This window comes from Phocoena sinus, chromosome 11 (assembly GCF_008692025.1).
Source record: "Phocoena sinus isolate mPhoSin1 chromosome 11, mPhoSin1.pri, whole genome shotgun sequence".
In the NCBI taxonomy this organism is placed as follows: Eukaryota; Metazoa; Chordata; class Mammalia; order Artiodactyla; family Phocoenidae; genus Phocoena; species Phocoena sinus.
The window spans coordinates 99,837,631-100,991,063 of NC_045773.1; the positions used below are offsets into that span (position 1 = coordinate 99,837,631).

Consider the following 1,153,433-nt stretch of genomic DNA (forward strand, 5'->3'; position numbering starts at 1 on the left):
GAGTTCAGCGCCTCCAAAGGTTAAGTAGATGGGAACTGGATCCTGTCCTTTGGATCTAGCACAGGCCATGGATGACCCTGAACTACAGTTTCCGTAGAATGATGGGGGCAGAAGCTTGCAACGAAGAGGGGAGAGAAGGAACGATAGCTGGGGGATGTGGGTTGAGCAAGGGTTTCTTAAAATACTAAAGAGACTTGGAGTTGAATACATGCTGATGGGAGGGAACTGCTAGAGACAGGGAGCCTGAAGGTACAGGAGGGAGAGTGGAGAAGCCGTGCAGCAAGGCCCTGAAGAAGGTGACAGGGAACACAGGCAAAGGGGGGCCACAGCACACTTGGCCATGGACAAGGTGGGAACCTTTCTACTGTAGTAATAAGAAGAAACAGGGAAAAGACGGGTAAGTTTGCAGGCGAGTGCATAGATTTGGTAGCAAAAAACTGAGAGAATTCTTAAACAGTGGCATCGTTTTTTTCCCTAGTAAATTAGATCAAGTGACAGGGTCGGAAATACGGAGACAGTAAAGAAGGTTAGAGATAGCCACGACTGGAAATAGGAGTCTATAGAGATATAAAGACTCAGAGGAAAAGAAAGTATGGAAAATTTAGAAGGAAATTTTTCTTTTCTTTTTCTTCTATTAGTTGAAAAGAAACCAAAATGGTTTTCAGAAAAAAGAAATGTCATTTTCTAATTTTTGTAACACTCTTAAAGGTATTTACTCATCTTCCCTCCAGCTGGGCATCCCCCCACCCCCACCCCGGGCAGGAAATCTTGTGGTTAGATGGTGGCGAGGCTCTGTGGATGGTCCAGGAATGTAGCCCATGCCCCTCAGCTGTATTTACCCAACAAGGACACGTTCCTTGCTGTGCATGGTCACAGCTGTCCGTGACTTGTCTGTAGGAGGGCAGACCCTCCCTCCTGCCAAACCGCACCAGCCGCCCTCGGAATCCTGGAGGGCGAAAACGTTCCCTTGTGCAGGAAGACCCCTCCTTCCCAGCCTTCTGACCAAAGTGGGAGAGGGGAAGGGGGCGGAGTCTGCCGGGCACTGCAGGGCACTCTGCCCGGGGCTCCCAGCCACCAGGTTGGAAACTGGGAGAAAGGGGGGCCGGGGGTGGGGGGCGGTCATGCCAGAATAACAGCAGCATGGCTGGGTGACCAGCAAGTCCCAGAGACGCTGCTGCTTCGCCAGCCTTCGAGAAGGGGGAGGAGAAAATGCTGCGGGATGGGGGGAGGAAGCGGGGGGGGAGGGTCCTTAGGAAGTTATTTAAGAGCTAAGTTTCTTGTCGTTTAGCCTGTGTCCTTTGGAGGGAGTACTCCAGAGACGCCCAGAGCCAGCCTGCGCTGGGACACCTCGGGAGGGGACCGCAGGTAAGCAGCCGCCCCTTCTGCCGGGGCATCCCGCAGCCCTGCGTCCACCTCCTGCCCCTGGGTTTCCGGGCCGATCCGTCAGTTGGTGCCCGGAGTGCGGCGGAGCGGGTATCGGAAGCGGCCCCAGCGGTCCAGTTCCGTTTCGCCCCTTACTCCGCATCTACCCAGCCCCACTTCCGAGCAGGCCTTCTCTCAGGCATCCCAGGAAGCTTCCCTAAAGGCGCTGCTGCCTGAAAAGGGCCACCAAGGGGCACCTGGGGTGCTCCCCCAAAGGACAGCCCCACCCCTTTCTTCAGGGGAGCGGACTATGGAGAGAGGATGCAGAAGGTTGCAGAAGGGGGTAGGCAGGGCCAGGTAAGAACACCTGCTTGGCTGGCACTGCGAGTGGTCCAGCTCCGCTCTCCATCGCTGGCACCCCATCCCCCCAGCCGCAGGCAGCTGAATTGGAGCACCTGCCCCAGCCCAGACCTGACAAGAAGGGGGCGCTTCTGCCCACCTGCGCTCACCCAGCCTGGCCTGCACCCGGGCAGCACCTGGGGCGCCCCAGTCTCTGCTTTAATGGTTCTCTCTCCCAACGGGCCACCGCACTGCTCTGTCCAAACATTCCCCTCCGCTAGCAGCCCTGCAGCCCACCCCAGCCACTCCCCACCAGAGGAAGGCTTTTTCCTGCCTTCTCTCTGTCCTTAACCCTTCTCTCTCCCCTGCCCCCACCCCTTAACCCACTAGAGCCTGTAAATCTGACCGCAGGTATTTCTGGATACCCACCCAGACTTTACACTTCCAAACGCTACTGTCTGCTTCCAAGCCCCAGTGCCTTAGGAAGTGGCTCCAGCTGTGCTCCATTTTTGCTCCACACTTTTCTGGGACAGTCTACTCCCCTCGCCTCTGTAAGGGCTACTTCTCATCTTCTGAGGGTGTGGAAAACAGCCGAAGAAACAGAGTCGTGACTGGGTAACCCAGGTGATCAAGGGGAAAGCTTCATTGGGGCCAGAAACAAGGTCTCGCTTCATCTGGTCTGTTGGTCAACAAGACCCCGACGGGAGGTGCGGTGATTAGACTGGTGGTTTGTCCGCACAAACTCCAAAGGGAGGGGAAGCAGGCTTGGAGCAAGGGCAGTGTTAGCTGACCCAGTAAGTTCAGCGAGCGGGCTATTTGCAGCCCTATTTAATATTGCAGTGGCCTCTGCCTCACCTACCCCAAATCTCCCCGCCCTCGCCCCGCCTCCTGTGGTCCTGACTCCGAAGCAGCGACCACCTTCTCACACCCTACCGAGCGAGTTCACTTAAGAGTCTTGGTGGGCTCATCCGTACCCCGCCTAGACCGGAAGCTTTCAATGCAAGCATTCTCCTGTTTTTTTCTCCGATGTACCCCAAGTGCCCAGAACGCATGGGGGGCCCTCGATAAATATTGGCTGGATTAAGTTGCAGACGTGAACGCCTGAGAGGATGCCACTGATCTGGACACGGGTGTATGAGTTTATTCTTATAGTGACGTCGGCCCCATAAGTCTATATAAAATGGGCAGAGGTACCTGCATAGGAACGCAAACGTTTCTTTCAAGAGATTGCCTTTAGGGGGAATGAGAAAAAGACCCTGCTTTCCAAAATCTTTTACATTTTTCATCTCTTCAAATAAGCCCTCTTTCTTCTGCTTTCCGTATGTTTTGACAAACACGAAATCTCCCCGAGATCCTTGGGGAACAGTACTCCATCATTAGACTCATCCTTCCTGCCACATCTCAGGGTTCATTTATGCGAAACTCAAAATGTGTTGCTCCAGAGTCATCACAGACAGACGCGTCTCCCTGTTTTTGGGTCCTTGTCACAAATGCAACTGGCTTCACTTTCCTTTCCGTGCCTCCTTTTCTCCCCCCAAGGAGCCTGGGAGGCTGAGAATGTCGGAGTCCTCGGGGGCCACCTTTGGAGGCAGGAGAGCCGTCCCCCCCAACACCTCCAACGCATCAGAGAATGATCCCCCCACCATGGAGCTTCATGGCCTGGTGCCCCGGGGCTTCAACCGGCAAGGTACAGTCACCTCCTGGGCCGCCACGGCCGGCGTTCCCTGCGGGTGCCGGCTCAGCGCCCTCTGTCTCCACCGAGCTCCCACAAAAACTGGTCCACCACCAGTCTCTGGTTTTGAAGAAAGGCCTCCCAAACCCTCTTTTGAGTGGTAAAAGCACCAAAGGCCAGGATTCTTGTCCCAGTTCTGCCACTTAATGGCTTTGTAATCTCAAGGAAGTCACCTCTGCAAAACAAGGGCATTAGCTGAGTCCTCTTCCAGCCCTACTGTTTGTTTTTAAGAATGTTCTCTAGCTGTAAGTTGCCACTTCCAAAACACTGTGGCTTTTGTGATTGTCTAGCTCACACCTCCTTCCTGCCCCGTCCCCGCACCCATCGCTGTGAGTCTCAGCTGGTGAGAGATGCTGGACCCTGACGGTAATGGAGATGGAAGCCCTCTGCTTCTCTCCAGAGCAGGCTGGGGGGCAGGTGAGGCGAGCGACTTCCCCTGCTCTTATCTCCGCCCATCCGGAGGGACCTGCTCTGGGAGCAGCCGCCAGCCGCTGACCTCCACTCAGCCCTGTCAGCTGTGACAGGGCCCAGTTACCAGCAGTGGCTTGGTGACACAGACACCGCTCCCTTGGGCCATGGCAGGGACATTCAGACTCACGTCCCTGAATGGCATCCAGCGGGGAGCACATTTTGTCAGTTGCACTCGTGTACCCAAACCCACTTTTGCTCCTGAGGGGCTCTGTGTATGCTTTCACTGGGGGGTAAACACCCACTTGTAGGGGTAGGTGCCCACGATCACCCTGTGGTGTGTGGTTAATCTGCCTTGTCCGAAAGAGACCAGAGGTTGAAAGCCAAGGGAAAGGACAATGTTGATTACGAACAAACCCAGGAAGTCAGAGAACAGCCTGGGTCTGGTGGGCAAGTTTGACTGTGTTAGCATCATGTCTGGACGGTGTGATATCCAATTGTGAAGACGGAGAGATAACCAGTACCACCCGTGGGGTACCATCCAAACTGGGAGCAGGGGGCTCACGGAACTGAAGGGCATCTTCGGTTGAGTCGAGGGGCCAAGACAAGGTGTGAACTTGGAGTTCTGAGCTCTGTCCCTACTAGCTGCTGCACCGTCCAAGACGCCACCATTAGAACCACAGAAATGAGTTTTAAAGGACTTGCTAGTCAACTCATCTAAATCCCCATGTTATAGGCTGGGAAACGGAAACCAACGTAAGCACTTAGTGTTCACTCCTTCACTTCTCAGTCTAGGAGTCTTCCTCCCTCCCTTCCTTCCTCCCTTCCTCCCTCCCTTCCTCCCTCCCTTCCTCCCTCCCTTCCTCCCTCCCTTCCTCCCTCCCTTCCTCCCTTCCTTCCTCCCTTCCTTCCTTCCTTCCTTCCTCCCTCCCTTCCTTCCTTCTTTCTTTTTAAATGCAAATAAAATTGGAAAGTGTACAGATGTCAAATTACCAAGCAAGTTATCTTGGTGTATTCAGTTTTCTAGCAAAATTCCCCTCTAGCAGAGAAGACTCTGGGACCCAGGAGAGGGGGGCAAAGTGCTGGAAGAAGTTGTGGGGGGAGCAGAAAGAGAAAGGGGCACAGGAGAAATGGGAGGCACCACTGGGGCAGTGAGGTGTAGCAAAGTGTCCCATGGTCCAGGACTCAAAAGACCCGGGGTCCTGTCCCACATCTGCCATTTGCTCACCCTGGGACCCCCAGAAAGTCATGTAAGTGTTCTGAGCCTCAGTTTCCCTATCAGCAAAATGGGAGCAATACCTACTTCACAGTTGCCGTGAGGATCAAACGACCAGTGGCTGTGAGAATACCCAATCAATACATGCTCATTGATTCAGAATGTGCCGATTATCATACCTCTGCAAGGTCAGGAACCCCCCCCAAGGGAACCTTGATTCTAAGGGGAATATGTGCAAGCCTGCAGCCCCCATAGAATTAAAATGGACCAAAATGTTGCCAGTAAGAAAACTGCCAAAGAACTTGAGCAGGTAGGACACTCTTTAAAAATCTGGGGTACTGGTTTTTTGGTTACTTATTTTTGGAGGCAGAGGTGGGGAGTTAGTTTGAACTGAATTATTTTGAAAGATCAGTCATTATTTGCTTGGCAGTCATATGTGTCCACAATCCAAGTGACATTCTGGGGTACTTAATACAGGCCCTGGTATAGGAATGTGTGTCCAGTGAAAAATCAATCCCTTGAGAAATTAATGACTCATCAACCCTAGAGTCATTATAACCTTATTATTATTAACAGGTTCCAGGTTTCTTAAACGCGCATCCATTTCGTAGTTCTCATACAGATGAGCTAAGTGCTACATGCTCTGAAGATAGGACCTCTGAACCCAGGAAGTATAGCAGTAAGTCCCCGATGAGTAGAACAGAAGAAAAAGAACACTGCCTTGATCAAGGAGGTCCATTTCCCAGTTATCCTTCACATTTCAAATCTCTGTTTAATTGTACTAAAAGTGGGTGTCCTGGGACTAAGTCTTTCAAGTTGTCCCCAAGTCCCTGCTAAGACCTAATCACGTGGGTTTAAGTGCCATCTTCTTGCAGTTTCCTCAGTGGCCACTAGGGGAGGGCTTGTACCTCCGTGATCTTGCCTGAGGATGACTGCTTCCAGGATAACAAAGCCCTAAGACAAACTCTCCACATTTGTTACATGGAAGCTTTCCAGAGTGTCCCGTGAGCACGCTACTCTTGTGAAATTGACTGAGAAGGGCAGAGAGGCAAGAGAGGGAAAATGCCAGATTTTTCCCTTTGAATCGTCTTGTGGCAATCGATGTATATGATATACATTGTGTGTAATACCTTTAATTCACAACTTCAGTGAATATTTGGTTAAGAATTATTTTTGCCTGTATTTCAAAACGTACAAACGTACATAAGGTTCCTCCCGTGTGGCGGCATGATATTTAAGAAACATTGAGATAGTTGAGGTGACAGTGGAACCCCGGAGATAGGACCAGCCAGTCCATGGAGGTGTTTGATGTCCTCCTGTGTTTTTAGGGATCCTTAATGCCCCCTTTGAACTCAATTGTAGCCGAGAAAAATATCTGAAAATCCCCTCAGATTGTTTGGATTTGCATCCATCTCTAATGTTTTGCATGCTCATTTGGTGTTTCTGAAAATCTCTCTAGAGGCTTCCTGGTCTCGAAGGTTATTTTAGCAGGAGATGTTCGGGAAGATAACCTTATATTCTTGGGCTGGTTTGACTCTGTGTTACTAACAGTAGGTGATCAATTTGCAGTAGTAATTATAATACTCATTTGGCAGGTCTAATGCAATTTGAATTCAAACTGGAAAGCAAGCTAGATCTATAAAAGAATCAAATGCAAGTGGGATCTAGCATTTTTCAGGGTAATGGGGTCTGTGCCTTTCTGATCGTCTCCTCCCTCCCATGACTCCACGTCAGAACGAAATCAACTAACTGACTAATTAGTCATCCATCTCGCCTTTGTGCAGAGTAAACCTCTCTGGAGTCGAGGTTATTGAAAGAATAAAAAAGGCCTTCAATGTATGATTAAGAAACGATGTTGTATAGAACCAGTTCACACTTTCCACTTGATTTGTGGGAAAATGTTTAATGATTGTGTCAGGAACGATACCAATCTCTCTCTGGGGTGTCGGTGGAGTGGGAAAGAAGGCGAGGAAGGTTTCGTAAATACAGGACACCTGAGTTAGGTCTTAGACGATAGGTAGGAGTGCCCCGGGCAGACAAGTGCCTGGAGGGGCATTTCTAGCAGAGAGCACAGTGTATGTCAAGTAGTGAGGACAAGAGAGGGGAGACGAGCCTGAGAAAAGTAAGCAGGGATCACATCATAACAGGCATTGAAGACCTTACCTTTCCTCCTGCAGATACAGGGGACTTGCAAAGGATTCTAAATAGCAAATGACATAATCAGAATTATGTTTATAAAAATAATAGTGAGGAGAAAATGGAGAGAAGGAGACACATTTGGAGGCTGTTGAGATACTTCCGGCTAGAGGAGAAATAGACCAATAGAGAAATAGAAATATAGAGGGATTTTAGTCCCTGGAGAAGGTGTTAGACTCATTTCTCTCATTCTAGCTTCTGCTGAGCATTTCTTATACAGAGTACAGGACATTTTAATAGCAACAGTTGAAAACAATAAGCTGTTTAAGAAAATGTTTTTAATGATTCAAATTAATGAAAGTTTAAAATTCTGGGTGTCCAAAAGGAATATGAGAAAGGAAACTTCACCCTGTTGTTTTCACAATAAACAGACCTACCTCCTCATGGACAGTATTTACACCTATATTTTGGTAATAATATTACTAAAGATTGCATGGAGATCTCAGTTCACTAGGGAATTCCTAGGATATGAACCTAAACATTTAACTTATTTAAAGGTTCCATCTGTGACAGGTATAATCATTCTCTGAAGAATATCTTTACCAGCTAAGGTGAAAATAGTCCACTTTTAATCCACTTTTTTCATATTAGGGGAAGGGTAGGAAGACAGGGAGGCAGCTGGCTCATGAGGAGAGATTTTTTCTTTAGCAGTCCATTTTCTGATGTTTTGGAATTAAGCTAAGTTGCGTTAGGTAGACTTTTGAAAGCTGTCACTTTGAAAGAGCAAGCTGCGAAGTTTCCAGCTACAATATCTCTCTCAAACCCCCCCCCCCCAAAGAAAAGGTAGCTTAGCAATGAGCTGCTCTGTTCTGTTCTGTTCTGCGAGGAACTGGGCTTGGACAGGGAGAAGCAAATTCCTTTCCTGTTTGTGGCGAATGGAGCCTGGGTGATGAGAAGGCTCTTTCAACCTAAACTACGACCTGTTAAGCCAATAAACAAAGCAAAAATCAATATTCCAGCTTAGAAAATGTTTACTGAGTGCCTGCTACATGGGAAGGAGCAATGGACAAGAAAAAGAACTATGATATTTTTATGCCTATGATCATATCTTATGACACCATCTGTATAGAGTCCTTGAGATTATCAGGTATTATAAGAACCAAATACTTGATCTGTGGGTGACTCTCCATGAACAATGGACGAAAAGGTATTTATTCAGTGGTGTTGGGGACCTCACCTCATCCCCCAAGACTTGGGGTAACCCTTAGTAACTCCACAGACCTATTGGGAGATTACATTGGAGAGAGGGCAACATGGCTGCCATTTTCTTCTCCGTCCAAACAATAACGCCCCTGCCTATCCTATTACCCTTCTGTATGTGTTACACATTTGGCTACAGTCTAGAACATTGTTTCTTTAAACTTGCCACCTCTCAGTGTAGCTTTTAATCTTCCATAGCTTAATCAAGTTTTATTCTTTTTTTAAATTAATTTTTATTGAAGTATAGTTGCTTTACAATGTTGTGTTAGCTTCGGCTGTACAGCAAAATTAATCAGCTATACATATATTATATATATATATATATCTCCCCTCTCTTTTGGATTTCCTTCCTATTTAGGTCACCACAGTGCATTAAGTAGAGTTTCCTGTGCTATTTACTAGGTTCTCATTAGTTATCTATTTTATACATAATATTGATAGTGTATATGTGTCAATCCCAATCTCCCAATTCCCCCCACCCTCGTTTTATTTTTTAAATGAAATGTTTCTCTTAGATTAAATTATTTTGATATGAATTTTTAAGAGCTTATTTAGGAAATTTTACTTATCATTGACTTAGCTTCTCCCTACGAAGGGTACCACTGTGATTTCCTATGATTTCTTTTTCCTTCCTGAAGGCGTTGACTTAGCGCGACATTGCAATAGAAAAGGTAAAGGGCACTTAGAAGAGATAACATTTAAAAAATTCCATGTTTTGAATTAAACGTTGTCAAATGCACAGTAATGTAGACTACATTATTTTAAAACAAACTCTTAATATATATTAATATATATTTAGTATATATATATATATATATATTTGTTCTCACCATGAAAAACCTAGTTGGGGTGGCAAAAAAGTTCTTTCGGATTTTTCCCTAAGATGTTACCCAATATAAACCCAATATAAAAACTATGGGGCTTCCCTGGTGGCGCAGTGGTTGAGAGTCCACCTGCCGATGCAGTGGACACGGGTTCGTGTCCCGGTCCGGGAGGATCCCACATGCCGCGGAGCGGCTGAGCCCGTGAGCCATGGCTGCTAAGCCTGCGCGTCCGGAGCCTGTGCTCCGCAGCGGGAGAGGTCACAGCGGCGAGAGGCCCGCGAACCACAAAAAAAAAAAAAAAAAAAAAAAGAGTATTCAAAACACTAATGGTATCTTGGACTGAAATCATAGAAATATGCTATTTATTTTGAAAGATGCAGTGGTCTCATTGGTTTTCATTGGAAAAACCAGAGTGATGTACTTAATTCTAGGAAAAACGCTATAAGAGAAATACGTAGAATGGAATATGTATATTTCAGAACACAGTAATGGGTAGAAGGTCTGGAAATAATTTCTTAAAGAACAGTTGAAGATGTGGAGAATGTTTTACTCAGAGGAACCCTAACAATAGTCTTCATATACCAAAAGAGTGCCAGATGAAATGAATAGAGCGTCTTCTATATTTATGCAGAAGTTGGAACCAGGATCTATGGTTAGAAAAATTACAGGGAAAAAGATGCCAGTTCATCTTATAAGGATTTTTCAAATAATTGGGTGGTTTAAAAATGGCCTGTTTGCTTTATAAGAGAGTGGGTTCCCTGTTCAGATGGAGGCTAAAAGCCTAAGTACTAGGATTTTCATGGAGATGTTTCGTGCAATACATAGCAGGTCTACCAGATGGTCCAGAAAGTACCTTTGCCCTCTGAGATCCTGTGACAGTGCAGTATCGGTACATTCCTTCCATTGGTGCTGATGAATGGAGAGCTGATTAAACCCTTTTCTGAGGAGTTAGGTTTTTAGACATTTTTAAAAACTAAAACAAAACATTATTAAAAGTCATGGTGCTAAGAAAGAGGGCCAGCTGAGTTGATTACTAAGGCTCTTCTCAGTTGGGACGTTTATGATTCTCCAGCTCTTTCTGAAGCTGGTTTAGCACTGGGGAGTGTGACCTTAATAAGACCAGAGAACTTAGGAGGAAGGCAGCTTGGAAGAGAGAGCTATAGAAATAAACATCTTCACATCACAGCATAATGGAGGGAAACTGCCCCTCAGGGGACCATGAACTACAGGGTTCTGAGAGAAGCAAAAATAAAATTGCATCTTGCACTTTCTGTTTGCTATAATGTTGCAGTCAGGATAGTCCATTGAGCACCATGTAAGAAGTGGCGCCATGACAGTTCATAGTCAGCAAGCTCAAAGGAAGCCTCTGGTCCCACTATGCACCAGGCCTAGAGTCAGACCCATTGCACTGTTAGGTCATTGAATCTTTGTAGAAATTCTCAAGATATTAGTACCTTCATTTTAAAGGTGAGAAAACTCAGCTTCTGAGAGGCAACATCCCTTACCTAAGTAATTATGAGACCTGAGATTCAAACTCAGGATTACCTGGACTTTGAATTCATCAAGGGTGTTGCAGGGACTCCTAGACTTTAGACCTATAGAGTACCTTAATGAACCCAATTTCTCCATTTTGCCTATGAGAAAAAATGAGGCCAGAGAGCACCAGGGGTCCTGCACAGGATTCCTGTGTAAAAGCAGAGGAAATCACTGAGCCCTTTCAGGGTGAAGCCCCAGCTCTCTATGTACACTGAGTTCACAGCCATGAGGACAAACCATGCAACAGTCAAGGTCAGGAAAAGGGAGGGAAGGCAAGAGGCCAGTGCACACCCGCCACCTCGCCCAGCATTCTCTCTCCAGTGTCCCTTTAGAACTCCAAATGCATACACACAAATCTGTCTTTAGACTAGATCTTCTAAACTGCAGTGTAGACGGGTAGTTAGAGTTACCTTCACATTCAGTGATCATTTGCAGAGGGAATGGGAAAAAAGCAAGAGGAGATCTAACTTTTATCCAGTGCTATCGTGTCTCAGGTAAATATATAACTGACATTTACACTCCCGATTCCAAAAATCAGAGGAAAAGCCTGTAGATTTCGGCGTCACACCAGGGTTTGCTTCCAGATTGGTTGTTTAGTAGCCAGGGAAATTGAGTCTTGTTTCAGCATGTGCAAAGTGGAAACAATCCACCCTACCTCATAGGAATGCTGGTATCCTTCCTCCATGCCTGTTCCCTCTGTTTCCTGCCTTTGAAGGACAAGATCTAGTTTTAGAATTAAAGAAGGGGGCTGTGGGTTGACCTTTCCTGAAGTAAGAGGAGAATTTTGGACTGATGATCAACTTTGTCCTTAGAACATCCCTTGCAGGCTTTGTCAGATTTGATTCCTCCCTTTTTAAAGCTAAGAAAATTGAAGTGGCATCCCCTGCTTATCCCAACGTGTGGAGGCTGTAGTCATTGTGGGAAGCACCTGACATAACGAAAACCAACGTGAGACTCGGAAGTGAAGCCTTGAACTCAGGTGCTAGTTCCTCTGTATCTAGACCTATGGATAGGCATTATCAACACAGCTTTATTATCCCAAAGTGAGTGCCGTGTGGTCTGAGATGAGATCAGAAGGGGAAAATGCTTTTTAAAAAATCTCCTTTGAAAACAAGGATGTCACAAGAGACTGGCTCCCAAATCTACCAGCCCCCTGTATAGAGTTTTATCTAATAAACCTTACTACCTTGTGTCTTCAGGAAAATAGTCTTGTTTTTCGAGTTTGTGTTTAAACCAAAGTTACTCAATGGTTTCTCTTGATTGTTTTCTTTGTGTATAGACTACCTTAATGTTACGGGTGTTCACCTGTTCAAGGAGAGATGGGACAGCAACAAAGTGGATCACCACACCGACAAATACAGCAACAACAAGCTGATTGTACGTAGAGGACAGTCTTTCTACATCCAGATCGACTTCAATCGTCCCTACAACCCTAGGAGGGACCTCTTCAGGGTGGAATATGTCATTGGTGAGTGCCTCGTGCAAGCCTTATTCATGACAGTCATGATACCATGGGTCATAATGGAGGAAGGGTAAGGTATCGTTGTGTTATTTTCTGGAATCATACTTTAACAGTTGGCTGGAGCTGGGATTACATCCAACCCCTGGACCACTCTATGCTCTAAGACGGGCCTGATATAATGCCGAACATCAACATATTATTTGCCTAATCAGGAAAAATCTGGTATAAATAAAAGTGAATACAATTGGCATAAAATGTTAATGTGTACGTAGAGAAAAGCATACAGGGCTGATATATGTGTAATTTAATAAGGTTTTTAGAAAGCAATTTGGCATATCTGTTAATATTAGAAATACATATGAGCTTTGACCTAGCAATTCCAGTCTTAAAAATCTATACCAATGATATCTAAAATCCACTTTTAAAAAGTGGGTATTAGGGCTTCCCTGGTGGCGCAGTGGTTGAGAGTCCGCCTGCCGATGCAGGGGACACGGGTTCGTGCCCCGGTCTGGGAGGATCCCACGTGCCGCGGAGCGGCTGGGCCCGTGAGCCATGGCCGCTGAGCCTGCGCGTCCGGAGCCTGTCCTCCGCAACGGGAGGGGCCACAACAGTGAGAGGCCCGCGTAACGCATAAAAAAAAAAAAAAAAAAAAAAAAAGTGGGTATTATTTACTGCAGCGTTGTGTATGGTGACAAATAAAACCCTAAAAGTAAACAACTCTCAACAGTGGAATGGTTGAAAATACTGTGATATAGTCACATAATGGATTGTGAATTTGACCCATGCCAGATGACTTTAAGAGAGGTAGTGAGTGAGAAAACAAAATGTAGAAGGCTGTACATAAGATCTTCTATACATGTGTGTGTAAATGTACATGTGCATAGATCAATACTGTGAGTTCAGAAAAGAATATGAAGCACACACACTGGTGTTGATACAGGTTCCATGTTGGAAATACTGCCAAAATAAAGGCAAGAGAAGCAAAAGGACAGGGAACCAAGCAAGAAAGGGAGAAAAAAAGTGACCAGGATATGATTACATGGAGGCATCTATGTAAAATCATTGACCTGTGGGAATAAATATAAAGAAATTAAATGTAATAAAATTAAAGCTAAAAATACTTCCTTGGGAAAAATATCTATGGCCACCGATCACTTGAGGAACATGGTTTGTGCTTACTTGAATTTACAATGCAAATTTGTATATAAATGTGGGAAAATTGGTTGAAGACAGAATAGAAGGGGGAGAGGAGAAAAGAGATCCCTGAGAGTCAGAATAAACAACATCAGCGCAGTGCTTGGGTTCTACACAGAATTATTTGTTATCCCAGTTGTGCGAAAAGAAAAGGGAAAACGAAATTACTGTTCCTGTGTGTTAGGCAAAGTGAAATAACTCCAATTTAATTTAGGGAGCAGACTCTTATTGTTAATATTTTTTTAATAATGGGTACTTCAGGTGAGAGAAGAATCCACAGATAATTTTTAAACAATATTTTAAAATATGATGAAAATTTATTTTTATTTCTTTCCCTAAGTTCATTTATCTTTCTTTTGTATATATGTGTGTGCATGTACATGCTTGTTTGGACTAGATATGATTAAAATGTCCTTGACACATTTTTAGTAAAAGGATCACTCCATGCGTGTCAGTAAATACCCATAGTTTTGTTCCAACTTAATGGGAATTTTTACCTTCACCTTTATAGCCAAATATTTCGGGCAGTGAGAAGAGGACAGGGAAGCTTTGTCCCTGAACTGGACTTGGCTGAGGTCTCAGATCTTCTCCCACACCCATTCATAAAATAACTAGAATAAGGAAAGTCTTCGGAAGAATAAGATGAATGTCTTAGATTGGGTTTCCAGGAAACAAACTCTAAGAAGGAGATTTGTGTGGAACAAGTTTACTGGGGAGCACTCTCAGGGTCAACATCAGTGTGGGAGTGAAGGGATCAGTGTTGGGCAGAGAGTGGGGTTGAACTCCAATGAACAGATGTTTCAGTGGATCCCATGGTGAGCTCTAGAGCTGGATTGTATCTTTAGAGTTGTCCAGTCTTGGGGCAAGGGCATGGGTCATTTATACTCTAGCATTGATGGTCATTGGCTACAAGCTACCCCCAGGGAGGGAAAAATTAGTGTAGTTGGGTCTCCATGGCTGAGGGTAAACCCATGAGAGCAGTTCAATGAGAGCTGTGAGCCACCAGCGTTCCCAGCGTCGGGGCAAGGATGCCTCTGTCCTAAACACAAAAGGTCTGGGTAGCAGACCACAGAATCCACTACAGTAAGCATTTAAAGTCTTCTCTTTTTATAAAAAGACATAGTACTACTTTTGTTCCTTTAACCGAAAGGTGGGGGAGGGGAATCATAGCATATTTGCCTTGGAGATAAAACAATCTATGTATTTTTAAAAACAGAATATCTCATAAAACTCAATGTCAATAAAACCCCCCCACAATCCAATCAAAAATGGCAGGAGACTTGAATAGCCATTTTTCCAAAGAAGATATACAGACTGCCAACAGGTACATGAAAAGATGCTCAACATCCCTAGTTATTAGAGATATGCAAATCAAAACCAAAATGAGGCATTATCTCACACCTGTCAGAATGGCTAACATCAAAAATCTACAAATAACAAACGTTGAAGAGGATGTGGAGAAAAGGGAACCCTCCTACACTGTTGGTGAGAGTGTAAATTGGTATAGCCACTATGGAAAATAGTACGGAGTTTGCTTAAAACATACAAACAAAAAAACAAAAAAACTAAAAATAGAACTACCATGTGATCCAGCAATTCCACTCCTGAGTATATATCTTTAAAGAACCCCAAAACACTAATTAGAAAAGATAAACACACCCTAGTGCTCATAGCAGGACTGTTTACAATAGCTAAGACATGGAAGCAACCCAAATGCCCATCAACAGATGATTAGATTAAGATGTGGTATATACAAACAATGGAATATTAGCCATAAAACAATGAAATACTACCGTTTGCAGCTACATGGGTGGACCTAGAGAATGTTATGCTAATGAAATAAATCAGACAGAGAAAGACAAATACTATATGATATCATTTTATATGTAGAATATAAAAAATAATACAAATGAATGTATATACAAAACAGAAACAGACTCACGGACATAGAAAAAAACTTGTGGTTACCAAAGGGGAGAAAGAAGGGGGAAGAGACAAACCAGGAGTATGGGATTAACAGATACAAATTACTATATATAAAATAGATAAGCAAACAAGGTCCTACTGTATAGCAGAGGGAATTATACCCATTATCATGTAATAACATTTAATGGAGTATAATCTGCAAAAATACCGAATCACTCTGCTGTACACCTGAAACTAACACAATATTGTAGATCGACTCTGCTTCAATCTTTAAAAAACGTAATTGCTCTAATGAGAAGAGGTGACTGTCGAATGTGAACTGGAAATGAAATTCAGTGCAAATGTTTGGATATGTGGGTGTACCTCAGTTTCAAGAAACCTAGAATGTGAAAAAGTGATTTAAAAAACAGAAAAGAGAATACTTTGTAAAAAAATGAAGGACACATAAAAGTCTCTTCAAATATTTATTTTAAGGTGTTTATAACACGGTTAGATTTATCAACAAAGACCAATTTATGCACTACTTTTAAAGAATCTAACTATTGAATAGAGAGACCTATCGTCGTATTAAAACTATGGAGAAAATAACCACACTTATTTGCTTCCAGTCTGCATTTCTTTGTTGTTGTTCTTTTGTCTTTCCCTGTGACTTTATATAAGATGAGCTGGGATGTCTTAATACCCTGGAGTTTTCTTCTGTGACTGTCCTCAGAACCTAGGGTCATGGGACTTATTTATATGTGATTCTGCCTTCAAATCAAGCTTCTTTCTTTGTAAATATTCAAGTAAATAGCCTCTCGGGTGGTCCCAGATTTAACCATCGTACACTGGGTTCTCGGAGCAGAGAATGTGAACAGGGAGCTACTGGCTTTCCTCTGCCAGGGCCTCACTAGCTTGTGCTACAGACGCTCTCAGCGCTTTGATAACTGCGTTCATTAGTTGCTGGCCGTGCACCGCTATCTCTGTGAGTTATGTGGGAGGTGTTAATGAACTTGAGGAGGTGGGTGTGACTAGAAAATGTGCCTGGTCATCTGTGGGGCCTTTTCTCTCTTTCCACCCCTGAGCCTGCAGCCATGATAAATCATGGAAGGCATGGGGCAGAGCTGTTAATTACAGGTTTCCTTAACCCGTAACTGGGGCTGTGAAAACCTAGAACAGCTTGTGGTGTTAATTTGCTGTTACTTTAGCACGGGCTCCCTACTTGTGTGATACGTCTTTGAGGCAGTCATTCCAAGGAAAGAATTTGCAGCTATCTTCCTTACCAGCTCTCCCCGCCTCAAAACAACAGACTTCCCCTACCCAGTGAGCCCTCCAGAGTGGCTCGGGCAAGTTCCTTCCTCCCTGGAGTCCCATTACGGGAGCACAGGGATGTTGGGGCCAGCACCTCAGACATTCTCTTGACCTTTTTCTTCAGTCCCTCAATGGCTCCCACAGTGTCAGGTTCATATTTCTGGGTACCTCAGAAAGAAGAGGGGAAGGATGGTATCAGCAAAGCCTGCCCCTCTCATCAGAAGAGCAAAGTTTTCCCAGAAGCCCCAGCAAACTATTGATGTCTCATTTGTTACCCTTACCTGTAAGAGGAGCTGTGAAAGTAGTTCATTTTTCCAGTCTCCTCAGAGAGGGACAAGGGGAACTAAGCATGGATGCTGGTAGACACCCAGTGGTGTGTGCTAGAAGTCCCTTCCAGCTGTGCAAACCTGGGAGTCCAAAAGTGCAGGCTTTTCTGAGCACAATGATGGAGGTCATTCATGGGTACAGTCATCACATGCCCAAGCGTTAATAGGACCACATCAGCTGCATATACTCTGCATTATTAACCCCATTAAGACACTGAAGTGGCCGCAAGACTTCAATATTTCTATTTCACCTATTTCTTGAGTGGTGTCTATCTAAAGCCAGCTGGGGTGTCAGACTGCTGTGTATTCAGGATGGGAGTGACATGAACGATTCTTATTTAGAGGGTTTGAGACTGGAGAGAAGGTGCTCAAAGGAGAGAGGGTGAGAGCCTGGATTCAGGCAGTGGTTGTAGAGATGGAGAGGAGAGGTGGGATTTGAGAAATGTTTAGGAGAGAAAAATCTACTGGACTTGTGACTGGTAGTCTTCATGGAGTTACTGGGAGGATAGTCAGCCACAGCTCCCAGGTTGCTGGCTTGTGTGCTGCTGGTGATAGGTGCCAGCACTCCCAGACGAGATAAGGAATGGAGGGAATTCAGGAGAGAAAAACTGAGTGTGGGACGTGATAATGACGCTAGTGGCTCCCATTGACAGCTCACCTACTGGCACAGGGTACCGAGCAGAGGTGCCACGTACTGCCCATTTAACTCTTCACACACCCCTCTGGGCATTGGACTGTAGTTATCTCCATCTTTGCAGTGATTAAGGAACTTACCCAAGGTCACGTCTGGAAAGTGCTAGGGCTGTAATTCGAGCCCAGGCATTCTCTCCTAATCACAACGCTATAGGACCTCTGCCAATGAAACAGTAGTGATATAAATGAGATTCTGTTTGATCCTCTGTGTTTGAAGTACTTGAGGGACTTGCAGGTAAATATGTCCAATAGATGGTCCCATATATCAATCTGAAGCTTACGGAAGAAGTTTGAGTTGGATATACGGAAATTTGGGTATCATACATACATAGATGGGCAAGATCATTCAGAAAACATAAATCAAGTGAGAGGTGGACGGAGGCTTTAAATCTTGGGGAAAATCAACTTTTAGGGAGTCAGTCCAGGAGCTGACACTCCTGGAGGAGACAAAGACCGCGTGATCAGATAAGTAGAAGGGCCATCAGGGAAGTGCAGTGCCACTAAATCCAAGAGAATTAGGTGTTTAAAGAGGAAATTGTTTAATCTTTTTGGAAGAGAAGAAAATTTAGATGATATCTGGAGAAGAATGTGAGTAAGAAGAGGGGTATTTTGTCTTGGGTGTCTGTTTTAGGACTGGAGGTACTTGAACTTGTATGTAGGCAGAAGGGAAGAAGCCAGTGGAGGAAGAATCCTGAAGATTCAGGAGAATGCTGGAAAAAATAGAAGCATAGCGTCAAGTGGCTTGGATGAGGGGAAGACACAGCAGAAGAAGACTTTATCTTCTGAGGGTGTTGGAAAAGAGGTAGGGTGCGTGTCAGTATATTAGGTGGAGGGATCGGAAACTGATTATCATGCCTGATGACCTCAACTTTATCAAAGACCTAGGAGGTGAGCAGGTGCTACAGGAGCTTAGGGAGGAAAAGGACCATCTCTCATATCTGAGAGCATCATATCTAAGCACCCCTGTGGACTTATGTTTCAGAAAGTCCAGGTAAAATCACCATCCCTGGCTGTCACAGACACAGCACAGTTTCTCTGCTGACAAATGTCTTGCCCCAAGTCATACAGCTCGAAAGATGTAGAGAAATTTCCTAGCCTGTGCTCTTTCCACTATTTTATGCAGGATTTTGATGAAAATGGGCTACCTGTTTCATTATTCTGAAGCAACACTGATATAGGATGTCATTTCAGATTTTTGTTGCTGTGTGTTTGTGCATCGATGATCAGCGTGTTCGTTCTTAAGTGCTTCTATGAAGTGACAGATAATGGCATCTAAGAATCTAGGACAGTGTTACCCAGAGTGTGCTCTCTATGAACACCTGTCATGTGTGATGTTCCTTGAAAAAAAAAGTCCTGTGGTCAAATGTATTTGGGTCACGCTGTGTTTCCTGCCTCTTCTTGGAGAGCTCCAACACACATTAGTATATTAAAGGCTCTGAGGGGGTACAAAGTCAAAAAGAGAATCTTCTTTAGCCTAACTGTCCCAGTAGCGCAGACACTACTCCACCATATTTTATTGTTATGATACCCTTTAGTAAAAGGCAGAACTCACTGTAGGAAATGCCAAACTACAGTTGCAAATTACCTTTATTCTGCAGAACACTGAGAAGAGTGGATGATGGAACTTGCATGCATTTGTAGTCAATGTGCTATGGTAACTTAGCATAATATCTGTTTTTTTCTTTTTGACACCTTTTGTGCCAACATTAAAATAACCCTATCAATTTGGCATTTGTATTCAGTAACTTTTCAAAAATGATTACTTTCCTTTCTTATATTTATATATTTATTTTCCAGATTTTTATTTGGCTTCTTTTTACCATGAAGCCAGTTTACTTTCCTTTTGAATGTGTTTACTGAGCTTTTATTGATAACCTTGCATGTGCAAAGCACTGCATTGGTATGAAAGTAGTAAGATACGTTTATCCTTTGCCCTCGAAGAGTCTGGAGAGGATAGTCTGAACACTAGAGGTTGAGTTCAATGCCAGCCTCTTGGACAAAACACCTGGAAAGCACCTTGGAGAGAGAGATTGACCATGCGGCTAGTTGGTAGAGACCCCTGGCAAATGCTATTTGAGCTGGGTATCAAAGGATGAGGAGAGGTTGACCCAGTGGAATGGGAAAAAAATGGGAAATGTCAGTGGAGAAAGAAAACTTGGAAACATATTGACAATCTTATACACCTAGATAAGGAGTTTAGATGTTATTCTATGAGTAGCCAGGAGCCTCTATGGAAGAGTTTTAAGCAGAGATTTAAAAGATCTAAGTTTTTAATTTTTAGATTACTGTGGCAGGGTAAGGAAGATAAACTGGAGGTCTGAGATCATTGTTGGGGACATAAGTAAGAGACTTGAAATCTTACTAATAGATGACAAGGTAAATGTGTAAGCATCATTATGAATGATTTTTCCTCTAGTAAAATTGGTGGTGTTTTTCTTTGCATAGTCAAATAAGACTCACCTATAGTAAAGTAATGCACTTTGGTCTGAGGAAGCACAGTATATGCTGTAGTTGCTGGCTCTTTGGAGTCATTTCAGGGATGACAGCTCATTTGATAAAAGGGCTGGGAGGTAGTGCAGTGGAGGGGGGATGATTTGGAGTCAGGAAGACCCCAGTCGGCATCCTAGTTCCACCACTTAGAACAGTGGTGGTCTCACTTAACCCCCTCAGTGACTGTTTTCTCACCTGAACAAAAAAGGGATTATAATACTTCAAACAACTATTCATGGATTATAGGAGATAACATACATGAAAGCACATTTTCATTCTCACAACAAAACTGGGAAGTGGGAGGTTGGAATAAACCTCATTGAACATCTGGAAAACAAAATTCACAGGGAGTGAATGATTCACCCAGGATGGTGCAGTGAAGGGGAGGTCTCCTGTCCTTGCCTCCCCACAGACCATCAGAATCTTAGCCCAGTGGCCTGTCCACCTTGGCCCTTTAAAAGAGAACAAATACATTGTCAAGTAAAAGCACAGAATTAATCCTAGTTACATTGTTTCGTGGATTAATTCATTTGTTCTGCTCTGATCTTCCTGACTGTTCCCCCTGTAAATGAAGACATTTGCTGAGGTACCAGCCTAGCCAGACTCTTTGAGCAGCTTTCTGTGGGATCAAGCTCTCCATGACTAATATGCCCTCTGTAACTCCCCACCCCATCCTGGGTCTGAAGGGAGGGCAATGGAAGAAGACTGCCATCTCTCTCCTTTAGAGTTATAGCCCCTAAGGACCTTAGCACCAGCGGGCTTGGGGGAGGCTCTCCAGGGAAGGACTATTACTAAATAAGAAAAGGCTGTCAAAAAGGCCAAGAGGAGACCACTGCTCTCTGTCTTTTCTCTCCTGGCAGCAAGAAAAGATAACAGTCACTGAACCTCCAAACAAAACTCTCCAGTGTCTGCAATATCCACGCTGACAGCTTAATTAGTCAAATAGGAACCCTGACAAACCATAGACCAAGTTCTGCCCAGAATTATTTGCCCGCAGTTCTAGCTGAAGTGACAGAGGCTGTTTAGTCTCAAAGTAGGAGGGATTGCCAGGCACATTCTAGTGCCAGAGACCTACAGGGAGCCCCCTTTCCCTGCCTTGTGACCCAATCCCATCCTACAGAGCTTGAGTTTCTCAGCAAAGCTCAGTATCCTGAGGGTACCAGAGTTGTCAGTGTGTGTCATCACATGTAGTGTGCTCTGGGGAGCACATATAAAGGACAATGGATGTTGCAATGAGAAACCTCACAGATTCCTGACTTCCGCCCTCCTTTCTCCCTCTCTTTTTTATTCCCCGAATTTGCCTTCACCCTAGCTCCTCTCTCTGTTCTATCTCCATACTTGTGTCTCACATTAACCTCTTTCACTTATTAGAATTCATAACCTTGGCTAATTAGCATCGCATAACTGGAGCTGTACTCTACCAGAACTCGTGCTCTGAACCCAGGGATTATAGTGGGTGGGCATCCTCTGGCTTTTCCACATAAATTCTAAGAAGTTCTTGCAGTTTGTGAAGTTGGGGGTGACAAAGGTGGGTGAAAAAATCATTTAGTGAAAATGAATGTGTCCACTGTTGTCCCTTGGTCTTAAGTCTCCAGTCCGTGAAAAGAGAGAGCAACTGATTGAAATTAAAACCCACTGAAGAAAGGATGAAAGTGGACAAATTATTCATAATCTGTGCCATCTCGTTACTCCGCGAGCACGTTGTAAGAACCGGGGAGGGAACAACTGGAAAGCTCTTGGAACTCCTTAGTGATAGCTGCTTGCTAATAAGATCACCCGCTTACCAGGCGTATTTGGAATATTGCAACTGTATAGGAAAGCTAAATGTTTATAGTGTTCCTTAAGGAAGTATAACTTTCATAAAACATTACTATAACAGCAGCCAAACCAGACAGGTATTAGACGACCATAAGACAGGCTATAAATCGCTGTACCTCTCTTTTACTATCCTTTCCAACTTTTCTTTCTTCTCATTATCTCAGCCCTTCTGATCTTTTCTACCCTTTCTTATAATTTCTCTTACTTCCATTTCTGTCTGTTTCTCTCCTGCGCTTGTTCTCTCTCTCATACATACATGCACACTGTCCCGTGGATGAACATTTTGATATTTCTCATTTAGTTAGGAGAATAATGCAAATTACCCTCAGGAGGTGGGTACAGCAATTTTTGTATCTGCCTGTAGGTGTTTCCTCAGGCTTCAGGGAGCTGGGCTGGATGCTGTAAATGCTTTGTCGCATCTCTGGCTGAAGCCTAGCTTAGCCATTTAGAGGTTCCTCTGCTGTACTGTTGGATGTGCTTCGGGGAGTCTTGCTGTGGCTTCTTCAGGTTCCTATCTACCTCCTTTCCACTTCTGTTACGGTGCCTTTATAACATCTCACCTCATCTCTGGTCCAGTGAATTTCTGATGCAGAAACCTCTGCTGTGTCTGGCACTGTGTGAGATGGGGGATTTAAGACAATATTCATGTCTTTAAAGAGCTTACTATAGCTGGAGTGAGAAGAAGTCCACAAACAGTAAACGAATATCACTATACAGTATATAATCAAGTGCTGAACTGATACAATTATCTACTAGAAATGTGTACTAGAGACAGGTAGTCACTATGCTGGGCAGTCAGGAGGGACCTAGGTTAGAGTTGAAAGCTAAGGTCTCGGGACAAGGCAAGTAGTCCTTGAGATGGATCCTGAGGAACTGGGAATTTCACAAGAGGGATAGGAAATGTGCACGCTCCAGGCTGGGAGGAAGGCCTTCTTGGAAGTCCAAGAGCTTATTGTTCTGCCGATGGATACATATTTCTAATGAGAAAGGAATCCTTAACTGAATCAAATCTCACAGCTACGTTTGGGGTTTGGGCACCACTCATTCTTGAGGCTCCTGGAGTTTTATGGAGATTGCAGTGGTGTGGGAGACCTACTCTGGCCATCCCATAAAGGATGCTCCCACCTTTTATGGAACGAGTCTTCACTAACTAGGATTCAGAGCTCAGGTTCTCTGCGTGTGTCGGGGTGGCATCTGGATTCTCCACGCAGCAAAATCGTCACGCTTCCTAAACAATCCATTTCATCATGTCAGATTAAAACACGAGCCCTGAAAAACTATCTTTTGTCAAAGATCAGAATCTCATTAACATGATCAAATGCAATTAAGTCACCATTAGTTTTCAAGAACAGTTTAAAGGGGGCTCGATAAATGGTGTAGGTCTCTGTGCTCGTGACAGATCAAGAGAGACTTGAATGATATCCACCCCCTTTATCTATTCATCAGAAATGCCTGTGGGGAAAGTGGAGAGAAGAGATCTATTATCCCTGCTTTCCTGCTAACCTGGAGATGAACAGATTCTCACACTTTGTGAAACCAAATATACTTAAAAAGCAAAGGCTTCAGGGCAGTAATGTGTAGACTGATAATAAGATGGGTTGTAATAAAAACAAATTTTCAGTCTCATTCATTCATTCACACATTACGTTCACCAGCCACGTGTTGATGAACATCAGATTGCCGCCTGCCAAGTCTACAGCCGGGTAGAGAGGCAATAGTCTCTATGATGAGACGTGAGAGGTATTCCAGCAACAGCGTGTTGAATTCCTCCATTGTAGTCACTTCTCTGAATTAACACATAACATCCGAAGCTCCCCTAACAAGATGAAAATGCTCCATGAGGGTAGATAATACTACCCTGTTTGTGAATTTGCACAGCTTGGCTTTGAAGAATAACTCTCCGACACTCTGCAGAGGGCGGTGTCCTAAAGAGGTGAGATGCATCGTCCAAGAACAAGTTTTGAGAGAAAAGACGAAAACCCTGGGGAGTCAGACATAGAGAGATGCAGGAGAGGAGGGTACCATGAGTTGAATGAAGATGCCGAGGGTTGTGTTTACATTCAAGGCAAAAACTGAGAGCCAAAGAGGAGAAGTGCCCGGGAGTAACTGCCCAGCATCCAGTTAGGACTGGCTGCTCTGAAAAGCACGCCTCTCTAAATGCTTTACTGGGTGCCTCTGCTCATTGTTAAAGGTGAAGAAATCCAAAGCTTGGTATATATCACAGAATCACAGAACAGAAATGTTAGGGTGCTGGAAGGAATCTTAGCCATCACTTTGCCCACTCAGTTTACAGATCTGGGAACTATCCATGCCCAACAGAGGGATCAAATATACTTTTGCCCAAGGCCAGACCAGGGTCTGATGGAGCTCCATGGGTAAGCCTGTAGTTTGTCCTCCAAACCAGGACACTTTTGAGAGGGAAGGTGACTAACTAGATGGGATGCTAGGAAAAGAAGCGTAAGCTGGGCAACCTTGGATACGATTGTTAAATCAGAGCTGAGGTGAGAGGAAGCTACTAGACAGCTAGAGGAACATACAGGGGGACAGGGAGCAATCTCACGATGCTAACAGTTGGGATCAGTGTCCAAACAGGGCACAGAAAATCCATTTCAAGAGAAGAAAAGTAGCCGAGATCATTGGACTGAGTGGGGTGTAGTGTTGATCTAGCTTCGGAAGTGCAGACTGGGGACGGTGAGTTCATCCAGCATAGGTGAGGTCAAGCAGAGACAGCCACCCAGGATGAGGCAAGGCAAGGGAAGAAGAAGCCGGCACAGAGCTGGAAGCGGGCCCCAGCGAGCCATCAGGGGCACAGTATGGGCACCTCTGCTCCTCCTCGCTGCAGGAGCAAAGAGATGCAAGCTACCCGAGGGGACTGAGCAAGGTGACCACCTTTGCCCTCCAGCAGACAAGAGCTAAGCCTCTCTCCTGCTCTCGGTTTGGGGGCTGTGCAGGGTATTGCTACAGTACTCTAACCCTTCAGGGTTCTGGGTAGGGGCAGCAGCCTTGAATTAGCTGGATGTTCAATCAGATCACCTGGGAGAAGACTAGGACTCGACAGGGTGGGCACTGAAAGCAACTTGGAACAAATAGGGGAATAAATAGGCCAGAGTCCCATCAGGGTGGCTTGGCCAGCGTGGAAGCCAGGTGTGTGATCATTCTCAGCGTGCGCGGTTTAGACATACAAGGTAGTCACAATTATAGTCTACCTTATGCATATGGGGGAACTGAGGCAGTGTCTGCCAAATGTATCAAGAATTTTGCATTACCCACTGAGTGGCTCAGAAACCCTTATGCTGGGACTTCCTCTGGGCTTATGGCACCAAACAGCTCCACACTGCACCCCATAAAAAAGCCAGGGAACTGGTCTTAGCTAACAGCTAATGGCAAGAGTCTAACAAATCCACTCTTGCTTAAGTTTTAATATCTGATAAGACATTGTACTTCCTCTCACCTCTGTATTTACTCACTATGAAAATAATTCCCTAACATCTCAAATGAATAAATTACCATAGCTGAATTCCATTCATTGTATCAGCTTGGAGAGGAGGATGGGTTCCTGTCTTCAGTTCCCATTCAGTGGACCCTGTATCCTTCCAAGACTTTTTAAGATCCCAGGTCCAGCGCCAGGTCAGGAATATTAGGACCAGCCAGTAATCAGGATCTGAATTCCACTGATTCCTCCTTGAGGGAAGAGACCAGGTATGAGGGGATGGGTTAAGGTATAGCCAGGACAACTGAAAGGCCTTTAGTAAGGGAGAGGGGATGGAGAAGAGGGATGAGACATTGCTATGGATTGAATGTTTTGGTCCCCAAATTCACAAGTGTCGGTGTTTGGACGTGGCACCTTTGGGGAATAATTAGGTTTAGAAGAGGTCATGAGGGTATGGCCCCATGATGGAATTTGTATACTTTTAAGAGGAGGAAGAGAGACCAGAGCTCTCTCTCTCCCCCACCACGTGAGAACACAGCAAGAAAACTTGATCTTGGACTTCCCAGCCTCCAGAACTGTGAGAAATGAACGTCTGTTATTTAAACCACCCAGTGAGTGGTGTTTTACTAAAGCAGCCCCCGCAGACTAAAACAGACATCATAGAATGAGTATCTTTGGGGCCTGAGGTGTCCAGGAGTCCAGCAGCTAAATGAAGTGTGTGCAGCACTTCTCACTATGGTGTGACCTGGGGAGAAACACACGTGCTGGATCTTTTTGGAAAGCAGTCGTCAGCACAACGTTATCAACTCTTCCAATGAAGGTGTCATGCTTTCCATTTGGACTTGCAAGAACTAATGCTATTTCAAGTCCTGTTTCCTTGACTGGGAAAATAAAAAGACAAAATAGCTTTCCCTCTCGGCCCCATAACTGGCTCCCAAAGGGACAAGCCACGTTAGAGGTCCAACATCTCAAAGTTAGGTTGACGTATATGCTATTTTCACCGGAAAATGAGTGCACAGGGTAGACAAGAGCCCTTGGTATTCTGAAGCAATTAACTAGACAAAGGCAGTGTTTTTCTGACTAAAATGATGGAAATGAAGAAGTGGAGACAGCTAGGGTGACATTTTCCATCAAACAACTTTTTTTTATTTGTGCAACATATTTCCAAGTGATAGAAAATGACACACTGTCTCCATTACTTCCTTTCCATCGTCTCAATCTTTTCTAACTTGCGTATTTGTGAAACAAATTGCTTTAAACATGTCAAAGACACTTGAGTGGATTGTTAGCCAAAATTTAAAAATAAAGATGATTCACAAAGACAGTACTTGTGTTTATAACCATCATGATAAAATTTCAAGGAAAAACTCACAGATAACTTAGGGCACAAGTACAAGGTAATCATCTTCAGAAGTTAGAACGAACTCTCCTTTTGCTTTCTGTCTCATTTCCCCTAGATTTGTATGACACAGTGAACCTGACCTTGTGGGAGCTCAGCCATCCCTGCTTCAATGCTTTACTAAGTAGCGGCCCCCATATCGATTCCTTCAGCCTTGGATCCCGTTTCCATTACTATGCAAGGAGTTGAGCTCCTCCTTGACAATTTCCTCCTCATCAGTCCCATATTCTCTTAGAGCTGATGCTTCTTGAAGGATGAGCCTAGAGAGATAGGATGTTGCCTAGTGTGGGGCAACTCAGAGGCTCCCTTCACCACGTATTCTTGAAGAGTCAATATAGGTGTTCCAAACAGAACAAGCTCAAAAAGTACTGCTCATCTTAAGAAACATAAAGACCTACATCACTGATGGTTTTAAAAAAAAAAAAAAGAAAAAGGAGAAAACTATGCTCCAATATAAAATAAAAATTTTTTAAAAGCCAAAAAATAAAAAAATTTTAAAAAGGAGAACATGGATATACAAGATAATTGTACAAACAATGGTTACCCATGTTGTTCTGTTGTTTGTTGTTTAAAACTTTTCTTAAAAAATTTGAAACGAACTCCACTTTACAGAAAATTTATGAGTGGTACAAAGAACTTCTGTTTTTCTTCCTGAACCACTAGAGAGCTGTCAACCCTATGTTCCATCATCACTGAATACTTTAAATACTTCAGTGTGTATTTCCTGTGAGCAAAGACATTCTCCTGAATAACCACCCAAATCAGGAAATTATAATTGATACATTATGATCATCTAATCTTCAGACCCCATTTGAGTGTCACCAGTTGTCCCAATAATATCCTTTATAGCAAGGGGATCCAGTCCAAAATCACACGTTGCATTTTGTTGTCATGTCTCGTCTCTAGTTTTCTTCAATTTGGAAAAATTTTGTCATCTTTCTTTGACTTTCATTACTTGACACATTTGCAGATTATAAGGCAGTGATTTTGTACAATACCTCCCAATTTGGGTCTTTTTGTCTGATGCTTCCTCGTGATTACAATCAGGTTATGTATCTTTGGCAGTAATATCACAGAAGTGGTGCTGAGTTCTTCTCGATGAATCCTACCCGGTTGCACTTAACTTTTTTTAGATCCCCTTAATTAATTTTGATTACTTGATTAAGGCAGAGTTATAGGTCAATATCTCAGTCTGTTCTGGCTGCTAACAAATGCCATAGACTGGGTGCTTATAAATAAACATTTATTTCTCACAGTTCTGGAGGCTGGGAAGTCCAAAATCAAGGCGCTGACAGATTTAGTGTGTGGTGAGGACCTACTTACGGGTTCACAGATGGCTGTCTTCTCACTGTGTACTCACATGGCAGAAAGGGTAAGGGATCTCTCTGGGGTCTCCTTTATAGAGATACAATTCCCATTCATGAGGGCTCCACCCCATGGCCTAGTCACCTCTCAAAGGCCCCACTGTCAATTATGTGGAGCTTTTAGCGAACTGTTTAAAGGGCTGTAATACTAGTGTTTCTATAAGCTACTCTGAAGCCTTATTTAGCATAATGTTCTAGTAGTATGTTTAAGTGAAGCCTTTGCATCTATGACATATGAATTTTGGGGGTAATACACATATTCAGTCTATAGAAGTTGGGTTCTCTAGGAAGTAGACTTTGAAATTAGCATACAAGAAGTTGATTATGGAATGCTCTTGGGATTAACCTCTGTGGAAGCAGAACTGGGCAGAAAGAGAAGTTGAGCTTTAAGTAGTACCTGCAAAGGCCACAGCTGACCCCCCGAGGAACTATGGAGATGGGACGGCTCTTCAGAGCTCTCTTGTTATGGGGGCACCTGAACTTGACCTTTGTACACCCATGTTGATCATCCATTGGATGTGAACTGCTCCTAAATGAGGTATAATCTTGGATGAGGCAGTTTTCTTCAACTTCGGTAACTCCCAAAGAGGGCTGACCCACGAAGGACCATTTTCTGCCATCAATCCCAGCAGCTATGGATAAATCTGTCCTTCCTGAAGGAGTCTCTGGGCAGCACATCACAGAATCCAACACAGTGGTGTCTGTCGGGATTCTCCACTGCAAGTTACTCTTTGTTCCCATTGTAATTACTAAGTGCTTTACAAGCAAGTACCTTCAGACTATGAAATTATTCTGTTTATCATCCAATTTTTACTGATTGAATGATTGCTATCAATATGAATTCATGATTTCCTCTTTTAATTAAATAGGTTACTTAAATCTGTTACTATCTTTAATGAATTTGATGTTCAAACTGTCCTAAATTTTGCCAGTTGGAAACTTTTCCCACTGGCCTCAGTATCCTTACTTTCTTATTTTCTGGCACAAAAAGATGTTTCAAGCTCATCTTCTCTTTTCCTTGCGCCAGACTTGAAATCAACCATTTCTCCAAGGAACTCTGCTTCCTTTTAGGAGAAAGTCGTATTTAGAAATCAGGATCTGAGTCCTGTGTGTACTCGCTACTATTTTTACCTCCTTTCAGTATTTCCCAATCTTATCTGGGTTTATCTCACTTATCACTGTTCCGCAACCATGTTATGCCTGTAGTGACCCCTGACCCCCGACCTCCATAACATTGCTCATCCTTGAGAGTTCATACCCAAGGAGACTTGAGTGAGTATGGGTGTCGGGCAGATAATAATATCACTCATAAAATGACGTTTAATGAATCTTCACAACATGCCAACAATTCTTTGTGTTTGTGTTAGATTTTTACTGCTGCTGTAAAAAATAATTACAATCTTGGTGGCTTAAAACAACAAAAATTTATAATTTTGACACTAGGCGTAATGATAATGACTTATAAAGCTGTAATGATGCCGTAACCCAGCTCCTCATACCTAGTTTGTTTCCTCAAGGAGGAATCTGTGGAATTCAGATCGTGATTACTGGCCAATTCTAGTATTCCTGGCCTGATGCTGGACCTGGCATCTGATAAGGTCTTGGAAGGATACAGGTCTACTGAATGGAAAGTAAAGACAGGAACCCACCCCGCTCTCCAAGCTGGTGTAATGAATGGAATTCAGCTATGGAAATTTATTCATTTAAGATGTTAGGGAATTATTTCCATAAAGAGTAAATATGGAGGTGAGAGGAAGTATAATGTCTTATCAGATATTAAAATTTTAGGAAGAATGGATTTATTAGATTCTTGCCATTAACTGTTAGCTAAGACCAGGTCCTTTAGAACGAGGGGCCAAATGGCGTTTTTATGGGGTGCTGTGTAGAGATATTTGGCTTCCTGGAGCTGCCAGGGAAGACAGGCCCAGCAGAGGTCGCAAAGGGAGGATCCTTTGGTCACACAGCAGACAGTGTGAAACTTCAGAGTACATGCTCTGAGTTTGGGGTCAAACTATGGGGTTTTAGAGCAGTGAGAGATTTTTTTAGACAAAATTCCTTCACTGTGCCATTTTCCAAAAGACTGGACGTGGGGGTCATTCATGGAAGGCCAAATTATACAACTTCAGTCCACAAATAAAGAGGTACTTGACAATTACCTCTATTTAAAGATGTTAGGCAAATCAGTGGGTTTTGCTGATTTTAAAAGTTTACTGGAGGAAATGAAGGAAAACTGGAATATATTTCAAGGCCTTGGGGAAATGTGAAGAAGAACAATCTCCTTTTCCCATAAGGAGTCCCTGGGTAGGGCTCTGCTGGTACAACCTAGGGTGTGATTCCTTCACATCTTTGTGTTTAAACCGGGTCTTCTACGTGGTCACTTATGTAGTTGATTTATGTCAGTTGTGAAAACCTGGCTTGAGTACACTACGTTTTCTGATGCTTTTAAATGTAAGCAGTGATCAGCTCATAAAGCAACCGTGAACATCTATCATAGGCAACTGAACATCCACACATAAACATACACATGAACTAACGAAATGCAATGAGCTTGTCATTCTTTCTTCTCATCCTTCAAGTTCTATCTTTGTTGTTATGTCTTTAATAAACTTGTTCTTGGCTCCCCTAGCAATTCACTGCTCTTGGTCTGTTACTCTGGTGTGGAATTAGTCTTCTGACTTGAATTACAGTCTAAACTTGGATGCTTCATTATAAACTCACTGAATACAGGAAGTATATCACATGCCTCTTATACACTCACCACCAGGTTAAGTGATATTACTTTGCTCATAGTAAGAACCAGTAAATATCTGTTTAAATAAATGCTTATTGTCAATATCCACCTGCAGACTGATACCAAATGGACTGCCTCTTATTCCTAGATTATCTCCACGTTGATTTTTGCTTTACCAGGAACTGGTTTGATCTCTGGTGATGTGAACTTATTTAACAGTTGCTGCTATGTGTTGCATTCACATATTTGCATTCCAAAGACAGAGAAATATTTTATTATAATTACCAATGATTTGTTCTTTTCCCCATTACTGTTGCCATTAAATTATTAACAAGAATTGACTGTCTTAGTGAAAATTTCATCAGAGGTCTGTTTTGCTTGGAAAACATTCAGCTAAACTTTTGATCTTATCTTTGTTAGCTAATGACACTTCTTAAATCTCATAAGACCCGCTAGCCTCCGGCTGCATACATGATGGATACGACACAAACAAATGGAATTTAACTCCACAGAATTGCCATTTGTTGAGGAGATTCAGTTCCTATAAGAGAGAATTCCTTATGGCATGCTTCCTGAAGCTGACTGAGAAACAGATAGGCACCAAAGCTGCTAGCTGCCATGCATCTGGTCAGTGATCCCTACTTTCAGTCCGAAGTGTGTTTCCCACCCACTCCAAACCTTCCTTGGGCTTCCAGGGCCCAGCTTGTGGATGGCATAATCCCGAGAAATGTGTAAACATCCTTCGTCATTTGAAATTGTTTCATAACAGTTGGAGTGAGGAGGGACAAAAGGCCAGTATGCAGTTTGGTTCATAATCGTGAAATCCATCAAAGTACAATAAACTAGACATTGTGAAACCAGCGTCCTCTCTCCCCAATATCACTAGACCCTAGTGGATATAAACCTCGATGGATTGTTAGAACAACAGAACCTCATTCAGACTCAGGCCAGGGAAGGGCTACAGATTTCCCTAGAAAAAAAACTGTGGTGTAGGTAAACTTTGTACTTCAAGTGGCCACATGTTTCACACCACCTCCCCACCTCAATGTCCAGTTCTCTCCCAGCTGTGAAAACCAGCTTTTAGGAAAGGTATGCTAAGCAGGTTTCACATCACAGAGTAACAGATTTAAGCAAATGTATTTCTTTCCAGGGATAGAAATATTCTAGCCGTATCTCTAGTTTGTCCTCTATTGGAAGGATTTTCATGATCAAAAAAGCAATGTGGGCAGATCATGGGGAGTCAGGAGATCTTCATAGCAATCTCGATTACTCTCCCACAGTCTACATGGCAACCAGAGTGATTTTTTAGAAGCACTTAAGGTAGACCATATCTGTTTTCTACTGATTTCTTTTCTCAAGAAGAATAAATTCTAAAATCCTGACAACAGCCTACAAGGCCCTGCTTGATCCTCTGGCTCTCTCACCCCATCTCCCACGGCTCTCTCCAGTGCTCTCTGCTCCAGGCACATCAGGCTCCTGGAGCCTGCCAAGAACACCGTCCTCAGGACCTTTGCACGCACTTTCATGCTCCCCTCTCGGTGTCTGCACAGCTCATTTCCTCCCTGCTCTTCTACCTCTGCTCAATGTCACCTTACCAGGGTGTCCTGCTCTGGCCACTCTCTCCAAATCAGCACCCCACCCTATCACTCTCTGTCCCCTTTAGCTGCTTTGTTTATGTTTTTATAGCATTTATCTTCGTTTGATGTTGTATGTATTTATTTTTCTATTGTCTGTTTACCCCCACTAGGCGGTATGCTCCATGAACCCGTGTGGACATCGCTATATTTTCGGTACCTAGAACAGTGCCTGGCACTTAAATGGTGCTCAGTAAATGCTGAGTAAATCCCTGCATCATGCCACATCGGCAGCCCCATTTTAATTCATGCTCAGAAATAAAAATAAAATAGGTCTAAGGAGTTTTATTTGCTGTTGTAACCGTTAGACGCCATAAAAATAACAATCATTTGTTCAGTTCATGACATGCGCTTCACACATTATTATTTCAGTGCTCACCTTTTATAATTTCTGGTTTACAGATGGAAAATAGACTAAGAGAGGTTGATTTACCTTCCCCAGACATGAGTGCTGGACTGAACAAACAGACCTGGGAGTTCAAATCATTGTTCTGCAACTTGATAGCTGTGTAACCCAGAGCTAGTTACTTAAGTTCTCCGAGCCCCAGTTTCCCCAGATACTAAATGGGCGTAACTCCTAAAGCCAATGTAAAGTATTAGGACGAGATCTGACACATTGCAGGCTCAGGGCCCAGAGCATAAAGTAGACACTTCTCTAGGTTTTATAAGCAACAGAAGTTTAATCAAAGGAATTGATTACACTGGTGAGAGAACAGCTAAGAAGCCAAACGGGTGGCACAGTGAGGTAACTCAGGAGTTAGTATCAGCAGAAAACTGTGGACCTGGGGCACGTGGAGGAGGGGGAGGTCTTACCAGAACCCAGCAGCCACTGCTGAGAGCTGGGAGCCATGGAGGAGACTCAGCCCCCCACACAATGCAGCATCTCCCCATCTGCCTCCAGAGCCCCTCACTGGCCATACCTACTCAGAGGGCAGCCCAGAGGGCAATGCATCCTGGGAAGGGGGCTTCCTGGGAGCCCAGAAGAGGGTCTTGGGAGGTGTGGGCCTTGGGTCTGAGAGCGGCCAGGCCGTCGACAGGCTCAGTAAATAAGCACAAACAGTAGTTATTATTCCCCAGTGGACAGCCTGGACCTCAACTCCACCTTCTCCGACTTCTATTTCTCCTGTTCCTTAGGAATTGGATCAACCGTATGAAGCAATCTTCAGTGCAATGTTACGTTCTATAACCAACTTCATCTAAATCGTAGAGATTTTATGTTGATTATTTTTTCTTAAAGACTAAAAATATTCTGTCTTCTCTCCAGCGTCAACACACACACATGGGGTTAAGGGAATTCCCAGAAAACTAGCTTCCTTGAGTAAATCTGTGTGGCAGTTAAGCACACCAGGCCCTGCTTTTGGAGCAGACGCCTTACAAAGAAGCAGGCTCCACTAGGCTTGTAGCTTGTTCATGAGTCGCAGGGTTCGAGGAGATGACTGTTTTTCTTGTGGCTGTGGCCCAACATCTACAGTGTCTAGCACCTAGTAGGCACTCAAAAACTCTTTGGTGAAGAATGAAAAAAACCTGGGGTCACCTTTGACTCCACCCTCCTCACTGAGGACGAGCATCTCATCCCTGACCAAGCCTGTATTTCTTCTGCGTCCCGGCACTCATCTTCCCTCCAGAGCCGGCCAGTATCACTCTAGGGGTGACGTCATGCCACACCCGAGTACTCCGGCAACCCTCGAACCTCCACCCCTGTCCCCTAGCAAACCGTTCTCCTTCCTGCAGCCGGAGCGAGCTTCCTGAAGCACAGCTCTCATCAGGCCAAGTAAAGCTTCCCCTGCCCCCTCTCCCGTCCTTCCTAGGACACAGCCTAGATGCCTTTGCACAGTGTCAAATGTCCCTTTGGTCCTCACCCTGCCCAGATCAGCTGCTTCCCCTACCACAGGCATCTCGTGGTTCCCTCACGATGCGTGCTTTCCTTCTTCCCTCCGCTAGGAAGGCTCCTTCCTGCCTTGTCCACGTTAGCTGCTTCCTTCTCTGGGTTTCCACTGCACCAACCAGCTGTGATGACTTGTGTTTCGGCATGCTGGAGGCATGTTCAAAGCGTGGTCAGTTTTGTCGAAGGAGCCATAAGGTCTTATTGCGCCGAGGAAGAAATGATCTTATCTCCACGTTGTTGACGTGTCCTCTGAATTGTATCCCATGTCCTTTTCTTCCTCTCTGTGCTGTCGGCAACACCCTGGGCCAGGCCCTTGTCTCCTCATGTCCAGATTATTACCTTGGTCGGTCATCTGAGGCATACACACTTCACAATGCTGACCGTCCTCAGCAGGCATGACCTTATTATCTTTCCTGAATCATTCAAAGAAACCTGCACAGTGCTGGTTTCATATATATTTCACAGAATTACACCTTACCCCCAAAAATATTTTAAGAGACTTAGGAAGTGTTGAAAGTGACATAAGGTAGACAAGACACCTTAAAGAATATAGCTATCGGACTTCCCTGGTGGTGCAGTGGTTGAGAGTCTGCCTGCCGATGCAGGGGATGCGGGTTCGTGCCCCGGTCCGGGAGGATCTCACATGCCGTGGAGCGGCTGGGCCCGTGAGCCATGGCCGCTGAGCCTGCGCGTCCGGAGCCTGTGCTCCGTAACGGGAGAGGCCACAGCAGTGAGAGGCCCGCGTACCGCAAAAAAGAAAAAAGAATATAGCTATCATCAAGCTACCAGATATTTATTGAGCCTACTATGTTCCAAGATGATGCAAGGCACCAGATGTACAAAGTTAAACCAAAGTCAGTCCCTGTCCTCAAGAAGCTTTCCCTTCCTTCTCTGGTTTGCTAGAATAAACATTTCCAGGAAGTTTTCTTCCTTTAGAAAACATCCAAATAAATAAATATAGATAAGTAAACTTTATATATACATCCCACTGGCAAGGTATTAGATAGAAGGCGTAGGTTCCTGAGTTCCGTAATGAAACGATTCGCTTTTGAATGTTTATGTTGCTTTCCTCTTAGTTGTTACCATCTAAGGTTTTTGTGCCTTTTTTGATAGTTTCTTTTTTGGTGGTGCTGTTTTGTTTCTGTAGTTGGTAACCTGGTGCTCCTAAAAGTTATTCAGAGACTTATTCCATCCCGGTCCCTGTGCACTCCCATTCCATTCTAAGACAGTTAAAACAAGGTTTGCTTCCCTTTACAAGGCTGCTGTATTCACACTTCCAGTCCTGCCCCATGCATCACGCTGTCATTGTAATACTTCCAGGGCCCATTTGGAAACAGATTGATTATTTTGAACATGAAAGGTGCGTCTTGGGAAAAACAAACGAATCAATGGAAAAATGAATTAACATCATGAAATTTACCTTCCCAGCTGGAGACATGATATATTCATGAGTTCCTTAGAGACAATCCTCTTATAAGAATTCACTATTCAAGAAAGTCTGCAGTTAGGTGGAGTCAGAGCTCAGCTTGAAATGTATTTATATATGAATGAAAAGTACCCCTTGAAGGAAAAAGTTTAGAACCAGAAATTTTTGTCTCTTGTGAAGGGTGCTTGGAATTGACAACTGGTTACCACAGGCTCTCATTCCAGGGCTTCTAAAGTCTGGGTGATGCTCTTAATGGGACTCGGCATCTGCAAAAGTCTCAGTTCAGTCCATTGACATGTATTGGCACCTGCAAGGCATTGTGGTATTCTGTGGGGCTATAGAGCAATAGAACGATATCTTCAGTTCCGTTAATAAGAAAAATAGATATCTAAGTTAATAAGGAGGAAAAGTTTTGTCTGGGGTGTCCTGGTGATTAATTAAGACTCTCATGACCGAAAGTATTATCATTAAGTATAGCGTAGGCGGAACACAGACTACGGCCACTTGAGTTATGGATGACGTGCCCAAGAGATGAGAAGTAAGGGTGTCCTGAGGTTCACGCTTCCGCATTTCAGAGCACCAGGGAAAAGTGACTGACAGGCGTGCCTTCTTCAATTACAGGAACGTCCTCCTCCATCCTATGTCCTCCCAGGTTCTAGGTATAAGCAAGGTGAAGTCAGAATGATTCTATTAGCAACCCTGTTTAACTATGCTGACCACACTGTAGGCTAATTAGTGGCCTTCCAGGACTGCCTGGGACCCTAATCACCACATAGGGCATTATGTTTTTAATGTAAAAATATTCCAAGCCATCCACTTACTAAAACATTAATTTTTTTAATGCAGTACATTCCTCTGTGCGGTGCTACCTGTGCAGGGCTCGGCATGCAGTGCGTTCTCAGGTCTGTAAAATCAATGATTGAGAGCAAGTTTCCCCCAAGGTCACGTAGGGCTGAGTCTGAGCTGGAGGTGGATTTCTCTTGCCCACCACGTAAATGACACGAGCATGAAGAAGCCATGCAAAAAGCTCAGGCCCATTGAGCCGAGGTCAGTAAAGAATAAAATTGTAAAGGAATTAAATATTTTCATCCTCTTCCTCCCAGTTACAAGCAGTGGGATGTTAAGGTAGGTGCATCTCTCTGTATTCACACGTCTGTATTATATATAAAGAGAGAGTCAGATAAAAGAAGGCGTGGGTGCATTTGAATACAGGCGTATGGTCCAAGCGAATTTTCCCTTACAAGGAGTATTAGCGTGGCCTCAAAAATGATTTACAGATGAAAACAAACATTTAAACTAAGAGCATATGTTAATTTCTAGATCACTTGGGAAAATGACACCCATTTTAGTTAAGTGTGAAAGAATGCAACTGGTAACTATATTTTTTCATGGTTAGTAAGTAGTCCAATTTCAAAGACTACATTATTAAAAACAAAATGAGAATCCTTTCTGGGATATTGTATTTCCTGCTTCTATTCTTCTTGCTCAGATTTTTGTTAACACGAAAGTTACTCAATTTTGGAAAAAAGCAAAACAAACGTCTGTGCAGACATTATTCCCTTTCGCAAACGTGTGCATGGTGGTCACCTCTGGAGGGCCGAAGTTCACATCCAGATTCGGCCAAGGGTAGCTGTTGGGCCATCCTGGATGTTGGTGGATGGGTGTTCCGGAGTGTAGGCTGATTGAGGTCTCTTAAACGTGCTACCTCCCGAGGGGAGAGGGCTATTTAGCGAAATGAAATACTACTCTGTCACAACTTCCTCACTCACAGTTCGATCCTGGAAAATTCTTCCCCAGAGCTGTCATTGAAATCATTACATTCAGAATTAAACATGGTGTAACGGAGCAGCTGACAAAGACCCTGAAGTACTATGACACATCAGGTCTCACATTAATAATCAGCTTTTCCATACGGTGTATATGGAAAGGCCTGAGAACCTGGGTTCTTTTTTGGCCCTTTGGAATGTTCCTGATTTGCCGCCATAGGCTGGTCTTGTGCCACACAGCCTGACCGATGAGTGGTGTCCTTCTCCTTCTCCCTTCTCCCTTTTGTCACTGACATCACCTTAAAAACCTTCCCAACTCATGTCCCTTGCAGCCCAGAGACCCTCTTTGTTCTTTTTTTTTTTGGTACGCAGGCCTCTCACTGTTGTGGCCTCTCCCGTTGCGGAGCACAGGCTGTGGACGCGCAGGCTCAGCGGCCATGGTTCACGGGCCCAGCCACTCCGCAGCATGTGGGATCTTCCTGGACCAGGGCACGAACCCATGTCCTCTGCATCGGCAGGCGGACTCTCAACCACTGTGCCACCTGGGAAGCCCCAGAGACCCTCTTTGGAAGGCCCTGTCTGCCAGGTCTTCTTGCTCATCACCAGTGATTAAGCCCTGGGATTCATACTTCGGCCTCACACATGTCGTATCCACCACTGCGGTCCTAACTGTCCTTCTGCCTCCTATCCCGTCAAATCTTGCAGCTTTAGTCTTCTCTTGGCTTCCTCCTCTTCGTAATTCCTCCAGCATCCTCCCACCATCCCCACAGAGGCAGCATGCAGGGAAAGGAGAACGGGCTTTCCAGTGCAGACGTTTCAGTCCATGCCCTGTGTCTGCCTCTGCCCACTTATACGGATGTCTTGCATGTGATAACCTCACAGAACCCCAGTTTCCCATCTGTAAACATTCCCTCACAGGGACCTGGGGAAATAAACCTCCATTCCTGTTGTGCTTTATTTCCATCTCTCTGTGAACTGCCTTGGCAACGCTAAACAACTTTTACAGTAATAAACTTGAACGTTTTAGCAGTGTCTAGTGAAATCAGTAAAAAGTTACAACCCATTTCCTACATCTTCAATACCCTCTGAGACTGTGAGGGATTTAACTAGGAGGTTTTAAGGAAACTAAATGTTGACCCCATAGCAGTGAAGATGTTTGTATTAGATAAGTAACATATTCCTCTTTGAAGAAAAACTAGGTGATGGTATTTTCTTCTTAGGCCCAAGTCTTAGACACTGAGTGTCTATAATCAATCACCCCTTAAAGAAATAAAATATAAAACTCTCTAAGGCAGAGGTTGGCAAACTTTTACTGTAAGGGCCAGATAGTGAATCTTTTAGGCTTTGCAGACCATATCGCCTCTGTCACAGCTACTCAACTCTGCTGTTGTAGCACAGTAATACACAAATGAATGAGTGTGTTCCAATAAAACTTTATTTACACAAACATGCAGCAAGCTACATTTGGCCCATGGACCATAAAGTTTGCCACCTCCTACGTAAGTCATGAATGGAGATGACAGTGACCATAGTGATTCAGAAAACCAGATTTTTTTAGTGAAGGGCAGGTTTTAGATAATTCTGTGATAATTCTGGAATTATTACGTTTTTTTTGGTTAATACTGAATGCCATCACTTTGGCGGGGGAGTAGATGGGGGGAGCAGAGGCTGTGCAAGTTTTCTAGATGGAAATATTAGTCAGCTCAGTATATTTGAATCTTGAATAAACTGGCCTTTGTAAGTAGATTTGGGTTCTCTAGGTTGGCTATTAGGGAACCCAACCTGTCTTCCCGCTCCTGGAACAGAGAAAGGACGAATTAGGGGAATCAGAAAGCCTGAGAAAAGGGGGAAATAACAATGACTACCATTTATTAAGCTGTCCTCCCCATCACAAACTATGACCATATTATCCCCATTTTACAGAATACGTGAAGTTTTAGTTGAGTGAGGATGAATACTTTGTCAGGATTACACAGTAAGTGTCCGAGCCAGCTGTATTGCTTTCTCCTTGGCCACAATACTTCCCTCAAGAAAAGTAACCTGCTTTCCCCAGGACACCCACCTTTCTTCAGGTTAAAACCAGAGAAGGCAGTGGGGTGGGGGAAATCACCCCTTCTTCCTTCTATCTTTCCTTTCCAGTAGCTGTTATGTTTGAAACACAAACAATAAATGTCTCGTGAGTCAACTTCTACTGCGTGCCAGGCATAAAGCTTTCCTTCTATTACAAAAGCTATTTTCTTCCCATTTCCAGGACTGCAAAGAGACAAGGAATGGAACTTCAGACAATTAAGAAACGTGCCCTAGGTAGCACCAAGAGTTAATTGCAAAGTCAGAATTTCATCACAATTCTCACCAACACCAAAGCATCGTCTGCACGTACAACTGCCGTAGAGCTTAGAAGTGAAACTCCCAGGCTCTTAAGCCAGACTGACTGGTTCAAATCTCAACCCACTGGTTACTAGTTGTATCACCCTAGACAACTTGCTTAATGATCTTGTGTCTTAGTTTCCTGATTTGTCGAATTAGGATGTTGATAATGATTTCCCTCTCGCAGTTTGTTATAAGGAGTAAAACTATACATGCATGTCATACATAGCACGGGCTTGGCTTTTTCCATAGACTATAAGCTCTGTGGGCACAGGAGTCTGTTTGTTTGCTGTTGTGTCTTTAGCACTTAGAATAATGCCCAGCACACAGTAGGCAATATTGTTGCAGGAAGGAAAAAGTTTCAAACAAACTAGCCTTTAGATTAAGTTGTGACTGGGTTCAAAGCCAGCATGAAGAAAACATAGTTCCCCTTTTTCTTTACTTTTTTTTTGTATAACTTGAATTTGATACATAAAATTTAATATGGCTTTGAAATCATAACAGGAAGTGTAATAACGGAAACCAGCAATTGTCTTGGTTATTTCGATACTCCTGACAATAGCAGATGTCAGTACAAAGGTGAAGCTGAGTCTCATAGCACATAGCTTTGGATACACTCTCCTAATTCTTTGGTATTCCTAAAGGAACCTGCTTATGTAGTTCATTTTAAAATTCCTTTCATCCTCTTTCTCTAAATCTAATAAGTCTGTCATTATCACACAGATTTTATCTCCAAAAGTTTACTTTTACCAAACTTGTGTCGTATTTAATACTGTGGATTCTAAATGCAAGTCAGTATTTAGTGGCAACAGCTGTCAGGAATCATTGTAATAAATGAGTTATGGTCCCCTTTTAGCTGGCAAGATTGCTTTGATGTCTGCCACGTCAGCACTGATGGAGGCTCCAGAGAGCAACAATGCCTCCAGAGAAAAGGGTAAACTCATCCCCCAGTCTGAATGTGTACAAAGAGGAGTATATATACAGGAGGTATGGGGATGGCGGTGCCTTTGGAACAAACAGTTCTTGCAGGTGGATTTATGTCCAGGCTCCGGGAAGCTGAACACCACCACCTAGACACACTGTCATACCTTGGCAGAAAAACATTTTCAAGGCTTTATTGGATTTATGATAATATTCATTCTGAGTGTTGATAAACTGACACCCCTAACAATAGCAAAGCACTGGGGTTCTAATCTTTCTCCCTGGCTTGCGCTGTATACATTTATTTTCATTAAGAATAAGTATCTCACAGAATTACACAATGGCAGCTTATGTAACTACCTCCTTAGAATGCTCTATCTTCAACAACATGCCTACCAAAGAATGCTTTAAAGACCTCAGTAACTGGAGAGGCCAAAAAGAATCATTGTTTTTATTTGTTTTCACGTAGAATCCTCTACATGGTTTATGTTAAGCAATTGAAGTGAGTAAGTTTTAAAGTTTCTTCTGCTTACAATCAAAATAATTTAGACGTATTAGTCTGATTTGTAATTTTCTTCAAGAAGAACTGAATGTCTAATACATTTGGGAAACGTTCGTAAATGAAAGATTTGCTCCAGTTTAAAACATCTATCTATTTGACTATTCTGTAACCAAACTATAATTGAACTGTAAGCCAAAGAGTTGAAGAATGCTGTGAGGTTTGACTTTCGCAGTGAAGACTTTGATTTTCCAGGCACCCAGTGGTAAAATTTAGTTTTGGGGTCAACCTCATGAAATAAGAATTTGGCCCAAAATGGCAGCAATAAAGAGAAATAAGATTTACCCTGAGAATGCTTATACATAAAGTATGATGAGCCTGGACATACGGTAAAATACCCTGTTGTTTAATTTCCTGTTGAAATAATAGCTAAAGGTTTGTTATGCATGAGAAATTATGTGCAAAGCATCTTATGTGTATTATTTTATTTCATCACTGTGTACTATTTTTTTTAACATCTTTACTGGAGTATAATTGCATTACAATGGTGTGTTAGTTTCTTCTTTATAACAATTGTGTAGTATTATTATTCTCATTTATTGATAGAGAATAAGAGAGGAAAATAGAGATCTGTAAAGGTCAAGTAATTTGCCAGAGGTTACAAAGGTAAGGAAGTCGCATAGCCAAGATTCAAACCTAGACAATTTGCCTCCGGAGCCTGAATTCTTGTCCATGACATAAGCCTAAATTACTAATGATGTTGGCAATAAATACGTTTCAGTTAAACACGAAAATAATGACATATGGACAACTTATAAATGTAGCTCTATTATAGGTAGTATAACAAGTTGTATTCAGAATAAACAAAAACATTTGCCTTACACCCCTAAAAAAGCAATTCTACGTTTTTAGAGGGCAGAATTTCAGGTACTGATGACTTCACATTACCCTATAAGCTCTGTTTTTGTTTCTGCCTCCAAGGTTAGTATTTCCACATCTTATTTGAATTCATTGATCAACCAACAAAAAACTCTGTAAGCACTGTTATTCTTTTTTTAAAATCTAGACAGGACAATTCTGACCTTCAAAGAAGTTACAAAAATTGTCCACCATCAGGCAGCAAGTTGGTGGCCAAAGTGGAATTCCAACCCAAGTTTCGGGATTTCAAGTCTAATGAATTATTTCCCACCTTTCGCTATAAAGGTGACAGAGTGAGAACAAAAATGGCTCGTGAAATCTCCTTAACACTATACTCATCTTTTTTCTCATAGGTCGCTACCCTCAGGAGAACAAGGGAACCTACATCCCAGTCTCTGTGGTCCTCCGAGCTGCAGAGTGGCAAGTGGGAGCCAAGTTATCACGAGAGAGGACAGGTCTGTCCGGCTGTCCATCCAGTCTTCTCCAGACTGCATTGTGGGGAAGTTCCGCATGTATGTTGCTGTCTGGACCCCCTATGGTGTAATCCGCACCAGCCGAAACCCAGAAACAGACACGTACATTCTCTTCAATCCTTGGTGTGAAGGTAAGGGCCAGGGCTTTATTTTCTTATTACAAAAATAGTTCCAATATTTCTAATGCGTCTCTTTTTGGATGATGGCAAAATTATTCTACCAGAACGTCCCTTTCCTACATACACTTTCCGTGTTTTTAAAGATAGAAAAGATACAAATTTGTCCTCACTGTACATGAGGACATAACCTGAAGTTAATGCTGCTATAGATTTATTGCAGGAAACCATTGAAGATTGCCTAAAGCTGCACCATTAGTTAACTGTGGAGCTATATGTTGATGGTATCACCTCTGTGTATGTTATTGCTCTGGAAACGAAAAGGGTTTCTTTAACTTGACTTTCAAAGCTATTAGGATCCAGAAGATGTGGTGTATATATCTATATATCTGTATGTATAGTCTCAGCCATAACAAAGAACCAAATTTTGCCACTTGCAGCAATGTGGATGGACTTGGAAGGCATTATGCTAAGTGAAATGAGACAGAGAAAGACAAACACCGTATGATACCATTTATATGCGGAATCTAAAAAGTGCAAACTAGTGAATATGACAAAATGAAGCAGACTCCCAGAGAACAAACTAACGGTTACCAGTGGGGAGAAGGAAGAGGGAGGGGAGATATAGCGGTAGGGAATTAAGAGGTACAAACAATGAGGTATAAAATAAGCGGCAAGGATATATTGTACAACATGAGGAACATAGCCAGTATTTTATAATAACTATAAATGGAGTATAACCTTTAAAAATTGTGAGCCACTGCATTATATATGTACAGCTGTAACTTATATCGTGCAGCAGCTATACTTCAATTTTTTTAAAAAAACTCTTAGGATCCATAATCTGGCTTCAGAAAAATAGAATAAAGTTGACCCTGTCTATAGTGGAACTAATTTCTCTGTCTCCTTAATTCAAGAAGAGAAAGCCTGAATGTCTAACAGATTCTACAAATTTGTTTATACGCATAGTGCGTGCACACTTCATAAACCGTAACTCTGGAGACGCAAACATGTAACTTTATTTTAATATAATACAACTTAATGTCTACTGCTATTTTGAGCCTTCCCTTCTGGCTGCTGCAGAAGTTAAATCTGGTTATAGTCAAATAAACTCAGTCAAGTCCAAGGATTTCTCTACCAATCCAATTTAAAAACTCAGTCACACACAGTACTTTTCCCTATCCGCATCTCTGCTCTTCCTTGTCTGCCCCCTGCTTCCATACTTGGCATGAGGCTGATTTTAAGTTCCAGAGGCAATGTTGTAGCAAAATTGAGGGAAGAGAGTCCACGTTTAGATCTTAAGAAATAAGGTAATGAAACATATAAAAGCTGATGGGACCAAAGGCTTCTCACATCATCTTATTCCATATGCATTGCTCTCCAATATCTTCCAAAATGGGTCTATATTAGGGCTGACTTTGAACGTGAGAGTTGTACTTAAACCAGGCTTGATCTGAACTTCCATGTAGATAATAAGTGAACAACAATGTTTTCTACTCCTGTATAACATAAACCTGGATCCTACTGACCTTTTCTTTGAACTGTCTGTTCCAATAGAGGGCACTGAGCTAATCCTATACTCCCCACTCACCACCTCCATCATCCTATACCCAATAATCCTTATCTATGAGACAAACGTTCAAGGTTGATGGTGACAGGAGCTGCTAACTGGGCCATGTGCAGTTCAAAGGTACAGGGATCTGTTTATAGTAACCTTGCCAACCAGATACAACTGCAAATGAGTGGATAATGGAGAAGACTGAGGGGATTGAGGGGGTAGAGACAAACTAAGGTTTTGAAAATGTTTACTTGGAGATAACTGTAGATACTCAACCAGAAATGACCGGAGATATCCTGATATGTAAGATGAGAATCAGAGATGTGAATCTGGGACTTATCGGCACCTTTGGAGAAAACATAGATAAAGAAGGAAAGAGGATGTCCTATCAAGCCCTAAAGAACCCTAACATTTAGGGGTCTAACAGAGTAGGAATCAGCAAGGGGGGCTGAGATGGTGGAATACGTAGGTGGTGGCCTAATATAAGAAAATTGTATTTTAAAAAGCCATACTTATAAAATAGGTAAACAAGGAATTTGTTACTGATTTTATTTGCATTACAGAAAGAAAATCATACAACTTCATATAACTATCCAACACCCTAAGGTATTTAAAGAATGATATGATCTGCCCAAACTTTGGTTTATTAATAGCTTTTCTGGATTACATCATCTGTGTAAGATGGGACACATGTCTACATGCATTTGCACTTATGTGGCCTCTCTTCTAGAGGTGAAAAGGGTTAGTCATGTTGCCTGACCTATTGACTTTACAGGAGGACCATTCAGGAGGTGGATGGTCTAACAACCTTCAACTACCTGATCATTGCCTTGGTGTTCCATTGTAGCCATGGTGAGCAGCTTCCAGGTACCTCTGCTCCGAAAGAGTGACATAGATCTAGAGATGACATGGTGCTGCCACTAGATGCTGCATTACAGAAAAGGAGCAGAGGGGCATTGCTGATCAGCGGAAGGTGAGAATAAAACCAGAGAGTTCTAGTAGGCACTTGAATAGGTGAGTCTAGAGCACAGAGGAGATATAGCTGAGCTAGAGATATAAATATGACTGCCAGCAGGAGCCAGCGGCAAGTTTAAAGGAAGAACAGGATGGATTTAGTATAATCAACAATTCGAGTCTAAACAAAGGACAGGGAGATTGACGAAGAGTAGCCAGTGGGGTAAGAGGGAATCAGAAGAACGTGGTGTCACAGAGTCAGAGCACCAACTGATTCAAGGAGACAGGCTTTAGCTCTTTGGAATGCTGCTTATTAGTTGAGTAGGATAAGAAAAGCAAGTGGCCATACACTGTGAAAATACAGAAGTCATTGGGAAAATTAGAAAGATAGTTTTACTGGTGTGATGGGGACAGAAACCAGAGAGATGGGCACGGGCTACAATGTAATGGGAGGTGAGAAAGTGGAGGCACAGGTATTACCATCTCCTTCAAGAAGACTTTCTGTGAAACAGAGATGGTGATACGAAGGTCAAAGGAGAATTTTTAAAGACAGGACAGAGTGGACATAATTTTCTGGTGCTGGAGACCAACCAGGAGAAAGAGTTTACAGCCCAGAGGGAGGGTGGTGGTTCACAGCCTTCTCTGCCCCCTGGAATCACCTGGGGGCTTGGCCACTGACGCCGCGGTCTCCCCACCCAAACATTCTGATTGGTCTGGACTGCAGCTTGGGATTCAAGGCTTATAAAAAGCTCTGTAGATGATTCTTGAAGACACGGTCGAGAGTCACTGACTTAGAGAAATCCTTGAGTGGGTGGGATCTAGGGAACAGGTGAAAAGCCCTTGATAGGTGGGACTATCCATCCCCCACGGTGGCAGGAGCAAAGTAGGATACGGGTGAAGGTGCAGGTTTTCTAGACTCAGTGGAAGGAGGACGAGGTTGTTCCCTCCTGTGATTCTGTGTTTCTCAGTAAGATGTAAAGCAAGATCATCTGTTGAGAGCAAGAAGCAAGGAGGGAGTATTGGAAGCTTGTTGGAGGAGACATAAGAGTTGGGAGGTGGGAAGCAGGCTTACTGCATGAACATGGCAGATGGGTCTGCCCCGGTCCCCAGAACCCAGAGAAAACTGCCACAACCCCTTAATTCCTTGGCCTGTGAAAGTCCAAACATTTCTGCAAATTTCTTGGGGATATTGTTGTGGCCATCTCTACGTGTAGGAATCCTATATCTCTCAGTGCTGACACCTGTGCTGCCTCAGAAACATCATGAACAGTTACCCAAAACATCTATGAATGTTTAGACATTAACTGCCACTCGGTGTGGGGCGGTGAGAGGAAGAAAGATTTACAGTCGTCTCTCGGAATCTCTGGGGATTGGTTCGGGGACAGCCACAGATACCCCAGATCCACGGATGCTCAAGTCCTGTATTTGCCCTTCATATTCCTTGTGTGCCACGGATTCAACCAACAGAGATGGTAAACATAGTACACAATCTGCGGTTGGTTGAATCTGCAGATGAGGACCTCGCGGGTACACAGACCCCAACCGTGCCGTGGTTCTCCAACTCAGACCACATCAGAAACACGTGGAGGGCTTGTTAAAACACAGGTTTCTGTGCAGCATTCTCATATTGATGAGGTCTGGGTGGGGCCTGAGAACTTGTATTTCTAACCAGTTTCCAGAGGACGCTTATGCTGCTGGTCAGGGACCACACTCACAGGACCACTGGTTTACATAATAATCACAAGATAATTATTACAAAACACAGGAGACTGTGTTCACTCTTCTTAAAATTCCACTGGCTCCTTCCTAACCCTAATCCCAGTCTCTCTCCAGCTTTTACTGCCCCTTCTCTCTTCCCTTTTGTTTTTCCTTGTCCTCCAAACTCTGCTCTCTCATCCTCTCTCAGGAGCAAATTCTCTTATCCTCTCATGCAGAACACTTCAGCAAGCCTTTTGATTTCGTTCTTTGGGCTTCACCAACAGTCAGACTACACATTTGTGCTTCTACACACTTTTCCAAAGCTATTCCCTCCAGAAAAATTCTGGCACCAGCTTTTAAGTTAATACCTTTTTACACTTTTGTGTTAATGCTCACTGAGCTCTCCCAGGGGATGTGAATGGAATGGGGGAAAGAGGTCATCTCTTCATTTCTCTCATGCTGTGGTTTTCCCAGCCTAGAAACCAAAGCATAATCCAACCAGGGGATCTGTATGATGAACGCCACACACAACCAAATACACTGTAGCCTGACAATCAACCAGTTTCCTGCTTACACGTGCTAACTCATAACAATGGACTCCTAGAGATATGATCTGGCAACTAGAAAGTACATAAGAAGAGAGGCCATTGCCCAAGGAGAAAAGATAACAAAAAAGGAAATCAGAAGCTGTCAAAATAAAGCCAGGTGAGCAAAGATGCTGAAAACACCACACTCTTGACATGGAAGTGATGTCCAAGGTGGCTTAGGACACTGCGCTGAAATTACACAGGCAAGTACAGCACTGATTGATAAAGAATGAACAGCTCTGTTGCTGGGAGCCCTTCAGCTTGCTTTGCATTCATAGGCAATTTATCCTCCTTAATCACTCAATCATTAGTGGGGATCAATAGCTGTACCACGTTACTGAGGGCAGCGGTGGACGTCCGGAGATTTATTGGTTAGCTTTTTAATTTAATTGTGCTCACCAGGCTTCAGGTCCGTTCCAGGAAAGAGCCCTTCTCTGGGTGTTGGAGAGAAAACTGTACCCACAAAGGCAGCAGGAGTGAGCTGGGTGTTTATTGTGAAGTCATCTTATTTTTCTGACCACTTGGGAACTCTGAATGGTTGAACGTATTTCCCTATTTAAGTTCAAACTGTTCCAGATTGGTAGTCTAGCATTAGTGCCAGAGAGTGTGTCCTGAAAGATTTCAGTGTCCCGTCCTGTGCTCAGTACTCAGGTCAGTATTTGATGGCTCTGTTTGGTAGGGCACCAGTCATTTTCAAGGGGTTCGGCTTTTCTTAATCACTTGTTTCCCATGTCATTCCCCATCACTGATTTTCCCTTAAATCCAGTCTTCATCCTAGCACCTAGCACAGCGCCTGGTACATACTTCATGTTTAATAAATGTTTGCTGCATTGATTTAATAATTCCAAGTCAATGCTTTTTAGGTTCACTGCACTTATCATCACAGATAAGTTGTGAATGTAATCTCACAACTTACCATCTTGGAAAAAGTCAAAGTCATACATGATGCGTGGGGGACATGTGTTGTGGGTACACGTGTGTAGATTTCTCTCCCTTTTAGCACCTGACACTAAATTAGCATGTGGTATTTCTAACTTTTCATTCAATGTGATTTTTGCATCTTCCTTTAAACAAAGAAATCTATTAAATTTAGTGTAAAGGAATCAATAAATTTCCAATATCTGGATGCTTTTAATAGTAAAAACACATGACCAACTTGTATTTTATTATAACATTCGTCTTTATACTATGTGCTTTGTAATTGTACATGGTCTTTTAGACCCTTCAGTACAGAATGGAGTAATGTACCAGGCCTGGTAATCCTGGGGTAACAATGAACAACACCCCTTTCTCTTGCAAACCCTTGAGCCCAGAGCAGAATTTGCACCCTCAGGCTAGAGCCATTCATCCATCAATCCACAAATATTGATAGTATATCTCCCCCAATGCTCATGACAACATACTGACCCAAATGCTGAAGTAGGCAGTCGAATACGGTAGTGAGAAAGACAGTCTTTGCCCTCAAAGAGCCTCTGGCAAAGGTTTCACAAATGAGCTACTAATAAACATGAATTATAACAGCTGCAAAAGAAGTCATGACACAACAAGAACATGTAATAGTAGCAGAGCACTGGCCTCACTGGGGAGTAGGGAGAGACGGGTCAGAGGATTATCTTTGTACCCTCTCCAGCCCCTAGAATAGTGCTTGCATACAACAGCAGTCAGATAGTTGGTTAACTGAATTTGTATGAATTTTAATAAGGCTTATGTGAAATTTTTAAGCCCTTATTTATTCTAACCTTCTATTTAATGAAATAGCGTATATCCTTCTTGCAAGTGTCTAACTCATTAGAGTCTCATTCTTACTCCTTGTACCAAGTGAGCATTATTCAGTGTGACACTGCAATCAGAAGGAAGCCCAGAGAGCTCACAGTGAACGTTATTTTCAGTGACATAGAGATGACCCCAGATTCAAGGTCCAAAGCTGTTTCTGGAAGGAGCAGGTTTGGAAGGTCTGTTCCAGAATTCATCTGCCGATTCATGTCGTGTATAATTCCTTAGGTGGGCGGGTTTTTTTTATATCTTCAAATGATGCTCAAAGCGGGTATCTTCCTGCATTCTGTGTTTCAGAAAGCAGGATCCTTTTCTCATTTAGCCTAACACGGTGCCAGGTCCAGAGTTAATACTCATGAATGTTTGCTGGATTGAATTGATAACCAGCACTGCAAGAGGCAGGGAGAGGATCATTAGCCTCATATTTCAAGAGTAAAAAACAGACCCTGTGGTATTACATAAAATTTTCAAGGTCACACAGAAAAATCAGGAAACAAGCTGGGGCTAAAACCTGGTTACCCTGATTCGGTCAGGGTAAGCTCTTTCATTTTCAGAACCAGAAACATGGGTACCCTGTATTGTGTCATGAGAGAAACAAGGGGTAGATGCTTCTATGATGTTCTAATGAACACTGGGAAAGCCTGCCATTAAAAATAAATAAATTAAAAAAAATAAAACCAGGTTGATAGCTAAAAGATCAAACAAGTTTCCTTTGCAAAAAAAAAAAAAGAGAGAGAGAGAGAGAGAGAGAAATTAAGCATCCCAGCAAGGGCACAGGCTCCCTTTGAGGAAATGTGCTAAGTAAAGAATATCAGATATTTTCTTTGTAGAATTGCTTCATGAATAATAGTCTGTCTTCTGAAGATATTTAAGTACACTGAAAATTCCTTACCCAGCAAAACTGGAAAAATAACACAAATCAAATAAACTTCCCAAGCTGGCCTGAGCTGTAATGTAATGCAGCGTGTTTGCCAGGAACACGCGTAGACCCAACTGTTGAGGAATCGCTTGCCTGGGTTTCATGGGCTCGTTCCATTCCAGAGTTCACAGGTACAAAGGCAGGCCTCTAGAGAGGCTGACTTAACCCGTTTTAGGAAGACAGTGGCTCTGGACCCTTCCAGTAAAAAAGCACAGACTCTGGAAATGCCATTCCCTAATACACGGCAGTGTTTCCCGATTCCCACGGGTGGGACTCGTGTGCCTATAGCGCACACAGCCTGCTGGGGTCACCACCCCTTCTGATTTACTTCGAGATGGAAAAACATATCACGAAGACTCTTATCTGGAGTCACACTTGCTCCCCAGATGAAGGCACCCCCTCGAAGACTGATTACACTCACCCAGCACATCTTGCCTCTTTCTTTAGTGACGCTAAGCTTTTACATAAAGGGGAGGCAAGTAAAAGTTATTTCTAATCCCTCGTTCAAAATTTCTCCCTTCACTAAAAACGTGAGACATTTTGCCTTCCTGAAGAGGCCAAGCCATTATTTCTTCCAAAGGATCAGAAGCAGAACCAAACTCTGATTTAAGCTCTTCGGCAGTCTCTTCAGAGATCGAGTATACGACAGCATCTCTAGCTCTGCAGTTGTCTTTGATCCCTTTGCCAGGCTTGAACTTAATGACCTTAGAAATGGGACTTGCTTTAACTTTAAAATAGCATGTAAATAAGCAAAGGGAAATTTTCTACCCACGTGGTGATGAATAGCCCTCCTTCTCCCTAAGAGGTTATACAGATACTAAAATCAATATGGTCAACATTCATTTTTACAGGTTTGTTATAAATTCTTACTTTCTCTGAGGGGGGAGGCGGCAAATTGTAATTTCCAAGGGTGCCAGAAATCAGCCGTAGAAGTGAGTCCCGGCATTTCTCAGCCCCCAGTTTTCTTTTTTGAGCTGCCCCACCAGAGGAATCGTAAAATAAATGAGGCCGTTCTTCTTTACTACTTGCCTCCTGTAAGTCACCCGGGAAGAGTGGTTATTTACAAGGCATGTTGAAGGTCTGTTCTGGTGGCAGAGGTGCAGGGTAAAGCAGATGGAGGTATTATTGCATAATCACCAATGGCGCCATGTTTTCTTGTGAGTTTTATTGTGGTGACGGTGGTTTGCCAGAGGTCTCAGAGGATCAAGAGGATGTCGACGGGTCCATGGTGCTGCCATTCCAACTCTATGAGCTCTCTAGACCTAGCTTCTCCTATCCGCTCTCACGCAACTGAGAAGTGTAGTCCCCACACTTACGTACGAGCGCGCACACACACACACCCCTCTGCTTTCTATCAATAACAGTTCAGATTGTTGGGCCACTAGAACAGTGACTTGTCAGCTCATTTTCCCTTTTCATAGTATAATAGTACCCTCCGTGCCCCCCCCAGATCTAGAAAAACCTCACCACACCTCTCTAACAAAAGAATTTTAAAAACAAACAAAAGCAACACCAGAAAAAACAACAACAAAAATCTCAAGAGGCAAATGATTAAGTTTTCCTGTTTCTTGTCAGCCTATCAAACAAAGAGAGTTTTTTGGCGTTTCCATGGGGCTGTAATTTTTTTTTTTTAACCCTAGCTTTGGACAACTATATTTTAAAGTGACAGATCTGAATAAAAACAGAGGAAAGAAAGCTCTTCTTTCCACCCTCAATCTTCCTTTAAAATCATAAATAAATTTAAAATTAAAATCAAGCCTCCCCATTTGTTTTCCTGGCCCTGCTGTGGATTCATGATTACGCCCGCCGATTTTGAGGTAAGGTTTAATGCAGCCGCTGCAAGGAAAAGGATGGTCTGGTCTCGAGCTGCAGAACTCCTTCCTATTCATGGTTTGCCACCTAAATTTATGACTTCCCATCAATAATAACCCAAAGCCAAAAATAAATCCTTCATTTTCTTGGACTTCTCTCTCACTCTCAAAGCTCAGACATCCATCCCCAGCCCTCATTCTTGCGGTTGGCGTTTACTGTGCCACGTTCCCAAGCACAATGTACTGGACGCTGGGGAGACCGTGCCCTGATCCCTTGGACTCAGAGTCATAGTCTACTTGGGGGACAGCTTGGTATTCAAATCCTGGCTTCACCTCTTACCTGCACTATGACCTTGGGATGGACACTTCTCTCTTCCTCAGTTTCCTCGTCTCCAAAATGGGGAAAAATATTATGCCTTCCTCTTAGAGATGTTATGAGTTTTAAAGAGTTTGTTTTTGTACCACACTTAGAAAGTTTCTGGCATGGAGTAAATACTAAACACATACTTGTTCAAGAAATAATTAAATCACAGAACAATTGCCATATAGTGGAGTGAATGTCACTGCAGCATCCATAGGACACTACAAAACAAGGCTTAATCCAACCTGTGCTGGGAAGAAAAGAGTACAGGGAGACTTAAAGAAGGGGGGAAGTTATCACTGTATAAAGATATTTAATAAAGACATCGATAATAAAAAAAGAACACACCATATTGTTCTTGAAGAAAAATTAATGCAACAAAGTTAAACTTGCTAACCTCTTCTTAAATAGGTGGTTTCATGTAAACGCAACCACACTTCAAAAAATAACTTTTTTCTCATGATGAAAGTCTTATTATAGAAATAAAAAATAATGAAAGCATAAAAAGAACGCAGAGATCTACAAATCACAATTACCATTTTGGTGTACTTCCATTCACTTAATGTATTTTTGAATGGTTTTAATTTTTAATTGACAATTAGTTGAATACATTGCCCTTTCAAATATACACCATGTATGCATATAAATGATAAAGAGTGGACTTTCCCTTTCACCTACGCTCCAATCCTAGAGCATCTCCAGAGAAAACAAACTTCAACTGTGTATTTCATTCCAGATATTTTGCTATAATTTTACATATTAATGTCCATATGTACATCTATAGAGTTTGGATTTTATTAACCACAGGTGGGATTGTGTTATGCACGTTTCTCTATACTTCCTTGCACAATATACCCTGGAGAGTTTTCTATATCCACACAAGCATATTCTTTTTAGTGACTGCTTGTACCATAATTGATTTGGTCTTTTATTTACAAATATTTAGATTTCCTCTCATTTTCACTGTAGTATACCGTGCTACACTGAATGTTTCACACACCTTCATACAAATGTATTTCTGTAGAATAGATACCTAGAAATACCTTTGCTTGGTCAAAGTAAATCCACATCTTAGATTTGCATAGATACTGCCAAATTTTTTTAAAGGATGCAGTAGTTTATAATACAGTCACAGCACACGAGCGTATCCATTTCTTTAAACTTTCATTGGCACCAGGTGTTACCGTGTGTTTTACTATATGCCAATATGCTAGGCAAAATATGGTATTTCCAACTCAATAGCAAAAAAAAAAAAAAAAATTTTTTTTTAAATGGGCAAAGAACCTGAATAGACATTTCTCCAAAGAAGATATATGAAAAACCAACAGGTACATTAAAAGATGCTCAACCTCACTAGTCATTAGGGAAATGCAAATTAAAACCACAATGAGATATTACCTCACTGTTGTTAGAATGGCCATCATCAAAAAGACAAGGGGGAAGGGGAAGCTGGGACGAAGTGAGAGAGTGGCATGGACATATATACATTACCAAATGTAAAATAGCTAGTGGGAAGCAGCCACGTAGCACAGGGAGATCAGCTTGGTGCTTTGTGACCACCTAGAGGGGTGGGATAGGGAGGGTGGGAGGGAGACGCAAGAGGGAGGAGATATGGGGACATATGTATATGTATAGCTGATTCACTTTGTTATAAAGCAGAAACTAACACACCACTGTAAAGCAATTATACTCCAATCAAGATGTTTAAAAAAAAAAAAGACAAGAGAGAACAAATGCTGGCATGGGTGTAGTGTTTCTCTAACCCCTGTATTTTCTGTTAAGCGGTTAGTTCTATCTAGAGACTCAATCAGATTCATCTATAAGTGAATTATTTTCTGTTTTCTTTGGAGGGGGGCAGAGAGAGCACTTAAGAACTATATACTTCTTAAGTCATATGCTGTGTGCTTCCTGGGCACTCGTCCCATCAGGAGACTCATAATGTCTGTTTGTCCCTCTCTTTGTGATGTTCAGATTTATTCGTAGGATCAGGTTTTACCAGTCTCATCCATCCATTATGAAGTTCCCCATTAGCCTTTTAACAAATGATTTTAGCCTAGATCCATTATTTCATCAGGGACTGCAAAATGGTGCTGGTCTCATCTACCATTCTTTCTGCATTTATTAGCATCTATTATTTTGGTGCCTTGAGGTAGTAGTCATAGAAGAAAGTCTAGATGCATGGCTCTTTTCCTATTTCTAAGTTTTTTAAATAATGAGTTGATTCTTAGCACATGCGTAAAGGTGACCAATGAATTTTTAAAATCACTATGAAACTACAAATATTGAAGTATTTCACATGTTCTAATACTTTGCAGTGACTATTATTTTTGCTATTTGAATTGTCCCATTCTTGGCCAGTGGGAGCTCCTTCAAGTTGATTTATGATTCCTTTGTCATGAGTCCTAGAATCTTTAAAAGCCTCCTTGTTTTCTGGTAGGAAGAAGTATTTCAGGCTAGTCTCGTACATTTCCTGACCCAGACCTGCTTTTTCTTAAGGAGCCCAGGTACCTTTTAATGGGGGGTGGGTGGAGAGGAATGGTACTTAGAGATCATAATCTGGGCTCAAGTGTACTTGCTGTTGCCATTGCATTGGTTGTTTTTTCTAGTTCTTTTCAGTGGACAGAACTAAAAAATGTGATTTCTTTTTTTTTTTTTTTTCTACCTTTCGCTGCGTTGGGTCTTTGTTGCTGCGTGCAGGCTTTCTTTAGTTGCGGCGAGCGGGGGCTACTCTTCGTTGCGGTGTGCAGGCTTCTCATTGTGGTGGCTTCTCTTGTTGTGGAGCACAGGCTCTAGGCGTGCGGGCTTCAGTAGTTGTGGCACACAGGCTCTAGAGCACGGGTTTAGTAGTTGTGGTCCGCGGGCTTAGTTGCTCCGCGGCATGTGGGATCTTCCCACACCAGGTCTTGAACCCGTGTCCCCTGCACTGGTAGGTGGATTCTTAACCACTGCACCACCAGGGAAGCCCCAAAATGTGATTTCTAAAGAGAATATGCATCATGAATTGTTATGATGCTTTCAACTTATTTTTTTTTGAAAATCCTTTTATTCAATATTTTTTTATAATGGAATTAAGTTTTTGATTATTACAGTATGTTCTGATTGAAACACTACAAACTATTGCAAGGACTAGTGGAAATAGGAAAATCTGTGAATAATAATATTTGTTGGTGAAAAATCATAGTGAATCCAAAAATCTATTTGGATCCAAGAATCTATCGGTCATATGAGTAAAAGCACAACTTCTGGGAAGTATGTGTGGGAAGAAATAACCAGTCTCTCCCTTCGTATACATTCTTTCTTATTTTCTTGTTATATCTTCCCCAAACAGAGGTAGTCAACAGTAGTTAGAATGGCCGTCTCCCAACACATAAAATAATCGAATTCCCCAATGGGTGAACAAAATAACGAGTAGTAACCTGGAACTCAGCTGAGCAGGCCACTTTGGAGCCTTCAGTGGGGACGTCTTCCAATTTCAGAGTGATGTGTCCTCACCCTGCATCATCGTTTTAGTGCAAAAACAGAAATTAATTCTGGTGAAATGAGATTCACCTCCCAACAGGATTAATAGTCGCATTCACTGAAGTTCTTCCTCTTCATTTGTGAACTGTGAAGAAACCAGTAGTAGCTATAAGATCAATAGGATTTCTGCAGATGGAATGACAATATACAAGGACAAAATCACCTATTTTTTGACTTACCAAGCCAACGGTAGTTTTAAATTTGCAAGTTAATTACAGACCAGCTACACCACAACATTTTCAAATGGCAAAAGTTACGTGTTACAAAAATATTTCAGAAAAAGTGTAGTCTAACCAAATAAAAGCACTAAAAAGGTATCTTGCCCAAGGAACGTCAGCTTGGAAAAATTATCACCAAAGCTAAACATTTTTATTTCACACAAACTATACTCGGAAATAGCTTTGAGACTGATTTCTGAGGCTGAAAGTATCAAAGGGTTTATTTGTCAAGAAACAAATACCTTAACTGACAAGGATGGATAGAATGAGTTCATACTCATTAAGATTTCTGCAGGGTTAGGGTACTAACAAACATCTCTTAATGGCAGAATGTGGTAATCATGGAATTATTGCTAAAGTAGTTTTCAAATGAAAAAAGGAAAAGAAAACAAAACAAATTAAACTTGACCAAACATGTCAATTTACAGTTTTAAGGTTATTTTACAAAATACCTCCATTTACACAATAGACTTCACACAGCATTTTAAGATGAAAGTTCTTTTAATTTATCCTGGCACACTATAAATGAATAAATTACACTGTTTAAAGAATTATTTAATATGTTTTATTTATTAAATTTATTTATTCGATAAGTTTTTCTTTCTCTTGACTCAGACAAAGAAAATATCTTATATATAATAGATTAAGAGAGGAAGTTAAGCGCACTAACCCTTACAGAAACAGGTGGGAACTGGGGAGGGTCAGCAATCATGTGAGTCTCACCCGATGTGATGCTCTTCAAAGATGAGTCAATCTTCTTAGAGCCATTTAATGAAGATTTTGAAGGAAAACTTCATTTTGTACTCTAGCCCTTTAACGCTTTCATTCTTTTTTTTTTTTTTTTTTTTTTTTGCGGTACACGGGCCTCTCACTGTTGTGGCCTCTCCCGTTGTGGAGCACAGGCTCCGGACGCGCAGGCTCAGCGGCCACGGCTCACTGGCCCAGCCGCTCCACGGCATGTGGGATCTTCCCGGACCGGGGCACGAACCCGTGTCCCCTGCATCGGCAGACGGACTCTCAACAACTGAGCCACCAGGGAAGCCCAAAGCTTTCATTCTTACAGTTAGTTCAGCTGTTGGTCTGTAGTAGCAGGAGTTACAGTACCAAATGGAAGATAGATTCATTGCTCTGGATCAAAGATCATGAATATCTTCAAGGCTAATGATACAATTGCCAAGTTGCTTTTTAAAATATTGTAGCAATCACAATCCCATCAGTAGATTGGCAATTCATCACACAGTAGCTGGTACTGAGTATTATAAAATAAAATACATAGACAAATGAATATATACATATAATTTCTTTTGAAACCTTTGCAGTTCTTGGATTACTACTTAATTAAAGTTGTTTCAGATTATTTTCTGTTCACGTTTCCTCATCTGTGAACTGGTTTTCCCTTTACTGGCTTTCTTTTATACACTTCATGATTTTCTTATCAATTTATTGGAGTTCTCTACATGTAAGGAAAATTTACTAACATTTTCTATTGTTGCAAATATCTCTCTAGTTTGTTGTAGACTTTATATTTTATTATATCCGAAATTCAAGTTTTACATTTATATCAAATAAAATGCAGTGATCATTTCCTTTTTGATTTTTTTCTTTTATCTTTGCCTTGATAAAACTCTCTCACTTGGAGACCAAGTAACTATTCACAGTTATTTTACTCCGGAATTTTTTATGTTTTGTATTTTTAAATTCAGATTCTAAATTAATGTTCAGTTTATTCTGGGGTACAAAAAATTTACTTTTCCCAAGCAGCCAATTTTCTCAGCTGAATTAATGGACACTCCAGTCATCCTCTTTGATTTATAACATTTCTTTTATCATAAATATATTTCATAGATACAGATGCATATTGTAACATCTATTTCTAGGCTACCTATTTTGACCCATTAATCTAATTTTATACCAATTGTTTAAATTATGGTAGCTTATAATACAGTCTAATATCTTATAGGACAAGTCCATAAACATCTCATATTATAAGGAAAACATCTTTAAACATTCCTAAATGGCACTTCTAGACCTCAGTGGCCTTAAGAGGAGTTTTATCTCAATAACAGGCATTTGAAACGCACTTGGCTGAGATGTTTATTATTACAATACTTACAACAGTTAAACCACTACTATAGAGGAATTCTTTAAAAGTAGCCTTTCCTTTTCAGGCCATTTTGATAGCATTATCTGGTGGCGGGCTGTAAAAGGTGTGCATGTAAACGGTCAATGTCCTTTTACACATATTATGAGATGATTTTATTTTAAAATAAATGTATTCTTTTAGGATTTTACTCCGAACTATTGACCTCGCTATTTCTGTTGTCACTTCTTTATATGTTACCTCTGCTTTGTTCCACTTGGAAATGAAGCTGTCATTTCAGTTGAGGAGTCACATGACTGTATAGAGATTGCTGGCAAAACCATGGAACCCAGCAAGGCCAAAAGTCTGAAGCATCCAAGTTCACGTTGGCGAGGGCTGGGGGGAGGCTGCGGCACATCTGTCCTGTAACTCTGATTCTTCTAGAAAGATAAAATGGCTTTAGGGTGAATAAGCTATTGACACGCACAGCGACATGAGTAAGTCTCAAGAGAATTAGCCTGAGTGAAAGAAGCGAGACCCCCAAACGTGTGCATACTGTACAGTTCTTTTTATATAAAATTGTAGAAAATGCAAATGAGCTTACAGTGATAGAAAGCAGATGAATGGTTCCCTGGCCGGGCTGGGACATCAGGGAGAGGACTGGGAGGGAGGAATTACACAGCGGTACAAGGAAGCTTTTGGGGTGATGGACATGTTTATTATTTTGGTCGTGAAATTATACACTTTAAATGTGTGTACATTATTGGACACTAGTAAATATGTAGATGTGTGTATGCGTGTGTGTATTTACTGTTGCATGAAACCAGGCTAATGGTAGGCAAGAGGCAAAGCTTGGAAAGGAAGTTACAAGAAAGTACCGGAGAGCAGACAAGACCGCAGAATCTCCGAAGGGTTCTGTGAAAGCTATAATACAGCCCAAAGGGGGATCCAAGCTGGTTGGATGGGGCAGCACCTGGCAAACTTTAATGTACACACAAATCCCGGGGAACCTCGTTAACATGCAAATTCTGCTTCGGTAGGTCAGAACTGGGCCCTGAGATTCTGCATTTCTCACAAGGTCCCAGGTGGTGCTGTACGCGGCTGGTCTTTCCGCCATTCTTTGAGCAGCGAGGGGCTAGAGCATCTGTTCTCAACTCCGGCTGCATATCAGAATCGCTGGGGAGCTTAAAATTAATTAATTAGTTAATTAATTAATGTAAAAACCCTAATGCCTGGATCTCAGCCTTACTCCCAGAGATTCTGATGCAATCGATCTAGAGTTCAGCTGGAATCAAGAGTTTGTAAATCTACCCGGATGATTCTAACGTGTAGCCAGGGTTGACAACCACTACTCCAGAGGGATGGTAAAAACCTTATCAGGGAATGAGGAGGAAAGAACCCTGAGAAGGTACTAGGATGGCAAGTAGGGCCAGAGAAATGTGAAGAACCATGTTCCCGATCAGAACCAAAATTGACCATTTCCAAGCCTGCAAATTGACCTGAGTATAACTTATAGCCTGTATGGTCCTGCCTGTGTTAAAGATGCTTTTGCTGCTTTCACACCTGGCCTGGGAATAAGTACCAGCTGATTACTGAGCAGGCAGATGGGCAGCGAGGTTTTCCTGAGATTACAGCCACAGGGAAGAAAAGCCCTTGCAATGGAGGAAGAGGACCAGGGAGGCTGATTGTACACACACTTACCAACACATGCACAAGGATTTTTCCTTGAAAGGAGACAAAGCCCAGCCTCTCTCCTCCTGTCCCTATGGGCCACTAACCAGGCATGACAGATGGTACTCCAGCCTCCTAATATGCCCCAGACTTGTTTTAAAATCATTTGGAATTCTATTAACATTAATACTTTGGAAATTATTTTTTGATCTGTGTTACAGACTTTTATCTGCATTATAAAATTCTGATTCTGAAACCACTGAGACAACAGAATCCTAAAATGTTTACTGAGACTTGTCAATTTAATTGTGCTACTTGGAACTTATGGAAGCATTTTGCTGACAAGTGTCATCGTTTACAGACTGATCTAGGCCACTAATTATGTTCACCATTGCTAAAATTACACGTTGCGAAATGAGCTACCTTTAGTGAAACAAAAGACTTTTTTCCCATTTAGCAGCTTAGGACCGAAACAAACTTGCAAGTATACGAAAACCTTCTGGTTTGGTAACAGTCATTACGTTTACATTTCAATGCAGAGGATGCTGTATACCTGGATAATGAAAAAGAAAGAGAAGAGTATGTACTGAATGACATCGGGGTTATTTTTTATGGAGACTTCAGTGACATCAAGAGTAGAAGCTGGAGCTACGGTCAGGTGAGCCACTTAAAATTTGTCATCGTCAAGGACATTTTTACTTAATATTTTTAGCCCCATGTATCACCGCAGGGCGCTCTCTGTCGATATTAGACAAGCACAATTTCCTGCTTTTCAGGATCTGAGACTCCAAGATGGGCCTGGGAGTAGAGACTTAGAAAGGCACCTGCATAATTCATCAGCTGAAATCACATATTTTCGGTTATTACAATGTTACAGAGATGGGAGATTGTATGGATGATATGACATTCCAGTGAGCAATGCTTTGCAAACTCAGTATAGAGAAATCTCAGGAGCTTCGACTCTGCTCTCCAACCTGGAATGAACCCATGTTTTTCTTTTCTTATAAGGAAAAGTGTTTTGATAACAATGCAAAGGATGCAGAAAGGCAAGTGCCCAACTCAAAGAAATCCCTTTTTTTAAGGGTTAGGATTAGATATGCTAATTAGAAAAGAATGCTACCATTTAGTCAAAGGAGGACCCACTGGGCTTTCACCTTGAGACATTTTATCAGCTGCAGCCTCAAAGTACTGTCCGAATATAAGGTAGCAAATGGTATTTCATCTGAGATATTCAGTGGTTCAAGCTATTTCAGCTTGGCATCTTTAATAATGGAGCAAATGAATATTTTTACCGTCTCTCCATAAACAGACTCATGTCCTGTGATCCAGAAACGACTTTCCATTAGCGACGTGAGGGCAGGTGAATGTGTCATTTCTCAGAGTTTTGGCTGAAATGGTTGTGATGGTGCACCATCATTCTGGGTAGCCAGGGGCAGATTTCCCAGAACCTGGCCTCACCAGGTCACAGGATACTTTCTTGGCGTGACATCCTTGTTTAAACTTCCACGTGGGCTCTCCCTGCCGTGCTCAGCCCTGCTCGAGCCTGACCACTGGGCTGTCATCATTGGCTCTTGTCTTGTCCACCCAGCTTTATGCCTTTTGCTCCTTCTCAGTGTTCAGGTTTGCCCGCCTGCATTTCTGACGTCCTGCCAGGCTAATGATCTACGTGCTCTTCCCCTGTTTTGGGGTCCCTGCCTGGCTCCCTGGTTCCAAGTCCTCCCCTTCCTGAGTGACATACAACCCGTGACCATTGCTTATTGTCTGGTGCTCTCGCCTTGGGTCCCTAATTCCTAACCTTTAGGCGTGATTCTATTTATGCCTCCAGTGTGGCAATAGAGAGAGAGCTAACAAGGGAAAAAGTCATCTAGGTGGGTAGCAAGGACTGCGAAAGGGTTCCAAGCATGATCGTGGACTCCCCAGACAGCCTGCCTTTGGATAGATGCCCTTCAGCACAGCCGCTGCCTGTCTCTACTGTCATTTGGAGTCCATTAATTTGTGTACTTCAGTCCAAACAACCAGCCAAGCCAGTAGTTTGTAGTGTAGTTCTCTATGCCTTTACCTTTCCAGCTCGTGGCCGTCATGCCCCACAGACACAGCTGAAAGATGCTGTCTAATAAGAACCAGAGTAATGAGTTCTTATTCACCTGGAGAGCTAGTGCAATTACCCATTTCTGTATCTATCACATCAGTTTAGGATACACGCAGAGTTGCTATTCTAACTGGATTTTAATGAGGAATTACATGGAAATTAGCCATTAAAATTGTGATTTCTGTCCTAAGCCCTTGGGTGGATAATATACAAGGCTTCTGTATTCAGGGAAATCTTCTGTACAATGAGGTACAGTATAAGTGTAATCTTCCAATTTTGCCTTTATTTTTTTTTTTTTTACTATTTTGTCTTTGTTCCTTGTTTGGAAATTTTGGGCATTGTATGTGGCTGGGAGTTCTTTCTAAGGAAATTGAACTGACTACCTGATGGTTCCCTTGATAATATGATCTCCTTTCTCTAAGCCTTCCTGCCCTCTCTTCGACCCTGGAGTCCACCTTATCTCAGACGAGAGGAAACCTTAGACAGACATTCACTATGTGAGGTCTCCTACTATTTCCAGTGCAGACCTGAAGTGCCTTCCTGAGAAGTACCTGAGAGCCCTTTACTGTCGATATGCACAAGGACTCATGTTACTTTTGAGGGCTCGAGACTTTGGCCTGACTTTGGCAAATGGTTCATTCCCTTGCCTTGGCGCTGGAGCCAATATGTTGGAGAGATCCTCTAAATTAACCCTACAATTTTCTGAAGAACTTCAGGTCAGTTCTTGACCCTTGAGTACATCAGCTTGCTAGTAGTTCTGTTTATATTTCTAGCTAGTATTTAAGTTCTTAATTACTAAAAAATAAAAGAGGGTGTCTCCTTCCTTCCACCTTGATATTTCACGCTAAAGATTATGAGTGATTACCATCTAGGAAATACACATTTCTAAACATGAGGTTGTGGTTTCATTTTATTTTTCAGCAGAGAATATCTTGTTTTCAGAGGGGACATTAAATCGTTTCTAATTTTTTTTCTCCAAATAGTTTGAGGATGGCATCCTCGATGCTTGCCTGTATGTGATGGACAGAGCGAAGATGGACCTTTCTGGCAGAGGGAATCCCATCAAAGTCAGCCGTGTTGGATCTGCCATGGTAAGAACAACCACTAATTACACATGTCATTTGCCTCAGTATAGATGTCAGCTCATTAAGTGCTGTTGAAATGGTGACTCGCACATAATAAACTTTTATTTGGAAGAGTCTGTAATTCCCTGAACTTGTCATGTGCCGTAAAACAAAATTCTTACATCAGTACTGTGTGTTGCTTTGGCTTCAGACAAATGCTGATAGATGACGTGGACAATATAGATCACTTATTCTTAAGAATCTTTGCCTAGGGGCTGAGAGTGACCATGACAAAGTGTCAGCAACTATAATCAATCAATCAACAAACAAACATCAAAGAGCATCAAAAAAAAAACCCTGCAAGATGGAAATTCTCTACATTTTCACACCCATAGTAAGAATAAAGAAATAAATGACTAATCCTAGCTTCTATTTCAATGATACCTCACCCCAGGGCTTTATAGTTTATGAAACGGACATTGATTCTTCACAGTACTCACATGAGATACGTGGGGAGGGGGTGGCATTACCCATGCCAGCCATTTTACAAGTTAGGAAACAGTGTGAAGACAGTTTGTCAGTGACAAAGCCTCAGCTAGAACCCAGGTCTGCTGACTCCAAAGCTAGACATTTTCTACCTTCCTTGCTGGTCTCTGCAGGACATCCTGAAACATCTCGGGGGATGCACAGACCCTGCAACGGAACAGCTTCCTGAGAGAGGAGATACAATTCTGATGAGTGGGAAGGTTGGGGGTCAGGTCTGGGCGGTGAATTAATTGTGTTGCCCAGGTCCTGGACCGTACTGACGTGCGGACCGGGTCCTGTGCAGCCCTGGACCGTACCAACGTGCCACACACACAGATCCTGCCCTTGGTGCGTGAAAGCGAATCAAATCTGATTTAGGAGCAGATTATTCCCGAAAAAAACATCAAGCTAGGTGCTATTTCATACAATCAAAGACTGAGCAACAAATACTCCTTTTTGTTACCAGTTTCCTTAAGTCTTATTTAAAAAAACAATCCCTCTGAAAGAGTGCTGTCTTTGGGTTTGGTTTAAGTTAAATAAAATCAAAATCAAATATTGTTTATATAAAGATATTAGACTGAGAATGACATGAAATGTAATTTATGGTTAGCTCTTAAGAACAAAGATTGTTTTATTAGTAACTAGGCTATGTGTAAATTTAAGAAGAGTGGAGCTTAAAAAGAGAAGGTAAAAACTAATATCTAAAAGCAGTTTTGTTTTCTGTTGTTAGTTTATGTATGCACTGTAAACTATGCAAGTGAAAAGACAATGGATTCTAAAGAATTTGGGAATTTCTTTATAATAGCTATTTATTACAACATGCATTAGACCTGCAGTCAGTCACTGTTTTTCCTGTTTCATGGACAAAATTCTCCCTTTTCTCCTGTAAAGTCATCATGACAGGTTTGCAGTGAGACGGGAAGCAGTTGTCGCAGTGGTTAGATAGAAATTAGTTCCTTCTGAGGCCCTCTGAAATGACATGCTCGTCAACCCGAGCTTACTCATATGTTGTGGGTATATTTACGAGTCTAGAAATCACTGCCTAACACAAGCCAAAGCAAGAGGGATGCAAACAGGAAGCAGCTAACCCAACGCTATGGTGGCATCTGGCCAGATGGAAGCTGTTAAGCCTTGAATTAAGCAGAGAATCCTAATACAAATTGCCTTGAAATCCTATTAATCATGAAAAGCCTATGAAGTTCTGATTTTGAAAATCTATAACTCACAAGATTTAGAACTGGACAGAATCAATTTCGGGGGTTTGGTTTGGTTTTATTTTTTGAAAGAGAGGCCTTGGGTGTTAGGGGAGAGGCCCACCCTGGGCAATATCTCTATTTCCACCAGCACCATCGTTTACATACACAAAATATACGTCTGAGAGTTTTCAAAATCTTTTTATATCTCTTATGTCTTTTGATCCTTAGAAGAGCTCTGTGAATCTTTCCAAAATATATTCAGTTATAATGATTTTAGAAAATAAAATATTGAGCCTCCAAAAATCAATAAAAAATATGCAACTTTCCCAAAAAGTCAATTGTTTTCTGGTCACTCAGAGAGCTCCTCTCCTGTTCACAAATCCTGGAACTCTATCATGAAATTGCTGAGGGAAGTTAAGCAAAGACTGAAAGAAAAAAAACAAAACAGAAACCCCTCAAATTTCTCAATAAAGATTTGCTTTAAAATATGAGAAGATGTATTTAGGGAGCCCAGAAAGAAAATGTTCTGAAGTTGCTTGAGTCTAGCCAGAGCCCTGGGTCCGAGCAGATAGGCCTGTGGGTGTTTTCTAGGGGGCACAGAGGGAGCTGTATGGTCATTTTAAAAGCTCTCCATCATCTCCCCAGCCTGGTCACTGAGGCAGGAAATTCCTTTCATAGGACACAAATACTGGAACAGGATACACCGCGACATGCAAATTCTCTGGGAGGGGTAGCTCACTGACTGCAGTTCATGCCAAGGTGACAGTGATGGAAGGCAGAGATTTCCTGGGCTCAGTTACTGCCACGAAGGAGGGGGATGAGAAGCTTGGTCCTGGCTGGGCACCTGCAGAGGGTGGAGAGGGGACAGGAGGCAAGGGCAGGTGACTGGGGCCCCAAAGACAAATTTGCTTCCTGTGGTCACGGCAAAGTCTGGCGCTGAAGACTGGCCAGGAATTTGCAGAAAGTAGATGGGTGCTCGGTGCTGTATGAAGCACAGATAATAACTCAGGTTATTATCTGACTTATCTAACTTTCTGATGAGGGTGCTGACGATGATGATCTAAATCTGGCTTTACAGTCCCCAGATAAAAATCTTTGTCGTCTAGTGTTTACGACCTTGGGCCGTTCTTTGCCATGGGGGTATCCTACACACGACAGGATATTTGGCGGTATCCATGGCTTCTGCCCAAGAAATGCCAGGAGTTGTGACAACCAAGAATGTCTTTAGATATTTCCAAATGTCCCTCTGGGTCAAAATCACCCCCAGTGAGGGCCACGGCACCAAACCCCTCCGAGGCTCAGCTTCCCTGCCTGTGCGATGAACGTAACCCTCTCTTCTTGCCTGCGTGGAGGATCTCTTTTCTTACCTTATTCAAAGCCTGCTGGCTTTCCTTCTTCTGCTGAAGAGAAAGTGGAGGCAGCATCCTGCGGGAAGGCCCAGGTCCAGGTCACATCAGACCTCTGGGTTCTGACTCTTCTGCGAATGTCCTGTGTGACGCAGGGCCAATCACTCAGCCTCTCGGGGCCTCCTTTATCTTTAAAATGAAATTTTGTCTCTGTACTCAAATCACACTTGTTATTCCCGGTGGCAGCAAGAATTCCCTTTTCTCCTTCAAAACAATGTGCTTCTTTCTTCTATTTTTCCCTTTATAAATTCAATATTTAGTTCTTTTGAGTTGTGGTTACTTCACTTTGATGTGAAAATCAGGAAAGTTTATGACAGTCTGGACAGCCTTGGGCTGTTGGGTTTTCCCAGGGGAAAGAAAGTCTAAAACTCCTGTAAAGAGTTTTACAGGGAAGTCTAAAACTCCTATAAAGCTCATTGTCTGGGGATTGGTCCTGAGATGCTGTAACCTTACATAAGCGAACTTTTAGTTAGGTTTTTCTAAATAGTGAGTGGTACATTTTACCGAAGCTACACTGCAGATTGATTTAAGAGAGAAAAAAAAAATTTTTAAGAGATTAGAAAAAAGGAAAATCTTGTCCAAAGCTACACTTCCTCCTTTTTTTCATTTTTAAAAATTTATTTATTTATTTATTTGATTTTTATTGGCGTATAGCTGCTTTGTGACCAGTGGCCTTGTGACCTTGAATAAATCATTTAACTTCCTGACACTTCAATAAAAACAACAATGTTGTGTTAGTTTCTGCTGTACAGTGAGGTGAATCAGTTAGACGTATACATATGTCCCCTCTTTTTTGGATTTCCTTCCCACTTAGGTCACCACAGAGCATCAAGTAGAGTCCCCTGTGCTATACAGTAGGTTCTCAGGAGTTATCTATTTTATACATAGTATCAATAGTTATACTTCCTCCTTTAAACTTCTTGATTACTGTTTGCTTTCCACCTCGTACCTGATGTGACAGTCCTCACCAGGACAATTGCCAGGAAATGTGCCAGGAAAACTTTAGAAGGATGCTTTGTGCCATCTGAAAACTTACTTTGCTCACAGGGCACTAATAAAGCATTCCATCACAGACCCTGAATTACAGTGAAGTAACCAGACATGGACTCTGAGCCCCGGTCACACTCTCAAGACAGGTGCGCTATGCCACGTGACAGGAACAGCAGGGTCCTGGGGAAAGGAGAGACGGTGACAGTAGCCTGCCTTTACTGCTGGGTGGTAACTGGTCCCTACCTGCTTCTGCCTCGTGACTGATTGGATCTAGCAGCAACTCTGGGCAGAGAAGTTCTCCCATACTGGCCCTGCCGTGGCCGCTGGGCCTGTGGATACTGCTTGTTCATTCACTGTGGAAGCCCTAGCATCCCACCTCAGTGCAGGTTCCCTCCTCTGGGTTGAGACTTACTAATAGGAGTTCTGTGTCGAAATGCACACAGAACCAGTACATGAGATGTGGAAGACTCTCCAGGGGTCTTCTAGGTAAAGGGGTGGAGGCCCTTGGAAATGATGTCACTCAAGGTCACACACAACTAAGTGGTTGAGCTGGAACTAGATATTGTCCTTGCTCTCAGGTCATATCAGACCTTAGACGGCCACCACCAACACACAAGCATCAATGACACAATTCGTACCTCATGTTAATCCGTCATTCACCAGGGATTTTCATTTCTGTTTATTGAAGAATTTTTAACAATTGACAAATAAATTGGAAGCCAGTAGGAAGATGGAATTTACCTAATGGAAATTGTTTTCATAGCCAATTTTGAGAAACTATATCCATTTCATAAATAACCAATGTACGGATGAAGAGACAGAAGTATCAGCAAGTTAAATGACTTATCCAAGGTCACTGGTCACTGGTAGCTATCTCCTAGAAAAGAAGGACCCAAGAGAATGGGTTCCAGAACAGGTGAATTTTGAAATAGAGGGATAAGTGAAGAAGGGCATAAATCAGAGAATTCTAAACAGCCAGAGGCATTGGGTCCCTGGGGAAAGAGTTCCCAAAGAAGACTAGGTACCAAATATGGCTTGATGGTGGTATTGGTGACAGTGACGGTAGTAATTGCTGTAATGATGCTCATGGTAGTAAAACACTCAGTTTTAACTCATTCATTCCACAAGTATTCATTGAGAATCTCCAGTCTAGGTACAGTTGTAAAAAAAAACAAACAAACATAGTTTCTGCCTTACAGAGCGTATAGTCTAACAGAGAAGACAGACTTGTAAGTAGAACATTTCAACACATTATGGCAAAGTCTCTGATGAAATAAGCATAGGGGTGTAGGAGAAAGCAAACCTCTCAAGCTTTCCTCAGAGGTTTCCCAGGACAAAGCAGTGACCTAACAAATGTTGGGATATTGGATGAAAAGGTAGAAGAATAACTGACAAGGGTCCAGAGCAATTATAAGCCACGCTGCTATTCACGGAAACCCTTTTTCCTTGGTGGAAATTATACCCAACAGCACTGCAGGAACATGTAGTCAGGAGAAACTTGCCCCTCTGGGGACTTATTTGTTTCAACTACAATTTTTTTAAAAAGTGACATTTTGGGGAAATTTTGGAAGGAGGGAGAGAAGAAAAAATATCAATACACTAGTTACATATTTTTAAATACCGCTCTTTACACCGCCGCCAGCCTGGGCTTTCCTGCTTCCCTTGAGGGGTACACATTTATTTTTAACCCTGGTCTTTTGCTAACATCGAAACACGATGCCATCATTAATCCCCATTAATACCCTATTCTAACTGTGCCTTTTGGGAACTCACTCAAGATTGAACTCTTTTTTAACCAGTCATGTTCGTTGTACTCTTTAGTGTTATAAAAAGGAAATCTTGCACTCCAGCTAGTAAATCAAACTGACCACAAGTGGAAGTATAGGTCCTGGAGTTCCCTAGGGCCCAACACAAGATGAATGACTGTAGACCTTGCAGGCGGACTGGACTTCAGAGCTTCTGATCCCCAAGCATACATGATCTCACGGATAAACTGAAAATAAAGCTACTTTTCGCTTTGTCCATCTTTCTTCCCCTTCTTCTTGTCCCGTATTTAGACTGTTTTTTTTTTTTTCTTCCATGCATGAAAAAGACGGTCATGACATCACTCCTTTGATATTTTGCTTAGCAGCTTCACAGGGGGCTACTACAGAACGGCGTTTTCATTTTTCCCCAGTTGTTTACTTGGTCATCTCGTAGAAAGCTTCACATTCAGCAACGAACTATTTCAACCATTCAGACGACACTTACAAATTCACTTGGGTTAGAAATTCCACCCAGCTACCCCAAATGAACTTTAGAATCAGAAATAAATACATGATGTCTAGTCCCTGATCTTACAGACCAGCCAAAGCATAGCTCCCTAAAACTTTTATTTAAAAAAAATAAATACAAATGTTAAAGCACTATATAACTGCTCCTTTGTTTTGTAAGCAGCCAAAAACCCCCTTTCTTGGAGTGAATTGTCCTGGAGAAATCTGAGGACTCAGGTGCTTAAGAGCCATTGTCCCCAACCATTTCCCCACCGAGGAGCTTCTTCGCGTTTCCCCTTATGGATCTTGTTTTTGGAAAAATTTCCTCTATCAAAAAAGCATATTTATGTAATAATAATTTTGTTTCCCCATTCTTGCATCAGAGATTTATCTAACGGCCAAACAGAACTTCTAATGGGAGTGGTACATTCAGTGCAGGCACTCAGTGTGACTCGATGCCACCTCTGAAGGTAAAGATATGACTTCCATTGGTGTTTTGGAAAAGCAGCAAAATGACTCACACGCCTGCATAATTTTGCAGATGCCTAAGAGTTAAAATTTCCAGGCTGGCGACCATTGCCAGATGTACGTTCCTTCGTGGATTTCAGCCCCCATCCAGAGATCCTGGAGCTCTGACCCTATCTGCTTTCTTTTCTTAAATTGTTATTTTCTCTCTCCATGATTCATGCCCAGGAATGTCAAGAATGACATTCCTCACTCTGGTAGAGGAGAAAAAGCTAGAGGTCTCTGTTGCTCTTGATAACCTTTCCAGTCTCAATCAAGAGCTCCCACGGGTGGCAACTTTGGAGAATCTACCGGTTAGGATTAACGAGAAACGTTGATTGTAGTTCAACAGGGTAAAAGACTAATTCTAATAAGTTTTTTTTAATCTTAAAGTTGGAGTCAAGGTACCACAAGCACGGGAGGCCTTCCTAAGATTTAGGAACGGCTAAGGGAATCCAGTGATGAACGGGAGGTACAGAGTCAGGTACCTCCAGTACCTTTCAAAGTAAACATGATGCCATAAGGTCACCTCACTCACCAGGGATTTTCATTTCTGTTTATCGAAGAATTTTTAACAATCGACAGATATATTGGAAGCCAGTAGGAAAATAGAATTTACCTAACGGAAATTGTTTTCATAGCCAATTTTGAGAAACCGTATCCGTTTCATAAATAACCAACGTGCAGGTGAAGAGACAGAAGTATCAGGAAGTTAAATGACTTATCCAAGGTCACCAGTCAAACTGGAAATGGATCTCAGGTTGCCTGACCCCACTGTTCCACACACGATGTTACATGTCCCCTGTATTTGTCCTCTGCCTGTCCTCTCTCCGTATCACATGACCTCCTTGGGTACAAAAGTAATGCCTTTTACAAGCCCTGTCTCATGCAATCCTTCTCTTTTAAGAGAGTTGGGGTGGAGGGGTTCAGGAGACAAATGAACTGTTCAGACATCATTTTCTTCTCTTGTGGTTAAAAACTAGCAATGTAATGAGGTTTCCATTTGTGGGCAAACAGCTTGGCTTCTCAATCATTAAGGTTACATTCCTTATGCCTGTGCTCCCCATATATTGGGAGAAAAACAGACATTTATTACAAGCCATCTCTCGAATGTGATAATCACAGTCAATCTAAATGTCTGCTTTCCCTGAATTGCTTCCCGGAATGAGGTTTCAGTGCTACATCTATTTTGTAATCACATTGGCTATTTCTGAAACACGGGGCTGCTTCTCAGCACTCCTTCCAAGCTGTGCAGTCAGGGCTGCTCTGGTCTCCTGGGTCAGACATCCCCATGATGGATAAATAGAAATGCAGCAAAGCCAGCACCGCCCTTTAGGATATGTGATCACAGGGCACTTTGCCTCCCTTCTTGCCCTCTCTCCTTCCCCTCTCCTCTCCCTTGGTACCCTTTTCCTTTCCTCCTCTTGTTCTGCTCTTTCCCTTTCCCATTCATCTATTCATCCATCCAGTCGTTCATTCAGATATTTTTGGAGGTCCATTCTATACACCAGCCCTGCCCCACACAGCAGCGGAATAGCAATGAAAAACAGCAGACAGCGCTTGGAAAGCTTAAGATCTCAGTACCTCTCTCTCTCTCTCTCTCTCTCTCTCTCTCTCTCTCTCTCTCTCTCTCTCTCTCTTTCTCTCTCTCTCTCGGTCCGGTCCACCTTTTGTTATTTCTTTCACAACTGTCAATTAGTAAAATATGTTTGGGCCAAATAAGAATCCTCAGTTACCAAGGGAGACAAGGTTAATAATCTCTAGTTGTAAAGATTTTCATAAGAAATGAAGCTAATTACCAACTCCTGTCAGAGCCTGTGTCAAGTCTATACAGCAGAGCACATTTGCAGACAGTGGTTATACGCTTCGCAGTATAGGTTAGGGTTAGTTCCTGTGGTTTTTATGTGTTTTTTGTGAAGTAGAATTTACGTACAGTGAAATGTATGGGTATTAAATGTAACATTCAATGAGTTTTGATTGGGGTAATCACTACCACAATGTAACCATAATATAAACATTACCATCAGCCCAGAAATTTCCCTCGTGCTCTCTTGTAATCATTCCACATCCCCAGAAGCAAGCAACCACTATTCTGATTCCTTAAAATAGATTTGACTTTTTTTTTTGGGGGCTGCGTTGGGTCTTCGTTGCTGCGCGTGGCCTTTCTCTAGCTGCAGCGAACGGGGACTATTCTTCATTGCGGTGCGCGGCCGTCTCAGTGCAGTGGCTTCTCTTGTTGTGGAGCGTGAGCTCTAGGCACGCGGGCTTCAGTAGTTGTGGCACACGGGCTCAGTAGTTGTGGCGCATGGGCTTAGTTGCTCCGCGGCATGTGGGATCTTCCCGGACCAGGGCTCGAATCCGTGCCCCCTGCATTGGCAGGCGGATTCTTAACCACTGTGCCACCAGGGAAGCCTGATTTGCCTTTTCCTAAATCTCACATAACTGGATTCATACGGTGTGTACTATTTGGGGCTGGCTTCTTCTACTCAATCAGTTCTTGCACGTGTCTTCAATGTGTTCCTTTGCACTGGCCAAAGCAGTATTTTATCGTATTCTATACCCCAGTTTGTCTACCTGTTCGCCTGCTGATGGACATCTGAGATGTTTTCAGTTTGGGCCTCTTATGAATAAAGCTGTTAGGAACACCCTTGTACAAAGTAAAGTAATTATATGTTTTAAATCATGTTTTAGGTAGTGTTGGTTAACTAAGAGAGATGAACACATTAAAACAGCACTTCCATTCTTCCTTTCCTCTTTCCTCCCTCAGGTCTAATTTTTTCTTAGGATTATCATTGTTTTTACATTATCAAGTTTTAAAATTCATATTCATTCTGTTACTATGATTCCCAAAGACTTTTGCACGTATGTAGATTTTTCTCACCCCTGGATCTTTACCACAGAATCTCCGTTACTGGGATCTGTGCTAGATTCATCCCTTAATTATCTTGATATCACTTTTCAGGTGGTTGGGTTGTGATGGGTCCTGTGTTCTCTGAGATCCTTCATGTTTGAAAATGTGTGCTGGTTGTCCTTGTGCTCACAGAACAGCTTAGCTCTGCATAATATTCTTGGGTCCACCCTCCTCTCAGGACCATGCACATGTGGATGACATCAACTGGTTGCTCTGGAGAAGTCTAAAGACAGCCCCGTTTTCCCCTTATTGTTAATTTGCATTTTCTGTCTGTAGGACTGAACAATTATTTCTTTTTTTTTGTTTGTTTGTTTGTTTGTTTGTTTTTTGCGGTACGCGGGCCTCTCACTGTTGTGACCTCTCCCGTTGTGGAGCACAGGCTCCGGACGCGCAGGCTCAGCGGCCATGGCTCACGAGCCCAGCCGCTCCGCGGCATGTGGGATCTTCCCGGACCGGGGCACGAACCCGTGTCCCCTGCATCGGCAGGCGGACTCCCAACCACTGCGCCACCAGGGAAGCCCCAACAATTATTTCTTTAAGCTTAAGTTCAACTAGATTAATTAAAGTTCCTAGGTAATGAGCGTTCTACATCAAATTACCCTGCAGCTCAGATTGCTCTTCCAATGTATAGATTAAATTTTTCCTCAATTAGGTAAAATTTTTCTTACGTTATGTCATGAATATATCTTCTGTTTTATTTGTTGGGTTCTCTATTTCAAGGATACTAATTATCCTTATGTTGTATCATCCTTGCCTTCCATAACTATTAGCTTCTCTCTAATAACTTCATCTCTTTATCTTTTTCATTAGCATTTTCTTCACCTCAAGTTTTTCCTCTATGTCATTAATTTTATTTTGAACGTTATCTATTCTGTTTCTTAGAGTTTATAATTTATCTTTAGTTGCATGATGATGTGAGTTGGTGCCCAGTGTGTTCCTTTAGGTCTGTGATCTCCTAGGAGGTTGTGAGAAACTCCTTTATGTTCCTTAGTTTTGTTTTCTTCTATGTATAGTTTTTCCATTCTCTCTCTTTCCTCTTTGCTTTTCTTTTTATTCATGCTCATACTTGCATAACTCTTCTCCAAGTGTCCTATTTGCTGTAATATACTGTAGATAAAATCTTGACTCTCCAATCCAAGATGAGTTTGATTTAACCTCTGAACTATAGTTTGAGGCCAATGTATTTCATTCTACTCTTTTGTACCCTGAGACAGACTGAAGCAGAGGAGGGAGTTTAGCTGACGAGATGGCAAACTCTGTTAAAATCCTTGGGCTCTGCTCTTTCTTTTAGGATTCTGTTAAATTTCTCATTCTAGAATCTAGTCTACCTAATTGGAGGTAGATCTCCTTCCCACGTGGAGATAACTCACAGGCTTTGTATCATTTCTCCACTGTAGTCCCAGAATCTCTACCTTTTAAGGGATGCAGACCCTTTTTCACCCACTTCTCCACAGCAGTCATTTCCAAGATTCTGGTCAGAACAAGGAAAAGATCAGCATTTTAATCCAGTGTGTTTCTTTCCAGATTTGGAAATACAAACGAGCAACCTCAGGATTTTGGTGACTTGACAGTAGGGCTTCTGAAGCCCTGGTGGTCAGGGTTAGAGCTGAGCCAAGCTGCCCCTCTGCCGTACTCCAAAATCCTCCCCTTTTCTTGGATCAGGTTTTGAAGTTTATCGAATTATGTTATGCCACTGAGGTGGCTGACAGTGACTTTCAAAGGGGCTGGTTTTAAATTTTGTCCAATATTGTAGGTATTATGAGAGGACGGTTTAGTGAAACCTTAATGAAGTTGAATAATGCTCCCTGTCCAAAGTCCTGGGTTCATATTTTCTTGTTGACCACCAGTGATGCAAGATGGAGACATTTCATTCTGTAACTGGTTCAACCCAGAGTTCATGATAGGGTGCTCACAGTCAGCTGTGGCCTGACGAGGGACAAGCATATGCCCTTGAAGTGTCCCCCAAACATACCTTGTTGTCTAGGAAGGGGGCTATTAATTTAACCGTTTACATCTGTCACTAAAGACTTATCTCTTTCTGAATCTAGGCTCCCCAGAAATCAATATTCTAATTAGAAAACAGTAGCTAATCTGGCTAAATGCTAATAAATGAGAGTTGTGATTTATCTAGCAACAGGGGAACAGCTCAGCATTAAGAATTAAAAGGTCTGTAGAGAAGAGAGCTCTTTTTTTCCTTACTCTTCCCTTTGGCTGATTGGGTTCAGCTGTATGCTATAAATAACACTTTTAATTAATGGCTGTCTGTTTGAAAATCAGTCATCAGAACCATAATTTAGGAACTTTTACCTCTGAGATTCATTGTTCTACCCAATTTCTCAATGATAAGGATAAGAAACTGGTAATGTGAGTTAAAGCTGAACCTACCTACTCACAAATACCAAACCACATCATAGCCTACCAAGGCACTCTTCAGGCTTCACTATAATAGATGTAGATGTAAATAATCAATTCAACTGCAAGGAGAATTATTGATCATGAATAGAACCAAAATTGTTGTCTAAACCCTGCTGCACTCCAGTCATTTCATGGAGTTACAGGATAAAGTCAAAGTTAATCTCAAAGGAAGGAGTTTGCAATTAGTTGAATGGGGTCCTTCAGTAATCTCTAACGGATGAATTTTTTTCTACATTAAACAAATTAACCGGGTAGTTACCTTCCCTTTAACCTAACTGGACAGAGTCAAAGGGGAAAAATAGAAGTTGCTTGCACATCTTAAGTGTTTTCTTCTAGTAGTTTCTACTTCGTCCAATATTGCCTACTTACATGATACTTGCAGTAGGTCCTTGAACTTGCCGTATTTCTTCATGACACCAAACAATTATTCAAATTCTCTCTACCATGTAGATAACCTTTTCTGGACCTCAGCCCCTCCAGACCTAGCTTTCATGTCATTTTCTCTATCCAGCCCACAACCGTCACCACACCCTCCAATCTAATAAAACTGATTACTCCTTCTGTTGGGACCCAAATCTCCCTGTACCTCTTTCTGCATTAATATTGATAACATTTACTTCTGCTTGATGAGTTTTAGACCATCTCTTTTCACAGAGAAGATCTTACTCTTACTCAGATGTGCAATGCCTATATGCTTGTTGAATACACAATGGGATTATTCAACAGCTATTGAGCACCTGCTCTTTGCCAATACTTGTTAGAAGTCAGAAAGGCATCGATTTTCATCTCTGTTCTCAATGTACTCACGACCCACTGGGGAGGATAGACTTTTATAAAAACTAAACTGAGCAAGCCTAAGAGAGGGGTCTGGGCAAGTGCTGGGGGTGGGTTGTTAATTAGCAAGGCCATGAACACATAGAAAAATCACCATATTTTACTATCTCTTCTATGGTTGTCATAATCCAAACACACCTGCTTCAATCATAAGTTCTACCTTGCTTACTAATGTCTTTTCAGTGCAGTCTGAACCTATGCTTCTCAAACTAACGTGCACAGAAATCACCTGGGGATTTTGTTCAAAGGTGGGCTCCGATTTAGTGGGTCTGGGGAGGTCTGCATTTGCAGCCAGTTCCCGGGCATTCCACTGCCGCTGGTCCACAGACCACATGTTGAAGAGCAAGTCTGTAAACCATTGTCATGTCAACATATAAACATTGTTGAAGTGCCATCAGTTTTTGGAAGAACTCCCAATGCTCCCCACCTAGAAATTCTTCTGACTGTAATTAAACATAATGAAAGCTACAGCAAGGGAAGTAAGACTCAGCAGTGACCCCCAAGAAACTGACAGGATGCCTTGAAACTGTTTATTCCTGCCCCGTTTTGTTGTCTAAACACGAAAGATTCCTGCACTTCAGGTCTGCTGCTACCAAATGACTGTGGTCTGAACGTGTAGCCAGGTTTTCCCAAATATTCGATTGCCATTCTTTGCTTAAGTCTCCCCTATATTTAAACTATAATACCCCAGGCCCTTTATGTATTATAACAAAATTATGCAACTTTAATCATGCAACTTCTGTAATGCAACTTCTTAAAAAACAGACTCTGCAAGGCACCCACGGGAATCTAATTTCTTATTAATTCTTAATGGTTCCTATGACAGCATCTGCTTACTTTTTCAATTTATTAGAGTCTGCCACTCATCCCCAAAGTCAAAACTCGTTAGACCATGAGACTCTGGGCCCCCACTCTAACATCTTCTGTCATTTGTCAGCTTTTAACTCTCCTTCTTTCAAGACAAGATACTTACTTGAGCTGTCTTCTTTTGCAGGTCTTCTTCCTCTCTTCCTCACACATGCTCCAGCTCTATTCCAACCAGACCAAGGGCCCTGTGTGTATCTTCTCCCAAGCACGTGAGAAAACATGACAACTCTTCCTGCCTGCTTTTCAACACCACCTTACGACAATCATACACTATATAACAGGGCATCTTGGTTATTTGGTTTCCCCTCACATCACTTTCCCTGACAAATAACAGTGAACTGAACAGCAGTGGAACTGTTTTCATCATGCAGGAATACAGAAGGCACTGGAAACCTTAGCTTGCCCAGTGTCGGAGTCTGGAGAGGACTCTTCTAAATGACCTTGACCCCTTCTCACCTCTCATCGTCTCATTTAGATTAATGCCAAGGATGATGAAGGCGTCATCGCTGGATCCTGGGACAATGTCTATGCTTATGGCATCCCCCCATCAGCCTGGACTGGAAGTGTTGACATCCTGTTGGAATACAGGAGTTCTGAGAATCCAGTCCGCTATGGTCAGTGCTGGGTTTTTGCTGGTGTCTTTAACACATGTAAGTATCCAGTTGAGCAATATATTTTTAATGCGAAGGAAATTTCACCTTAAGACATCTTATCTATAACCTGGCAAAGCAACCTAGCAAGCTCTGTTGGACCTATAGAATTTGTGGGTGGCTATTCTGGGATGCAGCCAATGCATAATTAAATTGTACTTGGCCAAATATGCTCCTAGTTTCTCTTTGACTGCCGAAGCTTTATAGAAAGAATGATGGACTATTTCCTACATAATCCATCGTTCAATACCCAGAGAAATGGAGCGTCTCCGGGGTCACATAAGGATGTGAGGGAAAGGCCATGCCGTTTTATTTCTTAGTAATCCCCACATTTTAAAAGGCTCAATTAGCAAAATTTAAAATAATAAATAATAAGCTATGTACTGCTTGTTATTGAGCAGTTTTGTAAATATGCTTATTTGCTTACTGTTTATCACTGAGAATTTTCTAAACATACCCACTTAGTTTTTTACCCCAGCTATGGGAGGGACTGTGGCAGGTGGGCTCATCTTCATCCTTGTATGTGAGTCTCAATGCCCCTGAGCAATTAGACACCAGAACTTAATGAACGATCTGTACTCCCCAGCTTCCCCTTTTGCTTTTAATCCACCCAATATCCAATCCATAGAGGAAAACATATGGGAACAGAATTGTTCTCTTCAGCCTCATGCATCATTTTTCAATATGGCATTTGTCTGTCCCAGCCCAGACAATGTTATTGTTAATTCAGTGGGTATTTTTAAAAAACATTTATTTCAGTATGTCTTCATCATTGGTAATGATTTTCATTAACACGCCATTTCTACAGCCCTGTAAAAAAAAAAAACAAAACATTAAGCGCAAGTCAAAGTGTCCTATCTGCTGGCTCATTAATAAAGACTGCTTTACCCAGTTAGCATGTTTTTAATCAGAAAAATCGAGGAGGATCTGGAGGCTGGAAGCCAGGATGAGACCATTTTTTTATAAATGATAATGAAGCCTGTCAGTTTCAGCTCAAAGTTCTGACCGTCTAAGAATTCGTCAGAGATCCAAGTGGAAAGAAATCATGAATTTGGGTTGTGTGTTTTGTTTCTCCATGGCGTCAAACTGGATAAGATTATTTTCTTAGCCATGTGCGTATACCCAAGGGCTAAAGGAATATATATTTCCTGGGAGCAACGAACGGCATTGTAGCCAATGTGTCAGTGTCCTAGAAGGGCTGGTCTCTCAAGTTCCACATGGAAGCCTGAATTTCACGAAGGGCTACCAGTTGGAGGTAGGCCCCCCTCCCTCATGGCTCCCAAGCCAAGTCTAAGTACAGGGTGCTCAGCAGAGGCAGCCTCTCTTATGAAATGATCCCAGGAAAAGAGAAAGGACTCCCCACGTCCTCCTGATGTCTGAAGTTTCACTCTCCCGGTGTAATTCCTTTAGGTTTAGAACCAGATAAAATAGTAAACACCTTCCATTCATGTATGCCTTTTCTATAAAAGGGTCCTCGAATCTCTTCCTGAACACCGGCTTTGGTGATAAGAAAAGGCAGAGGCCCAACGTGTGATGTCACCGTGAGGATAAACCTGAAAAGGAAATTTGGAGGGAAGGAGGCACTGGTGCCCCCACGTCAAACTTCACCAATCTTAGAATTATGAGTTCGGCAGATTCTGTAATCACGTGAATTAGTGTTAAGCTAGAAATAGAACTAGAGTGCCAATCATTTCTTTGGTAAAACTGTAGCAAGTGTAGGGGCTGTAAATCCATAGAGGAAGATGGAAGTGAGAGGCAGGTGATGGCTGCCATCGGTGACGTTTGGGGTGTTAAGATTAAGTCACTGACATATACGCGCCACTATCTATACAATAGATATCTAATACGGACCTGCTGCAGAGCACAGGGAACCCTGCTCCTTACTCTGTAATGACCTGTGTGGGAAAAGAATCTAGAAAAGGGTGGATACATGTATCTGTATAACTGATTCACTTTGCTACACAGCAGAAACTAACACCTCATTGTAAACCGACTACACTCCGATAAAAATTAATTTAAAACAAGATTCAGTCATTTAATGAGGACCCTTGAGTCTCTACCAGATTCAAGTTTGGACTTCCAAGGTTGTTCTATTGAAGGAGGTGGATGGTCTTTGGTTAAAAATGCTAAACAATTCTGAGAGGGGAAAAAAAAAAAGGGAAGGCAACTCATTAATCTTAAAAGTGTCAGCTGAATTATTTTCAATGAGCCCTGAGGTCTGGTGTCCTGGCAGCCAGGGAGGGCATTTGGATTACGTTTAATCAATAGGTGCATATACGGCAAGAGATGCAACCAGGTAATTTATTATCTAATGATTAAAATGAATCTGTGCTGTCACCCTCCACCAAGTGTCACAAGAGCACGTTCCAGCCGGGAAAGCAAACCGCACTGAGGGTCTGCTTGGTAAATTCCTAACTTCCTATTAGCTGAGGTTTTTAAATTTTATTTTCAGAAATTTTAGTCCATTAGCTGGACTAAAATAATCCTACTTTGACGATCGTATGATTAGCAGCTAAACAACTGGATCCCATTCCCACTGGCTTCGTAAGGTGCCAACTGCAGTTTGTATGATCAGGTAACGAGGCTTCTCTCTGCAGCCCCGGTCCTTGACAATAGGCCCCCTTCCTCAGTGTGGGACGTTTGAGAACAACATGTCCATGTTGGCAAAGAAGAAGGTCCCTTCTGAGAGGGGATTGTTCACTCTGTATTTATCAGAGCTCGGTGATGTGCTTAGTTGTGGTCCATCTTTCTTTCCCGCAGTTTTGCGATGCCTCGGGATACCAGCGAGAGTCGTTACCAACTATTTCTCGGCCCATGATAACAATGCCAATTTGCAGCTGGACATCTTCCTGGAAGAAGACGGGAATGTGAACTCCAAACTCACCAAGGATTCAGTGTGGTGAGTTTGATCTACAAGGGCATTTGCTGATATCAAATTGAAGTGACATACATTTACCAGGAGACAGAGTCGGTCTAATGTTTCTTTCTGTTCTATTTTAAGGAGTATTCGATACCATAGGCATCAAAGTCTGATTGTCAGATTGTTTTTAGCTAATGAATGAGAAATGTTACTGAACAGGTAGTCTGGGCTTCGTATAATGGAGATGGATCATCCCATTACGACAGCAACCACTGGAAAAGGCCATGGTTTTAGTGGCCAGAGCCTATACTAGTTCCTCTCTACCTTAGTGTATGACTATTAGGGTGAATGGCAGAGACACCGGAGCCAAGCCTTCTCTACTCTAAGAGTAAGGTAGCCAACGTTTACTGAGCACTTACTGTGTACCAGTCTCTGCGTGAGCATGATCTTATCTAAGCTTTTAAAGTTTTATCAGGTGGGTGCTTATTAATATTCCATTTACAGATGAGGAAACTGAGGCACAGAGAGGTTAAAATAATTTTCTCAAGGTCATACATCTGGTAAGCTAAGAATAAAACCCAAGAGCATCTGACCCTAAACCACAACCCTTTTTTTTTTTTTTTTTTTGGCCTTTGCAATATAGGATTGCTCTTTGAAGGTAAAGATGTGGTTTCCCCGATCTGTGACCTCATCTTTCGTTCAAAGATAGAAGTGGAAATAAAACTGAAATTATTACCAAATACCAACCACACAGTTTTTTCACTGCCCTGAACAGCTATATCACAAGCTGGCTGCAGGGAGTTTAGGATTCCAAAGAAATTTCTTTTTTCCATTGGGACCCACTCAGTCCAAAACAATATTCTTGTTTTATTCTTGTCCAAAAGAGGGGGGAAAAATCCCGAGAGTCCAAATGTAAAGGATATTTACAAAGGTCTGCATGGGAGGGAAATTGTCAGGCGTTGAACTCAGTGGAATTTGGCTCAGTGGAACTAAAAATGTGTCTCCTAGAGTGGTTCTTTAGAAGCAGTAAAGCTAAAACACTGTCGGTTGTAAAAGCATCCAGATGGGGATGGTAGGAAGTTATAAGCTCATTTAAAGAGAAATTAAAAGCTAGAAGTGTCTTAACTGCCCCATGTTACAGGAATTACAGCGCAGCAGCCCTGCATGTATGTGGAACGACAAAAACAGACCCAAATAGCCATCCCCTAAGCCTGCTGTGACAGCCCAAAATGGCAAAATAAGGATTATTTGGCATCCTGCACCGCTCACCTCTTCTTTACACACCCCACCGCCCTGCACTCACACACACACACACTCACACACACACACACACTCACACACACACTCACACACACACACACACACTCACACACTCACTCACTCAATGCCCTTGAAGCCAGCTGCCACTCAAAATTATTCCTCCCGATTCCTTGATCCGAAGGCCTCCCACCATAAATCCCCACGGGCACCCCAGCAAATAAGCTCATAGGCTGCCCCTCACCAAATTGCTACAAAAGTGTGAAGCTGGTAAGACCTTGTTCTCGGTAACCCTTTCCTCTGTCAGCTCTCTGCTCCGAATTCCTTTCCCTGTTTCTATCACCCTTGTCCATTCGTTGTCTTCCCCAAATATCCCATCACCCTGGGACCATGTTCCCTGGTCCGGGGCCCCTGCTCCTCACAGCCAGACCACTGCCCCAGGCTTCTCGTCTTCCCTTTGCTTGGCTCACAGAGGGTGGCTGACGGTCTGACTAACTGAATGGGACACGCCAGACCGTGGAGCACAGGGATTAAAGGGCTCCGTCGGGTCTGGGTCATGCACCAAGCAGCTGTGTGACCTTGGGCAAGGCACAACCTCTCTGTGCCTCTCTTTCGTCCTCTAAAGTGGAGATGACAAAATTTCCAAGCATAACAGGAGCCTAATGACTGTTAGCTGCTCTTATTGTGTTCATCACTAGTCACACAGCTGGAATTTCTTGGAGGCAATATGTTGCCATCAACCTAAGCACCTTGAAGCAGTTGGAGGAAGAGGGGTGCCCAGTGTCCTAAGATGACTCTGCTATTTCTGTCACTTTGGGGCATTTTAAAAACAAAAGCAGAAACCTTGCCTCCTCAGTGCAAACACCAGTGAACCCTAGAAGTTACAGAGGTTCCAGAAAACCAAAAGTATTTCTAAGCCCCTCCCTGATTGAGGGGGCTGGTGGAGGCTGTCCCTGGACACGTCCACCAGTTTATGGTCACCACAGCCGCCCTTCACGTCAAGCTCTGGCTTGGGCAGTCACTGGCTGTGTGACCTTGAAAAAACGGCTTTACCTCTCTGAGCTTCCTCATCAGTAGAATGAGGGTAAACTTAGTAGTTACCAATTAAATGGCAATTTAACGAGGCAATTTAAAGTACTTCCCACAGTGCTAGGCCCAGAGGGAGTGCCCAGTTGGCACCTGCTGATGAGATTAGTAATGACCACTGATAAGAAATGGGGGCTACCTGAGCTGCAGGGTTGGCGAGCAGGGGTGGGGCTGGGGGCAGCAGAGGCTGAGGCGGGGCAGGGAGGGTTCGGTCGGCATCAGCTGACCACCCAGAGGCCAGTGCAGCATGGCTGGCAACACATGGCCCAACAAATTTCCCAGCGGGGGTCTCAGGAGCCACCGGCCTCACCCAAGCCCCCCAGCCTCACTTCCCTCCGCAGGCTCCACTCAGACAAACTCTTGGTTGTACGTGGCCCCTGCCCCCCTCTTTCTAAAGGAAGCCATGAGAATGATTTCTTGGTTCTCTCTCCTGGGTCTCCACCATCTCTTCGACACTGAGGTCCTGATGGTACAGGATGTGGTAAATTAATTTGTCCAGTTGGGTCTCGGTGACCCACCGCATCCTCTTTTCCACGGCTCAGCTGGGTCCTGTGTCCCCAAAGCAGAAATAAGGCAGCACGAGGGTTCAGAGGGAGAGCTCAAGGATGCATGCGAAGGTGTGCTGTGCTCAGTGTGACCCAGAGCCGAGAGGGGTGAAGTCTGGATTTCACCCGGCGCTCTCACCCTTTCCCTTTACCACCGCAGACCATCCAGCACCGACTGCTTACAGGCCTACTTCCTGGTCTGCTACCTTAGGTCCCCGCATGTGTATTTCCTCTCCCAGAGAGCCTCACCTTGCCAGGGGCAACAGTTTTGCCCAGAGTGGACATGCTATTGACGCCGACAGAGGGAAGAGTGGGCTTCTTAGCGATTCAGGAGAGGGAGGACCTAAGGAACCTTAGAAGGGCACAGCTGGGCAGTGGAATTGCACCTCAGGTTCCCACCTGAAATTCCAGGAGGGCCAACACAAGGTAACATACCCTGGAAGGAGCAATTTAAGCCTCCTGTCCCCAGCGTGCTGATGGGTTTGGAATGATGTGTAACCTCTGGGCATCCATGAATCACGGTGGACGGTTTAATGAAGATGCTTCTGCAATGTCCAGCTGCAACCTAAACCATGAATAGGGATGTGGGGCTCACAATGGGCAGGAGTAAAGTGACCCTTCATCTACCTCCTGATAGAACTCAGCTTGGTCACCTCATCATACGATGGTCGCACTGGAAACAGAAACAATTTTAAAAGAAAGGGATGGTGGCGCTTATTAGGGTCATGAAAGGTATTTCAGGAAAAGGCTCCTCTCCTTCTAAATGAAAGTGTTATCCTGTGTCCTACTGCTGGAGAGCATGTAGCCAGATCTGATTATTCTGGGTGGAAGATCTGTGTCCACCTCTTGACTTCCCTCCACCAGTATGCAACCCCCATGGGAGAAGCCTCATCTGATGTATTTTACTTTTGTTTTGCCAACAGGGTGCAAGGCAAAGAGCAAGGACTTGATAAATGGAACTGGTTGGAAAAAATGTTAAATGCTTATTTAACAGATAAATATCATTTAATTCTTTCAACAAACACTATTATACACTAAGACTTCCAAATACCAGATGCTAAGGATTCAGAAGGAAATTAAGTAGGTCTCTGCCCTTGAGGAGCTCCATCCAGTGTTCATGAGTGAAACAACCACATACAGTACACTCTATAAAAATATAAGGTGGGCTGTAAGGTGAGCCAGGAGTCATGGAGACGAGGGCAAGGGGCTTCCGTCCTAAACCCAGGGGAGCAGGGGCAAGGCTGTTCACATGGTCAGCGGCCGTAGACTCAAAGCCGTTAACCCCCTGCAATCTTCTGGCTGTGCTGTTCAAAGATGGAATGCCCAGGAAACGACCTTGGCCCACAGATAAAACTCAGGGGTATAAGTCTAAGGGGCTGAGATGAGACCACCAGAGGTCGGTCTGTTTCAAGGACCAGGCAGGAAGGAATGGAATTTCATGCAGAGTTACCCATATTATTTTGACTACAGTTGTTGAATATTGAAACTCACTCTGTCAAGATCCAGCCCCTTGCCACTCCTTCTTGTATGACCTCAAGAACATCTAGCACTTGTCCTCTTTCTGGAAGGGCTAATGCCCCCCAAGGCTGTACATTCACAAGAGGCAGATGGAGTCAATACTCTTTGGAGATGGGGATGGGGGTGGGTCACTATTACCATCTATCACCACCTCTCCCGCTTCCCTACCCTCTGTCCAATCCCAGGTTCTGCCTCCTTTAAGACAAACCCACCCCTCACTCTTAGTTTTAGAGGGTCTGACAGTCAACAGCGTTCCAGAGTCCTTCTTGGCGCCAACAGCTTCCTAGACCCTGCCTCCTTCTGGTCCATCTTCTAGGCCTCTCCTTCATGCGCCCCTTTCCATCCCGCTCACTTTCCCAGAGGAAGGTCTTCACCCCTGGACGATGGAGTTCCAAGTGGGGTGGGTGGGTAGAAACATGTGCTACTCATGCCCTCAGGATGTGAAGAGAAGGGGCTGTGCACCTGTGTGCACACCAAGGCCCTTCTGCTTCTCAGAGGCCAGCTGATTGGCCAATCGGCAGGTGTAGAAAATTGCCGAACTCAGAGTTTTAAGCATCTCATATGATATTAAAGATAATTGGAAAGATGATGAATGCTAAAACAATTCACAAGTCTTTCTTTCCTTTATTGCCTTTTCGTTTCAAATTAAGTAAGTTTGATTAAACTGGCTTTCTCAATTTAATGTTTTAAAATAATTGTGAACTCGCAAATTTGTAATTATCAGTTTCAGCTTAAAGTTGGGACAATCTAAGAAATAGTCAGTGATCCAAGTGGAAAGAAATTACAGTTTTATTTTGTTTTCCCTTAGGATCTCATGGAAAAACACCAAATCAAGTCATACTACTCTTACAATTTCTTTCCCTCCCTCTCTCTCCATGGCTCACGGCAATATGATTAGCTCTTCCACTGACTAGCTGAGTGACTTCGGGCAAGTTGCTTGATTTCTCTGAGCCTTAATTTTCTCATACGGCTTTGGATTTAATGAGGTATAGGGTCACCTTCAGCTCCAGAAGTATTATTTTTAAAATAAATGTCACTGTTCTTCCAGCCAGGCCTTTCCTCCCACAGTTAGCGGGTTCTGTCATGCGCTCTGAGTGAAGATCTGCTTGCCTTCACAGGACCAGGCTGTGATCCACTCACCCACATGTAGGTGCTGCTTTGCAAACCGTCTTCATGTCAGCTCTCCAGGAAGAAAAGACACAGAAATCAAACAAGCCACAGAAAGTTGCTGTAACTCTTTGGCTGGCCTCAATGCACCTGATTCTTAAAAAAAAAAAAAAACCCAACTTCCTTCAGTACTTTTCGGAAAGAGTACAGTTGCTATTGTTTTGTTGTGTTTTTCACTCCAAATGCAGAAAACTCTGCTGCAATGGGTAGCATTGAATCTATAAACAAAGCTCTTTCAAAGCAACTTTTATAGCGGAAGTTAAGCAGCTTTCACACCTGGGAGCCAGCCCTGGGTTTAACCCAGTCCCACCAATCCTAATTCTAATTGCAGTTTGCACACTTGGCATGCTGGTTTGCACATCATAGGTGCATTTTTGAAATTCAGACTGATCCACTTTGTACATTGTACAAAGTACGTTCCAACTAGTTGAACTTTCATATTGTTATATTACCCTAACTTTTAATCATGGTGTATGAGAAGAAGAATTATCCAAAAATGAATTCCAAGTAAAAAAATATAGAAGAAATATTCTGAATATAGGCCAAACTGTTTAAGATGTTTACGAGTTTGTAAAATTATCCTGTGATGTATCCAAGTTACCAAAGATAACAGCTACCAAGGATATTTCTTTTCAAATAAATTATCTAGTTAACTACATTACTGTCAGCCAAATAGTTTTTGAGAAAATCACCTGGAGATAGATCACGAGAGCTGTCATTAGAGAACTAAGAATATATGCCGTGAATCCGCACCAGAGTCTTGAAGGAAGGATTGAAAATGTTATTTGCCACCTCCAAGGATCAAAATAGCTCATGCTTATGGAATACTTTCTTTGTGCCAGGCCCTAAGCTAAGTGGGTGACATGTATTAATTCATTTAATCCTTTTAACAACATGTTAAGGTACTACTATTATTGTCCTCACTTATAAGTGAAGAAACTGAGACACAGTAACTTAACCATGGTCACCAGCCTTCTAGCTTCCATGGCTTCTGATAGGAAGTCATCTTTAATTCTATTGATAATCCCTTGTACATAACAAATCACTTTTTTGTGTGCTGTCTTCAAGATTGTCCCTTTATCTTCAGCTTTGGACAGTTTGACTATGAGGATTTTAGGTGTATATCCCTCTGAGTTTATCCTCTTTGGGTCTTTTAACTTCTAGGATGTGTATATTAATATCTGTCATCAAATTGGGAAAGTTTTCAGCTATTATTTTTTCAAATATTCTTTCTGATTCTTCCTCTCTTTCCCTTCCTTCAGGGAGTTTCATTATGAGTATGGTCCACATGCCTCGGGGCTCTGTTCATTTTTCTTCACCTTTTTCTTCTGTTATTTAGGTTAGATCATTTCAGTTGACTTATTTCAAGTTCACTGATTCTTTATTCTTTCTACCTGATCAAATCTGCTTTTGAGACCCTCTAGTGATTTTTTTGAAATTTTTATTCCAGTTATTATACTTTTCAGCTCCAGAATTTCTGTTTGATTCCTTTCCATAATTTCTATCTCTTCATTGATATTCTCTATTTAGTTAGACATTGCTGCCATGGTTCCCTTTAGTTCTTTGAATATGCTTATAATGGCTGAATTAAAATCTTTGTCTAGGAAGCCCAGTGTCTTGGCTTCCTTAGTGACATTTTCCCTTGACTGGTTCTTTTTTTCACTGTGTATGGGACATACTTCTCTGTTTCTTTGTGTCTTGTAATTTTTGTTAAAACCTGGACATTTTAAATAATATAATGTGTTAACTCTGCAAACAGGATATCCTGATCTCCAGAATTTGCTGTTGATGTTTTGTTGTTGCTCTTGTTTGTTTGTTTAGTGACTTTCCTGGACTAATTCTGTAAGGTCTGTATTCATCATGCATGGCCACTGAAGTCTCTGCTGGGTAAACTCAGTGGACAGCTAATTGTCTTCAGTGTTCCAGCAGGAAGTACACAATTCTGCTGTAGCCTTCACTTCCTGCTTGCTCAGAGTCTGAAGTTCAGCCAGAGGTGAGAATTTAGGACCTTGTTGGGGCTTTCCTGGGCATGCTTACAGACCTGCACATCTGTGTGGCCGTCTAGACTCTCAGGAGTAAGTCAGAAGTGTTCAAAGTCCCCTAAGGAAATTTCAGTCCCTCCTGTTAAATTTTTTGGACAGCCTTTTATTATCCCCAGTTGGTATCACCTCTTCAGGCACCTATAATGTTAAACAGTTGCTTCTAATTGGTTTTGAAAAACATCCTATAGGTAGGGCTATTTGCACATAGTAAGCTCTGAATCAGATCAAATAAAAATAAGCCCTGGGAATGGAACTTTTCAGAGGGCTGCCAGACAGGTTAATAGTGACAATTCTTTTATTGAATTTTAGGGAGTTCCAAGCCCATTTTCTCCTCTTTGTTGTTTGCTAGGCTGCAAGTTTTTATGGCTACCATAGTTGTAAGGCTGTTCGTTTTCAAGACTACCATGGAGCTAGGGAGAGAGGGGTGGAAATAAGGCAAATTAAAATGCCACAAAGCTCACAGTTCTGAGATTCTTTTGTTCTTGTTGAATAAATCCTCCTTATATTGTTGCAAATCTTTGGTTCATTTCCAGAGTTCTGGAAAAGTTGGTTTTGATCATGTTTGTTAGTATCCTCACTATTTTTATGAAGGAGCAGATTTTTGGAGGCCCTCACTCTGTCATTCTGGGAGTGTTTCTCCAGAACACACTTTTAACCACCCTACAAGTGGTTCCAAATTGGGGGCCTACCACAACCCTTGAAGGGTTTACATTTTGTAGGAATAGTTTGGTATCTAATACCATCTTCCTGACATATATCTGAAATACATATTATTTTATGTATTTTTATTTCTTCATTTATTCTATACATTATAGGGCATTATATTATCTTTTAGAAATTGTGTATAGAAATCTGTGGACTTCATTTCAGTATAATATAGAGGTGTTACAAAATATTTGTTTTAAAACTAGGAAGGGACATTAATTTTTGAAGGTTGAAAATCACTGCGCTAGACTCTCCTCCCATTCCTTTCATATATCTACCCTAGTCCTGCGGCTACAATATCTCCAAAGAGTGCCTGCAGTTCCTATTCTACTCGAGTTCCACTTAAGAGTGAACGGAGAGGGAGTTTGGGAGGTAAATAAAATCAGAGGTCGTTACAAATACCTCTCAGGAAATTAGAATGAAAAAGAAAGTGGGAGCCATCTAATAAACCACATAGAAAGTACTAAGGCATTTTTTATAACAAGAAAAATGTCATGTTTTGGTTAATCATAAATTCTGCTTAAGAGAGTCATCATATATACTGATCAAAAGTTACCAGTTTTCAAATAATTAAAAGCTAATAAAATATGTACCACCTAAGCTATACTGAATGCAATTTAATTTCTTTTGATGATTAATAAGACCTCTAGAAAAATGTCATATAAATAAGAGCTTTTAGAATAGTATACTCATAAACAGCTTTATAATGCAAAGCAGTAATTTTGGTACCTACTAAGATTGTTGGCTCTATTTTTTTAAAACTCCTTTCAATAATTATGGATAAGCTTGGCCAGAAGTTATTATAGAAAGCTTTTTATAACTTACAGTCATTCTCAAAATCCAATCTTTTCTTAATTTTCAGCAGGAATATCAATTGATAATTTGCTACGCAAGAGAGAGAGGTAAAGGGGTTCAGGGTGCTATTTTCAAAGTAAATCCAGCAAGGGGAACTCAGCAGAATTACAGACGGCCTTCTGCTAAGTAGTGGTGTCAAACGTGGCTCATATGGATGGGTGTCATCTACTTCCTGAACATTTTGAAGGTTCCATTTTGGTCTCTCACACATGCTATCTTCAGCCCCTTAACTGGGTCTTTCGTGCTACATCAGACTGTGATTAAACTGTGACTTCTTTTTTTTTTAAATAAATTTATTTATTTTATTTATTTATCTTTGGCTACATTGGGTCTTGGTTTCTGTGCGCGGGCTTTCTCTAGTTGTGGTGAGCAGGGGCTACTCTTCATTGCGGTGCGCGGGCTTCTCATTGCAGTGGCTTCTCTTGTTGTGGAGCATGGGCTGTAGGCACACGGGCTTCAGTAGTTGTGGCACGCAGGCTCAGTAGTTGTGGCTCACGAGTTCTAGAACGCAGGCTCAGTAGTTGTTGTGCATGGGCTTAGTTGCTCCGCAGCATGTGGGATCGTCCTGGACCAGGGCTCGAACGTGTGTCCCCTGCATTGGCAGGCAGATTCTTAACCACTGCACCACCAGGGAAGCCCTAAACTGTGACTTCTTAATGAACAGCATAGGATCCCTTCCCTGCATATTATGAGCAAAAACAAACACCTTCATTACTTTCTCTTTTTTCTTGATGGGTGATTGGTTCTTACAAGGGGCACTGGCTTGGTCTCCACCTGATTGGACTTTTGGCCTTCAGTGGAGAAGACCCCAGAGGAACTCCAAATGCCCCTTCCTGGTTTCAGCACTGCAACAATGAACAGCTGCATTCTGAACTAGCGTGGCTCTCCCAGCTCCCAGCTCCATAAAAGATTCCTCCAGCATACTTCCCTTCCTCTGAATAATTCCTTTCTGTTGTCTTGCTTCATTACCTTTCCCAACTGGCAAGGTTTTTCTTGGTCCAAGCTTTTATTTCCACTTTGGAATGTCTTACTAGGCAAGCGTCAGAGTCCACCAACTTGTCTCTACTTCTTTCCCACCCCACCCCACCCCCCTTCATTACTGGAGTGACCAGAGTTTAACAAGTCCAGGGCGTGCTGTCGTTTTTGTCACCAGTATCATTGCCTGTGTCAGGAGTATAACAACAGGGCCAGAGAGGTAGGGCTGTGCCCATCTGTGACAAACACAAATAGTTTGCAAGATAGACCAGGGTCTTTATTCTACCCCCTGCCATTTGTAAAATAAAAGAATTCAAAGACTTGGTTTACACTTGAAGTTGGTCCAAGATATCTCTGCCCCTGCTTTCTCTCAACCTTATTTGTGCTCTCCCTTGAGCCCTAATAAAGCTGCAGAAACAAAATTACAGTCCCACGTCTCTTTCTTCCCTTTTAGGGAAGAAAACCTTTCTGCACAGATTGCAGATGAGATGACCCTGTGGAATGTTTAAGCAGTTAGCCAAGTTAAAGGCAGTAAAGGACTCCTTGCTTAAATTATCCACTCTATTTTCTTTGAACATACAGCACACAGAGCCCCGAAGCCCATCCTGGTCTCAGCTGTGTTTTCTGTCCACTCTGCACCCTCCCATGGGCACTTGTCACCCTGGATGTGACCTTAGCCAGTTGTTAGAACTGTGCTCTTCCTTCTTTAATAAAAAAGAGTCCTGCTAATGGTTTTTTTTGGGGGGGGGGTGGTGAGGGGGACTAGTATATATTTATTATAAAAATTTCAAACATTGCAGAAAAAAGTATAAAAATAAGAGTCATCCACTTTCCAGCTACTCAGAACATTTACATTTTGCTAAACATTCTTTCATGGGTCCCTTTGCATATTGTATTCATTTTTTTATTACTGCATAACAAATTTCCAAAACCTTGGCAGCTTAAAACAACACAAAGTTATTATCCAACAGCCTCTGTAGGCGAAGGGTTTGGGCCCAGGTTAACTGGGTCCTCTGCTTAGGGTCGCAAATGGTGGCAATCAAAGTGTTAGCCTGGACTGTGGTCCCCTCTGATGCTCAGGGCTCTCTTCCAAGCTCATTCAGGTTCTTGGAAAAGTTCAGTTCCTTGCAGCTGTAGAACTCATGGAAGCTTCCATCTTCTTCGAGGCCAGCAGGAGAATATCTTTGCTGTTTCAAATCTCTAGCTTGCTATGTCCCAGACATCCCAGATTTAAAGGCTCACGTGATTCGGTCAGGCCCACATGATAATCTCCTTTTTAATTAACTCACAATCAACAGCTTACTTACCTTAATTACGTCTGCAAAATCCTCTTTGCCATGTAAAAATGTAATCACAGGAACAACATCCCATCCTATTCACAGACTTCACCCACATTCAAAGGGAGGGATTTATACAAGTGTGAGGATCGTTGAACGTTCTGCCTTCCGCACATCTATACATACACAATGAACACTCTACCTGGGGTTCTGTAGCGTGATTTTAAAAAATTGACATGCCGTGGTTATTTTTCCTACCTAATAAATACAGATCTGATTTTTATGGCTGAATAGTATTTCATTTTGTGATTTAAAATAGTTAATCACATACTGGACAGTTTCTGATTTTCCTTCTTAAAAATTATGCAAGGATGAACATTTCACGTTCTTGTCTCTGCATGTGTATAATTCTAAGGAAAGGCGTTTACCAAATCAAAGGATAAGCTAAACCAAGGCTGCCATGTCCCTTCCAGGGTCCTCCAGCAGTGCACGGTGCTGCTTTGCTAGCGAGGCTCTGCTTTTGGTGAAGGTTCTCTGCGTCTCTTGCTCCGATACTGCCACATTACTACATCCTTGAACGGAGTTCTAGAAATCACTAGCTGCCACTGCAGGAAACATACAGGAAGTAACATAAAGTGAAGATGTGATGTTCACTTGTCACCTCCATCATCTCCCCAAAGAAGTTATTTTCAATTTGATTAAATAACTTTGGACGAGATGGGGGCTTTATTTTAATTTCTACCCTGCTTCTTTAGAAAGAGGCAACAAGGATACTAGATCACATTGAAGGTTGATAATCTTTTTAACTTTCAAAGGACACTGCATATTTTGATGGTATGGTGGGAAGTCGGGCTTCAAATGAAGGCTCTGAGAAAATACAAAACCGTGAATCTTAAAAACAAACACACAAAGATTTGATTAGGCCTGCCTGCCTTGCTAGGAGAGATCCTTAACTTTCAAGCAACCAATACTTTGTGAGCACCTCCTATGGGCCAGTTCTAGTTCTGGGAATGCGATGGTGAACGGGCAGGCGGAGCTCACAAAATGAATCCACACACTTTGCAAGTGCATATGACGAAACAGCGAGATACATTCATCTAGATACAGATCTAGGTTAAAAAGCTTTAAGATAAAAAAAACTTTCCAAGAAGCATATATATTTTCCCAGCCTGGATAGTAGGTAAACGGAATTCAGCTATGTCTGTAAATGTTAACCCCTTTCATAGGAGAACCTGAGATGTAAAAGGCAGGAGTGTATACCCAGAAATACTGAACATCCAGCCAAAAGGGGACCCTCGTGGCATGGGTGGCCCAGGACGCATATCCCCTGGCCGTTCCTGAGCAGAGAGAATGGCATGATGGAAAAAGCCCCATTTCTTCAGAGGTTGCAACCTCTTCCCTTGCTCGTGGCAATCTGGGAGCCCAGCTACTGGCCTTCCACCCGTTGACTAAGGCCCAACCCCTCCAGAGCATAAGTTCTGTTCACTTCACCCACTGCTACAAGTTCCTCACCCTCTTATTAAACTCTTCTACCCCAAACACACAAATAAGGTCTCAGTCTTAGGTGAAAGTGGAAGAGACCATGAGTACAGAGAGAAGAAACCTTTCCCCATCTCCTGGTCATTTGAAAGGAAATAAAATCCTCAAAGCAATGTCTTTACCTGAGATCTGAAATGCAAAGCTTATTTATCTTGTTCAAGGCTCACCTGGCCCAGGATACTTGAATTTAAATAAGGAGGTTCTGGAGCCTCTTACCCTAGGGCGGTGCTGGTGAAAGCCAGGGTTGCTAAACATCGCAGGCTGTGTAGGAAGCGTGACTGTGGCCATTTGGGATTGCAAGTGTCTCACTGCTGTTCTTTCTGGATCTCTCTGCCCGATGGTGCAATGTTTACCGTTCTTAAGGGGGGCTAGCATTGCTTATTACCTGATCACCGTGACCTTCCTTCCAGCTTCAGAGCAAAGATAGAGGCTCTCAGATGGGAGCCAGCCTCATGCTCGTGTCCTGACACCTCACACCTTGACCCTGACCTACATCTGCACCCCCGTCCCCCGCAGACAGTGCCTCGCTCCCCACACTTGTCCATGGCGCTGCTCTCCACCTCATCCTCCTCCATCCTTGGTATTTGAGCCTTTTTTTTATTCCATCTCTCCCTTTATTCTATCTTTATCTCACTCCCTCTCTACTGGTTCTTCCTCCATAGACATGACAATCTCTCCTAACGTAAAAATAATCAAAACAATCTTCCCGCATTGCATTATTTTCTAGCCACTGCCCTATCGTCTGTTCTGGCATTCACAACCTAGGTCACCCTTGGGGGAGAAATCCACTCCGCATTTCTCCCCTCCTGTTCCCTCTGCGTCTGGCGTTTGCACTCACCACTCTCCTCCATCAGCAATAAAGACGCCAGTGGCTTCCTACGTCAAATTCCGAGTGTCACGTGTGTATATAAAAATGCCTCTTGGGTTTCATCCTTTGAGTTTCTCACGGGCACTCGAGTTCATCATGTCCCAAATGAACATGTCACCCACCCAACACCAGCCCCCAGCACAAACCTTCTCTTCTTCCTTCATTCAGTCTTGGTGAATGGAACCACCACACTCCCTGGAAACTCAAAAGCTTCCTCAACACTCACAGTTCCCTTCTGACAGCTCCTCTCCTTCTCCACGGTGACGAGGGGAAACTCAGCTCAGTCTCTGGTCCTCGCCCAGCTCCCACAAATACAGATCTGCAAATTTAACTGGCCCGAGGATAAAACCAAAATATTTAACTTGGGATAAAAGGATCTCACAATCTCATCCTCACCAACAACATAGCTCAGTGTTTAAAAGCATGGATCCTGGAGCTCTATCACTAACTCACTGTGCAACCTCAGGCAAGATTCTTAACCTCTCTGTGCTTCCGTTTCCTCCCTTGTAAGTGGGGGATAATAATAACAATACCTTTCTCATAGAGTACTGGAAACATCGTTTGTATTCACGTACATAAAGACTTTAGAACAGTGCCTGGCCTACAGTTGCGCTATGTGTACCTGACGGTCTTGTGATGTACTGCCCATTTTCACCTGCCAATCCTCTTCTCCCATGCACGCAAGTATGCAGACATGCTACAACAGCATGCAGGTCACCAAACACACCATATTGGCTATTTCTTGTCTCCACAGCTTTGTTCTTAGTTCTTTTGTCAATCTGCTAAACCCCCTTTTATTTTGGGGGACTCACAGCTCAAATACCACTTCTGCTGTGGTGCCTTCCCTCCTGCCCCAAGGGCTTCCCCACTGAGACCCGATTGTACCCCAAATGAATTTCCCCTGTAGCATGCATCACTTCAATCGATTATTTTTAAAAGTCTGAGAGTTACCATGTTTGAGCACTTGTCATATGCCAGACCCTGTTCTAAGTGCTGTACATGTATTCGCTTGTTTAAGCCTCACAGCAAACGTATGAAATGTTTTAGCAATTGGTTTCTGTGTTCATCATTCCTCCTCAGTCGTGGGGCTCTTTATGGGCAAGAACCTATGACTTGATCATGCCTGGGTGTCCAGCAAGGTGCCTGGTGCATGATGGGCCCATAGATAAGTGAATACCTCTGAACTGAGCCAATCAAAGATGAGCTGAACTCAGAGAGAGATGGGCACATGCACGAATTACTGACATTGAAGGACACTGAGGTATGGGTGGATGGTAGCTGGATCTGAAATTCACCAGTGCTATAAAGACTGCTGTATTTTCTATAATGCCGACAGGTTAAGGTGCTCCCATTTGTTTCTGTAATGTCATATAATTTCTGGTCTTTCCAAGGATATAATAATGCAATTCATGATGATATTTTTATCCCATGCTCTTGTTTCAAGGGTCACTTGCTAAGTCTGAAAAGTTTTGCCTGGCCTTCAGCTCGTGGGTCACCCACCTTTGATAAAGTGTAAAGAGACACTCACCCTGAAAACCTTTCCTTCTTGTTGGACACCAGATGGAAATTTGCCACAAATTATAGACAACTAAAGTCAGGAGTTAACATTACAGTTTCTATGGCAATAGTCTAAGCCCATAAACAAAAAACTTAATCGTTACAAAGGGATATGCTTTTTATAAATCTAATATACATATAAATATAAAAGGAATTCAAAGATAATATGTATCTCAGTTTTCATTAACTTTTCTTCCCTGCCATATCCCTTGAGCCCATAGTAAATTCTGTTTCATTAAGGCAGTAGACAGGGTTAAGATCAAAATTGTTTAAGGCATTGATTAGAATATCTCTGGGTGGCCTTGAAGCTGATATTAGTGGGGGAGAGAGCAATGTCCAGCCATAAGAGTGCCGCCCCAGGGGTGCCAGTGGAAAAGGACGTGCACAGAAAACTTAAGTCTAGAGCCCCAGTATATCTCTGGGAAGCTTCCAGCTAGCTTAAGCCATTCTGATAATTTATAGGTAGCATAGTCACAGGATTTTTGGTCACTTTTTGACTTCCTGGAGCATTGAATGTGATGGGAAGTTTAATCTCGCTGGGGTGGTGTTTTTTAAGGAACTACCACTGCTGGAACGAAGCCTGGATGACGAGGCCTGATCTTCCCATTGGATTTGGAGGTTGGCAAGTCGTGGACAGCACCCCGCAGGAAAACAGCGACGGTAAAAACCGCATCCTCCCTCAGGGAAATGGATGAACTGTGGGTCTTTATTTTGCTTTTATGATTGCATTTGATGTGTGGGAAACACTCCCTCCCAGTGGGAACAGCATCAGAAGTGTGCTTCCTGGGCACATGTACAGGGTTGACTTCATTTCACTGGTCGTCTTTACTCTGATTATTTTGTCACTTTTAGGGGGAAAAAAGCATAAGACTTAACATATATAACCTCATCGATTCTTGCTTTGATAAGCAGTTTTGAAGACAAGGGAAAATGTATCTGGGTAAGCACTTTTGCTAGGCTATAAAATAGACTTCAGCCCTGCCTGATAAACAGTGATAAGATAGCTGGCAGTGGTGAAAATAAAGAACTCAAAAAATAATTACAGATCATCCTTTAACTTGTTGTTTTTCCAGACGCTGATTTCTTTTTAGGTTGTGTGATTTCTTTCAAAACTTGAGTATGTAGGTACGTATCTTCTAACGTGTGTGCTAAGTAGTGGCAGCTATGACCTCCCTCTCCCACCGAATGTTTATAAAATCACACACATCGTGAGGCCGCATTTCTCTTTAGCATGATGATAAAAGTCAGTGGTCTAGGACGCGACTTTTCTCTCCTCAGGTGTTGATATAAGATATCGATGTGTGCATACATATACACACAAAAACGTTCATTATGTACTCATAAGGGAACGCCAGTACAATACTGGATTTTAAGAGAGAAATTTCAACACTTTCTGGTGTTCCGGATTATATATCATGACGAGATAGCTGAGTGACTAATGGCAGCTAATCTCTTATTAACAAGAGATAGCTGGTTAAAATTCAAAGGACTTTGTGAAGGTCAGCGTGGGCCTACTGACTTCCTGAGTGCACGTGGTCCATGTGTGTGGCTAATGTCCAGATTCTCCAGCTAAACTTGACATGTGTCCATAACGTCCAGACACAAAAAACAAAAGTGAAAACAACAACACAAACACTGAGGACGGATCACTGTTTCCAACATTCCAGATACGAGTTATGAAAGGATAAGCCCTGTGTAAGCCAGCGGCTGGGCACCAACACACTTGAGTCTGTTTGTAGCTGGAAGAGTAGATGCAGAAATAGTGTTGCCCTATATTCTTTTCGTGGCTTCAAATTTTGGTTTGCAGAGTCATTTCCGACAATTCCCTCTCGATTACACACGTGGGTCATTCACCCGCTCCGGCCATGGAAAGCACTGGGGCTACCTCGGTGATGAAGTAGAGGAACATTTGTCTCTACGGAGTTACCTCAGGGCTATGATCCAGATCAGCTCTGCATCTGGACGGAACTGAAGATGGCAAACTCATGCTGCCCCTCCTCTGTGTGATACAGGGATGTATCGGTGCGGCCCGGCCTCTGTTCAAGCCATTAAGCACGGCAATGTTTGCTTCCAGTTTGACGCACCCTTCGTTTTTGCAGAGGTAAGGGGGAAGCTGGGGAAAAGAGCCGCTTTCCTTCCCAACCCCTTAACACATCAAAAAATACGGTACTGGGCTGTTACTTCTAAATTTCCCAGGTACATAGTGTATGCTTCATGTTTACAAAGTTAACTAGACATCATTCCAACCCCCAGGCACTGCACGCTAAATGCAGTTCTTACTTAAACATTTTTCTCTCCTTGATGTTTTGAGATTTTTCTGCCGGAAAGCAATCGCTTTACTAACCTTAGCTTAGTTCTCTGGACCCCTGAAGTAGGTATCAACTGCTCCCAAGAAATTAAGTGACTAAATGAATCACTCAACAAAAAATTGGTGGAGACGGTCCGTGAATTGGAATGGCAGAGCGTCCTTCACCCTGAGACTAGCCCAACAGTTCACTGGAACAACACCTGAATACACCCCAACTACGGTCTTAGTCTGGGGACTCCAGTCCATTTCCTGCCATTCCAGGCCATCCTCCAACAGCGGAGACAGAGAGTACAGCTGCTAGAATACGGAGGGGAGAAGAGGGTCTAGAACACTGCACACTAAAGGGTGGATAGGGACCGTTCGGGAAAGGGTCTGAAATTCTGCCAGAACTGGATGGATGTCGGAAGCAGAGAGGGCAGTTCAAGGGTGCTCCAAAGAGAGCTCAGAAAGTCAAATTAAACGTAAGAGACATCAGGTGAGGGAGAAGGCCAGGAGGCTGCTGAAGGTAGGGGTGAGGAACAGAGATTTATGAGAGGCTGAGAGGCACGACTGACCTAGAGTATAATTTCACGAATGAACGCAATGAAATAACGCCTACTGCTACGTAATCACTTCACCTACCATCGGATGCTCTTAGCAACCCTTTAAAATGGGTGTTATAATTCTTCCCATTTTACAGAAGAGAAACATGAGGCGAAGAGCGGTTAAATAACCTTCCCACAATCATCTAACCAACAAAGAGTAGTGCTAAGATTTAAAGCCAGGGAGGCACCTGAGCTCATGCCAGCAAACACCACTTTCTGCTACTATTCTAGAATGAGTAAATGTCTCTTCCCACTATGTGCCAGACACTGTGGGAATTCAGAAGCCTATGTCCTTAGGTAACTGGATTCTTGATGGAGATGGTGGTACGTAAACACAGCAACGTTTAAATAACAATAACGTAAGGGATGCTATGGAACTAAATGTCAGACAGCAATGTAGGTGATAAATGACTTGCATTAAAGTTAATTGAGAAATACGAGCTAGAAACTGAGTCAGGACAACAAAGGCCACGAGCCCCTGTCTAGGGAGAGTGATCTGGGAACAGACACAAGGACAGCTACATCATAGCCGCAGTACGATGAGTGGAGTATTACAGGAGCCCATGGAAGGAGGGCCAGAGATGCTACCTGGAGGGAGTGGAGCCTGAAGCATGTCTGGAGGGATGATTAGTGATTATTCAGGCAAAGGGGGTAAGAAAGAAGCCAGAGGAAGGAAAGAATTTTACACAGAGGAGAAAACTTGAGCCTCCGAATGGTATGTGCAGACAATTAAAAACTATACAGCCTCATGAAAAGTGATGTGTTGGGAGGCGTCAAAGGATGACAGCTGAGGGAACTAGACAAGGGACCTTCTGTCCTGAGAAAGGGGCACCCCGTCCTGTAAACGAGAGGCTTCCCACGGGGAAGGGACGGGAACCTGTGCAGCACGGCCTTGAAGGGAAGGCCGGGGGGGGGGGGGGGGGGGGGGGGGGGGGGGGGAGGGGGGCGGACATGGGAAGGCTGGGATGTTACTCCACGCCCAAACCAGACAAACGGCGACAGGCTGGGAAGGAGGGGGCAGGAGGGGGCAGGCCTGGGAAATGTTTCGGAAATAAGCAAAAGCGCAAATGTGAATTACACAAAAGGAACGGTGTCTCTTCTACTGTTCCTACCATTACAGTTTCTAGACGCCTTGGGAGAACAGGCAGACCGTATTTGGAATTTCACCCTCTCGACTTCATTTTGAGATTTAAAGATTTATCCAATCCTCCCCAGCTGCCGTCTGATCATTTCTGATGCTACGAGCACTTCTTAATGGGAAATGACTCTAAAACTCGCCAAGCCTTGTTTTTTGTATTTTCATTAAGCTTTGTTGCTGCGAAGGGGAGAGGAACAGCCTCCCTCCAGGAGCGAATTGCCTAAGAGCTGTTAATGCGAACGCTTTCTGTTGTTATTAAATATAGATCGCGGTGTCGTGAATGTCATCGGGACTCTCAGGTTATAATTACTCCTCTCTCACCCACTGCAGACTTGTCTGACAGCGTGTAGGATTGCTGCTTTGGCACGGGCTGAGCTTCAGGGCTGAGCCATTTATAAGAGATGCTCCAACTGCTGAAAAGTGCGTGAGGACTCTTTTCTCAAGGGTCCTAAAGTAGGACTCCATGGGGCGCGTCGGATTTCACTTTAATGAGAGTCTATGTGACTCGGGTTCTAGACAGCATCTTCCCTCCCTTTCTCGCGTCCCTGCTGCCTAAGCTTGCCTCTCCCTGACCCCAGCCACGTCAGCCGGAACGTGCCTTTTCTTGCCTCTCGGCAGACTGACTTTCTTGGTCACTCCTTACTCATTTCCGGGCCAGATCAAGCATCATCTTCATTGACTTCCTTTGGTTTTCTCAGGGCTTTTTTAGGGGAAGCACGACCCCAAATAAGAGAGGTATGCACGAAAAGCATCCTACCTATGCCCTTCTCCTCTTCTCCTCCGTTTTGGAAATCTACGCTTCCCATTTCTAGATTTCTTCCAGGGATGGAAGCTTACTTCTCTACCCCCCTCCCTTCTCATGCCCTCAGCCCTGCGGTGAGTTTCTTGGTTCTGGAGGCTGTTCGGCCCGTCCTCCCTGACTCCTGGGGACCTGGGGCTCCTAAAGAGAACAGAACGGTTCTCAGCGTCGGGGCTACTTTCCCAATTCCCACGCAATTCCCACGTTCACTATGCATTCAGGAGCTGCTGCTTCTCTTCTGTCTTAGCTTCTTCTAGTTGTGTCTGTTGACCCCCTCACGCCATCCCACTCAAACTCACACACACACACACACACACACACACACACACACACACACACACACGAACACGCACGCACCCATTTTCCCTCCCTGGCCCGGAGCTAATTTTCAGGGCAGCAGTGACCGGCTCCTCAGGGCCGCAGTCACCACCCCCTTGCTCCAGAGGCCACACCTTCCCTTGCTCCGGGCCAGCAGTTCCCTGTATGCTAACTATGCAACCGCTTCTCTGCAGATTCTTCGTTCTCAATTCAAGCTTGTTTACTTTGCTACCACTTATGAGATGCAGCCCATTTTTTGGCATCCCCTAGTCTGATCTAAAATAATTCACCCATTCGTTCAAATAACCTATGAAACTTGGAAATCATCTTGGCTTCTCTTCTTAACCTTCCTCAGGCATCTTGCCGGAAATATAATACCTTCCAATAAGATCACAGATCCAACCACGCCAGCGATCTCCATCGTTACCCTCTGAGCTCTGAACAGCACTGAGATCTGGGACGTCTGCCCCTAAATCATCTGCTTCCTCCTCGCTTGCCCCTTTCCTGTTTCTTCTCCACAAACCAGCCAGAAGTATCCTTCATAATGTAAATAGAAACATGTCACTCCCCTGGCCCAAACCTTCTAACGGATTCCCATCACTTTTACAATACACTGAGGCATAAATCATTACAAGGTTCTGTGCGATATGGACCCTGGCTTCCCCTCCACCCCCATCCCTTTGCTCATTTCCTTCCAGCCACACTGACCTTGCTATTTTGTCAGAGTCTTTACACATACTGTTCCTTTGGCTATGACAGCTCCTCCCCTACCCTCCACCCCACTTAGCATGTCCTGTTGCCTCCCTGCGTCCAGATCTCTGTTCAGCTCACCTCCTCGAAGAGACCTTCACTCACACCACCTCGCACCTGAAACGTCACCACCTGCCCTGTTGTTTCTGTCCTTCTACTCTGACTCAGTGTTATTATTTCTCTCCTTGCTAGAATGTAAGTTCCACGCAGGTAGGCTCTGTTGGCTTCTCATCGCTGAAAGCAGGGTCTGGCACATGGCAGCCACCAGTAAATACATGGATGAATAGAGCAAGCAAAAGCGTGTGCATAGTACACCGCTGAGAGCAGTATCCCAGAGAGACAGGGGTCACATGGCACCCTCAAGTGCCGGCAGTCCTGGTGGGAGATGAGGCCCACGTACGCAGCGGCAGGGGGCGCACATGGGAGTGTGGCCACGTAGCCAGCGCCCGCGGGCTGAAGGAGTGGCAAGCACGGGCTCGACGTCTGGCAGCTGTGCCAGGAGGGCTCCAGGAGCAGGTGGGCACCCACTGCGTTCCCTCAGAAGCCCTGGAAGGAGCACCCCCTTCTCAGCACGGCCTGCAGGGTAGTTACTTCCCCTTGGGAACAGATGAAGAGAGCAGACACTGTCCTGGGTCCCGAAAACCAGAGCTTCCATCCTGAGAGGTGAGAAGTGTAGCTTCTGCCGGCAGTGGACACACGTTCACATTCCTTGGGCAACGAGCAGAAGTTTGCAGAGAGGCCCCTCTCTAGCCTGAGGACCCAGCCCCCCTTTGCTGAGCCCCAGGGGCCCTGAAACATCCAAACATGCTCTCGTATCAGAGTCTTTACACATACTGTTCCTCCTGGTAGGAAAGCTCTCCCCTACTGTCCACCCCACTTTGAAGTGCCTGTGTCTCGCCAAGAAGCAAGGGGTGGTGGGGCTGAGAATAGCCGTATTTCACGTTGGGTTGCCTAGGTTCTGCGTGACTAGAGCCCTTTCAAATGTATGGGTGAGACCAGATGGTCCCGAAGACTCCTCTCCACTCAAAAGAAATTAAACACAGGACTTTCACAGGTGTTGCTTTTCTACTTGCCAGCCTTGCAAGGGAGGTATAATCAAACCCAGGCTCAGAGATACTCAGTAACTTGCCCAAAGTCACGGAGCCTAGGTCCGATATTTCTTCCCCTTATGACTGTTCTACCGTAGAGATTCAGCTGGTCTTGCATACGCTTTCTAAGCCCCTCGGCGATTCTAACGTGCGGTCAGGACGGAGAACCGCCACACTAGCGGCTGCAACCGAAAAGAAAGCTTGCGGATGTCACTTGGAAAGGATCCTTTCCCTAAACCCTCACGCCCAACATACATATGCAAAAGCCATTTTATGTATGTGTTTCTCCTTCCCTTTCCTCACAAGGGACAGTGTAGTGGGCTGGCCTGAGGTTTTAGCCTACATAAATTTCCTAAGCTACGCTCAAGGGGAGACGAGGATTTATCCACTTTCATATTTAGCCTTGTCTCCCTGGAAAACGGAAAGCTGCTTTAAGAGTTGTTTATTAAGAGGACATTTATCATCATTGTGGCTATAGTTTGCAAGTGGGGAGGGAGCTGTCCATGCCTGCATGGTCTCCGCCAGAGGGACGGCAGAAATTCTCAGGAAGCTCATTTAAAGTTTCCTTGAACTTTTTTCTCCAAAATGAGAAATATTCTTGAGGTGTCTGCTCTGTCCTCTCTTGTCCCGATTCCTGGTTTCGCATTTCAGCCTTTCACATCACGTGTCTTTTGCCACCGAGCCCTGGATACTGTGCTGAGGAACAGGGCCAACGCCATCACCCCTCAGAAACCTGAGGCAGCATCGAACCACCCAGGCCCCGGGCCTGGAAGCGCCTCCCTACCACGTGGTGCCATGGTCCTGTGGGGTGATGTGGGAGAGGCAGTGAGCTGCGAAACTCCAGGGACCGGGTGAAGGTCAGGGCAGGTGCTATGACCACCCAGGGTGAAGGTCAGGGCGTGTGCTATGACCACCCAGGGTGAGGGTCAGGGCATGTGCTATGACCACCCAGGGTGAGGGTCAGGGCACGTGCAATGGGCATGCCCCTGCCCACGTTTGTGCTTCTCCTCCACCACCTCCCAGCCATGTGACCACAAACACTCGGCTGACTCTCTGACTCTTGGTGCCTCGCCTATAAAACAGGGATAATAGTACCTACCTCACAGGATGGTCGCTGTGGGGGTTAAATTAAATCATTTAAAAATGTCCCTGAAACATTATGGGTCAATAAATATTGACTACTTCCTTTGTCCTTAACGGAGATCAGACTTCACGTAAATTCAGAACATTTTGTGAGAAAGCAGAGAAAAGTTGCTCTCTTAAACCTCATCTTTAAAAGCGAGGGATCTATCATCAAGTCTTCCCATTACCTAGTAATGATCATTACATTTTTACTCAATTTTGATGTTTACAAACCTCTGTAAGAATCGTGCTCACATAGATTCTATCTCGCTCAGTCCCAAGGTGTTCCTATGAAACTGGCAAAACAAGTGTAATTATTTTCATCTTATAGAAGCAGGAACGGAGGTTCAGAGAGGACAAGGTAACTTTCGAAAAGTACACACTCAAGGTCAGAGCCCGTGTTCCCTGCAGCGGATCCAGTGCGTCTCTCAAGTACCTTCCTCAGAACCTTTGAAGCGGCCAGTCCCTCTGCCTATCACAGGCTTTCTTCTCTCCATTTACTTGCTTTAATTATTTTAAGCTTTAATGGGGTAAAATTGATATTTAAAATGCATACATTTAATGTATACATCTTGATGGATTTGGACCAATGCATCTACCTGGAGAAAAATCTCCCAGGAGCCACCCAGCAGACTTTCTCTTCTTCCTGGAAGTAGGTCACGCCATCACTGTCAGCTTAAAGAAGTCTGAGGAGAGTAACAGGGTACTTTCTGCTTTGCCTCAGGAGGTAGGATTTGCCAGCAAGAGAAAGGAAAGAAAGAAATGGTTGGCACTTAAATGACTTAGCACGATGAATAATGCTGTCTCCAGGGACCCGACATGGCTACACTATTGAGAGTTAGAGATTTTGGTGACAGGAACACTGGATGCTGGCTAATGGTCTCCTCTCCTGTTTTTAGGTCAACAGTGATCTTGTTTACATTACAGCTAAGAAAGATGGCACTCATGTGGTTGAAACCCTCGATACCACCCACATTGGGAAATTAATCGTGACCAAGGAAGTTGGAGGAGATGGCATAAAGGACATTACTGACACCTACAAATTCCAAGAAGGTAAGTTACTGCAATCGAATGAAGATTGCTCTGCCCAAGTCTGTTCGGCACTTTCGTAGTTAGGGTCACTGTCACCACGAAGATGTGTTTCGGAGAAGGCGTGGCCATTTGCAGCATTTGGAAGTTAGGAGAGAACTGGAGTGAATACACATCACACCTACAATTTCTCGTGTCATTGTAGATTTACTTGTTTGTTTGCTTTGAGCGGAATTCTGCTTCACATGGCTTTTGAAATAAATGCTTTAAAGTCACGTCTATTTTAACAGAATATAGAATGTGTTCTTGTTCAGAAAAATATGAAAGAATCTTAATTGCAAATAATCCTATTAGAAAACATTACATAACTAATGTACTTTTAGTTCAATAATGAAATTTAAATACCTGTTCACATTTATTTAGTACCTTGAAAACTATTTTCACATGCGTTGTTCCCTTGACATATCGTGGAAATCCCCTGAGGTAGATGATACAACATTAATAGGACACTGCGGTCTCACTAATTCAGGCCAATTAGAATGGAGGCCCGTTTCAATCATGAAATAACGTTAAGGTGGTTCTTGTTAACTCTTCGTGTGTGGAATGTTTGAAATGGAGCTGCTGAGGTCAGTCCTGTCTCCATCGTACTGAGCGCCTGCTCTATGCCTGGAGTTGTTGTTTGGTGCTGGGATCCCCACGGTGAGTAGAACCCAGTTTCTGGGCAAGTGATAGGTTCATTCTGCTGAAGGCTTTGAAAACAAAGAAGAGGGGCAGTCAGTCCAACCAGGAGATTCAGGAAAACAAAGCCCGATAAGAGAAGTCCCAGACCACAGTTAAGGAAGCTGGACCAGGGTTTCCAGGAGATGAGAATACGACAAGGCCATGGGGTGTGAATCAGCCGGTGTGTTTAGGGTCCTGCAGACATTACTAAACATTAAGCTCATTAAGTGCCCAGAGGCTGGAGTCAAATCTCCCCAAGGTCAGTAGTGGACAGGAGGTGGAGGACCTTGGGTGTCTTCATGGGAACGTGGAATATATGTTACAAGTGATTCACCAACAGAGCTTCTTAGGAATGGCAAATGCCATTTTAGTAAATGGATAAAAATGAAGAGTCATTTGCATATACCTAAATATTCATCAGTATTCCTGAAATGCTGAGTGCAGAATTTGTTTTAAATATTTTAGATCCTCTGTCTCCCTGCTCTTATTTACAAAAGCAATTTGCACTATAAAGAGAAAGTTTGCTGAATTGAGAAATTCAGGATTTGTGCCATCTGAACCCATGAATTTTTGCTGTATTCCTGAAATAGATAGCTCTTCTCTTCTGTTGGTTTTCATCCACTGCACAACCTCGAAACAAAAGATTTGTTTTTTCTTTTGGGCTTTTTTCTAAAAAGAGAGCTTTTAAAAACATAAGCGAGGGCTTCCCTGGTGGTGCAGTGGTTAAGAATCCGCCTGCCAATGCAGGGGACAAGCGTTCGAGCCCTGGTCCGGGAGGATCCCACATGCCGTGGAGCAACTGGGCCCGTGCGCCACAGCTACTGAGCCTGTGCTCTAGAGCCTGTGTGCCACAACTACTGAAGCCCACACGCCTAGAGCCCGTGCTTTGCAATGGGAGAAGCCACCACAATGAGAAACCTGAGCACCACAGCGAGGACCCAACGCAGACAAAAATAAAATTAATTAATTAATTAATTAATTATTTTAAAAAAAGCACAATAAAACAAAACAAATGACCCATGCCCTCTTGTGATAGAGTGACAGACAAAAAGATTTGGAAAGGAAAAAGGATTCCATATAGGAATGAAAGGAACCGGCTGTAACATCCACGCATTATTCATTCATCCTTTCAACTACTTGCTGTTAACCACCCCCCAGATTCCAAACACTGTCGGGATGGAGACACACACAGCCCTGCTTTCCCATCTATAATAGCTAGACAGACGGGCGGGAAGCTGTGTGCTGGATGCCTAGGACAGGGGTGGTTGGACAGATGCTCAGGGATCCTGGAGGACCTTAGCTTTCGGCTCCCTGAGTCTGAAGGACAAACAGGGAAACACGGGGATGACTCTTTCCCCAGGAAACGAGTTCTCCAGGAAAAGGCAGCAGGACAGGGATTGTGGATAAACTCTCCCAGTGTGGAGGAGTCCTGAGCAGACAGTGTCTAGAACAAGAGCTGAGCCATCCTCTAGGAAGCCGTCCAAGTGACCAGCTATCTTGTTTAAACTGCTCAGCAAGATGCCCTGCGTGGTCAGCCACAGAGGTGGTGGTGAAGACCAAATCAGGGTCAGACGTCAGTCCATGAAAGAGGAGTCAGGAGCTTGGCCAAGGGAGAATCCCAGATTAAAACAAATTAAATGTGCCAGCTCTGAATGGGGAAGACAGCTGAGGTCCAGGCCTCCAAGGTCTGGCAAGAAGGCAAGGCTCAGAGGAGTGAAAAGTGTGGGGGGCTTGTCCAAGCAGAAGAGTCCCTAAAATCCTCATAGATAGTTTAAGAGGCATCCCCTCCTGCTCCTGGGCTGGCGTCTGATTCCAGGTGGATCGTTAGCTTCTTAATCAAGGATGGCATGTGGGTTTCGTATTCTAACCTTGAGAATGATGGAGTGAGCGCCGTTTAAGAAGGAAGCTGACGCCGCTCCTGTGTATGCGGTGGGAAAGGGTGAGTGGTTATCCAGGGGCATCTAGGAGAGACTGCCAGCATCTGGGCCCGTGCATTTGCCACCCTGGTCCTCATTATTGAATCTCTTATATAATTTCTCTACAAATGCTGAGTGTGGCCACTAACCTGTGGTGGGAGTGAAAACAGAGAAAAAAATATTACCAGATTTAGGCACTTACTATTTTAATTAACTAGACTGTGGAAAGATCATTTTTCACTTTGATGAACTAAAGCTTAATGTCTATTTTATACCTTTCTTTAAAATATAAGATGAAGAAACTATAAAATTTGGAAAACTAGAATTCTTAGAACTTCTCCTGCGGCGATGTCTTCTTCTGTGATGGTGTCCGGGTCCCGTTTCCTCTTCGCTCCATCAGTTATACCTTCTGTCACTTGTATTTTCATCTCTCCTTCTCTATTAGCTCCTTCCCATGACCATGTCGCCTGTGTTAAGAAAATTTACAAAACTTTTTCAACAATAAAGTCCCCTGCAAACATGGTCCATCCTTTCTTCTCTTTGCCTGCGCGGCTGCCCGCACCCAACATCCTTTTCCTTTTATGTCTCATCCACTGTGCCCTGAGGTCTGCCACCTGCTCACCCTTGAAGCCCTTCTCCTCAAGGTTGCCGAGACATCTGATCGCCATGCAGAATGAACATTTTGCAGATTTCAACTTGCCTAAAACCTCCTGCATTTCTTGATGCTATTTGCTCACTCACAATTCTTGAAATTCTCTCTTCTTTTTTTAATTAAAATTGTTTTTTAATTTTTTTAAATTTATTTTTTATTCAAGTATAGCTGCTGTACAATATTATATAAGTTACAGGTGTACAATATAGTGACTCATAATTTTTCAAGGTTATACTCCATTGATAGTTACTGTAAACTATTGGCTATATTCCCCATGTCGTACAATATATCCTTGTAGTTTATTTTATACCTAATAGTTTGTACCTCTTAATCCTCTACCCTCCTATTGTCCCTCCCACACCTTCCCAATGGTAGGCACTAGTTTGCTCTCTATATCTGTTGAGTCTACTTCTTTTTTGTTCTATTCACTAGTTTCTTAGACTCCACATATGAGTGATATCAAACAGTATTTGTCTTTCTCTGTCTGACATATTTGCCTTAGCATAATGTCCTCCAAGTCCATCCGTGGTGCTGCAAATGGCAACACATGTTCATTCTTTTTTATGGCTGCGTAATATTCCATTGTGTATACATACCACACCTTCCTTTTCCATTCATCTGTTGATTGGACACTTAGGTTGCTTTGACGTTCTCTCTTCTCTTTGTTCCTATGATACAGCTTTCTCCTGGTTCCATCCCAACCTACCTGACTCGTTTTTCCATCTTCTTCTGCAACTCAGAGCTCCCCTTTCTTTGCCCCGCTCAGAATGTTTCTTCCTTCTAGGCTTTGTTCCTACCCAGTAGCTGGTGTTAACATGCACACACATACTGATTCTCCCAAGTCTGTCTCCAGCCTAGACTCCACTTTTAAGCCCCACATTCACCTAAATGTCCCATAGGAACCTGAAACTGAACCTTGCCAAATGCCACCTTCTATCACTCCCTCCCCACCCCAGATCTATTTCTCCCGTGCTCCCTGCCCCAGGAACGAAAACCATGATCCACCCAAACTTAGCACGTTGAGAATAAGTCAAGCAGCAAATCCTCTAAAAGTCCCCTTTGGAAGAGTTCAAAGTTATCTCCTCCCCTCCATTTCCATGGCCCCTCCCTGAGAATCAAATGGTGCTGGGCGTGGAAGCCCCTTAACCTAGTACCTGATATGTAGTAAATGGCCAACCAAAGTTAGTTTCCACTATTGCTGGTAATTCTATTATTACTACCATGCTCCTACTATAGGCTTGGACTCTGATTATTTTTCCCCTGGATAACTGCTATAGCTTCCCAATTCCACCTTCCCTTCTCACCCTCTTTCCCTCTGTTTAAGTCATTGCCTCCAAAGTGACATATTTAATGACATCAATCTCAACCTGTTGCCGCACAGCTTAAAAGCCCTCACTCGCTTCCGTTGCCTGCAGGGTATTCCAGCCAGAGCTCGCCAAGCCTCTGCTGGTTGCCTTTTTGGCCCCTCGCAGCTCTTCCTAGCCATACCCACAGGCATTAAAATCAGCAGACAGGTGAGCTGTGACAGTTCCTCCACCAAGCCAGGCTCCCACCTGCCTCCATGCCTTTGCTCTTGCTCTGGAAGGAAAAACCCTCTGAGAAGCCTCCCCTGCCCCCGGGTGGTGTCAAATCTCTGCCCCGTGTTCCCTGCGCCACACACAAACGCTTGACCCAGCATCTGTGACGGATACGCATGTGGTGATCCCTCTGCACTAGTGCCCTTAGACCCAGATGGGAAGGGCTGCGCTTCTCGCCTGAGCCTGGCACGGTGCCTGGACATCACAGGGGCACAACTAGCATGAGATGATCGAAGGAATGGTAGCTCAGGTGGCACTTGCACGGGTGAGCTTAACCGAACAGCAGATGTCCTAAACCGGACTATTTCATATCTATTATAAAGATGAAAGTTGTGTCCCTACATGAAGGCAAAGTGCTTCTCCAAACCCCAGCCCTCCAGGGCCTCTGTGCCAGGCTGGGTCCCGGGTCCTGGGGACACAGAGCTTACTTTCTCCTGGGGGAAGTAATGTCACATGGTGACGAGTACTGGGAAAAGGAAAGAAAACCAGGTAAAGTGTTAGTGAGAGACGAGAGGACCAGAGTAACGGAAGTGGGGGGGGGGACACTCTGAGAAGGTGACATTTGAGCTAAGACCTGAGCAATGAGAAGAGGGGACTCTCATAACACCCAGTTAATGGAAGGGTGGTTTTGACCTTGGTCCTGGAGCCACAGAGGAGCCTCAGAAAATGTGATCTGGCTTTAGATCATTCTCTCGGCCCCAAATTCATGGCCCTGCGTTATGTGAGACATCAGGGCTCAGACCACAACTGCAGAGAGCGGGGATTCCGGCGAGCTGGGATTTCTGCCTCTTACCTGGGCCTGTGCTTCCTGGAGACCCTCGCCTGCCTCGCTGACAGCTCCTGCTCAGAGGGACAGGCTGGTCCCCAGAAGGGAGCTAGAGGTTCCTCCACCTACGACCCGCTGTGAAGTCCCTCCTAGAGCCCAGAAGCTTCCACCGCCCCTCCTCCACTCGGCCAGCTCATCCTCTCCCCACGAGGCGCCTCTCTGACCATGACCATGTTCCCACTGCTGGCATTCACCTCCCACATTTCGCCTAAATGCATGTTTGGTGCCCGTCCAAAGCCATGATCATTAATGCTCTCTTTCTTGGGGACCTATTTGCCAGATGCTCTCCGCTAAAATATTTCACTATGCTTTCCCTATCACAGCCACTCCTTCCCTTTAGTATTATCTGCCTCTTGTCGACTGTGAAACATGTGCTCTAGCCAATGCTTGTCCTGGACCAGTTGTTTCTAGCACATTCTCGCAGTCTTGACAATCAGAGAAATTGTTAATGCACACGCAGAAATACGCATTCATTTGTTCACTACACGTGCTGGCATTTTCTCTGTCTTTGCAAAGTCCCAGTAGCTGCCAATCCTTATGCATGTCCTACCTGTAAACCCCTTGCCAACCCTACCACGTATGCGCCCTTATTTTACACACAAGGAAACCGATGGTAGTAATGGTCCCCGCCTTGCAGAGTCCTTCTGAGGATTAGATGAGACAGAGCACAATATACGCTTCCCATGACACCCGTCACATAGATAGCTCTCAGTGATGCTTGTTAGCACTATTAAATAACCTCTTCATTTTCGTTGCTTTAGCTATTAGTTAAGTGAGAGGCAACATCTTAAAAGTTAATGTAACTATAAAAACCAGCATTTTTATTTCAAAGTGATTCTTCTTTTGCTAGCCATCTGCATGACTAGCTTTCCCAAGCCAAGTGGGACAGGTCCGAGTGGAAGGAGACATCAGGAAGACATGTCTTGCCGGGCAGACCCATGAATGGGAGAAAACTCACATTGTAGAAGGTGCAAGGCAAGATGCCACTCTTCCGGCTATGTGGCTAGGACATTGGGAGGGAAGCCAAGTAATCCCACAGTTTGAGAAGAGTTAGGTTTTGCCAGTTCTATCTGCTGAGCCCTGAAACAGTGACCCTGGAAAAACAACCCTTGGAGTATGCTGTGTAGCAACCCCTGTTCAGATAGGCCGAACCCGGCAGCCGGGCAGGTCCTAACTCTCTGGGAACTTGATTTTACAGAATGTATAACATGGGATGATGATGACACCTGCCCCAGAGGGAAGCCTGTGGCTCACAGAGGCAGCCCGGCAAGCCCTGCAAGCAGTGCCCACAGCACACCGTTCATTAAGGTGACTTTCTCTCGGGTGGCTTACATTGGCCTTATCTCTGCACCTTTCTTAGGTCAAGAAGAAGAGAGGTTGGCCCTAGGAACTGCCCTGATGTATGGGGCCAAAAAGTCCCTCAACACAGAGGGCGTCGTCAAATCGAGGTCTGATGTCCACATGAATTTTGAAGTGGAGAATGCCGTGCTGGGAAGAGACTTCAAGGTCACCATCACCTTCCGTAACAATGGCCCCGCCCACTACACCATCACAGCCTATCTCTCAGGCAACATCACCTTCTACACCGGGGTCGCCAAGGCAGAATTCAAGAACAAGACATTTGATGTGACACTGGAGCCCTTGTCCTGTAAGTTAACGAGGGGGGCTGTTCTCTCCAGGATGTGTCACCTGCTTCCTTGTCTGGCTTTCTGTTGATGTTCCCTAATAGCTTCCTGTCGAAGTTAAAGCCCTGGCCCAGAGCTCAGGAGCATATGAACCACGGGGCAGGACCCACTCTTCCTAGAAAGGCCCCCACTTTCATCTCCATGACTTGTGCACAGCAGTGAGCACTGAAATTTTCAAAGCTTAGAGCCCCATGAGTCGTGAACATTAAATGTCCCTGAACCTCTGGCTACTTACAGGGTGGGCCAAGGATCTGAAGCATCAGCACCTACTGAGCGCTGGTCAGAAATGCAGACTCTCAGGCCCCACCCCAGACCCATGCATTCTAACAAGGTCCCAGGGGGACTGGTGTGCACAGGAGAGTTGGTGAAGCTTGTGTCTCAGAAAGCGGGCCCGCTGGCGGTACCTCTCTCCCAACGTAGGGACAGCTTTGGGGGGCCGCCCAGCGGGAATGGTGTGTTTGGCTTTACCATTTAGCGGGCAGGGAGATCTAAGCTCCGCAGGGTGGGCTGTCTGATGTACAGGGTCGGGAGAGCCCATCCTTGGGAGAGGAAACTCGAGGAAGCTCTGGAGGCTCTGCTCTCCCGGCCATCTCCCGGGGGCCTCTCCCGCACCTCGATCCCTCACCTCCCTTGCATACATGGCCTTCCAAAGCGTCTTCTTCACTATGAAAAATGCAGACTAGTTTAAGTAGGACTGGGATTGACAAGCCGCAGCTTGCACTGGGGACTGCAATTTCGACCTGTCTCATTCCCTTGGGTACCAGTGTTTGGTGTGTACAACAGCTGGTCACTCAATTGGCCAAATGAGCCAACCGGAAGAACCTGGTCTCCAGGCAGGGCACACGGAGTTAGAAAACAGAGCATGTTGAAAGGGTCAACATGGCAGGGCACCAGATCCATTGACCTGACAGGTGAGTCAGGAAAAGAAATGGAAAAAAAGGTATATGAATAATAATTTTTAAAATGCAGAGGCAGGCAAGACTATGATCCCACCTGGGGTGTGGCCAAACCACATGTCTCACTTGTTTTCAAGCTTCCTGGATTCGATGTCTGTCCCAAGCCTCAGGAAGTACCTTTGGGAGGCTTCAGAAGGATATTCCCTGAAAACTGAGAAACTATTCCTAAAATATCCTAATTTCAAGAAACCTACTCAATCTTGAAGGAAGCAAATCCCCCTCGATTCAGTAGACTAGCCAACAATTAAGAAATCACCATAGTATTTGTTTTGGAAACTGGAAGATCTAGCACTTGGAAGAAAGGTAATTCTTACAGAAACGCGTAGTCAGTATAAAGGACTCAGGAGAAAAAACAGTCATCACAGCTGTTTACGACAGACAGACCCAGTGGATTTAGAGGGCCTGAACCTTGGAATTAGACAAATCTGGATTTTAGCTGTGACTGTGTCACCTACTAGTTGTGTGTCCCTAGGCAAATTACTTAAGTAATCTGAGCTCATCTGCACGTGGGAACAATACTACCCACATCCCTGGGTTGTTGATTCACCCCCACCACACACACACACCTTTATTTAATGCCTACAAGTCCAGGTATTATTTTGTGCTGGTGACACAGCAATGAGTTGCTTCTTGACGGTCTCCTGGGAGGAAGTTGGGGGCTCCACAATAAACAATCAAACAAGTGACTATATATGGTTCTGCGTAGAATAGGAAAATACAAAGCAAGGTAAGGAAGACGGAGTGCCGGGGGTGGGGGGGTGTGGTCAAGGAAAGCCCCTCTGATAGGGTGACATTTAACAGAAATCTGACAGAAGGGAAGGAGTGAGCTTTCCAGCCAGAAAAAAAAAGAAAGTAAGTGCAAAGGCCCTGAGGCCAGAGCTCATGTGATGTGTTCAGTGAGCAGCAAGGAGACCAGGGTCAGGAGCAAAGGCATCCAGGAGAGGCTAGTGGGTATAGACAGGTAAAGACCTGGAGGCCCTTGTAAAGATTCTGGCCATGATTCTGAGTGAGCTGCAGAGCCTTAAGACGGTGTCGAGCAGGAGTGTGCCCTGCTCTAACTTGGGTTCTGAAAGATCACTCGGCTGCTGTGCTGAGAACAGACTATAGGCGATGTGGAATTGAAGCTTAGAGACTAGTTAGGACGCTGTTGCAATAGTCCCGTGAGAGATGGTGGTGAAGGTGAGGGAGGTGGTGACAGCTACCAGATCTGGGTGTTTTCTGAAGGTAGAGCCCTCGGGATTGGTTGACAGGTTGGATGGGTGGCGTGAGAGAAGGGGGCTGTGGAGGAAACTAAATGAGATAATATATGCAGAAGGCTTCCCGCAAGTAGGCTCCCCATAAATGCTAACTTCCAACGTGTTTACACTTTGGGAAACTGAGACCAGAAAGGTGAGTTGACGTGTTCAAGGCCACACATAACAATTAGAGGCAAAGCAGGTACCAGAGGCCACATCCCATTCAGGCAGGTGTGGTGAGCCAGCTCCGTGCATTCTTGGGCCCTAAGTAGGCCCGCCCCTTACTTGTGCCCTGTTGCCTGGGGTCCAGCTGCCCCTCACTCCCCTGGACAAGGAACTATACGCCATCCTTTTCCCACCGCACTAGGGTTCCCTCTCGCAATCTCCTTCCCCTTCTCTCCATGATCCAATAAAAGCCTGAGCTTACGTGACTTAGCGGGCTAGAACGGCATGATACATTAGCCATCTCAGTCATCGATCTAGGGATACCGAAGCCTGACTCAGTATCAACACAGCTCCCGCACACTCAGCCCACCCCAAGGCTTGTCCTCAATAACCTGAAGGGAGTTGAAGACTGTTTCTTGCTTTCCCCTGCATGTAGGTGGCACTAACGGCATGCGATAAATTGCAACCTAAAATCAATTGCCATATATGGCAAAAAGCCACAGGATCTAGACATCGATCAAGCAGGTCAGGGTACGATCCTAGGAGAGTCCGTCGCAAAGAAAGTTTTCCAAGTAGAACGGGAAGCGTATTTTCCACATTGATGATGCAAGGGAATGTGTAGGCTAGAATCAGCTGGGAGGATCTGAATAACTGACACCTCCCATACCTTCAAAGGTGCTATCGTTTCCACTTGGCTATATTTAGTTTTCTTTGCTCTTTGGAAAAGAGATGAAGCAGCTCCTGTCTGTGTCCCCCCCTGGCTTTCCCCAGACACCATAAATGGTATTGGCAGGGTCCCAGCTCCACCACTCAGAGAATGAAAATCTCTTCTTCTTGCCACATTTAAAAAACTTTATCTAGAACAATTTCTTGTGTGGTGGCAAAACACAGCATTTACATAATGTACTATTTCAGGAGCCCTGTTCCCTTGGGCTCAGAAACACAGCCCAGTTTCTTTAGTGCCAAGATTTAGAGGATGTTCTACCTCAGAGAATGAAGAGTCCCGAGGCTGATATCAAGGCAGCGAGAGCCTCTGTAACGATGTCAAGCACATCTCGCCAACCTAAACAGCCCAGTGGTCAAACACGGCCCTCTAGAAATAGCTAGAGGATGTCCTTTTTTTATTATTATTATTACCGGAGGCAGCTAGAGGCAAAATGCGTGTTCTTCAAGGCCTGTCACTTTGCTGCTCCATCTGGCGAAGTGAAAACAACCCCCATGTGCTCGTCTGAGGTTGTCTCCAACTGAGGGACAGAGCCTTAATCTCCTGGACGATTCACTGCTCGGGGAGCCATGGAGGAGGCAAGGTCCAGGCTCAGTCCCAAAGAAGGCGGCATGAGTAGGTCACCCAAAAAGGCAGAATTTGAGGGTCAAGGTCAAGACGAGGTCTTCGATTCCAAAGGCCAGCTCTAAGTGGAATGGGACTGCCCTAGGCAGTAGGCCGAGTTGCTGACTGCTTGTCTAGGGCGGACCAGTACGTTCTAATAACTCTGCATAGCCCGTGGCCGTCTCTCAGCCTGGGCACCACGAACTTTCAGACCGGACAGTTGTTACGGGGCCTGTCCCGTGTGTTGTGGGATGTTTAGCTGCATCCTTGGCCTCTACCCGATAGATGCCAGTAACAACCTCCAGCTGTGACAACCAAAAGCATCTCCAGACGTTACTAAACACCCCTGGGGGGCAAAATTGCGCCCCGTTGACAACCACTGGTCTAGGATGACCATCCTTTCCATTTTGCCAGGAATTGGGTGCATTCTGGGGTGCCAGACTTTAAGTTTCAAAACGGAGACCGCCCTAAGTCCACCCAATTCCGCCCTAACACCGCCCCATCTCCTGCCACAACCTCCTATCTCTGGGAGCCCCTCAAACCTGAATAGGTACCATCTGAGCATCACATTCAAATACAGATCCTGATTCCCTAAGTGTGGGTGGGGTTAGAGAACCGGTGGCAGGCTCTTACAGGGCTGATCTGGCGGTGGGAAGGGCGGGTCCCCCTAGTTGTTGAGCAGTACTTCTCAGCCCCGCTGCACGTAAGAGTCATCTGCAGAATTGTAACACAAAGCCTGGGCCCCAGCCGCCAAGATTCTGATTGAATTGGCCTGGGGTGGGATCCAGCAGGGCAGGTTTTTAAATGTCCCTAAGTGATTGTGAGGTAAAGCCAAGACTGGGTGGTCACAGCACCTACTCATCCACGCAGAGACGTTGAGGCAGATGGTAGGCACGGCCTGATGCACTGTCGTCTGGGAGCCCAAAAGGCAGGAGACCTCCCTGTGCCCTGGAGTTCACCCCACAGGGTCTTCCGTCCCGGGTCCTGGACGGGGCCAGCTTCGTGAGGGAGGGCTAAAATGAGCCACCCTCTACACTTGAAACTATCAACCTTGGGAATTGTTTCCTTCAATAACTTCCACCGGAGGGAGGAATCTTTGGCCAAAGGCAGACATTGAGCAGGGAAGCCATGGTGGAAACATTCGATTCCATGCAGCGGGGACGGAGGCCCCTGGCTCTGCCCAGGCCCGGGCTCGGCTGGCAGGAGAACTGCCCTTTGCCCTTAAGAATCCCGGGCTCTGGGAAATGAGAGTGAGAGAAATTGGGCAGCGCCGCCAAACAGAACCTCACGGCTGTGGTCAGAGCCGCAAGACAGGATTCCCGTCCTCAGCCCGGATGGTGAGCAGAGGGGGGCCAGGACCATGCCCTCCCTCCACCCTGTCCATCCTCACTGTCTCGTCCCCAACACCTGAATGCTCCCCTTGTCGGTTGCCTTGAGATCACAGAGGTCTTTTAAGTTGCAAATAGCAGAAGGGGTGGGAGAGAGTTGCATGCCTGTGGTGAAAACTGGTTTCAACTGCTTCTTTCTCTTAAATAGAAAAATCAAGCCAGATTGGTACAATACAAGCTGGAGAGAAAGTGTGGAGCACAGGAATCAAGGAAAAGGTTTAGGCCGTTGACAGCTTTGCTCGAGCGTGGCCCGTGGCCTGCGTGAGATGTGTCTTATCACGGGAGGGCACGTGGCACGGTGGCCGTGGACATCACTGTCCCACATCTGTCACCTTGGGACTGTTTCTGCCGAAATCCAAGCAGCCGCAGCTAAAACCCCTTAGTCCTTGATTTTAAACCTCTTTGTCACGTTGCATTTACAACAGCAAAAGCACTGTTGGGAAAATTTGACACGTTTTCTCTAGGAAGACTTTACTGAATGTGAAATTTCCAGCACATTCTTTACCCCAGAAGCCGGAGAGCTTCTTGTCCCTGATGGGCTCTGTGTTCCACTTGCCCTCACCTGTGTGTGTTCCTGGTGGAGACTGTGCTAGCGTGGCAAAGATGGGGCCCTCAGGGAAGAGTGAAGCAGCTCCTACCCCACGTCCTGACATCGCCATGTTTTTTTTCCTGCTGTCAGTCAAGAAAGAGGAGGTGCTGATCCAAGCGGGCGAGTACATGGGCCAGCTGCTGGAGCAGGCGTTCCTGCACTTCTTTGTCACAGCCCGTGTCAATGAGACCAAGGATGTTCTGGCTAAGCAGAAGTCCATTGTGCTGACAATCCCCAAGGTCATCATCAAGGTCAGTGTTAGCATCTCAGATGAGGGAGAAAGGCAAGGTTGTTAGTGTTTATGAATATGTGTGTGTGTGTGAAAGTGTGTCCTGCTCCAAAAAAAAAAAAAAAAAAAGAACTAGGATCCTCCCGTTCTTTGAAAGAAGTAAACCACCCTATACACTGACATGCACATATAACACTTTTCTCTCCTCTCCAGATTTAAATATATAGACTTGGCTACAGATATAAATATAACCTGGGGGTATAAACACACTTGTGGAGGAAGATAGAGATGTGTGAAGGATGCAGATACGTGGAGCTCAGTGTCTCCAGAATAAAGTAGGCCAGGCATGGCATCAAACAGAAGCCGCCTGGATCCCCTCCCACCTGCCTTTAGGACTGTACCGTTCTCCATGAAGCTATCGCTGTATACAGTAGAACGCACAAACCGAAACGTCAGCGTGATGATCGTGACTTGTCATGTGTGTCTACACCTGGCAACCACCAGCCAGATGCAGACACAGAGGATTTGTGACATCCAACACCCCAGAAATCTCCCTCACGCCTTTTGCAGTCCATCACTCTCTCCTCCGTCACCGAGACAGCCATTGCTCTGACCTCTATCACCGGAGGGCCTTTTTTGTCCGTTTGGCTAATAGTCGTTTTAACGTTGTCTCTCCATTAGCCGCCCTCTCTGTCCAAATGTCTCAAAGGCACTTGGCAGTGGAGAGGTGAGCATGGGTGAAAGGGCAAGGCAAATAGGCAGCCTGTTTGCTCCCACTTCTCAGGACCACTGGCAGCATCCATGGCCACATCCCCGAGACACCTCCTGCCCTGGGAGCAGAAACCCAGGCGTCCATCAGGGTTCTTGGGCTGTGACATCTCGTGTCAGCCTTCTCCAGGGCTTGGAGACCTTTCCAAGTGATTGAGTGATTAACACAGAGCTGAAGGTGCATTCCTCTAACGTGGTAGGTAAATCAAAATGTTAGAGGCACTCATATTTTAAAGCCTCTAGAGGTGGGCTGTTGGCAATGGGCGGGCAGGGAGCGGTAGGCCTCGTGTCTCTTCTGAATCGTTTGCTGAGAATCACTTGTAAAGCTAATAATGTTGTGTAGCATTCAAAATGGCAGCCTTCCCCCTGGGTCCAGTGCCGCGTGGACGGCCCTTGAGGGGCCGATGAGGGGACGATGAGTCCCACCAGGCCGACATGTAGGGCCCCGGAGGAAGAGAACCCCAGGCCCTCCTTTTCTAGGAAGGATTGAATCTTCACGCCTCCTTGCTTCTTTCACCCGGGTCACCTACACAAGAGGCCTTAAGAGATAGCATAAAAGTGAGGGGTGCAGGTCTGCAGGCAGAACAGGGAAGTGGTACTGGGGTTCCTGCAGAGGAACCGCCTCTCCCCTGAGCATAAGGCGCTCGTGCCATGACTGGGGCGGCCTGCCCACCCGCCACGTGGCGGATGCCCTCGTGGCGGGCTCTCCTGGGACACGTGCGGTGCCCCACAGGCCTCTCCCGGAGGCTGGGGGAGACCTCCTTTCCCACTGCTTCAGGAGCTCAGCCTCTGAACCTTTCCCATCAGAGGCGAGGCCCACACACTCACCTAATTATGAACTGGCAGCTTGTCCCCATGAAGGGCTCAGGAGAGAGCTCTCCCCAGCTGGGAAGTGATCCAACCCCAGCATAAAATAGAATTTAATTGCCCTGCTGGTAATAAACTGGATGAACACAGGAAACTGATAACTTTCATCTTTTAGACCTCATTAACTGAAGGATTATTGACTAGTCATCTTCTGAGTTTACTCAGAGAGCAGTTTAACTCCCCACGGGTAGAACCCAAATCCCTTCTCCTGCAGCTCAAGTGACCTGGACGGGGAGGGTGTACTTTACTTTACACAGAGTTGTGTGGGTTTTTTGCTTTGTTTTGTGTTGTTTTTCAATTTCCATAAGGGTGTCAAAAAGGCAGTTCTTAGAGGTAATGCATTTAGAGGGTAGGGTCATTTGACTGGGACTCTAGCAGGAGAGAGATGGAAATTGGTCCAGGAGTGCTCAGGAAAGCAGGCATGGCGCATCCTCACAGAAGCGGTCGCTTAACCGCTAACCTCACCAACCGTATTAGCCCCGAGGACAGACTAAATCCGAGCCGCGGAAGAGGTGTTCCTGGGTAAAGTCCCTCATACCCTGGAAGCCACCCAGGTGTCCCTGAGCTGTGAGAGGCCCCAATTCCAGAAACTGGCTAATGGACTGGTGACCAGGATTCTAGTTAGTCTACTGGAGGCGTGGGGTACGGACCACGGGCATCCAGACGGCAGGTATCCTGAAAGCGACTGCGGTGGGGGGAGGACACAGACAAAAGGAGGAGCAGGGAAGGGAGGAGAAAAGAAATATACATTGAAACAAATGTTACCCAGGAGACCTCAGGGCGGGAGTCAAATAAACTGCATAAACAGGAGTTGGAGAGGAAGCTAAATGCAGTGAAAGTACAAAAGCACGGGGGCTCAGAGGTCCAGACCACATGGGACACATGTCCCCAGGTTCTAAGAAAACGCTAGAACACTTGGTCCATCTCTCTGAGCCTGGGACTGGCCCACAGCTTACAGGACCTCCCAAGGTCACTATGCTGAAGACACAGGATGAGAAGGTGTGAGAGACAAGGGTCAGGAAGGAGGATCCCCCCACTCCGAGGCAGGAGGGGGAGGGGGTGAGACTGGCACACAGTGCTGACAATGACAGTAGCTATGAGTACTGAGGTCTACGCTATTATGCTTCTCCTGTGCTATCTTATTTAATCCTCATTTCCACCCTACAAGGTGGGCAGTATTGTACCCATTTTACAGATGAGAAATCTGAGAGGCCCAGAGGAGGCAGTGCCCTGTAGCATGGTGGTCAAAACACAGGCTCTGGGACCAAACTACCTGAACTCAAAGCCTGTTTCCTCAACACACTGGCTGTGTAACCCTGGACGCATCACTTACTGTCTCTTAGCTCCTGTTCTCTCAGCTGTTTAACAGAGACCATGGCAAGTCTTACTTCGTAGAGCTGTTGCGAGCGTAAAACGAAATAATGGGTACCTAACGCCTAGCTCACGGTCAACGCCGAGTATGTGCTGGTTGTTGATATTGTCCTTGTTACTGGTCACAAGCCACTTGCCTGTGATCACCTGCCTGATAAGGGAGGGAAGGAAGCTTCCAACCCAGATCTTACTGATCTGGAAGCTAGTACAGGTAAAGGCTCGGCTACGTCGCTCTCACACTGGAACTTTCACCAGAATAGAAGATGGCGACTGCATTTACCGAACAGCCTGGTGTTTCCGGGGAGGAGAGATCACAGGAGTTGGAGTGCAGTGGGGTGTCAAGGGCTAAGGCTGTAGAACCATAGATGATCCTTGGTGAGTGGATAACATTCAGCCGGTAGAGATGGATGGAGAGACCACTCCAGATGTTAGGGGGAAAAACAACATAAGCAAGGGCGGTGTGGGGAGCGGCTGGAAGCTGCCGCAGCGGGAGTGCAGGCTGGAAGCAGGTGACTAGTGAAGAGAGCCCAAGCAAGGCAGCCTGGGGCCACTTTGAGGTGAGGCTAAAAGGTTTGGATGAGAGCTTCCCAAGTGATCTGAGAACAGGGGGGCTTCAGTGGAGCTTCTAGAGCACGAATGTAGCATCATTGTCAACTCTGACCTCCCAAGAGTCGGAGCCTCTTGCATTTCTCCCTTCTCTTCAAAGCCTTTGCCCAAGCACTGTCTCCTGGGAGACCCAGCTCAGCCTGGGGGCTGGAGCTGCCTGAGGGCTAGTTTGCAGCTTTTCTTACCCAGCTCCCTTTCTAGAGCAAAGAGACACCAACCTGGACCACGATGGGGCCCGCCTGTCTGGATCCACATCACCGTCAACCAAAGCAGTTAGGCCAGTGGACACATCCTTATATCCTAAGGACCCAGTCTTGCATTGCATTCGTCCCGTGAGCGCAGATATCGGAACTGGGTTTAAACTGTGCTCCCAGCTGACTCATCCCGGCACCCACCACGCATGAGTCACAGTGTGTGAACCTCATGCGGAAAACGGCAGGGAGAGGCAGTCATTAAACTTTAATGAGCACACATCTCTTTTCTCAGGCTATCAAAATATTTTGATGAGAAAAGCATATTTTATTAAAATCAGACATAGAATTTGTCTCTGCCTTCCCACGTGTTGATTGTTGTTAAGAGGCTTTAAGTCAGGAAAAGATTCTTCAGCCTTTTGATGTTTAAGGAACGGCTATTTGGGGGAGGGGACGGGGGCAACAGAGGGCATTCAGCTGGTCTGCCGGCTAGAGGCTGGTTTGCAGGAGTCGTGGTGTGTGACATGGGGGCAGAGTGCCGGTGGTTTCCTCCCAGTCTTGGGGAGCAGTGAAGCTTTCACAGTTTTCACGTCCTCACCCAAGTCAACTAGAGCAGGGACGCCGGGGTGGGGGGAACCCTTACAAGCCCCTTCTGTAGAGAAGCCCCCAGCACAGGGGCTTGATGGCTGGACCCGGACATCCCGGGTTCCTAATTCTACCTGGGCTGCTCTGGGCTAATTCGTCAACATCTCAGATGTAGAATGGGTCCAGGAATACTGCTGACCTTGTTGGGTTGCTGGGAGGGATAATAGAAATAATCCTTATAAAGAGCCTAACCTGGTACCTTGATCACAGTAAGTACGTGATGAAGACCAGCTTCTGTCAGGCTTCCATCACATGGCATAAGCCACCACCAAGTCTCCAGACCTTTTCTCCCTTTCCTGCTTCCTCTCATCCTCCTTCTTCTCCTCTCTCTCCCTCACACACACATCCTCTCTCTCTGAACTTCCCTGTCCCTTTTGCAAAATAACACACTCATAATACTAGTCCCAATGTTAACTGCAATCATATATAAAACCCAAAGTGGTTAAGGACTAAATCTGGGCCGTTTCTGAGAATGCTTAGCCCCTGCCAGGACCGGTGGCTGCTGGTTGGTGTTTGCTCCCTGCCCGCCCAGTCCTCTCTGTGCTGGGGGTTCTGTAGTCAAACCCCTGACACTTGCTCAGGGCAGGAGCCGCCCTCTGGCCAATGCTCACCTGGTGGCCTTGAAACCGACCCCTGGGCGTTGAGCACTGCATTGTTCCCTGTGGGAGCCTCCTGAGAGGGGGCCGGTCCCGAAGAGCCTGGAGGAGACTTGGGGGACAGAGGAGAGGTGGTCACGTGTTCCCCCATGACCTCCTTTCAGTATCTGGGAAAACAACTCCCAGTGCCATTTAAAAGTGCTCGGGTCCCACCGCATCTTTAGTATTATCGTGTAGGACAGTCCTGTAGCCTTTTCAGAACATGATGAGACACCAATAGGCTCATTCTCTCCTATGAATGAGGAACAATTTTGCTAGGAAAAAAATAAAACCACTTTCTATGTATGTGATTTTAAAAAGTTACAGCCATCAACAGACCATAAACCAACAGGTGGCCCTAGATTTAAAAAAAAAAAAAAATCTTTTAAACTTTTAAAATAAGAACAGCTGACCGTTTCCAAGATTTTTTTTCACACACATTTTAACGCGCCTCCCTGCTTCCGCCACCCCAGGTTGTACACAGTCCGCACAAGTGCAGGAGCTGTCCTGGAGTGGCATTGACATGATTTCAACATGCGTTTGCTCATTACTTATCTGTTCTGTTGGCCAAAAGAATTTTTCGGTATTTCTCCATCCCGATGTTTAGTCACTCACTCATTTATTTAATCATTCTACAAAGAGTTATTTGGTGACCAGGGGCACTCCTCTTGCACCAGGCAGTGTAGCCAGGGCCTAGGAAAGGGGGTAATTCCTAGACATCAACCAGCAGAATGTCCTCCCGGCACTCTGGACCTGCAGCGGTGAGGAGAAGGCAGGTCACGTGGGGAAGGTCCCTGCTGCCCACCCCCCCGGGTGGTGGCTTCCTCTGGGTGGCTCCACTCCAGACCAGATCCGACACCTGTGGGAGCTGTGCCCACACAGTGGATAATGAAGGGACCAAATCGAGCCCACTCGCCACTCACCAAGCCACACAGCCTGGCAGGACGCTGTGTCCACTGGAAAAGGGGCTCCCTTTCCTAACTAGCACAGATGCACCGGTGCCGGCTCCACGCCCAGATCGCTTCAGAATCAAGACACTGTCTTGGCTTTTCTTAACCACCACTGTGCTGCTGTGTTCTAACTGGAGCCCACCACTCACCTGAGGTCGAGTGTAAAATCCTCTTCGTCCCTCTTCTGCCCGTGCCCGTGGCAGCCCCAATTTTAACCAGAGAAGAGCAAAGCCGGCAGGGATGCTACGGCGGACGCCTGGGCCAATCTCCTCCAACATCCCAGTTCATGTGTTGTTTTACTTTTTAACCGGAGGACAGGTTAAAACTGGGGAACCACCTGAGGAATAGTGAGTGTCCCCAAATGCTTGACAGCCACCAGGTACATGGTGAGACTTAACTGCAGTTTCACTTCATTCTGTGAGAGCCTAAATACCTGCAGCTTTCCATCGAGGCAGAAAATGAACAAAACTCTGTGTCTAATCATCCCGAACCCCAGCCCCTAAACCGTTTCTCCTGCCGTGTTTCCCACCGAGCATGTTTCTCCCTCCGGACCTCCCGTGGGTTCTCCGTGACTCTGACACGTGTTCCAGTCACCAGGAAGCACCCCTGCCGTGTCCACAGCCCTTCAGTGGGAGACTGGAGCAGGGCACGGGGTGTGGGCTTCTCCACATCTCTTTAGAAAGTGTCAGTGGAGGCCGCCAGCTTCTCTCCTCTGTGCTTCTCGGCTCCGGCACCTGAGAACCCGAATCCACATCACTCCCCACGGGGGAACTTGAGGCTGAGGAAGTCCTCCTGGTCACCCTGGCAGCAGTGTCTCCCTCCAAACCTCCATGGCATTTAGGGTCAATAATTGCGATGTTGCAGGTGCTCTGCCAGGTCACTTCACGTACGATGTCACACTGAATCTTCCCAAGAACCTCGTAAGAAACCAAGGCCCAGAGAGTTCAAGTGATCGGCCCGAGGACACACAGCAGTGGTCCCTGGTCTTCGGACCCTGAGTCCAGCATGCTTTCCCCTCAGCGTCCCTCAACCATGGTCACTGTCTTCGTCCCGGCCACCACAGTGGTGCCCTCAGCGCTGCCGTAAGCCATCTGTGGAGAAAATCAAAGTCTGTCTGTGAGGTCCCACCATGAGGCGCTCTGAGCAGGTGAAGTCCACGGACCTGGGGAGGGTCCCAGGCAGGGTACCACCAGCCATGGCTTTACATGCTCAGATAGCTGACTCTCTCTCCATCCTCTGTTGGTCCCGGAGGATCAGGCGGTGGGTTACTCCATTGGCCAGGAGAGCACGTCCCAGACTCTCTGTGAGCGAGGCCTCCACTGGAAGGGGAACATGTCCCCCTCCCTCTCAGCACAGCTGTGGGACAAACTGCATTTGAGAATGAAGACGAAAACCACTGGTAACTGGGGTTCCTAAAACAGGCTCTCTGTGCATTCCTGTTCACACGGAAGCAAAGTAAAACAGCAAGAACGGCAGATCTCATCTACCTTGTCGTATGATCAGTGTGCTTGAGCTACTGGCTCTTTTTTTAAAAATGATGTCTCTATCTTTACCCCGAATAGCACATCCTGTAATCACCAAGTGATACAGTATATCAAGGCCTCAGTCACATTGTCACATTTTACCCTGGCGTAGAAATCTGCTTCTTTCCCCACAAAGTCAAAAAGAAGGAGTTGAGTAGTAATATATATGTTTTCAAATTTAGCTCAGAATCGAGTTGTAATCACTGTGCTCGATGGTAGCTTAGTGATGGCAAAAGGTAATACTGCAAATGATTCTTCAGTGGGTTTCAGGAAATAAAGAAGCTATTTTCGGCAGAAAAGGTTACTATTTTTGCCTCTCTGCTGTCAGAGATGACAGTGTACGTAGTGCTTAAAGATGAAGGCTTTGGAGTCAGAAAGACCTAGATTCATATCTGGGTCCTGCCAACTTACAGGCTCTGTAACCTGGGGATTTTGTTTGTCTTCTGAGTTTTAGTTTCACATCAATAGAATGGGGATAATGTTCATGTCCACTGCCGAGTCCATAGAGGATCAAACAAGATAATGTAAGTGAAAGGAAGCCTAAGTAAACACTAAAAGTAATGTGAGTTGCTATTATTATTACTTACCAGAGTCAGCACAGCGGGTGGTTAAGCAGTGACTCTGGCGCCAGGCTGTCTGCATCCAAGTCTCGCTTCCCCTACTTGCTGTGTGAACTTGAACAGTTCACTTCACTTCTTTGTGCCTCACTTTCCTCATCTGTAAAATGAATTCTCATAGCGTCTACCTCATAGGGTCGTGAGGATTAAATGAGTTAATATAAGAAAATCCCTTAGCAGCATCGTCCAGTAGAACTTTCTGTAATGACGGGAATGCCCTAAACCTGCACCTTCCAATATGATAGCCACTAGACACATGTAGATGCTGAGTACTTGAACTGTGGCTAGGACAACTAAAGAACTGAACTTTAATTTCATTCCATTTTAATTCAGTTAAATTTAAATAGCCCCTTGTGGCTGGTGGCTACCACATTGGACGGTACAGACTTAGAACATCGCCTGACTGTCGTAAAACCTGACCGTCGTCAAAAAAAAATTTGCATTATTTAGTCAAGGCAAACCTAAGTGGGCTAGTGAGAAGCAACTGTGGTGCCGGTGCTGGTGAAGTGGTTTGCAAACAAGCAACTGCCTGTTACCAACAGTGACCATAGGGTGGGGAGGAGGGGAAAAATCATTTTCCACTAATTCGTGGAATCCATGATGGACAGCACTTGAAGTAAGGGCTGTGACGTGAACTAATAAATCATGTGAATTACATTGACAACTAGGTTCATTCTTTCTCAAACTTTTTCCTTCATTTCAGTTTTGATTTTGAATAGTTATTATGCATGTTATAAAGCATATACTCCATGGAAGAGGGCTTCTGATTTCCTAAAAGGTAACTTCCTCCCAAAAGTGTGTGTGTGTGTGTGTGTGTGTGTGTGTGTGTGTGTTTTAGTAACTTTCTTGTTTATCAGAGAAACAGAATACTGATCGTTATGGAACAGCATAAAAGACAAGAACTCAGTATGTCAATATCGGTGAAGGGTGTTTAACTTGAAAATGCATCATATTTTATGTCAGTATAAAAAAACCAGAAATATTTTAAATGGAATATTGAAAAAAATCAAGGTGCAAAAGTATTTGATGTCACTGAGTATGACATATGCTTCATCCTTTTCTCTGGTCCAGGTAATGTCCGGTCTTCTCTATAGTGAACACACTGCGAATTGCACCCCACTTAAATCAACACATAATATGAAAATACTATGTATAATGCTCCCTTTTCCTTGAAAGCGGGAGGAAATACCTCCACTTAAATTGCCTAAGCAGAAGACAGCGATGCTGAGTGCTGGGCAGGCTTTATATTTGGTTTGGTTTGTGTTTCTAAGTTTCGTTATTATCTCAGCAGTCAGGTAAAGGACGTTTAAATCCGGGTGCAGGAGACCAGTGTCAGAAAAGGGACACGAGCCTTTGTTAATTGCAAAAGAAACACTCTACGACCCGAGAAGGGTCCCCTCCTTCAGGCTCCAGTATCAGGGAAGGCTGAGAAGTACTTATATACCCGCTCCGGCAGCTAATAACAGAGGTCATATCTGGAAGCAAAATGATTTGGTATGACACGTGAAATTATCTGAGGAGGCTTCATCTTCTAATCATATTCAGATCTAAAGCCTATCTCTGAAGGCCTAAACCCTGGGCCAGCCTTTCAAATACTAAATTCCCCTTATTTCTGCCATCAGTCACCTGGAAGGGTCCACTTTGCTTTCCACAGCAGAAGAATCTTCCTGTAGAGGTAGCCTGCCAGTATGTAAAGGATCCTTAACTTGGAGCCCATCAGTCCCTTGAGGGCCATGGATAGATATCCTGGGTCTGTAGTGAACCCCCTAAAACTACCTGCAAAGTGTATGTATCTTGTATTTGTCACTGTGTGTTTGTCCGTGGGAGGAAGGGTCAGTAGCTATTATCAGATTTTTAAGGGGTTGTCCCCGTAATCTCAATGGCATACCACGAAGAAAGCAGATGACTCCAAAATATTTTTCCCCCAAAATCAAAGTGATCATAGCAAACACTTTCACCAATAGTGTCTCTAAAGCAGTCCCACTTTCTCCAACTTAGACAGCTTTTGTAAATGTTATCTTTATCCTGTATTTTTAGAAACCAAAAAGTGTTCTGAAATTTTTTTCAACTTAGGAAAAATATGTTGGATGCGCTTGAGAATTAAACCAAAGATTCTATGTAAAGTATTCTAATAATGCACTTTTATACAGTCATCCCTCGGTATCCATGGGGATTGGTTCCAGGACCCCTGCAGATACCAAAACCCATATCCACAGGTTGAGCATCCACAAATTCAACCAACCTTACATTCTGCTGTGCATGCCAGGTTGAGGACCACTGAGACACATTGCTTGGCATACAATCCATGCTTTGTAGGTGACACCTGTGGTTGTCATGACCATAATCAGTGTCTGCTCCACCCCGACTCCTCTTTCCAGCCCTCCACCCATCCCACCTTAGCGGGTGGAGACTTGAATGTAATGACCATGGAGAATTGGTTGCAATTTTCATTTTTCTTATAGATTTTTTAAATCCCATAGACATAAATTTAGCCATCAACATGTCTTAAAGAGTAAAGCCACTATTTACAATGGCCAGGACATGGAAGCAACTTAAGTGCCCATCAACAGATGAATGGATAAAGAAGATGTGGCACATCTATACAATGGAATATTACTCAGCCATAAAAAGAAATGAAATTGAGTTATTTACAGTGAGATGGATGGACCTATAGACTGTCGTACAGAGTGAAGTAAGTCAGGAAGAGAAAAACAAATACTGTACACTAATGCATATATACAAACTCTAAAAAAAAACAAGGTTCTGAAGAACCTAGGGGCAGGACAGGAATAAAGACACAGATGTAGAGAATGGACTTGAGGACACGGGGAGGGGGCAGGGTAAGCTGGGACGAAGTGAAAGAGTGGCATGAACATATATATACTATCAAATGTAAAATAGATAGCTAGTGGGAAGCAGCCGCATAGCACAGGGAGATCAGCTCAGTGCTTTGTGACCCCCTAGAGGGGTGGGATAGGGAAGGTGGGAAGGAGATGCAAGAGGGAGGAGATATGGGGATATATGTATACGTATAGCTGATTCACTTTGTTATACAGCAGAAACTAACACACCATTGTAAAGCAATTATACTCCAATAAAGATGTTAAAAAAAAAAAGAGAAAAGCCATAAGGTTCTAATTCTTAATGCTAGAGCCAATGAGCGAGAATCTTCTTCTCTGGGCAATGGCCTTCCTCTTTCCCTCTATTCACGAGAAAGGCTCATTTCCACATGATTTTTCCTGTGTTATAGACCGCTTAAAGAATAAGGCAGTATAGTGCCTGGGTTGATGTATAGAAAACTCAACCAACCAATAAATTTCATTTTTAAGCAGTCAACCTAATATAACAAATATCTACTGGACACCAGCTAGATGCTGGAGTTGAAAGTGGGCTAAAATAAGGTGAATAAAGCAAACTACCCCAAGTATTGCTAATCCAAAAAAGTATGAGCTATAATGTATTGAGCCTTTGTCAATGCGCCATGCATTGTGTTGGCTGCTTTAAATGTGTTAACTCAACTTGCTCCTTTCCTGTGATGGAAGAACTACTGATATTATCTCCTTCCCAAGTTATTTAGAGCTTATACAGACCCATCCACTTGGCATACAAAGCCCCTAGACGAACAAACAAATACTATAGCCCCCTGGTCACTTTCCAGCACGTCGTGTTGATGTTGGGAAAGCATATAGTCCCAAGTGTGTGGTACATCGTGAACACAGCATAAGAACTAATAATAATAACAACAGCAATAATAATAGCATTCTACGTAGATTACCCCATAGGAACGCCAGTCCTGTTTCAGAGACAAGAAAACTGAGTCTCAGAAAGGTTGGAAAAGTCACCCAAGGCCCCACTGCTAGGAAGCGTTGGAGCTGTCCTTGAACTCTGGCCACTTTGCCAAATACCCAATACTTCTGACACTTGTGATGGATAAACTCACCACAAAAAGCCTTACAGCCTCCTGGACGCAGATGCTGTGGCTGCAGAGGAAAAGTCCCTTTTGCCTATTTTAGTGTCCAGATTCCTCTCCTTCAAGTTCAACGGTGAGGCCTCCCTCCTCGGACATATTTCTTTCTAGAGTGCCTCCAAGTAAGAAGGCGCAGGCCCCGTGGAGTGTTTTCTTCCTCTTGAACTCAGAGATCCCTCCTGTCCCGGCAGGAAACTTGAACCCCTTCCAGGATCAGAGTTCGCCTGGCTGCCCTCACCACGGAAAGCTGCTGCTACACCAGATGCACTTCCACCTCCTGCTGAAAGCCACAGCTGGGGGCCACGGCTGTTCACCTCAATTCTAATTAGGGTGGTTTTCATAATGGGGAAACGAGTGCGATTCTAATTAGTAATTGTCCCATCTTTTTCTCGATAGGTATCCCCCAGTCAAAGCGATAGCCTCGTCGCACTGGTTCCCTTGCCAAAAAGTGGTCATGCTGTAAAACACAAGAAAAAGTAAAGAGGGCTAAAGATACAGGGGAGCATAAACAGGCGTTATGGGCTGCTAAGGAACTTCTCTCTCTCCCAATTCACTTCTTAGGTCCATGGCGCTCAGGTAGTCGGTTCTGACATGGTTGTGACCGTTGAGTTCACCAATCCTTTAAAAGAAACTCTGAAAAATATTTGGATTTACCTGGATGGTCCTGGAGTGACGAAACCCATAAGGAAGATGTTCCAGTGAGTGCTGGGAAAGTGGGGAGGTGAGGTGGGGTTGTAGGAAGTTCTGTCTCTCTCCGTGTTTTCCAAACTCACATCCAATCCCCAGCGAACACGTCTGAGAAGCTGCTACCTCCAAAAGCACAGCGTTGCTTTGACCAACACTTCCATCATTCAATCCTTAAAACCACCTCAATGGGGGGAGCACTATAATTAGCTCGCTTTGGTGGTGGAGGAATTTGAGGCTTTGACAGGTTGACTGGTTTGTCCCAAGTTGTGCATTTTATAGAAGTAAGCCAACATCCAGACGTGGCTGGCTGATTGCAGATCCCGAAGTTCAAGAAGTTTGCCATACTCCTTCCTCGTGTACTCATTCTTCTCGTATTTACGGAGGTATCACGCTAAAAGATGTCCCTTTTCTTGAGTCCTTTCTTTCCAACCCCACCTCCAAGATCTTACCAACCGGCTCTCTAGAACTGTTGCTTTCAGTAAAACAAAGGTGAGCCTAGAGAGTTCTAGACTTGGTTCCCTATTCAAGGGACCAACGACCGCCCTGCGCTCTGTAGTAACATGAATGAAACTCTGCTTCTTCCACACCTCGCGCCATTAGATTGTGCCCTACAGTTCTCAGCTTCTGTGACTTCTACTGACAAAGAGTGTCACCCATTCCGTGTTCAGGTACTTCTAGTCGTTAGAAAACAATTCCACCTTTCAATCCCACCGATGATCCAAACCCCGTCATCTGGACCTGTATACAGAGTAAGGCACATTTGTCTTCCATCTAATGGTTTGCAAATGTTTGCAAAAAGCTGTCCAGTCTTCCTTGCGTCTTCTCTGTTCCTACACTGACTTCATTCCCCTCATCCCTAACATGGTTTCCCACATCCTCCAACTTGTCAGTACTCCTCTTAAAGTGTGACACCCAGAATGCATCCCAATCTTTGAGGTTTATTACTCTCATTTCTACCACAAAGAAGTCCCGGTCAGCATCGATCAATCTAGCATATTTCCTGTGGGGTGACCTTCTAAGGTATAAAAAAGGAGGTGCAGGGATTCGGAAACTGCCTTATGACCCAGATATGTTAGGAATTTCCCCAATGCCCTTTATGGGAGCTACCCAGCTCGGAGTCTGTGAGACAAATGCGAGGCCTCTTTCACCCTTTCTGAAGCACCTTTAAAGACAATGTGTGCACTAGGGGCTCGCTGCATTTGTTTGAAACTACAGTGCTCACAGCTTCTGCATCCCATCATTTAAGAGGTACCTGATGCTGGAGGATGCAATAAACAACAGAGAAAATAATCGGAGTGCTTTTTTTAAAAATGCAAAAGCACAAAACATAACAACATTCCTGTGCTAATAGGAAAGCTGCAAGAAAAAAAAAAAAATTAAATTAGAAATCAACCCCAGCTAGAGGGAGAGGTCAGTAGAGCTAGCCCTGCTTTCATCAGAAACGACAGTCTCACTCACCCATTCTCACACCTTCCCACTCGAATCAGATGCAAGAATCGCTCAGGCAAAGTGAAACACATTTCTTCTTTAAAACAGCCCCCTGCTGTAGCCAATTTTTCCTTCTCCAAAAGGCCTCATCTGAGGGTACTAGAACCTCCTGCCACTTTGACACCTTGGCTGTGCAAGAATTCCACCTTGATCCCAAACCAATGCAAGGAAGGAGATAATCTGTGTATTAGAAGAAAGATGAGTCCTAGTGCAGTGCAATGACCCACCATTTAGGAGGCACAGGGCTCAAAGAGGGTTGAGTGTCCAGGTGCATTTCTTACTGTTAATATCTGACATTGGGGTAGGACAAAGGGGGGTGAACTGGGGAAAGGATGGAAGAGGCCAGTCCCTACACGGTGGACACAAAGCAAATGTCCCGCCCGCACTCTGCCGTTGGCTCTACTGGTAATCACCTTCAACGCATAGGTCTATGGCAGATCAGTAACAGACAGAGAGCCAGGTCCTCAATCCCTTATGGGGATCCAGATCCAGAGGGTGGATCTCTCCAAAGCTAGGGAAGCTTTATTTCTCAGAGACTGTCAAAAATTGGAAATAACTTGACATAGAAAATACTTATGACCTAGGGTGGGCTTGGGACTTCGGAGAGACCACTGGTTTCTCTGTTTCCTCCTGATTCCTCCTCACACCTTCACAGCCCGGATCTGAGCCAGCCAGCACCCACAACCATCTTTTCGGATGGTTGAAACACTGCGGTGTACCCTATACCGCCAAGACCTGATCAAAGAGTGGCAGATCAATGTGACAACTTGGACCCTTAAGAAGTGCAATTCTGTAGAACCAGAACCCTTCACAAGACTGTATTCCTTTCTCAGATCCACGCCTTGAATAGTCAAGGGAGTCTCCACCCACCTGCCCACCCGAGGGCCCTAGGCGTTAGGGGGTCTGGAGCTCCAAGCAGAGGGTCTGGAAGGCGGGAGCTAGCGAGCAGGGGATTGAACGAGGAATAGGTGGTGCCATGTCCACTCCTCAGTCAGGACACAGTCAACTCCACTCCAAAATGATTTACCTTCCTGCTCTCCCCCACGACCTCCCCACACCTTCCTCGGGTGCTCGGAGGTGCTACTCCCACAGACCGGCAGCTGTCCAGCTTCTGCCCTTGATACTTCTGCAACATCAAATAATTCATCTTCCGGATTCCTTTTTCTCTTTAAAAAATGATGAGGTTCTGTAAGTTATTTTAAGAGAAAAGTTCTCCGACTTTGTGATTTTGTTTTAAAGTTTGAGTCTCTCAAGTAGGACAGAGGGCTAGACACGTGGAGGACAAACCATTGATAGCTGCAGCTTATTGCGGTAAGAATCCCCTACGCCCGCTTGTGCTCAAAATGATAAATGGCCGGCGTATCTCGATTGCTTAGCGCATTACTGAGAAACATTTATCACAATGTCTATCCCTGGGAATATAGGATTATTCCAGTATTACTCCACTTTTTTTTTTGAATTTTATTTATTTATTTTTTTATACTTCCCTTAGCAAGATGGGGAAATGATGTTTTTCTTTCTCTGTGCATGCATTTTTCTGTAGGTAAATGAATACTTAGGCGTGCATGTGTCTCTTCATGTATGAGTATCTCCACTGACGCTCACGAGTGGGCATAGATACGTGGATGGATATCATTACGGGGACGCGTTAATGAGTTAGACCAAATAATGAAGTAAGGCTCAGGGTTTACAGTTTCTGTTTGAGGGAGTTGCCTGGACTCTAGGCCGCAGGCCATATCCTTAAGTGGGACAACTCTTTCGCAAAATGTTCTGGATGGATCACTTGCGGAAACCAGGGAAGAAAGAATGAATGGATCAGGGTAAAAACAGCACAGCTACTGAGAAATAAATATCTAAAAACCTATATTCATACTGAAAAGATTATTTAAATTAAGGGTAGAGAATTGTTTCTCTGCATACAAGCCAGAAGAACTTTCCTAAAGTACGTTGCAGGGAGTTCAGGCAGAAAATGATGACCACAAAGGTGATGGTGATAATAATAATAGCAAAGCAGCAGCAGCAGCGTATGTCTAATACGTGGTATTTAACCACATCTTGCCACGGTTCTAAGCGCAGCACAAACACTAACTCACCCACCCTCTCCACACCCCTCTCAATATTTCATGGTGTCCTTTTACAGGTGAGGAAACCCGCAGTGAGCTCAGCGTTTTCCAAACCTTGAATCATAAAAATAATTTACTGAGTTGGAAAAATACTCCCATATGTAGGCTCTGGGTGTGCGCTTGTCACATAATTTGGCTTTTCTGTAACTGAATAAGATAATTTATATAGCCTCATTTCTAAAGAACAAAAATTAAGAGCTAATGACAAATTAATCGAGACGTTGAGACTCTCAGAACCAGTGCCTGGGGCAGCCCTAGAGAGAGGAGTCCCCTGGCCTTAGAGGCATTTCCCAATTCACTGGCCACAGATACAAGAGTAAAGGGATTTCTTATTTAGCGGCTAGATTTCTAAGATTTGAAGCCTTTCCCCTTTTCATCCCAGAGGATGTACACCTGCAGCCAGGTAAAATCCATGTTGTTTTAGTGATCTTTGAGGATATCATGGGACTCTAACTTCATGTACAGTAGGTCAAGCACAGGTGGATGGCCCCATATTTCTCCTTCGCTCTGGCTCTGTCTAAAGTGATGCTGTATGGCCCTGACCTCCAAGGGCAAACGGGGGCTCTCGTAGCTGAGGCCTTTGAGCCACTCTAGACTCACCGACAGTCCCCGTCTGTGCCACCCTCCCACCACCGCTCCAGTTCAAAGCCACAGTGCTGCCGTCAGCTCCTTTGGTTCCCAGGCCACCCCGTGGAGCTCGTAGGAAGTGCCCTCCCATCCCCTGGGCCCTCGCTCAGGGGTCTAAGGATCTACCCACCAAATTCCTCTGCACAACACGTTCTTCATTTCTGAGCACCCTCTTTGTGTCCCCAGTGTGTGTCTCTGTTCTTCCAGGGTCTGGGCCATCAGGATCTGTGACTGTGGAAGATTCCACAGGCTCCTTAGGACCTCAGAGTCCTCGTCTGTAAAATGGGACAGTCGGATGAAGTGATTTCTAAGTCCTTTCCAATTCTGACATGCTGTGCCCCAATAACCCCATAAAAAGAGTCTGGTCCCTTTTCTCTCTTTTTTAAGACATGCCTGGTGGTCTCCATTCAAATCCCTGATGCTTTCCCAGAAAAGTGCAGGCCAAGGGTTATACACAAAGCTGCCCAGCGCATGCCTGGCCTGAGTCAGAGAGCGGAGACCAGGAATCCTCCAATAACAAGACCTGCAGGAAGCTCTCAATACTGAACAAAAGGGCATCTGTCTTGTTTGAGAAATCAGACATATGAAAAAGCAAGCACAGTGGTCGGAAAAGGCATTTCATTGGAGGATACAGGATGAAATCTAGTATAGAGAAGTAGAAAGAGCATGGGCTTTAGAAACAGATAAACTTGGGTCCAAATCTTGCCTTTGCCCATTAACACCTGTGTGACCATGGAAACGTTACCTCCCGTGTTTAATCCCTTCATTTTTCTTAACTAGAAAATTTGTCGAATAGTGTCCACCTCAGGGGACTAGCATACATATAAAACCTGCATGGAATCTCCTCCACATGGGGAGTGGCGGCGGGGGGGGATATGTGAAATACTCCAGAGAAGCCTAAATTCCCCACCCCGATTGACTCCGTCATCTATTGGGCTGGGCTTGGCCATGACGCTTAGGAAGACCTCAGAGCATGGCCGCAGGGGATGAGGAAAAGCAGGACCATTGAAGGCCCCACCATCAGGATGGATTAGGGCATCAGCAACAAATGCGTAGCAGCAAGGTATGTGGGCAAGGGACCAAAATCAATTGGTTGAAACAGGATTTTGAATTACAGAGCATGCTGGGTGACGTTCCAGATCCTGGGCCTGGGAACAGGTCTATCCCAAGGGGGTTGACCAGAACCAATTAGAGCGTCAGGACCTCAGTAAAGGCAGCTGGGGGTTCAGAGAGAAGTCTGATGCCAGGAGGGTACTTTAGCCCACAAATGAACCAAGGGAGATCAGTCATGTCCTCAAGGCTACTGTGGAAGCCTGGGGATAAGCGGAAGTTCAGGTGACTCATGGCTGGCTGGCCGGGTGCTCAGCTCAGCTCTACCACACACTGCATGGACCACGTCCACCAGAAGGCCAGCTGATGCATCCGTGTGGGAGGAACCAGGACCCACGGGGCTGTCTCTGCTTGAGCCTCATCTAGGGGCCTCATTCAGGTGGTCACTGGAAATCGGCCACCCTGGCCCTTCCGTCTTCCAACCACCATCAACCAAAAGAAAGAGAGCCTGTGACCCAGGCAGGGGTCTCGCTGCTTCCTGGTCAAGGTGGGAAACTGCATCTGCCTCTCTGGAGCATAAAACCTTTCCCGTCTCTTCCATCCTTTCAGGGAAATCCAGCCCAACTCCACCGTGAAATGGGAGGAGGTGTGTCGGCCTTGGGTTTCTGGCCCTCGCAAGCTGATGGCCAGCCTGACCAGTGACTCCTTGAGACACGTGTACGGCGAGCTGGACTTGCAGATTCAGAGACGACCGCCTATGTAGCTGCACAGGGGCCTGAGACGGGCCCGAGCACTTGGCCTCTTGTAGTCTTGGCTAAGGAAATTCTAATGCAAAAATAGTCAGCTCTTGCTCTAACTTAGCTGTGAAGACCCGGACAGGACTGGTAGAGCTCCAGAGTGGTGATGCCACGTATTTTGAAGACACACTTTTCAGCGTGGCTATTCAACGTGGAAGTTAGTTTTTAATCGCTCCATCTTCCAACGGATTCTTAGCATTAGCTTAAATTAAGCCCTAATTAAGCTCTCATAGGTCATAAGAGTAAAAGTGATAATTTCTCATCTCAGATGGCTGCAGCTCCAAGTACCGGAGGACTTCCCTTAGAAAGGGGATCGGCTCAATACCTGGCCTCCCGTAAAACGTCTGCCGCTCAGCCTTTTCAGGGTAATGTACTCCCCAGACAGGAGGCCAGCACATGATTTGGGCCATAGAATTCTATTCCCCTTTCTCGGAAGCAGTTTTATCCTCTGTGTCAGAATATTTTTGCCAGGAATTGAGCACGGCATCGTTTTTCTTCTTGGCAAAGCCAGGGAAAGGTCTTTCACCTTGCACCTGCAGCAAAGCTACAGCCTGCCAAGTTTCACAGATTTACCTTGTGAGAAGATGTGGCCCCACATTAACAAATTGCATTTGTGGAAAACTTAATCACCCAAGAGAAGATAAGAAAGCAGGTGCAATACTCAGATCTATTAAATAATGTCGTTTTATAGTGCATTTTACAGGAGTTGTCACGCTGTGGCCTGATTAGCAGGAAACATTAGCCCTAACTTTAACCCTTTGGGGGCTGTAGTACTAGAAAGTAACAAGGCCGACTTGGGACAGGAAGGGTGAGCAATTAGTCTCTTTAATTAGTAATTATACTTCACCTGTCTCTCTGGAAGCATCTCCTTTGCACAATGACACAGGTCCAGATACACTCTCAGAGATGGAATAAGCCCAACAAGTTGGAGAAGCTGGCAGATTTAGTGACCAGACACGTGGAAGGATGGGCAGCCACTAATTCTCTTGTCCTTCACATCACCCGTGTTGAGACCTCAGCTCGGCACACAGGTGCTACAAGGTAATATGGACTCCACCCTGCAAACCACCAGCGCTAGCACACACCCAGTGACAGAGGATGCTGACATCATTTGTATTAGACTCCAAGGTTCCAACAGACAAGGCCATCTGATATTTATTTGCAAGGCTGATTTATTGTCAGAATTACCCATTGATATGCCTAGAATGTGATTGAGGTCAGTAGACTGTGATTCTTAGCAAAAAAAAAAAAAGAAAGAAAAGAAAGATAGAAAAGAAAAGAAAAGATGAACAGTGAGAAGGAAGCTGGGGAAACGTCCCAATGAAATTCTCTGGTCTCTACAAGCACATTTCTAAGCCTTTGAGACTGTTCCTGAACCTTCAGCACCAGGAATCCATGAGGGTCCGCTGGTCCCCTCTATAGGTACGTCATAGCTAACTGTACTGAGTAGTCTTCCAGCATTTGCCAGGCCTTCCAATACTCCATTCTAAACTGAAATGCGTTTAGCTGGGCTGTTAAACTGGCTTAATAGAGTGTATTCTTATTAACTAGAATGTAATCAAAGCTTAAAATAAAGTTCTGATTGTATTTGCATCTGCACAGAAGTGAACACTTTTACTTGTCGATACAGCATGTTACTAACCACAGCTGCCCAAGAAACCACCCTTCTTTAGCAGTAGATAACCCACCCTGGAGAGTGAAACAAGCATCTCTCCTTTAGAGGAAGGGACTCGAATAGGTAATGATGTTATAGTTAGCTTTCCTCACTGCTCTCTCTACATTTCATTAACCTCATTCACCAAAGGAGCAAGTTTGGTTCAAAAATCAGTTTCCAGAAACTGCAAAATCTCTGTAGATACTTTTTCATGAATAATCCCATGAATCATTATGGTGACTCAGTGGACAAGCCAGCAGGAATACCTATCATAACGGACACCTTTTGTGGTCTTAGAACAGAGATGGGAAATATATGACAGATATGTATCAGAGGTCCTATATTCATGGCAGACATCACTGAACAATTGCTTCTTAGGTAGGGCCTCAGGATCCTTCTGCACACAGTACTCCAAGCCGCTATTACCAACTGATAAGGAGTGTTGGCACTCAAAATAAAACCTGTTCGCCATACCTACCTTAGAGCCAGCCCATCCCCTTTGACAACTGGGACTCTACACTGTGTAATAATGCTGTGGCTCTAAAAATCATATCTTAGCACTGGTAACAAGCAGCGTACCTCAGATAGCAGCAGAGACTCTAAATCCCAGTTTTTGCCCGTTATAGTCCTCTATTCTTTTTTTTTTTTTTTTTGCGGTACGCGGGCCTCTCACCGTTGCGCCCTCTCCCGTTGCGGAGCACAGGCTCCGGATGCGCAGGCTCAGCGGCCATGGCTCACGGGCCCAGCCGCTCAGCGGCATGTGAGATCTTCCCAGACCGGGGCACGAACCCGCGTCCCCCACATCGGCAGGCGGACTCTCAACCACTGCGCCACCAGGGAAGCCCAGTCCTCTATTCTTTGAATGAATCCTTATTTGTGTTTATAGCTTCGATGACTAAAGAGGGGTAACAATACTTTTATTTTCACAAGGTTCTTCTGGGAGTATATCAAGCAAGCCTTAACAACAACACATGCAAAACTGTAGATAGATAGATAGATAGATAGATAGATAGATAGATAGATAGATAAGAGAGAGATGGTTGAGTGAGAAAGAGAGAAATGAGAGAGATTGTATGAATATGGTTGTGTTTCAAATAATTTTACTGTATCAACCCTTTAAAAAAGTAAATATTATTATTTCCAACCTGTTGATGAGAAGCTAAAAAGGCCTAGGAAGCCATGCATGGAGGCAGACCAGGCTGGGGTGGGAGCAGGCAGTGAAATCAGCCTCTGCTTTACTGTACGCTCTTTAAATCTCATTTTATCTCCCGGAGTTTTAAGAATACTGGATTAAAACCAACTCAAAACTCTTTGAAGAGTTGCAGTATAACGACAAATAAAAGATGCACAAATTTACACTAGGGATATGAGGTGAAAAGGAGTGCGTGCCACACTCACTGGCAATCGAAAGTCACAGAGTTCCAGGTGTAAAGTTACCATTGATGAACATCCTCCCAATGTTATTTTAAAACAGTCCACCCAGTCATCCATGTATTCGTCTTTTCTACCTCCAGCCGTCCTCCCACCATCCAGCCTGCCAACATTCCAACCACCTGTCCATCCTTTATTCCAACCATCCATCACTCATTAATTATTGTATGCAAGCATGAATTCAACAAGTATTTATTGAACAGTGAGCATCATACTAGAGATTCAAAGATAAAAAGCCCACGGTCCCTACCCAGAGAGGTTCACAACGCCAGATGGGAAGCCAGAGAGAGAAATAGATGAAATATGTATGAAGAACATATTTATCAATCTGTAATTCGATGGGGATAGGTATGTTAATAGAGGTATATATCTAGAGCACCACGGGAATAAAGAGATAAAGATGCCTGAGAAACATCCCCTAGTACCTCCAAGAATAACGGAGAAAAGATTTAAGTTGCATCTTGAAAAATCAAAAGGAAAGGAGGTAAGTTGGAGAACATTAGACAGAGGAGAGCTCGGGTAACAGCCTAGATGAGGGAAAGAGGACCACCCTTCTTGGGAACTGCAGTTACCTTGTTCTGGGGGGATGGTGAGTATCCAGCAAGGAGAGGCAGTGGTCTTTGTATTCACATCCTAATGACTCATGGGATCATTCATTAGAAAGTAGCTACAGAGATTTTAGCCACAGAAGTGCAGGTGTGAGTCAGAGTTGGAGCACTTCCAGGAACTAGACTTTGTTCCTTGTAGGCTGTGTTGTGGAGAAAGGCTAGAAGAAGTTGCTGATCAAAAACTGGATCCAGGGCTTCCCTGGTGGCGCAGTGGTTGAGTCCGCCCGCTGATGCAGGGGACGCGGGTTCGTGCCCCGGTCCGGGAGGATCCCACATGCCGCGGAGCGGCTGGGCCCGTGAGCCATGGCCGCTGAGCCTGCGCGTCCGGAGCCTGTGCTCCGCAACGGGAGAGGCCACAACAGTGAGAGACCCGCGTACCGCGAAAAAAAAAAGAAAGAAAAAACTGGATTCAGAGCTAAAAACTACGGTGGTTCCAGGAGGGACAAGCGAGTATGGGGTAGAATACCCATTCAGGTCAGGAAGGAGGGTAGACGACGGGGCGTGGCTACGTTTAGGTTCAGGGACGGGAAATGAGGTGTACTAGGGCCCAAGTGGATACAGTGGGAGAGGAAGTGTGTCAGGGGAGCCATCCATCTCACAAATGGATCCAAGTGTGTGACAGGCAAGTTCCTAGACGCTAAAATTTGAGCATCCCCACTACCAGGGGTAGGGACTGCTAGAGGCCCAGGATCTTGCCCCCTAGGGCCGTCCGTGCTCACCTCTGTCCTAAAGGCAAAGCTGTACCCACGAGAGCCCACTGCTTCCAGAGACACTCCTTCCCCTCGGGACAAGCTTCCCTCTGCTCTCAGCACCTCAGCTCAGTTCGACTCAGTTTTACCCCCATAAGCCTCTACAGAGGAATGAAAACAAGAAAGCCACATCAACATCTTCTTGAATGTGTCTGTCAGAAATCACTCTATAAAAACAAACACATAAATAAATGAGAAGGCGGAAAAAAATCACCTCGGTTGCAGCAAGAAAAGTTACTAGGAAATTTTGTTCACCTCAATTGCCAGGAGTTTGGGAACATCTTCTAGCTTCAGAGACAATGGACATTTTTAAAAGATGCTTGATAAGTTTGCTGCTAATACAACTCATGAACTCCCGTTAATTTTCACAGTAATCATGGTTCTAGGACTTCAGTAATTATCTAAGCAATGTTTCACCACCCTGAAACTAATTCAGACATAAGGGGTCCTCATGACTACTTCCTATTGGTAAAAGCAAGTGCCTGTAACACAAAAGGGCGCTCTTTTCTCTTCTTTCGGGTTTGAGCAAGTTTAGGTGATAGGGATGTACAGCACGAAAAAAATTACAATCAGAATTTGTTATCTTATGACGGTAGAATATAAATAACCATAAAATCATTGTCACTCCTTCCACTGAGAGATGGGATCCACCTTTCCTGCCCTCCCCTTGAACTAGGTTGACCCTCCTGTCACTTTGACCGATGGAATGTGGTAGAAACAACTCTATCAGTTCTCAGACCCAGGGAGATGGGTGGCTTTCACTTCTTGTCTCTTGAAATCCTCTCCATGGAAGTCCTGAGCTTCTATGTGAAAGTTCAGCTTCTTTGAGTCTGCCATACTGGAGAAGCCACATGGAGATGCCTCTCTAAGGTGCCAGACATGATGACAAAGCCATCATAGCTTAAAAGGAAGGATTAAAGGAACTGGCAATATTTAAACTATTAGACTTGGGAGGACACATGTTAGATCTCTTCAAATGTGTGGAGATTAAAGTTAACAACAAACTTTATATCTCTATATCTCTGTATATTTTTTGGATATAGGAAAGATAAAGTTCAAAACACTGAGCATCTCCTTCAAGCAGGAAGAACATTAATCAGTAAGTTGGTCTCCTTTCTGAGACCTCGGGGCTAAGTGCTCTGGTTATATCTTACTGCAATGCAGGTGACCTTGACTTTGAAGCTATGATTTTTCTAGGCCTTTCCTCACCTGCGTCTCCATCAATATTTGGTTAGATACCACTAGGGATAACTTGAAGATGAGAGAGAAGACACAACAATGAAGGATGGCATTGCTCTTTCACAAAAACTTAGGAAATAGGACCATTCCATCGAGAACCTCGAAGAGATGTCAGTTCCCCTAACACCCCACCAATCCAGCTTTCCAATGAAGTACCAGGGGACAGTTAACGAGTCTGGTCACAAACCTACATGCCATTGTTTCTCCCTGAATGTCTTAAAATGCCTTGATTTACCCACAGGTCAACTCTGATTTACCTCTAACTATGTGAAAACAAAATGAAATAAAGTTAAGTTATTTTTATGTTAGCTGTACCTAAACCCAAATTTTATGGCCACTGCTATAGGTGAGCAGCCTAACAGCCTAATAAAAATTTGTTGGAAATTAGCCATGAACATAGAAAATGTCACTCTCCTGCCACAGTTGATGGCAGTGGCCCTAGACCAGTCTTGCCCTCTAGAAACATGTCCTGAGTACTCACCAGTGGTCATAATAAGTTGCCCCATCCACAGAGCTGGGGATGATCCCTTGCAGTTCCGTACCTGTTGTCCTACGAGTCAGGAGTAGTGGGGGAACACAGGGTCAATAAACGATGTACTCCCTATACTCAGAAAGAAAAAAACAGCACCATCCAAAACCCACAGAAGAGCCATATTCAGGCAAGTCCTCCACGTCTGTGGCAGGATGCACTGGAGATCCTTGCCACGCTCACCAGCCCAGACACCTCCACTTCCTCAGAAAGCCGAGGGCATCTGCTTTGCCAGTCTATACCTTCCCCCAGAAAAGTTTCCTCAACTTATAAGAACATGTCCTTATATTATGAACCATGGCATTTAATATGGATTTTGAATATTTTCCTACCATAATGACATCTTATTCTCCTATTCTTAATGACATGTTATCATTTGCTTCTCCTTCACTGTTTCCGGGGCTAGTTTCTTATGGCTAACATTACCCATATTTCAGATTTGGACGTCTGTATCTTCCAGGGATTTTTAAATGACAAGTTCACACTCCCACCAATTGTTTCCGTACTCAAACCAGGCCTGCCCAGGCTCGAGTGCCCACGGTACTTGCCTGCTGCTGTCAAACTTGATCTTCTCTATGCTGCTTTTATTATGGACACAAGGCCGAGCTCATGAGTATTATCTTTTCTTGCTATAACCATGAATTCAAAAAATATGACTCTAATAAAGAAATCTGTTTTTCATGCAGATCATTAAAAGAAAAGCTAGGTATCTTCAATAATATCCCGACTATCATTATCGAGTATACAATGCTAAAAACTCATATAGATCAACAAAGCGTTGTTACGACATAAAATTGAAAAATAGGTGTAATCCAAGAAAAACACTGTCTATGATGGAAAACAATAGGCTTCAGTGATCTCCTCACCAGCAATGTTAAGCAGAAAATGAAGCCGTTATCTGGGGAATCTAAGCTAAAAAAACAAAGCCAGAGCTCACCTAAGTAACCTAAATATTGAAAACATAATATAAAAGTGTTCCACTTCAACCATTTCTTTCCTTTAATCCTGGTCATCTCCTAAGAAATCTAATTTAAGGACAACCATGGTATCTACGTATTCTCAGTAGCACTTAATATTTTGTCCTATTAGGGCTTGATACACATAAAGTAATAATACACAATGAAGTCCTGTCTGTATATTGCTTTTTGAAAATTAAAACATCAGATAATTAGGTATGCAAAATGTTACCTTTGGCTGTTATTATTCTTCTTATTAGTATTATTACCAATAAAATATGCCATTAAAATCCCACGGCCTACTTGGCCCCATGCTGAACTGAGAAGCAGCAGAGTCCTGCCGAAACAGTGAGATAAAAAGCTTGGCCTTGGCACTGCTGGCTAGAGTGTAAATTGGTACAACGCCTTTGGAAAGCTGTTTGCCAGTGTCTACTGAATCCGAATACATGCTGGGACGCAGTAATGCCACTCCCAGATATATAATCCAACAGAAATATGATGCATATATTCACCCAAAGATGAGTGTTCCAAAAATGTTCATAGCATTCGAAATAACAAAAACTTCAGCAATCCAGGCATGGCTGAGCTGGTTGCTCTGGTTCAAGGTTGGCTGCGGTCAAAGTGAGCCGGGGCTGAGGTCTCATCTGAAGGCTCAACTGAGAGGCTCTGCCTTCGAGCTCATCTGTGGGCTCCTCACAAATGCTGGCCTGAGGGCCGCAGTTCCTCACTGGCTGTTGGCTGAGGCCTCTCCTAGCTCCTTGTCCTGCTGGCCTCTCCATAGGGCAGCTCACACAACCTGACACCTGGCTTCCACCATAATGAGAAAGCAAGAGAACAAGACAGGAACCAAACTCTTTTGTAACCTAACCTCAGGAGTGACACCCCATCATTTTTGTCACCATCCATGAAACGTGAGTCACTGGGTCCAGCCCAAGGTCAAGGGGAAGGAATCACACAGAGTTGAACATGAGGAGGCAGGGATCATTGGGGCTAATCTTAGTTAGGCCTCAATAAAATTTATGTTAAAAAAACTATTCTTAGAACTGCCAGTGAAGTCACAGTGTCCGGCTACACAAAGATTTTTAGTTTTGTGTTGTCCTTCTTTGGCCTAAAGAAGCTGTCCATGAATACTTCTTGAGTTCTAATTCAGTTTCTCTGGGCTTTTTCCTGCTTAACAGAAGACATCAAGCTTCAGGATTGACTTCTTGACAGAACCACCATTTGATCAGACCCAAATGAGCATCTTTTATTTAATTAATTTAAAAAATTTTTTGGCCACACCATGTGGCATGGGGGATCTTAGTTCCCCCACCAGGGATTGAACCCACGCTCCCTGCAGTAGAAGCACAGAGTCTTAACCACTGGACCGCCAGGGAATTCCCCCAATGAGCATCTTTGACCTGCTTGCTCATCTCCTTCTCCAGCTAAGAAGGCAAACCTGGATGCCAGAGACAGGGGAATTGCTATTTTCACTTCAATATCACATTACAGACACAGCTTAGAAAAGAACCTGGAAAACCAACACCCTTCACAGTTAATATTCGTACCACCTCAATTGGGGTTCATGTCATCATACCAAAAGCCAACAAATACAGTAGAGATTGTGTGGCAAACCGTATGTTAACATGTGGGAAATGAATAACCTTTAAGCTTAAAGTAGGTTACCTCTTTCCATCTCTGTTGTGCCTTGGCACGGCTTCCCTGAAAATTCCTACCAAATGTTGAAAGAAGTTGTAGTATCTGGCTGACCCATCACGATGAATTTCCTTTGCCAAAAATGACTAACAGTTTTCAAATGATTAAAATAGATCCTATTCTAGGCAGCTCTCCACTTTTCCTCTTGTGAAAAGAGCCCTGTGGCTCTGGTGCGTACATCACTGTGTACTCGGCTGAATAATCTGTCAATAGGCATTGCTGAATGAATGAAATGATCACAGTGGCCACCCAATGGAGTAGGGAGGGAGGGTTACTCTCCCTGGCACTCACAATTCAGGCTGCCCTGTCATCTCGGTTACTCCCATTCAAGGTAATTTTTCAATGCTACTAAAGTCCTAACGTGATGTGTCTCCAATAGTTCATTTCCTTCTTACCATTCCGCCTTCTAGAGTTGACCTAAGCTTTAAAGCCAAATAATATCAAAGGGAAACAGGGGTTAGAACTCGGCCGTTGAACACAGCTCGTTTGAACATAGCCCATTGTCTGTCTGCTCCTCCCTGGGAATGGAGATCCTGAAGCATTCTAACGCTGAATTATCCTGACCACGTTTTCCCAGAAATCTACCTCCCATTTTCCCATGCACAAGCACCCTCAAGACAATAATCAAAGAGTCAGAAATAGCCTTTTCCCTCCTCATCTTACTGCCAAAGTGGTTTTAACAGCTCTGGCAGAAGACATCAGTCACCCTAGAGCCCCTGTCTGTCGCTGCGGTTCAGAATGAGGCTGGGGTTGAGGGAATTTGGAGATTAAGGTTACAGAAGGGAGAAAAGCTGAGCTTTCATTTCTATCTCAAAACTAGGCACTATGTGCTGAACTTCCACAAATACAATTTCCATCATGGACCAAACAACCACTCAAGGTAGTGAATCCCCAACCTGGTCCCCAAGTGGAGGCTGGGCTGCCAGCCCATCTGCTGGGAATAGTTTCGTGAGGTCCTAAACTAGACAAGAGAATGGATCAAGATGATTTCTAAAGTCACTTCCAAGTCTAATATTTATTATTATAAGATCTGTGTTTGCAGAAAAACCTACCATTTCCCATCTACGCTCTGCAGTAGAAGCACAGAGTCTTAAACCACTGGACCGCCAGGGAATTCCCCATCTACGCTCACTGTGTCACCCAGTCCTTTCTGTGACCCAGGTGGTTATCATAGATTGTATTTGCAGTGTGTCCGTAGATGAAAATATCATTACCTCTCTCTTAACCCATAACTTGGGCCTCATCAATACACCCTTCTGGCCGATTCGTTTTATCAGATAAAGACAATACACTCTTGGACTGCTAGTAATGAAAGATGGTAAAAGTAACAAAAAGAGAGAGCCTTCCAACTTATTAGGTAGATTCCCAGGCTTTTTCCACAGCACCCGAGGCCCAGTTTTTAATGACAGTTGCCTTTCAATTAACAACCATGGGGTCTTATAAAAGCAGGTAAAGGTCTGGAAGCAAAGATGTGTTAAGGGCTGGGCAGCTAATAATAAACCTGGCTCCAAAAATGACTGTTAATTATATTAGCAGGTCGGAAGAGGTCAAATGTTCAAGAAACACTGCGTATATATGGAGACACAAATTCATTGGAAAACTCATTGAGTCATTGCTAGCCAACCACCATCGAGAAGGTGGGTAAGCTGTGTGCCTAGGAGTGAGCAGACAGCTCCGGGAGGAAACGCTGTCAGGAACAAGAGAGCTGGAAAATGAGTGACAAGGTGGAGGCTCATCCCCCATCAGAGTTAGCTGGGAGAGGGACTCCTTTCACATGGGAAGGGCTAGGGACCCCTGGACAGGAAGGCTGGGCCAAAGCGGAAGGCCAGAGTGAACGCAACCATGAAGGACCTGGGCCCAACGGAGGACACCACAAAATAAGGAGACAGGGCGTTTGAATAAGGGAGGGACCCAGTTAACCTCTAACCTCCCAGCTCCACATCCAGCCAATATCGTTCCGCCTCCCTCCGGCCCCACCTCCACCCTGGGAAGAATTAACCAATTTGTTGGGTCTTCGGCCTTCTCCTTGGGAACCATGTATCTCTTACTTCATCCACCAGGGGGCAGTAAAGAGTCTCCTAGGTGCAGAGCTGAGCTGGGCTCTTTGTCTGAAGTGGTTCGGTCCCCAGGGTCTATAACCTGACTAAAGGTCAGAAAATTGGGATGGCCTGCTCTGTAAAGAACAAGGCACTAGGGCTAATGATGCAATTACCACTTTCTGGGTCCTTCAGCTTAACAGAGCACAGGAAACACAGCCCTGGAACAAAAAGAGCCATGTTCAAACTCCATTCTTGTGTCCGTCTCTTTGCCTCCCCTTTCTGGGAAAGAAAAAGCCTGTCATTCCAGGTATACAGCTGTCCCATTTAGAATGAAATATAGATGTTGATTATTTCCAAATCCTGAGGGCTTTAAGTGTATGAGAACTACGCCCTCAGAGAAATATGAATTAAAAGAAATGATGCTATGACAAAAGGAAATGTCTTATGTCTCAGAAGACCAGTTCTGATCTGCTGATACTAAATGCATTGGCGATAAGTCCTAAGAAAGGGGTGGGGAGGGGCTGCGCGGCCCAGGAACTGATCCACCACAACTCAGGGCCCCTCTTTGCACAGATTCCATCCCAGGGTCACAGTGGCTCTCTCCCCTCCCCTTCCCCTGGCCCTCGGGGGGATGGGGGTCTCAGCATCTTTGCTTCCCCTGTGCATCCCCTCTCTCCTCTGGCTCATTTACATGTGCATATGAAAAATATTAGAGTTTGAAATTCTAGGAAAGCATGATGAAAGTAGATGCATGGCCTCGCTGTGGCTGATCCTTAAATGGATCCAACTTAAACTGTGGGCAGTGCTGAGCACAAAACCAATGTCAACTTCAGAGCTCACCAAAATGATTCTAAATTTGGGATTAAGATAAAGATGAAGATAAAGACATTAGTCTTTCTCTCTAAAGATGCAGTCACTCTCAGCAGGACCTAATTTCATTGACTTTTATGATAATTTCCCTTTGATTCTATTACACTTAATTCTGTCTCATATATGAAGAGAAAGAAAAGACATGAAAAAGATGAGTGAAAAGCTATTTCAAAGTTAAATGGTAAATATATACTTTTTTTTATTATCTCTTGGTGGTCTAGGTAGTCCACTCTATAAACCAATAGTGATGATTTCATTACTAGTTAGTTATTGGAATGCAGAATCATTTTAGTCTTAAAAAGCTAATTCGTTATCTTCTCTTTGGTAAGTATTCATCTCAAGGAGATAGCCACTACACGCTAGGGCTTACAAGTGCAAAATTATACCTCCCGATTTTCAAAATAAATTATCTTTTTTATTGAGTCACCTAAGCCAAGTGTAATTAACCATTTTGTAAGGCCATCTAGGTAAGATTCGTTAATTCACATGATTTGTCTAACTTCTGTGTTGTCCACATCATCGTATAATGCATTCCATGTAGTAAGTTCTCAATTAAATGTCAGTTGAATTTAATTTCATCTTCACTTATTGGAGAGGTTCATAATCCACACGAAAAAGACCACTTAAACTCTTTTTCTACACCAAACTAAAAAACATTTTAGTTCTTAATTTTTCTCTGTATTCCTCCCAAATGCCTTGGACTTTCTGAGAATAAAAACTATTTAAGGTCAGATTCTCATAGCGTCACACAATGACAGGGCCCAGGAAATCTAAGGTGAAGGATGAAGGTACTCCAAGGTTCCAAATGTGTGCGCAGAGCAGAGACCCCTCTGCAACACCCCCTGGGCAGATTAACCAGGAAGGTAACAAAGCTTGTGCTTCACGGACACTCATTTGCACAACAGCCTTCCTAAACCCTGGAGGGGTCCTGGCCATTTTCACACAGTCATAAATACTTGTAAAATTTGCAAAAGGAAGATATTTTAACCATCATCAGTTGAATTGGCAGGTTCCCCTTTGTCACACTTCCCTCTGAGTCAAGGGGAATTTGGATACCCACAGGCATTTTGGGGATCCAAAATAAGGGAAGGGTGAATTGGGAATAAATCCACTTTGTATTCAGTTGGACACACTTACGTGGTTCATTGTGCCCTTGTGTGTAGTGAAGTCATTCCTACTTGTCTCCGTGTAAGAACAACCTCTAGGAATACTGCCATATCTTATCCACAAAGGTGCAGGGAACAGAAATCTACCATGGTGTGAATGTGACTTAGGGTACTCCTCCCTGCAAGTATGTGGGAGAAAGAAGGTTTAAGATGTAGAGAGCTGGAAGCTAGTTTGTGTAGGTGGATAAACTAAGGATTCAGGTCTTATCAGTAGCAAATCAAAACGAAAGAGCTCTTCTGTCAGCTATGCACTAAATAATACAGCATATATAATTTTAAACACTCTATGTCTGTTTTTATGGGAATACTATAAAATAGGATTTTTTAAATTCTTGAGTTTATCACACACAAACAATTACGTCAGCTGTGGACTCACCTGTTTTATGCATGCCAAGAATCAGGTCACATCTTAGCGGACTTGAGTCACCTAATCCTAATAAATTCTGGTAGTTACAAACGAAATATTATGAAAATTCCCACTGATGCAATGAAGTAAGTTGAAGAAACAAGTATTCCAGTGACAAACTCTTACACATACACACCAATAAGTCAAAGGTATGCTGTAATAGTGATTTGATTACACAGTTATGCAACTAGGTATAACATAGCAGTAATTTTAAAATGCATTCAAATCGCTCCTGTTCATGCATTACTACCAGAGAAATTTTGAGATATTTTCCAAATTCTAGATCATACTAAAATTCAAACATGACTGGAAGGAAGAATAGTAATAATATAGCAGTATTAATTTTCTGATATCTATGGTTCTGTTGTAGTTACGTAGATGAATGCCTTTGTTTGAAGGAAATGTACTCAGAGTTGTTCAGTCCGGTGATGGGATATCATGTCAACTAGTGACACTTAAATGGCTGGGATGGGGTGAGGGGAACAGTTTTTGCATTGTACTTTCAACTTTTCTTTAAGTTGGAAATTATGCCAAAAGAAAAAAATGTCAAAAATCTCTCTTATGTTATTGTAATGGAAACCAAAACCTATGATAGTTAAGATCAGGAATATAGGCAAAAGAATCAGGATAGCCAACAAAATATAGATAATAAAAATAACGAGAAGAAATAAAAACTATTATGAGAACCAGTACACTCCCAGCCAGGAAACAAAAATTTTCCAATAAAGATAAATAAAAATCATAAAGTGGATGATAGTAATAGTTAATAATACACACAATTTTAGTCAGCAGAGCATGTATCAAAGTCAGTAGCAGTTTCATGTCATAAATTTGTTGATTTCAAGTTGTACTGTGATCTTTCCAAATAACATGTTGTAACTTAATCAGACTCTCTTTAGCAAAAGAAAATTTAATTTTTAAAATCATGTATCCCAAAAATGTTAACAGAGTTTTAGAATAAACAATGAATTTTTCAATGCTTTTCTCAAAAATATATTTTAGTAGTAAAAGTTAACATTTCAAACTATTCTGAGATCTGGAGTAGCCTATTACAAAACTAAAACTTTTGTTATTGTTTTGTCATTGTTTCATTCATTTTGTTTGTGAACTGTTTTCAGCAAAACAAAAATTACTTAGATCAATAGCTGATTCACTTTGTTACAAAGCAGAAACTAACACACCATTGTAAAGCAATTATACTCCAATAAAGATGTTAAAAAAAAATTACTTAGATCAGACTGATTTTCAGCCTGGAAAACTATATTTAAATCTCTCAGAAGTCATAAAGATTCCATCAAGTACAAGGTTCTGTTTGTCTGGATTACATTTAAATGAAATTTAAATGGAAAGAGTGAATATATTAAAGAAACAGATAAGAAACAACATTATGTAGAAGTGCTATAAGAGTCTGTAGTTACTACACTTTTTTCCATAAAGAGGTTTACTTTTACACATGTCAAGGTGAAAAATAGCTTTCTTCAAATAGTAGAAATACGATTGGAATTGTCAAGGCAATTGCTAAATTTTATGCCCTTTTCATGACCACTTGGAAAGATGTAAGTAAAAGAAAACAAAAGGACTAATTTATCTAAAATATTTCACAAAGAATTAATTGAAATAATGGAGAAATGTGTACAAAATTAATTCGTAAAACTACCCTGTTATTGTAGAATCTACAGTAAATGTGGCAAATGCTGATTATCCGGGGATTATTCTGTATGCACGTTCTAATGTAACACGCTGTGAATGATCTTTAACGTTTTTGCTAATGGCAAAGCCATCTGTCTGCGAATTTATTAAACAAACTGAAACAAGTTCTGGAGAATTATAATTTTCCACTGAACAACACATGTGATCTGTCAACAAGGAAGCTATTGTGAATGGTGAGACACAGGACTCCAGGTTCTTTTTTAAAGCAATAGTAAGACTTCAACTTCTGGCCACAGTGGAATAGTGGTACCAGGCTAGATTTTCATCTGGACAAAATTTAATAAACAAGTGTTTCAAGATGTTGAATATTAGGCAGTGCAGAACTGTGATCCTTATGAGAAGGGAAACAACAAAATGAGCCCTGTTATCTCTCCAGCTTTCTGCTTGGAAGTCCTTTTCAGATTTTAGTGCAAGAATGTTGAGACCAAAGCAAACAGAACAGTCTTGCTGAGCTAAGGGTACAGAGATTAAATTCTAAGCTACTGAGGTGTGAAAACTTCGTGGAACAGGGTATCAGACTGAAGAAGTAAAAATGTCTTTATTCACAGATGACATGACTTCTGTCTACAAAATCCCAAGGAATCTGCATAAAAACTACTAGATCTAATAAGTAAACTTAACAAGGTGGTGAGATATAGTCTTCTACATACTAGCAGCAAAAATGTGGAAAATTACTGATAAGATGGCATTAGAAGGTCCTTACCTATCAATAATTACTTTAAGTTGGATTAAATTATCCGATCAAAAAGCGTAGAGCAGCTGAATGCATTAAAACAACAACAGCAACAACAATCAAGACTCAACTATATTCTGCCTACAAGACACTCACTTTAACATTAAGGACAAACATAGGCTCAAATGAGTGGATGGAAAAAGTATTTCACACAAATGGAAGTCAAAAGAGAGCAGTGATGTCTATACTTATATCAGACAGAATAGACTTTAAGTCTAAAATGCTAACAAAAGACAATGGAGGTTATTACATAATGATAAAACGATCAATTCATCAAGAGGATATAACAGATATAAATATACATATACCCAACATCAGAGCACCTAAATATATTAAGCAGATACTAACAGATAACAGTAGGGGGACCCCACTTTCAACAAGGGATAGATCATCCAGAAAATCAATAAAGAAGCATTGGATTTGAACTATACTTTAGACCAAATGGACCTAACAGATCTATATAGAACATTTCATCCAAGAGCAGCAGAGTACACATTCTTCTCAAGTGCACACAGGTCATTCTCCAGGATAGATTATAGGTTAGCTCACAAAACAAGTCCTAGCAAATTTTGAAAGATTAAAATCATACCAAGTATTTTTTCTGACTACAATAGTATGAAATTAGAAATCAATAACAGGTGGAAAACTGGAAAATTCATAAATATGTGCAACTTAAACAACACACTCCTGAACAACCAGTGGATCAAATAAGAAATTTAATTTGACAGAAGTGAAAAAATATCTTGAAACAAATGAAAATGGAAATACAACATACCAAAACTTATGAGATGGACCAGAAGCAGTTCTAATAGTAATAAATGCCTACATTAAGAAAAAAGAACGAATATAATATTGTAAACCAACTATACTTCAATATAAAAGAAAAGAAAAAGAAAGATTTCAAATAAACAACTTAACTTTACACCCCAAGGAACTAGCAAAAGAACAAACTAAGCCCAAAGTTAACAGGAAGAAGGCGATAACAAAGATCAGAGCAGAAATAAATAAAATAAAGATAGAAAAACAACAGAAAAGATAAACAAAACTAAGAGTTGAATTTTTAAAAAGATAAATAAAATTGAGAAACCTTTAGCTAGGCTTACCAAGAAAAAAAAAAAGAGAGGGCTTACCTGGTGGCGCAGTGGTTGGGGGTCCGCCTGCCGATGCGGGGGACATGGGTTCGTGCCCAGTCTGCGAGGATCCCACGTGCCGCGGAGCGGCTTGGGCCCGTGAGCCACGGCCGCTGGGCCTGCGTGTCCGGAGCCTGTGCTCTGCAATGGGAGAGGTCGCAGCATTGAGAGGCCCGCATACTGCAAAAAAAAAAAAAGAGAGAGAGGACTCAAATAAAATTATAAATGAAAGAAGAGACATTACAACCAATATCACAGAAATACAACGGATCAAAAAAAACCACTCTACACAATTATATGCCAACAAATTGGACAACCTAGAAGAAATGGATAAATTCCTAGAAACACACAATCTACAAGAGTGAATCAAGAAGTAATAGAAAATCTGAACAGACCAATAACCAGTAAGGAGATTGAACCAGTAATCAAAAACCTCCCAACAAAGAAAATTCCAGGACTAGATGGCTTCAATAGTTAATTCTACAAAACATTTAAGGAAAATTAACACCAATCCTCCCCAAACTCTTCCAAAAAATTGAAGAGGAGGAAGAACTCCTAAACTCATTTAACAAGGCTAGCATTAATCTGTTACCAACGTCAAATAAGGATACCACAAGAAAAAAAGCTACAGGCCAATATCCCTGGTGAATATAGATGCAAAAATTCTTAACAGACTACTAGCAAACTGAATTCAACAGCACATTAAAAGGATTATACACCATAATTAAGTAGGTTTTATCCCTAGGATGCAAGGATAGTTCAATGTATGCAAATCAATAAATGTAATACATCACATAGATAGAATGAAAGATAAAAATCAAATGATCATCACAGATGCAGAAAAAGCATTTGACAAAATTCAACATCCTTTCATGCTAAAAACGCTCAACAAAGTGGATGTAGAAGGAACATACCTCAACAGATAAAGGTGATTTACAGCAAGCCCACAGCTAACATCATACTCAATGATGAAAGACTGAAAGCTTCCCTCTGAGATCAGCAACAAGACAAAGATGCCTACTATCACCACTCCTATTCAGTGTAATGTGGGAAGACCTAGTCAGAGCAATTAGGCAAGAAAAAGAAACAATAGGCATCCAAATTGGAAAGTAAGAACTAAATATTTTCCATTTGCAGATGACATGATTTACATATAGAAAGTCTTAAAGAGTCCCCCCCACACACACACCAAAAAAAAACCTGTTAGAATAATAAATGAATTTAGTAAAGTTGCAGGACACAAAATCAACATACAAAATATAATTGTGTTTCTATACACTATCAATGAGCCATCTGAAAAGAAATGAAGAAACAACCCAGTTTTTAATATCGTCAAGAACAGTAAAGCTCTGGAGATCTAAGGTACAGCATGGGAACTGTAGTTAATAATACTGTATTGTACACTTCAAGTTTGCTAAGAGAGTAGATCGTAAATGTTCTCACCACCACCACACAACAAAATGGTAATTACGTGAGGTGAAGAAGATGGTAACTAACCTTATTTTGGTAAACATTTGCAATATACACATGCATCAGATCATCGCTGTTGTACACCTTAAACTTACACACTGTTTTATGTCAAGTATACCTCAATAAAGCTGGGGAAAACGCACACAGAAAGACATCTAAATGGCAGTGTATTTTAGCTGACATTCTTGTTCTCTTATTTCCTGTGGTTTGATGAGCTGCTTTGGTATTACATCTGATTAGTGATGGTTAGTAAGATGCTTTGATTTTCTTTCTTACTCTGTGACCCTTTTTACTCTCATTGGTGACTTTCAATCTATTAATGACAAATCAGTTTTATCCACTAATACCAAGGTCAACTTCCACAAATGCTGTAGTCATAGCCACAAATCATTTGTCACAGCAGAGCACAGCTGAGGAAGCAATTCACTTATTTCTATCTCACAGTTAGAAATTCATTTATTTCTATCCCCCCGTTGGGTGATGTGATACATCCCCTCATTCAACACATTGAATGAGCACCTCATACATGCCAGGCGCTGTTCTAGGTGCTGGGCACACAGCGGTAATCAAAACAGACAAATTCTCTGCCCTCACGAAGTGTACATTCTGGATGAGTGAGACAGGTAATAAACAATTTAATTAAATAAGATAGACATTATGTTGGAGGTAAGGGCTAAGGAGAATGACAAAGCAGAGAACGGGGAGAGGGAGGGTCAGATCCCAATGGTGAGGTGGACGTTACAATTTTCAGTGGAATAACTGAGAAAGGCCCCAGTGAAGAGATGACATTGAACAAATACATGAAACCAAGAAACATCCCTTGGGTAAATTCCTTCCAACCAGAAGGAACATCAAGAACAAAACTTTGATGTGGGAGATGATCTGCACAAAGAACAGCAAGGGAATCAGGGGGCTAGAGCAGAGTTAGTGAGAGAGTCTGGAAGCTGAGGTCAAAATGTGACTCAGGACCTGATCACATAGGGCCTTAGAGCCATTCCAGGGACTTTGCTTTATTCTGAAGTAGAAAGCCTGTCTCAGTGCATTTGGGCTGCTGTAACAAAACACCATAGAACAGGTAGCTCATGAACAACAGAAGTTTATTGCTCACAGTTCTGGAGGCTGGAAGTCCATGATCAGGGTGTCAGCATGGTTGGGTGAGGGGCCTATTCCAGGTCTCAGACTTCTCACTGGGTCTTCACATGGTGTAAGGGGCAAGGGAGCTCTCCAGGGCCTTTATTGATAAGGCACTAATACCATTCTTGAGGGCTTCACCCTTGTGACCTAATCACCTCCCAGATACCATCACATTGGGGGTTAGGATTTCATCATATGAATTTGGGGGACCACAAACATTCAGTCTACAGTAAAGCCGTTGGACGGTCTTAAGTAGAGAAGTCACATGACCTGGCTTCATTTTTAAGACTCTCTCCTGCTGCTCTGTTGACAGTGATTGAAAGTGGTCCAGGGAGATGCAGGAAGACCAAAGACATCTCATCAATTGCAATAAGACTGCCTGGTTTGACTGGAGATTTCATAGTTTCAGCCTCTGGCCCTTAAGTTTATACATGTAAGTTAAGAAATTGTCAGAGGAGGGAAACAACTAAAGAAAATCAAAGCAAGTCTATCTTGTTCCTTGGCAATGTCATACAAAAATGAGAATGATAAGCAGAGAAAGAAAATCTTAAGAATTATTCTCTTACTTTTATTTTTCTCTCTTTTTAGCCAAACGTCACACATTCACCTAAACAACAGCACTTTTGTTTTTCGACATGACTGACATTGAGGTGAAAGAATGATTTGGTGACTTGGTGGGGCTCCTCCTGGCCTCCTGTGGATCTAAGAATTCAGAAGGAAAGAAAATTTCCTGAAAAGGACCAAAGGGAGTCAGGAAGGTGAGTTATAAAATGGGGGAGATGTTCCCAGAGGGTGTAGAAGGATGAAAGGAAATCCTACGACTTGATCCCATTAGGAAGCTGACCCTAGAAAAACTGGGCTTTGTGAGCAGCATTGATCCATTAGCTACAAGGAAAGGAAGATATAAAACTGCTGGAAGGTAGTCAAGATCAACATTCTGCCTGTGAAAGGCCCTTTGTGTTTGGATGGCGTCTTGAAGTTTGGGAAATTAAAGCACAGCAGATACCCTTGTAGGTCCATCACTGTGATTTTACACAAAATGAACAAGGAGAAACGTGGACAGAAGTCTCTAGGAGAGAAACCATTCGTTTATCATAGGTTTCTTTACCACAGTGGAGAAATGTCTTTAGGGCTGTAAGATCGTCACAATGTTTCCTGCAACTACTGTGGTGACTGCTCATTAGAAGAGGTTCTAAAAAGATAGTCCCAATAACCTTGCTTTTATGACCCACGGAGTACACGTCTGTCACTGCACGAGCTTGAGGCAGGGCACCCACACCAAGGGCAGCTCAAAAATCGATTGTAACTGGATTATAGGGATTGGCCAGAAAAATAAAGTAGCATGAGGTGTGTTCGATACTGGATGGGGGCCGTGGAGAAGATGCCGAAAACGCGTTCGTCCTGCTTCATGGTTTCACGTGGCACAATCAGTGTTTGAGGGGGGAAACGCTGAAATTGGAAGTTGCTTGTCTCCTGGATGGATAGTAGTCATTTTGAGCAAGCACCACCAAGGGCTGAACCTTACAGAGTTGCTGTCCACCACGCAAGCTCCTCACACCCAGGGGGGCGGTCATTCGTGCTATGAACCTTACATACTGTTGGGGATTGTTTTAGGCATTTTTCCCCGGTAGAACAAAAGTCCTTTGACTCACAAAATGGCTCCAAGTGTTGTGATCAGGCTTTTCAAATATCCCCGGCACTTCAAATCCAGGATCATTAATATTAATTTTGCAAGTTCAACGTTTATTACAGTCTCTGCAACACTCTAGGTTTGCATGTTTGGAAGAAACCGTTATTCATGACAAAGAAAATTTTGAGGCTCTTTGCCTCCATGTGTCAACTTCTCCTCATTTTTTCTTTCAAAGTATTCGGCTGGAGTGCTGGAGGGCGAGGAGGGACCCGTATGCCCTAGTGCAGCGAGGGCTGCCGTTCTACCTCGTCATGACCTCTTAAGTCTCTATTCCACCCCCCTTGCCTTTCTCTTGCCAAGAAAGTGTGTTAAGGACTTAAGCCTTGATTTTACTCTGATTTTACTCCTATTCTCTCCACCTTCCAGACACTGTAGGGTTGACTTTTCATGTGTTTGCTAAAAGCAAAAGCAACCATCTAATCACCGAAACATAAAATTTATTGTTTGTAACCAAAACACACGGTTGTTACGGAAAGCAAAGTTGTCGCCCAAGGGTTTGGCCTGTGATGGTCTTGGTGGGTTGATAGGTCCACACTACCGTCCTGCAGGAGTTGCACAGTTGTTGAGAATTGTATTCCGACACTGAAGAGGTATACTAACCCATGTTACTTCTCTAAAAAACTCTAATAATGTATTTGATTGGGCCGGTTTCATAGTCTCTGTAAACTTGGAAAGCTGTCATTCAGAATCGCCTCTGACCATCGATTCATTGGACAGTCCAGGCATGAGACACAATTTCTCCTTTCACCAACAAGCTAGAAGGGGCCAAGAGTATAAACTCTTCAGTCAGTCAGAAATCCTCCTAGAAGTCACTGTTCTTCCCATGGTGACTAGTGTCATACTGAAGGTAGGTAGAAGAAGTCATACTACGTTACCATCCAAAGGTTGAGAGAGTCTGGAGCAATACCATCCAATAGAAATGTGACGCAAGCCACATGTGTGATTGTCAATTTTCTAGTAGCCACATTAAATACTAGTAAAAAGAAACAGGGTAAAAGTAATCTTATTGATATTTCTTATTCAACCCAATCCAAAACATTACTAATATTTCAATATGTAAGTCACAACTTTCCTAATGCAGCTATAAAAAACTACCACAAACTTAGTGAATTAAAACAAGACAGATTGGCTGTCTGGAAATTAGAAGTCCAAAATGGGTCTCAGTGGGACTAAAAGCAAGGTGTTAGCCAGACTGCATTTCTTCCGGAGGCTCTAGGGGAAACACATTTCCTTCCCTTTCCCAGCCTTCTAGAGGTTGCCCGCATTCCTGGCTTGTGACCTCCTTCCTCCATCTTCAAAGCCAGCGATGGCTGGTTGAGCTTCTCACACCAAATCACTCTGAGGTGGACTCTTCTGCCTTCTCTTCCACAACTAGGGACGTTTGAGATTGCATCAGGTCCACCCAGATAATCCAGGATAATCTCCTTATTTAACAGTCAGTTCACGTGCACCCTTAATCCTTTGCCGTGCAACATAACATCTTCACAGGTTCTGGGGACTAAGACATGGACATTTTGCCTCGGAGCATATTCTGCCTGCCTCCACCAATATGAAAATTATTAACGAGACATGATTTTACAGTCTCGTTTTCATACTGTCTTCAAGATCTTCAAATTTTGGTGTGTATTTTACACTTAGAGCACATCTCAGTTCCAACCAGTCACATATCAAGTGTTCCATAGTCACATGTCCAGCTACCAAACTGGACGGCAGGGTTCTAAAGCAATGTTTCTCAATTAGGGGTACACATTGGAGTCCGCTAGGGGGCTTTTAAAATCCTGAGTCTCAGCCCATACCCTATTCCAAAGAAATCAGAACCTAGGCATCAGCATTTTAGAGACTCCTGGGATGATCCAATGTGTAGCCAAGATGGAGAACCTCTGGTGTGGACAACAGTAAGCCTCATTCCTTTCTATGCTCTTGAGACATGTCCCCAGTCTCTCTCTCTCAAGAACCAGAGCCATGACCCTTGTCTCAATGGCTTGTGGTTGTGTCATCCTAGGCATACAAAATGGCAGACAGCAAATGAGTGCAAGTGTGTGTGTGTGTGGATCTGTGCATACAAATGTGTGTGTTCTTATCTTTCAACATTTGAAAACACAACACTCAGAGTAACTTCTGAATCCTCTGATTGGCTCTGAGACCCATTCACACATGTTTATTTGTTCACCAGATATTGCCAAACACCTACCAGGTTCCAGGAAGTATGCCAAGACATTCTGGCACTGTCTACCTGTGCTTGGTGGAAGAAACTGGTATGGAAGAACCAGAAGGTCAAAATTTCCACCCCACAGTGCCTGTTGGCTCTTCTAGAGACACAGAAGGCACACGTACACATACACACACACACGCATGCATGCACAAATAAGTGCATGGTTTTGATAATACAGCATCAGCATTGCTGGAGTTAGATCTGGCCAAATCCATTCTATCCTGAGAAGACAGCCCAGGATGAACGCATCTTCAAAGAGGGAAGTACGAAACCTTAACAGGGACTCTGCACCAAGTCCAGAAGATGAAACTGTCCCTGACCCTGAAACACAAAACTTCCTTAAAGCCTCCTAAAAAACTTCACTCTCCAGCATGTTTGCCTCCTTTTCTGCTGCTCCTTTCTCTCTACTTCTGAGTATTTTGGGTCCTCCCCTCTTTCTTAGGGAGCTGGTCTTACACATTCTAGCCTTCCTATCTTCTACTCCCCTGCTTCCTTAGATAAATAGGCTATGTCTGTTACACACAATTTCCAATTCCTCTTAAATTGTCTCTTCCTTCCTTTTGATACAAATCTCACCAAATACTACCAGAATGCTCTTCCCAAGTAGAAATATGTGCCCTCTTTCTTTTTTGCATGCTTACTACATACAGAATAAAATCTAAATTCCTCAACCTTCTCCACAATTTGCCTCAGTTACATTTGCGCCTTCATCTCCCACTGACCCGCTTCCCGTTGGGTCCTCCAGGCAACTAGACTCTACCATTCCCGGAAGAGAGTCTGCACTTTGCTTAGGTGGAGCTCTCTGCTGCAGATCCTCTTCCCATTCACACCATGTGTGGACCTTATCCGTATACCTCAGGGCCCTTCTCGACAAGTCCCATATAACTTTCCTTACACTATACACCCAATGATGCAATCTACTTGGTGTCTTTGTGCAAATCTCTGTATTAGCATTCTCCAGAGAAACAGAACCAATAGGAGATAAGTACATTTCTTTCTTTTTTAAAGAATTGGCTCGCATGATTATGGGTGCCAGAAAGTACAGAATCTGCAGGGTAGGCCAGGAGATCAGTCTTTGGTTCTAGTCAGGCATTCAACTGATTGGGTGAGGCCCACCCACATTGAGGAGGGCAATCTGCTTTACTCAAAGTCCACCAATTTCAATGTTAATCTCATCCGAAAACACCTTCACGGAAACATCAGGAATAATGTTTGGCCACACATGCAGGCACCATGGCCCAGCCAAGCTGACACATAAATTTAACCATCAATAACTTCTTTGAGCAGCTAGAGGGCAAAGGTTATGACTTTTTAATGATTGCATTTCCATTTTGCTGCCCCACCCAGGGCGTGTCATGACGGCTTACCCTTGGCAGATCTTCAGTAAAAATAGGCTGAATTGAGTTCTACCAAAGCGCACATACAGGCCCTAACTGTGTCCAGTGTTGTGTCAGGACCTGGAAAGCAAATGTTCTGTCACCCAGTCTAGATCTGTGAGGCACTGTTCTTCTGAAGAACTTCTCTTGGCTTTGATACTTTCTCCTCTCTCCTCACTGCCCTTGTCTGTAAGTAGTAACGATGAGGGGGGAAAACCCTCAAATAAAAGTCGTTACCTACATTCAAAATCTCCTTGATACTAATGAAAATGTCAAAACCACAACTTGGGAGCATTGGAATGACCGAACACGCCCTTGGCTAAGTAAGCCCAAAATGCTACATAACGAGCCCAGGAATGCTAGCCACTAAAACGAGGTCTGCTTTGCTAACCTGGGAATTTCTACAGGGCTGTGCAGCCCTCTTTCTAGTGCAGTAAGCTAAGGGCCCTGTGTGCAAATGTACACACAGACTCACAGGATGGAGGTCTCATTAGCAAAGAGGGAGTAAGAACATAGGGGGACCCTCTCCCCCACCACATTCTAACGTTCCTGGTGTGCAGGGCAGGGCTGGATAAGCAGTTGGCCTGCCGGCTAGAAAAACTCTGGGGGACCTGCAGCCAGTGAGAGGCAGAAGAGCAAACGCTGCTGACTTCCCCATCCACGGAGCGCCTTACTGGAAGAGCTGGAGCTCTGAGAGGTTCATTTCCTTTTTTTCTCTTCCACTAAGACCCGTACGGTTTTATAATGGCATTTCAAGCTAGCTGTTAATGTGGGTAATGTAGTTTGGGAAAAAGCAAAAAGGCCCAATTATAAGAATCAATATATTGTGTGAAGGGAGAACAAAAAGCCTCTATTAAATATGAAGCAGGGCTTTGATTCCAACCAGAACTAGGCCAAGCGAGGAAACCGAAACCATCGCGTGAGACTGATGTGAGTGGGAGAGGAGGTTTCTGAGCTGAGGTTACTCGTTCCTCCCGCCTGGCGGGAACGCTGCAGCTTCACCGAGCAAATTAGGTAACTAGGTGGTCCCAGGCCCAACAGGCACCTGCACAGAGCACACGACAGGCCCTCAGTAAATTCTTGCTGAGTTAATTTATGAACAAATGAATGGATACGCCCATTGACAAGAGCCCTGCCTTCCTGATCTATTTCCTTTAGTACTTTCAAAGTGTGGTCCCCTGACCAGCAGTATCAGCCTCACCTGGGAACACGTCCATTAGAAAAGGCTCCTTCCCCCAAATCTCAACAAACCAACAGAATCAGCAGTTCTGGGTGTGGAGCCCAGCAAGCTGTGTTCTACTGAGCCCTGCAGACAATTCTGATGTGCCCTCTACAAGCTTTAGGCAAAGCCCCAGCTTTCAACAAGGAAATCTGCCGCTCAAGAACTATCCATTCTGAGCAGTGCAAGGATAAAAAGGAGTCTCTGACATATTCCCTGCCCTCAAGGAGTCTGTTGCAATCACTTCTTTGAACTAGTGGCACTTTTATAGGGTCCAAGCAGAAAACTTTATTCTTCCCTCTTACTGTGCCTTTAAAGGCAGCTCAAATTTAACTGTGGGCTCGTGTGTTCCTGGCCCCTGGATGAAATATCCTGCAGGACTCATCCTCCCTCCAGGCCCTCTCAGATAACAGAAAGACTTGGATCCATTTTACTTATAGGAACAGTCTCATTTCAGCAATTCTAATATCTAGGTCAAAGTCAAAATCCCATAACACTGTACTCTACCTTCCGCTTCCCACCAGCTCTGTCGTACTTCAAAGGCGAAGCAGGTAAGGAAGGGTGGGCATGTCACCTGCCTCTTTATTTGCCAGCCAGGTTTTTCTGTCCCTCCTCCCCTAGGCACCAAGCCGTTCCATGGCAGGGAGTGGGAAGGGATGGGGAGGGAGGAGAGCCAAGGAGTTAGAGAGGTCTTAGCCCACTGGGATAGACGTGATGGGGCACCCGCCATGGGAATCCTCCAAATTTAACCTCCTTCATATGAGCGCTACCTGGAAACTTGTGATTTTTCACCCGGCCTCTGGTATCTGCCAGTACCCTCCTCTTTTGCAGGCAATTCTCTCGGATGGGACCCCAGTGCTACCCCTAGACCGGCACCATCAACTATTAGTCCCCAGGCAAAGCATGCATCTTTGGTCCACCATCTCTGGGAGTGATGTTCACGTCCAAGCTAGTCCTCTTTCCTCATTCCCTTGCTAAGCAAGTGGAGACCAGCATGCCTTTCACCTTCACAGGTAGAACTAGTCATCAGTCTGCATCCTACATACTCCAGGAGACAAAGGTCAGCTTCTCCTGGCTCCTGCGGAAGCTCCTCTCACGTAGCTTGAGGGAAGGGAGATGCCACAGCCTTCCAACCCACCTGCTAATTTCTCACCTCTTTCCTTAAATCCTTAGCTTCCAGTCCTGCAGCCTGGAAGGTGAGTGGTGGGTGACAGGATGGACTTCTCAGCCCTCACTTTGAAACGTGTGCTTGGTTGGCATCTAGGCCTGTGGGATCTCAGAAACTGAGACTGTTCTACATCGACATCCTTTTGTACTACACACACAAATAACTAACATTTATACGGTGCTCCCAGTTAATGAAGTGCCCCTTTAGGTGATAAAATACGTGACAGCTTTCATGGAAACCCATAAGATCCATATGAAACGGAGAGACAGGACTAGAGTTCAGAATTTTAAACGAAAGATCACGTTGACGTGAGAGGATCAGGTGGCCATCAGCTGTTCACATGATCTGTTCAAATTCATCTGGAAAGGCTCACTTCACAAAACTGCAACAAATAAGCCTTCAAGACAGCTTGCTCACTCAGATCCCTGCTGTCACACAACCTGCCAGCCCCGCCCCTCGCCTCTCCCCACTTCTCTGACAGCCCTGACCCCACCAGCTCACCTCCCTTTAACACGTCTTAGAATTTACCCTGGGCCGTCTGAGGCCCTCTGACAAGACAGACACCAACTGACAACCCATCCGTCTGGGGGATCTGCACTGACCATGAAGCAGTGGTCTCTTCTGACTACATTTTAATGATGCCGCGGACTGAATTTTGACCACAGCGGATGCAGCAACTTGTAGGTAATGAAGTCACATCATGGTCCCCAACTGGGAGCTGAGCGCCCCTGGCCCGAGGGCTCTCTGCCGCATCCTGCCCCTCACGCCCCAACGGAACCCCAGACCCAGACACACCCTCCACTCCTGTGGCACAGAAAACCCCTGGGGGAGTTAAATCTGTTCCAAAGACCTCACCCCCTTTCTGGCCCATCCCAGAGAGCACAGCTAATGGCCTAATATCAAGTTCAAATGAAATTTCTGACTCAACCAGAATTTCAGGACAACTAGTTTATTGACCCGGTTCTGTGGATCCTGAAGAAGTTCACCTGTCCGTCTGCACGTCCGGGGTCTCGCCTGTAAACCAGTCTTGAAAGAGCCATGATCGTGATCTACGGTCACGCAGACATCAGCAGAAACTCACGCAGAACTTCTATACTTAACCAGAGATTTCAAATATTGTTAGAGGTTGCCCCCTCACTGCCCAGGCCCCGGCCAAAAAACATTAAATATTCAGGAAAATGCATAAAGCTAATTGCTGAACAGCACTCCAGAGGTGGACTCTCCATAAGGGGCCTGTAATGGAACATGTGAATAATTGCACAGCACAAATCGCACTGCCTGCAATTGTGCGGTGTATACTCTATAATGCTTATGAAAGAGTTGACCACACCTCCTGACTTCCTTCTCTACCACCCACTCGCTCCTCCCTTGTAACTGTCTTGAATGGCTGGGATGGCCAACTCTGACCTCTTTAGAAATTTTGATATTGTCCCGGGGCTCATGACCTTGTCCCACACTTACTCACCACACTCTACTCCACGGAAGCTCTCTCCTCTCTTGTTGAATCTTCCGGCTTGTCATACCCCATTTTTTCACTCCCCCAGCCACCTAAATACCATTTTCTCCCAATTTCAGCTCTCAGTCTTCTCTCTAAATCATGCCCGAGACCCTCTACTTTGGGAACAACCCAGAACTGTATCGCTAACCCCAGCCTCTCCCCTGAGCTCCAGTCCAAAGTGTCTGAACCCCTCACAGGGACTTGTACCTGAACGCTCTTTCGGCCCCTTGGCATACGACCCCTTTCCTACTTTGGTAGACTTGCAAGACGTAATAAGCTTCGGTGGGGGACAGAGGCTGCACCCCACTCGAAAAGCTGAGAACAACAGGTGCTCACTCTCCCAGCTGCCCTTGAATCAGAAGGTCGTGGTGTAGGGAAGCAGGGGCTGAGAACAACAGGCGCTCACTTTCCCAGCTGCCCTCGAATCAGGACGTCGTGGTGTAGGGAAGCAGGGGCTGAGAACAACAGGAGCTCACTCTCCCAGCTGCCCTTGAATCGGGACGTCGTGGTGTAGGGAAGCAGGGGCTGAGAAGCCAGGCAGTACAGGTGACTGAAGCAGTGGCCAAGAGGCTAAGGAAAGCAGAATCCAGTGTCAGCCAATCTGCAGGGCACCCTGCCGTGCCCAGGGCTCAGAGGCAGTGCCGGGGGGACCTCATGATTTGGGGCACTGTTTCAGGATGAGTAGCCTAAGCCTGGTTCTGCAGATTCTCCTGAAGACTCTGCAAACTCACTCTGAAAATTTCTTTTGCCACTTAAGTCGGAGTTGATTTGGGTTGCTTCCCAGAACCCTAACTGATGCTGTTTCTTATCCATCACCTTGAATTCATCTTGTCTAAAATTGAATTCTGTTTTTTTTTTTTCCCCAACGCCTGTTATTTATTGTAATTTTTCTTTTCTTTCCAAGGACATCATTCCCTCAATCGCCCAGGCTAAAACTTCAGAGTTAACTTTAATTTTGCCCACTTTCCTCCCTGGCGGTCCAGTGGTTAGGACTCCTCATTCTCGCTGCCAAGGGCCCGGGTTCAATCCCTGGTCAAGGAACTAAGATCCCACAAGCAGCAAAAACTTTGCCCACTCTCTTTCCCCAAACATGCACTCCATCACCAGGTGCCATTGATTTGTCTATGATAATGCCTTCCTCATCCACGTCTTCTTGCTTTTTTTATGGCCACAACCCTATGCTTCTGAGTTAGTCTAACTTTACCTAGAGTCATACTGAGACAGCACGCTGTGTTCTAACTGCTCTCCCAGCCTCCAAGTTTTCCGCCTTTTATTTCCTGGGCATATCGCTTGAAATGCCCATAACCCTGTTTTCGTTGTATTAGCCTCTGCACAGAAACTTACGGAATCAGCAGAGCAATCCCCAAACAGTTTAGTATGACCCAGAGGCCATTTTGTCCTTTACCCCTGGGTTCTTTCTTCCACACATGCTCTCTCTATGTTTGCTCCATATCAGACTAGATTAAGAGTTTAGCCCTTCTTTGGGGTTTCCCCAAATAAACCGAACATTCCAAAGTGTTAGTGAACAATTCAGACCCTGAAGGTTTCAGAGGAGACGTGGAACTGGAGTTTACACTACACACCCCTGAACAAATATGTTAGAAATCTATGTTAGAATTCTGTTTCCCAAGTCCTTTATTGGCCGTGGACAAGAAGACACAACTTATTTATCTCTCGGTGCTCTGTTTACCTCTCTGCGTCTCTTTGCTCACCTGTAAGATGAGAGTGATAACAGAACCCATCTCGCTAGGGTTGTTGTGAGGCTTAAATGGGTGGATGGAAGTGAAGCCCTCAGACCAGTGCCTGGCCCTGCATGGGTTGACTGTTATCACCCCTGGACTCCCCAGTTCTGGAGCCAAACTTACTACCTTTGCTGCAGCAAATTTGAGTTGGGTTCTTGTCCCCTCTCCATAAAGGACCTGACCATAAAGATCATAAAAGACAGACACAAACCTGTGAAGTAGGTTTTATTTTGCTTGTTTTTATTGGGAGTTATTGAACCCAAGTAATATTCTTTAGCAGCCCAGAATACTCAGTCTTGGCCTTCAGTTCCACGTAAACCATGGGAAATTGGAAGATGCCTATTTTATGATCATCATAAATATTTTGCACCTTAGATTTCCTGAACTGCCCCCCCCAGTAATATAATTCTCCAAACACCTGGTTCACTTACTTTTTTACTTCCTCCCCACCCCTTACGTTACTGTCCATTTTAACTATTATAGTTATATAACGTCTTTGTCGCTCTCGTACCTCCCTTCTCCTTTTTCAGCTCTATTGCTTCTGCTTGAACTTTTACCACTGATGCCACTGCTTTTCAAAAAAAATTTTTTTTACTGTTTTTGACTCTTTGCTTTTCCACGTGACTTTTAGGAAAAGTGTATTGAGTTCCATGAATAGTTTTATGAGAATTTTATTGTTGATGAGTGGGATTTTTATGGGAATTGCATTGAATTTATAAATTGTTTGGGAAGAATTAAAACCCCTGCAACACTATCTTCTCATCCAGGAAGGTGGTATGTTTCGACATTTATTTACATCTTCCTTTATGTCTTACAGTAAATGTTTTTAATTTTCTCCATGAAGGCGTCATATTTTCTGTAGCTGTATTCCTGATATAGCCTTACAATTTGGGATAATATTGTAAATGTTGTCTTTCTTACGATCACATTGTCAATCACTGGTGCTGCTGTTGACGAATGCTATTGATTTCTGTATATAGATCAATATCTAACAACTTTACCAAGTGTTTTTATCAGTTCCCACAGTTTACCTGTAGAGTTGCTTGAACTTCCACAGAGACACTCACATCACATGCAGTGATAGCAGACAGCCATGTCCTGCCACCAAGTCGTGTTAGTATTGGTATTGTGGCGGAGATAGGTTATTTTTAACCCCATGTTTCCCATTTACTTATCCTTGCTCTTGCATACCACCCCTAACTATCGAATTCAACTTTTTTCCCCCTGAATTAGAACTTTTGAAGGGTTGCATCCTCAGTTAAAGGGTGAATTAGAACAGGAAGATAAAGTTCGTTTGCACCTAATGGGTTCTGAGTGGAAAAAATAGGTCTCTTCTGAGATTTCTAAAACCCAACCTTGAACATCATACAAGTTTGAGATTCCAATTTCGCCGCTCTTGTAGTCAGAACCTCAGGCAAAACCAAGAAATAATAAAATGAAATTCATCTTGGGTTGCTGATACCCCTAGGGTTGTGTCAGAGCCAAACCCAAATCACTCTGGAAGGGCGCTTCCATAGCCCAGACCACAAGGTGTTCCACAGGGGAAAAGTCCAAATAAAATGAATCTGCATAAAAATTACAAAATTGTTGAGGAAATAATTCACCATGGGCAAGAGTCAGTAGACATAGACAGTAGGTTTAGAATTCTCAAGAATGTAAGATAATAGATGACCAAAGAAAGAATACAAATTAAGTATGTTCAAAATAATAAAAGACATGAAACAGCTGAGAAATAAACAAGTAGATTTGCAAAGGTACCAATTCAACTTCTAGAATTTAAGGATTTAGCCATTTAATAAACAACTCTTTGTATATGTTAAATAATAATTATGACCATTATGAAGAGAAAGTTAATGAAATGGATAACATTTTTTTTAATTACTCAGAAAGCAACAAAAGGAGATAAAAAGGTGGAAGGCATGATGGCAAAGTTAATAGACATGGAGAATAAAACAAGAAGATATGGTGTGTCTAACAGAAATTCTAGAAGAAAAGAATAAATAAAATGGGACATAAAATGTAAAAATGTTAGAACTTTACCAGAATTGAAGAACGATAAGCTTCAGATAGAAGAAATTCTGAGTCTCATGCAGGATAAATAAACATCAACTCACATATAGAAACATTCTAGTGAAATTGCGTAGGACTGAAATCAAAGAGGAAAATTTTAAAGCAACCAGAGAAAGTTACCTACAAAGAAACAACAGACTGTCAACAGACTTTTCAACTGGAAAAATAGAAGCCTGAAGTCAATGAAATAATAAGTTCAAAGGACCAAGGGAAAATTCTACACCCAGAGAAACAACCACTAAAGTGTGTGAATAAAATGAAGACATTAAAAAATTACACTTTCCCTTATTTAAAAATTGATGCATTCACAATGCATTGAAAATATTAATAAAGAAGAAATCACTTATAATCCAACAACCCAGGGATACTTGCTATGAATGTTTGGGTTTCTGTCTTTCCAGATATATGTCCTATCCCTTATATTTAAATAAAAATTCTGTGAAACTGTTAAAAAACACAAAATTATAAACAAGTAAACACAAAATTATAAACAAGTAAACACAGAACAGAGGGGTAGAAGAGAGTTTACAAGTATAATAGAGCACAATGTATAATTTTTGCCTAAAAAAGTTATAATCGCAACAAGGTAGACCACTTTATGCAAAACTGAAAGCTACCATAATGACTCAAAAAGAAGTTGAAGCCAGCACAGATTATAACTTTGGAAATATCTGGGAAAATGAAGTATCTCCTCAAAACACTCCAGGTTTAGAATGTTTTACAATTACATTTCTCAAACGTTTAAGAAATGAAATTCCCAAACTATACAAGCCGTTTCAGAGCCTAGAAAAGGAAGAAGGGGAAAGTCCAAATGGTTTGAAAAGCAAGAGATTCGAGAACCTGTAAAAGTAAACTTTGAATATGGACTGCATCATTAGTATATCCTGATGTATGTGTCAGTATTATTCTACACAAATTACTCATAAAAATGTCACAGATTTTATTATCTTATCATCCTATTTTATGTTAGGTTGAGAGTTTCTTAACTCTTTCTAATAGCGTGGCTCTCACTCTTGAGAACTGAGTACTATGCAGATATAAACTTTGCTTTCAGTAAGATTCTACACATTGCAAGTTAATAGTGGGTCTCATGACACAGTGAAGAAGCAGATTGTTAAAGTACAGCTTTCACTGAAGGACAAATTGGTTCAAATTTATATTCATTCCAAAAGTGTTACAGCTTCTCCCTCATAGTAGTAGAAACCCAGTGGGCTTTTTAAAAATTATTATCAAAAGTTCTAGGTGTCTGGTTAAAATATGTAGTTTCATCTATTCAAGGATGATTAATCAAGATTACTGCATCTTTTTCCATTTCTTTCTTTTTTCAATCAAACTGCTTCCTAAAGTTTCCTATGTACTTTGTGATGACTGGCTTCAGTTATATGACAATTGCCTAGAGAACAGAGATTGTTTGTCTCCTTCCACAGTGTCATTTATCTAACTAAAATATCATTTCCTCCTAGTAGGTAAAATACGGTATCAGGACTTCACTATGCTAATAATCTTAAAATGTCTAGCAGAAGAAATAATTCTATTCTAGTCACTTAAAAGTTACCCATAGTGCTCTGCAAAATTAAAGTCCTTTGTAAAAGGTATATGGTCTCTGGGTATTATAAAGGAAAATATTGTAGTGGATGAAATTATCTACCCGTCAAAAAATTCTAAAAGATTTGATTGCTTTTGCTTCAAAAAGCCCTTTATAAAGTCAATATTCTATTTTGAAAAATTTAAATTATCTTATCTTTTATGCATATAATAAATGTTTAGTCTGTTAATGCTTCAATGGTATGATAATATATGCTCTTTGAAATCTAGAGATGAAAGGCATTCAGCAGAGCAAATTATTATTTTTTATTATTTTTTGGCATATAATGTTGCTACTACTGCTTCTATTATGAATGTTTTGAGACATCAAAAATAAAATTTGAAAATTAGAAGATGCTTTGAAGAGTTAAGGAGTTCTTTTTTCTTTGCTTTTTTCCATCTATCTATAAATCTTGGAGATCAACCTAAGCCAGTTCTACTCATTCTTTTTAATGATTGCTTAGCATTACTCCATAGCATGGAGTAGTCATTAATGAACACTTTATTTTTCACTGTTTCAAATAATGCTGCAGTGAACAAAAAGATATGCATATATTTTTATACATGTGAGTACTTTGCCAAAGAAGTTTCTGGAAGTAGAATTGCTAGTTCAAAGGACATATGAACTTCTATTTTGATAGACACTGCCAAATGGTTTATAATAAGGCTATGTAAAGGTAAATAATATGAGACCTCAGTAAAATATAAAAGATATTAAATTCATGCTGAACTAGCCAAAAAAAAAAGGGAAGAAAGAAAGAAAAAAAAAAAAGCAAAGAGTTTACAAAGGAAAAAAGTCAGCATGAAAGTGAAAAGTTTAGATTAAAAGGCATCCAAACTGGCTTTTCCCTGAGGTTGACTTTCAAACTCTAGTGATCTTGGGCCTCCACAGTGAAAGCCACATGGATCATGGGAAACAGGCAATAAAATTTAGGGTTCAACCAAAGTAGGAATCAAATAGAAAATACCTACATAAAGCTGAGACCCCCAAAAGTGTAGAGCTTTTCTGTAAGGGTCAAGAGGAAATAAACCTTTAGTTGGAAACTTTCCTCACTTAACTCTTGTACTAAATAAAAGGCAAATAACTTGCCTTAAGAATTTGTAACAACAAGTTGATTCTTACACAAATTTGGAGACCAAGTTCACACCACGTGCAAACAAAAAAAGCCTCAAATGCATAATTTAATTTACTGTAATCTAAGATAATTAGTGCTTCAGGAAACTAGCAGAAATAATGCAAACCCTCTGTGAAGAAACGGAACTTCAATGTGAGTCTCAAAGCATTTCCAAGGATAAAAGTTGAAGGAAATGAATTCATAGCTCAAAGTCTTCCTTAAAAGTACACATGGAGATAAGTACTATGAGTGAGAGCCAGTAGGAAAAAAAGGAACAACAAAGTCAGAACCACTAATACTTCTGAATATAAAATTAATATGTAACAAAAAATAAAACTGAGATTCAAAAATATGAGTAAAGAAAATACAACCTTAAAACAACCAAAAGACTTGAATCTAGGAATAAATTTAACCAAGGAGGTGTACTCTGAAAATGATAAGACACTGAGGAAAGAAATTGAAGATGACACAAATAAATGGAAAGATATACCATGCTCATGAATTGGAAGGATCAATAGCATTAAAATGTCCATACTGCAAAGCAATCTACAGATTCAATGCAATCCTCATCAAAATACCAGTGGCATTTTTCACAGAACTAGAAAAAAAAATTCTAAAATTTGTATGGAACCACAAAAGACCTTGACTGGCCAAAACAATCTTGAAAAAGAAGAGTAAAGCTGGAGGTATCATGCTCCCAGACTTGAAAGTAAACTACAAAGCTATAGTAATCAAAAGAGTATGGTACAGCACAAAAACAAACACTTAGATCAATGAAACAGAACAGAGAATATAATGCTTATATAGTCAATTAATTTATGGCAAAGGAAGCATGAATATACAATGGGGAAAAGGCAGTCTCTTCAATTAATGGGGTTGGGAATACTGCACAGCTACGTGCAAAAGGATGAAACTGGACTACTTTCTTACACCATATCCAAAATAAAAATAGATTGATGGGTTAAATGTAAGACCTGAAACCATAAAATTCCTGGAAGGAAGCATAAGCAGTAACCTCTCTGACATTAGTCTTAGCGATTTTGGGGGGTGTGTCATCAGGCAAGGGCAACAAAAGCAAAAATAAACAAATGGGACCTCATCAAACTAAAGAGCTTTCGCACAGTGAAGGAAACCATCAACAAAATGAAAGGCAGACTACTGAATGGGAGAAGATATTTGCAAATGATATATCTGACAAGGGGTGGATATTCAAAACATATAAAGAATTCACACAACTCAATATCCAAAAAAAAACCCAACTATAAAATGGGCAGAGGACCTGAAGAGACAGTTTTCCATAAAAGACATACAGGTGGCCAACAAGCACATAAAAAGTTAGCTCAGTATCACTGATCATCAGGGAAACACAGATCAAGACCACAATGAAATAACACCTCACACCAGTCCACACGGTTACTATCAAAAAGACAAGAAACCAGTGTCAGCGAGGATGTGGAGAAAAAGGGATCCTTATGCGCTGCTGGTTGGAATGAACATTAGCACAGCCACTGTGGAAAACAGTACGGAGTGTCTTCAAAAACCTAAATTTAGAACTACCATATTATCCAGCAATTCCAGTTCTGAGTATTTACCCACTAATTTGAAAAAATATGTGTAACCCCCTATGTTCATAGCAGCACTATTGACAATAGTCAAGCTATGGAAGCAATCTAAGTGTCCGCTGATAGATGAATGGATAAAGAAGAAGTGGTATACATACACAATTGAATATTACTCAGCCATAAAAAAGAATGAAATCTTGCCATTTGCAGCAACATGAATGGACCTGAAGGGTATTATGCTAAGTGAAATGTCAGACAGAGGAAAACAAATACTGTATGATTTCACTTACATGTGGAATCTAAAAACAAAAACAAACAAAACAAAATAGAAACAGGCTTGTAAATACAGATAACACACTAGTGGTTGCTGGGGGTAGGGGTAGGGCAGACAAAATAGGTGAAGGGGATTAAGAGATACAAACTCATAGCTATAAAATAAATAAGTCATGAGGATCCAATGTACACATAAAGAATATGGTCAGTAATCTTGTAACAACTTTGTGTGGTGACAGATGGTAACCGGTCTTATTGTGGCGATCATTTCATAATGTACAAAAATATCAAACCACTATGTTGTACGCCTGAAGCTAATATAATAGTGTATGTTAATTATAACTCAATAAAAAGAAATATTCATTATGTCGTACACCTGAAACAAATATAATATGTCAATTACAATGCTTTTAAAGAACTAAAAGAAAAACCAAAGACTTGAAAAATATGCAATAGAACCACTTGGAATATAAAACTCCAGGATGACTTAAACAAGAGTATAGACAAGACTGAAAATAAAACTACTAAAATGGAGAAGTCCAAAGAACCACTTCCAGAATGCACTCGAAGGAGACTAAGAGATGAAAAATATAAGATGGAGCTTTAGAAACATGGAGGATAAAATGATAAGACCTATTTTATATCCAAATGAAATTCCAGAAGAGATAAAAGAGTAATATCACTTGGAAAAGCAATATTCAAAGAGATTATAACAGAATGTTCCAGAACTATTGAGAGACTCCAAGCCTCAGATCTAGAATAATTCAATGATATCAAGCAAGGTACATAAAAAGGAACAAACACCTAAGTACATTGTCATGAAGATACAAAACACCAAAGACAAAGAGGAGATCTTAGAAGCAGCCAGAGAGAAAGAGAGTTTACTCAGAAGGAAAGATAGTTCTACTAATGGATGACAGAACAGAGTGGAATAATACCTTCAGTGAGCCAACCTAAAATTCAGAGTATAAACCTGGAGGTATACACCCAGTGAAACTCTCTTTCAAGAATGAGAGTGTATAAAGACATTTTTCAAATAAAAAAACTGGGAGAGTGTACCACCAAGAGACCCTCACCAAAGGAAATCATAATCTTTTTAAGAAAAACTCTGTATCTTTAAAAAAAGAACTTACTAAGCTACTGTGAAAAACTAGTGTTTTAAATTACTAGATAGAATGGATTGTTTCTAGATGAGCACAAGACGATTTTACAAGTGATTTAAGAATACTCAGACTTTAATCCACAAACTAAAATATTTCAGAAATGTTTTTTGTGATTTGGTTCATTTAAAGCTATAGAGCAGAATCTCAACTTTAAATTTACATTTGTACTTTAGTCAAAATTTTCTCAGTGCAGAATAAAATTTTATTTGAGTGTGTATGATCTACATTAAGTTTATGCATGATTTTCAACCTTTTATAAATATTGACTGCCCCACTTACAATGGAGGGAAAAGTCTAACATTTATAAAGATGTATAATGCCTAAGAAGCCTTTTATTGCTACCTGCCAAAATGCACCTTTATCCTGATAGTCTTATAAACTTGGTATTAAAATCCCTGTCTCAAAGGAGAATTCTGAAGCTTAAATCCTTTCTCAGTATCCCTGTATCATTAGACACATAGATAAATTAGACACATAGATATATCTTCTGTTGTTATTTTTTTTCCTATGCGTAAGTGTTGTCTCCTCATCTAGACTTAAAGCCCACTGAAGACAAGGAACATTCCTGATTGCTTTTCATATCCCAACTTAGCATTTATTAAATGTTTTTTGCAATTGATGATCACAAAGACAATAATTTTAAACTCTTTCTAAACCTGTTCAACATTCATAATAATCCCTGCTTTATCCATATCAATGTCCACATTTTTATAGGGGTGTCTATAAAAATATCCTATAACCTGCTTCCATGGGTCTCAACTGCCCCAGACTCTGCCATGTCAAACTCACTGGCCTTGCCAGTCTAACATATAAAGAGCTTGAAACTAACACAACATTGTAAGTCAACTATACTTTAATTTAAAAAAATTAAAATTTAATAAATAAATTAAATATTAAAAAAAAAGAAAGTGAAGTGAAACATTTAAAACGGTGAAACAAAAAAGAAAACCCCATCAGCATAGACTTATGTATCTTGTGAAACTATCCTTCAAAAGTGAAGAAAAAATAAAGACTTTCCAGGACAGACAAGCCCCACCCTTGGCCTCACCCTCTTCCTCGGCCCCGCCCTCTCTGAGCTCTGCCCGCCACCAGTTGTGACTGCCCCACATCAGTCATTGCCAGACTTCCTCCACTGACTGTCTAGGTCTTACTGGTGCCACACCTCCAGAGTCTCCTGCGAAACAGCTGGAAAACGTTCTGTTTTCCAGTGGCTTCACTCTCTTCCCCTTCAATCTCTCTTCCATTACCCTACACCTGTCTTGCTTAGCTGAGAAGCCTGTGTATATCTGAACCGCGAATGAAAATACTCTTAATACTTCCATCCGCTAACAGCCAAAGGCAATGGATGGACCTTGTTTGGATCCTGACCGCTCGCTCCCGCATAACTTTTTTCTTGGTTATGAGCTGAGTATCAAACGGCACCAAGAAAATATTAATTTTGTTAGGGGTGATAGTAGCATTAGGAATATAAGAAAGTTAATATTTTTGAGAGGTGCACGCTGAAGTGCATAGGGATGAAATGGCATGCTAAATGGGATTTGCTTGAAGATACTTCAGCAAAGAAAATCAAGGAATAGGCACAAATGTTGCAAAATGTGGATGGCTGTTAAATCTGGGTGATAGGTATATGGAAGTTTACGCTATTAATTACTCTACTTCCGTGTGTGTTTGAAATTTTTCATAATGGTTTTCTTTAATTCCATCTGCACTGCTCCTTCAGACAACGTCTCAGTTTCCGTTTCATCAGATGCTAAATAGATGTCAGGACAGGGCTTGCTTACCTAGTTCAAGCTCCATTCATTTCCTAGTCTAGATGTAACCCAGCCAAGACCCATTATAAAATTAATATTTCAGGTAATTCACTGGTACAAAAATCTTTGCCCATGCTTCTTGGTACAACTAATTTATTGAAGGGAAATTCCTGGTTCATGCTGACTGTTTGTCAGAAAGGTAAAACCAGTTACATCCTATCCAGTAGTGGACAGGCTGCCCTTTTCACCACACACACTCTTGCCAAAACTAGATTGTTGTTTTTTTAAAATAACCTCTTATAAGTATGGGGTGGAAAGATAAATAGGATTAAACTTGGCACAGACAAGGGGAGAAGTTGTTTAACGCAGCAGAAACAGCCTCAGCAAAGCCACAGCGGTGGGAAACGATCTGATTTCTTTAGTCCTGCGTTACCAGAGTCCACTCACTTGGCAAATATCTATTTGCCGAGAGCCTCTGTATTTAAATGGATATTAATGGCATTAGCTGCTAAAACTATACCAGTAGCTTACAAAATAAATGAGTCACAGGATAAACTGTACAGCTTGGAGAAAACAGTCACTAGTAATGTAATATCTTTGTACGGTGACAGATGGTAACTAGATTTGTCATGGTGATCATTTTGTAATGTAAAGAAATAGCAAATCACTATGTTGTACACCAGAAACTAACATAGTGTTATAGGTTTAATCAATTAAACTTCAAAAAAACCCAAACAAACAAACTCACAGAAAAAGAGATCAGATTTGTGGTTACCGGAGGGTGGGGGAAGGGTGAATTGGATGAAGGTGGTCAAAAGGCACAAATTTCCAGTTGTAGATAAATAATTACTAGGGATGTAATGTACAACGTGATTAATACAATTAACACTGCTGGATGTTAGATATGAAAGTTGTTAAGAGTAAATCCTAAGAGCTCTCATCACAAGAAAAAAAATTTTTTTCTTTTCCTTTTATTTTCTATCTACATGATTGTTCATTAACTACATCACAGTAATTACTTCATGATGTTTGTAAGTCAAATCATTATGCTGTGCGCCTTAAACTTATAGAGAGCTGTATGTCAATTACATCTCAATAAAACTGGAAGAAAAAATGTATTAGTAACTAATTGAAGCTTTATTCCTTATAAAGTAAGAAGAAATGAGGGAGAATGTGTCTTTAAAAAGTTAGCAGTTTTCCAGGAAGGAAATTAGCCTTCTGCAGACTTTCTGGAATATCTAGAATCTCGTGGAGTCCAGCCTACATCTCTCCTCTTTCTTCCAGGCCTTCCCCAGTGCACTCTGGTCACTAAAACTTTAGAAACAAAATATTTCTAAATATATTATCGAGACCGCTGACGTCCAACATTTTCCTGTATGTTGTTACACTTTAGGAAAGTGTCACAATTTATAGCCCTCTTTGCAGCAGTAGATTTTCTATCAGGAATTTGTGAATTATTTCAGAACAGTTAAAGAGCAAGCTCTCCTTTAATAAAGACAGAGGAAGACACATTCATTTTCCAGTGAGGCTGAAATTCAGAAGACTTCAACAATCAAATCCTATTCCCTAGAAACCCTAATGTTTACCATGAGGCGAGCAATGTGTGTTCCAGGTTAATTGGAGAGAAAGGATCTTTCCCTTCCGTCGTCGCTGCAGCTAAATGAGCCCTGCATTGCAAAGCCTCGTTGCTCTGCGTTTAAAAGCCAGAGTTCTCAACTCTAAGAAACTGCTTGGCTGTGTTTAATACTCTGGTTGCTTCAACTTGCTTGGCAGTCGGCGCATTTGAACGTGAATGATTGGAAAGGAGGAAGCGGGAGCAGGGGCGGGAAGTGTTCTCACAGCAGCATCTCCCTGTGATGTTTTTCAGGGCTTAACCAGCACCTGCTGGGGCACCTACACCGCACCCCACAAAGGGCCCGGTAGCGCTGCAGCCACGGACCTCCGCGCCCTTTGCCTAAGCTGACGGTCCTGGCTGACACCAGGTCGGTGCTTTACGGTCAGGCACAAGCCAAAAGTAAACCTTAAAATCAGTATTTATTCTGGCGTTTTAGCTGTGAAGTCGTTTTCAAGAAATTAACCTAAAAATGCAGTCGTACCTTCCTTTAAAAGCCAAAATCAAGAACAGTGATGCTAAAAAGAGAAGAAAAAGAAAAATCCCTACTGTTCTTACTCCAGAAATGCGTTAATATGGATGGGTAAATATACAACAATGCAGTACTTGCTTTTCATTTAAATGCTTTACCATGTACGTTTCATTTACAAGCCATGTTTTCATACATAAGCAACGTCTCAGCCTTTGGGGAAATATAAGTTCTTAAAGGAATGTTAAATATACATATATGCTCTATGTAAGACAGTAGTCTTACACTGCTGTAATATAGGGCATATTTAATAGTATATAATAGTCATTTAATGTATATGCATAAGGACAGAGATGCAGTGCCCTCTGCTGGAGCGAATTCAACTTGACTAACCTCTCCGTTGGGATAGTTAATTTACCTTTCCTTTAAGTGACTGTCAACACCAGAATATAAACCCTAATGGTAGTGATTCTTCGCGTCTGGTGATTCCTCCCTGGCTTATACTAGCGACAAGCAAAACGCCCTTACACGTGCGGTTTGTCTTAATGATGCTTCCTTACTATGCCTTGTGTTCGATCCCTCATGTTCAAAAAGGCTCTTCAAGTTTACTCTTAAGGTGCACTTGTGTTACCATGGAGGACAGTGCACAACAAAAAGTAAGGGGAAATCTGACTGATTAATTTATTTGAGCCATCTAAGCAAATAATCCCGACTCTGTAAGTCCCAAACCAAATACAGACTTTCTTTAGTATGTGCTATTTGAACTAATCAGATGTAATTTTAAGAACCAGAGAGATGTGGGTTCAATCACAATATCCATGTTAGAAATGCTGGACAATTCAAGGCATTAGGCAAATTGAGAAGTACTGGTTTAAAAGCAACATTTAACAGGCAACTTAAATAATACAGAAATCATCATTTTGAATAATTTGTTCTTGAATAGTGCAGCGACCACATGGAAAGACACATCTGCTTTCTTACGTGGATTCAAACCGCTTCTATGGATTTTTGAAAATTGGGAATAATAATGAACTTAGGAGATTGTGGGCAATGATTAAAAATAATAGAAAAGATTATTTTAAAATAAGAATAGTTTCAACAACTCCACACACTACAATTTAACGTGTATGCAACATTGAGGGACAGCTGGAAAGCAGAGGGATTCTTAAAATATTGGGTCTACCATTGTGCTGTAAGAGTCTTCACCATGGCAATGTTTCCTTCTCCAGAGGAAACCCACGTCCTGACTGAATCTCATCTCCTGGCTACTGAGTGCAAAGATCCACGTAGTTAACCCTCCACAGATTTTCAGAAGCTGGACAGAGCTTGTTATGGAAGTTCACAGCCTAGCCAAAATAAGTTAGCTGGAAAATCTGATGCCTGTTTCCTTGGTGAAGGAAATTTAAAAAGAAGATATAGCTTTCAACCTCTGCCGCAAAGAAACATGGGAGAGGAATTTTCTAGAGTCTCTTAGCCAGTCCTAGTAGTAACATGGAGAAGAACTTCGTGGACTGGTCCCAAAAGAAGAACCATGGCTTACCCCACCCCCACCCCCACCCCACCCAGGTTTCCCAGGGAGTCTCAGGCAGCCACATGGGCTATTTTAGCTCCGCTTCAACCATCACATGAAAGCGTTTATTCTCCTAAGAAGCTCACTTCTGTCCAAGGTCAAAATGGTGAGGAGAGGCCATGAACTGCTCCCTTCGTGTGCTTCTCAACCTGCCATAAATACAGGGATCTCCTCGTGGACCTGTGGAAATTTTGTATCCACGGCTGCCCCCGGAAACTCTGGTTCAGTGAGTTTGGAGAAAGGCCCAAGAAGCTGCATTTTAGCAAGCAGCCCAGGTGACTCTGGTACAGGTAGTCCTTGGAACATGTGTTAGAAACACTGCTTGAGGAAGTGAAGAAACGTATATTTTGCCAAATGCACTGACATCTTAAGACCTTCTCTTTATGCGCGTCCATCTTTTAATGAGATCCTCATGTAATAAGAACCCCCTTGTATTCATCTTTGTCCTTACATAAATAGTATTGTAATAAATGTAGCGATTACTTTGAGATTCAACCTTATAACTAGACACCTGAGACCCTTCTTAGTTCCAGACTAGCCCCCTGCTGTGCTTTATATTTTATGCACCAGCTTCAGGAACTGGGTTTTCTGCTCCCTTCTTAAAACTGTCTCCACCTATTCTTTCTGGCCAGAGTCCTCTTCCTGCAGCACTGCAGTAGAAGCGATCTCATTGCCTCTCTCCACCTATTCTGTCTCTTAAAAAGTGCACAAGACATTTCAGGTTTTCCTTGGAGGTTTATAGCAACCAACAATGAGGGAAAGACAAGGGGAAAATAAATATGGGCATAGAACTAGAGAGAAATCTCACAGTCTCATATAAAAGTTACCCCCAAAATTCAGCTTTTGTTTTTAGCAGCTATTGACTCTACAATGGCAATGCCTATTTTTTTATTTTAACATCTTTATTGGAGTATAATTGCTTTACAATGTTGTGTTACTTTCTGCTGTATAACAAAGTGAATCAGCTATACATATACATATATCCCCATATCTCCTCCCTCTTGCGTCTCCCTCCCACCTTCCCTATCCCACCCCTCTAGGTGGTCACAAAGCACCAAGTTGATCTCCCTGTGCTATGCGGCTGCTTCTCACTAGCTATCTATTTTACATTTGGTAGTGTATATAAGTCCATGCCACTCTCTCACTTTGTCCCAGCTTCCCCTTCCCCCTCCCCATGTCCTCAATACCTGTTTAATTCCTTCCTTCCTCCCTTCTGTCCTTCCTTCCTTCCTTCTTTCTTTCCTTCTTCCTCCCTCCTTCCCTCTCTCCCTTGCACAAACTTGTATTGATTGGCACTATGGGCTTGAGGACACATTCCATACATACTCTACAAGTGCACCAAAGTACTGGGAAAGCACCAAAGAATGGAGGTTTCTAAGCGAGCTTTCACTGAGCGTTAACATGAGAAGAGCCTGGAAGAAAGCGGAATTGACTGAGCAGATTGTGGGGAAAATAAATTCCCTTCAGCAGAGAGAAGAGCCCCACACAAGGCCACAGAGGCTAAAACATGTCATATTCTGAGAAGCGAGTAGTTCCGGGAAATTGGAATGGTAGGCAGGACCAACTCATGAAGGACCACATGGGTCGTAATAGTGACCATCTTATAAACCATGTATAAATGACCACACAGAACTTTTATAACCTATGAAATTTTATAAATCTAAAATCTAAGGTCCAAACCAAGTTGGGCGAAAGGAAGAGACGGGCGTAGTAATTATTACTTCGGGATAGCAGACATAAACTGGGCTGTCCGAGACAACCCAGAGGGATGGCCGCTCTGACCGTAGGGTGTCCTGGCTCGGGTGATAAAGTCCCTTGACTCGTGTCTTCCTCCTCTTGGGGAGAAAGTCTTCATCTTAAGAGCTTCACCCGCTTTAGAATCTAAACACCAGGAGTCCAGCTACTTGGAGACAAAACCCAGATGCACTAAGTTCTTTTCTTCACAAAGAAAAGCTCTCCTAGGTATTTCCTCAATTTAAAAATCAGTAGCCTCTTGAAAGGCAGGATGGAATCTTTCAAGGTACTGTTGATGACATTGACCACAATGTGACTTATTTGATCAACCGGTTTTTTTTCCTTCTTCAATGATAAATGACAAGACGGATTTAGTTACTACATCATCTTAAAGCTACAAGGTGTGTGATTTCTTAAGTACAAAGAATTCCTTATATGTTTATGAAAAGGTTCTGCGTTTCACATTTAATCAGAGTTTCTACAATATACTGTCTTGGGGCTCTAATAGTACTCACCTAATATTATCAATATCGTCAAGGGAGCCAATGAGAAAGTCAGTTCCTATTTCTCCTAGCTAGGAAACAGGGGCTGTGAGTCATTCTTGGGCTGGAATAGTACATAGGACCTTCCAGCTGCCACATGGGCCCATTCATTTTTCTGCTCATGAACAAAAAAATCACAAATGAAAACAAGCGTTTGGCTTTGCTCCGGGATTTAGAATGAAATATCTTTAGCCAAGGACTAAAGAGTCTCCGTAGCAGACGTATTGTGATGTTGTTTCCCCTTTGAAGCTCTTAATCCTTTTTGCCAGTGAGACCAGATGTGGCCTAAACGAACCACATTAGTCAGATCCCACTCAGGGCCATGTCAAGGGGGAGTTCAGCTCTGGTAATGAGAAATTACAACTGTCTCTGCATCTCTCTACAAAGGTCACTTGGTCCTGTTCTGACAAATAATATTTGTGCAGCCAATTATAAGAGGTGCTCTAGAAACCAGGGGATCTTGTTAATTTGCATACACAAGGTCTGGAGTGGGACCTGAGAGTCTATATTTCCAACAATCTTCTAGGTGATGCCTATGCTTCAGGTCCACAGACCGCACCTGGAGTACCAGGGGTTTAGAACATATTCAGAAACTAAGACAGCAGTGTTTCTGAGCTGTTTCAGTGGTGACAGAGACATCAAGCCAGGAAAATTAAGATGTTGAATCATTCCGGAATATCCGAGAGGTGCGGCGATCTCTTTTTGCACCCCACGTCCCTTAGAACCACGTGTGGGTCACAAATCATCACAATTCCTTACACAATTGTCCAGGCGAGTCTCATTTTGGATTCTCACCAAGGCTACTCATAAGCAAATTGATAACAACGCAGTTTACCTGCAGCATTGGACTTGCCCGTATTCAGTACCCTTTTCCCATTTCATGGTGCCCAACCCCTTCCTCTTCATCATCCCTTCCCCCCAGCCCTAACCTCCCACCTTCATCTGAATCGAGGACTTCTCGATCCTGACCCCTAATCCCCCTCCCCACAAAAGCATGTTTCAGGAGGAAAATCTAACTCATTCATGTGTAAGTAATGACAGCTGAATGAGGTATTAGCTAAGCTAAGAGGATGACTCTCTAGAGGTAGAATCCCAGACACCTTCCAGAGGGAAGAAAGCAACAGCTGGGAGCATGAAGGCCTTTCCAGCAGTAGAGTCTGGGGCTGCCCTGAATGTGCATTCCCGAGTCTCCTTCTAGACCTTCCTGTGGCCTAGAATCCCTCACACCTACCCCGGAAGAAGCCTCTTCTCCAGAGTGGTCCTAGAACTTGGCCTTGGGCCACTATGGTCCAAGCAGACCCCAGGCCAACACCTCAGGATTCGTTTTGTGAGGGCATCTGATGCCCTGTTGGATATTATATTCCTGTTACTGAACCCAGATATCTAAATGGGAATTTTCAATCTCAGATTTATTTACTTATGTTTACCAAGTTGCCTGGGTGGAGTTAGAAAACCCCTCTAAGTGAAATCTTCTAACTCTAGAACGTCAGATTTTGCTGTGACTGAAAGAAGGAGGGCCCTCTGTTTATTCTTCATCTTTAGGTGCATTACTTTTGTCAAATGTCTGCAAACTGGGGGAAGCAGGAACAAACGGCTGACCTGTTTCCTCGTCTCCCTTCTCTCTCTGTGTCCTACAGGGCACGCCTCTGTCTCAGCTCAGTGGAAAAGTCCAGTGATTCTTGTATCACATGGGCTGATTTCTTGAGTTAAATTGCTAGGGCTGAGTCATGGGGGCCAAACTAAAAATGCTTCTTACCATAGGTTGCCCAATCTGTCCACCACGTCATTTACGAAGTAAAGAAAATATTGAATTAGGATACACAAGGACTATGAATCCAGATGTCCAGCTGGTAGAAAGACCGTAATGAGAAAACAGAGCTGACCTCTTTCAGCAAAGCTAGGAAGTGGCAGGGGATGTGAGAAGCAGCTGCTCACTGTTGGCAGCTGCAGCGAAGGGCAATGTTACGGAATGTCAGAAAACGGCATATCTCATTGCCGTTCCTCTACTGCCCTTTAATGATTCAGGAGCAGAGCCATCTTTAACGATACTTGGCTTGCTGTCTGGTTTAAGGGCGAATAAAAGGTCCTCGTTTCGTCAGCCTTTCCAGAGAAAGAGATAATGGTCAAAATGTGTCCTTCTCGTGTGCCACTTGAAAATCCTTTTATCTAGAGGGGACACAGGAACGTTCCCCTCCTCCATCTTTGCCTATGAAATAATTCCTACTTTGCTTTGAGGACATCTACTAAGATATTTTTAGATCCCATTTCTACCATGGCATCTAAATACTCTAAATAATGTGGATCATAGTTCTAGGCTATAATACCAAGTTAAAGCTGAGAGAATTTTCACTGCCAATAGCCCTCACTCGGGCTTTCCTAATTCAATAGTGAGTAAACTTCATTTTCATGAATTGTAACATATTCATTTAAAATGAGCTCTGTTCTTGAAAGTGCCCTCACCACAAAAGTCATAAAGATATGTCCTCACAGTCCAGCTTTGTATGCATAACATGAATAAAGAGGACTTAGTGATTAATCATATCTGATCAAACTCAAAGTAAACCAACTAACGAGTTGTTAAATAAATCACTTATAAGGTATACCTCTTATAACTTTTACCTAATGTTGACTAGACACAGGTTCAACGGAAGAATCTCACAGGTTCTTTAATTGATGGCCTTTATGTCAGTATGACACAACATATAAAGTGTGTTATGGGAAGTGCATTGTGTTTATGAAATCATTTATTTTCATGCAGGATGCTATGATTTTGAGACACCTGGCTTGTCAATATCAATTCTGAAGGGCATCACAAACAATTTGTCACATTTAATTATTAAAGTACTCGGATTTTTCAGTAATTTGCCTTTTACATTGGCCACATTTATAAATTACCATTTGTATGTGCGTGTGTGTGTGTGTGTGTGTAACCCTAATGCCATTACTCCCATTCATATTCCCTCTGAATTGTTCGAGAGAGAGAGAGAAGGGTGATGTTGGAGAAATAACTATTAAGTCAAAACTGAGTATCACCAATGGTAAGCAACCACTGTAAATGCCACCAATAATACTTCCAAGTGAGGTCCTCTAATTACCTATCTCATCCATCAGGGCATCTCCCACCAGCCTGTTCCTTGCTGGTACATCCCAAAGGAAACAGCTCTGGAGCTGCTCTCACAGCCCCACATCTGAGGGAGACTCAGACCGTGGCCTCCAGAAGCTGCCTGCCACTGCTGGGCACATGGAAGGGAAAGAATCCCATCAGGAAACCAGACAGTCATTCACATAACTACTGATAGAGACTACACCACCTCCCAAAACTTACCAACCTAGATGATAATCTTAAAGGTACAAACATAAAATATCTGAGTCATCAAAACAATTTGCTCCCACCAAAACCGAATTAAAGCAGTAATGGACAGAACTTCTAAAATATTCCAGATTGAACCCTCAGTGAGATTTGAGAAGTTTGGGAAGACAAAACGAAATCAGCAGAGGAAAAGTATGAGAACAAGAACAAACTCTTGGGAATAAAAAGCAGATGGTGTGACTTTCCACCTAAAAAAATCAGAAGGGCTGACTAGAAAAACTTTTTAAAGCCATACTTTTTGGTAAGTTGTTGAGTTGAGGGAATTATAGCGCTTTTTTAATCTCCCTGAATACCCCCTCCCGTCATAAAAAAGAGAAACTAGACTCATATAACCAATAAGCCACAGATAACATCGGCAACAAAAGTAGGCGATATGATATTCCCAACAACCTCAAACAGGAGGAGCAAGAGGGGGACACATAGGGCCACAAGATCCATGCGGTATCAGCCACTGTGCAGAAGGACACAGAGGGAGACAACAGGGTGTCTGTCAGTCTCGGAACAGAAGAACCCCACAATTGCCAAGAATTTTACATCAATCAAACTGACATTGAAACATGAAGTCTGCAGAGAAGCTGTTGTGGACATTCAAGAACTCAGGAATGTGTTCCCATGATCCTTTCCTGGAAATCCACAGGAGAATGAGCCACAATCAGCCAAAGTGAGTTGAGAGGCCTTGATGAGGGGACTGGAAGGAATATAGGCACCACGGGATTCAAACAGAAAAAATCCAAATGTGGGGAACTCGACAGAAGAAGAGGGCAAATTTGCCAGCAACTACAACAAACAAAGAAGTGGGGTGAACCTATAGATTAAAAGACATATGTGACATATCAGATAATTACAACGTGTTGGAATATGTTATAGCCTGATTCCAATAAACTTTAAAAATAAAGACAATGGGGGGCTTCCCTGGTGGCGCAGTGGTTGGGGATCCACCTGCCAATGCAGGGGACATGGGTTCAAGCCCTGGTCTGGGAAGATCCCACAGGCTGCCGAGCAACTAAGCCCATGCACCACAACTACTGAGCCCACGTGCCACAACTACTGAAGCCTGCGCGCCTAGAGCCGGTGCTCCGCAACAAGAGAAGCCACGACAATGAGAGAAGCCTGTGCACCACAACGAGGAGTAGCCCCCACTCCCCACAACTGGAGAAAGCCCGTGAGCAGCAACAAAGACCCAACACAGCCATAAATAAATAAATTTAGTTATTTTATAAATAAATAAAATAAAGACAATGGGGAAATGTAAACACTGGACATTTAGTGATATTAAGAGACTGTTGTTAATATTATTTAGGCATGCTAATGGTATTGTAGTTATACTCTTTTTTTAGAAAGGAGACTGTATCCTTTAGAAATGTATAATGAAATGAGATATCTGGTAATTGCTTCAAAATAACCTGAAGTTGCTGGGGACTGTGCACGTGATACAGATGGAATGGGATTGGCTGTGGGATGATGCCTGTTGGGACTGGGTGATAGCAACACAAAGATTTATTGCATGTTGCCTTTAGTTCTGTGTATGTTTGGAATTTTCTATATTAAGGGCTATAATAAAAATAGATAAATTTATAAAAATCAGAGACAAATAATCACAAATAATCAGTTGGGTAATATTATGAGAAAGGGAGTCAGCCATCTTAATAGCAACAAAGAATATATAAAGTAACTAGAAATTAACTTAAGAAGTAGAAAAGACCTATAAAGGAAAAACATAGAAGGCTCAATCAATAAAGAGACATTTTATTCTCCAAATGGAAAGTCAACATTTAAAGATTTTTCCACAAATTTATCTATAAATTTAATACAACTCCAATCAATATTTAATAAGGTTTTTTTTTTTTTTTTTTTTTTTTTTTTTTTTTTTTTTTTTTTTACGGTACACGGGCCTCTCACTGTTGTGGCCTCTCCCGTTGCAGAGCACAGGCTCCGGATGCACAGGCTCAGCGGCCATGGCTCACGGGCCCAGCCGCTCCGCGGCATGTGGGATCTTCCCGGACCGGGGCACGAACCCGTGTCCCCTGCATCGGCAGGCGGACTCTCAACCACTGCACCACCAGGGAAGCCCTAATAAGGTTTTTTGAACTGGACTGATTAGTTATAAAGTTCACCTATAAAAGAAAAGAAAAGAAAAGAATGAGAAAATTTTAGAAAAGAATTAAGACGAGAGGATATTTGCCTTACCAGTTAACGAAATACATTGCAGTATTGGAGAAATTAGAGCAGTGCAGTGCCGTTCTGGCCCGGACAAATCAATCCGTGAAATAGAATAGAGATTTTGGAAACAGACACAGTCATTTATAAGAATTTATCGTAGGGTAAAGATGGCATTTCAAATCAGTGGGAAAAGGATGGATTATTCAATAAGCAGTGTTGGGACAATTGGATCTCCTTTTGAGAAAGAAAGAATGTTAAATTCAACCCTCATGATAATAATTTCCAGATGTTAAATATATAAATGTAAAAATTAAAACTATCAAAATATAAAAAATATGAGAAATTATGTTTATAATTTTAAAAGATGGAAAGCTCTTCTTATCAAGACACTCTACAGCTTTAAGGTCTCTATGTACTGATATGGAAAGAACTCCAAAATGTACTATTAATTTTTTTTTAAAAAGGTACAGAATGATGTGTATCATTTTATACCTTCTGTGCATAAAAGAAGGAAAAGTTGACATCTATATTATCTATATATGTATTTGTTTCTATACACAAAAATAAACTCTGGAAAAATACATAAGTCACTAATAATAGTAGTATCTGTCACAGTTGGGCAGTAAAGGCACTGAATGGGGGTACACAGGGGTGGGAAAAAGATTTTTCACTGCACAACTTTGTTTTATTTATTTTGAATTTTTGAATTATGTGAATGTACTTCTCATTTCAAAAGTTAGAGAAATAAATACAATGAAAAAAATTTTTCATAACAGATACTATAAACAAATTGAATAGACAAATGACAGAAGGGAAAATGTTTGTCATCTAGATGACAGAGTTAAACTCCTTAATAAATATAACGCTCTGTAAACTAAAGAAGGGAAAAAATAAACACCAGAATAGAAAAAACAAAACAAAACAAAAAGCAAAATGTATAAACAATTTACTTTCCAAAAAAATAACCCAAACAATGCTTGAAGCCTTCGAGAAATTCAAAGTCAAATGACAGGTATTTTTGCCTTTCAAATCAGCAGATTGGTAACACCGGGTCTAAGGCACCATCATTCCCGTTGTGGAAACAACCGGAGCCCTGTTCATTCCCTAAATTTGTTCTCATCCTCTGTCCACCCATTCTTCACACTGCAGCCACCATGGGCTTTAGGAATGTAGATTTGATCTTGTGTCTCTTACTAAATTCCTCCAATGGCTCTCATTGCTCTTAGAATAAAATCCAGATGTACTGCCAGGCCCTGCGCTAGCTGGCCCCTGCCTGCCTCGGTGGCCTCCTCTCCAACTACTCCACTTACTGGCGATGAAAGGAGTGTGGTAGCTCTGTATGTATTGACATGGAGACTATCCATGCTGTGTTGCTAAGTTTTAAAAGCAGGTTACAGTATGATCCCATTGAAAAAAAAGAAGATTTAGACATGATAGATAGATGACAGATAGATGATAGATAGATGATAGATCGATCGATAGATAGATAGATAGAGTTAAAGTATATATATCTCCTAAATGTTCATCGTGTTTTATTTGTAGGCTGTGCTTATGTAGGGGTGACGTCATCTTTCTTCATTATATACTTTGTCTTTAGATTATGCAATAAACATGTACTGTGTTTTATGATAAAAACAACAAAACATTTAATTCCAATATAAAAATATATTTAGGGATTATGCATTCTTGTAGTGCTTCTGAGTTGCAATTTTATAGTTGATTGTGTTTGATTTTTCTGTTGACCTAAAGAGGAGTGTGACTGTAGGTAAAGAAACATAGGTAGGTCCGTATCTTCAGGGCGCATGAGTGAGAAGGATGCTATGAACATGCTGGTCAGTCACATGCCAACTGTTACTTCACGATCAAAGGTAGACAAATAAATAATATTATAATAAGAGTATTTTGAAAATTAATAAATCCTCCTGTAATTTTTGCATGAAATAACATTTTTTTGTTCTTATTCTTTAATAGCACATACTTTCTAGTTTGTTAAAATTACTTATGGAGTGACACTCTGGAAGCATGAAGGCCTCTTTTCAGAAATTCAATCATTTTTTTTTTCAAAATTAGATGAGCAGGGCTTCCCTGGTGGCGCAGTGGTTGAGAGTCCGCCTGCCGATGCAGGGGACACGGGTTTGTGCCCCGGTCCAGGAGGATCCCACATGCTGCAGAGTGGCTGGGCCCGTGAGCCATGGCCGCTGATCCTGCGCGTCCGGAGCCTGTGCTCCGCAACGGGAGAGGCCACAACAGTGAGAGGCCCGCGTACCGCAAAAAAAAAAAATTAGACGAGCAATATTTTCTTTGTAAAAGGACAAGTTTTGAGATCTCGAAAAGGCTAATTCATTATTTACATGCTTATACTATATATTTTATGAATGCCATAAAAATGTAATGTTATTTGCCCTACTTCTCTGCAACATTCTGTAGGGATTCATCAAAATCCAGAAATATGCATGGCAATGTGTGATACCACCATCGTGGGTACACAAGTAAGAGAGGAAGAGGGATTTAGAACTGCTGCTCGTCTAGCAAACAGAGGTCAGCTATACATTTGGCACCTTGACCTTAGTACCTGTTTCAGTGATGGAACACCAAAATTCTACAGCTCCTTTCCCTCCGTCAAAATATAGTCATAATGCCGACATGCTGCATCTAAGCATTTACTTCAAAGGTCCTCAGAAAGAATACACATTGGGTAATTACTCAGAGAGATAGGAGGGTCGTGCCCAGAGAGGGGCCCTTGATCTGACCTTAGTAATGGACCCGGTGATGGAGCAGCTCCCTGTAGACACGTGGAAAAGGCACCGTTGACGTGTCATGCTCCAGATTCTGATACCGCCTTCCACCTGTCCAAATACCTACAGTGTTGACAGTGACTGTCCTGATTGCCAATAGCCATAAATCTTAAGTAACATGACTTCAGAGCTTAGGAAGGGCACAGAGTCATTTAAAAAATATCTCTGCCTGCTAGTATTAAAAATAACTTTATGAAAGAAACATAGGGCTTTACGCATTGTGTTTTCTCACAGCTGTCTGTATCATTTCTCAACTAATATTCCATTCCTTCTGAAAATGTCATGGGCGATTGTTTTGTTACTAACACAATCTATTTTCCACCTCCTTCAGCTGCTTATAACTCCTGAGAGACAATGGCACAGGGAGAGTATATTTTGTTTTGGGGCTTTTGTGTTTGTTGTTTTTAAAAATGAGGCCATCTCCAGCGGTGAGGGGTTTTGTTTGTTTCTTTGTTTGCTTGGGGGCTACTTATTTATCCGTTACTCTTTGTCCTTCCTTTTACCTCCCTTTTGACACATGTGTTGCTTGTCTGAACAGCCCTCTGCAGTATCTCAAATCTCCTGATAGATGGACTTCGATCGGCTGCTCTCCGATAGCAAAGGCAAACAAGGGAACCCCCAATTTAGGATTCAGTCTGCACACAGAATCGCAATGGCCTTCATTTGTAACTTCCTCCGTCTTCAGCCCCTTGCCTGACTCAGCTCGTTGAAAGACCTCCGAGTGCTCTGAACGCTCCAGCATCATTTGTCATTGGTGTGGGCTGCGCGTGATCCACTCCACGCAGCACCTGCTGGCCTATGACTTGGTGCAGCGACGCTCCAGCACCCGTGCTGTGCTCAGGGCCCACCCACAGGGTCCTGTGAATCCCACCCGGCTTTGGTCCCCACATCTTCAAGTCTTCAGTCTGTTTGGATGTCCATTTGGGTCCACTCAAGATATCCAGTCTTCTGGCACATGGACCCTTAAAGACACAAATGCTGGACCTCCCCCACATTTCCTTGCCTCTGAAACATGATGGGCTCCCCTGAGACTGAAAGGAGGGGAAAATGTAACATCCACACACCCTACCAGAGGCGTTCGTCACCCAATACACAAATCTCTCCCTCTACTCCAGGTTACTTTCAGCCGGGTATGGGCCTTGTGGATCCCCATCAGCCACAGGGGATGCTAGAATATCCTGAACCAGCCCAGGGTACAAGGGTGCAGGTGGAGGTACCTCACTACTAGCAGATTAAATCACAATTCCCTTCCCCTCTCACCTCTTTGGCCACAACGATACAAGGACAAGTGTTTCCTTAAACCGCAGAGGGTGGGAGAAAACATGCCCCTCACAGCCCTCCTACACTGCTGTCCACCCTGGCTCATTCTTAGCCTGACCAGTGCAGGACGACACAGCAAGAGCCGCTGCAGCCTCTCCAGCTTGAGAGCACGGTGAAAGGAGCTCTTACGTGTTTTTTTGCATGTATCCAGTTGACCTTTGAACCATGATGAGGTTAGAAGCACCGACTCCCACGTGGTCAAAAATCTGCATAAACCTTACAGAAGGCCCTGGTGTCCACAGCTCGGCATCCACAGATTCTACCAACAGTGGATCATGTGGTACCACAGTATTTACTATTTTAAAAATCTGTGTGTAAGTTGACCCGCACCCTCGCTGTTCAAACCCTGTTAATCAAGGATGAACTGCAGTTTTGGCCACTCCATTTCCCAGTCCTCAGTTTCCTTTTTTTTTTAATTAATTAATTTATTTATTTATTTGTGGCTGCACCGGCTCTTTGTTGCTGAGCACGGGCTTCTCATTGCGGTGGCCTATCTTGTTGCAGAGCACAGGCTCTAGGCGTGCAGGCTTCAGTAGTTGTGGCACGTGGGCTCAGTAGTTGTGTCTCATGGGCTCTAGAGTGCAGGCTCAGTAATTGTGGCACACGGGCTTAGTTGCTCTGCGGTGTGTGGGATCTTCCCGGACCAGGGCTCAAACCCGTGTCCCCTGCATTGGAGGGCAGATTCTTAACCACTGCGCCACCAGGGAATTCCATTCCTCAGTTTCTTCATCTCCAAAATAACATAGGTGAGTTAGAATAAACAGTCTTTAATATCATTTCCAGCACCACCCACATGGACCTTTCTGTGGGTGAAGATGCTGTGTGTGGTCACAGGACCCATTTCTGGAAACCTACTGACCAACATGCAAATCAGGTCAACTCAGCTTATGCATTGACTCCAAACTCTCTGTTGTAATCAGTGAACAATCTCTATTATTAGATTTTTTGCTGCATATCTCTAATGCTAAGTTAACAGATATTCGTAATTTCCAACTTGAAGCACTACAAAATCTTGATATTGTCAGAGGGAAAGTACACTCAGTTTAGTTTTGCTAAACTTGAATATAGTCTTTGGAAAATCAGTTCTGTCATCTCTTTCCCTATCTTACAAGAATGTTCTATTCCAAGCGTTCTGGAAAACAGCTAGTTTTCCACAAATAAGTTAACCCGTACTTCTGTCAGTGATGCAATTAGAACATTCTGGCATTCTAGACTTATGCTTTTAAGACTACTTTTTGTTAATAATCTTTTCCTTTGTCAAATGTCGAGAATTATTAAACATTCATAAGAAACTCATTTTGATCCTTTGCCATAAACCGGCACTGGTCAGAATGGCCATTATCAAAAAATCTACAAATAATAAATGCTGGAGAGGGTGCAGAGAAAAAGGAACCCTCTTGCACTGTTGGTGGGAATTTAAATTGATACAGCCACCTTTGAACCATGATGAGATTAGAAGCACCGACTCCCACGTGGTCAAAAATCTGCGTAAACCTTACAGAAGGCCCTGGTGTCCACAGCTCAGCATCCACAGATTCTACCAACAGTGGATCATGTGGTACCACAGTATTTACTATTTTAAAAATCTGTGTGTAAGTTGACCCGCACCCTCGCTGTTCAAACCCCGTTAATCAAGGGTGAACTGCAGTTTTGGCCACTCCATTTCCCAGTCCTCAGTTTCCTTTTTTTAAAAATAAATTTAATTATTTGTTTATTTATGGCTGCACTGGCTATATAGCCTGTATCAGTTAGTCATTGGCAACAGCAGGCTACCTGGCAGGGAGGGTGGACAGAATCTCCCTACATCTGTGGACAAGAGGCTCCTGTTAGTGGAGGAGAAACTCCAGAAAGGGCTGCCGCCATGTGCTGTTAGCAGACAACAGGAGTTGGAGGCACCTGCCCAGTAAAGATGACATGGGCAGAGCGCCAGCAGCATCTACGCCAGAGAGGCAGCCTGTGACTACCCCTGGTGCTGTGGGGATAGCACCAAAGCCAAATCAAACACTCAAAATCATGGGAGAGCCTGAACACTTCACAGTTTGGAACTTTCAGAGGGAATTCTTCTGAACGTAGGGAGAGAGGGTAACAATAAATTACCACCCTTGAAAACTGTCAAATTCTTCTACTGGTTTATTGATTCAGAAAATAGGTACTGAATGCTTAAAGTTTGCTAAGCTAGACCTTGGGGCTATATAGATGAAGGAGCCTTGCCCCCGCCCTTAAGTTGCTCACCATCTTGTGACGAGGACAGGTATTTGAACAGATGATGACAGTTGACTTGCGGGACGTGTAATGGTAGGGATATGGGAGCACCTACAAAGAAGAATTGCTACCTTATTCTATGTGTTACTCTGTTCCAGGTGCTTGAGATATACACACACACATATCGATTGCCACAATGACCCTATCAGATGAGCCTTTCTTATACCCCTAGAGCATATGAGACAAATGAGACCCACAGAGATTAGTTGACTTGCCCAAGGTCACACAGCTGGTAAGTGATAGGTCGGATTTTCTAATTCCTGATGGATCCCCAAGTCCCTGCTTCTGACTACATGTGTGCTATCACCTGTTAAGCTGGGAGGGCAGAGAGAAGGAGTAGGAGAAGAATCTTCTGATGATTTAACCTATGAATCCCAAACTGGGGGAGTCAACTGGGAAGGGAAAATGAGATAAATTCTAAGACTGAACATGGTGAATATCATTGTTTTTGCATTCTAAGCAACTGGCATATTTTATGAGCGATCTCATGGACTGCCTCACTCCAGTTCTGAAGAAGAAAAATAAGGTCACGTGCCGGCCTGATATGTTTTATCTGCTGAAGCAAGGTAAACCTCTTACATCCTTTTTTTTTTTTTTTTTTTGCTAAAATAAGGGAGACATATTATCACTGTGCCTATCAAAGTATCTGTGAATGCAGAAATGTTCATTATTTATACAGCAGCATAAATGCATTCAGCAACTTACCATACATAGCACCTGCTGAACAAACATTTCCCTTCCCCAAAGAGCTGAGGAGAGTACAATATAGGACAAAACAATGCAGGAAAAATACAATCTAGACAAATAGAAAGTAGTTTGTGGTCTCTATGGCCAGAAAGCTTCATGGAACAGAAGTCATACTCTGTTTAAAGTATTCTATGGTGAGACTCTATACATTGCATTTGTAAAATACGGATTTGCCTAATCAGATCTATCATTTTTACATGCTCCGGGAAACCAATTAAACGGTGTTTCAAAATCAGCTCTTTGGGAATCAAAGTTGAAGAAAGGGCATTGGTTTAGGAAATGGAGTTGAGAAGTGGATAGAAAAGACAAAAGGGGGTGTAAAAATTAATACAGAATTGGTCGTGATTTAGAAAGAATTTGCATAACTGGTTAGAGAAGGGCTGTTTGTCTTATAGAAATGTGTTTCTGGGTTGAGCAATGGTCAGAGCAAGGTCAAAAGGCCCTTTGCAAGTTACTTACTTTTTTCTGTGGCCACAGATTTAATCTCCACGGTCTGCACAAGTAAGTCATAAATGTGGGTTGTGGATCACAAGAGGAGATGCACTGACAAGGGCTTGAAGGAGAGAGGTCATCTCTATTTTGGACAAGTTATTCAAATGAGCTATTGTGATGATGGTGATTAATCAACTTATTATTGGGGAGTTATTTTTAAACGGATAGTGCAAACGTTAAGTAATGCATATTATTTAAAATGGTGTGAATGTATCATTAAAATACCCATTGGCCAATTAATATTAAGGTGGCCATATAATTTATTGCCTAAGCCAGGACACTTTTGTTGATAAAAGGAGGTTCACCCGAGTACGTTATGGGCAAACCATGAGTGTTTCAGGCAAATCTGGACCTACGGTCATCATAACTACTTGTGAGCCATGTACAAAATGAGGAAATGGCCAGGTTACCAAGAAAAACCTGTGAAACCTGAACCTTCTTTATTCGTCTTCAGCCTTCAAGGAAGTCATTTACCCTCCAGGAAGTATGGTGAATACAAGCCTGCACTCCATAGAGCCTCCTGGATGGCAGCCAGAATTAAGTTTCAAACAAGTTTGAACAGTGAGTTTGTCCTTATCCCCTACTGCATTTCTTAACCAGTTTCACTGACTTCAAAGAAGCTTTGAAGAAAAAAGAAGAACCTTTAAGATGTGTGTGAAACCCACAACTGAAAGGGCATTTTCGGCAGTATTTCTGGCTCACTGCTTAGGAAAATACTCCCTGGTGAATGTGAGTCAACATTTATCCACCCAGCAACTCTCTTCACTCTTCAACAGAAGAAGTCAATGGCCTTGTGAAACTACAGGCCAGTGTTCCCCAACCTCACCAATATGAACATTTGGGGCCAGAAAACCCTTTCTTGGGGGTAGGGGCTGTCCTGTGCATTGCAGCGCGTTTAACAGCATCCTGGACCTCTACTCGCTAGATGCCGATAGCACCCTCCCCTGAGTTCTGACAACCAAACATGTCTCCAGACACTGCCAAGTGTCCCCTGGGGGCAAAATCACCCACAACTGAGAATCACTGGTGTAGACCATGACTTTTTTGTGCCATTTTATCTGCTACCAACTTGGCCCACACTCTAAATGTCTACAAATCCTTGCATCTTTCAGGTGGAAGGGATCTCAGAGGAAATAACTCCTCTCTTCCACATGTTTATTAAAGCATCTGTAATATCCCTGGCAGATGATCATCCAGATTCTGCTTGGCTCTTCCAACAACAGGGAGCTCCCTTCTTCGTGAGACAATCTGTTGAATGGTTGGCATGTTGAGTATAAGAAAGTTCATTAATGCTGAGCCTAAATAAGCTTCCCTCCTCTCATCCTAACTTCACCCAAGGAGCTCTAAGAAGGGTGTCTCCTCCCTCTTCTACCACACAGCCCTTCTGATGTGTGGATTCTCCTTTCTTCCCAGAGAAGCCTCTCTATTTCCTTCCACAATACCTCCCTTAAACAACCCACCAGTTTATCTCTCTGCCTCAAGACTTTCCCAATAATCAAAATGATGGTGGTGATGATGTTCGTGATGGTGGTGATGATGTTGGTGATGGTGGTGATGATGTTGGTGATGGTGGTGATGATGCTGGTGATGGTGGTGATGATATTGGTGATGGTGGTGATGATGTTGGTGATGGTGGTGATGATGTTGGCGATGGGGGTGATGATGTTGGTGATGGGGGTGATGATATTGGTGATGGTGGTGATGATGTTGGTGATGGGGGTGATGATATTGGTGATGGTGGTGATGATGTTGGTGATGGTGGTGATGATGGTGATGGGGGTGATGATGTTGGTGACGGTGGTGATGATGGTGGTGGAGGTGATGATGTTGGTGATGGTGGTGATGATGTTGGTGATGGGGGTGATGATGTTGGTGATGGTGGTGATGATGTTGGTGATGGTGGTGATGATGGTGATGGGGGTGATGATGTTGGTGACGGTGGTGATGGTGATGGGGGTGATGATGTTGGTGATGATGATGTTGGTGACGGGGGTGATGATGTTGGCGATGGGGGTGATGATGTTGGTGATGGTGATGATGTTGGTGATGGGGGTGATGATGTTGGCAATGGGGGTGATGATGTTGGTGATGGTGATGATGTTGGTGATGGGGGTGATGATGTTGGCGATGGGGGTGATGATGTTGGTGATGGTGGTGATGATGTTGGTGATGGTGGTGATGATGGTGATGGGGATGATGATGTTGGTGACGGTGGTGATGGTGATGGTGGTGATGATGTTGGCGATGGGGGTGATGATGTTGGTGATGGTGGTGATGATGTTGGTGATGGGGGTGATGATGTTAGCCATCATTTACTGAGTTCCTTCTATGTGCTATATGCTCTTTATCCATCACACTGCAGTCCAATGGACCAAGCATAGTAACTGCCCCAAACACAGTTGGCAGATTAATCTGAACTATGACTGCCACCATGTCATTCCCTACTCCGTGAACCTACCTTGGCTCTCTACTGCACAGCTCCCTCCCAGACTTCCAGAGCTCTTCCTCGGCTGTCTCCACTTTTGGAAGCCAGTAGACTTCCTCACTTTTCCCCTCTGAGAGTCCCCAATTCCATCTCCCCAGTCTCTTCACATCCCACCACACACAGATTAACCCACAACTTCATACACGCTAATTCTTATTTCCCTGGAGTTCCTCCTATTGCCTCTACACCCACACAGATATTGTTCCTCCTTCAGAGCCAGGTAAAAGTCCTCCCTGATTTACTTCAATTCACTCACATCTCGAGTAGCTCCTTTTGCCAACATGTGCCACCCGCTAGGATGCAGAACTCAGACTGGCTCTCAGATAACTTGTGACAGAGGCAACGTTTAGTCACCAGTGAGACTCCTCAGCCTTCCCTCCTCTCACTTCCAGCCCACTCAAGACAACTTTGGCCAATTCAGAATCTTTCCCTACCTCACCCCCAAAAGAGAGTTCTACCTTTGCTCAGTTACCTTCAGGGGCTTTATGAGACAGAGTTAAGAGAATGGATAGAAAAAGAGAACCCGCATAGACAGAGAAAGGGAGAGAGAAGCCAGAAAGACAAAAAAAAAAGGTGTGGGTTGGTGTTGGGAAACGTAGGGGTGTTTTGTTTGAAAGGCTTTAGAGCAGCCACTGCTACCAGGGGCATTCAGGAAAGAGAGGAGACAGATTTCTGAAGAATGCCGCTGTAGATTATAACTTAGATCGTCTTTCATGTTCTTCCCGAGACACAGGAAACATTTTTAATGACTTTTAGTTACTAGATTGTGCTTATTTGACTGCAACAGTATTTTAAAAAGCCAGGGCTATGTGGTCCTCAGTTTATATTTGAGCTATATTTATAATCTAAACTGGGACTCTGGGAGGTACAAGGGGGAGCCACTTATAATTATTCTAGCATAACAGACATAAATGAGGACTGTGCTGGGCAAACCGGGATGTCCAGTCACCCTATTTATAATCATTATAAAATGTGGCAGGGCTTCCCTGGTGGCGCAGTGGTTGAGGGTCCGCCTGCCAATGCTGGGGACACGGGTTCGTGCCCCGGTCCGGGAGGATCCCACGTGCTGTGGAGTGGCTGGGCCCGTGAGCCATGGCCGCTGAGCCTGCACGTCCGGAGCCTGTGCTCCGCAACGGGAGAGGCCACAACAGTGAGAGGCCCACGTACAGCAAAAAATAAATAAATAAATAAAAATAAAATAAAATAAAATGTGACAAATAGAGGGATGAGATGTGCCCATCTTAGAAGCCCAAAGGATGAGTATCTTATCCAGTGAGTGGCAAGAGAGAGGAGAAAATGTCTGGAGAAGAAAAAGCCTTTCCAACTACAAGGGCCTATCGTGAGCTTTCTCTTTTCTGAATTAAACATTTTATATCACCTAAATTACATCCTTTCTCATGTTAATTGTTCATTTTTTCCAGTGTTCAGAAAAGAGTAAAAAAAATGTAAACATCGGTCTTTTTATCACCAAAAGAGAAAAGAAAAGAGCATGATTCTTCTGCACCTCACAATGCTGGGCAGTGTGGGAGATACAAAAAAAAAAAAAAAAGCACGGTAAATACATGTGGTCTTTAGACTGGCGGATGTGCACCCATTTCTCAATTATTTTGTAATGGCCTCTGAGCAAATACTCAGTACTGACACAAGAGTCTGATGTCGATACTCTCAGGCAAGCAGGCAGACATTTCTGCTTTTGATTAATGGAGACTAGAGTGAACCTGAGTCTCATTTACCAGGCTTCCTCAACATCCCAAAACATCACTGAAGAGTCCAACGCATCTATACACCTATATGCCAAGTCGGGGTAAACACTACTTGGCTTCAGCTTTGAAAAAGAAAAGTGCTCATTGCACGCACCACCACTTTCCTCCCTCCACCCCCCATCTGCAGCTCTTGACATTATACTAGTCGGCTTCAGTAAAGAATTTCAAATGCCATTCTGTAACCAGTGGGCAGGGTCCAAGGGAAAATGGATGCTCTCTCTTATTCAGTTAAATTCAATGTGATGTAGTACCCAAGAGAGCGGAAAATCCACACTGCACATTGCCTTAACAGCTCGCCTGGGGTGCAAGCAGCGTTCTGGCAGCGGGGGTACAGGTGCTGCAAAATCACCTCTTTGGGTCCTCCAGGGTGCAGATGGGGCGGCGAAGGTTGGGAAAGACCAGTGAAATGTGCTGGGGTAAATGCCCGGACTCGGACAGGAATGCCACAGGCACGGAAGGGAGCTTATAGCCGTCCAAAGTGGGTCTATTGATTTAAATGTCAAATGAACATTGACTTCTCGCTGATGAGTACAAGAATGTTCTCTCACCTGCCTAACCCGAGGTGGCACTTTCACTGACTGGTCAGCTCCATCATAAATTACTTCTTGGCTATCCAATCTCCGGACGTATTGCTTAAGACGTATTTCTAGGATACAACCGGTTTTCCTGATAGCTGATATTTATTCATTCATCTATGCATGTATTTAATATAATAAAACTCAAGCAGGGCTTCCCTGGTGGCGCAGTGGTTGAGAGTCCACCTGCCGATGCAGGGGACGCGGGTTCGTGCCCCGGTCCGGGAAGATCCCACATGCCGCGGAGCGGCTGGACCCATGAGCCATGGCCGCTGAGCCTGCGTGTCCGGAGCCTGTGCTCTGCAACGGGAGAGGCCACAGAGGTGAGAGGGCCGCGTACCGCAAAAAAAACAAACCAAAAAATCCCTCAAGCATTATATTAAAGGAAAGAAGGGGGAGGGGAGGAAGGAAGGAAGGGAGGGAGGGAGGGAAGGCAGGAGGAAAAACGTTTCCTTATAACCAATTCAGGCTGAAGAAAGAATCGTCAACAATTCATTGGGTTCCAAAGAATGACAGAAACTTGGATAAACTGCTGGTCAAATCGCACACCATCCCCATCTTCTCTCCACTTTAGTTTTTGAGAAACATAAGGGACTCCAATAAGACAGATCCTATTTTCCAACACAAATGTTATTAAGGAGTTCTGCTTCTAACCAAAACTGAAACACATACATTAATAAAACCACTTTCCTACTTTTCCATTAGAACGCCATCATTGCCATCATTTAATGGAGACTGTAGATGTCATCTCAACTTCAGGCTCAATTCAAGGCAGATTCTAACTGGGAACAATCTGTCACAAGTTTCTGGTACATTTTATCCTGTTTTGTGACAAGACACTAGACAATTAGGCCAAAGGGTACAGGGAATAAAGCTCAGTAAAGTTCTAGGAATCTAAAGTATAATATGTCCTTTTATTCTGCTGCTAATAAACCTTTTATTGTTGTTTGGAGAGCATGTAAGTGGAAACAGTCATTTCCTTTCTGTCACTCTCCTGGAGATGGTAGTTACTTCTTCATGAGCAGAAACAAGAATTTCCTTTTAGCCGCTTGCCTGTGAACAAAAGCCCACTTAGCTATGCAGGCAGCATGCCTCTAAAAGACTGGATAAGAGATTATCTCACGTTAGCTTTAGACGTATTTCTTTGCTAAGAAAACATTTGTTCCCATAGCTGAAGTTGCATGCAATTTGCAGTCCCTTGTGGTTTCACAATTTAGAAATCAGTTCATGGGGGAAATACCCAAATCAATTTTCCAAGGCACTTATAATTACTGAAACGCTTTCTTTCTAACAATACTAGGAAGTGCCATATTCTAAGAAGATTAATCTCCTTGAAAACTGGAGTTGAATACAAGCTTTCTTTTTTAGGATTTCATCATGTTTGTGAAAATCCCCTCAAAATTTGCCACTTTTTTTTTTTTTTTTTTTTTTTTTTTTGCGGTACGCGGGCCTCTCACTGCTGTGGCCTCTCCCGTTGCGGAGCACAGGCTCCGGACGCGCAGGCTCAGCGGCCATGGCTCACGGGCCCAGCCACTTCAAGGCATGTGGGATCTTCCCGGACCGGGGCACGAACCCATGTCCCCTGCATCGGCAGGCAGACTCTCAACCACTGCGCCACCAGGGAAGCCCTGCCTGCTTTCTTAAACAGAATATGATGTGCATAAACTACTGTCCTTTGTGATTTGAAAGGCTGTCATGACCGATGCCAGATAAGTCCAGGGGGAAGAACTAAAATTTGGAAAAGAAGCAAGAGATCTATTGGATTTAATACTTGAAGCCTTACATGGGATCAGTCAGACCACTTTCTGACATTGTCATACTCCTTCTGGTTCAAGTTTATAAAGTCTCTAGAGAGGAAGACATGAGCCTGAATCCCACGTGCTCCAGCACCCACCCACCCACTGTCACACAAGCTCATATATGCAGGGACATATGCAAAGGTGCCACACAAAATGAAATCATTCTGTTTACTATAACTAGAGGAGCAAACTCAAGCCCCACGGGGACCAGGGAGGTGAAGTTAAGTAAGAGAAGTACATTGGAGATACAGCAAAACACAGTCGCAGGCTGGGATGACCGGAGAGCCCATTGTCTGTCTAGAGGGGGAAGCTGCGCTCAATTCCAGCTCGCTGGGCCAAGAAAGGCTGTGGTCCCGTTGCTGCCAGCTTTCCTGACTTGCCAAGAGCAACTGGCATTCTAGATTGTTATGCGATCGCTCCCTGTTATTCAAATGCTGTGTAGAATACACAAAAATTATCTCAAGTCAAATGTGACCTGAGGGCCATCTTTTGTCAACACCTAGTAAAAGGCATTGGACTCAAGCTCTGATGTGGATACTACTTAATTTTTATAAGTTAAATTGATGAGCTGAGTTAAGCTATGTGCAGTCCCTAAAAATGTACTTTGTGTCTCTAGACCAAGACCTATATTAGGAATCAATCGACCCAGATCAGTCCTGTTGATTCGGTCTCTTAATGTCTCAAGAATCCATCCATTTCTTTCCATCCTTTCTCACCTGCCACCTCGATAGCTTCCTGCACAGACTCCCCGCCTCTTCCTGGCCCCATTCACTCCATGACCCACAGAGCTCTTCTTTGTCCTGTCCAGACCAGGTCACGTTTCCACCCTCATGTGACACTGCCCTCCTTTGAAACCCTCCAATGGCTTCCCAGGGCTTCCCAGGGCTTTTAGAATAAAATCCAAATTCCTTAAGGTGGATTGCTTGGCCCCAACCTCTGTCCAAACTCATCTGGTACCGCTGCCGTCCCCTCGCTATACCCCACCTTCACTGGCTGGGTTCTTTGAGACTCTCACACATGCAAGTTCCTTCCCACCTCAAGTTTTATTATTTCTTTGCTCTTTGCCCAGCTGTTGCTTTTTCTCTTTCAGGTCTCAACCTAAATACCAACTGCTCAGAGAAAACCTCCATGATCGCTGTGGTGTCCCTCAAAAGGGCATGGTCAAGTCCTGACCCAGATACCTGTGAATGTGGAAATAGGGCCTTTGCAGATGTAACCAAGATAAGATGAGGTCATGCTGGATTAGGGTGGGTGCTAAATCTAATGACTGGTATCTTCATAAAGAGAGAAAGATTTGAAGACACAGAGGGAACATGACCACATGAAGACAGAGGCAGAGATTGGAGGTAGCTACCAGCCAAGGAATTCCAACGGTGCCAGCAACCACCAGAAGCTAGCAGAGGACCCTTCTGTAAAACATTTAGAGGGGAAGGACCCTCTCGAAAAACTTTAGAAGGAGCATGGCCCTGTGACTCCTTGATTTTAAGTCTCTAGCTTCCAGAACTGTGAGACAATAGACTTCTGTTCTTTTAAGCCACCAAGTCTGTGGTCATTTGTTATAGCAGCTCTAAGACACTGATACAATTATCCAATGTAAAGAGGTTCTTTCTGTTATAGCTCTTCTTTCTCACACCATGAGAAAGTGTGAGCTCCTTTCACAGTTCGTAATTATTCATCAGTTTGTTTACCTGTGTCTTTCTAGACCCTAAGACGCATGAGGTTGGAAACCAGGTCCATTTTGCTCCCCTGATACACCTAGATTGCACCTGTATTATGGAAGATGCTCCGTAAAGGCTCTCTTAGTTTACTCATGGGCGTTAATACTTCATACTCTTTGGGGCTCTTAATGTGTAGGGTGGTTTGTCCTCAAACTGAATAGCCTCAGGTTGTTGGCCTGACACCCACTAGTTCTTCTGTCCTCCCAGAATCATGGAATTACTGTGCTGGAAAGAATCTTAGAAATCACCCGGCTCCCCACAACCGCCAGCCCCCACGGGTTTTTCAGATGCGAAAGTTGTGCCTTCGGCATATGCAGCCAGCTGTCACTCCTTACAGCTGCCAGTACGTTCCTGCTTCTGAGCAGAGGCCCGACATTGGTTACCACGGCCTCGCCTGAGGGTCCCAAGGCAACTTTCCTTCACCTGCAGAAGCAAGCACGTGGCTTGTGACAGCTAGTCACTGCTCAGTGGCAGCTTTGTTTAATTAAAATAATAGAATTTTAAGCCTGGAAGCATCCTCCTTAGACATCATTTGAGTAAAGGTATGCCCTCATTTAATTATGTCTCAGTTATATACACTTTAAATGTGGTGAGATTTATTGCTGTGAATTACCCAATTATCCGCTCCCTCAAAATTCGCCCAGATATTTCTAAGCATTTCCCAAAGGGCCACCTCCAATGGGCCAGGGACATTCCCCTCAAATTCCCCTGTTCAAACACCATCCAGGGGCCTGCGGGGGCCCCAGGACAGCACTTGTGCCTCTTCTGGTGCCTTCTGTTCACCTCTTGAATCCTTCATCCCGAATGTGGGGCATCACTTCTCACAGTACAGCTGTAAACTCTTAGCCAGACTTTCCGAGGATCAGAAGTGACGGAAGGGAAATACAACACAGAAAACAATACACAACCACAACCGCAGCCCACAACTGTCCTAGGCTCTGCCTCACTCCAGCCTGCTTCCCGCAGTCAGAGTAGCTGGTGGACATCCACCACGAGTGGAAGTACTTCAGCCTTCCCCATGCCCCAGTGGAGCTCTGGCCACAGAGAAGGCAGGAAGCCCTTCCTTCAGCTCACGCTAAAGCCTGCCTCGCTTCCTTCTCCAAGACTGATTCATCCCAGGAATCCCGCTCCCTTAGGTGACCCACCCCCGCCAGCAGTGTCATGTCTGGCTCTATGGATTAGTTTGCTAAGGCTGCCTGCCGCAAGCAAGTATCGCAAACTGGGTGACTTAGAAGACAAAGATTTATTGTCTCAAGGTTCTGGAAGCTGTAAGTCTGAGATCCCAGGGTCATCGGGGTTGGTTTCTTCTGAGGGAGTACCTGTGAGGGAGACTGTTCTAGCTTCAGGTGGTTTACTGGCAATCTTTGGCATTTCTTGGTTTAAAGAGGCAACATCCAATCCTGACTCCATCGTTGCATGGCTGCTGTCTTCATCATCTTCTTTCTGTACATGACGGTCTCTGTGTTTAAATTTCTCCTTCTCATATGGATATGAGGGATATTGGATTAGGGCCAACCCTGATGACCTCATTTTGACTTGACTACCTCTATAAAGATGCTACTTCCAAATACCCCATTCTGAGGTCCTGAAGATTAGGACTTCAACACATCTTTTTGGAAGGATGCAATTCAACCCATAACCTATAACCCCAGCGAGACAATCACACCACAGCTTAACGTCAGTCTATTTCTTAAAGTATGAGTTATTCATTTTGAAATAATGCTTCATCAACTACAATCCAGGTTTGGCTGCTTCAATCTCTTTCAAATTCTTTATTCCAGGCTCCCTCAAAAAACCTGGGGGTCCAGGTTCACCCAGGGTTATGTGTTTTCCACATATGCTTTCATCAGTGACCATGTGCAATGTGTCAGGGTTTTGGGGTGCTGTTCACCCCTCCTTTGGCCCAAGGTCCTGAACAGAGTACACACATGAACACAAACTGATGAGAAACAGAGAAAAGCTTCATCCATCTGGGCAAACACTTGGCATCTCACAGCAAACCTCTAATAAAAACTCGAGTAGAGAAGATGGCTTAATCTCTTTTTTTCTGCATGTATTCTGGTTTTTTTAATTTATTTTTTTATTTAAATTTTATGTGATTTTTAACGGTTACACTCCACTTACAGTCTTTAGAAAATATTGGCTATATTCCCTGTGTTGTACCATATGTCCCTGTAGCCTAGAAGATGGCTTAATCTTGAGGCCTAAGCGGGCCTCCCTCTGCCCACTACAATCGTGGGACCAATGTGCCGCGCCCACGCGTCTCTGGAAGGAGAGAGAGGTAAGCAGGCTGCAGAGCAGATTCCAAGTTCACGAACGTAGCAAGCTGTCCAGAGGTGGACCCATCTCAGAGGCTCCTGAAAACAAATGAAGGCCATTGCCAGCATAAGACATGACCAACAGCACAGTGACCTGAATCACTGGGAGAAGCGACTCCAGAGAAACAGGCACTGACGAACTAGGAGGAAATTGAGACAGAGAGACCCAGAGTGTGCTGCTCCATTGCCCCCCCGGTAAGAAGGGTGATAGCCCCTGCAGTCTGAAAATGGAAGCCCAGGAGGCAGAGAAGGTTTCCTCTCTTCCGAGGCCACGCCCCACAGTGAGCTTGTTAAATACAACACCACGCTTTCTCTTCTCAACAACTCCCGTATGGTCAATATCCTTCTGCCCATTTTAAAGGTAAGAAAACTGAAGCCTAAAGGAGTAAATAATTGGACCATCCTTCACAGCAAATAAGTTGAGGGAGGAAGCCAGAACTCAGATCCCACGTTGGTCTGTCTGACACCAAGTGTGACCTACAGTGTGATCATTTCCATCCTGTGTTAATAAATGATTCACGACCATCAGGAACTTACTGCCGGTGAGGTTGAGTTCACTGTTTTGTCAGGGCGAGACGGATTGACATCCAGAAGTTTATCACCAGGATCCTCTTTATACCCACAAATGGAAAGGAAGTCTATCCAAAAACGTTTTCATAAAGACTGTCCTGGAGCCCAGCCTCACACAAGAACGGAAACGGGAGAGAGGACGTCTGTGCAGTGGCTGCCGTGCTGCCAGCCAAGCTCCCTCCTCAGTGTATTCACAACATAATCGATGACATTCGTGGCCAGCCTGGCCTCCACATCAGGACCGTCTCAGTGTTTGAGCAGCACACGTTCTCGAAAATATAATCACGTTTTTCAAAAGTATCGTTGGAAAAATATGATATATCTGGTAAAATGACAGTTTCAAACAGATGAGTTAATTGAACTTATTTTTAAAAATCATGGAATACTTTAAGTAGAGGAAAGACGACACCCATGGGCTCTGTTGGGAGAAGTGGCTGCTCTTTCTTGTGTGGACACAGGATCCTGATATGCTGCTGAAGCTTTCACTCTGGGGATAAATAGCTACTTGATAGATGTCACTTTTAACCCTTCCTCCAGGTGTAAAAGAAAATAATGGAATCAAACTATATTCCATCGAAAGAAGTAAGGAAGAGCTGCAAAATTTAGTAAGTTCCCTGAAAACAACTAGTAAGTTCCTGCCGCAGGTGAAATAACTAGGACTGTGTATGTATGTGCATGTAAACACACATCCCGTTCCCAACTCTGTCTTCTGAGGAGGCCCAGAAACGATTGCTCCCGAACAGCGAGAGGCACTGTCAGGGCCTAGATCTTGCTTTTGAAACTGCAAAGAAACAGAGCTTTTGGAGAAAGGACTGATTCCAGGGCTGGGTCAAGACAAAGCGAGCCCAGAATATCCCTTTGTGTCAGCTAGTAAGAACTCTCAACGAATGATCGGGATACACTGAGAGGACACAAAAATCGGCTTGAAGGGGCCCCCACCGGCTAAGTAGGGGACAATTTGAGCATTAAAATAGGGGCTAAGCCACCCGGCTAGCTCAGTCAGTAGAGCATGAGACTCTTAAAATAGGAATGAGAGGGGATTACAGCACATTAAATAAAACAGAAATTCATGAGATGATACTGATATAAAGGAATAAAGGAAGGAAGGAAGGAAGGAAGAAAGAGAAAGAAGGAAGGAAGGAAAGAAAGAGGAAGGAAGGAAAGAAAGGTAGAGAGAAAGGGAGAAAAAGAGAGAGGGAGGGAGGGAGGCAGGAAAGGGAAGAAGGGAGGAAGGGAGGGAGGAGGGGGAAGGAAAAGGGAAAGAAGGGTGGGAAGAAGGAAGCTCTTCCTTACAGTAGAATGGCAAGTAACAAATTTAGAAGAAATGAGGAAAAGAGAGAATCACCGTTTGGTAACCATCATAGAGGTGGTTGACTTGGGAGTGCTCAGTGGATGCTAGGGCCCTCATGCGGAGTTATGATAAAGACTAGGAAATCAGTGTAATCCCGGAATACTTCCCTCCAAAACACTTACCAATTACAAAGGGAGAAATGATGAAGTTGAGGAAGAGACACCTGACAAACCAGGCCATTGAGGTTAGCATCCCCAGTGGTGGAACAGGTCAACACGCTGTTACTCCCTAAGGAGAGTCATTGAGAAGAACACACCTGGTTTATGAAGTAGTCTCACCATGACTCTTTGGTGTGAGTGTGGTGGTGAGAAAACATCACATGGACCAGGGTGAGATCATCCCCAAAGGAGAGGCTCTCAGGATACGAAGGACATGGAGACACTGAGGGTTTGAACATGAAGCCAGTTTTGCTTACATTCCTGGAATAAACCATACATGCTTTCTCTTCTGTGAAATGCCTTTTCATGTCTTTTGCCCAGTTTTATTTCAGGGTGTGTGTGTGTGCATGCGTACATGCTTTAAAAAATTGGTTTAGGCTTCCCTGGTGGCACAGTGGTTGAGAGTCCGCCTGCTGATGCAGGGGACACGGGTTCGTGCCCCAGTCCGGGAAGATCCCACATGCCGCGGAGCGGCTGGGCCCATGAGCCGTGGCCGCTGAGCCTGCGTGACCGGAGCCTGTGCTCCGCAACGGGAGAGGCCACAGCAGTGAGAGGCCCACGTACCGCCAAAAAAAAAAAAAAAAAATGGTTTCAGGAATTCTTTAGTTCTTGATACCAATTTTGGTGATTTTGGAAATTTGCCCTTTCCTTTCCTTTAAGGTGTTACTTTATGAACAGAAGTTTTTCATTTATTATGGTCAAATTTGTCAATCATTTCCAGTTCATGCTTTTTATGCTTATTTAAAGTTTAAGAATATTCATCTGTTGATATATATTTCACTTCGTTTTTAAAGCTTTTGGGCGGGGCGCTATCTAAGTCCTTAAACCACCTGGAGTAGATTTTTAAAAATAATTCATTTGAAATAACTTTAAACATAAAGAAAAATTGTCAGAACTGTACAAAGAACTCCCGTAGCCCTTCACCCAAAGATTCCCCAATTTCACATTTTATTGTGTTGTCCCACTGCTGTCTATTTATCCCCATTACTGCTATTCCTTTTCTGAACCCTATGGGAACAAGCTGCAGGTATGACATCTCATCTCCCCTAAGTACTCCAGTGTGTCCCCACCCCAAACAAGGACAACCTCCTGTGTGATCACCCTATAACTCTCCAATTGGGAAATCAACATTAGTACCAACTAATGTCCCATTCACAGACCACAATCGAATTTTGCTAACTGTCCCAACGATTTCTCTGACCTTTTTGATTTAGGATCTTATCTAGGAATACAGGTTGCTTTTAGGTGTCATGTCTGTTCTGTTTCAGTGTGAAGGGGGACCACATAGATGTTCACTTTGTGATAAATTAGTGAGCTGTGCAGCTCTGTTTTGTGCATTGTTCTGTGCGTATATTTCATAATAAAAATGTTAATTTTTAAAAATAAAGTATTTGTTCTTAAATAGAAAGCTAATCACATGCATACATTTCAAACATAACATTTGCTCCCAGGATTCAGATTTCTGCATTAAAATCAAGTTTCTTCTGCCAGCCATATATTTAAGTCCTAGACGTCTCAACTAATTTTAAAGCAGTGATCAAAGAGTGAAAAATCACCTTAACCAAGTAGCAGAGGCAAAGGGAGACCCAAGCCTCCCAAAGTGGGTTTTTATTAGGACTCTACCACCATATCTCGAAAAAAAGTTAACCCCCTCTTTGTTCACATGATTATTTAAATATGGTATGGTTGTCGTCATTTTAAATAAAAGAGCTATATACATTAATATTCATATTTTTGACTAAGGACTCTAGTTGAAGGTATAAAAAATGACAGACTAAATTTATGAGAGAGATGTATCGTTAGAGCAATCCATTCTAATATAGCAGTGGATTTTTTTCTGACCCAGGAAGAGGTGGGATTTCCTAGTAGACCTGGCAACTGCTCTCGCAAATAATTTCAAAGGGGTGTTTTTAAAATGGTAGCATCTGGAAAGTCCACTTAGGATGGATTGGTAGAGAGAGTTGGGAAATGGACTGGCTCAATGCTTTGCCCTGGTGCCAGTGCAAGAACACACGCAGCCGCACCTGGTGTCCGCATGTGTGTGGAACATTGCATGCGCCGCTGGGGGCGGAGGCGTGCGGTGCCGGGGGGGGGGGGGGGGGGGGGGGGGGGGGGGGAGCTGCAGGACCCTGAACCGCGAAAGGAAGGTGGTGCCAACCAGGCTTCAAATTAGACGTGGTCCCTTTCTGGCAGTTTTAGGGACAGGAGTTTTGCACATTTATGCCTTAATTATGCAGACCTACCTTCGGGGGGGAGGGGTACCTCTGGCTCATTTTGATATGCAGATCCAAACAGCACCAATTTCTTGGTTTTTTAAATCCTAAACTGCATACGTTTCTTTAACTTTAAACGAAATTGCTTATCAAAAGGAAACGTGCCCTTTGCAAGAAGGCACCTGTAACAAGCATCCTTGCATGGACCTTATTCCTTGGGCTGCACATCCACAGTATTCTGGAAAACCTCCAGTCCACAAAACTCCAAAGGCGAAAACCGCCTTGGAGATCAGGTCGTAGTCCGATCTCCGCTGTTTTTTCAGCTTACCAAACTGCAAGTCAGAGAAGCGTGGGGACAGACCAAGGTCACCGCACTACTGACGACACAAGGCCTAGGACCTGCGTCTCCCCACTCTTGTCCAGTCCACTGCTTTTTCGCCTCAAGTATGATGTGGAGTAGACATTTCAAATGAAGAAAAGAAAGGAGGAAACCTTCTCCACGGCCACCTTCAACCGTGGATATTGCCCGCAATGTTCCCAAAGAGCCAGCATGCGTTGGCAACCCTGGATCTCATTATCCTTTAATAAAGAAATTAGGAAAAACCAACCTCTCTTGGAGCCCCGACGGCAGAAAGACCAGTACTTTTTAAATTAAGAATTAAATAATAAAAACACTGTTAGCATCTGCTTTCAACCATTTACCCCAATATCGTTTATGCACAGTACTGACTCTGCTCTCTCACTTCCTCACTTTCCAAACGACCCTCACCAGCGAGGGGAGGCTGGGCTGCAAGTGGAGGAAAGTGGAGGGAAGGCCAGCGGGGTTCCATCGACGGCGCGCCTCACCCCGCGGGATGGGCTGGGACCCAGGACCGGCCCACCCGAAGCTGGTGGCCGTGCGCACGCGCAAACCGCCCGCCCTCTGCTTCACTCTGCTTTATTTAGTCCTTCAGCGCTGCCAGCTTGCAAACCCCCAACGCCCCAAGTTCGGATGACAGGGGGTGGGATGGGGAAATCCCAGGGCACTCTCAGAAAACGACGTCTTGTAAGATCCGGGGGCGGAGGGCGGGTGGGTGAGCAGGAGAAAGGCAAGGACGTTAAGGGCAAAAAGCCTTACACCGCCCCCCGTCGGGCCCTGCAACAGTCTGGGCTCGGAGCCGGCGCCCCAACTCTGGGCGGAGGAGGGATAAACCTGGCGGGCAGCAAGCGCGGGGCCCCGAGGGGTGGGGCGGGGCTGTAGGCGGGGTCTACCGCGGCTCCCCGAGGCCCCGCCCCTCGGACCAACCTCTCGCCTTGCCATTGGAGGGCGTCGGGGGCGGGTCCAAGAGACACCCGCCTCTCGCCACCTGCCCCCGCCCCGCCCCCTGGCCGCCCAAGTTTTCGGCTCCTCCAGGAGCCTCCGAGCGCAGGAAAAGGAAACACCCGGGGCTGCCACACCGCCCCTGGATGCTGGAAAGGCTACCCCCCACTGCCGTCCAGCCCGTCCGCCTGGTGACGTCAACAGGGTGGGGCCACAAGGCCCCGCCCCTAGGCCCCGGACCCTGGCCCCCGGGCCCCCAGCTCTGGGTGTACCGCACCTGCGGGATGCGGGGATGGGGCCACCCTGTGCAGACGTTCCGCGTCACAAAGGGCCGCAGTCAGAGCCCCCGCGCCCCCCTTCATCCCCTCAGCCTCCACAGCACGTCCCACCGCCCTTGTTTTGCCCCCTTCTCGCCCTTTCTCTGTCTCTGCATCTCCAAAGAGATGGGCGCGCAGGTGGCACAGTGCCTGGAGAAGCAGATTCGATTCGATATCGCCTTCATCCGTCTGCATATCTACCGCTTACTTAATATCTTGTTTTCTCCTGTAATTTTGGGAGATTTAGCGGGTCCTTTTCATCTTTCATTTCTTTTTTCTCTTCACGGGCTCAAAGTCGGCCGGCTCCTTCCTTAGCATTTGATTAAAGAAGCTAGGATTTAGGCTTCTTTTGGTGCAGAGGAAGGGAAGGAAACCAAAGCCTAACCGCGTTTAGAAAGAAAATAGCTCTGTTCCTCTCTCATCCTTAACTCACGCTGTCGCGGTAGCACCTCGCGCGGGCACAGGCGCAGCTGCAGAAGCACTTGGTTGCAGAGAAGGCTGCGTCTCCACAGGGTTTGCGCCCGAGCATCAAAAGACAGTGCAGGTGTGTGTGGACGCGGGTGTGCGTGTGCGTACGTGATGTACGTGTGTGCGTGTGTGTGCGGCCCAACAAATAACCTCGAGAGGCGCATCAGGATCAGAAGGAACCCCTCACACTAGCGATCGCTTCGTAAATTTCCGAAAGCTCTGCGAGTCAGTATATCCCTAGTGTCCGAAAATCGTCTTTGCAGAGGTTCCTTCCTCCCTGCTCTCCCCGCTCCCCAATACAGGTGTCGCCGCGTCTCCTGAAGCGGCCCCTCGCCCGCGGGGGCGTCACCGAAGACGCGAGGCGTATATTTCAGGGCCCCCGCGTGTGCAGATTAAACCCTGCGGGCCTGGGCGTGTGCGCGCGCTCCCGTGCCGTGTGTGCGGGAGGGTCTGGGGCGCTCCGCTCGGCTCGCGGGCGTGAGTGTGCGTGTGTGTGCTCACGCGCTCCAGGCTGTGCCCCGAGTGCAGCTGCAGGGTTGGAGGAAGAGAGTAGGCCAGTGCAGCGGGGCAGGCGGCCCAGGGGGCTGTCGAATTAACGGAGCCGGCTGAGCAGTTCTTCCCTCTCCCGCTCTCGCTCCTTTAAACCCCGCTGCAACGTAGGGAGGAGGCTGGATTCGCCGAGTTGCTGGTGGAGGAGGGGGGGAGCAGGTTGAAACAATCGAGTGGGCGCGCCAGGACTCCCCGGCTCCGGGCGGGGCGGGGAGAGGGAGCCCCGGTCCTGCGCAGAGAGGGGGCGGGGTTGGGGGCCCGGGAACAGCGAGAAGGCGGGGGAGGCGGGCGGTGGGCGGCCGTGGGGCTGGGGAAATGGTCACCTCCGAGAGGCGAGAATTCGTTCGGATCGCACATTAATTGGAGATAACTGATTAATTCGAGCTTCTGATGACTATAAATGGCGATTCTCTACCAAGGTGTCTTTATTTTTTTTGAAAAAGAATCATTCCGTGTCATCCCCCACGTCAGGCCTGCTCGTGGGCGTGAGGCTGTACTTCCTCCGCCCCTCCTAATGGAGTGAACCATTCCCAGCACCTCCCCCTCTCCCTCTCTCTTCCTCGCTCCCTCTCTCTCTCCTCCCTCTGCCTTCCCCGTGCATAAAGTCTCCGTCGCTCCTGGAACTTGTTGGCAATGCCTATCTTTCAGCTTCCCCCCGCGTTCTCTAAACTAACTATTTAAAGGTCTGCGGTCGCAAATGGTTTGACTAAACGTAGGATGGGACTTAAGTTGAACGGCAGATATATTTCACTGATCCTCGCGGTGCAAATAGGTAAGTGGCCGGCGGGCCGGGCTCGCGGAGGTACGGCGGACGGCCGGGGCCGAGGTGCCCAAAGGAACCGACTGGCCCGCGGCCGCCCTGGGGTGCGGAGAAGTCGGCAAACCTCCAGGGGTGGGAGCATGGGATCCAAGGGACTCGCACGTCCCGGGTTGGTTTTTCTAAAAAAAAAAAAAGGCTGGGGGGGAGACTCCAGACGTTCGCCAGGAAATGTGTGCGGCCGGCGTTTTCTGGAGGGGTTTTCCCCCCTTTTTCCAAAGCGCACGTCCGTTTTTGCTCCCCTCTCTTGGGTTCACCAGGTTTGGTGCGCTCTGGGGAAATGCACTGGTCCCTGCGATACTGCAAGGTATTATTTTTAAGGGTCAAAAGGTGAATGCAGGAACAAGATGGCTAGGCAGCTACAACTGGAAAGTTTATGTGCAGAAAGCAAAGATATTCTGGGGTTCAGACTGCAGCATTTAGAACTTTGTCATCTTCCCGCCCGCCCCCCCTCCGGCCCCAGTATCCTAGCTGCAGCATTCACACCGGGCAACGCAGACGGGGCTGGGGGGCAAATTGAGAATGATGGGGAACCCCAGAGTACATCTTTTAATATACTTATCATTGAGGAGCTTGAGTTCAGCTAAATATATGTGGATATAATTTTCTATGCTCATTTGCCTGTTCCTTTCCACATAGGCATCAGTATTTTCTATATAAGAAGGGGTTCCGAAGTGTTTGCAATATGTCGTGTTGGGTGCCTGTTATTTTTGTTTGTTTGGGACTGATTATGGGTGGGTTTATATAGTCCCCATTTTATGTTAAGGAATCTTGAGTCCTAGCTACACTGTCGTTGTTTAAAAGTTCACATTTTTTCATCCAAAATGAAGAAGGCATTATGGAAGGGAGCGCTAGAAAACCCCCTTCCCTGATGCGGGTCAGAGCATTAATTAATGTGGCCTAAAAGTGAAAGTGAAGCAGATTATTAATAGAATGGACAAGAGAAAAAATAGAAACTCTTCAAACGGGTTTTCTGGAGACGAGGGAATTGTTGGTGCCTATCACTTCAGGCTGTAGCATTCTTTGCAGACAAATCCTTGCAGTATTGCGGGGGGTGGAGGGGCTTTAGGGAATCAGTTTGGGGCAAGAGATGAAATGCATAACATTTTTCTTCACGAGAAATGTGGAGGAAACAGACTTTGGAGTTATCTGCATATTAAAATGGATTCTTTGCAGTGGGTTTTGTATGCATTTGACATGATTCTGAGTATCTGGTTTTTTTGCATGAACATTGTAGGGGCTTTAGAATGTGTGGATGCAGGATGTTGACGTTGCCTTTAATTCTAAGAAACGATTTGCTGTTTTGAATCTGGCTGTTTTGAATCTTTGACGTTAGTGCAAAGAGCTGCAATAAATAAAGAACATTTCTGATTGCAGCAAATCCCTTAAATCTTGGAAATAACTGGATGTGGCTTTTGCAGTTAGCCTGCAGATTTTTAGAGAGCAGGAGACAGCAGTTGTTTTTGATATAGGGATTGTAATCTGCTTTCCCGGTAGGAAATAACCTTACTGTGGATGGGGTAAAAAAAAGACAGCGATTGTGTATGCGAAATACGCTTGGAACACAGTAACCTCGGCCCGAAAATGACCATTTGTTGGCTGTGGAATTGCAATGGAGCATACTTGTTCCCGAATGTCTGCCCTTTCCCGCACCAGAGCCTCGATCTTTATTAATTCCCGGCTGGGAACTGTCCCAAATCACTGACATTTGGCAAGAAAAGCGGGGGGTGGGGCAGGGACGGGAAGGTGGAGGGGTGGTGAAGGCAAATGAAGGCTAGGCGGGAGGAAGTTTGGAATGAATGAGAGGTCGAACGAATGAATGAACGGAAGGAAAAGGCACAAGACGCGGACACCGCAGAGAACGGGGAAGTAGCCTGGGTCGCTCGCCCGAGCCTCGCTGAACGAGGGTTCAAGAAGGACGGACAGGGTCGCGCCGGCTGCCCCCTGCCCGGAGGCGTGAGCCTGCGAAACACTTCCCGCGCGCAAGCCCCCGGCCTCCCCAGCCAGCCAGAGACCGCGGAGTCACAGTTGCAGAAAAAAAACAGAAATTTTCACGACTTCTTATTTTACACGCGCGCGCACACACACACATGCGCGCTGTGACATGTCTTCTCCTCCAGCAGCCCCTTGGAAAGATAACGCGACAGGAACGCTTCCCGCGCCCCCCACCCCGGCGAACCCCAATTCTCCTTTAACATAGTGTCAATGCATCTTAGGGGCAACTTTTTCACCACCGAGTCTTGGGGGTAGAGGTAAGGGGTAAGGAGAGGCTGGGTGCCGGGGCGGGAGGGAGGATGGACTGTATTTTATTTCGTTTCCTCGCTGCAAAGCAGCATCTGTGGTACGGATTATAGAGGGCGCCGCGCAGGGTTGAATTCATCGGGACCGCGTTCTGTTGGAACAAAGATTCGTTTATTCAGTGTTCTAGCTGACACTTGCAGTCGCAAGGGCTCTTACTGTTTCGTAGGGGGACCGGGAGATAGATAAAGGTTTACGTATCTGCCCGAGCCGAGGTCGAGTCCCTTCCCCAGAGCTTCCCGTTCCGGATTAGAAAGCGCAAGTCCCGCCCAGCTCTTCCTGCAGCAATTTGCAAACGGTGCGCTCTCGGAGGCCTCTGCAGCTTCGGTCACCTTCCCGCTCGCCTGCTTCTGGCCCGGCTCTGGGCACCGGCGGCTTGGGGCGGTGAGGTCCTCCCCGGAGACACCCACACGCGAGCCGCGGCGCCCTGAACACTGCCGGGAAGGGCCCGGCGCTCAGGGTCCGGGCACTGGAGGCCGAATTCCATTCCGAGAAGATTCGCCCCTTCTCTCCCCTCCCCTCGCCCCAGCAGCGCAGATCTGCGCTTCATGCGCGCCCTCCTGGCGTCCCGGGTGCTTTTGGCCGCTCGCCTCGGAATCTTTAGCCCGGTTCGTTGGCCTTGGGAAGGAGAGAAATGGCCACGGCAGCGCGCCGGCCGCCTGGAGCCGCGGGGTCTGGCCGACCTGAGACCAGGAGCGAGGACCTCGGTGCGGCCTGGGTTTCTTCCTCCCCCACCCCTTCTCCTTCACCTCCTCCCACCGCCCAGACTGCGATCCCGGTGCCCTCTGGAGGGAGCCCGGAGCTGGAGGCCGAGAGCCCCTGGCGGCAGCCATCTGGGCCCTGAGACGCACTGCTGGGGCCTGGCGAGGAAGGGTCTCACCCCCCCACCCCCGCTGGCGGGAGTGGTGGCCGGTCTTTCCAGGGGAGCCGAGCCGCGGATAGAGGCGGAGGGAAGCAAGGGGCCGGCCTCGCGGGTTTGGCCTCCGCGTAGGTGACCCGGGGTCTTTAGCTCAGACACATCCTGACTCTGCCGGGCCGCGACTGCCCCAGACCACTCGTCCCCTCGCCCAGTCTCTCGGGGTCGGGGGGCGAGGAGCTCACTAGGAACGCACACTGCATGGTAGACAGTCGGTCTTAGAGTGAAACAATCCATGTCGGTGGCTGCTGGTAGCTTGCAGCGACTTTATTAATTCGTTCATTCAGCAGTGTTTGCTGAGCGCCCGCCGAGCCCGAGGCTTCTTCGCCCGACGTGGCGCTCGGTTCGGCTGCGCGGCCCCCGGCTCTGCCGCCTCCCAGCCCCTTCCTCGCCCCCGCACTGTGCTTTCGGACCCCCTCCGTCACCTCAGAAAGGGAAGATCTCACTTGGAGACCCTTGACGGGCTCGCTGGGGAAGAGTTGGGAAACGAAGGAGGGAGTGAAGAGAAAGAGAAATAAAAGAGGCGGGGGAGGTGAGAAAAGGGGGCGATTGAAACAGAAAAAGAGATGGAGCCAGATGCGGGAGGGAGTCGCACAATAGGAAGGGCCTCGCCTCCCCTGTCCACACCGCTCACGCACCGGCCATCCGCAGAAGACGCGCAGTTGGGTGCGGGTCGCTCGTTCTCGGGCCAAACCGTTCATTCACCTTTGGACCTGGCGCTCCCCGAGCCCGGGCGCTAGTGGACACCACTGGACGGGGTGAGGCGCGCCGGGCCCAGGCGGGCGGGCCGTCGGGCTGCGGGGCGGGGTCGCGGTCCTGCTGACCGGTGTTCCCTCCTCCCCGCAGCGTACCTGGTGCAGGCCGTGAGAGCAGCGGGCAAGTGCGATGCGGTCTTTAAGGGCTTTTCGGACTGTTTGCTCAAGCTGGGCGACAGCATGGCCAACTACCCGCAGGGCCTGGATGACAAGACCAACATCAAGACCGTGTGCACGTAAGTGTTCTCTCTGGCCCTCGAGGTTTCCTTTCGGGGGGTGGGGGGCGCTGCGGAGGTGGGAGGGCGCCCCGCCTCCCGCCGGCGGTCTGTATATTTGGCACCAGTGCGAATCCGCGCCTTCTCACCTTCTGGCTCCCACCCTCAGGCCTTTGCCGGGGCCTGCCCCGCCCAAGGGGACCCTGTGGCCTGGGATGGGCAAGAGGATGATGCTTTCCGCCGGGCCCAGTCCCACCCTCTGCAGCCTGACCCGCGCGCACAGAGGCGCGCGCAATCCACGCGCTGGAACCGGGGACGAGGGTTTGGAGAGCAGCTGGCAGTTCCTCGCTGCGCTTTGAGGCCGTCTTCGTCTCCCTTTCCTGCTGCGCGAATGAGCACTTCCCGAAGAACGGTTGGTTTGGTTTGAGGGGCGTTTTTGGTAGTTCTACTAGGTTCGCTTAAAAGGAAAGGCACTCCCCTATTTTGTCCACTTCCTCTAATAAAACTCCCCTCCGGTGCCCGCCAAGAAAATTTGCGAGCAGCAAGGGAGTGCGGATCCCTCTTCCTCTTTCTAGGAGAGAGACTGAAAGAATATTTTGTTTTGTGCCAATGACTTTGCCCAAGAGGAGCATGTCCCAAATGTCCAGTGATCACTTCTGCGGAGTTGGTAGCCAATTCGGAGCTTTAGAGTAGTTACCTTTCTTGCTTCCCCCGCCCCCCTCCTGCATCTGCAAGGTGTCCCCAGGCCAGGCCAGGAGGGAGTTCATGGACAGACCCAGTGGGGTTTTTCCAGAGCTTGGCTGGAAAGCACAGCTCCCACTGGCAAATGAGGGTAGCAGAGCCCTACTGTGGTGGACCAGCTGCATTTTAGCTGCTGCAGACCTTAGAAATACTCACATCTTCTGCAGTACACGTGCACACACACTGCTCCTTCATTTTTCAAAAATAGTTGTGAACCTCCCCACGCCCATAATGGTCCTTCCAATAAAGCCAAGGCAAAAGGTGTTCCTTGTTTCCCATAGGTTGGAGTGACCATTTTCTGCACCATCCTTAATTTTGCTACACACAGTCTTAAATACCCTGGCGGCCACCAGAAGTCACAGCGGCTAAATGGCTGCTACTTTCCTATCAGGAAAGGGACAAAAGGCTGGGTCTGGGATGCACACCCACCTACTTTAATCCTAAGTGTCTGATGATAGGTAAGAAATGTACCTATAACGTTGGACAAGAGGCTAAATACGGATCAGCTCTCAAATCCTCCATCATTTGCCAGAACTTGGTTATTCCAAAGCTATTTTAATTTTTTAGCAGGACTTTCGTCCTGGAAAATGGAAATGAGGTGGTCCCCTCTCAGAGGTGGCAGCCACAGCTGGGTCAAGGCTCCCACACTGTTGGTGGCACTGAAGCCCACCTCTTCTCAGCGCCACCTGGATTCTGTCATCTTCCACCATGTCTCTCTTCCAGGAAGGCCCTGTCCCCATCTGGGCATGCATGAGGAAAGGAGAGATTTAGACATCCTTTGGGAGGTGTAATTATGCAGAGAGCTGTCCTGCCGCCTCTCGGTTTCTCTAAATCTCAGTATTTATTACAAATTGAGGAACCTGGGAGCCCTGCACCCCAGGCCCCCCAGTCCTCATAAATCAGAGACTCACGGAGGTCATTAGAAAACAGCCATTGCTCAAGGCAGTCCAACAAGCATTTATAACTTGACTGTCAGCCGGAAGATGGGGTGGGAGTGGAAACCAGGCTAAATCGTGCTTACAGTCTGGGCTAGTGAGTAGAAAGGAGAGAGGGGAAAAAATAACAACCAAATTTCGTGGAGGGCCCTCCCTGGTGACCTGGCGCTAAGGGCCCCGGCGAAGTGGGAGCCGGCCCAGAGTTACCGAGGCTCACTGATCAACCCAGCCCCGAAAGGAGACAGCGCCCCAGGAATCGATCACGAGTTGGAATGATATTTAGTCTCGAGATCTATTTTGGGTTTTCAGAAGAAAGGGGGACAATTAAAAAAAAAAAAAAAGGACAAGTTGGCTGAAGGTTGTGGGGCGGGGCTCGGAACCGAGCCCAGGAGGAGCGAGTGGCTGAGTACCGCGCGGGGCTCCGGGAAGAGGAGAGAGGGGAGGGCTGGGAGTAGGGTCCCTCGAAGGCTGGCAGCGGCGGGCACCGCGCCGGCCCAGGAGCCCGGGCCTGGGGGTGCTGGCAATACACCCCGAAGGCCGCGGAGTTCCAGGGCCACGAAGAAGCCTCGGGAGAGGGGGAAGGGCAGGGCCGGAGCTCTGGGGTTTGAGGAAGCTGGAGGAGGCCAGGAAGCCAGCCCCGGGGGCCCGGGCGCTGACACTCACCGACCCCGTGGAGGGGAGAGGCAGGCCGCAGTCTCCGGAGCGAATCAGAGCGGGGGGGGGGGGGGGGGCGCGTGGAGAGCAAGGCGAGGGGCCACGGAGGACCGAAGCAAGCGAGTAGGGGGAAGTGAGGAACGGAACAGAGGAAAACCGAGGGGAGGGAAAAGGAGGAAGACAAAGAAGGGGAGAGGGAAGAAGGGGAAGGGGAGAACGGGAGACAAAAGGAGGAGCGGAGGAGAACGAAGGCCACGGGGAGAGTGCGCGGCGGCGTGGAGAGGGAGGGAGGGAGACAGAAGGGGCGGGCGGAGGAGAAAGCGGGAAGCCCGGAGGGGAGGGCCGTGCTCCGAGCAAGCAACCCTCTTGCAAGCCAAGAGGCATTAATGGGCGGCAGCTTGCGAGGCTTAGCACTGTTTTCCTAGCTTTGCCCGCGGAGGCCCAGCAATCTGCTTGCGCAGGCCGAGGTGCCAGCGCGGCGCAGCGGGCGCGGCCCGGCTGCCGGGCCGCGGAACCAGAGAGGGAAGGGGCGGCCTCCACCTCGGTCAGCGGCACCCAGGCTGCGCGGAGGTCCCGGGAGCGCCCACCGGGCCCCGCCCGGCGCCGGGCCGGCGGAGAGGAGGTCGGAGGTGGGGCTCCGGGAGGTTTGCCCGGGGCGCAGGCCCGGGGTCCTTCCCGCGCCCAAAGTGAACCCGCTTCTGTTTTGTTCTGTTCCTCGCCAGATACTGGGAGGATTTCCACAGCTGCACGGTCACAGCCCTTACGGATTGCCAAGAAGGGGCGAAAGATATGTGGGATAAACTGAGAAAAGAATCCAAAAATCTCAACATCCAAGGCAGCTTATTCGAACTCTGCGGCAGCGGCAACGGGGCGGCGGGGTCCCTGCTTCCGGCCCTCTCCGTGCTCCTGGCGTCTCTCTTGGCAGCTTTAGCGACCTGGCTTTCCTTCTGAGCGCGGGGCCGGCTTCCCCCGCGCGCCCACACACACTCACGCCATGCTCCCGGAAATCGAGAGGAAGATCCATTCGTTCTTTGGGGACGTTGTGATTCTCTGTGATGCTGACAACACTCATAGGATTGTGGGAAATCCTGATTCTCTTTTTGATTTCGTTTGTTTTTTTGTGTTTTATTTGCCAAATGTTACCGATCAGTGAGCAAAGCAAGCACAGCCAACATCGGACCTCAGCTTCAGTCCGTCTTCCCACAGAAATACGAAAACGGCAAACCCACCCCATTTTTTTAATTTTTACTTTTTGGCACAAGAATCTCAGGAACGGCCCTGGGCCGCCTACTATATTAATCATGTTAATACATGACAAATTATGGGCTCCTCCTAATAGGAAAGAGAGGAGAGGAGAAGGCCAGGGGAATGAATTGAAGAGAGAAGCATCTCGTGAATAATTCACGCTCACGTCTTTCTAACACAGTATCTTGTTTTGATCATTTCCACTGCACATTTCTCCTCGAGAAAAGTGAAAGGACGGGTTGTTGGCCTTGTGTTTTAAGGCTAGGAGGGAGAGAGGAAAGGGGTTGAGGAAACCTCGGGTTAGAGGTACAGGCTGCCAGAAAAAAAACGCTGCTGAAATCACTGAGAGGTTAAGCTTTACCTGCTCGTGTTGATGCATCTTTCCAAGTCCACTGCCTTGAGTTTCCCTCTTGTTTTAGCTGTTACACATACAGTAATACCTGAATATCCAATGGTATAGATCACGGGGGGGGGGGATGTTAAATGTTAATCTAAAATATAGTTAAAAAAAGATTTTGACATAAAAGAGCCTTGATTTTAAAAAAAGAGAGATGTAATTTAAAAGTTTATTATAAATTAAATTCAGCAAAAAAATTTGCTACAAAGTATAGAGAAGTATAAAATAAAAGTTATTGTTTGAAATGGGGGTGTCGTCTGTTTCCTGCCCCAAGCCTGCTTTCTTGGCCGAGCTCTCGGGGTTACCTGAAGGGACACAGGATGCCAAGTGATAAGTTCACCTGTTCACAAGCCACCTGCTAACCTACCGTCTTCAAGCAGACCCTCCTCCACCAGGACACCTTGCCACGTCCCTGAAATCGTGTTTACTTAAGAGAAAGAGGAGGTTATATTTTAAATAAGTAAACGGCAAGGATCCTTTCTAGGTGAGGTCTGGGGACACTGGGCTTGCGCGAACGCACACGCACACCCACGCGGGTCGGAGCCTTACGACCGGCCCCGCAGGCCGCGCCCTCCCGGCGACATGCCGCTTCCTCTGCGGTGGCCAGAGGCACCTTGCAGAGGAACCACCATTAAGGGCTCTTGCAGAGGGCCAGATGCTGTGGTCCCTGGCAGGGATCAGGTGAGTCCTTTCATAATTAGTAAGACAGCTCAGCTGAAATGGCGAGGAGACGGGGCCTATCGATCTGGCAGTCGAGCTGCTTCCACCTCTCCTACTTATAGGCCCGCATGGCCTTACAGAGAAGTAAACATTCGCGAATAAACGCGAGCAGAGGAGCGCGGGGTCCGGGGCTGCTGGATGCGAGCAGGCTGGGGGGGCAGACCCGAATGTGGGTCTTTGGGCTCAAAGACAGCGAAATCGGATTTCTTGGACAAGGTGAGGGTGGGAGGGAGCTGTGGGGGCCCCGAGGGGTCTGGGGGTGGAGATGGGGGCGGGGAGGGTGGCTGAGAAGGCTGCAGCGGGTTCCCGCGACGCGCTCCTGGAGGGTGCACGGGGCCCTGAAATGCAATGTGTAAACAATCGCTAGAGTAACAGTTCATAAATCAAACCCAGTAGGTCGCAGCCCAATCTGCATTCCCGCCACGGATTGAATTCCAGCAACACATGCGTCCCTGCGCCCCGAGCGCTGGAAGCCGCCCGGTTTCTTAATGGCAGCATCTATTAGCGCGGCGGGTTCATGCACGCCACCTCGCCTCCACTCCTGGGACTATTTCCCTCGCTGCCCCCCGCGCCCAAGCCGCCCCCTCCTCCGCCGACCCTGCAGTCTCAGGCCAGACCAAAGGAAATCCTCGCGCCTGCGCCGAGTGGCCACCCACCCCGGAACGCTGGCTGTTTGGGTACATAGAGTTTGGTTTTGATCGTTTCATTTCAATGTAATTTTCGGCCTAAGTGTAAGTGGGACGATTATAGCCTGAGTTCAACCCCTGGATTTCAAATTAAAATGTCTGAGCCTGTTATAAACACGAATCTATTTAATGATGGGGGAGGGGAAGGAGGAGAAAGAGGGTCTACTCGGGCCGGTCTTGCTTCGATAGCCTCCCCGCTCCTATTCGTGTTTCTACCTCCGCAAACTGGGGGCGAACCAGCGCGCACCCCTGGGCCCATTGCTCGCCAAAGGAAAACGCACGCGGCGTTCTCCCCAGGCTTTGGGGTGGTGGTGGGGGGAGACCTCCGCGACACAAGGAGGATACCCCTCCCCTCACAGCGCAGGCCTCCCTCCTAGAAAACGAACTCCTCCGAGATCTGGAAGGAGGCGAGGCTGTGGGAGGGGCCGAGGGGCGGGGATTGGGAACGCGGGCTCGGTCGCTCTGGTCTCCAGAAACCTCGTCCTCCTGCTGCGGCTCCAGCTGCCTCCCAGGTGAGGCCTCCCTCCAGGGCGGCCTGTCCCAGATCGTCCGGGGGAGCCTCCAGAGAGCTGGGTGCCGTGTCGGGGCTCCCTCGCCCTTTGGTAGGCCGGGGAACACCCTCCAGTGCTCTTGGAGAGAGAGCCCAGGGACGCAGGGCCGTGAGTCCCGGAAACGCGGCCGCACCTGGCTCGGTAGAGGACTTTTCTTCTGGTTGTAGTGATTGTTTAGATTATTATCGCGCCGTCTTCGACTATAATTTGTTGTTTAATCATGATGACATCTCCATATGTTAGTTGGTGTTATCGTTTTTAAGCAGCAGCGCGGTAAGCCCTGCTCCCGGCTCAGGGAGGTAGTAACCAACGTGAGCACGAGTCACGTCCCACCGCTGAGATGGGGTTTGGGGGTGCGGGCGGTGAGGGGTGGGTATCAGGCACCGAGGGGATCGTCCTCCCGACCTCGGCCCGGTGGTTCCAGCTCTGCGCATCGCTTTGCACGTGGCCCACTCGTGCTAGGCTGCCAGCCCTTGAGGACCTGGGGTCGGGGAAGGGCCCTCCCACTCCATCCCTTGCCCGAGTAGATTCAAGGCACAGAATTCCACTGGAGTGTAATGTTTGGTTATCCTCAGGAAAATGTCAGAGAGGCCAAGTCCAGAGCCCCCGGCTCGGCCCCCCAACTCCAGGGCCCTTGGGAGCTGGACGTATGGGGGGGGGAGGAGACACCCAAGGGAAGAAGAAGGACGTGGGCGTGGAAAATGGAGGAGAAAGTTGGGGAGAACCGGTCCGGAAGCAAGGCGAGCGGAGGGGAGAGAGGAAAGCAGGCATCTTAGACTGGAGACGACAGCGCTGTGGACGATAGAGATGAATCTGGGAACTGTTTTCATTCAGGATCCTCAGGGAAGCGAATCAGCCCAAGGACCACCACGTAGATTCTCTTTCTGGGCATCTGGAGATCCTTTCACTCCGGCTGAAGCCTGGAGGGCGAGGGCCCCACGGGTGGCAGCGCCATGGGGCTGGCCAGACCGAGCCCAAGCGTGGGAACTCCGATGGACGACACGGAGAGCAGCCTTTCCCCTTTTCCACTTCCCAAAATTCCCTCAGTGCTACCGCCCTGTCCCACGGGACCCAAAGGAAGGTTCGCTGCCTCTCCTTTCTTCCGAACACCTACCAAAGGAAATCAAAGCATTGGTGCCCTTGCCCCTCGCCCCTGGAGTGAAAAGAAAGTGGGGGGCGGAGAGCCATGAGGACAAGCGTTGAGCCGTTGGCTGCTCTGCACTCCGGAGGCCTGGGAGTCAGGGAACTTTCTAATGAAGTAGTTTGGGGTTTTCCCCCAAGGAGAAGAATGGCATCTCCCAAGGGCCTTTCCTTGAGATTGAGGCGGGGGCAGCCTGGGGTCCAGACCCAAATACCGGCATAAAAAAAACTGGGCCCATAGAGAACAGACTGGTGGTTGCCAAGGAGCAGGGGGTTGGGGGAGGGATGGAGTGGGAGGTCGGAGTTAGCAGGTGTCAGCTTTTATGTAGAGAATGGGTAACAATGGCTCTACAAGTCCTACTGTAGAGCACTGTAGGGTTCAATATCCCGTGATAAACCATAATGAAAAAGAATATAAAAAAGGAATATATATATATATATGTATAACTGAATCACTTTGCTGTACACCTGAAACTAACACAACATTGTAAATCAACTATACTCCAATAAAATAAATTTAAAATAAATAAATAAATAAAACGAACCTAGAAGAGAGAAAGAAGAAAACTGGGCCCAGCACTGCCCAGCCAGGCTCGGGCAGCCTCCCGGCTCCAGCCCCCGAAAGGAAGCGGAGACAAGTAGTGTAACCTCCTGTCCAGATTGTCGCCCTGGAGGGACATGCCTTTACAGTGAGGACCCAGGAGCCAGAAGACTTCTGTTACCAGCCGCATAACCGCGGGTGGCTTCCTTAACCCTCCGGACCTCAGTTTCCTCCTCTGTAAAATGGGCACAATCATACCTACCTCATGGGGTTGTACTTTGGGTCAAATATGATAACATGGGTGAAGCGCTTTCACACTACATGCCTCTTACCTACTGTTAGCTATTATTATTCTTGTTTCCTCCTGCCTCCAAACAGGCTTAATCCCACGGGTCTCACTGAATTCTTCAGAATAACCTGGAGGAGAGAACCTCATTTATGACCTTTAATACTGTGGAGCAATTTTCCCTTATACTCCAGCACCTTAATTTCCTCTTGCTACAGGCTACCCAGCACTCCGGCCCACTCCGGCCTTCTCAGGAAGCTCTAGATAATCTCCCTGAATTAAGCCAGCCTCTGGACAGGCTCTGTGATTGCAGACCCTACCCCACCTCCAGCTGGCGCCAGAGCCCAGGGCGGGCCCCTGGCTCTCCCTGCCTTCGAACCCCCAATCTGGGGTCCCTGGTTTTCTCACCGCTAACGGGTTTGTGCCTGGAGTCTCCTCCACAGCTTCCCTCCCCACCCCTAGCCCATCCCCCCACCCCCGCCATTTAGAGTAAACTCCTCTCTCAGAATTTAACCCAAAAAAGTCATTCATTTATTGTAATCCGCCACGCACGATCCATAGAGCGAAGAACATTAACCCAGCCTGCACTAGTGGTAGTAGACACATGGGTCCTCACACACCTCTCCCCGTGCTCATGGAAACATATCCTGACATACACCCATACCGGGCTTTTTTTCAGTTTTACAAAATTATGATATATATTTCTCTTCTACTAATCCTTCAAGATCAAGAGCTAAGCAAATAACTCCTTTTAAATAGTTATACAATATTTCTTAGACAGCCATACTACAATTTGTTTAATTTTCCACCCATTGATGGACGTTTAGGCTTTTCAAGTTTTGTGTGTATATCCTACAAATATTGTGGTAATAAATATTCCTCTTCAAACAACCTTGTGTACTAGTATTTTTATTTCTTCGATAGACTAAATTCCCCCAAACTTGGATTGCTGGACAAGAAGGTATGTATGTGTGTTTATTTGTTATTTTTTAAATGTATGTGTGCTTTTAATTTTTTTAAAAAAACGTTGGATTACTTTCCCGAAGCGTGTGGATTGCCCATTTCCCCACATCCTGATCAACACTGCGTGTTAACACTTTCTTGGTTTTGTCAACCCAGTAGGTACCTGGCGGCTTTCTGGAAGGCCATACTTTCCAGCTCTGCATTGGGTGCTCTGGGCCCCTCTCTGCCTTGATCACCAGCAGAGGCCCCCCAAGACCACCACCCAAGTGCTGGGGAAGGTCCAGCTAAGCTTTGGGTCCCCCTCCCTCAAGCAGTGGGCAGCGGCAAGGGCCAAGTCAGGCGTAATCACTCCTGGGACCCCCCCGACTTTGTCTCTAATATAATACACATGCCTCTGGGCTTGGCCAGGGACCACGGGCAGGTGGCGTGGGGACTCAGCCACTTCCACTAGGGGACGCCCCCTGAGGCTCCGTGGGCCAGTGCCAAGGCTGGATCCCCTGGCCTGTCCGCAGTGGAGAGTGAGGAAGGAAGAGGTCCACGAAGATGACAGCTGAACATCTCTTTTCCATCCAATGAGACCAGCTGGGAGCAAACCAGGAGGACGGAGGATTCAGGGTACAGAGACCTGGGTTATACTCTGTCTCGTGTCTCTTCCCCACTCACTCTGCCCCGCTTCTTAAAAGATTTAACTTACTTTTACTGAGCACTTACGACATGCTAGGCATTACACTAAATCTTTGCCAACATCATCCCATTTTTGCACCCATTTCTGTAGGCTACTGTATTAGCCTTATTTCACAGGTAAGATACAGGTTTAGAGAAAGGTTAGAAATTTGCCCCAAATCAGCAGGCAGAGCTGAACTGTGAGCACGCATCTGTTTCAGGAACCTGTTTTAAGACTTCACTTTGCTGGTTCTATTACTATTTTGAGCGAAAAGAGAGATAGAGAGCATGAGGTAAAAAAAAAAAACCCAGCAATGACAAAGAAGCATGAGTTCTGTGATAGGTAGAATAATGGCCTCGAAAAGAGTCCTAATCCCTGGAAGCTGTGAATATGTTAGTTACATGGCAAAGGGGAGTTTAAGGCTGCAGATGGAGTTAGGTTGCTAATGGGCCGACCTCAGAATAGGGAGGTCATCCTGGGTTGCCCCTGAGGGCCCAATATTCTCATGAGGGTTCTTAAGAGTCAAGAGGGAAGCAGAAGAGGTCGGGGTCAGGGGATGTGAGAAGGACTCCACCCACCTTGGCTGACTTTGAGGATGGAGGAAAGCGCCCACAAGCCAAGGAATTTGAGCAGCCTCTAGAAAGTGGAAAAGACAAGGAAATGGATGCTCCCCCAGAGTCTTCAGAAAGGCATGCAGGCCAGTGATGTTAGCCCAGTGAAACCCATGCCACGCTTCTGACCTACAGAACTAACTGTAAGATAAGAAATCTGCACTGTTTAAGCCACCAAGTTTATGGTAGTTTGTTATAGCTGCAAACAGAAAAATCATACAAATCCTAATTTTTATATTACAGATATCCAGAGAGCCTGGGTGTACGGGATGTATGTTTGCTGAGAAGCGCTCAGGGCCCGTCTTTGAGTTTTGGGGGGTGGAGGTAGGGGTGATGGCAGCTTTATTTCAGCCTGGGGTGGGGGCAGTAGTATATGTGAAGGAAAGAAGACATTAGGGGGTAAGTTTCAAAGGACAAGAAACAAAAAGTTGTGTTGACGTCTTACCAGGTGTTGGCATAGAAACTTTCTCATTATCTTCTCCTCCTTTTTGTGTCCCTTTGAGCTGCAAGAGCCTCCTATTTGTTTCCTTTTCCTCTGGTAATTGAATGGACACGCAGGTGAGTTACTTGGTTCTGTACCAGTCGCTTGCACGCCTGCTCAGATATGAAAAGTTCATCTACAGTAATAGATGGTTTGATGGGACATTCATGAAACGTATCACCAGGTGGTCATTCTCCTGATAAATCACAGCAACTGATATTAGCTACAGACCTTATCACCTGGACAAATCACGTGTTGGATTGATTTTTTAATGGTGGTGGTGTTTCCAACGTCGTACGTGACCCAGAGGACAGAAGGAAGTGGGTCCGATCTCTACGGAATTGCTGGAATGAATCGCTTGCTATGGGTGTCTAGGAAGGGAGGTGAGTAAGAGAAACACAGGAAAAAGCAAAGCCATGCTGGCCACAAGCAGGCACTGCCTTCCACATGGAGAGAAACTCCTTAACATAGGCCAAACCTGCTAAAGAGGAGAGGAGAGAAAAGGACACACTTAGTCCATCTGGGTTAATCGAGTCACAAATTGCTTTGTTGACACCAAGATACCACTGTGGGAGTCTCTTCTCGAGTAAGAAAGAAGCAAGACGAAGGAAGCAAGCTGGTGGACGAGGCCAGGCACAGATAGTTAGCTTCAGCCGGGTGGACAGATTCCTGCCCCTGGGCCTGCCTCATCTTTCCACTGCCTTGGAGGGTCTTCAGAGCCGTGGGGAGTGACTGTGAGAAATGGCTCTGGGACGCTCCTAGCTCTCTGGTTGCCTCCCCAGGCTGCTGAATTGTGCCTCCTTTAGGCAGGAGAGGAAATCCCAAGCAAAGGGGTTCATTTAACTCTGGCCAAACACTAATTCTTCACAATAGGCAACCTTGAAGGGGAAGAGAGCATCTCGGGTGTGTGGAAGGCACCTCCATCAACGTCAACTCCACTCCGGAGCTGTGACAGCCGCCGCCTGGGTGCCAGCCAGCCCCTGGAGGCGTCCTCTCTGCCTAGTGCATGGGGCCATCACGTCTGTATCAGGCACACCTGCTACCTTTCACAGAGCAGCCTTGAGCCAGTGCATTTTCCTGTGGAACCGTTCTCCTGCCCTCCTTTTTGCACTGTGTCCTGCTCTTTTGAACAGAATGAGAGGGCCAACTGCATTTCCTCCATTGCTTTGTTTATAGGATGTGTTGTATATTTTTTCCTCTTTCTGAAATAGTCTTTGGCACTTTTACAGATAGCAGAAAAGAGAGGCTCAAATCTTTATTTTCAGGAATTGCTATACATGTATATTCAAATCCAAAATGTATTCATGTATACCCACTTACACAGATATTCATAATGACATAGTCTCCAATTCATATCCTCTCTAATTCATATGCATTCTCTCTAAGACACACAGAGATACACACAGACTCAACACACGCACACATTGCACTTGGTGCTTTGACCTCATTCCCTCTAATTTGCTCTTGCCTCCTAGGTACTAAATTGTCTCTGCCATCTTGTATTTCATTCTCCAGAGGCTCCTTTCCCTCAGCTTACAAACACACCCAAATCTCTGGAAGCCTAAAAGATAATCCCCTCCCCTTATCCATCCTACTGTCCCCCCACTGCTGACCCATTTCTCCGTCAAGCTCCCGGAACAACGCCCAGCCCACCGCAGGTACATTGGAAGAACGTGTGAAAGATGCATCCTCCTTCCCGCTCCGCCAGCCCCTCACTTCCCAGCCCCCTCGCTGGCCTCCAGCTTCTCCCCTTCCAACTACAGACACGTCCTCCTCAATGGCCTCCTCCCTTTTCCCCATTTGTATTTTACTATACAAAAATTATTTTATCTGTTTTATTTTAAAATTTACCAAGAATCCACACTCACTGTAGGAAAATTAGCAACTGGGGGCTTCCCTGGTGGCGCAGTGGTTGAGTGTCTGCCTGCCGATGCAGGGGACACGGGTTCGTGCCCCAGTCTGGGAAGATCCCACATGCCGCAGAGCGGCTAGGCCCGTGAGCCATGGCCGTTGAGCCTGTGCGTCCGGAGCCTGTACTCCGCAACGGGAGAGGCCACAACAGTGAGAGGCCCACGTACCGAAAAAAAAAAGAAAAATTAGCAACTGCAGGTGACCCAAAAGGGGAAAATTTAAATAACCATCATTTCTCCAGCCAGCAACATGCATTTTGGTCTCAGTGTCTCTTCTCTTTCTACATGGATGTGATCACGTCATTTCCCTTCTCAACAAGCTTCACTTCTTTTCCATTGCTGGATCATTGCTGAGAGGTTCAGGCCGCCTGCACGGCACTGAAGACTCATCAGGATCTGGCCCCTTCTCAGCTGGCCAGACTCTGCCCACTCCCCCCGGAGCCCTCCGGGTCCCCACCCATGCCCTGCAGCCATAGGGGACTCTGTGCCCCTCCTCGAAATGAAATGTCCTCCCCAACTGCATGCCTTTGCTCACTTAGTTCTTCCAGTCTGAAAAACATTGCACTTCCATCCATCACCTCCCTCCACCTATGGATATCCTACTCTTTCTTCAAGACTCCTTCAGGCTCCATCTTTCATGAATCTTTCTCTGACCCCCTAGTCAGGATTATTGGGTGGCCCCTTTGTTGCCTCTTGTTGTTCTTAATTTTGTCTGCTGATCTGTTTTTTCTTTAAACCAGAAGTACCTTGAGGTCAGGGACTGTGTCACAATCATCTTTGCATCTCCCACAATGCCTAGCACTGCACCCGGCACAGATATTTATGGAGTGAAGAACATTTCCAGCCCCTCTTGCCTCACACATATATAGTTGTACATCATAATCTTGGAAGGATAAAGAAAGGTATTGCTGATGCCAACCCATCTCTGGGCTGCTTCTTGCTAATGCTTTTTCTCCCTCAGAAACTTTTCCTGGCAGCCTGGGAAAGTTTATCCCTGGGAAAGCAGAGGCATAAAATTGTTGCATGCATGCCATGGAGTCCATCCAGTGGTTAGAATCAAAGGAGCAGACATGCCCTTGGCAATGTGTATAAAAGGAAATGAATGAATAATAGCGAAAACAGGAGGGTAGAAAAAGAAAAGAAGCAACTCCTCCTTGGTATATCCTTTTCATGCTTCTCAGAACAACTTACTATACATTTCACTGGCTGCGATGTTCTTTCACAAGCTACAGGGAGACCTGGAAGACTCATGTTCTTCCCTTCATTCCCTCCCTCTCATTCAAGGAACTCTTGAAATGGATAACTATCCTGCTTCCTTGTTCGAGGAAGAGAAGTCTCCCTGCTTCCTCTTCACTCGGATTATGCACTTATCACCTCGGGTGTAGACTGTGATAGTGCATGCGGTGACCAGCCTCCGGGATGACCTCCAAGGATCCTTGACTGCTGGTCTACATGCCTGTGTGTAGTCATTTTGCACAACGAACCAAGGCTGGCCCCGTGTGACCAACAGAACATGAATGAAGTGATGATGCGTGAGCTCCAAAGCTCGGTCATATAAGGCACTGCAGCCTCCTCAGTCTCTCGGATCATTTTCTTTAGGGGAAGCCAGTTGCCGTGCCATGAGGCGACTTATGCTTCCCTGTGGAGAAGCCCACATTGAAAGGAACTGTATCTTCCTGCCAACAGCCAGCATTGACTTTGCCAGCCCCGTGAGTGAGCCCCCTTGGAAGTGGGTCCTCCAGCCACAGTCGGAACTTCAGATGGCTGCAGCCCCAGCTGATCTCTGACTGCAGCTTTGTGGAGACCTCGAGCCAGGACCACCCAGCGAGCTGCTCTCAAACCCCTTACCCACAGAAACCGTGAAAGATAATAAAAGATTCTTGTTGTTACGCTGCTGTTTGAGGACGTGTTGGTACGCAGCAATAGCTAATAAAATGCATCTGGTATTTTCTTCCATTTTATCCTTCAGTGTTTGTGCAAATGTCCACGTGAATTTTGATGGGTTTTATTTGTGACACTCAAAAAGAAAGGACTGCCTCTATTACTATTTAACTACTGTGTAGTGAATAGCAAAGTACTTCGAAGGGGTTGTGAAGTATCTAAGTACTTTAAACAATGATTGCCGTCATCCGGGAAGCAGGTACCGTGAGGCAGTTTGGGAATATATCAGTGTGTCCCAGCAGGAAAAAAAGAAGAGTCCAGGTGTTTCAGACAGAGGTAACTTAATGCAAGGGAACGGCTAAAATGTGTCAGAAAGTCTGGAAGAGGAAAAGAAGTGATGTTACCCAAAGACAGTAGGAAACCACTGCAGTGCTTAGGTCTGAAGGAGCCAAAGAGAAAATGGCATTACCCAGAGCCCGTGGCCACTGTGACAACGGAGGCTGCGGCGCTTTTCTTCCCACCTCCCAACCTCCTGCCAGAGCCTCCCATTGGCAGAAACCAACAGGAAGCAGTAGGCAAAGGGGTCTGGGAAATGTAGTTTGCGAGCTTCCAGTCCTGGAAGAAAAGATGAAGACAGGGCAACTGAGGAGCTGAGGGCCCATAGACGTTATTTGTCTCTGGGAACAGTAACAGAGAAACGGAAATAAAGGTGTATGCATTTGACAAGCCTCTACTCAAAGCTAAAATATCCAACATATTTGTGATTGGAGAGAGTCAGAGGAACAGATGCCCCCACATTCATCTTTCAAGGTATAGTCCAGTAGCAATAGGTTCAAAACTCTAAATTCTTCTGAAGAGCTGCCACATCAGAGCCCTTTTTATTAATTGTAGAAGAACAAATCTAACAAGAAGAGCTAACACCCTGAGCGCGAACACGGGTCAGGCACAGTTGTAACTGCTTTTCAGTTGTTAACTCATTTACCTGCTACACGTTTCCACAAAGTCGGTCCTACGGGGATCTGTTCTGCAGGTGAGCAAACTCCATCCCAGGGGAAGGAAGCCACGTCATGGTGATGAGCAGAGTCAGGGTCCCAGCATGGTAGCCTGGTCCAGAGAGTCCACTGTACTGTCCCTCATGCCTTCACCACCTTGCCTAAAATGTGGGAGCTACACATCAGCTTGTACCTATGCCCAGAGCATTCAAAGAAGTTAATAAGATTAAGAGGAACAAAAGACAAGGCCTGTCAGAGCACGACCCCTGAGCTATGGGGCCAACGTTAGACTCGGCTGGTCCAATGGTCCACTCTACTATAGAGCAGCCCATTAATTCTTCTAGAATTAGAAAGGTCATGGTTATTGAATTATCTAGGACTCACTGAAAGAGCCTACTTAGTCTGGAAGTATCCAACCCCACAATGGAGAAGGTTAATAACCAGGACCCAGGGAGGGCTTGTGAAAGGGAGAGCCGTGAGCTTGGGCAGTGATGAAACCCCAGGCAGAACACTGCAGTCAGGCGGCTGTTTCCCTGCAGCCTGCGCCCCTGAAAAAACCTGAAGCCGACCATTTCAACAAGCTCACTTCAGTTCTTCCCTTTTGATGGAGAGGCAGAGCGGAGGAAGAGATTGGATCCTCAGAAATTTCATTCCAGCATCTAGGACAACTTTATTTTTTCATACTTTGGGGGTTTGTCTCACTTTTAAATTGTGATGTAGTTGACATACAATGTTAGTTTCAGATGTACAACATGGCTTTATCTTGTTTTTAAACAGCTGGTGATTTGTACGATTTTGAAATAATCAGTGACAGGGTCATCATACCTTGCGAGATTCTAGGCTGAAGGGAGAGGAGAACAGAGAACATCACGTAATAGCACCAGACACTCCCACCAACCACTCTTATCTTCTGAAGGCGCTGTTTCTTTCGTGGAGACTACACATTGGCCCTACTTGTTAGGTTTTAAAAGGGGTGGGGCAGTAGTGGAATGTATGGATTCTCAAATAATTTTAGATAGCAGATCCCCAGTACCTGAGTCCCCCTGAGTCTAACACCAGGAGCACAATGCTTCTTCTGAACTAATGTAAATGGCCCGTGGAGGGTGGAAGGGCAGGTCCCACTCTTCCCAGGAGCTGTCACCAGGCACTTTTAGAACAGTCCTGTGTGGTGGGTTGCACTGTTCAAGATTAACCAAAATGGATCCAATTCCTGACTTCTAGGAGGGGTATTCAAACAGAGAACAATGACATGGAAACCTAAAGGATTACATAGCTTTTTTAAAAATTGAAGTCTAGTTGATTTACAATGTTGTGTTAGTTTCTGCGAAGTGACTCAGTTATACAATATATATATACATTCTTTTTTTTATATTCTTTTCCATTAGCTTTGACCGTAACGAAAGCGACTGATTTTCACGCAATTTATAGAAAAAAAAGTTAATTGCTTTATAGTCATTCCACATACAGATTTATACGGTACGCCAGTCAGGCTTCCCTTTGCCTTGTTCACGACCAGAGGAGAAAAGCTGGTGTACCCTAAGAAGAAAAACAAACCTGTTTTGGATGGCCGTGTGCCTGTGCGCAGTTATGAATAGAGGCATATGGAAAGAAGAATTAATACAGAAAAAACTTCCTCAAGATGAATGGCTTGTTTTAAAGAATATGTGTTTCTTTCTTTACAAGTACAGAGTTACAACAAAACAGCCATCTCTGTTGCAGCCTTGCACCTCGGCAGGAAGGAGCCATTCTCTGCTCACTCAAAGGACACACAAAACCGTTCACCCTTCCCTCCAAACATCCAACTCAGGGAGGTGGTAACTCCAAAGCTCACACCTACATACGCCCGAGTAGCCTTTTTTGGATTTGTCCCACTTCCGTTAGGGTCTTTTTATAATAAAGCTGTCAACATGAAAAGAAAGGGGTTGGCTCAGTACCACAGATAGTGATTTCTGAGCAGGTGCATCATTATGAAACGGGGTGAAAAATACCAAGTCACAGATGTACGTCTGCTACAGGGAAGGGAAGCAAAGAGATGCGAGGACCCGTCAGGGTTTGGATTTTCATTTGCTGTTTCTATAAAATGCCTGTCCCTACTTGGCCCAACATCTGCCTTATTCTCTGACCTCACTTCCTTCCAGCAATTTCTCTGCCCCAGATGCCCCAGGCTTATCAGCCTTCACGCCTTTGTACTCCTGATTTCCTTTGCCTCTCCCCAAAATCTTTGCATAGAATATTCCTTCTTGTCATTCCGTTTCAACCTCGATATCACCTCTTCCCAGATACCTTCTCTGATCTTCCAACGCCAAGTGATGAGCACCTTCCCTTGAAATCCTCCCTAGCAAACAGGCACCATCACATTGTCTGGGTGTGTGTTTCTTTTTTTACAGCACTTGCCCCTTGTACAATTTAATAAATTCTTATCAACACTGTTGCGTCCTCTAAGTTTCAACATCCCAGGGCAACGCTGTTTCCCAGGCACTGGGCAGACAGACGCTCTGTGTAGCTCTCTCTCCTAAAGAGGCTGAGCTTCACCTCCGGGCCTCCCCCTTTGGCCCCTCCCTGTGAACTGCACCGGGAGTAACTGCTTGGCAGTGTTGGGCTGGCTGGTTCCTCCTGGGTGAGCTTGGTGCTGGGGCAAAGGTGGGTTTCTGACCAACTGCACCCCACAGTCAACAGCCCCAGAAATGATATCTGATTACAGGAGAAGAGTCCAGAAGGTACTACACAGCCCAAAACCAGCACTGGGTCAAAGCCCCTGACCAGATGCCATCTGCACAAACACGGAAGTGTCAAGGGTAGGGTGGTATTTATATATTAATTTTCGCTTTGTGGGAAACCATACTATCTTAGAAATACCTCATACTTTTTTTTTTTTTTTTTTTGCGGTACGCGGGCCTCTCACCGCTGTGGCCTCTCCCGTTGCGGAGCACAGGCTCCGGACGCGCAGGCTCAGCGGCCATGGCTCATGAACCCAGCCGCTCCACGGCATGTGGGATCCTCCCAGACCGGGGCACGAACCCGCGTCCCCCGCATCGGCAGGCGGACTCTCAACCACTGCGCCACCACGGAAGCCCCATACATTTATTTTTTAACAAATATCATCCCAGTGAGAGATCTCTCTTTCTTTGTAATATGATATAAACACATGTAGCAGACTGCCACTTTCCTAAGTAAAATCAAACCCTGGTCCTTCAGAGTTGGCAAAGAAGGGAGAATTTCCATGGGAGGGAGACCCCATCTATCTCATCTACCTAACTTCTGGGAGATTCACTGCTCCCTTGAGAGTCTCTGGGAGATTGTTTCTGTCACCACTGGCCTGGCCTCTGGGGGGTGCTGTTGCTTCCTCTTTGACAACTTGCTCCCCTCCCCCAACCCAGGGTGGGGGTGGTTCCACCTTGGCTGTACTTCCCGATGTCCTGGGTGAATTTTTTTTTTAATATTTATTTATTTATTTATTTATTCATTCATTCATTCATTTATTTCACTGTGTTGGCTGTTAGTTGAGACATGCAAGCGGGATCTAATTCCCTGACCAGAGACAGGAGAAGGGCAAGTGGGAACAGGGAGGAACAGAAGCTCCTTGAGACTTCTGGGTAAGGACGTTGGAGAGGGAGAGGACGTGTGCTTCTAGGGTTCCTACCTGAAATTCGGTACACTTTCCCCATAGATCAGTGCTTCTCAACCAGGGCCAATTTTGCTCCCAGGAGACATTTGGCAATGTCTGGAGACAGTTTGGATTGTCACATCTGGAGAAGGGGTGCTACTGGGGTCTAGTGCACAGAGGCCAAGGATGCTGCTAGACATCCTACAGTGTACAAGGCAGGCCCCGCAACAAAGAACCGTCTAGCCTAAAATGTCAATAGTGCCAAGGCTGAAGAACTCTGCCAGAACCCAGTGATGCATTTGGTAGTTGGTTGGTGATTTGGGAACTTGGTTTAATAACTCAGGCATGGTGGCTTAAAAAGGTTTTATAGGTTGACTTTAACATGCTGCTAAAAATGTCTCCACGAGATAATGTATTTTAAGCTCCACTTGGTGGAATCACACAATTACATGGCTCATACTAGGTTCGTTTTCCTTGTTCATTTCCTTGTGAAACACCCTTTTTAAGGTGTTGTTTAATTGCTGACCAATCACCCCAACTAGGATAGAAGCTTCTAGAACATTGCCTGACCTAAAGTAGACAATCAACATGCACTGACGTAATTAATTAAGGTGGCTGGGACCTGCCTCGTTGTTATCGTAAGCAGAGCCCATCTCTCATACATGTTTCCATACCTACAGTCTTGGCTAGGATCTTTGCATAGAGAAGAAACTTAATACTGACTACGGAGGGTATGAATCAATGAATGTAAATGAATGATGAATGAATGAATAAGCAAACAGCCCAATATCTCCGTGTCCCACAGTGAAGAGTGAGTGAACATGCATATGCTACTTTGAAGGACTTTTTTAAAAAATAAATTTATTTATTTATTTTTGGCTGCATTGGATCTTTGCCACTGTTCCCGGGCTCCCCCTAGTTGCGGTGAGCAGGGGCTACTCTTTATTGCGGTGCGCGGGCTTCTCACTGTGGTGGCTTCTCTTGTTGTGGAACACGGACTCTAGGCACACGGGCTTCAGTAGTTGTGGCACGCGGGCTCAGTAGTTGTGGCCTGTGGGCTCTAGAGCGCAGGCTCAGTAGTTGTGGTGCAAGGGCTTAGTTGCTCTGCAGCATGGGGATCTTCCCGGACCAGGGCTCAAACCCATGTCCCCTGCATTGGCAGGCGGATTCTCAACCACTGTGCCACCAGGGAAGCCCCTTTAAAGGACTTTTAAACTCATGGTGCGTCGAAGGGCTTTGCTGCCTCATGTTCCTGGTCCGGCTCATTAGAATCTTCTCCCAGGCCGTCAGGCGGAAAGTGTAGACTGAGTCCTAGAGATGAGGCTCTTAGCAGAACGCCAAACCTGAACCGAGGAAGCGCTTACTCCCTTCGCTTCTGAACCACTTTCTAAGAACGCTTTGGAGCTCTGCCATCATAGGATGAATGCCTCATGTGGTGTAAGTTAGTAATACGGGAAATCTGATGATTCAAATGTCTTAGAGTAGGCAGAAAAAGAAAAAGCAGCCTTGTGACAATCTTCTCTTGCCTGTTGTTTTCTATGGAGAACACGCTGATTTTTATGAGCTATTAGGACTTTATAATCTTTCTTTCCAGAGTGATCTATCAGTGTCAAGCATTGTTACCATCCTGTGGTTCCCAAATTCCTCTCTTGTGGGCAGTAACTTAGCCTTATCTTTTTTCTCTGTGATAAACCTTTGCATGATTAGCGAGTCTCTAATTAGGAATTATAGTCACCTTGGAGGTCCCAGCAAAGAAAAAATTCAGCAACTTCAGATGAGAAAACTAAATGGTCCCCATAATATCTCTCACAGCCATTTTCTCTCTGAGCCAGATCCATCCAGGATCGTGTCTGCATCTGGTTGTCTTGTCTCTTTCACCTCCTCGAATCTCAGACACTCACAGGCTCACGGCACATCAGCTTGGTAAACTGGAAACCTTTGAATAATCGTTTTCGTACATGAAATTAAGAGTTTCCAAAGGAATCATTAGTAATGCAGGATTTTACTCTTGAAATAATAAATATTTATTTGTACATCAGCTGACAATGGAATTTCAACACATAAAGCACCATAAGAAGACTTTTTACCCAAAGTCATGTAGAATGCTTACTTCTGATTGACTATTCAGGTAGTGACAACATAACCAAATGGTGTATAAGCCACGTTACTTGTGTTACTATGCTGATTACATGGGATAACACACTCCCACGCTTGTTGATCACCAGAAATGACACAAAGGTCGGCATTGTATGAGTTGTTTCGGAGTCTCTTTTTCACTTGATATTATAGTTTAGACACTTCCCTATTCAAAAAAAGCAAACTTCATTGAATTGTTCTCAAATGTAAAAAAGAGACAACACCATGGGTAAGTTTCGTACATGACCAGAAATGGGAACTGAAGTTTAGGGTCTTTTAATTAACTAAACTGATACATGCAGGATTTTTTTTCCTTTCTTTAATGTCAGCTCTTAAAACCTCTGGATGTCACACAACCCAAAACTGGTCAGATTATCAATGTATTTGTCAACTCAGCTGTTTTGAAGTCCAATTATTTCAGTTTCTTAATGGCTAAATGGCATCAACTGTGCAAAAATCCGGTGACTATAAAGGGAAACACATTGGGTATGTTTCTTCTTGAATATTTTTTTAAAATCTATGGTTATATCCATGGCGTGAAGGGAAGATGCAAGGAAATTGCACGAACAGTTCTGTTCAAATATGTCCTTATGGAAAAATCAAGATGCAAGGACTGTATACAAATTTGAAAGTCTAGGGAAACAAAATAGAAAGTTAGGGAGGAAATGCTTTCCCTCTGCTGGAGACTTCTTTTTCCTTCTGGAAAAAATAGGAAAAATGTATCATCTGTGCCCTCTCACGAAGACCTAACAGAGAGAAAATAAACGTATGCCCCGAGGAAAAGCAGGGCCCGTTATAGTCAATGATGCTAAGGCAAGCGGCGTGAGGAATAAAATAGTGGTATTGGGGCTCTGCGTAAAGCTCGGGGGGAGGGTAATAATGTTCTTTGAGAGTTTACTAAAACATAAAGGAGTTCTCCAAGAAATGGCAAGCGCTGAAGCTCTTAAATATCAGAAGTGTAAGCCTAGAGGCTTTACGAGGGTATTTTTTGTTCACGGAAAAGCTCAAAGTTCTAAAGAAAATCTCTTCAACACCCAGCACACCTAAATCAAATGAACGCTTTTGAGAAGGCAAAATAACGGCCCCTCAGCGATGTCTACCTCCTAATCCCTGGAACGCGGTACCTTACTTCTCAGATGAGGTTAAGGACTGAGAAAGAGAGACAGAGAGAACCCTGGGTTATGCACATGGGCCCAAAAATATCCTTCCACGTGGAGAAATGTCCCAGCTGCTGTCAGAGACAAGAGGGAAAGAGGAGAGATTCAAAGTGCAACAGTTACCGGATCTGAAGGTGAAGGAAGAGGCCATGGGCCAAGGGCAGCAGTGGCCCCTAGAAGCGGGGAACGGCCCTCGGCTGACAGACAGCGAGGAAACAGGGACCCTGGTTTTGCAACCACAAGGAGTGAGCTCTGTCAATAACCCCACTGAGCAGGAAATGGATTTCCCCCAGAGCTTCCAGAAAGGAATGTAGTCGGCCCACATGTTGCTTTTAGCCCAGTGAGACCGGTGCTGGCCTCCCAGAACTGGGAGATAATAAATGTATGTTGTTGATCTTATTAAGTTTGTGGTGATTTGTTATGGGAGCAATAGAAAATGAATACAACTTTTACCAGGCCAAATAATGGCCAAGTCGGCATGGATAAAATCAAATACAGATCTTCCTCAACTTACGATGGGATTATGTCCCTATAAACCCTTCGCAAACTGAAAATTTTGTAAGTCAAAAAGCATTTAATACCTCTAACCTACTGAGCATTGTACCTTAGCCTCACCCGCTTTATTTTTTTTTTAAGGTAGAGAAGACAAAATTTATTCTAGTAGAAGAAGACAACGATAAACCAATGGCTTTTGAATATTTTTACCACCACCCACAGTTGCAGCACAATTTACGTCACCTTCCAGTAAACACAGACACATACGCATGCACATATATGAAACTGAAACTTGTTTCACAAGGCAATACTCATCTCGTAGACTGTCAGCATCTCAAAAGATGACCGGAAACCTGTTCTCTAGCAAAGCTAACTTTGTTAGACTCGCTGCAGTAATGGAGAACGCGACCTTGACGATCTGAGTAGGGGGAGGTGAGGAAAGGAAATTTATAGGTCTGGGATCTGGACTCAGGTAGTTCAAAACAGGTCTTTTAAGACAGGAATCAGTTGGAGCCTGACCTACTTTAAACATGCTCAGAACACTTACATTAGCCTGCAGTTGGGCAAAATCATTTAACACAAAGCCTATTCCTTAATAAAGTATTGACTGCCTTGTGTAATTTATTGACTACTGCCCTGAAAGTAAAAAAAGAGAATGGCTGTCTGGGTACAGAATGGTGGTAAATGTACGGGTTGTTTACTCACGTGATGGCGGGGCTGACTGAGAGCCACAGCTGCCACCTGCTGCCCAGCTCACGAGAGTGTATATCATCACGTACCGCCAGCCTGTGAAAAGATCCGAATTCAAAATTCGAAGTTCAGTTTCTACTGAACGCGTACCGCTTTCACAACATCATAAAGTTGAACAACCGTAAGCCAGGGACCATCTACATCTGAAACTTGGAGTTTCCACATACAGAAATGGATATCTCGAAGTAAAAGGCATCATTTAGGGATTTCCCTGGTGGTGCAGTGGTTGAGACTCCACCTGCCAATGCAGGGGACATGGGTTCGAGCCCTGGTCCGGGAAGATGCCACATGCCACAGAGCAACTAAGCCCGTGCACCACAACTACTGAGCCTGTGCTCTAGAGCCCACGAGCCACAACTCCTGAGCCCACGTGCCACAACTACTGAAGCCTGTGTGCCTACATAACTTTATTTGTTTATTGTCAACTGTAGATCTTTTCTTGTGCCCTTGAGTGTTTTGCCTGGCCTGAACTAGGAGATATTAAATTATCTAAGTTCAGCTGCATTTGTAAATATCTTGGTTAGCAAATCTATTAGGCTTTGTCTGGATAAACCCAACTTCTAAATTTAATGTTTCCGTGTTTTTTAGAAACAAATCTATGCCTAAATTATATCCACGCCGTGTGTGCAGCTCACATTCTGCAGACACTGGTCAGTCGTGCATTGTGGCAACTCAGATTTAGGACCACAGTTAAATACAGAAAGAAAAGTCTGGCATTAAAAACATATTTCCAGGGCTTCCCTGGTGGCGCAGTGGTTGGGAGTCTGCCTGCCGATGCAGGGGACACGGGTTCGTGTCCCGGTCCGGGAAGATCCCACGTGCCGCGGAGCGGCTGGGCCCGTGAGCCGTGGCCGCTGAGCCTGCGCGTCCGGAGCCTGTGCTCCGCAACGGGAGAGGCCACAGTGGTGAGAGGCCCACGTACCACAAAAAAAAACAACAAAAAACCATATTTCCATGTCCCACAAAACTCATCATAGTAAATGAGCTTGGTTGAGAATATTAGTTTCTTCCTTCCCACCTGCCTTCCTTATTCCTTTTTCCTTTCTTTTCTTCATCAAATATTTATGACATCCCCACTATGTACACTGTGTTAGTGCCTGAAATCCAGTGACCAGCAAAACATTGTCGTCTTCATGGGGCTTTTGCAATTAAGGGTTCTATCAGGACATTAAATAACAGCACCAATATATATGAAGACACTGAAAAAAAACGTGTTTAAGAGGGGCAGACCTACTAGAGAATGGACTTGAGGATGCGGAGAGGGGGAAGGGGAAGCTGGGACAAAGCGAGAGAGAGGCGTGGACATATATACACTACCAAACGTAAAATAGATAGCTAGTGGGAAGCAGCCGCATAGCACAGGGAGATCAGCTCGGTGCTCTGTGACCACCTAGAGGGGTGGGATAGGGAGAGTGGGAGGGAGACGCAAGAGGGAGGAGATGTGGGAACATATGTATATGTATAACTGATTGCTATAAAGCAGAAACTAACACACCATTGTAAAGCAATTATACTCCAATAAAGATGTAAAAAATAAAAATGATTTCTACCTCTCAGCCATGTGAGCATACAAGGAGAAGAAGGCCATCTGCAAACTAGGAAGAGGACTCTCACCAGATACCAGATCTCTCAGCACCTTTGATCCTGGATAGCCAGCCCCCTGAACTTAATAGTGGAAATATTAAGAAGTTGTCAGATTCTGGGTATATGCTGATGGCGGAGTCAATAGGGTTTCTTGGAAGGCTGGATGTGGATTGTGAAAGAAAGTAGAGTCCAGACTCGTGAGCCTGAACACCTGTAAGGATGGAGTTGCCATCAGCTGAGATGGGGAAGGTTGCAGGTGGGGAAGGTGTTAGAGGAGAGACTGCAAGATCAGCTTTCCCACGTATGGATCTGAGAGGTTTATTAGATGCCCAGGGGAGACGGTGGGTGGGCAGAGCACATCTGGTGTTCAAGAGATCTGGGCTGGAGATGCAAAATGGGGAGGATTAGTACATGGGTGGATTTGAAGTAAGAAAATGCCTTGACGGAGAAGAGGATCGGGGACTGAGCCCCAGAGCACCCCGACATTAAGAAGTCGGGGAGAGGGACTTCCCAGGTGGTCCAGTGGGTAAGACTCCGCACTCCCAATGCAGGGGGCCCAGGTTCAATCCCTGGTCAGGGAACTAGATCCCGCATGCTGCAACTAAGAGTCTGCATGCCACAACTAAAACATGCCGCGGGGAAGATGACCCGGCACAGCCAAAATAAATAAATAAATGTTTTTGTTTTTAACCTCCTTATAAAAAAAAAAAAAAGTTGGAGAAAGAGGAGGAACCAGCAAAGGGGCTGAGAAGTAAGAATTTCTGCTTCAAGCCCTGCTCTCACCTCTCTCCACATCATTACACGAGCGCTAGGACGCAGCCAGGCGTGTGGTGGCCCCTGGAGAAATCCCCACCTCAGTGTCCATATTGGGTCTGAACCGGGGGCACGCAATGCAAGGAGCTGACTAGCAAATGTGCACAGCGGGCCTTCCACGTGCAGGTGCCAGGAGTCGTCACGTCTCTGCTGTTTGCATGTTCTCAGTCACTGGTCCTCATTTATAACAGGGAGATGACACACCGACCTCACGGGGTCCTGGTGAGGACTGAGTGAGAAGAGCCCCATAGAGCGCCCAGCCCAGGATACGTATAGGATGACGAATGATTAGTACCTGCCCTTCTTCGGATCGCTTACCCTCAGTTATATAATTGGATGGTTCAGAAGCTAAAAATTCTGAGCTCTTCCTCAAGTCCTGCTGCTATTTTTACCTGTCCTCTCACAAAAGGTTACAGCGCTGTTGGGCCGTTGGAAAGAGGGCAGCCCTGAGTCACTTCCTCCCTCCCCTCTAGGGTCCTGCCGAGCCAAGCTGGACGGGACAAGGCTGTCCACCTAGCTGCCCGAGCCACGAGGGCTCCCGTTCCTTGACATCCAGGAGGGTTTTCATAAAACCAGAGGTCTTGCCGGAGATGAGCTGACCTCTGACTTTCTGAACTGATCGGCATCTTCACCGCCCTGACACCCACTTCCTGAAACTGATTGCTGCCCCTCCCCAGAGTAAACAATGGTTAGCAGGTGGTTGATGTTAAAATTTGAGGCTGACGTGTTTGGACTTCAAATAAGTGATAAGACTCCTTCCTTTAAAAGATAAGAATGATGACATATACACACTACTATATATAAAATAAATAACTAATAAGGACCTACTGTATAGCACAGGGAACTCTACTCAATATTCCCTAATGACTTATATGGGAAAAGAATCTAAAAAAGAGTGGATATGTGTATATGTATAACTGACTCACTTTGCTGTACAGCAGAAACTAACACAACAGTGCAAATCAACTATACTCCAATAAAAATAAATTTAAAAATAAATAAATAAAACCTGAGAGTGAGTGTATAGCTGTGGTCCACAACCTTGGCCGCAGATCAGAATGACAGAGGAGCTTAAAGATACTGATGCCAGGGTCCCACTCCAGAGGCTCTGATATTGTCGGTCTGGGGTGTGGCCTGGGCATTGGCATATTTTAGAAACTCCCCAGGTGACTCTGCTGGGCATGCAGAGAGCTGATATAAGGTAAGTGCTTAGGTAAAAGTCCTTTCTCTGCCCCCAGCAGTTGTCTCATCGTCTAGGGAGTTGCAGAGTACAGCTTGCCTTTCTCTGGCTCCTAGACGCGCCCCTGTGCTATGGGTGCAGGTGAGACAGGAGAGGGAGGCCCTTGTCAGGTCATGGTAGGCAATGGCCATGCCAAGGAGTCTAGGCAGGATCTTGCTAGAACTGTTGTCAAAGTGTTTTCAGAGGGTTTGCAGCTTGGTCATAGGAAATGTCTTCTGGTAGCACCAGGGAGGATGGATTGCCATGGGGATGGCTGGAGGAGCCCAGGAGACCACTGAGGTCCCAGTATGAGATGACAGGAGCCTGAATCAGGCAGGAGTGATGGCAAATGGCAGGAATGTGGAGAGCAGGGAAGTGGGTCTTCACCTTCTCCCATAGGAGCTGATCCAGGCCTCCCAGCCCTGCTGTGTGGAGCCCGCCCTACCCATGGCCTCTTGGTTTGCTGGGGCTTTTGTTTCCAGGTCTCAATATCTCCACTGAGTTATCTCTTAATCACAATAATGATCACATTTATTATGCTTTTGCTTTGGGCCAGGCTCGTGATTAAGAACATCTGGCTTTACCATTAACAAAACTGAGGCTTAGCAAGGTTAAGTGACTTGCCCAAGGTCACACAGCCAGTAAGAAGTGGGGCTGGACAGAGGCAGGTTTCAGACTTAACCCTTGACTAACCCTTAACCCAGAATAATTACCTGTTGCCCACTTCCCACCTGTGATGCACAGGTGCCTCTCCCCCGGCTGAGGTATCTCTTTTTGAATTGAGTCTCAGAACCAGCCATGTCCACGGGCTTCATGTGATTTCATCCTGGACATTTCTGGCCAGCCTGGCCTTGGAGTCTTGGTGCCGAGACCAACAAGAAAATCCAACTTGCGGTTACATCGGCTAGACTGGCCAAACTCTTAAAATCGTTCTAATGTACATTATTTAACTCATACTTCCTCATAACTGGAAATATCCTCTACTCCCTTGAGTTTTCCACATGCTAAAGTATTGAAGCTCCATAATTTCTCTATTTTTTTCAGAAAAGAAATAGAAAATAGTGTTGGTAAATGAACTTAAACTTTGTGACACCAGAAGCTCCTATGCTAGACTTCGAGGGCAGATTCCAGCACCTCTAGAGCAATCCAGCAGGCAGCGGGCTTACACTTCAAGGACTATGTCAAAACTGCTGGAAATGCCACCTGGAATCATGGCCACGATAACTGGAACTAACCTCTTAAGGCTTTGCCTGTTACCCAAGTGACAATTTATTTAATCTGCCTTACGTGTATTGTGATTAACATTTAATGAATACATAGTATATGGCAATACCAGGCTAAGTACTTCACATAGATTATCTCTCATGTTGACACCCCCATTTGATAGATGAAAAAACTGAGGCTCAGAGAGGTGGAGTAGCTTGCACAAGTTTCCAAGCTGGTGTGTAATAGAAACTGTATTTGAAACTAGACCTAACTTGAACCCTATGCTCCAAACCATTAACTGCATTGTTAAGACCCTTGATTATAAAAAATTGTAGGCTCATTTGTATATTAACGCTGCCACTTTACACATTGCAGTTATTAGCAACATCCTCTCTGAGCTTTGCTTTAAAACGTGTGTATTGGAGCGTTTCTTCCTATAGAAAGTATTGTAGTGTTTCCATTTAACTCTGTAATTTGTGAAATGCCGTTTCTGGTATGTTTCAAATAGAGTCGCAGTCGGTAACAGTTAATAAGCAAAGGGGTGATGATGGGGAAGTCGTTTCTTCTCAAGATCTTGAGCACCGACTGTGTCTCCTTGTCGTGGGGTGCCCTCGGGATGGGAATCATCTGGGCAGGCTGGGACCAGGGTCCACTCAGCCTTCAGCTCAGTGCGGGGCACACAGGGCTCCAAAAAATAAGGGGTCTTGTAGCACCAACCTGCTATGGTTGTCTCTGGTCGGCTGCTGGGGGTACGCTAGCAGCTCTCTGAAGAGGCCTCTGGCTCTATGATTCAGCTTCACTGTTGGATATGATGTTATCCTCTTATAAAACAAGAACCCATCTATATTTTGCAGAGTTCGGTCTATGGCGTATTTATTAACGTCAGCCTCTTGTTAAACAGCTGATTCAGTAAGATGTTTCTGCAAAAGTAGAACCATCACAACACAGGCATTTACATCCTCTGAAGAATATGGAATCCGGTCACCTGGTCTCCCCACCCCCAAAAGCCAGGCAACTTGGAGGGGCACCCAAGTGCCTTTGGTCAAGACCAAGTGCATCCAGCCATCCCGTTCATCAGATGGCTTTGCCGGAGCCACCTGCTGGCAGTGTCGCTTTTTCTCTACAAGCTGGAGCGTAACTGCAGTTTTGGAAATTACAATCTCATCACCACTTTGAAAGAGCTCTTTGGTAATTCTTTGGGGAAAGCTAAGCAGTATTTGGTGACACGGAGAGTTTCCTCTAACTCAGTTTGGAGAGGGGAATGCTTGTGTGCTAGATGCTATTTAAGTATGGCAATTCTGAGACTTTGGTACCCCAACTGGGAGCTCCTCTGCCAGACAGGGACCCTGAGGGTAGGACCCATAAACAACTTCACCAGGCACAGGGTAAGTATTCAACGTGTGTTTGCTGAATGAATGGGCAAATTAATAAATGGTTACATTCCAGGATCAAAAGGGTTTTGAATTCAAATTTCTTAACTTTTACTTCGTAAGAATTTCCCTGGGGGCCATATATAATTAACTCCTGTCTGTTCCAAACATATTCTATATGTTTTATAGATTCTTCTAATACTGAAGAGGATGGGGGTGAGAATCACTGTTTATGGTGGCTAAGATTTTCCAGTAGGATTTATGATTAGAATGTAAGGCTTTCTTTAGTATAAGATAATATGTGAACAAAGGCAAGAAACCATATGGGAGAGAAATAAATGCCAGAAGAATTTTCCTCCTTCTTTTAGGTAGAACGTGAGGAGGAGTTTTTTCAGGTTTTACCGTACAGAGGAGCCTTGTAAAAACTTCAATATTCTATTGCATTCAGCTGAAATAATATAAAACCTCATTAAAATTTTTTAAAAATTTAGTATCCACGTAAAACAATCCCTTAACTATAAATATTAATCTTCAGTTTGGATAAATGAATACATAAATGGGTCTACCAGAGCTCTGCAAGTTCTAGCATTCACATAATTATCTGGATGATTTTTTTAAATGTCACTTTATGTCTTGGTCAGGATAGAGTGACATATGGAACTTTGTGTCTTCCCCCTCCAGTGAACAGGCCGAATACATTTTCCCTTGCATCGGGTTGGGCAGGACCGTGGTATGGTGGTGGCTGCAGTTTGGAAGTTTATGGGAAGAAGGTGAGCTGGATTTTCCGCACAGTCTGTGGCAAGCCAGCATCATCCCTGCCCCTTCCGTGTTGATTCCTGCCTCGCCGGAGAAAAGCATGCAATTTCTTTTCCCAGTATGGGTCAGGGTTAGGGTTTCCCAAAGACAAGTGGAAAAAACTCACTTCTGTCAAGCAGCTGAGATGATTTGCTGTAGCTTTAGGGAGAGGGGCGATCTCCTCAGGAGCCGTGCACTGCGGGTAGGTAGCTGAAGTCGGTGTCAGCAGCGTTGAGACGCCCTCCGGAGAACCACCTGCTCTGGTGCTTCAGACAGCTGGAGTCCGGTGGCAGCTCCCCTGGGATTCCTGCTCTTCCAGATTTCCTGAGAGCAGACGTCCCCAGCCCTACTCAACCGCCATGTGCTTCTTCGAATTAAATCTGTTTCTGCTCAAAATACTTCCTGTCTGCTTTTTTCCTGAATGAATCATGACTATTCGACCATTTTCACCTTACTGGACATTTTAGGGAAAAGTGAGATGTTGAGGTCCGTGTTGTCCAATATCACTCCCAGGTGACCCTGAGTCTCAGGTGACCTCCCTTCCAGGTGACCCTGGGTCCAGTGTTCTGGCAGTCTTGGAATGGGGAGGGGGGAAGGGGAGGAGCTGTCCAGCGCCTGGGGGTAAACGGAAGTCCCACCTGGGCAGGTGCAGAGCATGGGGTCCAAGGGAGTCAGGGGGAGGACAGGAATGGGACCCAAGGACCGGGTTGGCAGCAAGGAGCGGGGGTGGGGTGTAAAGGGGGAGCCCAAAAGTTCAGCAGAAACGATGGCCAGGAGGGAGAAGGACATCTTCAGAGCCTCTGGGTGGGAAGGCGGGCTGGTGAGCTGGTGGGTTGCTTCTCACAGCCACACTTCTCTGGCCATTAGAGGGCAGGTATAACAAGGAAACAGACCCCAAAGCTGAGCAAACACGTTGTCTTCAAGGGGCAATGACATCACGCGCAGATTTCACTTGCTCCATTGACTGAGCTGGAACCATGTCTTTTAGATAATTAAAAATACTCTACCTGAATGACTTGTGCCAACTTGAACTATTTGTCCTGTTGCCTGACTCCTTGGTGCTATAGAAACACATCTGGCCGTGGCCTCCTGTTGCGTGAATTGTACTCCCCTGCCCCTTGGATCGGGGCTTGGCCACGTGACTGTCTTTGGTCAATGGGATGTTAGCAAACGTTGATACAAGGAGAGGCTTCAAACGCACTTATGCTCTCAGCGTGGGAAGACTGTACTCTAAACAGGTACGACCTCTCCATCCTGGGCCCCAGAATGAGGCACACGGAGCAGAGGTGCTACCACAAACCCACAGGCACAGGTGCAATCATTAAATGCTTCCTGTTGTTTTCCATGTTTCCATGGAGATTGTGGGGTTGTTCGTTATGCAGTGAATTTGCGTCAATGGCTATATGATACAGGTTGCACATATCCTATCATATCATAGATACTGTTCTTTATGGAATAATTAAAGAATTTTCAAGGCTAGCTTTGACCCCATTCAATTTTCACGATCAACGTACTCTGACTTTAGACTCCACTGCATGCGCAAGATGAGGTTCCATCCTACCTTCAGTGATAACTGTGTTTCAGTCTTATCTCATCAGCAAAAGTTGTGCCGATTTGTTGCAGCTGATAACCTAGCTGGTGTCTCTACACGACGAACAACTGGCTTAGAATTTACCTGGACAAAAAATATGCATTTACAGATCCATAAAAGTCTCTGTCTTCTTATCGGCATTTGAAACCTGTACTTCTAGATAATTTTATAATTGTTTTCATCCTTCATTTTGCTTAGAGAAATTTACACAGCAGAGAAGTGTCGTTAAGAATGAACAAACTAAAAAAAAAAAAGGCACGAGAAACATACATGATCATTCATTTGGCACCATCTTCTAAAATGTCACGCTTCAGGGATAAGCAAAAGTAGTATAATTCGCTTCTTAAGTTGCTTACTAACATTGCAAGTGAGCCAGCGCAAGAGGAAGGAAATTGTAGCTTTCAACGGGATGTGACAAGGCAAGACGTCGAGGGTTTTAGAGAACAGAGTGATGCTGACAGATGCCAAACCTACTGACCCCAGCACTGATGGCTCCTGGAAGGGGACCTGAACTGTCTGACCCCTGAGTCTCCCTTTGCCTACAACTTCAGACTTGCGCGGTTGAAGGGCAATATTTCAGTCACCAAATTTCTCCACTGGCTTTTCACTCCCCGACCTGCATGTCGATGGTAAGTCATCCTGGCAGTTGTTTTTTAAGACAGAAGTCTCTTGTGTCTATGGGTATATCATGGTTGCTATGGTTACAGTTCCTTCCTTGAGTTTGGGTCATGCCATGTGGCAGACAAGAGGACCCTACCTACGTGAGCCCCATCTCCAAACACTCACTAGGGGAGTGGGTTCGGAAGTTTTCCCAGTTGATTTCTCACCGTCTGGGTCGAGGATGAACAAGAGGTGTCTCTGAAGTGGCTTCCTCAGGTGTTCCTGTGTCACCTGTCCCCACTTAAACGCCCCCCCCCCCGGTACTGTGGCCCTGCTTCCTGTTTTTCTCTCCAGGTTTTGGGTGGACAAAGTACAGTAAGGCTAAAAGTGCAGGACAGTTAGGTCTGAGTCCCTGCCTCAGTCCTGTCTTATTAGCTGAGTGAACATCGGCAGGTTACTCAACTAATTTAAACCTTAACCATTTCATCTGTCAAATGGAGATAATAAGAGCACCCACCCTATAAGACTGTTGTGAGAATTAAATCAGATAATCCTATAAAGGGCTTCGCACAGTACTTGGCATTCAGTACATTCTCTGCTAAGTTTAGCTGTTCTAATAGGAATGACAAGTTCATAGCAGCACTATTCACAAGAGCCAAGACATAGAAGCAACACATGCCCATCAACAGATGAACAGATAAAGAAGGTGTGGCACGTATATACAATGGAATATTACTCAGCCATGAAAAAGAATGAAATAATGCCATTTGCAGCAACATGGATAGATCTAGAGATTATCACACTAAGTGAAGTAAGTCAGATGAAGACAAATATTATATATCACTTACATGTGGAATCTAAACAATAATGACTCTAAAAACAAATGAATCTATTTACAGAACGGAAACAGACTCACAGACATACAAAACCAACTTATGGCTACTGAAGGGGAAAGGTGGAGGAGAGAGGGATAAATTAGGAGGATGGGATTAACAGATACACACTACTATATATAAAATAGATAACCAAAAAGGATTTACTGTAGAGCACAGGGAACTATATTCAATATCCTGTAATAATCTATAATGGAAAATAATCTGAAAAAATAATATATACATAACTGAATCATTTGCCAAATGATTATATAATGTGTATATTACTCCTGAAACTAACACAAAACTGTACATCAGCCACACACTTGAATAAAAAAAGAAAGAACAGTTACCCTTATGAAGGGAAGATGCCAAGAAGTAGTGTTCCTCCTAGGCATGGAGGCTTTGCCACAGTGACAGCAGAGCAGAACGGTCCCTTCTCCAGCACCGCGCCCTGGTAGCAGCCCCCAGAGGCTCCAGATAAGACAGCCGGGTTTTTGAGGATGTGGTGTCCGGCATCCTGACCCCTCCCCAGGCTCCAGTGGACCCCTCCATAGTCTCGGTCTCTCTCAGCCCCTCTGGGGTGGGTGGAGGGGATGCCGGTCAGGGTTCATGTGGCACCGGCCCTGCCTGATTCCTAGAGGAACAGAATGTGAGGTGGGATGGTGTCCCCAGCTTCCGGGGGCTGAGTTTCATATCTTACTTCAGACCTGCTGAAGCTGCCCGAGGCTTCCCCAGGCTGCTCTCTGTCCTGGTTTGACACACACGTCTGTCATTAGGTACATGCCGTGTGAGGCCACCGTGTGACCAGGAGGCCGTGTCACTGGCGAGCCACGCAGTGACACCGTCTCTGGGATGCGCTTGTAGCCCTTGCACATCCCGCCTCTCACTGCTCTGCTGTGCTCAGCTGCTGCCCTTACCCCTGCCTCCCGTCTTAGCTCTCGACGTTGGGGTTTGGAAGGTGGTGAGAGGCCCGCGTACCGCAAAAAAACCCATAGTGACTTGGCTGGATAGTGAAAAGATGCTCGCTAGGAGCAAGGCCCTGCCTGAAGGGGAGGGGCCTCCAGGAAGCAGCAATTGCAATGCGCTTAAACATCACACAGCTGTGGACCAGGAAAGGAGGAGGACGGGCGAGGATGTGCCTGCGTCTTCCTGATGGACTGGGCCAGGGGCAGGTGGAGGAAAGCTTCCCCAGGAACTGACATCTGAGAAGGTACTTTAAAAAAACCCCCCAAGTGGAGGGAAAAGAAAATGAGCAGGGTGGGGATAGGACAAAAGATGTTTCAACCTAAAAGAAAAGCATAAGAAAGTCAAGGGCGTGAGAGGCCGGGAGGATCCCAGTGGATCCTCTGGAGTGGCTGGAATGCGGGGTGTGAAGAAAATATGATATTTAAAAGGCTGATAGGGCCGAAATAGGGAAGCATTTCAAATACTAGAATAATATATTCAGGGAAATTTTGTGAATTTTCCACTGTATCACATCCTCAAGACACACCTGTCAAACCAGCCAGTGACCCCAATTTCATATGGTCACAGGGAAAAAAAGAAAAGGAAAAAAATAACAGAAGTACCCTCTTCTTCAAGATTACCGTTTTTGTGCTGCCCTAGATGAAGGTCAAAGGTAAATCAACCTAGAAATGGTCTTTTTTTTTTAGATTAAAAATTTATTTTTATGGGAGGACAAGTGAAGTCAAAAGAGTGGGAAGTTAATGGAGAGCTGAGACATGAACATAGGATATCAACTTCCAGTCCCACCCAAGGAATTCATTTGTCCGATGTTAGAAATGGAAGGTAAGCCACCTTACGGAGTCTGATTTTCATAGCTGAGGAAATTGAGATCCTTCGAGAAGTTAAATGAGGGCATAAAGTCTGAAAGCTGCCAGTAACAGAGACAACACTTGAACTGAGAAGCTCCCCCCTTAGCCCGTCAGTGTTCGTTTAATTAGCTACGCAGCTTCCTTATGACTCATCACGGGAGGAGCACCAGCTCACATGCTCACATGGTTAGTGGCACCATCTTTGCTTACGGAGGAGCACATCATCTACGGAAGCCATGAAAGGTGAGGGCAGATGTGTCCTACAAGAGCTGCTACCCGCCCCGCTCAGTGACGCCTTCCGAAGCATTTCCCGGCAGCCTGGGCCTGAGAACTCCGACCCTACAGGACACTTCCCACCCTCTGCCCTGTGCTTAGCTGTCCCATGTTTACCGAGCACCTGTGTGCCATGTTCTCTGTTAGCCCAGTGAAAAGGAGGCCCTGCAAGCCGACCACCCCTCCTAAGGAGTAAGACAGACCCACAGAGTCACCTTCTGGATCCCTAGCTATCCACCTGGGATGTGTGAGAGCTTTGGAGGAACAAGGTGACCGGCATTGTCACCTGCTTTAGGGGACCCAGATTTCCTTTCGCTACTGCAGCTGAATTTATATCTCTAATTCCTCTCGTCTCTGGGTGGGTCTGGCTCCCTGCTTTGGTCTCCAAGCTCCTTCACAATAAGGCTTCAGTATCCGAGGGGAACATTTGCTCGCACCGCACGTGTGAGTGACACAACAGGGCACCGTCGTCTGGTCACCAGCACTGCAGGGGCATCCCTCTTACACAACCTCCACAAACAACCCCCTTGCCGTTCACAGTGGGACCACTAGGAACCAGTGCTAGCCAAGCTCTCAAAGAGAAAAAACAGGAGAGAATGAAGATTGGGAATACGAAGGCAAAGAGTGTTGAAAGATGTACGTCCAGAGGGGTAATAAATAGCACATGCGAAATGTTACTCTAGGGAAAATCAATCAACTCAGGTATTCTACAAACATGGATCGGGCAAACATTTACTGATAACCTACTGTGTGCCAGCCCCGTGCCCCTGAGATGCCTAACTGAACTAGGGTTGCTGTCCCTGATCGAAGTCATGCAAATGAGACCCTGTAATTGAGGGTAAAGAGGATCTAAAAAGCCAGATCTTGAGACTTCCCTGGTGGCACAGCAGGTAAGACTCCACACTCCCAATGCAGGGGCGCGGGTTCAATCCCTGGTCTGGGAAGATCCCACATGCTGCGGAGCGGCTGGGCCCGTGAGCCATGGCCGCTGAGCCTGCGTGTCCAGAGCCTGTGCTCCACAACAGTGAGAGGTCCGTGTACCGCAAAAAAAAAAAAAAAAAAAGAAGAAGAAAAAAAAAGTACACCCATTGCTTAACTTAGACCCTCTGAGTACTGTCCAGTTCTCCCAATCCTTAAAATACCTACGCCCCACATCCTGAGTGGAACTCTTACACCCCAACTAAGCAGACTAATTATAGGGACCAATTAAAAGACGAAAAGCCTAATTCACTCTGAAAAGGATGGTATCAATTAGCTAGTGCTTGAATAATGCTAAACTACAAAACACTCCCCAAGCTCAGTTTCTTAAAAGAACATCTATTTGTTCTCTTGCATCTGCGAGTTGGCTGGGGCAGCTCACCTAGGCTGGGCTTCGTGGGGCATATTGCATCAGCCATGGACGCGGCTGGGTCTGCCTCCGTATGTGTTCCTCCCAGGCTGCAGAGGCAGTAGTTACCTAGAGAAAGTGCATCTCACTGAGATGGCAGAGTGAAGAGAACACGCCCAGTCCCACAAGTGCTTTCCAGCCTTTGATCACATCAGGTCTCTTAACATAAGATCGACTAAAGCAAGGCCACACCTGAAACCAAAGGCCAGGGAAGTATGGTCTGCCCGTGAGGGTGAAGGTGGCTGGGAATGAGTAGTTCTGGACGAAAATCTGATCCACCACCAGGATGCAATAGAATCCTGTATATTATAGCTTGTGAAGCTAGTTGGGGGTAATAAACATACTACCTCAAGCAAGATTACTGTGTGGAAACTCCAATGCTACTGAAAATTCCCATCGTGTTATAAGTGACAGGTTGCAAGGTTTGCCTTAAAAGGGCTTCTTCTTTCTTTCTAGACGTTATGTCCAGAATTTCAATAGCAGCCACCAGGTGAGCAATGGCACCTGATTTATGATCATGTGGACCAAGTGCTTAAACCTGCAAATCGCAGAGAGACCCAACAGAAAACACATCATTCAGCCATTCATGAATTTTCTACCAGAGTATTACTTCTGATTCAAATAACAGCATAAATATTTAACCTCTTGCTGTGTAGAAGTGATTTCACATTCAGCTTCAACTGTTATTAATCATTATTTGATAGAACTCTGGTTTTAACGTCCAGATTTGAGGTTAGTAACCTTCTGACATACACACATTAGCTTCAGAGCTTGGCTCCGATGTTGAGGCTCTAGAGAAGTTTTCTCGTAAAAACCCTTTGCCATTGACTTGATTTGCCTTTTCCTTCCGTCTACTGTGCTAATAACACTGCCCCCTCTTCCATTGCCTTAATGAAAGGTTTTTATACAGGACTGCAAAGTGTCAATCGCAGAGAGGCTCTTGGAACAGCGTTCTAAGGGGCTTTTAGGTGTGTTGCCGACCTTTTAAAGTAGGTGAGATTTCAAATAAAAATCCAGTTTTCTGGCTTTTCTTTTTTTTAATTTGTTTTTTAAAATTTTTATTGGAGTATAGTTGATTTACAATGTTGTGTTACTTTCTGCTGTACAGCAAAGTGAATCAGTTATACATATATCCACTCTTTTTTAGATTCTTTTCCCATATTGGTCATTACAGAGTATTGAGTAGCGTTCCCTGTGCTATACAGCAGGTCCTTATTAGTTATCTATTTTATATATAGTAGTGTGTATATGTTTGTCCCAACCTCCCAGTTTATCCCTCCCCCACTTTCTCCCCCTGGTATAACCACAAGTTTGTTTTCTACATCTGTGACTCTACTTCTGTTTTGTAAATAAGTTCGTTTGTACCACTTTTTTAGATTCCACTTAAAAGCAAGAGCATACGATATTTGTCCTTCTCTGACTTACTTCACTCAGTATGACAATCTCTAGGCTTTTCTTTTCTTTTTTTTTAACATCTATATTGGAGTACAATTGCTTTACAATGGTGTGTTAGTTTCTGCTGTATAACAAAGTGAATCAGCTATATGTATACATATATCCCCATATCCCCTCCCTCTTGCATCTCCCTCCCTCCCACTCTCCCTATCCCACCCCTCCAGGCGGTCACAGAGCACCGAGCTGATCTCCCTGTGCTATGTGGCTGCTTCCCACTAGCTATCTATTTTATCTAGGCTTTTCTTGAAACTTGGAAAGATCTGGCCACTCGGGCTGCTTTCACAAGTTCTGACGCCTGGCTGGGGCTGAACAATGCTGCCCCCTACAGGCCTGGTTTGCACCCTCCAGTTGGGCCCTTTTGCCTCCGTTTCCAGAGCTGGCTTGGCCCCTGGGGGCACGGCAGTAGTCACCCTGCTTTCCGTCCTTGTACCATCTTGGCATGAATGAAGGCCTTTCTCTAGTCTGTGTGATATTTCTGTGCACAGCATCCTCTCTGCCAGGAGAAGTGAAACTGATCTGTGTCTCCCCTCCGTCTCTTCTGCAGCTCACCCCGTATATCGTCCTAGGTGAGAAGGCTGCTCTCCTGCTCCAGCATAAAAGCCTTCGGTGGCGCTTTTCAACCAGAAAACTGTCTCCCTGGTCATCATCCAACCCCCCTCGCCCCCGCCCTCTCTGTGACCACTACATCTCAGTTTTGCATAGAACACCCAAGTCTCTAAAGAATTATTCTCTACCCCAGTGCCTCCAATTTACAAAAAACAACTTCTTCAAGTCTCCGGTTTTCTTCAGAAGACCTTTGGAAAACCACAATTTTTAATTAAAATTATATAATAATTTAATTAAAATTATATAATAATTTTTTCACACCATTTTCAGAAGGGAGTTTTATTCTCCCTTCTGAAAATGTCTAAAGGATTCCCCACTAAGTGAGGAAGGGCCTACGATCCCTCTTTGTGACCCTTCGTGGTTTCTTCAAGCTTTAAAACTCAAGGCTTCTTTTAACTAATTTTCCAAAACATTCCAACTCTCTACCCAAGGATCTCAAGGTGGACCCAAGAACAACGATAAATAGGAGAGCTGCACACCTCAGCTGCTAACTAAATTCTTCCTTAATCACAAAGCGAAAGACCAAATCGATGTAATTTCAAGGGAGAATAAAACAGAACACGAAAGGTTAGCATTCGGCCTTGCTTAGAAATGGAAGCAATTATTTTTCTTCTGTCTTGTCTGTGAAAGAACGCACGTGCGTATGTGGTCTCGGCTGTCCATCGCTGCATACCTCAAAGGAGCCCTGGGAGCAGTTCCAGAATCCCCCCGAACCACACCGACACGGAAGCCCCCAGACTCCTCCCAGGCAAAGGCACAGTTTAAGCAGAATAGACTTAATCTAGCTGTTTAGACACAACCCGTGCTCCTGAAAAATCTATTTCTGGCTCTAGGCTTCATTATAAATGTCAGGACACGATATAGTTATGGTTTAAAAGGCACTTGCTCTAGAAGTCCCTCTTCCCAGACACTTGCAGTTTTTTGAATAAATTACCCTTTGGGATGAAATTTCTCCTCAGCATAAAGGTAAATTGGTATGGAATGCTTGACAAAATCCAGGTTTTGTCCTCTTGGCTGGATGCGATACCAGCATAAAGGAAATGAATGATTCCTTACATTAGACTCTCAGGGGCATTCATTGCCAGGGTCATGGTAGGACACCTGTTTATCTGGTCTCAGTATTTGCAGACGCGTGAATTTTCTTATTAGTCTAAGTAGTGAGTTAAAAGCGGGGGAAACGAAGAGAGAAGGGAGAGAGAAGGAGAAGGTCTGCCTCTGTTACCCTGGTATATACATGGTCCTGGACCTTCTCCCCTCACGAGGGCGGAGGTTGGGACCCAAAGGTCAAAGGCCATTTTCCGTGAGGTCAGTGTTAAAGCAGGGAATCCTCTACCTTTACAAGTAGCAAGGGATGCAGAGAGTTGAAGGGCCAGCTAAGCAAAAGGATGCAAGGGCAAAAGCCGAAGTTCAAATACCGGCTCCATGAGGGCAGGGAGAGGATCGAGGTCTGGAGCCTGGAGTCACGAGTTGAGTTTACTGGCAATGAAACTGGAACGAATCCTGACCTGTAAAGAGCTGATGAGGTGGGAGGGGCTGTCTTGGGCGGTCTTCCTCAGCCTGCCAGGAGACACTGAGTTCAGCGATGCTTTCGAGAAAGGTCACCAGCCATGTGAAGAGTGTAAACCATGAGGCCAGTGATTTCAGGGACCGGTTTCCAGGACCTCACTGTGTTAGGTGGAAATGCAAATGCCTGGACATCAGTGTCATTGACGTGACCTGAACGTCTCGTCTGTCCCATGTGTCAAAACCCAGCGTGGACGCTTGGAAGCAGGTGGCCTTCTACGCAATTGCCTAGTTACACAACGGCTTAATTTCTTGGTTTTGGATGGCAAACAATTAGTAACCGTGATTGTCTCATATCAGCCTGAGTAAGTGCTTTGAATTAAGGAAGGTTTTTGTTGAGAACTTGAATGTTTGGAAAACCCAGGGCTGTGTCTGACCTCCCGACCGAGTGGGTGTGGAGAGATGGGTTGCAGTGGCTCTGTCTTGCCCCCAGCAAGCGTGTGAAGGACTCCTTTCTGCCAACAGAGGAAATTCCTCCTGCCACCCCCGGGGGCTCTCATTTCCTCTATATTCTGTCTCCTGGCTTCCCTGCATGTGTGGGTGAGCGGTAAGTGCCTTTGACACTTTTGAAGAGACCTGTGTTAGGAATGAATCTCTAAGGCTTTTAAAAACCACCCAGCGAACAAGGAAAAGTTGTCTTTCTCACCCTGATAGAGACTTTCCAACTTTTAACAAGGTATCAAGTTAGAAAATGGGGTGTATTTTGAGCCACCACACTAGGAACGAACAACTGCAGATTTCTCCTGGTACATTTATAGCCCCAATAGACCCTTCCAAACCCCAAGCATCATGTAAAAGTTGACTTACTGGATCTTTGCAATCCTTGCAGGATGTGGGAAAGGCAGCCCCTATTAAGTCTCTGCCCCTGCAGGGTCCCAACTACAGTTAGAAGATTCCACAGCTGAACTGAGCTCAAACAATAACTGAGCGTCTTGCCAAAGGAGAAGAGAAAGGGGTTGGTCGGCAGGTACTCCCATAATGACAGCAGAAGTCTTCTTTAAAATAGGGATCATTTGAGCCATATTCTTGTGAGAACGGGGCAATGATGTTGGTGGAAGCATTTAGCTGCCTCTTACTTTAAAAGGCTGTCTAGAACAATTGAGGGTAGAAAATAACTTGAGATTCTTTTTTCCAAGTAAGATGTTTATTACTTTCAGCATCAAGCTGCCGAAGATTCTATAGCAATGACAGCCAGTCCTGCTAAGGTATGAATGTTTCTGTCCCCACAAAATTCATATGTTGAAATCCTAACCCCTAAAGGTGATGGTATTAGGAGAGAGGCCCTTTGGGATGGACTGAAATCATGAGAGTGTGACCCTCATGAGTGAGATTTGTGCCTTATAAAAGAGGCCCCGCAGACAGCCCTAGCCCTTTCCTCCAAGGGAGGGTACAAAAAGAAGTCTGCAACCCAGAGGAGGGCTCCCACCAGAACCAGACCCGCTGGCAGCCTGATCTCGGACTTCCAACCTCCAGAAATGTGAGACAGAAATTCCTGTTGCTTAAAAGCCACCCAGTCTGCAGCATTTCGTTTAGGAGCCTGCAAGGACTCAGGCATGCGCCTTGGAGGGTAACGCACTGCTGAGCCATGTTACTAGGGCGTGTGTGGCCATAACTTTTTCTAGATGTCCGCCAGGGTTCAGGCCACAGGGTGAAGCTCATTCAAGGACCAAGGTCTTAGTTCTGTCAAGTGACAGAGTTCACACTGTCTGGGGAAGAGGCATGTGAGAAGCCCCACATCCTCCGTGGCTATGACCCCAGGAGCTGGGGCTGGAGGGAATGACCTATCCACAGCCCTTCTCTGTCCCTCACCATGTGGGAGGGGTTCGGACCATTTTACAAGGGTCTCCCTTGGTTCCTAATTAGCACTCCTGTTCCCTTGCTGGAATGGCCATGACACCATGACCAGTCCTGAAAGGCGCTTGGGGAAGAGATCCTGCTTAAGTCACACCCCAGCAAAGAACAGCCCTTGGGTCTGCCTTCACACTGGCTTCACTCCTTACCTGATCTCAAAGAACACGAGCATCAAAGAAGCCAAAGGTCCTCATCTTAATTTCATTCAACAAACTTCTGCTGAAACTGTATATGTCAGAATCCATCCATCATTAGTACTTGATCATAGACTGAAAGGGGAATGGCTGGGAACAGGGGGATTTGAAAATGACTAAGCCGTGGTGGCTGCTTTCATGGAACTTACAACGAGGTGGAGAAACATCACGTGCAACTTACCTGTCAGGTGAATGTAAGCCTGAATATGTGGCCCCAGGTTTATACGAGAGCCTGTCGGGGGCTTGTCATCTGCTGGGAGATGAGGGTTACATCAGTGAAATCCAACTGTGCTTCAGCAGTTAACAGGAATTCCATGCGGGGCTGGCTGCTTTGGGGAACTGTTCTAATATTTTAGTAAAGCATGCCAGATATACTCCTGGTTTTCTTAATCCAAAGAAAGCTGTTCTTTAGCTATAAGTTTTGCTTCATTTACTTTTGATCACCATGGAGGGAACTTCTACATAAGGCAAACATCACTGGTGTATGATTCCATGGCACCTATGCACCAAGGCAGTGGCTGACTTGTGATTGGCTCCGGTGTGGTCCCCAGTGAATTTAGGAACACGACTTAGCGACTCATTTTCAGCCTCACCAGCAATGAATAAGAGCTGGAGGGAGACAAAGCCAGGCAGGACCACCAAGACCTTTAGGCCAGAGCCCTGGGCACCCCTTTCCCGTGGGCTTGGTGAGGCAGGATCTGGACGCCGCAGAGAGGGATGTGAGGAGCGGGCTCAGAGGTGGTGGGGAGGTGAGGGAGGCTGTATCGGAGGGTGGTGAGTCTCGGTGTTTCGTCATTCCCCTTGCAGAGGCTGGGGGCTGGGCGGGGGGACTGAGCGTTCGCGAGTGTGAAGGGAGCCTCGGGGCCCAGCCTGGGTGTGGGAGTTGGAGAGAGCTGAGCTTTTCCAAATAAGAATCTAGGAGAAAATGAGTTTGCAGAAAGGGCTGAGTTTTTCTTTTCTTTTCTTTTTTAAAAAATATTAATTAATTTGGTGGTGCCAGGTCTTAGTTGCGGCAGGCGGGCTCCGTAGTTGTGGCATGCGAACTCTTAGTTGCGGCATGCATGTGGGATCTCGTTCCCTGACCAGGGATCAAACCCAGGCCCCCTGCATTGGGAGCGCAGAGTCTTATCCACTGCGCTACCAGGGAAGTCCCGTGAGTTTTTCGACAAAAGGGGTGCCCAATCCACACTTCAGGAACGGCTTTATGGGGGCAGGGAGGGGCTGAGGTCCTCTGGCTAACTGGGTCCTCGTGGTCAGTACAGTAGCTGCTCTCACGGGTCAGGGGGCGATTCATAAACAGGACTAATTCAGAGGAGCAGGGGCCAAGGTGCAAGGAAAATGAGCCCACCTCGCCCAGGACAGCTTGGGGAGGACACAGGGCCCCCTCTACAGGGGCCCCTCCCCTGCGATCTGGGACACCCCACGTGTGCCTGATGTTCTGCCCTGGCTATGGACCTTTTCTGACTAAGAGCTGGCAGGACGCACTTAGGAGTAACTTCTCTGCTTCTCAGATGCAAAACCGGAAGGCAGACCGGCCTGCTTGGGGCCATCCTGAAGGGAGGACTCCCAGCAGAGCCTCGGGTACACGGGAAACCACCCTTCTCAGACGCATCCCATGGCTGACAGAGGCTGGGAGCATCCCCGGGTCCTGCCTGGGGACCTGCACAGGCTTCCAGGGAGACTGCTGGGGCGTTTGTCCAAAGCCATCCCGCGGGAGGTCCCTCCCCCGGACCCTTCCTTTCCAGCCCCTCACCTGCAGAAACGTGGGTTTCTCATGGGTCTTTCCAGCATTTCTTTTTAGGAGGATTGTTCAGAGGGAGGGTACTCATTAGGGGGTGTGCGTGCATTTGCTTCATCTGTGTTTGCCCTATCTTCACGCTGCCTCTTAGGCCCTAAATTCTAGGGGCAGGAACTGTGTCATTTCCAGATAAATTGTCAGTGTGCCCTGAGGCACGGGCAGGCCGGAGCTGTGGGCCCAGGAGGGAGAGGTGATGCCAGTGCCCCGCGTGCAGGGGCACTGGGGCTGCAGGAGGTACAGTCACCTCTCACGGGGGTGAAGGGCCCCCGGGGCACAGCCTTGCTCCCCCCCGCCCACCGACCTGGGGCTGAGCCAAGCTCTGGGCCCGCACATGACGTAACTAAAGCATCTGGGGGAGAGCTGTCTATTTCTAGGCCACCCAAAGGAAGGGAGAAGAGTCCTAGTCGAACTCGCTCAGTCATGCAAACACAAATCTCTCGAGCAGCCTTTACATTCTAGCTTCCGGGGAAAAGCAGTGCCTAGGAGTGATACAGTCTTTCTCATCTGGAGCTTATACTCTTGCAGATTTTAAAGGACTAGTTAGACAATTTGCTGTTTTTTACAGTTATTAGTAGGGATATAAGGAGGTACAGGAATATGCGAGAGCATATGAAAGGCTGGCCTCATGTGGGGCGTCTGTGAAAGCTGCTCGTGGGAGCTACTGCCTTTCATTACATCTAAGATGTCTCCCACTGTAAGACACACCACCATTCTACGTACACTAAGAAAGAAAAGTAACACCTCCAATTAAATAGGACATGAGGCTTTCTTACTGCTTAGGATTTTTATTTTTAATTTGACATAGATTTTTATTACATGTCAGTGTGCGTAACTGAGAGAAAATATAACTAAAGCAGATTCTTAAGGAACTACTAAAACTTCTTCATCTTCAGGGCCCATCTCTTCCGAATCACCTTCAACCAGAGCTGAGGTCTATGCTTCTCCACGAGTTATCATCCTCTGTGCCACCAAGCGCGTTGGTGACGTGATATTTCTTAAAAGAATGTGTAAGAGAACGAAAGGCTCTTGTTACTTGCCCTGACGCCAAGTATGCAACCATGTAGCCCCAGCGTATTTTTGACTCTCTCTCGGGGGCTGCCGCTAAACAGATCTGACCTGCCATTTCCCCAACCCGACACCACAACTATTAGCTCCTAGGGGTTAAAAGAGTGCATAACACTGTGGTGGAAACAAAAAAAGTAGCACAGAAATTCTTCCCTTGAAGAGATTTTAATCTAATCGGGGAGCAAGATAGCATCCCCTAAACAATACCAATACACGATGATGAGTGAGGAGAGTTGGATGCCTGTATCAGAAGATCAATACCACAGGAGTTCAGAAGGATAATCAGGTTAGTCCCAGAGGAAGGAAGGCACGTGTCAAGCTAAGCGCAGGCGTCAGCAATTTTTCTGTCAAGGACCAGATAGTAAATACTTTAGGCTTTGTGGGTTGTAGGGTCTCTGCCACAATGACTCAATTTTGCCATTGTAGTCTGAAAGTAGCCCAAACAATACATAAACAAATGAGCATTCCTGTGTTCCCATAAAACTTTATTTACCAAAAAAAAATAAAAAATAAAAAAGTGCTCATACTGGGTCCCTCATCCGCTGCCAAGCCTGTAGCCCCGTTCTGCAAGTTCGGACGCTGGCGCTGTTGCTGGGTGCACGTACACAGGCAGCGGGCAACTGTGTCCCAGCTGCTGCCAGCAGAAGCCAAGGCACCCCCATGTGAGGCACCCCAATTTCAGAGATGTTACGACACGGAGCACATCTTTTTTTTTTTTTTTTTTTTTTGTGGTACGCGGGCCTCTCACTGTTGTGGCCTCTCCCGTTGCGGAGCACAGGCTCCGGACGCGCAGGCTCAGCGGCCATGGCTGACGGGCCCAGCCGCTCCGCGGCATGTGGGATCTTCCCGGACCGGGGCACGAACCCGTGTTCCCTGCATCGGCAGGCGGACTCTCAACCACTGCGCCACCAAGGAAGCCCGGAACGCATCTTTTAAAAGCAATGAAACATGGTAAATAGTTTCTAAGATGATGTCTTGAGGATAAGCAAGGACTAGCTGAGCAAAGGGAGTGGGGGAGGAGCTGTCCTGAGGGAGCACGCAGAGTTGGGGGGCGCAGGTGCGTTCCAAGAAATTAAAAATACGGCGAGGCTGGTGCCCACGACAGAGAAGAGACAGGTGGGAAGTGAACTGACAGGCAGGGCTTGTCTCTACCTGTGCAAGGCCTCACAAGTCGCCTTAAGGATGTGGAATTTCACCCTAAGAGCAAGGGGAAGCCCTTAAAAAGTTTCCAGCAGGAAGTGGATACAGGAGGGAGAGAGGGAGACCCATGAGAGGAAATGTAAGATCTTTCCATTTAGAATCTGAGGATGGGCTGCGTGAGGCCCGAGTGGAGGTGGAAGGTCAAGCAGAGGGCCTGGCAGTGACCCCATGGGAGAGCAGGGGGGCTTTGTGATTGGAATTTGTGGCTCTATTCACGACTGACTGCATGGGAGGTGGTGAGAGGGATGGAGGAGTCCAGGTCGCCTCCCAGGGAACCTCCTGGAAGCAGGGCGACTCACTGAGTCAGCAAACATGGCAGGGGGGCCAGTTTGGGGATGGGAATAACACTGGTTAATACTGGCCACGTGGCATCTGAGGTAGCCCTGAGACCTCCAGGTGGAGACCTCATGTAGGCAAGAGAACAGACGGGTCTAGAGCTCAGAGACTGGGTGTCTAGGCTGGAGAAGTGCACTGGATCCCCTGGTCAGGGAACTAAGGTCCCACAAGCCACACAGTGCAACCAAAAAAAAAAAAAAAAAAATTTAAAAAGTCCAAACCAATATAACCACTTGGTAATAAATCATTCAAAATGAGACAGTGGGGCTTCCCTGGTGGCGCAGTGGTTGAGAGTCCGCCTGCCGATGCAGGGGACGCGGGTTCGTGCCCCGGTCCGGGAGGATCCCACGTGCCGCGGAGCGGCTGGGCCCGTGAGCCACGGCCGCTGAGCCTGCGCATCCGGAGCCTGTGCTCCGCAACGGGAGAGGCCACAACAGTGAGAGGCCCGCGTACCGCAAAAAAAAAAAAAAAAAAAAATGAGACAGTGGATTTCAGAGCCTGATGTACCATTCAAGTAAAATTATAGAATTTAGTTCAGAAGACTGTAACATTTATGGGGGAAACGTGCGCCTTGTTTTCTCCTCTGAGTCTGTTTTCAATTCTTGAACTGAACTCTCCAACGTTCTGTATCAACTCTCTGGGACGTGTGTCCCTCGTGTCCTTTTCTGATGAAATGTCATGAGGTGCCCTTTGACGTTCAGCATTTGTCAGCCTTGGCACCAAAAGGCTTTTCCTTTGTTCACCGTAACACAGCTCTCTTCTTCCTAAAGTCAGATTTCAGATTCTCTTCCTGTGAGCCCAGAAAATGTATCTCCCTCACCCCTTCCACCCTGATTTTGAGTTTATGGGCTTGAAAGTGATGTTGTGGGAACCAAGCAAAGGAGCCGGAAATCAGAACAGATGGCTTGATTCAGCTCTCCCCTCCTCTACTCCTGAAACGTCTTCTTCATCCCTCTCAGCCTCGCTAAACCCTCCTAATGCTTCAAGGTCTGCATTGCTCGTTCCCTTAGAAGGCTTACAGGAGTTCCCACGTGGACCCTCCTAGGTTAAAACTTCTAAGAGCGAAGAGAACACGTTTGGTCTTGTTCATCATTTCCCCAGCATCTAGCACTGTACTTGGCGATTGTCAGACACGAAGGAATATATGCTGAGTCAACTGATGGCTTTAAATGAATGGATAGATTCGGGGTGCTTCGCCCATCTCAAGCACCTGTGAAACAACAGAAAGGGCGGAAAGGAAGAGAGAGTCATTCCTCCCAAAACACACACCATCTATATCACATAATTCAGCAATTAAGTACATTGAGTGTTCATTTTACAGTACACGGAACCAGCAGTGTTTGTTTCTGTGTCACTCTGACAGCAATTCTAACTCATCTGACTTACTTAGAGGGGATAATAATCACAAATGACAGTGTCTACAATGGCCTCGCCCAAAACATAAAGTGGATCTTTGTTTTCTGGAATTAATGAGCATTGCGGTATGATAAACTTTGCATTTTCCTTCTCTTGTCTTGTTGTTTTAATAGTACTGTATTATCTGTTGGTCTGCACGACATTTGGTCTACATGGCGTCACCTGGTGAAGAACATACATGCTGGGTGTGATAGGTAGACTAACGCCCCTCTTCCCCAAAGATGTCCAGAACCTGTTATGTTACATGGGGAATTAAGGCTGCAGATGGGATTAAGCTTGCTATTCAAGTGACTTTAAAATATAGGAGATTATCCCGGATTATCCAGGTGGCCCAGTTTAATCACAAAGGTCCTTTAAATGTGGAAGAAGGAAGCAGAAGACTCAGTGTCCTGGTGATGCAGTGTGAGAAAAACTCAACTGGCCAGTGCTGTCTCTGAAGATGGACAGACCATGAGCAGAGGAGTGCAAAGCAGCCTCTAAAATCAGAAACGGCAAGAAAGTAGATCCTCTCCTAGAGCCTCCAGGGGGAACGCAGCCCTGCCAACACCTTGATTTCAGCCCAACAAGACGCTTTTTGGAATTTTGATCCCCAGAACTGCAAGGTAATAAATTTGTGTTGTAAGCCACTACGTGTCTGGTCATTTGTTACAGCAGCCATAGGAAACTACTACACTGGGTTCTCAATAAAATAGACCAGAAGGGGGTACAGATGTGCTTTACAATTTATCAAAAAAGATACAATGAAAGCATTTATTTTTCTCATTTTGTCCATTTGTGTGTATTTTTTCTCTCCAACCATTCCTCATTGGCAGAGATTGGGACCTATGCTTTTTCAGGATTCAACACAGAGTGACATCACACCATAGAAGGTGGCCAGGAAACAATGGTGGGTTAGAAATACGCAGTGGAGAGCAAATGTGTTCAATGACTCCGTGAAACCGAATTAAATTGGTGCTCTTCCAGGAACTTTTTGGTAGTAAAGGGAAAGCTCACAACCCGAAATAGAGTGACAACAGAAGCAATGCTCTCCTGTTGCCTAGAAGCTTGGGGTCAGGAGATGTCGCAGGAAGGTCCAGGGCTCCACGGCGGGGAGTACACGGCTGGCGTGGCCCTTGACAGGGCGTCCCATTAGTTTCTAGCTCTTCTTCCACCTGGTCTTTAGCAGAGCCGGCGACGGGTAACTGTGTCTAACAGATGTGCATTTCTGCTCATCTCTTCTTCCGTTTGCAGACGTGTCCAGGAACAGAGAGCATCAGAAGGTGGGCAGGGGAGGGTGAGCCAAGGGCGGTAATGAGCCTGGGCTATTTTAAAACTTTGGGAATTGGTGCCGGATGGTCAAGAATAGGCACGAGGGCTTCCCTGGTGGTGCAGTGGTTGAGAGTCCGCCTGCCGATGCAGGGGACGCAGGTTTGTGCCCCGGTCCGGGAGGATCCCACATGCCGCGGAGCGGCTAGGACCCGTGAGCCATGGACACTGAGCCTGCGCGTCCGGAGCTTGTGCTCCGCAACGGGAGAGGCCACAGCAGTGAGAGGCCCGCGTACCGCAAAAAAAAAAAAAAAAAAAAGAATAGGCACGTATTTTATATAAAATCCACACCTAAAAGAGACTATTTTCCAGAGGGAGAAAGAAGTATTAGCAAACTCGGGGTTTCATGAAAACTTGAATAAAGTTTCACTTGTCTTTTCAAAGCATTAGTTCATGAGCCCAGACCCTTTTTCTGAAATGAAAGCTAATGCAACTCAAACACACTCGTGGGCATTTATTTGCTCATAACTTTACTGTTAGCTGCCATAACCTGAGATTGTTGGAAGGATTACCTGAATTAGTGTTTGCAAAGTGTTCAAACAGTGCCAGGCACATGGAAGCACTGTGTGGGCGTTACTGACCATTATTGTTGAATCAAAGTAAACCACCTCCTTAGAACTCTGAGACAAAAATAGAGCACAGCTCTTTCTGTCTCTTTCCATCTATGCAATGACACACCAGAGCTTAAGGAATGATTTGGTGGGTCCAAGCTGACTCTGTGCAACATGCAAGCCCAAAAGGAATCACAGGAGCTACGTAAGTTAAGTCCCTCGTAGAGGTGGGGCAGCGGCAGGGTTAGAGCCTCACTGAGCAGCCCAGCTGAGCCACTAGCAATGCCACATCAGGAAGCCACGTGGCTGGAGCGGGAGGGGACTCTCTAAGCATCTGTCTGTGCATCCTGCACGGCCTACAAGGAGGCCTGTTGAGTGAATGAGCTGGGCAGGTCACACACACACACACAGCCTCCATGTCCCATTCTGTAAAAATAAAAAAATTTTTTAAATGAACCTCAATTGTTTCTAGAGACTATCCCAGTGCCTTCTTATTAATTTCCTTCGTAAAAAAGATCAATAATCTTTTAGAGGAAAGACTATTGAAAAATAACAGGGAAATCTGTGTTTATAAAGCATAAGCAAATGAAAACAAGGTCACCAGCACCTGTTCCTTTCCCAGTTGCCTCTTCCTTCAGCTTTCAGACTTTAGGGGACAGCACGTGACAGTGAGTAATGTATTAAAGAAAATAATTACAACTATCTTAGGTCACGTTCTCTGGGAATGTTCCCTCCCCTGAGGAAGAGATCGGCAGGCAGGAAGTATTTTGTGGAGTGATCTCAGGATGTACACGCAGAGGAGCAAAGAAAGCAGGATTTGGGAGAGGAAGGAGTTGAACTGCTGGGCAGTCACGTTAAAGGCCCCAGTCAAACCACCGAGAGCCCAGACATGGTCCTTCCGAGTTGTCGGGGCTGGAAGCATGCGGGCTGTGCTTTCACATCTCCCATTGCCCAATCTCGACCAGTCATTGGACCTGGTTGCCCCGGAGGAGGAGGGACATGGCCTTGGGGGAGGTAGCTGTCCTTGATTGAGGACATTTCCCGGAGAAGAACACAGCCACCTCCCCCGCAGGGGCTGTGGAAATGAGACCCTCAGGCCTTGTGTTGGTCATCTGTTGCCGTGTAACAAATCACCACTCACTTAGCATCTTAACACAGCACACGTTCGTTAACTCACTGTTTCTATGGGTCAGGGCTCTGGACACAGATTCACTGGATGCTCTGGTGAGGGTCTCACAGGCTGCAATCAAAGTATTGATTGGGCTGCATTTCCACCTGGAGCTCCACTGGGGAAGAACCCACTTCCAACATCATTCAAGTTGGTGGCAGAACTCACTTCCCTGTGGTTGTATGACGGAGGCCTGATTTTTGCTGGCTTTTGCTGGAGGTCACCCTCAGTCCTAGAGGTCACCTGCAGATCCAAGAAGTGGCCCATGTTCCCTGCCACGTGGGCCCCTCCCACACAGCCAGTTTCTTCGTGAAGCCCACAAGGAGTCTCTCAGCTCAGAGAGGCTGGTGCCTCTTTCAAGGGCATTAACCTGATTAACTCAGGCTGACCCTTTGCATTTGGGGACTTTAGCTATCTCTCAAAATCCCTTGACTTTTGCTATACCAGGGGCTAGAAGCAAGTCCCAAGGCCCACCCACACTCCAGGGGTGGGGATTATGTAGGTAGGGCATGAACATCATGGGGCAGGAGTCATGGGGAGCACCTTGGGGTCTGCCTTCCATAGTCCTCAAGGGGGAACCTTGGTGGTTCACTATCTATTCATTATAATAACTCAGACTATAAAATTTGGTCAATAAGATTCTCCCAGTGCCAAGTGGTTTTAGGTTTTAGACCCATTTTGTAGGCAGTTTTCACTCTTTGGGGTTCTCACAGCCCACAGAGGCAGTACCAAGGTCTCCATGGTAGCAGGGGACATTACCCAAATCTGTATTTATTACCGGAAAAGTTGCAACTGGGTGAGCATTGGCATAGTCAATTGTGGAATTGTGGCAGAGCCACATTGTGGAATTCCATGAGCACCTGTGGGGTGACATTTGTCAAGACTGAGAGCTGCGTTTATGCTGCAAGGGAGTGGTTAGTCTCTCCAACCCGAATCTTCCGCCGAACGTCTAACCACTCATCAGTGGCCGGACTGTCAGACGAAATTGTGGCTAAGTTTGCTTGTAAGAGTCAGGAAAGTGTTCCCTTTGTCAATTGAAAATGGCAAGGGAATTCAGAAAAAAAATCTTTCCTGAACTGTATAAATTCAGTGTCATAAAAACAATCTGTGTGTAGGTTACACTTACAAGTTTTTATGTTTTAATAGAAGCAGAGTAGAGGGAGACATAAAAATTGATCTGAAGATGCAGGACAGACCCTTGCAGGAACCCCAAACTACCAATAACAGCCCTGGAATTTTGGTGTGCCGCCAATCCCAGCCATTGACAAACCCAAATGGAGAAAACTGTTCCAGGCAGGAAGGGAACTGTCTGTTTAATTCTCTGTGGATCTCATTGCTATCTCATTGTCAGTTAATGCTTCCAGGTAAGTACAACACCTACTCACCCTCATTTTACGGAAGAGGAAACCAGCTTTGCCTTCTTGTGGTTCAGAGTCTACTGAGAGCCACAATAAACCCATAGATCCAGGAAGCACAGTAAACTCCAATCAGGAAAACAGAAAGAAAACTACACCAAATCACATCAGAATCAAAATTCTGAAAAACTGTGAAAAAGAGACAGTTTTAAAGGCAGCCGAAGAAAAAAGACATATTTTATGGAGAGAGTAAGAAAGCTAAGAATTAAAACAGATGTTTTGTCAGAGACAGTGCAAATCAGAAGACAGGGGGATGGCATTTTTCAAGTTCTGAAAGAAAATCTGTCAAACTAGAATTCTATATCTCGTGAACATATTTTTCAAAAATAAAGAGTAAAGATTTTTCAGACAAACAAACAAAAAAGTGAGAGACTGGCACCAGCAGACCTACGCTACAAGAAAAGTGCAAAGGAAGTTTCACTGTTTCATTACAAGAAAAGGAAGTCTTTCAGGGTGAAGAGAAATGATGCCAGATGAAAACTTGGATCCGCACAAAGGAAAAGAGAGCCCCCGAAATGGAAAATGTGGGGAAATATAAAAGACACTTTTTCTTGTTTTTAGGTTTCTTTAAACTCTCTCTGTTCCAATAAGTGGTGTGAATTCTGTCTCCTGGCTGAACTCTGGCTGGATCAGCTGCCTTATTTCTCTTCCCAAGTCTGTCCCATCACCAGAACTACACCATGACACTCCCCTCTCATGGCTTCCCATTGTTCTTAAAAAACTACAGGGACATCCCTGGCGGTCCAGCGGTTAAGACTCCACGTTTCCACTACAGGGGCCGTGGGTTCGATCCCTGGTCGGGGAACTAAGATCCAGCATGACTCATGGTGCGGCAAAAAAACCCTGCAAGGCAAAAGAAACTACCTTCTGTTGAATGCCTATCCTGACCCACACGCTGCTCTTCTCACAGCATTTTCCTTAAACTCGAATTTCCTTACTGTCTCTGATCCGACCCCTGCCAGGCTCTCTAGCATCAGCTCCCACCCCTGCCTACTCACCATCCTCTAAATCCCCACAGCCTTTTGGGTTCCGCAGAAACACCAAGTCCATTTCCACCTTTCATACTTGCTCGTCCCGCACTGCATGCTCTTCCCCCAGATATATGCATGGCTCTCTCCTTCTTATTAGCACTGTTTGAACACCACTGCTTCAGAGAGATTGTTCCACCTTCCCATCAAAGTCAGGAACCCCCGTATTCCTTTCCCATGACCACCAGCACAGGTCAGTTGCCATTCTGTCACCCTGTTCAGTTTCCCGGGAAGAGGTAACAGAGGTGGGAGCTGGTTGCAGCAACAGAGTCGTTTGTGTCTTTGTTTTTCAGAAGCCACAGGGCCATCTAGCAGAGCAATGGTGCCCGAGGATGGAGACCTCTGCTTGGGAGGCCATGGAAGCCTCCACAGAGAGGAAGTAAGGCCGGCAATTCTCACAGGGTAACAGCGAGGGTGGAGATCATCGACACCTCTTCTCCGAGAAATTATTTTTTTATTGAAGTAGAGTTTATTTACAACGTTGTGCTAATTTCTGCTGTACAGCAAAGTGACTCCGTTATACATATATATATGTATATTCTTTTTTATATTCTTTTCCACTATGGTTCATCCCAGGACATTGAATATAGTTCCCTGTGCTGTACTGTAGGACCTTGTTGTTTATCCATCCTGTATATAACAGTTTGCGTCTACGAACCCCAAACTCGTCCTCCAGCCCTCCCCCACCTCCCTCCACCTTGGCAACCACGAGTCTGTTCTCTATATCTGTGAGTTGGTTTCTGAGAAATTATAACGAGGCTGAAACAGAAGGGGCCAGAGACTGTGAAAACATCCTGGGGTAGATGCTGCATGTGACAGTCCTACACACAACGCGATTTATTAAGTGGCCTTTATAAGAGTCCAGCATGGTGGTGAGAGCATTTAATTGTACTTAGGACTCGTCTGTCTTTTAACATGGAGACTTATGAGACGGATTCACTTTTTTATAAAGAAGCGTTTTTTTTTTTGTTTTTTTTTTTAAAAAGCAAAGGTAAATAAATACTATAGTAATTTCCTGGCTTTCTGAGTTTTTTAATTACTAAAAAAGCCTAACCCCAAACCACACTGAACACAGGTATCAGTTCATCACATGGCCATTGCTCTCTGTCCCCTAACCAGTGTGTGATCTAATTTCACAGAACCCACACACGCAGCAACACTCTAAACAGCTCGTTGGACTCAGAGTTTCTTTTATTTCTGAGGATCAGCTGGTTAATCAACACTCAGAGATGTTGTATCTTGAGGTTCTGTTTCTGGAGTGTTGCCAGGTCGGTTTCTGGAGTGTTGCCATCATTAGGAATTGGTGAGTTTTGCAAGGGAGAATTTTATTATACTCGAACACCATTCTGTTCTAAAGCTGGTGGAATTTGAAAAAAAAAATTATGGTTGCTGGCTTCCTAAACTTAATATATTTAAGGCAAAGATGCAAATTGTTGCATGACACAAAACCAGTGAGCCCTCATCCTTAATCAGGTACCCATTACACTTAGTCTGGTGGATTCTCTATTCAACTTGGAGTCAAAGAATAATATTATTAAAAGCACGTGTACAAAGCAAGTGTGGTTGGAGAGTTTATAATTTATGATCTCTGAGAAAGAAGCATCGTTTATAAAGTGTAACATTGTTAGACTCTCAGAGAACAGCAGAAACATCACGTTACAGGCAAATACAAGGACCGCCAGCCAGACAAATTCTCCAGGAGCAGTTTATTCCACGCAGTGGCACAAACGTGAGCATCCCTGATCCTTTCCAAAGATGTAAAAAGTCACCGAGATGAATAATTATAATGTAGAGAGACTTCCAAGGATGGTCATCAAGGTGCCAACAACCAATGGACCTAGCTGGTTTCTTCCTTCTTTCCTTCCCTCCTTCTTTCCTCCCCTCCTTCTTTCCTTCCTTCCTTCCTTCCTTCCTTCCTTCCTTCCTTCCTTCCTTCCTTCCTCCCTCCCTCCCTCCCTCTCTTCCTCTCTCTCTCTCTCTCTCTCTCATTTTTTAAAATGTGAAACATTCCCCTCTTTAAAAGCACAAATATTATAGAGAGGCCAGAAATAAACCCACGCATATATGGTCAATTAATTTACAACATAGGAGCCGAGAATACACAGTGAGGAAAGGAGAGTCTCTTCAATGAGTGGTGTTGGGAAAACTGGACAGCCACGTGCAAACGAATGAGACTGAACCACTATATTATACCATATACAAAAATTAACTCAAAGTGGTTAAAAGACTTGAATGTAAGACTTGAAACCATAAAATCATAGAAGAAAATAGAGGCAGTAAGAAGCTCGTTGATATCCATCTTGGCAACGACCTTCTGGATCTGGCAACAAAAGCAAAAATAAACATGTGGGACTACATCAAGTTAAAGGCTTCTGCACAGCAAAAAGAAACCATCAACAAAATAAAGAGGCAACCTACTTAATGGGAAAAGTATTTGCAAATCATGTAACGGATAAGAGGTTAATATCCAAAATATATAAAGAATTCATACAACTCAATAGCAAAAAAGCAAATAATCTAATGTTTTAAATGGACAGAGGATCTGAAAAGACATTTTTCCACCAGCAACATACAGGGGACCAACAGGTACATGAAAGATGCTGAATATCGCTAACTAGGAAACACAAATCGAAACCAAAACGAGATATCACCTCACCCCGGTTAGGATGGCTGTTATCAAAAAGACAAGAAATAAGTGTTGGTGAAGAGGTGGAGAAAAAGGAAACCTTGTACACTTTTGGTGGGAACATAAACCGGTGCAGCCACTATGGGAAACAATCTATGTCCATGCTTTTCTAAAAGCATGCTTTTCTTTTTTAACTATGTTTTTTTAATTTACAGAAACTTGAGAATCAGAGAGGTTAAGAGATGGCTCCAAGGCCACGGGTGTCAGTAAACAAGCTGGGATTGGGGGTCAGATAATCTGACCCGGGGGCAGTGGACAAGAGGATGGGCCGCCCAGATCTCCTTCAGGAACAATGTACTCCCCAGCTGCTGGAAGTGCTACCCCAAGAGAGCCCTCCAGTGTCAAAGGTCACACATCCTTTCTGGGTGGCTGTCACCTGGATGGAGGGTACAAAGGACTCCAGCCCTGTGGGCGCTATACCACCACTCGACTCCTTCCTCTGCCCGATTCTGCTTCTTTCCTCGCCCTTCCATGAGTGGGGGTCCCCAGACCCCTCCTTCAAAAACATGCTGACAACAGTCTCCAGCTCAGAGCTGGCTTCCCAGAGAATCCAACCTGTGACGATTGGTATCAGGAGTGGGTCAAGAAAGCAGACATTAAGATGTGACGGTGGAGCTGGATCAGCCGCCACCAGACTGACAATAAAAACCCCGTTGCTGGTTGCAGGTAGAGTCCAGACACCCCAGCACAGATTGTTATAGCTTTCACCAGTGGTGAAACGGGATGGCCGGTCGGTGGCCGGGGGGGGATGCATTAGCTGGTGTGATGCATCAGACGTATGAGAAATACAAGGGCGCCATTGCTATAAGGACAGCAGACCTGGGGGGTTACCGCTGGAGTTAACTTCTGGAAGAAAATAACCAAAACCTGATAGTGGTTAATCATCAATTAAAAGCTAGGTTTGGGCTTCCCTGGTGGCGCAGTGGTTGAGAGTCCGCCTGCCGATGCAGGGGACACGGGTTCGCGCCCCGGTCCGGGAAGATCCCACATGCCGCGGAGCGGCTGGGCCCGTGAGCCGTGGCCGCTGAGCCTGCGCGTCCGGAGCCTGTGCTCCGCAGCGGGAGAGGCCACAGCAGTGAGAGGCCCGCGTACCGCAAAATAAAAATAAATAAAATAAAAAGCTAGGTTTGAAAGCAGGAGGGAAGCATAGCCCTCATCTCCTGTAACAGGAGGACAGGAAAGGCTGAAGGCAAGGACTCCATCTCCAGGGCAGCAGACTTTCAGGGAAAGTTACACTAGGAAACACGGCAGGCCCGCTGTGCTGGGAAAGCATGGGACCCTGGCACATGGGATGAGGGCATCTGTGTTGATGCTGCTGAGAATCGGGAAAGCCCAGATTCTGCTGCCCCCCCGCCCCCAAGCCTGCAGGAACAGCCTCTCCTCCCCACTGCTTGCTTGAAGATGGCGCAGAGACCTCACCCCGTAAGACACGTGCTCCTTTCGGGACCCCATCCACAGCACCTCTGGCCACAAGTACAACAAAGGTTAAGTCACAATGTAACCCAGCCAAGACAAGGAGGAAAAGGGCTATAGCCCAGGGCAGCTGCAAGGCCCGGCCAGCTGGAACAGCAGGACGGCCACGTGTGGGAGGGGTGGCCTTGGGGTGCTGGAAGCAAGGGTACGGAACGTGAGGCTTGATAAAGGAAGTGTTCTCGGTTTGGGAGCACTCTGCTGGGATTCAGGGTGGAACACCCAGGTGAGGCCCTAGTAGGTGGTGTGGACATGCTACCAGGATGGCCTCTAGAGATGGAAAAGGTGACGGCTGCGCCAGGTGAGACAGAAACGCCAGCACATCAGCGGCAGGTGGTGCAGAGGGATGGGCCTGGTCAAGCGGACGTACTGTGTAAGGGCAGAGGGCACGCTCCACAGGGGGCCCCGGGCTGCCCTGCCCCCTCCAAAAGGGCTCCAGCTGCACTCGGAGTTCTGGGTGCCTCTACAGAGACGCTGCTACACAGCCGGGCTCGCCGACAGGAAAGGGGACAAGAGGACACCAAAGCAGCAGAGGCCACCTGCAGAATCAGGTGGAGGCAGTTATCCCAGTGAGTGTCCGGGTCAGAGGGGCAGACAGAGGGCCTGACCCACAGGGAGTCAAGGAAATAGTAGACAGAGCCCTAGAGGCAAAATAGAGGGGCGGCCAGTAAGGAGAGCGTTCTGTCTGTGCAAGCAAAGGAATCAGGGAGGGATGGGCTGGAGGCGGGGGGGTGAGGCCCCAGTTTTGCTCAGTTTCCAGACCGGATCCAGATTCGGGGTCCAGAGCCCAGGGACTGAAGGAGAGTCTGGGTCCCCAGGAGGAGGGAAGGAAGGAAGGAAGGAAGGAGGGAGGGAGGGAAGGAGGGAGGGAGGGGGGCCTGCAGCACATGGCAAGTATAAGGGTAATGATATCCCAAGTCTTCTCCCGAAAGACCCATGTGGTCATTTACGTGGATAACCGCACACTGAAGAAAGTCCAATACTCCAACATTTTGGGGACCGTTGGACATTGTACAGTCACAGAGCAATGTCATGTCTGTCTGCCTTAGTCAGGAACATAATACATGGCCCAGCTCACAGTGGGCCCCTGGGTCCACAGACACCCCCCCCCCCCCCGTGCCTCCAGTGCCCATTCCCCTGGTACCTGAATGTCTAGCTGGGGTGGACATACTTGGAGGTTGTCACAGCGTCCACACTGGGTCCTTAGCCTGTGGGCTAAGAGCTATTGTAGTGGAAGAAGCCAAGCCGTGCCTCTGACATCACTGCCCCTCCCCCAGCCAAGCGTGTAGGGAGGCGGGGTGCCTTGCTAGAAAGGGCTTTGGGGCCAAGAATCCATTTCCTCAACTCCTCCAGCAACCGGTGCCCCCAAAAGGCTAATAGAGTTGTTTACGTTTTACACTGAAAAATGTAAACACCATTCTCAGCTCGCAGGCTGTACAAAACCAGACAGCAGGCAGGAGACGCCGTGGTTGGTCTCTGTCAAGTTCACGGTTTTCAGGGCGGGCTGAATGGACTGTGAGATCTCCCGGGAGACACAGTGAAGTGCCATTTTTCCTTTGGGTCATATAGTCCCTAGGACACTGGACTGTTGAATCTTGGACACATCCGAAGTGTATTTACTTGTTTTCAAAACTCAGAAATTAGTCCTAAGCAGAACAAACTTAGATCAAAAGTATGTAACCTGGGAATCTAGTTCCTCCATTAAATTACATGCAAAGTTCTGTGTGCGTGTGTTTTTCTGTGAGGAGGTCCGTGCATAGCTTTCTTCACATGTTCAAAGGCTCTGTAAGCCAGGTGGTGCCATGTGTGCCTCAGGCTGGGCCCCTGCCCCGGGGGTCAGAGGGTGGATGCCGCCTGGCTTACCCGGTGAGGACTCACCGTCCACAAAAGGCTTCTGGGCTGCCACCAGCTCCAGAGGGCTTCGGGCATCCGAGGGATGCAGGGGAAAGCTGCCCCAATCGATAGAGTGAACGGTTCAATAACTCATTTTGCTGCCGAGGCAGTAAAATAAATAAATAAGAACCTGGCTGGAAGTTGAAACCGTCCGTGTTCAGAGCTTCTCAGAGGCCGAGTTGATGGGCTTTAATAGCCTTGGTCGGCACAGGACACAGGCAGACTGTCCCAGCAGTGTGCCCTCTGTTTCCTCGGTAACCGGACTTGAAATAAGATGATGGCTGGAATTGGGTACCAAATCAATTTGCTCGACGTAGAACTGTGGGGAAGACAAGCTTCCCATAAAACCACAGACTGCACTGTCCAGTTTACTATCGTTTTAGCTTGTGTGTATCTTCCTCTCATTTACCTCCCTTCCGGCTTACCCAGCCCCTTCCTCACAACTCCAGACCCAGCCCACAGCCCCGCAAAAAAAAGAAAACCCAAGTTCCAGTCACGCTATCATCAGTAGGACACTTCTTTCCGGGCTGTTCAGGGGAGGTCAGGTGAAAAGAGCTAAAAGCAGATGCACTTGGGCGCAGCTCTTTTGTGCTATGAGCCTCGGCAGTGGTGCCCTGCCCGAAGCAATGATGTAGGAATTGCTCCCTCGTGAGGCCGGGTGTGAAGACGTTGTTCCAGGCCTTACCTCAGAGGGAAGAAAATTCCCACGTATTCCAGCAGGTGAGTCAGCAATTCTTAGACTTTGCCTGGCTTCAGTCTCAGGGAATTATACCACTTACCACTTTGGCTAGATCAAGAGTGGGGTAAACATCAGGAAGACCCTTCCCAGCATACTGTACAGCTCTTCTGCTAACACTTATCACACGACAGAGTAATTGCCTAATGATTTCTATGGGCCCTCTCTCCAGCCGTGGACTTAGTAAATGACAGCAGCTTACGACATGTATGATAAATGAATGGATTTTAATGGAGATTGTGGTGAGCAATCCCTCAGCCCATGCAGAGTCCTTGGGCTTTCTATTCTCTTGTCATAGCCTCCTTCCCACTTTGAGCCCTTACTTCCCAGACTTACAAAGGAGGGGAGCCCCCCTCCTGAGCCCAGAGGGCCCCAAGGAGAAAGCGTTCTCCCCAAGTCTGACACATAATGACATTCGATAACTGCTTGCCAATTAAAGCTGCACTGATTGTCGTGCAAGATAATCTGATGCTATTTTACAACCGGTTTTGAGCTTCCACCTTTTATATGGTCAAGTTCATAATTCAAGAAGCTTTCATTGAGTGTATCAGTCAGGAAAGGCAGGCATCAGCGAACTTTCTCTCTAAAGGGCCAAATAGTGAATATTTTCCGCTTTCCAGGCCATGCAGCCCCTGTCAGAACTATTCCCCACTGTCATGGCAGCGTGAAAGCAACTTTATGTATATATAATGGGTGTATATGAATGGGCGAAGCCTGTGTTCCAATAAAACTTTATTTACAAACACAGGTGGAGGGCCAGATTCAGCCCATGGGCAGTAGTTTGCCAACCCATGAGCTAGGCTGGGTTCTAATAACAAACACACCAAAATCTCAGAGGCCAAGCACACTGAAAGGTTATTTCTTCTCATGCTACATGTCCAGTATGGGCTGGTGGGAGAGGGGGGGCTTTGCTCCAAGGTCACTTTACCCCATCTCACAACACCGCCATCTCCATGGGGGGCTTCAGTGTCCCCCACAGCAGGAGAGGGAGGGCCTTTGTTCAGGAGGGATACACATCACCTTTAGTCTCACGTCCTGGTCTGAAACTCATACCCGGCCACGACTGAATTCAAGGGTGTGGAAGATTGTAATCCGAAAATAGAAGAGAACTGAATATTGGTGAATCAGAGTACTATCCATCATATACAGCATTAGCGATGTGCAAAGTCCTATTCGGGAGAAGACAGCGGCTAAAAGGAGGCCTCTGCCTGACAGTGGGTGGCACAGATATGGCTGTGCAAATAGCAGTAAGGCAGCGGTGAGAGGGGAGAGGAGTCTGCTGTCTCTTTAGCCGAAAACACTATAGTCAGATCTGAGATGAAAACACAACATGTGGCCAGGCTTTCGGGACGAGTGTTCTAATTACTGACACATTCAGTGGGCAATGCAAATTCAGACAACATCCCTGCCCCATCAGTGCCTTCAGCCTGTGTCTGGACTGAGGAACGTGGGCCTGCAGGGGAAGCGGGGAGAAGGACGGAAGAGAAGAAAGCAAACACAGCCTTCCAGGAAAACGTTATGATGCAGAATTTAAAAATAATAAAATGGGAGCTCCCCTGGTGGCGCAGTGGTTGAGAGTCCGCCTGCCGATGCAGGGGACGCGGGTTCGTGCCCCGGTCCGGGAAGATCCCACGTGCCGCAGAGCGGCTGGGCCCGTGAGCCATGGCCGCTGAGCCTGCGCGTCCGGAGCCTGTGCTCCACACCGGGAGGGCTGAGGCCCGCGTAACGCAAAAAATAAATAAATAAAATAAAATAAAATAAAATGATTACCTGGGAAACTGTAGAAAAACTTCTACAAAACAAAGGACAGACATTTACACTATGTCAGCCACAGACACCAGTGGACTCGCGTTTTGATCCTCACGTGTAACTTTTGGGAGAAATCATAGTCAAATTCATTTCCTAGGTAGGGGAAAAGCTGGAATTGGAAAAGCCTGGAGTGAGGCTACCAGTGAAAGGGAAAGAAAAGAGACAAACGCACACACGGCATGGCCCTCATCCATCCCTGCCTCCAAGCCTGGGGGCACGAGGGCCCCCCAGCCTGGGGCAGAGAACTCCTGAGACAGGAGCGGCTCCAGACTCAAGGCGAACAGCTTACCTGCCTAATGAAACAATCCATTTTGTCAGTTCCCAAGAATACTTACCTTCTCCCCGGCGACTTCCAAGAATTAATTAATACTAAATGCTTGTCAGGCCCTTTGCCAGTGTTAAGGATTTGTTTCATGTTAAAGGCCAGAGTAGGCACAAATAGAAGAGTTTGGCTTTATTTTGTAAATACTCCATCTGAAGATGAGCAAAAATGACCTTGCCGCCTGGAAAGCACAAGAGAGAGAGGCTCTCCCATAAAGAAGGGTCATCTCCACACCACACAGAAGGCAGGTTATACACCTGCCTGCACGTAGCCAGATAACAAGTACTCGATTTTTATTATGATCTTGTATGAACCGGTAGGTACAGCTAAACATAAGAACCTTATTATATCCTCCAAGAAACCTCTTTGGTATCTACAATAAGCTACAAGAGCGTGTGACTGTTTCTTGGGATGACAGTGGAACATCTGAAGTACAAGGCAGTGGAAGGTTGTCTGTCGTCTAGAGCAGATACAGAGGCAGAGGGGGCCTTGCCTGGAGCCAGTGAAGCTGCAAGTCCGAGGGAACCGTCTCCGAGGCTGCCCTGGCTTCTTACCCACCTGCAAGTTCAGGCGCTTTCCAAAACGACCCTCACTTCCCATAGTTTACCGGAAGGACTCACAGAACTCACTGAAAACTGTTACACTCACAACTACAGTTTGTTCCAGGGAAAGGGTTAGAACCAGATGACTGAGACACACAGAGGGCAGAGTTAGGGTCCCAGACACGAGGCCTCCACCCTGCCCAGGAGCCCGCCCTCCCAGCATCAGCGTGTGACCGTCTGTGTCGGGTAATCCCCACCAGCGAAGCTCACCTGTTACGGACGCACGACTGATGGCCTGATGGCCCACGCAGCTGAACCCACTTCCAGCTCCCTTCTCTGCAGTTTGGGCCGACGTCAAACTGAGGGTTGTGAATCCCCCCGTTAGCATAAACAATCACGTGGGGTCCAAGGGGCTCCCCGTGAATCACAAAGACGCTCCTATCAGGCAGGGAGGTCGCCTCCCAGGAGCCAGAGACAAGGGTCAGCTCTCCTTGCGGGAGGACAAATTCTTTACCAACCCAGCTCCCAGGAAGAATGAGGAGATAACCCCGTAGCTTTTGCCTGGGAAGCCTGCTGGGGGCAGGGGGGTCTGAGCATGTCCAAAATTTCGAGGGGAAAATGATTATGTCCCCAAGGGGCAAGTCAGGGGATTGTCTATTTATGCCCTTTAGTCTAAGTCCGTCCTGGACGGCACAGTTTCCCGGAACAAGATTCCAGGCCCGCAATCTCTTCTTTCCTCTTCTGTTCACTCACGGGCCTCACTTATCCACGGCTCAAGGTATTCTCCAACCTCACGTTCTTTGTGAAGTGTGACCGTTTTTAAAAAATGGTTTTCCACACATGTGGAACTCCTGGTATTTCTCACAGTTGACGTGGGTGTGGGAAAATGGGATACAGCTGGCTGACGTGAGAGGCCCTTGAGGCAAGCGTCTTGGAAGTTAAATTGGCACCTGTGTATCGAAAGCCCTAAAAATGTATCCCTGATTCTGAGAATTTGTTCTAAAGAAGTAAGTGGTGTATGAACAGCATGGTTTATTTCTATGGATGGGGGATCATCGCAGCGTCATCCATAACAGTAAAGAAAAATTAGATACAGCCAGGAGTCCAGCAATAGAGGCTGTCAGACATCCCATGACCCGTCCAGAGGCAGCGTGCTATTCCTTCATTCAACAAATGCTCATCGAGTACCTACTCTGGGCCAGGCACTGCCCGGAGGTGAGAGAAACACAGAAAACCTGGCTCGTGGAGCCCACATGTCTATATGGGGGACAAGGGAAGGCAACAAACACAATACACTTTTCATAAAAGTACAGTATGTGGCATGTTGGGGGGTGATATTGGGCTGTGGATTGGGGAAAATGGAGCAGGGCAGGCAGTTGGAGAATAATGGTGGCGAGGGGCTTGGGGAGGAGCTAGAAAACATAGTAAAGAGGGGAGTCAGGAAAGGTCTCGTGAGAAGAGCCGTTCGATGGGGGCTGGGGAGAGAATGTTCTAGAATGTTCTAGAAAGAAGCAAGTGCAAATCAAGGGCCCTAAGGCTGGAGCACGTCCAAAGAATAGCAGGAAGCCACTGCACTGAAGTAGGTGAGCAAGAGGGAAAGGGTGGGGCGGGGGGAAACAGTGAGTCTGACCACAGTGAGACCCTCGCTGTTTCCTCTGTGGAGGGGGCGCTGTGGAGCGCTTGGGACAGACGAACAACGTGAACCCCGGTTCTCAAACAACCATTCTGTGCTGAGTGTTGGGGACAGACCTAAGAAACAAGTTCAGAAAGTGGTGGTCTGTGAGGAAGCTACGGCAATATTCCACACGTGAGGTGGGAGTGCCTCGGACCCGGGTTGAAGCAGCGGCAGAACTCTGGGTCAGCTGCGGAGGTGGAGCCAACAGGATTTGCCACCATATTGGGTCCAGGGTTTAAAAGGACAGACAGCAAGAAGAGTCAATCTTTCCAAACCACGTACGGGAGAAAACGCAATGACGTGAGAAAACATTCAGAATACGTTTCTCAGTGAGAAGGCGTGCTGTAAGTCAATGGGTTCGAAATGATTCCATTCTTGGAAAGGAAAAGACATACGTGTGCACACAGATGTGAGAAGGCTTGAAGGATGTCAGCCGAACTGTGAGCCCTAGTTACCTCTCGAGAGGGTTTAGCAATTGTTTTTACTTTTCCTTTTGCCGATTTTTAATTTCTACTTTCCCCAATATGAATATGCATAGCTTTTTAACTAGGAAACACAAAGCAAGTCATTTAAATGTGATGCCCTTTCCCATCCTCAGTACAGAAACCTCGGCCAGGTCACTTCGTGGCTTTCTCTGTTTTCCTGATGGTAATTAGCGCTACTAAAGATGTTACAGCTCCAAAGAGAGAAGACAGTAACGATGTAGAAGTCTTTGCTGTATTTCCCAGAAGCCATCTCAGGCAGAAGGGGGTCTGTGCGTCATGAACTCAGAGGAAACAGATGCTTGGGAAAGCTTTAGTGGCAAAATATAGTATAGTAACATCTCAGCTTTCAATTCATGACAAATTGTTTAACACAGATGAAGTGCCCAGGATGGTATCAAGAATGACTGGGTACATCTGTTGGCTCTACCTTGCTGTTGAGGGTCTGTCTCTTGTACTGCCAGAAGAAGCAACACAGGGACGTGGGGAGAATGAGGAACTAACATTGTGTAGCTCAGACTTCAGGTGTTACAGGTGAGTGGAGAAAGAAGGAAGGATTTGCTGGGATATTCAGGGGCTGCTGCCTGGAGGTTGCAGAAGCTGACATCGATCCTAAAGAAAGAGAAGGGAAGGATGAAGGCTGGCACAGAGGAGAGGAGAAAGTTCCAGATTAAATAAAGGGTTCGTTCTCTTTACAGCTCTCCAGTAAATGAGGACAGCTTCTCTGGGAGAAATTCCCTTAGGAACATTCAGGTCCCCTCCTCATATGAAGCCCTATTACTTCTGCTGCATGGGGGTCTGCTCACCCAGGGTCTCCTTGTCTATGGAAATGGTCCTGTCTCCCCTAAACCCAAACCTTAACAGAGTCAGGATTATTTAACTAATCCTTTCCTTCTTTTCAATGGACAGTGAAAATGGAAACCTTTAAATGATGTGCTCGAGGATATTTATGTGTTTAAGAAATGAGTTTCTTCGGCATAATTTTAACCAGCCTCTCACAGTTAATGACTAAGTAAATGGCTCCCACTTTTGGTTTTGGTAAATATTTCTCTCTCCATCATCACTTATTCTTTTATGGGAGCCATAGACTGCTCCATAAACTCAGCACAAGAATTGGTTTAAGTTTCTTTGATGCCATATTAGTAGAAACTTCCGATCACATCCATTAGGGGAGAGAATGGATTTCTTTCCTTTTCTAGAAAACCTTCTATGAGTCACTAAATGAGCGTTTTCTCCTCTCTGGACCTGGGCCTGCCCCAGTTCTCAAACTGTGCAGATTTAGAAATCGGCACGAGGATAATTCTCTCCCATCCTGTAAATGTCCGACCTCTGTCACCGCCGTCACTGGAAGAGATCTGCCGGTCCAGGACGCGAGAACCTGGCCCCTTCCCCGAGCCTGCGCGGGCGCAGCCGACTGTAAACTGAGTGACCCGGCCAGCGTGACGCGAGCTCGCAGGGCGTCGAGCTCAGATGCTGCTTCTCCCTCCGTAGCAACGCATCATCCGCCACCACGGCAGACGTGACCCTCGGAGGACCACGCTGTGCCCACGTGTCCTGGAGGATGTGCTCCTGGAGGGCAGGTGCCGTGACTCGTCACCAAGGTCAAGATTCTGTGGTGGCAAGGTGGCGACATCCCCCCCTCCCACCCCCACGCATTTCTCTAGTCCCCTTCCCTCCTCTGGACTTTTTCCAAAGCACCTGTCACCATCTAACCTACCAAACGTGTGTCACTGTGTCATGCTCAATGACTGTCTCCCCCCTGCAGTGAGAGCTCTGGGGCAGGGGCTTTGCGCTGTTTTATACTACTTCAGTGAGTGGCCCTCAGTAAATACGTAGTGAAGAATAATTAAAGCGTCCCCCGGCGTCGAGGAGAGCACCTGGAACACAACAGGTACTCGAGAAATCATTTCTGAATGCACGAGGGGTCTGTGGGTTTACACATGTCATGTCATTTAATCCTACACGACAGGCATTATTATTCCCATTTGACAGACAAGGAAACTGAGACACGATAGGTTCAGCAGCTTCCTCGGGCTCCTGTGAGCGGTGAACGGTGGAGAGAGGCTGCAAACTCGGCTCTATCTGGAGCCAAACCTCTTGTAATTCTGCTGAACTGAACAGGATTGTTTACTGTGGAAACAGACCATTGAGAATGCATAGATTTATTGATATAAACATGCACATTTTAATTACAGCTTGTAAACACGAGAAGCTTGGAGACAAAAATCTAATATCTGGCCCAAGTTCTCTTTTGCAGTTACCTGTTTATCCGTGGATTGCTTCTCTGATTGCGTCTGCATCATCAAAATCTATTTTAAAATATTTATCGTGCATCTATTTTGTGTCAGGCACTGTTCTATGTGTAGGACACATCAGTGAACAAAAAAAAATCCTGTCCTCATGAAGTTTATTGCCTTGCAGGGGAGAGACATAATAAGTTATGAATATGAGAAAAAAAGGACTATATTCTACAGCATGTTAGAAAGCAGTAACTATGGAGAGGAAAAGAAAGCTGAGCAGGGTGAGGGGGCAGGAGTGCCAGGAAGAGTGTACGGAGAAGTGTGGGGACCACGCCTAGATGCGCATGAGTGAGCCAGGCAGGGGGAAGGGCCAGGACAAAGGCCTGAAGGGTGCCTGCACATCCAAGGAGGGAGGAGGTCAGTGTGGCAGCACCGAGGTGGTCCAGGGGACAGCAATGAGAGATGGGACCGGAGGGAACAGGGCTGGATGTTGCAGGGAAGGACTCTGCTTTTATCCGGGGACAGGTGGGAAGCCACCGGAGGGTTTTAGAAGAGCTGTGACACCATAAACTTTTGCCTCAAAAGGATCCTCTGTGGCTGTGTTGAAAGTAGACTCCAGGGGACAGAGGTTGGAACAAGAAGGTCAGGTCGGAGGCTATGCATTAACTCAGACAAGAGCTGATGGTGGCTCGAAATAGACCAGGAGCAATTGAAGTGGGATAAGACATCCAAACTCTATTTTCCAACATACCAATTATTTCTACCTTCAATCGTGCAGCCTCTGCGGCTGCTTCTCTGTCTCTCTCTTTGTTTAACTTTTATTGAGGAGTGCATAAATTCTCAGGGTACAGCTTGATAAATATTCACAAAGCGAACACACCACCCAAATGAGAACCTCGGAACCTCACCTGTGTCTTCTCCTAATCACCACCCCCTTTGCCTCCAGAGGTAACTAGCCTGGAACACCATAGATTAGGGTTGGTTTGTTTTTTTTAGTTTATATGACTATAGAGGAATTATACGACTCTTTTGGTGTCCGGCTTTTCTTTTTTCAGTGACGTTTTAGTGTATAGCAATAGCTGGTTCATTTCATCAGATTTCCAGCCATTTTGTCCACACTTTAGTTCCTCTATGATTTATCACAGTTATTTAGAATCCGGATCTGATACACTCACGTATCTGTTAGCAGCAGGTCTTTTTCTATTGCCTATGTTTGCTCTTTGGGTCAGATGCCAGTCTTGTGCGTGAAACATTGTAACGGTTCTGAATGATGTCTCTTTTTCCTGAAAGGATTTATTTGTGCTTCTCACAAATAGAATGGGAGCAGAGCACCTTAATCTCATCTGTGGTTGAGCAGATCAGGAACACAGTTTCAGCCTCAGAGGCCGGTCCACTTCTCACTCGCCCTTACCACTGGGGTTCCACCTGCCAGCCTGGGGGTACTTCAAGGATCCCTTCTCATTGGCAGACCCTGAACCCAAAGTCCTGTCTTCCCAGTATTGTGAGACTGTTGAAATCTCGTTTTGGCTTCTCAGCCACAGACCTGCCACTTTCTGCTGGTCTTCCGGGCTTTTCTGCTGCGAATAAATTGGCAAATACCTCAAGAGAAAAGCAGCAGAGAACACCAGGCTCATCTCTCTGTGGTTCTGAGGGACTGAGGATCCACCCTGTGGTCCTTTCCTCTGTCCTGCGATGTACAATTACAATGTATAGACTTCGGGGCTGGCAGAAACCCAACCAAGAAGACAGGAAGGAACAAGTGGAAACTCCAGAAAGTGCCCCCACCCCCCGCCAGATAAGAGAGCAAATCCAGACGGAACGGCTGAGAATGGTGCTATTCTCAGGAATCTGACGAGCACGGGGTTGGAGGTCACCATCCTACCCCCATTCAATGCATCTGTTACGGTTTCTGCAAAAATCAGGTGGATTTTCATGAATGATGGTAGATTAGCGAAAACTTATCCAAGTAGTAGTCCCAACCGTAGCTGCTGAATGAGATGTGGTATCTTAACCGGAACAGCCCGACACAGACTTTGGTACTCGGGTTGTGGCTATCCACCTGGAAAATGCGTTCTTTTCAAACCTTCTCAGGAGAGATAATCCAAAGTGGTTCTGTGCTACGTCAAAAGGATAGAAGTGCGTGTTCAGTGCCTTAGCCCAGGGGTGTGCTTTTTCTCCTGCTCTCTGTCATCTCGACAATCCCCGGAATGTCATGATGCTCTACTATATCACTGGCATTCTGCTAACCAGAATGGCAAATAGGAAGTGGCAAGGGCTTTGGATGCTAGAGCAAAACATATGTGTGTCAGAGGGCAGAACATGACGGCCCTTTAGGCTTTCAAAGTCCCGACATATTGGTGAAGGCTCTAAGAGGTCGGTGGTCCGGGGCATGCCCTCTAAGTTAAATGATTACCACCTTATAAAATGGTATATGGCTTGAGGACACTTTGGATTTGGTGGGGCAGGGGCAGCCTGTATTGCACTTGATATTACTTCTCTGACCTATTTCTCGAGTGCCAGTCGTGAATGAGGCCCAAAGTACAAGAAGGCTCTACAGAAATTCTAGGTTTCAGTGCAACCCACCCTGCTCTTGAGGCCATATAATTTATCAAATCCACCAGTGCTAGGGACATCCAGAGTAGAGAAAATGCTGTGAGGGAGCGTTGACAAGCTCTGGTAGGAGATCTGCAGTGCAGAATGCCTGGGTTACTAGAGTAAGGTCATGGCCACTCCATTTCAGGGACTGTTTATTGTGAAAAGACTCACCATTTCAAAACCAGCTCTTGAAGTGATAATAGATAATAGAGATCAAGTTGAAAAGGGAACATCAGGTGATTATATGACCGGAACTGCTCATCATGAGTTGGACGTCGTCAGATCCACCAAGTCGGTCAGGCATCTGATGGCGATGGTATGTTTAGGGTCACGGCTGAGCAAGTGCAGAGGGCACAAGGTGTCCCAGGTCTCCATGTCACCTCCCTCCGTCGTCCTGACACCTCTCAAAGCTTTACATCTATAACTATGGGGGCAGGGGTGGGACTGCTATGATCTATTGGCAAAGGAAGGAAAGCAGCTTGTTCCTGGCTCGTGGAAGGGTTGGTTGCAGTCGTCAGTGCTGGCTGACAGTGGGCTGCTGTCAACACCATGGCTCTATGAGGGGTGACCCTAAAGGACAGTGGTGAGGGGAGACCTTCCCGGCAGGCAGAGCTGTGAGCAAGGTGCTGCTTTTGTCCACTCTGTATGGCCCGAGAACTGTCCTAAGATGAGGATGTACACAGACTACTGGGTTAGTGAATAGCTTGGCTGGTTGGTCAGGGGGATAGAAGGGACAGGTTTTTAAGATCAGAGACAAAGACGTCTGGGAACAAGCACGTAGATGGATCTTGGGAAGTGGCCACAAAATGTGCGGAGCTTTATGTCACTAGAAAAGATTCAGCACAGAGCGGTCAGTCACTGGCCAGTTCGACAGGAGGGACAGCCATCCTCTGTCCTCAGCCACCCCAGCACTTGTACAACAGACCCCTGAATGGCAAGAGAAAAAGAGATGGGGGAATATTAATCATGGCCTCAGAACCAGATGCACAAGTTGGAACTTTAGCTTGGGACGTACACTTTTGAGAGAGCATAGCCTGCCATCACCTTGAAGATTCAGTAACAGAGTGGACTTGACGTAGGGATGAGGGGATCCAGCTGTGCAAAGGGCGGGCTGCAGAAGACGCCCGTGATTCCCCTGCATCTCCTCCCTTTACCCACCTCTGATCTCAGCCACAACTGCAGGGGGTAGTTCCACGCAGACTCACACTCAAGCTGATTCTGCTTTCTGCACCAGGGCTTTCTCAGAAAAGCTTTGAGCCTTTCAGTCCACGCACAACACAGCCCAGCAGTGCAGGGTGTTACCACACCAGGGGCAGTCCTCACCAGCAGGGAGCGGAGAAATACTTCCACCTCTCATCCCTCAGATGGGCAACACCAAGAAGCATCCTCTAGACGTCTCAGAGGTCCCAGCAGAATCAATCCCCACTGCTTACGGCAGCGATCTCAATGATACACATGGTTCTTCCTGTCTCACCCTCCCTGCCCTCACGCCCACCTCCTGCTTCACCTCTCATTTAAAGAAACTGCTCCCAAGCCCTGTCTCAGGCTTTGCTTTCAGGGATTCCCAAACTAAAGCGATAGATGCACCTGCCAAAAAGAAACTATGTATTAATATCTGACAGGAGCCAGAAAAGCAAGATTCCATCCAAAATCAGAGGAGAATAATTCAGAAGAGTAATTTGGGTGTGGGTATGTGAAAGGGGGTGTGGGGAGCTATTTTATAACTTCAGACTTAGCAGGTCCAGTTCATTCCATAAGCCAGTATTAAATATAGGTTTTTAGAGCTGACAATGTAAGCATAGAATATCAAAATTTAGAAAGGCATAGGAGACGTTTATCTTTCTCCTGTGCTTTGAGAACACACACACACACACACACAGACAGACACACACACACACACACACACACACAGAAAGATATAGGAGACGTTTATCTTTCTCCTGTGCTTTGAGAACACACACACACACACACACACACACACACACACTGGACTATAAGAAAAAAATCACTAGAGCCACACAGGGGAACCTGGCTCTTTGGACCACACGAGTATTATCAAAGCATCACCAGCGGGAGAGAGCCCAGTTACGAGCCAAAGACTAGAGAGGAAAAAGCCTTTGCTGTGAATAAATAGCCTGATGAACCCAAACATACTCAGTGGCTGGAGAATCACAGGACAGAGTAAGTCCTTTTTCATCTACAGAGCGTAGGGGTTTGCGTGTATGAACCACGTCTGCTCCTGGCCACACTTTCAAGAACCACACGTGTGCCTTCTGTGACTTCAAGGTTTCGTGAAACACAGTTTGAAAACCTGGGCCAACCCACCCCTTCTTCTAGAAATGTCTCCACTCCATCCATCTCTGGAAGGGAAGAACCCTCCAACTTTGCTAAAACATCCCAGAGAAGGGGACTGGTGCAGATTCCCAGTGTGGAGACGCTGGACCGTTTTGACCCAAATGGATCTTCCTTTAATGCTTTCTCACTGCAGCCAAATGCTCATCCTTCAGGTCCTGATCTCAGTGGAAACAGTAAGACATTGCCGTCATTTTACAATCTCCTTTCACAGCCCTCAAGGTAGGTAATAGTTTTTATACTGGATTGGGCTGTGATTAATGGGAATTAAAGGAAGCTGAGACTACAAGTATCAAGCAATTCTTATCTGTAGTAAGTTGTTCACGAAATTTCCGTTTGCCTCCCTGAGAAGATACCTAGAACTGAGCAACAATAAGTTTTTCTTATTATTAAGGGTTAAAGTGTGTCCCCCTCCAAAAAACACACGCTGGAGTCTGAACCCCTAGTACCTCAGAGTGTGACTTTATGTGGACACAGGGCTGTAGGTAGTCAGGGAAGATGAGGTTATATACTGGAGTAGACTACGTCCGACTCCACGATTACGGGTGTCTTCATGTCCCACGTGAAGCCAGAGACACACACAGGGAGAAGCCATGTGATGATGGGGGCAGAGATGGAAGTTATACAGCTGCAAGCCCAGGAGCACCCGAGAGCGCTGACGGCCACCGGAAGCTGGAGGAAGCAAGGAAAGGTCCCCTCCAGCTTTCAGAAGGAGCACAGCCTGCTGGCACCTTGATTTTGGACTTCTGGCCTCCAGAAGTGTGAGCCAATAAGTTTCTGTCTTTTTTTTTTTTTTTTCTTTGCAGTACGCGGGCCTCTCACTGCCGTGACCTCTCCTTCTGCGGAGCACAGGCTCCGGACGCGCAGGCTCAGCGGCCATGGCTCACGGGCCCAGCCGCTCCGCGGCATGTGGGATCTTCCCGGACCGGGGCACGAACCTGTGTCCCCTGCATCGGCAGGCGGACTCCCAACCACTGCGCCACCAGGGAAGCGCAAGTTTCTGTCTTTTAAGCCAGCTGGCGTGTGGTACTTTGTTATGGCGGCCCTAGGAAACGAATGCACTTATATTAATGATTTCTCTCTGATCAAGTCTCTAACATGTATCGATCAGGATAAAAGTGCGTCTCCACAATTCACCCCTTTCTTCTCTTCTCGAGAGACTTTGGAAGCTTATGAATTAAGAGGCTATTTTCAGAAATAGTGATGCAAGTTTCAATTTTGGATGTATTTAATTATAATCTATAAATCAGTAGCACTTCTCCCAAAAAGATGTATCCAAAGTCCATCTGGGATTCAGAGAGGTACTGAACTCAAACAGCTCACTACTCCGACAGTCCGTAATAGATACACAATTCTCTCTAAGCATAGCAAGGCATCATTCTAGAATGAAAATCCTCACTAAAGCTGGGTGACAGAATGCCTATATGCGGGCCTCTACAGGCCCGGCTATGCCAGATTTAATTAAGGAGTTGTATTTGCATCGATAAATTCTTATCCAAGGTAAAATAAAAGTGATTCGATTTGTTCACACTCAATTTCGTTTAGGTGTACAACTAGTGGTTTACGTCTATTGCAAAATAATTCAACCAAGAAATCAATTTTAGCACCTACAAAATCCCAACCAGGCTATAATTACAATCTTCCACATGCTAATTGCACACATTTTCGGATAGGAAACATACATAGGTATCGTGTATCATCTTACTGTTTACCACCCAAAATTATACTTGCATAAAACATGGGAAAATTATCTTCATTATTTATGACCCTCATAAGGCTAGGATGTTCCTTTTATAGCCCTTTCTGGATCCGTCCAGGTTAGTAAATTACTATCTTCCTTGGCCGTCTATGTATCTTTTATTCTTCTTGAGCTGTTGGAAGCTGAAAAGGGTTGAGGAAGAGATCCCCATAGTAGGAGGCAGCGGGGACCAGAGATCACAGCGGGAACTGGGACCTCAGCTCAGAGCATGGGTTTCTGGGGACCTTCTTCTGCCTGGCTGGTGAGTGTCCACATCGAATAAGACGACAGGCCACGAGCTGGGGGATGAGTGACCTAATGGAGGAACTCATGAAAATGAAGCCCATTTCCAAATAGGAGACTAAATACATGCTCCAGGGAGGCTGTAAGGTGACCGCACCTGACGAAGAACCAGGATACATACGACAGCATTCAACAGGTTGTTCTGAATGTCTTAATGGCCTCTAGAGCATTCTGCATCTAAAAAGATCTGCGTGGATCATTTGCGTGGAGCAATTTAAGAGTGCAAAAGGCAGGACACACTTGAGTTGGGGTCTTGTTGTTTTGACAATATTCTCTTACTATCTGCCAAACCACACTCCCTGTGACAAGGATGCTCGCGTGAGTACATCAGGTCACCGTTTACAAAGGTCCAACAGGGGCCTCTCTCCCTGGGAGGCTGATTTGCAAGTGATGGCTACTGTCGCGCCTGCTTTAGAGTCGATGAAAAAACCAGGGGAACGAAGAGGAAACTGAGGATGGGAGAAGCTAGGTGGTTCAGCCAAGACCCCACAGCTACTCTGGTACCACATTTTGACACTATGCCTATTTGATGCTTACATCTCACGAGGAATGGCGAATGTCCCGACAAACACACATTCATTATTCTATTTATTATAAAGAGTTATTTTGTGTAGTACTCATGTACCACACAGCGTCTTCTTGCCTGGGACTGTGGAGGGAAACCTCTTAATGTCTTAGCACATAAAGAACTGTCCTTCTGAGCACGGGGAGAGGGGGTCCCTCGTCACACAGCCCAATATCCCTCAGGAGAAACGGATGGATGTTCTCCTGGGCCACCTTTACTCCTCAGGACACCTATGTGTCTCTCCAAGGTGCCCAGGTTTTGAAAGGGAAAGGCAAGGGTTGATTCAGAGAATGAAGGTGGGAAAGGTGGAGGAACAGGTGGAGGTGAGGAAGATGGAAGTTGTCAGCGTCCCTGACATTGGCCATGACCAGCTCACTCTTGGAGAATTTCATGTGACTCTGGCACTAAGTTTGGGGGGAGATGGTGACAAATGCAGTGTGTCCAAAGGGAGCATGGTGGGCAGTTAGGAAAGAATCCTCGCTTGGAGTTGTTGAAGAAACTGGGAGTGGTTAGTCTGGATTGGAGAAGTCTCGAGGAGACATCACACCTCGATCCTGCTAGGCCAAGGACTGGCACAGAGAGAGGCAGATGTTTTTTGGTGGATGCACAGGACATAGTGAGACAATTAGAAAAAGAGTACCAGGAAGGAAAGTTCACCTCAGTTTAAGAAAAATCACCCTAACAATTACAGCAGACAAACAGTGATGATCTATGGAACTTTCCATCTTTGGCTGGAATTATACAAGCAATGACTGGATAGCTGTCCCAAAGAGCACCATTTGGCTGAACCAGATGGCCTTGGGTGTCTTCTAGATCTAAGTGCTGTGCCTCTAGGTAAGGACTTGGCTCCCTGGTTTCATAATTCCTTGGTGTTTGCTACAGACCTCTCCACAGTGCAGTAATCCCTTTCTTAAAAAATTTATTTATTTATATTTGGCTGCCTCGCGTCTTCGTTGCTGCGCGCAGGCTTTCTCTAGTTGTGGTGAGCGAGGGCTGCTCTTGGTTGTGGTGCGCGGGCTTCTCATTGCAGTGGCTTCCCTTGTAACAGAGCACGGGCTCTAGGCATGTGTGCTCAGTAGTTGTGGCGCATGGGCTCAGTAGTTGTGGCTCGCGGGCTCTAGAGCACAGGCTCAGTAGTTGTGGGGCACGGACTTAGTTGGTCCGCGGCATGTGGGATCTTCCCGGACCAGGGCTTGAACCCGTGTCCCCTGCATCGGCAGGTGGATTCTTAACCGCTGCACCACCAGGGAAGTCCAGTAATTCCTTTTATCTTTTATGATCTCAGGGCCACTTAGAATATTATTTCTTTGGCTGACTCCTTGGCTCTGAAGAGCAATGCCAAAACCTGAAGGAATCATGAAGTGCTGATGTGAAATCTCTATTAATTTCTGATGACTTTCTTATCTTAGTAGATTTTTATGCGCCCTAGGTACCTCACAGTTTGTAGGCATTCAATGAAGTTTTGATGGGCGAATGAATGAATGCATGCATGCCTGAGTGTGAACACTACTTAGCTAATTATGAAAACAATATTCCAGGCTTCAAGGACAAAAGAAGAGGGGAAGAATCCAGAAATCTTTTGAACATTTTAAAGCAGATGTAAGTTAAAAATTAATGAGTAACGGTTGTTCATGATTTTTTAAAATACCCTTAGCATTTTATTTTTTGCTCTAAAAATAGAAAATTTCCTTAAAGTGATTTTTTAGTCTATAAAAATATATAGCATACATTATACTAAACGGTGAAATATTAAAAGCACTTCCTTTAAAATTGAATAAGACAAGGAGGCTTGCCATTGACATTTCCAGTAAAAAGTTTACTGAAGGTTCTACATTGTGCAGTCAAAAAAGAAAAGAAATAAAAAGGTGAAGGACTGCAGAGCAAAAAGCAAAGTTGGCAAAAATTCCAGATATGATTGTCTGCCTCAGAAAACCCAAATGGATCTGAGTTTAGTAAAATTTCTGGATATAAAATCAATGTGCAAAAGGCTGCACATCTAGGGCTTCCCTTGTGGCGCAGTGGTTGAGAGTCCGCCTGCCGATGTGGGGGACACAGGTTCGTGCCCCGGTCCGGGAAGATCTCACATGCCGCGGAGCGGCTGGGCCCGTGAGCCATGGCCGCTGAGCCTGCGCGTCCAGAGCCTGTGCTCCGCAACGGGAGAGGCCGCAACGGTGAGAGGCCCGCGTACCGCAAAAAAAAAAAAAAAAAAAAAAAAAGGGCTGCACATCTATATACCAGCAAAGAACAGTAAAAACTACAAAATAAAAATTGTCAACTTCTAACAGCATCAAAAATAGAAAGTATGTAGGAATAAATATGGCAAAGATTAAAGGACCTTAAGGTGAACATTTTAAAACTCTCTCAGAAGTTGGTGATGGGATTGTAAATTGTTATAACCATTTCAGAAACATAACATTATCTACTGAGGTCAAACTCGTGCATGCTCTATGACACACCAATTCCATTCTTAAGAACATACCACAGAGAAGCACTTTTTCACGTATGCCGAAATATATACACAGAAATCTTCATAGAAGCGCTGTAATAGCAAAATTTGAAAGCAATGTCTATCAGTAACAAATGTCCATCAACATCAAATACTCATCAACAGTAAACTAAATATATGACAGCATATTTATTCCGTGAAAGGTTAGCCATGAAAATGAATGAACCGCAGCTATACACATTAGAATGGATTAATCTCAGAAGTAAGACATGGAATAAGAGACTAAGGGACTAAAGAATACATACAGTGTGCACAAAAAAGGCAAAACAAACAATTTGTTATTTGCGGATACATATGTATGTGATAAAACTATAATGAAAAGTATAAATTGATTAAACTTCAATATAGTGCATTTTGGGGAGGAGAGAGAAGACCTTTATTGGGAATGAGCTTAAAGGTGCCTTCAAAGGCCCTGTTGGTGTTCTCTCTCTTAGGCTGGGTGTTTGTTTTACTATTATTATGTACACTTTCCTATGTCATATTTCTCAGCTCTGTAGTTTTTTTTCTTTTTCCGGGAAAATGCTCTTTAACCCAACGTGGTACGTATCGAAATGTATCCATTCATTCTATTGATGGTGCATTAGTGAATAACATCTACTTAGAATGACCAAAACTACAACTGGGTGTCATGGACTGTATGTTTTCAAAATGTAAAGATTAAGAACTGGCTTGAGGAGCTTATATAGGAAGCATGTTATCTCCCTATTTAACAATATTGAAGGTCTAGAAAGACCTCGTAGCATTACTGCAGTGATATCACTGGTCTTAAGTAATGGTCAAACTGAGGAATTATTTGCAAAATAATTGGGATCGATAATGTTCAGAATATATCAGGCAGTACTCACTTTACCTGCGGGCCACAGACAAACTACTCAGGATTCTTGGTTGCCAACAAGAACCGACACTGGTCAACACAAGAAGAAACGATCTCTCAGAAGCCTGTGAAGTACAGTTGAGCCTTGAGCAACTCAGGGATTGGAGCACCGACCCTCCAAGCGGTCCAAAACCCACCTGTAATTTATGGTCGGCCCTCTGTATACGTGGTTCCTCCACATCTCTGGGTCCGCATCCTCGGATTCCACCAGCCTCAGACCATGTTGTACCATGGTATTTACTACGGAAAAAAATCTGCTCTAAGTGGACCCGTGCACTTCAAACCCGCGTTGTTCAAGGGTCAGCTGTACTTGTGGAGACGGGGGGAAGCCTAGTCGGCCGGGTTTGAAAAGTAGACGTGACTGATGGAAGTTTGTGAAGGTCATGTCGCAGGAATCAGCCAGTTAGGACACCTCTGCTTCCTCTAGGTCTGCCACCATAGCTATAAACCCTAAATGACCCCTGCATCCTGGCCCCTCTTACGCCCTATTCCAGGCTCCACTGAGAGCATCCAGTGGCCAGGTTCAGGTCACACATCTACCCCTTTGGTGCCAGGGTTCAGGGTGAACAAACGGATGAACTTTGTGACTTCTATATTCCACAGATTTAGGAAAGGAATACAGGTGTCAGGAGCCACAGATGAATGAGTGAGAGAACGAACAGAAGCAGAGGAAAGGAGGAGGGAGAGGGAGAGGAAGCTTAGAAATGATCTGCCATGTTCATCAAAAATTTTGCTCCTGAAGCCCCATCTAAGACTCTGAATCTAAATTTCTGAAGTTGGTGGAGAGGGGGCGGGTCCACAGAAATCTTCCATTTATTTAACCTGAATGTCAGGCGATATTTTTAAGTTTGAAAAGATTACTGGCATCAATAACGCAGGCCCTTAAATCTACTTACTCTTTCTATGACTTTCAGTGGCTTTGCTTTTACTATGTGAAGGTTGGGGCGTGTCTAAAGGATTCCAAACTTCTTTTCTCCCTAATTGTTCCTTAACCAATTTATCCGTCTCCGTGTGCATTTCTTGGAGAGGCATAGCAGCAAGGTCAATTTATGAATGAAGAAGTTCAGGATTTGACTACTTAGAGCCCCAAGAAAAATCATCCGAGTATTTAAAATAAACAGTATTTGTCACTTAACCACGACGCTGGTGTGCCAGGCATTATTCCGGTCATTTTACATGTCTCACCTAATACAATCCTTCAAACAAGCCCCGTGAAACAAGTATCCTCGCTTTACAGATGATGGAATTGAGGCATCAAGACATAAAATAATCCACTCAAGGTAATGAATGGAGGAGCAGGGACTTCGATCTAGTTAAATTTGCTCCAGAGTTTCAGCCACCATTTAATACTGCCTCAGTAAATGTCAATTTCATCAGAGCAAAACAGACATTTTAAAATTCACTTATTGGTCATAAATAAATCAACCAATAAATATAAAGCACTATTAACAAATACAGATTTATAACCACGAAAATGATCTCTTCTTAATTCGGCCTTCCGAAATCTGCTTTGACTGTCTCTGCGCTCACGGCTAAACAGCACGTAAACAAAAGTCTTGCACTCAGGGAACACCTGTGAGCTCCCAGGCTACTGGCCGGCTGTTTACCGGTCAGCTCCACCCGTTCTCAGTGGGCAGGTTTCCTCTGGGGAGCTGCATCTTCTCTCCCATCTTTACAGGGAGCTTCCTCCTGGAGAAGCTTAAAGCAAACCTGTTCTTCCTGCCGTAATCTTCTCTGCAATACACCCGTTAAGGATTCAACCTGGGTTAAATGTGGATTCCTTTAAACAAGAATTTAAATCAAAGACCAAAAGACAGCCCTCAGAATGGGAGAAAATATTTGCAAATGAAGCAACTGACAAAGGATTAATCTCCAAAATTTACAAGCAGCTCATGCAGCTCAATAACAAAAAAACAAACAACCCAATCTAAAAATGGGCAGAAGGCCTAAACAGACATTTCTCCAAAAAAGATATACAGATTGCCAACAAACACATGAAAGGATGCTCAACATCATTAATCATTAGAGAAATGCAAATCAAAACTACAAGGAGATATCATCTCACGCCTGTCAGAATGGCCATCATCAAAAAATCTAGAAACAATAAATGCTGGAGAGGGTGTGGAGAAAAGGGAACACTCTTGCACTGCTGGTGGGAATGTGAATTGGTACAGCCACTACAGAGAACAGTATGGAGGTTCCTTAAAAAGCTACAAATAGAACTACCATATGACCCAGCAATCCCACTACTAGGCATATACCCTGAGAAAACCATAATTCAAAAAGAGTCATGTACCAAAATGTTCATTGCAGCTCTATTTACAATAGCCCAGAGATGGAAACAACCTAAGTGTCCATCATTGGATGAATGTATAAAGAAGATGTGGCACATATATACAATGGAATATTACTCAGCCATAAAAAGAAACGAAATTGAGTTATTTATAGTGAGTTGGATGCACCTAGAGTCTGTCATACAGAGTGAAGTAAGTCAGAAAGAGAAAGACAAATACCGTATGCTAACACATATATATGGAATTTAAGGGGAAAAAAATGTGATGAAGAACCTAGGGGTAAGACAGGAATAAAGACACAGACCTACTAGAGAATGGACTTGAGGACACTGGGAGGGGGAAGGGTAAGCTGGGACGAAGCAACAGGGAGGCATGGACATATATATGCTACCAAATGTAAAATAGATAGCTAGTAGGAAGCAGCTGCATAGCACAGGGAGATCAGCTGGGTGCTTTGTGACCCACTAGAGGGGTGGGATAGGGAGGGTGGGAGGGAGAGAGATGCAAGAGGGAAGAGATATGGAAACATATGTATATGTATAACTGATTCACTTTGTTTTAAAGCAGAAACTAACACACCATTGTAAAGCAATTATGCTCCACTAAAGATGTAAAAAAAAAAAAAGAATTTAAATCAAACTGAGGTTTTTCCTCACACACCCTACATATTAAATAATTATGAGCAAAAATATGTTATGGGGGCAGAACAGGCATAAATAGGAAAATAGGCATATCTGTGTATATATATATATAATGGAATACTACTCAGCCACAAAAAGGAATGAAATAATGCCATTTGCAGCAACATGGATGGACCTAGACATGATCATACTAAGTGAGATAAGCCAGACGGAGAAAGACAAATATCATATGATATCGCTTACAGGTGGAATCTAAAAAATGATACAAATGAACGCATTTACAAAACATAAATAGACTCACAGACATAGAAAACAGACTTATGGTTACCAAAGGGGAAAGATGGGGGCGGGATAAATTAGGGGTTTGGGATTGATATACACACACTTCTAGACATAAAACAGATAACCAGCCTTGCAGACGCCGCTACCCTGGAGCCTCCCGCGCTGCTCAGCCGTGGTCAACCCCACCGTGTTCTTTGACATCGCCATCGACGGCGAGTCCTTGGGTCGCGTCCCCTTCAAGCTGTTTGCAGGCGAAGTTCCAAAGACGGCAGAAAACTTTCATGCTCTGAGCCCTGGGGAGAAAGTCTTTGTTTATAAAGGGTCCTGCTTTCACAGAATAATTCCGGGATTTATGTGCCAGGGTGGTGACTTCACACTCCATCATGGCACTGGTGGCAAGTCCATCTATGGGGAGAAATTTGATGATAATTTCCTCCTGAAGCATGCAGTCCTGGCATCTTGTCCACGGCAAATGCTGGCCTCAACACAAACATTTCCCAGTTTTTCATCTGTGCTGCCAAGACTGAGTGGTTGGGTGGCAAGCATGTGGTTTGGGGCAAGGTGAAAAAGGGCGTGAATATTGTGGAAGCCATGGAGCGCTTTGGGTCCAGGAATGGCAAGACCAATGGCAAGAAGATCACCATTGCTGACTGTGGACAAATCTAATAAATTTGACTGTGTTTTATCTTAACCACCAGACCATTCCTTCTGTAGCTCTCAGGAGGGCACCCCTTCATCCCCATCTGCTTGGAATATCCTATCATCTTTGTGCTCTCACTGCAGTTCTTTGGGTTCCACATTGTCTTTATCTCTCTCCAAGTTTAGCTGAATTGCAAAGTTAAGTTTATGATTATGAAATAAAAACTAAACAACAAAATTAAATAAATAAAATAGATAACCAACAAGGGCCTACTGTACTATACTCAATATTTTGTGATAACCTATAATGGAAAAGACTATGAAAAAGAACAGATTGTACATATATATAAAATATATAAAATTATATATATAGGGCTTCCCTGCTGGCGCAGTGGTTGGGAGTCCGCCTGCCGATGCAGGGGACACGGGTTCGTGCCCCGGTGCGGGAGGATCCCACATGCTGCGGAGCGGCTGGGCCCGTGAGCCATGGCCGCTGGGCCTGCGCGTCCGGAGCCTGTGCTCCGCAACAGGAGAGGCCACAGCAGTGAGAGGCCCGCGTACGGCAAAAAAAAAAAAAAATTATATATATATATATAAAACTGAATCACTTTGCTGCTTTGCTGTACACCTGAATCTAACACAGCATTGTGAATCAAGTACACTTCAATGAAAAAAGACAAAAAATAAAAATAAAGACACGTACGACCTATTGAAAAAAAGAAGAAAAAAAGAAAACAGGCATATCGTTTGAGCGGTGTGACTGAAAGTTTCAGGCATCCAAGGGCTCCCTGGGTACATCTGGCACATTCAACATAGGTGTCAACAGAAGAAAAGTAGGACATGGCTCCTGCCTGTGATGGCACCTAACACAGGTAGGCAAACGACACCAGGTATTGTAATAGGACAAAAGTACATAATATATGCTAAGGAGCTAGATTGAATATTCCCCTAAACAGATGGGGGAAATGTGAGCTGGAGGACTGAGTGTTGGGTGATTCACACATAACGGCTTGGAAAAACACGCCTAGCGGGGCCGATGAATGAGCAACTGTCAGTACATAGTGAGATCTCTATCGGTTCTACCCATCCCAGTCCTATCCAACATTTCTATAAATGATCTGGAAAAGAAGAGAGGTGGTATAATTGATCAAATCTGTGTTGTCTTGAAACTAGGAATGATGGCAAATACATTGCCTAACAGAATCAAAATCCTAAAGGCATGAGGTGTTTCTCCAATCCGCCAGCAGGGTCAGGGTTGTGATGTGTCCAGGTGAAGCAGGGGGATGTTCTCATCATGCCCAGGGCTGCACTCACCACACCTGTGGTGGTCCTTCTAAGCAACACATCCAAATGGGACTTTTAAGATACAACAGATTCTAGGAAGTGACCAGGAAAATGTGATTTGACACCAGTGTAAACAAGGGGAGATATGCAATCCAGTATAGGGAATATCGCCTATGATTTCATGATAGCCATTTCCATACATTTAAAAGAATATATATGACATGAAATAGGACTTCAGTTTCTTCTGTGCATTCTGCAAGGCTAAACTAAGACAAGATAGATTTTTGACTTTAAAATATAAGCTGTACGAGGGAAAGAAAAAGAATGTTTATGTAGTACCTATCCGGAGCCAAAAACCGTGCTTCAAATTTCCTATCAACCTCCCTAAAATCAAATAAAAAAGTAGTATTATCCCATTTTATATATTGTTCTGCGTATCTATTGCTGAATAAACTACTGCAAAACTTAGTAGTTTAAACCAGCTTATTATTCTTATATCTCATTCCGTGGCTCATAAATTTGAAGGAGGCAGAGCAAGGAGAGCTCATCTCCGTTCCATGATGTCTAGGGCCTCAGCGGCAGCGTCTTGAACCGCTGGGGGCTGTTCGGGCATTTCTCTCTGTCTCCCCATCCCGCCCCTTCACGAGGGGGCAGGGGGGCTTCCTCACAACATGGCGGCCTCAGGACAGGTGAGTCTCTGCAAAGGGCTTGGGGCTCCAAGAGATGAGGCAGGTACTGCCACACTCCTCTCAGGGCTGGGCCTGGACCAGCGGAGCATCACCTCCTCTGCGTGCACTGGCCGGGCCGTCCGAGGGTCAGCCCACATTCAGGGAGAGGAAATGGGAGGAGCCTCAGAAGGGTCGGTGGCGTCTATGGTCGATACACAGGCGAAGAGGCGCAGGATGGTGGGAAGCGGCAGACCCAGGACTCACACCGGATCTGACCAGTTAGCATGCCCTGGCGACCACTCTGCCCCATGTCTGTGCTCATGGATTCAAGGGCGTCCTGCAAGGTGACCTCTAACGCCATGTACTTTCAGCCTCAGAGTCTCTTCCAAGCTCCAGACCTTTATCTCCAAACGTGAACTGCACGTATCTATTCAAATTTTGTGTGGCAGCAGACATGAATTCTGAACTCAACACGGGTCCTCTCTCCATCCCAAACCAGCAGCCCCTAACTCCCCCCTAGTCTCGCTGGCTCAGCACCTCATGGGGACTCTGTCCCTGCGCTCACTCATTCCCTGGGTCCTCTGTCAGTCACCAAGGCCGTGCATCTGCGTGCACCACAGGCTGCTCAAGGGTCTGGTGCGCCTGCCTCGCCAGCCTCCCTCCCCGGCCCCCTCCCCACGCTCGCCCCGCCCCAGCCCCTGCCCTGTCCACCCCCCCCCCCCCACCAGGTCTCTGCCCAGCCACAGTCTCCTCAGAGAGACCACCCACCGAGAAGAGCATCTCCCATTAGCCCTGCCCTCCGCCAAGCTTGCTTTACTCTCCTCCACTCGATTTATCGTTTCCTGATACAGGCAGTAGCTGTTTCTTTGCTTATTTACTTACTGTCCCTGTCTCTCGCTGGAACAGTGCTGTTCGGTAGAAATACAACACGAGTCACATATATTTTACATTTTATAGTCGCCACACATCAAAAGGCAGAAAGAAGCAGGTGAAATCAATTTCAATAATATATTTTATTTAGCCCAAGATACCCACAATATTATCATTTCAACACATAACCAATAGAAAAAAAGTATTCATGAGCTCCTTTACATTTTTGGTCTCAGTTTTGAGTTCTGGTGCATTTACAGCCCTTCTCGTGCAGATAAGCCACATGTTAAGGGCTCAGCAGCCACGTGAGGGAGGCTCGAAAATATAAACGCCGTGAAGGCAGTGGCTGGTTCACCTCCGACTTCTCAGCCTGGAATAGCGCCTAACACTTAGCAAATGTTTGTTGATCGCCTGCGCGTATGCAGGCATGGATACAATAGATGACATGCATCCCTTGCTTTTGACCGTCCTCCTCCTACACCTGCCTGCTTACTCCTTACCTCCCATGAGGCACCTGTCAGCCCCCACAGGTGTGGCCAGCAGCTACTCCTTTTCAGCCTGAGTTGCTCTAACCCCGCCAGCAGTTCCAGAGGCCACCAGAAAGAGGCTCCGAAAGTCACAGAGCTGAGAGCCCAAAGGCCTGCCTTCCTTCCCACCTGCCGCCTGGGAAACCTCAGGCAAGTTCCCAAACATCTTGACTCTCATTTTCCTCTCTGTAAAACGGGGTTTATCCATAACTCTAGCCCCAGCCATTGTAAGAATCAAAATAAAGCAACATAACTAAAACAAACAACTCAAAAAATGGGCAAAGGGCTTGAATAGACACTTCTCAAAAGAAGATGTAAAAATAACCAGCAAGTATATGAAAAGATGCTCACCATCACTAATCATTAGGAAAGTGCAAATCCAAATCACAATGAGTTACCACTTGTATACACTAGGATGGCTACTATCAAAAAAAGACAGAAAATAGCAAGTTTTGGCAAGGATGTGGAGAGATCAGAAGCCTTGTGCATTGGTGGTAGGAATGTTAAATGGTACAGCCGCTGTGGAAAATGGTATCGCATTTCTTCAAAAAATGACAATAGAATTACCATACGATTTGGCAATTACTCTTCTGGGTCCACAACCAAAGAAAGTGAAAACAGAGTCTTGACCTGATATTTATACACCCATGTTCATAGCAGCATTTTTCACAATAGCCAAAGGGTGGAAACAGCCCAAGTGTCATTGATGGATGAACGGATAAACAAAACATGGTCTATGCAGACAATGGTGTATGGTTCAGCTTTGGAAATTCTGGAACATGCTACAAAGTGGATGAAACTTGAAGACATTGTGCTCAGTGAAATAAGCGAGTCAATAAAAAACAAATGTTGTGTGAGTTTCCTAGAGCAGTCAAGTTCATAGAGACAGAAAGAACAGTGGTTGCCAGGGGCTGGGGAAGGGGGAACAGGAGTTAGTATCGAATGGGGACAGAGTTTCAGTTTGAGAAGATGACAAACTTCTGTGGATGGTGGTGATGGTTGCAGAGCAATGTGAATGTACTTAATGGCACAGAGCTGTACACTTAAAATGCTTAAGATGGAAAATATTATGTCTATTTTATCACAACAATAAAAAATAAAGCCATGTCAGTGAAGGTGCTCTGTTAGCTATAACATTTACACAAATGCAAGTTGACATCATTCCTGGTAGTTACCCACCCTAATCTGCTCACCCACACCCCTGTGCATCTCTGAGGTCCCAGTAACAGTCACTAACGCAATGCGGTGAGTCCCCTACGGAAGTACATCCTCCTCTCGTCTGTCTCCTTTACCTGTCCCTCTGCAGACGTGTATAGTGGACCATCTTACCTGAATATGTCTTTTAAACTATACCAGTCTCGGGGCTTCCCTGGTGGCGCAGTGGTTAAGCATCTGCCTGCCAATGCAGGGGACACGGGTTCAAGCCCTGGTCCAGGAAGATCCCACATGCTGCGGAGCAACTAAGCCCGTGCGCCACAACTACTGAGTCTGTGCTCTAGAGCCCGTGGGCCGCAACTACTGAGCCCACGTGCCACAACTACTGAAGCCCACGCGCCTAGAACTCGTGCTCTGCAACAAGAGAAGCCACTGCAATGAGAAGCCCGTGCACCTCAACGAAGAGCAGCCCCCGCTCGCCGCAACTAGAGAAAGCCTGCACACAGCAGAGAAGACCCAACACAGCCAAAACTAAAATAAAAATAAATAAATAATAAACGATACCAGTCTGAATACTTTTAAGGTGACAAAACATGAAAAGGGATGGAGAAAGCAAGGTAGAGAGATGTGCGTGTCGTGCATTCATGGATTTGTGTCTAAAATACAGCAATGTTATCTTTAAAGTCGGCAAATGCTGGTTTCACCTGCCGGTTTCTTCTGGTGACCTGAATCCGGGTGTGTCTTCTCCTCCTGCTTTGGACTCAGCGCCTGCGAGTTTTTTGTCCCCAGATGGGCGGCGCGCAGTGGATGCGGCGGGAACGGGACTCAGCACACAGCCTGGGGAGCCTGAAATCCGTGCCTCCCCCACGCAGCGGACGCAGGAGCTGAGGGAAGCAATAAGGCCTAATAACCTCCCCTGTCCTCCTAATTGCTTTCTTCTCCTGACGAAGCAGCACACCAGCGGCTCCAGCGGCCCTCAGGGAAATCTCTGCTTGTTATGAGGCCGGTGGGCAACCCTTTCATCACTGTGAAATGCTGCCAGTTTGTGTCAACAAATCCAATTTCAGTCAATCAATAGACAGCCCGCCTCCCCGCTCTGTCCCCACTGCTGGCAGAGCTGAGCCGGGCCACCCCTCCTCCACCCCTGCCCAAGGAGCCCCTGCAGGAAGGAGGCCGCTCCTGCCAGAGCCCAGGATGCTCAGGCAGCCCTGCCACCAGCAAGGATGGCCCCACTGCCAGGGGTGCAGCCAAGCACCAGCTTCACGCAGACAGGTCTGGGTACCAGCTCTGGCTCTGCCACTGCTGGCTGTATGGCCTTTGGCGAGTTCTTCACCTCTTTGAATCCTTGTTTCAAAAGCGGGGCTGTCGATGGACATTTAGGTTGCTTCCATGACCTGGCTATTATAAATAGTGCTGCAGTGAACACTGTGGTACATGTCTCTTTTTGAGTTATGGTTTTCTCAGGGTATATGCCCAGTAGTGGGATTGCTGGGTCATATGGTAGTTCTATTTTTAGTTTTTTAAGGAACCTCCATACTGTTCTCCATAGTGGCTGTATCAATTTACATTCCCACCAAGAAGATGTAGTACATATATACAATGGAATATTACTCAGCCATAAAAAGGAACGAAATTGGGTCATTTGCAGAGACGTGGATGGATCTGGAGACTGTCATACAGAGTGAAGTAAGTCAGAAAGAGAGAAACAAATATCGTATATTAACACATATATGTGGAACCTAGAAAAATGGTACAGATGAACCGGTTTGCAGGGCAGAAACTGAGACACAGATGTAGAGAACAAACGTATGGACACCAAGGGGGGAAAGCGGCGGGTGGTGGTGGTGGTGGTGCTGGGATGAACTGGGAGATTGGGATTGACATGTATACACTGATGTGTATAAAACTGATGACTAATAAGGACCTGCTGTATAAAAAAATAAATAAAATTAAATTAAAAAAAAAAAAAAAGCAGGCTGATGATAGTGGCTGCCTACCGGGCTGTATGGTGGGGAAACTAAGTGCTACAGTGCATGCAAGGCACACCAGCCCGGCCTTGGTGACCTGCCAACTCTTAAGCCAAACTGGGCAATAAATGGAGCTACTGCAGATTCTACAACCATCATTAGCACCTTCATCACCACCACTGTCATTCTGAGGATTGTATGGAAAACAGCTCAGGAAAGAGCCCACGTGGCTCTACCGAGACGAGGAGGAACTCAGAGCTAGTTCGCGAAGGTTCACTCGGCAAAGATGCTCAGGATGTCATCAGTGTTTGCAAAAAGAACTAACCAAACGTCGATGTCCTCATCAGAGGCTGGCATTTGCAGGTAGAGGGGCCTTAAGGAGGCTGCTCTGTTGTATGGCAGACACAGAGGAGGAACCTCATCCCAAGAGCAGGGCCAGCGGGGCCCAACGGTGCTTCCCTGAGATTTCTGCATTTCCCCTGAGAAGCCGGAAGGAACGAAGGCCTCCCCACGAGGAGCCCTCTCCCCTGTAGGGGAGACCCCAGCTTCATCAGTCTTTGGGGGCTAGAGGTCCCTGCTGGGTAACAATGAGTTAACCCAACTCCCTATTTCATTTCCTGCCAGGTGGGGTGACTGTCGCACCTGCTAGATTGGGGGTGATGCACCATTGCCTCAAACGAGAAGCCTTCAGAACGGGATGCAGCTAATGGGAGCCAACTACTCCAGCAGCTCAGGGCTTCCCACGAGGTCCAGGAGCCTGTCGTTTCTAACTAAGCAAGGAGGCCGACGTCCCTCCCGCGGGAAGTGGTTAGAACAAGTGCCTTGGACTGCATTTGCTGCTGCTGCTGCTGCCACCTTTGTGTTTAACTGGGGAGGAAAAGAGAGTAATTAGAGGTGAGGTTTTCAGACACAGAATGCCCTGATAGTGACGGACTTTCCACTCCAAGGCAGGCATGGTGAGAGGCCCTTCCACATTTATTATTTCATTTTATGTGTCACAATGACTCTGCAGGGCAGGTATATTGACCTCCTTTGTTAAACGAGGATGGTGAGGCCCAGATGTCGCCAGAGAGCTCGCGGACCTGGCACAGAGCAGGTGCTCGGTAATGAGAGAGACAGAGGCTTGCCTGGGTCACAGTCAGCAGGAGACATTCAAATGCAGGTTCTAAAGGTCCAGGCCACTACCTGATCCCACTTTGCTCTCTCCCTACTTGCTTGTTCCGGGCGGGATACTGGGAGGCCTTCATCAGGAATGGGTGTTGGCTCCTGGGAAAAAGTTCCAGATGGGGAAAAAAAGCTTTTTCTAGGGAAATCTGCCTTTAGAAGCATAGCCAGACTTCTCCGTGCAACCCAAGGGCAGGCCCCTTTGAACACTAAGGTAGTCCGGATATTAGGTGGGAGAAAGCCAAAGATTCTGAATAAAAGAAAGAAAGACCCCGAGCCAATAAAATGTGAGTTATGTTTGCTATGAAACTGGGTTTTTCTCATGTGGCAGGGGGGTCTTCAAAGTGCCTGATTCTTTTCTGAAATTTACATTATATTGACAATTTTTAAAAAAAGAAAGAAAAACCACAGAGCCATGCATGTTGGGGAAATTTTGAGACATGCATGTACGGTGGGAAAGTTCACTGCTCCTAGAAATTTAATTGCTGGATAGAAACAGACATAGAAATCTGGGTTTCCAACCAGACTGCCCCTTGAGCTCCGAACTGGCACATGAAACTGCCCCCGCAAGCCCTCCGTGACGTCCCACAGGCGTATAGAGCTCAGCATGCCTGACACCTGAGGAACTGCTGCCCCGCTCCCACCCCTACCCACCGTGAAGGAGAAAGTGGCCTGCATGCTCTGCTTTGGTTGGTGGCACCATCGTCCACCCAGCCTCTCAACCTGGACACGTGGAATTCCTCCTAGACCTCCTCCTCCCCGGTTTAGCAGGTCGGTCCACTACTACGTTGTCCTCTTACCCTTGGCACTGTCCCTTGGCATCTCTCTGTTCTTCTGTGCCAGCTTCTAAACCGACCTCCCTGACTGCAGGCTCACCCTCCTCTACCTGTCAGTGGGTCCAGAGAGATCTCTCCAAAGCCCAAATTTGACCATGGCACTCCCCTACTTACCACCGTCCATCACACCCCAGCACCAAAGAATCCGGAGCCCAGGCTCCTTGCACGGTATGAGAACTTGCCTGACCCCCAGAGATGAACAAATCGTGCCTGCCTCCAAAGTCCCCACAGTCATGGTAAAGAAGCACCGTCGCAGGGGCTTCCCTGGTGGCGCAGTGGTTGAGAGTCCGCCTGCCGATGCAGGGGCACAGGTTCGTGCCCCGGTGCGGGAAGGTCCCACATGCCGCGGAGCAGCTGGGCCCGTGAGCCATGGCTGCTGAGCCTGCACGTCCGGAGCCTGTGCTCTGCAACGGGAGAGGCCACAACAGTGAGACGCCCGCGTACCACAAAAAAAATAAATAAATAAAAACGAAGCACCGTCGTGAGGGTTCATTTTATTGCCAGCTTGGCTAGGTCAGGTGTGTGTGTTCATTTGCTTGGGCTGCCATAAAAAATACCACAGATTGGCCGACTTAAAAAACAGAAGTGTATTTCCTCCCAGTTCTGGAGGCTGGAAGTACAAGATCAAGGTGACAGCAGGGTTGGTTTCTCCTGAGGCCTCTCTCCTTGGAGAGCAGGCAGCCGCCTCCTCGCTGTGTCCTCACATGCTCATCCCTCCGTACACCCACACCCCTGCTGTCCCTCTGTGTGTCCTAATCTCCTCTTCTGTTAAGGACATCTGTCAGACCAGATCAGGATGCACCCTGGCAGGCTCATTTTAACTTAATCACCTCTTTAAAGAGCTTATCATCAAATGCAGTCATATTCCAAAGTAGGGGGGCCTAAGACGTCAACATAAGGATTTGGAGGGGACGTAATTCAGCCCATAACAGCCATAGTAAACACTTTGGGGTCAAACACCAGCTTAGATGTTGCTGTGAAGGTATTTCTTAGATGCAAATAAGATTTAAATCAGTAGACTTTGAGTAGAGCATATTATCCTCCATTATGTGGGGGGCCTCGTCCAATCACTTGAAGGCCTTAAGAGAAAAGACTGAGTGAGGTCCTCTGAAGAGGAGGGAATTCTGCCTGCAGACTGGCTTTGGACTCAAGCTGCAGCATCGGCTCTTCCCTGGGTCTGCAGATTTCGGATTTTTCAGCCTCCACAATCATGTGAGCCCATTCTTTAAAATAAACCTCTCTTTATTGATATACACATACCTTATTAGTTCTGTTTCTCTGGAGAGCCCTGGTTAATACAATCATATACCCCCCCCCCCCAAATACCTGATAACACATAAAAATGTATGTCCAGAGGTAGGCAGTCCAGGGCTGATATGCTGTTTCCCAAATCATCAGGGACCAGGCTTCTTCTATCTCACTCTTCCCCAATCCTAGTGTGCTCCCTCATGGTCCAAGATGGCTGCTTGAGCTCCAGATATCATATCTCCATTCCAGCCATCAAGAGAGTGGAAGGTACATTAGAAGGCCCACCTCCTCCCTTTAGGAACATTTTCTTGAAGCTGAACATGAACTTCCCATTGGCCAGAACTCAGTCACGGCTAGTTTAAGGGAACTGGGAATGTAGTCTTTATGCCAGAATATGTGTGCCCAGCTAAAATCAGATTTTATATAATGGTAGAAAGGAGGAATGGGTGTTGCATTGCACCACAATACAACATTTGCAACAAGTGCCAAATGATGGGTACCAACAACGAATGAGTTACGGAGAGATTAAGAGGAGATTAATGTCAGCAGGGGCAGGCAGAGGGGGTTCCTTAGTGGAAAGGGGACCTGGGCTAACTTTGAAGGAGGGGTTAATCTGCTCAAAGAGGAAAACATCCCAGCACCCTTGCCCCGGGTTGGGCGTAAACACCACTGTGACAGAAGTATGACACTGCGGGTCTCAGCCCAGGATCCGGTGATGTGAGAGCAAGGCTGGAAGGCAGGGGTGCCCCACCACAGGCTTGCAGGATGGACAGGCTGACAGGCTAAGGGGGCCCACAGCCAAGGGCATCTCGACTTTTCCAGCACCCTGAGTCCTCACGGAAGCCTCTTAAGGCTGGGGATGAGGGGAGGGGCTGGGGAGTTGCAGCCGTCTCCTCAGGGCCAGCCAGCCAATGGGCGGCCTCGCTGATGCTGTAATGCTCCAGCTTGGCATTTCATTGGCCAGCTCTGTCTGGGCTCAAACTATTTCTTCGTTTTTTTAGAAATTGCAAGTGGGCACAGACAAAACACAGAGGAGAGGGGCTGACGGCCTGAGCCCAGATGGGTGGACGGAGTGTAGTGTTGTCTGTGAGGACAGAAGCCCAGGCCCCGGGGAGGTCGGGCTCTCCCCCGAGGCACCCGCTTCACTTCTGGGTCAGCGGAGGGGCTTCTCCCCTAGTATTTAGCTTTTGGTTTTACAGTTTTATAATTCACATTTCTTACTGTAGCGTCACTCAGAGCTTTTAATACACCAAAGGGTGCTGTGAAATTTCAACAGGGATATGGCCCGTAAGTCAGCAGCCTTTCCCACACTTGGATGGTCTCAGAACCTTTTATTCCCAGAGTACAGCAGGGACCCAGTGTTCCACAGACACACTCTAGAAAATGCTCCTACCGGGATGGGTCACTCTGGAAATCCAGCTTGTCAGGCATGCTCCAGGGCCCCCTCACACCCACCTCGAGGTCTTGCCAGACTCTGGTTAGTTGAGGGCTGTGACATAACGGAAGCAGCAGCTGCCCTGGTCACCCGTGGTCCCAGCTAGAGGGGGAAAAAGGAGGGGGAGGGGAGAAGTTTGGGGCTGGGGGAGCCATGCTTTGTCTCCCATCCTCCCCTTTGCACCCAGATTTGGATCCCAGGTGTCCAGGATCCCAGCCAGCCAGCAATGACAGAGGCCCTTCTCAGCACCAGCATCCTTGGGTGCTGGAGACAGGTTCTCCCCTCAAGGAGACAGAGACTAAGCAGGTCACTGCACTACAGCTTGCTGGGTATCGGAGTAGAAGTCATACCAGGTACAGTGGTGGAAGAAGGAAGCAGTAACTGTGCCTTGGAGGCGATAGGGGGAGGGGTATGGCACCAGGGGGGCAGGCAGCAGGAGAAGCTCAGGACACAAGTCAGCCCTTAAGCTTGTCAGATGAACCCACACACAGTCCAGGGGCCTCCACAGTGCTCTCGTGCCAGGGAAGTAGGTCTGGAATCTGAGAATCAGGCTCGTGGGACAAGGGCCAGCCTCGCCGGTGCCCTGGGCAGAGGCTCAGCGGGCCTGGTCTGCCGCATGTCCCGGCCAAACCCACTCCTGGCCTCCAGACTGCAGCTTCCGCCTGATGACATGCAGGGAGCTTCGGTCAGGCGATGGCCACAGGGTCAGAGGCCACAAGCCACTCAGCGCCCAGCTGGGTTAAGCGCGTTGCATGGTGGGGGGTGGCAGGGGCATGGGAGTTGCTGGCGTGGCGGGTGTCCCTGCAGCTGTGGTCGTGGCTGAAGCAGTCGGAAAAGGCGGGATACAGACGGAGCAGCGACGGGGGAAGGGAGAGAGAGGAGGAAACGGAGCGAGGGCAGCTGGTGCAGGGCCAGCGCCCTGGGAGCGGGACGTTTTCATTTCTGTCCCCAGCTGCTGCTCTTCCGGCCTGCGTGACCTGGGGCGGTCATCTCTGCTCAGGACCAGCTCGCTTACCTTTAAGAGGAGGTGGGGAGAGTAGCTGTGATCCTCAAGCCCCTCCTTCTCAAGGGCCATAACATTCTCTTTTCTGGACGGTCCCTCACCAACTGCAGCCACTGTGACCAGGTGTGGGCAGGCGGGTGCAGATGGCACAGCAGCGCTGGTGGGGAGTCCAAAGTGGTGCAGCATACAGCCCGCCCTCCCTCCATCTCTCCACCTCCTACCTGCTGAGCCCCCCAGGACCCGGAGACTAATGGAAGAGTCTCCTCCAATGCCCATAACGGTCCTGCAGCCGCTTCCGCAGGCCCCGCCTCTCTGCTGGCAGCAGGCTGTGAGTTCAGAGGGAAAATGAGCTCCCTGCTCTCGGGAGATGAAGCCAGGGTTCCGAATCAGCCTAGGACAGCGGCTGGGCTGCAGTCCTCCAGGCGCGGGGCCCGTACAGAGGAAACCTGGCTCATCCCTCCGCCCCACGAATCTAAAGAGAAGAACCAAAGATCATCCTTTGTTCCTCACTTGACATGGTGCCTTTCCTGCCACTGTTTTCAAGCTACATTTAGCTAAGACTCCTTTATTTAAATGCATCTTATGTAGAAGTGTAAACGACACGTTATTCAATAATTATTTCTTGAAATAAACATGTATTAAGCGCAGTGCTGAGAACTGCGTACCCACCGATGTTCCAAACAGACTTGCTCTCTGCCTTCATAGAGGTTGGTTTAGTGAGCGAGGCTGACCACAGACAAACAAATATTTAATGAACTCACGTGATCAATGCAGTGAAAGGAAAGAATGCAGGGAGGCCCTTAGGTTGAGCCGCAGGGAGGGCTTTCCTGGGAGGGGGCGCTCCTGCCTCTAGCCAGGACCTGGCAGCGTGAGAGCTGGCGCACGGCAAGGTAGAGCCCTCGGTGGCCAACGGCACCCTGGAGGACAGGCAGCCCCCGTCTGCCGATGGGACAGTGAGACCCCCCCCCCGCCTGGTGGCAGGTGCCGACCTTCCCCACGTTGCAGGCTGAGGCAACAGCTCCCGTTCATGTCCCCAGTGGCCTGCCAAACACCAAGCTGTAGTTTACTGAGCTGCGGTAAATGCAGAGATTTTCACACAATCTGTACACGTTAATCACCTGAAGATGACCAACCCCATAAAGCCCCATAAAAGAGCGTCAACAAATCCAACAAAAGAGAGAACTTATAGCCGAGGAAACTGAGCTACTAGTGTCATCAGAACAGAAGATTTCCAATCCACATATTTAGTGCCTTTCGAGAGGGAGGGAAGGTATCTCTATGTCAAATGAAAAGAGATGGTTATGATCAAGAACTGGCAATTATGAAAAGAACCAATGAGAGCTTTTAGAGACGAAACATATAAGTATTCAAAAAGCATTGTGGCTATAGTGTGGAGCACGAATGAAGGAGGCAAGATGCATACAACCCAGGTAAGGGACGATTGTGGCTTTAGCTGGGGTGGAGACAGAGGAGAGAGACAGGAGTAGATGGATTCAAAATGTATTTTATTGCAGATCTGCAGGACTTTCTAACTTGCCAAGGGTTTGGATGTGAGGGTGAAGGAAAGGGCGCACACAGGGAGGATGACCGGAATAAACACGGAAACGTTCTGGGCAACAGATGCTCAGAGACTGTCATCCCCTGCCCCACCACAAAAGCCTCTTCACCTGCTGCGTGTGTCCAAACGAGGGTGCCGTGGCTACTGCACCATCCCCCAAATGCACCTTCTGAGGCTTTCTCTTCTCTTTGTCCTTGACCCAGAGGGCTTGAGTCCATGTGTGGCCATCATGTTTGCCAACCCTGGTGCTCTCAGGGATGGTCCTGGCTGTTGAGGGAGAGAAACGTGACAGTTGCGGGTTGGGAGCCCTTGAAAGCAGGCTCTGAGATGGAGTTTTTTGTACAGAATGTTGATTAAGGAGTCAAACGCCTGGGTAAGGGAAGGGAAGGAAGGAGAAACGGGCAGAGAAAGAAACGGAGCCAATCCCAGTGACGGTCTTGGTCAACCCCATGGGAGGAGGGGGGCCCGATGGTTCTTCAGAGTTGTTCCCAGTTGGGCTGTGATGCCCAGATCTTCGTGGCCGCACATCCCTCAGGCATTAGATTTGGGCAACCTCCCCACGGCTGGATAGCAAGTCCTGACTGAGGGGGTCTGGGTGGCACTTTGCAATGTTCAGTGCAGTGATTAAAGCCACAGAAGCCCCTCAAGTGACGCGAGGTGCAGCCTTGTACGTACCTGCTCTGAGATCATCACTGAGCAGATCTCCACATTTGGGGGCAATCAAAAGCTCCTAAGCAAGGGCAGGTCTAATCAGAGCCAAGGAGACTGTACGTTGGGGCAGAAGAGAAAGGAAGGGCTTCTTACGTGGTCAGAGCTGAAACACCTCTGCTGTGGCAGACGGTGTGATCTGAGCGCGGATCTCGGGAAATTCATCTTCTGCCATCTGGAGTCTACCTGTCCACAACGTAATACCCTGCTGAGAAGCACAGCCTAACTCAATTGCTAGAGACCCTCTGCTGGTTCAAATTCCTTTTGCAGAGGACCCGGCTACCTGCGGGCTGAGCCCCAGCTCTCGGGATGCTTTGAAGCCCCAAGTGTGGGCTGATGAGCTGCTATGAACTTCTCTGAGTCCCCACGGGGCTCAGGGGTTCTATTTCACACCAAAGTCTGTGTCTGTGATATCTTGATTTGTGAATGTGAAAACTGTGGTGGGAGGTAATGTACCCGAAGACCCCTCTCAGCTACTCAACAGGGCCTGAGAATTTTGAAATTCTGATTCTCCAATGTATCTGCTATTTCAAGTGGTTCCCCGGAGGCTGACTCTGAGATGAGGACTCACGTGAAGGTGATTTATTGGGCAGGAGAGCGAGGAAGCAGGAAATGGAGGAGGAAGCTGGGCGAAGGTGCAGACAGCAAGGCCCCTGGCTGGCAGGTGACCGGCTCATCCACGCGGAAGGTCAGGGCCGTGAGCCCTCCACGCGCCTGTCGCCTGTCGGGACTGAAGGGCTGGCTCGGGGGAGGAGCCTTCCAGACATCTCCTGCTCTCCTTGAGCATGCTGGGGGCCTCAGGGAAGTCTGTTTTTAACCCTCTTCTGGGCTCATTGTCATGTGGAGCTTAGTGTGAATGCTCGATGCTTTCCCACTTGGAGGCGTTGATGGGGCAGAGAGGAGAAGAGGGAAACTCTGTGTCCCTTGGGTGGGATATGGGGTGGGGAGAGAAGACACAGAATGGGGAGACCCCACCCATCAGAAGCCGAGCCTTGGTCACTCCACAACTTTGCTAAGGGCTTCCCCCACTGCTCACAAACAGTCTGGTCCCCAGCGCTCTCACTGTGACCAAGTTGTCTCCTCATTATACACTGCTATGCTCATTTGTCTCTTCTGGTTCCAATGACTACCTGCGGCTGCAAAGAAGAAATGAGGTGATCAAAGGGGCGAACCCTGAATCCCCAAGGCTGCGCCCTCAACTCCAAGCCGAGGAAGCAGGAACCTCTCGTTTAGCGTGGACACCTTGCAGGTGCCTTCTGTTCTGCCAACCACCCATTTCCTTATAAATAGAATCTGATTTTGTTCATCTTCATCCAAGTCCTTTGCGGAAATCTAGGCCATCACCTTAACCAGGGCTGAGAGTTCATGGCCTGGGCTGAATGTGATGGACTCCTGTCCCCTGACAAACGGTTGCTTTATGCTTGGGCGTGGGTGCAACTTTAGCCAGTGCACCTAAGCAGGAAATTCGCTGATAAAACTTTGGGGCTTGGAGTCTGTGTCTTGTCCTTAAAACCACAGCAGTCTTCTTGGGTCCATTAGGAGAGCAGTCAATGAGGATAAGCCAAAACATTTCGGATGGCAAAGTAGAAAGATGGAAATAACCTGCGTGGTTGAGACATTGGTGAGCTGGTGAATTAAGCAACCCTGGAGCTGCTGTCCGTCTGCACTCATTATGTGAGATAATAAACCACTTAGTTGTTCCGATCGTGGTGAGTTAGGGTTTCTATTCCTTGCGACCAACCTCATCTCCATGGACTCAGCTGAGATTTTGTCATACGCTCCACCCAGAAGAGCACCTATGAGCTTCTAGCTCCCTCAGCCTCCGACTCAGCTGGCTTTGGGGATAGATTCTAGCTTACACGCCACGCCCTGACCTATAATGAACTCCTCCCCTTTTCTCTTACTCTTCACTCGTCTTAGCCCCCGCCTGTTAGCGGGAGTCTCGGCTGAATTCCAGCACAACACATCCTCAAGTTCCTGTTGCTTACCCACCAGCCCGTTCCTGCGGTTGCAAGCAGGAGAAAGATGTTGAGAAGCATGAGTCCTGACGATGCTTTGTAAAGGGACGGGGAATGTTTTCTTGGGTTTTACAGGTGAGTAACAGGAAGGAGAAGAAAATAAGCTCATTTTTTTCTAACGTTGATTAATTCACAGAAGGTCACATTTTACATCATTTTAATTAACTTTCAATGAGTTCATGTTCAAAATGGGAAAAAGGGTTTATTAAAATAAGTCATGAGGACCCTAGGAATAACAGCATGGGGTATTTAAATAGGATAGAAAATTGGAAATCTTTTCCTTCTGCTCTGATGCATGGCGGGGTTTTGTGAGTACCTAACTTTTCACAAATAGATCCCCTTTACAGATGACGGGAAGAAATAGATGTAAAGGCATTGGCTACCCCAGGGAGCCTTTCCCCAGACTTCTCACCCCTGTTGGTCCCCCTCCTCAGCCACTGGTTAGGGCCCCTTCCCTGTTAACACTCTGCAAACCTCTGTCTCACAACCACTCACAACAATTAAACATTAATTGTTTAATTTTTTATTTCCCCCACAATATTGTGAGACTTTTGAGGGTAAAACTTTCTGTTATTTATTTCTTTGTCTTCTAGCGGGATACCTGGCATATAGTAGGTGCTCAGTTTAAGTTTTGAATGAATGAAATCCAAGGACTTTTTCCTGGGCTAAATATTTCTATATTTGCACTGTGTAAAGTGAAAATGAAAAGGGAAAGTCCATTCATAATAGTATCCAAAGGCTGCAGGATCTGCTGTACATGCAGGGTGGCTGGTGGGACACAGCTGGTGGCCATTCTCTGAAATGTAGACTTGGGATGAGTGCGGGTCCTTGTCCTTCACACCTAGGAATGTAGTAGCAGAGTCTTAAAGCTTCCCAGTGGCACATCTGTGCTAACCTGGGGGGCTGCCAGAGATATTTTTGCCCAAATTAAGCAAAAGTATTTTTCTTGGCTGAGCTGACACTGATTCTCCAGATACCTGCCCATCTAACTCATAAGCGCTCCACCACTCATTCATTTCTCGACAATCCTGTCAGGTGAAATCTCATCCCATGGGGTCTCGTTGAGCATGTCGATGTGCCCGGTTACATAACAAGCCCCGTGGCAGGACCACACACCCTCCTCAGTCGGCCCACTGTCCACCAACTCACTGTCCTTTTCATTCCAACCCCTATGGGATGACCATGCCCATCCACCTTGGCAAACCAGCATGAAATGAACTGGAGGAAAAAGCAACTGTCTTCTTATGTTTCAAGAGAAGCCTTTGTAGATGGGAAAGTTCGAGGCTGAATTTCCCCAGGCTTAGATTTATCTCCCTGTTGAAATTTGTAAGTACTTGTGTGACTTACTTCTGAGAAAACCCAATATTCAGATTCCTAAAAGTAGAGTCAAACACTATTCATACCACAAAAGGATTCTCCCGTTTTCAAAAGAATTGTCTTCGTAGCAATCCTACAAATCAGTAAGAATAGAACAGACGACCCAACAGAAAAATGAACAAAATGTTTGATCAAGCATTTCCTTTAAAAGTTTCTCTAAGTGGCTGGTAACATAGAAAACTATGCTCAATTTCATTAGCCATCATGCAAATACAAATTAAAACCGTAATCTAATAGCAACAGACACCCACCAGCATGGCTAAAATGAGAAACACAGAGAATAGTTAAGTGTTTGTCGACAGAGATATGGAAAAACTGGAACTCCCATTCACTGCTAGTGAGAGGGGGAATTGGTACAACTACTACAGATATCAGTTTGACAATATTTATAAAACTGCATATAGGCATAACCTCTGACCCAGAGATTCCACCCGACAGAAATGCACTGACACGCATGCGTTAGGATGTGCCGATCAGCACTATTTGTTGTAGAATACATCTACAACAAATTAGTAAATTGTAGATCGGTCATTATACAAATGCCAATCAATGGCTGAATAGACATAAACAGTGATATAGTCACACAATGGAATATTCTACAGCAATGAGAATGAACCCACAGCTACATGCAGCAACACGGATGAATTTTACAAACACAAGGTTAAGCCAAAGAAGACAGACACAAAAGAGTATAAACTCTATGAATCCCTCTAAATAAAGTAAAACCTGGCAAAAAATAACCTATGTTCTTAGAAGTCAGGATAGTGGTTTTCCTAAGGGGGTAAGTGACTGGAGGGGCCATGGGGAGGGGGCTTCAGAGGTGTGTTCAGTTTGTGATGTATGCACTCTTCAGGGTGTGTATTATACTTTAGTGAAAACCTTTTTTGGAGTATGATTCAATTTATAAATTTTCCATGTCACATGGAACTTTCTAGAAACATACTTGCCATCCCGAGTGAAATGCACCCCCTACGTTCAATTGGTGTGGGTGTTTTTCCTCCGGCCGTATCTTCGCTTTTTCACTATTCTGCCCGGTTAGGGAGTTGAGCTAGGATTTCGGGAGCACTTCTGTGCGGAGGCATTGGATCAGGAAGTTCTAACCGCTCCATGGCACGTCCTCCAGCTGAGTTTTACATTCTCCTCCCTCTCCACTCCACCCCTTCCTGCAGAGGAGTCTGTGTTCCTCTGACTCCGTCATGGAACAAAGCCCTGAGACCGGGTGCCTGTCCTTTAGGAGGCGAGCATTTATTACGTGCCCGGAATCACCTCCATTCACCTCTACATACTCCCTAGTCTATGCCCATTTTACAGAGGAGGAAACTGAGAAGCATCCCCCGAAAGGCTGCATCCCTGGGATGTGATGAGCTGGCCCCAGGATCCAGCTGGCCTTTGTCACCACCGTCCTGCCTGCTATTTCCTAGAGAAGGCTGGCTCTGTGATTTTCGTTTCCCTGAGTGGCTACCTTCCTTCTGCAAGTAACTACCTGGGTGACCCACCATCCCTGACCCGCCATCAGTGGGGAGCTCTGCTGTCACCTCCTCCAACCCAGGGCCTGGGGACAATCTATCAGGATGCACCTGCTAGAGGCCCTCCCCAGATCCCAGCGGGGTCCGAGTGTCACCAGGCTCTGCTCTGAGCCTACTTGCTCTTTCTCTGTGGGAGACAGGAAGCCCCAGAGCTTTGCCAGCTTCTCTGCGGCAGGCAGAGAGTGGAAGCTGGGCCTGATCGGTCCCTGGGGAGCGTCTGCTCTGGGTGCATGGTCTGCAGATGCTATCAGCCTGCCCCGCTTACAGATAATGGCTGGCCGCCCAGATTCCCCCCAGGCAGCCTGACTGCCTGCTCTACATCACAGCCCGGCTGTTCAGAGCTCACCGTCACTGCTGATCACAGCAGCTCACCTCTGCAGACATACAGCCGCTCTGTAACGTGCTGGGGAAGACACAGGGCTACTTGGTGATGTGAGTACAGCTCGGCTTCGGGAAAAGAGCCACAGGCCCTCAGCTCAGCCCGCAGCCTTTTCTTCAGCTTCGCGTTAGAATTTCCCTGAGGCTTGCTTGTCCAGACCCAGGGGTAGCACACTGACCTCCCCTCAGTGCCCTGGCGTTGTCATGGAAACAGTCAACTGGCACGTCTCGGGAGAGCATGGACACCCATGATCTCTGTGCCCGGGGTCCCCAGGCTCCAATCATCAGCTGGCTTCCCGTGACCATTTTCTGCACTTCACGCCTGCCTCGCCCTTGGAAAAATAACTGCTGCAGGATCCCAGCAGGAGTCACAGAGTTTCAGTTCAGATGGCCAGAACCTTAGACACCATCTGTTGTTCCTTTTACCAATGAGGAAATAAGCCCAGAGAAGCTCAGTGACTTCCCCAAGGTCACACAGCCTTGCAGGTGGAAAAGGTGCAAAGAGAATGCAGGCCTCCAGATTCGATGACCCCACACACCGAATTCCAGGCTGGTTTCTCTGAATTGAAGGGAATCCTCTAGCCTCGTGTAGGTTCAGGTGGCCATTTCAGGAGTGTCTGGCGTTCCTCTCTTTCCTTTGGGAGGCTAGAGAGATTTTCGAGGTGGCTCTAAAGGAGGGCAGACCCCAGGGCTCACGTGGCTCCTGAGAGGCATGCAGAAAGCCGGCTTCCGCTTGGGCTGCGGGAGGGAGCGGTGAAGGCCTCACTTCTAGAGTCGTGTCCTGCAGAGCCTCACCCAAGTCAGGGCCGGCTGCCCCCCGCACCAGGCTGCCACGGTTCTTCTCGGGAGCGGCAGCAAACTTGGGTTCCCCAGCAACTCGGACACCCAGGGCAGCATCGTGCTGGTAGCTCCTACATCCCTTGAAACCGAAAATCCATCACCCTCCTGGAAGGCTGGCGTGCAGAACAATCATCAAGCCGGTAAAGGCCGACGCGCGGCCACCATGCAGCCTCTGTGGCCACTTCCCATAGTCACAGATGGCCAGCCGGCTGGATGGCAAGACACAGCTGGCACCTCTGCAATCCCTCCTCTCCTGCCGTCAGCCCCAAGCAGGGCCACAGACCTACTCCCCTCGGCCACCATGCTCACCGTTTTCCAGAGTTTCTTTTTACTAGGAGGATTCTTTCCGGGGCACAACACGGGCTGGGCCGGAAGCAGATGGCCCCTTGGGGTCTGGGGGCTTCCTGCGAGGCTGTAGGAAGGGGGGCCCTAGGGGCAGGCCTGAGGCTGAAGCTGCTTCTCAGCAACACCATCCCCTTCCTGCGTCCCCCCAGCACCTCGCCTGCCCTCTGGCCGCCCAGGCCACCCCCTCTCGACCTCTAGCCCCCAAGGGAGAGCTGCCCCAGGTCTCAGCTTTTCCTCCTCTGCCTCCGCCCCATCCGGACTTCCCAGGCCTGGACCCCACTTTCCAGGGACCTGCCTGTGGGGTGATGGCTGGGGACTCAGCCGATGCACAGGGCAGTGATGGTGGCTGCGGGTTCTCATGATCTGCCTCTCCAACTACATCCCAGAGCGAGCACCCAGGTGCCCTGGCCAGGTCCCTCGCCTCTGGCCTCTGTTTCCACACCTGAAGCTCCAGCGCTTTTTAAACAAGAGCAACCGTGCCTCCCGGGAGGAGAGTGTTGTTATTTTCAGATGTTCTCATCCTGGTACATTCGTGCCCTGAACTCCGCAGAATGGACTCACCGCCTGTCCCCTGAGCCTCAGTGTCTTCGGCTGATTGGGGACCACGGTGACACTAACCTCACACCATGTCTGAGGACTGAGGGAGGTGAAGCCCAGGAAGCGCTGCCCCAGCAGATGCAACATATGCTCAAGCCCATCACCCCCCCCCCGTGAGGCAGCTGGGGTGGGTTCTAGAGCATCAGAATAACAATGACAGAGCCCAAGAAGTCACTGTGTAGACTGAGAGGGGGTTTAGGCCATACCAGGATGGGAACCGCAGGCACCCCCGAGGGCTGCCTGCTCGCCTTCCTGTTTCAGCATCCCCACTCTTCTTTGGAGGGTTTGGAAGAGGCAGAGTGAGGCGTTCTCATGGCTTACATTGTCCTGACTGCACACAAGAAACCCAGAAAAAATCTGTATCCAACCTTCCTCAGAGTTTGCCCTAATGATTTATAGTACAGAGAAGAAGTTAAGGCCCAGAGAGGTTAAGTGACAACTTGGGATCACACAGCCTGCTCCCCATCTCCGTACCCTGAGGTGCTGTCCCTTCCTATGGTCCAGGGTTTGGTCCAGGCTGTCCTTGACTCACCCACTCACAGATCTGGAGACGGAGCTCAGGGCCTGGTAGTCCAGGACCCTCGGGGGCCAGAGACCCCTCTCAAGCCCTGCCTGATGCAGCCTCCTCCAGCCTGCTCCCGAGGGGACAGGTTTCCCCCTGGCGTGCTTGACCCCTGCCGCCCACACAGCTCTGGTCGGCCAGGGCCTGCTCCTCTGCTCAGGGAAACAGGCCTCTCTACCCCACCCAGTGGGCAGCGGACCACAGGAGGAGGAGATTCAAGGCCGATCTAGGAGGGAGTTGGTCCATGTGGACGGTACTTAGGGTCCAACCCAGCTTTAGGAAACAAACACAAATGTTTTCAGGCCTCAGGTGAAGCCATGCACGTGAATCAGCTCAGAGGAATTCTCACAATGAACGTGGGCACCAGACTCGCCCTTCACCCGGGGGCTCAGGACGCCAGCCCCAGTATCAACCCCGGCCCAGGGCCTCCAGCCACAGAGCCCCCTGTTCCAGGACTGGGCCTGACACCTACGGTGTCCTCAAGAATCGTAGCTGTTACTATTACCACGGGCCCCATCATCACAGTGAACCCACACGTGGGGAAACCGAGGCCTGGGTGGGACGCGGCTACAAAGCCAGTGAGAGGCCACATTCAGGCCCACAGCCTTGCGCTGAGGCTCAGACGTTGGGGGTCTGATGGTGGAGCGGAACCTCCGCGCAGGCCTCACTGAGTGGCCGCATCACCGCCGGGGGGCAGGGGTAGATGGGTGGGGAGTGCCCCCACAGGACTGGCGTCCCCGTCACCACGAGCCTTGGTGCTCGGGCCCTTGCTGGAACCCCAGCATCCTGCAGCCCCAGCGCCATGCCCCATCCTCAGCCATTTCAGCAGCTACGCTGTGCTCATTTCAAGCTTCTAATTTTTTTCTCCTCTTTTTAAGTTTTTTCTTGCTCCCTCTGAGAGGCAAATGTTCTCAAAAGATGTGATACCAAACCGAAGATGTGATGCCGGAATGAGGCATTAATTTCCATAGTCACTGAAAAGCAGCTGCTGGGGAACTCTCTCATTTTCCCATTAAGCGCTGCGGAGCCGAAACCTTGGGGGCTTCTGTTCCCACCCAGCCACCCCCCGCCCCATCCTCCAGCTCTCCCCTCCCCTCCCTCCCCTCCCAGCATAGTGTTATAACCAGCAGATTGTTTCTTACTTCCTGTCTTAAACGCACACCCCGGGTAGATAAATGACTCCGTTTGGCTCGAGACAGCAGATGACTGACAGGCAACTTACTCCGTGGAAACCAGGCTGGAGGGGCTCCCCCGGCTGACAGATGGGGTGTCTTCCTGGGAGCACAGGGCAAGTGGCTAATCGCCTTAGCAGCTATGGGGACATGTGCGGCTGGGGGACCGGCGGGCTCCCCAGTGGTCCCCCTCAACAATGGGATGTGGCTGGTGTCTGGAAGGGGTTTCCAGTCTCCCGGGGGCCTCTACACGACAAGGGTCTGGAAGAGGACACGCCTTCCAAGCTCCTTCCCCGGGGAAGCTGTGGTCAGCGGGTCAGACGTGCTGACAGATGTTGACAGCTGTGGTTGACTTGAGAAAATGATGGTGCATCTTTCTCTCCAAATTGAGAGGAAAGTCTGGCTGTGTCCCTCCCTCTCCACTGAAGGCCCAGGGCTGCCAAAGGCGGAATCAGAGGTTAGAGGAGGGGTCCCCCGTCTTCCCCGTCTCCCCACGCCCTGACCACCGACCCGTCACTGTCCCAGCCACGGGCTCTCCTCCTGGTTGTATTCCTGCAGGCCCTGTGCTCCACTGCCAGCTAACGTCCCGTCAACAGATACAATATTCGGGGTGTGCTCCACCCAGGGCGTTCTGCTCTGTTACAAAGAGCAATTGTTATTATTATTATTTAACGTAGCTATTTTATACATATTTTTAATATTATATAAAAATAATAATTGTTATTAGAATAAGAGGTGAGGGTTGTGGAGCCCTTCTTTACGTGACACACATCCCCAGGCTTGAGTCCAGCCATTCGGTTCAGTGACCGTGTGTGGGAACTGCCACAGCCCCAGTGTACAGAGGAAGGACTGAAGCCCCAAGATTCAGTCACGTCCCCTAAGGTCACACAGCCGAGCTCTGAGGGTTTGAACCCAGAGTCTCTTGGCTCTGGGGCCCGAACGTTTGATCATGTGGCCGGACTGTCCATCCAGCCTGCCGGGCTCGAGGAACTTCGTGTCCGGCGAGGGTCCTGCGTGGAGCCTGGCAGGGAGGCGCTCTGGGGCAGGGGACCCACAACGCCCACGTGGTCCCACGGCTGCGGACACCTGCAGCCACTCCTAGGTCTCGCCTGAATGAGAAGACAGACCAGGAGACCACAGCCACTATGCAAAACAGTCTGAGGGTCCTCAAAAAGTTAAAGCTAGAGCTACCGTATGATCCAGCAGTCCCACCTGTGCGTATGTATCCAAAGGAAACAAGATCAGTGTGTTGAAGAGGCTCCTCTACTCGCGTGGTCACTACTTGTTATTCACAATAGCCGAGATCTGGAAACAGCTTAAAGGTCCTTGGAGGGATGAACAGATAAAGAAAATGTGGTATATGTTGTAGACATCGAAGAACATTATTCAGCCTTAAAAAAGAGGGAAACCCTGCCATTTGCGACAACATGGATGAGCCTGAAGGACATTATGCTCGGCGAAAAAAGCAGACACAGGAACACAGAGAGTGCGTGGTGCTCTCACACGCGTGGACTCTGAAACAGCCCGACACACAGAAGTAGAGAAGCCGGGTGGTTGCCGGGGGTTGGGGGAAGGGGGGAGTGGGAAATGGGAGACTGTCAAGGGCAACGAAGTTTCAGTGATGCCAGATGAGTAAATTCTGGGAATGCAAAGTACAGCGTGATGACTATGGTTAACAATGCTGTGTTGTATGCTTGAAATTTGCTAAGAGGGTAGGTCTTCAGTGTTCTCACCGCCAGAAGAAAAGAAAAGGAAATGGTAACACACGACGTGATGGATATGTTAATTAGCTAACTTGTGGTGATTATTTCACAGTATACGCATGTATGAAAACATCAAGTTGTGTACCCTGAATAGATAAAATTTTTATGTGCTAATTATACTGCGGTAACACTTGGAAAAAGAGACCAGAAATGAACAGTTAACAACTTTGCATCTGTTTTTCATGTCTCAGAACAAAGCCTTTCCTACTTTGCAGGTGAGGAGTTGAGGCTCAGAGAGGTTGAATCAAATGACAAGGTCACACAGCTTTACGGTCTCTGCTCTTGCCATTAGACAGCGGTTAACGACTCTGTTCTCTTCCTCCCTGTTCTTGGAGGGCTCCTAAGTTGCCCTTCTTGGCCTTTGGTGCAGCCAAGCTCTTGGGTTGGCTTTTACACCCGTGTGAACTCAGACGTGAATGCTGTGACCGCCTTGTTTACACCACGCCCATCGGAGCTCAGGGCTGGGAAAGGGTGGGAGAAAGCTCTTAGGGTCCTGGTCCACCTGGCCAGCCCTGCAGAAGGCCACCTGAGCCGGCTGGATGCTGCGCGGGGTGTGGCTCAGCTCAGCCAGCCCGGCTCCTGAAGCCACGCGCCCCTGCACAGAGGCGCACCTCCCCTCCAGGAGCTGCCCTGCGGCCTGGAGGAGCTCCTGCTGGGGCTTGGCCGGTCTGTCTGCCCCGGCCCGGGGCTGGTCTTCCCTCCAGAGCAGAAAATCAAAGCGCATTTAAGGGAACCCTGAGAAGGCAGGCCTTCTTCCGCCTCGAGTTCCTGGGAACACTTCTGGCAGGGAGCTCGGAGGACTGACTTTTGCAGAAAAAGAATGCACCTGGAGGAAAGGATGGTTTCCTCCCTCCTTGCTGCCTGGTCCACTAACGCCAGCCTCGCCAGCACGTTGGCAAGGAAGAGGGATTGAGTTCTGTGACCTAAGAAGTCCTAAGAGCACCGAGGCAGCCGGAGAAGCCCCCATTTGGAGAGCCCACTCCATGTTCTTCGCGGCCTCCGCCACCAGGGCTGTGTGGTCTCGAGGAGGATAACACGGGGAGACCCACAGCAGCAGCACAGGCCTGGCGGTGCGGGGGGCCCGGTGGCTGGTGGAGGGACAGCACAGGCCGGGAAGGCAAGGGCCTGGCTCCGTGTTCCCTGCCACCCTGGGGACGTCGCCCAGCCTCTCTAAGCCTCAGTTTCTTCACTGACAACGGGGACGGTGGTGTCAGCTTTGCAGGGCTAGCGTGACAAACGAATGAGAACCGTGACAGGAGCCTGGGAATGTCAGCGTCATAAGGATGGCACTTCCACCCCTAACACTGTGCTGACCGCTGAGTGTAGACCAGGCTCCGTGCCGAGGGTTTCGTATTAATTATTCCATTTAATTGTCTTAAAAATCGAAGTATTCTTACTACCCCCATTCCACAGATGAGAAAACTGAGGCTGAACAAGACTAAAGAAGTTTTCCGGAATCACTGGGCGAGGGCGCGCCGAGAGTGACCAGGCCTCCCTCCTGCCTTTTCAGCCCTTTGCCCAGCACGTGGTGGTCCGTTTAACTGAGGAGCGCGCGGGCGTTCTGAAGTCCACTGGCACAGAGCTATTGAGAAGACCGGTGTCGAATGGTGCCTAGAAGGGTCGTGGGAGCTGACAAAGCCACGGAGGAAGGCAGAGGCTGCCTATGGCCCCTGAGAGGCCCGGGGGGACCCGGGTCATTCTCTCCAACATCAGGCCCCATCTTCTTGCTTACTTCCAATATCGGTAAAATAATTTCAGGCCTGCACCCTAATATGATTTATAAATTCTATAAATGTGCTTCTGAGCTAAGGAAAGCATCTCAAAGCAGATACAGAGATCAACATTCTAGGGGGAGAAGACAGAACTGCAACTAGATTTCTGAAGTTTTCCCCCTGCACGCCCCGCAGGTCCTGGCTTGGGCCCTCCGGGCTGGAGGCCACGGCTTTTGGACCTTTATGGGGAGCCCGCTGGGGGCTGGCCCTGTGCTGGGGCCTGGGTGGCCACGGGACAGGCCCTTCCCAGCAGGAGCCCATCGGCTGAGGCGTTTGGAAGCGTAGCCTTTGGGGTCAGACGGGAGCGGGTTCTGAGCCCAGCTCTGCCCCTGAGGAGCCACGTGGCCTAGGAAGTGACCTTCCCTCTCAGAGCCTCTGTTTCCTCAGCTGAAATGAGGGAGACAGACCTCCGTGCAGAGCGGGTGAGGCGACAGCCACAAGGCATGGCACGTGCGTGGCACACAGCAGGCGTTCAAGGAGCCCTCTGTCCCCACCGTGCCGGGGAGGCACGTAAGTGGCCTGGGTATGGGAAGATCAGTCCTGAGGATGAGTCTGAATGGGAGCAGATGGCCCGGGAGAGAAGTCCTAAAGGCCCCCTTAGCTCTCGGGGACCCTCGCCCCTACCACCGCAGGGCAGGTGTCCCTCCAGGTAGAACTCCACCAGCAGAAACACACACATGCATTCTTTTGGCTTAACCCTTCCTCTGGCATCTTCCCAGTTTTATTCACAAGTGCCTGTAAGTCTCTTTGGCAACTTAGAAAGCAGGGTAGAGGCAGGAAAACAATCTGGGAGCAGCGGAAACGTATTTCTGGCCTGAATAGCCCTGTGGACGTGTGCTGTCTCTGAGCCAAGGCCATTTCGCCTGACCCACACCAGGCTCACGTGGCCACCAGAGAGTCGGGCCAGCTCCCCGGTCCCCGCTGCAGCCCCGAGGAGGGAAGGCTCGCGCTCTCCCGCCTGAAGGAGCAGTGCTGGGTTATCAGAGCTGCTCCCCACGTGGGGCAGGAAGCACCAGGCCCTCGCTGATGCTCTGACCCCGCCCAGAGTGGCCCAGGCACCCTGGGGCCCAGGACAGAAAGTTTCAAGATAGCAAGCCAGGGCCAGGCAATCACAGGACCGTCTCCCCTGGAAGAACCGCTTTCAGGCTGGCATCAGATCAAACCTGCATTTCAGCAAGGAGGGCAGCCGTGTGTAATGGTGGAGGATACAGGAGACACGGCCACAGGCGGAGGAGACGGCACTGCTTCTTCTCGGGGGCTGTTTGCTCCCCGGGAGCCAGAGCACACTGTCCCCCAAATATCCCCGCCCCAGGGCTCTCTGCGTCGGAGCTTTAGGGGCAAGTATTAGAGTGCACTGTGGCTGCAGGCGGCACGTGGACAGAGGGCCCAGCAGGCTTCAAGGACGCCTCCCTGGCGCAAGTCCGTCTTGCAAAGACCCGGGGGGAGCGGGTGCTGGAGCAGACCCCCGATCGCCCGTGCTCCCTGCTAGTGGCCTGCAGTGCATTGCGCCCGCCTTCCTTGCCCACTGCATGCCCCCGCCCGAAAGCGAAGGGCTCATTTCCCCCATCACCATCCTTACGGAGAGTTGAGCGCAAAGTTGCATAAGCTTTCGCTCCCCTGGCCTGGCCTGGCCTGCCGGGTTCCGCTCCAGCCACTGTGAGGACGGGACGAATTCATCTGCAAAGGACAAGCTGAAACCTCTGGTGGAAAACCAATGCATGTACCGCGGTAAATGGGAGCAGCTTTTTAAAGAGAGCACGGAATCCACTGGGAGCCCCGTTGCCATAGGAACTGGCGCTACAGCTGGCTTCCGATGATTAACGGAGGGCTTTGCTCTTACAGCATTCTTGAAGCTTCGCCCTCCCCTGTGCCGCACTGCAGCACGCGGCATCCTCTGGCCATTCATAAATATTTCATTACCGGCTGCTGCGTTTCATCCCCGCGGACCACGCGGGGCCTGATCCACTGCTCGCCAAGTTCCCGTGTCCCGTCAGAGAGCAGCTTCTGTTTCTCCTCCTCCTCCTTTGTCTCCACTTCCCTGCCTTGACATTTTCTACCTCCCAAACCCAGAAGGGTGGCTTTCCTGCGCCCTGGTTTTCAGATCCAGGCATCCGCGCCCTGGGCCTTGTCTTCCTCCCTAAAGGCCTCTGGCCTCACCCCGCGGCATCAGTCCGCTCGGGCCCAGCTGCCTCTTTGTTTTCCCTCTGAGGGCGCCCTGGGAGCACGCAGGCTCCGGGGTCGGGCCCTGCAGTGAGCTGGCTGAGGTTCAGTGACTGTTAAGGGAGATTCTACCTGCCCTGCAGGGCTGGACAGAGGGTGAGGCCCACCCCACCTCCCAGCCCTGCCGTCCGTCCCCTGGATGTGCTCAGATGCCGGTGTTGGTGACGGCTGGCGCTGGTTTTCTTCTTGGTGAAATAACACCCACATGTTTTTTTAGCAGCGTGAACTCCGTGGAAGGGATGGCTCCAGTGAGGGCCCTTCCCAGGCACGGGGAGAGAGGCAGCTCCCCGCCCGGGGACCCTGTGGGGCGCTGCCTCAAGGCAGCAGGAGGAGTCCTGAGCTGGGTCGATCCACGGACCTTACGTGCAGAGACCGGTCTCAGTGCCACCTCCCCCAGGACCCAGCCGAGCACGGCTACGTTCCTGTGTACCCTGGGAGAACGTCAGGACTCAAGCAGCAGACGTCGTTCGGGGCTCCGTGAGCCCTGGTCTGGAATAGGCACCGGTGCTGGGTGGACGGCTCCCTGGTCCTCCTATTCGGGCAGCCACGCTGGGAGAGGACAGCCCAGCTGGACGCTGAGCCCGTCCTGGGGGAGACCTGGGTACACTCCCAAGGCCCCAAGGGCTCTGGACTTGTTTCCCTTCCACAAGGATATAAACCCTGCCTTGCCACCTGCCCCCTCCCGTGCAGCCTCCAGGGCTTTGAGCAGATGGCCCGTGTTCCCTGGATGCCTTCGCTGTGGGTCAGGGAGGCCTCCCCTTTCTGAGCCTTCCCCAGCTGGCAGGGCAGGGGGGCGATCCCCGTGAAGCCACTTGTCGCAGGCAGTCCTGAACACCCGTCCCCACCGTCTGCCCTTCTCCACGCCGCCCTCACGGGCCCGGGGCCAGGCAGATGCACTTGGTGGACCCAGAGGCCACGGCCTGGTGGGCCGAGGACAGTAAGAGCCAGAGAAGTCCTAACGGGGAAGATCAAATTCCAACCCGAAGTCCCAGGAAAGAGTTCAGGGAAGAAGATGGAAGACGAGGCCTAGAGGGTTGGAAACGGTGGGGCTTCTGATTGGAATGGGGAACCGGAAGCAGAGAGCCCGGCGGGACCGGGCACGGAAAGGTCCAGGGCCAAGGGCAGGGGCACCTGGATGCGTCACTGCCCGGTCTCCACCGTGGGCCCGAGTGCGTCAGGCTGGTAAGGGGTGAACGTGGGATCATCACAGCCACTGTGACCGTGTTTCTCTTACGGCCTTGACCGCCTTCTCCAAACCCTGCCTCAGTTACAGACACGTCCCAGAGTCCCCACGCCCCCCAGGCCTTCGGTCATGCCAGTGGCTACCCTAGAGACGCTGTCCCCTGCCCCTAAAGTCCCCAAGCTGCCCGTGAGCTCGGGATCGTCTTTGACAGAACTTGCAGCCCCCCTCTCAGTCTGAGTGGGGAGCTGGTCCAGGACTCTCTGCGGAAAGCCCGGATGCCTGGGGACTGTCTGGTAATCCTCTCCGAGTCCTTGGCTGCTAAGGCCAGGGACCTTGGGTGCAGCCCCGCTCTCCTGCCCCGGGGACATTGGCTGGGACACTGGCCCCTCTGACGCTGCCAGGCCCCTCTCGAGGTGGGCTCATGCCAGCCCCAAGGAACCCGGAGCCCTCCCTCCGACATCCGGCCCTGGTGGGAGGAGCCCCGGCAGAACCCTCTCTTCCCGCACCCCCATGGAGCCCTCTTCTGGCCTCCTGCCCCGCCCCAGTTCCTGGCACACAAATTCAACCCCCTGCCCACACTGCTCACCACCTTATGACATAAAATTTACCATCTTAACCGTTTTTAACTGTGCAGTTCTGTGGCATCAAGTGCATTCACACTGCTCTGTAGCCATCGCCACCGTCCTCTCCAGAACCTTTTCATCCTCCCAGACTGGAACTCTGTCCCCGTTAAACACTAACTCCCCTTCCCCCATTCTCCTCCCTCTGGCCCCCTGGCAACCACCGTTCTACTTTCCGTCTCTATGAATCTGATGACTAGGGGCCTCGTATAACAGAATCCTACCGTATCAGTCCTCTTGCAACCGGCTTATTTCACGCGGCATAATCTCCTTAAGGCTCATTCGTGTTGTAGCGTGTGTCAGAATTGCCTTCCTTGTTAAGACTGAACAACATTCCATTGTATGGACGGACCGCATCTTGTGGGTGGACACGGGGGTGCGTCCACCTTTTGGCTACTATGAATAACGCTGCTGTGAATGTGGATCTGCAAATAGCTGTTCATTTCCCTTTTTTCACTCCTTTTGGGTACGTACCCAGAGGCGGAATTGCTGGATCATATGGTAATTCTGTGCTTCATTTTTTGAGGAACCATCAATCTGTTTTCCACAGTGGCTGCACCATTTTACATTTCCACCAACAGGGCCCAAGGCTTCTGATTTTTCCAAATCCTCGCCAGCACTTGTTCTTTTGTTTCTTTCGTAGCAGCCATGCTGACCGGTGTGACATGGTGGCTCCTTGTGGTTTAACTCACGTTGCCCCAGTGACTAGGGATGTTGAGCCTCTTTTCATGTGCTTGTTGGCCATCTGTATATCTTCTCTGGAGTAAGTCTACTCGAGTCCTTTGCCCACTTTTTTTTTTTTTTTTTTTTTTTTGCGGTACGCGGGCCTCTCACTGCTGTGGCCTCTCCCGCTGCGGAGCACAGGCTCCGGACGCGCAGGCTCCGCGGCATGTGGGATCTTCCCGGACGGGGGCACGAACCCGCGTCCCCTGCATCGGCAGGCAGACTCTCAAGCACTGCGCCACAGGGGAAGCGCTGCCCACTTTTTAATGAGGGTGTTCGTATTTTTGTTGCGGAGTTGTCGGAATCCAGCCTGTTCCAGAGCTCTCTGTGGCAGGCACCTTCTCTATGAAGGAGCCCCCGTGACCTCTGGTCTCCACTGTCACATCTCTCTCTTGACTCGAGACCATCTTACCTGCCCTGGTGAGAACCATCTCCAGATCTCTTGCTTTGCAGGAAGAAGCAAGTGCAGCGTTTGCAGGCTGGAGTTCACAGCAGCTCCCCTTAGGCAGGACGTGGGATGCGTTATTTTCGTGACCTTCGCCTTCCTGTTGGCACCAGGGCCTTTCTGGCCTTGGGTCCCTGCACACTTTCCATTGATGGCTTCCGGGAACCGTGCACAAAGTTCCTCTACCGCATCTTCCTGGGTCAGATCCAAACGCTTCGTAATCACCGCTTCAAAGATTCTGCGTCACGCGCTTCAGGGGTGCTCCAGGGACAGGGAGAAAGGACGTGTGCACCAGAACTGCTGACACTATTCTAAGTGTTTCCGCACCCGCTCCAGACCCCAGTGCTCAGGGCTGGTTTGCTGAGTGTCTACTCTGGACTGCACTCCAAGCCCCGTGCTGGTCCCCACGCGGGGGACCAGACTTCCGCTCGTCCGGGCAGGATCCTACTTCCCAGCTCCAGGGAGGCTCCCTGGCAGAGCTGGAGAAGGGAGAGAAGGCAGAAAGATGGGAAAAGGCAGGAAGAAGTGGCGCAAAAGCTGTCTCCTCCTCACGCAGGACCCCCTCTGCCCTCTCCTCCGCTGGGTGGGGAGACCCAGCTGCGCACTCGTTTGCTCAGAGACTGACCTGCTTTCCACTCCGGTCTGAACTGGGCAGCTCCAAACCCCACTAAGCAGACGGAAGCCGGGATGAGCCCCAGGGCACAGAGTCTGACCTTCAAGGACCAGGTTTCCCCCCAAACAGGGCAGATCTGATGTACCTTTGGGTCAGCTCTGCCATCTGACAGGAGCTGCCTTTCAGGGAGTGGCATCTGTCCTTCAGAACAAGCCCAGGGAGGGGGTGAGGGAGTGGGGAAGGGGGAGGGCAGGGGAGAAACAGTGGTGGACGGAGGTGGGGAGTAGGGAGGGAAAATAAGGGCCATCCTGCGGTCCGGGGGAGCCCTGAGTCTCGCCAGATGATGGAGAAAGTTTCAACTTCCTGCCCACTGTCCAAGGAGGGTCACTCAGCTTTTCTCTCTTCTACGCAGACTGGAAGGAAATTCCACTGCTTAAACACAAGCATGTAAACGACTGGCCTGAGCCCCTAAGGATCCGTCCTCCTCGGCCATCCTGAAGTCCCCACGCTGCCGCGGGCAGACAGCCCTGTCAGCCGAGAGGAGCTGGCCAGGTACGAGGTGTCTGTCGGGAGCAGGGAGGTGGCCCATATCCCCTGCCTGGGCAGAGCGAGTCTGTGTTGGTCACACTGAGAACAGTTGCCCCTGGGATCTGGGATCGGTTGGCACGGTCTGAGGTGGCCACGGTGTGCCCAGGGATGCTGGAATCCCATAAAACGAGAGCTCAGGGGCCTGGTGTCAGTCAAAGGGAGTGCAAAGGGGCAGCTGTTAACGTACCACGAGAGATTTTCTAGAAAAGTGAAATTGATTTTTGGTCAAATGCAGAGCACTGATAGACATGCTTCACAAAACCTAACAAACAGTTATCTCTTGACCCTTTCTGTGTCGCTCTCCTGGTCTGCACGTCTTTTTCTACATGTTGAGGCTGACCAGAAATCCATGGAAACTCAAGAATCTGGTGTCAGCGTGTGAACGAGCGATTCTCAACCTCAGCCGCCTGGTATGTTCACCCGACAGGTTGGTTTAACTCCAGGGTTCAAGCTCCACGCTCCCTGAGTCTGATTTCAATGGCCTGGGGTCTGGGGTGGGCACAGGGATTTTTTTTTTAAATGCTCACCGGGCATTTAAATGCTCCCAAATGACAATCACATAACTTCCAGCAATCACGCTCCTTGGTATTTGTAACGCAGAGGAGTTGAAAACTTAGGTCCACACAGAAACGTCCTGCACGTGGATGCTTAGAGCAGCTTTATTCCTAAAGTGCCAGACTTGGAAGCAACCGAGATGCCCTCCAGGAAGTGAATGGATAAACTGTGGTCCACGCAGCCGATGGAATAGTACTTGGCACTAAAAACAAATAAGCTATCAAGCTATGAAAAGGCACGGAGGAAACTTCAATGCATATGACTAAGTGAAAGAAGCCAATCTGAAAAGGCTACATACAACTGTGTGACATTCTGGAAAAGGCAGAACTGTGGAGACAGTAAAAGATCAGTGGTTGTCAGGAATTGCGGGGAGGGACGGGTGAATAGGTAGAGGATTTTTAAGGCCGTAAAACTACTCTGTATGACACTGTAATGGCGGATACATGTCATTACACACTTGTCCAAATCCACAGCATGTGCAACACCAAGAGTGGCCTTACTGTAAACCATGGACTCTGGGCGATGATCACATGTCTGTGTAGGTCCATCCATCGTAACAAACGCACCACTCAGGTGGGGATACTGATGGTGGGGGGCAGGGCAGAGCATAAGTGCGGACAGGGGTATAGGGGAAATCTCTGTACCTTCCCCTTAGCTTTGCTGTGAACCTAAAACTCTTCCTAAAATATATTAAAAAAATTTTAAGTTGCATAACTTAACATGGGCAGGAGTCTTCTCATGTGATTTACTGTATTGAATTTCCATGGTTAAAACAGAGGAGTGATGCATTTTTAGAGACTCTAATCCCGTACGTATGGATAAAAGCGGACTGTCTGGGCTTCCCTGGTGGCGCAGCGGCTGGGAGTCCACCTGCCGATGCAGGGGACGCGGGTTCGTGCCCCGGTCCGGGAAGATCCCACGTGCCGCGGAGCGGCTGGGCCCGTGAGCCATGGCCGCTGAGCCTGCGCGTCCGGAGCCTGTGCTCCGCAACGGGAGAGGCCACAACAGTGAGAGGCCTGCGTACCGCAAAAAAAAAGCTAAAAGCGGACTGTCTGTGGCTGGCTGGCGTGGCGGCCAAAGTGCCTTCGGAGGGAAAAGCCTCAGCCGGTCTCCGAAGACATTGAGAACCGCCCATCAGAGGAGCTACCCCAGCTCAACGTCACCTAGAATTCTGCACCTGGTGTTTCATGACTCTCCTCCCAGGTCAGGCATGGCAGAAGTTTCTGTCGGGGGTGGGGTGGAAACCCCTTGAAACTGCATAGAGTTTTCTGGATTTAAGGAATCCTTATTTTCCTGACCTGCCCCTGGCCGGTGGGGGGAACAGGGTCTGTGTTCAACCAAATGCAACTTGCGGAGAAGTCAAGACACAGGGCAGTTGGTGGTCGAGGCCACCTGTGCCCACCATTCACATTGCACGTGCAGTCATTCTTCGGGGCTGCACGATGCGTGTCTGAGTGGCTTCCAAGACAACCAATCCTTTGATGTTAAATTTAAATATATAAACTTTGAAGTTTCTCATCAGAGTTCCCCGGGAAAGGGAACTTTGGTTTCGGCGTCTCGCTTTTGCAGAGGACAGCTAATAATCATTTTTAAATCCCTGGTTTGATGGGTAGACCCCTTGGGCTAGAATCCCTTGGCCTTCCTCAGGAGAGAGCCCTGCAGGCTTTGACAGCTCCTGGCCTGCCCAGGACACCGACTGTGTGTGCAGGAAGGGACAGGGACCCGGAGGAGGGTGGGGCTCTCAGTTGCAAAGGGCCGCCCTCCCCGCCCACGGACAGCTCCCTTCTCTGCTCTATGCGCCCCTTCCGGCTTCCCCAGACAGCGCATGATAACAACCCACCGTCACACACAAGCGCCTCCAACGTGGAGAGTCGACAGTTTCAAGAAATCCGTTAGAAGAAACAGCCAGTGTTGCAAACCTGGCAACGGTCTAGAGCTCTTTTTCTCCTTTCCCCATTTTAACTGTTAAAATTCATCTCCGACATCACACACATGGATGAAATCAACAGTCTCTTATCAGATCCCAAATCTGTCAGCCGATGTCTACCAGCCGCCTGGAGCTGAAAGCCTCTTAGCACATGTGTGACTTGAGCTGAACAGGGGCTGGGACGACAGTGCAGGCAGCTTCGTTCTGGCGCCCGCGTTCCCAAACATTTGCTCTTTTAGAGCCGGGGAGGCAGCGATGCCTTCATTTCCTTCCGTCTCAGATCCATGGGCTTTCAGGCACGCTTCAGTGGGACCAGGAACCAGATTCATCCCTCTTCTCCTGCCCTTTCGTGCAAAGCCAGGTGTCCACGGGGGGCGGAGCTGGGGCGCTGCCCAGAAGGCTCGGGCGCCTGGCCAGTGGGTGGACCAGGTAGAAGGGGAAGGCCAGCCAGCCCTGGGGCAGGGCTCACCCCACGCAACCCCATCCCAGGGCTTTCAGGGCTGGGTGCTCTGCTCCCACGGAGGGTGGACAGCTCCGGGAGGGCTGGACCCCTGGCCAGATGCCACTGCACCTCCTCCAAGACATGCCTGCTCTCACGACATCTGCTGGAAAGAAACGTAACACTTCACAGAATGTAGGCATTCTGAGAACGGCGCTGCGCTTAATCCATCTACGTATTCCCAGGTCTGGCCCAGAAGTACCAGTATTAACAAGAACCATTTGCTGGGCATCCGCTGTGTGCCAGGCACTTTGTATACATCATCTTGTGAGTGTTAACATCTTTTTTAAGCAGATGAATGGAAAAAGCTAGAAATTAAGAAAACGTCCTGAGGTGGCAAAAATGGCAAAGCCCCTGTGCGTTTCCCTGGACTCTTTTATGATCATAATTGATGATGAATGAATGAATGAATGGGCGAGTGAGTGAATGAGAATCGGTCTCTGCCTCTACCTGTCTGAAATGCAGAGGAGTTCAGGTCTGTGCGGCCAAGGTAGGGCCACCAGCCTCGTCCAGGTGGGGGCCGTGGGCTCAGGCTCACGGGTAGCGGAAGCAGAACAGCCTTCCTCTCCCACAGCCTCCACGCCTGAACCCAGCACCACAGCTGCTGAGACTGAACGGTCCAGGGTCTGCAGCTGGCACCCAGGACAGCCGGTGCCGTCGTTCCGGTCTGCGGGCAGGAGAGCACGTCCAGCTCAGGCAGGAGGCCAAGTCCCCTCGGCCTAAGGCTTTGTGCTCTTCAGCTGTTTCGGCAAGGCCCACCCATACCAGGGTGCGGGCAGTCTGCTTTACTCAGTCTAGCAGTTCAAGTGGCAGCTCATCCAGAGACACCCTCGTAGACGCACCAGAATAATGTTGGATCACATATCTGGGCACTGAGGCTCCATCAAGTTGACCCACACGTAACATTAGCCACCACTCTACCCAGACGTCCCATAGGCTCTTAGACCCTACAATGTCCAGAACTGGCCTCCGTGCCTTCCCCACCCCCAGCCACCCCTCCCGCCGCGAGTCGCCCAAGCCAGGACAGGCCGTCATAGCCTCCGAGCCCCGTGGATTCCACCCCTGGCAACATCTCTGAGTCCTCTCCCAGGTCTCCGCCCCCAGCACCCGCCTGACTCTGGGCTCGATCACTCACCTGAGGCTTGGCCCCCACCTGCCTGCTGCTCTCCTCCACCCTCCGGGCTTTTTCTCACTTTCTGTCCTTCTGAAAGGCGGTGCCCTGGCCTGGAGTCTGTGGCGCTTTCCTCGTGGGATGAAATTCCCACTCCCGGGCTTGTCACGGAGCGCTGCCTGCCCCTCCCCGGGGGGATCTGACCAGTGACACGGCTGCAACTGGCGAGAGACGCAGCCTCTAGCTCCCCACACCGGGTCCCCTCCAAGAGGCCTGAGGGCGGAGGAAGGGCAGGTGGTCGGTCCCATTCATGGTTCTGTTCATTAAGACCTCAGGGAGCGGGAACAGTGTCATCCCCTGAGGGGTGTCCATTCTTTCACTCAGCAAACATATCCTGAAACAGGATTTCACGACTGCACCAGGCCAGGCCTGGAGAGGGGAAGAAAAATAACACTTGGTCTGTAATTGAGGGATCAAGACGCGCTTGAAATGCAGCTGACGATGCAAGGCCATGAGAGGGATACGGTTGGTACCTACAGTTTTCTAGATACAGGAAATGCTAATAAAAGGAAGGAGGGAAAGAGGACAGAGGAAGGGGAAGAAGAAAGGTGTTTACCCAACGGTGCTGAAAACGTAGGTCCACCCGAACACCTGAACGCAGATGTTAACAGCACCTTTATTCATAATTGCCAAAACTTAGAGACAGCCAAGACGTCCTCCAATAGGTGAACGGATAAACGAACTGCGGTCCATCCAGACAACGGGACACTATTCAGCTCTAAAAACAAATGAGCTATCAAGCCACGAAAAGACGTGGAGGAGTCTTTAACGCATGTGACTGAGTGAAAGAAGCCAACCTGAAAACGCTACATGCTGTATGATTCCAACTGTACGACATTCTGGAAAAGGCAGAACTATGGAGACAGTAAAAGGATTGCCGGTTGCCTGTGGCTGGGGGGAGGGAGACATGAACAGGCAGAGCACAGAGGATTTTTAGGGCAGCAAATCTACTCTGTATGAGACTGTAATGGGGGACACATGTCATTATACATTTGTCCAAAGCCGCAGAATGTACAGCACCAGGAGTGAACCCAGTGTACACTACAGGACTCTGGGTGATAATGACATGTCAGTGTAGGTTCACCAGCTGTAACAGATGCACGCATGGTGGGGAGACCGACGGTGGAGCAGGCTGTGCATTGTGGGGTTGGGGTGTATATGGGGAACCCCTGTATCTTCAATTTAAGAAAAGTGTCTATTGAAAGAAAGCAAGAAGAAAGGGAAAAGAGGGAGGAAGGGTTCTACAGGGAATTGAAACCAAGTTTGTGAAATCCCTTTTTTTGGAAACACAACGGCCCCTCCTGGCCCCCAGTTATCACGTGGTCTGTGATCCCTGCCTCACTTTAGGTCTGAATCTCCTGAAAGCGGCTGTCCGCTCACCGGTCCTCAGTTCCCTTGGGGCAGCAGCAAAGGCCTGTTGACATCTCTGGTCCTTGGCGCCCCGGAAGCAGGGTGACCCCTGGGCTCTGTGAGCAGGTGCCTGGGCCTCCCTGCGCCCGTCTGCTCGGCAGGGGCGTCTGGGTCTCCAGCCTCATGTTAGCATCAGCTTCCTCTGGGGCTCAACCTTCTTGACCCTCCTCCCATAAGTCCCCGCCTCTCTTTCCCTTCTCTGCGTCGACGCCCCTGCCTCCGTCTTCTGCAAAGGGCCTCGTAAAAGCTGAGCTGAGCCCAGGGCCCCTGGCTCAGTCGGGACGTCTTCAGGGGACAGTGGCCTTAGAGGGACTGTGTGGGGTTACCTGGTTTGCCTTTTCCTCCCTTGGACTTGAAGATCCAGTTTAAACTTTAAACTTGGTTCTCGATCATGGCAATTCTCTATATATACTTCTTAAGCCTTTCTTCTAAAGTCTATATAGTACATGCATATATGCCCAACACCGGGAATCCTCAAATGACATTTTCCTTTCTCCCCAAATTCTTACTGATTCGTCTTCATAGATCAAAATTTAATCTAGATAGTAATCCCCGTTACTGCTTCCCTGTTTCTCTTTTTCATTTCACAGCTAATTCAAAATGTATACGACTGTACTTTGAAATATTCAAGATGTACACAATGCATATAGAATAATTCAATGCAGGGCTGTGCATCCACCATCCGGTTAAAGAAATAAACCATTGCCCATATGTTTGAAGCTCTCATGGTATCAGCTCCCCATGAACAGGTAAACCGTGAAATCAGACCTTACAATCACCATGCTTTGCTTTACATGGTTACTACATATACATGCATCTCTACACAAGATATAGTATCATTTCCATGTTTTATATTTATTATAAATGAATCTCAGTGTATGTATTCTTCTGCGACTTGCTTTCCTTATTCGACATTACATTTTTGAGATTCACGCATGTGTCTCCTGCATTTTTCATGGCTGCACGGTACTCCCCACGTGAATACGTCACAGTCCATGAATCCATTGTTTTACTGACGAACATCTAAAGAAGTGGTACCATGAGCATTCTAGGACAGGTCTCCTTCCGTCTTTCAATGTGGTCCATCATCTTCACAGATTTCCTAATGCTAAACCAGCTCTGGATTCCCTGGAGAAGCCCAACTTGGTCATGATGTCTTCTTTTTCTTTTTAATAAATTACTGGATTCAGTTGGAAACTTTAACACGGAGGCCTGCAGGCAGCTGCAGGTGGTAGCTGGCCGATCGCAAAACCAGGACCCTCCTTGAAGGGCCTCGTGTAACTTCGGGTGGCCAGCATAGCCGACTCCTTCCTGACTGTTGCAGGCACCCAATCCACACCTCCCGCCCCCTCCCCTCCCCCTGGGGAGGCCCTCCACCCGGCTCCAGGCCCCCGGGCCAATGTTTGCTTTCCTTGTAGAGCAGAGAAGGATGGCAGCTGCCACATGGGCCCCCGCCACCCACCCCCCCAGCTGGGTCATTGCCAGGTAGCGGGCCTGCCTCTCCTCCTGTTCCTAACTGAGACTCGGCCGTCTGCTGGGAGAACCCCAGTCCACCCAGTGTCCATGCTCACCTCGCCACCCCTAGGGCAGCAGGAGAGAATGCCACCTACACAGCCAGGTGCCGCCTTGCTGGTGGAGGTTAATACTGGAGAATCAACTTGGGACAGAGATGCAGGTCGCGTCTTATTGAGAGGTGATGGGGCACTTGGATGAGAAGCACAATTTCTTCACAAGGATGCAAGGACTTTAAGAGATCATTTGGTAGAGTGCTTTTGGGGGGAGGGGAGGGGAGGGGAGGGAGGGGGAGGGGAGGGGAGAGGGAGGGGTCTTCCAGGATCTGCCTCTTCTGCTCCCCTCCCCACTTCAAGCAAGTCAGCAGCTGTTGTGTTTGATGCCCTCGGGGGAGCACGTGGTGGGGTCTACCTCTGCCATCACCGGATCTCCCTTCTGGCTTTTTTATTTTGTAGGAAACCCTAAATACTTGGGGAAAGGGAACTTAAGCACCTTGAAGAAACGTAAATGATCACACAGGCTTAAAAGAGGTGCCCAGCCACTTCTGCCTCGTAACACAGTCCTGCCTCTCTGAGAGGACAAAGCCCAGAAAGGAAAGAGCCGCGGGGGGTGTCTGGCCCGATGCGCCGCAGGCAGTGCGACAGTGGAGCAGTGGCACCTGCTCTCAGCAGCAGCCGGGGTGTGTGACGCCCGAGGACCAGATGGACGCCCGCACGTCAGCACTGTGTTAAACCCGGGGGCTGGGAGGGACGGAGCCCTGGGGACCAGCATAGTCACACGCCCCATCTGCCAGCGCGCAAGCTCAGGGTTAGAAAATGCATTGGGGAAAATGTGACCCGGAAGGTCGTCCGGTCCGTGGGCCACGAGGCACACTTGCCGCACCTCATGCAGGGGTGGATTCTGCCCGCTGTGTCTCTTGAGCCCAAAGCTGCAGCTCAGGCTGTGCCTGGCTCGTGACTGCAACTTGCCGACGCGCCCCGGGAAGAGGCAGCAGCATCCCGGGCGCCTGGCTCGCACACGGGTACCCGGGGACCGGAAGGGACCCAGCAGGCTGGCTTTTAAGGCTGAGAAAAGCCAGCGCAGGGAGAAGGGCTCTGGAAGTTTCCAAGCTTCCTGCCAGCTGCGGGAGCCACGCGCTTTCAGGTCCTGTGCATCCCCACGGTAACACGTCATGCCAGGATCGGGCGTGCGAGTTTGCGACGCCTTGTTCTTAATTTCTCCCCGGCTGTTATCATCATCTTATTGTCTCTGTGCTTTTCCCGTCGGGACAGGGGCCTCCGACACTCCACAGCCGGCACGCGATTGGACGCAGTGGAGCACACCGGCGGTTCTGCTTTACTAAGGGAAAATGGAAATAAATTCACTGCCCAGAAAAGATCAAACCATGAAATCACACAGAAACAGGAAGGAACCAAAAGGTTTCTCTGCATTGTGCTCTGTGCCGATTCCTCAGGTTAACCATTAAATTGTCTTTTAAAGCCATTTTCTTTATTTCTCCCCTTTTTTGAACTAATCCTCTCCAACCATCCAGCACAGATTCAGAACCACTAACCTAGAAAAGAGGGGAAAAGTGAAGGTCGCCTTGGTAACGGGAGACGTAGAGCGGCTGCATCTCCCTGCCTGGAGGATCTGATCCGTGCATTCCGGAACTGCTCTTGCGGCCAGGCTCTCAGTATCCTTGCCTGGAGGCAGCGAGGAAGCTTGAAAAAGACAGCGCCAACACCCCTGCGTTCGCAGGACCATCTCTGCCTGCTGATACAGCCCCTGCTTCTCCCTCGGGGTTTCTAAATCTGCTCTTGGTGTCTGTTGCAAATCTGCCTTTCCCCCGTTTTATCCGTTTTATCCTCACGTCTCTGTTTAGATCATCAGAAATGACTTTGGAAATAAAATAGTACCCTTCGACCCAGAAATTCCCACCTGGGAATCTAGATGAATGCACTAATCCACAAGACAGAAAAAGCTGTGGGCCTGAAGATGTTCACAGCAGCGTGTTTTATACGGGAGACAGATGGACGGCAACTTGCGTATGAAATCGTGGGAGGATGGTTACGCAATGTGTAGTATATACAAGAAATGGATAAAAATGGAGTCAACAAAATTATAACTAACACTACCTGGCAATAGAGGAAAACACATCTCACAATCTTAAATCTTCAAAGAATACAAAATCACACACACAGCAGATAAAATATGTACACACGAGAGAGGGCTAGAAGGAATGTACAAAATACTATTAGTTGAGGTGTTAGGTGAGTCGCCTTAAGCATGGTTTCCCCTGCTTTTCTAATTAATAAAATGAATAGCCCCTTTCACTTCTTAAAATATAAAACAGCATCATAACTTAGAAAAGGTTTCTTACCCATTTTTAATTAAAAAAAAATAAATAACCTGTAAGGTATGTGGCCAAGTGAGTCAAGAAAGATAAAAGTTGAGCTTTTTCAAATCTGGAAAAAGACGTCTCTTCACCAGAGCGCCGACATTGCTCTTCTCGCCACCCTTGTTTTGTTTACGTTCCCCTAGGTAAAATGTTAATTTTTTATTATCTATTTTGTTGAAGGCTACCTTCCACGTGACCTCTGGGTCTCGAGGTAACCATTTCTCTGATTGAGCCTCTTTACTGTTGCTCCGTCAATCACGCCCTTGCCCTCAGCACTGAAGGCTCAGAAAGTCATGCTTGTTAGGACTGGAAGGGATGTCAGAGCTCACCTCTCCCGTGTTTCTCCGAGCGGGGTCAGTTGAGGGTGGGGATGTACGGGCTGTGCTTTTACTTCTTCACTTCACTGTGGGTTGATAATTGCATCATAGCTCTAAGCAGGAGGCATTTATATGTAGTTTTATAATCATATATATTTAGGTATCATTGCAGTAGAAGTATTTTCAGTCAACACTGGGGAGCGCGGGAATCCTTTCTTTACAAGGGACCGGGCCCTTAGTAAGCCTCCACCTGCCTGCAGGTGCTGAGGACCCTGAGTCCCGGGAGGAGAGTGGCCAGTTCTGCTCCCTGGGGGCGGGGGAGACTGCGGCATCAGCGAGCTTAGCTCTCAGGATGTAGAAGTTCCAGCGGGCACTCATCCGTCAGAGTCTCCATCACAGGTCTGAGAGCTCATTGATGCTGTGTGCTCCCGAGGCCGGCGTTTCAGCGACGATCAGATTCGTGCGTCCAGCCAGGACCTCGCCTCTGGTTCCAGATTTACATCCCGAGCTGCACACTGGACATATCGTCTTGGACATGACTCAGCCAGAACAGATGCCCCAAGTCCTCCCTGTGACGAGGACTCCCCCCCGACCAAGCTTCAGTCGGGTTCTCCTGAGCCTTCTTCTTGGCCTGCTGACCTTAGCTGGCAGAGCCCAGGCCGTCAGGATGCTGGCCAAACCACTTCAGCAAGAGCCCCCCAACCCTTGACACTAACCAAGTTCCTCTTGGTAACTTTCCACTCACTGACCCCCTCGCTCTGCCCTCACCCACTGGCTATAAATCCCCGGCTGCCCGTGATAAATTCTCTCTCTCTCCTATGACCATAGTCTTGACTAAAGTCTTCCTTGCCTGTTTCACTCTGTTCGATTTTTCTTGGACACCCCCCAGAGTCCACAGACCTGTGCTGTTTCTCCACCAGCCCCCAGCTGCCTGAGCCATGAAACCCAGGGGCTGCCACCCTCCCCTGCTTCTTTGCATCCAATCAATCCGTGCCCAATCTGTCTACTTCTCCCTCCCTCCCTCCCTCCCTCCCTCTCTACCCTGGTCCCAGGCACCACGGTCTCCAGCCAACGTGACTGCAGGCTCCTCCAGCTGGTCTCCCCACTTCCACATGGGCCCCCCTCCAATCCATTCCACGCAAGGCGGCACTCACCCACTTAAACCTTTCCAGGGCCGTCCCTTTCTCTGAGGTTGAAGTCCGACCCTTCACCTGGCTACAAGGCCACATGGAAGACTGGAGCACGTCCTTCTCCTTGGCTGCATCTCGCTGTCACCTGCCACCCCGTCCCCTCCACTACGAGCCTTGCTGCTCATCTGTTGGTCCCCAATCACCTCATCTCTCCCTTTGCCCAGGCTCACAGCGTCTTCCACTCCACAGCTGCTTCTCACCTTTGGGTCTCGGTTTAAATATCACCCCTGCAGAGACCTTCCTGGCCCATAAACCTGAAGGGGGCCCCTGTCGCTCTGTTCCATGCCCATGCTTAGTTTAGCAAATTGTGGTTAGGAGTTTATCTCGTGTGCTCGCACGGTCGTGGGTGTGTGACAATGACACCCGCACGGCTGCCTTCGTGGGGCTGACATTCTAGCGGGACGGAAGCAGGATGACAAATGGGCAAATAAATATGTGTGGTTTGTGATGGGAGCTATGAGGGAACTAAGCACAGGCTTGAGTTTGATTAGATACCCTGGACTATTTACAGGTAAAATGAAGTAGTCGAGAGAAGAGAGAGGCGGGGTGGACAAGTAAATGGGATAAAATGTAAACAAGTGGCCAATCGGAGTAAAAGGTATATGGGAGTTCCTTGTACTATTTTTGCAACTTTCCTGAAAGTTTAAAATTGTACTAATTTTTTTTTTTTTCTTAAAAAAACCCGACTCTGATCCCATCCATCGGTTTTGCTCATTTCCCTCTCGCCTTGTCTGTAGCTGAGATTGGAGGTGCCACGTCTTCCCCACCAGGTGGGTGAACGGCCGGGTTGGGACAAACGCAGGCAGGGGTTTTGTCTCCCAGCACGGAGGGCAGAGCGGGTCCCACCGCTCTCGCCCCACCTGGGCACCATCTCACTGTCATTTGGCTTCTAAGTGATAGGGTCCGTGTGTTAAACTGTAAAGTGAATCACAGAAAACTAAAGCCAGGGAGAGTGTCCACTGGATAAAGGACCAGCGGCTGTTGTCACCTTGTCCAAAGGGAGAAAGCCCTGGATGGGACGGAGAGGGAGCAATTGTCTCTGCTGTGTGAATTGGGCAAGGTGGGGGGTGTTCAGGAGGGCTGATAAGGGAGGGGAAGGTGGCCTCGCTCCAGGAGCCCTTTAAAGAGCAGTGTTTCCTTTGTGACCTGTTTCCTTCTTGTTGCCTCACAGGAGGAAGGACCCGTACCAGCATTTCATGCCCTGGCCAGGTCCTTTCCATGTGTCCTCTGCTGTAGACAGCTGGCATTCTGATCTGCCTCAGCCTTCCTGGCAGCGCCCCGGGGATGTGACCCAGCCTCCCCCATCAGATGCATCTGTGCAGAGTCCCAGGGACTTGAGGCCGGAGTGGCTGCAGGAGATGGAGAGCCCGGGCGGGCAGGGCCAGTGGCTGGCGTGTCTGTATCTGTGTACCCACGGCGAGGCTGCAGGTGTGGCTCCCAGAGGTCCCGCCACCCTGCAACTTAGCCAGCATACATATATATTCGCATCTCACTGTCTGTACACTACTTTTATTGTGGTAAAATACACATAACACAGCATTTACCATCTTCACCATTGTCAAGTGCACGATTCAGTGGCATTAAGCTCTTCCTTGAGGTTGTGTAACCGTCACCGTCCTTGAACGCTAGAATTTTTCATCCCCCCAAATGGAAACCTGTACCCGCTAAGCGATCACTTTCCAGCCCTCCACGCCCAGCGCCCGGCAACCGCTGACCTGCGTCCTGTCTCTATGGATCCGCCCGCCCTGCACATTTCGCCCAGCTGGAATCGCACTCTCTGTGGCCTTTTGTGTCAGGCTTCTTCCCCTCAGCATGGTGCTGTCAAGGTTCATCCCTGCTGCAGCGTGTTGGCAGAACTTCACTCCTTTTTAGGGCTGAATAGAATTCCATTGTACGTATAGACCACACTTTGTGTAACCATTCACTCGCTGATGGACATTTGGTTGTTCCCAACTTTCGTCTACTGTGAACAGAGCTGTTGTGAGGATTCGTGTGCAAGTTTTTGTTTGAATTCTTTGTTTCAATTCTTTTGGGTCCAGACCCAGGAGTGGAATTGCTGGGTCATGTGGTAGTTGTATGTTGACTCTTTGAGGAACAGCCAGACTGTTTCCCTCAGCATCCTTTTAGTACATTCTTTTGTACTTAAGAAAATGGGCAGCTAAGAACCCTGACTACTATCTCATTCCCATCTTACTGATGGGAAAACTGAGGCTCGGAGAGAGAGAGTGGTTTGCCCGAGGCTCCTGGCGGGCAGGGGCTTGATCCAGGCCACAAACCCTTCAATGGTTTAGTGGCCAGACTTTGGGACGGTGAGATTCCCTTTGTGCCTTATTTCCTGCTGAAACGATGCAGTGATTCCCAATAGGGGTCCCAGGCTCCATGCATCAGTGACAAGGGTCTGGAAGCTGTTGCGAACATCTCACACAGCGAAGTGAAAACCTCCACGTTCCCCCAGCGAGGCTGCTCAGGCTATCTAAAATGTCAAGTTTCTTTGCTTTGGGCAGGAATTAAATCAACCCGGGTGGCAATAAGGTTATGTCCTGCTGATCAGAGACCCTGGCTGGCAGTTATGTATATCTTTGATCAGTTTTAAAAATGAGAAAATGAATACATTATTGCTTGGGAAATGCAGTTGTTTGGTAGATGAGAATCTCTTAAAACATGGGGTCCTTGAGGAGAAAAATCACAAATGTGTTTCTCGGCGGTTAAACAATTCATGAAAGCATTGGCCTGCTCGGGAAACGGCCTTGGCTGGGCACCCAGCGCTCTGGGTCTGGTCTGGGATGTGCTGTTGACACTTTGGGCTGCACGCAAGTGACCACAGCTGTGAGGGCCTCAGTCCCGTCCTCCCTCCCAAGAAGGGGTGACTCTCTGTGCTGGCCTGTGATTCTGACCCACGACGGGGGTAGGCGAGAGATGCTTTTCTTCTGGAGGCTGTGGTGCAGTCTGGCCTCTGCCAGCATCTCAGCATCATCAGAGGCAAGAGATCCTGCAAATGGGGAAGGCCCAAGGACAGCTCCATCCCTCCAGACCCCTCTGCTGCTGTCAGTCCATCCCAGAGACGGACTAGTGGCGCAGTGGTTAAGAATCCGCCTGCCAATGCAGGGGACATGGGTTTGAGTCCTGGTCCAGGAAGATCCCACATGCCGCAGAGCAACTAAGCCTGCGTGCCACAACTACTGAGCCCATAAGCCACAATTACTGAAGCCCGCGCGCCTAGAGCCCGTGCTCCGCAACAAGAGAAGCCACCGCGGTGAGAAGCCCGCGCACCGCAATGAAGAGCAGCCCCCGCTCGCTGCGACTAGAGAAAGCCCACACACAGCAACGAAGACCCAACCCGGCCAAAAATGAATAAAATTAAAAAAATTAAAATTAAAAAGAAAAATTAAAAAAAAATCCGCCATTCACCGTCATCGTCGGCTGGTCCCACCAGGCCCCAGGCGCTTCCTCTCTTTCCAGCCTCCCGTCTGCGTTGCTTCCACAGGGCCCACCGCTGGGCTCCCCGGCAGCTCCCCTGCTCCCCTGGCCGCCGTATGTTCTTCTGCTCTTTGCTTGCACACCTGTGGCCACATCACTCCTCAGCGTCTAAGGTAGCCACGCCTCCTGCCCTTTCCGGCACATCCCCACCAGCCTTCTGGAAGCCTGGGCCCAGCCACGTGCAGCCCCCAGGTGGGGCTGGCTCTTCCCTGCCTCCAAGCCTTTGGCTCTTCCGTAATTGCTTTCTTGACATTTGGCTTGAAAGAGCGACAGAGAGCTTAGCATTTTGATTTCTGGCGACACGCAGTGTCCCTGCCAACAAACGTGGTAAGTCCCAGGGAGCCAGAACACCGGGCTCCTACGTGACTTTGAACCGGTCCGTCCACCTGTCTGGAAAGCATCGTTGCCACCTACACAACTATCCTTACAGACACACAAAAAATTAACATCTGTAAAGGACTTAAACACGCGAGGACAGGCACCTGCCAGCGAGTAAACATACTGGTGAAGAGCCAGCTCCTGAGGGCAAAAAGCTCTCGCGTCCCCCGTCTGATTAATCCTCCAATGCATGTCGCCACCCTCTTTGACAAATGTCCAGGCAGAAGTGTCTTGAGGGGCGGGCCCAGTGGGAAGGAAGCCTGGGGAAGTTCCGGGCCGAGCGGCTCCCTCTGCTTCCCCGGCCCAGCCTCCAAGCACTCTGCTCAGTTTGGACTCCAAGCTTCAGCTTCCCTAGTCCTCTGGCCAGAGACTAGCTGCCCTTCACATGGCCCTTCACTGCACGCCATTTCTAAAGGCCTTGCTTACCAAGGAGGCAGCAAAATACAGGAGGAGACATCTGGAAACGATGCTGGGCCTGTAGCCAAGTGTTCTATCCCGGGCCCTGCAGGGGTCTGGCTGGCAAGTAGCTGGATGACTTTGGGCCAGTCTGGGAGACACTGTTGGTTGCCTGTGAACTAGCATCCCCCATCCCCCTTATTTTTTTGGTAGAGCCTCTAGAGGCTGGAAATGACAGACACTTCCTTCCCCAGGTCTTAAAGCTGGAGTGTGGGCCTGTGAACCACTCCTGGCCAATGAGACTTGAAGGGAAGGCTGAGAAATGTTTTCTCTATGAGAAAAAGAAATTTGTGAGGAGAAACTGAGATCCCTTGCCCTCTCCATTCCTGCTCTTGGAGGCTGTGTGGAGATATGCTAGTTGGTGCTCTTGCAGCCACGTTGTAGCCATGAGGGGAAGACATCGCCCACCTGCTGCAGCTGGCAGAGCAGGAGGAAGAGGCTGGGGTCTCAGTGATGACACTGGACCACGGAACCAGCCTTGCCTCCTCCAGACTTGTTGTACAATGAGAGAATTGTCTAGTCAGTCTCCATTGGTTCTTCATCCAACTAATACAAGTCATTTTACTTCTCTGGGCCTCAGCAATTCATCTCTAAAATGGAGCCACTGGACAAACAATCTCTAAGGTTCCTTTGAGTCCAGACCTTCCAGGATACCGCCATGTGCCACCACATTTTTCCAGAAGCTTCCCAGACCTCACAATCCCTTTAGTTGGGAGTGTGGCCTTCTCTGAACCCACAACCAGATCTCCTTTTTCCCTTTCACTGTCTACTTACCAGGCCCCATGCTAGCAGCTTTCCCATACGTGGTGTCATGTAGTCCTTGCAACACTGACTGTCCCATCCTGCAGATGTGCACCGTGAGGCCAAGAGGTGTTCTCGAGGAACCCACATTTGAGCTTACCTCTGCCTGGCTCCAAAACCCAAGTTTTTAACCATCTTGTTAAACCTCTTGTGTTTTCTTGAAAACGTGCTTTAAGTGACCCCATTCAACAGTATTTTTCAGGTCCTGAGGCCCACACACGGCATCAGTCCAAGAGTTAACAGACTCTCTCCCGGCCTGGGTTGAACAGCCAGTGAACGCTGCCGAGAGCCTGCTGGAGGGGCCGGCACAGAAGAGGCTGGTCACCTGCGTGCGGGCACCCAGACGGGGACAGCGCAGCGTGACCTCTGAGCCGGCCAGCCCCGGGGCCCGCTTCAGGGAGGCCGGCCCTGCTTCCTCTCCCTCGGCCGGGTTCTGCCCGTGGGGACAGGGGAGCTCAGGTAGCCAGCCTCCCCGTGCCGCGAGGAGGCCCTGCCGCCCGCCCAGCCCGGCCGTGCGGTGAGTGACACACAGCGACGTGAGCGCTGGCTGCGGCCCTTGCTGGGGAGCGGCCATTTGCCAGGCGCTGTGCCCTCATCCAAGGGGTGAGACTGTGAACAGACCCAACGTGCTTCCCTCTGGCGGGGCCGCGGTTTCATTCTCATCGCCTGGGTCTGAATTAATCCAGGCCAGAGGGGCAGGGGGGAGGGGAGGAGAGGAGGGAGGGGCTGCTTGCCCGAGGCCAAGGCCTCGCAGGGCAGGGCGAACGAGAAAGGGCTGCAGGTGTTATCTGGACGACCTCCAACTCCCCTGTGACCACCCGGACCACCCTCGCCTGGGCAGACCGGAGAAGTGCCTTGCTGGGGGCACAGTGAAAGCCCCTTGCAGCTCCGCCTGGGACATCCTGCCCGCAGGGCCTGGGGCACAGCCTGCGCTGGGGCCCTACAGTCAGAGCCGGTCAGCCCCTGCACTTCCTCCTGCCCCGAGGGGCAGATCCCTGGGAGGCCCAGGAGCCTGTCTCTACCGGGGAGAGCACCTGGGAACCGCTCCCCTCTGGCCACTGGTGTCGAGGGCATCCACACCCGCTGGCCCTCTCTGCGCGGCCGGACCCGGCCTGGCTGGCTTTGCCTCAATTCAGAGCCAGCTGGGAGGCTCCCCTGCGTCTCAGCTGTGGGTTCTGGGCCCTGAGGCCGAGCTACCAGTTCAGACACCGCTGCCCTCCGGTGGTTCTGCCCAAGGGGCTGCCCGGCCGGGTGCACTGAGGCTGAGAGAGACCGAGCCTCCTGGGAAGGCGAGGCTTGAAGGCCTCCCTCCACCCAAAGACACGGCAGCCCCCATTTACTCGGGGTTCCCTCCATGGGCACATGCGGGGCTGTCTTTTCAGAGTCCTAAGGACAAGGGGTTACTCCCTCTGTCTTGGGATCCCTATTTGCTTTCTAGGGTGCCCACAGACCGGGTGGCCTAAAACAACAGAAAATATTCTCTCACATTTCCAGAGCCATCGGCAGGCCATGATCCCTCTGAGACCTGTAGGGGGTCCCTCCTTGCCTCTCTTAGCTTCTGGTGGTCTGTCTTCACATGGCTGTCTTTTTATAAGGACACCAGGCAGCGTAGGAATCTTTTTTTTTTTTTTGCGGTACGCGGGCCTTTCACCGCTGTGGCCTCTCCCGTCGCGGAGCACAGGCTCCGGACGTGCAGGCTTAGCAGCCATGGCTCACGGGCCCACCCGCTCCGCGGCATGTGGGATCCTCCCGGACTGGGGCACGAACCCGTGTCCCCTGCATCGGCAGGCGGACTCTCAACCACTGCGCCACCAGGGAAGCCCTCGTGGGAATCTTAATCATTGCGTCTCCATGGACCCCGTCTCTAAATGGGGTCTTGCCCTGGAGGTGCTGGGGTAGGACTTCAAGGTCCCTTTTGAAGGATGGATACCATTTTAATCGTAACAGGGCCCCAAGGATCTAAGGGGGGCGTTTGCTGCCTTGCAGCCTGGCTAAGCCTCAATCCTCCTGGCTAAGGAGCGCACGGCTCCAGCTCAGGGCATCTCTGGACGTGACACACACACACACACACACACACACACACACACACACACACACACACACGGATCATCTGGGACCTGGATAAATGCAGGCTCTCATTCAGCAGGTCCAGGAAGGGGCCCGGGACTCTGCATTTCTCATGCTCCTGGTAAGGAAACCACACGTTACAGAGCAGGGGGCAGGTCCACTGAGCCTTCCTGAGGAGGTCAGGTACCAGCAGCCCCTCCCCCGTGGAGAGGCGGACGGAGGAACACCCCAGCTTAACAGCATCCGCACGTACGCCAGGCCTCACTCTGGCCCAGCTCTCAGGGGCGAAACCCCCGGGAAGGAGAGGACGGCAGACTGAGCTGCCTTCACCTCTGCCTGGGTTTCCTTGTTCACCCAACTCAGTAACATCCTGTGCTTCATTTCTCTTGGGAAACACCTTAGGAAGGGGTTGCCGGGTCATATAGTGAATGCATGTTTAACATTTTTTATAACAGCTTTATTGAGATATAATTCTCATCCCATAAAATTCACCCTTTCGAAGCACACAATTCAGTGAATTTTCATGTATTCAGACAGTCAAACAATCATCCCCACCTTCTAACTCCAGAACGTTTTCCCAACGTGGGTTTTTAAGAAAAATACGGATTCACTTGTAATGGTCAGTATATCGTGCTAAAAACTGAGTGTTGCCCACTTCAATCCATTCAACCCTCATCACAACCCCAGAGTGACTGGAATCCCCAACTCACATTATTGTTCCTGCAGCTGCACCCTGTCCCCTCCCCCGTGCGGCCACTCTCCTTGGAGAGAGCTGCCTGCCCCAGGTGTGCGGTCGACTCAAGAATGATCTTGCCCGCAGAGTCCCCGAGCCCCTTCTACACCCACCTCTATGCCTGCTCCCTCGGCGCCGAGCTGCTGTCTCCACTTTGGAGCCGTGGTGCGCATTTGGTTGTGAGATGCAGCACGTGTGATTTGTTTCTCTTCCTTTGTGGTATAGTTTACGCACAGCGAAAGGCACAGATCTTAAAGCATACAGTTTGATGAGTTTTGACAAATGCACCCGTCCACGTAACCTGCATGTCTATCAAGATAGAGAACATTCCCATGGGCCCGTTTCCATCAATCTCTTCCCAGGCCCAGGTGACCTCTGATCTGCTTCTTGCCCCTACGGATGAGTTCCGCTGCTCTGCAGCTTCCTGGATGCGTGGCCCTGATGACTTAATAATGTTGAGCATCTTTCCGACTTACTGGCCATTTATAAATCTTTTTTTGTGAAGTGCTTTTTCGTTTTTTAAAAAACTTTTTTTTAAATTACTGAATTATAGGAATTTTTCCCATTTTTCAAAAGATTTTTTAAAAAATTATTATTGAATTGTAGGAATTCTTTGTATATTCTGGATATAAATCCTTTGTTGAATATACGTGTCACGATATTTTCTCCCAATCTGTGGTTTGTCTATTCTTTTTTTTTTTCTTTTCTGGCCACACAGGGATTGAACCTGTGCCCCCTGCAGTGGAAGGGCAGATTCTTAACCACTGGACCGCCAGGGAAGTCCCCCTATTCATTTTCTTAATGACGTGTTTCAAAGAGCAGATGTTTTAAATCTTGAAAAAGTCCAGTTGATCATTGTTTTTCTTTACTAGCTCTTTCTGTGTCCTCTCTAGGAAGTCACCGCCTCTACCCAAGGTCACAAAGATAGTCCTTTACATTTTCTTCTCTAAGCCTGACAGTAAGGTTTGGGCTTTTATATTTAGGTTCCATCTTGAATTAATTTTTGTGTGACGTGTGGCGTCGGGTTTGATTTACACGGGGACCCAGTTGCTCCAGCACACCTGTTGAAAAGACTTTCCTTTTTCCATTGACTTGCTTCGGCATCCTAGTTGTTTCTTATTAGTAATAAAATATAGATGACTTCAAACGAGTCACTCAATAGATTCGAAGCCGTTAAAAATAGATTTCAAAGTTTCCTCTGTAATAATGCCAGTCTCACACACCTGCGTCCTGAAAGCCCTTCTTGTTTGGGAGAGAAGGGCGACTACACAGCCAGCAGGCCATGGTCGGCACACAGCCCTGGGCACCCGTCCTGCCCGAGGGCTCCAACAGCCCAGGGTGTAGCCGGGACACAGCTGGGACGTGCTGCTTTAGCGTTGATCCCACTGGTTAAACTGATTTCCTCCTTGGATCAATCCTTGTAGTTTAACCAGCCTCACGTGCCCTCCTTGAAGTCTCCTGTTTAACTCAGTGTGGCCTGGTCGCCCCGCGTCCTTTGGAAGTGCGTGCAGGCCAAGCCCTCTTTGAGTCTTGTGTCCGAATAGACAAACACATGTGCACGTGCGGGCCTGCACTTGGGGAGCAAAGGCTGTGGAGGGCGCCCCCATCTCACACCTGAGACTGCAAAGGGCGAGGCACCGCCACTGTGTTCTCATCCGTGTCGTTTCTTGGCAGACACAGGGCACGGCAGGAAGACCGCGGGCTTTGGTCTTACAGAGAGCGGGCCTTCAATCCTAGGTCAATTTCCCGCTCATGGGAGGACCCCGGGCCTGGTCCTTGGCCTCATGTTCTTAGCTCCTAGGTGGAGGTGCTGTGGTTAAGTTTCAGAGTCTGTGTGAGGCTAAAATGAGATGCTTAAGAGTTTTACACACAATCTTCTTCCTCCTTGCTGAGCCGTCCACACTCGGTCCCTGGACGGAGGAGAGGGTCGTCACCTCCATCTCAGAGCGGAGAACATTTAGCCTCAGGGATGCTAAGTGACTCACCGTGGCAGAGCCAGGTTTAGGCCTGATCGAAGCTCAGCCTCAGGCTCGGTCCAATGCTCCAAGAGGCACCTGATCCACCCGCCCCAGACCGGCCCCAGACTTGGGAATGGGCCAGACAAGGGGCCCGAGCTGGGCGGTCTCCTGCCTGTACAAGTGTCTGTAGCCCCTGCCTTTGAACAGGGCACCGGCTTTGGGTGTGTGTGTTGCTGTTGTTGGCTTTTGTAGACGCCATCTAGGAGACCAGAGCCACTAGGATCTCGAGTAACTGGTCACCGAGGGCAAGAAGAACTTTCCTCCTGCTGCCCCACCTTCCCGGGCGCTGGGACGCAGCCTCCTGGGAGCACGCACTACCCTTGCAGGGTCCTAGATTGTTCAGTTCTGGACTTTCCTGTCGCTCAGCAGCTGACCTTTCCAGCTGACTGTGGCCCTGAATCTGACCTGCCGTCCTGAAGCAGCAAGTTTAACTCTGTTGACCACTTGAAGCGTCAGATGATAGAGGACCTTCCAACGGTTTTGATACAGAACCCACGGCTGGCCCCGAGGGCCCATGTCACATGCCCCAGCACCTTGTGGAGAGGGTCCCGGGGCTGGGCAGTGGTGCTGCCACTGTCCTGGTGGTGACGTCCGCAGTGCAGCAATGGCCCCTCTGTCTTGTGGTGTCCAGAGTGAATCCCTACCCTGCCTATCGTAGGCCGAGCGCCCGGGCAAGTGCAGGGGGCGTAGCTGGGGGCAACGTGAAGAGCACAGGCTTGGACGTCAGAGAGGCCTCCTCCAGCCCTGGCTTTGCGGCACCTCCCTGAGCACGTTGATCTCACTCCTGGAGGGTGGAGGGAAGAACAGGACCACCAGGGTCATGAGAATGGAAGGAGCGCATGCTGGGCCCGGTCTGCCTTTTCCTGGCTCATCTACTGCACGTGGAACAGTGGCCCAGACTCAGGTGGCTGAACACACGCAGTAGATGAGCCAGGAAAAGGCGGACCGGGCCCAGCATGCGCTCCTTCCATTCTCACGACCCTGGTGGGCCCGGTCCGCCTTTTCCTGGCTCATCTACTGCACGTGGAACAGCGGCCCAGACTCAGGTGGCTGAACACACGCAGTGCGCTGTGCCCGGGACACCCGGGGGGGCGGGGCTCGGCCACTGTCAACCCCACCATCGCCGTTACGTGTCCTCCTCTACTGTGACCTGCGGATGCGTAGGGATGGCCCTGCCGGGCGGCCGCCAAGCACCGTCCAAGCGATGACGGTCGTCACGGAGACCAGACAGCTGACGTGGGGACAGAGGACCCCATGTGGCCGCTGAGACGTGGGGTAGGGAGAGCCACTGTGCGGGGGTCTCCTCCGGCCTCACAGGAAAATTTAGGGGAAGGTTGACTACATCTCATGGAGCGTCGAGAGGAACGTTCAGCAAAGCCCTCTGCGAGTCCCCCTGAATGTCTGCCCTCCCCTCCGAATGTCAGCACTGCCCCCAGGCCCTAGCACAGCGCTCGCTCGGCATCTGACAGATATGCGCTCAGGGCGTGGGCCGAGGGGCGGTGCCATGATTTCTGGGTGTTACGCCAGGATTTCCGCGAATGCCTAAGGGGTCTTGGGGATAAAAGGGGTCTCTGGAAATACAGCCCCAGGCTGGATCAGGAATGGTCTGCTAGCAAATGCTCCTGGAGAAGAGATTCCCAATCACGCTGTGCCTTAGACCCCTCCTCTCCAGGAACAGCGCCTGTGGCCCCAGGACCCTGGACAGCAGCTTGGCCAGGCTGGGATGTGGCTCTCGATCCCCTTGAAAATCCAAGGGACACGTCCGCCTGGGTAAGAGGGTGAAATGACATTGCAGCCGTTCCTTCCTGTTGGAGCAGCTGCCCACCCCCACACCGCGGGCTGCTAATGGCTGCCCTCATCAAATATTTATCCCAGGGCTCACGCGGTCCTCCATCAGCCTCCAGCATCACACGGGGAGGGAATCTGATTATGAAAACTGGCCAGGAGGGAAGCAGGCAGACCACAAAGCACTCGCGATGGAAAAAGGGGAACATCAAAGCCCCGTATTCCTCCATAAAGGTCGTCTCCGGAAGCAGAGGCCTTCCATTAGGAAACAAACTCTCCGGAGCTTCAAGGACCTGGCCCCGCAGTGTCGGGTGCCACCCAGCCCCGGCGCGCTCTCTCTCCTCTGGGGGTGTGGGGAGGGGGCGGAGGCAGCTTTGTTCACACCCTGGGGCCAGAGCCCCGGCTCCAAGCCCCACTTTGTGAAAAGGAAGTAAAACCCTGCTCGCTCAGAGATGTGACTCCCTCCACCTCTGAGGGATCCCTGGCATTTCATCCGCGCGCTGTCTGCAGCCTGCCCTTTGCAGAACAGAAAAAGGAGGGAGAAAGGAACGGGAGCTGATTGAGAAAAGCTTCTACGGTCTGGAGTGTGTCCCTCTGTGTGGCTCTGCTCATTACACGGGGGCAAGAGCCTGTCAGGTAGGAAATCACGTCTGGTGTTTACACTTCAACAGAACCCAGGGACCAATTAACTGCGCCGAGCGCCAACGGGCAAAGCATTTCTGAAAGGAAGAGAAGGTAACTCGTATTATGGCTCCTTCCCCCGACTTTTCCCAAATTAAAGACACAGGCTATGTCAACAGCTTCTCAAGAGCAATCCTTTATCTTCTGAAAGTCCTGAAACTGACCCATTTATCACAAGATGACAGATGCCTCCGCCCACAAACAGTATCTTTTTCTCTTTGGTTCAGCAAACCCCGGGACGGCCGGGGAGGTGGCGATATCAAAACCTGCCCTCGACGCCCAGCAGCCGTACGGCCGCCTCCTGCACGGCCTGGTGGATGCGCCCGACCTCTCTCTGTGACATCGTGCGCTCCATGTGGCGGTAGGTGATGCGGTAGCAGTGGCTGGTCCTGTGTGTCCTGGAGAATGGGAGAGAAAGGCAGGTGAGTGAGAGGCAGGCGTGTCTCCTGCAGAAGCAGTGGTGAAAGCTGAGGAGGACAAAGGGCCACCGACGGGGCGCTACAGAGGCGCACCCCTGCTGACGGCCGGCATGTCCTTTACAGAGGAGCTGGTGACAGGAACGCTGACCGCTGGGTCCCCTTGGACTGAGTGCATCCGTTGGGAGGGAAGCTTCTTGCAAATCGATTTCCTGGGCCGGCCCTGATTCAGCAGCTGGGCGGGGGCCCTGGGCTCCGAGGCGGACCCTGACAAGCAGAGCGGTTAGGGACCAAGCACGCCCCCTGCAGGCCGTGGGGAGCATAGGCCAATCGTGCCATCTCTGTGCCGGGCAGACAATCACTCTAATCCTGGTTCTACCAGGCGGCTGCTGGCCTGCCTGCCATGGAACAGCTGGGTGATTCTGGAACATGGGGTCCCGACAGCACTAAGGCTTCTACTGCATGGCAGCTGCTGAGACACACGGGTACACAACAGCTCATCAGGAAGCCCCCGGGGTCCTGGCCAGCCGGCCTGGCCCTCCCCTCTCCGGGCACTTCTGTTTCTCTCCTTCAAGCCACCAAATTCCTCCTTTCCAGCCCCCTTCCTGGGAGAGCCAGCCCTGCCTGCCTCGCTGCAGGTGGAGAAGCTGCAGCAGACGAGTGGGTCCCGGGGTAGAGTCCCAGGGACATCAACACACGCACCACGTGCCCGCTGCCCAGCGGGAGGCCGCCCCGGGCCTGCCCCGGGAGAGCTAGAGCCTTGAACAGGGGCCTCTGGTGGGGTTGGGCGCTCCGTACGCCCTGGGAGGCCCGCCGTTCCCCACAGGTGCCACGGGGCCCTGGGCCCGTGCTTCTCGGGGACTCGGGACACTTCGTGGACTTGCCCTCGGTGGGGCTCCCTGCTCCCTCTTCGCCCATCTTGCCGCCAGGCCCCTCGCTGAGCAGGGGGTCCCAGCCTCCCTGATCCGCTCTCTTTCCTCCTCCGCCCGGGGCTGGTCACCTCCCCCTGCTCGCCGCCTCCAGGAAGGGGGAGGACTGTGCCTCACAGGCCTATTCGCATTTCAGTCCCCTTGTGGGTCCAGGTAAGGGACGAGGGTACCTCTGAGTGGCGGGGGGAGGAAGCCGGTCCTTAGGGGGCTCCTCGGGACCCCTGGTTCCACACCGCTGGCCCCGTCGCCCCACCCGACACCCCACTGCCTGTCCGAGACAAGGGAGAAAGCACGCCTCCGCCCCGCACTCCTTGCTTTTCCAGCTCCGGCCAGTGGCTCCACTCAGTGGCCGCGCCTGGATGGGCCCTGGGTTCTGCCCTGAGGTCCCCCGATGAAGCGGGGCAGCGCTTCCGCCTCTTCCCGCCCCAAGGCCATGCGATGGGGAAATGTCTTTTCAACAAGCGGTGCTGGGACGCCTCTGTGTCCTCATGCAAGAGAGAACGAAATTGGCCCTTTCCTCACATCAGACAAAGATTAACTCAAAATAGGTCACACACTTAAACGTAAGACCACAACTTTAGCAGTCTTAGAAGAAAACATGAGAGTCCATCTTCATGACCCTGGGCCAGGCAAAGCTTCCTTAGGTATGACACCAAAAGCACAGGTGACAAAAGAAAAAATGGACGAATTGGGCTTCATCAAAATTATAAACTTTTGTGCTTCAAAGGACACCATTAAGAAAATGAAAAGATAACTTCCAGAATGGGAGAAAATATTTGCCAATCGTATACTGACAGGGGACTCGTATCTAGAATATATAAGGAACTCCTACAACTCAACAATAAAAAGACATAACCTGATTAAAAATGCACAAAGGATCTGAATAGAACTCTTCCGAGAAGACATGCAAACGGCTGGAAGCGCATGAAAAGGTGCTCAGCGTCATTAGCCGGCAGGGAAAATGCAAATCAAAACCGCAGTGAGATGCCACTTCGCACGAGCTAAGACGGCTATAGTCGAAAAGAAAATAGCGAGCGTCGGAGAAGATGTGGAGAAATGAGAACCCTCACGCGTGGCTGGCGGGGATGTAAAACGGTGCAGCCGCTGGGGAGAGAGCCGGAGGAGCCTCTGCAAGTTAAACGCGGCAGTTCTCCAGACCCTGACACACAGTCACCCCGTGATCCAGCAGACCTCCAGCAGGTGTACATACGCGCAAGAGAAATGAGAGCGTCTGTCCACACACAAACTTGTGCATGAGTGCACAGGGCAGCATTCCTCTCGACAGCCCAACGGTGGAAATAATCCAAACGTCCCCCAAATGATGACTGGATAAACGATCTACCTCTGCACGGCATATTATTCAGCCATAAGAAGAAATGAAGTGCTAATGCTACAACCCAGATGGACCTTGAAAACATTACACTCAGTGAAAGACGCCAGACGCAGAAGACCACGTATTATATGATTCCATTATAAGAAACGCCCAGAGTAGGCAATTCCACACAGACAGGAAGCAGGTCGTAACTGCCCTGGGCTGAGGGGTTGGTGGAAAGTGGAGTGACTATTAATGAGGATGGGGTTTCTTTTGAAGGTAGTGAACGTGTCTCGAATGGAATAGTGGTGAATGTTAGAAAAACCACTGAGGTGAATATTTTAAATGGATGTGTGACACGTGAATCACATCTCAGTAAAGCTGTTCTATTAAAAAAAGAAAAGAGACTTGCCCTGCCGGGCGCTGGGCAGGCTTGCGCCTCTGCGTCTCCCCAGCGAGTCCCCTAGACGCTGGTCTCCATCGCATGCGCTGTGCGCCCCTGCGGGACGGCACCCGGCCGTGTTACTCCACTTTGCTCCTCTGGTGCCCAGGGCGATGTCTGGCATAGGGCAGGTGCTGCGTAAAAGCTGCTGAACGAATGCTTATGTAGCCACCGAACCCCGGGGTGGGAGGCTGCGTTCAGGCCTAGAGGCGGCTGGTCGCACTGCCCTGCCGGCGTTCCACAGCCCCGTCCCGCGTTCAGCCACGGCCTTCTCCTTCCCTCTCCCACCCCTGCCTCCAACAGTGAGGGAGGCGGACGCCGTCAGCTAGGAGGCAGCGAGGGTAGCCGTAAACACCGGGGCGCCCCAAGCCCTCCGTCGACGTGAGCCTCATCCGCCTCCGTGGGCCAGTGCGGCGGCCCCAGGGCAGGCCTCAGAGCCAGCGCCCGGTCCACGCCCAGCGGTGCCACGTCCTCCCCCGGTGACCCCAGCTGGTTCCCGCACCGGGCCTCAGGATAGAAGGTGGATAACAGTCATGTCGACCGCGGAGAACGGCTCAAAGCAGAACCACCAGACAGAGCACACACGTGTGTGGCACAGAACCGAAGGAGCTCGGTAAGCGGGGCCTCTTTCTGTGCTTTTTAAAGGAGGTGAGCAGGGAACCCCGTGGGCACAGCAGTGAGCTGGCAGCACGGGCCGCTGTGGTTCCTGGTTCCTGGTGGCAGGACCAGCCTTTTGTAGGACCCAGGCCCCCAGAGACACCAGGCCACGGCACCCGATGCAGAGGCTGTGTGTACCGCAAGACGCTTCCCCAGCAGGCCTCGCGCTGGGGCTGGAGGGCCGAGGCCTGCCCTGCCGGGGCCCTTTAGGGACAGTGTGCCCTGCAGGGGTGGAGCCCAGCTGTGCCCCGCCGCACTGGCCTCTCGGGGCAGCCGGGAGACCCACCTGCCCGCCCCCGTGCACAGCAAGGGCCCTTCTCCCATCCCAACATCACCAGGCAGCATCCCGGGTTTCCAAGGGATGGAGGGTTCTAGGGGAGGAGAAATTAGTTGAGCAAGAAAGAGGGCCGAGGGACTGTGGGCTGTTTGATGACGATGCAAACATTTACTAGAACAAGTGCGGCGACAGATCTGGTGACCCAGCAAGGGTGGGAGGATGGTTTCCTGCAGGGGAGGCCGCTGTCCCACCGGCCTGGGCAGGGGCCCGTCCTCCCCGCCCCCCTCCCCGACTCACAGGGGCCTAGAACTGGCTCCTCATTTCCAGGCTACGACACACGTCCTGACTCTGAGTTTCTCCTCCGTTGAAAGAGTAACAGCACTGACCCCATCGACTTTTCCCAACTGCCTCGGAGACAAGGTGACAGGGCTCGGAAGCCATCAAGCGCCACACGAGCGTGAGATGAAAGCACCCTCACCACACTGTTCTTATATTCTTTCGGTGGTTCACTCAGGTCTCTCTCAGCTGAAGAGCTGGTAATACGGCCTCTACGAGTTGAGATTTCCAACCAAAGACGAGTGGGAAAAAAATTTATCTCCTTGCTTCTAAGTGCTTCCAAGAAGGCCCCCATAAGGATTCTTGGGATTCCAACAGCTTTTACAAAACACTGTGAAGAGTTGGGAGCAAATGAATCATAAACATATGGATTAATTTTAAAAATTGAGAGAAACAGTATTTGGCAGAATATTTGGCCATAATTCAGTAGACTCAACTGAAAATCAACCAGGTTTGCCTTTTCCTAACATCACTGGAGAGAGAGAGAGAGAGAGAGAGAGAGAGAGATGAGAGAGAGAGAGAGAGAGAGAGAGAGAGAGAAATAGAGAGAGAGAGAGAGGGAGAGAGGAGTGCCTTTTGTCTGCTTGCTAGAAACTTCTTTTTGGAGCTTTCAGATGGTGGATTACTTGGTCCTTCTTTCGCTGGCGGGGAAACCGAAAGCCACGGACCTGGCCCTGGGTCTGAGCGGAGGACCGAGTCTCTCGCCCCTGAGGAGTGGTCCATCCGTGAAGACCACGGAGCTGGAGGGTTCTCACAGCTCAGCGTGGCCACAGGTGAGAAGGTGGATTCCCCAGAGGGAGGGATGCCCGGAGGGCCAGCCCCAACTGTCTGGATTAGGGCCTTTCTGATTCTTTTACATCCTCCCAACGCGGCCTCTTTTAGCCCAAAAGCCTCTCCATCTTTCATCCGTCACGGCCCCCGCTGGCTCAGAAACAGCAACAGCAGCACACGTTTATTTACGTAGCGCCTCTTACATACCAGGCACTGGTATGTGAGCCCCTTACATCCACGAACCCATGTAAGCATCACACCCACGCTGGGTAGACAGCATCACTGTCCCGACACACAAATGAGGAAACAGACAGAGAGAGAGAGAGAGAGAGAGAGAGAGAGAGAGAGAGAGAGAGAGAGAGAGAGCAGAAGTCACTGGCCCGCGTCCACACTGCGAGTAAGTGGTGGGGCTGGATCTGACCAGCAGCCCAGTGGGAACGTACAATACGTGGCCACTGTGGAGAACAGTCCGGTGGCTCCCACGAAGGTAAACACAATGACCATGTGACCCAGCACTCCCGCTCCCAGGTGCACCCCCCACCCCAAAGAACACAGAGCGAACAAACTAGTGGTGACCAGAGGGGAGGGGCAGAATAGGCGAGGGGGATTAAGAGGTACATGCTACTAGGCGTAAAATACACAAGTGCTAAGGATGTAACGTACAGTACAGGGAATATAGTCAGTATTTTTGTAATAACTTTGTATGGAGTATGACCTACAAAAAATATTGAATTACTATGCTGTATACCTGAAACTAATATCACATTGTAAGTCGATGATAAGTCAGTGAAAAGGAAGTACTGCTAAGCTCACTGCCGCTCTGCAGGTAACAGCATACCAGTGACGGACTCTGTGCAGGGACCAGGGCCACCAGACTTCCCTGGACAGAAGGGACACTGGGGCAGGGGGCCGGCGAGGGCTGGACTGCCTCCATCGTCCCACCATCAAGTTGACGCCGGCAACCACACAGGCTCCGACCGCGAGGTCAAGTCCTTCCCCGGAGGCCGCCAACACCTGCTCCCGAGACAGCGGAAGTGTCTGCTTTTCCGTCGGTGACGAGAGCAGCCCCTTCACATTCTCCGTGGCGCGCTGGGCACCTCCCAGAATGGGTCGCTACGCCCACAGTCCCTGCTGACGCGACCTACCTACAGGGGCTGCTCCACAGCAGGGACGGTGCTGTGCTGGGGCAGGTGCCATTTTCGGGGGACCAGGCAGTGGGAGCACCGACTCGCTCCTGCTCGTGTGATGCTGAAGCTCAGTGTGACGGCCACCCGGCCGCGCCCTTCGCCCGGTCGGGAGGCTCCGGTGAGGGGAACAGTGTGATGGGAAGGGGATCAGGAGGGGGCTGGTTGCCAGGGAAATGGGGGGTGAGGGGTGGAGAAGAACCCAGACTTGCAGCAGGGGTCCGACTTCCACTCTGTCCCCGGCCTCTGCTGTCTGTGCGACCGAGCCCTTGGTGCCCCCCTTGTGACGTGAGTATGACACGTGCCTCCCGGGGCTGGTGCTGACACGCCAGCAGATGCTGACGAGACCCCGGCGGCCCGCTGCTTTGTCCCCCACTTCCTTTACCTGCAGGGCTGATGGGGAGAGGAAGGATGCCGGGGGGAGGGCAGGGGGGCACGCTGGGGAGCCTGGCTGGGAAAGTGGGGGGAGGCTGGGAGTCAGGGAGAGAGGTGAATTACCGCTCAGCACCGGGCACGATCTAAACAAGTGCTCTAGAAACTAAGGAAATCACTTCCCCCCTTTACCTTCCCCGTATTAAAAAAAGGAAGCCAAAGGGAAGAGGAAAAAGTGAAATCGTGATCATAAGACCTCAGGTCCGATGACGGTGCGCCCGTCTCCTCATGAACTGCCCTGGGGTTTTCGAGAACAGAGGCCGCGTCGGTTTAATGCAGGAAAGGCCCCAGGCCCCAGCCACGGCCGTGTGACGGCCACCTGACCTCACCAGGGAGAGGGCTGGACCGAGTGACCACCCGGCCCCCCCAGGTCTGCATCCCAGGAGTCAGTGCAGAGGACAGAGGGGATTCTGGAGGGGGCGAGTGGCTGCAGGGCCCGCGTGGACGAAAGGGAAGGGGTGCCCGGTGGAGGGATTTCGGGGCGGGCGACGCAGGGACTCCGCAGGCGCCATGGGGGTCGCTGGGTGACAGCCAGGCCGGCTCTCCAGGGAAGAGGCCCCGCAGGAGGTGGGTCTCGGGTTGGCACAGACCCTCTGGACTGAACTGGCCTCCCATGCACTGCCTTCTCCCGCCCCTGCCCCATCACGCACGCTCCGCCCCCGAGCCGTCTGCTTCCCACGCTCAGACGCTCGGCCTTAGGCCTGGCGCCCCCGAGGGCCGCTCGGAGCCGAGCCTCCGAGTCCGTGGTGTGGACGTCACCGCCTCTCACTACCTCTGTGGCTGCAGTCTCTTCCCACAGGGATTTCTGTTCCTTGGCGTCAGTCACCAGAAACCAAACCAGATGGTTCCCCCCACGGTTAGCGCCGTGGGAGAGACAGCTCCAAGCCAGGCCCCGAAGGAGGGAAAGCGGGGCCGGGTGAGAGGAACCCGCTTCCGGAGCTGCCCCCCGCTCCCGGGCCGCCCGCATGCTGGCAGCTGAAGAGGTCCCAGGAGACACGCGCTTTGCAGGCAAGACGCGCCTTTTCACGTCAAACACTTGGCAGGTCCTCAGGGGCGCCTCACGTCCCCCAACACCCCTTTCACTCCCATCAACCCCCGCAAAGTTCCCGGTTCTTCCGAGGCAGGGTCTCAGACCAGGCAGCCAGGAGGAAGGAGGTCGTGCCCCTGCCTCCCGGGGGGCGGGCCTGTGTTCTTGGTCCCCACGTGCACGTCCATATGAAAAGAACTGCGCTGGGGACATTTTTCTAATAGACGCGCCCGCGGGGAGGCTCGGGGTGCAGCCCAGCCAGCCCTACTGCTTCCCAGCTCTCGGACCTTGGGCCAGCTCTTAATCGCTGGTCCAGGTTCTTGTTCTAAGATCCAGATCGTGTACTCACAGGGTTTTTGATGGACTGAATGAAAATAGTATATGTAAAGGGTTTAGCACAGTTCAAGCTACAGTTAACAATCGGTCTTATTATTTATGTGGCTCAAGATTCTAGACCCTCAGTGGGGGCCACACAGAAAGGCCCGAATGACCTTGGACAAGTTGTCTGAGCTTCACCTTCCTCATCTGTACAGATGGATCCTCATAGGATACATGCGACAGCCTGAAGGAACCCTGAAGACATTACAGTCAGTGAAATAAGGAGGCACAGAAGGCCAAACAGTAAACAACTCCTTTTCCATGAGGTCCCTGGAGTCGTCAAATTCACAGACAGAAAGGAGAGTGCTGGTCGCCAGGGTCTGAGGGACGGGGACAGAGTTCCAGCTGAGGAAGATGAGAAAGTTCTGGAGGTGGATGGAGGTGACGGCTGCATAACGCCACTGAGCTGTATATGTAAGAATGGTGAGGAGAGTAAATTTTATGTTATGTATATTTTATCACAATAAACTTTTCATTTTGGAGGAGGAGAGTCCGCCGGAACAACCTAGTTGACTATTACTAGAAGAGGAAGTTGGGAACTCGAATGTGTACTAAAGATAAACAAACAGAAAGCAACAATGGAAAACCCCAGCAGACCACTGTTTGGCCGGTGGCAGGACCATCGCAAGAGAACAACGTCCACCTGCCCAGACGGCTCCTCTTCTTGATTTCAGGAACTTAGCAGCCAGGCTGCCCTGCGTTTTACACAAATGGTTTCTAGGACCGCTGCCTATCGTGCTCTAACCGCATTTACTGTATCTGAAAAGTGCTTTTCAACTATCCATTGTCTTCCAAGCCATCCTCCTACATTTCTAACAAGCCTGAAGTAACGTCTCATGTTGCACAGATTTCCAAAGCTCTGTGCTTTTCCTCCGTGTGGGGAATTTGGAAGAGGTTTTCCTTTTCTCCCTGGCTGCGTCTGCACAGCCCAAGTCAACAGAGCTAACTTTAACTCCGTGCTGGTGCACCGCAGCTTCCCGAACGCACTGGCACCTCAGGGGATGAGCCAGGTCACAGAACACAAGATGTTTGGCAGGTGAAGTGCTACATTTTCATCTCAATCAATTGATCCACAATGATTTATTCTGTGCGGAGGCAGACACTGAGGAGGTACAGGACAGGGATAGGCATTGCTTGATCAATACATAAATATTCATGGAGTGGCCGTTCTGGGTACAACAGAGCAGCAGAGTGAGGGGGAAGAGGTATCGCAAAATAAGACAAAGAAGGATGAGGCTAGATTACCATCTGCTTGGGGGCTGAGACATGGATGCATGAAATGACAGCTAGCAGGACAATGCTGTTAGTGCTACGTGTTAAATGGAGGGCATAGACTGTAAACGACGTAGGGGTTAGAAAAGACTGGCAGGGAGATGAGATTAGATCTGGATCTTGAGGACGAGGAGGATTTCAGCAGGTGAAGGGCAAAGAGCGTAATCTAGGTGGCGAATGACACGTGGTACTGGTAGGGGCGTTCATTACGTGTTTCCTCTTCTGTTTCAACAAAGGATGCTGAGGGTATGTTCCAGGTATAAGTGGTCCAATGGAGAGCCATCCAGAGGATGCATGATCTGCGGGGAGAGGGCCTTATCATCCTGGCTAAGAAGGCTCAACCGAAAATCCGTCATTCAGCAATCAGCCCAGACCACCGGGTCCGGGATGAGGTCTGTACGGGAGTCCTGTGAGAGGCTGGTAGGACCTCTGCTCTGGGCAGTTTTGCTGTACCTAGAGGTGGGCCCTGAGATCTCACAGCCCCAAACAACAGAGGGTTCCCGAGATATAAGGGTATGTACGATGTCACCCATCTGGTATGAAGAACCACCCAACCAAGGAGTATGCTATAGAGCTCTCCTCAACCCCATTACTCATGAGTAGGACTAGCCAGGAGTGTGCTATGTCGTATAGCTTTTATTTCTTCAGTGAGTCTTGGAGAAAGTGGGCTAACTACTTTGAGAGACTCAGTGTCTAGTTAATTATGAAGGAAGCACACATTAGTAGAGAGAAATTTATATATATTTCCAATGATTTATGGTTACTTTGCAAATGCTTTTGAGAAGGGACTCCCCGGGGCTAACTAATAGCGTCATCTCTCGACAGATACTGAGTGAGAGGTTACGGGAGAGAGGGACTAAACTGGGACTCGGCTGGGAGGACGAGCTTCCTCTAGCCATGATACTCTAGGCTGGAATACAGCAGGGAGAGCTTGATTATACACCATTCATCCAAGCAGCATGTTTTACGGAATCACAGAATCCAGGATCAGGAACCGCGGAGACTTTCTGGTTCAAGCTTGAGTTCCCTCTGCAGAGCCTGATGCTGGACCACTTCCGGGGCAGCCCACCCGGGACCCACAGAGCAGGCTGAATAGGAGCTCCCCTCACAGTGAGCTGGCAAGGGCTCCGGCCCGTCCTCGCTGGTCCTGGATTCATCCCAGTCCTTCTCCCCTGGGACGGCCCTGCCAGGACCACTGGTGGTCAGAGCGAGAAGGGATCTCGGGGGCAGCACACGTGATGTTTAATATCACTGCCTGGGAGGCTAGACATCTGTCTGTCCATCTACTCCATTCATTCATTCACTCAACAAATGGAGTGAACATGCAGTATACGGCATGTGCTCTGCTGGGCGCTGAGGACCCAATGATGGAAGAAAGCAAAGCAAACGAACAAAACAGACCTGACCTCATGAAGCTCACAGTGTAGCGTAAGAGACAGGTGTTAAAGAACTACCAAGCAATGAGAACTGCAGCTACACTAAGGCGTTGGGAGAAGAGGAACATGGAGCCATGGGGCCACAGAAAAGGGCGACTGACTTAGATGGTGGGTCAGAGAAGGTTCTGTGCAAGTGCCATGAGCTGACCTCACAGGGGGAGGGACTTACTGGGTGAAAGGAGGTTGGGGGAAGCGGTTCCACCCCCGGCAGGATTCTGGGTAGAGGGAATGGCATGTGTCTGTGAACTGGGTTCAAATCGCAATTCCTCCTCTTCTGAGCCATACGATCTCGGTCAGATCATTGCCTTCACTAGGTGTTGGCTAGAAGACGGTTCTTTTTTTTTTTTTTTTTAGGCTTTTTTGATGAGGACCATGTTTTTAAAAATTTTTTTTAATTTATTTTATTTATTTATTTTTTGGCTGCGTTGGGTCTGCGTTGCTGCACGCAGGCTTTCTCTAGTTGCGGCGAGCGGGGGCTACTCTTCGTCGCGGTGCGTGGGCTTCTCATTGCGGTGGCTTCTCTTGTTGCGGAGCACGGGCTCTAGGTGCGTGGGCTTCGGTAGCTGTGGCGTGTGGGCTTAGCAGTTGTGGCTCGCAGGCTCTAGAGCGCAGGCTCAGTAGTTGTGGTGCGCGGGCTTAGTTGCTCTGCAGCTTGTGGGATCTTCCCGGACCAGGGCTCGAACCTGTGTCCCCTGCATTGGCAGGCAGATTCTTAACCACTGCACCACCAGGGAAGCCCCTTGAGGTGGACCATTTTTAAAGTCTTTATTGAATTTGTTACAATATTGCTTCTGTTTTATGTTTTGGTTTTTTGGCTGAGAGGCACGTGGGATCTTAGCTCCCCGACCAGGGATCGAACCCGCACCCCCTGCACGGGAAGGCAAAGTCTCAACCACTGGACCACCGAGGAAGTCCCTAGAAGACGGTTCTGCTTGTCATGTCATGAAGTCTTTGAGCTCAACCCAGGGTCATCACAAGAGCACCGTCACCAGAGGGCCTCAAGGTTTAGGTCTTTTTTGTTTTAAAACCCAGAACCCCAGGCTCTCTGCCATGTGACACCTTTCCAATCTGTTCCCTCTAAATCACACAGCATCTATAGCACAGCTCAGAGCAAAGCAGCTTTAGCTGATGTGGGCATGAGGAAAATGCCCACTCGGCCTGGCCTCCTGCCCACGGCAGCCTCTCCCCCAGCAGCTTATCAGCATCCCGAAGACTCCAAGGAGGGTGATTTAAAAACCAACCCCCCCAAAAAAAACAAACAATAAAATAAATATAAATAAAAACCACCCCATATTCTATGATAGAAGGTAGCAAAGCTCAGACAGGCAATGGTTTGCCTGAATTCAGCTCAAAACTTAACAAATCCAAGTGAAATTTGCTTAAAATAGGACTGGAGCTCATTTGGGGACCACATTCTTCTAAGTAAAGAGAAATCCTTGATCCCATGAAGCATAAACACAGCAAGTGCAGCACAGAGCAGACAGGCTGCGGAGGTCGGGAACCCGGGTTCTTCCCCTAGAGCTTGTCACCGTAGGACGAGTGACTTAACAGAAGCCCTTTAACAGCTCTGAGCCTCAGCTTCTCTACCTTACAGAGGGGATTACAACTTCCTGGCAGCGTTATCAAGAGTTAGTAGGGGGGCTTCCCTGGTGGCGCAGTGGTTGAGAGTCCGCCTGCCGATGCAGGGGACACAGGTTCGTGCCCCGGTCTGGGAAGATCCCACATGCCGCAGAGCTGCTGGGCCTGTGAGCCATGGCCGCTGAGCCTGCGCGTCCGGAGCCTGTGCTCCGCAACGGGAGAGGCCACAACAGTGAGAGGCCCGCGTACCGCGCAAAAAAAAAAAAAAAAAAGAGTTAGTAGGTTCTGAAGGCACTTTGTAATTACAAACGAGTCTTTAAATTTATCATGATAAAAGAGAGATTTCATTTTTGCAAATGGCCAGTTATTTAGTGCTAAAATTGAGGAGGAAAAGTGCTCTAATTGCATAATATTCCAGACGTGCTAAAAGAAGCACAGCCATAAAATAAGATGTATGTTTTCCGATGTGGCTTATTGTTGGTCCTATAAAAATTCCTGCAGAAAAAAAAGGGGGGGTCCAAACAGCTTTTGAGACAAAACAGCATCACATGGCCTTCAGCACACAGCATTTGGAGGGGGTAGTGCTATTTGAACTCAGAAGTTGCTGGAACGTTACGGTCACACCCCAGTCACCCCACGTTCCTAACGGATTCATTTTCACATCTGGAGAAGGACGTGACTACCCCAGACTCCTATTCCCCTGAGGAGCTAACACGATGAACCACACTGATGGAAACTTGTTCTAGAACCTTGTACGACTTATGTATGGAAACACCTTTTTTTTTTTTTTTTTTTTTTGCGGTACGCGGGCCTCTCACTGTTGTGGCCTCTCCCGTTGCAGAGCACAGGCTCCAGACATGCAGGCTCAGCGGCCATGGCTCACGGGCCCACCCGCTCCGCAGCATGTGGGATCTTCCCGGACCGGGGCACGAACCCGTGTCCCCTGCATCGGCAGGCGGACTCTCAACCACTGCGCCACCAGGGAAGCCCGGAAACAACTTTTAAATTCCAAATATTGACAAGAGTAAAGAAAGCTCTGGGCCTTGCCATCACACAGTCTTCGCAAAGCTGAAGCTACTTTGTCAATAGTAATAGCAGCAAGAAGAAAATTGACAATTATAAAGCTATGAGGCTTCCAGAACCTCGTGCCCGTGTGATCTCACTGGCTGTGACCACAGGGCAATCCCGAGAGGTGGACACTCTCACCTCTGTTTGCAGAGCAGGGACAGGCCCAGAAAGATGGCGTGAGTGGGTGAGGGCCGAGGCTGGAACCTCGCTCCCTTCCTTTGCGTTAAACTCTGCTCATCTCTTCTCCCAGACATACTCTGCCGGCCTACTGATGTCCACTGCAGTCACCGCTGACCGCTGTTCAACAAGGATACCACGGTAACAGGTGAATTTCAGGCTGCTTTTCAAAACGTGACTAGGACTTTATCCCCAAAAGGGAAAAATTAATGCGTTAGTAAATATTACTTGGCAGAGAAAGTGTAGGAAGTATAAAGAAAGAAAGGGCAAAAGAAGAAAAAAATACTTTAAAGGGAAGAAGGATCTATTATGTATAAAGTGCTAGGCACTTTAATGTTTCATTTCATCCTTGCCATTAATAGAAAACATGGATGAAAAAAGCCAGAATGAGGGACGATGTTAGCTTGATGAAGGCAAAGTCAGACCCGGAAAACACAGAACACAGATGTGCAGGTGGTGGTCTGAACGAGTAAACACATAAATCTGGTTTAGAATTCGCAGCCACAGTGAAAGAAGCCTGATCACTTCCAAGGTTCTCACTGCCCGAGGGGAGAAAAGATCACAGCTGTTCAGGGAAGGAAACCCACCCCAAGGTGATATTCTAAGGTAAACCTCTAGGTGGCGCTTCATACAGGGAGCTTTAGGTGAGCAATGACTATGATTTCGGGGTCACTTAGTACGCCTGGATGCAATGTCTCATTTAATTCTCATTACAGTCCCCTCACATTGGGAATTATTCCCCCTATTTTGCAGGTGAGAAAACTACAGCTCAGAGAGGTTAAAAGCGTCTTCCCAGGTCACTCAAGTAGAAGGTAACAGAGGTGGGATTCCAACTTAGGTGTCCAGTTGCCTCCAAAGCTATGCTTTTAGTCCCAGGCTGGGGATGCTGTCTGACTTAGTGGCCAGTGTCTCAACTATATTGCTATTTCAAAGCAGTCGTGGGTTTCATAAGGCTAGTCCCTTGATGAAACTTGAGGGAGTAGCTCTAAAATGTACTTCCACGAAAAACCAATTTTGTTTGGGGCCATGGAGGATGATAGGTTCAAGTGTACAGCGTCTTTGATGGTCTGCCTATCTTTGTTACTTGGATAAATCTATTGACCTCTCCAGGTCTCAGTAAAACCAAAGGAATGCTATCTGCTCCTAACTAGTCCTTCAGTTAGGAAAAATTGAAGTCATGTGAGCAAAGCATTGTCAGCAACTTGGGAGAAAGTACTAATAAAGTAAAAGCCCAAGTCAATAAACCACTTCAAAATATTATTGAGTTGAGGTTGTCCATTTTCAAACTCAATGAAAAAGAAAGTGTTCTTTTTTTGGTATTTTCTTACTTCAAAAAAAGAAAAAAAAAGACATCGAACTTACATTTCTGGTGTACTGGAGAAAAACATAATCAATTTTCTGAAGTTGAATTCTGTCCATTTTAAATGCTTAGGAAAGATTCAGTAAGACTGCCCATGAGTTAATTTCAAAGGCAAAGTATCAACAAGACACTTCAATTGTGGGCTTGAGGGCCAATGTGACACTGTCATGCCTTGAAGAAGCTACTTGTGTGGTGGTCCAGCATCTTTCGGCTCCCTTACTTCACGCTGAGTTTTTTTTACTGGGCAAAGGAATGAGTGAAGAGCTGGGCACAGAGTGTGGTTTGGACAGATTGCTAGAACTGATTGGCTAGGACAGATTGCTAGGTGATCAAAGAGTAAGTCTGTCTCTTCCTCTACCACAATCTGTTCCATGTATGACAATTAGAATAAGATAGCAGTGAGCCAGGAAGACTCCAGAATGATGGCAGAATATGATAAACTAAAGATCCTACTGCTACATACTCTTAGGTGTGCTGAATAACATATAGGAACATTGGCTTTTAAAAGTGGATAGCTGAGTAGATTATGAAAGCAAGGGGAAATCACCAGGTGCAAGAAATAAAGAAAAAAAGACCTGCAACAGTAAGTGCCTAGAACTTCAGCCGCCCTAGAGTAGGAAGCAGTATCAGTTATTGTAACCTAGAATTTAGATTTTAATGTCCACCTGAGAACAGAATATGAAGGCTTTGGTCCACATGAAGCAAGAAGTGGGACCTGAGATTCCCACACAAAACTGGAACTCTGAAGGGCTGCATCCTTGATGTGACAGTAGACTAAGAAATGCCTCAGATCTGCAAGCTGAGAAATCAACACAAAATTGGCCCTGGAATAATGCTAACCGTAGGATACCTAGACGACTTGGCAGAAGAAAATGCAGAACAGCCCTGGAGAAAAGTGTGGCCACATGGGATCACTTCAGGAAAAGCCCCAATGAACATAATCTCACAGTCAAAAAATACAGAACACATGAAGAGACAACCCATTATATGCCACAGTCACTAGATAAAAAACACAGCAGGATTAGTACCCCAAGAATTTCTAATACAGGAACAATCCAGAAAGGGTTTAAAATGATTAAAAGTTAATTTCAACATTTAAAAATACTTAAAAGACATAAAAGATATGAAAGAACATTATGAATAAAAAACAGCAGATGTGAAAAATACCAACATAGAAAATGTATAGAAATAAAAATATAGTTATAATTTAAAAATGAGTGGAAGGGCTAAACCACAGATTAGATACAGCCAAATGCAGAATTAATAAACTGGAAGACACATGTGTGGAACTGTTTAGAATGCAGTAGAGAAGTACAGAAATGAAAATATGGGAGAGGGTAAGAAACACAGGATAGAATATGAGTACCAGAAGAAGAATAGAGAGAGAACAAAGAGAGACAATATCTGGAAACATAATGGCTGGAAAATTCCAGAATTAATGAAGTCCTCAGACTCAGGAAGCACAATAAGTTCTGAATGGGATTAAAATAAAAGTCTGCCCTAAGCACATCATAATGCAACTGCAGAAAAACTAAGACCAAGAGATGACCCTGACAACGACTACAGAGGAAAGATAGAGAACTTAACAAAGGAACAGTTAAAGACATAGGTGACTTCTCAGTAGCTACAAAGAGGTCAGGAGGTGATGGAATAACACCAACCAAATGTCAACCTCAGCTAAGCTGTTATTCTGGAATAATGGCAAAGTGAAAACATTTTCAGACAAAGTGAGACAAAATGAGAAAGTTTACCACTCAACACCTGCCATGAAAGCCCTGTGAATGGTACAGTTTAGGAAGAAAACTGAACTCAAAAAGAAGTGGATGTAAGAAGCCAGCAACAATAATATGATGGCTTACATCACAACCTAGTGAGCCAGGTTCACTCTCCATCAGAGCTGTTTGAAAGCTGTGGTGTCAGACGTCCCGGTTTTCCAGGGGTAGTCTCCATCTTAGATGATGTTCCAAATGCCCTAAGTTGGAGCAACTAACTCAGAAAAGCTGATCTCCTGTCTTGGTTATTTCCATCAGCCCCAGGCTTCCCACAGAACCTGCCTACTCATGGAAACACATGGTGAAGCAAGTCATTAGGACTGAGCCTAGCTCTGGAGTCACACAGACTTGCTCTCATTCTGGCAAGTTACTGACTCTCTCTAAGCCTAGTTTTCGACACCTTTAAGTAGGGCTAATAAAACATACTTTATAGATATATGAAATAAGATTAAAATATAATGACTGGCACAAAGTCAATACTCAATAAAAGATAGGATTTACTATAATAGTATTAGCATTATAAGCTTTGTTAATTAATTTAATGAGCAATGCATACATTTAGATTAATAAAAGGTTATGTCCCCAGATTTACCTAAAAAGAAAAAGCAAACAAGGGCATTGATATTAACTGTGATGTACCGGTGCCGGCTGCTAAGCCCTGTCCATTCATCCTCACACTGTCCCTGGCCCATGAACACCTCTGCCTGCAGGACATCTGAGCACTACCTGTCGGCCCTACCACGGTGCTGCTTCAGTCTGGACCTCCCACCTGTATCAAAACTACAGGGAAGTGGCTGGTGAGTCTCTCTCTGAAACACTGTGTGGACTGTACTTGATTTGGAAGATATCTCCCGGTTGTTTTTGTTTTTTTAAATCACTCTCTGCAATTACCTCTGAGCACAGGAAAACTCAAAACAGAGCAGAGAGAAAAGCCAGCTCTGTGGTGCCCTTTTCAGCAGATAGGACAAAGTCATGAAATTTATATGCATGTTAACACGGGGAGGTGATGCCTGGGTTACTGACGGCTGTATGCCATGGCCAATCATTTTACACTTCATTAAGATATGCTCATTCACTCAGCCTCTAGGTGTAGACCTAGGTCTACTCCAACGAGAAAAATAGCAACTCGCAAAACACAGGCAAGTGTCCAAGCAGAAAAGCTGCAGAGCGATCTAGTATCTATTGACAGATGTGGGCGGAGCTCTGAGCTGGGATAGAGGTACCAGTTTAATTCTGGGCCCTTGAGCACAATGCTGGAGAGGGCCCCTTCCTCCTTGTCACCAGCCACATAAACCTGGGTCCAAAGCAGCGCCCCTCTGGCCACCTGCTTTTTTCAGTGTTTGTGGGAGTGATTGGTTCATAATGTTTTCACACAAACGTGTTTTTTCTCTCTCCTTCTCCACCGCCCTCCCTCTGCCCCCAAATCAAGACGGAAGGGCCTTTTGGGTGCTGAGTTTCTACTCTGTTTTGGGCATCTTCATTAAAGCATCTTATGTACTTTTCAAAACTCTCTTACAGAGTAATCACTCCATGGTGACGGTAAGGAAACTGAGAGCCAGAGGGGCTGCGTAACTCCCTCACCTCACCTGCCCTGCCGGCCGGGGCAGAGTCTGCAGGGGCCAAGAGGATGGGGCAACACGGGGGGTGTCAGAGGCTCGGGTCCCCCTGGTGTAGCCTTTCCCTAAATACCGGGGTAACCCCGAGCAAGCACCTCCTGTCTCTGGGCCTCAGTTCCTTCCCGGGGACTGGACGGTTGCTAAGATCTCTGGCTGCTCTGACCATGAATGTCCAAGCGCACCCACAGGTTAAGGACAGAGAAAAGCGGGGACCCTGGGGGAAGCAGGATTCTAACTCACCATGACCCCTGATTCGTGTTCTGGTGCACTCTGGCGGCGGTAATTGCTGACGACAAACAAGCAGACCACGGGTTGGGACATCTGGCTGCTGGAGATGTCTGAAGCCAGACTTTACTACAGCCGCCTTGAGTAAGTAGCTGCAAGGCTGCTAATTGGATTCAGCAAGTTGCTGAGTCACTGTCGGGCAAGATCAAGCCGCTGTGCACAGGCGACGAGGCCCAGCCTGTCAGCAGCTGAGAACACATTTGTGATGAAAAAGAACAGGGGTGTGCAGAGCAGTGCCCGGGACTAGCTTTCACAGTTTACGATCAGTAATTAAAATCTAACAGACCACAATTAGAAAGCACCCACCACAACCTTATTTTGCCATTTGTCTTTTAATTAAATCTGCCCCGGGATTTAGCTTTAATGCACAGAGATTTCGATGGGGACGGGGTAGAAACCACTGAGATGGAGCCAGATGTGCTGGTTGTAACATCTTCTTAAAGGAGGAGGGGGGGGAGAAGCTGCTCACGTGTTTCGTGTAAGTCACGGGTCCCTCCGTCCTGGGACCTCAGCACAGCACAGCACAGCACGGCAGAGGTACTGGGCGAGCCCGGCCCTTCATGAAATCACCTCTGGGCATAAGAAGGGTGCCCCACAGAGAAACCAGGGCAGAGCTGGTGGCAGACTTGTTTTTAGGATGGTAAGTGGGAAAAATATACTGTTAGGCCATAAAACAGAAACGTTTGATGGGGTCCTCTGGCACAAACTGGGCGTGGGGAGAAATAAATTTTGAATGGAAGGAATTCACAGAGCCCCCTTTCTCATGATGTCAGTGGCTTCTCACAGACGAGCAATCACTTAGTGCCTAGCAAGTCCAAGGTCCCATGTGGAATCGGGCCGTCAAACAAGGGTACGGGAGGGGTATACACGGCCTGCCGGGGCACAGCTGGGTACCGCGGGCCAGCTCGGGCTTCTGCCAGGCTCACCCCTGGAGCCAGAGACAGGCAGGAGAGAAGCATTTACTCATCTGCCCCGTTGTCAGGACTTGGCGTGAGGGGGGCACCCCACTTTAGAAGCTCCGGGAGGACCCATGATTGGGATTAGTTGAACTGACCCCCCTTAGGGGCTTCTCACCAGGACGGGTGCTGCTGAGGGGAGTTCACGGAACGGATCATTAAGTGCACTTTGCTCGCCAGGAGAAAGCTGTCTGCTGCACACTGGGAATTGCTGCATTTTTATTATTCATCAACCACCGAGTGCCCACGATGGCACCACCTGATCCCCAGGTTGGAAGATGCCATTCGCCTAAAAAAGTGGACACTGAATGTCCAATCTATTGGCCTAAGTCACGACATTGGCCACTCCTGGCTTTTCTTTCTAGACTGACACACCAAGGAGGTTCAACTTCACGATTTCCCGAAATAGTTGAAAATCACTGAGGGAGAGTTATGTTCCAAAATACCATTTATAAGACAGTGAGCTTGTACCTGGAATGCATGCACCAACCCAGAAGCAATGTCGTATGTACAGTGTTAGGATTCCAGCCCAGCCTCTCAAAACCCACCTGACTCATTATGTTTATGAAGTTCACCTGAGCACAAAAGGGTGAAGCAAAAAGTTCTACACTGATTTGGAGGGGGCCTCGCTAAGCGATCCACCAAATGGTGAGAAAAGACTTGGAAATCCTATAAGGATGGGTTGACCAAGAGAGATGCTTAGAGATGAGTTGCAAAGTTGAAAGAGAGCCTATTAATAGTCATCTTTTTTTTTTTTTTGCGGTACGCGGGCCTCTCACTGTTGTGGCCTCTCCCGTTGCGGAGCACAGGCTCCGGACGCGCAGGCTCAGCGGCCATGGCTCACGTGCCCAGCCGCTCCGCGGCATGTGGGATCTTCCCAGACCGGGGCACGAACCTGTGTCCCCTGCATTGGCAGGCGGACTCTCAACCACTGCGCCACCAGGGAAGCCCAATAGTCATCTTTTAAGTGATCTTGCCCTCCTTCCAGGTAGGAATAAGAAGTCACCAAGAAACCCCTTCAGTTACCTGTCGGCAAACCCACAATTCCACCAGCGCTCACACCATCCTTTTTATCTTCGGTTTCTCCTCCCGCCTGAGGCTCAGTCCAGCACCGCGATGTACGTTCCAGCGCCTTCAAATCCTGGGGACCTTCCGTCTACGTTCCCCCTCTCCCTAACCTTCCATTTCACTGATTCCTACTCATTCCTCAGGACTCTGCTTGGAATTAGCCCCTTGAGAAGTTCTCCCTGGCATCGCTGTGCTGCTGAGTTGTGACGTCTGTCCCTTGTCTGTGCCCAGCCCCGGCCCCTGCCAACTTCTGAGAAGGCAGGGTTCCCTGCTGGACCCTGGGCACCAGCACGATGCTTGGTCCACAGCAGCGGCTCAGCAGACGCCCGCCAAACGGCAGAGCAGACTTCCTTACCGGTGGGATGCCTGCTGGGGGAGAGAGCAGTACTGGGCCCACAGCAAAACCTCCCCACATGCCCCAAACACCCAGCCTCCCAAGAGCTGTTCCCTGTCTATGCTGGCATTAGGGGAGTCCACATACAAGTGTGGGCCCTGGCTTCCTGGTCCTTCGTCAGCAGCAATCACATCTTCCCCAGTGCAGGGTGGGGGCCACCTGGCAGCTGCACCTAGGTGAGAGCTTTGGGGGGGGGGGGGGGACACATGTCTTTATGGCCTTTTTGCTTCATAAACTGTAAAAATGCCAGAAGGAAGATGTTTCCACACTGAGAATGAAGCTTGAAGAGACAACACCTTTCACAGGGGCCTGCACGTGGTCTGAGGGTAGGCACAGCAGGGTCGGTCGGTCGGTCTTCTCCAGGGTCTGGTAGAGCCCCAGCCTCCCCCGGTCTCACTGCAGCTGGATCCACCCCCGCGGCCATCAGCACCGTCCTGGAAAAGGGAGCCAACGGCCAGAGGCGAGGGCTGGGGTCCCTCGCTGGCCTCCACACTCACCAGTACCTCTGCATCCTGTCTCCTGTCTCCCTGCTCCCCTCCACCCCCACTTCTCCCCACCGCAGCCCGTGTGATCTTCAACCATACAAATCTGATAACGAGATGCTCACGATGCTAAGGGCTCTTGGGATAAAGATGAAGGTCCTGCTGGGCTGGCCCCGCCCACGTCACTCCCCTTACCGCTCCCTGTTCATACATGGCCCCGCCCACGTCACTCTCCTTAACGCTCCCTGTTCACACACGTGAGCGCACAACCTTGCTGCTCTTCTTCAGGACACACGTGCTGCCCCTGCCTGGGATGCTTCCCTGGGGGAGGGGTCAGTCTGAAGCGAGGGCAGGTCGGAGGAACGGGGCCGTTGGGGCTCAGCCCTCTCGGGGCGACCCACCGCCCACCACACTGGCCCCAACGACTGTGGCTACCACATTGGGCCAAAGCCCCTCCTCATTTCACCATATCAATATTCACACTGTATTTTGATCTTTACTTGAGTTCCGTATCTATTTTGTAATTACATCTGAACTCAGCGAAGAGGGAGGCCATTTTTGGTCCTCCTCAGAGCATCACAAACCCAGTCTGTTCCTGTTTCAGGCTAACCACACACAAGGTCAGAAGCAGGGTCGCCGGGATGCAAGGGTGTTCACTGCAGGCAGCACCTGCCTTGCACCTGCTGAACAGCCGAGGGCAAGCACTCAGTGCCGGCAGCAGCTGCGCTGACTCCTGGTCACCGCCCCAGGCTGGCAGAGCCAGGACAGTGTCTGGGAACAAGTCACTCAGCCCCGGAGCCTCAGTCATGGTCTCAAGACAAGATGACCTACTGCGTGCAGTCCCTTAGCACCTTGTCAGATACACATCCATAATCGAGGCTCGTTCTTTTTGTTTTCGGTTTTACTCTCACCCATGATTCTCGCCTGTGGCCGTGAGGGCTGCTGGGCCCTGCCCAGCCCTCCCCATTCCTGATGGGGAAAAGGGTCAAGTTCCCACAGCACGGTGGTCGCGAGGGCTGTGCTGCCCCCATGCTCCCAAGAGGATTTTCTCTGCATTTTCTGCGCCAAACAAGCTATCCTTCTCACTGGAAATGAGCCCCTGAGACACAATTTGTCTCTCTTGCTCAAAAAGGGAGGTGTCGTTTGCTCCCTTCGTCAGCTACGAACTTGAGGGGTAGAGGGCCAAGCTCTGGGTGGCACAGACACCTGCCCCCACGCTAGGGTTGTTGGTGGGAGGGTAGATGGCAGGGTGACTAGACAGGAGGACGGGGAGGGGGGGAGGGGTCTCACGGGAGGTTTCTTTTTTTGTGGGGGTGGAACTGGCTTGTGGGCAGATTTTGAATGAGACTGTTTGTTAAAGCCATTTCAGATAAAGTCTTGGTCTTCAGAGATGGTCCAGGATGATAAAGCGTAGAATATTAAAGAAAGGAATGAGCTGAGAATTGGAGAGAATGGAGGCTTTAGGTATAGATTTTAAGAACAATCAACCTCTAAGTTCAATAACTGAAAAAAGAGAGGCATCTCAGGGATCCACAGTGGGTTGAGAACTCAATATATTCTGTCATCAATGAGAAAAGATTATTTAGTAACAAAGTGAAGGCTGATAGGTGACTGTAGGCCACTGTCCCCCGACTCTCAAGATCAGAATCACGTGTGCAGTATCCCAGCCTCGCTGCAGGGACACGGGTGGTTGCCTCTCCAGCGCCCATTCCACCTCCCACATGGTGGTACCCAGCCTCTAAGATGGCCGCAATGAGCCCTCCCACTGGTGCTGATGCCCTTGTGTGACTTCTCCCACATCACACCAGAGCTGGCCTGTCTGACCAAAGAAGATGGCGGACGTGACATTGTGTCACTGACTTCCATGCCCCACATCTAACCCCAGAGCGAACCCCACAGGCTCTGGCTTCCAGAATCTGATCATTGCCCACCACCTCCATCACTACCATCCGAACCACCACCGTCTCTTGTCTGGATTATCGTGAGCGCCTAACTGGTCTCCCTGCTCCCACTCTACCTCCTTGGAGTAGCCAAAGCGATGCTGTTAACATACATCACCACGTGGAACCCTGACCAAGGTCTTCTAAGATCTTCCCACCTCATTCAGAGTCAAAGCCAATGCCCTTCCAGTGGCCTCCAAGACCCTGTGTGACCTGATTTTATCTCCTCCAGTGCCCGTCACTCACTCCGCTCCCACTACCATGCTCTGTCTTGGCTGGCGCCCCCTGCACACCCCAGCCCTCAAATACGGGGCAGGCTTCTGCCTTAGACCCCATCTCACGCTCTTGCCTTTCCTCCATGGCACTTATCACAGTCTAAGAACGTTACACGATGCTCACTTATTTTATTATCCGTCTCTCCCCACGAGAATATAAGCTGTCTGCAGACAGTGCTTGCTCCATACTTCTGTTCACCACGCTAGTCTCACCTGGCAAATAGCAGGGGTGTGACACACATCAGCAGACCTTGGTGCCGATTACAAGCACGTGACGTGCACTGGTCTGGGCACTGAGGGGACAAGAGTGAACGAGACCCAGCCCTGCCTAACGAAGCCCCCCGCGCCCCCTCCCCAGAGCAGCTCTCTGCCCAGCCTCCTCCTGACCATAGCCCAGCATCACCAGCCAAAGCTGGCTACTGCCTGGAGGCTGGACCACTTCACTGAAGGCCCAGGCCTGAGCGGGTGCTGTTTGCAAAGAACTTTGGCTTACAGGAGCTAAGAGCACTGTGCCACCCTCCTTGGCGAGGGGCTCTGAGTGGTCGGAGCTCGATGACAAGGGGCACAGAAAGCCACCGTCTGGATTATATTCTAAGCGCACATGGATGTACGGCAAGCAGACAAGGACCCGCACCGTCAGACGTAGACACCGGACACCACGTGTGTGTGTGTGTGTGTGTGTGTGTGTGTGTGTGTGTCCCCTCTTCCGTGCACCATCTCAGGACCACTGTCTTGTACCACTGTGTGTGTGTGTGTGTGTGTGTGTGTGTGTGTGTGTGTCCCCTCTTCCGTGCACCATCTCAGGACCACTGTGTGTGTGTGTGTGTGTGTGTGTGTGTGTGTGTCCCCTCTTCCGTGCACCATCTCAGGACCACTGTCTTGTACCACTGTGTGTGTGTGTGTATGTGTGTGTCCCCTCTTCCGTGCACCATCTCAGGACCACTGTCTTGTACCACTGTGTGTGTGTGTGTATGTGTGTGTCCCCTCTTCCGTGCACCATCTCAGGACCACTGTCTTTGTTCTCAAGGGTGGGCTCTGACTTCCAGAAGAAAACCTACCCAGCTCTAGGCTGCTCTCAGCAGTGCAAACAGATAATTACCTGCTGGCTGCCTGGGAATGTAAGGTATCAAATAGACTGCTTAGTAATTAAAATAATGAAGGGAGTCATCAGGGCTGAAAGATATTTTTTGTCTTTTTAAACTGAAGACTCCAAATAAGGGTTAAAATATGAATTGGAAACACCATCCTGATGAATCCGCCTCCTAATTACTGGCAGGCCAGTTGGAGGCTGGTTCCACATCACAAGCTTTGGGGTTCCTTTCAACGGTGAGCCGCTCCCAGGGTCCCCCTCTGTGACTCCACCACACAGGGTCACAGAGGGCTCCCTTTGGTATAAAAGACCCATTGATTTATTTATTCTCTTATTGCAGCCATGGACCTTCTGTGCTTTCTTCAAACAGGTCTTTTTATTCCACTGTCTTTGAAAAAAGCTAATAAAGAATCAATTACAAGAGATACGCACACATAGAAATTGGTATTTATCTAAGCAGGATATCTGCTGAAAAATAACAAAGACCATTAAACCACAGGTACACACAATGAAGCCTGTCTACTTAAGATCTCCCACTACGGATGTGACTGCGTCCTGGCTCTCAAAGGAAAGGATCATCCCTTCCCAGCAGAAGGAAAAGGAGTGAAGGGTGAGGCCATGGGTGGGGAGCTGTCATCCCCTTGCCCCGAGGGCCCTGGGACCCACTCCATAACTTAGGATTTCCAGGAAATCTCTTGAGAAGCCATTTTTTTTCCCTGGGAATCTGGCATCACAAGAGCCAGAAAGTAGAACAGGGCTAATAATAACTTCATCATCACTACAGCCCTGGTTCAGAACTTGGTTTTATATTTTTAATGGCTCTTTTCTAGGAGAGCATCTTGTGGGTCTATTTGTGTGTGTTCATTGTGGCATAAATGTTATAGATCACGGCATAAACACCATTGCTTTTCCTAAAGAGTGCTAAATGCTACAGATAAAGTTACCAGAGTGACTAGGCTGGGGAGAACGACCAAGATCATCACGACTATGCTCTCTGCCACCAATATTTAATGACCAAATCCAAACAGATCTTGACTGGGGTAGTTTCTTCACGATTGTTCGTCATACCTTACATTTACGTTTTCTGCACTTTTCTGCACGTGTGCTGTATTTAGCAATAGAAAGGCAAAGCGATTTCTTGTGCTGCCCACCTAGGGGTTTCTGTGCTGAAATCACAGGACCGCCTGGAGCTCCTGGGTACCTCTCTGTAGAAGTCACCGAGCACGCAGCCTACGCACAGGCGGAGAAATGCAGGGCTTCCTCCCACCCCCAGAAAAGGGAGTGCTTCTTCCCAACGGAAAGCTGGTCAGGAGGTGGGAATGGACGGGAACCACTGGGCAGGGGAGCAGGCTTAGGACTCAGAGAGAACTGGGTTTGCATCCGAGATCTGCCACTTACTAGCCACGTGCCCTGGTGAAGTTATTTAATCCCCCAAAGCCTCTGTTCTCACCTACAAACAGAGACTCTTAGAGCGGCTATCTCAGAGAGCTGTTGTCATGGTAATTTGCTGACACACAGGTTCAGCCAGGATAGTGCTGGCTGTGGGTACCAGAATTCCCAATGCAAGCGGGCTTATAGAACACAGACATTTGCTGGGTCGAGCTGCTCTGTTAAGAGCGGGGCAGGAGAGAGGGTTGGCCCGTAGCTGGCCTGGTCGCTCTGCCTCTTCCTCAGCCCTGCTCTCTTACACATGCCCTTCAGCTCCAGGCTGGTGTCCACAGGCCAGGAAAACCCTTCTCTCAGGGTGTCCCTCATGAGTGAGGAACGGTCCAGGAGCCCTCAGCTACCTCACACCTTCCCGCACAGATCGCGGGCCCCAGGTGGGCGACTGCCCATTTGAAGCTGGTCCCCGTCACATTGTAGGTACCAGGCGCTGCCTGGTGGAACTGGTGGAAGAGATGAAAGGCCATCACGAGCTGAGAGCCGTCAGCTGGGGCCAGTGCCCCAAACCGTAAGGGTGGAAGTACGTTGGGGAGAAATGCACACGTACATAAAATGTTCCTGGCGTGGAATTAGCCCTCAAGGAATGGAAAGTGTTACTGTGGTAGTTGTGTACATAACAGACATTTATTAGACGCTTCCTGATAGAACACACTGGCTTTTCTCTTCCTCAAAGCAGAGTGAAAGAGCCGACTTTAAACTCGGACGATTTCAGTGATTCTGCTTTTCCAGCCTCCACTCACCCTCTCTCCCAGCTCCTCCAGACCGCGGCATCTGCCAACAACGATCCCAGCGAAGCCTCCTGAGCATGGAAGCACCTTCAGCGTAAGTGTGAGCCTTTGGCGACTGCATCAGAAACACGGTTTCCTTCTAAGCGAGGCTTGTTGCTGATCAAATGCTCCCATGAAACTTTCATAAGGTTATTATAGAGCCTGGCTTTCACCTTCTAATACTCAAGCTGTTTCATACAGTCGCAAAGAGACAACAGAACCAGAAGCATTGATTAAGTGCTCCTGTAAATCAATACAAACAACCACAGCCTTTCGGCCGCTGTACGAAGAGTGCTGCATGGCCTCGGCCTTGTCTGTCGGCCTCCAGAGCTTGTGGTCAAGGTCCCCACCACAGGGGCTGCCGCTGTGGGTTCCAGTCTCAGGGCTGGGATGGGCTAAAGGAGGTCTCCATGGCGTCCAATGTGACAGATCAGTCTGAAGGGTGAAAGTCACCATCAAGGGAATTGTAGAGACGAGAAAAGGGCGTGTAAGCTGCTATTTAATGAGATACTGGGATCCTTGAAGGACTTTCCTCAGGTTCTCAAGAGGGCTGCATCGCAGCCAGGAGAGTCTGCAGAGCTCAGGCAACTAGATACGGCCTACAAGGCACGATAGATGAATAACGCTATTCACACATCCTGTTCCTGCCCCATAATCTCACGTATACCCTGGCCCCGAACCCACACAAACACACGCACACCTGTGGGCACCACACTGGCCATTAGGCACAAGCGTAATTTCTCTCAGGGGCTCTACGACCCATTTCTGGGCAGGACTGTGGACTTCGGCTTCTTTCCGTATCCCAGAGTTCCTCCAGAGACTATGACTGCTTTCTTCTGCTTATGGGATGTAGGGACGCTTACTTGTTCAGAGTGATATTCCCAGATCCCTGTTCCTGATGTTGATCCCCTCAGACACATCTTCTCTGCAGACACTGGGAGGCAAGCAGGGAAGGGGAAGTGGTAAAGGTCACAGGAGGGTAAGAAAAAGCAACCCACCAGCCAGACGAGGCAAAAAACCAAAACCACCGGAGGAAAATTCTGGCAGAGAAAAAACCAGAGGAAACTTTGTACAAATAAAAATGCCTCCAACTCTTCCAAAGGCTTCTGCCAGCAGAGCGCTCACTGAACTTCGTGCTTAGAGGGTTACGCGTGTAATGGGAAAAAGTAAAATATACTTAATAAAAAACCACCTGCTACAGTTTTTGAGAATTGGCATCCGTTTCCCCACACTCATCCCTTAGAATACCTGACTTGGTTCTTTGTTAGAAACTCTGTTCAGAATCAAAGGGATGAGAGAACTGGGAAGGGTGGTAATGCAGGAAGAAGGGACAAAATCAGAGACGGACGACGATTAAAAGCCAAGCTGTGAGGGTGGACAGATGTGCCCTAACTGGGTGTGTGGGAGGGAGGCCCCAGCAGCCTCCCCACGAGCCCCACTGCTCCGTGAGCATCCTGGTAGCAAATAACGGGAAGACGTGGGAGCCAGGACACCTGGAGCTCCAAGCACACTCCGGGGAAAAGGCCGGCTCCACTGGACCCCTTCATCTCAGAGGTGAAACCTGGGGCTGTGTTTCCCAAGGCCAAATGGACACAGAAACAAGATGGTGGCCGAGGCTGAGTTCAGAAACTGACACGGAGATGTCCCGGGAGCCTGCTGAACACGGAGGCCCCGTCTGGGAGGTGAAGGGCAGGTGCGGGAGGGCGTGCGGGGCCCTGAGGACACCGCGGGACGGTGTCAGGAATACTGGTGGTTCTCACCCCAGAGATCCTGGAGAAACGCCCCCCCTCCCCACCCCCGGCTGCTGGGCATTAAGTCCTCCGCGGAGTAAGAAGGAACCCGAGGGAGACCCGGCGGCAGCAGGAGAAGAAGCCCGGCAGCGCGCGACCGATCCAGCAGGTTGTGGTGGATATTCTGCCTCAGTGAGGCTCCCTGGTAAGGAGGACGGAGCACCAAGGGCAGAGTCCCCGACATTTATTTTCTCAAAGGCCCTGCCTGCACAAGACAGAGGCAGGGAATCCAATGCCACACAAATCCTGGAGCAGCTTCGGCAGGGCAGGGACGAAGGCGGCGTCCCACTCCTGGCACTGCCCCGATCAGGCATCTGTTTGCCACGGGGGATCCCCTTTGGCCAGGTGAAGTGGGCGATGATGCCCCTTCTCAAAGCTGCAGGTGAGCAGGTAAGCGGAGACGCCAGAAACCAGCATCTGGAAACGCGGGTCCTCTGTGGCTCAGTGACAACACGGGGCGGGAGAGGGGGGGGCTGTCAATATCCTCAGTGGGGCTGCTTAAACCCAGCTGAAGGGCGGTGCTTCCTCAGGAAAAAGCACCTGGTAGGGGACAGAGGAGAAGGAGACGCACAAAAATTCTTTAACGCTTTGCTTCATATTGTAGCCACTAATTTTAAAAGGAGAGACCAACTCACTTGGCACTTAATTTCGATCAACAGACGACCTGGCTTCTGCTTCCAGAGACTTAGAAATTTCTGCTGCTTACTTACCCACTGGGAGAGATGAAAACGGCCTCGAAGGTCCCAGGGGTCTCAAAACCACCCAGGCAGTCCCCGACACCAAGAGCCCCTCCACCAAATCATCACAGGTTCCGTACTTTGAAGGAACAGCGTAAACCTCACATGTTATTTTACCACGCTTTAGATGAAAAGGTTCCAAAGGGCCCCAGCCCATCCACGACGTAGGGGGACCTCAAGACTTCTTCTACTGCCACCAGGCACGTGCTCTGGACCAGACACAGGTGCATGTAGGGGGCTGGCCTGAGCTTCACTCTGGATTGAAATAATTCGGTGGTGGAGAGCAAGGACTCTGGGGTCCTTTAAACCTTGCTTCAAGTCCTGGGTTTGCTCTAAGGACCTTGGGGGAGCTATTTACTTTTTCTAAGCCTCAACTGCTTCACCTGTAAAATGGGGTGAGTAACAGTATCCCTTCTGTATAGCTGTTGAAAGGATGAAATAAACTAATACAAGGAATGCATACAGCAGGGTAGCAGGGACATCAGAGGTCCCAAGAGCTGGGAGCCGGGAGGCCTAGACCCAGCTCACCTCCCTCGACTTTGCTCTAAAATGCTGTGAACACGTGGCAGCCGGGGAGCCCTCCTGCCTGGACCCGCCGTCTGGGTAGGAATTCACCCACTGCCCGCCTGGGCCCAAAGCCCAAAGCAAGGATTATAGAAGACCTAGAAGGGAGATTCCTTTTGACTAATACTCCAGGATTTTGCCATGAGGAGTGAAGTAGTCAGTGAGCCCTAGGAACCCGTCTGTCTTGTTCACTCCGAGCTGGTCCCACCTCCTACACACAGGTTCTCAGGGACCCCAGGGGCCCGAGGCCACAGTTCCTCCTCCGAAGCAATATTAAATTTACTCTCAATGTAAAAAAGCAACCCAGTGCTAGGACTTCCCTGGCGGTCCAGTGGTTGAGACTTTGCCTTCCAATGCAGGGGGTGTGGATTCGATCCCTGGTCGGGGAACTAAGATCCCACGTGCCTCGCAGCCAAAGAAACCCAAAAAACGTAAAACAGAAGCAATATTGTAACAAATTCAATAAAGACTTTTAAAAATGGTCCGCATCAAAACATCTTTAAGAAAACGAAAAACAACCCAGTGCTTTGGTTTTCACTACTGCCCCCCAGGGAGGGAGTCTGTCAAACAACAGGCCAGGGTGCCAACTTTGCCAGAGTTGGAAGTGGCTGAGCCCGAAGTCAGGATCCTTGGGTTTTTTGTTTTGTTTTTTTGATTCCCGCGTGGATCTCGAGGGCCTCGTGCCGAGTGAGAAAAGCCAATCGCAAAAGGTCACATACTGAGCGATGCCATTTATATAGTATTCTTAAAATGACAAAATTATGGAGATGGGTGGTTGCTAGAGGCTGGGCGGCGGGGGAAGGCAGGCCTGTGACCGTGAAGAGGAGCCCAAGGGAGGGGTTTTCACGGCGGCCCCGCGCCGCAGGAGCCGGCAGCAGTGCTCACGCCGGTCTGCACACGCACGCCGACACCCCCTGCTCGGCTTCTCTGGGAGCCATCGTACCATTATCTTTCAGTGAAAGGATGCCATTTGCAGCAACATGGATGGACCTAGAGATGCTCATACCAAGTGAAGTCAGTCAGACAGAGACAAATATCGTGAGATATCACTTACACGTGGACTCTAAAATGTGACACAAATGAACTCATCTACGAAACAGAAGCAGATCACAGACAGAGAGAACAGACTTGTGGTTGCCAAGGGGAAGGGGGAGTGTGGGAGTTTGGGATGAGCAGATGTAAACTATTACATATAGAATGGGTAAACAACAAGGTCCTACCGTATAGCACAGGGAACTATAGTCAATATCCCGGGATAAACCATAATGGAAAAGAATATGAAAAAGAATGTATACATGTATGTATACGTCACTTTGCTGCACAGCTGAAACTAACACAACATTGTAAATCAACTAGACTTCAATAAAAAAATAAAGTACAGTTATGTTTCCAACAACAGGACAGCGTTAACTTCCTCAACGTTGGAAATTACTGAGCTAGAGGTTCGGATTCTTGTTTGCTTTTTGTTGCTCTTTTTTGGGTGGCGTGCGGTGAGGCCATCTTTTATCGTATCTGAATTTGGGGCACTAGGGTGTTTTAAAAGCCAAACTAAACTAGTGAAGAGATAGAAGCCACACAACCTAACCTACTTCCTGGTGCCTTAGATTCTGCCAGTTCGAGGTTGCCTGGATCGCAGATGTTCACCCCGAGCAGGGTATGAATGAGGGAACTACATTTCAGCATTGCACGCACAATGTCCCCCCCCCCCCGCCCCCGAGGTTTCCCAAGGGCTGACGCCCTGAGACTTGGCACCAAGCACCACCACAACTGCAGCTGTGGCTGACGGCTGCTCTGTCACTGCCCAGGCTGCACTGGTTGTTAAATATTTAAAATAGAACTCCTAGGCCTTACAAGACCTTATTTCGTATTCTAGAGAACGAAAACAGAAAACGAAAAGCAAAACAAATGCACAACTTGTTGATGAAAGTTTTATACTTTCAGGAGTCTTGAAACTTCTAATTTTTTTTTCTAAATGTAGGGCCTGTGATGAGTATTTTGAATTTAACTGTTGGAAAGAAATCTGTGACTAGCTTCGTGACTTGTAACTAACTCTTCTTGCTGTTACCATATGGTGTTTCCTTTAATAAAAACATTTTGCAGAAATAATGATAAAAAAATTACTTCAAGCTTCTAAAAATGTTAAGATGTTTCTGGCAATAAAAATACTCCTTATAATCATGTAGATAACTCTGCATCTGATAAACAGGAAAAATTCTGCTCTCCTTGTCACTTTATTTCTAAGTAAAAATGACGTACTGCACTGTCATTCATCCTGGGACGTTTTCTGAGTATCTTCTCATTCATTGACCTCTCTCTAGATTGCAGGAATGTACATTCAAGGATCCTGTTCTATTTACGTATCTGTTATGATCCCATTTCCTTTGCCTTTTTGCAACAGAACAACACACTCTATTTCTACAGAGCTTTGAGCCACACTGTGTGTCAGTTATGATGGGTTCAGCTCCATGCAACAGAAGCTGAGCTGGCTTCAAGGCATTAAAAATTTCTAGGGCTTCCCTGGTGGTGCAGTGGTTGAGAGTCCACCTGCCGACGCAGGGGACACGGGTTCGTGCCCTGGTCCTGGAAGATCCCACATGCGGCTGGGCCCGTGAGCCATGGCTGCTGGGCCTGCGCGTCTGGAGCCTGTGCTCCGCAACGGGAGAGGCCACAACAGTGAGAGGCCCGCATACTGCAAAACAAACAAACAAACAAACAAACAAACTTCTGGAGGTGCAAGGCCAAAGTAGCTGTCTGGGAGGCCAGAGGGATCAGGACCCTTTCTTCTTTCTGTTTCACCGTCCTTAGCAAGCAGGCCGCCATCTTCATGCGCATCCCCTAATGGCTACAAGATGGCTGCTCCGTCTCCAGGCCTCACGTCAGCATTGTGGACAGAAGGGCAGTAAAAGGACAAAGAGGCAGGCTGGGCAAAAAGGCTTCCGGAAACCGCATACAGAAACTTCTGCTTCTTCTTATTGGTCGGAACTGGGCGGCTTGGCCACTGCCAGGCCAAGAATAAGAGAGCTGTGGATGAGGGGTCAGGTCAGCGTCGCTCACGCTGCTGCAGAAGGGGGCTTGGCTGCCCTCCTGCAGGGTCTTACCTCCGAAGTGCGTCCTGTTTCTTGCTTCCCCACCTCTTTTTAGGGTCCCGGGGAGGGGTCCTCAGTGTATGTACGAGGCTTTGGCTGCTCCGTTTCCCTTTATAAGAAGTAACCATGCGATCTTCCTTCGCGTGGGCTTGACTGTCTTGCTAATGTGTGGCACCTAGGAAGTCTGATTTCATTTCCTTCCATTAATTCACAGGGCAAAGTGAAAGCAGAGTGGGTTTAAATCAATCTCTTCACCCTAAATAATCGGGCTTAGTGTGGAGGGAGGGAAGAAACAGCCCCGCGCACTAATGGGAATTGTAGAGACAGGAAAGAGATGAGTGAGAAGGCATGTACGTTATTCTACCTCACAGAAGCCGGAGCAGGGGATTGGTTTGCTGTGAATTTAACCATCACTCCCTCTCTCTCTCTTTTTTTTCCCCCTCCTCTTACACTTTAATAAGCAACTTAACATAAATCCTAGGTCTTCCTTAGAATGCCTGGTACCTGTTTTGACAAGGTTCATATACAAGAAACATGAACAAACCTTCCTGTACCACAGGCTTCATTATTAGTTTCACTCATTACAGTTAATGGAAAATCAAACGCCCAAACGGCTGGGCACGAGGTGGGCGAATAAGCTCTCCTCTCCTTAGATGAGAAATCCTACAGGAAGGAAGATAAATGCTTAGGGCTCAAATAGGCGGATGATTAGGTATGCCTGCTTTACTGACACTGTAGCTCAAGCTGTCATCTCCTGACAAATCTGCCTACTGTCTGGATGGAGATACCACCCTTCCCTACCTGGGAACCTTGTTCCCAGACTTCCTTGCCCAATTGCAAGTGATAGCTGGGTGGCAGCAGACTCAAGTACAGATCTTCGCCTTTCTGCATGAACCATCATTCCAGATAATGCTCCCCTTTGGAATGAATGTGGGGGTTCTAGCAGCTATGATGGCTTGAAATTTATGAGTTGAATTCATTCTGGTCTGTAATTAAGGCTCTGTAGTCATCTCTGTCATAAATATCCAAGAGTACACGTAGTAAACAAACAAACCTGGAGGTTAAACTGGAAATATGTTTCTTGCTTTTGTTTCAAAACTAACATTATCAGTTGGGTTTTCTGCATTTTAATATAACCCACCACTTATAAAGTCCACAGTTCCAGCTGATGGGTCTTTATGGGAATAAATGTGGACTGAATCTTCTTCTAAGAGGCTGCTTGGCCCACTGGGTGGGTCTTTGTGGAAAGGAAGTCAATAGATGGAAAAAAACCCATGTTTTTAGAGTAAAAAAATCCCCCCCATTTTAGGGGGTGGAAGCCATGGTCTTACAAGGATTAAAGCAAATGTGCCATGAAATTCCCTGCTATAATCTGAAATGAGTCAGGACACAGTTCGCTTAGATTGGAAAACGAAAACCATGTGAATGACATAGCTTCAATTTCCTCTGCTGAAAACCAAATCCCATTTTCACTGGTGGGTATTTCATTCATCTTTGCTTTTTTGGTTTTTTAATTACATAGCAGAAAGTGCTACTGTAATTTCCTCCCTGTGTAATGACAGCACGATTCATCAAGAAGCTTTTAATTCTACACAGCAATTGCTTCTCTTCAAAAATCTGATTTCAATCTCCTCAGAGGCAGAAGGGTATGATTTTTTGACCTGAGGGTTAATTATCTGCAAACAAGTTAAAATCACACAAAACCTCACCCTGGAAAAAGGGAATCCAGGCGTGACCTTCAGGCTACCCATCTTGCTGTCAGAGGGTGTGGAGCGCCGGTGGCCTGGCACCCCCGCCCCATGGATCCCTTGTCTGTCCGGTCAGACTGCACCCCGCCAGGGAGGCCACGAGCGCCTCGATCTCGGCTTATCTTCAGAGCTCAGTTTCTGGCACATAGGAAGGACTCGATAAACGTTTGCAGAAGTGACCTGAATTGAAGGGACAGTGAACGGAGGAACAGGCTTTGAAATATTCCTGATTAAAAAAGAAGTTAAGTGTATGAAAAGGCCCTATTTCTGGACAAACAAAAAGAGCGAAGCAATGAGGAGACTCATTAGGGGCCGTCTGGGGACCAGGGATGGGGCTGGTGGGGGGGGCACGGCCGCCCCGTGGGACCCAGTCTCTTCTTCCCAGACTCTCCTCTCACAGCCACACCTCCAGGGACGCCTGTTCCTCTCCCCAGCTTCTCCAGTTCTCTTTTGGTGGGCTCAACACTCACTCATTCATTTGTTTTATTTTAATTCGGAAGCCTTTCTGAACACAAGTACGCTCGATGCTGGAACTCGGGGCAGTGGGCTGGAGGGAGACAAGGACCATTGACACCTGAGTGCCAGGTGCCAGGTACCACCGCTTGCACGGCCCAGCACGAACCCACCTGACACCCACGGCCCCTGGCGGCTGAACACAAGGTGGTCCCTGCCCTCAAGGGCACCCGATGCTGGCACTCGGTGGGTGCTGACCAATGAGGCTTCGGGTCCGGCGAGGAAGGATGCACGTTAGGAAGCAACGCAGAGCGTGTACACAGCTCCAGAGCAGCGGAGCGCGGGAGGGGCCGGAACCCTGAGGCACACAGGATCCTGGGGCAGACTCTGTGATGGGGTCACAGGATCCCGGGGAGGAGAGCCGGAGAAGGGAGGCAGGGACTGCTAAGGATCTGCACGGCCAGGCCACGCTGCAGCCCAGACGACACGGGACACTGGACACGTGGTGTGATAAATCACGCTGGGACATGGAGAAGGGCGAGGTCCGCAGCCGTGCTAACGAATGCTGAGGCCCTGAGACGGGCCGAGGGGCCCCATTTTTATGATCTTCAATTTTTAATGGGAAAGGATGTCTGAGAAGACAGACATCAAACAGCGCGCCCCGAACCGAAAGCTCCACGGGCCTCGATGGATTTCACTGCAAAGGGACTTTGAGCTCCAAGTGCACAGTACGGCCCCACTCTGCCCTCTGACACAACGTGACCCACAGAAGGATGTGCAGGAGATCGAGGGCAGGACAGAGGGAAACTGTTCATTGAAAACCTCGCTCGCCGCGTGGCAGCCATGGCTTTGAGGCCGGGGCCCAGAGCCGAGGGTGGGGTGGGACGCGCTAGTAAAGAATGGCCTGGTCCAAGGCGTCAGTAGTGCTGGGGTGGAGAAGCCCGGCTCGGGTGCCTTAGGTCAACCCCTTGGGAAATGGGCAGGTTTTCTGAGGTAAGTGAAGGAATGTAGTGCGTAATTTTATGCTTGGAAAACTGTGCTTCAAAACCAAGCAAACAGGAAACAAAAACAAAGCAGGGAGGCCTGCTGCGGAAGAGAGAGAGGGCAGAGGCACCTGAGAACGACCCGGACCCCAGCCTCCAGAGGGAAGGACGGAGCTCTGAATCTACAGGCACTCACAGCACCGTGACAGATCCTAAAACTCTCCAGAGGACAATAACGTGAGCACGGATGTCATCTTTGAAAATACAAATAGCTGGATGCATGTTGCCTTTTCTGAACAAAGCTTCTCTGTGATGGGACTGTGTGCCTCCCCCTGCCTGCTCCCCCGAATTGCCTCAGATACCCCCTGCTCCAATCTCCTCATTCCCCGGCACTCTCTGCCAAGGCCAGGCTCTGAGACCGCCTGGGCTCCACATAGGCTCAGGGTGCCTGGCCCTCTGCCCTGCCCTTGGGAGCGCCCAGGACAGACAAGAGCCCTGACCGGGCGCGGCTCTGGGGGCACCTCATTGACCAGCACAAGCCATCCCTTTCAGCTCCCGAGAGAGGAAGTTGAGTCAACACGCACTCAAGACCACGTCCACCACCAGCTGCACGGGGCCTGGCTCTTTCCCGCAGAAGGAATATTGATGCCGCCTGGGACTAAAGCCCGCTTTGCTTAAGTGCCCCTTTCGGTTAAGTTGTGAGAAGTGGAAATCAAAGCCATCTGCAACGTGAGTGGGCACTTTGGATGCTGAGAGCCATCGCAATCCAGTGCCAGCTTCCTGAGCAGCATGGCTCCCAACAGGCTGCAGGATGGGTGCTGTCAAAAGCACGCTGCCCAGCGCTACAGACAAGGGACCCTTTGCACCACCTTCAAAAGTCAATGGAAGGGGCTTCCCTGGTGGTGCAGTGGTTAGGAACCGCCTGCCAATGCAGGGGACACGGGTTCGAGCCCTGGTCCGGGAAGATCCCACATGCCGCGGAGCAACTAAGCCCGTGCACCACAACTACTGAGCCTGCGCTCTAGAGCCCAAAAGCCACAACTACTGAGCCCGCGTGCCACAACTACTGAAGCCTGCACACCTACAGCCCATGCTCCACAACAAGACAAGCCACCACAATGAGAAGCCCGCGCACCACAACGAAGAGTAGGCCCCACCCGCCACAACTAGAGAAAAGCCCGCACACAGCAACGAAGACCCAACGCAGCCAAAAAAAAAAAAAAAAAAGTTAATGGAAGGAGGAGTGGTGAGTCCACGTGGGGTGGCATCTGGGACAGCTTCCACACAGCTGGCTCAGCAACTCCTACAAAGCTGGGTCCCCAGATGCAGGGCCAGCAGCCTCAGACAGTGGAAAATGTTACCAGAAAGCACAGCCCACGTGGGGCAAGTACCTGGTTATTTCCTGGGGAAGCCCGATCACAGGAGGCTCAGGACCGGGCCCGACATTTCCAGGACTCGAAACTGAGCCTCAGCATCCTTCCCCCGGCTCGGCTCCCCTGAGGTTCCGGGCTTGCCTTCTCACTTAAACCACCTGGCTGCCAGGTACAGCTCTCCACAGTACACACCGTGTTTCTCTGTCACTTACTACAGGGACATGCGGTAGGAGAGAATCACGTGAGCACGGTCTCCGCTTTGCCAACAGCAAAAACCATTTTGAAGAAGGCATCCTTTCTAGATGAACAAAATTATTCTTCTATACGTCCACGCCCCACTCCCCATCATAAATAGTCAATTTCAGCTTAAGCAAACCTTGCTTCAAAACTAGCGGACAAAAAGCAAAAAAACCCCCAATAAATCTGTAATGCTCTAAACCCCATAATTTCCCTCCAAGTGTCACAAGGTGAAAGTCCCCTGCAGCTCATCAGCAAGCAATGAGACCATCCCCAGCTACTGGACTACTGAAGCAAACCCAAATTACTGGGTAGAGCTGCAGGCCAGGCATAATTCCTCTATTTAGATGTCTCATGATACTATCCCTGTGACTGGAAACTCCTGCTACCGTTCAGAATTAACAAAGGATGCAGGCACTGTTGATGAAACATTAATGACCAATTTGCAAATGTTCTAGGACCGCTTTAGTTCATCACGGCCCATCGCTGCGGCACTCACCCACCTCCCAATTTAGTCTCTCAATTATTCAGCATCCATTAGGCGCCCACGGTAAGCTAAGCTCCGAGAGACCTTCACCCACAGCACCGCCCCTCTGACACTCCACGCACCTGACAGTCTTCTCTCTGCACAGGCAAATCGACCTTGGCCTTGAGGCAGGAAGCTCATTCAGAAATCATCCTCTCTGGGCATCCCTTGCATTACATCTCCAAGTGCTGAGGACACAGGGCAATGAGCCTGGTGGGATAGAAAGCTCCAGGAACTCTTCCGGGTGGTCCCAATGCATTGGAGGGAAACACCTGAAAATGAGGTCCCTGTGGTACCTCAATGTGTGAATTCTTCAGAGACCCACGTTATCTGGCCTTAATTAATTAATTCAGCCATTTATTAAATATTTACTGAGCGCCTACTGTGTTGGCGGCACTGTCTCACATAGAAGGAGGTAAGAGTAACTCAGCGGAGGGCTGCGCGCTGCGGTGTGTTAAGAGACAAGTTCTGATCGCACAGACATGGGCCCACCTTCACCCATGTGGAGCCGGGGACCACGGAGGAAGGATGAGGTGAGAGACATGGAAAGGCCCTCCTCGCTACAAACGACACCCTCTCTGCCTGTCACAGACTCGGATGCATCCTGAGTCCCGAAGATCCCCAGAAGGACCTTCTGACTCCAGAAGGCCCCCAAGTGCGCTTTCTTCACAATTACCTGAAACCCCCCGGGGAAGCATTTCTGGTCTTTATTTAGACAGAAAGTCCCTGACCTGGTCTTTCCTTGTTCTGGCCACTCAGCACCATGCCGTTACCTCTGAAGAGTGATGACGAATATAAGTGACACCATGACCAAGGTGAAAGCAGCAGATGCTGTGAAACAGGTACAAACGAAATGTTCCAGGGGACCCGGGGAGAAAGAAAACTCAAGGCAGAGGGACGGGGTCTGACCGCGGAGGCGGCGTAATGGGAGCTGGCCCCCCAGTGATGGTCTCTCCAGTGAAACCCACGATGGGGAATGCAACCTCTATCCCCTACCACAGCAGCTGTGGCAGCCACTGCGCTTACAAGCGATTTCCTGGGTGCCAAGCACTGGAGTCATGCTTTTCCTACCACGACAGCGCACTGACAAAGGTATTATTAATCCCATTTTCGAGATGGTCAAAGTGAGCTCAAGGAGGCTAAATGTCTTACCCAACGTCATGCCATTTGCACATGATGGTGGCAAAGCTGGAATGTGCGTCCTGTTTAACTGAGACCATCACTGAGACGACTTGAGGACGCTGCACGGTCATCCCGTGTCCAGTTACCCAGGACGCTCACTCTGCGAGGGCCCGAGTCCCTGGGGAGTGTGGTCTGTTGCTGAGAGCTGGTGCAGGAGCCACCGGCAGCTCAAGGGATTTCCAAGAGTAGAGAAAGCGGTGTGCTCTGGGGCTAAAGCGGGTGGCGGAGACCTCGGCTCTGGGGACCATGGGCTGGTTCCTTTAACTGCTGGTTCTTTTAACTGGTTCTTTTCCCACCGCCATCAGCAGCCTCTAATCTCTGCCAAAACAATGGCTGTTCTGCAGTCGGGGGTCTCTGAGGCTCAGGGACCCTCAGGCTCCCTCCTTTTTGTTTCTACAGTAACCCAAGTGGGAATAGAAAAAAGGTTTTAGAAAGAAAAAAAAAGGCAAAGTTTCTCTTTGTGTTTCAACTGCAGGGTGGGAGGAGGTGAGATCTCGGAGCAGGTACCACGGTGGCTGGCGGGGGGAGGGATGGGGGGGATGGAGTGCGGAGGGGGAAGCAGGCCCAGCCTTCCAAAAGCAGGCCTTGCCAGGCTGGTGTGGCCACTGCCCTACCCTGACAGTCACTTAACTGCTCAAATTCGCCCACGTTCCTAACCATGAATGTTTCTAAAATAACAACCATGACAACGATGGCAATCAGAACACAAGATAACACTTCCCTAGCACTTTTTCACATGCCAGGCACTATTCCAAGAGCCTCACACCATCAATTCATTCAATGTTTACAAGTTCGTAGGTATTATTGTTGCTGTTTTACAGATGTGGAAACTGAGGCCCGGAGATGGCCGGGATCTGAACGCAGGCAGCTGGGCTGGACGGGCCATGCTTAGAACTGTTTTATAACAGCTGCCTCAAAACTCAGATCTTATTTCTCTCCCCACTCAAACTCTTTTCTCACCTCTTATCATCAAGTTCAGTTACTGACTGTCAAGTCCAGTTCCGACTCGTCAGCTGGCACTTAAGGCCCCGCACGGCCTCCCTTCAAAGTCGCTTTCTCCCCACGAACCTCCTTCGGCCTGCTCCGTTCCCCGCGTGAGGCCCAAAGTGTTGCTGTTTTCGGCCAGTTGTGCTTGGTCTCTCTTCCCCATGCGTTGGCCGGGAATGTCCTCCCCTCTGTTTCTGCAGATCCAGATTTCACCCACTTTCCTGTTCTAGGAGCTTCCTTCCCATATGCTCATCCCCCCACCCACCCCCGCTGGCCCTGAGCTCCAGAAACAACGCTCTGTGACGTCTTTCTCCCACCTTGAGGAGCCGATCATAAGGCACAGCACATTTGTCTCTGCTCTCATCAGTCCTTGCACTGCCCCCTTCTCACATTTCCCCTCCACTCCGTATTTCTGACTGACCCTCAAAGTCTGGAAGGAGCGGTTTTGGGAGGGCATTCTTCTGCTTTGGTTTCCTTCTAGGGTCTCTGAGGCTTTGAAGAGAGGAAAAGCTCTGGCTTAGCTTTTCTTCTCTTAGGTATGGTTCATTAGAAATTATCCTTCCTGCCAGAATCATAACAAACAGATGCATACTTCTACCCCCCTTAGGCCTGATCCAGCTTTATTTATTACTAAACCTACCCCATCTCCTGGGCTAGCAGGTAACCCAACCTACAGCCTGGAGAACACAGCGGGGGCCATCCGGATCTATTGCTCTAAGTTCTAAGAAGCCCTCTGAGCAGGGGTGGGAAACTGCCTGCCTCCTTCTCAGCCCCACTTGGGGCTTCACCCACTTAGTACCCGGCCCCAAGGGGCTATGGTATGACCCTTCTCATTTGGGAAAATATCTTCTATTTGCTACATGATCCTAAGTTTCCTAGAGGTTGGCTTCATGTTCTATTTTTCTTTATATCTCCCACAGTGCCTTGTATACAACCTGCCACTTAACAGACATTCAGTACATTTTTGATGAGTGAATAAATGACTTTTTCCAACAGGACCAATATGATACACCCACAAAGAATAAATTAATAATAAATAATAGTAAACATCATATTAGAGGTCCTAACCAGTGTAATAAGGCAAGAGAAAAAAAAAAGAAATTAAAGGCATATGGATTGGAAAGGAAAAAATAAAATTCTCTTATTCACAGATGACATGATTTGCCTCACAGAAAACCCCACAGGATCTATAAAAAGGCTACTAAACTTTAGTAAGGTCACAAAATACAGGGTCAGCATTAAAAAATCAATTATTTTCTATAAACTAGCAATGAACAATTGGGAAATGAAAAATAAAAACAGTACCACTTGCAATAGCATCAAAAAATATGAAGTATGTAAGAATAAGTCTAAGAAAATAAGTGCCAAATACATAGCCTGAAAAGTACCAACACTGATGACATAAATTAAAGAAAATCTAAATAAATGGCAAGATATGCTACGGTAATGGACTGAAAGACGCAATAGTATTTTTTTTTTTTTTTTTTTTGTGGTACGTGGGCCTCTCACTGCCGTGGCCTCTCCCGTGGCGGAGCACAGGCTCAGCGGCCATGGCTCACGGGCCCAGCCGCTCCGCGGCATGTGGGATCTTCCCAGACCGGGGCACGAACCCGTGTCCCCTGCATCGGCAGGCGGACTCCCAACCACTGCGCCACCATGGAAGCCCTCAATAGTATTTTGATGTCAATTCTTCCCAGACTAACCTACAGATTCAACAGAATTCCAATCAAAATCTGAGGAGAAGTTTTTGTAGAAATCAACAAGCTGAATTTAATTTTTTTTTTAATGGAAAAGCAAAGGGATAGCTAAAACAATTCTGGAAAAGAACAAAGTTGGAGGGCTCTTACTACCTGATTCCAAGATTTACTATAAAGCAACAGTAATCAAGCCAGTGTAATATTAAAGGAAGGAGAGACACATAAATAAAATGAACAGAATAGAAAATCCAAAACAGACCCACACACACATGGTCAGTTGATTTCTGAAAAAGGGGAAAATGCAATAAAATTTCATTTTACTCAGTGGTGAAAGGAGAGTCTATTCAACATGGTGCTAGAGCAACTGGATATCCACAACCAAAAACAGTAAAAAAGAAACCTCAATTCACAAATATTATTTCAAACTAAAACTATAGAATGTCTGGAAGAAAATCTTTATAATCTTGGATTAGGAAAAGATTTCTTAGATACAACACCAAACATATGATCCGTGAAAGACAAAAACTGATGAACTGGACCTTAAAATAAAGAAAATCATTTAAAAAATGAACAAAAGATATGAACAGGCAGTTCACCAAAGACATACAGATGGCAGATAAGCACATGAAAAGATACTTAACATCATCTGATACTAGCAAAATGCAAATTAAAAGCACAGTGATTTATCACTACATCTATCAGACTATCTACAAAACCAACGAACACACCAACAAAAAAGTCTGACGATACCAAGTGCTAGTGAGGATGTTGACCACGTGGGACTAGCACACGTCGTTGGCGGGAAGGTAACCGGAACAGCCACTTTGGAAAACAGCTCGGCGGGACTCTTACAAAGTTACACACACACCTAGCAAAGGACCAGCAATCACAGTCTTGAGCGTTACCCAAGTGAAATGCAAACCTGTTCACACAACACCTCCTGTGAATGTCTAGCAGCTTTATACATATTTGACAAAAACCGGAAACAACCTAAACGTCCCTCACTCGGGAAACGGGCAGACAAAGTGTGGTTCATTCACACAATGGAACACCACTCAGCAATGAAAAGGAACACGCCCCTGACACACAACGACATGGATGAATCCCAAAGGCATCAAGTGAATGGAAGAAATCAGGTTCAGAAAGTGATTTCATACGGTTCCGTTTATATGACACTCTGGCAAAGGCAAAGGTATAGGGTTCGAAAGCAAATCAGCAGATGCTACGGGCTGAGGATAGAGGCAGGGCCAGCTAAGGGGGCCCAAGGGAAAAGGGAACTGGGGGTGACAGTGGGACCGTTCTGTACGATGACTGGTAGTGATTGCATGACGGTGCTTGTTGAAGCTTGCAGAACTGTCCACAAAAGGAAGATTTTTACTCCATGTAAATATACCTTAATTTAAAAATAGAAAACAAAATTATAAGGAAGTTAAAGAAAATTTTAAGTTCATTGGAAACTTGTGAAACCAAAAAAACCCCTTCCTGTCCTGGCCTTGTCCACGGGGCAAAACGGGCTTTTTTTCAGTCATCTAAGCCCTACTTTGGCAGCATTTTGGAAACTACCCACAGAAGTTCCCTGAGGTTCTTCTGTCTTGTCCACCCCATATGCTGCCTACTTCCCCACCTGCCTCTCGCTCTCCAATCACCCCCCCCCCCCGCCCCCCGCAGCCCCCTGAGCTCTGCCCAGCTCTCCATTCCTATCCACGCTGCTGCACAGGAAGCCTCCCCGGCGGTGCAAGGTGACAGGATTACCACTCTCCTCCCGGGGAATCGCCTCCTCCGGGAGGCTCTGGGGCGCCCCTGCTGGGGGTGGCGCTGGCGGCCACCTTGGGTCTCCGATGGCTCACACCCCCGCGCCTACCCCTTCCTTAGGAGAGGGTTTAAGTTTCTGGAAGCTGCCTGGCCTGGCAGATTCCAAGCGTCTATAAGAGAACTGAGGTCATGCGGTGGGAGAAGAGCCCTGAAATTGAACACAGCGGCCTGGCACCGTCTCCCGGGTCACCCATCCCCGCTGTCCTGGGGGAACGTGCCTGTCACCAGCAGGGCCCCTCACAACTGGGACTGCCTGCTGGGGCAGCTGCTTCTAAAACTCATTTCAAGACACACTTTGGCCCAAAGCCCTGAAACCTCTTTTCAGGAAGAAAGCATGGAGCCTCCCGATTTCATTTTGTTGCTGTTTTTTCTTTTTCTTTTTTTTTTTTTTTTACTGCTGGTTCAAAGAACAATAAGATAAAAACATCATCCTTGGGTGAAGTGAATTTAATTCAAACATTCTTAGGAATAGACTGAACAACCTTTTCCTCACAAACAAAACGAGAAAATGAGCCTGCTTTATTCTTGGTTTTCCTCAGTTATACAAAGAAAGAAAAAAAGGAAAGAAACACGGAGAATTTACAGGAAAGAGAATTTTCACCCGCCCGTCACAGGTGACCAAGAAACCTTGTAACGTGCACTTCCGGAATTACTCTATCAAGCCTTCTCAGCAAGCCTACGAGAGGGATTCTGCTACTGCCCCACATTACAGATGAAGACACCGAGGCCGGGAAGGGTAGCGATGAGTCCCAGGGTGCAGAGTTGGCGGTGCATAAAGCCAAGATTTGAATCCAAGCAGTTTTAGCCCAGGACCCATGCTCTTAACCAGATGCTGCCATTCTATCTGCACAGCTGTGGTCAGATCGAGATGCAGCTGCCTTTTGGCTTGTGAAGAAATGAAAGAGGTGTTAGATTTGTTTCTTCTCCACTTTCATCTTCTTTTACACCACCACTCAAGGTCAGAACTGGAACTCTGACGAGGACCCAAGTCTCTGTGTGGGCTTCCCCTAACCGGTCCCCCCGACTCCTCAGCCGAGGTCATTACCCTTCCGAATTTCTGTCTGTTATCCCATGTTTTTTTTTTCAGGCAGCCTTATCACAAACTATAATAGTTTTAGAAGCTATTTTTCCTTTTATAAAGAGGATCACGCTATATGTGATCTTGTGGGACTTTTTCCACTTATGTTCACAACGTTTACAACCAGGGGTTAGGATTTCAAATCGAGCTGTGGTCATTTAGAAGAAAGGAGGGGGAGGGGGTGAAGACACAACCTCCTGGGGGCAGTACAAGGTGGCCGTCACCCTGCTGTTGGGCTCAGTCGCCTCTGGGTCCTCACTGAATGTAGGATGAAATCCTGCTCCTTCCCTTGGTTTCTAAGGTCCAATCCAGCGGCACATCTTGACTATCTTGCTGACCCCTTCCACCCCACCGCACTCACTATGCTTAGCAATGTGGCCCTGGTCCTCTCTCTGCTTCCAGAACATTCTTGCCTTGGTGGCTGAGCTACCTGTCCCACTCTACCTGCCTGAAGTTTCAGCCGAAAGTTACCTTCTCTGAGAGCCTTTCATGATCATCCAACCTGAACTCACCCCTCTGTCACACCGCCCTGCTTTATCGTGGGCACAGCATCCCTGGCATTTTGGGTTTGTTATCTGCCTTCCCCCCTCCACAGGAGGAAAGTCTTGCACAGGTCAAGCTGTGTACCTAGTGCAGACCTCTGGGGCTCCCCAAGACCCTTCCAAGAGCTCATAAGCCCAAAAAACCAATTTCACTATAATAAGACTTTGCGTGCATCTCCCACCACGTTGACATTTAAGCTGTCGGTGCAAAGACAAGCGAGGATAAGACTCTTGGTGCCTCAGCACGGATCCCAGTAGTGGCATCAACCTATTCTAGTGTTCATGGAATGTTTCACCACCTCACACTTGCAGGCAAAAAATCCCAGTTTCACTTAAGCATCACCTTTGTCAACTCTTTACCCTTGAGCGCACAAGTCTTGCGTACATTCTGTGTGACTGAACAGGAAACACAGAGCACTTCCGCTACACCCTGAAGTGCAAGCGTTGCCTCAATGAAGTGAACCTGCCACTTCAAGAGGTGACAGTATTTTTTTGCCAAAGATAAATTTCAAGCTTTCAAGTGAAAATCTGAATTTTGGAAAACTCGTATCTGCCAACGCTTCCCAATACTTCAGACGTGTCTGAGGAGACTGGTGGTGATGTTAGTGGAAGTGATGTTTTTGATCTTGGATAATGAAAGGTGTCGACATTGGAAAGGGCTGCACAAACTGGCTGCACAAACCAGTATTTTCTAACTGCCTCCCGCACGTGTCACTAAACCACGCGCAGGAAAAAGAGCCATTCAAATGGCAAGACAGACTAATGGATTTTGATGTAACTAATAAAAAGTTCACTGATGGGGTTCCAGATCCCTCAGCGCAACTAACTTGTAAGAAACTACTGCTTGTTGAGTTTTAGTGTAATATCAAAGACTCCCCAGAATCTTTTCAAAAGGCTATTAAGACACGTCTCCCTTTTTCTACAACATATCTGTGGCAAAGCAGAATTCTTCACGTACTTCAACCAAGAGAACTTAGAGCACGAGATTGAGCACAGAAGCTGATATAAGAGGCCGGCTCTCTCTATTAGGCCAGACCTCAAAGAGATTTGAAAAAATGTAAACCAACGCCATTCTTTTCATTAAAACTTTTAGTTATTTTTCATAAACACGTGTTATTTCTGTGCATGTCAATGGTTTCATGATTATGTCTAAATGAATTAATAAAATACTTTAAAATATCACATTTAAAATTTTCACATGGTCGACACCAGTAGATGTAACCCCATGTAAACAAGAGCTCCCTGGGGTCCTCAGTGATTTTTAAGAACATAAAAGGGATCTCGAGACTAAAAAGTTCGAGAATCTCTGTTCTAGTGGCTAGTACGTGCTAGGTACTTGATGAACGTTGTTGAATGAATATACTAAAGACACATTCTCTTTAACGTTTGTCTACCCTCCCGTCTCTCTTTGAAGACATCTCCGTGGAGGCTTAACAACAGCTCACAGCTTTAGAGTCACGCCGATGAGAGGAAGACCCCGTATCCAGAACACGGGAGCCCCTGAAGTCAGGAGTCTCCCTCAGAATCGGTATAAAGTCTCCGACATTATTATTTTTTCCATCCTTTTCTTTTTCTTTCGTGCCCACATCAAGATACAAATTTTCAAACTAGTCGTAAATGTGCTCGATGCAGCTGCTTTAATTACCGGGACTGCAGTGGCGCTTCTTTGTTTTCGCCGCGGTGCATGAGGAACGCAGTGGTCTAGCTGCGCTGCCTGCTGAGTGGGAGTCTGACCACCATTTGAACACCACGTTTTAACAGGCAACGTGTGACATGTCTCAACAGTGACTCCCAAGCTTCCGGGAGACAAGCGACACTGTGACTGTGACAACTTTGTGGACAACAGTGAGTCCGCGGAGTGTTTGCCTCACGGGCAAGGAGGCCACGCTCGGAAGCTGCCTCATGTCAAAGTCAACACACGGTGCTTTACAGGGTTATTTGTGAGTGGACTGCAATACACAGAAGCAACTACAACTTTTTAGATGACGCTGCAGATCCTGAACTTGGAGCTGTCTTCCCCTAGAAGAGGGACTCTCTCTTTCCTGTGTCCCACCAATGATGAACCTGGGACAGCCCCAGCTCTTGGCTGGCCAAACATCCCAGAAATTCTCCTAAAGCCACATAACACTCTGCTTTGTGTTGAAGCCTGGAGAACGTCCGCACCCAAGGGCACCGACTGGACTCTCACAGCTGCCTGGCCTGCATTTTCCAAAAAGGGTCTTCTGCTTGCAAAGGCCCGTGTTAGCATCTAAGTGCTTCCCTCAGCCACAGGGAGCCTATGTCTTCAGACAAGTATCACTGAATCCGCAGGGAAGGGGTGGAGACTAGGAGAGGAATCTCAGGTCCTGACTGTGATGTAAACGTCCCCTGCAGGGGATGCAAGAAGCGAGACTCCCAGTGGATTGGAGATGTTCCCCCATCTTCCACGGGAAGGCTGAGGAGACCCATACTGGTTTAGAAGAAGCAAAGATTCGATGTTAACGGGAAGATTCTAGATAAAACTTCCCCATCCTTGCAACACATCTAACCTGAATCTAATAAACCAGAATTTAATGAAGACATTTTATTTTCAAATCCCCAAAAGTAGCCACATGGCTTTGGGCTGAGAGTCGGATTTCACAGGTCGAGCAGGAATAGGTTCAACTTTCGTCAGCTACCCAGTTAGGAGAGGAGAAGTGGGCCACCGAGAGACGCAGAGAAACACCACATATTTTTGGGTTCAACGAGATGAAAAAGGTTTCGGTTAAAAAGAAAAGAAACGTAGCTTGTGTTCTGGGTGGTCGCCCTTGACTGTAATATTCTAAATGTCTCCTCTTGTCGATCTATCAATTACAGTCTGTTTCACCGACTTACTGTTAACTCTGGCATCATCTGAAAACAGGTAAGTCACTACACGCCTATCAGCAAACACACGGCCAACACCGGGATGACAGGACATCTGCAGAAGAGGGTGTACAGTGATGGGCACAAGGTATTCCCCACTCATGCTCTCAGCATCTACTCAGTAGGCTCCTACCATGGGCCAGGCTTGGCGAGGGTGGGTCTGTTCACCGAGGGCCCAGAGTTGAGCAAGACAAACCCAGTTCCTGCCCTCAGGAGGTTCTCAGGCCACAGCACAGAGAGCTCAGTAAATGATCACACAGTTAATAGTTTAAAAAGCCCCCTTAATTACTGATCCATCCTCGTTTTCCTGCCTTTGCAATTAAGGGAAATAGGGATGGTAGAACAAGTTCTGATGCATTCTTCGGAGACAGCTGACTAGAGTGTTAGGAAGGTGATAAGTAACGGATCAAGACAAAGCTCATCAGTGGCTGCTAAAACCATTAGGACGGGGCGGGGGCGGGGGCGGGGTGGTGGTGGTGGTGTTATCCTAGGTGTATTAAGCTGATGACCCCTGAATCTACTGCTTAATCTTAATGGCACAAAAAGAGAGGCATATGGAAGTACAGAACAGCATCTGTGAAGCAGTCTTGCCTCCTCTGTAAAAAGTCAAACTTAAGTCTGACTAAGCCTGTAGATTCAACTAGCAGTTATAGGAAACACGGAGGACAGAAGAACGTGGTAAATGACACCACAGGGATGCGATCGGCTGCATCTCCGAATGTGGGAAACTGCACGGCACGAACAACCCAATTTCTTCAACAACAAAAAGGACCCAAAAAGAGGGAGAGGGGAAACATAGATTAAAAGGCACCGAATAGGCACCAACCAAATACAGCTGTGGGCCTTGTTGGGACCTGGATTCAACCAACCACTGGGAAAACAAAGTATGAAACAAACAAGAAAATTTGAACAGTGACTTCATATTTGATAATTTTTTTCAGGCAGCGATAAAAATATAGTGGTTATGCTTTTTTGGAAAGTGTTTTTTCTTTTTTCCAGTTATAGGTACTTACATGAGTATTTATGGATGAAATGGGATTAGGTACTTACATGAGTATTTATGGATGAAATGGGATTAGGTACTTACATGAGTATTTATGGATGAAATGGGATTAGGTACTTACATGAGTATTTATGGATGAAACGGGATTAGGTACTTACATGAGTATTTATGGATGAAATGGGATTAGCTCCAAAAGAATAAAGGGGAAATAAGCACATGAAAAGATGCTCAACATTATTATTATTATTCAATAAAAAGAACTGAAGTGCTAATACACGCTGCAATGGGGATGAATCTTGAAAGCATTGTGCTAAGTAAGAGAAGTCAGTCACAAAGGACACCATATACGACACAATTCCATCCATATGAAATGTACAGAATAGGCAAATCTACAGAAATAAGAAGCAGATCACTGTTTGCCTAGTGCTGGGGAGGGGGTGGAGGAAAGATAATATTGGAGGGTTATGGCTAAGAGTTCCTGGGTTTGTTTTTGGGGTAGCAGAAGTATTCCAAAATGAATTGTGGTGACAGATTCACAACTCCGTGAATATGCTAAAAGCCACTGAATTGTACGCTTAATAAAAAAGAGTCAGAGTTGGGCAGGGAGTGGGTGAGGATACAGGTGAGATATAACAGACCATGCGTTATAAACTTTTAAAATGTGTAGGTTCTCTCCCAGAGGGTCAAACCCCGCCTCTGCCAATTACAAGCTGTATGAGCTTGGCAAGATATGTAACTTCTTTGAACTTCAGTTTCCTTAAATGTGAAATGGGGGTAATATAGGTTTATATGGAAAAAATGAGGGTGATACATTTAAAGCGTGTGGTACAGTGTCTGGAATATATAAAATGCTCAGTAAACAGTGACCATTATTATTCTCAACTCTTTTTTTTGCTTTTTTTTTCTTTTTTCATATCATCCCTTTCAAGAGCATCTGTTTCGGATAAGTGACCTGGAAGATAAAGTAGTGGAAATAACTACTGCAGAGCAGAATAAAGAAAAAAGAATGAAAAGAACTGAGGACAGTCTCAGAGACCTCTGGGACAACATGAAACGCACCAACATTCGAATTATAGGGGTTCCAGAAGAAGAAGAGAAAAAGAAAGGGACTGAGAAAATATTTGAAGAGATTATAGTTGAAAACTTCCCTAATATGGGAAAGGAAATAGTTAATCAAGTCCAGGAAGCACAGAGGGTCCCATACAGGATAAATACAAGGAGAAACACGCCAAGACACATATTAATCAAACTGTCAAAAATTAAATACAAAGAAAGCATATTAAAAGCAGCAAGGGAAAAACAACAAATAACACACAAGGGAATCCCCATAAGGTTAACAGCTGATCTCTCAGCAGAAACCCTACAAGCCAGAAGGGAGTGGCAGGACATACTGAAAGTGCTGAAGGAGAATAGCCTGCAACCAAGACTACTCTACCCAGCAAGGATCTCATTCACATTTGATGGAGAAATTAAAACCTTTACAGACAAGCAAAAGCTGAGAGAGTTCAGCACCACCAAACCAGCTTTACAACAAATGCTAAAGGAACTTCTCTAGACACGAAACACAAGAGAAGGAAATGACCTATAGTAGCGAACCCAAAACAATATATAAAATGGAAATAGGAACATACATATCGATAATTACCTTAAATGTAAATGGACTAAATGCTCCCACCAAAAGACACAGATTGGCTGAATGGATACAAAAACAAGACCCTTATATATGCTGTCTACAAGAGACCCACTTCAGAACTAGAGACACATACAGACTGAAAGTAAGGGGATGGAAAAAGATATTCCATGCAAATGGAAACCAAAAGAAAGCTGGAGTAGCAATTCTCATATCAGACAAAATAGACTTTAAAATAAGGACTATTAAAAGGGACAAAGAAGGACACTACATAATGATCAAGGGATCGATCCAAGAAGAAGATATAACAATTGTAAATATTTATGCACCCAACATAGGAGCACCTCAATACATAAGGCAAATACTAACAACCATAAAAGGGGAGATCAACAGTAACACATTCATAGTAGGGGACTTTAACACCCCACTTTCACCCATGGACAGATCATCCAAAATGAAAATAAATAAGGAAACACAAGCTTTAAATGATACATTAAACAAGATGGACTTAATTGATATTTATAGGACACTCCATCCAAAAACAACAGAATACACATTTTTCTCAAGTGCTCATGGAACATTCTCCAGGATAGATCATATCTTGGGTCACAAATCAAGCCTTGGTAAATTTAAGAAAACTGAAATTGTACCAAGTATCTTTTCCGACCACAACGCCATGAGACTAGATATCAATTACAGGAAAAGATCTTTAAAAAATACAAACACATGGAGGCTAAACAATACACTACTTAATAATGAAGTGATCACTGAAGAAATCAAAGAGGAAATAAAAAAATACCTAGAAACAAATGACAATGGAGACACAACGACCCAAAACCTATGGGATGCAGCAAAAGCAGTTCTAAGGGGGAAGTTTATAGCAATACAAGCCCACCTTAAGAAGCAGGAAACATCTCGAATAAACAACCTAACCTTGCACCTCAAGCAATTAGAGAAAGAAGAACAAAAAAACCCCAAAGCTAGCAGAAGGAAAGAAATCATAAAAATCAGATCAGAAATAAATGAAAAAGAAATGAAGGAAACAATAGCAAAGATCAATAAAACTAAAAGCTGGTTCTTTGAGAAGATAAACAAAATAGATAAACCACTAGCCAGACTCATCAAGAAAAAAAGGGAGAAGACTCAAATCAATAGAATTAGAAATGAAAAAGGAGAAGTAACAACTGACACTGCAGAAATAAAAAAAATCATGAGAGATTACTACAAGCAACTCTATGCCAATAAAATGGACAATCTGGAAGAAATGGACAAATTCTTAGAAATGCACAACCTGCCAAGACTGAATCAGGAAGAAATAGAAAATATGAACAGACCAATCACAAGCACTGAAATTGAAACTGTGATTAAAAACCTTCCAACAAACAAAAGCCCAGGACCAGATGGCTTCACAGGTGAATTCTATCAAACGTTTAGAGAAGAGCTAACACCTATCCTTCTCGAACTCTTCCAAAATATAGCAGAAGGAGGAACACTCCCAAATTCCTTCTACGAAGCCACCATCACCTTGATACCAAAACCAGACAAGGATGTCACAAAGAAAGAAAACTACAGGCCAATATCACTGATGAACATAGATGCAAAAATCCTCAACAAAATACTAGCAAACAGAATCCAACAGCACATTAAAAGGATCATACACCATGATCAAGTGGGGTTTATTCCAGGAATGCAAGGATTCTTCAATATACGCAAATCTATCAATGTGATAAACCATATTAACAAATTGAAGGAGAAAAACCATATGATCATCTCAATAGATGCAGAGAAAGCTTTCGACAAAATTCAACACCCATTTATGATAAAAACCCTCCAGAAAGTAGGCATAGAGGGAACTTTCCTAAACATAATAAAAGCCATATATGACAAGCCCACAGCAAACATCATCCTCAATGGTGAAAAACTGAAAGCATTTCCACTAAGATCAGGAACAAGACAAGGTTGCCCACTCTCACCACTCTTATTCAACATAGTTTTGGAAGTTTTAGCCACAGCAATCAGAGAAGAAAAGGAAATAAAAGGAATCCAAATCGGAAAAGAAGAAGTAAAGCTGTCACTGTTTGCAGATGACATGATACTATACATAGAGAATCCTAAAGATGCTACCAGAAAACTACTAGAGCTAATCAATGAATTTGGTAAAGTAGCAGGATACAAAATTAATGCACAGAAATCTCTGGCATTCCTATATACTAATGATGAAAAATCTGAAAGTGAAATCAAGAAAACACTCCCATTTACCATTGCAACAAAAAGAATAAAATATCTAGGAATAAACCTACCTAAGGATACGAAAGACCTGTATGCAGAAAATTATAAGACACTGATGAAAGAAATTAAAGATGATACAAATAGATGGAGAGATATACCATGTTCTTGGATGGGAAGAATCAACATTGTGAAAATGACTCTACTACCCAAAGCAATCTACAGATTCAATGCAATCCCTATCAAACTACCACTGGCATTTTTCACAGAACTAGAACAAAAAATTTCGCAATTTGTATGGAAACACAAAAGACCCCGAATAGCCAAAGCAATCTTGAGAACGAAAAAAGGAGCTGGAGGAATAAGGCTCCCTGACTTTAGACTATATTACAAAGCAACAGTAATCAAGACAGTATGGTACTGGCACAAAAACAGAAAGATAGATCAGTGGAACAGGATAGAAAGCCCAGAGATAAACCCACGCACATATGGACACCTTATCTTTGATAAAGGAGGCAGGAATGTACAGTGGAGAAAGGACAGCCTCTTCAATAAATGGTGCTGGGAAAACTGGACAGGTACATGTAAAAGTATGAGATTAGATCACTCCCTAACACCATACACAAAAATAAGCTCAAAATGGATTAAAGACCTAAATGTAAGGCCAGAAACTATCAAACTCTTAGAAGAAAACATAGGAAGAACACTCTATGACATAAATCACAGCAAGGTCCTTTCTGACCCACCTCCTAGAGTAATGGAAATAAAAACAAAAATAAACAAATGGGACCTAATGAAACTTCAAAGCTTTTGCACAGCAAAGGAAACCATAACCAAGACCAAAAGACAACCCTCAGAATGGGAGAAAACATTTGCAAATGAAGCAACTGACAAAGGATTAATCTCCAAAATTTACAAGCAGCTCATGCAGCTCAATAACAAAAAAACAAACAACCCCATCCAAAAATGGGCAGAAGACCTAAATAGACATTTCTCCAAAGAAGATATACAGAATGCCAACAAACACATGAAAGAATGCTCAACATCATTAATCATTAGAGAAATGCAAATCAAAACTACAATGAGATATCATCTCACACCAGTCAGAATGGCCATCATCAAAAAATCTAGAAACAATAAATGCTGGAGAGGGTGTGGAGAAAAGGGGACACTCTTGCACTGCTGGTGGGAATGTGAATTGGTTCAGCCACTGTGGAGAACAGTATGGAGGTTCCTTAAAAAACTACAAATAGAATTACCATATGACCCAGCAATCCCACTACTTGGCATATACCCTGAGAAAACCAAAATTCAAAAAGAGTCATGTACCAAAATGTTCATTGCAGCTCTATTTACAATAGCCAGGACATGGAAACAACCTAAGCGCCCATCATCGGATGAATGGATAAAGAAGATGTGGCACATATACACAATGGAATATTACTCAGCCTTAAAAAGAAATGAAATTGAGCTATTTGTAATGAGATGGATAGACCTAGAGTCTGTCATACAGAGTGAAGTAAGTCAGAAAGAAAAAGACAAATACCGTATGCTAACACATATATATGGAATTTAAGGGAAAAAAATGTCATGAAGAACCTAGGGGTAAGATAGGAATAAAGACGCAGACCTACTGGAGAACGGACTTGAGGGTATGGGGAGGGGGAGGGGTGAGTTTTGACAGGGCGAGAGAGAGTCATGGACATATACACACTAACAAACGTAGTAAGGTAGATAGCTGGGGGGAAGCAGCCACAAGGCACAGGGATATTAGCTCGGTGCTTTGTGACAGCCTGGAAGGGTGGGATGGGGAGAGTGGGAGGGAGGGAGACGCAAGAGGGAAGACATATGGGAACATATGTATATGTATAGCTGATTCAATTTGTTATAAAGCAGAAACTAACACACCATTGTAAAGCAATTATACCCCAATAAAGATGTTTAAAAAAAAAAAAAAAAAAAAAAAAAAAAAAAAAAAAAGAGCATCTGTTTCCTCAGCATCTCCCTCAGAAACCACCGTAATGATGGACACCTAGTAGATGCTCATAGACGTCTTCCCGACTTTTCCAGATGCTTCCTTGGCTTCGTCCTTATTTTTACGGTTCTCCTTAAGGAGACTGTCCTTCCGAGGGTTCTGTTTTCTGTGACTAAAGGAGTTAGTTTTCTATTTGGTCTCAGGCTAGGACTGAGGATTTAGGAAGAGCAGCAAAGACGTAAGGAAACCAACTGTGGCCACATCGATTGACTCCGTGCCGGAAGGCCGACTCCCCCGCCCAACGGCCACAAACACTGGGATAGCAAAGGGTAGAGGCCCACAGACCATCCTTCCGACCGCTTTCTCGGGCGGTGCCTTTGGTATCACCTCTGGCTCAGCCCAGAGGCGGCTGCATCTCGCTGCTCCCGTTAACTCTGGACTCTTAACCGCCACAGTCATCTGCCCTGGTTCCTGCTCTCACATCACAACTGCATCCTAAACTAGCAAAGTGCTTTTTTCAATCACGAAGGCTCTCTATGAACTGAAAACAGTAAAACTAGGATAAATATTTTATAAATGGCACTCTGAAAGCACCGCTCAGACAGACAGACACACACTCAATGGGATTTCTATGCTCACATATGCTCTCCGCGCAGAACGGCAGCATCTTCTCCCATCCGAGTCTGCTCCAAAAGAGATTCAAAGATTTTTGTGTTGTCGAACTGTGCATATCAACTGCACAAGGCAATCAGCCAGGGAGAGGTTTAAACATATGGACTCAATTGCGGGGCTTTGAAAAACGCTGTAGAACAAGACGGGGATGGGCTCTTCTTCCACTCTGCTCTCTGGGACCGCCACCCGGCAGGGCAGGAGCTGGGCCCAAATGATTTACCCTGGGGACACGGGGCCGAAGGGCTGCCCCCAGCTCTGCAATGGTCTGTCCAGACGTGCAAAGGTGCCCGCGAAAACTGTCTTAAGGGCAACGCCATTCAGCTTTCTCTCTACCTTGGAAAATGCCCAGATTTGCGTGGAAGGCCTTCCCCACAGACGCACACAGTCAGAAATGTCTGTGGCTGTGTGCACCAGGCACGTTCTGGTGATTAACTTTATGTTCCTAAATGTCAATTTTCCCAGACCAATCCATTTGCAAGGTGAGCGGGTGTGACCTACAAAAGAATGAACCAAGAAACGATTTTATTTGACTGTTACGGTGTCTAGAATCGACACATTTTACACATTTGCTAAAATGAATAATGTTTTTCCAATGTACTTGCACCGTCTCTTCGTCGTCCTCTGGTTTAGAACCGTGTCTTTGCTACCTCGTTCAGATACACTGATGGTGATGTTTGTAACCGAACGGCTGCCTGCTCTGGGAGCAGTGTGGCCTCACCTACCCTGCAGATGCCCTGCCTCCTTCCTCATCCAAACGTGTCCGTTCCCAGGCAAAGGGAAGAGAAAAAGAGTAAACAAAACCACAACTCAGAAGTTCTACCCTAATGCCAACTTGCCATGGCCACTAAAGGTTTGCGGTTGCTCACAGGAGGTCAGGATAAGGTAGGGAGCTGGCTGTACGCTGTCACGTGGCTCTTTCTCTTCCTTCCAGAAAGCTTACTGGGACGGAGGTATCACGATGCTGCCCTGAGAGCTCTGCAGGCAGACATGCACGCTCCATTTCAGGGCGGGTACAGGACTAGGTCCAGGCGTACGTACCCGTGGGGTGGGCACGCTTTACCACAGCTTCCTCAGCACACCCCTGCAGCGGGTCCCTGTGACCGGGCAGCTGTGTAGCACGTGGCAGGCGGGCAGAGCTCTCCCCACCCATCCAGGGTTACAGCCAGGACAGGATGATGGCAGCGGCAACCCTGCCCCCACCATATTGTGGCTGTTTTCTGAGGACTTCCTTCCTTTCTGACACTGCAGGATACTTTAGGCTCATTCTATGCATTTCCTACCCCAGGCCTAGAACCAGCCATTCCTGCAGGCAGCCCTGCAGCCGTGCTGTTAAGCTCCGTTGGTTGGTACCAGGGCGGCCTCTGGTCTAGGGCTGGTCTTCCCCATCACTGAGGTGTCACCCTTCTGAGTGCTGTGTCCGAGGTTTCCTACTGTGGCTGGTGGGAACGTGAACTTGCCCTGCCCCCTGCCCAAGGCACTGCTCTGCCTGTTCCCTTCTGGTGGTTCTCTCTTCGGCTGCTGGTGGCTTCCTCACATGGATGTGCCGCTGGGCACCCAACTGAAGACCGGGGGGGAACTGCTCTGAGATGTCCGGAGCACCTCTCCAGGCAGCTCTGCCCTCCTTGCTACCCGGCCTGGTGGATTCCAGCCGCTGTGGCCTCCCAGACACCTAACTCTGTGTCCTCGGCTTAGAGACTCCTGGGCTCGGCTCAGCTCCCCCTCCTGGCGCTGAGCCGGGGACCCTCTCTGGGCAGTAAGCTGGGCAAACGGAGGGCTTGTCTTGACCGTCTCCATCACAGGGATTGCTGTGCTGTGCTACCTTACGTCCAGTGTCTGAAAATCACAGCTTCATCTATTTTGTCTAGAGTTTTAGTTGTCTAAGGCAGGAAGGTAAACTTACTTCCTGTTACTCTGTCTTGGCCTAAGCAGAAGTTCTGAGGTTCACCACACAGAGGGTCCCACTTAGCCTGTGATGGACTTTCCTGGGACACTAGTCTTGTCAAGGTCAGTAATCTGCAGTGAGTCACCTCCCAGATGAGCAAGTACACAGCTGTGACCACACTGCACCGCACGGCCAAAATAACAGAGCGGGCATATCTGTCATGGTCGCACAGAAGATTGCTGGAGATGTGAAGTACAAATAGGATTAAACCGGGAGGCCCTGGAAGTCAAAATGCCTTCCTTCGTGTTCGACAGGACGCCCAGGAAGCTGTGGGGGGAGGCCGCCTTGCCAGGTGCACCTGCCCTTCCCAGGAGACAGGGCCCTGGATGGCCAATGGCGGCCAAGGGTTTACATGAAAACAGCCCACAGGAGAATGACTGTTTTCCCGGGATGGTCCCTGCTGCCCGCCAAGCTGGGAAGAGGACTCACCAACAGTGTGAAAGCCCACTCGGCTAACGAGGGCACAGGGGGGATGGTGTGGCTGGAAACGCCCCCTGGGCTCTCCATCTCCAGGTATCTCGTGGAGTGACACACACACACACACTCTTATGGAACACAAACAAGGAACTGTAATTTTCTTCTCAATTCCATTGTCTTAGGTCTTCACAGCCTTCTTCCCAAGACAGTGATGCAGGCTTTAATGATTTGCAAGCAAATTTTAAAACCCCAGGAACCTTACACCAAAGGAAAGAACACTTTTCAGTTGGAAGTGCTTTAATCACTGTAAATCAGAAGTGCTGCGGAGGGAATTTTCTCCAGGCAGCTCGTCCTGCATGTCGGTGACCCCCGAGTGGCAGCTCTCCCTGTAGACGGCAACACAGAACCACGCGGACATGCGCAGCCGGCGGGTGCTACTGCTTTCACGGTCCTCCTTCAAGCAGGGGGCCGAGGCGGCTGCAACCAGGGCAGAAAAACAGCCGAGGAGCGGCCGCCTTCCCTGCTCTGCTCAGAGCCCAGCGCCAGGCCACGGACGCGCCCTGAGCGTGGGGTCCACTCCCAGCATCCCCAGCCTCCCCCCCGCCCACACCTTCTGTCCCCCCAGAGCAAGTGGGCGCGGAGAGAAAGGGAAGTGTTTACCCTCATAAAAGAGTAGGCAGCTCCTAATGGATGAAGTCACCATAAAGGACCCTGAAATTCCCGGCTTCAGATGTGGAGTTTCTTTTAAGACTCGTTTACAGTCACGCATGGCCAGTTAGGAAGGGTCTCAAGAAGGCTAGCTCACGGGCCAGGCCCCTGGCCTCAGAGTTAGTTGACATGCTCGTCTTAAAAACAGGGGGCTTGGGCTTCCCTAGTGGCGCAGTGGCTGAGAGTCCGCCTGCCGATGCAGGGGACGCGGGTTCGTGCCCCGGTCTGGGAAGATCCCACGTGCCGCGGAGCTGCTGGGCCCGTGAGCCATGGCTGCTGAGCCTGCGCGTCCGGAGCCTGTGCTCCGCAACGGGAGAGGCCACAACGGTGAGAGGCCCGCGTACCGCAAAAAAAGAACAAAAAAACCCAGGGGGCTTGTGAGGAACAGAGGCGGGGGAGGGGCCGTCAGCAGCAGCCGCCTGTCTGGGAGGTTTGCGTTCAGTGGGCACGTGACGGAGCTCTGCTGAACAACACAGACGCACTTGCAGTGCCTTCCCCCCCCCTGCCCCCCCCCCCCTTTCACCTCATTCCCTTTAGGACAACTGCCTGGGGTCGGAGCTGTGAATTCCCACACCTGGGAGGCCACAGCACAGGCCGCGGCTAACTGACGGCGCAGGACCTACTGGTAAATGACCACAGCTGGCCACTGACACGGCCCCCTTGATCTCACATCCTGACCGAGAGTGAACTGAGGTGCACACACAAAATCGATCCAGACACAGACTTAGGCTCAAACCATAAGGAAATCCAGTATATCCTGGGCAAACCTAAGGGATGGAAGTTTCTAACAAAAATACGATGCTATTTGCTACAATATTTGCGCATGACTTAGGGGACCACGTACAACGCCCTTCAGCTCGGGCGTACTGCCACCACACCAGACTGTTCGCCGCACAGCAAACACGCCAGAAGCTTCCAGGCCTGTGAGTTTTCATTCTAGCACAGCATCCTCCCCACCTGCCCTACCTGGCGGATCCCTGTCACTCTGTAAGGTCCGATTTGAACATCGCCCTCCCCGTGAGGCAGCCCTAACGCCCGGCTGGTAAGGAGCACGTAGCCAGGGCCCCTTCCCCACGCCCCCCGGCCCTACCGTTCCCCGCAGTCAGGCAGGCACCCCTGCACCCCGCCACCTGCCAAGGGCCTGCCTTCGGCTTTGGGCCGTGAGGCGGCGAGGCAGGGGCTGGCTTCAATCCTCCTGGGACCCCCGGGCCTCACAAAGCGCCTGGCAGGGTGGGGGGCTCCGTGAGAGGAAGGGGAAGAGGCTGTGCTCCACGGACAGCAGGGCCGCCAAGCAGACGGATGTGCTCTCTCTCTCTTTCTCTTCCTGCCGTGGGAGGCGGGCCGTGTGCTCCACGGATGGTCTGGCAAGGCCGAATGAGCAGGGGTCTGGTGCTGGGCAAAGCCCCGGACTGGACCAAAGAGGCCTGCTGAGCCTTTCTGTCCTGCAGAGACTTCCGGGCGAGCAAGCAAGTCTGTGGTGGGGCTGGAAGGAGGGGTCTCAACTGCCCCTCACTCGGCTGGAAGCGTCTAGGCCTCCTCTATGGTCACGGGCCCCAGGCCAGGCTGGACCGGCAGCGGGGCTTTCTGACGCTTGGCCTGTTTCAGAGCTCACTTCTGAACCCTCATCATCGTCAGATGCTGACGCTGTTTTCAAAACCGTGGACTATTGGAACAATGGCTGCTCCCCCATCTGCTCATGAGAAATGGCTTTTATGAGTGAGGCTGCGTGGCCATCCCCCAGGTAAGCCCCGCTGCTGACCCTGGACCCGGGTCCACGGGACCCCGCATGACACAACTGTTTCTTTCGGCAAACACGGTGACAAGGGGCGACATCACCCTAGTAGAGGAAAGTGGGCAAAGGCCACACACGGGATAAAGCGAGTGAGAACAAGAGAACAAGCAAAAGCACTCAGGGGCCTCCGTTAGGACAAAAGCCAACACGTGGGTCCATCACGGCGCTGGGGAGGAAGCCGAGCTGTGTCTACTCGGTCTTTACAGAGCGTTGCCGACTGTGAGGTGGGAACCGCGGGATCTTCACAAAGGACGGGGGGCGCTGCCACTTCCCGGCTGCCCCCAAGTCTCAGAAGCTTGTCTGACTGCCGCTCTGCTCACCTCTGCCAACATCTGGCACATTTCGAGGCTGAAGAACTGGTAACCGAATCAACAGACGAGGCGTAACGGGAGGAGGAACAGACAGGAGGCCGGGAGCATCTGGTCGACCCTCCTCTAGGGCCGGCCAGTGAGCGGCCTGGCGCTCGGGGGGTGCGGCCCCTCCCTTCTGGTCAGGGAGCGGGGCTCTCAGCAGCGACCCCAACATACGCCTTCCAGCCTACAGCCTGCCCCGGGGTAAGCATGACCTAAACAATGGAAACTGCTTCACGGTGTGGGCTTGAGGGGATACACGCCACAGGAAGCTACCCAGGACCTCAACCACCTACGCCATGGTGTGGAGGGGGACCGCGGGAGTGTCCGCTGACACCCAGGCTGGGCGGCCTCCCACTCCGGCACTTAGCAGAGGGACTTTGCCAGTAGCTCGCTCTGCTCTTTCTGAGCGCACTGCTGAGTTGAAACATACGGATTTCCTAATATTTAACATTTTAGACTTCGAGGAATGGCAATCTCAGGTTTTTGTAATATTTGCTACTCACTTTATGGTTTATTTGGCCAGACTGTAACCTGTGCAGCACTTTGCAACCGTGAGTGGTACTGCTATAATGCTGGTCACTTCTCCACCTTTAATGACAACATTTTATCACGTCTGTACTGAAAATACTACTATTTTTGCTTGCTCTGGAAGAACTCAGTAAGCTTATGGAGATCACTGTGCTTCAACGATGATAATAATAACAGCACGTAAGTGTGGACAGGAGCATTCCACATATACGAACTCACTTACTCTTCGCAACAGCTCTGAGGTAAGTGCTGTTATTACCTCCGTGTAAGAGCAGGAAACTACTTAACAGGATTCCGTAAAACAGACAACGACCAAAACTAGAGCTGCATGGCTCCCCAGTGCAAGTGAGTCCAAAATCTTAGATAGTCATGATCATACTTCCTAGTTGCATGTTTCTTTTTTGGCTGCTTTGGAGAAATCATCACACTTGCAGGTCGACACTCCACAGTCACATTAGAAAGCTGTTCATTATTACCATCTGCATGCTGATTTGAGTTCTAGAATTTAGATACGACTCACCCTGTTTTTGGACTTCAACGAGTCATTCTGAACCACTGATCCAACCACTAATGAAAAAGACAACTTAGCACATGTAAATATTAACATGCAAATGAGACAAAAATACAGAAAATTACACCCTTTTAACTGACTGTTAGCTGAGAAGTAACCAAGATAGTCCCTGTAGCATATGTTATATATTTAATACCCTTTACTACCATGACTTATTAAGAAAAAAATCTGACCAGTGCTAAAAGTTTTTTTAAACTCTGATCATCCCCACAAGCCCAGGAAGGAGAATCTGGCATTGTGTTTCTAAAGCCCACCAAGGGGAGGTGACACAGACCTGCCCGGAGAGGCAGTGAGTGGAGGGCCAGGGGGCGCCGGATGAGAGGCAGGTTACGGGGCCCACAAGCGGAAGCACTAAGGGTTTGGAGGATCCCGGGAGCAGGGGAGGCCAGCAGCCTGCGCCCGTGTAGCATCTCCTAGGGGTGGCGGGACCTTTCTAGGAGAGATCAGGGATGCAGGGCAGACTGAAGATCCAGAGCGGAAGCTTCTAGAGCCCTGATGAAGACCATCGTGCCCAGCTTTGTACAGAAGCAGAGGACCTGTTGGCCTTTAAGGGCCCCCCAGGCGTGGACACAGGGAGTATCACAGCTCTGGCCAGTGTGGTGAGGTGGACAGCGTTGCTTCCTACATTCTCAAGGCTCTCTCCCAACCTGGTATGTGTCCGTGGGGGTGGGGGGTGGGGTGGGGGGAGAGCTTATGAGACGGATTACATCCAATTTAGACAAGTAAAGGAAGATGCCATTTCTCACGCCCCAAGCTGTGTGATAAAATGTATACCTGCCATAACCCTAACTATTACGAAGAATGCAGTGGGATAACTGCAAAAATCTCTGATCTGATCCTGTATCTTACTTTCCTCTGAGATTGTCAACGGCCAGCTAGTGGGAAGCAGCCGCATAGCACAGGGAGATCAGCTCGGTGCTTTGTGACTGCCTGGAGGGGTGGGATAGGGAGGGTGGGAGGGAGGGAGACATAAGAGGGAAGAGATATGGGAACATATGCATATGTATAACTGATTCACTTTGTTATAAAGCAGAAACTAACACACCATTGTAAAGCAATTATACTCCAATAAAGATGAAAAACAAAAAGCAAAAAACAACAACAAAAAAATTGTCAATGGCCAGTAGACCCACAAGTTTCCCCACTAGGGACCACCAGGGGTCCATGACCCTTATTTTACAAAACAATGTATAGATCCCAAGTAACATGAAAGAAGGGACCTCTCCGCACCAGGCAGGTAGTAATAAGCATACAACCAAAACGTTGACCTGATGTTGTTTGATCACAGAAAAGTTTGTGCCCTCAGAATCATTACACAGTATGAAGAGCTCCTATCCCAGGGGTTACCACAGGGTCATCATTCTTTGGAACCATAACACATAATCCACAAGACCTGACAGTTATATTTGTTTTTAACGATTGTCTGGATTTTATTAAATGAGAATTTAAGGGAAAATTATTTGTTCTGGTGTAATTTACTCTTTCTTTCCTTCCTTCCTCCCACCCCTCATTATTTTAGCCTCCAGTGTTTGGGGCACAGCAGTGCACTGGAGGGAAGGGAAAGCCAAAACAAATTCACCAAATCTTTATTAACTAAAATCCAAGTAACCAGAATCCTCAGACAAGCTTTATCTTACTGTCTTATTTCACTTGTAGAAGACGGCATGCTGAGCATTTATTTTTAAACAAATAAAACAAAAACTTCCTAACTATGGCTTAGGGACAGTCCAACTTTAGCCCAGAGCTCACATACCTTCTAAAGTTTTACAATAAGAACTGGCCTGCACTAATTTGTTAAATTGGTTAACTGCCTTTCCACCAGGTTCTAGGAATACTTGTGATCACAGCCCATTAGGAAAACATTTCAATTATCAAACAGAAATTAAAGCTAAATTTCAGGGAGAAACTAAAAGCATTTTCTGTATGAATTCTGATTAATAAAAATATTGAACTAATCAGAACATACACTTCACAAAACATTTCAATTGACTGAGGTTAATCAAAATAGACATCATTACCTCTGTAGTCACTGCCCGCTCCCAAAAGTTCAGTGTACCCACCCCCCCACACACAGCAAAGAAAAATGCTACCAAAAATCTGACTGAGTATATACTTTTCTAAGGAACACTTTGAAATATTTCACTTTCTGGGGCCCCAATTAAAAAGCATAAAACCCACTTTGCAACAGGGAGAAAATTGTTTTTTGTTTTTCTTTTTGTTGTTCATTTGCTGACTCTTAATGAAACACTTAAAAAGGTTATATACCACTGGCTTTCGAACGTCCCAGATTTTGGGATACATTTTATAAGTTTTACCAAATTTCTAACTTGGGGGCATATCAAGAACAATAGTGTAATAAAACAGAAGTCAGGGCTTCCCTGGTGGCGCAGTGGTTGAGAGTCCGCCTGCCGATGCAGGGGACGCGGGTTCGTGCCCCGGTCTGGGAGGATCCCGCGTGCCGCGGAGCGGCTGGGCCCGTGAGCCATGGCCGCTGGGCCTGCGCGTCCGGAGCCTGTCCTCCGCAACGGGAGAGGCCACAACAGTGAGAGGCCCGCGTAACGCATAAAAAAAAAAAAAAAAAAAAAAAAAAAAACAGAAGTCAGAAAGGCCTAAGTTAAAAAAATAGCCAGTATGAGTGTGCAAATGGGGTAAGAACACATATACACACATACCATACTGGTATTTTATATCTGACAAGTCACCCGTCTATTTTCCACCTACATTACTGCTCCCAAGATCTATTTTAATATTTATTGTACGTGTTAATAAAAATGAGTAGTGAAGAGCACTGCACTCAGCCACACGCCATGAGTGTCCCATTAAAGCACAAGACAACTTACTAATAAAAAGTTCTCGTTAGAACACACTGAGCATTTCAATTAGCCTTTTCATTTACTCACATTATCTTAAAGTTGACACAAAGTTAACCACTCCCCACTTTTCATTTATTTCATTTAATGACTATTTCTTCCTCATTTCTACTGTTCTTTTAGGGATGAATCCAGAGAAAATGAAAAACCAAAGTCCTACCAGCACCAGAATTGTCAGCTCTTGATACCAGCACTTAAAAAACTGTCTGTGCATAGAGAACAGACTTGTGGTTGCCAAGGGGGAGGGGGAGGGAGGGAAGTACTGGGAGTTTGGGATTAGCAGATGCAAACTATTACACAGAGAATGGATAAACAACAAGGTCCTACTGTAAAGCACAGGGAGCTACAGTCAATATCCTGCGATAAACCATAATGGAGAATATGAAAAAGAATGTATGTATATGTATAACTGAATTGCTTTCTAGTACCGCAGAAATTAACACATTGTAAATCAACTCTACTTCAATAAAATAAAAAAAAAAAACTGCCTGGGACAGAGAAGCTGTCATTCTGGATTCTAAAAGGACATCAGACGCCTCTGTTCTGCACCCGCCCCGAGATGCTGCTGTGCGCATGCGCAGTGTCTAGTCTCCGGAGCCCCGCGCGAGGTGCACGCGTGCTTCCACGTTCACGGTCAGGTCCCGTTGCGGGCCTGGGCAGGTCATCCCGATGAATGAGAGAAGCCCAGGCCTCCGGCGCCCTCCCCCCCACCACGCCCTGCAGACGCGCCACAGGCAGGCAGCCCATTTGTCTGCCTCGGCCACCAAATCCCACGGGGCCTCCCAGCCTTCGCCGCAGGCTTTTCAGGCCTTGAATCTTATTTAATGTTCACGGGGAAAAAGCACCTGCTGCCTGCTGGACCCATAAAAGTCTTGTTGCAAATGAATACCTTGCTTAGGCAAAGGCATGAAGGAAAGTGTTCATCCTCTTCTGAGGCCATCTGGGAAGGAAAACAATCTGCCCGGCACAAAGGCGGGGCGTTCGAGGCCCTGCAGGCCCCCGTGCGTCTGACACCTCACTTCCTTAGCAAAGGCATCAAAGGGTCGAGGATCTTTATTTGATTCTGTCTCCAAAGCCAGGTGTCCCCCTCAAACACGTCACCAACCACAAGTGCAGTGAGCAGTGAGGATCATGACAGATTACCACCGCTTCTGCAACATATATTTTTAAAAAGCCCCCTCCATTTATAACCCCAAAAGGTAACTAAATGAAACCAAGCACATTCTTTTCATCACCTACTACAGATATGACGTTCAATAAAAAATAGAACAAAGAAGGAACCACGGCAACATAGGAAAGCATCCTTATACTGTTGTCTGGGGGCAACAAGTTTTAAATTCCATTAATCGGGAAAATAGTTTAAATGTACAATTTAGTAAATGGATGTGTGTGTATCACCATGACTTGCAGTCACGGCATCTTCAAAGCACAATTCAGACGTGGTGCCCTGCACCCTCTCCAGGTGTGTACAGAATGCCGGGTGGTTTCTGGGAACGGACACAAGCTGCACTTTCTCTAAAAGCATAGAGTGCATTTGGGGATCAGAGGTCAGTCTGACACAGCTGAGTGGAAACGGCCCTGGGAAGGTTTGTGGGGCACTAAAGGTGGCTGTCAATGTCACCTGGGTCCCTGCACAGCAGTGGTTCTCAAACTCTGCTGCACGATAAGGTCACCTGGGAGCTTTACGAGTCCACGCAAGACCTCCCTCCACACGTGGGAACTGAGTATTAGCAAATTTTTTAAAGCTCTCTGGATAATTCGAATGTGCTGCCCAATGTGAGAAGCAGCGCCATGGTTGGCTGCCTTTCAAACTTCACTGTGCACATGAATCTCCCGGAATCTTGGGAAGACGTGGATTCCGGTTCAGTAGGTCTGGGGTGGGGCCTGAGGAATGCGTTTTAACAAGATCCAGGTGATGCTGCTTGGCCAGCGGACTAGTTACGTAGCAAAACCAGAGACAATGGGAAACCGCTGCAAATGTCTGTGCGGGGGTGATGTCATCAAGGCTGAGCTTTGCCATGATGAACCAAACGCCCCTCAACATAAGCAGATTTAAAGGGGCGGGAAGGAGGTAGGGGACCAGTAAGGAAGCAACTGAGATGGAGTCAGACAAGTCTGAATGGATCCTCAAGACAAGTAACCCTGTCTCACTCAAAGCCACCCACAGGGACTGCTGCTCGGGGGCGAGCTTGTAAAAGGCTCTACTAGGCATGCAAAGCCCACAGGAAATGAGTCTACTTTAACTACTATACATAAAATAGATAACCAACAAGGACCTACTGTATAGCACACGGAACACGGCTCAATATTCTGTAATACCCTAAATGGGAAAAGAACTTGACAAAGAATGGGTACTTGTATGGGTACAAGTAAATAAATAAATAAAGTGCTGCTGGTAATATCCCATGCTAAGAAAAGAAAAAGAGAGAAAAAGAAAAAAAAGACAAAAAAAGAAAAAGAGTCTACTTCAGTATCTGGTCCTTCCCCCAGGTCTGAGTAACTGAAAAGCACAGTGTGGGTAGGAACGCCAGTGCCTCTGACTTCTTATGGAAAAGACTGTGTTGCCCCTTCTCTTCTCCTCTCCTGCCAGGCACTAGGGGGGGAGGGGCGGGCGGTGGGCACAGGACTGTCGTGCCTGCCCTCTTGCACTGATGGTGTGTCCATGATGTGGACAGGCAGACAGGTGGATGGAATGAGAAACACTTCTGTTGAGTTAAGTGGAGATTTTCAGGTTGTCTGTTACCGCAAACTTAGCCTGGCCAATGTAATCTCAACTGATGCACCGACCGAGAGCTTCCCCTCCCTGTGGACCAGTCCCAGGAGCCCAGCAGAGGCGATCAGAGGCTCGCAGTGGCCGGGCGAGCCCGCTGATGAACTGCCCAAATTCCAGTGAGGCTGTGGCTGTGGCTTAAGGACCCTGGTCCTAGTGACTCCCATGACCATGGGACCTCGGGGGACACTTCACAAGGCCTACGTCTCAGAAGGGTTTCCTCAGCCCTGGAAGCGCTCCTTGTAAATAAGATGCTTCTGAAAGAAGCGCTCTTGGCCGGGTGCTGTCTTCCCTCTCTGACCCCCGCACATCACGGTGGGAGAGGCCCAGACATTATTACCTGGCTTCCCCTCTGCTCTCTGCTCCATCCAGACTCCTCCCAAAGCCACTTCTCTACATCCAGAGTTTTAACTAAAGAGCATGACACAAATCTATCGTTAAGAAGAGTCAAACGATATCGGATGCATTTTAATTTATTTTTGGCAGCGCTGTGTCTTTGTTGCTGCGCGCGGGCTTTCTCTAGTTGCGGCGAGCGGGGGCTGCTCTTCGTTGCGGTGTGCGGGCTTCTCACTGTGGTGGCTTCTCTTGTTGCGGAGCACGGGCTCTAGGCGTGCGGGCTTCAGTAGTTGTGGCTCGCGGGCTCTAAAGCGCAGGCTCGGTAGTTGTGGCGCACAAGCTTAGCTGCTCCGCGGCATGTGGGATCCTCCTGGACCCAGGTTCGAACCCGTGTCCCTTGCGTTGGCAGGCGGATTCTTAACCACTGCGTTATCAGGTAAGTCCCTCGGATGCTTTTTTTTTTTTTTTTTCCTGTGTCTGTTGGTATTGTCACGTCTAAGTATTTCTAATTTCCATTATGATTTCTTCTTAGACCCATTAACTATTTAGAGATGTTTCCAAATGTATGGTTTTTTCTTTACATCTTTATTGGAGTATAATTGCTTTACAAAGGTGTGCTAGTTTCTGCTTTATAACAAAGTGAATCAGTTATACATATACATATGTTCCCATATCTCTTCCCTCTTGAGTCTCCCTCCCTCCCACCCTCCCTATCCCACCCCTCTAGGTGGTCACAAAGCACCGAGCTGATCTCCCTGTGCTATGCGGCTGCTTCCCACTAGCTATCTATTTTACGTTTGGTAGTGTATATATGTCTATGCCACTCTCTCGCTTTGTCACAGCTTACCCTTCCCCCTCCCCATATCCTCTAGTAGGTCTGTGTCTTTATTCCTGTCTTACCCCTAGGTTCTTCATGACATTTTTTTCCTTAAATTCCATACGTATGTGTTAGCATATGGTATTTGTCTTTCTCTTTCTGACTTACTTCACTCTGTATGACAGACTCTAGGTCCATCCACCTCGTTACAAATAGCTCAATTTCGTTTCTTTTTATGGCTAATATTCCATTGTATATATGTGCCACATCTTCTTTACCCATTCATCCGTTGATGGACACTTCGGTTGTTTCCATCTCCTGGCTATTGTGAATAGAGCTACAATGAACATTTTGGTACATGAATCTTCTTGAATTATGGTTTTCTCAGGGTATATACCCAGTAGTGGGATTGCTGGGTCATATGGTAGTTCTATTTGTAGTTTTTTAAGGAACCTTCATGCTGTTCTCCATAGTGGCTGTACCAATTCACATTCCCACCAGCAGTGCAAGAGTGTTCCCTTTTCGGATGCTTTTTTTTTTTTTTTTGCAGTATGCGGGCCTCTCACTGCTGTGGCCTCTCCCGTTGCGGAGCACAGGCTCCGGACACGCAGGCTCAGCGGCCATGGCTCACGGGCTCAGCCGCTCCGCGGCATGCGGGATCCTCCCGGACCGGGGCACGAACCCGTGTCCCCTGCATCGGCAGGCGGACTCTCAACCACTGCGCCACCAGGGCAGCCCTTGGATGCTTTTTTAATTAAAAAAAATAAGTGTTGCTTTTAAGCTGAGATGTAGCTTGAGATTCTTCTCCGACCTCTCACTTCACACCCAGCCAAAGACAGTTCAGAGGTCTCCAATGTCACTCAGCCAAAGTCCACCCAAAATTAGATACTTGAAGGCTACAAATGAGTGTGAAACAGGTCCTGTGCGAACACAGTGTGAAAACAATGACCTGAAACCACTTCAAAGGCCAATCATCAACTTCCCTTTATCTCATGATTTTGTCTTTGTTTATTGAAAGTCAGACCTATTTATTACTCAAGTGAATAATGAGCAATGCCCTAGGAAAATATTCTTGCCTCAGACGTTCTCAGGAAGTAGAAAGAATACCTCATTGAGTACTCGATAAATATTTTTAAATGAAATTAATGAATAAACGGACTCAAATTTCTCATTTGCAGGATGGACTTAGATGTCTTTTCATCTCCAAAGTTTCTGCAGTGCTGCTTTAGGACCCCCTCCCGCGGGGGATGTGAACCTATCTTGCCTGGAAATTGGAGTACTTTTCAAAGAATGCTTTTAGTTCTTCTCTCCGACTCTTAAACACCCTCCAATTCTCCACTCATCAGTTGGCTTCCTTCACCTCTCATATAAAACAGTTCCAAAAAAAATCTCAAAATTCATTCTAATCAGTCCTCAGTTAAGCTCCTTGTTTAGACATAATCTTGTCATTGTTATCTGGGTCTAAATTTATAGCCCATTAAAAATAAAGCTTATGTGAGATTAAATTTTTTTCTTTGAGCTTATTGGTATTTTCCGAATTTTGACAATGAATGTGTCACTTTGGTAGATAGGAAAGAAGATATTAGAATACGTGACAGTGGATGACAACTCAGAAAGTGTTTTTCCCCCAAAAATATTTTTTCCCATTTCTACTGGGCTGAAAAACTCATCTAGGCAGAAACGTATCCGCCAACAGATTCTAGTCGGTTTTACTAAAATTTTTATTACCTTTACTGTTTATTAAGTCGTTGATACCTGTTCTCGATGGTCGGGTAAGTTCTGTCAACAAGGATGATCCGCTTATATAGGCTGCTTCTGGCAAATGGAGCCCCAATAAATGCATGTCTTCCACACGGGGTTCTAAAATTATTGTTTTATTATAAAAATAATATATGCTTATAGTAAAAAAATTAAATTATACAGCAGGGGGTATGAACTGAAGAATAGAAGATATCCCCAATTCCAGTCCCCTGTTGCAGAGATAACAATGGTTCACAATTTCCTTTGTATCTTTTTAGACATTTTCTAGGCAAAAAGAAGTCTACATGTTTATAAAAACGGAAAATGGGATAATAATCTATAGAATGTTGTACAACTTGGTCATCTTGATTTTGAATTTTATTTATTTATTTATTTATTTATTTGCTGTACACGGGCCCCTCAATGTTGTGGCCCCTCCTGTTGCGGAGCACAGGCTCCGGACGCGCAGGCTCAGCAGCCATGGTTCATGGGCCCAGCTGCTCCGCAGCATGTGGGATCTTCCCGGACCGGGGCACGAACCCGTGTCCCTTGCATCGGCAGGCGGACTCCCAACCACTGCGCCACCAGGGAAGCCCTTATTTATTTTTTTATACAGCAGGTTCTTATTAGTCATCCATTTTATACACATCAGTGTATACATGTCAATCCCAATCTCCCAATTCATCCCACCACCACCACCACCACCACCCCCGTGCCGCTTTCCCCCCTTGGTGTCCATACGTTCGTTCTCTACATCTGTGTCTCTATTTCTGCCCTGCAAACCTGTTCATCTGTACTATTTTTCTAGGTTCCACATATATGCGTTAATATACAATATTTGTTTTTTCTCTTTCTGACTTACTTCACTCTGTATGACAGTCCCTAGATCTATCCACGTCTCTACAATGACCCAGTTTCGTTCCCTTTTATGGCTGAGTAATATTCCATTGTATATATGTACCAGACCTTCTTTATCCATTCATCTGTCGATGGGCATTTAGGTTGCTTCCATGTCCTGGCTATTGTAAATAGTGCTGCAATGACCAGTGGGGTACATGACTCTTTTTGAATTATGGTTTTCTCAGGGTACATGCCCAGTAGTGGGATTGCTGGGTTGTATGGTAGTTCTGTTTTTAGTTTTTTAAGGAACCTCCATACTGTTCTCCATGGTGGCTGTATCAACTTACATTCCCACCAACAGTGCAAGAGGGTTCCCTTTTCTCCACACCCTCTCCAGCATTTGTTGTTGGTAGATTTTCTGATGATGCCCATTCTAACTGGTGTGAGGTGATACCTCACTGTAGTTTTGATTTGCATTTCTCTAATAACTAGTGATGTTGAGCAGCTTTTCATGTGCTTCTTGGCCATCTGTTTGTCTTTGGAGAAATGTCTATTTAGGTCTTATGCCCATTTTTGCATTGGATTGTTTGTTTTTTTAATATTGAGCTGCATGAGCTGTTTATATATTTTGGAGATTAAACCTTTGTCCGTTGATTCGTTTGCAAATATTTTCTCCCATTCTGAGGGCTTTTTGTCTTGTTTATGGTTTCCTTTGCTATGCAAAAGCTTTGAAGTTTCATTAGGTCCCATTTGTTTATTTTTGTTTTTACTTCCATTTCTCTAGGAGGTGGATTGAAAAAGATCTTGCTGTGATTTATGTCAAGGAGTGTTCTTCCTATGCTTTCCTCTAAGAGTTTTATAGTGTCCGGTCTTACATTTAGGTCTCGAATCCATTTTGAGTTTATTTTATTTTATTTTATTTTTTGAGTTTATTTTTGTGTATGGTGTTAGGGAGTGTTCTAATTTCATTCTTTTACATGTAGCTGTCCAGTTTTCCCAGCACCACTTATTGAAGAGACTGTCTTTTCTCCATTGTATATCCTTGCCTCCTTTGTCATAGATTAGTTGACCATAGGTGTGTGGGTTTATCTCTGGGCTTTCTATCTTCTTCCATTGATCTATGTTTCTGTTTTTGTGCCAGTACCATTATCTTGATGACTGTACCTTTGTAGTATAGTCTGAAGTCAGGGAGTCTGATTCCTCCAGCTCCATTTTTTTCCCTCAAGACTGCTTTGGCTATTTGGGGTCTTCTGTGTCTCCATACAAATTCTAAGATTTTTTGGTTCTAGTTCCTAAAAAAATGCCATTGGTAATTTGACAGGGATTGCACTGAATCTGTAGATTGCTTTGGGTAGATATAGTCATTTTCACAATATTGATTCTTCCAATCCAAGAACATGGTATATCACTCCATCTGTTGGTATCATCTTTAATTTCTTTCATCAGTGTCTTATAGTTTTCTGCATACAGGTCTTTTGTCTCCCTAGGTAGGTTTATTCCTAGGTCTTTTATTCTTTTGGTTGCAATGGTAAATGGGAGTGTTTCCTTAATTTCTCTTTCCGATTTTTCATCATTAGTGTATAGGAATGCAAGAGATTTCTGTGCATTAATTTTGTATCCTGCAACTTTACCAAATTCATTGATTAGCTCTAGTAGTTTTCTGGTGGCATCTTTAGGATTCTCTATGTATAGTATCATGTCATCTGCAAACAGTGACAGTTTTACTTCTTCTTTTCCAGTTTGTATTCCTTTTATTTCTTTTTCTTCTCTGGTTGCCGTGGCTAGGACTTCCAAAACTATGTTGAATAATAGTGGTGAGAGTGGACATCCTTGTCTTGTTCCTGATCTTAGAGGAAATGCTTTCAGTTTTTCACCATTGAGAATGATGTTTGCTGTGGGTTTGTCGTATATGGCCTTTATTATGTTGAGGTAGGTTCCCTCTATGCCCACTTTCTGGAGAGTTTTTTTCATAAATGGGTGTTGAATTTTGTCAAAAGCTTTTTCTGCATCTATTGAGATGATTATATGGTTTTTATTCTTCAATTTGTTAATATGGTTTATCACATTGATTGATTTACGTCTAGTGAAGAATCCTTGCATCCCTGGGATAAATCCCACTTGATCATGGTGTATGATCCTTTTACTGTGTTGTTGGATTCTGTTTGCTAGTATTTTCTTGAGGATTTTGGATCTATATTCATCAGTGATATTGGTCTGTAATTTTCTTTTTTTGTACTATCTTTGTTTTTGGTATCAGGGTGATGGTGGCCTCACAGATTGAGTTTGGGAGTGTTCCTTCCTCTGCAATTTTTTGGAAGAGTTTGAGAAGGATAGGTGTTAGCTCTTCTCTAAATGTTTGATAGAATTCCCCTGTGAAGCCATCTGGTCCTGGACTTTTGTTTGTTGGAAGATTTTTAATCACAGTTTCAATTTCATTACTTGTGATTGGTCTGTTCATATTTTCTATTTCTTCCTGGTTCAGTCTTGGAAGGTTATACCTTTCTAAGAATTTGTCCATTTCTTCCAGGTTGTCCATTTTATTGGCATAGAGTTGCTTGTAGTAGTCTCTTAGGATGCTTTGTATTTCTGCAGTGTCTGTTGTAACTTCTCCTTTTTCATTTCTAATTTTATTGATTTGAGTCCTCTCTCTCTTTTTCTTGAGGAGTCTGGCTAATGGTTTATCAATTTTATTTATCTTCTCAAAGAAGCAACTTTTAGTTTTATTGATCTTTGCTATTGTTTTCTTTGTTTCTACGTCATTTATTTCTGCTCTGATCTTTATGATTTCTGTCCTTCTGCTAACTCTGGGTTTTGTTTGTTCTTCTTTCTCTAGTTCCTTCAGGTGTAATGTTAGGTTGTTTGTTTGAGATTTTTCTTGTTTCTTGAGGTAGGCTTGTATAGCTATAAACTTCCTTCTTAGAACTGCTTTTGCTGCATCCTGTAGGTTTTGGACCATCGTGTTTTCATTGTCATTTGTCTCTAGGTGTTTTCTGATTTCCTCTTTGATTTCTTCATGATCTCTTGCTTATTTAGTAACATATTGTTTAGCCTCCATGTATTTGTGTTTTTTACGTTTCTTTCCCCTGTAATTCATTGCTAATCTTATAGCGTTGTGGTCAGAAAAGATGCTTGATATGATTTCAATTTTCTTCAATTTACTGTGGCTTGATTTGTGACCCAAGATGTGATGTATCCTGGAGAATGTTCCATGCCCACTTGAGAAGAAAGTGTAATCTGCTGTTTTTGGATGGAATGTCCTATCAATATCAATTAAATCTGTCTGATCTATTGTGTCATTTAAAGCTTCTGCTTCCTTATTTATTTTCATTTTGGATGATCTGTCTATTGGTGTGAGGTGTTAAAGTTCCCACTATTATTGTGTTACTGTCAATTTCCTCTTTTATAGATGTTAGCAGTTGCCTTATGTATTGAGGTGCTCCGATGTTGGGTGCATATAGATTTATAATTGTTATATCTTCTTCTTGGATTGATCCCTTGATCACTATGTAGTGTCCTTCCTTGTCTCTTGTAACATTCTTTATTTTAAAGTCTATTTTATCTGATATGAGTATTGCTACTCCCGCTTTCTTTCGATTTCCATTTGGATGGAATATCTTTTTCCATCCCCTCACTTTCAGTCTGTATGTGTCCCTATGTCTGAAGTGGGTCTCTTGTAGACAGCATATAGATGGGTCTTGTTTTTGTATCCATTCAGCGAGCCTGTGTCTTTTGGTTGGAGCATTTAATCCATTCACATTTAAGGTAATTATCGATATGTGTGTTCCTATGGCCATTTTCTTAATTGTTTTGGGTTTGTTTTTGTGGGTCCTTTTCTTCTCTTGTGTTTCCCACTTAGAGAAGTTCCTTTAGCATTTGTTGTAGAGCTGGTTTGGTGGTGCTGAATTCTCTTAGTTTTTGCTTGTCTGTAAAGCTTTTCATTTCTCCATCGAGTCTGAATGAGATCCTTGATGGGTAGAGTAATCTTGTTTGTAGGTTCTTCCCTTTCATCACTTTAAGTATATCATGCCACTCCCTTCTGGCTTGTAGAGTTTCTGCTGAGAAATCAGCTGTTAACCTGTGGGAGTTCCCTTGTATGTTATTTGTCATTTTTCCCTTGCTGCTTTCAATAATTTTTCTTAGTCTTTAATTTTTGCCAGTTTGATTACTGTGTGTCTTGGTGTGTTTCTCCTTGGGTTTATCCTGTATGGGACTCTCTGCGCTTCCTGGACTTGGGCGGCTATTTCCTTTCCCATGTTAGGGAAGTTTTCGACTATAACCTCTTCAAATATTTTCTCGGGTCCTTTCTTTCTCTCTTCTCCTTCTGGGACCCCTATAATGCGAATGTTGTTGCGTTTAATGTTGTCCCAGAGGTCTCTTAGGCTGTCTTCATTTCTTTTCATTCTTTTTTCTTTATTCTGTTCCACAGCAGTGAATTCCACCATTCTGTCTTCCAGGTCACTTACCGGTCTTCTGCCTTAGTTATTCTGCTATTGGTTCCTTCTAGTGTAGTTTTCATTTCAGTTATTGCACTGTTCATCTATGTTTGTTTGTTCTTTAATTCCTCTAGGTCTTTGTTAAACATTTCTTGCATCTTCTCGATCTTTGCCTCCATTCTTTTTCCGAGGCCCTGGATCGTCTTCACTATCATTATTCTGAACTCTTTTTCTGGAAGGTTGCCTATCTCCACTTCATTTACTTGTTTTTCTGGGGTTTTATCTTGTTCCTTCATCTGGTACATAGCCCTTTGCCTCTTCACCTTGTCTATCTTTCTGTGAATGTGGTTTTTGTTCCACAGGCTGCAGGATTGTAGCTCTTCTTGCTTCTGCTCTTGGTCATCTTTTCTTATTGATGGATGTAATCCTTTATAGTGATGACTAGTATCCCATAGAATGAACACTGTATAATTAATCAGTCTTCTACTAAAAAACAGTTTTTGACATTATATGAAACACTGCAGTAAACAGGCACACACATCTTTGAATACCTATATTAGTATATTTGTGGGGTAAATAAAATCTGGATCAAAGAGTGTGTGTGAATTTTCAGTTTTGATATATATCATGGAACCGTGTTCCAGAAGAACTGTACTGATATGCATTTCCTCAAATAACACAAGCAAAAGCTCCTATCATCCCATACATTTGACAGCATGGAGTATGACCAACTTTAAAATCTTTGTCAATTCAACAGGTGATAAAGTATAATTCTCAGTTATTAATCTGTATTTCTCTAATCATAAGCGAGGCTGAGCACCCTTTCCTACATTTACAGTCTGTATTTCTCAGTCTCACTGACTGGTAAGAACTCTTTGTCACATTAAGAAAACTGGTCTTTTGTCACAGCCTGGTGATTCTTCCTCCCCACTCCCATAGTTTGTTTTATGGCCTTAATCCAAATTTTGCATATGTTTTGTTGAGCAGAAGCTTTAAATTTTTAAGTGGATAAACTGATCACTATTTTCCTTTATGACTTCTGAGTTTCCCATTTAGGTTTATTTTTTCAAGAAAGGAGGAACTCCTTCTAACCTAAACTCTGAACCCCCTGAAAGCAGCTGCAGAGGCTGGCTCCATCACTTACACACAGTGTGACCTTCTACAAGTTACTCATTTTCCCAGAATTTCAATTTCGTCACCTGTAAAATTAGGATAGTAAATAATAGGTACCTCCAAGAATCACTGTGAAGACCAAATAAAATGACATAGCTGTGATTCAGAACACAGCACATAGGAAGTGTTCAATAAATGGTACCTCGGCTTCCCCTGGATTCAGACATCACCATCCCTGGAGGCACAGACAGGGCTGGGAGTCACAGCATGCCACCACTGGCCCAGGACCTGGCTTGCTGGGCTACTGTACAAATGCTCATGCCGCGTGATTCCTCACAAAGCAGGATAAATCCTCAGCACGGTTCTTAGGGCACCTGGGGCTCTATGAGATTTTCTGATCATTTGGGGATCTGAGCTCACCGAAAAGGCTCAGGACAAATGCCAGGGGTGGCTACGTGGGCCCCAGCTCTGGGGGAAATGCAAGGTCTTTACCTTAACTTTTGTGGGAATGAAAAGGAGAAACTGTTCCAGAGCAAAGAACAGAATTGAGACAAGAAGTGAAAAGTGTAATAAGGTACTTGGCATTTCACCAGTGCCTTCTGTTAACTGAGGATCCGTGAGCACTACACACACTGACAAGCTCTTTCACTATATGAAGAAACGTGTACGTGCATCTCGTGGAAGGAATCCGTCTTTTATCTGACTTTATTTGTCTTGGCTAAATAGGTCAAGAAAAAGAAAAATAGAAATTCCTTCAAATAACTCAATTATTTTAAAAACGTCTTACTTTAACAGAGTATGGAGTCAAATCTTAAGCAACTTTTATATGAAGGAATCTACTTTTCCCACACACTGTGATCCCTATAACATCACTATTAGTCAGGAAAAAAACCAGCCTGCTCTAAGGGTCATGATGTAACTGTTCAGAGTGGCAACAGCTTCTCTGGTTAAACCTTAATTTTTAAGTATCTGGAAAATACTCGCATTGGTTATCCGTTGTTAACTTAGCACTCAGATCTACCTTCAGGCACCAGGCCAGGCACACACTGATCTTAGCGCCTATGTGAGAAACTGCAAGGTTAGTTGTAGTCCCATAAACACATCTTCAGATGGATTTAAGCAGAGAACCCAACTCATTCATTTCCTACAGAAATCTCCACTGGGATTGTCACATGATCTGTCTGTCAAATGTGGCAGTGATGATGAGTCCCATCCTACATACCCTTCTTCAATGTGACCTCGACAATCCTCCCTTTGAGAGGTGCAGGCCTCGCCCTTTCCTCGAGAGTAGACGGGCCTTCATGGCTGCACTCACGGACACCTGGTAGCAGAGGCGATGCTATGTGACTTCTGGAGCTGGGTCACCAAAGAGTACAGCTTCCAAATGCTCGCTGGGATACCCACCCTTGGAGCCATCAGCCGCCATATAAAGAGTTTACAGATCTGAGGCCACTGGCGAGGATACTCGGGCCACACGGAGAGGCCACGTGTTCTCCGGCCCAAACCCCAGCAGTCCTAGCTGGAGGCCCTGCCAGACTCCAGAGGGAAAATGTCTCACTCCACTCACCGTGCATCTTCCCAGACTCGGCCCTGACGCTGCGGAACAGAGACACGGCTGCACAAACAAGCATAACACAGTCAGCGCTGAGTCACAAGGTCACAGTTTGTAACAACACGGCCACAGATAACTAACTAGACGCTGACTCTAGGTCCACTGAGAAACAGGCTACCTTGTAACTGCTCAGGATGAACGACTCCCCAAAGCACTGCAGCACGTCTGCAGGAACGATGCAAACAGATGAGCCACGCTGCCCATGAACATCCTGCTAACCGCCTTCACCCCACCTGGGAAGCAGTGATCCCCCTCTACTCCCTATCTAAAAGCCGAACAACGGAACCCCATAAATCATCAGGCTGCTCAGAGATCAGAGGTGAAGGGGCAGATCTGGTGAGGGCTTTCCGAAAGGAAAATAAAATATTTACGTCATCTTGCAAGTCGCTCTTCAGATGCTGCATTTTTCTCTTTCATCAGTTCTAGCTGACAGCACATGACAGGTGCCTCTGTGGCTGTTCAAGCTTAAAACCATTTATCCTGAGAACATGCAAGATAAATGCAGACTGGACTGATGTGTATAAGACTTAGCTAACAGGATGTTAGTGGGTCCAAAGAGCATCATAATAACTTACTACTGTTGTTAAATTTATTTTGCAAAACAGATGAAATACAAATTCTCTGATAGAGGGTCTAACATGGGTATGGGGAACGGGAAATATAGTACTGATTAACCTGGGTTTATAAGGACCCTTGCTTCTGGTGGCAAAAAAGTGGGGAGTGTGGAATAAAGTGTTGGAATTACCTCGACACCTGGGATGGTCGGCAGCAAGCTGGGGGGCCTGAGGACGGTACCACCAATGTGGTCTTTATGGCACGTTCTGAACATCTGGACCAGCACACAAGGTAGGGGTGCAAAATACCCCCCCACACACGTCATGTCCCACATGTTCACACGGCACAGATTCAGTATATTGGTGCACACACATTTTCACGTTGGCATCTATCACAGTAATTTTGGGGGGGTACATTATACAAATAATTTAGCATTCCTCTAACGTTGGTTAGTAAGTAAACCTTCTAACCATCAAGCTTGACATTTTTGAAGTCTGTTAGCTTCTGCAGGTATGTCTTACTTCCCTCTAAGGTTTTCAAAAATCTTATTTTTAAAGTAAATTCTGAACACGACCGCACAGTGCCCAGCTTAGCTACAATTTTTGATGGTTAGAAAAGGAAAGCGGAAGCCCATTGATGGCTAGTTGCTATTTTAAGAGCTGGAGTTAAGATCAGTTTTCAAGAGGATAAAAGGTTCACGGAAGCCAAGACCATTCTCACCAGCAAGAGCACACCCGCGGGGCTTGTCCAGACACATCCTGAGCGCCCATGGTGACCCGAGCACCTCCTCACCCACCTGCCCTCCTCGGGCTGCTGCCGGGCCCTGTCAAGTCAGCCCCGGGGTCATTTCACCATTTTACATGTGAATCCTAAGGGAGCAGAAAGGAGCCTGTCTACTTAGTCACACCGTGGAGGCTGTATTCTAAGGCTCTTCCACCTAAGTAATACCCCTTATAAATCACAGTGCCCTTCTTCTGGCTATGGTAAGATGTTCTCACCCAAAACCCAGGAAAAGACTGCCAAGGCAACTAGACTTGCATAGTAACAGACCCCGCTACGAGCCTCTTCCGGGAAGCCTTCGGACATGACCTTGCTTGTCTTGGGGGCAGCCCGTTGAGGCCAGTCCAGGTGACGGTGTGGCCTCCTGTCCAGCCCCTGCGGCGGGAACCTCGGACACTTTTTTACTGCAGGGCGAGTCTAAAATGAGCTCCCCAGTCCAGAGAGTCTAAACCTGGTCCTCAAATTAAGTTTTCCTATTATCTGTCGAGCAGTCTGATGGGCTCCTGGAAATGTCTTTCTTTACACGTTGCTCACACATTGAGGTCAGCTACCTGAGATTAAAGCGGCCCCATCACAACAGCGACTTGCAGGATGTTGCCAAGAGGCCTGTTGACCTGCGCGGTTACAATCTGGCAGGATGGAAGGGTCAGACAGGACGGTGTGAAGATGGCCACTGAATCTATGGCCCAAATCGGCTCGATACTCTGGTCTGGGGAACAGAGAGGGGGAAGTGTGTAGGAAACCGAGCAGGAGATCTCAGCTCCCTTACCTGGTGCAGGAATAATGAATCCTTTGTGCAAAAGCAATTATATATATGAGGAAAAAAGATTCTTTCCCTGAACTGGCAGACATGAAGAAACTATTGATTGGTTTTATCCCCAAACAACAGGACCACTTCCTCTGTGCTTTCAGCTACCTTTGGGGTGGGTCCACCTGCCTCCTTGCTGGCTATGCCTCCGTACACGCACGTCTGCTGGGTGAGCATCTTCTCAGGGTCATGAGCCTCCCTGAATCCCACAGGGTTCTAGGTGATGGATTCTGAGTTTCTTCAAGAAGAAAAATTATAAAAGAAAATTAATCTCTGGCCCCACTTAATTTAATTGCTATAAGGAAAGACACACATTTTCCCCTGAATGGCTGGTGAACTGGCAATCTGAATGACTGGAAGTTGGAATCAAGGACCAGGAGTCAAAGGAACGCTCTCGGAACAGAGTCCTTTCACAGACATGATAGAGGTAGACTCCTGCTAGCGAGAGAAACGTCTGGTGGTGTAGATCAGCTCCCTCAGTTGTCCTTTCAAATTCCATTCTACCTCTCCAGTGTACGAGGTGTCTCCTTAGGTGATGGGTCCTGGGCCTCTTCAAGATGCCATTTGAGAGGGAGAAAGGAAACAAGTCTGCTGACGAGCAGTGCTGGGAGGGGAGAAGTTGGCTTCCTGTTGCAGTGTCTCATTTCTATGGTTGGTTCAGTCCAGGAGAGGCTGACGGACAGGTCTCCGGAAATAAAGCTCGGCATTGCTAGCCCTGGAGGGCCGTGGCGATGAAAACAAACCTCAGCTGGCAGGAATCCTCCGAGAATAAAATGCAAATTTAATTCCTGGATCCCAGGGATTCATCGGAATATGCCTCGTCCTGCTCTCGGAGGGGATCTTGTAGGGCACTGGTTCTGAGCAGCAGTGCCCGGCGAGGCTTGTGGTGGGTGTGCAGCGGGGGCTGGCGCGGGCCCAGCGAGGCCACGGGCTTTGCGGGCTTTGTGGTACAGCTATCAGGCGTGATCCTCTGATGATGACCCGTCTCTCACACGCGCTCCGGGCCGTGATTCTAGATGGGAAAGCTCACTGTACAGGAGGGCAGGGGACAGTGGTGGCACCCTTGTGTGTCTGGATTCAACTGTATGTGGTTTACAAAGCTCTACAAGGCGGGCCGAGCCGAGGTACAGAAAACTGCGATTCTGGGAAGCTGAACAACGTGCCTGGGATCACGCTGCTACCTTGCAGCAGCTGTGGACTAGACTCAGCTGTCCGGCGCTCAGGCCGAGGTCACCCCCCTGTCCCAGGAAAGCCTCTTCCTGCCCTTTGGCAGCAGCTGCCACCCTGACCCAGCACACGCAGCTCACATCTAGGTCACCTTTTTACCAAGAAACAGGAAAACCTGTTCCTTCTCCCCCTCAGAAAACATCCTCACCTGCGCCTGGTGACTCAGCCCATGCCCGGAACTACCCTTGGCTCCCGGCGTTTCCTCACAGCCGTCATCAGCACGGCTGGTGTGCTCCGCCTTCAGAACGGACCCTGACCCGTGCCTGTGCCCACCCTCCCAGGCCAGTGACCCTCACCTTTCCTCAGGGCCTCCAGTGGGCCCTGCCTCTCCTCCTCTTCTCTACGGAGAAGTGGTAAATCTGCTTGCTCCGCAGGCTTGCCCTCGCACTTAGAATGGTCCCACACGGCCCGACATTTCCCGGCCATCGCACACTGCTCCGAACCCATTCGTCTCACAAACATACCAGACTTGGTCCTGCCTCAGTGCCTTTGCACAGTCTCGTCCCTCCCCTCCCCTACACTTCCATGGTTGTCCCTTCCCTTCCCTGCTTTCTCAGCGGGTCTTCCCACTTCCTCTCCATCTCGGGAGCTCTACTTTACTGCAAATCACACTGCCGATGAACCTGTTTACGTAGTTAGTGCCTGTCCTTCCCAACAGCCTGGAAGCCCCATGAGGACACAGCCTTATCGCCTTGGCCCCTGTGTACTGCCCACACCTGGAGGAACCCAGCACACAGCAGGACCCAGTATCTGCTGAGGGCACGTGTGAGAGAGAAACATGCATTGCAAGGGGAGAAACCACACTTGGTTCTAAACAGACAGGTAACAGCCCAGCAGAGTGAGTGTCACGTGGGTCCTGTCTGGGAAAGAATGGAGGGGCCTCCTCTAGATACAGTCAACACTGCCCAGAGTAACACCTTCGAAGAGGAATTCCACCACCCCTACCTTATATTTCTCTAGGATTTCACATATTATACAACTACCTTCTAAAAATAAATAAATACAAGGGCCCAGCACAGTGTCTGGCATGTGGTGAGAGCTCAATAAATGCTCACTGCAGAATTAAAAAAAAAACGAACAAACCTATCACCTGTCATCAGATTAATCATTTTCATTTTCCCACGCCTCCCCATTTCCTTTCAGTAGGAGTATACATTTTTACATTGTTGTAACCATAAACAGGCATTGATGTGTTTTCTGTCTTTCATAACATTTTTTGATGTTGCAACCTAGTCTCTGATATCTGACAACTGTAATATTCCATCAGGGCGTATGGCCTTCTCTACATCGAGGTAGTATCGGGTCTGTCCTTTGAGCAGAACCCAACCCCAGCGACCAGGGCAGTCAAAGCTGTGCGACAGCCTGTCACCAGGCAGCCTGAGCTCTGACTACTGGCCTAGTTGACTACAGCACCCTGTAGGTTGTTCTTGGAAAACTCAAACCACGTCACAAATTATTTATGAAAGGATGACTTCAACCACGGACCCGGCGTAAGCAGCTTCAGGAGAAAGCAGCAACCGGCGGGGTAGTCAGAGGAGAAGGCAAAGCGACAGCTGTGAGTGAGCTGGGAAGACTTTAATAAAGGCGGCGGCCAGGGCCTGCTTGCTTTCTTTGATCTCTTGAGAAAACAGTCAGCAGTTTCTTAGCAGATGGACCATCCAGAGTCAGAGGGGAAGCACGTGCCGTATGTCCTGGGATTTTCCCATCTTGCATTGTTAAAACGCTTAATAAGATGCTGTAAAGGAGGGCAGTTTTCTTCTTTTTCCTCTTTAGATAACTTTTTCTCTCCTGTATACAAGTGAAACACGCATTCACTAAAGATAATCTGGGAAATATGGGAAAATGTACAGAAGTAAAAATCGCCTGTGGTCCTGCAAGCCCAGGATAACGTGGGTGCAGCTGTATTTGCCCGCCGTCCCCTGTGGACACTTCTGCCCATGTTCATACAATGACACTCAGATCACACACTCTCCCCCTTCCCTCTAACCCTACTGCTAGCTGGTGAACCTTGTCATCAATGTCCATAACGATTCTTTAAAATGTTTTAAATATGTGCCAAATAGTTCACTGTTGGGATGAGTAAAACATCATTTATTTGTTTCTCGATGGATAACATTTAGGTTGTTCCCAAATTCTCACTCTTGTACGTAATAATACAGAAGCCTTTGAACGCTGCTCGGCTAAATCCCTTGGCACAGATTAGAATCGCTGGATCAGCGTACAGACTCCTGAAGGTTGAGCCACAAGGCAAAACACACTCATTCCTGGAGCTCTACACTCAATCCAGCCTGCACCAGGCTGGTTACATCAACATTTTTAAAAAATTTATTTTAACTGTGGATGAAAAATGAAATCATTATTTTAAATTACGTTTCGTTGATAACTGGTGAGACAGAACTTTGAAATTTTGTTTCCTGGCTATAAGTTTAGATTAAGTGCTTAGTGAACTGTTTTCTATTGAACTGTCCATTTTTCTGTTACAAGAAATTTTTTTCACTGATTGTTTGCACCACCGTAATATTAATTTATGAAAGTTAAAAACATTTATATACAGTTAAGATGCAACTTTGCAAAAGAAAAGAAATGCATGGAAACAAGATTAGAAGGAAATGTACCAATACGCTAACTACGTCAGGGATTAGGTGGTATGAGCACAAGCTGAATTTTCTCGAAGCAGCATCTTCAAAAGGGACAATAAATCACCTTCCATGGCTGCTGCCCGGGGTGATGAAGGCAGTGAGGAGAGGACAGGTGTGTGGGAACCGGAGCTCAGGTGTGTGTGGGAGCACAGAGAGGCCAGGTCACCATGATCCCCACTTCACAGTGCCCGGGGTCCACCCCATCACTGAGGCAGACGCCTGGGGGTGAACAGTGCGGGCGCCGCCTGCACCAGCCGGTGGTAAGGATGATGTATAACTCAGAACCACTATTTTATTTTTTTTAAATTGAAGTATAGTTGATTTACAGCATTCTGTTAGTTTCTGGTGCACAGCAAAGTGACTCAGTTACATATATATATATTCTTTTTTAATATTCTTTTCCATTATGGTTTATCCCAGGAGACTGGATATAGTTCCCCGTGCTATATGGTAGGACCTTGTTGTTTATCCATTCTGTATGTAAGACTTTGCATCTACTAATCTCAAACTCCCACTCCATCCCTCCCCCAGCCCCCTCCCCCTTGGCAACCACAAGTCTGTTCTCTATGTCTGTGAGTCTGTTCCTGTTTCGTACATAAGTTCATTTGTGCCATGTTTTAGATGCCACATATAAGTGGTATCGTATGGTATTTATCTTCCTCTGTCTGACTTGCTTCACTTAGTGTGATAATCTCTAGTTGCATCCATGTTGCTGAAAATGGCATTATTTCATTCTTTTTCTTTTTTTCTTAACATCTTTATTGGATGTTAGTTATAACTGCTTTACAATGCTGTGTTAGTTTCTGCTGTATAACAAAGTGAATCAGCTATATGCATACATATATCCCCATATCCCCTCCCTCTTGCGTCTCCCTCCCACCCTCCCTATTCCACCACTCTAGGTGGTCACAAAGCACCGAGCTGATCTCCCTGTGCTATGCGGCTGCTTCCCACTAGCTAGCTATTTTACGTTTGGTAGTGTATATATGTCCATGCCACTCTCTCACTTTGTCCCAGCTTACCCTTCCCCCTCCCTGTGTCCTCAAGTCCATTCTCTATGTCTGCCCATTTATTCTTGTCCTGCCCCTAGGGTCTTCAGAACCTTTTTTTTTAGATTCCATATATATGTGTTAGCATACGGTATTTGTTTTCCTCTTTCTGACTTACTTCAGTCTGTATGACAGACTCTAGGTCCATCCACCTCACTACAAATAACTCAATTTCGTTTCTTTTTATGGCTGAGTAATGTTCCATTGTATAGATGTGCCACATCTTCTTTATCCATTCATCTGTCAAGGGACATTTAGGTTATTTCCATGTCTTGGCTATTGTGAATAGTGCTGCTATGAACATAGGGGTGCATGTATCTTTTTGAATTATAGTTTTGTCCGGATATATGCCCAGGAGAGGGGTTGCTGGATCATATGGTAGCTCTATTTTCAGTTTTCTGAGGAACCTCCATACTGTTCTCCGTAGTGGCTGCACCAACTCAAGGTCACTCTTACCATCAGGGCTGCAGTCCTGTCTTCCTGGGGAAGTGTCTCCCTGTTGGAAGGGCACGAACACTCCAGGCCGTGGACTGAATTCAGCTTTGCTACATCTGCGTGATGTCCAAGCACACACTCGTGCTCTGACCACACAGCTTTCGGACAGACCTCCCCGGGCCTCAGCATCGAGCTACGCTGTAATGGTGGCCGCGGAGTGACGTTTGCTGAAATCAGATTTTCATTATGTAGCAGAAAGAAACGATGGCTATTAACTTATACCTGGACGCAGCTATTTCCACACTGGGTTAGAGGAAAAAATTCAGCTTTAGAGGGAGCATAACTCTTTAGTTTGTGAAAACACTTGAATAAATTTTTTATTATGAAAAGTAAGGCCCTGGAGACAGGGACGTTGAAGCAGAGGAAGGGAAGCTGCCCTACGCAGTTAAGTACTGTAAAAGGATCGTGCGGGGCTCCTACGAAGGAAGCAGTTTGCGGGGGTTTCCTTGGCTCGGGCCTAAGAGATGGGCGTTTGGGGAAGAAAGGCCTTCAGGGGAAGCCAGGATATGAGAGCAGGTTTCCTTAAAGAGACCGCTGCTTCCTGGTGTTACACCAGGGACGGAACACGAGTGGCCAGTGAGTGACTCAGGTGGTGACACTGATAAACTGTCACAACTGAGAGGCACAAATTCAGTCTTAGATTCCTTTCCATTATTTCCAACCTTTTGCACACGACTGCGCTGTTTAGGGCATCCTGGGGGACAGAAAGGGGTCCATGTGGGGAACCAACAGCCTTCAGTGCGGGCAGGACAGCAGGAGTGATGGAGGGGGTCCAGGAACAAGGGTTTGGAGCTAGAGGAGACAGCAGGACATACTCACTCCATGAAATCTGCAGACACTCAACAGGGCCGCCGGGGAAGTAGGGCTTATACTGTATTTGGATTTTTCTTAAAAAGGGGAGAGGAGGCTCAGGACCCGAGGGCACGTTTGGTTATAATTATATTCCTGAGACCGGCGATCACTCATTTTTGAGGTCGTAGCTTTAACATCTTGCAGGTATGGTCTCTCTGGATAGAGGGTGTCGCCCCTCAGAAAGCACAGCCCGGAAGGAAACAGCAGGAGGTAAGAGGCTGCTTTGTCGCCTGTTTTCTGGCTTCAACAGAAGAAGGTCAGCAGCAGACAGGTGTCTCTTCATCAGCAAAAAAACCTGAGAGACCGTTTCCTAAGGACAGGCCTCTGGCAGGATGCTCCTGGAGCCCAGCTTTCTCTTCCAGCCCCAGATCAATGTGTGTCAGACACTCCTCTGATCCGTGGGGCACGCTTCTGGGTCGAGACTAGACCACAGCCTGATTCACGGGGATGCAGACACAACAGACGAGGACTCGGGAGCACGCGGCGTCCTGTCGTCTGGTGGAGCTTCAGAGATACCCTTGGGACATCAGGGGGCTCACTGCACATGGTGAAAGAGTGAGGGGCTGGGAACGGATTATTTGCGACACCCTCTGCGGGGCTCCCGGACGCCAGCGAGCACATTCCGGTGCTTCCCCCTCACTTACACACCCTCAACGACGTACATCTTCTGCGTTTCTAAGGGATCTGGGAACAGACGTGGTTAAGGCTCCAGATGCCCGAGACAGCGGAAACGGTGACAAGGCAGCCCTTGTGTCACAAAGGGGGGCGGGGGCGGGGCGACGTGACCCAGAGGACAGCCAGGCGTGGCTCAGGGCACCGACTTTATAGCAGATGGTAAGCAAGGGGGTGCCGCCGAGGCCGAGGGGCTGGCCCTGCGTCCCCGCGAGGCACCAGCCTCCATGTTCTGCGTCCTCAGTCCCCAAGTCTACAGAGGACAGTGACCTTCAGGAATTGAGGGAAATGTTCTATAAAACACGTACATCTGCTGGGTCTATAAAAGAGTTTTTTTCCTGCTAGAAAATGATTCATCTGAAAACAGACCTCGGGAAATTGGGTCGGGCGCGCTAAGGGGAGATGTCACAGGCTGGAAGGGAGGTGCATTTTAGAGGAGGCTTCTTTGAGAAAAAGATTTTTGACACAGTTTCTCAATGTTCATTCAACTTGTCTGAAGGTGTATTCGTCATCTTCCCTCATGGCACTTCGCTGGTTGAGTCCCCGTTTCCGCCTCTGCCCATGAGCTCTCCCTCCACCTGGGAGGCGCTGACTCCCTGGATCTCTCTCACTCTTCTTAGTTCCCTCCCTGCGATTCACATCCATCCACTTCTGCCATCTTCAGTGTCATCATCGGAATCCAGACTCTCATCGTTGCTGCCGGGCTTAACTGATTGGCTGACAGAATGATTCACTCACTCACTCTGCACCCATGTACTGTGTGCCCGCTATGTGCCAGGCGTGAGATACAATCCTGCCCCTGGGAATTTCACAATCAGGTGGGCGAAATAAGACTTGCAAACAATCATTTCAAACCAGTGCAAGGCAAGACTAGACGCGCTGGAAACGTGCGCACAGTTGCATAATCACGCAGGTGACAGGAAAAGAATTCGGCTTTGGCAACAGTCCCTCACTGGGCTTTGCCTGCGGTGGGTGCTCAGTCCTCACCGTCCTGCTCACAGAAGCCAGGTTCATGTCCCAGAGCAGCTCGCCAAGGCCACTGTCACCGGCAGGGATGTACCCAGCACCTACAGGACCTCTTCCCTCTCAGGTGGGCTATTGAAGGCAGCTCCTGTCTTTGTGCTACGGCTCTGATGATGAGAAAGTGTTTGGAGCAGAGCATCCTAGATGCCCCGCTGTAAAAGAAGTCTGGCTAACAGAATTTTATTACGTTGGTTCATTGCCAAATTCTGACCTGACATTAAGGTGCGAAGGGGTAAAGCAGAGTAAGGCGGGAAGAGCGAGCTTGTTGAAAGGGAGCGAGGAGAAGGGGATGAAGAAAAGCTGAACGCAAATGCTGCCTGCTTTTCGATTCTCTTATGGACTGGTCCTTTCTAACTGTGTCTGCTTTGATTCTCAGCAGTTATACTACGCCCACTTAAAAGAAAAAAGGACACATGGCTTGAAAAAGAATTTGTTTTGATTCACAAATTTATATAAAAGTTTTATAAAGATACATTTCCAATATTTTTAATGAAAAGAATAACAGTTCAGGAAACTAATCATGAACAATCTTAGGTATGTGGGCACTTTAAATATACAAATGCCTCCGAATTTGAGATTGATTTTTAAAACACTATTTTGGTCACCCTTAAGGTAAAGCACGGCAAAACGATTCTTTCCAATAGTAATAACCATCTCTTGGTTGTTCCAGGAATGGCCATACTCTGCGGTTTTCTCAAATGGAATTTTCTCTGTACTCGGTAAATACTGAGACAACACTCAAGGTGGCTCAAGTCTGTCTCTATTGACTTCAGGAAGCAGCAAACATCAAGGGACAATACAAGAGTGAGGGAGGGAACCCTGAAGTTGTGGTCACCAAGGCAAGATGGGGCATGTATCTAGGATTGACTACAAGGATTTTTCCTTACTAATATACAATAAAAGCACAGAAGCTTCAGGTCTATTAAGTTTGGGAGCATTTAATAAATGATTAAACAAAACGAGACTTTCACATTCAAAATATGGCGCCATACAAAAATTTTTAAACTGCTTTGAACCTTTTCTACATAAAACCGTATTTACAATCATTTAATCTATTATTACAAGGCACACGACTTACACTCTACCTTAATGTGACATTATAAATGTCCTCGTGGCTATAGCGCTGCTCTCTGCGATACTCTTCTTAGGATGCTATTGAGAATTTAAGCAGCTCCCGGACTAGGACACCAGAGGCACGTACAATAAAATATACTGTTAGCCTCATGGTTTAAAAATGGGAGATTAGGACTTCCCTGGTGGCGCAGTGGTTAAGAATCCACCTACCAATGCAGCGGACACGGGTTCGATCCCTGGTCTGGGAAGACCCCACATGCCGCGGAGCCACAAAGCTCGTGCACCACAACTACTGAGCCTGCATTCTAGAGCCCGTGAGCCACAACTACTGAGCCTGTGCTCTAGAGCCCACGAGCCACAACTACCGAAGCCCGCATGCCTAGAGCCCATGCTCTGCAACAAGAGAAGCCACCGCAATGAGAAGCCCGCGCACCGCAACGAAGAGTAGCCCCTGCTCGCCGCAACTAGAGAAAGCCCGCGCGCAGCAACGAAGACCCAATGCAGCCAAAAATAAATAAATGAGTAAATAAATTTTTTAAAAAGGAGATTATATAAATGCATATTTCTGAATGTGTATACGGTCTAATACGTATGCTGTTGTTTGTACTTAACGAATGCAAAATCCAATTGAAGGTATAAGAGCCTAATATGTGAATGGAAGAGAGGAAAAAAAAGAATCAAATCAAATAAATCATCAATAATAGACACGTACAGAGACCCTCTGTTCATCTAATGCCCCATACAAGTGAGTCTCCCCGATCACCAGAGCTGACAGACACCTTCCAGTAGCGTGAGGCGGATCTTCTAGCCTGCTTAGATGCAGTGCATTAAATTAAACTTTTTTTGTAGCAAACTCGAGTCAGGCTGTTTTGACAGTCCTTTTATTATTTTTCTGTATGAGCCTAACCAGACTTAGTAGTTGTTATCTTTATTTTAATTTATGCTTTAAATGCCTCCTTCATTCAATAAAAAAGTGAAATTTCCCTTAGGTGGGAGAAAAAGAATGATCTCGCCACGGTGTCAATGTAGCATATGCCACGATTATGACCAGGATGCTGTTGAATACGGGGAAAAGGTGATTAAGAAGACACAGTCTGTGACATGGGAAAGGAAATGAGAAATTTACCTTCCTGCTGGACACGTTAACCACCGGAAGACACGATGAAAACGAAGTACCTTCTGTAGGGTGTTTATGCATTAGTCCACGTTACTTTAGTTACCTCTGAACTCTTCACTCTATTTTGTTGAGTGAAGTTACTCTGTGCAAGAGGAACTTGGAAAACCTTCTTTCAAGGTTTTCTAAGTTACTCCTACACGGTAAAACAGGAGGAACTTGGAAACACAAACCCAAAACGAAGATACACTGTATAATTACGGTAATGTTCTTCCTACGCTTGCTCTACGATTTAGCCTCGTTTAACAGGTCTCTCAGGCATCATTTGGCACCTGTGGAGTGGCAGGTAACATATTTTATGACTAAACAAAGAGTCACTGTAGACAATACTACACTGATACCAAAATACCTGCACGCAAGTGTGTGTGGCTTTCTCACCCAAAAGCACTTCTGCTAGGTTTTCAGTGAAAAGGAGTATATTTCCTCTGTCTCCTAAAATTCTCTGTCACTCCCCTCCAGAGCTTCTTCCTTTGAAGAGAGCCATGCAGACTGGGGACACGTGATAACTAAATCCTTGTGCAGACAGAGAGCACACATGCTGGTGCTACTTTCTACCTAGTACCTATCATCAATCTGTTCATCCATCCATCCATCCATCCATCCATCCACCTACCTATGTGTGTATATGCAGATGTGCTGTTTTTTATTGACTCAGCGGGTCAATATACGCAAGTTTACTAAACACCGTCTTCATCAAATATTGATTGACCACCTACATTGTACCAGACACTGTGTTTTTCATTTCTTTTCCCCTAAAAATTGCAAGTTAAAAAACACTGCTTTAGTTCCCCATAACAGTTGGAAATCTTAGGTAAAAAGTAGCACATATTAGAAGTAGTAAAAAGAGAACTGGGCCCTGGCTGTAGCCCTGCTGCTAACGACTTCTTGGGGCTTTGGGCATTTCCCTTTGACTGTGTTGGTCTCAACTTTTTCTTTTGAATAATGAAGAAACTGAACCAGACAATCTCTTTTAAAGAATCCCTCTGAGTATAAAATGCCACAGTTCCAAATATGGAAGTATTTTATAATGTTGGAAACTGGAGAAAATAGTACTTCTCCCAGAAGATCCTAAGGATATCGATCTCATTTAAGTTAAAGGCATTCCAATTTGAGAAAAAAGTACATATCGTGCCCTCTAACCCCCCGTTAAGAATCTGAGACTAGGTAAAAAGAAGTGAGGCATTCACAGAAGTCTTGTGAAGGAAACTAACTTGGATGACCATAAATGTTTTATAAATGCAGCATGCCGTAAAACGCAACTGTCAAATCATTATTCCTTGCCTACGGCTGCTGGGTAAGTGGAGGATGAGAATGGAAAAAAGATTTCCCAACTTGCAGTCTACTGCTTTAGCGTGTGTCTATACCCTCCAGGGTCAACTGTCAGTGTCCTCTGTGGTCTGGCCATTTAGAACTAACATCTGACCAACAGGTTTTTCTCTTAATATTTCTATCCAACACATCCTTAATAGGAGGTTAAGGATGTTCCACAAATGGGGAAAATTTGGGCTGTTACCAATATTAGTTTTAGAAGCAAAGAAAATAAAATCTATCAACATTGAACAATTTCTCTGATTTGTGACCTCTGCTTTCCTATATTTTTTCTTTTCTTTCTTCTTCTTCTTTTTTTTTTTTTTGGAAGAGGATTCACTGCCTGAAAATAGTCATCTTTAAACTAACAACAACAACAAAAAAGGACATATCTTCAGGACAAATGGTTTCCAAGTCAGTGCTGGAATATAACATACCCGTAAATCTTTGGCTGGACCACGAAACCTTGGTAAGTCTAAATTCAACATTTTGCTTAGTATTTGGTTGACTTAATTACATGATTAATACATATAAATGATTTTTAAATGAAAATAAATAAATAAGTAAAAAAAAGTCAAATGCTGCCATAATCCTACCATCCAGAGAAGCACAGTTACCCTCTTGTTGTATATCCTTGTACTCTTCTGGAACGTATATGTATACGTACATTATATAGGCTAGATATCTACATCTGCATCCATATATAAAATCCATCCCGTACTCCAGACATATCTAGATGCCCAAAGAGCTCATGTCGGCACGCCTATATCTGTGTGCACATCTGTATACTAAGGCACCCTAATTAAGAAGCTCTGCTCTACGTCTCCCATAAATATGAGTTTATTGAGAAGCACCATCAGCATTGCAGTGAAGCAGTTTTGTTTCCTGGAAAGTACCCGTGCTTCTCATCTCTGACCCTCACTTCCAAAGAGCTGGCAGAAGTCCAGCTGATGTAAGTTTAGCCAAATTCTGCACAAATGCCCGGAGCAGAGAGTTCCTTACTGCCCAAGTCCCACTCTGAGAACAAAGCCATAGTAACTGCACGCTTGCTGATACAGATAGATCTCCTCTGCGTTCCCCAGACACTTGCACCAGGGTGGCCTGGCCCAAACGTGTGCCCCAGGAAGGCAGGAAGGAATGGTGTGGGGACCGAGTCCTGATGGCAGAAGGGGGCGAGCAGGTGCTGCAGTGCCAGCTCACTTCAGTTCCACGAGCTCACCGACCCCTCAAATACGTGCCAGGCGTGTGCGTGAGCACAAGACGCGGCTCCTGCTCTCCAGGAAGCTGGCGGGAAACAGACACGTGATTCGAGTTGGCATGGGAAGTGCAGGCTGCTGCTTTCACTGGTTTATGTCTCCCCAAGTTCCTTTAGGGTAGGGACCACATCTATTCAATCTTTTGTCTCTCCTCGGTGGGATGCACAGTCTGGGGCTCACAAAAGCTGCTGGGGCACTCGGCTGGTAGACTGGGTTGGTATCAAGCTGTGGTGGTGGATGAGATACATTGCCTGTACAGCTATATTCTCTGTAGGTCTTCAGTTATGCTAATTACACATACTTCCCCCTAATAAACGGTTGGGAGTTCTGTGTGTCATAGCAGGAGGGCCCATCTCATCCCGTTACTAACTCTATGAAGAGGTGTTTCTACTCCAAAGGCAAAATATGGTGTGGCCAAACTCCAGGAAAAGAACAGAGAGGAACCTGTTGTCAGTGGCAACCAAACTTAGCTTCCATCATGAATCACTCTGGCCTCATTCTGACAGGTCCAGTTGCAGCCTAGCCCTGATCACACCAAGCAGTGACTCAGCTACAATGAGACTTCAGATGCTATTTTTAAGGCGGGGGCGGTGGGGGGTGGGGGAGCAGGGGGAGGATGGAGACAGAGAAAGGCTTTATTATTTTTTCCCGAATTTTAACAGCCTAAACTAAATCTCCACTTTGACACAGAATTCCGGAAAAGTCAACCTGGCCCTGAAATTATGTAACCTGTACAGTTTACTTTTTGTGTCACAGCTTGCTCATTAAATTCACAAACCACTGCCATGGTGAAAATGTGTTTGATTAAAATGGAAAAGGGGAGTTTTCAGAAGAGTCTGGGCCCAAGGGAAGCAACTGTGGTGCAGAGGAAAGAACACTAGCTTGAGGGTCAGACGCTGGGCCTTTGTAAGCCGAGTCCCGGGGACTGAAGGGCCGGGATGTGCCCAGGGTGGACGGCTGGGCATGGTGGGCGTGCCTGCCCTGCTGGCTGCGCACCTGGGTTTGGTGAAGGAAACCGTCCTGGCCTCAGCGAACCTGTGTCCAACCCCACGGACCTCGACGCTGTCTGCTTCCTCTCATCCGTCCGCTGCAGGAGCGCTGCTGCCTCTCGGTGTGCCGTAGCCCCGGGACCCCCACACCGTCCACCCACTCACACTTCCCTGACTTCTTCCAAGCGCTCCTGCCCGGGAGCCGTTAGAACAGCGCACGTGTGTCTGGCGTAGACACGTGATATTTCCGTGGAAGAGCAGGACAGTGTTTTCCTCGTGATGGTCAGAATTCTGTGCCCTCTCCTGGCGTAGTCCCTGTCCGCAGGGGTCTGGCCAACTACAGTGATTCTTGACTCTTGTTCCTGGACACAGGCTGACGGCGCCCCAGTACCCCGCTCAACCCTGGAGTGGCTTCCGCCCCGAGGGTCCCCTCAGTGTCAATGCTGGAGGAGCTGTCAGGCCGGGGGACCTCCCCCGGGGCCAACTCTGCTCCTGACAGCATGCACCCAACGGAACATCCTCTAACGGTCAGACCATCCGCTGTAAACACACGTGAGGCTCTTTGAAGAAGCCCTTCTTTTACACTGTTTTCCAGAGCACGCCCTCTTCCAGGCTGGAAGGCCTGGGAAGAAACCACCCCCAAGTTGGCCCTGTGACTGTGAGGGGGGGCATGAAAGGAGGGGCTTAACAACCTGCAGAGAAGACCGTCTCATGGTGACCCTGGACGTGGGGGTTCTTTCTGCAACTGGGGAAGCTCTGAACCCAAACCAAAACTGGACGGAACCCCTGGGCAGAGCTGCCATCCTTGTGCCACCCCACGTGAACCCACGGCTGGAATCGCTCCTTCGCCAAAGACTCTCAGCCACGAGCGCGTCCAGCTCCGGGGACAGGAAGAGCAGGGACGGAGTGGGAGTAGCTCTTCCGTCAAGTTCTGGAAGCTCCATCCTGGAGTCTCGACTTTCTTCCTGCGAAGCTCAGGGACGCGGAAACTTCTTCCTCCTCAGCTGCTGGCCAGCAACAGGCCCAAATTAGTTAAATGTAGCTGTAACAGACATGCTGCAAATGAATTATATTTAACTCTAACGGCCACCTCAGGGTTTGTCTCGAGACGGAATAATTTTAGCTTCTGCTGCCTTAAGTCCCCAACTAAGGCAGAAAGTAATTACCTCAGGATTTAGCATAATGAGCTCACTGACACTCGGTATTTATTCCAGTGGGTGAACGTTCAGACGTCTTATACAGTCAGGCGTGGGCGGCAGAGTGTATAGTCCTGAGTGGGCACAACAAGGCCAGGAAAAATAAAAATGTTTTAGGCACATACAAATTCAGTGAAGTCACCCGATTTCGGTCTTCATTAAGAATTAGTAATCGTTGCGGAGGGTCCCGGTCGAACTTTACACTGTCGGGACAGGGCCTGCTGTATAGCGTAAATCCTAAACAACGCACATCAGACAGCAAACTTTCTCAGAGAACGAGCTGCACGGAAACACCTGAAAAGTGTGCTTTTAGAAATGTAATTGGGCTTCGGTGCCGGGCACGCAGATCAGAAACCAAGTTTATCCATTAAAGCAGGACCTCACTCAGCATTTGGTGAGGGGAAGAGTTTGTGTTCCTAAAAGTATCTACAAGGAATAACAATTTGTCCAAAATGCTGTTCATATATTCTGGTATTCTACATTTCATTATTCTGAATAATCTCCCCAGTTAAAACATCCTCATCTGGCCACTCATGCCCTATGCATTTACGCTGCGTCAGCTGTGGGCCCAGCCGTACAGCACAGGTACGAAGAACATCAGACACGCTCTCTCGACACGGCACAGGAAACAGCCCAGGAGGGAATGATTTCCTGCATCGGGTATCTGCACTGATAGTGAGGGGTGTGCCTTCAAATACAAAGCCATAGGTCAGCACCGGTCTATGTGATTCGAGGGGACACACCTAATGACTCGGCCACCTATGGCTGCCCGGCCATGAAGGCCCGCTGAACACACGTGCTCAGGGCATCCTCCCCCGCGGGTGGGTGCCCATATCAGTAACACACTACAGTTAACTTGGATACAGGATCTCTGAAGCTTCGTGGTTTTACATCTTGCCTCATTCTACAAAGGGTTTAAAGAGGCTTACGAAAGAAAGTACACAATAAAGTAACGTTGGAATGTGAATAAAACTAAAGAATCAATGTGAGGGGTGGGATGTTATCGACACACTTCTCAAGCCAGACTCACCTCTGCCTGCGCACTCCTTCCCCGTCCCCTTTGCATGAACCAAGGAAGCGGGCATGAAGGGATCTGAGGGTGGCAGCCCCTCTCCCCTCCACTGCCCCACACGGCGGGCTGGGTGCTCTGCTCAGCCAGGTGCCACCCTGGCGGCCCCTCGGCTACGTGTCCCGCCTGGCGTGGCCCCAGGAGCTGGGATGGGCAGGAGTGACCCGCGGGGGAGGACTCGAGTTGTGGCTGAGATATCAATGCCATCTAACCACATCCAAGCCTCTCTCCTAACAGAACGTGGGGAGGGAAACTTCACACGAGCAGGACTTTGAGATCGGGCACCAGGGCAATGCAAATCGCCAGCCTGAAGGCCTCTGCAGGGAATCAGCCGAGCTTCAAGTCGGGCTCTGTGACGTACAAAATCCATGAGATTAAATTCACCTGCACCTCGAGGGGAACTGAGTTTCTCTTGGTAGTTACTTCTAAGACAATTCTCACAAAGGTTTTCTAGAGGGGCTCTGGGTGATACAGTGGACCAGGTCCCCAGCAACCTTCCCATCGTACAGGGCTCATCTTACAGCAAGCACCGTGGATGGACATCGAATACAGATCTCTGGGGTGACTGCCATCTATCCATCCGAGATCACGCTCTCTTAGGAGGAGGGGCATTAACATTTGATTTTTCAGCGACTGCGCTAAGTACCTTATATTTATTATTAAAATACAACCCTCTTGAAAACACTATGCAATAAGCATTACCATCCCCATTTTTACAAGTGAAAACACTGGGCCCCAGAGAAGTTAAGTAACTTGCTCAAGGTGCACAGCACCGAGCGGTAGAGCCAGAATTCAAACTGGAATTTGGCTTCAAGGCCGTACAGTTCTGTTTCAGCTGTTTCTACATAAAAAAATAACAGAGTAAATGTTTTGCCTGAATCAAGCAGGAAAAACCAATTCATTTATTTAAATAAGTTTTAGGGCTTCTTTTCCCACTGGTTTCTCTGATTGGCTGAAACGACCAGTCGACCAGCTATTTCAGTGTCATGGTGGCATCTGGGTAATCCTAACCGTGTGCCCGGCATCTACCAAGCTTCCTCAAAGGCAGACCCACGCCGGAATCCGTACAATATCTTGGACGTTAGTGGTTGCTGTCCAACAGTACAAGACTGAAAATAAATTAAATATTTGCCTATGTGGCTGCAGACAAAATACATATAAAACAGAAAATAAAACTCATATTATATGTGAGTCATCACCATTCATAAGTAAAATTCAACATAACTGAAGCTACTAAACCCTATCTCATCCCTTGAGGGGAAAGGCCAACTTTAAAAAACTCTCATCTTTTCAGACTTATTGTCAGTGCACAGAGACCGCTGAAAGAGCAGAGCTGAGCAGAAACGCTGATGATGGGCATTAAAAGCAGGTGGCCATAAACAATAAAGCGGCGGGGAGGGGTAGGTGGGTTGTGAAAAGCTCAGCAGCTCCAGAAGCTCACACAGCACAGGTGTAATTCTACGTCAATGCCAGAAGTGCTTCTCTGGCTCTAAGCGTTGGTCACCGGCAGCCAAAAACATTTTAAGATGAGAAAGCATGAGCCTTCACCAAGCCAGGAAAGTCCAGGTGCCTTTGCCCACTTTCTGGCGTGCAGCCAGAGAGAAAGGTAAACCAGCATAGCCTGCCTCTTCACCTCTGCTCCCTGGGTCTCTGCTCCCCCTTCTGTGAAACAGCAGACTTGGAGAGATCTTTCTACGAGCTCATCTGGCTCTGAGATTTTCTATAAGTCTATGGATTCAGCTACTGGCTCCACAATGGGTATTGGTAGGTTTTTTTTTTGAGGAGCTATCTGTAATGTCAAACGATACTTCTTTTTTCTCCCCCAAATTTGATTTTGTTGGCCATGTTCTTAATCACATTTTAATTATCTTGTTTCTTTGTCTATCTTTGCATCTCCAGTGTCTAGCATTGCATGCGCCTGAGAAAGGGCAAATCTGCACTGTGCACTAGATATTGATGAAACTTCTCTCTCCCCTTTCAACTGGCAAGTGTCCTGGAGCTCCTGGCACCATATAGGACAGAACTCAATACTGTTCTTGCACAGTCAGGCTGGCTGCCCTCACGTGCGGAAGGGTCACACCAAGGGCATCCAGAGGGTGCCTCCTCTACCTCAGCCTACATCCTGGGACCTGCAGTGGCCTCTTAACCGGTCGCTGTCAACGAGGCACGTTAACGTGCTCCGTGTATCTGATAAGGGGTTAACATCCAAAACATATAAAGAACTTATGCAATTCAATAGCAAAAACCCAAATACCCCAATTGAGAAAAGGACAAAGGATCTGAATAGACATTTCTCCAAAGAAGATATAAGAAAAGCCTAGAGGTACATGAAAAGTTGTTCAACATCACTAGTCATTAAGTAAATGCAAATTAATATCACAATGAAATATCACCTTACACCTATGAGAATGGCCATCAAAAAAAGACAACAGAGAACAAATGCTGGCATGGATGTGGAGAAAAGGGACCCTTGTGCACTGTGGATGGGAATATAAACTGGTATGGCCACTGTGGAAAAGAGTATCCTCAAAAAATTAAAATTAGAACTAACATATGATCAAGCAATTCCAATTCTGGGAATATATCCAAAAGCAACGAAAACACTCGAAAAGATATCTGCACTTCCATGTTCACTGCAGCATTATTTATAACAGTCAAGACATGGAAATAACTTAAATGTCCACTGATTGATGATGGATGGATGAATGGATAAACAAGTAGTTGCCGTATGTATATGGGTATGTGTGTGTGTGTGTGTGTGTGTGTGTGTGTGTGTGTATAACGACACACTATTGAGCCATAAAAAATGAGGAAATCCTGCCATTTGCGACAACATGGATGGACCCTGAAGGCATTATGCTCAGTGAAGTAAGTAAGACAGTGAAAGACAAACGCTGTATGATCTAATTCATATGTGAATTTAAGAACAAAAACCAAAAAATCCCCCCAAACAAACAAACAAATAAGACGAACTCATAGAAAAAGAGATCAGACTTGTGGTTATGACAGGTGAGGGGTGGGGGAGGGGAAGTGGAGGAAGGTGGTCAAAAGGTACAAATTTCCAGTTACAGGATAAATGAGTACTAGGGATGTAACGTACAACATGACTATAGCTAACGCTGCTCTATGACACATAAGGAAGTTGTTAAGAGATTAGATCCTAAGAGTTCTCATCACAAGGAGAACATTTTGTCCCTTTATTTTTTTCTGCTTTCTCTTCTTTTTACTGTATCTATATGAGAAGATGGAGGTTAGCTGAACCTACTGAGGTCATCATTTCACAATATATGTAAATCAAACCATCATGCTGTACTCCTTGAACTTAGACAGTGATGGAGGTCAATTATTTCTCAAGAGAACTGGAAAAAAATTGGTGGCTCTTAGCTATGTTCCTTTTCAGTAAGAAACAAATGTTAGCTGAGGGAATTATTAGACTCTTCTTTGTATGGTGCATCATTCCTATTACAGAGCACTGCACACAGGAGGTACCCAGTATTTGCGGGTCAGTTCGGCTCAGTGAATCAATAAACACAAGAGTCTTTTCAAGTACAGCACCCCAGGCCTTCTGTGGCTATGAATGCCCCCCTCCTACCGCGGGGCCAGATGCACTGCCCCACTCTGGGCTTCTTCAGTGCCAACGCTTCCACAGTTCCAGCCACCTCCTCCCCAAACCCCCCTGACACTTTGCCATATCACCAACTCCTTCCACTCAGAAGACTGGAACTGCCACAGAAAGAAAACAGGAGGCTAAGATGTCACCTGGTAGCTGGCTTGTGACTAGCTTGTCATTTACTAATTTGAGTTCTGCCAGGGTCTGTTTTGTGAAAGCATTACAAAGGCAATACAATATAGTTAAACCCCAAAGGAAATAGCTAAAAGAAAGAAGCACAATTTCCATTCTCTTTCCAAATGGCGAAATGCATTTCAGCCCCTTATGTTTCCAGGAAGCGTCTGTAATGTACTTTTCTCTTTCCCAGGTCACTAAGATGCCTGCCCTGCGCTGTGTTTCCGGCTCAGACGCCCTAATACGCAGGCAAAATGGATACAATAGAAACACAGAGCTTACAGCCTTATCATCGAGTAGAAAGAACCCGCTCCATCCAAACACAGGCACGCCTCTCTGCCTCCTTGACTTTCTCATCTCAAGTCTCTCAGGTGCGTGTGAGTACTAAGCCTATAAGAAATTCTTTCCATTTTGAAGACAAGCTGCGTCACCATCCCGTCCAGCAAGCCTGCCCAGTCAGCATCCTCTGTGTCGTCTCCTCGCCGTGTCCCGTGGCTCAGCAACACGGTGGGCCGCCAGCCCCAGCCTGCCCCTAGGGAAGGCCGAAGGGACCACCGCCCCAGATCCACCCACTCATCTCTTCCATTCCCTTTGTCAGCCAAGGCGCCAGCTGCCAGGGCTGAGGGGGTGTCCAAGGTTAGCCACCAGTCAGCACCATGGCCCGTGGAGCCTCGGGGCAAGTGTCCTCAGGACCGCAGTCTCTTTAAGCAGGGCCTGCTTAAACCCTCTGTCACACACAACCTCCGTCGCTGGAAGCTCTTTGAATGGAGCTGAAATCAACCTTTTATAACTCTCCCATCGGTCCCAGTCCCGAGACCCTGAGCAAGTATCCTCCCTTTTCATCATGAATTGTCTCTGCCGAACAACATAAATAGGACAAAAAGGCAGCATCTTCATGTGTGGACGGACACAGAGAGCTGGTGACAACGGGCAGGACCAGGAAGGACACAAAGAGCTAGGTGACAACCGGCAGGACCAGGAAGGACACGGAGAGCTAGGTGACAACCGGCAGGACCAGGAAGGACACGGAGAGCTAGGTGACAACCGGCAGGACCAGGAAGGACATGGAGAGCTAGGTGACAACCGGCAGGACCAGGAAGGACAAGAGCTAGGCGACAACGGGCAGGACCAGGAAGGACACGCAGAGCTAGGCGACAACAGGCAGGACCAGGAAGGACACAGAGAGCTAGGCGACAACGGGCAGGACCAGGAAGGACACGGAGAGCTAGGCGACAACGGGCAGGACCAGGAAGGACACAGAGAGCTAGGTGACAACGGGCAGGACCAAGCTGATAGAGCGGTGTCTGTGAAAATCAGGTGAAGAGCAGTGAGAACGAGACCCTTCCAACCTCTTCCTTGTCCAGCTGCCCTTGAACTACGAGGGGACAGACCGACAGGAGCCTCCAGAGATCAGCAAGCGTGGAGTAACGGCCTACGCTGAGGAAGGTTCCATGACAGCGCTAAGGCACAGAGGTGAGGTTCCCACCCTCAACATCTCATGTTCCACCGAGAGAAGCAGATAAGACTAGAACTAAACATAAAACAACGTCCACTTGTTCAAAGAATTTACAGGCATGGAATTATGGGTTACTCTGTACTTCTGAGATGGTGCCTTTTATGAGTTAATTATTCATTTAAAACAGAAGTGGAGGAAATCCAGGGAAGTCAGTTGTGGGATCTGGATATACCAGGGAAGGCTCTGCTGTAAGAGCAAGGAGAAATGTACAGACTCTCCTGAAGGCACGAATCCACGCCCAAGGCCGGGGAGTCGGCTTCCTGGGTGGGAGGTGAAGCCCTCGGATCCCCCAGCACGGCCCCCAGTGCAAGGATGGGTGTCTTGAGGGCCAGGCCGGCCCAGAGGACACCTTCTAAGTGGGGCTGGATCGAGGGGGGTGTCCACTTGGCTCCAGAAATTCAGGCAGCCTTTGATTCCCAGCCCTTACTCTCCTCTTCCTGAGCAAGAGCGTTCCTATTTTCAGCATAAAATTAGCATAGAGATGAAACCACTTCAGGGGACAGAGAGTGAACTGGCACAGGAGACATTACATTTTTCATTTCTAAAATGAAAAATTTTCCTTTTTCTTTAAGCCCCGAGACTGCCACTTAATTTGCGTGCAGACTGTGCTTGCACTGCCGAGGAAGGCTGAAGAAGGGGTGGCGGCGGGGCTGTGAGCAGAGCCTTCGGTGGGGATGGCCGGGCGGCCCCAGGGTGCGGTGCCAGGTGACACGGACAGTCCACGCTCTGCGCCTCCTGCAGACGTGCCGGCGGCCCAGTGGCGAACCGCAGCGCTGGACGCATCTTTCCTCGAGAGCTGCAGGGCAGGACCTGGTCCAACTCCACTCCATGTCTGTCTCTGGCTTCCCTTGCATCATTTCAAAGACATCTTCACGGCTGGTAAAGACAGGATTTCTTGTCATCTCTTCCCACTTGAAAAAAGATTCTGAGCAGCTGTGCTGGGATGAAAGGCAGCCCCACCCCTCCTGCCGCACCAACTTTGGTCTTTTTTTAGCTTTTCTCACATCCCTCCTCTCCGCTCTCCTAAGCTCTCAAGTTCCCTCCACTTTTTCTTTAGCGGGTTGCTTCTGATCTCATCGGAAAACATTCTCTGAGTCATTAACAATACAAGACGGTAAAGAAAGCTGTCTGCTGGTGGCCCCAAAGGCAATCCCTCTTCGATGTCAGTGTCAAAGCTCTTCAATTAAGGGAGCACAGAGAGGCTCAGAATAATACTGGATCTTTACAGCAAACCATTCCATCCAACCAGACTTGGGAGGAATGTTTTCTTAAAAGTTCAATCATCTGATTCCTCTGTTTAAAAGAGCTGAAAAAGAATGTCTTGATCTGTACCAAGCTGGCGGAAGACATTCCCTGTATCTGAGAGCCACACAGTACCCTGGGGGGACGGGGTTGTTCTGAATGCAAAGGGAGTAAGCGTAGCTTATTACATACATGGGAGGAGAGACGAGAAACCAATATTCCTATCACATAGAGCCTTATTACTGTGGATAGTATTAACTTAGACATTGTGAAAAATTATACAATAACCTACTTTTCGAGTTGTATGTGATGAGAACTAAGTGTCTGCGAAGTGAGGGCAGCAGAAGACCCCAGGCTTCCGAAGCTGCACTGCGGGACAGGACATAATCTCATCACAGCTAGAATTTACTAAGTCCTGATCCTGTGCCGGCCACTGTTCTAAGAGCTTTATGTGAATTCATTCTTTTAATCCTTACAATAATCACACGAGACCGGTAGTATTATAGAAGTTATAACCTGCCCAAGGTCACACGTGGCAACAAAGGGCAGGTCCCTTTCATTCAAACCCAGGCAGCCTGACCCGAGAATCTCCCTCTTGACCACTACACACGCCAATTATACGTTGCTAGCTTCTCACGAAAGGACCTGAAAAATGACTACTTAGCACCGCTTACTTAGATAATTATACTTTGATTAATAACAAAGTAGAATTGTGTGTCTTTACACACACTTGAATTAATCTAGAGACACTTGTCCTTGAGTTAGTTCAAATGGTAAATGCCAGAAACGGGGGTGGGCAGCCAACACTTGCCTCTCTGCTCCATCCTGCGGGGGAACCCAGGAGGCTCCTTCTAGATGTGAGAGGCCACGTGAAGCTCTGGAGGCTGGCCGTCTGGGTAACTACCCCACACTGCTGTTGAGTGAACTTAACATACAGCACAGTGTTACAAGAATGATTGTCATATTTCATAAATTGCATTCTGCTATTCACAGGGAAGTCCCTGCAAAACTAAAGTAATAATATGCACAGAGAACAGGAGGAATAATATTGTAAGCAACGCATCATAAGGATGGAGACAACACAACACAACACATGAAAAATATAGTCTGTAATAAAACAGCTGACAGAGAAGAAAAGCATATTGAAAAAAAAAAGTTCTGAATTTAAAAACATGTTCAGGCGGGATGACCCATGGTAAGAAGTCAACCAAAATTACAGTGGTCTAGATGCATGTCAAAGAGAAACCCAAGGAGAAAATCTAAGCAAAACAATAAAAAATATTCCCCCTTTCCTTTTCCATTCAGTGGAAAATATCTTTTTGTCCAGATGGACATACTAACATCTCAAGAGCTTGGTTTGGTAAACGGTTTCCCGAGGAAAGAAGCAGGCTGGGATGTACCAGCACTGTGGACCCACAGGAAGGACCTGTGCCCGAAGCCCACCGCTCAGACGGTCTCCCCTCACTCCCCAGCACACGGCCACCCCCCATAGGCCTTTGAGAGCTTGGCTGCCCTGCTCTCCACCCACCACACGGTTTCAGATGTTCCCCATTGTCCTCCAACCACCATGACCTGAGCTCCCCTTTGTTCATCTTGGGGAGGTCCTCCCATCTACGTCTCAGAGCAGCACTCAGGCGGGAACCCCATCAGGCTCCAGGGGCCGAGCCGAGAAGCCTGCGGTCCCAACACCCACCCAGCTCCCGGCTCCCCTCCTGCCTGGCGTCAGCTGTGTCCGTCGGCGACGCCCTCTGTCCAGCTGTGATGTCCTGCCTTCTCACAGGAACGCTGCTCTTCTCTCCCATAGAGTCACCCTCTCCTCTGCTGGATCCTTCTTTTGAATTTTTAAAAACAGACTTTATTTCTTAGAGCAGTTTTGGGTTCACGGCAAAACTGAGAGGAAGGCACAGTCTCCCACACCCTCTGCCCTACAGCCTCTGCTGTCAGCACCCCGCCAGATGGCGACTTGTTACAACCGATGGACCCACGTCCGCACATCGCCACCCGGAGCCCATGGCAGACATCTGGGTTCACTCTTGGTGTTCTTTTTCTTCTTCTTTTTTTTTTCCCTAAAACATCTCTCTTTTTTTAGTTTTATTGGAGTATAGTTGATTTACAATGTTGTGTTAGTTTCAGGTGTACAGCAAAGTGATTCAGTTATACATAGATATATATACACACATTCATTCTTCTTCACATTCTTTTCCCATACAGGTCATTACAGAATACTGAGTTTGGTGCTCTTGCATTGACTTTCAAAGACGCTGACGTGCACTGCATTTTGACCCTGCAGCCCTCCACCTACCACGCGGCCCTCTCCTCTCCTTCAGTTGTCTCTCTTCACTGTCTCCATCTTTCCCATGCTGGTCACCCAACCTTGCTTCTGCCCACACCCTGCAAGTGAGCACCTCTCACTAAGGTCATCAAGACACTCACGTAGCTATAAGTACAATGGCTCCTCGTCTGTCGTTATAAAGCACTTGTCTCTGATACATTGTGATGAATTGGCTGCCCTCATTACCCGGAAACCCATACGTCCCCTGGCCTCTGTAACCCCACACCCGGGCTCTCCCATCCCCAGCTCTCCCACCGTCCCGTTCACATCCTGGTCCTTCATCCAGCCACGAAATGCCTGTGTTCCTCAAGACTCACCAGAGTCCCTTGTCCTCGTGCTTGGTACTCCTGGTCAGTCCTCTCCAACCCTCAAACGCCTGCTAAGTGAAGGCTGCTCACAAGCTGACACCCCACGGCCCACCTCTCCCGTGAGATCCAGACTATTCCAAACTCGTTCAAAGCCTGTGCAACACGCTGACCTCAGCATCTCAGGTAAACCTCAAGGTCGTTGTGCCCAACCTCAACCTCAGCCAGTCCTGTCCTTTTACCAACACCTGGCAACACGCCACGCCCACAAGTTCCACAAGTCAGGCACTCGGTACCGTCCCTCCTGACCTCAGACTCAATCAAGTGGCAGGTTCTGGAGATTTCAGTTTCTATTAATCTTGGGGTGTTCACGTCCCTCATCCCCTTGGCCACAAGCTCGGTCTCACCTCTTGTGTAGCTACTGCAATCACCTCCTCCTGGCCCTGAGGCCCCTCCTCTTCCTCCCGGGCCCTTCCTCCGCAGAGCAGCCAAGTACATCTTTCTGAAAACCAAGTCTAACTGTGTACATGCTTTGCTTATGTAACGCACTTTGGGGGCTTCCTGCTGCTCCCGGATAAAGTGAGAGAGCCGGCGTGGTCTGGCCTCACCACCTCCTCAGCCTTGTTACCGTGTCCCCTCCCGTCCAGCCACACTGGCCTTCCCATGGGGCCCACGAGGCCCCGTTCTTCCTGCCAGAGCTTCGCTCATATGCTGCTCCTTAGCTTTGAAAGTTCTTCCCTCCCCCCCCACCCCCCCACTCCCCCGGACCTTGATCCCAGTGCTCAACTGTCCTTCAAGCACCATGTTGATAACCCTTCTGCCAGCTGTCATTTCACATTTATATGTGTGATTATTTGATCAAAGCTAGTTTCTCCAGCTAGTCTAGACCAGAAGTTCTTGGAGAACATCAGCCGGGTCTGTCTGCTTCCTGTCACCTCTACAGCCTGTGCGCGCAGCAAACCTCTACAGCCTGTGAATCAGCAAACAAATGAATGAACTACTTGTGAAGGGACTGCCCAGCGGGGCGGCAGCCGGGGCAGGGTCGGCGTGAGGAGGGACGGCTTTTCTCTCTCTAGGTGGGTCAGGATGGAGGGCGGCTGCTCAGTTCTCGAGCACAGGGCTGGTCTACCAGCAGGCCCTTCTCCAGAACCACCCATTCTAGACACGCCCCCAACCTAAGAGGAAGGGAAGGGCCAGAAGAAGCAGGGAGGAGGCAGTAAGTACAGCAGGATTGCCAACCTACTCTAAGGTGCAACTATCCCTGAGAAGGTACATTTTAAGGTTCGTTCCATGAACTAACACATGAAACATCTGTGAAAACCCTGGGAGGATTTAGCAGGAATGAAATGGTGTGTTCGAGGTACCTTGCTATAGTTATTTATATCACAGCTCCTTTGACACATCTTTGCTCTTTGTTCTTTACATGCCTGTATCTCCTTCAACTGGGCTATAAATTACTCGAAGGCAAGGACCCTGCTTTTCATTGCCTGGCACGTGGCACTGAAGTGAGGCTGGTGTCCAGCACAGCTCAGGCACCTGTGAGTGTTCTCTGATCAATGACTCATAGATAGAAAAATAAATGGCTGGATAAGTGGAAAGACAGGCATCAAAAACAGAGTTGCCTACTTTACCGCTGTGTTGATGAACTGAAACAGTATCTACCAGATAACTGTATGACCCTGACATGGGGCACTTCAGTGGAGGGAATGAAGACAGTTCTGTAACTACCTGTTTACCTGACTGTCACCTCTCTGAACTGTGAGCTCCCCGAGGATGGCAGGCCTTTTTATTTGTCTTTGTGCTGAGTAGATGTGAGTGATTTTCTCAACCCCTTTAATTTAGTTACCAGATGAATCAAAGTCTAGTCACAGCTCTTGAACTAACAGGGTTAGTCTCAGCTGGAAGAGTCTTGTCTTCTGGGGCTTTAATACCTCAAGAGTAAAATGACACAGTAGGACAACATGATCTACGAGATCTTCCTCTCGGCTCTAGCATCTGATGAATCTGTAATCAACCATCCAAACAAGCAGAGAAGAGCCAGGGACAGCCAGGGCCTAAGCAAGTGTTCTGCTCACAATGAATCACGTGTAACTTTAAAAAATCTTGCATATTGCTAATCTTATCAGGCACTGCTCACAAGGATCATGGTGAAGGAACAACTGTAGCCCAATACGGGCAATTTGCATGGAAGCCTCCTGGTACATTGCAAAACGTTACTGGGAACAATTATAAAACAGGGGTTAACATCAGTGCCAAGTAACCTGGCAGCTCAGGAGGCAGTAATTCAAATAAAAAACAACCCAAATCTGAAATTGGATACGAGCATATATAAAATATTGTTATAATCAGCATCTGTGGAAAGCATGACTATGCAATGTGACATGAATTTAAAATTATCTAATAACTTGGTTTTATGTTAGGGGAGAAAATGTTTGATTTCTCCCAAAACTCATCTCCTTTAAAATTTCTGACAGAAATTCCAGTCATATATTTTGCTAATAATGTATCTATCTTGATCTTGATTTAGTTCTTTAATGGAAAATTCTTGGCAACTTGCCTCCAGTTTATGCAATGTAAATGCCATAATGACTATGACAACAAAATGCTGTGTAATAAGTATTTCTTAAAGAAGCAAGTATAAAAATAGAAAACCACTGTAGTTTTCTGAAATGCAGTTAAATGACTGCCTCAGACCCCAGAAGGATACAGTAACAGTAATAACCACCAATGTTCACTTAGTGCTTATTTTGTGCCAGGCACCAACCTAAATGCTTCTACGTTGTTAACTTACATAATCTTCACAACAACTCTGAGGAAGGCACTATTTACTGTCATTCCCCATTTCACAGGTGTGAAAACTGAGGCACAGAGAAATTAGGTAACCTGCCTGAGGCACCACAGCTAGCAAGCGGTGAGGCCCAGATCTGAACCCAGGGAGCCCGCCTCCAAGCTCACACTCTTAACCACGACTAGACTATGCCTCTACAAGCTACGGGCCATAATGTAAACGTTTACTGAAAACTGAAAGTTACAATTCTGAACATCAATTTTTGAAAATGAACTGTGTTCCCTCTCAGTATTCTCTGCTTTTAAAAACCGGTAATGCAATACAGGCGTCATGCAGCTAAATGCGTGTAAATCCCAATGGGGCACTAATAAACCAAAGCCCTTCCGAAGCCAGAACCTCTTTTACAAGGACTGAGGACTCTAGAACAACACACCTCCAGGACCAGTTTTACTGCTGCCACCTTCTCGCATCTTCACGGTGAAAACCTCTGGGTCCCGTATTAGGCAGACTGCAGTGATCTTCTATCAGGAGGGCAAATATTTAAATGATTTCCCACATCTGATCTTCCATGTCATTTCCTCTTCTAAGCTTGACTGGGCAATCTGATCAGTGCAGTAAAGTAGAAATATGCCTTTACTGCACCAAGCGACCCTTCATCTGTGTTCGGTCAGGGGGATCTAAGCTCTTGGGCCTCTTTTAGATAAAGGCTTTCACCTAAAAAGATCCAGGGATCAGTTTTCTAAGCTGGTAGCTGTACAACGATAAAGGGCACTTCTTATTATATTTTTAAAAAAACCTATACCCCATGAAAAGAGAATGAGGGGAGAACAACTGAAAAGAATTTTCAATGCTTTTACATATTACTATATATTTTTATATATTACTATATGTATATACATATACAATGCCTGTAAAATACACATATATAACGTGTATACATACATTATATGTATATATATTCCAAAATAATATGTAAAATAGGTAACAGTTCAGTAGCTATAATGTACCTATGTAATAGTAAGGCATCTGTCAAAAGCCAATTGGGTGACCCCCACTAGATAACCAAGACGTAGACAAGCAGTCTTGGCTATTCACACGTTTCTCATTCTCACTGGGACACACTGCACGGGGGCTTAAAGCAGCTGTGTTGGAGGACAAGGCTAAGGAGAAAGGCGCTGCTGGTCTCGGGTGTGTCCAGGCTCTGGAAGGTGGGCGAGCATGGGAATGAAAGGGAAAGTGGGCCATGCGCTTGAGCTCAAGCACATCGTCCACCCCGCTGACTTCCTCTCGTTTACAACAAGCTCGTTGTCCGACTGTAGACGGGCGGCAGACGGAAGCCTGGAGACAGAGGAGGGAGCGTGTACGTGAACAAGGGTCCAGGTTTCTACGGGGAAGGGCAGTGAGGCCGTGAACAGGAACGGGGGCTCTCAGAGATGGAAAGAGTCCACAACACAATGGTGACAGTGACGGTGTCGGAACAACCAAGGACCGGACGGTCCTTCCTCACCCTCCGTTTTACTTAGAGACAAAAGGCGATTTCCAAGAACGTGGAGACAGTGGTTTTTCTAGGTTCTGACTCCCTAGGATTATGTCCAATGCACTTGGGAGTTCAAGTTTCACAGTGATAACTCCAGTCACTCAAAGACAGCCAATTTGTTTCTGAACTATTTTAAAGAATTAATAGAAGTGTTCTAAAATCTCTTAACTTATGACCTGAAAGTACATTATGCATTTGGAAAACCTAGCCTATGATTACTTAGGAACGGAAGAGGGGAAAAGAAACAAACAGCTGACTTAAAAGTTTTTAAAATTAGCTTCTGTGGTAGGTGAAAGAATAGTCCCCCCAAAGCATCTACACCTGATCCCTGGAACCTGTGAATACATTACCTTACACGGCAAAAGGGAATTGCAACTGGGGCTAGGGAGCCTGAGATGGGGAGGTGTGCACATTTGCGTGGGCCCAATGTGATCACGAGGGTCATCGTGAGAGGAAGGCCGGAGGGTCACAGCCAACAGGAGATGTGGTGCCAGAAGCCAGAAGCCGGGGAGTGCAGGCGGCCTCTAGACGCTGGGATGGTAGTGAGTGATCTCCCCCGGACCCTCAGAAGGAACCAGCCCTGCCAACAGCTTATCTGTAGTCCAGGGAAACGATTTCAGACTTCTGACCTCCACGGTGGAGAGGTGACAAATCTGTATTAAGCTGCTCAATTTGCGGTAATTTATTACAGCCGTTAATTCACCTCCTACGTGGTGAAAGGTGAGATCCTGGGCACACGAGTGAGTGATTGAAAAGGAGTATTACTCAAATGGTAAAAGAGGCTTTTCTCACATCACATACTCGGAACTCCAGCTCTGTGGGGTTTAAGGAAGACTAAATCTGGCTAGAAAGACACAGTGAGAGAAAAGTGTATAATTAGAATGACAGATGCTAAAATGTGCCCACGAGCTGGTCTCAGGCTCAGTGGAGAACGGTGGGGGGGAGGGGGCGCCACACCGAGAGGCACAGGAAGTAAGTAAACAGCTTCTGCTGGTCTCCAGTGGCTGGGGTCCACCCTCACAGAATTTCAGCTCTTAAAACGTTTTTGGTCTTAGGGTTCCCCTTACCAAACCTTTGGTTAATCCCCGACCCTATGGGCAACTGATGCAGTCCAAGCTATTACTCACAAAGTATACATAAGTCTGACAGCATCTGTCTTTGAAGGCTAAATATTTTGAATAGCAACTCCAGGAAAGCATTGTGAAATGCTGACTTAATCTCTCTGAAATGATCAGCTAACGCTGAAGACAGGGACTGGGAAAGAGCTGGCTGACCATGATCTGCCAGAAGGAAACACATGGACATGGCAATAGGGAGGTCCAGGAGAGGATGTCATGACCCAACGAAGCAGATGCTGCCTTCCTATGACCCAGCCGGGCAGGGGCAGCACTGGCGTTCACCATCTGCCTGTTCCTGCCTCTTCTTGAAGGCCTGAGGGCCCTAAATCGGACTCTGACTCCATGGCCAAAGGGGCAGACCAGGAGCTTCTGTAATCTGACGGCACTGCTCACTCCACCAGTGATGTCAAAGATGCTATCAGAGAACCCAGGGTGCCACTGATCCTGTATTTACATACGAGCATCTATGTCAGCCAAACCTGGAGGCCGGCAAGGACTGCCCAGCCTTGCTGAAGGTTAATGCCACGTGTGCATCACACAGGGAACTTCTGACCCGCTCTGGAACGCAAGTCAGAGTCAGAGCAGAGGAGGTGCAATCTACCCTGTTCCAACTCTTGTCTAAACATCGCTGACGGAAGGAGGTCCAGCTGGGCTGCTCTCGCCATCAAGGGGGCTTTGTTCACTGCTGCAACCCCAGTGCCCAAAGGGCCCCGACACAGAGTCGACACTCGCATTTGTGGGACGAGCAAATGAACGCGTGGGAGGAGGCTGGAGATGTGCTTCGTTTATAACTACAACATGGCAACTCCCTAAGACTTAACTCACCCTGATCCTCGAAATGAGATCTTTTCCCTTCTGAGCCCCCCGGGGGGGGGCCCTGTTTATTCCTCTCAGATGCTATTCTTTTCAGATGTGTGTTGCTATCACTTCATTCGTATGAGTTTCTTCCCTAAAATAAATGGTAAGAGGCTAAGGGCTGAGCCTACCTTATCCATCATCGTATCCACCACAGCCAACCCAGAGCCCTCCACATAGTAGGTGCTCAATAAATACCAGTAGATTTGAATCGGTGAAGCATGTTTTCTCTAATTTTTTAGGAGAGGTAGGATTTGCATCTAAAGGTCACTTGGATTACTGAGTAGGAGATCATAGCAAATCAACATACTCCTTTTTTCAAACTCCTAATTACCACATATAGAAAGAACTACTTAAAGTAAGAAGTGACCCTCCACTAAGAGGATCCAGGTTTACCAATACCCAAGTTTTTGTCAGAAGTGAGAAGCATTTTAAACATATAAACCTCGATATTAATATAGATATATGTAGATATACACAGATGTATGACTAGATTTACTAATTAGCAGGCCTTCCTTATCATTGAGGTAAAAGGAGATAAAAATACAATGCATATTGCATTGAACAAATGGCATATGGCCTGCTTTATAAATACACATATTTTGTCTCTCTCTCCTTCACACACACAAACCCAAAACTCTGCCTTTTAAGATGCTGGCCTCTTGCCCTAGTTTGAGGGGCCCAAACAGAAACTGTTAGGACCTGTGACACCATCGTTTCCTTACAGACTGTCTGGGGGAAGCTCGTCTGTCACCACCAGTCAGGAAAAGCCCTGGACACGTGTTGCTCATACACAGTGAGATGCTCGTGACGCCCTTCCCATCAAGGCTGGAGGCCTCTCTAACAGAACTGGCTGCACCCTGGGTCCGGGCATCTCTGTGCCTTGGTGCAGGCGCCCATGAGGCCCACAGATGCTAACAAGCGCTGAGCACAGGTCTCTGTCCACAGAAGCCCTCACTTTTCTTTGCTGGATGCCAGTGACAGACAGTGAAAGGACTGAAGGGTAGCTGGGCAATTTTGAGAGGAAAATGGTCCGTCAATAGAGCCATGCGCTGATTTCTGTATATGAGGAAAAGGTGGGGCCTTGAAGCAAAAAGGAGGGAGGAAAACGAACATTTACTGAGTTCCCAGGAAGATGAAAGTGCTTTATTTTATAACCATCCTGCACAGTCTTCCTTTCTGAAATTTAGTTTTTATTTTTATCCGCACATATTTGAAGAACCAAATAATTGTAAAGGCTTGTTCTGAGGGACAGCAGCCCCCAGCCCACTCCTCCGGTCAGCACCCCAGAGGGGACCTGTCTCAACCCTCCCATTGATTCCTTTAGCATTTATCTCTGTATCTGTGAAGAAGATGCTTTTATCGCCACCGGCCCAGGAGCGGTGGGCTGACCGGTCAGTGCTCACACTGCTGCGTGGAGCAGACTGTGGTCACTTTTCTTTTCCTGTCAGCTTTGTTTTCCCTCCTTTAATAACTGCGTCGACTTTCCATCTGCACTGTTTCTGCCACCGTGTGCTTCCCATGCTCTGCTGCCGCGGGGAGGGGCCGCACAGCCGGGTTATGAGTGCACCCCGCCTGGGAGCAAATCTCGGCCCTGCCACTAACGAGCTCCGTAACTTGGCAAATTATTTGAGCATCGAGCGCCTCAATGCCCCCATCTGCACAAGGAAGATAATCATGACCATCAGTCTAACAGGGATGCTACCAGGATTCAACTGTTACTACACGTACGCTTAGAGCTGTGTCTGACACACAGTGGGTTCTCGGTGCGTGTAAACGGGGATGACTGCTACTAGGTACCCAGGACATCCTGGACCCTTCTGATCTGCTCCCAGCCTGTTGGACCACCCTCGGGAAGGCCGCTTCCAGCAGGGGCTTGGGGATGGCCGTTCTCCCTCATCCTGGGGATGCCCGTGGCCTTCCTCCGGTGCACCTTCTCCTGCTTCCTGGGTCCTGCCTTGTCTTACCTCTCATTTCGGGTGGGCCTGCCCTCTAGATTCGGAAAGTATTGCTCTTCTACCCTCAGGTTTGATGAACAGTATGGCCGAGCCGTGGGTTCCAGGTTGAAAATTATTTTCGTTCAAGCTTTTGAAGGCACCGCTCTTCTGGCCCCCAGGGCTGCTGCCAGGACCTGTGAAGCCCTGATAGCTCCTGACTCACGTTCTCCCTTGCTCGGCTTCCAGGCTGTTCTCTGGGCCTCCGTCACTGTGTCAGGCCCCCAGGCGCTCCGCCCCGCCACCCCCCGCCCCTCCCCCCGTCAGGCCCCCCTCCTTACTCCGTCCCCCCACTCCTACCCCCGTCACTCCATCGCCGTCACTTCCTGGCTCTCGTTTGCTCACTGCACTGGGTGCTCAGGGAGTCCTGTCGATGTGGAGACCCACAGCCTTGGGTTCTGAGGGACTTTCCTTCATTATCTGTTTGAGGAGCTCCTCCCCTCTCTTTGCTCTCTTCTTATTGGGTTGTTGGACTTCCTGCATCATGCTCTGGTTTTCTTACGTTTTCTCTAAAATTTTCTTTTTCTTTCTTGAAGAACTCAGCTTTAGTTTTCAGCCCTTCTGCCGACTTCTACATTTCTGTGATCACTTTTCTGCTTCTCAAGCACTCCTTTTTGCTCTCTGAATATTCCACTGTATAGAGAATCTTTTCTGCTTTCCTTACTAAATGCACGTTCATCCCTTACTTCTCTGAGGATGCTATGGGCAAGCTCTTTTTTTCATGTCTCCTTCTCCCTCCACAGTCTATGCTTCCTGCCATCTGCATTTCCTGCTTGGTTTCAGTCCTACTTTGGAAATGCCTGGTTATTTCTCGGACGTGTGCTCGCATTTCAGAGTGAGCCTCTGGCGTCCTGGGTGCTCACGCCGTGGAGAGCTGGGGCTCACTGGAGGGTAATCTGCGTGCTCCGTTTCTTGGGGAACCCCTGATGCCCGTATATTAAGCCCTTTTCCCACAGGTTGGTGAGATCCCCCAGTGCCCAGTGTCCAGGGAGGCGAGACAGTGAAGGAGTCAGGGGTCTCAACATCCAGCTAGTAAACGTTCACTTCATCCCCCAAACTGGAGGTTCTCTGCTTTGTCCTCTCCAGGGAATAAACCTTCAGATTTCTACCAAGATGAAGGCCTGTCAGTAACTGGAAAACCTGGGGTTCTGCCTCTCAGCACACTTTCAGCTGACGGCTCTGTTTTAGCTCCACCTTTACCCCCGGCCCCCAAGGGGAAACTGTACTTCTGATCCCTGCACCTTTGGGGCTCACTCTAGTTTAAGTGGGGTTCCATCCTGACTCTCCCCACTGCCCACATGGATTTCGGCACTTCTGGGTCTGCTTCAAGTAGCTACCACTTCACCATCTGCTTTTCAGCTTCCAAAATTACGTTGCTGACGTAGCCTCCCATTCACTTGGTCCTTGATTAATTTACACCTCAAAAAACAAGCAAACCCAAAAACCCTTTACTGTTACTGTTATAGCATCTTGAGAGGTAACTGAGGTTAAGGCTTGTGTTCAATCTGCCATCTTTAATCAAAAGTCTATCAACCGTACGCCCTGGGTAAGGTAACGGAAGTACCAGGAGAGGGTAATTTGTTGAAGTTCACGAAACCAGTGAGAAAAGAAATCAGAACCTGATCTCAGGTCTGCCTGATCCTGAAGCCCAGCCCTTTCCAGGACAGCTCACGGCCTCTCCCTAAGAGCACGGGGCCTCACCCATCTGGAGCTGACTGCTGGAGATCTGCCCCCTGAAATCGGCACCAGCCTAAAAACTACCGGCCCTGGGAGATTCCGGCGACTCTCGGCGTCTGCTGTTGCCACTCCCCGTTCCACACCATGTCCTGAACGCCCTCCACGGTCACTCCCTGAATCCTACCCACAGCCCAGGCTCTGCCCTCTGCCCTTAGTTTGAAAGGGTGGCTGACAGGGAAGGGAATGGCTCCCAACAGTGGGGCCCTGGCCTAGGCATAAGGATGCCAACTGTCACCTCCTCTGGTGGTCAAAAGATTTCTGAGAAATCAAACAAATTCCTTCTCAGAAAATGTCTGGGGTCTTTTTACCAAAAAGGCAACAGAGGGACACTTTTACGTCTCACGCACCAACAGCCATTGCTTTATCTCCTGATCAACCCTAGACCCTGTTTGACAAGCTTGCCCTACGGGTCCCGAGCAGATCAATCACTTCTCTATAGCAAGTGGGTAAGAGCACAGGCTCTAGAATCACACAGGCTGGGGTTCAAATCTCTGTCACTTACTACCTGTGTGGACTTTGGGCAAGTTACATAAGTTCTCCAATCCTTGCTTTCTCATCTATAAAATGGTAATAGTCACAGCATACACTTTATTGAGTTGCCATTGGTTTAAATGAGATACTGTGTGTTACACATTAATTATAATACCCAGCAGTGCACAGTTAATAAACACTAGCTCGTATTTTATTTTTCCTGCTATTATCACATTCAAGAAATATTTATGCACAAGAAAAAACTGTAACTATGTATGATGACGGATGTGAACTACTCTTGCTGTGGTGATCATTTTGTAACACATACCAACACTGACTCATTATTCTGTTACACCTGAGACTAATATAATGTTATATGTCAATTATACCTTAATAAAAAAGAACTGTTTATGTCGCAAATTCACTGAGGATTTATTAAAACATCAACTATGTCTAGAGAGTTATGTTATACTTTGTGGAGGATACGGGAATGAGCAAAAATCATGTCTATCTTTAAATGGTTTCTGGCCAGGTGCCAGGTGGGGTGAAGAGCACGGGTGTCCTGTACAGTGTTAACCAGGAATGAGGCGGGAGGCCAGCACGCGCAGCTCCCGGCCCCACAGTGAGCCTCGGGGGCCCTGGAAGCTGGCCTCTGGGTTCCTAAGGCTGTTCCCAACCACTCAAATTTCCTAAACAATGTATACCGGGGACAGAAACTTTGGTTATGTAAAAGTGTGAAATGATGCAAGCTACTTGAAGGATACCGGAGATAAACGATCTATTTATATTTTTATGCTGAAGACATAAATAGAAAAAAACGCAGCACCCAAAGAAATGTTCCTTAAAATAGATGTACAGCAAGGATGAGAGATATATGCAGAGAACAAACAGATGCTAACTATATACCTTTTCACATCAGCCAGAACTCTGCAAGACTCATTAATTCAAGGAGATTTACCAAGCACCATCGTAATGACAGAAATTAACCCTCTGACAAACTGGGACATGGTGTGCTTCGGTGATTTTTTAAAACATTTTGTGATAAGACTGTTGAGACGGAATAATGAGGCACTCCTAAATCCCAGCCCTGACTATTAACCCACAGACATCACGAATCTACAGGACAACGTTATTTTATTCAGCATTCATTTGCTCAGCAATGAGGGACCAGGCGCCCACTAAGTTCCAGGGCCCCCTGGGGACAGAGCAGGGCAGTTCCAAGTTCTCATCCCTAAACTAGCATCTTAGCGTTAGCTTGGACACTGAACATGCTAATAAAGAATATTTTTACATAACTAAAAAAATGCCATAAAGAAAAATTTTAAATGGTAGCAGACTTGAATGATATGCCTCAAATAGAGCTGGGTAAAGAAAACCCCAAAATCTAACCTAAAGGATTTGAATTATTTGAAGGGTAGAGGGCCAGAAAAAAAAAAGACAGAGAGAGAGAGAGAGAGAGAGAGAAAGTGTGGAGGCTAAGATTAAGAAAGAAAGCATCAGAAAGGAGAGTAAGGAGTTTTGGCGCTCATCAAGCAGGGACTGAGGAAGGACACATACTCCCCCCGTCCCTTCACCCTGTGAACGGCCCGTCCTCCAGGAGGGGAGGGAGAGGCCCTGAGGCAGCACCCACCCAGGAGGAGGAGGCTCCCCAGAGAGCTGTGATTTGAACCCAGGCTTTCTGGCTCCTGATTTCAAGCTCTTAACCATCAGGTTACAAGCCAATCACAGGAGCGGCAGAAAGGGGGAGATCCCAGCAGTTTGTTTGGGTCACGCGCTTGTTTGGGACGTGCGGCGGGATCGTGCTTGGTGATCCCATGGAGGTCAGAGCACGTGCTTGTGTTCTACCCACGTTTAATTCTCATCATCTCAGCACCTGCCCCTCCACAGGGAAGCATCAGGCTTTATCCTGAACCTGTTCTTATTATATTGGATTCACGTGTGGTGCCTCACATATTAAAGGGACAAGCTTCTCTAACTTTCCAAATGAAGAAGGCAGTGATTTGGATGAGTTTGACAGAATAAGTTATATATTTTCCATGGTGATACAGACATCAGAGGCCATCAATCAAACACCGAAACTTCCCCGATAATTCTAATCAACACTCACGCAGGTCTAGCTGGTAAACGGATGCACGCTCTGTCTTTCCTACCTTGTAATGTTAATTCCATTTGACTTTGAGGACATAGCTGATTATGTTAAATTTCAGTTTGAATTTCCAGTATTCCTTCTCATCTTCTTGGCTTACTTCGAACCAAGGCAGTCAACCAATATATCCTGAAGATCTGCTCTGTGCCAAACACTCTGCTAAGGGTACAAAGATGAATAAGAAGACGTTGGTCCCGACCAGGAAGGAGGAAAGAGGAGGCGGAAGAAGGTGGGCAGTCAAGCTCCCTGCTTGGAATGGGATGAGGGCAAAGACCCTCCCTGGTAAAAGATAGCTTACCGCAGAGGACAGCTGTACCCTTCCTACCTGTGGGTGAGGAGCGCAGCAAACCAAACCAAACCTAAAGTACGTGGGGGTCCGTGTTTTCATTGTGCTGAGCCTGTACCTCAAATGTTGGCAGCAAGCAATGCAGACATGGGGGGTTTCCTCTCTCGTCCCAAGGTATGTCTGCTGAAGACAGTTACAAGGAACTAATTTTAGTAAACAGATTCATAATCCAAACCCTACTAGGCATTCTTCTTACAAGGCTTCCTCTTTTCTAAAGCAGAGGTGCCCTGGCAAGGCTGGAGTGGACGGGGACACAGAATGATCCCACCCCTCACTTCACAGCCAGGAAGTGAGTTCTCAGGTGTTAAGGGACTTGTCCAAGGCCACATGGCTGGTGAGTGGCAGAGCCACCGCTGCCCAGACGTGTCCTTCCCTAACCTAATTCTCGTCGTAACACTGTAGCCTCGATACGAAGGGCGGCAGGAGACACGTTCTGAGGACAGCGAGTGGCCGTGGGAATGAGAATGACATTAAGAGTCAGAATTACGGGCACCAAGTAACCCCAAGAAAACCTTCCCGTTCCCATCCTGTGTCTCCCCACCTCTACTCTACACGAAAACTCACCCTCATCTCAACCCACCAAACCACGAGGCTTTCATTTAAAACAACAGCTGGACCTGAAAACGGGATGGCCTCCTTGCAACACCCTAATTCCAATTAACTAGTGAGTAAAAAACATGTAAAAATGCCTCACTCTTTGAATGAAGTGTGAGACCATCAATCGCCACATGGCACTAAACAATGAGAGCGTGGAAAATGTTCTTTGTTGCAACGTGTGGTTTATTTATCCTAGAGCCTACGGAAACATATGAGGCTGGGCAGTTAATTTTAATATTTCACACGTGCCGATTTTTTGAAGCACCAGCTTGATTCAAAGCAGCCCCCTGTGCCAGACACACATTTGCCAAGACAAAGGCCCTGTCTGACCGGACCTAATCCCCCTGGTTCTCAGGCCCCCTTCAACTTGAAAGCCTCCACCCACGCCAGCTTCATTTCTGCTGCAGTTTCACACCCATGGAGGAGACATCAGAGGACGATGAAGCAGGAATATCACCGCGTGGCCCTGAACAAAAGGCACGTCTGCTGTTGGGCTGGGACTCTGGTCCTGCAGGGATGAATCTGCAAAGCTCGGCCAGGGTGTGGGGACCATGTAGGGACCAAGGGAGGAGCCGGCCACACTCCCTCCTCCCGCCCTGGGGTCTGTTCATCTCCTTACGCTCTGCTCCAAGGTAACATTCAAACCGACCCCAAGGCTCAGTTTTCTTTGCTTGTGACTCTAATTAAATAAATCTAAACTATCAACAGATGCACTGGCCCAGAACCTTGGCCAAATTCCTCCTTGGATACTAAAAGCCCATTCTGGCTGTTTTAACTCTGCCTGCAAGCAGGTAAGGGCAGCCTGGGCAGAACCCAGTTTTACACCAGAGGCAGAATGACTGTCATTCAGTTTCAGTGGTTGCTAATATTTATTAATGGGTGAAAGGTCTGCAGGATAATCTGAGAAGAAGTTAAGCCTCTTTGAAGGTGGGAAGGACATCTTATCCAAGTCAGTCAGTTTTACTGCAAAGACGTTCAGTGAAGCGCTGTTCCGTGCCTAAGTATCGCTGCTTCAGAATCCTAAGATCTGAGTCAACTAAGGGTTTATTGAGTCTATTTTCATTAAGATGGCCTGAGTTTGTAGCCATTCCCATTTGTAAACATATTCAGAGGACGATCACTAAAATAAACCTGTCATTCATTTTAGCTTCTTTCAGTCCTTTTTCAGAGGGTAAAAAATTTAAAAACTATATTATTACCTACTGGGAGTGGGAATGCAGGTCATCACGTGAGCTAGCCATTGACGCTGAGTTAAAACTGGAGGGTCAAACCCTGGCGCGTCCAGGCTTTTCTCTGGGGAGAGCATCGCTGGGCGAGAATGCTTCCAAGGCAATCACGTGGCTGAGCAACCAAGATCACACGGGTAGACCTGCTGACATCCTTCTGGCTATTTGAGACAAGGGCTAAAAGGAACCAATATACACGACTGGCCCCTCTCAACGAAAGGAAGGGGTTGTGCTGTGACCGTGGGCAGAGGGCTCCTGTCTCGCTGACAAATGGGGACAACCTTCCCTGCCCACCACTGCCCCGCAGGTGACTGTCACCATAAAGAAGGCTTCCGCTTCTCCGGGTGCACGTGTTTTCATCATACTTTCCTCGTATGTTCTTAAGAGTTCGGGCGCTTGTTCTCAGCCCGCAAGCACCTGGGGCCACAGACCTCCTGTCTCCTTGACAGAAACTGCGTGGTCCTCGCCTTCTCAATCACCCCACCGCCACCTACTCACCCCTCGCCTCTTCTCGCGTTTTCCTTTCACAGGTAGAATTGTTCCAAGTCTTTTACTTCCCTTTCCCAGGCCCCTGTGTCGCTTCTTGGACTAATAAAGACCAGGTTCAACTATTGCGTGGGCTGGAGACTGTGTACCAAGCTGGCCCCCGACCTCCTGGACACCGGGCGAGAAGGTGGTCTAGCGACCCAAACGCCTCCCTGCTGCCAGAACGAATGCTTTCACGAGAGCCAGCTGGTTGCCTCACCTTTGTGTAGCAGGGCATCGGCGGCCATCACCGATGCTGCCCCAAAGAGCGGGGACGTGTTTACCAGGGGATGAACGGATGTTGACATCCCCACCTGGAGCAGCCTCCATGCTTATGAAATAGCCCACAGCCTGTGCATATCAGCACCTAGGTTAGATTTTTTCCTTCTTATCCTCCTTTTCTGCCCCTCTGATCTCACATCTTGTTTCTAATCACAGCTCAGAGTGAAACACATGTAAGCGCTGTGGTAGCACTCATTGATTAGAAATCATTTTCAGAGGGAATGCTGTAACAAGGGGTTTTGATTAAAGCTGGATTATTATTTTGATTCTTTGTCTCACCCACGTACATTTGCTCCCTCCTCCTGGAAGAAAATTTTTGTGTGCGTGAAGGTAGATCATAAGGGAGTTAAGAGTTTTTCTTAGAGTGGGGCTATTTATTTCCTTAATTAGCCTAAAATAAACATTTCTTTAAAAAGCCACTTTTGTTTCTTTTTACTGAAGCTCATGTTCTGAGCTCATAATGGCATTTTCTTCGATCCCATCTCTCTGGGATGAAGCCATGCTCAGGTCAAGATGCTCTGTGTTGCAGGGCCAGACCCCACCAGAGCCAGGGTGGATGTGCCCATCAAGGCTGCCGGGTGAGTATCACGAGGACACAGACAGACTTCTGAAGACGTGAACTGGGCTGCGGAGGGTTTGATGCGTCCGGTGAGCTTACCACGGGCCCCATCCTTCTGTGCTGCCCTCCGGCACGCTGGACTCAATGACAAGCACCCACACAGCACAATGCACCCCAAAGCCGGCTTCCTTTACGTTGTTTACAGCTGTGTAAATTACTCTCTCATCTCGTCCTGGAGAGCAGGCATCCAAGGTCAGACAGAAGCTGGAGAGAGTTGCACAGGAGGAAGTTCTATTTTCTTTTTTTTGACATTTAAAGAAACCCTCTTCCATTCTTCTTCCAGAGGTGCTAGGTTAGATTCCACACACAGGGGCAAACACAGGATATATTACATCAACCCTCAGTTACTGCTTTAGATGGGTAAAGAATGATCTCAGATATTCCAAAAGGTTTTTAAAGTGAAAATATTATTTTCAGAATAAAAGTTTTATCTTGGAGTAAACCATCAGTAGTCCTTACTCCGAATAATCAGAAAGCTTAAACAATGGACAAGTGACTGAAAAGAAAGTCGTACCAGGGATTTACATGATCCAGGAGCACACTACACATGGAATGTCCTGGCTCAGTTATAGTTCAAGCTTAAGCCTGTACTGTTCTACATTTATAGTTTTCTATGCAGGTGTCTAAAATATGTATTATATATATGCATGTTATCCACACATATGCATTTATACACATACGTATGCATGTATTGGTAGTATTAGCATAAGACTTTGGCTAAGGGACTTTTATTCACTTAATGGATATTTACTAAATGTCCAACCATTATGGTAAGCACTGAGGATGACAGACCAGGACGACAAGATTCCAGCCCTCGAGGGTCTAGTCTAGTGAGAGATGAAAACGCTAAGTGCACCACAGTGTTAGTGACAGACACGTAGGTACGATGCACACCAAAGATAAACAGCTCTCCTCAGAGGACAGGGGTATCATGAAAGGTTCCCTAAAGAGAGTCATCCTTGAGTTGCATCGTGGAGGTGTTTGCCTGGCAGCCTGTGTATTTGAACTCTGGTACCTGGTAACCCAGGCTTGGTGTGTGTGGTAGCCACGGTGGATAGGGAAGCATCTTCTGAATTAGTTCCCTGGGTATCATCAGTCCTGCGTTTCATTCCCTGCCCTCGGCATCAAGGGAACAGAGCCTGGGAGTGTGCTCTCCTTAGGCTGTTGACGTGCAAAATCCAATGGACAGCTCAGTCACAGAGACCCCGTGGGGCAGAGCTGCTGGCGTGCCCCCTGCTCGCGACTCTGCGATGACACACCACTGTGGGGATGAAGAGCGCCAGGGAGAAGAATGGGGTTGTGAAAATAAGGACAATCTTCTGAAAGGGCTGTCTGCCCTCCTCACCGCGCCCCTTCCAACAGGAAGAGGAGGTGGCCTGTCCCCAGCTGCTCTGGTCACGAAGCCTCTGCTGTTAGAAGCCTCTGCATGAAACCTCTGTTGTTAGTTACTATGTGAGCAAGCCAGGCCTCGGGTCTATTACAATGACCTGGAAAAATAAGATTCAGGTGTTTCATCCGATGCGGGGGGAGGGGTGGGAGACGGCCAATGCCCAGGTTTGATTTGGTGGACCTGCAGGATCGGAAGCACAGTGGGAGCTGATGTGTCTTCTTTAAGTCTTGCCATGACCACTTAACAGCTGTGTGACCTCAGGCCAGCGACTCAGACTCTCTGAGCCTCAGTCCTCCCACTGTACCAGCATATAATACAGTAGCTCATACAGAACAGGTACTCCATAGTCCCTGCGTCTGTGCGCGCACACACACGCACACACACACACACACGCACACACACACACACGCACACACACACGCACACACCCTAATTAAATTGCCCACATAGGATTATAGGAAAAAGACTTGAAAGACACACACTCATGAAAAAGTTCAACATTACCTTGGGGATACAACCTTTAAAAACTTAGTCCAAGAGTGAAGCAGATAGCAGCAAAATGGAGCATGATTTTTAAAAAAAAGGATTATTCAAAACCCTCCAGAGTATTTGAGGGTTGACTGTTGATTAGAGACACCTTACCTTAGGGAAGTATGTGACCCTTGGACACTCTGCTCAGAACAAGGAGAAGAAAGCAGGTGAGCCTTCGAAGACCTCCGTGTTCTAGCCGGACGCCCAGACCTGAAGCAGCAAATGCGCAGCTGCAGACGCCAGTGTAGGGGCGCCGACCACGTCGGTAACGGTGAGTGACAGGCTGGTTCTCGAGGACCCTGCCTGTCAGTCAGTGAAATCTGCAAGTACACAGACACCTTCTCAAGGCCCTGCACCTCAGGGGCCTCACTGGCACTTCTCTCACTGAATCATTTGCAAATAAAGAACCAGATGTCTAGTAAAGAAGACAGGAAGGTAGGTCTGATTCCCCAATTTACAAGACAATGTGGCCTTTCCCAGGCACCTCAGAGTTTCCTACGGGGCATTTATGCAAACGGTCTGATAAACTCTGAACCAGTTCACTCTACCTAAGCAAGAAGAATCAATCTACTTTTCATTCCTGAAAATCCCCAAAGATATTCTGAACACACCTGATGGGATTCCCAGATGAGTGCAAATCTTCAGGAGTTAAGTGCAGAGTACAAACATCGTTAACATTTCATATGCAAATTCCAAATAATGACTGAGAACAATATGGCTTCCGGTTACATTACGTGATAACTCCCATGACAGGACACACGACACACAGAGCACCAGGCACTGGGAATATGTCCGCAGCCACAAAGAAGGCTGCAGGACACGTGTTAAAATTTAAAATTCAATCATTCTGCTTTAAACAGTATTTGGATGTACTTTTACGAACTTCATTGCATTTTAGACTTTACAATGCTGCTTTTAAGGTAGGGTTATGACACCAAGTTTTTAGGTGAGGAACCAGTGGCTCGTCCAGATGAGAGAGAAGCTGGGTGAGAACACTGACAGCCCATCGACTGATGGCACAGGGACGCTAGAGAAATGTCTTGAGGACTAGGACTTTATCCTGCAGTGCACGGGCTCTGCAGGCCGTGCCCCGTGCCCCGTGCCCTCGGGGCTCCTGAATAAGTCTCGTGCTCAGGCCACAATGCTTCTTGTAAATTAGTGTAACAATGCTATTTTATTGTATTGTATTTTATTTATTTATTTTTACGGGCCTCTCACTGTTGTGGCCTCTCCCGTTGCGGAGACGCACAGGCTCAGCGGCCATGGCTCACGGGCCCAGCCACTCCGCGGCATGTGGGATCTTCCCGGACCGGGGCACGAACCCGTGTCCCCTGCATCCGCAGGTGGACTCTCAACCACTGCGCCACCAGGGAAGCCCAACAATGCTATTTTAAAAGACATCTAATGGTCGATGTGCTCTGGAAATTATTCTACCGTGAGATAGATTCTAAAACACCAACAGATGATGGCAAGGGAGCATCATCTCCTAAAAATGACTGATCTCCCCGTTTCATGGACACTGACGGCAACTATTTGGTCATCGCTTATATCATCAAATCAGCTGCTCACTGAACTCCAGGTCAGAACACGGCTGTCTTGTGCAGGATCCCTGTGGAATTTAAGACTCTACGGGGCAGACTTCTGTCCAGAATCAAAACCCTGAGAATCACAGACGCAGGGCTTGTCCAGAATGGAAGTCTCATGAGATAGCCCCCTGCAAACAGATGTGCTGGCTGCAGAGTCCAATTCTGTTGTTTCTTCCCATTTCCTCTACCAATAATATCAAACCGCTTACAGCCTAAAGCATTTACTGTGCTCAGAAAAAAAAAAGTACATTGCCACCTTTTCTTAAGGTATTAAAACAATTCCTTCTCAGATCTTAAACCCCATCACACTTTTTTTCTTTCAAAATATCCTCTGCCTTCTTTTCTTCTCTTCCTATCCAAAACAATTAGACCTCAAGAAAGCGACTTTGTTGTTTATTTTCATCAAGCAGCTGTACGCCTCTTTTGAGTACGAGCTTAACTATGGTAAATGTAACACGCAAGCCTTCTAGCTGGAAGCTCTGCTGCTCTGGGTGTGTAGTGAGTGCTTACATTCAATTACAATTAGTTTCTCCCAGAAGAAACTCGCCACTAGGATCTCATCACCACCACCGACAGTAGTTAATTCTGTATACGTAGGTGCCAGGCCCTGCAAAATAACGTTTAAGGTAGGTTCTAACCTTAATTCCATCGTAAAGACAAAGAAACTCAGAGAGAGAAAGGAACTTGCTCAAAGTCCCACAGCCACCAGCTGACAAAGCCAGGACCTGTAGCTGGGGCAGGCTCCAGGGCCAGTGCGCTGCTCCGTGAAGGCCCGCCAGCCCTGAGTGACCATGCAGTCCATTCCTCTCAGGACTTATAAGAAATAAGACAGAATATGACAAAACCACATCGTGTAGCCATTGCAGATCAACTGAGCTCCAGAAACCATGACCCAACCTCAGGAGAGCAAGTAACACTTGTGAAGACAGGCTCCCCTTACATCTGCTATGGACTGTTTGGATCTATTTTTCCATAGAACACTCCCATGTGATACTTAACAGATAAAACTCCCTTATCTTTATTGGGGGATAGGGTGAGAAACTGATTTTAAAAACATAATGCAAGGGCCCAACTGATAAACAAATATAAAGGTTTAAAATTATTGATACTGTTTCACTCAAACTTTAATGTTCAAGTTTGGTGATGATAAAGAACTAAAACCTCCTTCTAACTAAAATTATTAGTCACTCAAGGCAGCATACCAACAGATCATAATAGCTATTTTTCACAGTTGCTTAAAAGTGTGTCAGCACAACTGAATGTAATTTTAATTAAACAAATTTGCAATTATGAGTACAACAACTGCCTTGCCATTTTTACATTACAGCATGAGCTAAACGAAAAAAACAATCCCCCTTGTATTGCAAGCAGGAAACCTAAGTAAAAGTATTATTTAAAATAGTTAAACAGGGACTTCCCTGGCGGTCCAGTGGTTAGGACTTTGCCTTCCAACGCAGGGGTGCGGGTTCGATCCCTGATCGGGGAGCTAAGATCCCATATGCCTCGTGGCAAAAAAACCAAAACATAAAACAGAAGCAATATTATAACAAATTCAATAAAGATTTTAAAAATGGTTCACATCAAACAAACAAAAAAAGAATAAACTGATATTATTAAAATAAAAATAAAATAAAATAAAATAGCTAAACAGTGTGATTACAATATATAAATGTGTAAATCGGGTCATATGTTACAGAGTCCAATTTCAACCTGCACCTGGTCCAGCCACTGGCCACGTAAAGCTGCCTGCAGGGTGATGTCCAGGCAGGGAGGGGGGTCCACACCAGGTGTGGAGCGTGAAGGAGGGGGCACCACTGTCCGGGGGCCCCGCTGCAATCTCTAAGACACGTTCGTTTCCTGAGAAACACTTGCTCTGCTTTGAAGGTTGGAGAGACCTTGAATTTTGGTTTCCTACTAACTATTAGGACTTTTCCATCTTGAATATCTCTACTGATCTCCTTTACTTAAACAATGCCGAGAATAGCTTCTAATCAGACCAGGCTTCTCAGGAGTTTGATCTGCTGAATATTGCCAGATATATTCCTGCATCAGAAACGAGATAACATTATTTGGGATTCATATTTAAATCGGTTCTCTTGCAGGAGGAATCCTGAAACGGAGAAGTGCAATGTATAGGTATCCATTGATTTAATCTAGGTCAGAAAAATAACATTCTAAATATAATCAAGTCTCTGTTTTCCTCGCAATATGTTCCTCACTCTGCTTGCCGTGCTTGCTTCCTCTCATTTTGGGAAGGCTGTTTTTGGGCTGAGAGGTGAGTGCAGGTCAGGTCTGACCTCTAGAACTGCGCCTGCGTTGGACTGTACTGCACTTCTGTCCCCCAGGTGGACTGCAAGCCCCCCCCAGCGGGTGAACAGACCCCTGCCACACAAAACCAATGGGAAGTATATGTGATATTAAGGAGTGTTTCCTCCATGTGCCATTTTAAGAAATGCTGCTCAAAGTATCGTTTAAATCCTAAATCCTATTCATGTTTAGGTCCTAATTTTCAGGCCACATCCTCTCCTGAGTTGATACATCGGCTACACCCCATGAATGAATCTAATGAGGCTTGTATTAAGCGGGCCGCCCCTGTGTGCGGAGCCGGTCTCTAATCACCACATCCTGCTTTTCAGAGGGCCTGGACGAGGCCCTACAGCTGTCCTAGTCCATCCTTTAAATGAACCATACAGGGAGGGAAAACAGGAACAGGTAAGGGACAGAAAAGTGAAACTTCCCTACAGCATCACTCCAAGTGAAAACTGCCAGACACACAGCTCTGAAGAGGCAGGTCTAGGCAGCAGAGTTGGGACAACTTGTTTGCTCTGTGATAAATCAACCCTCGGTGTATATCCATGAAATCAAGCATTCTCTAATTACTAACATTTGTGGAATAAATATAAGTGAAGCCACGATGGGAGGAAAGGGGAAGAAGTATGATTATCCAAAGTATTTTCTGGAACTGAACTTTCTAAAGGCCGATCCGTGTGGCCTTGGTGCCCGCTGGCTGGACCCCATCACCGCGCTCCGCCCCCAGCCGCTGCTTCTCCACCTGGAGGTCCTGGGTCACCCTGCTGAGCCCCTCCCTCACTCTCTCTCCCTCTCTCCCATCCCCTAAGCCTTCCCTGGGGCTCTCCTCTCATCCACCTCTTCTCCTGTTCTAGAACTTTCTGGGGTCCCAGTCACGCCCAATGCTCCAACTCCCGAGTATGTATTCTAATACTGGCCCCCCCTCGGGGGCTCTTAGGTCAACTTTCCTGTGTGCCCCACCTCAAGCCAAGAAGCTCAAAGGCACCAAATAATCTCCCTGAAAGACTGCTCCCCCCACCTGCTCCTTATGGCATCATCAACCTCCATCCTCCTAGTCACACGGGTCCAGGTCCTGGGAGCTGTATTTCCTTCTGGGCCCGTGCTCTCTCCCTGCAACAGCCCACCTTTCCCGGGGATCCTAACTCCTAAATATCTCCCCCACCAGCCAGCTTCTTCCCACAAGGCTCCTGCCACCGTCTCGGCGAGAACGCATCTTCTCTCACTCAGACTGCACACGTGTGCTTCCACATCTTTTCCTAGGACCCACCTCACCCCTGGCCAACACGGTGGCCACAGGAAAGACAGATAATCCTTTGTGAACTGCAAGTAGCTGGACCAGCTCAGTGACTCCCCACGAGCTCGACCAGATAAGTCCACGTTTTTATAAGGGAATTCAAGGCCTTTATGATCTGACCCCTTACAAACTCTCGGTTCATCCTCACCCCCCGTGTGCCTGCACGCCAGCCACTCTGAACTCCTCTCCCATCTCTGTCTTCCTGTCTTTGCGCAAGCTGTCTGTTCGGCCTTGGCCCCTTCCATATCTAAGTCCTGTTTGCCTTCAAGATTCAGCTGAACCATGATCTGTGAAAGTTTCTTGAGCATTTAAGGCAAAGTAAGGCGCTGCCCTTCTTTGAAATCACGGTGGTGCATCGCTCATCCAAGGCCTCTGACTGCACACTGACTGCGGATATCTATCTGCACCGACCTCCTCTCAGACTGTGAGCGCCTTGAGGACAGGAGCTCATTTCTAAAAATCGATTTGGTATTTCCGGGCGATGAGTATCACAGATAGCACGGTGCCTCCCCCAGGGTAAGTGTGCAACGCATGTCCCCTGGAACGAGCGCGTCACACCAAGAGAACATTAATTTTTAGCCACTCCAGCTCAGAGGAAAAGAACCATTTAAAACTCATACCGAATAGAGACGTTTGGAGACCGAGGCCAGCTGCAGCTCATCTCTGTGCTGCTCTAAGTTCTCTGACAAGGAAGCTGATGGCTTCAGCCTGTTTCCTCTGCCTTCTTGCCCTCTTCCAGGGCCCAAAGTGACTGGAACTCATTTGGTCTCCAGGAATGGAAGCCCACGTCCCAAGAGCTTAAGGGACAGGGGAGTTGCGCTGGCTTATGGAGTCTGAGGAAGGACTGTGGGAAGGGCCGGTGCAGCTGGGCCCCAGCACACGGTGGGACGAGGGACTCCACCTCGCCAGCATCTTCCCTCCACCTCCCATCTCTACTCTGCCACTTCCTTCCCTCTCTCTCTGCGCACCTTGGGAAACACGGCCAGAGATGGCTCCCAGGAAGACCACTTACAGCTTAAAAGCTCTCTTTGGTTTTCCACCCAAACAAGACCGAGAAGAGGCCCATTTGCCCAGCTTTGTTAGGTGCTCACCCCTGGACCAGTCAACTGGGCCAAGGGGCAGAGACCTACCGGACCAGCGTGGAAGCTGCCCTATCAAGGCTGCATACGCGGGGGGCAGAAGCTGCTTCCAGAAAAGGATGCCGGGGTCCACTACTCCTGTGACTCTGGACAGGACAGCTTCGGCACATACTGGTTTGGAAACTCCACTTTCAGGAGATCGAAAGCTTCTCTGCCTTCCCTGTGCAGACAGCTTTTTTCTCCCTTTCATGTTACCTTCCTTCAGAAAGTTTCCTCGCTCATCACCTTGTGGCAAACAAACATACATATAAACACATTACAATTTGATTCCTTGAATTTCTATCCTGCCTTGTGATCTCCCCTCTTCCAATGAGAAAAGGGTTTTCTAGGTAACCATGGATAATCTGCATACTTCCAACACCCCCAGTTTCCTGATCCTGGGAGCTCAGAGCTTTAAAATATATTTTATATAGGATACGACCAACCTTCTTAAAAACACCTTTTCCCCCTTTTCTTTCCTTCCTTTTCTCTATCTGAACATTTGGTCCAAACTGCACTATTTTTAAACCAGCCGTTTACTCAGAACCCAACTTATTGAAACCTAATTCCTGTTCCTACGTATCAGTCCTCACCCCACTTTTCTCTCCTGTAAGAAACCATCATAACTGATAGGAAAGAATTCCGGTCACTCGACCAGAAAATGTTACCAACTGGGGTGTCTTTTTGGTCTACATGGAAAGGGATGTCTGTTATATCCTGAGAAAATATGACGTAATGTATGAATGTTCTTTCTTTTTCTTCATCATTCATTCACTAAGATCTTTTAAGTGAGTGTGGTTACTATGTTCTAAAACCCAAAGATAGTAGAAAGTTCAAGACCCAGTGCTTGACACTAATTCACAGTGCAAGGGTGGAAAAGTGGATAAATGCAATGCGATATGGCAACTGCTAAAACAGAAGAATGTGTTAGAAATACTCATTCTACCATCACCACAGAATTTCAAAAACTGCATACCGGGTGCGTGACTGGACGGATGATCTAGGAGAAATTACCATATTTAATGAAAGCTGGGCTCAGTGATTATTTATTCCAGTAAAATTTTGTGTAAATGTCTAGCCCACGGCTGCCATCTCTTGTACAAATATTTCACCTGCTTAATTTTCATTCCTAGTTTCCTCTCTCCTCATCTTACTACTGTCTCTTTCAGGAGCAAGTGAAGGCTAAGAAAAGTAGCCACACCTGTCAAACACAGACCCAAACACTTTGTGAGGTTCTGTCTCCTCTGAGAAGCAGGACACACGTGAGACATCTTACAGAATAGTCATTAAGGCAACTGGCATTTTGCTGATTTTGTCCTCGTTTCCGAACAGCGCTCGCGTGGAAAAGATGTTAGTGTAAACGAGACTTCGCCAGGTCCAACCTGGAATCCCCAGCCTTTGTCTGATGTGTTACCTGAAGGGAGAAGCCGAGGGGAGGACGTGCGGGAGGGGCCCTACGAGGCAGGTGGGAAGATGGGGCTCAGGCAGAGGTGACAAGCGTGACCGGACTCCGCTGTGCACAAGCCTGGAACACACAGGACACCACGGGGCTCTGAAGTTCAACAGTGTGCCTGCTGGGGAAGTGGCAGGACCGGCGACGCCCGGCCGGAAACCCTGGGGACCTGATGAGAGCCGTCGCCGCGTTCAGTGGAGTAGGGTTGTTGGTGAACACACACGACACGCCCTCTGGGGCTTCCAGAAGACCCTGAGGGGGCTCTGTTGGAGACGGAGACCCGTGTGAGCAGGTGGGTGGTGACCACCGTGACATCGGAACAGAGGTTCCTTCGTTCATGTCCTCGGCGTCTGACCCATCCTCTCACCGTCACGAGCGGCCCCACTGAGACGGGGATGCCCTCCTTGTACCACGTTGCCTTGAGGCGCCCTTCTCTCCTCGTGTAAATCTCACAGAACATTCTACCTTGCTCTTTCCTCACTAGATCCCGATCAAATTCCCACGATGAAAACACCCTCCCTGGCCCCTAACTACACTTGAATAAACAGGCCACAGTGAAGCTACGGACTATTAAAACGAAACAAAACAAGCACAGGAGGACGCGCCTGTAAAGGACCTGCTGCGCTCCTCGGTTTTCTAACTGCACTGCTCCCCATGTCCCCCCAGCACCGGGTCTCAGATTCTGCCTCGTTCAGACTCAGACCCCGATCCCAACTCTGATGCGGAGACCAGCTGGAGCCCTGGGCCAGCAGCTCCCAGCAGACCATCCAGGCGGCCCTGCTGGTGGCCGTGGCGCAACGCCCGGGGCTTGCACCCCAGAAAGTGGCCCCCACGGCCCTCCGAGACAGCCTGAGCCGGGCTCCACTCCACTCGTGGCTGGATGGCTGCCCCGAAGCCTGGCTCCTCTGCCCCGCCTCACACCTCCCCGTGCTACTGACTGCTCGGCCCTCTACCAAGTCCCTAAGACAGACACCCTAGACGGTGGGTACCACTGGGCCCACCAGTGCGCATCGCTGGTCCTTCCCCCGGAGGGACCCCTCAACCCACACGTGGCCGCCCCCTGCCTTCTTTGGTACACCTCCTGGCTGCTGCTTGAGCCTCAGCTTGACCAAGTTAAGGAAAATAAGTCGCCCAGGAGACACTGGGGCTGCTGCACGGTGCCGCCCCCGCCTGCTTGCGGTGGGAGTCGCGGTCCCGGACTGTGTGCTGCCCCCGCCCAGAGGCGCTGGTGGCAGAAAAGGCTCGATTCTCACTCAGGACACCAGCCAGGTGAGGCCCAGGTCCACCAGGGCACCTCTGCCACTCAGAGATCTGAAGTTTTGAAGACTCTCCCACACAGGCCTCACCTGTGTGCCCCTGAGACATCCTTACAAATGCAGGCCCACCTGTAGAGACTCGGCCCCCAAATCTCTACTGAGGATAACTGTGTGGGGGCACTAGGCACAATTCTGAGCTCGCACAGCGTCAGGCTGTATTTGGGTTCATGCGTCTCTTGGTCGCCAGGACAACACGACTAACTCTGAGGGCTGCAGTACATTCGGGGCCAAGCCTCCGTGGGCCGTGAAGAGTGAGGTGACAGACACGGGGACAGACGGTGAGGGAGGGCGGGGGAGGGCTGACTCCCATGGCTGTCTCCGGGCGTACATTTGGGTGGCAGCCCGTGGAAAGAAGTGACCCTGCGAACTGGGTTAAAAACTCTGAAGACCCCAAATGATTGAAAGCCTTTCTCATAATTGCCCCAGATGGTGGGCCCCCACCCCACTTCCGCCAGCAGATCGGAGACTTCCCATCCCGCGTGCTGCCCTCGGGGCTTGTCCCCACTTGCTCCACTCTGATCAGCACTGTGAGGGCGGACAGGCCACCGTCAAGGGGCGCGAGGCGCTCTCACCTGGCATCTTGGAAAGAGGGCGTGCAGTCTCCACGCTACAAAAAGGCACACAGGATGCCACGCGGAGACACAGCCAGAGGACCCCCCCGAAAACTGCTCACTGCAAGCTCAAGAGGAAAGAGTGGCTTCCGGGTTAGTTTCCACAGAGGTGTGCAGTGACACAGCAGGTCACTGAGGACGCGTTCACCGGGCGCCTGGCCTCTGGCCCAGTCTCACCAGCATCAAGCAGGTGCTTTGCTCCCTCCCTCCTCTGTGCAGACCTGCTCCTCTGGGACCCGGGCAGCCTGCGGGTGATCCCGAAGAACCCTTCCGCAAATGGCGAGGTCCCGGGGGACAAGGCCGAACAGGGAGTTTGGGGACTAAACTAATTGTGTTTTAACGCGTCTCATGCTGGTGGCCAGCACGGCTACTCTGTGATCACAATAAAGCGCACACCTCGTGGGCTGCTTTAAAAAGAAGGCCTGGGGAAGGAGGGTAGGGACGGGATCGGGAAAAAGAAATATCAGGCCAAAAATAGTCTTCTTAGAACTGCCTTCCGGGCTGTCGGAACCACAACAACAGAAGTTCTGATACTCATGCCACCAGCCCTGCAGTAACAATGAAGGAAGAGCAAGGAGACAGGAGAGTTCTGATGCCGTCTCCTCAGCACCGCATGCTGTCAATTTCAAGGGGGACGCCATTTCTGACGAGCTCTCCCAAGATTCACTGGAGTTGGCTTCTCATTGCTGGCCAATCTTTTAGTTCCAATAAGTGCACTTACTCGGCTCTGTCTAAAGAAACAAGACCAGAGATGCAGACCAGAGATGTCAGTCCACCTGCCACTGCCCGTAGCGTTTTCCCAACATACAACCCAGAGAATGGTCCCGTGGACTATAGAGCCCTGCTGGCCGGTGTCTGTGCCACTGCACAAAGTATTTTTATTTTGTTTTGCTTAAAAATTTACTCCTCAAGTTGCAGGAACACCAGGCACCGTTTCAGATGACAGCATTATGTGAAGTCTCATTCTCTTCCGTCTAGTATCAGAGCTTCCCCATCATCTGTAATGACTGCCAAACCGCAGCTGACTCGCTCTACTGAGGTCACTCCTTATTTTAAAAAAACAACACAGGTTGACCGTGAAAGTCACTGATTTATACTCGAACACCTAGCAATTTTTTTAGAACTTTGTGCGATTTTCAAAGCATTCACATAGATAGGCTCATCTTGTGTCTGCGGCTACCACTTAAAGACGATATTCGTGCTCATCTTAAGTTGGCAGGTGGGGACCCTGAGGCTCAGGGAGCCCCAGTCCCAGACACCTAGGATGTGAGGGGTCAGGGATCAAGGCTTCTGACTCTGAACCCTGAGCTCTTTCCTCAGACTACACCGCCTCCCCTTCCAGTGCCATAAGCCATTCCTAGTCATCTAATAAAAGCTCCTTCAAGGAATGAAGGAGGATTATTAAGTATCCACCGAGCATCAGGATGTGAGCCTCCTTCCAATAATATAAACCCTGAGGGAGGGTGGAGGGAGTTACTGTGTCCTCAGCCCCCAAGGTGTGTCCCTCAAGTGGAACAGCCTGGAGAAGTTTAAGAGCAAGTGAAGAGTACAAGACATGACTGAGCCAGCAGGCAGGAGCGGTACCGAGTCCCACACGGGGAGGAGGAAGGCAGTGCTCCCGTGTTTGTCCTGAAAACTGTCCAGCGAACCCTTCTGGCTGAAGATGCTCGGCCTCTGGCTTCGTGTCCAGAAAGCGGGGCCGGGCGGTTTATGGTGGCCCCTGACTAGACCAACAACGGGCTCTGGAACCAACAGTGGCTTCTCCGCAGCCTGCCCAGACCTCAGGAACAGCCTGGTGCAAAGGGCTCTGCCCAGCAAGGGGGATGACGCTTTGCTCAGTTAATCAGGCTGCTTCCTCTCGGAACTGGTACTGGGACAGTGGAGGGGATGGGCCAGAAAAGACTTTGGCCAAGGCAGCAAGGGGCGGAGACATAAATGTGCGTGTAACTTGGGCTGGGGGGTGGCGGAGGGGACGGAGGACGCAGACACTGGCCAGGAGGGGCGAGGACAGGGACAGAGCCAGGGGCCCAGATGCAGAAGGTCTCTGGTCTCAGACCTGCCTCGGTTCTGAGTAGCTTTCCAGCCCTGACGCAGGTGTATCCTGAATAAATCCCCTCTGTCCTGAAGAGGCCACCATGAGGGACTCTGTCACGGCAACAAAACAGCCTAACAACCCAGAGTTGTTTTTACAGAAATTGAACGTTTCCACTAAAGAGCGCTGACTCACAATCACAGTCAGGACTGGGGACGTGTCATTCACAAGGTGTCAGAGAGGAGACAGACACACAGGGCCCGCTATCCTGGCTCCTGGGTAACTCTCCCCAGACCGATGGCCTCTTCCCTCTGAATCTACAGCCCTAGACACGGGCCTCCCATTTCAAGTCGATGAAAGTTACTGAGCCTCAATTACGTGCAAGAGAGCAGGCAGGTCTTGATGAGGTTTAACCAAACTTATTGTACCTCATGCTTTTTGTTGCTAAGTTCATTTCTCCTATGTTATCTGGCTCCGTAAGAACTGGGATCTTGCCTTGTGCCCCCAGTGAAGCCAATGTTTCCTATAACACAGGCACTCAAGAATCAGTGGGTAAATTTGTTTATGGCCTGCCCCTTGTATTTACCATCCGGCCTTCAACAGAAAAGGTCTGCCACCCCCTGCCCTAGATATTTCCTGAGAGTCAGTATGCAGTGGGCCACCATTACTAAATAATGTATTGTTTTCCTCAAGTATGTCCTTTTCCTCAGGGCTGTAAGAGCAAGGTTTACCTTTGGTTGTCCGTAACGAAGATCTGAAAAATAGTGGCTTAAACAAGATACTTCTCTCTCTTGTGAAAGTCTAAGACTGAATCGACTCCCCAGTGTCAGAGACCCAGGCAACTTCTGTGCTGTTGTTCCCCACACACAGCTTCCACTGCCAAGGTCACACCATGGTCCAGAATGGCTGCCAAGGTACCAGCCGTTACATCCACATCCAGGTAGAAGAAAGGTAAAGGACAGCCTCAACCCAGTTTTTAAGGAAACTTCTGGAAATGCCACTAAAACCTTCTACTTATAAATCACTGGCTAAACTCAGCTACATAGATACACTTTGCTGTAGAGGAAGCTCAGAAGTGTAGACTTTTAGTTGGCTAGGTTGGTTAGATAAAAATCAAAGTTATATATTTTTATAACGGGGGGTGGGATGTTGAGAGATAACTAGGAATCTCTGCCACAGGAACCTTACTGCCATCCTAGCCCCTTAGTAAGACAGTTCAGGCGCTGGGCAGGTTCTCCACTGCGCCAGGGCCCCGGGCTACCCCACAGAGTCTATTTTCTGTAAAGTTAGCAGACAGATATCATCTGCAAGCTCCAAAATATATTTAAAATCTGCCAAAGCAGCTGAAACCAAGTAGAAGCCAAATGGGAGGAAGTGAAGAGAAGGAACAGATAGGCAGATCTCAGAAAACACCAGCATAAATACTTCTTCAGAGCCAAGGGTTCCAGTTTAAAGTGCAACGTCTACATCACCAACAAGGGTCAAAACGGGTAAACAAAGGTAAATCTGTGTGTAACAAGTGCAGATTTGGGGCAGGAGGCAGAACTCCACGAAGAACCTAAGAGATGAATGAGTCATATTTAAAGAGAGGTTGGTTTTTGGCGGTGGAGGGAAAAAAACGCCTTACAGTTGTGAAACAGCAGTCCTGAGTGACGGCCTTAGCCCCTCCCACCACGCCAGCCCCACCTCAGCCCCGAACCTTGTGCGAAGAGCTGGTTCCGAAAATCCAATGCATTCAAGTATGAGTGACAAAAAGGCAACCACACGCACTCCACTGACGCATCAATCAAAATATGGAAAAAAGATAAAAATGGCAGAAAACTTACCGACGGGGAAGTCACGGAAAAATGTTGCCTTTGGAGCACATGAAACTTCTGGCCAAATATTTTGCAGTGAATTTTAAAAACCAAATGAAGCAATTTGTTTAAGAAGGAAAAATCACAAAGCAGAAATGACCCCGGTCAGAGACAGGAAGAAAACAGGGAGAATTGAAATGCGAGCTTGAAGACCTCAGAAAAGGAGGGGAAACAAAGGAACTGAAGATGGAAATGGAGTGTGGGCAAGAAGAGGCCACAGAAGACCCAGCGTAGGGAGGTGGGCAGAGAGGGTAACAATGGGGAAGCACCCAAAAGGAAGTGGCGGGAGAGAGTTTTAAAACGTTAGAGAGAAAACAGCAGCAGGCAGAGGAGTCAGATAAAGAGGGGCGGGGCACGCATGTCTGGACCCCCAAGGGAGGGGTGAGAAGAAAGAGATCCTTACAGACATGATTCAAGAAAAATTCCCTAAGACCCAGGTGGAGCCAAATCTGATTAGAGAGAGACAAGGATTTACACCCCAGGGAGGGCAGGTCAACACTGAGAGGGGTCCTGCTATTAAACTTTAAAGATAAAGAATCTTTTAGGAAGAAGAGGAAAACAATCAAGCCCGGCCTCAGATTTCTTTAAATCAAGTTAAACTTGAGAAGACAACTGAGCTACACTTACAAGACCCTCACCAAAAAATGGGTGAGCCAAGGATTTTATATCCAGCCAAGCTGTCATCTAGGTATAAACAGAGAAACACGCAAGAGCTCATGGGATGTCGTTTCCCCGAGTCCTTGAGCACACTTCTAGATTCACATTTAACTCCTAGGACATAATACAGGTCTTGGCGTGTGCTAAGTGCTTAATAAATATTCAGTGAGAGACTAACAAAACAGCTTTTTCTCCACAAACTGCTCTTTCTGCCTCATTTCCTTGGTACTTGGAATGTGATATGGTAAGAGATCACTTCCCAAAACAATACCAAACAGCTCCAAGATTATTTAAAACCTTCTGTTTCATATCCTTTGTCTACTAAGGCAGGAAAGATTAAACATGTATTTTAGAAAGATTTTCAGAAAGTACTGGTATGCTGAATGTTAGCTATAAATTCCGAATACATTTGTATCTTAAGCACTAGGTTGCAGCAACACTTTATAACATACTTCCACACGCCATTTGCCACACGTAAATAAAAAAGGATAAACTCAGAAAGTTTCTTACTTACTTTGGATGTTCAAACTTGTCTATAAGATCAACTTTTTCCACCAGGTCTCCTCCAATTGTTCGGACTAAGTCATAGAAATCGTTCTCTGTGTAGTTCTCGCGAGGTAACCAGAATGAGATGTCGTTGATCACAGCAGGGTATCTGCTGAGAGGCTAACAAAATGAGAGAAGAAAAAAAGAGATTGATTAGTTAGTTGGATGACAACGTTTAAGTTTTTCATGGCAAGTTTCACGTGGGCTAGTTAGAAAATGCTGGCAAGACATTATTTCAGCGCTTGAATTTTCAGGAACAAAATGAACTTAAAAGATAAGTCAGTATTCAAAATTAGCAAATTCCATTATGAATATTATAGATTCTTATCACTCTCATGTGTAACACTACCATGTATTATACTCACACTGCCATTAATGCTCAATTTGGTATAAAGCAATTTGAATATATCATATTTCAGTTTTTTTCCATTTGAATACTAGAGGAGAAAAGTCCACATTTAATTAACAAGCAATTCATTAACTTCTGTGATACTTTCAGGAAGCTGTTTTTATAGAGAAATAAGTAAGGGCTTGTCAAAATTGATATTTCAATTAGTAATGTCATTATTTGTTAGTATTTCTAATTATTAAGGGAGTACTTCTAATTATTAATTATATAGGGGGTTATTTTTCAAATTATGCTTCTAAGGATGTGATAGACACAAAGGTAGCCATTCCCCCATTTTATCCCATATTTTCCAGTTTATTGGGGCTCACTAACTAGTTCATTATATTAGATACATATATTTTTAGAAGTTACCACATTTGTTTACATGGCTTAAACATGTACATCACAAATACATATTTATATATTACAAACACACACATATATATAAGATAGCTGTGATGTAAGTTACCGCCACAATAAAAAATGTTTCATTAAACGTTTCATTACATAACTATGAAATCCATACAACTAAGGAAATATCTTCCAATCTGTTAGGAGAACAAGTTTATAAATTGACTTACACCAAGCCTGGTATCACCGTAAACCCCCTGGTGAATCACTGATTAGAAAAATATAAAACTTTTTAAACGGCAAAACCTCTGAAGAGCCAAGTACTCAAACATAAATGATTATTCAACTTGAAATACCAATAAAGTTGTCAAAAGCATCGGTTCAGAACACACATTTCAAACGAACATATTAAAGCTACCACCCAGGTGCTCCTGACAAAGTACCACAGCTCCTGAGAAACACCCTGTTTTCTTGGAGTCAAGATCCTGTGATAAATAATACGCGGGTTAATGTAACATTGCGAGATGGTGGCAGTTGGGTGGTTACACAGCGCTTTTCCTTTTCCACTTAAGGAACGTGGAGATTCAGGAGTATTCAATAAGAGGCAGGGGTTGCCAAGAATTAGCATGAAATCGCCTCTTCGATGACAGACACGGGAGGAGGGACCCGACTGGGCACTGGTGTCAGGAACCCGAGAACATGTTGGTCAACGTGATAGTGCAGTCAGCCAGAGTACAGGCCCCAAGACGTTAAAAAATACATGGTATATGTTATGGTAAATACATAAAAACAAAGGAGAAAAACCCAGACCATTGTACTGCAAACCTAGTTCAAGCTAACAAGTGGGAACAAGTTTAAAGTAATGGTGACTGGTTCCTTGTGAACTTGCAAGCAGGGTCAAACCGCAGGCCTTTCACAGCTCCTGAAACGTCCTCTCTCTCACTTCTTTTCTTGCACGTGAATATCTTTTCATCGTTTTTTGTTTGTTTTCTTTTTCCAGTGAAAGCATGTGGGAAGCAAACTCTCAGAACCGACATGGCTGAAATCCCCACTCGTGAATCATCCGGCAAAGCACAAAATTGTAGGTTTACCATTGTCTGCCCTCAGCGCTTGGAAAATACTTCTCTGTACCCGTTAGCAACGACGACAAGTCTGCTGTCGGTCGGAGCTGCTTCTGCGCAGGGAATCTGTCATTTCTCCCTGGCAGCGTGGAAGGGCTTCACCTTTATCCTGGCAGCTCTGATGACGTCGGGCCTGCATTTATCTTGGGGTATTCTGCCCGGGACTCAGCGTGTGCTTCCACTCAGAGGGTTCATGTACTCATCCAAGTTGGAAAATTCCAGCCACGACTTCTCTGTCCTCTTCTTCTAGGACCGCGATTCTCCATATTGTGGGGCTTCTCGATCTGTCTTCCATTTCTCTTACCTGATTGATTTTCGGGTTTTAATCTTTACGTATTTGTGCTGTCAAGCTCTCCACAGAGTTCTGGAAACACCAAGGTGACTTCCACTCAGCTTTTAGCCACAGCTAAGTGTGGCCAAAGGCTGACTCTGCAGCCGCTCCGGGCTACGCTTCTCCTCCGAGACCACACACCTGCGCCTTGGTTTTTATGGTGATTATGTTACTGGCAGCTGCCACCCATGGGTGCGGTGGGCCAGGGACTCACCGGCACTTTCCGTGGGTCGTCCCACTAACACACAGCGTGCTCCTGTGACACGTTCACTCTTACTGTTCCCACCGTGTCCACGGTCTGGGAGGATCCCACATGCCGCGAAGCGGCTGGGCCCGTGAGCCATGGCTGCTGAGCCTGCGCGTCCGGAGCCTGTGCTCCGCAACGGGAGAGGCCACAACAGTGAGAGGTCCGCGTATCGCAAAAAAAAACCCAAACAAAAACCCAAAGGGCTCAGGGGAAACAGCTCAGCTTCTAGTACTGTTTCCAGAAGAAGTCTATCCAGCGCAATTAAAAACTGTGTAAATAAGACCAAATCTAACATGTATCCCTCTGGTGCCTTCCATGACATTTCCTTGGCAAATGACTCATTTATCTTTTTGATTAATTATCTTGATTCATAAGCACTTCCAGTCTGTTTACCATCTATGTGCTTGTGTTCTTAGCTCAATGAACTTAAAAATCAGTTTTTCCTATAAAAATACTATGCACCACCAATTACTTTCCTTACAGCCCTTACTTTAATTCCATCTACTTATTCTGTAATAAAAAACTGCTTCTTGAATTTGGCTGCCAGGTTTGGTACTTAACCAATACAGGTTGTTCTAACTCATGCTGCCTTGATGTTTACAGATTTTCTCACTCTGTTCCAACAATTTGTTTTGATTCTTACTTAGTTTCACTGAGCGCCAAGAGCACACTGCACTGGTCGGAGGGAGGCCCAGCTCAAACTCAGGAAACTTTTGTTCTGTTACTTCACCGAGAAACCACATGAGACCCACCAAGTTCTAATTCTAAGCATTCTTCCAAACTTTAAGGGAGTTTCCCATATTTGTTCTTATCTTTTGACAGAATGTCAGTTCTATTTGAAGATTCACAGGAAACGAAGAATTTCCATAAGGAAATCGCGTGGAACAACCCTTTCGGCAACCTTGGATTGGATTAACTTTCCATGTTTCTGTACCATGGACCCCAAATACATACTGACCTACTCAAGAGCAGAAACAGGATTTGAGTCCTCTCAAATTAACTTTCAAGCTCAAGCGTTATTTATTTAAAACAAATCATGCTGCCACACATGAGAAAAACAAGGATGGCTTCTGCTACTCTGGGTAGGCAGGTGGGAGAACTCTATCACTGCACGCGGCCCACATTCTCTTTAGGACGTAAGGGACGGAGAGCAAGGTTTCAGGGCGCTGCCTGAACATAACGGTCTTCAACTTAAGAAACAATGGAAAAAGTAAGCCTCAGAAACCTTTGTTCAAGTAAAATTTGGTCTGCGCCTCTGGTTAAATAATTGCAGGGGGGAAGGTCCTGCAGCCCAGATCACTACCCCAGAGCACTGGCAGAGGGCTGACACAGAAGACAAATGCTACAAATTAAAGACTATCTTTTAGGGGTGATATAACTTTCTAAAGTTGATTGCGGAGATGGTCGCACATAGTGAATGTACTGACGATGAGTGACGTGCACAGTTTAATTGGGTGAATTGTACAGTACGTGAATTACAGCTCAATAAAATTGTTAGGAAAATGATAAATGAATAAGTAAATGTAACCGTGGAAGAAGGAAGGGTCTCTAGAATAGAAAACTTCTAGCCCCCATTTAGTCTCTGTCTCATCTTCAGAACTTGTCAACGACATCATTTCTTAATTCACTTTTTTCAGGTTAAAAGATTGAGCCTTTTCAGAGGCAGCCACACTTCTGAATTCTCGTTCTCCTCTCAGAGGTAAACTACTTGCTGAAGGTTTGCACAGTCATTCAAATCTTCCACTAAGTTTCTTGTCTGTATCTTCACAGCCTTACGCCATCACTGTATTTGAAGTGAGGTCACATGTACTTTGACGATTATAAATTTTCCCAGGTAACCATGTTTACTGGGAGATGGATATTTTCCTCCCATATGCCTTCGGTAAGTGAATGGAGGCTCTAGATGAAAAAAATACATAATGGGAAACTAGGTCTGTTAACCGCCGGCCCCAAATTTGACCTGAAAATGGTATGTGCTCTGAGCAGGGCCGCGTTGAGCTGCGCCTGGTTCCTGTTTCTCTTATGTCATCTCCACCCTGCGAGTTCCCATTCTTACAGGGACTGGATGTGCTGTGAGGGCCGGGAACTTGGACTTGCCAAGGTTCACGCAGATCTGGCCTTCTGACTCCTACCAGTGTTCAGAGGAAAACGACAAAAATTAACCTGGGGGCTTCCCTGGTGGCGCAGTGGTTGGGAGTCCGCCTGCCGATGCAGGGGACACGGGTTCGTGCCCTGGTCCGGGAAGATCCCACATGCCGCAGAGCAGCTGGGCCCGTGAGCCATGGCCGCTGAGCCAGCGTGTCCGGAGCCTGTGCTCCGCAACGGGGGAGGCCCCAACAGTGAGAGGCCCACGTACCGCAAAAAAAAAGAAAAAAAAAATTAACCTGGAGAACTTAAGACAGCTGATTCCCAGCAGCTTGTTGAAACCTGGAGTAAACATCAAACCCTAGGCCTTTTACAGAGCAGTTCCCCTGGATCCGACCTTGCTCCCCCGTCCTCCCCCCTCACACCCCTGTCTGCTGCTCCTCTTAAACCAGATCCCTTGACACTACAGGTGTTCGTATTTCTTCCTGACCCAGTAATGCCAAAGAATCAGCCCCTGGGGGCGGGTGGGTGGGGCAGACCCCACCCTGTGTCTGTGTCTAAAGCTTTGTGCTCCATCCTGTCTGGTGACAGAAGGGCCCAGGGGAGGTGCATTGGGCAAATTACTTCTGAAAACATCTACCGACTTGGTTTTTCCAGAAAATAGTCTAATATCAACTCTCAGTCATAGGGTAGAAATGGATATGGAACAGAAAGCTAACTGTGACCACCTAAATATTTAAGACAAAACATGGCAGCTGTCCCAGGCAAGGAGTGGAAGCAGGGGGATGGGATGGGGTAGAGGAAAGCCCTCGAGATGCAAAGCGCTGGTGATCATAGCTGGGCGGTAGCTTCTTGGGTATCCATTGTATTATTATACTTCCTAAGTAAACATTATTTTCCAAATTTTAGATAATGAGAAAATTAAAGAAAAAAATGGTATCAGTGCTTACTCATTTACCCAGAGGAATTATGTCACAGAGGAAAACAATGGCCACAGTTTATGCATTCATATTTTTTAAATTGTTTTTTCTCTATTTAAAATAAAATTCCACCTGTTAATATTAGATTCTATTTCAGTAACAAAACCAGTGAGTTCAACTTCCTCCCATTAGGGAGAAACGTGAAGCGTTATTTTCTTTTGCACCAAATCCACATGAGTCCAACAAAGTTTACCACACAGTTCACAGAGGCCAGGTGTGATCAATGCCTCAGTTCAAGGTAAATGGAAGGTGAACACGGGGCTCTGATGGAGAGGCCCCCATGCCCTACTCAGGTGGCAGCTGGCAGAAGAAGGTGCACTGAATTGGAGCCCGGGAACAAGACGGCCAGTGTTCATCAGCCGCCCACTCTGGCTAATCAGACCCCGTCCCTGCCACCAAAGAGCTCACAGTCCCGAGGGAAGGCGGCTGTGAAAAGCGGTCCCTGCCCTGGAGCAGAGGGGCTGACATAGCCTCTGTGTAAATATGGCTCAAAGCCTGAATGGGGTCACCAGATTACCCTCCCGTCCCCAGAGGAAGTCACACTTTCCATCCAGTAAGTAAAAGTCTCAGTAAGAGAAGCTCATTAAAGTAAGAAAACATGGAGTGCATACTAAGAAGTTTTGGGCCATCTGTCTGGTCAAAGGCCAAACCTGACAAGGAGAGAGAGATGCGCAGTGAGTAATTTCTAGGGAACAAGCTGCCATAGGATGCCCACAGGGCTCCAGTCTGCTTCTCTCTGGTGGATGCACTGCCAGCTCTCCAGGACCAAGTTTCCACATCTGCAGAAGAAAGCACTGAGCACCCCACACTGTCATCCTATCAAAACTGTCCTCGGGATGCCACGAGGGGCAAGTCCACTGGAGAGGTGCTGGGTTTAACCAAGTGAGGCAGGGGAACCAGCTCCTCCTCTTCAGATTGGGTCTCCCCAAAATTTAAACTACAAGGACCAAGTGCAACCCAAGTGTTCCACCCCACTGGTTACCCGAGCCGTGTGTCTCACCTCCACTCAAATCACAACTCCTGTCACTTGAAGTGACCCTGGGTTTCCTGCCAGTTTAAAATTTGAACTATTCAGAGTTGGAAAAACAAGCTTTTCGGAGTTCCATCCAATAAACTTTATGCAAGATCGCTGAGGCTACCAGCAAGCAAAATCGTCACTCAAGAGGTACCATTCCAAGCTTGTTAATGATGAATTTCCCTTACGCAAAGTGAACGGGATATTTCCACACACTGGCTCAGCCACGAAGGCAACTTTTGGGATTCCTTCTCTTCTCCCCAAACCACCACATGTGCTGGTTACCTGTACACGACATAAGGTTCTCACGTTCACACAACCACCCTCACAGTGGGAGGCCGTGTCGTGAGACAGGCTGTGTCACCCAGGCGAGGTGGATGGGGAAACAGAGGAGCAGCAGCTGTTGCGCTCAAGGGCGCAGACGTAACAAGTAACGAGTGACGGCAGAGGTGCCGTCTGAACACAGGTGTGTGTGGCCCCAAACCTCTGATTCACCATTAAGTCACACCTCCCCACCAGGGCCCCTGAATGTGGAGGATGCACGACGGCCGCTCCACCTTCCCCACGTCTCCCAGGAGCCCCTGCCCCGTGTGAGCTGCGGCACTACGTGCTCCAGGCTCCTAGATGCCTCTGTGCGACAGGAGGCATCACCGAACTGTTATGAAGATTAAATGGGATAATATATATTAAAAGCCCTTATAAATTACAAAACACCATAGAAGGTAAGATATGATTAATCATCCCTTTCTTTTTGTTTTGCGAGTTTTTTTTTTTTTTTTTTTTGCGGTACGCAGGCCTCTCACTGTTGTGGCCTCTTCCGTTGCGGAGCACAGGCTCTGGACGCTCAGGCTCAGCGGCCATGGCTCACGGGCCCAGCCGCTCTGCGGCATGTGGGATCTTCCCGGACTGGGGCACGAACCCGTGTCCCCTGCATCGGCAGGCGGACTCTCAACCACTGCGCCACCAGGGAAGCCCTGTTTTGTGAGCTTTTTTAAAAAAATTCATCAGACGAACAGCCTAACAGTGGTTACCGCTGAGTTAGGGTTCACCACGTGCCAGGCACAGTGACCTCCTGCATCGTCAGATGAAGCCTATGGGCCGACCGCTCAGCTGGGACATCCCAGCTCTGCCACTTACTAGTTTTGGTGACTTGGGCGGTTCCTTTAGCTCTTGGTCCCCCATTTTCAAAAGCTATACTTCCACTGACTAAGAGAAAATCTAATGGGACAGTTCCTACATACTTAGTGTTAGGGGTAAAAGAGGAATGTGACGGGGCTGTTAGTCCCCTCTGATACCCACACCCCGGTCAGCAGACTATCTGCTGGGAATATGTCCTCAGAGGCGGGGATGGAGCTGAGGGAAGGCTGGCACGCCCAGCCTGTCCTGCATCAGCCAGTGCACATCCTCGTGCAGGGTGACTCCAGGTACAACCTGCAGAGAGGACGGCCCAGGCCGTGACCTCATTACCTGTGGAGCCCGTGCTCTGGCCCAGGGGTTCTCACTCCGGCTGGCTGGTACCGGAGCCCCTCACCAACAGAATCGACATCCCTGGTGGCACCGCCGGGCATCAGTCTCTTTTCAGAACTCCCCAGGGGATGCCATGCACAGAGAGAATCGGGAACCGCTGCTCTAGCCTCTGCACTGCAGGAGGACAGTTTTTCACTCTGTAAAAGGACACTGGTCACACACGCATCCCTCTTCACTGTGGCTTTTGCGTAGCTCTGTCAACTTCAGATATAGGGTGCTGTCAGAGATGGCTGTCGTCTTAATTGGGGAATAAAAGGCCAGTAAGTGCTTTCAGGCCACCCTCTGCCCCCACTACCTCCAAAACCAGAGTTTCACATGTCTGTCACTGTGTTATCTCATAATTCACATACAATCATACCTCATTGAACATATTAAAAACATACATCACCTCACTGAACAGCCTTATGAGATAAATATTATTGCCCCCTCTTTTAAAAATGAAAATACTGAGGCTCAAAGAGTTAAGTAATGGGCTCAAGGTCACAATAACCAAGACCTGAACATGGGCAGCCCACCTGCAGAGCTGTGAACTTGAGGCAGCAGGGCTGCTGGACCTCAGGGATGTTACACGTGCTCTCTTGAGAAGGCTCCATGGAAATATCTGTGGGGAGCTGGGGCCTGAAGGGGCAACTCAGAGGCCAAGTCCTCACTAGCTTCTGATTGTAGATCCTCACCCATCTCACTGCTTGTTGCTTATTACCAACAATTCCAAATTAATCTGATAAGAAACCAACGTAATTTACTAAGAGAGTGGATCCTAAAAGTTCTCATCACGAGGAAAAGATTTTTTTCTTTTTCTTTGTTGTATCTACACGATGGATGTTAACTAAACTTATCGTGGCAACCGTTTCACAACATATGTAAGTCAAGTCATTACGTTGTGCATCGTAAACTTGTACCATGCTCTTTGTCAATTACGTCTCGGTAAAACTGAAAAATAGTAATTTATTCATTCCTGTAGGAAAAATACTGTGATCACAGCCATCAAGACCTAGTCAAACAATAAATGGATGCCTATACTCCAACTCTCAAACAAAAACAAATAAAAATAAAAGGGTTCCATGGTCAAATAAGTTAGGGAAATGCTAGTTTCAGGTTTCTTACAGTAAGACATCTCAGAACCTTTAAAACACTAACAGGCTTTGTCAATCTCCAAGTAACGGAAGCCATGTCCCCAGATTTAGTCATAAAATCTTCTTTTGCCAGAAACACAGTATGGATCGTGTGGATGTAGAAAGGCCAGGATCTGGAGCCACATGAGTGGAAACTGAAAATTATGGGTTGAGCAGTATAGGTTCTCTAAAGCAAGTAAATGTTTACAAACTTTATGCTTTTGGAAAATATTTCATTTACAGAAATCTACTCACCTTTTCCTCACGCACCTGAAATCTCCTCAATTAAAATAAATCCTGTTGTTTTGACTCTATTTATCTGAAATGCTATTAACCACCACTCTACAATGCCTCTATAACAGGAAGACAATCGAAAATAATCTTACACGTAGGGATATTCTGACACTTACTGTTTTACATATTCAGTTCAACTGGCCTTTGTGAAATAGAAACCACTACATTCCCATTTTATAGATGAAGAAAATGAAGGCCAAAGAGGTGAAATGAATTGACAAAAGTCAAAGAATACCAAGTAGGTGCCAGAACATTAACCCACTTTTTCCACAGAAGCACATCCTCAAGTGCTGCCTGACGCTAAGGTCCTGACTGAACACTAATGACGTCTGGTACTGCTTTTACTTGCATTTTTACAGGGTTTTAAATGCATTTTGTTTTGAACACTAATGACGTCTGGTACAGCGTTTACTTGCATTTTTACAGGGTTTTAAATGCATTTTGTTTTGAACACTAATGACGTCTGGTACAGCGTTTACTTGCATTTTTGCAGGGTTTTAAATGCATTTTGTTTTGAACACTAATGACGTCTGGTACAGCGTTTACTTGCATTTTTACAGGGTTTTAAATGCATTTTGTTTTGAACACTAACGATGTCTGGTACCACTTTTACTTGCATTTTTACAGGGTTTTAAATGCATTTTGTTTCAGTCATTTGAAGATTAGTCCTCTCGCTATAAGTTAGACGGCTCCCGGTTAACCACACATTTTGATTAACCCCATTCCTCAACCGTGGTGGTTTACAGAGAAGATATTATAATGAGGCTTCTAAGTAACACGGCTGAGTCTCGTTATGATTACTAGGGCTTTAGTACATCAAGGAGCCAATCCTGAGGACCAACAGCCTTTAAAAAAAAAATACAGGTGGTTTTTGTGTAGTGAGGTGGATGGACCTAGAGTCTGTCATACAGAGTGAAGTATTCCCTTTGCTTCTAGCCTCTGAAAGAGGTTGTAGAGAATTCGTATAATTTCTCCTTAAATGTTTGATAGAATTCACCAGTGAACTCATCTGGCCCTGGTGCTTTCTGTTTTGGAAGGTTATTAATTCTTGATTCAATTGCTTTAATTGATATAGACCTATTCAGATAGTCTACTTCTTGTGTGACTTTTGGCTGGAAAGAGAAAGACAAATACCGTATGCTAACACATATATATGGAATCTAAAAAAAAAAATGGTCATGAAGAACCTAGGGGCAAGATGGGAATAAAGACACAGACCTACTAGAGAATGGACTTGAGGATACGGGGAGGGGGAAGGGTAAGCTGGGACGAAGTGAGAGAGTGGCATGGACATATATACACTACCAAATGCTAGTGGGAAGCAGCCGCATAGCACAGGGAGATCAGCTGGTGCTCTGTGACCACCTAGAGGGGTGGGATAGGGAGGGTGGGAGGGAGGGAGACGCAAGAGGGAAGAGATATGGGAACATATGTATATGTATAACTGATTCACTTTGTTATAAAGCAGAAACTAACACACCATTGTAAAGCAATTATACTCCAATAAAGATGATAAAAAATTAAAAAAAAACAAAAAAGTACAGGTGGTTTTTATTTTTAATCTACAAAAAAGTAAATATTTACTTTCTTCACAAAACTCTGCTTTCTTTTTATACAGAGTTATTCCTAAAGATCTCTAGCACCATGGTTTGGAATGAGAAAGAATATTGGAAGAGGGCTATTGCAATAATAAAAACAATGTATTTTTATTCCTTCTGCTGCCTCTTGTCATTTAGTTTCCATGTAACCTAATTCTTATTCCGATCAGAGAAGAAGGAACTGAAACCAGGATTTTATTAACACCATCGATATCTACCCACGCTCAGGGACACGCGCAAACACAGTCCTCTGCTTCTAATTATGCATTTTACACATGAGCCTCCCTGGCCGTTCTCCACGCAAATGATGAATAAAGTAGCTTTTGTTTTCAGAGATTTATTTCAAACACCTCTTCATTAAGTGCTACTTAGAGGCAGATACATATCTACGGAAGGTTAAAAAAAACATGCTGATAAAATAACCATCAAGGAAACATGTCAATGCAGAACCTAAGATGGTCCTTCTCCAAAGGACACACTTGAGACACACACACACACACCCTAGGGAGGAAGGAGAAATTTATTACAAAAAGGCCTTGAAAATCTCTTTTAAAATATATGACATTCCCATGCAGACAGCAATAAGCACTTGAAGATGCGGCTGGAAAATGGTGGCTGCTTGTTTGCTTGTTTGTTTTGATGGTGGGAGTGTTTGGGGGGAGGGGTGATGCCCAATTCTACCAGAGGGTCTGGTGAATTCTGCTGTTTCTGCCTTACAGCTCGAACGATGGGCTTATGAACGTAAAGGAAGCGGAAACCGGAATTCTGATTCGGCGTGGCATCCACAGCCAGACAGCAGGGAGCTGACCGCTTCTCTCCTCCCTCCCCTGGGCCCCCTCTACACTCTCAGGGGGCCGAGGGGGTGAGGCCAAGCTGGCGCTGCTCCAAAACAGAAATAGAGAGGTCTCCTGGAAAACCCATCTTCCTGCATTTGAACTCCACCACAAACTGGATGAATAAGCTATTGAACCCTGAGGCAGAAGCAATAATTTCCTCAAAAGGCCTCGCATTTAGGGACACAAAAGAGAACACAGGCGTCCCCAGCGGAAACAGCCACCTGCCTGTGCGAAGGCCAGGCCGGGCTGTGGGGTCATCGTGTGCCCTCCTTCAGGGTAGGAACCAGGATGCCGGCACTCAGACCCGGCTCCAGAGCCAGTGGCCATGGGCCAATTATGTGTCCTTTCTAGGTCTTGGTTTCCTCATCTGTAAAATGGCCTGGAAGCATGACAGAAGGATCTGTTAAACAAACAGACAAACAAGTCTATTTGTAAATACAGGACAGAATGAGCTGGTTTCTGATACTGAACAGTCTGATTTGTTAATAATTTAACTGGCATCGTGTTTCAGAGGGAGGGTTTAAGTTGTCATACAATGAAATCCCTTAGTAGAGCCGTCTACATTTTACAGATGGGGAAACTGAGGCACCCAGAGGGCACACAGAAGCATGTATGCTTCTAGGGCAAGGCCTGCCTCAGGCTTCTCATCCAGCGGCACCCACCATGGGCTCTGGATAAACACTGTGACCCAACTGACTCTCCCGAGGTCTGAGACTTCACTGGGAACGTAATCTCGCTAGAAATGCCTTTTATTCTAACTTCATCCTTTCTACGGATTCTAGTTGCTAAGAAAGAACAGTGATATACTTGGCATGCTGAACCATTCTGTTTTTACAATGGCTTTTGTTGAGCATGGGGATTATGTACCAGGCACGCGGAACACTCATTCGTTGGTGAGATGTTTGTTTAGAGCGTCTAGGGATGAACGTATGAGGGCTGGAAAACACCACACTGGGCAGCACATTTACTTCTTAAAGCCCATTAGGCCTTGCTGAGCCACCGTTCACATGCTGCACATGTCCCTAAGTGTGCTTCACTGGTTACCCTGCCTTGAAAAAACACACGCCATCAAAAATAAACTAACAGGGCTTCCCTGGTGGCACAGTGGTTAAGAATCCGCCTGCCAACGCAGGGGACACGGGTTTGAGCCCTGCTCGGGGGAGATCCCACACACCGTGGCGTGACTAAGTCTGTGCGCCACAACTACTGAGCCTGCACTCTAGAGCCCACGAGCCACAACTACGGAGCCCGCGAGCCACAGCTACTGAAGCCCGCGCGCCTAGAGCCCACAATGAGAAGCCCGCGCACAGCAACAAAGACCCAAGGCAGCCAGAAATAAATAAAAAATAATTTTAAAAAAGAACATATCACATCACAGAACTTGCAAGGTTGAGCGCCCTTGTGTCAGCAATGACATCAGAAACTTCATTATTTCATGCCTCACATTTTAACATAAAGGACCATCCTATTTTGCTAAAAGATGGTAGAAAAAGAATTTTTTAGCTTTGGTGAAGGTCATTTTTCTTCAACGGATGGAGTCTGATTAAAAGTTTGCCTTGCCGTGGAGAGTTTTACATTAGTCCACATGCACGAGCTCGGAACTGTCTGGTAGCCAAGGCCCTGCCACAGGTGAAGAGACTGAACGCAAGAAATTGCTGACTGTTCTAACCACCTCCCCACAAGGCAATCCCGTAACGTTCAACCTGACAGCTGTATCACTTAGGACAATTCTCAGTTTCCTCATCTATAAAATGGGGATATTCTCAGTACCTTCTTTATGGTGTTACATAAAGATTACAGAAAATTCATGGAAAGGACTTAGCGTTGTCACTGTGGGCACATTAGTGCCTAAGGTACTAATGTACATTAGCACACTGTAGTAACGATACTTGCGTCTGGTCCTCATGCTGACTTACAGGAGTAAATCCGGGCGGGCACCTTCCTGTGGTCACGGTAAAGGGTCCTGGGAAATGAGAGCCCGGCTCCAGCCAGGACACCTCCCAGCCCCGGTGTGCACAGCAGGACACCTAAGCCTGTCTGCCCCCTTTGCCCTCCCTCTCGGCATTAACTGCTGTTAACGCAGCCTCAGTTTTCACAAAGCAGCTGTCAGCTGGAGGACGGTCCAGAGCACAGAGCCCAACACCTTGCGCACCTGGCTGGGAGCCCACCTGTGCCGTGCCTGCATGATGCCCTGGGGACACGGTTCAACCACAACGCTGGCTGCTGCTCCAGCAGCAGTGCTGGCAGGAGAGACACATGACTGCTTTTTAAATAAAAAGCAAAATATAGCCCATATAAAGGCTTTCTACTTTTCTGCCCACTACAGCCTTCCTCCCTTCTTCTTGTTTTCTGTTTTGTTGTGTTTTTTTGTTTTAACTTCTTTTGCATTCATAGTCAAGAGAGCACGCACGTGTTCTGGAAAGCGCTTCTCTCCCCAGCGATGCCGGCGCCCCTGAGGCAGGAGCCATCTCAGTGCTGGGCACGAACCAGACTCTCAGTAAATGGATGGTGCATAATTGATGCTGCAGATCCAGTCGTGGCAGCGGCCTCTCTCTATCCTTCTGAACGGAGCACCACATGAAGGCTGCAAACCCATGTCCTTTTCTGGCTTCCCATCAACTCTGCCATGCTGCTGCGATTCCAAATACTTGACTTAATTATTTTATGCACGTTGAGGGATAACTTTCCCGAACCCATGAGTATACAACTTGCCCAACGGTTCTGTTTATCCTTTATACTAAACAAAGGTGTGTTTTGGCAAACTATGTTCTCCGCTAATTGCACATCTTGGCAGATAATGTAATATATCTGTAATTTTTAACAGATAGAAACCAGCACTCCATTTGGGAGCGAGAGGGCTACCTCGACCCAGAGGGTGGGGTCCTGTCCCTAAGAACGGCTTTCTCAACTATCACCGCATGAGTGATGGGCTCCAGCAGCACAGTGATAACTTACATCCTCAGAGCACTGTCCAGTACCAGCTCTGTACACTCAGTGACTTCTCACGCAAGGTCTAAGGTACTCCTGTCATTGCAAGCCGGAAGGACACCATGCCCATTTTACAGAAAAAGAAACTGGGGTTTAGAAAGAAGGAGCATCTGGCTAGAGCGCCACATGGTGGACAATGCTGCTGGCCATTTGGGTACCTGAGGTTTAGGTGTGTGAAGCTGGTGGCACAGGGCGACTCGGTCTCTGGTGGTAGCCTTCCTGGTGATTGGACCACAGTGTGGTAAGAAACACTCTGGAGCCTCAGTTTCTTCAAGTGAACTCCACCCTTTCTTCCCACAGGTACTAAGTTATGGCAAAGAAAAAGCAGATAAAATCAAGGGCAGAAAAAAAAAAAAGACAAAGGAAGATAGGATGAGGACTACTTCCCCAATGGGAAGGTAGTATTTTTCTAAAATGTTATTTTATTTTGAAACAGATTTGCAGGTATATATAAGTCTTATTTGTGTCATCTGTGACAGTGTTGCCATGGTGATTACGTGTATGTTTACAGAGAAGAAATAACCATAGAGAAATCAACAGTGTTCGAACAAGACACACAGTGCTGTTCGCAGACCACCTCCATCCCTCCACACAGGATGGAGAGAATGTTCAAATGGGTAGAAGAAAAACACCGCCTTGGGGGAAAAACAACTTGATTCCTCTGCTGAACTCAGACAAAAGGCATTAAAACGGCATTATTTTTCCTTTTTGTGGGCAAAGCCATTCTAATAAAAAGTAAGAGCTATCCAAAATAAAATTTTGGTACATTTACTCTTACCCAGATACAGTAAGGCCTAACATGGCAAGAGGAGAAGGGTTTATACACAGCACTTAATATTTTCATTTAAATATGTTATTAGTACACTAACATTTACTGACATAACAGTCAAGATCTACTTAGCGCTTACGATACGTCAGGCCCTGTGCTAGGAATACTACGCACGTTTAAACTGATTGGCCCTCATGAAAACACTGCCCTCTGAGGAGGAATTAATATTATTCCCATTTTGCAGGTGAGAGAACAAGCCCAGAGAAACCTTGTATCTTGTAAGCAGGAGCGTCGGGACCTATTCAGGCAGTCTGGCTCTGGAGGTCCTGTCTTACGAGCATTTTGTTTATCTTTGTATCTCTCTTTTAACTGAAAAGGTAACGAAGTCCACTGCTCCCCCACCCCCCTTGCATGTGGGTTTCTTTGTGGTCATTTGTCCAGGGAGCAAAAGGCAAACGGGGCGTGGGGTGTGGGGGAGGAAGGGGAGGCTGCAGAGGCAGTTGTTTGAGCACAATCCCTCCAGAGTCCAGAGCGCCCTCCCCGGGTGATGGACCCCGTCCAGTGGGAACAGGCCATCCATTACCAGAGCTGCCAGAGGGGTCGGGAGCGGGGCTCTTGGACACCAGCACCAAACGTGCTGAGGAAGAGGTGCCGGGCAGCCAGCAGAGGCCCACCCATAATTTATTCTCGTCTAACTGAGGGGAAGTGTTACCAGATTTCAGGAAAGGCTGCAAGGGGATACTACAACGCATACAATGACAATCTATCTTTGTCTTCTGAAGTACGGCTAGATATTAGTACATCCTGCTTTCTGGGTCTATGCTCTCACAGAGGCTCCACTCTCTTACTTCCCTATAGATTTAGTAAGCGGTTTAATGGAAAAAGTGAATGTAATTCTATCCTTCAGAAATGATTGTGAAGAAAAAAAAAAAATATGACAGAATCACATCAAGTTCGACAACATATTCCACCAGGATCATCTTATAGTTTTTCTGCTCTGGCCGTGGGTTCATTCTTTTCTATGAGGAGCCCTGTTTTCTCTCAGTGGAAAATGGTATTTAGAAACCAAGACCTGGGCACCAGGTGTGCTCACTGATACTGTTGTATCATTGTTTCTAGGCCCTCAAAGTGGGCAGAGCTGAGGTAGGGGAAACACACACACTCATAAACACAAACACATTTATATTTTCTATCTAAAAAACCATGAATTTATGTCAATTCCTCTAATTCCAATCTAGCAACCAGGGTTCATTCTTGCCCCTCCTTTTCTCACATCTGTAACTTTTCTTCAACAGTGAGAAACTTCACTCCCATAATCCTCAGTATTATCTACTCTTTTGCTCAAGCGAGAATAAATAGAAGACAGTCTCAGAACTGCTCATCCGTACCACTGTTTAAAAAAAAAAGACCCTGGTGACTAGAGTTCAATATTTTTTAGTCTTTTTTGGTGTAAAATTTACACACGTGGAATGCACAAATCATAAATGTACATTTCCACAGGCTTTGATACATGTATACATGCTTGGAACCCAGCTATCAAGATATAGAGGGCTTCCCTGGTGGCGCAGTGGTTGAGAGTCCGCCTGCCGATGCAGGGGACACGGGTTCGTGCCCCGGTCTGGGAAGATCCCACATGCCGCGGAGCGGCTGGGCCCGTGAGCCATGGCCGCTGAGCCTGCGCGTCCGGAGCCTGTCCTCCGCAACGGGAGAGGCCACAACAGTGAGAGGCCCGCGTAACGCATAAAAAAAAAAAAATATAGAACACTTCCAATCAGCCCAGGTAATACAAAAGTTGTCTAAGAACTAGAGAGACACATCAAAAGGGCCTAGGAGGCAGCTTGCAGGGTCTCTCACTAGCCAAATCTGAGGAAACAAGAGATTCACAATAAAAAAAATGATAATAATGGAATACAACTCATTGCCTAAAATAAGCCGTAAGTCCTTCTTACGTGTACAACTGAATGAATAAATATGTAAACAAACAAGTGAGGGAGAAGGGAAAGCTCTTCCTGGTAGAAGAATGTCAATTCAAACACCAGCTTTCACTAATGGACACTAAAATCTGTGAGTAAAACCTTGATGAGACACAAGAGCTTCAGAGAGCCACCCTGTCAATAAATTACCTGTTATTTACAAAGGGCAAAAGTAACCTTCTGGTAGAGAAATACGGCAGGCATTACCTTAACCTAGTGATCAGAGCTGTCACCACCCATATGGGCACAAGCTGACATGGTCCTCCTGATACAATGCAGAACACTGGAAAGGACAAAGCATCACTTCTGTGGTCTTCCCCTGAAAAATGCACAACCTGAATCTAATCCTGAGGACACTTTGGACAGTTCAAACTGAAGCCCATTCTATGATACGACTCCCGTGTACTTTCAAAGAATGTCAAGGTCAAGAAACACAAACAAAGGCTGAGAAATTGTTCCGGATTAAGGGAAACCAAAGAGATGAAACAACGAAACACAGTATTTGAAATCATACTGGACCCTGGACCCAGAATAAAATAGCAATAAAGGAAGTTATTGGGAAGGCTGACAAAATTTGAAAATGGGCTACGGATTAGATGTTGACTCAACGTGAAATTTCATGACATTATTAACTGTATTGTGGCTACGTAAGAAAAAGCTCTTCTTAGAAAATACCTGGTTAATGCATTTAGGAGGGAAGGGCATACGTGCTCTACTTGATCTCAAACGTTTGGAGGGGGGATATATATATACATATACATACATAAACACTATGTATGTACTCAATCCTCATTACGTATGTCATAAAAGATACAATATGTACAGATTCGATCCTCATTATTCACAGATTCCATATCTGCCAATTTGCCTACTCCCTAAAATGTATTTGTGCCCCAAAATCAATACTTGGGCATTTTCTTTCTTTCTTTTTTTAACATCTTTACTGGAGTGTAATTGCTTTACAATGAATGGTGTGTTAGTTTCTGCTGTATAACACAGTGAATCAGCTATACACATACATACACCCCCATATGCCCTCACGGTCATTTGCAGACATGAGCAAAGTGCAAAAACACGAGTTCCCCGATGCTCACATTCTCACCTGAGGCCGAATCAGGCAACCCGCTGCCTTCGTATTTCTGATCATACTGTACATAAGTGTCCTTTTCAATGTCTACTTAGTGCCACGCTCTTCTTATTTCTGTGCTTTTTGTGGGTGGTTTTGCACGTGCACTTGGTATGCTCCCTGTTCGAATACAAATGCTGCTGTCGAAGGGTCCCTGGAAAAAGTCTGTCAGCCTTCACTCTGTAGCAGGCTGACCATTCCTCCTATTTCACCCTGATTTTAGTCAGCAAATACCTGTAGTCACAGATGACAGAGTTCAGCCGAAAGCGCTCTGCTTCCCTTACGTCAGCCACCAGACGTCCCTGAAGGCTGCAGCGACCCCACACCGCCCAGTGTCACAGAGAGAGCCAGCCCCGGGCGGCCGAGACGAGAGGGGGCAAAGCTGCACGGAAGGGCCTCCCAGGCCCAGAGGCAGAGAGAAAACAGGGCCTCCACGGGACAGGCTGGAAAGGGCCCTGATTTAGCCCTGTGTGGAGAAGGCACCCAAGCTGTGCTCAGTGCTTGCTGAATACACAGTGTTTAGTGCGAACACTACAGTGGAGGAGGGCAGGGAGGATGTGGGGACAGGAGGACGGAGCAGGTGTGATGCACAGGGAGGAGAAGCACAGGCTCCGGGCTCAGCAGGGCAGGCTCTGAAGGCGCAGCACCCCCGGACCGGCTCCGAGACTCAGCTTCCACACCTCCATTGCAACAGGGGTATCGGAGAACAGCACCTATGCCGCGAGGCTGCGATCACGTGAAATCACACACACGCGCGAGGGCACCAGAGAGGAGGGCCGGCTGAAGCACACTGTGTGGCCCCTGGTGAGAGCTCAGTAAAATCTGGACACTGTTTCCAGCGAGAGAAATGGGGGGGCAGGGCCTTCCTAGGAGGAGCACTGGAGCGGAGGCATGGCTGGAACCCCAGTGAGGACGGGGACCCCATCTTGGGCACAAGCTCAATGCTGAGTGCAGAGTCTGGGTCCCAATAGACTCGACAAGGAGTGTGCAATCAATGAACAAATAAATAAGGGACTTCAGAGAACAGAAGTCCCGTGTGACTTAATTAAGAGGGCATGAGAGAGGCAGGGGCGGCAGACAGGACAGGAAGGGATGGTCAGTGAACAGAAAGCTGGACATCACGCTAAGGAGCTCCCAGTCCGCTCTGGAAGCAGCGGGGAGCTACTGGGATCATGAAAACGAGACAGTAACATCGTGATACGGGCATGATGGCTGGAAACGGCAGAACCAGAGCTGGGGGACCACTTCGGCGGCTTTTACAACAGCGTCGGCTAGACGGTCTCAAGGGCAAGGCACGTGAGAATTACCAGGAGCACAGGAAGAAGAGATTTCTGGGTCCCATCCCCACAGGTCCCGACTGGGGAGGCCTGGGATGGATGGAGGGATGCTGAGAAGAATCAGAGGAGGAGAAGAGGGCAGATGAGGGATTCGCGCCGATGGCCTTGGCTTTTCCCAGTGATAAAATGGGGTCATTTGTCAAAGGCTGGAGCGGGGTTGGCTGTGGCACAGACCCAGAATCCCGACAAGGGAGCACACGTCTGAGGAGGGCCACTCAGCTCAGCCCTGCTATTTTTAGGCATATTCGGGTGTGGGAGCCTGAGGGCTTGTGACTTAAAGTCATCTCTAAAAATGCCGGGCTCAGGGCATCCCGACCACAGTCTCCCGGAGCCTCCTGTCCACCGTCTGCTGCTGTGACAGCCATGGTTCTCCACGTGCTTCTGCGAGACCTGTTTCTACAGGACCCGGCAATCTTTTCCATTAAATTATCTATTATTATTTAATAGCTAGGTAAGCATCTAAGTCATTTTGAAATGAAGGTTTTAGGCCCATATGTCACAAACGAGGCATGAATTAAGTCAGGCCAAAACGAAACGGACCTGTGTCTCTATGGCTGCTGGCCCATCACGCAGGGTCCCACCCATTCCTGCAGCCCCTCCTCTGATTACAATAAACTGATTGGTCAGTAAGTCATGCTTGGGGCTCCACCTCAATTTACGTACCAATGGCTGCATATTTGCCTTTAATAGACGTGGCTGTGTGAACCTAAGTATAATAAATGAAAAACCATTTAAGTGTCAAGTGTCTCATCTTCATGAGAAATCTGAAAATGAAACAGCCAGTGAATCTGTTTGTTTCGTCTATACTAGGAAGTAAAGCTAATCATAGGATGAGAGGATAAATGTGAATTATTTCAGAGTGGCACGGTAACGGAGGTGCTTCTTTCACAGAGAAACACGTAGAAACCGGCGTGATCTCTGGTGTGCAGCTGGAAATGCACAGCGGCCGGGCCAGTGCAGACGCTCTGCCTGATTCCAGGGGCCTGTCAATCATCCTTCTTGTTCTAGGTCTAGAATCTGCTAAACAATCAGGCGCTCTCTTTGCAATTGCATTGAGGCTCCACACCCAGAGACATGGCTTTCTTTGAGGTTGAATCAACCGATTAATGAGGTGTGTTTTCCATTCTCTGTTTTTCTTTGAAAAGGTTAAATGGCACAGTGCAATTTCCTGTGAAGCAGGTGTGCAGCTAACAAGGTGATAATTGGGAAACTGAGTGAAAAGGAAAAACCCTATAAAACTAGAAATCTGCGGTATCTGGGAAGAGGGCAACTGAATTACCTCTAGAAGATGCAAAAGTTATGGTAATACAATGCTAAAGATGCAAATTGAAGTCCATAAGAGTGAAAAAAGGAGGCATTACGGTTTTTATCATTCCCCCAGGATGCAGCGGGCACACCATAATATTCAAGATTGTTGAAGCTTTAAACAAATAGTGCAAAAGCCAACCTGCGATATCCTCTTCTCTTCTCATTTCCTCACATTTTCCACAAAATAAACACGTTAGGAAGATCTTCCAAATATTCAAATATGGATAGCATTTACTAGAATGTTGGATTTCAATTTTTTTTTCCTTCCACTATTCGGTCTTGGTCAAGAAAACAATATTTTCTGCTTAAGATACAGAAATGTTTGGGAAGAAGAGATCTCCAAAACCTTCCGACAGCTGTGATTTCCTCTCTTTCTCTCTCTCTCTCTCTCTCTCTCTCTCTCTCTCTCGTTTCTCTCTCGTTTGTAGTAATGTGATGTTAGCCTTCATTGATGACCTGCATTTATATGTAACCGTCCTCAAGCGAGGTCCAAGAGCCTGAAGTATCTTACGCATGACATCAGCAGTGCCCCCCGCTGAGCGGACACGCAGAAGGACTGTGCGTCTGGCCCCGTGGTCCCTCTTCCTTCCCTGCCCCCTCGTTAATGTGGACCTCTGGTCTGGAGGAAGCTTCATCCAGACCTGATTTGTTAGCCCTTACACGCTGTCTTCGTCCTAGCAATTCACTGGCACCAACGCTGGGTTCACTCACCAGCCGCATCTCGCTCGGAAGCGACGCCCACCCCGCCCTGCCCTGGGCCATCCACCCCCCCACCCCACCCCGCTGGAGCTCAGCCCTGACTCGTCCTGCACAATAAACACCCCTGCTCCAGTTTCTCATTTCCGCCTGGGCCTGAGAGGCCACCTGGACCCAGCTTCGCCTGCCGCCATACCCTCCACTGAGGCCCTGGCTGTACCAATTAAAGCGAACGAGACAGTGGCAAAGGCGACACCGACAAAAAGCAGAGCTTGCAAAGGCGACATCAACGGATTATGAGCTCAGATGCTTCCACCCAGGTAAATTCTCCAGATCTGTAGTTTTCTCCCGTTTCCCATCCACCCAGCCCCAAAGCCAGAAACCTGGGGATCACTCTCTTTCTCGCTTATCTTGACCTAAGGTGTGTAAACACCCAGGTGGCCCAGGTCAGCACGAGTTTGCTTGTGTAGCTGCAGCGCAGTGATGAACAGACCCCTTCAACCCTCGAAGGGAGCGGATCTCAACTTAGATGACAAACCATATGGTCACTGCATCCCTGCTCCCAGGATCCAGGGCCCTTCAGTTCCATCTCCTAAAATGTCTCGAGCCCAAACCCGACCGTCTCGTCTCTCCACTGCCGCCCTCTTCGATCTCGCATCATTTCTTTCCAGTCCTAGGCAAGGCCTGGAGTGGACTCCTGGCCTTGTGGTCCCCACCCGCCCTTCATATCTTCAGAAGTGGGATAATCTAAAATGGAAACCTGATGGTGATGACATTTGGTATCTTGCTAATTGCCTTTGAGAGAAAATTCAAACCCCAGCCTTCACATCCTCAGCATGCCCTCGCCCACATTTCCCCTCAATCTCAGCGGAAGCACCGACGGGCTGGGTCGTGCCTCCAGGCCTCCACTCGGCCCAGGCTCACCTTCATCAGAGCCCTTCGCTGTGTTCCTGTCCCCCCACCAGCACATGCGCCACGAGGGCGGGGAGCTGCGCTCTCTGCATCCCCAGCGTCAGGCACAGTGCCTGGCACGAGAGCAGATGCTCAAAAGGTTTTGGAATGAATAATTGATAAGGTTCTCGTGTTTGGGAAAATCCTGTCACATTTCGTTCACATCAACTAGGGTCTCAATGAACAGCAGGTAAACAATTCCCTTTGTGGATTTCATGCAGCCTGGGAGGGATCATTTCCCCTCGCTATGCTGACAACCTAACTTGGATCAGAACCACATATGAAAAGAGTGACAGAGAGAGAGAAAATGTCACAAAGAAAAAGACAGCGAGAGACAGAGACAGAGAGATGGAAGGATAGAGACAGACGCAAGATGGAAGCAAGAGGGAAAGGCAGAGGGAAAGGCTGACGTCAGCACAAACACGCATCAGCCAGGAGAGGCTCTGCAACAGCCACAACCTTGACAGACGGCCAGCAGCTGTGTCACCGCAGCGGGGGAACCACTCTCCTTCTATACCTGCAGCAAGGAGCAAGGAGGAAGGGTGGCCACAATGGGCTACTTAATACATAAGTCATTTCCAGAGGAAATGATTTTAAAAGACAAAGGTCTGGTTCTCCTTCCCTAAGGCTGTACTACCACCTGCTTTTTGCTCTTCTTGGTCTTAGAATCCAAATTCAGTTTTGAGGTATTTCAACTACCTGGCAGGACTTCTCTGAGGGATAAGGGCCCAGGAACAGTCATAATCTCTTCCATGAACAAGTTTTTTTCAACTTGCAAAATTAAGTCTAAACGAATGCCGGGAGTAGCAGTGCTGTCTGAGGTGGGTGGAGGAGATAAGGAAATCCCATTCACTTTCATGCATCACGGACTGTGGACTGATCTCGAGAGTGACCGAGGGGACTTATGTCACCAGTGCAGAGACTTAGTGACCTGGCGCTCAGGAGAGCAGTCCAAGGCAAAACAAGCTAGTGACTACCTGATAGGTCTAAGGCCCAAGGCTTCTGAATCCCAGATCAATTCTTTCCCAACACCCACTCAAAAATGATGCTGGGTACTGATATGACCAATCTGTCTAAATTATATGCATAGTTTGCAAAGCCTGCTAGAATCAACTGCTTCTTCCATCTACTATCTGAACCTTAGGAACCTTAACATATAAGACCTAAAGTGAGATCACAGGCTACACTCAAAACATAGATGTATCCAGAAAAATAACAGAGAGATAACAAAGAATGGACCAAGAAAACCATATGCAAATAAGACCAGTGACCTTGTAGCCAGTAATGGCCTCAATGTGTTATATAAAGAGTTTTCAACCACGATGCTTGACAATTGTGATCTGTAATGCCAGTAATTTGTTGCTAGCACGACAATGGCCAAATCTGCAAATGATTTACTTTTTAGAATATATAAAAACAAGAACAACAAAACCCAAACGGCCTGATTAAAAAATGAGCAAAAGACTTGAATAGACATTTCTCCAAAGACGATACACAAATGGTCAATAAGCACATGAAAAAATGTTCAACATCACAAATCATTAGGGAAATGCAAATCAAAACCACAATGAGATAGATACAACTTCACACCCACTAGGATGACTACTATATTAAAAAAGAGAGAAAATAATAACTTTTGGCAAGGATGCACAGAAACTGGAACCCTTGTGCTCTGTTGGTGGGAATGTAAACATGGTGTAGCTATGGTGGGAAGCAGTATGACGGTTCATCAAGAGTTAAAAACAGAATTACTGTATGATCCAGCAATGCCACTTCTGGGGAAAAGAATTCCCAAAAGAACTGGAAGCAGGGCCTTGAAGAGATATTTTTATCCCTATGTTCACAGCAGCATTATTTCACAATAGCCAAAAAAGGTGGGAGCAACTCAAGCGTCCATCAACAGATGAATGGACAAACAAAATGTATCACAAAAAGATGCAAGTAGATGAGGTCCCCACAGTGGTCAATTCAGAGAGAAAGAAAATGAAGTGGTGGGTTCCAGGGCCTCTGGGGTAGGGGGCTGGGGAGCAATTATTTAGTGGGTGCAGAGTTTCAGTCTGGGATGATGAAAACGTTCTGGAGATGGAGGGTGGTGATGGCTGCACAGTGAGCAGAGTGGTCACGATTTTTAAAAACGGGGACGAAAATGAAGATGTATTCAAGATGAGCTTGCAAAGCCAGGGTTTCGAAACACTGAAAGAATATTATAATACGCAGAAACACAACTAAATCAACAACCACAATACGAACTCGCTTTAGATAAAATTAACATCATAAAATAGTTAAAGAGTTTGAAATAAGCATAGTGAAGATATTCAGAAAGTTAAATGTAGTAACAACCATTTTAAAAAGCAAGGAATTAGGAAACAAAACCAGACAGAAATGAAACAAGAAGGTGGAGAAGAAAAGGAACTAATTACAGATGTTAGAAGTGAAAAGTAATAGTTATTAAGTTCAAAAAAATTCGGAGAAAATTATGGAATTGGTAGAAACTACTGTGAAATTCACCAGCACAGGAGGACAAAGAAATCAAAACTGTCCAAGAATAGTTAAGATATATGGCTGATAACTAAGAAGCTTTTCAGGAGACGCAGAAAAGGGGGAGGGAGGGGATAGAGGGGAACCACTCCTCAATAACAACGCAGACTCTCCTGGAGTGGAAGGTACCTTTGGGCACCAAGGGGGATAAATAAAGATAAATCCACGCCAAGTCGCTTCCTCGTGGGACTTCCCCGGTGGTCCAGTGGTTAAGAATCCTCCTTCCAATGCAGGGGACGCGGGTTCGATCCCTGGTTGGGGAACTAGATCCCATATGCCATGGGGCAACTAAGCCTGTGAGCTGCAACTACTGAGCACACGGGCCACAACTAGAGAGCCCACAAGCTCTGGAGCCCACGCACCACAACTACAGAGCTCATGCACTGCAACTACTGAGCCTGCGTGCCACAACTAAAGAGGAGCCTGCGCACTGCAACAAGGAGCCCAGACGCCACAGCGCAGGATCCTGAGTACTGCAGTGAAGATCCTACGTGCCGCAACTAAGACCCGACGCAGCCAAAAATCAATCAATCAATCTATATATATATATATATATATATATATATATATATATATATTTTTTTTTTTTTTTTTGCGGGACGCGGGCCTCTCACTGTTGTGGCCTCTCCTGTTGCAGAGCACAGGCTCCGGACGCGCAGGCTCAGCGGCCATGGCCCACGGGCCCACTCTGTGGCATGTGGGATCTTCCCGGACCGGGGCACGAACCCGTGTCCCCTGCATTGGCAGGCGGACTCTCAACCACTGCGTCACCAGGGAAGCTCAATCAATATTTTTTTTAAAAAGGAAAACTTCCTATGAATGGGGGGATTATTAAAAGATGTACTTTAAAAAAAAAAAAAAGGACACATCTTTGTAAAATGGGAGAACATCAAATGTAAAGAGAAAGCCTTAAACACTAGCCAAGAGAAAAGGCATTATTATCTACAGAGAAGTAACACTTTGGTTCACATGAGACTTCTCAAGAACGAAGGCCGGAAGGAATGTCTTCAAAGCCCTACAGGAGAATGACTGCCCTTCTGGAATTTTAGACTCCCTGACATTATCGCCCACGAATGAGGCAACGTGAAGACATTTTCACATACACAGAGACCACAAGAATTTACCACTTGTAATGGCTCACAGGAAAAATAGTCAAAGAATATATGTCATTAAAAAGAAAAATAAACTCTAAGAGGAGGCTCTGTATGGAAAAAAAATAAGGTGAACACAAAATTTGATAAAATGTTAGCAAATGTGCTCAACTATTGACTAATTTTTAAAGATTTTTTTTGAATGTCAGGATCATAAGAGAATATTACAATTTCATGCCAACACGTTTGAAAGTTAGATGAAATGGACAAGTTCCTAGAAAAAAATACAATTTAACAAAGTGACACAAAATAAAACAATCTGAAGAGCCTAATAGCGACTAAGAAATTGAATCTGTGGCTTCAAATTTCCCACAAAGAAAACTCCAGGCCCAGACTACTTCACTGGTAAATACGGTCAAACACGCAAGAAAGAAATAACATCAATCCTCAAAATCCAGAGAACAGAAAAATAGCTCCGAATTAGTTTTATGAGGATATTACAAATCTTAGCATCAAAACCCGATAAGGACAGAAGAAAGAGAAAATTCCAGGCCTATCTCACCCCTGAACACAGATTTTTAAATCCTAAACAAATCTTTACAAATCAGATCCAGAAATGTATAAAAAAGATAATATATCCCAACCAAGTTGTGTTTATTTCAGGAACAGATGATTGTTTTAACATCCAAAAAGCAATCACTATATGTCACTACATCAACAGAACAAAGCCAAAAAATCATGAGATCACCTCAAAATATACGAAAGGGTTTGATAAATTTTAAGAGTCATTTATGATAAAAACTCTTAGCAAACTAGAAATAGAAGGAAACATCCCTAATTTGATAAAAGGCTTTACAAAAAACCTACAGCAACCACTTCAAATAAATACTTATTCCAAAACTCTCAAGCTCAGACATTTAATTAGGTTTAATTTTGTATTACCATACATAGTTCATTTAGTTCAATCTCCCCAATTCAATTTACTCCAATAAGAATCAAAGAATCATTCATGGTAAGACGACTTTTTCAAAGTCAGTAGCTGATAAATTGCCTTTTCCACTTAGATCTGCAAACCCCCTGGAATTCACTGTTGAATAATTAGGAGTCTGGGGTCAAGTTTCACTTTTTCCATATGGATACTCAATTGTTCGTACTTCGTTTGCACAGAAGTCTCCTCCTCCAGCCCGTTCCATAGTGCAGGCCCTGCCATGAGCCCAGAAATAATGCTGAGGTGTGTTTCTGGGCTCCCGCCTTCTCCGGGCCTCTGTGTCCATCTTGCATCAGCTCCACACTCTCACAATTACTGTAGCTTTTAAAAAAAGACTCGACGTCAAAGTGAGCAAATCCTTCAACTTGGTTGTTTGGCTATTTCTGGCTCTCTGCATTTCCACATAAATTTTGGAATACGCCCATCAAATTCCTCATTAAATCTCTCTGAATTTTTAATTAATTTTAAATTTAATTTTTAGTTTTATATTGGAGTATAGTTGATTTGCAATGTTGTGTTAGTTTCAGGTGAAAGCCGCAGCAAAGTGAATTTCTTTTTTTGTAGCTACTGTGGCCGTTTAATGCATTACATTTTGAAGCAATCCTACAAATTGTTTTTGGAGATATGCAAATGCGGTAATAACGTGAGGATGGTCAACATCAAACTGAAGGCAGTGGTCACCTCTGGGGAGGAAAGAGGAAGGGGGCGTCCATCAGGGCGGCACAGGTGTGTCAACTGCATTTCGAATGCTTTTCTTCTTTATAAGAATCTGTGGTAAATCCCAGCAAATTTGCTGGGTGGAGGGTACACTGTTCTACATTATTAGCAAATCAAATCAGTAAATGTGTGTTTGTATATTTAGAAGATTTCATCATTTTAAAAATGAATAAAGATAAATATACAATAGCTACTTGGTTCCCAACCAGCAATTAACTGGGAGTTCAAACTCTGCCGAATGGGCTCTACAAGGGTCATCTATTTATAATCCACTGTCCTTGGTCGTGAATTACAGTCTATAATTGTTATTTATAAATCTCACAGGGAGGCCCTTGAGAAAATAAATTCTTCCCTCAAATGGAAAGAAAACAGTTGATTCATCACTCAGCCAAGTGACAGAATAATTAAGCTATCCACCATATAAATCACTGCCTACGTTAACCATTCTTCATTTTCAAGACCACAAGATTATACATATGAAATGCCAACCGAAATGCAGTTTGAAAAGCAGCGTGATAATGTAATCACACAGTAACTCTCACTTTTCTGTCTAAACACAGGCTGACTTTAAGTTTCAGATGAACCCAAATGCTCCTCTCATCCTTTGAGTAAAGGAGCAGAGCACACTCCCAGTTGAAACAGTGAAGAGTTTTGCTTTTCCTTTCGTACAGGATGAGGCAAATTAGAGATACAGAACCAGCACACTTGCCCTTCTTGACTAATAACTTAGTAAGGGAAATTGTTTTCATTTTATTCGGTCCCCAGAATATCAATAAAAGCCTTAAATGTTCCGCTCGAATGGGCTCTGATCAAGGCTTGCTATTCCTCCTTTGATAGCTCTGAGGGTCTCATTCCCAGGCTGAGTCACCCTGAGGTTAGCCTTCCAGGCTTCTTTCCTTGGGCCAATGTAGTTATAACTCAGGTGGATGTGCCCTGGTGACCCTGATTTCTATACTCAATTTCAAACAGAGAAGAAAGTATCCCATAGCCGCATCCTGTCCACACATCCCATCCAGCTGTCCTATGAAAACAGGCACAGCCGGGTGCATGCAAAGGGAGTACTTTACATTTGACCAGGGAATCAAAGCATTAAACTGAAGGAAGCAAACTCTAAGTGGTGATTCCAAACCACAGGCAGCGGAGGGTAAACGTTCAAGGCTGGAAGAGCTTTTCCAGCAGCCCCACCACCGCATTTCACAGGCGACTGTCTCTTCATAACAACGGCTGCCGCAGTAAGACATGGCGCTGCCTGTACGGTCTGCTTGTCCACATCTGGCACGGTTAAGCCTTATCCTAAGAGCTCAGGATAAGTACAGCAGGCTAAGTTCACAGACCATTCCAACTCCCTCGAAGAGGAGATGTGACAAAAGTCTGCGGAGGACTTCTGGGAAACTTCTTCACGCTTAAAAAGGAAACAAGGGTGTTTCTTTTTCTGCCTCTGGGCCCCGTCGTATGAGGTGATGGTTAATGCTCCTGCCACCGTCGTTCAAGCCTGAGGGGAGAACACTCAAGGACCCAGAGCATCATCCAGGGCTTCCTGCTCTTGTGCCTCTCATTTAAGCCATTTCAGTTGGGCCTTCCTTGGTTGAAGCCAAAAGCATCCCTACCGCTGTCCTGTAACTGGTACCTCCCAATACCCACACCCGGGAAAAGCCCACTGACCTCCCGGCCACTGCATGCTTGACGTTGTTCTTTCTCCCTGCGGCAATCCCCCCCTTCATACTTCTATTTGTCTCTGGTCTCTATTCTCATGATCTCCTTTTAAAACTATGACTCCCCCCACCCAGCTTTATGGAGGTATAACTGACAAGTCAAAGCTATACATCTTAAGGTGACAGTCTGACATACATGTACATACATTATGAAGTTATTACTAAGACTATAAGTTTTAACTTATGATCCATCAATTATTAGCATTTGGTTTAAATGATCCTGTACAGCATAAACTTATCCCTCTGGTTGCGAAGACAGAGAGGCCAGACTTTTTCCTAAAATACATGGCACGTGGTTTGTCAGATTGGATAGATGATTAGCAAGATTAAAGATTTAATGTGTTGTCAATAAATAGGAAGTTCTTTCACATTTCCATCAGGTTAATGGGCAAGAAGCTGTAATACGGATGTTGAACGTGTGCACCGTCTTCCAGTCTATGCTACAAGAAGACGCTGAGGCCCTCACTCTTAGTTTTCTAAAGAAGTGTATTAAACAAGAAAGAAATTCATGGTAGTGATTCTCTAAATATGTAAATGTATCACAAGACCCCCTGCTTTCACAAAAATAAAAAGCAGTCATAAATCCACAGGTCTCTGATGACAGAGGCCCCAATACAAACACGGGGCCACATTCCATAGGACTCAGTAGACAGTGGGTCGGTGAAATGTCCTCGCATCATAAGGCTGGCAAAGCAAGCTGAAGATGGAAACCGCGGGCACCAAGGACCAGGAATTACGAGGACGGTGGTCGCCGCGCTCACAGCGGCTGTGGTGGTGGTGACAACAGGAATAACGCTTAACGTGGATGAAATGCTCACTGGGTGACAGGGTCTGCTCTGAATGCTTTACATAAAAGTACCAGGGTGGTTCCCACGGCAAACGGGTCCGTTCTCCTGCTCACTGCTTCTCTCCGCACCTGACTATCAACGATGACTACAGGGCATGTATAAAAGGTCCTACGGCTGGTCATCTCCCCTGCTTCTTCCTCTACCTCTTCCTATTACTTTCTTCTGGGATAAAGATCCTTCTTCCAGCAAAAGAAAAATATTTACATGCTTTTTTTTGGTGAGATGGAAAAAATGCACAGGGAAATAGTGAACAAAACTGAGATCCATTAATTTAACTACGACACAACGAAGCTGATGGGATTCTCCCAGCTGGATTTATTTGGGAATAGAATGAGGAAACACTGCATAATCCTGCACTAAGTCTCTACCAGAAAACATTTATGACAATGACAGCAAAACCAGATCTAGGAACTATTCCAAGCCCTGGAGATTAGCAAATAATCACAGGCTCAAGTCCTAATACAATTCTGGAGAGACATGGAAGGATTCAGAAATTAGCTAGCAAAATAGGATTTAAAAAAAAAAGAAGAAGAAAATTTTGACCTCCACGTGCACTGGTCAGCGTCAGCAAAATTCTACATTCACTTACGTGTAGCCCATCATTGTACTTCATATTATTTGATAATTATCTCTTGACAAATCTGTCTCCTCCTCTAGATTGGAAACAGCCTGAAGTCAGGAACTGTCCATTTCATCTTACTGACTCCAGGACAGTGCCCCGGTTTAGGCAACAACAGTTTACCAGCTCAATACTAGGAGCTCCCTGGAGTCAGCTTTAGATAAAATCCTAGCTCGGTCCCTTACTAGCAGCGTTATTATGGTTGAGTTCCCTGGTGGTTCCAAGCCTCAGTTTCATCATCTGTAAAATGGGTTAATAGAACCCCCACTGGACTCTGAAGAATGAAAGCTATAATATAGGGAAACTAGTTCAGTAGCTTGTACACAGCACTCAACAAATGGCAAGTATGATAAGGCACTAAACATATTAATGCCCAGACTACGGTGCACTGACCGTGACTGCAGGAAGACACAAAATAAGGGAAAATGGCCAGCCGTGGCCGTAAGAAACTCCCAGCCCTCGTATAGCAGAGCACTCGCCATTGATGCCTGGTACCCCAGGGACAGCAAGGACTAACTCTGACAGTTTCCCAGGAGTCTGTCCACGACTGACCTTGGAGCCCACGGGGCTGACTGGAGACCCTCTCACAGTCAGTGCCCGGATTACATCAGCCTAACTCTGTGCCTTCAGTCTCAGCCGCACCATCTTCTTATAATCATGTTAAATGTTCTTCTTAAGCCAGGCCAACAACATGAACCGACAAAAGGAGCCCCTTATTCCCCTCATATGTAGAACCACGACTACTCCATACAAATAGTTAAAAATCGCTAACACTTTCTTACTATCTGTATTACTTACACCTAACAACAAAATCTGCTCTATTCTATCTGAAGCAGGCAGTTTGCCATGATGGAAATGGAATAGATAAAGGTGCATGTGATGGGCGGAATAACGACCCCCAGAGATGTCCACATCCCAATCCCTGGAACCCGTGAATATGTTGCCTTACGCTCAAAAAGAACTTTACAGGTACGATTATGAAAAGATCTTGATATGTGGAGATTATCTTGTCACAAGGGCCCTTGTAAGAAGAGACAAAAATTCAGAGAGGAGGCAACGTGACCACACAGGGAAGGAAAGGAAAGAACGTAAAGCGATACAGAGCCAGGAGCCGGGAATGAGGTCGGGCCCAGAAGCTGACAAATGCAGGAGGTGGGGTCTCCCCTGGAGCCTCCAGACAGGGCCAGCCCTGCTGACACCTGAGGCTGAGCCCTGTCAGATCAATTCTGAAGTTCTGACCTCCAGGACTGTAAAATAATAAAGACATATTGTTTGAAGTTGCTGGGTTTGTGGTAAGTTGTTACATTAGCAATAGGAAACTAACAGAATATAATCAATAGATAATAATTATAAGTGAATAATTAGGAAATAGCTCTCTGTGATCTATAATTTACAAAGCATTTTACAGACATCTACTTTTTCAGCAATCAAATCCTAACTACCCTACCAGAAGTTATTAAGTTCGTTACACAAAGGTAACCATATAAATTATACAACAGTGCAGAGAGGCACACGCCGATTTTCTACTTTGAAGGCAGGAAAGTTTTTTTAATGACATTTAATACAAGAGACCCATTTGTCTACTCCTGGATCCTCTGTGTCTCCTAAGAGAAGACAGTTGTGAGCCCACTTAAAACTTGACTTCAACCACTAGCTTGTGGTCACAACTGTGTCACTCATCTGTGCTTGCCCCACCGTGGTGCTGAGCCCAATGCTCCATTCAGTGCTGGTTGGTGTTCCATCAATGTTGGCCGATTTAATAAACGACTGAATAAATGAAAGACTGAATGAGAAAAACTTAGAGCCTTAGCCAGGTTCTGCTTTTGATCATTTAGATGGCGTTTTCTTCCAAATTAACCAAGAAGGACCTGGTGCTAGAATAAAAAGAAGCAGCCTGGCAAAAAGTAAAAAAAAAATTTTAAGTTAAAAAAAAGTAAAAAGTTTAAAAATAGGTTTTTGTTTTTTTTCTAAAAAAAGGCCAACAAAAATGAAACCAGACCATCAAATAAATGATAGAAGGTTCTACTTTTAGTTAGGCTATAAAAGTCACAAAAGACCATCGGTCCCACTGTAAGCATGAGAAAACAATAAATTTAGAAATCTTTTGTCATAAAAGATACCGAAAGAGATGTGGATGCAAGTCTGAACGAACAGAATTCCAGACAGAGACGAGCCCTAGATTCCAGAGCTTCCACCGCTGGGCACGAGTAGGCGGAAGGCAGCTTTGGTTGGTAAAGAAACTCTGCTGGGATGAGGAGGGATGAGCCACGTGTTGCCCAGCCAGGCCTGGCTCTTGGTAGATTGGAAAATGCAGAGACAGCCAGCCCTCACTGCAGCCCAGTCTCCCTCCTGGTCTTTTTGCTCAGCAAGCATCGGTGCTGGAGGAAGCTGGCAGCTGGGTGGAAAGCAGAGAGAGATCACATAACCTCACACGCAGACCCCAACCTCTACCGCTCAGCCAGGTCTCACCGCTGAGAGGAGAGGAGACGTGAAATTCAGTTTGACTACTCCTTACGACAAAGGGATCCGGCTCATCACCTTCGCCGCCTGACCAGGGAAAGGGTAGGGCTTCCCGAGGAAAAGCGCTGTCCACCATTTAAAAAGTAGGACGAGTGAAGAAGCAGGAAAAATGTGACCCAAAGCCAAGAAGAAAGAGAAGATTAAAAGGAGAACAACAGAACTAAAGGGTTGGACGTAACAGACAAGGACTTAAAAATCACTACTACGAATATGCTAAAGAATTTAAGGGAAAATGTACAAAATGGGTGAAAAGATGGAGAATTTCATCAGAGTCATAAAAACTCTAAAAAGGAAGCAAGTAGAAACTGCAGAACTGATGAATACAATATCTGGAACGATTAACTCATTGGAGGGGCTTAATGGTTAACTGGACACAACAGAGAAGATGCGTGAACCCAAAGCTAAGACAAGAAAAACTATCCAACGTGAAGCACAGAGTGAAAAAATAAAAAAAGTCAAACCCCGGGCATCAGAGTTCTATGGCACACGTGCAAATGGCCTGATATACATGCAGTTACCACCTGAAAAGCAGAGGAAGAAAGGAGGAGAATTGCTGGAAGAGATACCAAATGAGAATTTTCGAAGAGGGTTGAAAATCACTAATTTAAGACAGCGAAACCCCGAGCAAGATAACAGACAGAAAAGTCATACACAGGTCAACCTGCTAAAAACCAGAGTGAAAAGATAGAGGCAATGAAATGACATGTTTAAAGAGCTAAGAGAAAAAAAAAGAAAAAAAAAAACACGCACAAACATTGGCAACCTAGACATCTATATTCATGGAAAATAGTCCTAAAAAATAAAGGTGAAACAAAGGCATTTCCAAACAAAAGCTGGGAAAATTCATGCTGCACTACGAGAAATGGTAAACAAAGTTCTTCAGACTTGAAGAAAATGAACGCAGAGAGAAATCATGATAGGCAGAAAGCAATGGTGATCAGTGGGGCAAATATCAAGGAAAATATAAAATAATATAGTTTTCAATTTCTTTAAAGGACAATCGGCTATTTGAAGCAAATAGAGCAACGTATTATGGGATTATAATACACAGAGAAATAAAATATGACAATAATAATACAAAAAAAGCCAGAGTAAATAGAATTACACTATTGTAAGGTTGTTAAATGTTTCATGAAGTTGTAATAGTTACTCATGGTAAAGTGTGATGAATTAATTATACATATTGTAATCTAGAATAACCACTTAAAAATAATACAAAAAATGGTGAAACTAAATAGCAATAGGGTAATAAAATATAATACAAAAGCCATCCGAAACACACCCACAAAACCTCAATTTCCAAATAAAGAAATAAAGAACAGAAAGAGAAAATGAGTAAGAACTAAGATAATAAAATTAAACCCAAGAACATCCCATGTAATTATGTTAAGTGTAAGATATATTCAACACTCCAATTAAATATGGGTTTACAAAAAGACCCAACTGTTTACAAGAGACACGTTTTTAATATAAAGACAGAAAGTGAAAATAAAATCACGAAAAAAATATACATTGCAAACATTAACCACAGGAAAGCCAATGTGTCTAGATCAGCATCAAAAAAAGCTGAACTGTGAAAGTATCATCAGTGATGAAGATGGATATTTCATGATAAAATAGCCATTAATAAAGCCCAAAATTTGTTCTCTGCTTAGACTAACAGGCTTGATAAATCCTCTTTTTTCAGCATACAATTTCAGGAGGTGTATGATCTCCTGTGTGTTTATGAATCTCTATTTAAAACCTCTTTTCAAAGTCACACTATCTTTAAATACAATGATTTTATTTTCAGGCACGTAACCCCCTCAATTATCATCTACTTGATTCTTTCATGTCAGTTACCTGGAACTTCACCTTCTGGTTGATGTCCTGCACACAGAACTGCTTCAGGAAGCGCTCATCCTCACTCCAGAAGAGGCGGATGTCAGGGATGTCGTAGAGGACCATGGCCAGCCGTTCCAGCCCAAGGCCAAAGGCCCAACCGATCTGATCTTCAGCACCAGCTACAAAGAAGAAAGAAGACAAGACAACAGGTTAAAAAGCACAAGGGCAATACTCCAATATAAAATAAGAAGTTTAAAAAAAAAAAAGAGCACGAGGGTCCACAGGTCCATCCCACTCCTGACACCCAGATAAGGCCATGGCGAGTGCCGACCAGAAGGGTGCTCGTGGGGGGAGGGGCCGCGGAGACACCCAAGGGGACCCCGATCTCACAGTTTTCGTGCTCCCCACATCCCTCGCTCCCCTCCCCGAGGCACTCTGGAGTCGAACTTCTCTAATACTGTCTTTCATTTCTGCTTAAATCCCAGGCTGGCTAAGCCCTGCTTCCTGCCTCTGAGATACTTTCCTGTAATCTGCGCCCGCCCTTTTCCAACATTCAGCCTCTATGTTCAAGTTACAGAGAGGAGAGAAAACACAGGCTCTGTCCCCAGGTGGCTTACGAGATGGGCAGGTTTGTTCAAAACATGCCACAGTGGACTGCTGATATTCAGGAAGTGTGTGTCCAGCCTCCAAGAACCCTCAGTTTACTAGAACACACTCTGACTCTTAGTAAAAGCTGCCCCAGTAACACACAAGGAGCAAGCCCGCCAAGGTGACATGCACACGTGGCACCAGCCCCTCCGAGGGTGAGCGTGTAGTTCAGACCTATGGCAACACATGAAGTCTCGGGTTCATTCACGTGAAGCAGAGTGAGATGGAAGACACAAACTGCTGTGCGAAGGGGGCAAGGGAGCAACGCCCAGCACAGGGAAAAGCTCACGAGACAGCGTCATTTCGACTGGACTCTGAGGGGCAAGCAGGACGCTGGGGGCGCTGAGCTGGCTCAGGATGCCCACCCCCACGCACACGCCCTGCGAGGGGACCCCTTAGGGACTGCTCCCCAACCCCTAGGGTTTCACTGCTGGGATTAGGTTACTTTATGCAAGTCCATCTTAGCAAACTCCAGAGAGTCTCCTGCTGGCTTAGGAGAGCTCAGCTGACGTGAAGAGAGGAGGCCCAGGTGTGGCCAGACCTGGAGGGAGGCCTCCGGGAGCCGAGGGAGGCCCTGGCGGCAGCAAGAAGATGGGAAGCTCACTCCCGCGATCGTGAGGAAATGGATTCTCCTGACAGCCCGAATGAGGGAAGACAGGACCCTGAGCTCCAGAGGCGGGGGACCAGGCCCTCTGCACCGGACTGCTGACGCACGGCGGTCGTGACATAACAAGTGAGTGCTGCTTTAGCCACTAAGTATGAGGTTATCTGTTACCCAACAAGAAAAACTAATGCTGCTCCAAATGCAGAGAAAGATGCAGGCAAGTTGCAGACTGAAGGAACGTCCTCACCGGCCGGGCAAGCTTCAGGCAGGAGAGACACGGCAGAGAGGACCTACCTCTGGCCAGGGGCTGGCGCCACTGTCACTTATAAATGGAACCACGAGGATAAACTACAACAACGGAAGCCACGAAGAAGTGTGAGCCTCACTGGATGATCTGTTTAAAAGATGAATGGATAAAAATATTCAAAATGAGATCTCAAAAGGAAAAGGTACAGAGAGAGAATGCGGCAGGAGGGGGGAGGGAAGACACGCAGGAAGAAAAGCACATGGCTGGGCAAGTGCGGAGCCACCGGTGTCCTGAGTAAGACGACCTCTCATGCGAGGCAGGGGGGAGGGGGGCTTAGCACAGACAGCGGGGCCGCGAGGGAGGGAGCACAGCCCCTGACCCTTGGCCGGCTGCCTAGAAGAGCAGCTAAGGGTGAGGCACCCTTTTTCGAGTAAGTCATACTGATGCCTGAAAACCACAGAGAAGGCTGCAATGAAAAATGTAAAACTTAATAGAAGTGTGATACACTGCTTTTGTGTCCTAAAAGAATAACTTTCTCTTTAAGCGACAATGCCCAGGCCTGATGGTGCGGTTCCACACGCCGAGCACTGCGTGGTCCCAGTGTCCTCGGCGACGGCTGGTCACACTATTTATTCTGGTAACAATTTGCAAAATACAGCAGCACGTACAAAGATCCATAACAACGCTCAAACTCTTTATCCTTATGATTCCATTAGGAATTTATCCTAAGGAAATAATTCAACAGAAGAAAAAAGATAAATGAAGGAAGATATTCAAAGCTGTATAACTTATTACAGCAAGAACATGAAAACAACCTAAATGCCCCAAATTAGGGAAGGCCTTGAAGTTATAGTACAGTTTAGTGTAGTCATTAAAAATCATAATTATACAAATAAATGTTGATCAAGTGACAGACTATAAGAAATTATGAAAAATGTCTATGATCAAATGAGTATGTACTATGCCACTACTATTTAATACAGGGGCACATGAGGGTTGTAACGTAAAAAAATAAAAACAAAATCCGATAAGTAAAAGACGGTAACAGCGCATTTTTATCTTGCGTTTATCTTAAGTAAGCTTTTCATTTGCTTAAGGATCGCTTTTTTTCCTTTTCTGTGAATGTCTTCATATTATATTTTTCACCCATTTGAAAAATGAGATTGCTGCTCTTTTTCTTGCCTACTTCTAGGGGCTCTGTGTTATTCTTGTTTTGCTTTAGGAAAGTTTCAGAAGATGAGGAAGAAAGGGAGGGTAACGGATGGAAGGAGCAAAAGCTAAGACACTAAAAATTGCTGGATGTGAAATAAACTCAAATACCCTGAATCTACTGCTCTTTCAATTATAGATACTGGGCTCTAGATGGCTGGTTTTATCTAAAAATTTCATAATAAAATCTAAAAGAGTTAATAATTAAGGAAAAAGTCTAACTCACAAAGCAACATTAATATTCCACCTCTCTTTATTATTTTTTTATTTGAAAAGATGTTTCAGAAACATGTTTTAAAGTTGTTTGAAAACTAGTACCGTTATGGGATGTCATGGTTATAAAAGGAAAGCAGCAGCTGTCTGTTTCGGGGGAGGGGGGGTTCGGGGAGAACTGCGCAAGTGGAGGAAGACGGGGGGACTTTATACCATGTGCCTTTTCTATCAAGTGTGAGGAGAAATATTCCAGATCAAAAATTTTCATGGCTAGATAAAACACAGTAGTTTCTCTTCTGCTTATTTTTGAGAAGTTATAAGAACAAAGCACTCCTCCCCTGACACAGTGGTGCCAGACTTTCAAGAAAATCATGTGACTAGCGAACATGGATTACAAGCTGAACCGACCTCTTTATTTCTATGAGAGCCAACACATTTCCAAGCCTGGAAAATCAGTGTCATTATCCGTGGGGTTTCAGAAAACGACCACAAGCTCCTGCATATCCTCCCCTTGAATCCCAGTGGGCTGTGACTGCTTCAACCCACAGGGTGTGAGGGAAGTGATGCTACGTGACTTCCAAGGTTACGTTAGAAAAAGCCGCCCAGCTAGTGCCTGGTGGCTTGGAATGCCCGCTCTCCAGACACTCCCTCCCAGGAATCTCCCTGCAGAACACCCTCTCTTAGAACCCAGCCGCCGAGCTCTGAGCAGCAGTCACACGCAGAGGCCACGCGAGGCGCTCCAATGGACAGTCCCAGGTGAACCCCGTCATCCTAGCCTCGCGGCAGGCAGGTGAGTGAGGCAGATTCAGGAGGATTCCACGTGCAGCATGAACAGAGAAAAACAAAAAACTATAACAGAACATTAACAAACGGAACCCAGCAATGCGCAAAAGGACATCGTATCACGGCTGGATTTATCCCAGGAGTGCAACGTTAGCTCAGCGTATGAGGACCAATAGTGCAATTCATTTAATAAGCTGCTTAAAAAAGAAAACGCGATCATCTCAATAGATGCAGAAAAAGCAACTGGCAAAACTCTACATCCATTCATTATAAAAACCCTCAGCCAATGAGGAACACAGGGGACTTCTTCAATCTAATAAAAGACACAATTAATAAACAACAGCTAATAGTATACTCAATGGTGAAAGGCTGGTTGCTTTGCCCTCAGGGTCGGGTTGAAAAGAAGGAGGTCTACTCTTGCTATTTCTATTTCTGTCTGAGTTCCCAGCTAGTGGAAAGCAAAGGTAAAGAAGAAATAAAAACAGCTTAATAGATTGGAAAGGAAAGAGTAACACTGTCTTTATCTGTAGATGGCATGATTGTTTACATAAAAATTCCTCGGGAACGCATCTGACAGGAAACAAATACATGAATCTAGGAAGATCACAAATATACAATAATCCATGGTGTGTGTGACTCGGGGCCTCAGTCCCACGTGGCTGCCAGTAAGGACAGGCCTGAGAGGATGCCAGGCTCAGGCCAGCAAGGGGCCATCCCATCAGCACCTGAAATCCCAACCAGCTTGTGTGTCGAAGCTCAAGGACTAGACCTCCACGAGGAGCAGGGAACAGCTGGCCTCCAGCTTCCTGCCACTGCCCACAAGCCTTGATTCTCACAATCATTCTTACTGAAAAGCCTGCTTGTGACAATCTATTACCAGGAAGGGCTGTAAGAAAGGGCATCTATTCGCTGAGCTGTACCAGATTCTGTTTTGGAAACACTTTGCTTTGGTCCCATCTAGATCTGCTGCTTCTGAACTGCACCCCCTGCACTGAGCTACCGGCCTATTATATTCGTAAGGTGCCAGGAACTCCTTGTCAAGAATGCCGGCCACTAGGTCACTCAGTCTTCCTGCGAGTCTTCATGAAATAAGCTGGTCTCAGATCTAAGAAAATGCGAACAGGAAAAGCTTCCTTCTCGTGAACAACTGGATTGTTTTCAGTTTAAGGATATCGCGACTTACGTAACTGATCCTAATCTACTCCTCACTTTGGCCCCGCGGACGCTTAGAGCCATCCTTCCAAGGTCACCTCTACAACGGTACGTTTCTCTGTGTGACTCTTGTCCCAGTTTTATTTTCTTATCCTTATATCCTCTTTGTCCTGATTATCTGAACTACTTATTTTATCCTCTTGCACATACTTTTATACGGCACTTCCACTTCTTTACGGAAGAAATAGAGCCATAAATAACTAGATACTTAAAGGTATTGTCATCCCAGACAGGTCTAATTTTCAGGTCTTTGGCAATCCTCAGCTGTAATTTGTCGCGGGGTGCTCCTGGGCTGACAGGGTTTTAAGGCAGTAGTTTTTTCTACATTCCAGTACTGGAGGGTTCCAGTAAACTAGACTCTGGAGCATAAAACTGACTGCAAAGAAGCACCTCAGTCAAACAGAATATTCCAGAGGGAAGGCACTCAGGTTTGCCCTCCTCCTTCTCCCCTTATTTTTAAAATTTCCCATCTCTTGACTCTTATCTCACATTATTTTGGTTTTATATGTAGGCTGACCTTCTTAGAAAGATTTTCAGCCACTAATCCCCTTACTCTGCTCTGTTTTCTTCAGAGAATATCACCTCTTAGACCCCACAACTTTTCATATTTATTTTGTTTACTGCTTACTGTCAGACTCTGCCGGTAGCATCTGATCCACGGGCTCAGGACCTGGGCTGGTTTCCATCTCTGACACATCTGGAGGGGCTGGACCAGTGTCCAGCATGTACAAGGGCTCAGGCATTGTGAGGAAATGAGTGAATGGCAGGAAGGCAAGGTTTTGAGATTTTTCCACTTTTTAGTTTATTGGCTGCATTTACATGGGTTGTATTAGGAAAATGAAGTTTTCAACACAGGCAGTGACTTTCTTTAATCTTTTATCTGTCAGAGAGCGTATATATCATGAGGTGACATGAGAGATACCATTTCGGAAAAGACATCTCAGAAAGGAGAGAATTGGAACATAAAAGAAAGGAATGACGGGAAAACTGAATGTTCTGTCCCCTCACCCTGCCTCCGTCACTGTCACCGAGCTTCTTTCACGCGGGGCGGCAGCTCCCGGGGCCTAGGATCTGAGCTGCTTCTGCTCCAAGCTTCCTTCCTTCCAGCTTATTTTCTTCCCCAGTGACCGAACCCTGCACCCTGAGGTTCCCTCTCATGGACTGTTTTGTTGCAAAGCCAAAGGTCAAATTAAAATTTTAAACTATTATATACTGGGACAAATTTTTTATTATATTAAGTACTTCCCTGTTAATAGGGGCTGATTTCCAGGAATTCTTTGGCTCAATGAACTGACACTTTCCCAAAATAACTGTGAAAAGAAGCACTGAAACAACCTAGCAATTAACGTTCATATTTTATAGAACTTAACCAATTACGAAGCACTTCACCTATATTACCTTGATTTTGATCCTCACAATGACCCTATGGGGGATGTCAGACTGGTATTATTAGCGATGTTTCAAAAGTAAATACCATTCAAGCAAGATCACACAGACACTGGGACTCAAACCTATGTTGTTGTTGTCTTTTTCACTTCAAGTATATATCCAGTGAATGTTCCCCCAGATTCATGTTCAAACATTAACTTAGAGAGGAGGCTCTGTTCAAAGCATTTCAAAACACCAGAAAGTTCCATTTACGTCTGTGTACTTTCTGCTTTGTTATTGCCAGTTTCCTGATGGACTTTGTCGTTATTCCATGAAAGCTAGTAAAATGATTTGCATACACAGCTGTTTAAATGTATCAGTAGGCTTTTCTGAAGGTGGGGTTTCACGTCTCCAAGCGTGCCTTTCACCCTGCCCCTGACCAATACACACACAGAGCTGCAGAGGGAGCTTGGGGCCAGCGTTTAGCAGCGGTGTCGGACAAATGCCTCTGCTCCCCTTGACCGTTAGTTACAACGACAGCCACTCAGGGACAAAAGGCCCGCAGTATCCCAGCACGATACTGCACGGCCACAGGCAGGCCTAGAGAGGCCAGCGCAGCTGCATGAATTCTGATTTCTTCTCTTCCCACCGTGGACTCAGTACCTGATCCCCTGCTTTCCAGCTACAGTCCTTGAACTGTTTCCTCGGAGACTTGTCACTGGACGACTGGCTTTCTGAGCTGCGCCCTGAGCTCAAGCTCCCACCTGGAACTTCTCCAGTTGTATATATCCTTGGTACCACAGGCTTCTGTCAATAAGTCCTTCACACGATCCAGGGCGGACCTCTTTGAAAAGAACCTTTCCATGGAACGGAACAGACTGTGATCGGATTCTACAAGCCTTGAAAACCGTGGTCCTTCCTACGGTCTGAGCTGGGCTGCATCCTAATCAACATTCTCTAATAAAACCTTTAAGGCCCATCTTAAAACACTCCCTTTGGAACATACATTCCCCTTGCCTTTCTGGGTCCTAGACTTCGGTTTTCTTAATAAAGGAGACAGCAATTTCTGGTGCATATACTAATCAACGGTACATGAGACAATCCCCAGTGGTCTTATCCAGTCAGAATTCTCCTTATAATGTCTCCAGTTTCCCTTAGGGATCTATGTCCTAAAAATCTGTACCCTTCCAACAAGGGAGAAAAATAAAAGCAAACATATGGAGGCAGAAACATGAAATGGAGTTGAGGTGACCAAGTTGACAATAGTACAGGGTAATTCAGAACCTTCTGAAAATGTAGAGGCAACGGTCATGCCTTGCTTAGCACTTACTAAGAGTTAAAAACTAAACATATTGACTTGGGACTTCCCTGGTGGTCCAGTGGCTAAGACTCCGCGCTCCCAATGGAGGGGGCCCGGGTTCGATCCCTGGTCCTGGGCTGACAGGGAACTAGATCCCACATGCTGCAACTAAGGGTCCGCGTGCCGCAACTAATTAAATAAATATTAAAAAATAAATAAATATATTGATTTGAGTGTAATCAACCGAGAACTCATCTCCCACTTCGTATACCTCCTTTTGACCGGCCGCCAAAATACAGTAGTTTTATCCTTTAGCCCTTTCCCTCACATTGCAATCTAAGGTCCTAGAACTCGGGAGAGTTAAGCACTATGGTGCAGCGCATTGCAAATAGAGGTCTGCAGCGAGCAGAAGCTGGCCTTCCTAACAGTTTACGAGCTTTGGACGTTGTCCATTTTTGCAAGCGTTGCCTTTGTCTGACTGTTTGTTGTGTGTTGTTTTTAACTGCCTGGAATGCATACAGCACTGCAGGTAACAATACATTCCCGAAACTTGTGTGTGAGACTTTTTTTTTTTTAACCAAATCACATTTTAAGTGCACCAACATGGTCATTAATTATAAACACCTTCAACTAAATGGGGATTCTCCGTACACCAATTTTCATAAGGTGCCCCACGACCATAATAGGTATTTGAGGAATACTTGTCAAACCCTATACGGAATTATTAGTGTCGGGATACGCTTTTACCTACTTCAAATGTATCGTTAAGATGTCTTATTAACAAGAGTTATCAAAACTGGGCCACAGCAAAAAGTGAACTAGAACTGAGAGGTCTTTCAGGAAGAAAGGAGCAGAAATGGAAAGTGTAACCCCCGGAGCCCAAATGACAAGAACGATGTGGCCTTGGGGACAGGCCTTTGAATGGCGGCCAACACAGTCCTGCCCACAGGTGCCACTGACCATGAAACACAGAGGTACAGGGCCAGCTCCAACTGGAGAGAGTAACGCGGCCCAGCCCCTGGCTGCCAGGGGAAGCACCGTGGAAGAATGCTCTCTTCCTTCTTAGTGTGGAGGACATGAAAACCACTTAGGTGACTTATAAACACATTAACCCATCCCTAAAACTCCTGAAGTATTAAGTTGGATGTACTTATCTTTTCCTTTCTGTTACAGAACCAAGGAATAATGCGTCTCGCCTCGTAGTCTGAAAAAGTGTGCCTTCGTATCTGTTAGAAAAATGACTCCAAAATATAAGTTAATAGTGCTCTATTTCTTGTCACACTGTTATAATATTTTAACCATGAAAGGAATTTAATTTAGAGTAAGTAATGCCACTGTCACTTAAATATATGAATGATAAAAGAAACGTGAGCTGTTCTAATTCCGTAATTCCCGAGTAATGACAATTAATGAAACCCTCTTTCCTAGTGGGAGTTGTTTTCGGCAGCAGATAAAGGAGCTGCCGAGCCTTTTAGGATGTGCTCTCCCAAACGAGTTGCTTCTCTCTTCATCATTATCCAAAATATAATTAAAAGATGACATTTAAAACAAACTAATAGTCAAGCAGTATCCCACCCTCAGAGGAAAAGCAGCTGAGAGGCAACACTTTGCCTCCACTGAGAGCTGGTAGAAACTGCTGGATAAAGTCCGCTGCCCAACATCTGCCTTCTGTGCTGCACCTGTCCGCCTGGAGCATCAACCCCACCTGTCAATACACGAAAAGTTGCATGAGATTATCACTGGCTGCTATTGTGCAGACAGATATGAATTGGGTTGTTTTACCGCTGTGGACATGTTCTCTGACCTTTCCAAACAGAAAACAAGTCAATACGAGTATCTTATACAGACTTCTGTTTTTGTCCTCAGCTTGCTCCAATAGTCTAAAATTCAGAGTTACATGTTTATGGTCTTTACTGTTTTAGACCATCTATCTAGCGACTATCTACATGCAGAGGAAAATCAGCCTTTAATGTTAGCCTGAACACAGTTCAGTAGCCTTTAGGACCTCTTGGCTGCGCCGCGTGGTTTGCGGGATCTTAGTTCCCTGACCAGGGATCGAACCCGGGCCCTCAGTGAGAGCGCCAAGTCCTAACCACTGGACCGCCAGGGAAGTCCCGATGCCAAGTTATTTATCAAAACGCAAAAGAAGATTTCTGAGCAAAAGCCAAACAGCTTGATCCGGTCTATTCCCAAATATCTTAAGGACAAGTTAACCAAAACTTTCTTGGCAAAGCTGTCTGAGTCACACTTCCCTTCTTATTTTCAAACCGTAACCCCATCCTCTGTCCCCCCATTGGCACCCCACAGTGTTCTCTCTTGTACGAAGCCAAAGTAATCAGGGCTTGATTGGAGGCCCGGGGCCAATGTCCACCTTGGAACTGTCCAGGGCCTGACCCGCTCAGCTGTGGGCACTACTTACTACAAACTTGAACAAATACGGCTCAGGACCTAACACAACCCTAAAGGGATACTGCTTGTTTGCACTCTAAGGGAATGTGTACACAGCGCTAACATTACACGATGTCACCTATTGGCTCCCCACTGTACGAAAGCCAGGGATGTAATAATCATTTGAATATAACAATAATAAGCCCCTAATAGTATTAAGAACACACTGAATGGCTTTTTTTTCTATCAACATATGATGATATACATCATTCCAGAAGCTTTTAGTCTATGGATATGGTTCCATCCACCCCCCCCTCAAAAAAAAAGGAGATACAGCAAAACAACCACTGAAAGGCCAATCTGCCTATGACCCAAGAGGTCAAAAGCAAGGGTTCCAGATGTCCTCCCATGGATGAATGGCTACACAAATAGTGGGACATCCACGCCACGGAACACTGATCCATACAACACAAAGAAATGGACTTTGTAGGGACAGATGAAGCGACTTCCGTGAATCTACAGAGTTATGCCCAGTGGAAAATACCAATCCCCGAAAAGGGTATATACTATATGATTCCATTGCTATAACATTTTAAATAACAGAACTTTATAAATGGAGAAGAGATTGGTGACTGCTAAGGGTCAGGGACAGCAGATACGGGTGAGGGCGAATATGATTATAAAAGGGTAACGTGAAGGATCCTTGTGGCAATGGAGTTATTTTGTATCTTGCCTTTGGTGGTGAATAGGTGAATCTACACATGATAAAATTGTATAGAACTAAATACACAAACAAATGAATCCAAGTCAAACTGGGAAATGTGCATAAGATCAATGGATTGTGTCACCGCCAATAACCTGGTGTAGCTGGACTATAGTCTGGCAAAATGTTACCACTGGGGGAAACAGGATAAAGGTACACAGAATCTCTCTGTTCTTATAGCTGCAAATGAACCTACTATTATCCCCCAAAATTTCAATTTAAAAAAAAAAAAAAAGAAAAAGCAAGTGCAGCTCTATACATTTGTGAAGGGCGAAATCCTGCCCTCCCCATCGTGGCAGTCTGGTAAATCCTTCCTAACTGGGCTGTCTACAGTTCTGACAGGTCAAGTGAGGCCCCTCGACACTCACCCGGCAGGGGGATGCCAGTGCCCTACGCCCTCACTTCTCTCCCCTCTCTCTCTTTACCCCTTTCCCATTAACCTACCCAGGTCACATCCAACTGTTACTTCTATACCAAGATGCACCATGAATAAAGGGGAACTTTTTAACTTGATAAATAGTATTGATTGGATCCCTGAATGAAGAAATTTTCATGCCTTTTCTCCCAATATAAATCTGAGCTCCCCTGGCGAATCTGCTCTTGCCCTGTCCCCTTCCTTTTTCTGGACATTTCTGGGCTCTCAGAACCTGATGGAGAGGAGGCGATGGGCAGGAAACAGACTCATTTTCTGGGTCAGGGCAGCCTGTGTACAAACAGGCAAGACAGTTCTTTAGCAGGAGGGCTCTGCTTGCTGGGAAGAATGTGGAAGCCGGGTAGAGAAGAATCTCTCAGGGAGTAGAGGCCAGGTGTTCCGTTTCTAGGAAATTCCCCAGGAGTGAGTGCCCAAGAGAGGAAGGAAGCCAGCCCTTCCGTGTTCCACAAGGGCCTGGTGATGGGCCCCTCCCTACCCAACGCAGCCCCTGGCCTTCGGTAGAGCTTGGAGATCTCAGAGAGCCGCTGCAGACGGGCAGGGGCTGCGTCTTCCTCAGAGCAGAAAGGGGCCCTGTGGAAGTTTTTCCCTAATCACCACCGTTAATCTAAAGAACAGACAGGTTGGGAGCGCTGACTCTGCATCCAGCCCCGTCCTGCTGCCCCACTCACCAGCCGGGCGACCCTGGGCCAGTTATTTATTTACTGTCTCTCTGACTCCACTTCTCTGTCTGTAAAGTTGGGACAGTCAACAGAACCCCCTCGTGGAGCCTTCGTGAAGCTCCTGCGAGTTACTAGTTATTACCCAAAAGAGGCCTAGAGCAAAGGAAGGGCTCTGCAGGTGCTCGTGACGGTCACCTGTGGAGACACAAACCCAGAAAACAGCAAAGATCACGCTCCCATGGACCCTGCACTGCGAGCAAGTAGCTCACGTCAGAGGCCAACAAATCCTCTCGTGTTCGCGGAGGTACTCTTGCTGTTTCAGGAGAATGTTTAATGGAATATTCCCACTGTTGGCAGAGGTCCCAAAGGCTAAGAAAGGTGGATGGTGGACATGCCATGGGACAGTGGGATGAGTTTGCTCACCACCCCTCTGCCACCTCCATGCTGTTAGGGAAGCTGAGATTTCACTGTGTTATTGGAGACATGAGCTCCTGGGAGAGTTACGTCCTGTTACCGCTGCCTCTTCCTCCCTTCCAGGGGAAATGGGAAGTGACCCCCCCCCATCAAGGAAGAGGGGCAGGGGTTAGGGAACCACCTAGAGAACTTGGCAAGTGTCTCCTTGGGTCTGGGGGACCTAGAGACTACCCCTTACCCACACCTGAAAAACTCTAAAGGCTGAACACTGAATGAAAACGGCTGTGGTCCTGAGCAGGAAAACAGGTCTGTGCTGGACAACAGAATTGTGAGTTTCCTGTAGCCCAGGTGGGCCCTCAAGCTCGAAAAGCACCCCACCCCCAGGTCCTGGAGTGCATGAGCTGACCTCAGCAGCACAAGCCTATAAATACACACTGAATACAGAGACCCAGCCGTCAGCCGGGTAGGACGTCACCCATTCCTGAAGCCTTCAGTCCCCACAGTGGTGAATCACTAAGGGATCCGCCAAAGCAGCCCCTGAGAAAAAAGCCAGCATCTGGACACTGGTCACACTGCCAGATCCCAGCTCCGCAGTGACAGAGGCCCCTCCCTGGCCGTCGCCTCCTCCGCCCCTCCGTGCCCAGCCCTCTTTCCCCTTGCTCTCCCTCCCCCATCACCACCCTTCCAGCTTCCACCCCTGTGCCCTACTCTGAGCTGAGGGAGGGAAAAAGCCGTCAGTTGGATGGAAGATGGAAGCTTTGCCATTAGCCTGGACTGTACTTGAAAGTGACCAGGAAAGCCATGGATCTGCTTGAAATCTCACTCTGGATGAGGAAGAACGATTAGACAGAACTTGCTGGAGGCAGTGGTGTGAAAAACAAAACAATTTTAGAAGTTTACATCTACTGAGTCCAGCTCAGTGACTTCAGTGTTATAAATGGTTTGCTTATCCTTCCTCTCCTCGCCCGCTACCAAACGGCCTCGTTCAGTTCTCTTCCTTTGTGCTTCCCAGCCCACCACCCCTGCTCTTGCCTCCGTATGCCTCTAGGTAACACATAAATATCTGACCTATTTAAGTATTTTACTCCTGACCCCAATGAGAGTAGCGTTTAATATTAAACTGAATAGAAATGATGGGGAAAAGAACAAGGAAACAGGAGAATGGAGATTAAACATGACCAATTTCTCCATTCTTCTTCCCAAGGAATCTGAGGCATTTTTAACCATTTGGCTATGGAACCTAAGAGATAAAACAGATGGAGGGGAACTTAAACGGACATAGGAATAGAGCTGGATAAAAATAAGATATCAGTTGGCAAAGCTAAAAACACAATCCCACGGGTCTAAGCACACGAAATGTCTATAACATCATGTATTCATCAGATAGACCAAAACTGGTAGTCGGAACCATGATACAGATTGTGTCTTTCATCAATAAACTCTGTCAAGCCACATCTAGGCCATAAGAAGGATCTCTGGGGAAATGCTATGTGAAAACCAATCCCTGCGTCATTCTCATCTTCCTGGACCCTCCCAGCAGAGCCGGGCGGTCATGTGACCGTGCTCCAGCCAATGGAACCGAAGCAGGCAGAAGCGAGACCCCCCCCCCCCCCAGCCCCCTTGGAGACCCTCCAGCTCTCCTGTCCTCTGCTATGGGGACCGTGGCGGCCACATGTTCCAGATGTTATCACTGCGGCTCTCTCTGACTGATACACTTTCAATGGATTAAGCCACTGGGATTTCAGGGGGTCCTCTGTTAGCTCTGCACGGCTGGGCCTGTCCTCATGATTATTCAGCCCTAGCATTCTGACATGACAAAGGAATCTGCATAACCTCTGACTGGTACCCAACTGAGGATCAACGCCACTTTTCCTTGGCCTATAAAAATAATTCTGCTAGCTCAGGATAAACATTTCATACAAACTGGAAGAGATTTATAGAGAGCCTACCACTTATAAATTGTTGTTAAGAAAATGTTGTTCCTACACTGTGCAAAGGTTCAGTAAACAAGAATTTGGCTAAAACATAAGGAAAAACAACCCCTGAGTGTCTAAGGAAGTCAGCACTAAAACAGGTGACCCAGAGAGGTTAGGGAACAAGAGACCCTAGCCAGGGAACTAAGATCCTGCATGCCACGAGGCATGGCAAAAAAAAAAAAATTACGAAGGGAAAGAAAGGATTTCTAAGAACTCCTAAAAGTATGTTCTTTTTTTTAAACAAAAAAAGCTTTTAAGAACCCGAGCTTGTCTTTGGTGTAATTTTATCAGGAAAGAAGCAGGTACGTGGCCATCACTCTTGCTGCTAAATAGCATCTGTCAAAAGTAAGCCTAAGGCTTCCCTGGTGGCGCAGTGGTTGAGAGTCCGCCTGCCGATGCAGGGGACGCGGGTTCGTGCCCCGGTCCGGGAAGATCCCACATGCCACGAAGCGGCTGGGCCCGTGAGCCCTGGCCGCTGAGCCTGCGCGTCTGGAGCCTGTGCTCCGCAACGGGAGAGGCCACAGCAGTGAGAGGCCCGCGTACTGCAAAAAAAAAAAAAGCCTCCCTTGCCTCCCTTGGAGGGAAGCAGCCAAATCCATCATTCAGTGACCAATCCAAACCCATCAGGAGGCTCAATATATTCTGATTCATTAACATACATATCTGTCAATATTTTCTCATTTTTAGTTTTAATAAATCTATCATGAATTTTTAAAAATAAATTTATTTTATTTATTTATTTATCTTTGGCTGTGTTGGGTCTTCGTTGCTGCGCACGGGCTTTCTCTAGTTGTGGCGAGCGGGGGCTACTCTTCATTGCAGTGCGTGGCTTCTCACTGCAGTGGCTTCTCTTGTTGCGGAGCACGGGCTCTAGGCGCGCAAGATTCAGTAGTTGTGGCACATGGGCTCAGTAGTTGTGGCTCGCGGGCTCTAGAGCGCAGGCTCAGTAGTTGTGGCGCATGGGTTTACTTGCTCCGCGACACGTGGGATCTTCCCGAACCAGGGATCAAACCCGTGTCCCCTGCATTGGCAGGCGGACTCTCAACCATTGCGCCACCAGGGAATCCCTATCATGAATTTTTAATCAATACTTTATTTCTTTTGGGGGCTCTATTTCTTTGCAAACTTATCTTCCATGTGTTATCTATTCTCAGGAACTCGAGGTAATTTGAGAAATATGGCTTCATCATTTTTCACTCATCAAACTGGCAAACACTGCAGTCTGACAATGAAAAATGCTGGCAGGAAGGTGGACGAACAGCAAGTTCACACACTGCAGCCAGGGGCGTCAGTCCCATCTGTGATGTCTTATTTCATGAGCTGGCATTTTGAACAGAGTACTATATTATTCTCTAGACTCTGTAGAATGCTTAAAAGTTTTCTTAATAATAACTTTAAAAAAATTTTTATTGGAGTATAATTGCTTTACAATGTTGTGTTAGTTTCTGCTGTGCGATGAAGTGAATCAGCTATACGTATACATCTATCCCCTCCCTCTTGGACCTCCCTCCCACCCCACCCCCCATCCCACCCATCTCGGTCGTCACAGAGCACGGAGCTGAACTCCCTGGGCTATACCACAGGTTCCCACTAGTTATCAATTTTACACATGGTAGTGTATTTATGTCAAACCTAACCTCCCAGTTCATCCCACCCTCCCCTTCCCCCCATGTCCACACATCCGTCCTCTACATCTGCATAAGATGTGCTCTTCAAGGACAGGGACAGAACCGCTCACGTCCTTCACACCCTGCCAAATACAGAGAAGTAACTATGCAAGCTTGATCTAAGAAAGCAAGAGACATAAGTACTTTTCTAATGGGGCAGCTTTGAACTGGATGTGGGTGTTCCCAGCAGGAGCCACAACCAAGACGGGAAGTGTGACTGTCTGGGTACCAGCGGCCACTACAGCCTCTTCTGACGTGCCTGCACTCAGACTTACAAACCTGAATAAAAGCATTCTTAAAAAAACCCACCACCACCACCAACGCGGCACGATGCTCCCTCTCTGGACTACCTTCACGACCCTCAGGCTCTGCTTACGCTTGTGGGCAGCAGGGCCCCGGAGCACCTCTGTCTTTGGTCAGGAGGAACTGTCGTCCACCCGCCACCCCCGAAAACTGCCAACAGCCTGGCATTGTGGGTAACTGGCCAGGACCATTTGGCAGGAAGACCTCAATCTTGGTCACTCTATTTGACAGGAAGCAAAATTGAATTTTAAGGAAGTCACCTAGGGTCACCTACAGCTTCTGAGCTTGAATTAGCTCTTCTAATCTCACTTGCTTGTTCAAAGCAATACAAGAAAACTATGAATAGACAAGTCATCTACTGTCTCAATGTAGCTCAACATTAAGACCACACTCAGATCCACCCAGTGAGACGTAGTGGAATAAACACTGTGGTGGTATCAACAGCCAGACAACTGAATTTGATAACACAATGGGACCCTTATTTTATTGCATTTTTAAAAAAAATTACATAGGGGACTGGGCTCAGAGTCCTATAGTAGGGAAAAAAAAGGATACTTGGAATACAGAGCAGCTCCTTTGTTAGACACACCTCCTTATGGGGCCTTGGGTACAGGATAGATGGATTAATTTCCACGTCCAGCCTTCACCAGCAAAGTGTCCACTTCCTTCAACCAATGTGCATGTTTAAAGCTCTCCCTTGAAAATGTTCCGTGTGCTGCTTCTAGCATATTTTACGTCTCCTCTCTGGACACGCTTCTTGAAAGGGCAGTCTACACTCACCGTTTCCAGTCCTCAGCTCCTGTTGACTCCTCAACACGATCCGGTTTAACAGCACTCTGGCTTCTACGACACCATTCTATCAGGGTTACCTTTGCAAACACTGACAAGAGCCCCACCTGCCAGAAGCGGCCTCCTAGGGCTGACGTCTCAGTCGGTTCAGGCGCTGTAACAAAGTACCGCAAACTAGGTGGTTCATAAACAATAAAAATTCATTTCTCACAAGTCTGGAAGCTGGGAAGTCCAAGGTCAAGGCACCAGCCTATTCAGGGGCCCACACTCTGGCTCATCCTTCAGTGTTGGTGTTCATCAGGCAACCACCCTGCCTCCCGTCCTTCCCGCTCTGTGTTCCCCTAGGTAATTACACAGAATCCCATTCTCTTATCACCTGATCACTCCCAAGCTTCTCTCTCCAGCCCCGACCTCTTGCCGGAGCTTCAGATTCATCTACCCAAACACCTTCCAATGTGCCACAACCAAGTGATATCAACATTTCCAAACCTGAACTCACTGTTCTCCCCACTGACGCAGAGCCTACTTCTCCAAAGCTGAAAGCCTCAGTCTGTGACACAAATGCCCCACCAGTCACCCAAGAAAGAAACCCAAGAGTCACCCCTGACTCCTTGTTCCAAAACTCCAACTCCGACCTCCATTGTTACTGCCTCTGCCCTAAGGCAACCTCATACTGGCCCCCTGGATATAGCAACGGCCATCTGGCTAGTATACCAGCCTCATCCTAGAGCCAGCACGGTACCATCCACATGGCCCAGAGCTAACTAAAATGCACACACGACCGTGGCTCTGCTCTGGAAAGTTCTCCAGTTTAAATATCAATAGTTAAAGGTGAAGCTGATTACAGAGCAGTACCCAAGACTCCACACCCCTGATTCTGCCCCTCTGCATCAGCAACTCCTGCCACACCTTCCTTCACAAGTTATGCCCTAGGACAGCCTCATCCAACAGAAATATAACACAGGCCATACAGGTAGTTTTAAATTTTCTAGAAGCCACATTGAAAAAGGGGGGGAACAGGTGAAATTAATTATATTAATATACTTAATCGAATATATATAAAATATTCATTTCGCCAAGTATTCAATAGTTTTTAAAAGTATTAATGAGACTGGTTACGTTCTTTTTTTGAACTAGGTATTTGAAACCCGGTATATATTTCACACTTAAACAAATCTCAGTCTGAACTGCATTCCACGTGCACGATAGCTACACGTGGCCAGGGGCTACCATGTCGGACAGTGTAGCTCCAGCACCAACAAGATGGTTGATGCATTTCCCCATATATCACGCTCTTTCACGCCTTTGTTCTTTTTTCCAAACTTACTCATATTCATCTTTTGAGATTCGGCTCAGACAACCCTTCCTACCTCCCAAGCTATGCCAAGTACAGACTCATATTCCATTCACTGCTTGGGCCAGCCACCGTCCAAACACGGAATTCATCTACCTACACGTCTGTCTCCAACACTAGAATACTAGCTCCTCCAGAGCAAAAGCCTACCAGATTTACTCTCTTCCATACCCCAAGCACCCTGCGAAACGCTTGTACATAGTAGCAGAGAATCAAATCTTCGTTGAATTAAAATGATTCAGGGTAGCACAGGCACCAATGAAATCAGAGTTGTATGTTTAAATTCTGGGTTCCGATTTGCATTTCTCTAATAATAAGTGATGTTGAGCAGCTTTTCATGTGCCTCTTGGCCATCTGTATGTCTGCTTTGGAGAAATGTCTATTTGGGTCTTCTGCCCATTTTTGGACTGGGTTGTTTGTTTTTTTGATATTGAACTGCATGAGCTGTTGTTGTCTTTTTGTCTTGTTTATGGCTTCCTTTGCTGTGGAAAAGCTTTTAAGTTTCATTAGGTCCCATTTGTTTATTTTTGTTTCTGTTTTCATTACTCTAGAAGCTGGGTCAAAAAACATCTTGCTGTGATTTATGTCATAGAGTGTTCTTCCTACGTTTTCCTCTAAGAGTTTTATAGTGTCCAGTCTTACATTTAGGTCTTTCATCCATTTTGAGTTTATTTTTGTGTACAGTGTTAGGGAGTGTTCTAATTTCATTCTTGTACATGTAGCTGTCCAGTTTTCCCAGCACCACTTATTGAAGAGGCTGTCTTTTCTCCATTGTATAACCTTGCCTCCTTGGTCATAGCTTAGTTGACCATAGGTGCATGAGTTTATCTCTGGGCTTTCTATCCTGTTCCCTTGATCTATATTTCCGTTTTTGTGCCAGCACCATATTGTCTTGATTACTGTAGCTTTGTAGTATAGTCTGAAGTCAGGGAGTCTGATTCCTCCAGCTCTGTTTTTCTTTCTCAAGATTGCTTTGGCTATTCGGGGTCCTTTGTATTTCCATACAAATTGTGAAATTTTTTGTTCTAGTTCTGTGAAAAATGCCATTGGTAATTTGATAGGGATTACATTGAATCTGTAGATTGCTTTGGGTAGTATAGTCATTTTCACAATATTGATTCTTCCAGTCCAGGAACATGGTATATCTCTCCATCTGTGTGTGTCATATTTGATTTCTTTCATCAGCGTCTTGTAGTTTTCTGCATACTGGTCTTTTACCTCCTTAGGTAGGTTTATTCCTAGGTATTTTATTCTTTTTGTTGCAATGATGAATGGGATTGTTTCCTTAATTTCTCTTTCTGATCTTTTGTTATAAGTGTATAGGAACGCAAGAGATTTCCACGCATTAATTTTATACCCTGTAACTTTACCAAATTCACTGATTAGCTCTAGTAGTTTTCTGGTGGCATCTTTAGGATTTTCTATGTATAGTATCATGTCATCTGCAAACAATGACAGTTTTACTTCTTCTTTTCCAATTTGTATTCCTTTTATTTCTTTTTATTCTCTGATTGCCGTGGCTAGGACTTCCAAAACTATGAGGTATCAACTCACACCGGCCATCATCAAAATATCTACAAACAATAAATGCTGGAGAGGGTGTGGAGAAAAAGGAACCCTCTTGCACTGTTGGTGGGAATGTAAATTGATACAGTCACTATGGAGAACAGTATGGAGGTTCCTTAAAAAAACTAAAAATAGAACTACCATATGACCCAGCAATCCCACTACTGGGCATATACCCAGAGAAAACCATAATTCAAATAGATACATGCACCCCAATGTTCACTGCAGCACTATTTACAATAGCCAGATCATGGAAGCAAACTTAATGTCCATCAACAGATGAATGGATAAAGAAGATGTGGTATATATACAATGGAATATTACTCAGCCATAAAAAGGAACGAAATTGGGTCACTGTAGAGACGTGGACGGACCTAGAGACTGTCATACAGAGTGAAGTAAGTCAGAAAGAGAAAAACAAATCTCGTATATTAACGCATATATGTGGAACCTAGAAAAATGGTACAGATGAACTGGTTTGCAAGGCAGAAATACAGACACAGATGTAGCGAAAAAACATATGGACGCCAAGGGGGGAAAAGGGGGTGGGATGAATGGGGAGATTGGGATTGACATGTATACACTAATATGTATAAAATAGATAACTATTGAGAACCTGCTGTATAGCACAGGAAACTCCACTTTGTTGTACAGTAGAAACTAACACAACATTGTAAAACAACTGTACCCCAATTAAAAAAAATATTCTGGGTTCCTGGGTGAACATTTTATATTCTTGGTTAACAAAAAAGGATGCAAAGACAGACTGCAAACATACTCAATCCTTTTATAGGTCATATTCATACATACGCAATCTATTTCAATGCAGAGCCCACTTATGAAAATATTGACCTGTGGCATACCGCGAGTAGAATAAAGAAATTCAAATTTTGAAGTTAAAAGGGATCATAGTATGACCTAGTTATTTTATGTGTAAAGAGAAAAGAGGTGAAATAATTTAAATGGCAAATACAAATGTACACAACTACCTAATGCAGAACCGGCACTATAATCACACGCCCGGGTCCCTGGAGTTTTCCACTGCACCACTCTACTTGCGTGGTCAACTGTTCACGTTAATCAAACAGAATCTGTCATTAAAATCCATTTAACATTAGAGAAAACCCGTACAACTGAAAATCTAGCTGTTTGTTATCACTGCTGTCAACTCCTTTCAAGACGGCATGGCCAGGAATACACCGCTCAACAAACCCTTCTCACGCTGCCCCTCTGGTCACAGACCCATGGGGCCACGTGCCCAGTTCTAGCCAAGGAAACGTGTGGGAGTGGCTCATGTCCCCTCGGGGGTGAGGCATTTAAGAGGAGGTGTGCCATCTCCATGTGCCTCCCCCCTGACCCTAGAGCCAGCACGGGGATGGCAGTCATAGGCTGGGAGGGGTCTGTCATGCCGAGCTACCAGACAGAGGGGTCGGGCCCGACAAGAGCAAGAAGTAGACTCTGGCTGTGCTGAATTACGGGGATTTCGAGGTTGTTCTTCAGTGACGGCAGATCATGCTTAATTAGCCTGACTAAGAACTGACAGAAGACTAAAGTACAGATCTAAGAACCTGTACCTTGAAATTCAGTACTGTGGCAAATGTAATTAATATTACTCTAAATTACTAAATACGAACCCACTTTAAAATATTTCCTGCTACTATTTTATTGTAAGATGACATAATGAACTATACATTAAATGTAAGATGTAGCAGGTGTAAAATATGGTTAAAGGCATAAAACTGTCAATGTGGAAAACACACAGCCAAAACCAAACGCTGAATCAGGATTTTAGCACCAATGACTTTTTCTAAATACTGGCCATAAATATCCTCGTGAAGTGGCTATACCAGTCAAGGGCACTGTCTGAGGCTAGGACCTAAGGTTTTCTTTCCACACGGGACCTCATTCCACGAGGAATTCCTATTGGCAAAATTCTCATGGAATTTTAAGGAGGCTTTGGGGGAGGATTAATGATGTACAGTTTGAATCTCCTGACTGTACATATAGGGATGTCAGTGTAAGATTGTATAGAAACATTTGGAAAGAGTTTACAGTTGGCATCAATTTTAGAGAAAATACTCTTCACCAGGCAGAGCTGCTCATAGCAATACATAGTTATTTTGCAAACTGAAAGCATGATTACCTTGTGTTTCAGCCAGGAGAGTTTCAGCCAATTGCAGGATGAATACTCCGAATGTCTGAATTTTAAATTCATACTGAATAACTTCTGGACATTTAGAACAGACTTTCATAGACGTTTAGACTTTTAAATGCTGATAACTCTTTCTAAATACTGGACTGAACTAGGTAATTCCCCCATACTATTACAGAGTAACTAACTATGCAAGGCAAGGCTACCCACACCTCTGAGACGATCCAGACTTGTGTATTTTTAACGTTCCTCTGAAGTACATTTCCTTCCATTAAAAATGTGTACTTGGTTGGAAAGAATTTCGTTATAATTCACACAACTTGTTTTAACTAGATGGTTGGCAGATTACTTGTGCTTCATTTAAGAGTTTGGCTGAGTATTTGTGAATGTGCAATACACAGAATTTTCTAGAAATCAAAACATATCTGAGACTTTCACAGATTCACTTTATCTTATATTTTCCCTGTCCTTGATTTTTTAAACTTTTATTGTTTCCTATTTTGCTGTATTGTGTGTTTTCCTGTAAGCATCCTCACACCTGTAACATGGGAGAACAGAGATGACTAAATGAAGAGATAAAATATCACATCTGACCTATAGATAGATTTTTAAAATCTAAAATATACCTCAGTGCTTCCCTGGTGGTGCAGTGGTTAGGAGTCCACCTGCCAGTGCAGGGGACACGGGTTCGAGCCCTGGTTCGGGAAGCTCCCACATGCCACGGAGCAGCTAAGCCTGTGCGCCACAACTACTGAGCCTGCGCTCTAGAGCCCACGAGCCACAACTACCAAGCCCGCATGCCTAGAGCCCATGCTCTGCAACGAGAGAAGCCACTGCGATGAGAAGCCCACGCACCACAACTAGAGAAAGCCTGTGTGCAGCAACGAAGACCCAATGCAGCCAAAAATAAATAAATAAATGTAAAGAATAATAACTAAATAAAATATACCTCATAGAATCATGTCTTCTGACTCTTAGTGTTTGTAATGGTTTATAAAACCTTCCCCATCCTGGGGACTTGGAGGAACCCTGACTGGGGCCCAAGTGACAACTCAGATGGCAATGAGCCCCAAGGACTCAGCGTTCATTTGTTCTGGTGGACGGCTGCTGAAATACACTGGCTCAACCAAACTGCTTCATAAATGGGAGGTACCATGAAAATCGCCATCATCCTCGTCACCCTGGCCGGCCCGCTGCCCTCCCAGACACACAGAAGAACCTCCCAGAAAAAGAAGCTCGAGGCAAAACCAGGAGTAGAAGGGGGTTGAGGGAGCAGCCAGAGCAGAACCACAGGTGAACCCTAGACTGAGTTCAGAGTCACACTCAAACGTGGAGTTGTACCCCCTTCCCTGGCTGGTCCCCCTTCCATCTTCCACCGCAAGATAAATGTCACTTCTTCAGGAAGCCCTTCTATGACCTTCTGCACTGGGGTAAATTCCCTTCCAATATTTCCACAAAACTCTGTATTGTCTTTTTTGTTATATTCAGGTATTCATTATGCCCCTACTATGTGCCAGGCACTGCTCAGGGTGTTCATTATGCCCCTACTACGTGCCAGGCACTGCTCTAGGTAATCTGAACACAACGTGAACCAAATTCTGCTCCTCTTCCCAGAGTTCCAACCTCAGTAATGATCTCACTGTTCACCCAGATGCTCAGAATCTGTCCTGACCCTGTTCCCTCCCTCCCCACATTCAGTGAGTCACTAAGCCTGGCTGATTCTGATCTGGGGATTCTATCTAGAATCTAGCTTCTCTCCATCCCAACCACCAATGCCTAGCACAGCTATCTGTTCTCTCCCTCAGGAACAATTCCCAGAGTCCCAAGTCCCCACCATCTCCAACCCACATACACACCTCCAACTGGAGCTCCTAGGATGGAAATTGCACCAGGAGGCTCCCTTGTGTGCAGTCTGTCTGGGGTCCCCCGTCCGGTCGAGATCTGACACTGGTGACTGCCCTTGGACCCACCTCCTCCCCAAGTATCCTATACTATGTGCAGTCTGCCACATGTGTTCTATTACGCCCGCCAGTGACACCTAACATGGTTCCTGGCACCTCCTATATGCTTAACACATATGTGTTGATTAAAAGAATGAACATCTGAAGATAATCCTATTTGCACACTTACTGGGCCTCCTGCTTGCACTGTCCTTTATCTGCAACTGTCAATGATCTCAGCACATTTGCATCCCAAACACTTAGCACGGCACCTGTAACCTAGGAAATGCTAAATAACCTTTGTAGCGTAAAAGGAGGGACACGTGACTGCTGGACAAATCACCTGCCTTAGCTGAGGACACAGAGTGGAATAAAGCAAGTACAGAGCAATGATTTTCTCCTTCGTGAGGAAGCCCAAAAGCCTTTGCGAGTTTCCTTCAGGAACATGAGCTGGGCAGGTCTTGACAGGTAGAATCAGAATAGCCTATTAGAGACCCCAGGGAGGAGACACGCCCTTCTTGTTTCATTTTGCTTTAATTCAGCTGATATTGATTGAGGTGCCGTAAAGGTAGCAGCACATAATGGAAACAGAATTGCCTGGGAGTCGGAGGACCAGAAGTAGATTCTAGTACTGGCTCTACCTCTAATTAGCCTCGTGACCTGGATCCAGCCGTATCAGAAGCCAGTTCACTCGTGGACCTCCTATTTATGTAAGGAACTGAAATCCCTTTTTCTGCTTTAGTTGGGTTTTTGACTCTGGAAACTAAGAGTGCTGACTAATACCCCATTCTTATTGCCTGTGGTGGGTGCATTACCATGTGGGTAAACCAGAAAAGGTCTGGGATAAAGCATATTTGGATTCCAGCAAAACATGTGGTAAGAGTCTCTTAAGATATCCTCACAGAAGAGAGCAGGGCCTGACCGTTCACTTAGATGTACCTGAAACTTGTTGAACCAACATATGCAAAATGTCCTGATTAACGGACACGCACGCATGGAAAGAGGTCTCCTGCATCATTTTATAAGCCCCTGAACCTGCCCCTCTTCTATATCGGGTTCTCAGCAGGCACTGGGAGTAATGAAAGGCATGCTTACCAGACTTGTAGGTCTCTCAAAGCTGGAAGAAATACTTAATGTAAAAATGTACGAGTCAAGATTCAATGGTCCCAAGAGGCCCAAGAGGATGCGTTTAATAAGGAGAACAGAGAAAAGGCCCATTTAGGGCCCTGGCCTCTACAATGACCCTTACGTTTTCCCCCAAATACATTTGGAGACATGACCTGGCCTAGGAAACGAGTCTCCTCCGTTTTTCTTTTTGGTTTCTTTGGCTTGTAATGAAGTTTCTTGTCTATTGTGTATTTTATTCTGCTTTGCAGACAGGGTATTATTTCTTAATTGTAACTGTTCTTGGAGTTTGTTGGGAAGGTTGCCCGTTTGTGATTAGTCAGCTTTTTGGTTACTTTGTGTTTAAGAGCCTTGAGGCCTTTAGGCACATGTACCTGAAAATTAAAATTTATTAAAATGAACATAATGAAGTCAAAATGATTTAATGTAACTTTATGATTTATATTTCTTATTTAAATATAATTTATAGGCTTTTTCCCACTAGCACAACGGCTTTCATTCTCCTTATTTTCCTCGGCAAGAAAATCTCAAGATTCAAGTCTCTTCTCAATGTAAAAAAAGTCTGCATCTTGGCTTTTGTTGTTCTTTCTTGCTATTCCTTCCACCCCTCTACTCTTCCTCTGGCTTACTGGTTTTGACCAGCAAGTGCAGCCACGCAGGGTGGGCACGTGGACACTTTCACCTCCTTGCCTGTGGCCCACTGTGTCTCCCGTCCCCTCGGAGCTCAGGGGAGGGGGCGGGGACGGCTCAGGCTCAGACCCTCCCGCTCTCACCAGCCCCGAAGAGGACAGGCAGCAGGAGAACTCGCGTCAGATTCCAGCCCCGGACGCGGACGCATGCGTACAGAAAGCCCCGCACAGAGGGAGGGGCTCCTGGGCGTTTGCCCAGCCGCGACTGGACGACAGGAGCTCACGGTTCGCCTGGACATGATCTCTGTGAGTTCAGCTGCCCTGACAGTGCACCCCGACAAGGACTCGGGAACACAGCGTGGAGCACGCTCTCGCCCACGAGGACAGGCTCCGCCCCGCCCGCCGTGCACACACCTGCTCACTCACCTGGCCGGCGCTGATGGCGTCCGGGCGCGCTCCTCGGCACGGGGCTCACCGAGACGAGCAGCCCCCAGGCCCCGCGCTCAGGCGGCTCAGTCTCCTCCATCCATCCCACAGCCGAGACGCGCCCACAAAGCACAAGGTCCCGGACCCACTGCTCTGGGGGCCTCCGAGAACTTCAACACGAGGGGGAAACAGGCTACACTGCAGCAAGAGGAGGGTTCAGAGAGTTCGCTGGCGAGTCTCAAGAGGACAGACTGCTCTAGCTCCGTGAGGAGGCTGCTGGGACAGTGTCACGCTGCCAGAGGGACTGAGTGGGACCTCCTGGGGGGCCGCCTACCAGAGCTGCCATCCCTGAAAACAGAGCAGTGCATTTTCACTCTTGAGATAACCAGAGAACCACTAAATTTAAAAAAAATTTTTTGAAATGAGGCAGAATCTTTGTTTAAACAGAAAAGAGAAAAACCAACCAACCAACCAACCCACCCTTTGCCCCCCTCTCAGACTCTCAGGGTTCCCGCTCTTCCTTGCCGTCTCTCTGTGTGACAAGCTCTGTAATTCCCAGCCCAACCCTGGCAGGCCTCACAAAATGTAAAGCTAAAATTCCAGTCGACGCCACCCGACAGAGCTCCACGTTACATTAGAAAAACAAAACTGGGAGACAGCATGTATTTTGAGTAAAAGAAAAAGAAACCAGAAACCATGTGTATATGTAAATACACAGAGGAACATAAATATGCCACGTGCCGGTCTATACAGATGTTGTGCTGTGGATGGCGCTCTCCCCAGTAACCTGTCTTCTGACACACAGTACGCTGCGGCAGGCGTCCACACAAAGCAGCTGCCCACTTTGCCAGGAGACGGTCCTGATGCTCTGCCTACCCCCCTTTTGTCCCCCTGCCTCCAGTCCCGGTGCCAAGCGTGACTCATTACCCTCCTGACACCCTTTTCACACTCGTCAGCTCCTCCCCAGAAAGTCAGTCACCTGGACGTTCCGAGGACCCCGCGCCTTATCCTTAAGAACCCACGTCCCTGGCACCCGCCCCGCCCCCTCCAGCCTGTCCCCCAAGTTCTGAGCTGCATGTGAAGTGTAAAAAGCCAGGACCAGTTTGTCCTGCCGCGATCAGCTCGCTCTGCCAATAAGCTCACTGAAATTTCCCTGCAACATTTTCATCGGCTCCATAATGTAAGCTGGGGCCCGTGGGTCAGGCAGAGGCCCAGCTGAAGCAGCCGGTCATGCTGGAGCCCACGCCCAGGAAGGCTGAGGTAGGTAGAACTGGGCAATGCTGGGCAGTTAGTATCTCAGGAAGGAAGCTTTCACAACAGTTCTGGTTCCGTGAAATGAAGTCTTGCTTAGGAGGTTACCAGGCTATACCAAGGTCCACTTCTACTCCCTAGGGCTAAAATCGATTGGTTTTTGTTTGGTTTTCATCGCTATATCACTGGTTGGCAAACTGCAGCCCTAGGGCCCAATCTAGCCACGCTGACTCTCATTTGTATTGTCTGAGGCTGCTTTCACGGCGACAGCGGCACAGTGCAGTAGTGACAAAGACCAGCTGGAGACCGGCCCACAAAGCTGACGCTATTTACTATCTGGCTCTTTACAGAAGAGGTTAGCTGGCTCCTTCCTACCTCGTATTTATCACTAATGCCATTTCTTCCTCCAATTGCTCGTTATTAAATTTCTCAATTATAACAATGCCCCTCGTTTCCGATGATGGCAGCAGAACTCAAGCCCTCTTCATTCCCACCCATCCTGCATGTTGCTGCCAGGCGGATCTGCCCGCTGACCAAATCCTCTCCAGCCCACACCCATACAAGGACTTAACGCGCTCTTAGATGCCCCCAAAGCCAATCTCCTAATTCTACCTTTCAGGGCCCCCAAGTCAGATGTACGCCGCACTCCTCTGCGTCATCTGGCTGGTGCTCACGTACCCTGGGCTTTCCTCCCCTGCCATGCAGGCTTCCGGGCCTTCCTCTGCCCGGCCTGCCCCCCGTTGCTCCCATTTCCTGCCCCATATCTTCCCCTGGGCCACAGAGTCCCCATCGGCCACTCTGAGTCCTGCCTTTTTGTTCATGCTGTCCAGAACTCACCCGCTGCCGGCTGATGTCTGTCTGAACTGTCTGCTCACCTTACAGATCCCACTGGTGACAAAAAATAAATCAGGACAAAGACAACAGGAGAGACTCTGCTCAGAGGAATCCATCTGGGGGGGTGATCCTCCCTGAGACGTGGTTTCCAAAACCATATGCGATCTCAACACGCGGCCCACCTACACGTCCTCGAGGCAAAACCTCTCCTATCTCAGTGTACACCGCGCTCAGAGTTTATGTCACATACTTAACTGTTTTCCAGGTACTTCACACTTTGGCCTTTTATCTCCTCAAAGAGTTTAGAAGTTCCCACTGGGATACGGGACATACACTGCACTGATAGGTAATAAGAGAAACTAAAAAGATAACTAATTCTAAGACACAGAAGTATGCCCTGCTTCAACAAAACCCAGTGGCTTGCTGACTTTCCATAACTACATATGAAAAACCAGAACTCTTAATCACATGCTTACCAGATACTATGGATTTGGGAAGGAAAAGGAAAGTCCCCCAGTGGGGCATATGCTCTGGCCTGACATCCATTTGGATGGTTGGTCTCTAACAGGCTCAATGTTTATAACTGTACCCTTCTGGAGACTACTGTACTTTCGAGAAAATAACAAAACCTTGCTGTAAAAACCCTAAGAAAGAGAGGCTAGAAAACTTCCTCCCCTGCTTTGTTCCTCTGCCATCTCCTTGGTCTCCCCTCCACGTGCCATGATGACGTGCCAGCGACACCACTCAGCATCTGACCTGCTATCCCAGAGATCACTGACCACCGAGCTGGGCCACTGGACAATGAACTTAATTTAAAAAGTAAGCTCCAGTTGTCATTTCTGCCTCTCTTGAAAGCTATTATCATTATTCTCTTAAAACCATCGCCAGCTCCCAGCTTCTACCTCGGCTGGCCAATTACTCATTCTTGTCTGGGAACTTTCACGTCTAACTGCTTTTTTAAACAAAAATGAAAGTACTAAAAATTAATAGGTGGAAGAAGAGATGAAAAGGAACACGCTTCAAACTCATTTTTAGCCATTACAAGCCAGAAGGAGCCCAAACGGTAGTCTTTGGAAAAAAAAGAAAAGAGCTTCTTTTTGTATGAATTGGTACAGCACATGCAGGAGATGAGACCTCAGACCCCAAATGGGTCTTGGACACAAACATGTGAGTCATGTGTCCAGTCTGTAAGTCGACGTTAGCCGTCAGGACCACAGTCAACAAGGGGAAAGCTGGTCGGGCTCGGCACAGGGAAGCAACCGCTAATGTGTTGGGCGCCATCAAATTTTTGCTGCCAAATTCAGAAACCTGTCTTTGAAAGGCTGTGACCACTGTATTCACAGAGAAGGTAGGTGGCAGAAAGGGGTTGGAGAGGTTAGGTGTGTGAGAATCAGTTTCCAGAAAGATGTGACACCCCAAACAGCAGTGTGTGTGCACCCAGATGTGCAAAGCTGGAAAAAGGTGATCCTGGGTTGAAAACTCAAAGCCACTGACAGCAGACACACATCCAGGAACCGGGGGGCAGTCTATAAATAGACAGTTAGCCTTTCGGCCTCTCTGTGGAAAACTCTGGATTGCCACGAGCCACACCAAAGATGGATTGTTATAGTCGGATCTCCCCGCTCTCTTATTGTCCGCTGGCTTTCAGAGAGGCTTTCCAGCTAGCTGCTTTCACACCTGCCTAAATGATCAACCACTGCAGCAGATGGCTTTTCTCACCGTCACCACGTCTGTGAGCTAAATCTGCGCCGTCCCCCAAAGCAGACCCTTCCCAGGTCCAAAGCATCATCACCAACGTGACCGACAAGCGTTAAGGATTCCACCTGCCGTCTGTAAATGCTCTTCGGCAGCCGGACACACGCGGGGAATCTTCAGGTGGTGGTGAGTGTGCTAGCGACAAGCCAGGGAAGCTTATTCCCTGATCCCAACAAGCTCATGGGGAGGGTGCTCATAGAACCGCAAACAGAAAACAGCAGGGCCGCCAAGAGGGCTGCCGGCCCAGGGATCGGCGGGACGTCCGCCCAGCCCTGCCCAAGGCCCTCGCTTGCCAGCCGACACCTGAATGCTGGCATCCACTCATCTTGAGAGTTGAGGTTCAGGCTTTGGTTCAAACTCGTGGCGGGGTGCCCTCGTTTCAGCGGGCCCTGCATTTCCATCTGCAGAGAAATTTCCAGTAGGAAATTTACGCGGAGCTAATCTACTAAAAGACCTCAAACACTGGGCATCTGCTTTGTCCCTCTGCTTCCACCTCAGCCAGAGGAGAGATGACTGTTATACCAACCCCATGGCACCCTTAGGTGGGCTGGAGAGGAAGGCAGGGGCCAGGGGGAGCAAGTGATAACGGGCCCTGCTGGACGGACAGGTGACATCAGGTTGCCCTGTCGCCTTGAGGGAAATCAAGTTGGCCTTCTGCTCTCTCCGCCTGCTTCAGTGTCTTCATTTGCTTTAAGCTCAAGAGGGTAAGATGTGGCTCTTCCGGCTGCAACTGACAGCAATTAAACTTGAATTTACCAGAGCAAAAGGTTAATTTATTGTAAAACTGTTCAGGTGACTGGTGGAACCCGAAGGGAGGCTCGGGAAAAATTCCACCCGGGAATTACGTATCCTCCTGCCTCTCATCCTGCATCCACTTCCTTCTTTCTGTCTCGTCTGTCTGCTGACTCTCAAGTCCCAAGTGGGAGCCACATGGCCACCCGATGCTTCCTGGCTTCCCATCATACAGCTTCAGGCACTGAGAAGGGTCTATACTGCTTATTGTCTTAAAGCCAAAATTCCTGGCCACAAATTGTCATTGCTCAGCCTGGTCCGGGGCCACTGCTGTCAGCTGTCTGCGATGGAGCAGAGCTCAGCCGTGATGTGGGTGTGTGTCCTCGGCGGAGCGAAGCAGCCGAGGCAGGATGGGGCTCTGGGGACCACGCTGGAGCCCCTGTGTGCCATCCCTGAAGCTGCCGGCCAGGGAGGAAGGTCACTGCAGGGCAGATTCAGATGCCGCTGGGCACCCTGCCCACTGCACACGCACTCAGCGCTGGGGGCGTCAGGCCTGAGCTGCCAGCACGGGGCACAGGCTCAGCCAGCCCACCCCAGCTTATTTTAATGCAACCAGTAATAATGGCACTTCACTTTAAAAATGAGAAGCCGGAAACACGAAGGCGGAAACTGCAACCGTCCTGAGCAAATGGACGTGTGTTTGGGTCACCCCATCCATGAATGGCTCTGCTAAGAAAATGGGATTAAACAGCTGAAAACAGGGAGGACCTGCTACCCATGAGGCACACGCTAACAGCTTTACAGGCGTTAGCTTTTTGACGCCCCCAGAGACAGGGGCTGTTTCTTCGGTGGACTAGCTCTGTCAGTTTTCTCAGCCCAGAGCTGGGGGACTCTTCCCCGAGCCCCTGGGGTTTTACCCGAGGTTGTGACACGAGACCCTGCATGGCAGTGTTCGTCTGCATCCCACACCTGTGTGGGCTGAGTCCCCAACAACCCTGACCCCTTCCTTCGATGGGGGGAGCGCAGTTTTCCTGGGTGAACTCACCCTGTACATGGTCATCACTAGGACCCCCTGCTGGCCCACCACGCAAGAAAGCGCAAGGCAAGACCCATCATCGCTCTCTCTCAGGCATTTGGTTAAAATGCCGCAAGGACAGAAAACGCTTTACTTCAGGTCACTGCAGGGGCACTGCCATGGAGGTCCCAGGGCCACCCTGGTCACGCCCCTTTTGCGGCCACCCCTGCATCTATGAACCACTCAGTGTCCTGTGAATACGTTCTAACACCACCCACCTTTCTAAAATTTAAGTTAGCCAGAACGGGATCCTAAGGCTTACAGCCTAAGCAGCCTGACTCCACAAAGGCGAGCCCCAGGCCTGCCTGAGTCTAGAGTCTGCGCCCTTGACCACAGGAGCGGGCACCTTCCCTGGTCTCCACCTGGTGCCAGACAGACCTGGTCCCGCCACGCCACGAGGGGACAGACCTGGTCCCGCCATGGCACCAGGGGAAGCTGCTGCGAGGACCAGCCCGGCCTCATCGCGGGAGGCTCCCCGTGCGCCCACGCAGCGCCTGGCCTCACCCCTCTTGGCCGGCTAGGCTGGCCTTGATGGCCCCTGCGTTGTCCGGGAGAGACACTTTTCAGTGTGCTACCTTCCTCCTCAAATCGTACTCAGTCTGCACCTGCTTCGGCAAAATCCCAGGCGGCTGCCAGCAGCCCTGAGAGAAGCAGCACCTCTGTGAGGACCCTGCCAGCCTCCACATCAGCCTCTTTCTCAAGCTGCCAAAGAAAATGCATCTCCAGAGTGGCCAGAATTTCTCACTGTACCACACACTCTTCCTGGCTGGAGAAAATAAAGTTTCCTGGAGGAGAGGAGGGAGGGAAAGGGCAGCACAGCCGAACGAGAGGGAATTGGCTCACATACCCAACAGGCTTTTTAAACGATGTCAAGTGGCAAAAGTGCTGATGCAAACAATCATGTAAAAATTACATCTTCATAAAACAACACATTTGCAAAGGACACTGGCCCCAGCAGCGCTGCCGCAGCTTTGGAACAACTGACATTTGCTTCGGCCAGAATTCTGGACGCCGCTCATCAACACTCATGCAGAGGGAGGAGAGAGGCTCAGAGAAGAAAGCCATCCCATAGGGAAAGCCTGAAACCGACACAAACGAACAGGAAATATAGGCCACGGCTACACCCAAAGTTTAAGTAGGTGGTGACAGTTATTTGAGTCAGACTTGGTCTTTAAGAATAAAAGAGCAACACAGGATCTCATGGAGGATATTCTGGCCCACAGAAGCGGATACATGGCTTTGTACCAGTTTTCTATTTCTGCGTGCAATGACGTCACCACGCCAGAGGGAACCAAACAGGGAGAAATGATCCCGAAGCTGAAAGTGCAGCGAACGCTGAGATCTCGATGGGGAACTTGGGGAATGCACGTTTTCTAAATACATCGAGTTTAAGAGCTGCTATCAGTTGCTACTAATCCATTACCTCCCTCAGCTAGTGGATGGGCAAGTGGAGGCCCAGAGAGAGAAAACAAGGCCATATCTAGTCGGTGGAGTTTGGTGATTAGAAATCAACCTTTTAACTCCATTCTTTTACGCGGGCCTCTCACTGTTGTGGCCTCTCCCGTTGCGGAGCACAGGCTCCGGACGCGCAGGCTCAGCGGCCATGGCTCACGGGCCCAGCCGCTCCGCGGCACGTGGGATCTTCCCGGACCGGGGCACGAACCCGTGTCCCCTGCATCGGCAGGCGGACTCTCAACCACTGCGCCACCAGGGAAGCCCTCTAATTCCATTCTTAATCACACTCTCCTTTTCACACGTTGCCCTAATTCACAGGAGCTGTGTGTGAAGGATCCCAGGTACAGTCTGAATCTCTTCAAGCAAAGACGTGGCCCCATCTCCCTAAAAACCCCCAGGAAGCACCGCACGGCCTGACTCGCTTCACCTCTTTCTGCTCCCAAGATACATGACTCTGAAAAAAGGTGTTTGCTCCAACCTCTCACGTTTCTTGGGGTTTCACTCTGCCCAGGACCGGGTTTTGGAGGACAGCCAGTGGAGGGCTGCGTGCAGTTGCCACGCGATGGCCCCCTCCACACTCCCAGCCTCCTGGTTCATTCGTGCTCCTGGTTCCCCCGATTTCATCGAGAAGCCCCTCTAGTCAACTCAGCAATCATAACCGTGTCTTCACGCTGCTGTCCTGCTGCGAAAAGACAGGGGTTCATCCTGCAGAGTGGCCGCGTGCTGGCGGTCGTCGACAGGGAGCAGCTCTGAGGAGGGCTGCAGGGGTTAGCTCATGGCCGGCGAGACAAGCTCAACGTTTTTCTTTGCGGAAACTGCAAACAAAAAAATGCATGGATCCCAAACCTCATTCAGCAATCAGCACAGACAGCACGGACTGAGTGGCTGGTGTGGGTAGATCCCGCTGATGTTTGGGACACAGAGGGGCACAGGGTCCCCCCTCCAGCAATCTGAAATCTGGAGAAGACACAGAAGGTCTCAAGGGCTTAGCCTGACGAGAAGTAACATAAGCCCGTCAGACTTCTTGCCGTCAATAGCTAACGTGGCCGATCTGAGTTTCACCTCGGCATTTCTGTTCCCCTGCGGGTGTTCTTGAGCAGCGACTATAAAATGAAATAGCCAAAAGCCTGGTGATGAGAAGGAGAGGGAAAAAATGAAGTATCTGAAGATGCTGAAAACTCTCCCACCCAAATAAACACGTCTTCCCAGATAATCCAGAACTATTTTATTGTCAGAGGAGGTTGTATTTCCAACAGAGAACTCTAAAATATGAAAAAAATCAAATCATTTCTTATCCTTTAAGATTTGTCCCAGATTCCATTCAGCGAAACTACAAGTAGCTTCAAATTGCCTAACTCAACAGATATTTAAGTCCTAAACACCCCCAGAGAGACGCCCTTACTCCCTGGAGTCCCCAGCACAGGAGGCTAAAGCAGATGTATTTGGAAGATTTTTATCCCTCTCAAAACTGGCTCTAGAGCTGTATAATCAGCTATAAGGTCCCTAAGTTATAGCAGTTTGTGGCAAGGGGACTGAAAACGATTTGTTTATTCACAATGAACAATAATGTAAGACCCTTCATCAGCACCTGAAGCTCCAGCTCCTATTACAATGAAAGGTTAATGAGTTACGTACTTGGGGCGGAGGAGAATGAAGTAAGGGGTCATATTTTTAAGAGGACGTTTTCTAAAATTCTACTTAAAGTGAAACCAAGGGTAATAAAACCACCCACATTTATAGCTCTGGATCACAATAACATTGAGGAAACCATTTTAAATACATTTAGGAAACTAAAAAGTTCATTCATTTTCAATGTTAATACCTTACTTATCATGGTAACAGTTACAACAGGCTTATAGCTGAAGGACGGAAATAAAGTTTGGTGAAACAAGTTGGTTTCTACTTTTAAGAAAAGAGCACAGTGTTCCTTTCACTCATTTTTCTGACATTTAATCCATGACAGTCAATCATTTCAGATACTGTCCAGTTTGTCCTTTGTCTCGCATTAAGAATTTCATTCTCGGGCTTCCTTGGTGGCACAGTGGTTGAGAGTCCGCCTGCCGATGCAGGGGACACGGGTTCGACCCTGGTCTGGGACAATCCCACACGCCGCGGAGCAACTGGGCCTGTAAGCCACAACTACTGAGCCTGTGCGTCTGGAGCCTGTGCTCCGCAATGAGAGGCCACGACAGTGAGAGGCCCGCGCATCGCGATGAAGAGTGGCCCCCGCTCGCCGCAACTAGAGAAAGCCCTCGCACAGAAACGAAGACCCAACGTAGCCAAAAATAAATAAACAAATTTATAAAAAACAAAATAAAGGAATTTCATTCTCAACAGGTCTGGCAAAAGAGCCACCCTTTACCGATGCTCAGAACCCAGAGAGGCGTGATGGTGCCAAGCGCCTGTGCTGTGCCAGCATCCCGATGGCCTCCTCTGCGTGCACGGCTTTCTCTGTGACTCTGGGAAAAGGTATCATAAATTCAAGCGCTTTCAAGCCTCACGTGGATTTGGCCATTTCAAATAACATTATCATTTTATATTATAATCGTCACTATGTTTCTGTCATATGTTACATAACAATGATAATGACACTCCATTCTTATTAGCAGGAATCTGGAGTTTTCAAAATCCTCACACACAAAATTTCACTTAATTCTTTGTACCAACCTATAAGGGAGTTATTCTGTCTCATGTTTCCACTGAATTCTGTTCACATGGGATTAGGTCTTATTCACCCCGTTATGGGCTGAATTGTGTACTCCTCCCCCAAATCAGATGCTGAAGTCCTAACCCTAAGACCTCAGATGGTGACTATGTTTAGAGGTGGGGTCTCTACAGAGGCAATGAAGTAAAATGAGGCCATTGAGTTGGACACTCATTCAACAACACTTGTGTCCTTATAAGAAGAGATCAGGACACAGACACACAAAGAGGGGTGACCGTGTGACGACACAGGGAGGAGGCCGCATCTCCCAGCCAAGGAGAGAGGCCTCAGATGGAACCAACCCTGTGACACCTTGATCTTGGACTTGCAGCCTCCAGAACTGTGAGGGGATACGCTTCTGCTGTTCAAGCCGCCGCATCTGTGGGACTTCGTTACCGCCGCTGGAGCGGACTAACACAGCCCCACCCGCTGTATGTTGTGCACAGGTCTCCAGCTCCTAGGTAGGGCAAATTCACCAATTTCCCAAAACTCTTCCTTCCTTTGCTGACAAAATATTCTGAATGCTGAATATCTCATAAGGTCTGACTTTTACACCGACACAGAAGTCATCAACTAAAAACATTCAAGTGACAAATGACCCACTTGAGCACCCTGGTCTGCTACGAGGAAAGCAGGCAGCACATTCCAACACTGAGTGTCAGAGTGAAGGTGACACCCCCCCTCCGAAACAGAGAGGGGGAGGAAAAGAGACAGATGGTTATGTGTTGGGCGGCCAAAGGACTTGAGAAGAAAGTGAGCGGAGGAATCTGCTGGTGTAGGAGGAGAATCCTAGTGGAAAAGGAGGTCACAGTAATTTGGGGATGGGGGTGAGGGGTCCACTGATGCTTTTAACGAAACGCGTTTTCTCCCACATGGCGACGGGAGTGGGAGCAACTGAACATTAGGCCAAATAATGTTTTGCCAACATTTAAGAACAAAACCTTTATTCTTGCAGGAAAGATGCAATCTTGAGAGAAACACGGAAGTCTTCATGCTAAATACCATGGTGCTAAATTAAACAAATAAAGGACGTGCTGTCTGTGAAAGAGCTAAGTATTCTGGTGGCTTCCCAACAGGTCACAGGAGTCCAATGGACAAACTCCCTCTTCACACGCACTTTCACAGGATTCCAGGTGTTATTTCATTAAGCGAGAAAACTGATTCTTTTCTCCTTTATGGAACTTTTGAGGCTACTTTGCTGCTAGACATTATCTACTTAAAAGTAGACAGGCAATCAAAAAGGTGAAATTACTGACATATCGTGAGAGTCAGAAAAGATTTTAGAGGTCACCTCTTCCAACTGTTAATCTGAAAACCGACTAGCAATTCCTGTGACTTACAAAGGCTACTAGAGGGTGACCGTGAGGCTGTTGGTCACAGATGTGTTTGTGTCGTTTCTTCCCGGTGCCCTGGCCCCTCCTCCCACAGGTCAGCGTCCAGGGGTTCACTACTGAATCAATTCTATGTCCAGCCCACCGCAATATAGAGGCAGACCGAGTCCCTAACTTTAGGACTTGCCAGTTAAAGTCAAAAGAACAAAACCTGAATGATTAAAAGATTGTCATTTCTTTCATTCATTCATCAAACACCTGCTGAGTGTCTACAAGGTACCAGGCTCAAATCTAGGCACTGATGGTACAATGGTGAAATGAAAGACATGTTCCTTGTCTCTGCAGAGCTTAAAGTCTAACTGGCGGGCGATGCGACAGTGTGAGAGTTTAAGGAAAGGGGATATCCACGTCAAGGGCTGGTTTGCTGCTCAGAGAGGGGCTAACCAGGCTGCAATATTTTCACCGGATTGCACGTCTTGTCCTGGCAGCCCTTCCAGCCCTGTACTCTGGGAAGCCAGTCAATTAGGGCTGATACATGGGTTGTAATCTATTTACTGTTCCTGCTTAGAGCACGAGAATTTAAATAGCAACAAGCTCTCTCGGTTCCACATAGTTCTATGTAGGTTTCTGCTCTCGACTACTTCACCTGAGAAGATAATTAGCGTGGATCAAGCCAATCACGAGGACATGAACCGCCACCTCCATATTATGGGTTTAATTGTGGATAAAACTTAACAGATGGCCTTCTGACCCAAATAAAAGAGCAAATTTGGAATAAACAACCCAAAGGCTTAAGGGTTTATGTTCCATTAGGAGCCTTTAGCCAGAATAGCATGCTTCCATTTTCTCTTCCTACAGATTCTCTCTTTGCACGTTTCGTGTTTCTCTATTAGACTAAACCCCCGAAGCATCGGCAGAACAGAGGCAGTGTTTGCATTTCCAATTCACTTTTAATTATAGAAAACAGTTGGCAAAATACCAAAACCCCATGGACGATTTCTTCTGGTTCCACTGGGAGCACAAACGTTTACCAAGAGAGAGAATAACAGAGAAGATATAATAAAGTTAGAGAATTATGACAATGCAGAAAAGGAAAGAAAAGATGAAACACGGGCAGAAAAGGATGACAAATTTACATCTTCCAGGTGGCCCCCTACCTTGGATCAAAAGCTGGAAATGTGCATTCTAATAAAAGGTGGCTACAATTTTCCCTGGGTTTAACCTGAGTCACATTTTTGACCCCCACAGATTTTATAGCTGGAAAAAGATTTTATCACTTGAGAGGGCAGAAAACAAAGGTGATGACAGGTAGGGAGGGAAAACAACAAAGTTCCCCACTTCCGCCGACCTTCGTCACCCAAATGCACCGCCTCGCTCCGCTAGTCATTTTAGGAAGTGTGTTCCCAAGAGAAGAGCAATTACCCCTTAAATGGGCCAACGTGTTTTCAACTGTTTACAAGGATTAAAAAGAAGGAAAAGATTAATCTGAACTATGAGGAAGCATGTAACAGTTATTTTCCGTTGCTTTTTCCTCACCTAGTTTTCTTTGGACACTTTAGACCATTAGGATACCTTGGACGCTTTAGCTCTAGGGGGAAGGGGGAGGGGAGAGAAAAAGGAAACTAATGTAACCTCTCGGCATAGGCTGTGCTTGAAATTCCATTCATCAAACACGTGACCTCGGGCAGGCAATATGGCAAAGGGGACACTGAGAAAGTAAAGAAGGATGGACTGTAAGAGGGACAGCAGAGGGGACGCGAAGTCGGCAGGACGGGGGGTGGGCAGAGGTCAGGAGGGGCAGGCATGAACCTGACCGTGGTTTGCCCATCCACCAGGGGCTGCCCTCCCCAACACGAGAGACGCGTCTCCACTTGGCTCCCATTGGTAATGGGAGGACACAGGGGTGAGGACGTGCCCTTGGTACCAGGGCACAGCAGGGGCGTCAACTGCAGAGGCGCTCAGATGAGAAGAGGAGGGTGGAGAGCTGAGGACACAGGCAGGTCCCACCCGGGGCTGGGCAACTCGGGCAGGCTGCCTGGAGGTCCTGAGCCTGGCTTGTAAACCTGGGAATGGCTGGACTGCAGAATCACTGGGATTTTCTTCTAGAATTTTACTTTTTAAAACCAAATCTGGGGACTTCCCTGACAGGTCCAATGGTTAAGACTCCACGCTTCCACTGTAGGGGACACGGGTTTGATCCCTGGTTGAGATCCCACATGCCACACAGCACAGCCAAAAAAAAAAAGAAATCTGACTCAAAGAGTAATACTAACTACAAAAACTTTGAGTATATACGTGAAATTTTAAACCATCCCCAGAAAAGTAGAACTAGAGAAAAGCAATACCAGGAGTATTGAAGTGTCTCCAAAAGGACCAGGGTCGGCTTTGGACATGACTTTCAACCATTGCTGCCCATGGCTACCGTCTCAATGACACTGTCACTGTCACTGCTACAGATGGCACTGGTCCACTGCATCTTCAAATTAAAATAATATAGAGGGGTGTGCCATTAATGCCATAGACAAGATAAAAGCAAATAACAGAAAAATAATTATATAACACTTCGTACTTTCTAAAGTAATTTATCATTACATCTTTAGTGCTTTATAACAAAAATGTAAATAACTTCTTAAATGTTATGTGAGAGATACTCAACCTAAGTGCTTTTTGTGCATTATTTCTCATAATCGTCAAAACAACACTATGATTATGTAATATGACTGCCCACGTTTTACAGGTGAGGAGACAGAGAGACATTTAGCGACCTATCCAAGGTTGCAGAGCTAGTTAGCCATCCAGCTAGAGGTCAGACCCGCAAGTCCCGGCTTGGTGATCTGGTGGAGAAATACAGTCGCCCAGGGAGAATATAATCTTGACTACCCAGGTCCTCAAAGGTCAATCCGACGCAGCGTTGACCACACAACAAAAGGCATTTATTCTACCAATGTTTTGTCAGACCCTCTTTCATTTAAAAAAGTAGTTCTTCAACACTGCTCTGTACCAGGCACTGTGCCAAGGGATATGATGACCCCTACTTTCAAGAATATTAAAATCTCACTGGAAAGATGAGGAACAAATGAAGGAAATGAGAATTAAAAGCAACTATCCAGGGCTTCCCTGGTGGCGCAGTGGTTGAGAGTCCGCCTGCCGATGCAGGGGACGCGGGTTCGTGCCCCGGTCCGGGAAGATCCCACATGCCGCGGAGCGGCTGGGCCCGTGAGCCATGGCCGCTGGGCCTGCGCGTCCGGAGCCTGTGCTCCGCAACGGGAGAGGCCACAGAGGTGAGAGACCCGCGTACCGCAAAAAAAAAAAAAAAGCAACTATCCAATAGTTAAACAGTGCAGTATGTGGCTCATTTCTAGGTGAGAGCAACACAGAATACAGGGCCAGAGGAGAAAAAGGCCAAAGAAAGGAATCTGTAGGTGGTTGTGGAGCACCGAGAGCGCACTGACGGGGATTAGAGGCTATAACACTGGACTCACTTCCACGCTGAAGTCCTTAAAGGACAGGCCAGGCCAGAAGCGTGGCTTGCTGCATCCAATGCAGTGCCACCCGGCTACAGTCACTTGGCAAATCACATAAGCAAAGGCTGCAGGGAGAAACATCAGACTGGTTTAGCAAGACAGAATTTATCAAGTGAGAACAAATTATCTTTCTGCTACATTAATTGGGTCTCCAATTATATAACAAAGGCATTGACATAAATTACAAAACATTTAATAATCACCAAAAAAGCAGCAGCAGCAGCAGACGCACTAATAAAGTGAACATGAATGACGTGGGTCAGCGCTGAGAGAAAGAGTAACGAGTCACAAAAGCAAAACACAATATCAGATGCAGTCCCGTCCCCCTAAAATCTGTCCGTTTCGGGAGACTGGAGGCAAGCTGGCGGAGTAGAAGGACGCTGACCTCACCTGCTCTCACAGACACACCCACATCACCGCTAACTCTGAACAACCGTCCATAAAAAAGACTGGGGTCTACCAGAAAAAGATACTCTTTATCCAAAGACGTGACATCTGTCCATTTTTGAGCCCAGCAGACGTCGCCTTCTGCAGCGGGGATGGTGGGGCGCCCGGACCCTGCGATAGACGCTACTTCGCGGTGTGTCACGCCGCCCTCGACCCTCTAGGATGTCCTTGCCGCCTGGTGAACTCCTCCCGGCCCTTCAAAATTCCGTCCCACTGCTACTCATTGGGAAGCTTCCTGGCAGATCTAGGCCGGACTAGCCCTGCGCGCCTAGAAGCCGCCTCCGTGCTCATTTACAGTCACCACGTGGGGACCTCCAGCCGCCATGTCCGCCCTGCCCCCCACCAGCTCCCGGAAGACAAGATTCCTGGCTTCTTCACTTTCATACATGTGCTGCCTAAGGCTGTGCCCGAACACGGGCTTGATAGATACCTGCTGAATAGCAAATAAACTAAAATTCATAGGAAATATGCCAAGCGCCCCTTGGCACTTCCAGACCTAGCACAATGCTTAACACACGGCAGCTACTTGAAAAGTATTTGCTGATATGATTCCATCGCTGGTAGAATTTAAAATCTGTGCTTAACCTAAAGCTGCGAGATGTTCATTTAAACAAGACCAGCGGTAAACAGCAATTTTGTATTAATGTTTGCATAACAGATTTTACTTTTCTCGAGGCTAACCTTTAGGTCATCTCTTAAGATCAGAAAGTCAAGATATACTTATTCTGTCTTATTAAATCTTTACCGTATCCACATGAGGTGCATGTTATGAACATTCTGCTAATCTGACTGAGAACCACTCTACTAGAATTCCTTGTTATTTTTACCAGTGAGTGTTGGACACGTCAGAAAGAAGGTAATATCATGATGGAAACAGAAGTTATTGATGATTATACGACGTGAACCAGGTAATAAATGATGAATGTTGTACGTGTGTATGGAAATGAAGCAGATGCTAGGAGAAAAAATCCTAAGCGCAGAGAAGGAAATAGGCAACACGGAAAAAGTACACCTCTCGGTAACTGGCAAGAGACAAGGGGAAGTGATTAACGACACGGAAAAGATTTTGAGTGGTGGCTGGAGAATTCGCTTCAGTGGCTCATGATTATTAACTCGATGTCACTCCAGGAAAAGACAGGGAGATTGAGAACTTAACGCTACGCACAGTCAAACACTGCTAAAACAACATTACTGCAAGGCCTACTTAATTCTGCTCAGCAACAATTACACAGGCCATGACTGGTAAGGATTCTCAACTCCTGTGGAGACAGTGCAACAGATTTGCAGGACAGAATTAAAAAAAAAGGCAAACAAACCTGTTTTTAAAGTGTGTGAAAGTAGGAATAGACACTTCACAAATGGCCGTTAAAAACATGATTGATGCTCAACATCACTAGTCACCAGAGAAACGCAAATTAAAATCACAATGAGACACCACTAGACACCTGCTAGAATCCCTAGTTAAAAAGACTGACAATGCCAAATGCTGCTCAGGATGTGGAGATACTAGAACTCTCATTGTTATCCATTGCTGTGTTAACAAATTATCTCAAAACCTAGCAGCTTGAAACAACAAATATTAATCCTCTCACGGTTTCCAATGGCTAGGAATCTAAGAGCAGCTTAGCTGAGTAGCGCTGACTCTGGGTCTCCCACGACGTTGCAATCAAGGTGTCCCCCAAGGCTGTGGGCATCTGGAGGTATCACTGGGCCACAACATGTGCTTCCAAGCTAACCCACAGAGCTGTTAGCTGGAGGTATTGGTTTCTAAGTGGGTGTCGGCAAGAGGCCCCAGTTCCTCATCACGTGGGTCTCTGCACAGGGCTGCTTGTAACCATGGCTTCCAGGCAATCCAGATGCAAGTGTGTTTTATAACCTAACCTCGGAAGTAACATACCCTCATTTCTGCTGTATTCTGCACTCAAGCCAACCCCGATGCAACATGGGAGGAGACTACACACAGGCATGAACCCCAGAAAGCAGGGATTGCTGGGGGTCACTGGGCAGGCTGGCTACCACAGTCATACATTGTTGGTGGGAACGCAAACGGTACAATCACTTTGGGAAATAATACAACAGTATCTTATAAAGTTAAACATACAGTCACCAAGTGACCCTTGGTTCACTTCCAGTCCTATCTACTCAAGAGAAATGTATACACACATCCACACAGAGACGTGTCCGTGGGTGTTCACAGCAACATCATACGTGAGAGGCCCACACTGGAAGCAGTCCAAGCGCTCATCAGCTGGTGAACAGACAAGCTGTGATAAGCCCACTCCATGGAATGGATACTACTTGGCAATTGTAAAAAATAGAACATATTGAATTAATAATCATATTAGTTCAACATGGATGAATCTCAAACACTTAGTGAAAGAAAGCAAACACAAATGTCTATGCATTGATCCCACTGACATGAGACGAAATTCTAGAAAAGGTAAACTATCGTGACAGAGACCATATCAGTGAGTGCTTGAGGCTGGCATAGGGATAGAGGACAATTTCAAGGGGCACAAGGAAGCTTTTTAAGGGGGGAAACTATGTCTTGACCACAGAGGTTACATGACTGTATATAGTTAGCAAAACTCATCAAACTGCACACTTGAAATGGATGTTTCATTTTATGTAAATAATACCTTAATAAAAAGTATTATCATTATGTGCATGACATCATTGTATGCTTCTCAACTCAAAGAAAACAACAGAAATCCGTTAAAAAGTACAAAAGTTCATACCCTATTTTTTCAGATATAAGTTCACTATACACAAAATGCAAAAACACTTTTACATGCCAGCAATGACTAATGAGAAAATCAAATTGAAAAGGGACCAGTGACTTGTAGGCCTATCTGGAGACCAAGGCAACCGTGTGAGAGAGAACGCTGAAGACCTCAACTAGAAGTAATGGTGGCTGAAGAGAGAGGAAATGAACAGAGCCATGTCAGAAATCTGTCAACTGACTGGAGGTGAAGGACGATCAAAAGAGACCATTCACATCTGACTCCTGGGAGGGTCATGATACTATTAAAACGTCAAATGTCACCTTCCCAGGGAGGCATCTGCAGGCTTTCCTATGTTAGATGGAAACACCAGCCCCTCTAATCAGAACTTCCCACCCTCTTCCCTGCTTCATTCTCACGACATCGTTTACAATCCCGTGACACTAGATGATACAGTTTACGCATTCACCTTGTTGACTGTCTACTCCTACCAGACTATAAGCTCCAGAAAGCAGAGCTTTGTCCTGTTTTATTGAGTGCTGTATACCCAGTGTCTAGAAAAGCACCTGCTACATAGGAAGAGCTCAATAAATATTTACTGAATGAATCAAATAAAAGCATTGAAGGAAATAAGAGAATCAGGAATATAAATGGGTGTGAGTGTATGTGTGTTTGAGGAGAGTAAGAGAAATGATGGGTTTGGGTTTAGATATTCAGAGTCTGAGCTATTCCACTAACCTATTTTTTCAGATATAAGTTCACTACACACAAAATGCGAAACACAAAATGCCAAAGGAGGGCCAGAGGCTGCAGCGGAAGCCACAGTCAGTGCTTTTTCCTAAGATGATGGCTGAAGCTCTGCAAAAACATGAGCTCTCCTAGAGGTACCCCAAACCCCAGCCCACAACCAAGCACTTATGCTCCATTAGACCTGCTGTCTTTCAGCAGGGATCTACGGCAGACCAACACACACCTAAAACATTTTCTTTGGCACTGGACTTCACTGTGCTGCAGAAGCATTCATCTCTCTGAGTGTGGAGATAACAGACACTGTATGATGGGTGATGATGACTGTGATTGTCAGATATCATTACAGAGTAAGTAACTCTGTCCGTGGAACCAAACGTAAGCACATGAGGTTGGAAGAAATATTTAGGCAGTGCGACGGTAGACTTCAACCCTCCTGACTCTTCAAGCCCCAGAAGACTAGCTGGTAGAAGCCAGGGTGCCTGATATACACAGAACCAGTGAAAAGGTTCTTCGTCAGGAACAGAATCACAGCCTGACTGCAGACAGCCTTGTAAACACCAGCACAAATGTACAGCTGTGCTTTACCCTGGAAGCTTGAGCATTTCAACCACTGCTGTTTGAGGGAAGATGGAGTGGAGGTGTGGGCAGGATTCAGAGGGACCCTTAAAGGAAAGGTCAGGGCCCAGCACAAAAGCTAAAGGTTGACTCCAGGGCACAGGAACTAACACATTTGTCCCAGGACACAGCTGACCCTGACACCTACTTCCCAGCGGAAAAGAAAGCCTTGAAGAAAGCGTGACAGATGCTGCCTCAAGGAGAGACTGTTCTCCAGAGTAGGCACTGCCCCGGAGGCCGCTCCCGCAGCCCTGCCACCACGGAGGAGCAGAGTGTCATTCACTTGGTCGCTACTCCCGGAGCCTCATCATGTGCCAGACAGACAGCGCACATGCCCTCCCAGGGCTCGTCCTACAGGACTGAGCATCCCCTACGATGCTGGGATTTAAAAACCTCACAGCCTGGCGACGACCAAAGGGGCCAGAACAGTCTAGTCAAACCACTCACTGTCCAGACGAGGAGACAAGGCCCAGAGGGTGAGCCGAGCATGGGCACAGTCCGTGCGGGGATGAGGGAAGAGAAGCACGTGTCAGGAAGAGTGGGGACCTGCGCCAGACCGCCGGGGGCTGAACCCAGCGACTTGGGGCGGTCACCTTCTCCAGGGCTCCCCTCTGGCATCGGGGAGGCGGGAACCGCAGCAGGAGTGCCCGGCGGGTCGCTGTAAATACTAAACAAGGTCTCTGCGGTGCGTTTCTGCCTTGGTACCAGCAAGGGTGCCGAGCACTCGTGTCTGTCAGCGCTTCCAGAGCTGGTCGGCACTGCTACTGCCCTGTTTTATCCACTAGGCACTAAGGACTGATCCTTATAAACTCTGTTCCAGGATTTAGAGACACTGAGTTACTGGGTCTAACTTGCTTCCTGAACCTGTCAATCTAGATTCCTCGGTTCCTAAAACTTCAGCTCCCCGTCTAAGGGCTGGTCCCTAACTGCTCCAGCACCCTGCACGGAGGGCCCCTTTTCTGGCTCCCATGCGTCAGCAGTCAACACTTCTCCACCCCACGCTCCCCAGGCGGAGACACCACCTCAGTTCCTGGCGGGCCCCGCTCCATCCCGCCGTCTCCCCACCCCTCCCCCACCCATGAAAAGGGATCCGTCCTGTGGTGGCCCAGCAGCTCAGGTACACACGCAGGACCGCATGTCTCAGAGGGGAAATGGGATGCCTCGATGTGCAAACTGGAAAACAAACAACCAAAACAACTTCTCTGTGTGAGCACTGTTATTTCAGCTGAGCCCGTCTTTGTATACACATCTCACTCTGTAACTTCTCTGAAATAGTCACCAGTGTCCCTGGACATGAACAACCAAGATCTAGCTGCTTCATTTCAATCAGTGATGGGGCCCTTCGAGGATGCTAACAGTACGACGCATACAGCGTGCACACACAAGACTGAGCTATAAGTCACACAACTCAATCAGTCATTTGGGATTACTAACAGTATTACCATTACCAGCTGCTATCCGCTGGTAGAGACCATGCTTTCGGTCCAGTGAGGACACAGGCAGATCACTCTACATGGAAAGGGCTGGCTCTCAGCGGCCTGTTCACACATTCACATGATGTAAATGGGGCTGACAGGTGCCCATGGGGAGGGACAGGAAGCAACGCGGGCTGAAGAAGCCCACGACCCCCAGGCTGGCCCCGACATCGCACTGGGCTCAGGGCACTGGATGAAAGAAGTCTCGTTGCTCGGCAACAAGTAATACACTAGCCTTGAAGGAGAGCTAATCAATACAGTGTCGGCTGGAACTCCTTCATAAGCAAAACAATAATTTACTCTGCAATTCTGATTGAGGGGCACCGTCCTCTGAGAGCTAACCTTTATCTCTACCCCACCACTAAGCTGAACAAATATTTAGCACGGATTTTTCACAAAACTACTGTAGGATGAGCACCAACTGGAACAGAAGGTTAAGCCGAAAACAAGTCATAGGAATGAACAGACAAGAAGGCACCGCTCTGGGTGGCACCGCGGTTCAGGGCCCAGAGAACGTCTCCTTCACTGGGCAACTATTAACCAAACGCAGTCTCATACTTCAAGAATGTCCTGTAAAAAGGATGGTGACCACTTCTTCCAAATAAAATTTTTAGAAGTGGAGCTTTATTCGAATTAACAGTAAAGAACTGCAGCTGCTTCTGTAATATTCGCAGTGAACACTGAGCGTGGCCAGGCCCCGTGCTAAGGACTTCAGATTCACTGGCTCTTTACCGCGTCCTCGAGAGGGGCAATGCTCTCATTTCCATTTTACGGTTTCCTGAACAGAGGCTCACAAAGAATAAATAACTAGTCTCAGGCCATCAGGCTAGTTAGTGGCAAAGTTAGGATCCGACCGAACTCTAGAACAGGGTTGCCCAACGGAGCTTCCCGTGTGCTGGGAATACTCTGCCCTTCTACCCAGGTCAGCAGCCACCAGGCACGTGTGGCAACGAGGCACCTGGGATGTGGCTGACACGAGCGGGAACTGAATTTCACTTCTCATTAGTTTAGATTAAATATATGCAGCCCTGGGCAGGTAGCGGCCACCATGCTGGACCAGACAGAGCAGCTCGGGAGCAGGGGGTGTGAAATCTGGCTAGGGCCTGCTTCCATATAACCATGAGCTAAGAATGTGCTTTATATTTTTTAAAGGTTTTTGGACAAGAAGAAGAAGCAACAGAGACAGCATATGGCCCACAGAACCACTAAAATATTGACAACCCTTTACAGAACAAGTCAGTGGCCCCTGGCCCCGAGCTGTTCTCTCGACCACAATCGCTGTCCCTGGGAAAAGAGATTTCAAACCAGTTCCCCAGTTTAAATCTTAACAGTAAGAAGACGACATTAAAAATCGCATCACGTGAGTGTTTTCCTATTTTCATTCTCGTGTTTAAGTGATCCGGGCCTGAGCAAAGGCAAAAATGCTGACCAAGATCTGGCCTAATCAAGTTCTGTACAGTCAGCCACCAAAACAACGCTTCACGACTACAAACTGCTTCTGCATTCATTATCTCGTGCTAAATATTGAAAACAAGCTCAGGAGCGAGGACGCGCATCTCGTAAAGGACAAAACGGAGACCTACCGGGACTCAGTGTTGCACAGAAGACGTGGTAACTCCAAGTCCAGTGACTGACTTATGAACCAAGATGCCTAAAGAAGCTGCAGAAGATGACACAAGACGAGCACCCATGAGCTCCACTGATTCAGGCGGGACAGCTCAGGCCATGGGTGTTCTGCCTCTGTGGGAGAAACGTCTCTGTTCTTCCACCAAGAAGGTGGATGCAAAGGGAGCGGTCGGGAGAGGCATCTTCCGGGCCACTTCCCGTTTCTGGAACGTGAGCAATCTCTGGAGGACACGGTGGCTTCTTCGTAGGGGGTCTTAAAAATCAACAGGAACGAGGACCCTCAAAGTCTAAGCAGCTCTGCCCCTCCTACCGGGGCCTCAGGCCGTGCTCGCATTGAGGACGCCCGCCCCTACTACCAACCAGTGGTCTTCCCGCTGACACCCTTTACCCCACTCCGGGGGGCCTGGGGCTCCAAGCGTGTGACAGACTACACTCTTTTGCCCTGGGCCTGCTGACTGTCCCCCGATTTTCCTGTAGGTTACATTTGACCCTTCAGTATTTTGTATCCTTTTCTTATGCTCTATACAGAGCCATCCAATAAGGAAGCCAATAGCTACAGGTGGCTCCTTCAATTTAAGCTAATTAGAGCTAAATAATATTAAAAATCTAGTTCTGGGACTTCCCTGGAGGTCCAGTGGTTAGGACTCTGCGTTTTCACTGCCGTGGTCCGGGTTTAATCCCCGGTTGGGGAACTACACGTGGTGCAACCAAAAAATAAAAAAATAAAAATCTAGTTTCTCAGTTACGTTCAGGTGCAACTTCAGCTCAAAAGCCACATGTGGCCAGTGGCTACCACACTGGACAGCATACAGAACATTTCCGTCGTCACCGAAATTTCTGGTAGACTGCATTGTGGTCTAAACCCTACACTCACACAACTCTGACCAATGCAAATACACGATGAGGGAGATCACGCTTTCCTCCCAACTCCTGACTGGTTGCACTCCAGGGCTGTACCACCATCACCAAATTATTTCTATCAATGACTCATCCCTTCACAGCACCACAAATTCAACTCCCTCATGATTATTTTTTGAACACTTCCCTCCACAAGTCCCCTTTGCCCATCTCACAGTTGAGTCATTTATTCACGTGCCCGAAAGTTTTACTTGGCAACATAAACTTCCAAATCTTCTTTCTCGCCTGGGGTTCACTAGCCTTGATGCTTTGCATTAAACCCACTGAAGGTGTACGTTCCATGTACATCTCTAAGGCTGGGAGATGCACGTGTATATTTATCTTCTATCCAGTCAGCTCTTGGCCGCCTCTGCTGAGCAGCTTCCTTGACCCACCCGTCCTTCCCTGCACCTCGTGGGCCCACCTTGTCAGCCAGTTTTACCACATATGCTTACACCTCCTTGACACAAGCCTTAGGTAATTACTGTAGAAATAGTTTCAGTGGTGAATTAGCTTGGGTTGCTCAAAGCGGAGCCTGAGACGAGGACTTTCTCACAGGTAGGAGTTCAGGAGAGTTGATCCCAGGAAGACAGAGCGAGGATGCAGGGAGAGTGATGAGAGGAGAACAGCTAACAAAGAGGTATGTTAGGAGGTTGCTCCTGTGAGCAGTAGGGTCTCAAAGCCACCACGCAGAAGCCCCGCGGGAACTGTCGACCTGGAACGTCAGCGCACCAGCTCCCCCTCCCTGAGCCGAGGGCCGCACTTCAAGGGAGCTCTTGGATGGGGCCTGGCGAGTGCCCACGGCGCCGAAGTCTCCAGGCAAAAGGTGGAAAGGGGAGCCCGGTAGCAGAAGGGAGTCTGAGCTTGTGCGACTCTTTCCACCGCAGCTGGGGCTGTAGCAGAGCTGGGCAGAGACGCGGTGAGGCAGCTGCCCGAGGCAGGCTTCTCTGCAGATGAGACAAGCACCCTGAGCCCCACTGTAGTTTCTTAAAAGCGCCATCTGGGAACTCGCCCGGCTAACCATTCATCAGCCTGTAGGACTCAGCCAGAGTGGCTTTCTCCTTGAAGCTAACCCCGCTCCCCACACCTGCAGCACTAATCATGGTCACGTGTAAGTGTGTGTTCACAGACTCTCTCTCTCCCTCTGCTAGACCCTGAGCTCCCTCAGAGCGCTGCGGGCCTTCACCTCTGGGGATCCTGCTTCCTGCACACCGCCAGGCACACTGGAGCTCAGTACCTGAACACCCATCGGACGGAAGGAGGAAAAGAAGGAGACGAGCACGTGCAGACGCCAGTCAGGGAGGAAGGAGTCTAGTCTCTGACCACGTTTGCACCCTGCACTCCTGAAGCGTAAGGTAAAGGGCCCAGAATCCCAACCAAGGCCACAGGCCTTTGCATAGCTTCGCACTCCTCAGGTTACTCCGTTTAACCCACCAACAGCCCTCCTCAGTTAAACCATATTTCATCAAACTGGAGACACCACTGACTGTAAGATGCTACATGATTTTATTTACCATTAGGAAACGCTGCTAAAGTAACTGAAAGGTGATGCTGGTTGTAAGACAGACGCTGACTTCGTAAATATAAAAATGTGGGGAAAACAACCTCTTTATTTCCTAGAATTTTTGAAAACGTGATATTTATCTCCCATCTGATTCCAAAAAAGATTTAAGTTGGCAATCCTTTGAGACAGATACTATAATTCACATCTACCAGTTAAAGAAATGGAGGGTTCTGAGGAAGACAGTCTGGATTTCCTTGGCATCCTCCGTCTCCATTTCATGAGGCTCACTCCTCACTCTGGCAAGACCTCCACTCGAGAAAGCCTCTGATGACCTCATTCATGCTGGGAAGGAACTTACAAGGACAGTCTCCCAGGGATGGCCAGGGATCCTTCCTCTTCTTACACTTGGAACAGAGGAGCCAGAAGCCATCACTGAGGCCGCACCTCCAGGTGGGAAAATGCAGGGCCGTGAAGGCGACCTGGACAGTGTATTTGGAGTCAGGGGAGTGTTTCCGAGAGAGAGTCCTCCACGCCAGCCCCACCTACAGCATCTCCGTCACAATGTGTACTAACACAGACACTCCAAATTCGCAGGGAAAGATGACTGCATACGCTGAAATAACTAGTGAGAAATGTAAAAGGAAATCCTGGCAAAGCTGTGCACAGCTAACGCAACAAGCAAGGTTGCGATTCTGAAAAACAGTGGAACTGGTGGAAGGAGATGACATCATAGTTTTGCTTTCTTTTGAAGAGTCAAGCGATGGGTACACATCCTGGCTACTGACGACCAACGGCTGGAGCCACCTTCCCATCCTGAAGACGACCCGTGGTGACTCAGGGAGACTCAAGGAAGAGGAAGAAGGAAAAGAAACCATGGTCATAATTACAACTTGCACCCTGCTTGCAACTGCTTGCGGTGTGCCCCAAGCCTTTTATCCCCCTCCTAACACCACAGGCGGCCTTAACCAGCTAATAAAGAGGGCCTGGGGCTGGATGCTTCCTGAAGCTTGGCGCTCCCCGACTCGCTCCCCTCTCCCCGGCCCATTAGCAAGCACAGGGGCCACGTCACCGTGTGGCTCTCGGGCAGCAGCACACAGGGCTCCCCTGGGCTGTGGAAGCAGGTGGCACCCGATCCAAACAGGATGATGAGAAGATGCTCGTGCCAGAACACTTTCCTTTCCAGGGCACAGAGATGGAATTGAAAGGGAGGTGTAAGACATGCATAAAGGCCTGACTGCCTTTTCCTGCTGCCAAGAAACACCATGCTGGAGGCTAACTGCAACAGAGAATTTTTTAAAGAGTGCTTTCATTCTTAATTTTGCAAGATGGATTCAACCAACAGACCGGCACATGCATGCACGCGATACAATGCTGTTTTCATTTTTTCAGTCCTCTACAGAGGCTGCAGAAGTCTATTCTACAGAGCGAACTATTAAAAAAAAAAACTCCTTAAATTCACCGTGGAGTTACCTCTGTATAAAGATTTCAGTCAGTAAGAAGACCAATTTGCGAGCTTTGTTTTAGGTAAAGGTGGCAGCAGAGGTTCTAATTTCAGGGTTGGGGGGAGGGTGGCAGAGAGCCGGGAAGGAGAGAACAAGGGCTGGGCTTTTTCTAGATTTTTAACAATTTCCCCAGACGTCTTTTGAAGTAGTTATTTCTCCATGTCAAAGAGTTTATCTGAAAGTTCTGTATCTCACTTTGCAAGTAAATATTTTCACTTAACTCATAAAAATAGGCATACCGCTTGGTAATCTCTGGGTTCTAGTATATCTCCGGTAAGGCAGAGATGATTCGATACAATAATCCGCATGGCCTCTCAGTGTTAATGCTTTTCTGGAACTGCGCTCTGCTTCTATCACATCATCTACATTTTCCAACTGCCTTATCATAAGTCAACTCATACTGAATTTGTGACAAATTGTATCTTCCACTTCTCCCCATGCTGGATGTGCAATCCACCTTTTAAACCCACTTTAAAGGCTTTATATTTATCTTTACTATTTTTCACCCTGTTATTTTTGGCACGTCATTTTAGATTATCAAGCTTTTCTTGACTCAAGACCAAGTCACTAATCATATCAGCTGTCGCTCCCAGCCTTGTGTCAACTGCAAATTTGATACGCATGTCTTCATCAAAGTCATTGGTAAAATGTGTGAGCAACGCAAGTCTGAAGGCAGAGCTCAGCACGGCTCCACTGTAAACATTCCTGCAGGTTAACCGTAAGCACATAATCCACACCTGGACAGATGTGTCCAAATAAATACAAATCTAAGTAAGTGCGTTAGTCGTCTGCCCAACCCACAAATCTCCACGTTACTCACAAGGGCCGCTGGGGATGTTTTACCAAAAGCCTGTGGATATCCAGACGCACAGTATCCTACATGGTCTCTGTCTGCTGTCAGATAGATGGAGGGACTAAGGTCAGCGGGAAGCGGGAGGAGTTTTCGGCTGAGTCCTGGCAGCACTGTGGCCTTGACGACCTGGTCACAGCTAACGAGGCATCCCCAACCCAAACAATAGTCAATAACTATAGCCCCTTTTCACCCAGAACTTCATCCTCTCTACATCAGGGAATGATAATCTGATGGGTTATATACTCCATTTTTGCATACTGGTGGGTTAAAAACCTGAGGTTAACACAGAAGAAATAAAACAAATTAAATGCAAAACCTGAACTTAACTTTAAAAAAACCTGCCTCAAACAGTGAAAGCCTACAAGGTGAGCCCTTGGTAATGTCCTCTTCACCATGTGCTTGAGCTGTTCTCCCGGAGGAGACCCGTCCCTGGAGCCACCAGTAGATGCTGTGACCATGGTCCTGTGGTTTGTCTCCCAGGCAGTTCACCCCCCTTCCTGTGAACAGAGGGAGCTGCCTGGGAGTCTCCCAGCTGCAGGCCTCCTCCCTTCTTGCCCTTATTTAGCCTGGTCCCTCTTTTAGGGGCGGGAGCTGGGGCCTAACCTGCTAGAGACAAGAACACTCAACATTGTGCGTGTGCGTGTGTGTGTGTGTGTGTGTGTGTACACGTGTATGTGTGCCTGTGTCTATGTCTGTGTGCGCATGGGTGTGCATCTTCTGTCAGTGTATGTTTGCTTTCCCTCCAGCGGGGAGGAAGCTACACAGAATTGAGAGAACAGACTACTGGCCCCCAATCCTCACAATCGTCCTTCCCCTGTCCCGTTCCTCAGGAGCAAGAGGGCTGCGTTAGGACAGGTGCATCCACATGGTGAGCTGATGTCCACCTGAGGTTACTAGACTCAGGTGTAGCTGTGTAGGTTTTGGCTTAACTGCTTTAAATTTGTTAACCTTTAAAATTAAGTTGTAAGGTAGTCAATGTTATTAGCTCAAACCAGAATCCTTCGTTTTTTGTTTTTTTTTACTTTTCTGGCATTTTATATAAACAATACCATCTGAACTGGGTCACTGCACAGGGCTCTGACAATTGTTTTATTATGCAGAGACTTGAACTGAAACAGCATTTGCTACCAGAGGCGATGACTTTTATAGATATATATGCACAAGTAGAAGCTGGGAATCAGAAAAGTGAATAAAATTTAAAAGATCAACAGCTACATATTAAAAATGGTTTTATCCTGCTGGGAGACAAAACTGGATGAGTATCTGGAGCCCTCCCTGTCCCTGTGTTTTCAAGGAGAGACCACCCAACGGTGACACATAAGCACAATCCCTGGTCCAGACTCCTAAGACGCATCCTGTCATATTGCTTCTCCGGTGGTGAAATAAATCTCCTGGAGTAGAAGATAACAGATTTTGAATAGAATAAGTAAATATAACTATGCCGCCAAGAAAGAGCAGACAAACCTAGTCAATTTTGTAGGCAGCATACTAAACACTAGGTACCACAAGTGAAGCCCAGACATCTTTGATGTGGGTATGGGGCATGTCCAGGTACGCCCAGCAAATACAGATTCACAGGTTAAGCATGAGGGAATTCTCAAAAGCCACCATTTTATTATACGACAACCTTAAGTGCTTTTACATATTAAAGTAAACATGAATACACGATGGTTTCAACAGTTTGTATATTTTATAGTCAAGAAAAGACAGGAAGCTTCTAGAAATATCCACCCTTGCAGCCAGCACTGGGGACTCTGTCTCACTCACCTGAGGGCCTGAGCTCCCTCTCCTGGGCCGAGAATGGGGGCAATCCTGGGGCACTGCCACGTGGCCAGCCAGAGTACACGATCAAACTGCCCCCAGCTGGCCATCCACAGTCGCCCACAGCAGGTCAAGACAGCCCAACCAGCACTGAGCTGGGACGAACCCAAGTTACCTACCACCAAAACCAACCATTTCAGCGGTGATGGATGTCTTCCATTTGCAAGTTGGGAGCCCTCAGTCAACCTGAGAGAACCACAGAGGTCGGAACACTTCCACCTCATGCAGCTTCTGGGCGTTTATTCTACTTGGCGTTGGTAGCAGAGACTGGCATTAGCAGATAAGCAGCTCCAGTCAGGGGTTAGGAACGGCTATTAGGTATTAGGACACTTAGCCACGCCATCCCTAGGCTTCTTGTTTGATAAAATGGGAATGATATTCCCTGCCTATTCCCCAAACAGGCCAAGATCGGAGGGCAAGTGAGAAAATAATCTGTAAAAGTACCACACAAGTGGAGATACATTATCGTCACCTAAAAAATTACTTCTAACATTCTCGAATTTTACCTACTATAGGAAGAGGCTACCAATGGACCAACAGGCTAGAGGGCATCTGGTCACAGAACAGACTAATGAGATTACTGGAGACTCTGCTGCTGCCACAACAATCGGTGTTCTTGCGATTAGATTCCACACATGTTTTTTCATGGTTTTCTTCTTTTTTTCCCTTCCCCCCCATCTTTAAAGTGTTATAATTCACAAATAAACATTGTATATATTTAATGTGTATGACCTGATGTTTTTTTTTTTTTGACCTGATGTTTTGATACATGTATACATTGTGAAAGGATAACCACAGTTAAGCTAATTAACATATACATCACCCCTCATAGTTGTGTGTGTGTGCATGTGTGTGTGCGTGTGTGTGTGTGTGTGTGTGTGTGTGTGGTGAGAACACTTAAGATGATCTACCCACTTAGCAAATTTCAAGTATACAACACAGAACTGTTAACTACAGTCACCATGCTGTACATCACCTCCCCTGACTTATTATTCATCTTGCGTAACTAAAACTTTGTACCCCTTGACCAACATCTCCCCATTTTCCCCTCCCCTCAGCCCCTGGTATAACCACCATTCTATTCTCTGCTTCCGTGAGTTTGACCCTTTAAATTCTACACGTAAGTCAAGATGGGCAGTATTTGTCTTTCTGTGTCTGGCTTATTTCACTTAGCATGATGTCCTCCAGGTTCATCCATGTTGTCCTAAGTATCAGGATTTCTTTCTTTTTAATACTATTCCATTGTAAACCACATTTTCTCTATCAATTCATTCACCAATAGATATTTGTTTCCATATTTTGGCTACTGTGAATAATACTGCAATAAACATGGCCATGCAGAGATCTCTCTGAGATACTGATTTCATTTCCTTTGGATACACACCCAGAAGTAAGATTGCCGGATCATATGGTAGTTTTATTTTTAAGTCTTTGAGGAACCACATACTTTTATCCATAATGGCTGCACCAATTTACATTCCCACCAACAGTGCATAAGGGATTCCTTGTCTTTGCATCCTTGCCAGCACTTACCTTTTTTTTCCTTTATTTTTTTAAAACAATAGCCATTCTAATAGGTATGAGGTGAGATCTCACCGTGGTTTTGATATATATTCCCCTGAGGATTAGTGATGCTGAAGCCATCGTATGTCTTCTTTAAAGAAATGTCTATTCAGGTCCTTTGCCCATTTAAAAAAAACAGATTATTTGTTGGTTTTTTTTGCTATTGAGTTGTATGAACTTTTTATACTTTGGATATTAACCCTTTATCAGATATGTGGTTTGCAAATTATTTTTGCCAATTCCATAGGTTGCCTTTTCACTTTGCTGATGGCTTCCTTTGCTGTGCAGAAGCTTTTTATTTTGATATAGCCCCACTTGTCTGTTTTCGCCATTGCTGCCTATGCTTTTGGTGTCATATCTGAAAAGTCACTGCCCGGAGCAATGCCAAGGAGCTTTTTCCCTATGCTTTCTTCTAATAGTTTAACAGTTTCAGGTCTTATGTTTATATCTTTAATCCATTTTGAATTGATTTTTGTATATGGTGCGAGATAAAGATCCAATTTCATCCTTCTGCATATGGATATCCACCTTCCCCAACAACATTTACTAAAGAGACTATCCCTTCCACACTGTGTGTTCTCGGTATCCTTGTTGAAGATCAGTCAACCATAGATGTGTGCATTTATTCCTGGGTTCTCTATTCTGTTCCACTCTAGTCTGTATGTCTGTTTTTATACCAGTACCATACTGTTTTAATAACTGTAGCTTTGTAATAAAGTTGGAAATCAGGAAGTGTGATGCCTTCAGCTTTGTTCCTCTTGCTCAAGATTGCTGTGCCTATTCAGGGTCTTTTGTGGTTCATTTGAAGTTTAGGATTTTTTTTTTCTAATTCTGCAAAGAATGCCATTGAGGGGCTTCCCTGTTGGCACTGTGGTTAAGAATCTGCCTGCCAATGCAGGCGACACGGGTTCGAGCCCTGGTCTGGGAAGATCCCACGTGCTGCAGAGCAACTAAGCCTGTGCACCACAACTACTGAGCCTGCGCCCTAGAGCCTGCAAGCCACAACTACTGAGCCCGCGTGCCACAACTGCTGAAGGCTGTGTGCCTAGAGCCCGTGCTCCGCAACAAGAGAAGCCACTGCAACAAGAAGCCCGCGCACTGCAACAAAGAGTAGCCCCCGCTCGCCACAACTAGAGAAAGCCCACGTGCAACAACGAAGACCCAACGCAGCCAAAAATAAAATAAATTAATTTTTAAAAAAAAGAATGCCATTGAAATTTTGATGGAGATTGCACTGAATCTGCAGTTAATTTTAAGTGATATAGATTTTTTCACAATATTAATTCTTCCAATCCATGAGCAAAGAATGTCTTTCCATCTACCTGTATCTTCTTTAATTTTCTTCATCAATTTTTTATAATTTTCAGTATACAACTCTTTTGCTTCTTTAGTTAAGATTACTCCTAAGTGTTTCATTCTTTTTGTTGCTATTGTTAATGGGATTGTCTTCATTTCCTTTTCAAATAGCTCATTGTGTATAGAAACGTAACAGATTTTTGTATGTTGATTTTGTATACTGCAACTCTGCTGTAGTTTGCTACCTGAGCAAACTCAAGGGAGAGAACAAAAAGAGGGGGCACTGGCCAGTGTCCACCACAGCAAGCCACTTAGGGTCAGGGTGCAGGGAGGGAAACCAGAGGTTGGGAAATAGGTGAACAGTGAAAGAGCTGCAGCCTGAATGATGAGAAAGAGGTGGGCTTGCAAAGCCCGAGGTAAAGAGTGTTTCAGACAAGGAGACCAGTAAGAGTAGAGATACATGCACTCCCTATGTTCACAGCAGCAGTATTCACAACAGCCAAGACATGGAAGCAACCTCAGTGTCCGTCAACAAAGGAATGGATAAAGAAGATGCGGTACATATGTATACAATGGAATACTACTCAGCCATAAAAAAGAACAAAATAATGCCGTTTGCAGCAACATAGATGGACCTAGAGATGACCATACTAAGTGACGGAAGTCAGAAAGAGAAAGGCAAATACCATGTGATATCACTTACATGCAGAATCTAAAATATGATGCAAATGAACCTATCTATGAAACAGAATAACAAACATAGAGAACAGACTGGTGGTTGTCAAGGGGGAGGGGGTTAGGGGAGGGATGGAGTGGGAGTTTGGGGTTAGCAGATGTAAGCTTTTATATATAGAATGGATAAACAACAAGGTCCTACTGTATAGCACAGGGAACTATGTTCAATATTCTATGCCAAGCCATAAAGGAAAAGAATATGAGAAAAGAACATATATATATGTATAACTGGATCACTTTGCTCTACACCAGAAATTAACACAACATTGTAAATCAACTATACTTCAACTAAAAAAAAATTGATATTAAAAACAAACAAACAAGGTCAGCCTGTTCAGAAAACAGAGACCAGTGTGACCACAGTGCAGGGAAGGAAGGAGAGAGTGGCCAAGGAAATCAGAGCAACAGGCAGAGGCCAGATGGGCAGGGTCTCGAAGGTTCTGGACAGGAGTTGCCCATCTGCCTGCAGCTTCATGAGAAGCTTGCAGAGTGTGGTCAGGAGAATGACCTGGTCTGAAACACACGTGCTTCACGAAATGTCTTCTCATACTCTTATTATGACTCAATTCATGGACTAGAATACGAAGTACAAACTCTTTGGCTAAGCATCTAAGGCCCTCCACGATCCAGGTCCAACAACTGTTTCCATATCATGCATTCAAATTAGATTCTGTTCTCTTGTTATGTCCAAAGCAGTACTACAAACACATTCTCGCACATACCTAGAATATACTTCTCTTCAAGCCTACATATCCAACTCGACACCAGAACAAATGCCATAAAACCTTCCAATACCCAGGCAGAAGTCATTTCTCCCATCTGCAAACAATCACATCACTTCGCCCAGTTTTCGTCAGGTGGCACTTGCCAACTTCTACCTTGCATATGGTTTTTTGGAATAAGATTACAGAAATGAGATGGTGGCTCAAGAAGTGTGCAGTTACTTTAGTTTGGTGAGTATGAAGAATATTTCATGAATGAAGTGTTTTTCTGCCTTGCTATTAGCACCTGGCAGAACTGAAGAGCTATTAGGAGGCTGACATGGAGACCACAAATTTGGCACCAGGAGGGATCCTGAGGTTTCTAAATCATCCACAATTAGACTGGGTTTCTTGGTTGCTGTTCTAAAAAGTGGTGATGCCAGCAATTAGGGATGCAAGTTTCCAGGGGTATCTAACAGGGCAGCGTCTGTGCCGTGCCACCAACCCAGTAAGATCTCTGCTTTGTTGATGATATTCCTGTACACTGCTGCCCACACCGCAAACAGACCCTCTGTCTTTACAGGCCTGGGTAGATCAGGCTAAAATGCAAGTGACAAAGATAATCCACTTTAGTCTGCAAATTAAAAAACTGGGTCTTCCGCAAAATTCACTTTAAGCAAGCAATGGAATTAGCCGAAGGAACACTGAAAGCAGAAAAACCATGCCTGTATGTGTACTCTGTGTCTTCTAGAGCTTTAGATGCCCTCTCTTGAATGAGGAATGGGATATTCTTAACTTACACGTGCGTACAACAGACATGAGTTACAAACCACGAGGCTGTGCTCGGGCTGGTTTGTTCACCACCTCCTTGGCATTATTTAAATGCAATGTTTTGTACACAGATACGAATAACACCAGAAATAACAACTAAAACAAAAACAGAATAAGAAAGCTACATACTGGTTCAAAGTAACCCCACATATGAACATGTCTGTGGACTGCAGGCATTACCCTTTAATGCTATGAATATATATTGGCAGATACTTCATCCAAATGTTAAGTGTTTTTTCTTGTGCACAAAATTCTGTATTTGTGCTCCTCTCAGTTAACAAAAAATGTGTGGTTTGTGCGTGTGCATTCTCATTTCTTCCACCCAAATAAACAAGCAGACTGACATCATAAGGCTTCTTTTCTTGCTTAGGCAGAATACTGAGCAAACAAATATTTATTCTGGGTTACTCAGCTGTGAGACATAAGGGGATTCATGACACGCTGTGTCTGGTGCCTGCTTAGCTTTTACAAGATAATTGCACTTTGGACCACCTAGAACATCACATTAAATGCAGAGACCTGATTTTAAAATTTAAAAAACATGGAATGGGCAGAATTTAATCAGTCATGCCTCCATAAAATTGTGGGAGATATAAATAAATGGGCAATAGAAAGTTGCAATAAACCAGCATTAATCAAACTGTGATTAATTCAGGATCAGATTAAAACCCACAGTGGCAGCTGCATCAGGCCCGTTCTGCAGCGCTCTTCTCTTCTGCTCCTTTCTGTTTCCCCCTTCTTCCCCCTTCTCATTCCCTTCTGCTCTCACCCCTAGGGCATCCTCCTTGGTGGATAAACCTGCAGGAGAGTTAATTGTCACATACATGGATTTAATCACATTGTCCATCACATTTGGGGGCCCTGCCTTTAGCGATCCGTGACTAATTGTTGTGGTAATTTTTCAATCATTAACAGCAGCACATATGCTGCAGACAAATCCCAAGGTGCCTACTAAACCCCAGTGACAAGCGGCACACAGGCTCCAGAAGGGCCAGCACACGCCTGGTCTCAGCCCTCACCCCCAATCCTATTAGTCATGCATCATCATTAATATACATCCATTCCAAGGATGTGTCAGGCTGCAAGAAGGTCAGAGGGGCCCGAGTGTGCTTTATAACATAGCCGCGTCTTCAACCTATTCTTTGAAAAAGGAGGAGGAAGGCGGAGGGGGGTGGGGAGGAAATTAAAACTCCATGTGGGACAAGTAGCTGAGGGCCTATTCTAAGTTCCGCTTGTTTCTCATTCATTTTCAGGCAGGCTCCTGAGCTGCCGCAAGTTCCCTTTCTTGTAGTTGCGGCAGTATTAGCGATCTCCATGGCAACCACCGGTGCTCATCTGCGGTGCACACTGCAGCTTCCTGGGGCTCAATTCTCAAGCCGCGCTGGTGTCAGACGGGGCAGGCCATGTGCACCAGTGGGACCAGACCCTGCCTTGGGGAATCCTCCCGCTGACTGAAGCCCTGCTCTAATCACCACAGGATATGAGCCAGCAAGATCACACGGAATCTCAGCTGCCCGCACGGGATCCAGGAATGCTGTTTAGTTTTCACTTTCCTTTTTCTAAGGGTCTTTGTTGGTTAAAAGTAAAGAGCCACTATCTTACAAAAAGGATTCAATTTAAAATAGGTGGCATAACAGGGAACTCTACTCAATATTCTGTAATAACCTACATGGGGAAAGAATCTGAAAAAGAATACATGCATGTGTATGTATAACTGAAGCACTTTGCTGTACACCTGAAGCTAAGACAACATCGTAAATCAACTATACTCCAATATAAAATAAAATTTAAATTAAATTTTAAAAATAAACTAAAAAAATAGGCGGTATATATAACGTTGTGGGTAACTGATTTATTTGAGGCATACATCTCATACACCTTGCATGAAAGGGAAATTTCCTACTCAGGAGGAAATTAAAGCTCCCAAGCTCTCCCTGTGGTTCTTCCTAAATGAAGGAACATTTGGGATATTGTCCAGAGAAGCAAGAGAAGGATTCCTGGGTTATTACTGAAATTCTGACTCTTCCTATGGGGACTTAGGAAATTCCCTCTTGTACCTAGTTTCCCCAAGATTAAAATAAGATCTACTTATTTTAGGCACTTAGCAGTGGATCACCGCACAAGGTCTTGGCAAGACTTGATTAGTACATGCAATTTATTTTTAGCTCCTTAAATGAGAGATGTTTGGTGCGGCTCCATTATGGGGAAATGCAAGGCCGAGCGCCCTCTACTGCTACTTCTGGGTCAGCCTCTGGGCTATCTGAAACCCCACGCTGGGGTTCCCTTATTGCTCACAAGTATCCTGGCTTGGAAGGCATTTAATGGTAAGAGCAGGAGGAAAGAAAACAGACAATAGGCTGACTGTTAAAAATGGAACATCTCACATCAAGGTGACTCACAGTACCTACATCTGCTCAGAGCAGGGTGAGAAAGGTCTGGGAAAATTCAGAGTGCCCAACCCTGCATCATGAACAAACATTAAAGGATAAAAAAGTAGTCTCTTACTTTCTGCTCACATTCTTTCAGGACAAGGAGGGGGGAAAAGGAGGATAACGACAGGATCTCACTGACTGATCTGTTTTCTAGAAAAGTCAGGGGAAAAAGAAAACCTCGTTTTTCCTGAATTTTTTTTTTAACATTCACAGCACTAATTAGTTCCTGACTTTGTTTCTGAGTTTAGTTTGAACGCAGACCCATACTCCATAACACTGTATGAACAAATCCACTTTAGAGCCTAGATGTTCTTATTAGTTATCACCATGAACAAAAAGTTATACAGATGAAAAAGAAAACAATTTGACATGACTTTTATTCTTTTCTCCATTATGTAAATAATGACCCTTAAATAACATTTAAACAACTGCAAATACAAGTTCAGCTTGGAGCTGAAGCTGGACAGCATATAAAGAAATTCTGCTTCTTTATTAAAAGTTAACTCTCTTTGGAAAGGTGTTGGTAATAATAGTAATAATAACAATACACTAAATAAAAATAAAGTCTAAAATTCGTTGAACTCTTTCTGTGTCAGAAACTGTTCTAAGTGCTCTACATGCAACATTCTTTAATCTTTATAGCTCTTCAAGGTCAGTACCAATATTATTACCATTTCTGAGTTAGGAGAATGAGACACAGAGAGAATTAGTATCTTGTCACAGATACTGTCACACAACTGACAAGTAACAAAGCCAGAATTCAAATCCAGGCCCTTGAAATCCTAAACCCACCAAGCTAACCAATAAACTATGTTGAAGGACACAGTAGAATCAAATTCTGGGGAGACGGAACCCAAGCTGTTCATCATGGAATCTAGTCCCTTTAAAGAAAAGCCAAAATTATGAAAGCTCTACCCAGCTTACATATTTCCTCCTCCAAACCCAGACCTTATCTTGTTAGAAGCCAAGACCACATATTTTTCCATCACCTTTGATTTTTTCATGGGACGTCATCAGTTTACCCTTGAACTGAGTCAGTGCCCCTGACAGAAACGCGCTCCGATAAGGACACCAGGGCCGGTGTTCAGCACACGGTGGCCGTAAGCAGCTGCAGGGGCCGCGGACAGCCAGCACGGGGCTTCGACCTGCTGCGTGGGGAGAGGGCTTCTCTCAGCCCTGGGCAGTTGACTATCCAGTGGTGGGATCAGCTATTCATCACCCCCTGGGTCCTCTCAGCTGACGGCAGGAGGGCCGCAGAGCAGCGGAGTGGGGGAGATGGAGAGCAGGAACCCAGCAGGAGCACAGCTCTGCCACGAAAGAGCCTCGTAGGCTGTGGAGAGCGAGGGCCCAGATGGGCGGCTGACCGTGGGGCTGCCACCGGGCGCCCCCAAGGAGCGGTCAGAGTGCAGGCAGCAATGGCTGAAGACAGGTTTCCATCAAGGCCTTCATGTGAAGGGTTCACGTCAGTCTCTGGCTCTTTTCAAGGACCCAAATCCCATCAGACTTGAAATGTCTGGACTCCAGCAAACTGAGATTGTCAGGAAGACATATTTTCAAAATTTCCCTGTCAAATAGCTGGAAAAGGGGGTTATGACACGCCACATCGAATACACATCTACATTTGTATCCACAGATACAAATTCCAGATACAGAAATCCTGAACTTTATCCTTCTGAAAGGGCTGTGGACTACACACAAGGACATCTCCCACACACTACCCTGCAAAGGCAATGAAATGGTCTCTCCATTCTTATCTCATTACGATTCACCAATCAGTCTGTCTGAGAACAGTAAATGACTGCAGCATCCCAGGCATCCCACTCATACAAAAGTGTGAATAATTTGCTAAATGTGAGGAAATGAGATAGTTTACAGATCACGCAGGGAATCCATAATAGGAAAAAGCTGCAATATCAAACACTAGCATTTCTAATTATGTCATTACGTTTGATGAGTGAAATGGCCCCTTTTGAAATAGATTTAAAGATTTCTGGTCAAACTATATTTTATAAAATGAGTATTCTTTCTGTAATGTTATGGATTATCCTTAAATAGTTCTCTCTTTAAATATGAAATGCTTGAGGAGAATGTGAAAGGGAATTCAGTTATTACAAGATACAACGTTACTTTACCATCACACAAATTCTCCTTTCATTATGTGGCTAATTTCTTTTTTTCCTATTAGCAGCCAGGGAAAAAAGATGTAATTGGCACGCTCTGAAATATTAAGCTAACTCTGGTACTAAAGATATGCAATCTCTCACAGCTTAAGAATTTTATTTTGCAATGCATTGCAGGATGAGAAATACCACTTAGAAAAGCATCAGCTTTGATGTTGCCGACCCTAGGGTTTCCATGACGTTGTAGCTCTTAAAAGAGTTTACCTTGATGTGTTCAATAGCACCAGAAATCCTGGGTTGAGAACATACCCCGGACTCTGCGGGGGACGGTTAAGACACTCCTTCTGGCCCTTCCAGCTCTGACGTCTGGTGACTGTAGGTTTTTACTGCTGGCCTCACTCTCTCTATGAGGAAAATGGATGCTAAACAATGCACCAGTGCATATTCTATGTACTGGGATTCTGAAGTAAATCACATTAGTAAGAAAATATATGTTTTGAAACATGGTTTATTCCCTTCTGCTAACGTTAAGGCAATGGACACATATAACCATCAAAGTGCATATCTAAAATCACGGAACTATAGAAATGGTGACGGCATAAGGAACCTTAGAAATAATCTTTTAGTGCAAACCCATTTATTTGACTGATAAGGAAACAGAGAAGTCTGGGGAAATATACTAACAACAATAGTGCTGATAAAAATACCCTTTCAAACTAACACCTACCCAGAGGCGACTGCGGGCCAGAAACTACTGTGCTCCCCATACACCAGCTTCTTTAATCTTTTTAAGAAGGCTAAGAGAGAAACATTAGCATTATCAACCTCATTTTGACAAAGAAGGAAACCGAGGCTCAGAGAGGTTATACCACATGTCCAAGTGCGTCCAGACGGCAAGGACAGAGCAAACACCGGGACCTAGCGGTGTGACCCCATGGCCCTGCTCTTAATCTCACAAGACCACGAGAAATCATGGCTTAAGTTCACGGATAAGTTCTTACAACAGTTAAAATTCATAGAATTAATGAAGGTAAGACTGACTGTACATTTCAGGATTTCCATGCCCATATTTTTAGGACTGGTGCCAGGTGCTAGAAGTACACAGAAGATGAAGACACTGCCCTCTGAACGAGGAGCTAAGGAGAACCCCCCCACACACACACACAAGGATGTGACAGTCCAGAGGAAGATGCAGACGGCACATGCTAGGAGCAGGGTGGTAACTCCACGAAGAGAAGCCCACTCTCAAGCCAGGCAGAACCTAGGAGAGCAGCCCTTCCTGTGAGCACCTGGGCCTCAAAAGCCACCACAGCTGTGAAGTGGGACTCACCAGTGGGCAACCCGGCAGTGTGAGCTCGGCAGACAGGAGGGAGAAAGGTAAAACTGTATTTATTTGACAGCTATCTTATATATAACAAAGACACTTTTTTCTTCTGGTATTCTACCTCACTGGAAGATCCCAGAACACCATGTGAATATTCACAGCCTCCAAAAACATGTAGATGGCAATTCTCACTCTCATTTTTTTATGATGAGAAAATCTGGCTGTGAAGTGGTTGAGTGATTTGCTAGATGCCTCCAGAGGGGAACGTGGAAGCTACTGGAAAAAATTAGACTGCTCAACTACCAGATGTAGCATGTGACACAAAAATCAGCCTGTCAACACCAGAAACCTACACTCTGAACAGCTGGCAAAGGAAGAGGATCTAGCAAAGGTGACTGGCAAAGTAGATCAGCAAAGAATATGTGAGGAACGTTTCAGATCTACTGTACCTTATATGATCAGTTGAGAATTCCTCGTGAATAAACGTTACCAGTTCACAAGCGGGTGGCAATGGTCTCAAGGATGCTCAGGTATTACAATGAGAAGCAGCTAGGGCAAGTGTCACGAAGAACTTCTCAGAAATGGAGCAGCCCCTGAATTAGGGCTTCTGAACCTCAAAAGCAATTCTCCAACAGCGGCAAAACGTTTTTACTTAAAGCTTAACCTATCCATGTAAGGATCGGTTAACAACAGGTGACCACCTGGGGAAAAGAATCATTATTAAATTCATACAGCCAAAAAACTGAAGCTACACACAGAAACATCTCATTTAATTTAAACAAACTAATGCTTTAAAATGTACATCTTAAAAACCAATAAATTAGGGAGTGACTATTCAACTTATAAAAGAATTCACTACCTGCTTTCCTTTCATAAAACTTTAATTTATTCAGCTTTTCCGGGGCACACCTCTTGAATGAACTGGGGACTATGTGCCTATTACTGTTACTGCCACACGGTCACAGGCCATGTCAGTGGAGAAAGAAGCCACTGCAGCTTACAGCCTAGGTGTCCCTGTCCTCACGGGAGGCATGGAACCCAGAGAGGAGCCAGCACAAACCACTCCTGACCCCGGCATCTCCCGGAGGATGGTCACAGCCCCCAGCACCAGAATCACCGGGACACTGCTTCAGACCGCAGACCCTGGACACCCCACACAGCCAGAGCCGGATCTCGCGGGACCTGCATTTGCATCAAGCTCCCCAAATTTGAGAGTCACTCGCTAAGAGGCAGGCCTGAGAAAGAGCTCTCGCTGGATGCGTGGGAGACACTGGGGCCATTATGAAGGTTGACATCCTCTGGGTTGATCTGAAACTGAAATAAGCAAAACCTCTGTGGAGGAATGTAACCCACTGCCTCACTTTCCTCCACCAAACATTTGTTGATGGCGTTTTCAGAGTTAAGCCTGGGGGAACAGGATCGACTGAGACCCAGCTCTTGCCTTGAAGGAGCTCAAAATCTCATTGGGGAATAGTAGAGAAACTCAGAAATCACTGAAGAATGGCAATGGCAGTGAAGAGAGATACACAGAGCATTTTCGGAAAGAGAGGCCACATCCTGGCCGGGGTGGGGGAGAGGAATGGAAATGGGAGGCAGATACAGGATCTTTGAGGACTTTGCAAATGAGGGGTTAAATGAGGGGCTGAGGTTAACTCTTCCAGGACGAACAGAAATTACAGAGAGGACGTGGAAAAGGGGAAGGGGATAGAAGGAAAGGCCTGTGTCAAGTTACAGAGGCCAGGAGAGGACCAGGAGAGGAGAAGCATTCGGGGGGCTATTATCCGTCACATTATTTGAAAGGAAAGGACCATATGGAGTTGCGTGTAACAAATGAGGCTTCTGAATATGCAGGGGACAGAAAACAGAGGCAGGAACAAGCCTGCAGGGCTACTTACCGCAGGGTTAATGAGCTCCGTGGACAATAAGGGTAAGATTTGTTCCTCTACTTCAGAAACATTAGAGACCTGGGAAGAGTCTGAAAGGCGTCAGTAATATTTTTTTAAGGTTATGGCTGTGAGAGGTCTTAGTGACATTTTAAGTTGGAACTGAAAAAATTAAAATGCTAATCTTGTTTACACCGAAAACCTCCCAATATGAAAGAAAAAAGGTATCTCCTAGTGCTTGTCAAATAACTTCCAACAAATACAGCTGAAGGACTGGTTTTCATAGGAGCACTGATGCTGAAACGGCTCTTAGGAGGTACCAGGGGATGGACAGCCAGGTGTGCCCATCTGTGCAGAGTTCACGGGAATGAAACACACAAATGGGAAGACGTGCCAGGGGTCTTTAAAAAGTCATAAGTAAGAACAGAAAATCAACTGCGGTGTATTCCGAAGCTAGCACAATAGCTCTGCTACCAAAGCAAGATGCTCAGCTGGTCTAGTTTTGGTGAGATGTCAATGAGCAAAATTATAAATAAGCTGTAATGTGTAGATAAGACTGGAAGGTTGCCCAGGCCAGGTTAACTTTAAATGATGACCATTAACATAACATAAATAAATAAACAAATAAAACGCATGCGCGCGCACACACACACATACACACACACACACACCCACCCAACAGCCACCTTTCTATCCATTCGCTCAGAATCCTTCTCATTGCTTCGACTTTTTCAAATGACAGAGGACTAACTGACAGTCACTGAAGACGAAGAACGCATGTTCAATTTCCATCCTAACACAACTACCAAAAAAAGAAAGTCGTTAAAATCTGGATTTTTTTTCACCTCTTTTTTGCATTTAAATAGAGTTGAGAGACACTTGGGGTTAGAACCGTCTTGCCAGAGGATGTGCTAAAGATCTTTACATTTCCAGGAAGCAGCACACAGCTGGTACTCAGTAAGTGTTGCTGAATAAATTAATAAATTGGTTAATAAATTAATGAAGGAACAAATGAACAGCGGTCGTTAAAATTAACCTCCAAGAGACGTAACCAAGTAAACCAAGCCCGTGGTTCACTATCACAGGCTTCACAGAAAGGTGGAGAACAGCAACCAGAAGCGATGCTTAAGGTCACAGGCTGAATCTTGACCCCTTCACAGGCCTGGTATGAATTCCCTGCACTAGGGCGCCTTACAAAACCCCCTTCACCTTAATATAGTAACATGACTGCACTGTCCTTATTAGCACCTTATTTAAGACTTTTCTATTCCTCCCCGTTAACAAGGCATTTCCCAACTTGATATTACTGGGCAGAGGGGAAGGAAGGAGGAAATCAGTAACGGAGACCAAATGAAACATGAAAGCAGTCCAGAGCTAAAGCATGCTGTGAGGGGTTCCGCCATGCAGACTCAGTAAAGTATTTTTCGTACACAGAAGCAACAGAACATGGCATGTGTGATGTGTCTTAACCCAGCATTTTTTAGAAAACAAATCTGCTCATAAATAGTACACACAGGGCTTCCCTGGTGGCGCAGTGGTTGAGAGCCCGCCTGCTGATGCAGGGGACACGGGTTCGTGCCCCGGTCCGGGAAGATCCCACATGCCACGGAGCGGCTGGGCCCGTGAGCCATGGCCGCTGAGCCTGCGCGTCCGGAGCCTGTGCTCCGCAACAGGAGAGGCCACGGCAGTGAGAGGCCCGCGTACTGCAAAAAAAAAAAAGTACACACAGAAGCAACCATACTCCGCAAATATTGTTTATGTATTTATGCCACAAGCACAAGAAATGAAATCTACAGATAATCTGTATTGTTAAAGTCTTATCACATCTATTATCATTGTAAATTTGTCCTATGATATTTTCAGCAGAGATATAATAACATAACTGTGCTGTTTTACTTTTCCTTACAAAGGCAAGCAACAAAATAAACCCTCTAAACTCAAGAAAAGAATTTCTCTGTTAGTTCTGTTACAGACGACAGGAAAGTCAGCTCAATACGATGGATCAAGTGGGTCCAGGCCAAGGTATATCATGTGAAGTTTCAGAATACAGGGACAAAATGAGGTTCCTAAAAAGTCCCAGGAATCCAAAAAGCCTTCTAGAACCAATAAACAAGTTCAGCAAGGTGAGAGAATACAAGATCAACATATAAAAATCAAACGTATTTCTATTTACTAGCAATGTAAAATCTGAAAATGAAATTAAGAAGGCAATTCCATTTACAATACCATTAAGAAGCATAAAATACTTAGAATAAATTTCATAAAATACGTACAAGACTGTGCACTGAAAACTACTGCTGAGAGAAGGTAAAGACGATCAGGTCAGAGGCCCACAGTCTATGGCCCACAGTCCAGCCTCCCATTTTCGCAAATCAAGTGTTACTGGGACACAGCCTCTGCTCGCTGACCATAACATGTTCCACTACAATGGCAGAGTTAAGGAGGGTGTGACAGAGACCCACAGGATAAAGCGTTTACTACCTGGCCCTTCAAGGAAAAGTTCGGCAATCTCTGATCTAAGTAAATGGAGAGACATCCCACGTTAACACAATACCGTTAGGATGGCAATTTTTCTCAAAATGATCTACAGTCAATGTAATTACTGTCAAAATCTGAACAGACTTTTTTTTTGTACAATTGACAAGCCGATTCTAAAATTTATACTGAAATACAAAGGAGCTAGAATAGCCAAAAGAATTTCGAAAAAAAGAACAGAACTTGAGAACTCACACCACCCCATTTCAAATATGCTCTAAAGCTACAATGATCAAGTCTGTGTGCTACTGTAGACAAATTTTTAACAGAGACACCAAGGCAATTCAATGAAGAAGGAACAGTCTTCTCAAAAGCAGATCTGGGACAAATAAATGGCCACATTCAAAGAGACGAATTTAGAATATGTCCTTACATCATATACAAAATTTAAATCAAAATGGGTCATACACCTAAATGCAACAAATAAAACAAAAAACTTCCAGAAGAAAATATAGGAAAAAAATCTTCATGATTTGGGTTAGTCAAAGAGTTCTTAGATACAACACCAAAAGCACGATTCACAAAAGAAAACAAAAATTGATAAACCAGGTTTCAACAAAATTAAAAACTATTCCACTTCAAAAGACACCATTAAGTAATCAAAAAGATAAGCCACACACTAGGAGAAAATATAGGCAAATCATATGATAAAGATCTTATAACCAGGGGCTTCCTTGGTGGCGCAGTGGTTGAGAGTCCGCCTGCCAATGCAGGGGACACGGGTTCGTACCCCAGTCCGGGAAGATCCCACATGCCGCGGAGCGGCTGGGCCCGTGAGGCATGGCCGCTGAGCCTGCGCGTCTGGAGCCTGTGCTCCGCAACGGGAGAGGCCACAACAGTGAGAGGCCCGCGTACCGCAAAAAAAAAAAAAAAAAAAAAAAAAAAAAAAAAAAAATCTTATATCCAGACTACATAAAGAATTTTGCAACTAAATAATAAGACAAACAACCCAATTAAAAATGGGCAAAATATCTGAATAAACACTTCCCCAGAGAAGATACACAAGTGGTTCTAAGCACATTAAAAGATGCTAAATGTCATTACTCATGAGGAAAATATAAATTAAAACTATAATGAGATACCTCTACACACCCACTGAAATGGCTATAATCAAAAAGACAAACAATACAAAGTGTTGGTGAAGATGTAGAAAAACTAGAACCTTATACATCGCTGGTGGGGAAGTAAAATGGTACAGTCACTTGAGAAACCAGTTTAGCATAAGCTTACCTACAACCCAGCAATTGTACTCCTGGGAACCGTCAAAGAGAAAGGAAATCATGTGTCCACACAAACACTTTGACGTGAAAATGCATAGCAGCATGACTCAGCCCCAAACTGAAAACAATCTAAATGCCCATCAACCGGCAAATGGATAAACAAAGTGTATATAATACTCCTCAACAAGAATAAAAAGCAAACAGCTGAGACACACTAATGGGATGAACCGCAAAACATTATGCTGAGTGAAAGAAGCCAGGTACAAAAGACTACATATACATATACATCCCATTTACATAAGACGTCTAGAAAATACAAATCTATAGAGACAGAAATTAGAACAGGGGCCAACCCCCCCAGGGCTGATGAAAAGCTGCATGTGGTCACCAGAAAATGTGTGGGGTGATGGAAATGTTCTAAAAGTGGACTGTAGCAATAGTTGCAAAACTATAAATCTACTAAACAATCCTTGAACTGTATATTTGCAGTGGGTAATTTTATGTTCTATAAATTACTCCTCAATAAAACTAAAAAAAATTTTTTTAAGTCCCAGGGAGAAAAAATGGTCACAAATAAGTGACCAGGAATTAAAATGTCTGCAGAATTCGAAACAGGAACACTGGAATCTGTCGGACAATGTTCAAGATTCTAAAAGAAAAAGATTTTCACAAAGAAGTTACACCTGGACAAATTACCGTGCAAATGTGGGGACAGAGTAAATGACTTTCAGACACGCAAGGACTCGAGGAAATTGCTTCCCAGGTGCCCTTTCTTAGAAAGGTGTGGGGGGATAAGGTCCCTCAAAACAAGAGAGCAGCACGCACAAAGCGCTGGGGCGGTGTGTGGCGAGGCGACAACCAGCATTCACACCCACCTCCGCGTGCCTTCCTGCGGGGCAGAGGCTGGGAAGCCGAACACTGCCTCCTGGCCTTCCTGGGAACTGGGTTCTTGGAGTTAATTAGGCTCCTCCAACTAGGTGCACTCACGTAAGACTTGGGATGTGAAGGTGGAGGCCACCCTTGGGCGCTCAGCATGGCACGGGGCCCAGCGGGGTTTCTCCAAGTGTTCAGTGCCCAGCTGTCATCAGCTTCACGGGTGTCAAGAGACAGCAGCTGTGACGGGGTCTGACCCTTGGGCTGCAGCTACCGCAGAAGGTTCTCGAAATGAGCAGCCCCAGGGGTGGTCCCCCGACTCCTTCCCATCCTAATGTGGCAGAAGATTCAACACCTTGACAGAGCAGGGCAGCTGTGTGGTTCCGGGGCATTCCTGGAGGCCCAGCCTCTAGCCCACTCCTCCAGTACTTCCAGTAATTTGCAAGTACTCATCTCTATTTTAAATCTCTCTCTGTTTGAAACAGCTGGTGTGGTTTTTGTCTCCTCCAACTGAACCCAACTGATAATATAACACATAGGGAAACACAGGAAGTAGTATACCCGATAAAAAAGAGAGGCAAAGGACATTTCCGGGAGTACGGTAAAGAGACACAGCAAGGTCACTTCAAAGCAGCACATGGAAAAAGCAGCCCGCCCGGATCGGAGCGGGTCCAAGGCTGTGGGAGAGACCAAAAGATGAAACAGGTAGAAAACCTAATGCATGTGAACATATGCAGGCAAGAGTGGGTTCAGACAATCTGCAGAATGAAGTTTTGAATTTATGAAAAGTACATAAAAAGTAAGCAAACAAAAAAGACTACATAAAAAGCTGGGAAGGAGAGAGAAGAGAACAGAATTCACTAGGTTCACTACCTGTTTCACCTGTGGATGGCACTGAGCTAGTCACCTTAACCGAATGCAGAGCACTGATCCATCCCCCGTTACACGCTAACTATGGAGACATCTGGGAGATTGGAAGGGTGCCTGTTTTGGTTATTAGGGTGGGGCAGAAGTGGCCAAATCCTCTTATTTCATATCGCATAGTTAAAAAAAAGAGTTTAAAGTGGAAAAAAATCAAGATGCAGCAATGTGAGTGTGTTACTTGGAGATAGAGAGGATGTCCGGAACCTGGCTGCCTCTGGGGGAGAAGACGGGAATGCAGGGGCTGGGGAGGCAGAGGCACGGGGCTTGCTATGGTATGTTCTCAACCTGGTAAAACTATCTGACCCCTAAGATATGCAGGGAATAAACTTTAGTAAAAAGAAAGATTTTCAAAAGAAAGCATGAAGAAGAAAAGGAAGTGGCCCAGATTCTCCCATCACTCCGCGGCCGAGACCCTCTGGGTACAGATGGACATCCCCCCTGCCCCAGGCCCTAGGCCCTGAGCACAGCCCAGTACAGGCCCACCCATGCAGGCAGCATGCACCGGGCGCTTCCCGCCCCCTCTCCTGTCCGGGAAGGTGGCCGGGTCACTGCAAGCCAAGAGCACAAAAGAAGAAAAGAGTTCAAATAAAACTGTAGCTAGAGTCACAGGAAAAGATCAGATATAAAAGCAACATTTCAGTATCCTGGGGGTCAAATAAAAAATCATACATTGGTTTTCAGAGAGAAAGAATCTGAAATAAGTTGGAGACAACCACCAGCAACTGCCTCTATCTAAAAGCATCTGTGAAAATACCAACATTTTGAGCTAAAGGTTAACTAGATTGCCTAAATTCAAATTTGCTTCTGAGGTATCCAAGAGCCATGGTTTCCAGAAATATAGAAAACTAATGTCTTGTTCTTGGAAGTAGAGTAGGTCTAGGAACTCTCAGAGCATTCATACTTCCCTCCATGCTGTCCTCGTGGACCAGTTTCTAGCAGTTCTGTTAAACAGTATGGGTGGTGCAGTCCGTGCAAAAGTTTTACAAAACAACACATCCAGCTCAAAGATTCCATTCAGTCAAATTAATATATGTCTTCCTTTAATTTTTAATCTAATGCATCTGAGAGAACAAAAGAAGAATAAAAGCCATGACCATTGTCTCTAAGATAAATGTTAAAATTTATCTTCAGGGTAGAATTGTAGCATTTATACAGGCATGGCCATTCTCACCACAACAGATAAATCTGAGCGAAATTTCGTTCTTCCTGCGATCAAATTGCTACCAGCATGTTTGCGAACACTATAAATCTGCCCATGTTGATTCTTAAAATGAAAACTACCAAGGGAAACACATAATCCTTTACTCCCTGCCATTCTTAGGAATAAGAAACAGACATCTTGACTAGGCAGAAGAAGCTGTCCTTCCCAGCAGGCTCTGGGTGGAGGGGTAGCCTCGCTATCGCCCACGTGTACTGGGTGGGTCACGTAACCATCCAGGGCTGATGGGCCTCATCTCTCCGTGGAAAACAAGATCTCGATTTTATGCTGTTAGTAATTCACAATTATTAGCAGTCACTTGTGGGGGGGATGCAGATCACATGCAGCTCTCTCCATTCGTGAGTTCCTGTGCCACTTGAGACGACGGGGGGTCTGCGGTCTGGCTGGCCAAGCAGAGAGAATTCTGCCCTGTCCAGAGAGCAGGGCTCCAGGGCCCCGGGGACAGGGCAGGGGGGGGCAGGAAGGCCACCTTTGCCCGCCCAGGCTCCCTGCCTGCCTCCATGGCCTCAGGTGTTGTAGACACAGCACAGCAGTTCCTGCCCAAACCCCCTTCCAGCTGTGGGCAGCCGTCACTCGAAATGATCACAGAGGACTAAACCCAGACAGACCCAAGGAGCAGAAGGCTGAGTCAGGCTAAACCAGGGCCAAGGGGAAGAGAGCCAGGGGCATCGGCGACAGGAGCAGATGCAGGAGCTGCGCCTGGAGCTGACTGCGGCCCGCACAGGACGGTCGTGAGCAGAGGACACATGGCAGCCACGAGGAAGCCACGGCAGAGGGATCTGCATCTCTCTCCACCATAACTCAGGGACTTCGCTGCTGCCAAAGCGAACCGGTTCAGTGTCGGGCTTTTCTGCAAGCGAAGCAGGGTTTGTAGAGCAGATCTGAGTGCAAGAGGCAGGAAACACTTCCCTTAAGGGAGAGATTTGGAAGCCTTTAATAACATCACCATGCTCTTCAGTAGAAGAGCTACATCCCCCAATTTCCAGCCCTGGCTGAGACCTCGACTCATGAGTTCTTTAGTTTTCTTGGACTCAGTTTCCCCCCAAAAGAAACAGGAATGAAAACCATATGCTTATTTCCACCTCTCAAATTCAGCTATCCAAGAATTCAATTCTGTTTATTTCAGGTCGTTAAATATTCATCAAGTCCAGGAACCAGGTGCTTCAAGGGATTAGAAAAGAAATAAATAAAACAAACACAGGCCCTGCTGTCAGGGAGCTCAGATCTAGAAGGTTAAAAAAAGTCCTCAAATGATACCAGAAGGTAAACTCTGGTAAATACCGCAGCAGAACGAGTCAACAGTCCACTCAACAAACCATTCTGTGGATCTGGAATGTGCAGGGCAATGTGTTAGACACAGGAGAAGATCTACAGATGCCGGCCAGCCCTGCCCCTGACGGTGCAGACGGTGCAGCAGGGGCGGTGTCGGGCAGGGGGATGTTTCAGGGAGGGAGGAAGAGTCTCTGGTCCCTGAGCGTCCAGAGACAGGAGTCGAGCAGGCTGTGATGGCGTGGCCACTCCATGGCCCGCCCGGCGGGGGCGACACTGGCCAGCAGAGATGGAGACCCAGAGCTGTGAGCTGAGAGGACCGCACAGCACCCTGGTGACGGGGGCTTGCGCCCGCCTGCCCACTGCCGAGGACATGGGTGGGTGGCTCGAGGGCTCGCTGGAAAAGCGGGCACTTGTAGTTTGTCCGGCAGCGAGTAGAGGATCCCTGAGCGTTTGCAGTGTCACAAGTGGAACTTAAAGCAGCAGCGGGAAGACTCAGGACCATCCCGTCCTCCCTGCTGGCCCTTCCTTCCGGCCTGTGAGAAGCGTCCCTTGGGATGGGGAGTTGGTGCGGAGAGGGAGACCACCAGCCAAAGCCGCATGGAGCTGGCTTTCCAGCCCTGCCGCGCAGCGGCTCTGCCGTCTCTCCAGGCCACACTCCCAAGCCACAGCCCTTTCGCCACACAGAACTGTGATAAGCCGGTGCTGACGCGATCTTCAAATGCCCCCAGAACACGGGCTGCGGAGGGCGGGAAGGCTCCCTTGTTTGCGCCCCGCCGTGTCCTGAGCACCCAGAAGAGCAGCGGTCGCGTAATAAGTATTTGTTAAATGAACAAACGAAGCTGAGACCGTGAACAATCTTAAATGTCACCTTTAGTCTCTTCCTTTGACAGATGAGGAAACGGTGGCTTGGAGGTGTCCACGGCTTTCCCCGGAGCCAGGGAGCTAATCAGTGAGTTGTAAAACCACAACTACCCCGCGGTCTCCTGATGCTGAGTGAAGCTCTTGACACTGTCCCACGTTAACCCCGGTTTTCTGCATTTTCAATGCCCTATAATTAAGAGCGATGAAATTAGAAAGCAGCCGTTTACAGATCTCCGAAGAATTTTATTTTGAAAATGTTTAGAACCTCCACGACACAGAATATTAAGGTAACAAAAACCAGTAAGGAGCAGGATAGGAGAAACGCCCTGATTTCAGGCCAGTGAAATGAAAGCAACACTCTCTCTGTGCTTTTACAGCACCGCTGTTTAGAATTTCTGAGATTACCTCCATTACTTTGCTTTGAAACTGCTCAGGAAACTATAGCAGACATTACTCGTCTACCGCTGTTACAGTCTGGCCTTCCCCGCTGGCTCCCCAGAGACCAGCACCTACCCAAGCTTCAAAAATCTTCCCTCGGCACTAAAAGTGTATATATTTTGAAAGGCAACAAATAGAGGCTTGTGTCATCTTTGGAGTGGCTTTTTGGAATCTCCTGCAAAGATTTAAACTCAAAAAGCTGCCTGGGAACCATCTGCAGAGTAAGAAACAAATAACAAGCGATAACCAAGACCGTTTTCAAAGAAGACCAGAGATGGGAACCTCCCAATGACAGCACTGCTCCAAAATTAGTATCTGTGATCAACAGCTCCATGCCAGGCACTGCTAGAGGCTGGGAGACATTGGGCCTAATCCTCACGGTGCTTACAGTCTTGGGGAGAGGCTGGGTCAGAGACACAGCACCATCAGTCCGTTGCCACGGTGACGCTCCCCCTAGGTGTGCAGGTGTTTCAGGTGTGTCCTGCAAGGTCCTCTGCTGGGCCAGACTGGTCTCAGCAGAAGCAAGGGCACGTGCAGGGTCTTGAGCACAAAGGAAGAACTTCGAGGCCTGGGTGGCAAGAATGCCAAGTGCCACAGGGACAGGCTTGGTGGGGCCCGAGGGGTGGCCAGGACTAGAGCCCAGCAGGTGCTGCCTGGAAGGAGCATCATGCAGCTGAGGGCTTGAACTTTGCCCTCTGAGCGTTGAGAGGCCAGATTATAAAGAGATTATAATGACAAAGACCTGACCGTTAAGAGACCATCCCTCAAAAAACAAGTGTTTATGCTTTCAGAACAGTACAAACCACTTGAAATAAAAGAATGTAAACTAGGACGTAAGGATCGTTGGCACAGCATTTAGGAGTGACAGCAGAAAAGCATGTCCAGGCGTCCACGGAACGGAGGGCACACTTAGTAACTCCACATGGTACTGATTAAACTACCAGGCACACTTCTACGCCCAAAACACTGGGGAACTTGATGTTTCTAAAGACTGAACTAAAACTCAAAATGTATTGAGAGAATCAACTAATGACTCAATTTCCAAGCTAGTGCAAAAATGAAATAATAAAAACATGGAGGTTACCATAAACAAATCATTCCTTCTTCTCAGACCTCCCTCGGTCCCTCCAGCACACAATGGCCTGTCCATCTGCTGGATTCATAGACACCCTCTAGTGTCTCAGCCCACTGCACGGAACACACTTTCCATGTGTTTACACCTAGACCACCCACTGGGACTGTGAGCTCCTTACGGAATTCTTACACACTTGGACCACCCAGGGCACCTGGCCACATGCCCTGCACATGGGGGCTTGCAAGTGTGGACTGACTCATCAAGTGAGCAACTGGTAAAAGACAGAAAAGGGGATTTGGAAATAATCTGTGCATTTGAGTTAGAGAGATCTTTCACAATTAACTTCATTATGTGTTAAGCAGAGCAAATTAAATCCTATCACACTAGTAGGGAAAGACTAAGGGATGTAAGAAAAGCACCATGAAATTCGATTGTGTTAAAGACGCCATGCCTCACAGATGATGGGGGATTTTCTCACAGCTCTCTGTGCCAAGAATATTGTGCTTTCCCTGAAAACAATGGGCATGCTTTTGTCTTGCAGATACTATAGGCTGTGTTGATTAACTGTGTTTCCCTCTTTCCTTTCACCGTTAGGCGGCTAGAGCCAAATTTATGCCTCCTTATAGCAATGAGATCAATGTGTATTTCTTTGTTGCAACCTTAGCCCAGCTTTGTCATTTTCCTATTCCTATCTTCCCTTCCCCTTTTCTCCCTTGGATTTTTGTTTTATTTAGATATATCTATATCTACAGAAGTCACTCTCTCCCAGCCTTTGTAGAACTGTGTTATGAATAAATCTAAATTATCAAATAATTAAGCAAAGGATGCCTTCGTGCCCTCACAATTTACTCTGCCTTAAGTAACAGAGGTTTCCAAACCAAGGCAGCTAACCCTTAGCTAAGCTGATTTTCAATCAAACCTACACAGAATTGCTTCCCCATCACCCCACAAAACATCTGGAGGGTGACATGACCAGGTGCACATCTGGTGCCCGTCTTACTTTTCTCCTTCCCTCGGCTCCTTGACTCTGCACAACAGCCATCTCCTCGGTGGGTCTCCGGCACCTGGCAGCTCTGCTTCCTCGAGTCTCCAGAATCTATTTCCTCCCTGGAATTTCTACTGCCGCGGATATAATTCACCCTCTCGCATCCTCTCCTAGGCTACTGTAAGATGCTCCAGCAACTCACTGCCTCCCATCCCTGCTCCATGCAATCTATCTTTCAGTCCAGAAGTGGAGGGTTTGTGCTTAAATACATCCATCCATCCATGCATTTGATAAATACCTACAGGGCACCTACTAACGGCGAGGCGTGTGTGAAGCACGGTGACAAAGAGCTAAAGAAACAACAGCTCGGGAACAGTGTGGAGGCAGAGCAAGAAACCGACCACAGCCCGGATGACGCCGAGCGCTAGGAACGCTGGTCAGAGCCCAAGCGGCGCTTTCCGGATTCCTGGGAGCAGGGGGTGTCTGAGGGTGAGAGCGGGGGCCGGTCACCCTGATCTCAGCACAATTTGTTTGGAAACCCCCAGCGTCCCTGTTCCCACCTGTGCCTCCTGATGTAGGTCCCGGTCTACCTTCCTGATCATGCCCAGCTCTCAGTCCCACGCCTGCTCCTCAAGGATGCCAAGCAACCAGGCCCGTGGCCGGAGTCGAATCGTCCCCATGCCATCGCACCCACCTCTGCCCGCTGAAAACCCTACTTAGCATTTCTTCAATATTCTGTAATACCGCAACCGCTAACAAGGACGAATTAACTGTGGTTCCTACCCTCAAGGAGGTTAGAGTCTTGGGAAGAAACTGGGAAGCTGAATAACCATCAGACAGATTCCAAATAGATTCTATATACAGTGGATTCCAAGGCAAAACTATTAATCAGGTACAGCATTAAACTTCACTTGGCTTCTCTTAATTCTCAGAAAAATCTAGCAGGAATAGTAGCTCATATTAGCCCGATACCACAGAGACAGATGTTGTCCACAGCCCCAAATACAGGGTCAGGGCTCCAGGGATAAAAAGTCTCCACTGGCCATTTCTCCATGGATTATAAAGGTAAACAGCGCGCTCAAAATCCCAAATTCTTATGATAGTTCAAGAACCATCATACTGACTTACTTGAGAATTAAATACGAAGCAGAACATGTTTCCTGGAGACGGGAATAATTGAATTTTCATGAAACGTAATGCAATGTTTGTTCATTCTATGTAAACACATACAGATTGCAAGTAAGCCTAGATTAATTCCTTCAAAGCACAATGGATTTCCACAAACATAATGAAGCTGCCTGTGGTAATAAAGACTTAGAAGTCAACATTTGAAGACTTTTTCATTTATTTCACTATACATGAAGTGGCAGGATAAAAATGAGATGAAAGTACAGGACTTTTATATGTAAATTAACCCGAAAGTAACTTTTCTAGGAAATATACAAAAAGCGCAGAATGAAAGTAAACTCTGTACACAGATCTAGGAACGAGCAGTGACCCAGAAAGCGTTGACAGCACCTCCAATCACATCGAAAAGATGATGTTACGGCCAGGGGAGCAAAACTCGTCCCACATCCTTCCTGGAGGGAAGGTAGGCAAACAAAGCAGACAGTGAGGGGAGGATCTCAGCGACCATCACGGAGCATCTCTGAGAGTTTCCCCCAAGGGGAGGATCTCAGCGACCATCACGGAGAATCTCTGAGAGTCTCCCCCAAGGGGAGGATCTCAGCGACCATCACAGAGCATCTCTGAGAGTTTCCCCCAAGGGGAGGATGTCAGCGACCATCACGGAGAATCTCTGAGAGTTTCCCCAAAAGCACAGAATGAAACAGGTTGCACAAGAAGATCCATGTAGTGACTGCATGGTAGGGGTGGACTGGAGATCCCGGATGCAAGGGGACCAGCTCAGGAAAAGGACGTCCCAGGAACCCAATGTGCTGACCTCTGAACAGACTTTTCCTCTCGCCTCTGCAGGAGTTGGCCCTACGCTCTGCAGGCCAAATCTGGACCCACTCCCTCTGTTTGTGCATGGCCCGCAGGCTAAGGATGAATGCTACTTTTTTTTTTGGGGGGGGGGGGTACGCGGGCCTCTCACTGTTGTGGCCTCTCCCGTTGCGGAGCACAGGCTCCGGACGCGCAGGCTCAGCGGCCACGGCTCACGGGCCCAGCCGCTCCGCGGCATGTGGGATCTTCCTGGACTGGGGCACGAACCCGTGTCCCCCGCATCGGCAGGCGGACTCTCAACCACTGCGCCACCAGGGAAGCCCGAATGCTACATTTTTAAATGGCTGAGAAGTATTGAAGGAAGAATACCGTATCGTGAGACATGAAAATTACACGAAATGTCCAGCGTCCATTAAATAAAGCTTGACTGGAATGCGGCCACACGGGTTTGTTCACCTCTGTCTGCGGCTGTTTCCACACTGCAATGGCAGCGTCCAGTCACCGCAACAGGGACCAGGCGGCCGGCCCAGCCTGCCGTGTTTCCCATCTGGTCCCTTGCAAAGCAGGTCTGCCGACTCCCGCTCCCTTCCACCCCGACTCTCACTCACTCTTCCCACCTCAGATTAGGGGGCTTTTCTGAAGACTCCCCCACCCAACGTGGCCAACTCAATGCCAACCCCTGCTGATCCCCCAGCACAGCCATATACCCCTCCGCAGGCTGGGCATCCTGCCACGTGGTCACTGCACACAGACCTGTACACACGCCCCAGCTGACTGCCAGCTCCTTAAGGGCAGGGACCGCGTCCGATTTCACATCTCCACCATTGCTGGGTACCAGGTGCTCCGCAAATACCGAATGAGTGAATGAACGAATGATGAATGAAGGAATGGAAACCTGAACCACACGAAAACCCTCCTCTTACGCCAATGAGTAACAGTGAATTCAATAAATAAAGGAACCCCAGGGGATGTTTCTTCTTCTGAAACCTTATATTCCTTGGTCTTTCTCTTCTTTCTCTATGATGATTTCCTTACACTATCTTAATTTCATGACTTTTACCAACACTGATGACTCCAAAATCTCCTACAAAGCTCTCCTACACTTCCCAATCTCACATGCCCAACTATCTCCTAGGTATTTATACCTGGTGTCTTACAGGCACTTCAGACCTAAGAGGTCCAAAGCTTGGCTGCACCTTCCACCCCCTTCTCTGTCTCCAGCTCAGGAAATGGCATCAGTCATTGAGGCTAACGTCGCATCACCCTCAGCACCTCCCTGGGCTCTTCCTCACCCCCACCCAACCCACACACCAGATACAGCTGCTCCACGCCGGAAGCATCCTTGGGGTCCACCTTCGCTTCCCCCACTCCATCACCACTGCTGAGATTCAGGCCACCATTTTCTCATCTGGATTCTGTCAGCTTCTATCTTGCCTTCCTATCACCAATTCTTCACTGTTCTGGAATTCTTTTACAGAAAAACGAAACTAAACTAACCCTGACCGCACTGTTTCCCTACTTAAAAATCTCTGCAGGGAAAAAAGTGAGCAGAAAATAGGAGGGTCGTTCATAGCAAAGGACATAAAAATGTCTCTTAAACACATTTAAAAAAATAGAAATTAAAAGGAAAACACAAAAATAATTTTAAAATAATAAAAGAAAATACATTCAAAACGACTTCTAGATACAGTTTTCATCTGTCAGGTTAGCAAAGGTCCCAACGCTAGATCACACACACGTGGCAGGGCGTGAGGCAAACGCTCTCACACATCACAGGTGGGGATGGCAACGGGCGGCCTGACCCCAACAGGGCTTCTTCATAAGTACGGTGTCTATTACAAGGTATAAATGTATATACTCTGCGACCTAAGTCCACTTTTAGAAACAAGTCCCATAGAGAGACCTGCACATGAAATGTGACATGTACACAGCTATTCACTGAAACGCTGTTGTTAACAGTAAAAGATTGGAAACAACACAAAATGCCTATCAGCTCAGGACTCATTCAATACATTATGGTTCATACACGTGATGCCCAACCAGGCAGCTGTGAACATGAGTGAGTATATGCTCTCCAACGTACAAAGGCCTCTAGAAGTGCACTGAAGTGAGGAAAAAGAAGAGGTACAATAGTCTAGTAGAATATACCACTTTTACTAAGAAGGAAGAAAAGGAACTTTTATTTGCATTAAAAACTGGAAGGATCTGGGGATTCCCTGGCGGTCCAGTGGTTAGGACTCAGCGCTCTCACTGCCAAGGGCCTGGGGTTCAATGCCTGGTCATGGAATTAAGATCCCGCAAGCCGCGCGGCGCGGCCAAAGAAAGAAACAGAAAAAACAACAAAAGCAAAATCAGTGAAAGGAGAGTACACATACACACACAGACACGCACACCCGTGGATCAGTCACTTAGCAATGGATTCACAGCGTAAATGGACGCCGTCTTCTCTGTCCTCCATCCCTCACCCTCCCAGAGAAATCCCGCTGGCTGCGGTGACCACAGTAGGAAGCCCGCGCTCCTTAGCTTTGTAAGCAAAGCCCATCACCCTCCAGGCCCCTCTGGACCCACGCCCACACCTTCTACCCCGATCACACGGAAATTCTGTCCTCAGGCATTCGTTCCACATCTTTCAGAAGCCCTTTGACCTGCTGCGCCCTCTGCCTAGAAGGTCCTACCCCTTCCCTTGCCCTGGCAGAGTCCTAGGCGTCCTTCAACATCAAAGTCAGACAACAGCTCTGCGGGGGTCGGTCTCTTGGGATGGCCTCCCCGACAGCACCGGCTGCCGAGCCCCGTGCCCACAGCCTGTTCACCTACCTGGTTCTGGGCTCTGTGTGTGACTGGACCCCTCATTAGACCATCAGCTCCTCGAGGTAGGAGCTCTGCCTTATTCATCTTCACTTGCCCGGCATGGCATCTACCTTTCCAACAAATGCTCCCAGCCTGCCTCGCCCTCCCCTCAGTAAACAAGTGAGAATGTTTTGCCCTCCAGGGTAACAGGCGCCTTCACCTCACGAGCTGCCCCCGTCTGAATGAGGTCCTGAAAGCAGACACAGCGTGAGCAGTCAGGAGGGGTCCGGCCCTCGATCGTGCCTGCCAGGCACACCTGCAACCACCTCATCAAACGATTCCAGCTCCTCCTGTGCAGGACGAGGGTATCAGACTACGCGCGCGGTCCGCATCCTCTTCAAGCCACAGAACACCGTGAGGGTCCGATAAGAACTACAATTACTCTCCTCCCAGAACCCCCGCCTCCCGAATGCCCCTCCACAAGCAGATGCAAGAGCTGACACGCAATTTCAGGAGATTCACAGAGCGAATGACATCTGAAGTCACTTCCAACTTGAACACTCTCTGAAGGATGGAAGGGTTAAAGTGAGGGGAGAAAGGATCTAACACTTTTTGATCATTTACTGAGCACCGGACACTCGGTGCTCATTATATGCATTAATTATATGCACATTATATGCATTAATTCATTTATTCTCCATCCCAAACCAGTGAGGCGCACATTATTATTCTCCTTTTATAGATTAGGAGCTGGGATGCAGGGACCTTAAGTGGTAAATGTATTGTCAGTGAAGGTGTACCTTTCTGGCTTCAAGCTCCCAGTACTTTCCGTAGGGACATTCACATCCTCCCCACGGTGGTCAAGGGAGCCGGCCAGCCGTAGCCAGTAAGCACCAGAGGAGCGAGTCTGGTCTGCCCCCCAGCTGCTCCCCACGTCGCTATTCCAGGCACCGCCAAGATAGGACACAGAAAGTAAGTGCAACAAACAAGAAGCTCCAACGCCCAGGCCCCTCCACAGCTGGCAGGGAAATAAACAACCAGCCACGGACAAGGAGGAATGGCTTTGATTAAGGGAACCGGTGAAAGAGTCCCAAGCCCAAAGAAAGGCAGCAGCGCAAAGACCTTTTCAGGTCTGGTCCCTGAGAGCCACACAACCGAGGCAGACCCCTTGTCAACCTCGCCGGGAGGCAGACACGCTTGGGCTCAGAGAGGACCCAGGGGAGGCCCGTCCAAGGAGGGCCAGAGCCACAGTCCAGAGCAGGCAAGAGCCATCCTCACCACGTGCATCTCACCCAGGAGGGAATCCAGGTTTCGGAGAGCTGGGAGCCTACACCATCCAGAAGTGCTCTCTTTGAAACAGGAATCAAATGGTACTTCTTCACCCTCGGAGGTGGTCTGCCTCCTCTTAAAAGAAAGCCTGCCTGATGAGAAAGGAGTTGTGCTGGTTACTTAGGTAACTGAAGGTACAGAGGGCGTGGGGCTTGTGGACTCCCCTGGGTCTCTGGAGGGCGTACGGTGGGCCCCGGCTAAGCCCGGGAGAACTGCACCCAGATCCCTCTGCCCCCGAGTGCGCGCCCCCTTCATGACGCTGAGGACGAGGCCCCGGGCGCACAGAGCCTGGCGGGAGCTCCCAGACCCACTCCGCCGGCCACTCCCTCCTGCAGGGCCTCGTCACACTCAGTCTAGGCTGCTCACCTGGTCTCCTGCCTTTGAACTTGCATTTGTTCGACTCAGCCTCAACAGCGATGCAATCTCCCAATCGCGTTACTAACCGAAGGGTGAGGTTAAGGTCTTCACGCTGCCGCCCATGCCCTTCCAGACCTGACGGCTACGGAGGAGCTCAGCAGCCTCCTCTACCTGATTCCCAGGTTTTCCCCGAGCTCGCACCAATCGGTCTTTCCAGAACATGCAGTGCTGCCTCCCACTCTGTGTGTCCTGCACAAGCCACGCTCTTTGCCGGGAAAGACCCCTCTTCACCCGCCACAAAACCTGCTCCCCTTCACCGCTCGGGTCAAGCCCTACGACCCCGGTGAAGCCCTGCCCATCTCTCAAGGAACCAACAGCTCCTCCTCCAACTGTCATTAGAGCCTCACGGACACAGCACACGACCTGCCGTCCCCAACACTGGACCGTGAGCCCCTCAAAGGCAGAAACGACCTGTGTATCTGCAGCACTTCGCGTGGTGCCTGCCAGGCAGGTACTTCATAAACGTCTGTTGAAGGAATGGACGGAGACGGAAAAGGCTGATTTAATAAATGGACGCATCAAACAGTGGATTTTGAGAGCTTTCCCTTCCTAATGCCTTCAAAGCCCACAAACCCTCAATTTCCAGGACTCTGTAGACAAATAGCCTAAAATATCAAATAAATGTTCTAAATTATGTATACTGATACCAGCTGCTTCCCTTTACATTGAAGGCACTCCTCAAGGTAAAATTTAAGAATATCTCACTAGGCTTCATCATTTACTGCCCCAAACTACACTTCTATTAGCTTCCCAGTTTACCATCAACCCCAGCAGCCAACAGACGAGCCTTTCCCCAGGTGTCCTTCTCGGGATGTGGTCCACAAAAGGGACCCTTTCACAGAGCGATTCCGTGTCCTGTGACTCTGGGAAATGTGCTCGCTCGCCCCAACTCAGAGATAGAGAGAGACATACAGGACCTTTCCAACTCACTATTTTCCACACTTGGTTGAATATCAAATCTTCTTTTTCCTTTGAAAATCCTAATAATACCCAGTGTTCTATGTCACACACTTTGAGAAATGCTACCCTTGGCCAGTTCCTGACTTATGTCCATTAAAAAACACAATCTGAAAATCTGGCCTAACTTTTGTCTAATGACATCACTTCATTTTATCCACGGACGTAACAACACGGCCGTTTCATGAAGACATTGCTTCCAGCCTAAAATGCAGAAACGAATCTTGAAAAAAATAACTTAGCAGATTGTGTTTATCCCCACGGTACCATAAATAATTCCTAAACTTCTAAACTGCCTCTTTGCAAGGGAGAAAATAAAACTGAACCACTGAGTAGCACATCACTACCTGCCTTCAAAGCTGCAGTGATCCCATGAAGCAAGAGTTTCATAAATAGTTTAAATAAAATTCAATTATATGAACATCCTTTTTTTATCTTTTTAATAGTCTCGGAGAGTTTCTTTAAGGGGTGTGGGGAAGAAGCCTGACTAACCAACCACAGACACCAAAGTCAGGCTGCTATGCAGTTCTCCGTGCGGGGCTATAAAACAACCCCAAATCCCCTGAGGGCTGTATTAATACTACACATCTCTGGCTTGTTTGAGAGCCCAAATCATGGGATCCGAGAGCTAAAAGGAAATCTGGATGTTATATCATCTAAGACCCTTATTTTATAGATAAGAAACTGAGACCCTCGGGACTTGCCCAAGGTCTCCAGCACAGTGCGTGGCAGGGCCTGGCTGTGCTGGAGATCTGTGTAGGCAGATCTTCACTGCGAGGGCCCCCCGGATCTTCTTCCTGTTACCCTAGGAGCTGCACTGAGCAGCTGCACCCAGACAGGCCAAGGGTTAGCCTGGGAAACTAGGGTATTTCCCTCCACATTTACTGTTTAGATGAGCCTGGAGAAAGAACAGTACACATTGGGACGAGGAAATGGGGGTCCACCACTCATGTGCTCATCATTCATTTTATAATATATATATATTGAGTGCTGACTGTGTGCTAGGCATTGTTCTAGGAACTGGGAATACAACAGTGATCAAAACCAAAAAAGTCGGGCTTCCCTGGTGGTGCAGTGGTTGAGAGTCCGCCTGCCGATGCAGGGGATATGGGTTCGTGTCCCGGTCCGGGAAGATCCCACATGCCGCGGAGCGGCTGGGCCCGTGAGCCATGGCCGCTGAGCCTGCGCGTCCAGAGCCTTGTGCTCCGCAACGGGAGAGGCCAGAACAGTGAGAGGCCCGCGTACCGCAAAAAAAAAAAAAAAAAAAAAAAAAAAGTCCCTGTTCTCATGAAGCTTACATTCTAGTGATTCCAGAGTTTTCTACCTGAGACTGATTAAAGACAGACACCTGGAACTAAACCTTTAAACAGGTTATAGTGAGAACATGTTTGCACACACACACACACACACACACACACACACACACACACGATCTTCCATATGACAGAAGCATGTCCAAAAACTCCCACAAGGAGGACTTTCCAGATAAATCCCACCCCCAATCCCTGTCTGCTTTAGGAAACAGTCGCCACACACATCAAAATACTGGGAATCTATTTCAGTGGCTTCTCTAGGGAAGAGGGAAGCAGAAAAAGTCAAACTCTTTTTCAATCGTCCTTCTCACTACGCTAGAAAGGGAGATGGTGAGGAAAAGCATGAAGGAATAAGTGAGTTCCGTGTAACGGTATTGGAGGAGGGACGCTTAAGCACACTGGGAGCCCCAGGTGAGCTGAGGAAGAATATGCAAGACGGCCACGATGTACATCTTGCCAGCCAGCTACTGTGGATGGACAGACCACCACAAACGTCAGCAACCACACAGCTGTGGGCCAGGGCTTCAGCTGGTCCAGACTGGGCTGGCCTTAGGGCCCCAGGGTTGGTTCAGGTCCACTCCACCTGCTCCTTACTGCTCGAGAACCAGCAGGCTGTGCGTGTTCATCTCATAACAAAGGCAGAAGCAAAAGAGGGCAAAAGCAGCTGCCAAGGACTTTCGAGCCTTTTTTCCTTCATCTGCTAATATCCTTTCAGCCAAAGCAGTCAGGTGGCCGAGCCAAAAATCAACAGGGCAGAGAGGAGGGTCCTCTTCCCACAGTGGAAAGTGCTTCAAAGTCAGGGGGCAAAGTGCATGGATACAGGGTGGGGGGGGGGGGGTGGCATGGGAATAGTAATAGAGTCTGATGAAAGACATGACCATTTGCAACAATCCAAACTTGCCAAATTTCCATTTCTTTCTAATCTGAACCTTTTATTTGGAAACTCACAAACGAGTTCAACAGCCTCAAAATGTCAGAAGCTAATAGCTAGCATTTGGACTGTGTTATTATTGCTGTTGTTGCTATTATTATTATTAGGGTTACTGCTTCAGGAATGAGGAGATGATAGGAAAAAGGAAAACAGCTGAAAATGGAAAATTAAGTCCACATTGATGGGGGAAGGACAAGTGCTTTATATCAGCTAAAGATCCAAGACCTTAGACAATGAAAATAAGACACAGGACAGAATCTCTGCTTTCCAGAAGTCTCCCACATATAGAAATGATGCCACAGACAGTACATAACACATAGTACAGCTATCAAAACATCAGAAATATGTACACGTACCGCAGCTTGAAGCAAGTTACCAAAATCTTTGCTCTTATTACAGTAGCAGAAATACTGGAGGGGATGGCATGGCTTCTAAGCAGGATCAGAAAGAACTACAAAATATACCAGGAGACAAATGCAATTCCGTGCAAACAGTATAACTGAGTCCCCACGCAAGCTCCACGTTGCCTTTCCCAGTCAAACAAGAGCATCCCAGAGTCTGCCTTCCCAGCCCCAGGAACTGCCACAGAGGGTGGGACCAGACTCAACAGAACATTAGGAGAGAGAGGGGAGACGTTTGAAAGTCATTAAATATGCAGAATCCCCACACTGAAAATATGAATGATACAGCAATCACATCAGAGACTTGAGCCACTAGAGTCAAGCATGACAAGCAGAAGGGTTATCTTTACAGAACTTGTCAACTTACACCCACTCGCGTTCCCTGACAAAGTGACTTTTTGGGAGAATGATGTTATATAAAGAAACCTAAAGCTACTCAAGTAAGAAATATAGATATTCCATTCATGAAAGAGCAACTTAAAGAAGAAAAGCCACAAACCTAGAGAATACGATTTTAATATATAAAAATGACAAAAGATTAGTGTTCAAAATAGATGATGAATTCCTACCAATCAATTAAAAAAAGACAAAGAGATAGGCTTCCCTGGTGGCGCAGTGGTTACGAATCTGCCTGCCAAGGCGGGGGACACAGCTTCGAGACCTGGTCCGGGAAGATCCCACGTGCTGCGGAGCAACTAAGCCCGTGAGCCACAACTGCTGAGTATGAGCTCTAGAGCCCGCGAGCCACAACTACTGAATCCCGCGCACCTAGAGCCCGTGCTCCACAGCAAGAGAAGCCACCGCAATGAGAAGCCCGCGCACCACAACGAAGAGTAGCCCCCGCTCGCCGCAACTAGAGGAAGCCCGCGCGCAGCAACGGAGATCCAGCTCAGCCAAAAGTAAATAAACTAATGAATTAACTAATTTAAAAAAAGAAAGACAAAGAGAAACATGAGCCCTACCCCAAAATGAGCAAAAGAAAAGCTGCATGTGTCAAATAAATTTATAAAAAATGTGATCAACCTCAACAGCAATCAGCTAAATGTAAACGCAACCTCAGCAACAGACTACTCTAAACTCACCAGAGACTGACCAAAGTCAGGCGTCCGTGGAGAGGATGTGGGGCAGCAAGAACGTCCATGCAAAGGCTCAAGGCAGAGAGAACTGGCCCAGCTGCCTCGGGAAACAGCCTGGTGACACCAACAAAGTGAAGCTGCCCCGAAGTGCAGCAACTCCACAGCCAAATAAAATACGCCTCAGAGACACTCGCACTCCTGTACGTACAAGACGCACAAAGGTGTGCACGAGTAGCATTTGTCGGCAGCGAACAAAACGGGGGAAACGGCGAAGTGTCCATTAAAGAATGGATGAGTAGACTGCAGCATGTTCACCCAGCAGAATTTAAGCAGTGAAAAATGAACGAACTAAAACTCTACACACGACAACAGAGATGAACTTCATAGCACTGCAGGGAAAACCAAAGTCATGAGAGGATGGGTAGCACGATTCCATTTGTTAAAGCATAAAAGCTGGTGAAAGTTAGCTTGTTTTACAATATGCATAGAAAAACTATAATGAAAATCAAGGTAACAACACAAAATTCAGAACAGTGACTGCTCATAGGAGTGGGGGGAAGAGAAGGTACTAACAGGGAGGGACACAGGGGACTTCAACTGTATCATGTCCTACCTCTTCAGCTGGGTGGGGGACACTGGACTGATCTATATGGTAAAGGACTGGAAGACAGACAGAGACAGAGACGGGCATATAAAGTATCAGCATGAAGTATTTCAATGAAGAAAAATTTTAAGGAAAAAAATTATTTTTTAATTAGGGAGCCTTAAGCATGTTATGGCCAAGAGTAAAGAATGAATACAGGAAGAACAAAGTTGGACTAACACTTCCCAATTTCAAAACTTACTACAAAGATACAGGAATCAAAACAGTGTGGACATGAGGACAGGAACGTAGAACAATGGAATAAAATTGAGTCCATAAATAAACCCAAACATGATTTTCGACAGAGGTGCCAAGATCATTCAGTGGCTCCATCAGTTAGACCTCCAGTGGTCTAACTGATGGACAGAGCTCCCTCTTCGCATATCCCAAAGCCTGATCTCATGAATGGCACGTAAGCTCGTGCTCTAATTACACAGCCTCATCTTCCCTGCCTCACTCCAAGTTTTACAGGGAGAAGTCACATCTTACCATTTGTTGTATCTTCCTCTTTGTCTAGCACGGTGCCTTACGCAGACAAGATGCTAAGTGTAGGAGTGGCATGTCTGCTGGTATACAGCACAGTGCTTGTACAGTCTTGGTCTGTGCCATCTGGAAGTTCACCAACTTAGATCAGTGACATTGAGCGATATAAGTGTATGTAGAGGCTGTAGAGACTTCTACCAAAGAGGGATAGACTGCAAATAGATTTATTCTTATATAGGAAAAGCAGCATTAGGTATACCAACTGGGCGTCCAAGCAAAGACAAAGTACACAAGCCCTTACAAACAGGAACTGAACTTCTTCTAGGGTGCATGCTTCATGTGTGCCTATCACCAGTATTCCACCCTGAGTGCAACCAGGACGAGGGCTTGGCACACTCCTCCCCAGTCCCTCCCCTCCCCACTCTGCCCACCGTGCCTCTGTTACTAATATGGACCACATGGCACCCTAATCATTCATGTTTACGTCTCTATGCACTGCGCTGGTCTCAAAGGCAAGGACAATGCTTATTTGCTTTTCTATAGCCTTAGAAGTAATTCAAGAAATATTTGACAAACAAACGAACAAAAGAATGATTATTTAAAACTAGAAACTGTTCACGTACGTATTTACAAGGTTTTCCCCAAACAGTCAAGTTTTAAATTTTAATCAAGAGGTAAAGAAGGCAATTCCGCTTTTAAAGTTATTTTCCACTATGGAGACTTTTCTGCTTCCTGGCCCAGGTATAATCTTCTAAATTTCACAGGGGCTCAATAGATGGTAAATTCCTTCCAGGCATGATGACAGCCCGTAGTCACCTGGTGATGGTTTCAGATGTTCCTGCTCTGTATTCTACCTGCAAAGACAGCAGCCTGAGTCAGCCCAATGGGAAAGAAGTGTGTCGTATTTGGAGACGTGACTCACTACTGTCCTCAAGGGAAAAACAATCAGATCATCATGACAGCAGTCGCCACCCAGGTCACAACTACCAAATCTAACCAGTCAGAAAGCAATGGCGGGAATTCCCTGGTGGCGCAGTGGTTAAGAATCCGCCTGCCAATGCAGGGGACACAGGTTCGATCCCTGGTCCAGGAAGATCCCACATGCCGCAGAGCAACTAAGCCCATGTGCCACAACTACCGAGCTCGTATGCCACAAGTACTGAAGCCCGCATGCCTAGAGCCCATGCTCTGAAACAAGGGAAGCCACCACAGTGAGAAGCCCATGCACTGCAACAGAGTAGCCCCCACTCGCCGCAACTAGAGAAAGCCCGCGTGCAGCAACGAAGACCCAACACAGCCAAAAATAAAATAAATAAATAAATAAATTTATTTTAAAAAAAAAGAAAGAAAGCAATGGTGAAGGACTAGAACTTAAAGAAGAAGAAATAAAATTCTCTAAGCTATCCGGAACAGCCTTATCTTATTCTGTGCACAAAAACACACACATGCCATAGCCAACTTAAGTGTGTAATAAAGTGTTTTCATTGCCTGTTCAAATTAGGAATCTAATCTCATGCTTTTAATTAAATGCACTCGATCACAGAGATAATACACGGGGGATGAGCCCCTCTGCAGGAGTAACGAATAACTACACAACAGAGTTTTGTTTGCTTTTGTTTCATTTGGTTCCAGCTCTTCATTCTATGTCAGGCAGAATCATTTATTTGAAAGGAATTTCTAGCCACTGCAAAATCATGCAATTTACTGTTCAGGGAGCAGAACACAGTAGTTGATTATTGTCGGAAAGATCTGGGCAAGCGGCGCTGCCAGCCATTTGAGCCTGATCACCTTTCTGAGGCTCTGTAAGATGGGGTTAGTAACAGCATCCACCCAGAGCCCTGTTGTCAAGGTTAAATGAAAGAAAGCCTCTAGGGCATTTAGTGAGAGGCTGGCACTCGGCGCTATTATCACTGCCCCATCAGCCTCTCGGTTGTCGGTTGTCATTTCAGCATTTAGCTGAGCCTCTGAAGGGCCATAAAGATGGAGAGTTGTAACCATCAATTTTAGCATTTCTTGGAAGTTCTATTTTCAAAGGCAGGGGAGAGGGGAGGAGAGGGGAGGGAAAAAAATACAGGAGGAAAGACAGCAAGAATGGCAAACTGAACAGAGGCATAAAGTGCCCGGAGCCAGGCTTCCGCCACACCGTAGGAACTCAGAAAACAGAAGGTTAGCTGCACTTGCAAATGCTGTCTGTGGTTAGTGACTGCCAGGCACACAATGTAAGCATTTTAACTACAGACGTCAAAACACGTTCGAGTCTGAGAACACGGAGCAGAACTCTGTCATAATAACTTCAACTTCAAACAGCAAAGCCCACACAGAAATTCTTTTATAAAATCATTTCTTCTTCCTTTTCTTTAGTCTCTCTCTTGCAAGGTATTTAACTTAAATTTTATGTGTACCATTTCCCAACAAACGAAAGCACATCCCACCACCACGGTGAATCTCTCAGACACGTTTGCATCTTAGGTGTCTTCTTTTTCTTTCACTTTGCCATTTCCTCCAAGAATCACCTGACGTGGCTGATCTAATTGTAGAACAGCAGTCTCATTAATGTGCAATAATGACTTGGAAACCTGTTTCAGAGACTGTATTCAGCCAATTACTGTGTGAATAAACCTCATAAGAACCCATCCAGGATACTGGAAACATACAAGGAAGCACGATTCCAAGCGACAACTCGTATGCGACTCACCCTCCCCCCGAAGCAAAACAAACAAAAACACCACAGGGAAAAAGCAAACAAAACAAAACACCACAGAGGTATTTGAAGTTAGTTCCTACTCAAGGAGAGATTAAAGCTTACATATTTGCTCCCAGTATTTTGTGTTTTCTATTAAAATGCATATGCACCTCTGTTACTTTCCTGTTTCCTACCACTCTCAATTTTCTTTCTCCCTCTAAAATCACTCACTCAATCCAGAATCACGGATACTAAAATGACGACGTAACTAGTTCCAACTGGCTAGAAACTGTTTCTATGACGTGCAGGACAGGCTCGGTTTAAATATGTTCAACTAAGGGGGCTCTCTGTTAATAAATGGCTCTCACCATTTGAAAACAATGTTTAGTAACATCAGAGATTAATTTTTACTGAAACAATTTTACTACGCGCCAGACCCTGTGCTAAGCACGTCACGTGCATCACCTCCACTAACTCTCATAAAGAAACTTTGAGGGCGGTATCGCTGTGCCCATTTAACTATGAGAGAACCGAGACTGGAGAGGTTAAGCAACCTGCCTGAAGACACACAGCTGTCAACTGACAGAACACGTGCTGCTTCAGACACGCAAGCCCAGGCCTCCCAACTTTTACTCACAGGCCCTCGTTTGCGACCCCTCTGCTTGCTCTTCTCCAGGACAGACCTTCAAATACTGGAAAACCACCCGAGGAGCACATGGTGCTGTGCTGGGCCAGCTCTCCCGCAAGCATTGCTTGGCCGAGTGGAGAGGAATCTGTGAGCTGGCTGGCCCGGGCCCCTGGGGAAGAGGGGGCAGGGAGGCCAGGCCCCAGGTCTCCCAGCCCAGGCAGCACCAGCTCCTGCGTTCACAGCCGCCCCATCTCCCGTCTCCCTCCAGCCGCGTTCTCTAAGGTCACGACCTTACCCATGGTCCATCGCAGCTCTGAGTCACCAGAAGGGACGGCTCCCCTCCGGTCTATGGTGGGAGGCCCGTGACCAGCCCTGAATCAGAGCCACCACCCTCCCAGACCACAGAGCGCATGTCCTTCTCCAGGAGGGAGGAGCGGGGGCAGTGGGGAGCCGGCTCATGGGGTCCCCTCTGCCTGCTGCTCAGGCTGTGACCCCTCCCCACACGCCCAGTCTCAGCCAGCTTCCCATGGAGGATGTACACTCTGAACAAGTATTTTTAAATTTAAATTCAGATAGTGACTTAAAAAAAAAAAACCTCAGAGCTCTGAAATTAAGTTTAGAGATAATCTCTTTTTTTGGCTGCACTACACGGCTTGTGGGATCCTACTTCCTGGACCAAGGATCGAACCCGGGCCCTCGGCAGCATGGAGTCCTAACTGCTGGACCACGAGGGAATTCCTAGAAATAATCATTATTGTTAAGCAATGGTCCTGCAGAGGAGAGCTGGAAAGATCCTTCTCGAGTTCTTACAGAACGGGGAGAGCCCCCATTTTCCTCCCTCCCTCCCAGTCAGGGAGCACTGCCAACGCTGAGGGTGGCAAACCACCAAACATCACAGGCCTAAGTATTTTTATATTGTGTTTTTAGCATATTTATGAAATACCTGCTGAATTTGGTTCCAAATGCAGTAGGAACAAAAAAAGGGATTATATGTTGGCTTTGTTCTTAAATAGTTTGGAAGACAAACCACTCTCCTGGGACATGCATCAAAGACCTGTCGGCAATTACAAAGCAGCTGATCAACAAATACGAAATCACAAAGTACAAACCAACGCCGGGCGCTGATAAGGAAGAGCTCCAAAACCAAGAAGCTTTTGCAAAATTAGCCACGAGAATAAAGTTCTTCCAGAGTGAAGTGCCAGAGAAAAGTCTGGAGGGCAATACAAGGAGAGAAAGACGGAGGCTAGTCCTACAGGAGTAGGTGAACGTGGATGCAAATGAGCCTGTAAAGGAAGTTAGCTGGGAAGAGAGAGCCTGTAAATAAATGTGGATTCTCTTCTACCTGAATTTACCAGTTGCTGTTCCATCACCCCACAGCCAAGAATTTCTAGCCATTCCCCGTGGAAGTTGATCTCCATCTCGAAGGAAGGATGAGTAAAAGGAAAGTAGCAGTCCACCCATCTGATGTCCAGCCCTGCAAAGACACCAAAGAAAAACAGACATGGAGCATTAAAGGCAGTCTTGCCTTTCCTGTGATCAAAGCTGCCCTTCGGCTAATGACACCAATTCCTACATTCTGACTAAAATAAATAGCAAACAAATTAATTCGCAACACTTTGGGGGGAGGCAATAAATCTTAAAACTTGTGAAAAACTGGGCATGTCTTTTCCAATATGAAAAACACTTTGTGTAGCTCCAGGACCCTCTAAAACCAAATCAATCACCTGCCAAATCCCTGCAACCACCGGGCAGAGGAAAAAATTAGGTCAAGATAATGGGAAAGCAGGTAATTCTGCTAGTTTCTATAAGTGAAAATGATATCTTCTCAGAGTTAAAGAAAAAATACTTTTACTGTTCTTCAAACTTACATATCAACAGTATGACTAATTCAGGATAAACTAATCAACTTTCACTTCCATAAATAGATATATTAATTTTTATTAACTTTATAAGAGCTAATAAAAGGTTAAATGAAATAAGATCAGCTAAATTAAAAAAGTCAAAACTTTTTTTTCTACAGATGAATGATAAATATTCAAGCCTGCAGAGTCTTGATTCAAGCCTGAATCTATTATTCAATGATAAATATTCATAAATACTCACATCCAGGACAAACCAAAAAAGTACATGCTAAATGCCAGGATGAATTTCTCAATATGCAATCATAAATATGTCACTTACAAACAATAATATTATCATTTAACAAAGGAAAAGACTAATGAATTGAAAACAAGTCAAGCCTGCAGAGAGCAGAGGTCACTAAGAAGAGAAGGCAGAATAGGAGGCCACGGAGCAGCCAGATGCCCCTGTGAGGACACCCAGAGTCCTCACAGCGCAGGCACTGAACAAAACCAGTAACAAAACTTGCTTCCGTTTACTGAGCACTTACTACGCCTCTACCATTCCCATTTCATAGAGAGGTGGAAAAACTATTAGGAAGGTTGTGTGTCCTGCCCATAGGCACACAGCTAGCAGGTGACCGGGCTACACCCGGGGCTGCCCGACTCCAAAACTCCTGCTCTTGACAATTAAAACATAATTCCCTGCCCATCGAGATATTTCAAGAATCAAACGAACAGAGTTAATAAAACAAAGGGGCTCTTGCTATGCTCAGAATGATATAGGAGAATATAGGTTTTTCTTTCATTGTTCTGTTTCAGTTGCATTTATTTTTCTAGATACCTGCTGTCAATGGCAAGTGACAACTGATTTCTGTTTACAGTCGTAATACAATATTCCCCCCTTTTATTATACATGTGGTATAACAGACAAATATTAAACTCCACGTACATACAGTGCACACAGTTGTAAGTGCTGACATACGTATACATCCATGAAACATCATCACTGTCAATATCAGGAACATGTCCATTACCCCCCAAAGCTTCCTCATGCCCCTCTGTAATACTCCCCACCTGCCCATGAGCCCCGCCTCTCCTCCTCACCAGCCCTCCTTCCCCAGGCAACCACTGACTTCCTCCCTGTCATGACAGACGAGCTGGCATTGCCTAGAACTTTATGAAAATGCAGTCACACAGAATGTATTCTTTTACTGTCTGGGTTCTTTTACTCGGTGTGATTATTTTAAGACTCACCCATGTTGTTGTGCATGTCCACAGTTCATTCGTTGCCATTACTGAGGAAATTTCGCCAACATTTTTTCTACCCGGGAAAAAAATGTAGATGTTGGGGCAGTGTCTGCAAGTCCCCCGATATTTCTGTACAGAAGCCCCTACGTGCAGACCAGTTGCCTACTTGCCACTGAATTCTGCGAAGAAGGGACCTGGACACCTGTGTGCTCATCCATCTTTGGGACCAATAATCCCCTAGCAATACTGTATAAAAAAGCTCCAGAGACAACCCCACTGGCAAACAGAAATGTGTAAAGTGTTGGGATGTATAACTGAGCACAGAGGACGGGCAGACAAAAGCATGTTATTCGTTCTTTTTGTAACTCCTGGCAGGTGAGCACAGATCACCTTCTGAGAACAATTTGGAAGAACAAATTCTTTATACATGGCTTTTTATACCTGGATCAAATTTTACCGAAAGCAAGACGAGTTTTCAGGGTTAACATGATGATTGCATATAATTCAACACCACTAAGTGCCTGGAATAAAGTTAGGTACGGTCTACACAAATTAATTTTCCTGTATTTCCTTATTTTATTCCTTTGGGTAAAGTTTATCTCTTTATACCTCACACCTAGAAAGCTTAGGTTCCCCCCAGTCAGAGAGAAAGCAACTTGAAAACATTAGTAATGCTCAAAATAACCACAAGTAACTCTATTATCAGTGTTCGTTAAGCCTGAACTCGACCTCTCCTGCATGCACACCCATCCGAGCTGTCGGTGCCAGTGGTGTCAAAGCACAAGGACTGAACTGAACGGCGGTGTGACGGTCTCTGCCCTTCTCTAGGAACCTTCTTTTATCAAAGGACTTTGGCTTTACCACTTGTAAAACTACAAAACATTATAACTTTGGATAAAAACTTTTTTAATGTTGACTAAATTCTCAAGATAAAATGTCCATATGTTGGTCGCATCAAACCTCGCTCTCTTTTGGTTGAAGGCCTCCGTCACCACAGCCCTAGGTTTCCTTTTGCTCAACCGTCCTACTACAGGTGTGTCTCTTTCAGTAGCAATGAAAGTAACGGCTCCACAGTGAAAAACGCACCCAGCAAAGAGTGACAAGGCAGGGAAGTCGGCCAAAGTCTCTCAGGACACACGAGATGATTAACATCGCGCATCTAAGAGGCAGAACTCACTGACGGCAACAGCACAGAAACTAACCCAGAAAACACGGACTGGCAAAAGCTGTGTCCAGTGTGGCTAGAAAGTTTCTGATCCTTTTCCCTCCTCAGATCCTTTGCTCAGATCCTTTTTAAACCTGTGACCCTGCGAAGAATGCCGAATCCATAAACCATTCACTTCCTTTTTCTACTACCTTAAGGATTTCTTCAGTTCTTAAATTCGTCTTCCTTCACGTAAACAGGAAAATGGCAAAATCTACAAAGTCCCACCTTCAAGAAGCCTATGGCTATACTTCAAACATAAATAGTCACTATTTAAAAGTAAATTATATTAGTTCATGTGTAATTTTTATCAAAATACCATATCCTTTTACATATTCTAGCAATTTAAATTTTAGTTACTTTGACACATAATAGTAATTTTTTTCAAGCTGGTGGTAGAATCATTTATTAATTACTTTTATATTACCCCCAAATATACACTTTCTTCTCGTTTTCTCCCCATAACCTCAAAATTATAGTAAGGATTATTATAGCAGATTGAAAAAACGTCTTGACTGCAGCGTGTATCAAAGATGTGATATTGAATAACCACCTAAAAACTATGTTAAGTATGGCTTATTTCACACGTCAAGTATCAGGAGTCTGTGAAAAAAATCCACTAAGAACTAGGCTTTTTGAATTATACGTTAATAGAGGGAAATTTGGGGTAAACATGTCCAAATCATATGGGTTCACTATGCATTACATTATTCTCCTTATTGGTGATTCGTTTAAATTACATTAAATGTACATATATTATATACCTAATGGAAAATAATGCCAAAGTTCGTTCTTTTTTCTGTTTTATGTGTGTTTCTCTTTTTCTTTTTGGTTTGGATGTAATAATTTACTAAAACATATTTACAAATGAAGTTCAGAGCTTTTTAAAAATTGTCTCAGAACCCTGTGAGATTACAGCAACTGTCAAAAATTATATATTAATTTTTAGGCTAGAGCCAAGTAGAAGAATAAACCAAAAACCTGGATTCAAGTCTCATCCTGCCCTTTTTGCTGTGAAACTGTGGGTAGGTTAACCAACCTCTCTGAGCCCAGCTGCCCCATCTCCACACTGTACAGCAACAGCTGCTCTGCCGGTGACTGTGAGCAGAGGGCCTAGCAAGTCCCAGTTTTCCCAGAGGCAGAGATGCTCTCTGGAGATGCAGGCACCTGCTCTGCTTCCTCTCCTGAAGGAGGATGCTGAGAGCCCAAAGTCTAGGATCATTCCCTCAGCTGGGACCCCAGAAATGACTGGTGAGCATTCCTTCAGAATGGTGGTATCATAGAGAACAGACTGGTGGCTGCCAGTGGGGAGGGGGTGGGGGAGGGATGGAGTGGGAGGCTGGGGTCAGCAGATGCAAACTGCTACATGTGGGATGGATAAACAACGAGGTCTTGCTGCCTAGCACCGAGTACTATATTCAGTATCCTGTGATAAACCATAATGGAAAAGAATATAAAAAAAGGAATACACAGGGCTGCCCTGGTGGCGCAGTGGTTGAGAGTCCGCCTGCCGATGCAGGGGACGCGGGTTCGTGCCCCGGTCTGGGAAGGATCCCACATGCCGCGGAGCGGCTGGGCCCGTGAGCCATGGCCGCTGAGCCTGCGCATCCGGAGCCTGTGCTCCGCAACGGGAGAGGCCACAGCAGTGAGAGGCCCGCGTACCGCAAAAAAAAAAAAAAAAAGGAATACATATATGTATCACTGAATCCCTTTGCTGTACAGCAGAAATTAACATAACATTGTAAATCAACTATACTTCAATTAAAAAAAAAAAATGGGGCTTCCCTGGGTGGCGCAGTGGTTGAGAGTCCGCCTGCCGATGCAGGGGACGCGGGTTCGTGCCCCGGTCCAGGAGGATCCCACATGCCGCGGACCGGCTGGGCTCGTGAGCCATGGTCGCTGAGCCTGCGCGTCCGGATCCTGTGCTCCGCAACGGGAGAGGCCACAACAGTGAGAGGCCCGTGTACCGCAAAAAAAAAAAAAAAAAAAAAAAAAGGATAGTGATGTGAGCCTGAGTGGAAAAGGACTAGCAAGAACTTGAATTCTCTCAGCTCTGGCAGGACACTGCCGGCCCTACCTGCCGTAGCGAACCAGGGGCACGGGCACAGGACGGCAGCACCACGTACCAGGGAAGACCAATCAGGGCCGGACGCAGAGGGCGGGGCAGGGGCCCGGCCTCTTCCCACCAAGCCCTGCCCCCGAGGCAGTACTGCGGCGCCTAACACTGGACACAGCCACGTTAAACAGATGCCACTCCAGGTCACCCCACCCGCCTCCATCACAGATCTCGTCTAAACACACCCTGTAATTCATTTCCCTGGCTTACCCACTCAGCAAGGGACTCTTTCTCTGCTTCCCATACCCTTATATTTAAAGATGGGACTGTGCTATCAGAACCACCTCCCAGAGCTGTCAGAATCTAAATTTGAAAAGGCTGGTGGCCCAGACCAGAGCATATACCAGTGACTTTATATATGCTACCAAGGCTACCCTCCACCGAAGCAGAGACTTTTCTATACTGGCTATACAAATACGCAATTAGTAACTGCTCTTGGGCATTAATTCCTCAGTGCTGGAACCCGAGGAGCAGCCGAATGTGGCAGAACTCTGATTCTCCTGCTTTCTACACCGGACACGGCAGGCACCCAAGCAAGGAAAGCGCAGCGGGGAGAAAAAGGATGGAGGGTGCTCTCTGGCTAAAAAGAAATCCGTAAAAAACTGGGACCATCCCAGGTGAGCACGACCTAACTAGAAATTGCCCGGCCCTCACTGCCAAATGCATCTGACAATTCCATCTCTTCTGCTTCTGCTCGACTTAAATCAGACTCACAGCCCTTTACACTGAATATGGACCAAGCAGCGGACAGGCAATTTTTCACAGTTCTCAGTATTGCTCTTTTCTCATAGCTTTCTTAAAAAAATTTTTTTTGAACAGTAATATATTCACAGGGTTCAAAATCGCAACACTGTAAGAGTATACATTTCCCTGTATAAATAGGGCATCGGTGACATCACAAGAAAAAAATTGTAAGTATGTGAGGTGACTGATGTTAACTAAATTTACTGCGGTGATCGTTTTGCAATATATACATGTATCCAATTATGTCATACACCTCAGATTAACACAGTATTACAGTAAAACGGCCCCCTACATCCGAACCAGTTCTGCTCCCAGAGCACGTTCGTTCATTAAGTCCAATTTATTAGTTAAGTCCAACAAAGTTACCCTAGGTACCCAACTAACACAACCGGCTATGTAGTACTGTACTGTAATAGGTTCATGATACTTTTCACACAAATAATACATAAAAAACAAACATAGAAAATAAAACATTTTTAATCTTCCAGTACAGTCCCTTGAAAAGTACAGAAGTACCAGCTACACCACTGCTGCTTTTACACTTGCCTCCAAACATCCTGGGCTGGAAATAAAGACACTGTACTGCTGTGCTCTATACAGTCCTGTGCGGTAAAGTACACAGAAGCACAGCCACTTGTAGAGGACGCACGTACGTGACCATGTACGCCACAGCACACGGTGTAAGATGTGAGCTCTATTTCAGCCACAGTGACTCCTGCTGAGACAGATGCAAAGTACCAGGGGAAAAATAAAAGGCTAGCAACTTCTCCCACTGTTGCTGACAGGGTAACTGGTCCCACCTTTATGAGTCTTCTGCTTGGTGGAAAGAGCAGTGAGGTGAAGTGTCGTTTCAGACTCCCATACGCAGGAATCCTCTTGCTTAGGGCTTGGATCTTAAAATGATACTAGCATTTCTCTACCTCGCAGTGGGGTTAGAAACGGAGTACAGCACAATTCAATGCTCCCTCATCCTAAATCTGGGTGTGGGGTCCGAGGCACTGGGGTAAGGGGCGACACGGGGAGCAGAGGGGACAGCCTGAGGGGAACCTGGTCCAGGGGAGAGCCACAGCCAAGCGCCCTCTGTCCTCAACCTTCCTCCCCGACCCACTGGCACAGGACGGCTCCACAGACAAACCTGGCAGACAGAAGGTTCACCCTCCGCCTGCCTCCTGCGTCTGATCCCAGAGACGTGGGCGGGTCCACCATGCGCGGCAAGCGCAATCCTAGAGCCATAACTAGATCCAGCTCCAGCACCTGAGGCCGAGTGACCTCGAGCAACTTCCTTAACCTCTCACTGCCTCAGCTTCGTTCAAAGTAAGAATAATATTCATCTCGCAGAGTTTGGGTGACAATTCAGTAAGGAAAAGTGTGTAAAGAATCTAAATACTCAATGGGTGATTTTTGAAATGAATGTCGCTGAAAATCAGACCACGATCTAAACTCTCTCAGGTTTTGATAAAAATATGAAGAAAAAGAAACATTTCTCAAGTGCACGCTAAGGTCATCGACGTCTGCTGTTTGTTTACTCTGGTGCCATGCTAAATACTCACGTGGCTCCTTCAGCTAACCTTTACACTCATGCCAGGCTGCCATAAGCACTGCACAGTAAGCACCACTGTGCCCATCTCACAGATGGAGGAACTGTGACGGAGACCGCTTACATATCCAATCCAAGTTTACACGGAAAATGCCAAGATCAGAATTCAAAACCAGGTGTCAGACTGCAAAGCCCAATGCTGCCCTCCACTGGAGCAGACCATGAAAACTGCACGAACTCGGCTTCCAAGCAAAGCGCCCTCCAAGGCCAAGAAGGCACCATCGGCCTCCTTGTTCTCCTAACACACAACGACAGGTAGGAAAAAAAGGAGAAAACCAAAAAGCCATGGTCAATGTTCAAAGATAAGAGAAATACCTCCACTGGCCAGAACCAGCACAGAAAAGCAAACAGGGAGAGGGGATAAATCACAGTGTTGCTGGGCTTGGGGTCCACAATCAGGAAGAGATGCCAGGAGCTTGCCTCCTGCAGGATAACGTGCTGCTGGCCTGGCATCTGAGCGAGGCTAAAAGCTTGCAGTCAGAAGCTGGGACGGAATGGGCTCCATGCTGGTGAAAGAAGGGTGACAAAAATCGTCACCAAATACAGCCTGGGGCTGTAGCTCTGAAGAGCTGTAAGCTTGCAGAGCCAAGCCCTGGGCGCTGGACCTGCCATGTCCCTAAATCAGGGCTGGTGAGTACATCTGACAGGTCCCTACAAAACCCCATTCTGGATTTAAAGTCGGAAGAGCTCAGTGTAAACCCACACAGGGGATAAATAAGCAAAGCGGGGAGGGCAGGAGGGAGGAAAGCAGAGAAAGGGAGAAAAACAAAAACAAAATCTTCCCCTGAACCTGACCTGCAGACCATAATTCCAACTATATGATTGCTAAGTAAGACAGCCAACACAACCAACAACCAAAGCTGAAGTCACCCCAGAGGAGATTAATTTTATAAAACAGCCTGAGAGTCTAAAATAAGTGTATCTCAGTTACCCCAAGAGATCCATGAAAGCACAATTCACTGATTGTTCTAAAAACAAAAATCATAAGGCAATCCTTTTGTAAACCAGACCTAAACAATGCATCTTTAGGATTTTATCTATCTCCAGATCAAATTCTTCTTTGAAAAGGAAAACACCAGCCCCCAGTTTCAAAAAACTAAAAAAGTAAATAAAATAATTTTTTTAAAGACAGAATATATGAAACAATGCCACACTAGACCTTGGATATCAGGTAACCAAGGACACTGGTCCCTGAAAGATGAGCCCTAACACTGCCCCGGGAGAGGAAAACACAGGAGGAGCCCAGAGGTCTTCCCAGGTTGAGGAAACAGTCTGTCCTGAGAGTTCACAGGTCAGGGTGAAAGACGACGGCTGTAGAGAGAGAGGGCTGAAGGTCTGCAGAAGATGGAATACAAATGAAAATGTCAGTGCAGGTGTGTTGAAGAAACTCCCCGAGGCTAGGGAACAGACCACACGAAAGGATTAGGAGGAATAACGTGGGAGCTCACAAAGACCAGAAAGGGGCCAGTTCCCAAACAGCCGCATGGAAGACCTCGTAATTCATGGGTTATCAGTTACAGCACTAAGAAGGGTCTTAAGTTGGTTGTGGGAAAAAGCTAATCCTGGACTAAAACCCTACACTGGCCCTGCCTAACAAGGCTTAAAACGAGATGGGAAGGATCAAAGTGTTTCTGAGTAATCCCAGAACGAAGCTCAGAGAGATTATTAGGAATACAGAAATATACAACGCGTTATGAGGTAAAGCTGACAGTATCGGGCATCCTATAGAAAGTGATCAGGCATGCAAAGAAGAAGAAAAAAACATAAAGTAGAGGAAGAGAAATAGCAATTCACCAAGAAATGACACAGATGACAGAAGTAGTTGAAAAAGGCACTGAAATATGCATGGTAATGATATACAGTACACTCCCAAAGCTTCGGGAAGACTGAACATGTTAGGTAGAGATAAAGGGGATCATGAAAAGACACTAACTGAAACTAGAAAATGGGGTGAAAAGAACACTGGATGGAATGCACAGCAGATCAGACATTGCAGGAAAAAAGAAGGGCCGATGAATTTAAAGATACAGCAATGAAAACTATCTAAAATGAAACCCAGAAGGAAAACAAAATTCTGAGAGAAGAGTGAACAGAGCACCGGTGAACTGTGGAAAAGTTTCAAGTGGCCAGATATACATGTAATTGGAGTCCCCACGGGGAGGGAGTAACAGAGAAAATATCTGAAGAAATAATTTACTGAAATTTCTCAAATGTGATGAAATATATATATGTATCAAGAATTTGAGCTTTCTACGAACCTAAGCAGAGAAGGAACTTTCCCTCGTCCATAGACCTTAATGTCTCCCGGTTGCCTGTGTATCAACCTCCTACAGGTAGAAAGAGTATGAAACAGGCACAGTCCTGGCACATTCGTTGTCTTTAAACAACGAATATCTTGAAAAATTTAAGTACTTTTTTCACTGTACCTCGAGGCCCAATCATTTCATTTCATTTAATATAAAACCCCACACAATTTCAACTTCTTACTTCTCTAGGGTATGGAACCTGTTTCTTAGCCCTCCCCAGTCACCAGAGAATCAGCAACTTTCTTAGGCTCCTTAAAAGCATTCCAGCTAATTCAACCGTGGCTGTCTCATGCTTTCTCCCGAACAGTTTCCTTGTACCAAGTCCTTAGGCCAGGAAGGTTAACGCTAGTAGTATTTTCTCCACTCAGCAGACTCCTAAGGAAAGGTGGGTCTTAAGTCTCTCTCCACCTGAGTCCTAAAGTGATGATGTCCTCTTTCCACTGAGTATCTGTACTCAGCACAAGGCAAGGCTCTCTGTAGCCCCATTTCAGAGCATGTGATCCAAGGTTCCGACAGGCGGACCCTTGCCAGCCAGTTTTCATCTGCAAGTGCAGCCGGCCTGGACGACACCCGAGCCCCAAGGAGCAGAGACAGCTCCACATGGCCTGAGGCAGCCGCTGCTCTGCTACTTCACCTCCAGATGTAAGACGACCCTCCGCAAATCAGACAGCACCAGACGGCCCAAAAGAGCACACTTCAAAATTATTAAAGTGACATGCTTCAACGCTCTGTAAATCTGACTCAGTCTTAGGAACAAAGTAGGACTAACAGCCATAAACCCAGTTATCATTCTCAATCACTTTCACTTTATTTATATTAACAGGGACTCGTGGACAGAGAAAAATATGAAAAGGTACGGAAGACACAGTATCCTCACTGCCGACTGACCTCACTCCCGACCAGGACAGCATTCATAATGCAGAGCCCTGCAACGCAAGGGCCGCATACAGACCCTTTGGAGGTTGGGTTGACAAGCAAGTTATTTTGGGAGAATCAGCACCTATCGAAGGAAGAGGGTGGCAGCTGCAGCGGGGGGAGTCAACCAACTGCAATCAGGCCCAGCAAAGCCTTAACCTCGCCAGAGGGACAGGGTTGCGGGGAGGGGGGAGAGGGGGAGCGGGGATGAGGGAGCTGGAGCCGGGTGGGCAGGGGCTGGGGGCTGGGGGCAAACTGTGGGGCCTTTATATTCCTCCCACAAGCAGTCTTTGGCTGTGGGCAGCTCTGGGAAGGGCACTGTCCTTGGGCAAGGGGGCTTGCCCGCAGCTGCAGCGGCCCCGGAGGGAGCTGACGGCTGAGGCCACCTGCACTTCCACCGGCAGGGTCCTGGGACAGGAGCTGCGAGTGCATCTCAGTGACGACCGTTAGCCTGTTTTGCTCTTAAACGGAAGAGACACGACTGGCCACAGCAACATATCTAGCGGGCAGCAGAGGAACACAGTCCACTTCTCTTTCAGACGCGTTCACCCAAACTGTGCTATAAGGCCGGCGCCTCCTAAAGGGAAACTCCAGGGCTCGGCAAGGGACCGTGCCAGAGACGGCCGTAAACCGTGAAGGGCAGCAAGTGAAACCATAGTGTGAGGACTCCTAAACCCCACCTCAGCTGCTCTGAAAGAAGTGATCTGCTAAACACGGTACAAGACAGAGGGGAAACCATTTAGAAGTGTTTAAAATGTCAGTATATTCCACAAGCATATAAACTGTCTAAAGGGCATTTCTTTCTTTCCAGTTCTAAACCGATAGCCTCTCTCACGACAGCCTTAGGATGCCGGTGTAATTGAAATGTTCGCAGAAAATAATCAACTGCTTTGGAGAGGGAGAAAAAGCCCTGACACCAAAGCAGCGGTAACAGCGAGAGACTGCCGCAAGGAAACAGTGCTCTCCTTTTTAATTTTGCTTTTCAAGAACAAAGGAATACAACACTCACAGTTTAGAAGAGGAGAGCGCTCAGACCATAAAAACAAGTATAAAAAGAGCTGCTGAATAGTTCTGAGGCCTGCGGAGGCAGTTCCTATCATTAGCTAATTAAAGAAGGACTGAATGTGAAGTTTCTAAGTGATCTTGGTATCTGAAATGTAACAGAGTATAGCCCGACCAGCTACGGGGGTCAGAGGGCGGGAGAGTTGGAAGGCAACACCCGGGGGAGGCCCCCTCTTTTTAACATCACGGCTTCCGTAAGCCTCACAGTCTAGGAATATTATTGAAATGATCTGTATCTCTCCTTTCAAAAGAGCTAAGGTCTAACATGGGCTCGGAAGTCAAAACGACAGGGGGCTCAAACCAGGCCTCAAATACTCCCAAGCTGCAATGTGGTCACGTGGTACTTCTTTGCTCTGGGTCTGGGTTCCCTCCTCTAATAAAAAAAAATGGAGATTATAATAACACCTATGTCACAGATGCAGGTCAGAACAAAAAAATCCTTGTAAAAGTGCTTAATGCAGCATTTGACACTATTAATTACTCTCTCGCTGTCATCGTCACTACTATGGCTATTACTACGCTAAAGGACATCCAGATTGCTGGGACGCAGACAGGTTTACCGAGACATTTTTCAGCATCTAGCACCCCGACCCCAGATAAAAAAATTAAATGACCCTCCAAAATGCCTGAAGAGCACGGCACTTCCCTTCGGAATGAGGGAGAACAGCCAGGTCCGAGGGCACTGTGAACACCTACCCATTGTGAGCGCTGTGAGAGCACACAGCACGCTTCCCGTGACACCATCCCCTCATCCGTCAAGTTCCTAACGTGGGCCTGGCCGGGGCACCTCCCCTCCCCGCCCTGCATCTCCCCTGAGAAGCATCCCAGCAGGTGATACAAACATGCAATCACCCCTTCAGCAGCGGCTGAGGTATAGCAATACTCCGACATTAATCAGCCTGTTCGCTTCCTCCCCGTGGATGATACAGATCTCGATCCACTGTCATTCTTATGCAAGGCTGTGATCATTTTTCTCTCTCTGGCTAATTGCATTTTCACACCCTCCTCTGCTCCTCAAACGGAATGAACCGGGAAATCCGCAAGTTCTACCTCACTAAGGACCTAAACCATTAAGCCACAACTGAGAGCAAGAAGTCTAGACACAGTAGCCTCAATGATTTCAGGAAGATGGTAACCGTTGAATATTTAAGCCCCCAAAGACAAAGGCATTTAGTACCTACCATCTCCAAAAAGATGTGTCATAAGCCTGGTAAGTGTTTGCTTAAGGTCAAACTCTACAAGCTTCGTGGCCTCCAGGGTATGTGTCTCCTGTTTACGGGCAGAGCGAGAACTCTGTTCGAAAAGCTGCAGGTTTTCTCCATCCTTTACGCCAGCAAATAACTGTGAACCAAGAGGAATAATATAAATAAATAAAAAGAGCATCATGACCAGAGTCTGTATCAAAAGACATAATGTGGAAACAAAACCCAGGAAGTCGTAAGAGTCAATAAACATACTGATGTTAACATTCATTTGGTATCAACTTTGAACAAAGCACTAGGCTACATGCAATGGAGAGTCTTTAGGAAATTAAAAGACGCCGTTCTGATCTTTGCTCATCTCTCCATTTTCCTTTTGCACTAACTTCTTTGCAGTCATTTCCTCACAAGACACATTATTCTCCATGCTAGTGGAAATACCGGTGAATCGGGTTTTCACTGTCCTTAAAGTGTGACCTGAGACTAGGTAAGAAAGCACAGTCTAGGAACGAAGTCCTATGAAGCCCTCCTAAACTGGAAGTGTGCTGGACTTTGCTACCCTGTAATTCCAAAGGTCAGGACAAGGCCTGAAACGTGTTTCTGCCATTTGCTATCCAGTAAACTCCAAAAAGTGATATGGGAGCTAAGCTTCAGGTAATGGTTTGAAAGATGGGAATAATAAATTAAGAGATTTCATGATAATTAAATAAAAGAATGCATGAAGGACATGGAGTACCTGGCACACTGCAATGGCTAATACACTGTCCTCTCTGTCATCACAATCACCATTACTAATCACAGCCGTCATCAGTCTGAAGCCGCTTAAGCACTAAAATAAAGTGTTCCATCTTTAACAACAAAGCAGGTCTTTACCTGCTGGGAGAGTGACTCAACGTGGAGAACTGACCAAATCAATCTATCATTCTTTCCACCCAAAGTCCCATGAAATCAAAAATTATTTTAATCCAAGAATGAAACAATTGCTGTTTCAAGGTAATAACGGGCTGGATCATTAGAACCAAATCTCCTGATAAAGCTACTAAAAACTACAAAAATTCTTAAAAGCATCAAAGAAGTAACACAATAGAGAGGATTTACTACACAAAACTCTGTGAGGAAGCACAAAGCCAGAAAAAAGCCCGACACGAAGCCAGAGAGAAATACTGAGACTCTCTGCCTTTCCCAATTTCAGCTGAACTCTGAACATTGCTTGTGACAGCTTATCAATAAAAGGGAGGCCAGATTGGAAGCCCACAGTGTCTGACCAAGTTGGGATGCTAGATAAGTGCTCTGAAGGATGTATCCTCATGGTAAGAATGAATACAAAAGTGACTAGTTCTTATAAAGACTTCCAGCCAGGTGTCACCTTACCTGGGTAACAGAGAGAACTTCAGGCTGTTTAAATGGACTAAGGCAACCCCAGAATGCTGGTTCCTCTAAGTGCTCAGCAGAATCAAACACAAATCTTTCCACAACAAAGATTCTACTTCCCAAGGTCTCAAATTATTCCTACGAGAGCTAAAGACAATGCAGCTGCCAAAGTCTACGTCTTTCAATATTTCCTCTAAAAATAACTTGGAACAACAACAACAGAAAATCAAACTACTAAACACCGTGCCCTCAGAAGGAAACAGAACAGTGACCCGACTTCAAATAATTGTATGTAAAGAAGAAGGAAGGAAGAAAGGAAGGAAGCAAAGCTAACTGCCATAGAGAAAGAGTGCTATTATACTCCCACCCTGCTCTTTTCATTTGGGGTAATTAAGGACAAGCTGAGAAAAACTGAGGGGAAGACAGAAGAAGGGAACCAGTGAGGAACTAGGTTGATCTAAAATCACCACCAGAAGGAATAAGTGTGAACATCCTAAGAGTAACCTAGCAGACCTGATGAGGGACTACAGAAAAGGGACTCAAATGTATGCCCAATTTGAAGCTACGGTTTTCAAAAGGCATGGTTGCAATGGAAGAGAAAGGGGCAAAAGAAAGATATTTTTTGGCCATTGGGTAGGGAGGAGTAAAAGAAGCAAAAGAGAAAATTTAGGGTTGTACAAAATAAAACAAACCTAAAACATTAGAGGATTTACAAAACTATTCCCCATCTTCCACTAAAACAAACAAAAAGATTCCATTAAAGACTCTGCACTTTGCTACACTAACAGAAGAGGGCACCAGAGAACTACAAAATCTAAACAACCAACAGCCCACAAAAAGGAACAAAAAAAAATTCAACAGAACGATAGAAAATTATCACAAAGAATTAAAAAATTCACTCAATAGCCTTCTTCCCCCATAAAAGAAAATCAAGAAGCAGAAGAAAAGTGTAAGATGATACTTGCAAACTAAATTAAATCTGCTCAAACAAGCATTTGGGAATATTGCTTGGGCCAGGAATGCAAATGTTAACAAAAATGAATGAAAAACAGAAAACTGTGAACTGAGGAAAGAAAGAGAAGGAAAAAAATCATCTCAGAACTTAAGTTTAAATTACAAGATATGCAAGGAATAATGGACTCAAAGATTTAGCAAGAAGAATTGAAGAAAAGCAGGAAAACAACCAAGAAAAGGACAATGAGATAAAGAAAGAAGAATCAGAGAGAAAATGGTGGAAATGGAAGACAGGCAAAGAAGAAATAACATTTATGTAACTGGAGTCAGTGAAAGAGGAAAAACAAAACAGCGGAGGAGAAATAATAGGCACCATGTAAAGTGAATACCTGAAGAACCAAATACAAGACATATCCTAGTAGAACTACTAGACTTCAAAGATGAAAAGAAAAAATACTCAAGACCTCCAAGCAAAAAGATCAAACAACTTAGAAAGGCAAAGCCACTGGACTAGCATCAGACTCTTCAAAAACAACATACAAAAAAGGCAACAATGACCTCACATTTTCAAACAACTCAAAAAAAAAAAAATGGACCAAGAATTTTATACCCAGCAACGCTGGCCTTTCAGTACCAAGTCTATAGAAAAAGCTTTAAACATACAAGAGCACAGGGAATTTCACATGAATGAGCTCTTTCTGAAGGATCCACCAAAGCATGGGCTTTACTCAAGCAACAGATAACTGGGAAAATTTCAATACCCCCCCCAAAAAAAAACTGATGGATAACACATTAATACATGAAATTGTAGATCTGAGACTAAAACAAAGCCAGATATTAAGTTGGAAGAGTAAAATACAATTCTTATATATCATGACAAAGTAGAAATAATATAACCAAAAAATGGAAGAAGAGAGAGTGAAAGTGGAATAAATTCATTGGTTTAAGGGCCAAAAATTCAATAGAAAAATGGGAGAAATACAGACAATTCACCAAATATATATATATATATAATATATATATATATATGAAAATGACCCTTAAACCTATGAAAATGTATTCAAACAGAAAAATGCAAATTAAAACAACACGGACATTATTTTTAAACTGTTGTACTGGTAGAAATTAAAAAGCACGACAACATTCTTTCGGTGAGGCTTGGGAAAAGATGTACTCTCATACACTGCTGATGGAAGTGAAAATGGGTAGAACCCTTTTGGAGGTAAATTTGTCAATATCCAACAAAACTACATTTGCAATTCACCTCCTGACCTAGTTCTTCTACTTCTGGCTATTCACCCTAAATACACCTCCAGAATTAATATGTACATAACAAGGTTTTCACTGTAGCATTGTTTATAATTGCGAAGTACTGGAAACAAAGAAATGTCCAGACGAAAGAGAGATGTTAAATAAACTATGGTCTACCCATACAATGGAGTACTTAAGAGACCTAATAAAAAATGAGGATGACGTCTCCGAAGTGATATGTAATGATTCTAAGCTACGTGAAAAAAGCAAAGTGCGAAGATCAAACATTATATGCTACTTTTTCAAAACTTATTATGGTACTTTTCGTGTTAAGAAAGAAGGGAAAATAATAAAATATACATGAACCTGCTCATTCGTATAAAACAAAAATAAACAAACTTCATAGAAATGATGAATCAGAAATGAAAGAGATTCACTGCCTACCAGAAAGTGGGTGGTAGCAGACTGCAGAATGAAAAGAGCTGGGGAATAGGATGGAGTAAAAAGAGGAGGTGGTGGGAAGGGGGCGAAGAGAGGAGTGACACTCCTCTAAGTAGACTTTTTGTATAGTTCTGACTTGCGGAATCACATTAAAATTTTATGTACTCAAAAACTTTAAAAAATAATTAAAATCCACCCAGATGTGGTAAAAACTCAAAATGGAATGTGATCAGCAACAATAGAGCCAATTCTACTCTAAACAATGACATAGCCGCATGGAAGAGAGTGGAGAAGAAAAGAATTAAGAAAGCAAATTTGAAAAACAGCATTTTAACTGGATATTCTGAGGTTAAAGGCAAAATAATCACAGCAAGTATTGTACACTAGATAGTAAACTTTGTTCTGCAGAGGTATGTGTTCACTTTTCTGAAACTACCTTATGTTCATTCAAGAACTGATCAAGTAAGTAAATATATTGTGGGTAAAGGGAACCAGGTTTCTCACAGTCACTGTCAAAGAAAATGGGGAGGGGCTAGAATAAGCCACGTGGTAGTGACTTGGAATTGGAGGCACCCATATGAATTCACGTTTCTAAATACATATACAGATATAGAAACAGAAGTAGGTGTGCATATATTGCCCACTTCTGTCCTTTGAGGGGGACCTAGAAGTGGTGACATCCCAATAGCAATAGCTGTACTCAGGTCTGGGCTTCTAAATACCATTTTTTATTTAAAAAAAAAAAAAAAAAAAAGCAGGGCTCCTTAGAGAAATGAATGACTTTCAGGGCTGGGCCAGAGAAAATATAAGATGAACCTGGGACATCATTTGGGGCCAAAAAATGATGAGAACATGTCAAAGGACACTGAAGACTACTTGAAGAGGCTCCCAGTGGCCAAATCTGGGTCAATTTGAGCAACAAAACAAATAATTTTAGTAATGGACCCTAACCCACAAAATAAAGAAATATCCACATGAAACCATGCTAATATAAATGATTACCTTCTCCCATATACATTTATTCAATTAAAGATCTTCGTTAAAGTAAAATTCTATAACATAATTTTAAAAGGAATGATGGATAAAGAAAACAATCATTTGACAAACACCAGAGTAGTAATCATTTCAGACAATAATTAGCAATGGATGATAAAGATACTGGGGCAAAATATGATGAGAAAGATGATATCATCTCAAAGTATCTTCCCCCAGGTAGTACAGCTTAGGACAATGCTAAGTAAAAGAAGTCAGTCATTTGAAGACTACTTTTTAAAAACGAATATCTACAGTATTTACAATACATAGGTATAACCAAAAAATACCCATAACGTATACTAAAGACTAAAGTTTGGAAAACTCTGAAAGAAGGAAAAGCAGTAATTCATAACACCCTCAGCACAAAACAGCACAGGAGAATAAAACCATGTACACAAGTCAGCTCTTATTTCTAGAGGAAATGTAACATTGGAGCTAGAAGGGACTTGAAGAGAGCAGCCCAGCCAACCCCAAATAAGGAAATGAACTGCAGAGAGGTGAAGACCCAGAGAAGCTAAGATCACTTAGCCAATTAGTCCCCACGCTGGGAATAAATCACTCATCTCAGCCTTGGTTCCAGGGCCCTTAAAGTGGCTGCCTCTCACTTAGCTTTCTGTTTGAGAGACATCCGCTGGTGATAAAATTAAATTAGATTTCCATTAACTGCACACATTAGGCTGTGTCATTTGTTTCTCCACTAGGATTTCTTCTATTTCTCTGACATTTTCTTAAGTGTCCTTGCAGAAACCTCAACGACCCAGAAGACAAATTTCACCCCTACTGGAACAGCTTGCAGAAGCCAGGGCAGGTAGTTCACAAATGAGAAAAGAACAGGTGCGGGAAATTAATTCTAATCAGGCTTAAGAATAAAAATAGATTGCAAAAGCCAATTCAATTTAAAATTCAGAAAGCCAAAAGGATTTTTCAAAATGGACCAGATTTTAACCACACATTTAAAAGCAAATAAAAAGGCAAATGGTCAGAAGAATAACATACATCCATGCAACATCCTATGAGCGGGCAAGTATAAATGGGGCTTGGATGACAGGCACAACTTCAAGCAGTTATTTAGGGCTGGTCTGTGGTTCCCAAAGCAGCCGTTTTTCTATTCAGCCATTTAGAATTGTCCACTGATCACTGGTTTAATCCATATCGTCCACCTTGCATATTAATGCTAAACAACCCCTCCCCCTCCCTCGCCGCCTCTCTCTGAGTTTCCGTGCAGATGCAACAACCGTGTAACTGACTTCGCAGCAGCTGCTGCCTGGACTACTATTGGCTAACAGTTGCTACTGCTGCCCTCCTGAGAGCTTCCCTTACTTACTCTAGGGCTTCACTTCATCCTCACTATCCTTATTCTTCCCCCACTTCTCATGCAGGGAACTTGAGGCTTACAGAAGTTAAGTGACTGACCATTGCAGCACAGCAAGTGATGAAGCCTGAATCCAAACCAAACTGATGTGTGACCCCATCTTCCAGGCTCCGTGGTTATTTCCACGACAGCATATACATGATCATCTCTTCAGCTTTGGTGTAAAAAGGATCCATGGTCAGATGGATGCGATTAAGAACTGGACAGAAAACATGAGGAGAGAGGAGAAGCCTGGAAGCCTGGCCCGCAGCACCCTCCATAAAACACTGACGGTTTATCCCAAGCAAGCCATTATTACTGCACAAGGGCCAAGAAATCCCTCAAAGCATGAAAATTAGGGTCTGCCTTTCGAACGCCTTCATATGTGCCAGTGCGTCAGTGTGAACAGTGACTTGAGGGGGACTGCACTAGAACCAAACGTTAGCTACGACAGCGTTGCACCAGTAACAGGAAGGGCCTGCGTGGTGGAGGCCACGTGGCCCTCAAGGGCACTATCGGGTGTAGGGAGGCTGGTGACCCTTGGGTCCCTATCAGGACACCAGTGCTTGACGCAGGTTTTCTCAGCCCTGTCCTCCTTATCCAAGGAAGGGAGAGAACCAAAGGAAAACAGCAAGAGAAATGAGGAAAATAACCGCTTTGAGAGCTAGACAAAGAAATAATCCTAATGCAGGTGAGAAAGGGGAAGAAATGCTACTCAAACCCAAAAGTGGTTCAGAAGAAAAACCCTCTGGAAGGAAAAGACATGGGTCTGTGAAGCTGTTGTTCATTTTATAAAACTCTGAAGGATGACAGAGCATAGAATAATCAAAATAAAACCTGAATTCAAGGAGTCCCTATGTGGCTGCGGATGAACGAGCACACGTTCGTTGCATCTTAACTCGACCTTAATGCTGATGAAATAATCCCACCTCTTCTGCCTGAGATGCTTGGGCCCAGGCAGCAGGTTGGGGGCCGGCCCAATGCCACAGAGAAAGAACCAGGCTCATTTTCTGAATAACCTCAACAAACTAAGGAAGTACGGGAACAGGAAGCTGGTAGCAGCATCAAGACAACATCTAGGAAGGTGAAAGAGAAACAGATACAATGCTTTCCAGTGACAAAGCACTTCTGCATCAGAACATTAGAACAAATACAGTCAGGTCACTGCAACAGCATCTGAAATTTTAACCAGCTGGTCAGCCAATCAGCCCCTACTTTACCACCAGTCTAGTTAATTCTACGTTCATTAAGTCAATCTTCGCCCGAGGTAAGAGAGCAAACGTCTAAAGCCCTAGGAGACAGACCACAACAGCATCCTTACCTGCACAATGTCAAATGCAAGTGCAGGAAACACGAGTAGTGAAGGGATCACCCAAGATAATGTTCATGGAAAAGTATCACAGGTGATTCAGCCAAACAAAAGAGTCTGAAGTACACAGGCTGAATGAGGTGACAGCAGTGGATTCAGGCATTTTAATAAAGAGGAAGAGGGCAGAAGGAGGAGGACCGGGGGAGGAGGAAGAGATGGAGAAGCAGGACCATGAAAATCAACAACAGCCCCCAAAGGACATTCTGGCCTGCTCACGTGCTTTGTCTTGGAATGAAGCATTTCTGCAAGCTGCTGTTTAAAAACTGTTGAATTTGGCTGTATGACTCTATTTAGAAGGATCCGATTCAAAAGATTACCAGCTTAATTAGACGGGAAAAAAATAAAAAACAATAATCTCTGAGTAACAAGGAAAGAGAATCCTTTGGCAGTTGAGGAGGGCGTAAGGGGTTCTTTTGGCGGGATGATAACCGGGCTGGGAAGTGAAAACCTAAAGGTGCCGCGAAATCCAAGAGCCGTCTGCAAGACAAACAGGATTTCTTTTTGAAGGATGTTGAGACTTCCAGGTGCTGGAACGTGAGCGCCGGAGAATTAAGTTCTACCTGGAGGAATGGCTCAGACCAGCAACTCCCGGCTGACAATGAAAAAAGGGACTTGGAGAGAAGGGAGGGGCTCATTTAAAAGGTTTTTCAGGAGGATTTCACTGCAGATTACATGATGCAAATGCTCTCCTCCTTCTTACTTACAAAATTACCAGCAAACTCCAAGTTGTTCCTGAATGACTGTTACAACTGTACTTTAGCAGGAACTAGAAGGGGTTCCTAGGTCTGTGTTCGGCTGAGTGGGACGTGAGACCAGAGAGGGCACTAGTGAACACACACTTAATTTTAACCAAAAGAGACTTTTTTATTTCAAACTGTATAGATTGTCAATTACAGGCCAGCATAAAATCAGTGCCATCTAGAGGCACAGAGGATAAGGGGCTCTGTTATCACTGGCGATGATACACCATCTTTTCACCAAAAGAAAAAGAGTCTTTTCATTATTTATCGTCCATGCAACCATTTTTTAAAAAAGATTTCTAACAAACTGCATTTACTAGGTAATAACACTTTTTAAATAATATAACTGACATCAGGGTCATATTGACTTGATAAAATTCCAGTTGATATTTATTTTCCTCTGCAGCATTTTTCTTTTCTGCATCCACTGTATGATTTCTGCAGGAAATAAGAAACAGGGTTTAGGACAAAACAATCCCAAAAACACAGGGAGGGAGGCCATTCAAATTATTGGTTCGACTCAAGTTTCTGAATCATGAGTAAACAAGAGCTCCTGCCACTGTCAGAGGTAACTGGAAAGGCCGTAACAAGAAGGTTTGGAAATAAAGAAATAAAATACAGGTAATTCTTCAAAAATTGATTCACCCACTGTGACAAATATACCAGACTCATGTAAGACTTCACCAAGAGGGGGGACTGGGTGTGGGGTACATGGGAACTCTGTACCTACGTTGCAATTTTTCTGTAATCCGAGAGCTCTTCTAAAATTAAAACTTCATTACAAAATTGAATGTAGGGGATGTACACTCCTCTAACTGAGGCCAGCACGCTAAACGACGCGAAAGCCCAAAGAGCAGCCGTTCACACCGTCACTGCAGAGGAAGACAACCAGCACGATTTCTAGCCCGCTCAGGAGCAGCAGAACGGCTCTGGGGAGCAGGCAGGACCTCCAGGGTCAGGACCGCTGTCACAGTGCCCTGAACAGAGCAGAGGCTTCGTGCATTTCTTCTTGATGACGTGGTTCATTCAGAACCGCCTCTACAGGCACGTGCTGAGTCCAGAAGCAAACCCCGGAGTGCTGTTCTCTCCAGTGAACTTCAGCGAGCACTCAGCCACGCATCTCCCTCCTGCAGAGGTCCTACACCCACACTGCGTCACCAGAGGAAAGGCTTTGCCTTCTTCCTTCCTGAGAAGAGAGAGGTCATCAGATAAGACCCCCACTTCCAGCCTCCCATTCCCGCCCCTAAATGCACCTGCCATGCAGCCATGCTGCAGTCCTTCAGGCCCACCTCCAATTAAAAAACAAAAACAAAACGTGCACCCTCTCCCGTCCAGCTCTAGGCGCTACTGACGCCCCTGCAATGACACCCTGTCCACACACTTCTCACTGAGAAATCCTCCCACGTCTCCTGCACCTCTAACCTCTCTTCTGGCTCCTTCTCCTTAGTAAACATGGTCAGTTCTTCTCTTTACACAACAGTCCACAAAAGAAACGAAACTCCCTCTCATCCCATCTCTTGCTACGACGACCCTTCACCTCACAGTTAAGCTGGTCACTCTTCCTTGGTCCTCTTAACAGTCTCCCTTTCCTTCCTCTGCGTCACTAAACATTTCTATTCCGCGGGCCTCCTTTTCCGCTTGTACACGCCTTAGTCTGCCGACTGCCCTAGATGAACAGGGCTGAAGCACCCACACGCGACGGAGCGTAAACCTGCATCTCCATCCCAGACGCGCACGCCCGCACCTGCCCACCAGACATGTCCGTGTGCAAAGCCTCCACCTAAACATGTCCCAAAGTCCACTAACTCTCCTGACCCCACTCCAAAACACTTCTCCCCCCGTGACCCTTAACTCTGGGAGTGGTACCCAGAAGGCAGCCCAAGAGAAATTTTCAGTGGCTTTTCCCTTTCCCTCACTTCCCCACACGCAGCCACCAAATCCAGTAAATCCCACATCACCCCTCAAGTTCACCCTTTCCTATCTGGCACCTGTGCCATTTCGTGGGCTTGCCCTGCATTGGTTCTTCGATGATTATAAATAATCTAGTCTCCTCAAATCCAGTCTTGCCCTACCCTGCTCCATTCCACGGGCTGCTATGCAGATTTCTCTAAAATGCCAAACTGAGTACATCCCTCTGATGCTTAAAAATTACTTAAGACTCCTCATTCTTTTTAAACTAATGCTCAGACTCCAAAATTTTACATCGAAGGCCCTTCAAGAACAGTTCATACCTCTCTCTCCAGCTTCCTCGCCCATCGCTCCTCCGAGCTCCGGCCATGCCACTAGACACGCTGCAGGGATTCATCACACCCTGAGTCTCCGTGCCTTCAAATCTGCTACTCCCGTTACCTGGAACACGGCGCCCCCTTCCCTGCCGGGATAACTTCAAATTCCTCTTGAAGATTCTTTGGTAAGCCTTCCACGATTACCCCAGTGATAAAGATTTCCTTCCCCTGTGCCCTGGCCATATCCCTTTCCCAGTGCCGACTGCATGGTGTAGACCTTCTAGTTCATCTGTCTCTCTCCCTAGGCTGTCCACAAAGCAGTGGCACGTAGTCAGGATCTTACTTTATAACAATCCTGTTTACGATGAGGTTCCTAAGAAAACATGGCATCCAATCTATATCCAGTTCAGCTCAACCCAAACCTGTCACTGAGCAGATCATCTCTGAGCCCCAGAGACAAGCCATTCACCTGGAGAGTGGCAGATAAAGCCTGGAACTCTGATGAATACAGCCTCATCTGTCTGGCAGGCCCACTGCTTATTAATTCTTGGCTCGCAGACAGAGAAATAAGTAAGAATCACTTCTAAAAATAAGCACATCCACATATCTTACTACAGGAACTCCCAAGCCTTCACGTACCCTGAATGCAGCAGGAAAAATTCAATTACGTTATTCAAATCCAACTGAAGCATTTCGGCAAATATTAAGTATTCAAATCACTTTGGAGGAAGGATTGGGATGTCTCAGTGAGATGAACAGACAGACATATTAAAGGGATAGCAGACTCCTCCAAGTGGATTTCAGCTGCTAATTTCAGTTTTTAATTTCTTTAAACAACTAGGCCCTAAATGAAATCTTCTACGGCTCATTATTTGGGAAGACCTGTGTTTGAAAGGGCCGCATTGAGTACAGCTCCATCCTGGGGTCTCTGTGGGAAGTCCGTTCCTGTTTTAGCTAACTGATACTGACTCAGTTTTGCCCTTGCCTGGGTTTCTGGTGATACACCACAGGCCAGTTAATCAAGGTGCAGAGCGGAGCAGCGAGGAGGGCCCTGCCGAGGCCGTGCTCCACGGACAGCAGAGCGCATCTCTCCCACTGCTCGCTCATCTCCCGGACGCCAGACCGGTGCCAGGGCGCTAATGGGAAGATGGGGAAGTCGACTTCCGTGACGAAAGATGCTACACAAACACCCTGGAGGTTGAAAAGCTACTTCTGCCAGGCAGCTGAATGCGCACTGGCTGCCAAGGGTGCTACAAAGACTGAAGCTCAAGTTCCAAGTGATTTCCGCCCAACCTTTCTCAGGAGCCCCACCCCAGACCTTCAGGTGCAAACTCAAACAGGTCCTCACCGAATGGCACGGTCTTTCCAAATCTCCCCTCACTCAAGCCTCCATGAGCGAAAACTCAGGTTGAATATATCACAGAGGCTGTTCAGTTCCTCAAGGACGCGTGTTCCCGAGAAGCCAGTGTCAGGAAGAGCCTGGGGACAGCAAGTTACACGCCTCCACGGGGCCGTTTCCCTGGCACGCGGGAGGCTGCTCCCCGCAGAAATGTCGCCAGCACCATCAGCGAGTGGCCTCTGCCTCCTGCGTGTTCTGGACATCCAGCTGTTTGGCTGGCTTTTGTTAACTCCGACCCATGATGAGGAGTGTATTCTTCAGCACTCTTCTTCTCTTACGGGTTCTCCTAGGGGTACCAGTGGGAGAAGGATGTAGATTCGTACTCTGCCAAGCTCTGGTCTATACAGAGGACACATCAGAAACCTCAAAGCGGGGGACTTACACGAAGCCGCACGCGAACCACACGGGAGCTTAGAGGTCTGGATGTGTTGAGGCAAAAACCAACAGTAGTGACAAAACCACGCCCTGCGCGAACTGGTTCTCACGACAACCGCCATTTAACAGAGGAGGAAAGTTCACCCATTCTGCTGCCGACTTTAAAATCGTGGTCTCTCATCACCCTCTGCCTAGGCCATGATGACAGATGACACAGAGAAAGAGACTGCATTTTCCTCTTCAGATGGCTAAACAGCTCGTTCGTGATATCAGTGGGTGAAGCATAACAGGACCAAGTGAGGCTCTGTCTAAATTCTATCACCTCCTCTCAAGGAAGATGACAGAAGACACACTACTAACCAGTCCACGGAAAAGACAGCAGTGGCTTAAAAAAAAATAGATCAGACCTAAAACGTAGGACCCACGAGGTCACTGATTCATGCTGATGACACACAGGTAGACGTACACTTAACCAGGCATCTATTTTTAAGATAACTATGGCGGGGGCGGGGGGTGGGGTGGGGAGTGGTTCTGACACTTGCTGAGCGTCTCCAGCTCATCAGCCACCAGCCAGGCTCTCCAGCCACACTCAGGAGTGGTCCTTGTGTCAACTAAGGAAACTGAGGCTCCAAGTGGCTGAAGACTCATCTCAGGTTGCGGACAGTGAGGTGCAGAGCCAGGACTGGACTCTCCGGAGCTGGTGTCATTTCCAGAGCGGCAGGCACTGCTCCCAGAAACATTTTCCGTAAATGATGCCAAGGCCCACAGCTGGCCTCCAAGAGCCAGCCACCCAGAAGTTCACGTCATTTACTCAGTCTCGATTGGCGAAAAGTGCACAATTCCATACTTCTACACTGTCATGTATAAATGAAAGCTATTTACTAGTAACTGACCAAGTGGTTTACGAGGAGTGTCTAAAATGTGGCATCTCTAGAACAAAGCTGAGGAGTTATCAGAATTGCCTAGGGACTCTGGGTGCCCACTACAGAGTCTGGCTGCCCAGGACTGTGATGGGTAATTCTGTGTCCACTTATCTGGGCCACAGGGTCCTCAGGTATTTGGTTAAACATTATTTCTGTATGTTTCCATGAGCGCGTTTCTAGATGAGATTAACATTTGAATCAGTTGACTGAGTACAGCAGAAGGCCCTCCCGATGTGAGTGGGCTTCATCCCATCTGCTGAAGACCTGAATAGAAGAAAGGCTAAGAAAGAATTCTTTCCCTCTGCCTGACTGTCTTTGGGCTGGGACACCAGTCTTCTCCTGCCTTCACACTTGGATTCAGACTGAAACTCTACCGTTGGCTCTCCTTGATCTGGACTTCTCAGCCTCCATGAGCAAGTGAGTCACTTCCTTATAATAAATCTCTTAGTATAAATCATCTCATCTCATCTCTCTCTCTACACACACACACCCTCACACCCTATTGGTTCTGTTCCTCTGGAGAATCCTGATTAATACAAATGGACACCACCAAAAACCCCTGGAACACATTTGAAAAGTTGGAATCACCACAATTCACAAGAAGAAAATTATCACTAGATCTTCAATGGTGTCATGGGTTGGTTGTAGATTTTGAATGCTGGTAGAACCTTTCAACCAAAAATTATTATTAGTTGTATTGTTATAGGTGAATTTATTGTGGGTTGTTTAATAAACACTACACCATATGTGATGGAATCAACACCTAACAACTAGATGTTAAAATTACATTTAAGGGACTTCCCTGGTGGCACAGTGGTTAAGAATCTGCCTGCCAACGCAGAGAACACAGGTTTGAGCCCAGGTCCGGGAAGATCCCACATGCCGCAGAGCAACTAAGCCCAGGCACTACAACTACTGAGCCTGCGCTCTACAGCCCACAAGCCACAACTACTGAGCCCGCATGCCACAACTACTGAAGCCCATGTGCTCTAGAGCCCGTGAGCCACAACTACTGAGCCCATGTGCCACAACTACTAAAGCCCATGCACCTAGGGCCCATGCTCCACAACAAGAGAAGCCACCGCAACGAGAAGCCCGCGCACCACAATGAAGAGTAGTCCCTGCTTGCCGCAACTAGAGAAAGCCCATGCACAGCAACAAAGACCCAACGCAGCCCAAAATAAATAAATAAATCTGTATTTTAAAAAATTATATTTAAGACACTGTAGTTCAAATAAGAATCATTTACACCACTACTGCCAAAGCTGATGGACTGTATTCTACATGGACCCAATGCCAAATTCCCCACAAAATGACATAAGATTGCTACCACAGAGTTCTTTTTGCACTGAAAAGGTGAAAGAGTTGGGGCAACTCAACTGAGGGGTCTTTCCCTTCATCTAAGAGTCCATGTCCTAAAAATATTGAGAGATATATCACCCTGGAGATGGTAGCCCAAATTCCCTTTGAAAAACAGTCTCTCACTCAAGATCCTTTTGTGAGAAAGTTATTTTTTCCATTTGTCTGGTATAAATCCTTCCTGTTTTAAGCCTTGGTCATGAACCTGAAATAACACATATAACTAATTACTAAACCCTAACACGGGTCACCTCCTCTTGGGCGTGTGGTAAGATCTGTTCCCCACAAGATCCACGCTCTCGACTCTGTACCTGAGTCCAGTCGCCAGGTAGCTGTCTGCCTTACAAGCTTTCTAAACATAGAACAACTACTGCCATTTTTTTGGATCTGGAATGTTCCCTGCCCCAGGAGAGAGACTCTCAGACTTACACAGAAATCTCTCCTTTGGCTTCCCCAAATACACTCAACCCACACTCCAGCTCTAGGCAGCCTGTGACGCTTAACTCCTGACTTCAGCCTGACCCTCGAATCACCCCAACAGCTAACATCCGGTCATTCCCAAGTTAGGAGGCATTCTCTGCCTTCCTACGGCTAACTTAACCCTAACGTCTGCTGTTCATGTAATGCACCACCAAACACAATCCCAGCACGGTAACGTGACCCAAGAGAAGTATTACAGAGAAGCAGCAGAAGTGGGAAGAGAGAGCGGCTGAGAGAATAAAGAAGAGACTTTTCCAATTTACTACAGACTCAGGCTGGAAATCAGCAACGTGGAGACTGAAGCGGCTCCTTGACTCTCGTCTAATTTCATCATCTCATCCGGGTGCCTAGAGCACCTCTTAAGCTACGTATATACAAAGTGTGTGTGTATCTGCGGAGGGTGTCCAAACCTCTCAGCAGATTCTCAAACGGTAAAAGAAAAATGTTGGAAATCATTGCTCTGATGAAATGCTACCAATTCACATACAACACTGTACAAAGTCTCTATAAAGCTGAAAAACAGCATGGTGTTTAGATGATGTATCCAGTTTAAGAAAACCCTACTTTATCTTTCAAATTCATTCATGTTAACAAGTTTACAACTTCACAGAGACCTATCCCAGGCTGAGTCAGGAGCATGACATTAGGCAAAGCCTCAGAAAGAGGCTATTTAAAGTACCAGCTAAAGAGCAGGTGTCACCTTGTACGTCCAAGGGTAGACTCAGGGATCTGGACACGCAGTCCGACGGGATGTGAGCGTCACGGGCTGCTGGCCCGTCGGAGGCCGACGAAGAACACTCCAGCTCGTCACCGCCCACCGGCACGGACCAAGCTGAAGACGTGAAATTCCACCACCGTCCACACAACAGCTTCAGGAATGGGCACCAGGCCAAGAAACGTGGTTTCTAGCAAGGTGTGAAGTTTACCTTGAAAGAGCATAACATCGCTGTGAAAATATTTCTGCTGCTTTCACACAACACTTGAGCTAGTACAAAAAACACTGCTATTGTAATTATGTGGACTCAGTAAAACCCAACGAGGCCCTCTTGGCCTCCAACAGCGAATGGAGAATAGACATGGTAAGAGTTTTCTTGAGATCCCGGAGGACTGAGATAGAAGATACTCATCTGTTTTTCTCTAGATGCTGTGTTGGTTCAGAAGCATGAGCTTTTATCCTTCAAACCGCCCCCCATCCTTTATACGTTCCATGTACTAAGAACAAATAACTAGAGGGCTTCCCACCACCTAAATGATATTCAGAAACCTTGAGTTACCATCAAGGACAAATGCCTTTGCCTCCTTAAATGTGACCTTCCCTAGCCACTCACTGACGGGGGGAATAACAGCCTGTCTCCCTGAAGCCTTCCAGATATTCAGGAAAGGGAGCCAGCTGACAGTTACCTCTGCGCCACAAATCAACCCTGCATCGACTGCTCGCGAAAACTGAGCTGGGCCCTTTACATATTCGTCCTCTGCCAGTTGGCACAGTGCGGAGCTGGCCCAGCAGAGGCTCTGGAGAGACCCTGCAAGCGGCCTCTGGCTGGATCCCCGCGCCGTGCCCTGCGCTGCGTGCGGGCGGCCGCCCCGGGACCGCCCCTCTTGGGCGGTCTCACAGCACAGTGCTTCCTGCAGGACACCTCCCCCGAAACAGCTTCCCCTGGCACCTCAGAAGCAGATTTCCAGCAAATTCCAGAGGGTGGATGTCCAGCGATTCCATCAGCATGAAACCACTACCAGCTTGGTGCCCCTCCGGAGCCACAGACGGGGGTGCGGGGGTCGGGTTGGGGGAAGCTCTTCCCTTGGGGCTCAGCCTCAGGCTGGGAGCGTCAGCTGCTCCTGTAGCTGCTAGTCCCACGCCCTCTAGAGTTCTCTTCTTACCCGCCAACCCCGCATCCCCCGATTCTCCGTATTACACTTAATAATCCTGTATATTAAGCTTGCCCTGATCGAGTCACAGGCACTCACTGCCTTGCAATCCAGCCCTGACTGATACACCTGCTCCTTGGGAAGCCTGGGGCAGGAGAAACAGCTCTGAGAGTGAAAAGCTGAGGGGTGAACCGCCACGCACTTGACACTGAGCTGCCATGTTTCGCAGAGCGGACGTCGGCAGAACGAGGGAGGCATTCGAATACCACGTTCACCAACTGCTGCTCAGTGCAGGACCCTGGGTTAGAGAAAGGACGAGGCACAGGGAAGAAAGAGCGACCTTTTAGGCACTGACTGGCCAGCTGGAGAAACCAGATATACGCAAACGAGCAGCTCCAGGCAGTAAGTGCTGACAGCTCCCCGAGGTCATGGACAGTAAGCCACGGGTCAGTGTCGGGGCCTCAGGCTGAGAGGCCATGCGTCCGACCTTGTCATAAGCAAGAACTAATTATCTGCACAGGCGCTGCGCCACAGAAACAGAGACCAGGCTCGCTTTAAACCCCCCTCTGCCCCCCAGTAACCGGGTGTTACCCAAGTCCAACGTATCGTGGGTCCTGGCTGTGACCAGCCACCTTTTGCTTCACTGTCAAGAGATATACCAGAGTAAACATTTGGGTAGAGAAAAAGAATTTTAAAACAGAAAAGCCATTTCAGTGTAAGTGTGTCTCTGACAGGGGGAGTCCTTCCTAAAAGATTTTCAGGAAGAGATTAGGGAAACGTGGTGACTATAATCTATCAAGGCCAAATAAAAACGCCTTCGGTAAAGCCCACTCCACGTGAGGCTATTAAGGAAACCCAATCACCACATGGTGCAGAATAAAACCTGTCATTCACTGAAGGGCAGAAGAGTGATTCGGGGTAGAGAGCAAGAAGAAAGAGACTGTGCTTGGATCACCACAAGGCTGACACTGGGGGAGCCCGGGAAAAGCAGCCCAGGAACAGTAGGGCTCAAATGAACCATCTGTAAAGTGGGAGAGAGTATCAAAGGAAGAAAAATTAAAATTTTCTAATGATAAATGAGAGTGGTTTTCTAACAAGGATGGACCACGATAGAGGCTAAAGGGGTTGTTTGTAATGAAGGATGTCTACTCCACCAGGATTGAGCCATTGCAGACAAGTCTATGGAGAAGTCCCTTACCCGCACTCCTACAGGGGGAAATGGGGAGCAACAGTGATCACTTATAAAAAGGGGCGTGGGGTGGGATATGAACTTCACACAGACATCGTGATGAAGTAGTATATAGCAATCGTTGTGGTCAAAATTATAGCAAAAGCTTACTTCTCAGGACTTCCCTGGTGTCACAGTGGTTAAGAATCCACCTGCCAATGCAGGGGACACAGGTTCAAGCCCTGGTCCAGGAAGATCCCACATGCCACGGAGCAACTAAGCCCGTGCGTCACAACTACTGAGCTTGCACTCTAGAGCTCATGAGCCACACCTACTGAGCCCATGTGTCACAACTACTGAAGCCCGCGTGCCTACAGCCCGTGCTCTGCAACGAGAAGCCACCGCAATGAGAAGCCCGTGCACCACAACGAAGAGTAGCCCCCGCTCACCGCAGTTAGAGAGAGCCCGCGCGCAGCAACGAAGACCCAATGCAGCCAAAAAAAAAAAAAAAAAACTAATAGGAATAAAAAGCTTACTTCTCTATACAGCTTCATTTATCTCTTCTACAAAAATATGCTCCTTTGTTTCTGTGTGAATATTCATGAATCATGTATTAATTATAAAATATTTACAACTTCTCCATAATATCACCACATCTTCAGTTATTAAGACCTAAAGTTTTGTATTTCGTAGGCCAGTAAAAATTTCAAAACATTCAAGGCAGACAAAAATAAATAAATTTACCCAAAAAAAAAAAAGAAAGGGGGGAGGGGCGAAGGGGGAAAGGAAGGAAGGGAGGAATAAACGTAGTGTTGAGAATTTTTTTTTTACAATAATGAAGACGGGACTAGGCAGGAAGGAAGGCTCAGCGTGAATAAACTATCACTTGCACAAGTGTATGTAATAGACCCTGGATAACACTGACCCAGAGGAAATCATCCAACAGGGATAGAGACACGGAGGAAACAAAGCCGCTGCAGCCAAGAGTGGAGAGTAAACTGCAGAATGTCTGCCTCCTGCCCACCCCCTGCCCACCCCGTGCATTCGCAGGCCCCCCGAACAGGGCACCACCAGCGAGACAGGACAGGCATCTCCGGAGACCAAAGGAAAGTGGAGCTTCTTCGAGCACTGGTCCAGGTGTGTACTTTTTAATTAATATATTTAAATCAGATTAAATGGGTACAGGATTCATATGGGCTCCCTCCAGTGGGTCCAGCAAACACATGAAATCTGCTATCTTTTGCAAAAATAAATGTCTCAATAAATGTTTTCCAAAAATTTAGTTTCGAAGCTATAGAACAGTGGTTCTCAAACTTTTCAGTCTCAGAGATCCTTCTACGCTCCAAAAATCCATAACATCTTGATTCCTTTGCAAACACTGATGACGTCTGTGCCACCACCACTCGCCCTGCCTTCACCTCACAGGAAATCACTGTCTTGCTTTCGGTGTTTATCGTTCCCATGTACCTTTTTCACACCTACCTACAAATTTATGTAACAAAAAAACTGTGTGGTACCTACATATTTATGTAACAAAAAAACTGTGTGGCTGTGGTGTGCGTGCATGTGTGTGTGTGTTGAGGAGGAGCTGGAGCTAGTGCACGCAGACAGAGAGAGGGAGGGAGCACAGACTAAGCGCACAGTGAGAGCACGTATTGTTGGGCTTATTTTGAAATACCTATTAGAAAGATATCCTAGTTTAGTATCACTCATAATTTATTTGCTTCTCTCAACGTTTTATTAAAACCTCATCCAAGTTGACATGGTACCTCTAGTTTATTTATGTTAACTGCTGTGAAGTACTCAATGCACAATTAGAGCCCATTGTCCTTTATTTGTAACACTTAAAAGAAAAATGCCAGAGCGCACAATTTGAGAAAGAAAGAAAGAAAAAAAAAAAAAAAAGGAAAACTACCAAATAACTCTACAAAGTGGTGGCAACTACATACACTCCCCGTCGAAGGGTGTAAGATTTATGGTTCCTCTAGATACTCGGTATTGTCAAGATTATTAAATTTTGCTAATCTAATCGGTTTGTAAGAATATCTGGTTGCTTTAATTTGCATTTTCTTATTTACCAATAAAACCGATCCTTGATCTCATGCTTCTTCCATCAACAGGCTGTTAATGTTCTTTGCCCATTTTTCTTTCTTAAAAAAAATTACACGATTGATTTATAAAAAATGTATGTCATTTTAAATAGTAATAAAAGCACATACATGTTTGCTCACCACCCATATCCATTTTCAGAAAAGAGAATAGTACCAAAAACTTTGCAGCCCCTTGCATGTCCGTATCTGATCACAATCCCCTCCCACTCCTTGTAGAGGTAACAACCCAACTTAATGTTTAAATTATTCCCTTGCTTTCCACAACTTGTCCACACATGCACAAACCCCAAAATAATATATTGGTTAGCTCTGCCCATGTCTTAAACTTTCCATAAATGCAATCATACAATGTAAGCTTTTAAGACTTTCTTTGCCTGATGCTACTTTCTATATTTATTCATGTTAATGTATTTGGTTGTGATTATTCATTTTCACAAATATATGAACACCGTACCATATTGATAGTGCTATGAACATTCTCATCTACTGCTGATAGAAGCACTCAAGACGCAGCTGAACTATACACCTGAGAGTGGGGCTCCAGGTGTGGGTTTTAGCCTCCCTCAGAGCGTTCTCACGGCTCCACATCTCGGCCAACTCTTGGTATTTCCGATTTTTTCCTACTGGATTCTTTTCATCATACTGAGACCTTTATATATGATCAACACGAATCCTTTGTTAGTTATATGCCTAGCAGATCTCTCCACCCAGCCTGATGCTTGCCTTTTAACTTCGTTTAAGAATTCTTTTATTAGGTGTTAAGTTTTACCTTAACGCAGTCAACTTTAAAGTTTTTCTTCCACTAAGGATTTTTCTTGTTTAGGAATTCTCGATTTAAGAGACTGTGTTCTACCCCCAAGGTGATAACAATAATCTCTTGTATTTTCTTCTCAAGTTTTGAAGACTTCCTTTTCACAAATGGATTGTGAAACCATCCGGAGTTGAATTTTGCATTTGGTGTGAGGTAGAGACCAAGTGTTCTTTCCTCTACAGACAACTGTCTCAGAGCAATTCATGTGGAATCCATCATCTCCCCACTTATTAACATCACTTCCATTTTATAATGAAAACGAACTCCCAAATATGAGGAGAGCTGTTTCAAAGTTCTCTATTTGACTAAACTTGTGCCAATGCAAAACCATCTTAATAACTGGAGCATTATGAGGCTTGATGCTTGGTAAGGCATGTCCCCTTACACTGGTGCTCTTAAATTTTTTTCTGGCTATTTGTAAACTGGCTCTTCCTATAAATTTGAAAATCAGTCCTTCAACTTCTCCAAAACACGCAGAAGACATTTTTGTTAGATTTACGATGAATTTATAGATTGATTTTGGGAAAGCTGTCATCTTCATGAATCTAGGAACATGGTATATCGCTCCTTTGTCTCTCCTTCCTTTCCTTTGTCTCTTCTTCCTTTACGTCTTTTAATAATATCTGATAATTTTATCTACAAGTACCTTGAACATCTTCTGCAACAATGACACCTAGATTCTTCGAAGTTTTGGTTGATGTTATGAGTAAAATCTTTATTCCATTTTATTTTCTAACTGGCTGTTACCGGTAGATAAGAAATATATTTTTGTATATTGTCTTTGTATCCAACAGCACTGCGAACTCTCTTATTAGCACTAATAATTGATCTGGATATTCTAGTCAATTTCCTAGGTAGCCCATCATGTCATCCATAAATGAGGCAGCTTTATCTCATGTTTCCCAATGCTTAGATCTTCATTTCTCTTTCTGGTTTACTGCATAAACTAGAACCTCCCACACAGTGATGGCAAGCAACCCTGAATTGTTGCTAATTTGATGGGACTGTTTATAATGATTCACCACTAATTATGATGTATGCTGTGAGTGCTTGACAAATATCATTCATAATGTTAAGGAAGTTCCCTTCTGTTCCTAGCTTGCTAAAAGTTTTTATCATATTAATGTCATCAAATGCTTTTTTAATGTCCTAAAACATTAAATGCCACCAAATGATTTTCCCACATCTACTGAGGTGATCACATGCTTTTTCCCCTTGTATCAGTTAATATCATATAATGTAATACATGCATAGTAATAATGTGGTAGGACACAATACTCCAACAAATTACATTTGCAAACATTTCATTTAATAATTCTGTATCTGTTCATTAAAAATGAGAATAATCTGTGTTCACAAAGATGAAACCTCTAATATTATCTTTTTTATCTAATATATTAACAAGTCTAACATGAAATGAGTTTGATAGGTCCCTCTTTTTCTATTTTTTGAGAAAGACTACAAGTCTTTCAGATTTTATAAAACCTCACAGTAAAATCACCTCAGAATGATGGAAGAGAGGCTATTAATTCTAGATTTAATCGGTTTCAGTTTTCTACTGAATGTAACCTGTGCTCACGCTCTAGTGTTTAGTATCTCCCACCTCCCGTTATTTTTTTAATCTTAACTGTTGTCTTCCCCGTGAAACCAGAGACCTTCTCGTGACTGTGTGATACCTTCTTACAGCCCCAGATCCCAGTTCATGTTCAGCAAAATTTTTTTTTTTTATTGACAGACTGACTGATCCCAATGTTTTCCTTCAGTCTTTTTCTTCGAACTTTTATTAGGAAAATTTCAAACACATACAAAAATAGAAAGGATAATGTTGGATTCATCATGTATCCAACACCCGGCTTCAATAATTGACAATTCATGACCAATCCTCTTACATTCATCCCCAGACACCTACCCCCCATTATTTTGAAGAAAATCCAGACATCATTTTGCTCACGTGTATTTCAATATGTATCTCTGAAAGAGAATGACTGTAAAAAATACACTACCATTGTTATACCTTAGAAAAGTAAAAATAAAGAACTCCTTAAATTCAAATATTCAGTTGGTGTTCAAATTTCCAATGGTCTCAAATCTTTTTTTCTTGAAAGGTGTTTTCTCTTGATAGGATCTACACATTGTGAGTGACTGAGATCTGTCCTTTTAACCTATAGGCACCATCTACTGTTTTCCCCTTTTGTTTTCCTTGCTTTTATTTGAAGAAACTGAATCATTTATCCTGTAGAACAGTGCTTCTCAAACTGTCTACGGTAAAGAGACAGTTTTAGATTTCTAATCGGTCTCGAAATGATACACGGTGTTACTGCACAAAACCACCACCCAGACTGAGCACATGCAGCTCACCAAGAGCATCTGGGAACACCTGGACCAGTCTGCATGCAGAGCCACAGAAGTCCTCTGACAACAGGCTTGACTATGACGGTCTAAACATTTCTAATCACTTACTTCTGATTCCTGTACTTATTTCATTATGCAGATCTCATCTTGAGGAACATTGCTGTAGAATTTCGCCAGGCTGGATTTTGCTTATCACATCTACATGGTATCGTTTAATGTGTTTCTCTGTCCTCTGTATCTCCTATAAATTTGGTTGTTGTATCTAGCTATTTGAACTGATTTAGGTCCAAAGTTTTTGGCAGGACTTCACAGGTGGCATTATATTCTTCCATCAGGAGACACGTAAGTCTGGCTGCCCCGCTTTCTGTGATGGTAGTGGCCACTGGTGAACAGTGTTACCACCAGAACTTAATGTCAAACCCCTCTAGTCAATCTGGTTCCCACAGCTTGTTCTCTGGAAGACTCCTAAGGAAGTTCTCCTCTTCTCGGCCCCCGGCTTCCCCCACCGCCTCAGTTTCTGACACAGAGCAGATCTGCCAGCCAGCGGTGAAGCGCTTAGCGAGATGCTGTCAGCCAGGGTGTTGGGGAGTTGTCTGTGGTTTGGGGTTCTGCTATTCCAGGTGCTGTGTCTGCTTTTTAAGACTTGGGACTACTAAAAACTATACAACCCAATTCCCACTTTTGAGAACAATGTTGTTTGCTTTTAGCAGGGTTTTAATTTTTTTTAATAATATATTTAAAACGAAATGTATGGCCCGTACTTTTTTTTTAGCTGCATCCCGTCCATTTTGCTTTATTAATGTTAACTGTGATGGTACAACTTAAGTGGGTTGACCAAGTTCCTACATAATAAAGTGACTATTTCCCCCATGCCCGAGCAGTTTGAAGTGAGTATTTTCATTGTTGGTGAGTGATAAGTAACTTTTGATACATCCTAATATTTCTCTTTAACCCATGAATCTATAGTTGTGAATTTTTAGATGGCTGAGGATATGGAAACTTTTATTAGCCTTTTCTTACTGCTTTCTACATCAACTACATTGTAGTCAGGCATGGTTCTATTAATGTTACTGATTCTTTGACATTTGTTTATGACTTCAACTGTCAACATGTTTTTTTTTTTAATAAATTTATTTATTTATTTATTTTTGGCTGCGTTGGGTCTTCGTTGCTGCAAGCAGGCTTTCTCTAGTTGCGGCAAGCAGGGGCTACTCTTTGTTGCGGTGCACGGGCTCCTCATTGCGGTGGCTTCTCTTGTTGTGGAGCACGGGCTCCAGGCATGCGGGCTTCAGTAGTTGTGGCACGCGGGCTCTAGAGCGCAGGCTCAGTAGCTGTGGGGCGCATGGGCTTAGTTGCTCCTCGGCATGTGGGATCTTCCCGGACCAGGGCTCGAACCCGTGTCCCCTGCATTGGCATGCGGATTATTAACCAATGAACCACTAGGGAAGCCCCTTATTTTTTTAAGTTATTCCATGTGACTATATACCTCCAGCTCTTGGGTACAGGATTTATGTATATGTCTGTCTGTCTGCCCAAACACACAGAAATACACACACACACACACACACACACACACACACACACACACACACAGTTACAGCATTTTAAACATAATCAAGCTTCTTAACCATATTTTTCAGATTTCCTGTATCTTTACTCATTTTGTCTGCTTACTCCATTGGTTTTTGATTGAGGTCATTTAAAATCTTCTACTATGACTATGAATTTGTCAAACTCAACTTTTATTTCTTCAGTTTTGGTTTCTATATTACGGCTATGATGTTGGGCACATTAAAATTCCTAAGTCATAAAGCATCCTGGTCGATGTATTATCCCTCTTTATTCATAGTTAATATTTCTTCCATATATTCTATTCTATCTAATATTAATAATTGCTTTACCAGATTTCCTTTAGTAAGTATTTGCTTGATATATATTTTCCTGCCCTTTACTCTCAACCTCTGGTGTGATTCTACTTCAGGTTTCTCTAATTGAAAAATGTCCAGTCTGATAATGTATGTCTTTAAATTGGTAAATTTAACACATTTATATTTGTAAATACTGATACATCTTACCTTGTCTCGAAACACAGAAGGGTTTTATTCACAATTAATAGTTAAATAAAATATACATTGTCATAGTTCATCCATTTCTGTGTTTATCCTTGTTCCTTTACCCCATACCTCTCTATGCACTTTCCTCCTTGCTGAAATATACCATGTAGTGATGAAAACAATGATTACCGAGATTATGAAATAACAGGAAAACTTTAGATGACAATATAGTTTTATAAATTATATATGTAGCATGATTAAAACTATTGAAAAAAATCCTATTCATAGGGTAATAAACTGAAAGAAGGAAACAAATTTTTTTGAGATTTAAGATTAGGTCAGACTTAGTACCAACACTTTAGCTGAGGCCAGGAATCCACAAAACTCCACCCCTCTCTCCCCCTCACCGTTCCTGGAACTAAAGCCCCGCTTGGGTCCCAAGCAGTTCCTCTATGAAAAGCAACAGACCACAGTAGAACAGGTGAAGTTCAGGGTTGACTCTGCCACCAGCTGGCTGGGTAATACTGGGCAAGTCGCTAACCTACTGGGGCTTCAGATTCCTCGTGGTTGAAGTGGAAATAATCTGTCTCACAGGTTTTTATTACGAGGAGTAAATGAAACACGGCACGTGGAATTACTTTATCAAACTATATTCTTAGACACATACATGTACGTGTGTGCGTGTGTAATCTTTCTAACTAGAAGCAGAATATACAGTCACATCATCCGAAAACGAGCCACGCCTGCTCGCCGCTAAACTGGACCAGACCCCGCACAAGTGTGAAATGAGATGAGGTTAATTCCGAACCCACTCCCTGTTTCCCACCATCTAAGGGAGCCTGGATTTTTTCCACCACTAACACACCAGTGTGTGTCTCGCAGCCTCCTCTCCTCTGCCATTCCCACGGCTTGCAGGCTTACCAGCCAGGGAGCACCGTCCTTGCTCATTTTTGTAATGAGATAAACTGGGCTGTGTACCTGCCACTGCCGTGACCTGGACACCTTGTCACTGGTGTCACACCTCCGCTGGCTCATTAGCTGTAGGTGACATTCCATCACTTGGTCATATTTCCCAGACTTCGACGTGTCTTTGTCCATTTCCCTTTTGTTTCCTAATAAATCTGTATCCTTGTTAATAGTTATTACTCCTAACATAGAAAATAGTCAGCTTTTCCTAGTAGCAAAAGCGCTCATCCAAGCAGCTCTGGGATCGAGCCTGGGTGGCCTTTTGTGTAAAGCTAATACCTATTTCTGAATTATCACGAATTCCCAGGAAGGCAGCACATCCTGAAGCTAACGGCCCTCTCTCCTAAAACACGACTCATTTAACACAACACACGGCGGTTACTCACCAGCCTGAGGATCCTATACTGTTCCTGCTCATATCCGACAACCCACTAACCTGGTGTTTTGTGGGAAGGAGTTTTGTAACAATTATTCCCCCTGTTTCAGTGAACATGTTTGGAAGAGGTACTATAGGAGTAATGCCTCATTAATTCCATTTGTTTCTCACATAAAAACGGAGACGGTTTTAAAATATGTTAATGAAAGACAAGTGATACTGCACTTTTTTAGGAAATAGACTCAAGCTTTAAGGAATATTCATAAATTGCCAAAAAAAAAAAAGAAAAAAGCTGCGCACAACATATTAGGATGTCAGCTAACAGATGCAAGGAGTTGGGTGCTTTTGAGAATGGCCAGAATATCAGATTTCCTGATCAAAAAGGCTCTATGCATCCAAACACATACTTCAAGAAGAGCAATAATGAAAATGTCTCAAAAAGAAAAACTGTAAAGCACCCACAGGTGTAAAGCAGGGGACGGTAAGGAAAGAGTGTGGGACAAGAAGACAGCTTACAGTCTCAGCCACTAAACCACCAGTCCCCGGGCTACCTAAGAAATTCATTTGTGCCTAACTCCGGGAACATGTAATTAACCTCCGCTAACTGAGATGTGGGGTAACCAGACTACGGGTCTCAGGGCTGCATCTCGAGTCATCCGGGATTGGGGGGTAAGTGTGAGCCACTGACTACCCACTCATAAGAAGAAACCCAGAGACAGGCACGTTGGGACTGGAAGGAAAAGGACAGACACGAGGAAACAAAGGCCTGCCAATTTCTGCGGCTACTGACACAACACATCAGCCAGAAAACACTGAGCTCCGCCTACACAGAGGACGCCACCCAGGATGGATAACGCACGGGTGCAGAACACGGTCAAGGACCCCGTGGGGCTTGGCTGAGATAAACCACAGTGGCCTCCACGAGACCACACAGGCCGTCCTCCAAGCCCGAGAGGGGCCGCACTCACCTGGTGCCGGGAGAAGAGCCGCACGGCCTCCAGCTGGTGGAACACAGGGTGGTGCTGGGCGTCGATCTGGTCGCGCCGGTACACGTCGCCCACCACCAAGAAGGCGTCTAGCCCCGCGCGCAGCAGGTCCCACTGGTGCGCGGACGTGTGCGCGCGCAGCATGTGGGTCGCGTTCAGGTAATAGCTGTCGCCCTTCTTCCGGCTGGGGTGGTCGGCCGGGACGAGCAGGCTGTCGAAGTTCTGCCAGGTGGTGACCACCGGGGAGAGGTCGTCGTAGACAGAGAAGAGGGGCGTCCCCGAGCGGCGCACGTACTGCGCGTAGAAGTGCTGCTTCACCCTCTCCTTGATCAGCCACAGCGGGTGATGCGGCCGGTTGTGCAGGTTCCTGCCGACCCTGGACAGGACCTTGCGGGACAGGTTGCTGTAGCCATCCTGGGGGTAGGACTTGCCCAGCAGCTCCACCGTGCCGCCCGGGGCCCCGAGGGCTCCCCGGGTGGCGGGCTCCGGGGCAGCGGGCCTCGCGCCCGAGGCCTGATGCTCAGGGCCTCGGCAGACCCCGCTGGCCTTCCTCGCCAGGTGGACGCGCACATGGGCAGCTCTCCTGAGAGCCCAGCAAACCATCGCAGCAACTCCTTTCACGGGTTCTGGAAAGAGCACACACATAAGCACCAGTCATGTTTCACCCTGCAGAAAGTAAGGGGGGGGGGGCGGGAGGGCCCCATCCCCCACCAGCTCCCCACCACTCTACTGATGTCTGCCTCCCCCTCCACCACTCAGAGAGAACAGCCAATTAAGGTAATCTGCCCAGAGAGGCTTATACCCTCTGCTCTACATCAAGAGAATCACGGACGTCATGCTTAGATCCCTAATCTCTAGCTGTCCTCCCCTGACATTTAGATCCATGAGTGTAAAGAAAATTTCCCTTATCAGGTCACATCACGTCCCGGACCCCTCACGCTGAATAAAACTATCAACGTGATGACTTTCTTTCTTTTTTAATTTATTTTATTTATTTATTTTGTTTTGTTTTTGGCTGCGTGCGGGCTCTAGTTGTGGTGAGCGGGGGCTACTCTTCGTTGCGGTGCGTGGGCTTCTCACTGCAGTGGTTTCTCTTGTTGCAGAGCACGGGCTCTCAGCGTGCGGGCTTCAGTAGTTGTGGCTCGCGGGCTTAGTTGCTCCACGCATGTGGGATCTTCCCAGACCAGGGCTTGAACCTGTGTCCCCTGCATTGGCAGGTGGATTCTTCACCACTGCGCCACCAGGGAAGTCCCATGACTTTCTTTTATTTTGACTACTTTTGGGGGTCTCATTCCTTAAAGGAAGCCCATGATTACATCCATGTCTCTGAAGGATGGAAGGAGAATGTCTGAAACGCCATCCTGCCCATTTCACCCTCGTAACCACCAAGCTCTGCTCACTCCTGACAACATGTGACTTCTGATTAGCTCACCATATTACAGGATGATGTGAGCAATGCTTTCCTTTTGGATGTTTCCAATAAAATACACCAATTTAGGTAATCGTTATTTTTACGTGATTTTTATAAAATAAAAATGAAAAACTTAAGGAAATACTACACAGAGTGATAGACTATACCAGTGGACAGCTGAAATTATTTTTATAGATGCAAATCTTTTCTGTCCTCACATCTGGTCATGTCATTTAAACTTAATACCATTGCAGGATCCCATCAATTACATGTCTCTTTTGTAAAAGAGCAACTTTCTACTGGGCACCCACAGGAAACCAGCAGACCTAAACTCACTTGGGAAGAGACGCAGAGCAGCCAGGACACAGCGAATTGACCAGATCTTCTTTTTAATGCCCAGAATTTAATAAGAGGACCAGATTTCACAGCTGGAACTCACTCATAGGCTGTTCACATCAAAAATGAGATGACAAAGATCCAGGTATAGCGGCCCAAACTCTAATACAACACTGAAGGATTCTGGGTACTTCTCTGCTGGCCCACGAGCAAGTTTAAATTGACTCGGGGATCTCAGGCATGACGATCTTTAGAGGTCAAATCCCTTGGTTCATAAAAAATTTACCATGAACTTAAATCTGCCAAATAACATCTTCTAAAACTTGGCATTTTTACCCACTGGGCTAACTATAAAGCATACAACCAGGTAGTGATTTGACTTCCAGGACTCTGCAATCATACCAAGAAAATACCTAACCTCATGCTAATAAACTGCATTAGGAGGGAATGACATTGCTCCAAGCGACCATCCAAAGCACAGCCGGTATGTACCCAGCAGCACAGCCCACTCAGCTTATGGAACCGAGACCTCCCAGATCCGAGTTAAATCACACGTGAAACCTGGGGAGAGCCCCTTGGTCTGAGACGGCCGTCACGTTAGAAGCTCTCAAAGATACCCAGAAACTCTCTGGGTTTATTCATTTATGGCACTATTTTGTCAGAGCTGTTGCGAAAAGTGTTTTTGGCTGCACTTCAGCGGAAATCCATCTTCCTCCCTCCACAGTGCTCAGCGGCCTGTCACTGCAGTGGATATAAATTTTAAATATGCCCATGCCGCCTCCTGCGTCTCAGCACTAAGTCACGCTGGTCGGTTGTCAGCGACCCAGCTCAGCGCCCTTGGCAAGACACGACAAGCGTCTCTCCCTTCCAAAGCCGTGTGCTGTTACCAAGCTCAGGATTCTTCCAGGGAAGGTGCTCCTGAGGCCGTATTCATGGGCTGCCGACCCCCCTTTCTTCTGTTTCTGCTCCACACATGCCCATGCCCACCTGCACCCCCAGGCTCTGCTCCCGCCGAGGTGCCCCATCCACACGTCCTTTCTTGGTCCTCCTGACCCCACCCCTAGCTTGCTAAGGAAAGTTTACTTTTCTTGTCCTTGTTTTCAGACTTTTTAATCTATCTGCTCAGCCCTCATCTGTCATTTCTCCCCACCCAAAACAATTTGTTTTTTTTTATTATCATCTCTTACAGAGAGAGAATAATGACTATGCTAGATTTCCCACTGCCATCTGAAAAGTAAATGCCTTTCTTCTTTCCTCTGTCAAGTTTCTCTGTGAGAAAGTCCATCTGGGAAATACAGGAGACCCAGAAAGATAATGCCGACCATGGTCCTGCCTCTATGGAAAGTGGTTTTCCATTTCACCCTTCCAACAACTCTGTGAGGCAAGTATTACTCTTATTATTTTACAAAGAATCTGGGCCTCAATTAGATCTTGTAACTTGCAAAAACTCATACATCTACCTGTGAACAAAGTTCAGAACTCTGAGCAACTCAATTATTTCTCAGTCAAAACAGACCCAAGACTGTTACATTCAAATTACTTCTCCGTAATTACCTATCTTAACTTCTACCTTAACTGAGCAACTTAGATTATACCTCAGTGCATTTTAAATACACGCATGAATAAATCAAAGGAAACACATTCGCTTCGATGGTGGAAATGAAATACCATTCAACTCAGGACCTGCGGGCCAAAACTGCCCATGCCCTGTTTTTGAAAATAATGTTTGGAAGAACCCAGTGATGCCCATTTGTTTACATATTGTCTGTGGAGGCTTTTCCACTACAAAGTCAGAGCTGAATAGTTGACTGTACCGCCCTCCAGGCCTAAAATACTTATTATCTTGTCCTTTACAGAAAAAGTTGGCTGAGCCGTGTTTTAGCTTAACTCACTGAAAAGTTCTTCCACATTACTAAGAATACCTTCTGGTCACAAATATATGTGGATTATAGAGCCGCTGAAAGTAACAAACGTACAAATGTGAATATTACATGTGTTAACTTTGGCACAGACGCGATAGTGAGACAGACCGTGAAAAGAGTCAGTACAACATCACGGGCAAAGGCCACACTGAGCAGAGACACCCATGGGCTGTAACCCTAGGCCGGCCCCTTGGGCACTCTGTGTATTATCCTTGGACACAGCATTTGACTTTTTTCGGCCCTCAAGCTTCTCATGTATAGATACAGAAAATAATACCTACCTCATAGTAAAAGGATTACACCGCATCCTGTTCATAATGCAGTCAACTCATTGTCTAGTACGTAAGACACAAGATAAGTTGAATTAAAGGCTAAAAATGGCCCATAGTCTTCTAGAGACCAGGTAACAGAGAAAGCAATACCACTGGGACAGAGAACACGGGATGAATTTTATTTGTTTGTTTGTCCAAATGATTTCCACATGTGTGTCTTTGGTTCGAGAGGGAAACAACTTTGGACGTGTTGAAGTTAAGTACGGGTGACAGACCCATCTTACAATTTCTAGGACCCAGTCTGAGGTTTGCAAATAAGGTAAGAGCTCAGTACTAGCAATGGAGACCTTGGGATTTGTTTGTATAGAGGTAAGAGTTAATGTCGTAAGCAAAGAACCCATTGGAAAGTGAGAGTAACAGCAGAAATGGGCAAAAGACAGAGCTCTTGGCAATTATCCTCTTTAAGAAGGATATATAAAGAGTAAAAGAACCAAAGGGTTCTCACAGAACCTAGGACAGGAAGTTTCTAGAAGGAAACCAAGGTTATTTCTGAACCAAGTGCCACTGTATATACAATTCTTAATATGCTGTATTATTACCAACTGTCTGTCTTCCTGCTAGACTATGTGGTTCTTGAGAGTAGAAGACACACAACCCCTCTCTTTCGCAAATGACCGCGCACTCAGAGGCTAGCACTACACCTGACACCAGGCAGAAGAAGAAGGGAGAAGAGAAAGTGGGAAAACAGAAAAGGATGGAAAGGAAATTGGCCAACAGGATCAAATGTAGCAAAGATGTTAGGCAGGGGGCAAAGTAAAGAACTATTTGACAAGATGACCATCAACAGGGCAATTTCAATGGCTGGGTGAAGACAGAAGTCAGATTATAACGGGTTTACATGAATGGAACATATAAAAATGAAGGAGGTTACCAATGAGAAAATGGATTAAAAATATTTTAAAACTTCTGAGACCGAAAGAAAGGAAGTTAAGGGAACTTTCAATAGATGACCCCGATCTCCCAAGGAAAGCTTTAGACTTATAAAGAAAAATATTCTGTACAATCTCAACATTCACCAAGTAAATGTTATTTTGTCTGTTAGAATGAATGAATTTTGCAGCGGTTTAAACAGTCCTTCCTTCAATCTCCCTCAGTCTTGTGTGTAAAGGAGAAACTAATTAGTGGTAATTTCTCTAAGGCACAGTTAGCTTACCGGAAAGGGCCAAATGTGACCCACATGTGGTTACGGCCACGCAAAAGAGATCAGGTGCGTCCCATTAACCTGCAGAGACAGGGCTGAAACAGCATCTACCCAGAAAAATGAAGCTGGGCCCAGTTAACACACAGCTTATATACTGTACTGGACTAAATAATGGCAGGGAAACAGCCAATTTCCATTAACTTTTGCTCAAAAAGAGCAGGCAAAGAGTGTTTTTGCTCCTGCTGAATGCAAAGAAAATGTCTCTAAAAAGGCCGTTCCCTGTGCTACTGGTGCAGCCTTTCTGGGCAGCCATTTAGCACTAGCAAGAGACTTAAGCCTGTTCATACCCTTTGGCACGGTAACTACCCTTCAAGGAATTATCACAAGAAATAATGTAAATTAAGACAGAAGTGAAACACAAGGAAGTTTCATTACAGTGTGATTTATAATACAGAAAAATTACAAACAACATAAACTTTCCCCAGAGAGGGGGATATTAAGTAAATTATAGTAGAACCATACAGTAAAACATTGTACAGTCATAAAGTATAATGGCTACAAAGAGCTTTAATGACATAACTACATACTTACAAAGTGATAAATAGAAAATAAAAATGTATGATATGATCTTAACTATGTAAATATATATATATATAAATACACACTTACTATATTTAGAAACCGTGGAAGAACTATGTAAGATTCAATGGCTATAATCCCTGGTCCTTATTTTCTATTTTTATAGTTCTAAATTTTCTAAATGGACATCTATTACATTTTTTATTAAACCTGTTATTTTGAAATAGTTGAATTATTATAAGAAAAAGTTATTTAAAAATATGGCGAGTTGAGTTCTAGCCATTGTAATAGGTTGTATTAAACCCACTCATAATTGTATCAAGAATAATGCCAATATATGGACATATATACACTACCAAATGTAAAATAGATAGCTAGTGGGAAGCAGCTGCATAGCACAGGGAGATCAGCTCGGTGCTTTGTGACCATCTAGAGGGGTGGGATAGGGAGGGTGGGAAGGAGACTTAAGAGGGAGGAGATATGGGGATGTATGTATATGTATAGCTGGTTCACTTTGTTATACAGCAGAAACTAACACACCATTGTAAAGCAATTATACTCCAATAAAGGTGTTAAAAAACAATAACAAAAAAACAAACAAACAAAAGAATAATGCCAATATAAACGTAACGCTGCTGTAGTTTAATTAACTGCATTCAGTGACCAGGTAAGAGATTACTTTTAACAACACAGGTGTCCACTTCGGAAGGAAATGCACAACGTGAGAGCTGTGAGTTTCGGGTTTATCTGAGGACTTACTGAGGACTGTGGTCCAGGAGACATTCTCTCAAGTGACTCTGAGAAACTGCTTCTAAGAAGCAGAGGGAGAAGCCAATATATACGCAATTTTGGTGAAGGGGTACGTGCAATCAAGCATACACCTCGCTACGAGGTTACCACTAGTCACAAGGAATATTAGTTCAGTTAATGAACTTTAAGTGCTTTTCTAAGTAAGGGAAGATGCAAGAATACAGTTCATAAAAAATTTCACCTGGCGGCGTCCCTGGTGACGCAGTGGTTGAGAATCTGCCTGCTAATGCAGGGGACACGGGTTCGAGCCCTGGTCTGGGAAGATCCCACATGCCGCGGAGCAACTAGGCCCGTGAGCCACAACTACTGAGCCTGTGCGTCTGGAGCCTGTGCTCAGCAACAAGAGAGGCCGCGACAGTGAGGCCTGCGCACTGCGATGAAGAGCGGCCCCCGCTTGCCACAACTAGAGAAAGCCCTCGCACTGAAACCAAGACCCAACACAGCCAAAAATAAATAAATAAATACTATGACTTGCTGAGGTTCAGATGATGGTTAGCATTAAAAAAAAATTTCTCCTGAAATATTTCTAACTATCTAAGGGCCGAGAGGCCCAAAATATTGCCTGTTTTCCCGGCACACAGAGTGCTTCATTGTGATCTTCACCCTGAATTCCCTCCAGGGTGTACTGTATTGTAATTTTTTTTTGGCTGCATGGCATGTGGAATTCTCCCTGACCAGAGATCGAACCCATGCCCCCTGCACTGGGAGCGTGGAGCCTTAACCACTGGACAGGTCAGCAACTGCAGTGGCTAATGACATGATACTTGTAGAACGGGACGGTGGGCAACATTCTTCGTTTTCCACAGATGAAATGCTTGGCATATAAAAAACTTCTTTGCCTTTCCAAATTCCTTTCCCTAGCTATAAATCAACTGTCAGAAGCACAGTGCCAATCAGTCAATGCTTTTTTCCCCCAAGACGTTTAGATTTTCTAGGAAATTGATAATACTGGCTCTTATGCCAAACAGATGTTTCTCAATGGTACCCGTCAATGAAATCTTTAATACACGTTAAAGCTAAAACGTTACGCTGTCTTTTAGTAAGGAAAAATCTTTCTTATTTCCAAGGAAAATAGTCACTAAAGTTTAGTTCAGTCTAAGCTACTACCTATGCTACATGCGCAGCTCATTGTACGGGGCCGCGAGAGGACCTCAGAGAAGTACAACAGCATGGCTATCACCGCGGTGGTCGTCAGCCGCAACCTGGGCATCTGATGATGGGCCTGGAACATCATTCTCAAATGATGCCCCCCGACCCCGCACATGGCCTTTAGAAAGGCTCGTTTGTCTCCTGACACTTTAATATGGGTTTCTACCCTCATTAACATAAACTCAGGGGTAGTAGAAAAGGGCTTGTTCTATGAATAACAACAGACACATTTTTCAGGAACTGAGAATAAAACTGACATTATAACAGAAGAATGCCCCTATGCGTTACAGATTACAGTCAGAAGGGTTTTAGGAGCCCCGTGCTAGGAACAATGGAAGAAGACCACAGATATATTCCTTACTGTAAACCCCACTATCACACCTACATTCATGACGTCACCCTCATCCTCATCACTGCTCTCCTCACGCTTGTCTGAATTTAATACCGTTCCAGCAATTCCGCCTTCATTCAAGGAATGCACAAAGAGGTGCAACATTACCAAATTCAGCTTTTATTCAACTTATTTACTACACTGGCTGATCAACTTCCAGCAGAAGAGAAATGTGGATAATCTCTTCGTTAGTGACATGAAATCCTTCTATGTCTTCTCTGCGGGTTCACAGTCAAACCTCGTTGTGGTCCAAAGTCAGTGCCAAGCATTTCTTAGTGTTGATTTATCAGCCTCATTTCCAGCATTAGCAGCTGCAGAAATAGCATTTCAAGGCTGAGTTCTTTCAGGTCTTGGAACTTCAGGAATCCGTTAACTACAGCAAGCAGTTTTATTTTACTGTGTGATGACTGTATACTTGTTCTTCAGGGACATAAAATTCCTTGGTCACCAGGCTCCGTTACAGATGTCACGCTGTTGAGTAGGCAAATGTCAAAAATACTACTTTGCACAAGAAGTTGAAAAGTAAGGCTGTAAGCAACTTTAGGCAGGAAAGAGCTCTCTACGGGGAAGAGGCCCTTTTGCCCTGTCCCTAACCTTAAATCAGGCACCCCCACGCTCTACTCACCGCAGGCCCTAGCACACCTTTCAAATCTTTTGACCACACAATACCTTGCCTAACCTGTTGGTTCTTTCCGTAGATCAGAGGACTAGAAATGAAGAATAATTAATTAACAGATGACCAGATCTCTCCCCTAGCTTCCGTTTCAGTAATCTCACGAACAAACTTATGTGAACGAAACAGCATCTAAAGAAAAATCACAAGTCAACAGGCCTGCACCCAAGCCTGCAGACAGTGGGGGATGGTGATGACTGCGACCCACCATCTCAATGATTAACTGAGATTACTTCCCTTTAAAAACTTTCATGGCCGAGCAGAATATTTATTCAGATATGGCTTTGGGTGAACACAACCACCTTTCCTGCCCCCTCTTGGCTTCCTTCCCAGGACACACACCATGTTTCACTTCTCAGGCACCTACCTGTTAAGGAGTGACCCTAGGATTTTGGGTCCTTCCATAAATAGCATTTTCTTTAATTCTGCTGTATCAATATGGGTAGGTTAACAGGCTTTCTGGAATTTTAATTACATGACAAAACAGTAATTGGGTTCAATTAAAGTGTTTTCGCCTCTCCTAACTCATAGGTGACATTAATCAGAAGGGAAATGTAATTTAATATGGTGGCGAGATAAAATATATCACGTTACGTTGGTAGAAGCCAGCTCTGAATTCAGGAAAATCTATATCAAAATATTTATACATTTTAGAGAAACAGAGAAGATTAGGCTACATGTTTATATAACCTAAACCGAAGGAGTTAAAGAAGCCAAGAGTGCAGTTGAAACTCGGTCAAATAGGGCAAAGGTCTTACAAGTCCAGGCCCGGTCCTGATGGCCCGGCCAGAGTTCTGTCCTCAGGAGAGTGGAACCATGAGGAAAAGGGCCACGTGCACATGAAGCCAGTCCTCAGAGATGAGGCCACACATTATCTGGCTAGCTCTACCTTGGAGGATAACTAGGGGCTTATTCTGGGAGGGGTCTTGTGCAATACACAATGAATAAGACCACCGAGAGTCCAGTGTGGACGTGCAGAAGAACAGAAGATACTGTTTCTACAAACACTTTAACTGGGCACCAGGAAAACTTATCTCCTGCTGGCTTGGTTGAAGCCAATATAAATTACCTAGATGTTTAACATAGAAATAGTCACACGTTTCATGCCAAATGAACCTAGTGGTAAGCATCTGTGGACATATACATCTCTCCCACTAGAAAAAAGCCAATAGAGGGTCAAACGGACACTGCGCTTTGAAATCAGTACCTTGCAGTAACATGAAATGCCTAGGAGAATGTTTTAACACAGAGTTATACTAAGAGCGTGCCATACTCTTTCCTTGAGTTTTGTCCATTTGGACACAATTATCATTTTTCCCAGCATCTGGTGTGCCTAATTCCTAGCTACGATTGTGGGCACTGATACCAACAACTTTGCTTTTGTACTTTGGGTACTTTAACACTGAAGAGAATAAAGTATACATAAACTCTTTCCTCTAAAGATTTACCACGGAGATGCATTTTTCTGATTGATTCAGGAGCATGTGAGTAACAAAAGGGAAGCCCCCAAGGCAGAAAGCTGTAGCTCCAGAAAGCAGGAGGGTCTACTGCTCAGAAATACCAGCAGCCCTTTACCATTCACAAATGCTCTTACTTCACGCGAATGAACGCAGTTCTTCCCTCCAGTGACTATTTATCCACCATCGGTTTCAGCAACGTATTTAAGGCATGGCTTAAAGCCACCAGCACAAAATTGGCACTGGACTTTGCGGCCAGGGGCACATGGCTTCCATGGGTTGACAAGGCCCAGCTGCTGTATAAATGCGCACACCACTTGTCAAGACAGTGACGCAAGAACCTGGCAGCTCCGCTCAGAGGGCAGGCCCGACAAGGGACAGGGCTAGGGCCAACCGATCAGAGACCCCGAGAAAGCCCCTGCCACCACAGCCTTCTTTGGTAATAGGCACCTTTTGTGTAGATAAGGTCTCTGATTAAAATTAAGTCTAAGGGGGAAAAAAAGGAGTGAGGAAAGCAATTCTACAGACAATCATTATGTGAACATACAAGGCCACGTTCCCCTTCAGAAGAGATGTCTTTTCATCACTATAATTCAGTGGAGAAATGACAAGCAGTACCATTCTCTGCTCATAAATGCCGTGTTTTCAAGAATGAGAGATTGGAAAGTGTTCTGTCGTGCTGGAAACTTCTTAATTATTCAAGAATGGAGGAGTACTCAAGAGAAAAATCTCTTATGATGGACACAGAAACAAATGGAAAAACACAACTTTTTAAAGGTTTGTAAAAACACAAGTCACTGTACTCAGTTCCAAGAGCAATCAGTTCTGCTGTCGTAAGTCAAAGGGTTGACATCTGTAATTAAGCACATGCGTGAGGGAATGACTGCAGACAAAAGACCCCACAAAATTAACTTGAAGGCTGGTTAATAAGTATCTAAAGATGTCACCATTTGGAATCGTAGTTAGACTCCCAACCACTCTTTCACAAATTTTCACTTAAGAAACATATCATGAGTTAAAATTAAGTTCATGTTACCAATACCCATTAGTATGAATGAATACTTTCCTAAATATGCCAGGGAAAAAATTCCTCTCATGCATATAAAAAATAATACACACAAACACTATAAAACAAATATACCAAACTCTTCCTTAATGCTCTTTAGCATCTCATCAAAGTCAAGTGAAACATCAAAACTGCTGGCTAATCTCAACTTAGGTCAACCTACTAGTCATCATTTATTTTTGTTTCTAATGAAAGGTATTTATAGTCATTCCACATATTACACATTTGGAGAATGACAGCATAATTAATTATCCACTAAATTCAGCATTTAAAATAATGTGTATTCACCCTACTAATGTACGTGTACAGAATAGTCTTTAAATAAGAAATAACTCAGTTAATGAAAAAGACTAAAGTATTCGCCCAGAAATACTTAGCAAGCCGAATGGCTATGGCAAGTAAAATTAAAACTTGTTTTAAATCAACTCACTAAACTGCATATTAAAAACTATTTTAGGTAATTAGAAATATTACTGTTACATAGAAGATGTAGCCTCCAGGTTAAAAATTCTGCTCTCCTAAATATTCTAAATAAAATGATTTTATCTAAGATCCTCCAAATAAAGTCGCTGCATATAAAATCCTGGAGTCTTGGCTACAGTGGAGGAAAGAGTCTTTCTAGCACACAAAGGCTTCGCCAGCCCTTAGCTCCACAATTATTTTTTTGTTTGTTTCTGTATTTATTTATTCTTACATGTTATTGAAGTATAGTTGGTAGCTCCACAATTATTAAGTAGATGCTAATAGCCTGAAACACTACCTACAAATGGCGACATAACATCACCTCCTCTCCGAAGCCTTTTCTTTATTCTTCTTTCATTTAATCCTCTTGACGGCACTATGACAGACATAAACTAATGTGCCCAGCGCTGTGCCTGCCAACTGAAGACTGCATCAGGGTCCAAGCCCAGGCCGTCTGCCTCTCACCCGGTCCCAGGCTGCCCCTGCCATTTCCACTGCTTGTCCTTTCCTGATAAACACCAGCCAACTTTGCTTTTTTCAACAGATACAGTCCTGAGAAGCTCCTGGCGAGATTTCTTTTCAAACCGAAACACATCTTCCCATTGACGTGATCCGTAATTCCAGAGACGTTTTATCTCTATGAAACCAGGTCTTACCCTTCACACTCTGTTCAGACGGAACTGACCCATCTCTTCTCTCTTCCCCAAAAGCACATAAAACACTCACTGCACCCATCAATCAGGATGCTGCTCCAGCTGTTAGATCGTAAGCTACTGGAGGACGGGGACGATGCTTCTGTCCTTAAAAAGAATGCTTTCCCAAGTCAAACAAGTAAACGCCACTAGGAATATCCATGTTGTATATTTCCATATCACTAAGAGAAGACACTACTCCATAACTCACAGTGATATTTCAACTGCCTGATCCTCTCCCCACAGCAGACCTAATGATAAAAGTCAAAGCACAGCACTGAGGTTCACTCAGCAAGTCATTTACAAGGGTGGAAATCAAACAACACGCCTTAATTCTTAATGCAGAGAAGGCTGTCTGTCGTGTGCCTGCTAAGTCATACTCTGAACATCGTGGCAAGATGGCAGAAGAGTGAAATTTAGGCCTACATGCCAGGTTCCATCCGCCCTAATCAGCCACAATCAGTCCTGATTATATTGTGCTCTCTGCTAAAATCCCCTGTAAAACACATAGCTCTGCATTTTTCTGTAAGTTTTTTAAGTTTTAAGGATTAGCTAGTACATGAAAGCATTGAATTCAAATTGCAAAATACCTGGGTCATGAAAACAGTGAAAATAATACACAGCCAATTCTCATTTTTCAAGGTAGTTCTGATCTAGAACATCCCTGAGAACACCGAATCAATGGACACTGAACCACTGCTCCTCAGGGAGAGAGACTTAGTGTCCTGAGAGGCCCTGCTCACATTTTTGCCAACTCATCAGTACATAACCTTGGCTTACGTGTCTTTCTGTTTAAAGACATCTTATGTAATATATACGGTTGATTCATTAACACTGACCTCACAGCCAACTGCACCGTAGCTCACGCCTGAACGAAGTTCATCTCACACACACATTTTCCCCACAAGGCATGTCACAGCCTTCCTGCTCTCAGGGACACTAGACAGCACTTCAGCACTAGGCCTGGGGGCCATTTAAACAGCAAAATCACCCCCAAAAAGCACAAAAACACAAAAAACACGGCACTAAATAGATGGCAAAAAAGATACTTATTTACGTAGGAGCTGAAATGAGAAAGCAGATCACCCCCTTGTCTGACCTCAGCTGGGAACACGTGGGTAGGAGACTCTGATTTGTGATGTTCTGCGCATGTCCTCATATGACCATGAAAGCCCCAGGAGTGCTGATTTTGAGGTTATAAATAAATTCTAGCAACTAGGCAAATTCACAAATACAAAATTGGTAAATAATAAAGACTGCATGTATGTCAAGAAATTACTAACAGTCGATGCCTCCAAGGAGGGGAAGTGGGTGGCTGGGAGACAGAGGTAGGAGAGAAACTCTTTTTTTTAACTATACAGCGTCATATAACCTTTTGAATTTTGTAGGGTGTGTGTGACAGAGAGGAATTTATGACCTATGCTCAGGAAAAGAGCATTAAGTTCATTAGTAATCTAAAAAAAAAGTAAAACTAAGCTTTGGGTTCCAATAGTAAAATGATAACCAAATAAAATTAAGAATAAGACAGAATGAAAGTAGTAACAAATGAATTCAAAAATGGAAGAATCACAAATATTTGGAGTTTCTCTGCATTGAAGAAACTGAGAGCAGACTCTCATAGGGGGGAATGGCACAGAGGATTATGTATTTGAAAGCGAAAATATCCCATGACCTTAGCTTCCCTTAGGAGTGGGCTATGGGGAGGATGATACAAAATGAAGATATTTTGGAAATAATTATGTAGTAAGCAATGAGCTTTACACGTTAAGTTAATTACAGGAAATTTACACTTATGATTTTAAACAACACTGAAGATGATTTTATGTAGGACAGTGGCACTCAAAGTGTGGTCCCAGGACCAGCTGCACCAACATCACTAGAGAAGCTGTTAGAAGTAAGGCTCTGGCCCCACCCCTGATCCAGGAAATAGGGACTTGGGGCGGGGCCGGCAGGCTTCAGGGCGATTCTGATGCCAGGAAAGGCTGGAGAACCACCGGTACAGAAATACCGTGAAATGTTACTATAGCATTTAACAGAGGCGATAAACAAAATTTAAACTTTTCTCAATGACAGTGGTCATCCTTTGGAAAGGCTATGGCTATTCTGGGCCATCATACAGTTTTCTGTTGTTTTTAAGTTTGTTTTTGCCTCCTTCTTGGATTTCCACTGGCCAGCAGATCCTCTACCACTGTAAGAGCAGTACTGAAAGCTCTGCCATCCTCTGTGAACTTGAGGCTTCCGCTCTGTTGTAAGCTGCGCAGAAGCAAAACAATTCAGCGCATGACAACTGAATCCCAAGTGTGAATAAGGCTGGGTGTGGACCTAAGAAATAAAGTGCCTGGTCTGAGTGCAGAAGGATGGAAACGGCCTTTTCTTATTCCCAGACCTGGACTGCACACCAGAAGGATGACATGGGTAGAAAATTACTACCTGGATACGATGCAGATGCTAACTTACTGAGGTGTGGAAAATATCCTATCGCTTAGACTGGAATATATGTCTGTTACCGTTGTTACAAAAGTTCACTTAAAGGAAAAGCAAAGCCGCAAAGAGGAGGCGCTCAGAAGCCTGCTTCCAGGCTCCCTGGGCTGCACTCCCTCACAGCGGCTCCAGCAGTAGGAAGGATGGCGCCCTCTGTGGCTAGTTAGGGAAGTATTTAAATATTTCAGAAAAACTGAAAACTCCAAAGTCAGAGGGAGCTTCGAGAGGAGTTAGCCCAACCACGGCATTTGACACACGGGGAAAACGAGGCCCACAGACGCCCTCTCCGCAGGGACCAGGCCCCCTGACCTGCACAGGTCACCCAGTGCCCGCTCACGGCCCCACCTGCATCCTCCTTCACACCAAGAAAGCACCAGCACGATGGCAAGCAAGTACCTGAGCAGAGTGGGCATTACATACTTGCATTATTTTTATTTTAGATTTTAAAGATCAATGTTAATCTTCTGAAAGACGAGCTTTACTTTTCCTAAGGCTTCCCCCCAGAAATCAAAGTTACCTTCAAAGAACATCCCGACAGTTGATAACCTGCCTTACAAGTGGAAAAAAACAAAAGCTGTTTTCAAATTTTTATTGCCAGAGATTTAGTCTGTTAGGCATGGTGTCCTTGACTTTTTATAGAGATTGTGAAAGTGTACTGCCTCTAAATGACTGAATAGGGCAAAAGAAAAACAGAGGGAATTCCCATTTGGAAACAGCCCGAGGACCCAAGTCTAAAGGGCTTGTGAAATAAAATACTTTACAGTTAAATTAACTTAAAAAGGAGGGGGCAGTCCTAGTGTTATGGGACTGAGCCCTTAACTGGTGGGATCTGGGATTATCTCCCGGTACTCAGTGCCAGAATTGAGTTACATTGTAGGACACCCAGCTGGTGTCTGAGAACCACTTACTGGTGTGGGGAAAACCTTCACACATTTGGGGACCAGAAGTGTCAGAAGTGAAGTAAAGTAGACACACAGGATAAACAAGCACGCAGAAAGGACGAACTGGGTTTTTCCCTACATCAGAAGGAAGGAAAAAACTGAGAGTCTTTGCTTTACACCATGGTGTGGACGTGCAACAGTTTGTTTGACCATGCATTCTACTATGAACATTGGTGTATAAATTCTGATGTGAGCATATGTTTTCATTTCTCCAGGGTAAACAGCCCAAGAACGCATAGCTAGGTCACATGGTGGCTGAATATTTAGTTTCATAAGGAAACTGTTTCCCAGAGGTGCTGCATCTTTTACTTCCCACAACAATGTATGAGGGATCTAGTTTCTCTACAACCTTACCAGCACTTGGGGTTGTCACTATTTTTCATTTTAGCCATTTTGATAGGTATGTAGTGATATCTCTTTGTGGTTTAAATATTCATTTCCCTAATGGGTAATGATGGTGAGCATCTTTTCATGTGCTTACTTACCATGTGCAGATCTTCTTGGTGAAATGTCCATTCATGCTACTTTCCCTTTTCTAATTGCACTATTTTCTGTTTCTTTATTTTGCTGTTGAATTTCGAAAATTCTGTATATTTTAGATGCTGTTCCTTTTTCAAAGACCTCTTAACAGGGTCTTTAGCATAGTAAAAGTCTGTATTTGAAGGGCCAACTTATCAATTCTTTTCTCTTATGAATCATGCTTTGGGTGTCAAGTCTAAGAACTATTTGCCAAGCCCTACATCCTAAAAATTTTCTCCTATGTTTTTTTCTAAAAGATTTATAGTTTTACATTTAAGTTCATGATTCATCTTAATTTTTATATAAGGTGTGAGAGTTAAGCCAAAGTTCACCGTTTTGCCAATGGATGTCCAATTGTTCCCACACCATTTTTTGAAAAGCCTATCCTTCCTCCATTAAATTGCTTTTCCTAGATTCTCTATTCTGTGTCTGTCCCTCCACCAATACCATTCTGCCTTAGTTTACTGTAGCTCTGGCAGGCTTTCATAACAATCGCTCCACTGACTTTATTCTTTCTCAAAATTATTTAACTATTCTAGGACCTGTGCCCTTCCATATAAATTTTGTTTTATTTAATTTTTTTACAAATTTATTTATGTATTTATTATTTTTGGCTGCACTGGGGCTTCGTTGCTGCACGCGGGCCTTCTCTAGAGCAGGGGCTACTCTTCGTTGCAGTGCGCGGGCTTCTCATTGTGCTGGCTTCTCTTGCCACAGAGCACGGGCTCTAGGCACACGGGCTCAGTAGTTGTGGCTCACGGGCCCTAGAGCGCAGACTCAGTAGTTGTGGCGCATGGGCTTAGCTTCTCCGCTGCATGTGGGATCTTCCTGGCCCAGGGCTCGAACCCGTGTCCCCTGCATTGGCAGGCAGACTCTTAACCACAGTACCATAAGGAAAGCCCCCATGTAAATCTTGGAAGACGCTTGTGTATAAAACCCTCGATGGTTCTCAAGGGTAAGGGTGAAGGGTCACTTTCCAGTGGAGAAAACTGACACATGCTACCTCAGCCAGGCGATCAAACCAACAGCCACCGTGATCAGCTGACCTGATAGTGCCCCCATGATGTGATGCATGAGGGTGGCCCTCACCTCTGTGGGTGTCCTCCCCAAACACACATCACAGTAGTCTCAGCATGAGAAAAACCTCATGCAAATCCCAGCTGAGAGACATTCTACAAAATGTCTGACACCAGGTACTCCACGAAACTGTCCGAGTCAACACAATCCAGGAAAACCTAATGCACTGTGCAGCTCAAGACAGAAATGACCAAACGTCAAGTGGAATCCTGGATGGGACTCCAGAGCTGAGGAAGGACATCGTGTAAAAATAAGCAAGTCTGAAGAAAGTATGCACTTCAGTTAACAATAATGTATCAGTACGGATTCATTAATTTTAACAAAGTCACCAGACTAATGTAAGATGTTAATAACCGGAAGAACAATGTGAGAGGTGTGGAAACTCTTTGGATTACCTTCCCAATTTTTCTATATATCTAAAACTGTTCTAAAACAAAAACTCGTATGTATATTTCTAAAACGGCAGTGTTCAAGGACTGATATTTAATAAGGCTGATAATTTTTAGTACTTTATCGGGATGACTTTAAGTGGGAAAAAAAATACACCTTTGCTGGCATTTTCACAGTAATGGCACTGAACAATTTAGGGAGAAGTGACACCGCATTATGTTGAGCCTTCCAGCCTGTGAGCATGTCTCTCCCCCTTTGTTTAGGTCTCTGATTTCTTTCATCAGCATTTCATAATCCTCAGCATAAAGCTCCTACACGTGGTTTGTTAAATACAGTCCTATTTCCTGAGAGTGACGGTAAATAGTTTTGTGTCTGTACTTTCGGTTCCCACACGTTTGTTGCTAGCATATAGAAATGTGATGGATTTTTATTTGTTGATATTATATCCTGAGACCTTGCACAACTCACCTTTTAGTTTTAGGAGAGTTGTTTTGTTTTGTTTGTTTTTCATACATTCTTTGGGATTTTCTGCACAGACAATCATATCATCTTCAAACAGGAATAGTTTTCTTTCTTCCTTTCCAATATGAATGGCTTTGATTTCCCATTCTTGCCTTATTGAAGCTGCTAGAACTTCCAATACAACGTTGAACAAGAATGCTGAAAGCAGATATCTTGGCCTTGTTCCCAATCTTAGGGAGAAAACATCCCGTCTCTTAGCATTAGATATGATGTTAACCGGAGGATTTTTACAGATGCCCTTCATTAAATTGAAGAAGTTCCCCTCTATCCCTAGTTGGCTGAGAGTTTTATCTTGAATGAGTACAGGATTTTGTGCAATAATTTTTCCATATCAATTGATATGATCACATGATTTTCTTTCGCCAGCTGATATGGTGGCTTACAACGCCTGGTTTTCAAATACTGACTTAAGGTGAGTTTTCTAAGACAAATAGGACTTCACTAGACTTGAATATAAAAGCATTTGTGTTCATTTGCTTAATGTCTATTTATCCTCACTAGACTACCACCTCCATGGTGACATGGATTATTTATATTTTGTTCAACACTATATACCCAAAAACAAGCCCAGCACCTAGCACAAAAGAAACACTCAGCAAATATTTGTGGAAGCGGGGTAAAGAAAGAACAGAATGTACGAGTGCACAGCCGTCAGGGTATGTGCACATTAGTCAGCCAGGGAAACAGAAGCAGGTTACGCTGAGGAGTGGCCAAAAGGCAGAGTCCCCACCTCACAGTATATACATAAATTAATTCAAGATACATCACAAAACTACTGACCAAAATGTGAAGCTTTTAGAAGAAAACATGTTAGAATATCTTCATAACTTGGGAGTGGACACAGGTTTCTTAAAACATAGCAATAATCATGAAAGAAACCACTGGCAAGATTGTATTTGAAAATTAAAATTTTCTGTTCTTCAAAAGACATCTTTAAGAAAATTAAAAGGAAGCCAAAGACTGGAGAAAAGATTCGTAAAACATGAACACGGCAGCTGTTGACATATAAAGAACCCCTGCAATTCAATAATAAAAAGACAAGGAGTCACAATCACAGAAGATATGCAAATGGCTGATAAGCACATGTAGAAGTGCTTGACATCATTGGTCAGACACACACTTTTGTCTGAAAGAGTGTAAAATGATACAACCGCTTCAGAAAAAAGTCTGGCAATGGATCCAATAATTTGAACCCTAGGTATTTAACCAGAGAAAATGTCTACAGAAAGATCTGTATGAGAACATTCATTGTAACTTTACTCATAGCAGCCCCAAAACAAAAAGAGCCCAGATGCTCATCAACAGGAGGATGGATAAACAAACAGTGGTGTGTTCCTACAAGGGAGCACCATTACACACACACACACACACACACACACACACACACACACAACCCCTACTATACACACAATAACATGGGTGCATCTCAGAAACATGATGATGAGTGAAAAGAAACAAGTCACAAAAGAGAACATCCTGAATGAGTCCCTTTATGTAAAGCAGTATAACTGATAAAACTAGTCTACAGTAGAAAAAACTCAAAACAGTGCCTTCCTTTGGAGGGTGGAGGTGGAGATTGATCTTTGAAAGGAGCATGAGGAAGCTTTTGGGGCATTCGTAGTGTTTTACATCTTGAGAGGGAGTTTGAATTACACAGGTGTATCCATCTGTCAGAACTCAATGAATGAATGTATACTTAAGACCTGTGCATTTCACTGTATGTAAATTTTACCTTAAAAGAGGATTGTGCTAATTATATGCATCTAAGGAAAGTCTGCAACTTACTTTGAAATCTATCACACCAAAAAAGATGTGCTGTTGGATGGACAGGGGACAGATGATTATGTGGCAACGTGAGTGTTATTTAACAGGTTAATGGTAAGAATCAGGTGATGGCTATTCAGAAATTCCTTGTAAAACTTTTTCCAATTTGTACTGTATGCTTGAAATTTTTCAAAATGAAACGAAAAAGTGAGGAAAAAAGTAAAACTGGATTAGATCAAGAATACAATGGTGCCACACAAGAGTATGGGTCTAGCTTTCAAATCCTATGGCTCTATGGAAGAGGCTTGGGGTGAAAATTCAGGAAAGTGGGGTGTAGGCCCTAATGGCACCACAGCATTTACTTCTATATATCTTATAAACTGGCATTTCATGCAAAATAGTTCTAAGGACTCCAACGATGTAAAGAAACACACACACACACGAACAGAAAATCACTGCTGGGGATGGTAATGAATTTTATCTGCACAAGCACCGTGAGCCTCAGTGAGTAACAAAGTACCATTACCGTTTTCAGGAATGGCTGAGTAAACACGCACAGTGGTGCCTCCTCTGTACAACTCAAAGAAGTGAACAGGTGACGGGCCATCCCCAGAGCCAGCAGGAGGCGGACCAGGCCCAGGGGCGGCCAGTCCACGGCGCACCCTTCCACATGGCCCACGTCCTGCCACGATCCCAACACCCTCCAGAGTCCTTTAATGTTGATGTCCTAGTTATTTGGTGACAAGGTATTTGAAAAATAAGGTCTGAGCTTCATATGACAAAACGCTTTAGCCACAGAAGCACATTTTCTTCACAGCCGCCTGTGAAGGATGATCGGTCTGATTTTGACGTTTATTTCAAATTCAGATTCTACTGTATGACCTCATGAGCCGTGGAGATAATTAATATAAATGTGAAAATCTCAGGGTGAAGTGGGAGAGCGGAGGAAAAGGAACATTCTTAAAGTTCAGGCCACTTTCCTGTACCACTTTACGGCATTTAGTTGTCTGTTCCTCTCAAACACAACATTCAAACACTAAGCTGAAATTCCTCTCCTCTCTGAATCTCTGTCACCTGCTCTGAATGAGGAACACGTGAACCTCGTCTACACGTGCGTGTCTGAGAAGCTGCGGGCACACTGCTACTGGAAGGAGCCCGGGGGGTGGAACTTCCGGAGTACAGGGGCCAACAGGCCTCCCTGCCTGGAGGGAAGGAGCCCCCTGACAAACATACTCCTGGAAACTAGCAGTCTTCCAGTCTCCGCAGTCCTGGGTCTTTCCGATATCCTTCAAATATCAAAATAGCAGCTCGCCTTAAAGAGTTTTCACCTTTACAGCAGATCAAAGAAAAACATCTCTGAAGGCTGCTTATTGTTTTACTGACCACCTCTTGCAAAAGGTCTGGTGGAGAAACAGATGAATAATAAAAGGAATAATCACAATGACATTGTGATGACTACTGCTGCTTGAGTCACTAACAGGGCCCTGCACAGATATCACCTCGACTAGTCAGCAGCACAGTTCAAGAAGGATATTTTGTAGAAAAGGAAGATGAGGCTCTACACGGGAAAAAGGAGTCCTGGCGAGAGTCAGAAGCCCAGGTCTAACTCCAGAGCCCACAGTCTTCCAGCGACTCGGAGAATGGATGAACTTCCACCGTCAGACCGAGACCAGCCTCACTGCACCTGCTTCCGGCAGGCTGAGCAGAGTCTACCCTTTGGCGCAACACGTCCCTCGACACAGATGGAGGCTGCGGGGAGACGCGCGGCCTCCCGAGCGGTCACTCGAAACCCGGGCCCCCTCCTACGCCACCAGCTCACAGCCGACGCAGGGCCCGCCTGCCCAGCAGACAGCGAGTGCGGAGCGCGTTCCAGAGGGCACCACGGGCTACTCAAGACACGAGGAAAGGCCAGACGGCCGCCCTGAACAGAGGCGGAGCTTTGTCACCCACGCGGAGCTCTCCTTCCAGGCCCTGCGCTGTCACAAATCCCTTGCCGTTGCCCCTCCGGGCTGGCGACATCTCCTTCGCCCTTTACTGCCCGGATCTCCGGTGCCCCTCCCCGGGGAAACGAGGGGATAGGGAGCCAGCACTGCCCACGGGGAGCGAGGTCTGTGCCTGCAGCTGCAGCCAGGCTCTCCACGGGGAGCAGAGGCGGCGGCCTTTCAGAATCACGACCACAAACGCAGATAAACTGAAACGCAGTGGCTTCCGTGACACTGGCTCCAGACAGGGTCCGTGACCAGCACCCTGCACAAGAGCTCGCCCCCTCCCTGGGACCGACCTGCCTCTCTCTACCTTGCCGACACCCTCAGCACCTGCAGGCCCTCATGGTCAACAGGCCTGCCATCTTTCTAGATGGTTCTTTTCCACTTTAATTCCTATTTCCCTGCTTGGTCCTCTTTATTTTTACATTTTACCATAAATTTGTATCCTTGTTGCAAGCTACCTTCAATTATTTGAGTTCAGAGAAAGGCAGAACATAAACAGTAATAACTGCCAGTTTCTTATCTGTACTGGGCTGGAAAAAAAGGGATAAATAAAATAGACTTGGTTTTTTTTCATTTTTTCTTTTATTATATCTATGTAAGAATACTCAATTTCTGTGAAAGGACCTGAATGGCCCAAGTAGAATCACAGTATCACATTGGAAAGAACCTTAAAGATCATAAAGACCAGCTTGGTCATCTTGCAGAAGAGAAAACTGAGACCCAGAAAAGATTCAGCTTAACAGAGATCACGACGTTCTTGACGGGCACTCCAGCACTTTACAGCATGACTTACAGGCAACCAGCACTGTCAAACATGGAAAAGGGATATGCTCAAACCACCTTTCCTGAGCCTCCCCGAGATTTCCATGCATCAGTTGATGGACACACATATCCCACTACTTCATCAAGTAAAGCACAGCAAGCAACAGTTCCATGTTGCCAAGCAACATTTATTTGTGCAATTATTTAAATATTGCATCATATTTACTAATATTTGTTTCTAAAAATGAGCGGAGATGGAAACCTATAAGTGCTGATACAATGCAACTGAGACAAAGATGGACATAATAAGTGTATAAAAGTGATGCCTCACGGTCAACTGGACAGTTATAGGATATAAACTGATTGCCTCAGCGTGCAAAGCTAAGAGGGAAAAATGTAAAGAATCCCAGACACCAAGACCACAATACCTAAAGGTTGTCCAGGCGATAAGGGGAAGTGATAGAAAACTTAAAGAAGATGACAGAAATATGACATGAAAACTGGCCTCAGAAGAACATTCCAGGGCTTCCCTGGTGGCTCAGTGGTTAAGACATGAAAACTGGCATCAGAAGAACATTCCAGGGCTTCCCTGGCGGCTCAGTGGTTAAGAATCCGCCTGCCAATTTAGGGGACACGAGTTCGAGCCCTGGTCCAGGAAAATCCCACATGCCGCGGAGCAACTAAGCCCATGCGCCACAACTACTGAGCCCACGTGCCACAACTAAAGCCCGTGCGCCTAGAGCCAGTGCTCCGCAACAAGAGAAGCCACGGTGATGAGAAGCCACGCACGGCAACAAAGAGTAGCCCCCAATCACCGCAACCAGAGGAAGCCTGCGTGCAGCAATGAAAACCCCACGCAGCCAAAAATTTAAAAAAAAACAAAAGAAGATTCCAGTTACTCAAATACGGAGAAGGAAACCATGGGTCTGTTCACTAGGTGTACAAACAGCTTACTACAGAAGCATTTATCAAGAGAGGGTAGCCAGTTCCTTGAAAAAATAAGAAAAGATAAGACAGCATCAAACTCTACATCACTAGTTTGTGCCTCTACCCCTTACAAAACTAGCACTGATCACTCCTTACTTCCAACAGTATCAAACAATCTAGTCTGCTGATTATAGGCAGTACTATTACTGACAGAAGCAAAATTTGAGCTACAAAATTACCAATATGTCTATTAAAACAGTTATCCATAAAAGCTGGATTTTAGTTTAGAACCACTGAAATCATTATTTTTTAACTCTGAATTTCGGTTTCCCAGTATCACCAAGCTTTCACCTAGAAAATAAAAAGAATATACAGTAATCTATTTAAAAATTTGCTTTAAATAAGTTTCCAAGGCTTCTATTTTAACACGTTTTCCCTAAAGTTGTACTTATTCTACCAAAAATAGGACCAGATACCACCGATTCAAAACAAGGAAATGTGTTGATTTCCAAAAACCTTTCTACACAATAAAAGGTAACCTGCAGTCTCTAGGTAACTTACGAAATCATTTCTAACGGAGAACAGCTACTTTACAAGCGATCATTTTTTTAAAATTTTAGGATTTTAGCCCATAAAAGAACATAAGACACAAAGCAATGGAGCATGACTGCTAGAAGGAAGAAACCATAGTATTATTGGCTACAACACAGCTGTGTATCTAGAAGGCTCAAATGAGTTGACTGATAACTATCAGAACAGATAACAGTTTGGTGAAGGGAGTGAATTTTAAAATTTTAGAAATCAATAGCATTTTTCAATCCCAACAATAACCAACAGGAAATAAATCTATCTGGAAAAAAACATCCTCTATAATAACAAATATAGAGAGGGGCCTGTTTGAAGCAAACTATCAAAATTTATGAAGAACCAGGAAAGAAGAGCAGAATAAACAGAGATCTGCCTTGTATGTATGAAAGACTGAATGTATAATGCCAGCTCCACTCCAATTATTTTAATGTAATTCCCAATAGAAATTTCTACAGGGGGAGGGGGATGGTTAGGAGAAAGACTTTAAAAATAATCCCCAAGTTCATTTGAAAAATTAAACAAGTGACAGAAGCTAGGAATTTTTGAAAAATAATAAGAAGAAAACAACAATAATGAAAACTGGCACAAAAACTGACAGAGCAAACAGATTCTGAGATATTTGAAAACTTAATATATATTCTCATTAACCAATGTATCAATAGCAATAGCATATATAAGAAACAGTGTTAACAAATTGACTAAGTAGTTGGGATAAAAATGATCTGATCTTCACTTCATCCCATGTGCCACAATAGACTGTAGAGTTCTATTATGTTTAAGAAGAATTTTCAAAAAAAAAAAGAATTTTTTTAAAGAATTGTTTTTAAAAAACGGAAGAAATATTGGTAATTTTTCAAATGATCTGTGGTTAGGAATGACTGTTAAACAAGTAAATAAAATAAACGAAAGATAAATATATTTGATCCCATGAAATGTAAGACTTTTGATGTTTACAAAATATCAAAAAATTTGAAAGGTTAAAAACAATTGGGAAACATTTCTGCACTGAATGACAGAGTCAGCCACTGTTTACTTGAGCTCTGGTACAGAATATCAGCTCTTTGAAATGCTGATGGTTTTTCCGCGTCTGACACCACATAAATAGCCTCTTCGCATCATTTTAAATACAGATCTGGGAAACACAAGCATATATTTTATTTCAAAAACAAATCTGGGCTTTTGAAAATAGTTTTATTTGCCCATAGATTTATGAAATGTCATACACACGAAGAAATTATCTTTGGTTTGAGAAACACTTTGAAAAGACTCCCAGCTTCCAGTTACACGGGTATGAAATAAGTCTCTGAGACTTTTAGAAACCATCAACTGCCACGTCTTTGTTCTTTCAGAGAAAAAGCGCATCTTATTTATCAGTATATCTTGAGAATGATATATTTAGAACTAAGATATTTTCCTCCACTGTGAGCTTTCTTACCAAAACAACCTTACCTTTTGTGTTGTTTTAATCCCAAAGGAAATAGTATGTGATAAATAAAGTCGACTGAAAAAAATGCACAACGTAAGAGCTGTGAGTTAAGTTTCATTTGGGGCAGAATGAGGACTATAGCCCAGGAGGCAGCCGCTCCGAGAGCTCTGAGGAGCTGCTCCGAAGAGGGAGGGGGGTCAGGATGTGTGTGATTTTGGTGAAGGGGGTGCGTGCAGTTGAGCACACAGTTCGGCAGAAGGTTGCTGCTGGTCACGAGGAGCACACGTCTCCGTTAGTGACGTTAGTGCTTTTCTAGATACGAAGAGATGCAAGAATTGGGCTCATAAACTCTTCTCCTGGAAAGATCTAACTCTCTGAATACCTGTTCTGCCAGTTTCCCCAGAGCACAGAGGGCCTCATTCCTGATCTCCACCCTGAACTCCTTTCAGGGGGCGATGAAGGTCAGCGACTGTAGTGGCCAGTGACTTCATTCTTACAGAAGCAGATGGTGAGTGACAATTTTTAGTTGACAATAAAAAGAAAACATGATAGGGAAAAAAAGTTGAAAGTTAATGGTTCAACTACATTTACGCCTCTGTCATTTTTTCATATTAAGTCTCACAAGAGCTCTGTGCTGAAGCAGTAGGCCCACTGCTTCTCTAGATCTGCTCTAGAAGGACACTCAGCAAGCGGGGACAGCACCTCTGAGTTCAGCCCAGTCCGAACGATAAAATCTCCTGTCTCTCTCTTCTCTGCAAAAGGCAAAACACCTGTCCCAAAGGTATGAAAAGAATGGAGCTAAATGCCTAGGGCAACCTCTGGTGACTACACTCACTGTATATAAAAGTACCACCACTTAGTATTCGACAACGAGACTAACTAAAAATTAGTCTGTGTTTACATACCAAGTGTTAAATTTTTTACCTTCTACTTTGTTAAATATGATATTTGCATTGATGACTGGTCACCCAGTTTCCCCATAAACTTAAATCTCTGGTAGTAATAGTGAAAAACTAATTCATGACAGTTCTACACATCGAATCACCCAATGTAATTCTATGTCACCTAAAAGCATTGCTAAGATATTAAAGAAAAATGATTTACATCATAATTTCTAATTGCTCAGGAACATGTTGACTTTCACCTAAGAATGTCTGTTCAGAAGAAGCAGGATTGGTTTCCGGACGCCCAGGGGTCGCGGCTGCTTGGGCCGATCTCCAGCTGGCGCAATTACAGGCCGCGCAGCAGCAAAGATGAATGGAGCTCTGGGAAAGGCGCTGTGTCTGAGGAACGACACCATTTTTAAGTAAGCCTTTTCCCTCTTGAGGTTCAGAACTTCAAGAAAGAATCCCATCTGTTCTGCAGGCGGCATTCTGCCGAGCACCGGTGGCGCTACAGGTCACAGCCCACGCGTGGCACTGGGAGATGCAAGCACCTAGCTAAAGCACAAGAGCCCAAGAAGAAGAGGGGAAAGTGGAAGTGAGACCCGTTAACTCGGGGACAGATGATGAACATGGGGTTTGAAACTTCACCTGTCTGCAAATGACACGGCCCTGGCAGAGAGTCATGCCCAGTATGTTCACAACCTCTGCAACCATCTCTCCATTAAAGTCGAGGAAAGTTATGCGAGGCCCACCAAAACCATGGAGGTGTTGCAGTTGCAGAACCAAGGCGGCAAAATGCTCCTGGACTCACTTCTTACCACCCATGGGCGAGTGGTTCAGATCAGCGGTTTGAGCGCTACATGTGCAGAGATTTTCTTGGAAATAATTCCAAAGCAATCGTCCTGAAGGAGTCAAACTGTCAGTGAGGGAGCACACTGAAGAAGACTTCAAGGGAAGGTTCAAAGCCCAGCCAGAACAGGAAGGACTGTTAGCCAAGTTGAACTAACGCACTGCAGACCCTTTCATGCCAGCACTGGTGATAATGAGTGCCAAGGGGAAGAGCTTCCTAGGTGGCCAAAGTCAAGCAGGAGACCCTGACTCTCAATATCGTAAGTACCCATCTCCACAGCCAGGAGTGCCTCCTCTGCTCTGTGGAGGAGTGCTTGCCAATCGTCACCACTTTCCTTTGAGCCAGCCCTAGGTATCTTCCATCTAATAAAAATCTGCTGATGATGGACGTTTGTGTGTATGAGAGAAGTCACTCCATGCTGTCAAGCAATCCCTTAACTAAGGGATTCAGTTTCTCTTTGCCTGGTGCTTTAGCACATAAGCATGTTCCCCTCCAGTATGTCCTAATCCGAGTGAACTCATCCTTTAAATCAACCCGGCATGGAGTTCCTTTAGTGAAGGAGACAATCATAACATAAGTAAACCCTCTGTGGATAGAAGGCATAGGGAGGGATATTTTGTATATGAAAAAACCCTCCAGATAGGATCAGGATCTGTCCATAAGTGGAAAAAAAAGTACCTTGTGGGGTAGTGAGTGACCTGTCATAAGTATGCAGGTAGATGTTACATAACTGCAAATTAGGGTTGCCTGGAATGAGTTTAAGCAAAGAATTAAAGGTTGATCTTGGTCACGTGTCAGAAAACTACTACTTGTGAGCCAAATCCTATCAACTGCCTATTTGCTTTTTAAAAATAATTTATTGGGGCTTCCCTGGTGGTGCAGTGGTTAAGAATCCACCTGCCAATGCAGGGGACATGGGTTCGAGCCCTGGTCCAGGAAGATTCCCACATGCCGCGGAGCAACTAAGCCCGTGCGCCACAACTACTGAGCCTGTGCTCTAGAGCCCGCGAGCCACAACTACTGAAGCCCACGCACCTAGAGCCCATGCTCGGCAACAAGAGAAGCCACCGCAGTAAGCCCGCGCACCGCAAAGAAGAGTAGACCCCGCTCGCAGCAACTAGAGAGAGCCCACGCGCAGCAACGAAGACCCAACGCAGCCAAAAATAAATAAATAATTTTTAAAAAATAATAATAATAATTTATTGAGGTGAAATTCATATGTCACAAAACGAACCATTTTAAAGTGAATAATTCAGTGGTATATAATGCATTTGCAGTGTTGTGAAACCTCTATCCAGTTCCCAAAGCCCACTGCCTGTTTTTGTAAACAAAGGTTTATTGGAACAGAAAAAAAAAAAAGAAGCAGGGTTTGAAATCATTTCTATCTGAATGACATATGTGCATTTAATTAAATCAATTCTAGATTTTTAATACTGGTCAAAAAAAATAACATCAATACCTAACTGTGGGACACAAAGCTTAAAAACACATCTATTAATAGTCTTATGAATACAGCCCATCAAACCAGAAAGCTGCAACACTCTTAAGAAGAAATATGGACACAAAGCACTGCACGTGGTCTCCCGGCAGGTCACCCGTGGATCTCTCCCTCCTTGTTACTCCCACTTCCCTTGGCCACGGTTTCCAGGAGAGCACCTGTTCCTCTCTCTGGCCTTGGTCCTCACAAAGGATCAGATCCCGCAGGAGTGAAATGGACAAGGAATTTGCAAACGTGTGAGTCACTGACAGCAATAAAGACCCGAGATGAGGACGCTGAATTGGAAGCAGGAATTCCTGACAACCACACCTGACAGTCACACGTGCTGGGGACTGATGTTCCCACAGGTCAAGAGGCAACAGATGGCACGTGACTCAGAAGCAGCCTTCCGTTCCAACGACTTCACGTAAATCACTAAATCGTGATGGAAATCATCAAAAGGCAATATCAGATCCTAACCTTAATTTATAGAGAGAAAGCCTCTTCTGGAAACAGGGTTTATACACAGCCGGAGCTGGATGGCAGTGGACAAGGTTCCACACCATAAGATGACACGGCTCATCTGTCAAGACTGCAAAGTTTGACTGAATAATTGCTTTTACCTTGAGGAGATACATTAGTTTTTAATTTTTTTCTCTGATATTAAGAGATACACAATTATTTTATGTTAAAAAACAAACACGGAAATACAGAAAAGAACAAAGAAAAACATTTTTTAACTTTATCCTTTAAACCAAAGCACCAGAACTATACACAATTTCATACTTTAGACCACCTCTTTAAGACAACTCAAATGCCCAGGTGAGGCAGAGATGGGGGGACGAAACATTAGCTGTTCTCTGTCACAAGGGGTTCTTCGGCGTAAAGTTCTGACACCCTCATACTACTCCACCGCCATCTCTGCCATGGCCACCACTCATGCTAATTTACTGAAAACCCATTATTATATCTGGAACTATGCTAAGCTCTATATACACATTATCTCATCTACCGTTAAGTCAATAGACTTGGGAATTTTAAGCTGTACTACCAGACTTTAAAAAAATTAATCTAAGGGCTTCCCTGGTGGCGCAGTGGTTGAGAATCTGCCTGCCAATGCAGGGGACACGGGTTCGAGCCCTGGTCCGGGAAGATCCCACATGCAGCGGAGCAACCAGGCCCGTGAGCCACAACTACTGAGCCTGCGCGTCTGGAGCCTGTGCTCCGCAACAAGAGAGGCCGCGACAGTGAGGGGCCCGCGCACCGCGATGAAGAGTGGCCCCCGCTCGCCGTAACTGGAGAAAGCCCTCGCACAGAAACGAAGACCCAATGCACCCAAAAATAAATAAATAAATTTATAAATAAAAAATTAATCTAATATTTTTCATAGAAAAAGAATACATAATAATAACATTCAAATGTTATGAAAGGGTAAGCTGTGAAGAACAAACTTCTACTGCCTCCTGGACCGCCCTATAAGCAAGTTTCCACGCTATACAACTGTATGAATCTATACACACACATATACCCCCAACCCCACGGACTACATTTTTATGCAAATGTTAGCATCTGTTCTGCACCTTATCCTTGTCAGTTAACTTATACAGAAGATACTCCATAGAAGTCCAGTCGCGCACGTAGATCTACTTCATTCTTTTACGAGGTGCAGGGTATTCCATCATATGAAAGCCCCACAATGTATTTAGCCACTTCCCTATCGAACATTTAAACTTTTCCAATTTCTTGCTAAAATGAATAAATCTATAAACAACACCCTTGTTCACATGTCTGCATATACACAAAAGCATTTTTAGGATCAACTCCTAAAAGCTGAACTGCACGGTCAAATGGTTTATGCATCTTAAACTTGAACAGGTAGGGCCAAATGGATTTCCCCAACGGGAGTGCACTGGTTAGGAGTCCCACCAACGGTGTGTAAGCGTCGGGCTCCCTGCACTCTTTGTGACACCGTGCATGATCAAACCATGTTACGCCTGTATTGCCCAAGAGGTCACTGAAATGAAGTCACATGAAATACTTTGCAAGGGTTTTTTTTTTAAGTCCTAAAACACTGTCGTTCAAATCACCATCCATGACATCCAAGAGTTTAAAATATATGAAGCTAGAGCTCTGCGGTATTCACAGTGACACAGAGAAATACATTTATAAAGGAGCGTATGATTAACTAGAGGACAGCCAGAGAATCCCACAGACGTGCGAGAGGAGGAGGAGCAGCCAACGCAGAGAATGATGGGGGACGCGTCTACGGGAGAGGTGAGGGCCCGGGCGGAGAGTCAGTGATGGATGCGTGAAGGCTAGAGAGCCAGAAAGGATTAGGGAAGACACAGCAGATGGTGCACAGACCAGATGAGCGAAGGCAGAGTTCAAAGTCACAACAGACACTTAGGTGGTGTGCTGCTGGTCTGACAGCTCGCTGGGCATGGCTCAAAATGCCAAGGGGCCAGTCAGACAAGTGAAGCAAAACGGCCGCCAAACAGCACGGTTTCGCAAGTAACAGCTGCCAATAAAAATTTCTAAAACTCAATTGTAAGCAGAGACCAGCAATTCAGAAAGGCACCCTCCTCCACTCTAGGTGATCATATCCTTGAAAAGAGGCTCAAAACCTAGCAAGGCAGAACTCTCCTCACACATTTTCTAGACTCACTCTAGGACCCTCCTGAAAACATCTACTTAATATGATCGTGTTGCTCAAAACAAGTAGATCGGAAGCAACACTACAACTTCACCACTCTGTGTTCTGTAATCTTCTGATAACTGCAATTCAGTCTTTTCAAAACGGAGACAGCAGCAAACACCAACAAAAATAAGAGCTTTGAAAGGAAAAGTCCTGGGTTCAAATCCTAAACCTGTCTTAACCAGCAAGTCAGTTAATCCCTTGAAAACACGATGCTGTCTTCTGCAAAACGGTTATAAACGCGATGCAAAGTGAGGTAACTTTCCATAGACATATAAATATATCAATATGCATACACATGGCGTCTCAGAGGGTGCCTGGCACACAGTGGGTGAGCTCTATGCACAAATTTCTTTCTTCTCCCTTCCCACCTGTTTCAAGTAAAATCAAAATACATAGCATCACTTAAATATTGACTCTTCCCAAGCACATGGTTTAGTTTCCTTTAATTTCACTGACAGAATTCCATCAAAACAGAACAAAAAAGTACTTGGTGAAAGAAAATGCCTAGACAATTAAAAAAGTAGAATGGTACATTTTACAAGTTACTAATACCAAAAAAACCAAAAAAAACCACAACAGAAAACCCCCAGGTATTTTGAATTAAATTTTAAAAATCACATCAGAAACTCAATGTTAGTACAGCATTCTTGATTTGGCCTATAAACCTGAGAACTGAGTCAACTCAGAATTATTCACTTTGCTGAATAAAAGCAAATCTAGTATCTGCTCTCCTATATTCCTTATTACTGAACCACTGTGGTTTTAACCCCTTGTCCTAGTTGGAACCATCTTCCCCTGTGAGCACTGACACACCCTTGCCCTTCACACTTTATGAGCTCAGGCACGCTCGCACAGGCAGAACACTGATAAATGGTGTTGAAACCACGTAAGACTGCCTCTGTTTGCATTTCCTCTCTGACCCTAAAGCATCTTATACCCAATGTAACACAGCTGCGTGCCCTTCAGGTGCACGAAAGTAAGGTTCTCTGAGAGCATGCTTTTGGATAAAGCACTGTTGGTTAATCTGAGTAGCTCAGCTACTTTAGGTACATCATCAATCATCAAAACCAGCCAGAAACTGCTAGAGTAGCATCTTCCAAACTTCACATAAATAAATCTGCAGGTTTTCTAACATTCCACACTTTCCATTAGCCTTTCTATGCTCTGCTCATTGCTGTTTTATAACCACATACTTCTTCCCATTGATTCTTAGCACTTCATATATTGGCAGGAAACCACTGCCAACCTGGTATAATGTCATGCATTTATGCAGTGCTTTTAATTAAGTCACTCTGGCACCTCCTTAGCATTCTGATGAGGACAATGTGTCACCTTTCTTGACGTCGAGGCAGCTTAGTTTTCTGTGCATTTCTGGTGTCTGCCCAGGGCTCTCCACACAGTAGGCGCCCAGGGTCCGTCGGTCACCAGAGTGACGCAGTCCTGGGTTTGATTCCTGGCTCCAGTACTTTGCAAACCTAACCTGGAGCCTGACAAATCATGTTACCTCTCAGGACTTTAGTTTCTTGTCTGAAAAATGGGGGTGAAGAATACCCATTTCACAGTTTCTGTGAAAACTAAATGAAATAATGTATTTAAAGTCATTTGCCGAATAGCTGGCACATAAGGTCTGAAGAAATTGTACATGACTTTCACTGAACCACACATACATCCTCACACAAGTTCTGAGACCACAAATTACACTGGTAACAATGGACAATGGGTTCAGAGTAACGCCCCCTTTAAGACCAGGAACAGAGGTAGAACCCGCCCTGAGAAGCAGCCAATGTTCTGATATTCGCCTGGACCACAGGGAATATTCTCCACACCTTGTTTTGTGGTCTATTTCTGTCCATATTGATCTCACACTTCCTTTAGACCCAACCCTACTGTGACCCAGTAACAACCAATGTGGGAGTGGGGCAGCTAACCCCCAGCTCTCCCTTACATACATCCTTGTATCTGACCTTCCACTCCTGGACCTAAGATGCCAAAGTAACATAGAGATGAACGTCCGTCAAGTTAACCTTCAGGGTCAGATAAGAGGAAATCCCAGCCACCAGGACGGCACTATTTTTTGAGCCCTTTTCTGTGATCAGTGAATCCTGAGAAGTAAAACAGGTTCAGCAGGGCAGGCTGGACATGGTGAAAGCAGAGCCATTTAAATGCTCCCAGAAGATGTGAAACATGGGCTCCGGTTAACCTCTCATTCTGAGTATCTACGTACAAAGCACTTTAAGACTACAACGCATCCGTCTAATAAACACACTTTGAAAGAGGAGACATTAAAATGCAGACCACCACAATTAAATCAAGTAAACAATACAAAAGAGAAAATTAAATCTTTTATCCAAAGATGGCTGACTGAGGTAGATACCTCAAAACTTCAGAGTTCATAAGAAATGATGGTCCCACAAATATTCGACAGTCTTTAATAAGATGATCAGCGAACAGTATTGACCTAATAATGCTAACATCTGTACAATCTTTCAGAAGTTACAACGTATATATGTTCACATGCTCACATGTTCTTACTATTCAAATCTAACGACCCCATCAGAGTTAATGAATGAAGATATCTCTGGGGGAGCCTGGAGACATAATCCAAAGAGATTTGTTAATGAACATGAAATTTCTTTGATGCCACGTTTCTGATTTTTTTTCTAATCCACAATATCCCTGTACTTGTTGTAATCATGCCTGCATGATAAAACCTCCATAATAATCTCTAAATTATGGAGTTCAGAGCGCACACGGGTGGTGAGCACATCGCAGTGTTGGGAGGGTGGAGAGGTCCCACTCTACCACCCTGCCCCCTTTCCACACGTTCTCCTACGCAGCTCTTCCATTTGGCTGTTCCTGAGTTATATCTTTCATCATAAACCCGTAATACTGAGTAAAGCACTTTCTGAGTTCTGTGAGCCAACCTAGCAAATAGTTGAACCTGAGGAGGGGGGGTTATGGAAACCAAAGATTTACAGCTGGTTGGTGAAAGGTACAGGTGGAGACCCAGATCGTGACAAGCATCTGAAGGAGGGGAAGTCTGGTGGGACTTAGCCCTTCACCTACAGGGTTTGAGCTAACGCCAGGTAGTCAGTACAGAATTTAATTTAATTGTAGGACACCCAGCTGGTGTCCAGAAATTTGGAAGAAGAAAATGTATTTGGTATCACAAACGTTATGACTAAAAACAGCTCACAAGCACCTCAACCACGGCAGGACAGCAATTACAGTCCATTTAGAGACACAGGTGAGTTCATTCTAGATGTTCATAATTTTGGAACATCACTCTAATGTTGGGAGAAACTGAATAAGGCAGAGTACATGACTGATTTTGGAAATCGGCATCCTACAGAAACTTAAACATACTGTACCAGCTGGTCTACATCAAATTGCAAAAGAGTTACCTTCTATCAACTTGTTTATGAGGCCATTGGCCAGGACGGCCCTGTGCAGATGTTCATGATTTGATGGAAGGAAATGAAAAGCGTTCCTTCTGACAACATGTCAGGGCCCCTGCTCTAGAATCTGTGATCGTTCTGTCCAGAATAAATGTCGTTTCAGTCACCAGCACAGCAACTTGGGCTTCCCCTGGGGCTACGTGTAAGCCCTGGATGCAGTGAGTTGGAGCTCAGAGAGACTGGGCCCAGTAAGCTCCCCACTGATGGTCACGTGACATAAATAATGCCGTACTTAGCAATTCTGGACAAAGGTAACCATCATGTCAAAAAAGAATGTGCATCCTCTAAGTTGTCATAATACTTAAAAAAGCATACCTGGGCTTCCCTGGTGGCGCAGTGGTTGAGAGCCCGCCTGCTGATGCAGGGGACACGGGTTCATGCCCCGGTCCAGGAAGATCACACATGCCGCGGAGCGGCTGGACCCATGAGCCATGGCCGCTGAGCCTGCGTGTCCGGAGCCTGTGCTCCGCAATGGGAGAGGCCACAACAGTGAGAGGCCTGCGTACCGCCCAAAAAAAAAAAAAAAAAAAAGCATGCCTATGATAAGAAAGAAGTCACACTTCCAGTTCCTCCCTGACACTGAGGATTGTTTTTTCACCTCCACCAATCTGATGCTTTAAAATGTATGCTTTTATATTCACTTCACTGATTACTAGTGATGTTTATAATGTCTTCATATGTTTATTAAACCTTGGACTTCTTTTTTTAAACTGGCAATTCTTGACATTTTACCACTAGAGCGATGATTGTTTTATAACTAATTCATCCATCACATATACTGCACATATTAGAAATATTTGGTCATCTGCCTTTCATCTTTCTCATGGTGCTTAATAAGGAAAACATTTTGGAATTTTTGAAATATTTTATCACAAAGCATAAATCGTGAGAGGCACCTTCCTCAACAAGTGGACATTTTTTTTTCCATAGGTAACCTGAAAATGTATGCAAAATAGTTGTGACACTAGTTTTTCAGAACCTGTTGCTTGAGCTGCACGAAGGTCGTGTGCCCTATGATAAACAAACAGAAATGCCCATGGCCCTGCTCTTCAGCAACTGAGTGACCCTCGTCCTGCTGGAGCTTGGAGGGAGGACACAGCTGAGCGCCCCTGTCCAGGGAGGTAGGCAGAGCGGCTGGGGTCTGCCGCTGGATGGCAGAGGGGGCAGCGCTCAGCGGAACCATCAGGTGCACTTAGCATCAGGGAGCAAAATTAACAATGCATGACTCTAGCAATTTCCTTAGTGGTGATATAAAAGCTGGAAACAGAGTTGCTTCAAGCACTCGGGCACACAGTAGATGTCAGCAATTCCTCTCCCCTTTGACACAGGGGGGAAAATTCAAACATCTACCAGAGCTGCCAGCTTATGAGGGGATGAGATGTCCAGGAGGACCTGATGTGCTAATGTGTCTCTGAAGCATCCAAGCAACACATTCTTTGTTAACCTAAAAGGAATAAACAAACTAAAAAGGAGTACTAAGAAAGGTGAAAGCCATTTCTGATAAATGCTCAAACTTCTTGAGCTCTGCGCCTATGAGCTACATCGACGTACAGGGATGCAGACGTTTGCAGTGCTGCTAACAAACGCCCTCCCGCAGCAAGATGGCTTGTCTCTCAACATGACAATCTAAGGAGGCGGGGAAGTGACAAGGAAACACAGGATGTGTTCTCGGTGGACAGCCAGTTGACATTCCTTCCTCTGAACCCGTAACCTCAGTGCACACCTTCCCAGACATGGGACAGCATCCCAGGGGCCGCCAGCCAAGCCCAGAAAGGCAGAGGGAAGGCTGGACTCTGTCGTTCATTTCATTGAAGTGTTAGGGTAAACAGCTACATTTTCTCCAACACTCTGTGTACAGAGTTGTTCATATACCTATGCTTTGGGTCCCGGAAAGTGTGCTCTTCAGACGTTGGCAGAAGGAAATTCATCTCACCAAAATGATTCAAATGTTCCTTCACCGACATGTTCAAAAAACTTAGAAGGAACAGAACAAGAACTGAGAAAGGGAAGAAATGATGGTTGAGAGGTGGGAGGATCCACATTTTCACATAATAGCAGAATGAAATGGTGACAAACACACTGATAGAAAATCACAGTCTCTTCTTCCTTGCAATTATCCCTGAAAAGAGCAGTGACTGGCAGCTAAGGGAAGAGAAAGGTGGAATAGGTTATAAATTAATTGGTAGAAAGAATAAATCCCAGAGGTAACGTCAGTCAGTTTCAAGCAGGTAAACTGTATATGCGTCATCCTCGCTCTTTTATGAATACATTTACAGGACTGTACAGCAGGAGCTGCTGTCACTGCAGAACAAGGGGCAGCGCGGAAAGTCCTCGGTGAGGCCAGCTTCCTACCAGCTCTTCCCTGAGGCCCAGCAGTAATGAGCCCTTCACCAAACTGGTCATTCAGCTCTGTCCTCCCAGGTAGCTGGCAGTAAACCCGAAACCCAGGTGAGATTCTGGACGACAGCTGCTTTCCACCCTAAATATTTATATCATAACAGAAACTCATAATGAAAAGTATATGACTGAAAAGTATGACTTACTACTTGTATAATTCGGAGTATAAGGAAAGCAGGAGCAGGTCTTTGGAGCAACTCTTAAGTCATAATGGAAAAATAGCCCCATCTTCATAAGGCCAAACCTTGGTGTCTCTCTTGGGCAAAGCAGGGCAATCGCAAGACGGCATGAAAGACAGGCTGCATGTAACATCATTCTGTCCATCAGAACTGCATCAGTTTAAATGACCCAGGGGATCTTTAAAATAATAGAAGCTAAAGGGGGAAAAAATAAACCTTTCTTGAGAGGGAAAATATTACAGATTGCAGGAAAAACTTCTAGAATTTTCACGTCTTATGACAATTAATTGTATGCCCTATTCTATCTTTATGAGTATTTCATCGGTACCTCCATAGTAAATAAAGTTGTCCCACAGTATGTGCTGGGGACTGGTTCCAGGGCCCGCATGAATATCAAAATCCAGATGTTCAAGGCCCTTATATAAAATGGTATAGTATTTGCGTTTAATCTAAGCACATCCTAACCTATACATTAAGTCAGCTCTAGATTGACTTAACTAGTACTACAATCATCGATCCTATAGAACTACATACTTAGTCAATCGTTTGAAGTCGCCTAGTCATCATTATTTTTATGGGAGACTAAGTCACACATTTGACAATGCAAAGCCAATAATCTAGTAAAATGGGCAGAATACAGGTAATACAACTAATGACAGTAATAAGGTCATAAGTACTTAAGCTAAGAACTTCCATTAGGTTCAGCCCAGTATATCCCCAGGTCAATTGACCCAGCCTGTTCTATACCAGTTGTTATCTTTAAGGGAAGTGATACTTTGCATTGTACATAAAGTTCACCAAAGATATGTCCAAGTACAAGGCATGGGTCATCGTGACCCCATACAGGATTGAGAAATGAATGTTATCTTCTAAGGAGTTACATGGCTGGCACCAGGAGAAGAAAAATTATCTTTATGGCTGAGCAGGCATTTCTGCCATTGGGGTGGGGGTCTGGTTAATGCACACTGCAGACACGTGAGGCACACCAGAGGGGAGGGAGGAGGCCCAAACAATGGGCAGAGAAAAAAAAACCTGTTTAAATGTTTCTTGTCGTGCCTTAAAACATGAATTGTTTTACCAGATCATTTTCCAATTAAATTTATATCTACTTACATGATTATCTGATGGACATCTGTCTGACCCACCAGATTGTAAACCCTTTTGTTTGTTTTGGTCACTATTATATCCTAGTTCCATAGCAGTACCTGAACTATACCTGTGTTGGGAAGGAAGAAATTTCCTCTACCCTTCTAGGTTCTTCTGGCTGGTCTAAGAATTAAATTGACATGAAACAGATTAACAGGAAAAAAAAAGTTTAAGAACACGTAACATGGGAGAGACCCAGGAAACCTGAGTAACTCACCAAAATGACTGAAGCGCTCAGCTTAAATGCCACCTTCAGCTAAAGACAAAAGAGGGTGTCAGGGGTAGTGGTCTGGAGTGTCAAAGGGGAGAAAGGTAACTGACATGGACACAGAAAAGCACTGTTTGGTAAATAAATGTTTGCTGGGACATGCACAGACAAAGGGACACAGAGTGGACTCTAATCTCTTGCCTTTTCTGAACCAACTGGACCCTAGGACCTATTTATCACGTGGCACTTATTAATATCCCAGCACCTTGTGTCCTACAGAACATCTATGGAAAGCACTGAGTTCACGCATCTGAAATCTTCTCAGTTAATGTCTATGTTCCGGGCAACCCAGGAAGGAACGTGGACCTGCCGTGTGCCTCTGCTGGACCCCAGCAGCCCAGAACTTACCTCGTCCACCCTACCTTTCCAGATGAACAGAATACTGTTTTCACCACACACACAGCTCACTGCTAAATGCACTCCTGACATGTACATTCTGCTCTGTCAGGGCCGGGTCTCCGAAGGTCCCTGCTATCCCGTCCTTCCTCAGCCAGCTCACTTCCACCCACCCACGCACTCAATCCTCACTTCCTTTAGGAAGCCTCACCTTCCCTCCACTCCCCGCAACCTCCCAAACCCCCAGGCCGGGTTCAGGGCCCAGCCTCTTCACTTATCTGCACCATGCACCAAAGTAAAGAGACGCTTCTTTATTACTTGCTGGGTGCTGGGCACGTAATAAATACTTGCGAATGAATCTCCAACTAATTACTGCTCCTGGAGGACAAGCAGTATATCTTATCAGCTTTCTAGCTCTAGCACCATCCAAGCACATAGTAGCTGCCCAATAAATACATTTGTTTAACAAATGTTTATCATCCATATTTACGTACCCAGCTCCTAATATTCCCTCAGGAGTCAAAATATTAACGGCTTGGATAAATTAACGTGTACAAAATAGGAAAGGACTGGCCAGGGGAAAGGGGCTCTTCCACTTTAACAAGTGACTTTTAAACAGACAGCTCAGGCCGAAGGCATCACTCCATGTCTGCCCTCCAGCTCGTAAGGAGCGGAGAGGAGCAGGGAGGCTGCCCTGAGCCACCGCCCTCCTGTTAGATCTGGATCAGGCTCCCCCTAATGCTGTGACTTCTGGGGCGCTAGAGCACCCCAGGCCTGCAGGGCACTGTCCCCTGAGCTGAACAGGGCTCCGTCACACTCAGCGATTCCAGCACTCTGGACAGCTCCATTTCTCTTTCAGGTTTTCAGGTAGAATTTGTGCTTGGGGCCCTGCCCTGCTTGTGCAGAGAAGGACTCAGGGGACTGCAGACAAGTTAATTCACAAGGAACTCTGAAAAGTGCTGCCCACCGTGGCTGGTTGTCTCATCTCTCCCACGACCGAACTGGCCACTCGAGAGACACAGTGTCACCAACCAGAGGCCACAGCCCTGAGCCCGGGAGGCTGTGGAGCCCGAGGTTTAGGGCACAAGCTCACAGGCCGGGGAAGGACTGCAGCTGTGGTTGGGTCGGCTGAGGGCGGGGCTTCATGGGGACGGTGCAGCCCTCCAGCTGGGGTGTCCTGTAGCCCAGGAGCAGACAGGTGGTCATCACTTCGTCACGCTCAAGCCCATCAGTGCGTCCTGGACCGATTCCCACGTGTAGCCCAGGCACAGCACTGACTCAGTCTGCCGGGTCCTCCAGTAGTCGGGGGGTTCCAGTCCCTCCTCGGGGCCCCGTGTATCCATGGGTCCCTCATGATTCCCTCTAACATGCCTCTCACTGGGGTTCAGGGTCAGGAATTGATCAAGCAGGTTTTCACTCTCTATGAACACCAAGAAAAACAAGTCGTATATTCTGCTCAATACCTGCTCACGCAGCCCTCTGAATCCCTTCCCTTAAAAGGCAGGGACCGGGTGACCACTGAGGGGCCATGATAACGTCTGTGGAGGACCTCCAGGCATAACAAGGGGATGCCACGGAAGGCACTCAGCTGGCCTCAGCGCTGAATCCCAATTCTCTCACCAACTAGCTGGGAGTAACTTCTGTGAGTCTGTAAACAAGGGGAGTCTCTAAGGTCTTTCCCAGTAACGTAAGTCTTGGGTCTCTGATCCTATTGGGAAAACAGTCCTTGTCATCACTGATTAGAAACACTGTAAAATTAACAGAGAGTGAAGAGAAGAACAGAAAACAGATGTTTGTTTGTGTGCTGTAATAAAGAATATACCTGGAATGAAAGAGAAAAGGAGGCATTCAGCCTGCTGATGACGGTGAACGCACTGCTGAAGCCACAGTCTGCCGTCTCTCTTGTGCAGGTCAACGTCCTAAAGCAGGTTCTGAGGCTTTAGGGCCTGTGGACAGCGCCCCCCGGTGGCTGCACACCAGTCCTGCCCAGCGGACACCACCTGGAGGAATCTGCCGAGGCCTCTTTCTCTTCCAGGTGGCCGGGGTCCAGCACGGAGTCAAACATCTCTCCTCCGGTGATGTACCCCATGACCAGGAAGAGTGTCTCCTGGGTCTCAACCACCTCGAACAGTTTCAGGATATTGGTGTGATTCAAGGCCTCATGCTCTGGACTTTGAGGAATAGCCTCTGCAGGCTGGAGGGGCTCTGTGGACTCGTTAATTAAAAAGCAAAAGAATGAAGAAAAAAGGAAAAATGTTAAGGAAGAATAAGAAAAAAATAGTAGAGGAGGAAAAAATAACATACAAATTAGACAAAGTAATATAAATTTGTAATTCAACTAAACGGAAGAGTAACAGATCTATACTCTTCCCCAACTATTGCTCCATCTTGACAGAAGGGAGCTGCGGATCTTCGGATGCCCTTGAGCCACGGGTAAGCCCCATGCCACCGGGACCTCCACTGATCACAAGTGTGGGGAGAAGCCCCTGAAATTGAGCCCTTATGCAAATGAGATGTGCAAGATGATTAATCATTAGAAGAAAAACATGTACCCGCTCAAAGTGAGGTGAAACAAGATATAAGGAGACTCCACCTGAGGAGAAGTCAGACTACAGGCAGTTTATCAAGCGAAGCCAGAGCTTAGCAAACAGCCCAGGGACTTTCCTGAGCCGTTTCTTGGAAAGAGAAACCGGTGGGGCCGGCGACCCCTACTGAACACGGAAACAACCCACTCCTTCCCCAACATCATCCCTCCTCGCCCCAGTCCCACCCCCCTCAGTCAACTGGTCACCCTCCTCCGCCCCACACCCGCCCCCATCACAAGCTCTGCTGAATCCAGCTCTTCCATCTGGGATCCACCCACCTCCTTCCATCTCTACTGCCACCCGCTCCATCAGGCCACCATTATCTACGGGGGCTCCCTAACTGGCTTCACTGCCCCCAGGCTTAGCCTCCCCAATCCATCTTCCCCAAAACCAGCAGCAAGATCTTGCAAATGTATAGGTCTAATCAAGTCACTCTACTGGTCAAAGTCCTTCGGTGGCTCGTTAATACCAAAAACGTCTCTACAGATAAAATCCACATGCCTCGCATAATTATAAGGCTTGGAGGCTCACAAATTCTGCTGTCCATTGAGATCTGGGAAGCGTTACAATTCCCAGTGCTGCAGCAGACCCCGCACCCGTGGAGCCGTAACGTCTGCGGGCGAGAGCCAGTCTTCAGCACCACCACCTGCCAAACACACACACACACTCACACTCGCCACCCAGAATCCTCAAACCTGGGTTAGAGGCCATGCCTTCGTGCTCTATGGCAACTTGTCCTTCCCCTGTTATACCACCAAAGACCAGGCGCCGGGTCTGCTGCTGACCTTCGGTTTCCCCTGCCTAACCCACGGCTCTGGGAGCAGGGACATGTCCTCCTGGTGACCACGCATCCCAAGCAGCTCCTAAGGAAAGGGACCGTGATTTCACTGCCCAACACTGGCCTCCAGCACTCACTGGGCACCCAATTTTTTATTCAAGTCCAGGTTGGACCCCTTTAAAACTGATAAATCAACAGTAAGCACTGTGCTCCTGAAAATCTGGGAGGTGGTTCTTCAAGAAGTAACAGCCCAGAACAGGGGGCAGGAAGAAAGAGCCCCTCGCCTTGGAGCACACCCTGGGAATAACCCAACTTTTCAAAACCCTCCTCAATGAGCACATTCCCAGCAGCTACAGAAACGTGCCCGATCTTTAAGTGCCGATATTCCCTCGGTTCTCTCTGCCGGGTCGCTCTAATATTCTGCGCCTCTGTTAACATCTTTTCTGAGTTGGCAACATTGTCCTCAGATAGTAGTGACATCTCCCAGTCCACTGCTTCCCAGGGCCGTTATGAAGCGTACGTGAGAATGTACAGAAAACTCATCTGAAACACAAAAAAATACTCCACAAATATAGGTTATGAGACTTAGTACAGATTAATAGTAAACAAAGCCCAGAAGACATACTTGAATTGTTATACTTTAATTTCTGGGTAAATGGATACTATGAAAGAAACTGCCGTGCTTTAAATTCAAAAGGCACCCTTGGAAGGATTGCAGCTTCACTCATAATCTGAGTTGCTTCCAGAAGATGGTCCGAAGTTATTTGCTTGTTTCTAAATTATCTACAAGCTTCAGACACTGCACACATCTAAAATGCTCATTAGAAGTCAAAGTGCTTTACATGCCTAAATTTGGTTTGTGGATGAATATATATGTGGACTGCATAAAACCCAAAAACATTCAGTAGATCCTATGATGTATGCAAAGTTACTTAAACTGACTTTTACCCCCAAAGAAACCTACAGCGGGAGAATCACATGGAGCCACAGTGGATATATTACATCAATATGGATCAAAAATGCATTACAATTATGGGAGACCGCAGTCTGTGGCTGGCTTTTGTCTCTCATTTTTTTTTTTTTTTTTTTTTTTTTTTTTTTTTTTTTTTTTTTTTTTTTTTTATGCGTTACGCGGGCCTCTCACTGCTGTGGCCTCTCCCGTTGCGGAGGACAGGCTCCGGACGCGCAGGCTCAGCGGCCATGGCTCATGGGCCCAGCCGCTCCGCGGCACGTGGGATCCTCCCAGACCGGGGCACGAACCCGCGTCCCCTGCATCGGCAGGCGGACTCCCAACCACTGCGCCACCAGGGAAGCCCTGTCTCTCATTTTTGACAGCCAGACCCCACCACGGGCCCCGTTGCCCATCACCTATAGACCTTTAGGCTCTCACTCACCCTCCGCGCCCATGCTTAAAAAGAGGCACATGGTCCTCTCCTCAGCTGACTAAGCCAGCATGGTCAAAAGCTGAAAAGGTCTCAGTCTTAAGAGGTTCATATATCTAAAGAGGACAGGCTAGAAATAAGTTGATCTGAGTTCAACACCACAATCTACAAATAAAGAAAACTCCGTGTAAGTCTTTTTTTCCTTAGTAACATTTATCAGGGTTGCATACATATGTGTACGTCTTAACACACAGAAGTGAAAAGAGAAAGAAAGCCCTGTAGTTAGAGAAAACCCCTTGTTCTGTTGAAAATAATAACACTCGGGGCAGCCAGAGTCCCATGGATGGAAAAGGACGAGTCTCTGGCCCAATGCTGACAGAACGAGCACACATTCCAATAATGGCCTATCAATGAAAAACGAAACTTCTGTAAAGGTAGCTCTATAATGATGAGGAAAAATATAGATGTTAAGTAAAAGGAAAAGGAAAAGGTAAAGCTTTCATAAACAGTCTAATTAGAACCACAAAAAAGTTATACAGGAGAAAGGAATGAAAGAAAAAATTTTAACGTTATGAATGGTTTGCATTCAGGTGGAGGGAACTTGAATAAATTTTCTCTCATCTTTCAATTTTTCCTTATTGTCTAAATTTTTGAGAATAAGCTTCTAGTTCCCATCCTGAAAACAACTTTAATCCCGCCAAGACCAGACAAAGTGAAAGGTGCCAACCTCAGCGTGTTACAGCAGAACGCCATCAGCAGGTCAGTCGGTCTCTCCCAGCTGCTCTGCACTGAATGATAGCCACGTTAGCAGCTACTGCACAGAAGGCAGGACGGAGCCAGCTTCGTGGGGATGTGGAGGAAAGTCATCCTCTCCGCTAGGCCACAAGTGGGCCTAAGCAGATTATCCTGTGCTCTCCCAGGAAGAAAGCGGTTTACACACCGAGCCGGTTTTAAACACTCCAGCACCACACAGAAGAGAGCTATCCAGTCACGTCAAGGAAAAACGTTTAGACTGGAAAGTTACAGAAACATAGGAAAAGCCCTCTTGAAATGTAAATACCCATGAATTCCAAACCCGATTACCCAGTAGCTATGACCACGGGCAGCTTGCAAGGTTGACATCACTTTCAAGGGGCCTGGAGCCGCCAAGGGCTGAGCAGGCTCCAGCTTCCACACACTGTTCAAGTCCCAGGGTGGACACCACGCGGCGTCAAGGAAGTGGTGGGCTGATGATTCTCGTGCTCTGACGTTCACCACGAGTGCTTTCTCACTAGTAAAGCCCTGAGCTTCAGAATGTCAATGACCACTGTGCCTGTCCTCTTGCGGGGGGCGGGGGGCGCTGGAGAGGAAGCAGGGGGAAGCAGCACAGCCCATGCAGGGCTTCTGCTGTCAGATTCCAAAGTTAATGCTCCCTGGAGGACCGTAAACCTCTCCTCTGCGCATATGGACCATAATGAGAGTTTTATAAGAATCACAGTTGTGGCAAAAACACACTCAAATCATGTACCACAACTAACACTGAACATTCTTCCCCTGAAATGAAAAAACGTTTATATTCAAACTCGGAGATGCTGTGCAGCTGTAATCTGGTAGGGAACTGGGTCTTGATCCTGCACTATCGCCTGGCTCTCAAGACAAATCTCTAGGCTTTTACTGCTCTGGACCCCAGTCTGACTGTTGCATCAAGGTCACAATCTCCAAATACATTTCTACGCCGCCACAAGGGAGAAAAAAATGTGCACATATAGCAAAGAACACTCCAAATATACATCGGTTGAGGGCATGGGGGCATGGAAGTAGCAAAACAAGCACCTCAAGTTCCCCACACACAGCGTAGTGTAAAGGACGCTGGGCCAGGAGCCAGAAGGTCCAGGTCTGAGCTCCCAGCTGCCATCCACTCTCTGAGGGACCGTGGGGAAGACACTCAGCCTTAAGGGCTCCGCTTCTCCATGTGTCGAACAAGGAGGTCCCGACAGGTGACTTGGGAAGTGTACATATATATATAAATCAGAGGTCTTTTCCAGCATTACCTTTCCTAAATTTCTCAGCTCAAATTTCCTCTTCCTTTACCCCTGAGAGCATCTGCTGCCGGTTCTACACATGGGACCCGTCACCTGACCACAGGGCTTCAGTACAACTCCTGGAACCATGAAGACAGAGTATAAATTCCCCTCATTCATTCATCATTCTATCAGCAAGCACAAAACCATCACTCACATCCTAATATACAAAACCATGTGCTAGATACTTTAGGGGACGGACATAAAAATGAACGACTTCAAAAGGTCCAGTCTCTACTTAAAGGCATTTAATGTTTACAATCCAAAGGGAAATATAAAGAATTGAAGAAAATTGCAATGACAAAGGTCTAGAACAAACTGCTAATTAATCACAGTACCTTTCCCACGAAGCCTAGATGGGGCCTCAAAATCCTTCTCGACACAGCATTCCACTCAGAACCCTAAAGACCGTAGTTAGCAGGTGAGGTTAATTTTGCTGCCAGGTTAGGCTCGCTCCTGAGCACATGCCCGGGCACTTCCAATGCCCTCCTCCCGCCTGTCCCCCTAACCTCCTCGACTCTCACCTTCACCTCCAAACCATTAGATATTCCCGAAAAGCCGGGGGCCCCTCAGACCCTCGTCACAGTGGTGAAAGCCCTTGCCGATTCACCTTTGCCAACTTTTTAAAACTTTCAAATTCCAGGGAAACAGGAAATATGTATACTTGCTTGACTCCATGTCTACCACACTGCTACATTAAACTCTGAACCGCATGACTTATATTGGCATTGACATCTAGTATATTCCTACTAAGAAGAACAATGCGCAGTGTCACTGAGGCTTAAATCAGTGCACATACGAACCAGCAAGTTTTACAAACACACACACCTCCTCCTCTCCTGCTGTGAGAGGCTGCGTCCCTAATCCTAGCTGGCCATCTGGGAAACAAATGACTTTGTGATGGCATTGTAAATTGGTTCTACTCCTCTGGAAAGCAATCTGGCAATACGCTTTAGAAGCCATAAAACTGTTCATACTCTTTGACCTAGTAATACCACTAGGGACTCTATCACAAGAAACTAATTCAAAATATGGAAATAGCTACATGCACAAAGATATACCTTGTGGTGTTATTAATAACTGTGAAAAGCTGGGAGCAAGATACTCATCAACAACAGAGTTAATTACTTAATGGTATAGAATCACAACCATTAATGGTATAGAATGCAACCATTAAAACGGTAATGATGAAGATCATGTAGCAGTAAGGGGAAACGCAGATGCAAAACAACAGATACAACGATGTAAAAATCACTGAAGAAAAAACTGATAATATTAAAAACTGATAATCATTGTTTTAGGACAGTGAAGGGGGTGTTTTCTCCTGTTCTGTTTTCTAGCTTTTTGTGATACAGCACTGATGCTTCTACCATGTAAAGATAATCTTTGGAAATATGAACGCAGGCCTTGACCGTGAGGATGAAGAGGCAAAGGACCACATCAGAAAGCCCAGCCGCTACCTTCCGCAGCGGGGAGGGGACAGGGCCCTCCACAGCCTGGGGGCCAGGGGCATGTGCACAGAGCGGCTCCACAGAGAGCCAGTGGCAGTGGTGCGCCTGTCAGTGATTAGGGAAGTAAGAGCAGCGCCCATCTGCTAACCCCAGTCAATCCCCTCCATTACCAGCATCCCAAGACCAAGAATTCCCCGGGGCACACCACACTTGCTGGCAGCTTAGTTATCTGTTTACCAGATAACTAAGTATCTGTTACTAAGTAACTAAGTACTGTTTAGTAACTAAGTAAGTTTACCAGTTATCTGTTCACCAGGTCACACGGGGCTGTTCGATAATTTATTTAAAGCAAGTAAGCTCAGATTTTCACGTCTGGAGCAACGAGGAATGTCTGCACCAAGAAACGCCATCCTCATAAAGATCGGGGGAGAGAGCAGAAACCACCCGTCGCCTCTGGTGAAACACAGGAAGCGGCAGCACTGATGCTGCCCCTTGGGGGTCTAAGAAACGGGCGCCCGGGCGAGGGCAGGGCTGCCTCTCCAGGGCTGACATGGGGATGGAGGACGCAGGTCAGGAAGAGTGGTCCAGCCTAACAAACATTCATCTAGATGAACACTGATCTCAGCTTGGGGCCACTTAACCCCATCTGCAGGTTCACCCTGTGTCCAGCCGGGGACCAGTCCCGCGCAGGGAGATATAGGAGCTCCAGCCTGCCTGGACTGTCAGCACTGAGGGGTCTCGCAGGTTCTCTGCTTCCCTGCTCCAGCATTCCTGCCCTCACCCCTGCGGCCGAGGGCCTCTTTACACTGCAGGGTCAGTGACCAAGCTCTGGTCTCTCCGTGTCTCAATTTCTGCTCCGAGTCCCTGCCAGGGAGGGAGCGGAGCAAAGAAGTCTCAGAAACAGATTTTGCAATTAGACAAAACTGACTTAAATTCAAATTATGTTACCCTCCTCCCTGCTGACCTTGGGAAAATCTCTTCATCGCTCTAAATGCAGTTTCTTTTTCTACAAAATGTGCACCTACGCCCTCACATCACTGTCAGAATTAAGCGAAGTGAGGACCCCAGCATGTGACGCCATGTAACGCTCGTCAGTCCACGTGCCCTCACACTCCCCAGCCACCGGCGCCCCGCCTGCCTCTGCACCCCCTCTAATCCTGCCCGCTCAACAAGGCCTGCACAGCCCCACCCTGCTGCTCAGCCTCCTATGCTGACCACACACCTGGACTCCACTTGCCTCCTGGAAGCGCCCGCCACCGAAACCCAGACGCTGTCCTCTCTGCACCACAACCTGACGCCAGCGTGGGCGCTTGAGGCCGCACCGCCTGGGCTCACAGCCCTGCCGTTCCCTTGTTAGGAAATGCGACTTGGGTCAAGCTATGGAACCTCTCCGTGCCGCAGTCGCCCCATCTGTGAAACAGAGGCAATGGCAGTGCCTACCTCATATGACTGGGAGGTGGATCCCTGTGTCTGCAGGGGCCTGGGAGCCATGTCCAGCACATGGCAAGCAGGCACTTTTTACATCTTTGACTCCCTGTGAGAGTGTTTCGTCCAGATCACTTGGTGAGCTGCCTGTGCTAGCCCACGTCATCAGATGAGCAAGCATCCCCGCTACCCTCTGACACCAAGGGAGATGAAGCAGGCTCTTAGAGTGAAGCCTTTCTGGTGCCAGCATCAGCATCACGTGGGAGATCATTCGAAATGCAGCCTCTCAGGCACCCCCAGCCCGACTCAAATGGAATCTGCATATTAACACATTTTGAAGGCACAAGTCCTCTGTCACCTGGGGTTCCTGTTATAACACAGATGGGGGGCGGGGGACCTGAAACTCTGCCATCGTAGGACCCCGCTTGGAGTACCAGGTGTGAAAAGACAGCACCGAACTCCAGAGAGGAATTGCACCAGGATGTGAGACAACGACTGCCTTGGCACCTGCAGGTGGAAAATGAGGGAGACGGGCGTGACCGATGACTTGGAAGAGTCCATAGATAAGAAGTCAACTGGCGCAGGGAGCTCCCTGGTAAGTCCTTAGAGGGTAGGGACCATGTCTTACTCATCCTGGTTTTCTCAACAGAGAACGCCTGGCACAGAGGAGGCAGGTCACTGTAACCATCTATCTCCGTCTCAATAAAACCAGAATAGCACTTGTTAGCTTTACAAAAACACAACTGTTTTATAGCTGTATTAGCAGCCCCTCCCCACCCTACTCTAATATTTGCCTCTACATTTCCTATATGAAGATGACACAACCTATCATTAATCAAAGGGAACCATTTCTAAACTTTTTCTCTTAGAAATGATGCTGGCTTTGAAAACCCGCGAGGCGGGGGGTGAAGGTGGGGTGGGGGTAGGAGGAGGGGCCGGCAGAACATCCTACACAAAACAGGGGCTACATTTTTAAAGAGCATTTGCTGGTACCTTGCTGACTCTTTCATTTTAAACATCAGCATGTTGAAAACTAAGTGAAGGCAGAAGAGGGAGTGCCCTGTTGCTATAACCCTTGACCTTTTCTTAGTGACACACAAAACTAATCAGCCCCGGAGGTCAACAACCAGGGACTAGTTAGAGGGAAGGAGACAGGGAAAGCAAACAAGAGTAGAGATTAGAAAAATCACACCAACTGACCCAAGAGTCCCTTGAAGTCCCTCCTTCCTGGGGAGCACAGCCCTCATTTTCCAAGACAGCAGCAATGACCAGATGCCCTTGCTTTTGATCTCAGCAATCTGTCCCCTTGTCCAACAGGGCCCTCGCCCTACCGCCCACCTCCACACACACCTGTCACCAAGGTAATTGACTAAGGGGAGAAATCTACACAAATGTGAGAAGAAAGCTATCTTCCCAGTCCAATGCCCACAGCTAGCATGAAATTACCTAAACGTGAAAGCATGTCAATCCCAAATATGCCTCTCTTTGAAAAAACAAAGGAAGATCCCTGGCAGATGTCCCTAAGAGAATCTCCTTTACATCACTCTGAATCAGCAGCTACGTATGAACACAGAGTAACATTTTTACACGCTTATACTACATATACCTACATGTACAAACACACAGGTGTACGTTTCTCTGCTCTGCCTGTATCTGAAACGGCTTTGGGGTGGGTAAGGCAGCCCTTGTCCTCAGCTACTGGTGTAAGCCAACCATTTTCTGCCCTTAGGTGAGGTCTCTAAGCAATTCCATGGATCATATACACCCTACCCTTTCTACTTCAACTACTGATGGAGCTCTCACAGAAAAACAGAATACGAAACAACGACAAAGTTTCAAAATTTTACATCTAAACATTCATTTCTAAAATGAAATCAAAGCAGGGAGAACTCTTGTTTCCTCAAACCTCATCTCTAAACTTTCACGAAATTTCAACCAAATAATCTTAAAGCCACAGTCACACAGGGAGGATGATGCCAGCCCTGTCACTGACTTTTTAAAGAAACTCCGAGGGCCCAGGAGGAGCTGAGGCAAAGCATCCCTCTAAACCGGGGAACCCTCGGAGGGCCTACGTGGTGCAGCCAAACACACAGCCACGTTTCCCAAAGTAATGCCACGCTGAGGGTTAAAATGCACAGGGGTGGTGAGGCTCTGGACGAGAAGACTTCGGGAACTACAGAAGCGTCAGCTTGAACCCATCAGTCTTCAGTTTACAGAATGAAACTGCCCTCGGAACGCAGAGTGACCGGGAGCCGGCAGTGAAATCTAGGCGAGCGGATCCCTGTCCTTCCGCCAAGTTCCTGAACTCAAGTCTCCACAGAGTAAGCGAGAGCCGTCCCCTACATAAGTCTCATGAAGAGAGACGTACTCCATAAGGACGTGAAAATCATCTTCCAACACGAATAAACAAAACAGAAGACAGCCCCTGTGTGGGTGAGGAGTATTTTCCAGCAATCCCTGCTAATAAGGACACCCTGAGAAAAGGCATTTCTGTGTCTTTTGTGATGAGAAAACTCTTAATTACAGCCCAAAGAACAAGGTACTCAAGAGGAATTAGACCAATGATCCCATACCTTGACCATACATTTAGAATCATCTGTGAAGCTTTTTAAAAATCCCAGTGGCCAAGGCACACACCAGGCCAGTGACACGGGAATCTCTGGAGGTGGCCTGCAGTGCACGGCCAAAGTTGGGAACCACAGAATTAGGGATTATTCTAAAGATATCGTCCAGAGCAGAGTCAATCTGAGCATGACTGTGGGCCCTTGATACGCTGGGACCTTTGTCTAAATCTCACACCCAGCTATGACGGTGGATGGTACAAGCCACTCACCCTCTACCTTAGGAGGGGCTCGGGGCCATGCACACACAGCCCTCCCCTTAAAACGCAGCACAGACAAGGTCGCCCATCCAGAGGGCCTGCCGGGATGAGCAGGGTCCAGGAGACCCTCGGTCTGTATCTGCAGGGGGCACCTCCCTGGCAGCAATGTGAGGGGCTCCGGAGATGGGCTGGGACATGAGCTGACACACGGGCCCAGCTGAGCCAGTGTCCCCCGGGGAGCACGCTCTTTGCAGGATGCCGCGAAGCCCCTCATGACCCCTCTGTGAGGGACAATGCAAACCCTCTCAGCAAAATACACACGAGGATTCAAGAAATGGGCACACTTTCTTGCTGTTGCTCCTCTACTGATAAAGATGGAAAATTCACTTTATCTGAATTTTTTAAAAGTCCTCAGTGTTCACCACTGATACTCTCCAGGTCTCCCCCCATTTATGCTCGGCTTAGATAGTTTTGTTTGGTTTTATTTGAAAGCAAACTTCTGGCAGAGGTACGTAGAGCAGAGATATATACAAAACTCCAGCAGAATCAATTCGTATTTATTCAAGGCATTTAAAAGCAAAATTTGACCCAAGAACTCAAATAAAAAGAAAATCAAACATATTGCATACATCTTGAAAGATATTTTAAATAACAGAACATTTTAAAGCATAAATATAGAAAGGCAGGGGAAAGACATACAGAGATATTCAACATATAATATCTTTCTACAGAATGTGGATTTTTTTAAAGTGCACTTTTGTCCAAAAAAAAAAAAAAAAAGGAAAAAGAAACACCAACCCCTGAATCTAATATGCTTACCAACATGAACTGTGAAGGCAGGTGGCCCGGGCTTGAACCCACACGCGGGGCCCTGGACCACGCCTCCGAGCCTCCGTGCCTCCGTGCCTCCTCTTATCTTTACATCAGAGGCTCTGGAGTCGGACTGCTGGGCTCAGATTCGGGTCTGCACAGGAGCTGTGTGAGTGCATGTAACCTCCCCGCCCCTCTCTCCCTCCTCTGTGACACTGAAACAAGAACAGGACCTACCTCCAATCTGCAGAAACTGGAACCTCGTGCACAGCTGATGGGAATGCAAAATGGTGCAGCTGCTGTAGAAAACAGTCTGGCAGTTCCTAAAAATATTTAACATAGAATTACCATAAGATCCAGCGATTCCACTTCTGGGACTCTACCCCAAAGAGCTGTGAGTAGACACTGAAACAGATATTTGCACACCCATGTTCACAGCAGCATATTCACAACAGCCAAAAGGTGGAAGCAGCCCGTGTCCATCAACAGAACAACGGATAAAATGTAGTACATACATACAATGAAACATTATTCAGCCTTAAAAAGGAAGGAAATTCCGACACAGGCTTCAACATGGATGAACCTTGAAGATAACTATACCAAGTGAAATAAGCCAGTTATATAAAGACAAAATATTCTATGATTTCACGTATATGAGGTACTTAGAGCAGTCAGACTCATGGAAACCGAAAGAATGATGGTTACCAGGGGCTGTGGGGAGGGGGATGGGGAAGTAGTGTTTAATGGGTACAGAGTTTCAGTTTGGGAAAATGAAATAGTTCTGAGATGGAGGCAGGTGATGGTTTACCCAACAATGTGAATGTACTTAATGCCAGTGAACTGTATACTTAAAAAGGTTCAGATAGTAATTTTTATGTTTTGTATATTTTACCACAATAAAAGAATAAAAGTAAATAAGAAAGCCTAGTCCCTATACCTCCTAGAGTTGCTGTAAGGACTGGATATGTGCGAAGTGTTTAGAGAGTACCTGGCAGGGAAGCCCTCCGTAAACACTAGCTACAGCTACTCTCTTATTGTCCTACCTTTGGAGCTCCCTCCAGGCTCCACCACCATGTTCTGCAGAAACAGATGCTCACTGACTAGATTCTGATCCACCCCCTGGAGCTGTACAGCTTCTGGAATGAGACAGTTCCAGCCCTGGGCTTCCTTCCAGCATAAATGCTCTATTATTGGGACAAAACTTCCACTGCAATCAGATAAAGATGAAGAGACCACCTGGTTCCTGCAGAGTCTTCACACATAAAGCTGAGAAGACCACAACTAAAAAAAAAAAAAAAAAAACTGATTTTATCATCTATTCCCTAAATGGTTTGTTAATAATCTTGCCTCAAAGATAGGTTCATAGGCTAATGTTATCGTATAAGTCTGACAGTGGGGAAGAAAGGAAAAATGTTCCCTACTATTCATAAATATTCTTTCACCTTTTATGACAATCCAGACTATTCTACTTCTTTGCTTCGTCATTTAAAAGTCCTTCTATTATGAAAATTTCCAAGCATATACAAAAGCAGAGACCCGACTAGCCCTCATGTACCCAGCTTAAGAGCCAACTTCAACCTCTCTGACCCTACCTACTTGACATTCTCGCCACCAGAAAACTAGAATAAAAACACCAGGGCAGGGCTTCCCTGGTGGCGCAGTGGTTGAGAGTCCGCCTGCCGATGCAGGGGACGCAGGTTCATGCTCCGGTCCGGGAAGATCCCACATGCCGCGGAGCGGCTGGACCCATGAGCCATGGCCGCTGAGCCTGCGTGTCCGGAGCCTGTGCTCTGCAACGGGAGAGGCCACAGCAGTGAGAGGCCCGTGTACCGGAAAAACAAAAACAAAAACAAAAAAAAACACCAGGGCAGCTACATTGAAGCAATGTTCTTTTCTAACAATCATCATCACCATCACTATTTTACTTTTAGAAGTTCTTTTTGGATATCTTCTCACCTGCTCTCCTTTTTTTCTTTGAAACTACAAATAATTTCCATACCTACTATTCCAAGGTTATTGTGAGGATGTAATACACATGAAAATGCAGAGCTTGGTGTCTGAAATGTATGAAGTCCCGGAGAAATCTTAGTTCTCCACGGACCACCACCCCACCCTTCTCTCCAAGACAACAGATACCAACCACCGCCACCCCTCTCACACATACCCTTCTCCATTAAAGAATGTCCTTGCTTGTCCCTCACTCCTCCCTTCCCTTCCCAAACACTGGTCCTTGCTTTCCTCCTGTCCCCTCGGCCTGCTTCGAAGCCAGGGATCCCAAACACAAATGTCTGATCACAAATCCAATCACCTAGAAGACCCCAAATATAAAGACAAACACAGAAAGTGGATAAACTGCACTGATCAATACATTTAACGTTTAGGGTACCAGCCACTAAACTAAAAATTAAAAACATACCCAATCTAGTGCCTGTATGTTATTTAACAGAAAAACCAGGCTAGACACTCAAGGTAAAAACAGCACAAACAGGGATTCCAATGCAGGTCGTGTGTATGTGTGTGTATTTATATTTTAAACATTAAACCCTTTTTTGATGATCCAAGAAATTTTATCTGCTGATGAGATTCATTTCCTTGCAGTACTTTTCGCCAGTGGCAAACCTGCCACATCTAATTTGTTTTAAAAGGAATTCTAATCACCCAATCAATCATACTCTCGACCTTCAGCCTCACAGTCACTTCGCTGTGGTCAAAATTGGCTCCAAAAACTCATGTTGTAACAGTTCTGTGGTCCTCAAGCTCCAAAACGCCAATGACAGGAATATAATTTGACCAAACCCTCTGGTAGAAGAAAAAACAGTACCTGAAGTTTCTAATTCGTCTCCTACCAAGATTCTTTAAATAAAAGTGAATGTCTAAGATATTATTAAGGAATAACTTTTCCTCTACTGGGGTTTAAAGACTTATAAATCATCCAAGTGTCTATGCAGTGAATCTGGTCTCTTCATTACAAAAATCACACGTCTCACTTTTGCTTTTAAACAACTTTTCTTATTGCAGAGATATAAGGACCAAGTAATAACCCTTGCAACACTCCGCCCTCCCCTCCTGGCACACGTTCAATCTCAAGCGCGCTGGCTTGGAAAGGCGTCCGCATTTGCTGCCTGCCCTTCCTGTCCCCATCCTCCCTCCTGGCTACCTGGCTTCTCGGGGCCTGGCACACAGCAGGTACTCAATACATGATGCTGCCGGGATCATTAAGAAAACTTTAGGGGTAACAGAGACAGAAGCAGCCACATCAAGTAGAGAAGCTGACCCGGGGTGGGGAGAAGAATACGGTTATTTTAGACACACTGTTTGAGGGGCGGGCGGGACATGCAGATGGACACATTCAGTGATGTCCACCTCGGCGATGATGTCACACGGGGATGATGCAGGTCAAGGAGGGAGGCCTTCTGCAGAAAGACTCCATCCGCAAGCAGAGAGCTCAGCTCTGAGCATCACCGAAGCTAAGGGAGAACCGCATCTCAAGGTGACTGAAAACACTGGATGGGGTGTGAAACGCCACAGCTAAACTGAAGAGGATTAAAGACCGTAAATGAGGGGATGGGTAACTTAATCACTAGAAAGTTCTCCATCTTTAAGAAGCTGTTTCAGTGATGAATAAGATACATACTTATAACTATCTGCAAGAATCCCAAATAAAATGTAGACAAACAGAAACCACTAAGGGAACACTATACCAAGGCCACGGTGGCGGCGGGGGGGGGGGGGCGGGGGGGGGCGTGGCCACCATGCACAGCACAAGGATAAATCAAGGCAGGAGATCCAGTCCTCTAATTGACCCCATGATCAAACAAGAAAAAGCAAATGATCAGCCCCCAGATGCTTGACAAAACAGAACATTCACTCTTCATTAAGACAAACTCTTAATAAGATAGGAATAGATGACTATTGCCTGAATATGATCCCAATATATCCACCAAAACTCCAGAATCATGATTTGAGAAACCACTATAGGCATTCCATGAAAGTCCAACTTCTGAGTAGAGAAATGGGAATCAGCGAGTGACAGAAGGTTCCCCCAAATGGAATTACAAATGCCTCTGGAAGGTATAAAAAGATGTTCAATCTCAAAGAAATGCAAAGTAAAATGACAATTAGGTTTTAAAATATCTACAGACTGGGGAAGATCATGTTCTTTGATATCACAGTGTTATGAGGGTCTAAGAAACAGGCATTGCTGGTAAAGCTTCTATGGAAGGCAGTGTGACAATATCTATCAACATTTAAAACACACACATTTAATTCAGCAATCCCACCTGTAGTGAATTAAATTTATAGATATACTTCTTTTTTTTTTTTTTTTTTTTTTTCCCTGCAGTACATGGGCCTCCCACCGTTGCGGCCTCTCCCGTTGCGGAGCACAGGCTCCAGACGCGCAAGCTCAGCGGCCGTGGCTCACAGGCCCAGCCGCTCCGCGGCATGTGGGATCCTCCCGGACCAGGGCATGAACCCGCGTCCCCTGCATCAGCAGGCAGACTCTCAACCACTGCGCCACCAGGGAAGCCCTAGATATACTTCTTGTATGTGTGCAAAATGATGCATGAACAAGGATATTCACTGAACAATTTGTAAGAGCCAAAGACAGGAAATACATTTCCATTAATCAGGGACTAGCTAAGTAAATTAAAAATAAGGCAGCACTACATGTATTGACATAGGATATCTCCAAGATATATTGTTAAATGATAAAAAAGAGGTGTGATTGGCTGTGCATGGTAGCTACCATTTTTCAACAGGAATATAAATGTAGTTTACGCATATACACACGTATATAAGGAAGTGCAGACACGGTAGGAGCTGAGAGACAGAGACAGTTGAGAGGCTACTACTCATTACATGCTTTTATACCTTTCGATTTTATACGATGAGCATTACAACCTAGTGACTTGAGATCACTCTTGGCTTCCCCTTTCCTTCATTCCCTCCATCCAGCCAATTGGTAGGGCCTGTGAATTCTGTCTTTACAACATCGCTGCCACTTTAGCCCTCCTTTCCACTCTCACCACAAGTGACATAATTTAGAGACCCTCAGTACCTTCCTCCAGGATAATTAAACAGCCTTTAACACCTTCCACTTCAAATAATTACCTCCTCTGATTCACTTTATGTACCATGCCGGATTTACCTTCTAAAGCACACATTTATTAAGCTTCCGAAGGCCCGAATTCTGCTTGGCCCATCCAAGTGCCCCCGCAGACCCCAATTCCCAGGGACCACACCCCACACTTGGGCTGAACAGAACTGCTGCCAGGGACTAGAACTACAGCTGTTTCCTCTCACCCTGAGCCCCAGCGCCCGGTGGTCTCCTCCCTCAGGAATGTTCCACGTGCACCGGCTGAGATGGGCTGTGGCCCCCAGCACCCACCGTGAAGGCCTTGCCCTCAGGACACTGTCCCTGACGTGCATCCGGGACATGACTACAGAACTGCACATCTCTCTCAGGGGGGCCCCGACACGCCCACCTGCTTCCTTCTAAGCACCCACACCAGTGGTCAGTCTTCCCCTTGCAGCTGCCCCTCTGCTTCGTTCCTCGGGCTTCTGAGAACAGTGATGTACCCACAGCAATAAATAAAGAGCAAGTCATCTGGTGAGGGTAAGGCTTCCCTTCAGATTCCCCGGATTCCAATTGCTCATTAAAGAGCTAAAAAGCCATCCTGAATCTGTAAGTTTAGATGTGCCCAGTGGTCACAATGATATTATACTAAGGTAGGAGGTACTAAAAATGCTAAGTAACTGTTTCTGATTCTTTTTGCCTCTCTCAATGGACACTGGTAAAAAGTCTGGAATCCCAAAGCACATAACACATATGCAAGAAAGTCCATCTTACCTGTCACTTAAAAGTCATTTTCTAGAGTTACTGTTTTTTTAAATGAGAGAAATGATCTTTCTCAGGGTGAGCGTGTAAGGTTAGTGATGGCTGGGAGCAGGGACTAAATTGGGTGATTTTGGGTCCTTGACAAGAGGTGTCTACCACTTCCCAACGTAAGGCAAATTATGCATTAGTTAGGTCAAGGTCATTTTAAAAGAGGCAATTCCTGTAGACACATAGGTGTCAGTAGTCCATATTAGTTTGGACAATAAGCATGGAAAAGAATTTTAAAATTCATCATTGGGGAACATTTGGGAAGATGAAAAAGTTCCAGAGAATGGATGGTGGTGATGGATGCACAACAATGTAAATGCATTAATGCCATGGAACTGCACACTTGAAAATGGTTTAATGGTAAATCTTATTTTTCATATATATATATATATATATGTTTATATATGTGTATTTCGTGCAACTTTTTAAAATCCACCATGAAACATGAATTTAAACATTTTATTTTCAATACAGTAAAACATACAACTACCAGTTCTTTTTCTTTCTCATTTCAAGACCTGCGACAATATAGAGAAAACATCAGCAGTTGAAATCTGACGGCAGCTCTAATAATGTGGTAATTATTCAAGTTTATCCTGATAATTCTTTTTATAATCCTACCTTCACTTGAAAAGCTCTTGGCCTTCAAGGTGAGGTCCATGCCATGCAGACAGAAGGCCACGGTTGCATAAGTACCAGCTGACTGAGGTTAGCCACAGAAGGCAGAAAGAAGGTTGAAATCAAAGAACTCCAGGCCCTTGTTCCTGGATGAGTCCTCCCACAAACTACAGCCCAGGAGGGCTCTAGCCTATTGATACAATGCAATCAAAATAATGAAAATTTAAAAATAAAGAATGGAAGGAAAATGCAATGATAATCCGAAATCACAGAAGGTCACTGAGGACATAAGAGCTTCTGCTTCCCAAGGAGACCATAAAACACACCTATTACGCATCATAAAATGAGCTGAATGCAGGTCACTGCTTTTAGAAGGCCTTGCAGGTCACTGCTTTTAGAAGGCCTTTTCAGCTGCAGAAATTACCTATGTTTAATGGGTTAGTATTCGGTGGTAATGTTTTTCAATGCCAGAAGCTAATAAAATCACATCCTCTGGATCTGCGGTGTCTAATATAGTAGCAGCTAATCACAGGTGGCTATTTAAATTTAAATTAATTGGACTTCCGGGAAGATGGCGGAAGAGTAAGACGCGGAGATCACCTTCCTCCCCACAGATACACCAGAAATACATCTACGCGTGGAACAACTCCTACGAAGCACCTACTGAACGCTGGCAGAAGACCTCAGACCTCCCAAAAGGCAAGGAACCCCCCACGTACCTGGTTAGGGCAAAAGAAAAAAATAAACAGAGACAAAAGGATAGGGACGGGTCCTGCACCAGCGGGAGGGAGCTGTGAAGGAGGAAAAGTGTTCACACACTAGGAGCCCCTTCGCGGGCAGAGACTGCAGGTGGCGGAGTGGGGGAGCTTCGGAGCCGCGAAGGAGAACACAGCAACAGGGGTACGCAGGGCAAAGCAGAGAGATTCCAGCGCAGAGGATCGGGCCCGACCGGCACTTACCAGCCGAGAGGCTTGTCTGCTTGCCCGCCGGGGCGGGCGGGGCTGGGAGCCGAGGCTCCGGCTTCGAGCGCCGGGAGAGGACTGGGGTTGGCGGCGTGAACACAGCCTGGAGGGCGTTACTGCACCGCGGCTAGCTGGGAGGGAGTCCGGGGAAAAGTCTGGACCTGCCGAAGAGGCAAGAGACTTTTTCTTCCCTCTTTGTCTCCTGGTGCACGAGGAGAGGGGATTAAGAACGCTGCTTAAGGGAGCTCCAGAGACGGGCGCGAGCCGCGGCTAAAAGCACGGACCCCAGAGACAGACATGAGACGCTAAGGCTGCTGCTGCCGCCACCAAGAAGGCTGTGTGCGAACACAGGTCACTATCCACACCCCCCTTCCGGGAGCCTGTGCAGCCCGCCACTGCCAGGGTCCCGGGATCCAGGGACAACTCCCCCGGGAGAACGCACGGCGCGCCTCAGGCTGGCAACGTCACGCCGGCCTCTGCCGCCGCAGGCCTGCCCCACACTCCTAGACCCTCCCAGAGCCTCCGAATCAGCGGCTCCTTTAACCCCGTCCTGTCTGAGCAAAGAACAGACGCCCTCCTGCGACCTACACGCACAGGCGGGGCCAAATCCAAAGCTGAGCCCCTGGGAGCTGTGAGAACAAAGAAGAGAAAGGGAAATCTCTCCCAGCAGCTTCAGGAGCAGCGGATTAAAGCTCCACAATCAACTTAACGTACCTGCATCTGTGGAATAGCTGAATAGACAACAAATCATCCCAAATTAAGGAGCCGTGTGGATGAAGGGCTCTTGGTGCTGCAGCCAGGAGTTAGTGCTGTGCCTCTGAGGTAGGAGAGCCAACTTCAGGACACTGGTCCACAAGAGGCCTCCCAGCTGCACATAGTATCAAATGGCGAAAATCGCCCAGAAATCTCCCATCTCAACGCCAGCACCCAGCTTCACTCAACGACCAGAAAGCTACAGTGCTGGACACCCTATACCAAACAACTAGCAAGACAGGAACAGAACCCCACCCATTAGCAGAGAGGCTGCCCAAAATCATAAGTCTACAGACACCCCAAAACACACCACCAGACGTGGACCTGCCCACCAGAAAGACAAGATCCAGCCTCAGCCACCAGAACACAGGCACTAGTACCCTCCACCAGGAAGCCTACACAACCCACTGAACCAACCTTAGCCACTGGGGACAGACACAAAAAACAACAGGAACTACGAACCTTCAGCCTGCAAAAAGGAGACCCCAAACACAGTAAGATAAGCAAAATGAAAAGACAGAAAAACACACAGCAGATGAAGGAGCAAGATAAAAACCCACCAGACCTAACAAATGAAGAGGAAACAGGCAGTCTACCTGAAAAAGAATTCAGAATAATGATAGTAAAGATGATCCAAAATCTTGGAAATAGAATAGACAAAATGCAAGAAACAGTTAACAAGGACCTAGAAGAACTAAAGATGAAGCAAACAATGATGAACAACACAATAAATGAAATGAAAACTACTCTAGATGGGATCAATAGCAGAATAACTGAGGCAGAAGAACGGATAAGTGACCTGGAAGATAAAATAGTGGAAATAACTAATGCAGAGCAGAATAAAGAAAAAAGAATGAAAAGAACTGAGGACAGTCTCAGAGACCTCTGGGACAACATTAAACGCACCAACATTCAAATTATAGGGGTTCCAGAAGAAGAAGAGAAAAAGAAAGGGACTGAGAAAATATCTGAAGAGATTAGAGTTGAAAACTTCCCTAATATGGGAAAGGAAATAGTTAATCAAGTCCAGGAAGCACAGAGAGTCCCATGCAGGATAAATGCAAGGAGAAATACGCCAAGACACATATTAATCAAACTGTCAAAAATTAAATACAAAGAAAGCATATTAAAAGCAGCAAGGGGAAAACAACAAATAACACACAAGGGAATCCCCATAAGGTTAACAGCTGATCTTTCAGCAGAAACTCTGCAAGCCAGAAGGGAGTGGCAGGACATATTGAAAGTGTTGAAGGAGAAAAACCTGCAACCAAGATTACTCTACCCAGCAAGGATCTCATTCACATTTGATGGAGAAATTAAAACCTTTACAGACAAGCAAAAGCTGAGAGAGTTCAGCACCATCAAACCAGCTCTACAACAAATGCTAAAGGGACTTCTCTAGGCAAGAAACACAAGAGAAGGAAAAGACCTACAATAACAAACCCAAAACAATTAAGAAAATGGGAATAGGAACATACATATCAATAATTACCTTAAATGTAAATGGATTAAATGCTCCCACCAAAAGACACAGACTGGCTGAATGGATACAAAAACAAGACCCATATATATGCTGTCTACAAGAGACCCGCTTCAGACCTAGGGACACATATCGACTGAAAGTGAGGGGATGGAAAAAGGTATTTCATGCAAATGGAAACCAAAAGAAAGCTGGAGTAGCAATTCTCATATCAGACAAAATAGACTTTAAAATAAAGACTATTAGAAGAGACAAAGAAGGACACTACATAATGATCAAGGGATCGATCCAAGAAGAAGATATAACAATTGTAAATATTTATGCACCCAACATAGGAGCACCTCAATACATAAGGCAAATACTAACAGCCATAAAAGGGGAAATCGACAGTAACACATTCATAGTAGGGGACTTTAACACCCCACTTTCACCCATGGACAGATCACGCAAAATGAAAATAAATAAGGAAACACAAGCTTTAAATGATACATTAAACAAGGTGGACTTAATTGATATTTATAGGACATTCCATCCAAAAACAACAGAATACACATTTTTCTCAAGTGCTCATGGAACATTCTCCAGGATAGATCATATCTTGGGTCACAAATCAAGCCTTAGTAAATTTAAGAAAATTGAAATTGTATCAAGTATCTTTTCTGACCACAACGCTATGAGACTAGATATCAATTACAGGAAAAGATCTGTAAAAAATACAAACACATGGAGGCTAAACAATACACTACTTAATAACGAAGTGATCACTGAAGAAATCAAAGAGGAAATCAAAAAATACCTGGAAACAAATGACAATGGAGACACGACGACTCAAAATCTATGGGATGCAGCAAAAGCAGTTCTAAGAGGGAAGTTTATAGCAATACAATCCTACCTTAGGAAACAGGAAACATCTCGAATAAACAACCTAACCTTGCACCTAAAGCAATTAGAGAAAGAAGAATAAAAAAATCCCAAAGTTAGCAGAAGGAAAGAAATCATAAAAATCAGATCAGAAATAAATGAAAAAGAAATGAAGGAAACGATAGCAAAGATCAATAAAACTAAAAGCTGGTTCTTTGAAAGGATAAACAAAATTGATAAACCATTAGCCAGACTCATCAAGAAAAAAAAGGAGAAGACTCAAATCAATAGAATTAGAATTGAAAAAGGAGAAGTAACAACTGACACTGCAGAAACACAAAAGATCATGAGAGATTACTACAAGCAACTCTATGCCAATAAAATGGACAACCTGGAAGAAATGGACAAATTCTTAGAAAGGCGCAACCTGCCAAGACTGAATCAGGAAGAAATAGAAAATATGAACAGACCAATCACAAGCACTGAAATTGAAACTGTGATTAAAAATCTTCCAACAAGCAAAAGCCCAGGACCAGATGGCTTCACAGGCGAATTCTATCAAACATTTAGAGAAGAGCTATCACCTATCCTTCTCAAACTCTTCCAAAATATAGCAGAGGGAGGAACACTCCCAAACTCATTCTACGAGGCCACCATCACCCTGATACCAAAACCAGACAAGGATGTCACAAAGAAAGAAAACTACAGGCCAATATCACTGATGAACATAGATGCAAAAATCCTCAACAAAATACTAGCAAACAGAATCCAACAGCACATTAAACGGATCATACACCATGATCAAGTGGGGTTTATTCCAGGAATGCAAGGATACTTCAATATACGCAAATCAATCAACGTGATACACCATATTAACAAATTGAAGGAGAAAAACCATATGATCATCTCAATAGATGCAGAGAAAGCTTTTGACAAAATTCAACACCCATTTATGATAAAAACCCTGCAGAAAGTAGGCATAGAGGGAACTTTCCTCAACATAATAAAGGCCATATATGACAAACCCACAGCCAACATCGTCCTCAATGGTGAAAAACTGAAAGCATTTCCCCTAAGATCAGGAACAAGACAAGGTTGCCCACTCTCACCACTCTTATTCAACATAGTTTTGGAAGTTTTAGCCACAGCAATTAGAGAAGAAAAAGAAATAAAAGGAATCCAAATCGGGAAAGAAGAAGTAACGCTGTCACTCTTTGCAGATGACATGATACTATACATAGAGAATCCTAAAGATGCCACCAGAAAACTACTAGAGCTAATCAGTGAATGTGGTAAAGTAGCAGGATACAAAATTAATGCACAGAAATCTCTGGCATTCCTATACACTAAGGATGAAAAATCTGAAAGTGAAATCAAGAAAACACTCCCATTTACCATTGCAACAAAAAGAATAAAATATCTAGGAATAAACCTACCTAAGGAGACGAAAGACCTGTATGCAGAAAATTATAAGACACTGATGAAAGAAATTAAAGATGATACAAATAGATGGAGAGATATACCATGTTCTTGGATGGGAAGAATCAACATTGTGAAAATGACTCTACTACCCAAAGGAATCTACAGATTCAATGCAATCTCTATCAAACTACCACTGGCATTTTTCACAGAACTAGAACAAAAAATTTCACAATTTGTATGGAAACACAAGAGACCCCAAATAGCCAAAGCAATCTTGAGAACGAAAAACGGAGCTGGAGGAATCAGGCTTCCTGACTTCAGACTATACTACAAAGCTACAGTAATCAAGACAGTATGGTACTGGCACAAAAACAGAAAGATAGATCAATGGAACAGGTTAGAAAGCCCAGAGATAAACCCACGCACATATGGTCACCTTATCTTTGATAAAGGAGGCAGGAATGTACAGTGGAGAAAGGACAGCCTCTTCAATAAGTGGTGTTGGGAAAACTGGACAGCTACATGTAAAAGTATGAGATTAGATCACTCCCTAACACCATACACAAAAATAAACTCAAAATGGATTAAAGACCTAAATGTAAGGCGAGAAACTATCAAACTCTTAGAGGAAAACATAGGCAGGACACTCTATGACATAAATCACAGCAAGGTCCTTTTTGACCCACCTCCTAGAGAAATGGAAATAAAAACAAACAAATGGGACCTAATGAAACTTAAAAGCTTTTGTGCAGCAAAGGAAACCATAAAGAAGACCAAAAGACAACCCTCAGAATGGGAGAAAATATTTGCAAATGAAGCAACTGACAAAGGATTAATCTCCAAAATTTATAAGCAGCTCATGCAGCTTAATAACAAAAAAACAAACAACCCAATCCAACAATGGGCAGACGACCTAAATAGACATTTCTCCAAAGAAGATATACAGACTGCCAACAAACACATGAAAGAATGCTCAACATCACTAATCATTAGAGAAATGCAAATCAAAACTACAATGAGGTATCATGTCACACCAGTCAGAATGGCCATCATCAAAAAATCTAGAAACAATAAATGCTGGAGAGGGTGTGGAGAAAATGGAACCCTCTTACACTGTTGGTGGGAATGTAAATTGATACCAACCACTGTGGAGAACAGTATGGAGGTTCCTTAAAAATCTACAAATAGAACTACCATATGACCCAGCAATCCCACTACTGGGCATATACGCTGAGAAAACCATAATTCACAAAGAGTCATGTACCAAAATGTTCATTGCAGCTCTATGTACAATAGCCCAGAGATGGAAACAACCGAAGTGTCCATCGACAGATGAATGGATAAAGAAGATGTGGCACATATATACAATGGAATATTCCTCAGCCATAAAAAGAAACGAAATTGAGCTATTTGTAATGAGGTGGATAGACCTAGAGTCTGTCATACAGAGTGAAGTAAGTCAGAAAGAGAGAGACAAATACCGTATGCTAACACATATATATGGAATTTAAGAAAAAAAATGTCATGAAAAACCTAGGGGTGAAACAGGAATAAAGACACAGACTTACTAGAGAATGGACTTGAGGTTATGGGGAGGGGGAAGGGTAATCTGTGACAAAGCGAGAGAGAGGCATGGACATATATACACTACCAAACGTAAGGTAGATAGCTAGTGGGAAGCAGCCACATAGCACAGGGAGATCAGGTTGGTGCTTTGTGACTGCCTAGAGGGGTGGGATAGGGAGGGTGGGAGGGAGGGAGACGCAAGCGGGAAGAGATATGGGAACATATGTATATATATAACTGATTCATTTTGTTGTGAAGCTGAAACTAACGTACCATTGTAAAGCAATTATACTCCAATAAAGATGTTAAAATGAAAATAAAAATAAATCTAAATTAATTAAATAGATAAAAATCCAGCTCCTCGGTTGCACTAGCCACGTTTCCAGTGCTCAAGAGCCACATGTGGGTGGTGGCTGCCACACTGGACAAAACAAGTAGAAACACTTCAGTCATCCCTGAAGGTCTACTGGACAGAGCCTGCTCTAGGTACTAAGTGTCTTTTCCTGAAGCCAACACAGCATTTCTGTTCGTGCACTCAACAAATGTTTGCTGAGCTCCTACTATGTGACAGGCACAGGGCTAGTTGTGGAGCACGGCAGTGAGTAAAACTAAGAATTTAAGTAGGAGATAAAGAGAAACCTCGAATATGCGAAGGGAGCCCTGATTTTTAGATAAAGATGTGCAGCCAGGGAAGGGCTGTCTGAGAAAGTAACATTTAAGTCAACATTAGAAAGATAAGCCATTCAAAGAGACAAAGTTTCCAAACAGAGGGACGGAAACACCCATGTGCTCAGGTGGGGAGGGCTCAGCATGTTCCAGAAACTGATTTTCATGCATTTTGCAGCTGTCTCATTAAACTTGAAACACCAAGCAAAGCATTTAACTGACACCGAAATCTATTCCCATGGGGAAGTCAGACAACAGTCCGTATATTATCCTCAGCCGTTCCCCTTCTCCCTCTAAATCACCTGCCTTTCTGTCATTTCATTTCTTGAAGGACTGACTTCTGAGTAGGCAGGCAGAGAAAGCAATTAATTTTGTTACTTCTTAGCAGAGGAAATAGGGGCTTAGGCGAGGTTTCTGAGTTGACTGTGGATTGTAACTGGCCGTGCTAACACGGCCACGGAGATGTTCTCATCACAGGTCGAGAAGTTTCCATCTGAGGGTGGTTGTCAGTATTCCTGCCGGGGCAAACCACTCACACCGACTTCGGACAGCAAGACCCAGCCGCTGGGCAGACAGCTCACTGGGTGGATGACCTCTCCCCTGGAAATGCAGCCAGGGGCCACGCAGCAGGCACCACCGCCTCGTCACTGCCCCATACACAGCGCACGAAGGAGACTGAACACACCCACTCGGGCCTTTGAAGCCTCTGCCCTGCAACTCACTTGCGCCATTCACACACCTCGTCATTCTCCCGGCTTCTCCTCTTCCTGTCACCTTTGCAACCAGAGTGGCCGTGCCCCTCACAGCCCAGGCTCCGGTCCAGGGGCTGCACAAGGTCTGCAGGACGCACGCCCGGGGCCTCTGCACACAGCCCTCTGGTGCACCCAAGGCAGCTGAAGACAGCATCCCTTCTCCTCTGGTCCAGCGGGAGCCAAGCCACCGAGGAAGCCCCTTCCCACCCTCTTTACTTCAGGGACAGAAAAACAGAACCTCTACTGCTGCAAAGAGCTGAAATGCTGGGATTCAAAAAAAAAAAAGGCTGCACTCTCGCACCAAATTAATTAAGAGTCAAATGTGGAAATCATGCTTATCACGTCAGGTTTTCATTTTTCAGTCTTAATGAAGAAAAGGCCAATGCTAATAAACAGAAAACCCCGGTGAGGTGGAACAGTTATGAAAGACAGTGTTAAGGAAGGTACTTTAAGTCCACACATGCCATAGCGTCCACTGGTAGAGACATTTCTGCCCAAACATATTTCAGTAACTAAGTATGCCATTAACATTTTGGGTAAAATCTTATAGAAACACTTCATTTTCCTACATTTTGCAGAAAGCATAAGCTTCGGATGTTAGAATACTATGTGAATGTAACACAGAAAAGGAAACAAACAAACAAAAACCCACTGAAACCCACAAACCTGGCAGACCTAGTTCACTCAGGACACCACCACCACACCCTCCCTGCACACTCTCTTTTTCCAGAAAACCAAAGCAGAGTGTCTTAGGGTTAGGGTTAGGGTTAGCTGCTCTAACAAAAATACCACAGACCTGGTGGCTTATAAGCAACAAATATTTATTTCACAGTTCTGGAGGCTGGGAAGTCCAAGATCAAGCCGCCGGCAGATTTGGTGCCAGGTAAGAGCACACTTCCTGGATCTCAAGACTGTGTCCTCACATAGTGAGGGGTGAGGGAGCCCTCTGCGGTCCCTTTTATAAGGACATTAATCCCATCCTGGGGGCTCCACCCTCATGACCTGACCAACTCCCAAAGGCCAACCCAACACATCCCACTGGGGGTTAGGATCTCAACATACTTATCGGAGCTGGTGGGGAATGGGGGAATGGGGGAATGGGGTGGGGAGGACTACAGCCATTCAGCTTACGGCACAAGTAATGAGAATATGTTCTTAATCTTGGAAATGTCCCTAGAAGTAAGGAGAGCACAGCCTATTTCAGTTCCGATTTGGACAGAAGAGAGGAGTTAAGTAGGAAAAAGCAATCTGGTCACAGGTCACACACCTGGGGCAGAGTCTGGCTGAACTCTGACCTTCCAGGGCTATGTTCATTACTTCACCCATTTCAGGATCATACTGCAATCGTTGAAAAAGGTCAGTAATCGAGGGTTGCTTATTTGAAGTTATAATTTAATTACAGATAAAGTGTAACTTTAGAGAAAATATTTGCAAAGAGTAGGCTTCTAGTCCAAATGGAGAGAGACATAAGATACCAACTCACAAGTACCCACTCTGCTCAACTTCCCTCATTTACTCTGTGGAGCGATCCACAGTGGGCTGGGCACAAGGACAGTCCTTAAAGTGAAGGGTGGAAACTGACAATGTGATGTTGGGATTTTACTGAAAAAAATATTTAAATAACACTGAGCAAGGGAAAAATGCCTTTCTTCCATATTACAAGTAAATTACGATATATAAATATTTAATTTTTAAAAGTCCATAAATATCTTTCAAATCTTAAACACATTCACTTCTAAACATGGGATGTCTGATAATATGCCATTACAGAAAAACAAATTTTAGCTTTGGTGTTGCTAGCACCCTTTACACCTTAGAGAGGTTATTTGGGAAATCATCTGACTTTAAGAACAAATGTTTAAGGCATCTGGGAGTTAGTGGTCCTTAACTTTAGCAAGTTTTACTGCATCTTCTTTGCTTCTGAGCTGGTATCTTTCTGGTAAATAAAAAAAATGTTTGTTGTAACTAAAAATAAAAAGTACCTACAGCCACCCATTTGGAACTGGTACCCATTTCTCTTTTCCTCAAAAGTGTAATTGCAAAGTACAGTCTCCTGGCTTTCTCCTTCCCCCGCGGTATTCCGAGGGTGATTCGGGAGTATAGTGAGCCTGTATCTGAGAAGCACAGGGCATTTTACTTGAAGATACAACTATGACACGTATTTGTCCCTGTGTTACTTGATGTATAGACAGGAATAGGTGGGCAGAGAGAGCCTTCCGGCTGCTCCCAGCCCACGGGGAGCCTGGACAAAGGGACATCTCCTGTCTCCTGCTCCTGATGAGGAAGCCTTTCCCCTCCACCAGCCCATCACTCCCATAACGCTGGGCCTGCCTGCCCTGCTTTAAACCTCCTGAGCACAGCCTGTTCGGTCTTTCATGTGCCTTTGTTTTAATATTTGTGCACATAGGCCTGTGCTCATCTAAGGGGATAAAATCAGTTTGATCTAGGGAGCAACTTGAATTCTGGAACACCTTACAAGAAATGAAACTGATTTGCAAATATTCACCATGCACTTAGCAGAGGTGCCAGGGAACAAAAAAGAGTTAGCAAGAAGTCTCTGCCCTCCAAAATTTCAGGAGGCCAGCTTTGCAAGATTCCAAAAAGCCTTATGGGCATGACTGTGCCTTCACCAGTCACTCATCTTGGTGGCAGCACTGGGGCCAGAGGTTCTCAGTCATGGCTGAACATCAGAATGACCTGGGGAGCTACTCAGAGGTTTTTACTTGACAGCTGTGGGAGGGGTCCTGACATCAGCAGTGAGTCTGACATGCACCCCGGATCAAGAGCCACCACTCTGGACTGACAGCTCGCAAATTCCCACCGCTGCTAAGGCCACAGGTTCTCAAACTGTCAGGGTTCAACTCGGCCTTGAATTTCATGAACTATCTAGCGTCCTACCCATATATATATTTTTTTTTTTGCTTTATGCTCCAAAAGATGACTTGTGTCATCTGAACTTCAACTAGCACATAACCCTGAGGGAAGCTATAAGCACCTTTAGATCATCATTTTAAAAATTATTTCAATCTCCTCCACAAAATCACTTTTTTAAAAAAAAATTTATTTATTTATGTGGCTGTGTCAGGTCTTTTGTTGCATGTGGGATCTTTTGTTGCAGCACGTGGGCTCTGTAGTTGAAGCACACGGATTCTACAGCGCAAGGGCTTAGTTGCCCCGCAGCATGTGGGATCTTAGTTCCCCGACCAGGGATCTAACCCGTGTCCCCTGCATTAGAAGGCGGATTCTTAACCACCAGACCACCAGGGAAGTCCCCAAAATCACTTTTATTACAAGTACTTCTTCATATGAAAATCTCATGCTTAATGAATTACAAAATGTTATTTTTCATTCAAAATCATCATTCAAAATGTTATTTGATAAACATACTAGTTTGCAAAAAATAAGAAGAAATACTGGCTCTTTTCAAAGGACTCTCCTGAAATTATCTTCACATCTTCCACAGAATGTTTTGCTAAGGCCAGTTCTGATAAGATATATATTCAGGCCTTTGTATATGCAAAATTCGATTTTGATTTATAGATTTACTGTTAGGGTTTGAAAGAATAAGGCACATATGTCACAAGAAGATGGGCTGGATGGGGCAGGGAAAAGTCTTGGTGGAGGGTCAGCTGTCTCGTATTTCAAGATCAGGGACAGAATCAATGCTAAAAACTGCTTAAGGGGGGAAACGTTCAAGTACAGGATTTATTTTCCCTTAAGACGAGGTTCTCCCTCCTGTAAAAGCGGCGGACGAGGCGAACTTTGCACACACCCGGCCCATGTTCATCTGAGTCGTTCCTGGAACACCGGGATGTGGGGACGGGAGGTGTTCTTCCTGAAGGTAGTCGCATCGTCCTGCTAAATGAGGGCGGTTCTGGGAAGAACCGGCAATGGGTCACGTGCATAGGGGCAGAAACATGGCTGGACCTTCTGTATTCCAGTCAGCTGTCTGACTCGGGCCGATGGCAGTCTCCATCCTGATGGCGCCTGATGGTGCCCTGAAACCCCTGACACTTTTTAAAGACATTACTGCTGGGCCCCCAACCCAGAGCTTACGACTGCCTTGATGTGAGTGGAACGAGAACACTGGTATTTGTGAAAGGTTCTCGGGTGTGTGCTGTGAGGCCAGGGTAGAGGACCAGTGGGCTAATGAAATCAGTTCTCCATCTAGCAGCTACTGTGACCTGGGAACAACTAAAGGGACACAAGTTCAGCTGAAAACAGATCTGACCTCTTAGCCTAGTCTCTCTCCTAGACACAGGTAGGAGGGGAAGGCAGCTTTTGAGAGAGATGAGCTTGAACTTACAGACAGGCAGACAGAAGGCAAAGAACTAGTTTGTTTAAAAAAAAATTCCTATAAGTGACATCTGATACACTTCATACAAGCTCAGTTGTCAATTTTACTGCTGTTTCCCACAAGTAAGGCAATACTTAGTCTCCAAAGAACGGAGCTCCAATATCTGGTTACTTCCTAAAATTCTCAAGGAAAAGATTTTAAGTATATTTGAAAAGAGCTTCTACAAAAATGTGGATCTCTCACATACACATGAGTAGACAACCTAAAAAAGGCACTAAGTCTTTTCCAAGAGATGTTAATAGAAAAAAATGTAAATTTATCTTAAAAGACTAGAAAGCTAGTATAAAAATCAACATTTGAGATTCTCTGAATATTTGTAATATTTCCTATATAAAGAAGTTAGCTTTGGAAATAAGTGAGAATCTAAATTAAAATTCAAATATGACTAAAATTTACCCATGTTATCCAAGAAAACTTAATAAACTTCAAACTCCTGAAGCTGGCTCTGAAGACCCTCTGTGAAGCAGTGCAGCATCACAGCCAGTACCACAGCTAGACAGAACACACCCCAGGCCCATGCCCACCCCCTCGGATTCCTACCCGTACAACTGGCTAAATAATCTAACCTCTCAGGTCCCTTCTTTAACGGGGGTAAGAGCTGTCCTATCATCTGTCCACTGAGATCTTATAACCTAGAAAAAATGGACAGGTTTCTAGAAACATACAGCCCACCAAAACTGAATCAAGAAGAAATAGATAATTGAATTCAATAGACAATTTGAATTGACGGATCACTAGAAGTGAAATAGAACCCGTAATTAAAAAAAAAACTCCCTGCAAAGAAAAGGACCAAATGGCTTCACTGGAGAATTCTACCACACATACAAAGAAGAACTTATACCCATCCTTCTCAAACTCTTCCACAAGACTGAAGAGGAGGGAACACTCCCAAAGTCATTCTATGAAGCCACCATCACCCTGAAACCAAAACCAGACAGACACTATCAAAAAAAAAATTACAGGCCAATATCTTTGATGAATATAGATGCAAAACTCCTCAACAAAATACTAGTAAACCAAATCCAACAATATACAAAATGGATCATACACCACAAGCAAGTTGGATTCATCCCAAGGTCACAAGGATGGTTCAACATATGCAAATCAATGTGTTACACCACGTCAACAGAAGAAAAGACAAACACCACGTGAGCATCTCAACAGATGCAGAAAAAGCATTTGATACAATTCAACATCCATTCAAATACCCCCCAAAGTGCGTATACAGGGAACATATCTCAACATAATAAACTACTAACTCTTGGAAGACAGGATCAGTATTCGATGTGTAGCCCTCACGTAACCGCAGGAACTGGGACTTGAACCACCAGCTGGTCAACTACTTGTTGAATATGCAGACGTACAGAACCAGGATTTCAGCACTGCTAAAATAGAGGATTCCAAAAATAGGCTTTTAAATAAAAGTCTACCAACACCTGAAAACCTAATCTGTATTTCAATAGCTCAGATGATAAGTTCTACTTCACTTGTATGAACTAGCCAATGCATCAAAGAAAAAAAATGACTTATCTCCAGAACAGAGAAAACATCATTAAAATAAGCCAGGTAGGGACTTCCCTGGTGGTCCAGTGGGTAAAGCTCTGTGATCCCAATGCAGGGGGCCTGGGTTCGATCCCTGGTCAGGGAACTAGATCCCGCATCCATGCTGCAACTAAGAGTTTGCATGCCACAACTAAGGATCCCGCATGTCACAACTAAGACCCGGCACAGAAAATAAATATTTTAAAAATAAATAAATAAAATTTAAAAAAATAATAAAAATAAAGCAGGTACAGGGCTAATTACGTCTGCTCATCGATGGTCCCTCTCCCCACCACACAGCATTCCCTGAATGGATCCTGCGCCCTCGTGCCTCCCTGCTTTGAATGTACACTACAACCTGTAACTCAACACATTCTCCATGTTCGCCCTCTGGCTCTTACTACTCATTATGGAAATACCTTCTCTGATGGAATGCTTTCCCTTAAGATCAAAGTCCTAGTTGAATGTCCCTCCTCTGTACTCCTCTAACACTTCGTAATATTTCCCCTATCATAGCACCTGTCAAAAATAAATTGTTACTTTGCTTACCTAGTTCACACTGTAACGCCACCATGTTGTATAATGTATGGCTCTTAGGAAGCGTTCACTGAGTGCTGAAGGAGTGAATGAGGAAAGGGCCTTCAGTTCCCTGTTCATCTCTGAAAATGAGGGAGCTGATGTACAAAGTCTCTTCCAGCTTCCTATTCTATTAGTGTGAAGGACTGATAAAACCAAATGACGATTACGTGTAATAAAGACTTAGATCCACATTTGGAGTCGAATAACTTCTAAATCGTAACATCACAAGTTGCTCACCTATGCAAGATTTCCTTTGCACATCGTTTTAATATTTAAGCTGCAAGACAATAAATTGCTGTTATACTGCTTGTTATGGTTGGAGAAATTTCTCTTCAAAAATCATTCAGTGCTCAACAGCAATCCTAATTTTAATATAAGGGAATGCATGATTTTACATAATGAACTATAGGAATTTCATAACTATGGATAGGTGGATATTAAAGAAATTTTTGCATTTTGAGGCCTAAATGGTAGTAAGTGGGTTACGCCTAGTTTATAGTCGTTATGTAAGAAAATACTCTGCCCAGAACAGAATGCATATTAAAGGACATATGAGTAAGGTCTATCCTCAGCTTCTGGCCCAATCCCACTTTCAACTTCAAATAGAGCTTTTCTTGAAAATAGTCATTGCTGCAATGAAGAAATTAAAAAATGGAGATTTAGCTTTGGAATGTGATTTTTTATTAGGCTTTTAAGGCAATGTTATCCAACATACTGGCAAATTATTTCAAGTAAAATAATAAAAGTATTTTTTTGTGAGGACTTAGCTTAGAATCAACTGGGAAGCTACCATTTCTCTAACCTCAGCTATTCCTTGTACTAACAGATGCCTACACTACCCAAACAAACTAAACTTTCGATATTTATTTGGAAAGTTTTATTTGATTACAACAAAGTTAAAATCATTTAGATATGTTAATTGTATACATTAATGATTAAATTGCTTGATAATTAGACAAACAACTGTATATCATAATTATTCCAACTTCATTTTCTAGATGAAAGCAAAATATAATAAAATAATGCAATCCCCACTGTTGTTAAACAAGCCAAAATAATTCTGTTTTTTCTTCTAACTTTGATAGCTTTCTCTGTTTGTAACTTGCGTTAACGCTGCAGTTTTCCTAGGTGCCACACACCTAATTTACATCATCTGCATTCAACCGTGTTTCATATTAAGAGAAAACAGTTCTGCATCTTTTTCTGTAATAATGTACAAGACCCTTGGTCTTGAGTCCTTTGAGTAATACCAAAGGATAAACTCAAAATATTAAAAACCCTTTCCATAAACCTGAAGCAAGATTTGCCCAATGACCTGATCACCCTGCAGGAGTAACATAAGTTTGGCTACTCTGTAAAAAGCCTTATTTGAGACTTATAGATGTATGAGATGTTAACAAAAATCGAACAGGAAACGTAAAAGGATTTTAATAAAAGTATTTTGTCTTTCATGCCTTTAAAAAAAATACCACTGCATTACAACAGATAACATAACAGATATAACAAGCACATGTGGATGCAAGGACGCCAGGTTACAAGTACGCTTAAGTGCAGTAAGGTCAGAGAAGTGTCTCCTGCCCTTAAAGTTCCTGAAAATACGAGGTTGCTTTGGCATAGAACAAGTTATCACTTCAAAACGAGACAAACTTAAAGAAAGGAAAGAAACATAACCAAAACTCAATGGTTGGAAAAGAGATGGATGTGAACGTCCACTTGTTTCTTACGTATAAAGTTACCCCTCGCAGTGTTTTGGAGGAGAAAACGCTGGCTCTTCCCAACGTTGGTTACATACACAAAGATTCCAAAGACAAGTGCTTTGCACACAAAGTAACTAGAACCAGCTCAGGCTTCCCCGCGCCGGGTCCTACGTTCCACGGTCAGAACCACCAACTGTATCCCCCCGGGTAACAAGGTGATTCAGAAAAGCTGGCGTCTTCAGAGAAGGGAGAAAACTTAGCCGGGAAGAAAGAAGAAAACTTGCTCAGCTTCTTGCTGGGGTCTGAAACGATCCCAACAGAGACCTTAAACCCCTCAGGTTTCCCCAATCAAGCACCCTCGCCTCCAACCTGGGCCACCCCAGATCTGACTATCAGACGACAGAAGTCTGCGGACGCACGGAGAACTGACCACCCCACGAGAGGGACCTACGCGCGGCCGCGCCCACTCACCCGCCGCTCCCCGGGAGACGGGAGACCAGCCCGGGGTCCAAGTCCTGGGCGTGGCAGGCTCGCCCCTCTCCGGGCCCGGCTCCAGCTCACCTCGGCGCGGCCCGCCTGGGCGCCGCCATCTTGACCAGAAAGGGGGCCTCGCGCCGGAGGTCCCTGAGCGGGCGCCCTGAGCGGAGCCGGAGCGCCGGGGAGCCCCAGGTCGGCGCCCTGCGTCCCCCGCGCGCTCGCGCCCCGTCCATGCGCGACAAGCGTCCCGCACGCAGCCCCCGACCCAGGAGTCTGCGGAACCGGCGCCCCGCGCAGCCCGCACCGAGGCTCAGGCGGCGCCGAGGGCAGCCCGGGCGGAAGAGCGGGCGCGGGGCGCGCGCTCGGTAACCTGGCAACGCGGAGCAACCCGGCGTCTCCGGCGAACCCCAGCCCTCCACCGCGAGGAAGCACCGACCCCCCGCACCCGCCGCCCAGCCCTCGCCGCCACTCGGCCGCTCCGCCCGCCGCTGCCCGCAGTACCCCGCGGCGGGGGCGGCCGCCGAGAACACCTCCCGCCGGCGCCGCCCCCTTAGCTGCCCGAAGCCCGCCTGCGCCGCCACGCGCGGCCGGAGCTCACCTGGGCCGGGGCGCAGGCCGCTCGCTGCGCCGAGCCCCGCGCGCGTGTCCCGCTCGCGCTTCCCGCGGCGGCGGAAGTTTCGGGAGTCGCGTTTAACTCGGGACCTCGGCGGAGAGGACCCCCCTGGGTTTTTTTCGTTCCAAGATGGCAGCCTCCAGCCGCGCACAGGTGCTGGATTTGTACCGGGCGATGCTGAGGGAGAGCAAGCACTTCTCCGCCTACAACTACAGGTGAGCGGCCCGGGAGGTGCGGGCGCGGGCGCGGCCGGGGTACAGGAGCCCCTGCCCCGCGCGGCCGCCTGGGCGCCCAGAGGGGAGGCTCCCTGCCGGCCGGCGTGGCCCGCGGACCCTCGGGGGGCAGCCGGGGGATGGCCCTTCGCGGGCGGGAGAAGACGTTCGCGTCTGGTGATGTGTCCCCAAGTCGGACGCTCTGCGCCGGGAGCTCCAGGAGGTTCTGCTCCGGGAACGCGGTTAGTGGTGTCTCTGCCTTTAAGCTGGATGCCAAGGTTCAGGTTCTCAAGCCAGGACTAGTTTGTTGCATTTATAAGAACTTTCCGTAGAATCGTAGACTTGACCGTGGAAGTGACCCGTCAGTAGCACTTGTCCACAGCTGAAGGCTCTATTTAGCTATTCCGTTCATTTCAGAGGTGCCTTAATTAGCCTTTTTGGTTGCCAGGATCCGTTCTACTTGTGGCATCGGTGGTGGGGCGGGGTTTGTGAGGAGGAGACGCAGGTTAAGGTCAAGGAAAAAAAGGGCTCGCCAGCTTCCAGGAGCTGAAACGTTTATCCTGGCCTCACCAGATGGGGATCCAGCTTTTAGGATCTTAGCAGCAGGAGAATGAGAATCTAAACTCTTATGTCCTTAATGTACCGCCCAGCTTTTCTACGCCTGCCCCATTCTCATGTTTGATCTTGAGTCCCTTATCCTTACTCTTAATACGTCTTTTGTCTACTTCAGAGCATCTGCGTTCTTTTCTGCTTCCTTATAACTCATCATGAATGTATGTACCTTATGGATTTTCTCTGTGCATCCTTGTGGATTGGGTGTCTTCTCCTAACTACCTGATCCTCTGAGTTTGAGCCATATTTCCAAAGCAAGAATATGGTAAGGCCAGCTCATCACTTCACACCAGGTCTCACCTTCCATGATTGACAAGCCTGTGGATTGGGTTTCCTAGGAGCAGAGTCTACGACCTGTGGAACAGACCTGGTTGGGTAGCTGCCCTCACACTGGGTGAATGAACAGGTAGGCCCTATGATGGGTAGACCCAGTGCAGGGTTGGTTATCAGACACTAAACCTCTCAAGCAGTGACTTTCTAATTTTTAGATACCTGCATAGAAAAGGTACTCATCCTGTAAATTTGAGAACGTCTGGGTCACACCAGTGAAGTCATATCCAACTGGTCAGTAGTTAAAAAAAAAAAAAAAATTTCTGGGAGTGCATTGTTTCACTTAATGACGTTGGCTTTGGAAGCTGAAGTTTGTAAACAGCAGGTATACTGGTGGAATTTTAAACCAAAAATTAACCAAGTACTTACTACCAACAATTTAACCAAGTCTGTTGAAAGAGCCCACAAAATACGCTTGTAAGTGGAAACCAATCATTTTCACCACGGTCTGGAAGACAAATTTTGTCGTTTAAATTTACTGAAAATAAACAAGAACTGCAGATAAGTCACTCAGGGCTGTACCCTGTGGGCAGGAAGTAGAAATTACATGGTAACATATTTAGAAAATAATGGTTCAGATTATGCTTTGAGTAATCGTTTTGAGTTAAATTTATTATCCACAAATAAATGTATTATCCAAAGGAATCTGGTAATCACTTTACACTGTTTGCTGAAATCATGGCCCTTAAAACCTGAGATTTCCCACTATTATCTCCTCAGATAATAAACTGTTACAAAATATGTCCTTCTTTTGTATTAAGCTGTGTTTTGTGGATTCCAAGGATACCGCCTCGCTCTTTACTTCTCTTTGTCTGGTATGCCCGCTAATCACCTCTGTCTTGAGTTCCTCTGCTTCTTTTGAGATTCATCTCAGTGTAACCTTTGGAAGGTTTTCCTCATTCTCTTTCTTCTCCATTCCCCACTCCCATTCAGACAGGTCCTATTACTACATATTCTTTTACTTCGGTGCTCCCAAACACTCCCAAAACTACTTTGCCCAGTGCCATAGCAGTCCCTGAAGATGGAAAGATGAGTTCGCTGGACTCAGCAAGGCACCTACCACCAGTGGCTTTTTTACGAGCCTCTGGGGGACACAGTTGTAGAGCCATTGTCACAAACTGTGGCAAGTGCCATGACACATGCACAGGGTGTTGAATCAAGACGCTTCCCAGAAGATAGCGCTGGATCAAAGGCATGAAGCAGTGTGATCTTCTGGTGTGCTCGGTGATGTCATAGAATAGAATTCTGCTGGAGAGTTAAGTGTGATTTGGGGGTGACAGAAGGCAAGCCTGGACCGTGATAAGGAACCTGGACATTATTCTTAGCTAACAGGCAGCCGGTGAAGAGCTTTAAGCCATAAAGTGACATGGCCAGACTCGCCTTTTACCAGACCACTCAGGCAGCAAGGTGGAAGATGTTTGTGAGGGCCGGATACAAGGACCCCAAATGCGAGTTGATTAGGGCAGTGTCGAGGAGAGATTAGGGCCCTAGGGGGGGCAGGAATAGTGGAAGAGAGAGGAAAAGATACATTTGATCAATAATTAGAAGGTAAAATTGTTAGATTTCAATGAATGATTGGATTCAGGAGTAAAGAAGAGAATCCAAGCAGAGTCTAAAATGATGTCTAGGTTACTAGGTAAACTGAGGCACAGAGGTTAAATGTGAAAGTTGCACGATTAACTGACTTAGGAAATACAGAAGTACCTGGTCTTGTGGAGAGAAGAGTTTTCAGTTCATTTTTGGAGCATCTTGAGAGAATGTCAGCTGGGGTCCCCAGCAGAGGCAGTTATTCACATGAGACTAAAGCTCAGAAGAGCAATCAAGCCTGGAGTTGTCATCACCAAGCACTTGCTGTGTGACCCTGGGCAAGTCACGTCATCTCTCTGCTCTTCAGTTTCTTAATCTGTAACGTGGAGGTGATTTATCTGTCTCATGGGGGATGAGGTTTAAGTGAGTGCATACGTATGAAATGCTTCGAGTTGTGCCTGGCGTGGTAGCACCAAATAAGTAGAATCCTTATCATACGTGAAATTAAAATCTTAATATTTGGTAAAATTTCCAGGAAGAGTATTTAGGGTAGTGGTTCTCAGCCAGGGCCAGTTTTATTTGACCGTGTCTGGAGACATTTTTGGTTGTCACAATTTTGGTGGAAGGATGCCCCTGGCCTCTAGTAGTTAGAGGCCAGGGATTTCACCAAGCTCAGGACAGTCCCCCATAGAAAGAGTTTTCTGGCCCCAAGTGTCAGTCATGCCAAGATTGAGAAATCCTAGTTTATGGTGAGAAAATTAGTGCGCTTAAGATGCTGTTGTAGAGAACATCAAAATTTGAGGTGTTGGCTGAAGAAGAAGAGCCCCTGAAGGAGGCCAGGAAGACGCAGTCCAAGTACGTGGTTCTCACTGTATTGGTCTCAGGATCCTTTTGAATTCTTACATGTGACTGAGAGCCCCAAAAGCCTTGTTTACATGAGGCATAGTTATCAATATTTTTCATATTAGAAGTTAAAACTAAAACATTTTAAAGCACCTTTTTTTTTTTTTTTTTTTTTTTTTTTTTTTTTTGCAGTACGCGGGCCTCTCACTGTTGTGGCCTCTCCCGTTGCGGAGCGCAGGCTCCGGACGCGTAGGCTCAGCGGCCATGGCTCACGGGCCCAACCGCTCCTCAGCATGTGGGATCTTCCAGGACCGGGGCACGAACCCGTGTCCCCTGCATCGGCAGGCGGACTCTCAACCACTGCGCCACCAGGGAAGCCCTAAAGCACCTATTTTTAAGTAAACTAATAAACCCATTGCATACTCACCTAAATAACACCTTTATGAAGAATAACCATTTTTCTTCCCACCCCCCCAAAAAAACCCACTGCTGACAGTGACATTGTTTGACATTTTTGCAAATCTCTTTAGTGTTTGGCTTAATGGAAGACATGTGGATTCTTGTATTTGTTTCCGCCTAAACCTGTTGCTATATCACAGGTCATCTAGCCTCTGGGAAATTCCTCTCTCCACTTACAAGAGAATGGGACTGAAAAAGGCAAATATCTCCTTGGGATGATAAAAATACGTTTTCCCGATGGATCCCCTGAAAGGTCTCCAAGACCCCAGTGATCCCTGGGCCACAGTTGAATGACCCCTGTGGAGTCTAAGAAGCGGGGAGAAGGCAAGCAGAGAGAGCAGTGTCACGGAAGCCAGAATGGCTGCATGTTTGGGAAGGTGCTGCGGGCAGGCCACTTGCTTTAGCAAAGTCCAGTAAAGGAAGAGGGAAGTGTCCCCAGCGAAGGGATCTCTGGGGACCTCTTCCAGAACAGCATCAGTGAAGTGGTTAAGACAGAGCCAGAGTGTGGGCGCCAAGAAGTGAACCAGAAGGAAGTAGACAGCAATGAGTGCAGACCACCTCCCCGCCCGGAGGCCTGGTTAACATGCAGGAGTGGGGCTGGCTGCTAGAGCACAGCCACAGGAGAAGTGACTAGCCGCGCCTCTGCGGGCCCAGGTGGCGGGCTGGCTCGCAGCAGAAGGCGGAACACTCCCTTCTCCACCGCAGAAGGAGGTGAATTTTTTTTCTTTATTTACTTTGGCTGCGCCAGGTCTTAGTTGCAGCACACGGGATCTTCATTGCGGCATGCGGGAGCTTTTAGTTGCAGCAGGCGTCTTCTTAGTTGCAACTCTGCAGGAGGTGAATTTAAGTTGGAATGTAAGAGGACAGGAAGTTGAGGTGATGGATGCCATGCTGACAGCTCGTTTCTGGATAAAGTGGAAGATAATCGGATGTGGTGTGTTCTCATATTTATTACACATATCACACCATTAGCGTTGTTGGTTTACTTGTCTTTCAGCCATTTGTCCCTTGAAGGCAGAAATTCCATCTTATCTCTGCATTCCTGGTGCTTAGCACAATACCTACCTACTCTATGCTTATAAATACTTGTTGAAAAGCAGGAGGAAATTGTATTCAGAGGTAATTTTTATCAGCCATTTCCCCCTACTGATTAAAAATGTATTTTATTGTAAAATGTGAGAAAAGGCAAAAGCAATGCCCAATTGCCACCCAACTGAGTGTCAGAACTCCTTCATCCCTCATTAAGTGGTTGAGTCTTTATTATACTTATTGCATACTAAGCGTGTAAAGAAGTCAGGACCCAGGCATGTGTCTCTGTTCATTGTTGCAGGTCTCTTCACAACAGCTACCTCTGCTGCTGATAGATCGAGAATGCTAGGGTGAATAATACCAGCCCAGCGTGAATGATATTAACAGCAAGCACCTTTCCCTTTCTAAAATGGGACAGCTACACTGGAGACCTTAGTGCCAAATATTCCTTTACCCCAGAACAAATGGGCAAATCAGTTTACGCCTAGTATTTCCTGAGAACCCATAGCATATGTATTACAGCACTAGGGCCCAGGGTAGATACAAACACAGGGTGGCCCTGCTGTTACAGGATTGTCGTGTGATGGGCATAGGACGTGGACACACAAGAACAGCTCAAGAAACTGCCTTGTACACGGAGGAAACGTGCAAATTGAACTAACGGCCAGACACTGCACATTCGCACATGTAGTGGCAGAGGCGCTGGTCATGATGTTTTGTCCGTCGCGTATTACAGTATCGCACAGGGACTATACAAATGACATTGTAGTGATTGTTTCAACCTTCTAGGCCTAGCTTCCACTTCAGTTTTAACTTTATACGTCTCTTCTCCTTTAGAAACTTAAAATCCTAAAATATGTTCTTCATTTAATAAATGTAACCCCTACCTCCCCACCGGGAAAATCTTTGCTTTATTCTCAGACTAACCCTGCCTTTAAGCAGAAGTTGCTGATGTGTGAGAAATTCCATCCTCTTGTTCTTTGTCACCTTTTATGCCTTGACTCAATTTAGGGCCTCACAGACCTGTCATCTGCGACAGCTGTCAGGCTGGGGAACATAAGATGTTGCATTTTGCGTCTTGGCATTCTCAAAAACAAGATTATTAGGATTTTTCCCCCCACGATAAAAAGTTTTCCCTCTTTTTAAGTCATGAAATGCCTGTTTATGTTGTGAGGATTCGGAGAAACCACAGAATTCTGTAATAAGCAGCCAGGTAAGAGCTTCTTTGCCCACCGTAAAATGTGGGACAAGTCACACCTCTCTGTGAAAACAGCTCTAACTTACGGCTGTGCAAGAGCTCTGAGGAAGTGGGGAGGAATACAAGAGAAGAAGACTACTGTTACATTGTCTAAGTTCTCTGCAAATTAAGTCTTGAATATGTCCTGAATTTATACCAGTGGGTTTCTCTAGGGCCGCCTGCTGTTACCTGACCCCTTGCTTCCACAGGAACGAGAGGCAGTTTACTTGTGCCTAAGAAAAGCAGTTTCTTAGACTTTTGAAAGATGGATTATTCAGTATCTTTAATTATGTTTGGAATTCCCCTCCCCCCCCATTTTTTTTTCTCATGGTTGCTAAGTTCTGCCATGTTGAGTGATGATGGTTTTGAAAAGTAAGAAAAAATTATACAGTTAACTTAAAGAAGAATACATTTGAGATATCCAGCAGCCTAAATTTGGAGGGAAGTGTTAAAAAATTATTATTAGATCGATGTCATTGCTGATTTATTGAGCTTAGTTTATAAGAGTTTCCAGATTGCACTTATTCTATTTATATACTTCACCCTGGCCCCTAAAGCATTTTAAAACTTATAAAAATACATACAGTAAAATGCAATAACATGAAATAATTGTTATGATTTTAAAATAATAAATGGGAATCAGGGCAAAGGGAAAATAAAGGTAGAGAATATAACAAAGTGAGGTGTAAAGTTAGACCACAGAATGCAATTGTAAGTCAATAGAACTTCCTTAAAGTCTCTGTATTCTGTATTGTAGTAGGGTAATACTTTTTTTTAATGCAAAGTGTACTTACAAAACATTCTCTTAGGAAATTGCTATAATGTAATGAGCGTTATAGGAAATTGACTGAGTCTTAAGGCCTCACATCAATTGCTGTGTGCAGTCTTTGCTGTGGATGAAAGGTACTTAAGGTTCTGTTACTTCTCCTTTGTGACCCCTTTCCTGACAGACTGAATCCCACTTCATTTTGTATAAGCCTTAGCATTTATTTTCTCAGTTAACTGGTACCTAACCAATTTAGGACAATTCTAACCTTTAGAAACCAAATTAAGTGATAAAATTAGATAAACTACATGAACCAAGCTGTGAATATCTAGGTTTAGCAAGAGTCAGCTAAATTAAGGTGGGTCCTCCTGGCTTTCGTCTGGATTAGTAATAGGAACACCGGGAATAGGGCTCCTCAGCTGATCTCTACCACCCCTGTTTTAAGAAGCAGATTTTAAATTGCCAAAGTTGAGACATAATAATACATCACTGTGACATTTTGATTATCTGTTTGGCTTCATAGCAACTCATTATTGGGGTTCTGTTTGAAAGAATAATTGTTTTTTTAACTCAGGGATTAAAAACAAACAGCTCACAGAGATGATCCTTCAGGATAGAGGATAAATGAAAGTCATATGGCTTGATGCTAGTTTCATTTTCCCTGGTATTTCTTCCCCTAATATTGCGATTCCTAAACTAATTGGCTTGAAGTATTGTTTCCAGTCTCATCAATATGAATGAGAACCATGAGCAAGGCTGTCGTGATGGAGAAAGATTCCTGGCCTTCGAACCGAGTCAGCTGGCTCCCAGCTCTGTGACCTCGATGCATTTAGTCCGGGTACATCCTCCAGAATGCCAGAGTTGCAAAACTTCCTGGCAGAATGTCTGGTATATGCAGTAGACACTCCAAAATCCCTTCTGCAGATAGGAGTAAGCGAGTTAATATGCAGTTATCCCTTAAACTAGTAGATCAACTGCCAAATCTTTTAAATCCGTAGTAGCTAGCGGTCGGTTAATGAACTCAGCCAAACTTGTCGAGCCACATTCTGCACGAGGTGTTTGTTAGCAAAATCCAAAGAGCCCTGTCACGGTACCGTGTGGTCTCTGGTGATGTGTGCTCTCCGTGTGATGAGGTTGGTTTGAGTCTTCATTCAGCAGACATTGATTGAGTACCTGCCATGGGCCAGGCCCTTCGGCTCCGTGCCGGAAATTCAGAGACAAACACAACAGAACGTGCTCTTTTCCCAGGCGGGGCTTGTGGTTCAGTGCCTGGAGCAAGACACTGAGGATTGTACAAAGGCGCGGTGGCAGAGAGCTGGCAGAGCAAATAGGAGGGGCGACGGAGCCTGCCCCGGGGGCCCGAGGTTAAAAAAGTGATGGTGGCTGGCCTGGCTCGCTCGCAAAGACTCTGCAGGGACTCGCTGGCGAAGGGGGGCAGAAGCCGAGAGGACGGGTGCAGAGGGCGGTGTAGTCGGCGCTGAGTGTGAGGGGCTCCCAGCAGTGCGGCTGAGACACTGTGCTGAGTGCGAGGCCTGGTCCTGGACGGCGGAGAGCCGCGCAGGTGCTCAAGCAGGACCGCAGAGAGCACTTCTAGCGAGACCACCCCAAGCGGGGGGAGACCGAAGACACAGAGGCCAGGAGGAGGTGACTGCAAAGGAGGGGAGGGTGGTTTTGAGATACGCTGAGGAAGAGAATGCGCCAGTCCCAGTGACTGCGTGGATGCCTTGGACTAGAGAGAACGGCCTGACCTGAGGTCAGGAGAATGTAACTGGGAGAAGAAGTCGTTCCAAATGAGACATTGCGTGTCAGGGACAGTGCCTCCTTGGCGTGAGGAAGACGTTGTCTGAGCACCAGGACGGCATCTGGACAATTCAGGCTCGATTCTAAAGCGTCTGTTTGGCCCTAGGTTTTGACTTAATTTGCGACACTCTGTATGTGCTTATCTCACTTTCCTTTCTTCAATTATGTAGCTTTCGTATATTAATGTTATTGTCAGTTTATCCGTCATCTGTGTCCCATTAGTTGACTGTATCTGTTCCCAGGGTAATTATTTGTTTTATTTACTAGTTGGCTACTACCTTCATTGGATGTCATTAATGCATCTGTTAGCCTTATATTTATTCTTTTGTTCCTGGGCTAATTTTTTGAGTACGTTTAGTACCCCACCTTTGGCCTAGTTTATTCAAAATTACTTATATGATCAATTCATTATAATTATAAGTATTACTCTGTAGCATAACTATTCATTTAATGCCTCCATACATTTCTTTTTGCCTGCCCACGTTTTGAGAATAAATGCGAAGATTTTCCCTGTATAATTATCCCTCTCCTACGTCTGATCTCTAGGAGTAGTGTTTTCACCAGAAGTCACTTCCATAGGCAGAAGCATCTCTTAAAACCCTTTTTGCCCTTTACTGAGCAAAAAGCTAAATTAATCGAGGAAATAGTTCCTTGCAGCCAGACTGGAGCCAGAAAAAGCCACTGACCCTGTATCCTGGTCTAATTGTCTCCCATTCATTGATTCACCAAGTCTTCCGGAGCACTCACCGTATGCCAGAGTCGTGCTCTGTGCCTCTCCTTCCCGGACTGCGGAAGAACAGCTTTCAGCCCTGGTTGAAGCGGTAAACAAGCTTTTAGTGGCAACCTAATGCTTTATCCCAGACTTAAAACCCTAAAGGAAGGAAAGCCCTGGTGGACCTATAACAACGAGAGCAGACCCCGATCGGGCAGCCTCCAAGCAGGGACGTTGCTCACAGGCTCTGGCCTGTGTGGGCCCCAAATCCTGACTGCGACGTTCAGTCCCTGCATCCGGCGCCGGCCCCTCTCCCTCTCCGTGTTGGAAGGACGCCTGTCACTGGAGACTGTGATATTCAGTTTCTGGGCTCGGTCCTTGCCCTTTTCCCTCTCCACACTTTCCCGGTAATGTTATCCGTCGCTGCCTGTGTGTTGACTTCCCCGGCTGTTTGCAGCCCAGGCCCCTGTCCCGCGACCAGACGCCTCACCTGCTCTCGCCTCCTGCACGCCCTGCAGAGGTGCAGGAGGTGACTCAGCACCCACACCTGCCAGCATGCCTGCTTCCTCCCCATCCCGCCCCGTCCAGCCTGGCCGCTCGGGCCCGCCCCCGCCCCTCTGCTCCTCCCTGGGATGGCTGTGCGCGTCCTCTGCTGGAGGCCCCCTCTGCACCCTCCTCCTCCCCGTGAGGCCTCTACACGCAGGCGCTAACCTAGCGAGCTGGGTGCCAGACAGCACGGCCTAAACGTGGTGGATGGAAGATTTCTGGGAAGAAGTGCGATAGTTCGTCCAACTTAAAGACCTTAAAAGGAGTAGCTGAACCTGAAACTCTGAAGGCCAAAATGTGCACACTCTCACCCAGCCAGTCTCCTCCCCTTGCTTGAAACGCCCCAGAGGCTCTTCTGGCCTTCAGGTAAAATTCCCTCCCGGATTCACGTGCTCCCCCAGAGTCCTGCCTTCTCCCCTCCTGTCTACTTCTCACGTTTCCTGATGCCACGCAGCTTTAGGCCTTCATGTGATCACTTAATGAGGCCTGAACTTTCCTCCCCCACACAGCAAGTTCCTACTCATCCTTCACACTTCAGCTAACAGGCCAGCTCTTGGTAAGCTCTCTGAAACCTCCCAACCCCACTCTGCTCCCTTGTTTAAAAATATTAAAAGAAAGAGAAAGGAACATCTTTAGTTGCTTCTCACTTCTTTGGCGATAAAATCCTTACCACAGCCTGCATTTCTCTAGCCTTATGTCCTCTCACCTTCCCGTCAAGGGTTGGGGGAGCCCTTGCCTTGGCCTCCTCAGGTGTTCTGCTCCCTCTTCCCCGGGCCGTTCCTCTGTCTGGCAGGGCCCCCCTTCCGGTTCACACAGGCCACCTGTCCCTGCTCACTGGCCTGGCCCAGCAAAGACGCTCCCCAGCCCGGTCGGCTCTCACAGCCCATGGGCCTCTCCATCGGACACTTACACCGCTTGTAATTTTGCAGTTATTTTGTGATTATTTGAGCAATGTCTCCCCCACTAGTCGGACTGCAGGCTCCAGGAGGGCAAGGACTGTGTGTTTCCCTCACCACGGTCACCCCAGCCAGCATCCCAGCCAGGCCCCAGTGTGGGCACCAGCACGTGGTGAATGGACGACTCCTGTTCTCGGGGCCCCCCCCACGTCCTCCAGATACCTTGTATAAATCCTGCTGTGATCACTCCCCCATCACTTTGCCCCTTATTTACTAGACTGTCATCCCCAGGGAGTGGGGACCATGTTTGAACCAACTTTGTCTCCTTAGTGACGGCACACCGTAAGCGCGTGAGAAATGTCTGAGCGAGCACTGTGTGTGGGTAACTGCTTATTAACAGGCAGCAGCGGAAAGATTTTGGTGAATGGCCGGGGTGACCGTGTTTAGGACCCAGACGGTTACATCGTTTTGTTTTCCTTCCTACCTCTTCATAGATCAGAATACAGAGGAACCACGTTTTCCCAAGCCATATTTATAGCCATCCTTTTTTCCCCCAGAAATTTACCTATTATATTTTAAAATGACTTTCTGTGAGTGAAATCAGCATCGTATCTTTCTCACTGGGAACAGCCTAATGTAAACGTCTGCAAAGTCCTAACGCATAACCACACAGGAATCCAAGCCCCTTCGCCAGTCTGGGGGAGACCATGAGCCAGTGCGAGCAGTGACAGCAGGAACCAGGGGCCTCAGGGGTCGGTGCTCCCAGCCGGCACCCGTCAGCACCCACTGGCCTCCGCGCCTGGTGTTCGAATTCCCAGATGCTTACTGCCGCTACCGGCTCGCCCATCCTCATTGCCACCTTTGCTGCGGCCCGTCGGGCATGCAATGCAGGGCACCGCTGTCTCCTGGTCTGTCTCCCTCCCTTCCAGGTGGAAGGCCCCTCACATGCACCCCGACCTCTCACACCCGCTTCAACCCCTGTGCTCTGATGATCCGCCCCTCCGTGCATCCTTTCCCCAGCCTGCAAACCAAGGGCCTCCTTCCTGTCCTGGCTGGGCTACCAAACCGAACGGGTCCAAGCTAAAAACCTGCATCCCTCCCTACCGCATTCTGGCCCTCCTGGCGAGCGGGCCTCCTGCATGCCCCCTGCTGGGCGATGCTCGGCTCTCAGGCTGGAAGCCACCTTACCTGTTCTCCTGACTGTACCACAGCCAGTCAGTTGTCTCGCCCAGCGGGTCATGTCCTGTGCTTATCCTACCAGGAAGCACTTAGTGTCTGCACAGTGACTGTCTTTGCTGGCCCTCGCCAGTTGTTGTTGGGTTTTGTAACAGCCTTCTGCTCTCCGCCTCCTGTTCTTGGTTCTTACCAGGCGTCCTTCACGTTTGCCGCCAGAATGTTTTTCTGAGTCTCATCACAGCACTCTGACGTCTGTGTTTAAAAGTAGCGCAGAGAGTTAACAGTAGCAGACTTCTTCCTTTAGAAGCAAATTGGTCAAGAAACTTTGACTAGGTAGAACTCAAATGAATAAATGCTGATTGAGAGGCAAGTAAATATAAGCCATAGTGTAGGATTATGAGTAACTATGTCTAAGGCATTATCTATATGAAATATGTTTAATTTGCTTGTAAAATTCAGGTATTCAAATAGATTAGTTTTTTTGCTGCTGGAAATATTAAGAATTGATCCTGAGTCAAATTTTGCATCTGCTTCCTATCATATTGAAGCTTTAACAAAATAAATAGGATCATAAAATTAACATTTTATTGTTCTTCAGAGATCTGTATTCACTTCACTACTCTCACTGAATTAAATTACCTTTAGTTATTTGTTTATATAAGGATAAAAGGACAAGTCAACTTGACAGAATAAAATATGGATTATTTACAAGGCCTTTGGACTTTCTCTTATTTAAAGGCATATGAATTTGTTAGCTGACTTAACTTATGTATCTTGTGCTTATGTAAGTTTGGATAATCAATAATGCCCCTTTACATAGTAATTCTCTAATAAGAAAAAATTCTTTTTTAGCATGAGTATAGAATTACCCTGCAGACCTTGTCTTGAATGACAGTAGCTTCTCAACACTTGTTTTGCTATATTGTGGTTAAATTAAATTTATTTGAACTGGCCTGGGGACCTTACCATCTTTTAGTGCTATTGTTCCAAATTCTCAATTCATAAATAAGAAATTTTGGAACCCCATCCTTTCTCACACTGAAAAGAATCTGCATTTAATTTTATTCTTAATTGAGGAAATCAGGAAAATAAGGGTAAGAAAACCCAAATGAGAGCTGGAATGAGGTTAGCAAGCAAACTGAGTTCTTGGAAGACTGAACATTTGGCAGCCATAGTACCGCCTCCGGTCCCTGAGCTTCCCAGGAGCCAGAGGGGACCATGAGTAGTTACGTGAGTCACAGTGTCATGATACAAGAGCAGCTGTGTGCCTAGAAGTGCAAGTCTTCCTGGTACTTGTGGCTCGTTGTATGCAGGGCCACCTTCTTAGCTTAAGTTCCATGGGGCAGTTTCTCCTGGCATCTCATAATCTTGACTAATGGCACAAGCCCCCAGGGAATAAAGCAGTTCTGCAAGCGACCAAGATTGCAAGTGCCTGGTGTAGAGTACCCAGAGGGATAGGTAGAGGGCTTGCCTTTTAGTGAATCCTCCATAAATAGTATTTATTTCTAAGTTTTGATTCATTTTGAATAGCAGTGGGTGTGAAGTTATGCTCCCAGATAAGATCTAGGCTAAGTAGAAAGCTTTGCCTCTACATTGAGGGATTTACCATGGCCAGAACCAGAAACCTCTGAGAATCTCAGATCCCCTCCAGTTCAAAACCTTCCAGTTCTATACCTTAGAGATTTTTTTAAGGGGCTATTATGATGGATGATCTGTTTAAACAAAAGAACTTTCAGGTGAGACACTCAAGTAAATTAGTTATAAAATGAACCCCTGTGTAACTAAATTGGTTTATTCTATAGAATTAGTGTGAGCTATGAGCCACTTAACATGTGCCCAAAATTAAGACTGGTTTCAGAAAATTTTATCTAAAGCTAATTTTTCAAATATCTTGAGCTCAGAGCCATTGTCTGTTAAGACTACTCTTGTTTGTTAAAGCTCGATATCTGCATTCACTAGAATGGCTTTCCCTCTGTGCTGAGAGAGAGAGATTTCACTACACTTTGTCCTTCTCAGGTGGTCATAGTTTTGTTGACATAGAGTCTCCCCCAGAAAGGTAAGAGTTTAGCGTTTAGCATACTGATAACATTTCTTCCCATTCGAGCCAATATATTATATATATTCGTCATCTCGAAACTAGTGAAAACATTTTATATTTTCAGTGGCAGTCAGTTAGTAAACACATTTTTTTCTGATGAAACTGCTTTGTAACCGAGTAAGCTTGGACCCAGAGGTAAAAGAATGGACCTTGAACTGTGTTCTTAAGACTAACACAACCAGATTATTTTTCTGTCTAAAGTATTCGGAAGTAACTTACCTCCACATATTTCACGTTTAATGGATCAGAATTGTGATGGTCAATTGTGTGTTCAAATGCTTTATGCCAAACATAGCAAATGTTGAAATAACAGTAACCGGAGGTATATGTAAATTCTTTCCAGAACTAATGTTACTAATTTGCTATAGTGTGTATTAAATGAATAGTAAAGAAAAGATACACACATGTAGTTAGTAGGTGAAAGATTAAAATAATATCTAAGATTGCTTGTTAGACTAAAACAATTCATACCTATCCTTTTAGTCTGTTTATATAATTCTTCTGGCTAAATGTAATTGAACTCTTTTTCCTGTTGGAATAGAAACCTTACAGTTATCATTGGGTCACAGGTTTTTGTGGGAGTTTTTCTCTCCTTGTATTCTAGCTAAATAAAATTTTTCAATTCAACAGTTGTTATAGAGCACCTACTGTGCGCAAAGCGTAGTATGTCCTGTGGGGACACAGAGATGGACGAGGTCTGGGCTCCTGTCAGGTGAGATAAAGAACCTGGAAGATGTGCCCATAAGTCCCAGCATCCCAGGCAGCACGATGCGGGGTAAGGGGGCTGGACAGCAGTGCTGCAGACAGAGTGCCACGGGGGCCAGAGGCCAGGAGATGGCACAGAAGGCAGATGTGCTCATTAGTGGGAACTAAACTCTGCTTGCGAGCTATAATACTGAAACCACAACTTCACCTTGAATATTATCCTACCCCCTTAATCTCATCACGACATATTACCAGAGGATTCCATCCTGTGGTGAGATCCTCATACTTTTTAAAAAGTAGTCTTCCTCTTTCCCTCTCTCCTTCCTCCAAGACTCTGTATTCCTTCTTCCGTATTTTTCTTTCCTTTCCCATATGTTTTCCCAGTCATATAGAAATAAGGGATTTTGAATTCTATATTTGTCTTTGGCCTCCCTTTGCAGAATGGCTCTCCACTCTGGTGAAATTCCTTTCATCCTTCAAGGATGTCAACCTCCCTAGAAAGACTTCCCAGACCCCCAGGCTGAGTTACTCCCTCCTTCCTCTCTATTCTCAGAGCACTTCCCATATAGTCCCGTTATAAGATACAGTGATTTATAGTGTGTCCCAACCCCGGGAGCTTTGTGAAACCATGGCCGGTTTCCACTTGGATCCTAAGCACCTCACGCCGAGTCTGGGGCCTAACGGATGAGTGCGAGCGAATGAGCAAAGACCTTCCTTTGAGTAGTAAGTGCATCTCACAAAAGTCTTCTTTTCTCTGCATCTCGGCGATATTCGATACAAACAGAAAGAATATTTTTAAATAATGGTGAAGAGTCCCTCAAAATTAACATTTCAAATATAAAGCAGCCTAAATTTAGTCCTCTTAAATAATGAGAGTTTTTATTTTGTTGGGTTTTTTTTTAACATCATGATAGAAAATATATGGTACAGGCTGTTTCAAGAAATATGGCTTGAAATTAGAGTCAGAATTTTGACCACCCTTCTTTATACAGAGTAAGATGGTTAGTTACAGTGAAGTGAAGGGACAGGCTGAGGAAAGGGCTATAGAATACCAGCCTGACACAGGACACTCAGGTAAGACCAGGTTCTACATCCACGGATCAGCATCTTCTCAAAACCAGGAGTGCCCGCAGTCCTGAGCACTGAGGCTAAGACCACTGTAGGGGAGGAAAAACTTACTCAACTCTCTTATGCTCTGTGCACGGAGCCTGTGAATTAAACTGTCAGAAGACTAACAGGAGAGACCATGTATGAATTTTATTTCATGTTAATATTTTTGCATAGCATGGAAGGAGCTTCATAGAAAAGTGGCAGCCCCAAAGAAGCAGTTAGACTTGGGGGCTTGTGTACCATTTTTACAAAGGGCGGTAAATTGTGGAGCAGTGACTAGACAAAGCCAAAGGATTTGGGCAGCTAAGGACAGGATATTGTTGGAAATTGATAGGAAATATATGGGGGAAACTAACAGAAGACAGGGTTATTTTAGTGTGGTTTGTGTAGACTCATCTCAGCATAAACTCCCCATATCTGGTGGTAAGAATGTTCTCTTCTTCCTGGTACCAGGAGGACACCTTTCTCATGGGAAATTTATGCCCTGCTTTTGGCAGAGAAGAGAAGGGCAGAGAGCCCTTCCTGCATCTGCTGTTTCTCAGTTGCCTTCAGCTCAAAATAACCAAATGCCGAAGTGGCATATTAGGGCGTGGAATGTTCTCCCCTTCATTATCATGATTTGACTTTGGACTTGGCTGTGGGATCTGTATGGTGGGGACCTTTTGGAAGAAGGGGCGGGGAATATACTGACAATCTTTGCTGTGACTCATGGGCCTCACACATCTAAGATCAGCTGATGCACTTGGTAGGCTGTGTTGCCAGAGGGTTAGAGGAGATACAGGTGCAGCTGTGCCTGGTTTGCGGCAGGTGCCCTGGATCCATTAGCTGCTGTGAGAGGAGGGTCTGTAAGTAGCCTCTAATGAATGAGCAGGACTTGCCTGTGGGAACTGTTGGCACACGCCTGGGACCGGCCCTTTCAGCCTCCAGCCTCTGAACCTTGAAGGGGCTGCCTGGGTAGAAGTTTTGTCCAGATCAGCATTTCCCAAAATGTAATGGGTGTTACTGGAGTGGGGAGAAGCCCTGTGAAGGAATCTAGGTGCCTAACTTTGCTTTCTCACATTTCCAGGTATCTTCACTGCTTTAATGTGTAAATATTCTTTGTGGCTCTTCCTGCAGGAATGCTGGTATTTTCACGCAGTGCATGGTGAGAAGTGTGGGTCCACATGTCAGATCTGACTCTCTCCTGCTTTGGGCTCTTGAAAGCACTTCTAGGCAGTTGGAGGGCTCCCCAAATCTGCCACATCACCCATTGTCTGCCTGCCATCGTTGGTCTTATCCATGAGACCTCCTTATATCTAGAAAACATACGTTGCTCACTTATTCTTGCTGGTGACGAATGGCAGGAGGAAAGGATAAAATAAACAAAAACGCATTTTATTTGGCTTCTTTTTAGCAGCACTGATAGGAAATTTTAATGAAGACATTTGAGTTTAATGACGGAGAGGAATTTTTATTGTTTGTGCTTTATTTTCCCCCATAAAGTGGAAAATCCAAAATTAATTGAATATTCTACCATATATAGTTATTCTCCTCAAATTTAAATCATTTAAAAGTCCTGTCTTACATTGGCATGGTTCACACTGTAATTTTAAAATAAAATTTTTAAAGCTGTATTCTGTAGTCTAACTTTTAACACTTATTACATGATGAAAGCTTTTTTAATACCAGGTCAAGCTCATCTCAGGTAGATGAGGGGGTCGCAGGGGAAGAAGCAAAAAATCCCATCCCTGCACATGGAGCTTTCATGTCGTGGTGACCCTTTTAAAAGAAATATGGCCAGATCCATAAGAAGAGGATATGTATATGTGAAGACACTTAATACTTGAGCATTATCTTTGGTTTTTCCCTCACAGGAGTAGTTTGAAGGACTCCACAAATGAAGGACATGTTTCTCTTTTGGTCCAGGAACATGTGAGGAGGGGACTGTGGGTCTGAGCTCTTCGAGTCCAGCTTGCGGGGCACCCGTGCTGTCTACACAGCCGTGTCTAAAACCAAGAAATGGGGAAGCCAGGACCCCGCCGCTGCGCGATCTATATGCCTCCCTGCCACAAAGCTAGACAGTGTTTTATAGGTGGCCTTTACTTTGATAAATTGGTTTACATTTTGAAAAATCTTGTTTGCAGCAAAATGTCAGTGGCAATAAGGATAGATCCAAGTGGTAATTAGAAGTTTAATTTTGATGAATTGTAGGTTAAAGATCTTAAATGTTTTTATGCACCAAAAAGGAAGCCTGGACAGAAACACTCCTAAACTTTTCCTCTAGGGCCTGAGGAGAGCATCTGCTACAGGACAGTGGAACTTTTCTTTCTTTCCGTTATTTATTGTTGTTTTTTTTTTTTGAAGAGACTGTTACGTTTTTAAAAATCCCCATAGAACTGTACCTAAAATCTGCAGTTATATAAAAATGGTTTTTAGGTCATAGTGTTTTGAATGTACTTTTTGTTATATGTACATAATTTTCATATTTATTATTTTAATACATAGAGGCCATTAATTTACCATAATTCCTTACACACACATCTGTCGTTTCCATAACTACACCTGGGCAACTGAACTCAGCTGGACAAAAATCACCCAGTTTGGCAAATGGGTACTGGGTGTTACCAACCTCAGCTGGCTCTTCTCATTGCATAGAGAGTTCTGGAAGTCTGGTCAGGCTCTCTGTTTCTGAAATAATTGTTTTAAATTCCTCTTCTCAAACTTCCAATCCTCCTCACTCTTTTTTTATAATTTTGTTTTCTGATGTATACTCCAGAAGCCATAACATAAAAGAATAAACTCGTATTGGCACAAAAACAGAAATATAGATCAAAGGAATAGGATAGAAATCCCAGAGATAAACCCACGCACATATGGTCACCTTATTTTTGTGTGTGTGTGTGTGTGTGTGATACGCGGGCCTCTCACTGTTGTGGCCTCTCCCTCACGCGCAGGCTCAGCGGCCATGGCTCACGGGCCCAGCCGCTCCGAGGCATGTGGGATCTTCCCGGACCGGGGCACGAACCCGTGTCCCCTGCATCAGCAGGCGGACTCTCAACCACTGTGCCACCAGGGAAGCCCCCGGTCACCTTATTATTGATAAAGGAGGCAAGAATATACAATGGAGAAAAGACAGCCTCTTCAAAGTGGTGCTGGGAAAACTGGACAACTACATGTAAAAGAATGAAATTAGAACACTCCCTAACACCATACACAAAAATAAACTCAAAATGGATTAAAGACCTAAATGTAAGGCCAGACGCTATAAAGCTCTTAGAGGAAAACATAGGCAGAACACTCTATGACATAAGTCACAGCAAGATCCTTTTTGACCCACCTCCTAGAGTAATGGAAACAAAACCAAAAATTAACAAATGGGACCTAAGGAAACTTAAAAGCTTTTGCATAGTAAAGGAAACCATAAACAAGACAAAAAGACAACCCTCAGAATGGGAGAAAATATTTGCAAATGAAGCAGCTGACAAAGGATTAACCTCCAAAATTTATAAGCAGCTCATGCAACTCAATATCAAAACAACAAACAACCCAATCCAAAAATGGGCAGAAGACCTAAATAGACATTTCTCCAAAGAAGAGATACAGATGGACAACAAACACATGAAAGGATGCTCAACATCACTAATCATTAGAGAAATGCAAGTCAAAACAATGGGGTATCACCTCACACCAGTCAGAATGGCCATCATCAAAAAATCTACAAACAGTAAATGCTGGAGAGGGTGTGGAGAAAAGGGAACCCTCTTGCACTGTTGGTGGGAATGTAAATTGATACAGCCACTGTGAAGAACAGTATGGAGGTTCCTTAAAAAGCTAAAAATAGAACTACCATATGACCCAGCAATCCCACTACTGGGCATATACGCTGAGAAAACCAGAATTCAAAAAGAGTCATGTACCACAATGTTCATTGCAGCTCTATGTACAATAGCCAGGAAGTGGAAGCAACATAAGTGTCCATCGACAGATGAATGGATAAAGAAGATGTGACACATATATACAATGGAATATTACTCAGCCATGAAAAGAAACAAAATTGAGTTATTTGTGGTGAGGTGGATGGACCTAGAGTCTGTCATACAGAGTGAAGTAAGTCAGAAAGAGAAAAACAAATACCGTATGCTAACACATATGTATGGAACCCAAAAAAAAAAAAAATGGTTCTGAAGAACCTAGGGGCAGAACAAGAATAAAGATGCAGACGTAGAGAATGGACTTGAGGATATGGAGGGCTCAGCAGCCATGGCCCACTATTGTCAATTTTTCTTTTATTGTGGTAAATTACTGATTTTGTTATGTCATTAGGCACTTTTAAATAATTCATAAGTAATGACTATTGTAATAATTTAGAAAGCATAAATTCCAATAATCAAAACTAATTATTGTTAACATGCTGTTTCCTTGTAGTTTTTCTGTACCTATATTTTACCTAATTGAGAGCATCCCGAATGTAAAGTTATATCCTTCATTTCAGGAAACTTAACATTAGAGGGTAAAGTTAGATTCCATATTCAACATCTTCCACTAAAATTAATTCCAGGAAGATCAAAGAGTTAAACATAAAAAGGTAAATCATAAAAATTTTCAAGAATACATGGGTGAATATTTTTTGTGATTTCACAGTAGAGAAGACTTTTGTACATACATATTATATAACCAGAAGTCATAACATGAAAAGTGTTACACTTTACTGCGTAAGAACTGAATGTTTTTACCTGACAAACCACACACACATAAAGTCAAATGACAGTCCAAGGAGAACATTGCAACTCACCCCAAAGGGATAGTTTCCTTAACACCTTCCTAAATAGGTCTTACAAATCAATCAAAAAGACACATCACTCAGTTAAGAAAAGGCAAAGGTTATTAACAGACACAGAGGGCTTTAAACTTGTGAAAAGGTGGTCAGCAGCACTCATAACAAGAAAAATGTCATTAAAAGTGAAATGAGAGGGGCTTCCCTGGTGGCGCAGTGGTTGAGAGTCCGCCTGCCAATGCAGGGGACACGGGTTCGTGCCCTGGTCTGGAAGGATCCCACATGCCGCGGAGCAGCTGGGCCCATGGGCCATGGCCGCTGAGCCTGCACGTCCAGAGCCTGTGCTCCGCAACGGGAGAGGCCGCAACAGCGAGAGGCCCGCGTACTGCAAAAAAAAAAAAAAAAAAAGTGAAATAAGAGACCGTTTTTCATCTGTTAGGTTAGCAAAGATCAGAAAGTTTGATGACACATGTTGGCAATAATGTTGAAAACCAGCAACTTACATGTTGCTGATGGAAGCTTGGACCGGTCCCTCTGCAGAGAGAACTTTGATGATATTTTATCAAATCTACCATATACATATCCTTTGCCCTACCGGTTCCATTTCTACGAATTGTTCCCACAGACACACATGCACGTAATGCTATAGTAATAGCAAGATCAGAAACAACCTACATACCCATTAATAAGGGGCCCACTAAATGGACTGTAATTCACGCATATGGTGGAACCCTGCACAGCCCTTTATGGGTCAGCTCATTTGTACTGACAGGAAATGATTGCTCAGATACATTTTTATTCAGGAATTAGAGGTGCGCCATATGTTTAGAACTCCATTACTTATGAAGAGAAGTATACACATAGCGGGTATAATACGAACCCAGTATCTCTGGTAGGCTACACAGGCTACACAGGAACCTGGCAACTGTGATTGCATCTCGAGAGAACAGGGTCTGGAGCGGGAGGGAGACTGATAATTCTCCTTACACCTTTTTATACCTCCGACTTTAGTATCTGCGGCTTTAAGGTTTTTGAAGCATCTCTTTTAAAAGCTGCATGATGTCATCATTTATGAACATTTAAGGTTGTTTCTATTTTTAATGCTTATAAACAATTCTGTAATGCATATCTTTCTGTATACATCTTTGTACATATTTCAGATTGTTTCTGTAGGATCACTAAGAATAGAATTAGTGGATAAAAGATAATGAACATCATTATACATTATGATGTATGATAGTATCTTCCCCACAGGAGATATAGTTCATATCCCACCATCAGGCTGTACATGCCCTTTAGGTTTTTATATTATTATTATTTATTTATTTATTTTTGTCTGCGTTGGGTCTTTGTTGATGTGCGCAGGCTTTTCTCTAGTTGCGGCGAGTGGGGGCTACTCTTCATTGCAGTGCACGGGCTTCTCATCGCTGTGGCTTCTCTTGTTGTGGAGCATGGGCTCTAGGCACCTGGGCTTCAGTGGTTGTGGCACTCGGTCTCAGTAGTTGTAGCTCATGGGCTCTAGAATGCAGGCTCAGTAGTTGAGGTGCACGGGCTTAGTTGCTCTGCGGCATGTGGGATCTTCCCGGACCAGGGCTCGAACCCGTGTCCCTTGCACTGGCAGGCAGATTCTTAACCACTGCACTACCAGGGAAGCCCGAAACTCTCTTCGTCTTATTCATGTGCACACAGATGACCTGTCATATTATTGAATCAAGGAGTAAGTAAATATCAGCTATCCAGAATTTCCAGGGAATGCATCCTTCTGGGAAGCTGAGTTCCCATAGTTTACTAGACGTTGATGCTGTAATTATAGGAAACCTTCTTTAAATTTTGTCTCTTCGTTAGATATATTACACATTGATACGTGGACATGTGTCACAGAGTATAAATGTAATCTACTTTTCCTAGTTTTTTGGTTTTTATATATAAATTTATTTTTTGCTGCGTTGGGTCTTTGTTGCGGTGCGTGGGCTTCTCATTGCAGTGGCTTCTCTTGTTGCGGAGCACGGGCTCTAGGCTCACAGACTTCAGTAGTTGTGGCACGTGGGCTCAGCAGTTGTGGCTCCGCGGTGTGTGGGATCTTCCCGGACCAGGGCTCGAACCCGTGTCCCCTGCACTGGCAGGCAGATTCTTAACCACTGCGCCATGAGGGAAGTCCCACGCCCTTTACTTTTTAAAAAAATTCTGCTAATTTGATGGACAGAAAATGATACCTTGTTTAAATATACATTTCTTTGATTATGACCAAGGCTGAACATTCATATATTTATATCACCTGTCTCTCTAAATTTAGTCACTTTTTGGGCTCTCTCGTGAATTACTGGTCCGTGCTGCTCACTCATTTATTTACTGTGGTCCTTCTGTCCTTCTGTTCGATTTATATGCGCTACTTATATGCTAAGGATATTAATCTTTTGTCATATTTGTTTCTAACTGGGTCAGGTCTTTAAGGACGAGTAGGAGTTAGCCAAGAGATCGGGCTGGAGGAGGACACACCACATGTGGAGAAACAGCAGGCCTGCCTTCAGGAAGAACTGAGAAAACTCCAAGTCTTCCCCTAAAGCTGCAGGCAGTGTTTCATTCTGGAAGTGGTGCTGGGTGGGGTGGGATTGATGAACAGGAATATACCGTCCATGCTAATGCACTTGACCCTTATCCTGAAGATAATAGAAAACCGTTAGGGAATTGTAAACAGGGAAGTATGTAATGGGTGTTATTTACAGCTGCTCCCAAAACTGAGAGCCTTTGGTCTCCAGAGTGGATTTCTAATAGGAACTTTACCTCCTTACCCATACCCTTATCGTTGGCCATTGTCCTCCTTCTTAAAGTAATTAAACTCAGTTACTTCACTTACACTTAACTGCCTTTGTCACCAGCTCTTTCCCTCATAATGCTCGCAGCCCAGCCGCTTTTCCTAAGACATGCTTGGCACTTGAACTATTTGTAGCAGTACTTGGAGCAGTGTTGGGAGATAAGATGATCTTTTTAAGCTTTGTGATGCCAGAGACAATTTTCTTTAATGCCTTTGCAAAAGAATAAGAACTTGGCTCATCCCAAGTACTTGTCAAAGGTTGGATACTTGGGGTTTATTGGCCCCTGGAGGAGACACAGCTTGGAGTTGAAAATCCCAGACTGTGTTCAGCTGGGTTCAGAATCCAGCTCTGCCACTTACTGGACATTTGATCTTGGCCTTTTTTTTTTTTTTCCCAATCTCTGAGTTGTAGTTTGTGCAGATTAAATCAGATAATGTATATCCAGTTCTGAGCACAGTACCCCGTGCATGGTACCTGTGCCAGAAATCATAGGTATTATTTGTCCCTTTGGACCCTCAAAACAGCACTGGAAATGACTAGAAAGCACCCTTTTCTTTGTGGATTTTGAAAATAGAAATCTGAGGTTATACTTATCTGTGTTGCATTCAGTATTACCTGCTTAAAGTTCTTTTTTTATCCTTTCTTAAAATATTTTTCCTCTGACCTTGGAGTTCAAGGTTTTAAAAGTAAATATCTTGCCATTGGCATTGTCATCTGGTTAAGTCTCAATGAACCGTCTCAATTTTTTATAATCACTTCTGAAATATTCTCTCCATTAGAACTTTAATTACCTACACAGTCCACTTTGTTCACACTTATTATTCATAAGTTATATACCTTTGCCCTCTTCTGAAGGTTATTTTTTTCTTACATATTTCTCATCAACTTATCTTTCTGTGTTTTAGATTTGATTTCCTAGTTTGTCCTCTCTTCTGGCTTCTGTAATAACTGTTAATTTTTACTTCCTTCAGCTGTGTACATAATTATCCTCTAACATTGCCGTCTTTGTTTTGTGGGGGGTTTTTTTCCCTTTTTTTGCTTTTCTTAAAAGTGGGCAAATGTAATAATGTAGCTCCTATACTATTTATGTTTCAATTTTCTTTAGAAGTCAACCTATTGAAGAATAATTTACATACAATAAAGCATCCACTTTAAGTGTGAGGCTCAACCTTTTGACCAATATACAATCAAGAACTGTTCCATTGCCCCAGAAAGCCTCCTCAGACCCTCTGAGTTCCCTTTGCCTGGCTCTTATTTCCTCTTTCATGATTTGGGTGTGGATTTCATCCTCCAGCCGCCCCTGAGGCCAGTAACCTTGTTGATCTCCACCTCCCACAGTGCTTACATGATAGGCCTTCTAGACTTCCTCATTGGATTCTCATGGTGAATTTTGTCATCATTCCCTTTCAGAGGTTAATTCAATCTTTGTGCTACAACCCTTTCCATTCTATTTCTTTATCAGTTTCTTACTCTTTGTTGTGATTTCCTTACTGATTATTAGTATTTTTCTTGAAGGTCTCTTTGATATGATATTTGGATAAGTTTGTACATTTAGTAAATATTTATTAAGCACTCTCTCTGAGCCAGGCACAAGGAAGATAAAAGTCCATACTGTGTGGGGCTACCATTCCAGTGGGAACTTAAACGTTCATAAGAAGGAAGCTTTCTGCTCTGTTCCTTACCCAGAGTGCTTGTGACTTTCAGATGATCCTTGAGCTTCTCCTCTAAAGCTGTGACTATGCATTTTATTATACACAGCATACATACACCGTAATCCCAAGACTTGCATTAATCTGAGGTAAGAGCCTGAACCAAGATTAGAGCTGAGGGTTCGGAGAAGTGGAAGATGATGCAGAAGACTGTAAGTTGAAACAGTAAGATTTTGTGATTGTCTAAATGTAAGGAATTACGGGAAAGGAAGGAACTTAGGATGAATACCCAGATGTCTGACTTGGACAGTTGGCTGTCTGAGGATCCTCCTACCTAGGAATGAAATACCGGCCATGGGGAAAAGGGAAGAGAAGATGGTAACTTCAGTTTTCACAGTGTTCAGTGGGAGGATCTGTAGTGGGCATAGTGGGCGCCTTTTGTTGGCAAGTCCAAAAGGCAGTTAGGTTCTACGGATTGGTTTTATGGTCCAGAACCAATGGCATATATACATATATGGTAGTTGAAACCTTGGGCATAGATGCGGTTACTGGAAGACATGTTACTAAAATGAGGTCCAATATGGAGCCCTAGAGAATACAACATACAAGAGGTAGCAGGGTCAGATAAGCCCGCACGGAAGACTAGGAAGAAACAGCTCGTAGACCTAAAGGTTAAGAGGAGAGACTAGCCAGCTGCGGAACTCTCCATCTGCAGAGCAAAGATAGATACCTCAGTAACGGTTTGCAAACACTGTCATCTGTCTCACTATAAAAGTTGACTGTAAAGATCTTACTTTACTACGTATTATGAAAATTTTTGTTACCTAAAATCGGTGGCCTATGTATGCACTGAGTGGCCTTTAGATATTAAGGCTTGATGAATCTTAAGACTTGACCTCAAGAAGTGAGCAGACAGCAGTGTCACGGAAGCACACATCGTGGTTTCATCAGACAGTATGGCCTCAAAGGTGTGTGAGGGTGGACAGATGACCCGAAGCAGCAGTAGGGTCCAAGGGCGTAGCAGCACTCTCAGCCCCGTGGAGTCTGGAGGCGGGGTGAAGCAGCTTCCCCCTAGTGGCTGCGAGGGAAGCATGTCTTCAGGAGCAGGGCACCTCCGAGTTAAGGCCGGTGGAGGGAGGACGTCCTTCCAGGCAGGTGCAGGAGTTTGCCCCAAAGAGGCCAAGAGAAAGGGTTGAGTCGTTTTGTTACTGGAATACTTGGCTTGGGGCTGTGGGAAGGGGAGAAGGCACAGGTGTTTTTACAGGATGGATAGGCAGAGAAGCCAGCATGTGGGGTGGTGACGAAGGATGACAGAAATGAGGATATTACATCAGCTGGTTGCCAGATGACACCTCTTGCCCGCTGAAGCCAACGTGAGCCTCCAGGTGCTGGGCGGCTGTGATTATTATGGCCTGCATTTGGCTGACAGTGGTTCTGGAAAGAGGTGAAGCAGGACCTCAGGCACTGTAGAGCTGTCGTTCCTGCCGGCCGTATTGCCCTGCGCCAGGGACGTTGGAGTGGCTGGAAGAATCTCACAAAGGAGTTTGATCCTTGCAGTGGGGAAGGGATAGCCAGTAGCACCTGTGTACACTGGAGGTCTGTTGGCACGGAGCAGGGAGAGGGGGTGGAGAAGAAGAGACTCGTGGGAATCTGCTGCACGAAGTAGCGCTAAGAAACTGCAGAGTTTCCGGAGGGTAGAGGCAGAGCAGTGACGTGTTAGCAGAACCACCTGCCGTTTCTGTGGATGCCGTCTACTTTCTCATGGTAGCCGTTGCCGTTCTGTTGCCCTTTACGTGTTAATTTTTTGTCTTATTTCAGACAGCCTCCGTCTCCCGCTAGGGTCGCCCCAATGCAGGCCGTTGTGCAGCAGCTGTTGGCTGCCATCTCCTTGGCAGCATCTCACGTTTTTCTTCGAAATGTTCTTGCTTAGTGATACAGTCAAGGGACTGATGGCAAGAACGTGTTCGAGGATAAGTGGTTTCCCTTGGCAGCGGTGAAAAAAACGCAAATGATACAAACCAAGGCGGGGCAGGATTGAAATAATTGGTGGTTAGCCCCTTCCTAGAAAACGGGAAGACTCAGCCCGATTTGTGATTGCCTTCACAAAATGATGACCATTTGAAATGAGAATCATATAAGTAAAAACTGTTCATGCAGTAGTGGTTCTATGGTCCAGAACCAGCGCAGTGTCTTCTCTTGGGGCAAAGGGAAGTGCCTGTGCTCTAGACGTGGGGGGGGGGGGGGGGGGTGTGAGCAAGAAAGGGGGGAGGGGACCTTTCCATGTCACTCGTTCCACAGGTGCAGCCAGAATTGGAATGACAGCTTTTGATTTTGCTTCAGACACATTTAATTGGAAGATCAAGAGCTTCGTTCCTTTAGGTATAGACTTTGGGGAGACTAGAATACACAAAGGCACACTTAGAACGCTGACCTTGAGCTCAAATGATACAAATTGTTGAGTGTCTTCGGCTATTTTCTAATTTCCTTAAACTTTAGAAGAACTTGGGTCGCTGCGTCCCGAGACGCACTCCTTTGCTCCTAGCTCTTCTGGCTAGGTGCTGGCTTTTAGGAGAATGGATTCAGTAGTGACTACTATCGCCCGTGGTATTTTTCCAAAAAGGAGAATTGAAACACTGGATGAGTCCCTGAGGTAAATTCCTGTTGTAAAACCAAGCCTGCATATGGAACGAAATATTAGAATTAAACTATTTTGTTCCTTCTCTATTCCCATCACCACCAGAAAGAAACTGTTTTGGAGGAGCGTGTGGGTGTGAGGGAGAGCAGTGATGTTGTGTGACACAAATAACCAGTATGTTGTGCACGAAAGGTGCCGGAGATTGCTTTAGCCACCCAGCTGCTGCCTGCAGTCTTGTTAGATCAGCAGCTGTACCTGAGGAAAAGCTATATAAATCTATGTATGTATATCCATTTCCAATCCCCGTGACCCTGAGATAGATGCCGAGCGCCCAGAAGCTCCACGGCAAGCACTCCAGAAGGCTCCCATGGGGCTCAGATGAGAGACTCCACAGCAGCTCGCACCCTGAAGTGCAGGCTCCTGAACCGTCCGCTTTTCTCCCTGTGGTTCTTAACGTTACAAGATTTCATTTCCTCCTGCTTTTAAATGCAAATGGACTTGATATTTGAATGTTTAATTTTCTTTTACTTTAGGAAAGTTTATCTAAAACAAAATTAGTCCTCTCCAAAGTAAGGTTTCCCAGTTCAGTTGTATCCATCCCCCAGCTCCCGAGGAAACTGCATTCCCCTTCCCTCATTGCTCTGCTGCTTTTTCCGTTCTTCGGTTTCTAAATGGAACTAATGGTCTCACGTGGATTCTTTAGCTGGTGTTTCAAGGTAAGCGCAGAGCAACCGGAGATCGTACAAACACTAGAGACAGTCGCGTCTGGTGTGTCTGACTTGGGCGGCGTCTCCTTGGTCCTCGTTTCTGTCTGGTGAGGCTGAACAGGCTTCGGGGTTAAGGCCATCACTCTCTGAGTGTGGGAGTCCAGAGGTGGCTAATTATCCACACGACAGCCTGGTGTGACCCCAAGGGTGTAGGGTGAAGCACAGGCTGAGGTGAGGAGAGGGGGTACTGATTGCATTAAGGTGTAACAAGAAGAGGAAGAAGAAAAGAATAGCTTTCATTTCTTGAGTTTTTCTATGTACAGGTTTCGTACCAAATTCCAGACACACATTAGAAAGCCTAACCTTCCCAACAGCCCTGAGAGGTAGGCAGTATTAGGCCTGTTTGACAGGCGTAAGATGAGGAAACAGGGGCTTATGTTAAGAAGGTTGCCCAGGTTCTCACAAACAGAAGGAACTTGGAAAAGAATTCAAACCCAAGCCTGTCTGATGTGCAAGGCTTGCGCTTAAACCGCTGCCCTGAACTGCATGTGATGTATGTTGGGCGGGGCCGGGGGGAGTTCATGCGTGTGCACTTCAGAGATGGAGAAGAGCATTTGGTGTCATCTCCACTCTCCACTGTGGTAGGGTCGCAGTATGGATCCTTGCCTGTTACGTTTCACAAGAGAAGGTGGGATGAGACCGGAAAGCTGACCCAAGCGTGTCATCGATCACCGCCTTGGTACACACACATGCAGTGCATCGTGGCACCTGTCAGTTGTCGTGTTGTCTCTGCACATTGAAGGTTCAGTTATCCATGTTAATGGAGGGAGGCCAGTTGTGAATAACCGTAAAAAGCCAGTAATCTAAGGAGTGTTTCAGTAGCACTTTACCATTCACACCTGACTCGTTTGGAGTAGATTCATCTCCCCGAATCTTTCTTTTTGCTCAGTCATCCCAGGATAGTAATGGATGGGCCTGTTCCAAGAGCAGAGAGCAGAGGTGATTATCCACAGGGGCCTAGCAGACAGCTAATTCCTAAGGAACCACTTTTGAATTCATTTTTAAAAGCATCGTTTCAGACACACTGACACCTTTTCCTTTTTTCCCTGAATTCGTTTAGAAGTTACGCCATCAGGAGGATAAGAGATGCCTTCAGAGAAAATAAGAGTGTAAAGGATCCTGTACAAATCCAAGCCCTAATGAATAAAGCCAAAAGAGACCTTGGAATAATCCGTCGACAGGTAAGATGGTTCAGTGATGTACGGTTTTTCGTTAAGAGCTTTAAGCTTTGACATGTCCCCCTTGATTGGTGTTTGTGATTCACACCACAGGATCATGAAACTCTCTTCCTCTTTTTTGTTTTTATTTTTGGCTGTGTTGGGTCTTCGTTGCTGTGCACGGGCTTTCTCTAGGTGTGATGAGCGGGGGCTACTCTTGGTTGTGGTGCGCGGGCTTATCATCGCGGTGGCTTCTCTTGTTGTGGAGCACAGGCTCTAGGCGCCTGGGCTTCAGTGGTTGTGACACTCGGGCTCAGTAGTTGTGGCTCACAGGCTCTAGAGCGCAGGCTTAGTTAGTAGTTGTGGTGCACAGGCTTAGTTGCTCCGCGGCATGTGGGATCTTCCCGGACCAGGGCTCGAACCCGTGTCCCCTGCACTGACAGGTGGATTCTTAACCACTGCGCCACGAGGGAAGCCAGAAACTCTCTTCCTCCTATTCATGTGCACAAAGAAAGATGACCTGTCATATTATTGAATCAAGGAGTACGTAAATATCAGCTATCCAGAATTTCCAGGGAATGCATCCTTCTGGGAAGCTGAGTTCCCATAGTTTACTAGACGTTGATGCTGTAATTATAGGAAACCTTCTTTAAATTTTGTCTCTTCGTTAGATATATTACACATTGATACGTGGACATGTGTCACAGAGTATAAATGTAATCTACTTTTCCTAGTTTATATATATAAACTTATTTATTTATTTTTGGCTGCGTTGGGTCTTCGTTGCTGCGTGCAGGCTTTCTCTGGTTGAAGCAAGCAGCAGCTACTCTTCGTTGCGGTGCGCGGGCTTCTCCTTGCGGTAGCTTCTCTTGTTGCAGAGCATGGGCTCTAGGCTCATGGGCTTCAATAGTTGTGGCACGCGAGCTCGGTAGTTGTGGCTCCGCGGTGTGTGGGATCTTCCCGGACCAGGGCTCGAACCCGTGTCCCCTGCATTGGCAGGTGGGTTCTTGACCACTGTGCCACCAGGGAAGCCCTTTCCTAGTACTTTGAAGTCGTAATTCAAGATAATATTGCCCTTTTCTGGAAGACACTGCTATGAACCTAAATTCTGTTGCATGTGGAAGGTGTATCTGCAGGTGCAAACGGTGTGAAGCACAGCTGCTTAGGTACTGACCCCAGAAGGACCCGGCGGGGTTTTTATTTTCCTCCTGTAGAAGTGCTGGCGGTTGCCTTGGCTTGTGCTTGCTTTGCTCTTTCTCGTGAGGTGGATGGAGCACCTGCAGCAGCCTGGCCTCCTGGGTAGTGTGACGTGTCCTTCTCTCTGCAAAATTAACCAGGGAGCCGACGGCTAAAGCAGCCTGCTGGCGACTGGTTTTCTCACCCTCTAAAAAATCATCCTTTTCACTCTTTTTCTCTGATTTAGCAACAGTCACACCATAAGCTCCATTTCTGCTTCCCTTCGTTTTTCTCTCTTCCTTGCAGTGAATTTGTTTAGGGGTGGAGGGAAACCCCTTACATTTTCCTAAGATCTGCGAGTGTGTTGGAAAGGGCTTCTTTAGCATTGTCAGGAGATGCCAGCTTGGCTGACATTATGTCTTATCACGATATATGACGTGTATCGGGATATATGTTTATATCTCTGACCCTTCTTCATGCTTGACTCTATAAACAGTTCGATAAAGAAGCAGTATTAAAAACTAGTTTTCGTTTTATGTCAAAATTAATAGTCTTGTTATGTTGCCTACATAATGGAACAATCCCTTCTAGAATAACATTTCAGATTCAGACAACTCTCCCTGAGTTCTACAGTTATCTAGCAATAGGATAACTTGGCCACATTCAGACAAGCCTAGGAAATGATCTTTAACTAAGAGCATGAAAAGATAATAGGATAGTCAGAAAAAGAAACTGGTCTGCACGTTTGCACGTGTGTTAATAGAGGCAGAGAAAGGGGTTGCCATTTTAAAAACTCTAGAACAATGGCATTTTCCATGCATCAGTGGTTGAATTTTATGGGATGCTTTAGCACTGGAACTTGGAAAAACAAGCAGCCTGCGTCCTTATTTTGCATAAACTCTGGAAGATTCAGTTCTTTGGCACTTCCCCATGCAGAAGTTGGCAAGCACCTCCGAAACAGGCTGGTTTTATCTTTTACTGTAAAGTTGTTCGGAGTAGAGAGTGCTTAGAAAAGGGACCTGTAAGTAATCCGTGCCACCATTTCTTTAGTTATGCAATTGTCTGTGTCACTTGGTTTGAAATGCTTTTAGAAAAGAAGAAAAAAAAGAAAGGATAGACTGACTCTCACCAGACATTCCCAGTGGATCCACACAAAACAGACTCAAGCTCTGGGGCCACGGGTCGGGCCCTCCCCGGGACAGCCTGCCAGGTGCACCTTCCTGGATGGAGGGCGGAGCCTGCGCGGCCCGCTTCCAGGCCCAGGGCGTCTGTGTTAACTAGCAGAGCAGCAGGTGCTTCCCTTTCACGTCAAGATTGCTCCTGAACCCGAGCTTCACGTTGACCCGAGTTAGCTTACGAGATGCAGGCAATTCCCCGAGCCCCCTCGCTCGGAGCTGGCAAAGCTGGCCTTGGCCTAAAGGCCTAAAATAGCATCTGTATTTTCTTCATACTGGCTACTGTGACAGCTTCTAACTCGCCTCCCTGTCTGCCCCAGTGGTCTCTTCTCCACAGACTGCCAGGGTGAAAAATCAGAGCAGGTTACTGCCTGCTCAAAACCCTCCAGGGGCTTCATAGCCCCTTTTTCTTTAAACCTGGTGAAAACTAAAGTATCTGTACAAAGCTTGGGTTTATTTACAGCTGTGTGATACTCTCAGTGTTCATCAGAGTGTACCCTGGCAAGGCGACCCTTCAGTTCTTCTGGGCTCTGAGAGAGCAGACCTGGGTAACAGAGGTTCCCAACCGCTCATTCATGTAGCCTAGTGGATTGAGCACTGAACTTACACCCAAATAATGCTTTTACTCTACCAGTGATGGTATATACGTGTATCCAGCTATACAAGGGTTGTGTGTAACATAAGTATTTGGATGAAGAAATATATTGTTACTGTAGTACGTAATTTTACACTGAGGGGATCAGCTGGATGTCATGTTTTCTGATTCCGGATAACAACAAGGTGTTGGAGTTATACTATTTTTGCCAGCAGCTCTTTAGTGATGACAGGATTCCATACCGCATCAGCTATCCTTAAGCTAGTGTTTTTTTTAATGAAGCAATTCAAATAGTGGCTGTGTCAGACCCAGAACTATGAACCTGCCATTGTAAGCAGTTCAGAGCAGACATTATGTACAACCATTGAAGATACTAGGAAACGGGTTGATATTATGGATAGCAGCCTTTTAGTTAACCTGAGTGTGTGTGTATGTGAGATGAAGCATTTTCAGTGTTTAGCTTACACTTATTATTTTTGTGGATCACTAAAAGCAATGTGCCCAGTTTATTGGCATTTTGGGTGGTGATAAGTGAGAGTCTCTGAAACCATATTTTTTACTTCATCTGATACTTTATGGTTTAGTTTTTAAATGACCTTTCGAGAGGAACGTCCCACAATCACTTTCTGAATGTGCCTGTCGTGAGATGAGAAGCCATTGAACAGTGACAGGCCTCTCTCACGTGGGTCTCCGCAGCGCCTGTGCCAGTGCCCCATGGGGTGGTCAGAATTGAGTGAAAGGGATGCCTTACCTGGCCCCAGTGGGCACCCTGTAGAACAGCCTGTGAAAAGGTAGGAGTGTTTTATCTGTGTGTCTTGTGGGGAAAAGTAATAATGCACTTTATCTCTCTTCAAGTACACTTTTAGCTTAAGTACCATTTTGGTAGGTTCAGGGGAATCTCTAAAATTTACTTGGAAATTGTTTTTATGAAGGAGAGGAAAGTCAGTCCGTACATTAGGGGCATTTAAAATACATGGAAAGAATTATACATTATTCACAATATCCAAGAGGTGGAAGCAACCCAAATTTCCACCGACGGATGGATAAACAAAATGCGGCATTTACATACAATGGAATATTATTCAGCCCTTAAAAGGATGGAAGTTCTGACACAGGCTACAACATGGATGGACCTTGAGGACTGTGCTCAGTGAACTAAGCCAGACACAAAAGGACCAGTACCGTGTGATTCCGCTTATCTGAGGTCCCTAAAGTGGTCAATTCAAGGAGGTAGAAAGTAGGATGTTGGTTGCCAGGGGCTGGGAGAGCAGGAAAGGGGAGTTAGCGTTTAATGGGGACAGTTTCAGTTTTTCAGGATGAAAAAGTTCTAGAGATATGGTTTACAATAATGTGAACGTACTTAACACTACTGAACTATACGCTTAAAATTGGTTAAAATGGTAACTTTTTGTGGGGGTTTTTTTCACAATAAAAAAAATTCTCCTTTCCCCTAAAAGAGAACTATATAACCAGTCCTCAATTTTTCTCTTAATTGAGAAAAATAAAATTGAATGCCTCAGACATTGATAACTTGAGGCTGGGAAACCTAAGTCATCCGGAGCTGGAACTACAAGCCTTCAGCTTCTTATCTGTAAAATCAAAGGGTTATGCCGTAGTTTCTAAGGCTACTTCCAGTTCTAAAATGCCATGGTTCAACGTTTCACATCAGTATCTGTCCCCTTCTTGATTATTTGCAGAAATAATGATACATTTTAGAGTAAAGTACTCTATGCTCAGCTTCCCTTGACCATTTTTCACCAAGATCTTAACTTTCCAGAGTTTAGGTTATAGGTGAGCAAAGGGGTACGTCAGCCGTGTATTTATGCCATCGTAAATTCCTAAAACTTCTCTTGGTCTAACCTTTCTGCTACGAGGAAAGTCAAAAGATTGAATTATTTTATTGATGTTGCTTGCAGCTCTGCGGTTAGCCTTCCTTTCTGGTAGAAGCCATGTTACGGGTACTAAAGCATACCTCTGAGAACACTCTTTCAAAGAAAATGGAGTGGCATTTGAAGAGCAATAACGCGTGAGTGATGGGAATGCTCTCCCCAGTTCCTCCTCAGCGTTGATGCTCTTTCTGTTTGACTCCACCCTGCCCCCTGGCCCATCTCAGTCACGTGACACACAAACGCACTGTGTGCCTTGCAATCCATGCCCACAGTTTCTTTCCCTGTTTATCGAGCACCCCCTCTATGCCATATAATTATGAATTGGTTCTGTAAGTTTTTCGGAGGCAGAGTTGGGGTGGAATTCAGAGGTCTGTCCAAACCTCACAGAAGTTCTCTCTGGCTTGGACTGTTTGGGAGCCAAGCCCACCCTTCCTGTTCTGGATACCATCTATTCACTCATTTCATGGAACACAACATAGGGTTTACTGGCATATCCCAGCAGTGCTTTCCCCTGTGCCTCTATAGACCAGCTAAGATTAGATCCAAGGATCAATCTACGTATTAAAAAAATAGTAATAAAGCAGTCAGAGGCAAAGGAGATTTCTGTGCTCTGTCTCGGACTTGGATAAACATCCTCAGGAAATCAACATGAATTTATATACAACGACCAGAAAGAATTGCCCCCTAAGTGAACCCTGTGTCTTTTGGATATGTGAATCCTCTCAATAGGAATAAAAAATTCCCCAACCTCCTCAGAAGGTTTGAGAAAGCAGGGCAATGAGAAGGGTTTGTTGAGTTTTATAGCTTGGCCTATGTATGACATTTATTTTTTCAGCCTGTTCAATATATAGTTCCTCTGCAGCTACAAATAGACTTCTTCATACAAGAATTTAAACTAATTTCCTCTCTGCTTTTTCTGGAAATTCCTTTATTTCCTCAAGTCTGGGACAAGAGTCTTTTCGCACAGTTGGCATTCTTCTAGAAGAAATGTCTCTTAGTTGGAGACCACCCATCAGATTTGCTTCATTCCTCCAAGGCTGACAGGCACAGAACAAGATTCCACTTCCTTTCTAGAGGAAGCCTGTACCACCCCTGCCTTTTTATGTACACTAATAGTTCTCCTGCTTATTTCATGTTCACAAGAGCTCACATAGTAGTGCCGTTTATAGAAAACTTTGGCACGGGTTTCATTTGGGAATTTTTATCATGGTATCTGTCATTCTCCCATCTCGTCTAGCAGATGAGTCTCCTAGTCTAGTCTGCCAGAGATGCTCACTCTTGAGTTCCTCAAAAAGCCTTTTTGTTGCTGAAACACCTAAAGTGGAAGCAGATATTAACAATTCCGGAGCAGAAAGTACATTGATCTCAGGGGCAAGAGGTGAACGTGCTCATCTCAGCTCTGATAGTAACTTGCCCTGTGATCTTGGGCAGGTGGTTTGTTCGCCCTGTTTCCTGCATCTGTAAAGGGATGATTTGATAGATTGGGGGGCGGGGGGGTCCTCACCAGTGTCGATCCGTCGTGCCCTCTCTGGGCACGGACTCCCTGTATTACATAAGTGCTTTGAATGCCTAACAGCAGCCTTGTGAGAAAGATATTAGTATCCTTGTGTGCTCGATGAGGAAATTCAGACTTGGCGTGTTTGAATAATTCTCCCAAGGATGCACAGTTAGGAGAAGGATGGGCCTGCATCTGTTCTCACTTTTTAGCCAGTTCTCAGAAGAGGGGTCACCCTGGGTGGCCTTATCTTCACAGAAGGTAAACAACACGTAGGAGAGGAGGAGGGAAGATGTGTGTTCCTTTTTCTGATGGTCCATTTAGAGCTCTCATTAGAAGGTAGCAGCTTCCCCTCTGTAGGCTCGTGAATAGTTTATCCCTAGGGGCTGGTCTCCTTTATCATTTCTCAGAAAACTCTCTCACCCTCTCTGCCTTCAAAAGGAAAAAACAATACAAAACCACAGTCTGAAAATGGTAAAGTTCAGCTGCCTTATTTAAGAAGTGCTTGCTCAGAATTTCCCCATAGATCCAGGGTCACAGCTCCAATTGTGCTTTTCCTGACAAGCTATCGCTGAAGTGCCCTTCAGCGGAAACCTTCTGATGCCTTACTGCCTAGCTTGTCCTTTCAAGTAATCAGAGTTAATTCCAGTCGTGCTTATGCAGAAGATCTTCTCCCAAGCTGACAGGGAAACAATGCCCCATCTTCTAGGAAGGGTGACAAAGGGGCTCCCCCTGTTTATGTCCATTTGTGTTTCTGTCCCACATCGTCCGAGGTGGCAGGGAGGTGATGACGCCCAGCCCAGTGTGTGTATGAGAACATGTGCTCATTTCCTGAGCACTGGATATCTGCATGTGATGGGTTTTACAAGCATATATATGAAGGGTGGTTTCACCTACGCTGTTGGAAAGATTTATTTTCTAATTATACATCTATCGGTCTAAACGCTGTTGTTTCATTCAGAGACAGGATAGGAGGTTTTGAGTGAGATACACCTAAATTTAAATCCTAGCCCTTGTTAGGTAGCGCTCTATCCTCAGTCATGATATTTAATCTCTCTTAAAACTTCATCACCGTTCAGTTTGTCTGCTGAAGCCCAAGGAACACCATTCATCAGTTAAGGTTAGTTTTGTACTTGCTGTGTGTTTGAAGTACCGGAGCCATATGCTGTGTCAGAAACGTTCTCTCTCCCCCAAATCTGGTAATTAGGGCCGTCATTTCGTAGACTGGTTGGTTATAAATAATCAAAGGGCTTTAAAAATTCTCCCAGGTGTGGCACTGTTACCACCTTAGCTTTACTACGTAATGCCGGCGCACAATCAGATCAGTATTTCAAACATAGGCTTTTTCTTCGAGCATCTCCACTTCACGCAGCCTAACAAGCGCTTCCCTTTTCCTCGCCCCAAGTCTCATCTCCTTAATGTTGTAACGGCACCACCGACCTGCAGTCCCATGGACTCCCCTTCACCGTCTGTCACACATTCGAGATAGCATCACCAGAAGTCCGTGACCCAATAGGCTTCGTCTGTAAAAGGTGAGGGATTGGGTGCTCTGCTTTCCAACATCCTAATAGCACAAGACTTCTCTTCGCGAATCTGCTGTATTTAACAAACCTAAGTTTAACTGCCTTGTGGAGGTTGGGTTGGGGGTTTCTTTCATGGAGTTATCGCACTCACTTAGACGAGCGCGTCCCAGAACTGCCTGCAGAGTCACGGATGTGCCGTCGGAGCCCAGTGCGCACCCATCACTGAACGCCGGCCGGCCAGGGAGCCAGCAGAGCCAGGGTCTGCTCCCGGCCCCGGCCAGCTGGTGGGCGGTCGTCGACGCCAGCTACCCAGGGGTGTGGAGGGGTGCCCCGTGCCTCCAAGGCCCCCTTTCAGGCCTGACGTTTTCTGATTCTGAAAATAATTGACGATGATTGTTAGATCCCAGAAACATACTTGTGAATGTTGGATTTTGACCAAGGGCGAGGCGTGTCACTGACCCTCTGCATTTACTGAATTCACTTTAAAAAGAAAGCTTGGCTGCCGGGGTGTCACAGGCAGCCTGTCGCCTTGAGCACGGGGAGTGACTGGTGGCGTGAGCTGAGTTATGCAGCGGTGGTTCTCTGCTGTCAGCCCCGGCTGCGGGGCCAATTCCAGACAAGCCCTTGGCTACACTTTGTAGAAGCTTTTAACCCCCGGTGATGGCAGGGATGTTGCATGGATCACAGCGGCTTCCAGGGACCTGTGAGCTGTGACAGAAGCTGCCCTTTCACACAGGTGACAGGTCGTGGATGCCTCGTGACCAACGAGATTTCTTCACTGGGACTCGACAGACCTTCCAAGAAGGAGTGGGGTGAGGAAGGGAGACCGGGGGAAAAGAGCCAGAATCAGTTGTCCTGCGGCTTCGATCCAGGTTCTGTCTCCGCCGGGCCAAACTCAGCACTTGGTCTTTTCAGTAACTCTCAGCTGTTATTTAAAGTTTGCAACCGTCTGTGTAGCTGTCCACGTTTTTCTTAATATTACGTATTTTTCTTACTGGAAATACTTTTTAAACGGAGCCCATTTTTCCCTACAGGCCAGCGCCCGTCCTTTCTTCTCTCCTGGGCGGTTTAGGGAACCGCTAGGAAGCGGCGTGGCCCCGTGGGTTTCTGGGCCCCGCGAAGCCTGCCCCGCGCACGCCCGTGCCCCACTGCAGCCGCATCACGGCTTCAGGACCGGGAGCCGGTGAGCTCGTTGGGCTGAGTGCAGGGTGCTCGGGGCTGGAGGCGGGGCCAGCGCAGCGCAGGACACCTAGCGCCCCGCCAGGGAGCTTCTTCCCCGCCCGCCAGCTGCCGAGGGCAGGCCTGCCGCGCCCTTGCTCCCCTCTCCTGCCACTGAAACCTGTTGTCCTCGGGGCCACCAGAGCACTCAGGTGTTAACTCCTCAGCATTTCCTGCAGGGCTTTGCCAGGGCCTCTGACTTCGCGGGGAGGCGGGTTGTCTTCTGTGCCCCAAGCTGTCCCCGGCCCCGCAGCATGGTCAGCGCCCAAGCCTTTGCTCTCGACATGTGGGCCTCGCTGTCACGCAGGTCGACCCTCCCAAGCTTCTCAGTGGCTTAGGTAGAACTGTGAAGACTGAATTCCAAGGGGCAGTTTCTGTATTAATATTTTTCACACACCGGGAAAAGTTTATCCACCAGAAAGAACTGGGGGCACTCACTCACTCTCAGTGAAAGGGGTTTCCAAGGCTACAAAAGTATATCTAAATCAAATTTTATAACATTCATTTTATTAAAGTGCAGCTGAAGGACCGTGCTGTGAGGCAGTGTAGTGCGGTCACGGAGGCCTCAGCTCACATGCTGCCGGGGCAGGCTCAAAGTCAAGGAGGGGCTGTGAGGCGCCCACCGCCCCTGACTCCTGACCCCCTGTCCCCGCGCCCTGCCACATCAGGTGCACACACACAGGGATGAGGTGCGGACCCCGAGCCCTCGGAGCTCGTGCAGCTTTACTGCTGGAGGGATCTGGAAGGCAGGTACTCCCTCTGGCGGCAGTAAGCGTTCGCAGGGAGGTGAGCGGATGTCTGTAAGGGGCTTAGGTCTGGCCAGAGAAGTGACTCAGGGAAGAGCGTGTATGCCTGTCCAGACCTGTGCGCATGGGGCCCTCGAGGCTCTGCGTGAGAATCCCTGGCATTCAGCAATCCTTGTGGCCTCCCAGGCTTTGCTTCCCAGATGGACGAGGGTTGTGTGTGCCCTTTCCTAGTGCCTCATAGAGCCCTTTCACACAGCAGGTGACAGGGTTTTATTTAACTGTTTTCCTTCAAAAATGCAACTGCTGTCTCAAAAGCATAGGCCCCCTCATCCCTAAGTCAGTTAGTCTCTTTATATCCGTATTCTTCTTCTCAGAGGTAGTTCACCACACGTCCTCCTCGAAACTGTATTTGGTCCTGTCTTTAACTGCAGACTGTTGCCCTCTGTGTCTAGTAGGTGCTTGAATTTAGGTGTCTTACCAGTGCTTGAAACCCATCAGAACCAAACCGTGACCAATGACCTTCTGTTCCTCTTAAACGAAGTTTCCTTCACAAATTCCCGATACCTCCATTCTCTCAGGACTCGGGCTCCAATCTCCTTCTGCCCTTCACAGGGAGAATGGAACCTGGGCTGTTCATGTCATCCCCTGAAAATAAATCCAAGACTGTTCTCAGTCCTACAAAACGGGATACCTGGGAATGTTAAAATATATTCCAAAGCACTGCCCTGAAGGCCACCTGTTTCTGCAGGTCCTGGCCCGGTGTGCGCCCCTCACGTGCACAGTCGGGGCCGTCGAGCTGCGTCAGTGCGTCTGGGCCCCCAGCTCCTCCTGAGTACCTTCTACGCCTACCTCATCGTGAGTCACCAGTGAGCACCTTTTTGACGTCGGACTTTACCTGAGGTTCTGTTAGATATTCCTGAGCAGGTGCTCATCTGCTGAGATAGCCTCACTTCTAACGTGGAAGCACCTTGGTGTCGTGGCAGCCTGACTTCCGCGGCACTTGCGGTGCCTCGATGTGTATTGAGAGGCTCAGCTCTAAGTGCTTGTGTCAAAGCGCTTTGGGAGGCTCATCAGTCTTGTGCTTTTTTTTTTTTTTTTTTGCGGTACGCGGGCCTCTCACCGCTGTGGCCTCTCCGTTGCGGAGCACAGGCTCCTGACGCGCAGGCTCAGCAGCCATGGCTCGCGGGCCCAGCCGCTCCGCGGCATGTGGGATCCTCCCGGCCGGGGCACAAACCCGTGTCCCCTGCATCGGCAGGCGGACTCTCAACCACTGCACCACCCAGGGAAGCCCACTTGTGCTTCTGTAATTGACATCAATAATGTGTTTGCATTTATCAATATTTCCTAATTGCCAAGTTATAACAGTGGAGCTTCTGTGATAAATCGTGTCCACAGATATCTTCAGACATTAGGGCTTACGGTTCCTGTCAATATTTTGATGTGCTATAAACTGTCTTTATGAGGACTTGTTTCCTGTAAGGAAGGAGGAACTGTGCCGCGGGAGACAGAATTGAGGCAGTGTGCCACCATATAAGCTTAAGTTACAGAGCCCCATCGCTCCAGTGAAAACAGAAGGCCAGTACATTCCCGTAAAGTGCAGCATCGCCGTCCACGTGAACAGTAATGTGTCTCCCCGGAGGGTGATGTGCTGTGCCAGGGCCCTGCCCGAGGAAGGAAGTTTGGACCAAAGGATAGTGAATATTACTACGAAGAAGGAAGTGTTATCAACTCATTTTTCAGAAGAGGAAACTAGCTCAAGTCAAAGGGTGACTTTGCGAGGCTAGGTCTCACACCCAGGGCTGTTGGAGTCTATGGCTGGACTCTTGATCCTACAGGGACAAACTCGACCAAACCCAAAGAGAGGGAGACCCAGGTGTTGAAGGACTGACTCCACCGTATCTGTTACACAGTTGAAGGCTCTAGAATGTCTGGCTTGGAAAACAGATGAACGTGGAAGGCTCTGGAGGTCTGTCCTCCTGTCACCTGCAGGGGGCGGTTAGCCCCCGGGTCTGTGCATCCAGATGGCAGCGGTGAGGCCAGTCCTCTGACCTGGCGAGAGGCGGCTTTGTGGAGCAGTTACGGGTGTGACTCAGCAGCCACACTGTCCCCAGCAGATCCCTGCCCAGCCACTCACCCAGCTGCTGCCCTTGGGCAAGTCGCTTGGCCGCTCTTTGTCCCAATTTCCTCAGCCAAGATGGTAGTGATGGCAGCACCTGCCTAATAAGGCTGTCGTGAGGATTCAGTGAGTTAACGTGTGGAAGGTGCTTACGATGGTGCTTGGCGCGTACTGTGATGTGAGGGTCTGCTGTTGTTTCGGTATAAAGCCGGACTAGGTGTGCGGAAGAGTTCCCTAAAAAATCAGTCAACATTTGTCCGTTATTTCTGCCACTCTGTATGTACTAGACACTGTTCTGGACACTGTTCTAGACACGAGGATACAGTGACGGTAAGACAGCACTCGTCCCTGCCCCGCCCTCGCGCAGCCTACATTCTGCATTAGAGAGGAAGGAAGTTACCCTGTGAATCATGAAACAGCCGATGAGCACATGAACGAGCCGCTTCTGAGAGATGAGCCCCAACCCTTCCCCTGGTAGCACTGAAGAGATCAGGCAGAGGCTGCCTGGGGTCCTTATGAGCGGGGCTGCCTACTGTGGGTTTTTATAGTGTCCCTAACATCCCTCTGCAGAGGAGGGTTAATTTAAGGCACCCAGTGATTAAGACACCAACATGAATGCCGCTGTGCTTTAGAACTGCCATCCTGTGGATCACCACGGTGAGCGGGTGCATCTCAGGAATTAGGCAGGACAGGCCGTTGCGGTACAAGCAGGAAGTACGGAGCTTCTGCCCATGTTTTGTGTCTCATCTTTTAAAGTGCCGGCTCTTGGACGTACTTTTAACTGCATAATTTGGTAGCACAGGAGCACATATTGATGATTTATAGATAACTATAAACATACATTAAGGTTGCATGTGTAAACATCCTTTGCTAATGAGGTGAACAATTTTAAAAGCTTAAGTTGTACCAGAATACTTGAGCATGTTACCCCTGAAGGGCCAGACCCTGCCCTTGGGTCCCTCTCCCTGCGCCCAGCCAACTCCACCGTCCTCACCCCAGTCCTTTTCAGCTGGAAGTGACTGCACTTTAAACGGCATTCACTTACAGGCCTTGTGGGAAGCGAACTCCAAGACTCTCAGCAAAGGAAACAGGCCGACTTTGAGTCTCTGAAGAGGTGGATTATAATTAACTCATTCATCACCTTTGCCCGTCTCAGGCTTCCGTGATCACCTGTGCATCTTGACTCAGGTGGCTTCTTGGTTTCTTAGTGTTGGCGGGGGGTGGGGGTGGGGGGCATCAACACTTCTTTGCATGTTAAAAATCTCCCTTGATTTCGTAACACCTGTAATATTTACTGACAGCATTGATGAGGTTTGCAAATTTAACTTTGAAGAAGTTCATTATGCACCCTTCTAAGTGTGTGCTCTGTTCAGATGCCTTGGGAGGGACCTAAGAGGGAGGGACCTAAGACAGCTCATGGGCTAACGTTAAAACTCGTCTTTCAGGCATGTTTTTTCTGAAATGAAAAGTAGCGTCTCGTTTTTCTCTGGATGATGTTCTCCTTTTTTTTTTTTGGCCGCGCCGCACGGCATGTGGGATCTTAGTTCCCCCACCAGGGATAGAACCCACATCCCCCGCATTAGAAGCGCGGAGTCTTAACCACTGGACTGCCAGGGAAGTCCTGGATGGTTTTCTCCTTTAAAAAATTATTATCTTACTTGAACTTAAGCAGCTTATGTAAGAGAATGAATATTTTGCCCTTTCCTTCATTTCACCAATGTTGACATTAAGTTGCAGGCATAACTCTACCTCTGTAGGTGTCAGTTGGATGTCTTCTTAGCACAAGGACGTGCTTCTGCCTTCTCACAGTACCGTTTTCACACCTCAGAATTGAGCATCAGTGTGTGCTGGCCGATACCGCAGTCCATCTTCACATCTCCAGCTGTCCCACCTTTCACAGTTGTTTCTAATCCAGAATCTGTTTAAGGATCAAGTGTTGCATTCCGTAGTCGTGTCCCTTAAGTCTCCTTGAATGTAGAAGAGGCCCTCTGCCTTTTTTTTTCAACTTTCATGATATTGGCCTATTTAGACTGTTGGCCAGTCTGAATCAGTCAGAGTGTATCTCTCTTATTATACTCGGAATAAACCCTTGGGCAGGAACCCTGAGTGGGTAATAAGGCCTCCTCCCTTTCCACCCCATCAGGCGCCCATAATGTTGGTGGTACCATTATTGGTTTGTGCTCAGTTTGATCCCTTATTAAAGTGGAGGCGAGATATTTCCGTTATAAACATCCCGTTTCTCTTTGTGATTAATAATAAGTAAACTGTTCCCCAACAGCCTTATGCCCAGTGGTTTTCAGACCCATTAATGCACCTTTGCCTGAATCAATTATTTACTTAATCGTTGCACAATGGTGATTTTTCTAATTCTCTTATAACCTCGTTGGCTTCTGCATATCACTCGGGGGCCGTTTGTTTGTTTTTTTAATAATAATTTCCTTGCTTTTTTTTTTTTTTTGCGGTATGTGGGCCTCTCACCGTTGTGGCCTCTCCTGTTGCAGAGCGCAGGCTCAGCGGCCATGGCTCACGGGCCCAGCCGCTCCGCGGCATGTGGGATCTTCCCGGACCAGGGCACGAACCCGAGTCTCCTGCATCGGCAGGCGGACTCTCAACCACTGCACCACCAGGGAAGCCCGGGGGCCGTTTTTAATGACAGTAAGCCTAAATTACAGTCAGGTATATTTCTCACTAATCTGTCTTAATTCTCCCAGTTTAACAAACTCATGATCTTAGCCCAAGACTGTGAATACTCCCTACTAACCCACTCTGAGGGTTTTATCTTGGAGGTACATTCTACCCAGAGAGTCACATGGCTCCACTGTTTCCACTAGAGGCTTGGGGAGTCAGAAGGACTCCAGGTTGCTGGAGTTTCCACTAGAGGCAAGGATAGCAGAAGGACTTCAGGTTGCTTCCATGAACAGCCTGTTGGCAGCCATTCAGCCTACTTGGACCATTGACATGAACGAAATGAAACTGTATCAATAGGCTCACCTTTATAGCACCCTTGGGGAGCACAGCTGCACTCTGGGTTTATAGCTTCTTTTCACCTAATGTATGGTGAACATTCCCCATGTGACTCAATTCTCTTTTGCCTCAGGATTTTTTTTATGGCTTCCAGTATTTTATTGTAGAGCTTACCATGATTTGTTTATCTCCCAAATGTTGAAAATTATTTGGTTTCCTTTTTTTTCCCCTCCTATTAGAGACAGTGTGGCCATAAATATCTTTTTTTTCCATAAATATCTTTACATTCCTGACTGGTTTTCTTAAGACAAATTCCTAAAATTAAAATTACTGGGTTAAAGTATATGTGTGTGTTTAAGGTATATGAGGCAGGTTTTAAACACAGTGCCTTATATCTGGAATCACCCTTCCCCCAGAAACGTGTCCACCTGTACAAAGTTTTACTTAAGGTGTCTGGGTCTCAGGAAGCCATGGGCTCAGGTTCAGAAGCTTCAGGCTGCAAGACTGAAATCCGAAAATGACCCAGGACCACACTCTTCAGGCAGCTCTCTCTGGCTTCCTCTGATCACTCAAGTCTGCAGTTGCAAACACAGTTTTAATTCTAGTAAGTACTTGTGAGATTACTAAGAGCTTTTCCATTACTTGTTGATAAAAATATTTATGGTCTCATCTTGGATTTTCATTTTCAAGAATAGAGCTGGAATCAGTTCCTACAGCTTCTCCTGTCGTCCTCAGCACACAGTGAGCCCCCCACCCCTCACAGTGGTTGATTCACACGTTTGTGCTCCTGTAACTGAAATGGCAGTGACGGCAGGGTTACGGCAATTTTTAGAATTGCATTTGGGGTTTGAATTCTCCCTGATCAGATACATCGATTCAGGTGTTCTAATTTAACTTATTTGTAATTAGGAAAACTGATTTTAGGACCTCTGACTGACCAAGCCACAGCTCTGATAGATCTTTTCCATATAAGACCTTAGAGTATACCGTGATACGGGACCCTAGATTTTACTCTTGGGACCCTAACCCAGGAACATCCCCAGTGGGAACTGCAGCCCACACATTTTTTTTTTAATCTTTCTTTCAGCTTGGATAGAACATATTTGCAGGTAAATTCCCTGGAGCCTTTACTGAGGAAAAGATTGGGATTTTGAGGTTACTTAAATCCACAGCTGTCCTTCTGGCTCACCATTAAGACATAAGAATTTTAACTTCCACTGTCTGCTTCATTTCCTCCAAGTACTCATTTTGGAGCAGCTGAGACATGGCACAGAGGGTTTTCTTTTTACTGCATTATGTCCCAGAAAAGAGTCTGACCCAGAATGCTTCCAGAGGTGTCAGAGGAAGATGACTAACTTAAAATGATGTTTTCTGGAATTCGATGTTTTCGGTCACATGAGAAGTGGTCAAGTTATCATACTATGTGTACGTGCATGTGTGTGTTTACGTGTGTATATTTGGATGGGGTGAGGTAATTTTAAACAAATAACATTCCATTAAATTTTCAGTGTCAGAGATTACAGAGCCTTCACATGCAGCTGATTGCTCATTAAGACAGTTCAGAACAGGGATGGCACTACTACAGATAGATACCAAATGAATTTTCTTCTAAATGGACTTTTCCTAAGTAGAGTTACATTGTGCTAAGATACATCTGTATATGAGGAAGGCGTTTAAAGTCACAGCTATTTAAAAATGTTGAGCGTTCATAGTTTGAGCCAAACTGTTAAAAAAAACTCAAGGAAATCAATTACTTTGAGTCCATTCAGGAATTTACTGCAACGCCACTACTGTTTATTCCATGTGCTTGGTGTAATACTTCATAATTCCAAGGTAAACTCCAAACCGATTCCAGGAAAATCCTATGAAAAAATTAAGGAAGAGTGTGATCCCTCCGTGTGGGATCTGAGGCACATTAGAAAGCCAGAGACTGAACTCGGATCTGATTCTGCCGCTAACTCTCAGAGGACCTTGGAAACGTTATGTAGGCGCTCTTTGCTTCTGTCTAGTAAGTGGCGATGTCAGTATCAGTCTACTTTTCTAGCCCAGAAAAAATATTCTTTGGGTCAGATCAACTTCTGTTGCATAAAGAGTTCTTGAACAAAGTAGCACTATGATGAAAATCCCTCGATTTGGGGACAACAGTGATTAGATTCATAGATTAAATGAAGGAAGTATTGATTTCTTAGGTAGATGATTTAGGCACCTTTGTGGGTTTTTTCTTTTTTGTGCTTTTTGAGTTCTCTGTACTGTCACCACTAACCATTGTAGACAAATTTAAAATCTTTTTAAGGAAAGTTGCAATCATCAACAGAATTGAGTTATAAGTAGCACTTTGGTTTGCTCTGTCCGAGGTACCGTACAGAGTAATGTAGAGTTTTGTGGTCCCTAACGCCTAGGGCATTACAGTCAACGTAAATTCATGTCAAAATATAGGGGCTTGTTGGTCCTGACACAGCTATGATCGAGGAGGGACTGTTCAAGTCAGAAGATCTGCTTTCAAATCCTAGGTTGTGATCTTAGGCTACCTACTTAATTTCTCTTTAATTTAACCCAGTAAAAATGAGGCTGCTGAGATTGAGATGGGATAATAATGTTTTATAATCTAAAAAGCGAGAGTCAAGTGATAATTACACGTAATAGGACGCTGGAAAACTGTAAAATGAACGAGTTCTAATAATGATAATAAATCACATTTATTGAGCACTTATTTTGTACCAAGCTCTATGCTAAATGATTTACGTGCACTGGTTCATTTAGCCTTCCAACCAACACTATGAAGTGAGGAAACTACAGTTTAGAGCAGTTAATTAACATGCCCGCTGTCACCCTTACAAGTAAGGAAGGCAGGATCCACACTCAGAGAGCCTAGCTCTTAAGCACCAGTTGGAATGATTTTCAGTATCATATGTTAAGATGAAGGGGAACAGAAAACACAACCAAGAAGCCCCCTGTGATTTACTAGTTAGATAACTTGGGGTGTTCTCTGTCTGTCTTTTTTTTTTTTTCCCCAAAATTTACATTGATTTACTGGTCATTTTTTAATCAAGGTAATACATTCTCAAGATAAAAAACTTAAAGGCAGAAAGAAAGTTGTTCTCCTCACCCTCCTCTCCTGGCTCTGAAGCTCACTTTCCACAGCAAGATTCCTATGTGGCCTTCCAGTAATCCCCTGTGCAGTTAGAGGTAGAGTGTGTGTGGCTGTGGACACGGATGTGTGCACTCTTTTTTATTCAACACAGATGATGTTACACTATAAATACTCCTTGATAGCCTCTTTTTTCCCACTTAACACAATATAGCTTATAAAATACATTGTCACATATCAGAACACGTTTTTCTTTTTCTTCTTTTTTTTTTTTTTTTGCGGTACGCGGGCCTCTCACTGCTGTGGCCTCTCCCGTTGCGGAGCACAGGCTCCAGACGCGCAGGCTTAGCAGCCATGGCTCACGGGCCCAGCCGCTCCGCGGCACATGGGATCTTCCCGGACCAGGGCATGAACCCGTGTCCCCTACATCGGCAGGCGGACTCTCAACCACTGCGCCACCAGGGAAGCCCACGTTTTTCTTTTTTAACAGCTGAATAGTATTCCACAATATGGATATGTTGTCATTTAACTAACTGGTCCCCTGCTGGTGGACACTGACATTGGTCTCAGCTTTTTGCCATTATGAGCAGGGCAGGAGTGGACATCCTGGCACCTGTGTCTTTGTTTAGGATAAAGTCAGGGGGTGTGAGCGCTGAAAATGTAGACCTGCATCCCCACGCTGCCGAGCAGCTCACCATCCCAGCGGCCCTGTCCTCGCCCTCACCCTTCAGCCCTGAGAATATCAAACATTTTCATTTAGCAATCCAGTTTGTGAAAGATGGTATCTCTTTAGTTATGGGTCAGGCTGGGGATATTTTATGTATATTAGCCATGTGTTTTTCTTTTCTATATTAATCACTGTTTTATTATTTCTTGTTGTATTTGTCACATGTATATTTCCCTCATTTGTCATTTATTTTTTAGCCTTGTTTACCACGTTTTTCATACAGAAGATTTTAATTTTTGTATCGTTGCATTCTATTTCATTGCCTTTGAATTTTATATCATGCTGAAGTCCCAATCCAAGATTTTTTTTAATTCTCTTATATTTTCTTCTGGTGCTTTTATAGATGCTTTTCTATGTTTAATTCTTGGTGCACGTAGAATTTATCTTGGCATAGGAACAGACTTTGTCCAAAATGATAACCCCTAATCCCAGTGCCGTTTATTGAATAAGTAGACGGTTTTGTCTTCATGGAACTTACCAGGCCAGAAAACCCTCTCTCCCTCCTTTTGCCTCATAAAGAAGCAGTTACCGGTTCCACTTTGGCTCAGGCCCAGTTTCCTCCTCTGGAGCCCTGCCGACCCTGCTGCTTCAGGCGTCCCCCGAACCTCCTAGAACTTCCCCTCCCTCTCCCCTTAAGACCGTCCAGCCTCCCACCTCCAGAATACCCTTGAATTCCTCACTCCCCGCCAGCTCTTTCCCTTCCTTCTGCGGGTCCCTCGCTCTCACGGCTCCACCTGCCCCCCGCCCCCCGCCAGGCTGGATCCCAGCGGGGCTGGAGCAGCTCACGCAGAGCCCCAGGTTCCTAACCGCCAGGAGCCCCTTCCCTGCCCGCATCCCGGCCTCTCAGCGGCATCCGACCGCTCTGACTGGCGCTCCTTGGGAGCTCCCCCACGGCGTCCATCCCCACCCCCTCCCCTCCCGTCCTGTGGTTCTGGCTCTCCACCTCTGTCCCTCGAGAACAGGCCTCACTCTTCCTGAGGATCGCGCCTCTCAGGTGTGTCTCCAGTCGTTACATCCCACCTGAGCACAGGCGGTGAAACCAAGGGAGCCTGCCCTGAGCTCGCAGCCACTGCTGACCAGCCTGTGGTCCGTAGGAGGCCCCTTCCCGTCTCCCAGCCTCCATGTGGCTCTGTCTCCTGCCGGACCCTGGGTTTTCATGGGCAGAGACTAAATACTAGCATATTTCGTATTAGACTAGATTTTGCCTTTTTGAGGGCCCTCTTTGCGTCAAGTATTAGACTGTGGACTTTATCTCGCTCATCTCTGACAAAGGAGGTGTGTGTTGGTATTCATTTTTTACTTCGACCCAGAGCTATTCGAAACCAAAACCCATCCCTTCCCAATAAATGTCGGTATGTCTCCAGAAGCTTAGCCCATCTGAAAGACAACCTGTGTTGTAGGAAAACACCCTTTGCGGCCGTTTTGGATGCCCGGGCCCTCTCCCTCCACCAGACCTGCTCCCTGGCTCAGTCAGCCCCTCTGTGCCAGGCTTTCCCGGGACTTAGGAACCCAGGGGTGATCGGACAGACTCAGCCTCAAGGGGCTGCTGTAGGAGACTGTTGTAATGAGGGGACACACGGCAGGAGGGGGGAGGGAGGGGCAAGGCTCCCAGAAGCACCAGGCAAGGAGCAGGTGGGAGCTGCCCGGTGAAGGCAGGGCCCCCCGTGCTGAGAGGGGGGCTTCGGAGATGAGCCTGCACTTGGGCTTTGCTCTGAGGGAGGGGCCCCTGGAGGGTTAGCTGGAGCTGGGGCACGACCACAGTTCTTCTTCGGCACTTGCGCAGCTCCCTGCTTCTCTGCTGATATCTGCGCTGACCCTCTGTTTATTGCCCTTTGGAAGCACCTGGGAGCAAAGGCTGTTTCTTTACCCCGAGAACTTAAACAAGGCCTGGTCCACAGCAGATGCCCATCAGGGCTTGGTGGGTGAATGAGTGTGTTAGAATGCAGGGAATATGACCAAAGGGTCTCCTTTTCCTTAAAAAAAAAAAAAAAAAAAGCATGAACTCAAGAGTTATTTATATCTTATTTTCTTTAGAGGACCAGATCCATTTTCCAAACACCAGATGGCTTAAATTAGCTTATTAAATGGTAATAAGGTTGATCTTTATAAAATATAAGCAAGTCCTTTTTGTTTTTGTAGGGTTTTTACAGCATCTCCACAGAGTGAAATCAAGCCTTAATAGAAGCATGAACACCAGGTTGTTTAATATCTATTGCCTTCTAAAGGGGAAAAATAAAAATAAAGCGTTCTTTCCTTTAAAGAGAAAAGGAAAGAGGGGAGACTCTCCAGTTATAATTTTGAACCCCTTTATGATGAATTGACACGCCACTCACCATTTGTATCCTGCTTTAGTTTTTGGAATTTGTTTATCTTAATACGCAGCACCGATAATGTGGACATTTAAGAATCTACATGAAAAAGCATTTGTCTTCACTTCAGGCCAGTCTGAGACAAGAGAATGGACTAGATTACCCCCTTAGTACCTTCTCTAAAAGCTTTTGATACAAAAGTAAATAAGACTTTTGGTTCCTATTATTCTTAACCACTCAAGCAGAGCTTTAAACAAGATCCAGCCTTTCTTATTTGGTTGCCAGATTTGTTCTCCTGCCTCTTCTGTTTATTTCTTCCCACAGAGTCAAAAGATGAGAAATGACCACTTCTAATCACATACTTAATTTAGCAGCTCTGAAGGGGGAAGAGAGGGGTGTGAGGGAGAGAGAAGTGAGCTCTGATGTGCAGCTCGGCACAGGAGACTATACAGGCTTAGCAGTTACTCAGCCTAGGCATATTCTCCAGGGTCTCTTAGGATTATTGTATTAGTACATGTTGATCCCTTTTAATGCAAAACCTTTCTTTGCTATATAATGGTTCCAAATATAATAATAATAACAGCAAGAATAATAATAATCGCCACCGTTTGTTCTGTGTCTTATATGCCTGTGTAGCCTGTTTTCACTAAGGTTAAAAAGGAATGATGCGCGCCGCGCCGAGCTGCAGACCCCGCAGTTAACCGTTTAGGATTCCTTCCAAGGGCAGATGAGATTGCTGTGCAGGGGTGGACAGCATAGGGAGCCTCTCATCGGTACGTCACAGGAAAGGGCGGAAGCTACACAGCGGCATATTTTATTTTCTCTTTCCTGCAGCCATTAGCCCATAAGCTCTGGATTACCAGACAGAGACCCAATTCCTAGACACCTTCCTAAAAGTCAGTGTACACCAGCTGTGGGTCATCTTTTTCCACGCAGAGACTAAGCCAGGGAGAAAGAGAGGAAGAGAAGCTTTTAATTCTGAACTAACGTGTCCTAGGCACTCGCCCTTCAAGTCTAAGATTTATGCTTTCCTTATAGTTTCTACAACTGTGTGTGGCAAATGCTAGATTATAAAAATAAAGCATACGTGCAGACTAAATCTTTTTACAATAAAAATCTCTCTATAACATAAAATATTCACCACTCTCAGGTCATGGCCTCCTTGAAAATTGATGCATTTCAACTAAAGAGTATAGAAGGTCCATTGATGTCAAGCAAAATGCGACCTGACTAGTAATTTAAGGTGCCACACGGCCACACTGGTTACTGTGCTCTACACACAATTGAAAGAAGAACCTAAGCTGAGATTCTTAAACGGGGTCACATCTCTAAAATACACATGCCCGGCTTGTAGTTATGAGCACCTCGACGTCCTAGGCAGACCTACGGCTCCAAACCACTGTCAGGACGAAAGAGACGGGCGTGGCGTGCCTCCGAAGTGTCGGTTGCCGTTTAATATCCGGGCGCTCACGGCCATGGACAAGTTTATCTCCGAGTTAGTGCTCGCTTCAGTAATCTTATACATGCAGTCATTGAAACTTGAAAATGGACTTTTGCTAAACATTTAAGCATTGATTAAAAGCTTAATTATATTTCCTCAACCAATTTAAAAACCAGTTAGTAATCTCATATAGTGGCTTCTCTTAAACTCTCCAAACACCTTAAAAAGTAGCTAAAACAACACAAAAATCGTCATTACAAAACCAATTACTACATTTACACCTAAACCTGTTCTAAAATATCAGCAGTTTTGGTTTAACTCAAGTCTTCATTATTTCTACACAGCATCCTAGGGTTTCAGAATGTCACATTAATTAATACCTTTCTCAGTTTTAATAGTAAAAGGAATACCTGAGCTTACATTACCTGATGCCCGGTCAGAGCACTGGTCACCAATCTGAGCTGCCCTGTTGTGGGTAAAGTTCACTTGTGTCTTCAGTGTGACTGTGTGTGTATGTGTTTCTCTGTTTCTTTGTTCAGTGGGAATGCTGTTAGCAACAGGGAACCAGGAGGACCCACGTGAAGAAAGAAATGTTCTCTTGGAGATGCCAGCATCCTATCTTCTAGGTATGTCCAGCAAACAGGTGAAAATGCAGACCTAGAGCTCAGAGGCCACGTGGGGCAGGAGGCCTAAGTTTGGAAGGCACCTGCTAAGAGGTGAAAACCTGATCCCGGGCCATGTTGCCCAGAGGGAGCGAGCAGAGACAAGAGACCAGGAGGGGCATGCAGAGGAGTTTCAGCACGTGCTGTGCGCCTGTGTCTGGTACTCAGAGCTCAGCAGGAGGCCTTCTGGGAAGAGGCGGGCGGGAGGCCATTCGTAACTCCAGGGGCAGCCTCATGGGAGAGGACAGAATTGGCAGAGCGAGCTAGTGGTCCAGAGGCAGAGGCACCAGATGTAGAAGAGAAGATTGGTAGTAAAGGGCAGGAAGGAACGAGCAACTGTTTGAGAATCTGGGGAACAGGAAGACAGGTCCATCTGGGTTTTTCTGTGAGGATATAAAGATTTTATTATGTTTGTTGACTAGGAAGAGGGAACCAGTGCAAAAGAAATCATCAAGTACACAATAAAGAGTAGAAAGAACTGAATGGAGCAAGGTCCTAGAGCAACCAGGGGAAAGCGTGTTTTCCTGAAGGAGCCTCAGATACTGCTGGAGAAGCAGGGAGAACAGAATAGGTCAGAAGATGTGCAGGACAGTTCTGAGGCAAGGAAGGAGAAGTCAAAGAAGCTCGTATTTTCTTTTTCCTACTTTGCGAATTCATCTTTCAACCTGGTTTGTGTTTGGGGCTATAAAAAAATAATTATGTAATGACATATCAACAATTTCTTTTATACTTTTGTTTTTCTTAGCATGAAAATTCATTCATCTTACATGGCCCTGATTCTTTCAAAAAATTTAAAGAGCAAAACTTTGTGTTAAGTTTAGATTATAGGATCAAGATGCATTGCTTGAGAACAGAAAAGTTGAGAAGGTTTTGTTGCAGTAGATGTAGAGAACGTGAGGGGGTTTGTAAAGAATGGGTATGAGGATAATTGTGCAACAGGGAGGACAAATCTAAAATCGAATAACACACTTCAGGAGCAGAAAGGGAAAGAGAGGTTGGTGCCGTCTTCCCCAGGCTGGGCTTGGCAAGGAGAATGCAGCAGCAGATGTCAGGTGAAGCAAGGGTACCCATGCCGGCATCCCTGCGGTGACTGGTCACCAGGCTCCATCTGGGCAGAGCAGCCCTGAAGTTGGAAGGGCAGCTGGGCCATGAGAATGGGAGGGACCGATCAATGGGAGACTGCGTTGAAGAGGAAGAGCAAGCCCAGGGGTGACAGGTGGAGAAGAGCAGAAGGATGGAGCCTGAATCAGGGTCTGGGGCTTGGAGACATCAGTGAGATGCTAGGGTGGGTGATGTTAGGGAGACAGTGAGTCATTACATTTGAGGATGATGTGGACAAGCCAGGGTGATATCACAGATGCTGAAAAGCCTACAGACGCTGGCAGAGGAGCAAGTGGACTGGGGAACTGAGCTGGGTACCAAAAGCAGCAATGGAGGGCAGTCAGTACACAGCAGCCTCAAGTTTGGGAAGAAGTCTCACTGTCACTGCGTACACCTGCTCAGCCGCACACGGTGCCACAGAGGAAGTGGAGCGAGCAAGTGCTGTAAACTTCAGAAGGATCCAGAGGTTCCACAGGGGCCTCGGGGACTGCGGACTCTTCAGAGGCATCGGTAACCATCTCCTGGAAGACGCTACTCAATCATCGTTTGTGGTTTTATGTTGAGACTTAGCTTGTTTGTTTCCACCTACAAACCTGTGATGTGTGGCTGGTAGTAAAGGAAACTGATTAGCCTATGTGGCTGGCATAAGACCGCACCTGGCATAGTCACATCTCCTGTGATTAAGCACAGTAAGAAGTTAATGGTACACAGAGCCATAGCCAAAAGCCGGCTGTACACATGGTGGGGCAAGTTATTATAAAATTCACCTTGTATGGCTGTTGTTCAAAAAATTTAAACATAGCGTTACTAGGACTTCCCTGGTGGCGCAGTGGTTGGGAATCTGCCTGCCAACGCAGGGGACACGGGTTCGAGCCCTGGTCCGGGAAGATCCCACATGCCACGGAGCAACTAAGCCAGTGGGCCACAACTACTGAAGCCTGCGCGCCTAGAACCCGTGCTCCACAGCAAGAGAAGCGACCGCGATGAGAAGCCTGCACACCACAACGAAGAGTAGCCCCTGCTCGCCGCAACTAGAGAAAGCCCACGTGCAACAACAAAAACCCAACGCAGCCATAAATTAATTAAATTAAGAAATAAATAAAAGACAAGGTTCTTAGCAAAAAAAAAAAAAAAACATAGCTTTACCATATGATCCAGCATTTCCGTTTCTGGTTATATGCCCAAAAGAATTGAAAGCAGAGTCTTAAAGATATATATCCCCATGTTCATAGCAACATTATTCACAATAGTCAAAAGGTGGGAACAACACACATGTCAATTGATGGATAAATGGATAAACAAAATATGGTTTATACAGTGGAAAATTATTTGGCATTCGAAAGGAATGGCATTCTGACACGTGCTGTAACATGGATGAACCTTGAAGGCATTGTCTAGATGAAATAAGCCAATCACAAAAGGACAGCTCTCATATGATTCCACTTATATGAGGTGTCCAGAGTAGTCAAATTTGTAGACACAGAAGTAGAAGGATGGTTGCCAGGAGAGGGGGAGTTAGTGTTTAACAGGTGCAGAGTTTCAGTTTGGGAAGATGGAAAGTTCTGGAGAGGATGGAGGTGGTGGTTGTACAACAGTGTGAGTGCACTTTACGTCCCTGAACTGGACACATAAAGTTTAAATGGTAAATTTTATGTATAACCACAATTTTATAAAAATGTAGTAAATTCTTCTCAATGTATAAATGATAAATTTTACATATGTTTTATCACAGTAAAGGTAAAACCAACTTAGACCCTGACTTTGAGTTACTGAGGGGTTTTTGTCCCCTTTTTTTTCAGTTGTGCATTGAATTCTCAGAGAAAAAAAGAGCAGGATCTATGTATCGTTTTTAAATCTTTACAAGAATATATAACCGTGTACGGGTGTATGTGTGTGTGTCCACAAATGCAAATACATGCTTTATTCTGCTTCCAAACAGCAAATTTGAGCTGCCAGTAAACTCCCTTCCTTAAAAGGAACTCACCTTATGTTAACTCTTTATAGCAGGGAGGTATAACCAGAGAAAACTGTTCTAACGCCACCCATTTTATTCATTTCTTCTCCTCTTTCTCTTTGGGTCAGAAAAGCTAACGTACGCAAGAAGTCTCCTAAAGCCATGACACTATATAAGTGAAAGGCACCAAACGATGGCTGCTGGTTTTCCAGCCTCCCCACTGGGATCAAGGCCTGATGCCCCCACCCAAGACAGGTGAAGGAGGACTGGGGCAGAGGCAGCAACCTCATCCTTTCTTCTATTCGGAAAAACACTTTGAAAAGGAAACCTTCATTTAAACTAACACCTTTTAATCACTTTAGTAGTCTTTTCTCTTTTTCCTGCTCTGGATCTTAGACGTCCCTGCACAGCCCTGGTCAGAGCGACATCCCACTACATCCTAAGAACAAGCCAGCTGTGCACATGAGGCAGCAGTGCAGTCACATCATCCTCGACAGCTCTGCAGAGACGTAGCTTCCGGCCCAAGATGCTCCTTGTAGCTTTGCTGCACCCACGCACAGCTTGGGGAAAGCCAGTGTCCTTTGGGGGCTGTAAAGTAGGCATGATGGGCCAGCTGACCCAGGGCTCCTTCCCATCACCAGAACTACCTGTTTCCCGAGCCTGGAATGCACTCACACCCCTCTGTAACCTGTCTGCCCCTCTGTAACCTGTCTGCTCCTCTGTTAGAGGCCTGGCCACATTTCCTGGGTGACAGCAACGCGTGTTTTTATTTTGTGTTGCACTCAGCATTCCAAGGAAAGACGAGAGATGAAGGGAAGTAGATATTGATTTAAATTTCAGCTAAATCTTCAGTTGGTTGAAGGGTTTCCCTCAGCAAGCCATGACTTTCATAAGGATTGCCAGCAGATCTCATACATTCTCAATTGACCACTTGTTTGGGGATGTTTGGGTGTGTGTGTGTTGGGAAGTGTGTGTGCATTGTAGGCAGGGGGAGAATTCCTCACAGCCCTGCTCTCAGAAGAACTGAACCCCTGTGGACAGGGTCAAGTTTTCATGTGTTATCTATATACATGCGTCCTAACAGGATGTGCTGGTGCCTCTTTTCCCAAGGGGGTTACATAAGCATAAGCAGCAGACGCTATGGTGCAAGATGTGGAAATACAGGTGTTTAGGACACATTAGACAGGCAGAGCCCTGGAGAGCACATCAGTGAGAAGGTGACCGCAGCAGAACGTCTGAGTAGAATTAGCTGAGCACAGATGATGTCTGTGGCCCCTTTGGTGCTGTTCGACCCTGGAGTGGGTCACTGGCTGTCTTTATGGTAGTTTAAAATGGTAACCTGTGTCTGTTATGGACTGAATGTGTGTGTCCCCACCAAAATTCATATGTGGAAACCCCTAATCCCAATGCAGTGATATTAGGTGGGGTCTTTGGGAGGCAATTAGGATTAGATGAGGTTGTGAGGGTGGAGCCCTCGTGAATGTGATTAGTGCCCTTATAAGGGTTCCGAGAGAGTTTGCTTCCTCTCTCTGCTCTCTGCCATGTAAGGGCACAGAGAGGGGTCTGCACTATGCAGCCTGGAAGAGGACCCCCACCAGAACCCCACTCTGCTGGCACCTGACCTCAGGCTTCCAGCCTCCAGAAGTATGAGAAGTAAGTATCTGTTGTTAGAAGCCACCCAGTCTGTGGTGTTCTCTGAAAGCAGCCCAGTGGACTAAGATAGTGTCCATGGCAGTTAAGAGGCTCTGAAGGTCACTGACAGGACCACTTCTACTCGATGTAGAATGCAGCTTGCTTTGAGGTGCCCGTCCCTGTCATATCACAGGAACTACATAAAATCTCCTCTGTACATGATCTTTTAAAAAAACAACCCTTTTTTCTGATTTTCAACTTCTTTATTTTGGCTGCGTTGGGTCTTCATTGCAGCGCGCCGGGGTACTCTTCATTGCAGTGCGTGGGCTTCTCATTGCGGTGGCTTCTCTTGTTGCAGAGCATGGGCTCTAGGCACACGGGCTTCAGTAGTTGTGGCATGTGGGCTCAGTAGTTGTGGCTCGTGGGCTCTAGAGCGTAGGCTCAGTAGTTGTGGCGCACGGGCTAAGTTGTTCTGCGGTGTGTGGGATCTTCCCGGACCAGGGGTTGAACCCGTGTCACCTGTGTTGGCAGAGGATCCTTAACCACTGCACCACCAGGGAAGTCCCTGATTTTCACCTTCTTTGGGTTTTACTGAAATTAATGTTGGGATTAAATTTGTTTTAGGTTTTTCTTCTCATTCTGAAATGATCGATAGTAATGCTGAAAGTGAATTCATTCGTTTACTTTTCCCTTTTGGAAGTCATCAGAGAAGGGAATTACTTAATTTCAGCCGTTAAAAAGATAATTTGATTCACTAAGGATGTGTGTACTTTATATGTTATACATCAGGTTTAAAAAAAGAAATTCTAGATACATCAGCTTTGGAATTCATTCATTTGGATTAAATATAAATTATTTAAATAAATTAAATATAGCACACTCAGTGAAGAATGCCGGATGTAGAGGGAGGCCAGGCTTCAGCCCTGATCGAGTTCAGGATACTGCACAGGGCCCCCAGCTGTCTGCTTCCGGCCCATTCCCAGTGGCGCTTACCCTCAGCACCTGGGACGTCCAGCCGTGTGCCGACATTGCTCCTTTCTTATCTGACCCAGGTTGTCTGTTAATGCCATCCCATCATTGCATTTCTTCAGTCCTGCATTCCATGGGCGTTAGGGAAAAGATGGCTTACACCAGCACATTATTACTGCCGCAGGAAGACGCAAGCCAGAGGAAGGACAGGGTTGTGCCTTCCTGGCTCTGCCTAGACTGGTGCTTTGCTTCAGACTGAGATGTAGAGAAGCAGCAAGGATGTGGGACAGGAAGCCAGGATGGAAGGCAAAGTGTCTGCCGGTCCCTTTACAACACCATGGATTGCCAAACGATGAAGTCTGTCCGTATTTAAACGGCCTTTTTTTTTTTTTTTTTGCGGGGGGTGGTTTTGATAGACGGAGAGTGTTAGAGATCCACTTTTTTTAATAGTAAGTTACGCCACGTGAGCTCTTAGTGGCGGCACGCATGTGGGATCTAGTTCCCTGACCAGGGATCAAACCCGGGCCCCCTGCACTGGGAGCACAGAGTCTTAACCACCGCGCCACCAGGGCAGTCCCTAAATGTCCCTTTAAGGAGCATCAGTACAAATGATTTTTGTTTTTCATTCCACACACACTCTTCTGCAGAAAAAAAAGAATTTACTTTTAGAAGCTTGGTTTTTCGAAGAAGCTGCGCTTCGAAATCTAGAGCAATGATTTCTAAGAACCATAGGAGAGTCCTACCTACATCCAAGTGTTACTTCCTTTTCAGAATCGCCTTCAGTTTTACTTTCTAAGGCACATGAGAAAATTGAGTAGTATCTTGGCCTCTTTCTTCGTTCTTGACTCTGAATCACTTTTAACTGTTTCCAAAAGGTAAATCTACCCTCACAGGATAAAACTTTGCCGACAAAGACAATATGCAAAAGAATGTAGAGTTATTCAATAAATATTGAGCACCTTCTGTTGCCAAGTGTTCTGCTAGACACCAGGGATAAAAGGTGGACGGACACTTTCAGTCCTTGCTGTCACGCTGCTGACCATCGTCGGGGAAGACAGACTCTCTCCAACACAATTAACCGCACAGTGAAGAGTGGCGATGTGTGTAGGTCTAGCAGGAGCCCCGGGGGAGGAGTGGCCTTCAGGAGAATTTCGAACAAAGACACCAGCCAGGAATGCCTTATCATCTCCTAAAATGACAGTTGTAAGGAAGGTGTGAGGTCTACCGTGTGTCTGGAAAACTGTCTTCATTTCCTGATTTTTACTTCTCATCTCTCTACAAATGCACTTGACCTGGCGTATTTGCAATAATAGGAAACAGACACTGCTACCATGTGATAACCTGTCCTTTAGCCCCACAGACTGATCAAAGAAGATAAGTTATAGCATCTTATGGCTCTAGTTGGATTTTATATTTTTGTTAGTCATTTAAATAACCTGGTGCCATAAGGACATATTTGACAGCTGTGGCTAAAATGATTGAAGAAAATACTTAATAAACTATTCCTCAAGTCAGAACTGTAGGACGGAAACAGCATGCCATAGCAAGACAACACAGGAGTGTGGACCTAGAGGTAAATTAAGCAAGCATCCCTCACTCGGATGATAATTGTGTTGGCACCAGGGCGCTTGTGTATCACTGAATCATACTCTTAAAGAGGCAGTTGGTACTTAAAAAGAAATCATCTTGGAGAACAGGACAAGGCTTTTCTGGTCAGGTGATTTTTTTCCAAGCAAGGACATGCTTTACTAGGAAAACTTCTTTCTGAGCTCCTTAATAATCAACTGTGCCATTTAAGGAAAGCCATAAGAAGGTATATTCACTAGCAGAGAAATGTAAAGTTGAAAAATTTATAAACTCATCTGTGATTTTTGTTTTCTGCCCAAATTAACATTTCAGTAGTGGTCACACCAGTCAAGCGCACAGCTCTCTAAACGCTCAAAGAAATGGAGATCGCGGTGGTCCTCCTTCACTCATCAAATTAGCACTTTTCCATATTTCTCCTTCATGTTGCCATTCTCAAGTTTTACACACATTTATGGCATTTACACAGTAGGGGATATTTAAGATATTTTCAAAGAGCCAACAACTCTAAACAAAATGAGTGCTACTGAAATGTGTCCTTTACCGCATTAAAGAAGCATATTCCTCTGTACAGCCCTGCTTATATGTAGCTATGCGATGGGCAGCTTGGGAAAATATACAGGAGGTTTCAGGCATAATCCCTCTGCCTCTGTACCCATGGAGATAAAATCGTATTCTCCCACTCTTAGAAATCTGAGCTTCATATTCACCAAACCTTTGAACCACTGTGAAATAGGTGATCAGCTGACATCATCCTTGTTTTCAAGATGAAGATGGACGCCTCATTTTCAAAGGAAGTCCGTCAGGTCACAGCGTAAGCAAACGCCCTTTGGTGCTTTAGCCCTCAGAAACAGAGCAGTCAAGAATTATTTCCAGACCGCACTGCTTAGAGTGGAGACTGAAAACTGCCCAGCCAACCTCCTTCCCACTGGTTCCTGAGGAGGAGAGGAATGGACGGCAGACCGCTGAGTGTTCAATTTGAAAATCTTGGATGAGGCTTAGAACCCAGCAGAGGCATTTGCAGCACAAAAGAAGCCATTGCAGAGATTTTCTTAGTGTTCCACAGGCCCTGTCCTCCCAACCCATCACTACCACCGACACTTAGCCATGTACAACAGCCACCATTCTGATAATACTCACAGCCCCTGTGGGTCAGGAATTCTGATGCTGTGCAGTGGAAGTGGCTTGTCTGATCCATGATGTCGGCCTCAACTGGGAGACTAAAGCTGCTGGGGGTGGCACAGTTGGCTGGAGTTGGAGTCACCTGGAGGCTTCTTCTCACAGGTCTGGTGCCTAGGCTGGGACCAGCCATGGCCCTTAAACAGAACAGCTACACGTGGCCAGGCTCCCTGACATCATGGCAGCCTCAGACTTCGTACATTGCGCTCAGAACTGCAGAGGACGTGTTCCAGAGGACAGGACACAACCTTGCCTCCAAATTCACATAGCCTCACTTCTGCCAGATTCCACTGGTCAAAGCAGTCATAAGTTCAGATTCAAGGGATGGGGACATAGCCCCCCACCACCACCAATTCTCAATGGTAGGAGTGTCACAAAATTGGTGGCGGTATTTTAAAACAACCCCAGGCCCCTTCTCCTTAGAATTGCAACAGCCCTTTGTCCTGGAATCCTCAGAAGAATTATGTTATAATTCGATTATGATTGGATTCTAATTATGTTCTCAGACTTTGCTCCCCGCCATCCAGTTCAAGGACAAAGGCTTGGGGCTCCACCTACGTCTCATTACCACTGAAATCACCGGGTCAGTCAGGAAAGAGAAGGGTGCTGAGGCATATGGAAAACATTCACCTGGTGGGCCCCGGGGCTGTCTGGGAAGCTTGTACATGTTGAGGGACAGCTGTTAGTTCCAACTGAAGGTAGGAGTGAAGTCTTTGTATTTTCAGATCTTCCCATTTTAATGTGAAACTGGATTTTTAAATGTTGGCGCACGTTGTTTTAAACACATGCTGTGGGCCCACCAAGCACATTTACTGGCTGCATCAGATTTTTGACCTGGAGCCTCCAAGGGTCCAGGCTTGTGCTCCTGTCTGTGCTGGCTCTGAACCCCTCTCATGAAGGCCCAGGACTCATGGAACAAGGCAATATTGAAGACTGCACATTTGTGTTGACACGCAGAAGTCTCCACACTGGGTTCTGGGATGCCCCTCCTTCAGATACTACGAACTTTGAATAGTAGTTGCAGAACCTGTAGCTGAGAATCTAGGTTTTTCTCAGTACGTGGAAGGCGTCCTTCTCTATCTGCAGTCAGCGGTACGTGGCCGCATCCTAGTGCATTAATTATATGCGTGATATACATAAGCCCCGTTGGCTAAGGAGCAGACCTTTAACGCTTAGCTGGATAAAACTGAAGGAGGAGGATTGGCTTGTATTTTGTATTCTCAGCTCTTCTCAGTATTTGTTAGAATTTAAACTTGTCCTAAGCATGATATCTGTTTGAAATAGAGGCAGGAAAAATACATATTTATGTATATGTACTTCAGTTTAGTATTTGAGACCTTACAATTACCAATTATTACTATAAAGACAAAATTAAAAGGATAGGAAAATAGAAAGACCAAGAAGAGATTTAAGGAATCTCAAGCTAAAGCTTTGTTTTTCTTTCAGCCTTCCTTGAACTAATCATTGGCTGAGTTTATAAATAGCCCCCTCCCACCAAGAAGATATGTCCTAGTGGCACCGGCCAAACAGGATGAAGCACACTGAATCCTCTTCATTTTCGTTTTTGTAACTTAGGTCTTCGTGAAAACTTTCCTGTGCGGTGTAAGTCTCTCGGGTTCTATTCATTATCACCTCTGGGGGAAGCCAGGAGTGGGGAGAGGTGGATATATGCCTCATTTTAACCACAGTAATTGATTTTAAAGGTGACACTATCCTTAGTACCTTAGATGCCCTGGAGGGGGTGAGATTAGTTGTTTTTCTCTTGGTGGTGGTGAAATTTTAATGATTTTTTTCAATATGCGGTAGAGCTTTCATTCTTCACGGTAAAGATGCATGGTAAGATGTAAACACAGGCAGCTGCTCGTGGGACACTCTTTATTTCTCCTTTGTCCTACCTTTAAAAAACAAAAGAGAGAGAGAGAGAAAGAGAAACCAAGAATATTTCCAGAGAATCTCTTCTGGAAAACCTCCGGTCTGACAGTAGAGAACTGAGGGGGAGGGGCTTTGTCCAGATGGTGTCCTGGGTCACGGCTCTCTTCTTACAGAGCCCTGGAAGTGGTCACCCGGCCTTCCCCCGTGGGCCCCACCGTGGAATAGGTCTTTCAGTCTGTAGCTTCGCGTATCACTTCACAGGCCTCCCTACTCTACAGCACCAGGCCTGCCAGGATCTGCCCACCACCTCTAGGACAACTTCCTGTTGAAAGAGACTCTGGAAGCAGGCTGCTGTGTCTTGAAAGCTGGTTCGTTACTTTAGGATATACCTCTTCATCGGATGAATTTCTCTTTTGCATACATATTTAAACATGAGCCGCGCACTCAGAAAAACTAACCTTAGAAGGTGACTAGCCCATAATAAGCACTCAGTGAAGAGTAAATTTATAAATTAAAAAAAGCTTAAAATATGGCATGATATATTATTGAAGGAAAGGATTGCGGTTATAAACATCGCATGTAACTCTCTGAAGTGCAGCGCCTGTGACGCAGCTAGTTGTTCTTGTCCTGTGACTGATTCAAACTTGTGACACGTTAGCCCTGCACATCTTGGGTACATACCTGCATGTGCTGCCACACAGGCTGGGACTTCGGGCAGCTCGAGGAGTAGCCTAAGAGGATCTTGGAGACAGAAGGTTCCAGTTCCTTGAGCAATGCCCAGAGCATGGCTCCATGTAGAGCATGTGACAGCGTTGCTGCATCTAATTGCTGTGTCATATTTAAAAGCGTGTGATGGCACAGAGCACAAGAAATTTCATTATGTCTCTGGCAAATTCATATTGAAAGAAAGGACAGATGGTTGAAAACAGCCATAAAATATTCTATTACATGTCTGAAAATCATTAGACAGTAGTTAAAGAGATGTTATTAATGGATCAGATTCACTTGGGGAGTCATGTTTCTGTAATGTACATTAAAGCAATGATGCTTCTGGTGGTATTTTTAATGTAATCAGGGCCAAAGACAAACATGTCTTCCTGTGTAATTAGAAAATGGATTTATCGACAATTAAGGAGCTGCTGTGCAGCTCAGCTCTACATCATCTGGGAGGTTATTGTTTTAATCTCCTACCACCAAGGAAAACGTAACAGTGCTACAGCCCCGAAGGTCACAGAAACAATGCCGTATTGTTTTATTGGTATATTCTGAGGAGATGGGGAAGAGGTCCAATTATTATTTCTGAAAATCATCAAAAGCCCATTTTTAAAAACCCATAGATAACTAACCAATTTGTGAACTATGAATGAATAATTTGAACCTCCCAAGTGCTTTAACATGTCCTTTAGAATTAATACAAACATCAGCATTTTGACTCTGTGAGCGTGAGAATGATTTTGGTGTCCGTTTTATGGCTGAGTGACAAACAGCGTATCTGTAAGATGTTGGGGAGCCCTTTAGGCCAGGTGTAGCCACGTGATGTGGTCCCCACTCTGCAGAGCAGAACATGCAGCCCTGTGGGTCCATATGTCAGAATCACAGGTTGTTCAGTGCTTGGGGAGTGAGGCTTTCCTTAGGGCATCTCACATTGCAAAACAGGATGGGGCAGTGAAATGAATCCGGCAACAAAACAAAAGGACTGGAGGAGTTCAAAGAGCTGGGATCATTGTTCTCATGGGTCCAGGGCCTCCTGTCACTCAGAGTTGTCTGCAAATGCTCTCTCCTCCGCTCTTTCTTTTCCTGGGCTTTCTGAACTTGCTGCCCTTCAGACTATGCTCTTCCCTACAGGAGCAGCGTGAGTTTCAGCCTGCTTTCCCAGAACATGGGAGCATGGGTTTGTAGCACGTTTTCACTTGTTACCTTTTACATCAGCTGCCAACCTGTGGCTTCCAGGTAGGCCTGTAATCACATAGTTGGTGGGTTGCCAGAACCCCTTGGGGAGTGGGCGAGAGTTCCTTCATGCAGCCCGTAAGCTCACGCTGTGTAGATCAGGAATGCCTCTCCTATAGCATTCGACCTGGAGCTACAGATGCTGGCGGCAGTCCTGGCAATGTCCCCACATGGCTGCGTGGGCCTCACAGGTAGATTTGTGCACTTGTTCCAGTGGCATGGCGATTTTTGTGTCCTGGACTAGGAACTGATAACCTCTAAGTAGGTTTCCCCCCATGTTACTGTAAGGAAAGGACCCGTAGCTCTCTTCTTTTTGGTGATACAGCAGAATGAGGGTAGAATTATAAATGAAGAATGAAAGTGGGATCAGTTGAACTCACATGCAACTGTGACCACTTAATCACTTGAGATAATTTTTAATTACTTATGCAAATATATGTGAGATTGAATCCAGATGTCAAATAAATATTTAGTTATCAAAAAACAAAAATCATCTCCCAACAAAGTAAAGCCCAGGACCACGTGGCTTCTCTGGTGAATTTTACCAAACATATAAAGAAGAATTAACACCAGTCCTTCTCAAACTCTTCCCAAAATTTGAAGAAGACAGAACACTCCCAAACTCATTATATAAGACCAGTATTACCCTGATACCAAAGCCAGATGAGGACACTATAAGACAATAAAACTACAGAGACTTCCCTGGTGGTGCAGTGGCAAAAACTCTGCGCTTCCAATGCAGGGGGCCCAGGTTCAATCCCTGGTCGGTGAAAAGGATCCCACATGCCGCAACAAAGATCCCACGTGCCACAACTGACATGGCGCAGCCAAATAAGTAAATATTAAAAGCAAAAAACTACAGACTAATATCCCTGATGAATATAAATGCAAAAATTCTCAGTAAAATACTAGCAAACCAAATTCAGCAGCCCATTAAAAGGATCATCCACCATGATCAAGTGGGATTTAATCCAAGGATGCAGGGATGGTTCAGCATATGCAAATCAATCAGTGTGATACATCACATTAATAGAATGAAAGAAAAAATCATATGATCATGATAAGAGACACAGAGAAGGCATTTAACAAAATTCAGCATCTGTTCATGATAAAAATTTAACAAATTAGGCATAGAAGGAACATACTTCAACATAATAAAGGCCATATATGATAAGCCCACAGCTAACATCATACTCAATGGTGAAGGTTTGAAAGCTTTTCCTCTGAGATCAGGAGGAAGACAAGGATGCCCACTTTCACCACTCCTTTTCAGCACAGTAGTAGAAATCCTTGCCAGTGCACTCAGGCAAGAAAAGGAAATAAAGAGGCATCAGAATTGGAAAGGAAGAAATAAAATTGTCTCTATTTGCAGATTTTATATATAGAAAATACTGTAGACTCCACCAAAGAACTGTTAGATCTAGTCAGTGAATTAAATAAAGTTGCAGGATAAAAAATTAACATGTAAAAATCAGTAGCATTTCTAAACACTAACAACAGGTTATCTGAAAAAGAAATGAAATGATCCCATTCACAATAGCATCAAAAAACAATAGAATACTTAGGAATAATATTAACCAAGAAGGTGAAAGATCTCTACTCTGAAAACTACAAGACACTGATGAAAGAAATCAAAGAAGACACAAATAAGTGGAAAGGTATCCCATGTTCATGGACTAGAAGAATTAATATTGTTAAAGTATTGTTAAAGTGTCAGTACTACCAAAAGCCATCTATGAATTCAGTGTAATCCCTATCAAGATTCCAGTGGCACTTTTTTTTACAGACGTAGGAAAAATAATCCTGAAATGTGTATAGAGCCACAGAAGACACTATATAGTCAACGCAATCTTGAGAAAGGAGAACAAAGATAGAGGCATCACACTTTATGGTTTCAAGCTATACTGTAAAGCTATAGAAATTAGAACAGTACAGTACTGATGTAAAAACCAACAAATAGATCAACAGAATAGAATCCAGAGCCCAGAAATAAACTCAGGTATATATGGCCGACTAATATTTGACAAGGGAACCAAGAATACTCAATGGAGAAAAGTCTCTTCAATAAATGGTACTGGGAGAATTGACTATTCACATGTAAAAGAATGAAACTAAACCCCTATCTTACACCACTCACAAAAATTAACTCAAAATGGGTTAGACAAAAATGTAAGACCTTGGGCTTCCCTGGTGGCGCAGTGGTTGAGAGTCCACCTGCCGATGCAGGGGACACGGGTTCGTGCCCCGGTCCAGGAGGATCCCACATGCTGCGGAGTGGCTGGGCCCATGAGCCATGGCCGCTGAGCCTGCGTGTCTGGAGCCTGTGCTCCGCAATGGGAGAGGCCACAACAGTGAGAGGCCCGCATACCGCCAAAAAAAAAAAAAAAATGTAAGACCTGAAACCATGAAACTTTTAGAAATAAGCATAGGAAAAATGCTCCTTGACATGGGTCTTTTTTTCTTCTTCTTCTGGATATGACACCTAAAACACAAGCAACAAAATAATAAATAAGTGGGACTACATCAAACTAAAAAGGTTTTGCACAGCAAAAGAAACAATCAACAAAGTGAAAAGACAGCCTACGGAATGGGAGAATATATTTGCAAGCCATACATCTGATAAGGAGTTAATATCCAAAATATATAAAGAACTCATATAACTCAATAGCAAAAAAGCAAATAACTCAGTTTAAAAGTGAATAGACAAATAGTCAAAAGACCTGAATAGACATTTTTCCAAAGAAGACAAATGGCCAACAAGTAAGTGAAAAGATGCTCAACATCACTAATCATTAGGGAAATGTAAATCAAAACCACAGTGAGATATCATCTTACGCCTATTAGAATGGCCATCATCAAAGAAACAAGATGAGTGCTGGAGAGGATGTGGAGAAAAGGGAACCCTTGTGCACTGTTGGTGGGAATGTGAATTGGTGCAGCCACTATGGAAAACAGTATGGAGGTTCCTCAAAAAATTAAAATAGAACTACCATATGATCCAGCAATTCCACTTCTGGGAATATATCCAAATGAGACAAAAACACTAACTCGAAAAGGTACCTGCACCCCCATGTTCATTGCAGCATTATTTACAATAGCCAAGACGTGGAAACAACGTAAGTGTCCATTGACAAATGAATGGGTGAGAAAATGTGGGGTGGGTGGATGGATATACATATATATAATTCAGCCATGAAAAACAAGGAAATGATGCTGTTTGCAACAACATGGATGGACCTACAGAATACTCTCCTGAAATTCTGCTCCATAACCGCTATTGAATCCCTTAAACTGGAGCTCCTTCAGCCTGCCCAGCTGTCGTTTTCTGCTTCTCCCGTCCCCAGCCCTGGACGGTGGTCACATTTGTCCATCATCCCTGAGTACATTCCCCCCCAGCCCCCTGGCTGGCCACTCCTTCAGAGCTTCTCTCACCATGTCGGGAGTTGCTTCGCTTTGGAGCTTCCTCTCTCTCACCGGTCATCCCTCCTCCTCTGAACCCGCAGAAGTCACACAACAGATGCAGAGAGCCAGAAATACATTGGTCTTGGTTTTTCTTGTCATTTATGTTGAAATTTTTTAAATACTGAAAATTTTTGAAAAAATAATATAATGAAACCCATATGCCTGCATCATGATTGACCAGGTGTTAGCATTTGCCATGTTCACTCCCTCTCGCTCACTTGCACGTCCTCTTGCCCTCCTCCTCTCTTTCTCTGTCACTGTTACTGTCACTTTTTCCCTGAACCATTTGAAAGTCAGTTGCACATATAATGACACCTTGCCCCTAAATTTTTCAGCATGTGCCTCCCAAGAACAAGCATGTTCTCCTTCATACACGCAGTGCCGGCATCACACCCACGACGTTTACCAAGGATACAGTGACGATGGCACCCATTGACGTGACATACAGTCCAACACAGGTTTCTCCACACTACCCAGTCATACTCCTCCCTCCCCTCCCATTCAGGATCCAATGCAGTCTCTGGCCCTATCACCCCTTGCCCCTCCCCACCTTTTTTTGGTCTTTTGTGACCTTTCAGTTTTGAAGAGACCAAGCCAGTTGTCTTGGATGGTGCCCTGCAATCTGGATTTGTCACTTCACCCTCCTGCTCGGGTTCAAGGGAAGCATTTCTGGCAGGAAGAGTGCAGACACGATGCTGCTGCGTGCTTCCCTCGTCCCCACCTCGGGGGACGCGCGCTGTGGGTTTGTCCCACTGTTAGGGTCGCTATTGATCGTTTGCCTGAGATCTGCCCTTCTCCTTGTAATTCGGAAGTGATACTTGAGACCCAAGAAGTGGTTTCCTGTTCTGCAGCAACTTTCCATACAGGCTTAGCCTTCACAGGTAAGGACCCCACCTGAACTAATTATTGCATCAGTGGTTGCACGGGTGATTTCCTGACTAGCTGGCCTTCTAGAAAGAAGGGCTTTTTCTTTCCTCCTCCTCCCTCTTCTCCCCTAATTTTTTGAGTATCACTGTAGACTCAGATTCTTTTTTATTGGAAACCTTGTGATCTGTTGCCGTCATCGTTCTTCTGGATGCTCACACAGTCCCACACTTGCCAGTGGGAGCCCTTTCCAGCCAAGTCCTCCTCCCTCTGATGTGACCCCATTAGTCTCTGGGCACTGCCTTGCTCTCTGACACAAGGAGGTTTTTTTGTTTGTTTCTTCCCAATAACACAATACAGTTACCTATTACTTTCTATCCATAGCTATGTTTTGTCAGGAGAGCCAACTATTTTTAAAAAGCAAACAAAAACTGTGTGCCCCATTCATAGCTAAAAATAAAATGCAATGTATTTCTCCAGAAATGGATTTCTGGATCAATGCCCAGCTACTAATAACCCAGATAAACTGGCACTTCCTCTCAGGGAAGAGTAGACCATTATGAAATATCTGACTCGGCCTTGTTGGTGTGTGACAAGCTCTTCCAGGACAGCAGAGAAAGGCAGATGAGTTGTATGTATAACTCGGGATGTAACACATTCACCAGTGGTGCTCTGATAAGGTCCACTGTGTGCCAGACACCGTTCAGGTGCTCTTGCAGAGGTCAGAGGAGATGAGACCAGCTGAAAAGGAGAAATGAGCCAGTACACGACAGCGTGCTTATTGGTGTTACAGGAATTAATAGGGGAAGAGGAAGTGCAGAGCAGAATACAGGGGGGTTGGTCTATGAAGGAGCGCAGAGTGAAGGGGAACTTTGCATGGATGGCTATTTGTGTGTTACCGCAGGCCAGACAGTTCCCACACGTCCAGCTGTTAAGTGATCGATTGTCTCTGTGTCTTGGTGTGGGGAAGGGGGCGGGGCGGGGGGGGCGTGGGCAGAGGGATTAGAGAGGAGGAAATTCAAGAAGCTATGAAACTCAGACCAGCCTTTTGCTTTACCTGTGCTCCAGTCTCATCTGGTGGTTGTGATGCTAGCGTGTATCCTAATAGGGGTTACTTCTGGGGTAAGAGAACTTGTTTTTCTCCCTTCTGTGTGGCAGATATCCTGGAACAAAGAGGGCAAATAGGAAACCCCACTTGCTACCCCACCCCAAGTCAACAAAGATAATAGAACACTGAAAGAAAATGAGGAGTAACTGCATGATAGGTTCGGCTTGAAATCACGACATGGCTTCTTTAAACAACGATCATTTGTCTCAGTGCCACACTGTTTAGATCATGATATGATTAGCTTGGGTAACTTCTTTGCTTTTAAATGAAACCTTTAAATGTTTAATGTGGTTTAAAAAGTTTTTCCACAGACAGCTTTCAACGCCATCAGGAATCTCTGTGTGGTGATGGTAGTTGTGTTGTATTCCTTTAAAATTCTTTTTTTTTTTAATGTATTACCAAAGCTGAACGAAATATTCTTCAGGTAGCTCTTTCATAGCACTTGATATTCTAGCGTATGAGAATTTATTTTCTTCCACTCTAAGGATTGCTGTTATTTTTATTGAAACTTGAATTCTAATTGTATTATAATTTTACAATTAAAAAGAAAAAAAACTAAAATTGTCCATCTAGCCTTTCAGCTTACTGCTCTTGTTAGCAGTTTCAGCTTTTTCCATAACTCTCAGTTTCATTTTAAAATTTCATTTAGTGGATTATAGAAATGTGAGCCTCAATCACAGTAGCGTATTTTCTGGTTATAATAGACTAAAAGGAAACAAGCTAGCATTCTAAGTTTTGGGGAAATTTTGTGATGTCATGTAAAAATGAATGTCCTAGAATTCTGTACTTGCATCCACTGATTAGTTTAGTACTGACACAAAAGTAGAGAAAAACAAATTAGTACAACCAGATATTAACATAACTAAGCTGCAAAATGATAGCTAAAGGGATACTTAAAGATGCCGTTCATTTTTCATGATATCACATTTCTTTGAAAAATAAACACAGACATACGCTTGTGTCCATAGTAAAGCTACTGCTAAATCACTGTAACAGGTAGGAATAATAAGTGGTGATTTGAATGGGAAATTAAGACAAACTCATTGAAACCAGTGCCTCATATCTTTTATTTCTCCATTTTCACATCTAAAATACAGGTAAAGAAAGTGCTTCTAATTAGATTCTTACAGAGTTCAATATGCTTGGTCGAAAGATAAAAATGCCCGGGGAGTTCCCTGGTGGCCTAGTGGTTAGGATTCTGGGCTTTCACTACCGTGGCCTGGGTTCAATCCCTGGTCAGGCAACTGAGATCTCGCAAACTGTGCAGTGCGACCAAAAAAAAAAAAAGGAAAAAAGAAAGATAAAAATGCCCAAAAGTACTGCATTTAAACTGATTTCCAAATTTGAAAGCTTCTGTAGAGCATTTCCCTTTTCTTGTTCTAGTTTTTTTTTTTTTTTTTTAAGATGAAGGAGATTAAGAGGTACAAACCTCCAGTAATAGAATAAATAAGCCATGGGGATATGATACACAGCATAAGAAATATGGTGAATAATTTTTAAGAACTTTGTATGGTGACAGATGGTTACTAGATTTTCCGTGGTAATCACTGCATAATACATGCAAATGCCAAATCACTGTGTAGTATACCTGAAACTAACATAATATTGTATGTCAACAATATTTCAGTGTAAAGAAAAAAGAACTCCCTTTAGATTATTGGTCATATAAATGCCATGGGAGTGGGGAGGGGCGAACAAGGAAGAGGGAATTATTCAAAAGTGAATCCGTTTTTAAGTGAAAAACTCCAATTATATATTCCTTTTAAAATAATTTTTGTTAAAACATATGTATGTATATAAACAGTCCAGTGTCATAAGAGCACAGCTCAGTGTGTTTTTATCAACCGAAGACATCCTGTGCTCAGAGCGCAACCAATGTGGGCGTATTACCAGCACTCCAGAAGCCCCTCATATTTCCTTGCAGTCACCACATCCCACCAAGGATATAACCACTATCCTGACTCCTCACGTGGATTGGTTTTCCTGCTTTTATACTCTCTGTAATGGAATCTAGCTACTCTTGTTCAATATTGTTTGAGATCTCTTCATATTCTTGTATTCTGGTATGGATGGTTCCTCCTCCAGGCTGTATATTTTTTCATTTGTGAAGACACCACCAAATGTATTTATCCTTTCTTTTTCTCTTTTTTTAAAGATTAGTGACTCATTGACAGAATTTCTTTTTAATACAGTAGTTTTTATTATTTTTTTTATTTTTGGCCACGTCGGGTCTTAGTTGCGGCACATGGGATCTTCGTTGCGGCTCTCAGGCTTCTCTCCAGTTATGGCACGTGGGTTTCCTCTCTCTAGTTGTGGAGTGCGGTCTCCAGGGCGCGTGGGCTCTGTAGTTGTGGTGCGCGGGTTCCAGAGCATATGGCTCTGTAGTTGTGGAGCACGGGCTCCAGAGCACGTGGTTTCTGAAGTTTGCGGCACATGGGCTCTCTAGTTGAGGCGTGCGGGCTCAGTACTTGTGGCGTGTGGGCTTAGTTGCCGTGCGGCATGTGGGATCTTAAGTTCCCCGACCAGGGATCGAACCCACGTACCCTGTATTGAAAGGCGGATTCTTTACCCCTGGACCACCCAGGAAGTCCCTGTTTATCCTTTCTACTACTGATGGACATTTGGGTAGTTTCCAGTTTGGGGCTATTTTGAACAGTGCTGTTATGAATATTCTGGCACTTGTCTGTTGGTGAATGGTCATTCTAGGAATGGAATTGCTAGGTCATCAGTTTGCATATGTTCAGCTTTAGAAGGCACTGTCGAGCATCCACAGTGGATGCACCAAATTGCATTCCCGTCAGTCAACAATATATATTCCAGTGGTAGTTCCACATCCTCTGCAATACTTGGTATTTTTGTGTATTTTCATTTTAGCCAGTCTAATGGATATGGTAGTTTTAATTTTAATTTCTCTAATGACTCGTGAAGATGAGTACCTTCTCATGTATTTGTACATGGAGGGATATTTCGTGTTTACAGATTGGAATACCCAATATTATAAAGGTGTTGGTGTTCTCCAAATTCATGTATAGAGGTGATGCAGTCCCAATCATATTACTAGCAATGCTTTTTTTGTAAAAACTGAGATGTTCATTAAAAAATTCTCATGGAAATTGAAAAGACCAGGGATAGCTAGGGCATACGTAAAGAAAAAGAACTGGCATATTTCCACTACCACATGTAAAACCTCTTCTAAAGCTCTGTTAACTAAGATTGTGTGGCATTGGTACGTGGCTAGGCTACCTGATCAGTGGAACAGAACAGAGTCCAGGAAGAGACCCACTTACATACAGTCACCTGGTTTATGGCAAAGAGGTAACTGCAGTGCACTGGGAAAGGGATAGCCTTTTCAATCAGTGGTGTTCAGTCTGTTGGATAACCATTTGGAGGGGAAAGTATCCTGACCTGTTCCCCATTCATACATAAAAATGGATTGTAGAAAAAAAAATGGCTTGTAGATTTAAGTGGGAAAGGAAAAACAAGTTTAGAGGTGTTAAAAAAAACAAAATTCAACTGAGTAAATTTTAAAGGTTTTATTGCCTTTATTGAAGGACTCATGAATCAGGCGGCATTCGGTGTAGCAGACAGAAAAGAGCTCCAAGGGGCTGCACAGAATGAAAGACTTTTATAGGCAGAAGGCAGTGGGAAGAGGGAGCACAGGGTGGTTCGGTTGTGGCAAGGTCACTTCCCTTTAGAGGTGACGGGTCTGTCGGGCAGGCGACCTAATGAGTGCTGATCGGGTGATTCCTGATTGGCTGGTTTAAGATTCCGTTTCTGGGAGCGACTGAAACTATAGCTAAGCCTCCGTTTGGTGGCGTGTGGCTTAGCATAACCGACTCCATTTTGGACCTGTTGTTTTTAACAGAGGAAAACAAAAGAAAACAGCTGCATTACTTTGGAATAGGCAAAGATTTCTTAAATAGGGCACAAAAAATGTGAGACATAAAAGAAAAAAAAATTGAGCTTATACTAAAATTACGGCGTCAAGAGCAATAGTAAGAGAATAAAAAAGCAGAGAAATAGGAGGGAATATCTGGAAAGAGATTTGCATACAGGATATATAAAGAACTCCTACAAATCAGTTTTTAAAAGACTGAAACCAGCTCCTAAAAATGGGTAAAAAATGTGAACATTCACTTCACAAAGGTGATATCCAGATGGCCGATTAACTTGGGAGGATTCCCCTTTTGCCACGGGCGGGGGTGTGGTGTTCTCTCTACTTTTAATAAGAGAATGTGTGTGTCATTCACATATTCACATTCTTTACTACTGACAGCCTACAGTAGTGTGCTTATACAACATCAATAACGTGTGTGATTACGTTCACACACAATGTCCTTTGAACATTACTGTTTTAGGCTCATGATGTTTTGATGCTATGGACATGTAAACATGCAGGATCTAAAGGATGCAACAGCAGGAGACACCAGATGGTTCCACACTTACTTATAACCCTAAAGAGAAATTAGCTTTTCCGTTAGCATGAACGTGAGCAAACAGATCCCCCCCTGGGCTTCCCTGGTGGCGCAGTGGTTGAGAGTCCGCCTGCCAGTCAATGCAGGGGACGCGGGTTCGTGCCCCGGTCCGAGAGGATCCCACATGCCGCGGAGCGGCTGGGCCCGTGAGTCATGGCCGCTGAGCCTGCGCGTCCGGAGCCTGTGCTCCGCAATGGGAGAGGCCCGTGTACCGCAAAAAAAAAAAAAAAAACAACAAACCGTAATCCCCCGTGCCGCTTGCTCCCCAACTCTCACCCACCCTGCTTCTCTCCCCTCTCTCCTCCCTCCCCCTCTCTCCTCCCTCCCCCTCTCTCCTCCCTCCCCCTCTCTCCTCCCTCCCCCTCTCTCCTCCCTCCCCCTCTCTCCCTCCCTCCCCCTCTCCCTCCCTCCCCCTCTCCCTCCCTTCCCCTCTCTCCCTCCCTCCCCCTCTCTCCCTCCCTCCCCCTCTCTCCTCCCTCCCCCTCTCTCCTCCCTCCCCCTCTCCTCCCTCCCCCTCTCTCCTCCCTCCCCCTCTCTCCTCCCTCCCCCTCTCTCCTCCCTCCCCCTCTCTCCCTCCCTCCCCCTCTCTCCTCCCTCCCCCTCTCTCCTCCCTCCCTCCCCCTCTCTCCTCCCTCCCTCCCTCCCTCTCTCCCTCCCTCTCCCTCCCTCTCCCTCCCCCCACTCTGTCTCTCTCTCTCTCTCTCCGCCGCCCACCCCCCGCTCCCCAGTCTCTAAGCTATCCCTGACCCAGAGCCCCAGCAGGCTCTCCACTGCCGGTCACTCATGTCATCTTTAGGGAAATAACGAAAGGACACGTAAGTGGCAGGATAGAGGAGTTAGGAGGCCTGTTGTGTGCCCTGCGTGAACATTTTTTAAAGCTGAAGATTTCATGGTTTGTGTTTTAGGTAAATGAAGTAGGTGTGACCTTGATAGGAGACCAAGTTAAAACCTTCTGTTCTAATTCATACTGATGAGGTAGAATCATATGGAGAGCTCTACAGACTTGCTGACCCAGGGGGGGGCCGGTGCAGCCTGGACCACGGGAGGCCCAGAAGCTCCCTGGGTGATCTGATGTGCAGACGAGGCTGGGATCTGTCCTGGCCATGAGTCAGGGCACAGTTAACCTGAGACACCTTGACTGTGTTTTGGCTTTACTGGGGGAGGGGGCCTTGTTCTTTCTACAGCTCCTCTCCAGGGAGGATGAGCCCTGGGAATGACTAACAGGAAGTGGTAAAACTGATACTCTGTAGAGAAGGATTTCCCTCCTTTCCTGACTATCCGCTGAGCAGCGCTAGCTCAGCAGCGAGGCTCTGGCCCGAGAGAAAGGCCTGGGTTGCTGCTGCATCTGAGAATCCGGCAGTCCTCCCTCCTTGCTTCCCTACCGCCCACCACGCGGATGAAGGAGTCGTGATTGTAAATCAAGCGCGTCAGTGTTGTGAAAGCATGCAGGTCTGCTGCAGCTTCTTCCTGTGAGAAACACGACGGTGGTGGCTGTTTTAATTTTTATTTTTAAAATCCCATTGTGAATACAACTATCCTCTAATGAAAATACATCACTAAAATTTTACATAATTCATACAGCCTTTTGTGACTGCTTTTCTCAGTAATTAATATCTTATTTGCTTTCCTCTTCAGTAACCAAAAATCATTGATGTACTGTATTTTAATATTTTATATTACACTGTTTTAACTAATTTCATAAGTTATTCCAAACGCTGACCATAAAGGTACTTTGAGAAGGTTATAGACAATAGTTTAAAGACAATGCCATAGAAAAGTCTAAATAAAAGCAAATAAAGGAGGGCTTCCCTGGTGGCGCAGTGGTTGGGAGTCCGCCTGCCGATGCGGGGGACGCGGGTTCGTGCCCCGGTCCGGGAAGATCCCACATGCCACGAAGTGGCTGCTCCCGTGAGCCATGGCCGCTGAGCCTGTGCGTCCGGAGCCTGTGCTCCGTAACGGGAGAGGCCACAGCGGTAAGAGGCCCGCGTACCGAAAAAGCAAATAAAGGAAAACTTTTAAAGGTAAATCATACTAATTTATCATTTATCCAACAGCTTTTTTTTCATATCTTATATTTCTTCTGTTCCTTTATCTGTCTCTTTGGCCAACCAAAAGAAAATGGGAAATAAAATTTTAACCTACAGCCCCTAATCTGATTCTTATTCTTAATATAGCTTTTCACTCACTAGATCAAAATGGCATTCTTTAATAAAAGATATAAATTTATATACCACAAACAATAATTTAGAATGTTTTGATTACCCCATAATTGAGCAGTTTCTTCTAGTTTTAGACATACTGTGTGTATTATCCCATGCAGATTCCCAACATTTTCACTAACTTGGATAAGACCAGTCGCGTTATAGTCTTCATTTGTCTCCTGGGAGATGTGACTTTCTGTATTGTAAATACAGGACGTAACCATTACTGGAATTCCATTTTTCTGATCTGTATCACTTGCTCTGTTTGTTTTGGGAGCATCTTCATCTCTATAAATGTACGACCCAGGTGACGTGGAGGCAGAGGAGGGAAAGGGAAAAGGGAAGAAACGTATCTCATGGGCGTCAAGCAGATGCCACTTCACACCTCTGCCTGGTCGAGAACCACGCCCCTACCAAGCCAGCGTCTGGCCTTGTCCTTCATCTGAGGAAATGGCTGGTACCCAGTCCAAGAGAGTGGAGCCCAGCTCTGTCAGACATTGCAATTCCTACAGTTTGTACTTCTCCAGGAGCTTAGAATCTGGTTGGGAAGGGGGGAAAGTTACACACACAGAGGGACACACCTGAAATTAAAGTACCACTTACTATTGTGAGTTCCAGAAATAGCCGTGCGCTAAAGGAGACCAGAGAAAGCACAGAGCACTTCTGGATGGCTGGTCGGCAGACGGCTCCTTCGTCAGAAAGGTCAGCCCTAAACTGGAGAGAGGGGATTTCAGAAGGAAAAACAGAAAACAAGATTCCAGGAAAGGCTGATGGCTTAGAATGAGAAGGCCACAGGGAAGATGAGGATATGGGGAGGCAGATGAGCGGCAGGAAAAGTAGATTCCAAGACCTGGCACACGTGCCAGGCGAGCAGGGCCATGTCGATAAATGCCCCACGTCGAGTATTAAGAACTTTGGACTGAGGGGGGTCCCGTAAGGCTTCACAGCAGAGGTATGATCTGAGGTGGCTGTAAAGAGAGGTATCGACTTTAAGGAACATTCTTGAGCAGAATGTCAAGGTGAGAAGGCCTGATGCATGTTGGCCTGCCGATGGCGGAATAACAGCTTTCCCCTAGAGGGGCCTTGAGATGGTTTTGGGTGGTGGCAGTGCAGAACCATTAAAAGTGTTCTGTTTCAAAGGCTCCTCTCACCAAGGTCGCCAGCGACCTCTTCGTTATAAATACTGAATAAATTATAATAAAATAATAAATAATTTCCGTCCCGCATCTCGCATGATCTTTCTCGGCTTTTGAGCATGTGTTGACCTCTTTCTCCTGAAAACTCTCTTGCCCTGGTGTGTGAGTTGCCCCCACTTCCCTGGCTCCCCCGTTCACCGCCCTCGGTCCCCGCCGTGGCCGCCCTTCTCCGCGCGCATCTCCTCGTCCACGTTCCCACAGCCTGGCCCTCCGCCCGCCCCCCTCCTTCACCCTCTCCAGCCCCGCACTGACCCGCCTTCCTACTCACGTTCCCGCCCGTCAGTGCGAGTGCAAACGCCTGCCGTCAGCCTGGCCCAGACCCGGGTCTTCGTGACTCCCCGTGCTGCGACGCCAGGGTCACGATGACCCCTCTGCTCCCCGTTGCCGCACGTCCTGTTCTACTCCTGCCTGCACAGTGAGATGCCGGGGCCTTCTTACCACCCACGTCTCACTAAAACTGTGGACCTATTAAAAACTCCCACCCCACCTGATGGGCACGTTGCCTCTAGAAATCTTCCCTCCTTCTAGACTTGACCCTCTTCCAACCTAGCAAAGGCAATGACGGTGACTGCATAGACTTGTGCTTGACGGGTGTAACCTCAAATGCCACACACCAGAGGAAAGAACCTTCCATACGGCCACCTTACCTCACTGTAGCAAGTGCTTTGGAAAAGAATATTGTTACTAATACTGGCCGTGAGCACCTACCAAAGGTTTTTCTGCCCGTATTTGCTTATGCTTCTTGAAATACTTTGAAATATTGATTAATCTTAAATCTACATAAATACATGTGAATATAAGTATGTACATACATAAATACATATGTGGGCATACATGCAGATGGATGGATAGATAAACAGATAAGAATAAAACCTTTGGGGGGATAAGGACTCGTTTTTCTTCCTTTTTTTCCTTCTCTCTGAGTCTGTCCCAGTAATAAGCAGAGTGGGACATGCTTTGTGTTGCTGCTGACTTGGAGTTGAGAGCTGCTCCTCTTTTCAAAGACCCACAGCCTCTCTCCGTCGAATCAGGAGTCATGGCGGCTGCAGGGCCTCTCACTGCTGTCTTTCCCATGGGCTTGATTTAGTCCAGCCGGTACCCTCCTCCGGCTCAGGCGCTGTTAAGATGGAGAGATACGTTCAGTTTTAAACGAGCGAACCAAATCTGTCTTCTAAAGAAAAGTAGGAACAGCCTTCTATGGCATGTCTTTAAATGGATTAATATGTTGATCTTAGAGAAAAGGGGAGCCTCCCTCATGTTTTCATTATTGAGCCAGGTGAAATGAAAAGTGGAACTCGCTGCTAAATGCCACCTCTGGGAATTTTGCTGTGTTGTTTCTGTTTTATAGTACCCCGCAGGATTCCTTCTTTAGCTAAAGCAGACTGTTGTAAGTGTACAGTCTCAGCATTCTTTTTGAAACACCAGCCACTACTTAGTTGCCTCATACCAAGAACTCTGCAATGTTAACTGGCCATGAACGTCTAATCGTGCGAGAAACAGTTGCCGTGTGTCTACCTTCACAAGGAGACGGCGGCCTGAGTCTGGTAATAAAGTGCCGGTTATCAGAGTACTGCCTCTTAGTCCTCAGCAGGCAGCTAGTCCTTATTCATATAAACGTTTGCTTTTAAGTGAAATTATCAGTCATAAAATAAAATGTAGGCATTAAGTGGAAACTCTTGCCAGACTAGTTTATTCTTGATGATTCATGAGAAAATACTTTTCCATATTGTAGGCTTTCATTCAGTATCGATTTATAAATGAGCGAATATCCATATGATTTTAAGAACGCTTTCTCTATTTTGTAAGGGTCACAAACCTCTGAACCTGCCGTTCTGTGCCGTTTATCTGAGTTTAAGGGGAAAGTTCTAGAAAGCTCTAGAAGGTGGACTTAGCATTGCTTTACTCTTATTCATCAGGCAAAATTCAAAACGCTGGAAGAGGTGCTTTTTTCTTTCTTTCTTTCTCTCGAAAAGATGGAATCAGTCTGGGTGGGAGGGGAAAGTCTTGGAATAGTACTGTGATGTTTGCTGTGATTGGAGACCCTAACGGGTTTGCAGGCTGCTTCGGGGAAGTCAGGGCCAGCTCCGGTGGTCACGATTTCTCTCCCCGAGGGGCCCCGAACGTCTCCTTGTGTTGAGCCCTTTCTGTTGGCATGAAACAGATAGGAAGAGGTTCAGAGGTTTGGTTGCATGGAACAGATCTGGGATGGGATTTATTCTAAGGACACCTAGGGAAACAAGGCCTGTCGGCCATGAGCCCCCGCAGGTCACGCATCCTGCCTCACCGAGACTGGAAGCCCTGCAAGGATGTGGCAGCAGCTCCCACCATTCCCCTTTCCCATCTCCTTGCTGTCTCCCTGCTTATACTTTCTGCTACCAGTGGGCTGACTCTGTTTCAAACAATTGCTTGGATCCTTTCAGATTGGACGCCCCACCCTATGGGCAGAGTCCCTGGCCCCTTACAGGCCTGGCCCTTAGCAGGCACCTGGGCTCCCAACACGTCCCCCAGGTGCTCCGCTGCCGCCGGGGCCTCTTGGGCCACCGTAGAGACCGGCTGGGGGCCTCGGCTTGTGGACGGCTGCCTTTCATCTTGAGATGAGGCTGCGCCTCTAGGACAGTCTGCCTCTACAGAGCTAGTGGCAATGCGCCTTGTTGTCTGGGGTTTGATAAGCGGTTATTCATTGTTTACCTTTGCCACCTGTTTTGGCAAACACTGTACAAGATAGATGATACAGTCCTATAGAAGAATTTGAGGTTGAGTGACCAGGTTATAAATCTATATGGGCGCCTCTGGAGGATGTCCGGTCTGCCCAGCCTGCTTCCAAAGACATCTCGAGACTTTCCTCTCTGCCCTTTCCTCTTAACCATAGAAATCAGCTGGTAGTTGTTTCTTGGGGAGCGTGTGTGATGCCTGGAATACACACAACCTGAGAGCTGCACCAAACCAAAGATCTTTGCTTAGTGTTTGACTTTTTTTTGAAGTGCTCCCCATGCATTATCATTTTAACCTTCAGAGTGGCTGGGAGAGGCTGCATTCACCTGCTGCTGCTGAGAAAACAGACCTGACACTGCACGACAGGCTTAACGGCAGAACCAGTATTAGAATCCCCATTTCCTGGTAGGTTCCAAGACATCCTGATACAAATGTCTCTGATCACTAAATATGTGTGTGCATGGTTCCAACACAGACACACACGCGCGCACACATGCATACACACCTTTGTAGCCTCAGTTATTGGGAAATGATAGAATTTACCAGCATCAGTCATTTCTTCTGTTTGTGGTTATGGTAGCTGAGAATTATTAGCCTAGTGAAGATGGAGCCTGAAAAGCTGTCCTGTGTTTCTCTAGTATTGTTGAGCCATTAGTCTAGCAATAGGCAGTGCAGGGGGCTCCGTGGTTTTGAACAGAAGAGGGTTTCTGTATCCCTCCTCTTCCTTCCAACCGTCCATTCAGCCAACCATCCTCTTGGAGTGACATCGTTTGTAAAAATTCCCGGACCTGGGGTGAAGGGACTTGAATTGTGATGCCCCTCCACCGGCACTTAGTATGTAGTTGGGTTTAGTTACTGTGAATTTGTGAATCAGATTTTTAAATCTGTAGAATGAGGTACCGAAGTTTTGTTTCCCAGTGTTTCATGTACATGCTGCGTGGCCTTAGGTCCTCCACTCCACTGTCTCTACTACGTCACCCACTTTGTAACTCCTTTCCCATCCAGGCCAGGGCTTGGGGACTGGGAGTGGGGTGTCAGAATATATTAAAACTCTTCCTTACATAGACCCAGTTTGCAGGTGTTACAGGAAATTCCCTCTGCCATCTAATTCCGCTCAGTTGCATTTTTTATGTTAATAGGCTAATATTTTATGAACTTATAAGATTGAATGTATGGAGTGAGATGAGTATTTCTGATAATTACTTGATGGGGGTGGGGAAGTTCAGCAGAAAGCCATTGAAAACTTCCAGACTGGTATTGATTAAAATTAGTGGCTCAAGGACTTAGAGTATCTAATTTACAGGATTTTTTTCACAGGTTATTCTATGACTTAGGCAAAAATTGTAGCCCATCATTTATGATAACATATATCAGGTAATTTTCTGTGCTGAATTTAAAGGAGAGCCAGTAGTTTAGAATCAGAGCATTCTGTGTGTCCCTGTATAGGTTGTTCTCAGGCTTAATTGCTGCAATTAAGTATTTTTATCTGGGATGTTGCACTTCTAAGGGGCAAGCTCTCTGTTTCCTCTTTTGGAATTATCAGGATCTTCCTTTTGTATCTTTCTGTATTTCTTTCTACCAAAGAAGACACAGTGAGATGTACTTTGTTTAGATTAGAAGGATGAAAGATTATTAAAAGCCAGCTCTGGTCCCTTGTTTAATCTAGTCTGTCATGCCAGGCACTGAGATACTTACTACAGATTTGTTGCTAGATTACAAGTTGTTTATTTCCTATGGATATTTCCCCGAGTGGCATAAGTTATATGGGTGGTAACGTTCTCCTAAGAAATACTCTGGGCATCACATACCTCCCAGCCTTGGCGCGTTGATCAGGGAACAGCATGGTGGGTGATGGAGCTCGGAGCTGAGTGTGTGCGTGTTGACTTGTGTGCCAACCTCAGGCAAGTCACTTGCCTTCTCTGGCTCGTGGTGGCCTCATCTATAAAGTGAAGTTGAGCTGGTGGTTTATTTCTAAGGTCCTTTCCAGTTCTCATACTCAGTGATTCCAGTGATTCATGTTAGCAAGAACATTGCCATCATACTTTCATTCATTCAACACGTGTGTATCACCCTCTGTGTCCAAAGGGCTGTGCTAGCTGCTGTGGTGACTCCGGCAGTGAGTCACCCAAAGGCCCTGCCCTCCTGGTCCCCCATCCAGCCAAGGAGGGGAAACAGCCACGCAAGTAAGAGGAAGTAAAAGTGAAAAATAGCAGTTGAGAAGGACAAAACTAAACTTACATTTAGTTAGCCTCTCTGTGTGCCTCAGGGACTCCACTTTGTACATTATGTACATTTTATTTTAATTATCATGATAATCCTGTGAGCCAGGTGTTATTATCCCATTTTATAAATAAGGGATCAGCGGTCGTGCAGCTAGAATGTTGTGCTGGGATTTAGAAGCAATGTGCTGTGTTTTCGAAGCCCGTGCTTTTCCTATGAAATCATGCTGCCTCCTGATAAAAGGCTAGAACTGATAACAGGAGATCGTGTATGCTGTTGGGGGCAAGACAAGCACTTTCTGGTAGAGGAGTCATTGGCTCAAGGACTTAAAATGGCTGGAATTGGCACGTGTGACCTGGGGAGGATGTTTCCAGCAAGGAGCCAGGCTAGAAAGGTGGGTGGGCCAGGCTGAGTTATCGAAAAGGCATTTTGAAGCCGCTCCAGATTTGGGTAGGAGGTTAAGTGAGCAGAGGTCACCTCGAGCCATGTCTGTAGGGCACCCCTGTGGACGGGGATGGGAGGGGAGCCCTCTGGTCTGGCTGGGGAGCAAGAATACAGGAAGGAGCTGATAGGGGCTCAAATGTAAGATCAAAATGAGGGGAGGGGATATGCAGAGATGGCTGTGGCTGCTCACAGGGGTCCTGTCACTGGGAAACCAAACCAAGATCGGGAGCAATCCTGAGAGACACAACGAGGACGCGGATTTTGGTGAACCTGAGATGCGCGTGATTCCTTCAGCTGAAGTCCCGGGACTCGGGAAGCCGTCAGAGCCTGATCCTGAAGGAGGAGGGGAGCCCGGAGGTGTGGGAGTCAAGGTGGACCAGTGAGGGTCTGGTCCTCTCCAGTTTACAGAGCGCGCGTGCATTTGGCGTCTCCCACGCAGTTGGCCATGTGGCCAAAGGAGAGGCCGCAGAGCAGGGATCCCTCTGCTTCTGGCTGTTACTAAGTGCCGGCTGCGGCCAGGCACTGTGCTCGGGTCTCACATCCCTCTGCACTCACAGGCCTATGAGGCGGGCAGCATCGTTATCTCCACCTCAACCAGGAGCCAGCTGAGACAAGGTGACGCAGCAACTGACTAAGAAATGGCAAAGCTGGTCCCCAGACTTGGTTAAACAGAGAGGAGAAAAAAGTGCTGTCATCAGGGAAAATCAGGCTCAAAGAAAGAATTGCAAGGAGGGCAGATGAGGTTGATTCCTCTGTATCGTTTGCCATTAGCGCCTTGGAGAGTAACGTGGAGAATGGAGTGGTGGCACGTCCACCCCCACTGACGTCACCCGCAAAGCGTGCGCATCACCTGCAAAGCGTGCGTGCTTGGATTCTTTTGCTGACGTGCTGCGATTGTCCAGACTCACGTTGGGACAGACAGGCCACAGCACAGAGCTGCCTCTCAGTGCCCTGTCCTACTCCACCTGAGAGAAGAGTGTCTGAAAGTCAGCAAGGGCTCAGGGAGGCTTCTTGCGTGAAGGCTGGATGGCTTTTTTATACTTATCCTAGAGTTGCTGACATATTTTTAAGTGATGTTTTACTCGTAGGAGATCACTTACTGGAGTGACCAACTTAGTACTGTGATGAGCTAGTAAGATGGCATATCCTTGAAATGGCTCATACACCGTGTGTGTGTGTGTGTTTGTGTACGTACGTATGTACATGCACATGTATGATTTATCTGATATTTACATTTACAAATATTCATATTTAACTTTAGGGGAACATTGGCTTCAAATTTGCGATTATCTCATAGTTTCACTATTCCACTCATAGCTCAGCGGGGAGCTTATCTGAAGCTCTGACCACTCACCCAGACGTATTTTAAGATACAAGAAGCCCTTTGATATCCTGATCACAGCAATGGAAGACTTCGGGGCTGTTTTGTTTCCCGTAAGACATGCCAAGATTTTTAGGTTACTTTTCCCACCGACTTTAGTGCATCATCTTCTAATCCTAGAATATTCAACAGCCAAAGAGATTAGGTAAATCGGGCAGCTGAGGGTTACTGTGCAGTTTCTGGTTCTTTCCTCCCTGCCCCCACCAAGAACACTTGGAGGATGTCCAGAAAAGCCATAAGGATCCACCAGTGGTTTGAGCTGTGTCTTTGAAACCCAGCATGTAAGAGAGCTGTTGTGACACGCTGTGTGGCCTCGGTTAAGCATCTGTTTCCCTCACCTCCATTTCAGTGTCTGAAATAATGAACCACACAGCATCCCTGCTACCTGTGTCCTCAGAACCTCTGAGAACTAATGAGCTGGTGGCCGTAAGATGCTCTTTATGAGAGTCTTGGGCTGCAGGGCCTCTCGCAGGAAAGCTTACGGTCGAGTGCTTTTTTGTGAGCATGGTTCCCTTTAGGTCCTCGTTTTGTTATCCTCATTTTATATATGCTTATAATATTGCTTAATATCACCCCATGAGTACCTGTTTCTCTTATATTTTTGAAAACCTGAAAATATCACGCATATTAATGAAGTTTCACTGAGTTGTTGCCGAGCAGTCGGGACTGTACATCCAACAGAAAGCTAAATTGGCTAAATATTACTCAACTGATTGTCTATCTTATGGTGTCATCCTGCCAGCCTAAAAAGTGTAATAATTAATACAAAATTTCAAGTTTAAAGTACAGTTTTGTTGTACCAAGCATGTCAAAAAATAAAATTTTGTTAAAGGAGCTGTTCTAGATGATTAAAAAAATGAAACTTAAGCTCTGAAAAAAATCCAAAACCCACACTTTATTTTACAGTTGGAAGTACATTATAAAGGTACTTTGTAAATGTACACGGTTCAGGTCCTTCCCAGACACACTGTTCAGTGGGGCCTTGCAGGGAAGGATGCTTCGGGCTTACGGGCCGGCGGCAGGAGGGTGACGAGGCACGCTCGGTGCCCCAGCAGCTTGCTGTCTCACCGGGAAGCAGGTGTGAACGTGGGTGATGAGCGCCGCATGCGCAGAGAGCGTATTAGAGAATGGAAGCAGTCAAGGGACAGCGTGGCGTGTGTGTGCCGAGGGGCTGCAGTAATGAAAAGCTTAATCGGATGTGGAGCGCTGCTGGTGGAGGCATCGTGTCCAGGCCGCGAGCTCGTGGAGGGTGCGGGAGAGGCGGCAGGGACGGGCAGGAACGGAGGAGCCTGGAGGTCACGGAGGGAGCCACCGTGCTGCTCGGGGGGTCCGGGGGAGAAGTCGGGGCTAGCGATGCGGGGTGGGCAGTCAGTAGGACCGCAGCACCGGTGCCGAGGGCCTGGGAGCACACGTCTGTTACAGACACACTGCGGGCCTTCCTGACGTTGATGCCGTGTCACATCAGCGTGCGCGAGGAATGAGGGGTGAAGCGTTACTCGTCTGCTCCGTGGCAGCCACGTCCCGTGTGCGTCTCCCCCCGCAGCGACGAGGGTCGCGCGGCTTTGCGTCACCCGAGCCCTCACCGTCTCATCTCGGGGGTCGCGGGCAGCCTGACTCTTCGCCCTGGCGCCGCACACCTAAGCCGTGGGGAACTGAGCGCGTTAGGCAGAGGGGAGGCAGCCTGAGGAGGGGCGAGAAGGGCTTGCCTGGCGCGGCGGCTGGCATGCCGGGCGGCGGGCAAGGCCGCAGGACGGCCCAGCCTCGCGCCTGACACGGCAGGCGGTGCTGCCCGCCGGGCTCGGCCCGTCCCTCGGCTCCGCCCTCCGCCCCGCCGCACGCCCTCCACGAGGGGGCGCTTCCGGCCCGGGCCGCCCCGCCAGGCCCGGCCACCCCTCGGCAGTGCCGGCAGCTCCGCGGCTCGCGCCCTCCTCTTGCGGCCCGTCCGGCAACGCCCCCCACGGCGCCTCGGCCCCGAGGGCCTCGGGAGGCAGCGGGCAGCCTGGGCCGAGAAACCACGAGAGCAGGGAGGGCAGCCGCTCGGCCCCGAACGGCCCGGCAGCCCTCGGGGGTGCGGGGTCTCTGGGAAAGCAGGAGGGAAACCCCATCACTTAATACCCTGTTTCTTCTTTCTTATGTTCTTGACATATTCCTTACGAATAAGCCGCTCCTCCTGGCCTGAGCCGATGCTGCCCCCCCGCGCCCCGCCCAGCAGGCGGCCAGGGGTGGAGGAGATGCAGGCACCCGGTGGGAGCACAGGGGGCCCTGGACGGGTTGCACCCAGGAAAGCTGACAGAAGTCGGCCGTCCCGGTGGGGCGGTCACCCCAGACCTCTCTCACCGCCCCCTCTAAGCATTTATTTTTCTGGGGTATAAAACGGCTTTTCTGGGAGGAAAGCAATTTGATGTCAGGGGCTCTTTGGAGCCTTGGGAATTAGGACTCAGAGCCTTGGGAACTGGAGCTCAGCTGCTGGTGGAAAATACACTGTGAATGTTTTATTCAGTAATGCATGTATAACATTGAGCAGAATCCAAACACATAAATCACTTATACAATGGCCGCTAAAAGCTCCCTTCCCGCGTTTCAGACCGGCTGCCAGAATAGCTCACAAAGTCCTCTGTTGCCATCTGCCGGTGGAACGTCTTATTACGCTGTTAAATCTTGCTCTGTCTTTAGTTCTCCCGGGCCTCTTCGGGCCTCTTCGTATCCTCTTGCACTCGAGTTTCCCGAGGGTGACATCTGCCTCCACAAAACCAAAATGCCTTGTGTGTCTGAGGACTGCAGAAGAGAACAGCGGCACCTTTAGAATCCTGTCGGGACAGAGAGAACAGGGCAGACAGATAATAAAGCCAGTTTTTTCACTTGGCTTTTAGCCGGATGTCTGTGCATATCCAGGAGGCCAGAAGCCAGCCTGCATCTCCGGGCCCAGGACTCAGTGCTCAGTCGTCCTCAGAATAACAGGGTCCTGTTGTCATGGCTCTCTGCCTCTCACTGTTTTGTCACAGTCCCCAACACATTACCTCAGAGAAATAGGAATTTCACTGGTGAAACCTGCCCGTAAGTCTGCAAGAGCTCACGTGATTCCCGGTGGAGAAACCTTACCCCAGAGGAGACAGTTCATCACCTGCATAAGACATGGCTGAAAATTACTGGGTAGCTTTTTGACATCAGTTCAAACAGCTGTTGTATCCTGAATGACCAAGGTGCACCAACCCAAGCACCAGACTGAAGCTCTTCAGAGCAGCCCTGCGTCTTGAAGCACTAACAGATGTCACTTGCCCTTCTCAGGTGAGTCTTCAGCATCATCCATGAGCCGTTCGGGACCTGCAGTGGCATGACTGAGGTTGCACCTGCTCTGAGACGATGCATATGGCATCTCAGCTCCTCGAAGTTTCACAAAGGGCTGGATGGAGGATACCCGGAATGCAGCCACTTGGTGACTCGGGGTGTGGGGCAGGGACACAGCGGTGCCGACGGGCCTGGGGATGCCGCAGCGTGATGCGGGCAGGCTCACGGGCTACGACTGCAGGTGACAGTGCTCTTGTTAGGCAGCGGTGTTCCAAAAGCTGAAATTAAGAGGCAGAGTCGCTAAAGCATCCTGGGCTCTTCACATCTGGGCAAGGCTGTAAGCCCCAAAAAGATGCTGTCTACTGACATTATCTCCTTAAAGAAAGGTTAGGTCACGGATGAAAAAAATCATGTTTCAAAGTTAGAGGGAAAAACTAAAAAGCAGGTTGTCTTTCACTTTAACATAACCTGCAGAAAGGAGAGTGGGGTGGTAGGTAGAACAGAAGTGAGAATCATCCTTTTCATAGAAAATACGGAGCTGTGTGAACCCGGGGTCACAGCACCACCCATATCCCCATCTCCACCCTTCCCATGAAGGGCCTGTGCCCTAGACAGTGCCATCTTCTTTTCAATTCCGCAAATGTGACAAATGTTCAGTTACTTTTTATAAAGTATAGATTTGGGGGCTTCCCTGGTGGCGCAGTGGTTGAGAGTCCGCCTGCCGATGCAGGGGACACGGGTTCGTGCCCCGGTCCGGGAAGATCCCACATGCCACGGAGCGGCTGGGCCCGTTAGCCATGGCCACTGAGCCTGTGCGTCTGGAGGCTGTGCTCTGCAGCGGGAGAGAGGCCGCAACAGTGAGAGGCCCACGTACCGCAAAAAAAAAAAAACAAAAAAAAAAAAACAAAGTTCAAAATAGAACTCTGGTAAGATACACATAATAAAGTTTACCATTTTAACTATTTTTAAGTACACTTGTTAGATTTTTTTAACAGGCTCTTATTGAGTAAGAACCTAAGAAATGACCAGCAAGGAAATGCCAGGCCTCACATGCTTACAGGTGCAAAGCCAGTTGAAGCACCAGGTGCCATTCCTAAGCCTAAATCCAAGCTCCAGAAAAGGGCGTCAGCCACAAACCCATAAATACCTGAAACAGCCTGGAACACTTCTGCTCTAAGTAAAATGCTTAGTTTGACTAAACCTGCATATGGGTCTCCTTCAAGGCTAAAGCCCTGTGAGTTTGGATGTACTCATTTTGTGCTTATCAGTTCCCCTTCTTCCACAAATTTTTAAAATTTTGTCAAATTTGGGCTTCTCTGGTGGCACAGTGGTTGAGAGTCCGCCTGCCGATGCCAGGGACGCAGGTCCGTGCCCCAGCCCAGGAGGATCCCACATGCTGCGGAGCGGCTGGGCCCGTGAGCCATGGCCGCTGAGCCTGCGCGTCCGGAGCCTGTGCTCCGCAGCAGGAGAGGCCACGACAGTGAGAGGCCCGCGTACTGCAAAAAAAAAAAAAATTTGTCAAAGTTTAGTTAAACTTTATTTTTTTTTAAAAATCTTGCATAATATTAAACACAGTGACATCAAAAGTGTCCAAAACCAGTAAAGAGGTTCTGTTTTATAATAAAACCACACATTTACTTTTACATAATACTCCTCATCCACTTAACCCCAGCTGCAGTTTCTGTAAATACAGTGTGGCCTGTGTTGTGAACTGAGCTTGATATTCTCTCGCCTAACTTTGAAGTGTATTGTTGATCAGAGTTCTAGTTGTGATGCATTAGCCATGTTGATGGAGTCGCGCTCATGAGATGGTTTGAACTTTGACCGTTTCTCCATGGGCCTTGGGCTAGGAGCCTGGACGAGTCACAGCTCTCAACTCACCAGCTCCTGTCATTTAGAACAGGCTGCCCGCCCTCTCCAGACCTCTGTCTTCTCGCCCCTGCAACAGAGACTTCAATAGCTGTTTCCTAGGAGTGTTAACAAGGGTGACATTCAGTTCTGTGTATAAAGTGCCCAGCATAAGTGCCTGGAACTTAGTAGGTGTTCAGTGAACATTAATATTACGCTTCTGTGGGGATTAAATTTATCTACAGCAACCACTTAGAAGTCCTCTGATTTTAAGAAAGACTATTTATTTTTAAGGCTTTAAAGTATTAACGTGTTTGTGGAGAGCAAAACTTCTCTGTCTAAAGGAATAAGCTCATTTTTACCTTTTAACTTTTCTTAAAGATCTCTAGCACTTGCTTCTACTTAAAATCCGAAAGAACTTCTCCTTTCTATTAACCCTAACCCTTCACTTTCTTTTACTTTTTTCTCTTTCTTACCCCCAGTCTTAAGTCCAAAGTCATTTCTGTCACCAGATTTGTTTTCTGTTGCATCTTTGTGTTTTCTTGGGTTTTGAGCAGGGGATGTATTAGGGTTCCTTATGTAACGCTCGAAAGTCATAATATGTAAGGTTTTTTGTGAAATACTCTGGAAATCACTCATAAGAACACTCATTGTCCTTATTGGCTACTTATTCAAAATTCTTTAACTAAGGGAAACTACTTAGTATCATTTTTCTGTATATAAAAATTTGGCAGAAATTTTTTCTTTTGTCATCATAAAACTTAATTTGATAATAGCCTCTCAGAGCCCCTTCTCTGCCGTTAGTCTGGAACCCTTTTTCAGCTCCTGGAAGACAGCACAATCGTTTTTATCTTTGCGAGTTGTAGAGCCCTACAACGCCCAATACATTTTGACCAAGGGCAGAAATGAGTTTGCAGCACATCAGCTATATGTAACACGGTTGGGAGAGGTCAGATACTGGACAGAAGGCGTGACTTTTTCTGCAGCTCATGTGAGCTCAGAGCCTCTTGTGCAGGTTGACGCTGGAAGGAGAAGCAGACCAGAAATGGGGATTTGCAGAACTGCGGGAGACATGCGCCATATCCCCCCTCAAACTATATTCTGATGACGATAACTTCATTGGTGGTTCCCAGGTAACTTGCAAGGAAGAGCCTATCAACTCTGCCTCTGCTTTGTGACTGGAGCTATCTAGAAAAAAGCAGGAATTCTGTCTTTTTGGAGAGTGGGTCAACAAAAAAGTAAGTAGTTTTAATTAGAATAATAGGACATTAAGTGCAGAATATTAAAATGTCCATCATCCAGGGAAAGTGATTTTAAGGCCCTTGGCATCCCCGCCTAGGGAGCTAATTCCATTACCATGAAAGCACATCTGGCGGGAATGTGCACTCATGAGGTCACAGTCCCAGGGAGGGCAGTTAGCCAGCAGCGGAGGGGAGTGAGCAGAGATGAGGTTTCTTAAACAAATAAACGTTTGCTTCCGTCTTCCGTCAATGTTAGTTTGCAATGGCTGGACTTCTTGTTTGTTTTTTAACTTTTTTCCCCTCTAGCTTTACTGAGGTATGATTTGCAATAAAAATTGTGTATATTTAAGTGTATGACACATATACACTGTGGAATGATTATCACAGTTGAGCTGATTAAAACATCTATCCCCTTATTATGTGTGGTGAGAATACTTGAGATTTACTTTCTTAGCAAATTTCACGTACACAGTACATGGATATGAACTGTAGTCACCATTAGATGGGGACCCCTGGGTCTCCAGAACTTTCTTATCTGATGAAGTTTGTACCCTTTGAGAAATATCCACCTCCCCTCCCCCATCTGGTAAACACCATTCATTCTAGTACTCTTCATTACTGCGAGTCTGACTTGTTTTCTTTTTATTTCTACATACACCTGAGATCATGCAATATTTGTCTTTTGTGTCTGTCTCATTTCACTTACCCCGATGTCCTACAGGTTCATTCATGTTTTCACAAGTGGGGGGATTTGCTTCTTTTTATGGGTGAATAATATTCCTCTGTGTGTGTGTGTCTCTGCGTGTCTCTGTGTGTGTCTTTATCCATTCGTCTGTTGACAGACACGTAAGTTGTTTCTGTATCTTGGCTATCAAGAGTAATGCTGCATTGAACATGCGGGTGCAGAGATCTCTTCAAGATACTGGTTTCATTTCCTTTGGGTATATATACCCAGAAATGGGAATGCTAGGTCATATGACAGTTCTGTTTTTAATTTCTTCGAAGCTCCATACTGATTTTCATGATACCTATACCAATCTATTGCTTAACTTTTTATTATGGAAAAATATGAACAAATAGAAAAGTCGAGAGAACAGTATAATGAGCCTCATCCTCCTTTTGTGATTACATACTCACGGCCAATGGCGTTCTATCTATATGCCCACCCATGCCCACCCACATTATCTGAGAAATTTTATATATTTTTTCTTTTTTTTTTTTGCTGTATGTGGGCCTCTCACTGTTGTGGCCTCCCCCGTTGCAGAGCACAGGCTCCGGACACACAGGCTCAGCGGCCATGGCTCACGGGCCCAGCTGCTCCGCGGCATGTGGGATCCTCCCGGACCAGGGCACGAACCCATGTCCCCTGCGCCGGCAGGCGGACTCTCAACCACTGCGCCACCAGGGAAGCCCAAGATAGATTCTTTTTTAAAACGTAACTACAATACCATTTTTATAATGAACAAATTAATAATAATTTCTCAATATCATCAAATATACAGTGTTTAAATTTTCAAATTATCTCACAAATATAATTTTTTTAACTTTGTGTGTCTGTGTGTTTGGCTTGGGATCCAAATAAGATTCTGGATGGTATGTCTCTTAAATTTCTTTTAATCTGTGGTTTGGCCCATATCTTTTTTTTCCCACCTTTTTTTTTTTTCCACCTCACTCTGTTTTTCCTTGTAATCCATTTGCTGAAGGACTAAGTACTTATGTCTGAATTTTGCTGGTTGCATCTTTATTTTGTCACTTATCTTGTATAAAAATTGATAGTTGGATCTTAACCAACTGGGTACTTATGCTTGGCTGGGTGTTAGACTTGCCTGGGGAGGTTTAAAAAATTCTGACGTGTGTGGAAACAGTTCGGCGGTTTCTAAGTAAGTTAAACATAGAATTACCTCATCCCCCAGCAATTCCACTCCAAAAACTTGTACACAAATGTTCATAGCAGCACTATTCACAATAACCAAAGGTACAAACAGCCCAAATGTCCTTCAGCTGAAGAATGGATAGACAAAGTATGATATATCCATGCAGTGGAATTCAGCCTTAAAATCAGTGAAGTACGGATCATGCTGTGACCTAGCTAAGCCTTGAAAACATTGTACCGAGTGAGAGAAGCCTGCCACAAAGCCACATGCTGTATGGTCCCACTTCTAGGAAATAACCCAAGACAGGGAAACCCAGAGAGACATGAAGCAGATTTGTGCTTGCCAGGGGCTGGGGGAGGGAGAATGGGGGGCGGCTTGCTGATGGTCCGACGTCTCCTTTCCAGGTGATGACAAGGTCCTGGGACTAGATGGTACTGATGGTTGTTGCAGCATATGACTGTCACTAATGCCACTGGACTGGAGGCTCTAACGTGGTTTAAATGGAAAGTTTGTGTTGTGTCTTTCACCACAACTGTGTGCCGAGTGTGACCCAAAGGCCACACCCCAGACCAAGTAAACCGTAGTCTCTGAGGTGTGACCAAGCATCAGCATGTTCTGAAGCCGCCCCCGGGATGCCAGCCAGAGGGCAGCCAGGACTCAGAAGCCGCCTCGGAGGCTGGGTTTCAGGCCTCCTTCCTGGGTGGCGGTGGTGCTGAGAGCTGTGTGCCTTTGGGCTGGTCTGTTCTCTGTTCTGAGGAAGAGCTGTGTCTCCTCAGCTCCTGTCACACAGTGGAGTCACACCAGTGTTATCTCTTATTTCAGGGAATAAAACTGTAGAATACCTGAGAGCAAAAAGGCCATCTCGCCCTGACCTGACTGACGTCATAACGGGAGAGAAGAGGGCTTCTGTCTCCACCTGCCGGCCCTCCAGGGCTGTGGAGCCAGCACAGCCTGGGGACAGGTGCCTGTGGGTCCTCCACACGTGCAAGGCCCGGCTGGTAACCCTGGGACAGGAGGCCCCGCCGACCCCTCAGGGAGGGGAGGGGAGGGGCTGCCTCCCTGCCCTTGTCGGGAAGGAGAAAGCTGTTTCCTTCCGCAGACTGCTCCCCACGCTGGTGTGGCAGTGGCCTTGGCACAGGTGCAGGTGGGCTCTGTGTGGACAGGAAGCTCCAGTCCCCCTGCTCAGCCAGCTTCCTCTTCTGGCAAAATCTCAATAGCCTCAAAAACACTGGCCGGTGGCTTGTTGTTCCCCATGGAACTTCACAAAGTGAGGCTCTCCATGGGACCCGGGGCGGATGGCCTGTAGCTTTCCCTGCTCAGCGTTGATCAGTTAACACCCTGAGCGCCCTTTTCTGGACACGACTGTGGCCAAGGTGAGCTTGTGCAGCATATCCCCAGGTTAAACTCTCTCCATCTGTCTGAGACTCTCGCAGCCCGGCCTAAGTGACCGGAGGACTCTTGTGTTTGAATAACATGGGGCTTCTACTTAAAGTATTCAATAGAAAGGAGAGAAACACTTTTTCAGAGGAGGTGTGTTATAGTAAAAAGATGATCGATTTTGGTCTCACCCAGATTCCCCTCACCAATGACCTTTCTAGGTTCATCTCCAGCCCAGGAGCTGGCTGTCTCCTCCCTTCCGTTCCCTCTTTTTTTTTTTGCGGTACGCAGGCCTCTCGCTGTTGTGGCCTCTCCCGTTGCGGAGCACAGGTTCCTGACGCGCAGGCTCAGCGGCCATGGCTCATGGGCCCAGCCGCTCTGCGGCATGTGGGATCCTCCCGGACCGGGACACGAACCCGTGTCCCCTGCATCGACAGGCGGACTCTCAACCACTGCGCCACCAGGAAAGCCCCGTTCCCTGACTCTTGATAGGCTTACTTAGCTCTGATAAAGTAGCAAAGTATGGCTATGAATATAGAGAGAGAGAGAGATTTTGAAAAGGTCATAGGTTTTGGAGTCAGAAGACCTGGATTGGATTAATCCAGCTGCATAATTCATGTACCAGCTGTGAAAATGTAGGCAGGTCACTAAACTTCTCTGATTCTTTTTACTCATCCATAACATGTATGTATTGTGTAGTGTTAGGATATTTGTAAAAATTAAGTGAGAAACTAAGTAATGAAGCCGCTCAGCCTGGTACCTGCCCAGTAAATGTGACTTTCCGAAAGATGCATTGCTCAGCAGGTAAAGCAGGCGATCCTCAACCTTAACCCCCAGAGAGGCGGGATGTTGAGGAATGGGATGCAGAAATGCCTTCTCTCCTCACTCTGGGGGGTGTCCCAAAGCCAGGAGAGTTGGGTACAGTCATAGAAACTTGCCTGGGGTTAAGCCAGGTCTGAAATTCCGATCTGCCAATGAATCCTGATCTGTCAGCTGGGGATCCAGGACTGCATGAAGAAAAAGGTATAAGTTCAGGACAGAGTAATGAAGCCAAGGCATGTGATGATTGCCTCTCGATTATAATTTGCCTCCTGCTTTTTCTTTTCCACTCAAATTATATTTGCCAGGTCATTAAATATTCTTCTACAATGTCATTTTTTTTATAACAGTCATTTTTAAAGTGGAAATGTACACGCCGATTAAACCACTTCTGCGGTGTGTAACAGTACCTCTTATCACAATAACACATTTTCAATTTTCTACTTTCAATACTATGGAAAATTTTAAGTTACCCTCAAAAGCATCTTAGAACATTACTGCAGGGAATGTTTAAGTGGTCTTTTAAGTTTAATACATACCAAAGAAAATAAATAAAACTGAATTAAAACCTGGAAAACCTGGACTGCTAGTTTAGAGTTTCATAAGAATTGGTTATGAGAAGTTGACATTGCAGAATTCTGAAAAAGATACATCCTTTTTAAGAGTACAGATCCATCTGAGATGTTGTGAACTTCTACTGCACAATTAAGACTTTTTCTCATTTATTGATTTTTTATTTTTTTAACAACTTTATTGGAGTATCATTACTTTACAATGTTGTGTTAGTTTCTGCTGTATAAGAAAATGAATCAGCTATACGTATACATATATCCCCATATCCCCTCCCTCTTGTCTCTCCCTCCCACCCTCCCTACCCCACCACTCTAGACGGTCACAAAGCATGGAGCTGATCTCCCTGCGCTATGCGGCTGCTTCCCACTAGCTATCTGTTTTCAATTTGGTAGTGTATATATGTCCATGCCACTCTCTCACTTCATCCCGGCTTACCCTTCCCCCTCCCCATGTCCTCAAGTCCATTCTCCACGTCTGCATCTTTATTCCTATCCTGCCCCTAGGTTCATTAGAACCTTTTTTTTTTTTTTTCTTAGATTCCATATATATGTGTTAGCATATGGTATTTGTTTTTCTCTTTCTGACTTACTTCACTCTGTATGACAGACTCTAGGTCCATCCACCTCACTACAAATAACTCGATTTCATTTCTTTTTATGGCTGAGTTCATCTATCGATGAACACTTGGGTTGTTCCATGTCCTGGCTATTGTAAATAGTGCTGCAGTGAACATTGTGGTACATGTCGCTTTTTGAATTATGGTTTTCTCAGGGTATATGCCCAGTAGTGGGATTGCTGGGTCGTATGGTAGTTCTATTTTTACCTTTTTAAGGAAGCTCCATACTGTTCTCCATAGCGGCTGTATCAGTTTACATTCCCACCAACAGTGCAAGAGGGTTCCCTTTTCTCCACACCCTTTCCAGCATTTATTGTTTGTAGAGTTTTTGATGATGCCATTCTGCCTGGTGTGAGGTGATACCTCATTGTAGTTTTGATTTGCATTTCTCTAATGATTAGTGACGTTGAGCATCCTTTCATGTGTTTGTTGGCAATCTGTATATCTTCTCTGGAGAAATGTCTATTTAGGTCTTCAGCCCATTTTGGGATTAGGTTGTTTGTTTTTTTGATATGAGCTGCATGAGCTGCTTGTATATTTTGGAGATTAATCGTTTGTCGGTTGCTTCATTTGCAAATATTTTCTCCCATTCTGAGGGTTGTCTTTTCGTCTTGTTTATGGTTTCCTTTGCTGCGCAAAAGCTTTTAAGTTTCATTAGGTCCCATTTATTTATTTTTGTTTTTATTTCCCTTTCTCTAGGAGGTGGGTCAAAAAGGATCTTGCTGTGACTTATGTCATAGAGTGTTCTGCCTATATTTTCCTCTAAGAATTTTATAGTGTCTGGTCTTACATTTAGGTCTTTAATCCATTTTGAGTTTATTTTTGTGTATGGTGTTAGGGAGTGTTCTAATTTCATTCTTTTACATGTAGCTGTCCAGTTTTCCCAGCACCACTTATTGAAGAGGCTGTCTTCTCTCTATTGTATACTCTTGCCTCCTTTATCAAAGATAAGGTGACCATATGTGCATGGGCTTATCTCTGGGCTTTTCTATCCTGTTCCATTGATCTATATTTCTGTTTTTGTGCCAGTTCTGTACTGTCTTGATTACTGTAGCTTTGTAGTATAGTCTGAAGTCGGGGAGCCTGATTGCTGCAGCTCCTTTTTTCTTTCTCAAGATTGCTTTGGCTGTTCGGGGTCTTTTGTGTTTCCATACAAATTGTGAAATTTTTTGTTCTAGTTCTGTGAAAAATGCCATTGGTAGTTTGATAGGGATTGCATTGCATCTGTAGATTGCTTTGGGTAGTAGAGTCATTTTCACAATGTTGATTCTTCCAATCCAAGAACATGGTATATCTCTCCATCTGTTTGTATCGGCTTTAATTTCTTTCATCAGTGTCTTATAGGTTTCTGCATACAGGTCTTTTGTCTCCTTAGGTAGTTTTTTTTATATATATATAAATTTTTATTTATTTTTTTATTTCTGGCGGCGTTGGTTCTTTGTTGCTGCACGGGGGCTTTCTCTAGTTGCGGTGAGTAGCGGCTGCTCTGCAGTGAGTAGGGGCTACTCTTCGTTGTGGTATGTGGGCTTCTCGTTGCAGTGGTGTCTCTTGTTGCCGAGCACGGGCTGTAGGTGTGCAGGCTTCAGTAGTTGTGGCATGTGGGCTCTAGAGCACAGGCTCAGTAGTTGTGGTGCGTGGGCTTAGTTGCTCTGCGGCATGTGACATCTTCCCGGACCAGGGCTCGAACCCCTGTCCCCTGCATTGGCAGGTGGATTCTTAACCACTGTGCCACCAGGGAAGCCCCTTGGGTAGGTTTATTCCTAGGTATTTTATTCTTTTTGTTGCAGTGGTAAATGGGAGTGTTTCCTTAATTTCTCTTTCAGGTTTTTCATCAGTAGTGTATAGGAATGCAGGAGATTTCTGTGCATTAATTTTGTATCCTGCTACTTTACCAGATTCATTGATTAGCTCTAGTAGCTTTCTGGTAGCATCTTTAGGATTCTCTATGTATAGTATCATGTCATCTGCAAACAGTGACAGTTTTACTTCTTTTCTGATTTGGATTCCTTTTATTTCGTTTTCTTCTCTGATTGCTGTGGCTAAAACTTCCAAAACTATGTTGAATAATAGTGGTGACAATGGGCAACCTTGCCTTTTTTTCCTTCAATTTGTTAGTATGGTGTATCACGTTGATTGATTTGCGTATATTGAAGAATCCTTGCATTCCTGGGATAAACCCCACTTGATCATGGTTTATGATCCTTTTAATGTGCTGTTGGATTCTGTTTGCTCGTATTTTGTTGAGGATTTTTGCATCTATGTTCATGAGTGATAGGGTCCTGTAGTTTTCCTTTTTTGTGACATCTGTATCTGAATGAGTTCGGGAGTGTTCCTCCCTCTGCTATATTTTGGAAGAGTTTGAGAAGAAGAGGTGTTAGCTCTTCCGTAAATGTTTGTTAGAATTCGCCTGTGAAGCCACCTGGTCCGGGGCTTTTGTTTGTTGGAAGATTTTTAATCACACTTTCAATTTCAGTGCTTGTGATTGGTGTGTTTATGATTTCTTTTTCTTCCTGGTTCAGTCTCGGAAGGTTGTGCTTTTCTAAGAATTTATCCATTTCTTCCAGGTTGTCCATTTTATTGGCATATAGTTGCTCGTAGTAGTCTCTCATGATCCTTTGTATTTCTGCAGTGTCATTTGTTACTTCTCCTTTTTCATTTCTAATTCTGTTGATTTGAGTCTTTTCCCTTTTTTCTTGATGAGTCTGGCTAATGGTTTATCAATTTTGTTTATCTTCTCAAAGTACAATGTCATTTTTAATGACTGCATATTAAGGATATGCTTTAAGAGAAAGTTATGGGCACCTCTCTGGCAGCTAAATCAAAAATCTAATAAAAAGTAAATTAACCTGAGAAATGAAAACTCTTAAGATTTTCTTTGGCCAAGTGCTTGAATGTACTGGCTTTGCTCTGTTTTGGAGGGAGAATATCAGAGTTCCCCCCTAGAATCTTATTTTTATGAATTTCTCCTTTCATTTCTAATAGTTTTGGCTTTATACGCTCAGCTACTGTCTATTTAGAGCATACAAGTTTACATCTTGTAAACTGCTGCTACATCTTTTTTGTAAATGTTGCTCATTATTCAGTTTAGTGCTTTTTAGACTCATCTCTACCTTGTCTACTGTTAATATAAACTGGTAGTTTTTTTCCCCAGAATATGCCTCGTGTATCTTCATTCATCCCTCGACTTTCAGTCTTTATTGCTTGTGTTTTAGGAGTTTTGTCTTGTTTTGTTGCCAATCCCAGCTAGTCCTTTCACATTTCGTGTAACAGCTGATGGAGTTGATTTTTTTCCTTTCATCTCGTTCTGTTATTTATCATGACTGGTTTTCTCTTCTTCGCTTCTTTATTTGTGTTGGTTTTATCAAGTAGCTACTCATGCCGTTTTCCCCTCTTTTACTAGTTTGGGAATTCTATCCTATTTTTCCATGTCGTTAATGATTGTCTTCTGTAGCCTGATGCTGATAATTAGAAGCATACATTTTTTACTGTTATTTGAGAAAGGATACCTGGTTTTTCCATCAAGACATCCTATCTCCCTACATGTGTAAATTTCATAAGGAAGTCCATTCTTCCCAGTTGTTTCTTCCTGAGTCCAAGTGCGCGAACTGTGCACTGCTGGTCCTCCGCCTCTCCCAGCAGCTTTATGTTATAGGCGGCCATTTGGGTCAGGTTTCGTCCGTCTGGCTCCTAGATTCCCTTAGGTGTTCTGTTATTTTCCTGTGTCCTCTCACTGGGCTTCAGTTCTGGTCGTTAGCCTACCCTGCATGGCTGCAGTTCCATATGTGACAAAAGGGAAGTGTTCCCTCCTCCCAGGGACTGGTGCCATAGTGGTGGCCTCAGCTGCCTGTCTTCATGTCCCAGGTCCCCTAATGCAATCCCAACTCGGGAGCAGAGAGCGTCAGCCTCGTTCTCCAGCCCCTCCTTGACTGACAGAGCTCACTGACAAGAGGCCAGTGTCAGCCAGGTGGACCAGGGGTCCGGCCACACCCCTACCAGAGTCCCCAGGGCTGGCCTCCAGGCCCTGCATGGTCCCCTGCAGGTCCTTTTCGGTGGGAGGTTCTCACAAGCTCATCCTGCCACACCCCAGCTGCCCCACTCGCCTCCAAGACTCATGACTGTCTCGGGTGGGAAGGTGAAGCCGGGAGGGGAGGGGAACGTGGCGTATTCAGGTCTCCAGGTGCCCCGAGCCCCTCCCTCCGTGTTCTCAGTAGAGAGAATGCAGACTGAGCTGGTTTTGTGGTGGGAGCCGGGAACCTAGCTAGTCAGCACCACTTCCCAGAGTGCTGGCCTCCCTCTTCCCTTCTGCAGGGCCCGCGCCTTGGGCAGGCACCTTCTCTTGGCATCATTCGTTGTTCAGCAGGGATTGACCGAGGCACGCTCCTAGGCACGAGATGGGGGTGAGGATTCAGTGTGAGTGAGCAGAAAAACCACTTGTGACCAGAGAGGGATGATTCTAGCTGCTGGGGGGGGGGGGGCCTGGGCGGGGCAAGGCCCTGTCTCCTCCTCGCCAGCGGGCTGCATAGGTGGGGTCACAAAAGGTATCCCTCGGGCTGCGTTATGAGGACCAGCCTCCAGCCTCTCACTGGAGGGTGGTAAGGAAGCTGACTCTACACTGCTAGGTGCTAGGTGCCAGGGGCACGAAGAGGACACAGCCCCTGCTTTCCAGGAGCTCTCCGCCTCGTGTCGAGACAGACGCATAAACCCATCCAGAATAAAGGCAGTGCGGTCTGGGAGTGGCTGGGACCAGGGCTGGGACCTGCAGAAGGCCACGCCCACCGCAGGGTTCTCCAGAGCCCTGAGGCCGCATCCCAGGTCTGCTCCTTTGTGCCCGTGGGAGAGCCCCGCTGGGACCTCGCTGGGCTTGAGCAACGCCTGCAGAGCCAGGCTGTGAGCCTACTGGCAGACCCGGCCTGGGACGCGGGGCTGGGGGCGCTTTCTAGGCCGGGACACTGATCTCAGGACAAAGTCCGCCAGCTGCTCTTTCCAGCAGTCGTTATCTCAGCCCATCTGTGAGGGACAGACATTTCTGAGGTCATACTTTTAGTCCAATTGGATGCATAAGTAAAGAGGGGGAGGAACAAGTGGAAAAGAGAAAAACGGCAAAAAACACGTGAACTTATTAAAGTAATATATCTTCCAGGAAAAACACTTTTCTCCAAAATCTTGAAAAGGGGTGGGCAGGTAGACGAACCCTACCCTGGAATTGATCGTGTTTTCAGCTGAGCTACTGGAAATGAGACCAAACCTAGAGCTATGGAAACACGCTGCTGGCCGTTCACAGTTGTGCAGGCTGCGTGGACACGTGGGGACACGTGTGTGGCATGAGGGTTCTAGGTTAGGAGCACAGACTGTACGTGCACGTGATCAGTGCACGTGTCTTCCAGCTTTTCAAATGTAAACGTGATGAAATTGGTACTCAGAAATAAAAATAAAGTTGATTTGGGGTGGTGGGATTATGGTTGATTTTTTTATTATTATTTCTTTTCATGCTGGGTTTATAAACCACCATGTATTCATAGAATTAACTGAGATTGAAAGGATTAGAATTTAGAGATTTGCTTCAAGTCAGAGTACTACATATTAACCCTGTGATGTTGGGTAGAGTAACTTTACCTCGTAGACCCTCATCTCTGTAACTGTAAAAGAGACATGAGGACGACACCCACCTGCTCTACACACCTTGTAAGAATCAGGTGAGCCGATAGAGTGCGTACAACCGTGTAAACCGTCAAGTGCTAGAGAGAGTTTAGCTATTACTGTGTCACACACTTCTGTGTGTGTATGAAGCTGTCCTATTCCTAGTAAAATGACCGTAGTCCAAGTTCTCTAAAGCAGTGGCAGTGAAGAAGGCCCGTCTGCTGGATTGCAGGTGCCTTAACAGAACAGAACGGTCCCAGGCTCTTTTTAAAATCAGCCGTGGCAAAAAGTTGGGGCAAGAAGATTCATTTCCACGCACTTTCCCCTTCGCAGTTCAAGGTGAGCACGTTTAAAGAGACAGTCTGTGTGCTTCAGAGAAAAGCCGTGTGCACCGAGGCCATCTCCCCGAGGTGGTGGGAGGAGGCTGCCGCCGTGGCGAGAAGCTCCTCTGGGCTTCCTTCTCCCCAGGAAGCCAGGGGGGCACGGAAGGAGGTAGGTGGAGGTGGCCCTGTGCAGGCTCGCCCGGGCAATCTGGCCTGTGCACCGTGTCGCCCGCTGCTGCAGCCTGTCCTGCTCTGGGGCAAGTGAAAGCCGGCCCAGGGGAGGAGAGCCGCATGGCCTGGCCACTGCCGAGTGCTGGCCGGGCGTCTGCAGCTTGTGGTTCAGAGGCCTGGTTCTTTCCCCTGTTGTGGAGTCAAACTGGCAGTTGGCTTCTTGATGCCGCTGCCCACAGCAGGTTATTCGGGGACCAGTTATTTCATCCACCGGGACAGCATCCACCTCGCAGTAGGTCTCCAAGGTCTGTACTGTCGGTTACGTAGTGGAGACCAGTAGTGGGCACAGCAGCCCACGGTCCTGACGTTGAAGTTGATGCTTCCGTTCGGACATCAGTAGGGTCCCTCTGGTATCAATTCTTTGCTTCCTGGGTGTCTAATTGGAGAGTGTGTTCAGTAGCCGGGCTCCAGGGACAGAGCTAAGGCTGTGTACGGTGAGTCCTAATGTCCTACAAGGGCCTGGGAGGTGAGATTGTTAAGAGAAAGCCCCCCGCCCTCTCCTTGACCCTGTGAGCACTGAGGATACCAAGGGGCCACCGTCCTGGGCTGGCACTGAAAGGGGAAGGCCCAGCTTACTGTCCCGTCAGACCCGTGGCATCATTTCCGGCTCTGGCTCTGGCCTTCCCTTTCTCTCTCATCCAGAATAACTTCCTGATGGCCCGAAATCTGGCCGTTCTGTCCAGCTGTCTTCACATCCCCTCTGCGGAATAATGGGAGGAAAGCAGACGTGGGCCTCACGGTCAGTAGCCTGTCGCTGAAAACTCTGCATCCCTTTTCAGTAACAGCCCAAACCTATACCGCAGAGTCCCAGCCCCAGAGCTGATGGTCAGATGTTTACCCACCAGGGCAGCACAGGCATTGGCCCATCAGAATGAAAGCTGGCCAAGCTGGATCTGGAAAGTAGTCCACCAAGCCAGACGGGGACCCCAGCGCGAGGCCCAGGCCTCCTGGAAGGGGGAGACCGGGTGGCAGAGTGGGGGTCGGAGCAGCAGTCAGGTGCCGAGTGTGGAAGTCGTTCAGCGTTTTCACAAGTGTGGCCCTTACCAGCTGAAAGTCCGTCTTGCCCTGTCTCCCGGCCAGCAGGGACCCTGTGCTTCGAGGGGTCTCCTTCCTCCAGACATTCCTGAGAACCCCCAAGTGTCCTTTCACATACGCTGAAGTGTCTCCTAGACCCTGCCAAGTTGGGGCCTGTGGAAGACGGCGGCTCTCCGGGGCTGAGTCGCATCGAGCAGGAGCACGACTTCACTGCCCGGCACTGTTGGCGGCCCTTGTCCCAACTCCCTCCCACCGTCCAGGACCAGCTTCAGGGGCTTCCAGGAGCTCGTGGGCTTCTCAGGGCTGGGGATGGACGGGGGCGTGTGTGCTAGGTTGGGGCCCGGCCTGGCATCGCTTCTTAGCATCTGGGCCCACTGCTCCCTCTGTGAGTCTGCCGGGCACTTTGGTTCGTGATGGTGTTTGTCTCTCGGTGTCCACTGGGCTGCTTCTTCAACCTAACTTCGGAGTGAGGAAGACAGAAGGGAGCCCAGTTAATCAGATGTGCTGGGGTATGTCGGCCCCAGTGTTGTTTAAGGAAGCTCCCAAGCCCTGGGAAAGTGAGGGCGTTGCTCACCGTCTGTTCCAGTGTCCCTGCGTATTACCCAGCAGGTCCCAGCGCGGCTGGGAGCAAAGGAAGACAAGGCAGCTGTTCGAAAGAAAGAAGGAGGTCTGTGCGTCCTGACACGGAAGGGTGCTGAGCTTGAAAAGTAGGTTGCGGGAGAACGCACGGACTGTGATTCCTCATTTGTTTGTTTCTGTTTTTTGACCCCCACTTCACGCATGAGGGTCCTGGCCTGGCCGCTGGCTGTGGTGGCCTGAGGCCCGCGTGCAGGGCTGAGGGGCACCGAGCCAGGCAGCAGCGTGACCTCTGACGGACTTGTCTCTGGCAGCTTGCCGGGGCTCTCGTTGTCGCCGTCCCGGGGAAGTGCCGCTTTCACTCTGACATGACGCTCGGGCCCTGGGCTCTGCCCGCTTCCAAGAAGGGCTTGGTGACCGAGTTGCTGGTGCTGACCTGCCGCTGGGTGGCTTTCGCCTGCAGAGCTTCCCCACCCACGCCGGGGGACTGCAGGCCACTGGCCAGCAGACTGTCTCTGGTGTCACCTCGTGGCCAGCGAGTGTGAGTGTGGAGGGGGACGGCCAGCACCCGTCTCCTGCCCACCCCGAGCAGTGCCCGGCAGCTGCAGAGAGCAGGTGCAGAGGAGGACGGAGGACACAGCCCCGGCCCTCGCTGACAGCATGGCGTTTAGAGCGACACTGTGGGCTGCGGGGACGCTTCCTCCCCCACCTGGTCTCACAGCCTCTGCTCCACCTTCTGGAAGGGCTGGGCCCAAAGTGCACCTGGCGGGGAAATATCAACCCTGGGTTTTGTTTGGTTTTGGGGGTCGTATTCACTCACTGGGGGAAAAAATCTGACCGTAATTTTAGAATAATAATGATGAAGCCCTTAGATCAGCAGACCTGCTCGCTCAGGGGAGCGAGTCAGCAGCAAGAGAGACGTGACTGCACCGTCACCCCGTGTCCCTCCTGAGAAACTCAAGAGTGGCCCAGGCCGCGTGTGTCCTGGAAAGCTAGCCCTGCGGTTCGGGGCCTCATCCTTGTTGGGACGCGCTGCCTCACGTGCGTGTCTGTTCCTGCAGAGGGGACCCCTGCCGGCTGCCCTCCACTTCAGGCTCCTTTGCGGCCACAGTCCTCTGAGACCCGTTAAAATGCTCTGATTTCCCTTACTCTCGTGGCCTGGAAAACGAAAGAGAGAAGCCATCACATTATAGCCTGCTTTTTTCTTGTAACTGAACATCAGCCGTGCAGAAAAGCAGCAGAATGGCCCAGAAATCTGACAGCAGTGGATAAGAGGGCAGCCATGTAATTCGTCATGCAAACTGGGCCCCTTGAGGTGAAAGAGAGCCCGTTAGCCATCAGGCCGGGACCCTGTGTGTGAACCAGACGTGTGGCCACGCCAGTGAGAGTGCCCACGCTGGCACCTGGGTTCTCTCTTGTCCCAACAAGCAAGGGCGAAACACAGCAGCTATTAAACGGAACATGGGATTTAGGGAAGAGATATGAATTTGTTCATCACTCTGCCAGGAGCATCACAGAGGAAGTAAGAGGTCAGCTGCTCGCCACCGCCCTCCACAATAGGCGTAGCCAGTATCCGAACTTCAAGGCCCACAGAGCAGAGTGGAAGGGGGTTGGGGGGAGCACAGAGACTCTTCCCTGGGTTCTTTGAACGGACCTCCTTTCTAGTTGGCTGAATTTTCACACATCTAGTTTGAGTGCTTCAGGTGTTCTCCCATTGCACGAGACCATAGCAAAATTACAAGTAGCAAAGTTATGTTACTATATGTGAGCATTTTTAGAGGAAGACCATGCAACCTATATTCTTAAGTTTTGGTTTCATAATATCTCTTGTTGCTAAACAGAAAAGACTGGGGAAAATTATATATAAGGTTCAGGAATCTCTTTCATTTTGCTCTTTAAAAATTATTAGGAAGCATGAAGTATGATAAAAATGGTTTATTTGAAAAATGTTTGTTAGGGCAGGTGACTTGACTACGGCTGTGACAGTGACTCCGCACTGGGATCTCCCTGGAGAGAATTACTGTGTGAACAGCAGGCAGCGTGGAAAGCTGTCTGACGTTGTTATGAAACAGAGGGGAGTATAGGGGCCACAGACGGACGACGTGCTTGCCTTCACGGCACGGGCAGGCAGTCGGCAGAACCTGCAGGCTGACAGATTCATTATCTTGGTGGCTTAAAGGTTGCGGGGGGAGGCTTCCAAAGCCCCGATCAAGTGTAGCTACCCTAGGAAGGGGTGATACCATTAAAACACGCCTCACAATCTGGGTGTGTCAGCAGGCGCTCAGAGGCACAGGGCGATCCAGTGCGTCTTCGTGAAGAGCCTGAGCCACTGGACAACGTGGGAAACACTTCTGTATTAAAACGAGCATGAACTGGGCTTCCCTGGTGGCGCAGTGGTTGAGAGTCCGCCTGCCGATGCAGGGGACACGGGTTCGTGCCCCGGTCCGGGAGGATCCCACACGCCGCGGAGCGGCTGGGCCCGTGAGCCATGGCCGCTGAGGCTGCGCGTCCGGAGCCTGTGCTCCGCGACGGGAGAGGCCACAACAGTGAGAGGCCCGCGTACCGCAAAAAAAAAAAAAAAATGAGCATGAACACAGCGTAGAGCAGAATACACCAGTTACATGAACATCACTAGGAGACTTCCAAGAAATGTGCCAGCTGCTGCAGCCGCTTCCGTAAGCCCCAAACCCCCATGAGTACGATTTTGTGAATAAAATACTCCTTCTGGATAACAGGGTCTGTTTTCTAACTCTCTCCTGTTCTGTTCGTTTCTCTCTTTTAACTGAATCCCCAAAATGCTTTAATGTCTTCCTTTTCAAAATGTTCTTTTTTATTCTTGACTTCATATTCAGTCAGATAAACATTTCATTTTCTCAAGTAGTTCAAAAGAAAATCCTGTTGGGATTTTTATTATCACTGTGTTAAATATAATTTGGCAAAAGATTGACATTTTTGTATGACTCAGTCTCTCCGTGAACATGGTGTGTCATTTTATTCAAACTTATTTTATATTTCTAAGTTGTGTAGTCTTCTCTCTAAAAATCACACACATTTCTTATTAAGGTTATATCTAGGCATGTTGGGTTTTTTTGTGTGACGGTTGCTGCTGTCTTTTCTCATTATATTTTCAGTGTGATCCACTGCGAAATGGAAGGGCATGTCCATTTGAGCAATTACAGGCCTTCCAAGTACAGAAATGAAACACCAAAGGTAGAGTTTGCCTATAAAAGCCTTTAAATCGATGGTGACAGTGTTATATTGTCCTCGTAAGTTTGTCGTGAGAGCAAAAGAATCAAATACTTCCTTTTTCTTTTTTTTTTTTTTTTTTGGCTGTATCGGGTCTTCGTTGCTGCACGCAGGCTTTCTCTAGTTGCGGCGAGCGGGGGCTACTCTTCCTTGCGGTGCGTGGGCTTCTCACTGCGGTGGCTTCTCTTGTTGCGGAGCCCAGGCTCCAGGCGCGCAGGCTTCAGTAGTTGTGGCACACGGGCTCAGTAGTCGTGGCTTGCGGGCCCTAGAGCGCAGGCTCAGTAGTCATGGCTTAGTTGCTCCATGGCGTGTGGGATCTTCCCGGACCAGGGCTCGAACCCGTGTCCCCTGCATTGGCAGGCGGACTCTTAACCACTGGACCACCAGGGAAGCCCCCCGCATGCTGTTCTTGTTTAATCCTCCCAACAGCATGAAGGCATCTGATAGATTTGGGCCTAGGAAGTGTCTGGGGCAGTCGATACCTTTTCTTCAAGTCCAGTCGTGTGATTCTCACAACAGCCCCGTGACGTAGGCAGTGAGCACCAGACGCCCAGGCAGCCTCCCCACCGCCCACACTGAGCCCCGCCGCTCCGAGTCTAAGCCAGGTTGAGATGTGTTGCACGGGAGACGCTCCTGGCTTCAGAGGAGAAAGCAGTGAGGACCCGAGACCCTGGACCACGTTTCGTTCCCTGGATCGTGCTCCTCCCTCCCCAGCAGGTTATTGGTCTGCTGAGTCCCGGAGCTCATACGTGTTTCAGGGCCATCCAGTCATCCCGTCTACTTGCGGTCGAGTCACTGTCCGCTTTTCTAATGAAGTCTAATGCCAACTCCCAAAGTTTATAAAGCAAAAGCGTGATTGGCTCTAAGGACCCATTTGTGCGTGGTGATGGTGTGATGTGGGGTGGAAGTCGGCCCGTGGTCCTGGAGGGGCTGTAAATTGCAGCTGTAATTGCACTTGCTTGCCTCCTGACCGTTCCCCTCACCTGCTGCTGGAGCCACTCGCTCTGTCATGAGCACTGCAGGCTGCCCACCCCCCAGTGTGAGCTGACACATTCTACAGCCCAAATAAGTGTGACAGAACTGTCACACCAACGTTTATTGCCTCATCTCAACAGCCCTTGTGGAGATAACTTTACTATATACGCCCTGTGTGAACTGAGTATTTCCCTTACCCCTCCTGCTCTTGCTCTGGGTTAATCCCTGTAGCCCTGGATGGTAGCTTTAAACCTGCTGCTGAACCAAGCTTAAATCACGTGGCTTTGCTGAATGCTGAGTGAACACTCTCGTTGCAGTAAACGGCCCAGTCGCTATTTTTATTGACTTGCCTGTATCGATTCTGTATTTCCACTAGTAGCTCTTCCACCAAAGCACGTCATAATCACTTACTGACCAGATTTTAGAGCGAGTGGACACGTAGAGCCTTATAACCAGGGGTACCAGACCCCGGTGTTGTTAGTTACCACATCCTTACTGAGCAGGCCGGCGGGCCTGGCGCTGCCCTGGACTCTGCTGGGAAGGCAGCCGAGCCAAGCGGAGCTCGAGCCCCTGCTTCCTCCCACTCAGCCAGTCTCCATGCCGAGGAGCTGACACAGGCACACGAGTCGTGATAGGACAAGGCCACGTGAGTGCCCCCCGGGTGGCGCAGACATTGCAATAAGTGTTCCCAGGAGGGAGAGAGAGCCCCTTCTGCAGAGGGGACCCAGGGGAGCTTCAGCGGTCGACTCAAAGGGCGGGTGGGCTTCTGCGCGGTGGGTGTGGATCCACGTGAGCCTGAGGGACAGACAGATTGGGACCAAGGTCTCGCGGCGCCAGTGAGAAGCTCGTGATCACGAGAGGGTGCCGGCCATGCGAGGAGTGTGCATAGCAGACCAGGGGGCCTGCACAGATAGAAACATGTTCATCTTTGTGCTCTCTTAAAACCATTAAGATCTGTTTTCATTCAGTTTTTTCCCCCAAAGGCCATAAAAGTGTTGTTTCTGAGTGGAATTTTTAAAATCTAATTCATACTTCGGTCAAAGTGGACTCTACATTTGAAGGTTTGTTTTGACCTAAGAGTTTCCTAAAACTTGAGCTCTTTGAATCGCCCCAGCGCAGCTTTCTCTGGAGCTTTTTGTGGAGCTGACTGGGACCGGGTCACCTCATACAGCTGTGTTTCTTGCGAGCGCACCTACCCCCCAAAGGTTCCACCCTTTAGATTGCCAACCATGAGAAACAAATGCTGCGTTGACTGTGCTGGTGGGGCCTCTGTTAGGGGGGCCGCACTGGAGAGCCATCGAGACGGTAGCCGTGGGCATTCATGGTGTCCACAGTGAGTTGGGTGGGAAGACACGTGTTTGTTCTGGGACGTGATCAACACACTGCCGAACCTTCAAACAGTCCACCAAAGGGAGTGTCAGTTGTCGAGCAAATGCACACTTTTGGGAAGTTGCTTTGCAAGATCCATCAAGAACCATAAAAATATTCATACCTGTTTACCCAATAATTCCACTTCTAGAAACGTTTTATAAGAAAAGAAAAGCAGAGATGCTATGAAAGGTTTATACATGAGAATGGTAATCCCAGGACTAAGCAGAAACTCTGCAAGTGTTCGTCATATGAGAATGTTACATAAATTACCGTGCATCTTTACAATGCACTTTATCAGTTACTAAAGATATCCTTTCAAAGACTATTTAATGACATAAGGATATGAAGTTTTGAAAAGCGAGTTATGATTCCAAATTTAAATATTCTGTTTATATATACACACATACAGTTTAAATGTATAAGTGAATTAAAAGACTAGACAGAAAAAATGCTGAAATATTAATAGCCACATACTCTAAAGCAAATATTGTGGGACAAAAGAAGACCTTTATAAGTCCCAGTGTGGTTTTCTTTAAACTTTAGAAATTCACAGACTGTCTGTTAATGGTGCCTTCCCAGGTGACAGGGACATTGTTTCCACTTATCCCAGGGCACAGCACACCCTCCTGTCTGCAGTGACCTTTTTATCAATAGTCATATAGACTACACTTAAAATTCACAATATACATTCACATCAGTTACGGTTTGGTTTAGTTGTGTATAACAAGAAACCCAAATGACAGTAGCTTTAAAAATGTGGCAGTTTATTTTTCTCTCATGTAAAAGAAAAGTTGGCATTAAGCCAGTAAGTTGGCTGGTGTGATGGCTCCATGGTCATCAAGAACCCAGGCACCTCCCTCCTGCCTCTCACCTTCCGTGTGTGGCCCCATATCCCACTTACCTCGTAGTGCTAGACGGCTGCTGATGTTCCAGCCATCAGGTTACAGTTGCCTCCCTCCTTGTCTGTCTCCCTCCTGGACTCTGAGCTTCCTGAGGGCAGGGATGGGTCTCCAGCCTCACCCAAGCACAGTCCCAGTACGGGAGGTGCCTGCCATTCTTCTGTGGTCCAGCCGGGGCTGGGCTGCCCTTCACATCTCCTCCAGGGCTTGCCGAGCTTTCATTCAACAAATGGCCCGTACATCATCTCTGCTGCAGAGCCCTCTGCTCTCCGCTTCCTTTTCTCACTCCTTTGTCAGTGGTTGCAGGACTGCAGGACCCAGGGCCACAGGGTGCCTGGGTCACCTGCCCTGCCTTTGAGGGGCTCCCAGGCAGACCTGAATGAGCACATGACCTCACACAGGCCCTGGGCACAGACCACCCAGGTGGTCCAGGCAGGCTGCAAGGTGGGGACAGCGGGCTTCACAGCCTCCCTCACGGCTGCTGCCGGCTGTGAGACACGTTAGGAGGCAGAGAGGTGGCCCCTCAGGAGGCGACAGGAAGCCCATTACACCTTCCACCGCTGCAGCGTAGGCATCGTCGCCTCTGTGTCCACAGTGACGGCCCCTGGCAGGTTCCCCAGCTGCCCCCAGGGCTCTCGTACCACGTAGGTGCCAACTGTGTTGAGGGTCCAAAGGCTGTTGGAGCAGCAAAGGACGTGAAGATCAGCTGGGAGCAGCCCTGTAGCCCTCATCCCACAGGTGAGGATGCTGAGACCAGAGGGAGGAGGTGGACAGCGTGACAGGTGAGTGGCAGAGCAGGGGTACAGCTGTGCTTCCTCTGCCCCAGCGTGGACAGAGCTCACTAGTGCCTTACGGTGAAAGTCCATCCTTGCGGAAGAAACGGTCCTAAAGGCCAGAAATCCTGTTGGGTGAGGAGCTGCTGTGCACAGGTCTGGCTGGGTCTCACCTGGCTCAGGACAGCCCGCGGTCGGGACCATCCCATGGGCGAGCAGGAACAAGTGGGAATCTCCCACTGTTCCCACAGTGCGGGAAGTGGGGTGGGACAGTGCCGGGAATTAGCAGAGCGAAGCTGGTGACTGCACTCCGCCCCACAGTGCCGTTTCCAGAACGACGTCCTGTGACGGTGCACATCTGCACCTAAATGTAGAAACGCACTTCTGAGTTTCACGGCTAACGGAGCCCATGGTTCTTGGTCTGTGTCTTCTCTTTGCCTCCAGGTACACATTGGCCAAATGTATTCGACTGACAAGCTCATCATTGAGAATCAAGAGAAGCCCAGGACCTAGGGAGCCGGGACCAGCCACCACCAGCAGCCGTGGACCACTTTCAGCATCCATCCTGCTTGGCAAGGGCACTCCCAGCAGACTACAAGTGGCCTCCCACATCAGCTTTAAATAGCTTCTCACTCTGCCTGATGAGCTGAGCGAGGTTCCCGTTCTCCTGCAGCCTTAGTGACAAGGGGTGGCTGTCTCTCCTTGGTTCAAGTGTTAGAATGAAGAGCTGGAGCCCCTCAGGAGAATGCCGTGTATTACTGCGTCTCCTCCAGCCCAGCCCTCCTTGTAGCTCCTCAGCACTTGTATACAGCATTCCCAGAGTTTGTTTCTTGGTCCTTGACAATAAAAAGAAGGTCCCTAGGCCTCTATACCAGACGCGCCCATCACGGTTAATGCCCTTCTGTTTCCTGCTGGTTGGCGGGTCAGTGGGGAGACCAACAGGGAGGGTCCAGCCCTGAGCTGAGTCCCCCCTTTGCAAAGGCAAGTCCAAGCACCAGTAGAGATTTGGGGGCAGCGTGGAGTAGGGCAGAGCTGAAATGGTAAAGGGTGCGCCCTGCAATTCAGACCTGGGCCCAGCGCAACAGCAGAGGTGGTCTGTGTGTGGATGCTCACCTGGGGACAGGTACGTACAACCTGCTGCTCAGACTGTGGTCTCGGGATTGGCGACGTCAGCCCCACCCCCAAACCTTTTGAATCAGAATCTTCAGTCTGACACACCCCAGGAGACTCCAGTGCACACCGAGGTTTGAGACATGCATCCCAAAGCTCACTTACTGAGTCAGAATCACCTGGAGAGACAGAGAGTTGTTTTGTTTTGTTTTGTTTTGAGGTACGCGAGCCTCTCACCGCTGTGGCCTCTCCCATTGCGGAGCACAGGCTCCGGACACGCAGGCTCAGCGGCCATGGCTCACGGGCCCAGCCGCTCCGCGGCATGTGGGATCTTCCCGGACCGGGGCACGAACCCGTGTCCGCTGCATCGGCAGGCGGACTCTCAACCACTGCACTACCAGGGAAGCCCCAGAGAGTTTTTAGAAAGGAATTTCTCAGTGCTTCATACTCTGACTTGATAAGTGAGAGGTGAGGCACAATGATTTATAAATACATTTTAAAGCTCTCCTGGTCTTTCTAATGTTGAGCCAGTTCGGGAAACTCTGCCCTTTGAGGATGTTACAGGTGAAAACAGCATTTGTATGCATTTATCCTTGGAAACACATCAGTTAAAAACAGGGAAATAAGGTAGTAAGTAACTTACTTGACTTCTGGGAATTTTGTGAGGGACCTGGACACTGGGAGATTTCTTGGCTTACCTCCATAAGCAGTACTGAGTGAATTCATCTCTCGCGTGTTTGGGTTTGGAACAGGCTCATATAAATAGTTACAGGTCCTAAAATAGCTTTGACTATCACTGACCTGCCACTGAACCGCTCCCTGCATCTTAATTCTCACAGTCATGTGAGCCAAGCGCGAGTGGCCTGGGTCCATGTCCTCCCTCCCGTGTTAAAGACTGTGAGTGCCCACGTTATCTATGGATCGTAGATACTGTTGTGATGGTGCCTTCCAAATAGGTTAAACGTGTAGTCTTCTGTTTGGCAATATAACGTGTGATTTCAGGATGCTTTGACCCGTGGTTAAAGTCTTGAGTGCCTGTGAGACCAACCCTTGGTTGGTCCCAGATCTGTTACCCCTATAAACCCAGATCCTTGCACATCTTAGGGCCGAGGTGTGAGAATGAAGGGAGACAGTGAAGGGAATGGGAGTGTGAGCCCCCCTCAGCTGACTGTCACGGGGCAGCACCTCAGCCGGGGGTGTGGCTCTGGGGCACGTTCCCTTCTGCACCAGGCAGGCGTGTGGTCACTCAGAAACAACTACATCCGACCACTGTGCCAGCCACGGAAGTCACCTCTGATTTACGCTTAACTAAAGCAGCTGCTACTTGGAAACCTAAGTCCAGAGTTGAACCTCTCCCCAGCAATTCTGCTGGAATTGCCAGCAGGATAGCAGCTCCACAGGAGATTCCCCCCAGGTCTTACTCACAGAGACAGTGGAGCAAGCAAACGGGACTCTGTCCTGCAGGCCTTCAACAGCGGGTGGCCCTTATGTTAATTAAAGCGCACAGATGGGTCTGAACATGCCCCAAGCCTTAATAAACAGAGCTAACTTTTGCAGGTCAGATAAAATTAACTATGCATTTGGAATTTGGAAAGGCATGAAGGAGAATTCTGTGACAAAAGCCACAAACGGGGGCTTCCCTGGTGGCGCAGTGGTTAAGAATCCACCTGCCAGGGCTTCCCTGGTGGCGCAGCGGTTAAGAGTCCGCCTGCCGACGCAGGGGACACAGATTCGTGCCCCGGTCCAGTAAGATCCCACATGCCGTGGAGCGGCTGGGCCCGTGAGCCATGGCCGCTGAGCCTGCGCGTCCGGAGTCTGTGCTCCGCAGAGGGAGAGGCCACAACAGTGAGAGGCCCGCGTACCGCAAAAAAAAAAAAGCCACAAACGGATCCCTCAACTTGGCGGTGCTGGTACGGCAGGCAGCACCTTGCACTGGGAGTCCCCCCCGGTTCAGAGGACCCAAGGGGATGTCCCTGTGGGGAGGGCCACTTGAGTAAAGACTCCATTTGCTCGACGAGGCCCCACCTGAGGCCTTGGGGTGAGGATGCACCCTCCGTCCCGGCCGCCTCCAGCCTCCGGAATGTGTGGCTGTCCTAGAGGTGGGATTCCGGCTGAGGATGCTTTCCAGTGTCAGCGCTGAGAAAATAAGAAATACCACAGTGTAAGCCAGCTTGGCCTGAGACAGGAACCAAGCGTGCTGGTTTCTAGACCTTCAGAAGTAACACGTGCTTGGTCTGGCTGTAACGCTTCGATGCTGGGAGACCAAGCACATGGCTTTCGTTCTCCAGGTGGAGCTGGTGTAGCTCGCTTTACCTCTGCCTGCTGCCACCAAGCATCTGTCACCTCCGTCCCTCCATCCCCAGCCTCACCCAACATCTCAAGTCCCTGGGCACAGCAAATGTGCCACCCAACATCCAGGAGCAAAGGCGACAGGCTGGAAGGAGCCACGAAGATGACAAACCTTGGACCAGCAGACACTGGAGCTCAGCGAGCTCAACCCCCGAGCCCACAGGTATGAAAACTGAGACCCTGAGCAGCGTCTCCAGTCGGTCATGCGCAGGCCCAGCCCCCTCCCACCCCCTGTTGCTCATCTCATCTGTTCAGTGTTGGCTGGGAGCCAGGAGCCGGGGACACACCAGCGACCAAGCCCCGGCCCTGCCTTCAGAGCCCGCAGCCTCGCAAGAGGGTTACGTGAGAAAACAGTGGGTCTGCCGAGTGCGACAGATGGGGAAACAGGTGCTGCATGAGGGGTCGGTGAGGGTCAGGGGAGGCCTCCCCAGGAAGGGGGCTTTCAGATGAAACGAGAGGCGGGTGGGCTGGGCAGAGGGCAGGGAGAGGAGCTCTCCAGGCGGGAGCGGCAGCGCATGCGAAGCCCTGAATCAGGAAAAACAGTGCAACCCAAGGAACTAAAGGAAGCCCAGGATGGCTGGTGGCGAGACTGGGTTGGGAGGTGGGGACCCGAGGACTGCAAGAAGCTAGCGGGGTTTTTAAGCAGGATCTTGTCTGTATTTTTAAAAGGTCACATTGCTATAGCGGGAATAGGGTGCAGGGCGACCAGCTTTTGGTGGGAGAAATGGGGGGGTCAGACTGAACACTTGTAATCCAGGCAAGAGATGATGGTGGCTTCACCGAGGCCGGTGATGTTGGAAACAGTCAGCATCACCCTGAGAAGAACTTGCCTCGGCCAGGGCTCTGCTCCCAGGGGGCAGGAGACACGTGGGGCACAGACGCCCTGCAGAGCCCCCCAGGCCAGTCTAGCTTAGGTGAGTTGGCTTTAGCCACCCCTTAGCTCTGTGCTCAGTAATCAACTACTGTCTAAGGCACTGAGCTTTGGGGTGGTTTGTTATGAAGCAGTGACAAACTAATACAGAGAACTAGTAGAAAACCTTAATTTATTACTTACTCAGGGCCACAGAGCAAACTCTGAAGAGTAGGCAGGCAACCTCAGCCAAAACTGGGGGTCTCCTGTGCAGGGCCAGTTCCACGAGTATCTTCAGGGCACAGGTGTCACGTGTCTTACAGACAAAAGGGCTTGCTAACTACTGGACCCCACTGGGGGGTACATTCGGGACAAAACAGGACCAAAAAAAGAAAGAAAAGAAAATAGAGTCAACAGGACTACCGACTGGGTGGATGTGAGGTGTACAGGGGCGTAAGGGGCACCTGGAGCCCCAGGTTTGGGGCCACGGTGGCTGAGCAGACGTAGGCCACCACCGGAGACAGAACAGGAGGGGACACTGTCTGCGCTTTCTTCCCCTGCTAGGTCCAATCAACTTCAAGTTCAAACAGAAAGTCTGGCATCTACAAATGTGTCTTTTACCTCCAAATGTAGAAAATATCATTTCTGTAGATTCGTTTTATTTTTTTTAAAAAAATCCACTGGAATAAAGCAGCTTGAAAGACCCTTATAAAGAGACTTCCCCTTAGCTCTCTGAAGAACAGATATTCTCCTTCTATAGGTTAAAGCCTAGAGACATATATCATCATTGGGAACAGGACGAGTAGGGGAAATTTTTCCATATTTAGCAAAAGGTGACACGAGATTAAAAAACAAAGGGCTGAGGAAAGTTGGTCGACATATTCTGAGAATGTGCTTCCAAGAATGAAACTAAAAGGCACGGTAAAACCTCAACAAGTACATACAGAAAGTACACAAGTACATTTTAGAACAGAAGGGGCTGCTTTTTTATGAGGCACTTCATGCAAACTGTTGCCCACTTTCTAGATGAAAGGATAGCTCAGGTATTGAGGCCAGGCTACACTTGTAGCAACAGCTGAAGAAATGACAAGCACTCAGAAAGCAGAAGGAGAAAGCGTTTCCTACACCAAGGATAATGTTCTCAGAGCTTGGGACGGTGTCTTCTGAGCCCACCCACGGTATGGACACACAGTGCCTTGATAAATATGGTCAGAACCCAGATGACCAAATCTTGATTGCAGACGACCACGGGGACGGAGTTCTGCCTTTGAAATTGTGCAGTGGCCTCGTGACGGTGGTCATTGCGTGACTCAGAAGCCACGGGAAGCAGCCACGCCATCTGGGTCACGGGCACGGACACGGCTGGTGAGGTCGGCAGACAAAGGCGGAACCCTGTGCCGACGCTCGTTCTTACAAACAAAGGGAACAGCCCACGAGGACTCGTGCTCCGTGCGTCCCGGGAGCTCGTCTCATGTTTGCTTTGTTACAAGAAAGCTGGAACTTGGTGGAGAAAGCGTGCTTTTTCTCTGACCATTTGCCCAGGATCTCTATGGACAAAGGTTCACCTCACCCCTGAGAACAAATAGGATTTTCCCTTTTCAGTCTGTCTGCAGCCCTTATTAGTCCTTCAGGGAACCTTTCATGAAAACGGCTTCTCGTGCTGAAATCTGTTTGGGGAGTAAGATAGGTGCTCTTGCTTTTGCTCAAGGGCAAAGCTTTAAGTCCAGAGACCCTCAAGAGAGAACCCAGAGGAGAACTCTGAGATGAATCTGTCTGTGTCTCTACCTGGAGGGACCACTGCACCATAAGAGCGACAGCAAAGAAAGTCGGTGCCTTATTGTCTTGAAATTAGACCACGAGCAAGCGTTGACACCAGTGGAGCTGGAATTGAGCTTGTTCTCTGACTCAACATCCCTGTGCTGACCCAAGGGCCGTGTCAGTCATTGGACATGCTGGATGCCCCTTCCAGAGGAGCTGGACTTCCAGGGGTCTAGGCTCGGCAGGAAAACGGCTTCCTGTAAACGACTTGCATCCTTTTCCTACTAAAGTGATGAGCTTTCAAAGGAAGTTCAGTGGTACAAAATAGAAACGCTTCCCTCTCATCAGCCAGAAAGTTACAGAGGGTATCACCTAAATGTCAGCTAAACATTATTAAAATATTTCAGTAGAACTTCCCGTCAGTTACTAAGTGAATTCATGTGGCTTCATCTGTCTTGAATACAGAGACAGTTCAATAACAGTATAACTGGTTCTTAGTTTTTAAAGGAGTATTTCATTTAGGTGCGTATGTGTGGTATACGAAGCACATATAGGCTATATGATGAAGGACTCCAGTATTAATGCTAAGAGTCTTATCAAGATTTGCCAAATAGACTCTTCCACTCTCACTTCAAACAGGTAACATATTTAGGATTATTAATTTGCCAAATTTTAACATGTATTTTCACTTTAAAAACACTGCCTTGAGGGCTTCCCTGGTGGTGCAGCGGTTGAGAGTCCGCCTGCCGATGCAGGGGACGCGGGTTCGTGCCCCGGTCCGGGAAGATCCCACATGCTGCGGAGCGGCTGGGCCCGTGAGCCATGGCCACTGAGCCTGCGCATCCAGAGCCTGTGCTCCACAACGGGAGAGGCCGCGGCGGTGAGAGGCCCACGTACCGCAAAAAAAAAAAAAAACACAGCCTCATACTTCCTAATGGGACTCTACAAACAGAAGCTGGTTCAAAGAGGTGAAACGATATATCCATAACTCAGACTGCAAAAATAAATAAAACAATTCTTTAAAAAAAACATTGGAAGACAGGAATATGGTGTGATGGGAGGAATACAGGTGGTGGGAGGGAAAAAATAAGCCACTGGGCAGGACAGCCCGAGACCTGGGGATGCTGTTGCATTTGTGTTCGAGGGGGTCAGCACTGGCCAGACCCCTAATGACCTTTCCAGCTCTAAAAGCTTGCAATTAATCAAAAGGAAAGAAGCCATCCTCCAGACCACCTGAAAGCTAGGGGTTTGGTTTGGTTTGGTTTTTGTTTTTCCTTTGGCCACACCGCCGGACTTGCGGGATCTTAGTTCCCTGACCAGGGATTGAACCCGGGCCCCGGCAGTGAACGCGCTGAGTCCCCACCACTGGACCATAGGGAAGTTCCTGAGTGCTAGTTTTTAGGACAATTCAGCAAGAAATCTTCAGGATCCGTTCCCAGCTTCATGTGGAACTTTGGTGCTGTCTGGGGTTGGCCAGAACGTTCAGCCCAGCCCATGGTCCATAAGAATATGAATTTGAGCTTAACTGGACAATGAAGCCAGCTGGCCCTCTGCAAAGGCACAGGGAACTCATGGATGGGCTGGGAGGCCGGGGGGAGGGGGGCCCTTGACCCCTCAGAATCCTCACCAGCCACCAGGCCAGTGTCTGACCCAACAAGTGTGTTTCCAGCTTCCTCTGAACTAAAACCTTTTTCTCCCTGGCTTCTGCTGGCTTCTGCGATTCCTAAAGCAGAATTTGGACCCAGCTGAAAAAGAAAGGGACATCTAGCTCTTGGTCACCCAGCAACAACTGTTCCCTCACATGTCTTCCCAGCAGGCACAGGCTTAAAAAAAGAAAGTTCTGAATGTACTCAAGGCAGAGCAAGCAGTTTGGGGTGGAGGCACATGTGGGCCAGGGGTCCCTGCCCCCGAGAATCTGACTTCATTGTTGGGGGGCCCAACACGTGGAGAACAACCAGAAAACGACCAAGTGCTGGCCAGGCCGCAAGAGCAAGAGAGCAGCATATGGGCCAGACAGAACTCACAGAGATCCTGGGGCTGGAATAAGCCTCGGGGGAGAGTGGAGAGTCGGTGCCGGAGGGTGGAGAGCGTATCGGTTAGCGGGCAGGGGGACTTCCCTGGCGGTCCAGTGGTTAGGGCTCTGTGCTTTCACTGCAGGGCCCAGGTTCAATCCCTGGCCAGGGAACTGAGATCCCACAAGCCGCATGGCGCGGCCAAAAAAAGGAAAGAAAAAGGGTGAGTGTTTTCTGGGACAGAAAGGGTGAGTGTTTTCTGGGACAGAAAGGGTGAGTGTTTTCTGGGACAGGGGGCAAATCCTGGTTCCTCATCGGCTTCCTATGGAGAAAGTAAGGACAGGGCCACAAGGTCGCCCGAGCTACAGACACCCCAGAAAGTCGTTCCTTCCTTCATCCTCCAGCTCTGCCTCTTCCTGACGGCATCTCTAAACTTCTGTTTCCTCATCTATGAAATGGAGCTGGTCACATCCTGGACGTACAGGGTTGCTGTCAGGATTGTAAACACATAAGGCACGTAAAGTTCTCCTACTGTGTTTGCTACCGAGTAAGCCAGCAGTAACTGGTAGCCGCTTTATCGTTCATTTAGAAACTGTGTCAGACGCCCTAGGGGATGTAGAGATGGACCAGATGTGGAGCCTTCCCTTAATTACAGTACATTTAGCACCGTAGTGAAGACGTGTGTAAATGGCTAAGGGGATAAGTTACCTGGGAGAGTCAGAGATCAGGTAGTGCTGGAAGCGGGGAGGGGGTGAGATACAAAAGGAGAAATTGCTTCCTTCTGAGCCACAGGTTCTGGGCTGAGCAGTCTGAGCCTTACTCAGTGGGAGAGGGAGCATTTAAGCAGGGAATGGCATCTGCAGCAGATTGACTGGACGGCAATGCAGAGAACGCCCGTGAGTGAAGAGCTGGCCGGGAAACTGATGCCATAACGTGGATCTGAGGGGCTGCAGCCTGGCTGAGGACAGTGGTGGAGTGGACGGGACACAGAGGAAAGAATGAATGCAAGTGACTGGAGACACAGAAGAAAGAAGGGAGTGAAGGAACTCAAGTGCTTCAATCCTGAGACGCTGGCAGGGTGGCTGCCCCTCGCTGAGATGCTGAGATTCAGGGCAGCGCTGTAGCCCCTTAAGGCAAACGCACGTCCACACGCACACACTGCACGGCTGTACGTCGACATTTCACATCATCGTGTGTGTGTTTTATTTGCGGTGGGGACACTGGGGTATCCGCTGTCTCACGAGAGCCCTGCCTGCCCCCTCACAGCAGGAATCGGGGGGCCCCCGGCAACCATTCTGCATCGTGATCCTTCCCCCACTTCCAGCCACAGCTCATGGAACAGGGATGGACCCCTGACCCACAGTGGACCAAATTTTTTCCCTTAGAAACTCAGCACTGGGAGTGAGAGTTCTGTTTCTACCTGAGCTGTGTGCTGGGACTCAAGTGACAGACTCGGGAGGCACAGAGTAGACTTCGATCGCTCCTGGAGACAGAGGCAAGGAGAAATCCAGTCTGCAGGGAGAGAAGACGGCAGCACACAGAGCAGAGACAGTGAGGCAGAGACCCTCCAGGTTCCAGGAGCGTCGCATGGGCCTCCAGGCCCGGAGAGGCCCAGCTGCCTTTTTTGTTTGTTTGTTTGTTTGTTTGTTTTTGGCTGCGTTAGGTCTTTGTGGCTGTGCACGGGCTTTCTCTAGTTGCAGCGAGCGGGGGCTACTCTTCGTTGTGGTGCGCGGGCTTCTCATCGCGGTGGCTTCTCTTGTTGCGGAGCGCAGGCTGTAGGCACGCGGGCTCAGTAGTCGTGGCTCGCAGGCTCAGTAGTTGTGGCGCACGGGCCTAGTTGCTCGGCAGCATGTGGGATCTTCCCGGACCAGGGCTCGAACCTGTGTCCCCTGCATTAGCAGGTGGATTCTTAACCACTGCACCACCAGGGAAGCCCCCCAGCCGCCTTTAGATGCCCCAGGAGAGCCCAGGATCCAGCACACCAACGCCCCACTTGCTCAAGCTGGCTTGAGTTCGTTTCTGTAACTTGCAGTTTGGAACACTGACTAATGCTATGTTTTATTGAAATATGGGGCCTGCAAGAAGTTAGTTCACATTTTTTAGTAGGTAATTTCCCCAGTAAAAAGGGAACTTGGTCCCAGTGTCAGTCCCCCAGAAGAAGCAGGGAACAGGAACTCTGATGACGGGACCGAGGTAGGAGGCAGAGGGAGGTTGCCCTCTTGTCCAGACATGAAAAGTCTAGCTGTGTAGGGCTGCACCCCTGAGAGGCCCAAGGAGGAAAGGAGGAGCAGGGGCACTCTCCTCCCTCTGCTGTGGCCGAGCTGCGGAGACGCAGTCTCTTCTGTGTCTGTGTCTGTTGCAGCAACAGCTGGTCTGGGTCAGACAGTCTCCTGGGTTCAAATCCAAGCTCAGCCTCTCTCTCTTTTTTCCTTTATTTAATTTTTGTTTTATATTGGAGTATAGTTAATGTAGAATGTTGTGTTAGTTTCAGGTGTGCAGCAAAGTGATTCAGTTATGCATATACATATATCGATTCTTTCCCAGATTCTTTTCCCATATAGGTTACTACAGAGTATTGGGTAGAGTTCCCTGTAGTACACAGTAGGTCCTTGTTGATTATCTATTTTATATATAGTAGTGTGTACATGTCAATCCCAAACTCCTAATTTATCCCTCCCCCCCGCCCCCGGCCTTTCCCCTTTGGTAACCTTTGGTTTGTTTTCTGTGAGTCTGTTTCTATTTTGTAAGTAAGTTCATTTGTGTCATTTTTTTTAGAGTCCACATGTAAGTGACGTCATACATTTGTCTTTCTCTGACTTAGGACGGTCATCTCTAGGTCCATCCATGTTGCTGCAAACGACACCATTTCATTCTTTTTTATGGCCGAGGAATAGTCCATCGTCTGGATGTAGAAGCCCAGCCTCTTACTCGCTGGGCACATTATCCAACCCCTCCCAGCTCAGCTTCTCCAGCTGTAAAGTAGGAGTAATGCCCATCTCCTAGAGTTGTGTTGGAGTCTCTGAGGTTCCCTGTAAATAGCACCCAGCCTCCCAACCCAAGTCTTGCACCGTCTAAGAAACAAGGAAATCCTGTGCCTTGTAGGGTGCTGGCAGCATCCCCAGCCTCTGCCCACTAGGTGCCGGTGGCCACCTCGACCCCCCGCCCCCATCCCAGTTGTGACCACCAGACACGTCCGCAGACTCAGTGACAGCTTTCAGAGTCCCAAATTGCTTTCTTTACATTCTTTATTCAAATCAGGACTTTGGGTTCAGCATTTTTTTAGGTGCAACACAGACAGAAATATCACTATACAGCAGAGCAGCAAACAGAAAATTTCCCAAAAAATCCTTAGAATTGAAAAGACATTTTCAAACCACAAAAATATAATCAGCCTTTTAAAAACTGAGGAGAAACACAAGGGCTGTGTTTGGACCACAGTAGTTCTCAGTTTAAATAAACAGTATCAAAAATCACATTCACAGAAATCTGTTACTCACCCCAGACATTCCACGGGGCACCTTACTCAGGCAGATCCCAAAAGGGAGGGTAATGAGGTTATTTTCTCTCACAGTGTTAGAAGGAACCGTACAAAATTCCACATAATTGACTTAAAATATCCTGTCTGGAAGAGTGCCCACTCTTGCCACTGCTGCATGGCTGATAAAGGACCACTCGGGCCCCCTGGTTCCAGCTCGCGAGGGCAGGCTCAGTGCCCCCAACAGCCATGGTCATCTTGGACCCTGAGATCCGCCCCTATCCCACACAGGGCTGGGAGCCTCCGTCGAATCAGAGCTGTCACAGGCAGTCCGCTGAGAGAGCGCGGGGATCCCAGACACACCTGGGTGAGCTACATTGCACTTTCAGACCCTGGAGGAGTGACCTGGGTGTTTGGTGATATTGCAATGGCCGTGGACCTCAACCACGCCGGGCTCTGGGCTCACCCGCAGAAGTCAGACCATCGCTCACAAAGGGAGGGCCTTCGCAGAAGCTGGAACTTGCTGCCAGACAATGCCCAGGCTCCGCTGTCACACACAGGTAACACGTCACAGGTGTCTGCCAGGGCCCCTCATGCCTGTACCCACAGAGGATGGTGCCGTGCCGATGGCTTCAGAAACCCTTGGCTCTAACAAATTCATCTGGTGAGGTCTCCTGAACCACCTGGATGTGGCAGAGTCGAAAGCAAAGGCCCAAGATGCTATGCCTTGGCCTTCACGGCAGCCCAGGTCAGGGCCTCGGGGCAGGGGAGGCTGCTGCAGGCAGGCCCGGGCCCAAAGCAGCGCTTCCTCCCCTGCACCTTCTCCTGGCTCCCTTCTGGTGGGCCGTGCAGGGCAGGGCCGCCCCCAGCTTCAGAACTCAACACCTTACAGCCGTTTTGAAGGTGTTTCCTTGGCCAGAAAATCTACTCTTTCAGGGCAGTCACACCAATAGAGAAATTCATTTTAATGACTATCTGGTCAACAGCAAAGTCCAAAATCACTCAGGATCTGGTAACAAAAGCAACCTCTAGTTCAGATTTGGGGGTCAGGGGGCGGGGAGGTTGGGAGCTAAGCAGGGGACTCGCAGATTTTTCTAAATGTGGACTATTTTTTTTTCCAAAAGAACATACTGTGTATTTCATTGTTAAGAACTTGCCTCTAATTTAGTATCCATTTATATCTGTACTTATCCACACTATCAATTTTTAGATATCCCAGGGACCTTCAAACTGAATTAGATTTATATTTACAATCCTAATACAACAAACAGACCTCACTAATTTCAGGGTCGGCACTTCACTGTGACATGGGCAACACACAGGCTTAGGGATTTTCTGGCCGAAAAATATAATTTTATAAACAACACGCCTTAAGTCTGTGCGTAAAAACACAACTACTTAACCAGACTGAGAGGGACATACAAATGGAATCCTCTAGGCCATTTAAAGTGGTTCTGAATATAAACACACATTTCCTCTTATATAATGTAAAAATGAGGCAAAGCCTAACTCCCTCCGAGAAAGTAACCTCTTCCGCCCACTTGGGGTATACAAGGTCGCGCTTCAGCTGCCCCAGAACAGCCTCCTGATAGGGGTCCTTCACCCAAAGCTGTCCAGAGAGGCGCTGGACCACAAACACTAGAGAGCCCTGCCAGGGGCCCCTATAAAGACCATGAGTTTCCCATAACCATAACCTCCTTGCCTTTTGGAGTGGATGCTTCCTCGACATAACACATGTAGCTATTTGTAGAAAGGCCTTCTGTGGGATGTGCTCATGAATTTTTCAACTTGGAGATTAAATGTTCCAAGCTTAGTTCACGAAACCCACCTGCTTTCAATCTTTATTCAGTTCAGATTTTCAGACCCAGTTTCCCATTCTGGGATACTTTAGGGTGCTGTCGGTTCTCCTGGGGCAGTGACTTGAGCCAACAAGTTTCAGGGAACCTGAGCAGTGCCAACAATATGAAGGGGATGAGTGGTTACGCTGCTCTAATGTTTTTAAGTGTCTGTAAGTGTCTCTAAAATGCCTTTGCTTTACCAGAGGTGTTTGTGTATCTAAAGATTTTCCGGGTGGAACTGGCTCTGAACTCATGACCTAAATAGACTTCTGCACTCCTATTAGATTCACGAGTGTGTCTTAAAAGCAAGCCCTTGATCTTCGCCATCTCAAAAAATCTCCATTCAGCCCGAATGTCACTCACTTCTTTCCTTGCCAAAATGTGTCTCTGCTCACAGAGGGCGAAGCCAAAGGACTAAACTACAAGATGCAAATACAACGTCTCCCAAAAAGATTTAAAGGAGTTTAGGTCCTAATGAACCAAAAGTTACACTGTTAGCTCTCTAGCAACCAGCCCTTGGAGGGTTAATGGACCATTTAGGGCTGCGTCCTGACAGCCTCCTCGATCAGAGGAAGGGAGTCCAGAGGGGAACAAGGAAACACAGCAGGTCACCTAGCGGAAAGTGTCCATCACTAGTCCCAAGGAGAAGCCAGGGTCAGCCTCTTCCGGGGGTTTCCAGGCACCGGCCCGCTTATCGACAATAAGGCCAGGATGGCCCTGTAGGAGGACAGGTGGGGTCACGGGGCTGGGCCCAGGTTGTCAGTTTCTGCCCTGCTCCCAGCCCCTTGCCGCTGTGACTCTACAAAACACAACCGCCATCCTGAAGACCGTCCAGGCCTGGCATCACGGGGACTGACCGGGCAAAGCTGGACAGGAAACAGCTCACCGTTTGCCAGGGCTGCCTGTTAAGTTACCACATGCCACGGTGCCCTCTTTTAACCTATAAACCCGTGTCCATTGCATGAGCCAAAAAGGCACGTCTGTCAGTTCCATGATGTCACACGAAGGCAAAGCCTGCCATTTCCTCCTGAAGGCTGTTCCTTGCACTCCTGACACAGTACACATGACACAGACCACAATTCCCCAAGTGCTCCAGGCCACATGCTTCTAAGAAACAAGCAAATGAGTCGGGGAATGAGAAAACTTAGCATACTAAAATGTGCAAAAACCGTTGTACCAGAAAGCAGAAATATGGACAACTCGTAAAATGATATAGCAAGAGTCCAACACAAATCTCCAAAAATGAAATGAGCAGGTTCTGCGTGGCTCAAAACCCACAGCATCACCGGGGAAGCCCTCCCCGACTCAGGGCAGAAGGAGGGCCCGGGAGGTGAGGGCGTGGCCAGGTGGAAAATGCACTGCACACCTGTCAGAAGGTTCCTGTCCCTACAGCCCAGGCTCTGGATGACAAATGCCCACTCCCTGGTGCCTCAGGAGAGCTGCCTGAGCTGTGGCCCTGCTGCCTGGACAGACACTTGGTGGCCCCAGAGCTCGACCAGCTCCCAGGCTCCACTGCCCACACCCTGGAGTGGGGTCCCGTCCTCCCCAGTTAGGTCTTGGAAGCGACTGGTCACCTTGCTTCATAAACCTGGGGCTTATCAGGGGACATTTGTTCCGTAAAGAAGGCCACATTTCCAGCCACTGCTTCTGACACGTGTTTGGGGTTTTTTTTGTTTTTTTCCACACCACGCAGCTTGCAGGATCTTAGTTCCCACACCAGGGATTGAACCCGCGCCCTCAGCAGTGAGAGCAGAGTCCTAACCACTGGACCGCAGGGAATTCTCTTCTGACACTGTTTAGATTGGGACACATACTTCATTCATCATCCCCTGACCCAGTGATCCATGGACCCCCTTGCTTACAGAGAAGAAACTGGAGTGTCTGGTGGAGGTCAGGACCATTAGCTGAGCTAAGCAGAACTTAGTTTTTGATCACTAGAGCTGGGTGAGATGTTGAAGCTATTACATTTTCAAGTAGAATGACTCTCATCAAGTTGTGATAAATATTACCACAAAAAAGCCAAGCTGCATTGTGGGAATTTTGCTTTGGAGATAAGTGTGTGTGTGTTCATTCCATTCAGAAAATACAGTCGTAAATACTTCCTCAGTACTGCCTCTTCCTTTGAAACTTTTGAAAACAAACGAAAAGACCTATTTTAACGTCCCTACATTTCTTCACAAAGTGAAGTCTACAATAAAAAGTTGGCACTTCATAAAATAAAACTGACATTTAGGAGACTGCCAATTCTAGGACTTTGAAAGGCTATAACCACATGCAGAAAGACTGGGCTGTTGAAAATATTTTACAAATTTCTGAACCTTAGAAGAGCTTTTCTCCAAGATTTATGGGAGAGCAAAACTAGATTTCCTTTCCTAACAGCCATGTTTGAAGTTCTTACATTATTAAATAAGTACTCTTAAAATTGTTTGAATTCCAAAATATACTTTTGAAAATCAGTAATGGTTTTTATAAGAATAAAATTTTTGCTGTAAATACCTCTTAAAAATCCATTTCTTATGTATTTTATTCTAGATTTAATGGGTTACCATTTTAAAAGATACCAGACAAGAGGCTCTCTATTTTGATCATTATACTGTGTTCCTAATTTAATTTTAAATAATCTAAAACAATTCAAAAGAGTGCATTACTACCATATAAACTAGCATTTCAAACTGTGTTATAGGCCATATACACTATCAATACTTTTCAACTAAAATGTATTCCTAAGTACATAAGAAAAATACAAAATGTATTTAGGTGTTGTTATGCAACAATGTGCTTTTGAAAAGGAAGTGATATACCAGACCCAATCCCAGACATAGAATGAAAAGGCTTGATTGCGTTTGTATTTAGTAGCAGAAAAATTATGTAACTCTAATAAATGCTTATTGATTTTTATAAGCACATGTGCATTAGGTATTGTTTCATCCACGTGACCATTTTTTAGTCTGCTTTACTCCAAGAGTAAATTGTAATTCATTAACTTGATGGCTTTCCACTAATAAATTAGTACTTGAATTTTTTTCCCATGATGAGTTACCCCTGGCAAACACTGCTATAGTCAAGAAGGATGTCTACAAACCGGAGTTCAATCTAAATATTCCTATAGCTTGAGACACATCCCATTTTGAAGCATCGACATACCTGGCAGTTTTCTGTAGCCTGATGTTAATTCAGATGGTGCTATATTTTAGCTACCTTGACTTTCTGTTATTTCTTAGAAGTAAGAAGCAGGTAGATTCCCCTCCCCAGTACAGTAATAACTATACATTTGGTGTCTTAGTGTTTACTGTAACCAACCAAGATTCCTGAGAGTAATGTGACCAGTTTTACCTTTACTCAAAGGAGGTTTACTTCAAGTGACAAATTTTACTGAAAGTTTAACTGATTTATTAAGTATGACTCTCAACATACAGTTTTAAAAAAAATACTACTTCTCTAGAGCAGGGGTTGGCAGACTTTCTATAAGGAGCCAGGTAGTAGATATTTTAGACTTTGCCATATGGTCTCTGTTGCATCTGCTCACCTCTGCTCTTGTAGCAGGAAAGCAATCATGGACAGTGTGTGAATGAATGTGCATGGCTGTGTTCCTATAAAACTTTATTTATGGACACTGAAATTTGAATTTCATACAATTCTCATGTGTCACAAAAATAGTATTCTTCTTTTGAGTTTTTCCAAATATTTAAAAACGTAAAAAACATTCTTAGCTCTCAGGCCCTACAAGAACAGGATTCTTTGGCCCATGGGCTGATTGTACGAGCCATGTGCTCGAACGTATGAAAACCAAAGACAGACAAGTTACCAAGGCAGGACGAAGGTATGAAGAAATCCAGTCCTCAGGGGGCTCGCCAGCCCTGATCTTGGCATCCACAGCCATCAGCAGTGAATGCAGAAGGCCAGCCAGGCTGGTGCCCACCGGGTTCGGAGCAGGATTTTCTTGCTGGGCATGCTTCATCATTCAAGCCACTGCTCCCTGCTGTGGCTCCAAGAGGGACAGAAAGCCACCTTTCCATCCCTCATCTCCCCGGCTTGGAGTCCAGCCACCGAGAGTCCGGCTTCTCTGACTGCTAATGGCCCAGGAGTCTAGCAGCTACGATGTGCTTTGCCTACACATCGCGGCTGGAGGCCAAAGACCGGCTCTGACGGCTCACCGCCAAGGCCTGCCGATTACGCCGGCATTTCAACTCACCAAGCATCTTATTTTGCCCGGGGAAAGAACGACTTCTACAAAACACTTTTAAGAACACTCTAGCCCATTATGGGAAATCTGGGCCTTTCCACATCAGACAGGAGGGATGAAAGAAGGGAGATTTGAAAATATTGCTGTTTGACCACTTTGAAGTGTAGCATCATCCGCAGAAGAAGACGGCCGACTGCCAAGGTCTCCCAAACTTCCGGGAGCTGAAATATCAAGTAACAGACGTGCACGTGACCTTTACTTTTCAAAAGGACATTTGTACGCAAGCGCGCGAGTCTCAGCAAACATTTCCCAGATCCCAGGTAAGAGAAAAGGACTGCCCGGCCAAGGCCCCACCTGGTTTTCTCGAGAAACAGGCCGCGGGCTCCCGTGGGCCCGCAGTTCACGCCGTCCCTCGGCGCCAGGCGGCGGGATGCTTCGACCGCTCCCTGAGACCCGAGGGGACGTCCACAGTTAAAGACAAATCCCAAGGGTTTGCAGCCTCGCTCAGGAGTCAGGAGTCTTTTTCGTGGAGAAAGCCACTGCTCGGAATCTTGAGGATTTCTTCCCATGCCACGCGGCGAGAACTCCAGAGGCCAACGCGACGGGAAAGAGGCCGGGAAGGTAGGGCGCTTCGCCGGGTAGGGCTCCGTGCTTGCTGGCGGGTTCTGTCTGGGGCGCGAGCTTGCGGGGAGCGGCTTCTTCTCTCCAGGAGGATGATGCTCCGCAAAGCGTCGCGGCTGCCTGGGCTCCGCGCGCCGTCGGCCCCTTCCCGCGTCCCTGCGAGCGCTGCGGTGCCGAGGACTGCGGGCTCAGCGCGCGTCGGCAGGGCGCACGTAGCGCAGCGTGTAGTTGGCCCCCGAGTTGTTGTCCCAGTACTCGCCCTGGGCGCAGCGGTAGCAGACGGCGAAGTGGACCGCGACGTCCGGAGCGTCCGCGTCCTCCCCCTCCTTGGGCTGCAGGCCCGGGGGCAGGCACAGCGCGAAGTGGAAGCGCTCGGCGCTCGGCTCCTCCTCGGCCTCCCCCGGCCCCCACGACGGCGCCTCTGGCGGCGGAGGCTTCCCTGGCTCGGGCCGCAGCTCAGCCGGCACGTCCAGGAAGGAGCGCCACTCGGTGAAGGTGTAGCGCACGGCCACGACGCGCGGCCCCGGGCAGCCCAGCACCCGGCCGGAGCCGGTCACCTCCGCGCCCCAGGGTGCCGAGCACTGCACGCGCTCCAGGCACACGCGCTGTCGCCGCAGGCGCTCGTCTGCGGCGCTCGGCCCGGGGAGCTCGAAGAGAGGCTGCAGCCGGGGAGGCGGTTCGCGGAGGGGCGCGGCCGCCGCCGCGGCCAGCAGGCCCGGGAGCTGCTCCAGGTTCTCGGCGCGCGCCGGTAGGCTGCGCAAGCGGGAGAGCACGGCGGGCGGCACCTGCGGCTCCTCGGCCACGCTGAAGTGCTTCACGCTGGCCAGGCTCAGCCCCAGCGCGTCCGCGAACTGCACCCGCTTCTGGCACTTGGCGCAGCAGCCCGGACTGTGCGGCGCGTCCTCGGCCCTCTCGCCGCCCTCCGCGCCCGGCCCCGGGGCAGGCGGCCGCCGCCGCTGCAGGAACTTGGCCGCCTGCAGGATCGGGTCGGTGGGCAGAGAGAAGGAGCGCGCGCCGCAGCGGCGGCGGCGGCGGCTTTCCAGCAGCTCCTCCTGCTCCCAGGGGGCAGCCTCTTCCTGCGGGGACGGGCCCTCGGCGTCGGAGCTCGGGGCCGCCGACGTGTCGCCGCCGTCCCCGCCACCCTCGGTGCAGAGGACTCCCGGGGCGGGCGGCTCCTCGGCAGGCGGGGGGTCTTCAAAAGGCGCAGGTCCCGGCGCCTCCAAACTTAGCAGCTGCGGCCCCGGGGGTTCCATGACGCCGTCTGACCCCGAGACTTGATGCTTGGGGTGGTGGAAAGAGCGCGCAGCGCCCGCCCCGGCCCGAGCGGAGAAGTCGGCAGGCTCCGGGTTTCAGACGGGGTGCTCAGGCCGGAGCGGGAGGAGGATGCGGGCCGGGCCGAGGCCGGACGCGGCCGCTCGGTGATGCGCCTGCCCGCGGCGCGGGAGGGCCCGGCGCCCGGAGGCGCGGCCGCTGGGCCCGGGCGGGTGGGGTCCGAGGGCTCCGCGGAGAGGGGGGACGGCGCGGAAGTCGCGGCTCCCTTTCACCCCCTCCCGCCCAGCGGGCCCGCGCCCGCCCTGCCTCCGGAGCTCCGGGGTGAACTCGCGCTCAGCTTCCGTCGTCCTCCAGTCCGCAAAGTGGGCCCCGCGGGTCCCGACGGGCCTGCCCTCTGGAGGGTCGCAGAGGGTCTCCTCCCGGCGGTCGCATCGGCCCAGGAGGTCCCCGGGGCAGACGCACACTGCGGAAAACTCGCCTGCGGGGACGGTCTCTTCCTTCCTCCCCAAGTTCTGGGCTCTCGGAAGCGGGCCCGGCCCGGCCCGGCGCGGGGGGCACCCCGACCAGTTGTGGGGCGGAGGCGGTGCGGGGACGCGCGGGGCCAGGGCCGGGCGGGGAGGGGTGCCGCCGCCAGCCGAGAGCGACCGGAGGCCATTCGCGCGGGGCCCGGGGGCACGTCCCCGCTCCTCCCCTCATCCCGCCCGCCGCGCTCCGAGCTCGGGCCCGAGCAGAGGGGCCCGCCGCTCGCCGCCGGCCTTCCAGGGACGCGAACCCGGGGGCGGGGGAGGAGACTGCCCGAAGTGTTTTCTCACTGTTGGTTTTGCTTTGCTTCGTTTCTAGGGCTGACTCCACCTGCCGCTAAGTAGGGGCTTCTCAAGCTCTGGCGCGCGTCAGCGTCATCTGGCGGGGGTGTGCGAGCTCACGGCTGGGCCCTACCCTAGGGCTTCGGAGTCAATAGGCCCGGGATGGGCCCCAAGTATTTCTAGCAAGAACGTCCCCTTGCTGGGATCTTTCGGGCCCGCCCGTGCCCGGTGTGGAATGCCGTGACGGCATCTCAACTTGGGGACTTACAAGAGGCCCCAGATACACCTGGCTTGTCTGCCTCTTGGAACAACATCAAGATTTGGGAAAGAAGATGGCAACTCCATGGCGGTCCAGTGGTTAGGGCTCCGCGCTCTCCCTGCGGAGGTAAGCCGGGAAGTGGGGGGGGGGGAAGATTTGGGAAAGAAGATCACTGTTTTTACATTAACGTAAACATTGACGTATTATGGAGTGAAGTACAAAATTTGCCAACTATCTTAAGGATGAAATAGGACTTCACAGAGACTGTGAGGTTGTGGTGAGCCTCTTGGGCTCCGACCTCATTGCGGCTGGAGCTGCTCCAGGGCGGGGACAGGAGGAAGCCGAACTTACTTAAGGAGGCCCCGCTCTCAGGGCCCTCGGGCCGTGGTCGCAGCCCTGTCCCACTCTTGTTTGGTGGGAACGTCGGAGGTCCCACCCTCGGGGCCCTCTCCATATATCTATCGGAGGAGACCAAGGTTAACCAGAAAGCCACACGGGTACAGAGAGAGTCAGCCCCTGCAGCAGATGCTAAGAAGGTGGGATCGGACCTGGTCAGGGAGGCCAGGGAGCCTCTGTGAGGGAGGAGACTGGGGGCAGCAGCAAGGCTGCAGGGGGCACCTTTCAGCCCTATAGAGGCCCTGGGGGAAGGGGAGGGGAATGCGCAAGAGTGGCCGCAGGCGGCACCTCCTTCCAAGATCCTTAAGGCAGCCTCTGACTATTGTAGCCGGCCTGGGGCTGGTACCCACCTTGCTCGCAGGTGTCCCACCCCTCCCCCACGCGGCCGGCCCCCTCCTCCAGAAGAGCTCCTGTCTCATCCGACCCTAGGAGGGGTTCAGGAATGAGCAAGTGACCCAGCCAGTAAGACGGGGGGAGGGGGGGGACGTCCAAGGGGAAGCTTCCATCCTTTTGCCAAGAGGGGGTGCGACGGTGCTATAGCGCCCACGACAGTCGAGGCCACCTTGCCAACCGTCAGAGGTGATGCGATTCCTCAGCGTAGGAAACACAGGGTCCTTGAGGCGCTCGGGTTTCTCAGTGTGAACGCTACTGGCATTGTGAGCAGGACAGTTCTTTGTTGTGACCGCCCACTGCAAACAGTCTGAGCCCAAACATCCATGAGCCCTACCCTCAGAACGCCACCAGCAGCCCCAGGAATCGCGACAACGGAGAAATCCGTACCCCTGTTTGCAAACACGCCAGCTTGGGGGGTGGCACGGCCCCTCCGTCACTGAGAACCAAGGAGCTTGGTCTTTGGACCTCCCACCATGTGAGGTTTTAAAAATAAATAAATAAATACAACCTTCTGGTTCAGTCAGCATGACTGGGCTTTCTGCTGCTTGCAGACCAGTGTCCTAACAGGAAGGCATTATTATCATAATTTTGAAAGAAAGAGTAAATGGAGCCTCACAGAGGTCAAGGGATGTGCTCTCAACTCATAGGGGATAGAGCGGGATCTGGCTCCAGGTGTAACGCCAGAACTTGGCTGTTTCCTCCCTGTCTGCTTGCCCTCCAGCCACGTGGAAGTTTCTTTGAACTTTCCTGTTCTGAGTTTTCTCCTTCCCACCAACTTCCCCCAGAAGAACAAAACTGGTTGATTTGTTTGATTGGGGGGAAAAAGAATGAACGAGCAAAAAAACAAAGGATATTTATGTGGACAAAAACTGATATATACAGAACACATCTCTGTGTATGCCTGGCGTATCTCTGGAAAGATCTTGTCGACAGAGGAATGGCTCTGGGGAGCCGTACCAAGGGACTGGGGGCGAGAGGTGGGAGGGAAACTCGCTTTTCATGGAATTCTTTGTCTCGTGCAGATGTCTTATGCTCAGCCCTGATGGAGGAATCGTACCCTGCTGTGACACCACTGTGCACATCTGCTACGTATGCTCCGGACCCCTCACCCGACATCATGTGACTCCATCTGCTTTCACATCCTCCTGTCTAGTCCCCTTCAGGTGACATTTTCTGCACAGCTCCCCTAGGAACCCCCTGGGCTGATGTGAGCCGAGGCAGCAGGGCCCCAGGCCTGCCTGAGACAGGGCAATTCTACCTGGTTTACACACTGGGCTTTGCCAAGCTTTGGTTTGAGCAAAGCATTCCACAGCAGAACCACAATGTCACCATCACCATCCTCACCATCATATTAAAACCAGCACTCTAGAGGACGCTCTTCCCTTGAAAGTACGGGTGCTCTCCTCGTTGCCTGGAGTGTCCTGCCCCCCACCTCCACTTATTGAACTTGCCTGGTCTTTAAGGCAATTTCCAAATGTTTGCCTCCTTTGAGACGTTTTTCTGGAGCAGCCCAGTTAGTAATGATGACTTCTGCTCAGAGGCAGATTTATGATGAAACTACGGAAGCTTAAGTGTTCTCGGGCCCCTTCTGATGTGTTCACGTAGTCATGCAATGAAATAAAATACATATTTTATGGCAAGATAAGAAAAGTTTAAACATGCATTTTTTTCTCTGCTCATGTGGGCCTCCTCGCTACCCCTTAGAGTGTATTTCGCCCCTGCGGTAACCAGACCTCCTTAGGCGATACCATGCCTCTTAATCTTACAGAGTCAGGATGACCCACTACTTGCTTTGTATATGCAGATCGGGATTGTATAAACTGTAAATGATACATCATTTGACGTGTAACCGTTTGTCTCAAAAACTTATAGGACTGTGCTTTGACAGTCCTCAGAGCTTTCTGAAAGACTGTCTCCCCAGTTAAAATCGTCAGGTTGGCTAGAATAAAATTTTCCATTTCTTTATTAGATCAACTAACCGTTTTTTTCCTCAACATAGTTTTTTTCATGGACAATACCATCTTAACAAACAACCATATATGTAGAGAAGAGACAAGACAAGGAAAGGGGGTTTATAGTTTTAGGAGTGGCAAACCCAGGAAGATAAATATATGAGAGAAACTCATGGAGGATAAGGGTTGTCTAGTAAGGTTTGCTGTGTAGATTCGTCTGGTGCTGTCTCTGGGCTGATAAGAGCCTGGAATCAATGAGTCTATGAGTTCTCTTCCTCCTGGTATGAGGGAGGGAGACAGCTTCGCAAATGGAAATTACGTCCAGCTTTTAGCCAGATTCGGGGAGGGCAGAGAGGGGGTTTTTTCTTGATTTTCTCAATGTTGTGTCTTGATTTTCTTCAGCTCAAAATAATCCTTATGCCAAAGCGGTGGCCTGTTCTGATGCCCTCCAGTGTTCGGTGTGATACCTTGTCCTTTAGCATGGGCAGGGCCTAGAGATGCCTTCCTACTCAACAGTGATGGGGTGTCACTTCTGTGATTAGGTCTCTTGCTGGCACTGAAGAAGCCAGCTGCCGTGTTGTGAGATGCTCTGGGGAGGCTCGTGGGGAAAGGAACATTTTTTGATGGTTATCATGTGAAATAGAATTGATCAGAGCCCTGGGGACTTCCCTGGCGGTCCAGTGGTTGAGACTTCGACTTCTAATGCAGGGGGTGTGGGTTCAATCCCTGGTCGGGGAGCTAAGATCCCAGACGCCTCGCAGCCATAAAACTAAAACATAGAACAGAAACAATAGGGGCTTCCCTGGTGGCGCAGTGGTTGGGAGTCCGCCTGCCGATGCAGGGGACGCGGGTTCGTGCTCCGGTCCGGGAAGATCCCACATACCGCGGAGCGGCTGGGCCCGTGAGCCATGGCCGCTGAACCTAAGCGTCCGGAGCCTGTGCTCCGCAATGGGAGAGGCCACAGCAGTGAGAGGCCCGCGTACCGCAAAAGAAAAAAACAAAAGCAAAACAGAAGCAATATTGTAACAAATTCAATAAAAACTTTAAAAATGGTCCACATCCAAAAAAAAAATCTAAAAAAAATTAAAAAGTTGATCAGAGTCCTGTGTTTGGGGGCACAAACCTATAATACAACTTTTACAGCTGATATATGAAGGAAACTTGAAGGGGATTTTCCAAAATGTTCCTACAAAAATATAGGGGGAAAACATATGATAGAAGCATTTTAGGCAGTTAAAATACTATGTTTTCTGGATTTTGTGATGTTTGTGGTATAGGTTAGGTTTTTAATAATTTATACTTCGTTGTTACTTATTTCCTCATTCTAAATATTCATACTTACCTAATTTTTACTTGTGATTTTGTAATCTTTTTCTTAAAGAAGCCTCCCTTCTCCCCTGTCCACAATTATATGTTCCAGCCTCCATATAACCGGGATCTGCCCTTTTTTTTTTTTTCCTAGTTCTGTTTTTATTTAAAATTTCAGGGACTTCCCTGGCGGTCCAGTGGTTAGAACTCCACACTCTCACTGCCGAGGGCCCGGGGTTCAATCCCTGGGCAGGGAACTAAGATTCCACAAGACACGTGGCGCAGCCAAGAAAATAAAAATACAATTTAGATGTTTTGTTTCTCATGGATTTTTTTGCACTAATTTGGATTTTTTAAATATTGAATTAAAATATTATTTATCTTGATTGCTGAGGTTTTGGTGCCCCTTAAATTTTGTGCCCAAAGCAGGTGCCCATCTTGCCTCACCTGAGTCCTGGCCCTGTTTCTTGGAGGTAGGTGAAGCAAAAGCTGAGATATGTTTTCTTCTCAGCAGCCCATCCTGACTCCTTGGGTTAAGGTTTTAGTTTTGTTTTGGCCACGCTGCGTGGCTTGCAGGATCTCAGTTCCCCGAGGAGGGATTGAACCTGGGCCACAGCAGTGATAGCACTGAATCCTAACCATTAGACCACCAGGGAACTCCCGGCTTAAGGTTTAATTTAATGTGGTCCTGAAAAAAAAAATTTTTTAAGTATATATAGCATATGCCTGTACATGCACAGAGTATATTTGAAAAGTTATTTTAATTAATTAATTTATTTATTTTTGGCTGTTGTGTCTTCGTTGCTGCGCGCAGGCTTTCTCAAGTTGCGGCAAGCGGGGGCTACTCTTCGTTGCTCTGCGCGGGCCTCTCATTGCGGTGGCTTCTCTTGTTGCAGAGCGCGGGCTCTAGGCGCAGGGGCTTCAGCTGTTGTGGCTCGCGGGCTCTAGAGTGCAGGCTCAGTAATTGTGGCACACGGGCTCTAGAGCACAGGCTCAGTAGTTGCAGCGCACGGGCTTAGTTGCTCCGTGGCGTGTAGGATCTTCCTGGACCGGGGCTCGAACCCGTGTCCCCTGCATTGGTAGGCAGATTCTCAACCACTGCACCACCAGGGAAGCCCTGAAAAGTTATTTTAAAAACAGTAATACAGCGTGCTTTGTGGGAGGGCAAAGGAAATGACAGGGAGGAAGCTTGCTTTGGAGACTTGCCTTAGAACGTGTATTTTTAAATTTTTAAGGGAAAAATTTCTTAAGATAAATATTTTTTTTCTTATTACAAAAGCAGTACTTATTCACTATGGGAAAATTAGGCAATACAGATAAAGTAGGAAACAGAAAGCATAACCATTCGTAATCCCATCACTCAACAATAATCCTGTTAGTTAATATCTTTTCCTATCTGCCCCGTTTGCTTCTGCAAACCCATAGCATCATTGCCTGCTTCGCTGGGATGCTTCTTACCACTTACTGCTTTGGCTGGTTCTGACTTGTTTCCAGATTTCATCTCCAATTAGCACATCTTTGCTTGCAGAACAGGGACTGTGTCTAACTGGTCTTTGTTACTTTCCGGAGTGTAGAATGGGAGGCTTGGTCGGACCTAAAGGCCCAAGAGACAGAATAGCTGAGTTCAAACCTCAGCACCATCATTTCTGCGAGTTATGTGACCTCTCTGAGCTGCGGTCTCCTCATCTGTCAAATGGGACCAGGTGACTGCCCGTGCAGAGGAAAGAGGAAAAAGCCTTGCAGAATGCTTTGCACAGAGCCCACCATGCTGATGCACAGTGGTGGTTTTCCGTTATTACCTGCTGGCACAACGTCTTCGTTCATCAATTCACCATGTATTTATTGCATGCCTGCTCTGTGCCACACACCTCTCGGTCCGGGGACACAACAGTCAACAAAATGCGAGGCTCTGCCTCCCGTGAGCTCACATTTTATAAATTTATGTATTTTATTTATTTTTGGCTGCGCCGGGTCATTGTTGGTGCACGCGGGCTTTTCTCTAGTTGCTGCGAGCTGGAACTACTCTTTGTTGCGGTGCGCGGACTTCTCATTGCGGTGGCTTCTCTTGTTGTGGAGCATGGTCTCTAGGCGCGCGGGCTTCAGTAGTTGTGGCGCGTGGGCTTGGTAGTTGTGGCTCGCGGGCTCTAGAGCACAGGCTCAGTAGTTGTGGCGCGTGGACTTAGCTGCTCCGTGGCATGTGGGATCTCCCCGGACCAGGGCTCGAACCCGTGTTCCCTGCATTGGCAGGCGGATTCTTAACCACTGCACCACCAGGCAAGTCCCGTCACATTTTCACGTTGGGATCGGAGACAAACAACACACAAGTACGTGAAATATACATCATCCCTGATAATGATACCCGCTATACAATATAAATCTTTGCATGTAGTCGTTACTCATTAGACGTGTTGGTTGAGTTGATTTCTTTTCCCTACCCTCCCGTCCCACATCTTCTCTTGGTCCTGAGATCCCGTTTCCAATGTGGTTACATAACGTGGGGCCTAAACTCTCGAGACGGACAGTTGCAGACGTGGCCCTGGGCGTATGCCTGGAAAGGGCTGCAGCACCCAAGAACGAAGCCCAGAGGTCACACGACATCCGTACCTGTGACATCGGGAGACGCCAGCAGGTGTCTTGACGTGCATTTTCCTCTGGGTGATCACACTGTTGTACTCCTAAGTTTGCACTCCTCGGCGATCGATGGTCACTGTTCTGTGAAGTCAGGACAGTAAACAGCGGACTGCGCACCGTGCAGGGTGAGAGGTCGGGAGGCGCTGGCTGGACAGTGTGTATGACCCTGTGTGCCTGTCTCCAGGGGTGTCGCCTGGCCTCGTGTTTCTGCTGCAGGAACCGCCACGTGTTTACCTTTCCTCTGCTCCCTCCTGACCCTGGCGTCCAGGAGCCCAGCTTGGACCTCCCACCATGTCAGGGCCAACAGACACCACCACTGTAGGGCAAACACCTGCTTGTCAATAGCAGAAGACCGAAGGCCCAGGGTCAAAATGTATGAGCCCAAGCCTAAAGCAGATCGGAGTGCGGAGACCTGGGATCCTTTTCAAAGGGAAATATAAAACCTAGGGTGTATCCTTACACTGTGACAATGTCGGGTTCTTGGATTAAATGTGTGAAAGTTAGATTATTCCTGCCATATGCCCATAACCAAGCATTAACATATTCACATAAATTTTAAACCTTCATACTATATATTAATATTGAATAATTATGATTCCATTATTATGATGGTTGAAATTCCTCAGCCGTCCTAATGAACCTTGGGGAATTGGAACAATAATAAAGGAGAGGTAACTGCACTGGAGCCCAAGGTAGAGGGGTGAGTCCCCCAAACCACTGAACGAAGACAAGTAGGTGTGTCATCCAGAGTGAGAGAACTTGGAGCTCGACAGCTAGAGCCCCTGGGTCTCCCCCATGGACCTCTTTGGTCCCAAGGTTGGGACAGAGGGTGGACGGGGGAGGTGGTGGGGAGACTGGGGAGGCCTTGAGCCCCCGCTTTAGGTTCAAGCATGTGCCAGGCTCTCAGTTGCTGGCGGGCTGGGCAGCAGCGTCACTGCGTATCCGGAGCAGGGCATGTGATGTCAAAATATTTTGGTAGCAATATTAAGACATTACTTGCCTTTTGCACTTTGCAGACATCTGCACTGCACAAAAGCAGTGGTGGGTAAAACCGTGCCAGCATCCTTTAAGAATATCCTAGATAAACCAGTAAAAATCATAAATTTTATTAGATCTCTACACTAGTACCTGACTTTCAATATTCTATTTGACGAAATGGGAAATACGCACAGAGCACTTCTACTACTGACATGTGATGACTGCCCAGAGGAAGAGCACTTGGGAAATTGTTGTGAGTTGAACCAGCTGCTTTTTTTCATGAAACACCATGTTTTCTTAAAAGAATGACGGATAAACCACGGACATTCACATTTGGGCACGTAGAAGACATTTACTCAAAAATCACTGAAGCAAGTCTCTGACTTCAAGGAAAACAACAGAAAGAATGTGTTGCCAATTCTGAAATGTGAACTTTGAAGGAAAAATTGTAATTTGAAATACTTGCATCTAGCACGGGATTGACAGCTTCCCAGCACTTGCAGGCTTCTCTGATGAGATCAGCAGTGAAACAAATGTGATTTTTTAAAATTTATTTATTTTATTTATTCATTTTTGGCTGTATTGGGTCTTCGTTGCTGCACACGGGCTTTCTCTAGCTGCGGCGAATGGGGGCTACTCTTCATTGCGGTGCACGGGCTTCTTATAGCAGCGGCTTCTCTTGTTGTGGAGCACGGGCTCTAGGCACGCGGGCTTCAGTAGTTGTGGCATGTGGGCTCAGTAGTTGTGGCCCACGGGCTTAATTGCTCCACAGCATGTGGGATCTTCCTGGACCAGGGCTTGAACCCGTGTCCCCTGCATTGGCAGGCGGATTCTTAACTACTGCGCCACCAGGGAAGCCCACAAATGTGATTTTTGATAGTGGCTGATGAAAGGTGGTGATGTTTGGAAGATCTGCATTTCTCAGTAAATCAGTATTTTCCAAACAGCCAATGTATGATGTTACAGAATGGTGTGTGGGCCACTGTATATAAAATAGATGAACAACAAGGGTCTAATGTAGAGCACAGGGAACTATATTCAATATCTTGTAATAACCTATACTGGAAAAGAATCTGAAAAAGGGGATGGAGATATATACATATATATATATATATATATATATATATATATATATATATGAGTCACTTTGCTGTAACCTTGAAACTAACACAGCATTGTAAATTAACTATACTTCAATTTTTAAAATGGTGAAAAAATGTTTTTTTAATTATCGTTATAGGGCATCTCTGTGCTGGAGATCAACGAGAGGAATAAACTTAAGGTCTTCTCAGGGCTTTTCTGAGCCTGCACCCTTCCTAAGGTATGTGCTGGGACTTTCTAGATTGCTCTGTATATGTGGTTTCTTTCGAACGTTTTAGTCCTTTAATGTCTGACTCCCAAAGGGGAAAAAAACCAGAACGTAAAAACAAGCACCAGTTCTTTAAATTCTCTGGACGTTGTTTCAGCCGGAGGCTGCAGGGTTTGTAGCAACAACAGTGAAGGCTGCAGCAACGCTGCCCATCTCTGTGTCTGCACCTCTGTGATCAGAGCAGCAATCCGTGACCATAGCACAGATCCCTGTTATTAGAGCACAGGGTCCTTCTTGCCTACCCCAGCTCCTGCAAGCTGCATGCAACCTGTTCTCAGAAATGGTGCTCAGCTGCTTGCCGGGTTAGGGGGGTGGGGGCTGGAGGATACGGAGCGCTACTGTGATAAGAGCTGAAATTGACCAAACTTAACAACTATGAGAAGTGGTCACAGAGTGTGGTTTTCAACCATCAGTTTTTTTCCTTTTTAATTTTATTACTATTTTTTTGTTTAAGAATTTTTTATTGAGGTAGCAATGGTTTATAACATTATATAGATGTGTCGAAACTTCTTTGTTTAAAAAAATTGTGATAAAATAAAACACATTAAATTTACCATCCTAACCTTTTTAAAGCGTGCGCTTCAGTGGCGTTAAGTACATTCACACTGTTGTGCGACCGTCACCACTAGAACTCTTCATCTTCCCAAACTGAAACTCTTCACTCACTAAACAATAATTCCTCACTCCCCCTGCAACCCAGCCGCTGACAACCACCATTCTCCTTTCTGCATCTGTGAATCTGATGACTCTATGTACTTCCTGTGAGTGGACTCGTACTATGACTGGCTTATTTCACTCAGCATAATATCTTCAAGGTTCATTCCTGCTGTAACTCATGTCAGAATTTCCTTCCTTGGGCTTCCCTGGTGGCGCAGTGGTTAAGAATCCGCCTGCTAATGCAGGGGACACGGGTTGAAGCCCTGGTCGGGGAAGATCCCACATGCCGTACAGCAACTAAGCCCGTGTGCCACAACTACTGAACCTGCGCTCTAGAGCCCGCGAGCCACAACTACTGAGCCTGCGTGCTGCAACGACTGAAGCCCGCACGCCTAGAGCCCGTGTTCTGCGTGCAAGAAAAGCCACTGCGATGAGAAGCCCGCGCACAGCAACAAAGAGCAGCCCCCGCTCGCCGCAGCTAGAGAAAAGCCTGCACGCGGCAATGAAGACCCAACGCAGCCAAAAATAAAATAAATTAAAAGAAGAATTTCCTTCCTTTTAAAGGCTGAATAATATTCCATCGTGTGTTTATGCCAAAGTTTGTATATCCATTCATCCACTGATGGACACTAGGGCTGCTTCCACCTTTTGCCTACTGTGAATAACGCTGCTGTGAACATGGGTGTGCAGATCTCTCTCTGAGATCCTGTTTTTGATCCAAAGCTGCAGAATTCTGAGGTGCTTCATCACATAGCAATAGACAACCAGCACGTTGAGCTGTGATTAGACCTCACCAGCTGAAATGGTGGGAGGATGATGCTTGCTGAAGCAGAGAAGCGCATTGTCTGTGTCAGAGCATGGGGTCCAGCTTTAGAGACTGGTCGCTGACTTGGTGCCACCAGGACCTCCACTTAGGCGGTGGAAACTCTCACTTCCCTGGCTGTTCGGTAGAGAGGATAAAGCAGGTTACCGAACAGCAGCAGTTTATAAAAGGATTCATGACTGTCGTCAATAAGGAGGAGAGACTACTCTGTCTGTATTCAGGCTGGACCGGCTGCTAACATGTCCCCTCCACCAGGACGATACTAGAGCCAAGTCTGGAAAATCAGAGGTGATTTGGTCAGGCCAGTGCTGGAGAGTTGAGAACCAAGAATTAAATCAATCTTGGATTTCTCTCTTCTTTTTGTGTGTGTGTGGGGGGGTGCCAAGGGGATGCGCTGCACGGCTTGCGGGATCTCAGTTCCCAGACCAAGGATTGAATTTGGGCCATGGCGGTGAAAGCCTGGAATCCTAACCACTAGGCCACCCTGGAACTCCCTCAGCCTTGGATTTCATCACAGACCTGATGGGATGGACTGTCACTGTCAAAGTTCACCAAGGCTGACAAAGGAAAGGAAGAAACCACGGCCACCTTCCTGGAGCAAGTCCAGTGGAGGTCAGCTCCAGGCAGCGGGGTGCACCTGGGGATCCTGCTCTGAGGAGGTGAGCCTCACGCTCTTGACGTTGGTAGTGGGGAATGACAGGTTCCCCAGCTGTTTTTTAAAATAGTGTATTAGGGCTTCCCTGGTGGCGCAGTGGTTGAGAGTCCGCCTGCCGATGCAGGGGACACAGGTTCGTGCCCCGTTCCGGGAAGATCCCACATGCCACGGAGTGGCTGGGCCCATGAGCCATGGCCGCTGAGCCTGTGCGTCCAGAGCCTGTGCTCCACAACAGGAGAGGCCACAACAGTGAGAAGCCCGCGTACAGCAAAAATAAAAAAATAAATAGTGTATTAATAGAAAATTTGGGTTATACTAAGGCCAACAGATCAGGAGATGATGACTATTGAAAAGATGTTTTATAATCACAGCTCCTGAGAGGAGGGCGCATGCCATGCCATGGGGGGGGTGGGGCACACGGGGAAGCACCAGGGTTGGTCAGGAGGCAAGCCTCTATTGTGGTTTCCATGACAACAAGCCAGGGACACTTCCCGCCTCCTCAGACCTTCAGGGTTTGGAGCTGCCCCCATGTTGGCTCTGGTTGTAGCCACCTGGGTTGTTTCGTGGCCAAAGGCCCCTGTGAAAGAAATAACAAAATGAGTGAACTTTCCTTCCTCTTGCTGGACACAGTGACCCAGAGGAGGGGGGAATTAAGTCCTTAAACCAGCGTCATTGCTCCTGGTTTGCAAAGAGAAATGCTGGGAATCCCCAGGGCGTGTCTTCAGCAGGCTGGTTGGGGAGGAGTGTATCCTGATCCACGGGAGCGGGGAAGGACGAGGGGGGCTGAGGGCTGAGGCAGCACCTCTGGGAATCATGGTAGTACACTTTCCTTCCCAGCAGAGGCCCACAAAGACGAGGCAAGGGAAAAGCACAGTCGTCTGTGTTCACCTCTGGACCTTTCCTCCGGCTCCCACCACCTCCCACCTCCTGGTTAGATCAGTTCCTGGTCCCTAGGGTCAACTCTGCGCAGAATCCAGGTGCTAAGACAAGAACGTTAGAAACTTACAGAATCCAGAAAGGCTGAGTTGATGGAGTAAACAGACAGAGAGGAGAGGAGGTGGGGCGGGCGGACCCTGTGGACTGGCTATCAGGTGGTTCAGCAAAGCAGAGGTAAGGTCTCCGGGGGCTGTGATGAAGGCTGTGGGGTTGAGGGGCAAGAGGGAGATGAAGAAATATAACTTCCTAGGACTTCCCGGCGGTCCGGTGGTTAGGACTCCGTGCTCCCACGGCAGGGGGCACGGGTTCCATCCCTGGTCCGGGAACTAAGATCCCGCGTGCAGGCACGACCGAAAAAAAAAAAGAAATATAATCTTTTATAGATGTCTTCCTGGGTTTTAAGAAAAAAGAATGTTTCCTCTTTAAATTTCTCTCCAGATTTGCACGGCTTTCAGTCCTACTTTTATGTCAGGCTGTTATTTCCTGGAAGGTGACACCATGCCGGGACTGGGCCACGTTGAGGTCCCACGTTTATATGGGTTACCTTGAATTGAGATGTGTGTTTTCATCAGCTACATCCAGGGATGATTTTGCTGCTGTCCGATTTTTATAGAAAAGCAGAAAAAGCATCCCTGGCTTTCATGTTTTGGGGGAGAGAGAAGCCTGGGTGTGGCCCCTAAGGCCCACAGATGCTCTGATTTCATCTCCCTTCCCAAGCGCCCTATTCTGATCTCAGCCTCGGAGGTGAAGTGGGTCTGTTTTCTGAGGGAGCGTCTACGCAATGCCAAACAAACTGGAGGAAAAGTAAACAGTTAACAGACAGCGGTTTGGTCTCCGGATTGCAGACCAGTCAGAAGGGGTGGTTCGGCTCACGGTCTATGCTTTATTTCACAGTTTTCCCTCCCCTCAACGGTCTTATCCGAGTGACTGTTTCAGGTTTAAGCAGGGGAACCAGGGCTCTGCAACTTTTCTCAGCCAGAGAGATCTGGGCTTCTTTGTTTTGGAAAGCAGTAATGTCACGCCCAGTGTCACTTACTTCTGGCAAGTGGGACAGCTGATGGATGACTTCAGGACGGGGGACCTGAAGCAGGAGAGCGCGAATGGGAAGAAAAACGTGCTGCCGGCGGGCTGCCGCTCTCTGGCGCCTCGCATGGAAAACCTCTGTGGCAAGAGACACCGCCAACCTCCGCCCCCTGCGGCAGTGTAAAGTCAAGAGTAGTGGCTTGCTACTGGTTATTTTTAACTCTGAGGGGACGATTAGGGCCTTGCGAGCTTGTCCCCAGAGGCCCCGGTCCGAGCTGCTGACTCAGAAGACACAGACACACTCCCTCCGGGGAGCAGTAACAGGGCTCCTTAATTGGTTTGAAAAATGGCAGCTGGATCGCAACAGCTGCTGCTCTCTGGCTGCGGCGGGGGAGGGAGGAGGACGCCAGCCCCGCTGCAGCCTGCAGAGCCCCGCCTCGGCTTTACCCTCACGCACCGCCTTTCCGTTCCTTCTCCGCGTTGTTCATTTCTGGCGCCCCTCCCCCAACGCTCTCTCCGAGCCTGGTCACGTGACCAGGCCTCCGCTCAGCCTCTGCGCTGACGTTGCTGGAGGCAGCCCTTCCTGCCTGTGCTGCGGGGCTGGTAAGTCCTTAGTGAGAGGTTCCTCTTCTGTCCCTCTGGCCCCAGGCAGCCCTCGTCTGCTCGTACCTCGGATGGAAAACTTGCGTCTTATTTTCTCTCGAGCATTTGTCCGTCTGTCCTTAACTGCTCCCTTTGCTGCCTCTGAGTTCCGAAGTGTGCTGACTGTCCGGCAGGGCTCCAGGCGTCCTTCTCGGGAAGCAGGGACACTGGAACACACCGGACCCCCAAGGGTGAGAGCAGGTTCCCCACTCTGGCTGGGAGGAGAGCTGAGTTTTCTTTTGCCTTGGTTTCCTCATCTGTCAATGAAGAGGGTTGGGTTCAATCAATTTGTTCTCAAATTCCTTTTTTCTTTCAGCGGTTTTATTCAAACAAAAACTAGCAGGAAACACATCCTGCAGAGCCCTGTCCACTCAGCTTCACGCCCTCTGTCCCCGGCTGACCCCTCTCCCCTGGGGCTCCGCAGAGCACAGCTCGGAGATCACCAGACAGGACTCTCCCCAAGGCTCCTTTCAGCTCTAACAGGCTGGGATCTTGGGGCTGGAGTTTTCAGGCGGGACCCCAGGAGAGGAGAGGGGTCTGCAGTGGGGCAGCCTGGCCCCTCCCATCTAAGTGCTCGGGGACAAGAAAGCCCCGATGACAACTTCTCGTGCTAGTGGCCCCGCAGCCTCTAGCCTCACCTTACCTAAAATCGAGTTGGGGAAACGGATGGGCATTTGCAAGCACCCTGGCCCACCCTGGGCGGTTGAAGAGGTAGGCCACGTGGAGGTTATTGCACTTTTTTTTCAGTACAGTGGAAAGTTGTTGAAAAGTTTTAAATACAGGCTCAGCAAGATCTGATTTACACACTTAAAAGATTTACATGCTTAAAAAACTCTAGTATTAGGTTGGAAAGTGGATTGCGAGGATAAGCCTGATAGCAGGAGAGACTGCTGCGAGGATAAGCCTGATAGCAGGAGAGACTGCAAACGTCTTCGTTTACTCATTAGCCTTACTGAGAGATGACAGGATACCCAGGAGGAGGGAACCTCATGTCTACACAAAAGCCTGCACAGCGATGTTCAAGCAGCACTATTCATAGTAGCCAAAAAGTGGAAACAACCCTAATGGCCACCAGCTGCCCAATGGATAAACAAAATATGGGGTATCCATACGGTAAAAATTAATGAATGGAAACCTCAGTTAAATAGAGTCGGGAGACCATCAGGGGGAGGTCTCACCCCTGCGTGGACAGCAGAGCCCAAGGGGGAAAGAAGAAAGATTCCCCTTCTTTCTGGCCAAGACTCAGCCAATAAGAAACAGAGGCTCTGTTTACTAAGCCCGCCCACCATTCTCTACCCTCTATAAAGGCGGCTCCTTCCCTCGCCTCACAGGGGTTCGTATGTGGCCGCCAGGGTTGAAACCTCAAGTTGCAACTCTGCTGATCCCGAATAAACCCGTCTTTGCTGGCGGTCTTTTCACTTTAGGTCAACATTTTGGTGACCCATCCAGGAACCAGAGAAGACCCCCGACAGCTCCTGGGCTGCTGAGCAAACAGGTGCAGCGCCCACCTTGAACTCATTGTCACTGCTTTTCTCACCGACCCTGGATTTTGAAGGTACGTCTTTCTCCTGGGTCCCAGCTTCTTTGCGTTCGGAAGCTCTCCAGGTTTTATTCAGGATGGATGCTAAAGCTGGTCCTTTCTGGTCAAGGCCTTGTTCTGTGTGCAAGTACTCATTTGACACTTACTGTTCCAACTGGCATAGGCTTGCCTTTTGGGTGGATCCATGGAACGCGGTCTGTTCTAGGGAGCCAGGCTGAGGAGCCTTTGCCCAGGCTCCTCTGGGACCAGACTGTCCCCTTAGAACTGGCTGGTGTTAGGCCTGTGGGCTGTTTGAGCTGTTTTGGCTGTTTGAAAATTAGTCTTGGGAGTTCCCTGGTGGTCTAGGGGTTAGGATTTGGCGCTCTCACTGCCGAGAGCCCGGGTTCAACCCCTGGTCGGGGAACTGAGATCCCGCGAGCCACGCGGCCAAAAAAAAAAAGTCACTTACTCCTGCCAAACAAACAAAAAATTACCTCTGAGAAACGGGATCCCAGTTATTCAAATATTTTGAGGGTGCTCCTCGGCGCTACGAACAGCCTCCTGATATCTGTCTGATGTTACGTTTCAAAATCGCGGTCCTTCCTCATTCACTTTTCTAACTAAATGGACTCACCCGACCAAAGGCAACTTAGAATCTCAGCAGCCATTATGCGGAACTTTTGAAATCCCCGAACTTTCTTTTCTTAAAACTGAATTGGACAACCACAGTTTTCAAATTTCCAGAACCGAATGGAACACCTACCTCTGTTGGCATTTTGAGGCTTCCAGATGTTATTAGGAGCCTAAAGTTGCCTCTCTGCAAAATAAGATGTTAAGATGAACTGAGGCCAACAGACAATTAAAGATAAAGTGGTTCCTGAAGCTCAGGCTCTTCCTCGGCTTCTTTGCCTCAGGCGCGGCCCCCCAGCACCGTCTTCCTTCTGCCCTTCTCTGCCGCCTGCCCCTCCTCTACACCCTCAGCTCCCCCCAGACTAATTCTCTTGCCCAACTTCCCTTTTTCTCTGAAATTCTTTCCAATCCCTTTTCCTCTAAACTGGTCAGAACCTGTCCCTTTAAAATTCAGCCTTTTGAGAATTCAGAGGCTAAACCTTTCATTTCTTTTTTTTTTTCTCGCAATAAAGCAGGATTTTTTTTTTTTTTTTTAACATCTTTATTGGGGTATAATTGCTTTACAATGGTGTGTTAGTTTCTGCTTTATAACAAAGTGAATCAGCTATACATATACATATGTTCCCATATGTCTTCCCTCTTGCGTCTCCCTCCCTCCCACTCTCCCCATCCCACCCTTCCAGGCTGTCACAAAGCACCGAGCTAATATCCCTGTGCCTTGCGGCTGCTTCCCCCCAGCTATCTACCTTACTACGTTTGTTAGTGTGTATATGTCCATGACTCTCTCTCGCCCTGTCAAAACTCACCCCTCCCCCTCCCCATACCCTCAAGTCCGTTCTCCAGTAGGTCTGCGTCTTTATTCCTATCTTACCCCTAGGTTCTTCATGACATTTTTTTCCCTTATATTCCATATATATGTGTTAGCATACGGTATTTGTCTTTTTCTTTCCGACTTACTTCACTCTGTATGACAGACTCTAGGTCTATCCATCTCATTACAAATAGCTCAATTTCATTTCTTTTTAAGGCTGAGTAATATTCCATTGTGTATATGTGCCACATCTTCTTTATCCATTCATCTGATGATGGGTGCTTAGGTTGTTTCCATGTCCTGGCTATTGTAAATAGAGCTGCAATGAACATTTTGGTACATGACTCTTTTTGAATTTTGGTTTTCTCAGGGTATATGCCAAGTAGTGGGATTGCTGGGTCATATGGTAATTCTATTTGTAGTTTTTTAAGGAACCTCCATACTGTTCTCCACAGTGGCTGAACCAATTCACATTCCCACCAGCAGTGCAAGAGTGTCCCCTTTTCTCCACACCCTCTCCAGCATTTATTGTTTCTAGATTTTTTGATGATGGCCATTCTGACTGGTGTGAGATGATATCTCATTGTAGTTTTGATTTGCATTTCTCTAATGATTAATGATGTTGAGCATTCTTTCATGTGTTTGTTGGCATTCTGTATATCTTCTTTGGAGAAATGTCTATTTAGGTCTTCTGCCCATTTTTGGATGGGGTTGTTTGTTTTTTTGTTATTGAGCTGCATGAGCTGCTTGTAAATTTTGGAGATTAATCCTTTGTCAGTTGCTTCATTTGCAAATGTTTTCTCCCATTCTGAGGGTTGTCTTTTGGTCTTGGTTATGGTTTCCTTTGCTGTGCAAAAGCTTTGAAGTTTCATTAGGTCCCATTTGTTTATTTTTGTTTTTATTTCCATTACTCTAGGAGGTGGGTCAGAAAGGATCTTGCTGTGATTTATGTCATAGAGTGTTCTTCCTATGTTTTCTTCTAAGAGTTTGATAGTTTCTGGCCTTACATTTAGGTCTTTAATCCATTTTGAGCTTATTTTTGTGTGTGGTGTTAGGGAGTGATCTAATCTCATACTTTTACATGTACCTGTCCAGTTTTCCCAGCACCATTTATTGAAGAGGCTGTCCTTTCTCCACTGTACATTCCTGCCTCCTTTATCAAAGATAAGGTGTCCATATGTGCGTGGGTTTATCTCTGGGCTTTCTATCCTGTTCCACTGATCTATCTTTCTGTTTTTGTGCCAGTACCATACTGTCTTGATTACTGTTGCTTTGTAATATAGTCTGAAGTCAGGGAGCCTTATTCCTCCAGCTCCTTTTTTCGTTCTCAAGATTGCTTTGGCTATTCGGGGTCTTTTGTGTTTCCATACAAATTGCGAAATTTTTTGTTCTAGTTCTGTGAAAAATGCCAGTGGTAGTTTGATAGGGATTGCATTGAATCTGTAGATTGCTTTGGGTAGTAGAGTCATTTTCACAATGTTGATTCTTCCCATCCAAGAACATGGTATATCTCTCCATCTATTTGTATCATCTTTAATTTCTTTCATCAGTGTCTTATAATTTTCTGCATACAGGTCTTTCGTATACTTAGGTAGGTTTATTCCTAGATATTTTATTCTTTTTGTTGCAATGGTAAATGGGAGTGTTTTCTTGATTTCACTTTCAGATTTTTCATCATTAGTATATAGGAATGCCAGAGATTTCTGTGCATTAATTTTGTATCCTGCTACTTTACCAAATTCATTGATTAGCTCTAGTAGTTTTCTGGTAGCATCTTTAGGATTCTCTATGTATAGTATCATGTCATCTGCAAACAGTGACAGCTTTACTTCTTCTTTTCCGATTTGGATTCCTTTTATTTCCTTTTCTTCTCTGATTGCTGTGGCTAAAACTTCCAAAACTATGTTGAATAAGAGTGGTGAGAGTGGGCAACCTTGTCTTGTTCCTGATCTTAGTGGAAATGCTTTCAGTTTTTCACCATTGAGGATGATGTTTGCTGTGGGCTTGTCATATATGGCTTTTATTATGTTTAGGAAAGTTCCCTCTATGCCTACTTTCTGGAGGGTTTTTATCATAAATGGGTGTTGAATTTTGTCGAAAGCTTTCTCTGCATCTATTGAGATGATCATATGGTTTTTCTCCTTCAATTTGTTAATATGGTTTATCACATTGATAGATTTGCGTATATTGAAGAATCCTTGCATTCCTGGAATAAACCCCACTTGATCATGGTGTATGATCCTTTTAATGTGCTGTTGGATTCTGTTTGCTAGTATTTTGTTGAGGATTTTTGCATCTATGTTCATCAGTGATATTGGCCTGTAGTTTTCTTTCTTTGTGACATCCTTGTCTGGTTTTGGTATCAAGGTGATGGTGGCTTCGTAGAAGGAATTTGGGAGTGTTCCTCCCTCTGCTATATTTTGGAAGAGTTTGAGAAGGATAGGTGTTAGCTCTTCTCTAAACGTTTGATAGAATTCACCTGTGAAGCCATCTGGTCCTGGGCTTTTGTTTGTTGGAAGGTTTTTAATCACAGTTTCAATTTCAGTGCTTGTGATTGGTCTGTTCATATTTTCTATTTCTTCCTGATTCAGTCTTGGCAGGTTGTGCATTTCTAAGAATTTGTCCATTTCTTCCAGATTGTCCATTTTATTGGCATAGAGTTGCTTGTAGTAATCTCTCATGATTTTTTTTATTTCTGCAGTGTCAGTTGTTACTTCTCCTTTTTCATTTCTAATTCTATTGATTTGAGTCTTCTCCCTTTTTTTCTTGATGAGTCTGGCTAGTGGTTTATCTATTTTGTTTATCTTCTCAAAGAACCAGCTTTTAGTTTTATTGATCTTTGCTATTGTTTCCTTCATTTCTTTTTCATTTATTTCTGATCTGATTTTTATGATTTCTTTCCTTCTGCTAGCTTTGGGGTTTTTTTGTTCTTCTTTCTCTAATTGCTTGAGGTGCAAGGTTAGGTTGTTTATTCGAGATGTTTCCTGCTTCTTAAGGTGGGCTTGTATTGCTATAAACTTCCCCCTTAGAACTGCTTTTGCTGCATCCCATAGGTTTTGGGTCGTTGTGTCTCCATTGTCATTTGTTTCTAGGTATTTTTTGATTTCCCCTTTGATTTCTTCAGTGATCACTTCATTATTAAGTAGTGTATTGTTTAGCCTCCATGTGTTTGTATTTTTTACAGATCTTTTCCTGTAATTGATATCTAGTCTCATGGCGTTGTGGTCGGAAAAGATACTTGATACAATTTCAGTTTTCTTAAATTTACCAAGGCTTGATTTGTGACCCAAGATATGATCTATCCTGGAGAATGTTCCATGAGCACTTGAGAAAAATGTGTATTCTGTTGTTTTTGGATGGAGTGTCCTATAAATATCAATTAAGTCCATCTTGTTTAATGTATCATTTAAAGCTTGTGTTTCCTTATTTATTTTCATTTTGGATGATCTGTCCATGGGTGAAAGTGGGGTGTTAAAGTCCCCTACTATGAATGTGTTACTGTTGATCTCCCCTTTTATGGTTGTTAGTATTTGCCTTATGTATTGAGGTGCTCCTATGTTGGGTGCATAAATATTTACAATTGTTATATCTTCTTCTTGGATCGATCCCTTGATCATTATGTAGTGTCCTTCTTTGTCCCTTTTAATAGTCCTTATTTTAAAGTCTATTTTGTCTGATATGAGAATTGCTACTCCAGCTTTCTTTTGGTTTCCATTTGCATGGAATATCTTTTTCCATCCCCTTACTTTCAGTCTGTATGTGTCTCTAGTTCTGAGGTGGGTCTCTTGTAGACAGCATATATAAGGGTCTTGTTTTTGTATCCATTCAGCCAATCTGTGTCTTTTGGTGGGAGCATTTAGTCCATTTACATTTAAGGTAATTATCGATATGTATGTTCCTATTTCCATTTTATATATTGTTTTGGGTTCGCTACTATAGGTCATTTCCTTCTCTTGTGTTTCGTGTCTAGGGAAGTTCCTTTAGCATTTGTTGTAAAGCTGGTTTGGTGGTGCTGAACTCTCTCAGCTTTTGCTTGTCTGTAAAGGTTTTAATTTCTCCATCAAATGTGAATGAGATCCTTGCTGGGTAGAGTAGTCTTGGTTGCAGGCTATTCTCCTTCATCACTTTCAGTATGTCCTGCCACTCCCTTCTGGCTTGTAGGGTTTCTGCTGAGAGATCAGCTGTTAACCTTATGGGGATTCCCTTGTGTGTTATTTGTTGTTTTTCCCTTGCTGCTTTTAATATGCTTTCTTTGTATTTAATTTTTGACAGTTTGATTAATATGTGTCTTGGCGTGTTTCTCCTTGTATTTATCCTGTATGGGACCCTCTGTGCTTCCTGGACTTGATTAACTATTTCCTTTCCCATATTAGGGAAGTTTTCAACTATAATCTCTTCAAATATTTTCTCAGTCCCTTTCTTTCTTTCTTCTTCTTCTGGAACCCCTATAATTCGAATGTTGGTGCGTTTCATGTTGTCCCAGAGGTCTCTGAGACTGTCCTCAGTTCTTTTCATTCTTTTTTCTTTATTCTGCTCTGCAGTAGTTATTTCCACTACTTTATCTTCCAGGTCACTTATCCGTTCTTCTGCCTCAGTTATTCTGCTATTGATCCTATCTAGAGTGATTTTAATTTCATTTATTGCATTGTTCATCGTTGCTTGTTTCATCTTTAGTTCTTGTAGGTCCTTGTTAACTGTTTCTTGCATTTTGTCCATTCTACTTCCAAGATTTCGGATCATCCTTACTATCATTATTCTGAATTCTTTTTCAGGTAGATTGCCTATTTCCTCTTCATTTGTTAGGTCTGGTGGGTTTTTATCTTGCTCCTTCATCTGCTGTGTGTTTTTCTGTCTTCTCATTTTGCTTATCTTACTGTGTTTGGGGTCTCCTTTTTGCAGGCTGCACTTTCGTAGTTCCCGTTGTTTTTGATGTCTGTCTCCAGTGGCTAAGGTTGTTTCAGTGGGTTGTGTAGGCTTCCTGGTGGAGGGGACTAGTGCCTGTGTTGTGCTGGATGAGGCTGGATCTTGTCTCTCTAGTGGGCAGGTTCACGTCTGGTGGTGTGTTTTGGGGTGTCTGTGGCCTTATTATGATTTTAGGCAGCCTCTCTGCTAATGGGTGGGGTTGTGTTCCTGTTTTGCTAGTTGTTTGGCATAGGTTGTCCAGCACTGTGGCTTGCTGGTCGTTGAGTGAAGCTGGGTGCTGGTGTTAAGATGGAGGTCTCTGGGATATTTCCACCGTTTAATATTATGTGGAGCTGGGAGGTCTCTTGTTGACCAGTGTCCTGAAGTTGGCTCTCCTACCTCAGAGGCAGAGCCCTGACTCCTGGCTGGAGCACCAAGAGCCTTTCACCCACACAGCTCAGAATAAAAGGGAGAAAAAGTAGGGAGAATTAGTAGAAGTATGAGTAAAGAAAGAAGGAAAGGAGGAAAGGAAGGAAGGAAGAAAGAAGGAAAGAAAGGAGGGAGGGAGGGAGGGAGGAAGGAAGGAAGGAGGGAAAGAAGGAAAAAAGACAGAAAGAAAGATGATACAGTAAAAATAAAATAAAGTATAATATAGTTATTGAATTAAAAAATATTTAGAAAAAAAAAAAGGGACGGATAGAACCTTAGGACAAATGTTGGAAGCAAAGCTATACAGAGAAAATCTTACACAGAAGCATACACATACACCTTCACAAAAAGAGGTAAAGGGGGAAAAATCATAATTCCTGCTCCCTGAGACCACCTCCTCAATTTGGGGTGATTCGTTGTCTAAAGGAGGGAAGGAAGGAAGGAAAGAAAGAAGGAACGAAGGTAAAGTATAATAAAGTTATCACAATTAAACTTAATTATTAAGAAAAAGAATTTTTAAAAAAAAGTCATGGACGGATAGAGCCCTAGGACAAATGGTGGAAGCAAGAGTATACAGACAGGATCTCACACAGAAGCATACACGTACACATTCACAAAAAGAGGAAAAGGGAAAAAAATCATAGATCTCGCTCCTAAATTCCACCTCTTCAATTTGGGATCATTCCTTGTCTATTCAGGTATTCCACAGATGCAGGGTATATCAAGTTGATTGTGGAGCTTTAATCCGCTGCTTCTGTGGCTGCTGGGAGAGATTTCCCTTTCTCTTCTTTGTTCTCACAGCTCACAGGAGCTCAGCTTTGGATTTGGCCCTGCCTCTGCGTGTAGGTTGCTGGAGGGCGTCTGTTTTTTCGCTCAGACAGGACGGGGTTAAAGGAGCCGCTGATTCGGGGCCTCCGGCTCACTCAGGCCCTAAAGCAGGATTTTTAATACTCATTTTACTGGTGAAGAAACTTAGGCACAGAGAATATTAAAGGTTTGTTTGCCCATACTCAAATAACAGGAACTCTTCGGAGTTACTGCATGAGCGTGAATGCGCGTACACTAAATGGTAATGAATTACAGAAAGAGTTACCATGTCTGGGCATTCCCAGCAAATGGTATAGGTTGAGTTTTTATTGAACGCAGGTGGCGTTTCTGTAGTTGTCTCCTATCTTGAGAGATACTCGATGGGAGTCACTGCCTGGTGCAACAAGTGTTTATTTCTTTGAAACCCTTAATTTCTTATCCTCCCTGGACTAAAGCCACAGTCAAAGATATTCCTAAAGTAACCAAAGATCCTCACACATTTGCTGAGGGATTTCACACAGTCATTCAAACCTATCAACCTGGATTCTCCGGCTTATCTCAACTAGTTCACATGCTTGTCAGGGAAGCCAGGCCCAGCATTCAGTTTGCCGCTAATTGGCAGAGTCCTGAAAGATCTCTAGAATTACAACTGGGAGACCTGGCCATGTACTTATATGATCAGACTCAGGCAATCACTCAGTGACTTTATCAGGCCATTCCTAGGACTTTTCCAAAGACTGTTGATGGGAACAAAATTCAGGCTTGCACACAAAGATCTGATGAATCTGTTCATGACTATTACCATCAACTTCAGATTATTTTAAAAGAAAATTCTGGTCTTCTTTAGATGTTGATTCCACCTGGGTAGCTTTTAACTCTGTTTCTTAATGGGCTGAAACAGGACCTTTCCCTTCTAGTAAAAAGCACCAGGATGGAGTGGGAAACCCGCCACTGCAGATTTAGTAAATCTGGCCAACCAGCTCTCTCATGCTGGATGCGTCTCCTCAAAGGAAGGCTGCCAAAAGTCTTAATCTTCAACTGAAGCAAACAAAGGCCCCTAAACAAAACCAAAACCCTCCTAGTTTCTTCTGTTATTACAAAGAGCCAGGACATTGGGAAAGAGATTTTTACAAATTTAAGTGCTTCAGGCGCCTTCAGCCTTCTAACGTGCCTTTCCAACATCCTCCTGATTCTGAATGACTCAAGGAACTACAGAGGCTCTTCCCAATCTTCCCTCTTAATTGGCTTGGAGAAACAGTTCTCCGGATTGGGGTTGAATCTCTTCCAGTCCTAACTGACACTGGAGCCAGAGTGCTCAACCCCACTACTACAAAACAGCCCCTGTCTCAGAGTGCTAAAACCGTTCCAGTAGTGGGGATCTGTAATGCACCTCAAAAGGTTCCTGTCTCTGAACCTTTTCCCTTTTGTTTAGGCCCTTTGAGAGATAGACACGCCTTCTGCTTAGTTCCTCTGCCCCTATCCATTTATGAGCCTGAGATTCCTTAGAGAAGTATCATGGCAGAATTTCTTTCTCCAAAAGGGGGAAATAACTCTAGAACTTGACGGCAGTCATCAAAGCAGCCAACCAGGTGAATTAAATGATCCTTTGACATCTTTTATTTGCTCCATCTCTGTTGGTGCTAGAGCTGATTCTGGAAACACTGATCATTTGTCCCCTTTGAATCAGCTACCACCCTCCTTGTGGGCAAAATCTCAAACTGATACTGGCAAAATCCACAGCGCACCTCCCATCAAGATTCAAATAGATCCCTCAAAACTTCTTCCTGGAATTACTCAATACCTGTAAGTAAAGAAGCCCTTCAAGTCATACAGCCCATAATGGAAGACTACAAGGCTCAGTGTCCCCTCTACTCGTCCCTGAAACTTTCCCATTTTACTGCTGAGAAAACCTAAGGGCCGAGGGTGGAGGCTAGTCAAGGCCCTCAGAACAATAAACAACATTGTTATCCTTCGACACCCTGTGGTCCCTAACCCGCACACATTACTAACATCCATTCCCACCGGAAGGCATTCTTTACTGTAATTGGTTTATGCAGTGCATTCTTTAGTATCCCAGCTGAGGAAGCTAGCCAACACTTTTTGGCCTTCACTTGGGAAAAAAAACAACTCACTTGGACAGTAATCCCTCAGGATCTTACTGAGAGCCCTTCGTATTTTTTGCAAATCCTAAAGGTTGATCTGAATGATACAGAGTTCCCCAGAGGTTCTGCTTTGTTGCAGTATGTGGAATGATTTGCTTCTTCGCTTTCCTCAAGCCTCCTCACAGGATGACTACATCCACTTGCTAAAGCTTTTAGCCTTAAAGGGACATAACATCAACAAGGAAAACTGCAGTTTGCCCGAAACCAGATTCCATATTTAGGGCATCTGATACCAGAACAAGAGCTAAACCAAGGTCCAGATAGACTTCATAATGTCTTAAGTTTCCCAAAACCCAAAACTAAGTGCCAACTGTGAGGTTTTCTTGGGCTAGTTGGTTATTGCTCTAATTGGATTCCAAATTTCTCTTTTATGGCCAAACCTCTGTATGTTTTACTAAAGAATAATGACCCTGACCTAATTTTATGGGAAGAATAGGACTGCATAGGCTCTAATCACATTTATCAGATTCCCTCTTTCCTTTTTGTATATGAAAAGGAAGGGAATGCCCTTGGGGTGTTTATCCCAAAACACAGAGGCCACCATTGACCCATAGGGCATTATAGCCAGCAACTTCCCTGTGTGTGTGTGTGGGGGGGGGGGAGATACCCTCTGTTGCCTGAGGGGCATTACTGCCACTACCCTTTTGATTCTAGAGCTTTCAAAGAAAAGGAATAGAATTTAGTGACAGGTTGGATCTCAGGCATGAGAGAGAGAGGAGTCTGGTTCTTAGGCTCCAGAAGTGTTAGCCTGCGTGGACGGGAGTGCCGCTGAGCAGGGCGAGTACAGAAGATGAGAAGCAGATTGAGTGGGAGCCGTGGGATGAGAGGGGGCGTCTGTGCACGGAGGGCTGCCTTGAGGTGGGACTTCCACGGGGGGGGGTGTGGCCAGCGGACAGAGGCAGCAGTCTGTCCTGAGATGTAGATTTGGGCGCTGTCACGGAAACAGCCCAGACCACCATGCTGTCTGGTCCTCCGTGTCTTAGGCACGCAGCTCCCTCCATCCTGAGCACCTTCCCGCCTTCTCTGCTCTGATGCCACCTCCATCCTAACCACTCTTCCCCGCCCCTCCCATCCCAGGCAGGGCCCTGTGCTTACCTTTAGCTATGTTCTGACTACTTGGTACTGATGCTGAGTGGTTTTCGGTCTGTGTCCCCCACTGGGACAGGGTTCCTAGTACATGGCAGGCAGACTGGCATGTGGTTATTGAACTGGAGTAAAACTTTAGCGTTGGTCCACCCTCTTAACTCTTTGCGATTGTTTTCCCACTGACCCCAGTTTTTAAGCCACAAGACCAAAACCTCATGAGGCATTCCCATGAGGAATGTGAGACGGCCCGCGGGAGAGGGCCCAGGAGTGAACTTCACTGGTCTGGTCGCCAGTGTTGGTTCTGCTCTGAGCTCACGGCTTCTCTTTAGGTAGATTATTTTATACATCCTCTAGGACCTAGTGGCTCAGCTATAAAATAAAATAACGCCCGTGACCTAGGTATTCTCTGAGACAGTGCATCTGACAGCTTGCTGTGGTGACAGAGATTCTCCACGTCTGCGCTTCCAGTATGGCACCAATCGCCCCAAGGGCAGCCACCGAGACTGAAATGTGTGTGATTGTGTTGGAAGCTCAGCCCTAAGACCCCTTCCGGCTTGGTGATATCACTTTCTTTGTTTCCCTGTGCATTCAGTCTAATTTTCAACTTCTGTACATATGAAAATAGAAAACTCAAAGACAGGCTATCTTTTATCAGGTTTTTGTCTGTTTAGCAAAATGTCAACATGTGTATAATATTAACTAATCATAGAGAAAACTTTTTATGTAATTAGTTTGAGGAGCTGAGGGACAAACAGCTCCAGTTCCAGCTGCAGGGCATAGGGAGGTGAGTCAAGGGTCCTGGGAGGAGGGACAGTGCCTTGAACAGACCAGACTTGCCCATGACCCCAGCTGCTGCCAGGTGCCATGCAAACAGCCCCACCTGTGCCTCTGCTTCTGCCTGGGGAAGGGGAGGGGGGTCCAAGCACTGAGGAGGCTGCTGCATGTGCCCACCTATTGGGAAGTGCCAGTTTGGGCACAGACTCTCTGCTGTCTATGGACCTGTGTCCCCAGTACATGTAGAAGTGGGTCCCCCCTAGCCCAGAAACACTGTCGTGGGAGTGGTCCTCGCCAGGGGCCATTTGGCAATGTCTAGAGATGCTTTCGGTTGTCACCGGTTGGGGTAGGGAGTGCCACTGGCTTCTAGCGAGTAGAGGCCAGGGGTGCTGCAAACATTGTACAATGCACAGGACGGCCCCACAGCAAAGAATGATCCAGATGCCCCAAGTCTCAGTAGTGCTGAGACTGAGGAACCCTGACTCGTAGCTGTGTGGACTCTAGAAATGCAAAGCTCTGTCACGGCAACTCCTGGATTCCTGAAGCAGAGTGACTTTTGAATAAATGACATGTCTTATCTTCAGGACCATTTCATCATTTGGTTCTCCTTATTCTGTAGACAAAAGCCAGCAGTTGTTATAGTTTCCTACTATTTACATCACGTTCAATTTTATATGAGTTAGGCAGAGCCCAAATGACATTAAACAATTAAGTGAAAAAAGATCAGTTGCAAAATTTTTTTATTATTTTGATCGATCGCAATAATTCTCTATGAAAGAGATTTTCTCTCTTTGTTCATTGATAATTGTGGCTTTTTCTCCCTACTGGTATATATTGATACATGCATAAATTTGTATATACTTTCAAATGGGCTATAATTTGTTATTCCAACTTGACTGTTATTTATAAATGTGGTTAGATAATATTCACCAGACAATAATCAGTATTTAATGCTTTTATTCAGGAATTTCTTGTGTGTTATAAACCATGAGGAAGATGAGATTCCTGCTTCACGGTGAGGGAAAGCAAAAGCCAGAATGCGGCATAAGTGGTTTCCTCAAAGCTGCAAGAAGGATCGAGTTCCAGATATTCAGTATTTCGATCCCTTGGGTCTCTGTATACAAAACACCTTAGAAAATAATTACTTTTTTGTTTAAACAGCTAAACTTTTCATTTGCTCTGTCTTAAAACTGTGTTTTATTGAGGTATAATTTACATATATTAAAATACACAGTTTGAGTGTTAAAAAACAATTCAACTGAGTAAAATCTTAAAAATTTTATTGGCTTTATTCCATGATTCATGGATTGGGCATCATCCAGTCCAGCAGATAAAAAGGAACTCTGAAGAGCTGCACAAAATGAGATTTTAAAGGCAGAAGGGAGCGGGAACAAGGAAATTATACCAGGCCAAAAGTGCGGTTGCTTATTGTAAGGTTACTTTCCTTTAGGGGATGGCGGGGGTCTATCAGGCAGATGACCTAAGTGGTGCTGGCCAGGTAATTTCTGATTGGTCAAAATTCCATTTCTGGGAGAGGGGGAAATTGTGATTAAGTCTCTGTTTGGTGACGTGGGGCTTGGCATAAGTAACTCCATTTTGGATCTGTTGTCTGATTTTTAACATGAGTTATGACTTTAAATTTTTTTTTTTTTTTTTTTTTTTTGTGGTACGCGGGCCTCTCACTGCTGTGGCCTCTCCCGTTGCGGAGCACAGGCTCTGGACGTGCAGACTCAGCGGCCATGGCTCACGGGCCCAGCCGCTCCACGGCATGTGGGATCTTCCCAGACTGGGGCACAAACCCGTGTCCCCTGCATTGGCAGGCGGACTCTCAACCACTGCGCCACCAGGGAAGCCCTGACTCCAAAAGTTTTTAAACTTTTTAGAGCATGATTTGTTAAATGTACACTGTAAATAGATCTAAGAGGCACAGTTTGGTTGACTGTACAGCTCCTTAGTACATGGAGAGGTCAATAGCTGTTCTCATGTCAATAACATCTCACTAATTTTGTCAAATTGGGAAAAAGTACAGCGTGACTTAACAGGAACAATTTTTTTTTTTTTTTTTTGGCTGTGTTGGGTCTTTGTTGCTGCGTGCGTGCTTTCTCTAGTTGTGGCGAGCGGGGGCTACTCTTCATTGTGCTGCACGGGCTTCATTGCGGTGGCTTCTCTTGTTGCAGAGCACGGGCTCTAGGAGCACGAGCTTCAGTAGTTGTGGCACACGGACTCAGTAGTTGTGGCTCATGAGCTCTAGAGTGCAGGCTCAGTAGTTGTGGCTCGCAGGCTCTAGAGCGCAGGCTCAGTAGTTGTGACGCACGGGCTTAGCTGCTCCGCAGCCTGGGGGTCTTCCCGGACCAGGGCTCGAACCCATGTCCCCTGCATTGGCAGGCGGATGCTTAACCACTGCGCCACCAAGGAAGCCCGACAGGAACAATTTTGAATTGAGAATATTTGTTAAAGAAAAGTATTTTATTATTCCTTAGGAATTAGGGTCTCCTGCTACAAAATCACAGTGTGACCTCAGGCAACTCACTTCACCTCTCTGGATCTCGATTTCTTCATCAGGATAGATTAGGGGATTCAACTGCAAGAACTCGTGGGTCCCTCCTGGCTCGAAAGCGCTGTGCTGCGCGGAGCCCTGACTCAGCGCCCTTCTTCCTGGAGCTCTTCCCTCCTGCCTCCCGTTGCCCAGCCTCCCCTGGCTCTTCTGCTGCTCTTTCTCTGGCTCTGTCGGGCGCTCCTCTTAAATGTCAGCTTGGACCTGTGATGCTGGAGCTACCCAGTCTTCATGGCGGTAGCAGCTACCTACCTGCTAACCACTGCCCGCTGCCATCTCTGCTTCAGGGTCATGTCACCAGCCAACCGGGTGTGGCGCACAGATGCCCACAGGCACGTCCAGCTACCATGTCCAGCGGGAGTACCCCCCCACCCCAAATGCGGCCCCTTTGCCTACTTTCCTTATTTAAGTGAAAAGCACCAGCGCTCATTTCAACCTCAGAGCAGCTCCGAGCGGCACTATTGTCCCGTCACACAGAAGCTATACACGAGAGGTGAAAACAGTGACGTGCAGAGAAGTTAGGGAGAGATCTATGGCAAGTGAGTGGTGCGTCGGATGTGCGCTCAACGTCTCCGCTCCAAGGCCAGAACTCTCGACCCCTGCCCTACGTGCTCTCTTGCCCAGCACAGGAGCCTGGGGGTGGTCCTCAACCCCCAATCCCTCCCTCACCCCCCCACGCCCAGCCCCACGCCAGGGCCTGCGGACCAGAATGGCCCTCGGGCAGCTCCTCAGACCTCACAGCTCATGCTGTGAACAGCTGTCCTTTCTACTGTCTAGCCAGCGCCGTGTGTTTTGTATTTTTGTGCTTTTTGTGGGTGATTTTGCTGTTTAAATGGCCCCCAGGCCTAGGGCTGAAGTCCTGTTCAGTGTCCCTAAGAGCAGGAAGGCTGTGACCTGCCTTATAAAATGGGTGTGTAAGGTGAGCTTCGTTCAGCGTGAGCTGCAGTGCTGTTGGCTGTGAGGTCAGGCCGGTGAGTCAACAGCACAGCACACCCACAGAGAGGAAGAGGGGCTTCCTGTAATGACGCTCGTCCAGAAAGCACTAAAGGCAGTGCATGATGAAGTGACGGGAAAGATGGAAAGGTGGCTAAATCTGTGGATTCGTGAGGTGACAACTGATTAAAACGATTCATCGTGAGGAAAGCCGAAGACGGTCACGGCCACAGGGACATGGCTGTGGGTGTCTTCGTACCACAGCCTTCGGAGCTGTGGTGGCTGGCTCGTGTTTCCAGGTGACCTGGCAGAAACGTTACACCTGCGGATGGAAGCACCCACTGAGTGTCATCCAGGCGAAGGAGCAGTTGGTCCACGCCGCCCCGGCCTTGTTGTTTGAAGACCTGGCGCACGAGCCTGGAGAACACAAACCAGGTTTGGTTGACAAAATGTGACCAGAGGCTCCCAGGAACCAGACTCCACACTTCCCAGGAGCAGCAGTCCAGCCTTCACCCTCCAGGGTTGGCAGCAAGTTCACGGAACACGACTGCGGTACAGAGAGTCGACCGTGCTTCTCACTGTTCCTGCCACGTGGGCTCCAGGCCCGCTGAACTCTTTGTGGTTGCCTGGTGCCCTCTCCTCCTCTCCACCAGGCCACCTAGACTCACCCTGGAGGCTCAGCTCCAGTCATCCCCAGGGGCCCTCTCTGGATCCCACCCTGGAGATGCTCCTCCCCCGGGCTTGTTAACACACCGTGTCCACCTCTGTCTCAGCAGCATCTCAGCAGGATGGTCATGCACGTGTTTGACTGTCTCCCCCACCAGTGTCTAAGCTGCTGCAGGGCGAGGCCCTTTATATACCTCTGTGTGTGTGTGTGCGTGTGTGTGTGTGAGAGAGAGAGAGAGAGAGAGAGAGAGAGATGGGTGGCCAAAACCAACAATCAAAGATATTTCTTATGGTGTACTTTTACTTTATTTTTAAAAGTAACACATACTACCATGCCATACTTGATTGACTCCATGCTTCTGTGCTCTGGTTCTTAGCACAGAGCCTGGCCCATAGAGAGGATCAGTACATATTCATTGAAAAGAAAAGCATAAAGGTTAACAATATCTATTCATTCTACCTAATTGAAGTTCCCGGGTCATAAATTTTTAATAAACAGATAAAATAGTTTGAAATTAACATATTAAATTAATGGCTTGTTCTCTGAAATATCTAAAATAATTGCTCTGCCCTCTGTTTTCAATTTGAGCTCTCTGTAATAAAATTTTGCTGAGAAAATAAACTTCAGCTTAATCCAAATGGAATAAGTAGAAGTTTGGAGCGGTCAGTCTGAGTTAGCGAGTTTTTACTGTGCTCAACATAATTCTTTTTTTTTTTTTTTTTTTTTTTTTTTTTTGCGGCTCCAGACGCGCAGGCTCAGCGGCCATGGCTCACGGGCCCAGCCGCTCCGCGGCATGTGGGATCTTCCTGGACCGGGGCACGAACCCGTGTCCCCTGCATCAGCAGGCGGACTCTCAACCACTGCGCCACCAGGGAAGCCCCTCAACATAATTCTTGAATATTGAAGCCAGAGAGGGCTCAACGTACACCTGTGTTAATTAGGCTCTTCCAGGTGAGCTAAGGAAGCTGGAAGGGGAGGAACAGAAACAGCCTCATCAGGCCGTCGGGGCCAGGAAGGAAGGCTGTCTGTGCACAGCCGGCTCTGGCCTTGGACAGCGCCTCCGGGACTCAGCGACTGGCTGTCTCCCCGTGAGCGGGCGTCTGCTGCTCCAGGAGCTGCTGTCGTGGGGACTTGGCTCCTGCAGCCTCTGCTTGGTCGTGGGCCGTCCTGACCTGTCACTGCTGCCCCTCTTCTCCTTGCCTCCTTCATGCTCCTGCAGACTGGCAAGGGCTGAGGGTCCCTGTAGGTCTCACATTCAGGTCCCCACAAAGAAGGGAGGCGATTGCTTTCAGATAGTTTCTCTCCTTCCTGCCAGGCAGACACCTCGCCCCAGTCCACCTCCTAAGACGGAGGTCATCCTGTAAGTTAGCTGCCCGTGGGCCCAGCACCTCCCCTGTGAGCCAGAGTGGTGGGAAGGCACGGCTGCTTCCTCAGAAGGCCTGTGGGCATGTGACACTCCTCTCTGAGGCCACAGAGGCAGCGCTGACACCTGGAAGGTTAGGTGGATCGTTCCAAGGAGCGTCCTTTCAAAGCCCCTGCGGTCCAGGTCTCTGGAGCACATCACCTCTCCAGTTCTGAGACTTGCCTACTTGGCTTGTTTATTTTGAGCTGCTCTAAATGTTTGGGTGAAGCCTTCAGGGATTAACAGACAGATCTCATATATGCAACCTCTAAATGCACCGCCAGTGGGTCCTTTATCAGAATTACTTATGGATGAACATTAAGGACGTCTGATATCACTGAACACTGAATGAGTGGGTCTACAACATTCTGCTTATTTTCATTTGTTTTCCTTAATCTAAATAAATGAGTTGCTGCTTTAAAAATATATATGTGAGGGACTTCCCTGGTGGCGCAGTGGTTAAGAATCCGCCTGCCAGTGCAGGGGACACAGGTTTGAGCCCTGGTCCAGGAAGATCCCACATGCCACGGAGCAACTAAGTCCGTGCACCACAACTACTGAGCCCGCACGCCTGGAGCCCATGCTCTGCAACAAGAGAAGCCACCGCGATGAGAAGCCCGCGCACCACAACGAAGAGCAGCCCCCGCTCGCCGCAACTAGAGACAGCCCGCGCACAGCAACGAAGACCCAACGCAGCCAAAAATAAATAATTAATTTTAAAAACAGAGAGAGAGCTTATAAACCTCAGCCTGTGCCCAGACATTCCACTCATTGGTATCACTTCATTTAAAGTGGGCAGATTCACACCTCGGAGCTGTCGCCGACTCTGCTTCTGTATGTGACCCAGTTTGTTTACTCTGCTTCCTCATCCAGTCTCCCCCATCCTTGGCCCCTGACGCTTCTCCGTGTAATTAGGAGATACAGCCCCTCCCCACTCCCACCCCAACTGCTCCCAGTGTAGACGGGTCGTGATCCCCACAGTGAGGGTGGGCACCCGGCTATTGGGCCACAGGGCAGCTCCATGGGGAGAAGAGGCGTCTGACCCCCTGTCCCCCTGGAACTGAACCAGCAGGCAGAGTCTCCAGGAGGCCACTCCTATGTCCAGCTCAACCTTGGACCCTGATGGGCTCACAGGCCGAGTGCAGTGTGTGGGCAGCTTCACGCCTGCTCTGGTAGGACGGTTGTGGCGGTCTCAGGAAACACATTTATTATGAAGAAATTAAAATATTTGTCATGCTTGTACATTTGTGAGACTGGAAGCCATATTTTCTCTTATATTGCGGTAATCTACCCTCGTATTTAAAATAATGATAATGTCAACCACTATTAAAGTCTGGTAGGTGGTTCTGCAGCTCACTGATACAGAAAACACTGGGAGACTTGAAGCCTCATCCCATAGTTGTCTCAGGTCAGCCCGGTGAAGTGAGGTTCACAGGATTTTGGTGAATCTGTGACTCTTGATAGGGAAACATCAAAACCTTTACATATGGATTTCTGGATTTCCTTGTTATAATTTTGGACTTAGAAATTACACGACTTGGTTATGAAAATAAAGGTCACCTAAAAGATCCAGAATATATATATCTCAATTTTTTTAGATTATCATCTAAGACATTTAAAAGTATTTTTGAGGAACCTGGGCTCATTGAGAACATGTCTACAGACCTCTGGGAGTTTGAGAACCCCGAAATCGTTTGTATCAGTGGAAATAATTGAGAGCTCCATCTCTCCCTCCCAGGGTTTGGAGATTCCTGTAAAATGCCAGATTGACCCACCAATCTTGATTGGATGGTTAGCCTAACAAATCTATTGTAATGACCAGTTATAAACGTTATCTGAAAGGACTTTCTTCTTGTAGGACACGTTTAACACTTAAAAGATTATACAAAATACTGTCCCTGCTTTCTGATAGTTACCAGTCCTGCGTCATCACTGTAAAGCATCATAATAATATAATTATAATTTAAAAAATCAGAAACAGAGAAAAAGACCATTCTGAAAATAAAATCTAGTTTAAAATTAACACGAAATAAATGAAAATCCCAGCAATGTTTTAAAAACAAAAGTTGACAGTCTGATTCTAAAATCTCTATGAGCTGCAAAGGGCCAAAAAAAGCCAAGACATTGTTAAAGAAGAACAACTAAATAAGAGAAACTACTCCATAGATGCAAAATGCAATACAAAACTACAGCAATTAGGGCAGTAATAATGAAACAAGAATAAAAAATAGACCTGTGGAAAAGACCGGAGCCCCCAAACCAACCCACACATGTGGCTATATGATATATGACAGAGGAAGTACTGTAGATTAGTGATAAAAAGACATTAAAACAAAATAAAGGTGCTGGGTCATTTGGATAGCCACATGTAAAAAGGCAAGTCTTGAAATCGATCTTATATCATCCACAAAAATTAATTTCAGAAAATGTAGCTGTTTGTTGGGGGGGTTTTTTGGCCACAACATGCAGCTTGTGGGATCTTAGTTCCCCAAGCAGGGATCGAACCTGCGCCCCCTGCATTGGAAGTATGACATCTTAACCACTGGACCGCCAGGGAAGTCCCTGGAAAGAATGTAGGTTTAAATGTGAATGCTAAAAAATAAACTTTCTTAAGATCAATTTTTTTTATGATCTAGAGGTAGGGAAAGAATTCTTAAACAGATCACACACACAAAAAAAAACCCAGCAGCTATATGGGAAGAGATTGATGATTTGTTTTTTGTTTGTTTTGTTTTTTTTTTTAACATTTATTTTATTTATTTTGGCTGCACTGGGTCTTCATTGAGGCATGCGGGATCTTTGTTGCAGCATGCGGACTCTTAATTGTGGCATGCATGCAGGATCTAGTTCCCCAACCAGGGATGGAACCCAGGCCCCCTGGATTGGGAGCACGGAGTCTTACCCACTAGACCACCAGGGAAGTCCCCTAGACTGATAATTTGGACTACGCTCAAATTAAGAATTTGTTTATTAAAAGATATCATTAAGAGAGTGAAGAGACAATCACCAAGTGGGAGTAGATAGAGGCAACACAAAACTGACAAAGGGCTCATGTCCACAATATGTAATGAACTCCTATAAATCAGTAAGTAGAAGGCACAATTTAATAGAAAAATGGGTAGAAGACCTGACCATGTAATTTACCAAAGAAGCTATCCAAATGGTCTTCAACTTCTACAAAATCATGTAATTCAAACTAAAATCACAGTGAGATTTTATACACACCCTCTAGAACAGCTGAGATTAGAAAGACTGGCAGCAGCAAGTGTTGGAGAGCCTGGGGAGCAGTGGGGTCTCAGTGACAGCTGGGGGAGTCTACTGTGTTTGGCACTGTGTGGTAGATCTGAAAATCAGCATATCCTAGGAGCAGGTATTTCACTCCTGGTGTAACAGAACTGCAGGCCCATGTGCCTCAAAAGACATATGTAAGGATGCAGCAGCATTTGTCATAGAAAAAAACTTGGGAAAAAACTAAATGAGACTCCTGGTTTCCAGCCTGACCTGTCCCTCTTGTCCTCACAACAGGAAAAAAGTGGAACAAACTGAAAATCAATAGCTTTTCTTGGATTCCTCAGAGAACTGAAGTCCAGGGCAAACCGCTACCTCCAAAACTGGGGACAGGGGATTACCAGGAATCGTAGCTCAGTGCAGAAGCTAGCACCAGAGCCAGTACTGGAGAAGGAAAATGTTAATTGGCAAGTTGCTGGAGGCTCAGTGCACACAAGCTTGAAAATTAAAAATTAAGAGAGGCCAGTCTTACATAAGGCGCCCCACACTTTTGTGAGCCCACCTCCAGGATCCCCACTGGCTGTTAGGCTGAGCATTAGAGAAAAACTCTCTCTTGCTTTCCACGTTTCCACAGGGGAGGGGAGGGGTAGCCCTTTGGAAGTAAGCCCAGAGCATTCTGTTCTTTTTTTTTTTTTAATTTTTATTGAAGTATTGTTGATTTACAATGTTGCCTTAGTTTCTGCTCTACTGCCAAGTGTATCAGTAATACATATACATATATCCACTCTTTTTTAAAATTAATTTATTTATTCATTTTCTTGGCCGTGCCGCGTGGCATGCGGGATCTTATTTCCCCGACCAGGGATCGAACCTGTGACCCCTGCAGTGGAAGCGAGGAGTCTTAACCACTGGACCACCAGGCAAGTCCCTATCCACTCTATTAGATTCTTTTCCCATATAAATCATTACAGAATATTGAGAAGAGTTCCCTGTGCTATACAGTAGGTCCTTATTAGTTATCTTTTATTTTATTTTTTTAAATTATTTATTTATTTTTGGCTGCGTTGGGTCTTCATTGCTGCACACGGACTTTCTCTAGTTGCGGCGAGCAGGGGCTACTCTTCGTTACAGTGTGTGGGCTTCTCACTGCGGTGGCTTCTCTCGTTGCGGAGCATGGGCTTTAGGCGTGCGGGCTTCAGTAGTTGTAGCTCGCGGGCTCTAGAGCGCAGGCTCAGTAGTTGTGGCTCACGGGCTTCAGTAGTTGTGGCTCGCAGGCTCTAGAGCACAGGTTCGGTAGTTGTGGCACACAGGCTTAGTTGCTCCGCAGCATGTGGGATTTTCCCAGACCAGGGCTCGAACCTGTGTCCCCTGCATTGGCAGGCGGATTCTTAACCACTGCGCTACCGGGGAAGCCCCTAGTTATCTATTTTTATATACAGTGGTGTGCATGTGTCAATCCCAGTCTCCCAATTTATCCCTCCCCCACCCCCACTTCCCCCCCAGTAATCATAAGTTTGTTTTCTACATCTGTGACTCGTGTTTTGTAAATAAGTTCACTTGTACCTTTTTTTTTTTTTTTAATATAAGCCATATCATAAGCCCTTCCTCAAGGAAACTTTCACCAGAGCCCAACCACCTTGGGAATTACCAGAGCCTCAGAGTCCTGGGGGACGGGAAATGCCCAACTGCAGCCTCCTCTACCCTCCTGTGTCCCCTGAGTGGGGACAGGGGAGTGGAGTGGTTGGCTGAGAAGCACTCTTGCAGGTCACAGCCCTAGGCACAGGCTCACTGCATGGTGTGGTCTGATAGACACCTCACCACCATATCCAAGGGCTCCTGTAGAATCACAGGAGATTATAGTAGGAAGAACTGCAAACTGTATTTAAGAAAAAGACTCTAGGAAACCCCAGAGATGATAGGGGAGACAAAAACAAGGACACAGAGGAAATTTTAGCCCCTAACACCTACAACTACAGCAAAGAGCAAACACAGCTTAACTTCTAGCCATACAAACAAAGCTTCTCACTAAAAGCGTATTTACTTTTACCCGGGACATCATGTCTATCTTTCAACAAAAAGTTGCAAAGTGTACTATACGGCAAAAAATGCAGCTTAAAGAGACAGAGCAAGCGTCAGAACCAGACTCAGATATGGTGGAAAATTTGGCGTTATTGGACCAGGAATTAAAATAACTATGATTAGTAAGCTAAGCGTTCTAATGGAGATAGTGGACACTTGTGAGAACAGGTGGGTAACGTAAGCAGAGAGATGGAAACTCTAAGAAAGAATCAAAAGAAAATGCTAGAAATCAAGAACAATGTAACAGAAATGAAGAATGCCTTTGATGGGTTCATTATAACCTAGACATGGCAGAGGAAAGAATCAGTGAGCCTGAAGATACATCAACAGAAAAGTCCCAAACTGAAAATCAAAGAGAAAAAAATGTCACTGAGTCCAAGCTTGCACTGCTCACCGCTCGAAAGGCCAATCGATCGAGAGACGAGGTGTTGGGACAAGGAATAGTGGCTTTATTTGGAAAGCCAGCAGACGGGGAATTTCTTCTTTCTTGCAGGCATTCACAGGTAGGCCTTGTCAGGATGTTTCCTGTGAGCTAAACAAAGGTGTTTTGGCTTAACAGTCAGGCATGGGAGGCCAGGTTCCAGGAAATGGGCCATTCTGTATACCTTAAGTAATAGGCAACAGCCCTTTAGTAATTAACTTGTAGCGAAAGCAATAGAACCACAAAGGATAAAGTAAAAGAAACAGGTCTACTGTGGAGTCAGATTTGTTCTTCCCTATTACAAAAAGCATGAAAGAGACAGAACAGAATATCCATGAACTGTGGGAGAATTACAAAAGGCGTAACATACACATAATGGGAATACCAGAAGGAGAAGAGAGAAGGAACAGAGGAAGTATTTGAAGTAATAATGGCTGAGAATGTCCCCAAATTAATGATAGACACCAAACCACAGATTCAGGAAACTCAGAGAACACTGTGCAGGCAAATACCAAAAAAAACTACAGAAAAATCGAGGACAAAGAAAATCTTGAAGAAAACAGGAAATAAAGACCTTACCTCTAGTGGGACAAGGTAAAATTCCATCTGTCTCACGAATCATGCAAGAAATATAGAAAAAACTCACCAACTTAGAATTCTGTATCCAGTGAAATTGTCCTTCAGAAGTACAGGGGAGGGGCTTCCCTGGTGGCGCAGTGGTTGAGAGTCCGCCTGCCGATGCAGGGGACACGGGTTCGTGCCCCGGTCCGGGAGGATCCCACATGCCGCGGAGCGGCTGGGCCCGTAAGCCATGGCCGCTGAGCCTGCGCGTCCCGAGCCTGCGCTCCGCAACGGGAGAGGCCACAGCAGTGAGAGGCCCGCGTACCGCAAAAAAAAAAAAAAAAAAAAGTAAAGGGAAATAGACATTCTCGGACACACAACATTGAGGGAGACACCCCCCAACTACTGGAGGACCCGGCAGACTGAGTCAGTGCTGTGCCTGGGCTACACGTGGGAATCGGTCCAGGACGCACTGATGGGCTTGAGCGTGACGAAGTGATGACCACCTGTCCGCTCCTGGGCTACAGGACACCCCAGCTGGAGGGCTGCACCGTCCCCATGAAGCCCCGCCCTCAGCCGACCCAACCACAGCTGCAGTCCTTCCCCGGCCTGTGAGCTTGTGCCCTAAACCTCGGGCTCCACAGCCTCCCGGGCTCAGGGCTGTGGCCTCTGGTTGGTGACACTGTGTCTCTCGAGTGGCCAGTTCGGTCGTGGGAGAGATGAGACAACCAGCCACGGTGGGCAGCACTTTTCAGAGTTCCTTGTGAATTAACTTGTCTGCAGTCCCCCGAGTCCTTCTCTGCACAAGCAGGACAGGGCCCCAAGCACAAATTCTACCTGAAAACCTGAAAGAGAAATGGAGCTGTCCAGAGTGCTGGAATCGCTGAGCGTGACGGAGCCCTGTTCAGCTCAGGGGACAGTGCCCTGCAGGCCTGGGGTGCACTAGCGCCCCAGAAGTCACAGCATTAGGGGGAGCCTGATCCAGATCTAACAGGAGGGCGGTGGCTCAGGGCAGCCTCCCTGCTCCTCTCCGCTCCTTACGAGCTGGAGGGCAGACATGGAGTGATGCCTTCGGCCTGAGCTGTCTGTTTAAAAGTCACTTGTTAAAGTGGAAGAGCCCCTTTCCCCTGGCCAGTCCTTTCCTATTTTGTACACGTTAATTTATCCAAGCCGTTAATATTTTGACTCCTGAGGGAATATTAGGAGATGGGTACGTAAATATGGATGATAAATATTTGTTAAACAAATGTATTTATTGGGCAGCTACTATGTGCTTGGATGGTGCTAGAGCTAGAAAGCTGATAAGATACACTGCTTGTCCTCCAGGAGCAGTAATTAGTTGGAGATTCATTCGCAAGTATTTATTACGTGCCCAGCACCCAGCAAGTAATAAAGAAGCGTCTCTTTACTTTGGTGCATGGTGCAGATAAGTGTAGAGGCTGGGCCCTGAACCCGGCCTGGGGGTTTGGGAGGTTGCGGGGAGTGGAGGGAAGGTGAGGCTTCCTAAAGGAAGTGAGGATTGAGTACGTGGGTGGGTGGAAGTGAGCTGGCTGAGGAAGGGCGGGATAGCAGGGACCTTCGGAGACCCGGCCCTGACAGAGCAGAATGTACATGTCAGGAGTGCATTTAGCAGTGAGCTGTGTGCGTGGTGAAAACAATATTCTGTTCATCTGGAAAGGTAGGGTGGACGAGGTAAGTTCTGGGCTGCTGGGGTCCAGCAGAGGCACACAGCAGGTCCACGTGCCTTCCTGGGTTGCCCGGAACATAGACATTAACTGAGAAGATTTCAGATGCGTGAACTCAGTGCTTTCCATAGATGTTCTGTAGGACACAAGGTGCTGGGATATTAATAAGTGCCACGTGATAAATAGGTCCTAGGGTCAAACTGGTTCAGAAGATGCAAATATCCACTGTGAATCTTTAGAGAGGGTAAAGCCTTCAATTTTCCAGGTGGTCTGGGGAGATTTTCACCTGAGCATCTTGAGAAACAAGTGCTCAGAGTAAACGCTGGGGATGGCCGGTCGGCACCCAAGTGGCAGGGATGCTGCCTGGCAGATCTCGTAGTTCTGATTCCCCTGAAGATGCACTGCTCCCCAAGATCTACACAGCTAGAGGCAGGCTGGAGGGAGGTCGCTGCAAAGCACTAATGAGAAGACCCACAAATGGAGAGTGAAAGAAGGTGACCAGTTGACAACTTCAGTGTTACCCACAGCTCCTCTGTTGTGTGCTGGGTGTTGAAAGCCCTTCAGCTCTCAGAGTGCCAGCTCTACCTGATGGCTGGAAAGCATCTACCCTTTCTTCTCTCGTTTCTTTGCATTCTTCTGACCTCTTAAGGCACTGCAGAGACTGGCATGGCTATTAAAGTCAACAACTATTTTTACAGGTGGAACGTTGGTTGGGAGAAAGGACTTCTTGATTGGAATAGGAAACACTGACTGGCAAGTAATTGTACATCTTTTGGTCCCTCGACACTTGAGAAATTTGTGCTTTCTAAGAATGGTGGTTTTCAGAGGAAAACTAGCTAAATTTTTTAGTGAAAGCTACTTAAGGGTCATTTCTCATCCATATTATAAATGTCCGGGTTATCAGCAAGTGTAGGTCTTTCCTGGAGGATCTGACCCACGCTTGGGCTTCAAAGGGAGGAAAAGGAACAGATTTCTTCTGATTTCATAGAGCATCTGTTCTTGGGTCACCTGTACAAAATCATCGTTGCCCCAGTTACTCTTCTGACGTCAGTATTAATTTCAGTGTCACGTGATCTGCAGTTTTCATGATGCTAATGCACTTTAAGATCCTGTATGAAGAAAGGTTCTTACAGATCACATAGGAGTGTGCATTAGTCTTCATGTGTTCTTGCTGAGTTTGTAGACGTCGCCTTTAAGGGACGTCTCTCAGGATGGGGAGGACTTGGACTTGAGCAGAAAGGAGGTAACCGTGTGAGCAAATGGAGGTGGGAGTGTGGGGTGTGTTTGGGGTGGAGTTCTTGTGTTTATTTATCGTTCGCTCTTGTCACACTTGATCCGGCCTCGGTGCCTTGAAGGAGCCAAGGTTAGGACGGTGCAGGGGTGGTGGGTGACAGCATTCAGAAAGGGAAATGTATAGAGAGCAGATTTTGTACTAACCTTTGTTGTATCTACTTCATCTCCATTAGGTAGATGTCTTCTGCGTTTCGTGTATACTCCAGAATCATTCTTCATCCATATGGAAGTCCGTCGTGTAAATTGCTTAAATTTTGAAAGTTATCCTATCTCTAAAATCAAATCTGGTTGATGTTGCAACCTCCAGCCACCACCTTTCCTCTCCCACCTAAGTCTTTCACACACTCGTCCTTAGGAAGTGCTATATCACATAGAGCTACTCAAAATTTACGATGTGAAGGGAAGTAAAATCTTGCATTATTTTCGATTAACTCTTAGTGTTGAAACATTGTGTCTCCCATGTGTGAGGTTAAAAATCTGAGAAATTCACTAGTTTTAAAAGTGTCATTTGGGAATTCCCTGGCAGTCCCGTGGTTAGGACTCGGTGCTTGCACTGCCGTGGGTCCAGGTTGGATCCCTGGTCGGGGAACTAAGATCCCACAAGCCACATGGCACAGCCAAAAAAAAAAAAAATGTCATTTAAGGGGGAAGGAAATGAAGGCCTGTGTTGATCTGGGTGTGCGATGATTCACACCTCTCTTCCTGGCTTGCGGTTTGAGGGCTGGGGAGTGATGTTTTTTTTCTGGGCAGGTCTCTCTGGGAATAAGCAAGAAGGTCTCAGAATCCCGCTTTCTTCTCGCTTTCTCCAGATGAGCTAATGACTTATCATTCGTGCATTCCTCCTTCACATTTTCCCTCTCTTTGCAGATGCTGTCACAAAGTTCTTCTAACCCCCCCTTCGGTAAAGTCAGACTGTTGGCATCCACTCCTGAGATGCCAGCTCACATCTCCCTGCCCAGGGCTCAGTCACCACAGCCAATCCCCTGAGCCCCGTGTGCTTGGCCTCTGTCCTCTCAGACCGTCCCCAGGCACAGGGGACAGATCTCAGGCGGGGTGGACCTGAGCTTTGTCCAGAGTCAGACTGCTTGGTGAGGCCACCAGAGAGTTCTGGAAGGTCCCTTGATTGAAGATTTTGTGGTGGGTTTTGTTTGGTTTTCTTAATTAATTTATTTGTTTTTATTTCTGGCTGCGTTGGGTCTTCGTTGCTGTGCGCGGGCTTCCTCTAGTTGCAGCGAGCGGGGGCTACTCTTCATTGCGGTGCGCGGGCTTCTCATCGTCGTGGCTTCTAGTGTTGCAGAGCACAGGCTCTAGGCGCACGGGCTTCAGTAGTTGTGGCACAAGGGCTCAGTAGTTGTGGCGTGAGCGCTCAGTAGTTGTGGCTTACGGGCCCTAGAGTGCAGGCTCAGTAGTTGTGGCACACAGGTTTAGTTACTCCGCAGCATGTGGGATCTTCCCGGACCGGGGCTCGAACCCGTTGTCTCCTGCATTGGCAGGCAGATTCTTAACCACTGCGCCACCAGGGAAGCCCCTCGTGGTGGGTTTTTCAGCATGCCCTCTAGGCTGAGGTGCTACCCTTTGGGGGCATGGACTTTCTCTTTGAATATGACCAGCACGATACCCAGCACATAACAGTGCTCATGAAACAGCATTTCTCTCTTTTTCCTGCAAGGGAGTTCCAGAAAAAGAACCACAAGGAAATTTCAGAAGAGAGACCACAATGTACAATTGAGGTAGATCAGGAATGTTTTGTGGTTGAGGGTGATTGGAACCAAGAATCGAAGCATAGGCACATTCGTTCACCGGATTCTGTGGTCTCCCTGGTATAGTCCAGGTACTGCCACAGGGTAAGAATGTAATAGTGACGAAACAAACACAAGAGTTTGCAGTCTGGTGAGTCAGACAAATGTTCATCGAATAATTGCGTAAATAAATATCAATTTAGTCGGAAAGTGACCTAAATGCCCAGTGAATATGGGGAAGTAAAGTATAACATGTTTTTATATTTTTTTCTTGAAATACAGTCGATCTACGATATTGTGTTAGTTTCAGGTGTACAGCAGAGTGATTTTTTTTGCAGATTATATTCCGTTATAGGTCATTACAAGATATTGGGTATAGTTCCTTGTGCTCTACAGTAGGTCCTTGTTTATTTTATGCATAGCAGTGTGTTACTGTGAATCCCATGCTCCTAATTTGCCCCTCCCTTCTCCTTCTCCCCTTTGGTAACCGTAAGTTTGTTTCCTATGATATGACATGTTCTTTGGATTTAATATTATATAGCCACTGAAATTGTTTCAAAGAATTCTGAAGTGATTGCAGTAGCACTGGTTATTTAAAAAGGGGTGTATAAAAGCATAGAGTGTAATCTCTATTTTACAAAAACAAATGCATGATTGCCTCTGCACGGGAAAGTTGGTTATAGCACATTTTTCTTGTTTCTAGAGGTAGGCTTGTAATGACATAAACTTCCTTCTTAGAACTGCTTTTGCTGCATCCCATACATTTTGGGTCATTGTATTTCCATTTTCATTTGTCTCTAGGTATTTCTTGATTTCTTCAGTGACCCACTCGTTGTTTAGTAGCATGTTTAGACAACACACGTTTGTGTTTTTGCAGTTCAAACACACTCTAACCACCCTACATTTCACTCCCCAGGGGAGTCCCAGTTGGCCCCTGCCTCTCGGGGAGGCTCTCCAAGATCAGTAAGTGGGTCTGACCCAGGCTCCTTTCAGATTACTGCCTCTGCACTGGGACTTGGAGTGTGTGAGATTTTGCACACGCCCTTTAAGAGGGGAGTCTCTGTTTGCTACAGCCCTTTGGCTCTCCTGAACATAAGCCCCACTGGTTATCAAAATCAGATGTTCTGGGGGCTCATCTTCCCTGAGCAGGAACCCCAGGCTGGGAAGCCTGGTATGGAGCTTGGACCCCTTTCTCCTTGGGGAGAACCTCTGCAGTTCTGAAAATCTTCCCATTCAATTCTGAAAATCTTCCCATTCTCCCTTGTGGGAGAACCTCTGCAATTCTGAAAACTGGGGCATGTGTCTGACTATATTGCATCTCCTCCTATCCATCTCACCGTGGTTCTTTCTTTATGTCTTTAGTTGTGGGAAATGTTTTCTACTGGTCTTCATCTCATTCTCATAGATAGTTGCTCTGTAAGTAGTTGTAATTTTGATGTGTCTGTGGGAGGAGGTGAGTTCAAGGTCTTCCTGCTCAGCCACCTGGGCCACCCTTTCTGGTGGGTGTCTCAAAATCTGGGTTTGTTTTTTTTTCCCTCCATCAAAGGGGACAGGAATTGTTGACGTACTGCTTTCTAGAGTACTTAAGCAAATATGTTTCCAGTTTGAATATTACGGCTAATGAAATTACCAGAGTGATGCATTCTTAATTTTGCTCCTTGATGCTAAGTGCACGTGACAGGTCTGCTGAGTGTTGCCCCTTTGCCATCCAGCGGCAGGCGGGGGCTCGCGTGACCCCAGCTGCTCTGCCTGCCTCCCTGGGAAGGGGCTGCGTTCAGCTCTGTCCTCCCTCCAAGCTTCAGGAGCCCAAGACTCACTCTGTTGCTGAAAAATAGGAACCACAAGCATTTCTGATGGTTTACTGTAAGGTGCAGTGATCTTCCTACAGCTTAAGGAACAGGTTCTAAAAAACAAGTATCAGGTAGAACAATTTTGCACACATTTTCAGGTTAACCATGAAAAAAAAATGTCCGCTTGTTTAAGAAAATGCCACGATTTATGCTTTGTGATAAAAATTGTTTAATGATTATTAATTGTCAAGCACCATGACCAAATATTTCCGATATACGCAATGTATGTGATGGACAAATTAGTAACGGAACAATTAATACTCTAATACAAAAATATCAAGAACAGGCAGTTTTCAAAAAGAAATTTAAAACTCTAATTAAAATAGGAAAAGATTTTAAACATCACTAATAAGAAATAAATATAAAAGCATACATATTAAAGGATCAGATTGGCAGAGATCAAAAAACTCACAATTCTCAGCATCAGGAAGGAACTGGAAACGTGACTTCTTACCATCAGTGGGAATTCCACAGATACGTTTCTGTAAGGCTGCTTTCCAAAATATTATGACAACTTAGAAGATGCACATGCTTTTTCGACATGACGGTTACCTTCGTCCAGGATTGCTAAGTACGGCATTATTTATGTCACGTGACCATCAGTGGGGAGCTTACTGGGCCCGGTCCCTCTGAGCTGTAACTCACTGGATGCAGGGCTTACACTTAGCCCCAGGGGAAGCCCAAGTTGCTGTGCTGGTGACCGAAAGGACGTTTATTCTGGACGGAACGATCACAGATTCTAGAGCAGGGGCCCTGACATGTTGTCAGAAGGAACACTTTTCACTTCCTTCCATCAGATCACGAACATCTGCACAGGGCCGTCCTGGCAACTCTGCAGATGAAGGCTCACCCACGTGGCTCCCTCTCCGGGGCTCAAACGGCTGCTTTGAAATCTTCCTGCAGATCCTTATCTAGGGCAAATCCCGTTTCTCCACCCTGTCTGGACTAGAGATCGGCTGGGCCTGAGGCTGTGAGGAAACAGCAGGTTCCTCCTTTTCTCACTTCTTTACCACCTTTGTTAAAGCTTTGAGTTCCAGGGACAGCAGCCTTGTCACCCCACTCCGTTTTGGAACCTGGGCCACATGGACACCCCGAGTGTGTCCCGCCCCACCAAGAACGCTGTTTGCTCTGCTGGTGTGAATGTCTCTATACGCAAGTGCCCTCAGACGCTCAGGGAGTGTGGTTATTGTGGTGTGGACTGTGTGGTCACGAGGCAGAATTTGGGCCTGGAGACCTACTTACATACACTTGGCACTGATTTACTTACCAGCCCCTGACAAGTCACTCCAAATATTTGTCTACGAATTCAGCTATATTGTGCAGCTAACCACTGTTGTAGCCAGATCTGCTATTAAGGGCTTCACACCCATGAAGTACCGAGTAGATGTGTCAAAACGTAATCGTGATAATAATAAATTAGGGCTTCCCTGGTGGCGCTGTGGTTAAGAATCCGCCTCAGGGGACACGGGTTCGAGCCCTGGTCCCGGAAGACCCCACATGCCGCGGAGCAACTAAGCCCGTGCGCCACAACTACTGAGCCTGCGCTCTAGAGCCCGCGAGCCACAACTACCGAGCCCGAGTGCCACAGCTACTGAAGCCTGGGTGCCTAGAGCCCGTGCTCTGCAACAAGAGAAGCCACCGCAATGAGAAGCCTGCAGACCGCAATGAAGACCCAACACACCCAAAAATAAATAAATAACTTTAAATAAAATAATAAATCAGCTCAGGCAGCTCACAAATACAGCTGCCAGTAGCTGCTCCTTAGCCCTGGTTCCTTGTGCTGGAGCGACGTCTCAGTCAACATTCTCTAGGGAAACTGTGCCTTTCTAACCCACCGCAGGAAAACAAAGAAGGAAAAGAAACTACCATTTCTTTCCTGTCTTTCATCTGGTAGGCACCGTCCTAGTGCTGCGGTTATTTCCCATTTCTTTCTATTACTTAATGTGAAATCTGCACCGTTTGTGCAGTTGGTTGGAGAAGAGAACACACAGGAAAGATCACGTGGATTGTGAAGCCTGCCTGTAGGGCTTGCAGTACACAGTCTGCACCACTGCACCGCAGCTCTTCGCTGACCTGAAACCACAGATACTGCCAAACCCTATATATATGTTATGATTTTTTTCCTATACCTACACACCTATGATAAAGTTTAATGTATAAGTTAGGCATGGTAAGAGATTAACAGCAATAACCAATAATAAAATAGAACAATATAACAGTATACTGTAGAAATGTTATGTGGATGTGGTCTCTCTCTCAATGTATCTTATCGTACTATACTCACCCTTCTTGTGTCTGGGTGACGAGATGAAGTGAGGTGAATGGCATAGGCATTGTGACATAGCATTAGGCTACTACTGACCTTCTGACCATATGTCAGGGGAGGATCATCTGCTTCCAGTGATCCTGGATTCTCAGCCGTGATGATGTGGACGGTTGGGTGCCAGGAGCAGACGATGTCCATGGCGGGGGAACCCAGGCGGAACAGAGCCGGACAGGAGAGATTTCATCACATTACCCAGAATGGTGCCCAGTTTAAAACATGAATTTTTTATTCCTGGAATTTTTCACTTAATATTTTTGGACCATGGTTGGCCATGGGTAACTGAAACTGCTGAAAGCGAAACCACAGCTAAGGGTGGGAGGGACTACTGTACCATTTTCCAATAAAAAGAGTCAGGGTTTCTTGGAAAAAGGCTAATTCTGGCACTGAGGTGGAAGATACAAGATGAGCCTGGAGCATCTTAATAATGCCAGAAACTAAGAAACTGCTTTTTTTTAAAAAGTATGGAAATGTCAAAAAAAAAAGCTGACCTGGAAGAGCTCCCAATGGCTCAAACTGGAACAATGTGAGCCAGCATTGGATTACTACCCAGAGGGCGCAGTTGTCACCGGATACAATAATGACCATAGGCGAGATTTGGTCCTGAATGCAAACATTCCAAGGGAAACTTAAAGGAGACACGGTATATTGGACTCAGATATTTCCTCCAAATGTTTATTAGTAAATTTTTATCTTATTTTCTTTAAAAGACCTATGAGTATTCAAAGCAAAAATTATAACATTGTATCGTGGGGTTTATGACGTGCAGATGTAAGATGTATGTCAACAGTAGCACAAAGGATACAGAGAGGTAAATGGAACTGCTCTGCGGAGAGGTTTTTATAATGTCCACGTATGAAAATAGTACACTATTAGTTCTAAGTGGATTGTAATATGTGAAAGATGCATATTGTAAACCCTGGAACGACCACTAAATGCAAAGAGGTGTCGCTTTAATGCTAGTAAAGGAATTAAATGGAATACAAAAAGTATTTGTACAAGCATGCTCATAGACCCTTGGGCCATAGTAGCCCAAACCAGCAAGTAACCCAAATATCCATACATAGAAAAATGTATCAACAAACTGTGATATGTTTACACAGGAGAATACAACTCAGAACTTAAAGGAGCAAACTACAGGGGCACACACTGTGGATGAATCTCATAAACACACTGCTGAGTGAGACAAGCTGGCCGTGACACATTATTGTAGGATGACAGGCAAAATGAACCCGTGGTGATTGTAGGATGACAGGCAAAATGAACCCATGGTGAAAAAAAATCACGAGAGCGTTTGCTTGTGGGGGGGAGAAAAAAATTGCCTGGGAAGGAACTTGAGGGAATTTTCTGGAGGTGATGAAAATATTCTGTTCTTGAAAGGGGTGACGTATACATGGGTGCATTTATTTCTCACAGTTAATGTCTGTGCCTTTCAATGTATGTACCTCTTACCTCATGAAAAAGAAAAACAATTGAAAAAAAAGTGAAGGGTGGGTAGTAGCTTGAGGTATTGATGAAAGAGAAATGGCAGATAATTAGGAGTCACTGAAGCTGGGTGACAGTTCTCTTACAGCATCTTGCTATTCTGTAAATGCTTACAATTTTCTGTAACAAACTGCTTTTATCAAAAACGGAAATTGGTCTGCGGTGTTAGCCGGTGAGGCGTTGGTTTCTTCGTGGAGGAGGGAGGGAGAAGTGATGGCGGGGTGTGTCGGGAAGGCCGGAGCAAAGCTAATGTTGCTTTTGGCCACACAAGCGTGTCCACTCTGTAATGACCCATCGAGGTGCCCGTGAATGCTTCCTGCATACATCTCTGTATGCGTGTTACATGCCAATAAAATTTAAATGCCGCATATTTACACAAAAATCCTAACTCAGTATCTCAGAATAACAGCAGGGTTTTGTCTTGTTTTGAAGCGGGACACGTTCACTGATGGTCTCATCAGATGGATTTTAATATTCCAAAGTATTCATGTCCTAACCCTCAGATGACCCCTTAGAGTCTTCCGGTTTTTGCCTCCATTTGGTAGGTGGCGTGATTTTTATTTTTTTATGATGCGATACTTTTTCCAGAGCAGCTCACCAGGACCGCGACTCTTAGCACAGCACCCCGTGCACAGTGGGCACTGAGAACCTGCAGAAATGGGTTGAATCAGGAATAAAACTAGTGGAAGGGATGCCGAGGGTGGTAAGTAGGCTGTGCAGGTGAGGCTGAAAGACCACGACCCAGCAGTGAATGCTTTTACTTGATGAACCATTTGGAACAAGTTCACCCAAAGATGTGGGTTTAAAGCGACGGTCTTCAGCCTTGACCAGGCCCCGTAATCACCTGGAGAGCCATAAAAAATACCAATGCCCGGGACTCACTCCAGGGATTCTGATTTAATTGGTCTGTTGCACTCGGGTTTAAGGAATTTTAAAAGCCCCCCAGGTGATGGTCCTGTGCAGCCAGGGGTGAGAACCACTGACTCAGGGCTGTCGATGGTTAGCTGCACGTGATTTCCGCGTGTGCTTCGGGGTCTCCGGAAACAGCTTTGCCCTGTTAAAAGCAAAGGACTACTTCTTACTCAGCAGCAGGAGGAAATGTCTTCTTAGCAGATCTATTCCTGTGTCACTTGCTTTCAGAGTCAGAGGTGGTTTTAGACACGGTAGTTTGATTTAGTCTGGTTGAAAATCATAAATAGCCTACAAGTACCAAAAAAAGATGAGAAGAATTTGCCAACATGTGGAGTGCATTATGTATTTTTCAAATTTCTCCTGTGATTAGTAATGAAAACGATATTGCTGGGGCCTGATTTCCTCAACTCAGCCCTTGGCCATTTCCCCAAGTTATTCCAAGTCTTTCCAAGACACTTCACCACTCTCTCAAGGGGATTATTCCCAAAGGTGAAGAGTACTAGACACTGAAATCTCTGCACAGTCTGTTCCTACTGCAGAAGTGTCCACCTACAGAACCTCGAATGACTAGGGAGGCTGCATCAGTAGTGGGTTCAGTGGCAGTGGGTGGGCTCTGAAGACAGGTGGACTTGATTCCCAGTCTCAGCCCAGCCACTCAGTAGCTGTGAGGCTTTGGACAAGTTACTAGGCTTGGAACAGCTATATAAACCTCGTTTTCGAGAAAAGGCATCCTTATACTGAGTGCACAAACGGCAGTGATTCTTCATCCCTCCCTGTATCCAAGCCCTTTGAAATGTGATTTTACAGCTGCTCCCACTGAGAGGTAGAATCTGTTCCTCCAAACTTTGCATCAGGGCTGGCCAGTAGAACGCAGTGGGCATGCCAGTGGGCCAGCTTGGGACCTCGGCTTAAAAGGTCTTAGATGCTTCTGCTTTTTCTTTCAGAACCCTGCCGTCTCCATGACAACAAGCCCATGTTAGCCTGCTGGAGGATGAGATACTTCAGGGAGTAGAACCAAGGTGCCCAGTCAACAGCCAGCTCCTCACCAGCAGCAGAGCCCCCTAATCAACCTGCAGCTGACCACACATGCATGAAGGAGCCCAGCTGAGACCAGAAGAATTGTCTAGCTGAGCCCAGCCTGAGCTAGGTGAGTATTGGGGTGGCTTGTTATGCAGCAGTAGCTAACTAACACATACGCCCACTGCAGACAGGATGCCAGGATTCAATGATATGTTCATCACAAGTGACTTGGCAAACAGTAGGCACCCAATAGGGGCTGGTTTCCCTTTCCCCTTGTTTAAAGTTGGATCTCCTGAGTTATACAGAAATTCTTGTCATCATGTATGCTTGTGATTGGTTCTTAAATGCACTCAGTGCCCCACCTGACAGGAGGAAAGAGGCAACCAGAGTCTGACCACTAGGGCCCAAGGCCAGATTGCAAAATAAGAAGTTTGTCTTTAATCTGTTCCCTCCAAATCTAAACTCTGGAGGTCAAGGTTGTGGACAGATTTGAAGACATTGGGCTCCACCCTCTGGGGGCCCCATCTTCCTTCCTTTGCTGTCTGATCTCTGGAAAGGGGGAATGGGCCCACACCAAGAAGCAGCTGGGACGCAGTGGTTGAGCTTCGGAAGCTTTCTGCTTGCACCCCTCTGCTCCCTCCCTGGACTTGACACCGTCTCTCCCCACCCTGGGTCTGAGGAGAGATGTTGGTAGTGCTTTCAGCACTAGAAACCAGAAAAGCTGACACAATGGTATGAACAAGCAAGGGCAGGTGAGGCCGCAGAGGTTGGCAGGGGCCAGGTTAACTAAACTTTTATTCAACTGCAAGGAGAAGCCAGTGACAGGGTTTAAGTGGGGGCGGGGTTTGCATATATCATGTTGTTGACATTTTCCAGAGATCAGTCTGGATGCTGAGTGGAGGATGGACTGTAGGAGGATGAGACAGCTGGGAGGCTGTGACTGGCGGTGGACTAGAAAGAGAGGAAGGTTACCGGCAGTGGTTGTAGGGTGGAGACAGTGGGGAGGGGCTGCAGAGCCATTTCAGTGAAGCATTGTGGAGAAAAGCTGGAATGAAATGGGTTCCGTAGAGAATGTGAGGAGAAGCAGCCCTAATGGAGCAGAGAAACAGCGGCAACGCAGAGCGACCTGTGGTCAAAGGAGGTCTGCTTGTTTAATGCACAACACGAAGGCATGTTTGTCCGCTGACAGAAACCACCCAGTGGGGAGGGAGGGAGGGAGGAATGTGATCGGCAAGGGACATTACACACGCAGAACTCTGGGGAGGGAGGCAGAAAGGACTCCTCAGCCCCAAACTGACTTGAAGTTGCAGCTTTCACCTTTGAAATAAATAGGATTTTGGCCTTCTATTTCATAACACAGGACACCCCGCAGATCATATCCTCGTCACGCTTCCCTGTAAGAACACCTCTGAGTTCTCAACACTCAAAATGCACAGCAGCTACTTATCTCGCCATACATTTTCCAGCTGAAGTTCATACGTATAGAATTTACACCAAGCCTTCAAAACTTAATACAATATTTTGGGCTTCCCTGGTGGCGCAGTGGTTGACAGTCCGCCTGCTGATGCAGGGGACACGGGTTCGTGCCCAGGTCTGGGAAGATCCCACATGCCGCGGAGCGGCTGGGCCCGTGAGCCATGGCCACTGAGACTGCGCGTCTGGAGGCTGTGCGCCACAAAGGGAGAGGCCACAAAACTTAATACAATATTTTAACCTAAACGGCATGCTAGAAAAGCTTCATGTTGCTTTCACACATAATTGGTAGACGGTCAGAATCACGCTAGTCACTTTGCAAAGCTTTGGAGTACCAACCAAGGAGATGTACATATTTGATGTTGCTGGTCTGAGAGGCCACTGCTGTTGAATTGTGTGGTGACCAAGAAGCAATGCTTTGGGCTTCCCTGGTGGCGCAGTGGTTGAGAGTCCGCCTGCCGATGCAGGGGATGCGGGTTCGTGCCCCGGTCCGGGAAGATCCCACATGCCGCAGAGCGGCTGGGCCGGTGAGCCATGGCCGCAGAACCTGCGCATCTGGAGCCTCTGCTCCGCAATGGGAGAGGCCACAACAGTGAGAGCCCCGCGTACCGCAAAAGAAAAAAAAAAAGAAGCAATGCTTTAAGCATTCTGCATTCTAATACAATATTTATAAGGTATATCTAGGTGCCATATTGTGATTTAGGAAATCGGTAGTTTTTCGATTCACTTGCTAGTCCTTATCATTTTTCTTTAAAATAATGGAAACAGGTTTTCCTTAGAGTGTTCACAGAGATAATCTGACATGTAAGGTACAGGATACTGACATTAATGGCAGAGGACTTTCCAGTCTTAGTTTTAGATTTGTAAATACCTTCCAAACTACTTAAGTTCTATTCTTCCAAATCTTATAGTAAAACTGATGCTCCATAAGGTTGTACTACAAATATTCTGCTGTTTTGTGTCCTCTCTGCATAGAATTGGGGCTGTGCAAACACCAGTTTGAGAAGCACGTAGTAGTACAGCACTTGGAGTTGATCAGAAAACTTAGATGGAAAAACGCATTATCACTATAACCTCCAATAGCAAGAAATTCTTAAAATCGGTTCCAAAAGATATTTTTAAAAGCATCTTGAAAGTGGTTCTGAAGGAGTCTTAAGGAGTCCTATTAAAGGTATTATGTATTACCTTTAGACACAAACTTCCTTAACAATTTGGGAAGGAGCAACCTGGGGCCTAGAGGAAGGATTCTGGCAAGAGAACTAATTTCAGGTAGGGTACCTTGCAGGTAACCATCAGCGAGCTTCTGCTAGGCCCCCAGAAGCCTAGGCCCGCTCCCAGCACTAGCCCCGCCCCTACCCGGGACCGCCTCAACACGTGCGGCGTGCCCGCACTGCGCATGCCCGCGGGGAAGGGGCGGGGCGAGCCGAACGCTGGCAGGACCTGCGTGCGGAAGACCATGGCCATGCTGTGCCGGCTGCGAGAGGTACCCCGGCACTTGCTGGTCTGCGAAAAGTCCAACTTCAGCCACGAGAAGTCGCGCCACCGGCACCTCGTGGAGACGCACTATCACAACTACAGGGTGAGTCCACATCCCGGGCCCGCGGACCGCACACCATCCCGCCGGTGGTGGAGGCTTGGCGAAAGCCGCGCTCTGCTCCCCCGCCCTCGGCGCGCGGAGGGGGCGGGGGGCCCTCGCCAGGCATGCTGGGAACTGTAGTCTCTAGCCGCTCCAGGCCTGTGGTTTGCCCCTCCTCAGGACTACAAGTCCGAAGATGCACCGGCGCGGGGCGGTGTTCCGCCTTCGGAAGGAGAAGCAGGTTGGCGTGCGCCTGACAGAGTTCGCCGCGCCTCTGGCCACTTACTCCTTCCCCGCCCCGCTGCGGGTGGGGTGCGTCCCGGGGAGGGGCGAGGCCGGGACCAGGCTCTGGCGGGTGTGCCCCGCAGCCCGGGACGGGCCCGCCCCTTCCCCATCCCGGCTTTCTTCCCCCGCCGCGCGCCGGAGGGTCTTTGCAGAGCCTCGTGCGGAGTCCGGGAAGCTGCTTGCCCTTCTGAACCGCTTATGGGCGCTAGTTTGATACCTGAGAAATCTCCCCCTTTGCCTGCTGCCTTCTGCGTTGTCCAGCCAGAGTGCACCATTTCGGCAGCTCTTGCAGAAATTCGCCGACGCTTCCCTGCTCGCATGAGCAACTTCAGAGCGATTTTCGCTGTTGCTCCTCTCGGGCGCCTTTTTCGCGAATGTGATGGTTGAAGCATCGGTGAGGTTAATTATCAGTTTATCCAGGATCTGCTGAGAGTAGAAGAGAACATTCCTAATTCCCAGGTAGTGTATGCTGGGCGGGCTTCACCAACCCATTTAAGTGGAGAGGGCTTCAGAATAAACCTTACAATGAAAATGCTTTAAGCCTTTTCCACTTTAAATAGACCAGCCTAATCTCAACTCAGGCCTGACTGGCTAGTTTCTCAGACGCAACTGGTGACCCTGGTCCTTCAGGGACAAACTGGTGTCCCAGCTTTGGGAGAGTGGTTTTTCAAGGTGTGGAGCACCTGGGCGACGTTTGAAACCTGTCAGGTTGATTATCTCTGCTTTGGATGGAAAGCTCATCACAGACAGCAGTCGGGGATGTGTACCTTATCTCTCCCGTCCCATCTGTAGAGTTTTTCTTTCTGTAAAGTGTAAACATCCAGCAGACTTCTGCTTCCATGTAACCTCTTAATAATTGGTGTCCCTAAATTCCTTATGCCCTAAGGAACAGTTCCTTTGATTCCAGCCTGGTACTAGGATACACAGATCTAGGGATATTCAATTGTACTATATTTCCCTAAAAATTAATTAATGTAGTGATAGGAACGGGACATAAAATATATTGCTGTTTGTAAAAGATGAAACACAAGCAAGGGCTTCCCTGGTGGCACAGTGGTTAAGAATCCACCTGCCAGTGCAGGGGACACAGGTTCAAGCCCTGGTCCGGGAAGATCCCACGTGCCGCGGAGCAGCTAAGCCCGTGCGCCACAGCTACTGAGCCTGTGCTCTAGAGCCCGTGAGCCACAACTACTGAGCCCATGTGCTACAACTACTGAAGCCTGCACGCCTAGAGCCCGTGCTTTGCAACAAGAGAAGTCACCGCGTGAGAAGCCACACACGGCAACAAAGAGTAGCCCCCGCTCACCGCAACTAGGGAAAGCACGCATGCAGCAAGGAAGACCCAGTGCAGCCAAAAATAAATAAAATTAATTTTAAAAAACTATTTTAAAAAAACCACAAGCAAGGGCTTCCCTGGTGGCGCAGTGGTTGAGAGTCCGCCTGCCGATGCGGGGGACGCGGGTTCGTGTCCCGGTCCGGGAAGATCCCACATGCCGCGGAGCGGCTGGGCCCGTGAGCCATGGCCGCTGAGCCTGCGCGTCCGGAGCCTGCGCTCCGCATCGGGAGAGGCCACAACAGTGAGAGGCCCGCGTACCGCGAAAAAAAAAAAAAAAAAAAAAAAAACCACAAGCAAGAGCTTCCCATTAAAATTGTTTTGCTCGGGCTTCCCTGGTGGCGCAGTGGTTGAGAGTCCGCCTGCCGATGCGGGGGACACGGGTTCGTGCCCCGGTCCGGGAAGATCCCACATGCCGCGGAGAGGCTGGGCCCGTGAGCCGTGGCCGCTGAGCCTGCGCGTCCGGAGAGGCCACAACAGTGAGAGGCCCGCGTACCGCGCAAAAAAAAAAAAAAAAAAAAAAAAAACCACAAGCAAGAGCTTCCCATTAAAATTGTTTTGCTCGGGCTTCCCTGGTGGCGCAGTGGTTGAGAGTCCGCCTGCCGATGCGGGGGACACGGGTTCGTGCCCCGGTCCGGGAAGATCCCACATGCCGCGGAGAGGCTGGGCCCGTGAGCCGTGGCCGCTGAGCCTGCGCGTCCGGAGAGGCCACAACAGTGAGAGGCCCGCGTACCGCGCAAAAAAAAAAAAAAAAAAAAAAAAAAACCACAAGCAAGAGCTTCCCATTAAAATTGTTTTGCTCGGGCTTCCCTGGTGGCGCAGTGGTTGAGAGTCCGCCTGCCGATGCGGGGGACGCGGGTTCGTGCCCCGGTCCGGGAAGATCCCACGTGCCGCGGAGCGGCTGGGCCCGTGAGCCGTGGCCGCTGAGCCTGCGCGTCCGGAGCCTGCGCTCCGCATCGGGAGAGGCCGCAACGGTGAGAGGCCCGCGTACCGGGGGGAAAAAAAAGATTGTTTTGCTCATTCACCTTTCCTGTACTGTAAGCTTGAATACGGAAATGGAAAACTTGAGTTGTCAAATTTCTCTTTTCCTGAGATTAGTAAGTTTTTTTTGTTTTGTTTTTTCTATTTTTATTTTTAAAATTTTTATTGGAGCATAGTTGCTTTACAATATCGTGTTAGTTTCTACTGTACAGCAAAGTGAGTCAGCTATACGTATACATATAGCCCCTCTTTTTTGGATTTCCTTCCCATTTAGGTCACCACAGAGCAGAGCAGAGTTCCCTGTGCTATGCAGTAGGTTCTCGTTAGTCATCTATTTTATACATAGTATCAATAGTGTATATATGTCGATCCCCATCTCCCACCCTGAGATTGGTAAGTTAATTTCAGAGTTTTTTTGAAAGCTGTGGAGGAATGGTTAGCAGCCTTCATGATGTATCATCCCTAAAAACCTGGGTGTTGATCTACATGAAAATAAGACTTGATTAAACTTATAATGGAGTATAATTTGCAAAAATACTGAATCACTATGCTGTACGCATGAAACTAATGTAATATTGTAAGTCAGCAATGCTTCAATTAATAAGACTTGTTTATATGGCACATTCCAATAGGTTTCATTTCTGATTCCTGAATGTGGGATACTATCAAAAGAACTGAAGGACCTGGTCATGGACTCTGGACCCTATTACTTGGTGAAGGATTTACCTCTTCATGAGTTAATCGCACACGAATTCATCAGTACTTTTGTCAAGAAAGGTAAGGAAAGCCGTGTAGTGTCTATGAACGCGGTGAGGTGAGGAAGTCCAGGGAGATCGCATAGCAATACCAGGGTCCTTCTCTTGTTCTGAACAGGACTGCTGGAGATCGCCTGTGTGGTCAGGTGTGTGCATCCCTCCCTCCGTCCCGCAGTAGCTCAGCCGACTCGGTGTGCCCTCATTAGGTGGTGGTTTCTGATTGCGCTGGTCCACAGGTGTTGTGTGGGAGTGTGTCGTATGAGGGTTAATGGAAAGGAAAATCTTCGACCGCTGTGTTCAGATGCGCTGCCATTGGGTGTGTGGCTGCAGAGACAGACCGCTGTTCTCCCCGCAGTCCCCGTGACAGCTGTCTGGAGAGAGTGGTCTCCTGATGCAGCCACAGCTGCTGGCCCCAGAGTCAGGTGCTGATGGGGGTTCAGCGTCTTCCGCTTAGACGTTGTGGCTCTCAGCCCCGCCTGCGCACCTCATTCCCATCTGTGTCAGCTGGCTGGATTGGCTTGTTCCAGTTATATCCTAGGAGCCACTTGTTTGAAACTGTTTCAGCGTGTCTTTAGGGATCCACCCTCACTATATACATCACTGCACAAGGGCCACTGACGTCTTGTCTTTGGTCACACGGACATGATTCCTTTCTTCGGTTCTGAAGCTTGATGCTGGGGGATTCCCTGGCGGTCCAGTGGTTAGGATTCCTCGCTTTCACTGCTGAGGACCCGGGTCCGATCCCTGCTCAGCAGGGCAGCTAGGATCCCACAAGCTGTGTGGTGTGGTCAAAAAAAAAAAAAAAAAAGAAGTCTGAGGCTATTTTGGTAACAGTGTGGACACTGGCCATGGCAGGGACTTTTACAAAGCTGACCCAACTTAACCCTGGCAACAATACTATGAAATAAGCCTGCAACGCCCATTGTACAGGTGAGAAAAATGAGGCTCAGGGAGATGGAGTAGCTTTCTTGACTTCACACAAGTTTGTGGCACATGTTGAGTCTTCATCTGGAACTCTGCCTTCCAGGTGTGTACGCTCACCCGCTTTTCCACTTTGTGCCCCTCTCCCAGCATCCCCGGAGGTATGTGCTCCATCCTGAGTCCATCTTCTGCTCGTTGGTAGCCAGCTTGCACAGATAGGCCCTAGGCAGGGGCGTGAACTAGCTGTGCTTGGCCTTGCGTGTCCTCCAGCTTGGCTGAGTGAGCTGGAGCAGTGACCCGGAAGATTTGTTATCCTGTGAAAATAATTCACTAACTTCTTGCAGGTGTGATTTTTTTCTTAATTTCTCCTCTGGGTTTTCTCTTACAGGTGCGTGCTATGCACTAACGTACAACACAAATATTGACGAGGATAATACTGTGGCCCTGCTACCAAACGGTAACCACACTCATTTTTTCTTCTTTCTTAATTATGGAGGAAACACAGACGGTAAAAAAGAAAGAGTCAAGTCATTCGGATGTGTGTAAAGTGAAAGTCCCCCCTTTCATCCCCGTCCCTCCAAACTCACTGCCATTCTCAGCTCAGCAGGCGTTCTTTTTTTTTTTTTAAAGAATCAATTTTATTTATTTATTTATTTTTGGCTGCATTGGGTCTTCGTTGCTGCATGCCGGTTTTCTCTAGTTGCGGCGAGCGGGGGCTACTCTTCATTGCGGTGCGCGGGCTTCTCATTGCCGTGGCTTCTCTTGTTGTGGAGCACAGGCTCTAGGCATGCGGGCTTCAGTAGTTGTGGCTTGCAGGCTCAGTAGTTGTGGTGAACGGGCTCTAGAGCACAGGCTCAGTAGGTGTGGCGCATGGGCTTTGTTGCTCTGCAGCACGTGGTATCTTCCTGGACCAGGGCTCGAACCCGTGTCCCCTGCATTGGCAGGTGGATTCTTAACCCCTGCGCCACCGGGGAAGCCCCTCAGCAGGCACTCTTGTTAGCAGGTAGGTGTTCATTCTTCTAGACATTTTCTATGAATTTATAAACACATACAGGTTCTTTTTTTAAAATATATATATATTATGTCATAGTCCATTGTTTCTCAGTTTGCTTTTTTCCCAGGCTGTATATCCTAGACATCTTTCCCTATTAGTACATACAGTTTTTTGGGGGTTTGTGTTGTTTTTTTATTTTATTTATTTTTGGCTGTGTTGGGTCCTGGTTGCTGCACGCGGGCTTTCTCTAGTTGCGGCGAGCCGGGGGCTACTCTTTGTTGTGGTGTGCGGGCTTCTCATTGCAGTGGCTTCTCTTGTTGCAGAGCATGGACTCTAGGCGCGCGGGCTTCAGTAGTTGTGGCTCACGGGCTCTAGAGTGCAGGCTCAGTAGTTGTGGTGCATGCAGGCCCAGTTGCTCTGCAGCATGTGGGATCTTCTTGAATCAGGGCTCAAACCTGTGTCGCCTGCTTTGGCAGGTGGATTCTTAACCACTGCACCACCAGGGAAGCCTAGTACATACAGTTTTAATTTACTCTTTTTAATGTCTTGAAAATATTCCAAAGAAGGAGTATACCATAATTTGTTTACTCTTTCTTTAATAAAAACTTCGATAGTTTCTAGTTTCACTCTAATAAATGATGCCTTTGTACATATAATTATAAATAAGACCCTTGTATTATACATAAGGCCCTTGTGTGCACTGGTATTTAACTGCCCAATTTGTCTTGCTTTCTCTTAGTCAGAGAACACATTATATTTTTAACATCTCTTATGGGAATTATTATTTGATTTATAGGGAAATTAATTTTATCACTGGATAAAGACACTTATGAAGAAACGGGACTTCAAGGTCGTCCATCTCAGTATTCTGGCAGGAAGACCATGAAGTTTAGTAAGTATTACGCTCACTCCATCAGTTTCTAACAAGGTAGTAGTAGTCTTCCTGTAACAATTTGAACTTAAATGTTTGAATTGCCTCTGTTCTCTTTGTTCAGAAGAAGTGTGGCTTTTTCTTGTCTTTAAGACTCCTTACTCCGGGGACTCTCGGGTGGGCATCAGATAGGATGAGATAGATACTGCTGTGCATCTCTTTGTCTTCAGCTGTCGGCTGCATCTTGAAAAGATCACAGACTTGGACATGTTCCATTAGATACATATGTTTTGGGTCACAAATTCAAAGTGATGAACCCACTTGTTCTTTTTTTTTTTTAATTGAAGTATAGTTGATTTACAGTGTGTTAATTACTGCTGTACAGCAAAATGATTCAGTTATACATATATGTACATTCTTTTCCATATTCTTTTCCATTATGGTTTATCACAGGGTATTGAATATAGATCTTTGTGCTATACAGTAGGACCTTGTTGTTTAACCAGCCTATATATACCAGTTTGCATCTGTTCCAGCTTGTTCTTAGTAAAGAATTTCCTTTAATTTTCCCAAGTTTTATGATGACTAGTAGAAATTCACCCATGAGTGAAGAGATGTAGTTCTGTTGATGGTCTGGCTTGAACATCAGTAGTTACGGCTGCCACCTCCACAGCTAGGTTAGAGTTGATCTCTGCCCTTGGTCTTTGACTACGAAAAATGTGAATTTAAAACACCTGTTGTGGGACTCCCCTGGGGGCCCAGTGGTTAAGAATCTGCCTGCCAGTGCAGGGGACACAGGCTTGAGCCCTGGTCCGGGAAGATCCCACGTGCCGCAGAGCAACTAAGCCCGTGTGCCACGACTACTGAGCCTGCACTCTGGAGCCCACGAGCCACAACTACTGAGCCCACGTGCCTAGAGCCCATGCTCTGCAACAAGAGAAGCCACCACAATGAGAAGCCCGTGCACCACAACGAAGAGTAGCCCCCGCTCACTGCAACTAGAGAAAGCCCACGTGCAGCAGCAAAGACCCAACGCAGCCAAAAATAGATAAAAATAAAAATAAATAAATTTTAAAAATAAATAAAACACCTGTTGTAATTATCTCTCAATGCCAGAAATGTCCATCAGAGGCAGAGTTTTGGTTTGGGAACCCAAAGGGAGGGCAAGAAATACAAAATAACTTTTTTTATCCATAAAACTTCTAAAACTCCTGATGTTTTAATCTAGCATGTTTTGCACAGTGCACGCTGTGTGTATATGAATGAACTGTTTATTCCTCTCCATTTTTTTAAGTTGTTTCCATTGATTTGATGGATTTATCCTCTAAACTGGACTCTAAGAAGTATAAAAGAGTATCTTGGGCTTTCAAAGAAAAGAAACCATTGAAATTTGATTTTCTTTTGGCGTGGCATCAAACAGGTATGAAAAATAAAATGTGTAACGATGGAGTGGTTTTGAAATCTAATGGTTAATTAAAGGGGAGTAGTGAGGAGAGAATGGTGATTCACCCCAGTGGTCAGGGATGTTGTGCACGTAGATGGATACAGGTGTCCCCCACTTTTCGAAAGTTCACTTTATGCTCCTTTACTTTTTACAAAAGCAAAAAGTGAAAATAGTGTTCAGCGTGTGTTTTGCAGTGAGCTGCTATAGAGGCAGTGTGCACCCCAGCAGCGAGAGTGGCACCCCCAGCTCCCTCCCCCAGAACTGCACTCAGTGTCTTAGCCTCCGGCCGGCAGAGGTTTGAACTGTGTCTTTGAGCGTTTATTTCATGCATCTGTTAGCAAGATGTGTCTTAAGGTAATTGCTTCTTCGCTTTATGCCATTTCGACTTAATGAAAGGTTTAATAGGAACACTACTTTGGGTTGGGGGGAAACCTGTAAACGTTGTTAAGGAAACTGCTTTGACCCCTCTGGCATCCCTGAGAGCCATAGTCCGGGGTCATCTCGGCATGCAGCCGTCTGTCTCCACCTCCTTGGGTTGTGTGTCGATCAGGAGCTCCTGAGGGTGGGGTCTCGGGCAACTAACCTTTGTCCATTTCTCCCTTTCCCTCCTCCAGCTTCCCTCCAACAGCCTTGGCTGGAGTGTTTTAAAATAACACCAGTTATACTGCTAGACACAAACTGCTTACTCGTTATTGCAGGGTAGTAATCAGGCATATCATTAAATGTCACGTTAAATTTGTTGTACCTTTTAATTGATTAGAATAATACGTTTAGTTTAGAGTTTCATGTTCACCAGACATTTAATCGGCTTACAACTACCATGTACCTCGCTCCTTTTAGAAGTGTATCTTTGGCCCAAAACAAGATTAAATGAATCAAATCTTCACAATTACAATGGTGTAGTTCTCTCTTGGAGAAGAGGGAAGCCCCTAGGTCCGTTTTGGAAATAGGTCCATCTGTCTGCTCCTCCTGGAAAGTTCGTGGTCACTGGGTGCTACAGGGTTGCCTGGGTGAGGCCTAGGTCTGTAATACTTGGGTGCTTCTTCTGTGTGTGGTGCAGACACAGAGGGCAGAGAGGCTGACATCTCAGTTGTAGGAAGTCTTTACTGAGGGCCTCGTATGCAGTGGGTTCTGGAGACTCCGAAGTATTTTAAGGGCTTGTCAAGACCTGTGAAGCACCTGAGCTTTTACCCGCTTAGCAAGCTAAGAAGTTAGCCAGCACATTCTCGTGCGCTCTGGCAGGAGACACGAGACCCCTGGGTCAGAGACAGAAAACCTAATGATTCCCAGCAGTAGCAGTGGGCAGAGCACCAGCGTTTGCTCCAGTTCACCAAGTCCTGGTTCCTGCAGGGTGATGCATGGTGGGCAGGTGATGCTGGTGCAAGCAGGGGGTTGCATTACAGGAGGGGAGCCTGGAGCCTAAGGAACTCAGATCTTTTATATTGGGCAGTGAGCCTGCTGACCCTTGCCCTGGAGGGAGGGAGGAGGTGGAGGGAGACATTATTTCTAATACACTGGGCAGTAAGCAGTCCTGCCCTCTGCTCCAAGAGGGCCACTGTTTCCGTCTTCCAGGGAAAATCCTTCAGGATACACTGGATCTTACTGGGGTTTAAAGACAAGCTGGACTGAGATTCTGTCTTCAGCTCCTCTTCTTTTTCCTTCTTCGAGAGTGTGCAAATATGCTGCTTTCTCTGTAGAGTTCACTAATTTTATCCAAACATAAGTAATGCTTTGATTAAGTCAAAAGTTTCTTAGTACAGCAGATGTTGAGACTAGTGTGGCTTGACTGAAAGCCTTATGACTTTCCAGAAAAAGTGTGACAGATGATGAATGTTGACAGAACTTTGGCACAAGGAGGCGAAGGCAACTTAAATGATTTTAATTTGAGTAAAGCTTTGTACAACCTCCTCTGGCCTTACTTCATCCTGCCTGCTTCCTGAAACCCTCAAGTGGGAATGGGGTGGATTCAGGGATTCACTGAACTTGTTTACACTATTCAAGTGGCCTTATTTGGTGTGTTTGAAGGTGCGGAAGGATCAACGATGATGTCATACTTTTCCAATTACCGGATTCAGGAGCGTCAGCCAAAAATAGCGCTGAGCACGGTGACAGACCTGCCGTGCCCCGTGCTGCGGAGCGGCGAGCTCAGGGGCGAGCCGGAGGCGGCCTGCAGCGCCCAGGAGCTCTTCGAGTGGCTGGGCGCCGTCTTCAGTAACGCCGAGCTGTGCGTATGAGGGCTCCTGGGTCCCGGAGGGCTTGGGCTGGCTTCTCATTTTCAACAGGGGTTTAGTACTTTGAAAGTGATCGTGTCGTGGATATAAATGCGTTTTCTTTCTCTTTTTTGGTTACAGAAATAACGAGCCTGATAATTTCATATCAACCTACTGCTGTCCTCAGCCAAGCACAGTGGTGGCGAAAGCTTACTTGTGTACAATCACTGGTTTCATCCTTCCAGAGAAGATACATCTTCTGTTGGAACAGCTGTGGTGAGAAAAAAGAACAGCCTTTTTTGCCATTTATGCCTTGCATGTCTCCGCCTCTGTAGCGTTTTAGGGGCAGCAGTAATGACCCAGATTCCAGGGTCCTCTCACAGCGTGTCCCCCTTTTCCCGTGCTTGGGCTCACGTGCAGTGACGTTATCATCTCACATGATGTAATTATCCCTGGTGATATTGCTGGGTCCTTGTCCTTTGAAAAGAAGAGAGTGGAGCTTTACTGTGCTTCTTGAGAACAAACTGCCCGTTTTTCTTGTTCCGCTCCCCCAGACCATTTCGGTGCAGTTGAAGTTGCAGTATCACTTAAGAAAACGGCAGTACTCTATGGAACACATTATGATCTGTCTTAAATACTGGATTTCTGCAAAATGCTTCACTTTGAAATGGGTGGGAAAAGGAGCTGACCACCTCTGAATCCAAATCATATCCAAAATCTGCCCTGGCTCTAACATCCGTGAATCACTGGGCACCGGTAACATGCCACGGGTTGTATAAAGTAGTACTGGATTTTCATTCTGGGAGGTGTTCTGTAAATGAAACGTGAGGAGGTTCAAATCCTGTATTGAAAAGAATATAAAGTGAGCATCACGCCTTCTGAGTCTTCACTTGAAAAATGTCTAAGATTTAAGTGTTGAGGGTTTTCCTTTTTAAATCCAACATCCTCTTTCACATTTATTAGCTTTGTACTTTTATTTTCCTCAGTAAGAAGGTTGAAGTTTTAAAAAATTGATAAATGACTCTGCAGTGTTTCAGTTTACAGAGTCTCCGAAAGCAGCACTGTTCAAGGGAGGGAAAGGATTCTTACACACTTGGTGGGGAATTTTTTGTTCTTTAAATCTTATATGCTCTTCCACGATAAGGGTAGGAACCGCTGAAGTTTGTTGTGTGCGCTGCATGTTGGTGAATCTTTGCTGAATTCACATATAGCACCAGGAATTTAATTTCTGTCTCCTAATTTTTATAAATGAAAGCTCAGGTCAAAGCTTCATGGGAGCATGAGAAATACCGCTTGTCCTGAATAAGTAAAAACAAATAAATGGGACCGTTCCTAACTCTTCCTGTTTGTTAAATAAGTGTCTGTCTTTTTCAGTCGCTACTTTGATGAACCGAAGTTGGCCCCGTGGGTGACGTTGTCGGTTCAAGGCTTTGCAGACAGCCCTGTTTCCTGGAGAGAAAACGAACACGGTTTTCGAAAAGGAGGAGAGCATTTATACAACTTCGTGGTTTTTAGTAATCGGGACTACTGGCTTCAGTTGGCTGTTGGGGCAGATGACGACTGTCCACCATGACAAGCACAGAGTTTAAAGTCGTGTTTGTTTATGTTTATGCTCGTTTTCCGTATTTCTCGGCAGTATAAGGACCGTGCGTTCACTCAGACTTGGGTGATGAGGACATTTCTCAGCTCAGCGTGTTAGCATCTGCCCTGGACTCGGGCCCATCCTGTGACAGGCTTGCCGTCAGGTGGAAGCTCATAGTTGATTTCTCAGGGTGTGGGCTACTGCGTCGTAACTTGGGCCACGATGGCCAGGGACCACTGGGCAAGATGTGTGCTGTGATTGTGAGTTTCTCACATCATAATAACAAGAAATCCTTAACGTACTTACCAGAGCCAGTTCCTGCATTAGTGCTGTTCATCAATTACCTCATTTAATTCTCACATCAGTCCTGTGAGGGAACAGAGTGTACATAAGCTACTGACGTCACCTGCTTGTGGATTCAAGACTTGATCTCAGATCAGCTGGTTCCTGTGTGCTCACTCTCCTGCTTCTGGGTCAGGAGGGATATTTGGATACTGTATATTCATAAAGAACAAGTTGAATTTTGCAGTAACCTATAAGGGAAAAGAATCTGAAAAACATATAAATGTGTGTGTGTGTGTGTGTGTGTATATATGTAAAACCGAATCACTGGGGCTTCCCCGGTGGCACAAGTGGTTGAGAATCCGCCTGCCAATGCAGAGGACATGGGTTCGATCCCTGGTCTGGGAAGATCCCACATGCCACGGAGCAACTAAGCCCGTGCGCCACAACTACTGAGCCTGTGCTCTAGAGCCCGTGAGCCACAACTACTGAGCTCGTGTGCCGCAACTACTGAAGCCCACGCACCTAGAGCCCGTGCTCCGCAATGAGAGAAGCCACTGCAATGAGAGGCCCGCGCACTGCAACAAAGAGGAGCCCCCGCTCGCCACAACTGGAGAAAGCCCGCACACAGCAACGAAGACCCAACACAGCCTAAAATAAATTAAAAAAAAACAAAACCGAATCACTGTGCTGTACACCTGAAACTGACATGACATCATAAATCAACTATACTTCAATTAAAAGAAAAAAGTGACTTGCCTGGCGGTATAGTGGTTAGAACTCGTGCTTCCACCGCAGGGGGGCGTGGGTTCGATCCCTGGTTGGGGAACTAAGATCCCGCATGCCACAGCGTGGCCAAAAAATAAAAGTAAAAAAGTTGAAAGAATTTTCTTTCTCCCAGCAATATGGCTGTTAAGGACCAACTGAAAACTACTTAAATTTCTGGAATACCTATCGAGCCATTTTTTAAAATGTTTCAATGAGCTGCAGAATAAGAATTCTCAAAAGCTAAATAATTTATTTGGCCACGTGGAATTAAATTAGAAATCAGTAACAGAAAGATCCTTGAAAAGCCCCAAGTATTTGGAAACAAAATAACTCACAAGTCAAAGAACAAGTCTAAAGAGAAATTAGAAAGTAATTTGAAATGACTTTTTTTTTTTTTTTTCTTTGCGGTACATGGGCCTCTCACTGCCGTGGCCTCTCCCGTTGCGGAGCACAGGCTCCGGACGCACAGGCTCAGCGGCCATGGCTCACGGGCCCAGCCGCTCCGCGGCATGTGGGATCTTCCCGGACTGGGGCACGAACCCACGTCCCCTACATTGGCAGGCGGACTCTCAACCACTGCTTCAGGGAAGCCCTGAAATGACTTTTTTAAAAAAAAACAAACTAGAATTTGTGGATTCTTGCTAAAGCAGTACTTAGAGGGAAACTTGCAGCTTTAAATGCCTGTATTAGAAAGGAAAACAGGTCTCAAATCAGTGACGTCAGTTTCCACTTTAAGAAACAGTAAAAGAAGAGCAAATTAAATCCAAAGTCAGCAGAAGAAAAGGAATAATAAAGATCAAAGTGGTAACCAATGAAATGAAATAGAGAAAAATTAATCCAAAAGCTTGTTCTTTGGGAGAATCAATAAAATTGATAAATCTCCAGCCAGATTGGTGAGGGAAAAAAAAAGAGACCAATTACCAATATAAGAAATGGGAGAGGTAACGTGACTGAAGATCCCACAGATGTTAAAATAATAGGAACACCTTTATACCAATAAATTCAAGAACGTAGGTGAAATTGACAAATTCCTTGAAAGACGCAAATTACCAGAGCTCACTCAAGAAGAAACAGATAAAACCTTCCTATAACCCCAGTGGGATGGCTTCAGTCGTGAGTTTTACCAAACATTTGAAGAAATAATACCAATTCTACACAAATACTGCCACTCATTCTATGGGGTCAGCATTACCCTGGTAGCAAAATTACCGAGGCATCCTGGCTGGGCAAACACATTGCAAGGAAAGAAAACACTACAAAACAAACATTCCTCATGAACATAGGTGCAAAAACTAAGCAAAAGTTTTAGTAAATTGAAACCTACGATATAATAAAAAGGTAATATGGCCATGGGATTTATCCTGGGAATGCAGGGTTGATTTAACATTCACATAATCATTTCAATCAATACTAGAAATGTATTTAACAAAATCCACCATCTACTCCTGTTAAAAACTCTGGCAAACTGGGAATAAAGGGGACTTCCCCAATCTGATTAAAAGGCATCTGCAAAAGCCCTACAGCTAACATCAGACTTAATTGTGAAGGGCTGAATACTTTTCCCCTAACATCAGGAAGAAATCAGGGATATCTCTGTTCATCATTGTACTGGAGATTCTAGACCGCAGTCAGGCAAGGAACAGAACATCCGGATTGGAAAGAAAAAAAATTGTCCTTTTTTCACAGATGACATGATCATCTATGTAGAAAATTCAGCGGAATCTATAAACAAGATATTAGAACTAATAAGTGAGTTTATCAAGGTTGCAGGATACAAAGCAGTGTACAAAAATCAATTATATTGGGACTTCCCTGGTGGTCCAGTGGCTAAGACTCCACGCTCCCAATGCAGGGGGCTCTGGGTTCGATCCCTGGTCAGGGAACTAAGATCCCACATGCTGCAACTAAGAGTTCGCATGCCACAACTAAGACCCGGCACAGCCAAATAAATACATAAATAAAAATCTCTTTAAAAATATATTTAAAAAAAAAAAAAAAAAAAACTTAAAAAAAAAAAATCAATTATATTTCTATATGAACAATTAGAAAGTGAAATTAAAAATCATTTACAATACCATAAAAATACTAGGTAGTTAGGAATAAATGACAAAAAATGTGAAAGACATACACTGAAAACTGTTAAATATTGCTATGATCAATTAAAGAAGACCTAAATAACTTGGGGTATATACTTTGTTCATGGGTCAGAAGACTCAGTATTGTTAAGATGTCATTTCAGGACTTCCCTGGTGGTGCAGGGGTTAAGAATCTGCCTGCCAATGCAGGGTTCGAGCCCTGGTCCAGGAAGATCCCACATGCCGCAGAGCAACTAAGCCCATGCAGCACAACTACTGAGCCTGTGCTCTAGAGCTCACGAGCCACAACTAATGAGCCCTGTGCCACAACTACTGAAGCCCACGCACCTAGAGCCCATGCTCTGCAAAAAGAGAAGCCATCGCGATGAGAAGCCTGCACGCCACAAAGAAGAGTAGCCCTCGCTCGCCACAACTAGAGAAAGCCTGCGTGCAGCAACAAAGACCCAACACAGCCAAAAATAAAAGTAAAATAAAATAAATTTATAAAAAAAGATGTCATTCCAAAATACAGATTCAATGTAGATTCAATATAGTCCCAGCAGGCTACTTTCTGTGTGTGTACATAAGTTGACAAGCTGATTCTAAAATTTTTGTAGAACTGCAAAGGACCTAGAGTAGCCTCCAGGGCTGTCTTGGAACTTGACAACACAGCACCAAAAGCCTCCAGCCGCCCCATTCTTTGTCCCTCAGCATGATGTAAACCCAGCCCAAGTAGGAAGTCAGGAGGTGTTTTTCAGTGTGTGCCCCTTGTGATCTGTAAGGGTGCCTGCCAACTGCGAAGAAGTTTCATAATAAGGGACTTAATTGAGGAGGTGCCAATTGACGTTGGAAATAAGATTTATTGCTGTTAATCCTTTGGAGTAATCCGGGGTTGACTAGTTTTTTTTCAAACTATATATTCCGGTTAATACCATGTTCAACTATTTTCCATATAAAATTAAAAAATAAAAATCTGGTATACAAGAGGGGTTGTAGAAGACTGAGTTGAGGAATTTATGTGAATAGGAAAACAGACTTGTCGATCTTTAGGGAACAAGTGTCAAGAGGTTTCTGGAAAAAAAGAAAGACCTACAAATTACCAAGGCAGTTTTCTTAAGTTTGAAGCAGGGGAAACGGTAACACAGCAACCGACCGAAAACGCTATGCCAGAACCCTCCCTTTTAAGGAGCTAAGATTGTGCTCAAATTCTTTGTGTAATTTACTGGGACTTGGGGACCAGAAAGACCACTGCAAGCATATTCTTCAGAATCCAGATTAGGGGAAAAGTTTTATTCCTTGGGTGCAAAGTTACTGCTATATTCATCTTAATAAACAAACTAAATGACTTGGCAGGAAGCCAAGTGTGACCCACACATTTCTAAAGAAATGGCCAGAGATCGAAGATGATTATTTTCATCTCTTATAATTGAAGAAATATTTGTCTTGTTTTCCTGTTGCCCAAGGTTGGAGTTCTTTTCCTCCTTCTGGTATGTTGCCTCGAAACCCATATGCCATTTTCACCACAAAGCTCCCTGGATTCTCCAGAGACAGAACTAATAGGATATATATATATATATATATATATATATATATACATATACACACACACAGTATATCAATATGAAATATATGAATACATATATATAGTATTTATTATATAATATAAATATTTGCATATTTATTATATATAATGTAGATAATTATGTTGTATATTATATATAATATATTGTGTGTATATATATTAATAGATATGGTAAATACAGCTCTTCCTTGACTTACGGTAGTCTCACATCCTGATAAACCCATTACAATTTGAAATTAAGTCGAAGATGCATTTCATACACCTAACCTGCCAAGCATCATAGCTTAGCCTAGCCTACCTTACACATGCTCAGGACACTGACATTAGCCTACAGTCAGGCAAAATTATCTAACACAAAGCCCACTGTATAATGCAGTGTTGAATCTCTCATGTAATTTATTAAATTCTGTACTGAAAGTGAAGCAGAGTGTCTGGGTAGAGAATGGTTGTCAGTGTATCAGTTGTTCATCCTGGTGGTGGCGTGGCTGCCTGGGAGCAGCCCAGCATCACAAGAGAATATCTTGCTGTGTGCTAGCCCTGGAAAAGATCAAGGTTTCTACTGAATGTGTGTCACTTTCACACCATCATAAAGTTGAAAAATCCTAAGTGGAACCCCGGGGGGACCATCTGCATCTATCATGATGAATTGGCTCACGCAGTGGTGGAGGAGAAGAAGTCCTGCTACAGCTGCCGTCTGTGAGCCGTAGACCCAGGAGAACCGCTGGTGTCGTTCCGTCCAAGTCGGAAGCCCTGGGGACCGGGAGAGCCAATGGTGTGAGTCCCATTGAAGGGCAGAAGACACATGTCCTAGGTCAGCAGTCAGGCAGAGAGAGTAGAATTGTTCCTTTCTCGGCCTTTTTGTTCTGTTCAGGCCCTCAAGGAGCGGGTGAGGCCCACCCACACTGAGGAGGTTAATCTGCTTTACTGAGTCTGCTGGTTCAAATGCTAATCTCATCCAGAAACCCCTTCCCAGACACCCCCAGAAATAACGTTTAGCCATAATATCTGGATACTCCATGATGCAGTCAAGCTGGCACGTCACACTCCATCGTGAGTGACTTTGGTCTGTTGTCATGTTTCTGGAGCCCCTGGTTTCCACTCAGTGGTTACTGGTGCTGAACAGGGAAGAACAAATCTGACTCCATATTGGGTCTGTTTCTCTAACCTTTGTATTCTGTTGCTTTTGCTACAAGTTAATCCCGAAAGGGGTTGCCGCCTATAAGCTTAGATTACGCATCACGGCCCATCTCTGGGACCCTGCCTCCCAGGTCATGAGCATTAAGCTAACATACCTTTGTTTAGCTCACAGGAAACATCCTGACCAGGCCCACCTGTGAAGGACTGCAGGGAGGAAGAAATGAACACCCCCCGCCCTGGAGGCTGATGGGAGCCAGGAAATGCTTGGCTTTGCTCCGTCCCCTTTTAGTATAAAAGAAGCCTGCGTTCTAACTCAGGCAAGATGGGTCTTCGGGGCACACGGCCGCTACCTTCTCAGTCTGCTGGCTTTCCAGACGAAGTCTCTCTTTCTCACCTCAGCAGCTCGTCTCTCCGTATCTTGGACTCGGCGACAATGGGGGCTGTGAGAGCAGAACAGATTGATGACAGGATTTCTCCTTTTGAGGAAGAGACACTTCAGGAGGACAGCAGTCTCTGCCCGGACCAGCTCTTGGCTCAAGCGGACATGGTAACTATGACAGCTGATGGAGCTGGATGAACACCCTGAAGATAGCTGGGACCTTCCGGGGAGGAAAGCCTGCAGGGCACCTCCTGGGCTTGGGGCTACTCTCCTCCCCCCCCTCACCTGCTGAACCCCAGCTGACCAGTTTGTGAAGCCACTGCCCGGCAGGACACCAGCTGTCTTTGGAAAGATCTTGCTACGAGCCATTTTCCTCCAGTGATGAAAACATTTCTCAGGAGAATGCACTGCTTTATAGAAACAACCTTTTTCATAAATACAGCCCGTGCCCCACTTGTGTACAGCGGTTGGTGCATTACTGCGATGGAGTGACTCTCCTTAGTTTAGGACGGGGAAGATTTGTGGGGAAAAGTGGTTGGACTTGGGGTGGGACTGGATTTCCTTCTTTCTCTTTATCCGTATCAGCCGGCTGAGTGCGAGAAGCTGTCGAAATCCGTCACCATCACCTGAGCCCCGTTAGCAGGTACGGCCTCAGTGAGAAGGTATAAATGGTCAGAAATTCGGGGTCTGGAAATCGGAGCTATCAGTCTTAGCATCTGCGAGCTCTTTCTGAGAAAACAACAGGCACAGAGAAAGGTACTATTCCTGGAGACTTTCTTTGCTTCCCTCAACTAATGAGGAAAGTTGGAGCCCTTTCCTTTTACTGATGAAGTGCTCACATCTGGGTCTTATTTCAGATCACAATTGCCAGCCTCCAGGTATCACGTTCTGTAAATCTCAGTGAGTCTCGGCTTTTAGGCCAAACTGCCTGACAGTCTTCCGGGTGAGGGACCCAGATAAGACTGGGAGGCTTGAGAATGTAGGGCAATCTTTCGGCTTCACAAGCAGCCAGAATTTGTCATGTTTCTTTTAGCCTCTAACAGGCCTCAGTGTCTTTGTTCCTGAGGGAAAGTTGTGGGCATATAAGGCCTACTGAGCTTCCCCAACTTGTCTCTGTGTCTCAGCTGGTAAACTTTGCCCCTGTTTCATTTTGAATCCATTCTGAAGTTCTCAGAATAAAAGTACCAGCCGGTATATTTGATTTCATAATAATAGCTGACATTCACTAAACACTAATTGTGTGTTCAGGCAGGCTAAGCATTCTGTATGCGTTCCATCAGCAAATGCCCGCTAAAGGCTTTTTTTTTTAATTGAAGTATAGTGGATTTGCAATGTTGTGTTAGTTTCAGGTGTATAGCACAGTGATTCAGTTATTCATAGATATCTATTTTTCAGATTCTTTCCCCTTGTCGGTTACTACAAAAAATTGAATATAGTTTCCTGTGCTGTACCGTAGGTCCTTGCTGGTTGCCTATTTTATATATAGTAGTGTGTATATGTTAATCCCAAACTCCTGCTTTATCCCTCCGCCCTTTCCCCTTTGGTAACCATAGTTTGTTTTCTGTGTCTGGCCCACTAAAGACTCACAGCAGGTGTTACTCACACTCTGCTGACAAGGCCAGAGAAATCTTCCCTAGGCCACCTAGCTAAGGAAGCAGTGAAACCAAAATTGCGAATTACGTTTGTGTAGCTGGAGATTTTAAACAAATTCCCTTATTCATGTTTGACATTGGGAGGACACAAAGGAACTGCTTCAGTTATCCATTGTGAGGTCACAAATCTCCCCCAAACCTAGTGGCTTATAACAACAGTAATTTATTTTTTCTCATGACACTGCCAGTTGACCAGGAGGTCTTGTCTCCCCTGACGGTGAGTTGGCTGGAAGGTCCAGCATGGGCTCACTCCCATGGCCGGCTGTCGGTGCTGGAGGCCAACTGGCGCTGTTAGCTGGACACCTCAGTTCTGTCCTACATGGACCTCTCATGTGGCTGCTTGGGTTTCCTCACAGCAAGGTGACTGGGCTTTAAGAAGGAACGTTCCAAGAAGACAAGCCCCATTGTGAAAGTGCTTAGGAAAACTTCACTTGCTAACGGCCCATGGGCCAAAGTTGGTCTCATGGCCAAGCCCTGGGTCAATGTGGGAAGCTTTACAAGGACATGGATCTTGAGAGCTGGGGTTCACTGGGGTGGGGGTCATCAATAACAGTTGGACTGCAGGCATGATGGGCTATTATTATTAATATTATTTTGCCTGAAAAGCATCCTTCTTTCCCCTTCAGGCTAATAGCAAAGCTCACGGATTAGCGTTTCATGTTGCGTTTACGGCCCTTCGCATATAAGTTCTGATATTTTGAGCAGTGATGTTTAGGCTGTAAACGGATCAGTAGTTGGCTAATTCATTTATTAATTTAGTGAGAGTCCAGTGAGCGTTCACTTATTAACACACTTGATAGCTTGTGTAATAATCACAGAACCCTAGCAGGAGGTGTTATTGTCTCTGCTTTACAGGTGAGGAGGTGCAATCACCTGGCCCAGGTCGCACACCTGGTTCTCAGCAGATCTGGTCAGAGCGTCTGCTGGGCCCCAGAGCCGCGCTCCTTGTCGTGTCGCCCCCCCCGCCCCCCCCCCACCCGTGCTGAACACACACTGGGGAGCTGAGGAATCAACAACACAGGCCGCCTGAAGGCTGCGGGGAGGAGTAAAGATCTTTTAAAAGTGAATTGCAGTTAAGTTGAGGAGGAAGCTCGTGGCAGCAAACGTCTGTAGCCTTTGGCTAATTTCTTGCTGATGTGTTAGACTCGTGGGCCTAGTCTTCACCCTTCTGCATCTCTAACTGTTTTTAAAAACAACATATAAAAGGGGACTTCCCTGGCGGTCCAGTGGTTAAGGCTCCGCGCTTCCATTGCAGGGGGCGAGGGTACCGTCCCTGGTCGGGGAACTAAGATCCCACGTGCCGTGTAGTGCGGCCAAAAATATTTGAAAACAGAGCAACTACATATAAAATATACGCAGCATAGGGCTCCCCTGGTGGCGCAGTGGTTGAGAGTCCGCCTGCCGATGCAGGGGACGCGGGTTCGTGCTCCGGTCCGGGAAGATCCCACATGCCGCGGAGCGGCTGGGCCCGTGAGCCATGGCCGCTGAGCCTGCGCGTCCGGAGCCTGTGCTCCGCAACGGGAGAGGCCACGACGGTGAGAGGCCCGCGTACAGCAAAAAAAAAAAAAAAAATATATATATATATATATACACAGCATAAAATGTACCAGCTTAACCAGTGACAGGCGTCCAGCTCAGTGGCATGACGTACACGGGCACTGTTGTGTGACCACCACCACTGATGCGCGAACTCTCTCATCATCCCAGATGGAAACTCCTGGCCCTCGAAGACTTCTGAGCGGAAGAATTATTGGTGCCTTTTGAAACTTTATTTGGAAGGGAAGTGCCGGGTAAGTGCCCTTCATCTGGGTGCCCTGGGCTGGTCAGGAATGGGCACCTCAAAATCCCATCAGGTTGCCTCTGGAAGTCTTCCTAAAGTTCAGAGGTGCCCCGTGGGGTTCAAGGTCAGTGAAAAGGAAGCCACGGTCGGGGGTGTCAGGAGGTCGCTGGAGGGAGGTGGTCGTTATGGGCCAAATGGTGTCTCCCAAAATTCACATGTTGAAGTCCTAACTCACCAACTCCACTACCACCACCTGCACCTCAGAAGGTGAATGTGCTTGGAGATTAGGCCTTTAAAGAGGTGATTAAGGTAAAATGATGTCACGTGGGTGGGACCTAAAGCCAGTGTAACTGGCATCCTCGTTAAAAAGGGAAATTAGGACTGACATACACAGAGGGAAGACCCTGTGAGGACACAGGAGACGGCCGTCTACAAGCCCAGGAGAGAGGCCTTGGAGAAACCAGCCCTGTGACACCTTGATCTTGGACGTCCGGGCTCCAGAACTGTGAGCACGTAAATTCTGTGGATTAAGCCACTCCGTCTGGTGGTGCTTTGTTTTTGTCCACGCAGACTAACGTAGTGGGGAAGGACCTTGAGGCTTGGGGGCCAGCAAAGCTGTGGACCTCAGTCCTAAGAGGGGCCGAGGGGGAGGTACCTGGTGGTCACTTGGTGAGCAGTGGTTTCAGGGAAAGCGGTGGAGGTCATTCTTAAATGCTCCTACTGCGTGGTTCACTTGCTCTCGGTCAAAAGACCACGATGTGATTCCAAAACCTGGATGCAGACCCGGAGGGCCATGGATTTCTGAGAGAGGCGAACTCTGAACTGTGGTTCCCCCGACAAGGACAGAAAGATGGAACAGTGACTGTCAGCCCCGAGTCTACAAGCTGGGCTGCAGCCCTTCGGATTTTTAAAAAATAATTTGAAATTGTGGCAAAAACACAGCATAAAATCTACCTTCTTAACCATGTTTAAGTGTACAATTCAGTTACGTTAGCTACACTCCCACTGCCGGGCAGCACGTCTCCAGGAAGTCGTCATCTTGCAAAACGGAAACTCTGTACCCACTGAACAACAGCTGTCCTTCCCCTCCCACAGCCCCTCAGGTTTTAAAGGGCGAACCCGTTGAGCGTGGAATTCTGCCAGCCTGGAGAGGCTTGGCTTTGGGGTTGCTGAGTGTCCTGGACTCTTCTTCTCTACGTCGTGCGGGTCCACGTGTGATATCTAAGGACGGAATTCTGACCAGTGCCTGCAGTGAGGGAGATTAAAATCACAGTGGTTTACCTGCGGGCATCGCTCACTTGGTTCCCAGCGACCCCATGCGTAGAGACAGGAATGGGGTCCCAGTTCAGCAAGTCTGTGCATTGACTGAGCTTCTCTTTACCTGTCATCCCGAGGCCGCAGGCCCCAGGCCCTCACCCTCACCGGGGCCGGAGGCACATGGCGCTGCCTTCCTGGCTCCCAGGAACCTGCCTCGGTGTCAGCGAGACAGAACTGGCGGCGGCCGAGCGCGGGGCTTGGTCCTTAGCTCACGGTGCACATCACGCACGCCCGTGTGATGGGGTAAAAGCAAAACAAAAAGGGGGGGACACTTCCCTGGCAATAAATGAAGCAGAGACCCAGCGGCCACAGGCCTCTGCTTCCCACTCCTGAGGGAAGCACAATGGGCAGGAGGATGGGGGAGAAAGGAGCATGTTGGGGGTCAGAGCTCCTGGATCAGAGCCCCTCGAAGGGTCTTTTGGCCAGGCCCGTCGTGGGAGGGGTCTCCAGTCCTCAGCGGGGCAATAGGGGAGCAGCCGGGATGGCGGGAGCGAGGGGACCACTGGGCCCTTCTTGGACACCATCCCAGAAGGTGAGAGTCCCACCTGCTCTGTCAGGGCTGGGCTTTGGCCATCGGGCTCCTGGGATTCGTGGGAGGGAAGTGGACGAATCCACACCTGCCCGGGGATGCACTTCCATCGGCCACTTGTCCATGGTGTTGGCAGCAACTGGCCGGAACAGACACTCGCGGTGCAGGCCCAGATGCCAGGACAGGTTGTGGAGAAAGCAGCTTCACGTTTCTCGACCCTCTGTAGGTAAAGCAGAGGGCAGAAGGGGAGCCACTTGAAATACCTGAAATATCTGAGGTAGGTTTATGGGTAAAAATTTCTTTCACAAGATGCAGTTTTTCAAGAGGAAGCAGTTTCTCTTTTCACCACGATGGAGACTTCCCAGCACTTGGGGAAGGTCGTGGTCACCTCCTTGCTGTCCTTTAGCCTAGGAAACTGACAAAGGGGCAGAAGGGGATTGATTTGTCCACCTCCTTCTTCCCTAGAGACAGCAGACAGCAAGTTGCCACTTGGCCTGAACCCAAGGCCTGTGTGACCAACAGCGTAGACCCAAGCAAAGCCGGCAGGACAAGAATTGTTCCTGCACGAGCTCGCTTTCAGCCGCGGGGTCGGGGGCTGCACCCCCCCCCACTTCTCTGGGGCCTTTCAAAGCAGCTACCTTCCTGCCTCAGGCACTTTCGGGAGAAAAGAAATGCATATTTAAAGGAGGCTGAATTTCATGTAAAAACAAGGCTCAGGCCCAGCTGTGAGGGCCCAGCCAGAGAGGGAAAACATCCATTTAAATATTTGGTTTGCATCCAAAATCCACTCCACCGGAGACCTGGCACTTACCACAGCCTGCTGACCTGCCTGAGAAACAACGCAGACGTTTCTGGTGTGCCTAGGAGGAAGCCTTGACTCCTCGGGACCCCAGAGCCAGAAGCACCCGTCCGGCCCAGGATGCTGGTCGGCCAAGTTCAGCCGAAGCCAGAGCTACCCCAGCCAGTGCTTTCGCTGCTCTGTGGCCGGAGCTTCCTCGGTCACAGCCTAGTAGGGCCCTGAGGCCTCAGGGGGTGGCAGAGCTTCCCCATTGTTTTCTGATGCTCCCTTTGGATCCCCGAGCAGCAGATTTCTGAGTTTTCCTGCCCAAACCCAAGACCACCCGTGAAGAATCAGCCGCGGTGTGCAAAGCCATTCCATTTTGCAACTGCTGTTTCCATTCAGAGTTTTCTGGAATTCCGGCGGCTGCCGCCAGTAGGTTCATGCCTTTTGTCCTCAGGCTTGAAGGGCACTGGGACCTCTGAGGTGAGGATATGGGGGAGAAGGGCCTGACTGTATCAGAGATCAGGGCAGCACCCCAAAGTGGAGCCTCCCAGACACTCAGCTGTCCCCCAGGGGCCAAGGTACCATTTGTGAAAAAGCAAAGCACGAGAAATGCAAATAATACAAACCTCCTCCCTCCTCCCATGCCTGGCAATAACAGGTGCCCAGTAAATGGCAGCTGAATTGAATTCTTTGTTGGAAAGAACTGCTTCACTGACTGCAGACTCCTCCCCCATCCCTGCAGGGTTCAGGAAGGCCAGGTTACTCTCGCCTCCTAGACTGAGCGCTACCAAGTCCCTGCCACGTGCATTTTAAGAAACATTTTGCCAATCAAGAGTGCTGGAGACGTTTTGTCCCCGATATTCAAATATGCATGTCAAGGAGGAAAGCAAACTATAGAAGTCTTTTTCAAATATTTATTTATTTTCATTGTGGTAAAATACACAACATAAAACTTTCCATCTTGAGCAATTTCAGGTGCACTGTTCAGTGGCGTTACGTACATTCACACCGCTGTGCGCACGTCCAGAACTTTTTTCTTCTGGCAAAACTGGAATTCTGTCCCCATTAAACCACACACGCCCTCCTCCCCCAGCCCCCCGCCACCACCCTTCTACTTTCTTCTCAATGAATCTAATGACTCTGGCAATGTCATATACACGGAAAGAAAACTTTTTTTTTTTTTTTTTGCCGTACGCAGGCCTCTCACTGTTGTGGTCTCTCCCGTTGCGGAGCACAGGCTCCGGACGCGCAGGCTCAGCGGCCATGGCTCACGGGCCCAGCCGCTCCGCGGCACGTGGGATCTTCCCGGACCGGGGCACGAACCCGTGTCCCCTGCATCGGCAGGCGGACGCTCAACCACTGCACCACCAGGGAAGCCCCGAAAACTTTTTTTTTTAATTTAGAAAAGATCTTGGGGCTAAGGAGAGGATAATCTTTTCAGGCACAAAATCAAAATTTCTGTTCTGTTAAATCACAGTGACGGAGTCCTGTGGTGCGCCTCCCAGGCGCCAGCCTTTCTCTTGGTCACACGAGAGGCGGGAGTGAGGGTGACCAGGGTCTGTGTTTCTGGGGGCCTCTGGGCCCTTGTCTCGGAGCCTGAGTCTATCCGCTGGAGTGCTCTCACCCAGTCCACCTGCTCCACACACGGTGACCCTGTGGCCCTGACCTTTCGCTCCCTCCCTCCCTCCCTCCCTCCCTCCGGCCCGCGTACCGCAAAAACAAAACAAAACAAAACAAATCCCATCCGTGTTTCCCTGTCACAGGATGGAACTCTAGCTCATTAACTTGGTGCCAAGGCCCTCCAAGACCCCACTGCAGGTCCCTTCGCCTCAGCTCCAAGCTCCACACTCCAGCCCCTCCTGGGACCCTGGGGGCTGCCCGCTCCCCCTGTACTGTCTCACGGTCCTGGGACTCTCTTGTCTGTCCTGACTGCTCTTCTGCTTTTCTGTCATATCCTTTTTTTTTTTTTTTTGCGGTACGCAGGCCTCTCACTGCTGTGGCCTCTCCCGTTGCGGAGCACAGGTTCCGGACGCGCAGGCTCAGCGGCCATGGCTCACGGGCCCAGCCGCTCCACGGCATGTGGGATCTTCCCGGACCAGGGCACAAACCCGTGTCCCCTACATCAGAAGGCGGACTGTCAACCACTGCGCCACCAGGGAAGCCCCCAGACTGAGTCTTGATCCCTCCATCGCATCCTGGGTGCTCTCAGTGCTGGATGCCTGGCTGACTGACTGGTCTCATTTCATCCTTACAACCCTGGGAGGCGGGTACTGTCTTTGCCCCCAGGTCACAGATGAGGAAATGGAGGGCTATTTGAAGCGTTTGTATCATCACCTTGTATGCTAATCTGTTGCTGTAGCTTCCTGCCCTTGAGAACAGGAGCCGTATCTAATTTATTTTCGGATCTCCAAGGCTTAGCATAGACCCTGATAAGAAGTAGTTGCTACATAGAACAGAGCAGAATAGAACAGAACATCTCACCAGGCCAACTGGCCCAGCAAAAGCAGATGTCTCAGCCTCCTGGCCTGAATTCTGCCCTTGTCCGGCCCAGGGCTGGCCTTAGGGGTAAACTCAGAACTGGGGTCCGTATGGGGTCATTTCTGGCTCTACTAAAGGCACCCTCCCACAATAGAAAGCACCTTTCCTATCATCTCTAGCAAGCTTCACAGCTATCTCTTTAACTGGATGAACACCTTCATTCCATGAGTAAAAGTAAAGATGTAAAAGAAAATATAACCATTTTCCCCCTTTCTCTGCTTGGTATTTCCCAATTTTACCCACTGTTGAATTTGTTGATTTGGAGACTGACCCTTCCCTTTATCCATTTATTCCAGAATCCATAGTGCTCTGGGTTTGTTTTAAAGCCACGAAGAAAGCAGGTATCTTTGAAAGGTGTGTGTATAAACACTACCCGGAAGCCAGTGTACGGAAAGCGCTTTATTATTTTATATGGTGCAGGAAGAGCCAGCGGGGCGAATCACGAGGGTTTGTTTTACATGTGGTGCGTCTTAATCAGTCAGAAGCACCATAGAAGCAGGAGGTTTTTACAATAAACTTAAAAAGAGTGGAAGTGTAATGTACATACAGAAAAGCCACAGACAAGAGTACAGCCTGATGTCTTGTACGAAGTGAGCACGTCTGGATCACCGGCCCCCAGGTCAAGAGATGGAGTATTACCACAGCTCCTCCCCCTAGGCACCCACCTCCGAGCGCTAAGGTCATCGCTATGCTGACTTCTAACACCATAGGTTCGTTTTGCCTGGTTTGCACGTCATGTAAATGGAACCGTGCAGTATATGCGTTCCTTTGAATCTGGCTTCTTTTGCTTAACATTATGCTGGTGGGATTCAGCAGCTACGCACAGCTGTTGTTAATCCATTTCCATTACTGTAAGAATCCCTTTTACAGATATATTACGATGTATGCATCCACCATTCTCCTGTCGATGGACATTTGAGGCTATTGGAAAGAGCGCTGCTGTAGATGTCCTAGTACACATCATTGGTGGCAGTCCATACACATTCCCATTGGGTCTATGCCCAGGAGCGGGTTTCTGGGTAGGAGGGTATGCCCGGCCTTCGTGGATACTGCCAAAGAGTTTTCCAAAGTGGTTGTGCTATTTTACATTCCCACCTGCAGTGGATGAGCGTTTCAGTTACTACAGATTCTCCCCAACACTTGGCATGAACGGTCTTTTTCATTTTAGCCATTCTGGTAGGTGTGCATTGATTTCTGGCTGTGCTTTAAATTTGTCTGATGACTTGTGAGGTTGGGCATTTTTTGTGTATTTCTTGGCCATTTGTATTTCTTTTTTGGTGAAGTCCCTGCTCTTTTCTTTCTTTAATTAACTTGACTGTGTTACTTTACTGTGGTAACATATACATAACATCAAGTTTGTCACTGCTAAGGGTACAGTTCAGTGGTATTAGTATATTCATATTACGCTGTAACCATCACCACCATCCATTTCCAGCTGTTTGTCTCTTATGCCCTTTTTTCAATTGGGTTATCAGCCTTTTTCTTATTAATTTGTAGGAATCCTTTACATATCCTGGATACCAGTCCTTCGTCTGTTTTATAAATATTATGAATATGCTTCTTCCTCTGAATTACCTTTTCACTCTCTTATGGATGAAAAGAATTCCTAATTTTACAATTGGAAAGCTTCTGCACAGCAAAAGAAATGATCAACCAATGAAAAGGCAACCTATGGAATGGGAGAAATATCCGCAAAACACGCATCTGATAAGGGACTAATATCCAAAATATATAAGGAGGACTTCCCTGGTGGCACAGGGGTTAAGAATCTGCCTGCCAATGCAGGGGACACGGGTTCGAGCCCTGGTCCAGGAAGATCCCACATGCTCGGGAGCAACTAAGCCCGTGCGCCACAACTACTGAACCTGCGCTCTAGACCCCACGAGCCACAACTACTGAGCCTGTGTGCCACAGCTACCGAAGCCCGTGCGCCTAGAGACTGTGCTCCGCAACAAGAGAAGCCACTGCAAAGAGAAGCCCACACACTGCAACACAGTAGCCCCCACTCACCACAACCAGAGAAAGCCTGCAAATAGCAATGAAGACCCAACACAGCCAAAAATAAATTAAAAAAAAACTATATAAGGAACTCATGCAACTCAACAGCAGAAGAATAATTCATTTAAAAAATGGGCAGAGAATCTGAATAGACCTTTTTTTTCAAAGAAAACATACAGATTCCAACAGGTACAGGGGAAAGGGTGCTCAACATCACTCATTGTCAGGAAATGCAAATTAAAACCACAATGAACTATCACCTCACACCTGTTAGAATGGCTATTATCAAAAGACAAGAGATAACAAGTGCTGGAGAGGGTGTGGAGAAAAGGGAACCCTCCTGCACTGCTGGTGGGAATGTAAATTGGTGCAGCCACTATGGAGAACAGTATGGAGGTTCCTCAAAAAATTTAAATAGAACTACCATATCATCTAGCAATTCTACTTCTCAGTATTTATCTTAAGGAAATAAAAACACTAACTGAAAAAGATATCTGCACCCCCATGTTCATTGCAGCATTATTTACAATAGCCAAGGCATGGAAACAACCTAAGTGTCCATCAGTGAATTAATGCGTAAAGAAGATGTCATAAACAAACAAACATACAATGGAATATCATTCAGTCATAAAAAAGAAGGAAACCCTGCCATTTGTAACAACATGGATGGACCCTGCGGGCATGCTAAGTGAAATATGTCAGACAGAGAAAGACAAATACTGCATGATCTCTCTTATACGTGGAATCTAAAAAAAAAAAACAAAACAGCAAAGCCAAGTTCATAGCTACAAGGAACAGATTGGTGGTTGCTAGAGGTGAGGGAGGTGGCTAGTGTGTGGGGAGGAGAAAGGGGTAAAGAGATTCAAAAGGTGCATGTTTCCAGTATAAAATAAATAACTCCTGGGGATGTAATGTGTAGCATGGTGACTATAGTTAACAATACTGTATTGCATATATGAAAGTTGCTAAGAGACTAGATCTTTAAAATTCTCATCACAAGAAAAAAAATGTAACTGTGGTGACGGATGTTAACTTAACGTGGTGATCATTTCATAACATATGCACATATCAAATCATTACGTTGTGTACCATGAGCTTATACAATGTTATATCTCAATCATATCTCAATCAAACTGGGGGAAAAAAGAAATTTTTATTGACCTTTTCCTTTTGGGTTAGTCTTTTTTGTGTCCTGTCAAACAAATCCTTACCTGTCTCCTGAGGAGTTTTTAAAATCTGCACATGCCTATTAAGCCCTACTTTGTTTCTTTCTTTTCTTTTCTAAGTGAAAGCAGGTTTATTGAGAGAGATACCCATTCCATAGGCAGAATGCTGTCCGTCTAAGAAGGTGACAGCCGTCAAACCCTACTTTTCTGATGCTTTTTTTTTTCCCCCTTGGGTTTCCCAGTGTGGACCAGGAAACCTGCTTGACATCTTCTAAAAGAGCTGTAACGCTCTGATGCTTATTTGTGTCAGAAGCGAACTAGGCCTTTCACAGATGTAATTTCTTATTTTGCGGGAAAACACTATGTTCCTCATCATTAGCCCAAACCCGGGCACGAACCATATGCTGGACCATTTCCACGGCCACCACACGTCCGGACAGCCTTCCTGCATTGGAGGGGATGGGTCTGGGTAGAGGAGGGAGAGAGCCAGGCGGCACCCGTTCCCGGCCCCACCTGCACCCTGCAAGCGTGGGGCGCCGGTGGGAACAGGCATGATGTCCTCGGGACAGAGCCAAGCCAGAGACATCCTTGTGCAAACAGACTGAGGGTGGAGAAGCATCTGTTTACGCTGACCTGGAGCTCCAGGGGCCGCGTGGACTGGGAAAGGGGTGAAACCGCGGGTGATGAGTCAAACCCATTTCACCTGCCGCCGTTGCTAATCAAGGTCGCTTGAAGACTTGCATGTTCTCCACGCAGCACGTAGCCTAAAAAAAAAAGATGTTGGCCTGAGTTGTTTTCCAGAATCTTGGAGTCACCTGTGTCTAGTTTGAGCTCAGCTGGTTAAGGCTGGATGGGACCACCGGCCCTCCAGGTGGGCATGCGCGAGTGTCCGCTCGATGACCTCTTGAACGTGCAGAGGCCTGTAGCTTAGTTACGCCTGCGCAGAATCTCGGTGCCGCAGCTTTTTCCAATCACCTTTCCCCACGCTCCCCGCCCTCTACCGCCCGGGCTTCTTTATTCCACATCCCATAAATACCCCAGCCGCTAGCCTTTCGGGAGGCGCGTTTGAGGTTTGTCCTGCCGTCTCGTCGCTCGGCTGCTGTATGAGTGAACCCTCGCTTTGCTGCAGGCCTCGGCGCCGCAGCGTCTGGGCTTGCTGCGCCTCGGGCCAGACGGACTTGGTGCAGTAAGAGGGGCGGATGGAGGGAAGATCCGGCAAACGGAGGGGCAGAGCTGACAAGGTTGAAGCTCCGGCGGAGAAGGGAGTGGACGTCCTGTTGAGCAGCTAAGTGATGCAGGAGCGAGAGGCAGGTTGCAGCGGCCGGCTCCCAGCGTCCTCTTGCTGCGGTTGTTTGGGTGCCAGAACCAGCCAGGAGCCCCACGCGGCCGGGAGCCTGCCGGGAAAGGAGGGGAGGGTTGCCGCCATGTGGGCAGAGGCTGGTTGGGCTGGCCTGCAGGTAGGGCTGTTCTGGGGGAGACTCCCGGGAGGTGGCCCCGCACCAGCCTTTCATCTGCATGTGTCTCTTGTTTCTCTCGCTCTCCGGGAACTGAGAATTTTAAACGCTACGCAAGGCCCAACCTACAAAAAGAAAGTACGTATTTGCCCGCTGGGCTCGGAACTGGTATGATACGTGGTTGCAGATCTTATTTGTGATAAAAAGCGCATCGGTGGCTTCTGGGGGAGAGGTAGGGTGGGGAGGGGCAGGAGGGTGGGTTACAAGGAGGCTCGAGGAAACTTTGCGGTGATGGAGACGGTCACACTTGATTAAGGTGATGATGTCCCCGGCGTACATGCTAGGGGAAATATGTCAGAGAAAGACGAATACTGTATGATCTCACTTATTTGTGGAATCTAAAAGAAAAACAACAAACCAAAGCTGGTGTAAAAATGTATCAAGTCGTACACTTAAAATGTGCTGTTTATTGCGTGTCAATTACCCCTTGAAGCTGTTAAACCTCCTAACACAGGTGTAGGTAGTTTGCAATGAGGTGGTTCAAATTACACTTCAGTCACTTGGGTACACGCTTTTCTCCCCAAACCTGCTCCCTTACAGGAGCTGTAGGTTCTTCCAAGTGTCCTGGTCACAAGAGACCAACACCTAGAAGCTGATTCAGGAGCTTCAGCGTGATTGCCGACACCGCTTTTATGTGTTAGGATTCCAGGAAGGTCCAAGCCAAGGAGAGGCCTTGCCGGACGTACATGGTAGGAAAGACACAATCCCGCGTCTCCTGCGCACCTACAGCTACTACGCACGCAGTCGCCGGAGCCTGTGGCTTGAACTTTAAAATCTGCAGGGCCCACGACCAGCATTTCCGTCCTCCTCACAGGTAATGGGATGGTCTTTCCTCCTTCCTGGGAAAATTGGAAATTGAGAGGTGGGGGATGGGAGTGAAAAACCCTCTGGAACGAAGCACACCTGGGTTCCTGGGCAGCTGAGGGCTGGTGCTGCTGTGATAGCCACACACTTTGACTGAATAAGAATTACAGGTCATTTCTCCTCTCCAAACTGTGTTTATGTGATAGTTTCTCACTCCAGGATGTTGTGAACTCCAGAGTAATAAAGCTTTCTGGTAACAAAGGAAGTAAGTGGGAACTGTCGCAACTAACAGACTGCTCCTAACAAAAATTTACAGCAAAGTGTAAATCAACGGACTTTTTTTCATTTTACCCAAATTGTGTGGGTCTAGGAGAGTGCTTGGGAGGGTCCTTGATGGGCTGACCTGCTGCCATGGGGGGTTTGCCCCAGTCTATTTGAGCTGTGCTCTCAATCTTTCTGTGGATTAACAGTTGCTACCAGGCAGCCGGCCCAGGTCTTTGGCAAAGGATCAGAGGCAGGCAGACGGGTCTCCATGTCGGGATCAGATCCTCATCAGCGCAGCCCTCAACTGTCTGAGCTTCAACCCCAGAGCAAAAGGAGGGAGAATGCTGAGCCCCCAAGCAAGACGCTAGAAAGGTCCCCCCCATCCCCAAACACCTAGCCGTGGACTCCAGGTGACCAAGGGCCTGAGGTGTGAACTGTCTGCTTCACAGTGAAATCTGAAAAGGTCATGTCGTATGCCAGTGGCCCCTGCCCCAACATGAGGACGTCTAGCCTGGCAAACTGGAGGCCGTTCTAAGGAAGGACCCCCTGGAGCTGTGAGTCGGAACAAGGCTGGTACTTGTATCTCTGAGGGCGTGTGTTTCCAAATATTCAGGCAGGTGCCCTTTGGAAATCTGGGTGACGTTTCTCAAGATGGGGACAAAAGGGGCGTTCCACCAACAGGTGTATTTTATAAGAACGAGTTATATAAACACTCCTCTAAAATTGAAACCACTTAACGCTAATTTGAGAAGTAAGTTTCTCAGTGGCACCTTCTAGAAATAACAAGTGATAGCAAAACCAAGTTTGTATGTTCTGTGCTTTTGTTTTGGGTTTTTTTGGCTGCACTGCGTGGCATGTGGGATCTTAGTTCCCTGCCCATGGATTGAATCAAAGCCCTTGGTAGTGAAAGCATGGCGTCCTAACCCCTGGAGCGCCGGGGAATTCCCTTGTGCATTTGTAACTATCCCTCACCCCCCAAATCGACTTGGTTCTTGGTTTGGGTAATGGGAGTGAGATGCCAGGCTGGAGTCAGGAGGGAGGGTGCATATTCCAAATGAGCTTGGTTCCTGAGTTTAAGACGGTGAGTAGCAGAAGTTTATGTAACAAAAGATCTAAAAACTGACTTTGGCTCGTGAGCTCTTGAGAGCAAGGACACGTGTAACGGCATACGTGTAACACATGTACAAACGCTTCTAAAATTCAAGAGGCAACGTCACGTTCACATCTGTTTCCAGGCAAAATCAAGTCTAGTTCTCAGCTGCTTGTTTGCAGAGGGCGTGAAGTGCAGGTGCTCCCGGCTCCTTCCCCAGCTGCATGCACCTGGCCCCTGGGGTGTGCGGAGCCCAGGGGACAGTGCGGGGCAGAGGACCCTGGGGTGGCTGGAGCCCAGGGGCCAGTGAGGGGCAGAGCTACGCTCCTGGGTGTGATTTGGTTACTGTCAAATACCTGCTCCAACCCTTACGAGGGGGTGACCTTAGGGAAATCACGTAACCTCCCTAAGTCTGTTTTCTCACCTGAAAACTGGAATAGGTTATGATTCTAACATAGAGATGGCTGAATGATTCCTACTCTAAGTAGTAAACACTCATTGTATGAATATACACCATGTCACTGATGACACATTGAGTTGCACCGATGTCCGTTGTACGGGCATAAAACCATCTATGTATCCAGTTCCTTATAAAGTGATGTGTGGTTTTTTGGGTTTTTCTTTCTTCTTTGTTTTTTGGGGTTTTTTTGGCCGTGCAGCATGGCTTGCGGGATCTTAATTCCCCGACCAGGGATCACACCTGTGCCCCCTGCAGTGGAAGCACTGAGTCCTGGCTACGGGACCTCCTGGGAATTCCCCAAAGAGATGTTTAAATGCAGAGAATAAACAGAGAGGGCCTCTCTCCTCACTGGCTCTGGTGGTAAATGCCCCTCAGTTCCCTGGTTCGTGGGTGGCTCTTCAGGGCCACCACAGCTCTGCAGCAGGCTTCCCCAGAGTGAGCAGGGAGAGGCAGAGAGCAAGTCCCAGTATCTCACAGTCCGATCTCGGGAGTGACAACCTGTTAACTTCTGCTGTTTTCCACTTGTCTTAAAAAGTTGCTGGGTCCAGTCCCCACGGAAGAGGAGGGTGCGAGTCCCCAGAGGTGCGATCAGTGGGAGGAAATTTAGAAGTCTCCGTACTCACACTTGGAAACTCAAAAATAAAACACAAAACCAGTTACATGACTGAATATCCCACCTCCGTTGAAGACGCAGGAAAGTCAGGTGCTATCAGTTGCGGAGATGTGCCAACATCTCCCTTGATTTGCACTTGTCTGTTTTCTGGAGTAGCAACGTCAGTTTTTGCTTTATATGTTGAGGATAGGTGAGTAGGTACACATTTGGAATTGTTTTGTCTTTTAGTAGAACTCAGTCAGCTGTCATTCTGAAGTAAAGCTTTTTTTCTAACATGTTTTTTTTGTGTGTGTGTGTGCGGCATGTGGGATCTTCCCGGACCGGGGCACGAACCCGTGTCCCCTGCATCGGCAGGTAGACTCAATCACAGCACCACCAGGGAAGCCCCTAACATGCTTTTATAACAGATATTTTGGTGTTAATGCGGCTATACCAGTTGTTTTGGGGTTTTTTTTGGTTAGTATTTACACAGTATATATTTTCCACTTCACCTTCAACTCTTCAGTTGTAGATGTTTGTAAAGAGCATATACGTACATCTAGACTTCTTCACACAAGCATTTAGTCTCCCTTCACTTAACATATTAATACTTTGAGCTAAAAGCCACATCAGCTATGTTTATTATTTGTCCATTTTCATTCCTTATTTTGGATCAATTAAATATTTTCCCACTTTTTCCCTATGTTGAGAGGATGTGTACATTTTAAAAAATGGAGAGGGCTTCCCTGGTGGTGCAGTGGTTGAGAGTCCGCCTGCCGCTGCAGGGGACACGGGTTCGTGCCCCGGTCCGGGAGGATCCCACATGCTGTGGAGCGTCTGGGCCCGTGAGCCATGGCCGCTGAGTCTGCGCGTCCAGAGCCTGGGCTCCGCAGTGGGAGAGGCCACAAGGGTGAGAGGCCCGTGTACCGCAAAAAATAAATAAATAAAAATAAAATAAAAAACGGAGAATCCAAATACCATAAAATTAACTTTTAAAGTGTAATATTCAATGGTTTTTAGTATATTCATAAGGTTGTGCAAAAATCTCTAATTTCAGAACGTTTTCACTCCCCGGTTAAAACCCTGTGCTTGCTAGCAGTCACCCCTCTTGCTCTCGCCCCCCTCGGTCCCTGGCAACTACCAATCTCCTTTCTGTTTCTATGGACTTGTCTGTTTGGGCATCTCATCTAAATGGAGCCATGCAACATGTGGCCTCTTGTGTCTGCTTTTTCCACTTAGCATGATGTTTTTGAGGCTCAGCCACATTGTGGCGTGTATCAATACTTCATTCCTTTTTATTGCCAACTAGCTTTCCATTACTTGGCTATATACCGTATTCTGTTTATCCATTCATCCGTTAATGGACATCTCAGTTGTTTCTACTTTTTGACTGTAATGAATAATGGTGCTAAGAACATTTGTGTACAAGTATTTGAGTATTTGTTTTCAGTTTTCTTGGTTATATAATTGGGAATGGAATTGTAGAATTATATAGTAACTCTGTGTTTAACTTTTTTTGTGGAACTATCAAGCTATTTTCCCACAGTGGCTGTACCAATTTATCTTCCTGCTAGCAGTATAGGTTTCCAGTTTTTCCACATTTTCATCAATGTTGGGTGTTTTCCATTTTTTCCATTATAGCCATCCTAGTATATTGAAGTGGTATGTGATTATGGCGTTTTTAAAAATGTTTATTTATTTGGCTGTGCTGGGTCTTTAGTTGCAGTATGCAGGATCTAGTTCCCTGACCAGGGATCAAACTTGGGCCCCCTGCATTGGGAGCATGGAGTCTTAACTGCTGGACCACCAGGGAAGTCCCTTATTAAGGTTTTGATTCGCATTTCCCTAATGATTAATGATACGAATATCTTGTCATGTGCTTACTGGCCATTTGTATATCCCTGGAGAAATGTCTATTCAGATCCTTTGCCCATTTTTAAATTGTGTTGTTTCTTTACTGTTGAATTGTAAGAGTTACATGTTCTGGACATTAGACCCTCGTAGCATTTATAATTTGCAAAAAGCTTCTCTAGTCTGTGAGTTGCCTTTTCACTTTCTTGGTAGTGTTATTTGAAGTACAAAGTTAAAAAAAATTTTTTTTGATGAAGTCCAACTTATTTTTTTCCTTGGTTATGCTTTTAGTGTCATACCTAAAAAAATTATTGCCTAATCCAAGATCATGAGAAGTTATACCTCTGTCTTCTGAAAGTTTTATATTTGTAGGTCTAGATTTAGTTTTGTTTTTAATCCATTTTGAGTTTTGTTCATGGTGAGTCCAACTTGATACTTTTGCACGTAGATATCCAGTTGTCCCAGAATCATTTATGAAAAAGACTCTTCTATCCCCACTGAGTGATCTTGGCATCCTTGTTGAAAATCAGTTGATTATAGATGTAAGGATTTACTTCTGGACTCTGTTTCATTCCATTGATCCATATGTCTTTCCTTATGCCAGTACCACACTGTCTTGATTGCTGTAGCCCTGCAGTAAGTTTTGAAATTGGGAAGTGTGAGACCTCCAACTTTGACTTCACTTTCAAGATTGAATTGGCTATCCTGGATCCCTTGCATTTTCATATGAATTTTAGGACTAGCTCATCCATTTCTGCAAAAAAGCCAGTTGGAATTTTGATAGGGATTTCACTGAATCTGTAGACAAACTTAGTTTTGCCAGTTTGCCAGTGTTAAGTCTCCCAATCCATATGAACGTCTGTCTATTTATTTAGGTTGCCTTTAATTCTTTCAGCAGTGTTCTGTAGTTTCCAGTGCACAGGTCTTGCACTTCTTTGGTTAATTTATTCCTAGTAATTTTATTTTTTGATTCTTTTGTAGATGGAATTGCTTTCTCAATTTCATCTTCAGCCTGTTTATTGCTAGCGTATACAACAGCTAGCGATACAATTGACTTTTGTATATTGGTCTTGTATCCTGCAACCTTGTCTACTCTCTGGGCAACTTGCAGATGTAGAACACAGCATTAACTATAAGTTGGGGTTGCTGTACATCACATCCCCATGACTTATTTATTTTATAACTGAAATTCATACCTCTTGATCCCCTTCATTTCACCCACTCCTCCCACCCCGATCTCTGGCAACCACCCATCTGTTTTCTGTATCTATGAGCTTGGTAGGTTTGTTTTATTTTGAATTTCACATGTAAGTGAGATCATACAGTGTTCATCTTTCTCTGACTCATCTCACGTAGCATAATTCCCTTGAGGTTTATCCATATTGTCACAAATGGCAAGATCTCATTGTTTTTTCTGACTGAGTAATATTCCATTTTCCTTGTGTAATTGTCCTGGCTGGAACCTTTAATAAAATGTATAGAAGTGCAAGTGTTGTATAGATGTGTACAAGAGCAAACGTCTTTCTCTTATTCCTGATTTTTGGGTGAAAGCTTTCACACTGTTAAGTATCATGTTAGCTATGGGTTGTTCATAGATGCCCTTTATCAAGTTAAGGATATCCCTTCTATCCCTGTTTTTTTTATTTTTTAATTTTATTTTTTGGCTGCGTTGGGTCTTTGTTGCTGCACGCGGGCTTTCTCTAGCTGCAGCGAGCAGGGGGCTACTCTTCGTTGTGGTGCACGGGCTTCTTCTTGTGGTGGCTTGTCTTGTTTCGGAGTACAGGTTCTAAGTGCGTGGGCTTCAGTAGTTGTGGTATGCGGGCTCATTAGTTGTGGCTCACGGGCTCTAGAGCGCAGCAGGCTCAGTAGTTGTGGCGCACAGACTTAGTTGCTCCACGGCATGTGGGATCTTCCTGGGCCAGGGCTTGAACCCATGTCCCCTGCATTGGCAGGAGAATTCTTAACCACTGAGGCACCAGGGAAGTCCCTATCCCTGTTTGTTGAGTGCTTTTATTATGGGGACTGTCAGATTTTTCAAGTGCTTTTTCTGCATTTGAGACGATCATGTAGTTCTATCCTTCATCTTATCAATATTGTATATTGATTTTTGTGTGAGTGTGTGTGTTTAAGCTTGCATTCATGAAATAAATCACCCTTGGTCACGGTGTGTGATTTTTATATGGTGCCGGATAATTTTGTAGAGAATTTTTGCTCTTATATTAATGTTGATCTATAGTTTCCTTCTCTTGTGATGTCTTTGTGTGATTTTGGTATTAGGGTAATATTGGGCTCATAGAATAAGTTAAAAAGTGCTCTATTTCTTGGAAGCATTTACAAAGGAACTGATTCCTCCTTTTTCTTTAATTTTATTTTTTATACAGCAGGTTCTTATTAATCTATTTCATACATATTAGACTATACATGTCAATCCCAATCTCCTAATTCATCCCACCACCATCACCCCACACCCCACTTTCCCCCCTTGGTGTCCATACGTTTGTTCTGTACATCTGTGTATCTACTTCTGCCTTGCAAACCGGTTCATCTGTACCATTTTTCTAGATTCCACATATATACGTTAATGTATGATACTTGTTTTTCTCTTTCTGACTGATTTCACTCTGACAGTCTCTAGGTCCATCCACGTCTCAGTAAATGATTCAATTTCGTTCCTTTTTATGGCTGAGTAATATTCTATTGTATATATGTATCAGAACTTCTTTATCCATTCGTCTGTCGATGGGCATTTAGGCTGCTTCCATGACCTGGCTATTGTAAATAGTGCTGCAACGAACATTGGGGTGCATGTGCCTTTTTGAATTACGGTTTTCTCTGGGTATATGCCCAGTAGTGGGATTGCTGGATCATAGGGTAAATTCTATTTTTAGTTTTTTAAGGAACCTCCATACTGTTCTCCATAGTGGCTGCATCAATTTATATTCCCACCAATGGTGCAAGAGGGTTCCCTTTTCTCCACACCCTCTCCAGCATTTATTGTTTCTAGATTTTTTGATGATGGCCATTCTGACCTGTGTGAGATGATATCTCATTGTAGTTTTGATTTGCATTTCTCTAATGATTAGTGATGTTGAGTAGCTTTTCATGTGCTTCTTGGCCATCTGTATGTCTTCTTTGGAGAGACGTCTGTTTAGGTCTTCTGCCCATTTTTGGATTGGGTTGTTTTTTTAATATTGAGGTGCATGAGCTTCCTTGTATATTTTGGAGATTAATCCTTTGTCTGTTGATTTGTTTGCAAATATTTTCTCCCGTTCTGAGGGTTGTCTCTTCGTCTTGTTTATGGTTTCCTTTGCTGTGCAAAAGCTTTGAAGTTTCATTAGGTCCCATTTATTTATTTTTGTTTTTATTTCCATTACTCTAGGAGGTGGATCAAAAACGATCTTGCTGTGATTTACGTCAAAGAGTGTTCTTCCTATGTTTTCCTCTAAGAGTTTTATAGTGTCTGGTCTTACATTTGGGTCCCGAATCCATTTTGAGTTTACTTTTGTGTATGGTGTTAAGGAGTATTCTAATTTTTTTTAGTTTTTTACTTATTTTTTTGTGGTACGTGGGCTTCTCACTGTTGTGGCCTCCTCTCCTGTTGTGGAGCGCAGGCTCTGGACGCGCAGGCTCAGTGGCCATGGCTCACGGGCCCAGTTGCTCTGCGGCATGTGGGATCCCCCCGGACCGGGGGCATGAACCCGTGTCCCCTGCATTGGCAGGCAGGCTCTCAACCACTGCGCCACCAGGGAAGCCCAGGGAGTATTCTAATTTCATTCTTTTACATGTAGCTGTCCAGTTTTTCCAGCAACACTTATTGAAGAGACTGTCTTTTCTCCATTGTATATCTTTGCCTCCTTTGTCATAGATTAGTTGACCATAGGTGCATGGGTTTATCTCTGGGCTTTCTATCTTGTTCCATTGATCTATGTTTCTGTTTTTGTGCCAGTACCATATTGTCTTGATTACTGTAGCTTTGTAGTATAGTCGGAAGTCAGGGAGTCTGATTCCTCCAGCTCCGTTTTTTTCCCTCAAGATTGCTTTGGCTATTCGGGGTCTTTTGTGTCTCCATACAAATTTTAAGATGATTTGTTCTAGTTCTGTAAAAAATGCCATTGATAATTTGATAGGAATTGCATTGAATCTGTAGATTGCTTTGGGTAGTATAGTCATTTTCACAGTATTGATTCTTCCAATCCAAGAACATGGTATATCACTCTCTGTTGGTATCATCTTTAATTTCTTTCATCAGTGTCTTATAGTTTTCTGTATACAGGTCTTTTGTTTCCCTAGGTAGGTTTATTCCTAGGTATTTTATTTCTTGTTGCAACGGTAAATGGGAGTGTTTCCATAATTTCTCTTTCAGATTTTTCATCATTAGTGTCATTAGTGTATAGGAATGCAAGAGACTTCTGTGCATTAATTTTGTATCCTGCTACTTTACCAGATTCATTGATTGGCTCTAGTAGTTTTCTGGTGGCATTTTTAGGATTCTCTATGTATAGTATCATGTCATCTGCAAACAGTGACAGTTTTACTTATTCTTCTCCAATTTGTATTCCTTTTATTTCTTCTCTGATTTCTGTGGCTAGGACTTCCAAAACTATGTTGAATAATAGTGGTGAGAGTGGACATCCTTGTCTTGTTCCTAATCTTAGAGGAAATGCTTTCAGTTTTTCACCATTGAGAATGATGTTTGCTGTGGTTTTGTCATATATGGCCTTTATTATGTTGAGGTAGGTTCCCTCTATGCCCACTTTCTGGAGAGTTTTTTTCATAAATGGGTGTTGAATTTTGTCAAAAGCTTTTTCTGCATCTATTGAGATGATCATATGGTTTTTATTCTTCAGTTTGTTAATATGGTGTATCACATTGATTGGTTTGCATATGTTGAAGAATCCTTGCATCCCTGGGATAAATCCCACTTGATCGTGGTGTATGATCCTTTTAATGTGTTGTTGGATTCTGTCTGCTAGTATTTTGTTGAGGATTTTTGCATCTACATTCATCAGTGATATTGGTCTGTAATTTTCTTTTTTTGTACTATCTTTGATTTTGGTATCAGGGTGATGGTGGCCTTGTAGAACGAGCTTGGGAGTGTTCCTTCCTCTGCAATTTTTGGGAAGAGTTTGAGAAGGATGGGTGTTAGCTCTTCTCTGAATGTTGGATAGAATTCCCCTGTGAAGCCATCTGGTCCTGGGCTTTTGTTTGTTGGAAGATTTTTAATCACAGTTTCAATTTCATTACTTGTGACTGGTCTGTTCATATTTTCTGCTTCTTCCTGGTTCAGTCCTAGAAGGTTATACCTTTCTAAGAATTAGTCCATTTCTTCTAGGTTGTCCATTTTATTGGCATAGAGTTGCTTGTAGCAGTCTCTTAGGATGCTTTGTATTTCTGTGGTGTCTGTTGTAGCTTCTCCTTTTTCATTTCTAATTTTATTGATTTGAGTCCTTTTTCTTGATGAGTCTGGCTAATGGTTTATCAATTTCGTTTATCTTAAAGAACCAGCTTTTAGTTTTATTGATCTTTGCTTTGTTTACTTTGTTTCTCTTTCATTTATTTCTGCTCTGATCTTTATGATTTCTTTCCTTCTGCTAACTTTGGGTTTTGTTTATTCTTCTTTCTCTAGTTCCTTTAGGTGTAAGGTTAGATTGTTTACTTGAGATTTTTCTTGTTTCTTGAGGTAGGCTTGTATAGCTATAAACTTCCCTCTTAGAACTGCTTTTGCTGCATCCCATAGGTTTTGGATTGTCATGTTTTCATTGTCATTTGTCTCTAGGTATTTTTTTATTTCCTCTTGGATTTCTTCAGTTATCGCTTGGTTATTTAGTAACATATTGTTTAGCCTCCATGTGTTTGTGTTTTTCACATTTTTTTCCCTGTAATTCATTTCTAATCTCATAGTGTTGTGGTCAGAAAAGATGCTTGATATTATTTCAATTTTCTTAAATTTACTGAGGCTTGATTTGTGACCCAAGATGTGATCTCTCCTGGAGAATGTTCTGTGCGCACTTGAGAAGAAAGTGTAATCTGCTGTTTTTGGATGGAATGTCCTATCAATATCACTTAAATCTGTCTGGTCTGTTGTGTTATTTAAAGCTTCTGTTTCCTTATTTATTTTCATTTTGGATGATCTGTCCATTGGTGTAAGTGAGGTGTTAAAGTCCCCCACTATTATTGTGTTACTGTCGATTTCCTCTTTTATAGCTGTTAGCAGTTGCCTATGTATTGAGGTGCTCCTATGTTGGGTGCATATATATTTATAATTGTTATATCTTCTTCTTGGATTGATCCCTTGATCATTATGTAGTGTCCTTCCTTGTCTCTTGTAACATTCTTTATTTGAAAGTCTATTTTATCTGATACGAGTATAGCTACTCCAGCTTTCTTTTGACTTCCATTTGCATGGAATATCTTTTTCCATCCCCTCACTTTCAGTCTGTATGTGTCCCTATGTCTGAAGTGGGTCTCTTGTAGACAGCATATAGATGGGTCTTGTTTCTGTATCCATTCAGCAAGCCTGTGTCTTTTGGTTGGAGCATTTAATGTATTCACATTTAAGGTAATTATCGATATGTGTGTTCCTATGGCCATTTTCTTAATTGTTTTGGGTTTGTTTTTGTAGGTCCTTTTCTTCTCTTGTGTTTCCCACTTAGTGAAGTTCCTTTAGCATTTGTTGTAAAGCTGGTTTGGTGGTGCTGAATTCTCTTAACTTTTGCTTGTCTGTAAAGCTTTTGATTTCTCCGTCGAATCTGAATGAGATCCTTGCTGGGTAGAGTAATCTTGGTTGTAGTTTCTTCCCTTTCATCACTTTAAGTATTATCATGCCACTCCCTTCTGGCTTGTAGAGTTTCTGCTGAGAAATCAGCTGTTTAACCTTATGGGAGTTCCCTTGTATGTTGTCATTTTTCCCTTGCTGCTTTCAATAATTTTTCTTTGTCTTTAATTTTTGCCAGTTTGATTACTATGTGTCTCGGCGTATTTCTCCTTGCGTTTATCCTGTCTGGGACTCTCTGCGCTTCTTAGACCTGGGTGGCTATTTCCTTTCCCATGTTAGGGAAGTTTTCGACTATAATCTCTTCAAATGTTTTCTCGGGTTCTTTCTCTCTCTCTCTTCTCCTTCTGGGACCCCTATAATGCGAATGTTGTTGCATTTAATGTTGTCCTAGAGGTCTCTTAGTCTGTCTTCATTTCTTTTCATTCTTTTTACTTTAGTCTGTTCCGCAGCAGTGAATTCCACCATTCTGTCTTCCAGGTCACTTATCTGTTCTTCTGCCTCAGTTATTCTGCTGTTGATTCCTTCTAGTGTAGTTTCCATTTCAGTTATTGTATTGTTCATGTCTGTTTGTTCTTTAATTCTTCTAGGTCTTTGTTAAACATTTCTTGCATCTTCTCGATCTTTGCCTCCATTCTTTTTCTGAGGTCCTGGCTCATCTTCACTATCATTATTCTGAATTCTTCTTCTGGAAGGTTGCCTATCTCCACTTCATTTAGTTTTTCTGGGGTTTTATCTTTTTCCTTCATCTGGTACATAGGTCTCTGCCTTTTCATTTTGTTTGTCTTTCTGTGAATGTGGTACTGATTCCTCAAGTGTTTGATAGAATTCATGAGTGGAGCCATTTGGTCCAGGGCTTTTCTTTGTGGGAAGTTTTTGATTACCGACTCAGTCTCTTTACTTGTTATAGGTGTATTCAAGTTGTCTGTTGCTTGAGTCAGTTTCAGTAGTTTGTTTCTTTCTAGGGATTAGCCCGTCTCATGTCACTTATCTAGTTTGTTGGCATACAGCTCATAGTGCTGCCTTATGTTCTTTTTTTTTTTTTGTCTTCCCCAAAGGGGTTTTGTGTTATTTACGACTTGACTTATGTTCTTTTTACTTCTGTAAGTTTGGTAGTACTGTCCTCTCTCTCACTCCTGCTATTAGTAATTTGAGTATTTTTTCCTTAGTCTGATTTTTTCAAAGAACTAACATTTGGTTTCCTTGATTTTTCTCTACTATTTTTTTAGTCTCCATTTTACTTACTTCTGCTCTACTCTTTTTTTCATTTCCTTCCTTCTGCTTCCTATGGGTTTAGTGTGCTCTTTTTTCTAGTTTCTTAAGGTGTAATGTTATTGACTTAATATCTGTTTACTTTTTAACATAGGTGTTTTGTTATATAATGAATATGTTTTTCACTTTCATTTATCTCTGAATATTTTCTAAAGTTTATTCTTTGTTTAGGAATTTAATCTTTTAATGTCCTCATATTCTACTTTCTTAAATTTGTTATTGATATCTAATTTCATTCCATTGTGGTTGAAGGACATAGTTTGTATGACTTCAGTCCTTTTAAGTTCAGTTTTAGAATATGACATAAAATTTAGGGAAATAGGAATTAATGTTAAAACTCATTAGATCTTAGCCTTCGTTTAGTACAGGCATTTGTTAAAAAAAAAAAAAGTCACCTAATGACATAATATGGCTCTAAGATCATAAAGTCAACTTTTAGAAAATGTTAGTCTTTCAATCACAGCAAAAAGTAACTTTTAAACCAATGTTCAAATCATCCGCTGCCATTTTTACTAAGCAGATATTTGTCTGCATCTTCAGAGACACCATCATAATGTTCCCTGGAGGACAGGGAGTTTTCTGGAATGTTGTCAGTCCTTCCTCTGTTGCCAAGCAGTGAAGCTGTTTATTTTTTTTTATAGAGGGGTGATTTTTAAAAATTATTTTTTCTTGTGGCTGCGTTGAGTCTTTGTTTCTCTGTGTGGTCTTCCTCTAATTGTGACAAGGGGGGGCTACTCTTTGTCGTGGTGCATGGGCTTCTCATTGCGGTGGCTTCTCTTGTGGAGCACAGGCTCTAGGCACGTGGGCTCAGAAGTTGTGGCTCACGGGTTCTTGAGCGCAGGCTCAGTAGTTGTGGCGTGTGGGCTTAGTTGCTTCATGGCATGTGGGATCTTGCTGGACCAGGGCTCGAACCCATGTCCCCTGCATTGGCAGGCGGATTCTTAACCACTGTGCCACCAGGGAAGCCCCGAGGGGTGATATTTTATTTTCATTTTTAAATTGATGTATGGTTGATTTGCAATGTATGTTTCATGTATACAACATAGTTATTCACAAATTTTAAAACTTTAAATAACTTCACTTATAGTTATTATAAAATATTGGCTATATTCCCTGCACTGTACAATATATCCTTGTAGTTTATTTTATACATAGTAGTTTGTGCCTCTTAATCCCTTACCCCTATCTTGCCCCTCTCCCCACTGGTAACCACTAGTTCTCTATGTGTGTGAGTTTCTTTCTTTTGTTATATTAACTAATTTGTTTTATTTTTTAGATTCCACATATAAGTGATATCCTATAGCATTTGTCTTTGTCTTATTTCACTAAGCATAATGACCTCCAAGTTGTTGCAAATGGCAAAATTTCATTTTTATGGCTGAGTAGTATTCCATTATATGCTGCTACCACATCTTCTTTATCCATTCATCTGTTGATGGACACTTAGGTTGCTTTCATATCTTGGCTATTATAAACAATACTGTGAACATTGAAGTGCACGTGTCTTTTCCAGTTAGTGTTTTCATTTTCTTCGGCTCTATACCCAGGAGTGGAATTGCTAGATCATATGGTTGTTCTATTTTTAGTTATTTGAGGAACCTCCATACTTTTTTCCGTGGTGGCTGTACCAATTTACATTCCCAGCAGCAGTGTACCAGGGTTCCCTTTTCTCCACATCTTCACCAACATTTGTTATTAGTCTTTTGTTATTTTTGGTTGTGCCATGCAGCATATGAGATCGTAGTTCCCTGACCAAGGATTGAACTGGTGCCTTCTGCAGTGGAAGTGTGGAGTCTTAACCACTGGACTGCCAGGGAAATCCCTTAATGGTCTTTTTGATGATGGCCGTTCTGACAGGTGTGAGATGATATCTGATTATGGTTTTGATTTGCATTTTTCTGATTAACGATATTGAGCATCTTATGTGCCTGTTGGCCATCTGTATGTCTTCTTTGGAAAAATGTCTACTCAGGTCTTCTGCCCATGTTTTAAGTTGTTTATATATATATATATATGTGTGTGTGTGTGTGTGTGTGTGTGTGTGTGTGGTACATGAGCCTCTCACTGTTGTGGCCTCTCCCATTGCGGAGCACAGGCTCCGGACGCGCAGGCTCAGTGGCCATGGCTCACGGGCCCAGCCGCTCCGCAGCATGTGGGATCTTCCCGGACCGGGGCAGGAACCCGTGTCCCCTGCATCGGCAGGCGGACTCTCAACCACTGTGCCTCCAGGGAAGCCCTAAGTTGTTTATATTTTTGATGTTGAATTGTATGAACTTTTTATGTATTTTGGACATTAAATCCTTTATCGATCATATCATTTACAAATAATTTCTCTCATTCCTTTAGGTTGTCTTTTTATTTTGTCAGTGGTTGCCTTTGCTCTGCAGAAGCTTTTAAGTTTAATTAGGTCCCATTTGTTTACTTTTGCTTTTGTTTCCTTTGCCTTAGGAGACAGATCCAAAAAATATATTGCTATGATTTATGTCAGAGAGTGTTCTGCCTATGTTTTCTTCTAAGAGCTTTATGGTTTGTGATCTTACATTTAGGTCTTCAATCCATTTTGAGTTTATTTTTGTATGTGGTGTTAGGAAATGTACTAATTTCATTCTTTGACGTGTAGCTGTCCAGTTTTCCCTGCACCAGTTATCGAAGAGACTGTCTTTTCTCCACTGTATATTGTCTCCTTTGTCATAGGTTAATTGACCGCAAGTGCGTGGGTTTATCTCTGGGCTCTCTGTTCTGTTCCATTGATCTAGGTGTCTGTTTCTGTGCCAGTACCATACTGTTTTGATTACTGCAGCACCGTATAGTCTTAAGTCTATACAATTCTAACAATTCTGTTCTTTCTCAAGATCATTCTGGCTATTCAGGGTCTCTTGCGTTTCTATACAAATTTTAAAATTATTTGTTCTAGTTCTGTGAAAAGTACCATTGGTATTTTGATAGGGATAGCGTTGAATATGTAGATTGCCTTGGGTAATATGGTCATTATAACAATATTAATTCTTTAAATCCATGAATATGATGTATCTTTCCTTACGTTTGTGTCATCTCCAATTTCTTTCATCAGTGTCTTATAGTTTTCTGAGTACAGGTCTTTAGCTTCCTTAGGTAGGTTTATTACTAGGTATTTAATTCTTTCCTGATGCAATTGTACATGGAATTGTTTCCTTAATTTCTCTTCCTGAGTGTGTATAGAAATTCAACAGATTTTTGTACATTAATTTTGTATTACAAATTTACTGAATTCATTGATGAGTGCTAGTAGTTTTCTGGTGGTGTCCTTAGGATTTTCTGTGTGTAGTATCATGTCATCTGCAAACAATGACAATTTAACTCCTTCCTTTCCAATTTGGATTCCTTTTACTTTTTTTTTCTTGTGTGAGTGCTGTGGCTAGGACTTCCAATACTGTGTTGAATAAAAGTGGCAAGAGTGGGCATCCTTGTCTTGTTCCTGATCTTAGAGAAATTGCTTTCAACTTTTCACCACTGAATATGTTAGCTGTGGGCTTATCATATATGGCCTTTATTATGTTGAGGTATGTTTCCTCTATACCCACTTTCTGGAGAGTTTTTATCATAAATGGATGTTGAATTGTATTAAGTGCTTTTTCTGCATCTATTAAGATGATCATATGCTTTTTATTCTTTAGTTTAATGTGGTGCGTAACATTGATTAATTTGTGGATATTGAAAAATTCTTGCATCCCTGGGTTAAATCCCACTTGATCATGGTATTATCTTTTTTTTTTTGCGCGGTACGCGGGCCTCTCACTGCTGTGGCCCCTCCCGCCGTGGAGCACAGGCTCCGGACGCGCAGGCTCAGTGGCCATGGCTCATGGGCCCAGCTGCTCCGCGGCATGTGGGATCCTCGTGGACCGGGGCATGAACCCGTGTCCCCTGCATCGGCAGGCGGACTCTCAACCACTGTGCCACCAGGGAAGCCCGGTATGATCCTTTTAATGTAGTTGCATTTGGTTTGCTAATATTTTGTTTAGGATTTTTGCATGTATGTTAATCAGTGACATTGGCATGTAATTTTCTTTTTTTGTGGTATCTTTGTCTGGTTTTGGTATCAAGGTGATGCTGGACTCACAGAATGAGTTCATAAGTGTTCCTTCCTCTGCAATTGTTTTGGAATACTGTGAGGAGGATGGGTGTTAAGTGTTTTTAAATGTGTGGAAGAATTCACCTGTGAGGCCATTTGGTCCTGGACTTTTGTTTGGGAGGCTTTTTAAAAGTTACTGATTCAATTTCATTACTGGTAAGTGGTCTGTTCTTATTTTCTGTTTCTTCCTGGTTCAGTCTTGGGAGGTTGTACATTTCTAGGAATTTGTCAGTTTCCTCAAGGTTTGTCCATTTTATTGGGATATAACTATATAGTATAGTATATACTATAGTTTGTAGTAGTCTCTTATCCTTTGTATTTAAGGGCAGCAGGACTGCCCTTTACGGTGTAGGTTTATGGTTTCGGTTGTAACTTCTCCTTTTTCGTATCTGATCTTGATTTGGGCCCTCTCTTTTTTCTTAATGAGTCTGCCTAAAGGTTACTGAATTTTCTTTTTAAAGAACTAGCTCTTAGTTTCACTGATCTATTGTTTTTTCTCTACTTCATTTATTTTTGCTCTGATCTTTATGATTTCTTTCCTTCTGCTAACTTTGGGTTTTCTTTGTTCTTTTTCTAGTTCCTTTAGGTGTAAGGTTAGGTTGTTTGAGATTTCTCTTGTTTCCTGATGTAAGGTTGTATCACTGTGAACTTCCCTCTTAGAGCTGTGACCCATAGATCTTTGGATCACTTATTATTTTCATTTGCTAGTGGGCAGAAGGAGGGGCCCAGCTGGTCCCAGGACAGGTGCTGAGTCTGCCGGTTGAGGGGCTGTGGATGTCCTGTGGCTGGGTCTGCCTGCTGGTGGGTGGTCCTGAGGCTTGCTGGGGATTCTGGGGCCGGTACTTGGTCACTGATGGGTAGAGATGGGCTGAGATGGGCCTTGGGGTCTCAGGCCGCAGGGCCCTGGGTGTCTGGTGTAGTGCATGTGTGCTGGTGTGTGGGGCTGGGTCCTGGGCCCTCTGGAGGGGCAGGGCCATGTCCACGGATGGCTGTGGGCTCAGGGGGGTCTTAAGGCAGCTTGTGTGTGCACCCAGTTAGTCGCGTGGCCTGACACACCTCAGTCCTGGTGCCTACAGGCTGGTGGGGGAGGGAGGGGCTGGGTCCTGAGGCCAGTAAGCTGGAGGGAGATCAAAGTGTCACTTGCCGTCACCAGGGTCCTCGTGAGGTTTCGTGTGGTCCGTTAAAAGAGTGAAGTCTATTTCCCCCCACCCTCTGGGACTCTTGAGAGCCCTGCTGCCCTTCAAAGCCGAATGTTCTGGGGGCTTGTGTTCCTGGCACAGACTCGCAGACTGAGGAGTCTGATGTGGGGCTCAGACCCTGTAGCCTTTGGGAGAATCTCTGCAATTGTAGTGATTCTCACGTTTGTGGGTTGCTCACCTGGGTTATGGGACTCGGCTATTTTGCGACTCTGCCCTTCCTACCCATGTCACTCATTCTTTGTATCTTTAGTTGGTAGAAGGTATTTTCTGGTAGGTTCCGGGCTTTTTCATTGACGGTGGTTCTGCAAATAGTTTTGATTTTAGGCCTGCCTGTGAGAGGTGAGCTCAGGGTCTCTCTACTCCACTATCCTGGCTGACCTCCTTGAGGATGTTTATTTCTATGTGTTAGCATAGAGATCGCTTGGTGGACTGGTCCAGCTCCTCCAGATGCAGAATAGTTTGTAGACCATCAAAATTCTAGGGTGGTAGGTCCAGCCTCTGCTTGAAAAAGCCCTAAATCCTGAGCTGCCAAGCAGCCTCAATCAACCCCCCCGCCTCCACCCACCACTTCCATGCACAGGATTGTGGGCTCACAGGGTGCAGAACGGACTGGATTCTCCAGGCCACCCTCCTGCCCCTCCGCACTCCAGGCATAGAAGAGCCAAGCTACTTGTCCTGGGCCAAACACCCTAGATGCTTGAGTCTCAGCCCTGAGGTGCTGATTTAAATGGATTTGTGGGCATCCAGAGTTTTCCAGGCTCCCCAGATGATTCTAATATGCAACAAAGTCCGGCAACCACCGCTTTGCACTCTCCACGGCCAGTTTCAATCTCAGTTTGGTTTTGGTGAGTCAGGGTGCTGGGGGAGGAGCGGTGGCGTCTGGGGAGCATTGGCTGCTCCTGGGCCCAGACACTCACAGGCTCTGTGATGATGAGCAGGCCCTTGGCCCCTCTGAGCCTATTTCCTCACGTACAAAGCTGAACAAGTGGGCTTCCCTGGTGGCGCAGTGGTTGGGAATCCGCCTGCCAACGCAGGGGACACGGGTTCGAGCCCTGGTCCGGGAAGATCCCACAGGCTGCAGAGCAACTAAGCCCGTGTGCCACAACTACTGAGCCCATGTGTCACAACTACTGGAGCCTGAGAGGCCCACGCGCTGCAATGAAGACCCAATGCAGCCCAAAATAAATAAATTAAAAAAAAAAGTAAACAGGTACATGCAATGTCGCAGAGTCACGACGTCACTCAAGTTCTGGGCTTTGCTCCAGGGCCTAAAGGCACTTGGAGGACTGTTTAATTTGCCTGGAGTCTCTCCCTTACCGTGGAGGGCAGGGCCCCCCCTGGCATGTTCTGGAGGTCACCAGAGCATCTAGGACAGGAAGGGCAGGGCTGGGGAAAGCCGGTTATGGAAGGGACAGAAAGGTCAGTGACACAGAGGCCGCCAGAGGGGCTGATCAGAGTGGGCTTTGGGGGAAGCAGAGGAGGACAGTGACAGACCCAGCAGACAAGAGCCCTATGCCCATTGTCCCTCTCTCGTGATGTGTCACTACTTGTTAGAGCCAATTCTCTAACACACAGTTTCCTTCTTTTGCATACCATTTGTTCGTATTAGTGTAAGCCAAGTGAAGGACGTGGAGGTTGGAGCCCCTGAGGGCTCCTGCTGGGCCCAGAGGCTTTCCCCTTCTTCTGCTCTCTGGCCAAGAGGGGCAGTGGGGTGGTCCTAGTCAGCTGCCTTCCACCTGCTTCTGGTTACATTGTGGGCGTGGGTTTCCCTAAAACTGTCAAATGTGATATGCCCGTGTGTGTATTTCACACAAAATGTAAACGTCTCATGAGGAACGTCAGAAGTGAAGAATTATCAGAGAAACATTTCGAATGTGTTAAGAAATATTAGTTTTATTTAACCAGTTTTCACAGCTGAATATTTATTCTATAAAAACTTTACAGATTGTACAGTTTATATATAGTTCAAACTACTGAACGAAAAAAGTAGGTCCCACAGATGCAAAAATACTGCACCAGCCAATCCATGGTAAAGGCAGATTTACACGCTGTACAGCTCTCCACGAGGCCGGGAGGTGGTCGGTTCTAAGTATAAACTTCAAAACTGTACAAAAATAAGGTTTTGATTTTATTTCATTCTTCATACATTCAATATGATTGCAAGCTCAGAAGCCTACCGAACGATAGGCGTCTGGAATCAGGAATCAGTCCCCACTCCTGGCGGGAATGCGGACGTCTATTTACACAGGGCACTCTTGGACAGCATCCTGTACTTGGTATTATTGTGTAGACATGAAAGCAGAGACCAAGAACATTAAACGTCGATATAAGGTAGCTCTTTCTCTTAAAAAGGAGTTTCTGCATTTAATAGTGTGCCAAAAGAATTTTAACTTATTAAATAAAATATATTCTAAGTGAACCTAAAAATTACACTTTATAAACATAAAAATACTTTATTTTTGGTGTAATACATCAATCATATCTGCAAATAGAAAACCAAAACTGTATATAAAGTAGTTCTCACCCAGTAACATGAAGCACTTATATAGTTATTTTTTTCAAATGGGTCAGAAAAATTAATTATAAACCCCCTATAACTTAGAAATCATACTTAGCTATTCAGTGATTCGCTAACACTGCAAAACAAGCTTTCCCCTAGAGAGAGAGTGGTTTCTTTCTGTTAACTGGGTAAGAATCGGACATATTTAAGAAAGAGGGTGGAATCAACTGCTTTCTCAGTGTGAATCCTAGGCGTGTTTTAGTCTGGGGGTATATTCAGCAGTGGGTGTTTAATCAGAAATACTTATTCTTTTAGGATAAGTCTTCCTTTTGATTGAGAATTTTCCATCTCTGAGGTTTTTGTACCTTCCTGGAGACAAGGGCATGCCTCAGATCTTTCCGTAATTCTATTTGGGGTGGGGGTGGGGGCGAGGCGGGCTAACACCTCTTTAGATTCTGTTTTCTAGAAGGAAAAAACAAGGAAAACAAACATTATTCCAGACTTTTCTGACACCCAAACCAGGAAAACACACTTCTTTTTTATACAGTACTAGCCAAAGATAACAAAAAGTAGAGCCTCAAAGAGCAGCCCAGAGCTCACAATTTATACTTTTATACTTGTGTGTGTATTAAGTATAATAATGACGTTTGGACAAAGGAGCTTTGTAGTTATTTATTTTAAAGTTACAGTACTTAAAAACTCCTTGGTAATAAATAGCTTGGCTGTTTCAAGTCCTGCTTCCAAGCGTGAGCTCCACGTGAACCTGTTTCAGGCTGTGAGGGTGGGTCCGCGCCCCGGGGAGCCCCAGCCGGCCTGCGCGATGCGACTCCAGGGTCGTCTGGGGCAGCCCGGCCGTCAGAACTCGTCGATCTTCCTCTGCAGGTACTTGAGCATGGAGTCCATGCCCTGGGCCGAGCCCCAGATCTTCTTCAGCACCTCGCACTCCCGCTCGTTGGCCTGCTCCAGCTCCAGCTTCATGTTGCAGCGCACCAGGGCCTTGGATTCCTCGAGCACCTGTGCCAGACAATGAGCTGTGATTAGCGGGGACTGTGGCTGCAAGTGCTGGCTCCTCGCTGCTCCCAAGCTTACGGAGGCAGTTAGCGAGCCACCTGGTAAGAAGGTGACTAAACATCTCACGATACGTGTCAGGCCTGATAATGTGTATCTCATTCACTGTGGATCTGGACAGATTCTTCATTTCAAAGGGCTGTTAAGCTAATTCACAACAGAGCTGTGCTTCTCTCCACACCCTGGTCCTGCCCCAGCAGTGTGACCAGGCTTGGGCCTGAGCTACAGCTGTGGGGCCCCTGCCCCCAGTGTGGACCCTGTCCACGCCTGTGATACTCACTGAGAATGCCCGCCCCGGGAGTTTTCTAACCGGAATTTAATTTCGGTAACGAGTTGTGGGATGCCTGGGACAGCCTAGATGGGAGTTGTGTCCGTTAATATGAAATAACATTTCACCCTGTAATTTGCTAAATGCAATTTTGTTAGAAGACTGTTACCCAGCACACTTATTAAACAAAAACTGAAGTCCACTGAGGGAGAAATAAGTGCAGTTGTGCGAAAGGGCTTTGGAAACAGTAAAGAACTTTAGAAACGTTGCTTTTTGCAGACTTGCACGGGACACTTAAGTGACTGACTCTCCGCTTGAACTGCACTCCTTGGCTCCCGGGTAGCTGCAGAGGGAGGGCAAGGTCAGCAGAGGCCCGAGCCCGGCCTCCGGTGTCGCACATGGAGGCAGCCGGGGGTGCCCCCTGTGCGCGCCCTGCAGGGAAAGGTCGCGGTGAGAGCACTGACAAGCGGAAGAGAAGGAACTGGACGTACGACCGGGTTACAGGAGGCGAGCTCCTTAATGCGGACCATGACTTCCTGGGTGAAGGTCCCGGGCCAGAACACCTGGGAGACCAGGCCTTTGCCGCACGCCTCCTGCGCCGTCAGCTTCCGTCCGCTGAGCAGCATTTCATTCGCCTGGAAGGAAGAAAGAGCGGAGGGCGCGTGAGCCGCGGGAGGGCGTGGCAGGGAGGACACAGCCCGAAAACTCAGCCCTGAAAGTTCAGAGCGCGAGTAACACACGGGAGGTGCCATCAACGGGGGACGTAAGTACCGGCCGGCGGGTTTTCAAGAAGACGTAAAAGGCTTATTTTTATGACGTAGAACAGAATCACCTGGACAGAACCAAGGAATCTAAATTAAAGAAGGCCTCTGCTGTAGACCTGAAGTTACTGGCATGGCCCTCCCCACCTGCCGCAGCCCAGTGCCAGCCCTTCCCACGCGTGGACTCATTCACACAAACCGGTTTCCCAGGCAACAGGCGTAAGCAAGGCTCATGGCAATTGGTGGTTTTAGGGATTTAGCACCAGGCACAGAACTGCTACCCAACGTTTTCTACGTCAGAGAGGCCAACGGTTGACTGTCCTCGATACGCAGAGCAAGGTTCTAAGGGCAGGGATGTTTCTGCTGCAGGGTAACTTGGCAGCCACGCTTAACATCCACATGGATGTTAGACCACTTAGTCTGCTTAAGAGGGTCTGACCACAGTTACTTCATGGAAGAAGTTCACATCTGCAGATGTTAAAATCAGTTTCATACACTTTTTTTTAAAACTTGGTCCTGGACTTAGGTCACTTTTCAGGTCTCAACACAAGTATGGGTTTTTATCTCATTCGAACGACAGGCTCAGATGCTGCAATAAGGAGAAAGAGAATCTGACAAAGAAACCTCACCCTATTCTGATGTGACAATTTCCTCTCCGTAGGTTATCCTGAAGACGCATGAAGACTTGACCACGAGCTTCTAGGCTCCGGTAAAACATACTTTTTTCCAAAAGAGGTAAAACCCTTGTTATGAAAGGCCCTGCTAGTACTGAGACGTCTCAGCTGACCTGTGCACCTCCTGGAAACCACCGGTGCGGCTGCAAAGCAGATGCCTGCGGATCTACTGGCCTTTCAACGTAGGGCGGGGAGCCAGGTCCCGTCTCCTAGCTCGTGTTTCTATGCACTCCACTGCATCGTGCAGACAAGACCACAAGCCGGTCACTGAGCGTGGAGCACGTTCTCAAGACCGGCTTGAACCCCAGGGTCTGAGCTTGGATGGTGGATGCAGACACTGCCGGCCCTGGGCCGTCTGGAGTGGGAGTGACGGGGCGGGCATCCTCAGCCCCTCGCCGTCACTTCCTTGAACATCGTTTTCTGCCACGTGGAGGTCACTTACTTGCTCCCCCCACCCCGTCTCCTTCCCTCTTCTGGACACTGAGGCCTGGGGGCAGTGACGGCCAGTCGTGAGCTGTCCTTGTTGCCTGGCTTCCTTCACGAGAACCGGCTCGCCCCTACCTGCTATTACGGGAGAGCCGGTCCCAACTCGGCCTTCCTACTCCAGGTGGGGGGATGCACAAGGCAACGCGGGGCAGGTCTGCACAGACCCCAGAAAGCGCAGTGCCTGGCTGTACGTGGCTCCCCCGGGGCAGGCCTGGTATGGGGGGGGAGGGGGGTAGGGGGTGTCCACCACGTGAACCGAGTGGCCGGTGCAGCTGCTGTCCCTCTGCACCTCCAGCCGGAGAGCAGGACCAAGCTGGCAGGTCCTGAGGAGCCCAGCCGCCGGCCACGCCGCTCCTCACTCCGGCCTGGGACTGTGCCCCGCCTGCAGGGCCCCGGGGTCCCCGGCCCAGAGACCCTCCCCGTGCCGTCCTGGGGAGCAGCGGGTAGACGCGCACCCTGGGAGGATGGGCGCCGGCCTCTGCGTCCCCGCAGGCTGGGAAACAAGGGGCGGAGGCCAGAACAGCCACGGCAACCCTCCCTCCTGCTGATCCCAAGGGGTGCCGTCTCCCCTCCTCCCAGCTCCGGGCGCGGCGGTCCCAGAGGGGCCACAGCTGCCAGCAAGGGTCCCACTGGCCGTCAAGCCACGACTGCTCCCTGGGCAGGGCAGGGCAGGGGGCCCCCAGAGCCATGCACGGACCAGGGCAGCGGCTCGGGCGTGGGTGTGCACAAGGCCCAGCGTCCCCAGCGTCCCCAGCAGGATGGCCACTGAGGGCAGCTGGCGGGGGGCTACAGCAGGAAGGGAGACGAGGGGGAGCGACCCTGTGACCAGATGTGGCCACGAGCGCTGCGGCTTGTCCCACGTCACTCCTCTTACGTTTCTTTAAGCCCTTTAAACGTTCTGTTTGGGAGGGAGTAGACTTACGGAGAGATGATAAAAGCAGCACAGAGAGCTCCTGGGCCCCGTCCCCCAGCTGTCCCTCACGGTAACACCTTAAGGAACACCTCGCGATGTCCAAAACCAGAAGATTACCATCAACGTGCTGCTCTCACGACTGAGCCGCGACCTGTCTGCCAATCTCGCCAGGTTTCCCAGCAACGTCCTTTCTCTGACCCAGGCCCCCTGCCCTGAGCCGTCAGGCCCCCTCCAGGCCACGATGGTTCCTGGGCCTTTCAGCGAGTCGCCCGCCTGGGCGCCCTAGAGGGCGCTGTGCGGTGTTTGCGGGCAGTGCCTGCCGCCAGGGCTGCTCCAGTGTTACCCGGGTGCCCGGGACACCTACTTCTCTCAACTGCACTTATACTCTTTTTCCACCATCAATAACGAGCGCATGCAAACGTCCTTTTCCTCGTGAGCTGGGGGCCCCCGCCTGAGGCAGCACCCCCGTCTCGTCATCCTCTGCGTCTCCCCCAGGAACGGGGGGGAGTCCTGCACCCAGGCCCGCGGCCCCGCACACGGGCGGGAGGAGGTGGCGCCCACGGGACGAGGGCGACGGCTGGACACGGCTGTGCCGCCCAGATCTAGCTGCCCGGCTGCTGAAGACAGCACAGACGCCAGGAGCCCTGGGGACCCTCTGCCGCGGGGTGACACCACACCCCAAGCCGAGACGACGGACACGGCAGCCAGCCACTCCAGCCCACGGCAGGGTGTGTGTCCCAGGGCTCCCCGCGGGGGCAGGGGTGAAGCTCCGCAGGGCCCGCCGCTGTACAGCTTGGCTCCTGCCGCCGTGTGCCGGCCTCCCCTTCAGCGTCTGCGCCTGCAGCCCCAGGCCAGGACCCCAGCCCGTACCCGATTATGGCTCAAGGAGTGAGGAACGCAACGTGAGCTTTCTACAACCCACAAGCTGCAACGCAAACACAGACTCTCATTACGGGTGGATTTAACAGGTAAGACAAAGCCCCCCCCCCAACCCTGGGGGGAAAGGCCCAGCTTTGCTCCTCCGTGCTTTCCCCTGAAAGGGCAGCTTTCAGGTTATGAGGGCAAGAACCTGTTGATTGCAAACTCTGGTTCGTTTGGGTCACAAACTGGGTGTTTACTACTCGTGGGTATCGGTGTTAATCACGCAGAGACAGGTTCCTCATGGCAGGAGGGCCTCTTCCCTAAACAGTCTATGAACCAAACCATGAAAACCTTCCACGAGCTCCTGAACTAAGTGTGATTTCATGACTTAAGAACAAGAACCGAATTACAAGTGCATCTGATGCGAAGTCCCCCCAGAACGACACCTTGTCTGTATTTAGAAAAACACTAACCAAACTAGACTTCTTCGGGAAGTTTTCTAAGATGATTTTTTAAAAAGAGGTACTCACAGATGCTCCTCCCATAATCTTGGGAAACATCACGGTGGAACAGCCATCTGGACTCTGTCCGAAGGTAGTGTAGGGTGTTTGGAACCAAGCCTTCTCATTGGCCCAAACCACGTCACAGAGAGGCAGGATGGACGCTCCTAGCCCAATGGCTGGGCCGTTTACGGCTACAATAATAGGCTTCTTAAACTGAATGAAAGTATTCACGAAGTTTCTAAAATGGAAAATAAATGGGGGAGTTACTCAAAACACTGCATGTTTGAGCAACAGAAAAATCTACTTCTACGGCATTCAATACACCAAGATGTGAACTCTGGGGGCATCACCGTGACTTGGAATTCACTGATGGCCTTCTCCCCACTGCCAGGGACCCTGGCTTTATGTACCGTGTGCTGCAAAGGCTTAATGGTGCCCTGGACACCAGGCCAGGGTGGCTGTCGCCACAGGACCTGTGTGAATTCTGCGGGAACAACACAGCGGAAGGTGCTCTCGGCTTGGGCTCCAGGGCCAACCTGTCTTCTCCTGACGGCAGGAGGAGCCCAGGAACCACGATGGGCTTCGGAGGACCAGTCCAGCAGCTCTCCCGGAGGAGGCCTGGCCTGGGGTCACTGTGGTAGCCTGTGCTGGGCAGGGACATGGGGCCTGGGGTCAGGAACCCCAGGGTTGCAGTCCCCAGGTCTGGACTTGGTCTGTGATTTCAGACGGCTTACTAACTCGAAAGACAGAAATTTCCTGAGTTTATATAGAACTAGGTGGAATGAGTTGGGGGATGTAGGGAGAAGAAGCTCACAGGCTCGTGTGAGATGTGAGACCTGACGAGAGCATCACACCGCTGGGACCATCACAGGCTGGGAAGCGGGCTGCTCTGCTCTTCGGTTCAGGGCCAGATGGTGCATCTCCCTCCCCCGCACTGGGAAGCTAACTAACTACGATCAGAGGTCGCGTCATGTGAAGACTTAACATGGTGAAGAAAAGGACAAATCCACCCAAATGAATACAAGATAATGCCTTTAAGGCCAGCTATGTTCTAGATCAGAAGTCCAGAACTCCAAATTCTCAACCTGCCGCCCCCCAGCTTTGGGGCCCAAAATACCAGTCTGGGTCCTGCTCCCTACAATTCAGCAATTTAAAAATAAGGCAAATCTGTGCAGATCGTCTCTATCATCTAGTCTCCCCTCCTCCCCAAATACTGACAGGAAGAGTCGTGTCTTCTTTGGATGGGGGGGGTGATGGTTTGGAGGGAGGGAGTGTGTGTAGGGTGTGTGTGTGTGTGTGTGTGTGTAAGGGGGAGGGACCCTAGAGTTTGGCAGCCTGCAAGCCTCACTCTGGGAACTCTTCTCAAAAGCCCCTGCAGTCAGCACAGACCTCAGCCTGCCCCAGGGTCCCCAAAGGTTGGGGGGGATTGAGAATTAGGTCACTCGAATGAGCTGCAGAGACTTTTAAATGAGAGCCTGGGGCACCGTTAGGAAGATCACACTGGGTTTTAAGGACACAAAGAGAGCCAGACAACCTTTACAATAGGTCCTTGAAATAATCCTAGACCACGTACGTGAAGCTACTTCAGTTCTGCCACTGTTTGAGGATTCTGGGTCAACGAGTCGTGATGGAAATGCATTTTCTATGCTCAGTTACCAACGACCCTTGAGAAGGTAACTGCTGTCTCCCTGGTTTAAAACAGACGTTTACCCCGAGTGGCCCCACATGCATCTGCTTACGTGAACAGGGGCAAAGGAAGCTCTTTCAGTGCTGACATCTGGAAACCATGGATGGGATGGTAGCTTTACATGAAAGAGGTGATCAAAACCGTGTAATAAAGGGATTCTATAGAGAAACGGTACAAGGAATGAATCCTTCTCATATGTCAGTATAAAAGAAAAAAATCTGCTTCTAAAATACATATTGCAAAATCAGGCTGGAGAAATTGGAACTGAATTTTTCCCCCCTAAGAAGATGATTTTATTTTTATTTTCGCTTGGATTGATCATCTCAACCCGGGGCTCTTTCTGGGAGGAGTATGAATTAACCGACTCCCTCTGGAGTGAAGGCCATCGCCCCTTCTCGGAGGACTCCACCGCGCCATCTGATGAGCTCTGAGACGCCAGAGCAAGCACGGTTCACAGAGAAACCCCTCTCGTGTGAAAATAAAAAAATAACAAAGAAAACCCCCCGAAAACCCCAAACAGAAGTTCACAGAACTGCTTTTCTGTTTTGCAGGAACTTCCCCGAGCCAAGAAGGCTTAGCCACACAGCAGCCAGAGGCGGGAGGCGCCTTCGGGGCCCGGGATGGCTCTCGGGGGCCTGGCAGCCAGGGACCGTCTGTCCACTGCTTTGCGGGGCGTAAAGCAAGTGTATTTTAGAACTTACAAATGCATGAACGTTCAAATGTGCTCAATGCAACATACTGAATTTAAACTTCGCTTTCCTCTGGATTGCCTATGAATTGAGTGAGAGGCTGTGCTGGGAACAGCAGGGAAGGAAAGAGATCATATTTGCCACAAAAAGACAAACAAAACCGAAATTCTCTCCATTCTTTTGAAGTACATTTACTACCCCACAGACCTCACCAAGTTAGAAAATCACCTAAGAACAACAGTCCAGGAATTGTTTTGGGGAAACCAAGAACTGACCTATTAAGGGCCAGTTCACTGCCATTTCTCAACTGATCTCCCCCTTCACGAGAGTGCCTGGAACGGGAGTGAATGCGGAAGAGGTCAGGTTCCAGGGGACGTTTCCTCTCTGGCTTTGCTCCCTCCCCAAATCTCTGCTCTCGCCTCCTTTTGGGGAGAGGAGGCTCCTGGTCCTTCAGACACAAAGCAGCAGCTACTGGTCCCCACAGACTGCAAAAGCCTAACATTATAAATTGATCCCTAATCACTAATGTGCTGAGTATTTTTATTACAATTAATCTGCAAACTGGTTACTGCCAAGAATCCCAGCAACGGAATCAGCCCCTACAGATACTTAAGAATCTAAAGTTTAGACTTGACCTTCCTATTTCCCACCTTTCTTTCGGAAACTCGCTGCGATTGATGTTCTTTGCCCAAAGTTTTAAGGCATTCGAGACGAGACACCACAGAAACAAAAGATACACGCAGTAATAGCTTTACGTGTATAAGCCAACCTTACACACATAAACGTGAATTTCAATGCAAATGAGCAAAAGTAAAGGTTAAGTCAATCTGGTGTAACTATTTTTGGATCCTGCCTGAGTGCATTCAGAAAAATTCACGTTGACAAAAACATATCATTTAAAGAAGAACTGATTTCCTAAAGCAAGATTCGGCTTTCCCCTAGGATACCAATTCGGCCTTCTGTGGGGAGTGAGGAGAGTCTGGAGTTTCTGAAATGGAGTGGGTGGCTGAAGAAAATTAGCATTTAAAGTTACCTAGAAGTTCAACACATGAGATCGCTCTTGATCTATCCTTCCTCTACTTTGTCTAATCCCAACAATACAAGCCTTTGCCCCGGTCAAGGGCAACCCCACCCTGGAGAAGCGGGCCAGAAAGTTTATTGGTGGAACTCAGGGAACCGTCTACGGGGGGGAGTGAGCCAGAACGGAGGCGACAAACCCTGTCTTCTCACTCAGCAGAGCCCCCAAATCACAGAGTCAGGTGGAATGTCAGTGTGATCTTATGGAGAATACACAAAGTCACCACCTGAGGCATAAGCGTCTGTATTTTAAAAATGAACGTTAAGTTCCTATAATTCATCCTGAAAGGGTGGGATGGGTCAATAATTAGGAATATCTACAAGTTATCCTAAAGTTACTGACGACTTGTCGAGGAATTACGTGCACTGATCAAGCAGTTTACTTTGAATAACAAGACGGTCCCATCTAGTACACTGCAAGTTTGAAATTATTTAGGAAGCCAGGAGCAATGCTTAATAAAATCAGATTATAAAATTTCAAACTAATTTTGGAAAAACAACTACCCTACGATAGCCTAAAAAATAGTAATGTTCGAAAAGATTAACGAACAGACAATGCCTTGTATACATGCACACGTGTATACAGTGTGAGAAAACATTAATTTTGAGAATTATTAAAAATATTCTGAAAGGCCAAGGCAATGCCCTATAGTCCCAAGGTGTGGGGTTCCAGGGCTCCTCTGACGGGCTGTTTGGGGCTGCGCCCGTCGGAACCATCTGGGGAGATCTTTTGGAGAGAGATGCCCCGCCTACTCCAGGCCAAGACGGGAAAAAGGCTTCCACCGTCCTGCTGTGCAGCCCTCGAATGGTTTAGGGACCAGAAAGCCCAGTGCCCTCAACGTCAGTCTTAGAGTCTCAGCCACAGCGGGCCCAATACTTATCAAAGCAGCTCAGCTTCAACTCTCCAACTAACTAAGGATTTTGGAGGAGATTCAACCAACGTTATCGCCACTTTGCGAGTCTGCATCTCTTTAAATGTTTTCATCCTGTAAATGACCAAGACACACAAAGGGTTCTCTGGGGTCCCTTAGGGATGTGACATTTCTAGGGAGGTAGGCAGGGCAGTACAACAGGCTTTCTGGCTGGTGACTGGGTTTCATTCACTTCAAATAAGATTAATCTCTGAAAAATCACACTTTTCATTGTGCGTGTAGTGACGAGCAGGAAATATATACAAATATGTACCTGCATAAGCTTACTGCAGAATCACGTGGTTCTAAAGAAAGTTTCCTGCAACGTTGTGTTAAAGGAGTAGAAAATCCGAAAACAGAGGAAACAGAAATGTCGGAAGTTATACTGCTAAATGGGAAAAGTTGCAAAACAACACACAGTATAATTCCACTTATTTGATAGAATCAAAAATACATCTGTATTACTTTGTGTGTGTGTGTGTGTGTGTGTGTGTGTGTATGGAACGCACATCTGAAAATGTTTGAAAAAGGTTGGGAAAGATACAAATAAACAGTGGATGCCTTGCTGGGGGTGAAAGAAAGGGAACTCCGTGTATCTGTATCATCTAGTTTTGTGTGTAGCTGGAACTCAGGATGAGCTTGTGTGTACTGCTTCTACTGAAAAAAACCTTCTCGTGTGACGTTATGGAACTAGTGTGTCATAAAGTCCAGCCGATTTATTTTAGAGTCAAGCAAATGGTAAGTTACCACATGAAAAAGACAGTGTCTTTATTCCAGGGCTGGCGGCAGAGCACACGGAGCGCGGACGGCCGAAGCCCCCGCCACGTGCTACCCCGCGCTCTGCCCCTGGAGCGCCCCCCATCGAGCGTGTGCTGGGCTCCGGCCAACCTTGACATGCGTCATCTGCTCAAGGCAAGTGGCCCACAGCAGAGACAGACGATCCGATCAACTCTGCTACCAGCGAGTCTCAGGGCAGGAGACGCACGCCCTGCTCGCAGGCCCGTCCAGACCCGCCCCACGGGGCCTGGGCCACGCCGGCGTTCACGGCGGACCAGGTGTGCGTACCTGATGGCCTCGGCCATCTTCGTGCTCTCTCTCTTCCGGTCGTCCGTCAGGCGCCGGATGAAGTAGATGAAGTCAAGGCCGCAGCAGAAGACGCTGCCCACGGCGCTGAACAGCACCAGCTTGCTGTCGTCGGCGGCGGCCGTGCTCAGGGCGCTCTGCACTTCCTTCATCACCTGAAAGGCACCGGGAGTCACGGGCGCGAAGGGCAACGCTAAGAGCATCTCATTACTGGACCATCTCGATCCACGCAAAGCGCATCTACGGCCTGATACTGTTGCCTGTACCTACCAAGTAACTCGCAAGTTTCTTATTTTCTGAAACCAGGGATTGGGAATAATGGGGACAGAGTCTCATCACATAACAAATTACGAACGGAGGATAAGAGAGATGTGTGAATCTGAGTTACTCAACGGTCCCGTCCTCGCGGCTCTCGGTGGGTGAGTTACGTATTATATCCCCTTGGCATTTCTACAGTGTGGACAGCAGGTGGCGCATGCAACCAGTTCAAACAAACTACTAGTCTGGTTTCATTTGACACCAGCCTCCGTACCTGGGACAGAAACACCAAGTTTAGTGCGTACGGGTAACGAATACAAGCACATCAGCATGGAGGCATTTTAGAAGGGCACAAACCACTTAAAATGGTCTCTCTGAAGGACTTACAAATAACCAACGGTCTAACGGTGTACCGGGGACCAGCCGCCCCGAGCTGGTCTGTCCCGTGATCCTGGCCAGACACACTAGCTTTCTGTGGTTTGGTTTTCTCGTCCAGAAAAGGCGTGACCTAGCCGTTCACGAGCAGGAAACAAACAACTACCAGAACTTACAATTTTAGGCATGATGGAGTGCAGGTTCAAACACTTCCGATTTTAGATACTTCACAGAACTAAGTTTTCGAGCCTTTGCGAGCACCAGTCTCCCTTGATCCTGGGAAGCTACCTTTACCGGGTACGATCAGTAACAAATGCATTGGCATCACTGCAGCTGTAAGTTCCACTACGTGGAGTGCTGGGACCGACTGGGAAGGATGGTGAGATATTCAGAAGGCTGGACCTGGGGCTCTTTAATCTTGTCTGAACAGAGCGCTCTGGGACCTGACGAAAGCTACAGGATGGCGTGTGTACACGCTTTACATGTGACTTCAGGGGGGCCCTCCGTCCCCCGCGACGGAGGAAGAGCTCCTGGCCGGGAGGTGGAAGCACAGGGGCACCACCGCCACCTCCCTGTTCACAGCCAGAGCCCCGAACAGGAAGCCGGGTCCTCGCCGGACCACACTGTTCCCACATGTAACGGGGAGCAGGCCTGCCGTGCTGCGCTGGCTTCCACCGTCGGGTGAAACAGCCCGGGGTGGGGATGGGGGATGAGAAAGGCTGGGGATGGGGGATGAGAAAGGGCGCAGGAGAGCAGGGACCGGGCCCCGCAGGCCCAGAGAGACAGGAGGCCCCGAGCAGCCCCAGGGACGGTGCTCACCTCTGGGTTGAGAGAGTTGTTCTCGGACGACTTCGTGGACAGCAGGATGTGGGTGAAGCCGTCCTGCTTCCGGACGACGATATCCCTGTACCTGTAGGCGCTTTCCGTCTGCCTCACGCTGAAACGCAGCCGCTTGTCGAAGGGCTGGTCTCGTCTGTCATCGATGAATTTCCTCTTCCCGGCCGTCACGCCCGTGACTGACGTCTGCAGGTTGGTCGTCCCGTTGGCCGTCAGCGCGTCCATGAATGGAGAGGAACCTGCCAGGGGTCCGAAAGCACAGCCGTCGGTGAGGTCTTGCCATCAACTCGCCTTTGAATTAGGGAAAAATGCTTGCGACAGACCCAGGATCGACTGTGTTAATTTAAGAAGCTTAAAAAGTAGAACCTTTGGAGAGGATAGGCGTTTGTTTGCCTCCCAAGTCTGACGAGGAAATCGCCCACGCGCTGATCCCGCCTAATAAAACGAGATGGGAAGGAACGTGCTGAAAAGAAACTGCAAAATTTGAGACTTTTGAGGAACGGAACTGAACTAGAATGGGTCTCATGAAGAGGACATATTCCGGGCTTGAGAAGTTGAAAGAAAAATGGAAACTGATTCAAAGAAATATCTTATTATTAGAGCCGAGCTATCTGCCATTCTAGCCGAAATTTCTTCTGGATGAAGAGCCACTCATACAGGCTCGCGAAGCAGCCCCGCCCCGTTTCTGCGGGTCCGCCACACCCTCGGGCCACTCTGTCCCCTGGTCCCAGTTCTACTACATTTTCAAACAGCCTTTTCAATGGCTGGAGACGGCGCTCTCTCCTGCCACCAAAAGTTAGTCCCGCTGATTCTCCTTCCTCTGTCGGCTGCTCTGTGTCAGCCTGGCTGTGCTTCACTCAGCCTTAAAGACACAGCCTTCCGAACTTGGTGTTTCTTACTACGATAAAGTCAAGGGTTTGATACTTTCTTAGAGTTACCAGGAAATGTCAGGCTAAGGGTTCAAGTGGTAAGGCAAATAATTATGCTATTGGTGTGAACTGTCTAAATATTATCTAACCTGGTAATGAACGTATAGAGCCTTTGGGTGGAGGAAGAAAGGGAAAGAAATGCAAGGAACTGGATCAGGCTTTACTAATAAAATGAGCAAGGAGAGAAGTTCTCTGAGGAGAAGAGCTGGATGAATTACGAGTCAGAAATCCTTCCTGCAAAGTGAAAGAAGATAAGCTGGAGCCGCTGGAGAAGACTTGTGAATGGATGTTTAGAGAAGTCAGATCATCTCCCTGGTTAAACAGGTTGACTTTCATTCAGTTAGTAGAACTACTTTGGAGGTTTTTAGAACTGAAAATAAACTCATTTTTGGGAAAATCTGGGAGAGGTTCTAATACATAAATGGTACAAGACTCTGAGACTATAAAAAGGTACATGGTACAAGGCCTCCCCCATCAGCCCATGACCCCCTGCCCTCCATAGCCACTGTGTCTGGTTTCCAGGTGTCTTACAGAGTGCCCTATGTGTATATCAGCAAATATGAATTTAAATGCTTCTCTCTCACCCGCCTTTAACAAACACAGATGGCGGCACATGAGACACAGCGTTGTGGATTTCTGTAATGCATTTTACCAGCAATTTTTGATACTACAAATGATGCTGCAACGCGTAACCTTGGCTTGTGTTGTCCCTTCCAATGTGCTGGCCAACCTGTAGGATAAGTTTCTAAAGGATCTGTAACGGAAAGAGCATTTGATAAGCTGTTACCAGTGAGACAGGGCACGGCTGAATCTTTCTGAGGAAGCCAGCAAGGATCCTTTCTGTTTCTTTTAACCTCCAGCCTCTCCTCTACCAGGTCCCCCCACCCTCCCGTCTGTGTTTACAGACGTTCTCCAACCTCTTCCACCCTCTGCGCTCTGAGCTGCTCTTCCCAGCACTGCCCTCTCTTCTCAGGCCCGTCACAGCCCCGCTTGGGTTGTCCCTGCTGCCCCCACTTCTCCCTCTGCCCATCGTTCCTCCACCCATCTGCCCTGTGCTGGAGTCTACGCGAACTTACTTCTCGGGTGCAGGGAGGAACGGGCCATGGATGAAGCTAAGCCACTGAGCCTGGTGCCCAGGAGACGGGGCATCTGCAGGGGAGTGCCACAGGGAAATGTGGTTTTCTCCAGTCACTGCTGAAGTGAAGAGTGAAGAGGCTCCAGAGCCCCGAAGCGGGGCCTGTGGTAAGCGGAGTGGGTGTCCAGAAACGACAGCTGAGCTGAGAAGTAGAAGCAGTGAAGGAGAGGAGGAGCCGCGAGCCTGCCTGGGTGCGGGGGGGGGGGGGGGGGGGGGGGTCACGAGCAGGGCTAGGGGGCTGCCCAAGGGTAGGGAGCGGTGCCACGCGACGAGGCTGTGTCAACAGTGGCGTGTGCCACAGAGAGAAGGAGGGGAATGGAGAGGTCGTGGGGCAGGGGGGTGGGGCACGAGGGGCCCCTCTTAAACCCAGGAAGTTGTCTCACTGGAGGGCAGAAGCCAGAACGGAGAATTCAATGTACAACAGACAAAAACTGTCACATGCAAAAAACATACATGTTCAAACCAAGAATCTGTTAAAATGCGGTGGTAAGGACCCCAGAAGAACAACTGCAGCTGAGCGGGACCGGTATTCACGGGACTGACAATGATTCCCCTGCCTAAAAAGAGGTCCCATCAGAAATAAGCCCACGCAGAGGCAGGCAGGGAGGCCACCCGCCCCGGGTGAAGGGGGAGGGCGATGCAGGGTCACGGGCGGCCTGGCTGGGGCTCCGGCACGGCCCGGAGGAGCAGGTTCTCGGGGAGGCACTTGCTGGTGTGTCTGGATCTTGGTGTTACCAACCCTGAGTGAGTTGATAGGTGCTGTGTCAAAGCAGCAGGAATGACCCCGGTGATACGGGGAAGCCCTCTGCGTGCTGGGTGCCCGCCGCCCACCAGGGCGAAGCCGCTGGCTTCGGATCAGCCCTTCCACCCCGACCTGCTCCAAAGCCACACATTCGTCAGCGCTCCAGGAGTTTCCCCGGTGGCTCCCTTCCACAAAGGCAGAGGGTCTCTAGGCTATGGGTCCATGTAGCCTCGATACGTGAGCTCTGGAAGCGCCTCCGCGTACTGGAGGCAGCGCATGCCCCGGAGCTCTCCGTGGTTCTGCAAACGTAGCCGTGGATTTCTGTTGCCTCATGCCGACCAGCACTGGGGGCCTTCATGTCCCTGTTAGAGCTCTGCTGGCTCTCCGTGCCCTCGCGGGCTCTGATCTTGCCAGTGGCTCAACCCCCAACCCCAGTATGAGCCCCGGGACCCTCTGTTACCCACCTGCAGGACCCTGTTCAGGTGGAGAAGTGCTCACGGCAGGACTGCACTCAGACTCGCAGGCGCCAGCGCTGGGCCACGCCCCTCGTGACGTGCGTTCCCCGCCCCACCACGTTCAGGTCTGTGCTCCCCCAGGGCCTCTGGACTCGCCGTTCCCTCTGCCCAGAACGTTCTGGCCCTAGAGCTCCAGACGGCTGCTTGTTTCTGCTCATCTGAGCGGCAGCTCCTCAGGAAGCCTCGGTCCCCACGCGTGCGGCCCTCCCGGCAGCACCCACGCGGCCCAGTCTGTCTCCCTCGCAGCGTTCCTCACCCAGCTCATCCTGTCTCACCCGACTTTTACTTATGCTCTGTGGCTGGACGTCACCAAGCTCCCCGTCTGTCTCATTCACTGCCGCACCCCCGGTGCCTGGAACTCGCGGTCGCCACTGACCAAGCAGATGAGGGGAGGGGACCCCAACGCCCCTTCAGCCCAGCCCCCTGCACCCAGAGGAGGAGGCCTACAGCCCACCCAGCCTCGTGACAATCGGGGGCAGCAGTGCCACACTTCAGAGCAGAAGCCACTGCTAAGGACTCAACTAAAAGGCAAACACTGAGATTCAGGAAAAGACGTCCTCCACGATGGAAACCATCGTGCGACACGCAGTGTGACCCAGGCTCTGAGGGAAACACAGGAGGCAAAAGTTCCAAGGAACCGGCATGAAATCCAGCTAGGAAAAACTCACTCAGCGTCTCTCCGAAAAACGGTTTTCTTTTAAAACATTCTAAGAGCAAAAAAGATACTCTCAGGGGCCTCCCTGGTGGTGCAGTAGTTAAGAATCGCCTGCCAATGCAGGCGGACACGGGTTCAAGCCCTGGTCCGGGAAGGTCCCACATTCTGTGGAGCAACTAAGCCCGTGCGCCACAACTACTGAGCCTGTGCTCTAGAGCCCGCAAGCCACAACTACTGAGCCCACATGCCACAACTACTGAAGCCCGCGTGCCTAGAGCCCGTGCTCCGCAACAAGGGAAGCCACCACAATGAGAAGCCCGCGCACCGCAAGGAAGAGTAGCCCCCGCTCGCCACAACTAGAGAAAGCCCGTGCGCAGCAACGAAGACCCAACGCAGCCAAAAAAAAAAAAAAAGATACCCTCAAACATGTACTGCTGACCTGTTAAAATTCACGGCTTCAGGGGACCTCCCTGGTGGCGCAGTGGTTAAGACTGTGTGCTCCCAATGCAGGGGGACTGGGTTCGATCCCCGGTCAGGGAACTAGATCCCACATGCATGCCGCCACTAAGAGTTTGCATGCTGCAACTAAGGAGCCTGTGAGCCGCAACTATGACCTGGTGCAACCAAATAAACAAAATTTAAAAATTCACTGCTTCAAAAAGCATGTCTCTAACGTGAAATGTGCTTCCAACCATGATAGAGAAACGGTGTCTGGATTTCCTCATTGGCCAGTGAGACCCAGAAAACAGAACAAACCACCACATGACCATTTCAGACACCAGACAACAGGCAGGGCACGACCGTGCTGCCAGCATGAAGGGTGCAGGTGAGCCCAATGACCCACTGGGCCTCCTGCCTGGAGGTGACTTCCACGCTGCGGGGAAATGCTGACCTGGGAACGCAGACTGAAGGTGACGAGGCCCAGGAGGCTGGAAGAAGAAAAGGACCTGTGCCTCTTGGATGTTCATGGCCATTACCTTCTTTAGTCTGAAGTTAGAGAGCAAGCACTACAGTGTCTACAGAATTATCCGCCCTCCTTTATGGAGTCTAACATTTCAAAATGTTGTCATCCACACTCCCGGAACCTAATCCTATTTAATGATATAAAAGCCCACCATTTTATTCAGATTATATAACCTGCAAACTGAATTCATTAACAGAAAATTCTTCAAATGAACGTGGAACTAAAGGTAGGCTTTAAACATTAGCATCCCTTGTTTCCATAACACATTCAACGACTCCTCTGTAAATCATTATAAAAGTCCCTGCTGCAACTCCTTCAATTACACTTCCCTGTCCACGGGGATCTCTGGATTTAAAGTTCATAGGCTCACTCTTGGCTGTCTCCATAAGAGACATTAACATATCATCGGTGCTCCTATAATGCTTTGCTCCAACACGACTGATACATCAGGAACGATCTGAGCACCTGTGCACGCAGCACCCACTGTGAGAAAGCGTGGGCTGTGCCTCTGGGCCCCAACCCGGACTTGGTCCCCCCCTTCACCCCCGCTGAGCCCTCTGGACGCCCGCCACCTTGGGCTGTAAGAGGTGACTCCCCAGAGCAGGAGGGCGCCCAGCACTGCCTCTGACACTTGGGATACACCTGACCCAATAAATAAGCCTGAGATTCGAGTCCTCGCCACCCGGTCAGCATGCCTCCTGCTTTCTCAGCAGCATCAGCAGGGTGTCCCTCGCTGGCTGGTGCCACCCTGGGAGGTGGGTGGCTGGAGGGGAGAGCAGGCTGCCGGGTCACTGTCCTGACTCTTGGCTGGAGACCTGTGGAGTGGGAGCGGGAAGGGACAGACCCGTGATCACTGCCCTGCACGCTCACGTCACGTCCGGTCCCTGGCCCCTCCCCCTGCCCTGCTTTCTCCATCCGCCTGCTTTCCAGTCTTTCACCTCTAGCTTGACCTCCATCAGCCTCACTGCTTCTCTGCCTTCTAGTTTTGACAACACACTGGCTGTGACCAAGGCCACAACCACAAGAGCTCTCCTCAAACCTTTCATTAAAGTATTTTCCCTACAAAACAAGAACCAAAGACAACAACAACCCCCCAACTTAAATAAAAATGCATCAGGTGAATAACCAAGATTTTCCATAGTTGGGTCTCTTTCATGTCTCTGACATCCCCTCTTGGGAATCAATCAGGTACCACCATCTGCTCCAGGATCCAGGCAGGACCACCTGCATCCCAGCTTCCTAAGATAAGCTGGAGCCTCACTGAGCCAGGGCCAGGGCGCTCCACAACTTTGTACCGAGTAGCCACTGGCACAGAATCTGCACTGGGGAAAACATACTGCGAACAACTCATTCTTTAAAGAGCAAAAGAATGCCTAAGGATGGAGGGTGTATAAAAGCCATTTTAGTGCATGAAGCACACACAGAATTCCTTGACACCACGAAACAGCTCATGAATGCTAGAAATATATTGAAGGCAGAGGAATGGAAAATAGTTAACAAATCTAAGAGTACCTAGAATTAGGAAGCATTCTGAAAACTGACCGAAAAAAGGACACAAGCTATGATTTCTTCATTTGAAATTATTCTGTTATATAACTAAGTTTCCAGAGGGAACCAATCTAGGAATATTAAGTATGAAAAAGCAATGAGGAGACTTAAAAAGAAAAATAACATTTTGAGATAAAAGTGGCAATTAATGAGATTATGCAATTTTAAATAAAGTTTAGCTAATTAATTATAATTTCCTAAAACCTATATAAGATCAGCCCCCCAATTAAACCAAAGATTATGAACCAAGAGGTATACAGTAGTGTAATATCTGACACGAGAAGGGCAATGTTCTGCCGTCCACAGATTCTCAACCCGACTCACAACAGCATCACTGAGCAGCTTAAGAACAAATGCTCCTGGGGCCACATTCCCAGCCACCTGGGGTTTCTGGGAGGGGAGCGGGGCCCCGCCCACGTGACCCTGTTGCGCGCTGACAGATGCGGCACAACTGCTGTCTGAACAGGATGCTCAGATTCCCAGAGGGAAAAGCTTAGGTCAGAGGACCAAGACCCGGTCAGCAGGAGCAGTTCCTCCCAAGCAGAAGAGGGTCCTTAAAGTCCAAATGACTGAAACAGACAAACAAGGAAATGAAAAGAAGAGAAAGAATACGTGATACAAGAAGTGACGAACACCAGAGAGATGACAGGGAGATGCTGGAACAGTCAATTAGGGTATCAGAAATGCAGAGAAACTCGAAATATTCAAAGACAGTCAACACGACTGCTTTTCTCCATTAACAAATTTAGCGACTGAATCAAAGGAGACAGCAGGGACTTCCCTGGTGGCGCAGTGGTTAAGACTCCGTGCTCCCAATGCAGGGGACTGGGGTTCGATCCGTGGTCGGGGAACTAGATCCCACATGCATGCCACAACTAAGGAGCCCGCATGCCACAACTGAGACCCGGCGCGGCCAAATAAATAAATATTTGGGGGGGGGGGGCGGGAAAAAAAAGGAGACAGCAAAGGCTCAAGGTCTGGGAACCTGCAGGGAGTCTGGAAGTTGAGACGGATGAGATCACACCGCTGACCTTGTTAAGAGCTGCATTACATTAGCGGAGACAGGCCCACACGTTCACAGCTAAGTAGCCCAATGGTTGTGTTTATAATTTTGTAACTGTTTGCAGTTAATATCATTAAGGCGAGTAAATACTTGCACATCCTGAAGGTTTCCACACCTCCCCTCAGAAGGGCTTCCCATTCAATGACAACCCTTCCTCACTTTTTCCCTTATTCTTCCCCAAAAGCAAGGGGGTAGGTGCCAGCGAGCCATCATACCAGTTTCTGAGGAGGCGATCAGAGGTTGGGATGCGGAGGCCGAGGCAGGAAAATGGACACCACAGGCGCATCGGCACTCGGGGTCCTGGCATCTCACTGAATCTGTTCCACAAGATGAAAGCCGAGGTCCAGAGCTCAGCTGCCCTCCTGGGGTCATGGAGCTCCCAACCAGCAGGCCAGGGGGCTGCTTGCAACTCCCCTCCCCCACCTGCCTGTCCTATGAAAACAAACCACAGAGCTGTCACCTCGTAACTCCTGCCACCAGGCCAGGCATGGGGAAGGGGCAGTCTAGTACCCCCGAAACAGCTTCAGCTTAGCTTTGCTTCACACACACACATGCATGTATTTTGCGGGGGGGAACAAAAAGTCCTAAATAAAATATTAGCAAACAGAATTGGGAACATAATTTTTATTATGGTAAAAACACATAAAACCTGCCATTTTAACCACTTCTAAGTGTCCAGTTCAGTGGCGTTAAGCACACTCACACTGCTGTGCAAACATCGCCACATCCATCCACAGAGCTTCCACCTTCCGACCTGCAACGCCGACCCCGTGAAACACTAACTCCTCACTCGCCTGGCAACCACCCTTCTACTTTCTGTGTCCGTGAGTTTGATGGCTCTAGCGACCTCATATAAGTAGAATCATATGACATCTGTCCTTCTGTGTCTGGTTTAGTTCATTGAGCGCGATGCCTCTGAGGTTCATCCATGTTGTATGTAGCCTGTGTAAGAACGTCATTCTTTTCTAAAGGTGAATAATATTCCATTCCAGTATTTTTTTTTAAAAACACCACTTTTGTTTATCCATTCATTCCCCAATGGACATTTGGGTTGTTTCCGCCTTTTGGGTGTTGTGAATAATGCTGTATGGACATTCATATTCATACGAGCGTACAAATACCTGAGTCCCTACTTTCAATTCTTTGGATATATACCTAGAAGTGGAATTGGTAATTCTATGGATTCTATACAAATCTGTACATATACAAGTCTGTATCTGTTGATATAGAAAGGGATCATATGGTAATTCTATGTTTAATTTTTTGAAGTTATATTTAGTATTTTCCCAAATTAGCTAGAATGTGTTTAGTTAGAAATTATAATCAAACTCTTGGAGAAGATCTGAATCATGGCCTGGACTGTGATTACTTCCATTTTCTTGCTAAATTTCTTTGGTTTTCCTGGGATACGGAAGCAGAGGAGACAAATGTTGGATGAGTTAATACAATCAAGACGAATCGCACAAGGATTTGTAGCTGATTCCGAGGCTCTTAGTCTAGAGATAAAATCTTCATCAAACACATTATTTGTTTCTCTTTTTCTTGCTGGGAATCACTTTCTCCTGGCCAGTCTTGCAGCTTGAAGATACACGTGAGGCCACACGCTTCCCCAACAGCAGGAGCCAGGCCTCCCCACGCCTGTGCCTTCCGTCCTGAGAACTAGCCTTTTTTTTTTTTTTTTGGGTGGGGGTGCTGTGTCTCACGGCATGCGGGATCCTATTTCCCTGACCCGGGATGGAACTCGTGCCCCCTGCAGTGGAAGCAGCGCAGAGTCCCAACCACTGGACCGCCAGGGAATTCCCTAGCCTTGCTTTTACTCAGAGAGTTTCCTGATGACATTTTGACAGGAGGAGAGTACAAGGAGCTTGAAGATTTTTGTTCTTTGGAATAAAAACACTCCAATTAGCAATGTCACCATAAACTATGCAAACGTCTACAGTCAGTTCAAGGCACAACCAGAAACCACTGAGAGTCCCTGCCTGTGTTTTGAAGTTTCCTGGTACAAAGGTCATTCCTCCACAGCCCCGTCATGTATAGAAGAGCCCTCCCTCTGTCAGCTCCAATCTTCACTGCGAGTTGAGCTGGGCTCCTCAGGAAGCACTAATCCCTAAGGGGATTTGGATTCCTAGATCCAGAAAAGCACAGGAGTCCTCAGTAGACTAAAGGAAATTTAAGCGTCATCTTTACTGAGTTCAACAGAAATGGCAGTAAAGCAGTTGCAAAGCTACTGGCACCAACAATTCAGAATCAAAGTTAGGAACACGGAGGAAACGGAAACCCTTACAAGTGAAGTGCATTCTTTGAAGAGGTTAATGGAAAACTTTCAAGTGTGATTCAAGCTTTAGTTATAGATGCAAGTTCAAGCTATTAAGTTTAGTTTTACTTATGACAAACTAAAATAAAAAATGAAAAATTACTAGCAATATAAATCCTATCATTCTAAATAAGCATATCAGGATAAGTTCCCAAAGTAAATCTAACAAGACAGGTGATGCTTTAAATATAGTGCATTTTATTTCCTCACTAACAGCCTTGAAACTAAGTCAAATATTGGAGAGAAAAAAACCTAGCAAAAACCTTTATACTATGTCACTTTAAGTACAAAAAAAAGGAACAGAAAACGATCAGACCCACATTCCTCTTTAGTGCTGAGAAGAAGGATTAACAAAAAAATATATATATAAGAAGGATAACAATAACTACCTACATGGTATGATTCCTCAGCAGTGAAATCTTATTCATCATATCTACAAAAATTTTATTTCCCGCAAAAATGATTCTACCTTATTTGACACAGGACTGAATTCTCTCAACATTTTTCTTTTTAAAAGTAATTTTATTCAATTAATTAAGTTGTTTGGTTATTTTTTTGGCTGTGTTGAGTCTCCGTTGCTACGCACAGGCTTTCTCTAGTTGCGGCAAGCGGGGGCTACTCTTTGTTGCAGCATGCGGGCTTCTCATTGTGGTGGCTTCTCTTGTTGCAGAGCACAGGCTCTAGGCGCGCAGGCTTCAGTAGTTGTAGCACATGGGCTCAGTAGCTGTGGCTCGTGGGCTCTAAGGTGCATGGGCTTCAGCAGTTGTGGTGCGCAGGCTCAGTAGTTGTGGTGCATGGGGTTAGATGCTCCGCGTCATGTGGGATCTTCCCGGACCGGGGAACAAACCCAATCCCCTGCATTGGCAGACAGATTCTTAACCACTGCACCACCAGGGAAGTCCCTCAACACTTTTCTTTATAATGCTTATTTTGACTTTTAGAACCAACCAGTTTTTGCAACTATTGCTTTAGTAAGAGAACTAATCAATTACAAGCTGATTTCCCCATTTCATTTTAACAGTGCATGCCCATTAATTTCAAGTCCTACATATTACAGGAAGACACGCTCGTGGTTAGATACATGTAGAGTACAACCAAACTTCTACTCCAAATAAAATTAATTCACAGTCCATATTTATTGTGTTTAGCATAGTCAAGTGCTAATTTCCTAGCGCTGGTGCAGGGGCGCCTCACAGAGCGCAAGACTTCAAACCCCTTCTTGGGACGCACATTATCACCCAGAGTAGGGATAAGTTCAGGGTGTTTGCTGATATTCACAGTGAGGTCTTCTTCGGTCTTCCACCTGCAATGTCAACAGCAACAGGCCAGGGATGAAAACCTGTCGTCTATACTTTTAATCTTTTCCACGTGCTCCCAGCATAGTCAGTGTCTTACGTATTCAAACGTCAGAGTACCGCAGAGGAGTCCTCTTAACCTCTTCATGTGAACCGTCACTGTAAAGCAGCCCTCCTTTCCACGCCTCACCCCATCTCTAAATGAGCAACAGCTTAAACCAGAAGAGCACCTGTGTTCATTCTAACTGTGTTCTCAAATGCTGTCATGACTCTCTAGGTTCGTAGTTCCATACCAGTGTATGTTCTAGACCCTGACTGGCAGGAGACACCACTAGAGCCACGAAGGCCAGGTCTGCTGGAAGCACACCGTTCGCCCTCAACAAGATGAAGCCGAGGTGACAGCACCGCAGGAATAAGGAGGTCCTGTGGCCGGTCACTAAAAGCGGAACACAGACTTAGTTCTGGCTTTCTGGAGGCCAGAGCAAGGCTGGAAACCCCAGTAAAAGAAGATTCTAAATAAAAAAAACAAACTTACCGCTTAAGACGACAACTTGCTACTTCTAAGACGCAAGAGAAGTTACTCCCTGAGGGTCTTTGAAAGATCAAGAGACCCCCACACACAGACACTCAGCCTCCCCAAACCAGAAGCGACAAAAAGCAATAAAGGCAAAGGACAACGCACACAGAACAGACTGCAAACTCAGCGGGGTCCCCGGCTTTCCTAACATTTCCCCACCTAAACAAAATCTAACATGGAGCCTATAACGCAAAGCTGATCGAAGCAGAGGTGCTCAGTGGGGAGGGGTGGGGGGCACTCACTGGCCCCTTAGCCCCCAGACCAGCCTGGTGCAGATGTGGGGCTGGACGTCCATCCAGACAGCTCACCCAGCAGACGGAGAAACACCAAGCTTCCTTGCATTTAGGAAGCGCCATAAGAAAATGAGAATAAATGATTTTATTTTAAAAGGAAAGAGGCTGTGAGGACTTGAGAGGCGCCTCTGTCCTCAGAGCTCAGCCGCTGGCCTAGAATGAAGCACCCAGAGGAAGGTGAGGTCAGACTGGCGGCAGGAGCAGAGGCTGGCCTGGGGAAAAGAGACGGCCACCTAGAGCTCGTCATCCGCCCTTCCAGACACGCTTTAATTGGACTTTCAGTTAGTTTTCAGACCATGAGAACAAGGTCAAAATTTAACCCAGAGTGAACTTCCAGGAACTAAGTATTTGTGATGCTCACTCAGAATTACGTTTAGGGGCTTCCCTGGTGGCGCAGTGGTTGAGAGTTCGCCTGCCGATGCAGGGGACACGGGTTCATGCCCTGGTCCGGGAAGATCCCACATGCCACGGAGCGGCTGGGCCCGTGAGCCATGGCCACTGAGCCTGTGCGTCTGGAGCCTGTGCTCCGCAACAGGAGAGGCCATGGCGGCGAGGGGCCTGCGTACCCAAAAAAAAAAAAAAAAAAAAAAAAGAATTACGTTTAGTTCTTTTTGGTCAAGATTTCTTTATCTCATGACTACTTAAAGGAAATTTACTCACAGGAACATAGAATAGCTTTAAAGTTCAAAAAATCTGGTGTGAAGAATCACCTCCTCAGAGAAGAGTAAAGTACACAGTTTGTGCTAAAAAGGCAGTTACTCCAAACACGTTTGTGGTTCTATTTTCTCAACAGAATTTAAAATTAATGTCCATACATTGGAAATTTGAAGCAATCAAGTTAAGCATTCTAATATTAAGAGAAACACATGAGACTAACTTCCAAAATAGCAAAACCCCTAACATCAGGCCCACACAAAGCATGTCCTCTCGAGAGCAAAGTGGTAACATGCTTTCTGCAAGGCAGTCTGACAACTTGTATCAAAAACATTAAAACCTCTGATGAATCCAAATCTAGGAATTAATCTTAGGAAAGTAATCACAGATATCCATTAGAATTTGACCAAATGGAAGTTCTTCAAAAAGAAGCAGGGAGTTTGCTGTAATTAAGGACGGTGTGATTATGCCCCATGACACGGAAAGGTACGCACGACCTATGAGGAACCAGGCCTGGCACACGGAACAGGGAGGTGTGTTCTTACACACCACACGCAGAGCCCATGTAGCATCTTCTTGACCTCTCACCTCCTGACCCCCTTCCTGGTCTCCCAGCTACAAGGTCGATCTGCCCTCTTCCCACTCTGGATGCAGTGGTTCAGCTGCCGGGCTTCAGTGCTGCAGTGAAACGCTTCTACACCTGAGCAGGCGCTGACCGTCCCGGGAAGGTCAGTGACCACGAGGCTGGTGGTGCGGCCCGGCTTGGGCTCATCACGGGCGGGGCCCTCTGTGGACCTTGCTCTAAGAAAGCACATCAGAACCCGCTCCCGTCAAGCACCAACTGTGCAAACGCTGCGTCCTATCATAAACAAAAGCCAATGCGGAAAAGAGATCAACGGCGCAGAACGAAGAACGACCTGTCCGCGGCTGAAAGGCTGGTTAAAGAGCTGGACAAGCTACACAGTGGCAACTTTCCTTGAGCTTATCAGAGACCTGAGGTTGTAACTGGCAACCAAATACACTGAAATTCTAGGAAAGACAAGCCTGTCAGTGGAAAGATGGGGTGCGCGGGCTGTGCCATTTGCGGCAGGGGAAGGCAGGGCCTCTAGAAATGAGTGAGAAGCCATCAGCTGAAACTCTCAAGAACTGCTGACGGCTGAGCGTGAGCTCGCAGGATAGCACAGAAGCTCATTCGTGAGACAGACCCAGGCGAAGCGGGAGGGCAGACACAGCCTCGCTCACAGCAACGCAGGCACTGAGCAAGGGGTCTGCCACCCCCAGGGGAAAGGTACGGAGACTGCCCTGCCTGCCCTGACCTCTCAGGCTTCTGGAGAGGGGCAGCAAACACTGTGGGCCCTTAGACCTGAGGGAAGGAGAGTGTGGGGAGAAAACCCCTTTTTACCCCTTGGGTAGGAGAAAGAATCCTGAGAAAGCTCCACCCCCAGGGCTGAGGCACATGGGGCCCAAGACGGAGGTGGCACAGCAAACAAGAACACCCTGACCCCACTCCCCTTGCATCTTCCCCACTTCCCACGACCCCAGCCTAGAAAAGAGCTGACTAAAAAACCACCAGCAGTCTACTCCTAGGGGAGGGGCAACAGTGTGTGAGCGAGGTCCTCTCTGACTCAGGCGTGGGGCAGCTGAAAGCTGGTGGCAGAGCACAAACACTGAGAAGAACCTTCCAGTAACCACAGCAAAGGAAAGGCGAAACCCAGCTCAACCGCTGACGAGCACGACTCAACCTCTGACACCAGCTGCCTGAGAAAAACCACGCCCATTTCTAGGCACACATATTACTTTTCTTAGACGCTCCTGTTCCATACAAGATGTCTGGCAGTCAATCAAAAATTATGAAATACAGAAAAGATCAAGAAAATAGAATACAACTCATTGTCAAGAAACAAGGCGATCAACGGAATGGGACTCAGAGGTGACCCAGGAACGACACTATCATATAGGGACATCAAAATAACTATGACACATGTAAAAGGAACTAACAGAAAAGGTGGACAACTTGCATTACTCGATGGGGCATTTAAGCAAAGACCCAGAAACTATGAAAAGTCAAATGTTAGGGCTAGAAATAACAAAAAACCCTGGGGAGGGGAAGAATCTGATTTCTAGAGTTGCCACATTTTTCTAAAAAGTCCTATTTTCAATAACAATAACAAATCAGAAGACACGCAAAGACACAAGAAGGAATGACCCACACATGGGGGAAAAAGTAGTCAACAAAAACTGTCACTGAGGAGGCCCAGACAATAATGCACTTTACTGCGGTCTTTAATCAGCTATTTCAAATACGTTCAAGAATTAAAGGAAATAATGTCAAAAGAACTAAAGAGACGTATGAGAACAATATGCCTCCCCAAATACTATCAGTAGAAACAGACTACTTAAAGAAACAGAAGTCTCTGAGTTGAAAAGTGTAATAACTGAAACGAAAAATTCCCTACAGCAGTTCAGCAGCTGTAGACTGGCGAAAGAAACGATCACCAACCACGAAGATAAGTCAGTTGAAATTATCCAGCCTGAGGAACAGAGAAGGAAGAAAAAAAGCAAAACAGAACTTCAGAGACCTCTGGGCCACCATTAAGAACAAAAACACACCGTATGGGAGTCCCAAAAGGAGAGGAGATAAAGGGAGAAGAATATTTGAAGATATAATGACCAAAAACTTGCAGAATTTGATGGACAACATTAATCTTCATATCCAAGAAGCTCAAGGGATCCCAAACAAAATAAATGTAAAGAGAGCCTCATGTAGGCACATCATAAGCAAAATGCTGACAGCCTAAGACACAGAGAAGCTTGGAAGCGGCAAGGAGAACCAACACGTCGTGTTCCAGGACCCCTGATAAGATTAACAGCTTATTTCTCAGCAGAAACCGTGGAGGTCAGAAGGCAGCGGAAAGAAATATTTAAAGTGCTAAAAGAAAGACTACAGCCAAAACTTCTAAATCCAGCGTAAATATCCCTTGACAATGAAGGAGAAATTAAGACATTCCCAAGTCAAACAAACAAAAAACCAGGGAATCGGTGGCGAGTTGACTTACTTTACAATAAATACTAAAGAGAGTCCTTTACGCTAAAATGAGAGGACACATTAGATAGTAACTTAAATCCACATGAAGAAATAAAAGACACTGGTAGGGCTTCCCCGGTGGCACAGTGGTTGAGAGTCCGCCTGCTGATGCAGGGGACACGGGTTCGTGCCCCGGTCTGGGAAGATCCCACATGCTGCGGAGCGGCTGGGCCCGTGAGCCATGGCCGCTGAGCCTGTGCGTCCAGAGCCTGTGCTCCGCAACGAGAGAGGCCACAGCAGTGAGAGGCCCGCGTACTGTAAAAAAAAAAAAAAAAAAAGACACTGGTAAAGGTAAGTACATAGCTAATTATAAACAACAGAGTAGAGAAGAGGGGAAGATGGCGGAGGAGTAAGACGCGGAGATCACCTTCCTCCCCACAGATACACCAGAAATACATCTACACGTGGAACAACTCCTACAGAACACCTACTCAACACTAGCAGAAGACCTCAGACCTCCCAAAAGGCAAGAAACCCCCCCATGTAGCTGAGTAGGGCAAAAGAAAAAAGAATAAACAGAGACAAAAGGATAGGGACGGGACCCGCACCAGTGGGAGGGAGCCGTGAAGGAGGAAAGGTTTCCACACACTAGGCGCCCCTTCGCGGGCGGAGACTGCGGGTGGCGGAGGGGGAAGCTTCGGGGCCGCGGAGGAGAGCGCAGCCACAGGGGTGCGGAGGGCAAAGCGGAGAGATTCCCGCACAGAGGATCGGTGCCGACCGGCACTCACCAGCCCGAGAGGCTTGTCTGCTCCCCCGCCGGGGCGGGCGGGGCTGCGAGCTGAGGCTCGGGCTTCGGTGGGAGCGCAGGGAGAGGACTGGGGTTGGTGGCGTGAACACAGCCTGAAGGGGTTAGTGCGCCACGGCTGGCCGGGAGGGAGTCGGGGAAAAGTCTGGACCTGCCGAACAGGCAAGAGACATTTTCTTCCCTCTTTGTTCCCTGGTGCGCAAGGAGAGGGGATTAAGAGCGCCGCTTAAAGGAGCTCCAGAGACGGGCGCGAGCTGCGGCTAACACCGCGGACCCCAGAAACGGGCATGAGACGCTAAGGCTGCTGCTGCCGCCACCAAGAAGCCTGTGTTTGAGCACAGGTCACTATCCACACGCCCCCTTCCGGGGAGCCTGTGCAGCCCGCCACTGCCAGGGTCCCGGGATGCAGGGACAACTTCCCGGGGAGAACGCACGGCGCGCCTCAGGCTGGTGTGACGTCACGCCGGCCTCTGCCGCCGCAGGCCCGCCCCGCACGCAGTGCCCCTCCCCCCGCCTGAGTGAGCCAGAGCTACTGAATCAGCGGCTCCTTTAACCCCGTCCGGTCTGAGCGAAGAACAGACGCCCTCCGGCGACCTACACGCAGAGGCGGGGCCAAATCCAAAGCTGAGCCCCGGGAGCTGTGAGAACAAAGAAGAGAAAGGGAAATCTCTCCCAGCAGCCTCAGGAGCAGCGGATTAAAGCTCCACAATCAACGTGATGTACCTGCATCTGTGGAATACCTGAATAGACAACGAGTCATCCCAAATGGAGGAGGTGGACGTTGAGCAAGATTTATGATTTTTTCCCCTTTTCCTTGTTTTGTGAGTGTGTATGTCTATGCTTCTGTGTGAGACATTGTCTGTATAGCTTTGCTTCCACCATTTGTCCTAGGGTTCTATCCGTCCTTTTTTCTTAACAATTATTTTTTATTCTAAGAACTTTATTACATTTTATCTTACTTTATTTTACTTTATCTTTCTTTCTTCCTTCCTTCCTTCCTCCCTCCCTCCTTCCTTCCTTTCTTTCTTTCTTCTCCTACTAAATCTTTCTTTCTACTTTTTCTCCCTTTTATTCTGAGCCGTGTGGATGAAAGGCTCTTGGTGCTACAGCCAGGAGTCAGTGCTGTGCCTCTGAGGTGGGAGAGCCAACTTCAGGACACTGGTCCATAAGAGACCTCCCAGCTCCACATAATATCAAACGGCGAAAATCTCCCAGAGATCTCCATCTCAACACCAGCACCCGGCTTCACTCAACGACCAGCAAGCTACAGTGCTGGACACCCTATGCCAAAAAACTAGCAAGACAGGAACATAACCCCATGCATTAGCAGAGAGGATGCCTAAAATCATAATAAGTCCACAGACACCCCAAAACACACCACCAGACGTGGACCTGCCCATCAGAAAGACAAGATCCAGCCTCATCCATCAGAACACAGGCACTAGTCCCCTCCACCAGGAAGCCTACACAACCCACTGAACGAACCTTTGCTACTGGGGACAGACATCAAAAACAACGGGAACTACGAACCTGCAGCCTGCAAAAAGGAAACCCCAAACACAGTTAGATAAGCAAAATGAGAAGACAGAAAAACACACAGCAGATGAAGGAGCAAGATAAAAACCCACCAGACCTAACAAATGAAGAGGAAATAGGCAGTCTACCTGAAAAAGAATTCAGAATGATAATAAAGATGATCCAAAATCTTGGAAACAGAATAGACAAAATGCAAGAAACATTTAACAACGATCTAGAAGAACTAAAGATGAAACAAGCCATGATGAACAACACAATAAATGAAATTAAAAATATTCTAGGGCTTCCCTGGTGGCGCAGTGGTTGAGAGTCCGCCTGCCGATGCAGGGGACACGGGTTCGTGCCCCGGTCTGGGAGGATCCCACATGCCGCGGAGCGGCTGGGCCCGTGAGCCATGGCCGCTGAGCCTGCGCGTCCGGAGCCTGTCCTCCGCAACGGGAGAGGCCACAGCAGTGAGAGGCCCGCGTAACGCATAAAAAAAAAAAAAAAAAAAAAAAATATTCTAGATGGGATCAATAGCAGAATAACTGAGGCAGAAGAACGGATAAGTGACCTGGAAGATAAAATAGTGGAAATAACTACTGCAGAGCAGAATAAAGAAAAAAGAATGAAAAGAACTGAGGACAGTCTCAGAGACCTCTGGGACAACACTAAATGCACCAACATTGGAATTACAGAGGTTCCAGAAGAAGAAGAGAAAAAGAAAGGGACTGAGAAAATATTTGAAGTGATTATAGTTGAAAACTTCCCTAATATGGGAAAGGAAATAGTTAATCAAGTCCAGGAAGCACAGGAAGTCCCATACAGGATAAATCCAAGGAGAAATATGCCAAGACACATATTAAACTGTCAAAAATTAAATACAAAGAAAACATATTAAAAGCAGCAAGGGAAAAACAACAAATAACACACAAGGGAATCCCCATAAGGTTAACAGCTGATCTTTCAGCAGAAACTCTGCAAGCCAGAAGGGACTGGCAGGACATATTTAAAGTGATGAAGGAGAAAAACCTGCAACCAAGATTACTCTACCCAGCAAGGATCTCATTTAGATTTGATGGAGAAATTAAAACCTTTACAGACAAGCAAAAGCTGAGAGAGTTCAGCACCACCAAAGCAGTTTTACAACAAATGCTAAAGGAACTTCTCTAGGCAAGAAACACTAGAGAAGGAAAAGACCTACAACACCAAACCCAAAACAATTAAGAAAGTGGGAATAGGAACATACATATTGATAATTACCTTAAATGTAAATGGACTAAATGCTCCCACCAAAAGATACAGATTGGCTGAATGGATACAAAAACAAGACCCATGTATATACTGTCTACAAGAGACCCACTTCAGACCTAGAGACACATACAGACTGAAAGTAAGGGGATGGAAAAAGATATTCCATGCAAATGAAAATCAAAAGAAAGCTGGAGTAGCAATTCTCATACCAGACAACATAGACTTTAAAATAAAGACTATTAGAAGGGACAAAGAAGGACACTACGTAATGATCAAGGGATCGATCCAAGAAGAAGATATAACAATTGTAAATATTTATGCACCCAACATAGGAGCACCTCAATACATAAGGCAAATACTAACAGCCATAAAAGGGGAAATCGACAGTAACACATTCATAGTAGGGGACTTTAACACCCCACTTTCACCCATGGACAGATCATCCAAAATGAAAATAAATAAGGAAACACAAGCTTTAAATGATACATTAAACAAGATGGACTTAATTGATATTGATAGGACATTCCATCCAAAAACAACAGAATACACATTTTTCTCAAGTGATCATGGAACATTCTCCAGGATAGATCATATCTCGGGTCACAAATCAAGCCTTGGTAAATTTAAGAAAATTGAAATTGTATCAAGTAACTTTTCCGATCACAATGCTATGAGACTAGATATCAATTACAGGAAAAGGTCTGTAAAAAATACAAACACATGGAGGCTAAACAATATACTACTTAATAACGAAGTGATCACTGAAGAAATCAAAGAGGAAATAAAAAAATACCTGGAAACAAATGACAATGGAGACACGACGACCCAAAAACCTATGGGATGCAGCAAAAGCAGTTCTAAGAGAGAAGTTTATAGCAATACAAACCTACCTTAAGAAACAGGAAACATCTCTAATAAACAACCTAACCTTGCACCTAAAGCAATTAGAGAAAGAAGAACAAAAAACCCCCAAAGTTAGCAGAAGGAAAGAAATCATAAAAATCAGATCAGAAACAAATGAAAAAGAAATGAAGGAAATGATAGCAAAGATCAATAAAACTAAAAGCTGGTTCTTCAAGAAGATAAACAAAATTGATAAACCATTAGCCAGACTCATCAAGAAAAAAAGGGAGAAGACTCAAATCAATAGAATCAGAAATGAAAAAGGAGAAGTAACAACTGACACTGCAGAAATACAGAAGATCATGAGAGATTACTACAAGCAACTCTATGCCAATAAAATGGACAACCTGGAAGAAATGGATAAATTCTTAGAAATGCACAACCTGCCAAGACAGAATCAGGAAGAAATAGAAAACATGAACAGACCAGTCACAAGCACTGAAATTGAAACTGTGATTAAAAATCTTCCAACAAACAAAAGCCCAGGACCATATGGCTTCACAGGCGAATTCTATCAAACATTTAGAGAAGAGATAACACCTATCCTTCTCAAACTCTTCCAAAATATAGCAGAGGGAGGAACACTCCCAAACTCATTCTACGAGGCCACCATCACCCTGACAGCAAAGCCAGACAAGGATGTCACAAAGAAAGAAAACTACAGGCCAATATCACTGATGAACATAGATGCAAAAATCCTCAACAAAATACTAGCAAACAGAATCCAACAGCACATTAAGAGGATCATACACCATGATCAAGTGGGGTTTATTCCAGGAATGCAAGGATTCTTCAATATACGCAAATCAATCAACGTGATACACCATATTAACAAATTGAAGGAGAAAAACCATATGATTATTTCAATAGATGCAGAGAAAGCTTTTGACAAAATTCAACACCCATTTATGACAAAAACCCTGCAGAAAGTAGGCACAGAGGGAACTTTCCTCAACATAATAAGGGCCATATATAACAAACCCACAGCCAACATCGTCCTCAATGGTGAAAAACTGAAAGCATTTCCACTAAGATCAGGAACAAGACAAGGTGGCCCACTCTCACCACTCTTATTCAACATAGTTTTGGAAGTTTTAGCCACAGCAATCAGAGAAGAAAAGGAAATAAAAGGAATCCAAATTGGAAAAGAAGTAAAGCTGTCACTGTTTGCAGATGACATGATACTATACATAGAGAATCCTAAACATGCTACCAGAAAACTACTAGAGCTAATCAATGAATGTGGTAAAGTAGCAGGATACAAAATTAATGCACAGAAATCTCTGGCATTCCTATACACTAATGATGAAAAATCTGAAAGTGAAATCAAGAAAACACTCCCATTTACCATTGCCACAAAACGAATAAAATATCTAGGAATAAACCTACCTAAGAAGAGAAAAGAACTCTATGCAGAAAATTATAAGACACTGATGAAAGAAATTAAAGATGATACAAATAGATGGAGAGATATACCATGTTCTTGGATTGGAAGAATCAACATTGTGAAAATGACGCTACTACCCAAAGCAATCTACAGATTCAATGTAATCCCTATCAAACTACCACTGGCATTTTTCACAGAAGTAGAACAAAATATTTCACAATTTGTATGGAAACACAAAAGACCCCGAATAGCCAAAGCAATCTTGAGAACAAAAAACGGAGCTGGACGAATCAGGCTCCCTGACTTCAGACTATACTACAAAGCTACAGTAATCAAGACAGTATGGTACTGGCACAAACACAGAAAGATAGATCAATGGAACAGGATAGAAAGCCCAGAGATAAACCCACGCACATATGGTCACTTTATCTTTGATAAAGGAGGCAGGAATGTACAGTGGAGAAAGGACAGCCTCTTCAATAAGTGGTGCTGGGAAAACTGGAAGGTACATGTAAAAGTATGAGATTAGATCACTCCCTAACACCATACACAAAAATAAGCTCAAAATGGATTAAAGACCTAAATGTATCAAACTCTTAGAGGAAAACATAGGCAGAACACTCTATGACATAAATCACAGCAAGATCCTTTTTGACCCACCTCCTAGAGAAATGGAAATAAAACCAAAAATAAACAAATCGGACCTAATGAAACTTCAAAGCTTTTGCACAGCAAAGGAAAGCATAAACAGGACCAAAAGATAATCCTCAGAATGGGAGAAAATATTTGCAAATGAAGCAACTGACAAAGGATTAATCTCCAAAATTTATAAGCAGCTCATGCAGCTCAATAAGAAAAAAACAAACAACCCAATCCAAAAATGGGCAGAAGACCTAAATAGACATTTCTCCAAAGCAGATATACAGACTGCCAACAAACAAATGAAAGAATGCTCATCATTAATCATCAGAGAAATGCAAATCAAAAGTACAATGAGATATCATCTCACACCAGTCAGAATGGCCATCATCAAAAAATCTAGAAACAATAAATGCTGGAGAGGGTGTGGAGAAAAGGGAATACTCTTGCACTGCTGGTGGGAATGTGAATTGGTACAGCCACTATGGAGAACAGTATGGAGGTTCCTTAAAAAACTAAAAATAGAACTACCATATGACCCAGCAATCCCACTACTGGGCATAGACCCTGAGAAAACCATAATTCGAAAAGAGTCATGTACCAAAATGTTCATTGCAGCTCTACGTACAATAGCCTGGAGATGGAAACAACCTAAGTGTCCATCATCGGATGAATGTATAAAGAAGATGTGGCACATATATACAATGGAATATTACTCAGCCATAAAAAGAAACGAAATTGAGCTATTTGCAATGAGATGGATAGACCTAGAGTCTGTCATACAGAGCGAAGTAAGTCAGAAAGAGAAAGACAAGTACCGTATGCTAACACATATATATGGAATTTAAGAAAAAAAAAGTCATGAAGAACCTAGGGGTAAGACAGGAATAAAGACACAGACCTACTAGAGAATGGACTTGAGGATATGGGGAGGGCAAAGGGTAAGCTGTGACAAAGCGATAGAGAGGCATGGATATATATATACACTACCAAACGTAAAGTAGATAGCTAGTGGGAAGCAGCCGCATAGCACAGGGAGATCAGCTCGGTGCTTTGTGACCGCCTGGAGGGGTGGGATAGGGAGGGTGGGAGGGAGGGAGGGAGACGCAAGAGGGAAGAGGTATGGGAACATATGTATATGTATAACTGATTCACTTTCTTATAAAGCAGAAACTAACACACCATTGTAAAGCAATTATACTCCAATAAAGCTGTAAGAAAAACAAAACAAAAAGAGTAAATTAATTTTGGTTCACAATTCTTTTGTCTGATTTAAAAACATAACTATGTAGTGCAATAATTATAAATCTGTGTTGATGGGTATATAAAACAAAATGACTGACTGTGTATGACAATAACTGCACAAAGGGGTGGGGAGGAAATAAAGTTACATAAGAACAAATTACATAATACTGAACTTAACATTTTCATAGATAAAATGTGAATTGTAATCCCTGGGACAACAACTAAGAGCTAAAATTATATATCAAAAGAAACAACAAAGGAATTAAAATGGAACATTAGGGAATACCTATTTAACCTGAATGACAGAAGGCAGTAACAGAGTAATGGAGTGGGTGGGTGGGGGAGGGATAAGGTATCAGTGATTACAAACACTCCATTTAAAAGGCAGAGATGGGCAGAAGGAATAAAAAGACCTGGTTCAACTCTATTTTGTCTATAAGAGAAACACTCTGGATATAAAGATACAAACAGGGTGATAGTAAAAGATCAGAAAAGATAGATGGTTCATAAACCACAATCAAAAGAGACCTGGAACAGTTACACCATATGAGGCAAAACAGACTTTAAAACAAAAGTTACCAGAGAAAAAGAACATTTTATAATAGTAAAAGTGCTAAATCATGAGGAAGACATAACAATTATAAATATACATGTACCTAACAAGACAGCCCTAAAATGAAGCAAATCAGATAGAACTGAAAGGAGAAACAGACAATTCAACAGTAATAGTTGAAGGCTTCAATATCCAACTTCCAATGTGGATGCTGTGCTAGAGCGAATGGATAGGACTAGGCAGAAGATCGGCGCCGAGGGAAGACCTGAACAGCACTGCAAACCAACGAGACCTAAAAGACATCTACAGAACAACCTATACTGCACAACACTGTGACCTCTGAACACAGTGGAATGAAATTAGAAATCAGTAACAAAAGGAATCTCACATTAAAAAAGAAGATCTCAAATTATTAGCCTAAGCATCCTCCCTAAGAAACTGGAAATCAAAAAGTAAACTAAACTCAAAGCAAGCAGAAAGAAGGAAACAATAAAAACGAGAGCAAAAAAATCAATGAAGTATAGACTAGAAAAACAATAGCAAAACTCCAAGAAATCAAAAGTTGCTTCTTTGAAAAAATCAACCAACCTTTCAGACTGACCAGGAAAAAAGAGAACAGTCAAATAATTAGGAATGAAAATGGGAACAGCATCAATGACCTTACAGAAATGAAAGGACTATAAGGGGATCCTGTGCTGACAAACTAGATAACCTACATGAAATGCACACATTCCTAGAAAGATATAAATTCATGAAACTAAACCCCCCCAAAATAAAAAATACGAATAGACTTATGATAAGAGATTAAATTAGGAATCAAAACACTTCCTGCAAAGAAAAGTTGAGGACCAGAGGGCTCCACTGGTGAATTCTCCCGAACATTTAAAGAATTAAAACTAATGCTTTAGGGCTTCCCTGGTGGTGCAGTGGTTAAGAATCCACCTGCCAATGCAGGGGACATGGGTTTGAGCCCTGGTCGGGGAAGATCTCACATGCCGCGGAGCAACTAAGCCTGTGCACTACAACTACTGAGCCTGTGAGCCACAACTACTGAGCCTGTGCTCTGCAACAAGAGAAGCCACCGCAGTGAGAAGCGTGCTCTCTGCAACTAGAGAAAGCCCGCTTGCAGCAACAAAGACCCAACGCAGCCAAAAATAAAATAAATAAATTTATAAAAAAACAAAAAAACAAATACTTTACAAAGTCTTACAACAGAAAGGGAGAAAACACCTCCACACTCATTCTATGAGACTGCTATTATCCTGATACCAAAACCACATAAAGGTATCACAAGAAAACTACAGACCAATACCCCTTATGAATGTAGATCCAAAATTCTTAACAAAATGTTAGCAAAATGAATCCAACAGCATATATACAATGGATTTATATGCCATGACCAAGTGGGATTTCTCTCAGGAAGGCAAGGTTGGGCTGATATATAAAAATAAATCAACATAATAAACCACATGAAAAGAATACAGGATAAACCACATAATCATCTCAATAAATACAGAAAATGTATATGATAAAATCCAACAGCCTTTCAGGATAAAAACACTCAAAAACCTAGGAATAGAGGGGAACTTCCTCTATCTGATTTTTCTATGAAAACTCCTCAGCAAGTATCACACTTAACAGCGAAAGACTGAAAAATTTCCCTCTAAGATCAGGAACAAGACAAAGATATTCGCTCTAGTCACTTCTGTTCAACACTGATTGCAGGTTCTAGCCAGGACTATTAGGAAAAAATGAAACAAAACATTAGAAAGGAAGAAGTAAACTATCTATTTGCAGATGACATAACTGCAATTATAGAAAACCTTAAGGAATCCACAAACATAAACACATTAGAATGAATGAATGAGCTCAGCAAGGTTGCAGGATACAAGATCAATCCAGAGAAATCAGTTGTATTTCTATAAAGCAGCAACAAGAAACTGAAACGAAATTAAGAAAAGGTACATTTACAATAGCATGAAAAAGAATAAAACATGTAGGAATAAATTTAGCCAAAGTGTAAGATTTGTACACTGAAAATAACAAAACCTCATTGAAGAAATTAAAGACCTAAATAAATGGAGAGAGAGTCCATGTTCGTGTATTGAAAGACTTAATATTGTTAAGGTGGCAGTTTTCCCAAAATTGATTTTCTTTTTAAACATCCTTATTGGAGTATAATTGCTTTACAATGTTGTTAGTTTCTGCTGTATAACAAAGTGAACCAGCTATATGCATACGTATATCCCCATATCCCCTCCCTCTTGCGTCTCCCTCCCACCCTCCCTATCCCATTCCTCTAAGGGGTCACAAAGCACTGAGCTGATCTCCCTGTGCTATGCAGCTGTTTCCCCCAGCTATCTATTTTACATTTGGTAGTGTATAAATGTCAATGCCACGCTCTCACTTCGTCCCAGCTTACCCTTCCCCCTCCCCGTGTCCTCAAGTCCATACTCTACATCTGCATCTTTATTCCTGTCCTGCCCTTAGGTTCATCAGAACCTTTTTTTTTTTTTCAGATTCCATATATATGTGTAAGCATACGGTATTTGTTTTTCTCTTTCTGACTTACTTCACTCTGTATGACAGACTCTAGGTCCATCCACCTCACTACAAATAACTCGATTTCATTTCTTTTTATGGCTGAGTCATATTCCATTGTATATATGTGCCACATCTTCTTTATCCATTCATCTGTCGATGGACACTTAGGTTGCTTCCATGTCCTGGCTATTGTAAATAGAGCTGCAGTGAACATTGCGGTACATGACTCTTTTTGAATTATGGTTTTCTCAGGGTATAGGCCCAGTAGTGGGATTGCTGGGTCGTATGGTAGTTCTATTTTTAGTTTTTTAAGGAACCTCCATACTGTTCTCCATAGTGGCTGGATCAATTTACATTCCCACCAACAGTGTGAGACGGTTCCCTTTTCTCCACACCCTCTCCAGAATTTACTGTTTGCAGATATTTTGATGATGCCTGACCGGTGTGAGGTGATACCTCATTGTGGTTTTGATTTGCGTTTCTCTAATGATTAGTGATGTTGAGCAACCTTTCATGTGTTTGTTGGCAATCTGTACGTCTTGAAATGTCTGTTTAGGTCTTCCGCCCATTTTTGGATTGGGTTGTTTGTTTTTCTGATATTGAGCTGCATGAGCTGCTTGTATATTTTGGAGATTAATCCTTTGTCAGCTGCTTTGTTTGCAAATATTTTCTCCCATCCTGAGGGTTGCCTTTTCGTCTTGTTTATGGTTTCCTTTGCTATGCAAAAGCTTTCAAGTTTCATTAGGTCCCATTTGCTTATTTTTCCAAAATTGATTAACACAACGTTTATCAGAATCCCAGCTCATGTTTTATAGAGATGGGCAAGGTGATTCTACAATTCATCTGGAACTGCAGAGAACCCAGACTAGCAAAACCACCTTGAAAAATAAGAACAAAGTAGGACTCACATGTCCTGATTTCAAAACTTACTACAAAGCTTCAGTCATCAAGGCAATGTGGCACGGGCATGTGAAGAGACATAGAGACCAAGGGGAACAGATTCAAGAGCCCAGAAATAAACCCATGTCTATGGCAACTGATTTCTGAAAAGGGTACCAAGACCATTCAACGTGGGAAAGACTACTCTTTTCAATAAATGGTGTTGGGACAACAGGATATCCATATGCAAAAGATTGAAGTTTGATACCTACTGTATACCATAAATAAAAATTAACTCAAAATGGATCAATGACCTAAATGTAAAGGAAAAAATCTACAAAATTCTTAGAAGAAAGACAGGCAGAAATCTTAGTGACCATGGATTAAGGCATGGGTTTCTTAGTTATGATACTAAAAGCACAATAAACCAAAAACAAAATAAATAAATACATTAAATATCACTGAAATTAAAAACTTTTTTGCCTCAAAGGACACTATCAAGAAGGTAAAAAGACAACCAACAGAATGCGAGAAAATGCTTGCAAATCACGTTTTAGAAGGGTGTAATATCCAAAATATACAATGAGCTCGTACAACTCACCAATAAAAAAATAATACAACTTAAAAATGGGCAGGGGGCTTCCCTGGTGGCGCAGTGGTTGAGAGTCTGCCTGCCAGTGCAGGGGACACGGGTTCGAGCCCTAGTCTGGGAGGATCCCACATGCTGCGGAGCAACTGGGCCCGTGAGCCACAACTACTGAGCCTGCGCGTCTGGAGCCTGTGCTCCGCAATGAGAGGCAGTGACAGAGGCCTGCGCACCGCGATGAAGAGTGGCCCCCGCTCACCGCACCTGGAGAAAGCCCTCGCATAGAAACGAGGACCCAACACAGCCAAAAATAATAAATAAAAAAAAAGCTGACACAGCCACAGATAAAATAAAAATAAATTTTAAAAAATGGGCAAAGGATCTGAATAAACGTATCTAGAGATATGCAAATGGAAAACAGGCACATGAAAAGATGCTCAACATCATTAGTCATTAGGGAAACACATACCAAAACCACAAGTAGATACTACTTCACACCCACTAGGATGGCAATAATGAAAAGGAGAGCCTTAATAACAATGACAAGTGTTGGTGAGAATGTGGAGAACCTGGAACGCTCCTACAGTGCTGGTGGGGTATAGAATGGAAAAGTGTTGCAGTTTCTCAAGTATTAAACAAAGAGTTACTATATGACCCAGCGATTCCACTCCTAGGGATATAACCAAGAACACTGAAAACATGTCCACAGAAGAGCAGGTACACAAATGTTCACAGCAGCATTGCTCATAGTAGCCAAATGTGGAAGTAACCCAAACGTCCATCAACTTTTGGATGAATAAATAAAATGTGGTATATTCATACAATGGAGTATTATTCAGTCGTAAAAAGGGATGAAGTACTCATTCATGCTATAATATGGATGAACTTTGAAAACATGCTAAGTAAAAAACATAGACACAAAAGCTGCACATTTATATGAATTGTTTAGAATAGGCAAATCCATAGAGAAAAAAAGTAAAATGTTTAGTTGCCAGGGGCTGGGAGGAAGGTGGAAAGGAGAGTGACTGCAATGGGTACAGGGTTTCCTTTTGAAGTGAAGCAATGCTCTGGAATTAAACAAATATAAAATATAAAATTTGAATTGTACACTTTCAAAGGGTGAATTTTATGGTACGAGATGTAGATCTCATTTATTTTCAATGCAAAAAAAGTACCTACCAAATAACAGAACCTCAATAGATAGTTGTTGACACAAATAATTAATATAAATGTTTACATTCAAATTATATAAGGTATCACCAGATTAAAAACAGTGAAATTAAAAAAAATTTTAATAGTCAGATTACTATTGCAAGAAGGGAACATTACAGGTCAATGTCTACAGTACGTTAGGCTCTTGTGTCTACAACACAGTTTAGGAAAGCAAGTCCAGCCATGTATAAAAAGCCTAAAACATCACAACTAAGTTGGGTGTATTCCAGGAATGCAAGGCTGACTTGGTGTTTGCGGGGAGGGGATGAGGAAGGAAGAGGACCCAGTGTAACTGAGCTGCTTAAAGAAATAAATAAGAAAGAAAAATCTCAGTAGATGTAAGTAATTCAATATTAACAAACGATAAAATACTTTGCAACACATTAGAAATAGAGTGAAAACTTCCTTAACTAGCCATGGTCCTAATTCTTAACTTCTTTGTACCCACACCCTTTGCCGTGGAACTTTACGTTTTCCTCCCATTGTGGACTGGCAGACTCTTGCAGCCCTTGAATCCGGAAATAGAGGTTTGAGATGGGCTTTGGACAGGCGCTTGCCCTCTGTGTCCCTGACATCGCTACAAGAATGCAATCAGATTGGCCGGCTGCAGGAGGAAAGAACCAATCCGAGTCAGTCCGGCTGTTCCAGCTGAGGCCATTCAAGACCCGATGAAGATTTTAAATATTTACCCTCATCTGAAGCACTTACAGGTCAGGCTCCTGAGCCCGTTTTTGGCTCGGCTGCTCACTAGTAGCTACCCCACAGGGCTATCGTGGGGTCAAGTGACTAACATGTGTAGAGCACTTACAACAGGTCCAGCGTGCATCGGACACTCAATGGATTCACGCTACAGTTACTACACACACATTTCAGCTTGCTCCCTTCAAACCTCCCTTGGAGCTGGTGTTCTCATCTTCTCAACTATTTTTCAGTAACAAGTATGTTCGTCTTTTCTAATTCTAGAATTAGAAAAAGGAATAACTTTAAAAAGACTGTTACTGTGGGGTTTTTTGTTTCTTTGTTTGTTTTGCGGTACGCGGGCCTCTCACTGTTGTGGCCTCTCCCGTTGCAGAGCACAGGCTCCGGACGCACAGGCTCAGCGGCCATGGCTCACGGGCCCAGCCGCTCCGCGGCACGTGGGATCTTCCCGGACCGGGGCACGAACCCGCGTCCCCCGCATCGGCAGGCGGACTCTCAACCACTGCGCCACCAGGGAAGCCCTGTTACTGTGTTTTTTAAATTGAGGTAACATTGGTTTATAACATTACATATAAGTTTATGCGCACAATGTAATTTGACTTCTGTATGCATGGCAGGGTGCTCACCACCGCAAGCTTCCACCTGTCACCATACAGTTGACCCCCTCCACCCATTTCGCCCTCCCCCACCCTCTCTTCCCCTCTGGAAACCACCAACCTGTTCTACGTTGTTTGTTTGCTTATATATTTATATTTTAATAATCCATATATGAGTGAAATCATACGGTATTTGTCTCACTCCATCTGATTTATTTCACTTAGCATAATACCCTCTAGGTCCACCCATGTTGTCTCAAATGGCAAGATTTTATTTTTTTATGACTGAGTAGTATTCCTGTGTGTGCGCGTGTGTCTGTCTGTGTATATATATATCTCACATCTTCTTTGTTCATTCATCTGTTGATGGGCACTTAAGTTGTTTCCATTCCTTGGCTACTATATAAATGCTGCAATGAACACGGGGGTGCATATATCTTTTTTATTTAGTGCTTTCGTTTTCTTTGGATAAATACCCAGAAGTAGAATTGCTGGATCACACCGTAGTTCTATTCTTAGCTTGAGTGCTCTCAATACTGTTTTCCACAGAGGCTGCACCAACTTACATTCCCACCAACAGTGCACAAGGGTTGCCTTCCTCTACATCCTCACCAACACTTGTTGTTGCTCACCTTTTTTTTTTTTTTTTTTTTTGCGGTACGTGGGCCTCCCACTGCTGCGGCCCCTCCCGTTGCAGAGCACAGGCTCCGGACGTGCAGGCTCAGCGGCCATGGCTCACGGGCCCAGCTGCTCCGCGGCACGTGGGATCCTCCCGGACCAGAGCACGAACCCTTGTCCCCTGCGTTGGCAGGTGGACTCTCAACCACTGCGCCACCAGGGAAGCCCTCTCACCTTTTTGATAAGAGCCATTCTAATGGGCATGAGGTAGTATCTCATTGTGGTTTTAATTTGCATTTCCCTAGTAATTAGTGATGTTGAACATCTTTTCATGTATCACTTTAATTTTTATCCTTGGGTTACACCTTTTAAAATAAGGATCAACCACCCCTGCTAGAGAAATGGAAATAAAAACAAACAAACAAAAAATGGGACCAAATGAAACTTAAAAGCTTTTGCACAGCAAAGGAAACCATAAACAAGACAAAAAGACAACCCTCAGAATGGGAGAAAATATTTGCAAGTGAAGCAACTGACAAAGGATTAATCTCCAAAATATACAAGCAGCTCATGCAGCTCAATATCAAAAAAACAAACAACCCAATCCAAAAATGGGCAGAAGACCTAAACAGACATTTCTCCAAAGCAGATATACAGACTGCCAACAAACACATGAAAGAATGCTCAACATCATTAATCATTAGAGAAATGCAAATCAAAACTACAATGAGATATCATCTCACACCAGTCAGAATGGCCATCATCAAAAAATCTACAAACAATAAATGCTGGAGAGGGTGTGGAGAAAAGGGAACCCTCTCGCACTGTTGGTGGGAATGTAAATTGATCCAGCCACTATGGAGAACAGTATGGAGGTTCCTTAAAAAACTAAAAATAGAACTACCATACGACCCAGCAATCCCACTACTGGGCCTATACCCTGAGAAAACCATAATTCAAAAAGAGTCATGTACCGCAATGTTCATTGCAGCTCTATTTACTATAGCCAGGACGTGGAAGCAACCTAAGTGTCCATCGACAGATGAATGGATAAAGAAGATGTGGCACATATATACAATGAAATATTACTCAGCCATAAAAAGAAACGAAATTGAGTTATTTGTAGTGAGGTGGATGGACCTAGAGTCTGTCATAGAGAGTGAAGTAAGTCAGAAAGAGAAAAACAAATACTGTATGCTAACACATATATATGGAATCTGGAAAAAAAAAAGAAGGTTCTGATGAACCTAAGGGCAGGACAGGAATAAAGACACAGGTGTATAATATGGACTTGAGGACAGTGGGAGGGGGAAGGGTAAGCTGGGACAAGGTGAGAGAGTGGCATGGACATATATACACTACCAAACCTAAAAGAGATAGCTAGTGGGAAGCAGCTGCATAGCACAGGCAGATCAGCTTGGTGCTTTGTGACCACCTAGAGGGGTGGGATAGGGAGGGTGGAAGGGAGACGCAAGAGGGAGGGGATATGGGGATATACATATATATACAGCTGGTTCACTTTGTTATACAGCAGAAACTAACACACCATTGTAAAGCAATTATACTCCAATAAAGATGCTAAAAAAATAAATAAGGGTCAAATTTAATACTAATATGTCCCTCTATAAAAGAGGTAGGGTCTAAGAGAATAGGTCCCGTGGAAGTGTTCAGTACTTCACAGACTTGTGGATCTTAGACAGGCAGCCAAACCTAGACCTGGAAGGAAGCCCACTCAAGATCACAACTGCCCACCCAACAACCCCAGATGCGTAAATAATAAATGCTATATGCCACTGAGGTTTTGAGATCTCTCTTTTTTACAGCATTATGGTGATAATGGACAATTGATATGTCCGATACACAGTATTTTTAAACGCTACAGCAAACATTCTTAATGGTGAAATCTTGAAATTTTTCTTCAGAAGATTAGGACAAAGAGAACAACAAACAGAACGTGAAAACAAAAAATTAAATGATACCATTTATAATTTAAACCCCCAAAGGAATCAACTAATGAAAGACATGCAAGGTCTCTACTCAGAAAATCGTAAAACACATGTACTAACTGTAAAGATGCCAATTTCCCTAAATGGTCAGAGTGAATGCAGTCTCAATCCAGATCCCAGTGGGGTTCTGTTCTCCTGGGGAGTGAAAACTGAAAGCTGACTCTACACTGTATGTGGACATGGACGTGCAAAGGGCCAAGGGTAAACGAGGCAATTCCTGAACAAGAACAAGGGGGAGGACTTTCTCTACCAGATACCAGGACTTCAAGATACTGCAATTAAGACAATGTGTGACTGGCAGGAGAACAGAACAGAAACCTGGAGACTGACCTCTATAGAGACAGTCCCTGGGCTTACACCAAAGGCGGTTATGCTGCAGGCGTGACAGTGGTATAGAACTTGACAGTTACACATCCTCCAAGGCAAATTAGAGATGTAAACATGAAAGCTTTTAGAAGATAACATAAGAGAATGGGGCTGGAGATCAGGAAATGATTTGTTAAACAGCACAAAAAGCAAAAGCAAGAAAAGATGGATAAACTGGAGTACATTAACAACTTCTGATCATCAGAACACCATCAGAGAAAAAAAAATCAATCACAGATTGGGAAAAGGCCTTTCCAACACCCCTGACAGCGGGACTGTCTCAGGGGCTGTGTGCAGAGCACGCAGGGCTTGTACGTAGAATACAGAGAGAATTTTTCAAATCACTAAGAATAAGCCATTGGAATATCACGACATGTCCTGTTCCTATAGATGAGAGACTGCAGGGAAAGTGAGGGCGGGGGTCAGAGGTGAGGGCCCTAGTTCTATGATACCAGACTGCACCCCTCCAAGTGAAGGGGTGGTGAGGACACAGGAGGAAAGGACTTGGCGACCAGCCCACAGGCAAGACCAGGGACCTGCAAACAGTGTCCAAGGGCCAAAATCTGGATCAGAACCCAGCTACAATGCCTGATCCCTGCTGTTGGTGGCAACTTTCATGCTCAACGGTACAGCTGGGCATTGTAGCAGAGACTGTCTGGCCCCAAAGCCTACAATACCATCTGGCTCTTTCCAGAAAAAAATGTGCTGACCCCGAAGCTGGAGTGCCCTCCTCTGTCCCTGTATTCGCCTAGTAAGGAACTGAAGAGAGAATTCCCTGGAAGACTTGAAGGGGATCATTGTTCAGCATCAGGCATATTTCAGAGCCGAGAATTATTTTTTAAAGTGTAAATCTGTTTTGTCAGTTGTGCAACCAGACTTTGTGTTCTCTGTTAAAAGCAAAAAGTATGGCAATGTCACAGAATCACCAAAGCAAACTACTTAAGACACAGAATCATGGCTTGTGTTTAAAAACTCTTCACTGCTTGAAAGAAACCACATTTGCTCCAAAACAGATGCCTGCAACTGATCTCTTTTCTTAATCAAAGCAGAGCAAGCAAAGTCAGGTGCCGGCAAGGTTGAGGGATGAAGCATCTCCAGCTCGGCAGGTAATTCGGTGGTGTGTACCTTGACACGACGCTGGCTATACTCTGCGCACATGCGTATCTGAGGGCAGGTATAAAGTTCTCGTTAAAAACAATCCCCAGTCTCCTCCACAGCCCCGCACCAAGGAAGGCATTCCTTCTGACGTCCTCCACCGCTATTCCTCATTCTTTTAAAAAAAAAAACAATCCAGGCTCCCCTCTGAGTTGTCTCTTTCTTGAGTGTATTTGAAACTTCAAAATTAATATCATGATTAAAAACTAATGAAAGCAATGGTAAACTTAGGAGAAAAAAAATGTATCTTGAAAACCATATAATTTTGACTTTGATCATTATCAGTGCCAATGCTGGGTCTGGTTATTTTCCACAAACTTAGACAAAAAGAAAAACACACAAAACAAACAAACAAAAAACCTGGCTCACGGGCAGCATTACACAGGCAATTTTCGAAACCAAAGACGATTTTGCTGCTTCTCCCCAACAAGATTCTGATGTCTCCTGGGAATGGAATAACTTCTATGCACTCAAATGATGAAAACTAACTTCATACTCCTCAAGACTCCTACACATCTTCTGGAAAGCTTCTTGTATTTCAGCTTTCTACCCACACCGTATGTATCTTCAGAGCCCTCAGCACCTAGATGTCCATTCCAGCAATCTTAGGACACGTCATACCTTCCAAAACACACTGCGGAAGAGCCAGGCTTCCTTTTTGTACACACGGAAGTGAGACAAATCAAATCAGTGACTGCTTACCTCTTGATATTAACAGGCAAGTGATCTTTGAACATACAGAACCACTTCCTGAAAACTGAAACTCTGAGTCTGTTTGATGCTTAGAAGAGGCTCTCCCACACTGATTACTAATAAGGACTTCTAAGAAATTAGGTACATGTCAACATACTTTATATAGGTGGCTCTAAAGACCACTATGACTGGATCCTTTGATGGCAGAGCTCTAAAATCAACAACTTTGATAGACAGGCATGGCCACTATGAAAAACCACACAGAGGTTCCTCAAAAATTTTAAAATACAACTACCATATGATCCAGCAATTCCACTTCTAGGTATTCACCTGAAGAACATAAAAACACTAACTCAAAAAGATATATGCACCCTTGTGTTCACAGCAGCATGATTTACAATAGCCAAGATAGGGAAACAACCTAAGAGTCTATGGGTGAATGGATAAAGAAGATGTGGTACATATACAAAATGGAATACTACTCAGCCATAAAAAGGAGGGAAGTCTTGCTGTTTTCAACAACATGGATGGACCTTGAGGGCACTATGCTCACCAAATAAGAGAAGGACAAATACCATATGATCTCTCTTATATGTGGAATCTAAAAATAAATACATACATACATAACCCAGCTCACAGGTACAGAGAACTGACTGGTGGTTACCAGAGACCACGGGTAGAAGGTGGAAAAAATGGGTGTTTTTGTTTTGGTTTAAATAAATTGGCTTAAAAAAATACAGCTGACCCTTGAACAACATGGGTTTGAACTGCTCTGGTCCACTTAGATGCAGACTTTTTTCTTTTTTTTGTGGTACGCGGGCCTCTCACCGTTGTGGCCGGAGCACAGGCTCCGGACGCGCAGGCTCGGCGGCCATGGCTCACGGGCCCAGCCGCTCCACGGCATGTGGGATCTTCCAGGACCGGGGCACGAACCCGTGTCCCCTGCATCGGCAGGCGGACTCTCTACCACTGCGCCACCAGGGAAGCCCAGATGCAGACTGTTTTCAATAGTAAATTCTACAGTATTACACTACCTGCAGTGTAATACTGTAGAACTTACTATTCGCAGATACAGAAGAATCGCGAATATGGAGGAACTGTGGACACAGAGGGCCGAGTACAAGCTACACGTGGATTTTCAACTGTGCAGAGGGTCGGCACCCCTAACCCCCATGTTGTTCAAGGATCAACTGTGAATAAAAATAAATATCAACCACCTTGAGATACAAATGCGTCTCTGTCATTGTTAGATTTGAAAAGGTGATTTAAATTTTTATGTAACATATTTTTATGTTAAAAGCACACATCTAAACAATATTTTTAAAGCTAGCCAACTTTAAGCCGAGGAGCATGGCAGGCAGCCACCCAGCATTTGTTACTTGATTCCAAAGCCCCCCAAGTCTCACAGCTCCCTCCCCCACACATTTATTCTCCCCCAATTTCACGCCATGCCACGTTTTTGGAAGGGATTATATCATTTCTACTTTATGGTTTCCAAAACCCCACCAAGTCCTGTACTAAAGGGAAATACCTGCAGTTAAGCCAACTTTTCATTCATAAAACAGAGCAGCACAGTTAACTCGTCATCCTCCGTGGTAACAGGAATCAGGCATAATGCTAAGAGCTTGGAAACAGGAAAATAAAGATAAGCCTCGCTCCTGCCCCACTTCCCTTCTCCTTTACTCCGTCATGGTTTCGTGAAGGCCAGTGCCAGCTGGACTCCGGTGGTGCCCCCATGTGTATAAACACCGTGTTGACTGTCGCAGTCTGGCCACCCATGTGTGACATGCTCCCGCTTCTTGTACTTCTTGGCTCCCAGGACCAGGGTCTGCTCTGAAACGCGGGCTTCCTGTTTGGGTCAGGGAGGCTCCTGGTGAACCCCGAGCCACCGAGGCAGGCGGACCCCTGCCGTCTTACTCAGAGCACTTTGGCCCTGGTGGCGGAGGACCTGGCCTCAAGCCTAGTTCTGTCATTTACCAGCTCTGTGATCTCAGACACCTAAGGGATAGTAGCATTTATAGCATTTGCTTCGCAGGGAAACTAAGAGTTAAACAACAAAACAAAAGTGATTAAAACCATACAAACGTCAGTAACTATCACCAATGTTATTAACAGGTGCGCTCTTCTACAGAACAAGGCAAAGGACAGAGACGCGATGATACAGGTCTGCACTGGCACAACGGACCCCAGCCCACCCCGCCCGTCACTCTGCACGCTCCCCACGTGCACAGCATTTCTAGTCCACCTTCCTGTGTGGCACAAAGATACTGAAGAGCTGCGTGAGAATCCCTGAAACCATGGACTTACGTACAAACGTGACAATCCGCCGAGAGACACACTCACTCCTCTTAAAACCACCCACAGCAACGAACACAAAACCTGCCACCCTGCCGGGCTCAGCTCAGGCTCCTTTGCCACCATGGGAACCTGCTCTGGTTGGGACTTAGGACCTGCTTCTTCCCAACACAGTGACTTCCTTTCGTCACATCAGTGAAATGGAACCTAGGTGCAGCTGTCGCTTGGTTTTTCAAAACGTGAAATCACGAAAAAGGCCGGGCTGGACGCCAGCCCTTCGCCCAGGTTCAGGCCAACCTGAAGTGCCCTCAGGTCCTCCCAGCAGCGCAGGCGCAGACGCTGACGCGGGCCGCTCCCGCCCCCAGCTGCAGGGCCAGCGCTGCTTCCGTCGCAGCGGGGCTTTGTGTCTCGCGGGGGGCTCCCCAGAGGGTGCGGGCTGGTCCGGCGTGCACCTGCGCTAAAGCTCTGGGACCTACGGTCTACGTACAGAAAACCCGGGGGGGCGAGGCTCTCTCCTTGGGAAGGCAGATACCGGGGGCACACCACCGCTGAAAGAAGAGAATTCACTTCTCCACCACCCTTCCGCCCAAGACCACAACTGACCGTGCAGGGTCTTTTGATGACACAGAATACGGCTCTCCATTTATATTATTTGCATAATGAGCACCGTACTTTTGCACATGTCATCTGTGAGGCGTCTTACCTGGCGCTTTGCTCAGCAGAAAGCTTTACAAGATGGCACTTGAGAACAGCTCTCAAATACACAGCCCTAATCAACAAATGAGGAAACGTGTCAGGGATTGCAGCCACAGTGAAGAGACATTCACTCAGAGGTGCCTGAAGCTCTGGGGGCGACAGGCCTCCGAAGACACGACCAGGGCTCTCCCAAGTCACTCTCGAGGACAGGCAGAAACGTCTTTCCCCTCGGATGGCCCATGACGCCTGTCCCCACGTCCAGCCACCACCGTCAACAGCCTGGGCCCTGCTGGCCCACCTACCCCACGGTCACTGTCCTTGGGGCAGTCAGCGATCAAGGTCAAGATGTGAGACAGTCCACAGGCTTCCGCTCCAACCCCCCCTGGAAAGGGGAGGATCCAGCCTCCCCGCCCTGCCCGTCAAAGCTGCACTGGATCCAACTTCAGCTCCTCCGCCGGCACCCCCGGTCCCTTTCTGGGTCAGCAGGATGCTACCCGCCCTCCCACCCAAGCGGAGCTGCAGATGAGAGAATACCCTCAAGGCCACATGTGGGTGATGACGGCGTGGAGCTGTCTGAACAAACGAGGAGTGGCCCTGCTATCATCCACCCCAGGAAGGATGGGCTGGATAAAATTCACCCAAACCAAAGCCAACACTTCTTCCTAATGGTCAGGGGAAAAAAAAAATCTCCAACTTGGAAACAGGCGAAAGGATGCCCACGTACCATCCCAAAAGCCACACTGGAGCTCTGCGGGGTGTACCCGAGGGTGCTGGCACTCATGACCTACTATCCAGCAATGATTAAGTATCTTATCACTCCGTCAGGGCAGATGTCAGCTTTAGAAAACTGAGAGCGACAAAAAGGAATAGGGCTGTGGCTCTATGTACAAATGATGCCTGTTCAGGACAAGAGGCAACAGTCTCACGGCCCGGGGGACATTAACCAGCCTTGTAATTTACCTTTATTCCGGCACTCCTCCAGTGCCTCCATGTACTCAATCTCTTGAATTTTCTTTGAACCAACTTTACCATTCTTTGATTTCTTGACTGAGTTAAATATCTGACGTGTATTCATTCTGTATTCATGATTTTACCTTTTGAAAATGATAACTTGACAGGAGATGTCCTGTAGCACCCACCAGTTTAAAACTAACAACCCTACATAGTAAATCGCTGCAGCTGGGAAGTTGCTCAGACATCACCTAACACTAAATGGATTCTTCCATAAGACTGTATTTATGTCTAAGGTGGGCTTTTAGGGGCACCATCCTCTATGACACAGAACTTTGCTGCCTTGAGCTCTCGTGTATCTTATGTGTCCAGGCACAAACAAACAGCCCCATGACCCTCACATTTATTGTGAAGAAGGTGGTATGGAGAGATTTTGTTGACTTAACCAAAATTAAGGATTTTGATGACAATACAGGGGAAAATTCCCTTTTATGTCTCATCACTGTGGCTACCTGCCCTTTTACCGGGCAACATGTGTGCGCGCGTGTACACACGTGTGCAGTCACCGTGGATCTGACTCATTGGTTCCTAGGATGTGCTAAGAGCTTGGCGCCAACCTTGTGGTCCAGCGGCATCACTGACGTCACGGGGGGCACCCTCTGCATCACCACACCCTTGGCTTCATCAAGCTTCAGTTTCCACGTCTTGATGTCTTCACTTGGGAAAAACCAACCAACCCACCAACTCTGTAGTTCCAGACTGTAATCTGCCTCCAGTCCTTTGTCACGTAAGGTCTGAGAGGTGTACAAACCATAAGGAACGGTCCACTGTTGCCTCCTGGACCTCTGCTCTGTTCTTTCCACCCAGACCATCCCCTGCGGCTGCCGATCCAATCCTGCTAAGCCTTCAGGCCCACAGAGACGCCTTCTCGCTCTTCACAAAGCCAGATGTGCTCTCTCCTAGACCCTCTGGGCCCCTGCGCTAAGCCACTCGAGGCACTGCACATCACTGCGTGTTCCAGCTTCTTCTGTAACTGGGCTGTCCTCATCCTGGCAAACACCAGGCCTTGCGGGATGGAGACTAGCCACGTGTGTGCGTGTCACCGGCTGGACCTCCTGACACTCAGCACACAGTGTGCTTATCAATCAAACTGAAGGAAGAAAGGATAACGGTAAATGGTCATTAAATGCCAAGCATCTGTTCATCACTGAGCACCTCCTCTGACCAGGAGCACAGAGACAGAACCATGGAGTCTGCCCTAAAGGCACTTCATCTGGGAGGAAGATGGAAAGTCAGAAGCACCATTTAACAAACCTGAATGCAGGTGGCCACAGCCGGGCACTGTCCAGGTGCTGAAGACACAGGGGTGAATAAACATATGCGGTGCCTGACCACCTGCAACTTACACTAATAAACACACTGAGTGTGCAACTAGGCCATGGGCGTGTGCTGGAAAGTCAGAGAACAGACTGTATTTCAGATGGTGGGGGAAGGAGTGGAGAGGAAGTGCCATGTAGGCTGAGACCAGGCAGATAAGGAATCAACCAGATAAAACATAGAAGTACATGTGCAAAATCCTAGGAAAGGAGAGAACTTGGCAAATTCTAGCAACTGGAAGAACCCCCTGCATCTGAAACAGAGTAATGAAGAGCTGGCCCTGCAGGTCACAGTTAAGAAGTCTGAATCTCATCTCAACCTTCAGAAGGACGGTACTATATGGATTACAACATCTACAAAAAAACCCCCGGTAGCCAAGTGAAAATGAACTGAGAAAAGACAATAAAGAAGACGTGGGGTGCTTGGTCTAGGTGGTGGCATGGCCAGAGGCTGGGGAGCAGAGGGACACGGGCACACTTCGGAGTGGAATGAAGGGCTTGGCGGCATGCTGGATGGTCAGGGTGAGGGAGGGGCAGGCCCAGACGACCCTTAGAGGCAACACTCACTGGGGTGGGGAGCCTGGAGCCCCTGCCAGGATGGAGGGGGCGATGACGAACCCGGAGTCCGCAATGCCCATGACGAAAATGACCACTTTAAGAAGTCCAGGGTTTCCCTGGTGGCGCAGTGGTTGAGAATCTGCCTGCCAATGCAGGGGACACGGGTTCGAGCCCTGGTCTGGGAAGATCCCACATGCCACAGAGCAACTGGGCCCGTGAGCCACAACTACTGAGCCTGCGCGTCTGGAGCCTGTGCTCCGCAACAAGAGAGGCCGTGACAGTGAGAGGCCCGCGCACCGCGATGAAGGGTGGCCCCGGCTTGCCGCAACTAGAGAAAGCCCTGGCACAGAAACGAAGACCCAACACAGCCCAAAATAAATAAATAAAGCAAACTGTCAACAAGTAAAAATAAACACTATTAAAAAAAAAAAAAAGTCCAGTACAAGGACAGAGGCAATGACGTGACAAATGATCTCTCCCACTCATACACTCGCGTCCCCTCTTTCTCGGCAGCTTCCTTGAAAAGGTTTCTCTGTCTCACGAAACCACAGCACAAACGTTTTCAGATGGCAGAGGGCACCAGCTCCCGGCTGGGAATCACGAGGAGTGGCCTGTGTCCGAGAGGGTGATGCTCCTGCATGCTTGAACCCTGTACCTCTGTGCACGGGCGGGGACACTCAAACCCACATCTAGTCTAAGCACAGAACCTTTTGTACGTTAATCAGGGAAGCAGAACCCAGCAAAGAGTAGAGCATCTAGACAGACACAGGATGGGACCACGTGCCCTGAAGGTGACCTCCAGTTAGTACGTGTCACGGTCTTAATCAACGATGAGCAACACATTTCTACATGGATGTAAAAAGCTGCTGGCTGGAGGATTTATAGTGAGTCAAAATGTCAAAGGACTACGTGTGGGCTACCTGGAGACCGTGATGGGAATCAAAGTTTCATCTTTTCAAGGACTGAGGAGAGAAAGTGAGGAAAGACAGTGGTAACCCCACAGGCCAGGCACTGTCATTACAGTACTTATAAGTAGAACAAGGTTTTGTGCTTAAGAAAACACAGCCCAGGGGCTTCCCTGGTGGCGCCGTGGTTAAGAATCCGCCTGCCAATGCAGGGGACACGGGTTCGAGCCCTGGTCTGGGAAGATCCCACATGCCGCGGAACAACTAAGCCTGTGTGCCACAACTACTGAGCCTGTGCTCTAGAGCCCGCGAGCCACAACTACTGAAGCCCACGTGCCTAGAGCCCTCACGCCACAACTACAGAACCTCGTGCTCCACAACTACTGAAGCTTGCGCACCTAGAGCCCGCGCTCTGCAACGAGAAGCCACCACACTGCAACGAAGAGTAGTCCCCGCTCGCCGCAAGTAGAGAAAGCCCGTGCAGCAACAAAGACCCAACGCAGCCAAAAATAAATAAATATATTAAAAAAAAAAAAAAAAAAAGAGGGGCTTCCCTGGTGGTGCAGTGGTTGAGAGTCCGCCTGCCGATGCAGGGGACGCAGGTTCGTGCCCCGGTCTGGGAGGATCCCCCACATGTCGCGGAGCGGCTGGGCCCGTGGGCCATGGCCGCTGGGCCTGCGCATCCGGAGCCTGTGCTCCGCGGCGGGAGAGCAAAACAAAAAACAAAAACAAAAAAAACAAAACAACAAAAACAGAAAAAAAAGAAAGAAAACACAGCCCAGATCCTTGGAGAGCCAGGGCTGAAGGCCAGCTGACCCGTCACTCCGGCCTGCCGTTAGCAGACTACCTCGGGGAGAGAAGCCCCGAAGCCGTGTGAGGCTGGGCCACAGGAGGACAGCTGTTGGGAGCCCCGGGGCCGGCCTGCAGTCACCGAGCAGCCAGCTTGGGCTGCAGAGCTGTAGGCTGAGCAAACCAGCATCTCCTAGAGCACGCTTCTAAGGCAAAGGTCTAGCCTTGGCCAGGCACTAGATGAGTGCTTCTCAAACTAGGGTCCAAGGCCGCACTATTCGAGTCTATGAGGTGAAAGCCGAGTTGTAAATCCTGTGCTTTCACCCTGGTGACCACCTGCTGGGCCGATGGCCTGCCGTGCGGCTCACAGGCCCCTTTCCCATCGGGCTGGATCAGGCTGTTGCCAAGGAGCCCCTCTGGCTGCGATGCTTAACCCGCTTCCAGGGCAATGCCGGAGACGGGACCACACCCACCTTTGCGAGAGACCCAGGTATTCACCGCGTGTGGCTGGGCACGCGTCTGCCCTTTAGAGGGGGCCGCCGGTGCACACTGAAGAGGGCGGCCCAGAGCCCCTGACTGCGGGCAGGCGTGTGCGTCTCTTCACTGTGGACCCCCAGGAGGGAGGCCTGGGACACGGAACTCAAGGGCGAGCCAGACTCAGAACTGCGTGCTCACCTTACACAGACCGGAACCACAGGCTGAAAAGCAAGAGATCAAGAGAGAAGGTTTAACCTGACACACCATTTCACAGATGAGGACAAGAGCTACTCAAGGGTCAAGAAGGAAAACTGACCTCAGCACAACAGACTCAAAATACAAAGCAAACACCTGCTCGGTTACATAAACACTGTATAAAAAGTAACAGTAATTTCAGAATCCAGCTTTGAACATTAAGACTACGTACTTCGAAACTGTACTAGGGCCAAACTCCCCCAGTCAGCTTTTCTCTCCGTTCTCCCCCGAATCGGGGAAACAGACACCCCGACTGCCGTGGCTTGTTCTGCATTTTCCAGCGGCTCCTCTTTTTGCAGCAGGACATCTGGGCGACATCCCAGCTCTCGGGCGGCACCCACCTGACCCACTAGAGCCCCGGGTTCTAACGTGGACCGGATACGCGGTCATGGCTGTGGCTCTGAAGACCCTGCCAGCATCTCCCCAGCCGGCCCAGGACCACATAGGGGCAGACCCCAGTGTCCCCCCTGCTCGTGAAACGCACAGCAGGGGCCCCCTGTGAAAACTTGATTACTCCGCAAGCGGGGAATTTACTGGGGTAACTCCTCCTTCCCCACAGGAAGCCAACAAAGCAAAACTCAGATGGAGACTGTTCACACCACTCCCGCTCGAGGCTGCTGGCAAGCTGGGGCGACCGTGGCCCATCAGGTGAGGCTGGGCTGCAAAAGCGAAGCACGGAAGTCAACCTTCTGACAGGAGGACGGAATGCTTCCACTCTCCCTCTGAAGTCCACAAGGCAGTGTGAGCGCCAGGCAACGGAAACGCTGCAGCTGCAGTCACATCCGCGTAAGACGTCACCCGTCCCAAGGCTGGTGTGGGCTGTCCTCTTCCTACAACCTTTACACTCGTGCTGTGGCCGGTGAGACCAGAAGCCATGTGGGCAGAGTACTGGCGACACGATAATTAAACAGCATGCGCTTCCGTAACCCCCCCGATCATGTTCACGTTATCACAGGATTCCCTCAAAACCAAGATGTCGTGTAACCTTCAGAGCTAATGCCAAGTCCAGGAAACAGCTGTCCCGCTTTGCTGAAAGTGTCGTCCGGAGAAGAAGTGCTACAACCAGGATGCTCACAGGGGTGCGTGATTTCACTGTAGCAGCAAGATCGCAGTCCAACGCAAGAGCTTCAGGTGATAACGTGTTACATTTCATGAAAATCACATCACACGTCCGTGGGACGGGTGGACCCACTGCATGAAAGGCGAAACCTTCACCCCCCCACCCCGTTACCAACATGAAACTTAATAAAAACTGTGGGCAGGCCTCCTCACATCTTGTTACTTTGACTTTAAGATTTAATTAGAACCAGTGACTTTTTTTTTTTTTTTTTTTTTTTTTTTTTTTTTTGCGGTATGCGGGCCTCTCACTGCTGTGGCCTCCCCCATTGCGGAGCACAGGCTCCGGACGCGCAGGCCCAGCGGCCATGGCTCACGGGCCCAGCCACTCCGCGGCATGCGGGACCCTCCCGGACCGGGGCACGAACCGGTATCCCCTGCATCGGCAGGCGGACTCCCAACCACTGCGCCACCAGGGAAGCCCCAGAACCAGTGACTTTTTTTTAAGGCTCCAACCCCTGTAGAGTTGCAGGAATTGCCATGAGAATGACACTAGAAATGGTCCTGTGGGCTGGAGAGGAAAGGTCTCCATCGTAAGGGGCCCAGCACTTGAGCTGCCAGCCCAGGGGAAGTGAGGGGCTTCCAGACACGAGACGTGGTTCAGGCTCCAGGGTCTTTGCCCCCAACCCAGATGGAGCCAAAGCCTTCACTGATTTAATTCTCGAAAACAAACCTTACGACTCCCTTTATTACCTCCAGATAATACAGCGGTTCACCCTCCCACAGGTGGCTCCCAACTGCACGTGCCCTGGATGAAGCACGTGCTGAGATTCTGTCCTCCTTGGTGACAAATCCCGTTTTTCAAAATCGGCGACTAGTTTAGGAGACAATCCGGGCTCGTCTCGGGGGACGGGGGAGGCCAGCACCCACGCTGGCATCAGATCCCAAGGACTAAGACCCGGGACCGACCCTGACACACGGGCAGGGAGCTGCCAGAGACCAATCAGGACGGTGCCGTCCAGCAGCAAGGACGCCTCAGTGGGCCTCACATTCCTCGTCTGGTCTTGGGGTTGCAGAGGACAGAGCCCACCACGCAGACTCAGGGTAGTCAACCTCCTGATCGTGTGAGCCCAGAGTCAGCGAGACCGGGATGCCCCGGCAACTCCACAACCGTCCTCACGGGGGCGCACTATCTGCTTGACCCCGTTTGACTTCTGGAATTCAGGTGAGGCTGGCGGTGGGCTGGGCTGGGCTGGGACAGGGGTAAAGCCTTAAAAGTGCAGCTGAGGACGGGGTGGGGCCTGACCTCCTGGTGCAGCGGACGACACAGGGATTGTGAGGTCTGCTGGGGACCCAACGTCTCGCTTCTCGTGTGTGGACTTTGTGATGGTGACCTCAGCACGGAGGTGGGAGAGCTGCGTTTCGCAGTGGCTGACGTGGCCCTAAGACATCTACCTCTTTTCTCCTGACGTAAGAAAGAACTGCCCTCCCCTGGCCCTCCTCGTGTCACCCACACGTAAAAAAGAACTTGAACTGCAGACAGAAATGAGAGATGGCTGTGACTGAGATAACTGGCCAGAAAGGGGGTTGTTTTAAGGTATTTTGAGAACTTACTATGTCCCCATTAGAAAATATTTTTAAGCACAAACAACTCTTCACGAATGAAGCAGGGGAGGCAGACAAGACGTTACCATAAAGAAACCTGATTATGACGCGCATCTTCCCAAAGGCCCCCGGGGGCTGGAGGCTGGGGGGGTTGTGACCAGTGAACAGAAGAAGGGGTAACAAATCCCCTTGCTTTGAGGAGCATGTACACAGTTCAGATCACAACCTGGAACAAAAAAATCTTTCCGACGTCTCGGCAGGTCCTGTTTATGGTTCTAGACTGAGAGGCAGTTAATGAGCTCCTTATCACTAGGGGAGATGGGTATTTGCTATAGGAGGGTAACTGCTTTTTTTTTTTTTTTTTTTTTTTTTTTTGCGGTACGCGGGCCTCTCACTGTTGCGGCCTCTCCCGTTGCGGAGCACAGGCTCCAGATACGCAGGATCAGCGGCCATGGCTCACGGGCCCAGCCGCTCCGCGGCACGTGGGATCTTCCCGGACCGGGGCATGAACCTGCGTCCCCGGCATCGGCAGGCGGACTCTCATCCACTGCGCCACCACGGAAGCCCGGTAACTGCTTTTTAAACAGAGACAGTTTATCTCAGTAGATGTCATCATTTCAGCAAGAGCAGGTCTGCACAAGGGTAAGTTTATTACCATCTCCTTATCGATAGTCTGGTTTACTGCTCTTGCCTTGAGGAACACTGCCTAGACCCCAGGGCTCAACTTTGAACACTGCGGCCTGGCGGTGGCCGTGCTCTGGCTCTATCCGTCCTGGACCAGGGACAGAGCTACTTTCTCTGTCAACCATCGCGCCATTCAACAGAGCCCCGTAGTCAGAAACGAGGGCTCTTTCACCAACAACTGTCCCTCCGGGCTATGTGCCCCTGGAAGTCAGGGGCTGTGTTTTATTGAGCTCTGAACTCCCAGCATCCAGCACGGAGCCTGCACACAGGAGATGCTCGCCAAGCGTGTGATGAGGACGCACGGAGCTTCCAGGACCCCCCTGCCCCCCGCCCCTGCGTGGAGACAGCTGACCGTCAGCACGGAACACCCTCAACCAGAAACCATGTCTGAAGCCTAGTGAGACGAACCCAGCACAGCCAGCTCCAGCTTCAGGGCCCACAGCAGCCACAGAGAGGGGGAGGGGCAGGTGAGCCAGGAGCCCCCGGAACCAGGCCCTGGGAGAAAGCACGCAGAAGCCTTCTTCTCCCCATAGCACCCAGATGATGGCAAGCACTTTACAGCTAGAGGGAGTGCTCTGCCCTCACTGCGTTTGTTTGCTGAAGTTGAATGAATTCTTTAATTAGATTTTTGCCCAGACAAAACAATACTCTATTAATATTCAATAAAACGCTAGTAATGAGAAGCCATGTTAAGATGAACCAGGAAAGAAAATGCTTTTATCCACTCCACACATTCAGCTCCTACCATGAGGCCAGGCAGGTGGTAGAAAAAGTAGGACGGGAGTCTTGGTTCTTACTCCCCAGAAGTCCCCTGTCCACCGGGTACAGCTATGAAGAGGAGGGTGTCACCTCCATTTCAGGGGACCGGAGCTCGGCCTGCTACCTTGGCTGAGCTGGACGACGGCCCCTGAGTGTGTAGGCAGCAGGGAGTGCCCAGGCATCGGAACCCCAGGCGATGCTCCCAGCACCAGCAGCCGCTCCGTGAGGGTCGCCCAGACGGCCCGGCACACCGAACATCCCTCTGTGAACAGGTGCCACGGCGAACAGCCCCGGGGACCGTGCCACTTAGCACAGAGGCAACCGAAAAGAAAACGAGGTAAAAGGCGAACAGGGAACAGCAGCGCTCCAGAACAAGTATTTTAAAAACAAAGACGCAACAAGCGCTGGCAAGGATGTGGAGAAATGGAAACCCTTGTGCACTGCTGGTGGGATGTAAAATACCGTGGCTGCTATGCGGTCCTCAAAAAATGAAAAGCAGAATCACCACGTGATGTGGCAATCCCACCTCTGGGTATTTAGCCCAAAGAATGCAAAGCAGGATCTTGAAGAGATGTCTGTACACCCACGTTCATCGTAGCATCATTTACAGTAGCCAAGAGGTGGAAGCAGCCAAGCGTCCTCGACGGATGAATGAAGGAAAAATACATACACACCGTGGAATAGGACGCAGTCTTTAAAAAGGAGGAAATTCTGACAGGCTGTAACAACGGATGAACCTTGAGGACATCACGCTCAGTGAAATAAGGCAGACACAAAAGGACAAACGCTGTGTGACTGCACTATGTGAGGTCCCTGAAGTAGTCAGTATCATAGAAACAGACCGTAGGATGGTGTTGCCAAAGGCTGTGGGGAGGGGCATCAGTGTTTAGCGGGGACAGAGTGCCACTCCGTAAGAGGAAGAAGTTCTAGAGCTCCGCTGTGTGACGAGGTGAATGCACTGAACATTTCTGAACTACACGCTTAACGATGTTCCAGGTGGTAAACCCGGTGTTTATGTGTTTGTTGCCACACCTGAAAATGAAAACAAAACTAAAAGACGTGATAAGCCATACGAAACGTGTCCTCCGTTCCACATAAAACATTAAAAGGCTGGAGCCCCGACTCCGTGGCTGGGGTGGCCAGAGGTCCGGGTGCCGAGAGCCAGACCGAGGGCAGAGGACGAAAGGAGAGGACCAAGAATGTGGACTAAATTCTCCAGAGTGTGGCCCAAGAGGGAAGCGAGGATCAGGGTGGCAACAAGATCGTTTTTAAGAGATCAAACCCTGAGGAAACGGGGTTGTGAGTCCTGACATTCTCTATCAGTCCAACGCTGGGACAAGTACCAGCCATTGCGTCGTGAGGACCAGTGACGGGTGGATGGGATGAAGTGGGGGACTGGCCGCAGAACGCCGGGCCGGTGCTCTCCCGGGGTCAGAAGTGAGATGTCAGGCCGAGTCCTAGGGTGGGAATAAAGGTGTGAAGCCCGTCTCTGAGGGACGCTGGAGCAGCACCGGGAGGTCGGAGCATCAGTCAGTGACGGGAGAAGACACAGACCCGGAGGAAGCTGCCTGGCACCGCGGGCCCCAGAGCCTGGGGGTCAGCACCTCCACCCCAGAGCCGAGGGCAGGAGGCCTGGGGGCAGGAAGGCGGGCGGGACATCCCCTCCCAGGAGGCTGAGGACATCGGGGAATCTGACGAGGACACAGCAATGAACGCTGCTAAGCTGGGGGCAGATGAGAAGGGAGAAGCCAGCTCCACGGCGGAAACGCACAGATCTGAACACCGAGGTCATTTCCACCTCGAAAGGACCTGGGCCCGAGGCCTGGGACAGGCTCCACTGGTCTGAAGCTCATTCTGGCGACCCGGGGTTCTGGAAGTGGGTGCATCTCGGGAGAGGTCCAAGTCATTACCTATCAAGTTGCCTCCTGCACGCTGTCATACAAAGTGAAATTATTCACTGGTGTTTTAAAAAAGATGTTCTAAACCACATTAACCTACAGATGTTTTCTTCAGTTTTTCCAGCTCGAAGAATCACCTCTCACTCCATATTTGCACGCAAGCTCCAAACGTGCCCTGGCTCTTACTTCCTTGGCAATCTCTCCCATCTCCCCTGACAGATCTGCTGTTTCTTTTTCACTCACACTCTTTTTAGAAGACAAACACTAAGGATGAAAGCAGAAGAGACAAAAATTCCTCCGGCAACTCGTCCACTCACATACAAATGTTCATCAAGCGCCTACTCTAAGTAAACAACCGGACCAGACGATACAAAAGGTTCCAGAGGAGACTGAAATGCTTTCACATCCCACCGTCTACAGTGTTATCGAATTCGTCCACCTGTTCTGGACCTTCCCCACCAGACTTTCCTCTCAGAGATTCCTCTAGGGAATCGGCTCTCCTCCACCCAGTCCAGGTTCCCGGGCCACTGCAGACCTCTCCGCCCACAGCGGGGGCATCCTGGGGAACTCGACTCCTAATAAGGGTCTTCCTTCAAGCGGTGCGTGATAAACTGACTTATGAAAATCACCTTCCCTCATGTGTAATTAAAAATGTGACCGACTTTTAAAAGGTGACATCAAATTAGGAGGAGATAAACACAGCGGCAGCCCCCAAGACAGGACTGCGAGGGCCACAACAGGCAGAAGGGCACCCAACTTACGCACAAAGCTAGGAAGTGAAAGGGCAGCTCGGGTCCACTTTCACGGCGAGCAGCCGTGGCGGCCGGCGGGGCGAGGAGGACCATGTCCGCGAGAGAGGGCCACCCAGAGGCCGGAACGGGACAGTCACTGGAGCTGTTATTATTCAATGATCAAAATTTAACACACACGATTTTCTGTAACTGAGGAGAGCAGAGTTACATTTTAAACGTACTCAGTAACCTTAAATGTGTCGAGATTCTCGGGGGCTCAGCCCAGCTCCCATTTCTGCTGGTCGTCGGCTGGGGTGTTCCCTGGGGAGCCAGACTCTGGGTGAGCTGTTCTCACCCGCTGGAACTTCTGGGAAGGAGGAGACTCTTCTCTGCCCGGTTTGCTGAGAGGGTCGGCACACCAGCCCTCACCCTCTGAACGAAGCAGAGACAGCCTGTGGCGGGGAGACGGGGTTCTGGGGGTGGCTGGATCCAGCTGTGCCTGGATCCTACTCTGACCCAATGAAGGCATTTTTGTTTGCTTGTTTAAACCGATTTGAGTCATTTCACTCACTGGAGACAGAAAAAAATCTCGACTATTATAGTACGGTCAGTATTGTGAACCATGCTTATAAAAAGTCCCTTGTCGCCCGTGTGACACAGAAGAACCAAACAGGAGTCAGGAGCAGGTTCTATCATGGACCCTCCTGTCCCACCAACTCTACCAAATCACTTTCTCTTTCAGAACCAGCCTCGTCTGTAACACGAGATGCCCAGCAGCAGCGGGTTGGAGAACTTACGACAGAACAAAGGCGACAGAAGGGCAGGCTCGGAGGTGAGACTGGGTGGGTGTCCACACACAGCTGTGGACAGCTGTCTGTCAAGGATGTCACTGGCGGCATATCCCAGAAGCCCAGCCCCCCGCTGCAGGTGACAGCAATAAGAATACAGGATACAGAAGATGCGTGGGGTTTGGAACAGGTGTTCAGCCCCACTAGTCAGCAGCAACAAGAGCAAACGTTTAAAAAAAAAGGAATTTCACCTGAATATGTGGTTGTTCTTCTGCCCGTGTACCACTCAGTTAACAAAGTTCAAAAGGAGCAGGAACTGTAGTCAGAAAGGTTCTTTCTTTGCATATGACGACCTAAGGAATCCAAATTCTTTTAAAATTATAAAACTCCAAGTTAATAAAATAACACACTTCGGCATATTCAAACCTGGGCAAGAACCATAAAATTAATGCAAATTAATTTGGGCTGTTCTCTTTAAACTGCTATAAATATCCCTTAAGGCAGAGGCCAGACAGGCCCGTTCACTCTACCCCCTGGCGTGGGAGCCAGGAGGACGAGCACACATGGTGGCTCAGACATGAGACGAGTGTGGCCCCCGGGCGAGGGTGACATGCACGTTCATGAAGTCTTCACTCTTTGGAAGAGCTGAACCACCCATCCCTCCCTCCACACACCGCCAACACCGCCCCTCCCCACCCACTGCAAAATAGGCAAGGGCTATATAAAGGGGACTAAGAAAAATAAATGCAAACCAGCAATTATAACCTGTAAAAACAGAGTTTTCATGTTTTAAAATTAAAACAATGATACCATTTTCTACCTTCTCGTTGGGCAGATTTTTCTTTTTTTTTTGCGGTACGCGGGCCTCTCACTGTTGTGGCCTCTCCCGTTGCGGAACACAGGCTCCGGACGCGCAGGCTCAGCGGCCTTGGCTTGCGGGCCCAGCCGCTCCGCGGCATGTGGGATCTTCCCGGACCGGAGCACGAACCCGGTGGACTCTCAACCACTGCACCACCAGGGAAGCCCCTGGGCAGATACTTAAAGGTTGATTAAGAACAGGTCGATGGGCACCCAGCCTGCAAGCTTGTTTAGAGAGCAATTTGCTAACATCTGAATCTTAGGTCAGTCGTAGCCCTTGCATTTCCTCTTGTTCACAGCAGCAAGCGTGCCGCCTCAAACGATGCAGGATAACAGCAGTGTCTATGCACGCACGTACGTGCGGGTATAAATACACACAAGCACGGGGCGGAGGGGGCAGAGAGCCAATGAGGCAAAACGCAGACAATCGGTGAACATGGATAAAACGGTAGATGGGTTTTTCTTGTACTGTCCCCCAACTTCTCCATAAGTTTGAAATAGTATCAAAAAAAAAAAAAAAATCAAGTTTATGACTTCAAAAGAAGTGAGGTAGAGATGTGAGTCTTAAAATACAAAGTTCTCCAAGATAGGATGTCAAATGAAAAAGACAAATCCAAGAACATTTATGGAGTATGATTCCATGTCAAAGAGCACAGACACCCAGAAAAACATCTGAAATGACACACGTCAAACTATTAATGTTCCCTCTGGGGAAGGAAATGGTATTCTGAGCGGAGGTGGCCATGGTCAACTTTCCTGTTTCGCTCGATGTACTTGAAAATTACTGTGTCAAAAATCACAGTATTTCTGGATTACTTGTGTTTAAGACAGGAGGTACGTTACCATTTCTGCTGTTGTAGCATCAATTAAATTTATTCATTTATGGGGGAAAAACTCACAATGCCTATAGCTGTGGTTCTCACCTAAAGGATGAGGCCAGACACAGGCCCCTGCGGGAACACGACACACTATGCCTGAGGCCACTCTAGCGCCTTAAGGGCAGGACCAGGGGCACTAAACCAGGGGAGCACCCGGGCCCAGGCGCCACAGTGCCCCCTGCTGAGAAGCACCGACATGAAGTCACTGAGGCCGTGCGACAAATAACCACAACATCTCTGAAAGAATGGCGGAGGGCTGTTCATGTACATCTGAAAAGTACATCCAAGACGCATCATGGAAGTAAGAAAGAGACCTAGCTGGTAGAACCACACGACAAGTATGAGCCCACGGTGTACTGAAAAGATGTACATGTTTGTACAGCTTCTGGAAGGAAAAAACTGTTAGCAGCAGTTCTCACTGGGGTGGGGGAGCTTTTACTTTTCTTTTTGTTCTTTTTTTTTTTGCAGTACACGGGCCTCTCACTGCTGTGGCCTCTCCCGTTGCGGAGCACATGCTCCGGACGCGCAGGCTCAGCGGCCGTGGCTCACGGGCCCAGCCGCTCCGCGGCATGTGGGATCCTCCCGGACCAGGGCACGAACCCGTGTCCCCTGCATCGGCAGGCGGACTCTCAACCACCGCGCCACCAGGGAAGTCTTTCTGTTCTTTGAGATGTTTTAATTATTTTATGTTTTCCTGTCATTAAAAACGTTTAATTATTAAAGTATTTATTTAAAAATAATTTACAAATGCCTAAAGACAATTTCCAATCAAGATCTCAAGAGCGAATAGGAACTAAATCTGTCTAACTGTAAGAACGTAAAGTATACTACAAACGCAAGGATTTAGTAGTAGATAGTTCGTTCCCATCTTGCTCTACAAAACCACAAACTTACAAGGGAACACGGCACAGGATGGCCTGAGAACCACCTGGAGGGTGTGCTGGGCCCACCTGAGAGAGAGTCCGGCTCGAGAGGCGGGACGGGGCCCAGGGGTGTGCGTTCCTAGCAGGTGCCCGGGTGCTGACGCTGCTCTGGGCACCGCACTCCAAGAACCACTGGAATAGGCAGAGACACAAAGACGGTGGAAACGAAGAGAGAAAACCAAACAGTCACAAGGGCTCTGAAGTGGGCTCACTGGGTCAATGCTGCCCCGAGTCCCAGGCACTCCTGAGCGTCCCTAAAACCTCGCAGAGGAGCGAGGAGGCGAGTCTCCCAGAAGCAGAGGTCGGAGCTCGGCAGTCAGGTCGGGTTCCTCCTGCTGGGACTCGGGCTGGTCCAGAGCTGGCTGGGTGACTCCCTAAAACGTCTTAGGCCCGTTGAATCTGTCATGATCACACTTAGTTCATTTTACACAAGATAGGAGATATGATTACAAACGGTGAGCTGATGCTTCAAAGAAAACAGTGATGCTCTGGAAAGTATACACAGCGTACGGGTAAAGGGAATGGTCAAATCAGGTGTAAGCGAGAAAATGGGAAGAAAGAAAAATGCTAGGGCTGTGCACCCAGGCAGACTGGTAAGTACCTAAGATCGTGTCCACTTTAATGAAATCTGAACTGGAAACAGGAGAAGAGGGTTTAAGGGTGTGCGCCACACAAAACCAGTGGGTCCACGTGTAGAGAAAGAGGCTCGCTCTTCAAACAAGTGGCAAGTGAAAGCACCCCTTTAAAGGCCTGGGCTCCACCATCGGGGACTGGCAAAGAACCGCCCATTTATAAGTTTTCAAGTAAAATGATGACGGTCTGTATGTTTTCAGAGACTCCTGGGGGTGACAGACTTCACCCAACAGGCTGCTGCCGCAGGGCAGAAACCGCTTCTCCGTGGGGCCTTGTGCCTAAAACTCCACTGGACTCTGAAGCACATCCAGATTTGGGGGCCACCGAGCTCAGCTCAGGAAGGAAACGGGGCGACTGCACCGGTCTGCGGGGCCATCTACCGTGTGCTCAGGGCGGGCAAAGCTGAGTGCCCGCGAGCCACCGGTGGGTCATCTCCCCCCTGGGAGACTATGACAAATGACAAACGCTTGTTGGTTTCGAATGGAAATCCTTCGTGGTGAGCCCTCGTACACACATTTAACTGACGGTCTGCTACAGTGTGGTGTCCAGCGGACACTTCCTGCTGGGGCCCCGCTGACTGGCGACTGCCTCTGGGCACTGGTCTCCTGGCCTCCTAACCTTCCCTGGAGGTAAGTTCCGATGTCAGCGCCTACACAGCAAGTGGCCCCGGGGCTCCTCCTGCAGAGGAGCTCTGGACCGGGATCCCCGGAATCATCTGCTTCATATTCTTACTGGGAGGAACTTATGCTGCAGCTTCTCCAAAGAAGAAGCCAACTTTTCCTGAAAATTTCTCCCGGGAGCTTCCTCCAACTGAAATGCTCACGGGGTGGAAGACATGTGGTGTGTTAAGGTGTTTCCTCCATCATTTTCCTCCTAAATCTGTTAGCTTTGACTTAAAATCCAGCAGCCAACCCTACATGATAACACTGATAAGGTTTAGACCTCATTTCAAAAAAACAGTTTGCTACTAGTATTTTCTCAAATGTCATACCTGTGGAATGGTGATCAACTATATATTTGAATTCACGAAAGAACAAAGTAACAATAATACAGTTTTTAAAAGCAATTGCTTCTTTTGTAGGATTAGTTCATCAGGCAATTAAAAGAGCATGAAGACAGTAACTTATTAATAAAAGAGTGGAAACACAGCTGCATTGCCTACATTTAAATTTTTTTCTATTTCTGAGTGAAGCAATATATCTTTTAAACCTCTGTTTCGTACTTAAAACAGTCAAAAACCAAACACACATATGGTTAGTCTGTAAAAGTCACTGTGTGTGTGTGTTAAAATTCTCCAGAAACATTTACTCTTTTGGGTAACAGGCATTTAAGTATCTGCTGTGCTTGGTGGCAAAAATATACCCCCTACTCGATTAATGTTTTGAATAGGAGACGGTTCATTTCCCGATGACTCTGCAAGTATCTGCTCCAATTAGTTTTAGAAAAACAAATCAGGGCTCTGGTGCAGCTCTAAAATTACCGTGGAAGGTAGAAACAAACATCTGTGTTAAGAATGTACAAACGTGGACCAACCACCCCAGAGGGCCTCGGTCCTGCTCGTCGGGAAAGAGATACGCTGAAGGCGAGGATGTGGTTTTCCGGAAGGTTCCATGCTCTGGACCACAGACCTTGTCTTTTCAACAGCACCCCCTCTCGTTTAGTGTGACCCAGCGACAGGGCGAAAAGGATGTGTCACACAGCCTCTTCTCCAGAAAGCACTGTCCTACCCATATCACTCCCGCCACACACAGGCCCTGCTCTGGCCACGGGGAGGCTCAGCCCTGCAAGACAACATCCCTCCCGAAGCCCACAGTCCAGTGGCAGCGAGAACGACAGCATCTTCCATGCAGGAGGGTGACAGGAAGCAAAGGCACCCAGTGACCCTGACGAGCGTCTGGGACACCACTGCAAGCCTGGTTCACCACGGCCTTAAAGACATTCCCGAGGGGCTGCCAGACTTGCTACCATCTAAGTGGTGAGGAGATTCTCAACCTGTATGGGACCCGGGTGCGCAGAAGAGAAGGGCGGTCACAGGGGGCCTTGGAAACATATGTTACTCTCACCCCAATCAACTACCTCCGCAGAACAAGATAAAATAATTTAAGATTTTACGCTTACACGCCCCCTGTGGTTTTAACCACAGACACCCTTATAGACACTGAAAAAATTCTGAAATGGCTACGAGTGATAAAAAAAAAAAGGAAGTCACCCACTTTTTATTTGAATAGAAGCCACAACCCTCCGTATATACAAAATTGAGGGCTTCTGCTGAGGGCAGCCAACCCTGCGGAGCCGTGCTGAGAGCATAATGTGGGAACTTAAGAGTCAATAGTTTTGAAAATTATGGGTCCCCTCCGGCCAGAAAACATACGTACACGCAAGCTCTGTGGACAAGCAAAGGGGAGCCCCAGGATCTGAGGCCCCTGTGCCCCACTCCCGGGACCAAGGCTTCCCAGAGCAGGGTGAGCAAACTTCTTCTGTTAAAAGCCAAACGGCCCACCTTCAGCCTGCAGGCTACACAGCCTCGTCACAGTGATTCAACTCCGTCCCTGCAGCTGGAAAGCAGCCAGACTGTAGGTGAACGAACGAACGTGCCTGGCTTCCAATAACCCTCTGTGGAACAGAAATCGGAATTTCTCCTATTTTCACGGATCGTGAAATATTATTCCTCTTGATTTTTTCAAACATCAGAAAACGCGACAACCATTCTTAGCTCCTGGGCCACACGGGGCTGGGCCCGCGGGCTGTAGTATGGCAGCTCGGGCCCAGGCCTCGTCTGCAGCACCAGAGCCCAGGCGGCACCTGGCCCGAGTGAGTGGTGAAGCAGGAGACGTTTCTTTCCCTGGTGAAGGTGGCCAGCAGCGGCGAGGAGAACGCAGGGTGGGAACTAAGAGACGTGCTGATTCCCGCCCGGCCCGAGCATCCAGCTTCTCTGGACCTGACCCCCGTCTGCAGAGTGGAGCCTCCTATCAGCAGGCTGTCGGGCCTCGTCTGCCGCCGCGCCTCTACGCTCCTCCCTCGCACCGAGGTCAGAGCGCTGTGTCTGTGGGCAAGTCAGCCACACGAGAGGTCAGCTCTGCGGACGCGCTCCAGGCGAAGGCCAAAAGCAGGGCAGAGCAGCGGCGTCGGGGCGAAGCGCGTGTCTGGGAAACACTGGCGAGAGGCCCCTTTACTGAGCGAAGGGGACCCTGACCTCAGTCACATCCCCCCCAGACTGCGGGACGCACCACAGCAAGACAGCAGAGCGGTGTCTCAGGGGAACGTGTCTCTGGAGGAAAAGGGCGCCCCAGACAGACCAACAGCACTTCTCCTCGTTTCGTATTATTCTACTAAGCGTGGGCTGAGGGAGATGCGCACAGGTACAGAGACCGTCCCGCTCCTGCCACACGGAGGGCGAGGGGGCACGAGTGACAAAGGGACATGGGAGCGGGTGGCTCCTGGACCAGAGGAAGAGCAGTGTCCACGAGGCAGAGAAGGAACAGGGCAGAGAAGAACAGGCGCCCCGACGTGGAGAGAGAGCTGGACAGGCAGGGGAGGGCCGTGGAGAGACTGGGGGCTGCCTGCCCACTCGGTGCAGCAGCTGGCGAGCAGGGATCGCGCCCCCGTCCAAGAATCACGGCGAATGGACGGGAGCCGCCAAGAGGCGGTGGAGCAGGGGGGCCGGTAAGACAGCAGGCAGGTACCGTGAGGTGAGGCATGTGTTAGAGAAGATGTGACAGAACATTCTAGAAGAAGTGGCGGCTCGCCAGGCACACGAAAAGGGCAGGGAAGGTAGCTGTCCGTGCTGATCCCCAGGGGCGCTGTCCTGGGGTCGGGGAGGCCACAGGATGACCACCCCAGCTGCAGCGTCCGGGTCAGGAACAGGGTAGAAGCAGAACAGAAAAGAGCACCCACGTTGAACGGCCTCCCGCTCTGAAAAAGGGACCCGAACAGCGGACTGTCTTAGACCAATCGAGGTCCCGAAGGCTCTTAGGTCATCAATATCCTTCTTGAAAGGCACTTCCGGTTACTTAGATGGGTTAGCACAACAAGAACCATGACTTCTCATCAATACCGGTCACACTTAGAGAATTCAGATGGATTCCTAACATGAGACCCGGTGCCTAAGAGATGCATAAAGGTAGAAGAAACTAGCTGTAAAAAACCCACCAACCAACCAACTGAACAAAAAACCCAGCCATCACCTACTCAGAGTGGGACACTGTTTAAATCAAGTCAACGTGGTGGTCCAGTCTGCGGACGGCCAATGAAACAGAGACAGCCAGTGCTGACTTCAGACGTCACTGTCAAAGGCTTCAAGGAAAGAAAGCGGGGGCTGGCGAAGCCGCTCCAGGGTTCCCGCAGACAGACATCTGTCAGAAGCGGAGCCCGCAGGAGCCCCCGGGCCCACACCAGACTGCCCTCCGGGGCAGGGACCCCACGCCCCTCCAAGACCATCACTCACCTTTCCCGTTCACGGCCAGCCCCGTGGCCATGGCCGCGGTCACGGGGCCGGACACCTGCGGCACCAGCGGGTGTATCCGGGGCCGGCTCCCCATCCGCGCCCGCTCGGCTCCGGGGCCCAGCAGGGCTCCGACCGGCTTCTCGGCCGCCACCTCCGGCGCCACCGTGTCCTCCTGCCCCTGCTCGACGGGGTCCAGTTTCTCGGGGCTCTCGCTCTGAAAGCCGTCCACCGCGGTCCTGCTCTTGATGGGGCTCTTGGGCACGAGGATCTTTATACCTGACTTGGCCAGGTCCATGTTCTTCCGGTTCGAGAGCGACGGGGCTGGGTTCTTCCTGAACTTCTGGCTGGCGGCAAACAGCGGGCTGGCCTTGGGCTCGTGCTCTTTGCCGACCACTAGCGATTTAGGAGAGGCCTTGGAAAAGCTGCTGTTGGTGGACCTGGAAATCTGCTTCCTAGCGTTGTTCGGGGAGGCCCGGTTGGCCCTGGTGAAGGGGCCCTCGCGCTGCTTCTCGGTGTGGCGCCTGTTGAAGTCGTGGATGTACTCCTCGCAGTTTACCAGGTGCTGCTCCGGTTCCCAGGTGTCGTCCTCGCTGTCGTAGCCCTTCCACCGGACCAAATACTCCGTCTTCCCTTTTTTGTTCTTCCTTTTGTCAACGATTCTTTCAACCTGTTATAGGGGAAAAGAGAAAAGTATAAACGCACTATCTGAAAAATAAGGTGCAAGCGTAATAATAATGGATCATCGAAAATAATAAAAACCGCAACAGGTGGTGCACGCGATCGCCTCTTCCCGAGCCGAACGGTCTGAAAACAGAACAGTAACAGATCATTCGGGGTTTTAGCGATTTCCTTGAAATTAAGTCAAACAAAATGCTTAAAGTTTATGCTCAGAATATATGGACGTGTTAGGTAGCTTATTTTTTTGTGATTCAAGAGGGGCTCTCCTTCTATTTTTTATACTGAACGCCGACCACCTGAGCTGGTTTTCACGGTCACAACTGGACCACAGTGCTGGGCATCTCCAGCCTTCTGCCTGGTCATCCTGTTACCAACAGCAGGCGCCCAAGAAACAGCACGGCTGTGGTCCAGGCCGAGCCCTGAGGGTGGCACCGGCCCACGCACCGAGGAAACAGGGTCGGTACTGACAGCATCACTTAGAAGCACTCGGTTAAAATGAAAAAGGTCAGCAGAGGACTTAACGCTTTATTGGTAATAAAATGGTGTAGAATGGTCAGGTCATGTACCTTTAAAACTTGGTTTTAACTAGTGTGAACCAACATCTTTAAAGGAAGATGCTGTCAGTCTTTGAATCTGATGATCAACACAACCTGTATCAAATTTATGAATTTACACAACCTTGGCATGAAACGTACTGTTATTACCGTGACAAATTCCACTGCCTTAATTGACATCCTAAGTGTAGATGGGAGAGCGTCTATGACTCGTGGGAACGAACCTGTTTCACAAAATGTCCCTCAATTATTGGGGAAATACAACCTGTGGCTGCCTCTCCAGTCAACACAGAAACCACCAGCCTGTTTCCCCGGTGGCAGCAGGTACCTCGTACCTCGTACGCAGAGGCCTGGGCCACATGGCAGGCAGCTCTTTAACTAAGGAGACAGGGTCTTCTAGGCCGTTATCAGGGTCTTCAGCAAACTTCTGGCAAAGCTACAGGTTAGGCCAGCTGACACAACGGTGCACCTAGTTCCCTAACATGCCAAAGTAGCAGAAGCCGAGTACAGCTGCAGACGCTGGACGGGAGTGCGGAACACCCTACACCCCAGCATCTGCCCTAGTGTCGAAATACCCCCCAAACTCGCCAGTATACCTACCTGGGGTGTAGAAAACGAAAGCCCTGAACTACAGAAGAGCCTAAAGTGAAACGCACGTGACTGCCTCTGGGCGACAAGGATTAGGGGAAGGAAAGCCAGGTTTCAGCAGAAGGCGGGTCTCACGCCAGGCAGACCCCGCGTCACAGCGGTGTCAGGCCTGCACGGTGGGCCCTCGTGGCCCAGGCTGCAGCGCGGGGAGCTTTCAAAGTGATTTCCTCCCATTCCTCTGCTTGTGAAGAGCTGCGTTTAAGGGTGTGAGTATTTCCATTTAAAACACGTTTCTGGAAAATTCCACGCCAATCAATTTCATGGCAGAAATAACTTAAAAGTTTTAGATACAAGCGGTAAAGAGATTCTCTCTTAACAGCTAACAACGCTGTTTAATACTTAGTTTCTTTCTAAATCAACTTCCACCCCAGCAGCATGAGGGAGGCTGGACCAGGGCGGCCCATCTTCCTTTCGCCTGTTTCCTTCAAGCTGCACAGGGCTCTGGTCAGGGAGGACAGGTCTCCTCCCCTGACCCCCGTGAACGGCTGGCGGCCCTGCAGGCCAGCCCCCCACGGGCTGCACCACGTGTGCACTCGGCTGCCACACTCCGCTTGGACACTGAGAGGAGTGGGGACGAGGCACGCACAGGAGACCGGGGCTTGGAAGGGGCCACGTGGGGCCCGACCACGCCACTGCACCACTGGGCATGAGAGCAGCCACAGGCGCCACGGAGACTACTTACACGCGCTGAAGTGAGGGTTTTGTCATTTTCACGTGTCCTAAAATAGGGAACTTGTGATTTTCTTCAACTATTTAAAACCTGTGGAAACCATTCTTCCAGCTGGCCTGCAGGTCCCAGCTCACAACCCCACAGTAGACGGGGAAGGAGCAGTGGGCACTCGGGGCGCACGTGCTACTCTAACTCGCGGGGATGTGGCTGTAAGCTGACAACACGTGTGGCCGACACGGGGCACAAACACGAAGTGGCGGGTCTACGAGAGCCACACCGGGCATGGGACACACAGCGTGGGAGGTTCAGGCCCCTAACACCAACTTCACACCAAGCTGGGACACCCCTCCTTCAAGGACGAATGTCCTCCCTCCTTTGAAAGCGTTAAAGTCCTGTTCATCCCAAGTCTGAGTAGCTAAATTAATCTCCCACAAAAAGGCACATCACCCGGATTCAACATGATTTTACTGGGATATAAGCCTCAAGGGATTTCCAGAGCTCTTCCGTGATGAGGGAGGAAGACCTGATCACAAGACAACGTATGAAGAGATCTTTCTTTGGGTTTTCAGTCCCTTCCTCTTGAGAGCCGCCCCGTAACTGGTTCTGAAAACTAGTACCGACAAACTGTCTCTTAAAGTATACGTGGGTATCCACTTCTAGTTACAGAATCTCGATGTAAAGAATTTTAAAAAACAAATTCTTCATAAAAGCACAGAATTACAGACAAAAGTTCTTTTTCTTAGGATTTCCTTCTAAAACTCAATCTAAAACACCCCAAACGTGAAAGAAGTAAAACCAGGCTTTCCTGAACACAGCCAAGTCCTCTGATGGTTTCCAGAGCAGTAAAATTAATCAAAAAGGGTCATTCTGAACACCCAACGCACTCCACTGACCTCGGAACATGCCACAATCTCGGAGCCCAGGAAGGTGCTGGGATGGCCTGGGGGTTGCACAAGACAGAAAGAAGAGCACGGACGAAGGTTCACTAACCTATGAACAAAAACCCACGGAGAAACCCACCGTGGTTTAAGAGCTCAGTAAAGAAGGAAGAACGCAACTCTGCTATTGCTGCAGCCTGAGAAATCAGGCACGCAAACATCCGCTTACAAGAAGACCAAAGCGGCACCATCATCAGTAACCGTGCCAGCGGCCCTGCTGGTGGCTAATACTCGCTGTGATCCCTCCCAGAACAGTGGGCTTCCAGGATAACTTTGCAACCAGAAGCAAGGCTGAAGGCTTTTCTCAGGTTTCAGTCGTACACCAATCCCTGGGTAACCTGGAACAACAGAGCATCACCATGATACATAAAACCCTGCTCGGGCTTCCCTGATGACGCAGTGGTTGAGAGTCCGCCTGCCGATGCGGGGGATGCGGGTTCGTGCCCCGGTCCGGGAAGATCCCACATGCCGCGGAGCGGCTGGGCCCGTGAGCCATGGCCGCTGAGCCTGCGCGTCCGGAGCCTGTGCTCCGCAACGGGAGAGGCCACAGCAGTGAGAGGCCCGCGTACCGCAGAAAAAAAAAAACAAACCCTGCTTATGTCAAAGAATTCTGGTGGACCTTTGAAGCAACAGATGAGGAAGACAGGTGTTTCACCAGTCACGTGAAAGGTGTGTTAACTATTAAGAACAAGAAAGGTTGCCTTAACTACTAAGAACAGCTGTTAACTATTGAAAACACAGGCAGATACATTGTTCCACTGGAAGAAAGAGAGGAATATACACATGACTATCTGACGACATTGGAAGGAAACCAAAAGCCCACAGAACCGAGGGGATTGGACCCTTGAAACAAGGGACCCCAATGGCTCGTACATCCCCAGAACTCGGCAGAAAGCACAGTCTCACTCTTTTTTTTTTGGCTGCACCGCAAGGCATGCAGGATCTTAGTTCCCCCAACAGGGCTCAAACCCGTGCCCCTGGCAGTGAGGGCTCAGGGTCCTAACCACTGGACGGCCAGGGAAGTCCCAGAAAGCACAGTCTTAGAGGCTTCAGGGGCCAGATGGTGGAGTCAGGAGTGGGTGGGGAGGAGATCACAGACAGGAAGGCCCCACAGAAGGGGAGCCGCCAAAATAACGCCCAACCCCTTCAAAGCCTGGGCAGCCTCCTGCTGTGCTACCAGGGAAAGCAACACTTGGTGCCAGCGTTGGGGAGCAGCCCAGACCGCCTCCACTGCCAAAACACTGGGCCTTTTACTGCCGCCTCCCACTGGACCCGAGGTCGGCATGACAGTCAGTGCTAGAGCCACCTATCCTGCTGCACCAAGTCCCCACTCATCTCCCAAGGGAACCACTCAAGGTCCTAACAACCTGCCTGCCTCCTGCCCACGGGGGTTGTGACCTTCCTCCTTTCACCCTGAGAAACTCCGGGCCACGTGCCACCAAACTGGTGAGCACATCCTCCTGCCCAGAGAAGAGTCGGCCACCAAGGGGGCCGTGTCTGGCAGCTGAGTCCACACAGGACCGCGTGGTGAGCAGGCAGTCTGTAACCATCTCCATTTCTCCCCGTTGTCAGGCCACAAAAGCGGGGAACCATTTACTGCCAGGCCCACGAGCTGGTCAACACAGCGAGCCATTGATCTCCACGGATTTTCCTCGTATCTCACCAAGCGACCCGTGAGGCTTTCATCCTCTCCTCTGAGAAAACCACATCCTTGTCAGTTTCCCATCATCCTAAGCGAAACTCAAGAACCGTGACGTGTCTGTGATTTCACCCCGTCTGCAAGCTACCACGCGAGTCTGCACTGTTTCATAGATGTGGCAAAGGCAAGACCCCTGATCGCAGACAGAGGACTCCGTTCCTCAGCAGCTGCAGCAGCCAGAGGACCAGCATGTCCTCGCTCCAGTCCCCACAGGATGACACAGACGGCCAGGTGAGGCCCACGCACACAATGGGTGATGTTACAGGACAGGAAGCCAGTCTTTTATGATGGGCCGTGAGCACGCCTGCCCCGACCTCTGGCAGGAGAAACCATGGCTGTCTTCTAAACAAACATCCTGGGACAGCCCTGAAAGATGTTCAAGGTGGGGGAGCGGGGGGAGAGAGAAGGAGCAACTGGATGAAGGTGATCAAAGGGCACAGACTTCCAGTTATAAAATAAGTTCCGGCGATGTACAGCATGGCAACTGTAGTGAACGCTGCTCTATGGTATATGTGAAGTTGCTAAGAAAGCAGACCCTAAAAGTTCTCATCACAAGGAAAAAAACACTTCTCTCTCTTTTTCTCTTTTAATCGCATGAGATGATGGACGTGAACCAAACTCGTTACGGTGATCATCTGGCAACATATGTTAAGTCCAGTCATTACACTGTACACCCTACACTTACATGGTGCTGTGTGTCAGTTATATATGATAAAACTTAAAGGAAAAAACGATGTTCACGAATTCAGAGTAAATACTGTTAAAAATGAGAATTTCCCAAATGTATCTATAGATACGAGACAATCCCAATAATAATCCCAGCACGATTTTATGTGGAAACTGCCGAGATCTGAGCGTTTACGTGGAAAGGCAACAAACCTGAAGAGCAACCCAGAGCAATCCCGAAGAAGAACTGACTGGAAGACTCATAGAGCCGTACTTCAAGACCCTCTCCCAAGAACCAAGAGACTCCCAACAGTGTGGTACTTACACAGGACGAACAAGGGGATCAATGGAATAGAGGAGACAGCGAGCCCAGAAGTAGACCCTCACTTAAACTGGCCACGTGATTGAGTGAGTGAGTGGTTTTTGGTGACAAAGGCTTCCAAAGCAATCCACTTGCCTTTTCAACAAATACTGCTGGAATACTGGCTATCCATACGTAAAAAAAGTGAACCACAACGCTTATCCCAACCTTTACACACAGAAATTAATTCACGGTGTATTTTAGGCCCAATTATAAAAGTTTTTATATGAAGCTTCCACAGCAAAACACAGGACATCATCTTTGTGACTTAGGGGCAGGCAAAGGTTCTTTAGGTCACAAAAAGCAATAACCATGAAAGAAAGAAAATTAATAAATGAGACTTCATCAAAAAACAATGTCGAGAAAATGTATAAACACGCTACAGATTGGGAGATAATACCCATAAAAAATATCTTCAAGGACTGGTCCCTAAGACGGATAAAGAATTCCTAGAATTCAATAATGAAAGGACCAAAATGTAATTTAAAAGCGGGCAAAGGATTTAAGCATACATTCCCAAAAGAAGATAGACAAATGTCCAGTACACACATTAAAAAGTGATGAACATCATTGCTCATAAGGAAATGCAAACTAAATACACAATGAGATACTACTACATACCCATTAGAATGGCTAAAATGAAAACACACCAGCGATGTACGACTGGCATATTCACGCAGTGCTGGTAGGATCTTCAAACGGTACAGCCATTTTGGTAAGAGGTCTGACACCATTTCATAAAACGAAACAGAAAGCTATACTATGATGTAGCAATTCCAACCTCATTACTTACCCAAAAGGAATGAAGACACACATCTACAAACAGACCTGTACAGAACTATCTACAGCAACTCTGTTCATCATGGACCCAAACTAGAAAAGCGACTGGACAAATTGTAGTACGTACATATAGTAATCTCAACAAGAAGTCAACTGGTGATACGTACAAACACATGGGTGAGTCTCAAAACATCACACTGAATGAAAAAGCCCTACTCAAAAGACTACTCGTTGTATGATTCTATTTAAATGAAAATTCTTGAACAAGCAAAAAAAAAAAAACCCACCCCGAACTATTATTGAAAGAAAACCCAAAAGCAAAGGTTGGTAGGGAATTAACTGGGAGGGGCATCAGTGAACTTTCTAGCTCAATAAGCCTTTGGGTTGCAAAGGTACATGCTTTTGTTAAGGTTGGCAACCTGTATAGTACTTAAGACCTGTGCAGTGCATTGTTAGAAAATGTTACATCATTAACAAATGATGTATAAACAAACATGGAATTCAAGCTAATGAACTGCATGCTAAATGAAGTTTACTAGGGGGAAGTGTCCTGATGTGGGCACTTACTATAAACTGTGTCAACAAGCGAGATGGATGGATGGATGGATGGATGGATGCCAGGATGACAAACGGAAGAATCTACAGGGGGCCTATGAATGCTCACTGTAAAATCCTTTCGACTTAGATGTTTAAAATTTTCCATAATTAAAAAATGTTGAGGAAAAGTCAATATTTATTCTTGATTTAAAAAACCCAGAAATAAAGGAAGCTACAATAACTACTAGGAAAAGTAAGCAAGTTCAGTAAAGTCACAGGATTAATAGTAGTATTAAATAATTAAAATGAAAATTTTAAATCTCCATTTACAGTATAATCAAAAAGCAAAATATTAGCAATAAATTTAAGCAAAACGTCTAAAACATCTATGCTGAAAATGACAAAACATGGCTGAGAGAAATTAAAGAATACCTATAAACCGAAAGAAACACCATGTTTATAAGTCGGCGCTCAGTTTTATTTAGTTGTCAATTCTTCCTAAATTGATACATGGATGCAACAGAATCCCAATCAAAAATCCCAAAGCTCTTTTTTATAAATTGACAAATTAACTCTAAGGTTTTGTATGTCAAAGTTAAGAATCTAGAATAGCCAAAACAACATTGAAAGAGAAGCACGAAGTTGGAGGGCTTATATTACCTAACTTTAAGACTTACTATAATGGCTAAAATTCAGACAACAAGAGTAAATGCTGACGAGGATGCAGGACTAGTGGAACTCTCATACATGCTGGTGTAAAACATTACTGAACAGAAACCCCAATTAAATAGAAGACCAGCAGGGGGAGCTCTCACCCCTGTGACAACAGCCAAGCCCAACAGGAAGAAGAAAGACTCCCGTTCTTTCCTGCCAGGACTCAGCCAATGAAAAGTCAGGCTCTGTTTACTAAGCCTGCCCGCTCCCCTGTCCCCTCTATAAAAGCGTCTCCTTCCCTTGCCGTGGGGGGACTTGCACATGGTTGCTTCGTATGAGACCCTGAATTGCAATTCTCTGCTGATCCCGAATAAACCCATCTCTGCTGGAGAAAACCTGGCCGTCTATTTGCTTCAGGTCAACACTGGCGAGTATGGAAAATTGTGTGACAGTTCCTTAAACGTACACCTACCTCAGCAATTCCACTCCTAGGTATTTACCCAAGAGAACCGGGAACAAACGTCCACAGAAAGACCTGTACGAGAATGTTCACGGCAGCTTTATCCTAACGGTCAGAGACTGAGTCGGCCCAGGTGTCCATCAACAGGAAAGCAGATGAACAAGATGAAGTATACCCACGCCCTGAACTGCTGCCCACAATAAGACGGCACCAGGACTGACCCCTGCCACACGAGTGAACGTCCCATCATGGCGCTGAGTCAGTGAAACGAGACACAGACCCGTACACTACGTGACTCCACTTGCTGGAGGGCCCACCAGAGGCAAAACCAACCTGTGGTGAGCAATCAGCGCGGGGAGTCTGTGGATGGGGTGGGCACAAGGAGACTGAAGTGGTGAAAATGCTCCATCTCTGTCAAGATGGTAGTTACAGCAGTGTACACATTTGTCAAAACTACCGCACACTTAACATCTATGCACTTTCTGTATGTAAGTCACACCTCACTCAGCAAACTCAACAGAAAAACTCCTAAGCAGCTCTGAGGCTGGAATGAACCAGGGGATGAAGAGATGCTCCCGGCAGATGACATCTAAACCGGAGCTGGGTCCTCAGAGACCCGCGTCCTCCCCGAGGGCCGAGCTCCCTGCAGCACACGACCCACCGGTTCCCCTGGCCACAGTGCTGGGGAGCCGAGTGCCAAAGCTGAGCGAGGTGGGCTGGAATGGAAACACGGAGAACGTGTGATAAATGTAAAAACAGGACCAGCACAAAGTAAAACTGACAAGCTGTGGAAAGTATGGACCAAGAGGCTACTCGTCTTACCGCATTAAAACCTCTTTTAAAGGTACAATAGAGCAGGGCAAGAACTGTGAGTAAGCTATTCATGATAGAAAGTACAAGCCACCACCACCCCATGAATAAGGTTTAACTCACCAAAGGGAGACACCACTTTCCATCTGGAAGGCTCACGAGGATGAGCAAACAGCCTGACTACTGAAGGTGGGAGCTGTGTTATGTTATGGAGAGCGATTCAACAAAGAACATCGAAAGGTTTAAAACACTCTTACTCTGTATTCGAGAATTCAGCTGAGGAATAAACTCAAGGAAATAACCGAGTGGATGCTCAAAGACGGTGGCAGGTGCAAATGGAGAGCAGGTGCGGAGAAATCCAGGAGCCTGGAGAAGGCACCCGCTCCACTGCTCAGAGCCTCGCTCCCCCTCACACGCGTAACCATAGGCACAGAGTATCAGTTCTGAATACCTTCAGTAGTGACTGAATTCTGCCCTATTATATGTTCATCAATTTATTCTTGAAGCAGGCTGGTAAAATGAAAGGATAAAGATTTTCAATGGCCATGTTTTCCAAAGTGTTAAACGCGAAGTGAACTTTCTAACCAAAAACGAAAGAGAAATGTTATGATTTAGGTTATCAGCAAATGTGGATTTCCATCTGCCCCATGAAAAATGCACAGAACGGCACCATCGTTATTCCCGTTTCCTCCTTCCATGAGACCGCCAGATACTCGAGCGGTGATATGCCTCTCGGTATATATGCAGGAAGGTAGGGAGACTGTATATATTGTTACTGCCTCCCTTCTCAATATGTGATCAGAAATTCTATATGCATACACATTAAATGGATCCTGTTTGCTAAAAGTCCCAACACTCACCCTATCCATCCACTTTCTCTTACATGACTTAAACAAGTAAAAATGGATTCAAGTTGTTTAAAGGGTAAAAGGCACTTAGAAATTTTACCAGTAAGTCACATTTCTGGCATTTCGTTCTGAATAAGAGTAGGATGGTATCTGGTACCAATGAAACCACTCGCTTCTTGCATACTTGACAGACAGATCACAAACAGTCAAATCTATGTATGTGTATTGTATAAACAAGGGTGAATCAGAACTTTTCCTGCACAGCTGCTACAACTGAAAAACTATAAAAACATATTTCATAACAACTATATTTTTCTTTAGATACCTCAAAACAGAAAAAAGCATTTGTTACTTTTCATTGACAACACAAACCAAAAATGCCAAATAGAGAGCTTGAAGAAATAATAAATTCCTGTTCTGAGTCAGAATGCTTTACTGTCTGGCTTTATTAAATGGATGGAGACAAAGATGGAATTGTTCAGGAAGTGAGAACAGAATAAACTAGGATTTCTGACTTTGAGAATTTTCTTTTTAGCTCTATTTTCATAACAAAATAGCAAAGTTAGAAGCTACGGTCCTACAGGCAAGGTTCCATATATCTACAATTATAAAAACTTGGCCAAAGTATTCACTTTTAAACCTCAGTGTTCCACAAAGAAAGCCAAACCTAAATACCAAGACACGCCAAAATTGAGTTAAATAAGAATGTACCATACCAGGCGCACACGAAGGACTCAGTAAAGTGACGTTTGTGACAGACTTCACCGATGCCGTTTGATGAGAAGAATCTTTCTCATGAATGACAAGCTGACTCACGGAGAGAGTACCTTTGTGTGGAAAACCCCCCAAGCGCTCTGCGAACAGGAATGAGTACATCCACCAGGGGAATAACACCCACTCTGGGGTGAAATGCGGCTGTTCTACAGCCCACGCAAATGCCCAGACTCAGACCGATGGCAAACAAATCATTTAGGAGCCAGGATACAATTGCTTTTGGCCAGAAAATCAAATCTCAGCTCCTGCGTGGAGATGCGGGATTGAGGCCACGAAGGTGATCCTCCACCGTCATCTGTCCCAACTCCACGGAGGGACGCTAGGGGGCAGCGCAGAGGTGGAACGGGAACCCATTTCTTCCATGGAAACAGGAACCTTAGGGACAGTGGGAGCCGGAGCAGGGGTGCAGAGTAGTCTTTGTGGGAAAGCGCCCCTCTCTATTTCCTCCAGATGCCATCTCGGGGAGAACGCTTAGGGCGGAGAGGCACTGCCAAATGCGATTTCTACACAGAGCCCCGGCGACATGGAGACGGCCATGGAAGTGCTAAGTGGGGTCAGTATGTGCAGACTCTAAGTCTGACGAACCAGCTCGGAGATCTGCCAGGTAGGAAGCTCTGATCGAGACCCTCAGGGTCTCTAAGATGCACCCTGAGAATCCCTCTGAAGCAGATGGATGCTAAAACCCAGTTCTACTAAGCACACTCACCAACTCCACCAATACGGACCAAGTCCCTGTGACACGTCAGGTTTCTGCTTTTTCTGAGGTTATAGGAAGAAACAAGAACAGTATTGCTTTCCTCTATTTTGGAAGTTATACTCAGGTGAAAGGAGTCAAATTAATAAATGTGAAATACATTAAATATATGTAATTGCTAAGAAGAGAAAAACCCCAGGAAGAGGACAGGGTAACGGCAGAGAGCTTGGTCAGGAGCTGAGCAAGGACACCCAGAAGGACGTCCAGCCAGAGCGCACGGCTGATCCAAACCCAGAGGGCAGGGGTGAGCCTGGAGTGCGAGAGGAACAGGAGACAGGCGGCGGGGGGCGGCGGGGGGATGCCTCGAGTGGAGGTGACAGGGGAAAATGGAAAAGATGAGGTCAAGGAGGCCGGGGGCAGGGGGAGAGTTAAACTGAGTGTCTGTAGCCAAGCTTTATTCGGGGTTTGCTCTCAGTAAGACGGACGCCGGGCAACGGCTCTGGGCACAAGAATGGTGTCTGCTTTGCATTTCAGAATCACAACTCCAGCGACTTTGTGGAATTAAGAACGGGCAGGCGACTGTGACGACCTCAGCAAGAGGAGGTGTGACTTGGACTCTAGGGTGGTGGAGGTGGAAGACATGCTGAGAAGTGGCTGGATTTGGGGTCTATTTTAACGGGGTGCTGATAAGATTTCCTGATGGACTGAATGCAGGATAGGAGAGAAAAATGAAGAATGAAAGCTAACCAAGATATTTGGCCTGAGTAACTGGAAAGATGGAGTTGACATTTACTGGGATGTGAGAAGATACAAGAGTTCAGTTTTAAACACATTAAGAGGAGACGTGGAAGAGGCCATGTGACTCACACATCTGGAATTTGGGCTAAAGATAGAAATTTGGAATTTGTAGGCATTATAAGTGATTAAATCCATGAGATCATGAAGGGAGTTAAGTATGGATAAAGAGAAGGAGTTTGGGGACTGGGCCCTGAGAGACACAAACATTTAGAAGAGGGGACGAACAGGAGAATCCAGCAGAGATTGCAAAGAGCAGGAGTGACACTGGAGGAGGCCTCGGAAGCAGCCCCCAGAAGCCAGGTGCCCTAAAGGGGGCTCAGCCATTACGTCTAATGATCTTACTAGACCAAATTAGACCCGGAAGAGAGGAAAGAAGAGGTTGACAAATCCTTTCCACTGAAAAAACAACTATAAAACTTGGCAAAGTTGAAGAACAACTACTCCAGGGCCCCGGAAATCCGACAAAAGGCAACCGATAGATTGACAAGCATTTACTCATGAAAGCCCACTGAATTCTGAGTAAGGAGAGAGGAAGCTGGTGATCTTGCTGCCTGAGGCTGTCTCCCACCACGGCTCTGACACACTGGTGGCTCTACCATTGCAGGGCTGGCCTGGAAAGCCTGCAGTTTAGCCGTCAAGGGGACTGACTCGATCTGAAGCAGAGGGCAGAAAGCCCATGCCGGGAAAGGGCTGCAGCTCTCCCAGCCAGAGGCTGAGGTCCCAGCAGTGGTGACTGACAGTGGAGGAAACAGGCAGAAATTTATAGGGAGAGCCTGGAAATGAGACAGCCACTGAGGGGAGAGATGACCGCTCCACACACCCCACATACAGTGGACACTCGAGGGGGCTAGCACAGAGCAAACCCAGTGCAGCCCTGAAAGCTGTCTGAGCTTTGAATGCAACAGAAACACAAACCCAGTGCAGAGGGTGGAAGCCTTATGGGCTCAAGGTGTCTGACCATGACCTCTGACCAAAACTTGACTCACAAACTACACAGACACAGGAGTGACCTCTAGCAAGTCAGGCCGAAAATCAAGGTAAAAACTGGGATGGAGGGAGCTGAGCAGAGCAATCCGTGGCCACACACCTAGGGCCACAAGGTTCCTTGGATTACATCCAGGCAAGTGACTTAAAACACGCATACACTTGCAAAACAAAAGCAACAACAAAAAACTCAGGGAAGGAGTTAAAATTCTGAAATACACATAAAACACCAGGAAAGTATGAGTCATACTCAGGAAATAAAACAATGAAAACTGTCTCTCAGTTTACTCATAGCTTGGATTTAGCAGAAAAAGACTTCAGGTCAACCCTTACAAATACATTGAAAAAAACTGGATTAAAAAAAAAAAAAAGACTCCATGTTTAAAGAATTCAAGGAAAACATGATGAAAATTATTCAAATAGGAAAAATAACAAAGAAATAGACCCTACCAAAATAGAACAAAAATTCTAGAGGTGAAAAACACAGTAAGCGAAATAAAAAATTCACTAGGTGGACTCAACAGCAGATTTGGGAAGGGAGAAGAATCAGTGAAATTTTCGAGAGACTGATAGACTTTACCCAAACTGAAGAACAGAGAGAAAAAATATTAAGAGGACATATATAATAAAGAGGACATAAAGAGAGAGAAGGCAGAAAAAAGGATACTTTAAGAAATATGGCTGAAAACATTCCAAATATGATGAAAAGCAATTATTGACAGATTCAAGAAGCTCGACAAAGCCCAATTAATATAAATCCAAGGAGATCCTTAGTTAGAGATACAGCTGTTAAACCTTTGGAAGCTAAAGACAGAGAAAATCTTGAAACCAGTAGAAAAATAACAAGTTAACATATACAGGGGAACAACAATACAATTAATGGTTGCCTTTTCGTCAGAAACAATGGAAAGTAAAAAGCAGGAGAATGACATATTCAAAGCACTGAAAGAAAACCAACCAAGAATTCTATCTCCAGCTAAACTATCCTTTAAAAATGAAGGCAAAATAAAAACATTCCCAAATAAATGATACTGAGAAAACACATGGCCAGCAAAGCTGCCCGATAAAAAACACCAAAGGAAGTTCTCAAGTTAAAAGAAAATGATTCCAGGCAGTAATGCAAAAGCAGGGGAAGAAAGGAAGAGCAGTGGGGGCAGTGAATATGTGGGTACACATAAAGACTGGTTGAATATTGTTTCTTTTTCCTTCTCAATTTCTTAAATGAAACAAGATTATACACAGCAAAAATTATAGCACTGTACATGCTTGACAATTTAGATATAATGTGTATAACTATATCACAAAGGAAGGGGGAGAAAAGAGAGATATACTGGAGTAAAGGTGATACATTGACTTGAATTAAGGTAATATTAACCTGAAGTACATTGTGAAAAATTAAAATGCCTATCATAATCCTTAGAGCAATCACTAAGAAAATAATTCAAATATATCATTTAAAAAAATCACAGAAATTGATATGATAAAGGCAAAAAATGTTTAACATAAAAGAAAGCAGGAAAGAAGAAACAAGAACAGAAACAATGAGATAAACGGAAAACTAGCAAACTGACAAAGCAAAACGATTCCAATAATTACATGAGAAATGAAAGAACTAGATACTCCCAACAAAGAGCAGAGAATGGCAGAACAGATTTAACAAAGCAGCCATATGCTCTACAAGAGACTCAAGTTTAGATTCAAAGACACAAATAGGATAAGAGTAGAAGGACAGAAAAGATATACCATGCCCAGAGTAACCACCTGAGAGTGACTATATTCATATTAGACAAAACAGACTTTCAGCCAAGAAATATTATTAGAGACAGAGAGGAACACTCCATAATGATAAAAAGGTCAATATTTCAGGAAGATACAATGACTATAAATGTATGCGTATACCTAAAAGAGTCCCAATATATGAAGCAAAACCTGACAGAAATGAAAGGTGAAATAGACAAGCCTGCATTTACAGTTGAAGATTTCAAAATAATACTATCAATAACTGATAGAATAAAACAGAAAATGAGCAATGATATAGAAAACTTGATTGCTATCATCCAACTCACCCTCCCTGACATTTACAGAACACTCCATCCTGTAACAGCAGAATACACATTCTTTTCAAGTGTACACAAAACATTTACCACCACAGACCATATTCTAGGCCATAAAACAAGTTTCAGTTAATTTGAAAGGATTCAAGACATACAAAGAGATCCTGACCTAGACTCATCATAGTCAAACTATCAAAACCTGAAGACAAAGAGAAAACTTGTTCAATGACCACAAGGAATTAAATTAGAAACCAACAATTTTGAAAAATTTCCAAAACTTGCCATTAAACAACACACTTCTAAATATTTCCCACTGGAATTCCCTGGCAGTCCAGTGGTTAAGACTCCACGCTTCCACTGCAGGGGGCATGGGCTCGATCCCTGATCAGGGAAGTTCGGCATGCCGTGTGGTTTGACCAAAAAAAAAAAAAAAAAAAAAAAAAAGTTAAATATTTCCCACTGGTCAAAGAGAAAAAGTACAGGAGAAATTAGAAAGCATTTGGAAGTAAATGAAAACGTATCAAAATTTATGGGACGCAGTTGAAGTAGTGCTTAGAGGAAATTTTATAGCATTAAACACGTATTCAGAAAAGAAGAAGTTAAAAAAAAAATCAATAATCTAAGCTTTCCACCTTGGGAAACAAGAACATAAGAGCAAATTAAGCCCAAAGCAAGCAGAAGGTAGTAAGTAATGAAGATCTGAGCAGAAATCAATGCAACAGCAAAACAACAAAACCACCCAGAAAAATAATAAAACCAAAAGTTGGTTCTTTGAAAAGATCAACAAACCTGATAAACCGTTAGCTAGCCTGACCACAAAAAGAAGAGAGAGCACACAAATTATCAACAACAGAAATCAAAGGGGGACATCGCTATCCACGTGGCAGAAATGTAAAGGACAAGGAAAGGGTAGGTAACATGAACAGCCCTATGCTAACAAATTAGGCAACTCTGATGAAATGGAGACATGCCTAGGAAAATATCAGTTATCACAATGGACCCCAGAAGAAATGGAAAATCTATACAGATTTACAAGTAAACAAATACACTTGGTCATTTAAAGTCCTCCCACAAAGAAAAGTACAGGCTCAGATGGCTTCACTCATGAAATGTACAAAATACTTAAGAAAAAAACAGTACTATACAAACACTGTCAGAGACTAGGAAAGACCACTTCTCAGATCATTCTGTGAGGCCAGTATTACTCTGACAGCAAAGCCAAACAAGGACATCCTAAAAACAAAAGCAAATTTAAAAAAGCCCTACAGAACAATATTTCCCATAAGCACAGACACAAAAATCCCAAGCCAAATTCACCAACATGTAAATAGGATTATACCCCATGTCCAAGTAGGATCTCTCCCAAAAATGCAAGGTCAGTTTCACATCTGAAAATCAATTAATGTAACACCTTATTAATATAGACTAAAAGCTACACGATCATCTTGATGGTCACAGATAAAGCATTTGACAAAATATACATTTATGACCAAAACTCTTAAACTAGAAATAGAAACTTTCTCAACTGGATAAGGAAATCTACAAAACCCTACAGCTACTATCACACTTAATGTGAAAGGCTGAAGACATTCCCCTAAATATCCTAGAAACTATAAGCAAGATGTTAGTTCTCAGCATCCCTACTGACCATCACACTATAGGTTCTACATAGCCCCGAAAGGCAAACACATATAGATCGGAAAGAAAGAAAAACTGTCTTTATTTGCAAATGATATGATGCAGGGAAAAACTACGGAATCTACAAAATAACTGTGAGAACTAATAGGTGGGTTTAGCTAGCTTGAAAGATACAAGACCAACATATAAAAATCTTGTATTTCTATATAAGGGCAATGGTTAATCCAAAAGTGAAAATAAGAAATAAGAAAGCAATTCCATTCAACATATCAAAAAGAATAACGTACTTGGGAATCAACTTAATGAAAGAAGTTCAAGAGTTTTACACTGAAAACTTCAAAATGTTACTGGATGAAATTAAAGCTCTAAATAAATAGGGCCCGTGGGCTTCTGTTTGCAGGAACTGGGTAGATCTGTGAAGTGGTGGGTCCTGACATGCCTGGTTGGGGAGACAACTGGTACTCAGGGTGTGTCCCCACAGGGTAGGCACTGGGAGAGGAGAGTTTAAGGCTGGGGATTAAGGTGATATATACTTTATATGCACATACAGTGTGGTGTGGGGTTACGGTGCTGCTTGAAATGTGTGACTAGTTGCTAAGTGCAGGGCTACTGATTCTGGAAGAGTAAGCCATGGTGCTCTGCGTCCTTAAACGTTTCTTCAGACCCTTTGTCTCCAGATGTCTTCTCACGGATCAGATCCACAAGTGACACTCTGGGGCAGAAGAACGCCCCACAGCAGTACCAACAGTTAGGGTCACTCAGAAGATAAGCATAAAGCACGCAAGCACAAGTCTGGCGGTAAAACCGGGGAATAACGTCATTCGATTTTATAAAACCAGCATGTTGACACAGGCTCAGAACTTGTCCATCCACCAGCCGTAAATTTTCTCTTTGAGGTGAATTCATCTGAGTTTGCATACTTAGTTTGCCAACTTCAGGACCAAAGCCAACAGCACCGTAAGACTGGCTCTTGCTCTAATAGCACAGAGGATATATTCTCAAAGGGACCAAAAGAGAGTCCGAGTATTTTCATTTTCGCTTATGTCCAGGAACAATTCCTGGCTGTGGAACCCTGCTTTCCCATTATCCACCCCTTAGCCCTCGTACCAACGACGTACTGGCGTGTAACTTTCCGGTTGCAAACAGACTTATACACCGAGCGCTTGCTTTTCAATCATGTTTTAAAGTCTGTATTTCATAAGGAGTATTTTCTACCAGAGAGATTGTCCTTGCTTCATGTGAAAGCAACGCTTTCTCTGGCCTCCCCAACAGAAACATTTCAATTACACAAAAAAGTAGGGGAAAAAAAAGAGAATTATCTGTATTCTGCTTGACCACCTAGCTAATCAACCCCAACATATTGCCATAACCGATTTGGGTATTTCTAAATAAAAAAGCAGTAAGATACAGTTGAAACCCACTGAGTACCCCCAGTCTTCAGAGGTAACCACTACTCCAAATCTGATGTTTATCATTCTCACATGTCTTTGAAAAAGTGTACTACTTAACGTGTGTGTATATCTAAGTAACACAGAGTATCATCTTGCATGGTTTCAAACTCTATAAATTTTCATCCATGTTTTTGAAAGAAATCCATCTTCATACATGTAGATCTGGCTCACTCATTTTAAAGGCTATGTAATATTCCACAGCATAAATGATACATGCATCCACTTATCCATTCTCATGCTGAGGGACATGAGTTGCTCCCAATTTTTCTCTATTAGAAACAATAATGCTGCAAATATCCTTGTTACTTTGGCTAAATTCAATTTTTTTTCTTTATGGTTTTTGGTCCTAATGTCTTGCTTTTAAAAAATCATTCCCTTCCCCAAAATCATATAGTCTTTTACTACACATGGAAATGACTTCTGTACAGTGTGTGGTAGGGAATTTAATTTTGTTTCTTTCTCACATGGATAACCAAATATCCTAACACCATGACCTAAAGAGCCAATTGTTTCCGTACTAATTTGTAACCTTAATTGTCAATGAACAAGTTTCTACATATGACTCACACTTTTATGTTCTATTTGCTCCCAACAGCAATATCATACTGTCTATAATTGTTGACACACAACTGTCTGTAGTTTTCTTATTTTAAAAACACTTTTTGTACCTGTAGATAAGCCATCCTGTTCACTCCAGCTGCTATTGGTCTTAATCATCTTTTCTCTTTCTTCATAAATTCTGCCACATTGTGTCTTTTCAAAGGATTAACCTTGGGACTTGTATCCTTGCTGGGGGGGATTACTTTCTACTCTTGTCTTTATCATCCCTTGTTTTTCTTTGACTTTATTCTGCTGCTTTTTAACTTTTTTTTCTTTGACTTTATTGTTTTTTTTTGTTTTTCTTTGTTTTTCTTTGACTTTATTCTGCTGCTTTTTAACTTCTACGTTGGGTCCTTCACTCGTTCCAAAATTTTTGATAACCATTCACTTCTAGGCGCTCTCTTAATTCCATTATGATTCCTTCATTAAACTATAAGTTATTTAGAAAATTTTCAAATTTTCAAAAAGCACAAAATCAGAAGTTCAGCTTCTAATTTAATAAGTTATGATCATAGTAATGACGCACCACCACCACCAAGTTATTTGCCGCTTTGTGGCTTACAGCGTGGGCAGTACTGAACTACGCCTCTTATGTTTCAGAAGAACATATCTTCTTATTAAAGGCAGGGTTTTTAAAGTTCATGGGCTCAGATAAAACTCTAGCTATGCAAATCTTACCTTCTAATTTATCTTTGTTCAATCTACTAGTTACTTACGGAGGAGTCATTTAACAGTTCTCACTGCCTCTAGACCTGAAATTACATCAGCTTTGTCTTACATATTTTGAAGCTATGTTACCAAAAGCAAACAAGTTTAAGATTACTTTAACTTCACGGAGAATTGTTCTTTTTATCACTATATAATGACCATATTTTGCCTTAAAATTATAAATGTATTCAATCTGACAATCTCTGACTTTTAACTGACACATAATCCTTTTTTAATTTACCATGATTGCAAATATATTTGTATTTACGTTTATTTTGACCATGTCATTCTATTTACCCTTGCTTTTTCTTGCTTGTTCTTTTCCCCTTCTGATAATTTGTGTATTTTAGTGGTTACCCTTACAGCTTTAACATGCTTACCTGTTTTATTAAAATCTAAAGTGATTTCCTCCCCCGCCAAAAATAAAAGGACAGAAGAAAACATTACTCCTGATCACCTATCTTCTTGTTGTTGCTACGAATGTTAGGTGTATGTAATTTATTATGACCAAATTTCTCAACGTGACTATTACTGCTTTATACAACGGACATGTGTTTACCCATTTCCAGTTTCTTTGCTGACCAATCTTTTTTACTTCATGTCTTTCTGGGTTCAATGTCTTCTTTTTGAAGAGCTTTTTTTTTTTTTTTTTTTTTTTTTTTTGCGGTACGCGGGCCTCTCACTGTTGTGGCCTCTCCCGTTGCGGAGCACAGGCTCCGGACGCGCAAGCTCAGCGGCCATGGCTCACGGGCCCAGCCGCTCCGCGGCATGTGGGATCTTCCCGGACCGGGGCACGAACCCGCGTCCCCTGCATCGGCAGGCGGACTCTCATCCACTGCGCCACCAGGGAAGCCTTGAAGAGCTCCTTTTGATGGCCCTTAGCAACAGTCTCCCATTGGTAAGCATCTCAGCTCCCGTCTGTCTGAAAGCGGCCATTTCGCTTCGTCTCTTGAATGCGGTCTCGCGTTAGGAGAGATTCGAGGTTGGCAGCTATTTCCTCAGCCCCGTCTTCCTGCCTTCAGCGACACTGCCAGAGCCAGCTGTCGGTGTCACCACGGGGCTGTCTTAGGTCACCTGTCTTTGTCCCACTGTGCTTTTAAGACCTTCTCCTTGGCCTTCACTGTTCCACAGTTTATTTCTAGGTCTGGACTCAGTTTCGCTCAGGTTTTAGTGAGCTTCGATCTGGGGACTTTTTAAAAATCAATAATGATACTTTCTAGCCATTAGCTTTTCCAATACTCCTTTCTCCAGTCTCTCTGTTCTATCTTCTGACTTAAGTTGGACCTTCTCCGGCAGGAGACAAAGCCTTGGGGGCCCACATGAGGCAATGTCCCAACACAGACATCAGAAACCAAGTCAGTCTGAGATCAGCTTCTGCATTAAACATTTGTTTTACATACCCATAACAACTTGCAAAAGCATACTATTCTCCTGACTAATTCACGGGTTTGTGACACAAAACGGCTTTCTGGGATCGGCTCTACTTAACCTCACACCCGTGGGAAATACCACTTGCATCACGAAAGCCGGGCTCACCTGTGGAAGTTGCCACTAAAAGGAACATCGAGCCATGCCCGGTGCTGCTACGTCCTCTGGGAAGCTCATCTTGGCGAGTGTGAAGCTAGCTGAGTGACGTTTCCTAATTCAAAAACAACGAGGAAGCGCTTGTCTCTGCTTTTCCTATTTTTGCCAAGAAGTAGGGGAAGATGTTCTTAATAAAGCAGTCCATCTGAAAAGATCTCATGCTCAAGCTATCAGCTGCTGATGAGCTGGGAGGAGCTGCCAGGTCTTTAGCACCAAGTCAAACCAGAGTGCTGCCACAGATGATCTCAAGAATTACTGCTGCAGAATTTCTCTTTGAAGCTATCACTGATGAAATGGTCTAGGAATTATAAACTAAGGATGAGCACATTAAACAACTGTCCTGAAGGGAAAACCCTGCAGACAGAGCGTGCTGCCGGATGGCAGACACTCCAATGTATTAACAGAAAGCCTGGGGGGCAGGGTAGGAGACACTTTGGGATCCTTGTTCATTAGACCGTGTTTACAGCTCTAAGCTGACTTTGTTGCACGGCATACTGTTTTAATGGATATAACACTTATTATTTACTGTGTTTTTGTTTTTTTTTTTTCCTTTTTGCGGTACGCGGGCCTCTCACTGCTGTGGCCTTTCCCGTTGCGGAGCACAGGCTCCGGACGCGCAGGCTCAGTGGCCATGGCTCACCGGCCCGGCCGCTCCGCGGCACGTGGGATCCTCCCGGACCGGGGCACGAACCCGTGTCCCCTGCATCGGCAGGCGGACTCTCAACCACTGTGCCACCAGGGAAGCCCTTACTGTGGGTTTTATGTTTATGTGGCTATAGAGTAAAATAATTAGGGTGAGCCATCACCAGGAGGAGCTGGTGTCTTATTCATGGACGGGCTTAAGGCCTGCTGCATAGGCTTAAATCAAAATCAGAGTCAACTCCTCCTCAAAAGCCCCAAAACATCAACACTTAACATTTCTTTCAAAGCTAGTACATGTGGACTGTACCAGTGGATCAGATGTAATTACAGAGAAGGGGGACTTTCTACTTTTCACCCTGTACTGCTTTGTTTGTTTAACACGAGATGTTGGGCTTCCCTGGTGGCGCAGTGGTTGAGAGTCTGCCTGCCAAGGCAGGGGACATGGGTTCAAGCCCTGGTGCGGGAAGATCCCACATATCGCGGAGCAACGAAGCCCCTGCACCACAACTACTGAGCCTGCGCTCCAGAGCCCGCAAGCCACAACTACTGAAGCCCGCGCGCCTAGAGCCCGTGCTCCGCAACAAGAGAAGCCACCGCAGTGAGAAGCACCTGCTCACCGCAACTAGAGAAAGCCCGTGCACGGCAACCAAGACCCAACACGGCCAAAAAAAAAAAAAATTAAAATAAACATGAGATGCTAAAACAACAAAAGACCAGGCACACACACAGACCTGCTTGGTAACTCACTGAGGGCTGGCGACACACCAACCCTCAATAAGGAGTTCTGGGGCCACCTCCTCCCCAGCACTAGCCTGGTCCTGAGACAACTACACCAGGCCAGCCCCATGTGCACCTCTGTGCCTCACTGAGGGCTGGCTATCCAGCACTCTGATCCTTTCTTGCTTCTGGTTACTTTCTTGTTTATTACCAGGGCTATGAATTTCTAAGAATGCTGTTGTGATTTAACGGGGAATATATACTTTGTGTTGGCTGCTGGATTTGAAGGAGACGGCCAAGATAACCAGATTCACAGGGCCTTGCAACCCAGGTGCTTAAAGGTTTTCAAGTACAGAAGTAGAGCTGCTTGGGGGTGAATCAGCACCAGGGGGCCACTCTGTGCTCAGCAGATCAAACCCAACTTAGTTTTCGAGGACACCAAGTTTTCAAGAAGCACCCCTATAAAATTTAAAATACCTTCAACATAATATAGCAGTAGGTCTACTAATGAAAACATATCTTTAGACATCACATTACACAAAGCATGGGCTATGTCTTAAGGTGTAGGTTTCCACTTCCTACCCTCCAAGTCTCCTCCCATGACTCGAGAAGAGCTAGGCCTGATGCACTGGTCCTCAAAGGAATCTGAAGTAGGGGAGAAGAGCTCAAACACAGCCAAGCCCCAGCTCAGTTACACGGGTGACCACAAAAACCACCTAGGGCTGGGCCACACACCAACCCTCAATAGGGAGTTCCGGGGCCACCTCCTCCCCCCAGCACAGCCTGGCCCTGAGACAACTAGGCCAGCGCCATGTGCACCTCTGTGCCTCTCAGGCCCAATGCACACCTTGAGGATGCCCATGAAAGTATCACTGGACAAGCGGTAAACAGAACTAGAAAGAATACGCACGTGCTCCCAGAACATTTTACTAATAGCGCTGCATCTTCCAATAGTACTTGTATGTTTTAAATTGTTTTATATTTTTAGATCCTCTGCATCAGAGAAACAAAAAACTGCTGTTAATGAATCAATCCCCCTCTCTCTACTATTCTGATTCTCGGTAACAAGCTCCTAGCTGGAAACTCAGGACCCATGTGCTAACACCTGCATGCTACAGTATCGTGAGCCACTAACATAGGCCCCAACATAGCACTGGGGGGAACGGGGGGGCGGAAGAGGGAGGTCAAGAGAGGCGATGAAAATCGTAAGCCATCACACACGAAAGCTGTGGTCCAAAAGAAGAAGCAACAGGAAGCGTGAACTTGTTTATGAAGCTTCTTATAAATTATACCTGTGTCCACAGAAGTTCTCACGTCAGCCTGGCCCTGAGCTGGCCGTCCAGAACTTGTCTGCTACCCACAGTCAGTGTGCGGTGTTGAGAGGAACAGGGAAGCCGGACCCGGAAGGAGTGGTGTTGTCAGTTACTCTTATTCGGCAAACTTACGTTTTAAAAGCTCTGTAACTGGGGGGCAGCTAACAAAACTCTCTCCTGAACAAGGCGGAGAGGCCCTAAAATGCAAGTTTGCAGAACCAGCGCTAATCAAAATAACCTTATTATCTGATAGCGACATCCACAGTAAAAATGTCCTTTTTGTAATAATCCCAGAACAGGCAGCCACCATTAAATCAAGCTCCCCTTCCAGGAAGCATGAGTGTGGTAAAGGGGCAGGAGAGCTCTGGCGACCAGCACCGGCTCTGCCAGGGACGGTGGCAGGTACGTGACCCCACCTGTGTCCTCATCTGCAACGCACCTGAGGGGTTGAGAAGGGTAAACCAAGAGCAGCCTACAGCGAGCAAGGCGCCCAGAGCACTGCAGACCTGCAATACACGACGGCCAGGGACCCAAGGGGACCAGAACCTGGGAAAGACTAAAGTGGAAGCACTCAGCTCACAGGACTGAGCTCACATCTGCAAGAGAATCACTCTGATATTATAAAAGGGAATCGGTTTGCTCCAGAAACAGACTCACAGACACAGAAAACAAAATTACGGGTACCAGAGGGGAGGGGAGGGGGCAGGGTAAATTAGGACTTTGGGATTAACAGATACACACTATTGTACATAAAATACTCAACAGGGACCTACTGTATAGCACAGGGAACCATATTTAATGTCTTGTAGTAACCTTTAATGGAAAGGAATCTGAAAAAATATATGTATGTATAACTGACTCACTTTGCTGTACACCTGTAACTAACATTGTAAATCAACAATACTTCAATTAAAAAAAAAAAAGTTTGTTCCACAGAACACACTGTCTATTGTGAGACTCACTGCAGAGGTCATGAAATGGACACCATTAAAAGTATAACAAGACACTACACAGCCATCAAACCAAACAAAAACCTTACCACAAACCACCCTTAAGGAAACAACATTATCAGTAAAGTGTGTACAAATGGACTCTAACTGGAGGACTGCTCTGAAGGTCATGTAACAAATGATGACTCGGGAATATGCCCAGAAGGGTCTAAGGACAGCAAGTAATTGACACGTAACACACTATTAATATGTAGTTGGTAATCAGCATGTACCCAGTGCTTCTTTGGCAATGGCTTAAATTAAGTTCTTTACCCGTATTAACTCATTTAATTGTTCCAAAATGCTGCAGGATAAATCGTATCTATTACCCCTTTTTACAGAGGCAGTGAGCAGTCCTAATTCAAACCCAGGCAGCCAGTCTAAACTCCCCACCTTCATGCTGACTTAAGTCTATATATAAACGCTGAGAGAATTACAGCATATCCTTGAATTTAAAACAAAATAAAAAAAGGCAGGTCACAGAAAAACATGCGTGTTTACACACTCCAACAAGGGGGGTGGTCTACAGATGGTGGCGTGCACCCCTTGGGCTCCAGGTGGTCTTGGCGGCCTACTCGGTCCTCAGGCTCAGCAGGGTAGCTGGCAACAGTGGCACCTGCCCCCAAGGGTCGCTGAGAGAGGGAACTGATGTGCGTGGGTATGAAGCATGTTGGTGCCTAGACTTATATTAGCCATTATTACATACAAAAGGAGATAATAGGGAAGAAGGATCGATGAAACAAACAGTGGTTTGGGTCTGACTCAGGTTTTATTTGAGTTTCCCATCCTCAATGTAACTTACTCACTGCTTGAATTTCCTATGTAAGCATGGTTTTTCTTTTTCTGTTTATTTATTTTATTTTATTTGGTTGCACTGGGCCTTAGCTGCAGCTTGCTGGCTCCCTAGTTACAGCATGTGGGCTCCTTAGTTGTGGCTCGCCAGCTCCTTAGTTGTGGCATGAGAACTCTTAGTTGCGGCATGCATGTGGGATCTAGTTCCCTGACCAGGGATCCCCTGCATTGGGAGCTCGGAGTCTTATCCACTGCGCCACCAGGGAAGTCCCAAGCGTGGTTTTCTTAAATACAAAAATCAAAGCTATTTCTATCTGAGGGAAGAATAAAGTCTCACTTTGGACAAGAAGCTTATTTTGAGATAACAGGAGTCAGCAAAGACAGTGAAGGAGGGTCCCAGTTGAAATTTTTGAACTAAAAATCAGCACAATTTAGACGGTCAGGAAGAGCAGTGAAAGATGCAAGGAACCTTGACCTAGTGCAAAATGCACGAAAGTAGTCGGGACGAGATGATTCGGGAAGTGGACAAAGCTCTGGAGTGGATGGATACAAATCCACATCTTTGGATCACACTGCTTCACCGGACAGGTGGGCTCTCTTTTAAACAGGCATGATGAGAAGTATCGACAGAAGCCAACTGACTCTCTTCAGAGAGATTCAAGTTCAAGGGGAAGCAGCAACTCAGACTTACTTGAAGTCAGAGGAAGGGCTCGGAACAACCTCAATTCAACAGGACTTTCTGAGAAGCAAATGGCAAGAAAGAAAATTCTTGAATCCAATGACAGATTTTACTGAAATGGATAGAAGGAATCAATAAATAAGTGAAATCTGGCACACAAGTCAGCCCCCAGGATTTACCAATCATGACACTTCGAGAGCACGCATCCATATCAAATGGGCAACAAAAAATGTCCGAACGTGCTGCCCTATTTTAAAGGAACTTCAAGGGCCAACAATGCTGCATAGAAGGTCTAAGTTTGCTAAAGGGAGAGTTAGCAGAGAAGGGTGGGGACCAGAAAAAGTTAAAAGTCCACTGGACCTATTTTTCAAGCATCTTTAGCCCAAGTAAATAAGTCCTCCCCTGGAGCAAGATTTACAACAGCTTTTAAATTAAGTATCTAGATTCATATATGTGTAACTACTTTATACATACAAAATTTTACCATGATAAATCTGAATACTTCTTAGATACCACTGGGGAGAAGGATGTTTCTTGTTGAGTATAAAATTTTACTTTTCTCAAGTTCTGGAGATGGATGGTAGCGATGGCCGCATAACAACGGGAACGTACTTAAGGTCACTGAACCGTACGCTTAAAAATGGTCAAGATGGGGCTTCCCTGGTGGCGCAGTGGTTGAGAGTCCGCCTGCCGATGCATGGGACGCGGGTTCGTGCCCCGGTCCGGGAAGATCCCACATGCCGCGGAGCGGCTGGGCCCGTGAGCCGTGGCCGCTGAGCCTGCGCATCCGGAGCCCATGCGCTGCAACGGGAGAGGCCACAGCAGTGAGAGGTCCGCGTACCGCAGAAAAAAAAAAAAACCAACCATGAACAGCACACACTCCAATATTGAACCTGACCACGATAAAGCAAGCGTTCTAAATCTTGGCAGCTCTGCACGCTGGGAGTTATATTTTTTTAATTGCAGGTGGAGACTCATTACTGTGTCATAGTCAATTCCGCTAGATGACCTTCTATAAAATAAAACAGAACAGAGGGTGTTGCCTATAGTAGGGTTAACGTTCTTTGAAACTTTATGTTTTATATACTTAAATATGTGGAAGTAGGTTGTAACGTAAAATATATTTCTACTAACTCTGGGTTGTGGTCAAGAAAACCTTTGAGAAAAAGGGTCCACAAAGAGCTTTCAGGAGGCTCTGTGACTTCCCTGGCCCTCCCCCTGCCCCAAGGGAAAAAAAGCTCTGTGGAGAAATTCTGGGGGCACACGTGTATAATTTTCTCGGTGGAGAGTCCATGGCTTTTTGGTAGATTCCAGAAGGGATCCATGGCTTAAATAGGTTAAAAACTGCTGACATAAGAGGGCACTGATAGAGAAAAAAGTCAATTCTCTTTTACTTTACATCAAAGGGTTCGATATTGGGCTTTCAGTGGTACTTTCTTGAGAATCCATTACAAATCAATTAATTTATATAAACCATTTTTCGATCTATGTAGTTAATCCAAAATCCTAAGCTTCATATCCATGAAATAATTACTTTCTTTCATTTAATCTTAAACCAACCTTGCCTGGACACAGACTAGGTCTAGAATTCCAGTATTTGGTCAATAAGCTCCCATTTACCCTCTCTATGGATTTTATGGTTGCCACCAGGTCTGGTCAAGTTCCTGTCCATTACCAAGGGCCTCACTGAACTTACCCTTCCCTTAATCTCCGCTAGCTCTTAAGACAAGTGACCAAGAGTATGGGCCAAACGTAAGTCCGTGTAGGGGAGCTTCAGGCTTACATCCCTCCCTGCTCCCGACACCCAGAGGACATGCGGACTGGGGCTGGGGGGAAGGGAAGGGGTGTTGGCAGTCCGCCTGGTGCGGTCGCCGACGGCGCAGAACTTAAGTGCGTAAATGCTACAGGGGACAAGCTGCCACCTGCCGGTCCTGGAACCTCTTTCTACTCACAGCCGGCCACGAGACTATCCAGCCTTTTAGCCCCGGTGCTTAGCCGCTCACCGTTAGACAACACTGACCACATCGGAAGACGTGGCGGACTTATTCCGCCTCCATCAATGCTTCTAAGATGAGAGCACGTGCGGGCAACTCCCAGCCAAGGGCCCCCTCACCCAACTTCACCAGCTGAAACAATTCATTAGGGGCCTACGGGGTGCGCAGCTCTTTGTACCAGGAAGAACCTTCGAGTTAAAACTATGAGATCTGGTGGAGTAGATATACAAGCAGCAAAGCTATATAAAATCACATAAATAGGATGAGGGAACCGGGGATGCCGACTTTTTAGGAAAACTGGGATGACAAAGAAAACTGGCTTGAAGATGAGCCCTGAGCTATGCCCTGCAGGATGGCCATCACCTGAATTGAATCAGAGCCCAAGCGACCGTCCCAGTGAGGAGAACCAGAGATTAGCGTGCTCACGTGTGTGTCGAGGGCCTTATGTGCTGAGCACCGGTGCTGGGGGTGAATAACACCTTATTTGCTGGTTGGAAGAACTGGGCCACAGAGATGGGCTTCAGTCTGGGGGATACTTCAGGGGTCAGGGACACCTTGCACCGGAAACCAGGAACCAGTCCCAGGAGATGCCCATCTGTGCAGAGTTTAAAAAAATAAAAACAAAAGTGGGAGGGGGATTCTAGGGAACAGAAACAAGGCACGCGAGTGAGTGTCACACGGGGGCTCTGAGCACTGCTAGCTGTTCGGTTCTGCACCCACAGAACTGGGGTCGGGGGAGGCCGAGGGCTGGCTCGTGGGACAAACCTTGAAGGGCCAGCATGACATGCACAAGGGGCTGGACTTCACCCTGTAGCAACAGTGGTATTTACCTCTTCTTCTCTCTCCCCCTCCCTCTCCCCTCTCCCTCTCTTATTTAGGAAAGATCCCTCAGGCAGGAACACAGATCCTGGAAAGAGAAAGGCAGGAGGCAGAGTCAACGCAGCAGTGTAGAAGGGCCTGGAGCAAGGAGGTGGTCAGCTGATCAGAAACCCGGCTCAAGGGACACTGCAGAGCCATCCCTGGTACTATGGGTGGGATGGGCACACCGACCGACTCGATTAGTAAAACGCACTCCAGAGCTGGAAGCCTGGATTCCGACACAGGCTCTGTCATGTACCAGGGGCTCTGGAGAAGGCACGTTACCGTCTCTTAACCTCTCTGAGCTTTGGTGCTCATTCCACAGATGAAAATGAAAGTACCCATCCTCGGGGCTGGATGAAGTTTGGATGTGGTAACACTTTTAAAGTATGAAGCGGCATCTGACAGTAAGGGCGCAGTGATGCTCGTCTACACGTAGTACTGCTGTCAGTTATACGGGGAAGGACAGGGTGGGCCTGGGCCACCTCACTGAGCCAAAATGCAAAGAACTCAAATGAAGGGGTGTGGGCAGATGTCAAAAGAACAAAGGAACCCACAAGAAATGTTCCCACTGGCTAAAAATTGAACAATCCAAACAAAAAGAATGACTGCCTTGGAATCATTCAGTCAGAAATCAAAAGCCCACAACGATGCACACAAAAACATATAAAACCCTCACTTGTCATCAAGGAAAGTAACTTTTACACCAAACCTAAACTTTGAAAATTGCTGCGAAGAATTAAGCCCTGCCTTTCCAGGAGGAACTGTAGTTCACCCCAGTTGATGAGAGCAAGCTCTTCTTTACAAAATAATTCAACTTACTAAATGTGGAAGAAGTGACAGAAAAATCATCGTATTGCAACGCCCACTGAAGATTCAGCAAGGACCATCAGTGAACGTTGAATTCTCACGTTGAAACATGGAAACAGGATTTCCGCGTGTGCCGTGTCGCCCGCCAGGTTCCCTAGAGAGGGGAATGCATCATCCCTTCACAGCGAAGACACCACAAGCCACGCCGTGCAGCTCAGCACCACCAGTGGGACCACCTGCCACCGGGGGCCGGTGACCGGACACAAGACCACAGAGCAGCGAGCCTTCAACCCAAACCTCCAACTCCCAGGAAGTGCAAGGAACGTTCAGATTAATCCAGGATGTGAGACATTCAACAAGACGTTGGGCCGGCCACTTCGAAACATCGAAGTCGGACGCATAGAGTAGGGGCTCTCCAGGGAAGGGCATCAGACAGCACCTGGTGACCATCAGAGTCAGTGTCACCATCGCCAGAGCTCAGAAGTCCAAGCTCATCTCAGTCACTGGCGCTTTCAGACCCTCTGCCCTGGAGTCGGATCATTCCCCGCCCCCCGCCCCCCGGCCATTTGACTGTTGGTCTCTCGTGGTTAAATGTGAAGAATGACGGCCACAGGCTTGCGTTGAAACAAGGCTGAGGAGGCCTGACTACGGGCAGAAACACATCCGCAGGCCTGTCGGTACCAGCGACACCCGGAGGGTCTTTCACCGAGAGGCGGGCGGGTGCCCATCCGTGAAGGTAGCGAAGAGTTACAGGGGACCGCTGCCCCCTGCTGGGTCCTAGGGGCGGGCGTGCACACGATCCCTGTGCTCCTACCACCCCAAAGACCCTTAACCAAAGATGACCCCCCAGACCCTAGCTTCTTGCGCCCAGTAAGCAGGAGGAAGTGCATGGGTCTTCGCTGCCACAGTGAAGACAGTGCGAGGGCCTACTCCTCCCACCCCACCCCACTCCACCCCAGGGAGAACCAAACCTTCCCAGAGCAGGGACTCTCCAGTACAAAAAAGTGCTTGTGCGTCTTCTTAAGAAACCTTCAGCTAATTCATCCACGTCAGTGACGACAGCTAATGCTAACCAGGCCCTGCAGGCGTCTGTGTGCCAAGCAATGGGTTAGGTCTTCACATCAGTCATCTCACTTGAGCCCCACACCCCACACCATGATACCCATTTCACAGATGAGAAAAGTAAAGGCACCCGGAACCGAGCGGCTTGCCCAAGGTTATGGAATTAGCAGCAGAGCTCGCAGCGCGGGGGCCCACATCACGTTCCAACAAGGATGATGTCCTCTGTTTCAAGTCACCCTGGAAGAGCTGTGCCCACCCAAGTGGGTGCCGTCACTGTCCCCACGGGTGACCTCCTCAAACGGAAGGTCAACATTAGCTTGTGTCAGTGAGTGGACAGCGCCTGTGGCCCGAAGACGAAACCACAAATCCCAGTCACTCTTAACCAGCCACAGACCCCAGGACTCAGTTTAACTAGTCATGGTGACAACGCTTGAGACAAATTACTTTCCCCCAATAATCAGAAGCTTTTGTTTTCTAAATCTGCAGGATTTTCTGCTCATTAGTTCAATTAAGAACTCTGCACTGCTTATTAATGCAAATTTACTCTTTTTCAAATAATACTTTAATCCCCCCAAATTTTTATTAAATATCCAAATATTGGTATCCCTCTTACTCCACGCTCCCAAACGGAGGACCATGCACCTCATTCACCAGTCAGCATTCCCCCAACTTAGCTAAACCCCAGTGTGTGGTTTCCACAGTCTAACTGCTCTCAGTCATCAAATGACATGTTTCTATTTCCGGATCTGTACAGTCGTCACAAAATTTATTGTATTCAGTGGTCTCACTGAACACCATTATAAATTTAGAGCTATAGAATTTTTATAAGGAATTCCACGGATACTTTAAGAACTGATACAGGGCAAAAGAAACGACTACTTCAAGTGGTCCTGAGACCGCTAATGAGAAAATCAAACCACACTGAGTTTCCTATCACAACCTTTACTAAAACACAAACTTTCTTACTAAAATACAAACCTTTCCGGTTAACTGACCAAAGGCCACCAAACTCAGTTTTTAAATAAAACATACAGCACTTGTAAGAGGTACTGAGCTACATCTTCAATTACACCGCGACCAGGAGGGCAGAGCTGGTTCTGTTTCAAACCCAGATACCTCCCTCGTGCCCAGCACGACACATTCAGTAAGTGTCTCCTGAGTTCATCGAGGCACAGCTCAAAATGATGGCATTCAGCTGCAGCATGACTGTGAAGATGCAAGGAGCTAAAACTAAAAAAAGCTAATACTCATCCCTGTATGCACTACTGATAAGGTCTTTTTACTAGTAATATTCCTTTTACCCACACAACCCTGTGAAGCAGGCTGAACATGTGTTATGTTCACCAACTTATTCATGAGAACACAGGTTCCAGAATTAAACCACTGACCTGAAGTCACCCAGCTGACATACTCCGTGCAGCGGCCGAGCTGGGACAGGCCCTGTCTCCCCACCTCCCAGTCCTGGGCCCTCTCCCTGCTCCTGTTTTCTCCTGCGCCCGCAGCACCGGCTCCCGCCTGTCGTGCCATGTTTTTTTCCTTCTTGATCTTGTTGAGTCTACACGTGAGCTTCACCGGGGCGAGGAGTTCATGTGTTCTGTTTCCTGCTGCATCTGCTGAACCGTTCAGGGCCTGGCACACAGCAAGTACAAAATAAATAGGAATTATCTAACCACCTAAACTTGGGGGGGGGGAGGGACTCTGTTCTGACATGACTAATTTTACCACTTCGGGGAAACTTTATATGAAAAATAAAAATGGACAAAGTCCTTTGAACAGTGAAGTTTATGTTCAGAAGCACTGAAGGGAGAAAGAAAATAAGATCCCTTAAGAAGAAAAAATAACAGTTATTTAAATGATTGCCACAAATCAACTAATAAGTAACATACCAAGCAGAGAGCACTTAAGGTTAAGAATCTTTGAAAAAAACATACTACATAAATATTATGCTGTTTAATACTGACCTTACTTTCTGTAACTTCTATTTATAATTCTGTTAACCTCAAAAAGCACTTGGCAGATAATCACTAATGTATGCTTCCATAAAGACTCATTTTGCCAAAAATTAGTATGAACCTGCTTTAGTAACCGGCCAGTCACTACACATTTTTAACAAGCTTCAATACCATGACGAAGCCCCCTTGCCCACAACTGTTGTTTCTAAGAAACACTAACACTTGACTACGGGAATTTAAAGGGACAGATTGTGGACTAAAGCGAAAAGTTTTATACAGATGTCCCCAAATAATCAGGACACTCTTAAATAAGACTGATTTTTCTAAGGGAAACATGATTAAATCTAAAATTTATTAATAAAAAGTACTGACGCAAATTAATGACAACTGGAGCCTGATAAAGTACTGACTTTTAAGATCTTTGCTATTACACAAGAAATGTTTAGGAAAATTAGTCAAATATTATTAACAAAGTAAACAATAAGCTTCAAATATCCTATATATGCAATAGTCTTCTGCCCTTTGCCTCTATCACCTTCAAAAAGAACAGACCATCCCAGTTCTGGGCACAAATCCTGAGAAACTTGGAATATGAAGCACCCCAATGTTCATATCGGCACTATTTACGATAGCAAGACACGGATACAACCTAAATGTCCATCAACAGATGAATGGATAAAGATGCAGTTTACACAAACAGTGGAATATTATTCAGCCATAAAAAAGAATGAAATAATGCCATTTTTAGCAACGTGCATGGACCCAGAGATAGTCATACGAAGTAAGTCAGACAGAGAAAGACAAATACTATATGATATGACTTACATGTGGAATCTAAAATATGACACAAGTGAACTTACCTATGAAACAGAAACCAACTCACAGACATAGAGAACAGACTTATGGCTGCCAAGGGGGAGGGGTGGGGAGAAATGGATCGAGAGTTGGGGATGAGCAGATGTAAACTATTGTATATAGGACAGATGAACAAGGTCCTACTGTATAGCGCAGAGAACTATATTCAACATCCTGTAATAAACCATAATGGAAAGGAATATGGAAAAGAATATATATGTACAAATGAATCACTACCCCGCAGAGCAGACATTAATACATTGTACATCAACTATACTTCAGCAAGATAAATTAAAAAAAAAAAAAAAAAGCAGACCGACCTGCACCGGCGACCTAAGGGGCTTCACAGGGAAGCCTTAAAGAGACCATCTCAAACTGTCATCCATGCAGTTAAGGCTTAAGACCTTCAACACTGAGCACATCCTAAAAAATCAAAGAAAGACTAAGACACACATCCCATCGGGACGCTATAAATAGCCACACGACTAAAACTGTCCTGTTCTACTACTTCTCCAAGAATCCTTTTCCTGATCAAAACATCTGCTCTTTCACTGAATTCAAAGCAAAATGCAGGTCAGCTGCTCACGATGTAGATCCCTTCCTGCCTGTAAGACCTTCACTGTCATCATTTTAAACAAGAAAGCGGTGATTTGCTCTTACATGCTTGCTCATTTATGTATCTGTCAAAAACGGAACATTCCCAGATCCTAACAGGAGGCATAAATCTGGCTCTGGGTACTAGCAACCGATCTGAAATTGATTGTTTGGTAAAGGATATCAAAGGTAATTCTGACTATGTTAAAGTTATCACAAACTCTCCAATTTCTGTAAAAATCTGTTACAGGAAAAACGTAAAGCATCAAAGAATCAACCTGCTGTACTTGAGCTCTACCCTAAAGTTCACTCATTCATTAAACAAATACTGAGGGCCTACTTTGTCAGACACTGTTCTAGCCTTGGGGGTATTATATGTGGGCTCCCCTGCCCCCCACCCCCCAAATCCTGCCTTATAGAGGTTACTTTCTTCTGGAAAAAGCCTGCCAAATTTCAAAGAATAATAGGTGATTACAGTTAAATTTTATTAAACTTCATTATTTATAAACAAAAGAATTAAACAAGTAACAGAATTTTTAACACTGGTCATTAACCAGACCTCTCCCAGGTCTTAAGTCAAAGTCTGAGGCATGTCCACAGGCAAGAACTCTCAGAAAAGCTTTAGCAGATCTTTCTAAACATCCTTACAGCAATCCCGACCTGCAGAAAAAACCTGAGAACGCCTGCTGACAGTTCGCGATTCCACCCCCAGAGAGCTGGAGGCTCCTGTATCTTCCAGGTTATAGAAAGATACAGTTACTATTTTATTTTATCGGAGTAAAATTGCTTTACAACGTTGTGTTAGTTTCTGCTGTACAATGAAGTGAATCAGCTATAGGTACACCTATATCCCCTCCCTCTTGGACCTCCCTCCCACCTCGCCAATCCCACACATCTGGGTCGTCACAGAGCACCGAGCTGCACTCCCTGTGCTATACAGCAGGTTCCCACTAGCTATTTTACACACGGTAGTGTATCTATGTCAAACCTAATCCCAACTCGTCCCACCCTCCCCTTCCCCCCAAGTCCACATATCCGTTCTCTACATCTATGTTCCTGCCCTACGAATAGGTTCATCTCTACCATTTTTCTAGATTCCACATATATACGTTAACATACGGTATTTGTTGTTCTCTTTCTACCTTACTTCACTCTGTATGACAGACTCTAGGTCCATCCACATCTCTATAATAATGACCCAATTTTGTTCCTTTATATAGCCGAGTAATATTCCATTGTATATATGTACCACATCTTCTTTATCTATTCATCTATCATTGGAAATTTAGGTTGTTTCCACATCCTGGCTATTGTAAATAGTGCTGCAATGAACACTGGGGTACGTGTGTCCTTATGAACTATGGCTTTCTCAGGGTATATGCCCAGTAGTGGGATTGCTGGGTCATATGGTAGGTTCTATTTTTAGTTTTTTAAGGAAGCTCCATACTGTTCTCCATAGTGGCTATATCAATTTACATTCCCACCAGCAGTGCAAGAGGGTTCCCTTTTCTCCACACTCCCTCCAGCATTTACTGTTTGTAGATTTTTTGATGACGGACATTCTGACCGGTGTGAGGCGATACCTCATTGTAGTTTTGATTTGCATTTCTCTAATGATTAGTGATGTTGAGCATCCTTTCATGTGTTTGTTGGCAATCTGTATATCTTCTTTGGAGAAATGTCTATTTAGGTCTTCTGCCCATTGGGTTGTTTGTTTTTTTTGATATTAAGCTGCGTGAGTTGCGTATAAATTTTGGAGATTAATTCTTCGTCAGTTGCTTTGTTTGCAAATATTTTCTCCCATTCTGAGGTTTGTCTTTTCGTCTTGTTTATAGTTTCCTTTGCTGGGCAAAAGCTTTTAAGTTTCATTAGGACCCATTTGTTTATTTTTATTTCCATTCCTCTAGGAGGTGGGTCAAAAAGGATCTTGCTGTGATTTATGTCATAGAGTGTTCTGCCTATGTTTTCCTCTAAGAGTTTGATAGTATCCAGTCTTATATTTAGGTCTTTAATCCATTTTGAGTTTATTTTTGTGTATGGTGTTAGGGAGTGTTCTAATTTCATTCTTTTACATGTAGCTGTCCAGTTTTCCCAGCATCACTTATTGAAGAGGCTGTCTTTTCTCCATTGTATATTCTTGCCTCCTTTATCAAAGATAAGGTGAACATATGTGCGTGGGTCTATCTCTGGGCTTTCTATCCTGTTCCGTTGATCTATCTTTCTGTTTTTGTGCCAGTACCATACTGTCTTGATTACTATAGCTTTGTAGTATGGTTTGAAGTCAGGGAGCCTGTTTCCTCCAGCTCTGTTTTTCTTTCTCAAGATTGCTTTGTCTATGTGGGGTCTTTTCTGTTTCCCGCCACTCTTATTCAACACAGTTGAGCTATTCAACATAGTTTTGGAAGTTCTAGCCACGGCTATTGAGTTTTAAAATAAAGCAGTGGCTGTGAATGTTTAAGGGGGTGTTTTTTGGTCTGCTCTAAAGCACAATTTTTAAGTGTGAAATTAAAAATCACCACACTGATTAATCTTGGAGAAAAGAAGTTTTAAAGTCAGAACTTGATGTATACAATGAACTTCATATAGTGACCACACAAATCTCACTTTCACTCTTAACTTTTTCAGCTCATGACAAGAGGAAAATGGAAAGATCCTTACCTTGAATTTTCTACCTATAAGCATCACTAAACAGTCGCCATGAGTTTCAGGTGTCAGGTTAAGAACACAAAAGTGATTTGAGACCTAGACCCCACTATCACAAGATGCTCAGTCTATAACAGCCTCTTGGCTGATGGAAGAATGTGGAAAGAAGACATTCTGGTCCACTCAACAGGACGTGCAAAAGCTGGGTGGCATCAGACTGTGAAACTGGAGAGGGAATGGTACCTAATGAACGAATGAGATGGGTATTTCCACGTGCTAGTGTCTTCCCAAGACTTACTGACTCTCCATCTCTGGGACAGGAACCAGAAATCTGCAGCTACCCTCACACACAGAGGATGCTGGTGCACACGGTCACTGAAGGACCACTAGTGATTCATGGGTAGTCAAGACTGGGTTTCAAGCACGGGATGGACGTGACAGACTAGGGTCTTATCAGCTCGCCAGGCAGGGTTGTGTACAAGTAGAGCGGGGAGTGGAAATGAGGAGAGTAACCTACGTGGATGTGAGCCGTGGCTAAAACCTATTAGGAAGCTACTCTGCTGACCAAACTGGGAAATGGAAAGGGAAGTTACAGAGAAGTTTAATTTTATGGATTTAAGGGGAGAAGCACTGTCCTGGTTTGCCTAAGCAGTCTCGCCTCACACCTGCCGTCTCAATGTCCAGTCTGGTCTCACGCGTGTCCTTTTCTCATTTTTAACTAAGTATTACGGTTCACCATCACATGAACATAAGCAAGTTTCAGTTTGATAAACCTCTACTTTGTATATCTTGCTTCTGCCACAATTCACTGTCGTGTGCAAGACACACGTGCAGTGAACAGAGTTCTCGTTTTAACCGTGTGGTTCAATCGGAAAGTCAACCAGCAATAAACCACCGATTTTCCAGACCCTTTCCATTGCTGAATTCTATCAAACATTAAAAGTAGAATTTGCAGGACTTGCCTGGTGGTGCAGTGGTTAAGAATCCACCTCCCAATGCAGGGGACACAGGTTCGAGCCCTGGTCCAGGAAGATCCCACATGCCGTGGAGCAACTAAGCCCGTGCGCCACAACTACTGAGTCTGCACTCTAGAGCCCGTGCGCCACAACTACTGAGTCCGCACTCTAGAGCCTGTGAGCCACAACTACTGAGCCCATGTGCCACAACTACTGAGCCTGCACTCTAGAGCCCTCGAGCCACAACTACTGAGCCTGCGGGCTGCAACTACTGAAGCCCGCGCGCCTACAGCCCGTGCTCTGCAATGAGAGAAGCCACCGCAATGAGAAGCCCGCGCACCACAACGAAGAGTAGCCCCTGCTCACCGCAACCAGAGAAAGCCCGCACGGAGCAACGGAGACCCAACGCAGCCAAAAATCAATCAATCAATTTATATATATATAAAAGAAAAGTAGAATTAGCTCCAAACCTTCTCCAATTCTTCCCCCAAACATAAGAGGGATACTTCCTAATTCATTCTGTGAGGCATTAGCTATCAAAGCCAGATAAAGATGTCACAACAGAACTACCCATCTGTATCTCTTACAAATACTGAAGCAAAAATCCTCAACAAAATACAGTAGATTGTCAATAATCACAGCAGCTATGTTTTGCAGAGGTGCTGTAAACACTGAGTTAGTGAGGTCTGAACCACGGCCCTACAGGAAGCACATGTACATCCCCCCCACCCCTCACAGAGATTACAGTGTGCAATCCTAAAACAACCTATCCTGATAGATTTTGTTCTCTTTATAACAGAGGAAGCGGGGTCCAGAAGTGTTAGGGACTCGCCTGAAACGACCCCACCAAGTGCCAGAGTTGAGATGCGGAGCGGCTCCGCAGTCCCAGCTTCCTGCACAGCGTCGCGCTGGCCCCTGCGTTTCCACCCTTGGTCATCTCTGCGTGAGCGCTGAAACAAGAAGGCAGCGGCTCCCGGGTCGACTTCAGCTGGGAAGGTGCGTGTCAGGTGGCACCGCTCTCAGCCTGTCCATGAACAACCATGAAAGCACCACCGTGTTCACTTGGGGGTTACAGATAAATCTCAGCATGTGGGACAATTCACAAACATGGAATCCACAGATGAGGATCAACTGTGATACCAAACTGAACCCAGCAGCATATTAAAGTGATTATGTATCATGACCAAGCATGATTTATCCCAGAAACGCAAGGGTGGTTCAACATAAGAAAATCAACGTAAAAACAGAACTACCATATGATCCAGCAATCCCACTCCTGAGCATATATCCAGAGAAAACCATAATCTGAAAAGACACGTGCACCCCAATGCTCACTGCAGCACTATTTACAATAGCCAGGACACGGAAGCGACCTAAGTGTCCATCGACAGAGGAATGGATAAAGAAGATGTGGTACATATATACACAATGGAATACTACTCGGCCATAAAAAAGAATGAAATGATGCCATTTACAGCAACATGGATGGACCCAGAGATTATCAGACTAACTGAAGTCAGTCAAACAGAGAAAGACAAGTATCAAAAGATATCACTCACATGTGGGATCTAATTTTTGAAAAATGATGCAAATGAACTTATTTACAAAACAGAAACAGACTTACAGATATCAAAAACAAACTTAGGGTTACCAAAGGGGAAACGTGGAGGGGAGGGACAAATCAGGAACTTGGGATGAACATACACACTCTACTATGTATAAGACAGATAACCAACAAGGACCTACAGGATAGAGCAGGGAACTATCCTCAATATTGTGATAACCTGTATGAGAAAAGAATCTAAAAAAGAATGAACATACGTATATGTATAACCAAATCACTCTGCTATACATGGGAAACTAACACAACATTGTAAATCAACCAGACTCCAATAAAACTAAACAAGCACAAAAAGAAAATCAATGTAATACACCACATTAACAAAACAAAGGAAAGACAAGATCATCTCAATCAGCGCAGAAAAGGCACTGATAAAATCCAATACCCTTTCATGATGAAAACATCGAACAAACTAGGAACAGAACTTCCGCAACACGATAAAAGGCATTTATGAAAAACCCACAGTTAGCATCACACTTAATGGTGAAAGACAGAAGCTTTCAGGGACGAGACAAGGATGCCCCACTTTCACCACTGCTATTCAACGTTGCGCTGAAGTTCTAGCCAGAACAGCTGGACAATAAAAATAAATAAAAAGCATCCAAGCTAAAAGGAATTAGTAAAGCTAACACTATTCACAGATGACATGATCTTGTATATAGAAAATATATATAAAGATTCACAAGAAAGCTACTAATGCAAACAAATTCAACAACGTTTCAGGACCAAGGATAAACACAAATATCAGTGTGTTTCTATACACCCAGCAATGGATGCTAGCCAAACTGCATTAATCTACAGATTCAATGTAACCTCTATCAAAATTCTAAAAGCCAAACTGCATTAATCTACAGATTCAATGTAACCTCTATCAAAATTCTAAAAGCCAAACTGCATTAATCTACAGATTCAATGTAACCTCTATCAAAATTCTAAAAGCACTTTTTGCGGAAATGGAAAAGCTGATTCTCAGATTCATGTGGAATTGCAAGGGCCCCGAGAGAGTCAAAACAATCTTGAAATAGAACGAAGTTAGAAGGCTCATGCTTCCCAGTTTCAAAACTTAATACAATGCTGGGATAATCAAAACACCGTGGAACTGGCCTAAGGGTAAACATACAGACCAACAGAATCCAACTGAGACTCCAGAAATAAACCTATATGTCTATGACCAACTGATTTCTGACAAAGATGCCCACGTCCAATCAATGGGGAAAGAACAGTCTCTTCAACAAATGGTTCTGGGACAGCTGGATATCCACAAGAAAAAGAATGAAATTGGAAACTCATCTCACACCATATACAAAACTCAACTCAAAATGGATCAACAATCAATATAAGAAAGAAAACCATAAAACTCTTAAAAAGAAAACCTAGGAATAAATCTTTCTGACATTGGACTCGGTAATGGATTATGAGCCATGACACCAAACGCACAGGCACCGAAAGAAAAAAATGATAAACTGGACTTCAATTTTACAACTCTGTCTTTCAAAGGACACCGTCAAGAGAATGAAAAGACAGCCTACAGAACAGGAGAAAATATCTGCAAATCATGTATGTGATAAGGGTTTAATATCCAGAATACATAAAGAACTCTTACAACTCAACAACAACCCAATGAAAAAAAATGGGCAAAGGACTAGACGTTTCTCCAGAAATATACAAATGGCTAATAAACACATGAAAAGATGCTTCACATCATTAGTCATTAAGAAAATGCAAATCAAAACCACAGGATACCACCTCACACCTACTAGGATGACTACGCTTTAAAAAAAAAAAAAAAAAAGGGAAAGTAAGTGTTGGTGAATGTTGCTGACTGGAATGTAAAATGGAGTGACTTCTATGTAAAACAGTTTGGTGGTTAAACATAGTTAAACACAGAATTACCATATGACCCAACAATGACCCACCATACAATCCATACCATCCACTCCTAGATATACAGGTTCCCCCCGCTCTCTGAAAATAGAGCATTCCTAGGAAACCTTTCATAAGCTGAAATGGTGTAAGGTGAAAAAGTAATTGTCTTAGGATACGTCTTGCTAACAGATGCACAAAATAAATCGAGATGAAGCACAGATGCTCAAAGACACAGTTCAAAGCTCTGGTGGTCTGATGCTGAGTGCAGTTCTGGGGGAAGGAGTTTGTGGGGCCACTCCTGCTGCTGGGGTGCCCACTGCCTCTATGGCAGCTCGCTGCAAGACACACATGCCGAACACTTTGCTTTTCACCTTTTTTCAGAAAAGCAAAAATCCTCTTCCAATTTCTCTCAGCTAGTGGAAACAGATACTAATGTAGGTCTTTTGTAAAAGCAAACAGGCGTAAGGGAAACTTTTGAAAAGTGGGGGATGGCTGTATACCCAAAATAATTGAAAAGAGGGACTCAAACAGACCCTTATATGTTAATGTTCACCGTGGCATTATTTACAGTAGCCAAAATGTGGAAATAACCCACATGCCCACTAACAGACGAATGGATGAATAAAATATACGCTGGAGTATTATTCAGCCCTGAAAAGGAACACAGTTCTTACACACACCACAACGTGGATACACCTTGGAAACTATGCTAAGAGAAGGACGTCAGACACAAAAGGACAAAGATTATATGATTCCACTTATATAAATACCCAGAATAGGAAAAGTCACTGAGACAAAAAGTAGAACAGTGGTTTCCGGGGGGCTGGGGGAAGACAAGAATGAGGCGTTATTACTTAACCGTTACAGAGTTTCTGTTTGGGGTGATGAAAAGCTTTGGTAATAGACAGTGGTGATGGTTGTACAACACTGAATTAATGCCACTGAGTCGCACACTTAAAATGGCTATAATAGCAAATTTTATGTTCTATGTATTTTATCAGTATAAAGAAAAAAAAGTATAGATGGGTTGGATACGATGCCCAATCAAGATTCCTGAGCTTGGAATCTCCACACTCTCAGTGCATTCTCAGCAGTGATAGACCAAAAGTTACTCCTAGAAGTTGGCAGTATATACGTGCTACGTACATATACATATTACGTACAAGTATACATAATTGGGAAACGGCACTGGGACTGTTCTCTGAATATTTGTTCTTTCTGTTAAACTTATCACGGATAAGATTAAGTGATTAAGAATCTTAAAGGTAAAGGTCATCATACAAATATGAATACTAGTGGGAACTTACGAAATCTACTCCGTTTATACAGAAGAGTAAACTCAAAATGTTAACGTTTATTAAGGACAGATGCTGAATCCTCCTGTCTCTACTTTCTACAGAGATGGGGAAGGACTCCAGCTGTCTATAACCCTGAAACTCCAAAGCCTACACTAGCATCTTCACTGCAGGAAGAGCTTCTTACATGTGAACACAGACGTCCACGTCAGGGCACAGGCACGGTGAGGCACAGCTTCATGGATTACCATGTTCTGCAAGGACATTGGCTCATTTAGGCCATCCAGGTTCATCCTTACACTGCAGCTTTCCACAGGTAAGACGAAACGAACTCCCTTGAGTGCACAAAAGTAGAGCTTTGGGGCTACAGATTGGTGAAAGTATGTGGGGAGCCTTTTTGTTATCTGCGTGATCTGGATATCATTTGAAAGATGAAAATATTTTTGCACGTTATTAAGAGAACTTGAACGACATGAAACAGGTTTTGTTTTTCACACTGGACAGCAGCAATGAGCAGCTAAGGGACGCCCCGCACTGTCTGAATACCACCCAAATAACTGGACACGTTCTCAACAGTTTGTGGAGAAAGGCTTCTGGTGGTTCCTTGAAACCGAAGTCACTTTCATCACCTAAACTAGGAATTCCTGACATTCAACCTTATCAAGTGAAATGGTGAAATATATCTTTTCCACTTTCAACTATGTGCATGTGAACTGACTCTGTTCACATAAAATTATAAAACTATTAATCAACCAACCAACCAACCAACCAATCAATCAATCAGTAGTGTTACTGGCACAAACTCATTCTAGCTCACTAAGGAGCATAAAGCATCCTTATCCCTTTATTACTGACTGATTAGAAACAACTATATTCCCACTGACGAACATTCAGGTATACATTTTTGTAAATCAATTTGCTACAGTTATCGCATTTTTTTCCCCAAACTAATATTGTTGCTATACTGTTTAAGCTAAATGAGCCTTCCACTTATGGCAGTAATAGTTTACTTTTAAAAGAGAAGGTAAGCTAATTTAAAGAAAAAATAAACAGTATGGGTGATACTGTTCTTGATACTGCAAAAATCAAGAACTTAAGTTTGGGAATTTATGGTATGGCAGTGATTTACCTAATAGAAAAGGGAGATGCATATTTTAATCTATATAATCCCAAAGGAGTGTGCTTTATTAAGTCTTGTAAAATTTTAAGAACACATGGAACCCCAAGGAATGCTTTTACATAAAGAATTCCTCTGTGACAGTGTTCATCACCTCCCCTCTGATGTGCACGCTGCACTTCCGGAACCTTCACTCGGCGCATGAAGGCACCAGAACCCACTGGATGAAAAGGTGAGACAGAGGTGAACAGTGATAAAGAAATGAGAATCTACATGACATCATTAATGAGATAAGAAAAATCAAAGGTGAGATGAGAACAAATGAACTTATTTACAAAACAGAAACAGACTCTCAGACATAGAAAGCAAATTTATGGTTACCAAAGGGGAAAGGGGGGAGGGATGAATTAGGAGTTGGGGATTAACAGGTGCACACTACCATGTATAAAACAGATAAACAACAAGGACCTACCGTTTAGCATAGGGAACTATATTCATTATCTTGTAACAACCTATAAGGGAAGAGAATATGAAGAAGGATATACATAACTGAATCACTTTGCTGTACACCTGAAACTAACACAACATTGTAAATCAACTATACTTCAATAAAATAATTTTTAGATTGTTTTAAAAGTGAGATAAGAAAATTTAAAAACTGCTTCTACTGCTATTGATACTATTCTGTGCTGAGAGCTGAAGAAGAAGATGTATATAAAACAGTTCTCAGGGACTTCCCTGGTGGTGCAGCGGTTAGGACTGCACTCCCAATGCAGCGGGCCCGGGTCTGATCCCTGGTCAGGAAACTGGATCCCACACGCATGCCGCAACTAAGAGTTCTCATGCCACAACTAAGGAGCCCGTGAGCCGCAACTAAGGAGCCCGCCTGCTGCAAATAAGACCCGGCACAACCAAATAAATAAACATTAAAACAAAACAAACAAACAAAAAAGACAGTTCTCACTGTGGGCTTCACATTCCAGCAGTGAGGCAAGGCCTTGCGGATTATTTATTTACTTCTACAGATTTCAAGCTGTTCTTGTACTCCAGTCCCTCAGTATATTCCAAGCCTGCCTCTGTATCCTACTGTTTACCAAACTTTTATGCTCACAGGTGTCTGGAGGACGGTTTCCATCCATGCAGGTAAGGTACGCAGCCATCCCGTGGACCTGGGTCCCAGTCCCTGCCAATGCCACCCCGCCACCCCAGAAACTGGTGGTTTAATTGATCTTGTCTTCCTGCATGTAGCTCCTCAAAGCTTCCCTGCCTACGCAGCCTCTCCTTAAACACAGCCTGATGGGGGAGAACAGAATGCACGTGCTCGAGAGGGGATGACAACGAAGGTCAGATTCCCTCCTTTCCCTCACCAGCTGAACCTCAGGACCCGGGAAGGCTGATGCCACCAGAGAGGGTTCCGCAGAGCACGCCCGCCAGAGGAACCTGTCACCCGGGGCGCAGGCTGGGTGTAGAACACTGACTTAGTAACTGAATCACAACCAAGTCACAGGGCTCTGAGAAGGGAACACCTCGGCTTTGGGGTCGTCCTCTGGTGATACTCTGTCCTTAACATCTTCTGTGTGACCCTCCAAAGAGTAAACTGGGTAGATTTAGTCATCACTTTCAAGTCATGGAGCTGTACTCAGGGCCCTGAAACAGCAGGGAAAGTGCTACGGCTTGGTAACTTCTGATCTACCGATACTTGTTGGGAGTGTTTCCGCACTGCTAGGGAAAACCTACTATAGGGTCTTTACACAGACCGTGTGGCTCCAAGAGCTTTCTGAGCACCTGTACGACTGCAAGGACCAACCGCCAGGGGGCGCAAGAGGGGAGTGGATTGTGATCAGTCTACCCCCCCCCCCCCCCCCCACTCTCCATCTAGGCAGCCCCTTCCTCCCCCGTCTGTTTGCTGCTCAGCCTTCCTTAATGTCTCGGTCCTGCCCAATCACCACCACACCTTCCCCCACCAGCAGCTGGTCCTTTCCCATAACCTGGGTTTCTCAACTGTAGCACTGTTGGCTTCCTGGTCTGGAGGATTCGTCACCTGGTGATGACCGTCCTGGTCACTGCAGGATGTTTAGCAGCATCTCTGGCTTCCACCCATGAGATGCCGGGAGCACAGCCCCCAACGCGGGCACGACAATCAACAGTGTCTCCATACGTTACCAAATGTCCCCTGGAGAGCAAATCTGATCCACCTCCCTCCCGAAAAACCACTGCCTTAAATACCTGACACCAGATTATAAGGCAAAAAGAGAAATAAGCAGCAGAGATCAAGGAAGAAGCGGCATCAGAAGTAAATTCTGACACGCAGGTTGTTATCTGTAAGTTTCAGCCACCTCAACCCCTCATGACGTCGTCATGAAGGTACGTGTAAAGTGATGAACCAGGTCCAGCAAACAGCAAGTTCCCACTACCTGCAGGTTGTTGATAAATCAGAGAGAAACGGGGCAGAAGCCACAACTATCTGCTAGACACCTTGCTAAGTGGACGTCCCAGGAGCTGGGCTCGGGTCCCCGCCTGACCAGCGTGACTCTGGGCAAACCCCTCGACCTCCCTGCTTCAGAGTCAGCCATGTGTCCGACGGTGAACAGGGAGAAGATGAGGTCCCCTTCCAGCCTGCACACTGAGGTTGTCTAAAGTCATCTTTGCAAAGGATGCTCTAGATGATTAAAAGTTACAAGTATTTCTATGTATTTCTATGAATCGACTATAAACAAAGCACTACCAAATCTCAAAATATAATTGAGATTTACTGTAAAACACTAAATCCAACACACACAAATAACACCTCTACTTAAACAAAATTCTGTAGAGCTATACACAAAAAACCCCAGAAAACCCTAAAAAAATCATCCAGGTAGTACTTGATTATCAAGGTATACATAGATTTAGATTTAAGGACAATACTCAAACTCCCAGCACTCCTTTTCCTGGGGGTTTGGGGGAAGCGTTCGCAATTCGTAGGGACCGACACAGAGAATGCGACAGCCACACCGCACGCTCAGTAACCATCACCACAATGTGGGGCTTAAAGGCGGGAGGAGATCAGTCCCTTGGGAAAAATAAAAACAAACATAGTCCCCGAGCCTCTGTTCCAGCCACCTGGTGAGAGGATGACAGTCAAGGTAGCATGGTTTTCAAACCTGTGATTGCAGTGCTAACAGCCTGTGGTAAGAGTTGGCTCTGATACCTTCCCAGCTAAGTGTTTTTACTAGGGACTACAAGTCCTTCAGGAGGAAGAAGGAAAGTGAGTGTGGCGATAAAAGCCCCCGGCTAAAGCAGGAGAAACAGGGAGCCAGTGAAAGAAAGATCCGCTTACTCATGGAAGACAAACAAATTAGTGCTCGGGGTCAGTAAACCCGCTGGGTCTCGCAAACATGCCGCCAACCTTCAGTTTATGCTGGAGAAAGAGAGATTCCCCCACCAGAGCCCCGCCAGGACAGACACGGCCGCCCAGCTCGGATGCACACCGTACACACATCAACACGGTACACGGGAGCATGGTCTCACACCTCCTTCAAAGGCTTCAGAAATCCCTCCATTCCTAGGAACAAATGATCTTTCTTAGAAAGGTTTATCGATATCATTTATATCACCCCCTCCTTTCCTCGGTGTTCTCTATTTTAAATGTGAATTTTTAGCTACTACACTACTCAAGGAGATAAAGGCTGAGAAAATGGAACTTCAGGAGTAGCCTTCAAGTTACCGATACTTAAATAAACATTTTTAATAGAAAGAAGATACTCTTTCAAAGTTCCTTTCGAGGAATGCTTTGTCCCAAGAAATGGGACTACACAGATAAATCCGCCTCGGCTTGGTTGAGCACAGCGGTCCAGAAGAGACCCTAGTACACACAGAAATTTAAACTTCGGTAAATGGGCACGACGAGTCATAAATAATCCTGGAAATACCGCCTAACTGACTGTGAGATTCAGACTGTGAAGAAACAACACAGGGCAAAATAATTCCCAACACATAAATTATACATTTAAAGGCTTAAAATGATAAAAATGCTAACTCTGTACTTGGGAATGCACTGTTCAAATTGTAAAGAGAAAAGACCAACGGACCTGATTACATTTTAAAAAGTAAAACTCACATAAATAAAAAGCACAGAGGTACAAAGAAAATAAACTGAGAAAATACATTTGCCACATTAATATGAAGTTTAAAAAGAGTTAACAGAAAGTGATTTTTTGAAATCTAACTACAAAAGGGCTAACAAACATTTCAAAGCCACTTAGCTACGAAACTCAAAAGATAACACTTTTCCATCTGTGAGCTATGTTTTTAATTTTATTTGGTGTGTAACACCCCATGCAGGGAAGGAAACACTGGGGTGACCTTGGTGGGAGTGAATAGTTGACTCCAATAAAAGCTAAATTGTTCATCGCTTCTGATCCAGTAATTTCACCGTATATAAAAGTTTTTAAAAACCCTCTTAATAGGGGGAGGGTGATCAGAGAGTGGGTCATGATATTATTATAACTGTGTAACTGTAACTAGATATCTTTAGGGAAAGAGCACACAGTTCTATGCTTGAGTATTAGAAAGGCTCTTATCTTGTAATAACCTATAATGGAAAAGCATCAAAAAAAAGGAATAGAGATGTACACACACATATATATATGTATACATGTAAAACCGAATCACTGTGCTGTACACCTGAAACTAACACGGTATTGTAAATCACCTATACTTCAGTTAAAAAAAAAAAGGCTCTAGTTGAAACTGGGTGGTTCTCATGGACTCCTGGTTACACCATATGTGACATCCTCTTTTTCATGTACCGCTACGCTCGTGGTTTGTAAAATGCAGGACACAAATCTGTAATGCCAGCCATACTGAACATGGATGCATGTGACCTGGGTGTGTGCACGGCGGGGATGAATGCCACCTGGGTGTGCGCGTGTCGCGTGGTGGGAACCCTGAGCGGTCCATCCCAGATCTACGCTGTCTCTGCTGGTTACTGCTTTCTCACCACAGTCATGCGGGCAGGCTAACTTTTTGCTCACTGAGAAATGAAGGTGTAACTGCTTCTCCTGTAACAATATTTGCAAAGCACTTGAAACAGTAAGTAGCACACGAAATAATAAATCTTGGGTAAGTATTAATTTCTCAGGGATCTTCATATTTTTACCTTTGTGAAATGTAAGACACAGCCCCTTTACTACGTACAAAATCCAAAATAAAACTCTTAAAAGGAACCGACACACACAAAAATACCCAAGAGAATTTAGACCGAAAAGAACCAAGTTGAGGGAGACCTGCCCACCAGATTATCATGACATACTACACCTCGATCATCATTAAAACCCTGTGACGCTGCTGCAGAATAGATCAAGTATCCACTGGAGCTCAACAGAAAGTTCAGAAATTTATGGAAATTTACTATATGCTACTTGGTAGCATTTTCAAGTGGGAAATTCAATAGTGTTGGGACAACCGGCTATTTCATAGGAAAAAAATTTCAAGTTCAATCTCTACGTCCCCAATCTGTAAACGATAATATTCCCCAACAGGATAAACTAAATAAAACTATAAAATTTCTAGAAAAAATACAGGAGTGTGTTTATAATGTCCACGTAGAAAAGGACTTCTTAACCAAGACACAGAAGTCAGCGGTCATTAAAAAAAAAAAAAGAGAGAGAGAGAGCTGACTATCAAAATAAAAACATCCTGTAGAGCAAAAGATATGTATTTTTAAAAGTTACAACTGGTAGCAGACAAGGGCAAAGCACTGTTCACACAGGACCGCTACTTACAGCACGAGGAGTGCCTCCCGACTGATAAAACATTAGCATGAGCGTGCCTCGAAAAGAAGAAGAATTAAAATGACCAAAGAAAGAAAAATACAGTCACTCCCACAGTTAAGACAAGTGTATACCAATTTTCGTCCGTTAGATTAGCAAAACTGAAAGGCTGATAATAACCAGTGTCGATACAAACACAGGAAAACAGACATTCCATCCGAAAGCAGACAAGCAGGTTATCTGGAAGGCAGTCTAGTGATGCACAGTTTTAAATGTGTATACTTTCTGACCCAGTAGTCTACTTGAAAAACTGTAAATAATCTAAATGTCAAGAAAGAAATGGCTAAATAAGTTACGGTATATCCATACTAAGGAATAAAAACCAGAAGGCTCTCAAAAGAGATCGGGCAGGTGGGTTATATACCAGGTGACCAGGTAACCATACATAAGACATACTTAAATTCAAGAAGAAAAAGCAACATAGCCAGATTTATATGAACTTCTAGTGAACATTTCAAAGTCCTATCTCTCCAACACATACAGACGCACGCACATACATGTGCACGTATGTTCCAAAAGGTCACGTGGGAGGCTGAGGAAACAAGGAGCCCCTCTTTTCCAGGTGCGATTATTTGTTATCACTGGGATCTCAGTGGGCACTACCAAAACTCGAGTCCCTACTGACAGGCTACAAACTGACCTTGAGATTGAGGACGCGGTGCGCCGAGTCACAAGCGGGAAAACGGGCAACGCTGGTGACGCACGGGGCTGAGAGAGCGGCCACCAAGCCTGGCTGGATCCCTTCTCCACACGCGTTCACGCCAACTCCACACGCCGACAGGAGCCCACAGGGCTGATCTGTGGGACCTCTTCTCAACCCCAAATCTGTCTGTTAACTCTACTCTTACAACTGTAAACCCTCGCAGCTATCTGAGGTAGAAGCTCCTCAAGTTACAAGTTCCTGTGACTACTTTGGTTAGCTGTGCACATAACACGACAGTCAAACCTCTGTCCAATTTCCTTTTCTGAGAGGTCCAAGTCATTTACTTAAAGCTTGTTTCTTCCCTCAGGATTTCGACTCTAAAATAATTTACTAAATATAAAAACAGTTGTTTACACAAAGTTTAAGAAAACTTATTACTCCAACATTTTCGGGAAATATGTTTTGTTCCCAAAAGTTTGCTAAGAATAATTTTAACTAAAAGCGGAAATGAAAATAATGTGAGGGCTGCACAGACCTGCCAGAAGTTACTGCTCATTGCTATTAGAAATAAAAAATACATCACAGGGCTTCCCTGATGGCGCAGTGGTTGAGAGTCCGCCTGCCGACGTGGGGGACACGGGTTCGTGCCCCGGTCCGGGAAGATCCCATGTGCCGCGGAGCGGCTGGGCCCGTGAGCCATGGCCGCTGAGCCTGCGCGTCCGGAGCCTGCGCTCCGCAACCGGAGAGGCCACAGCAGTGAGAGGCCCGCGTACCGCAAAAAAAAAAAAAAAAAAAAAAAAATACATCACAGCACCAACAATTCTGAGAGGGAAACTTTAAGACAAACTCCACCAACAAAAAAATCAAGAAACAAATAAATACATTCTAACAACAATTGATACCCAAACCAAACCAGAACAGCCCAAAGTGGTGGGGGGAGGGAAGGTGGGTTAATCTCACTTACAGCAGAGATTTACACTTCCTAAACAAATAAGGGAGCAAACTGAATCCATCAGGGGCAGAAGAATAAGGGTGACCAAGGGGAGAGGGGTGCCCCAAGAGCAGCAGGAGAACTCGATATGAGACCATCCGTCCCTGCCATCAGATACAGGAGAAGCAGGACAATATGACAGATGCTGGAAAAGCACACCAGCAAATTAAAGCTCGTTCACGATTTCAGCGAGTAATAAAGACCTCTTAGCCTAAAAAGTTGCACAGGAGAATATCTACTGCAAGATATTTCCATAAACCATCATACTCTAACAGTGACGTATTAGAAGCACTCCCGGTGAGTAAAGAGGACGACAGCAGTGTTACCTGTCCCGCTGCCACTACTCAGCACTGCCCAGGAAGCCCTCAGCCCACCTTAGATGAGAAAATGAAATCCATGTATAAATACTAGGGGGGAAGTATAAGAGCGTAATTACTCAGAAAATCCGGGTGATCTAACTGATAATTAAAACGATTAGTGTCTAGCAAAAGAGCCAGGTACAAGATTAACATACCAAGGAACGCCGGTGATTTTCCTACAGGCTGGCAATCGACGAAAAAACAACCTTTTAAGAAATCCCATTCGTATTAGCTAGAAACATGACCTAAGAATAAGCCTAACAGAAAATAAACAAAACCACCACACGCAACCCACACACACATAAATGCATATACACGTACACAAACAACTATAAAGCTTTACTGAAGGACTTATGGCTAAAGTAAAGAGAAGTACCACCTTCAGGAATAAACAGCAGATCTAATCCAAATTAATCCAGAAACTCAATACAATCTCCTGCCATGAAAACTCCAACAGAATTTTTCACAAAACTCAACAGGCTGACTTTAAATTTCCTATAGAAGACAAGTGTGAAATTTCTTCAAAAGCCATTATAATTTTGAATCCCAAGAAAGATGGGACTTGAGGTGAAAACATATAAAGCTGCAGTAATTAAAACCATGTTACAAAAAATAAAGGATATGCAAATTGGCCACCAAAACAACATCAAATTGATACAACTACTCTGGAGGGCAATTTTAAATTAAAAACGCGCACACCCTTCCATCCAGTTATTTTCCAGGTGCGCGTACGTAAGACACAGCACCCTGGAGAGTTCACTGCGAAGCTGGGTGTCTCAGAAGACCGAAGAGCTGCAAACAAGCTCAGGGTTCCTCAAGGAGGAAATGATGGGTGACCTGAAGGGCGGCAGAGAGGGAAGGTTAGGGAGACGGGCCTACCGGACACCATGGCGGAGAGACCGTTCGGAGCTTCTAGGGCATCTTGTTGATGGACAAAAGTTACAGCATTAAACCACTGGTGTAAATTTTAAGCACACACTGGCAGCGTTTTCTACACGCATCATCGTTACATATACAAAATCGCACGGTACAAAAACCTGAGGGTCCTGTTAAACGGCAGGTTCTGGCTCCAGGGTCGAGGTGTCTGCATCTCTAACGGGCTCCACAAGATGCTGACGCTGTGAGTCCGTGGACCACTGAGCGGAGCGAGGGCACACAGATGCTCCGAAGGTTCCCGAGGACGCTGACGCCAGGGGTTACTGAGCTGGGAAGGGGGCGGGGATGAGGAACCAGGAACGAGATCGTGAGCAGGGGTAAAAGGGGGCTTCGGCCTTATTTATAATGTGGTCATTTACTGTCTAAGAACAATGAGGTTAAGTGCTGTGTAATTAAAAGCTGGTTTTAAAAAACCCACACAGACCACTTCAGCGTGTATAGTTAACTGGATTCTAGGGAGCTCGCGGTGGTCAGTTCACAGGGCAGGTCAACACCGGCCGCTGCTCCTCGGACGATGCTCGGTAACTGGCCAGACGAGCAGCCGCTGAGGGAAATTAACTGTTAAGCGGGTGGTGACAGCCCATCCCTACTGCAGAGGCACTCCTACAAACGTTATTTTAAACCAGGTGTTCTGCAGTGAGGTGGGTGGACCTCGAGTCCGTCATACAGAGTGAAGTAAGTCAGACAGAAAGGCAAATACCGTATGCTAACACATACATATGGAATTTAAGAAAAAACAAATGGCCATGGAGGACCTAGGGGCAAGACAGGAATAAAGACGCAGACCTACTAGAGAATGGACTTGAGGACATGGGGAGGGGGAAGGGTAAGCTGGGACGAAGTGAGAGAGCAGTATGGACATATACACACTACCAAACGTAAGGTAGATAGCTAGTGGGAAGCAGCCGCATAGCACAGGGAGATCAGCTCGGTGCTCTGTGACCGCCTAGAGGGGTGGGATAGGGAGGGTGGGAGGGAGGGAGACGCAAGAGGGAAGAGATATGGGAACATATGTATATGTATAACTGATTCACTTTGTTATGAAGCAGAAACTAACACACCATTGTAAAGCAATTATACCCCAATCAAGATGTTAAAAAGATAAATAAATCAGGTGCTCTGTTTCTTTTGAAGTTTTTTTAAGTCTAGTCGGCTTATTAAAAATAAACAACTGCTATTTTCATCTGAAGTAGCATCTACGCAACATAACTCAGGCGTTTTTCGCACGGCCTACCGTGCTTCATCTCTACTGAATATTCCTGCTACTTAATCCTTCCAGAGGAAATCCTTCGTAACTACGGAAGAGTTAACGAACATGCAGCAAGGCCCCTTCTATAATGACAACTAGGAAAATGTCTCCAGGCCTGGCCCTGGCAAGTGAGGGGACCTGAACCCGAAGCTCCACGAACGCCAGGTAAACCGGCCTCTACGGCTGCCATAACCAGATGTACGCAAGTGGCCACTCAGGTTAGCACTGGGACTTGTCAATCTTCTTCCATACTAGGGCCAAAAGAGACTTTGGTGGAAATGCATTCGTGAACTCGTAATAACTTAACTGGGGAAAAAGTCTCAAGTCTAGTGGTGAATCACCCTGTACAGACACGGCAATGATGAAATCTGAAAGAAACTCTGACTTGCTCAACTGGTCCTGGTCGCAGTCACAGTCATTAAAGGGTGCTATGAGGATCGAACTTAAAAAGCAGCACCTCTGAAAAGGCAGACGATACTTTCTTTCTTTAAACTTACTCTTCCTAGCGGAGAAATCATCTGGGAACTGACCCTTGAGCTGAGCGTTGCTGAGTAGTTGTTAGAAAGTGTTCACTGCCAACAGGGTACAGCAGAGGGTGAGCAACTGTGTGTGTGTGTGTCTGTGTGTGAGAGAGAATGAGAGCATCAGCCCGGGGGGGCAAGAGGGAGTCACGAAGCAGAAACAAACCCCACAAAGTCAAGACAGGGAGGGGGGCATGCAACAAAGTATCACCGGGGATGACACCCCTACCACACAAAAAAACTCTTAAAAACTGAAGGACATAGAACCAAAATCTGATAGAAAAGTGGGAAAAGTAATCTGAACAGGTAATTCACACAAAAAGATATAAAAATATCAATGTACATATTAAGATGTCACTAAAAGACACGAAACAGATCAAACATATGAAAACATACTGAAACTCACTATTAGAGAAATTCAAGTTAAAAACAGAGGTAACGGGCTTCCCTGGTGGCGCAGTGGTTCAGAGTCCGCCTGCCGATGCAGGGGACACGGGTTCGTGCCCCGGTCCGGGAGGATCCCACGTGCCGCGGAGCGGCTGGGCCCGTGAGCCACGGCCGCTGAGCCTGCGCGTCCGGAGCCTGTGCTCCGCAACGGGAGAGGCCGCACCGGTGAGAGGCCCTCGTACCGCAAAAAAAAAAAAAAAAAAAAAAAAAAAAAAAAAAAAAAAACAGAGGTAACATCTATCAAATTAGGGGAAAGGATGACAACAGGTACACTCAGTTGGTGAGACTGTGGGGAATCGGCCATTCTCATACCCTGACCCTGCGGGTGCAAACTAGGACAACCTTCCTGAGAGTCCGGCCAGAGCTGACGAAACTACACCTGCGCTCCTGAGCCAGCAACACCCCACCTCCAGGGGCCCCCCGCTGAAGGCAGACCCCCAACAGCGTAAACCCACACACGCGCACCGTTCCTCGCTGCAGCACTGACTTTGGGTGCGAAGTGCTGGAAGCATTCTAAACGCCACACAGGACGGTGGTTTCATAAACTACGGCGCACCCACGGTGTTGCTCCCATGCAGCTGTTTTCAACATGAGGATGACCTGTATGATTCGCGGTGATTCCCTAGACTGACTGGTAAGTGAAAAACGCAAGGCACAGTGTGGATAACACGCTAGTCTTCTTGCAAGAAAGAAAAGGATGCAGGAAAATACACAGGTATCTGATTTGTACCAAAAACAAAAAACAAAAAAAAACCCTGAAGGACAAACCAGAAACTAAAGAGACTGGCCACCCACAGAGGGTGGGGGGAAAGGAGTGGAGAGCATGATGTGGGAACGGGGCAGTGGGGATGAGGTGCGAGGGGCGCTGTGTGGGCACCTCTGTGTACAGCCCTCACTGCTAGAGCCTAATGTTTTACATGCCCCCCAAACAGACAATGAACTACTGATGGGATGTGGGGTAACCCAAATGGAACACAAGCTGTAACAAGTGAACCTACCTGTACTACAAATGATCAACCACCCCGGCGGAGGCGGAAGGAAAAGGTAACTTTGGAACACACTGTTTTACTGGGACTCCGAACGGCTAAAGACAAAAAGAACCGTACACAAAAACTACGGAGTTTAGGAGTCGGCAAACTACTTCTACAAAGGGCCAGACAGTCAGTATCTTCAGCTCTGCTGGCCATATGGTCTCTGTTGCAACTACTGAAGTCTGCCACTGAACTGAGCAAGGACCACAGGCAACACAGAAACAAATGGGCAGGTGTGGTCCAATAAAACTTTATTCACAAAAACAGGAAGTGGGCCAGATTTAGCCCGTCGGCCAGAGTCCACTGGTGCCTGACCTGGTTTAGTAAAGCTGTTCTCAGAGGGTTCCCGTTAGCAATTCTGAAACCACACGTATGTGCACACAAGAGTTGAGCAGACGTATAACAGACAATGAGGACCAGATTTCTCACCGCTGGAGACAGAAGTTGCAAATAAGGAAGGGAGGACAGTTAGAATGAATGGCATGCTGTTGGGCTGGAAACGGAGGTTATCACGTGAACCCTTGTTCTGTCAGTACAGACACAGACAGAACGACATAAAGATGTGTAGGTATGCGCGGGCAAGTACACGAACACACAGGTATTTCCACAGCTCTGTCCACGAGGAGGGTCCGGACGCAATGACACGTCGGTGGCAGTGAGCACGCCCAGTGGCCAGATCTGGGTTTCTAACTGCCATGCTCCAATGACACTAAGCGGGGGCTCTTTGGAGAGGTGGCTGATTCCATGGCTGGGGCAGGGAAAATTCAAGATGAGCCCCGAGCCAGCTGTGGTGGCTGAAAATAAAGACATGCTCCAAAGAGGGGGTGGGGAACTTCACAAAAGGACACGGGAGTTTCCAGTGGCCAAAGCTAGAGCCACCTGATTAACAAAATAAGGGTATGAGATTATAACCCACTGAATTTTTTTAAACTGTGATTCCATAAAGATATAAGTCACTGAATGAGTGAATATACAGGGAAGAAGCGACAGCTCTTCCTTACAGAAAAACTCCAATAAAGAAATGGAAGAAAAGGAGAAGCCACTATCAGGTAAACTCCTGCAGACAAGACTCACCAATGGAATGTTAGAGTGACTGGGAGAAAGCTGAAGGAGAAAAAAATGTATTTGGATTGTCTAAAAGTCATCTCCCCCGAGATACATATTAATTACAAAGCGGGGAAACCCGGCAGACACCGCTTCAACCAAGTGATGGAGATTATGTCAGCAACAGTGAGATAACATCCCACACCCCTCCTCCTGGTGTGATGCCTTGAGAAGGTGTTACGGGCTGAACTGTGTCCTCCAAAACCCGTATGTTCAAGTCCTAAGCCCCAACGCCTCAGAAAGTGACTGTATTTGGAAACGGGGCCTTTAAAGAGGTAATTAAGTTAAAATGAGGGTGTTGGAGTGGTCCTGATGCAATGTGACTGGGGTCATTACAGGAGGAGGAAATCTGGACAGACGCCGGGATGTGCGTGCACAGAGGGATGACCCTGTGAGGACACAGGGTGGAGGCGGCATCTACCGGCCAAGGAGAGAGGCCTCGGGAGAACCAGCCCCGCCGCCATCTTGATCTTGGACATCCAGCCTCCAGGCTGTGAGGGAATAAAGGTCTGGGCACTCTGTTACGGCGGTCCTGGCAGATTAACACAGAAGGCCACTGCGTCACTTCCATGGAATTCTTGCCCAAAGGGGTACTAACCTGAATCTCATCATGAAAAAACACAGGAAACTCCAACTTAGGGCCATTCTAGAAAACAACTCACAGATGCTCTTCAGAAGGGTCTGGGCGACACAAGGAAAAGACTGAGGATCTGTCACAGATCAGAGGAGACGCCGGCGACATGACCACTAAATGCAGTGCTGCGCCCTGAACAGAAAAGGACACGAGTGGGGACACGTACGGCCTGAGGAGGGTCTGCACTTTGTCCCCACGGTAGTTCCCTGACGTTGACAACGGTGCTGCGGTGACAAAGTCGGGTGGAGAGCAGACAAGAACTCTTTCCCGTTTCTGCAACTTTCCTGTATCATTTCCTGTTTTCTTCCCATATAAAAAAGTTAAAAAGCTTTGGTGTTTTAATTGTGACAGCCACTGAGCTATTTAGTAGGGAGAACGCTGGAACAGTTTTAGATTTTACAAAGATCACCCTGGGAGCAACACGAACTGTCTCTCAGTTACAAACGACTTGGTCCCCTTTTGTGACCCTGGAGCTGGACCACCGCCCCACCCCGGCCGACCTGAGGTCAGGCTTTGCCAGCAGAGGGCGCTGGAGGGTCGCCGCCAGGAGCGTTCCTTCCTTCTCCTCCCTCCTCCTGGAGTGTGGCCGGGGTCAGCGTGCCCGGCAGGTCGGCCCCACCTCTTGTCCCTCCGGTGCAACCTGAGGGCTGGTGTCTGCAGCTGCTGCTTTGTGCGCAGGAGTCTTCGCTGAGCCCGCCAGCTCGCACTTCCTGACACCTCTTGATGTGAAAACGCCCCCCGGCCCCCAGCAACCGGCAGGTGGCTCTTCGCGGCCCAGTGACCCAGCCCGATGCACACACGTTCCTGGCTGGTCACACCCACCACGCTCCAGTCGCCTTTGACCAACCAGACACCGTCACTGCCAAGAGAGCGAGATGAACACGAGCTATTACGCTCGGGGTGGGGAATTTCTAAAAGTAAAGCAAACTTTACTCATCAGGTTAGAGGAAAAACAGCTATGCACTCGCTGATTGTTCCCATTCAAAAGCACCGTCTAGTCCTAGCCTAATTTTTGTCCAGTGTGAAAATTTAATTTAACCCTTATTCTGGCACTGTTAACCGCGGAGCTCCTAGGTTCAATTCCTCCCTCTTTTCTCGGGTTCAAAACAAATGTAACTAAACTCAATGCGCAAAACTGTGTCAGACGTGCAGAAACTAACTGCAGAATGAAGAGGAAACAAGGGGAAGGACGTAGGAAAAGTGCAAGAATGGAGAGTAACCTGGAACACACAAGATAAGGTACAGAAATGCAACGCAGATTTCTACCAGACGGGCCAACAGTTCCACAGAATTTTCTGATTTTGTGTTTTCATTTAAGCGACGAACTAAAAAAAATAATCCAATCATTAAGTCTAATTACTACTCTTCTTAAGGGTTAACTTGCCACTGAAAGACATCGTCTACAACTGGCGTGGGACGGAGGAAAGTATTTAGGGAGGAGCCGAAGATCTTTCCCCCTTTCAACAGCCACTTGTGTGAGTGCCAAGTCTAAGGAACACTCTAGAAAAAGACCGGGGGAGGGCTATTTTGCTGTTCACAGGGGCGGGGAGAGAGTAACGCTAAGACTAATCATGAGGAAACATAAAAAATCTGAGCAGATGCAACAGCCTGAGCCGTGGCTTCCTCCTGGGAGGAGGCGGCAAGGTGTCAGGGACCAGAGCCCTTCAGACCGCTGACCAGGAGAAGCATGACGGGGGGACCAAGGTCTGCGTTTGCGACACGAATTGCTCTTAAAGGGGGTGATTACCGCCCGCCTTGCAGGGATGGGAGGAGAGCTGAGCAAAGGGCCCTAGACTCCTGCAATTCGTCATAAGTCAACAGTAGCCTCTCTTAGTCTCACCTACTGTATCCTCGTGTGTAGAATCGGAAGAGGGTGGATCAGGCAATATTACTGCCTAGGACTTTTCTCGCTGGAATAGTCTATGAGTCTACAAAATGTGGGGAGCGACCTGTGTTCTCCTAGGACTAACAACACGAGTGTTACACTTTTTTCTCTCCCCTTTATCTAAACCTGATGGTCCCTAAGTGACTGAAAACCCAAGCTTCACAAAAAATTATGGAGCTTACTTATGTTGGTTTCCTAAGGAGATGATGGCAAGCTCTTAGAACATGCACAGAGAACAAAGGCACTTCAAAAATCAAAAAAAAGGTAAGAGAGCAAAGAAAGCATGCTAAGCAACAAGAAAGACACGTCATGGAAAAAGAGACAAGTTTTCAAGAAAAAGAAATGAAATTTTCATTTCACCAGTATGGTGGACAAAATACAGTCACAAGTCCTTCTAGTACAATAAACATAGAAACACAAAGCTGAGTTAAGATATTTTTAAAATACTTTTTAAAATGCATCACTCACAAGCTGGCAAGTAGGAAAATCTTTCAGGATATAAAGATGAAAACCCAACAACGGAGCAAGAGAAGCACCATCTGAAGCCAGATCATGCCCTACTGATGCCTGGTGATCTCAAGGTCAGGAGACCAAAGCCCGTGAGCTGGGACGTGAGGACGGAGACCCACACGTACGGACGAGATGCCAGGCTTCACTCTCAAGCAGAAGGGTGACCAGGGAACAGAGCAAGGAAACGCGTCTGTCTTCACTGACCTCGGCTGTAGGAGGGAGCTGGCGAGAGAGTGGGCGAGAATCCTCACCCACATTCCAGCCTTAGAAGCAGAATAAAGGCCCTGCCTTCTCTCAAGACCGGAGGGAACTCAGGGAGCACAGGGACAGCAGGAGGCTGTCAACTTCCCCATGCCCTAAAAACAGCAGAATCTTCAGTAGGAGCCAGAAACCCCAAAAACCACAGGAAAAGTCACCCAAGCCGCAAGACTCAGATGCACCAGGATCTGTGCAGAAGGGAAGCCACGGGGCATCTGACGGATGGAAGCAGGAGAACGCCAACACCATCGGCGGGTCCCACCGGAGAACAGAGCAGGCCCGCGAGAGCGGCTGACAGAAGGAGCAGGAACCTCTGCACACTCAACCCACAGGTGAGCATGGAGTCCAGAGTCGGGTCTCAGCGGTCTGGAGCTGTCTTGGCCTTAAGCGTTCTTGAGACCAACCAGGCAAAGCTCCTTTCCACTCATGAAAAATGCTGGAAATAGACTACAAATTGAGCAGGAGAGGACAGCTGGGGCAATGGACAGAGGAGCTCTCAGCCAGGTGAAAGCTGAAGGGTAAGGATGGCAGGACAGAGCCACAAAGGACAAGGCCATGTATCAAAAATGACAGAAGAGGGAGCTCTGGAGCTGTGCCTTGAGAAAACCTCTCCTAACCCGTCCCCCTTCCTAATGAACAGAGACTAATTTCAAATAAAAACGAACAACAGAAAAAGGATGGTGGTTGAATCTCATACAAACGTATTGCAAGCAAAAAAAAAAAAAAAAAAAAAAAAAAAAAAGATGAATAGGACGATCCTACAAGCAATGAAAGCACACAGGAAGACATGCTCTTGAAACAGATAAGCTGTTCCCTAATACTTCAAAACACAAACCAAGAGTCAATTCTCTGTAATGGCGGGAAGACTGAACGGGTCATGAGAACACACTCAGATAACATTTATGAAAAATGAATTGAAAAAAAAAACAAACAAACTACCTAAACACAGTGCTTACAAAAGCCAGGGAAAGGGTTAAATCTCAAAAACTACAACCCTAAGGTGTAAGAACTGCTTCCTGGCTTGAGGGCACTGCCCAACCCCCAAAGCTATGGCTGCAAAATTAGTGGCTGGAAAAAACAGAGCCTTACCAGCTAAAGGTGCCCGGTATCAGAGTTCAGAGCTGGGGAAGCAACCAGAAATTTAGAGTTTTCAGACAGCACCAGAACTGCAGAAGAAGCGACACTCCAATTCAGAGCATAAAATGCTGATACCCCTGGCTGACAGCTGAACCACATATGCTCAAAGGAAACCACCAGCGGCCTGGGGAAAATGCAGTCAGTGAGAAATCTTTTGAAAGAGGAACATGAAGCCAAATCTATGAATGTGATGCCCTTTCGCAGCTGTGCTCGGCCAGGGACGCAGAAGGCTCTAAACGTCAGAGTGCAAAGCCCAACGCTGGCAGATCAGCTAGAACCCAGAGAAATCCTCAGAAGAGACAAGAACAGGGAGAAGGAAAGTCCATTTCTACTGAGATGCTTGGCCAACTTCCAAATCTTACAGGCACAGGGCACCAGAGTAAAGAAACGTCAGTGGAAAGACAAAAGAACAGAGCAGATATATATAAGCAGACACCTATCACAGTAAAAACGAAATTTATAGTTTGACTCCAAGCATTTAACTGTCTGCTACAATAAAACCCCAATAACCCTCAGAAGAACACAAGAGTCCAGGGTCATTACAACATGTCCAGTTTTCAACTAGACAAGCAAAACCACAGTAAAGTCTGACCCGTATGCAAGTAAGAAGACAGTCAACAGAAGCTGACTCCAGGTGAGCTCGGATGTTGGATTTAAGACACTTCAAAGCAGCCAACAAACAGTTCAACGAATTTGGAAAATATGCTCAAACGACTGAAAGAAAATATGATAGCAGTGAGTAAAGAAATACAGCCATGTCAACAGAGAAACAAAGGAACAATCAGTAAAATGAACTCAGTAGATTAGCTAAACAACAAATTGATGCTTTCTTCTAACAGCTGTAATGAACTTGAATATAGAAGAATCTGAGAAAAAGAAAGAAAAAGAGACGGTCGAAAGATGAATAGAATTTTCAAAGATGTGTGACAACAGGAAGCAGCACACTGACTGGAATATCAGAAGAGAAAAAGGAAAAAATTTTCTGAAGACACAACATCCGAAAGATCCCCCAATGCCCAACATACCTTAAGCAGAATAGAAACAAATAAAACGACTAAGACACATCTTAGTCACACTGCTAAAAGCCAAAGATAAAATCTTGAAATCAGCCAAAGAAAAATGATGTATTATACACAGGAAAACAAAACCAATAATGATAAGAACATAAACTGACTTCTCATTAAGCAACTATGGAAGTCTGAAGACACTGGGACCAAATATTCAAATTGCTGAAGAAGGAAAACAAAACAAAACAAAAACCCTGTCAACCGGGCTTCCCTGGTGGCGCAGTGGTTGAGAGTCCGCCTGCCAATGCAGGGGACGCGGGTTCGTGCCCCGGTCCGGGAAGATCCCACATGCCGCGGAGCGGCTGGGCCCGTGAGCCATGGCCGCTGGGCCTGCGCGTCCGGAGCCTGTGCTCCGCGGCGGGAGAGGCCACAGCATTGAGAGGCCCGCGTAACGCAAAAAAAAAAAAACAAAAAAAAAAAAAAACCCTGTCAACCAAGAATTCTAGTATCCAGCAAAACTATTCTTTAAAATTGAGGGTGAAATGAGGACATTTTCAAATAGAAAACCATTTATCTATCACCAGCGGATCTGACTACAGGAAATGCTAAAGAAAGTTCTGGAGTCTGAATGGAAGTCACACTACATGGCAACTTAAGTTTACAGGAAGAAATAAAGCCAGAAACAGTCATTATGTAGGTACAGTAGGTCCTCTGTATTCGCAGGTTCCACATCCATGGATTCTACTAATAGTGGATTGAAAATATTCAGGGAAAAAAATTTTCAGAAAGTTCCAAAAGGCAAAACTTAAAATTGCCACACACTGGCCACCATTTACACAGCATTTACACTGTATTAGATATAAGTCATCTAAGAGATGATTTAAAGAGGATGTGCACAGGTTATATGCAAGTACTACACCATTTTATATGAGAAACTTGAGCATATGCAGATTTTGGTATCCACATGGGGTCCTGCAACCAATCCCATGTGGATACTAAGGGATGACTATATATGTAATATATAATTTCTTAGCCATTATAAAAGATGACAGCTTAAAGCAAAAATTACAACACTGATGAGTTTACAAGGTATATCAATGTAATACTGAAGATAAGAGAGAGAAATGAAAATATACTACAGAACAAACTATTTAGATGAAATACATATGACAATATACTAAAGGTAAGAGGCGGGAAACGGAAATATACTATTGAAGAAATTCTGGGTTTTACCTGAGGTGATTCAATACCAATGCTAAGTAGATTGGGATAAAGCTAAAATGCATCCTGTAATTCCTAGGGAGCAACCGCCCTCCTCCTGCCCCCCAAAAAGCAAAGCAATATACCTAGAAAACCAACATCAAAATTAAAGTGAGAATTTTAAACTTTGACTAACATGAAAACCAAAAAAAGGAAGAATAAAGACAAACAAAAATCTCTTCCTAAGAAAGTGCAAAATGGTAGACTTAAAATACAACCATACCAATAATTACTTTAAATGTAAACAGACTATAAACGTTCTAATAAAAAGGCAAAGACTGGTAATTTTTTTTTTTTAAACCAAGAACCAACTACATTCTAGTTTCAAAAGCAGCACTTTATAAAGACAGAAACAAACTAAAAGGCTGAATAAATACATACCAAGGTGGGAATGGATATATTAATATAAAACAAAATAGACTTCAAGAAGTATTATTACAGACAAAAAGGGACATTTCACAATGATGTTACAAGATCAACAGAACACTATATTGGTATACTTATACCAATATAATAAACACACACACATGTAATGACAGTGCATCAAAATGTGTGAAACAAAAACAGAAGAGAGACAAATGCATTTTCATAGTTGGAGATCCTAACATACCCCTCAATAATCGGTAAAACCAGATTTTTAAATACAGTACAAACATAGGAGACCCCAATAACAGCATTAACCCTAACTTAGCTGACATTTATGAAACATTCCACTGGCAACTGAAGAATTATATAACCTTCTTAAGTGCACAGAGAACATTCACCAAGATGGATCAAATACTGTGCCACAAAACATGTCTAAAGAGATTCCAAAAAAAATAAATCTAGAGAAAATGTTTTGACTACAATGGAATTTAAAGATCAAAATTAAAACATCTAGTGAAAGCTAAAATACCTGAAAATTAAACAACCTAATTCTAAACAACCCATGGGTCAAAGAAATCACAAGGGAAATTAGAAAATATTTTGAACTAGATTAAAATGAAAGCGTATCGGGCTTCCCTGGTGGCACAGTGGTTGAGAGTCTGCCTGCCGATGCAGGGGACACGGGTTCGTGCCCCCGTCCGGGAAGATCCCACATGCCGCGGAGCGGCTGGGCCCGTGAGCCATGGCTGCTGAGCCTGCGCGTCCGGAGCCTGTGCTCCGCAACGGGAGAGGCCACAACAGCGAGAGGCCCGCGTACCGCAAAAAAATAAAAAATAAAAAAAAAATAAAATGAAAGCATATCAAATTTTGCAGGATATACTAAAGAAGGGCTTGAAGGAAATTTATAGCATTACATGTTCTTATTAGGAAGCAAGAAAACTCTTAAACCAATGACCTAAACTTCCACCTTATAAAACTAAAAAGAAAAGCAAATTAAACCAAAATGAGATGAATAATAAACAATTATCTGCCAATGAATCCAACACTTTAAAGTAAATTCCTTTAAAGACACAACACCAAAACTCAAGAAGAAATACCAATTCTGAATAACTTCATATCCATTAAAGATAGTGAATTCATAACCTAACTCAACAGAAGAAAATTTCAGTACCAGATGGCTTCACTGATAAATTCTAGTAAACATTCATGAAGGAATCAAAACCAATTTCAGAAAGTGAGAGAAGGGAATGCTTCCTAACTCCTTTTATGAGACCAGCATAATTCTTGACAGGAAACAGAAGAGAAAATTATAGACCCATTAACCTTACAACACAGAGACAACGATTCCTCAAGGCATTAACATAGATTAAAAGGACCAAACATCCTCAGATCAAAAGTATATCATATCCACACTTAGACCCACTGTAGTAAAACTGCAGAACTGTCAAGGGTAAGAAATCTTAAACTACCAGAAACTCAGATGACTTATAAAGAGGGGCAGGTTTTTTTATCAGCTGCAAAGCTAATAAATCTTAACTGTCAACCAATAAAATTTATACCCAGCTAAAAAGCCATTAACAAGATAATAGTAAGATTACCTTTAGACATATAAATATCAAGAATTTACTATCTCAAATCCTTACTCAAATAATCAAAGATGTAATGAAATCTACTCCTAAATACTCAAGAGAATTGAAAGTATATGCGCACATAAACACTTCTATATAAATGTTCTATAAACGTTCTATATAAATGCAAGATTACTCATAACACACACCAAAATAGAAACAACTCAAATATCCATCAATCAATGAATAGTCAAAATGTGGTCTAGTCACAAAATGGAATATTATTCAGCCATAAAAAGAAATAATGTACTGACACACTCTACAACATGGATGATCCATAAAAACATGCTAAATTATTAGCATATTAGAAAAGAAGTCAGACACAAAGACCACATATTGCATAATTCCATTTAAATGAAATGTGCAGTACAGACAAAGTCATAGAGAAAGTAGATGTAGTGCTTGCCAGGGGTGCAGGGTTACAGGGGTGGGGACTGACAGTCAATGGGTAAGGAGTTTCTTTCTGAGGTGCGGAAATGTTCCAAAATTAGATAACGGTAAAAGTACAATTTTGTAAACATATTAAAAACCACGGAACTGTATCCTTTAAAAAGAGGAATTCTAGGCCTTCCCTGGTGGTGCAGTGGTTGAGAGTCCGCCTGCCGATGCAGGGGACACGGGTTCGTGCCCCGGTCCGGGAAGATCCCAAGTGCCGCGGAGCGGCTGGGCCTGTGAGCCATGGCCACTGAGCCTGCGCGTCCGGAGCCTGTGCTCCGCAACGGGAGAGGCCACAGCGGTGAGAGGCCCGCGTACCGCAAAAAAAAAAAAAAAAAAAAAAAGAGGAATTCTTTGGTATCCAAATCATATCTCAAAAAAGAAAATAGAAAAGCAAAGAAAGTAAGGTGCAATTCGGGAGCAAAAGTCAGCCACACAGAATGAAAGGGACAAGTGAAACGGCATTCAAATGTAAAGTTAGAAAATTTAAATAACCCGTGATTTTTTAAAAAAATTGTTGGTTTATTTCTGAAAGATAAAACAAATACTACAAAATAATCTTGACCTAGTGGAGGTGAGGTTGGAGATTTCAGTGAAGAATTAATAGTGACTATGTCCTTGTTATGTCCTCAAGGAAAACATATAAAACTTAACTATTAAATACATATCCCATTTCTGGTACATTGAAAAGAATAGAAATATTCTCAATGAGCATAAGACACAGGGAGTAGATATACTCAAAAGGTAAATAACACATACGTCCCTGTCACATTTCAGAAGAAATCACTGAATGATGTGATCACCCAGATTAACAGTTAAGCAGAATCTAAAGAAATTAATGGCAACCACAAGGTCAGACAAAGAATCTATATCATCCAACCAGCAAAAGAATAAATACCCAATCCATACAGAAAAATCTCTCAGACCAACAGACAATTGAAAAATAAATAAGAAAAGGATAAACAGCAAAGATGAACTCTAAATCCCAAAATAAACCCTTTTACAAGATCACAAGAGGAAACTTCCAGAATCAAGGTTTCATAAAGACCATTCTCTGGCCATGGGGTAACTCAATTAGAAGATACATAGTAAAGGAAAAGATTTTCACCTTAAAAATATTTAAATTTAAGTACATTTAAGTATTCAAAAACAAAAAGACAAAATCCTTGTGGCTGTAAATTTTAATACTTTTTGGATTTTAAAACATATGAATAAATATCCTAAACAAAAAAACAAGTGAATTTATTTTAATAAACAAAGAAAAATCTAAAGATACTGAAGATTTAAAAAATAAAGCAAACGTATACGATGTGGGTAAAGCTGTACTTACAAGGTAATCGTACAGCCTTCACTAAAGAACAAGATGAGCTGTTCAACTCAGTAAGCTCGGAAAAGAGCCAGATAACGTCATGAGGGCGGAAGGAAATAGCAAGAAATAAAGTAGAAAGCAAAGATATAAAGAATCAGCAAAATAAAAAACTGATTCTGACAAAGAATCAAATGAGATAAAATATCTGTAAGGAAAAAGGCACAGAAAACCAAAAGGTGGGCTTCCCCGGTGGCGCAGTGGTTGAGAGTCCGTCCGCCTGCCGATGCAGGGGACACGGGTTCGTGCCCCGGTTCGGGAAGATCCCACGTGCCGCGGAGTGGCTGGGCCCGTGAGCCATGGCCACTGAGCCTGCGCGTCCGGAGCCTGTTGCTCCGCAACGGGAGAGACCACAGCGGTGAGAGGCCCGCGTACCTCAAAAAAAAAAAAAAAAAAACACCAAAAGGCATGTTAAAGGTATATAATCATAGATCCAGTACAGGTTTTTAAATATCCTAAAATACTCTAATATAAAAAATTTTAGGCCACAATTGACTTAAGTAGAAAACACCGATAAAGAAACACAAGGTAATTCTCTAATGAATAATCAAATAGCTCCTCTCCTATCTTAAAAGGAAACGGAAGTCCAGAAGATTTTATAGGCAAGTGAAACAAAATCTTCAGAAACAGAAAATCAAAACACAGAAAATCCAGGGATTCTGCAACTGTTCCATAATAGGAAAAAATATTAAGCTGGTTACCTTTTCAAATGACTATTGTAAGCCTGATTATGAAAAGAATTTAACAATGTACGTAATAGCACACTGTGACGAAGTAGGGTTTATCCCAGAAATGCAAGGATGGCTTAACGTCAGATGATATATTAATATACTACATTAAAATATTAAAAGGAAAGAGGGGGTAAAATGACAATCTCTAATGAATGCAGAAAGCACATCCCATACAACTCGTTAACCGTTCAGGATTAAGAACGCCTCACATGCTAGAAATAAGAGAACTTTAACCAGAAATAACAGAACTTTAAAACAGTATCTTAGCAGGACTTCCCTGGTGGTCCAGTGGGTAAGACTCTGCGCTCCCAATGCAGGGGCCCGGGTTCGATCCCTGGTCAGGGAACTAGGTCCCGCATGCCGCAACTAAGGCAGGGCACAGCCAAAAATAAATATTTTTTAAACAAAGGTACCTTAGCAACTATCTACAGCTTTTACTTAATAATAAAATTTTATAGAACTTTCAGAATTAAAAATAAAATAAGTATGCCTGGGGGCCTCCCTGGTGGCGCAGTGGTTAAGAACCCGCCTGCCAATGCAGGAAACATGGGTTCGAGCCCTGGTCCGCGAAGATCCCACATGCCGCGGAGCAGCTAAGCCCGTGGGCCACAACTACTGAGCCTGCGCTCTGGAGCCCGCAAGCCACAACTACTGAGCCCGTGTGCCACAACTACTGAGGCCGTGTGCCACAACTACTGAAGCCCGCGCGCCTAGAGTCTGTGCTCCACAACAAGAGAAGCCACCGCAATGAGAAGCCTGAGCACCGCAACGAAGAGAAGCCCCCGCTCGCCACAACTAGAGGAAACCCGCGCACAGCAATGAAGACCTAACGCAGCCAAAAAATAGATAAAATAAATAATTTTTTTAAAAAAATCCTTGTTGTTAGTAACTGATATTCAACATCGTACCAAATGGTCCCAGCCAAAGTGATAAAGTAACAGGTACGAATTTGAAGAGGAATAAAAATATAATCTCCCCTATTTGCACAAGATATAGTTATCTACATATAAACCCAAAAGAATCTATGAATTTTCAACCAAGATAGTTTGACAAGGTTGCTAGATATGAACATGAAGCATAAACAGCTTTCCTGTGCACAAGTATTAACTAGTTAGAAAATATAACTTTAAAGAGATCTCTCTAACAAGAGCAACAAGAAACTATAGTTTCTAGGAATAAATCTAAGAAAGACTGTGAAAAACTTTTAAAAAGTGCGTAGCAAAACATACCAAAGAACCAAAAGGTGGGGAGAGAGGGAGAGGATCCCATTCGAGCTCCTGCCCGCCCTCCTTCTCTCTCCTGATTCATTAATTTCCCCTTCCTATTAGCTTTCTCCCAGCGTCACACAACATACTATAATTTCCTCTATCTTAAAGCAAACAAACTCTAGAGCCCACCTCGCCCTCCTGGTTCCCTTTTCGAAAAACCGGTCCTGAGAACTGCCTACAGTCATCACCTCCAATTCCTCTTTTCCCATGCTCTCACGAGCCCACGCCCGGTGGAGCCCCTGGACGCCCCCAAGCAGCTGCTGCCATATCTAGTGGTCAATCCTAGGTCCCCACGACAGCACAGAACACTGAGTCGTTCCCTCCTTGAAATGTTCGTCACCTGCTTCCAGCGCACCACTCACCCTTGCTATTTTCCTGGCCACGCCTCTTCTTTTACTGCATCTTCATCTCAAGTTCTATATAAGAACGTCCCCACGATCTAACCTTCACATCTCTTCTCTACCTACACTCAGTCCCTGGATGACTCCATCCTTCCCTGGCTTTAGAAACCATGCACATACAGACATCTCCCGCCGAAGCATATGCCCTAAACTCTGAACTTCTAGACCCTGCCTGCCCACACCGCCACCTGATGTCTAAAAGGCATCTCGAACTTAACACGTCTAAAGCCCAACTCCTACTTATCCACCCCCCCCAGCCCTGCCCCGCGATAAAAACCAAAGCTGAGCCCTAAGCAGTCACACCTGTCTGAATAATTGGCCAATCCCATTCTTCTAGTGACTCGAGCCTGAAAACCCCACGTTCTTTCCATTTCTTCTCCTTCCGTCACATCCAATATCCAATCTACACATAAATCCTGCCCAGCCCCACCTTCAAAACAGACCCCAAGTGCAGTCACTCCTCACTACTCCGTCATCCCGCCACCCGGGGTTTCAAACACCAACATGTTTTGCCCGAGTTATTCTGCCAGCCTCCTGACCAATCTCCCAGCTTCCTTCCTAGTTCTGCCACGGTTTGTTCTCCATATAGCATCCAGCACAACCCTTTAAAAAATTTAATTTGATTATGTCACTCCTCCAATGGCTTTCCATCCCAGTAAAAATACAACTCAGAGTATTCAGCACATCTACAAAGGGCCTGCCTGGATCCCACTACCACCCTGACCTCAGGTACCATCCCTCTCTGTTTCCAGATGCACCAGCCTCCTTGCTGCTGCCCAAACTCGCTAAGAACATGCCAACCTCTGGGGGCATTCCTTTGCTTTCAAGTCCCAAACGTCACCTTATCAATGAGGCTTTCTCTGACAATTTATATAAAACTAACCCACACCCCAAGCCACTAGCTGTATCCCACTTAGCCTGCTGCCACCGCTGGAATCTAAGCTCCTTGGGCAGGACTTTTACCTGTCAGCTCCACTGCTGCATCTCCAGTGCCCCAGAGTAACCCGTGAATGCAATACAGCATCAACCCAAGCCCAATGTGGAAGCAGAAGAACGCACCACCAAGAACAGCTGAGCCATCTTTCAGAAAAAGAGAACAAGATCGAGATACCTGGCAGGGCAATTATTACAAAGCCATACTGATGACAACAGTGTGTGCTGTGTGACCAAGAAAAGACAAACAGACAAACACCAGGTGAGAAGAAGAAACTGACCCACACACGTAAATGAAAACTTCACGTATGGCAGAGGGGCAACGGGAAGGGGAGAGAGCGACTAGTTTAATAAATGGTGGCAGCAGATCAGCCAGTTAAAAGACAAGTCAGATCCCAACTTCACACCAGAAAAACAAGCGGCAGGTTTTTGCTACCGTTAGAAGCAAAACTTTTGGACGAAAGGACAGAAGATAATGATCTTGGTGTAGGAAGGACTTCCTAAACGAGAAACAAAATGAGGAAAATAAGACTGCATTAAAAGGTAAATTTTCATTAATTTGGTGGGTGAAATATGTAACTGTGTTACAGATTTTAAAATCTTTAATGAAGAGTGAGGACACCACACGGATGAGAAAACATTTGCAAGATGAATAACAAAGATTAGCATCGATTACAAGGAACTCCAAAAATCAAGAAAAAAGCAAAAGAAAAATGGACCAATAAATAAAAAAGGTTTTTATAGAACACTCCACAATTCCTTCAGTGCTAACTTCTATGTGTCTTCTGTGAAACAGCATGGATATAATTCTATTTTTATGAAATAACTGTGAGCTGTATAATCCACTCTTCTACCATTATTTATGCACAAAGCTGTCCCGAATGATGGGCCTTGGCTTGTGGTAGCTAACCTGGGTGCTAGAGCAGTGGATGACTTCTTGTTCTTTTTTGACTTCCATCTTCTTTCCTCGATAAACATGCATACAGGGCCTTTACATACAAACCACGAGTAAGGTGATGAGACCATGAAATTCAAAGCACTTGCCTGCCAAGTGGATGTCAGCTGGTTCAAGGAGTGACATTAAAAGGCTAAACTCTTTACTTCAAAGAGGCTGCTGAAAACACAAGACATTCTCAGAACTTTCTCCTCTCTTAGGATTGCGCGCACAGTCTTTTTTTGAATATCCCCCATGGTGCCAAAAATTCACAAAAATGAGTTTGGGAATGAACCAGGGTAATCCAAAACTATACAGTCTAGTGAGTTGATGATACGGTTGTACATCAAATATGGTTTCCCACAAACAAAATGAAGTGTACTGATAAAGAGCCCATCAACAGGCCTCGGGTTTGCTCCCTCTGCATCTCACTGATTCTCAAACTTCCTACTTTCTACTTGCTAAATCTACTCGACCCTGAGAAATCGGTTATATGATGAACGATGCTATACTGGTGACAAAACAACAGGCTGGTTTCTTTGACACTGGTGCTTCCTTGGTTCTTTGGGATGGTAATGCTGGCTACTGCAAGCCAGACTTTTAATGTTTGTACTGGACACGTCTTTCCCTTTAATATATTCTCCAAACATGTTATTTTTACTTTTATTTTTGGTTTTTATTTATTTTTGGCTGTGTTGGGTCTTCGTTGCTGCGCGCTGGCTTTCTCTAGTTGCGGCAAGTGCGGGGCTACTCTTCGTTGCGGTGCACGGGCTTCTCGTTGTGGTGGCTGCTCTTGTTGCGAAGCGCAGGCTGTAAGCGTGCGGGCTTCAGCAGTTGTGGCACACGGGCTTCAGTAGTTGTGGCTCACGGGCTCTAGAGCGCAGGCTCAATAGTTGTGGCACACGGGCTTAGTTGCTCCGCAGCATGTGGGATCTTCCCGGACCAGGGCTCGAACCCGTGTCCCCTGCATTGGCAGGCGGATGCTTAACCACTGCGCCACCAGGGAAGCCCCCAAACATGTTTTAGTTTGTTCTATTTCTTAAAGAAAAAAAATCATAGGAAATGTCAAATCATCATTTATATTCATCATCTTTGTAGAAACTTTCCAAATCTCTTTTGGACGAAATTTTGACAAATGGAATCTCTGATCTTTCTTCTCTTTTCGTCAATGTTTTGTGCTTCATTGTAGCCACCTGTGTAACCTAAAGCCTTTGGTGACAGTCAAAACTTGTTACCTGTGTTGACGCATTAAGTTCATGGCTCCTTGCGAACTTGCTTGATCTCAGACGAAGCCGGTTCATTTTCTACCCTGTAATTAGTCACTCATTTTTAGGTTCATACAAAACATTTCTAGGCTGCTGTGCACAGGAAACCTACTGGCTACCTGAAAATTACAGGGAATTACTGTGAGCTCCCACAAGCTACATAAGAAAATGTCATTGTTTTAGTCACATCTTCTCTATGTCTGCTTAGTGACCCCAACGATGGAGACCATGGAATTAAAGGCAGATGAGGATCCTGCTTGTCTTTGTAATGGAACCACCATCATCTGTTAACTTACACTACAAAGAGCTTCAGAAACCCTTCGAACTCTAGCAAGAACGATCAGTGGGGTGCTTTTTCTTTTTCTCTGGTTAAGGTGTTAGCATGCATCTTATAGAAGAGCATCTTGAACACCTTAGCATGAACCCTAACCCCCCGAGGTAATGCCTCCTGGACTCTGAGAACCCTTTATAAAGCGTGTGAAAGGTCACCTACATACACTCAAATACACTATTGTCACATCATTATTCATTGCTCCTCAAAACTTAGAAAGGTGTCTTTAAGGTTTAAGCAATCTTCATGTTTAAAAGGTATGGTCATAAACTTGCTTCAGGAAATTTTTCTAATGCCAGGTTTAACAGACTCATAAATCACTTGAGAACGTTTACTAAATAGCTCCTCAGTAACTCTTGCTAACATATATGCTAACAGAAATCGAAAACAGGAGGAGAGTAAATCTTCCTACATGTTTGTGGCTCTTTTGTATCACTACTAACGTCTTACATATAATATACAAGCAAACACCCGACTGGACGATGTGTCCATCCTAAACTGATGACGAAGTTCAGCAGGGGTGAGAAATCCATTTTCTACCAAAGACAAACGAGCTACAGGAAAAGGGGAGGGAGGACGAATACAAGAGTAGCTTAGTTATAGACAGAAAGTTGACTTGTTTTGGAAAGACAGAAGGATTCTACTGTTTGCTTGGTTTTTTTCATCAAACTTTTGAGAACAGTTCAATTCCATATCATATGACGGAGGGCATCAAACAGGCGGTGGGGGTGGGATGAGACGAGCAGCAGAGGAGCGCGAGGTGGAAAAGACAGCCACAGAATCTCACTTCCCCAGCCCAGAGTTAGAGAGGAACGAAAATGCTAGACAGAGAGAGAAAACAAACAAAACTTTTCGATCATTAACCCTACAACCATCTTAGGGGCCGGAAGCCTGTGATACACACATCTCCTCAGAGACCGACAAGCCCCTGCATGCGGCTCTCAAGACCCTTTCTCCATAGGCAGCAGGTGCTTTAGTTTGAATCTCTGGAGTTCCTGCCCCGGGGATTCAGAGGTGCCCGAGGCCGGCCAGGTCACAGAGCTGGGCCAGCAAGAAAGCCCGTGGGGAGGTGTGGCCCCGGCATCTTCCCCGACCCGGGATGCTACTAAGGCTAGAAGCCTAACTGAAGACCAAAGGAGCTTCCGACAAGGGGTGATGCCTCACTATTCCTGCAGCAAAAGGGAAGGCAGCCCTCACTTCCGCTGCGCCTCCACGCGGCTTCAGAGAGCACCCGGGGCTCTAGCTGACCTCACGTGGCTCGGCGATGACGCCCGGCACGGGGCAGCTCCTCCAGGAGGGTGGAGGGCACAGCCAGATCCCTCCTCCCCGAGAGTGGTCCTCACAGGTGGGCGTGGGAGCGGCGCCCGGGAGGATGGCAGGATCCCAGAGAAACACGGTCACACTGCAGAGAGGTGGAAGGTGGCGCAAACACTGGAGGGATGGGAATTTCCAACTCGGTTTTGTTCCCACCCCCGTTCCCCAGCTTGGGGAATGAGATGCGAGTCAGGGGGCAGCAAGAGCTCTCAGCTGCCTGCGGGGCCACGCGAGCAAACTGACTCTCTCCAGGGTCCCTCCTCCAGCGGTCAGGGGGCACGCTTCCCCGAGGGGAGCTCCACTCTAGAGAAAGCTTCTTAAAAATTTAACTGAACTCCAAGACACGACCCTCTACTGCAGCAGAAATCAGCCAAGCAAAGGGCTCGAGGGCTAAGCTTTCCTTGCTGTGGGATCGGGCCCGCGAAACTTGGACTTGGGAACAGCCCTTCCCGCACCCCACCCAGCCACGGGTGGCTCCGGCCTTTTTCTCTCCCAGGTCATCCGCTGGACAGAGCTGGGGGGGCGCTGCTGTGAAGCTGCCCACTCACCACCACAGTCTCTCTCCTGTTGATCTTTAGCCGGTTCCTGGGTTAGCGGAACCTCCCGCCAAGGTGAACACACACGCACACCCACACACGCGCGCGCGCACAGTGACAAATCTCATTTCCACCATCTTTCGCTCTTCCTACAAAATCACCGCAGCCTCATCATGTGTAATCGGAGCCAACCTGGACCTACTTAGGAGGTACTGTTTCCCCTGGGAATACACTTTTCGATCTGTGCCTGTCAATTTAATCAAAACGTTCTCAGAAAGCTCAATTATGAGCTGAAGCTAGTGGTGCCGAATGGTGGCACGTAAAATAATTCTGGATACTTTTTCTGGAAGAGGCGATACACGTCCTGTTCTAGGTAGCACCCCTGCCACTACACACACGCCTCTCCTTCCTTAAAAATGATCACAAAATAGCCCTTTACCTGGTGCTCTGAGTTCAGAAGCACATCTGCACGAGGGAGGGAAGTCAGAGGACAAAGCCAGGGGCCCATTACGCTGGCCGAGAGCTGGAGAGCCGGCTGAGCGCCACCGCAGGTGTCGGAGATGTCAGGCAGCCCGGGGAGTTCCCTCTGAAGCGTACAGATGAAAGGCGAGGTGAGCCAACGGGGCAGCCGGACACTCCTTCCCAGAGCTTTGAGCAGCAGAGCAACACGCCAGCAGAGAAGCCGGGTCCAGAGACCAAATGGGACGAAGGAAGAAGCCTCGGCTCAAAGGGCACCTGGCGGAGGACGGAAATCAGGTTGGAGGGACCAAGCTGGACGAGGGGACAGGAAATCCGGGAGGGAGAGAGGAATCAAGGATGGAGATGCCCGGAAGACAGGACGTTTTCGAGGGGGCTCTGGCCCAGCCCGTGGGTCACGAGGAGCGTGAAGCAGACAGGCCCCTCCACGTGCTCCCATGACCGACCAAGGACCAGTACCACCGCTCTGCTAAGCAGAGAAGCAGGCGGCAGACCTGGGATAAAAACAGCTCCTGCACCTTCTCTTCAACTCCCAGCAGTGAGACGCCTTCAGCTAGAAAATAACTCTCTTTCAACTTCAATGGTAAAAACAACTGAAACAAGGTTTTTCAAATTTTTTCATCCATAACACAATTCAAATAGTCTCACTTACATTTCGGCAAATCACCTAATCCTTCCTTTACCCAGCGTCATCGTGGAAGATGACAGGGCAAGACCCTGCTGTTAACCCGGCAGGGGGAGGGGGACATACCCAGCAGTGGATGAAGAATTGTACGAAGACACCAACTTCCTGAAGCATCAACCTGACCCAAAGATTCACGGAGAAGTGTTAACTGCCAGTCACTCTTAAAACGCTTCGTGTCAAACCAAAGATCATTCTCTGCAGTACACGGTTAGCTCCACAGAGGTTTTAGGGTACCAGGAGGATTCAGAAACAGGCCAGGCTGTAACCCCCCCCACTCCCCCCTCCATCCCACTACAAGTACACTTGCTCTCTCTCCTCTGGAAACTCTGGAAAACCATAAAATTAAACTGAGCTTTGCCACTTACATCCCAAAACTTTTTACAAATCATTTTTGATAGCTCTTCTCAACATACTGTTTTCCACTTTGTGAACATGCCCTGCTCTTCACAAGCCTGAGGGGACTCAGGAGCCCCCATTCTCCATGACCTGGAGGTGCCGTCCCCAGCTTCCCAGTTCAGCTCATCTCACAAGCAAACTTACTAATGTCAGCTCACCTCCCTGCGGCGGCTCCCTTTCCCTTACCAGATATCTGCTTCTAACAAGCTAAGTAAGGAAGCCGTATACTCCAAGCACGTCATGCCGCAAATACAGGCAAACGGTCTCCAAGAGAGACCCAGAGTGTTCAGTGCGTATGGGGTGTGACAACTTTTTACAGCCAAGAGGACTTTTTCTGTCTTGGTTCTCACATATTCTGAACAGCTGAAGCTTCCAGATCAGTTACATGCTAAGATAAGACATGCTTCTGCCTGCAACTCTGGGATGCGCTGAAATCCTAAACAGTAACCTACTGGTGAAAAATGTTAACATTGTAACCAGAGACATTCATGACCTGCAACCAACACTGGGTGGGGGGGGGGGCTTCATCCAACAAACACCGGAAACTACCAACCTCTTGAGGATGTCCCATGGCAGAGACTGTTATAAATGGAGAGGGACAAAGAGTAAAGACATTTCCTAAGTATACTGAGCTGACTTCTCCAACTAGAGAACACTATTGTTAGACACCCCCACCCATCCCACTTTTCACCAGCGGGTAAACGTAAAAAATGCTGCGGCCAACAGTTCAAATACTCTTTCCAGGAACACAATTTTCCTCCAAATTATTTGTATCAAGTTTAGAAATAACTTTCCTCCAAAACACCATATGGCTTTTCAAACAAGATACCTAAATGCACAATTCTCACATATATGGTCTCATTTCAAATAATGCAGCTCCAGTCACTCTAATATTTGTATTTCAGCTAGAAGTCAGCAATTACTGGCTGCTCACCACATTCACGTCCTCAGATTAGGCATTTACAACCAACCAAAAAGTAGGCAGCCAACCTTTCCAGGAGAAAATATATGGCATATTATTTAATACCTAGAAAAAGTAATAAATAAGCAAGTACAAATTATTATAATGCAAAACAAAGAGGAAATTAGTCACATGGAGTTTGAAGGGGAGGATTCCTGCTAACAGTGAACTCTGATGAGGTCCTGAATGAGGACCGACACTGAGGCTGGCCAGCTGGGGAAACCACCATGTACTGAAAAAACGGCAACACAAAGGGACAGAGGAGGGATGGGGTGTGTAGGTGTGGACCAAGTTAGGCCAACAACTATGGCTTCACTAGCCCAGACCAACAGGCCAACCTCAGGCAAAGGCCAACCTCAGGCAAAGGAAAAGGCCAACCTCAGGCAAAGGGAAGTCAGACAAGATATGCCTATGTCTCAGGGCGGGCAGAAGGAAGATGTTGAACATTCTGCTTCAGAAGCATTTGTTTTAACTATTATATCCATTTTCATAAACAGTTCCCTTGAAATCCAGTTTACACTTTATTTGCACTCTCAGTACCTTTAGGTAAATCTCAAGCATCGGCTCAAGCCCTTGATCCCTAGTCACAATACCACAAATTCCAATTCAATATGTTTCTTCAGATTCGGGCAAAAAAAAGCAAACAAGGTTCCAAAGGGCACTGTCACTACACAATAACAGATCTTCAATAAAATGTTATTCTTAGCACTTCATCGGGCTTGCAGGAAGCAAGGAAAATATACAAATGTCCCAGTAACTCCTCCAATCCAACCATAATGAATGAGACAATCATAAAAACAGACAAACATCAAAGATGAAGAAAGCAAGCCACAGACTAACAGGCTGGGGGCAGGGGTACCCAGAATACTTAGAAGTAAAAAAATATAATTGTTGAAATTAAAAACTCAATGGATGAGTTAAAGAGTGGATTAGACACAGCTCCTTAGCGAACTAGAAGTGAGATCCAAGGAAATACCCAGACACAAACAAAACAGAAACAAGGAAAGGGCAACAAGAGGGCGAGGATGAGGAGATGGAATAAGCGCCTCCTTGGAATTCCCGAGGGAGAGTGCAGAAGCACAGCGGGATCTGATGGCGGTAAGATGGCCAGCAGTCTTTTACAACTGGCAAGGCACAAACCCACAAGAGAAGCACAACATATACCAAGATTATTAATAAAAAGAAAGCCACACAGAGATACACTGCAACAGGACTAGAGGACACCAAAGTCAAAGAGAGGATCCCAAAGCCACCAGAGACAGAAGACAGACCTCCACACTGACAGCCTCCCAAAGAATAACGGGGAAGCCAGAGGACAACGGAATGATAGCTTCAAAATGCCGAACAGAAATAACCAAGTAACTACTTTTATTTGGAATCAAGTCTATTTTTCAAAAATGAGGTAATCAAAAAACTAGAGACCTTTCCACCAACAACCCCTCCCTAAAGAAATCTCTAAAGGATATACTTAAGGAAAAAAAAAAAAGAATCCCAGAAGGAAGTTCTGAGATAGAAGACTGATGATCAAAGAAACCGGTAAAGACACAGGCAAAGCTAAAGAAACACTGTCCGTATGCAACAACAACGCTCTACTTTGCGAGGGTTTTTGCACGGATGATGATTAACACTGGAAAATAACAGCATGTAAATTCAGGGGTGGAGCAGGTTTAAAGTATCTCAAGTCCTTACACTGTCAGAAGTGGAGCTAAAATATTAACTTTAGGCTTTATGTATGTAAAATCTCAAGAGCAGCCACTTAAAGACTACAATTAGCATCTTCCAAACCCGATCAGCGAGGTTTGAACAGCTTCACCGTAGGCTCTGGCTGAAGCAGAACTGAGTTTGGCAAAAACAATGTCAAAGTCATCAATGAAGGGTGGTGAAACCCAAGTCTTGAGCTCAAAGGTCTCAAGAACAAGTTTAATACTTTGGGGGGGGTCATAGATTCCCCCTGAGAAACAGAGGAAAGCTGCTGGTCCTCTCCCCGCCCCCCGCAAAAACAACACTCTTATTACTTGAACAAATTTTCACACCAAAGCAAAAGACTTTTCCCAGACTCCCCAGAGAACACGGGCCTCCCAGGCCTTGACCAGCTTAAAAAGCTGGAGAGAATTAAGTTGGTGTGGGAAACAGTACAGTTGGAAGTTCCCCCATCCTCCCATTAAAACCACATATGTGGATGAAGGACTAAGTGTTGGGCGTCATGTTTGGGGGAGGGGAAACTGGAAGTAAGTCATTCATTTAATTCACTCTTTCATTAAAATGTATTGAATAATTCAACAATTATGCAACTATTGAAAAATGTGAACTGTAGAAAAAAGGTCCTAGTTTTAAAAACTGTACGCGCCAATCTTACAATCGGGTGGACAAATACGCCATACGATGAAGACAGCAAACAGACATTCCAGAAACAGCCCTTATACCTAACTACAGGGTGTTTTTAATGCTCCCTTCCTGGAATGACTCAGTTAAACACCGGCAACGGTCAACGGGCCGCAAAGGACTTGTCTGGTCCACCTGGAGCTCAACTTCTTCAAAGGCACATCCTGACCCTCTCAGTGTTGTGGCAAACAGACCAGTGCAATCCAGAGGCTCCTAACTCCACCCACATTCCAGAAAGAAGCTTTCTGAAGCGGAGATCCCTGTCTCCATCCAAACACTGAAAACTACAAGCTCGTGGTCTGGGCCCCAGAATCTGCGTGTATTCTATCTTAACAGAACCCGCAATGATGCTACGTGTCTATAGATACACACAATATACAAACGATGACTCCTTATTTGCAGAAACTCGACTTAGACCGGCTCTGTGCAGCTCAAACACTCAGAACTGAATGAAGTATTTCCAATACACCGTGAAAATACATTCAATAGTTAAAATCATTACAGAGCACGAGAAAAAGATTAAATGATTCTTAGGTATCACAGCAAGAAGAGAAAAACTTATTTGAGTAGACAGGACCTGGAAGCAAACTCAAAGGAAAAGCACAGGTGATGTCTCCACACTCCTGCTCAGGCAGGAGTGTTCTCCATCCACAATTCACATTTAAGAGAGCGTGTTAATGTTCGACACACACACACACACACACACACACACACACACGACTATTACCACACAATCAAGCCCCGCAGTCAAATAACGCTTTCTGCTTTCTTATTTTGGGGGATCTCAACCTCAAGAGCCAGCTAACCACACACGGCAGATGCTGGTCCGTCTTGACCCAGCAGTCACGGGGTCTCCTCATCTTCGTGACCAGCATCTGGACCACACGTGCGGATCTGACTTACAACTAAAATTCCTGCGGTGCGCGGGAGAGGTGCAATCTCGTCCCAAAGTAAAGGAGAAAGATTCAAAAGACTTAACTTTCCCCCAAATCCTGATTATCCTTCCAAACCAATCAACTTGAAGACACGTTTTATGAGCCAGGTATCATTTCATTCTTAAAAGCTCACTTCCATTTTTGATTGCCTGAAACACGCATGTGTTGGATAAATATTTTCTCAGAAGGCCAAGACGAGAGCCCTGGGATCTTCCTGAATTTTAAATTAAGCGACTACAGTAGTTCTCAGGGGGGAAAAAAACCCACCCCCGCTGAGAAAAAGGAAAGATTAAGATAAACAAGAACGCTGCTTTCATTGTTATTAGATTCCTTTCTCAAAGCACATGAACTCACTCTTCTGGTGGTTATTTGGCCACTAGATAAATTAAGATCCTTTTGATCTCTTCTCTCCTTGGGTGATATAATCAATATAATCAAAGGAAAAAAGGTTTGGTTTCAGGGTTTGAGCGCGGTGTGGTTTTTTCTTTTCCTTTAAGAATGGAAAATAAAGATGTTTCATAGGGTAAACGTAACCACTTAACACCTGGCTATAGCGTTTTGTCAACTCTAAACTGCTTTGACATGCTAATGTCATTCAGGCTTCACAGTTCTTTGAAGCAGTGATTATCATTCCCATTGTACAGATGAGGGAGTTCAGAAGAGACAGTTACTTAAGAGTTACAGCTCTTCCCTTCCCAACATAGAAGGGGAAGAGTGCAATCCACAACGTCTGGCTCTAAGTCTAGAGCTAGGATTGGAGCTAGAAGGCCTTTAACTACTGCACGTCCCACCTCCACGCGCCCAAAACCCCAGGAGAAAACTCAGGTCCAGAACAGTTGGTCATCTTAAAGCAGAGGCTAGCAAACGAAGACCTGGAGGACAAATCCAGCCCACTGCCTGTTTTTGTGGAATCCATGGGCTAAGACTGTTTTTCACATTTTTAAGTGATTTTTTCTTAAAAGAGGAAGACTATTTCATCACATGTAAAAATAACATGGAATTTGAATCTCACCGTCCATAAACAGTTCTACTGGAGCATGGCACTCGCTCCTCTAGGGCATGGCCAATGGCTGCTTCTGGGCAACAAAAGCAAAGCTCAGCAGTGGTAACAGACTGCCTGGCCTGCGAGGTCTCAAGTATTAATAACTATCTGGTCCCTTACGTAAAGTTCGTGGACCCCTGATGTAAAGGATGCGTGTCTTTTTGTGAAGACTAGAAAGTTCATAGCATGGGTAAATTTTAAAAACCTGTCTTCCCTGACCCCAGCTGCTGGAGATGCAGGGGGTAAATCAATCCTGTCCTTCAACGAACAGTTCTTCCAATTTTGGGAGGGTGACGCTCCAGCCCATCTTCTCTAGGCTCTGTTCCCTTATTTTTCTATTCAAGGCGCAGTTACAATAAGCACTTAAACATTTACTATCACCACATACCAGGAACCATGCTAAGTGTTGGAGATCTCATTTCTTTTTAGGTGAGAAAACAAAGGCTTCGCAGTCAGGTAACTCGCCCAAGTTCACGGGGCTGAGGCAGACCCGTGCTCTTACCATGCCAAGTTACTTCAAATAGCAAAACTTTGAACCTCCTCCTCTGCCAGTATATCCCTCTGGAATTGTGGAGTTGGAGGCCAAACATGAAACTTCTTCGATTTAGGCAGAACTGGACGAAACCAGGCAACTCATGCCCCAGGACCTGGCTACTAACCTACCTTAGTGTTCCCGCCCCCCAGACAAGCTGCCAGTCAGTGCTTACTGACAACTGCTATCATTTCTGCCTCACAAGTAATACCGCCTTGATTACAACAGTACAATTCTGTACCTTTAGAAGCAAAACCAGGCCTCCAGGAGGCATGTTACATCAGGTAGAACAAAATAATAACCACCACTTTCTGAGTGTTCTCTCTGGGAACCACAGGTATGCTTTACATGTTTTTTTCATTTAAACTTCACAGCTCTATGAGGTTAGCTTTGATCCCAATTTTACAGGTGAGGACACTGAGCTTTCAACGTTAATTTGCTCAAGGTGACAGGGCTGGATTTCAATACCTAGGTTTTCTGACTCCAAATCCAGGCTCTCAATCGCTATGCAGAACTTTCAAACATCAACTTTCAATCCTCATATATAGTCACAGTGTTGCCTACAAGTAAAGGATAAGTGAGAAAATTCACCTTGAGATATACTGACCACACTATTTACTGTCACCTCAACTCTAATAACACTTTTTTCCAAAACTAAAACTCAGAATCAAGAGTTCAGTTGTGCAGGTGTGTCATTTTTCTGCAATGTACTTAGTTCTTCCAACAGATGCTCTTTGAGGGCGTGCACCATTCCCGTCCCTCATCCCTCCCTAGCTCCCGACGGAACCTCCATAGGGTAGGCATTCAATAACACACTGAATGAACACAAACTTTGTACAAAATGTGACTTATAAATGGATGCTGCCGGGAGAAGGGAAAACCTGAAGGTATACAGTAAGCAAAGAAAGAACTAAATTTAGTTCATAATGTACTGGTGGTAAAAGTGCTGTCTTCAGAATAATTTTTTACACATGAGATACAACCTATGTATAAGGTGCTACCCTCACCCACACACTAATGGAACAAGTTGACTTATTATGTATTTATAATCACAAAAATGAATGACGAGTGAATACTCAAGCCTCAACTCTCAAAAAGTAGTCTAATGTAGAAACCAAAATCCCTCATGCTCTCACACTATGTACTTTCCCAACTGCGTGCCTTAGCCTCTACTTCTGGGCCTTTCCCAAACACAGCACTTTCCTTCCTAGACGAGAAGCTTCTTGAGAACAGGGAGTGTTTTTTTTCCCTTTAGTACCCAAATGACCCAAGATAGTATCTTGAATACAGTAGGGCACAGCTAATGTGTGAAATGGTTGAACAGAATGGAACATTTTCAGGGCCAGCTAAGGTACACTGACCACGTACAATGTAAGGGGAGGCCAACAACCTTACCACTGATTCTCCAGAAGGCGGCCTCCTCCTGAGAACTTTTGCGAACACTTGCTTTTAAAACAACAAAAACTTGCTTTATAAAAAAGCAACAAGCAGTTGCTAGAAGGCTATCACTGTTGGCAACAGAGCTCCATTCTGTGCCAACGGCGATAATATATCCACAAGAGAAGACCCCTCATAAGGCTCACCTGGTCCTTATTAAGGGTTCACAGGGGCCAAGGGGCTCTACTCTTTACAGACGCTTCCTTAAGACCTAAACACCCAGGTCCCTAAACGCATCCAAGAGGTAAATCAAGAGTATGCAGAAGTTTTAGTCTCTTACGAAAACCTATTTACAAATACGTATACGCAACAGAAGAACCATTTGTCCAAAAGAACAGAGAGCCTTCCAAGCTTCTGTACTCCCAGGAAGTCGACTTCGCAACACGTCAAGAAGTTCCATCGAGGCGCACAAAATGTGCCTCAAGACCCAAACTGATAACCGCACCACTTGAAGTCGAAGCTGGCGGACCGATCGCCCACAACTCAGAGTTCCGAGGGTGCCCTTTCTCACTCGCACCGCTGCGGCGCAAATGAATGACGGTGTATCAGCGTTAAATTTAAATTTCCTGGCTCCGGCCACAATGCTAACCTAATTAAAGCATGTGGTCAACGCTTAGCCTTCTCGGTGCGATGTTGTGCATCGCTCAGACCAGCAGCAGAGTCGGGAGACAGTTGCACCCTTCCTCTCGCCCCCCCCAAAACCGGAGGCAAACCCTCCTCAGAGCGCTCCGCCGAACGGCCAGGAAAGCGCCCCCGCGCCGCCCACGGACCCCGCCCGGCGGCGCCGCGGGCTCCGCACCCACCGCCTCGCCGCGGGCACTTTGGCTCCGTCCGAGGAAGTCGCTCGCGTCAGCGCTCCTGCCCCGCGGCCGGGACCCCCGGCCCCGCAACTCGGGCGCCGCCGCCGGGCCGGGGCGCACGCGCTTCCGTCCAGTAAACTGCGGCCGGGGGGGAGGGGGCGGCGGGCCGGCCGTCGGGCGGGGGCCGGGCGGGGCGGCGGGGCGGCGGGCCGGGGGGAGGGGAGTACCTCGTACAGCTCCTCGGAGGCCATGGTGGGCGGTGGAGCGGGGGGCGCGGGGCAGGGCCGGCGAGGCGCCGCGCAGCCGGCGGCCAACACTTTGTTTCAGTTGGGTCCCTGCGTGGCCTGCGCTTCCTGCTCCGCTCGGCTCCGGCGCCGGTGGGGCGCGGACCGGCGCTCACTCCTGCCGGTGCGGGCCGCCGGCCGGGTTGTGCGCAGGAGCAGCTGCGCAACGCGCCCTCCGCGCCGCGCTCACTCCCCGGCGGGCCGGCTCGGGCTCAGGCTCATCGCGCCGCCGCGGGGCCGGGCCGGGCTGGGGCGGGCGCGGCGGCGGTGCACGGCGGCGCGCTGGCTCCGCGGCTCCCCCTCTCCGGTGTAGTGCAAAAAGCTTCCTACTTGCGACCGAAAAACCTGCCCCGGCTACTGAGCATGCCCAGTGCGGCCGCCCGGCCCGGCCGAGCCGCGCTCCCGCGCTCCGGGTTTTCGTGCCGCCCGCGCGGGGGGGAGGCGGGGCAGCCGGCGGGCGGGACAGCCGAGGAGAGCGGTGGGCCGCGCTCCGGGCGCGGCGGGCGGCCGCGGGGAGCCGGCCGGCAGGAAGGGGAGGAGCCTGAGCTGTGGGCGGGGCCTCGGGAGGCGGGGCCGGGGCTGTGGGCGGGGCCCGGCTCGCCCCAGTGCCCTCCGGAGGTACGGCCGCGCCGCGCCGCCGCCCGCGCGCGCGCCTCGACGTGGGGGCCGGGCCCGGGGCGGGAGGGCGGAGGACGGCGACGCGCACAGGGGCAGGCGCCGGCGGGCCCGACGTTGGGCAGTGGGCTGCAGGGGGCGCGCCGGCCCGCGTCCGCAGCCCGCCGCCCCGACGGCAGCGATGCGCAGCCTCCCTGCGGAGCGCGCGGAGCCCCCGCCCCTGCGCGCCCGCCGCGTCGCCTGTCCGGGTCCGGCCAGCCAGCGGAGGGCCGGCGGCTTGGCCAGGTGGAGCCCCCGCCGCACCACGTGCCCGCCTCCCCCGCGGCCGCCGCCAAGACCCGGAGCCGGAGCGCGGGCCCGCGTGGGGCCCGGCGCGCTCGGCACGCGTGCTCGGCGGCAGGCCGGGGGTGGGGGCCGGGGCGGGAGCCCGGCGCAGTCGAGGGCGGCGCGAGGGCGCGGCCGCCTCCGCTCGGCCCGCAGCTTCCCCCGCGCTGGGCCTCCCTGTTCCTCTCAGAGCGTCCGCCTCCTCCGAAGAGCAGCTGGGAGGAGGGGCCGGAATCCGGGCTCCAGGGAGGTCTGGGTTCCAGTGCAACGAAGCTGTCAGTGGTGGTTCTCCTTGGGGAGGAACGGCGTGGACAAGCAGGCGACCGGCCCTCCCGGGGCCACAGCGATGGTCAGGCCCTTCCTCCGCTTGGCAGGGCAGAGGGGCAATAATGGGGCCGGCCCGCATGGCTAGCTCGCGGGGCACACCTGCCAGGACACTGGACGTTTGCCCATCCGTGCGGAATGAGGAAGGGGCTGCCTGGCCCGACCGCCCCAAACAGCCGGCAACTCCGAACCTTCCTGCGCACAGAGCGGACCTTCTCTGAGGGGCACTGCAGAGACCCTGTCTCACGTTGTCCCCCACCCCTAGTCCTGGAAGCCCCCGCCAAACTCTCATGTCTCCCGGAGCATTCTCGGCTGCCACCCCGTTCCTGGTGCTCCCTCTGGCTCCAATTCGAAACCGAGCCCCTAGAAACCAGGCTCCTCCCACCAGTTTTCTTCCGAAAACCCAATTCGATGGTGCCCCGTACGCACAGTTTAGTAACTACGAGGCTTTTCACCCACCCCGCTGAGCTTCCTGCCCTCTCCAGGCCCACGAACAAGCGCAACGCTTGCCCTTAAGTCACTTCAAGTAGAATCACCATTGTCTTCACGCCGGCGCTTCTGCCTGCGATTCCCTCCGCCTGGAATGCCCCCTTTCTACGCTAAACTCCTGCTCCGACGTCACCTCCAAAGCGAAGCCTCCTGACTTCCAGGGCAAAATTAGGCACTCCCTCCCCAGCCACTGAGGCGCGCTCCACTGCGGAGCTTTCCTCGGTATACTCAGTTCTCTACACTCTTCCCTCCCATTTCTACGCGATGACCTTCCCCAGATCTCGTCTTCCAATTCGACTCTCCAGCCCGCCACACCATTCTCTACCTACAGAATAAGTTTTTATTCAGTGAGTTGGAATTCCAGTGTCCACAGCAAAGCCCCTGACGCATGATACACCTCCGATTCCCATTACCAGATGCTTCGACAAGAGAATCACAAAATAAAGTCCTCACCTCCTCAACCCGTCCAGCCGCCCTCTCTGATGGCCCAGCCAGTTCTCTCTGCCCTCCTCCAAACATTAGCGCTTCTTAACACATTATTTGCTGCATCTGCTTCTCGTCTCTCTGGCACACAAATTCATCAGCCTAAGTTGTAAGCTCCTTGAAGGCAAGGACTAGAAGTTTGTATAACCTACAAGTCTCAAAGCAATGACTGCTCAGTACTGCAAGGGCTCACAGGCTTGCAAGAGGTTGTTCAAAGTCACACAAGCACAATACAACATGAGTAAGAAAAAAGGGATCCTCAGTATAAAACGAACAGACACATCTCACCTAGAAACCTATATACAATCCTAGACCGATGTAAATATAAAGTCCCCACTGTTACCAAGGGGAGGGGAGGAAAACAGGAGGATGTAAAGACAACCGCAGCTCTACTCAGATACTGAGCTAGTACATTGGCTATATATACAATCCTAACCTAAGGAGACTTCCCTCATTGTGGAAAAAAAGGGAGGGGGTATTACAGCATAAAAAAAGGCAACTCCAAAAAGTCAATGTACACGGACCTTTAATCCTGATGACCTGGGTTATCCATGCTGCTGTGATTAGCTGTCACCATCAGGAGGAACCGCGGGGTAGAAGTCAGCTGCGTAACAAAGCAGGAGCAAGCCATTCTCCCAAGCACAGGTCTACCTTCTCCTCCAGTGATTAGTCGGTTTCCATCTTAATTAAGAACAAGGCAGAGGAGACCTGAACTAAAGTACTCAACTAGTGACTGAGAACTTGAGGTCAGCTGTCCGCTGTGTTGCTCTCATCCCCCCCCTCCACCTAAAACACCCACTGGTTTATTTAATGCTGTTTTGCTTATGTATATATTTCACCTCGTTAGTTCGATTTGTCTTACTTTTAAGCAAATTCCACTCTCTTCCCTCACTTTTTAAATATAAACAACGTTTTATCAGTGCTCAGAAGCAAATTATGTCCAAGATTGTTTAATGGCTTTGAATTTATACCACTTTTTATGAAATACTGAAGTTTTGCAGTAGTTACCATGACCACGTGTGTGGGTGCTGTGAAAGTACTTTGAGAATAAAAGTGCAATCACATCCCCTAAACACATCAAGGAAGACATCTTTCAGCACAACAGTTTGTACTAGTAAAATATACAAATCTTAAAGATTATAGAAATGGTTGAGAAGCAAGATGATGGACACATGCGATTAAAATACACATATACTCGTTCTAAGCTTCAGTTCTTACCTGATCCGAGTTAGTGGAGGAGACCAACGTGCACCAGTTTACTCCTTTTCCAAATGTATTTGAACAATTGGTATTCGACAATCGGTACCACTCAAGATAAGACTCTTCAGATCAGGAGTTAGAGCCATTCCACGTCTCGGCAGAACAATGACTAATATCTTAAATTAAAGGTTCTTTCCTTTCCCCACTCAACAGCCCAACCAATCACTTCTTCAATGTTCCCAAGAATCTGCATTTCATCTACATTTGAATCCCAAGGCTCCTGAAAGGAGATGGGGGATGGGACTGGAAAGACAAAAGAAACGGAAAATCTAGCAACTCCTGCTCGCAGAGTCAAAGGCATTTTAAGGTTGGGTGACTGTGGAAAAGGGCCGATGACAATCCCCTTCAGCAGTTCTGCGCCCCAAAGCGTAATCTATCTTGGCTACCTCCACCAAAACCTAAAATTTAACTGCAGTTTTTATCAAGAAGTGACCCGTTTGTTTCTTTGTGCACACTTGAGGCCAAAGAAAAGTTAAATACCATTCTTGTTATAGAGCGGTCACTTCATAAATCTTGGGGAAATTGCTATCTTAATCACTTACTCAAAAGAAAGTAAGAAAACTTCAGGCGTGACAAAGCAAAAGAGAGAAGCACAGAAAGCCAGTCGTAAGGTGAATTCGGGTGCTAGGCCCTTCTCCAAATTTGGAGCCAAACAGTTCTTCCTTCCCTGAAAGCTTGAATTGGATACCAATACCCCCTTCTTTTCAAGACAACCAACAACCTCTGATTCATTTCAGCTGCTGCTTCCTTCCCTGGCCAAATCATCAATTTCCCCATTTCAACCGGCAACCTCTCCCTGCCTGCATCCATCTTGGTCCCAGGTATTATTCTCTCTTTTGTGTGGAAGCAAGTACCTAATCCAGCTGCCACACTGCTGTTTCCTGGCCAAACACGATGACGATTTAATCTCTTTGCCCAAGTGATAGCAGTTCTCAGACTTCTTCACATTCGAGTTCACCAACTTCCTCTTAGGCTGAGTGAGGTTCCACCACTGGCAAAACCTCATCAATTTACAATTAAGGATAATTTTCTTTCTCAACTAGATTTAGTGTTTAACTGCAACACCTTTTTCTCTTTAGCTAACGGTGATTCTACCCAAAGAATCCTTGTAATATGTCTCTGTTGTACCTCCCTTTGACAGAAACAATCAAGACTAATGAAATTTTTCATTTGTTACTTTATACATTGTTCCACCTTCTGGAAGGAGAAAAATAACCAAAATTCATAAAGAGTAAATAGCCTTGAGACACTGCCATGACAGTCGGTTGACTTTATACCAGGGCAGTAACTACTTCATTTTGGATTCCTGAAAAAAACATCAAATGTAAATGTCCCTTGAATTATTGTGATGGGTCATTATGTTTGTCACTCGAGTGACACCATCCCAGTAACCTCATTACCTTCTAGACTTTTCCAGAGAGAAAGAGATTATCAATCAGAGCAAGTGGGCAGAAGATGAGAGCAGACATTCTGGCTGGTAGCACCAGGTGCACGGGGATCAATGGAACCCAGAATATGCCCAGGACCACAGCAGGTGGAGGTTGAAACCTAAAGCAAAGAGTAAATGAATCTGAAAAGAAAGCTTGAACCACACCAGCATATGGAAACGGGTACTGGGGCTTGATTGTTTTCAATCACCAGTATTGCTCAGTGCAGAGGTTCTCGAATTGTGGTCCCCAGAGCGGTAGCAACAGCTTCACCTTGAAACTTATTAGGAGTACAAATTCTCTACCACCACCCACCTACTAGCACCCAACAATCTGTTTAACAAGTTCGCCAGGTGATTCTGATGCGCACTGAAGTTTGAGAAGCACAGGTTTAGAACAGTTTTGTTTCTTTGTGGTGGTGGTTTATTTTTTTAATTGAGCTACAGATTTCAAACCAGTAGTGGATCTTTACATTATTTTAGTAGCTCTTGATTAGCATTTTTTAAGTGAGACAGGGTGGAATGGGTAGAATGGAATGAACTTGGAAAAAAAATCAGAGTGCATCCATCACTCCACTAGCGTGGAACTACTGCTTCCGTTAAATACACACATATTTTTTAATATATATATATGTATATATATACACACACATGCATATATATACACACACACATACATACACATGTATATTACTATACAGTAGGTCGTAATGTAAAAGACATTTCTTACATTTTGATCAAGACCAAAAAATTTGAAAACCACTGTTTGGGAGATGGGTAACAAACCCCTGCAAAGTTGGATTGCTAATTATATATGAATGGTATTGCCAAAGTGCTCTAAAACCATTTTCTTAAATGGCTTAATGATCCTTTTTTTTGCAGTACAAATTATTTCTCCATAAATGCTGCAAACGTGTTTAGACCAGGCTCCTTTCTGAATTATCACATATTCTAGACTAATATATTTTGAACCGAAGAGGATTTATAGTATATATTTTAGACCTTTTCTTTCCGAAGAATGTAAAAGCTTTTCCAAAGAATATCTGTAACTGACTGTGCAAAGGGAATGCAGTTTAATTTGGTAAACAGCAACATTTAAAAAATGAATAAACAAATAAAAAGTACTTGCCCTGTGCCAGGAACTGTTATAAGCACTTTACAAGTATTAGCCTCTTTAATTCAACAGCACCTAATAAAAATTATAGCTAACATTTACAAAGAACCCTCAGTAATCACATCTATCCATAAATCACCTTTTGGAATAGGCACAATGATTGTCCCATTCCTAGTAAGTGGGGACGCTAAAATTTACACTCAGGTCCAGGTAACTCTAGGGTCTGAGCTCTGAACTATTGTTATAGGCCTTCATTCATTCAATAAATATTTATTGACCCCTTATTGTGTGCCAGGCTCCTTGCTAATTAATGTATATACAATCATCCCTGGTCTCAGGCAGCTAATAATCTATTGCAATAGATAGGCATTAAATTATCAGGTAAAAAGTCACAGTTATAAATCAAATCAAGGAAAATTGCAGGCAGCTGTGAGCACATGTGACCTGGCCATGAGTCCGATCTGCTGCTTCCCCAAAGACAGTGTCCATCACCCCATAGACACTCTAGACATGCTTGGGCACTAGCAGAGCAGGGTCATTGAAAAATTATTTTTAAATAATTCGATATCCAAAAAAAAAAACACATCGAAATAGCCATCATGGGAGAAAGCAACATTTTGACTTCCCTGCAATTGGTTTATAGTTTAGCATTTAAAAAATGAAATATTAGACATTCTAAATGATACCAAGAATAATAAAACAAAAGCCTGTGTACCCACTCCCCAGCTTAAGAATATTTCCATACGCTAACCAATACTTGAAGACACTGGAATAATTTATGGAAGGTGAGGAGGATAGCATATTCTGTTAGTATTTAGGGCTTGTTTAGTTGTTGCTTTTTATAATGAATTTAGATTTACAGAAAAATCGCAAAGATAGTATAGAGATGCCCATATATCCCTCAGCATTTCCCCTAGTATTAATGCCTCACATTAGTATGGTACACTTGTCACAATTAATGAGCCAACACGGATACATTATTATTAACTAGTCTTCATTTCGATCTGCTTAGTTTTTACCTAATGTCCATTTTTCTGTTCCAGGATCTCATTCTGGAACGGACACTGCGTTACATTTAGTGATTATATTCCCTTAGGCTCCTCTCCGCTGTGACAATTTCTCAGATTTTCCTTGTTTTCGATGATCTTGGTAGTTTTGAAGAGTATTGGTGGGAAATTTTGTAGAATGTCCCTCAAATGGGATTTGTCTGCGGTTTTTCTCACCATTAGTTTGGAGAGGAAGACGGCAGAAGTAAAGTGCCTTTCTCATCACATCAAAGGTACAGACAATCAACATGGCTTATCACTGCTTATGTTGACCTTGAAGGCCTGGCTGAAGTAGCACTTGGCAGGCTTCTCCACTGAAGTTACTACCCCCAGACCGCCCTTTCTATTCTAGACTGTTTGGGAAGTTATGTTGGGCAAAACACACTTAAGGTGTGAGGACCTGTACTCCTGCTCTTTGAGGACAGAGTATCTACAAAAATTGTTTGGAATTCTGCACAGATTTGTCTCTTAGCCCACACTTATTAATTATTCAATCATTTTTATTAATATGAACTCACAGATATTTATCTTGTATTTTGGATTATAATCCATACTTCTTTACTTATTGTGTTACTCTGATTGTTCCAGCTTTGGCCACTGGGAGCTCTTTTGGGCTCATTGTGGGGGGCGGGTGGGGCGGATGTGTATATGTGTGTGTGTGTGTGTGTGAGTACTTCTTTACTTTCTGACATTATTAGAAGCTCTGGGCTCATCTTGTATATGTTCTGCCCCAGTTCTAGAACCAGCCAGTTCTCCAAGAAGCCCTGCCCCCTCTTATTTAAAAATCATATTAAAAGCAAGTTCTGGGTACTAGTTGTGCTTGTTGCTACTGGGACTTCTTTGGTTTTTGATTAGGTCCTAACTAAGCTAGTGAGCTAAAATCTAAAGGATGAACTAGGTAAGAGGATGATGGAGATGGTCCCAGGCTGAGGGAAGGATGTGTGCAAAGGCCTAGATGTGGAAGGAGCATGTCTCTGAGAACCTGAAAGGAGCTAGTGGGGCTGGAATGCAGAGAACAGGAAGAGGGATATAAAATGGAATTAGGAGACAGGCAAGTCTGGTGGGTCATGAAAATGTCCTGGGTTTCTTGAGCAATGATCTGATCTGTATTTTCAAAAAGCTTGACTCTATGAAGAACAGATGGTTGGGGCAAAGTAGTTAGGGAATTATTACACTATTGCCTTAAATTCAATGCTTGTTTTTTAGATATCAAATTATTTCCAAATAAATTTTTGGTGCATACTTTGCTGACGTCAAGCATACTCAGCATGCCCGTGGGGTGATGGACAATATGCCTTTAGGACTTCCAATGCAACCCTGAGTAGAAGTGGTGATAGTGGACATCTTTTCTTGATTTTAATTACAGAAGGACACTTTCACTATTAAGAATGCTATTTGCTAAAGAAATTTTATAGGCATCTTTAATCTTTAATCAGATTAAGGAAACTCCTTTTTAATACTAATTTTCTAAACTTTTTAAATTAAATTGTGAATGGATATTGAATTTTGTCATCTATTGAAGTGACCATATGATTTCATTCCTTCATTTTGTAAATATGTTGGCTTACGTTCATTATTTTAATTTTAAATCAATTTTCTCTTTCTGGAATAAACCAAAAATTTGGTTTGGTTGCATTGTGCTCTTTATAAATGGCTAAATTTGTTATGCTAATAATGTGTTTAGGATTTTGAATCTATGTTCATGAGAAAGATTGGCCTGAAATTGTCTTTTCACATGTTCTTGTCAGGTTTTGATATCCAGGTTATACATATCTCATAAGAGGAGCTGGCATACACTTCCTCCTTTCCAATTTTTAGTTTGTGTATAAATGCCATTATTTCTTCCTTTATTATCTGTATGTATTTTCTTGTAAAGTCATCTGGTCCTGGAGCATTCTTGTTGAAAGGCTTTAAGCTATAGATTCAAATTTATTAATGAAGGAATATTCAGGTTTTCTATTTCTTCCTATGTCAATTTATCCATTTTATTGAAATTTTCAAATTTAATGGAACAAAGTTGTTCAGAAAATTTTAATATTGGTAGGGTCTGTAGTAGTGCCCCATTTTTCATGTTTCAAATTTTGTGTGACTTCTCTCCTTTTATCAGCCTTGCCAGGGCTATATTAATTTATTAGTCTTTTGAAAATATCAACTTTGGACTTTGTTGATTCTCTGTTTTGGAAATGTCTACTCTATTTCATTATGCTCTTACATTATTATCTCCTTTTCACTTTGGGTTTTATTTGTTGTTATTTTTCTAATTTCTTTAAATGCCTTTGTTCATCGACTTTTAGTCTTTCCAAATGTATGTATTTAAACCTATAAATTCCTCTGCATCCCAAAAGTCTTGGTATTTTACATCTTCATTATCATCTAGTTCAAAATAAATTTCCATTTCCATTGTGGTTTCTTCTTTGACATATGAATTATTAGAAGTATGTTTTTAATCTCAAAATATAGAATTTTTCTACTCTTTTTGTTGTTTTTATTTGATTTCTGGTTTAATGGCATTGTAGTCAAAGAACATAATCTGTAGAATTTCAATCCTTTGAAATTTGTTGAGACTTATGTCCCAAACATGCTCAAATTTTATTAATATTCTATATGGTACTTCAAAAGATTGTGTATTTTGCAGATTGTGTATATGCAGTGTTATTTATATATATAATTTATATTATATGATTTATTATATGAATAATATACTAATATATAAATCATATTTTATCTTAATTATAAACAATAAATTTGGATATATTAATATGTTATAATAAAGTTTATATATAAATATATATATATTCAAGTTTAGTATTTATGTTATTCAAATCATCTCTCAGGATAGGTGTGTTAAAATTTCCCAATATGATTGTGAATTTGTTTATGTCTTTTTAGTCTAGTTAGTTTTTGCTTTACATGTTTCAAAGCTATTTATTAGGTACATACAAGTTTAAAGTGTTATATCTACCAGCTAAATGAAGCATTTTGTCATTATAAAGATACTAATCATGCTTTTGACTTTACACCTACTTTGGCTGGTATTAAGATACCTATAACCGGGCTTCCCTGGTGGCACAGTGGTTGAGAGTCTGCCTGCCGATGCTGGGGACACGGGTTCGTGCCCCGGTCTGGGAAGATCCCACATACCGCGGAGCGGCTGAGCCTGCGCGTCCGGAGCCTGTGCTCCGCAACAGTGAGAGGCCCGCGTACCGCGAAAAAAAAAAAAAAAAAAAGATACCTCTAACCAACTTTAAAAAAATTTATGTTTGTATGATAGATAAATCTTTCTCCATCTTTGTATTTTTAAACTTTCTTGATCCTTATGTTTTAAATATGTCTCTTATAAGTAGCAATTTTGTCTTTAAATTCAGTATGACAATCTTTGTCTTTTAATTGGGGTATTTAGCCCATTTACATTT

The 1,153,433-nt window shown here is 46.4% G+C and overlaps 7 protein-coding genes, 1 long non-coding RNA gene, 1 other non-coding gene and 2 pseudogenes across 20 annotated transcripts; 7 read left to right on the top strand and 4 right to left on the bottom strand.

Annotated features, from left to right (window-relative positions):
• Positions 1 to 959: 959 nt before the first annotated feature.
• F13A1 (coagulation factor XIII A chain) lies at positions 960 to 138,956 on the top strand. The gene is given in 19 exon segments (XM_032648302.1): positions 960 to 1,078; positions 1,289 to 1,365; positions 1,662 to 1,719; positions 3,241 to 3,388; positions 12,093 to 12,281; positions 42,706 to 42,755; positions 42,757 to 42,779; positions 42,781 to 42,956; positions 60,630 to 60,748; positions 63,163 to 63,270; positions 77,619 to 77,793; positions 80,554 to 80,692; positions 96,601 to 96,704; positions 98,057 to 98,145; positions 105,051 to 105,204; positions 112,232 to 112,519; positions 118,307 to 118,467; positions 131,147 to 131,283; positions 137,170 to 138,956. Coding segments are annotated over 17 exon segments (2,250 nt in total). The 5' UTR covers positions 960 to 1,078; positions 1,289 to 1,365; positions 1,662 to 1,683; the 3' UTR covers positions 137,324 to 138,956.
• A 75,510-nt stretch (positions 138,957 to 214,466) lies between these two features.
• Positions 214,467 to 223,174, top strand: NRN1 (neuritin 1). 2 transcript variants are annotated; one of them, XM_032649218.1, is made up of 3 exons: positions 214,467 to 214,728; positions 218,834 to 218,978; positions 222,010 to 223,174. In XM_032649218.1, the coding sequence occupies exons 1-3, from the start codon at positions 214,674 to 214,676 to the stop codon at positions 222,236 to 222,238; spliced, it is 429 nt and encodes a 142-aa protein (XP_032505109.1). In that variant the 5' UTR covers positions 214,467 to 214,673; the 3' UTR covers positions 222,239 to 223,174. The 2 variants fall into 2 exon arrangements, with proteins under 2 accessions (XP_032505109.1, XP_032505108.1); XM_032649217.1 differs by lacking the exon at positions 214,467 to 214,728 and adding an exon at positions 217,654 to 217,778.
• A 54,303-nt stretch (positions 223,175 to 277,477) lies between these two features.
• On the top strand, positions 277,478 to 301,646 carry LOC116762213 (annotated as a pseudogene).
• Positions 301,647 to 358,258: 56,612 nt separating this feature from the next.
• Positions 358,259 to 747,149, bottom strand: FARS2 (phenylalanyl-tRNA synthetase 2, mitochondrial). Its single transcript, XM_032650151.1, has 8 exons — positions 747,021 to 747,149; positions 723,645 to 723,730; positions 670,579 to 671,222; positions 642,616 to 642,775; positions 629,744 to 629,875; positions 533,499 to 533,659; positions 497,559 to 497,710; positions 358,259 to 358,536 (listed from the first exon to the last, which is right to left on the bottom strand). The coding sequence occupies exons 3-8, from the start codon at positions 671,197 to 671,199 to the stop codon at positions 358,398 to 358,400; spliced, it is 1,365 nt and encodes a 454-aa protein (XP_032506042.1). The 5' UTR covers positions 671,200 to 671,222; positions 723,645 to 723,730; positions 747,021 to 747,149; the 3' UTR covers positions 358,259 to 358,397.
• Positions 697,656 to 698,292, top strand: LOC116762755 (annotated as a pseudogene).
• Positions 747,150 to 747,415: 266 nt separating the features above from the next.
• Positions 747,416 to 860,477, top strand: LYRM4 (LYR motif containing 4). 2 transcript variants are annotated; one of them, XM_032650244.1, is made up of 3 exons: positions 747,416 to 747,854; positions 777,375 to 777,495; positions 860,040 to 860,477. In XM_032650244.1, the coding sequence occupies exons 1-3, from the start codon at positions 747,769 to 747,771 to the stop codon at positions 860,106 to 860,108; spliced, it is 276 nt and encodes a 91-aa protein (XP_032506135.1). In that variant the 5' UTR covers positions 747,416 to 747,768; the 3' UTR covers positions 860,109 to 860,477. The 2 variants fall into 2 exon arrangements, with proteins under 2 accessions (XP_032506135.1, XP_032506136.1); XM_032650245.1 differs by lacking the exon at positions 860,040 to 860,477 and adding an exon at positions 836,182 to 836,259.
• A 17,502-nt stretch (positions 860,478 to 877,979) lies between these two features.
• On the bottom strand, positions 877,980 to 879,178 carry PPP1R3G (protein phosphatase 1 regulatory subunit 3G). Its single transcript, XM_032648947.1, has one exon. The coding sequence runs from the start codon at positions 879,042 to 879,044 to the stop codon at positions 877,980 to 877,982; it is 1,065 nt and encodes a 354-aa protein (XP_032504838.1). The 5' UTR covers positions 879,045 to 879,178.
• Positions 879,179 to 879,245: 67 nt separating this feature from the next.
• Positions 879,246 to 882,751, top strand: LOC116762276. The gene is made up of 3 exons (XR_004352234.1): positions 879,246 to 879,552; positions 879,904 to 880,251; positions 881,937 to 882,751. It is a non-coding gene; the product is annotated as an uncharacterized LOC116762276 (long non-coding RNA).
• A 6,332-nt stretch (positions 882,752 to 889,083) lies between these two features.
• On the top strand, positions 889,084 to 946,147 carry RPP40 (ribonuclease P/MRP subunit p40). 8 transcript variants are annotated; one of them, XM_032649075.1, is made up of 11 exons: positions 889,085 to 889,104; positions 895,313 to 895,443; positions 931,085 to 931,287; positions 933,919 to 934,212; positions 937,441 to 937,585; positions 938,873 to 938,941; positions 940,275 to 940,370; positions 941,644 to 941,769; positions 943,819 to 944,017; positions 944,145 to 944,279; positions 945,378 to 946,147. In XM_032649075.1, exons 4-11 carry the CDS (start codon positions 934,030 to 934,032, stop codon positions 945,574 to 945,576), a joined length of 1,152 nt encoding a protein of 383 aa, XP_032504966.1. In that variant the 5' UTR covers positions 889,085 to 889,104; positions 895,313 to 895,443; positions 931,085 to 931,287; positions 933,919 to 934,029; the 3' UTR covers positions 945,577 to 946,147. The 8 variants fall into 8 exon arrangements, with proteins under 8 accessions (XP_032504968.1, XP_032504966.1, XP_032504965.1 ...); XM_032649074.1 differs by lacking the exon at positions 889,085 to 889,104 and adding an exon at positions 893,785 to 893,849; XM_032649076.1 differs by lacking the exon at positions 889,085 to 889,104 and adding an exon at positions 893,947 to 894,079 and having other exon boundaries at positions 933,907 to 934,212.
• A 17,654-nt stretch (positions 946,148 to 963,801) lies between these two features.
• LOC116762956 lies at positions 963,802 to 963,863 on the bottom strand. The gene has a single exon (XR_004352382.1). It is a non-coding gene; the product is annotated as a U7 small nuclear RNA (small nuclear RNA).
• Positions 963,864 to 985,371: 21,508 nt separating this feature from the next.
• Positions 985,372 to 1,143,373, bottom strand: CDYL (chromodomain Y like). Of its 3 annotated transcripts, XM_032649379.1 has the most exons (8): positions 1,142,883 to 1,143,373; positions 1,133,448 to 1,133,743; positions 1,057,373 to 1,058,039; positions 998,432 to 998,688; positions 996,962 to 997,134; positions 991,560 to 991,770; positions 987,826 to 987,969; positions 985,372 to 987,012 (listed from the first exon to the last, which is right to left on the bottom strand). In XM_032649379.1, the coding sequence occupies exons 2-8, from the start codon at positions 1,133,514 to 1,133,516 to the stop codon at positions 986,854 to 986,856; spliced, it is 1,680 nt and encodes a 559-aa protein (XP_032505270.1). In that variant the 5' UTR covers positions 1,133,517 to 1,133,743; positions 1,142,883 to 1,143,373; the 3' UTR covers positions 985,372 to 986,853. The 3 variants fall into 3 exon arrangements, with proteins under 3 accessions (XP_032505270.1, XP_032505271.1, XP_032505272.1); XM_032649380.1 differs by lacking the exon at positions 1,133,448 to 1,133,743 and having other exon boundaries at positions 1,142,883 to 1,143,371; XM_032649381.1 differs by lacking the exons at positions 1,133,448 to 1,133,743; positions 1,142,883 to 1,143,373 and adding an exon at positions 1,084,105 to 1,084,125.
• Positions 1,143,374 to 1,153,433: the final 10,060 nt, after the last annotated feature.

Excerpts from the sequence above, each read along its gene's own strand:
- NRN1 (XM_032649217.1), top strand. The coding sequence starts at position 217,706 with ATGGCCACGGCAGCGCGCCGGCCGCCTGGAGCCGCGGGGTCTGGCCGA. Across the intron at positions 217,779-218,833 it reads GACCAGGAGCGAGGACCTCG|CGTACCTGGTGCAGGCCGTG; the intron begins GTGCGGCCTGGG and ends TCCTCCCCGCAG. Across the intron at positions 218,979-222,009 it reads AACATCAAGACCGTGTGCAC|ATACTGGGAGGATTTCCACA; the intron begins GTAAGTGTTCTC and ends GTTCCTCGCCAG.
- FARS2 (XM_032650151.1), bottom strand. The coding sequence starts at position 671,199 with ATGGTTTGCTGGGCTCTCAGGAGAGCTGCCCATGTGCGCGTCCACCTG. Across the intron at positions 497,711-533,498 it reads ACCAGAAGGTGAAGTTCCAG|CCTCTCAGCAGATACCCTGC; the intron begins GTAACTGACATG and ends TCATTTTGTTAG. Across the intron at positions 358,537-497,558 it reads GACAAGTTTGAACATCCAAA|GACACACAGGACCAGCCACT; the intron begins GTAAGTAAGAAA and ends CCCATTCTCCAG.
- LYRM4 (XM_032650244.1), top strand. The coding sequence starts at position 747,769 with ATGGCAGCCTCCAGCCGCGCACAGGTGCTGGATTTGTACCGGGCGATG. Across the intron at positions 747,855-777,374 it reads TTCTCCGCCTACAACTACAG|AAGTTACGCCATCAGGAGGA; the intron begins GTGAGCGGCCCG and ends GAATTCGTTTAG. Across the intron at positions 777,496-860,039 it reads TTGGAATAATCCGTCGACAG|GTACACATTGGCCAAATGTA; the intron begins GTAAGATGGTTC and ends CTTTGCCTCCAG.
- PPP1R3G (XM_032648947.1), bottom strand. The coding sequence starts at position 879,044 with ATGGAACCCCCGGGGCCGCAGCTGCTAAGTTTGGAGGCGCCGGGACCT.
- RPP40 (XM_032649077.1), top strand. The coding sequence starts at position 934,030 with ATGCCCGCGGGGAAGGGGCGGGGCGAGCCGAACGCTGGCAGGACCTGC. Across the intron at positions 938,942-940,274 it reads TGTGGCCCTGCTACCAAACG|GGAAATTAATTTTATCACTG; the intron begins GTAACCACACTC and ends TTTGATTTATAG. Across the intron at positions 944,018-944,144 it reads GTCTTCAGTAACGCCGAGCT|AAATAACGAGCCTGATAATT; the intron begins GTGCGTATGAGG and ends TTTTGGTTACAG.
- CDYL (XM_032649379.1), bottom strand. The coding sequence starts at position 1,133,516 with ATGGGCCCCTGGCTTTGTCCTCTGACTTCCCTCCCTCGTGCAGATGTG. Across the intron at positions 987,970-991,559 it reads AGATTATGGGAGGAGCATCT|GCGAATGAAATGCTGCTCAG; the intron begins GTGAGTACCTCT and ends TCTTCCTTCCAG. Across the intron at positions 987,013-987,825 it reads TCGCCTCCTGTAACCCGGTC|GTGCTCGAGGAATCCAAGGC; the intron begins GTACGTCCAGTT and ends TGTCTGGCACAG.